Source organism: Netta rufina, assembly GCF_964035555.1.
Source record: "Netta rufina genome assembly, chromosome: 1".
Lineage (NCBI taxonomy): Eukaryota > Metazoa > Chordata > Aves > Anseriformes > Anatidae > Netta > Netta rufina.
This window is the reverse complement of record NC_140123.1, coordinates 111,110,296-112,263,728: the sequence shown is the minus strand read 5'-3', so window position 1 is coordinate 112,263,728 and position 1,153,433 is coordinate 111,110,296. Positions and strand designations below refer to the sequence as shown.

General features: G+C 38.6%; 14 protein-coding genes across 26 annotated transcripts; 8 read left to right on the top strand and 6 right to left on the bottom strand.

Moving 5' to 3' along the window:
• Positions 1 to 237,778: 237,778 nt before the first annotated feature.
• EPHA6 (EPH receptor A6) lies at positions 237,779 to 745,892 on the top strand (the record flags this gene model as incomplete). Its single annotated transcript, XM_084305869.1, is given in 21 exon segments — positions 237,779 to 237,881; positions 273,479 to 273,543; positions 363,601 to 364,264; positions 499,236 to 499,391; positions 507,130 to 507,465; positions 586,517 to 586,641; positions 609,897 to 609,944; positions 610,371 to 610,533; positions 616,681 to 616,763; positions 616,766 to 616,787; positions 621,515 to 621,623; positions 625,101 to 625,171; positions 628,066 to 628,191; positions 636,887 to 637,072; positions 664,074 to 664,200; positions 677,418 to 677,475; positions 693,513 to 693,722; positions 731,093 to 731,242; positions 740,541 to 740,734; positions 743,046 to 743,195; positions 745,778 to 745,892. Coding segments are annotated over 21 exon segments (3,261 nt in total).
• Positions 380,832 to 382,578, top strand: LOC311219943 (inositol 1,4,5-trisphosphate receptor-interacting protein-like 1; the record flags this gene model as incomplete). Its single annotated transcript, XM_084303299.1, has 2 exons — positions 380,832 to 381,104; positions 381,961 to 382,578. 2 exons carry the CDS (start codon positions 380,832 to 380,834, stop codon positions 382,576 to 382,578), a joined length of 891 nt encoding a protein of 296 aa, XP_084159425.1.
• LOC311219932 (inositol 1,4,5-trisphosphate receptor-interacting protein-like 1) lies at positions 385,119 to 388,612 on the top strand (the record flags this gene model as incomplete). The annotated part of the gene is made up of 2 exons (XM_084303288.1): positions 385,119 to 385,162; positions 387,886 to 388,612. The coding sequence occupies 2 exons, from the start codon at positions 385,119 to 385,121 to the stop codon at positions 388,610 to 388,612; spliced, it is 771 nt and encodes a 256-aa protein (XP_084159414.1).
• On the bottom strand, positions 573,779 to 574,828 carry LOC311219921 (inositol 1,4,5-trisphosphate receptor-interacting protein-like 1; the record flags this gene model as incomplete). The annotated part of the gene is made up of 1 exon (XM_084303278.1): positions 573,779 to 574,828. One exon carries the CDS (start codon positions 574,826 to 574,828, stop codon positions 573,779 to 573,781), a length of 1,050 nt encoding a protein of 349 aa, XP_084159404.1.
• Positions 643,466 to 644,497, top strand: LOC311219917 (inositol 1,4,5-trisphosphate receptor-interacting protein-like 1; the record flags this gene model as incomplete). The annotated part of the gene is made up of 1 exon (XM_084303265.1): positions 643,466 to 644,497. The coding sequence occupies one exon, from the start codon at positions 643,466 to 643,468 to the stop codon at positions 644,495 to 644,497; it is 1,032 nt and encodes a 343-aa protein (XP_084159391.1).
• A 12,942-nt stretch (positions 745,893 to 758,834) lies between the features above and the next one.
• ARL6 (ARF like GTPase 6) lies at positions 758,835 to 777,768 on the top strand. Of its 2 annotated transcripts, XM_084287000.1 has the most exons (9): positions 758,835 to 758,869; positions 761,062 to 761,212; positions 763,386 to 763,447; positions 765,157 to 765,225; positions 768,143 to 768,237; positions 772,004 to 772,133; positions 773,569 to 773,624; positions 776,211 to 776,282; positions 776,368 to 777,768. In XM_084287000.1, exons 2-8 carry the CDS (start codon positions 761,090 to 761,092, stop codon positions 776,234 to 776,236), a joined length of 561 nt encoding a protein of 186 aa, XP_084143126.1. In that variant the 5' UTR covers positions 758,835 to 758,869; positions 761,062 to 761,089; the 3' UTR covers positions 776,237 to 776,282; positions 776,368 to 777,768. The 2 variants fall into 2 exon arrangements, with proteins under 2 accessions (XP_084143126.1, XP_084143125.1); XM_084286999.1 differs by having other exon boundaries at positions 776,211 to 777,768.
• A 10,709-nt stretch (positions 777,769 to 788,477) lies between these two features.
• CRYBG3 (crystallin beta-gamma domain containing 3) lies at positions 788,478 to 880,676 on the top strand. Its single transcript, XM_084293191.1, has 22 exons — positions 788,478 to 788,623; positions 803,120 to 803,198; positions 815,432 to 815,868; positions 828,585 to 833,532; positions 834,492 to 834,539; positions 834,876 to 834,991; positions 836,088 to 836,235; positions 842,922 to 843,058; positions 844,399 to 844,513; positions 846,088 to 846,123; positions 847,004 to 847,137; positions 848,917 to 849,043; positions 854,276 to 854,418; positions 856,726 to 856,852; positions 857,888 to 857,920; positions 862,017 to 862,126; positions 862,693 to 862,819; positions 871,361 to 871,500; positions 874,632 to 874,755; positions 877,231 to 877,389; positions 877,978 to 878,137; positions 879,553 to 880,676. The coding sequence occupies exons 1-22, from the start codon at positions 788,499 to 788,501 to the stop codon at positions 879,639 to 879,641; spliced, it is 7,662 nt and encodes a 2,553-aa protein (XP_084149317.1). The 5' UTR covers positions 788,478 to 788,498; the 3' UTR covers positions 879,642 to 880,676.
• A 1,040-nt stretch (positions 880,677 to 881,716) lies between these two features.
• On the bottom strand, positions 881,717 to 896,999 carry RIOX2 (ribosomal oxygenase 2). Of its 3 annotated transcripts, none has more exons than XM_084300031.1 (11): positions 896,402 to 896,791; positions 894,701 to 894,798; positions 894,126 to 894,561; positions 891,547 to 891,666; positions 890,321 to 890,449; positions 887,743 to 887,846; positions 886,175 to 886,277; positions 885,363 to 885,528; positions 885,018 to 885,106; positions 883,597 to 883,710; positions 881,717 to 882,500 (listed from the first exon to the last, which is right to left on the bottom strand). In XM_084300031.1, the coding sequence occupies exons 3-11, from the start codon at positions 894,555 to 894,557 to the stop codon at positions 882,342 to 882,344; spliced, it is 1,416 nt and encodes a 471-aa protein (XP_084156157.1). In that variant the 5' UTR covers positions 894,558 to 894,561; positions 894,701 to 894,798; positions 896,402 to 896,791; the 3' UTR covers positions 881,717 to 882,341. The 3 variants fall into 3 exon arrangements, with proteins under 3 accessions (XP_084156157.1, XP_084156155.1, XP_084156156.1); XM_084300029.1 differs by having other exon boundaries at positions 881,749 to 882,503; XM_084300030.1 differs by lacking the exon at positions 896,402 to 896,791 and adding an exon at positions 896,988 to 896,999 and having other exon boundaries at positions 881,750 to 882,503.
• A 4,351-nt stretch (positions 897,000 to 901,350) lies between these two features.
• Positions 901,351 to 929,939, bottom strand: GABRR3 (gamma-aminobutyric acid type A receptor subunit rho3; the record flags this gene model as incomplete). Its single annotated transcript, XM_084286831.1, has 9 exons — positions 901,351 to 901,653; positions 902,685 to 902,881; positions 904,505 to 904,657; positions 907,414 to 907,554; positions 908,374 to 908,456; positions 911,106 to 911,329; positions 912,855 to 912,922; positions 922,360 to 922,472; positions 929,812 to 929,939. The coding sequence occupies 9 exons, from the start codon at positions 929,937 to 929,939 to the stop codon at positions 901,351 to 901,353; spliced, it is 1,410 nt and encodes a 469-aa protein (XP_084142957.1).
• Positions 929,940 to 962,777: 32,838 nt separating this feature from the next.
• On the bottom strand, positions 962,778 to 1,048,642 carry DCAF6 (DDB1 and CUL4 associated factor 6). Of its 6 annotated transcripts, XM_084298468.1 has the most exons (22): positions 1,048,408 to 1,048,642; positions 1,035,838 to 1,035,899; positions 1,031,949 to 1,032,041; positions 1,026,485 to 1,026,670; positions 1,021,965 to 1,022,078; positions 1,020,818 to 1,020,953; positions 1,018,644 to 1,018,858; positions 1,014,578 to 1,014,671; positions 1,011,458 to 1,011,577; positions 1,010,980 to 1,011,225; positions 1,005,677 to 1,005,838; positions 999,692 to 999,751; positions 994,403 to 994,508; positions 990,527 to 990,642; positions 989,604 to 989,687; positions 989,104 to 989,428; positions 984,209 to 984,250; positions 978,488 to 978,626; positions 968,150 to 968,306; positions 966,779 to 966,867; positions 964,814 to 964,919; positions 962,778 to 963,218 (listed from the first exon to the last, which is right to left on the bottom strand). In XM_084298468.1, the coding sequence occupies exons 1-22, from the start codon at positions 1,048,499 to 1,048,501 to the stop codon at positions 963,154 to 963,156; spliced, it is 2,811 nt and encodes a 936-aa protein (XP_084154594.1). In that variant the 5' UTR covers positions 1,048,502 to 1,048,642; the 3' UTR covers positions 962,778 to 963,153. The 6 variants fall into 6 exon arrangements, with proteins under 6 accessions (XP_084154594.1, XP_084154596.1, XP_084154597.1 ...); XM_084298470.1 differs by lacking the exon at positions 999,692 to 999,751; XM_084298471.1 differs by lacking the exon at positions 1,005,677 to 1,005,838.
• A 405-nt stretch (positions 1,048,643 to 1,049,047) lies between these two features.
• Positions 1,049,048 to 1,056,405, top strand: MPC2 (mitochondrial pyruvate carrier 2). The gene is made up of 5 exons (XM_084307006.1): positions 1,049,048 to 1,049,258; positions 1,051,507 to 1,051,547; positions 1,053,713 to 1,053,797; positions 1,054,842 to 1,054,953; positions 1,055,615 to 1,056,405. The coding sequence occupies exons 1-5, from the start codon at positions 1,049,153 to 1,049,155 to the stop codon at positions 1,055,670 to 1,055,672; spliced, it is 402 nt and encodes a 133-aa protein (XP_084163132.1). The 5' UTR covers positions 1,049,048 to 1,049,152; the 3' UTR covers positions 1,055,673 to 1,056,405.
• Positions 1,056,406 to 1,057,836: 1,431 nt separating this feature from the next.
• Positions 1,057,837 to 1,098,611, bottom strand: MPZL1 (myelin protein zero like 1). Of its 2 annotated transcripts, XM_084284525.1 has the most exons (6): positions 1,098,543 to 1,098,611; positions 1,081,758 to 1,081,918; positions 1,079,918 to 1,080,131; positions 1,071,150 to 1,071,282; positions 1,067,644 to 1,067,749; positions 1,057,837 to 1,063,039 (listed from the first exon to the last, which is right to left on the bottom strand). In XM_084284525.1, the coding sequence occupies exons 1-6, from the start codon at positions 1,098,583 to 1,098,585 to the stop codon at positions 1,062,938 to 1,062,940; spliced, it is 759 nt and encodes a 252-aa protein (XP_084140651.1). In that variant the 5' UTR covers positions 1,098,586 to 1,098,611; the 3' UTR covers positions 1,057,837 to 1,062,937. The 2 variants fall into 2 exon arrangements, with proteins under 2 accessions (XP_084140651.1, XP_084140652.1); XM_084284526.1 differs by lacking the exon at positions 1,067,644 to 1,067,749.
• A 4,215-nt stretch (positions 1,098,612 to 1,102,826) lies between these two features.
• Positions 1,102,827 to 1,135,988, bottom strand: RCSD1 (RCSD domain containing 1). Of its 3 annotated transcripts, none has more exons than XM_084285514.1 (7): positions 1,135,843 to 1,135,988; positions 1,112,701 to 1,112,808; positions 1,110,094 to 1,110,183; positions 1,108,732 to 1,108,803; positions 1,107,230 to 1,107,433; positions 1,105,777 to 1,106,422; positions 1,102,827 to 1,104,836 (listed from the first exon to the last, which is right to left on the bottom strand). In XM_084285514.1, exons 1-6 carry the CDS (start codon positions 1,135,846 to 1,135,848, stop codon positions 1,105,793 to 1,105,795), a joined length of 1,110 nt encoding a protein of 369 aa, XP_084141640.1. In that variant the 5' UTR covers positions 1,135,849 to 1,135,988; the 3' UTR covers positions 1,102,827 to 1,104,836; positions 1,105,777 to 1,105,792. The 3 variants fall into 3 exon arrangements, with proteins under 3 accessions (XP_084141640.1, XP_084141638.1, XP_084141639.1); XM_084285512.1 differs by lacking the exon at positions 1,135,843 to 1,135,988 and adding an exon at positions 1,113,203 to 1,113,319; XM_084285513.1 differs by lacking the exon at positions 1,135,843 to 1,135,988 and adding an exon at positions 1,113,203 to 1,113,319 and having other exon boundaries at positions 1,102,827 to 1,104,833.
• An 8,213-nt stretch (positions 1,135,989 to 1,144,201) lies between these two features.
• Positions 1,144,202 to 1,151,636, top strand: CREG1 (cellular repressor of E1A stimulated genes 1; the record flags this gene model as incomplete). Of its 2 annotated transcripts, XM_084299340.1 has the most annotated exons (4): positions 1,144,204 to 1,144,545; positions 1,147,012 to 1,147,131; positions 1,149,144 to 1,149,328; positions 1,149,978 to 1,151,636. In XM_084299340.1, coding segments are annotated over exons 1-4 (585 nt in total). In that variant the 5' UTR covers positions 1,144,204 to 1,144,266. The 2 variants fall into 2 exon arrangements, with proteins under 2 accessions (XP_084155467.1, XP_084155466.1); XM_084299341.1 differs by lacking the exon at positions 1,149,978 to 1,151,636 and having other exon boundaries at positions 1,144,202 to 1,144,545; positions 1,149,144 to 1,149,329.
• Positions 1,151,637 to 1,153,433: the final 1,797 nt, after the last annotated feature.

The window sequence follows — 1,153,433 nt, the reverse complement described above, 5'->3', positions numbered from 1 at the left end:
CAGTAATAAATTATCTTGGAAAAATGAGAATTAAAAATATACACATACTGAAAACTTAAATAGCAAATATGACTGGTAACGAAGTAGCTAATTTTAAAGACTTTCAGCTCCTGCTGCTGTCAGTATTATCATTTATTTTTTTCCTGGAACTTACAAAGATCTCACTTCAGGGCACTTAGAGGATCCTACCACTCCACCTACCATCCCTCAACTAGTGCTAGAACAACAGAGTTGCTGTATCTCCTCTTACATGGATACAGTGGAAATACAGGTGGAAATACAGTGGAAAAACAGTCTATAAAAGAATGCTTTAAAGGCACAGCCCAACTTCCTTGTAAGAGCAGATTTTAAAAGTTAGCTTTATTTACTTTCAAGAAGAGACCCAATACACATCAGCTTAGAAGAAGTATACAAGATACCAAACAAAATAGCTGACAGAACAGGTGATTTACTTTCACCCTTTCTTGTAATAAAAGGGCACGAAGATATTCTGTTAAACAAAAATCAAATTCTTAATCATGCATGCCCATTACTGGCATTTGGATACTATCATATGTGTGTTCATAAAATTTGATCTCAAGGGTAACACACAACCGCCCTGCTAGATTTCAGTTCTTTGGGTTCAATAGTTTACCACTTTGTGCAGACTGGTTTTGATCCCCAGAGTAATTTCTCCCAAGAAGTGAATTAATTGTGTCTCTGTCAGTCTCTCTAAGGTGTGAGTAGTTTCTGGATGAACTTTATTGATCTTTTAAACATCTACACACTTTTACAACCTCCATCAGAAAAGCCCAAGATGGTGAGGCACTGCATCCCAGTACAGACATAAGAACATTTATTGTACTAATGAAATAAATCAGAGCAGAGACAGATTGAGCTAGCTGATTACCTAGCACAAACTGACATAATTCTATCAAAGCCATAGAACTACAGTACAATGATTTACAAGGACAAGCATGCAAATCTCTATCTCGAGACAGATTACAAAGGATGTACTACGTTCTTTGTTCCTTTCTGAAAAAAATATGCTATATATCCATATGTAGATAGTTATTTGAGTATGTACAAGGGTTTCTATCTTCATGCTAGAACTTAAGAGATTTTTAATGAATAAGACAGTATATTTAGCCTGTGGGAAATATAATGGAAAAGCAGTAAAAGGGCATAATTTTGTCACAAATTCCAAAGTTTCTGGAAGGAGAACTTGAACATATTTTCAATATTATGTTTCCAAGAAGCAAAACTGTACGACTAAATGGCTTTAGTAAGGAAAATACCACAACCAATTCCATGCAAGGCCTACAAATCCCATTTCAGTGTGGGGAAAAGCAAAAGCAGTAACTCTATTTTTATCCTCATACCTGTACTATGTACACTTTCAACCTAAACACATGCCATTCAAACCCGAGGTGAAAATTTCCAGTTTTACCTGATACTTTATGCATGCCTGTGTTGAGAACCTCACAACTGGAGAAACGGAATCCTAAATTATCAAAAGTAGCCAGGATCTTAATTTTACATACCTTTCCTGGAGAGACCATTGCATTAGCCTCACATAAAAGCACTGGCAGAGTGGCGGTCACTCTGAAGGAAGGTGGGAAGTTTCCAGAGGAAGCTAAGTCTTTTTGAAACCCCAACACCACTTTTTAGAGCAACCTTGATGTTGAGAATTCAGCAAAACTTCTAATGAATTCTTATAACAAGAATAATAGATGAATTACTGCAATGTCCCACTGACAGCAAGTGGGTATTCCCTAAGCAACACTGGCACCCTTACTTTATGAATGGAGACAAGTCCTCCATCTTTTGTGGAGATTAAGTCAGCAACTGCACTTGAGGAACTTTCTTGTTCAATTGAATAAAGTAAATTATCAAAGAAATAAAGTTCCTTTCCAAAAAGAGACAACATGAAAGAATTTTCCTCCTTCCTTTTTATAACTATTTCCCCACAAACCTGTATCCCTCCAGGCACTACATACGTTAAAACACTGTCTCACATTAAAATCTGTGATCTCCATTTGCAGTTGCTGACATCTATGTGGATACTAACACTGAAAACAAAATATAAACTCCTTTCCTTTTGGACAATGAGGAGGTATTCATCTACTGCATGCCAATCCTCATTTACAAAGCAGCTGGCAGCACAAAGAATGGCTAAAAGTGATTAATAGCTACCTGTCAGCAATTTGCTCTGCCTACACTGGCTGTAATTCCGAGTTCCTAAATATAACATATAAACCCACATTTGAACCACTTAGCTATTATGCTATCACTGCATCAACCACACAGATGGCAAAAAAAAGATTTCTAAGTTGACTGCCAGCAGACTGCTGAAAGTGCACCAACAGTGGTGGAAAAATTCTAATAACTCTACATAGTCTGGCATGAGAAATGCACCAGACTGACAACTTTGCAGACTTAGTCCACAAAACAGCAAGGGCAACAGCTGTGCCATCTCCTCCATACTGTCCCATCACTGTATTTCACTGCTGACCTGGAGAGATCACGACTAGAAGCAAAGAAACATTTCAGTTATTTTGGCATCTCTGATGAGGCTGCTAGCAAGGGTGCCAATTAGTGCCAGGTTTCATCATATTTGTAAAGTGGAAATGTGTTTACTCAGAACTGGGCTGAGACTACCAAATTAATTTTACATAGAGCGCTTAGCCACCGGGTGGTAACAACTTGCAGCTACTAATGATTTGGCTGGATTTGAATTCTAGAGGTAAAAAGTGAAAGGCTGTTTGTCCCACCACTGGTCCCTTGACACACTATGACCTCTACTAAAATTTTATAATGAGGAAGGAAAGCTGTACAGATTTTAGCCACACCATGACATAAGGAAGGTATCTGCTCTTATCTTACTTATGTTACTTATCTTTCCAAAGCATCTGCATGCCACACCACATTTAAGAGGATCACTGTAAACATTTTTCCATTTAAGAGCTGAAATAAAATCACTGGTTTGTGTAGTCCACAAAGAAAGTTTTCTGCCAATCACTAATGATTTTTAATACTGTAAGACACACCATGCATAATGCACTTTGCACAGTTTCAGCGTTAGGAAAATCTGATGGACTACTGCTTCCTACCCAAGGCCATAAGAGCTCCATTAGGTTTTATTACACAATACAAATATTTCCAAATTTCTCATATCACAAATGTGCAAATAGCACAGAGACATATTTAAAAGAGTGTTTATTCATCTTACAGTTGAGAGACAGTCTGTGACAGAAGGTTGAGTTCCACTTAAATTTTAAGGGGACAGCTACCACTACTACCGTTCTTGCTTATAGTACAGAGAACTATAAATAATTTGAAATAATTTGTGGACTAAAATCAAACCAAATTACTTGTTAACCACCGCTGTTAAAAGAGACTCTTGTTTACTGCAAGAAAACAGTCTCACTTGCTTTAAATAACTCCAGCAATGCTATGTCTCAGAACCCTCTGAAATATCGAGCCACTAGAAAATATATTTGGCACCACATAATTGCATGACACTGTATTTAACAGGCCATCCTTTCTGATAGGTTCTTCTTAATGTCAGCCCTTTTGTGTGCTGTTGAAGTTTTTGTTCTGACAAGGATGTTCAAATTGCTTTTAATATGATTGGGAACCAAGTTAAAGTACTTCAGCTCACATTAGAAGAGGGATTAGTACAGCAATTTGTTCAGCCAAAGTGCAATGAACTGCATTTTGGCATCTGAAACTCAGAGACTCAGAGAAAAAAAGTATTGTAAAGCTCCACAAGCAGATACCGTTCTCCAATTTTCATGAGGTTAAAAAAATGTAATGGGTCAGTGCTTCTTTTCAGGTAACTACCCAGAAATGTTGCAAACATGCTTAAACCTTAGCTCAACCACTTGGGTTACAGCCAGGCCAGCTGAAGAAAGTAGTCCTTCTATTTTTTTCCTTTGTATAGTGTAGCAAAATACATAATACTTGAAGAATAAGAATAAGATATCCACTAAGTCCCAAACCTTCTAATTTAACTACAAAATCAGTTTGAATTTTCAAGAGAAATTCAGGGTTTCTAGTCTTTCTACTCATCCTTCTGTCATCTAAATAGGTCCTACAGGAGGATTTTCTGGTATCTATTAATGTCCAGACACCAACTGAAACTCTTTTCTGCTGTGTGGTACATTCTTAGCAGCTCTAACTTCATGCACATCCTCTGGTGTCACACAGGGCTCGGGCTCAAAATGCAACTTTTCTATCAGCTGCCAGTAGTCCTCCATCTGGAGTTAGATGTGAGTCCAACTCTGAGACCTCTACTCCTCTACCGACCTTGGTTGAAGCTGTTTGCATTACTGGGCTGGTGGGGACAGGAGCGAAACAAACATCCAGGAGATGGGCGCAATTACTTCAACAAGTACCTCAAGAATCAAAGCATTCCCAAAGTGGTTTCTTTTTCTTTTCTTCACTGACTAAACTGTGGTGCTTTTAGCTAAACACAAACCATATACTACACTGAAGGGGAGATGAGTTTATTTGGTCCATTGATGTTGGCTCATTTTGAGTCATTTAGTGCTGTTTTCTTCAGAGCACAAAAACGCTTGTTTTCTTTTTCAATTTCTTTCCTCACCTCCCATCACCCCAAAATGTTTACAGACTTACTTCTTTCAATCACAGAGGAAGCAAGGGAAGAAAAGCAGGATGGATGTGTACTTCTATGTGCAGGAATGCCTCTCTTTCACTAACTTACTGCCCTCTTATTTCTTGCCACATCTAATAATAGCTTAGGTTAGGAAGAATTATGCCTGCAGAGTTATGCCTAATTGTATTTGGTAAACAAGACAATTTATAGATCCTAAAGCTTCTTCTTCTTAAATTGTACAGAGGATAAATTTCTCTCTCCTATCATCATAACCTCTTCTCTTTAATACAGGATCAGGATGCTGACCTTCTCTGTACTGCTATAGCTGTAAGTGCTATAATCCTTTTTACCTTTTATTTTTTTGCAGCACTGTAACCAGATGTGAACATAGTCTTCCAAATGGGCAACGGCTGGCACAGTCTGTAATCTCAGCATGACTCCCTTCGATTTGTACTCATCAGCTTCTGCTTTCATTTCACGTCTGGGCATTGTGCTTGCTTTCTATGTATTACATTTGTTTGCTCTGAAAACACTTTTGAAATGTTTGCAACAGTAACTCCACATTCATTTCAAACAAAACTGGAGAGCAGTATTGGAATTATGTTCCTTTACCTTTTTCATTATAAATTTGAAAAAGGAACTCTTTATTAGCTTCCTCACCTGGCTCCCTGGGAGCTGTTGGCAGGCTCTGTCACATGCCAAAGCATTGTCACTCCCAAATTTCTTCCACAGACCAAAATGCCAAAATGATAATAGTGGTGAATCCAGTAAAGTCAGGAGCTGCTACATTTCTATAGAAGAATTTGCATTCTTCTATATCTCTACAGAAGCAAAACAGGGTTTTCCAGATGCAACAGATCTATCCCTAAAATCTGTTTTTTGTTTTTGTTTTTTTTTTTCTACTTTTTCTGTACCCCCAAGTTTTATTTCTAGTTTATCACAGATTATTCTTTTATTCCTTCTGTTCTCAACACTTCTCAGATGAAAGAGTTTACTAAAAAGTAAACTTTTTTTCTTACAAGAAAACACATCTTTGACTAATCATTCCTGCTAGACAGGTCACGTGCCTTTCTTTCAGTTGTTCTGTATGCTCGTGGAAGTAACTGTGCACTGGTGCAAGACGAGAACAGCTCTGTGTATTATTCTTTTCTGTTTGCTACTAATCAATCCCAAAGCAAGCATTTACGATATGCATTAACATTAGAACACTTTCAGCATTGAATAACCATAACAAAGTCATTCTCACCTGCCAAGAAATTACAGACAGTATTACACCAAAAATCTGACTTCACTCCAGATTCCAGTTCTTCAACAGCTGGCATTTCCCCTAAAAAAAACAACTCATTATGTATGCCAAAATATATAAGACCTACTGCTTATTAAAAACTTATTAACAAAACAAACTTTCTAACCATACATCTTTATTACATTAAAAAATAATAATAGAATCACATGCTTTTTACTCTTCTTTCAACTTTTTCATATGCTTTATGCTTTACCTACAACCAAGAGAAGAAAGAATTTTTTTCAGATGACAGTAGTGATTCTTATACCCCTGAATACAGAAGCTGGAGACTGATGAAAAACCATAATATGATGTGATTAAAGCACAAAAAGCCACAGCACTGTTAACTGCAACAATCTGAGCCTGAAAAGCCTGATTTATTCCTAAGAGAACTCCTCCTCCTCCTCCTATTACTGGAAGTCTGTAACAACAAAAGTCTCCTAAATCAAGCCTAACTAAAGGATCTAAAGATGCACTTAGGCTTCTTTGTTTTTGCCACAGACTGGAACTAATTCTCAGGTAAAATTGTTTGTCTTCCTTAACTCTGACTGACTTTATGTCATTAAAGCCAACACTGTATAGGTTTCACAGCAGAACTAACGGGAAGCCAGCCGCAATAAACTTCTCATGCCCTTTTTTTGAGAAGTAGCCAAAGCATATGGGTTATGTACTAGGGGGCTGGTGTACTTAAAAGGCATTGTCTTCCTTTCAGGTTAAATTTTTCTTATCTCAAGGCTCAAGGTAGGTCTACTTGGCCCAGCAAGCATAAGATTTATGTATGGCTTTTCATATTTTTACCTAGAGACAGTAAGTAATAGTCTTCAAACTTCCAGAGGTTTTGATACAAAATGTCTGAAGCAATTTTCTCAGCCTCTCAGTATTTTAGCAGTGTTTCAAACACTCTCTTGTGCCAATAGCCCTCTGTCACTGTCTTTTAAGTCCTTTAAGGCTATGCTGATGTCCACATATTAACAAGTAAAACTAACATTTAGATCATGTAGACATCTCCTGAATTAACAGCCTGATAATGAGTTTTGCTGAAGTCCCATGCCTGAATGTCATGACCTTGCTGTTACATTTGCAGCAGTATACCAGTGCAAAATACAGAATAACAGATGTGTTCTAAATAACATTATTTCATAATGACATAATTCCCAAGGAATCCTTTCAGTTTTAAGACTAATCCACAATCTAAAGCTTTGCAGAAAGCATCAAGAGTGGTTCCTACAACAACATGGTCCTTCTTCTTAATGCCTTCCAGTCATTTAATATAAATGGAGCTGCCTGATAAAAGCTAAGCCTCTCATACATCTCATGGTATGTAGTACATACGTCAGTATGGTACTACTTATAACTAACTTCAAGGTATGACATTATTCTAAAATTCTGATGTCTTAATTACTTACAGCCCATTAAATAAAATTTTCATGGAACTCAACTGTTACAAAATAGTATATTTTATCCATTTCCAGAACCTCTGCAATGTTGGGGATTTTCCTTTTTTCCTGCCTTTTTATTTATTTATTTATTTATTTTTTCAGAAAAGTTCTTTCTCATGTTGTGTTGGAAGGCATCTGTATTTACCGGATAGGAAATACCTACCACTTCAATAGCATTTTTCTTTACAAACTGTTCCATTATTTTCACTGTCACTGTCAGAACTTATTGGGGGGGGGGGGAGGGGGGGGAGGGAAAGTAACATAATTTCAGCGAGATAGCAATTGTTTGGTGAATTGGACAGAATGTATATTTTTGTTCATCTTGAAAATCAGAAACTGCATCCGTATTATTTTGAGCATATGTCACTACTTAAAATGAGTAATGGATTTTCCCCTCTGAAGACAGAATAAAATACTGGGCAAGTGAACCATAGAAGAATGTTTTGAAATGTGAGTAGTACTTGGGATTAATATATCTTTTGTGTTACAGGGGATGAAGCACACAAGGAACTGAGTATTCTGGACTGACACTTTATCTCCTGCTTAATCATGAATCTACAACATATTCTGAAAGAGAATATGGCCTGGGCCCCAGAGTTTCAAAACCTGTGCATCCCAGCAGCTCCACAGTGGTAACTCCTACCTTGCTGGAAGAAGAAAGGTAGTTAATATTCATGGATCACCTCATCCAAGCTCAAGGGCAATGCATCCTAACAATAACAACAAAAACAAACAAACAAACAAACAAACAAACCAAAACAAAACAAAAATGCCATGAAGTCTGCACTGATGAATAAGGAGATCCTGGACAAAGTCAAACACAGAAAAGAAGGGTCACTTGGGAGAAATACAGAGAAATTGTCCAAACAGCCAGGGGTCAGGTTAGGAAAACTAAAGCCATCGTAATAGAATTAAAACTGTCCAGAAATGCCAAAGTCAACAAGAAAGGCTTCTGTAAGTATGTCAGTGATAAAAGGAACACTAGGAAAAAAGTGGGCCCTCTCGAGAAGGAAATGGAAGATCTTGTTTCCTAGGATATGTAGAAGGCTGAGGTACTCAATGGCTTTTTTTGCCTCAGTCTTCACAAGTGCTCTAGCCACACAGCCCAAGTTGCAAAAGGCAAAGGAAGGGACTGGGAGACAGAAGAACCACCCACTGTAGGAAAAGAACAGCTTTGAAACCATCTAAGGAACCTAAAGCGCAGAATTCCATGGAACCTGATGAGACACATCTGAGGGTCCTGAGAACTGGCAGATGAAGTTGCTAAGCCGCTATCCATCGTATCTGAGAAGTCATGTCAATCTTGTGAAGTTCCCACTGACTGAACAAAAGGGGAAACATAACCCCCATTTTTAAAGGGAAGACCTGAGGAGGTACAGGCCAGTCAGTCTCACTTCTGTGCACAGCAAGACCATGGAGTAGACCCTCCTGGAAACTATGCTAAAGCACATGGAATAAGGAGGTGATTAGCAACAGCCAATATTGTTTCAGTAAGGGCAAATTGTACCTGACAAATTTGGTGGCCTTCTGCAATGTGGTTACAGTGTAACTGTAAAGAGAAGAGCAACTGGCATCATCTATCCAGATTTGTGCAAAGCATTTGACACTGTCCCACGTGACATCCTTGTCTCTAAACCAGCGAGATGTGGATTGAACAGATGAACAACTTGGTAAAGAAGTGGCTGGACAGTTGCATGCAAAGAGTTGCAGTAAATAGCTCAATGTCCAGGTGGCAACTGGTGATAAATGGTTCTCCCTAGTGGTCAATATTGCACCATTTAAAATCTTTGTCAGCAATATGGGCAGTGAGATTGAATGCACCATCGGCAAGTTTGCTGATGACACCAAGCAGAGTGGCATGGTCAACACACTAAAGGGAAGGGATGTCATCCAGAGGCAACTGGACAAGCTTGAGAGTTGGGCCTGTGCAAATGTCATGAGGTTCAACAAGGCCAAGTGCAAGGTCTTGCACCTTTATTAGGGCAATACCAAGCACACATACAGACTGTGTAGATAATGGATTGAAAACATCCCCAGTACCTAAAGGTCTACAAGAAAACTGAAGAGGGACTCCTTACACAGGCATGTTGTAATAGGACAAGGGGTAAAGGTTTTAAACTAAAAGAGGGTAAATTTAGATTAGTAATTAGGAAGAAATTCCTTATTCAGAGGATGGTGATCTTTTCGGGGGGGAAAAAAAAAAAAAAAAAAAAAAAAAGTAGATTATCACAGCATTTGTGAGCCAAACCATATAGTAGTTCTTATAGTTACCTGTAATAACTGTTGTAAAGCAAAATATGTCCAAGTATATTTCTTTAGAATTTGAAGGCTAAGATCCCCAGCAGAATTTGATGAAAAATTAAAATGTAAATGCACCCTACTAACTTGAGTAAGACTCCATATCTCTGAAGTATTTTGCCTTCTCTCCAATGGTTCACAGATTATTATTATTTTTAACAAAGGAAAGAATGGAAATTAAAAAATACATATATAATAATAAATTACACATGATGACTTCTTCCTGAAGAATAATTTTGCCAGCTTCTAAGACTCTTCTTCTGACTTTCCTGCACATTGACGCTGTCTTAAATATGGCCATGGCATCAAGCAAATATTACCCATCATGAACATAGGCAGCCTAAACAGAGGTTCATATTTTATGCCCCTTATAATGGGACAGATCTAGAGCCCTTTGTGCATAGTCAAATGCACATTATCTTCCTACTGCATTGGGTCAGGCCTCTCCATGTGTAAGAACTTTCATGGAAGGTCTTACCCCCACTAAAGCATATATGTTGCTAATCATTAAAATTTTTTAAGGATTAAGGTAAGCTTTAGAAATCAGAGACAGAAAAGTAGCATCAGATTCCATTCTAACCACCTGTTATCTATTCAGAATGCACTGATTCCAATGCACCTAGCTGATGAACTCACAGTATAACTTATCTGAAGCACGTATTAGTGTTAGCTAAAAATTCACGCCCAGATAAAATGCTTTTTGTGTAGCTCTATATTGTTTCCTTCCTGTAGGAGAAATTGCAACAAAACAAGGAAGTATGACCTTTGAGCAGGTCTCCACCTGAAATCCTGGACAACCACCATAGAAGCTGGATGCCCTCATTTCCTGTCAAAGATGATAACACAGCAATACTGAAATCATGTACTAGAAGAAAACAGGAAAAGGGGAAAGAAAAAACAAAACAAAACAAAAACAAAACACACACACACACTCATCATTATTAACACTCTTTTATCAGCCAAAAAGGCAAAAGAAACTATAACCATTCTAATCCTTGTGTCTCTGGAACTGTAGCTATTATATTAATATAGCTATATTAATATAACATACTAATGGTACTGTTATAGTCTAAATTCTCAGGCTTTTTTTTCTCTTCTATCATAATTTAAAGGTGTTTTCAATTCTTGGAGATTGCTTTTGTTCTACAAATGGAAAATACTGACATATCTTTGAAAAGTCAAATCAGAAAATATTTGCTTTTTCATAATTCAGCGTAATTTGGTAGAAATGTAGCATTAATGTGGTTGCTGCACTACATTTGGGGAGGGTAGCAAAAAGGAAAAAGCCTTCACAGCTCCTAAGTTACCTATACACATTCAAATAAATTAGATGACCTTTTGCTATTTGTACTGCTTGCATTACCTGTCACTGTCTCCTCTTCATGTAGGAGGTTCAATGTGAGGATTAGATATCAATCGTTTATTTTGAAAATGCCTCCCTTCTACTCCACATACACTGCACAATTTCATTTGATTTTTATAGCTAAATCCAAAGGCTTTTATAAACACTTTCACCCAGATATATCCAGAGTTCCTAATTTCTTTGCCTTTTTAGTTGTGCCCCTCTTAAAAATGTTGGGGAGTTACAGAAACAGCAGCTCAAATTCCAATGACTTGTTCAAGCACGGCAGTGACAGCCTTTGCTAAAATACTTTTTTTTTTTAAAAAAAAAAAAAAAAAAAGAGACATCTCCAAATGCTGGACAAACTTTACAGTACATCAATTACTTTTTTCTTTTCTTCTTTTTTTTCAAGATAGCAAATTGCCCATGGAATGTCAAGGGACATTTCTCAAGTGCCTCCAATAAAACTGAAGTGACGAGCTAAATTATGAAAAGGTTGGTTGCAAATACTTGAACCAAAGCCAAATTCTATTCCTCAGCTTTTAAAATCTGTTGGAAAAAAAGTCCTCATTTATTTTGTATTGCCACTTGTTGCTAAGATGAAGACTTAACTACCAGTAATTATTCAAATTAAATGCCAGACTCCCATTTTCATAGCCCAAAAACCCCAGCATGAAGTAACCAACAAATTGCATTAGTCATCATTACTAGTGAATTAAATGAGAACTAATACTTTCTTCCAAAAACAAACAAACAAACAAACACTTATTTTCATACAAAATAATACTGAAAGTTAAGTGACACCAGAGTCATGTATTCATGAATAATTAGAGGCAAGAGGAACAGCATACACTCTAAGCAGTAATACTGCACTGAGCACCACTAAGCTCAAGACCTAATTATTGTCTATGGAACACACCTCCCAGCAGGATACCCCCAAAGGCAACTTAAGGTCAGGACAGAGCTACCCAAAATGTCAGCAGTTGAGGAAGGGTAGAATTAGCCCCATTTATTTCTAGATTTGCCTGAGGCCCTTTAATGCCCTTCAACAGACTGACAGATTAGGATCCTACCACAGCAATTCAGCAACAAGTTTCTGTGCCTTTGTGCAGCCACCTACCACAAAAGCCTATAACGGCTTCAACCTGTGATGAGAGGCAAGACCAAAGCCTAGGATTCCCCTCATACTTGTACCCATAGGACATGCTCCAAAGCACAGACAGCACAACACTGGTTCATTTAAAGGCCCAGGAAGAAGTCATCCAATATTTTTATTTAACAGACAATTGAAATACCAAGTAAAAAGGTTTTCTTACAGGGAGGCAGCTAACAAGTTTTCTGACTACCAGTTTTCTTCTGTGTGTATTAGGCTATGCTTCCTTTATTGTCACTAATGGTCAACTTCATTTTTTCTTCTCTAGTTGATAGTTACTCTTTACATTCTGTTTGATTATTGCAGAAATTATTTGTCATATAATACAATTAAAATATCATAGTATAGAGGCAGGGCTTAAGAAAGTATTAATGCTCAACTTCATTTCCTGTTTTTCTAGTACTGAAATAATGCTTAAATGATGTGTAAAAGGTGACTTTTTATATAGCTCATGAAAATGCAGTTAAATATTTTGTTCATACTGACACGGAAAGTCATCAAAGCAAGGATAAATGAAAATATGCAGGAAACACAATACTTGAATCCAGAATGTTCTTATCTGTTCTTAATATCACCATAAAGAATCCTTTTATCTCTAGTGTGTATTTCAAGACATTTTATTGTCTGCTAGTATAGAAAATATCCTATAACAGAAACAATGTATTTAGTAAACTAAAAAACAAAATGAAACAACAAAAACAAAACAAAACATGCCAACAACCTGCTATCATAGACATAATGCAGCTACTTTTTTTTTTTCTCTAAGTATGTATATGACTTGCATAGCCCAAATTATTACTGCTTTTCACACTCATTTATTTTAGATGCAACCACCTGGTGCACTGAATCATCTATCAGCACTTCCAGTGCATCAAGGCATCAGGCTGGCCCCTGATATGATTTCATTGTATCATTAACTACTCATTTTCTAAGATCTAAAATGAAGAAATGGTTCCAAGATACTTAATTTAGGAGGACTGGCATTCCGTTAATGAATGTAAAGAAAAGTACAGAAGGTTCACTGGATTCAGTGAGGGTTTTATTTGTTTGTTTTTGGGGTTGTGTTTGTTTTGTTTTGCTTTGCTTTTGTTGGGGGTGATGTTTATTTTTTTATTTATTTTTTTTTCAGTAGGCAAACATTATAAAGGATCTCTAGAGCCACAAAAACTCTCTCTCCTGGCACAAGAGACTGTCTTTTGGGAGTCCAAGGTGAGATGTGTGAGTTGGTTTGACACATACGTTCCCCTGCCATGAAATATCCCTAAGAACATCAAGCAAATCACTTTTGATCAGCATAGGTCTGCATACAACAGGGTCCTAACACAAAGTTATCACATGCTCTGCAAAAAACTCTCAACCTGGTTTTATGCTGAACTGCTGGTGATTTTATTTGCAATGGTTATCTCCTATGAGGGAATTCATCATTTTGAACACAAAAGTAATGAAGCATTTCTGGCAGCATTGATGGGATGACATACTTAAAAGGGGAATAAAACATGCAGCTCTATTCTCAGCCAGACAGTTTAACCCCATTTGTCCATTTTGTCTACTTTCAAGAGCAGTGGGAGATAATATTTGCTTGTGAGGAGAGGCAGTAAGAGTGAAAATACTGACTGAAACTCCCTTCAGTCTGCAGACACTGTAAGGAACTCAGGATCTGAGCACGTTTTTAGGGCAGTTCTACCCTTCACAGCCCCGATGCTGAGGGAAAGGAGTAAGAAGAGAAAAGCCACATCCCCTTATCAGAATAAGCTTACCTGAATTTACAAACAATATCTGACAGCGCCTTCTTGAAAAAGGCAGCTAAGGCCTGACTGGATCCCTATCTTCTTTCTTTCTAAGGCACACTAAAGAAACAAGTAGCTCTGAAAGTCAGAATATACATTTTATTAAATGCATTGATATAATGAATCTAGCTTAAATAGAATTAGTTTTTGTTTGTTTGTTTGTTTGTTTGTTTGTTTTATGGCAGCACATCATGCTGTGTTTGGCAATTGTGACTAAACTAGTATTAATACCACTCCAGTGTTTTGGCTACTGCTGAGCATTACCTGCACAGCTCCAAGGTTTCTTTTTTTTTTTCTCCCACTTTGCACCCCAGAGCAAGCAGGTCAGGGGGTGGTCAAGAAGCTGAGAGATGGGACACAACCAGCACAGCTGACCAAGCAGACCAAAGGGATATTCCACATCATATAACTAAATGTTCAGCAATAAAACTGGAGGGGAAGGGTGTTTGGGGTGAGATAGCTATTTCTCACAGACTAACTGGGCATTAGTCTAATTTCAGGAGGTGGTGAATGAGTGCCTTTGCATTACTTTGTTTGTTTCCTCCTCCTCTTTCCTTCACTTATTAAACTATATCTCAGTGTGTGAGTTTTCCTGATTTTGCCCAATTCTCTCCCCCAGGCTGCTAGGGGGGAGTGAGTGAGTGACCAGGTAGGAGCTTAGCTGCTGCCTGGGTCAACCCACCACAAGACTATCAGAGAAAGTACTCTGAAGCAGTACCCAAAGTACTACTCCAGCCATTTTCTTCCAGTGATCAAGGGAAAGAGAGAAAGAAGAAGGCGAATGTGGCACTGATAGTTCTGAAGTGAGACTGCTTTTAATAAAATGTACAATTCAAATTAAAGATGATATCCATTTAAGACAGTCATGTTAATTCAAGAACAGAAATTTAATAGAAGGTGTTAACTGAGCTGTATTTTGAACTTCTGTGAAAAAGATTAGACATACAAAAGAAGTCAATGGTAAAGTGAGAACAGCATTTTGTTTCAAAGAAATAAGCACTGACCTATTCCGTACAGCTGCAGTAAGAAACCAGAAGCTTTGCACATACATAGGCATCACTGAAAGAAATACATATATACATATCCACAACTGTAATGAAGAGGAACATGCAAGAAAACAGCTTCCTACAAAAGGTCAAGGACCTAACAAGTTTCTGAAAGGGACTGGATACTTATAGGAATAAGAAAAACAACAATAGTTACTGTACTTGGTAAATATACATTTGGGGAAGTTACATCTAAAGGTTACAGTAGTTTTAATCTGTCAGTGATAGTCGTGTAACCACGGCTGTTGCTAGCAAGGTCAGGGCTAGGTAGGGAAAGCTATCCCTGCTGCACTGATGATACTACTGTTAAAGGTTGAGAGAATCCTCTCAAAGGCTGCTGAGGTTTATCTTGTTAACTGTGCAATACATATACACTGCACCAATCTCTATTAGTCAGGTCTTGTATTTACTACCAAGCCTTCAGGTCCCATACGCCTCTAACAAAACCCTGGAAATGAAAGTGGTTATAAATGTCATTGTATTTCACCCAAATCAACAACAGGAGGTCAAATGCTCTTAAAGCAAAAAAATAAATAAATAAATAAATAAATCTGTAGTAACTGTCTTTAACTTGTGTGAAAACAAATGACTTCAGTAACATTTTCATTCAAATTATTAAGACTACTTTAATTATAATAAAATAAATAATATAATGGGGTGCTAGGACAGATTATCCCACAACTACTGACAAGTATAACATCTTCATTACAAGAAAGTGCATGCACATTGGATGAGATAGGTAAACAAGGAAACCCCATTGTTTCTTAACATTGATTTTGCTTCCTGTTGTACTCACACAATAAACTGTATATCACACCATTTAGAAAAAAATCAAAGCTGACACTGCAAGGGGAAAGGTCAGCTCTTCTGCCTTCCCACTTGCACCACTGATCCACTTAATAATCCAGCAGGTAGAGCAGTCTTTCTACCTTGCCACAATTTTTACACAGAAAAGAAGAGATTCTGTTTTTACATCTTTCTTCATATATTTGTAAAGAAACAAACAACAAAAAAAAATGCACAGTCACTGTTGAGAGAAGCATTGCTTAAAACAGTAATGCAAAACATGAGGATATGTGGGAAAGACAGCTACTGAATCTTACAAAGAGGGTCCAAAAACCAAACTGGTTGGAAAGCCTTCTGTTTCATAAAGAAATTAAGTTAAAAGCTACTGGGTAAAGGAGAGAAAAAAAAAAATAACTAATTCACTGAATGCATTTGATAGATGTCTTGCTAATGAGCAGAATTTCACACCATCCCAATGAGGTAACGTTAATGTAACCACTCAGAAAGCTGCAGACTGAAACATCTCAGGAGGTAAACATACCAGCCAAACTTTCCACAGTGGAGGAAAGACTACTAAACTCCTCCCATTTATTTTTTTCACCTGTGGTATACAGAAAGCAGAGGAGAGCAGCACATTTACAAAGTCTGTCACTGGAAAAATTTAAGTGTAGAATTACTTGGTCTCTTTCAATACTCAGTCATCTCCTACCCCTATCATTACTCATATGTAAATGAACAATAATGTGGCTTGAAAGGCACAGAAGAAAAAAGCTTCAATTTTAAGTCCCACATATGTGATCTCAAATAATAACATGTAATAGCAACTGCAAAATGTCTACTACCTAAGGAAAGAAACTGAGAAAGTCAGTTGCAGTATGGGCAATCACTCTTCCTTTTCCTTCCCTACCCTGTATTCTTCCTTCTGCCAACTGTATCTATTTTTTTTAATCAATAACTTAATTGAAACTGCTATAATAATATTACCATATTTGTTGCTAATTGTTCAATGCCACAAGTATATTGAGGGCTGTGTGTACAATTGTCGTCTCCATTATTTGAGTTTACTCAGCCTATAGTATTAATAATGCAGATAAACTTAACCAAGATCCATAATTCCTTCATCCACTGCAATAAAACAAATGATGCATTTACAGTTTCTCTGTCTGGAGCATTAAGTAATATAGTAAAAATGTCAAGAGCACAGTTTTCTTCCAATTAAATACACAGAAGCAAGCCTTATATTTTTAATTACTCTTTTAAATCTCTGATTGAAAAACAGAACTGAAAATCAGTTCTGGAAACACTGTCAGCCTGATGAAAAAAACACACTTAACAGCCATTGTCTTCATTCAGTCTCATCATATCCAATTTCAAACTGGACTCTCCACCGTTTTTCACTTTTACTTTGAACAGCAAAATAGACCACTGATGAAAGAGGATTTATCCAATTATTATGAGCTAAGTAGCTTTAACTTCCTTTAGATATCCACTAACAAGATATAAAATGACATTTCCCGGACACATCACCAGTACAATAGGGCCTTTATTGATTTTCATATCATGTTCTTCAGTCTGAGATGACTCTCTTGAGGACTCTGCTTCCCAGCAGGAAAAAAATTGCCTTTTCTATGTTTGAATTCAGATCTATTAATGCATTCCTTGCTGGAGACAGTGTCATTTCAGTTCTTTCCCTCTTTAGTTGATGTGTCTACACCTTGCTGGCTCAGTGTCCTAATGGATCCCAGGGTTAGAGGTCAAAGTACGAAAACAAAAAACGAAATTGCTCAGCTTGGGAATCGATAAGAAAAAGACTCTTAACACTCTGTCTAAGGGTAAAATGTGCAACCAATGAGGTGTGATAACTGTGTTCAACCTTGTGCTAAAGTTATAAATAGAGTATCAAATCCAAAAGACGTTACACACCAAAAATAAAGACAAAAAGTAGTTAATATTATCATTCAATTTGCATTAGAGCCATCAGGAAATTCACAGCCGAAGGAACAGATATTACTCTTTCCTTTTGCCATTATGAAAGTTTCTGAGGTAAAACGCCAACATCATTTCTTCATGATACAACTTACAGGCTAAAAGAATATCTCAATAGTTAAATTACTGCTGAGAGGTAAGTTTCCCAGAACAGGATAAGCTACCTTTGGCTGTATGCCAGCATTTACTCATAATTACAAATTCAACCTGGGAGAAAAAAAAAATACAGTGACATGGTATTGGCATGCAAGAAGCCAGGTGGAGCCTTACTTGAATTTGGAAAGTGTAGCAGATTAGTTAGGTGCACGCAGTCTCTGCCTCGCAGGAAAGTATACATTTTAAGAAACATAGCTCTTTCAGTATTACAAAATGTAAATATAAAAATATAAAAAACAATGTGTTGTCCTGCTTAGCTTTACTGGATACAGAACTTAATGGCCAAAATTTATGGAGCTTAGATCATTGGAAGATGACAAATGGAAAGTTAAAAGGCCCCAAATGATTGTATATCTCAACTTCCACAAGTCTATCTTTGTCACAGACATCAAATATAATTCCATGACAGGTCTGACAGGAGCCAACTCCAGTTAGAAAATGAGAAATTCACTTGACAGATTAAGAAATATATTTAAAGGCACTATATATACAGAAAACAAAGCTCTCAAAACTGATGCTCACTACATTCACATGTAAATTTACTCCTCTGTACAAAGGTATGTGAAAGCATCAACAACTGGCCCAACGGTTTACCTATCCTTAGTTCTCCACAAAGAACAACTGTCATGTTTTATAATCATGCACAATCTACATTAGACAGTTTTGCTTGATCTCCTTCTTTGATTCTTCTGGCACATTACACCAGGCCACATAAATGTTTCTCCTTGTCAAATGAGAAAAAAAAAAAAAAAAAAAAGACCTGCTGTAGCATCCATAATCATCTACTATGGCAGGGTATCAGATGCTTCACTTTGTGGGTTAAAAGGAAGATCACATCCACACAAACACTGCATGACATTTTACATGCATTCACAGAAATGACTGACAGATCTTTTTCAGCTCTCTCAATGTTTAACGGCAGCAAAATTCAAGCAGCCAATGAGCAACATGATGCCTTGCTCTTTTCCAAAGTACATTTAAGACAGTATACAACTAAGACGGTGGCAAAAACATATCAGCTCTCAGCTCTCCTTGAGTTGCATCTCTATCCTGTACTTTTAGGGAGAAGGAGGAGTTAGAAGGAGGCAACTATCCTTAGGATATAATAAGGAATAGAGTGAGAAGGTTGGACTGGTAATTGGAAGCAACATGGGCATAATTCATCACAAAGCTATAAGAGGGTTTGGCAGAACCCTGAAAGCCAGTGTTGCAAGAACTAGTTAAAACAATATTTTCATCTCCACTGCTCAGGCGTAGTGCCCAAGGCCAAAGTGTTCCTCATCCCAACCTTGGGGTCTTGTCATATTGTTCTTGTTTTGTTGTCCTCTGTGACCACAAGCAGACAACCTGGTAGACTGAACCACTCAGAACACAGGAATATTTTGCCTCCCTTGCAAGATTAACAAATGAAATAATATGCAAACTGCCAGGGAAAAAAAAAATCCTCCCCTCACCTGCCTCTTCTACCTGACATAATCTGGTCACTGAAAGCATCATTGTACAGAACTGGCTTGGGGATTTATCATGAACACATCCAGTTTGTATCTTGTCTTCCATGGACCTGTACATTATTTTCCATTATCCATTATCATTTACATTATCTACTCAGAAAATAAATAAATAAATAAATAAATAACAATAATAATAATGTGTATCTGGTCATGATCAAGGGGATCCATTTTAAACCAAGATATCGTGAAATTAACAGTGTTATTGTCTTTAAATAGATACAAACATAATACCAGATACAAACATAAAGATCAAAATGTAAATGCCTATTTGCCTCACACAAATGTTATGCCATACATCTAATCACACTGTAACCCAACACTGAGAACCTAGAAGAGTCAATCAAAGTGTCAAAAAATCAAGGGAGTTACCACCAAAATTAAGAGAGCTGTCTGTGCTTTCCTCCCATAGTGCTATGAGCTTGAGCAATTTTTTCTACTTATATGGTTAGCTATTCTGTTTTCTCTGAATGTTTCTGTGTGATTTGTTTTGTACTTCCTTGGTGGACCACAGACGTCTTGCAGACTTCATTGTGAAACTCCCAGCATCTTAGAAGATCCTCATCGCTAAACTGTGCTGCCTTCCTTAAAAACATGTGGACATAGGGCACTGGTCTCTACATATAATTCAGAGCCAGTGATTTGTATGAACTTTAGTCTCCTAAACTCTCCAAAAATCATCAGTAATCCTTCATCACTTGTGTACATTTTCTTCTATAGCATAATATGGTATGCCAGCAGGAGTTTTCCCTCTAGGCCTGGTCTGATTCACCATAAGCCAGGATACATGGGCAATTTTTGTAGCACAGACTCTTAATTTAATTTCTAAGTGACTGAATTCCTTGGACCAAAAGTCATTGTATGAACTTATATGTGCTCTATAAGGCACAGACATCATACAGACCCCAATCCATGGCCCAAATCAACATATACAGAAACATACGATCAGCCTTATAAAACCATGTTTTTAGTAACAGTTCAAGATCTATGCTGTTATCAGTACCAATTTATTAATTAACAGTATCCGCACATTATATGTCATTGACACTTACTAGGACATCTACTGGCTTGCTTGAGGGGATATTTGCCATTCAGTTCTGCTGGTAAAATGCCTGCTGAGCAAAGACAATCCCAGTTTTGGCTGGGAAGACGTACAGAATGTGCACCCAGCAGGAACTCAGCAGCAATGACTCGGCCAATTGATTAAATCTGAGCACTGACCAGCAGGTGTCTTTTTAGTGTGCTCTGAATGGCTTTTCCGTAAAATCCTCCGCTTCAGAGTAGCTGGATGCACATCAGTTTGGTCATATGTCAGTATATGAGGAATTTTTTTCTGAAAGATGAAACCATCACTCATTTGTAGATCTCACAGAAGTAATAGCTTCTCATGTCTCAAAGTGCAGGCATTTCCTTGGGAGATTTTTCAAAACTTAACAAGTTATGAAATAGAAGACAACAGGAATTTGCTTGTTTGAGCCCATGTTGAGACAGTTGAAAACCAGTTTGATTTGGGTTTCTTCTCTCTTTTTCCTCCGCTTTCCTTCCTGTTTCACAAGTAAAAGACCAGAATAGTGCTGACATATCAACTCTTTGCTGAAAACTGTCAATGGGCTACTGAAAACTGACACTATGTTCCTTTCTTGTACCAACAGCTTTCAGAAAAACAAAACTACTGATCTATACTTCTCTTATGATCTTCTGACATAGTTTATTAAGTTTGCTGAAAAGGTCAAGGCAAAACCTTACTGTGGAAAGGGCCCATGGCATTTCAGCACATCCCTGAATTTCACTGAAGTTTTTCTAGACCCCCATGATATTGAAGTCCTATTTAAGCCACTGAAAGACAGTGGTATGTAATGCAAAAGCATAGAAAAATTAACTTTCCTTCAGTGAAAGTTCAGAAAATTAAACAATCTGGGCATTTTCATCTTTCTATGTAACATGATTTACGAAATATCAGCAATATACCAATATATCTCCCACACAAACTACAGTTTTGAGTATCTGACTGAAATTACTATGGATAGAGAGGGGGAGAAGGGAAGGGAAGGGAAGGGAAGGGAAGGGAAGGGAAGGGAAGGGAAGGGAAGGGAAGGGAAGGGAAGGGAAGGGAAGGGAAGGGAAGGGAAGGGAAGGGAAGGGAAGGGAAGGGAAGGGAAGGGAAGGGAAGGGAAGGGAAGGGAAGGGAAGGGAAGGGAAGGGAAGGGAAGGGAAGGGAAGGGAAGGGAAGGGAAGGGAAGGGAAGGGAAGGGAAGGGAAGGGAAGGGAAGGGAAGGGAAGGGAAGGGAAGGGAAGGGAAGGGAAGGGAAGGGAAGGGAAGTCCTACTGTAATCTCAGTAGTTTTATAATGACAACACTTCCAACAGAAAGAACCACTGTATTCTTGGTCTCACAGCAATACCAAAATCACAGAAACTAGTTGAACTCCTGATCTAATTCAGGTGATTTTACTTCCACAATTGTCTGTCCTTACTCAGACAAACATGAAGAACATTAAAACAACTGTTTTCTCCATACAAGTAAAAAGAGTTGGCATGAGATATACTGACATTTTTTAAATGATAAAAGGAAATTTGCTTTCACTCAATATGTAGTTTGAACTTCCTTACATGAAAACAACTTACCACTATTTAAAAGTGAACGACACACAAATTAAATAATTATTCTGAGTTAGAGCTGATGTTAAACATACTTTGAGGATAGATCAGTAAAATCCTCCCATATCACATTACAAATCCATGCTTAATTATCTAAGATCTGAGTGAGACAAGACCACAGGGGGAGTTTTGTATTACATCCTCGTGATTTTTTTTAACATTTCTTCCTAACTGTTGTACTAGCCACTACCAAGGACAGAGCACTGAACTTACTTTAATTGTAGCCTTGTATGCTAATCATTAGGATCTTAAGTTCTTTTCCACACTCAAAGTACTTGCAATATGCAAACCAGATCAGGAAGTAGCTCATATAAGAACTGAAAAAGTTGTCCAAGTGATTGGCAGCTCAGTAGCACTGACCGCCTTTGGTCAGGAATGTACTTTACCTTTTGATTAAGGCTGAAAATGCTAGAAAGCTATCTTCATGAGGGAACATGACACTAGGGTAAAATTCAAAAGAAGGTAGCTGCAGTGAGGTTAAAAGTTTTGCTGAGCAGATTAAGTTCTCTGAAGTGTTAGAATAAAACTATAATAAGGCAAGTACATCAGTATGTTATGAGTAAGGTAGTTTGCACTACTGCAGTTGCAACACTAATTACACTACAGTTTCTGTACCATAAACACAGCCTTCACCTGTGGGTTAAATAAACAAGCCACTACTCTGGATCACCTCTAGGCTTCTCAGTCCCGAGGAAACAATGGAGTCTTTCCTAGGAAACCAGTCTCATGCTTGACGGGAGTAAGATTCAACGTGGCAAGGGCAGGAAAAGAAGTCAGAGGAGGCTGGCAACATTCACTGACTACTAAGGAAATGAAAATAGCTGGGGCCAAGATAGAAAAGGTATAGACAATGAACAATAGGTAAGGCAAAAACTGCAAAATGCAAGAGTGCTGCTGAAGTTGAAAAAACAAGTGGGAGTAGTGACTGCTGCTCCACACACACAGCTCCCCACCAGCAGCAGAAGGATTGAAAGCATGACAGATTGGCACTCTGGGCTGTGATGCTGGTAAAGGCAACCTTGACAGGCCAGTACCAGAGGAAGCTACAAGATGTACAGGCAACTCTGACCTTTCTCTCACTCTCCATCTTTCTAAAACAGTAATGGACGGAGTAGCCACTTCCCTCCCATCCCTTCTCAAAAGGGGGATTATACTCAGGACTGTTTGAGATCCAAATTTCATGCAGTTCTTCAATACTATCGGGGGAGAAAAATGTATCAAGCTAAAGCCTTCACCTTGACAAGCACACCAAGGGCTTGTAATCTTCCAAGTAATCACTACTGTTTCTCTCTCAGACAGCACGCACAAGCAGCACTGATCCACAGTCTGAAATGAACAGGCCTAAGGAAGTCGACCACTTAGACCTACCACTTCCTCATGTAATTGTCAACTTTGTGCCTAGCTCTGTAATTTCAGTATCCAGTGCAGGATGTGGGCAGTCTTGCTGCTCATTCAGAACATGTCTCCAGCTTGACATGAACTGTCCAAAAACACTGGAAAGTAATACCTGGAATATCGTTCAATACAGCCAGTAGTGTTTCCACCAATGCAAAAAGCTGAAAGGATCCTTGAGATTACAGTTTCCATAACCAACTGAATCACATCAGCAGTCTTATTTATAAGCTGGGAAAGGGTTTAGAAATGCTTGACCTTCAGGAGTCAATGAAAGATGCAGCTGTCCTCGTTACCATCTGAAACTTCACTGCCACTTGCTGAGGCAGATTTAATGCATCCTTCCAGCTTATCAGCAGAAATGGTAAATAGTCCACATTAATCAGAACATACCCATCTCATCTCAGTCTTTTGGGGGATGAAGGTCCATTAGGGAATCAAAACCAGATAAAGCAGAACTTCAATTACTTGAAGCTTATTTCTGATTCTGCCTGAAGTATCCTTGTATTCCTCAAACAAAAAGGATGTAGGAAGTGATTTATTTTCTGAGATATATCCATTAGAAAACAAGAGCAGCATAATACATTCCCATTTCTTTATCCACTTTTTAAAGCATATAAGGGCAAGTAGTAACTCAACTTTTCTCCATTTCTTTATGAACCAATTTGACGTGGAGTGTAATTCCCAATTTTCAAAATTTGCTGAAGTTTGGTATGTAAAACAGCCTATATACAGCATGTACACAAGCTATTGTCAAAGATGTAGCAAGTTCCTAATGCAGCCACTAGTTTCAATCTCAGTGACCTTGCTCTAAAGACTGGGGCAAATGCTTATAATGCACATGCATGAAAGTTTTTTTTCTGATTATAAGACTTCAGTCACGAGTAAGATTTCTGCAGTGAACATTTCCCAAGACACTGTAATTACACCATTTCAGACAACTCAGTGCAGGTATGTAATACAGTTTTAGAAAGCTAGAAAATGGTTGGAAAAATGTGTACTTATGTTCCTTGCATCTCATACATTTTCACTTGCAAGACTGCAGTGCAATAAGGACTACAGAACACTTCTTTTTACATTAAAACAAAACAAAACAAAACAAAACAAGACAAAAAAAAAAAACCTTTAACAAAAATAATTTAGCTTTTCTCTGTGCACCTGGTAGCATTTTGCAATTCTTACTCATATGCCTACTATCTTATTCATGCAAAAGTCCTGATGAGCTCAGCTGAAATCCTGCAGTCTAAGATACTTGTATAACCCATGATGCAGCATCAAAATCTGGAAGCAAGCACAAAGAAATGACAAGACTAGCTATATGTGGTACTGTTTGTAGAATCATACTTTTACTTGAACCACCACACTCTACTTCCCAGGTACTAAGCAAATGGAAAAGAGCCAAATTCTAAAGATAACCATACAGTTCACATACTTTCTCAAAAGCATAACTTCTTCAAAAGGATGAAATTTGCAACTTTTGAAATGCTTTTTAGAAATATCATTCAAAAGAAAACAGAGATAACAGAGGCCCGTCTCTGTATAAGAAAAAAGGGGAGAAAAAAAAAAAAAGAAAAAAAAAAAAAGAAGACAATCAGCAGTTATTTCAGATTCAATCTAGTTTAAAGAGGCTGACATCATGTAAATCTATCCAGAAGGAGACATAAAGCCACATCAAGTAACAGCAGGATCTTGTGATGTTATACATGAGTATACATATTACAGCTTAAGAAAAAGTCTTTCTTTTCAATACCATTTTGCTTACAGTGGCAAACAATCATGCTTACATCTTCAAGTGTTCTGCTTACCACGGAAACCATTTATGGAAAAGACAAATGCTTTTGTTACATTGTGAATTCTGCCATTCAAAAATGAGCTATTCCCAAAAAATAAAAATTAAAAAATGCTATCAATCTCTGGCTTATAATGTGCAATTTAGATTGCCAGAGCTAGGCTATTTGTGAAATGCAAAACCCCAAGAAAGACCACACCTGAGGAAGGACATGCACTATACCAACACAGTTTCACTCTCCCACTGCAGATCCAGGCATTGATAGGAAGAACTCTAGACCTGGGGCACACAGCAGTTTACTGCTGCATGAAAAAACAGTTTGCATGCTGAAGGACAGCAGCTGGGAGTATGACAAATTTATCCATTTTCATCCAGAAAATAAATCTGTCATTCTTGGAAGAAAGCTAAGTTGTTTTCAGAGCTTGCTTTGTGTATTTGCAGGGATATTCTTCAGGCTTTGTTTTCTTATAGTTTGATGCTCTTTTTTCGGCTGTGACAGTCTTACTTGCAAAAGGTTGATCATATGTCCCCGGCCCACGTCAAAACAATTATGGCCACTGACTCTACTTATAGATGTTTCTGTTTATCACTTATCTGACCAGGTTTTAATCCTCTTTACTTAACACAGCCACAGCCTCTACACCCAGAAGACTCTCTGGATACAAAATCAGACTGGGATAGAGTAATTACAGTTTTCCCTACTTCATTAGAGTGGGGCTATATGGCAGAATGTGCCTGCAAGACAGAGCAGAAGTTGCACTGTGAGAAATTCTGTCCATCTATGGACTCCCTTCACTGGAAGCGTCCCTGCATACGGTGCTTTTGTACTCCTTATGTGTCTTTGCTTTAGAGACATCACTGAGTCTCCTAGCGGATGACTAGAACCTGGAAAAAATTATTTATTGAAGGCAATTTATCTGACAAATATTGACATTTGCTTCAAATTGCTTTCAACAGTTCATTATTTGGCCAATTCCACAGGCTGCCCAAATTCAGCAAATAACTTTTTTAACACTCTGTTCACAACTCCTGAACTCCTGTTTAAAAATAATTTTTGTTATTGGACAAGCAGCCCTGTCAGGTAAGCATTTTGTCCCCACCTTTGGTGTAGTAGGATGACAAAAGTAGTGCGGAGCATTTTGGGTTTATGGGTACATCTGCGCTTTACAAGCACTTCACACAGCAGAATCTCAACACTGATAATACTTTAGTGCAAAAACTACGATTTCTTACCCTCCACTTCACAAGGAAAATGTGTGCGTGTTTTATTTTCACAGAATCACAGAATTTTCTAGGTTGGAAGAGACCTCAAGATCATCGAGTCCAACCTCTGACCTAACACTAGCAGTCCCCACTAAACCATTTCCCTAAGCTCTACATCTAAATGTCTTTTGAAGACTTCCAGGGATGGTGACTCCACCACTTCCCTGGGCAGCCTGTTCCAGTGCCTCACAACCCTTTCAGTGAAGAAGTTCTTCCTAACATCTAACCTAAAACTCCCCTGGCTCAACTTAAGCACATTCCCCCTCGTCCTGTCACCAGGCACGTGGGAGAAGAGGCCAACCCCCACCTCGCTACAGCCTCCCTTGAGGTACCCATAGAGAGCGATAAGGTCGCCCCTGAGCCTCCTCTTCTCCAGGCTGAACAAGCCCAGCTCCCTCAGCCGCTCCTCATAGGACTTGTTCTCCAGGCCCCTCACCAGCTTCGTCGCCCTTCTCTGTACCCGCTCGAGCACCTCCATGTCCTTCTTGTAGCGAGGGGCCCAAAACTGAACACAGTACTCGAGGTGCGGCCTCACCAGAGCTGAGTACAGGGGGACGATCACCTCCCTAGCCCTGCTGGTCACACTGTTTCTGATACAAGCCAGGATGCTGTTGGCCTTCTTGGCCACCTGAGCACACTGCTGGCTCATATTCAGCCACCTATCCACCATCACTCCCAGGTCCTTCTCTGCCTGGCAGCTCTCCAACCATTCCTCTCCCAGCCTGTAGCTCTGCTTGGGGTTATTGCGCCCCAGGTGCAGGACCCGGCACTTGGCCTTGTTGAACTTCATGCAGTTGACCTCAGCCCATCGGTGCAGCCTATCCAGATCCTCCTGCAGAGCTTTCCTACCCTCGAGCAGATCGACACACGCACCTAACTTGGTGTCATCTGCAAACTTACTGAGGGTGCACTCGATCCCCTCATCCAGATCATCGATGAAGATATTAAAGAGGACCGGCCCCAGTACCGAGCCCTGGGGGACGCCACTAGTGACTGGCCTCCAACTGGACTTGACTCCATTCACCACGACTCTTTGGGCCCGGCTATCCAGCCAGTTTCTAACCCAACGAAGCGTGCGCCAGTCCAAGCCAAGAGCAGCCAGTTTCTTGAGGAGAATGCTGTGGGAGACGGTGTCAAAAGCCTTGCTGAAGTCAAGGTAGACCACATCCACAGCCTTTCCCTCGTCCACCCAGCGCGTCACTTTGTCATAGAAGGAGATCAGGTTCGTCAGGCATGACCTGCCTTTCATAAAGCCATGCTGACTGGGCCTGATCGCCTGCTTCCCCTGCAAGTGCTGCATGATGACTCTCAGGAGGATCTGCTCCATGAGCTTCCCTGGCACTCAGGTCAAACTGACAGGCCTGTAGTTTCCCGGGTCTGCCCTCCGGCCCTTCTTGTAGATGGGCGTCACATTTGCTAGCCGCCAGTCGATTGGGACCTCCCCCGATAGCCAGGACTGCTGATAAATGATGGATAGTGGCTTGGCCAGCTCCTCTGCCAGTTCCCTCAGTACCCTTGGGTGGATCCCATCCGGCCCCATCGACTTGTGCACATCCAAGTGCCGTAGCAGGTCACCAACCAGTTCTTCATGGATAATGAGGGCCACATCCTGCTCCCCATCCCCTTCCACCAGCTCAGGGTACTGAGTATCCAGAGAACATCCGGTATTGCCGCTAAAGACTGAGGCAAAGAAGGCATTGAGCACCTCCGCCTTTTCCTCATCTCTTGTAACTAAGTTTCCCCCCGCATCCAGTAAAGGATGGAGATTCTCCTTAGTCCTCCTTTTTGTGTTGATGTATTTATAGAAACGTTTTTTGTTATCTTTAACGGCAGTAGCCAGATTGAGCTCCAGATGAGCTTTGGCCTTCCTAATTTTGTCCCTGCACAGCCTCGCTACTTCTTTAAAGTCCTCCTTAGTGGCCTGCCCACTTTTCCAAAGCTTATAAACCCTCTTTTTCCTCCTAAGATCAAGCCACAATTCTCTGTTGAGCCAGGCTGGTCTTCTTCCCCGCCAGCTCGTCTTTGGGCACGTGGGGACAGACCGTTCCTGCGCCATTAAGACTTCCCTCTCGAAGAGCGCCCAGCCTTCCTGGACTCCTCTGCCCTTCAGAACCGCCTCCCAAGGGACTCCACCAACCAGTGTCCTGAGCAGCTCAAAGTCAGCCCTCCGAAAGTCCAATACAGCGGTTTTACTGGTCCCCTTCCTGGCCTCGCCAAGAATAGTGAACTCCACCATTTCGTGGTCACTCTGCCCAAGACAGCTCCCGACAATCACGTCCTCCACCAGTCCTTCTCTGTTTGTGAAGAGAAGGTCTAGCGGGGCGCCACCCCTGGTAGGTTCACTAACCAACTGCGTCAGGAAGCTATCTTCCACGCTCTCCAGAAACCTCCTAGACTGCTTTCTCAGGGCTGTGTTGTGCTTCCAGAATATGTCAGGGAAGTTGAAGTCCCCCACGAGTACAAGAGCTGACGATTTTGCAACCTCTGTCAGGTGCCTGTAGAATTCCTCATCCGTCTCCTCATCCTGATTCGGCGGTCTATAGCAGACCCCGACCAGGACACTAGCCTTGTTGTCCCCGCCGATCCTAACCCAAAGGGACTCGACCTTGTCATTCCCAACCTCGAGTTCTACAACCTCGAAAGACTCTCTAATATAGAGAGCCACACCACCACCCCTTCTATGCTGCCTGTCCCTTCTATAGAGCTTATAGCCAGGCATTGCAGCACTCCAGTCATGAGACTGGTCCCACCACGTCTCCGTGATGGCAACCAAGTCATAGCCTGCCTGCCACACGATGGCTTCCAGCTCCTCCTGTTTGTTACCCATGCTGCGTGCATTGGTGTAGATGCACTTCAGCTGGGCCATTGCCTTATCCTCCGGCCTTGCCATTGTTCCCCCTAGCACAGCCCCAACAATCCTAGCCTCAGCCCCATCCCCCTTCCTACCTAGTTTAAAGCCCTCTCAATGAGCCCTGCCAGCTCCTGGCCCAGGATCCTTTTTCCCCTAAAAGACAGGGACCCGTCTGCGGCCATCAGGCCAGGTGCTGAGTAAAGTGCCCCATGATCAAAAAACCCAAGATTTCTGCGTTGGCACCAGTCCCGGAGCCACGTGTTTAACAGGTGGGCTTTCCGTGTCCTCTCTGAACCCCTCCCTGCCACCGTAGGGATGGACGAAAACACCACCTGCACTCCCGCTCCATCCACTAACCGACCCAGTCCCCTAAAGTCCCTTTTGATAGCCTTGAGGCTTCTCTCTTCGATGTTATCACTGCCTGCCTGGACTATCAAAAGGGGGTAATAGTCAGAGGGGCGTACCAGGTTAGGAAGCTTCCTGGCAACGTCCCTGACCCTGGCCCCAGGGAGACAGCAGACTTCCCTACGGGTAGGGTCAGGCCGACAAATAGGGCCCTCTGTTCCCCTAAGAATCGAGTCACCAACAACAATAACCCTCCTGTCTTTCTTGGTGGAGGCAGTCCTGAGGCGTGGAGTTGACCTCCTCGCCCCAGGCATCCTCCTGGGAACATTTGCTACCTCTTCCTCACACACCGGCCTCTCAATCTCTAGGGCCTCAAACCTGTTGCGTAAGGGCACCTGGGAAGGTGGGGCCAGAAGGGGAGGGCATCGCCTGCGATGTCGAGCAGGGACCTGTTTCCATTCCTCCTGAACTCCCAGATCCCCTCCCTCTGCCCGACGGGGACAGGGCAGGGGGTCCGCCCCCATTTGAGGAGTCTCACCTCGGCACCTCCCCTTGAGGCCCTGCAGGGAGTTACTCCAGAAGTCTATCTCCCGCTCACACTCCCTGATGGCCCTCAACCTCTCCACCTCCTCCTTGAGCTCCGCCACCATGCGGACCAGATCATCCACCTGCTCGCACCTCACGCACGCAGTTTCTCTGCCTCCCGCCGATGGCAGGAACAGGCTCAGACACTCCCTGCATCCGGTGACCTGAACTGCGGCGTTTTTTAACGGGTAGTCGGTCTGCGTGTGTACCGACTTCCTGGAGAGCGCGCCGTGCCTGGTGGCGACCATTATCACCTAGTTACGGCTGTTGTTAAGGAGGTGTTGTTTGTGTGTAGGGGGAGCGCGCTGCCCTTCCTGTGCGAGCTGCCGCGCTAACTGCCGCGCCACTCCCTTCTGATGCGCCACGCCCTGTTTGCCCGCCCTGGTCGCCGCGCTCCCTCGGGGCAGCTTTTGAACGGCTGGGGAGGGGGCGCTGCTGGCTCCGCCTTCGCCTCGTCAGCCTCCCTCACGAGGGCTGCCGGGTCCTGGCGGCTCCCTCAAGTAGGCTCGATGCCGGAAAAAATTAGCCCTGCCTGGCCCAATCCCCCGCTCCGCTGCAGAACGCGTCTGCCCCGGAGCCGATCGCCTCGGCAAATGGCGATCGGCTTGGTTGTTGTTGTTTTTGCTGTTTATTTGTTTGTTTGTTTGTTTTCTGAAAAACAGGACATTTCCTTATGGTCACATCAGCACAGGAAAGAAAATGTTGGAAACTACCCCAGCTAAGCCCTTTGTTATGCTTTATTAAACAATTTGCTTTCAAAACCGAAATCAGTACCAACAATCCCTCGCCACACGCAGCAACCTAGGCTGCCATACTATGTACCACTCTTGTTCAGGGACAAGCTCACAGAGCTGTAATGACTCCAGAAGGATCAAGGCCCAGAATAAAAGATCAAAGCAAAGTCCTCTCTGTAAAACAGATAACTACAGAAGCTGGGAAGAGGACACATCACTGTAACTCTGCATGACGTCTCCCTTAACTGTGTATTTAGGAAGGGCTATAAACCTTGTAAAGCTGTAAGTAAGTACCAGAAATGTTGATACAGAAGTGCTCTAGTTAAAATGAAGACCACAGAACAAGCTTGATGTTGCCAGAAATGATCTCTGTCATCACTCACACAGAACATAAGGGAATACAGACACTATGCTCTACTCAGAGATGATGTGTTTGTGTTGCAAAGCCATGGCCTGCTTCCAACCTGGAAGTGGACTCCATCCCACATATCAACCCACAGCACTATTCAGGTTGTACACGCCATGTCCTAGGACCTGAAAATAAGAGGAAATCAGTCCTCACCTCTACTGGGAAGCATTTAATAAATCTGATTCCAGTCTTATCTCTTGTGCCATCATTTACCATGATACCAAGCATGAGCAACAGGCAAGTAACAAAATAGAAGAACTTTTTATAACAGTGGTCAGGTAAGATCAAGCAATCAAAAAAGCAGCTGGTGAGGAGAGCATTTGGGGCAGGGAGTTCCTCCTGATGTCACAGAGAGATACTATCAAGGTAAAAAAAAGATGTAAGCATTCTTTTCATTACAGATATTCAAAGTTATCTTGTACACTTTAGGGAAAAAAATTAAAAGGTTAAATATAGAAATGAAAAGCAAAGTTGCTTTTTTGTATTTTTCTGCTCTTTTGTCACTCCACTGCTACAACTCCAATACGAAGAATAACTGAAAAGGCAGAAACACATTTTTCTGGGTTGTTACTTCCCCCACCCCTCCGCGTAACAAGTCAGCAGAAACAGACTGGTGTACCAGCGTATAAACTAAAGCACTCTTTCCTTGCTCTTTCAAGTTCAACTCTTTTTGCCTCAGGAATTCTCCTGGCTCATGGGTTTGATGTCAACCCTTGATTGTGTTTTGATGTTTCTGCAGATCTACGATTGAGTTCAATTCTCAGCAGCCAAAACAGACATTTGTCATCCTGTATGCATCAAATTTCCTGTGGCACACTGCCCACTTAATCATGCAGGCAAGGGAAGCTTTGACAAAGTGAGGGGCTGTCCGCAAGCCACTCTGACCTAGCATGTGTGGAGTCACATGTAATTACCATTACTTATAAGGATCACTCAAGGCTTCCTGGTGTTGCTGCACACCAGTTCAACCACACCAGAGTGTCTAAGTAAATATTTGCACGCAACAAGAGCTGTTGAGAGGGTTTTGTCTACAGCAACAGCACCCAGTACATGAAATATTCAGCACGTGAAATGTCTCCAATGATGCAGAGTAGTGGGTTTTCGTTCTGATTTGATTAGCAGTGATGATTCTTTCATGAGGTGTGACTGTCCTTCTGGATTAGTGTCAGCCCAGATTCCATGCAGCAGTCACGGAAAAGACATGGCAGAACAGTCTGACATGTTACAAGGGTTACTTTGCAGAATCTCTACCAATCCCAAGATTTCTTCTTCTTCAAAAAAAAAAAAATAATAATCCAGAGCCTAAATCTTAATTTAAAAAATCATTCATATGTAGAAATGTAAATTTAAATGTAAATGCTGAACTCACATCTCAACACTAGCATGCCTTAACTAGTGAAAAACAGAGGTTTAACTCAGGGAATTCCTTTATGTGCCACAAAAGAGACATCAATTCTTTCTATACACACACACAAAAAAAGCTAGAAATGTTACACTGGAAAATGTGCTAAGATGTGCTTCCATATTAGGCATACTAATCATCTCCTAATGTAGACCTTAAAGCTCTGTATTTATACTGAATCAACAACGATTATGTGAATTAGGTGTTGTCTTTTTAATACAAGCAATTTAGATGTTTCCACTCTGGTAACATTCCCATATTATTTCTGCACCATAGCAGTGAAGTTCTGTGAATATAATGGAAGAAAGCAATTCTTTTAGGAAAAGGCAGTTAATTGGACCAAGTGATTTGACTGGAACAGACAAAAAAGAGACTGGTATCCTGAAAGCTATTGTTTTTTTCAATTGCCTACATTTTCCTTCCTCCCCTACAACTTCACACCCTAGCTTACCACCCAAGGAGTTTCTCTCCTTCCTCCTTTTGCCCATTTTTCCTTTTCTCACACTCACTCTGCACTTTACTTTCAGGTCCAGGTGTAATTTCTGGCTGCCTCTCCCAGTCCCTCCCAGAGGAAAAAAAAACAAAAAAAAAAAACAAAAACAAAAACAAAAACAAAAACAAAAAAAAAAAAAAAAAAAACAGACACTATAAAGACACTGTAAAACATGCTGAGCATATGTCTCTTCAGAACTGTGAGGGTAAAACAGAAAAAATGTAAAACAGAATGCAAGAACAGAGCTCCAGAAGAACATAACTACCAAATGAAAATTACTACAATGAAGTCCAGGCAACAATCCACTAATAATCTCTTTTTTTTTTTTTTTTTTTTTTTTTATCTTTTTTAATAATCTCACCCTTTAATTACTTTTCTAGGGAAGATTTTTGTTTATCTTTGTTTAAAACTCTGCAGGCATGTTCTCTTAGAACACATGTGTTGAAGTATCTTGATGAGCATATTTTGGCCACTTTCTGGAAAATATGAAATGTTTAAGTAATTCTTTATCAGTTCAAATACAAAACACTCTCCTCTGCAATCAGTGTAAAATAAATTTTTGGTATGTGTTGCCATCACTGGCTGTACGGGAGCCAAAGGTAAAATCTCTACGCTACTTCACAAAAAGAGAATTTTGGAAGGTCTACTGAATACTGAATTCTCCTGGTGGATCAACAGCAGGAGAGGTTTCTGTAATCGTCACAGAATGGGAAAATCTCATTATTCTATACGTCTGTGTTCTCTGCTTCCTCTGTGTGGACTTGTATTAAAAACCGAAACAGGAAAGAATATCAGTTTCTGAAGATCAACTGCCTTCCAGTTGAAAGGTTTAGAAACTGGATGTTTTGGGATATACTCTCGACCACTATATATATATATATATAATAAAAATAAATAAAATAAAATAAGGATGGGTTTGAATTCCACAGGCAAGTTCATCGACATGGTGCTGCAAAGGCTACCAGGAGAGCAAAGGGTGAGGCAGAGAGGACCCATTTCTACTGTTAAATGAACTTCAGACTGCATGGCATGCCTTGGACACATTTCCAGTTTCAGCTGCAGCCCCTGTTTAAACCAAGGCAGTGTAGTGCTGGAGGATATGCCAGGGAGAGACACCTGCCTACTACTCCAACTAGGAATTTTATTTTCCAAATCAGACCAGCACAGAAACATGGAAAATGTACTGACACAGGGCTAAAACTGGGAGATCAGTGATGGCAGACATCAGATGATATGTTTAAAAGCGGGTTAAAACCAGATTATTACCACTAGTGCTGTCTGCTGCATAGTAAACTTTAAGATAAATGTAGTATTTCTTGTACTTTCCTAACTTCCAGTATCACTTATCATACTATCTCATATATACAGTATAACTAAACTACAACACAGGTTTACATTTTACACATTCTGAACAGGATAAGCATTTTGATTACAGAAAGATGAGACCCAACAAACCAACAAGTTAATTCTAGCATTTTTTCTTTTTAACATATACATAGGTACAACTTCAATAGCATTAAAGGCCATAACAGATAAAAATATTTTCTGGAAAGAAATAATCAAGTTCTAAAGCATAAAATAAAATAAAATAAAATAAAATAAAATAAAATAAAATAAAATAAAATAAAATAAAATAAAATAAAATAAAATAAAATAAAATATAAAAATGAAAACAATAAACAAAAATCTGGGAAAGACAGAATGCTGTCCTGATTTTGAATGCTTCTGCTGTTTTCATCAAATCAAAAATCCAAACCAAAGCATTTTATCCATGCTTTTGTTTTTGTCAAATGAAAAATTCAAACCAAATCAAACAAACAGGTTTACAAACAAATTAATAGGTACACTGAATACTTCCCTTGTCCCTGAAACACAAGGCAATCATGACATAATATCCCAGACATAAAATGTGCTCAAATTTAAATACATATATATATAAAAAGGAAAAACAAACGAACCAAAACCAAACCAAACCAAAACAAAACAAAACCAAAACCAAAAACAAAACCAAAAATTAAAAAAAAAAAAAAAACAAGGCACATCCTAGATGTAAATAACCTTAATGCTCTTCATTTTGATCTAAGGTTTGAGGCTTGGTCTATTATAAATAAGAGTCATTCAAAAAAAAACAAAAAATATGAATTGGAAAATTTGTTTTGAAGGACAAAGACAAGCAAGTACACCTCTACTTCAGCATCTCTGTAAAGTTTAAAAACTGGATAAACTTTTTGCCTGTTTTGTGAGATTTCTAATGTAAATTTTTTTAATGAATTTTCATTTGTTGCATTGATACCTTGTTAAAAATAGATTTTTGTCATTAAAATTAAATTTTAAAATTTAGCTTTAAAATATTTTAAAATATTTTAAACTAGGTCTTTTAAAATAATTTCCTTAGATCTCTGATATAGACACATTAACAAGTATTTCCACTGCCATATAATCAAAAATCTGAGATGGGATGTGATTTTGCTTGTACATGTACTCTCTTAAAGTTTTTTGTTATTGTTTTAATTTTCCTGTAATGTTGTTGCAAATACTCTGTGTAGTCCCTCTAATAACAAGCAATGATGTTTGTTCTCAGCCATGAGATTACTCTGCAAATGATGCTCATAAAAATAACTTCTAGCATTACCTGTAGGTAATGCAATAAAACAATTACTAAAAATAAGGGGGAAATATTTTTACAGTGACCATATGAGCCTCTGAAAGCTTCCCCAAGATTCTTTCTGTGTATTGTCCAAGTTGTATCTTAACTTAGGCACGAACGTATAAATTCATTTTTTAACAAGCAAAGCAACTGTTGAGTCATAAATAGTGCATAGGCACTTTTGAAAAAGGACAAAGGGTGCACCCTGCATGTAACAGCACGCAGACTCTGTCAGTCACTTAATCTGGCCTGTCGGGCTTCAAGATTTAGCCTGACATCCTGAATTAATTTCCTAATGATGCAGCTTTTTTGACGGTGGAGGTGTACCACTTCCCTTTTTATGTTGAAACACCTCAGAAGTTCATCTTTCAAATTAATTCCATTTCAATTAAGATTAAAAAAAAAAAAAAAAAAAAAAAAAAAAAAGTAAAAACTAAGAAGGTGAGTAGAAAAGCCTCCATGAGGGCTCAATGGCATGAAAATCAAAAAATTAAGACCAAAAAACATAAAGAAACAAAGCAATAACAACAACTGTACTATTACCAGACAGCGGGAACTTCGCTGTTGGACAAGACTAACTTCTGGGGGTTTCTAATCCTTAACATGAATACAGGCTTTATGAGAGCTGATATAATTTTGTTTTATTTTGTATTGAGTCTTCACTGGGAAACTTTGAAAATGAAAAGCACATAGATTTAAACGGTGTAAAAAATAAAGGTTGGAAAAATAGGTAATTCCTGGAACCTTCTGAACACAGAAAGTTTGATGTTTGCAAAACCAGACACCACAGGGTTAGCCTGTTTCTCTGGTAATTTACATCAAGATTAACTTTATCAGTATTCAGGACAACTCTTGTATAGTGGAAAAAAACAGTGCGGTAGAAACATAAGAAGAAGGGGAGATAAAAAGAGAGCAGTGAGGATTAAATGCATATTGTCTTAATTGAACTGAGCACAAGACAGGGAATGATGATATTGCCTGCAGCTATAAGAAAACATTTCTGATGATCTAGCCTGCATGAGAAGTAAGGATAGAGACTCCTCAGTACATGTCACTTTTTAGTCACTGAAGAGATGGTGTAGCAGCATGCAAAATACAGCATCTGTTGCATGCTTGTTAAAGTTGAATGAATGGTTTGCCATGAATAATATGTTTGACAAACTTAGCCTCTCTCTTTTTATCATTTTGCTAGAACACTCTGAATGGAATTGCATTATTTAAATGTATCAAAATCTCTTCTCAGCATTTTCCAATGTAGGACTCAGCAGCAACTATTCAGACTTTTGCTGAGCTTTGTTCAAAAAACAGATAATGTGGTATTTTTCCGTTTCCTGACTGGATGAACAAACATAACCTACTTCTGAGAATAGACATGCACAGGTATTTAAAAATTGATTTCCACGAGTAACTGGCTTTGTGACATACAAATACATACTCAGCGAGGGGGGAAAAAAAAAGAAAGTACGTGAAAAACATGAGCAGTGTTGCCTTGCACAGTGATAGTTTACCTAACAAAAATTTTACTACAGAAACTTAACTACACAGAAACCAATACACATTACCACATTCTAAAGGCAGAGCTTTCCAGTAAAATTCCCAATTATCTGATTGTTCATGAAAACCAAAAGTTCAAGCAAGTAAATTTAAAGATCTAAGCAAGTAGTTAAGATTACATTTTAGCTGATATTTTTGGTTTGTTTGATATTAATCCAGATCCCACTAGTATCCCTGGAATGAAGTATTAAACTGTATTTTCTTTCTTGCTACAACACTTAGTCATTTATACCTATGTACACACACACACACACACACACAAAAAAAAAAAAAAAAGAAAAAAAAAAGAAAAGAACATGCTTTCCTCTCTCTGTCCCCAGGATCTGTTTCTTGTATAGTACAGGAATCACTGAGATTGCATGCAATTATTGAAATGAAGATGTTGGCAGCTATCCAGATGTCAGTAAGCATACAATGGGTTTTACTCACAAGTTTCTAGCGTGCCGTTCTGGGCTGTAATCTGTGAGTTCTAAAAACAGTGAGCTCCCAGCAGTGTTTGTTCCCTCCTTTTGAAGCCAGATTCTTTTGTAAAACACTGTCATCTTAGATTAACAAGAACATTATTTATTTTCTAATTCCCTGGTTGGTATTTGCTTTTCCTAGTCTATAACACGTACCTTGGAGAGAGCTCTCCTACCACAAGAGCTGCCTAGAGTATGGCATAAGCACAAAATGAGTAACTAGAATCCTCACCACCCTGAATTTAGCTGAGTGGAAAAAAGGCCAAAAAGCTCATTCACTGGCATTTCTTGACCTGTCCATAACATGACAGCCTTTTAAAACCAAGTGTGAACAAATCCAGAATTTCTGAAAATATTATTGGCATTAGCAATCTAGAAGTGATTATCTACCACTTCTGATGATAATTTGATTATAGACGTCAGTTTCAAGCTTCCCAAGCCAAGAACAGTGAGGCAGAATACAGAGATTTTTTTTGAGGAACTGCCAGAGTCAACAGCCAAAGGTAAATCAGTCACAGAAATGAAAATCAAAAAAAGCATTCTATTTTTTATGTGTCTGCTTACAGAAAGGAAACTGAGTTCAGTTCCAGAACACTTGAAAATACTAAGGCCATTCCTAGCAGAAGTAATTCTATTCCCTTGAAGACACTCACATATGGACGTTACAAGTGGACATGTCTGGTCACCTACACCCATTCGGACTCCCAAAGTCCATTTCTAAATGGAAGTTTCCAATACAGGAATGACAATAACTGATCCATAGTGAGAGAAAAAAAAAAAAAAACAACTCATTCAACAAATGCTATGTATCTAAAGAATGTCTATATGAATATGGGCCTTATTGCTACCACTCTTGGTCACCTGCATTTCTCTTTCCTCACCCCATGATGATGAGAATGTGATGAGAATCATATGATGAGAATATGATAAAGTCACATAACCAAATGCAGAATTTATCCATTTTAATGTGATCTCAGGAAAAGCTGTAATGGGAAATCTAGGCCATTTTTAAGGTCTTGAATGTTCTCTTTCCTAGGGCACTGAATCTGGCTACTATTTGAAATGGCAAATCAGGAAAAGGAGGGTCATATGAGGAACAGTTCTTTCTGCATGGATGGTTTTATCTGCTAGTACTCTCCAAGATCAAACTGGTTTATTGAATTATTGAGTCCACAAGGCTGGCAATACTACAGCTTTGGAAGCTGCAGGAACTCACCTCTCTACTTTAAGTAAAAATATTTTTCCATTTATCTGTACAAGACAGATATGTTCAGAAGCTGGCTCTTAGAAAGCTGCATTTTAAAATAATATGCTAGATAATTTAAATATCAAATATTCTACCTTTCCCTTAAATATCTATCAAATACAGTAAGAAAGTGACCAAACTGTTTATGTTTGGCAATGGTAAGGAGTGTTTACTGGAAGACAGAGATGTGACACTTACTTCTGCCGTCACATGGTTGAATACCTCAGCTTATAGGCCTTAGTTCAAATGGTCACACTTAATAACACTTGAGACATGGGCAAAACCCAGCCTTTACCCTCTTGTGCCTTCATCAGGTGCAGGAAGTAATTTCAGTTGCTAACAACTTGTTACATAGCAAGGGTCACTCTGCTGTGACACCAGTGGCTACTGCCATCTTTGCTTCCCACTTGAACTTTATGTAGAATCAAGTCAGAGGCAGCAGATCCATATATCTTACTCTTCAACTGTGCGGATGCATGAAATGTAACATGACTACTAAAATTCAGTTCTGATTTCTGCAGCAGAAATGCAGATCAATTCTTAACTTACCATATGATACAGTGACTTTGCGGGCATCACATCCTGAAAGAAAATCATTTTTATAATACATCTTAAAAAAAAACTGCACTAGATAAGACAATTCTTGCAACAGGTCATTTTTAATAAACTATTAGTGAAGCACCTTAAGTTATGGTGTCTCCCTTTCATCTGGTACTTTTAAATTCATTTACTCTAGATGTTTGCACATTTTCACTAAATGTGTCAGAGATAAATAAAATACAAACAAGGTTTAGTTATGAGGTTTTACAAGAGCCTAACGTTAAAGATGGCTCAATAAGAACACAAAGAAGTTTGGCAGGATGTGCTCTGTAACTAATGTCACTTCATCTTCTTCAGACTAGAAAAGTATTTCCTCATCCTTCTTTGTTTTGTCAATTACACTTACCAAAGCTGTCCAACTGTTGATCAGAAAAGTGGAAAAAAAAACAGATCAAACATGTGGGCGATGTTTTAGAAAACATCTGTTAGTGCCGCTTCAGCCTTTCGATCCACCCGAGGGCCTAGCCCACCCCTGCGCTGCACTCGCTTCTGAGTTAGAAATTAGATCACTGCCAATTAACTTTAACATGTTAAGTGTAAGCTATCATCCATTAAAGGAAAATAAATAAATAAATAAATAAATAAATAAATAAATAAATAAATAAATAAGGTTACAGCTACATGTTGTAAAACATTAAGGAGAGACCAGAAGCTGACCCCCCCCCCACCCTCGGCCACCCTGGGCCAGGGCCTCACACCAGCCCCTCATCCCCCTCATCTTCCAGAAGCTTCTCCCACACGTGCCCAGCTCACCTCACCCTGCCACCAGCAGTTGGGGCAGCCTTTCCCCTCAGCGTGGAGGCTGCACAAAGACAGTGGGTGAATAAAATGGGCACAAAGACAATGGCAGAATAAAGTGGACGTTGACTGCTGTAAACAATTACCGAGCAGCACGTTGGTGGAGACCCAGCATGCTAGCATGTGTCCCTGGGGGCCATGAGGAGGAGCAGGCTGAATAGGCCCTTTTCTTCCCTAAGTTTCTAATTAATCTATAGAAGGATGCCAAATTTTACACTCAACTGCAATAGTATGCAGAGTTAAATAAATAAATATATCTGCTACCATACCCAGAAATTTGGAAAGTCTTTCAAGACTTGTACAAGTCTCTACATTTTCTGACATTTGTATTGTCTTTTAAAGAACATACTGGCTCAGTAAACTAGGACTCTTCAAATATCTAGTGGTACCCAGCTCTACAATCTGTTGTCCTTATTTTGAAATATGGCAAAAAAAAAGAATTGAATGAAGACTGTATCACTTTAGACTGCAAGTTATGACAGCAAGTTCAAAACCCATCAAAAGCACCACATCAAGCTTGCTCTTTTTTACCTTTGTATTTACAAAATAAATCAGAAGTAACCCATGGAATATGAACTGTTAAATTGTTTTTTATGTGACAAAATTTCAAGAAAACAAGGTGCTTTTCTACAAAAGAAACTTCAAACCATAGACTCTGTTGCAAAATTCAGTGAAGAACAAAAAATGGCTGTGTTTTGATTTAGAAATGCATTTGCAACATTTAGTGGGAGCAGGGCTTCAGATGACACTAATCCTCGTACAAGTGCCAGACACCTCCCCAGAGAAAGAAGCAACATTGAACAGGAGGAACAGAGCTCCTGGAAAGCTCAGATAGGAGAAGAACAGAAGTGTCCAAATTACAGCTCTACGGCCTTCCTGAAAATGAACGTCTTGTGTTAACTTCTGTGTTTTCTTTTTTTTTTTTTTTTCAGAGCAGAATAAGGAAATAAAAGTACTTTTTGTGAAAAATTATTTTGTCAATAGAATAGAAAAGTTTTCAATCAAAACAGTTTTGAGTGGAAGAAATTTGGTTAGTGGTACTTCAATATCCTTTTATCCACACTTGCCTGAAGTTCTTATTTTCTCTTAGAAGAGAAGATCATAAAGAGTTGTTAAACTTCGAGTGGAAGATCTGTGCTCTCACTATCAAAGATAAAAAAGAAGAAGCTTTGACTCCTGAGATCCAAGCAAAAAATAATAACTATTCACTGCAAAAAAAAACTTATTTGAGGTGCTGCTGCATGCCTTGTCATCCCTCAGTCAAGATCAAATTATATTCCATTATCACATACACAATGAACTTGTTGCAGCTGTAAACTGGTGATTGATCACCAGGTGTAACCAAAATCATCCTTTCCACATTGGAATCATGAATGAAAATGAAATAACTGTTATCATCAGCTACTGTACAGACATTACAGACACTGTGATTGTATAAAACACCATAAGTTTGTGAAGGAGGATGGCACTGTACTGGACAGTTGGAGAACAGAAGTTTGTGCATGAAATTGGTGATAGTTATTACTCATTTATTAGGAGAACTACATCTAGAAGTGATGCGGCTGTTTGTGATCTGCCTTCAACATGCAAATGCCTTCAGCACGTGGACTGATCTAGTCATGTCCTTTTGGACAACAGTTTTGAATTTTTTATCTAATAGACATGGACCTCTGCTCCTTGGTCTTCATTATTCATGCAGACCACTTCCAAGATAACATATTTTTAGCCCACAGGTCCCAGTGTTGATAAATGAAACTGTTACCCCCCTTCCTTTTTTTCTCCTTTGGCTTTATCTTTTAAGAGTTAGTTAACATTCCTGGTGTTCCAGAGATGCATTTAAATTATGGAATGAAAATAACATGTAACTAAAAGCTATATTGTCTTCTAGAGATTAGATTAGCATGCAAAATAGATGTTGCAAGATGAAGACACAGTTTGAAAATGCATTCTTTCCCTATCAGTTCTATATGGGAAGACTGATCCATTTTTCTGGGTTACTTGCTGAGATAGCTTCTTTTTTTTGAGCTCAGTAGCCTACAAACAAACAAACAAACAAAAACAAAAACAAAAACAACAACAAAAAAAAAAAAAAAAAAAGAGAAAGACTTTGGCATTCCACAGGAATTTAGATTTAGATATAAGTTTTCTCAAATGATCAGTTGTCTATTTGAAGGAGGGAGTGGCAGTGTTACTAAAGATAAGATGTGAGGCAAGTGATTAAATTTACAATTCTTTTAAAAGACAGTCTTTGGAAGACCAAAGATCATGCCCCACTGGCAAAAATAAGATCAGTCCAAACAACATTTAGTGTAGTCCAGGGACAAATTCAGTATTTGAAACAGTAGCCATAATTTTCACAGACATTTTTCAGTTTTCCCAGTTCATCCTGGAAGCCATTAATGGGTTTGGAGATCTCAATATTGTAACACTTGACCAAACTGAAGTTATTTTCCAGATGCAAAATTTTCAACTTGTATATAGCTCATAAAAATTATGCATCCCTCTGCTACCACTCTATCATTTCTTGCTTATTATGGTTTGCTGACTCTGCCAAGTAAAAACTACTTATTTTATTTTATTTTATTTTATTTTATTTTATTTTATTTTATTTTATTTTATTTTATTTTATTTCATTTCATTTCATTTCATTTCATTTCATTTCACTCAATGGACACTTGAATAGGTTACCCTCCAAACAGTTTTTGTACCTTCTGGCTTAATTGGAAATGCTTCAGTATGAGCAGTATGAGAGATCAAATGCATGTCTAAATTTAATATCCTGTTAAATCTAGATTAAGAAATAAATCTAACAATAAAAGATTGAAGAGTACTGAACAAATATTTTTTCATAAATATAGGGTATAAATTTACCTATATTATGTAACACATGTGGAATAATCAAAAAATGCATAAAAGTATATAATTTTGCTCTTTACATAAAGCCATGAGAGGGAGAGATAAGAAACCACTCAAATTTGTATTCTGACAAGATGTAACTGACTTTGTGCATATGGTCAAAAAGAAGTGAGATAAATTATTAGTAGTTCTTCAGGATATTCAGCTTCAGGATCTCCCAATGTTTTGGAAACTTTGATTAATTCTTGCATTATTTCTGCAAGATAGAAAATCAAATATGATCTCCAGATTACTTCCTCATGTGTAATTACAATATGTCCTCCAAGGCTGCACACCAAAACTGTTCCAGAATCAGGAGCCGAACCTGGACTTTCTAACTGAGAGTTCCTAGTCTAACAGATGATTTCTCACACCAATAGCAAAATGAAGACAAAAGTTCTGCAGTTCAGTGAAGTTGCACTTTACTGAAAAAGAGCACAGAGTCTACAAAAAATGAGAGGACATAAATAAACCGCTGTAAATGCTACTGGTTTCTGCACTTGTAAATTCTGCTCCAGATTCCCTTTATCTTACATTTTAAAGTGATATAAAACTCTGAACTTCGGTTTTGAATTCCTTTGCATAATACATAAACTTATCTGTTTAGTAAGATGGAGATAAAGAAGGTTGCATTTTTTTCATTGTCAGCTACGAAGAACTTTCTTACCTGTGAGATTAGGCTATAAACTTGTAGTTTCTCTATTTTATTTATTTTTTTTAAATGCTATCAGAGCTCAAATAAATAAAAGAGAGAGAGGGAGAGAACAAAACTCTATTAGTGTTACATTTATTGTCTCAGTTTCTTTCACCTATTACTCCCGTTCTAATTATCACAGACACAAGCAAGAGATATAATTTTTCTTTTAGATTTGTTTTGCTCATTATCATTTTGACATGATACTCACTGTATTTGGACACTGAATTCTGGCAGTAGGTGTACTTGTAAAAATTATGGGTTTTGTTCTAATGAAGAATTGACTCCAGCTGGGATGTATATGAAATACTCAATTCCTTACTCAGCTAATATAAGATGCTCTGATAGAGCTGTGTTTCACAGGACTGAGATATAGTCTTAGTACACCAGGACCTATAAAGCAAAAAGAGTCTCAGGGGGGAACTAGATTCTATCATATCTGAGGAGTTTTGTCAGTCTTGTGAAGTTCCAACGGACTAGAAAACGGAAAACATAATCCCCATTTTTAAAGAGGAAAAAAGGGAAGAAGGGGGCCAGTCTGTCTTGCCTCTGTGCCCAGCAAGACCGTGGATCAGATTCTCCTGGAAACTATGCTAAGACACATGGAAAGTAAGACGATGATTGGTGACAGCCAACATGACATCACTAAGAGCAAATCAAAATGAAACTGGCAATTTGGCATTTTTAGGAAGCTGTATGATTTCAGAACTTTTTTCTTGCCTTTATTTCCCCTAAAGGTTTTTTAAAAAGACCTCATTTTAACCACTTACTGACACAATATTTATAACTGATAAATTCTGTTATACATACTTCTAAATTTGATCTAGATTTGATGGCAATTTGCAAGCAGCTTTCTGGGTAAGAAGTAACAAAATTTTCTCATATAAATCCCAGTCAAATTCTGGCCTGTAACATCACAGAAATCTCCATCATTTTATGTGATGTCTCTTCTTTAAATACCCATGTGGACTACAGATGGAATACAAGCCTCAATCTGACTGCGTATTGGGCCATGATGAACTAATTTTCTCACCAGAAATTATGAGGTTTTATTACTTTGTAAGATAGTCACCTCCCCTTCCCCTGCCTTTTCAACTGAAACTATTGCCAGAATCTTTTTCATGAGACAGTATTCTATTCATGTGAGTGTTGAGCAGCATGAAAAACATTTCAAAATGAATACACAAACCTGCTGTTTGCTGCTGTGTGTAGAAAATGTACACTTGCCTGAAACTAGCCCCTCTCCACTCCATTCACTGTAAGCTCATTTTCTAGAGCAATACCTAAAAAATATAGCAAATTAATAACTATTAAATTCAATTTATTTTCTTTTTGCCTTACGTAAGTGTAGAAGATGACACCAGAATGAAGAGAAAATAGGCATGCTTCTAGTAGAGCAGGAAAAGGCTAGATAACCTTTCTCTGTAGATTTTGAATGTCTTCCTTATGAGTTAAAATATTCTGTATTGTCTGAAAGAGCATGAAAAAGTGTTTATTTTTCTATCATTCCCTGCTAGCATACCATAGAGAAGTTGCATGCCCTTTTGCAGAACTCATAATCTTCATCAAGACTGTCACTTTGTAATTAGGTAAAATTCATACAGTCACTCCTCTATTACCTATTTAAAAGAAAACTGGTTGTAAGAGGACCCACTGCAGCCTATGTGTGAAAATAAATAAATAATAATAATAATAGTTTGTCTTTTCTATGGCAGGTAAGAGAACCTAGCAACTCTCCTTATTTCTTGTATATTCCACGTCTACTTTCTCTTCAGGGTGACACTGCTGGCAGAGGTTTGCGAAAGTATTTAGAACATTATTCCCATGTGTAGCCAACTGATATAGATTGCTTATACAAAATACATTAACCAGTGATGTACATTTTTACATATGTTATATGATTGTTGCTTAAACCTCTACCTTAAACCATTAATTCATGCATGAAAGCTACAGTAATCTTCCTGATTCTACCAGAGATTATGATGTACCTGAGACATTGTCTCCCATCTGACAAGGCAATTCCAATCTTACTATGGCAGTGAATAATTAATTTTTAAATATAATTTTTGCAGAAGGTTCCCTGCAGTGTCAGAGAGGTTTTCTCATCATAGTAGCATCTGTTGTCTCTCGTATTTCTACTTGTGTAGTCTACGTTGTATTTTCACCCATTTTTTCCCACTAATGTGGTCTTCAGTTACACTACTTTAGGCAGAACTCTTATGAATGTGGAAAATATGCCAGTGGGTTGGCAGAATCAGCTATTTGCAAAATGTTCTTTTTACATTAATCTGAAGTATGACAAATATTCTATTTATATTCAGTAGTGCCTCTGCGTAATAAAATGTGTCTGTACATATGTGCATATTTTTGGCTAAATGGAGTACAGAATAAAGGAATGATTTCTGAATGGTGCAGGATTTTTTTTTTAATGTGATGTGCAACGCTGTATAGCTGACAAATATAAACTGTACCATTTTAATGCATTAACTGCATCATAATCTAACAGGTGTGTGTATGTGTATTATTTATATATAAGACCTCTCATCTCTTCTATTTCAACTTCAAAATAAAAATCAATCTCCAAATTGCTAACATACAGGCACACAGCAATTGCTGTACCAAGTCAGAGCGATCAAATGACTTATTCAGCGTAGTGGGTTCAGATGCTAGAGAGGCAGGCATTAACTTTTCATAAAGGACAAATAGTGAAGTAACGCAATGTTGAAGACTGGGGGAGAGCAGACTTTAATCAGTTTGTAGTCCAAAATATCTTTCCTGTAAACTAAATGGCCAAAGTCCTTCTATGCCTGGGATACATTTAATTGCTCATCCTTGGACCTATATCATCCTCTTTAAGGAATACAGACTATTTATTTAAGAAGGAGAAATGAAATGAAATGAAAATTTGTGGTGAGGTTACCATTAGCATGATACAACATTCCAGTAGTTTTATCATTACCAAATAATCTCTTTAGTGGTTGCTAGGCAGAAAAAAATGCCATAGGATGTTGTTTTTCCAAATGGTTCCCTTGTAATGTGCTAAAAAAGTGTGCTGGGACCAATATTTAAGAACATAATACCACGATAATTGTCTTCACAACTGGCTTATAAAATTCCCCCTCTTTTTTCCCCCTCCTGTTCCCCTCTGCTGTTTTGTATCATTGTTTTTGTGTCACTGTGTCAAGCTGGACCTATTCATGGGTCCACACTGCAGTATGAGCCCATATAAGAATCCAGGTGTTAATGTAAAATTTTTTAAATGCTGTTCAACTTCTTTTTGCTTGTCTTTAATCATAATCATTTCTGCAGTCTAGCTCAGCTTGCAGTCCCACAGAATAGGAGAAGCAGGAATGACTGCCTGCAAGCTGTGGGAGAGGGAACAGTACATAGAAGGAATGCAAAGGGAAAATAATTATTAATCTAAAGAAACGGTATAGCATGGCAGTATGCCCTAAAATCCAGCAAACAAGCTTAATTTCTGATTAAAATTTTCATAAAACTAAATTATTCATCTGCCTAATCATGCTGCTCTGATGATGTCAGAACATTTCCTGATTTTTTAATTAACTTGAGTTAGAGAAGGAGACACATGACTGAGGATGAGGTGAGGGAGAGAAAGGGAATATGTCTTGAAGGAGACAGGTGTGGCCTGCATTTCTGCTTTCTGGAAATTCTCAGTTGCCTAGGGCTCTTGAGGACAAAATGAGCAGCCTGAGGGAAATTATGCTTCCTAGTAAATTATCAATTATTTGGTGAATGCTAATAGCTTCTGCTTGTTATTCAAGGCAATATCAGCATAACGACAATAGTTACTGGATGCTTTTTTCTCTTTTATATTCATCTTGAGTAAGGCAATGCTCACCTCTCCATTACTTACTTACAAATTAATAAAAGGGATAGAATGCTTTAGTACACAGGCTTATGAATAATCAGGAAGTGGGAATAATGGCTTGGATTTCACTATCCATCTAAAAAACACTATAAAGCAATAAATTTAACTTTCATAAATCAACACATCATCTTATTGCTGGATATTTCTGGGTAATGAAAAGTGATGGGTTTAGTCTCAGTTGATTCCTGTTTAAAAAGTGTGAAAAAATTAAGTGATGCTGACTGAAGCACCCAACAAGAAATCTGAGGAACTAACCTCTACTACAGAGGGCTCAGTGAGTGTTACTTCCCTGCTCAACAGCACTGACTTTAAACATACAGAACTTTGCAGGACAAGGAAGGGGGAAAGCAGTGGAGAAGGTGGGGGGGGGGGAGAGGTGGTGCGTGGAGTAAAAGACTTATTTGGAAAACCTAGGTAGGCAGTGGGAACTAACTTTCCCTGGGTCATTGTGAAATGGGCATAATATTAAATCAGTCTTACCCCCTTTGGGAGTAGCTCGGGAGTTGGTTATCTGGCACCTTCTTCCAGCAGCTGTCACCTGATTACAATGTGCAGTCCATGATCAGGAAACCCAGATTTTAAGCAATCCATTTTATCATTTCCAAGGCATGTAGAGTTTATTATCTCTGCTGTACCTGGACCACAGTTCAAATGCCTCCTCAAGGCTCCTGCAGCTGGTGTCCTCAGCCTAAAGAGCTGTCATTTGTCAGATGCTGTTAGCAGTCCCACTTTTCATTAACTTCCTCTTTCAACAGCTCCATCAGTATCGTGTATCTGTGGGACAAAGCCAGTGAATTACAGATTTCCATCACTGAGAACTTTACCCACAGAAGACAAGCTTTTTTCCCCCATTCCTGTTCTCACAAGGCTTATATTATCCGTGCCCTCTCACTAGATGTGTGTGCACAATGAAAATAATTTTCTGGCCAATGAATTTTTAAATACAAAAGCGAGTGTTAAAAGACACCTCAGCTTTAAATTTTTATTTTTTTTTCAGTGACTTTTTCTTTGCCTTTTTTTCAACAAAATTCTATGTTATATTATTGTATAACATATAGGCAATGTACTCTGGGCCTTTTTGGTCATATCTTTTGGTTCTTAATACAGGTAATTAGGAGAGAAAAAAAAAAGAAAAGATGAAAAGAGGTTTGAGTGTGCAATGAGAAGGAAGCATGTCAACTAAGGTAACAGTTAGGGGTATGACTGTACAGTTGTAGCAAAGAGCCAGGTTATCGTCACAGGGGAGAGAAGTCCAGTCTTAAAAAGTCCAAAGTTCCTTTCCGTAAGTGGGGATACTCATTAAAAATAACTGCTACTGTCCAACTTCAGTTCACAGCTGATTTTTTTCTTCCCTCTTTGGTAAAGACATAAGGAAACGGAACTTTGCTTACAGTATCCTGAACCAAAGTCTTGGCTCAGTGCAGTCTGTACAGATCTGCCCCTGTTTCTAGTATTACTCTTGTACCTCATAAACTGGCAGTCATGCATCTGGTTCCTTCCAGTTCTGATCCAGAGACAGCAAACTCCTTAAATTAGACTTTCATTTATCTTAGTTATCTTGATTTATGCAGCATTCTCTGGAACATTCATCATACAGCTAATCTTGAATAACCTTCAGTAATATTTTAATCTTGCTGCCCCTAATTTTACCCTTTATTTTCTCTGCCTCAGGCTTGAAGACTTCTCCTTCTGCCCTTGAAAAAAAAATACATGTAAAAGCTTAGGACACCTCACTTGCTTTCTTCAATTTTTTTTCTTCCAGATTCCTTCTCTTCAGCAGGTCTATTTCCCCACCACATTTAAAACTGCTGGAAGGTTTGAGGTGTTTAAAGTGGCACCTTGCTGATATTATACTGTCTGTCTGAAAAATCTTGGGTTAATTTCACAGTACAAAGTGATAAGGTATTGCGCCTTGACATTTTCAATATATGCTTTATTGAATTTGAAGTTACAGTTATTTTTATTATGTGTTTTATTTTGCTTTTCTAGAAACTTCAAAATATTTAAAACTTTACTAAATTGTTTGACAAATACTTCAATACCTCCCAGCCATTCTACTTCAGATTCTTTTCTTCAGGGACTAGGTCTTATTTATTTAAACTGTTTAACACATTTTAAACCTTAGTCTTTTTCTCTGTTATCTTTCTCCCACACTATCATGATCTGTGAGTTTCTGGAGGGCATGTCTTCAGCCAGGCATCTTCCTAGCCAGATCCCCTCTAGGCTGAATTTTGTATACTATCCTTCCCTTCAGAGCCAAATGTGATAAATTTGGATTTATTCATACCCAGACTCTCTGACTGTGGCTCTCCAATAATCCCTTGCAGCAAAACTACTGGCCATTTCTCATGATGATGATCTCAAAGTTCTCTTCTGGTCAGGGACCACATATGCCTGAAATCAAGCCTGCCTCTCTCGGAAATGGGACACTTTGCTCAACCTTACTGATTTACAATGATTGACTAGAAGAGCACTCTCACATCTATCAATAGTTTTGCACTTCTTGCCATATTTCCTTTCCTCTCACTGTACACATCCATTTTTATATATAAAAACTGGAACAGTAAAAGGAATCACTCTGCATTTAGTTAGAAACTTTATACAAAATAAGGTTTGAAAAATCCAGAGGCCATACTAAAAATTTATTTTGTAGCTCAACATGTGAGGATCCAAAAGTCTCCAAACAGGAAGTGGTTTCACATACTGTACTCTCTGCACATTGATGTAGAGCAGACAAGAGACAGAATTGCTACCTTAAAACTGAGCTTTGAGTCTTTTGTGTCTAGGTTAGCACTTTCATCTGAAAAATAGCAACAGACAGCTAAATTTTGTTCTTACCATCTTTGTGAAGAAATTTGATGAACTTTAGAATAGGACATGTTCTCCTCACTTTCTCTCAAGCCCAAACCTGAGCACTTAATGAACTCAGCTCAAAGAATCCAATTCTAAAGGTGTTTTTTTGTTGACTCATTTTCATGAGTTCCTTCTCTGGGTTCCTGCTGAAACAAAAGAAGTAGACGATTTTTGATTGCAAGGTTTTCCACAGGAATATTTTACATAGGCTGGGATGTTTGCCGGCAGTACAATATACAACCAATACCACTCCTTAATTAAAGGCCTGAATATATTTCTGAAGACTGAATGTTGCTAACATATAATCTATGCTCAGGGCTACATATGTAGCAAAAAGGATGCTTTTGTTCCAGTCACACCAGAACTATATATTTACCTCCCAAGACACCACAACAGCAACTGACACATTCGTGGGAAACTCAAGCAAAGAAACATTGCAGCGGTGAACTCACTTTCTAGCTAAGGCCATGTCTTCCTGATAATGAACAAACTATGATGATTGAATTGCACAGAGAATATTGCCTGGGCGGCACTCTTTTCTGGACTACAATCTGCAGAGATGGAAAACTAATAAGCACTGAATTCACAAAAATGTCTATACAGTATTTCTGAACATTTCAGAAGGTTTCCTACTGGAGAGCAGGAAGCAAAGCTCCTGGAGGTATTCTGGTAACCATGAAAAGCACCACTCCCCCAGAGTTTTCTTCTTCTAATGGTAAGTCACTGCACTTCCTTGCCTTCCACCTCACATCTTGGGAATGTAACTTTTCCTGGCTTCTAAATGCAGTAGGTAAACTCAGCTGCCCATTTTAACTGTCAAATGTAATCAAACTGGAAAAGTAGACTGTAAGAATTTCCAAGTGCTTGTGGGACAGGACAATACATTTTCAAAAGTTCTTTTTTGTTTGTTTGTTTGTTTTTAAAAAGTACTGCGGATCCTTTTCTGTTTGATTGTTTGTTCATTCATTTCCTATTAGGACAGGAAATGTAGAACAGACTTACGAAAGAAAAAGAAAGAAAAGATCCAACACAAACACTGCTTGGGTCTATCCTGGGATAAAGTAACTAAACAAAAACTCTGCTTGGGCAAAATTTTAGTGTACTTTTATAGAATTTGAGAAAGGTTATGTTGTGGCAAACAGGGTTGGTTTGACCAAACAAAGCAATAATGCTTTGACCAACATTATTGTGTCATCTTGTTGACAATGTTCTTTCTTTTATGTTAGGTAGTTCAGAAAGAGTATTAAACATTAAGAGAACTTAAATACCTGTTTAGAAAACACAAACTTGAGTAGAAAATGTTACCATTATAAATTGAATTAGCCTGAATATCAAACAGTAGATTTATATTCTTTGCAGAAGAGATGAAAGACATTTGAACTGCTGATCAATATTTAATGCAGTACTGAATATGGCAGCACTTTCCCATCTCCCTGTATAGTAGATAATTGAATAAATCCACCTTACTTTCATAGTCCTTTCATCCAAAAAGTGTTCTGCTCTTTGTATACAAAAATCAGCAGCCTGACCAGAAAGCAAGACTATGCTACAGTCACACAGCTACAATGAATGATTTTATAACTTCCATATCTCCTGAACGTGCCTTTGGGTTTTTGCTCTTTCTTACTGATTGGAATAGCAGCTACAAATGAGTAGTACCATGTACATGTACAGATCACATAGGCTATCTAAAATAAAAATCTGCTATATAGCTAAGCAAGAAAATTTTGCCACTTTCAGTGATCTCTGAACTATTGCTGAGTTATTCAGCTCATTTCACAATGCAAATAGCATGGTGTATTGGTAAAAAGCTGTTGAACCCACATAAATGTATATGGGTTTCACTGAGCCTAAGTGACTTTTCCATAAAAAGTGAAATCATACAAGTAAAAATATAAATGCACAATATGAAAAAGCTGCAACTTCTATAATCTTATGGGAGATTTTTTATCGAGATACTGATTGCACACATAGAGGGGTTTGGAGATATTGAGATTCTCATAACAGTTTGTGTCAGCTGTTGATGGTGTAATGAAAGGATGTGTTGTATAGGTGTCATGTGGGAGACTGCAGGACTGAAAATGCTGCTAACTCAACTCTATTGAGTTTGGCAGGAATCTTCCTGATGCAGAGCTTGACCCTGAAGGATGCTGAACCACTGTCTTATTAGCCCAGGGAACGGGGCCTCAAGAGCTTAACTGGAGACTTTCTTATTGATTTTAAGTCTGCTTGTGGTAACACCTATCACAGTAATATTGCAGGATAAAGCCAGAAGAGCAGCACCGTAGCAGATAGGATAGCGATGTGTACATTTTGGGTTGGCCTCATTTATGGTTGCAGCAGTTGCATGCAATCTGGTCTCCCAGGTTCACAGCCTGGCTGAACACAGGAACAGGGCCAGGGTGCATGTCTCTTCCAAAAGGTTCACTTTGCTCAAGGACCAGAGAATGACAGTGTCCAGGTGCACGGCACACACTGCCATGTGCCCAACACTCAATTCTCTATGCACCAGCCATACAGAGTCTGGAAAATAATTGGGCATGAAGAGGAGTGAAGATTTCTAACTCCCTTTAAACAGACTATTGCTCTTCCGTGAAGAGACTGAATGAAAAAATTCTGTATGACTCCACCGTGTTTCCACGAAAAGTAATGTTTTGTATCTTTACATCACTTTTTATTTCTTTAAGGTAGAATTTTTTAAGGTAGCAAAACCAAAGATTAACCCTTGAACTAATTGCTAAAATTAAAATAACACCTAGGAACTGTTTATGGTTTGGAAATATATATATATATATAACAATAAATGTCTTTATATTTTTATATACTTACACGTATCTATATATACACCATGCCCATCATTTAGCACATGCATGTGTATTTCTGTGTGTATAATCCTACCAGAACACAAGTATCTTCTAAATAGTCTTTACTCTGTTTATGAAGCCATAAGTTACTTTCTCTCATTTTCATTCTGTAATTATTAACTATCCCAAGATTTCATTTTGAAATATCAGATTTTTATGTTCCTGAGCACTACTGCAAGTTATCTGCCACACTTGCAATGGATCCAATGGATCATATCTGTCTTTGTGGTCATGCATCAGTACTACTGTAACTCTTTATATTAAAATTGTTTTAGATCTCCAGATGGTTTTTTAATGTTCCATTACTTTGGGACTCTAATGTAGTTTCCTGTAAGCATTTCTAAAAAATAAATAAATAAATAAATAAAAAGAAAAAAAAAAAAGAAAAAAAAGGAAGGAATAATAGAAGCTAGTTGAAACATTAATACAATTTCAGTCTCCTCTGTTACTTTAATGTTTGAATGTGGTAAAAAAAAATTTGGAAAGTAACCCCACAAGATGGTGACATTCTAGCAACACCCAGGGCAGAGAGAGTTGTAGGATGAGGGAATACTGCATGGGCTGGTGCCTCAGTGGCTCAACACTGACTGACTGGGCAGCACCATGCATACCTTCACCCTGTTAGAGCCCCACATCAGCTGCTCAGACTAATTGGAGAAACCAATCAATTTTTCTCATCTGCATTAGCAACACACCTGTAGACACAGCTGGGTTAACTGCTGTCAGGGGTGGTGGGGGAGGCATGAGCAGCCCCTAGCTTTGAGGCTAGAAGTCCTCGTACAGTATAGGAGCTTTAGTCATAAATGACTTCCTCATCTTTCTTAACTGGCAGGTGGAAAGACACCTTGCATGTTCTTGGAGCCATCATCTGCAGAAGATACAGAAAAATAGGGAAAAATATACAAAGGCAAATAGGGAATAATCCATGATACATGTAGTTTGTTGTTTTGGACTGTGGCAAATTCCAGAGACCAGCTCTGCAAGGTATCTAAGCAGGTGCCTGATTCAAATACAGGTCTTTGCTTGGGGCCATGAATGGTGCTGCACGTGCTCTTGGAGCAAAGTGCTTTAACAGAACTCATCAGGAAGAATTCAGTTCCTTGCCTGAATCAAATCCAACAAGTCCCAAACTGCTCATGCTAAAATCGCTTGGAACAGTTATTTCCATGCTTCAATATAAATAAGAAAAGAAGACCTATTTCAGATGTTACCAAACAATCAGACAGTGTCAGATTTGCTATTTTCACTTTACAATTAAGCTTTTTGATTATGTATTTCATACATGGATTTTTCTACCAGTGTAAATATTTGCTAAGAACAACAACAACAAAAATCTGACATTACCAATTAGGTATTAAATGAAGGCAATGTGAAACTAAACATTTTGATATAATAAGAGGAAATTAACATGATAACTGAGCATTTCTTCCTCATAAAATTTCTGCCATAGCCACTTTCCTACAGAATATTATGTTATGTATTCACTACAACATTAAAAAAGCTCTTCTTAAACATACCTGTTTTCAAACAATCATCAAACAGAGGTTGTCAGACAAAATAAATAAATAAATAAATAAAACACCATTGTTTCATGCCAAGCAAAATAATTTTTCTATATCCATATGATATGGAAACAAATTGAAGAAAAACACACAGATCAACACCTGAGAAAAAAATTAGCAGAGACTAAAATATATGTCAGATTGTACTAATCTTGATGCAAAGGAAGGATCTGGAGGGATGCCTCTGCATCTCTTCTACTGACAGTATTTCCTTATGCAAGAATTAAAATGAACCGGAGCAAGGAAAGACAGGGACTGAATAATACTTGATAAAAATATCCCCCATGGTGGGCAGAGTGGGTGGTGAGGATACTAATTTCAGGTCATACTCCAGTGGACACTGAAGTCTAACAACACTGATGAGGAGACAAGAGAGATCCTTCTCAGAATAACCTCCTCACGGGAGTATTTTACAGGAGTAAGGAGATGCAGATCTGTAGCCTTTCAGAAACTGGAGAAACTGAGGATTTTCTGCACTGTGGAGAAAGTTTCAGCCACTTCATTACCAAGCAAAAAGACTGAGACCAATGATAGCCATTTAACTTTTGCCTTTAGGTAGTTTTTACAGCCCAACTATGGACTGAATTTGAGTTATATTTCTGATGTGCTTAGAGACCACTTTAACATGTTTAGATTGGCTACCTAATATAGGTCAAAATATAAAATTTCACAGGTCTAATTGACAGAAATTACTTGGCAGGGGAGGGTGACTTTGGTGTTTGGAAGTATGTCAATTCATCTTGATGGTTATTTACCAATTTGGTGTGTTAGAACCTTTTATCAGATCAATTATTGATGTCATCAGCTGGAGGAAAAAATAATTATAAGCAAATGCTTACCAACTATTGAGCTGATTACAAAAAAAAATAAATAAATCAGTATGCAAAAATCCAGTTTATCTCTGAATTCTACACATCTGTTAGTATGCTCAGAAAATTATTTCGTACAAGTTGCTGTTGTGCCTTTTTAATTACATAAAAATACATGCCACCAGGAACTTGCACACTCCCAACCCCTTAATTTCTTTAATAGAAAATGAAGGTAACAACAAATCTATCTGCAATCTTTTTCCCATCACTAATAATAAAGTTGAAGTTTCTTAGTTAGCTTAAATGAAGAATTAAAAGGAGATCTTGCATGTAAACACAGCCAGTGTACGTTTCTGCCTGAAGGTGGTACATCCAGAGGAATGTACCAATTTAAAAAATCCATCTGGTTTATGTTAATTAGTTGGTGGTAGGTGAAAAGCAAAAGTAATATCAAAAAAAAAAAAGTAATAACAAAAAGGGGAAAACCTACAATAATTGTTTATAAAATCACAGCCTTACATTCTTCTATGATATAAGTTACTGACCACTTACTTTCAAACTTACTGATCCATTTTGTGGAGGTTTTTTGAGTTTCTCTTTCCTATCAAATGATTTTTGGGGTGTTCTTCATTTCTGAAAAGAAAGATGCATTTATCTGAGATGTTTAAATGATGAGATGTGTAAATTCATCTGAGACATTTAAATGCCAACCCATCTAGTTAGATACAAAAATAAATCAAAAGAGCACATCATTCTTTAGTGTTGTGACCGACAAAATACACTGTGTATGAAAAATAAATAGCACAAGTAACTTTTTGGTGGGCCATTGGGAAAATAGGGAGAAAACATCTTTCCAATTAAATATGACAAATCCCATCACCCAACAAAAAGAAAAAAAGAAAAAAAGAAAAAAAAAAAACAACATTGGAAACACAGATATTGCATATCACTACATGTAAATGCATATTTAAATAGGAACTATGAAAACAAACCAAGTGTTCAATTCTGTCTTCTTCCCTACAGTGGACATTGTGCTAAAATACTTAAATACTTTGGACCATATTTTTTTGTCCTGGTTAAGTTTTTAGTTTTTAGTTTTGTTGTTGTTGTCGTTGTTGTTTTTTCATAATATAAATCATATTTCAGACAACATCCTATATTATTCATCCTGGCTAATCCTCTAGTGACAACTATGTCTAGCAGCCTAAAGGTACAGTGTTAAAAATCAAACCTGTATATTAATTTAAAACTAATTTTAAAATTTCCTGTCCAAAACCTCTAGTAAACAATGAGTAACAATTCCTTTATTGCGTATTTCAACTTCAAATCTATAAAACCTTGCAGCTCTGTACAACTCCACTCACATTTTGATCCCTTTTACTTTGATAAGGGTCAGAGATTAATCTAAACCTTAAATGAAGAGAAAGAAGAAATCTCTTCAATTTTATCATTTGGGACTGAGGCACCTTTTCCATGTTTTTATAAGCTATTTTTCCATCAGATTTTTAGTTATCTTTGGGAAAGTTACATATTTATAAGTTATTTGAACTTTTCAGTATAGGACCCTGTGTATACTTCCTATTCTGCTGCACTATCAGCTCCTTCTGAAATAAGGGCTCTTCCAAGAGTTCAGATACAAGTCTTCGAATTTCAAGACCTTTTTTTTCCATGAGATTTCAAACACAGCTTTGCTATTTCCAGAGCAAGCAGCATTTTAGGTAACACAGCAGAAAAAAAATCAGGCCCTGCAAACAAATACAAAGTAAAACAATAACATACTAAGCACTGAATAAATGTCCACAAGTCAGAAGTCAAGAACTTATGAAAATGAGTGTGGACTAAAAGTGAACAGGAGAATGGTTAATTTGAAAATTAAGTTGCCTTGTTCAAAAGGCAAATATATTTATTTTCCTTACAGAGCACATGGAAACAAATTTCAGTTTGGCACAGTAGATGAGAATAATGTATATGAGAGATGAAGTGATATTAATCTTCCAGCTGAGAAGAATGTTACTGCATGTCCAACAGTGACAGTTTCTTTTGCAGAGAACAGCAAGAATTTTTTGCCTAAAGAACAACAGCTATTTTTTCCCCTTTAACTGAAAGTGCTTTGGAAGATGAGACAACTCCATTTGTTTCTTCAACTAAGTTTTTGACTGCATGTGATCTAAGTAGCAATCCTAACTCAGATCTTTACCTATGTCTAATGCATATCTAAAATATAAGCAAATAATAGCCTTGCAAAAAACAGCTAACTAACCTCTTCAGATCTCCAGACAAAAATTATATAACAAAAAAAATGTGGAAAAGAAAATGGGAAGGGGTCAAACTGCAGTCAGGAAAAAAAAAAAAAAAAAAAAGCTTTTGAAACTAGATTACATGGGCATGCAGCTACAGCAGAAATATCATTTCACACTGACACTTCACTGCTGTGCTGCATTCACATTTGGCACAAGGAATTCGTGCCAACCCAGAGAGGCTGCACTGGGGAGGAGCCTCCTGAACCATGTCCCTGTGGCTGCTGCAGGAGCAGCCATGGAGAGTGTAGGAATTCGACTTTGCGGCCAGTCTTCAAAATAAACAGACGGTGGAATTAATTGTCACTTGACAGGGAACACAGGCTGTGGATGACAAATTGAAAAACAATGTTTCAAGGATCTTAAAACTGTCGTCTCAAGCTGAAGCTTAGTATAGCAGTCATTTTATGAGAAAGTGATGAGTTATTCTAAATTGAGTGCTTTTTTTGTTTGCTTGTTTGTTTTTAATTGCATTATTAAGTCTGAAAAGGCTATTTCTAGTGGATCCATACCTTTCCCTCTCTGAGTCTATGGTTTTCCCTCTCTGAGTTTATGGCAACAATTAAATATGTCTCTCTACTGACATCAATTAGTTATGCTATTGCACATTAATACTGTAGAAAAATGAAGCTGTTGACAATCAAAAGCAGAAGCTGTCGACGACATAAAAATGCTGCTTTTTAAATCTCAGATTAATCCATAACAAACTTTGTGTGCCAAATGGAAACTTAGAATTTATAAACAAAATAAGATGGGCTCGAGGTATTGTTTGTTTGTTCTCTGCCATTTTTCCCCAAAGAGCAAACTCAATAAGGGATGTTCTAAATAATACCTAAATAAATATTTGGACTAAAATCCATCCTCAGCATTAGAGTCAAAAACTACATGAAATAAAATAACCTAAAGGGAAATACAATAAAATTGTGGGCATATCTTCTCCTTGCTGTATGCTTTTGCTCTATTTTCCACAATCTTTTTAGGTAGCTTTAAACTTCAATGAACAAAAAGTACACTAAACAAATGACATGATTTCTAACACTTAAGTTAGCCTGTAGAAGAGTGTTAAATGCATTGTCTTGACATCTGTTTTAAAATTGTGGCATTCAAATAAATACACTGTCTTTGTTCACCAATTCAACTTTGTTTTCATATTCCTGTTTTCTGCAAAACCTACACACATTATTGGCACTTTTTGTTCATTAATAAACGGTCAGGATTAACTCTTGAGGAAAGGCCACTCTATATGATCTCATTCATGCTCACTGGCTTTTTTTATATTGGTGGGAACAGCCTTAATTCATAAGACCACTAAATAATTTGATTTCTTCTGCAGTCTTTGATTGCATCGGGTCACTAGCTTGGCTTTCCTTCACATTATCCTGTAACAGAACTGGGAACTACGTACCAGGCTGTGCTAGCTAGGTTATTTAGGGTTCATTGTATTTTTCCTGGGTGGCGGATCTGGCATGAATGTTAGGTTGACAAGCTCTCTGCAGGGAGTTTCTCTGCCTGGGGAATCTCCAGAAGGCTTTGAGTGATACAGTGACCAGCCCATCAGCCACCATTTGGTACCTGTTGTGACAGGGTATAGCTACTCCAGTAGCCTTTCCGAAGTAATCAGCTCCTATTAGATATTATCACCTTGCTATTCTAAAGCCTGACCCTTGGGCAAGGTGAGGAATGCTTCAAGCAGCTCCTTTATTTTTGGAAGCATTTCCACAACCCTCACATGCTACAGGAGGCATTTGGCACTGGAGGTGTGCAGCCTTAAGAGTGCTTAAAAACTGCTCAGACAAAAGCCAGAGAATTCCCTGAGGTTTGCAGTGCCAGCCTCACACTGTCACAGCTTGGAGTACCTGTTACTCCAGATTTCATCAAGAGATGTTATTAAATACAAACCTACGCTACATTTTCCTCAATTAAGATTCCTTTGGAAGAGCTATTACAAAGAGGTTAGTCTTTCTGCAACACATGAAAGGCTGTCAAAACATTTCTGCATCCTTTGTGAGACTGGTTCAGTCACAAGAATGCTGAGAAAGTTTCTTCTTCTCTCAGCAGATCTGCACCTGAACCCCAAGAAAGGGCTGTGAAGGGTGACTGTTGACATGATGCCCAGCTCACAATGCCAGTGCTGAACCTGAAGCCAGAAAACTATATAGAAAACCTCTCTGTAGAGGTTTATGTCTACAATTTGTTGATTACTGTGTCTTAACATCATCTCACATATTGGTATTCTCCTGTCCTAGTTTTGGCTGGGATAGAGTTAACTTTCTTCCTAGTAGCTGGTATGGTGCTGTGTTTTGGATTTAAGAAGAACCAGGATGAATTCTCTACACTTTGGCTCTCTGCCATTATGCCTGTCTATCACAAAACAATGCTCCCAGCTCCTATTCAAAAACTGTATGTATTCTAGGCACCCTCTGTTGCTGACCCTGATCAAAGCCTAGCTCTTCATTCTTTATGACCAGGCAGCTATAATTATTGCTTTATGGGCTTGGTATATTTCATCCAAGATAAATATGTCAATATTTCAGCTATAGGCTGATTTGACAAAGGCAACCCAGAAAAATAGATTTGTTTACACTGTTGGGCTGGCAGCCTGTGGACTGCTTGAATTCTGTTAAAAAATAAATAAATACATAAATAAATAAATAGAAGGAATCAGTGAAGTGGTTTGCATAAGTACTTATATCAAGACTCAGAAAGTTAGTCTTTTCCACCATTAAAAAGCTGTGGCATTTATAGCTTGCTTACTTGCTTAACTAACTAAATAAATAATCTTTTCCTAGTGTGTAACACTAGCTCTCAGCACATTTTGTAAAAGAAGAACTTGAAATAACCATTACAAATAATTGAAGCTGAGAAAAAAAGTCCAAACAGATAAAATTACTAGTTTTTTAGTTCCACAGAAAAAGGCCAAGAAGGACACAGTGTGACAACAGTGAAAGGAATTTTTTTTAAACAAAAAACTTTCAGAGAGTTTGGGATGTTTCCCACAGTTCAGCTAGAAAAAACAGATCACATGCATGAGCACTTTTAGTTTGGAGCAGCAACAGCTACATTCTGTACATTAAGTCACTGTTTCACTTGGGATTCTTATTACTGATATACTTAACTGATGCATAACATTAAAAATTAGTTCAATAGCCATGCTTAGTCTTTGATCTCAGCTTATTTTACTGCTATGTCTCCAAATTCAATTACCATAAGTATTTTTTCATAAATAAATTCTTCTCAGACATCTCCTTATCCTGTGCATATAGCATCTCAGTCCAGTGGGCCCTGTGAAATCTTTCTTTCTTCATATCCACAATCTCACTCTGCCTTTTAATGGCTAATATTGCATTCCTGTCTAGTTTACTGTTTGAGCACTTATTGAGCACGATTTGAGCACTGCTGCAAATCGTCCATGTAGGACTGACTGTGGGTTTAAACTGCAGCAGATTTATATTAGGAAAAGGTTTGTAAAGAAAAGGATAGAAAAGCACTGCAAGAGATTCTCCAAGAAGGCCGTGGAGACTCAGTTGCTGTAGATTTTCAGGGGCAGACCACCAAGCCTCTGTAAGGATAGTGGATCCCCTCAGGGGTCCTGGCACTTCTATTCTTGTTCAGCAGCTTCCTATGGTAAATTTACTTTGCGTTTGTGCTGACAAAGGAGAGTGCTGAGCTGAAAGCTACATCAGGACTGAGGTTTAAAACAGATACAGGTTTAGTGGAGGACTTGTTAGTGTTAGGTCAGAGGTTGGACTCTATGATCTTGAGGTCTCTTCCAACCTAGACAATTCTGTGATTCTGTGACATCCTCATGTTACTGTTGTTGCTTCTCTCCCAAGGGACAAGAGCTTCCTCCTACTTGCCCATGACAACCAGCATGCAGATAATCCACATATACACTCCTCCCCGTTCATGCCTCTGCAGATCAGGCTTGTTTTATCTTCACCTTCCTCTGGACACAACAGCCTCTGACAGCCCCTTACTGCTCTTTCTGCCTTACAGATTCAGCTGCCTCTTCCTAAATGCCTCTCTAATGGGGAGTGCCAGCCCAGGTTTAGAGACAGATCACACACCTCTGAAGAGCTAAACAGCAAACACTTATGAGGAGAGCCTGGCCAGAGGAAAGGCTGCCAGCAGGCAATTAATGCACGAGCATCTCCACATTGCCTGAGGGATGAACTTTGTGTTAGTTTTTAGGCAACATCCTTTACTCCCCTTCCTTCTGCTTCGTGTGGCAGTGTGAACTTTCAAGGAGACTGCAGAAGAGGTAGAGAAGGCAACAGGACAGGGGAAAAAAACAACATCCCCCAGTTGGTAGTGGTTGTTTTACTTTAGTTTTACTTTCGTTATCCTATGAATACAGCATTCTTCCTGAAACTCTAGTTTGTCTTTTATTTCCTCTGGCCGTTTCTCTGAAAGCTCTGGCTTGAAAGTGATTAATTTTTAATTGTTCATGGGATTTTTTTTCCTAAAATTTTCTAAAACTTTGCATTTTTATAGTTAGTTCTGTGGAAGGATCTTAAGGCACTTTCTAAATGATAAATTAAGGCTCTCCAAAACTGCATGAGGTGGAAAACAAATTAATGAGGAAAGGGAGACCAATTCACTTACCTCTAGCTGAATAGTTAGTCCTCAAAATACCCAGGAGGAGGACCCCAGCTTTTAGTGCTTACTCTTGTGCTTTAATGTCACTTGAAGTACAGTGGTTATGAAACTACAATCAAATATTCTTCTACAGTAAAATGCTGAATCATGGTTTGGTACTCATGGTATCTATCGAGAAAGCTTCATGAATCCACAGGCGCAGGTCTGCAGACTGAATATCCCATTGTAGTCTTATCTGCCTTATTATTTTTAATGAAGCAAAACAAAACAAAACAAAAACAAATAAATAATAAAAAAAAAAAGAAGAATCTCACTCTCATGAGTTATATGTGTATATATAGTTATCTATATAAATAAAATGAAAATAGATTTCTTCAAATTCACTAAAAACACAATGTAAAAAGTAAATGAAAATAGATTTCTTCAAATTCACTAAAAACACAATGTAAAAAGTAAACTTTCCTAGAAAGGTTTACTACAGGAAAAATTAATAGGCCTTACCTTACAGTAAAAATTGCACAAGATTCAAATCTCAAGTTAGTGGCTTGGAAGCATCTTCTGATGATATCAAACTTGCCCAACAATCAGTTCTGCTCTAACAGAAAGGGCAGGACATTTGCTGTTCTTGTCTCCTGGGCACGGGAACCACCACTTTCCCCCTTCCCAGCCCAGTCCTAACCTTCCAAGGCAGAGCTAGCACTGCACACAAGCTAATTGCTGTCGTAAAGATGGCACTTGTAGCTAGCTCTTAATTAGGGCTGAGATAGTAAACAATATGTAATATAAATTAAATGAAAGCACAAATAATTAAGTAATTAATAAAATTTGGGTGCTGTCTACTTTAAACAACATAAACCTTACTGAAGTCAATGGGAAATGACCAAAAGCCAAATATGATACATCAGTTCAGTTGTTTGGTAGATGTTTTATACAAAAAAAAAATATATATATAGTCAATATTCAGTTGTACTTCCAAGCATTTATTTTTGCCTTCCCTTTTTCAGTTCATCAGCTTCACAAATGAAATATGTATATATATATATATATATATATATTTGGGCAGTTTAGAAACGCGTGGAAAAAATTATTCTGAGAAAATATTAGAGCTGCATTTTGAATTCATTTGGTACTTAAGTTAAATATTACAAATTATATATAATAAATAAAATTAAAAATAAAAGCAAAACAACCATGCCTTTCTACAGGGAGGAACAAATATTCCAGTATTCTTCCAATTTGAGTCTTGCTAGCTGTGCCCCTACACAAAAACAGGCTTAATTGTTGTTTTTTTTAAGGATCCTAAACTGCCCCTGTGACAAGGTAACACAGAAGGAAGTTTACCAGAGAGAAGAAAATATCTTATTCCTCACAGTCAGACCTTGGTTGCCACTCCCCAGTGAAAATCATCTGTAAAGGAAGAATGCAAGCAGTGCCACAATCTCCCTGTTGCTAGACTCACATCATCCAAGCAGTTACTGCCCCACGCAGTTTATGAGAGTGTACTGGTATTTCCAGTCCTCTGAGAGACTGCACCAAAGTGCAATTTTGTGGTGGTCACAGTGCTGTGCGCAAGGTTTTTGAGCCACTACACAGTGATGCCTACTGTTGGAGGAAGGAAGTTCAATTTTTCTGATTCCTGTCATCAGCAGGCCTGCCTGCTAAGAGAGACAAAGGTTCTTTAGCTGGTTTGTTGGCATTGAGAAATGTCTTTTACATAACTACTATTTCAGAGTCTGTGTGTATAACATGAGCACTTTTAGGCAGAAAACCCAATTACATTGTCTCCCTCAACATTTTACTGCTGATTCTTAAAATGCATATTGCATGCACGCACATAAAGCAGAAATGCTCTATATTTTGAGGAACAAAATACTGTGCCACTGCTAACATGCACATTTTCCGTGCAAGTTTTGTTCTTACAAAAGCTCTTGGTCAACAAGGAACAGTTTGTACACAAATCACTGCAACTGAAGCACTGAGCATAGCATACTACTGGCACTGGCAGGACCTGTTGCAAGCTTAGAAGCATAATCTGAAACCGTCACAAATATGACCCCATTGCAATTCTTTTTGCTGTTAACAAGGCTTATTTAATGCTCTGACAATGCACTCCTTCCTGGTAATAAAATATAGTTTCATTATCTCACATAAACTGGCATAGAATATTTTATTTTTTATTATATTTATTATTGACATTGATTTACAATGAAAACTGAGTTTGTCCAAGGGAGAGCAGTGCAAATAGAAGGAAAAGCTGCAGGACACAAATAGATCTAACTGATAGAAATCTATCAACAACAATCAATGACAGTGCCTTCTGGAGAAACACTGCACATGAGTTGTTGAATGTTAAGAGTGCATTTTTTACTCTGTAAGAACCAAAGGATTTCTGTTGTGTAATAATTAAATAAAGGTCTGCCTCTTAAAGATAACCATTAACAATAAAGCTCAATAAAGATTCTCAGTTTGTGTGAATTGCTGCAAGCCACTAGAAGTGTTGTTTGCTTCACATCACCTGTGAATAGCACTTAACAGGAAATTATTAATAGGTCAATTCTATTTTCATTGCACGCTAGCCATTGTTAAAGCATATGGCAGAATTATAACTATTTACCTGTAATCATCTATTTTATTTTTCTAATAGAACACCTGATTTGTGATTTTTTTTTTCTTCTCAAAGCAGGTGGATGTTTTGGTCCATAAATGAGTTATGATTGGACTAAAGGGGAAAGTGCTTGCTAGTTACTAGAAATATATTTTAAATCTGGTGCCAGTCTGACCTTTCTGCTTAGATGTATTCTATAAGAAATAGAAGCAGAAGCAGCACAGAGTGAAATAAAATTGAATGCAAGCAATCAAGCAGTAAAGGCATTTGCTGCTTATGTTCCTATCTTCTGGAGTAATATATGCAATTGCCATAAGATGTACTGACGATATTATTTCTGGAGGCCAGAAAGAATCAGCATAAAAAATAATACATACATAAAATAGCCTAAAGTGAACCACTGACTTCAAATAGTGAGAGATCTGTTTTGAAATATTTTGCTAAAACTAGTATTTTCTCTTCAAAAAGAACTGACAACAAATTTGAGCCTCAGAGGTTTGTAGCATTCACATGTTGGATGAAGAGGCAGGAGCTCCAAGCTTTAGCACTGCACTGTGACCTTGAGACTCTCATTCCTCTTTGTCTGACTCTTGTCCTGGTGGGTGTTTACACTGATAGTCCTTAGGGAGAGGGATCACCTTTTACTATGTAATACAAACAGAGGTTTATCAAAACTATCCCCTCCCCATCTCATCTACGGTAATCCCACCAGAATTTAGTGATTATTTATATCTATATTTACGTTTCTAAGTTTCTGTATAGAGTCCTCTTAGGTTATTCCTGTGCTTCTTCCTTCATTCTTCTGAAGGGAATGAAAATTCAGAAGTAAATTGCTTAAAAATAAAAGAAAAAAGAAAAAGTAGTCAGCCAAGCAAGGTTTGTGGGTATACACTGGCAGAACGTTGAACCTGGAAATGAAGAGTGCTCATAAGAATTTGACTAACAGGATAAAAACTTGGAGGAGGTTTGCTTTAGCAGTGAGAACGTGGGAAGAGTAGTTGACCTGTCTGGAAGTATGTAATTTATGTGAAGATGTACACATATATTTATTTCTCCTTTTGATATGTTTACATAGAGATGTCTTTTTCACAGCTGTTTCAAATGAGAAAAATAAAGGAAAAAAAAATATGAAAAAAAAAAAAAAAGAAAGAAAAGAAGCCCCTAGAGCTGGCATGCTTGTGAAGAGCATTTGTAAAGTAAAGGTATTACTACACTAATGACCTGTGTCCTACAGAAAATGCTTGCCTCTGTTAGAGGAGTTCTGGATGGAAAGGTAGAAAAAATAAATTATCAAAAACATATTTTTTAAAAAGGTCTATTTTTGAAATGGATGAGCTGAGCCAAGTTGTTTAGAACAAAATAAATGAAAGCTGAAAACCAGAGCTTTCAGTCTAAAACTTTTGATCTCAGGAGAAGAACAGTTTGGAATTTAGTCCCCAGATGAAAACTTGGATTTGCACGTTTTGCTTTCAGAGTGGTATTTTTAGCTCAGAGGCAGGCAGAAAACAATGAAGTTACTGAAATTTCATAAAATCAATTTCTAAGCCTCCTTTAATCTCAAGTTTAAACAAATTCAATTTGTTTTAAGCCACAAACCTACAATTTTTGAATTATTTTTGGTGAGGAGGCAGGGAATAGCTTTTATTTGAAGAATGCTTTTAACCTATTTGCATTTTATGATCTTCTAGCATTCCTTTGGAACCCTTTCCCTCTCTTCTGGATTATTCGAAAGAAATCCAGATGCTGGTCCCACTACTGATGTCCTAAGCTGAGCTCATGCTCCTTCTTGCATACACTGACCTGGACTGTTGGGAAGAGGACAAAAAAACATCTAGTTGTGCATGGAAAGTTTTAACAGTCTTTATCCTATCTGTGCTGAAAGCTTCCTTAGCCTCTAGTTTTTGAATTCATTAATCATATGATGACTTGGTAAAATTACACTGTTTTGAATGTTTATTTTTCAAAGGCTATGGCAACAAATCTATAAAACAAGCGGATTTCTTTTGCTAGTAGTCTACTTTAAAAGAAGGAGTTGATACCTGTCTGAGATACTTCATGTAATGTGGCTCCAATCATATTAAAGAGAGACATTTCTACTAGTATCAGAAAATGTGAAATACATGAAATACATTGACACAGCACCACAAGTGATTTTAACAAAGTCACCCTAGAGTTACTCTGGTTTAGCTTAAAGCTGAAATGAAAATAGAAGCTGACTTTCAATTAGTATCAAGGAAAATACATGATGACGTGATGCAGAAAATCCCAACAACAGTATGATGAGACAAAAACCTGCCAACTTGTGCTGCATCTAAAAGCATAAATATGTCATGGCAGAGAGACAAAACTGCTTTGATTAGTACAGGTCACTGCCTGTTCCTTCCAAATCATTTCATTTTTCAGAACCCTGTTGTAAACATGCAAGTCACTTTTGCTACTTCTGATGAAGTCTGGGGGAACACAGACAGATCCTACACCTCTGCAAGAAGTTACTTCTTTTTCAGAACTCCAGGTAAGAATTTGGGGGTTTTCAAGCTTGTCAGCATGTTGTTCTGAAAAGGATAAATGACAAAGCAGGCTCTGACTCCAGTGGCATGTTTTCAGACTTGATACATTCAGGGAATGAGGGAGTGACCAAATATACTGGAGTGTGGGGAAAAAAAAGAGGATGTGCTTGCTGAATTAAGGAAAACATTTAATTTTTCAGACTGTTTTAAAATATGCTTGTCATCATTTTGAAAGGCATTATTATACACATCAGAGTGGATTTACTGCATAGGTGTGCCCTTCAGTGCCTGATGCAGTGCTGGTCATCTGGCTATGTTGCTCTACACACTCCCAAAGTATTAGAGTTGTAATGATTTCTGCACAAGTGCTTAGATGGCTTAGAATGCAGAAAACGGGATGTCATTAAACACCACTGAATATAACTCACAGTTTAACAAAAAAATTTAAAAAGGTGAGGGAGAGAGGGAGAAATATCATGGCTGTGGTGTTACAAGCTAAGACGTGTTTTCATTTTTCTCTGAGATATAGACGTATGCAACTAAACCCTCATTCATTTCTGTCAGGCATTACAAATGTTATTAGAGACAGCAATGTTCAAGTCCACAAGACATTAATATTTCATTAAGGACTGGTAAAAGCTGAGAAAAGTGTAATCATGGTCTTGAAGGAAAAAAAAAAAAAAAAAAAAAAAAAAAAAAAAAAAACTTCTCCCAGAAAGTGGTGATTCCAGTTCACTATCTTCTGAGCAGTAAAATTCAATCTTCTCTCAGAGTTCACTGCATCCAGAGGAAAGAACCTCTGCTGATTTCAGCAGGCTGTGAGTTCTGTTCTCAGATAGGAAGACAGGTGACCAGGATGAAATCTATACTAAAGTTAGCTATTAAGGACTGAACCTTAGAACAACTTCCCTGAAAATGAAAAGGGAGAATTTTCAAAAAATGTTTTTGACTTTTTTGAAAATCTTAAAAATTACAAAAAATGTTGAAATGAAATAACATTTACAAGTTGTAGACTACTTCTTCCAGAATTCAATCCATGATATCTTCCTTTTTATGATGAATTTCTTCATAAAAATAAGAGTTATACTTCTATTCCCTTAGGAGTTAAATTATTTTAAGAGGAAGGTTTCTTTCTGTTCCCTCACTGCTGCCAAATAATAAAGAACAAGCTGCAACATCTGTAATGAATACTGCAGGTTGAAGAAAATACAATATAAATTAATAGCATAATAATAATAAAAAACTATGCTAGCTACTTCTGTGAAGTGACACACTATCCACGTGGTACTTTATCTCCAGGAGCTGGCTAACTCGCCTTATGGTTTTAGTTTGTAGGGTGACTTTACAGGTGGTCTTCCTGAACCCTAGGCTAGGCTAAAAGACAGCTCACAAATGCATATTTGTACCCAACTATAAATATGTTTGATATTTGCAATGGTCACTGGCTTCAAAGTAAGGTTTCTCTACTAACACATGAAGTTTAAAATAAGCATTCCTTTTGAGCCACAGTAAAGGGCATATTATCATTCCTTTCAGAAATACATGCAGTGGCTGATTGTACAGTCATTTTCATTAACATAAGACCTTTAATCAGCCTCTCAAAAACAAGAAAACATGCACAACACTTTTAAAGCTTTTCTCTGGGTGTCTAACTTAAACATTTTACCTCCTTTTGTCTGCTGTTTTTCCAGAGGTCTCGGTGGGATTGTGGGAAGAAAGGGCTATGTCTGCTTCAGAACAACATGAAATCTTGACTAGGAACAGCTGCCTTAAGGCAAAGCTCAGCATTGCTGCCTTCTCTCTGAAAAATGTGGCAATTTTAGTTAAAAACCGGGAGGAGAGTCAATAAAGCTGGCAAATCAAAGTAACATCACCCACTAACTTTCTAACAGCACAGTAAGCAGTAATATTGCCTAGTCACTCGACCTGCACCATTGCACTGGCTTCTACATAAAGATAAGCCCTAGCTTATAGGTAACAGAGACCATTACAATGCTGAATATGATTTATGAACATATTTTTCCCTTTTTCTGCCACAGTCTTCGACAGCTTGTTCATGGTTACTAGTTATATAAAACGGTTTCTGTCTGTAAAGCAAACTAAGAGAAGGATACCATGTCAATTTTCCTTCCATTTAAAGACAGGTATAAAAACACGTTTACTCTAAAACAGTCAAACTCCTCATTTCATAAGCCCTTACACAAATTAGTCCAGAAGTCTAGATACACTAACAAACAGTGACCCTGTAATAAAAAGGGGTAACCCACAGAACAAGGAGAAAGGGAATAACAATAATTTGTTTAGTCTAGTTTTGGTCTTTGGAGAACCTAGCAGAACCCTGTGCCCCTCAACCATTTCTGGTTCAGGTTAGAAGAAATCTCTGCTTTTAGATTTACCTAAAATCTACCAGCAGTTCCCTTTTTCACTTCAGGAGCAAAACTGCTACTCTCTTACCATTTTCTGGTCACAGATTCTATACTGTGGTATAACGCTGGCTTCTGTTACAGCACATACAGCCTTGAGATCAGGCAGAAACTAATAAAAGGATGGGAAACACATGACAAAGTAATGTGAAAGCAGGTGAAAAGGAAAGGAGCCTAAGGTAGGCCTATTTCAAATACAGGATAAATATAATTTGCTGCCGATAAACCTTAGCTTTAATGATGATAGTTGTTGTCTGAATCCGTTTTTCCACTTCTAAAGGCTCCAAAGAGACACCAACAGTTTACAGAAGATGGAAAGCATAAGTATGTATTACATAAACATTAATGAGGTCATAACCTCAGTTGGAGATTACAAGCAACTCCTATGAGTAATATGAATAAATGCACTACGCAAGTGTATTTTATTATAAGAATCATGATATAGCTGTGTTGTAGACCTCTGTATTAGTGAAACAGAAACAACTTTAAACATTTTCTCCAGAAAGAGATATCATAACAATATAAGATGTTCTTTTACTGTCGATAATCCCCAGGATGTTTCTAAAAATTAGAAAATCTACCTGCCTAAAATGCAGAAAATTATCAGTCAAGTCCAAACTGAAGCTTGCTGTGTTGGGTAAAATAGAATTACTCACTGAACTAAAAATAATATTTTCCAAAGTTCAATGGTTTAGCAAGGCCAGTTTCTTGAAAATGTTAAAGAATAATGAAGAAACCTGAGAGACGGAAACAAGAAGAGCTATTTTAACAATATGCTATTAAATGCCAGACAGCACAGCCAGGCAATTATGTGGAGAGTGTCTTCAGTCAGTAAATAAACACAAATATGAAATATGAAACTACTTACCAACAAAAGAATAAAATTTTGTGCTAGTGTTCTCAAACATTTAATGTTACCTTCCCTAACCTTCAATAATCTCCAAAATACATCATCACAGAGACTAACAATATAAACTTCTGTCTGTTATGCTTCATAGAAGTCCCCTGGGGACCAAAACAGCCTGTGGCTACAGGTGCTCCATGTGCTCCCATGCAAAAGGAATTATGAATATTAATATGAGCCCCCCCACACCTTTATGAAACCCAGTGATCCTTCAGTGGACCACAACTCATGTGCTGGATAAGTCCAGTCTTAAATACATGACAGAAATGTAACCCTCCCTCAGGTCTTGGCTGGCAATTTGTTCTATTTTGCTGGCCTTTGCCAGCTAATGTCTCATTGGCAGCTGTACCCAGCTTTTTCTCTGCTATTGCTCTGGTCCATTGGGTCATCCCTCCCAACAGTATCTTAGTGCATTAACTCCATTCTCAGGAAATATACAGAGCCAAGCAGGGATTAGTCACAGACGCTCAGCATCAGGCCTATATAGCAAGTCTTCTCTCTTTTTATTTATTTATTTTTTTTAAATAATCTAAAATGTTTCCTCACAGCCATGCTACGAGTTAAAGAATTACTAGCTCTTGACATCCAATGCACTAGATATAACTGAAACTAAACCATTCCTTTTGCAACATTTTAATAAAAATTAAAATAAAATTTAAAAAGCAGCTCATTCCTTCAAGTTTTTAGCATAGCTGTTTTTAACAGGTATTCCATAAGATGTGCCAAGTAGATAGATAATTTAACAGATCCCAGCCTGCTCCATGGGCTTCTCTATTCATCTCCTTACAAGATTTTAAAACATTCCTGTCCATCTTTCTGGTGTTACACAGGGCCAAAGCCTCAGCCAAATGGCTTCCAGATCAAGATTGAAGAACAACAGTAATATTTGTGGCTTACTACTCATTACTAAAAAGAAGGGGTGCTTTGGTGGGATACCACAACTTAAATTCCCATTTGGATGAAAAGGTATCACAGCTAAAACAAGATGGTTGCAAAACAGGAAACACACTGAGTTTTTAAGATGTCATTAAAGAGCATGCAACCTAATTTGTCTACTGGGAAATGCTGAGGGCCTTGAGTTGGTCATTCTTGGGTTTAATCATGTAGGCTCTGTTACTAAAGACTTCAGTAAACAGTGATGGATTTAGGCTGTGATTTTCAGTGTCCGTATTCCATGGGGGCTGGGTATTGCAGGTCTCAGAGCAAGTCTATTATCAGCTCAGCCCCAAGATAATTTCTTCATTAGTATTTTTATCAATTTGTATCAGATATGTAGCATGCAGGAAGCTCTCTTAATCCCCCTGGCTCTCATAAAGCAGGCTATATTGCAATTGAAAGAGAATACTCAGTTTACAGCCTTGTTAACATGCTAACAATCAAGATTTTACATTCTACAAGCCCCTTATTAAAGTGGTAAATTAATTAGCTTGCCCAGACAGTAAAGGTCTGAGACCATCATCTAATATGAACTTAATTTTTCTTCCATTTCAAACACAGCCAAGCACATTCCCATGACAAAGCTTTCAAGGTCAGGTTAACCAGTGCAAGGACTAGGTTTCTGGCTGGCTTATTTTCAGGAAAATAGAATTTGTCCTGCCTACCTTTGTCTGTCTGCTCAAAAGCAAGAACAGTTTTAGAATAATTGATGAAATACTGGATATTTCAGCAATGAACTATTTATGTTACTATTCTTAACATATCTTTAACACTATTTATTCTTATTACATGCCCTTTTTGTATGTTTTTTTCGGCCTATGTTTAGTACTGTGATTGGCATTTCCACTTCCAGTTGTCATCTACAAACAACAATCACAGCCACAAACCCCAGTCTCCACAGGAATTGTTCTTTGCTGCTGTAGAACAACTAGTTAAACAATTTATCCTGTAGGAGAGAAGGTTCCTCTAAGTATTTGGCTCTCAGAAGTCAGTGACTTTATTAATCTTTTATCTGTCTCCAGTATTTTTTATGCCATTAAAGGGCAAGTTTGCACACTTGTAATGAGTGAAATATGGGATTGATCTATATATCCTCTTCCTATCTGGAATTTCAAAAGTTTATCCTTCTGCTCTGCCCTTATCTATTGCTACAATTTCTCCTGCTTCCTCTTATGTACAAGATTGTTTGCACCATTGTTCTGGCCTATACCCAATACTTTTCCTCACAGATTTTTATTTCTTTAACACTGCATTTTTTTTTATTATTTTTTTCAAAATCTGATGTTAATAACATAAATCTCAGAGCTCAGCTTTAACCTTGCAGTTGTAAACCAAGTCTGTTCATTAGCTTCATTTTTCATATAACAGAGGGAAACCAAGCAGCCAAACAGCCCAAGTTTGAAACGAGACGTGGCTGGATTATTGGCAACTGTCAGAGAAGCAAAGGATTATAAAAATACAATCTATTCTGTGTGATTGCGAGGCATGAAATATAACCTTCCAGCATTAGCATCTGAAGCATCCTAAAACCTGAGAGAACCTATTTGAATCCTGTTCATTTAAAATTTAATGGTGTTTTCCTGTATTGCAGATATGGTATAGAAAGATGGAAGTTAAATACATTATGGAATTCTAAACTGTAGTCATTAGTGGAAAGAGAAACTAAAATCCAGAAGGGGATATCATTTACTAAATGAGGATAAGAGCTAATCAATCCATGTCTTTCTAAAATCTAATTATGAAGTCTAAATACTGTATGGATAAGAGATTCTGATAATGTCCAAGCTGTTTAACAATTGGAAACTTACCTCAGGTGATAGCTTTGCTAACGGGTTTTCAGCTGCACACAGTCCAATTGTGGCTACAGAGTTCCAGAACAACTCGATGTTTTTCTATTCATGGGCAGGAATAATGGAGTAGGACTTTTTGTTGTTGTTTGTTTGTTTTCTAGATGTCTTAAGCCATTTGTGGTAACTCATGAGGATTTCTCCCTATGTCTTTAGACATGCAAATGAATTAGAAGACTTTCACATTAATCATTTGTTGTTTACTACTATACTGGAACAGGAAAACATTGTCTACTTCCCCACAAATCCAGTATTCTAATCAGCTAAACCAAGTTTGGCACAAAAAAAAAACAAACTTGTTCAAGTCTTCTCAAGTCTTTAAAAGTTCTGCTGAGACAGCCCAGGAAATCATGTTCATACTTAAAAGATGTGATCAAGGGCTCCAAGAGCACCAATGGGCTCTGCAGCCTCCTTCCTGATCACTGACCTGCAGCTGGTCCAAGTTACTGTCACTCAGCCTGCTCTGCCCCCCCACTTTAGGTACTCTGGGCCATCATCATCAGCTCCCACTTACCTCTCTCTGGAGAGTAAGCCAGCCCTCACTACTATCTGACAATGAGATTTGCAAACACTTTTCCCCTATGGTTTCTTGCATGATAGATTTGTGATATCAATTAATTCATAACTTCCCTACACATTCCTTGAATGTGTATTCCTTGAATGTGTATTGTAGGATTTAACATTACATATTTCTTCAAACATCTTTGAGTCTAAAGCCTGAAGAAGCTGGACAGCACAAAACAAAGTAGATCTTTCAAGACTCTGATTCTCAGAAGCTACCACCACACCTCAGGAGTCCAGCCACTTCTCTTCAAATATTTGAGTATAGGAAAGTATTTATTATTATTATTATTATTGTTGTTGTTGTTGTTGTTGTTGTTGTTGTTATTGTTGTTATTATTGTTATTAATAATAATTATTTTATGGCTGCAAATCCACCTCAACAGTAAGATACAATGCACAGGTTAAATTAAAAAAAAAAAAAAAAAAAAAAAAAGTAGAAAAAATTGATTGCCTCAAATATCTTTGTAAAGATTGCCATATACATCTTAACAAGTTTCTACCCAGAAGGATCTGCTCTGAGCAGTATCTCTTTAGGTGACACAGAATTGCCATAAATCTCCCATCTGTCCCAAGCCGGACAAGAGTCACATAAGAGAAACAAAAGTCACAAAAGGCTGGATTTTTAAACTGCTAGTAACCTCTTGTTTTTAAATACTTTCCATAAACTAATTAAATAACCTGAGAGGACATTAAGAGTTATCATGAAAACCAACATGCAATTAAATATTGAGATAACTGCTAAGTTGCATCTCAATTAGAAAGAGTTTGTGTTGGTTGTTCTGTTTGTCAGCCAAGGATCAGATATTGATTTTCAGTGTATTAAAAGGAGGAAGTTGTAAACCAAGTGGGCAGTAGGTAGAAGTGCTTGGAGGAGTTTGGCTTATGTAAGGAAATGAATACATTTGAACCTTGAATAATGAGAGTCAAGGGGGCAAGAGCATGACTGAAACATAGTGCTTATTTAACAAATAAGCAAATAATTAACAAATAGACATAGGTTACCAAAGTTGGGAGCATAGTTGCACCTATAACATCAGAAAAAGATAGGCTTAGGTTTGTAATTATTTCTTCCTTTAATCAAGAGAATAAAAATCCTTTTAAGGGAAGAATTAGTTATGAAACACCACACAAGGAATGAGAAACAAAGCTTATGATAGATTATTACAATCAGCACATATTAACAAAGAAAGCCCATCTATCTTGCATATTTTGCAAAACCATCCTTTCTTTTCTTAAACAGGAAATACTTGCAGTCAGAATCACAAGAAATAAAACCCAGTTATGTGAACTGAATCTTTAAGCTTTGATGTACTTCGTTGACCAGGTTCTTTGCTTTCAGTAGAAACTTTAGTTTCTTTATGGTGGTTTGCACATATCTTGAAACTACTTTGGCAATGTATCTTCTAACATGAAGAAGGCAGTTCCAGTTCTGCATACAGTGCATATTCTACCTGTACTTTCATCAGAGCTGGACTTCTGTGTTTTATGAGCACCTGTCCAGCAGAAATTGGCATGGCTACTGGTCTGACATTATAGACCACATAACAGGGAGTGTTCTGGGCAGAAACAGGAAGAAAACAGTTGTTATCAGAGCAGCATTTATAAGTGATCTAACGTTATCTTTTCTCATTTCTTCTGAGATGCCTCTTTTTAGTAAAGGCAGATACGTGTGTGTTTGTTTTTTTCGTAAAAGTCTCTGGCTTGTTGAGAATCACAGGTACAATCTAAACTAGACCTTTTCTTTCAAAATTTTCCAGACTCAGGATGTTACGGTGAAACTCTATTGCTGTTGTTCTATTGTTGGTGGTGGTGATGGAGCATCCACTTCCCTCAAAGAATTTTGGGCCCTGTATCAGCCCTCACCTAGGCCACTATGGTACTTGAAGAAGCTTCCAGTGAGAACAGATGTCTGGGCAAAAGCTCAGACCTTGGCTCTGGACTGGGGAAACACTTGCCAAATACAAGTCATTCCAAATAATGTGTTTTGGCATTAATGAACTGATCGTTTTCCATAGACAGATCAGCACTAGAATACTAAATGTGGATAAGGTACAGGTCCCCAAGGAACTGCAAGTACTCCAGAAAACAAGGCTGAGTTCTAAGCCCTGGGTCAATATTGGAGATAGTCTCAAAAATCATGACACACTATTCCAGAGGATTATTATATATTCAAGAAGAAATGATGAACAACACAACTGACTAAGCAGCATTTCTTTAGAAATGGGTCGTGAGCTATACCATAGTAAATAATATGCTGTTGGCAAAAGGGAAAGAAAAGACAGAGCACATACTAGGAAGTATAACCGGGCTAGACAAGACATAGGCCAGTCCTCTGTTCTGCTCCACCTTACTGAGACCTTGGCTAGAATAACTCCTCTGTGTACTTTGGGATACTTCAGAGACATTGACCAATTCAAGTTCAAAGAACAACAAAAAAAAATGATCCAAGTTCTGGAAAACGTTATCTGTGAGGCAAGATCCATGAGACAAGGTTGAGACAAACTGTGTTTGCTCCACCAAAAGAAGGGACAGAAGTGGGCAGAGGCATCCCTTGAAGAGTATAAAAGGCTGCTGTACAGAGGTAGAAGATAGCGTGCTCTTCATGAAGATGTACAGAAAACAGAAGAGTATGACAGTTACTGCACAGGCTGCAGGAGATGTTATGGACTTATCACTATAGGAGCTATTGGGGAAAAAAAAAAAAAAGTTAAGCAAAAAATCTATTAAGAATTAAAGTGGTAGTACTCTCTATGCACTAGGACTGAGAGTGATCTAGATGATTTCTGCCATCTTAGTCTCTCACCCCTTCCAACCATCTCTCTGTGTAAGATAAATTCATTTTTTTTCATCATTTTTTTTTTCATAATTTTTTTTTGCTTCTGAAAAAAAAAATAAAATTATCTGGCTCTTTCAATAAAGGGAAAGATTATCAGAGCTGTGAAGACTAGCCAAGAAGAGGCAGACAAGCTCTGAGCAGCCTAGCTGGCTGGGTTACAGAGTGGCAGAGGGTGAGCACCCTGGTAAGAGTTTTACCAGTGCCTTCATTTTGTGAAAAAGCTGGGATGGAAGTGCTCTATGACTGCTTAATTTTCTGCTGGAGGAGAGCAAATACCTTGCACTTCAGATATGATGAGTAACTTTTAGATGTGTTACTTGCCTTCCTCTCTTCCCCCTTCCCTCATTTAACAAACACTCTAGACACTAGGATGCTGGGTAGCACTAAGATTGATATTCTGAAAAATATTTTCGCCTTTTATCAGCATCCAGTAAGGCAAGAAGATTTGATGTATTAAGAAAAAGTAATTTATGTTTTATCTAGGAATAATTAACTTTCTTTCATGTTGCTCCTTCCTACATAGAAGCTCAGTTGAAGAAGCTGTTTCACTTTTCAGTTGTGTTTGTTCTGGAAGACCTTTTGCTTGTTAAAGCTGTTGAAAGTATAGAACAGAATCATGTAGTAGGTCTAATAAAAAAGTATCTGTTAATCATAATCAGAAATAGTGATCAGTTTCTCTACAGGTATAATCTCTTTCTCAAAATAAGGACAATAAAAGACAGGATCAATCATGTAATAAGCTAGTAATTACAGTATTTTTTTTTCTTAGGTACATTCTCTTAACTGGATGTGCTGAGTATCACAGAAAACAAAAATAATAATAATAATAATAATAAATAAAAATACTTATTTGAGAAGAAAAAAAAATATCTACTTGATGGCAATGACCAAAAAAAATCTAAGTTTTTTTCTCCTTAACTTTTTATCATATTTTTTTCCTTATGATAGAGAACTAACAAGCCCCAAATCTGCCTACTTCCCCGATGTGTTGGATCTTTGAAAGGTATCCTTTCAAAAATATCAAGATCGTTCATTCCACAACTGTCACGAGGAACATAGATCAAAATCACGATTTTCTGAAAGTCATCCATCTCTAAAACAGAACCACAACGCTGGATTTATGCCCACCTGTGTGGGTATTGCCACATACATTAACCTGTGGCTAATAAAGAGTTACTTGGTAGAGTCCTCATTAAAAATATATTTTAAAAGCTTGAATGTATGTTAAGATACTAAGCTTACAGCCACAATGGGCAATAGTCATACAAAGACACCTGAGTTTCTGCCCAATTGGGTATGGAGCCCAGTTTTGTTATCCCCAAGTTCAAGAGAGACATCGGAAAAATTGGAAAGGGTCCATTGGAGGATCATTGAGGCGACCATTGGGTGGAGAAGGGACATATGAAGAGAAGCTGATGTAACTATGTTTGGCCTGAATAAGAGAAGGTGCAAGAGATTTAATCATGGACTTCCACTGCCTAAAAGGTATATGTGGAAGATGAAGATGCTTTCTTCACAAGAATGTACAGCAACAGGACAAATGGCAATGGGGCATAAGTGGAAATTCTGCTGGAATATAAGAATTTAATTATTTTTTTACCATGAAAATAAACATTAGAAAAAGCTCCCTAGAGAACTGATAGAATTTCCATCACTGCAAATATCCAGGCATCAGTCTTAATATACTTAAATAACAAGTCACTTTGCACCAAACAGCAGCTTTCAATTTCCATGTTTATTTGGAGACATACTGTCTGGTAGGAGTGCAGGAAGATTTAAGAAAGAGTAGTTATCAAATGGAAATAATTAAGCAAAATCAAGAGGGATGTCAAAAGCTACATTTTTCACCCACTCTGCAGAGGTCTCAAATAAGAACAAATTGTGCATCTACTGAAGAAGAGATAAAAAAAAATGAAAAAATAATAATAATTAAAAAAAAAAAAAAAAAGAGGCTCTGGATTGTCTTTCAGCTCTCTGACAATGAAGAAACAGCTATCATTCGTGTTGCCTGATCATGGCCAAATTGCTGTAGCATTATTGAAGGCTTTATTACCCATTTTGACATGAATGGAGCATTCAAAACGAGAACAGATAATGCCAAATCTCTTTTTACCCCAGAATTCTTCTGGCTGCAGCTCCATTGAAATAAGCAGTATAGACTGGAACTAGCATTCAAATGTGCTATTGTGATTAGTTTGTTTCAAAGGCCCTGACGTATCATCAGTATTAAAGCCATTTTGTTTTGTTTTTCTTTTGGGGGCATGGTAATTAATACTAAGACCTTGTAAAAAGACTGGACATACAGATAAAAATACCTTACTGGTTGTATTAATTGCCTGAAAGCCTTGATTAAAATTTTAGAAGTTTGAAAGAATGGTCATGGCCCTAAACTGGAGGAATAGAAATAAATATTCTAAGCATTGGTTCACAGTGCTTCATACAGGCATGTAGTTAGCTCTATACACGGTTTAAGCTTTACAATACGTTATTTTGCAACTAGCACATAATTCTCTAAAATTAAGGATAAATACAGCTTTTGAGTTTCAGCACAAACATTTACCAAAAAAAAAAAAAAAAAAAGAGCTATCCAGTGACTGCCAAAATCTTTCTTCAGTTTTGAACTTGGTGATTTTTTTTTCTCCTCTCTGCAATTTAAGCAAGTAACCATGGAAAAAAACACAATTGGAACAAACAACAATTACAAAACAAGTTCCACACCAAAACTAACCTTGCTGTAGAAGATACCTAACAGGATCTGTGAACATTAGAAAGCAAATCAAGTACAGGTAGATTTCCAAAAGACATCAGTCCAGCTCTTCTAGGGTTAGTGGCCAATACAGAATCCTCAAGTAGTGACTTCACTAATGAAAGAGACAGATATAAAGGAAAAACATCATTCTCTCTCAGGAACAGTGATTTTTAGGTGGCATCTTTATAACATGGAATTTCTTTCCTGAAGGCCCTAAAAATCAAACAGGCAAAATATATTCTTAACACTGGTTTACACCAAGGAACAAATGTAGAGATAAATTAAAGAATTTAACCAATAGCAATGCATAAGCCTGATTTAAATGTATGTGTAGTGGGTTTATGTGGCAAGGTTTTGGTAGCAGGGGGCCATAGGGGTAGTTTCTGTGAGAAGGATCTAGAAGCTGCCCCATTTTTGGTAAGGGCCCCACTGCTGACCAGAGCCAAGCCAATAAGCGATGTTGTTTTGCGCCTCTGTGAGAGCATATTTAAGATGAGGAAAAAAACGCTGCACCACAGCAGCTGGGAGAGCGAGAGGAGTGAAGAACAGCCTTGCAGGTGCCAAGGTCAGTGAAGAAGGAGGGGGAGAGGTGCTCCAGGCGCGGCAGCAGAAGTCCCCTACGGCCTGTGGTGAGACCATGGTGAAGCAGGATGTCCCCCATCAGCCCATGGAGTACCACAGTGGAGCAGGGTTCCACGCTGCAGCCCGTGGAGGAGACCACGGTGGAGCAGGTGGCCCTGCACCGACAGAGGCTGCCGCCTGGAAGACCCCTGCTGGAGCAGATTCCGGGCTGGACCCGTGGCCCGTGGAGAGGAGACCACACAGGAGCAGGTGAGCTGGCAGGAGCTGCTGCCCGTGGGGAACCCAGGTTAGAGCAGTTTTCTCCTGAGGGATGGACCCCGTGGTATGGACCCATATCTGGAGCAGTTCTGGAAGAGCTGCTGCCTGTGGGAAACCCACACCGGATCAGTTCATCAAGGACTGTATCCCGTGGGTGGGACCCCACAGCACTGGGGACAAGAGTGACCGAGGAGGAGTGGCAGAGAAGCAGTGCTGTAGACTGACCATAACCCCCATTCCCCTGTGCCACTCGGGGGGAGGAGGTGGAAGAGGGTGGATGGGGGGGGGGGGAAGGTGCTTTTGGTTTCTTTCCTTTGTTTCTCACTTCTCTAGCTTGTTAGTAACAAGCAATAAATCTTACTATCTCCCTATGCCGAGCCTGTTTTGCCCGTTACAATAATTACTGTGTGATCTTCTTGTCCTTATCTCAACCTTTGAGCCCTTTTCATCGTATTTTCTCCCTGTTCCTCTTTGAGGAGGGGGAGTGAGAGAGCAGCTGTGGTGGAGCTCGGCTGCCCACTCGAGCGGAACCACAACAGTCATCTCCTCTGATGCAACATCCCTCAGATTCAAAAACTCCATGAACTTGATGGCATCACTGTTTAATACTTACGTACTTTTTAGACCGCCACTTTATCTGTTCATGCAAGCATATCCAAGAAACCTGTTCTTACTCCTTACCTAACACTCCCACCCTTTTCTGAGGAGGACACATATAGTTGACATATAAGGACTATAAAAAAAAAAAAAAAATCATTAAATTGCATAGAAGAAATCAAATTAGGGAGAAACTTAATATCCTCTTCCAGAGAAGAGCAGACTACCTTTTCTTCTTTTCTCCTTTTCTGGAGAGCGTGGAAGATAGCTTCCTGATGCAGTTGGTTAGTGAACCTACCAGGGGTGGTGCCCCACTAGACCTTCTCTTCACAAACAGAGAAGGACTTGTGGAGGATGTGATTGTCGGGAGCTGTCTTGGGCAGAGTGACCATGAAATGGTGGAGTTCACTATTCTTGGCGAGGCCAGGAAGGGGACCAGTAAAACTGCTGTATTGGACTTTCGGAGGGCTGACTTTGAGCTGCTCAGGACACTAGTTGGTGGAGTCCCTTGGGAGGTGGTTCTGAAGGGCAGAGGAGTCCAGGAAGGCTGGGCGCTCTTCAAGAGGGAAATCTTAATGGCGCAGGAATGGTCTGTCCCCAAGTGCCCAAAGATGAGCTGGCGGGGAAGAAGACCGGCCTGGCTCAACAGAGAATTGTGGCTTGATCTTAGGAGAAAAAAGAGGGTTTATAATCTTTGGAAAAGTGGGCAGGCCACTAGGGAGGACTTTAAGGATGTATCGAGGCTGTGCAGGGACAAAATTAGGAAGGCCAAAGCTCATCTGGAGCTCAATCTGGCTACTGCCGTTAAAGACAACAAAAAACATTTCTATAAATACATCAACACAAAAAGGAGGACTAAGGAGAATCTCCATCCTTTACTGGATGCGGGGGGAAACTTAGTTACAAGAGATGAGGAAAAGGCGGAGGTCCTCAATGCCTTCTTTGCCTCAGTCTTTAGTGGCAATACCAGATGTTCTCTGGATACTCAGTACCCTGAGCTGGTGGAAGGGGATGGGGAGCAGGATGTGGCCCTCACTATCCATGAAGAACTGGTTGGTGACCTGCTACGGCACTTAGATGTGCACAAGTCGATGGGGCCGGATGGGATCCACCCAAGGGTACTGAGAAAACTGGCAGAGGAGCTGGCCAAGCCACTATCCATCATTTATCAGCAGTCCTGGCGATCGGGGGAAGTCCCAGTTGACTGGTGGCTAGCAAATGTGATGCCCATCTACAAGAAGGGCCGGAGGACTGACCCGGGAAACTACAGGCCTGTCAGTTTGACCTCAGTGCCAGGGAAGCTCATGGAGCAGATCCTCCTGAGAGTCATCACGCAGCACTTGCAGGGCAAGCAGGCGATCAGGCCCAGTCAGCATGGGTTTATGAAAGGCAGATCCTGCTTGACGAACCTGATCTCCTTCTATGACAAAGTGACGCGCTGGGTGGACGAGGGAAAGGCTGTGGATGTGGTCTACCTTAACTTCAGCAAGGCTTTTGACACTGTCTCCCACAGCATTCTCCTCAAGAAACTGGCTGCTCTTGGCTTGGACTGGCGCACGCTTCGTTGGGTTAGAAACTGGCTGGATAGCCGGGCCCAAAGAGTCGTGGTGAATGGAGTCAAGTCCAGTTGGAGGCCAGTCACTAGTGGCGTCCCCCAGGGCTCGGTACTGGGGCCGGTCCTCTTTAATATCTTCATCGATGATCTGGATGAGGGGATCGAGTGCACCCTCAGTAAGTTTGCAGATGACACCAAGTTAGGTGCGTGTGTCGATCTGCTCGAGGGTAGGAAAGCTCTGCAGGAGGATCTGGATAGGCTGCACCGATGGGCTGAGGTCAACTGCATGAAGTTCAACAAGGCCAAGTGCCGGGTCCTGCACCTGGGGCGCAATAACCCCAAGCAGAGCTACAGGCTGGGAGAGGAATGGTTGGAGAGCTGCCAGGCAGAGAAGGACCTGGGAGTGATGGTGGATAGGTGGCTGAATATGAGCCAGCAGTGTGCTCAGGTGGCCAAGAAGGCCAACGGCATCCTGGCTTGTATCAGAAACAGTGTGACCAGCAGGGCTAGGGAGGTGATCGTCCCCCTGTACTCAGTTCTGGTGAGGCCGCACCTCGAGTACTGTGTTCAGTTTTGGGCCCCTCGCTACAAGAAGGACATGGAGGTGCTTGAGCGGGTGCAGAGAAGGGCGACGAAGCTGGTGAGGGGCCTGGAGAACAAGTCCTATGAGGAGCGGCTGAGGGAGCTGGGCTTGTTCAGCCTGGAGAAGAGGAGGCTCAGGGGCGACCTTATTGCTCTCTATAGGTACCTCAAGGGAGGCTGTAGCGAGGTGGGGGTTGGTTTGTTCTCCCACGTGCCTGGTGACAGGACGAGGGGGAATGGGCTTAAGTTGAGTCAGGGGAGTTTTAGGTTAGATGTTAGGAAGAACTTCTTTACCGAAAAGGGTTGTGAGGCATTGGAACAGGCTGCCCAGGGAAGTGGTGGAGTCACCATCCCTGGAAGTCTTCAAAAGACGTTTAGATGTAGAGCTTAGGGATATGGTTTAGTGGGGACTGCTAGCGTTAGGTCAGAGGTTGGACTCGATGATCTTGAGGTCTCTTCCAACCTAGAAATTCTGTGATTCTGTGATTCTGTGATTCTGTGACCTTTTAGAGTACTTAACGTTGCACAGTAGAAACACAGAACCTCTGACATCAAAATTGGAATTACCTGTTCATTAATTACTAGGTGGAGTAAGGCTAAAGTATTCCCTATGAAATCAATAGTACTTTGGAATCACCCATTGTGTTTTGTGCAAACCATGGCCTACAAATTCATTAAACTGCAGCCCTATTCAGCAATTCATTTTCTGAATGACGAATGCACAAATAACTTTGACACATTTCTTCCATTCTGATAGTTTTTGGTGGTGTTTCAGTGGTGCTTGTAAATGTAAGTATAGGGGATCTCTCCCAGACCAATAGAGCTTGTCAAAATAAGGGTAAAAAAAAACTTAATTCACCCATTGCTGGGGATATACAGAAATAGTCCAAAGAGCCAATAAGATTGTCAGGTCACGAATCTTAAAATGAAACAGCAGAAAAAAAGTCACATAATCACAGAATTGTCTAGGTTGAAAGAGACCTCAAGATCATCAAGTCCAACCTCTGACCTAACACTAACAAGTCCTCCACTAAACCATATCACTAAGTTCAACATCTAAACATCTTTTAAAGACCTCCCAGGATGGTGACTCCACCACTTCCCCGGGCAGCCCATTCCAATGCCTCAAAACCCTCTCAGTCAAGAAGTTCTTCCTAATATCCAACCTAAAACACCCCTGGTGCAACTTTAGCCCATTCCCCCTTGTCCTGTCTCCAGGCACATGGGAGAATAGACCAACCCCCACCTCACTACAGCCTCCTTTAATGTACTTATAAAGAGCGATAAGGTCATCCCTGAGCCTCCTTTTCTCCAGGCTGAACAAGCCCAGCTCCCTCAGCCGCTCCTCATAAGACTTGTTCTCCAGACCCCTCACCAGCTTTGTCGCCCTTCTCAGGACTCACTCAAGCACCTCGATGTCCTTCTTGTAACAAGGGGCCCAAAACAGGTCAAGCAGGACCTGCCTTTCATAAACCCATGCTGACTGGGCCTGATCACCTGGTTGCCCTGTAAGTGCCGCATGATGACACTCAGGATAATCTGCTCCATGAGTTTCCCTGGCACTGAGGTCAAACTGACAGGCCTATAGTTTCCCGGGTCTGCCCTCCGGCCCTTCTTGTAGATGGGTATCACGTTTGCTAGCCGCAAGTCGAATGGGACCTCCCCCAATAGCCAGGACTGTTGATAAATGATGGTAAGTGGCTTGGCCAGCTCCTCCACCAGTTCTCTCAGTATCCTCAGGTGGATCCCAGCTGGCCCCATCGACTTGTGCACATCCAAGTGCCATAGCAGGTTGCCAACCATTTCCTTATGGATAGTGAGGGCCACATTCTGCTCCCCATCCCCTTCCACCAGCTCAGGGTACTGGGAATCTAGGGAGCAGCTCGTTTTGCCACTGAAGACTGAGGTAAAGAAGGCATTAAGCACCTGTGCCTTTTCCTCATCTTTTGTAACTAAGTTTCCCCCCGCATCCAGTAAAGGCTGGAGATTCTCCTTAGTCCTCTGTTTTGTATTAATGTATTTGTAAAAACATTTTTTGTTGTCTTTGAATGCAGTAGCCAGATTGAGCTCCAGATGAGCTTTGGCCTTTCTAATTTTGTCCCTGCACTGCCTCGCAACATCCTTATAGTCCTCCCAAGTGGACTGCCCACTTTTCCAAAGATAGTAAACTCTGGAAAAGTTTAAACCCTTTGTAAACTCTTTTTCCTCCTAAGCTCAAGCCATAATTCTCTGTTCAGTCAGGCCAGTCTTCTTCCCCACCGGCTCGTCTTTGAGCACATGGGGACAGACCACTCCTGTGCCATTAAGATTTCCTTCTTGAAGAGCACCCAGCCTTCCTGGACTCCTCTGCCCTTCAGAACCAACTCCCAAAGGACTCTACCAACCAGTGTCCTGAACAGTTCAAAGTCAGCCCTCCGGAAGTCCAATACAGCAGTTTTACTGGTCCTCTTCCTGGCTTCTCCGAGAATGGAGAACTCTACCATTTCATGGTCACTCTGCCCAAGACAGTTTCCAGCCACCACATCTCCCACCAGTCCTTCTCTGTTTGTGAAGAGAAGGTCTAGCGGGGCGCCACCCCTGGTAGGCTCACTAACCAGCTGCATCAGGAAGCTATCTTCCACGCTCTCCAGAAACCTCCTAGACTGCTTTCTCTGGGCTGTGTTGTGCTTCCAGGATATATCTGGGAAGCTGAAGTCCCCCACAAGAACAAGCGCTGATGATTTCACAACTTTTGTCAACTGCCTGTAGAACTCCTCATCAGTCTCCTCATCCTGGTTCAGCAGTCTATAACATAACAGACCCCCACCAGGACGCTTCCCTTGTTGGCCTTCCCGCTGATCCTAACCCATAGGGACTCAACCTTATCATTCCCAGCCTCGAGTTCCACGACATCAAAACTCTCTCTGATATAGAAAGCCACACCACCACCCCCTTCCATGCTGCCTGTCCATTCTGAAGAGCCTATAGCCAGACATTGTAACACTCCAGTCATGAGACTGGTCCCACCATGTTTCCATGACAGCAACCAAGTCTTAGCCTGCCTGCCGCACGATGACTTCCAGCTACTCCTGTTTGTTACCCATGCTGCGTGCATTAGTGTAGATGCACTTCAGTTGGGCCATTGCCTTCTCTCCCAGCCTTGCCATTGTTCCCCATGGCACAGCTCTAACAAGCCTTGTTTCAGCCCCATCCCCATTCTTACCTAGTTTAAAGCCCTCTCAATGAGCCCCACCAGCTCCTGGCCTGGGATCCATTTTCCCCTTAGAGATAGGGACCTGTCTGCAGCCATCAGGCCAGGTGCTGAGTAAAGCGCCCCATGGTCAAAAAAAAAAAAAAAACAACAAAATTTCTGTGTTGGCACCAGCCTCTGAGCCACGTGTTTACCAGGTGAGCTTTCCGTGTCCTCTCTGTACCCCTCCCTGCCACCGCAGGGATGGATGAAAACACCACCTGTACTCCCGCTCCATCCACTAATCGTCCCAGTCCCCTAAAGTCCCGTTTGATGGTCTTCAGGCTTCTCTCTTCAATGTCATCACTGCCAGCTTGGACTATCAAAAGAGGATAATAGTCAGAGGGACAAACCAGGTTGGGAAGCTTTCTGGCAATGTCCCTGACCCTGGCCCCAGGGAGGCAGCAGACTTCCCTACGGGTAGGGTCAGGCCAACAAATAGGGCCCTCTGTTCCCCTGAGAACAGAGTCGCCCACAACAATCACCCTTCTTTCTGTCCTGGTGGAGGCAGTCCTGAGGCGTGGAGTTGACTTCCTCACCCTAGGCATCCTCCTGGGTAGACTTTCTACCTCTTCCTCAGCTACCGGTCTCTCAAGCTCCAGGGCCTCAAACCTGTTGTGTAAGGGCACCTGGAAAGGTGGGGCCGGTAGGGGAGGCATCAGCTGAGATGTCGAGCAGGGACCTGTTTCCATTCCTCCTCAACTCCTAGGTCCCCTCCCTCTGCCCAACAGCAACAGGGCAGGGGGTCCACCCCCATTTGGGGTGTCTCACCCCAGGGCCTGTCCTTCAGGCTGCGCAGGGAGTTGCTCCACAAGTCTATCTCCCGCTCACACTCCCTGATATCCCTCAACCTCTCGACCTCCTCCTTGAGTTCTGCCACCAGGCGGACCAGGACGTCCACCTGCTCGTACCTCACGCACACAGTTTCTTTGCCCCCCACAGGTGGTAGCAACAGGCTCAGGCACTCCCTGTATCCAGAGACCTAAACTGCCACAGTTTTGAGCGGGTAGTCAGTCTGTGTACAGACCTCCTAGAGAGAGCACTGTGCCTGGTGTACACCATTGAATCTGAGTTAGTGGTAGACCGCCGTTAGAGGAGGTGTTCGTATGGTTGGGGGGGGGGGGGGGGGGGGGAAACGCTCTGCCCTTCCTGCTCGCCCTGCCTGCGCGAACTGCCGCTTCTCTCCCTTCTGACACGCTACGCCCTGTTTGCCCGCCCTGTTCACCGTGCTCCTGGTCGCTCACGCTCCCTAGGGGCAGCTTTTGAATGGCCAGGGAGGGGGCGCTGCTGGCTCCGCCTACGCCTCATCAGCAACCATCGCGCAGGCTTCCGAGTCCTGGCGGCTCCCTCGAGTGGGCTCGGTGCCAGAAAAATTAGCCCTGCCTCTCCGATCCCCAGCTCCGCAGCAGAACACATCTGCCCCAGAGCCAATCGCCTCAGCAAGTCTGTCAATCAAGAGTAAAGACATAATTTCTTCTTTTTTCTCTTATCCCATACTTAAACTATTCTTAGCTGCATCCAGGTTGATTCTCAGTCTGTGAGCTCTCACCTGCTGCAGTAAGTTAATAAGCATCTCTCTTCATGAGCTGATCCACTAGAATTTACCTAAACTTAAAGATTTGTACTCAACAAAGAGACTGGAATATGTTGTGTTGTATGTGTGTTTATAGTTATGCATATTGTATTTTCTCATTGTATTGTATTTAATGTAAATTAAAAATAAAGATGAATATTAGTACACCAAAGACATTTTGTTTCACGCATGGGTGAATTCTTATAAAGTATCATTATGTCTTTATCCAGACAGAAGTATAATGAATCATTTTTTGATACTGTTGGGCTTAGAATTCTTAGTCATCCTCTTCTTGCCCCTCAGTCTCCTCGTGTGTTCTTGACACAATCACAGACAAGTCCGCAAGGTCAAATACTACAGAAATGTAGTAAATATTAAATATATAACAAGTATTAAATATTTATCTAACATCCATCCTCAATGCCAGAAGCAGGTTACTTGTCTGTACAGCCTGTATAGGTATTATGTAGTTAAATTGCTCTAAGTTACTGAGTATTTCCAAAGCTTTACAAAATCTTGCTCACACAGCTACACAAGCACCTTATCTGAAGGCAGAGAGAGTTAGGGTTGTTTAAATATCACATAGCTGTGTCTTCAAGTTCACCTGCATGGCCCTGCCTTAGGAGCTCTCTCAATCTGTTAACAAGTCTCAGCTGAGACACATGGCGATGAGATGGCAAGTATCCCATAACCCATACCAGGCTATTTACTTGTTTATATTATGTCTTAGCAAACAGCTGATGAGGTCTGGAGTATATGTACAGGTTCAGCATATACCACCACTTTACAGTCTATGCGTCCCTAGATAACAGTCTTCACAGTAGGTGAGCTATGGCAGGGCTGCAGGAAGAAGTTGCTGGCAATGCAGACATAACCTTCCTTCCCACTTTACTGACTGCAGTATATTCATGTGATCATAAGGATTCATTGCTCAAGACTGCTGTAGAGTGAGTAGGGGGTGACAGCTAATTATTTTATCTCCACAAACAGATTTGTTAAGGAAGTAAGCTCTTTGGTTGCAAGTACACATACCAACAGATAGACTGCTCCCTGTGCACAAGGGAACTGACAGAGCCACAATACATTCCTGGATCTTCTACTGCCGGCCATCTTCAGTCCAGATTTATTTGGATTAAATTTCACTGGTGAGGAATGAAATAACACCACTTAAGACCAAACCTAGCCATTCATACTAGGAATTCCAGCTGTCCTGACAAAACTTCAGAGTTATTCTATGAATCCAATGCCTATTTCATTCCTCTTCATAACCACATTGATTAACGATCTCCTCCTAACATGGTTCTCAGTCAAAAACAGTTGACTTAAATCCAGGAAATCTGGGGCTTTTGGAAACCACAGCAGTTGCCCTGCTGCAGTCTTCCTCAAAATGCATGCTATCTATAAACTGCAGTTGTAATTCATTGTGTCTGTATGCATAGAAACTGAATGGCTGTAGCTGGCTGTTAATATTATTCAGAAACATAGCATATTTCCTACCTGGTTTTCTTTTGGGCACCCCAGTTTTCAACCCTCTCATGTTAGAATGGAGTCTAAAGATAGAATGTCAGGACACTTTGTAGACTGAAATATGACAGACAATACAATAAAGGTAACTGGCAATATTAAAAGCAACAGAAGATTTTCTCCTAAAACATATCATTGCCAACTAATCTTGAAATAATTTAAAAAAAAATCTTGTACTGGAAATGCTAGATTTGATATTTCATATAATCACAGAATTAATAGAATAAGGTTGGTTCCAACCCAAACCAATGATCACCTAGATCCTACCCTCTGCCATGGGCAGGGTCACCTCCCACTAGACCAGGTTGCTCCAAGCCCCACCCAACCAGGCCTAGGACACTTCCAGGAATGGGGCATCCACAGCTTCTCTGGGCAACCTGTTCAAGTTCCTCACCATGCTCTGAGTAAAAAATTTCTTTGTATCTAATCTAAATCTCTCTTCTCTTTGTTTAAAACCACTGCCCTTTATCCTATCACTACATGCTCTTGGAAAATGTCCCTCTCTAACTTTCTTGTAGGTAACCTTTAGGTACTGAAAAGCCACTACAAGGTCTCCCTCAAGCCTTCTCTTCTCCAAACTGAAGAACCCCAACTCCCTCAGCCTGGCCTCACAGGAGAGGTGCTCAAGCCCTTATGTTGGGAGCCCCAAAGCCCACAGTACTGCAAGTGAGGTCTCAAGAAAGTGGAGGGATAGAATCATCTCCCTCACCCTGCTGGCCACACTTCTTCTGATACATCCCAAGATACGGTTGTCTTTCTGGGCTGCAAGCACACATTGCCAACTCAAATTGTGCTTTTCATCCACCAGTACTCCCTTCTCCACCTGGCTTCTCCTTCTCTGCCCACTTATTGTCCGGCCTCTATTCATGTTTGAAATTGCCCCAAACCAGCTGCAAGACCTTGCTCTTGGCCTTGTTGAACTGCATGTTTTTCTTATGGTCCCACTCCTTAAGCCTCTAAAGGTCCCTCTGAAAACTCTGCAAGTTTAATAAAAACTCAGAGAAAATTTCAGTGTCTTTAGAAGTTACTGGAAACAGTATTGTTCATGAAGTCTACTTGCTCACTTCTAGATAATAAAATGGTATTTCATTTGTGGGGTAACTCCTCTCTTCAGGTAATTCAAAGGAACTTTCCACTTCACATTGATTCAGTAACTGGATTATCCTTAACAACTATGAGTATTGTGAAATTTAATTTTTCTCACTTCCATGAAACTAGAAACTGCCTAGTTTAGGCATAACCTCAGCCTGATTGCACACAAGCACCCTGTGTCCAAAAAAATGAAAAGGAGGGAACATGCCATAGGAAATTATATTCAGCACAGATCTCCTAGTAGCTCTACAAAATTTGAACACTACTTGCCTCTTGCATTTGCCTTTATTGAGAGAACTGGTGGAAGAACTGGCCAAGTCCCTTTCCATCATTTATCATGAGCCCTGGCAATCAGGGGAGGTCCCAGTTGACTGGTGGCTAGCAAATGTGACGCCCATCTACAAGAAGGGCTGGAAGGCAGACCCGGGAAACTATAGGCCTGTCAGTTTGACCTCAGTGCCAGGGAAGCTCGTGGAGCAGATTATCTTGATGTCATCATGTGGCATTTACAGGGCAACCAGGTTATCAGGCCCAGACAGCATGGGTTTATGAAAGGCAGATCCTGCTTGACGAACCTGATCTCCTTCTATGATAAAGTGACACGCTTAGTGGATGTTGGAAAGGCTGTGGATGCGGTCTACCTTGACTTCAGCAAGGCTTTTGACACCATTTACCACAGCATTCTCCTCAAGAAACTGGCTGCTCGTGGCTTGGACTGGTGTACATTTCACTGGGTTAGAAACTGGCTGGATAGCCGGGCCCAAAGAGTTGTGGTGAAGGGAGTCAAATCCAGTTGGAGGCAGGTCAATAGTGGAGTCCTCCAGGGCTTGGTACTAGGGCCAGTCCTCTTTAATATCTTCATCGATGATCTGGATGAGGGGATCAAGTGCACCCTCAGTAAGTTTGCAGATGACACCAAGTTAGGTGCGTGTGTCAATCTGCTCGAGGGTAGGAAGGCTCTGCAGGAAGATCTGGATAGGCTGCACTGATGGGCTGAGGTCAACTGTATGAAGCTCAACAAGGCCAAGTGCTGGGTCCTGCACCTGGGGCGCAATAACCCCAAGCAGAGCTACAGGCTGGGAGATGAGTGGTTGGAAAGCTGCCAAGCGGAGAAGGACCTGGGTGTATTGGTTAATGGTCGTCTGAATAGGAGCCAGCAATGTGCTCAGGTGGCCAAGAAGGCCAACAGCATCCTGGTTTGCATAAGAAGCAGTGTAACCAGCAGGTGGAGGGAGGTGATTGTCCCCCTGTACTCAGCTCTAGTGAGGCAGCACCTCGAGTACTGTGTTCAGTTTTGGGCCCCTCGCTACAAGAAGGACAACAAGGTACTCAAGCGAGTCCCAAGAAGGGCAACGAAGCTGGTGAGGGGTCTGGAGAACAAGTCCTATGAGGAGCGGCTGAAGGAGATGCAATTGTTCAGCCTGGAGAAAAAGTGGCTCAGGGGCGACCTTATCACTCTTTATAAGTACATTAAAGGAGGCTGTAGCAAGTTGGGGGTTGCTCTATTCTCCCATGTGCCTGATGACAGGACGAGGGGGAATGGGCTAAAGTTGTGCCAGGGGAGGTTTAGGTTGGATATTAGGAAGAACTTCTGTACCAAAAGGGTTGTGAGGCATTGGAACAGGCTGCCCAGGGAAGTGGTGGAGTCACCATCCTGGGAGGTCTTTAAAAGATGTTTACATGTTGAAGTTAGTGATACGGTTTGTTGGAGGACTTGTTAGTGTTAGGTCAGAGGTTGGACTCGGTGATCTTGGAGGTCTCTTCCAACCTAGATGATTCTGTGATTCTGTAATAGTGGTCTAGAGGTTCCTACTACCTTACTCCTAAAATTAAATGTATATCCATCAGGGTATCAGTGATGACTTCACAAATTAAATTAGAATACTTCAGGTGGAAGGAACCTACAAAAATCATCAACTGCCTGACCACATCAGGGCTAAGCAAAAGTTAAAGCATATTATTAAGGATATTATCCAAACGTCTCTTGAACGCTGATAGAAACAGGGCATCAGACACCTCTCTTGGAAGCCTGTTCCTGTGTTTTCATGACTTTGTGATTTATTTAGAGATAACTCCAGTAGGTGGACTAAAGGAAACCTAACAGACCTTACATTCAGGAAGTCAGTACTCAGACATAGTAGTGTATTGAATATCCAGGCAAACAGGATTCATGTACATCATGGAAGGGAGTAGCAATGAAAACATCAGTAATATGAGTGACAAGTGGATAAGTTAGTTTGTAACGGTTGGAGAGAATCAGACATCAATATTTTTATATCTTAGTGGCAAATTACTGACTGTCAGCAATTTGTTTTATGATTGTGATATTTCAGTTGCTGTTGACAACTGCTTGTTACTCAAAATTGCATAGAAGTCTTTACATAAAATATGATATTGATTTTTTTTCAAAGCATTCCTGCTTTCTCTAGTAATATTTTTTTTCAAAGTTATAGAGATCTTTGTATTTTTGTGAACAATATAGGAAGTCCATTCTAGCACTGACCTGTCTTTTAGCTATGTTATTCTCATTTCAGAATAGTCTAAGATTAGTAAAATAACCCCAACACATAATATTAAACTATAAAATATTTCCCTTTTTCTTTCCATCATTCTTTTTTATTTATATGAAAGCAATATCTTCTGAACAAACTGAATGAATAATTAGATGATGGTATAATGCAACATGGCAACACAATACCTGATTAGCAGGGTCTATTTTTAAATCTACTTTCATCTTTACTCATTTATCCTATTAGCTGCACAGTGTGGGGTTTGGGGAATGCCTCCTCCTCTCCCATTTAACCAGGAGGCACCAGGTGCAGAACTCACATGCCCTGACAGACAAGAAAATTTGGCAGTAGGAATAACAAACATTGCCTAAAAATCAAACAGTGGTTATCAAGAAAAACAGGTGCTTTTTCCCACAAGTGCTCCATCAGTACTGCTCCTCTGCCCTGCTTGTGTCCTGCAGTCACTGCAAGGGATCATGCTGTGGACTACCAAGGAACGGAGATGCTTCTATCATGTCTCAGTATCTATTCAAGATATCTGCTATCACCAGTAAGATCAATTGCACAAAATTAAAATAAGATTTGAATGGGTTAACCCTCTTACTACATACTGTGGGAACTGGTGTAAATCTGATGTAATGTGTTCATGCCTGTCTCACTCCTAGGTAATTTATAATAGCCTCAAGTTCCAATATAAAAAGCACATAGCTGCAGGGAGACATGTCAGCTTCCCTTACATGGGCTGTCATTCCCTTGGAAACATAATAATTAAGATGTCTGGTGTAACTGCTTCTGCCAGAAATATTTTTAGATTTCAGCCCATTTCAAGAAACTCAGAATTCAATGGGAAAATTATTAAATGCTGCATGACAAAGTAAGGAAAGTATCTCTGTCAGTATAAGCATGTGAACAGACATTCACACACAGTTCTTCATCAATAATAGGAAAACTATCTTGTCCAGAAAATAATAAAAAAAGACAATAAAATAAAAATAACAACAGTAAAGCTCAGGATTAACTTAACAAGGAACAAAGGCAGCTAAAAATGAATTGAAATAGTTATTATCAATAAGAGAGATCCCCACCTACTTAGGTATTTTCAGAGGTCTGTAGGTGCTGGGATGACCTACTAGCTGCCTCTTCAATTACATATGTATTGGCAACTACCAAAGCACTTTGATTGCTGGAGCTGCTGAGAGGCACAGGAGCACATGCTCTCGCAGAAGAGGAGTCAGAGGCTCTTACCTGTCTGAGAAGTGGTCACAAGACATAAAACAAATGTAATGAGACAGTTGCACAATATTTAGTGTACTGCTAGATTGTTGCAAATGGTTAATTTTGATTTAATCAGTGAAATAAGACAAACTAGTTGTAACAGATTAACAAGTGTCATCAATTTGCCAGATCAGAAAGGAATATTCCTCTGTCCAGTCAAAAGCTCGCAGCTTGGGTTTCTACCTGTGGAGCCATTCAAAGGGAGACAAGGCTGCTTATTTTGGGTTCCTAGACTTCTCCCTGTAAATGTCACCATTGAATGGTTCCCAAATTATAAAGGCATATATCCTAACATATATTTAAAAGATGACTGCTCAATATGGAGGAAAGACCCCTTAGCTGCAAGTGCACAAGCATAAGCCTGTTCATGAAGCTGACTGTGGTGGGAAAGGGAAAAGGACACAGATCCGATGAAGCATCAAACAAGCATGATAGTGCAAGAATCACAAAATCTTTGAACCAATGAGACTGCATTTTATGAACTAATATAGGTTATTGCTTGTGGGGTTTGATAGATGGATAGGCCAGGACCTGGAGCAGTCAAAATAACAAGTGTGGACAGTATTAAGTAGTAAACAGAAAAAAAATAAAAAAAAAAAAATATTTTAAAATATTTGAGAACAAAAGCTTATAAAAGAGAAAAACGTAACACTTTGCATTCACTTTTCTGGAAAGCATTCATACTGAACTCTGAGGCTAAGTATTTAGTGCTAAGTGAAAAAAAAGAATTACTTTGTATGCCTTGTTTATCAGTCCTGTTTATGCACCTCATTAGAATGTTTGCCTTTCTTGCAAGAACATAATATATTTAACTCAGGTCCACATGATAATCAAGCCTTTTCCTGCAAAACTGATAACCAATCATTCTCCAGCCTTTATTATTGCAGGTTATAGTTGCAAAGGCTTCTACTTTGCATTGTTTATATTGTACTGTGCACCACTTGATCCATTTCTCTACTTCAGCAAAAATCAACCTGTATCTGAATAGCATTCTGTCATGTTTGAAGGATCCCCAATTATATGTCATCTGCACATTTAGTAAGTACATTCCATATTCTGCTACACAAGTCAATAATGACAATTTTGAGGCACACTAGGATCTGTTTAACCTCACTCCGTGCATGCCTCCATTTTGACAGCAAACCTCAAAGATTATCTCATTATAGAGTTCCAAATACTTTCACATAGTACTTACAGTTTTTCCTTTGTCTCAGATGATAAGCGAAGTAGGGAAAAACCTTACCAGACTTCTAACATCTATTTCTTCTACCCTTTCCTATGGGTTATTATTCTTAGAAAGAAAAGAAAATAGGATGCTAGTGATTTCTTTTTTGTTTGTTTGTTGTTTTTTGTTTGTTTGTTTTTGTTTTTATTATTGACAAATTAATACAGGTTCTTATCTCCTCCTTTTCTTCTGGATGCTAACATATCTTGTTGAACCATTAATTTTCTAATTGACCAGAAGACAGGTTAAGCCCTTATGCCTTAATTCATTCTTTTTCTCACTTACTAAGAATAGCTTCTCTCTCTCCACCTCCTCCTCCTCCCCCCTCCACCTCCCCCCCCTACTTTCCTTAATGGAAGGATTGCATATACAGCCTATTCCTAGGTTTTAAATAATTGTTACAAGTTTTAAGTGGTTAACTTAAATGTTTCAGTACTTTACTTGCATTCCATAGTCATAAGGATCTTCCTATGAGGAAATATTTATTTTAAATTTAACATTACAATCATCAATGATGTAAAACTTTAAATTCTTTTTCAAAGCCCAGTCTTAAGGGGATTGTTTTTATTTTTGCAAGCACAGTGACACTAACTTTTAAAACAACAGTTTTTTCTTAATAAGTGGTTTGCTGTTAAAATTTCCCAAGAGGTATAACAGGATACAGGTACCACAAATGTAAATGCTTTATTTCCTTTACGTTTGGTGAAGTAAGCTCACAACCCCACCACAGTACCTAACTTCAGTATGACCACATTATAACTTCATCAAAACAACTCATGCATGTTACTATTCCCAGATAGGGCAAGAGATGAATAGACTTAAGACAGTGGTTGTTCACTGTCTAAGAAGGTTTTGAGGAAGGCTGAAACAAAACAGGGGAGGATAGATGCTGATACTGTCCATGCCATGCTGCATATGAGTGCCTTTCTTGTAAATGTGACCTGTTGGTTTCACAAATACTGAAAATACAGTAAATAAAATATCCTGAGCATTGGCTACAATAATGCTAAAATATAGGACTGTGAGAAGCTCTTAGGAGATAGTTTTCACTAAAAATAAACTACGATGATACATTTCGAGTGATTAGCACCTGTTAGAGGCTAACACAAAGAAATACTCAGGAAAGACAGTAAGTCTTGGTAAATTTGATATTTTCCACTTAGTTAAGCCTGAAAATATTCACCCTAGGACATTCAGAGAACTGATGGAAGCAATTTCTAAACTACTAACTGTAATCATAAATAGCTTCTGTAAAAGTATTTTGTATCTCAAATATCTATGCCACAAGGATTATACATAGATAATGCAGAGAGGAGATTTTCTGTACAAAAGATTTAAGTATTTTATCCCACCATCAGAAGGAAACCTTGCAGAAGGTATTTTTTTTTTTTTTTAATGTTCAGATTACTGAAGAAAAAGTACTTGGTTTTAAATGGTTGGTCTCAAGGTCTGGATCAGTTCCCACAGGGTTGTAGAGCCCTACAGAATTACATGTGGACACAAAGACCCACCCAGATTATTATCATGAATAACTTGAAATGTTTCTCTTCAAGATTAAGGATGACAGACCCTTGATAAAAAAAAAAACTTTCTCTTACTATCTAGGATTCAGAGAGCTCTCAATCTTACAAGACAGGAGGAGAAAGAATTTCATTAAGGAGACACCAAATTTTTTAGATTAATATAATGCTATGTACCTTCTCCAATCATAGATATCCATAATTAAAACATCCCCTTTGAGCAGGCTGATACATTTTGTTTATTTTTGCCCTCAATCTTTCCATCCTCTCAATGTTTTTTGATCTAACCTTCTGTATTCCCATCTGCCTTTATATGATTATACCAACTGAAAAATTCAATTCTCTGAACTGTGCATAAATAAATATTTTGTTGGCTATCTTGTGCAGCTGCCACAAGCAACTGAGCAACAGAGACTGATCATGTAACTGTAGTAATTCCATTTTAAACTATCTTGCAATTAATTTGTTCTGTTTTAACTACTGGAGGAAAATCCCCAAAGTTCACAATTTACAACTAGATATACTCTAAATTGTATCGATCTAAAGTTATATTTTTACCGTACATTCTGCCACATTGTTTTCTTACAGCTCTTTAGGGCCCTTGTTGGTGATCTGACCTTGCTACTTCAAGTTCATGTCCAAAACTGTAATTTCCACAGTATCCTCTTTCTTCACCCCTATGAATTCTCCTAGATACATCAGAGATTCCCAGTCCTGTGAATAATGAATGAATAATTTAAGATTCAATTTCTTAATCTGTTGCATTCATTCATTTTACAATGACTTTGATGAGAATTGAAGGCAGTAACCATTTTGCAGAAGTGAACATCTCAGCTGTAATTTTTTTTTAAGAAAAAAAATAAATGTAATTCAAAATAATAATTGCAAGTGAAAGCCATGGCATGAAGATATTAATTATAACTCCTTTCTTTCTAACCCCAGCTGATTAAGCCTGTAGTTACTGCTTAACACAAAACCAACTGAATTTCATATAGTGATAAACTTCATTTCCGCCGTCTCAACAATAAAACAGAAAAGTATACAAGGAAAATTTTCTACGTAACAGACATCGTCCCATCATTCCCAAACCTCAAGAAAATGAATATTCTATGAAATATGTTTTTAAAAGTTCCTACATATAAATCTTATAATTCTCTAGCTTTATTAAAAAATCACCTATACAGTCTTTTCCAATACAGATCCACTTCTTTGTTCTACTGGTTTGATGATTAAGGGCATTTTTAAAGGAAAGTATAAGATTCTTAAACATATCATTAATGAATGACATTTAAAGGACAAATTCTCAAGTTCTTGTTTTAATTCTATTCATTGGAGTTTCACAGAAAACCTAAGAGGCCAGTATACAGCAATTAACGTACCTAAATGCCAAAGGTAAGACTAATTGAATTCCAAAATTTTTGAGCTCTTGGATTAATACAGTGACTCTACGTTAACAACAAATTTATTTTATTTTCTACCCTTGTCTATACAGACCTGGATCTAACCAATAAAAGATAGAGGTCAGAAGAACTGTGATGAAAGAAAATTTATAAACAAAATAAATTTGAAATATGAAGGGTTAGCAAGATTCAGTCCCATGGGATACAGAAACAGCAAGTTCTTTATATAGGGTTCCTTACAGGCATTGCAAAAAAAATAAATGGTACCTGTAAACTGAAGAAGGTTGAATGCTGCTGCTCTAAGTTGACCTTCTCCATCAAGCAGCAGTTCTTGAGTTCAAAGACAACGTTCTGAGTTGTTTTCCTGTCACAATGATTTACCTCACGCTTAGAGAGAGCAAGCATTTATCATTGTGCAAGCTTCATCTAATTAACATAACACACGTCATTTTCTAAACCAGTTTTCCATAAAATAAAAACCCTTCTGATTCCTTGCATTTGTCTAAATCCTTGGCATTTGTCTAAATAAGATCCGTCCCCTGATGACCTTTCCTTTAAATATGAAAATGGGATTCTTTGTACAACTCCAATGACTTATTTTCTTTCTGCATGTAAAAAAAAATTTATTGCTTAGTTAGTATGTTTATCTGTACACCTGATAATCCAGAGTTGTGCATAACAGGTTTGAGGAAAATTCAGGGAAAAAATAATGTAATGAATATGCAATCCCTGTTTACTCATTGGAGGTAACTAGTACCTTTGACACTACAGTAGTCACACTGGTTTTGGATTGGCTATTGCCTCAAGATTTCATATAGCATAATTAATGTTTCTTACTTAGGGAATCATTCACCAGTTTGAGTTTCCAGAGCTTTGTGTGTCTTTTTCAGTTTATATATTCAAGAAAGTCATTCCTCATTAAGAGAAAAAAGTTACAATGAGTACTCCTGAACTTTGCCCACCCACAAAAAAAAATATATATATATAAATAAATAAAATAAAAAATAAAAAAATCCAACAGTAACTGTTCTTGACCGTACAACTGGCAAACAAAAATATCCTCAACACCCACAATGAGCATGAGTAATAAAGGCTCTGCAAAACTGAAACGAACATGACTTAACTCTTGTCAGTATGTTAAGCATCAAAACCAGATTCAAATCAGCACAGATGTTTCTTCCAGGTTCTTCATCATAATCTTGAAAACTCCCAGGTCTGTCTTTTCTGTCCCATTTCTACAACCAAAACCCCGAGGAATATTCTTGACATTCTTACAAATATAGTCTTTTCCTTTCTAGTATTGTTTCAAATCTGTATTCACACCACCCACTGCACAAAACAATTTTACCTTTAACATTGCCCACAGCCTAAAAACATCATCTCTCTATCATGCTCTTTTGCCAAATTCTTCAACAAATCTTTCACTAGCTTGTAATATCACATCCTGAGAGAATCTATTCCTGTCTCTCTCTTTTTTAAATGGAGTTACTGTTACATTTTTTTTTAAAAGAAAAGTAGAAAATAACCAACCTTCCCCCCACCCCCCCTACCCATCCCTCCTAAAGCTTAACTAAACTTTGAAATTGTTCAGGAACAAGTTCTTGAAGTATTGTTTATTTCCATCATCTACTTTTTTCCATGTTCTCACTGTTAACTACTTTGGCAGTGAAATAAATTAGACATTTCCAGAAACAGACATGTTGTTATACCCAACAACAAGAATGTGAAATCTGTACTTGTAACGTATCCTAACATAGGTAGTCAACACATACAAGACTCCAAATTTTGCAGTGACAGTGATAATACTCTACCAATTTTATTGTCTGTTTCTCTTAAACAATTGATAGGTGGCATAGACTTCTCACCAAAGAATTACCTTATATTAATATAACTTCCCATAAAAATAAAAATCTTGAGAATTTTGAACAGAGATCGTCTTGAATATTTCCTCAAAGAAATTTAAAAAGACATGATGAAAAAGGAATTTATACAACACTCACATTTTTATTGACTTAGTTTCACATTTTTCAATTGCCAGCATGAAAAAACTAACTGCACTTTCAAAGGTTTAGCAGAAATACTTCACATAAAATTGAATGTATTCTACTCATTCCTTCCCACATTCACAAGGATGCATTGTTACAGAAGGCCCACTAGTACTTTGAGTAAGCAAATTCATCCCTCTGAGCACAAGGCCCTGTAATGATAATACTTGTTCAGTTTAAGATGTCTCAAATGATAAGACTTTCCATTTTTATCCTTGAGAGTTTAAGTGTTGCTCTTATACCATCATGCTTTGCAACGAACCTAACTCTAACATTCTAAATTATGCAAATTTGTATTTGCTCTGCTAATGCATTGTTAAAGAAAGTACCCATACTTATTTGCGTTTTACAGCTAATAAAAAAAAAAAAATCATCAAGTACTGATTTTAATTAATAACCTTAACTGTAATCCCAAAGGAACTGAGGGGGAAACCCTGCTTTGTCCATATTAGATAGATGGATGAATTTGTCACTCACAAGAGAAAAATCAGAAGGCACCACTAGAGTGATGATACCATTAAAGGCAATAGTACTAAACGTGAAATAAACTACTGTGAGAAAAGCAGATGCATTATCAATATATCTTCAAAAGCCTTCCTAGAGGGTTTTTTCCATTGGTGTTTTCCACTGTCTTACTTGGATCAATTTCTCACTCGTAGAACTCTCTGATGGATTTCATGACTTAAACTCAACAAAAGCATAACACTTTGTCTATTTTAAGTAGATAGATTTACCAGCATGTATATTTTCATCATATCTAAATAGGAATACTGGAAAGACAGGTGCTAGACATGTGTTGTTTTTATATAATGAATTCTTGCTTTATTTTTCTGAATATTTTGGATAGTTTGGAAAATTAATATAATTATCTCAAGTCCAACAAAAGAGCTGAAATAAGCCTACTAACTCAGAACTAATTGGTATTCAAGTTTATAATTACTGGCTTTGTCAAATAGATCTATTCTGATTATTTTACTTTATTAAAACTGTCACTCCTTTTAAATTTTAACACTGTTTAAATCAACCTGTCTTTAGTAATTTACATGAGTTACACAATTACACAGGTAGCAATTAAGGTAGCTTTGGCATCAAATGCAATTTTTGATAAAACTGTGGATTTGTACATTCAGTTCATTAGGTGATTATCATTGTTAAATGAATGACAAATGAATATCACAGAATCACAGGATCATCTAGGTTAGAAGAGACCTCCAAGATCACTGAGTCCAACCTCTGACCTAACACTAACAAGTCCTCCAACAAACCATATCGCTAAGCTCTACATCTAAACGTCTTTTAAAGACCTCCACGGATGGTGACTCCACCACTTCCCTGGGCAGCCCATTCCAATGCCTCACAACCCTTTTGGTACAGAAGTTCTTCCTAATATCCAACCTAAAACTCCCCTGGCACAACTTAAGCCCATTCCCCCTTGTCCTGTCACCAGGCAGATGGGAGAATAGAGCAACCCCCAACTCGTTACAGCCTCCTTTAATGTACTTGTAAAGAGTGATAAGGTTGCCTCTGAGACTCCTTTTCTCCAGGCTGAACAAGTCCAGCTCCCTCAGCCGCTCCTCATAGGACTTGTTCTCCAGACCCCTCACCAGCTTTGTCGCCCTTCTCAGGACTCGCTTGAGCACCTCGCTGTCCTTCTTGTAGCGAGGGGCCCAAAACTGAACACAGCACTCGAGGTGCTGCCTCACCAGAGCCAAGTACAGGGGGACAATCACTTCCCTCCACCTGCTGGCTACACTGCTTCTTATGCAAGCCAGGATGCTGTTGGCCTTCTTGGCCACCTGAGCACACTGCTGGCTCATATTCAGATGACTATCAACCAATACACCCAGGTCCTTCTCTGCTTGGCAGCTCTCCAACCACTCGTCTCCCAGCCTGTAGCTCTGCTTGGGGTTATTGCGCCCCAGGTGCAGGACCCAGCACTTGGCCTTGTTGAGCTTCATACAGTTGACCTCAGCCCATCAGTGCAGCCTATCCAGATCTTCCTGCAGAGCCTTCCCGCTGTTGAGCAGATCAACACACGCACCTAACTTGGTGCCATCTGCGAACTTACTGGGGGTGCACTCAATCCCCTCATCCAGATCATCAATGAAGATATTAAAGAGGACTGGCCCCAGTACCGAGCCTTGGGGAACGTCACTAGTGACCTGCCTCCAACTGGATTTGACTCCATTCACCACAAAATATATTTAAAGGTCTTATTTTGTGTATAATATTTGCAACTTTAAGAAGCATATTAAATGAGATCTATGCCCAAATATCATCTTTAATAATAGAAAGACCTGTATAGAAAGAAAAGCTTCATTCAGTTAAGTTACTTTTAAGTCTGTCAGATTTTCTGATCCTCATATGAATTACTTAGACTATATATTCAGTTGTGTACAGAGCACATTTTCTTCCATTATATCATTATATGAGACTCTATTTTTCAATGTAAAATCTAGTTGGCCATCTAAAACTATGCACATAAGCAGGGATTTTCAAGCTATTTTCCATTAATACTTCTGAAATCTCTCATGCAGCATACATTATCTTAGTGACATCAGACACTTGACCAAGAAAACGAAGAAACATTCAGCTTGTTTCAAGGCAGCGGAAGCTGAGAGCTCTCAGGTCTGTCCTCTCCCTCCCACTGCCTCAGCCCTTAAGGCTGCCTGTAACAGTGGACACAACGCCTTTACAGGTTACTGTTGTGCTTAAAACTTCATAAATGGGGCCCACAGTCCATCCTGTCTGGTTGTCAACAAGCTGTGTATATGACAGGAACAGCATAACTATCAAAATAAGAAAAAGAAACATACTAAAAAAAAAAATAAATAAAAGGCTGTGAAAAGTTTCCCATATGCATCTGTAGGAGGATCTGTAAAGGAAAATAGCAATTCACTTTACACAGTATTGCCACAGGTGCCTATGGGAGGTGGGGATGGTATAAACCCATCAGTCCCCACCCAAGAAAGCTTATCTTCCAGAGAGATTTAAGCATTTGCTGCTTTCCCTGACCTACTTCCTGCTCTACTGTACCCACACATGCAAGGAAACAGACACCTGCATATCACTGCTTTACTCTTCAGGCTTTTGGTAAAGCTACTCTGAAGGAATAAACAAGTCCCTAAACCCTAACACTGCCTGCCTCATATTAGATGCCTTGCAGGAGAATTCATGCTCTTGACACACAGCATAAAATTAATCTCACCCAAGTGTATGTCTGAAAGGTGAATATATTCACATGAGTTGGTTACTGTAAATTTTATAATTAATATACAGTTTCCTCTAGAGTGACATGCATTCTGTTAGTCTAGATATCAAAGGTGTTTGCTATGTGTTTAGATGAGTCCCACATGGAGCATTCACAGTTGAATGGGGGGCCAATATGCAGGATTCCCAAGGCTAGACGGCTCTGCTTCCTTGGCACTCAACCAAGGATGAAGTACTAAAATGGAAGTGCTGTAAAAAGAAAGATGCAGGCATCACTGCATTTTATACCCTTAAAGTAGATCAAGGACAAGAAGTGTCTCCCTGAAACAGATGAGTAGGGTTGAGATATGAACTAGATGCCAAACTGCTCAGCCTTATTATAGTTAAAGGGCTTTAATGTAGACCCATGAGATGAAGATCCTTATAGGATTAGACCAGTGATTTTCTCTTTCTGTATCCTGATTTTAGCCAAAATGCAAGCTACTGTAACAAGGGTACATTTTTCACTTAGCAAGTTAAATAAGCAATGGCAGAAGTGTGCTGCAGCAGCACAGATCACACTAACAGTCAACAATTTGAAATATTTTTCTGCAGTCCATGGGAGGGTTTGCAGCCCCCAGTGAACTTCATGTTCATATCAACCTTGAGCCATCCCCTAGTTACAGTGAGAGCCTGCACAGGCTAGTCCTGACTACCTTCACCTTTTGGATACAGCCTTCATTCCCTCACATAGGCACATAACCTGAACCCACAATTTAACACCTAATTTTACAAGTCATCTACTTACAAATTACAGGATGAAAAGAAATTCATATGTTACTGAGGATGGTTCATGCTCTTTCCTGAACCAAACATAAGCAGCCACATTCAGGCATTCTAATTTAAGAGACAAGAATATAAATGAAACTGCAGAATACATGAATACCTGCTTATTTAATTCTCAAGTATCTGTGAGGTTCCCTAGTTGTTTATTTAATTCACTGTACGCAAAAGATTTGGTCTGTTTTGAGCACTTAAAAAGAGCAGAGCTCAGCCTGCCCTGACTGAGGTTGCAATTCGCATTTGGCCAGAACCCAGGAGAAAAACAGAGCTGCAAGCTTAGAGTGGCTTTCCTTGTGACTCTGAGACAGAACACAGTTGAACAGCACTTCTTTCCCCTGAAACTGGTAATTCTTGTGAAACTATCTTTCTGAACTTTGAAACACAAAGTTAAAGTAACACTCATTTGTGCACTTCCAACATAATCACATATCATACACAAAACCTCACCTCCACCCACAAAAAAAGCCTCTAACCATATGTTTATCCAACCCACATGCATGAGAACCCTATCCACATCTCAACAATTTGCACATTTTACATGGTGTTTTATAACATTAACTTGATTAAAAAAAAAAAAAAAAGCCTACTCCTATATTAGAAAGTGGCTGGTATTATATAGAAAATCTATAAATTTTTCATGTTTCATGTTATTAGACCAAAAATCACTGACTAGAAAGTGGTGTATAAAACACAAAATGATATGACAGATTCATTTGTAGACAAAGCATACTGTTTTGTATTAATAATAAACATTTTCACACTGAGGGTAGTATTAATGAGAATCTTATTGATTTATTCAAACCTCGTTAGCTTTTACTGTAATCCGTATTGAACTGGATTTAAAACTCACTGGATTATTTATAAATATTTTGCATAGGAAAAACTATGTGTTCATCTGTAAAGTGTGTGATTATCTGTATAAAATGTTGATTTTCATTCACTTGAGCATAGAATATACGGGTGCATACATCTTTTAAATTGGTATGTTTGAGTGAATGCTTAGTTCTAAAATGGCTTAATTTTTTTAGGTGTTGGTTATTTCACAGAGGGTGCAGACTCCAAGCTGACATCAATAATGATGAAACAAACAAACAAGGAAAATCCATTACAAGAAATAAAACCTTGTATTAAACATCAAACAGAAGCATGTCTTCAGCTCAGCAATAGGAAGAAATGGGACATATTCATCACTGGTACCTACCCAGTGGAGCTAGAAATTCCTGGGAAAACCAATAAAATTAAATAATGCACCATAATATAAAGGTAGGTTGAGTAAGGGGGTATCCAGAACAAGACAACAAAAGGTAAAGTTTTTCAGTTCTTTGTTTTGTTAAAAACATACATCCAGAACACTAGCTTTTGTACTGTGAATTTAATTCACAGGAGGTCATAAAAATCAATATCATGCTTTCTATCATCAAAATGCAACACTTCAAATTTACAAACATATGGAAGAATGTTCTCCTAAGAATGAAACAACTCATTTCACAGAGGAGCTGATGCCAGCATCCAATCCATGGGTTCCACAGTATCAAGCCAATCTGTTTTTCTGGCAGTGTGTAAAAACTAGGCACCAACATGACTTGCACATGAATCAGTATGTTCCATAAATAGGTTAGTAGTTTCAGTTTAAGATTTTCTTCTGCACACCTGCCTCGCCCTCCCAGCCATCATCAATAGAAAGTGCAGTACTGTGGGCACAGAGCCATAAAACCATTTCAATTCCAGAATTTCCTTGTGCAAGTAGAGTACAAACATGCAACTTTTTACATTCAGTTTGTGCTATAGAGTTGGCACTAAATCAGTTTTCAACTACATCCAGTCAAAGGATGCGTACTCACGCGTAGGTAAAACTGAGTACTACTTATGATCTGCTCTTTCTGGGATATGTTATTTACTTGTTGTTTACTGGTAAGCACACATTTTTATTTTTTCAAAGTGTTGTTCAGTTTCTAACCACATTCTCTTTTTTGCAGATCATCCCAAACATACAGTAAAACACATTGTTGGTGTTTTAAGCACACAAAAGTACTGACATCAGTATGGGTCGGATCTTCACTGCCTTTATCCACAGTCATAACTATAAGGGCCAAAAATTTGCACCAGCATTGGTACTAATAGCTACATCACCTTGACATTCAGGAGAAGCATTTCAAAAGAAATGGAGTACACACTTCTCTGATTTTCATACTCTTTAGTTATGTTTAAGTGCCTCCAATAGCAGATAGTGCAGCACAATAGCAGACAATCTGTAGAGCCAAGCACTCTGCTCTACAGCAGCAATGAGCATTTTGAGACTGGGGGCATTACTTTGGACTGGTTGACATTCAGTCCATGAGACTGAGCTAGGCCCAGTCCCCATTGGCAGTTGCCCAGTAGAGGTAAGCACATGATACCAAATGGAGTACATTAGGTGCATCCTGGTTAGGTTTTGTCCAAATAAAATTCAGTTGCTGCATTACATGCTGCAAAACAAAACACAAATACCATGCCTGATCTGAACTAAAATGCTAATCTTTGTTCGTAAATACATGGAGTTATACCTGAATAATACTTAAATGAACTAAAAATCTCAACCTGTTATTTTAACGTTTGAGTCCACAGCATCTGCTCTATGATATTTCTTGGGACACAAGCATCTTGAAATATATTGAACTTTATGTTGGATCTATAAGTCAAAAAGCAGAATCCTCTAGGATCTCTTTGGAGAGGAAAGGTAGGTTTATGTATTTATTTATTATTTTTAAATGACCAGAAAAAGTCTATTTTTCCTGTTCTGAGACTCACCCAACAGCTTAAATCCTACAGGGGTAGGATTTACTCTGTAGCCAGAGTGCTCTGTACAAGCCAAGCAGTTGCTAATGCGATTGGGTTGGCAGTAAGCATGTTTGCTGTAGCGAGGTGGGGGTTGGCCTGTTCTCCCACGTGCCTGGTGACAGGACGAGGGGGAATGGGCTTAAGTTGAGCCAGGGGAGTTTTAGGTTAGATGTTAGGAAGAATTTCTTCACTGAAAGGGTTGTTAGACATTGGAACAGGCTGCCCAGGGAAGTGGTGGAGTCACCATCCCTGGAAGTCTTCAAAAGACGTTTAGATGTAGAGCTTAGGGATATGGTTTAGTGGAGGGCTGTTAGCGTTAGGTTGGAGGTTGGACTCGATGACCTTGAGGTCTCTTCCAACCTAGAAATTCTGTGATTCTGTGATTCTGTGATTCTGTACCTTTAGGAGATCAAAAAGATAACACAAAAGTACCTACCTGTATATTGATGTAAATTAGTTACTATCAAAGTCTGTGTTCACATAATAAGTACCTGATCAAAATTTCTAGTCAAAAGGAGTCAGGAGAGTAAAGTAGCAAATTTCCTTAGCATCTGTTCTGATGGAGATAGAGCAATGGTTCACAGGCAAGAGCCAGAGTTCTCAATCAGCTTGGTGCAGTTATGGAAATAATCACCGCAGACATGGGTGTTTTAGGGAAAATAAAGTTCTGGACTAACAAATTGTCTGTGAATCATTAAGAGATAGGGCATGAAATGATATTAAGCCATGGCAACAAAGGGCTTCCAATTATTTATGAAAAAAAGTCAACCGAGACAAACTGCTGTAGCATTCATTAAACTAATGAGAGGAAGCACCTTGAATTGCAGTTTGAGGATAATACCTTGAGGTCAGAATGCAATTTGATGCAGCTTTGGTTTGATCTCTCTGCTGAGAGCTATGACACTGTTTAAAAATTAAACTTTATGAAAATCAGAAGTCAAAGATATGACTGCCTTTCCTTCAGAGAAAAAATGAAGAAAACACATATGAAAAGTGCCTTAGTTTTATTTAAATGTTACTCTGTGCCTGTAGGTGGTAAGAAAGTTCTAATCTCAAGGACTGCTTTTCTTAAAAGCATCAAGTGAAATCATTTGAGTTTCATATTAAATCAACATACTTCAGGAAGATGAGGTAGAAAAAAGGATGAAATATGTTTAAAAAAATAATAATAATAAAAAAAAAAAAGGTGTGTGTGGAGGGGGGATGGTCCGCAACCTCCTAGACACCAACTGCACAACTGTCAGCACCTTATTTCTGGGCAGTGTGGTGACAGTCACTCCCAGCCAGAAGACTGAAAAATTCAGCCATGTTTGTGTGACACTGGTGGAACTGACCTGATTCTGCAGCTGTCCCACCACACAAGCACAGCATCACTGCCAATGCCTTCAGCCTGAAAACAGGCTAGTGCGCTGAAGGACCAGCCTAAATTTCCTTGCCAGTTTGATGTTCCCAACACCTTTGAAGAGTTCAAGACCAGATCCTGTCTCACTTTAAATTGCAAGAAAAACACCTCCAAGATCTACCCAGAATATCCTGATAAAAAAGATGATATCCTTTTCAGTATGCAGTTGCTGCTGTACATATATGTTCAGTGTGCTCTGAGACTGGGGATCTTATAGGTTCAGACTCCTGTTCCCAGCCCTTCTCCCTGCACCTGTTCATCACCAGCTGATCTCCATGACACTCCCTCCACCTTGCTTTCAGCTGATGGGGACCATATTCAGCTTAAACAGATTTGGTGATAGGGTCTTTGCTAGCCTGGCATATTTTGACTGAAACTAATCAAGGACTAACTGGTTAATGGTGGAAGCAAACCCACAGAGGCAAGAACTTGCAGAAAGGGGGCAGAGATGAGCTGTGAGCCAGGCTACAGTTGTCAATACTACAAAAGAGTTCATCTGCATATACAACGTCAAGTTTTATACAATATCCTGGCTAAAATCCAGACACGGGCAGAAGGGACTTCCTAAGCCAAAACAATAATCATATTCTTCACAAGTCTCTGTCTTATTGCAAGGTTTAAAGAACAAATTATCAAGCCAGAACCATAAAATGTGTTGTGTTTGTATAAGGGAACAGACAAACTGTTACTGGGAATTTTGCACTCGGTTCTGGCATTGACTATTTCTCAGCTGGGGAGGAGGGTCTAAATACCATACACCCTGTATGAGCAATTACAAGCCTGTAAGCCCTAAACTCACACACTCGAGTCTATCCAAGAGAATAGTAAGTAGGAAGGTTCCTCACAGCCTGCAACTGTTTACTCAGAACGAAGTTTTCTAATACCAGAAATGAGTCATGAGTGATACAACATGATTCGATAACCCATCAGAGTTTGGTTAGACAAAAATTATACCAAAAAAAAAAAAAAAAAAAAGCTATCAGCAATTTTACTCAATACTACGGCTGTAAGCATTGGGGTGAAGATACAGGATGTAAACAGGCTTAAAGAAGAGGTGACTTTCCTGTGAATTATAGCCTTCCTGAAAAAACAGAAACAAACCTGAAGAAGACTCGCAAGTCCCAACCAAAACTATGCTCTTGTTGAAATCAACAGTTTCTATTTTACAGCTAATGCCAAGGAGAAAAAAACAGACAAACCTAGTAGACCATTTTGTATTTTAATATCTTTATGCCCAAAGAAGAAAGTTATCATAATATCTGGACAACCCTAAAATGCTAGAGTGTGCTCAAACATCATGCATGTCAGCTCTAGAATCAACAGGCCTGCTGTCCAACAATCAGCTGTGATGCTGGAAGCCTAGAAAAGAGTTTTTTTTCATTCAGACCCATGTCACAATCACTTCAGATTTTCTAAAAGTAGCACCGTTGTTATTATTTCGGACACAAGAGAAGAGATAATTTTTACATCTGACACACAAGCAAAAACAAGGCAAAGCAATCCTCCTGGATTCAGCTGAGTGTCTAAAAAAAGAAAAAAGATATTCCTCTAACACCAGACCATTGCATCTCCTTTAGTGTTGAGACATTTATGTTGTTAACAGAAGTTTAAAACATATATTCATGCTTTATCTGTTATGTATAATATGCATAATTGAAATATTTGAAGTTTCTTGTTAAACAAATACACCCACTGCAGATAATATTTATTATATACTCGAGCACTGCATAAGGAATATTTGTGCAAAGAAAATATCATCACAAATAATTTAAGGCTTCCAAAGTTGTAGACAACTGCAAATCTATAAATTTCTAGAAATAAATTATAAAGCAAAAAGGGGGGAAGATCTCTCCCCTCATCCCCCTTGTTCCATGATGGGTCATACCACTATCAGTCAAGAGTGGTGTCCTGTCTATCCTACATCACATACCTTACAAGAACGAAACCCTTCACCTGCTTTGTTGCAAATTGTTTTTCCCCCCTTTGTATCTTTGGAAAGGAACATTCCCCTTCAATAGTTAAAATAATAGGCCAACCTTGACAAATGAGATTTGATTACTTCTGCTTCAACCTGAATAACAATAAAACATTATCACAAGATTATCCACACACACTGCCAATTCATGGATGGTATTTGGACAAATTTCACTACTTATGTATGTTTATTATCTCCACATGTCACAGTAGTATTAGATCAGCATTGAGTTTGTCCCTTAAACCTTTAATTTTCCCCTTCATGAGCTCACAGTAATAATCTGGCCATGCTCTAAATTATTCAGTCATAATCTGCAAATAAGTAGAGTTCTCTATCCATCCACTACTATCAGCGAAAGATTAAAATTAAGTGTTCTGTGCTGCAGCTGAAATATGTTTCAGTGTGCTGAGACAGAATTGCTTGAAAGAGCACAAAAACAGTATTAAAAATGAATATAACTGCTAGCTATTGATTGACAGGATCAGTATTGCAGGAATAAAAAAAAAAAAAGTAAAAAACACAAAACATACTAAATTGGATTGTGCTCTAAAAAGAAATGAAGGGAAGAAATCAACACTTTCCAAGCAAGAAGACAAGCCAAGAACAAAGGATGATATGCTCACGTTTTCCAGAAAACATGATTTTTACAAACACTGAAAAGTAAAGCAAAACAAAACCCACAGCAGGCATTATTTGACCGTATCCCTTTAAGTGCTCAAGGTACCGCTACAACTTGGATTATGATCTCCAATATTCCTGCTGGAGCAGCTGTCCTTCACATTCTGTGTTCACAGTCCTCAATCACTTGTTGGAGGGGAGAGCTGCTACAAATGCAAGAGGAGAATTGAAAGTCTGGGGGTTGGGTACATTTTTTATTTCTTTGCATTTTCGGTAGTCAAAAAAGAAAACCCCTCATCCATCACTTTGATAGAAGTCCACAGGGCATCCATTTATTCTGTTCAGAACAGGATCCGATGAGTTCAGATCCTTATTTATGTTCTTTCAGTGCTCAGACATTACATTTTCTTGGCTGTTATCTGGGCATTACTATTTATTATTAGTCCACAATGGAGATCCCATTGTAATGAACTGTGATACGCTGACATATTTCATGTTTGCTGGTCATATTAAATTTATTACAATTACTCTTGAAAGGAATAGTGTAATTTAGTGAAATCTCGTTGTGGGGAAGGGAACTCCTACAGGAGGCTCTCACTGAATTTTCTATGAGCCTGTGCTAAGATCTTCTGTTTCAAGAGCTTGAATGATTGCCAGTCAGCCTAAGACTTATGCTTTACGTAATAGAAAATTTTAATTAAAAAAAATGAGCAATAAGTTCATGATAGATTTGATTCATATCAATAGAAAGTGTGCGCAGTCCTTTTTTTTTTTTTATAAAAAAAAAAAAAAAAGAGGTAAGCCATGTGTTAAAATGAAATTCTAAGAAAGAAAATGAGGAAAAGGCTTTAAAATAAACCCTTCTTATTAAATAAGACTATCTACCAAGGTGCTTTGTTTCCAAAGAGATACTTTGCTTTGAGAAGTTCAACTAGTTATTGGATATCTCAGTGGGAACTTTTGATGAGCTGAGTTCCTGTTCTGGGCCTGCATCAAGTCTGCTGAGCACATCCTAAATCAGTATATTAGGTCTGCTGAGGACAGCAGGGAACCTCTGCCTAAGATCTACTCTGAAAGCTTGAACAAAAGAAATGGTAGGAGTAACGCCAGGAGGTAGAAGAGTTCAATACTTACAGTCAGTTCAATAGCTGTGGGTATGTCTGTCCCTGAAGAACTGGTGCAGGCTCAGGTGCTGGCTGATGATCCTGCACCCTGTATATTTGTCAGCAGGCTTCCTGCATAGCCCTGGCCCATGCCAGGGACCCTTTCGTTTTCAAATAACTGTTGGAGGCTGCAGTCTGCAAGAGCTACTACAGCTCATGTCCTAGCTTACCCGTGTCTCCCAGTTACTCCAGCCTCTCCCAAGGAACCACGTGAGAACCACAACTCCTACAAGGAGCTCTCAGATGGGAACTGCCCAAAGGAGTACGACCACAGCTTGCTCTTCAGCCCTTAACAGCACACACCTTCAAAATGGGCTCTGACCATGCCACGGTATCCAGGCAGCACCTTACTGAGGTTGCCTGGTACAAGGGTTCCTGCCAATTCTCTACAGACTGTCCCTGTTCTCAAAGCTTTTGAATAAACATTGAGTCCTGCAATGTCATTATAATAAGGTGTTTTGTAAATTAAGAAATCCTGTAAGACGAAGTGATCATACAGACATGTTGCAGTGATCTATGGGATCAGTTTTCCACAGAAATATTCATCACTGCTATGTTATTGATTTTGGTGATGTTACACCTGGGATGGATTTGGCTGCTGCTTCCTAAAAATGCCATTTGAAGTCTTATTGATAGTAATCAAGTGAGCATCTCATTATATTATCCCTAGTTTCTTAACAATAGGAGGGAATAACCACTAGGGAAGGTGGAAAAGGCTAATCCATAAATTTCTCATTAGCTGAAAGGGAGAGAAACATTCCCTTGAATAATTGAATATGTTTAGCATCACAGCCTGCAGTTAATCATGTTTACTTAGCCTTAGTTCTCCAGCATCCACAGAATGATGCTGCATAGGTTTTAGCACAACATTAACAGTTATCAATGTGCAAACTGACTGTTCAGAAGCACATCTAAAGATGAATATTTTTAAAGCAATGGCAAAGTATCTGTCCTAAGAATAAACACAATTAATTTTGCATATAGCACCATTATTCTAATTAATGATCAATAATAAGTAAAATTTTGAATTAAAGCTAAAGCGAATGATTCATAGCAAATAATTTACCCAATTAATTTGTTCTAATTTTCTGCTGGGAAGTTTGCGTTACTTTTTGAACATGCCCAATGGTTAGAAAATTTTTGTTTACACAAACTGTTAGATTTACCAAAATGAAAAAGCTGTCCTTCATTTCTGGCTGTTATATAATAACTATTCAGAATACAAAAGAAAGCCTTTGATGAGAGAGATTCAGCAAATCATTTGTTACATCAGAACACCTTGAAAACAAATGAGCCAAAAGGTGATTATAGGATCATAAAAATATCAGAGAACTTTTCTTCATATCTCACCTTAATCTCCCTTGCTGCAATTATGAGCATCTGCTTGTTATTTTCACCATGCACAGGGCAAAAAGGTTTGCTCTCTTGTTCTCTATGGAAGAATTTATTTCAAGGCTGTGGCACTTTCTTTTTTCAGTCCCAAAGCTTACTCAAGATTTTCCCACAGCCGTGTTTTTCTAGTTTTTCTGATCTACCAAACTTTGTCAGTGTTCTTCTCTTGACTAACCCACATCTATCTGCAATATATTTCCCAACACTAGCATACATGTTCTGTGCTGGAGGAGTATACATATAACCTCTTTCACAAATTCCACCACGGCATTTGTTTTCCTTGCCACATTAACACAGCACTGATTTGCATTTGTTTCCTGATGTACTGTGAAGAATCAGTATTGAGTCTGTTTCTCAGCCTTCATGCGTGTACTAGCATTATCTTGCATTTGTGTTTTTTTTCCTTTCATTTTTTTCACCTATATGTAAAGATCATCAGAAATCCTAATCCTATCTGCAGACCTCTTTTTTTTTTTTTTTTAAATCTACGTGGTAGCATAAGCAAGTTTTAGTTACTAAACTTTCATCTAGAATTAACAGAAAACATTGAATGATCCTAGATACGGGAGGAAGACGCACACGTGCATTCAGTATATTCTTTCATTATCACACATGCATGAATAAGAAGTTACTTGCACACACACACACCTTTTGTATCTGAGTGGACTGCTATCCCATTATAAAGTATCTTTTACAAGAACAAGAGTAATGTTAAAATGTTGGAAAGGTTCTTGTGAAATTCAGTGATTAGATTTAGGGTTTTCTTTGTACTGCTTTTGGCAATTTCCTGGCAGAAAAAGTGAAATTCAAATTGTTAACATGCACAAATGTGACTTTTGAATATCTGAGTGGCAAACTTTCTTAAGCATTTTCACTTGGAAACAGCCTCATCTGTCTTTCTAAATAGTTTTCCATCAGAGAAGAGAACCACTTTTCTAGGGCACAACTCACATTGCAAGTGAGATACTTGAGTAAAAATATGAGTGAACCTACTATATTGCAGTTGATGTCATTTAACCCTTTCACCAAACACCTCACATACCAAGGTAATTCAAATTTTTTACCCTTTCTTGAAAATATTGTGCACAACTTCGCTCAAGTGCTGTTTTTTATTGCCTTAAAAATCCCAACTCCATACCTAGCAGCTGAAGGACCGTAAATACTACAAATGCACGGATAATGATTATACTTATGCTCTATGCTGCAGACAGGTGTGAGCATACTTTGCACAATCTCTAAGCCAAAACATCAAGCACATGCTCCCAAAAGCAAAGGATTAGGAGCAAAGCAGTCAGAATAGTGCTGGCAACATGATCCATCTTCTCAGAGTTTAAGCAAGCTAGCTGCTGGCCAAAACCAAGACACAGGATGAAAATACACCCAACAAACATAAATATACCAAACAGCATATGGTCCTCGGCATCTTTAAAAGGTTTCATGCTCCATCACTTTTATGTGTTAGAACGGCTATTGCTTAATTCAAATGCAATAAATTGACAATGAGTTAACAGCCGGTGGCCCATAGAATACATTAGGTAGTTGTGTTAATGTATTAAAAAGCATTAAAAAGCTTTAATAGGTTTGTATCAAAACAGTGACATTATCATGATTTCAATATCTGCTGGTCTTGCGTGAAACTCAATGTATTATTCTTTCATGGAAGTGTAACGCTACAGCATCACAGCTGTTTTGTAAAAAATAAAACAAAATAAGCACAAGATATTCAGACTCTGCATATTGTGAGTGACACCTTGAGGATCCAGAGCATGGATATTTTGTTAGTTTAATGATTTTTTGATACATAACTACTGAAACAACATTTGTTGCCATGCAGACAAAAGTTCTTTCTACCTATGTTTTGAATTCTAACCAGAAATTCTCATTACACCCATTCTGTGCATTGGAGCTGTGCTTTAAAAGGAAAAAAAAATAAAATAAAAAAATCTACTGGTGTGAATTAAAACTAAACAAAGCTAAGATTCTAATAACCACTAACTGTCTAACTGTAGTGTGGCCAAAACTGAGCTGAACCTTATCTTCTATAAGATGCTTTGATTCTTTTTGAGTTTCACTTTAGTTTACACTCCGGAAGCAACAGGATATGCCCAATTTTTACTTCTTTTGATACATATTATTTAAACAGGCTTTTTGAAAGGTAAGTAAAAATACTAGATGCATTTCCTAAAATAAAATAAATGTAAAGCCTTTTAATATTTTTTCCTAGAGTTAAGGTATTTGCTGAAACCAATCTGTTCACAAGAACAGAGACCTGGAATTTGCTTCTTGCATCAGTCTCCCTGCTCTGCTATTTTAGTGGTTTTACCCTTTATATATAATCCCACTTACCGAGCTATCAAACACTATCTTAAGAAGTGTCAGCTTTCCTACCTCCTCCAAAGTCTCTGTATCCACCCAGTTCTATTGGAAAGTTGTTGCAAAGGTTATTCCTTCGTTCTTGTCAGGACTAAATAAATCAGGCTCTTTATATCTCTGGGCAAGGGAAGCTCACTGCTTCTCTGATCAGCCCACTGTCTCTTCCCTGAATTCAGACCAGTCTGAAAGCTGGTTTCAAAGCTGACCAGAACAGGACACAACACTCTACAGGGCATTTTACCAACATCTTGCAGAACAGTAGGAATTCTTCTAGCTCTAAAACATCTAATGTAGTTCATGATTGTACTTGCTTCTGTTCTGACCTCCTTAGCTACTCTGAAAGAGAAAACGAAGACTTCTTTTCCCAGAAACTACCTCTGCATAGTAAGATGGCCTAGGAAATGTTGATATACCCCAAAAGCCTTGATTTATCACACTACATCAGAAAGAACACTATTTTAGCTGGTTGCATATGCAGATGAAAACTTTTAGAACAGCTGGGAAATGCATGCACATATGCTGAACATTGGTCTATATTTTTCCTGTGCAGTAAGTCTCCAGGCATTGTTCACTGGTAAAAGTGTCACAAATACATGAAGTACTTTTCTCAGGATGTATTTGTCCACCATGCAGAATTGACTTCACTATGGCTATATTTTGGACTGTTTCTCAAAGCCTGTCTAGCAGCACTGGATACCTAAATAAGGTAGTGATAGCACCAATAGATCAACATTTATCTAGTATTACAGAATAATTGTTTTTAGGGCCATCAGTGTTGGGTATTTTACATTTCAGTGATTTTCAAGAATTTCATTGCTTTGAACCCTAAAGTTGTTTAAGCTCCATATTCACATAAATATAGAAACAGGTTGTCCTAGAGACTAATTTTCTTACAGTCGGTCTTTCCACTGTAGTCTGAGCTACACTGCAATATCGCTGAAAAGAAAGCAAGTCTTTAGAGATCACAAACAACCAATTTCACAGTACAAGCAGTCATAAATAGAGCTAAATTCCCTTTAGTAATAAACTATTCATCTTTGTGCTTCGTTGAGTTCAAAGAAAAGCATTTTTCAGAGTTTAAGCAATTAAGTTTACATTTCATTTTCTCCTCTAGAAAGGAACTTATCACAAAAGCATGGGATTAAGAAGCCACTGCGCTATTGGAGGTATTCTCTGCGTATGAAATTTCAATTTAGCAAAGCATGTAAAACCCTAAAGGCAGTTAAGACCCAATATGCTAAAACCATTTTGTTTTCACAGTGTATTTATTTTGTATCATCACTGACCCAGTTGATTAGCTGCTGAATTAGAATGGCTGAGCATTAGATTCAGCTAGCAAAGTCTATCCAGCACCTCCTACCAAGCCAAACTGACAATTACCTACACAAATTTGTCAAAGTATATTTCCAAACAATACATGTTTATAAGCAGTACCTCACAAGTCAAAGAGACCACACTGGCAGAAGCAGCTCGTGCTCCTCGCTGTACCTTGCAGCCTTCCTGACCTGTAGACCAAGCTGCCTGTGAAGTCACCCTAATGCAATCTTAGCCAGCACACACCAGAGTACTTAAACAGCTCAGAAAGTCTATTTTTGCTAAACAAGGCTCATATTGATCAAAATCAATTAAGGAGCATTCGCACCATCTGGTCTGAGAGAATTATAGCATCCCACAGAGAACAAGTAAAGCGGCAGGTAACCCTTGCACATGTACACCCCCTTACGTGCTCAGTACAGATACAACCCTGCCAGCAAGGCTGGAGCCTCAAGTTCTCCCCCTGCTTCCAGATGAGATCAAGCTATAGTGACATGAGTACAGTTTCATTGGAAAAAGTCTTTTTTTTTTTTTTTGGCACCACAGCTATGGGAGTTGAGTTTCATGCTCTGCCTGCACAGTCAGTCTAATTTCTAGGCAGCACCACTACCACTCCCCCTGTATTGTACAATGGGGACCTAAACACAGGAGAGACATAGGACCCCAGGCAGCAAATGTTCAATTTCTGTTGTTTCAGTGGGGATATAACCTCATCTCTGAAAGAGAGATGAGCTGCAAACCTAACATCCTAGGCACTTATTACTGCTAAAGATCCCATAGCTGTCTTTGTAAGTGCAAGATAGTTGATACTGATGTCTTGGCCAGACTACCTCAGGTAATTATAGTTTGTCAATCTGAACTTCCCATGCAGATCAGACTGGGTTGCTGTGCAGCTAAGCAGTGCCTTTGTTTCACAGCTTTTCAGTAGTGCATAAAATGATTCCTGCACGTGATTTGAATACCTTTAAAAGTTGCCTTTGGCACTAAAGGAACTAGATGCATGCAAAACCATCATTACTGCCATCAAGTAGTTTCATGCTAGCTTTAGTAACTTTTCTTTTTCACTGGTTCCAGAGTCTTGGAGTTGTACTGACAGTCCATCCCACAGAAGGAAAACATTGAATAACATTTTAAATTTTGCCAGTGAATATCCCTTCAGAGATCTTGAGTGGCTTAATGGTATTTTGCTTTTTACATCGTAATATAATCAACCTAGATGAACTAGCTGCTTTGCATAGACTTATTCACCTAATTTTGCCCTCTTTTCAGAGATGTGAAACAGCTGTGACAATCATGGTTGTTTATTATAAGCAGGTGGAACAACTGGAGAAATTACTGGTAGGAGCAAGTAATCTCCTCAGGAAAATGTAAATGAAGACAATTTACTGGTATTTTGATACAGACGTAGTCCACTTAAAATAATAATAAAAATCTTAATTTTAAACAAACCAGAAACAAATCAAAATTTCAGAAACACAAGAATGGGACTGGTAAGGCATGTAACCTTGGACTTATAAAATCAGTCCTGGGAACCTAGCAGCAACTGAAAGCCATTTTCTGTCAGTGAGAGACCTTTGGAGAAGCTGATCTCATAGTGAGCTTTCCCATGAGGAAGTATCTGAAAACTAAAAAGTTTAATGAAAGAATCCAGACAAAGAATGTGTCAGCAGCTGGACTGGATCAAAAATAAAAACTTAAAATGACAGATGTCAGACTTCACATGGTAAATGACCACGAATGACCACTTCACATGGTAAATGACCACATTTTCTAAGTAATTTCTGCCTCTTCCAAATATGCTATTTTAGGACTACCTGCACAATTTTATCTGAAATCACTAACTTGAAGCTATTTTAAAATACATATAACTAAAATAGCATAAATTCCTTTGGGGATATTGTTAAAATTCAATACTAGCCTTAAATAAAATAAGCTAAATGTATTAGGAATTGGCTACATAACAAAGAAAGCAAGCTATGATAGCACATAGTGTTGCTATCCACATATCTGAGTCTTCACAAAGCAGAGAGGAGTAATCCTCATCTACTTCACTGTTCATTCAACCAATGAAGTTTATGTAACTGCTGAAAGCTAATTAAAGGAGATCCTCAGTAATCCTTTGAAAATAAAAATTACTTTTAAACAAAATGAATCACCCACTGTAGAGGGTGATTGTAAAAAAATAAAAATAAAAAAATAAAAATAATAATAAAAAAAAATAAAAATATAGCATGTTTAAGTAGTAAGAGGGGATGCAGTAACAGATCTGTGGTGGATGCTAATGTTTGAAATTATCATAGCTTTTTCTGCCTTGTTACATATTAAACCAAATAAATCCATTAGAAGCTTGCATATCTTTTAATTTCCTATTTAAATATAGAACAGTATTACTCAGATTAAAAAAATTGCTTTGGTAAAAAATTGCACTGCTACACATCCTGTATTAGATACATACAGATCCTCAGATCTTCACAATTAAATAATTTGCTTTCTATTTTAACCAAATTTAAAAAAATAATAATAAATAATACCTTCAACAAGAGAGTAAGAATCAAGTCGAATCACAGGTTCATTTTACCACAGAATCTTTCAACAATGTATTTGTGGATGCATTTAAAAATACACAAAGTGTGGCCCATTTCTTGATACTCTGATCCTATATGGTTTTCGTAAATCCAAATAAACCTAGTCAATGGACTTGCCCACTGTTCCTTTAAATGACACTGGGGTATTCTGGCTTCTTGCTTTGGCTTGTGTAATAAAACAATAAGTAGTCTATCTATCTCCAAATCAACATTAGATTAGATTTAGTACAGTAGTACTGAAATTCTTGAAAACAGAAAAACAAGCTAGGCCAGAAAATCTCTTGATTAAAAATGCAATAAGTAGACACACTTTAGCCTTCTGCTCCACCTTCTCCTTTCTACAAACATACCCCATCCCCTTCTTGATTCTAAATACTATCTGTCTTCAATGTGTAAAAGTCATTCTATTGTTATGTAAACATTTCTAATACAACTATGTGTGCAGAAATTTTTTTGCACATAAATTTCATTCACACAATTTCAGGACAAAGAAAACACAGTGCAGGCAAATATATGCTTAGAAGGAAACAAAAACTACTGTAAAGATGGCATTGGCTTTCAATAAATATGTGCTTTACTCAAGCTAAATCAGTTGCTCTAATCTATAAAAGACTAAATATATTGTATATATTGATATACACAGTATTTTTGGAGTCAAAAGCGTATAAAGTTTAACATATCAGAGATCTTATGTAAGTACAATATGTATCCTGAAGGATAAAAATACAGACATTCAGATGATTTATTGCAGTTAAAGAATACCATATCAGCTGTGAATGTCATTCACAGTATTTCTTTATAAGGTGCGGGTACTAAACTGCCCATCTTTTCATCAGTGCGTTACTAAGCAAATCTAAAAAACCCACATTAACAAACTAGAAACAGTCATTGTCCATTTATCCTGAAAGAGGAGGAAGGAATGAAAGAAGTGCAGCATTATTATTTTTTTCCCCATTCTCTTCAGCACTGTCTACTACAGAGGTGGGACTATGAAGAGGCATTGGCACTGAAACTCCACTGCCTTCACAGTGTGGTAGGGAACTTTGGTGCCACTAAATCCAAAAGACTCAATTAAACCACTGGCACCTATTCGCCTTTCTGTCCTTGGTACCTGTGGGAAGAACTTCCTCTCCTCCCACATGCATGCCAATTACTTTTTCCACAAGGTAGCAGTTCCCTAGCACTACCCTAACACCAGCTTCTTATAGAAAGGACCAGCTCCTTCCCGCGAAGAGATGTCTGAAGGCTTTGCGGAAGAATTTTAATAGGGTCAACATAATGTATATAATTAAAATTGAACTACATTTAAAACTTCACAACTTATTCTCTGAAGCCTCAGCTACTTTATGTTTTAAACTAGCTCTTTGTGAGCCTGTGGTGGATACTCAAAATTTGAGTTCAAAGGACTAGTGGACAAGTTCATAGAAAACAAATCCATCATAAAGCTTATACACCACCACTGGCCTGAAATGCCCTTGATCCACAAAGCATTGGAGGCCACCCTGGAGAAGTAGCACTCAGCTCTTTAACAGTTTACCTGTAGCCAATAGTGAAGACAAAGTGGGCTATACAGTTCTTTCAACACTGTATTTAGCACTTTGTTTAACTTGAAACTACTGGTGCTAAAACATTTTAATGCAGATCATGCACCAGAATACTCACAAATCTAGATTTGTGAGTATTCTGAGATAAATCTAGTTGTAATGAGGTATCTTTACAGAGGGTTAGCACTTACATTACTATGTGCTGACATGAGGCATGAGGTCTCACAGACTATATAGAAAGGCTGATGCACACATGCATCAAGACTGGTGTAAAGTGCACAGACTGCAAGAAGCTAATTCTGCTCAAGGTCTGTTATCCACCTTAGTCTTCTGCTTTTCATCTCATGTTGACCAGTGCTTGGATTTCTAGTATTTTATGCAATATAGATGTTTTAATCTCTTTTTTATTATTTAAAAAAAAAAAAAAAAAAAAAAAACAAAAAAAAAAAACACCTTAAACAGCAATACCTCCTTCAGTGCTTTGCACAGAAGTTATTTGCAAAATTATATCCGTTTTAAGACCAGAAGAAATAAATTTCAGTATTCCTGAGTTGAGTATCAGCATTTTTTACTCCCTGTTAAAGTGGCACAGTTAAGTCTGTTTTCTCTTAGCCCAACGAAGCTATAAACACAATCCATGGATCCATAAACTACTTGGAGAGGGAAGATGACCAGCCTTCCTGGCTGTTACATGTTCCATAACAAACATGTTTCTGCTCCTAGAAACAGCTGAGACACCAGGCTTAACCTAAAGCAGTGTCTGATTTTACAAATTACTTCAAATACTTTTTATATGGTGGTCTTACGGCTCAGAAATAGTAATTATATTTAGTTTATTATAGTTCTTCCCATCCAAAGACTTTTTTTTTTTTTTTTAAAACATTTTACTTAAACATCACCATTACCCACACAAACAGAGGAAAGTTACAATTGAGAATCAAAGTGGCTTGTCCAGAGACACATGATGTAAAAAACATTCTTAGGTGGCTTCAGACTAGAGTTCTTCTAATCTTTACTGGATTTTCACTAAGATGAGCCCAAAAGAGATCTGTGACATTGCTTTGTCTCACAGGGCTGGCATGGGTAACCTTCAGGATCCCAGTCAAGCTTAATACATTTTCACTTTCACTATTTACTCCTTCTATCAGTTTATGGAAAGGGCTGGGGAGATTGCCAGACAAAGGGGCAATATGTTAATGTGAATTTGTATTTATTTCAGTAAGCCATTGCCATGAGTAGGTTATGTTATATAGCATGGTAGAGAGCAAAAAGCCTTAGGGCTTTCTGTAGGCTAGAACGACCAAAAGAGACTAGACTACCAAACCAAAATAAAGTCTTCTTCCCCCCCTCCCCCTCCCCCCGGTGACTAGATTGTGCCTTCAGATAAGTTTCTTCAAATTCTGTGGGGCTTACACGTGCATATCTGAGTGTAGTCTTAGTGAAAAATGCTTCCCTATTCCAACATATTTTGTTATCCATTATCTATATCTTCATGTTTCTTTTTTCTATCGCACCTGAATCTTGGGGGAACACTATAAGAAGAAGCATATCATGCTCTATTTATTGACAGTTTCATTTGTAAAAGATACAATACTGCTGTATCTGTGCTGGTCATTGGCAAGTACAAATGGGGTCTTGCTGTCAGTGGTAAACCACAGCCTTAAATCTTTTCTCTTATTTGCCTAAATATAAAAGTTGAAAATGCAGAAAGATAAAAATAAGAAAAGGTGAACAGAGCTACCCCTACAAAGGTCATCAGAATACAGTGATCTGTAACTAGAATGCTAAATACAGCAAAGTCCCCAAACTCAGGATAATGCTCAATAAGACTATCTCCTCTTACACACACACATACAATAAACCCTAGGGTCCAGCTCTCCTCCTCCCACTCCATCTTTCTCTCCTTAAGAGTAACAAAACAAAAAAAATTCCAATTAATGAGCAGATTTCTTTCCCACCTAGGTGCAGCCTAAAATGCAAAGTATGCCTCAGAGCATTTCAAAGAGAAGAAAAAACTACTCAGGGAGAAACATTAGCAGGTAAATACTAACGTAGACTCCCATTGACCATAAAGACATACTGAGATCAGGCAATGCAAATTTACAGCCAAACCTGAAGTTTGGTTGCCCTAAAGCCTATTCAGACAGGAGCTGACATTCTTAAGTAATTCAAACCACCTAACCAAACATCACTGCATGAAAGAAAATCCCTGATTAAAGTCAGTAGGAACAATAACAAACAAATAACTATGACAGCAGCAAAACCCCATTATTCCCCACAAAGGCACTTTACCTTTAATATTTGCCTCAAATTCAAAAGAATTCAACTAATCTAAACTTTTGTCCCCAATAACCCACTTGCCAACTGAAATCAGAGAACCTAGATATAGCTACACCAAAGGAACCTGCTTCTGAGAGAGTATTTAACTGTTTCTTTTATCTGAATGCTTACATCTGAATGCATACTTGTTTTGATGTTTCCCCTTGCTTTCCCACACATAAAACCCTGAAAAAAATAAATAAATAAATAAATAAATAAATAAATAAAAAATAAAAAAAATAAACAATCCTTTTAGCAAGTTGTTTAGTTGTTTAGCTACAGGAAAGTATCCATGACCTGATTGCAACCATCAACACAGTCTAAGCTTTTAATTAAAACAGATTACTACAGTTGATGTTTTTTTTTTTTCTCCTATATTCTTATTTCTTCAATCATGTATCAAATCCTTCAAATCCAAGCTTTCTATTTTCAGACTGCTTAAAACCCTTTCAGTTTTGATTCACCATACCATCATTAGTGGTCTAGCTGTCAATCACATACTGTTATACTATTTTGTTTGAATGGCATAAGATTCTTAGTTAGCTTTCTAAAAGCACAACTTTGAAGTAGAAAATTCTCCCAAAAAATGCTGGAAGTAAATTGCTGTAGAAATACTGCCAATGAGCATGGGCTTTTGAAAAGAATACAAGGAGCCTGGATATAGTAGTTACTGTCAGCATTATCTTACTATAGAGGAGGGATTAAAAAGCAGATGCTTATACAGTTCCACCATTTAGCAGAAAAACCTACTAGCCCATGAAATCGAGAGCGGTAACAAAGGAATGTTTTTTATTGTATCAAAATAGCAGAGAATAGGAGCTTGGCTCTTGTAGCTCCCATAGGGCCTCAAAGCCTTGAAGCATTAAATCATAAATCTGGGAAATAAGCAGGTCTAATTTTGCAGTAAGTACAAGCAAGAACATAAAACCTCTGAATAGGTCTGTAGCAGTTTGATGATGCAAGATACTGAGAAACCTATACCTATGGTAGCTGCAGTCCAGTGCTTTGCTCAGAACAGACCTATACTTGTCTCTATTTTCTTTCCATGTTCTACTTAGCAGGAAAATCTTAAACAGGAAATAAAGGAAAGCCTCTGCCAGGTGAGATATTAAAAAAATAAAAATAAAAATTCAGTAACAAGCAACACAAGTTGACTGGACTTTTTCAACATCTACTCTCACTGTAAGAGAACAAAGAAATAAGAGAGAGTCCAGTTTTCTACAGCTTGGTTCTTTCTCCTCCCACCCCATCCAAACAAAACAAAGATTTACCACGCCTTTTTTTTTTTTTTTTTTTTTTTTTAACCAAATGGATAACTGGCAAAACATTGTCAGATGTGATCTTTAGAGATTATAGTTTCAGGCAGAAATCCATAGGTCCCGGAATAGTCGTGGAAATGATGAGAAACTTCAACGTTACACTCAATATACAAAAATCTCTACTACAGAAAAACCTTATATATTCCTACTCATTCAGAAGACATCAAAGTCCCTACAATCCACAGACTGATTCTCCATAACTGGCCTGGGAGAGCCACACACTGTTCAAGGTCCCATTACAGCAGCCTATTAAAGGAAAAAATAAACATGTCACCAGTCTAGTACAGGACTGACCATAAGGACAATTGTCTCAGAGAGATACTTGGAAGAAAAAGGCAGAAAGCTGCAATGAGGGGACAGGTCGGGATGAGTCAAGGTGGAGCTTTTCTCTTCTGGGTGCAACCAGTAGCTGCAGAGCACCTGGTTGCTCTGAGATGCTGTACTCTCCAGTTGTGTGGCATGGGGAATCATGACATCTGGTTAAATGGAAACAGCTAGAGGAGATGAAGTATTCAGGAGGGCTTCACAGGCAAGTGTTTATAAATCACTTCCACAAGTAAGCAGTGCTTTGCTTTAAGAGAGTCACAGGGTTTGGGGGTGGGGAAAACACCTGAAGAACAGCAACAGCAGAATGGCTAAAGGGTGAACTACAGAAAAACATGGTGAGAATTACTTTGTAATTAATTAAGGATAAAGTGATGTTATTTCCTAAGATAGTTAAGTGATGCATAGACTGAGGATTTCTCTGCTATGTAGCATGAGGTAAGAAGCGTGCAGTCTGGATGACAGCTTCCAAAATGTTGCATGACTAAAGGCCTTGTGCTTTACAAGAGTTGTTCAGTATTTAATTCCATGCATTTCAGTTCCTGAAGTGGGAAGAAACACTTAAGATATTCTAAAGTACTGCCAATATTTTCCATAGGCTGTGAAATCACACAACTGCTTATATTTAGATACGGAACAAGAGCCCACCTCAGAACTCTTTTCCTAGTTTAAAGGGAGGAAAAACAGGAAGCATTTAGAAAGCAATGTTTTCAACCTGAACAGCACACGCATCTTGACTTGTGTCAACCTTCCCCCACATTTGGAATATGTATTTAACTAGATCATTAAAAAAAAAGATAAAGTCTATATTAGAAAGCAGCTTCATTATAGTCATTCTATGACACAGAATCCAGAACTTGAGTACAAAGACTAATTGATTTTTATGGTATTGTAAGAAAACCACTGGTCTTTGCGAGTTTTAAATAAATATAATTGAATTTAAATAAAGAGCTACAGGAAATAGTTGTTTCTAATAATCAAGTGACTTCAACAAGAGGTCATTCTTTTTCTATTTAAGATCATTTCACCCCAAAAGTGTGAAACATAAGCATGTCATGACGTGCATTTGAGAGTTGTCTAAGTTTTCATGCACTACATCATAAAGAAACACTGGATTGAACATGTACTTCCTTCATACAAATAACACATGCTTGGTGCATTGCAGACATGTTTTCAGGTATTTTAAAAGCTGCTGGAGAAGCGTTAATTGTTCATATTTGTCTTCCACTTTTATCACCTAATGTTTCTTAATACAGCATACTTTTCAATAGATTTAAAACAAAAAGACCGAGCTATTTTGGATATATTATTTTAGAACTAAAAGGAATACAAAATAGAGCATTTGTTAGTATTACATACACATTCTTTTTTAAGTAGTATTAAACATTAGTGGACAACAAAAGGCAGAGCAAACATGCTCTATTTCACACATTATCTGGCTATAAATAACTAATACCTGAGAGGCACAGAAAACAAACTCTCCTTCATTAAAAGCTCACTATTTTACCAATGCTGCATTGGACTTGTCATGGAGTCCTGAGACCTACTGGAGAGCTATGTGAATAGAATCTCAGCAAGTATACTTGCAAGTATGGGTGGACACACCTTCCTGGGGCTGAGAAAACGTATCAAATTTTCACGACTGATTAGGACTCAGAAGGTTTGTGATGCTTCTGTGCTTATGAATGAGGCTTAGCACAATTTTCAGAAATGATAAATTGATGTATTAAAAGTTTTCTGTAAATCCAAACTTTTATAAGTAATCAATAATTATTATCTGTAAAAACAGTTTTCAGTGTACGATCAAATGCCTGTCTACAGACAGAAAAACCTAAGGACCTGTCCAGGAAGAATAACTACAAAGAATTTTTTATAATGCAGATTAACATAGAAATATGCATTCATTAACATTCATTGCACAAAGTGAATTATAAATGTGAAAATAGGAAGAATATTTTATTTGTGCAATGCTATATAGAAATATGCATGGATGGAGTCTGAAACACCAAGACTGGACAACTTCGTCTACTTTTGTCCTTATTTCATGTAAAAAGCTATTACACACAGTGTATAATCAAGGTTTCTTGACATATGGTGATTTAAAAACTTGTAATTTTTCTTAGGATTTTGTATTGTATATTGCTTTCATACAAAAGAAGGTACTTATCCACTAGTGAAAAGACTACACTGGATTGAATCCCTTGTGTTTTTTCTAACCTTCCAAAACTCAAGTCTAAATTATTAGTTCCTCCAGCTATGAATTCAGTGAGACTGATAATGTCAACACATACAGTTTGAAGAACACATTTTAACAAACTACCATCATCAACTTACCAGGACAGTTTGTATTATCTTAAAAAGAACAGTTTTTAATCAAGGTGGTGTCTATAGCAACATTTAAGGTTTCATTTATTTATTCTTTCTTGTGAAGCTTTCTCCTTCAGTCCCCCTGGAGGAACAGCTGTCTTTTAGGTTTCAAGATTTTGATTTACATACAGAAACAGATTAAAATCTGACATTTACACAAGTTACTAAGCACATACTTCAGTGCATTCAGCCTCACTGCAGAGGCTGCCCCCAACAGCAGCTGCTGCTGCAGTAAAGTGAAGCCTGGCTCTTCTGGGTGAATCTCAGGAAAAGAGGGAAAAACAAAACAAAAGAAAGGAATGATTTAACATGCTGCTAACATTTTTAAGTTGCAGATTCCTACTTATCTGAAGGCAAAATACAAAAAAGACCTTTTAAGACAAATTTGGTATTTTTCAGCATATGGCTTTAAGTGCAGAAAACTGAGCCTATTCTATTGACACTAATGTAATTTAATGAGATGTTAGACAGTGTGTACAGATCTTAATATTCAGCCTAACAGGAAAATAAGTGACACTAAGGAATCAAAACACTTTATTCCTTCCCAGTTTAACAGGACATTGGCATTTGGATCCCTCAGATATCTTCAGAAGCCTCAGTCTTAATGTTCATGTCTGGCATGCTTCAGAAATGCATTTCAACTTTGAACTTGCTTTGGAATAGGGGTACAATACTAAGTAAGCACAATAATAAAAACCTATGGATGTATTTCTAGGCATCCTGTGTAGAACTTATTGAGTCACAGACAGAACAAGAGTCTGAGGAAAACAGATTGGCACAATCTAACCTGAAAGGATTTTACAGCACAGCGGCAGACTGGGAGGATAAGGGGAGATGGTGTGGATATAATTCATCTGGATTTTAGCAGGGTCTTTATCACAGTACCACACTGAAATCTCAGAGAAACTGCAAAAGAAACAGCATACTGCAAGAAGAAGGGATAAACGGTGATGGAAAGCAATACCACTTATTACTGAAGGTGTCACAAAGGAAGACAGAAAGGCATATGAAACTACATGCTGCTTAGGCCAGCAGTGTTCAATATGCACATACACGGCCTGTGGGAAATAATCATCTCAGTAGCACTTTCAAAGCAGCAGCAGAGATGACTATACTAAAAGTTGCACTTGAATTAATTTCCCAATATTACGTTTTCACTCAGAATTTTATGAATTTTTTGTCAATTCAGGATGGAAAAAAAAATAAAGTAATGTATTGGTTCAAAGCAGTGAGAAGCTCTTAAGGATCACAAGTGTACATTACTTTCCTTAACCATATGACAATTAATAAATTTCTATATTAAGGAAATATCATCTTTAACTGGCAGCATCTTGCAGTATTGGAGACGATTTTGTTAATTATGATAAGCAAACGAGATGAATACACAGTACAAATACTAGCCAAATACTACAAATATTAGCACTAAAAGCAGCATATTAAATAAACCACCCACCACAGAATAACAACTTTCTGCTGACACGTACAGACCACTTAGATTTTGTAGTAATATTAGTTTTGCAGCTAACAGTCTTATGCCCAAAACTATGCTTCAGGAGAACTATATGGTGCAGACATGCATACACAGCTAAATTAACTGCATACTTAACATCATCATCCATCGAACCGAAGATAAAAGAAATTGAGGGACTATGTATTGCTAGTAGAACTAAAAAGCCATATTTAATATGCAAACAAAGTAAACCTTTCAAAGCACATGCTATAGCAAAATGGTACAAAGCAGACAAAACCTGAGTACACATACAGATTCACCATAATAATGGCAATAATCTATGTCTACTGTGTAAAAAGATACAAAAAAAATATTGAGATACTAAATGCTGCCCCCAGAGCAGTAATAAAATTAGATTTAGAAAAAAAAAAAAAAAAAAGTAATTTTATTGTATTGTGATCTTCAACACCACAGGGGAAGAGGTAAGCTTGTAAATACAGTACCCAATAAGTAACCAAATATAAGATTGTTAAATGTACCACTGTTTTAAAAGTACTTCATTTTAGAAACATTTTTCAATTGAGGAAGCAGCACTGCAAACATTTGTCATTTACTGCTATCCAGGAAAATAAGATTAATTTGGTCGAAGGTAGTATGTGAGTTTAAATTGTATGTAGCCACTCCTCATTGGTTTCCTGTATTCAGTTTTCCATTCCCCAAGAAGTGTTCCTCATTGCAAATTATTTTTTGTTATGCATAAGTACACACCACCCCCAAAAAATAAATATAAAGGATCTTAAGGACAACTCTCTGATCATTTTCTTTGCATATTGCTGCCTCTACCAGTTATCCAAGGTTTTTTGTTTGTTTGTTTTTGTTTTTTCTTCCAGTCACTGTATAATACAGTATCTGAGGAGCACGTATGCATTCTATCTTTGCTCCGCATGTTGCATAATAGTGCTTCGATAAACATGATGTAGGAAATGTTATCATCTTATACCTAAGAAGCACTTCATGATGCCTGCCTACTTCGAAGAAAGTTTCATTTTAATGTCTTACAGGTTTAACCTGCTCATAAGCAATAAAAGAAAAGCAAAGGCGAGTTAAAGATGGCAACAAACTGTTTAAGCTCTGAAAAACAGTGGAAGAAAACTGGTAAAACTTCACAGCTATTAGGAACCTATTTTGCCAATAGGTTTACAAATTCACAATTCCTGCAAAGTTACAGTCTAGACTTCTCCTAAGGGTGGAGACAAAAAGAGACCATAATAATGAGAAGCATATCAAGCAAATACACCCTTCAGGTAGAGTATTGTGTTCATGAGGTCTTTTCTAAGACATGAATAGGTTAAAAATTGGCAAATATATTTATTTTCAGAAAGATGTTTAGGGTGGATTACTTCCTCCTTTCATTGTTTGTTTTGTTTGGTTTGGTTGTTTTTCTAAATACTGCATTGCATATAGCACATTTAAAATACTTGATACAGTTCAGTTGTAAATTTAAATTTCACATTTGGGGAAAGGTGGAGTCTGAACTTCAACTTACAACAGACTTATTGCACAAAAGTGAAGAGCTACATTATCTTGAAATATAGGACTGATGTCAGCAAGCTGCCTGATATGGCACCAGTCACGAAGAATTTCTTTTGTGTGTGTGAAATACCTTAAAGAAAAAAAGTGTTATTAAAAAAAAACAAAACAGTGAATCACAATGGACACAATGAAACAAAACAAAAAAGCATTAAAAATATGAAACTTCAAATGTAAGAGTTTTCTGATTGTTATTGCGTCTGCTGTTGCTTTTTGTTTTTGTTTTTAAAAAGATGCCATCTAAATGTAACCAAAAAATAAATAAATAAATATCCTGAATGTTCTGAAAAGTTTGCTGGCCACAGAGATCCATCCCACAAGTCCACAATTTAAAAGCCAAAGAAATGCTATGACCATTTAATCTCATGATCTGATACCCTCCCCCCCCCCCCCCATCAAATTTAAAGCATAAGTATTAGATAACAACAAAAAACTCATCCATAAATGTAATTTTAAACATTCCCATTGAGATCTTATTCTTATGGCTTTATATAACTACTCTCAATGGTTAGTTAACTTCAGTTACAGGATACTTCATTTTAATTTGAAGGTTTAATAATGTAAACTCAAACATTAGCCACTGAACTTTCTTTTAATTCTTCCTGAAATTCCCAATGTGTTGACACTCAGAACTCTTTTCAAGGCAAGATGTTCTAATGTCAACTGAACAGAACAAGTTTCTAAAGACTCATAATAGGAAGCTCATATTCTAGCTCCTAAAATATTAGGTCATTTTAGTGGCTCGCCTTTTTAGAATGTCCAATGTTCCCCTTCCTCCCACCTAAGAACTAGATAGTCTCAACCCAAATTGTGTCAATAGTACCCATGCATCTTCACTTTTTTTTTTTTTTTTGGGAAGTTCATCAGTGATGACCTTTGAATTTTGCTGATTCAGCCATCTTGTCTATATAGACCACATTCTATGTCCTTAAATAAGCTTACAGAGGACTGTATTAAAACTAGCTGTGCTGAATTATGGCTGATAATTTGACCTGTCATTTTTTGTTGAGAATAGTACCATTGACTCAAACTTTTCAGGAGAAGTCTCAAACCTCTGTCTGTTGATTGACACCACTTAATTCAAAGTCATTTTTGACGTCTGTCACTGATTCAGCTTTGAAATTACCTTGTGTAGAACATTTAAAATGAAGATAAGTCTTTCTAAAACAGAATGCGTTTACAGAAATCCAGCTTTGCTATATCAGCTCTATTATATCAATAGATACTCCTACTAACTACATCTCTCATTTTGATCAAAACTAGGTGAACAACAGATCTACATTTCCTGATACAGAACCACTTACTAATTAACTCTAATTCATCAAACATCCTCCTATGTCACTGATAGGGAATGTTAAGTTCTTACCATTCAGAAATCAATAAAGTAAATACACAGAAATCTCCCCAAAAGATAGGTCGGTCTGAATTCTCAGTGTCAACACCAAGTTTCTCCAGTTCCACAACAACATATTTTCCTTCTCTGTATATTACTACTATCTCATTACCATTCCATCCTTCAGATTAACAGAGTTTTTTCCAGGTTATTGCTTCTTTCAGCCACATGCGAAAAGTGAAACATTTTTCATCTTCTTGTTACAGAAAGGAAGGTAAAAGACAGCCATTTAAGAGTAAGCAAAACAGTTTACCAATGTTCTGAGCTCTAATTCATTTTTCTCAATGCATTAACCGTAAACTTCATTATTTACTTTTAATTTTTTTGGACCCCTTCCTTCAGTGTAATCTCTGAGAAAAGATCACTACAAAGATTTATTAGTAAATAATGACTTGTCCACACTATGGTAGGGAAAAATAAAAGGCAGTATAAAAAATAATTTAAAAATAAATAAAAATAAACAATCAATTTAAGGACATCTTCCTGCCCACCCAGTTGACTTCTTATGGAAAACACATGATTATTTCAGAGAAGTTACACAAGAAATTCAACATATTTCATTCTGCTCTAGGCTAACCCCGTCAAAATTGTAAGCAATTATACAATATACCCAGTAACCAGAAAAGTTCTGCTTTCAGTCTACAAATTAGGCACCTTTTCAGCACACACAGCAGTTTTCTTTAAGAACCAGGAAGAGCCTTATAACTACTTTTGTGCTCTCCAGCATGTAATTAAAGGAATATTTAAATGGGGACATTCAAAGAATATTGGTATATTTATTTGAACTCTTGTTGCTTTTCCCCAAAATGTCTCAGCACATAGCACAAAGACAGAAGAAAGAAATACCCTTACTTTTTGCTGTAGCTTCAGCTCCTTACCCTGCAGAAACACATTTTCAAAGCTTCAAGGGGAAGTATGCATACTTCTCTCTCTTTTTAACATGTAATTCCTTGTGCAGTTTTCAAACTTGCCTCCTAATTTGCTTCCTACTAACAGGAACACAGAAAAAGTGGATATGTTAATAGCATTTAGGAGAGCCACTCTGTTGTTAGATTCAACTCCCATAATAAAAGCCTTAGAGAAACCCCAAGAAATAAATATTCAGCACAATTCATCTCTTATTCTGAATTTTTCTTTCTAGGCTATTGACCTAAACTGAATAAGATCCAATTTCAGACCTGACTTTTAAAACAGTTCTGTGATTTTGGGTTTGTTTTTAAATGCATGTTCCTCAAATCCAAGGTATTACAGAGTACATCTCTAACTCTGCATTGTTATTCAGGAAGGCAGACTGCAATTTTAGCCAAAGTTAAAGGAATTTTGCAACAGCAAGGAAATATGTACCCAAGTAGTTACGTGATGCAGGAGTACAACCATTTGAAAGCTTCTACACATCAGTAAGCAGTAGGTACACATCTCAGTGAAGACACTTATCTCTCACTAATGGTGATCAGATCACATGTGCCATAAGGAAATCACATAAGATCTTTATTCTACAGATGATAATGTGGACATGTCAAATTATTTTTCTTTTGTCCAAAACTACCTAACAAATAAGTGACAAATATATAGTCCAGCATTCCTGTCATCAACAAACCCATCTTTCACAGAGAACATGAGTTCAGTAAGACTTCAGACCCTTTGTGCTCCTTAGTCCTAGCTACCAAGGTATGCAAGTGTGCAACACATGGTGCAACACATGGTGTAATTACCTATTTTCTAGACATCTCCTTAATTCTCCTTGGAGGCATTACCAGCAAGAGCCACAAGTCCTCCTATAGCCCACATGGCTTAAAAGAACAAGGCAGTTTAGCAGTATGTATCTCCACAGCCACATCTCACCTCCTCTTCAGCCACCACTAAACCACAGCATACAAACAATATTTACTCTTCTAAGATTCTTTTTCCTCTCCTCTCAAAACCTCCAGATTATGTGGGAAACTTTCAATGGTCCTGACTATCAAAAGAGAGCTCAGAGGTTGAAGACCATTCCAGGAATCATTCTACTGGCATTTTCTTCCATTTTATCCTTACAAAATTTTGCCTTATGTACCTTCACTGACCACAATTCAGGCAGTACAGCAAAGATAAGGTTACGGAGGAACAACTGGAATCAGCCTTTCCTTTGGAAGAAGAAGTAAACAGAATGAAAAGCTTATAAAATACATCATACAAGCCAAACAGTTGTTAGATCCTGCACTTAAAGTATACACCATACCACTTCTTCACTACCATGATTGTCACATTGTGTAATTTCACTGAACATTATATGTTAATGTTCACTATTAAAGCTTCTCCCCTGGGAGCAAAGTAATAATAGAACTCAACATGGTGTCTTCCTTCATGTTTTTTAGTTTTTCCTTTAAAAAATAAATGACACTTACAGACTCAAATAGTAAGACAACTACATAAAAAAAAAAAAAAAAAAATCCATACACACAGTTGTAAGCACAGATTCTGAATTTTCAATCTCATGATATTTAAGATCATTGTCTATGACTAGCAGTGCTGGAATAGATGCAAAATAAGTTTGAAATAGAAGTACGTGCAAAATGATTCACACTTCCTTTGGATTGAAATGAAGGGAAGTTATATTCAAATTGAACTGGCAGAAACGGTGTTAAAGCTATGCTCCAAGCAGCCAGATGTTCCTGCAATTTACTAACAAGGATGGGTGGATTACCTGGTGATCCATGTAGCAATGTTAATGAGCTCATTGCTAGCAGATACATGAGTCTAGGGAGGTGCCAGGGACATAAAACTGCAGAGAAGGGAGTGAGCAGTGTACAGGGTCTGTGCGGAAGTGAAGTTGTTTACATTCTAGAAGTTAGCAATATTTTGCCTGTTATTTAAATTGACTGAAACAAATCATATTTTAATCGGTATTGATGTGCCTACAGCAAGCCTCACTTTATCTTGAATCGATCCCTGCTCACAGCAGCATTATCATTTACATCAAACTATACACAGATAAAGCCTGTTGATGGACTCAGTTCCACTCACAGGCAACAGAAGGTTTTTTGCACTGTTTCAGTAGTCAATAAAATTCTTATGATTCAAGCTTTGTCTTATATACACAGAGATTTGATTTATAAAGGCTCAATTTACAAATAAAACGCAGCAAAGGAAGGCTGAAATACCTCCAGAAAGTTATGTATACAAAATCTCACCAGCTATTTTCCATTCTTGATCCTTCATAGGTGCATACCAATGCAAATACATGTTTTCAAAAGAAAACCAAGTTCTTTTCCTCTATTTTTTAATAGAATGGGTAAAGAGTATACTACTACCACCACTTTGATAACACTTTTCATCCTAGCTTCTCAAAGGATTTTATAAAATAGCAGACTACTAGTGCTTCCTCACAAATGGAGAAATTTAGCTTTCATGGCAATCGGAATAAAGCAGGGAGTGAAAAATGATACCTCAGCCTCCTAAGCACCCTCTTGCTTGTCATAACCGGTCTTCCATTAAAAAGAAAAAAAAAAAAAAGTGGTGAAGTGGAGACAGGGGCAAACCTTCAGCAAATAAGAATTCAAACTAATAATATAAATTGGGGGGACGGTCAAGGAGGACAAGAAGTTCTGTTTACTTATTTGAACTACTAAAATTTGTTACAAATTATTTGGAAAACCTCTTAGAAACTTAACATAAGGTTTTGTCATCTTCTGTTTCCTGCCAAACAGTGTTCTGTTAAGGCTTGCTAAGCTCTTTGAGAACATTCCGTTTATTCACACTGATTTTCAAAAGATTCAGAGAATAAAATTGACATCTGAGCATTACCAATGTTTGGTACCTGACTCCGATCATCTTTATTACAAGTCAGGCCCTTAATCAATATTATGGCACTGTGAACAGACATGCAGGCAGAGGGGAAGAAAATGAAAGTCCCAAAACCACAATATTAAACTGTAACAGCTAAGCCTGAGAAACCACATTGTGGAAACCTTTAGCACATGGTATTTGCTATGGGTTCCCCTTTCCTCAGGGATTCACTCTGAAGTATTATAGAGGAAAATCCAACTGATACACTTTCACAAGAAACAGATATTGGTCAGATTAATCTCTTACCTGGCATTCATCCCTACATATAGCCAAAATACTTCGAAAGTCTAAATCAATGCCATATCACTACAGCTCTGTGTTCCAGCTTTATTATTAAGCCATAGGTTGACAGCCTGTTAGAACTTACGCAAAGTGTTTGTGGAGAGAGATGCCTATAGCAGGGGCAGCCAAGTCAGAGCCAGCGATGAGCTTAGCCAGGATTTTGAGCATGCCTGTGATGACTGCCACTGCTATGAAAATGGAATTGCACAGATTTTTCTCATTCATTCTCTACCTGTCATAGGAAAATGGGATCAAGAGGGGGTGATGGAAGCATCAGCTTTTCAAAGCTGCTGAAGACCAAGGAGCTGCTGATATATCAGTAATCAGACAGTTCTTTCTTATAAGAGAGAGAAATTTTCCTTCTACCAAGTATCAAGTATACTTTCCCACAATAAGCTGTTACTTGGTGCAGCACACCATACAACTCCTAAAACATGAGCGTTTTACTAAATTCTCAGAAAGAGCTAATGGAAATAAACTTATCTTTAACACAACTCTTCCAGATTCAGCTAAATTTTGTAACCTACATGTCACTTCCAGTAAATAATTTCAAAAGAGAAATCTTGGATGGATTAGTGTAAGCTTATTGATTGCTAAGGTAATAATTCTGACACACAGAAACCTGAGCCCTCTTGACCAGAACGGGAATAGAAAATACCTCTCACAGAAGCAGGCTTTTATGAGAAGATAATTTAGAGGCTTCAGGGCAATAAAGACAAGTTTGAGAGCAGTTACAATCCATTTTTAGGTTATATTACCTCTAAGTCCTTTTCTCTTTTTTACTGAAATAACCTGCTTCTCCATCTCCCTCTAGTGCAAGTTCACTTCTTTCCTTCTCTTCCTTCACAGAAAGGAGAGAAGGAGAATTATGAATTATTGATGTGAACAATTCTCACTAGTTGATTTTTTTTTTCCCCAGCAAAAGCTCAGGAGAAAGGTTGGACAGGAGCAGAAAGCCTACTCAGCACAAGGAAGCATGTGCATAACCATCTGTAGCAACTCTGTACTTCCCACTGCCTTTCAGAAATCACTGAGACAACGGCATGAGTAATCTGGAGTAGACAAATCCCACCAGAAACAAGATACTTATCCTGACTACTCTTTGTAGGCATTTGGGTGATCTTATGCTAACCTAAATTGTTTGGGACCCGGTTATTATATGAATGAAATCACATATCAGTATGTGACTTGTAAGAGTAGTAAGAATATCTGTGATATTCTTTCTTAAGAGATCTACATTAGCAAAGGAACTTGCTCCTTGTACTCTTAGAAAGGGAAAGGCTTTTTATTCCATTCCCACGTGTCCTCTTTCCTTTTTTCCCCTCACCTTCAGTGAAGCAGCCTGAATCTAAAATCCAAGGCTCAAATTCCTCAATGCACGGCCCATTTCTAAAAGAAATACAATGCTATGTATGAATCGAGACCATATCTGCATCTAAGAGGACCTATAGGAGGCCAAGATACTCAAGGGCTTAGAAGAGCCCTCTGCAGATGAGGCGGTAACACATAGCAGCTATGTGCCTGCCAAACAACCACACACATTTAGAGATAATTGGTTAGTAATGGGTTAGTAATTTGCACCAGAAGACCCTAAATCCATATTTTTCCTACAAAACTTCTGAAGATTTTGTGGAGTCAAGAATGTAGAAATATGCTTACTGTTATCTCTGTCCTAGAACTCTGGCACAAGAGGAGTGCAGAAAATGATATACTTGATATTTGAAGGCATGGAATCAAACATCTTCTAAACACTTAGGAACGTATTTACTGTTTTGGATATACACCAGGAAGACTGCATTTCAGAGGTTCATCAGCAGTTCTTTGAACACAAGTGTATTCTTCAGCTTCTCAGCTTTCTTCTCACTTCACTGAAGGACATCTTGTTCTAAGCTAATATTGCCAAACTTTCGCTGTCAAAGCAGGCATCAAGAATCTGAATCTAGCTTCATGTCTGCCTTTAACAGGACAGACAGAGATACCACAGACACTGAAAAAAGGCAAATGGTATCAAACATGCTGGCCAAATTCCACAGACTTGGTGCTGAAAGTGTTCAAGCTTTAGCTGTTTTAATTTCATCACAATTGATTTAATTTAATCACAATTTATCTTTCCTTCTCTCTATTGCAGTTATGTCAGCCTGCACCCAATGTTTTGGCTTCCATTCTTGAAGACCAGTGAATATGAAGTCTCATTTAATATATTTTTTTCCCTTTCTCCCATATCTTGCATTGACATTTTTATGTCACATTTAGTCTCTTTATCTTCCTGTACAAGTGCTGTTTCATCTTAAAATTCTATTCACATAAATTATGGCTAGAAACCCATATCTGTAATCTGGATTATCCGATAATTATTTCATCTTTACATATTCTGCTCTTCATGATTATTATTCCTTATCCCAAGTTCTCATCTCAAAAATCTTTATATTTCCCCTCCATTCCCTTTCTTTCTTCTTACTACCTCTTTCTCTTTTGCTGTGTTATTTTCTGTTCTAATACTCTGCCTGTGTTTGGTACTTAAGTTTCAGAGCTGTTTCAGGATAAATCTTACTTTATATTTGTAAAGTGCCATGTAACTTTACAGCCATATCTGTTATTTTTAGTGCTAAAAACAATGATTAGGATGTTCCATTTTACAAGGCTATAAACTGGTTTCCACTTAAAATGGAAATGAGTAAAATTTTCAACATATATCAATAGAACTTGTTTGTAAAGTTTCATGCTCTAGTAACTTTCATCTTTATTAAGGCTGAAGAAGTCAGTCCCATGTGTCACATTTAGAGAAACATTGGCAGAAATGGCCCTGAAGACATAATAACCCACTAGCCCAAATAATTCACACTTAAAATGTAAATGCCTATCTTTCAAACCTCTGAAACTTCATCTCCCAAAGCCACCTGAAGAGATTTATCATCTGTATTCAAACACAGAGATAAATACTTTCCATAACTCCTACTTAAACACAGAGAGTAAGGGAGAGTAAGTATAGCCAACCTGACAAACTCATTAAAAACTCTATGGATAATCTACTGGTGGACTAACTGAACAACTAAAGTAGTTGAATAACTGTTGGTAAACTCTAAAAAAAAGAGCACATGAAGAGACTGAAGAATGTTGCTTTAGCTTTACTTACATAGCAACTTTTACTAACAAAGTGAATATCTCATTAAAACAGGTCACTTCATACTTTGCAACAATGTCATGACAATTGAAGCTCGGGTGAAGATATTTTACTAAATTCTCCATATTCTGTACCTAAAAGAGTATTCTGATTTAGTGCGAAATTCTACGTGTTAGAAATGCAAAACAGCACTGCACGAGCAATCTGAAGAGCTAACAAGAAGAGTAAAGAGATTATTGGGAGATGTATTTAAGCATATTCCAAAATTTTCCATGCTTTGACAGTCAAATGTCTTCCAAAAAACAAATATTAAAGTGCTTTCATAGTTTGCAAACTAGGAAAGAACAGTTTTAGATAAACAGAAAGAGATAGAGCTTACTACATAAAAATCATTTTTTTTCTTTCAAGTACAGTACAATGGGTGAAACAGACTGCATAGCTTACAATGTGGTCTCAGTTAAAAAGTTGACCCCTCCCTCAAATTCAAAGTAGAATTGCAGTGATATTTCAAGAAAAGTAAATCAAGAGAAGTCTTGGTCTACCACATTGTCATTTCATATTGTCACAAGTGTGATTTAATCATAATGCTCATCAGCTGTTCTGTTAACATTCAAGAAAAAAACAATTTATTTTTGGATCAAAATCTGCTTTTAAGTAACTGAAGATGTGAAATTGTAATATATTTTGCATAAAGACAAAAAAGTAACCTCATGTAGCTGAAAATCTGACAATTGCTATTGGGATACAAGAAGCAAAACATGCCCTCCTTACGAAAAGCAGTTAAAAGTGTAGTCTAGGCTTCATCTGATCCAGCAGGAGAATTGCTTCTCAAACAATTATGTTACTATAGAACAATTTGAAGTTTCTTCAAGGAAGAATCGTTTTACCTACATCTACAGTGCAAACATCCAAATTATCCTAGCCTTCTTCATGAAGCTGGAATAGTTTGGACTGTTCAAAGACTTCAGTCTTTGAATGAAGGGCATCTAAATTATATTAATATCAAAGTCTATGGGCCTCTAATGGTAATGCAAAGAAATACCTCCCTGTGTAAGTACACCTACTGCTTCCAACATGAAAAACACAAGTCAAATATTGGGTAATTAATTTATGAAAGATAGGAAGTCATTGCACTTTTGAATGTTCAAAATTTAGACTGTTTTGACTTTTTCAATCTGTGATTGCATGAGTTTTCTGTGAGACTGCCTGAGTTCACAAGCTCCTCCACACTCAGAAGCAGCACTAAGCCAAGTGAAGTCTGATGTCCTCTATCCCACACACTAGGGCCTGTATTCACATAAAAAGCAGATCATCGTCTAACTATTCTTATCCAGTGCATCTGTCTTCTCACCTGCATCATCAGTTCACTGTCTTGTGTCCCCTTCATTCAGGGAAGCGGATCAAAATTTTGAAAAACAAATCATATTATTAGAAGTATAAAACATTGGCAGGTTGAAGAGCTTGCACAGCTTTGAATACTTAAAAAAAAAAAAAAAAGAAAAAAAAAAGAACAGCTCAAAGGAACAGGCAAAAATATATTTTAATATATAAAGATTATATGTATAGTTTTTAAATGAAAACTTATTCTGAAATTCTCTTACATACCTGTTATTAAGGTTAACAAAAAATTAATGAAATTTTCAATAAAAGATGAACTAGTACAAAGACATTAGGAGTTTGATTTAGAATGTGAAACTTCCTAGTCTCACAGCTGCACAATTTTCCTACTTAATTTACATAACAAATGAATTCCACTCAGATTAAAAGATTTCAGGCTCTCTGTTCTTACTGTATTTAATCATGAAGAATTACCTAGCATACTGACATTTTGCAGAAAATGAGATTTTGTACTTTTAGTGTGCTATTTCCTTTCATATTATTTTAGAAGAGACAAAAACCAAAGTAACTATATATGATCGCAATGAATCATGGTATGGAAATCAGGGCCTAAGACACAGAAAAACAAAAAAGAAAGAAAACTAACTACATAATTCTGTTAGCATGACATCTACAATTATATCTAACCTAAAAATATGAAGATTGATGCTATTATCAGAGTTAAAAATCTCAGTACACAAGGTGCACAAATATACTAATATACAAGTATCTCCACTGACACCTGAAGTACCATCCATCTTTTCCAAATAATGCTCAAGTATGGAAAGTAGTCAAATTCAAAGCACTACCCAAATGCAGCTTCAGACCACCCAGAATGCCTTCAGAGAGCTTCATTCAGTGAAGTTATACTTTCCAACAGAATATATCACAAATAAATGAAATTGTTACCAGAATACCTGTGAACAAGTTAGAGTAGAGTGGAGGAGATAGCTATGCCTTTCTCACTTGTCTGCAGTATTGGGGAAAAGTTCTGTTACCTCTAGTCATTTCACACACACACCCCAAAAAAATAAAAATAAAAATATAAAAAAAATTGAGGAACAAATGATAAAATAGTCACCAAGTTGCCATGCATCTATAAAAGTTGATTCATTAGGCTTTTTGCCATGTTTTCCATCTTATCCCTTTAATGAGGTATTTAGATTACACAAAAATAAGGGGGTGGGGGCTGAAACTCTCACATTAAATTAAAGAAGAAAAAGTGCTATCAAGTGCCAAGTTCTGCATTGCGTAACATAAATAGAAAGATTGTAGGACTAATATTAGCAAGGCAGAGGACAGGCAGCCCCAAGAGAAGAAAAAATAAGTTGTTCCCAGAATTGCAAAGAAAAAAAGGGAAAGATATTCAATCAAGCTACTTCCCCAAAATAAAAAACAGGCTGAAAAAGGTTCTGTAAAAGACCAAGTTCTCTCAGATGCAGATTGGCAAGTCATTTTGTCTTTGAGGATATGGTTTTGTCCCCATATACAATGGGGATTTTTTAATTTTCTTTAAAAAAAAAAAAAAAAAAAGCCAGAAGGGACCATTTATACCAGACAATAGAATGCAAAACAGTTGAAGCCACAGTACAATTGAAAGAACAGGCTTCAAAAGGAAAAAAAAAAAAAATAGCAAAGGAAACAACGTACCTCAGGCTACGGTGATTTTCTAGTATATAGTAGCAAGATGTAAATGAAATAGCAGCTTTCTGAAGTTAGAGCAGATATGACACCAATGTTTCTAAAGTAGGTAGAACTAATAACTACAGAGATAGCCTTTGTGCTAAAACTGATGAGAATGTGTTGCTTCAAATACTAGCTTTCAAGACTGGTTTATTCCTGTACTCTACTACAGGTTTGGTCATTTTGTTTACTTTAATTCTTCCATTGTACTTGCCTGGGATGGAGCTGTCTTGCAAAGATAAACACATAGGCAAATAAAACAAACATATTAGAAAACAGATGGAGTGTCATGGCATGGATCTGATAGGTGTTCCATGTTCCAACTGAATAACTCCTTTCTCATAATCAATATTAGGTACCTTCCAGGCATGAACATAATTTCATTGAACAAGAACAGATTGAGAGGTTTTTCTTTTACATACACGCACGGTTTAAAAGCCCAACTCATCTGAAATCACAAAAATGCCACGTGGCCTTTTTGGACAGAAAAGAGTTCTGTAGCTTGATTTTAAGCTGGCAACAGCTTTCACAATCACTTGGACTGAGTGACACATACCTTCCACCAGACTCAGGACTGCCTCAGGTGACAAACAGCAGGTAGGCACAGATAGGAAAACATGATGCATTAGTGAAAGAAGATCTATTATGTTTGAAAAACTTGAAGTAATACTCAAAGTCACCATAATAATATCCTCGTATAGGCAGCAAATCCCAGACAATCATTCAACAAAACCCAAATAAATATCTGGGTTCTCAGCAGAGTCTGAAACCCAAAGCCAGATCTAACTGAGTGTCCCTTCTCTGTTTTACTGTCAACCGTAGCCTGATCATGAGCCTTGAAGAAGTTTCAGGAGCCACCCTTAGTTCATCCCAAGAGCAGAGAGTGCCCTCTCCTTATTGCCTGAATTTAACAGATGCATTATACATCATGCTTGCAGTTTCACCAAGACAAAGCCACCATTTTCAGAAACATAATTTATTAAAACACTTCCCCACAGCAGTGAATCAAACAAAAGAACTAAAGAAAGCTCTTGAGTTATATTGGGGCACACATTTCCATAGACAGAAAAAGAAATAACCTCTGCAGCCTTAAAAATTAAAAAGAAAACTGTCAGCATAAAATTCCACAGCAGGAAAACAATAAAATAATACTTACACATAAAAGTAGGAAATTACTCATTAACTGAAAAATAACTACTTAAAAAGCATTGCCATAAATACACAATAAAAAGTTTGTAGCGTTTGTTCACATCTCTTTTAAAGACCTTCCTATTACAATGGATACTCTGACTGAATTGGCAAATTTGTAATGACATCTGTAAATACAGAAGGCTGTAATGATAAGCTCATGCTAGCATTTGTAACCAAATGCAGAGAAGCAGAACTGCTATTTACAATTTGTAGACTTTCACTTGAAAAGGATGTTCATTTGACATTGCCATACAAACATGGTGAGAAAACCACATGTACTCTCTGCTAGATCAAGACCTGTTTTTATGGCCAAATGAAGGCCATAAAAGAGATGAGAAAACCAGGAAGGTGTCTAAGATGACCACCATGATCTTTCCATTAGGAGGGTTCCATTACAGTCCATGCACTTTTGCCTTGCAAAGCGTGGCTGGACAGTCACACCAAAGAATGGTGTGGGCAGTCTCTCTCCCCTGATTACCATCAGGCCTCCACCAGCTTCATAACATGAAGTCATGACACAGCAGTACCAAACCAGAGACATTGGCTAAGTGCCTTCTGGAACACAGTATGTGCTGCAGAGTTGATTAGACCCGAGTAATGGACTACAAAGAAAATGCTTGTCCAAGATACCCCTCCACCTATCCCAGTGAGTATCTGCTGGTCACACTCTGGCAATACTGAGGGGAAGAGAAAGGACCAGAAGGACAGCCAGATAGTCTCAATGGCAGGTATCTGCAAATGCAGACATCTCAAGTATCATGAAAGTTAATATATAATTTTAAAAATAAATAAATAAATAATAATAATAATAATAAAAACATTTCCAACTCTATATGCATTACCAGAATCAGATTGGACAGTGCAACAAAAATCATTTGGACACCTTCAGCCAGTTTCTTTGTACATCATTGTAAGGAAGAAAAAAAGTCAGCGGTTGCATTTGGGTGCAAGAAGTTCAGGTGAAGTGCAAACAAGGTTGTGAAGTAGAAAGGTTGCTCTAGGCCACAGTTATGTGACAAAAAAAAAAAAAAAAAAAAAAAAAAAAAAGGATGGCTGCTAATATTGAGAAAGAGTGAAAGTAAGTTTAAAGTTTTTAAAGTTATCTGGTAGCTTGCTGCAATACACAATCCAGGCTTGAGCCAATCTTGTTCTGTCAAAGCCAATTGCAGGAAACAGAAAACAAGAAACAGTTTAAGTAGCTAATCGTTTTCTTTCTCTTTAGATTAACTGTATTGCATTTCCCTGTAAAGATCCAGATTTCATGGCCTGATCCTTCATTTTGTAAGGCAACATCTGATGGTCCTACTGAGATCCCAGGGGTAGGCTGATGACAGAATTATGCACGTTGCATTCCTGCATAGAGAGCTCTGGCATACATATTTATAGTATTAACAACTAAAATAGGAGTGCATCAAGTTTAATGCTTTGCACTTCACGTGCATACATCTCCAGTGGAGGACAGTTTGCAAATGTCTACCCAACAGATTTGTTGCAACCAAAAGTAGAAAAACAAACAAACAAACAAACAAAGATAGAAGAGCCAAACAATAGTGAAATAACCCCACAAAATATTATGAAACACATAGAAGTTTATCAAGTCTGTCAGATACCAACCAAATCAGGTCTTCCTGTATTAAGGCTCTTTCTTTTCAATGAAATAATGTGTATTATAGCAAAGCATACACAACTAACCAGAACCTCAGAAAAATATAAGTACCCAGTTTCCACTAAATACAAGTAACATTTTAACAGGTTTAGCAGGCAACTCAGTGCATGCTATTAGTGCACTCCTTTCTGAGATACTGCCTGAATAAAAATAATGTTAAATTGGATGGCTCAAGCAATTCATAACTATATATTTTTTTCTTTTTTAAATGTAACTGAACATTTGACAGGATCATACTGCTTCCGTCCCTGAAAGGCATTTTTCTGTGCTTTAATTTTTTCAAAAATTAACACAGATTCAAGAATTTTGTTGCTATGCCTATAGAAATGTTGCCTCCATTTGCATTTCTCTTGAATATATTCATCCAATCAAACTCGTCACAAATATTTTCAACAACCTTTATTGTTTTGATAAGAAGCCGTTAAAAAAAATAAAAACTGAAAATATGCTTTTTTTTCCTCCTCCCACACTCAGTTCAGGAAAACAGTCACCACAGAATCACACATGGTGATATTCTAGAAGGCACATGCTGACTGATTATACATTTCCACAATTTTGAAGTTATGTTGCACAGGAATTATATCTGAGAGAACTGGGAATTTCATTACGTAACTACTGAATTTATAATAATTTGTAGCATGAGTATACTAGTAGGTGTTTTCCATCAAGTAATTAAGCTGCATTATCTGCTTATAAGTTCAGACTAATGACAGACCAAAATGATGGAAACCTCTGAAGGCCAACCTGAAATTATCATTAGATTCAGTGCTTCTTCCCACAAGCCATCCCCTTCCATTCAGTGAAACTCTGCTAATTTTAGCTTTTTGCTACATTGTTGTACAAGTCATAGTGAAGCAGACAAGTGCTTAAGATCATTTTAAAGGAAAACAAACAAACAAAAACAAACAACTTTAAGCCATAGTTGAAACTTTAAAAAAAAACAACACTTCATCTAACAGACTTCTATGATAAGACTGCTTAGTTTAAGTTTCCACATGTGATTCTCCTAGTTAGTTTTAAGTCAAGAACATGACATTTAAAATAGGAGGTATACTGATATTCTCTAATTTATGTCAAGTCTTTAATGCGTTTTGCATGAAAATGCTAGTACAAAATTACTTGGCTCAGTGCCCAAGGTAATTACACTCCTTGTACTGCTGTCTTGACTTGCTGCCAAAACTGGCAAAGTAGGCATTTGCCTCATACAACGCTGTTAATGAAAACCGTCAAAGTCCTTTCAACACTCCTTATTTTGTTATACTTAAGTTGTCAACTCATTTGGGTGGCTTGCTAGACTTTTGTTCTCAACAATGTATTTCTTTGCTATACACTCATGCCTTAACAATAAGGCACTGAATTGCATCTGGTTCCTTTAAAAGTGTTGTGAATAAAAGATCTCCTTGTGGTTCTGAAGAAAAATAAATAAATAAAACTACCATCAAGACAAATCATGGAAAACAATTCCCAGCAGAGCTTTAACTTCAGCCTTGGAAGCTGAAGACAGATGAACTATCTTGTGGCCTGAACTTTGTTCAGTGGAGGATAGAAGACTCCAGCAACAGAGTTTCAACAGTACTGCTACCAGGGCCTGTATCTAACATGGCATAGCCCATTTCCGCTACTGGATCTTGTGCTCACTGCAGACTCAAACAGTCCTTCTTAGTGTCCGTATCAAAAATGAAGAGACACAAATGTCTATAATGTCGACTAGAAAAAAAAAAAAAAGTCCAGCTCATGCCACACGCTCATGTACTGCAAAGGTAACCAGCATGCAGCTGTGTGTTCCTGTAGTGTTGATATACAACGGGAGCACAGTGATGAAGCACCACTCCTTTCTGTGGCCATACAGAATCTCATTGGCCTGAAGGTCTTTTGTTAATCCTGCTTGTCAAACATAGCAGACAGAGCAGCTCTCCCTTTTCAGAAAAGAATTATCAGCACATCCATATAGTCTGAAGAACTACCACATTTTTTCTCACCGGTATGAGCTGCAACATGAAGCCTAGCAAGGAATCCAAAGAAACAAGCATACAAGATGATGAGAGAGAGGGTCTGCCAAGACAAGGCATGATTACTCACAAGATTTAAGAGTTTTGCTTCGTTGCCTGTAAATTCTTCAGTTCTGCCTTAAGAGCTTGAGCTCTTCCACTCTTCTCTGTCCTGCTGCACAGCTGGGTGCCTGAAAACACTCCGTCTGGTAGGAGTGTTTCCTGGAAACTGCACCAAGTGAATTCTTTCATTGAATGAAAGCAGCTATCTACAGATTTCACCATGGCAAGGAAGCATGTGGCCTTAGCCCAATTGGAAACACCTCAGAACTAGCTAAAAGAAATATCAGATAGGATTTGTAGCCTCTGCATCCCTGGAGGAATGAGATACGGTACAATGCAGGTGCACTGTGAAGAAGTCATTGCTTCTCCTGACATCTGGATAAAAAGAAGACTGTTTACTAGAGCAACCAAGTGCACCATTCACACAAAGAATGTTTGTCAGACTGTCTCAAGGTGAAAAAACATCGCTGTGCTCATATTCAATCAAACCGGAGGCATGAAAGCCACAGGAGGATGGTGGCTAGGGGCTGAACATCTGTCTTGCACATAATCTCAGTGCCACGAGTACAGGAAAAAAAGAAGGAAAGCTAAAAAAAGGAGAAAACAACCTACTGACTTGAAAACTATATCAGAAACAAAGAGTACAACAATTATTTCCTCCCAATCCATCATGTCACTAGCACACATTATCATTCTCTTTTTCCGTGTCTGCACAAAGAATCAAATACAGTGGTGTCATACCACTCCGCAGTATCCAAGCTTTCCTACAAGCTTATATCTCCTAATGTACACTAACAAGAAAAGCAAGCAGGAATCTGGGAAATGATACATATGGGCCTCCCTAGAGTTTGCCAGTGTTACTTGTATATTCTCTGCCAGTCCTCTGGACAGGAGCTCTGTACAAAATATCAGACATGACAATTATATTGAGAAACAGTTGTGGTTTTTTTGTGTGTGTGTTTTGTGTGTTTTTTTTTTTTGTTTTTTTTTTTTTGGGGGGGGGGGGTCTGAGGGAGGGGTAGAAAATCAAAACGTCAGGCTAGCAATGAGAGTTAAAAGAATGGGGTTTAGAATAAATAATTTGAAAAGAACAGGAGAATTTCCAGGCATCCTCAGATCATTATTTGACTAGGTCCTGATTTATATTCCACATAAAACACTGTATGAGTTTATGCTTAGGTCTCTGACATGTTAATACAAAAACCAAGCGCACTGATGAATAAACACTCCTTCCTGTGGCCACACAGAATGTCACTAGCATGTGAACAGAAGATATTTTGTATACTTTAAATATAGAAAGAGACAGAGTGAACTGAGATAAGTTAGGAAATGTGCAATTTTAAGGTTAGTATTTTTGTTATTCCACTAATAAAAAAGTCAATACAAGTCAGCAATACACAACAATAAAAAGTCTACAAAACTCTGGAAAGATGCTGTATGCAGAACTAGATCTCATCAAGTTAATTGATACATATACTGTCAAGTGAAGTGTAAATTTTCCTCCAATCCTTGCAGAATTGGAAGGGCTGTGATTCCAAAAGAAAATTAATTCCTATCTCTTATCAAAACAAAATTAACATTGGAAGACATCTCATTTCTTCACAAGTGCCAAGGAAGAAAGCAAGACCATGTAACTAAGGGAATCATTTGCATGTTACAGTGCTGCAGGTGGTATCACCACCTCAACCTACTCACCACATTTCATTGCCCCACCTCCAGATCCAGGATCCTGAAAGACAAAAAGAAATAACATTCTTATTTCTGATTTTGCACTGTGAACAGCTCTCAAAATACGGTTCAAGTTCCCATTATCTTTTCTGGAGTGCTTATTTTCACTCAGTGTTCTTGCCTGTTTCTGCTTCAGCCTCCAGATACACCCCAACAATTATGGGTGCAATTTGCCAGTCCAAAGGCTCTGTTTGTATAGCCTGATCATCACAGAAATCTTAGATCCCATGGACTGGAAAGAAAGTAAAAGCTATCTGAGGAAGTCTTCCCCAGAGCTAGAAGAGAGAAAACATTTCAAAATGAAATATTTACTGCTTCTGTAATCCTTCAAAAGCCAAAACAAAAATAAATAACAGAAACAGGATCTGTAATGTCCTCTCTCTTCATTCCCTCCTGTATTCATCGCCTTCAATTTTAAGGAACATAAAGATAGAACTGTAACCTAAATAACTACACAAACAGAAGCACTTGGATGGTATCTATGCAAAGAGCATTCAAAGACAGACTTCAACAGACAAGTATAATTTCGTCTCCTTCCTTTACAGATTTTCTGTATGAAGAAAGATGCGAGTTCATCAAAGCTAATGCTTGACTGGGTTAAAAAGGTTACTTAAATAACTTGATAGTTTACTGATAGCAACAGTTGCACAGTGTTTGCTAGGAATAGAGTAGGGGTATGCTGTAAAGCTTTTTGAGAAATCTAACCTCAAATGCTCAGCTTCAGATGCTGAGCATTTGATGCTTCCTAAAGCACATTACTTAACGTTTTTAAAAAAAGCAACAAAACAAAACACAAACAAAACCCAATAGAGAAACCAACAAACATGATTTGTTCACATATTTAAGCCTCCTAACTAAAGGAAGGGAACAAAAAAAAAAAAAAAAAAAAAAACTTCCTTATAGTGGCCATGAATCTGAAAAATCTGAAAACTAAGAGAATACAGCTCTACTTTTGTAGCCAAGCCAGTTATCAGCGTTTCAGCATTCAGTCCTCACATAGCTGCATCTTCTATGATCAAACTTATTTGTTGTACATGGCTGTATGCTCTAAGCTTTATCATGAACTTCCAAAAGGAAGAGGTCACAAGTATCAAAACATCTCTTAGAATTTCTCTCCACCATTGTCACTATCAATCTCAAATACTGAAGTGAAATCTTATCTCGCTTTAGTACTTCTACTCTAAACTCCCTATAGAGAATGATACACTTACTCAATTTGCATTCAAAAAATATTAAATTAACAAACTAAACACTAAACTAACTTTTGAGAACACTATTAAAAACATCCCCATAGCTACTGAATACTTACTGAACCACATAAAAAATTGCTTTCAACTCTTCGGTTCCACTCTTGACTTGCTTTTCTTGTATAGCTTATGAAAATTAATCATTTTTAACACTTGCATGTAGACACCTTCAAAACCAACCCTAGAGTTCTTTCTTCAGCTTGCTAGGAGTCAAACTTTGTTTCAATGCAGAGATCAAGTCCACCTAAGAAGCCAAAAACTTGAGATAGCAGTTACCTGAGGTTATTTGTTGGCAGCAATGTGTCACCAATTTCGGTTAATTATGTTGTTTGAACAGTTAACCTGATTACCACATTTCTACTTAAAGCTGAAATAGCTCCAGGGAGAGAGGTTGTGGTTAGAAGTTAGAAGAAATTTCTTCTCAGAAAGAGGAGTCTGGTAGAGGGGGGTGCCTAGGGAAGCAATGGAGTCACTGTAGCTAAGTTTCTCTGTCTAGTTATTGTTTCTATTAAGTACTGTCTATCTGTGTTGTTATTCCTCTTCTTCTGAAAGGTATTTCAGTGCTCTTCTTATCACGTGGTTCATTATCATAATATTGGGGGTAGGTATGTCGTAAAAAAAAACAGGCTTTTTCTAGTTGAGACCTGTATTAGTCCCTTTAGGTATTGTAAGCAAAGCTTTACTTCCTAAGAAAACAAAGGTGAAAGCTCACTTCTGTAGTATTAATTTATTTATCACATGGCAAAAAAAAAAAATATTTGAGAAACTTAAAAGAAGGAAAAACATCTATCAGTCTGGGACTTTATATTTCAATTCAGTAAGCACCTATGCGTTTGTTTAATGTTATGGTTACTAGTTATTCTATCAATGTATTGGTGTACTTTTTCATTGCAAAGTTAAGTGCATGTAGGAGAAATTCTTGTGGGCTTAACACTCTGTCATAAATATCAGATAAAGAATTAAAACAGTTCCTATTTTTCTTAGTAATTAATTAGTATTAGCCTTTACAGGGATTTCTGGGTTTGAGTCATTTCAAGACTTTGTCATGTATCAAAAACTCTTATCAAAGAAAGTTATGCAGTGTTATTCCATAGTACATGATTTTGTTAATTTTTCATTCTGTTTAAAAAAAACAAAAAAAACTTGTCCCCAGCTTGAGATACTGTAAGTACATTTTTTTTAACAGTGTGGAGACAAGTAGTTCTAGACCTATACTTGCTACTTCTCAGCTGATGCAATTCTTTCTTCTGGACAGCAAGAACTTATTGTAGCTCTGCATTTAATTCATGGGGAAAGCATACAAAATCACACCCTTTTGCTTCTTGTACAGCTTTCCTATTTTTTTTCCTTCTGAGAATAGAGGAGTATTATAATTCATGCAGGATTTAGATGTTTCAACTAGATCATGTTTTATACGTAACTTTTAATTTTGTACTTAAAAATTAAGATGTGAGAAATTCAGCTTTCTGAATAACATAACTCAAAAAAAAAAAAGTGATTTAGAATGTTCAGCTCATTTTGAAAAAAACTAGTTCTGGTTAATGGGATGGGGGAGGTCTGTTGTAACACAATTACTTTAAAAAAAAAATAATAAAATATATATATTCTACTTGAATTGCATCCAGAATAGGCATGAGATCTTCTTTTGATACTTCAGTAGAAGTTAGTTATTAATAATTTAGAAATTTAAGATTAATTGTTTAGGTTGGTACTTTTTATTTGGTGTGACATCTCCTTAAAACTTGCATTGTGCCTTGAATTATACAGGTGGATTTTTGTTGGTCTGTCTTCAGAAAAGAATAGGAGGTATATCTACTAATGTATAGCAGCTTGAAATGAAAGGAGTAACACTTTAGCTTTCATGTGTGTCACTGGAAAAAAAAAAAAAAAGATTGAACAGTGTATAAAAAGAGGTCACTTAATTACTTTTTATTAGTATCTAGTATCACTGCTGTCTCCTATTTCTTGGTTGTACTCAGCATAACCTGTTCTTTATTATACAATAGTTGATGAATACAAGCTTCTTCAATAGTCCATATTTTGTATTAAAATCTATATTCAAAACTCTGAGTGTTTAATGAAAAGGAGAAAGGAAAGAGTTTTGGCCTCCACAACCCTTTCCCAACTTATGCTATATGCAAGTTAAATTGATTTCTTAAAGCATCATTAAGTCGGGCTATGGACTTTAGCTGTTTCACAGACGATTGTGTACTCACTCTGTAGTCCAAGCCAGCTGGAAGCTGTGTGACTTCTGCTAGTTTTGACTGAGGCCAAGTTAATAAACCCTGATCAGTATAGCAGAATATATTAGATAAGTTACGGCACCATGGAAATGAGGCCATATGCTCCCAGGAAGCAAAGGGCAGGGGCAGAGGCAGGCAGTGTCAATTTAGACCATACGTAGGGCAGGCTCTAGTCTGCCCACTAAATATTGTAGTGACATGGAAGCTGAATGTGACCAGCAGAGTGTCTATGAAGCAGAGTGCAGCTCTATCTCTTTATGTCCAGTCCCTCTGGAGGAGGGAGGATGGCAGGAATTCAATCTCATGTTTTATCAGATTACAGTAAATGGTGCCAGACATTTTCTGCTGTGTATCTGTCAATTGGTTAGATCTTGTCTGATAGCAGTGGATTCATTCCTGCTTATGGAATCAATTGGGATGGAGTCTTGGTAAAAGAGGTAAACTGGTCTGCATGCTGGAAGCCCAGAATGCTACCTCTGTCCTTTCTTCAGTAGTGGAGGGGAATTTATTCTCCTGCACTAGAATGGAGGCTCTTTTGTTCATTCTCAGTAACATGAAATATGCCTGTCATCTTGAATGGATTTATTTATTTTTTCCTCACACAATAACCTGGAGTTATGAGAGAAAGAGAGATCCTCAGAAGAGAATATTTGCATGAGCTCATACGGCACTGAGCTGCCTGCTGGGCTTAAACCATCACAACAACCAAGGAGAGTGCTTAAGCTATTGCTAGCACAAGTAGTGGAGAAAGGTAGGAGAATAGCCTTGTGCCTATTAGACTTCTGGAAGTGGGGAAGTAACAGAAGTCTGAACTGGGCAGGCAGTCCAACTGATAAAGCTATGTAGCTTCCCATCAGCACAGCTGTCCAATCTGGTGACTGTTCCCTGAATATCTCCACTTCAGAGTATCAGTGTCCTGCAGGCTTATAGAACCAAGCTAACAAAGGGTCGTGAGAGGGTGCTGAAGAAAGCTGGGGGTTTTCCTGAGCATCAAAAAAGCCTTCTCATTATTTCTAAAGTAATTTAATTAGGCATACTGATACACTGCTCCCCAAAAACATCTTTTTTGGAAAACATATAATTGCTAAAACATACGCATGCATTTCATAGCTCTCAGGAAAATATGAAGCTGAATCATTTTGAAATTCTAGAGTTGACACAGCACAGCAGTACCTTGCTTTCCAAGCAGCTGTAATAAGATAAATAAATAAATAAAAATCCCTTTAATTCCTGAAAAACATAAAAGATCAGTGAATTTCTAATGATCAAGCCCAAGATCTTGCAGACTGTGATGTGAAAAAAAAAAAAAAGCTTTCCTAAGGCTTTGTGATAAAAGGAACACATTCAGTCTGCTATTTGCTGTCTCAGTTTGTTTTCTGTCTAATTTATTACAATGATTAAATAATGAAAATGATAAAAATAGGAAATAAGCTGTTTTTTCTAAATGTGGAAATATTTAAATTCCAAAGCACAGCAATGATTTCAGGACAAAATAAATAAATACTCTATTGAATTCAACCACACCAAGAGGAAGTTGTTTACATTTGAAGGTTTTCTCAGTTTTGCATTCCATATAAAATTATCCGTCAACGTGACAAGCTAGCTGATTAAGTTTATCAGCTGCTTATCTTTCATGATCTGATTTCCTTTTTTTTGTTTTTGTTCTCTAAGCTTCTAGAGTTGTAGGGGTGTAAAGCCTAAAGGATTGGTTAGGATTGAGCCCTGAGTTCTGTCCACCAAAACTCTTATGTTTTTCTGGGATTTTGAGTAATATTGTTTTATATCTGCCTGTGTTATAATTTGTTAGTTGGAAATAATGTCTCTGAGAAAGTGATGCATCTTTTTTTTTTTTAGTTTTTCTGTTGAAGTGAAAATTACTTAAGTTAGCAGGAACTTCATTGTATTATGTCTACATAGTATATTCTTGGCAGGCAAGAACTTAATCTGCCTCTGATCCATAAACCACAGGCTATATTAGTTCTAGATTGATCATCTGGATTGGATTAGGTTCCATGAGCAAGGATGTATATTGAGGAAAAAACCCTTGCTCCTAAGCAAGTTAAAGGAAGAACTACAGCTCTTATTCTAATGGTGATGGATCTAAACTAGGAAAGTTCAGAGATGCTAGGCACCAGAAGAAATCAGGAGTTAATTTAGGAATATAAAGTCAGATTGAGCCTATTTGTGTAGCACAGTGAGTATACAGTGTTTGAATTAAAAACAAACAAACAAAAAAAAAGTGCATTTGTTTGGTTTTTTTTGTTTGTTTACTTTTTATGACACTCTTAAATGCAAATTTGGTGTTTACCTTGCAGAATTAAAAATAATAGCCTTCTAAATGCAAACCAAGTGAACACAAGGTTCTCTACAGGGAGTTTAGAGCAGAAGAAGGAAAGGAAGATATGACTTGACCTCATTGTGCAAGCTTAACAACAACAGTGTCCTTGGCTATCATTGCACAGCAAAGCATACAAATCATACACCTAAATAGTTTCAGCTTGTAATGTTAACTTCACGTTGACTTTGGGAGCAGCTATTCAAACTGACTTTGGGAGTAGCTCATATTATGTATTCTTTAGCACAGATCTCTCTGTAAAATGAGTTATGGTATATTCTCACAGGTAGTACCAATGTCCTATTCTTGCACAATAAGTTATCAGTCAGCACATATGAATCTGTATTTTGAGATTCATGTCTTTCAATGGCAGGCTGCAATCTGCATTATTAAGTAATCAAAGCAATAAATTAAGGCATCGAATTGCTGTAGTTTATCTCATTCAGAGGCAATATATTAAAAGAATGAATCAACAACATTTTACAGTTCTTTTTTGTGATTTCTATTACACTTTTTTCTTTTTTTGATTTCTTTTACATTTTTTTCTTTTTATTAAGTAACATGATTAAAAACTTACACAAAGTACAAAGGCCATGAAACTCAACTCCTAGCATAATATCATAGTTCATAAGGTTCACGGTAAAGGTCTTTCCTTTGCAAATGACATCTTTAGGTTCTAAAAACTCTGCCAAAGGGTACTTAAATACATGTATTTATTTAGGCCTTAGCTGGCTTTAACGTATTAAATCTAATAGAAAATGCATTGAAAGCATAGCAAAATTAATAGCCAGGAAACATTCCAGTCTCTCTTGAAGACTAGCTGAATGAGTAATCTCCCCTACTTGATTTATTCACAAGCCCTGAAGTATGCAGAGGCCAAGAATGTTAAACACAAACTCCTTCAGATAAAGGAAGTACCAAGAAACATGTAATGAAAAGGAGATAGTATGAGACCTTTCCATTTTCAAATAAGGAACTGTTAGTTTAGGAATAGTAACCAACTGAGTTATGGGAGGATTATTGTTGCTTCTGGGTAGACCTCTAAGCTAGAACAATCAAGACTACAGACTTCATACAAGCCATTTATTAGCTATATTTATGTCTCTTCACTATGAGGTTGAAATTGATTGATATCTATATCCTAGACATGAAAAGCTCTTAGCCCATTAGAAGTCATCTTGATATTTTAAACTACTCAATGTTGTAGTCATTGAGAGTTCTGATGTGATTAAAAATCTTTAAAAAGTGTTTTGGTTATTGAATACTGGAAGATCAGACCAGTGTCAGACTTATTTCAAACACCAAGAGAAAAAGAAGTCCTTGCACTTTTTAGCAAGCTATTTTTGTCCATCTGTATCACTGTCCTTGAAATCAACACACAAGATCAACAATCAAATCAGCACATGTAAGTTTTAAGGGTATGTTATTATATTTGCATAACTAACTACAAGTTTAATTAAACAATAGTTTTGTTATATCCCTGTTTAGTCTATTCAATATATTTTATTTATTTTTTTCTTAGGAGATTACCTCTTCCTTGCTGGTCTACTGCACAGGTTGAACTGCTTATAAGGAAATATACGAAGTAAAAAAAATATATTATTACATCTTCTGCAGGTTATAACAAAATAAATATGATGGCCCACCCATCACATTTACTGTCTAAACTAAAATGCGATTACATAAGATGTAATTAGAAGTCACAGCATCACATCCAAGATTTTGTAGTCCTGACATCCAACTTACCCAAAAGCAGAATAGATCCATATTGACTAGAGGAAAACAATACAGGCATCAGATTTTACATAACACGTTGAAATTAAATCTACAGAGGCTAAGATTTTTAAGGCTCAGAATTTGAAATGAAAGTTTATTTGCAAAACAAAAACACTTTTCCTCCTCAACCCCACTACCATCCAAACATCCTAAAGAGTAAGCCCCTGAAACACTCAGACTGCAAATATTTATTTTTTATCAAATAAACAAAGACATAAAAAGCAAACTTAATTTTCTTCAGGAAAGACTACATAAGTGATTTAGGACCTGTTTTTTAACTAAACTTTTGCCGTTATTTTTTGTCTGAATTTGTAGAGAAAATTAAGATGATTGCAAGTGTTTTCAATGAGAACAAAAGATGTTTCAGAGACTGAGAGTCAACTCTCTGTAACACGTATTCATCTAGGTTTGTCCAAAATTATTTGCTGCAGAAGACAGAAGCAAGGAATCTGTTTTGACTCACAGCTACCTAACTGCAAATCTGACTCAAAGTGATGTCTTACATACTGATTTTAAAATGATTAAAAATGCAATTGCATGGCAATTGAAAATATGACGAGTAAAATGAGTCATAAGACACAAGATGAAAAATTCTCCTTTCTTATTCACCAATTCACCCAGTAATTTTAACATGGTAAATTCAGACCTCAGAGTCTAAAACTTGATCCTGAACAGACAAACAAACAAACAAACAAAAACTCTACCAAATCATTTAAGGAAATACAAATAAAAATAATAATAATTTTAAAAATCATTCCTTAGCTCTAACAGTATTTTAGTATTCAAGTACTAGATTTATAAAGTCTTTTACCTTGCTGAACTTCAATTTTTTGGAGGTCATATGAAGACTGTGTTTCAATTGCAGAAAGATTTATGCTGCTCGAAACCAGAGTCAGTGTAATACTGTTTGTAGATTCTTCCTTTTGATTTTTTGTTTATTCTAGGGGTTTTTTTGTTTGTTTGTTTGTTTTGTTTTGTTTTTTTTGCAAAATTTCTCTGTTTTTTAATGAAAAACTAAGGGTGTTTATCCAAAACACAGAAGGTTAGAACAGGATAAGTGTTCAAATCAGTAGCTATGGTTAGAGCAATCCTCCTAGGTGAAGGCTATCTACTGGTGTCTCTTCAGCTGGAAGAATCAAGTGTAAGTGTGAAGTATTTCAGAACAGAATTTTATTTTACTTCTCAAATCATGCCTGTATGTACTTAAATAAAATAAAATCCACAGCATGTTTAATCTACCACATAAAAGCTGGCAGAAGTTTTCTATAGTATGTTTCTGAGTATAATGATGCACATTAATGGTATGTCTTAGTGCCATGCTGCTCAGATAGAAGCAGCACATGAGATGAGTCTCTGATGCTTATGTAATGTTCCATTTGAACGAGTACAGTAAGTGTTCATTCTCACTAGAAAACATTTTGTGCTTTGAGAACTCTGGGCTTGCTTTGGAAGAGTACAAGCCAGATATTCTTTCACGTTTGTCTTTCAGGGTATCATCCAAAGAGAAAACTGCTGAATAGATCAAGTATTTGGTACATGATCATCATAAATGTGTGGAAGACAAAAGGAAACAAATCAGGGCTCTCAACCCTGTGTCAAATGTTTCTTCAAATATCTTTGAGGACTCTCCAGGACTTTCCAGAATGCCATGAAAACAGAGCAGTGCCATTTGGTACTCCAGAGCGTTCTCCTTCTATTTGCAAAGAAATATCACAGGAACAGTCTGTTCTCATAGTAGGATGGAAACGAAATCTCTCCATAACATTTTCAGTGCCAACCAGCCTGTCCCCCATCTGTCTGTCAGCAGGAGAGAGAGAAAACAAATGAAAAATGGAAAAGAGAAGCAACCAGAATTATTTGGGCATTTGGGCATAGGAAAGGAACATCTGCTGAGACAAAAAAAAAAAAAAAAAAAAAAAAAAAAAAAAAAAAGAGGTGAAGAGACTTGGACAAAGCAGGTAACAGAACAAAACCATGGAAGAAAAGTTATATATATATATATATATATATATATATATATATACATAAATGCTATTTTCAGGAAGAAAGGAACAGGGAGGAAATTGTCTTTAAAATAGTCTTTAAAATAATCAGACGTTAAAAACGTAAGGAACTTTTTTTATTTTGAGATAGCTATAATTTGAGCTTCTAAAATGAGTCTTTCACAAGGAGCTCGGTGTTGCAAGTAACAGAAACAAAATTTGCTATGTTGTCCCTTACTTAGAGATTCAGATGAAATATAGGGAACCATAGCCCTATAGGGAACCAGGTATTACCCTCAACACTCATGATATTCTCATCTGTTATCAAAAAGACATGGGAACTTTCATGTACACTAGGTGTCTGAAGAAGTAAACCATCACTTAACAGTGAGAAAAATTACCAAAACACATCTGGACACAATTCAAGTGCAAATCCATGTTTGAATTTAATTTCTTCAATGTCACTGACCTGTTTACTGTTCTTCCCCAATGAAGGTGTATATGCAGTCAACCAACTATGCCATTAAGAAGCAAAGGTTTCTACTTTCAAGTCCTGACAGCTTTGCTGGAAGTTAAAGCTTGTCTTTTTTGACTTATCTCTCTTTGCTGACAAAGCAAACAAACCATGATAACAAAATAATTCATGGTTACTTCATGTATGCTGTCAAGGATTATTAACCTAATACTTCATTAGTGCATTGCAAAAGAAAAGCATCATTTAGCTGTTGGAAGCTTTCTATTGCTGCTACTGGTAAAGAGATGTAAACAGGCAACAATCACGAAATCAGATTATCATGAAGTATAATCCTACTAATACTCTTTATTCTGGATAACTAACTGGTTAACTCTGCAGTTCCTATTCCTGTGAAATGTGTTTTTTTTTTTTTTTTTTTTTTAGTTACTAGAGAATTATCATTATTTTTAAATTTATTTACATTGTACTGGTATTCTAAATTCCTAATAACACCATCTAAGATGGAATGAAAATAAACCATTCCAACAGGTACTATTGTCCTCAGGAATATCCCACCTGTACAGATAGACATATTTTTTTTTTCACATAAACACAAAGAAATGAAATAAGACCAAATGGAATATTGTATGGGTGGCAGAGGAGTTCTGAATATACCCATGATAATGGCACTTAGTACTAGAAGTAGAACTTTGTACCGTACTCAAAAGGAATGAAAAATTCTTACATAATACGCATCAGATATACATTTTAAAACATAGCTTATGTATTTCAGTAGCTGCATCATTAATAATCCATTATTCAGCAGTTATAGCATTTTCTTTGAAGATTTACTGCTAGTTGTAAGCTACTTAGAAAGAAAGCCGTAAGTGCCAAACTAGTATGGCCGTGGAAGAATAATTATGTTTAAATGACTCACTATTCATGAACAAAACACCTTTGCCCATCATATTTCAGTGTAATTTTCCCCTGTCTTTTTTCCTGTTATATGTAGTTTTCTCTGGCAACAGGGTAGACTGGGCACACCACAGAGTCTATAAGAACAGTTTTCTAAAGATTTTGTTGCTTACTTCTTTATCTTGTTATCTTAATTCTACTGGCTCATGCAATTAACAAAATATTTTTTGCCCTGGTTTGACCAGGGCAGCACCTAGGACTTCATCACAAGTTATCACAGCTACTCATTTTAATATTAAAACTGCTCCCAAGCTGTGGTCGACTTTGTATAAACATAAAAAGGGGAGGGGAAAAATTAGGTACAGATTTCCTTCTGCACCTTGATCTTTTGGATTTCATTGCCTGGTGGTATACCAGAAGAAAGTTATGGAAGAAAATATGCTAGCCTCAAAATATAGCAGGAGAATTTTTCAAAAGATTTCCATATATGTACAGCCTTTGATGTTTAATAGTCTTGACACATATTTAGAATTCACAACAAGGTATTGGAAAACCCTCAAAACAAATGCATAATTCATATTGTGTGTGTATTATACTTATTCAGATTTTTATTGATTTCTATCCTAGAAACATTTACAAAAATCATAACATTCTCAAGATGATTATGTATGCCACTTTTTAAACTCATTATTTTTTTCAGAACTGACCTCTAAAACAGTCACATTATTGACAATATTTACTCTCCTAAAATGTATGCTGTACTGGTTATTTCATAGATTGGTAGATTATATAAGGTTGTGTGACTTTTTGAAACACACATTCGTTTTCTTCAATTTTTTAAGTGATAACTTTGTTAACTGACCTTAGGATTTACATAACTAGTAAATAATAGAGTTTTCAAGAACACTTTCTTAAATATTTGTTTATTCCAAATATCAGTTTTGTTTTCCTTTGACACTAGTACACTGCACAGGTTCATGAAAAAAAAAAAAAAAACACACCAACTTTTTAGCCATGTTTAATTGACTTGAATTTGAAACCAAATTTAATGTTTGCAGAATGCTTTTAGCATTGTTCATTTAGTTCTGCTGAAGTAGCTGTAAGGCTATTATGTACAAGAAAGCATAACAATAATTTAATATGCATTCAATTTCTCTATATATACTGAATTTTTTTTTGAAACCTATCCCACAAACTGGTATAAATCAGACAGAACAGCAAAGTACCAATTATTATTATTTTTAGAGTAGAAAACAGAATGAAGGGTAAGTGTTCCTGTTCTTCATACAAAACTTTAGGACATACATCCTCTCCATTGTTACCATTGTGGGAAACTAAATTAAAATTCTCTTTTTTATTGTTTACAATTAGTTTTCCTATTGGATTTCCTCCAACATTATCAATATTCTGTTGAATGCTGTTGGCTGTAGAAAAATGTAAGCATTCAGTATAGTACGAGTACTGTACATTCATGTAAAGCAAACTATGTTTGTGTATTATCACCTTGAAAATGGGTTAAAGCAATGCCTTTGATTCTGCTTTGTACTGCTAACAGAGTCTGCAGTGGTGACCTAACATTACACAAGGGAAGTAATGTTTCTTCAGTTGTGAATCTAATTTATATCAATATCTTAGGGCGTTGCTAGAATCTAGGGTTACTCCAACCTGTCATAAATTCTGGGTCTTCCTATGGTATCACAATACAGATTGACTATTTTGGCAAAGGTTAGTGGGTTGTATAATTACTGTTTAAGATGCTTTTGACAACTAAGAATCCCTTTCATGGGAGAGATGTTCTCTTGTTTAAAGGGCAGAACAGCACAGGATATATATACTAGAGCACTGATTATGGGAATTTGTATCTAAATCTGACTTTTTAAAAATAATTTTTACTGTGCAAGAGCATAATATATCATTAGGGGATGCATATTTTCCATTTGATTCTGTTCTAAGGAAGCTGTTTAATGTACAGCCATATGCCTTTAACGGCTTTACTGTATTTTGGTTCTCTTCCATTTACCCCTGTGCTTAATGACTGAAGTTTAGTGTTCTAGAACAATGTAATGAGCTGTTGCCTCTAACAACTGCTGTGGAGTACTTATGCTTTGGCACCATGACCTATTAAGCTACTGGGCATGACATTCAACCATGTATCATATCCATAGTCAGCTAAAGCATATGCAAATACTGAGCATTTTATCAGCTCATGCCTAACTTCGCTTTAAGCATGGAAAATGTCAATGAGTTTAATACAGAATGAGAACAATTGGTAGTATGCTAAATAATCTAGCTTTGGAGCCTCCTTCCCACCCCACACTTTCTCAGACTTTGTGATTCTCCTATTAATTTTTTACTTCTCTCACACATTTTTTACTGTTTATTTCTAAGTTTTTGCTTTTCATATTTTCAGTACGGGAAGCTTTTGTTATTGCGGATTTGTCAGTGTGTATTGTTGACCTGTCTTCCCTATACAATGTGGCATTTTCCATTAAGATGTTTCTTCAGTTGATGGCAAAAGTGTTTAACAATAAAGCACTGCTAAGCGTGACTGATCAGAAATTCTGAGATCAGCTGTACCGCTAGTGGATTACACTGTAAAAAGACAATGTGATAGAAAAATCAAATTGCAGATGCCTTGAAAGGGAGTTAAAAAGTTGACTATACAGTGAAGTCAAATTTCAGACAATATTTCAAAAGACCTCTTTGGCAAAACAAAACAAAACTAACAAAGATAAATCTGGGAAGGAGACACAGCTTTCAGCTTTTACTTACAGGACACCAACAAAATCTTTTCTGTGATTCAGAGCCAACATTACAAAGCCGAGATTAATTGTATAAGATATACTGAGCTTTGGAGTATACACTACAATAATAAAAAAGAGTAATTATGGAGTAACCTTTAATTAATCAAAGGAATAAACAAGTTAATACAAAGATACTGTTTTATGAAAGCTGAGGGAATTAGAACTGGTGGTTCAATCAAACATCTTCCCACTAGTTCATTAAAAATATCTGAGAATCAGTTTTCAGGCAAAATTTGGAACCTTCAATTCTGAAATATATTTATTATATATATACAGGATTGCTGTTTGTGCATCTCACAGCCATTTTTGGCGTTTGCAATTCGGGCAGAGAAGGATTGGTCTGGAATTTGAACTAACTTTGTCCTTGATTTTTGAGGTATAATAATACTAAGAACTAGAGATAATTCTGTATCAGAACTGTAGACTGATAAAATAAACTTTCCTTTGAAAAAGAGGAGTGAGAGAACAGTTGTGGTATTGTTACCCTGCCTAGCAGGGTAAAACTGCCAAAACTGCTGACCAGTTTCCTATTGTTTGTTTATAGAGCACTAAACGAAGAAAACAAGCCCTAAAGCAAAATTATTTTCAATCAAAAAAAAAAAATCAGTATTTTTTTTGCAGGCATTTAGATAGAAATGGCGGGGGGGGAGGGGGGGAGAGAGAGAGAGATTATGTATTTTTAGACAAAAGGAAGACTATAGAATGTATTTGCCTGTGGCATAACTTCATAGAAAGAAGCATGTCTTACATATGTACAATGTTTGTTGAAAGGCATTAGTGAGTTCTTTCTAAAATCATCCATTGGTGTTTTACTCATCTTCTGGGTTCAGTTTCTAGCAGCTAGCCATTCTCATCAATTTCCATAACAGCATCTCCATTTTTTAAAAAGAATACTTTTAATGGATATGGTTAAAATGGTGGTATCCATGTTGACAGACATTTACTCTAAAAAATATAAAAATCATTTCAAATCTTAGCCAGTTTATTCATCACCCTCTAGCTGCCAAGAATTGCTGTGTAAAATCTGCCAGTTTTTAAATTCTAGCTACTGCATATTCAAAGCCTCTTTACTGAAGATTTCCTGAGGTCCTATCACACACAACCACCCACCGTTCCCCAAATCCAAATGTAGACATTCAAATAATTTGGGTAGCAGGGTAACAGAGCAACATTAACCTATCACATCTGAAGGGCTACTTATGTCTTTTGTGGGGTTTGTTTGTTTTTGCTTTTCATTTAAAAAAAAAAAAAAAAAAAGAGAGAGAGAGAGAGAGAGAGAACCCCAAGCTTCTCTTTTCCAACTTTGAGTTTCCAAACATCTATATTCTTTTTCAGAGGTTACTTCCACTAATAAAGAGTCCTGGCTGCTGCCTGGTAGGAACACTGTAAGTAATGACTTCTGCAGGAAGTATAGTTAATCACAAATCTCACTGAAATAACTTAAAAATCTCACCCACCAAAACTCCATGTTGTGAACATTCATAAGACATAGTTTCAGCAAGGATCATATTCTGCCACTTTAAATCCACGGAGTAGTACTTGGCTCCAGAAGAGCAGCTCTCTTCAATTAAAAATATGGGTCAGGGCAGGGAAAGATTATTGACCTAATGAGAATAGCAGAATTCAGCCTGAGATGACAGGATAGTCTTTGCAATGTCAAGCTAACATGTTATTTTAAAACAGCTGGAAAATGCATATTTCCTGAAACAAAAAGGGCTATAAAGAAGGAACAACTCTTGTCTTAATTTAAGGATTCTGTTTTTAATTTATCTAATTGTGTTAAGCTACTAATAGGCTAATCTGAAGAGCCCAGCACATTCAGGAGACTGATATTTAATTAACAAAATCATGCTTCATACAATGCCAGACAAGGGGTCAATCCTTGAATGAGTAGCTCCCTAGAGGGGGAAAAGCATGATTAATGCCACAGAAATTTCTCATTCATTCTTCTGCTGCTAAATATCATTGATTGGACAGGATGCTATTGTTCCTTAGTAAGTTATTTTGGCATAGCTTTGCCTCTTTTCCCATGCCAGCTTTTCTGTTTATCTGATCCCTACATTTTTCATCACCTTGATTTTGCCCTGTATCTTGCTTTAGGCATTTGAAATTAGATTTATAAACTCAAATAGGGCTGGACTCTGACAGTGTTATTCATGTAGACTTCTGCCTTGGTGACAGTAGTTTCATTGATGTCAATTTGGCATGCCTGTGGAAGCACTATGTCAGGAAAATGGCTGCATCTGGCTTTAAAGAATTTTACATGCCACTAGTAATGCTGGGCAGACATCAAAGGACTCATATAAATGCTTGAGAGTTCAGTTACTATCCCAGTCAACCCAAATGTCTTAGCTTTAGGATGAAACCTTGTAAGAGTTGATTACCTCAGTTCAATCTTATTTCAATCTTATTTCAAGGGACTGCACAGAATGAATAAAGGTAGCAGCATCTGGCCCCCACTCGGACAGCATGCACACACAAAGCTTAAGCAGGGAGAAGCTGTGGGGAATATTGATGAACAGCAAGATGAGATTGTTTGAACAAAAGGCATTTTAAAAAGCAAAGAGAGACTACTTGATGAACACATTAAAGAATCCTGGCAGGCATGATTTCATAGGTAGAATTCAGAATAATTTTCAGTCAGGCAAGTTTCTTCCTTGCTCCTTAAATCAGGGCAATTTTGAATACAAGTTTACTGCAGCAACATCCAAAAGAGTATCAATAAATAGCAGGGAGAATCTTTAAAGCCAGCTTTTGTCAGTGGCAAGATGCTTTCTCTTCTTCCAACTATAAAAACTACTCCTGGAGTGATATGAACCAGAATAGCCTTTAGTCAACAGCCAGACTTCTCAGTTAACGTTAAGAGTTGCTTCTAGCTCAAAAATTTCCATAGCTGTTACTGTACTTGTTATCCTCAAGTGTTATAAGATGAATGACCTTCTCTTATTTATCACGTGACAGCTATTTGGTGATTGCAAAGGTCTCAAAGAGCGAGTTTGTTTAAATGTATGTGAATATATATGCATAAACTTTTGGATGAAAATTTGCATGCAATGTCTGCAGCCTTCTCTTTCTGACATATCTAGTTTTTACAGATTTCAGTCTATGGACAGTGTTCAAGAATTAAGTATAACAACTTTCTATTTTAGAGAAGATGGCACATTTCCACAAGATATGTGGGTGATTCATCCCTGTGACTCAGTCTGTAGACAATGCTTATACAAAAGATTAGGCATGTCATTTTTTATTTTTTTTCTTTGACAGAAAAAAAGAATTGAGAACCTATAAAAAATAGTGGGAGGGTAACATGGGCCCAGTATTTCAGCCTTTGGGAAAAGTCTAAGAAAAAGACAAACTGCACTTACATTTTATCAGCAAATTGGCTTACAAAAATATTTATTTTTTAGACATGACTTAATTCCTTTCAAGGTTAAGTAGTATTTGGCTATAGGTTCTCCTCACTTACCAACCAAAGGATTGTTTTAGTTACTTCACAGATTTGAAAACAATTCCCTTGAAAATGTCACTTTTTTCTTTTACCCAGTGCATTTGTATGATTCACCATGAGTGCTCAGAAATCTTAGATATATTTAGAGCTTAAATTGAATCAATGCAATTACAGAATTACAGAATCACAGAATGGTTTGAGTTGGAAGGGATCTTAAACATCATTTAATTCCAAACCCCCTGCCATGGGCAAGGACACCTCCCAGTAGGAGAAATACATATAGATATGTAGGAAAAGTGGTTTGATGGTATACCCTTAAGGGTGAGGGGAAGTGTGGAAAAAAAAAAATAAAAAAATAACAGTAATATGAACACTCATTTGCCTTGGACACATCTATGATTGAACTGTAGGGACGATGTAAATTCTTCAGCATCATTTGTGAATTAGTAACTGTGCTAAAATTGATCAGTAGAATTCAGTAGAATTCAAATTCTTTGTTATAAGAATAATTTCAAGTGGAAATTTCAGTAAATCCCTTCAGAACAATCACATGCTCTCAATATAAATTATTTATAATCCTATACATCTTTAATATATTTAAACAGGAAAAATATCTGAATCAGAGGATAAACTTTTTTTCTAGATGTGAGCAATACCTTAATAACAAAGATTATTTTAACGGACATTTAATTTTAAATTAAGCCTTCCACATCTGTTCCACCCTCTAATAGCAAATATAAAAAGAACATGATTCTGAATTACACCTTTAAAATCTAGATTAAGTGATTTAAATGCATGTGTATGAACCTTATTGAGAGCAGAATAGAATTGCAGTTTTATTTATAGCTAAAACACAAATCAAGAAATACATTCTTCCTGGAGAGTAAGACTCTCCTCCAACTGATAAATAAAAATTCAGCATAATCCAAAGCCTCCCTCTGCTTCATTCACATCTACTATGGTAGCACAGCTTTATTACACTTCTCTCACCTGTCACATCACTGTCAGGTAGTATTTTTTGTCAGGTAGTATTTTCGTTGGGTTAGAAACTGGCTGGATAGCCGGGCCCAAAGAGTCGTGGTGAATGGAGCCAAGTCCAGTTGGAGGCCAGTCACTAGTGGCGTTCCCCAGGGCTCGGTGCTGGGGCCGGTCCTCTTTAATATCTTCATCGATGATCTGGACGAGGGCATCGAGTGCACCCTCAGTAAGTTCACAGATGACACCAAGTTAGGTGCGTGTGTCGATCTGCTTGAGGGTAGGAAGGCTCTGCAGGAGGATCTGGATAGGCTGCACCGATGGGCTGAGGTCAACTGCATGAAGTTCAACAAGGCCAAGTGCTGGGTCCTGCACCTGGGGTGCAATAACCCCAAGCAGAGCTACAGGCTGGGAGAGGAATGGTTGGAGAGCTGCCAGGCAGAGAAGGACCTGGGAGTGATGGTGGATAGTCGGCTGAATATGAGCCAGCAGTGTGCTCAGGTGGCCAAGAAGGCCAACGGCATCCTGGCTTGTATCAGGAACGGTGTGACCAGCAGGGCTAGGGAGGTGATTGTCCCCCTGTACTCAGCTCTGGTGAGGCCGCACCTCGAGTACTGTGTTCAGTTTTGGGCCCCTCGCTACAAGAAGGACATCGAGGTGCTCGAGCGGGTCCAGAGAAGGGCGACAAAGCTGGTGAGGGGCCTGGAGAACAAGTCCTACGAGGAGCGGCTGAGGGAGCTGGGTTTGTTCAGCCTGGAGAAGAGGAGGCTCAGGGGTGACCTTATCGCTCTTTTTAGGTACCTCAAGGGAGGCTGTAGCGAGGTGGGGGTTGGCCTGTTCTCCCACGTGCCTGGTGACAGGACGAGGGGGAATGGGCTTAAGTTGAGCCAGGGGAGTTTTAGGTTAGATGTTAGGAAAAACTTCTTCACTGAAAGGGTTGTGAGGCACTGGAACAGGCTGCCCAGGGAAGTGGTGGAGTCACCATCCCTGGAAGTCTTCAAAAGACGTTTAGATGTAGAGCTTAGGGATATGGTTTAGTGGAGGGCTGTTAGCGTTAGGTCAGAGGTTGGACTCGATGACCTTGAGGTCTCTTCCAACCTAGAAATTCTGTGATTCTGTGATTCTGTGATTTTAAACACCAGCTTAAGTAAGCTAACTTTTTACGAAACTGGACTGAAGTGTGCAAGTAGAACTATAAAGTATGTTGCAATAAATTTAACTTACAATGCAGTGCTAGCCACAACGTAGCTAAGTTCCTGACTGAAATTTTCAAAATGCTACTAAGCACCATTAAAAGAAAAAATATTAGAAAAGCAATGGACAATGTTCTGCCTACTGTGCAGATAGACAGTACTCAAGAAAGTCTTCATCCTTTTGTAAGATTGAAAGAGATTACATAAGCAAATGAAGTATGTGTTTGATTTTATGCACTGGAGAAATATAGTGTTTCAAATTTGGGACTGAAATTTACAAAATTCTATTTAAGCTCTTGAATTTAAAGGCTACCTTGATTTTATTTTTCCTGAGATATTTATCAGTGGGCTCCAAATGCATGCCTCCTGTTTAAACTTGTATTAGAGACTTTCTATCATCTACCTGCAGGTAACCATATGCTAAACTACTTGATGGGATTTCCTGCTAGAGGTAGCAAATGGTAGGCACAGAGATTTAGCTAGCATGTAGTATGAGTATGGGCCTGCAACTCCCACCACTTATGCATTTATCAGTGCTCAACGCTTTCAGAAGCCATAACTCCGTGTTTCTGCAAAAATGTTCTCTGAAGCTTTATAACCCATAATTATAGCCACATGGAAATCTCTTGAACTTTCAATACCTTTCTTGTGACAATTCCTCTTACTGATCTGTGTAATTCCACATGTGAGGACTTCCTAATAATACTGAAGTCCTAAATCTTTTGGTGTTTCTCAATTTTTACAGCTAGTTGATAGTCTGTGTTAAACAATTCTAAAAATGTCCTTTAAAAATTGTGCTTGTGTAACAGCTTCAGGAGTAACTGAAGCCCAAGATCTCAGAGGAATAGGAAAAAAAAAGTAATAATTATATATATATTGTGAATTATAATATATGAATTATAATGAAATATAATGAATTATATGAAATATAATGAATATAGTGAATTATAATTATATATATATATATTTTTTTTTAATTTAGAATGTCTAGGAAATGGACCCTTGTTAAACACAGAGAAAGATTTGCTTATGCTCATCCCTGTGAAGAAAAGCTTTTATGCTGGGATTTGAGGACATGTTTGAATGGAGGTTAGAGGATTTCTCTCCACAAAGGGTATGTATCAGCCTTTGTTTTGATAATACATGACATACCAGAGCAAGGCTGTACTGCAGCACTCTGACCAGAAAGCTCAAAATAATAACACTGTCCAATGGGGATGAACTGGTTTACATGTGTTAAAAATATTTTTACTGGTTAACTTTTTATTGGTAGGCATTTTTAGCCTTTTATGGAATGGAGTTATACTGGATTTCCTATAGCTAGCTTACCAGCTTTTTTTTTTTTCTTTTCTTTTCTCAGAACTCTTGGCTTCTTTCCCATTTTCAGTGCCATTGTGTCTTCTCAAATGAACCGGCCAGGGAAATTTCTCTGTTTCCTTTTTGTACAGCCACAACCAGCAAGCTTTCCACAGCCATTACACTTCCTGTAGAGGCTGTACAGACTTAGGGCTGGATATATTGACCAAACAGATTCTGACCATTTAACAATTTGAACTTGTTTCAAATACTATAGTAATGAAAACAGAAATGAGTTCTTATAATGGGACCCTGAGTAATCCAGAGCTTTATGATGGATCTGCCTTGTATTTTTTCTAATGCTTTGTATCTTGTAAATACTGACAAGTCTTATAAACTCAAAAGTCAGGTTTTACTAGACTATAACCTACAGTAGGTGGGTTTTGTTTGTTTGTTTTTACTGAGAAAACTACAGCAATGTCAGAGGGGAAAAACTGAGCTGAAGTTGATAGACAAAATTAAATTTAAGGGGACTAATATGTAGGATACAAAATAGAAACACACACATTGATGGACGCATAATGGACTTTCAGGATCACAGGCAGTGGTCTTATGTATTAAAATACTCTTCAGGATGAAATTGTAGTCCCAATATGTGCTTATTGGCAGGGCACAGAGGGCATGAACCAATATACAACAAATTCAGTCCCTTATTCGTAAGCAAGATTTGGCTTGCAGTATACGAAGCTCTAGCCAAACCTGTGATACAGACCTCTCCATGAGCCAGTAATTTCTGTTTTATACACAGTGTTATCATTTTCAGAACCTCCAATCTTTTGATTTTCTTGCTACTGGCACCAATTAAGAGGTGTGAGTTTCACTTAAGTCTCTTTATTAGCTTCCAGAAAAGTGCTTTTTACCTAACAAGCTACCTGATAATGAGACAGACAGAGAACTTCCATCATCCAGGGTCATTGCAGGCAAACTGCATTTATTTTTTCAATTCTGAATGCTTAGCTGAGAGGCACATCCTGAGCATCCTAATGACAGTTTTTATAGTTTCTGCACCGAAATTATAACACAGCAGCTTCCAATATTTAAAATCTAACAGGTAGCTTACAGGGACCTTACATACTATTTTTTCTTAAGGTAAAAAAAATAATAATAATAATCAAAAAAAAAAAAAAGGAATATTCCGTAAGCACTAAGAAATTTTTTTCATGGCTAAGTCCTCCATAGTGCAGCTATACTGAGAAGGAAAGAGGATGGAGAGAGCCATGGATTTTCTCACCACAAATGGAATAGGAGGAGCTGTCTGTATATAGCCTACAGAGACATAACCATTGCTGACATGAGGTAGTTTGGCTTGTTCAAAGTCTGCCACAACCTACTGTGGTAAGTGACCTCAAGGGTATGGTTGCATTTTTTTTTTTTTTTTTTTTTTTTACTAAGAACTAAACTGCACCTTCAGTACTTCCTCAGAGCTCCTTGTAACAGAATAATTATTATGAATAGTTGTCACTTTTCATTCAGCATCCCTGGGTTTATCCTTATGAAGTTATTTATAAATAGTGTAAAATAAAAAAGCATTTTTGGTCTTACTGTTTTTTCAAAAGCTATTTGCATTATCTTTTCACTGTAAGATACCATTATGCTCAGGTACACCCCTTAACACTAGGTGGTTCAGTTACAAAAGCCTAGTGCCAAGATGTTTTAGCCCCTGTGCAAATTCTTTAGAAAGTGAATGTGAGTCAGCCACATTGTGGTGATGTGCTGCTAAACATGTCACGCTGCAGGTACCGGAACCTGCAGAGCACAGAGAAAAACCCAAGTAGTACAAACTGTAAAATTAACTAGTGAGTGCAAATGGCCTTTCCATTAAATAAGCACATATACTTTATTTGTCTGCCCTACAAATATGACAGACAAAAATAAATAATTAAATAAATAAATAAATTATGTATCGAGTATGTGAAGTATGATGTCTACATCTTTACAGGTGTTGAGACAAAATGCAAAAACATTGACCAATACTGATACCAACATAAGATTTCCTGCTGGGGAAAGACCTCATAGTGCAAAACCGTTTATAGTCTGCGTGATACAGATAAGATACTCATCACAGTCTCTCTCTGTTCCTACTAATAACACTGGGAAGTGTTAGCTTTGTCATCTCCAGATGTACAGTGAATAGGTGAAAGATTTGCTTTAAGCATCAAAACATTACAGTATGTCTGGCCTCTAGAGAATGATCCAACTGCCTGTTCAAGTAGAAAATAGATTCTTGTATCCTGTTGCATAATAAATGTGTTTTCTTCCTGGGATCATGATCTATGTGAAATTTATTTACAGATTTTGCTGTTTCTTGCCATTTTGTTGCAGTTCTGTGTAACCCACTGTAAGACATGGCATTTGATGCTGCCTACTTCAGCAACAGTAAAACGAAAAATAATTTTAAGCTCCTCAATACTTTTGTCACACACAAAAAAAGTGAGAAGAATCATTTTGTCTGTGCAACTTATCAATATAAAGCTGTCACACAGCAAGCAAAGAAGAGGAAAAAAAAAGTTTTGCTGCCACTGCATAAACTAAAAACATAAAAATAAAGGTACCAAAGAAACAACCTTTTAAAAGGTGGTATTTCTCTAGTAACCTACAGCTTTTAGTACATGGAAGATAACATTATAAAACTAGTAATGAAACTGAGGAGTAATTAAGAGAACAATGGAGCAACAAGGAAAAATTCCATCACAAAAGTATACATATTTGAACATTTAAAATATATATATATATAATATAAGTGTTCAATATAGAAAGACTGTACAAAGATTTATACTTCTGTAACTGTGAAAAGAGACTTTTTTTTTTTTCTTTTTTTTTTTTTTTCCCGGTTGCTAAACAGGGATGGCTAAAGAATCCATCTGAATTGTTTGACTGAGCACTACAGTCTATTTTTTTTTCATTTATGTTAAAACTTTTATGCCAAAGTGTTGAGCAAGCAAGAACCAACAGGAACAGAAAGACAGCTAAAGGCTGGTAAGTGGTCCAAATACAGTAAGTGGTCCAAATACAATAATTAAATCCATCAAGTAAAGAGATGGGAGGGCAAAAACAGATTTAAAACATGATAGAAAGTGAATAATGGCAAAAGGAAGTGGGGAAACTGTCTAGAGACCTACTGTTAATGAACAAAAACCTATTTCATGATAAAAGAGATAAGTGGGATATAATGGGTAGATAATGAGAAGTTTCTGCAGTATGATTGCAAATGAAAGAAAACAATCCAAATGATGTCTCCTGGGGAAGCATACAACACAAAGCTTAACCCTAGCTTTTAAAAGACCATAGAAATGAGATACATTGCTCATACCAATAACCTGAAACACCTCTTTTTTGCTTCAGAATAATAATACCAACACTCTCACAGGATTTCTTACTGTTATTATGTCAATATACAGGGAGTTTGGAATGGAATTATATTTTTAATCTTTTTACTGTCATCAATGAAACTTCACAGAATCACAGAATTGTGTAGGTTGGAAGAGACCTCAAGATCATCAAGTCCAACCTCTGACCTAACACTAAAAAGTCCTCCACTAAACCATATCGCTAAGCTCTACGTCTAAACATCTTTTAAAGACCTCCAGGGATGGTGACTCCACCACTTCCCTGGGCAGTCCATTCCAATGCCTCACAACCCTCTCAGTAAAGAAGTTCTTCCTAATATCCAACCTAAAACACCCCTGGTGCAACTTTAGCCCATTCCCCCTTGTCCTGTCACCAGGCACATGGGAGAATAGACCAACCCCCAACTCGCTACAGCCTCCTTTAATGCACTTATAAAGAGCGATGAGGTCGCCCCTGAGCCTCCTCTTCTCCAGGCTGAACAAACCCAGCTCCCTCAGCTGCTCCTCACAGGACTTGTTCTCCAGACCCCTCACCAGCTTTGACGCCCTTCTCAGGACTCGCTTGAGCACCTCGATGTCTTTCTTGTAGCGAAGGGCCCAAAACTAAACACAGTACTCGAGCTGTGGCCTCACCAGAGCTGAGTACAGGGGGACAATCACTTCCCTCCACCTGCTGGCCACACTGCTTCTTATACAAGCCAGGATGCTGTTGGCCTTGGCCACCTGAGCACACTGCTGGCTCATATTCAGCTGACTATCCACCAATACTCCCAGGTGCTTCTCTGCCTGGCAGCTTTCCAACCATTCCTCTCCCAGCCTGTAGCTCTGCTTGGGGTTATTGCGCCCCTGGTGCAGGACCCAGCACTTGGCCTTGTTGAGCTTCATACAGTTGACCTCAGCCCATCAGTGCAGCCTATCCAGATCTTCCTGCAGAGCCTTCCTGCCCTCGAGCAGATTGACACACGCACCTAACTTGGTGTCATCTGCGAACTTACTGAGGGTGCACTCAATCCTCTCATCCAGATCATCGATAAAGATATTAAAGAGGACCAGCCCCAGTACTGAGCTCTGGGGGACGCCACTATTGACTGGCCTCCAACTGGATTTAACTCCATTCACCACAACTCTTTGGGCCTGGCTATCCAGCCAGTTTTTAACCCAACAAAGCGTACACCAGTCCAAACCACGAGCAGGCAGTTTCTTGAGGAGAATACTGTGGGAAATGGTGTCAAAAGCCTTGCTGAAGTCAAGGTAGACCACATCCACAGCCTTTCCGACATCCACTAAGCGTGTCACTTTATCATAGAAGGAGATCAGGTTCGTCAAGCAGGACCTGCCTTTCATAAACCCATACTGACTGGGCCTGATCACCTGGTTGCCCTGTAAGTGCCGCATGATGACATCAAGATAATCTGCTCCATGAGCTTCCCTGGCACTGAGGTCAAACTGACAGGCCTGTAGTTTCCCGGGTCTGCCCTCCGGCCCTTCTTGTAGATGGGCGTCACGTTTGCTAGCCGCCAGTCAGGTGGGACCTCCCCTGATAGCCAGGACTGTTGATAAATGATGGATAGTGGCTTGGCCAGCTCCTCCACCCGAGGATACTGTTAGTACTAACAGTACTAGTTGGGATCCACCCGAGGATACTGTTAGTACTAACAGTATCCTCGGGTGGATCCCAACTGGCCCCATCGAATTGCGTACATCCAAGTACCGTAGCAGGTCGCCAACCGTTTCCTCATGGATAGTGAGGGCCACATTCTGCTCCCCATCCCCTTCCACCAGGTCAGGATACTGGGTATCCAGAGAGCAGCTGGTTTTGCCGCTAAAGACTGAGGCAAAGAAGGCATTAATTACCTCCGCATTTTCCTCATCTCTTGTAACTAAGTTCACCACTGCATCCAGTACAGGCTGGAGAATCTCCTTAGTTCTCTGTTTAGCATTGATATATTTGTAAAAACATTTTTTGTTGTCTTTGATGGCAGTAGCTAGATTGAGCTCCAGATTAGCTTTGGCTTTTCTAATTCTGTCCCTGCACTGTGTCACAACATCCTTATAGTCCTCCCGAGTGGACCGCCCACTTTACCAAAGATTGTAAACCCTCTTTTTCCTCCTAAGCTCAAGCCACAATTCTCTTTTCAGCCAGGCTGGTCTTCTTCCCTGCTGGCTCATCTTTGGGTACGTGGGGACAGACCACTCCTGCGCCATTAAGATTTCCTTCTTGAAGAGCACCCAGCCTTCCTGGACTCCTCTGCCCTTCAGAACCAACTCCCAAGGGACTCTACCAACCAGTGTCCTGAACAGTTCAATGTCGGCCCTCCGGAAGTCCAGTACAGTGGTTTTACTGGTCCTCTTCCTGGCTTCTCCAAGAATGGAGAACTCTACCATTTCGTGGTCACTCTGCCCAAGACAGTTTCCAACCAACACATCTCCCACCAGTCCTTCTCTGTTTGTGAAGAGAAGGTCTAGCGGGGCACCTCCCCTGGTAGGCTCACTAACCAGCTGCATCAGGAAGCTATCTTCCACGCACTCCAGAAACCTCCTAGACTGCTTTCTCTGGGCTGTGTTGTACTTCCAGGATATATCTGGGAAGTTGAAGTCCCCCACAAGAACAAGCACTGATGATTTCACAACTTTTGTCAGCTGCCTGTAGAACTCCTCATCAGTCTCCTCATCCTGGTTCAGCAGTCTATAACATAACAGACCCCCACCAGGACGCTTCCCTTGTTGGCCTTCCCGCTGATCCTAACCCACAGGGACTCAACCTTATCATTCCCAGCCTCGAGTTCCATGACATCAAAACTCTCTCTGATATAGAGAGCCACTCCAACCCCCCTTCCATGCTGCCTGTCCCTTCTGAAGAGCCTATAGCCAGACATTGCAGCACTCCAGTCATGAGAGTGGTCCCACCATGTTTCCGTGATGGCAACCATGTCGTAGCCTGTCTGCCGCACGATGGTTTCCAGCTCCTCCTGTTTGTTGCCCATGCTGCGTGCATTAGTGTAGATGCACTTCAGTCGGGCCATTGCCTTATCCCCCAGCCTTGCCATTGCTCCCCCTGGCACAGCTCTAGCAAGCCTTGTTTCAGCCCCATCCCCATTCTTACCTAGTTTAAAGCCCTCTCAATGAGCCCCACCAGCTCCTTGCCCAGGATCTATTTTCCCCTTAGAGATAGGGACCCGTCTGCAGCCATCGGACCGGGTGCCGAGTAAAGCGCCCCATGGTCAAAACAAACAAAATTTCTGTGTTGGCACCAGCCTCTGAGCCACGTGTTTAACAGGTGAGCTTTCCGTGTCCTCTCTGTACCCCTCCCTGCCACCGCAGGGATGGATGAAAACACCACCTGTACTCCCGCTCCATCCACTAACCGTCCCAGTCCCCTAAAGTCCCGTTTGATGGTCCTCAGGCTTCTCTCTTCAATGTCATCACTGCCAGCCTGGACTATCAAACGAGGATAATCGTCAGAGGGGCGAACCAGGTTGGGAAGCTTTCTGGCAGTGTCTGCCCCAGGGAGGCAGCAGGCCTCCCTACGGGTAGGGTCAGGCCGACAAATAGGGCCCTCTGTTCCCCTGAGAAGGGAGTCGCCCACAACAATCACCCTTCTTTCTGTCCTGGTGGAGGCAGTCCTGAGGCGTGGAGTTGACTTCCTCGCCCTAGGCATCCTCCTGGGTAGACTTTCTACCTTTTCCTCAGCTACCAGTCTCTCAAGCTCCAGGGCCTCAAACCTGTTGTGTAAGGGCACCTGGAAAGGTGGGACCGGTGGGGGGCGGCATCGCCTGCAATGTCGAGCAGGGACCTGTTTCCATTCCTCCTCAACTCCTAGGTCCCCTGCCTCTGCCCAACAGCAACAGGGCAGGGGGTCCACCCCATTTGGGACGTCTCAGCCCGGCACCTGTCCTTCAGGCTGCGCAGGGAGTTGCTCCACAAGTCTATCTCGCACTCACTCTCCCTGATATCCCTCAACCTCTTGACCTCCTCCTTGAGTTCTGCCACCAGGCGGACCAGGTCGTCCACCTGCTCGCACCTCACGCACAGTCTCTCTGCCCCCCGCAGGTGGTAGCAACAGGCTCAGGCACTCCCTGCACCTGGAGACCTGAACTGCCTCAGTTTTGAGTGGGCAGTCGGTCTGGGTGTGTACAGACCTCCTAGAGAGAGCACTGTGCCTGGTGTACGCCATAGCAGCTGAGCTAGCGGTAGACCGCCGTTAGAGGAGGTGTTCGTATTCACGGGTGGGAACGCTCTGCCCTTCCTGCACGAACTGCTGCTTCTCTTCCTCCTGACGCGCCACGCCCTGTTTGCCCATCCTGGTCACCGCGTTCCCTAGGGGCAGGTTACGAACGGCTGGGGAGGGGGCACTGCTGGCTCCGCCTATGCCTCGTTTTCCCTTCGTTCACCTCCCTCGCAAGGGGTGCCGGGTCCTGGCGGCTCCCTCGAGTGGGCTCGGTGCCGGAAAAATTAGCCCTGCCTGTCCGATCCCCAGCTCCGCAGCAGAACGTGTCTGCACCTGAGCTGATTGCCTCAGCAAGTGGCATAACTTCATACGTTATGCCATATTTTGTTCAATTTTAAGTACATTTAATATCTTCTGTTTTTAGTACTTCATGAAAAGCTACTATTAATATCTTTAATTCTTCAAAAACTAACATTTTTGTGTCATAAAAATATTTTTCCCATATATAGGAATAGTTAAAACTGATGAAAGCAACAATCTCTCAAATCCTTTAACTCCATTCTTCACATACTCATAGCAGCTGTTGTGAAGGCTATCAGAAAAGAGAAAAAAAAAAAAAAGTACTGGATATACTTGTATGTGTGTTTTCATAAACACACATATGATTCACATATGAGTCTTGTATTAAATTTGACATTGGAGTAATAGGCAGGATACCTTAATTCACCCTGAAATTAATGCATACAGTATCCTTGTGCTACAGTACATATTAACATCCATTATCTCAAAGGCATAGGTTATTCCAATTCAAATTCTGTGGAACCCACCAAAATTTAAATTGTTTTCATGGTGCATACCACAGAACTGACTTTTAACACACAAGTTTTGATATGATTTTTTTTTTTTCATCTGCCTCACAGTTCCAGGGGGACATTAAAGGGCCACATTTTTGTTTTTAAATATACATAGAATATATTTCATTTGTAAAAGTCCAGGCGTAAAACATTAAAAACTGCTATTTGACATGGTACTTTAATTCTAATGGATTTCAATTTTTTCTTACCTGGGGTGTTAGAACACCCTAGGAAAAAGGGAATAAAGACAAAACTGTATACAGAGAGAGCTGTATATTTGTGCAAACACACACAAATACACATTTTCATAGATTATAATTTAATTTTAAAAAATCATTAAATGCTGAGAATTTTAAGTGTATCTCAACATATAAATAAACTTTAGATTTTTGCAGGAGTATTAAAATAAAGCTTCAGCATACTAAGGCTGTGAACTCTGGGGCTTTTCCTCACTAATATAACTCTTAGACATAAACTGAGTGGCCCATGGAAATTTATGCCAACAGACCCATACACATGTCCAAAGTTTCCTCACACCACTTTCTCTTCCAGCTTCTATTTTTGCTGTCAACTTTTAAATATTCTTATTTACATTGCAGCTATTCAATATGTTGCATTACTTTCCCAAAGCTTATTGGCCTGACTCTCATTACAAACTCACAGAAAACAGCCCAGAACCAAAATAAGAAAAGCCTGGAAGACCCTAAAAGTCCCCTAAATATGAAATATCAATCAAACAGAGCTTGCATATTAAAATAAAATCTGGATATTTAACTTATAAAGAACTAATTTCTGGCTTCTATTATATATATGCCACCATTTTGTCTGTAAAGATCTTGGACATATTAAAGATTTTAGCTATTTCCTCACAAGGAACAATCTTGTATTATAAACATTCTCTTTATATAAACAGAGGAAAGATATGTTTTTCTGCTTTGGCAAGGTTTTGGTTCAACAGTTAGTTGGAGGTAAAGTATAACTTCAAGTTAACTATAACATAAAGTAGTAGTGAAAGCTTGGTTTCTTAGAAAAACATTTACTTATATGTCTACCTCCAAGCCCAAGAACTGGATACTTCTATGATACTTCTATGCCCAAGCATATGTGAGTTTTAAACACCTTTTTTTCATAAATACTTAGAGATTGGACCTGTTGTATATGCAGGTTACTTTAGTGCCTCATTGGAGAGAAAGATAGAATAAAACTATAACGTCTGTAAACAAGTAATCATGATTCAGTGAAAAAGATTGGATCTGGATGACAGGAGGAAACATGTAACTAAGGAAGGCGTCAGGTGGGCGTAGAAACTTTTGTGCTTTGATATTTATTACAACGAGTATTCATATGAAAATGATTGGAAAACTAATGACTGATGACTGATGAGAGAATATTTGCCTGGCTTCAACAAGCATCATTATTCAAACAAGTCTTTTTCCTTCCCTTCATTTCCTTTTCATGGAAATCTACCGATGTTCTCATTAGGGATATTGGACACAAACAATAACAAATTATAAGAAAGTTACCATATCACACTTATTCACTTTAATGTCTATAGTTCCCATCACATTTCTAGGAGCAAATCATAACATCTATCAATTTCCTTTTAACAAAGGCATCAGAATCAATATCCATTACTAGGCACTTTGGCTTTAGATGTAATATCTTCCAACAGCATCCTTACCGGCTCAGCCCAGGCTCAGCACTGCTTGCCGTGTCTTTAGTTTCATTGCTATGGTATTTGATTTTTTAATGCTGCCTTCCATACTCTGTTAGAATTATTTCAGATTTTCAATTGGCATCAGTACCAAAGAACTGAGTTTCTTTTAACAAAGTATTTTAATGACAGCATTCTTGAAGGAACAGCTTTTTGTGCCCTCATCTGAAAGTAACTGGTGATTAGTGAACTCAACACACTCTACATGTTAGGGCCCAGGACTCTAAAAAAAAAAAAAAAAAAAGCGCTTCTCAACATGATGGCACTCACACTGTAGATGGATGAAGATAAAGTTTCAGAATAAATTTAACAGATGGTAAACTTGGCTGTCTGCTGTTTTGAGATCCAGTCAGCACCATCTCCCAGAACTGTACCTCTTCAAGACCTTTGTGGATAAAGTTTCCCATGATAGGGTGTTTACAGCTATTACAGAAAGGGTTCGGTTTATAGGGACATTCTTTCCTTAGGAGCCAATCCAAGGAATCATAATTTAGGATACAGGGCTGTCTTGAGCAAAATTGAAGGTATTCCTTAGAAAATTAACTTTGGCAATGTCTATAATGAGAAAGGGTCATGAAGAAAGCTTATAGTTATGTACAAGTCTACAGGCAGTGGTTTAATTCTTAAATCATAACTCTCAAAAATAGTTTCAGTTTCCTATTTTAATCCCATAACAATCAATACTTGGTTTAGTATATAGAGTGTTCTAGCCAAGGCTAACACAACAAGGGAACAGGAATGGAAGAAAAGGATCTCATTTGTAATATTCTGGCCTTTGAAACATACACTCGTCCCCCAAGAAATGGCAACTGTATCCCTCTCCACTCCACCTCCCTCCCTCTGCCAAAGCATTCATGAAAACTTGCTTAGTCTCCTAACCATAAGTGTTTGGGGACTAGGTAAAGATATTATGCTAAGCAGTATGCAGACACAGCCTTGAGTTTCATTTCTATATAGGCCACTCAGGACAGTAGTAGCTAATAGCTAAGGCTTTTTCCAATAAAAGGAATATGAGATCATGTAATCAGGCATGACATTTTCATACAGCTAAAGCAAGACAAACAGAATGCATGGAAGTTGTTAAAAACCTCCATGCATCTGTCTCACACTGAGGTCAAAAGGTGAAAGTAGCCTTCTCATATATACTTTTTTTTTTCCTGGGAAACACTGAGAACATGTGGAAATGGTGACATGAAATTGTGTATGGGAGATTAGTTTATTGCCTTTTCATCTCTTTATTCATGAGAAAAGGAGATTGACAAAGCTGGCTACAGCCAAAAAGGTCTAGAAACTGGAACCATAAGTTAGCAAAGCGCTAGTAGATTCAAGGAAAATGCTGTGCTCTTTCTTCTCAAGAGCAATCAGCTGTGTGGGTACTCATTTGGGCAGTAGTAGTCCACGGAAAACAGTATCACACAGAGAAAATGAAGTGTCATAATGCACCATCTAGCCAGCGTAGGTCACCATTATTTTTCTCCTTATAGAGAAATCTTTGATTTTGCTGTTTTCTCAAAAAATGTTGTTGTTGTTGTTGTTGTTGTTGTTGTTATTATTATTATTATTATTATTATTATTATTACTATTATTATTGAAAATTGTTATTCAAGCAACAGAGAGAGAAGTCATTGCTCTTGAATAGCCAACCACAAGTCCCTGATTTTGGTCTGTATTTGTTAGAAACTGCATCACATCATTTTTCTAGTTCTGGGGGTTATGAAAAGAGATTGGGATTAAAAATTCAGAGCTTTTACAGGTTTTCATGTGAAGTGATTTACTGGGGTGACCTTTTTGGGAAACATTCATGAAAGAGAAATGAGACAAATGAATAAAAAAATGTAGAAATTTCTCTACAAACAGGCGTTTCTACAAGGCTTACGCAATATTGACATCCTTGAAATGGATCTTATCACTGTTAACTACCATGCTTTCACTCTGCAAAAGGTGAATTTCACTAGCAAAATCATATACAAGCCAAACAAGCCATATACAAAGAAAAACTTAGTAAATATACAAACAGATTTTGGTTTAGAGTTTTCTGTCTCTGATCAAAATAATTGCTGGCCAGTAGGACAATGAACTAGAACTCTGCTTTAACATGGAAAACAGCTTCAGCCCATGTTACAGAAATCAAAAACAGAACAAACAAACAAACAAACAAACAAAAAAGAGAGAGAGAGAAAGACTTTTTCCTCATGATCTGATTTACAAAGTAGGAGTAGCTTGCAAGTCCCACACTAGGCAGTGGCACTGGGAAAAAGGCCAGCATTATTGCTGGCAGCAACAGCAGTTCTAATGGGCATGCAGTTTTAGCACTCAGAAGATGACTATCTGTGATTGCTTCTGATCAGCCCTGGAAGACTCACAAGCACAGTGAAAACCTGTCCTTAAGCAAAGCTTTACTGTTGTGTTCCTTCCTGGGAAGCTCTCCAGAGAAACCCCAAACCACCTCTTCTCTCTTTATAGATTCCTTTCTTGGAATCTTCCTCTAGTCAGGGTCTCAGGAAAAAAAGATTCTTAATTCCTCCCCAAAGTTTTGTGAATTTCTTCTCTTCCATATCCTAGAGTGCTTTAGCCCTTCTGCAAACTTCTTCACCTATACTATCACACTTCAGAGATACCAAATATTTCCTCTATCACATATTGCACTATCACACAGGTATCACATAAAAAGTATACTACTACATCAATGCATGTGGTGTACATTGCAGGACCAAAGCCAAAAAGCACAAGCAGCTGTTGTCAATAGAGAGGCATAAACATTTCTCTAAATAATAATTCTATCCTCAAGCCATGTTCCTTCTGTTTTAAACTAACACATACAGGAGGAGCCAATATTGTACTAAAATCTTTGTGCTTGTTATTGCAGTGGGTTCTTGGAACTGTTATTTGAAAGTCAACTGCTGAAATCTGGTTACTGAGAGATGTCATCTGCTGCCTGCCTACAAGCTGCCAGTAGGTTTTTATTTCTATTGCTATGGAAACACAGGTTGGAGTAATTCAGAGGAAAAGAACAAAGAAAGAAAGAAAGAAAGAAAGAAAGAAAGAAAGAAAGAAAGAAAGAAAGAAAGAAAGAAAGAAAGAAAGAAAGAAAGAAAGAAAGAAAGAAAGAAAGAAAGAAAGAAAGAAAGAAAGAAAGAAAGAAAGAAAGAAAGAAAGAAAGAAAGAAAGAAAGAAAGAAAGAAAGAAAGAAAAGAAAGAAAGAAAGAAAGGAGGGAGGGAGGGAGGGAGGGAGGGAGGAAGGAAGGAAGGAAGGAAGGAAGGAAGGAAGGAAGGAAGGAAGGAAGGAAGGAAGGAAGGAAGGAAGGAAGGAAGGAAGGAAGGAAGGAAGGAAGGAAGGAAGGAAGGAAGGAAGGAAGGAAGAGTGTTTTAAACTGCCAGAGTTTTTAAACTTTGACCCAAGACAGAAGTTGTCTTTATTATCCATAAAGGCCACAATAAGAGTGTCAGGCAGGAATTATGTGTGGCATTCCCCCTTGTTCTGAGCCCTCAGCAGTCAAAACCATGAAAACAGGTTAGATCGTGCAGTCTTCCTGACTGACATACCCACCTTCCCAAGGACCTCAGGTATGTGGGAGCATTAGGAACAACTGAATTTTACTGTACCAAGCTGTAAAAACAGGACAGAGATGGACAATGTATCACACATGGGAATCTGCAAAAGGATTGGCAATTTCCAGTTTAACTTGCCTAAAGATTCCCATATTGTGTCCAGCAAATCTATTGAACTGTACAGGATGCATTTGTCATTTCAAGTACAAAAGTTTTCTAAATTGGAAAAAAATCAACTATGTCAATGTCCGTTATATACCTTTACAGAACACTGCCAGTACAGTATTTTAACAGAATATTGTAAGAATAAGTCAAAATTTATCCATCTTCAGGGTTGGAAAAAAATTAGTAGCAGACATCTGTCAGGTACAGAAACATTCACATAGGTGCTTTTATTACTGACATGTAATGCATTTCTGATAGGTGCTTTACATCCTGACAGTGATGGACTAGAAATATAGTTTTTATAAACATTTGATAGGTTTCTCCCATCCAGATTTACCCTCTGATATTTTGGAAATAGATTCATCCATTTTACTTCATACATGGCAAGATGTCATTAATATGTTAAGGTATCTCAATTTTTCTAGTGTTTTTTTTCCCAGGTAATGTTCATTGTTTTGAGCAATTATTTGGCTTTTAAAGTCAGCAGAAGGAAAACTGCAGTTTAATTACTTATTTGAATCTTCTGCTGATGTCAGTGTAGTGAGCTTGTATGTTTTATGTACACATTATTAATGGAATGTAATGGTGTCTCACTACTGACTACTTGGCCCTTTGCCTATTACAGCTCCATGTACAGTTTTTCATAGACTTAAACAATGCTGATTTCTTCCCTTTACTTGAAGTGTACTGAGAGAGATGTGGCAGTGTTTCTCCTTGGTCAGCGAAATGTCCCCTGGCCTCCCCTACACTTTTGTCTGATTACAATTTAAATGATTCAAGGACTAAGGTCAAAGGTGATATGGTTTTACATGGTGTTTTCAGACAAATACAGTTAGCAAACAAAAAACAAACAGACAAAACAAACAAACAAAAAAAAAACCTAGTTTATTCTAACCCATGTCACAACTGGAAGAAAAGTTATCGTGCTTAAAAATAAGAGTTTGGTCTTTATTTGATTTATCATATTAGAAACTTTACGATTGTTTTTCCATTCTTCTAATCCTATATATGGAGGGTAGAAATGGATTTCTTGAGGTGGATACACCACAGGATTACCTAATCATGCCATCACTCGGACACAGGAAATTAAAAGCAAAACAAGAAATAGAAGATGACTCACAGGAAGTGCAAAAGTGGCAGTGTCTCTCCTCTGCCAGCTCACAGAACTTAAGGAAGAAATTAGTATCTGACAGCCTGCAGATATTTACCCTTTCTTTGGAGATCACTTCAAAGCAAGCCTGAGAAATGTTCTTGGATGAAACAGCTTTATTTTGCCTTTGCAGTCCCCCTGGGTACCTCCTATGACCAGGAGGATCTCAAGGAGGCTTCAAGCATTCTGAGAAGAGAAGAAAATGAAGTAAGAGTGGTCAGGAATGAAGAATGTGGAGAGACAAGTTATCCACAAGGTATTCACAAAGAACGTGGAGAGACAAGGAATGTGAAAAGACAAGGACAGAAGCGACATTTGGAGAATTTGGAAACGAAAGAAGGTGCTTGGGGTAACTGGAGGTACAGAAAGACATTGTATCTTTGGTGCAGTGGAAGCAACTGGATTTCAAAAGATGTGAAGGTGCTACTAAAAAGAGGGGACACAGACACAAAGAGGAATTTTAAAGAGTGGATTCATCAAACTGCCACACAAACATTGCTCATAAACTATAAGATGAAATTTACGCTTTGATAAGCTACTACAGTCTTTAAGATACATAACTGCTGGCAGTTACATTTTTACAGAATTATTTCATTGCAATGTGTTGTCAGGACATCCCAAAACATGCCTGCTTTCCCAAATCTAGCAAGCTTATTTAGGGCTATATGTTTCAAACACTATAATCGCAAGCTTCCCTGACATCGCTACTGTCACTTAGCCACCTGCAGTTTTCTGTTTCTAAAATTGCTACTTTTTACAGATAAACCATTACAGCAAGTCAGAAAGTTTAGGTCTTTTTATTAGACCAGAGAAGGATTTTCTTTGCTAATAATTATTTCATTTTATGGATAGGTCAAGTATCAAGTCCAGTTTTCTTGTTTCTTAGCCATATGTCAAAAAATAAAAAAAAATAAAAAAAATCTTGCTTGTAGTGGAACAGGTTTTGAGATGGACTGAACAGATCAGCAGAGACATTCCAGTCATCTTTGCCTTATAGGGATCTCAAGTGACACCCTATCAGACAAGATGCCAGAAGAGCAGACATGGATTTGAGTATAATTTGATGTTCCTGATTGACTCAGCTCTCGAATCTAGTTCCCAACTCAGAAATCTACTGAACAATATTATAGGGGAATATTACTGAAGCCTCTACCACACCTGCCTAAGAAAAGCAAAACACCACAATTTTTCTGAGCATTTCTGAAATTTTTTCATGAGGGTCTGGATTCCAGTTCTGGGAAGTTCTGGCTGGACTCAAGATTCTGTAGTTGAACCACTGTGAAAAAAACAACATGAACCAGTACAAAGAGAGGGAATATTTTCTATGCCAGTCTCCAAATACGGTAACTGGTTCACTAAGGTTTCTCACTTTAGGTTTGTTGTTTTTGTTTGTTTGTTTGTTTGTTTTTTGTTTTGTTTTGTTTTGTTTTTCCAGTTGCTTCAAAACATCTATTATTTCACAGCTGCTGCCAAATTTGTGGCTTCTAACTTCCTTTCTCTGAGTGAAGCACTCCAAAATAATGCTCCCTGAATTTTGTCAGTCTTTTTTTCCACTAAGTTTCAAGGGCCTGTTATAAGAAGTGCCAATTAGAGATAGGAGCCTTTTTTTGGCAAGAGTTGTTAGAGTCACTTTGGCATGTCACATACCAGTAGGGATATAGCTCCTGGAGTGGTTCTCCCAGAACCTGACAGCTGTTTATATTCTATACAAAACATTTCTGGTTTCATTATTACTATAATGAAACGATAGCTATCACTAGCTATCCCATAGAATTTTATTCCCCAGCAGAACCATATGAACAAAACTTTGCCTAAAGAAAAATTTGCAAAAACGACTCTTTGGTGCAAATATGGTCACGCCATACTTTGTATTTAGAAATTGCTGAAGTGTGAATGATTTTTGCTCCTTGGAGAATTCCACACATGGAGTTACCGCTTGACAGAGCCCGATGCAACAGCGTCTGTTCTCTAGCGAGCATCTCTTAGAGAGCCAATGACAGTTCTCTCATCAGTGATTTGTCTCAGAAGAAACAAGAAACTAAAATCTTGACATTTTCTAAGTTTTTATGCCAATGTGAAAAGTGGGATAGAATTCTCCATTTATAAAAATATGCATTTATTTTCTTGAGAGGAGTTATTTGAAAGAGGCCATGTATTGCTATATTAAAGGGCACAAACAGAATGGACTGGAAGAGAATAGTCACTGTGAAGTCTTAAGGAGTAACGGAGATCCTTCCCTGACAATGGTGTTTGGAGTAGTGATAATAAAAGTGAAGGACATGTTCATCCAAAGCTTACTGTAGAAAGGTGACGTTATGGCTTTCCTTTGCATATTTATTTACTTATCATTGGTGATATGCGAAACCATGTTAATTGTAGTCCTGCACTTTTTATAAGCCAGACTGTCAATCAAGTTAAAATACATGGAAAGTTTGTGATGAAGAATTAATATTTTTTAAAGCTTTATGTGATCATTTCTACAGAACTTTTATCTGGAAAGAGAGTATTTTATCTACCTGTTAGAGAGTATATAAATCAGTAGTTTCAATATACTGCAGAAACATGGTAAAAGTATGTAAGACATTTCCATTCTCCAAAATAATCTATTGGCAACCAGGCAAATAAATGTTAGAAAGATAAGTGCTTAAGCACTTAAAGTGTCCAGAACAAGAGAAGTTAAGGCAAAATCTACAATATTAGACAGAAAATATTATCTTGCCAATGCTTTTACATGGAATTTTAATTGGCTGCATAGTGAGTGCAAATTACCATTTGTGATTTGTTGCCACTACTACAGTGTTTCATTACAGTAAAGTAGTTTTTGGAAAAATAGGTAAAAGATCTGCTTCATTTTCTATATTCTAGTGCAGAAGCTCTCTGACAAATGGTAATTGCTGTATCAGAAAGGTCTAGCTAATTTTCAGTGTTCCACAATCATGCTGCTATGCCACAACAGAGAAATTGATAAGGCAATTGCTTTACAATATTGAACCAAAAATAAACGGACAAAGATATCATTCTGATCTTTCACTGACAGGGGAAGGAGAAGTGAGGGGGAAAGGCTGTTTTAATCTTTTAACACTGGTTGATGCTAGAAGAGACACTTCTCTCCTTTTTTTTCTTTAATATTTGGATTCAGGGGAAAAATGTTAGGAAGAACCAGTCCCGAGAAATTGCTGTAAAAATAGATGAAGTATAGAACTCTGTATGTTGAGAGACTGTCTTGACTGTATTTTCCCAGCCTCATGCCGACTGCCCTTTCAATCCAGCCTCCTCTTTTCCTGTTTGTCATTCACAGTGTTTTCATTCCTCACTTGGACCTCCTTTTATCTTGTTCCTTAGTCATGTCACATTCTCCCTTTTCCTCTACAATGTCTCACTCCACTTTTACAATATCCTCCCCTAAACAAAGCTGGCTGAGGAAAGAATATAAAATATATTTACTCTGTCTCATGGATAACTGGAAACGTCCTGTATTCCAAAAAGTTTACCTCTCAAAACTTGCATAAAACACCAGGATCAGGAGGCTGGGTTCTTCATAACTCTTTAGCAAGTAACAGTCTGCTCACCACCCTAACTTACACTTGGTATCAGCGGTAGCAACTTAGCAAGGGATTCAGAACACATCAGCTAGAGACTGTAGTAGATAATACAAAACTTGTAGCTTCAGACAGTTACAAACTTTGCCCAAAATGGAGCCTAGTATTTCTACACAGATTACATTAACACAGAACACAAACTTGTAACAAATATGCCTCAAAATAGTGGTTTGCAGGATAAGAGAAAGACGCAGAACATCTACATATGTATCTCTAGTCATGCATGATGTTAGTTGCTTTGATATGGTATATCATGTTAGATACATGTCTAATCTATAGAAAACAGCAATAATAATAATGTTATGACATTTAAATGTAGAATATTATTTTCTCGTACCATGATCAGATGCTAAACTGAATGGTATCAAAGAAAACAATCAATCCAAAAACAAAACCTCTCTTCTTCTAGCAGATGGGAGAAAAAAAAAATAAAAATAAAAAAAATAAATTAAAAAAAAATGGTTGTTTGCTCACTTTGCCAGAAGCATATTAAAACACCCCTATTCACCACCTTTTTATAGACTTTTTTTTTCGTGGACCTTGCTATCACCTCATCTCCCTCTGTTCATCATCAGACATCATTAAGCTCTTTTGAACTCTAAAGGTTAATTAGAACATAATTGTTCTTTACAGTGACTGATACAAACACTCTGGAGATTCAGAGGCTTTTTCCAGTAAAAATGTATGCTTTTGCTTTTGAAGTTATGAAGTAAGGAACACATGAAATACACAATAAATTTTTATTCAGCTGGAGAGTCAGGAAAGTAGTGGAACCAGCAAACCAAACCAAAACAAACAAACACAAAAACCTGATGCATACAATACTTTAAAAGATTTGCTTACCGTGAGGAAATAAAACCTCCCCACGCCACCCCAGAGTCATCCATCTCCTTTTCTTCTTTCTCCCCAATCAAGAAAACAAGAAAGATGTTCCAACATCTCCAAGATTAAAAGTTTTTTCCCTTTTAAGTGATTAATAAATAAGTGGCATAAAACCATTACCATTTTGGATCTGTTCTGAAAGCATTGACTTGGATATAGATAAGCAGTTACTATGGCAGGATTAAATCAAATCTAAGCAGCAACTACATAAATAAAGCAGTGGGATGTCTTGAGAAAAAGGTTTAAATGAATTGACGAGACAGTAATAGAACAACCCTTCTGATTCATATTTTTAATATCATTTGCGAAATACATGCAGACTGTCAGTATCAGTTGCAGCAGATGAGCAATGTATAAAATTTGTACCTAGGATTAGCTGTGGATTTCAACTTTGTTTCTCACACAGTTGAAACAGTTGAAGTCTCACACACATAAGTTTTAGTCTTAAAGTGGGTTTACCACTCTGCTTATCTGCATATAAGTTGGATACAGAACAGTGCAGGTGAGTCACACCAGAAACAGAAAAACATCCTGTTACATATATGTTCTCAGGATCCCAGACTTTCTGTTTTGTTCTCTGGCTTTAGGTTTAAAAAGGTTATTGTCAGCATGCATTTTGCACATTTGGAAAACCTGAATTAGCTTAGATTCATGTGTGCCAATTTTGTGGAGTGAGTTTTCCATTAAGGGTTCAAAATCTATGGAAATCTGATTTTAGATAAACAGTATTTTCCAAATATTAATGTGCTGAACTAAAAGATGGTAACATGCATCCAGTTGGACATTAGCCCTAAATACTGTCAATTTAACCAAACATTTTGGAAAACAACATCTCAAGCCCCAAAAGATAATCCATAAAAAAAAAAAAAAAAAAAAAAAAAAAAAAAAAAAAAACTATTATCCCTGGTCTTTTTCTTTTTAATTAAAAGAAAATTTTGGTTCCCCCAAACCAGTTTTATTTTTCATTTCCTCTCTAAATTATTAAAAGGTGTTGCCTGTTTTTGTAATTCTTGAGCTCTGTTAGGAGATAAAGTTCAAATAGTCAGGATATGCATACAAGCAGTGAACATTTAGATTCAAGTTTCTAGCAGAAACTAGGTCAATTCTGTGTGCCCACAGTGCTTTTTGAAATGTGTTCAAATGTCTCACTAATGCTAAAAAAGATGTAGAAAAATGTAGATGAAAGCAATAAACTTGAAAGAAAAAAAAATCACTAAGATACAGGAAAGAAAAAAAATCAGAAGATATTGTTCTCATTCCATTTTGAAGAGCCTTGATCAGTGGTACAATCATTTTCTCACTCACTTCTCAAATAGGAACACCTTTTGAGCAGCTATTTTACGCCATATACTTAAAAATCTGATGAAAGTAATGTTGCATTTATTGAGAAAGCTTCTCCTAAACTCTAAAGTTGTTTTCAAAATAAGCATAAAGATTGTTTCCACAAAAGTTCAATGGAAGTGTTCCATGTTGCATTGCCAAATCTAGCATATTGTTTCATTAAATCAATAAACAAGTAATCTTGTTGGCATAACACTCTCAAGAATCTCGATAAACACTTCAGCTGGGTATCTATTAAAACTTCTGACTGCTTACAATTATTTTCTATTATGGTAACATGTGTCAAGCATCAAAAAATTATTGCTTATTTGTTTCCCACATCAGTCTGCCTAGACATGCAATTTTCATTTTCTGTTTTCCACTTTTAAACATGAAAAGATAAAGTAAGAGTAGTAGGGAAATTTAGCACTAATTGCTAGTGAAAACAGCATCATCATTTAAAATCACACTGTGTCATTAGACTTTGTTATGATAAACCACTGGGTTCATTTAGCTTGTATATCACTTAGACCTTTCACATCAGATGAAGAAACGACAAAGGTAGAGTTCATGCAATCAACTAATAATACATAGAAAATAACTAGTTACCAGCTGCTCCACCATAATTAATAGAAAGATGGAATACAGATTTCTTCTTGAGCAAAATGAGATTATACTCCTGGGGATATGTTTAATCTCACTAGGACAAGGTGGTGCAATTACAGCAATCAAGAGTAAAATTATTGGAAAACCCAAAAGGTACTTAGAGACAAGTATGGACATACATAATTTAAAGAAGACTGAATCCCTTCCATCACCACTAGTACGTTTTATAAGCCATTCTTACATGAATTAAGAAATTCTCAGCTTTCTTATTGGAGTTGAATAGGGACTTCACAAAGAGAAGAAATGAAAACTAAGTGTGAATCTCTTTAGATGCTTGCTGTATTCAGATTCCCTTCAAGTCATCACACATTACCTATAAAAAAGAGCACATGACTGAATTTCTGGAGGCCAGTGACATACTATGCAATAAGAGCTCAGAAAGTAATGAGTTTGGAAAGGTTGTTAAAACTGGGCTTATATAATCACCTGATAAAAGATAGTTATTCCAAATTTACAACTAAATAAAATAATAACTCCTGTAAACATTTTGCTCTACCATTTAATTTGGAGAAGTTGAATAAGTGCAAAAAATTATTATTTGTTATAGTTTGTAATGTTTCATAAATGTGTCTATGCAAATAATCAGATTTTTCAAAAATGTTAATAAGCATGTAAAGATGCTTTACTGTAGCTTTCTAATTACAAGAAACTGCAACATTTTCTTTACTATTACACTTTCTTTCAAGGCCAGCTGGATGGGGCTTTGAGCAACCTTGTCTAGTGAGCGGTGTCCCTGCCCGTGGCAGGGGGGTGGAACTGTGTGGTCTTTAAGGTCCCTTCCAACTCAAACTATGTTATGATTCTGTGATATACAGATGTCCCAGTCACTGCAAGAGGGAATATACACTCTGTCAATTAAGTCCACCCAGAAGGAAGTTAGCCTTAGAAGACCAGAAGAATAATAGAATAATATTAGCAGCCCACCTATAACTGATATAGAAGACCTCTGAAGGTCCTCACTGAAGACCCATAGATGAAAATAGGACATTCTGTAAGTGCCAACACAGTGACTTCAGTTCACTATTTTACTGCTTTTAGCATAAGCTTACACAAGTCTACTATAGGATCTCTGAACAGTAACTGCCTACAAAACCTTGACAAAATCCTCATCTGAGAACTACTAAAAATTTTATAAAAACGAGCTTCCAGTCTTGAAAAAAAAAAAAAAAAAAAAAAAAGGTACACCAGAGAATTGCCATGTTCCAATGAGAATTAACAATAAAGGTGAACTTCACATGGCGATCTTTCAGTCTTTCATGTGAAACCAGAGCTCTCTGCCACAAGGGTCGGGGCTTGGGTGCACCAGCCGGCCCTACTAGTACTGCTCAGCCACCCTCACCAGGCCTGATTCTGATTGACCTTGGTCTCAGGGGTACCCGATGCCCATGGCTGCCCCTGTCCTGCCCTGCACCCTGGCTACCCAGCCATGCCCCGCCACCCCAACATTGTGAGGCCCCCACTGCCCCTAGAACTCTTCACTACACCCCAATATGCAGATAATATTAAACCCTTTTTCTCCTGCCTTCCCCTCTTCTCACGTACAATGAGTATTTGAAATACAATGCAAGCTTACCCTCACTTGATTTCTTGTTGCTAAAAGGACGGCTCTTTCAGGTCCTTTAATCAGTATAATCAAGAGTATACTTATTACTTTCTAAGCACGTATTGCAGTTCCAATTGTTAGAATAACAAATGAAAAAAAGGGAACAGTAAACCCCTCTGCTAGTTGTTTTCAGTATTCATTCATTTCACTGCAGTATTTTTAGCTTGCTGCTTACTATTATTCACTTATTCCAGAGCCAAGACTTGTCAAAGCTTTCAAGAACTGTGGGTGAAAAATTACTTTCAAGACCTTCAGCTGGGAAAAATGACAAGTCTGGCTTTGCCTTTCTTTTGCAAAACACCTCTCAGGACAAGCACAATGCATTTGTAACAATTCAAGTAAAACTGTTCTGCGCCATGCAGTAACTTGTTTTATTATTGTATGAAACATCATTGTCTGTAGCCTTCAGAAAGACCTCAAAATGCAGCTCACTACAATAGTCTTACTCACAATGTATCCATTCTCCTTTTTCATTTACATTTGAAAGTGTGTCTCCTCGCTTCACTACAGAACAGTATTCACAAGATTAAGTATTTCTGCCCATTGAAAGGAAACCTTTGAAAAAGTGAAAACTTTGGTCCTAATTTAAGAGAACTTAATTTCTCCAGCATCCCCTGTTATCTACCTTTATCAACTCTGTTCCAACAGCACTGATTAGGTACCTGTTTAATCTAGTTTTTCTTTACCGAGTGATTATAAAACAAGTCATTCAGTACTAGAGGATACATCATGCTGGAAAAAAAAAACATTTAGGTTTTGGAATAAGTTTAGCTGTACAACAACTGGCAAGTTAAAAAGAATGACAAAGCCATTATGTTTAAAGACAAAAGAATGATGTATGGAAGTTGACTAAATCAATAACTAATTGTAAAGTATTCATCCAATCCTAGAGTTAGTCCAATAGCTGAAATTTGCTGCTGGTCACCTGAGTCCTATTTAGCAGGGTCAGCTCATAATTCAGGTGACTTTTGTACTTCTCATTGATTCTGGTTAGCAGCAGATCAGGGGTTCAGATAAGATTGTTCATTTTTCAACAGTGATTCAGACTCAGTGAGAGCAATTACACTAGATGAAACACTTTTGTATTTAATGGTTAAAAACTTGTGGAAAAAAGATCTCTTTTTTATTATTATTATTTTTTATTCATCATATCCTAATACCAAGTCTCTGTGCAGATAAAAACTGCTAGTTTTATTTTCCTCTTTATGCTCACAAAATTCACTTTAATTGTATTACAGTAGCATCTGTTGATGCATTCCTATTACAATATGTGCAACTATTTCCACACAATCCCCATATTTTTCAGGGCATAGCGTACTTATTAGGCCCATGGAAAGCTGGAGAAGAAGGGGATGCAAATAAAAACAGAAGAAAAAAAAAATCTTTAGAAATTAGACATGTTTCAGTTACAGAAGAAAAAAAAAATACTTTCTCTTCTTTCACCATGACAACAATACAATATTCCTATAAAGTACAGCAGTAAGCTTTTAAGCTTTTCTACATCAGTTATGAATCTTCCAAAGAGACTCCAGTTATAGTGATTAAGATGAATGCCAGAAAACAGTAGGTGTAGTAGAAGGTTTTGACTCTTGATTTATATAACTAATAATATGACTAATATAAACATACCGTTTCAAAAACTCTGAAGGTAACTCCACAAAACAGAATCATCTTTGTATGCCCATCTGTACCCGAACCTATATCACCCAGTTTAAACCTATTTTCAGACCTATAGAAGCTTATGACACTGGTGTAGGTTTTGCAGGTGAAGGGTAGCTAAACAAATAATACAAAAGTTGAAAGGTTCTGATTTAGAAGTAAAAATAAGTCCTCTGTCACCCTGACCAGATGATTAGCAAGTTCTATTTAACCACTTAACTACTTAAATTTTCCCAGGAATCTGTAGCCAGCTTTAAGAGTAGGTAAACTGAGTTACCTTTTAAAAAAAAAAATAAATAAATAAAATAAAATAAAATAAAATAAAATAAAATAAAATAAAATAAAATAAAATAAAATAAAAATTCAAGTATCAGATTTTCCATGTATGTTAAAAATATGTGAAGGAACTGAGAAGGTAAAATGATTGAATCTTGTTTTACAAAATCCCTTTCATAAAGTTTTCTTTGCAAATTGAGCAATTGTTTTTTTCACTTATGCACAGCTGCTTAAATTAAAGTTTGCCAGTCCCAGTTGTCCCATGTAAGTCAAGAACACCTGCATTAAAGCTTTTGTCAGTGTTCTCTCATTTCTGGGACAAGAAACAAGGGATATAAAAGATTGCACATTTATCATTTTCTCTGTTTTTTTTTTGTTTGTTTGTTTGTTTGTTTGTTTGTTTTTTGCAAGTTTGCTGTCAGCCCTCTCCATCCAAAGTATCTTGGACACTCCTGCCATCTTCTTTTCTAATTCTAACACCAATGAGAGTGGATATTTTCCACTTTTTTTTTTTAATGGTAGGAATTAATTTCTGCAGTTAATTGCTGCAGAGGCATTCCTCTAAGTCTTTTTTTTTTTTTTTACCCCAGCTGGCTCATCTTGTTAATGTTCCTAAAATAACAATATTTGATGCACTCCAATTAGAAATTAACTTACTTATTTGCCTAAGTGGGTCCTCACAGAGAACCCATTGTAGAGAACTCCAAGAAGCCTTGGAGCTCTGTCTTGTCTGAAACAACATCTCTAAAAACAAAGGGAAAATCTATTCCCAGTCCTAAAGAAGAGCATCTTCCTATATTAATATAGAAAGCAGATTATGAAACCTATTCCTATTTTATGACCAGAAGCTGTTGAATGGGGGTGGGGAGTGGAGAAGTAGATATTTAATTCTCATGTGAGAAGAACATAAATAGCATTCCTACTTCTTGTGCATATCAGTAAGCAGTTCTAACACAATTTCTATTCACACTGGCTGGGAGGTGCCCTTTGACTCCTGCCTAACACAGAGTATGGAACTTCTACTGGCAAAATTGCACTCTGACAGGTAAATTGCAGAGAACATTTTGGAATTATGCTGATATAAAAGGAGATACAAACAAAAGATCAGCAAGGCTTACCATATTGCAGGCTTTCTGCCAAACCTCTGAGCTCTGCAAATATGAGGGGTTTGAGGCATTAGCGTAGCAAGTACCAATGTTCCCCACCCTCCAAATACTTTGCAGAAACTGTTGCATCTATGAAATCAAAATTGATGTTTAAATATGCCATGTTCTATGAACACAAAATTTTTATTAAATTACACTGTGAGCAAAGGAAACTGAGTTATTACCCTAGAATTGCTTGCTTCAGGACCTCTAGGTCAAATTCTGTCATACTAATGATTGCTAATTGTAAGTGACATTATAGCTATGTCTGTATAAACTTTACTTACTCCAAACCCCCAAAAGATACCTCATAATGGCTTGGGCCCATGACTGAATTCTCTCTCTTAAAACTTAATTCCAATACTTAGAAATTAACACCCTCTGGGCTATCCTACAATGCGGCTTTGAAAATATCCAGGTCTCAAAACCTGGTTAGGCTAAGCTTTTTGCATGAAAAATCAATCATATAACTTATGCACTGACCTTCTATTTCTTCAAAACAGCTATTTAAAATGCTTGCAGTCATCACCTTCATCAGTCTGTACTTGGGACAAAGTCATGGCACTTTCACAGAGTATCATTGTGCATAAAGTAAATACCTGTTTTAAATAGTGCTTCAGAGCAACATTTTTTTCCAAAGGAATGTTATTTTCAAGTAAGTTGTACATGAAAAAAAGTTGGTCTTTTTTACTTTCAAAAACTTTCAAGAAAGACTTACAGCAATTTACTCCAGAAATAGAAGAAATACAGGAAGGTGATTTTTAATCTAGAAAATCCCCTGACATCTGTGTTTGTTCAATGAAACAGAAGATGCAAGGCTTGGATGCAAATCTGTAGAACTTGAGAACTTGCTAAGGCAAGTTCTCCAGCCCACCTGCCTAAAGATTTTTCTGTGTAAGTTGAATGCAGTAAATATCTTTAAAATTAATAGGAAACTTTAGCATGAGACACTTTGTAGTTGAGCAAAGGCAGTACATGTATAATACAAACTTCTGTTTGAGTATTGTGTCTTTTAAGAAAACTCATGAAATTGTCCAATTTCTATATGAGCCAAGATTCATTTATTTACTGTCCACACTGACTGACTAACATTACTAAACCAAACCCCCCCAGCTACATATGCCATCTGCACACCTCACAAATATGGCCTAAACTTCATAATGACTTCCAAGATTAGACTTTGGATGCCATCTAATACCATGGTAATGCTTGCCATGTGTTAAAACACTGTACAGGATTTATATGTTTGTTTATTTCAAAGCCAACATTCTTAGTTTAAATATTTTTTTAATGGTCAGACCTTCAAACACAGCTTGCACTCTGATTCTAACTGTCTAGGGATTCTTCAGCATTAAATTATAACCTTGGCAAAATGCATGTGACCTTGTGTTTGAAAATATAGTGTAGCAAACACGTACAGTATAGAAAAACAGGTTGCTACATCCATACCATACTCTTAATGGAAAAATTTTATGGAAAAGTATGGAAAACTTTTATGATTTATCTTATCTTTTTAAGACAAAAAGATCTCTTTAAGACCTAAAAGCAGTCCATGGAGGAAAAAAAAATAATAAAAAAATAAAGAAAGAAAAAGAGATGTTTTTAATGACATGTTTCCAACAATGAATCTTACATGATCAGTATGACAAATGAGAAATACAATGCCATCTATATAATTCCTTTTAAGAATACAGTATGTTATTCACATTATTTTTTGCTACTGTGATTCAGGCTCTTGGAAGTACTACACAGCATTTTGACACTTTTCATTGCAGATCTTTGTCAGAGTCCTGTACTCACTGACCAGGTTCTTTTAGATACTGGAGGGTGTAATGCTTAATATTAAATGTACTTATTGGAAGATATGTGATGTTACACAGAATTCTGATTTAGAAGACTGATACATCAATGTACTGAAATCACTATACAAACACAAAATAGCAATTGCAAATACATTTGGATCACTGTACAATCTTTGTGTGCTCATTGTCATGACACTGTATCCACAGTCACTGGGGAGGAATACATGGGTTGAAGACAGCTCAAGCACATTGCTCTCTTCAAAATTATTTTGATATTTCTTTAGTTTTTATATCTGTGTTGGGCTGAGCCATGTATTCACTTCCCCCATGGTTGGTCTGGCAAACTCAGGGAGGCTTTCATACTCTTTTAATGAACTCAGGGGGAAAAATTTACACCACCAGTTGATCCACTAAACTGTTGGTAGCTGTTTATCTAGAACAAAGGCCACCTGGCATTCCCCTTTTTGTAGAGGTAAAGTTAGCTTCATTCAGCAGCTATGGCCAGTCATACCCTGCATTGTTCTCTGATCTTCATGGGCTCATTGCCCTTGCCCATCTTCACTGAACCTTCCTTCATTGTAGGGGCTTATTCAGTGACTTACACCCTATCACCAGGCCTTTAGCAGATCACAATTCCAAAGATATTTTGTGGAAAAATCCCCTTTAATTAATGTTTTCAAGTAATATATCTGCATATAGACATTCTCCATTCTGATTTACTTGCAAGTTTGTGTCAGAGCACATAGAATATATCAAATCACAACTACTGCATTAACTATTTTCTATAGCTCAATGGAATTACTTTTAAAAATGTAACTTGCAAGCTGCATCCCATTCCTTACTATATAGGGTCTATCCAGGCTTTTCTCTTACCTTTCATTTCTAAAAGTAAAAACAAAATATCAAAACAGAGAATTATATATAACACCCACAAATTTTGAGGAAATGTAGATGGTCAAATACGGAAAAGTATTGTAATCACTAAGCCGGTGAATCACTGAATATCAAATAACACTAATTCAGTGCTTGGACCCATTCTTTTATCAGCCTTTATACATTTTCTTTGCAGATCTGTTTATGTTGCTAGTGGATTTGGCCAAATGTGTTATATTTCAAAACAAAATGTAAGCTAAACAGTATTGCAGACATAGGCAATTTTCACCACATCTTCTTCATTAGCGCAGTGACAGTCTCAGAAATGCAGCTTAATCTGAAAGCTCTTCTAAATTTCCCGTGACCTTTGAATCTTCTCCTGCTTTGCAATCTATTAGCTCAGCATCAAAACTGTTCCCATAACACAGACATACTGCTGCCATTGACTATTGAGAAACAGTTTTTATTGCAGTGAGGAAAATAAAATAAAATATTAAAGAAAAAAAAAAGATATTTTACACAAAAATAAAAACCATTTGATTCAGGTGCTAGACAGAAGAAAAGATAATGATGTGTTTGCATACTGCTGTGTTAATATTCATAGTTAAATTAACATTTTACATACCTTGAGAAGTGATGAAATTGAGATAGCATGTGGTTAAACTTGGGTTAAATGCTTCATTTAACAGCTTTATTCAACTACTTTGAGACTCATCTAAGAATAAAACGAATTGTAAGAAGTTTATTACAATTAAGTAGGTAAACGGTTAATACATAGTTCAACTAAGGTCTTTAGACTATTAAAACAGTGCAGCCATGAAGCCTAAAATCAAGATTATGTGTAGTCAGATAATCTTGTAGTAGCAACATTCTGATTGGTGAAACAATAAACAATTATTATTATTAATACAGCATAACACAGTGTTATTTTGATGGATACCTTATGGTTACAAGAAATAATCAGTTCATCTTTTGAAAAATCACAGTAGAATATGAAGTAACAACCAGAAGTCATGCTGTCAAGATAATGGGATATGTTAGATGTAAATCTGTAACCCTTTTCTAAAGATGGAGCACAAGGCCAAAGATGGTGATGCTTCAAGTTATTTTTGCAATTTGGCACCTGTGAAGTAGCAGCTTTTGAAAAGAATTAAATACATTGTACATCACAGCAAACTTGTTTCCTTGTTCTAAACAAAATAAATTCCTCTAATTATTTCTCTATGTCAGTGTGTTGTTCATATTGCTGATTCACAGCTACTGTAATTTCAAATGTTTTTGGCATTTTGCCTTGGATTTGCTTTAGATCTGTATCATTTATCTTTGCAATGTGGTAAACCTTCCCTTGGCAAAAGATGTGACACTTATTGTGAGATACTAAGTAGCCAAGCAGTTTTTTCCTTAATGACAGTGGGAAAATATGTTTTGAATAAAGAAGCTTTTAAAGGAAATAGAGTAAGTGTCAAGGTTTTAAGAAGTATATTTCAGTTCACAGATAGGTATTATTGATATTGTACCATTTGTTTTCCAGGAACACGAAGTAGTCCAGAGAAGTTGTGTTTTATCAGATGCAATAATGAATGCTTGTGGGGATTTAATCTAGTAGACAACAGAAAATCCAGTGGCTGACAAGGACACTAAAAAAAAGGATAGGGAGGGAAGAGTCTTGAAATAACATGAAACTTTTAAAATAAAGGTCAGTGGGACAGCTTAACTAGGACCATCATAGATGATTATCTGTTACTGAGACTCTGAATTCAAGGCTGACTGCAGTTTCTGAGAAAATTCTATCCTGAACAAGAATCTTGCTCTATGGAAAACCCATGGGTCTTGCCCATAAGCAACTGGGTGGAATTCTACAGCCCTTCAAACTGGGCTTTTATCAAAGAAAAACTATTTGGAATTAACAACAATATAGCAAGGGAATTTTATGCAGGTGTCTTAAGTCTGTACAGTGATAAATTAACACATATTCTCAATGTCTCATGAAGGATGATATGATAACACTTTTTTTTTTTTTAGATAATTTCTTTGCCCTGAAACTCTAGAAATTTGAGGTTGTAATAACTGCAAAATGATTCTGTATTTGTTTAGTGCACTTAAGAACTAATATGCGATTTTAAATCACTCAGAATAATATTTTTGCCTTCATCTATCAGCATACATTTAAAAAGCAAAGTATTCCATGAATTCTGTTTATGTTGCAGGCATGCATAAACAATGAAAGAAACAAACAAAAGAATAACAGGATAGAATTATTAGGGTTAGTAACTTCAAATGTGATCTCAGACATATCTCTGCATGAACTGATTTTATTCTTAGTTAAACATAGTTTTGATAGGGTTCTGGCCTAGATCTGTGCATAAGTCAGATGGCTACTAGCAAATAAATCATAATTATCAGCACAAGATAAGTATACATAAGGCTACCACTCCCAGGAGCAGAAGGAAGGGAACTCCCACTTTCCAGTAAGGAAGAATAGCAGAGAAACTCCTGGGAGGGGTGAAAGGCGGAAGATGATCTTGAAGTAACATTTTTTGTGGACTTTGTAGACTAAATTCAGCAATTTGCTTTATTATTGAATATCCCAATATATAGTGGGGTAGACATATATTATAGTCATTCAGAACCACATTGGGGATAACTAACTTTCTATGAATCCTCTTAAATAAGCACTTTTTGGGACGCTGGTCACATAGATTAAAAAAATATATTCCTAATGCTTTGCATGAGAATGGGGTTTGGAGACGGAAACAGGCATACCAACACAGAAATATCAGGCTAAACATCAGACTTTGAAAGCTACCGAGACTGTGTAACTCCAGGTGTACCACTGCAAGTAGAAGAGCTGCTAATCAGTCAGTTTAAGAACCAAAGGCTGTGTAATGTGTTGAGTGTAGTCAAATAGGGCAGCTGGTTTTTAAGACCTACCAAAGGGATGGTCCTCTAACACAGGAAGGAGGACACTTGCTGAAGGAAAGATCTTGAGCTTGTCTTCGGCCTTCACCTAAAAGCAGTGAGAGAAATAAGGGCCTTGACAGCAATTAAATCTTGAGTATTCATCTATAATTTATAATTATGTGTAATAAAAACAACTGGCAATAGTTTAATGAATAATTTGTAAATTACTATGCCATTATTAACAACAAATCACTGTTACATAAGTAAATACATTTTTTACACATCTTCCTCTTCCTTGTTCCTTTCCTGTGGTATCCAGGGATACCCCAAGGACATGAACACTGAGAGGCAAGTGGGGTGGGCAGTGAGTGCATGGGGACAGCCTGCCCCAGAGCTCCCCCATATCCCACCACCTCAGGACAGCGTCTCAGCCCCTGGAGCTGTCAGCCCCTACCCAGCAAGGCCACAGCAGGGATGGGCTCCAGCTTCCACAGCCTTGCCCGCCACAGCCCCCCTCACAGGCCCATGTCCAAGGCCCACCCAGCCTTGCCTGGCCAACCCAGGGAGCCCCTGGCAGCTGCTGTCACCCTCATCTTGGCTTACTGACCATGCCCTGCCTTGCTGCTGGTGCTGGAGAAGGGACAGCCTCAGGCTGAGGGGACACCAAGGCATGAGTCCCTCATCTGTGGGAGTCGCTGCAAATGGTCACCAGCTCCACAGTCCAGGTGAGCCTGAGCTAGGGGCATACAGAGCGGGAGGAGGTCCAAGCTCATTCATGCTCAGTTAGTGAAAAAGAGATCATTTAGTCTCTGGGTTTTATTCTAAAGTAATTACTCTCCCTTCCAATGACTGAAATTTTGATAAGAATTCAATACTCTGGCTATAAGCTTCACAGACAAGCTGTGGTGCCAGTCTGCACCTCACATACCCACCTGTCAAGCTTTCGGGACCCAAAGACCAGTGTTCTCCTTCCCTCAGAGCAAATGTTTGCTTAAATAGACATCATGTGTTGACGATTTCAAAATAATTGGGGCATGTATTAATTTTAATCACAAGAGGGGTGGTTTACTTTGCTTCTAAATTAATTTTGTGAGTGGAGCGAGGCTGTGTTAGTGAAGGCCTCTGAGGCACTTTGCCACTGCTTCCACCCTGGCTCTCACTGTGATGCCCGAGTACAGACGCTGGAAGGGCCCCAATGAAACAGGGTGATCCAGCCTTGTATTTATCTCCAAGATGAAGAAACAGAACTATGATTAGTTCCCAGATTAATTTGCACTCGTAGATTAAGTGTCAGGATTGAAAAATGGCACTTCAAATCATGTTACAGCTGTAGTGAGGAGGTTTGAACTACAGCTTAGTGTTTTCTTCAGCACTGTTTAGTCACTGCGAGTATATTCAAGCAATTGTGCTTCAGTACAGAGACTAAATGACTTTTTTTCTCATGGGAACCATAAAGTGATGGAACAACTATAAAATATGAGGTAAAGTTCTGAAACACCAGTTGTAGAAAGGGTTTTGACATTTAAGCATCTCCGTGGCTTCTAGGTATAATGTTAAACAGAATACACTTTTTCTTGTGAAACAGGTCTGTAAGACAGAAGAGTGTTACACATTGCGTAAACAAGGAGGATGTTTTTCATGTTTTACTGTCTTATATTAGTTAAAAGGGGGGAAATGTGGCTGCCCTGACTCCTGAGGCACAGGCCAGGAGAAGATAGCCAGGCACTTTACCTTTCTGCCATAACAAGTTCATGCCTATTAGTATATGACATCTAACAATTCTAATCTTCTAAAATCCTTTGTTTAAATAAGTTACAGTGGTTATTTTTCTGCACAATCCCTGTTGATGGCATCTGGAACTCTGGCAAAATTGGCACTACATAATATTTCCCAGTTTTTCCCTTTCATTTGGCACAGAAAGCTCTGCAGTTAGTGAACACCTATGACACTGTCTGGTAAACACTGCAGGAATTCTGGGGAGCTATATGCTTCCTGTCCAGCACTGTGCTGTTAAGGTATACACCTGCTAGGGCATGCAAAATCCCGCTTTGTGTATTGGGAGACATTGCATCCTTTGTCCTGTGTCACTAGGGCCTGATCACTGAAGTGAATAATGATTCAAGGTAGTAAAAGAATACATTACAACATAAACTTTTTTCCTCCCCATGCTCTTTCATGGGAACAAGTAGTCAATGTAAATAAATTCTCCTTATTGACTTCTCACAAGACTGCTCATTTCAATGCTTGGATTTTCCTTTAAAAACCTCTCCTTTAAGAATTATGGAAAACAGATTCTTCACGCAATAGTCCTGAAGAAGGTGAAAGCAAAGGATAATAGGATAATAAAGGCCGTAATTGAGTTAGTAAGGGTAGTGTTACTAAAGAAAAGTACAGAACAAGTTTCACATGTTTCTGAGGCAGTCACACTATTGTTGGAGAGCTTTACTAAAATGCCTGATGAAGTCTTTCAAACTTCAGAGTAGTGGAAATCTCTACAAACATTTTTCAATGCTTCTTGATCGTAATCTGGTCATTTAAAACTTCAGTTGTAACCATACACTGAAAACAAATGTATCAATGTCACAAGAAACAAGCTCTGTGTATTCAATAGATGTAGTTGTCGTGATCAACAGTGTTGAAAGCAACATAAAAACTAACAGGAGTGAATAAATAAAGCTTTGATGTAGTTATTTTCTAATTCTGCTTAAACTTTCTTAGCTGTATTTGACAAGAGATAGAGTACACTCTTGAGAAATGGTAATATCTTAAGGATCAAGAATCTTCTATGGCTCTGTAATCAAGTTCAACATTTCTATTTCTATATTGTTGGCAAATAGTGCATTAAGTCATTGTAGGGTATCTAAAGAAGTTTCTGAAAATGTAAAAATGCTTTCAATAGAGCAACATATATAGGCTGAAAATGACTTGATGCTCGATATTCTGTTTCCAGCAACTTTGAGAAAAAACACATTATCACCTGGACAAATTACAGCCATTATATCTCAATGTTACAGAATCATCCCAATCATAAGATCTGGTTTTATTTCAGTAAGAGAGTTGTTGGAAATCATACTTTTTCTGTTCCCCTCAGAAAGGCATTCATTTCCATTTGTAATGGAGTCAAACAATCTACATACTTCAAAATAAAAATAAAAGATTAAAAATAAATAAATCTGTCCTTAAAATGGCAAAAAGCTAACCTACAGTAAAGCTTGGCTGCAGTAAACACATCAGTGAAGTATAAGAATCTGGCTTTCTTTGATATTACTGTGATAGCTTTAGACATAAAATATGACATATAGACTTAAAATATGACAGTCTGGATTAGCTGACATAAGCTTTACAGAACAAGTTCTCTTCCTGGTGCTTCTTCTCGTACTCTAGAGGTCCATTATTGACATTATGTGCTCCTGTCAGTAGATTTTAACCACATTAACACACCATACCTTATCCCAGGCCCTCTGACTATTTCCCTGAATACCTACAGAGTGCCTTTTTATTTCCTCCACACTCCCCAGTAGTTCCTCAGGATGTGCTCTCCAGATGGCTTCTCCTCTGCAGTCCTACTAGACCTTTAACCTTCTGTGTCTCAGCAGGCTTAACTTGCTGCCAGTTTACCCCTTGCCTTGCTATAAGGAGCTTTAAATCTAGATATGGGATACTAACATTGTTTGAAATGATAGACTGTAACCTGACAAATGTTGCCTATTGGTTCTGACAGCAGTTAATTGGGGAACACAAGCCCTTAGTATCAATCCTAATTGTGAACACTTTCAGCATTGCTACCATAGAAGTCAAGGGGAATCAAAAGCTTCGAAATGATGTGTGAGCTTAATACCTGCAGGCACATGTCAAGCCTTCTTTGGTTTCAGAGCTCTCAGATAGTGTGTCAGTTTGTGAACATTGTACATGACTTGGTGTAGGTAGGTGTTATCAGACATTGCCTTTTCTTTTTTCCCTTTTGCAGTTTCACCAGAATAGGCTATCTTGGCTGTCATGACAATATAGAATACTTTGCCTGGCAAAAAATAAACTGGCAGCACCCAGTTGAAAAAAAATGTCAGTTTGTGAAAGTAACTAAACAGCAAAAGATTTACCGTCCAACTGCGACTCAACTTAAGCAATACAATATTTATTCAAATGAAGTTATTAAAAATATATATAAATAAAAAAAATACTGGTATAAACAAATGCTGAAACAAACCAGTTTTTGACCTCAATAAAACAAAAACAAACAAACAAAAAAAAAACACACACACACACACACGAGTTCTCCCAGCTGAAACACCAGTGAATTGATGGAGGTCAATACATATTCTAGTAAAAACATTAAAGCTTATTTTATAGTCATTAACAATTACCACTCTAGAAATGATCTGATCTTTCTACTGCTGTCTTGTGGATAGAAACTTTACAGAGAGTATCTGATGTTCTTGCAGATTGTCAGGGTTTTGGGTTTATTGTTCAGGAAAGCATATGCTCCAAACCTTATGGTAGGCCTAAAAGCTTGGAGTCTTAGATCAGGGATTAATCTGGACCTGTCGTAGACTTTGTCAAACCTTCACTGTTTTGTTTTTTTTTTCTTTAGCTTCACATCTTGAGTCACTCATTTGGGAACATTTTACTGTGTTGTAGTGCAAGATGCAGCCATGCTTAATGTTATGCCAAAGGTTTTTGACAAAGCATTTTCAAAAGCATATGCAGTATCAGTGGTGGTGTCCTTCACTCAATTTTTTCTGGGTCCAAATATGCTCCTGGGGAGATTATGATGTTCTATTTCAGTCCTTCAGAGGCTTTCAGGGAGATCAGTTGTGAGCTTATTGAGATGCTGACTCAGTTTCCAGTTTGTAGTGCCTGAAGTACTCAAAGCAACTCCAACAAACAGCTTTCCTGACTTCTAAATTTCCACACACTTGACTTCAATTAAATGCTTATGCTTTGTGATGGAAAGAAAAGCAAACATACCAAATCAACTCAAATTCTGCCACATTCGGCAAATTCTCTTTCTTTAAAAATAAAACTTAAAAAAAATAAAAATAAATAGGCTGTGGAACAAAGACATATATATCTTAAATGTTTTTTAAATAAAATAAATAAATCAAATAAATAAAAAAGGATTACTCAATACCAGATAAAACTCTCAAATGACTATTTTATCTATTACTCAAATATCTGTTGGATTACAAAAGAAGTGATTATTATTATTATTGTAACCAAAAAGTCCTTGCTCACAGAAGAAAAACAGAACAACTTTCATTATGAAATATGTTTTGCATGAAGACAGACCATATTTAGAGATTTTTTTGCTCTGCATGCTTTTTGCCAGTAATTGCCCTTCCTATATGGCACAGACGAAAAGTCATAGCTCTTTAGAATGCATTTGTGTAATAAATATTACTTGTTTTGCTTTTCTTTATTCCATTTAATGCATTCTAATTCTGTTTTTCTTCTCTTTTCTGTTGGTCTAATGCCTCTCAATGCCTATCTAAAAAATGTTATTTAAACACTAAAAGTCAAAACATAAGTTAAGTTCCATGATGATACATCTACATCTGTAGGAAGCAAACAGAAGGAAACTCCTTCTTTGAAAGCATTTTGGCAGTGTAAAAGCTGAAACTTCCATCCAAATGAAGTTGAGATTCTCTAAAGGCTTAGTGTTTTCAAATAGAATAAAATCTTATGGCTTTTCTAGTCAGTCTGTTCAGAGGAATATATTATCCTTTGCAGTGGCATAACTAGAGTTTTTGAAGAAAAGATAAAGAAGCTCAAACGGTGATAAATAATTTTTAAAGTTCTGCATAAATAAAATATATTCCATCAGTTTGCTGGTAAACTTGCAGGCATGTTCTATTGCTTCATATATTTTGAATTAAAACAAAACAATTTCTTAGTCCATGTTTCAAGGACTAGACACATTTGTCCTGACACTTTTGTGCAAAGGTGTGTCCATCTCCATCTTACTAAAGTTGAATATTAATTATTCAATGAGGTTCATTTATATTAATGAACAAGTTGTACATTTGACTAAAAATAAAACATTTATTTTAAAGTAACGTAAAATGGCTCTATTTCAGGACAAGAGTATGGCTTGAGCTTGAACCTGTAATGAATTTTGTTGTTTCACCCACTAGAGAGACTTTCTCATTCCCCGACACAAGGACAGGCAGAGATTTACTATATTTTATTCAGGCCATGAGATTTTGTTAAGTCTCTTTTGTAGGTATACTTGATTGATATTTATTTAAGAAACAAACAAACAAACAAACAAAACCTTTCTACTTTTCCTATGGCAGAGGTAGGAAGCACAAGGAACTCTATATTGCAGTACAGCTCTGACTTAACCAAGCTACAAGCTCACCTTGAAAGACACACACTATAAAAATAAAACTAAGTGCTTTCTAGGAAATCTTTCTCTTATTTGTTATGGAATTAAAGGTACTGCAAAACTTCATGCTCCGTTCTGTTTTTTATCCACTTCTTTGATTTGTTTCTTACATTTGACTGAAATTTTCATTGAATTCCAGAAGCTTTATTTGCTGTAACTTTCTTGCACTCATTTCTGTCTTTGATTTTATTACCTGAAAGCCTAAACCCTCAATCAGACTGGAAGTTTCATAGTGTGTATCTTTGTGACCAGGGACATTGTGTCAGTGTTGTAACGCAGAAGAAGAAATGAGACATAGTTGGTCCTACAGGCTACAGAGACAACGTGATTCTCTTACAGCGTCTCTGTAGGCAGGCACTGTGAAGAGAAGCTGATCAAGCAGCAAGTACTAAGCCACTGTCTCGGTGGAAAATTTGTTCACCTAAATTTCATATCCTTCTCTTCAACCCTGAAGGTAAACAGATTTATTAAAGCGAGCTTACATGGTTCTGTAGAAACTGAGTATTCTTCCACACTTCAAAGGTCTGCAGATGGGACAGGTGATGTCATTTGTGGACAGCCCAGAGATAATATTAAAACAGAAGACTGAGGAACTGGCATTAGTTCCTCAGAAACATCGAATATGCTCAGTTGCATAAAGAAACTCAGTAATCAATAACTTTCAGTGTGCAATTTATAATGTCTAACATTAGTGGAGATTGGAGACTGTTGAAAATGTCACCAATTATCTATATAAAGGCTAAATCCTCCAGGGATGAAATCAGACAACAAGTAAGTTTAGAACAGTGTACAATGCTTACAAATTCTGGTCATATTTTCCTATAACATCAGTGATTCATGAATGGATTTCAGAATTACGTAGTTCAAGGATTAAAAACAGAATATGGAAAAATAATTAAAATATATCCCTTCAGCTAGAGTTTGTAAGATGGATAATAATAAATGTCCAGATAAACCATAAATGCTTATCACATAATTGCTGATGTTTTTATTGTTTCAGTCTGATCTAAAGGATCACTGTGTGGGATTGAAATTTTGTGTGTGCATGTGTTATATTCTCAATTTACGAATGAGTTACTCCCTAAACTGTTCCGTATCTCCTGAGTAAGACATGGGGCAGATGTCAATCTTGAACAAAGCTCAAAATGTGCAGAGCTCATTGTAAAACAGTGTCTTGGTTCTTACAGTTCAAAGATATAAGGAATCATAATCCATATTTTATACAGAGGGAAAAATATGCCATAGTTGAGAGAATTGTTGAAGGTCATATTAAAAAAATTATAGTGAAATGAGGTGCAAGAGTCAAATCTGCTCCCAGCCCAGTTTTTTAGTCATTTACTCTTTCCTGGTTTTAATCTTAAGAACAGCTTGTCTAGCTAACAAGGCTGAAGAAATTGCTTTATACATTTTAATAACATCATTTAGAAAAACGCTGCTTTAATAAAATGCCTTTCTACTAGACCTGCACTGTGACATGAGAGAAATGTGTAGATCAGGTAACGTGAGAAATGTGTTCAGCTGTAAGGGGTAGATTCAATGTGGTGTTGTATTTGATAGAATAGCAATGAAATCCAGAGCCTGAGATTTTGCAAGAGCTGCCTACCTCCTGGCAAGTAACACTATACCCTAGACTTAGGCTTAGATGGCATGCTAAAAATAGTCAGTTCTTCCACACTTCAATCATTTTTCCAGAAGGCTTCTTGCCACAGCAAGTAACAATTTTATTTATTACATTATAGTCTTGTGTTTAACATATTAAATTATTTGATTTTTTAAAGGCAGGAAAAAAATCAGAGAATCTCTTCCTCCTGGTTTTATATTCCAGTATGAAAATTTTGTAAACAAGTTTGGGAAGTTCAGTGGATCTTGTGATGTGATAAAAAGGACTGTAACTGAGAACCTCTTATCATGAAAAGGGTTCAGGGGACCTTGAGCTCTTTCTCCTGGGAAGTTAAAGAAATGCTGCAATACATATTTGGATATCTACAATAAGATACAGTGTCAACCAATGGTATGCACATTTCTGTATCTATTTATCTCATACTTCTTTTTTATGAGATTTCACTGATACTGCATATCTTCCCATAACATCTTTGAAGACTCCAGATGGACACATTATAAACCCCCAAACTTAATGGGTACTAGGTTTTGTGCACAAGTGTCTGTCTGTTTCTCCAGATCTAAATTATAGCAGAAAAAAATGGCAGTACTTTTCATTATAGAAAGTACTCTAGTCTTCCTTGTTAGCTGAAAACTCTTCCCTTGGTGTGTCAGAAAGGGAGCTCTTTTGATTGAATGCTGAAATTAAATTCTGGCCTTTTTCACTTAAATAAAAATGTGACACATCATATATTGCTCATAGGGGAGTTAACCAAGGTAAGTGCATTTTGTGCTTTTTTTTTTTCTGGGGATGCTCCAGCCTCTGGAAAATACATCATAGTGGGATGACCCCATTTGCATGCAAATATCTTACTTGGGTCTCTGTGATGCCATTTGCTACGTGCTTTTGTTATTATTCTCCTAAAGAGTTGAAAAAAACTGTTATAGAAAATAGGGAAACTGGTATTTCTACAGATTAGTGGCACTTAAAATATTTTCAAAATTTGCTGTTTTCTAACGCACCAAAATATTTCACTGGATGTCTGTTCATGATAGGGTTATGATCTTATGCAGGCAAATCCAGGTACTATGGCCTGCAGGAAAATGAATTTAGTGAATGTTAAAAGCTTGAAATTTTGCTAGCAGCATGGTGAACGGCGATATGTTGTATGGCATACTACTCATACAATAGGATGCATGCCTGTGGGTTGAAAAGCAGACCATATACTCCTAAACTGTGTCATCATTTTCTTGTAGATTTTGTGGTTTTCACAAGATGTGCCGGAAGACACCTTATTCATTTCACATTATTCATTCTGTTATTTTCCTTATTTTCATAGAATGTTTTTACAAAATGATCATTGGATGGACTGTGTTTAATTATGACTATAGTGTACTCATTCCCACAAGGAAATCTTGTCTTTCATTTTCTCTCTCTCTCTCTTTTTTTTTTTCTTTGTGTGTGTGTGTGTGTGTGACATTAACAGGTTTTTATATACCCATGATATAACTGCATTCCATCTTTAAAATTCTGTTAAAGGGGGGAGGAAAATGGTCTACTGCAATTATTTTCTCACTGATGTTACAAATTATAATTAGATTTTCTTCCAGTTTTGCTGTGTAATTCAAATCATGTTTTTGCGTGTTTTCACTTACATTAGTAATAAATACAGTCCATCAATTGAAAGCATGTATACAGTTGGACTAGTGTTCAGTGATCAAAAATTACAGAGGAAACTGTGACACAGATTGTAATACATAACTTCTGGAAAGATTGAAAGCTAGTTTTGGTTTTCATCTTTTCACTGTCTGTATTGAATACAGCCAGGTACAATGTACAGATGCCTCCAGACAGACCTCTTGTGCATTCCTTCTACCTATCACCAAAACTCCCAGATTAAAAATCTATGGCTCATTAAACAGGAAGGGAGGAGTATATTGCCTTAGAAATATTACAGTCTGTCAGGATTGCCTTGTCCCAGAGCGGAGACTTATCTGTAAAACCGGCACACAATTACTTTTTAATGATTTTATCCTGGCTCATTAGGAGAGCAGCTACCACTGAGACTTAAGAGTAATCATGTGGCTGTACTGGTGCTTCAGCTACGGTGCCGCTACGGAGAGGCAATATAGCATTTACTGAACTGGCTTTAAAACCTAAAAATTGTAAAGGAGATAGAAAAGATAATATGAATTTTTCAAAGCATGTCTATGAGACCGTTTGTTATAACAGCAGCAAGGGTTTCCCTGATTGACTGTGGAATTTTAGTGCAGTTCTCTTTGTATATAAATTTACGGAATATATTTGTACATTTGTTTGGACCTATATACTTTTTAGATTTTGGATTTTATGTGTATTGTAAGCCTGTACTTGCTTTATTGTAAGATTGTAATGAGTTACACCTTTGCAGAATGTATCTAAGTTTTCTTCTTTTATTTTATATTTTATGACATTTGAAACATTAATTTTCTTATATTTATACAGTCGTTCTTGAGTATCTGGATCTGCACAGCCAGACTGACTGAAGAGCAGACTTGGAATTTCAGGTGATATGCAGCAATTGCACACGCATGTCACTTTCTGCAGGTGATTCCAATTAATTCTCTTTCTGGCACAGAAGGACAGGAAAAAATGTTTCATTTAACTGCTCTCTAGCTGGCAGGTAGCTTAATCTTGCTTGATTCTTGCAAGGACTGTAGCTCCCCGAATCTTATTCACCGTTTGAATAGCTGTTGCATTTTGAGGTACATTGTATCATCTCTAATTGCAATTAAGTAAATGATGTTTAATATTTGTTCTAAGAGAAAGTTAATTCATCACATGAGCTGTGTTCAACAGTTCACATCAGTATATAAGCTTATGTACATACAAGTGCAGAAACACACAAAAAACACACGTGCACTCACAAAAATCCCAATAGAAATTTCACAAACAGGAAGAGATAGAAAATCAAAGACCAAATCCTTGAAAAGAAATTAAAAGTTCCAGGTGTGGGTTTCTTCTCCATGTTCTTGCATTTTGAGCCTTTAGTTTTCAGATTTTGTTTGGCACTGGAAGATGCATGAGCATCTTAAAAAAGACCTAATAAAGTCTTCTTAGAATAAAAGATAACAGCATTAAGTTCTGATAAACACAAGAGGAAAAATGCAAGTATTAGAGTATAGAAATTAGTTTAAACAAGCTATTTTGTTACTTTCTTTTTATTTAAAAAGAGAACACTGTCATAATTTTGTCCTTAAGGGACTCAAACTGTAAATCAAAATGCTATGAGGAAGCCAATGCAATTGGCTTGCAACTTTTACTAGACACACTATTAATCTGGTTGTTCATGTAGAATATATTAACCACATACTGAAGGATGGTGAAGTTTGAGACTGTTTTATGCACTAGGGAGTAAAATAATTGTTATGAATATTGTCCTTTACATATTAGTTAGTATACAAAATTATATGCATATTTTTCCAAAGGTGCTGCAGATTTAGAAGAGCTGATAGCTAAAACATGCATTTTTTATGAGCGAAAATGGTAACTGGTTTCTTGTTGTAATGAGATGACTAGAGTAATAGATGGAAAAAAAAAAAAGGTAGTCTTCCCCAGTCTTCCCCATAAACAGTTTGCTTCTTTTACTAATATGGGAAGGAACAGACCAAATGATGACATGAAATGAGTTGAGAATAGTAAATAGAATTTCTACTTTAAACAGTCAGAATAGATCTGTGCAGCTTTTCCCTCCCCTATTTGACGCTGCCTTCTAGCATATTCAGTGATGAATTTCTCATATTTGTAGAAAGCTCACATGAAGCATTTAAGTTCTTACTTTCTAAGGATCTTGTATGTGTTTAGTAGTGACTAGGACTTGAGTAACTATAGTGAAAACTTCTCTCTGCATTCATCCATCTTCAAATAATTCTATGTCCTTTGATACTGTCATGATCATTCTTGAAATACAGGGTGAACTGTTGGTGCAAAGTCAGCAAAGAGCAGCAGCCAAGTGATACTGAATGCTCATCTCCCACTGAGATAATGCTTGTACATTTATTTTTTTTTAGCAAAGTATGCCAGAAGGAGGGTTTTCTGACACAGATAGCTCACACAACTCATACCTATCACTAGTGATTGTTGTTCCTCACTCTGCTAGCTCAGTTCAAGTCATTTATTCCCTGTGATACACACAGCTGTATGGTAACGACTGCTCTGCTCATCAGCACACACAGGGCAGGTGCTGCCACTGGATTGGGTTTAGATGAACTCAGACTCTCACTTGTACTGCAAGGGACAAGTGACTACAGTTGCCACAGGGAGCAAGCCTCAGAATTAACATCCAGCAAGCACATAATGTGGTTGTTCTCCATCACTCTCAATATGTAATGCAATACAAGTATTTTGTATGTGCATTAGAAGCATGATCCTTGCTGAAAATCATTTTACAGACAAAGATGGTTTGTTTTCCCTCTGCAAGTAAAATTTATCAGCAGAAACCTCTTTTCTGTGACTTAATAGCTGTGGCTAAGTGTGGGGAAATTTAAAGTCCTGAGTGAGGGGACGCTCTTCTTAGATTCCTTAAATATGATTTATATTTGAGGAGGTAGCCAGTGGTGAGTAAATGTATGCACCTCTCTTGCTCGTCAGTTCAATCAACTAACAAGTAACTTGTATGTTTAACATCTTAAAGACCGTATTATACTATACTGTTTTATACTGGCTATTACAGAATTCCTTTTTAAATAGGTATTAGTAATGCATTCATTGGAGATAGCTTACAAGTTCTCCCCCAAGTCTATACACAACTCATAATGTTAGTGTAGAATAGAGATTAAGAGAACAATAGGCCTTTTCTGTAGTTTTTTCCCCCTTGCTCTTCCTACTTATGTATATAGCAGTAAGATAGGCTCATCAAGTGTTACATTTTGATTTGAAAATCATAATTAAAAAAATATTTATTTGAAAATCATATGTAAAATTTCTCTTCAACTGGAGAACTACACTTTTGACAGTATTAACTGTTTGAAGTAGTTTTAGGCAATATATTCTAAACTGACTGGTAGCTGTAAAAGTTATAACCATCTTTCCACTTGCAGTGGTTTCATCACTGGCACTGTACAACTCCAGCAGTTTGGAAGGGCTGTGGAGTCAGTGTGTGAAATCAGTCAGAACATCTGACTGCAGACACGACTGCTCTCATGGCTTGAATACCTCTCCAGGGTGGAGTTTCAGTTGTACAGAAGGGCTTCAGGTCATTTTACTATATTACCCATTAAAGAAGATATGTCAGGGAAGATAGTATATTAAGATAACAAGATAGTATCTGGCAGCTGTATCTGGCACAAGACATCCTGTGGCCTTTGTCTTTAAGTACTTACAGACACAGCTTTTCCTACAGTGCAACCCATTCTGTTCCTGGATTCTTCTGTACTTAACTTCATACTGTGCTTTTGTTTCATGTATCTATTTGATGTGTTTCATGATCTATTTGATTTCTTGAGGACCATATCTTGAAATCCATGACTTTGAGGAGCTGTGCAAATGAAAATATTTCCTTCAAATAACTTATCCACACTTACTACATCTAAGAGTAGGGACCAGACAAAAATCCGCCCATTGACATCCCAGGATAGGGATTGAGCTGAGGAAGTAATGACCGGGAAGGAGCCATGGGACCGAAGTCTGAAAGAAATTTACTTGGTACCCTGACCTGTTCTTACCTATGGGTGCACAAACACAACTTCCACAGGCTAACCATTCCAGAACATAGCTTATCAACACATAAGAAAGTACACAAGTCATCTGTGTTTTGGGAGGGAGTTGAGATGGATGTCAAATGCAAAAGGAACTGATGCAATGAGCATCTGCACATTGGTATAAGGAAAATGTAATTCCTAAAGATACAAGAATGTGCAGACAACACTCTAAGTCTTTTATACTGAACTGAACTGAATATTTTGTGTTACAAAACTTAGATTTATCCTTGTAAGTTTATCAGCCAAATGCTGTGATCCTTTATTCAGTGTGATTCATAACACGGCCATGAAGATGATTTTTAGATGAGCAAATCTAAAAATCTTGCTTAAAGACGTGAATGCAGAATCTTCTTCTCATAAACACCACTAGAAAAAAAAAATCCACTAGCAGAAACAACATAGGGAGAGAACTGTATAAAATGAAGGCCTAAATAGTAAAAACTAACATAAAGAAATAACTGGAGACACATAACACAGTCAAATAAGCTGGAGCAGCAGGTGATAACAACTCAAGAGATTTACTCAGTCAACTATGCTTTCAAAGGTAAGTTTATGATAGCAATTGGACCTGATAAAAGATAAATGAGAAAAGAGCAATGACAAAAATATTTTCAAAATATGCTATGTAGAGAAGACTTTGGAATATGACTGACTACAAAACATAGTCATTCACAATTGGGCCTTATAATATCCAGCCCATCCATAAGTAACAAAAATGAGGATTAATTAAAATCACTGGAAGCTGTAAGTAGAGACAAAATTTTCACCAAAACAGCACACAACAAAAATTAAAATAAAATAAAATAAAATAAAATAAAATAAAATAAAATAAAATAAAATAAAACCAGTGTGTTAAAAAAAATGTGGTGAGATTGCTGGTGTAAAACCTGAGAGATTATGTATCTTCAGAAGAAGGGGAAATGTGTGCTCCAAAAATATAGAGTTAGAAGCAAAAAAAAAAAAAAAAAAAAAAAAAAAAAAGGATTAGGTTCTCCCCTTATTAAAAATGACAGCTGACCTTTTTTTGAATACTCATTGAATACACACTACCTTTCAAATTGGTTAATATGTGAAGGAAGTACTTGACATCTTTATTCTAATTTACTTTGTTGCATTTAACAGTTTTATAAGATAATGAACAAAAAGATGAAGGTTGCACACTTTAAATAAGTGAGGAATTGAGTTAACACTGTGGTTGACGTCAAATGAGAGTTTATCTTCTCTCCTGCTTACCACGACCACTTGAGAAATCCTAGTAGCCACAAGAGAAAGTGCATCTTATGCTTTACTTGTTCCTTGAATGTTTTTCAATAGTGGTGAAAGAATTCAAGTTCAGATATACCCGGTAGAGTGGCATGTTCAAGCTCATATATGCTTTATAGGAAACAAAACGTGTTTGGAGTCAAATGCTTTCTTAAATGGAAAAAGGCACAGAAAATCCTTGCCCTCTAGTGGCTGGAAAACTAGGAAGCAGGCATAAATCCTATTTCCACTACCCTGTATCCAGTGCAGATCTGCTTGTAGCTTGAATAGTTAGTTTGAATAACTGAAGCTTTCCTTAGTTTCAGATCTGGAAGAAGAAAAACAACCACTAAGTCATTTAATATTTGAATTCATTTTTCATTGGAAGAAAAAGAGTGTTGATAAAGAACTTGAAAGTAAATGGAAATGAGCTTTTAGAACAAGCCGGAGATGGTTGCATTAGCAGCCATTTGAATAACAGGAACAGCTATATCTGGATATCTTGAGGTAATGTGCAGCAGTTCTACTTTTGAATTTTTTTGTTCTGGAAAGGCAGAATGCAGACATAATTTCATGGACAGTATAATCCACTTTGCAATTAGTAAAGAAAATCTGACCCTGTCTGATATAAATCTATCATCCATTTAAAACCAAATTACTCAATAAACAAAATAATGCAGCATAAATAGAAAGCCATTTCAAGAACGTTTAGTCCTGCATTTATGGAAATAATTCATCTCCTTTGTATCCAATCTGTGTATATCAGGGGAGGAACTGTGAACACTGATGCTTATTTCTGCTCATTACCCTACTGCAATCCATTGACTTTTGAGATGGTTACTCTGCATTGGTCCAGTTTAAAAGGAGAATTAGGGCACGTCAAACATATCTCAAACAGAAGAATGAGGTATTGAAATAAACATAAGATTGTGAATAGCATAGCTAATTACATTCTAAAAAGCACAGAATGAATAATCTTGTCTGTAAATTGTCTACTTATTCAGATGAATAGCCCATTACTAGACGGACTTCATAGTTGTTAAATTGTGTCTTAAAGTATTTATCTCTTGTCAGAACAACATATTCACTTTTTTCACTATGGAATGAGCTGTTGTGGCAGAGCATTATTTTCCCAGACTGCTATTGAACAGCCCATATGGGTCAGCAGGAATCCAAGTTTGTTTTATCGTTTTAACCATTCTGTTGTGGCAGACAGTCTGTTAGTTTATTTTTCCCAAGGCTGTACAATTGTTTCCTTGGCCAAATCTTATCTTCCTTCATCTTTTTTTTTTTTTTTGTTGTTGTTGTTCCATTAATGTTATTGAAACTATCCTTAATAAACTAATTTTCCTTTTTTAACTGGAAATCACCCTGTCTCAATATTTGCCATGGCTTCACAAAGATTGCAAAAGAGAAGAAGGATTAGTTATTTTTTTCAACACATCTTTGCTACACTTGAAAAAGAAGTCAAACAGTCTCATTTTTGAACATAATTTTTTATTAGCTTATGCAAATCATACACTAGTTTTCATAAGAGACCTAACCACTACAGTTTCTCACTGCTTTGTAAATAAACCATTTGATTAAAAGACAATTGTTATAAAGTATAATCAAAATCTCTGACACATAATAGCAAATTAAATGACAAATATGCAAAGATTCAATGAATGCCAATGATTTTATTGTCTCAATGAAAAAACTTAGGCCTGTTTACTTCCCGACTTTTTGCTTACTCTTGTATTTTCTTTTCTTACCCTAAAATAACTAAGTAAATAAGTTTATTTAGTGTGGTCTACCAGTCACTAGGGATGTTCATGTAACCAATAATATCAACCCTCAATAAATTGGATTATTTTCACTAGATTGCATAAAATTTGACAGCATATTGCAATTTACAATTTCATAGTAAATAAATTATTCAAGGCAGAATGTTCAACTCACTTAAATAATTTACAGTCTGAAAATGGTGTAATAGGAAAACTCTAATGGAAAAAGTAAAATATTGTAGTATATCTTGAATTCTTAATTGTGGTGTTCTTAAGAAATCAAAGTTTGTTATCAAACTATGCTCATGCATGTTTTCTTTCAGCAATTGTTTTTGTTTTTTTAAAAGACAGTGAAGTCTAATAAATGAAATGACTGCTGTGTAGCTTGAGAGTACTGTTTTTTAGAAATTTAGGAAGTACATTACCTCTTACAGAATGAAATTGCAACTTTTAAGTCATAATTAATTCCTATTTAAGTCATAAAAATTATATGTGAGAAATCCAGCAATGACAACATATGACGATATTTTAATTACATTTGAGACTATCAGTAGTTTCTGCGAAACTCTGAAGATACTATATGAAACAGCATAAGACTATATAAGATGATATATAGGCATAATTGTCCAACAGTAGAATACACACTATCTACATTTAAGTATGTATTGGAAATCTATTTTTTTTTCTTGTATACATGGCAGAAGATAGATATTACCAGCAAACGAATTGGATGAAATTTTAAGGAAGAATTTTGTCCAATATCATATACAGAACATTGAAATATATTGAAAATATATTGAAAACTACATTGTATTCCACTGGAGGAAGACAAAATCAAAGTTTTATGTTCGTATTGTAGGAGTTAAGCAAACTGTGAGTAAGAAAATGAAACTTACCATTGAACTTAGCATAAGAAAATGTGGATTTTTTTCCCTAAAGACCCTCTAAAAGCTCCTCAGCTACAAGGAGGGTTTTAGGGAATTTCATGTTACTAATTTTTCTGTTACTTTCAGTTATATATCCTTTTACTGCTGCCTCACATGAGATACTGTGGCTTACATTTCCAAACTTATGAAAGTTTAGAAAATGTCAGCATTTGACATAGTTCTTGCAGATGTTGTCTGTAGCTGAAAAGATGTTCTCTCATGTGTTGTATATAAGCTTCCATAAACACTTATTTTCCTTCTAATTTTGTGTGCAACCTCCAGGGCTTCTAGAAGTTTTAAAGGGATAAAACCTGATGTGGATGATGGGAACAAATAAAAGAGGAGGTGAAATATTCTCCCAAATTCCCCAACTCATTTTAGACGCCATCTTTAGGAATCAGTCTGCAACATAAATATCCAGGAATGGAAATTCCCTGTTGCTTATATTTAGATCACCGACAGAGATAGTGATCTTCTGTTTATGAAAAATAAAATAAAATAAAATAAAATAAAATAAAATAAAATAAAATAAAATAAAATAAAATAAAATAAAATAAAATAAAATAAAATAAAATAAAATTGTATCTTACTAAATGTGTGCTCATTGCAAAATAAAGAAACTGTATGAATTATTCAAGGGACATACAATCCTCGTTTAGATGTAGGCTGCAGTTTTCCTATCTGCAATGCAAGAAAAAAACAATATGCCCTCCATTCCACCCTGCCCCAAAGTTTTGTGGCCTCAAAATTCATAAACTGTGAGACCAAAAAAAAAATGCATTTTAAAAGTCCAGAATTTCTGATCATTTCCTATTACTAGTTCAGACATCCCTGCCTCCTGGTGTATTACTTGCTGTGAATTCCATTCCAGAGTCTCATTATTCCCATATGCATTGTGGAAAGCATATGTTTCTAAATCTAGACTGAGAGTAGTACAGGATGCAGTCCCTAAAAGTTTTATGCTGAAATGGCAAACTCACAACTCAGTGCTCAAGCTTCTACATGTATTCAGGCTTTGTATTCAGAATAAAAGCTGAGTAGGGGACTTGTTGTTGATAAGAAGTCATCCCTCTGATCTCACAGAATGAAGCAAATGAGGATATGCACAAGAGACTCTCTGGAGGTCAAAGTTGAAATGCAGTTATGCCCAGGAGTTGTGAATTACTGTACACTTCCTCAAAAAGCAACAGCTTAGCAGTATGCTAGGCAAGTGGTCCCCTGTGGCTTGTGAAGCAGGGTTTTTTGCTGTTGTGTATCCCGTGGAGGATTAATGATTGTACTGTGTGTCTCTGTCAGTCTCTGACTTGATGGAGAATGTCTTGATAAGGTTTGCTATAGATTCCTCAAGCCAGAGGGTGTTGGTGAGTGTGGGCATTTCCAAAGAGGAATAGTGTAAGGGAAGGAGTTTTCTGTCAAAAATCGTAGTAATGAATAAGTAGGATATCTTGAGTGCTGTGTTCATTGCTAGGAGCCCAAAAATGACATTTGTAAATTTATGTCTACAAATTTTCCATTAAATATTAAATTGATGCTTGTGATTTGGGTCAGAAGATTAGAAGAAACTGGAAAACACCAGACAACAAAATACTGGGAAAAGTTCTGGTCTCATCTGAAAGCCTTACAAGAAACTGAGGATCATTGCAAACACAATTTGATATAGTCTCCTGATGTTCCTCTTTTTGGTATGCACTCTTCTGGAGAGAGGGAAAGAGAGAGACAGAGAGGGATCCTTTCAGACAAATATCTCCTTTAGATCTCTTTTAGATCTTGTGTGGGTTTTTTGTTTGTTTGTTTTTATAAGAAGGATGTATCTCCAAGAATGTTTACAAATATTCATTTTAATTGAAAAAATGATTACCCCAAAAAATTGATTGTATGCTTAATTGCTTTCATACAATAACAAAACTTCCATGTTAATAAGTTAGGACTGATAAAATGTTCAAAAATCTCAAGCAAAACTAGAGCTAAACAAGAATACATTAGAAAAGTGAAGAACATTTTTCATGTGAAAGACAGGTGAAGTAAATAAAAAGTTTACTGATCATGGAATATCAATCACAAAACAGAATTTTGTTTCTTACAGTACATTGTGTACCAGTCACCTTTTATTATTGGATCAAGAAATTCTTAGATGTTCTCTACAGGAATCTTCTAACATCACTTTCAGAAGCCTGACCCATCTATACATTGCCTTTGGCAAGATTAGGGGTAAAATCTAAGATAAAATCTTTAGGGAAACAGTAGTCATTTGCTCTCATTGTTCTCATTTCAGAAGTACCAATAGCAAGGTGCTGAATAACATGAAGAAGACAGTGCAAAACAAATTTATTTGCATTAGACCTGCTACCTTTATCAGAACGTTTTTTTTTGTTTTGTTTTGTTTTCTTCTCTCTTTTTTTTTTTTTTTTTCCCTTTAAAAGACTAAATGTCTCTTGATGGAGTATTCAGCTCTTTCTATCCATCCCTTTTGAGCAGAGACAGCTACTGGAATTCCAATTCCAACAGATTTCTCCATGAAGAGAAAATGAGACAGGGAGAGGGACATGGAAAGAGACAATGTGAGGACATTTAAACTCTCAGGTAGAGGAAATGTCATGCCTTAACATGCTCTTTAATTTCCAATATAAAAGATTTTCTGATGTTCTGATCCTTTTATAATATTAATGGTTGTAAATGTAGTTACTGGTATTACTTTATTAATTTCAATATCTAAAAGACATAAGCTAGGTTCAAAGACCAGCTTAGTCACCATTTCTTTTTTGTTTCTGTATGTTGTGATTTGTCTGAACTTGAAACCATAAAGAGATTTTTAAAATAGTGAGCGGGGGATAAGTTGAACTACTTCTCTCACATTTTCTCACTTTTCCCACTTCATACTCCTTTAGTAACCATCACTTCTTAGATAGCTATTTTCTGACATCATCTGATGCTATCTCATACATACCTTGTAAAAATGAAAATTATATTAATTATAGCTTTCCAACACGTACTCTAATTATATACGTTCTCTATTCCCAAATTCAGATATTTGTAAAAACATAATTAAGTTTGGATGAATATCAATGAAGTAGAAGTTTCTGCAACTCTCTAAAAGCTAATGATGTGCACTACTATCTTTTCTTTTTCCTGCATGCCTGACGGGGTCCAAATTTATTTTTGAATGTCCAAAAAAGCTTTGTTCTTTTTTAGTACTTCCAGGAATTTTCAAAACAAGTACAGCTGTACAGAATGGCAAAAGAGTTCTTTATCTCTTTATCTGGTCTGAAAAAGATGTAGCTGAGGACATCCTGTGTAACCATATGCTTTTATAGGCTGAATTTTCCATCTATGTTGAATGTGAACAAGGAAAGAGGATACGTCAGGACATACACTGCAGCAGATGGGATAGTCTTGGAGAAACTATACAAGTGGTCTCGGCAGCAGAGAGCAGAGATCTCTCTGCTGGTTGAATAGGCTTTTCCTGTAAGATGAGTGTGACTTTATTAAATGTATTTCTAAATAGTATGGTGTTACATACTTCTGATGCTTGTAGAACTAGGCAACAAGCTTTCTCAGTATGGATTCTGAATTTACAGTGCACAGGTGTAAATCATAAGGGCCACTCAGCACTATTACAAAATCTGAACGTTTTTTTTCCATGCACAGGGTGGACATGTGCACAGTGACTGCTCCTATCTGGAGTGTTTAGCTCTGTGAAGAATAGCATTTCCCATATCACATTTCACAAATGTGTCCTTGATGACACAAAATAACCAGATAAACACTTCGGGTATTCTAGGGGATTTTTGGGAAAGATCAGGTGACTGTTAGGAGGAAGGCATTAGGAACGAGCATACATGTAAGTCCAAGCTTCAAAAGAGGCTGCTGTAAGGGATTTAAGAGCTTCCCCCTGGCAGGGAGGAGGTGTGTGGGGGATGCTGAACTCAGAGCCAGTGCAGCTGGGGGTGCTTCTCATCCTGCTGCTGGCTGTGGAGAGAGGCTCCTCAACAGCACAGCACCACAGGGAAGCTGCAGCTGGGGCCAACCCCTTCCTGTGGGAGCTGCTTTTGGCTGAGGGTCTCATGCTTGGTCCCTGCCTGAGCTACAGCCCTGCCATATCGCAGCCCAGCCCTTATAATCTTGAAAAAAAATAGTCTGGATTTGTCAGTGTGTAGACCTGTCACTTAATCCTCTTTTAGTAAATCCAGGTATTAGTTGTTAGAATAAGATAATGCACAGAAAAATACATGATAACCATAGCTATTGCAGGCAGCAAAACTCAACTTATCTTTACAGGCTAAGAGGATGTTACATGCTCAGAAAGCATACAAGGTGTGAAGTAAAGATGAGTGATGACTTTTCAGGGACCAAAGGTTAGAAGAAACCACTTAAGTGCCCAGTAGCCAATAAATATATATGTTATTTTATTCAGATTAGGGTGCAATCCTATTACATTACATATATTAATACTTTTGTCGTTGCTGTTGTTTTGTGTGCCATAACTGCATTCCTCTGTCCTCTAACCAGTTTTTATGTAGAGATTCGCATTTGCAGATACTCAAAATTTTCCTATATTTTATTGGCAGATACTCAAAATTTTCCTATATTTTATTGGTAAGATAAATTAGACACAGCTCTTTCCCTAAAAGTAACTGCCCTGCTAGCAAAAGGGTAGTAATTTTTACTCCTGATTTTAAGTGTCTGTCTCGTTTAAGGTTTGCTTTCATCATCTCTCTGTATTCACATAATCATCCATATACATTACATATCACCTAGTGCAGTGCTTGCGGGAAAACCTTATTTATCCTGTTAATTTAATCAAAATGCTCTAGAGTGTTTGACTAGATCTTTGTAGTCAATGTTTTTCTTTCCATGGAATATAGTAAGGTCTCTAATCTACTTATTCTGATGCTTTACTGTCAAATTTGCAATTCTCCCCATAAAAATTAGCTGAAGAACCACACACCCAAACAAAAAATACTGCATCTGTTGTTAGGTACTTTGTGAGTAAAAAATAATTTACATAAAACTGTTGTAAAAAGATGAAAGTGAGAGGATTATATAATACCGAACTTTGAATACAACTAGAATTTTTTTCTGAGCTCTTTTGTCCCATTTTAAGAAACATGAGTTAAAGTTTTCTACATTCTTCTTAAACTAATGTTTTGCAGACCAATTCTAATATTTTCTCTATTGTAATATTTTCCTTTCTAAATAATACCAAAAATTTCTCAAGTTCTACATTTGATTCAGTCTGAAAATAATGTGGTTTTTAAGGCATTAGCTAATACACATTTTTTTTGTGCAGTATAACATTACTTTCAAATCAGAGGTGGAAAATATTAAGATATTTCTTTTTCTGTCAAAAAATATTTCCTGGATAGAATAAACAGCTTGCATCAACTAAACAGGTTATAGGAAAGATCATAATACTTTCTGTTTTGAATTAGATGCAGCCATTTCAGTAGTGTAAAATTCTCATTGCCTTAAATACTTCAGCTTATTCTTGTCAAGAATTTTAGAACATGGATTATCAAGTTTTTAAAGTGCACTTTTTTAAGATCTAAAATTATAGTGGAACTTGGATTAGCTATATCCCTTTGATGGCCAAAATAAACAGTCATATGGCATGCATTTCTCATGCCTGTAAGTAAATTGTTACCCTCTTCATTTTCTATAAACTAATATAAATGTGGGAAATGTCTGGAATAAATATGAAGGCAACTATTGATCCATTTTAACCCCACTTTGAACTTTACAGTAGGCAATTACACAGATATCTTTTTATGATATTTTGGTTACTTGTTTTACTGTCAATTTATTTCTTACCTATAGCAAAACAGCATTTCTCTTCCTGGACTAATGTTGCATATTTTACTACCTGAACCAGATGTGTAGAAAAACTTGAAAGATCAGCAATATCTTTTCTTCTGCAGTTCAAGTGTTCATTTTGTAAACACAGGGTTGAAAATTCCTTATCCCATTTTAGCAGCTTAGTCATGTGGTATGGCCAGATCACTTTAAAGACATCTTCTCAAAATTCATTTGAAAATTCTTCAATCCTTTCACCTCATGGAATATTCATCATGTACATATAAGAGGTTTCTTCGTAAACTGTGCATACTGTTTTACATTGCCTTGCTTGCACAGAAACAAATGAACTGTTTGAGTTGCACAATTGAATTTTAATCAAAGGAAATGAGAATAACTTTAAAGGTACTTAATCCATATTCAGAAGTCAAACCAAAGCCTATTTTTTTGCTATGTGATATATATAATATTAAAGGCATGCAACTGATGTTGCATTTTAAGATGTCAATATTACAAAAAAAATTAGGATGCTGCCAAGAAAAGACAGAGATGGAAAGGCAGAGATCATTTTAGATGTGGTTTAAAAATATAGATATAACTACTTCTTATTCGTATTTCATTTTTTGTTAATAATTTATCCACAATTCTTTCTGAAGCTCATGTAAGTTACTCTTGGCTGTACAAGTCCCTCTAGTGGCATTTTATATGTAACAGATAACCAAAAAAACTATGTAAAATCTGTCAGCTGAACAAGTAGGAAAACATTCTGGTTTAAACTCCTTTGATAGTCCCTGTAATAGTTCATTCTGTGTTCATGTTATCTTGTTATTTTCATGTTATCTTGTTATTTTTGTATTCTGCATTTTGAAAGTGCTCTTCCTGTGGAAAGTAATTAGAAATGAAATAATTTAAAAAGCAATGACAGTGACACAAATTTACTTCATCTTTCTCATCTCTATGAGAGCATCATTTAGCTTCATACTTCTTAGAAAAAAAAAAGTTTCAATTTCTGCCTACTGAATTTCTGCCTACTGTACTTTCAATACAACATTAAGTAAACATTTCAGAAGTACCAATAATCCACCCTGAAAAGATATTTTGGAGACACAGACTCAGATTAGTGAAAGCTTCTGTACCAAAATATTTCAAACACTTGCTCAAATAGTTGTGATGGACTATCACATGAACAAGTAGATTTGCTCTTCAAAAAACCGCTGTTGTACATCAACAGCTCGTTGTGTATTTATTTGATTGTTGTTTATTGCATTTACAGTCATTATAACTCTCTGAGATTCTAGGATTAAGTAAAGATCACAGATCAAAAGATAATATGATTCATATTGTAGAATGCAAAGTAATACTGTAAGATTTAAGCTGCTAATTCAGTGTTGCTAGGTTTCCATACCACCTACCCTTTATTATTGAAGTTATCCTCTATTACATCAGCAATTGACTTTAACGAATATATTAGTTATGTGTATTTACAGAAATATTTTATTCTTTACAAAAATGATGGTGGTAGCCAGGGTAACTGTTCTAAGGGTTTTGAGGGCATTATAATTTATGTTCTTTCTTATACTATATAATAATCATTAATAAAGCTGACAAATATTTAAGCTGATCTAAATGAATATATTTCAGGAATCAAAGTGGAATATTTTCTGTTTTATCTGATGTAATTATTTTGTTTTATATAATCTTTTATAGATTAAATGCACAGCCTTACTGAAAAACTGTCAGTTTCCACAGATTTCAGTGGTCAGGATGATCCCAATATAAGTCTCGTTATGTGTTATGGATTGGAGATAATAAGTATAGAATAAAATGTTGACAATGCTTGTTCCTCGAAGCCTTTAAAGAAAATTGTTTGTTTACCCTGAGTTCCTCTAAGCCTGCATGGGATCTTTTTACACAGTCAATGCACATAGGTGTTTTTATATAACTCACACAGTAACATAGTAAATTATACTGTGAATTAAACCCTGGTGAATAGAAGCAACCATGCATCTAGAAAGTAGTGTTAAAATCCTGTTCCACATTATTAGGAAACACTGCATGGATTAGGGAGAGGCGGCCAGCTGGAGGTCTGGCAGCAAAGCATCTTTACTAGTAAAGTCAGCTAGGAGTTCTTAAGAAATAATTAATTGTAGCAAAGAGGAAGCAACGTATATCTGGGTATACACAATAATTGTCAGCACCAAAGTTTCAAGGTACGAAGTAACCCTTCCCAGGATTTACTGGCACAAAGTTACTCATCACACACACACCTTGGGTTTTCATTTTTTACCACTATTATTATTTGACTTTTTGCTAAAACCCTTTCCCACAGAGATTTTGCAACATATGTATTTTCTTCATTGATTTCTTCTTAGACCTATGACTTTAAAAACAAACAAGAACTTTTTAGTAATTTTTACCCCCTCTGTGGTGATATATCATAGAATAAATCTCTCTTCTCTTGTGCAGAAATTAACAGGAGTGTAATAGCTTCCTTTTGTGATTTCTGCTATAGTTTGCCCAAACTTGTCACACCTGCCTAAAGAGATCTAATCAAGAATATATTACAACGGAAAGTGACATCTCATTTTTACTCAAGGTTTAAGCAAACCTCCTGTTTACAAAGGCTCCATTTTTGACTGTCTTTTTTATATGAAAACAGGCAAAACTGCAATCTGACACACTATATTGTACCACAGACTAGTTGCTAAGTTTGCATCAAATCAGAATATGTGCAGATTTTTTTTTCTCTTTTATCAATGTTTTAGATAAAATCATAATAGTATTGCAAAATTTAAGATCTTCTAACTTACAGTCAGTAACATTCTCCAGGTTTCCTTAAAGTTGTGTGTGATCAAGCAACCAAGAAATATATTCAAAACCATTATGCCCATAAGACAAAAATGAATTGTAATTAGAAGGCATGTTTATAGGATGATGGATAGGAAGACAGTCATTCACAATTAGGACAAAGGGATGAGAATTTTAAAATTTGGTACCTATCTTCACCACCACCTGCTATCTATAACTGACAACTCCTACCTACACAATCAGTGCAACTACCTGTGATTAACATTGACTTTAGTGGTTCTGATGCCACAGAAAAAGGCTGTAGCAAAGGTCAGGACAGAACTGAGTTTGTCTTCCTTGGATTTCTTGGCTATGTTCTGACTCTTACACTAAGTGATGTAATACCTGGCTGTTTCACTCAGTTTTAGAGTCCTGAATGCTACTAATACTGTGCATTGAAGGAAGAGTGATCAGGCACTAGGACATATTTTATACTAACAAAATAGAAATTCTGCAGCAATTTATTCATAAGATGAATAATGTGTCAAAAACACACCTCAAATCTCATTTTTTAACAATCGAGTCCCTGTCTATTCAAACTTTTTTTTTCTTTTTTAATAGAAATGAAATTTCCTGGGCTTTATAAATAAGTTTTGTTGGCACATAACAGCTTTCTTTAACCATTCTCTTAATTATTTATCATAGCATTTGGGTGCTTACCTTGCTACCCTAATTTCTTTACCTAAGAAGTTTAGGTCTTTGTATTGTAAGGGAGAAAGACTAGAGTAGAAGATAAATTTCATAGATCTTATAGGGATTTTCAAGATATCATGTCTGTCCACTCAAAGCATTAAGCCTAAGAACTTGCCTTGAAGAGAAGGTCTAGCCCAGTCCTGTTTTCTGTGATTTATTTCTAGACTGATACAGAGAACTTTCAGTCAGACTGAGTTTGAAGGGTAGATGGCTCTGGGAATACAGCTGTTTCCAGAGGTGTTGAAAAATGTCTGCTGATCATAATGACACAAACCAGCACCTAATGATGTAAGTATATAGTTTATAAAAGTGATAAGAATGTAAAAAATTGGGAATATCAAATATGAAAATTATGAAGGTAGCTAGACTTAGATGATGGCTTCCTATACAATAGTTAATATAAGTCTGCAATTTGTTACCCCTTCTATCATGTCTTTAAAAATTAAGCAATCATTGAATATTAATTTGTCAAATGTGTACTTAGGATATATAGACTATCTGACGTCTTCACAAAACAGATAATTTCTAACGATAACTGAAATCAAGAGCAACCATCTGAACTTCAGTGTCCAGTCACATATTTTAAAAACTTAGCAGTTGTGCATGTACATACATATTCTTATACACACACACAGACATACGCATGTATATATTTTTAATGCTAGGTCTGAAGGCATAATCCCATGTCTCATTAGAGTTACATGCAAAATTACACTGGACATCTAAGTGCATTCTTCAAATATCAAACATATGAGTTGTCACTGCTGGTGGCAAGGGACATGGTGCCCAAGCAAAATTGCACTTTTAGGGTTTCTGACACTAATAAATGCTAATTGTGTTTGAATGTGTTAGATGTTTCATGACTATTTTAAATAAATGAACTCACTGACACATTTCTGTTTTGCAAAGTTCAATTAGTAGATTATGACTGCATTCCAAGATTTCTTTTTCATGTTTTAAGGTCAAAGTAAAGGTTGCCTGGGAGGTCTGAATTCTCTGAAGTGATTGTGAATGGCTACTTTCTATATGCCAGTTTGAGTGTGTGCCAAGGACGGATATTTTCAGACTCGGAATAGTATACTTGAGGCTAACCCTTTTTCAAAACTAGTTAAAATATTTCACATGAAGTTTAAGTCTACGTAACTGCACCAGATTTGTGGTGGTATGAAGGACCATTGCACATAACTGAAATGATCTGGCTCATCGTTTTCAGAAGTAGTTAAAGATTGTATCAGCTATGTTGACATAATTGCCACCCATGTCTCACATACAATAAAGTTACTACATCCTACTGCTAGTTTTCCACGGGAATGATTGCTCTCTCTTAGAGGAGATTGGCTCAACTTGGTGTGCACAAATATATGTCACATCACACCAGTTGCTGAGATAATGAAGGCATGAATAGGAGTTACTGCTCAAACAAAGCATTAATCTCTGGTAATGATAAACATGTCTGCTCCAGTGCCTGAAGCGATTTCTACATTAAGCTGTAGTTCAGTGAGGGCAAAAATATATGTCTTTATAATAAGTCTGGTTGTTTACCCTTACTCTTATTTGTACTGAGCCAACCTCACTGTTTTCTCATTTTCATCTACAAGGCAACAGTACCGAAAAGTGAAAAACAATCAGAAAGTTTCAAATCTTTAAGTTGATATAGTATTAGATCAAGTAAAATAGTATACAGCCACAGGGCTTGATTTCAGAAGCAGTATATATTAAAGCATGTGAAATTTTCCATTTTTCTAAGGTATTACAGAACTCAAGTAGAGTATTGAGACACAGGCGGCTCCAATTTGCCCATAGCTACAAGCATTCAAAAGCAAAACTCTGGTTTGACCTCACTTTTGGTTTCACCATTTTCATGACTGTGGCATGAAGTTTAAGTTCTTTCTCTTCATAAATGTGAAGGATACAAATTTAAAATTTTCTCTTTCAGAGCCATAAGTATGCTTTTATATTTTAGCAGTAATGTTTCAATAACAACTTGAAATTTAGATCCTTAAAACTGGGCATATAATCTGGTACCTGTAACCCAGAATGTTTATAATATTAACATCAGACATTCAGTAATGGTTATATTTACTATTCTAATTGCTAAATAAATATTTCACTACTATCATTAATTGGTTCTAAATATTCTTAGGAAAACAAACAAACAAACAAAAACTAGGAGACTTTATGTGCTGTCAGAGTGCAGTGTAAGTCTTCTAACTTCCAGGAGATAAACAGCTCAGACACAGTCTTGAAGTATGCCCTCACTTAATCACTCTCAGTTATGTCAAAGGGACTATTTGGGTAGTGTGAATAGAATCTGATTCGCTGTTTAGTAACTACATTTTTTTTCCCAAAGCATTTTTTTCATGAATAAAACTCTTTTATCATTTTGAGACCCAACTCAGTTTGCAATTAAATCAGCTGGAATTGTTTAATTGACAGAGATGCCCTTATACAAAAGCTTACCTTTCTTGCACTCCCAAGCCTGATTAGTATATAATTCTGCTCTCTCTTGCATTTTAATTTGGATGCTCTACTAAACAAGAGTCGTACCTACATCTCTGACATGCCCTTGCCTATGAGGAAAACTTGTGCTCCTCTATTGTCAGTGAGGCCATGATAGTTACCTTTGTGGTCCAGACCACCAATTCTTCTGCTTAAGGATCTTTAACTTAATTCATTCTGCTGCCTTTATCTGGAATTCTGGAATCCCTTTGCCTTGCTGCAGCATGATTCCACTCACTAAATTCAAATATTGAAAATACTCACTGCCAAGCAATTTGTTATTCTTGAAAGAATTCCAGGGCAGTTCTATTATTATTAGATTTTCCTACAAAATATAAACCTCTGAAATTGTCTCCTTTGCTTTGCCTATTAATCCGAATAATTAGATTTACTTGTAGAAACCGCAAGTAAAAAAACATGTGAACTGATTTGCCTGGATCACCCCCTTTACAATTTTGATATTTTGTTTATTTTATGAATTAATGTGGAAATGGAAAAGTAAATTCTGGAGATTGAGAAAGACCTGTCACATAGACACAACTTCTGTAACTGTAATGTATACATTTTGAAAAATGTATAACATTTTATGATTTTGTACATCATATAATCTATTCATCCTAATTCTGTAGTTTTAGTGTAAAAATAATTTGAGACAATTCAAAGCTTGTGCATGTAAAAAGATAGGGATGAAGCTACTATACTACACATTTTGTCAGTAATTTCCCTAAAACATTGTTTAGTATAATTGGTTCATTGTCACTTAATTAAATTGCACCTTCTTACACGATGCAGAGCATTAGAATTAGTGTGCTCAGAAATAGGTCCATATTATATACAAGTCAATGGAAAAGAAGGAGGTATATAACATAACTTACATAATTAGCTGGAAAGACATCGCAAATGACTTTTCAGGATCCTGTGTGTACAGGAAATGTTGCTTGTAGCAAATATTCCACAACACAGTATATTTATGACTAAAGTGTTGATGTTACTTCTGTACTTCAAAGCATATTTTTAATGCCAGAATTCAAATGCCTGTTTAACCTAGTTAGTACAGTTATTTTTCTATCAGATTTCTCTGAATATACAGTTTTCTTTTCTTTTTTTTTTTTTTTTTTTACTACAATCCCTTTCTCTTTTATTATCTTTTTCTGTATCAATTGTAATGAAGGAAATAAACCTGAAACTTTATGAAACTTCCATTTTTTTCCCTTGGTGTTGGGGAGGGTCATATTTTGAACATAGAGAAGTGTCATAGTCTGAAAATATTTCATGTGAATTGCTGCACATTTGCTCATAAGCATATTTGCAGACTATAGTAGTCAGGACAAGAATCAGGGCTCTAGTGTCAACGTGTCATTAAATTTAGTAGAAAATTAAAGATAATAGTTAACTAAAAGGCCTGCTTAATCAAACAAAAATTTTATGATTCTAATTCTATAGAAACATGAATACCACGTATAACTAAACGGAGTTCACATTCAGTTTTATGGGAAGTGCAATTTAGAGCCCTGAGTAGGAGACATACTACAAAAAGTTTCATTTCTGGTTACACTGCCAAATCAGCAGTGACTTTTATTCATTAAGAAAGCTGTTGGCTCAGACTTTAAGGGATCAATATTACATTATATTTTTTTGTAGTATACATGTTATAGTTTAGGGTAGGAAGTGTGAGTGTTACTCTTCTAAAACATCCAAAGGCAGGTGTTTTGGTCCAGATATTAGAGTAATTTTAAAATCACAGAATCTCATTGACTGCTGCATGGAAAATGCATTTTAAGTTTATTGTAAATCTGTTCTTTGTCAGTGTCTTAATTAAAATGTTTACTTTGATCACACTAAATCACATGCAGTTGTGAATGATGGCTCAAAGGACTAACACACAACACAACGCTCTATATTATGGGGAATTTTAATGAAAAAGGAATAGCTTTGCTTTTTTTCCAGGAAGTCACAACTTGTTTTATTATAATTAACAAAACTGTGGTACATTAAAGACAAATTATGTATACTTAGCTACACAAACAAGAAAGGACAGCCTATTACATGTAATTCTATGTCTATGCTGTATCATTTTTTGTTTTGGTTTGTTTTGGTTTGTTTGCTTTCAACAGAAATATGATCTCTCTGTTTAAGAAAATAGCACTGAAAATAGAATGGGTATTTTTTCTGTTCCCAGGATATATGAAATTATTTTTTAAGAATAGGAACATATGGATTTCCTTGCTTATAGAAAAGTATACTCTTTAGAAAACTGAGTATGAAGATATTCAAACTGTGGTTCTTTTTCTTTGTTTCAGCTGGTACAGTTATGCAGTAGCAATAAATTTATTGTTTTAAAGTTTACAATACTAAATTTCAGGGAAAAAAAAAAAGTGTATACAAACAGGACTCTACTTTTTTATATATTTTTTGCTTTCCTCTGATACGTTTAGCATGTTTGCATGTCTGAAAGGTAAAAGCGCAACAATTAAGATTTAATTTGGATCTCATGGTAATACATAATAATAAAAATTAATTTGTATATAAATGAATAAGAGGTGTTTTTTCAAAGTTGTTCCCCCAGAAATTCTGTAAGCAAGTAAATGTTGATGAATGGACCCACCAGAGAAAATGCTCTCTTTTAGCTGTTCCCTAACTGCTTCCTTTGGGTTGTGAAGTTCAAGGTTATCAGGAGGCTAAACTATGCTTTGCATGTGAGGACATATAAAGAGTTTGTCTATGCTCCTATCACATCTTTGACTGCCTCCTTTTTGTATTTAGCTGTGTTCTGAACTGGTACACAAAAGTAAAGGAAGTAGTAAACCAGACCTTCTAAGCTGCTTTAAAAAAAACTAATTCGACTTCAGTAATGGCAAGTAAGAATAGATGTATAGTGTGCCCTCATGATGTTTATGCAGATATATACGGTGATGCAAACATGTACTTATGGAGAGTGGAGTGCATATGGAGAGTACAGATAAATGTACAAACATATATACACGTGTGTTACAAGGGCTATCTGAGAAAAAACTATCATAAAAAGCCCCAACCTGTGTCATACGATAACAGATGTGAGGAAAGGAATCTCAGTTTACTTTCTCTGTGTGAAGTGAACTTTTGCCTTAACACAAGACAACTCTTTTTCAAAGGCTGGTGAAAAGCAGTTGTATTGATTATGCATGAGGACCAAATGACCCATCTGAATTTGGGAGACTTTATATGTGATGTCCTGCACTAATTTCTTCTGTCAGTCTGGTTGGAAAGCATCTTACTACTGAACTGAGCTACTGAGAATTGGAGCAGATAAAGAATCTAAATTCTCACTCATTACCCAGAAGTACTAGCCCTGTAATGTCACTCTTATGTGCCTTTTGACCCTGTTATTTCTAAAGTAGAAAACTACCATGTGGCCTGTAAAGTCTCATAATGAAATTCAGATGAAATGCTAAAAACTGAACTTTCTCCTTTTACCTCCACCGTGAAATGAAGGAAAAATGCTAATCTGTATTTGGCTATATATAAATATTTCCTTAAGCTTTTCCTGTTAAACTTTCGTTTTGGATAAAATTTCCTTATAGGAGGTTGTTCAGCTAAATGTTGGAAAGATTGCAATATTGTAGGCCAGCTGTAATCTGGAAAGATTCACCTCATAAAAATAAAAAATATATTTCTGTGTTGGCTTTTTTTTTTTTTTCATTGAGCAACACCTTTGAAAATAATTGACATAAGAGCTGATCCTTGTTTTATTTATTTATTGTTTTTTTTAATAAATTCTTTATTCTTGCATTACAAAGTAATTGTTTCAATATATAGCTTATCTGAATGTCTCTTTAGGTACCTCAGCAGGAACTTTGATATCCTCTGGGGTAGTATATTTAGCTGGGGCAGTATATAGCTGTGTTACCCGTTGACTTCAATGGGATTTATGGACACTCATAAGCCTTGGGAATCAGACAGCTTTTGTTCTCCTACATGTGGATTTAGACACCTGATTTTAGGAAGTTGTTTTCAGAAATGTGGATGTGATTACCTTCTTGTTGCTTTTTTTCTTTCTGTCTTTGTACAAACCCAGAAACCGAAATGCTGCATGGACTAGAGAAAACAACCAACCAAAAGAAAAGCAACTAGACCCGCAATGACCTGGACCCTGGGGTGTGCTGTACGTGCAGCACGTAGCGAACCCATCCCAAGTGTCTGTTCCCTGCTGCGAGCCCTGCACACCGGGCAACAGGTGAGTAGCAGCAGGCAGCTCTGCTCGGGGCAGACACTCTCACCTAAGTCACCTGGGCCTCCTGTCTGAGTCGGCGTCCCCAGCCCTATGACCTGAGTTAGGGGAAAGAAGAAGAGAGTTAATATTGGGGGTGCAGCCGGGGGTGCCACCACAGGGATGTGTGCTCCCTCGGGGCAGCTCCGAGAGGCAGCCTCCAGCCAGCCCGCGGTCCCCGCTCTCCCCTGTGCCCCCTGCACTCCGCAGCCCCCAGTACCCATTTGGGTACTTATTTTTTTTTTTTTGCCTTGTCGACTAACCCCCTCTAGCGCCGAGCCGGCCGCATGCGACCCGCGGGCTGCCGGCAGCGGCGAGGCGAGGGGGCGCCTCCTCTCCTCCTCTCCCCTCGCACACACACGCACAGGGCTCCCGCTCCCCTCAGGAGGGCGGCTGAGGAGGGGCCGCCGCCGCTCCCACGGCTCCCCCCGCGCCGTTTGGCTGCCGGGGGGCCGCGCTGGCCTCCCGGGGACCCGGCAGCCGCCGGGCCGGGCCGGGCCGGGCCGGGCTGGGCCGGGCTGGGCGCAGCGGGGCGGCCCCGCCATCGCTCGGCGGGCGGCGGGGGAGCAGCGGCGCCCCAAAAACCGCGGCGAGGCGCAGCGGGAGAGAGCGGCGGAGCCGCCCCGCGCTCTGATCGCCCCTCCGCCGAGGCAGCCGGAGACGGGGGGAGAGAGACGCACAGGGAGCCGGGGCACGGCGGCGGAGCGGCCGGGGATGCCGCCGCGCAACTTGCGCTGATGCCCCGGGGAGCGTGAAGAGGCGGCCGGCCCCTCTGCTCTGCTCTGCTCTGCTCTGCTCTGCTCTCCTCTCCTCTCTTCTCCTCTTCTCTCCCCTCCCCGCCCCCGGCGGCGGGGCAGGACCCTTCGCCATGGCAAACTGAAGCCCCTCGGCGCTGCCTCCGGCCGGGGATGCGGGGCCCCGCGCGGCGGGGACGGCGGAGGGGGCAGCCGAGGACGGAGCCGCTGAAGGAGCCGCCGAGGACGGAGCCGCCGAAGGAGCCTCTGCGGGGCTGAGGGCGCCGGGAGGAGCGGGGCGCGACCCCCGCCGCCGCCGCCTCGAAGTTGCCGGGGCTCGCTCGCTCCCTGCCGCCGGGGTTCTCCCGGTTGCCGGAGCTCTCCCGGCGCCGCCGCCCCCCTCGGAAGGGCGGCACGGGGGCTGCCGGCACCGCCGCCCGCCGCCGTGCCCCGGGACCCCGCCGGTGGATGCGCCGGAGCCCGGCGGGGCGGCGGGCGCTCGGGGGGCCCCCCCGGCGTCCCCCGCTGGCCTGAAGGAGGACGGGGAGGGAGCCTCGGCGGGCCGAGGACGAGGGGAGCCCGGCGGGGACCAGCCATGGGGTGTCGTGAGGCGAGGGGGCTGCTCTGGAGACTCGGCCTCTTCCTCCCCCTGCTGACTGCGCGCCCCGCCGACGGCGGCCACGGAGCCGCCAACCAAGGTGAGGGGCGCCGAGGGGCCCGCTGACAACTTCCCGAGGGGGTCTACGGGGACGGGGGGGGTCTTCCCGGAGGGAAGCGGGGGGCTCTGCCACTCCGGGGGGCTCCGCCGGACCCGCGGGGGGCTCCGGCCGAGCGGCTCAGCTTGCCCCGGCCGCGAAGTTTCCTCCCGCTGACAGGGAGCGGTAGCGTTTGTAGACGTGAAATGGTGTAATTTTTAGGGTCTGCGCGACTCCTGCCGGGAGCGAAGCGCCCTCCGAGCGGGTTTGGGGGAGCTTAACGCCCGTTAAAGGAGGTTGCGGCTCGTCCGCTGCTCAGGGATGCGTGGCTGCCCTCAGCACCTCAGCGCTGCGGGCTTTCGTCCCACGGCCCGAAAAAATCTCCTCTAAAGGCTTTGGCACAGGTGCATGCTCCTCAGGTCCTCCTGAAGACGGTAGTTTAATTGCCCAGGTTGTCACGGTGCTTGTGTTGACGGAAAACGCCCGTGGCTTAAAAAATGAATCACCCTACTTAGAGAAGTAAGGATAAGGCTGCATCGCACGTTCATACAGTATAAAATTTTGTTAGATAGAACTGGGAGAAAAAACACACGGTAACTGATCGTGAAACATCGTGTTATACGTTCTGAACATCTGGGTAGAGAGAGCAGAGTGTTCCCTTAACTGCTTATTTAATGCACATCTCTCTACTTAGTTGGGGAGAATGTAGGGTGCATCTCTTCCTAAAGTCAGTCTTTCCTTTTTTTATTTTTTATTTTTATTTTTTTTGTACAATTTAGCTTTCCTGATACAGGGTTTTAGTGTGATGTGAGTGAAAATATGGGAGCTGAAGGGCAGCTCTGAACGTTGCTTCTGGTAGAAATTATTGTACCTGTTACTGTTGAAAGGAGTGCTGAAAATGACTATTGTGGAAAGTAATGAGAAAACAAACTGGTTTTAGTTGTGGAGCACTACCAAATGTGTAGCTCATATATTTTCACACTTCTGTTTTACAGTCCATTTTCAGTGTTCATTGTACGTACATGGCTAACAGTAAAAAGAGAGCATAAAATATCAGGAAAGTAGGAAAATGTGATAGTTTGGCCACAAATGCCTTGAAGAATCAGAGTCAGGCGTGGTAGTGACATTCCGAGTGATATTATTCCTTTGCCTCTTCTGTACTGAATGTGATGTATAATTTCAGATTGCAGTTGGATAACATATAGCCAGATCAGTGCTGTGTTACAGTTTGCCCTTACTCTTGTCTTAGAAGACATCAGATTTTCACAGCAGCACGACACGGTTTTCCTTTTATGTCCCATTCATTAGCGCATGCTAATGCCTTTATGTTACTGCAAGGCCTACCAAGACATAAATGCTGTCTAATAAAACCTATTCACATGTGTTATAGAATAACCATGGCACATTCTATGCATCAAAGGTAAAGAATTTGTGTTAAGTAATGCAAGTTAGATTAGGTCATTTTAAAGTAAGTTTCTGAACTAGTATTTGATATTCCTGAGATTAAATTAGTGATAGTTAAATAATGTTTCAAAAACTAGTTAAAAATGGGGAAAAGTTACCAAAACAGCTTAGCCCAAAGAAAGGCTTTCAAAGATGAAGTGTTTTGGTTTTTTGATATTGACGTAACTTTTCTAAAGTGCTGATGAATTTCTTACTTTCTGAGTTAACTTCTCTTTCTGTACTTCAATTCAAAACTTCTAATAAAAGGAGGAACTTCTAATATATTTGGTATTGCCAGTGTACCATGGAAATCAAATGATTAATCTAACTCATCCAAACACATGTGAAATTTAAATTTGCTGAATTAATACAGGTGATTCAGAACACCCACACCACCCGAATAATAAAATGTTAGCCAAAAAAGTCTACTTTTAATGATGATTTTCTCTAAAAACAGGAATTGAATAAAAGAAAATGAGTACAATAAAGCAGTTGCATATTGTGTAAACACTTAAATGGATAAGTTTAAAGTACCAGTTACTTATGCTTGGTATCCCAGCTACAAAGATTTCTTCTTTTTTTTTTTTTTTAATCTTGTGTAGTTAGCTGAGGAAAAAAAAATAAATCTTATATTTTCTTAAGGTGATATTTCAGAGTATACATCTTGGAAGCACGGTTGCAATAGTTGTTGGTTTTTCATTAATTATCATCGTAATTATAACTTAGCTTTACTATCTAAAATATTTGGTCTTCTATTTTGTATTTACAAGCATATCAGCATTAATGCAAACTTGCAAAGGAATGTTTTTATTGCGTTGTCAGGTTGGGGACAAAATGTGGAAGGGGAATACATTTATTAATCCAACTTGGTAACCAGAGAGCCCTTCCTCTTCATCCTTAATGGTGAATTTTCTGTTATTATAGAGGGATTTTCAGAGAATTAATATACTCCAGTCTTATAAATTACTGTTATTATGTTGGCATTTATCTTTTTGTTTGCTTTCCTCAAACAGAAGGATATTTTTATATAGTTCCAAGACTCTTAGGTTGTCTTTCTTCACCCCGTAAATCAATGCATGGTGCCTTACAGTATCTGTAGCAAGGCAGACAGAAACAATACTATTGACAGAGAAGTGAACTTACTCATTCATCTTAATGGAGTGGTAAGTTCGAAAACAAGTTATGACCGTGCCAAGAGCTAGATTTTACAGCTAAGAAAAACCCTGTAGGTAGGCAAAGCCATGGAGCTGTGTAGGACATGTATTGCTGCGGTCATAAATTGAATTGCTTGAAATATAAGCCTCAGTTAACAGTGTAGGTTGAGTGCTTGCACGTTCATCTAAACTTTAGTTAGTTGACCATGACATCTAGTTACAAATAAGTTGCATTATTGTACAAGATTTCACCCTGTGTTGTAGGCTTGTTTTCTGGTTGCCAAAACACATTGCATTGAGCAACTACTCTCAATCCTAAAGATAAAGATGAGAGCAACTAAACCGTGAACGTTGTATAAAACATGACTTTTTGAGATAGAGGTAGCATCAGTTAATGGATTAACAGTATCCAGCACTAAGTATGCACGTATGTTTCCACATACACATAAAACAGAAAGGATTTTTATACACTGGCTTCTTGCAAACTGTACCTGCTATTATCTGTCACCAGACCATCAATTTCTGAAGTAAACTGTAGGACTTGCAGAGTTCATCATGCTTCATGGCTATCAGTGAACTGTGAAAGGAAGTTGTGTGCTTTCTTAGTTACCAGATGTCACTATATCTTCTTAGGTTTATGTAAGTTTTTTGTTGTTGTTGTTTGTTTGTTTTATGCTTCCTTCTGAAAGGCATACATATTTATTTTCTTCATCCTACAAAAAAATAAGGTATGAAATAATGTCAAGTGCCATTTTGAAAATTCAGATAGCCTCTATTTTCACAATTATTGTGCTTGATGAAATTGGGTATTTCAAAGTACGTAAATAAAACCTTTTGATTCTCATATTAAAATCTGAGGCAGATTACTAATGACCTTGAGTTCTTCATCAGTTCAAGATGTCGCCTTATATTTGTTCAGATATTTATTTTTACATAAGAGCAATCTGTCACAGATAAGTGGTCTTTCTTAATATAGCATTCCAAATTTTCCTGTCATAATAAGGAGACCAGGACTGAGTGTAGAGGCTGAGCGTCCCTCTAAAGACACGGAATCATAGAATAGAATCATAAAATATTTTGCTCCTAGAGGATCTCTCTTACATTGAGAAATGTAGGTACTAAGGAGGAGGCTGTGCTGATGCTTATATTGTACTCACCCTGTTGGATTCTGCTGTTCAGTTGTCCAGCTGGTATTTGTGAACATTTATATCCTTAGATGAAAATGAGAAAATTAAATAAAACCATTGCAGTAAAAATGTTACTCTCTTTTACATCTGTAGAGAAAGTGATGAGCAGAATCATATTTTTGCCTGAAGCTGTTAATAATTTAAATATTTCTACCCATTTATATAAAAAAAATATTTCTACCCATTTATCTTAGAACCCTACAGACTTCAGTGGTAAGGATGACTTTGGAACCTCTGCAGGTGTAGATATGCATGAAATGACTTTTTATCCAAGAGCCTAGATTTGAGTGCCATAAATATCAGAGACGAACAGATTTGATGTTGATGCTTCATGATATGTTCCTGGTTCTGTATTTGGCAATGCTGAGTGCTGTTTGGATATTTTGTTAATTTGTTTTGGACAAACAAGAATGATTGGTATGGAAATTAAAAAACAAAACAAACAAAAAAAAACACACCACCACCACCAATGTATAGCTTAACCACCTATAAGTTAAGACCTTATGTTCTTCTGTAGTTCTGTTCTTCTGTGGTTTTCATGTAATTTGGGGTGTGAAAACACCTCAGAGGAACTAAAGTATTTTTAGAAGTCCACAACTTCGCACTGTTGAGAAAGAAGGCAAGTCAAAAATAAGTGGTAGAGGAATTATGGAAGTATAAACTGAAGAGAACAGTTGACAGCGAGCAGTGTTTTCTCCATCTTTCATGATTTATTCAGAGAGATCAAGTTTTCAGTTTCACCTGGCGTCTTGCTTTTGTTGGGAAACAAGGCTTCACAGTTCCTAGAAATCAGCCAGATGCAAGCACAGGACTGGTGACTGTCCCGTGTCTGTCTCCTGTTCTGGGTTGCTTTTCAAAGACTCTGCTGCTGTCTTTTCTTAAACAGGACTTCAGAATTGGATTAGATATATCTGGGGTTTGATCCGGAACAACCACTCTTATCCTCCTATGAATTAACAGTTAGCATTTCAACATAAACTATTTTTTTGACAAATCAAATAGTTAAATGAAAGGAGGAAGGAGTGTGCAAGAAATTCAGTCCTATGGAAACTATGGAAAGCTCCTCTGGGTTTCCAGATACATATTTTAGATCTAAATAATTAGATCTAACTCTGTCTGAGGGCCCATTTGGGTATCTGATATTAGACTTTTCAACTGTGAATTTTAGAGAAGTCAGTTCAGCAGATGGGTTGTCAGTAAGATGTACAGTAAGTAAATATTTAGTTTGTTAGCTAAACTTTGTAAAAATCAAGGCCTAACTTGATTAAAATCTTTAACTAATCGCCTACATTTAGAAACTAATACACATGTGCAATATGAGAAGCACTGTATTGTTCTTGTATGCCAATCTGGCATTGCTATGTTAGGACATTTTCTTATTGCAGCTGGATGTGTAAAATGGAATGTCTCCATTGGGATCACTGGGTTACTCTACCTTGACATTGACATAAAGAAGAGGCCAGTCTTTTGTTTATCATGCCCGTTAACACGCTGAACTTTGGGACACAGAGGTAGAACAGTAAACAGTATGGAAGTAAAGGAGTAGGGAAGGAAATTGTTTATCCAAAATCCATCCTGACATCAGGAAACAATGCGTCTTGCAGAAGTTGTCAAAGAAAGATATCAGTTATGAACAATGCATCTTCCTTGAACTTTTGAACTTGTAAATGATACACCAATCTTTATGGTTGAGTGTTAGAACTGAGAATTTCTACTGAAAAGAAGTTTTCTCTTGTGAGATAAAAGTATGAAATTGTTTGCAGGATTTCTTTCTCAGTAGTGCTCTATACCTATATTCACTTCTTTGTTAAGTTAAATAAGTTATTTCTCAGACTTTTCTTGTAGATTGATATTTAATTCTTGAATGCCACTTCCTTATAATTTTTGCTTTAGTGAGCTTACATGAGCTTACAGTGAGGCAACTTGTGTAAAATTTTGGATTTTTCTACTAATGTTTGTTTCCATTTTTGGAATAGATTTCTGTAAGCTTTTAATAACCTAAAGATCTCTTTTATATATTTATTTATTTTTACTATATTTGTAAATACTTCATTTCTATCCGAATCCTTCAGAATAATCATCAGTCCATCTTCTGTTGTAATGGTTCCAGAATATTTCCAGACCATACAAAAGCTTGTAACCTTTAACGCTGAAATTACCTTTAGCTTATTAATTTCTTTTCAAATCCCTCTAGTTAAAGTCTACCACTTTTTCTGCCAACCCTTACACTGGTTTGAAGGATGCTTTTATCAGTTTATCAGTTTTGTAACACCTTTTTTTGTGTGTGCATGCATGTGTGCGTAGGTAAGCTATTGTACCTTCACGTGTCTTAGAATAAGTCAGTTTAAAAAGTAGGCATTAAAGAGAAGCCTCTTCAATTAATCCAGTGTCCATTTTTAATGCAAGTACTAATTTTAATCTGTGTTAGAGAACACAGCTTGAAGGCCAAATTGGCTTTAAATCAAGTGTGTATTTTACATGAATATCAGAAGCTTGCTCATCAGACATGTTAAAAAAATATATAATTAAAAAAACATTTTTCCTAGTCAATAGGAAAATTTTACTTAATTGTCTCACCCACAACATAACACATCTGCATTTCCAGCACTTACTGTCTGAGATCTCTGCATTTGGACTAAATTCTATCCTTCTGTAAGAAAATGTAGAAATACTGAATACCTTGATAATGGCCAAAACTCATTAGAGATTTATTATTTTTAATCCATGCAGGTGTTTTTGTGAAGTTTTAGATACTTATATGGATATTCAAAAAAGACCATCCAAGCAATGCATGGGTGTTTTTCCTCCCAGTGATACTGTACAAATAATTTCCGTCACTTTAAACAATTGTTCTACAGTATTTCATAGTATGTGTCTATGTTTAAGCTAGCAGATACCATAACTTTTTTTTATGTGTTTTTTAATCTCCTAAACACGTAAAGCCCTAATAATTGTTATGGCATTTAAAGGAAGTATTTTATATATATTATCATATTTAAAACCAGGCTAAATTAAAATAATAATAATAATGCTATAATATCTTGATGTTTCTTTTGGTAGTCTTTCAGGGTCAGTTCTGTAAAATATAAAAACATTTATGAGAAAATTTTATCTAGTTTAAAAATATTTTTTCCTTTCTATAGAATAGTCTTATTTTAAAAGTATTTTGTCTATAGATATAAAAAGGTGAAATTTTTAACAATTCTGAACAATTCTTTAACAGTTCTGAAGCCTTGATTCAAAATCATAGGAACATTCAATTTTTACAAAATGATATAACACAATGTAGAATACATTAAACATATACATTATGCTTGAACATGAAGCACAGGCTTGAAACACAGTGAATTGAAGCAAAGATCCTTTAGATCTCAATGTTTTTCCTGTTCTCTTGAAATTCTCTTAAAATCTGTAAAGAACAGTATGCTACAAAATTTGTTTTTAAATGATCTCAAAGTTTTTCTCCCTAATTCCTGCTGTCTCTGCCACCCCCCTTCCATCCCCAACAAATACTTCCCTGCCAGACTGAAATGTTGAGGAATAGTTAAATCCTGATGTTTCTTTGTAAGCGGCACCAGAGAAGGCTGTGCTTAATTCAGTCATCAGCTTTGTGACCCTTAACCTTTCCTTAACTATGACGTAAAAGTTGACTCTCTCCTTCATGCTGCCGTAGGAGATGTATGACCAGGGCTGGTCTCTGCCCATGTATTCCTTGTGCCATCTGGCCCAAAGCAGTCCCAAGATCAGAAACACAGAAAAGGTTGTTCTTCGCTCCTTTCTCCCTGTTTCATCAGCCTCTCCCACAGTCTTCCTTGTCGTACATGTGCACACAGTTACCCTGACTTCTAAACTGGATCTGGATCTGCGCGTGCAGTTTCCATAATGAAACTGAAGCGTGCCTTCACCAGGCATCACAAGTGGACTGTAGTGGGCTCACTAACTGCAATAGTCAAACAACATGCATTAAGGTTTCTCACTAGAAATTTTATCAAATTTATTCTGACTGTATTTACCAAATTCCTTAATTCCATAATTCATTTGGTATTCATTTGGTAACAGCAGAATGTTCAATATCTGAACAAATTTCAGTTCAGCTGGTTACTTTAATATCTCTGATTATAAGCAGATGCTTTGTGAACAACAGATATTTGGCCAAGTTCAATAGTGGTTTTATATTTGTACATTTGAAAGTTCAGTATTAAAGTAATATCTATCTGTCTTCCTTTTCTCATATTTCCTTGCTCCTTCCGCTTCATGGATGTACTGAATTAAGAAAAGTAATAAATTAATTAAGAAAGGAAAAAGAACATTAGTTTCTAGCAGATGTTTCTGCTTTTCTTTCAGTCAGAAAACCAGTCTCTACAGTGGTCTGGGAAGGATTCTGCTTAAAGTCAGTAAAGAATAAGAATTTAAACATGTAATACTCTTTATTTGAATAACAATTCTTGGTCTGTGTTAAGGTACATTTATTAGAGGCTGATAGAGTTTTTTTCCCCTTCAGAGAAGTGATTTTATTAATTCTGAGTTGACTGAATTCCAAACAGACTTTGAAGGTGTCTACTGTTTGCTGACAGGTTCTCCAAGAAGAGTAATACCAGATTAATGATGCACAGCTGCTCCTCATAGGTCAGTGCAGCTCTCTGTTGGATAGCACAGGTAAAGCTTATGTTAAAAGCACTAACATAAGCAAAGCAATCCAGGGTGAACTTTTTAATATAGAGTTGCTTTAGCTGCATTTGTGATACAGCATTCCCTCATTCCAGCAGGTTTTTGCAATTATAGAAGTTTTAGCCTGGCCTAAAATCAGTGCTGTGTCACTTCGGTAAGAAAGATGGGCAGCAGGCACCATCTGTAACAAACTACTGTGAAGGTACATACAGAGAATGAGGACATAGTTAAAGGTGTATTTACTGGGAGTTCTACTGTCTCAATCCATTTAATGGCTTCTGCACCTAGGACAAAAGGGGAAAAGTCACATATAGCAAACAGTATCATTGATGCATGTAATGAGTGATTTGTCTTGGCTGGGGACCCTTGGTTAGAGTGCACTTGCTGCTGCAATTTGTATTCTCTGGCTGCTGGTAGCTTTTCAGTTTAAAATAAAGGAATAAAAGAGCAAATTAGAAAGCATTCTGTAAAATAATGCACAAGCATTTTAATCGTGGTGGAAGAGATTATCTTTGAAATTTCCCAGACCAGTTTTCCCAGTTGTGGTTTAAAATCAAATTTTGTAGAAAATTTCTGCTAAAATTTCAAGTTTTATCATCCAAATATGTTTTACATATATTAGAGAGGGAGGAAAAAAAAAAAAAAAGAAGAAGAAAAAGGAGATCTAGACATTCCTTAGTCATGTTTTTTAGGCATTGTTTGTATAGTGTTTTCATTCTCTGTGGCTAGAAATTGATAGCATGGAGAATTTGTATTTCAGAACATAGTTTGAATTCAGCAGTATCTGCTAAACAAAGTGGGACCTTATAAAATTGTATAGTTCTGTCTGACTAGTGAAAACCCTTGAAGGGGAATGTAAGGGAAACGTAAAACCTTTGTCTCTGTTAGATTGATTTTGTTTGCATTACTGAAGTTGTTAAGTGCTTACATGATAGAATGATACAGTAGGAACAACCGCTCGGAGGATTGTTAGATTTAATCATTGAGTTTAGTGGACTTTATTTCTTGGAAGAACATTTAATTTCAGTAAATGTGAATACTGTTAATATTTTAAAATGAAGAAACATGATGCAGTGTATGACACATGGCTTCTCAACCAAACTTGCGCTCAGACTGTTGTCAGATGTGATAGAAACCTACACCCTGTTGCTTCTGAGACAACAGTAAGAATGTTTCCTCTGATTTGGGTATATGATAAAGGCATCATTAAATTGCTGGAAAATATTTATTTCCAGACCAACAATTATAGAGAATAAGTAGCTTTATTCCTTAATTCAAGAAATATACAGAAAAATTTCATGCTAGGTGTAAGTATTCGTCTTTATAAAATAATATATTTTGGAAGTGGTTATGTTCAAAGGAAGAAGAGTGATTGTATATGCTGAACAAAGAAGAAAGAGAGAGGTATTGTATAAAAACTGCTTCTGAAGAAATCTAGGATTGCAAAATCAAGGAAGTGGGATGGTATTCCATGCTGTGTTAATGGTTTCTCTTGCCGAAGCTGAGTATAATGATGTTATCATATACTTCATTTTTCTATAGACTATCTAAAGCTAAAGGGTATTTTGTTTAGTGTAGAAAAATGGCTGGAAGGAGCCAACATTTCTTGCTGCTGTTGTTTAATATGTAGCTCTGTGCAATCATTATACTGGATGCAGAGTTCTTTTTCCAGTATCGAATCTCTTTAAAGCTTGTGTGTGTGTGTCCCATATTCCTTTCAGTCACTGAACTAAGGGGAAGAGTTAGAGGCTAAAGCTTTTATTTTAGGTGAGCAGTTTGTGACACCCACTTCACATTCCAAAGACTTAGTTTTATACATGATCTGAAAAAAGCTACTGCTGACTACTCAGAGAGCTATGTGTTTTTGGAGCTCAGATATATCTTCTGTCATATTGGGAAACAGGAAGATGAGACACTGATCACTGATCAGCTCTACACCTTGTGTTCTGTGAGATACCTACAATCATACAGAAAAGTGGTGGCAGAGGTAGATATAACATCTTGGTTTTCACTGTACTCTTCAGCTAAATTAATTGTATTTTTTCTTCCTGTACGTAACTAAGTTCTTCACTTGCAAAAATTTGTTCCTAATTTACATTTCTTTTTATCAAAACACAGTTTGTCAAAATATTGAATGTAGATGAAGTGAGTTTGTACTAGAAATTAAAGATCTGAAACTTTTATTTCATTCTGTGCACCTAGTCTCTTAACAGCCTCCTTGAAGGCAAGGCCCCAGCCCCACAGCAAAGGCTTCATCCAGCAGAGGCTTCATCTACCCTGTTTGACTCCCGTAGCCTTAGGAACCAGTCTTTGATGTAGACTGTGAACCATAGTGACTATTTCAGTTCTGGCTTTTCCTAACTTTAAAGTGTGGAACTTGCTAATCCCACCAATGTAAAAATGTAGTTAATACAAAATTTCCTTTCTGACTGCAATTTTTGTATTTTGAAAAGTTCTTTATTCTTTCATTCTTCACAGATCATTCATGTAGGATGTTGGTTTATTTAGACTGACAGTGTAATCATCTACTAAATGATCTGAATTACTTAAGGGAAAAGAGATGCCATCTTCCATGGCATAGGCATTAGAAGGTAACGAAGACATGCACCTTGCCAGTAGATTGTGTTAAACAGCAAAGGGATTGTGAAGAAAAATAGGTTTATTTACAGGTTACACAACAGAGTTGTCTTCATTAGTTTGCCTAAGAGCTCTAATGATTATAACCTCCCATTCTGTAGCTGTTTGTATCTTAACTTGTTCTTCTCCTTTTTACCTTTCTTAACCGTACACTTCTTCTAGATGGCTTCTGTCTGTCAGTGCCTGTAGTTTTCTTCTATTTCTTTCTTCCATTCCTCACCTTGTTGCCTTTGACTTGGGATGTTTGTCTCCCATATTCCTCTACTCTCTGACGTCTGTCAGGATGGAAGTACAGCTGAAAGCTTTCTGTAGTTGTTGATGTGGCAACCAGGAGATAAAATGAGAGGACTGTCTTGCACACCCTCTGTATCTTAGGTTGGAATTAGTGCGGAGTAACTAGGTTGGAATCAGCTTCCTTCTTTGCTCTGTTTTTAACAGTATCAGCCCAGTCAAATTGGTATGTAGAGTCTGTTAAGGATGAAATGCACTAAGTGTAGATAGGCTTTGGCAGAACCAAAATTTTGACTTACTGTAATGAACAAGTTCTGCCTGGGTAAATGTGAACTTGCAGCAAAGGACATCGGTGAATTGCTATCAAGATGCTCCAAATGACAGATATGCTAGTGTTCGTTAATTAAATATTCAAAACACGTTTTCCCTTGTCTTTCTCTTGGAAATGTTTGAACAGTTTTATTAGAAATGTTTTTGCAGAAGTCCACTTCAGACATAGAATTCAATATAAAATATTTCAGAGTGAATATTTTAATTTTCAAAATGTTTAAAAGGAAAACTGCTGTAAGATGAGAGACTTAGTAACCTGAACATAGCAATAGTTAGAATGGAGGTCACACTTGTAGCTGACTTCTCATTTTTTCCCCTTCTCATGGCATACCTATTTTTGCCACAGTACATCAAAAGTTACAGCAATGTTTAGCCTATTCATTTCACTTAGGATCATTTTCCTTACTAATTTAGTAACAAGTAGTTTTCATTTTAAGTAATGTCCTGAAGCCCTAGCATTAGCAAGTTTCCATCATATTAAAGAAAATCAGGAAATTATTTTTAATAGCTATAGTCTGATAGATGTATCTTATACTAGAGAGATGTGCCTTAAGAAATAAAAGCTGATTGAAATGGTGCCACAGATGGATATTTTGAAAACAGAAAAGAAAATCAATAATAGATTAGGCTTGATTAGATGTTGACATTTAGAACTGCACATAGAGAATGTTAAAATTTACTGACAACAGACATTCTTCTGCCTGATTTGCATTTCTACCTCCATTCTTGTTTCAGATGTATCATGATACATACGTTGTAAAGGTTAATGAAGAGATGATGATAAAATTACCATATAGCTCATCTGATTGTTCACACTCTAGCCTGGAGGGCTGAATGTTTTCTAATCTAGTTTGTCTTCTGTGAAACCTAATTCTATTTATTTATTTATTGTTATATGAAATTCTAAATTGCTTGAATGTTTAGGTTAGTCTAAAATAATTTATGAAGTGATTTTCCTTTCTACCTTGCTCCATACACTTGTTTGGAGGAACAAATTTCTTTTGTATCTCTACTTGAAGAGTATTTTGTTTTAAAACCCATTTTTACAGTTTGAGAAGATCACTTCTATGACAGCAGAGTACGTCCTCAGAATATCTGCAGATGATGTAAAACTGGGAGGAGAAGCTGTTAGGCCAGGGGGGCATGCTGCTACCCAGAGGTACCTTCACAGGCTGGAGAGATGGGCTGCCAGGAACCTCATGAAGTTTAGCATTGAGAAGTGCAAAGTCCTGCACCTGGGGAATACAGTCCCAGCTACCCAGCTGGAAAGCAGCTCTGCAGAAAAGGATCTGGAAGTCCTGGTGTACATCACATTGAACACAAGCCAGCAATGTGCCTTTTCTGCAAAGGCAGCTGACAGTGTCCTGGGCTTCATTAGGCAAAGTACTGCCAGCAGGTGGCAGGAGGTGACGCTTCCCACCTCCTCAGCACTGGTGAGGCCACAACTGGAGCTCTGGGTCCAGTTTTGGGCCCCACAGAGTAAGGGAAACGTGGAGCTACTGGAGGGAGTCCAGCAAAGGGACACAAAGATGGTGAAGGGACTGGAGCACCTCTCCTGTGAGGAGAGGCTGGGAGAGCTGGAGCTGCTCAACCTGGAGAAGAGGAGGCTCAATTGGAGTCTTGTCAGTGTGCATAAAAACCTGAAGGGAGGGTGCAAAGAGGACAGAGCCTGACTCTTCTCAGCGATGCCCAGTGCATTGGTGAAAATGAAGCTGTGAATAATCAGTCTTCTCCCAGATATTTCTGGACTACAGTACATTTTGTAGGATCAGTTCAAGAGGGGTCAGTTTGGACCTAATTGTACTAGGCACTATTAAAGCACACAGATTCAAAAGAAGCAAGCTTGTGTGTCAATGAAAGGCACTGTGTCTTTCTTAAAGGGAAGTACAGGAAAGGACAGCCGGACCATTTGGGTATCAGAGCAGAAAACCAAGACCAAAACTAGGGAGATGATAATCACATAATGAATTTATGTTCTATATATTCATCTTATTGCTGTAAGGCAATACCCCCAGAAAAAGAGCAAAAGCTTCTAGGTCAACTGTGACTGAAGAATGTATCATAAGGCACAAAAGAAGGAATAGGAATTTTATAATGTCCAGTGTCCTGTAATGATTCCCATCCAAAGTTGGTGACAAAAATTAAATACACGTACAAGCAGGCTTTAATAAATTTAAACTTCCAAATATTGTGAGACAAAGGCAGAACTGTAGCCCAAAAGAGATTTCTTTTTTTATATTTGTTTTTGCAAAATGTGGTAATGTTTTCAAACTTTTCCATCTAGCTAAAGATGAAGAAACAAGCAAAACAATTTTCTCAGGTAATAGCCAACTACAGATGCTGTTTTTTGAGAAAATCAAAAAGTGTTAACTTCCCATGGCTTGGGTTTTGATTGTAGTAATATAGATTCTGGTCCTTTTCTTAGGTTTCTGTCCTTAGCTGTTGGTATTATTTCTGTGTTATTTGGATAAAAGAGGTATGTGTTGTTTTGTCTAATCTATTTCATAAACCTGAAGGACTAAGAAAAAGTTGTTTGGGGAACCTTGTTGAGATGTGGCCCAAATATCTTCTTTAATTGCATGCATAGCTTGGAACAAGAATTGTCAGTATGTTCCATAAGCAAACAATTTATATTAGTCTATCAGCTTCTGGTGAATTTAATAACCATGTACATCAGTGTTGACAGAATCAGATTATTTCATTTATGTAAGGGACTCATGCTATGAAGTTCCTGGAAAACCTGAAATTCCAGGAGTAGGAATGAAAGAAAAAATCCCCAAGTAGTGAAATATTTTCCCAGCAGAAAGAAAGAAAAAAAAAAAAAAAAGGGGGGGGGGTGGGGGGAGGGGAAAAAGCATACTCTGTCCATTTGCAAATGAGAATGGTCGAAGTGAGTCATCTGCAACTGCATTCAGTCAATGTAAATAACATTAAGGTTACACTTTAGTTCAAAGGTGCAATGTTTGGTTTATATAAAAGGGATAAAAGAAGATGGTGGAACTGGATTTGCTGTATCACATAGCTCAGATATAAGTACCAGACATTTACCAGACAGTGCTGGTGTTATGGGATGTGAATGGTACCAATATCAAAGTGTATCAAAGCAATATATCAAAGGCTAGAAATGGAAGAGAAAGATGGAAAAGCAGAATTGTCTGTACTGGGTTAGTGCAGTTAAGTGGGAGTATGTTAGTTTTTTTCTCTTCCCCTTTCCATTTTAGGAATTCTGTTTTGTCTTTGAAACATTACAAATTGGTTGAAATTAATACTGAAGTTGGGTGAAGTGTTCTGATATGCTGTGTATTGAGAAACCTCTTTGCAGGTGACAAGTTTGTGTGTCTTGCTTGTCTTCTCAGAGTAAGACCAATTGCTACCACCTGAGCAGAAGAGAATTTCCTACCTTTCCAGGTCAGATAAGACTGCCAAAACAATTTGTGGTTGGAGACTTTTTACTTCACTGTAGCATGTAATGTACTTTAAAAGACTTTATCAAAACAAAAACAAAAACAAAACAACAAAAAAAACCTGGCTATTGGCAGGTTCTTCATAACCACTGTTAGTTAAGGGTCTTTTTAGTAAAGGGTTGTAAGCTGTATTTTTTTATGATGTATTTCAAAAAGGAAAAATTTGGTCAGTTGTTATTCAGGCCATGCAAGGAGAGATTGAAGAACTGTTTTTTTTGTTGTTTGTTTGTTTTTTTGTTTTTTTTTTTTTTTTCTTTCACTAATGTATTTTAACTTTTAGCTGTTATCACAAATGCTGGACTCTCTGACCGAAGAGGTTCCTTTTTTTCTGATATCCAGCGCTCTCATGTCCAAATGAGATGTAGTAACATGAAATTCAGTGAATACATTGTCCAAATGACCTGATTCTTTGAGCTGCTAGGTACTAGCTCAGGTTGACCTCACAATTTGCTTTCAATGCTTGGGTACAGGGCCAGTACCATATGGAACATGTTTAAATGTTTCTGATCTGGTTAAAACTAAGAGAAAACTCTGGAAAAGGTTTAAGATAAAATCTTGATAGGAAATGCTTTATGAATAAATTAAGACTTGTTGATGAGCTTCTTGGAGGTAGTGTTCCTTGAGCAGAGGTAAATGGCAGCTGTAAGGAATATAGGGGTGATTTTCATTGCAGTAAAGTGTTATAACATATGATTAAAGCTCCTAAAGTAGCAGCGGGCTGTCCTTTTTCAAATAATGAGATGGAGCAGTGCATTTTTTATAAGAGAGCAGAAAAGAAAATATGAAGGAGGAAGGGATTAAAAATCACATTTTTCTGACTCTCTCTAACATGAATATTTCAACTTACAAAATTTTGTGTTTAGTTTGGAACAAAAAAAATCATAACTAATAATATGTCATGTGCATTTATAAGCATACAGGTTTGTAGAATCAAGCAAGTTCAAGCTCTTTTAAAAGAATGTTCAAAGGAGGAGGAAAAAAAAAAAAAAAAAAAAAAAAAGCTTTTATTCCAGTGTAGGGTGGGGAAGAAATGTCATGAACTTGAGTCCATTGATTCCATTTTTATTGCTCAAAACTGCTACAGTTCATAAAATTCAGTTTTACAGGCTATTAGTCCATAATGTGGGTTATGTCCTTTGGAGACTTATGTTAAAGATAAATGCAGTAGTTCAGGAAGATCTATACTGTAGTTCTGTGAAGAGGGTTCAAGAATTATTTAACTACTTGTTACTGTGTTCCAAAAGGAAATGGGGCGAGAGGGGAGAAATTGTCATCAGCCTTGAAAGTAGGAAAGGGAATCAGCAACAGAAGAGTCAGTTTATCATTCAGCAAGTGGCTTCATTTCCTTGGAGGTGAGGAAAAAAAATGCTGTAATGTTACTGGCATTGAAAGTTTATTTTTTTTAATTGTTCTTGACAGAGAAAATAGTATTTGCATTAGTGATACGTGCTAAGAATGTTTACACTCAGCATGGAGTGGCTCTGTTGACTGTAACTGGAACATAGGGCTGGAAAGGAGGTCTGTTATCACAAGCAAATGCCTCATATCATTCTGTATAAAGAATTGATTAGTTTTCATTTTAAATCTAGTTAGTTGATCTTCCTTCTTTCCCCCCATTGGAGGGTTGTTCAGTACTTCACTACTCCGATATTAGCGTGTATTTATAAACCGTATTTGCTAGTAGTCAGTGCTTAATCATTTATTCTTGTGCCAGCACTGTTAACAGTTATAGTTACTTTTGCCTATTCTCCTTTCCTTTTTAACTCATTCGTTCCTGAAGAAGGTGCCCAAAACTCTGTGTGGCTTTGTGGGCGTGATTTTACTAGTATTTTGTTCAACAGTGGTATTTACCTGGCACTTCCTGTGATAGAATTTGTCTCTTTTTTTTCTATGTTATTTGATTGGGCCTTGCTTGTCTTGTCGCCAGCTGATATGTCTGCCACTAAGCTCCCAATTCATTAAAAAAGTAATAATATTTTTAGCTCACTTTGGATTGCCTTACTATTTGTGTTTAATGTCCTCCCTTTTTTATTATGCCAGATACAAGGAATAATTCCTTCTGTCCCCTTAGCTTTCCACATAGTGTTCCAGCCTTCAGTTGCATTGACGCAACACTCTCTCTACTTCTCCATGAAAGTTTCATTAGAACAAACCTACTTTGGCCAAGGACATTACTTAAATGTTAAATAAGATTGGTCTCATGACTAATCTTTGAGGAATTGCACAGTTAAATACTATCTGTCTCAAATCATGCCTTTTATGTACCTCCTTACCTCTTTTGCTCCCTGTTTAACACAGCTAAAAACGCTTTTACAGCTTGTTTCGGTTTCCTAACTCAGATTTATTTCTGACATTTATGCAACAAAATGCACATAAGTTAGAACCTTCACTACTAAAATGGTGTTGCCACACAAATAGTAATTTAATAATATCTTAGCTATAAAAACACAAATCATATTTCATCATTTTTGTAGTTTCAAAACACTTTTTGGTTTGCATAATTCTGAAATAAGCCTGAAAATATTACTGCATTCTCAAAGTCAAATTGAATGAAATTATACTCAAATTCAGCTGTAATTTTACCTTAATGCATTATAATTCAGATGTCAGCTTTTTCTTCCATAATTTGATTTCTCTTGGCTATTAGGATTGCTCAGTACTTACTCTGTTTTATTGCACTTAGATGAAATAAATTAAGCTGTATAGCAATATAAAAGATAATATTCATTGTTATAAATTTGGCATTTACATGAATGAAACATCTTAAATTCCCCCTTCATCTGTTTTAAATTAAGTATGAGATTTAAATCACTTATCCTGATTGAGAGCAAGCACAGGAAATGAAGGGACTGGACAATCAAAAAAGTAAACTGAGATTCTGATCAAGGCATTCATTATTGTTGGTGGGAAACAACGTTAAGCAATAATTGATTGCATTCATGTAGACAGAAGAGAAACCTGCCATGAGATAGTATAATATTCATAGTCTGAGAATGATTTTGAACAGGTAGTAAACTGAGAGCAATGAGTACAGCAGTTTTGAACTGCTCAGATATCGTGCTAGCTAGCTCTTATAAGAAAAGGCCTTAGATAGATGTGTGTTTATGAAATATAGTACTCAATTTTAGATATTACATCCCTTTATCTTTCTTTTTTTTTAACTAGTGTTCAAAGTGTATGCTTAATTTTCATGCTAATGTATTTCATTTGATCACTGATTCTCTCCATCTCATTCCTTATTTAATGCTGGTTATAATCTCATCCTTTTTTATAGGTAGAGAAAAAAAAATACATGTAGGTAAGTAGCAAAATATATTTGGCCTGAAACTGTTCTTAGATTCAACTGCCTTCAATTATCCTGTGTTAACTCTACTGATGATACTATGTTTATTCCAGAATTACTCTATCATTACTGAATGTGAAACCTTGTTTCTTGTAGACAGGCTTTTATCATGTAGTCTGAAATGAAAAGGGAAAGACAGCTTCAGTTGTCTTAGTTTTAATATGTCCTGTAAATTGCCATATTTTGAAAGACTGTGATTTGAATTTTAGACAAATCCGTTATGGATGATGTATTTAGGATTTTAGATACAATTCTGATGACAAGTTGCCTTAATGAAAGCAAATATGTGCAAAACTTGTTAGCTGCCTCCCCATTCAAACTTTTACATCACTCCTGATGTGCAAAGAATAATAAACATGTTTCCTTTTAACAGTCAATGTTTATGATCTTTCTGGACAGCCCAGCTATCCATTAACACTTTTCAATGCATTGGAGACTGTGTCACACTCTCCAATCCACATTTTCCTACAACCCCAGTTCTGTTGTAAATTACCTTTTATGCTATTCAACATAATTCATTTTTCCTTCCCACCAAGTCTTCCTATAGAAACATTTGTCTTTAGGCTAGCCATTTCTCCCTCAGATTCCTCTATATAACTTTGGGCCCTCTTAAGTCCATTGTATGTTCTTTTAGCCCCATCAATTCACATTATACTCCTGCAAAGTTCATTGTCTGGCTTCTGTTGTCCACCCACTCAATCCAATCTCATTCTCTGTGGGTGTCATCAGTCTGTTGGTCCTTAACCACCTTCATCAAACTTCTGTTCCCACAGTATTCGTCTTTCATTGGGTCTTCTCTTAACTGTCAAATCCACTCACTGTGCCTTTGTGTAAAAATATCTGTCCTTCACAAACTGACCTTCAGTCATTAGGGTTTGTTGCTCTGGATGGCTCCTGGCCTTTCCACTAATTTTCTGGCTTTCCCCTGTACTTGTTCCTCCTTGCTAGTTTAGTGTTTGTGTCTTTTGCAGATAATACCATACTCCATTTCCTCAGCTTTTACTTCCAAACCCATTGTAGTCCCAACTAGACTCTGGCTGACCGTGAAGGTAGACATGCTACCCTTTAAGATCAGGGACCTTTTGTAGGCAAGGCAGAGCCATTGAATCATCTGCTCTGTAAGACTTCCACGACACCTAAAAAGGTGTGGTAAATCCAGGGGTAGGTGGCAGGGTCACACTAGTTGATTCATTTCCCATCTCTCTGTTTTTTGTGACTTTTAAGCAAGTATGTAGCCATGCTATAGTGTGTTTCTGTTCTAGAAAACTAGAATAGTAATACATGCAGTTTTAGAAGGTTTCATTCATACTACTTAACATGCTGTGTTGATGATCTTCCATGTAAGTCACTTTGCAGTACAGTTTTCTCTGTGCTTTAATTATGTCTGGTAAAATCTTCAATCAAATGTTGATTGAAAAACAAAACATTTCTGTGGAACTGCATGTGTTAGGACCTTAAACAAGGGGTCAGTGTAAACTAAAGTACATTCTTCATATGCTTTTCAAAGTATTTACATATAAAGAACTTTATTGGGAAGAAGTGCAGGGGCAGTAGTAGTTTTTCAGGCTTTGTCTTTGTTATGTTGGTAAAAAGTGTATTATGCTAGTTCATAGATATAATGGATGGCCCTCCAAGATAAGGTTAAGGTAATATAGTACTCAGGAGCATAGAAAAAAAATAAATTATTCCCTATTTTTCCTTTAAGAGTAACACATCACCACAGTCATGGTGCTGTTTGTATCCTTCTCTTATTTTCTGTGCTCAAACTTTTCAGACAGAATGGCAAAAGAGAAGAAAAGAAGTTTGCAAGAGAAATGATATAAAGCAGGTTTTAATTCAAACATTGAGTTTGTGATAATCATTCATATATAAGAGTTCCCATATTTATTTATATATTAATATATTCCCATATATTTCCATATATGTGAAGTTACAGTGTGGATGTAGTATTATATAGTCTATGTTTTGCATTGCCTTCAGAGTCCCTTGGCAGCACTCCAGCAATCTGCAATGACATTCCCCTTGCATCCTTGGGTTATCTAACAGGCACTTATGTCTCGAGCAGCCCTGGGAAGCAGTGCTTTGAACTAAGCCAGTTGAAGAGCACTACTGCATTTCCAGCAGCAACGATGCAGCACTGTACCTGCCAAATTGTTGTGCCCCAGATGTGTTCATTTCAGGTCAGTGGAAGTCTCACAAATTCCCTCCATGTTCATGTGTGTTACACATGGCTACCCCTTGTTACAAAACAGACTATTTTCAGCCTTAGCAGAAGTGACTGTTTTACATTGCGCTGTTTTAGCAGTCAGTTTGTTTGCTTTTATTATTTTCATGAAAGTATTATACTGTTAGGTTATAACACTTTTTTCTGCTGCTTAATTTTAAAGAGCCACAGACTAGGAAAAGATGTATTAAAAAATGTTCCCTGCATCATATTCAAATCACCTCTTGCACTGTAGAAAATTCAAAGGAATTCCTGAAGTAAGATAGAAAAGCAGTCTTTCTATTCTTGATGTGAAATCAGAAAAGAGTTTACTTTCTCCCATTTCATTACCAGATAGTCACAAAAGGGGAAGGAGAAAAAAAAGGGGGTGGTGGGGGGGAAAGAGACTGTAACTATATACTGATGAATATGAGACTACTTATTCAACAGGAGAGGCATACCAGCTTAGTACATGAACGCATTCTCAGATCGATTTTATGCTCTTCAGTTATCTTTGGAATCTTAATCTGTATGTATGTGCTTTAAAAGTATATCGCTCAAAGCTTGAAGTCTGTATGTGGTAGAGATGAGCACTTCAATGCCATCCAATCTTTTAAAGCAATTTGATTTTTGGTTAGATAGTCAAAACTTATTTACTGTCAAGTAAATGACAGGATGCTGTATATTTATTTGTTGATAACGTTAAAAGTATTGCAAACCTGATTATTTTGTAAAAACAATTGAGCCTTCATGCTGATGTTCCACTGTAAGTAAGAGACCAAGAATTTCAAAGCTACCAATTATTAGCATGTACTTTAGTTTGACAGCCTGACCTAGCACCTGGAAAATGTTCATGCTGTGAAAGCTTGGTGCTTGACACCATAAATTATAAATGAAGAGCTGGTGGAAAAAGTGACAGACTGACTCCGAGAAAGAGAGAATTACAAAGCTGAAAAACATTAAACTGACTGGCTGTGCGGATATTTAATCAAAGGAGATAGAAAGCATTTTATCATCATGAATATAAACCTGGGATATCTCTGGGAGTATTTGTCATGATTGGAACAACTCTTCTTTCTAATAAGTTTTATTTACTTTGGTATATTTTGAGAGGCTGCATTAAAAAAATAAATAAATAAAAATATGTAGTCAAATGTTAACCTCATGATTTCCAAGTTGCCTTTGAGTTCTTTCTGGAAGTTTTTTTTTCACAGTTCTAGACTTCTGGAGTCTTTTCTGTATGTCTTGTACAACGCAGCCATAAAGCCAACTATAGTAAACCTTTCACTTCCAAAGTGTGTAACTTACTAAGGAAATGAGATGCCACTTCAGAATTCAAGGAGGCAAATTGGTCATTTTACTTGAGAGCACTGACACCTTTGAAAGTCTTGACTGGTTCTGCTGTGATATATGCCCACAGCTTGTGGCTCTACTGATGACTTGCCTTAACCGCTGCCAGCTAAAACTGTTACTAACCACATCACCTTTAACAAGCTGAAAAAAATACAGATGTGGGCTTGATAGCCCTCCCCAGTCCTTTGTATTTCTCTTGTTTTCTCAGGTCATTAAGGAGGTCAGGGAGCATGTCCTTGTACTTGAGTATGAATACTAACTTCATCAGGCTTATAGCATTGCCATGGATCTGCAGTGGATTATGTTAACATCCTGTCACTTCTGGAGGCTCATTTATATGATTTGTTGTTAAAATCTAGGTGGTAGTTCAACCTACATCAATGAAACATATGGGGATTAAACTCCTTATGGGTGGATATGCTTTTTCACCCTCTCTGCCACTTCATGGAGACATTGTTAGTTTGCAAGAGCACACCAGTCAAGTACTGAAACAAATAGCTGGATATACAGAATCACAGAATTGTCTAGGTTGGAAGAGACCTCCAAGATCATCTAGTCCAGCCACTGACCTAACACTAACAAGTCCTCCACTAAACCATATCGCTAAGCTCTACATCTAAACGTCTTTTAAAGACCTCCAGGGATGGTGACTCCACCACTTCGCTGGGCAGCCCATTCCAATGCCTAATGACCCTTTCTGTAAATAAGTTCTTCTTAATATCCAACCTAAAACTCCCCGGCGCAACTTTAGCCCATTCCCCCTCATCCTGTCACCAGGCACGTGGGAGAATAGACCAACCCCCACCTCGCTACAGCCTCCTTTAAGGTACCTGTAGAGTGCGATAAGGTCACCCCTGAGTCTCCTCTTCTCCAAGCTGAACAATCCCAGCTCCCTCAGCCGCTCCTCGTAGGACTTGTTCTCCAGACCCCTCACCAGCTTCATTGCCCTTCTTGGGACTCGCTTGAGCACCTCGATGTCCTTCTTGTAGCAAGGGGCCCAAAACTGAACACAGTATTCGAGGTGCAGCTTCACCAGAGCCGAAAAGGCTGGAGATGCTGGGGTTTGAACCCAGGGCCTCTTACATGCAAAGCAAGCACTCTCCCACTGAGCTACATCCCCTGGCCAGCACCCCTAATAGATCTGCCATTTATGAGCTGTATGAGCCCTCTGCTTTCTGTATCATAGCTTTTCTGTCTGCAAAATAGGCACGACTCCTATCTCATTCTGTGACATAAAAATACTGACTGAATGTAGGCAAGCTCTTATTTAACAGCCTAGAGTTAAGTTATGCTAAACTACAGAAGTAGTAGAAGACAGAGGGTGATAAAGACCCATCAGCTTCAGGGGGTAGGTCTGTGCTACCACTCATCCTCCTGAGGCCAATTCTGCATCTTGTGGGCACAGAAATGTCTGCCTGCTGGTCTCATGGCTCTTCTTCCTGCATCTGATTTGCTTGTAGGTCACACTTCAGACTCCTGGTTCCTGCTTTCATCTGTGACTGAAGCAGCATGCTCTGCAGCTGCGGCAATATGCGCCCTCAAGCACCCTGCCAGAAAGCCCAGAGTGGGCCCTTATTTCAGTTCTTGTGTTAGAGATGCTCAAACAGTTCTTCATGGAGCCATGCTGTGAGTCAAGCATGAGCTCTCTTTAGTTGCCTCAGCCTTTGTACCTCTCCTAACATCTTCCTGTTTTATTCCTCAGAGAGACCAAACAGCTTATTTTTTGTCATGGTTATTAAGTAACTACTTGAGTAAGCAGTGCCCATCTATCTTCCCGTTCCCCATCTGTCACTATGAGCTGTTCTCTTCCAAACTTCTTTCTTTAAAAGGAAAAGTTCTGTAATGGTTTTGGTTCTCACTCCACTTGAAAAGAAACAGGTCACCCGGTTGAAGGTATCTCTATGTCAATTTCTCTGATTTTGCATGGGACAAAGGGAACAAACCCTTAACTATACAATTTTATTCTTCATTAATAGAGGGGCTAGTCTTTGGATCAGTGCAGTGGGAGAAAGAATGGGTGAATAGTATAATAATATCATAATAATTCTAATAATGTTTCTAATAAGGTGGGTTTGATTATCTCCATCAAGTTCAATGTGAAGTTTCTGTACCACTTGAATAGAGGAAATCCCAAGAAATGTAGAGTATAAGAACAATAGCTACGGAAGCATTAACTTCATAACTAGTCTGACTGACAGTTCCATGTAAGTTTTGGTATATTTTTCTGAAAAATTTTGTGTGTTCTTTTCACTTCTGGATTGATGTCATGTAACCTTTTTGTTTGTTTTATCACTACTTGAAAAAAAAAAAAAAAAAAAGTATAGTAAAAGTCATAAAAGCAAATGCATGGAAGAATGCAGAACAAAAAAGGTTAACAGTAAAGTGGAGAGTATTAAATCTAGCATCACGACTCCATCACCCAAGTCACAGTCTAATAGGATTGGCTTCAACACGCAAGTCATTTGTACTTTACCAGTGCAAGGAAAGAGAAATCCATTTGTCTGAATTTCACTTGTTTCTAATTTCCCTAATGAAGATACAGTCAGGTTAATAAACATAGCTGTCAAAACTGTCAGGTGTTCGTGTTCATTTAGGAAAATCTGCCCAGTAATCTACTGTTGACATGAACATGATGCTGAACTGAGTATCAATTAGCTTTTTCAAGTCAGAATGAAAATTATTATGTAGGACAGCTAGACTCTTATCATAATTTTGTGACTCCTGTTTTTATTAGGGTTAGCTCCTGACTTTGCATCTCCCACATGAAAAGAAAAGCTTAGGAAAATAATATGGATATATGACATAATACCATCTCCAGTGTTATTTTCTGGACCTGTGACCTGCATTAATTTATCTCACATCATTTTGCCATGAATCCCTGCTGAAAAGAAATGCCTTAGAAATGAAAGCTGAGTCAATGCTCAAGATCACACTGTTTTCCTGGTATCTGAAAAGTCTTTCTTCCCATCTTATACCTTGTGCAGAGTCCAGTAAAGTACAACAGTCTGCTTTTACCAGCTAGGACTTGCTCTTCAATTCTGTGTTTGCTGCCTGTCCTGCGGGGCTGACAGTGCAGCACTCAGCCCCTACTGATGCGTTACAAATATAGGAATTAGTCCCTTCTGGCTGGTCTGTGGACTTGAGAACCTCCTTCTGTCTTATTCCCCTGTTCGGCTGTGCAGTGTTCAACTAAATCACTTTGAAATCACTTTGACGCTGTGCTCCTGGGAAAAATCTCTATTATAGGCTAGGAGAGAGAGGATATTACCTATTCTGTCTCTATTTCACAGTTACCTGAGGAAAAGTTGGGGGTTCATCTTTTTCTGAAGTAAACTAATTTTTTTCTAAATGTGAATATGCTTTCTCTTTACCTCAATAATTTTATTTTTTTCTTGTGCTTGTGGATAAGACTCATGTCAGAGAAGTAAGAGTGTATGTTAGACCTCAAAACAGATGTTTACAGTTGTCTTAGGGCAAAACAACTTGTGAAACAGTAAAATAACGTAGTTAAGATTTAACTGCGTAAAATATGGGTTTGTAACTGTTATCCCCCCAAAAAATCCAGTGTAGAAATTGTCATGTATTTGAGCACAATAGCTACATTTTCTATACGCTTTGGTGCCACTGAATGTGTCAGGATGATGCCCATGGCTCCACACTGTATTCATGAAATGAAATGTGGCACCCATGTTACTGGGGAAGTCTGTATCTTCTGAATGATGTTGTGTGTCCATGGCAGATAAATTGTTTAATTGCTCCTATTTATTTGGTATGTTTGTCTGTATCGTTAACAGCAATTGAAGTTGTGTGATATTGAAAATGAAAGTCAATGTAGAATATCCATTTAATCACTTCTGTCCCTCATAAGTTACTTTAGAGGGACTTGCACCATTGGAACAGTCCTATACACATGTGCAGAAAAAACACTAAAGCATGGACTGTTGTGGCAGTGTGGAGGTGATGCAATCTCTAGTTAAGTTCCACAGCAAGGAGCTCCTGCTGTAGGCCATCACACAGAGGGGCTCTGAGTGCTGCTGCAAAACAGGACTAAAGGTCATTTCTCTTGCCTCCATTCTCCTGATTCTTCTTTTTTTTTTTTTTTTTTTTTTATGTCAGAGAAATAAATCTCACAAGGTGCTTCATACAGAAAGCTGCTACAAAGCTTTCATACCTTGTCTCAAATAATTTTAAACACTAATACCTGTCAAATAGTCTCTATTTTAGTTGTACTGAGACTACTTCAGATGTGAACTCTGCATGTTTTATGATAATTGACTAATATTCAGAATTAATCTGTTGTTTCCAATTTTTTTTTTTGTTTAGTTAAGCACTTGTGCGCTATTCTACAGGACTTTAATGCTATTAAAACAGACTAAAAAGGTGATGGAAATAAATAACATAAAAGTTTACCATTGTTTGGGTGTAAGTATTCTCATATCTTTAAAATAAGGCCATCTGTCTTTGTTCTTTATCTTACAAATATTAAACTCCAACTTTATAAAACTTATTTAAATTTGTCCAGCATTTCAAATATTTACTGATCCCAAAATTAAAAAAAAAAAAAAAAAGTAATTATCAATCATATCTTGTCTACTTAAAATGATATAGGTATGTTCAGTGGGTTGCATACAGGTTATAAATTACAAATGATAATAATTGCTCATCAGAGCATTTTGATAAGTATTTGAAGTACGTTGAAGAATTGTTTCTTACAATAAACTGACATTAGGAAGGAAGTAAAAATGCTATTGTTAAACTAAGAAATGATGGTGTTTAGTCTGTGGCCTACAGCCACAGCCTTGTTACTTTTTAAAAATTTACTGTCCTGCTTTTAGAAAGGCAGATGTTAAAGTAATAAAAATAAGCCACAGTAAATGCGGCCTATTTTTGTAGACAAAAAGCTGACTGTATGTTCTAATTTTCGTCTTTTTATTCAAATAACACATAAGGACTGCTGTCTATTGTTCCCCAAAGATGAAAGCCAGGGCTTTCTCCAAACAGTAGACTTTTCCGACTACCCATCAGAATTTACAGTGATAATTTCAACAGTAATTTCTAGATGAAGAAAATATATATGTGAAGTGAACCTTTGCAGTCTTAGTAGACGCTGGTAAAAGATAAAAATGTAAATTCCTTAGTGCTATAGAAATAACAAATGAGTTAGGCCTACCTGTAGAATTTTGAATGTCAAGTTTGCTGGTTTTAGCTCAGATATAACTTTACTTCTGAGATACTGAAACACATTTATTCAGAATCTGAGTATTTTTTCATCCCATTATGGCTGCATGCCTTGTTATTTGGAAATATATGTAAAACTGTATTTTTCGTCATGAAAATGTAATTTGTATATATGTTCATATAGCTCCTCTTTCCAAAGATATAATCATTTATTATGCTTATGATTTGTTCTTCTAAAGTAAGGTCATGATGCAATCAGAGATCAGTTACATGGCATGAATAACAAATAGAAAAATCCACATGTTTGTAAAGGAACTGGCTTATTTCTCTGAATGATGAAAAACTTATGGAGTTGAAAAAATAAGTATTTGGCAAATGAGTTGCAAACAGAAAGGAACACATAAGCTTGCAGAAATGATATGCAGTGAGTATAGTAATCAGCTTTGGTCTTAAATATGTTTCATCCACTTAATTGTTCAAATGAAATACCGTGTCATTCCAAGGTTAGTTGCTGCTTCCCTTTCCCTAGCTTCAGGGGGTTGACAGTATATGGAATAATGGTACTGAAGATACAGCGGGAATCAATTGCCTCTGCCTCCATCAGTTCTCTCAGTAGGTACAAGACACTCTTTCATTTTAAAAAATTACATAAATTACATCTCTCAGTGTGGTATCTTCTGATTTTAGGTAGCAAGAATGAAGTAAAGATTTTAGTTTATTTATCTTTCTTATTTATATGGCACAGTTATATAAAAATCTGCAATCCATAATCCAAATTCAACACCATTTTCCACCAAAAAAGCACAGGAAGAGACTGAATACTAAATCAGAGCTTCATCTTGCTTTTTCTATTTAGTACTTAATCCAATGAAGTTATTCTGATGTAACTGAGTGGTCTGCAATGGTTGGCAATGCATACAACAATAGTACAACAAAGGAAAAAGGAAGTCAGAATGAAAGAAAAGCAATGTGAAAAAGGATAAAGCTTTTGGTATGAAAAATGTTGGCTTTATTCTGGTGAGAGATGGAGCAGCTTTCTAGTCTCAGAAGTATGTGCATGTTTGCACATAAAGGCACGGAGAAGATAATTATTTTGGCTCTGGAATAGCAGGAGCACTAAGAAAGTGTAGGAAAGCATAAAATAAAAAAGAGAATAAATTTTAATTTCATTAAAAAGTGATCCTGCTGGAAAATAGGTAATAAGGTTTCTTAGGAAAGAAGGTTGAATGAAAAAGGTGGGTAGCAGTGTTTTATGCAAAGGAAATGCTGTTTGTTAGCAAACAGCACAGAGCCATAGGATTTGAAATTACATGTATCCAGGCAATAGTGACATTGAAACAGATAACTGAATCAATATAGGAAACAGGGTAAGTTATTCCTTAAACATCTGTATGGAATACATGGAAAGAAAAATGGTGCTGTGAGGGAATTAGTTTTTGAAGATGATTACTGGAGACCTCATGTAACTGGGAGTAAAATACCACCAAGTCAAAGAACAGTTGTCTACCCTAAAAAAATATTGCACCCAGTCTAGTAACTTACTGGGCTGGGGAGGTGAGTTTGCCATTAATGAGATGTTGGTATTTATTCATGAAAAATTATTCTGACTTATTTTCATTCATTAGAGTAGAATTCTAATTGTGTGTGTGTGTGCAAGTATGAAAAGGAAAAAGGTCAAAGTGTGGAAATTACTTTTTAAAATTCTTGACTGCAAAATCATTGATACATTAAAAGGCCAGTTTTGGATAACAGCTCAGTCTACTTTAGAGGTAATATGAAAGCATAAATTAGAAATAAAAACACGTGTAGTAATTAATAGAAAAAGACTACACACATGGAAGTTAATACCCATTAGAAAGTATTAAGTGCAGAAAATTGAAAATTAAACTAAGTGTGTTAGATAAAAGCCCATGTCTCAGAATACGCAGGATAAGGGGAATTTCCTTACTGCATTATGAATAGAGTTATTGTGTAAATAGTGTTGAAATATTTTTAGGAAAAGGTGAAGAAAAAAAGGTACTCAGAATTGAGAAATTTAGAAATTACTAATTTATTCACACAACATGAAAAATATGGAGTGCTCCCCAGCTGGCATAGAAAGTTCTCTTCCAAGAGTCCTGGAAGAATTGGCCAAGGAGATCTCTGGGCTACTGATGGTAACTTTAATGAGTTTGGGGACACAGGGAATTTAAGAGTGCTGGAAAAGCGTAGGTGTTAGAGTACTAGTTTGAACGGAAAAGGGAAGCACCATTAACCAGAAAACTAGATTTTTATAAAAATCAGTGCTGGAGAGGATTTGAGAAGTCATTTAGCTCCCTCTGCCCCAAGGCAACGTCAGTTTATGTAGAAACCAGTGTTTAATGTGTGTTAAAAGCCTCCTGTCGTGGAGATTCCCCAACTTCCCAATTAGTCTCAACTATCCCTCTTCTCTACAACTGTAGGGGAGGTAAGGATTTTCCTGCAGTCTAACATAAAACTCTTCTTCCTTATTAACCATTAATAAAGAGAACAGATCATTCTGTTTGGCTTTCAACTGCCTTCGATACACTTGAGGTCTGTGACTGGATAGCCCCTCTAATTTAACCTCCAAGGTGCACAACTGCAGAGTAGTCAGGACTTTCCAGAGCACAGCCTTTCTAGAGATCTCGTTGTTCCTGTTGCTCTCCAGTGTTTTCTTGGCAAGTGATCTTGTGTTTCTTGAAGGAAGGCACGGAAAACCAGACACAGAACTCCCTTACAAAAGGCTTACAAATGTTGAAGAGAGGGGAAGGATAGCTTTATGTTTTTCACTGGCTCTAATCCTGTTTATTTATCTCAGTCACACAACATTGCTTTGTTTGCTACGCGATTTGCTATGACCCCCCTATACTTTTTCTGCAGAATTGCTATCTAGACAGGGGCTCCTAGTCCTTTATTGCTGCAGCTCGTTAATCTTGCCTAAACCAGATAGCTGTGGCATGCAAAATAATGGAAATGCTGGAAAAGGACTTATGATATATATAGAATGATGTCAGTTCATTTGTTTTATAGAAAACAGGCCTGGTCAAAAACCAAACAATTAAATCATTTTTTTTTCCCAGTTGATTACATGTTAATTGCCAAAGATAACTTGCATATTGCTTATCTCTTCTTTCCTTCTCCCTCAAGCAGACAAACCACAGAGGTAACATGTTTAGATTTTGTAAAGGATGACAAAATACCACAGAGCATTCTGACAGTAGAAAGCTTCTGAAAGTAGAAAGTGGATTTAGCAAATGGGGGTCTGAGAAACCGTGAAGTATGTTCCAGTGACTGGTAAATTGCAGAACTGGTGATGTTCTTTATGCAGCATTCAAAATTCTGACTGGTCAACATCGTTCGTTAGTAACATGGGAATAAAGTCAGCAGCTGACAAAAGAGTAACAGAGTGCTAAGTAAATAAAGAGGATGTGAAGACAGAAACCAGCCTGTATCACTTAGTAAAGGTCAGCCCTTAAAAGTAAAATGTGTTTTAATATAAACAAATGGATCTTTGTATGTTCAAGAAGAAAAATGCAACCTGAATTGAAAAATAATGGTGAAAAGGAGCGATTCAGCAAAGGACAGTGATCTTGATAGATTAGTAGCTGCCTATGAGAGCTGTGCTGCCATAAAAAATGGGCTGATGTGACTTGGGATATATAAACAGGATATGAAAATTGGGAAGGTTCTTTATCTTAATGAGTATTGTTAGAAGGAATGACTTCAGAATACTTTAGGTGATCCTTGTTTCAAAAAATGAAAGAAAAAAAAGGCCATCAAAATTGAAAAAGAGTGCAGTCACTTCAGAAGAGAGTTGTAACAACTGTCTTGGGGGCTGGAAGTGAGAGACTTGAGAAGCTCAGGGTGTTCATCTTCTAAATGTGAACTGATTACAGTTGATAAGTAAGTTCTCAGAGCAAAAAAATAGTGCCAGTTTTGTGTGTCTCAGGATATCATCAGTCATAACTGCCCTACTGGAAGACAGTGAAACTTTCCATCTGCTATTTGTGCATCTTTTACCCTGCACAGCAGAGAGATCCTACATCCGTGAACCTGGCATTGGCTTGCTGGCCAACCCAGCCAGCAGACAGCTAAGGCAAGTGTGCTGCCAGGGCAAGCAAGTTGTTACAACATACCTAGACAGGGAAAAAAAAAAAAAAAAAAAAGTTGTGTTTTTTTTTTTTTTTTAAAGTATGCTATCGAGCCCAATATAGAGGTAATGGTGAAATATATTAGTCTATAATGAGTGGAAGGTCAGTCTAGGTGATCTGATAGCCTATTCTGATGTCAGACTATGAATCCGTGAAGTAATTTGGCTGAAATCCTTAATGCTTTTAAAACTCTTAGGTCAGACTGTCTGCAGCTGTGTGAAGAAAGGAGAAAAGAAATGGGTGACATGAATGTTCGGAAGGCTTTTTCCTTTGTTGTACAGACAAGATTGTGGAGTTCATCTTCAGAGCCATATTTTGGAATCAGTATTAAAATTCCACGCTGCCAGTCCTCAGAGCTCTGATCATCATAATTTTAAATAAAGCAGTTCCCTCAGGACTGGGCAAAACTTCTAAAAAGATTAATTTCAATTGTAAAGTCTAATAATAGCAATGAAAGACACATAAAAAAAAAAAAGTTCATTATGGCATGATGAGTTATAATGGTGTAATATCTATTACGGAATACACTGGAAAACAAAGCTGAACACTTAAATTCTATGTATGAACTATGCAGTTAACTAAAACAATAGGTTTATAGTTGGATGTTAAGTCAGGACATTATTGTTGTCCAAGTGACAGCATTCCTGGCTTAGTTACTTAAGGAAAGAAATGCAAGTGCTAAATCTAAGTTGTTTTTATTGAAAAATATTTTTAAAGGTTCTTCAGTTCATTCTGAATTGGGACATGCATGACTAATGGCAGAACTATGTTCTTTGTTCTTGTTCACTCTGCAAGTTTTACAGTCTGCATCACCTCAAAGATCTGCCTCCTACAGATGGAGGTTAGTGTAAGAAATGTCAATAACATTGCTTAGTTGCAACCAATTTATTTATAGGTTTTTTTTTCATAAATATTAATTTCAGTAGTTCCAGGCCTCCACTTTTCTTATGCTGGCAGCTAATGGCTTGTCCATAATGACCTCTTTGCATGAAGTCTCGTTTAAGAGGAATGGGACTTTTTAAGGCAGAGAAAGGAGCATAAGCAAGTAGGCATGGGGACAAGGGTCAATAAATATAGCTTCCTGGTTCCATTAACTTTTTGGAGAATGTTCTTATTTTAAACATTGTGTGTAGTGTCTACTGTCTCTTTTCAGCCTCTGTGCATGTGTATTTCCAGTTCCTTAGAAGCTACAAATATTCTACAGCCAGCAAAGAGATGCTCATTCCTGTATGTAAATCAGATGTATACATGCAAGCATTCCTCTTAGTCTGGATTTTTTTTGGCAGAGTGAATTTTCTGCCAAGGAGCTGTGAGTTGGAAGCTTCTTGGCAGTGCAAATTTGTCTGCCATCAGGTCTGTGCTGCTGGGGATAGACTGTTTCTTAATTACCTCATTTAAAGCTAGCTCGGGTATCTGTCCCACACTGAAGTCTATCGTGTAGATATCTCCAAATCACTGAAGTGTGTGAGGATTTTATTACTTTATCTGTGTCCTCATTTGTATTGCAGCTCCTGTTGATTTCACTGCTTTACAGGGCTTTGTATTTCTTTGTCATAAATGTACTGTTTACTTGATCTGTCATCATTTGCACATTTTTGACTCATAATTCTTTTATGTCTTTTGATAGGAATCGTGTTGCAATGGCAGCCTTAATTTTAATGATCTTCATTTCTGACTTTGAAAGTGTTGCTGTTCTAGTTCTGGTTATTTGCTGGTTGATTGTTTGAATTCTCTAGTTTGAGTTTCTAGCTGATTTGGTGGCTATAGGTGAGCATACGTGACCATAAAAGATGCTTAGTAGGTAAAAATATATCAAAAATTGTATTTGGTAAAGTCAGTTATTTGATGGGGATCATTTCGTAAATATATACATGAAATATTAGAACATGGTTCATGTACATTTAAATTTAGCATACTTTCAGTGATGAATTCACACCACTTTTTATTTTTTTTAATATATAACTTTGAGCTTTCAGGTAGTACTGGATTAATTCAGGCAAGGAATTAATTAATTCAACCTCCACTGAAGAAATGAATTACTTTTCCTTCCTGTATTTTGGTCCTTGTTCCTTCGAAGTATTAGTTTTGAATACCTCGATATTTATTAAATCACTGCCCTGCTACCACAAAAATCATGAAAGCGAAACAGCATATTATACCCTGACACTGCTTACAAGAGTCAATTTCTGCCTGCAGGTCCATAGGTTTTGCAGTAACTTCCAGTGTTTTTTTTTATTTATTTAATTATGTATGAAAGAATTAAAATCTCATTATGATATTACTTGATAAATAGCAAAATAGAATCTCAGTTGAGAAGCAAATATATTTATAATTTGCCCATGCTGTCTGGGTTTGCTTGAGAGATAGGGAGGAAGACATGGAGGAAAGAAAACAAACTCCTTATATGAACTGAAATATTCTCAGAAACCAGCTGAGTACTTGGTCTTGGCTATGAAAAGGAGATGTCAAAAACCACTGGCTTAAGTTTTTTGGAGGTGACAGATCCCCATTACATTGTTGCTTGGAGGGTGATAGAGGAAGCTGCTGCTTCACCAACCAAATTTGAAGATGCTATTCTGACTCTGGAACAAGAGTTCGGTAGCCTGATGTAAACAGCAAATACTACGACAACTATAAATCACAGCTTTGTAAGTAATCAGTAGGGGCAGTGGTCTTAGTGGGGACTGGGATTCAATATTTTGGAAATAAAAGGGTGTGTAAAATAAAAGGTTGAATTTGTCTTTGAGTTATTCACAAAGCTTCATAAACTGGTTAAACATTGAAGAAGCAGGAAGTAGAACCCTCCCCTTTGTGGAGTATCCTTTTTAAAATGTCATTTATTTCTTCAGATAAATCATTAAAAATTTAGTTGGTTAATGTTGAGCTTTTTACCTGACTGTAAATTTGCTGATAAGGCTACTTCAATATGAAGTTAAAAGTCAACATACAGCCAAATATAGAACTCTAACTGCTACTAATACAAGAGATGAAGGTGTTAGGCCAAGCTTCATCTAAGAAGCTGGCAAGTCCCAACAGTTTGCATGCTGATGTATCTATTCCATACGGCAAAAAATCATGACCTGACATCTACTCATAATGATGTAAATGCTTTATAGAAACGTTATAGATAGCTGTAGAGTTTATTGTGTAAATAATCAATGTGCAGATAAAAGGTGGAAGATAATGTGCAACAGCATAAAACCCCAAAATGTATGTGAAGTGGTATCATGTTCCAGACTAATAGCTTAATTTTTCTCCATCATTTAGCTATCAGAAGGAGAATGGGTATTTGTGGGCTGTAAGGAGGAACTGAGCCTTCAAAACATAGTAACTTGACAATTAAAATCAGCTGCACTATACTATACTTAATTTTATGTTAAATCATAATTTACATTTTTTAAATTAGATTAGAGGGTCAGATTAAACAATTCCATTAGAGGGCAGTAGTACACATAGGTATGATGTCTCATGTACTACGTATTTAGTTTACAGCCAGCTTCTTTATTGCTATGAGCTGTGTTCTGTATAATTTTTGCATTGTTACTGACAGGAATAGAGATATGATTATAATGTAATTTAACATATTAGAATAGTGCAGAAGTATTTTGTAATATACAATCATGCACATTCTGTCATATATAAAAAAAAAAAGGCAGAAGATCTGCAAAATAATTATAACAACTTTCAGCATTATGATACTCCAGCTAAAATACCCACTCCAAAGTTGTTAGCCTTTCTGTTCTGAATTATACAACTTGTGCATTGTATAAATTGCATTTATTTCTTGAAAGTTTATGGTGTTTTTTTTTTCACATGTATTTCTTTTGAAGATGTTTTTCCTTATTTTCTTGGCTTTAATACCCAACTCCACATGTAGGCTTTCTAGATTTCCAGGCAAAGGATTGCAAAATCATGCTTGCTTATTCAGGTACCATTGAATGATGAGGCATCAGTAACGTGTTGTGATTTGGCAATGCTTTCAGCAAAAGATTTAGTTTTTGTATGAGTGAAATTTTCTGAGACACGTGATAATGAAATGTAAACCTCAAAAGCTTAAATGTTTTTATCGTATTGGAATATTCATACTCCAATGCTTTCATTGAAGCTTTAATATTAAAGCTTTCATAGCTTTAAGCAGATGTACCTGGCTGATATGTCTAGTTCAGTTCATATTGGTTTATACTTTGCTATACTTTATACTTGTATATGTCTAATCAAAACAACACCACAAACATATCATTTCTTTTTCCACTTTCAGTTGTGTTGCTTGATACTACAGCTGCCCTCGGAGAACTAGGATGGAAAACATTTCCTTTAAATGGGGTAAGTCACTCACTATTTTGGCTTTATTGTCTTGAATTTGGCGTTCCAACAGTACTAAAGTGAATGACTGTTATAACTGAGTGAATATTCATGTAGTATGGACTCACAGGAAAGATTTTAGTTATTCTCAGGACTGGAGCAGCCTGCGTTGTAATAACAGGAAGAACAGATGCAAGAATGACATGAGTACACATTACTATGCCCTTCTCTGGCTTTTCTGCTTAGGAATCTATCCCATTTAAAAATCTAATTCTAACAGTTACATATCATAAAATTACATATTAAAAGTTCTTATTTTGGAGGATGCATTTGTGAATGCGTTTTTGTGAATTAAAAGGAAAAACAAGTTTTGATTTTGTAACATGATTGAAGTGAGGATTAATATGGACTTTAGCATCTGGTAAAAAGGTATCAGGTTTGCTAAATCAGGAGAATATTACAAATATGTTAATACCATTAAACCAGTAAAAACCTGTAGAGAAAATATTTAAATATATATTATATATATATATAAATTATATATATATAAAAATTATATATATATAAAAGTTTTATATATATATATATATATATATATATAATTTATATATATAATATATATATATATATATTATTTTTTTCCCCTCCACTTACTGTTCTAGGTCAAAGTTCACTATTCCAGTTTAACATTTTACAGTTTCACTGTGCTGCTAGTACAGATTGTCAGGCACTTAACATTGTGTTCAAGACCTCAGAGAGTTGCAAGTACCTGGTATATTTGGAGGTGGTATGGCTAGATGAGGGTGGGGAAGAGGTGCATTTCTGCTTTTTGAAGTACAGCCATCAGTGCTTTGCCAGAGGCTATGCAGAGTCCGTGTCCTTCTTCCACCCAGTTGGTGCACTTAACAGAACATCAGAGGCATTTGAAGTTTGAGTTTTTAATTAGGATACAATGTATTAGAGCATTTAACACCTATCCCATCAGCTACTAATGTCACTATATGTACAGCCCTAGATCATATGTCATGTGTTTTTATATTAGCCGGCATTCTCTCTTAATTCTTGTGTATGACATAATTTCTCGATGCTCTGAAATGAGCACAGAAAGTTCTGTTTTTTGGAGTGAGAAATCTTGTTTCATTTTTAATTATTGCAGAAGGAAGTAGAAATTGTCTGTCCTCAGCACCTTAATAACGCATTTTTATAAAATACCTTCTGTGTCTTTGCCTTCAGCGATTTCAAGCAATGTTAGGTTTCTTAATCTCAGCCTACTCACAACTTTATGGTGATTTCTTTTTCAGAGTTTTTCAGTACATTGTATTCCTAGACACATTTCAGTCTGTTATAAATACTTTCATATTTTTCATTTTGTATGCAGTCTCATGCAGTCTACGTTATAATTCTGAAAGTTTTTTTTTCCTTCCGAACTCCTAGACAAAGCAAATATTGTTATATATTAAATTCGTCACAGTATTTTTGCATTATTTGCTCTAGAAAAAAAAAAAATGTCATATAGTATGATGAGAAAACAGCAAAGAATTTTGCTCTCTTTTTGTGGTAAGTCCCACTGGATTGGACAAGGAGGCTGGCATTTCGAAAGAAGACAGGGTATAATTTCATTTTTTTCAGTAAATTCTTAAAAGTTTCAGTTACTCCTGTGACAATAACCACAATATAGAAGCATAAAAAGGCAATAAAAGTTGATTTAAAACATAACTATTACAAAATATCTCTTTTGATTGGTCATTCCTATCGTTAACTTTACTTTTGCACCATGTTGAGGCTTTCGGGGAAATTGCCTTTGCTGCATGTTAAGAACAGGCAGCACATACTAGAATAAGAGGAGCTTACCTTTGAGGCAGTAGTTGGGATTCAATTATTAGAGAATTTCCCAATAAGTAAAATTCTGTTAAAAAAAAAAATAAAATAAAAAAATTAAAAAAAGTAGCTAGAGTAAATGTGTGGGAGAAAAGTAGTCTATAGAATGATGAAAACATACGGAGTAAGGCTTACTGGGGCATTTAATAGAAAAATCTAGTGAAAATGGTAAGGTAAGGACTGGATAAATGCAGTATGGAGAGGTAGTAACTGTGAACTTCGAAAAAAAAATGTGTCTAAACCATGCATTAATTAATGTAAGCTGTAAATTATATAAGGTTCATGAGCACTTCAGTGAAGAAGCTTTGCAACAGATTTTGGGGCGTTGCGCAGATGAGAGGAATACATGATTTGGGGAAGAAGCATGAGCACTTTGGGAAAGAGACTGTAAGCCATTGGTCACATACAGCAGAAGATGACTGGATATGCTGACAAATGAGGTCCTCCATTTCTCTCAGATTCACAGAGGAAAATATCTTAGGTCAGCGTACTGGTCCTGTAAAGTTTGTTGTGAGCACTCGGAGGTAGTGGCAATGCTGGACTGCTGCAGAAAGAAGGAACAAACAACAAAGCAAAATAAATAGTGGAGACAGATGAATTCTATGAAATGAGACTTTTCTCACAGAGTTATGCAGAACTGCTGGTTAAAATCAATGTTTGCCGATTTTTCTGGGTTAGTCTCATTCTGACAAACTTCATTAAAATATAGCAAATGTACTTGTTGGTTTGGGTAGTTGATCGTATTGAAGAATTGCATACAACTATTAAAATATGTAACATTGCTTATAAAATATTAAATATACTAAAATTAAAAACTAGAGTGGAATATATTTCTAAACTATTTCTATTTAAATTATTGTGGGATCCTGTACCTTATGCAAAGGTGAGAAGATTATTGAGTTTACAAATGTTTTAGGTGATTAACAGAATATTACGTTTATATGCTTCTTCATGTCAATTTTGTATGTAGGCTAAGAAACAAAAAGCCAGCATTTGTGTTAGTTGTTACCTGATTCTTTTGAAAAATTAAGGTAAAATTTAAGGAGACCAGGTCACCCAGTTGGTGGATGAAGGGAAGGCAGTGGAAGTAATCTTTCTGGATTTCAGTAAGGCCTTTGATGCAGTCCCCCTTGGTATCCTTCTAGACAAATTGTCCAGCTGTGAGATAAACAGGTTCACATGATACCAGATGATGACCTGACAGCCAAGAGGGCAAACCACTTTTTAGGATGCATTGAATACAGCACAGTCAGCTGGTCAAAAGAGGTGATTCGCTCACTATATTTAGCCTTGGTGCAGCCTGACTTTGAACATTGCATGTGGTTCTGGGCCCCATGATATAAAAAGGATGTTAAAGACCCTTCAAGCATCCAGAGGAGCACAATGGCACTGGCGAAAGAGCTGGAAGGCATGTCCCATGAGGAAAGGTTGAGGACAACTGGGTTGTCCTTATCTAATATAGATAAGAGAATGCTCAGAGGCAGCCTCATTGCTCTCTACAACATCCTGAGAAGGAGAAGCATAGAGTGAGGCGCCAGTCTCTGTTCCCTGGTCACTGATGACAGGATGCATGGGAGTGGCACGAAGCTATACCAGGAGGGTTCAGAGTAGGTATAAGGAAAAAATTCTTTACTGTGAGAGTGGTCAAACACTGAAACAGGCTTCCTAGACAGGTTATTGATGCCCCATGCCTGTCAATGTTCAAGAGATATTTGGGTAATGCCCTCAACAATATGCTTTAAATTTGGTTATGCCTGAAGAGGTCAGACAGTTGGACTAGATGATCTCTGAAGGTCCCTTGCAATTGAACAATATCCTATCCTATCCTATCCTATCCTATCCTATCCTATCCTATCCTATCCCTATTCTTTTCTTGAAGAGAGACTGGTTTTGGTTTGTTTGCGCTTTTGATAGAGACTTTTGTTCAGATACTGTGTAAATTGTACATGCTACTTTAATCAACTATTTTTTCAAAAAGTAAGAGTAAGTAGAGTAAGTGTGGTGTTTATGTGTGCAACAAAAACGTCCTTGACATATAGTTACAAAGCTACTCTAACTTTAGAACATTTTCAGCAGTAGAAGAATGGGATGATGGTGTTCTTGAGACTGACATTAACAGAAGTCATTAATTTATGGGCTTACTCAGTCTCAAAGAATGTTTCCATTAAATTAAATAGCAACTGAAATATTAATGTTTGGGATTTATGTAATATTGAGTACGCCTCAGCGATTTTAAACTAACAGGCTAGGGTGAAGTAGAAGAAAAATTTAGAAGTAGGTATTCTTCTGAAATTTGTGGAACCTTAACCTTCACCTCCCAGTTTTTCTATTTATAGCATATTCATAATGCAAAAAAAGGTTGTAAGCTTTCAGCAGTTTTGGTAACCTCCAGAGGCACCTACCCAAGCAAGCAAAGATACAACACAGTGGTTTTTTTTTATGTGGCATTTGTATGCAGTGCCATCATTTAGCTGCAACGATGAGTCATGCTCAACTGCGTTATCCGTTCTTTGGTAATACAATATGTGATTTTACTATTTCATTTTCTTCCCAGTTGTTTGTACAACCTTTCTCAAGTTCTCGAATACAGTACTTTCTCTTACAAACGTATTTTCTTTATTTGCTTGTCAGTTTTTTTTCCTTGTATTTTGATTGGGTAATAAATTAAGTGCTTAGAGCTACAAAAATGCATTGTAAAACATTAATATCCTTGAGGTCAATAGAATCAGCTTTTGTTGATTGAGTTCCAATTTAGCCTCTCAGTGACAGGCTGTATAAAAATTCTGCTTTAATAATGAACCATCTGATACTTACTCCATTTATTGTTCTATGCTTCAGAATGAAGATAGAACTTTACTCATCTGTTACTCTGTAACCTTGAAAATGCAGAAGTTTTGCTGGGATTTGTACAAAAACTGGGAAGGAATCCCCTCATAGGTTTAAAAAGATGTTTTGAGTGTGAGCAAGTGGGCAGGCTGGTTGAGAACGTATGAACCATTATCCGTGGTTACAGCTAGAGTCAATTCACTGAACTAAATTGTATTTGTTAGATTTTTTCACTACTGCCTGTGGTGCTGTGATCCTTAGAAGGTCTTGGTTTTTTTTTGTTTGTTTGTTTGTTTTTTAGCCTCCCCCTCTTCCCCTCTTTTTCTTACAGGATTAAACACTTCTTCAGCAATTAATACCATTTTGAAATTTAGGAAGGAAAGGAAAAAACTTGAAAGCCTAACTGATATGTAGTGATTCTCAACCTTCACTTATCCGTTAGCAGTAATGCTAATAAGCTAATATGCCTTGGATGACTCTAGGTTTGGTCTGTTTGCTTGTTTTTCCTTTCTCACTTAAATTTATTTATCTAATTTTAGTTTTCCACTGCATTAAGCAATGTAACAGAATTTTGTGAATAAAATCCGCCTGTGAGTTATGGATTGGTATGGAATGGAGAGCACTGCCATAAGGGCCTGCCTATTGCTGATAAACTTCTACCATAAATACTTCTTTTTAAATCTAAGAACTCTTTATTTTGAAAGAGTTACATCTACTTTGCAAGTGGTAATTTGGAACAAAATGTTCTTATTGGAAGAAGAAAATTAATAATGAAGAATTTATTTGCTTCTAACATCAATAAAACTTTACACTTCTGTGTAGGCACTTCATAAACTCCAAAAATATTTTAAATGTAGTACAAAAGAAGGGCAAGGTGACACGTAACACAAGGCTATGAGAAATTATTTACATGTGGAAGGAGCTTGCAGAAGCTACCTTGACTTATCATTGCAGGGAAAACGTATAGCCTCAGCAGTAAAAAGCCTACTAGAAGTTTCCTACATTATTTGACAGCTGTGTAAACGATGAAACTATTTTAATCCCAGTTCCTGTAGTTATCTGAACAACTTCCTTGTAATTTTTTAAAATTGATTTATCCACGGAAGTAAGTCTATTTTAAATATCTTCTTTCTTTGGGTGATCATTTAAGATTTTGAATAACTGTCACTAATATGCAGGGTTTTTTTTTGTTTGTTTGTTTGTTTGTTTGTTTTGTCTGTTCTGGATTTGTTGAAACTGAACTCATCAAAGTACCATTTTTTTTTTCCTCTACCAGACTGATTATTTTACCCTCTGTTAAAATAATTGTTTTAATTTATATGTATCTGTCTACAATTCACTTTTAGCTCCTTCTTAAGTAATTAGAAGACATTGCTAGGGTTTATGGTAACATGCTCTTGAACATCTTACTAGTATTTGTCATACCACTACTCGTTTACTACTCCTTTTTTTTTTTTTTTTAATTTTGTTTGTAATCAGAGCTGATACAGAAGTTTTCCACTACTAACCTGCAAACCACTTCTTTCAGTGTAGCTGCACTCTTCTTTATTTTTTAAGAGTTAGCTTTTATTGTGATTGGGCCAGTATACCTACGGAGTATTCTGATTCTTACTCAGGATTTTTAACTATCATCAATTTTCTTAGCTGGACTAATTATGTTTTAGAATATTCTGGATATCCTTTGAAATCACATAAAAACACTTATAAAGAAAGAGATGGAAGCTTAGGCCCTTTCCCTTATTAAAATTATCAATGAACAAAGCAACTGGCAGAAAAAGTAACTCTCCCATATGAAGTCTTTGTATGCAGAAAGAGTAGAAAACTGTGTAGGAAGTCAAGTTAACTTAAATAAAAGCTAAAAGAAGATGACTTAAAGGAAAGCTGCAAAATAAAAAGACTGCTGTGGGAAGTGATAATACAAATAACAGGTTCAGCTTGAGGCTCAAGAGAATATAGTATAAGGGGATATAACGTGGGAAAATAAGAAATGTTGGAGTGCTAAGAAAGTATTATAAAGTGAAACCCGAGCAAGTATCTCAAATATAAGACTAACCTGTTTATAACAAACAGTAAGTGAGGTTAGTGCATTAAACATGCTCAGGCATCAGTGTGGCATCATAAGAAAAAGATAGGGAGTGCTTTGTAGATATGGTGATACCCAGTGCCTACAATTTAGTTCTGCATTTCATGTTATCTTGTTATCTACCAGCAGAAGAGAACTACATGGTACTAAAACATAACAAATAAATGGTACAGATTATAGGATGAAAGAAATGCAAAGTCTCCTAACTATAGTTGGCAGTTGCATGGATTTGTCTATGAAATAGAAACCAGATGAATTATCTGTATTTGTATTCAGATATACATGTATTTACATATCCACCTGGCCACATCAATATTGATTTTAAGGACAACTTTGATGTGAAAAGTTCATGTAGCAGTGTGAATTATAATGTCATCAGTACTTTTAGTCTTCACTTTTAATACTGTATCGTGTAAGAACACAATAGATATTTAAATTCCTTATGACCAGAAAGAACAATGTATCAGTTCACCCTTATATCAGAGGCGGGAAGATTTCAAGCGTTGTCATTGTGTTAACCCCGTAACAAGAATTTTACAGTATATATTTTTAAAAGACATCAAGAAGCTTTCATTGGTAATTTATTCCATTAATTAATTAAATCCTTGTTAAGAAAAAAAAAAAAAAAAGTTTCCTACTGTTTAATTCTTCCTTCTTAGCCTAATATTGTATCTAAGTAAACAAAGTCCTTCATTGCTCCTCCTCCTGTTCTCCAAAATTCAAATCAGTGTGCAACTCTTTTTTTTTCAAAAGTAGGGACACAAGTATGCAGTATTTTACAGTCAATTTCATTATTTTCTACAGTTACATATTGTCATGCCACTTTTATTTACTATTCTCCTGTTTAAACATCAAAGAGTTCCCACTAGGCTTTCTCTCTATAGTAATAATATTAGGAGCTCATGTTCAGTTGATCTTCACCATGACTCACAGTTGTCTACCAGAATTGCTGCTTTATAACACATAGTAATCTATTCATTAGGTATAAGTGGTATTCCCGCTCCTAGGTGTGTAAATATACATCATCTTTGAATGAGTTTTCCTGACCAAAATATTTATAACAACCCGTATGATTTTGTGTTCTAAATATTTACCCAGCAATTTAACTTTGGATAGTCTCATTAGAGAAAAAAATAATAATAATAAAATACTAAGAAACTGTATGATATATAGTCATACTTCATAGCTTCTGTAATCTGTGCTTGAATATTGCAAAATACTTTTAATAGTGTATTGTGTGATACACTATTCAATGGCATTTTGTGGCTCATTTGTGTGGTGAATAAGATAGTCTAGGGTATTTAAAACCATAATTAAGAAATTTGATTGTATTTATCAGTTCCTAGTCTGACAAGGGCATGTGGTTGGAGAACTGTGACTTAATGAACAAGACATCACAGTTCAAGACATCATTGCTTCTTTAATGGCATGCTGTGGTGGGTTGACCCCATGGCAGCTGAGTCCTGATGTAGTTACTAGTTCATTCCCAGCCAATAGGATAGGGTAGAGAACTGGAAGGGCAAAAGTGAGAAAAATTCGTGGGTCAAGATAAAGACACTTAAAAAGTGTTGGGGAAAAAAAAAAAAAAAAAAGGCAATGACTCACCACCTCCTACCAGCAGACTGATGTGCAGCCAGACTCTAAGACTGCTTTGAAGAAAACTCACCTCCAGCTTTATTGCTAAGCATGATGTTATATAGAATGGGATATCCCTTTAGTCAGCTGGAGGCAGCTTCCAGTCTCTTGCCCACCCTAGCCTACTCCTTGAGGGTGCAGAGTAAGCAATAGAGAAGGCATTGATGCTGTGCAAGCACTGTTCAGCAATAATTAAAACACTGGTGTGTTATCAACACTGTTTTGGTCACCAATCTAAAACACAGCACCATAGAGGTGGCTATGAAGAAAATTAACTCCATCCCTGCCAGATCCACTACACATACTTAATTTTAAAATTATGTGAAAGTCAACGAGAAAAAAAATGCTAATACCAAGAACGACTCACATTCTGAAGGTGTTTTATACCAAGTAAATAGCTTTGAACAGTTCATGGAACAGAGAATTACATCCATGTAGATAGATGTTGTAGCAGTAGCAAGAAGAGCTATAACCAGGAATTGAGAACATTTCTGAGAAGAAACAATGCGTCCAAAAGCGTAAATTTTTCCCTCTCTTAGAGCAGTCCAACTGTAACATGTAGTTATACCTATGAAAGCTCAGCAGCCAGATTTCAGAGGTGTCACCAAGATGGTGGTTTTAATAACAAGTTTAATAGAAGTTAGGGATTTAGCTTTTAGGACATTTAACAGAGATGAAGGAAAAGAAAGAAGCTATTCAGATTTTCACACAATAGGGAATTAACAGAGATGACACTAAGAAAAATATTTAAAAATGCTTAGTCGAACTGTAATTTAGACATCATCAGACCCATGCTCTGCAACACCTTATTTAGAATTCTTTTTGATGTTTGAGGCATGCCGTATAAGAAGTAAGACAAGGGTCATTTTTCTTGAGATTAATATCTATCTGCAGGGATTTAATGATTAGGCACATCCAAGATCTAGTTAACTAAGAAAGATTTTCTAGAGGATTTACTGTTTGTAATCTGAGGTGATTTGCCTTTGAGAGTCAACTTTCATGTTTCATTTAAGAACAACTCTTGGAACATAAAAGGTTTTCTTGAAGAGTGTGTGTCCCTGTGACTACCAATGTCCAAGTAATTTGACGCATGCCTAAATTTTTTGTTTTACCTGTGTTTCCTGTTAGTGTCAAAAATCTTAATTTGTGTGCATATGTAACCTGAAAACCCTAGCTGTAACTTCTGGGGATTTGAGTACCTATTCGACAGATGCACAGTTACCAGAGCACATTGCATCTATAATGGTTAAATTCACAAAATATGCCAGGCACTATGAAGAAGAGATATTTATCACCCTGTTTTTTTCTTTTTCTTTTGTTCATACACTTGGGCAGTATTTTGATTATTTTTCATCTGGTTTTGTGTGAAACGTCTAATTACAGATTCCACAGAGGATAGCTATTGGCAAAACATAGTCATATTCTTATTTGGATATTGCAAACACATTGGGACCCATTTGTTCTTGCCACTGTGCAGTCACAGATCTAAAGCATTCATAGCCTAAATGATGAGATATAATTAGCTGTAAATTAAAAAAAAAAAAAAAAGACTTGGAAGAAAGCATGTATAATGAGGATTATAAACAAATTTGAATGGTTCAGTAGAGAACAGCTGTATTCTTAAATAGTAATCTGTAAAAGCAAAGTGATAGAAGTAGTCTCTAAACTGCTCAACCAAATTATTATTTTTTAAAATCTGCTATATAGTAAGTCTGAACTTAATGATAGTAATTTGGCATATACTTTTTGAATGATTTTTTATTCTTGTTTAACTTAGATAGTATTGTGTACAAATATGTTCTTAGTAAAAGTAAATTTTCCTGTCCATAACTGGAATCATTACTATATTATATCTGCTAAGCAGAAACATATTTATGGTTTTTTGTTTGTTTGTTTGTTTATTTTTGTTTTGTTTTGTTTTTAACTGGTTTTGTAGCAGTATAACCTATCACTAGAATGTCAGACTAGGAGTTTGTCATCTCCACTTCATCTTCTTTGACTATTCAAACATTTAACATGAAACATACCAAAGGAGTGAAGTCCCTGTTGAATCCACATAGCTGAAATTCAAGTCTATCACCTTAATAATGGAGCAGTCTGACATTTAATGAGGCTTTATTTTTGCCCAAGATCAGACTTCCCCCACTGCCTTCAAACACCAACTACTCTTCACTTTCTTACTTGTCTGTATGCTTTTATGACCATTAAGGACTTTGTGTTAAAAGTGCCTTTTTAGTAGGGCCAGGAATATAATAAAGAAAATGGAAACAAAGCAGGCAGTCTTGTAATCCTTGATGCAGTGAATCCTTGATGCTACTTATAATGCAAACCTTCTTTCCTTAAAAATGCTTGTTTGTGCTCTGGTTAGAACTAGTTCATGCGCTCAGTGCCTGGAAACTGCCAAATAGCAAATGTAAAACTGTCGCTTCATTTTCTTAGGATACTGATTTGTAATGTATCTTGTCTAACACAGGTAATTTAATTATAATGCACACTGAAATTTGATTATTTTTTAGCGTATGTTTTATATTATATAGCAAAAGAGGGCACAGAGTGGCAGTAGCAGTATTTATATTTTCTGTTATGTTTCCCATTGTAAGTATGAGAAGCACTGTAAGTAGTTGAGCATGTCTATCTCTTTCTGTTGTGCAACCCCACAAAATATATGCTAAATCCTATACACTTTTTTTCGAAAATACATTAGTTGGAAGTTAAAATAAATAAAAATACCATACATGGGTTGCACATCTATGTACCCAATTCATGGAAAATAGCTTTTAATACACTGTAGATTTCATCTTCATATCTTGGTTTACCAAAAGGAGCAGTAAGAAATAAAAGAAAGTATACTTTAGTGAAAATTAACATATTCTTGCCTTTTCTATAGGGAAAAAATATTTTGAAAAGAAAAACATACTCAATTGGAGAAGCAAGTATGATTGATTTAAAAACAGTATGGGATATATTTTCAGCAGTGTTGAATTTTTACTGTTTTTGCCAGTATTTAGATAGTTTGAAATTCAAAAAAAAAAATCACTTATAATCGAAATGAAAAAATTCACTTAATTCCCAATCAAATATAATATTGTTGTGATATAATTCAGCATTCCCTCTGCACAAGCATGTAGCTATAAAGAACATCAAACTGAATGTTGCCTTTGTTACAAAATCATGGAAAAGAAAGGACAAAAAGAAAGTAGAAGAAAAGCAATATTTATGGAAATACTAGGTGCATACTGAACATCTCTTTATTTGAAGCAGTGTATTTTTAGAGACTAAGAACAACTATACTGAATTCATGGGAACTACCCCTTGGAATTCCTGTGTGCATTGGAAATGCTTTCATAAATGCTTAAGTGGTTGAGAAATACCTATTATTCTGAAAAGCATTATCTGTGGATTGTTTAAAAGCCACAAAACGTATTTTTTTTCCCAGAGAAAAATACAAAAGTGGCAGCAGCAAAGATTCTTTACTAAGTTGCTGCATTTTGCTTGTATGCTGTGTTCAGTAATTGAGGGAACGTTTTGACAGACTGTTGCTTTCTTTTTATCATTTTAGTGACAGGAATAATTATATTTCTAAAGGTGGATCTTCTATGTGTAATGAAAGTAAAATAATTTATATATTCTTAAGGGTTTGCAGTAGCCTGACCTTGTATTGGAAGCCCTTACTTAGAATTAAAAGAAAAGGAATTGAAACAAAAAAAAAACAAACTGTGGTTTTGAACATTTTACTGGTATTTTGACACAGTGACTTACTTCTTGAAGTTACAGAAAAGTGACCAATTTGTCAAGAAATCTGTAAGCTTGAGGCATTTTTCAAGCCTCTTTTAAATACTTAAGTGCACATATAATCCCCTTTGCAAATTGCTGTAAAACATTTACATTCCAATATTGCTTTCAATTATAAGACCTTACATGGGTTTTCACCGTTGTAAGGATGGAAGGATTGTATACGAATAGTTTTTCTGCTCTGTAGGAATTCTCGCCAAATGGATCTTGCTAGAGCAATTAGGACCAGTTTGTTTGGGGCACACTTAAATACAGTTCTACTTCCCAGATTTTTTTCCCTTCTGGTGCTGACACAGACTTTTCTATTTCTTTTTGAGTAAGTGTGGGCCAAGAGGGACTTTATCACTACCATTTTGACACTGTCTGGAATCTCGATGTTAGTTGCAGTCCTCAAGGACTTCACACATTTGATTTTCTTCCTTGGAGTCAGACACAGAGTTTTCTCCCTGCTTTGCTTTACTCCAATTCTTTTCATTTGTCTGTATTTTATCTTCTGTCAAAAGGTCCCTGTTTTACCAGCTTCCTCAGTGATGTGCCCTTCCTTGTCCATGAGTTCATGCCAAAAACTCAAGTAAACATAAAGGCTATGACTATATTGCTAGCTAAAGGAGAGTCAAGAAGCAATAGTAGAGTAGTGTTGGATTGCGCACACTCCTTGCCTGTTGACCTCTTTGCTGCTTTGCAATGATCCCACTTGCCATTTCTAAGACAAATCTTCTATACACTCAAGGCTGGGATGAGACCCTGGCCCTCCTATACTTCTCAGTATAAACACTGAAGTGGTAAACCCTAGTCTTAGACTACTACTGAAAAAAATATTCCAGATGAACTGAACACCCAATGCTGTAGAAATTCTTCTCAGTTTTGCTCTCTCTACCAGTAGATGTCTGTTTCTTAACCTCCAGTAGAATGCTTGAGCTTGAAATCTCTTCTCTAAGGAACAGTCAACATTTAAAATGTGCAGCACTTGCCAGTCCAAAATATTAAGAATTGAAAATTCAGATTTAAGAAGAGATACTTTACATAGCCATTTGCACTCGTGATTTAATGTACATATCCTGCAAAAGGATCCAAGCAAGTATAGAGGCCTCTATAGCAGGATTGGAAACTGTTCACATAATCCCAATAAGCTACTTTACAAAGTGGAAAACAGGCAGTTTGTAGATATGTTTATTGACTGCTAATATGAAAACTGGATTCTTTTTAAGAATCACAATTCTATGGAGGGAGGGAAAAAAAAAAAAAAAAAGAAGTAGAAAATCCAGGCATTTATGAATAATAATTATAGCTATATTTCAGATTTAAAAGGATAATCCTCCTCTATTGCAGAAATAAATTGAAAGATCACAAGTGCTGTTGAGATGTAGAACAGCATTTGAAGTATGCAGATATTCTAGCTGATGTTTTGCATTAAGCATATAACCTTGAAGTGAACAGAAATAGAAGGTCTCACTTGGCAAAATAGTACGTATTTAATTTTATATTTCTGGAGGCTTGACTATCCCCTGTATTTTAGAAACAACCAAAATTTTTCCACTGTACACACTGAGAGAAGACAAAGGGATAGGTGATCTGCCTCTGGTATCATACTGTAGGGGAAAGCTCTTATCAAACAATCTGCTTAAAAAAACAAATGAGCAAGATTGAAGAACTAAACAAAACTATCAGTAAATGGGACAAATATGTGTGACTTCAACTGGTAACAGTTATTTTTTAAGAGTTCTATTAATGTTTCTTGTGAATTTGATTAGTAGTATTAAAAAACTGGACACTGCAGAATAAGTAGAAAAAAAGTAAAGTGAATGTTAACAGACACAAAGCTAAATAATGTGATATGTTTAATATCACCTTGTTCAAACAATTCTAATCACGTCTGTTAGTAGTTTTTGTCAGCTTTTAATGTTATGAAGAATACTCCTAATTTTTTAATTTTACTTAAAGAAGAGCTCAAACATTTTCTTTTGCCTCTCAGCTATGAGTACACGTTCTTGTAGTATGCTTACAACTAGAAAATGATAAAGTGGTATTAGATACATAATTTACACCATAACATTTGACTATCAGTGTTCAACTTATTGTACCATAGATGTTACTGTGTATTCACATTGGGTCTTGGTATGTCAGAAGCATGGTACTAATAATTTTATATCAAAATAGTTTCAAAGGCTGATAGAGTTCATTTTTAACCCTAGCATAACTAAGGAGATTGGTTGCTTCTCTGTTTCTTGCAGAATAGCTAAGGGGATTGACTTCAGTTCCCTGATTCTTGCCATGATGATTAAGGGAATTTGTTTAAACACCCCATTTCATGTGGTATAGCTACTATAAAAGGATTAGTTTTGGATTCCACTTTCACGTAGGAAAGCTAAGGGGATTAGCTTTAGCTTTTCATTCCATGACACAGTAACTAAGGGGCAATAGCTTTCACTGCCTATGCAGTTGCATCAAGATTTTTATTGCTTCTTTTGCTCTTGTTTCAGTTTCTTTTCCTCTGTTCTTACTCCCCAAAGTTATTTTACTTTGTTCATGCTTTCTGCCCAGCAATCAGAAAGCACATGGCCCATACTGAACCTTTTATCTGTAAAGTGAAATTAATGAGAAGTAATAAAATGCCATGTATTTTTAATCTCTTCCTCATTAAAATTCAGCACTTACTGTTTCTACAGATAAAACCAAGTGTAGGAATTGCCATAACCGATCACACTGGTGGTCCATCTAATGTATTATCTGATTTCTAACAATGAACATGACCATGAGCTTTAGCAGTAGATGAAGGACTCAGAGGAGTATTAACACAGTCTGTCAGAGCACAACTGCAGCAGATATTCTGGAACAAGTCCAATGAAGGTATCACCTGATCCACAAGCAGTATAGCCAAGCTGGTGTGGCACCAAATCCAAACCAGCTGGCACTCTGGAAAGCCAGGGTTTGTTAGCTAGGGAGCAAAATTCTAGACCTTAGTGCTCTGAGAAACTCTTGTTTCTGCAAAGCATTGCTTCTCTGAATACAGCAGCTCCAGTTGAACCAGCTGTGAGACCTTCACAGCAAAGTGCATTATGCAGCTAACACAAATTAGTATTTCCAAACTTAAATGCAAATGAGATGTCTGTATGTAAATTCAAAATAGGTATTTCATGCACAGATAAATAATTTATGTCTATGCTATTAAATAAACTAAGATCTCTGCCCTAGCCTTGAAGGCAGGGGCATGGCACGCCTTCTTTCTCCATAAAGCCATTTAAAATAATTGCTTTTACCTAAGCAGTTTTTAGACCATACATCCAGAAACTAATGAGCTTCTTCCTTTGACAATGTATTTTATATCTTTTTGTTTTTATTTATTTGTGTAGTGGAAGTGATTCAGAGTTTAGGTTTTTGTTTACCAAATTGCTTTAACATGTCTATCTTTAATGGTATAGGTAGTTCTTTTGAAGTGATGTGCTGTGAAGAACCGGTCATATGTCAGAATTACTATGTAAGCCATCAGAAGAAATCAGATGGTGACTTTTAGTTTGATACCCTTTAGCTACAGTCCTCATCCATAGCATTCACTGGAAGCATTGTGTCCTGCCTGATGTGTCCTATCCAGATCCACCTTGCCCAGTAAAAGTCTGGGGAAGAGCTAGTTGGCAAAGACCAAAGCAACACCAAAAACTCTCCTAACAAATAAACATTATTAACGATATTGCATCTGCTGGTTCTACTACTACAGACCTAGCCTTAGGGACAATATTCTTAAGAGAATACTTGCAAAGGCGTATGCCATTTATATAGCTAATTTCGGTCCTCCACAATGGGATACAGCAGAACTATTTCAGCATCTACCTGCTGCAGTTATCTGCCAGCTCAAAAGCTGATTATTTCTATTACATGTGCAGCCACTTCAGTTTTATGTATACCAGTATATGAATGCAAGAGATGTGCAAATAAACATACAGTCTTCTGGGATTGTGGTCCACTATGCTAAACAATCACCTGTAAAAAAAGAAAAATGATAGGAGTTTTTCCAGAAACGCTAACCTGACAAATACAACTCCAGCCTTTTATAGAGCAGATAATAGTATATTCAGCCAAACATGCAGCAAACAACCTCAGTAAAAAATGGAATCCTCTCTAATGCATTTGAGGTGGCACTGCTATGAAAATTTGGCTTTAGCTTAGCTGGTTAAATTTAGCACAGCTGGTTTACCCATAGCATAGAATCAGAGTCCCATGAAGGTGAAACCAGCTTTGATTTTTTTTCCCCTTTTGGGTCAGAGTGGGAAATTTCCTGAAGGAAAACGTTTTGTTCTTCGTAATTATTTTGATTTATATACTGGAAACTATTTCTGAGAGTGATGGAATTCCTTCTTTGACTACTACATGAGAACAGAATAAAAGAGTAAGAGTTACTGCAATGGCTTTCATCTGAATATTCCTTCCTCTTGGGAATTACGATGCATCTACTTGCTGTTGCCTGAGCTAGAGATCAGTTATAATCTGTGATTATTAACTTTTATATTTCTTGACTCCCTTGGAGTAATGTGATTTCCTGCATGTATTTCAAAGTTATGAATATACAATAAAATATGGTATTCCTGATAGCAAAGTATTTGCAAACAATGAGATCATTTTGTGTAGGAGTAAAGCCTGAATCTATATGGAATCTACACAGAGACAAGTTTTCAACACTGTCATACTTATGTCTTTTTGTGCGATATTGTAATATGTTTGTAGTTCATGGTTCATGTTGTTTATGGTTGTAGTCAACAGCACTACATTATATAGAGGAAAGAAGCCCAGAAAGCTTTCTTGTCTTTCAGACCCAGAAAAATATTCTTTCAATCTGTTCCACTGAAGGCACAATTTTTCTTTTTGATATCCCTCTTTTTTTTTTCTCTTTATAAAGTAATCAATTAGATATTTGTGATATGTTGCCAGTATGTAAAAAAAAAAAAAAAAAAAAAAAAGTTCCACATCATAAATTTAAACTGAGATTTATTAGCTTTTGACAGCAGTACAAGATTGATCTAATATTTATAAGAACTGTAGTCCAAAGTTTCCTAACATTTTAATGTTCTGTGAACAAAATCTTTTAATTGTGTGCAACTTTGACCACCATCCTTCTGATTTACATGTGTGGAAGTGCAAAATACTTAATTGTACACACAGAATAAAAATAATATTTTTATTTGACTTCTTTGAGTACTATCAAAAAGGGCATTATATAGATTTTTTTTTTTTTTTATGAGGGTTGAAAGTCAGTAGGGGATGCTTTTGGAAAGATTCTAAATTTTAGCTAAAAGAAATGGTTGCACTTGAAATGACATTTCTAATTCCTTTTTTAGAGTTTTAATATTAAATACAGCTATTGCAGGCAACACCTTCCACCTTGGAAGCAACAGCAGTTCTTAGGTGCTATACAGTTCATATGGCAGAGGAAAGCCAGCCCTGTAAAGTTCATGGCCTTGCATGATACAATATGTAATTACTTTCAGTAGCCTTGGGAATATGACATTAGAAGATAAATACTTCTATTCAAATTCTTAGTTTGTCTAAAATAATGCCACAGCTAATGCTGACTGACATGGTATTTGAGACAGCAACTTTCTTAATCCCAGGATTTTTTAAAAATCCCTTTAAATAGTAAAGTACATTTTGAGGCCTTGAATGAAAAGCTAGTGTAAAGTTCTTTCCATTCACGGATTTCTTTGCTCTTTTTCACTAACTAAAGAAAACGGTGCTGAATTCTACCATTTTTGGGTGAACGCAGAAGGAACAGGGGGCTGCTTTGGTCACTGTCTGAAAGGAGGGTACTTTCATGTCTAGACCCTGCCATAGATGAAGCTGGCATCTGGCATGCTTGATGGAACTCCTTGATCTTAAAATGTATGCGATGCAAGTTAATGGCTGTGTCTTCTGTGCCTGAAAAAGGTACAGACATGGATGATATGGAAAGTATAGGACTCCAAAATGTGTGAAACCCTACAGAAACTGCAATAACTCTCTTAGAACTATTCTCCTCCATCCTATCAAGATGAGTACACTGGGCATCATTCTGAATGTACTGGTAGCAGGGGACCACACGGGCGCTGTGTGAGGCAAGGCCAGGGCTGCCTCATGATGGGCACAGCTGGTTCCAGACAGCTCCTATGGCCCCATGCAGGGCATGGCCAGGCCCCACAGCCACTATGGGGGCAGCTCTGGCAAAGCGTGTTCAGTAGGGACAAAATGTTAGAGAGAGGAATGAGATAAAAAAAAAAAAAAAAAAAAAAAAGAGAGAGAGAGAAAAACAGCCCTGTGAATACCATGGGCATCAGGGGAGGAGGTGTTCCAGGTGCTGGAGCTGATGTTCCCTGCAGCCCATGGAGAACCATGCATGATGGATGTTCCTAGAGGAACTGCCACCCATGGAGAGCCCATTACAGAGCAGAGGAGAAGAATGAGGAGAAAGGAGCAGCAAAAAGAAACTGCTATATACTGACGATCACCACCCACAAACACTTGTTCCTCTCAGGGACGTGTTAGAGGGCTTGGGAATGAAGGAGTGAAGTTAAGCCTGGAAAAGGGAGAAAGAAAGGTGTTGCTTTAGAATTTTTTTTTTCAGGTAGTTTTTCACTACCTGAATCTATTCTCAGTGGTAGTAAATTAATTTTCCCCAAATTGAGTCTGTTTTGTCCGTGAGGATAATTGGTAGGCAATCTTATCTTTTTAGCTTGAGCCAAAACCTGTCTGATTGCTATTCTTCCTAATTTTTTTTCCTTGTCCCAGTGAAGGAGGGAAGGAGTGAGTGAGCATTTGGGTAGGAGTTTGGCTGTTGGCCACAGTGACTAACTGGCAAAAAATAAACTCATTCACAAAATATGTCTGGCAATATCTACAGGTAGCACTGGAAAAGTATTTCTAAAAATGCGCAATTTTGTCATGGAATATATTTGACTTTTTTTTTTTTTTTTAAGACAGCTCATTTATAATTTCTAGGAAGGTAAAAAAGATTTTCTAAATCATATCTGGATCTTTATACCCTTTAAATTACGTAGAATTTCTAAAATGCAAAGCATATATTTGAATTTCTCTTCAAAAATTTGACTGAGTGCCTTCTAGAAATATAAATAGTATAGTGAAGACTGCATTTGGTATATAGAAGTAGCATATATTAAATGTGTCTTAATAAAAATAAACTCATTTACTTAGAATGAGAATGAATAAGTAAAACCAAAGAAAATATAAAATATTTTTTAAATAATAAATATAGATTTATATATTCACACATATATATTTATGTTATATATATAATAAAATAAAGTATATGAAAATTATAAAATACGGTTAACAGCCACTGCACAAATACTTGAGCCTGTGTTTATGGACCAAATATATACTCATCTGGGCCACACTGGGCTTTTTTCTTAATCTGTAGATTTGTACAATGAATTTACTGAATTTTCTGTTGGAGATGAAAGCAGGCAAAAGAGTTTTTTTAGTTACATGTTACTCAAAGTGCAGTTGAGAGATCAGAATTTTAAGGAAAAGGGGATTAAGGAAGAATTTGTAGCTGAAAATGGATTTCACTGTCCATTAAAAAAATAATTTAAGTAGTAAGGATTTTTTTCTTCTCAAGTGAATTGATAGATTAACATGTCTTCTAAAAAAAATGCCCAATCTAATTTTAAAAACCCTATAGACAATTGACATAATTAGATTTTCTTTTCTCAGGACCTGATTCTTAGTTGAGAATTCTGAAGGACATCATCTTGTCCCCAGAAAAAATATTGTGCATTATTTTCTTTCCCAAATGCAAGAGAAATATTTTCAAGCTATGTGACATTGTATTTTGTATACGTACTGTCTTACATTGTTAAAGAGTTGTAACATTTTGACTTCAGATACTTAAGAGGAAAAAATAATACTACACAAAATTACTAAAGGAATTTTGCTGTATGAATCCTGGAATCAGTCAAGAATAAAGGAACAATCAACACATGACACATTTTTCCTCTGATTCTCTATATACATAGATAATTAAATACCTTTTTCAGCAGAAAATTCACAATGTTAAGGTAATCCTGACTATTTTCAGTTTTGTCACTTTCAGTTTAAATTAATTCAAATACTGCATTAAGTACAGAGATCATCTAATTAATTACTTACTGACTTTTTAATAGCAGTATTAAGGTATACATATCTCTAGATAGTTCCCTACAATTGTGCATATCTTACGATGTGCTGCATTTTTAAAATTACTATTATATCCTAATTGTTGTAAGTCTAGATTTTTTGTACCCTGCTGTCTCACAAGTTTTCTGGCCGCATTTGTCAGTTCATTTGGCTTGCTACTTTCCAATCTGTCAGCAGGCTTGCAACATTTTCATTTCTGCTAGCTACATCAGTTAGATTCCCCTCAGTGTTCAATCTGTTCTGCATTCTTTTTGCCATGTTCTGCACTGAATTTGTAATTGTGTCTAGAAATAGTAACTGACAGTTGGTCAGTTGGAAAATGGGACAACTAAGAAATTATGATGACATTAGTTTAATGTACTTAAAACAAAAATGACAGATCATATATAGGATAATTTAATAATAAAGTACTTCATTTATGACAACAGTGTTATGATCGAATTTTCCAAGTCAAGTGAAATTTTGCCTTGTTAGAAAATGTTAATACCTTGTAATTCAAATATGTAGTTCCCATCTTCAACCTATCACCATCATCTGAAAAATATCCCTAACTACATCTACACTTTGAGATGTCAGGATCCTAGTCCTATATCAAAGCCTGATCCCAGTATCAAACACAGGATTTGCTCCTGTCTCCCATATTCACATTGTTTAAATTAGTTTAATAAGATTTTTATTTTTTTTAATGCCCATGTATGTTTGTACTGGTATATCAATTGATAATGGTTTGGAACTTGGATGTCAGCTGTCATCAGTATATCATCTATATGCAGTATCACAGTATCATGAACATTTGAGTTCTGATCATTTGAGTTCTTTTTCTCAGTTATGTTCATAGTCATAGGCATAACCTCTAAATCTTGAACTTGTAAAATATATCAGTTCACACCTTCAAAGCATTGTACATAATTTAAAAAAGAGATTAAAAAATAATTATGCTTTCAAAACAATGCAAAACTGACCAAATACCTTGAAACACATCCCTTTGACCTTCATATGTGTAAGCACATATCAAAAACAAATACACTGTTATCCATGTAGCAACCATTTGGAAATGGAGATAGTTGTCTGTTTAACACAGTTATACTCTATGTTAGCATCCACTTTTGCATTCATACATACATCTTTATTACAACTATGCATTTGTGTTAAAGTTATAAAAGCAAATGAATACTGAAATACTCCCTAGAAAATTTTTGATTAAAAGATATGCTCAGATTGTCAGTTAGTAAGTCTTTTTGCATGAAAGCTCTGACGAAAATGTTCATTACACTAAACACTTCAAGAAACAGGAATTGAACAGGAGAGTGCATCAATTTTGAAAGCATGTTAACTAGGTAATAATGTATGTGTTGCATTCAGGAGTAACCCAAAATAACTAGGTTCAGACAGATATTTAAGGATCAATAATAAAGAAATAGAGATGTTGATAACTAGGCTAGCACTACTCTAGTTTGAATGATGAAATCCACACTGAAAAGAAGAGCTAATATAGGGAGTTTGGAGATGCTACCATTAAAAAAAAAAAAAAAAAAAGATACCATAAGTGATTTTTTCCAACAGATGATAACATGATCATTTCTTAAAGTTTGTGAATTGTGAATGGTTGAGGTCATCTTATGTTGGCTCATATTACTATTACTTTTTGCAGTAAGTACAACTTAATCACCAAATATAGACATGCAATAGAATTCTGTTTTTTATCCAGTCTAATGGGTAAAATCAGATAAAACACATCATGCCAAACGTTTATCAGATGCCTTAAGTGCTTTAGAACAACTGCATCTATAACATTACTAAATTGCCAGAAAAGCAAGTGAAGATAATCAGAGTAAGTAACCTGAAAGTGCAGGAAAGTGACATAGTATAATTGTTAAAATTGATGCAGTATAGATTAGACATGAGTTTTATCAGCATTTCAAAATGTCATAGTATATTAGCTTGCAGTGGAGTATATTAGTCTGAAAAGACTACTGTGATGTTCTAGTACAATATGATTTTCAGTAAAGTTTAGTAGTTCAGTATCTTTTCAATATAAATTTGCTATTTGGAAGATAATTTGCATCAAAAATTCAATAAAGAGTGATAGTACATCTTAGTGTAGTGTAATTCAGCTAGACTAGGTAATATAATATGGAGTGGGTATACTTCAGATCAGTAAAATAATCATTTGACAGGTAACACCAGTTGACTTTGGCATGACAGAAAAAATTGGAAGTTTGTTTCATTAATAAATTTAAGAAATGGTATGAAATTATTAGAGCAAATTTTAGAAATGCAAATTCAGATGTCTATACTTTCTCCTACCAAGAAAAACTAGTATATATTTCCATGATGACAGATATGATAAACAATGTCTAATAATTTTGCTAAAGGTAAGCTGGAGAGTGTTGTAATTAATTTGAAGAAATAGTCTTGTGAAATACCTGAGTTTGAAAAAAAAAAAAAAAAAAAGGCACAAATAAGTTAGATAAAATGAAAAAATCTTATAAGGAAGTACCGTTTGTGTTCTTTTCAAATCTAAATTGAACTGTTCTACCCCAAGAAAGACAACAATGTTCTGTTGTTACTCAACTGTTCAGTGTACTGACCAAAGAATTTCCAGCCTATAATTCTGTATTACCGACAAGTGATCCAGGAATTAGGTCCTCTAATATTTCTAAAGTGGTAAGAAAGAAGTGAATGTAAGTTTAGATTAAAAAGGAAAATACCTTTTGCATATTGGTACTTTCTCTGCTACAGTAAGCTGATTAGTCACATCCATGATACTTTAGAATAGGACAAAGTTCAAAAGAAGGAACATTTCTGTTTGCATATTCTTTCAAAAATCTATGGAGGCTATAATTTTTTATACAACTGAAGGGGAAAAAATGTATCCTGTAAATACTTCTTACAGTATTTATTTAATCTAAGTAAATGAACTTATTCTCAGCTGCCTTTTACTGTCACACTACATTTATTTAGGCTCTCAAGACATAAAAAGTCGGAACAATGTATGGAATCAAGAATGATCAGGCTTTACGTTTAATCTATTTATTAATTACACAAGAAGGAAGGGGAGGAGAATTATGGTGATTTTTGGAAAAAGTCTACATCTGTTAGGTAACTATCTTAATACTTTTAAAATTTCCTATTTATATAAAGATGTAGATTTATGTTCAAAAATTATGGGAAAAAATAATCTACCTTTATGTAGCAACTAATATTGTTCAGGAGGATAGTTTATATACACAAGTTAGTTTACAGTTTATATATACAAGTAGTCATTCTGGTGATGTAAACGGTGCCTCACTCTTGGCTTTGACAATGTAGCAGTACTAGGAGAGTTGAACCAATAAATATGATAGCTCTTCAAACTACAGATGTGAAACCTAGTGGTATGTAAGTCTCCCTGTATATATATTCTCAAAATATAAATATTCTGTTACAGAATTTATGTATGTTGCAGAGGGTTCATTTAAGTTTCAATTTCTCTCTGTCCCACAGAAAATAAATTGTTTACATTCAGCCTGCAAATATTTCTGATACTGTTATGAACAGTCACAAGACAGAAGAGAAATCACATACAATCATTATATGTGTACTCCACTTAATTTAAAAGCTGCTAGAAGTTCCCAGTGTTCACATTAGCTCTGCTTTCACCTTTGACAGAATTTACTCTTGCTGCCTCGCACTGCCTTGTACAATGCCTGCAAAAGATGAAATACACCAGAGTTTTAATAAGGTTTTACTGTAAGTGGTTGATGGAGATCAGGAAAAGCTATCATATAATATGATGAGTGGTCACTTACCGTAAGCAAACAAAAACATTACAGTGGTTTTTGATACAACATATGATTATACCATCTATGTGTTTTTTGTTACAGGAGAAAAAGAAATTTATCTCAGAAAGTGTGCCATAACTTCCTTAATAAAAGTAAAAGAAAAGTACATTTATAAATAGCTCTTGTAATTAAAGGGAGCTCCAGTGGCCAAAACTAGAAATTTGACGTTGGATATTGCCAGAAAGGTCAAATTCATGCATGATCTCTGCTTTTACAACCACAGATCTTTTGGGAAAAGGAAAACTTTGAAGCAGATATTAGTCTCTTAAGTCCTTTAGAACTATAAAGTTACAATGTAATGATGGTCGGTCTTTGCGGGAACAATAGAATTTGGTTCAGTTCAATTTTCCCACTTGATATGAGGTACCTACCATCATAAAGGAAAATTAATTCACTATGCTGAAGAAATGTGAGTGAACAGGAAGTTCATATAAGTTCATATTGTATATGGTTTCACAAAATGCCAGTTAACCCATTTTTTCCTGTTGTCTCTGTTATTAGTCACCTTACCTCTTGTAAGCAGAATGGCAAAATTGTCATGAGAAATGGCTCAAAGGACAGAGAGCCTAATTATTTGTGTAGGCACACAACAATAAACACACTAACAGAGAAGGAGGTGCAGAGTTACGATCTAAAGCTGGAAATCAGATAGCCAGTAAAGGTGTTCAGAGAGGGCTGACGTTGTCAGCAACACACAATTAAAAAATGAAATGTCAGTTATGTTTTACATATATTGAAATGGAAGTAGATGTCAGTCTTTGGGCAACTTAGCTTTGTGCCTGACTGTCTTCATTATGAACATTTTTTGTCTTTATATAAGACCGAGGTTCTCATTACTGCAACAAGATACGGTTGCCTTCTGTGCTTTCACTGCTGACTTCTCTGTGACCAGATGTTAATTAACTGCTGACAGCATAAGAGATGGCTCCTTACCCTTCTCTTCTCAGGCTGAATACAAGCTTTTTTCCTTGTATCTTATATGCTTCAGGCCCTTCACCGTCTTGTTGAACCTCCACTGGACTCACTGCAGAATGTCAATGTTGTTCTTGTACTGTGAAATCACATTCAACTTGTTGTCCACCAAGACTCCCAGTCCTTTCCTGCAAAGCTCTTTATGGCCAATCTGTCCCCAGCCTGTACAACTACATGGGATTATCCCATCTTCCACATGCAAGATTTTGCATTTGCCTTTGATTAACTTTGGGGATTTTTGTTGGTCTGCTTCTCAAAATTCCTCTGAATGACAGCCCTGGTCTCCATATCAACCTCTAGATGAGTGTCATCTACAGTCTGGCTGTGGATGCATTCAAAGATACTATGGCAGACCAAGCCTTGATAAAGTCAAGGTAAATAGTCATCACTGCTCTACCCTTAGCCACACAGCCACTTATGTCATCACAGAAATTGATTCAGGGCCTGTCTTAGCCTTTTCCATGCCATTTGTCCTTAAGATTTCTGCCTCACTGAGTAGTAAGCCCTCATTTTTCCATGTCTTTCTTTTGTTGTTGTATGTATAGGATCTTCATACCCCACTCCATGTTCAGCTGGACTCAGATCAGATTTCCTAACTCTATTCATACATATCTAGGGTATGTATACATACCCCTTCTATGTTCCTCTAAAGATGGCTTAACCTTGTTTTCATTTTCCATACATTTCTTTTGTTTGTGTGAGCTCAATCAGGAGCTCCCTAATTCCATGCTGACCTTCTGCCATGCCTGCTTGACTTCTAGTGCATTGTAAAAGACCATTTCAGTGCTAGAAGATCAATCAACCAAATATTGGAGATGAGTCTAGAATATCAGGGCCGATTTGAGTTATGTAAAGATGAATGAAAAATATTTTTGCCTAGAGGAGTAAGCTGAGAAAAGTGAAACATTTTTCCTATATCTTATCTACAAACATTTAATGATTTGAACTTTTGTACAAGTCAATGGATGGAAAAAAAAGTTGTAAAAAAATAATCTGATGTATACCAATAACCTGAAAATACAAGTTTTCATGCTCACTAAATATGACATAGTAAAAGGTAACAAAAATGGTATAAAATTAATAAATTTTAAATAGTTTTAATAGAATTGCAGCTTCACCAGAAAGGAACACAGAAGTAATTGTCATTAGTCTAACTTCTCACACAAATCACAAAAGTGACCACTGAAGGCAATGCAGTGCATTTTTTTGATCGCAAAAGAAGCAGATCCCACTTCTTTTCAGCTGTTGCTGAACTTCTATTTCAGAGGTTGTGAGAGGGAAGTATTTTCAGGTTGTTAGAATCTTCCTTATTGTTTGTTCTCAATGATAAAAACTGGATATATTTTGAAAAAAAAAAAAAAAAGTTTTTTTTTTTTAATTTTAAAATTCTGCATCAGTATAAGCACATGTACACATGTGTAAATATGTGTAGATATGAAACTTTAAAAAGTCATTGTGATGGAATTATCTATATGAATTTTTATTGTAGGGTTTATAATAACCATTGGAAAACACATTGAAGTATTCAGTGTTTGTAATTAGCCCTTCCTACTTTCTTTCCTGTATGCAAAATATCAAATGTTCCCCCTTTTTTTTTTTTTTAATTTACACTGTAGACAAGTAAGAATTTACAGGGAAGAAGTTAGCAGTATATAAACTCCCTCCAAGTACTCCAATCTTAGAGATTGATGGAATCATGTATTAGAGATAGGACAGCTTGACAGGGAAGTGTGACCTTCCTAATATAAATCATTCCTTTCTTTGCTTCAGAGAATTTCTTTAGCTAGCTATTCTTTCTGTGATAATACATCAACAGATTTAATAAGGCAAAAAACAAAGATCTGCAAGTGTGTTGCAGGTATATCAGGAATGTATGAGCTTCAAATAAGTACTGTTCTGCTTTGGATCAATAAATACCAAGGGATCGATTTAATTTTATCCTTTTAGGTTTCATTTAATAATGTATGTTTTGCTACTGAAAGTACCAAAGTAGAGACAGTTTTTCCTTTTTAAAATATTAGCAAGGCAGGAAACAATTTTTTTGGGAGAAAAAGATTCTTAATGTTAGGATATTTTTAGTTTAGAGCCCCTGCTAGAATGGTAAAACAACTGCTTTTGTTTCTAGATCTACCAATGATTTAGAGCTATATTGCTAAAGTTGTTTATAACTACTGCTGTGCTCACAGGAGTGGTTAGCATTAGTGAAACTACAGGCACAGAAATTCAGAAATGGGAAAATATACCCCAAAATTTCACTCAAATTAGCGAACAAATGATGCATTTCCTTCATTGTCAAACCCTAACAAAACCATATTTCTAAATGCTAGCAGGTTTATGAGGTCTTTAAAATAGAGTTTGAAGTTAATGTATTTAACAAGTGAAGAATCAGTGTTATTGTTGTTAATAATTGTAATATTCAAGCCATTTGGAAAGCAATTATTTATGAAAAATATATAATATATGGTAATTACTGTAAATATTTTTTGTCTAGAATAGAAGTAAATGTTATCATCGTTACAATAATCCCTAGTTGTATATTTACAGTCCAATGTATTTGTAAATGGAGACCCTTTGGAGACATGGCATCTTGCTGTAGATATGACAAAATTTAATTATTTTTTTTATATTGGCATTTCATTTTTGTTAGGTTTTATAAGTTTTGATCAGAGTTTAGATGTTTGTGATTTTAGTTATGTTTAGTTTATTAATGTGAATTTAGGGCAAAATTATTGATTTTTTATAATTACTGTCAAATGCACTGGTTGAATACGTTTTTTAAATATAACAGATTTTGTGTCCATCACTTAGAGCTTTTTACAGGTGCGTTTTTCTTTTTACTCATGATTATGTCACAAACCAAAAGTTATTGTGACATGCCTTTCATTTCACACCTTTCTGTTTCTTATATTTCATGAGAATCTTACATGTTGCCACCTGCATGTGCATTCTGAGAGTTTTAATCTCAGAACGGATCAGTCAGTACATTTGACATCAGTTAGTAACTGAACTAACTGAAGAAACCAAAGCAAAAGAATCATTTTAACCTGTAAGACTATGTTGTATATTATGACTCAATTTACTCATGTGATTTGCTCGTAACAACTGCTATTCTCCTAAGACAGTCATTAGAAGTCATGAGAATGAAATGATAGCAGCATTTATCAAACCAGTCACACTCCATTGGAAGCACCAGTGTGCTTGTAAGGAACATGAGGGTAAGGAAACCTCTTTGGGAATTATTCCGTGAAGGACTACCAAAAAAGGAATCAACAAATAAAACAAATACCCCTGACCTTCTCTATAAAAAAGAAAATCGTTACCAAACAGAACAGAGATTAAGAAAGATGATAGCAAACATAATAAGATATTCACAGGTTCACTAGACACATATGGTCTTGAGGAAAAGCAAATCATTCTTTTTGGATTAATGCTAATTAGCTAAGTGATACTTTAGAAAAAGAGTGTCTTTTGTTTCATGATTTTATCATCATCCAAAGAAACATTATTGTCTTTTGAAACAAAATGTGACTTCATCAAAGAAGTATTATTAAATATTAAAAAATATGCTTTCTACCAGGAATCTAAATTTTTACCTATTTGTTCTGCAACAAAACAAAAAAAGCTGACATTAAGAATGGTTCATACAGGTAGATATGAACCATTTGAGATTTTATGGCAAAGAAATATAAATTATGTGACTATGGTGGTTCTTGAGACCTGGATAATGAAATTTCATTTTACTAAATATACGCATTGTACATATGCATAAAAGCTCCATCTAGGACATTTGGAGATGCTGTGTTTTTCCAGGAAAGGAGTACCAGTTAGATGTTTAATACAATAAGGTAACATACAAATATAATCTGGGAACTAGAACGTTCATTTTCAGTTAATCTTAAGTTTTTAATGGGTGATGTCTGTAGGTGACAAGTTTCCTGTTCTCTCCCCTTTTCTTGAGAATTTCAGTGTTTCCTATCTGGTGAGACACAGATATGTTATTGCTGGCATGTGGATTTCTGAAATAAATGAGAAAACTTAGTCTTTTTAGTTCAGCTAGTAACAGGTACTCTCTCACGGACATAAGCAATTTCACTGTTGAAGATTTAGTCAGATAGAAATAAAGACCTTTTAATTTATTACTGGAGGTATGATATATGGCTGTTGTAAAATAAATGAAGAAGCTCTAGTTTATGTGAACCAAAACTAAAACATGGGGTCTTTGTGGTCATTATTTCATTTTTCTTACCTTAAGTATTATTATTTGCTCACTTGGCTGACCAGTTCCCAAATAAAAGTTCATTGAATGATTATGTTAAGTGAAACTGTGTAAGCTTGATATAAAGCTTGTGTCCATCATCTTTCTTAAGAAGTAATTTAAGAAATGTATGAGGTTTAAGGATTAAGGACAAAAAAATAGCCCAAGTTGACACTAAAGGTTATTCCTACCGCTCAACAAAGCCACTGCATTGCCTCTGAGAAGTAAAGCCTTAGTGTAAGTTGCTATCTTGATCAAACTAAGATGCTTTTGCAATTTTGACTCTAACTAACACCACAGAAAGGAATTCCTTAGGAGAACATATGTTAGTGGCAGTATATTTCTCTCTGTGCTCAATAACCCCACAAGACATGTGTATCTTTTTCTTCAACATCATCTCAAGTTTGAGGGTGTGATATTATTTACTGATGTTCTAGTACCATCATTAACTTTGTTACTAACTTAATTATTAACTTCATTATTAGCATAATAAGTTTCTCACAGTCAGTGCCCTCCCAGCAGGAACAGGGGGATCCAGGCATACCTCGATCAACCCAGAGTCCCAGGAGTGTCCCAGGAGATCTGATCTCCTCCTGGGTGCCATGAGTTTCCATGTTGTCACTCCGCAGGGTTCAGCATACCTGATATTTCTGTAAAGCAAACAGTTTTTAATCTTTTAGTGTTACTGAAATAAAGTAAATGCTGATGAAATCAACAATCCCAGCACAAATACAGGCTGGGCTGAGAATGGTTTGAGAGCAGCCCTGAGGAGAAGGACTTGGGGGTGTTTGTTGATGAGAAGCTCAACGTAAGTTGGCAGTGTGTGCTTGCAGCCCAGAAAGCCAAATGTATCCTGGGCTGCATCAAAAGAAGCATGGCCTGTAGGGTGAGGGAGGTGATTGTACCACTCTGCTCTGTTCTTGTGAGATCCTATCTGAAGCCCTGCCTTCAACTCTGGACTTTCCAATTTAGAGCAGAAGGTTGGACCTACATAATCCTTAAGGGACCCTTCCAACCCAAACCATTCTGTGATTCTGTGATTTTATGAAATAATGCCACATTATTCCCCTAAAAGGATCAACTCATAGGTGGGAAATGCAGTAAAGAAAGAAGTGCCTTATCCCACTCAAGCTACCTTGGGGTCCACCTGTGATGGACCCACATTTATAATTAAGATGCTCTTAAAACTTAAGAAAGCTTTTCTTTTTTTTTTTTTTTTTTTCCTATTATATTCTCACAGCATTATACTCTCTATAATGATGTGCCTTTCTATAGTAAATCATTTTGCAGTTACTAGTAGCATACTCAGGTTTTTAATTCAACATTTTCAAAACAGTATTTATTGTAGTGAGAATTTACATGGGGAGTTTCAAAGAACAGCACTAGGTAGTTTTACGGAAAAACTGTTTTTACTGCAAGTGTTTCGAAAATTTAATCAAAGCACCTGATATATCACAATAGAGCCTTTCTGTAGTATAACAATCCTTTTGATCAGTGGCATATGAATAGTTCTCTCTTTCGAAGGATCATAAATGTGATTTTTCCCCCTACTTCAATTGAAACACACTTTCAAGTACAAAGCTTGACAGCTATCAGCAACCATTTTGTTTCATCAGAGGCCCAATGATGCCAAGGGAAACCAAATGAAGATCTGCAAATATGTGCCAAGAGTGACCACGGGCAATTCAGCAAAGGTTGCGAAGTGCACCTCAGTTGTAGCTCAGAACTACAGCATCTGAATGCAGACTTTTAGAAATGTGGTATCAGGAACAGGAAGTGCGTATCGTGAGAGCTTTAAATGACTACGTCTGCTTTCAGATTTTCTACAGCCAAAGTAAACTGCAGTCACATGTATACTGATGAAGAAACAGATATTACCAATGAGAGGGGCTGAATTAACTTGAATTCATGCTGGTAAATATTATCCCCTTCATCCAATTTGCGATGTACTTAGAAGTCCACATGTATTCACGAGAGGAACCGGATTAAAATGCCATTGTTTTCCAGTGGGCCTTTTCAAAATAAATGTTTCACATAAGTATTTCTGCCAGTAAGGAAATGTGAAAGCAATTTGGGCCGTATAGAGAAATGTAGATTTCAAATTGCTTCCAAGAATCCTAATAAAAATGTAAAAATTTGTGAGATATGGAGATTCAGCATGGCTAGGTAACACATTTTTCAGCTGATTTATTGGTTTGGGTGGAATAGATGGATTAGGAAGGATTAGGAATCTACTTTGTCTGGTAATATTTTAATCTTTTGGTTTTGTTTCCTTTTTTTTTTTTTTTTTTTTTTCCAGATAGTACAAGAGTAGGAAATGAGATACACGTGTAAATGAGAAAAGGTTTTACTTAACTTTTACTGTTCTACAAAGAGTAGACTATTAAAGTCTTTTTATTTTTAATTTTATAGGTGTTGGGCAACATCTCAAGTTAGGCTTTCTACTGAGTTATAGGAAACAAAGGATGGTTAAAGACAAAGCTCTGTAAGAGGCTGGTGATTACTGAAGATTATCACAACTTTGAGTGTATACCAGAGCTTCTGTGCAAGATTTGATCTTGCTATTTCCTGTCCCATTGAAGTCAGGGATCCCACTGCATTTGTACACTTAGAGAATTACTGTTTTCCATAACGAGAAAAACATCAACATTAACACGTAGTAAGAAGCATGTAAAAATCTGAATGGCCCATATATATACATACATATATATATATATATGGACCATTCCTATATATATATATATATATATATACATATATACACACAACTGGATGTAAGACAATGAACATTTTTTTTCACTGTAATTCAATGTATGGCGTTTTTTCTCTGACAGTGTAATTTATTTAGTAGAGTAGTGAGCAGATCTTAAAAATTTGACTCCAGGAGGTATAGTTTGCAGAAATGATAAGATAAGTGAAGCATAAAAAAATCACAACCTTCACTGGAAATATAGAGTTCTCTGGAAACCTACCAACTGTAACAGACCAGGCCAAAGGACTTCATGTGGCTGTTTCTGCTTTCAGATGTCATCTCTAATTATGGAGTTTTGCTGTCCAATATTGAGGCTGGGTATGGGGTGGCTATTGTGACACTGATGTAGGTGAAGCAGCTGGTAAGAGAGACCATTCTCTCTCCAAATAAAGTATTGGTAGTAATATTATTATGGTGATGGTAATCTGTGGGCACTTTGTAGCTGGAGGCAATTTCATTCACTATACCATCTCAGCATGCAATCTTTCATGCACAAAAGCCTTTCTTCTGATCTTTAGACAGAGTAGAAATTTTGACTGTTATTTCCATGACATCAATTAAAGAGCTATAAACTTGAAATCTTTTTTTGTCCATGAAATAAAGATGTAAAGGTTTCAACATGTAAAAGTGCAAGCAGCAAAACAATAACATAAACTCTATGAAAATTTCAAAACTTTAAATTCTCAGAACACGATTGTTGAGAATCTATAAATTACAAAAGCTACTAAAATATCACTTGTCTAGAGGAATTATTTAAGCACAGGAAAATTAAAAGTAAATTAAGAGTATTTGTTCCAACAGATTTTTTGTTCAGAATTTAATGGAACTTTCAAACTTGTATACTTTGGTCAGACTAAATAAAAATACAAGTATCAACATGTGCAAATTGAAATAATTTGCATAAAATACACATTTATAATAGAAGTTCAGAATTCTGTAGGGGCAACTAGAGCTATATTGTGGATAATTAGATCTTCAGCCTACAATAATTTAAATATATTCAAGATTTGTAACTACACTTAAGTGATTCATGTAAACAAATTTTAGTAAATGAATAAACATTTGCAGTATAAATGCTTAAAAAAAAAAAAAAATCCATTTGTAGAAAAAATGGGTTTGACAGAGAAGCAGAGAGACAATCTCACTAAGTTGTGGCTGGATGTATAGGCTATGAGTAATCGCTCATTCATATTAAATAACTCAAGCTACTCCACAGATCTACACCCCTATGAGACCAAACTGGGCATCAGATGCCTGGATTCTGTATACCTTAGAGCAGTGTGAGATCAAAAACTCCTTTACATTTCTATTTAGTGCCTTAAAGTCATGATGAAATTTGGAGGAGGGGGATCCTGCGCTATGTCACCTTCTGCCCAGTCTTTTCTCAGCTCCCAGGCTCAAGGATTGGATGACTGCAACTTCAGCCAAGACATTTGCTAATGCATGGGTCATCTTTCTAAAGGCCATAGCTGTGGCTGTGATATCTGCTTATAAGTGTACAACCTGGGTGGTGGCAACAAACTGCAGAATTGAAGAGGCTAGTTAGTTTTCAACTGACAAAATTAAGTTCTGAATTGGGCCTAAGAGTCCATGCCTTTACATGCTTCTTTTGAAGGAAATAAAAGTTGGGCTCCTGAGCAGAATGGGGAGTGGATGTGTGTGTGTAGAATTCCTAAGTTTTTGCATTGACCTGATTAGGCATCACACCTGCTCAATCACCCATTTAGGGGCTTAGCATTGAGGTGGACATGATGGAAAGTACATTGGATGGAAAACCAACAGTCAAGCTCAGATGTTGGTTGCTGAGCATGGAGATATAAATAACAATGATACAGAGAACAGAATTATTGCTATTCAATACCTTATGGCTTGGGTGCCAAAGACTGAATAAAAAGATGTGTCTATGTAATCTAGTGGTAGAGAAGTTCCCTCTAAGAGCTCTGGAATGTGAGCATGGTGGCCTACATGTTCACTGCCCCCTGAACACCATTACAATTTTCTTGTAATTACAGAGCTTTAGTCTCCAAGTTTGCCAAAGCAATAATGTCAATAAAAAGTGAAGCCAATAAATGTGCTGGTTATAGGAAGACATGAGGACCACATAAAAATCAGTTTTGAACAACTATCCTGTTAATTTCCTGTGTTTTAGTGTACAAATGATAACATTTCAAAAATTTATTAAGACAGCTTGGAAGAAAATTAAATAGCTGGTTTGATGTAATTTAACAGATATGTACATCGACCTAATGAAATTATGTATGTAATCCCCAGAGGCACACAGATTACAATGAATTGAGGAAGGAAGTGGGCAAATTAAAACAGGCTATTTTTGAAAAATGCATGGAACTTTTAATAACGAGCAAAGTTTTGTTCAAATTTATATACTTCTTATAGCAATATTTCTGTTCCATTTTAATAACACTGGCTCTATCCCAATACAGGAGATGGGCCTTAGACTTCTCAGTGCTCACAAAGGAATGTTATGTATTTCTGGCATGTAGGCTGAGAGCAGTGTTTCAATCTATATAATAAAGTAAAACTACACTATCTTAAAATAATTCTGCAGATTTGTAATACAATAGTGTTATGAAAGTTCAGGAACCTTTGGTTCCTTTTGTTCCTTTTCTTCTATATTCTAGATAGTAGTTTAGGATCTGATAACTTATAAATACAGAGTTCTGTGGCTCAATTTTATAAATGTAAATGCCTCTACCAGTCCTAACAACGACTGCAACAGTCCAACTATGCTTTCTGATGACATTTAGTAGGAAAAGATTAAGAAGAAAATTGCTCTTACTTCCCCAAATCGATGCTCACTGTGAGTGCTCTATAGAATAACCTCAGTACCCAATTTGGTAGTTATTGTGAAGAAAATCCATGTTCAGAATAGCAAACATGAAAAGATGCACAGGCAAAGAATAGAATTAGTGTTTAGTCTCTGCATTCCTAAAATTCATGACAATCTATGAAAAAAAAAAAATAATAATAAACAAAAAAAAAATCTCTGCTATAATATATAGTCAGCTTAGTGCAAAGTACACTTGCCCATCAGTTTGGAAAAATGTTAATCCATATACAGCCACAACATTTCTTCATCAGTTGCTCCCGAAGGGAAATGTGTAATTCCTGACAGCATCTTTCTATCTAATACCTAAACCTAGCTCAAGCAGCACGCCAGAAAAATGCTCAATGATGAAAGCTCAAAGCTGGATTTCAGTCTTCTTCATGCCAGTAATACATTTGTGTCTTGGCATATGCTAAGTCAGGAGTACATGGCTTTTTAACAGTAGTCCTCTCTTCCAAATAAGAAAACATATCTTTCTTCTTTGTCCTTGGAATACTCTGTGACACAAATTACTTAATGTCATTCCAGTTTACTGATAAAATGAGCCTATGTAATCAAGTATTTTACTTAGCTGTGATGAACAATATCTTTTGCCACAAGAGTGTATTGCTAATCTCTCAAATCAATATTTCCTATGCAGTAAAGCTTTCATCAGATATCTAATCCTGCTCCTATTTAAGTCAGCAAGAAAAATAGAACAGGTCCGAGGCCAGTGTATGCAAAGAATGATGTAAGCTCTGTAAATAACCAGACATTCCACTTGTAGTCAATCACGGGGCAAAGAGCAGCCAATATGAGGAAAAGACAGACAGATAATTTGCCTCTGTTACTGTACATTAAGCCTCTGATTTTACTGACTTAGGACTTTTAGCTCATAATGGTAGATAACGCTGAAGTAAATGTTGCAAGGACAAAAAAGTGATCTTCATATGTTGCAATACTGTGTGTCTCATACACCCTGAAGAGTAAAATGCTGTAGGAAAACCTCCTAGAGTTTATGTTTAATCCAAAACCCAGCCAGTAGCTACACAGGTTGTTTATTTCTTTGCGTGATTACTTTGGAATATATATTCTATTTTGACTCCTAAAAGGGATTAAATATGTTGAATTTTTTTTTTTTTACTTGATCACTAGCATAGAAAAATAAATAAATATAAATAAACAGCAATAACAATAACAATAACAATAAAAACTGAACGTAATAGTGAGTTCATACTGCTGTCGTTCAAAACCTGTTTTTTTGACTTTGTGATCTTGTCCCAGTAAGTAGAATACCAAGCCTGTTTTTCAAAATGTTAAGGCATTAAGGATGGTTAAATAGATTTTATTTAAAAGATTTATGATAAGTGGTATCTTTATTGACACATGTTAGTGTTGTGTGCCATGGAAACATGCCATTACGCATAGAAGATGGACACTTTGTCAGTACAGAGGTATCATGTTTCTAAGACAGGTGGCTTGTAACTACTATTGATATTGTATTTGTTCAGATTGAATAAATGTCACAAGAAATACAAAGCGGTGCTCTTTATCTTTGTCATAAATGGAAATGACAGATTGCATGTTGACTCAGAGGTACCACCATCTCATCAGCTGTTCACAGGAACATGGGGGAGATTGCTGCTCACACGAGTTACTTAATTTTCCTGTTTCATTATCTTGATTATAGAAGGTGATCATTTCCCATCTCAAAAAGACATTGAAGATGAGTACACAGGTGATTGCAAAGCATAAGATGGTGGAAAAATACCTATATGGTATGATCCATCACAGCAGCTCAGCTCTACATGCATTCTGAGAACATGTTTATGGTGCTAAAAACATTTCTAACTCACTTAGAAATTAAGGCTGGAAAAGAAATGGCAATTTGCAATGTTAATAGCCAGTGTCTGTCTGTATTAAACGGGAGGGTGTAGCTGGAAGCATTTGAAAAGAGGGTAGTGTTTACAGGTCTGGATACACAGGATATCTCAGATAAAAGGTCTTAACTGGCAGGGGGAAATATTACTTCAGAAGAGCTGATGAGTTAGGAAGTGGAATGGGATTTTTCTTTTCAATTTTCTGACTTTCCCATCTTAAACATTTATATATGTTTTTAATGTTGTGTGAAAAATAAAGAACGAGATCCTGCTACCCAGGACCTTGACAGCAATCCGCACAGTGTCATTACTAACAAGTACAGCTGGCCCATTTATGAATCTTAAGAAAATTACCTAACAGAGATTATTACTATTTATTTTTTACTAGATTTCAGAGAAATATTGAAGTAGGGATGATGAATATTCATGTGTTTCTTAAATAACGAAAAATGTGTTAATTTTGCGTACAACAATAAGCTGTTTGCTTTTTTTTTTCTCTTCGATGCTAAGACTCTGGGTTAAAACTTTTAGAGAAGCAGTCCTCAGCATATGCTTGCCAGACTGCACATACTTTCAAATACAGAAATGTGTAAAAGAGATATCTACATCATGTTTTCCAGCAGATACAAAAAATGTGTATAAGAAGATACAACTAGCATTTAACAGAATGAATAACTCAAGCTTCAGGTGCCTCTGGGAGTGTCCTCAGCTTCTTGAGCTATGGGTTACATTAGCAGATACTTCAAAGTTAGATTCTAATATAAATAGTGTAGTAAATGTGGTCACTCACTCCTGATAGTCTTTTAATGAACCTGATCATCATGAAGGTCTTTTCTAGTCTATATGATTCTATGATCCTATGAAATATATACCAAAAGGAAGACACAAACACAATAATAGAAAAATGGAGTATCTTCTTTAAATTAAGTTGTTACATGAGACACGTTAACAGCAGACTCATGTTATCTGTAAGTCTGAATCCTAAAACTCCATTTCATCCCACTGCCTATACTACCTCCACAGCAAAGGGAATAAGCAAGACATGTTATAGCTGGTTCCTGGCATGCTCTCTGGCCAGCCAGCACACACAGAAGAGACCAAGAAGAGGCATGCTCTTGACCTTTCCTCTATTTGGGTTGCTACTTTCATGCTCTGATTTTCACAAAATGTTTGGAGTTTGTGTAGCATTGAGATTTTCTGTAAACTAAACTAAGAGATATAAAAGATATTAATGGAAGGAATTACAGACAGGCAGACAGCAGTCACAGGGATTTCATTAGTAGCTATGTCCTTTTGTATGTTGGCTTGAAATCTTTTTCCTTACTTTAAAATCTCCCATTCTTTTCAGTAAAAGATGGATGAGAGATTGTAGTTAAAATACTACTACAGTAGCAGGATTAAAGTCATTTCAGTGCCTATTAAATGCTAATGTGGGTGGCAGGACTATCCATAAAGTCAGTAGGACATAGTATAATGGAGCTTAGGTACCGAGTCCCAAAGAAGTCCTTGGAGAGCAACGAATAAAAAATGTATGGAAACACTGGAAAAAAAAAGGTCCAAGTGTTAGGATAGTGTAAAACAAGTGGGACTGGGGGTAGTGGTTGAGTCCTCCAGACGTTTGCATGAAATCATGGAATTTATTTTCATATCTTTTCTATCTTTTGTAAAGAGACCATGAAAGTTAATAAAGTAAATCAGTAAATGCATGTTTCAACAATTTCATACATAGTGGGCCTGCATCTCTATTTTCATAGCTAGATGATTTTTTTTTTTTTCTCTGCAGTAAGCAATATCCAATCCAGAAAATCTGTTCACCCCTCTCAGCAGAGTAAAACAATTTAATCTATTGTTTGGTACACTTCTGTATTGATGAGCCTTTGTATCCCAGACAAATTATTTTTGAATGTTCAACATTTTGAAACAGTTTATTCTGAAACTGTTGTATTTCTTCTGCCAGTACTTTTATAGAATGTAGCGGGTTAGAGAAGTGACTGTTAGTTTCTTTTATTGTAGTATTTCCAATAGCTAGCATTTCCATTACCTTCAAAAGACTCCATCTGCTTTTGCATTTAAATAGATTTGTATATTGGCAATTTATCTTCAAATATATACTTAAAAGAAGGTTAGACAAATGGCAATCGGTTTGCAAATGCTGTAATTAGAAATAGCAATCACAATATCTTTTTTAAACATCAGTTGCTTCAGTAGTTTGCCATATGTAAATTACTCAGAATTTCTCCTTTGATAACTTGGAGGTTCCTTTTTTCTGTAACTTTAACATCTGTGACAAGCACAATGAAATTCAAAACATAGCTTGATTTAAGAGAATGTTTAAGAGAATGTCTTCACTCTTGCATCTTGCACTCACACAATTCTCTGTGATGCCTCATAGGTGCTTTCATAAACTACTGGCTGATAAAGAAGTACTAGGAAAAATCAATTTGATCAATTAATTAGATCAAGGAAATGGGTTTGTTTAAATCACAGAATCACAGAATTGAATCACAGAATTGAAGGGGTTGGAAGGGACCTCGAAAGATCATCACGTCCAACCCCCATAAAACATAAAAAGCTGTATTTAATACAACTAAATACAATATAAAAGTTGTATTTAATGTGTAAGATTCATCTATCAAATGAATCTTACAAGCAGTACATTTACCTTAGCAATACAAAAACATTTTTTTGAAATTTTATCTTTAAAATAATAAAAGGAAAAACCTCCTACATGATAATTCAGTGTAAACAGTACACTGTAAGACATTCCAAATAAAACACTGGACTTCCACTAAGCATTAAGACTGAAGGTCTGCACCAATAAGAATGGATTAAAAATCATTACACTGGAAGGTAATCCAGTAAATCCTACTGGAAAACTTGAGTGGTGAAGGATTTTTTCAGTCATTTTCTCATCGCAGTAAATAAATACTGATATAACAGTGTGTGTGGTTGTAGAAAGTGATGCAGTACATAATATAAAGTCATTTGTCATGGAGATGGAATTATATGCGTCATACTTCAATAATTACAAAATAGCGGGATTAGCTATTTTAAATTTACAGTCATATATGCTGCTGTTTTAATTTTTTATTTTTATGGTACTGGCTACATACTATTACCTAACAGAAAGACAAGAGAATTAAATGAATTGTAGTAAAGAAAATACTTTTGGAACTGATGGATCATTTCTCAATAATTGAGTTGTTGCTGTCTGGGTGGGAGCAGGAGGGATGCTAGTGCTCCTTCTTTTGCTTCAGCAGCCCCAAAGCAATTAGCAAATAATATCATTCTTTATAGAAAAAGATTGTGCTTTATTTGAATGCCAAGAAAACCTTGAAGACTGTTCCAAAGCTAAAGGTAACCCGATTTGAATTGACTTGCATGAAAACAAATAATAATAATAATAAAATAAAGTAAAAAAAAAGTAGGGAGAAATGAAAATCTAGACTTTGAAGCAGAGCTCCAGTCTTAATCCCATAGTTTCATTTAGGAGCAAAAGATGTAGAATTTAATAAAGCTTTCAAAATCATGTAGAAAGAACTATTTTATTTAATAAGTTGAATTTGATACTAGATATCCTGGTGGTAAATTTTATGTAAAGGTGTACATACTTAAAAAAATCAAGATACATGAAAACTGCAAAAGAAAAGTGTCATGCCACTGTTTTAATTGAATGGTGTAAAGACAGAAATCCACAGAAATAGAAACATATAGAAACAAAAGAATATCTTAGAAACATGCTTACAAAGAGGGCATGAAGCTGAATAGTGCTTACTGGAAAATTGAAGATCAGTATTTTGCAGTTCCTAAGTCCCTTTAAGTTTCGTAAATTTTCCTTCCTTTTCCCTAATTATACAAATGAATACGTTTATAAGCTAATGTGAAAAGAGAAAACCCAACATATTTCTAGTCTAAATGAGAGTTTGGGATAATTTGGTCCCAAGAAACTATGAAAAAAGATGTACAACATAATCCTCCTTGTTTTCTTAAACCACCTGTGAAGTATACTTACTTGGTTGTGGAAATATTACCACAGGATTTATTTATTTATTTATTTACATGTTGCAGTCAGAAAACATGCTCACAACAGTTTTCAAAACCCACTCAGTCTAGCTGTGTAAACTGTAGCATATTATCAATGAGGTAACAATGAGAACAGACCAAAATATTTACAGTTCTTCTCATGCACTTGGTTAGGTGTGTTGTTTGAGGGGACAGTATCAGAAAGGCATTTTGGTTTTGACCTGCTGATGCTTCATCATAATTTTTTCTTGTTCTCCCTTTTTTTGTACTAAATTCCTGGGAAGAAATATGTAAGTAGGCTAAAGAATACGGAAGGGACTCTGATGTTAGAAAAAGCGTTCAGGTACCTCAAATCAAACACACAAAAGATTACTCATGCTTTTATGATATTTAACAGTACAGATATGCCACTAAATTCAAAATTTAACAGGGGGGTGCCTAGGATTTTTTTCCTGACGGTGTCTCAATAAAGTTCATACAATTCCAAATGACACCCAGTTTTAAAACAGACTCTGGATATACTGCTGTCTTGCAGGGCTGTCTTTGTTATCACAGAGAGTCAGCCCTCCTCCTCCTCACTGCTGCTATACCAGCTCTTAGGTCAACCCCAGGCATTTTCTAGCACCTTGCTGTGTGGATTTTAGGTAAGGAATACCTTACTTTTAGACAGTTAACCACTTACTCACCGTTGATTCAAGCTTAGGTTTAGACAAGATAGCTTGAGAAGTATTTATCTAAAGAAGTACAAAATATCCAAATGGACAGCACAGTTACAATCTTTATATATATATATATATATATATATATATGTATATAAAATGCTCATAAATATAAAAAATTAGAAAAATACTTTATGTATTTTTAAACACTTGTTATATTTACTCTGGATTAACCCCGAGTAGTGTCTCAGATTAAACGCCAAGCTAACTTGCTGTTGACGCCCTCCCAAAATACATCTTTATATGGATTTTATCTTCCTACATTAACTGTACTTCCCAAAGAAGAGCTCTATTTTAGTGTAATATGCAAGCCTTTATTTTCTGTTCAGTATCCTTTAAGAGATGTAAAGAGAAGCACTTCTTCCTCTTGAAATGTATTTAATTTGAATTTATTCAGGAGATAGCACTCAGTCTCCAGTCTTAGCACTTCTCTACCTACGTTAAGCACAATTTCATTCTTTTGAAGCTGCAAATGGCTCCCTGTAAAACATCAGTGGTGCCTGATGGTTTATCTAGGAGCTCTTCTCACAACAATGGATGATGTCTTCCCTCTTCCTTCCTCACTGTACTCTTCTGTCCTTCATGATGAAGTGCCCTCATCAACTGAACTTTCTATTTTATATCAATCCATGTGATAAGAAACATACTTGATGAAAACATCCAACTAGGATAAGTATACATCTTTTCACTGAGAAAAGATATTGGGACAATCTGCTATTCATAGCAACAATGAAGTTGGAGTTACGAACCCCTTAAATCTTTGCAAAGAGTTACAATAAAGCAGTTTTTTAAGACAGCTCATTCAGGTAATTTGTTGCTTTGCAGAAACTCTGTGTTTTGGGTGGCAGAGCTAAACCCTTCTTCATATCCTTTTATGGTAAATATGGGCAGAGTCCTGGTTACAGAAATTTCCGTGTTCCCTTAGACAAACAGACACAGTAATAAAAGATGTTTCCCACTCCCTAACCTCTGCTTTTATCCTACCTACATTAACACGAGGTACAAGGAAAAATAACTATATTAAAATGTATTACATTGTTGATTTATAGTGGCTAGCATTTCTCTTTCTGTAAACCCATACTGTCGGACTAAGCAAAATGGTTTTAGGCTTTTTTTTTTTTCTTTCCCTAACAAATTCTGCATTGAACAGGGAAGCTACTGTATGCATTTTTAATTCAGAAAGTGTCTTTCTGAAATCCTGCCTGTGTTTCTTTGTAATGTTTTTTACTATTTTGTCTGATTTTTCTATTGTACAATTTAATATTTAAGTCAAATGAAAAGAGTCTTACATACTTGGTGATTTACATGCTTCCAGACATTTTTTTGCAGCTGATTTTCCTGCTGTCTTCATTTGCCTCTACTCCCTTTTTCCTATTAATTAATTCTATTCAAAATTTCTGTTCTAATTTAGTTGCCTGATGCTTTTAGCCTAACTAATGTCATACAGGGCTTTTTAAAAAGACTTTTATACAAACACAATATAAACTGTATACGTGGCTATACTTGTATAATAGCTGTATGCAGCCACTGCCTATTGTGATGGTGACCCCTTCAGCAGCAGAGGGTAAAAGTTTTGATCACTATATCTGTCTTCATGATACAGACTTCAAACTGAGGCTGTCATAGTTTCCATATTTTCCAGTTTTGCACACAGAAAATTTAGTTTCTATTTTTCTTCATATCATCTGTACAAATCTTTCCCTTTGGTTTAGTAGCCAGGCTAAAATGTACAGCGTGGCTTAAATTTTTATGCTCATTAAATATCTAAAATGTAACTGCTTCAAATAAAAATCATCGTACAATCTTTCCACTCAGATCAGTAGCTTTGCTTCAGTAACCTTGAATTTAGCTTGAGTAGTTATCACTGCCAATGGGCAATGTTGTACTGCCATTAGTAAATGAAAAAGTCATTTATTTCATAGGAAATGGTTTGGCATTAAATACCCAATGGGTTGAGCTCTATAACTCTGCAGTTAAAAGCTACATTATTGAAAATGTGACTGGCCTCTGAGCACCAAAGTTTTGGTCATCTCTTGCTGCTTCCTGTATTGAGGAATTTTGTCTATTGAGTTTGCTAAACTTTAATGGTAAATGTAGATAAATGTATGACCCTGTTTTTTGTTGTTGCTGTTGTTGGGATTTTTTTTTTTTATTTATTTATTTTTAGTGAATTCTATAAACAGAATATTTTAATTTTGCATTTCTTGTGTGTAAGATGTTACACTAATTTAATTCCCTGGAACCTTGAGTCACCACAGTTATTAACACCTCAGCTGATGTTTGATTTGGTTAGTGTAGAACTGTGAAATATAGACTGAGATGCAAATTGTTACAGAGGAATTAAGGTGGGAAAAGTTTATTAAAGCGTCAGAGTAGATTTGTTTTCAGTAAGCATGCTGAACTCAGAAGTGAAAGTTCTCTAGAATCTGCTTTCTGGCATGATATACTACTGTTTTCTAGCAAAGTACAAGACAAATACAAAGCAGCTAACACACAGATCCAGGCCTACATTTACACAAAGCTAGAGGGAAATTAATGAAATAACCTTGTCAGTAGACCCAACTGCAGTAGACTGACCTGGCCACTTTCATTCATGTTAACAAAGTATTGGGAATGAGCATGTGGTCAAAAGAGGAGCTGGCCAATGCAGAAACTACTCCTTTGCTGTCTGCCTTGGGAAGTTTAAGTATGAAAAATCTAAGAGGCAAATCCATTTTAATGATTACTTTCATCCCTTATAAAAAAAAATTATGTGTTTAAGTCTGAGTTACCTTGTGCACCTATTATGTGCCTTACCTTTCATGACATTTTCAACCTGGATGACTTAGAGTAAAGAATGAGTACAAGTATATGGGTTGCCTAAATTCAGATGTGAAGGCAACTTGAGCATGTTCACCCAAAAGGAGCTTTTGTCCTGACTGAAGAAACCAACGCTGCCAAATTAGCCATCTGCTACTAATAATGCAGTGTTGGTACTTGGATGTAATAGCCAGATTTAAATGCTATGCAGAATAAATAGTGTGGGTATACATATACATTTAAGTGTGTGTATACCTATATAGATCAAAAATTTTTCTGCAGCTCTGGAATTCCCACAGAAAATGGTGAAGCTCAGAGCTGTGGAAAGATATTGCAGTTCCTCAATGCTGCAGAGCTCCGGCTCCTCCTTGGATGACAAGCTCATGCAGCCAACCCCCCACAGTCCTCTTCCTGGCAGCAGCAGGTAGAAGCAGAGCTTAAGTAATATGCTTCCATTCTGATGGACTTGGAAAGAACCCTGTACAGAGCTGCAGGCAATGGTGTTAGTGTTGCCTACCAGATGCTATGGACTTCGTAGAAATAGGAAGCAATTGGAATGGAATATGTGATAGGACTGTGTGATAGGGAATGAGCTAAAGTTGCGCCAGGGGAGGTTTAGGTTGGATATTAGGAAGCACTTCTTTACTGGAAGGGTTGTTAGGCATTGGAATGGGCTGTCCAGGGAAGTGGTGGAGTCATCATCCCTAGAGGGCTTTAAAAGATGTTTAGATGTAGAGCTTAGTGATATGGTTTAGTGGAGGACTTGTTAGTGTTAGGTCAGAGGTTGGACTAGATGATCTTGGAGGTCTCTTCGAACCTAGATGATTCTGTGATACTGTGATTCTGTAAAATGTGATGCTCCTTTGAAGAGACCAGAAAAACACCCCCAAAAAAACAAACCCCCAAACCCATAGAAATGGCTAGATGGAAGGTCCAAGGAAAAACTGTTAATGGTGACTTATTTGACTATGTTTCTCTTGTGGAAAGCACATATATGACTAAGAAAAGAAGGAAGTTCCTCAGTAAAAAGCAAAACTGAAGATAAAATGGCATAACATAAGTGATAACAATAGTTGTAGTCAAGAAAAGAGTACATAGTCTGGCTGGCACCTTTTCTCAAAGCAAACCAGATAATTATTTAAATCCAGCTAAGAACTGTCTAGGCAAACAAATGAGTGTATTAAATGAGTATTTAGGTAAAGATTAGTTCTGTTTTATTGTGCCATTCTAAGCAATCTGACAGCTTGCCCTCAATACCTTGCGTTGCAATTTTTTTCAAGGAACCAATTTTTTTTGGCTCCTTGAGAAGAAAGCCCTATCACTATGATAGATTTTTTAATGCTTTGTGAAGTAGTTTGTTCTCTTTTCTTTCTCTTTGGATTGCCCTTGAATTTAAAGTTGTTAAAATACATGTTCTTATTTTGCCAAAAGTCTTTGGCTGAATCAGTGGTGAATGTTTTGTCCATCTCAATAAACAAAAGGACACAATGGGTTTGTAAAGGACAGGCAAATTGCCAGTGTCTGGAAGTTACTGTTAGCTTGTGCGTTTCCCTTCAATTGTCCCCTTTATTATGTTAGACAATTAGGCTCTGTGAAAAATATCCATAGGTGAAATTACTTATTTGTGAAAATGATGTCAAATGGATTGTTTGGATAGATCCATTAGTGATCTAAAAACAAACTGTTGCCATCAGCATAATCAGTTTGGCATAGAAGGTGCAACAAAGATGTCTCTGGTTCCTCCTCCTGCATTTACCTTGTTTGACTTGCTAATTTAATCACTAGCACTGAAGCTGAGGCTCAAATTATCAGTGGAAGAGGTGAGCAACTCCCAGTGATGTTGGTAGTTGAAATTTCTGTCTGATTTAAATGTAAATTATGAAGAAAAAAGGGATAAAAAAGGTTGGGGACACTTGGTAAAGCCATTTTCCAGTGGGGCAGGGAGGTTTTTATCAGGTGTATGAATTTAATAAAGACCTACCGCAGCAAGAACTCCTGCAGCAAAATTCTTATTTTCACCAACTGAAAGTTGGGCATTTTTTTTCACTATTTTGTGTACAGTTTAGTAACATGCAGAATTATCTCTAGATAAAAATACATGCCAGTTGTATTAGTGTGACATCCTTTGCAATTAGTTTATGGTTAACCATTTTTCATTTGGTTTACGATAAGATAGATTATTCTTGTATTCTTTACATGTTTACTCTAGGAGAAAAAAGCATTTTGAAGAGTGAAAACAAGTTGTTAGATGACTGTAGGCAACAGACACTGTTGAACACCACTGCCTGAACAGAGCTATCCACATTAAATATTTTCTTACTTATTGTTGCCAATGTGGAGATGAAAAACATACATCAATTGGCTGAAGTTGTTTGGTAGTAAATATAATAAAGCTGTGAAGTAGTTCTGAATTCATAACATGGACCTGCTTTAATGTTGTTATTCATCAGCGAAGAAAGGAGGATTGAAATCACCAGCACTGGCTATAGATATAAACATGATTTTTGTTAGTAGACGGAGGTACATGTGGGGAAGTGAATTACTCTCATGCAGAGAAATGATATTTTGCTTTAAAATAAGATAATTTATAATCCCAAATCCTCTTTTACTGTTCATCAAAGTTTGTCGGTCACTAAATTATCACTATATGTTTATAACTTATTTGGTTCCAGTATTTTCTCAGGACTCGGACATATCATATGTTAAATTTACTGGTCAATATTTCTGATAAAGGCAGATATGCAAAGTATATTCAAGTTCATAAGGAGCTGGTATATAAGAAGGCTGTGAATTTTCAACATTATGCATTCTGAGTAGTCTCAAAAACTCTTGAGAATCTTTCTGAATTTCTTTTTTTTTTTTTTTTTTTTTTTTTTCCAGAAATGAAATGTGAACATTTTAAAAGTTTGATAGCTTATCCTCTATCTAGAGCCTACACTCTATGCAGGCTCGGTGAAGCTCCATGTACTAGTTGCAAATGTAATTTTCTAGTGCTTTTTTTTTTTTTTTTTTGGTGAGAATTAGTAGGTATGCAATTTAACTTACTAATGTATAATATGGACCAGTTGGCACACTGTGTATATGAAATGATGATTGGACTTTTCTTATACTGTGAGTAATATTCCTTTCCCTGGTACTCATCCTGTCCCTCATTCCAAAATGTCATGTTAGGAAATGAATCTGGATTATATGGTAACTTCTAAGACAGGGGTCTTTATTTCCCTGCAGCACCGATTAAATGGTACCATCCAGTCACACCTTGGCTACATTGCAAACTAAGTTATCTTGTGAGATTTTACCAGGTCAATATGCTTCAGTTATCCAGGCGAATGTGTAATGTGTGGCTGTCTGGCTGATTTGTTATCTGGGTTAGCATGCAGCAATTGGCTTGGTAAATAAAACAGAGAGAGCCTCAGCCCTGCACTGCAGCTGCCTGGGGAGTGCACAGTCATTTGTGGGAGAGGAGGGTCTAAGTGCTTTCATTTCACAGACATGATGGCCTGGTGGTTCATGGGTGGCCCTGCCGTTCTCAGCATCGCTGCTTTTGACAATCGCTGCAAATTGCTGCTACAAGCTCTACTAGCAATGCCTTGAATTGTCAGGCACACTGAGGCCTCCACAACTGTAGCTCCACAATTGCTGTTTTTTGCATCAAAAGTTTTGTCTTTCTTATGCCTTAACTAATTAAGTGCATATTTTTGTTCTGCTGCTCTCTCCCCTCTCTGCCTGTTTCTTCTTGCTGTCTTAGGGAGTAGGAGTTGCTTGCCAACTTGAAGAACATACTTCACAAGAAACTTCCTTGTGATTGCTTTAACATGTGCCACAGATTTGGACTGTCTTGCAAAACCATTTGCATTCATGCCTGAAAATTTTGCACAAAATCAGCCAAAGGGACCCAAAAAATTAATATCCAAACAAACAAAATTCCGTGTAACTGTTTTTGTATTTTTTTTTATTTTTTTTTTTTTTCAGTAACCCAGAATCAGTCTGATGTATACATATTAAGCTATCTGACACAGAAATACCACTAAGGCTTCACAGAGCAGGGAAGGAGGAGCAGTCAATATACACCAACAGTAGAATTAGCTGATGTGGGATTCGTTTGCAAAATTTGATTTCTTGTTTTTACGTTTACGAGTTTTCTTTGCTTTCAGAAACCTGCTTCACGCAGGAATTTACATTTGTCTCAGACTGGCCAAATATAATATGGATACTATTGCCAGTGAGCCTTGAAAATTCCTAATTTTCTAATACAGTGTTGCAGATATAGTAATTCTGATTAACTGAACTCTCTAAGCACCTAGATGAGCTTTGCTTTCTATCAAAAGTCAGCTGTGCGTTTTTCCTCTCTGACCAACTTAGTCATCTTACACTTGCTCATGTATTTCCAAACTTCCTTTCTCTCCTTGTTTTCTGTTTGAGTCTCATTGTGTGGAGAGCGGCTTGCTAGCACTAGACTTTATTTTGTATTTTCTGATTGCATTTGTTGTAGCAATTTTTAAATGTTGCTCATACTTCAGGGGAAGTATTTGCCCACTCTATCTTCTGTAAATGAATTAAAATAAAAGCCTATTACAGGTTTACAAAATTGCTCAGTAAAGCTTTTATTCTATTCTTATATTGTATTAGTTGGCCAATTCTGCAGATCATGAGAGACCTATTATCCAGCATGGTCTTTAAAATTAGTCTTTAAACTAATTAGTCTTTAAAGCTTGGTTTATTAAAAAATTGGACTGATTTTGTCAGGCTTTCATCAAACTCATATGTGTCATAATTTGTCATAAACACTGGTGACTGCCTAAGCAGATTCTTGTCATATTTCCCTGGAGAAAAACATTTTACCTATTCCTTTCTTTTTGGAGAAAATTGGTTGGAGAGATAACTTGAGGCTCTTTCAATGGGAACTTAGTCACCAATTCTGTTGGAAAGTGAATCAGAATTGTCATTTATTCTCTCAAGCTGATGGTATTGTAAGAATGCAACTTTCCATTTTTGACTTTCAATATTCATTGCAGACAATACATTTCTACAAACATTTTTGCTTTTGGAGAGTGAATCAGATGGTAATGCAAATTATCTTTACTTTTTCTCACCCAAACATTTTAATCTTTTATATTTTCATAGACTGCTGCTTAATATTCTTGTAGTATTTGATGATTTGTTACTCCTGTGGTTGTCAGCACCCTGACCCCTCTTTTGTCTGAGTACGGGCAGATTCATCTTTCAATGTCTTGACACATATAAAAGTATAGAGCTAATTTTCCCTCTCAAGGAGATAAAAATCTTAAGAAACTGTAATTCCTATATGTCTCCTGAAAACTGAGAGTGGCAGAAGGGAGAGAAGTGCAAGCTATTGGCTACAGCTGCACTCCGTCTCATCATTTAGCAGGGCTAAGTTGCTTACCCAGCTACAGCTGGGGGCTACTTAACTGGGAGTAGTGCTTTCAGCTGGCTATGCTGGAAGGACAGGAATTGATGAGAAAATGGGAGTGAACATATATGGTGAGTTAGCAGAAGAAGTTTTTTTTGATACAGTGAGAGAGGTGGATTTAGAGCATAATTTCATTTAAAAAAGTAGGCTGAACTTCTGTTCACGGTGATGACTTTCTTCGGTCCAGGTAGGTTGAGTATGTATGGTGAAGAGAAAGTTGTCTGTAGGCTTTTCTCTCCTACTTATTCTTCTGTTGTAGTTTTTTTAAGTAAGTAGTTTCCCCCCAATTTTGCTTTCAAGGTGCTTATGTGAAATTTAGTCTCAATTTAGTTACATAATCCATGTATAAGTCACTTGCACACTTGGTTGTAAAATCTATCCAAAGGTCAGCTTCCCTCAGAATTCATATGCCAACTGTTTTATGTCCTGTGAACATATATTAGCACCTCTTATAAATCCTTCTTTTCGTTCTGCTGTTGTTGTTTTTATTGAGACTGTAGTGGTGCCAACAAACCACAGTTCAGTATGTAACAGAGCCTGGCCCCGTTCCAAATGCACACTTAGTTGGGTTCAGTCCTTGCTTCAAAGAGTTCATAGTTGAGTTCTGACATAACGTTAGTGTCATGCCTTCACAAAGGAAAAACTTTCTCAAGCCCTTAATAACTGCAAGCTAACCTTTTTTGATGTGGAAGGCTGAATTCCCAAAGCAATTGCTTTGGCTCACAGACTGTGTGAAGTTCAGGAAGGAGCAGTTGATCTGCCTCACATGAATGTGAACAGGTAACACTTACGCTTGTGAAGTTCCTGAAATGATGTAAAATCCCTCTTTAATTGGTGCCCTCTGACAGTTTTGCCTGTGTAACTTGCTTTTCCTAGCTAGGTACTTTGCCTTCACTATTGTCAAAAGGCTTTTAGCTAGAGTAAAAACTTTGGAAAAATTATTCTTGCTGTTTTTGCACCATTTATATTGGCTCTGCTCTCTGTGGCAGATACCAATACTTGATTCCTGCATTTGAGTCTACCCTTTAATTTTGTAACTCAAGTGAGCTTTGTTGTTGCTGTTTATGCCATATTGCAGTGCCTAGTTCTTTCTGTGTTTTGAAGTCAGTGTCTGAGGGTTATCACCTCCTCATCTTTCTGCCCTGCAACAGTAGTAGTCTTTTATTTATATTTTATATAAAAAGTTCTGTGAAAATGCCTATGTACACATCCCTCCTCTGACTGCCACTTCTGTGTTATGAATGCATGCATTAAAACAGCTCACTATTGCAGTATCTGTTTTGAAGGGTTTGGTGAGGTAAAGTGTTTGGTTTGCCTCTTTGGAAGGAGTGGCCATACTGAATTTGTGAGCCTGGAAACAGAAGCCTGCTGTCAGAGACCTTGCAGGTGGTGGATCCCCGTGAAGGCTGATGGGGAAGCTTATAGTGTTGGGGACCTTTCTAGAGGAGTTATGCTGTGATGTGTAGACAAGAGAGCAACCAAAGACTGGTATTTCTGTTAACATGCTGTAGTAACCTTACTGTGGGTTTTCATGGGTGTGTGACTGCTTTTTTTTTTTTCTGACACAAAAAGGCAACAACCTGTAAGCATTCATTTCTATGAGGGCACAGAGAAGATGGAGCCATGCCCTTTTCAGTGGTGCCTCATTGCCAGTACAAGAGGCACTAGGTGCAAACTGGAACAGAGAAGGTGCCATCTGAATATCAGGAAGCACTTCTCTATCATTTGGCAACTGAGCACTGGCACAGGTTGCCCGCACAGGCTGTGGTGTCTCCTCCTTGGACACCTTTAAAACCCACCTGGATGTGACGTTCTTTGTGTGGCCCTGCTTGAGCAAGGGGGTTAAACCAGGAGGTCTACAGAAGTGCCTTCCAACTTCAACCATTCTCTGAAGTAGTTCCATAAATATATGCCATGGGAAGTGACGTGGCCTGGCGGAGAAGGCAGAAGCCTGATTTTCTGCCTTCTCTATTCAAGGCAGTTATTCTGGGGGTCTTGCTGTCTCTGTCCTCTCCTCTGCAGCTCGAGGCTGAGGTGCGTAATGGTGATAGATGGCTTACTGTAGTAATATACCAGGAGCACTGTCAAGGTGAATCCAAATGAAAAATAAAGTTGCCTATTGTTAATTACTTATTTATGAAACAGAGCTCTAATGAGATTAGATTTCTTAAGAACATTTAATATGGGTTCTTTTGTTTTCTGAGAATTTTCTGAACTTTAGAATACTTGGAGAATTTAGAGACACCAGAAGAGTAAATGATTTCTAAAATCCCATACTGTTATTTTGAATAGCCTCTCTTCCCTCCATCCTTAAGCCCACATTGGGAAAACCAGGGAAATCAAGTCCTGTTATGTGAACAGTTCATTTCAACAAGCTGATTCTTTGTAGAGAAGTGGTAGTTTAGCACTTTTTGTTAAAGCAAACCTAACTACTTAGTACCTTTCCATTCTCCAAAGATCTTTGAGATCTACTGATTAAAAGTTCTGACAAAGGTGATGATAAAGTTATTTGTCATGGTGGCAACTGAAAAATAACACAGAGGAATTCATGTAGAAATTATTGATGTATTGTTATAACACTGAGACAGCTCAAGTGAATAAGTAATGTGGGAATAATTGACAGAAAGTGATGCAAGTAATCTAAATCGCGTTCTAATTTTGAAGTCTGTCAGTAGAGATGTTTTAAGAAATACAATTTATGGCCTGTGGGAAATCCAAATTGTTAAACTATAAAGCATATTAAAATTGTATGGAGAATAAAAAGGCAAAATGATGAATATTTTCACATAATGAAATATTTCCAGAAATATGTACCTAAAAACAAAGAAACAAAAACTCCATGCATTATAAGTGTTTTAAATTTTTAAGTGATTCTGCATATTAATGTAATTTTCCATACTGTAAATAACAGCTCTGAATTAATCAAGAAGTATATAAGAATACTCTTAATTTTCTTACTTAAATTGGTTGATTTAAATTAAGTGGTTTTGAATTAAGTTACTTCCTGAAAGGATTATTTTTTGGTTAAGACCTTGTTACTGTTCAGTTTTTATCCTTGTATAAACACATACAGTATCAGTAGTTCCTTCCGGTAATTTCGTGATCACTATGTGATATGTGTCTATGTAAAACTTGTGAAGGTATTTGTCAACAAACCAAAACCTCTTCATACAAAATAGCATAAAAGATGTCATCAGAGATGTCTTGATATCTTTGAAGTTATCTTTTTACCCATCCATATACATAACAAAGAAGTGTGTAGCTTACATTTCTATCTATATATACATACATACACACACACATACACAGCACTATATAAAATTACATGTGTGTGCATATTATAGGCATTGTGCTTTATCTGTTACTTGGGGTCTTTTATTCATTTGTTTAGCTCAGGTTTAATTTATGAATTGGTTAGGCTATATTAAGACTACTTCTATAAGAGTATAACCCCCCCCCGCCCCAAATGATCCACAGTACTTCTTGTGTCCGTGTTCCTATAGTGCGTGAAGATGGTAGTTACAAATCAAGTCTCAATGTGTCTTGTGTCATACAAAAACAAACAAAAAGATTAGCATTATCCTAGAGAGTTTACAAATCAAGGAGAAGTCAGAATAGCACAGAAACTGCCCAAAATTAGAACTAGATCATTATGATAAGTATTTATAAATAGACAATAAGTGATATGCATCTGGATGTGAGGATTTAGCAGTTACTGTTAAAACAATATCCAGATTCATATTCCTGAGTGACTTTTAAAGAAAAGCTGATAAGGACTGTCAAGAACATCAGAGGTTTGGATTTACTTTAAAATTAGGAGGAGGAAATTTGTAGAAGCTAGGAGAAGATACCTGAATCTCAATATGTTCATTCATATGGCTGCTCCAAAGTGATGAGGTTGCTTGTAAACCAGGAGGAAGAAGAGTCTCTCTTGAATGTAATTTTGATTAGTTATGTTCTTAATTGAATCATAAAATACAAATATTCCCACAGCTTTGAGCATTTTATTCATGTTAAGAGAGCCTGAAGTGGAATAGTATAGAACTTTACTTTTAACAATATTAAATTATATACCATGCCAGTATTTATTTCTAGGTTCATTTTCATTAATCTATTTTACATTTTCTAGGTCACCAGTTCTCTTATCTTTTAGATAAGCAAGCTGTATTTTGATGAAAGGGCCATTCTGCATCCAGTCATATTGAAATATGTTGAAACTCAGTACCCTGAGCTGGTGGAAGGGGATGGGGAGCAGGATGTGGCTCTCACTATCCATGAAGAACTGGTTGGTGACCTGCTACGGCACTTGGTTGTGCACAAGTCGATGGGGCCGGATGGGATCCACCCAAGGGTACTGAGAGAACTGGCAGAGGAGCTGGCCAAGCCACTATCCATCATTTATCAGCAGTCCTGGCTATCGGGGGAGGTCCCAGTTGACTGGCGGCTAGCAAATGTGATGCCCATCTACAAGAAGGGCCGGAGGGCAGACCCGGGAAACTACAGGCCTGTCAGTTTGACCTCAGTGCCAGGGAAGCTCATGGAGCAGATCCTCCTGAGAGTCATCACGCAGCACTTGCAGGGCAAGCAGGCGATCAGGCCCAGTCAGCATGGCTTTATGAAAGGCAGGTCCTGCTTGACGAACCTGATCTCCTTCTATGACAAAGTGACGCGCTGGGTGGATGAGGGAAAGGCTGTGGATGTGGTCTACCTTGACTTCAGCAAGGCTTTTGACACTGTCTCCCACAGCATTCTCCTCAAGAAACTGGCTGCTCTTGGCTTGGACTGGCGCACGCTTCGTTGGGTTAGAAACTGGCTGGATAGCCGGGCCCAAAGAGTCGTGGTTAATGGAGCCAAGTCCAGTTGGAGGCCAGTCACTAGGGGCGTCCCCCAGGGCTTGGTGCTGGGGCTGGTCCTCTTTAATATCTTCATCGATGATCTGGACGAGGGCATTGAGTGCACCCTCAGTAAGTTTGCAGATGACACCAAGCTATGCGCGTGTGTCGATCTGCTTGAGGGTAGGAAAGCTCTGCAGGAGGATCTGGATAGGCTGCACCGATGGGCTGAGGTCAACTGCATGAAGTTCAACAAGGCCAAGTGCCGGGTCCTGCACCTGGGGCGCAATAACCCCAAGCAGAGCTACAGGCTGGGAGAGGAATGGTTGAAGAGCTGCCAGGCAGAGAAGGACCTGGGAGTGATGGTGGATAGGTGGCTGAATATGAGCCAGCAGTGTGCTCAGGTGGCCAAGAAGGCCAACAGCATCCTGGCTTGTATAAGGAACAGTGTGACCAGCAGGGCTAGGGAGGTGATCATCCCCCTGTACTCAGCTCTGGTGAGGCCGCACCTCGAGTACTGTGTTCGGTTTTGGACCCCTCGCTACAAGAAGGACATCGAGGTGCTTGGGCGGGTGCAGAGAAGGGCGACGAAGCTGGTGAGGGTCTGGAGAACAAGTCCTACGAGGAGCGGCTGAGGGAGCTGGGCTTGTTCAGCCTGGGGAAGAGGAGGCTCAGGGGTGACCTTATTGCTCTCTATAGGTACCTCAAGGGAGGCTGTAGCGAGGTGGGGGTTGGCCTGTTCTCCCACGTGCCTGGTGACAGGACGAGGGGGAATGGGCTTAAGTTGAGCCAGGGGAGTTTTAGGTTAGATGTTAGGAAGAATTTCTTCACTGAAAGGGTTGTGAGGCATTGGAACAGGCTGCCCAGGGAAGTGGTGGAGTCACCATCCCTGGAAGTCTTCAAAAGACATTTAGATGTAGAGCTTAGGGATATGGTTTAGTGGGGACTGCTAGCGTTAGGTCAGAGGTTGGACTCGATGATCTTGAGGTCTCTTCCAACCTAGAAATTCTGTGATTCTGTGAAATATGTTTCAGGTTGTCCATCTCTTTCATAAGAAAGAATGAGATTTAAAAATTATGAATGCCAAGTTGGGAAATATATTTTTCACCTGAAATGTAATTTTCTACATTTTGGATGTAGTTCACAAGCTTTTTTTTTTTTTTTTTTTTGAGATCTTTTATGTATTTAATTTAAAACCAACAACAAAGTGCATTTACCATATGTTGGTGGCACTTAGAATTTCAATGAGTTAATACTAGTTAAGTATTGTTTTCAATATCAATATGTTTGAAATATGAGTACACACACACAAAAAGAACAAAATAGGACAAATGTTATTGTGCAAAACAGAATTCAAAATAGTTCATTTTTGTTTGCTCCGACACAAACAGGGATATAGCTCTCTGGTTAAGATCAAATATGGCATATGGGATACAGTTTTAAAATGAAGATACCATGAATCGGAAAGGTGTCTTTTAAATACAGAAAATGCTATAATGCTATTTATATTTATATGCTATAAGGCCTATTTCTTGTTTAATGCTTTCACTAAACTTGGCCTTAAAGGGAATGAGTGAAACTTTAAACTACCTTATTCTAATTCAGCAAGGCTTGTAGCCAGACAAACATGTGGGATGAAGGCTTCATTTTTTGAAAAAGATCTGTTTAGAAGGTATCAAAGCAAAACCTGTTGGTTTTTTTTTTTTTTTAAGAATATGTAATTTTAAAAGGGAACTAGGTTTCAAAAAGTAACAAGTAGTGTGGGCTGTTTTATTCCACCCTTCATTTCAGAGTTAATGGAATGTTATTGCATCATCTGCCAAACTTTTTTTTCTTGGTAGCTTGTCAGTGAAGAGAAATCTTGTTTTACTTCAAATGAGGAAGAAAACTGGTCACTAGACAGAAGAATAACTACTTGGCTCTGGGTTGCATTGCCATAATAATCTGAAAAGAGGTTAGTTGGAAAAGTAGGCAATGGCTTATGTTCTTGCATAAGTAATTTCTTGAAAAATTCCTTAAATGCCTCCCAGGTTTGGGATTTCATATTCAGTCCACTTTAAGCATGTTTCTGTGGAGGCTTGAGTCCAATCTGAATAGCACACTTCCAGATATTTTCAAAGCTGTTGAAGTTATGAGAAAATTTGCATTGATTTCATTATGACTAGAATGCATTAATTTCATTAAAAATATTAGAGAAATCCTATCAAAACTTGTATTTCAAATAAATATCAACAGATTTAATATCATATTGATAACAGGATAAATCAATTCCAAGATGCTTGACTGTGCAAATTGGCTCAACATTAGTTGAAATGTGAGTCTTTCCAGTCAGTCGTTTAAATTTTCTTTAGATGACCTTGAGAAGAACATCCCCGTGATACCTTGCTCTTACTCTGGATGCTCATTCTGCTGCTCCAGTGCAGCCAGGTTGCCTACGATTCAAAGAACCAGATTGTATGAAGTATCCTATACAGCATTTTTTGGAAAAAGAAAACAATGTTTAGTACTATTTTACTGCAGATCCACACTATGGTGTTTCAAAGGATTATAACATATTCCATGTTGGACGTACTGCTTATTAGGCGCTCAGAATATGAAAACTAATTTTGAATTGGATCCCAAAAGGTAATTAGTTTTATAATTGGCATGTTGCATTTCTGTGTTTGCATTTGAATGAATTGCAAGAGCTGAGTCTCAGTCCAAGAGCTAAATAAAAACGGTGCTCATTTGTCAGCTGCACCAGCTCAGTATAGGACGTGAACATCCCTGAGGCACACTTCTGTGGTCTGTTACTGCTTATTATCTTCTGAATAGCTTCTGCGTTGTCTATGTCTGCACTTACATCTGCAAATCCTTACCGGCTACAGTTACACTGTTTAATTGTAAGGATCTCATCTCCTTCATTAGTTAATGGTTGTGATGAGGATTCCAGCTGGAGCTGGTAGGTGTTGGGCACCAACCCTTGTTACATCTCAGTGTGGCTTGTATGCTTTGTTTTTTGTGGCCTCCCTGGAAGTCCAGCCTCTGGTGCTACAAACACCAGAGGAAGAGCTGCAGCCAGCACCAGCAGAAGCAGTGGTGGCACCTATTGTTCATCACTGCTTCCTGAGGGGATGGGTTTAGATGAAAGAAGGCATCGTTATTGCACATGTATTTACACTCTAAGCTATTATTCAAGTTAGCTTGGTTCATCAAGTACCAGTTGCATAACCAGTAATTTTGGTGGTATGGGAGGGAGGGCAAAGGGCTATACGTTGGGCAGCAATGTCACTTTATTCAGTGCTCTGCTTAGGTCACTTTGTCTAAACAGTATCCAGGTCTGTGTCCTTTGGCTCTGTTTAAGTGTCAAAATAATAATCTGTGACCAGTTGCATCCTCAATAGGAACTATTCTACCCCCCACATTTATCCCATATCTTAGCAATTCTCATTCTGGGAGGACTTTGTTCTCTCTGGGGTTAGCAGCTTCATCCTTGGCTTCAAAAGCTTTTTGACAAAATGCCATTTCTATCTGGTTGTGCCTGCATTCCCTGTGGGCCTGCTACACTCTGGTGGGCTAGTAGCAGTGGTTTAAGCTTTAGATTTGGTTACTACAGTACAGAGAGTTAGACCACAGTGTCAATTTCAGTAAAGCTTTTTACTGTATTAAAAAATTTAAACATGGAGAACCTGAGCTGCCATTTATGGACGAGCCTTTTAGAGTTTATTGAATTTAAGTAATAAAGGATTCATAGCTTAATAAATTTCCATTTGCCTTACACTTTATGATATGACATAAAGACAAGCTTGGAAGGTGTACTGAACTCCTTGAATCAATGGGGATTAAATGTAACAGAGTGATTCATTGATTCTGAATGTCAGTTTCCTACCACCTGATAAACTTTAATTTGCTTTTCTGTTGTTTTGTGTGCAAATGATAGATATTTAGACCATCATTGTAATGGTGGTGTTCAAAGAATACGTATGTTCATAAGGGATTTAAACATTTTTGTGTATTTTTTGTCATGTTGGCCATAAACATTAACTACTTGATTTGGTGTATCTCTTTGGTGGCTAAAATAAGTGGCTTAACTGTGCATGGTGATTGCTAAATGTACCCAAAGAACTGTCCCCTCTGGGACACTTCTGCAGAAAAGGAGAAATAAACAGGGAAGAGGGGCTCAAAAGATCAATACCTGGTTCCCAGCAAGCCAATATCAAAGCATCTTTCATGTTCTGGGGACTCGTATTAAATACTGTGCTAGGGTTTGAGAGGCAGTCATAAAGCATTTGTTTAGACGGACTCATTCTGGGCTTCCCATCCATTACTGTAGTCCTCTACAACTGAAAGCACAAATGTTGGCTTGGATGTCACAACTGCTTGCTGTTTATTTTGGCAATGTCTGTACCTTTTGGTATACCGCAGAATAGCAACCTTGTACATGTAAGGACGGCACCAGAATTTTCTTTCAAAGGTTAGCTGCAGTGCTATTCATTGAGGAATCAATAGCTTCTTAAAAGCAAAATGTGAAAATAGAAAATGGAGAATGGGTCTCTCTTGCGTTATGAAAACGGTTCCTGGAGGGGGAAGGAAACTCTGAAGCCAAACACGAATGTTTGTTCTGTTACCACAAATAGCCATCTTTCTTGTAAGAACTATTTTTCAACTCATTTGTGTTTCAATTAAAAGCAGCTGTCTATTTTGTCTGGTTGGATGATATGGCTGTCTACCAGTTTTGTTTTTTAAAGACAACTGGAAAGCTATCTTTCTGGCTTGTCAGGTTTTATCATTTTCATTTTTTTCAAACAAGCTAGTACATGCTTCCACATTTCTTTGCATTTTTTTTATTAAAGCAAGGTATTTTAGCAAATACTTAGCATGTGTGGCACTCTTCAGACATCTTCAGAAGAAGGCTTTTCCAACTGTTTAGTTGGAAAAATCTAGTGTATAGTATTAGAAAAAAAGAATGTTAATATGAGAATGAGATTTTAAAAGTTCTCAGAAGTTAAACAAATAGCCTTTCTTACATATTTTATTTAAACTTAATTTATTTAATAGTAATTATGTTTAAAATCAATTACAATGGAAATAGCTATATAAGACAATGGCTACTGTTGTTTCTAGATGTTTTGATTCTAAATATGTGTCAATAGTAAAACAAAAATCTATCCAATAGACAGAATTTATAATAAAGAAACAAACCTCTACATGACCTTGTTGTTTCAGCACTCATTTGTACATTATTGACACTAAAGTACTAATAAGTACTAGTTTACAGGTTTCAAGAAAACTAAAGGTTTTTATTTAAAAAAAAATATTTTTTTTAAAAGGTTAATATTTAAAGGATAATAACTGTAAAGGAATGAAAAAATCTCATCTGAAACTTTCAGATTGTCTTCCTCTTAAGTTTGGGGACTATAAGGAGAGCTCTTCAATTGTAGACACCTTAACATAAGCATTTTAACTGTAGTTGCCTGGAAAAATGATTTTACATATTTAATGTGTGAAAAATAATAGTTTTGAACACACTCTACTGGAGTTTATTTTTCTCAAGGAACCTGAAAATTGCTTTACTGGTAATGGAAGTCATAGGTATGTATGAGAGGTGGAAAAGTGCTATCTAAAAAAAAAATCTCAGTTTTGCTTTTAACTGTACTTTGTTTCACACAATTTGGGTTCTTGTGTTGGCCCTGATGAAACTTTGAAATGAGAAGCAAACTTCTGCCATACAGCTTGGGAACAGGATATTTAAATAGTATCTTTAACTGCATTTTACTTGAATGTTTACTATCCAGGTTATACATTTACTGCAGCTCCTAGTATAGTCTTATTTCCCCTCTACAGTTTCCAAAACACTTGCAGAAAGGGAGAATGCAGTAAAAGATAGGACTTTGTTATTACTGTGTGATGTACTGAGGATCAGCTGTTGCCTGTCTGCAGTGGAAGTACACTTTCCAGTGCAAAGGACAGGATGGTGCTGAGGGATTTGATCATGATTCTCCACTCTAGTGCAGTTCAACTGGAAGAAGATATGAGCTGATGTGATTGTTACACAGTTGATGAGGAAGTGTATTCTTATTCTTGGTTATTGTAAAACATCAGCTACAAGTGCATACTTTTTATTGTTATCTAAAAAAAGATAAGCACAGCCTTTGGTTAAGTCCTCATGACAAGATAATGGAAGCATAAGTGACATCCATATCAGTAAATTAAACCTTTGGGGGGGGGGGGGGGGGGTATTGGAATAACTTGCAGCTATTTTGGAGTCTCTTATCCTCCAGATGGGGGTCACTGTGTGCAAAGTGCCTGTTAAAAATTCCAGGGTATTGTGGAGGGCATAAAAACGGCCCGTGGAGGGCATAAAAAAGGCCCATGGCGGGCATATGCCCTCCACAATACCCTGGAAATTGTGCTTGGTGGTTCCCCAGGGGATTGTGGATGTGCCAAAACATCTGAGAGACCATTACAGCAGTTTCTTAGTACTGCTTGATGGCACAATTTAATACTATGTAATAGAAACTATTAATAGAAAGTAATAGTTCAGTTGTGTGTCAGTATTTGGCTGTATTCCTGGACACCTTCATTTACCAGTTCAGTAGCTTTCCTGGCCATTGAATTGGTGTGCATTTTAAGCTTTAGTAAAGTTGTGTGGGGTGTTTGGGGTGTTGTTTAGTTTTCTTTTCTAGAGAGAGATTGACAAACTGGAAGAGTTCCAGCTGAAAGGCATCACGGGAAGGGTCTGGAGTGTGTGACATACAAGGAGAAGGAGGTAATGGAGCTTGTTTAGCCTGGGAGAAGAAGGCTTAGGGGACTCAACTGCAGCATTCTCGCAGGCATGGGGAGGTTTTAGAGAAGGGAATTGCCTACGTCACATCCTGTAACAATGGAAATCCTAACTGGACAATAATTTTTCACTGTCAAACCCTACAACAGGTGTCCAGCAAGGTGGTTGTATCCCCACCTCCAGGGATGAGCTGGATGAGGCCCCAGGCATCCTCATCAGCATGTAGTGCTTCCTCTGCTGTTTGGAAGAGGTGGGGCTCAATGACATCCAGGTGTCACTTCCAATTTATTTTTTTCAGTGGTTGTTCGGACCACTACTGCACAATCTTTTGTGTCATGGTGAACTTTGTAAGGACAGTGGAAACCATTACTTGGCATGGTACTGGTGAGTTGTAAAGAGGGGGATAACTGTTCATATTAAAAAGCATCTCTCTGTGCGATACATAACCTGCCTGGAACTCACTGAACTCATGTATAATAAAGCCTCTTAAGTACGCAATGTAGCCATGCAGTTTGAATAATCTGTAAAAGTAGGTAGTGTTACATATGTTCTCCATGCTGGACTGAAGACCCATATGTGTGTGCAAAGATGGATCGTAGTTGTTTAAACTGAAATCTTAAGTAAGGAGCAATAGCTCATGCAAGCTTTTAGTTTTGGGTTACTAATTGTAGTTTTGAGTAACGTGATGATACAAAGAGAACCTTAGAATGAGGAAAAGATTGTTTCTATGGCTTTGACTACAGTACCTTATCAGCTACTGTTTCTGTTGGTGGTTACTGTTCTTTTAGTGGGAATAAAACATTCATAAGGTAATAGTAATTGCTCTTTTTTTCTTAATTAAATACTTCATATATTTATGGCACCTTGAATACCTTTTTTAATACTGAAAGTTAGTAAAGCCAAATTCAGATTTGTGTAAAATCCCATCATATGTAAAGCATACCCTGTGGATTGCTTAGGGGAGTATCTGTAGTCAAGTATTTGCACATTCAGTTCTTCAGTGTCAAACAAGCACAAGGGATTGCTTTTCCAAGTTGTTGTGAACGGGTATGCTTTTAAACCCTGAACTACAGTGTATTCTGTTTTATCACAAATACGCTGGCTTCTAAGATTTTACCACACTAAATCATCATTTAGTTCTGAGCAGTAACAGTACTTCATACTGAGAGATGTGCAAGACTCCTTTCCAAAGAACATATGTTCCTAAAAAGCACAAATTTGTGTTGCCCAAATGCATACAGCAGGCATGTAACAGATGCTTTTAATCCAGATATCTTCTATCAGAAGTTCATTCCCATCCCAACTTACTTCCAGTACTAAATCCTATTATGGTTTTCATAGAATGCTTTTAATAATAGCAGGATATTTGTTTGATGTTGGTCTTTCTATATAGATAAATAACTATTGACTTTTCATTATAGTTAAAAGTCTTGAAGTAAGATGTAAATAACTAAGAGGAAATGACTCTAGATTTATTTCCTAAGGGTCTCCTTTGTACTGCAGATTTGCCTATACTGGGAAATAAGAAATGCAAATGATTTCTCTTACTATTTTACGATTTGACTGTCATCACTAAAGACATATTTTGTTTTTCCCTACTCATACAATTTCCATAATCAGAGGAAGTTGTTCCAGAATCAGTAACTTTGTCAGCAGCAGCATCTGAAGATCATTGCTGGGAAGTACAGACATGTGAAATGGTGCAGTGAAATTTAAACAGCCATTAAGAAATCCCAGTTGGGGCTCATCTTGTCTTTTAGATTGTGTTTGGGAACATTTTTTAAATAAAGGAGTGGTACAGACATTTTATCATTCTCCAGGGCTGTGGCTTATGCTTTGCATTGTAATATAAAACCTACATTAAATGTACCTTGGAAGTGCTATTTGTGTTTTGCCAGTGGAAAGTTCCATTTGAGCGAACTAGAAATAAATATGTAGTTGAGATCTTACAGTATATTTCTGTTAAAAATGAGCAATGTGTGCTCCGTACTGGAACAAATATACTTATTCCTAATATCAGGGGCTATTTTACTTGCAGCAGTGTAATGGGAAGGAAGAGAGGCTGTAATCAACAAAAGAAGTCAAAAGTTCATTTTTGAAAAAGCACTGTTTCGAAGTGCAAGGCATGTTTGTGACTTGTATCTTTAGGACATGTGAAAAGTAACATACCCACCCCTGCCAAAAGAAAAAAGTGCTTTCTTAAAGGGTCATAACTTTCTTGATGACCATGTTTAAGTACCAAGTGTGGAGATTAGGCACCAGCTGATTACTTCTGTTGTTTTTAAGAGAAAAACAAAAGTAATAGAATAATTTTCTGAGGTTGAATAATTTTTATCTGCAGTCATGATACATGAGCTATGATTGAAAACAATTGTGGGATGAGTGTCACTTGACGAACAAGAGGTAACCATTAGATAAACAAGGTGTTTTTTGTTTTTCCTCCATTGTAGTGGTACAAATAGGCCTTGAGGTTTTTCTATTTACTCAACACACTATGCCATCTCAAAGCTACTTTGAGTAGAGTGTTCCTCTTGCTTTAGGTCAAAACAAGACCTGCAGGATACTGAGAAGTAGTTTTTTTGTCATGTTATCAAAAAAGTAAGGGTTTATTTTGCAGTGGAAATTAACCTCTTTATTTGAGAAAGTTCCTTACAAGTTTAGAGTTGAGCTTTGTGGCCTTTTTTGAGAACTTCACTCAGACTCTTCCAGGCACTTTTCTATGAGTATGACTATTACATACTACTAATCTAGTCTAATATAGTGCACTGATGTTAATGTGCTTAAAAAGATGTACACATTTTTATGCTTTAGCACTTTAGAAATGGTATGTCTTTAAATCTCCACCTGTACATGGTGATGCTAGCTGCTGTCACAGCTGTTCCATCACTGTGCTCTGTCAAGTTCATTCTCATTTTCCAACAAAATAACCCAATTTTTTGTAGGGGCCAGAAAGTATTAAATTTTGTCTGTCTCTTGCCCAGTTTATTTAGGCTGTAGCTGTGTAAAATCTCATTATAAAACTGCATTGGACTAAGGGCTAGAATATGAGACGAAACTTTGATAATATCAAATTTTAATAATAAAATTAAATTTACACTATCTCAATATAAATATTTTATCCGTGTCGTTGACTGAAGGTAGTTTTTAGTGTCAGGATATGAATACAGATGACATACCCAATTCTGTAAAAACTTTTATTAATCAGTAAGACACATTCCAAATTAATTGAATTGTTAGATCGTGGGTTATTAGCCTGCTCTACAAGCAGACTTATCCTTGCAGATGTGAGAAATGCAGAATATCCTTCACCAAGGATAATAAAATAGGATCAACAGTTTGAATCAGAAATAAACTAACATAATCTGTTTATTGCTATCTGTAGGAGTTCTATTAGTAAAAAGCACTATTAAATCATTTCTCTCCTGTTTATTTTTAAAGTTGCAGAAACAAAACTTAAACTGAGATGGTGTTGGATTTGGGATTGTAGTAGTGTCTTTGGTTTCCGGGGGGGGGGGGGGGGGGGGAGGTGGGGCATGCATGGTATAACAGGAAATCCAGGTAGAGGAAAGGTTGAATATCTGTAGGTGTGGAAGCATGTGTATCTGTAGTGATTCTCTGAAACAGTTGTTTTTGTAATATTTATGTTAAAGAAAATCTAAACTCTGTTAGATCAGAATCATAAAATAGCTGGAGGTGGAAGGGACCTGCAAGGATCATCAAGTCCAACTCCTGGAGATATTCGGCAGTCTGTAATTCCTAGATCTTCTAAGATTCATTTGAAAAGCTGCTTAGACTTTTTTTTCTAGCTGTATTATTACTATTGTACTTGTCATTTTCTAAGTGGATTGCTGAGTGGTGACTGAAGCGTTATTCTGTTGTAAATGGAGAACTAGAGTACAAAGAGGTTAAGTATATTGCCCTTATCTATGTTGTTCAGAGAAAAGTGGCAGCACAGTGTTATCCATATACCCTAGATGGTAGTTGAGGCCTTCGATCCCAAATACCACTTCCAGCTTTCAACAGATGACCACATCACCTGAGTAGAGAACAAGGTAATCTAACACCAAATATGTCCTTTAATATGACGTTGATGAACTTCTCTTACTTGAAACTCTCATTGCTGGTGCTCTCCATCTTTTTCTCCCAGTTTTATGGAACTTCAGCAATTTTTTAAGTATTGAGAAGTCTTACGCTATAAGAATGCGGTAAGACCTACCATTCGTCTGCTTCTTAGATTTCAACTGCTTTTTGCAAATGCTTATTATGGTCTTTGTATTATCTTATGGTATTGTTAGACTAAGGTGTGAAAATCCAGATACATTTTTTTTTAGTGCTCTGTAGCCTGGGAAGCTTCTGTATATTCAGTTTTAAGGCACTGTCCTCCCTATATTACATGTGCCTCTTCTCCTCACTCCCCCAAGGCAAATCCTTAACAAATAAAAGTGGAAAATCTCATATTTTAAAAATAATAATTTTCCTCTGTCAGGCTGTTTAACAAATGAACACACAACTTTCACAAAATGAAAATTATTTCTGGAAAGTGTAACTTTGTAATAAAAGTATTACTATCATTTTCCAAGTCTTTCCAGACTACTAATGTCTCCATTTACTTCATTACTTAAAATATCAACTGCAGTTTTCTTACATTGACAGAATTCAAATTGCCAGAGGCCTTAAAGAGGTCCTGGCTGGTATGCTTTATTTAGATAGCCTGCTTTAAATTTACTTTATTTTTTATAGGCATGCTTCCATTATAGAGGTGTTCAAGAATGTTGTTTAAATAATGTTAATGTCTAAGGAAAAAAAAAAGTGTAATCTTGTAATGAAATCTGTGATTCAGCTTGTGGAGGTAAGGGTTGAATGATATGGAACCACAGGGTCTACAAAACAGTTGCAATCTTCTCAGAGCTAACCTTCATCTTAACCTTCACAGATGGAGCTCAGTGAGTTAAAACAACAAAACTTTATTACCCGTGCCCAGTAGAGTAAAGGTTGTTTTTCGTTCTCTGCAATACTAATGATTTTCAGCTGACTGCATTTTAATTAAAAGCACCAGCTAGCCTCTTGGCTCACCACAGTGGGATGCTGGTGTTTGGCAGTTGTAGGTACTGCTACCTGTGCATGCTCAGAGCCAGCGGAGCCGAGAAGATTGGGTCTTTAAGTAAGGAAGCCCTTCATGCTGCTTGCTTTATTTTGTGTCTGTACTAATATCAGTTACTTCAGGAAGGCTGTCATTGAGAAAGTACTGAGCTTTTCAGAAATAGAGGTTAAAAAATGAGCCAGTGTTCCTTGTTTAAACAAGCATAGGGTTATAATTTGCACAAGTTGAAAATTCTCATTCAAATGTTTATTCATACAAACTGGGTGCATGTTAATGCATGTTAATTATTTTCATTGTTGTGAGAAGCTGAATGCTACAGCAAAACAAAATACCATAGATCCTCCAGTGCAACTGTTCTCTTGATGTTGTGTGTACATAGAAAACAAGAAATTTAAAATAGTGCTCTTGACTGAAAAGTTTTCTCGAAGAAAAGTTCTCTGCAATAATAAACAACCCTTTACAAAAAGGGAAGGCAACAGTGATACAGGTCTGAAAATACTTTAGTTCTGCGTCCTTATGCTTCTAAGCAACTTCTACAGAGAAACATTGTCGTACATGATATAAATATACAATGTGTAAAAGAACATTGTTCAAAATAATATATATATGATGCAATAGCATTTATTTTGCTCTGAAGGATCAAGACAGACTAGACTAGACTTTCTCTGTCTTCAGAGCATGCCTGAGAACTGTTTGAATCAGAGCATCCATTTGTTTGCATTCACTGTTTTATAACGCTGCTTCAGCTAAAACTATAGCATGTGGATAAACTGTCTGCAATGTGAATTAAATTAAATGTATGGAAAAGAGTTAATTGGCGCAGTCCTACAATACTATTATTTCTCTTTGCATAGAGCAGTTGATAAGGGCAAACTCTGAAAATGGTGAGGTTCAAATTTGCATCTAACTGTTTCTCCCATCCAGACAAATCAAGGCCCTTGTATTCTGTAAACCCTCACTTTTGTTGCTGCTGTTATTAAAGTTTGGATTGTAATTTTGGTCTGAAAGAGAGCTCCTGGAAATGCCAGCTCTGAACAAGGCTGAGAGACAGTTGGTGGCCAGGAGACTACTCTGGAGCAGGAGCACAGAGCAGACTTAACAGGACCCTGTTCCTAAATCTCTGTGCATCCTTTATTTGACATTGCTAGGGGTAGGATGCTGCTGCAGAGCTAGCTGTTGGGCTCTAAATATAGCCATCCTTGCCTCTTTTCTCTCTCTTACAAGAACAGTTGTTTTACTGGCTTGTACTTAAGCTGCAAAGTTTTAAAATTGTGCTGATCAACTTGCTCCCCATGCAATACTGCTAGCTATATTGGCTGGGAGTTGAGGGAGTGTTTTGAAGACATTTTATTTTTCTCCCCCTTCCTTACAAAGCCCTTATAGTACAAATCTTAAAGGTACCAGCCATTTAAAAATAAATAATTAATGGTGTTCTTGAATACTGGAAACTTTTAGAGTAATTTATCATTTCTTCCATTAAATTTCTCTGAAGTTGGTAAACAAAATAGTATACCACTGAGGCTGAATATTGTTCAGAACTTAAATCTCTGTCAAAGGCTTTATTTGTATGGGAGCTGAATTTTAACACAATCATAATTGAAGTCATGTTGCTGAAATTGAGTAATACAGTAATATTTCTGAGACAGACTCAGTACTATGAATGTTACTCTGGAGTATCTACAAGGAATGGTAGTGTATATACCTCTTGTTGCATAATGCAGTATTAATCTTGGTGTTGCTTATTGTATTATTTTTAGATAAATGGATATATAAAAACTAATATTTTCTACAAAAATAACTTATTTGCATGGTTTTGATTCCAATGTTGCCCATTATAATAACAGAACTTAGCTGTAAATACATAACTGATAGAAATAAAGAAGCCCAAACCCTCAGGCAATCTATTTTAATCTGTGGCGCGGTGGCCTCAGCCAGCATCTGAACACTACACAGCCACTTGGTCACTCCAACCTCACAACAGGACAGGGGAGAGAATGGGAAAAGAAAAACTGAGAAAACTTATGTGCCAAGGTAAGATGCCTTCAATAAGGAAAGGAAGGAGAGAGGGAGAACACAAACCAAAGGGTGAAAAAGCACTCACCGCCTCTCAAAAGTTGACTGATTCACAGCCAGTCACTAAGCAATAGTCTATTAGCCCCCTCCTTTCAGTTCTTACTGTAGAGTGTGATGTTATGTAAGGAATATCCCTGTGGTCAGCTCAGGTCAGCTTTTGCAGCCATGTCCCATCCCAGCTTCTTGTCCACCATAGCCTAGTCACTCTGGGGGGCAGCGATGGACATGGAGAAAGCCTCCTTGCTGTGCAAGTACTGCTCAGCAATAGCCAAAATACTTCTGCATTATCAACACTGTCTTAATCACAAATCCAAAGTACAGCACTGTATGGGTACTATGAAGAAAATGAGCTCCAACAAAACCCAGTACATAATCCAAATTATACATTTACCATTTAATTTCCCATTTAATTTTCCATAGATTTTTGTGACCATATTGGCCTATTTGTGTGCTGTGTACTTATGAATGATGAAAAGGTAGATACAGGTTCAAATATTCTCCTCTTATGAGCCTTTAATTTAATCAGTGGAAATCCTCAGCAAGGAGACATTTTTGTGTACCATCAGACAACCTAGAGTAAAACTTTCTTTTATTTCTGGGAGTTCAGGTCCATTTTCTCAGAGAATATTGTGTAAGATGGGATCAATAAGGAAGTCAGTCTTGTGTCTGTGAAATACCGAGCAACTCTTCTTACTTACCTTTCTCTTGTGCTACTTATCCAGCAGCTAGGAGTAACCATCTTTGTGCCTAGAGGCTTGCTGGGGAAAAAGTGATGTTGAAAATAGCATGTACATGAAGTAGCCAAGTTTGGCCAGGTTAACTGGAATATTAGGATTCAACAACGTGAGTGGATTATGATTCACATACTGTGTTCAGGGAAAGAAACCCCAGACCAAGCAAACAGCCTGCTTCTTCTACCTGGGCTTGTACCAAGACTGAATTTGAAGTAGTATATTGTATCTGGGTACATGTGTTTATTGAAATACAAATTCTTTGGATTTGTTTTTAAGTTAGTAAAAAAAAAAAAAAAAAAAAAGCTTGATGGATGAAAGAAACAGACTTATTCTGTCCATGAGAAGTAAGCTGCAGGAGAAGAATAGTGGCATCCTAAACTGCAAATCTTATTTAAAAAAAAAAAAAGCCTATGAAAATTCAAGAAAACAGTTCAAGAATATCTTATTTTGTGTAGATTTTGATGTCTTTGGCACATGCTTATATCCTTCACTACAGCTGTCCTGTGCTACTGAAGAAGTATCAATGAACTAGAAGGCCTGGCAATAAGTAAGCAACTATAATCTCTGTATTGACACTTCTATTAGAATTTACATACATGGCACAGGAACCTTTTATACGGGTAACTCACCAGGTGATGTGCTTCCTGAAAGTACCTTTGGAGATCCAGAATTAGAGGCAATGTGGTTGGCTCTCAGTTCAGTGTTCAAGGGCATGCAGGTCCAAATCAAGTAGCTCTAAGTTCAGTAGTTACATCAGGACTATGACCAATGATAATATTCAAAACAAGTCCCGTCTAACTTAAAACAAACAAAAACAACAAAACATTCAAGACAGTCTGATTTGGTACTATGCAAACTGAAAAATAAATGATTGGAATATAAGTAGTTGTAAAGTATTCGTAAGTAGCTACTGCTGTGCAGAAGTCATCCGGCACAATGTCAGTTTCTCTGTTTTCTTAAGAAATGAATGATATTTTGAAGTGTGTACTTAGAAAATCAGCCCTGCAAATTTTTCAAGCTTTAAATTGTACTCTAGCATGCATACAATATTTTGGTTCATATGCTCACTCATTTTCTCCTTTAAAATGTTTTAATTAACTCAGAATGCTTTAATACCTAAAGCAATATTTCCCAAGCTATTTGTTTGCAATAATTTTTGTGTATGTGACAGAATTTGTTAAGCTTATGATCTTATCTGTCACATAAGTTAAAATACTTCAAACTGAGATTAAAATACAGCTGTATAATATTCTCTATATTTAAAGTAGGGGGAAAAAAAAACACTAAATGCCATGAGCAGATTGATGAAAAGGTTACAAATGGAGGGGCTGCCTAGAATTGATGTTTTATTCCTCCTGTGATTTCCCTAACAAACTTCATTTGGGGTGGGGGAGCCAGTTTTGTCTATATTATCAAAGATTACTGGAGCTCTTTGTGTCTTTAAAGCATAATAGCCATTTCAACAATCTAATGTTGAAAGTAAGCAGAAAGTACCTTGAAAAAAAATAGAGCAAGCTCATGGGGTTTAGCATATATTAGATATTGCATGCAGTGCTATTGATTCGTGACATTTTATAGCATAATTGTTGGTATTTTTGTAAAGCATTTCAGCAGAACAGCAATTTTGAAGGCCAAATATTCTGTGGGAAAATATAAGTTAACAAGTTGCTGGGGAAAAAAGGCAAGAACCTGTATAATTTACTCATTGCTGTTTCCAGCAAAACTTTATTTGGCAGCAACGTTAAAAACAGCGTAGCTCTAAGTAGCTGCTACATCGTTCAGCCTGAAGTACCTGCTCGTTTCTACACAGCAAGGAAGGTCCTGTAAACAGTACAACCCCAAAGGAGAGTTTCTGCACCCAGAGGTTTTAAAATTACTTTTTATGTGGCTGCCAAAGAATAAAAGGTATTTTGCGAACTCTGTAGGAGGAAAAAAAAAAAGTACGGACAAAATGCATCAGTGAGGACAAAAATAAAAACTTAAGTTCTTGATTTCAAAGATGCCAAATATGTGTTTCCAAAGCCAGTTTTTTTTGCTAATTTTTCTAGCTCTGTATTTAATCTTCCCAGCAGAGGCTCTGAATTGCCTGAGCTGACTGAAGAACTGTTGTTTTGCATATCAGAGTTTTTTATTTTAGTGTTACATTCACTACATTGATTCTTCTTACTCATCATCCTGGCCTTCCTGCACCTGCCAAAATCCCACAAACAGGACAATTGTTTGATTATAAGTGTTCAGTACCAATGTGCTGAGGTGGTAGTAGTTTGAAGAACACCCCTGTGTTGTTTTAAACTTCCTGTTAAGACTGACTTCAGGGGGGCACTGGGCTGGTGGGGGTCAGCATTGTTCCCTCAGATCCTCAGGATGGAGGCTGACCACGGGCAGGAAGCAACTGGAGAGGTAGGAGCTCGTACCCTGAAGGGCTTGTTAAATTGGATTTTTTCTAGATCTGCAGGTTGTGGTCAAGGGTCCACTTACAATGCTGGTGGCATTTATACTTACATGCAGAGGCAGCTTTCATGGAAGACTACCATGGCAGATTTCATGGGAGGCTTTAAGTTGTGCCCAGCAGCCTCAACACCAGTGGATGGAGCCAGGGATTTGCTCACAGAAAGTTTCTCATTGACAGGCATATTGCCTTGTTCCTGGGCATGCTGTGACTGTTAATGTGAATGTTTCTGTGGAAAACTGTTAGGGAGGTAGAGCTGGATTTTCTGGAAGGGTCAGGGAGCTATAACACTGGGCAGAAAAATTGAAGAGCCTGGCTGTGTGATTCATTAGAAAACTGTCTTTTTGGTTATCTGATCTGTCCATGTTGATAAGGTTAGGGACTGTATGTATAGTTATCCTGTGTAACACTGAATTCATGAAACATGAAAAAAATGTGAAAAAGAAAGGGTAGGGAGCTCATGGTAGCTGACTGTATAACTTCTTGATACTCTGGCAGCAAAGATAGCATGCCAAGCTGCTGTACCACTACCACACCTTTCTCTGTTGTGCTGTTACAGTTTACTGTAAATCATTGCTGAGATAACTAAAAGTAACTTTCTGTCATAAAGTGTAATTAAAGAGGAGCAGCCTGTATTTTGAAGTATCTTGGCTTGTGCAACAGTCCCTGTCACAGCCCTTTTTTCAGCCCAAAACAACTGAACTGCTGTGAACTGCAGAACAGTGGCAGGAACAAGTGTCCCAAGTTGTTGGTATGGTAGGGGTAGAAACAGGATTTGAAAGTCTTGGTCACAAGCAATATGTCATTAAATAGTAGTTGGAAGATAGTTCCAAGGACAACCTTCAGAACATAACTTGGAAGAAATTTAAGTAGCAGGAAGTAGAGTTGGTGGACACCCAGAATGAGAGAGAACACTTGGGAAGTATGGAGTAGCTCTGAGCCCTCAGATGCTATGAAGTGTCAAAAGGATGGCATTATTGACATACTATGTACTTACGAGCTCTTGAGTTGACATAAATCTTCACACTTCCTAGTCCCAGTGTGAACTTTCTGTAGAGTAGTGTGGTTTTCTTCTTGCTGGGACAACATATGGATGAAAACTAAATTTGGTCTTTATGGTAAATAGCTTATTCTGTTGAGCAGAAGATGCTGAAGTGACTTTCACCTGAAATTTTTCAGTGTCTTTCTTCCATTTCAAAATCATAGGTCCAAATACCCTTTTTGCATATACAAAGGGTATGTAAGAATACACGTGAAGAACAAAAGATTATGAAATCTGCAAAAAATAGGGTACCTCTATCAGATTTTAAAGAAATGATCTGTATAAGGTCAGATATAGAAATCCCATTTCATTCTTTTCTAGAAAGAGAACAAATTAGACTATGATCTTGAAAAGTGTAATGCATCTACATATATTTATTATGTTTTTTCCTACCTTGAGGCTTTACTATAAGTGCTTTTTTCTATTTATGTACCGCAAATGTCAGTTTTGTATGTAATATTCCATGTCATTGTCTGTCTTCTGTTTTGATTAATCTACCAGTTTTGTAGCTGCTATACTAAGAACAAGTTTTCTGTTAGTTCAGAGAATGACCAGTACAGCAGCTAAGTACAAAAATACTGACAACTGCGTTGCTCTTTCATCCTACAGCCAATTCACTCTTCTTACCTGCAACAACTATAAAGGTGAACTTTAGAGTACTTTAGCTTACCTGAACTGTCTGAATAACCAGATAATTAGTTTCTGAAAACTAGTGTGATTATTTTCATATAGCTCATTAGAAAATAGACACAAATACATACACATGTACACTTGTTATTTTAATATACCTGCTTCAAGAGATGGCTGAGAACTTGTGAAGGAATTGCAGGTCAATAGTCTATGCAAATCAGTTTACACAAACAGTTTTCCTTTTGACCATCCTCCATCTCAGGTTTGTGCAGAAGAGCAATATGCTACATCTCACACAAGTATAGTAGTAGGTAGTACCATGTAGTTTCTAGTTGGGAACTGCCTGGTCAGCACTTTCAGGTTTACCTGAATGTAAACTGAGAACATAATGTCCCAGTAAAAAGTTGACAAGGGCTAGGGAGAAGTTTTGCTGTGTTTTGGAAGGGGAGAGTAGGGGCGATGATTTGAACTTAAGCACACCATGCTCTAGGCGAGTACTTACTTTCAGAGAAGGTACTAAGACTATGATTAGTAGATGATATAGTCCAGAATGTTTTGTGCACAAATTTTTGGAACTCCCCTATATATACAAGTCTCCTGAATCTGACAAAATATTAAAAAAAAAAAAAAAAAAAAAGAAGGAATCAGTCTCAAGATTTCTGCCTTATCAGAATGCCTAAGAGTGTTGTATTGAAGATGGGGTATAGAAGAATGATGCAATTCATGTGAGTGTGTATATATACACTATGCAGTAAAAATAACTTATCCATTTTATGCAAATTTGACAGAAACATCCTATTTCAATTAATCATACCCTATTACTGTCTGTCTACTCCTGTCTACGTGGTTGTGACTGACAAAGAGAGAAATGTGCTGAGGAGTGACACTGATTGTCAGTGTCTGGAGTTATATGCTTCTTTTCTACCTCTTCTGGATTGTCTGCATGTCTGCATTCTCAGTCTCAGTCCCTTGCTCCTTTACGTGGGGAGACCTGGTGTTCCCTGCTAGCTGCTTCACTTGTAAAAAGCTTCCATTTTTTTCCTCCCCAAATAATCAGAGTTTGTGGAGAGACATGTGTTGTCCCAAATGCAGAAAGGTCAAAGAGTTGATGAAGTTTAAAAAAAAAAAAAAAAAAAAAAGGCTGTTAGGTCATATCTGTAAGAAGAGAGAATTGCTGCTTTTGATTTTTTTGCACTGTCACTAGTTGCAAATTCAGCTTTCCAGTGTGATCATATGCTAATAAGTCACTTTTGTAAGGAAACTGGAAGCCTTATGTAGTTGTTATTCTGCAATCACAAGAAGCATTCAATAATGAATGAACATCAGAGAACTAATAAACAATTATCATAGTCATTTGATGTAATAGTTTATATACTCAACAGTATGATAGATTTATCACAGAATCACAGAATGTTAGGGATTGGAAGGAACCTTGAAAGATCATCTAGACCTAGAATAGATTATCTTTCTTTTAAATATAAACTATGAGGCAGACTTGCATTCTAAGAGCCTCTATTTAGCTCTGCTACCAGGAGCCAGAGTTTTAGAAACTTTCTGAAAACCACCTCCTAGATTAAATACTATGCTAGGAGACCGGCTGCATCATATAGTGTAGTGGACATATTAATTGCTGTGGTCTGTAGGATACTTCTTGGAGTGAGAGAGAGAGGAATAGGAAGATACAAACTGAAAGTTTGTACTCCCTTTTCCTGGATTTTTGGTTCTTGTGGAACCTCTTCTACAGCATGGAATTTCTCTGTGGTTCATGACGCCTGAAACTGAGTTGAGCTGCTTTCATCCCCTTGCCACTATGAATACTCATCCTTTTACACTCTAGAAAACTGGAAGCTCTGATAAAAGCATAATTTAAGTAACAAAAATCACAATATTTTGTGGGTTTTATAGCAAAAAAAAAAAAAAAAGCTTAATCCAATGAAAACATTTTGAGTAACATTCTATAAAATTATCTGCTTTTTGGTGTGCATGTGTTCAATGACCAGATAAGACAGTCGTGGAATATCTTAAATGGTGTGAAGACCTCCACTGATGTAGAAGTTCTAAATAAAAATCTAATCTTCCTAGTGCCCTTCCTTCATAAAACTGAAAACCAACACACATGCATGAAAACAGATGCCAAAAATCTGTTCCTTCTTTTTGCTGCTCAGAAATTGCATGCATAAATGAGTCTTATTTTTGCATTGAAAGGACATCATGTGGGCAGGCAATATAAGAAGTAGGTACATTGGGTTAATATCTCAACAATTGTGTTCAAGTAGTATGGTCATGTGGGAGAGACGGTTGTGACAACTGAAGGCAGTTCATGGTGGGGGGAAGGGAGGAGCATGCCAGCAAGTGTGATTTTTCTTTTGGTGAATGATAAAATGAACCTGCTATCTAACTTGATCTGCAGCTGATGGTCCCTGAATGCCCATAGTTGTCATGAATTGTTATTAGCATGTGGATGCTCTGCATGGCTGCATATCAGCTTATCTACAGTGGGGTCCAAATATGTCTCTAGGTTTCTGTCAGGTGAAGTAAGTGTCCTTGTACTTAAGGAAGCCAGTTGCTGCTATTGCAATTGCAAAATCTGGAAAATGCAAAGATTATTGTAGGTCATGACAGAAGAACTAACTTTTAACACAATGCTATCAATATACTTTAAAAAAAATCTCCTAAGATTAAAAGCAAATGAGCATGTCATGTTTAAATATCTTTGCCATAAATAGTGTACTTTTGAGCCACATAGTTTTCATCTTAAGCTTAGTATCCTTTGTAAAACATGTTCTTGAACTCAAGCACTCAAATTTTCACAGAACTAAGAGTTGTAGTAGTTCATAAATTTCTTGCTTTTTTTTTTTTATTTTGAGGTTGAGGAAAATTTGCATTGCTACTTTTTTTTTTTTTTTTTTTTTTTTTTACTATCTTCTGTCTTTGTCTTCAGCTTTATAGATTCCTTTGAATTTTGTACTGGATAGACAAGACACTTGGTACCCAGCATGTGGTCATGAAGACGTCTGGGGAGGGATGGCAATGTAGTCACATGATGTTGACTTTTATCAACATGAACTTGTGCAGGACAGCTACGAGGTGTTTTTTTAAATTAAGCCCTACTTTTATTTTGGTACGCAATGTAACTGCGGAAAAGACTTAGCAGTTGAAGACTGACAGTTAATGTTGCAGCTAGAAAGGAGCTGTCTTTATAGGACTGTAAGTCTGGAGAAGCTTCAAAATCTTTGCCATAAGAGTGCAGTGAAGATGCTTTCATTAGCCATCATATTCAGTGGCAGTAAAGCATTTGATATGGTGGAATACTACTACATTTTATTTTTTTACTTCTATGTTCAACCGATCCCTTCAAACAGATAAGACAAATGATGTTTATGCCTCCATCAATCAGTGACAAATGGTTTCCTTGAAACTGCAGCCAACTTTCTCAGGACATGCTCCTAACACAGAATGCCCTGTGAGTGATGTCTCATCTTACAAACAAGGCTCTTTTGGACAACCAAAGTTTGTTAGTTGTGTCTTAAGGTGAATTATTTATTCTTCTAAGAAAACAATGCTTACTGAACTAACAATAGAGCAATAGAAGATAGAGATTTATCTTGCACTGTATTTTTTTTTTCCCTTCAGAAACTGGAACTACAGACTTCTGAGAAAATAATTACTGAACACCTCTATGTATCACAGGGAGTTACTCATTAAACTTCTAGCTGTTCCCTAAATTGGATGAACCTAAAGAGATTGCAAACCCATGTAAGCAGATAGACTGACCTACTCTATCAAATATATAGATGTGAACAAATCAGTACTTGGTACCTACCCATGTCATTCAAAGTTGTGCATACAACAAAGAATAGATGGGTTCTATTTTACACAGTTTATGAATAAAGCTACATGAAATTTTACTGTATCTAAATAAACCAAGATACAGTAGAATGTTTCTCTTTCAGTAACTTTGCCACAAATTGATTTACAAAATATCTTTGGTTTTTATCTAATTAAAAACTTGGGCAATGAGGATGGTGGAGGCTGAAAAAGCACATTCATTATTCAGTATAATAGCTAATATCTCTTACTCAGACATACCAGGAGAACAGACCACTGTGTAGGGAAGAAGAAATGGCAGAGCAGATTGCTCTGACATTGGACTTGACTCCAGTTATTTTTTCTTATGCTGGTTTATATATACAGCATGATAATAAGAGCTTGATGCTTCCTCCTTTTGTCAACTCAGACATTGGATGAGCACCAGGGAAGGGTAGCAGTTTTTTTTCCTCCAGTAATTTAAAATTAGTATGGTTGAGGTTAGGCTCCCACAGGAGACAGTACTATACAAGCTCTCAGTAAATATGCAATTATTTGGGAAACATGAGCAAACTGATTTGCTGGAAGACATTGGTGATTGTTTTATCTTCTTTTACCCTTTTCTTTTCTTCTGTTTCTGCTTTGGAATTCACAGACTACATGGCTGAGGCTGGTATGCTCATCTGAGAATCTGTTACTCATATTGCAGGCTCCTGAATTTCATTTCACATATTTGTTTCTAAACGTACTCTGGAGGCCAGGTTAAACACATTTCCAAGCTCTAATGGAAGTTAGTCTGCAGAATTTCTGTGCTCCAGAGTGCTTTGACTGGGAAAACATCTGAAGCTGTAATGCGTGTATCTAGAATGTGTGAATAAACTTAGGAACTGAAAGCAAATAGATTGTGCTGCTTAGGTTATTCAGCTTACTACCCTTCTAGTAATTAGTTTTCCAGCTCACCTCTCAGATCTTACTTCGAGAACTTCTGGGTTCAGTTAAACAGTAGGATATAATGCCACTCCTTCTGGCATTCACTTGAGTGTATCAACATAACCCCTTGCAAGCCAAGTAATAGCAAGTTAACTATGCCTATAATAATTCTTCCATCTCTAATTGTGGTCGTTCCCCTTTTGATACTGATTTTTGCAAATGGATAAGCAGCTTGGAAATAAAATGAAGTAATAAATTATGTTATTTACATAGTGATAACATGTTAATGTGATGATGATCACACAAAGTAATCAACGAAAGATGAACATCTTCAGTTGTTCATCAGCAGTTTGGTAGTAGGTGTTTCAGCCTGCCACGTGCCATGGGAGCAGGCTCGGTTTCACATGGCAGCACAATAGTTGGAGGGGAATGACGGGCGGTTCTGAAGGAGCCTGTCAGCAATGTGCTTGAAGGAATATTGTTGTGCTGCAGTGAAGTTTAAGTGCTATTGCTTCAGTTTGTGCAGGTGAGCATGGTGTCAGATAAAAGGCATCCACACCGAAACAGCAAGCTCTTTATTACTATAACTTGCAGTGTATGCTGGTAAAAATCAGTGATCTGTCACTTTACCTTCCTCTAATTATCTTTAGTTTTGCTTCTTTAGTTTTATGTCTTAGTTTGAATTAATGTGTTAGTGTTTGTAAGGCTTTTCATCTATGGACTGCTTTATATAGCTGATTTGTGTAATTATTATTCTTAATTGTTTCCGTTTGGTATAGTTTTAATTGAAACCACTAATTGACTAGTACTAATTCAATAAGAAGCAGAAATGGCAGGACTTTAAATTTTTTTCAAAGCTCTAGTGGCTTCCCTGAAGAATCAGGGAAAGATGGGAAGGAGCAATGGTTAGATATTCTTAAAGGTTTTACTTCATCCATATTAACCCCATTGATTGCTTGCTAATTGCAGTAATTTAAATGTGCCAATGCCCGTGTAGCAATAGACTCTGAGATCAGTCAGATTTCACTGGGAAAGCTTAAGTATTTGTGCAGTTTTTGTCGTTGGAACTGAAATGCTTTCTTTGAGTTATTATTTAGGAGATAAAAATGGTAAACTCTGAGTTACGCTCTGGTTTCTGTGGGCACATAGCCAGGACTATTGTTTTGCTGTGATTCCATAGTATTTAATTAAAGCTCTGTTTCTTGAAGAGGTGAAGGCAAAAGAGGATCTCTCCAGTGCTGAAGGAGAATTTCAAATACTAAATTGAAGGTTCAAAGCCTGGATATTAAGTAAAAGGGAAGTAATATTTGAAACTCTATGCATTTAACTCACCTTTGTGATCTGATGCACTACATTATTTTGTCAGGTGTTGGCTGGTTAAAAAAAAAAAGTCAGTCATTTAAGTAGCAGTACTGCACGCTTTAAATCATGAGCAGGGAAGGTCAGTCTCAGACTAAGGACTTGATCTTTTTGCACCAAGTGTCTCTCCCTGCCCTGACAGTGTTCTGGCTTTTTAGGTGGCCAAAACAATGTGAGGGGCTGAGGCCCATGGGAAGCAGGGATATGGCAGGAGAGGAGGCTGAAGACCAGCTCCAGTACCATGAGGCTTGTTGGGTCGAATTTGGTACAGTACAGACATGGCTGCACTAAGCTGGTTATAAATGGTAAAGATTAACAGGAAACTTCTGAATTTGTACAAGTCTCTGAACTAGAGACACCCTAAATGTAGAAATAATGTTTTTCTGTAAAAGTCCCTTCCACTCTGTTTTTTTCTGTTCTTAGTTAATCCTGCAAGTCTAAGTCAGACACATGAGGATTGCCAGCTTCTTGTTCTCATTAGCCTGCCAGCATCAGCATTGTTCATCATTTTGTTTCAGCACAAGACCTGTTTTTCCTGGCAGCATCCTTGATAATTGTCTTATGATCAGTTGAATCCAGCTCTCTTCTAGTATCAGGTACCTGTAAACCATCATTATGTGTACATATTCTTAGCTTTCTGACCTCTGTTTTACAAAAGAAATGGCACAGGACCCAAAGATGGCACACAAGCAGATTTTGAAGGGCATACTGCTGGGCTGAGAGCTAAGATGCACAGTATCTGGAGAAGGAGCTGACTTTCTACTCTCACTTTCCATTCAATTCTGAATACAGTGGGAGTGTTGCATTACATAGCAGATGGAATAGCAGTGTTGCATTCCAGAGGCATAACGATGCCTCTGGAAAGGTGATCAGCAGCACTTTCACCACAGTATTGTGGCATCTCTTACCTCCTGCTGAGGCTTTACTACCATCTCTCATTTAAAAAGAAAATTACAGTCTGGCATGCTATCCTTGCATATCTTTGATGCAAGTCATCGAGTCTTTATAGTTCATAACATGTTTAGGAAAACAAAGGTATTGTTCCAGAGTACTGAGGAGAATGACATTTTATAAGCTAGTGTTCGGCTTCAATTATGCATTGGTTTGCTATGAACAGTCTCTGTGTATGTGTACCAACTTTTTTTCATTTTCCTATATCACCTTTTCCCAATACTGCTTTGCCTTCCTATGGTCTAAAATGGAAAAGAACGTGTATTATTACTTCAGACTTACGTTTAATGCTCTCTCTGTGGTATACAAACAGCAGAAACATTACTCCATGGCTATATTTTTCCTTGATGCATTATGACACTGCTTAGATGCTGGTCACATGGATTTACTGCCTCAGTAGTTTGAGCACCTATCCAATAAGGTACTTTCAAATGTAATTATGTTTCTTGGAGTTTGATCTTTTCTAGTATATGTGCAATGGATCACAATCAGGATGTGTGACTCCCTTTACCTTCTGAAAGGCTCACAATATTTTTTACAGAGCTCAACCAGCGCTGTCTTATTTTATCATCTTATCCCAATGTTCCTACATTGGCTAATCCACAAGTGGCAGACGATTGAATTTCTGTCTGAAGGTTGTCTCACTTGGATTCCAAGGCTCATCTACAAAATCTCACCGAATTTCAGTCTCATTTGCCTGAAGAAAACATTTATGTACACCATAGTAACTTCCAGAGTGGAGGAAGGAGAAGCTTCATTTGGAGAAGCTCATACTTGCACTTGTTCTAGTACTTAATGCTTCGTGTAAATAACAGGGAGGCGACTTGCTATTTGGGGTTTAACATTTTGAGTGCATTAACAGCTTTCTGCATTATCATGGCTACTTCAGCCATAGAACAAATGTTCTGCAGTCCAAGACCTATTAATGTTTGTATTTTGAGAACCAAAACAGGCTAAATAATCTGCCACTTTCCATCCTATATTCTTGTTTAACTTTCTTTTTTTTTTAATTCAGGTTTTGCTCTTCTCTTCCAATTACACTTCTACAGTTTTTGAGAGGTTTGCCACTGACTGTGATAGGTGCCTATATGCTGCTGCCCATGTAGAAAACTGTTGTCATCCTTTCCCCTAAACCTGAGTCACAGTTGTAGTTATGGCTCTACAGAGCTAGCCTAACATGTCTGTGTGCATTCCTTAAGAGACTTTAAATTGGCATGGTTTAAATGTAAGACTTGGCTGAGGTGATCAGCTTTGGCAGACTGAAGGTGTTTCCTGTCCTGAGGCTGCCCCAGGGCACAGGGGTCGGTCCCATCATGTGGCGTAGGCTGCCATCACACAACAGTAGGCAGGGCCAGCAGTGGCATTTGCCCCAGCCACTGGAGTCACAGTGTGGCATCTGGCACAGAGGGTGGGCTGCAGGGAGGTGGGGTTCTGCTGGCTCTGCCAGGAAGCAGTGGTGTCACAGCCCACCCGGAGGACATGGCTTCTTTGAGCTCTGCACCCAGCACAACTGAGGCAGCTCCCCAGACAGAGCCCAGGTAGGAAAGTGCTGCTACTCAGGTGTTGAGCTGTGGGGTGTGCCCTGCTTTTATGGTGGTACAGGAGCACCTGTGGGAGGTGTGCCTGTGTGGAGGAGCTCCTCCACCTAGTGACAGAGCTCCAGTAGCAGGTGAGGGAGGTGGAGTTATTAGCCTAGAGAAAAGGAGGCTCAGGGGAGACCTTATCACCCTCAACAACTACCTCAAAGGTAGCTGTGGCATGGGGTTTGGTCTATCACTCTGAGCAACAGCCGATAGAACAAGAGAAAATGGCCTCAAGTTGCACCAGGGCAGGTTCAGATTGGATATTGGGAAAAGTTCCTTCACTGAAATGGTTGTGAAGCATTGGAAGCTGCCCAGAGAAGTGGTGGAGTCACTGTCCCTGGAGGTATTCAGAAGACACGTGGATATGGTGCTTAGGGATGTGGTTTAGTTAGTGATAGACTTGGCAGTGCTGGGTTAACGGTTGGACTTGATGGTCTTTGAGGTCTTTTCCAACCTAAATGATTAAGTAGTTCAATTGCTCTTCTGTTTTGCTAGCTATACAAACTTGGGGGTAAATGCATGGATAACAGAGGCTGTCTGCTTTTTTTTTTCTCTACAGTAAACTTGTTGGTTTCCATAATGTTCTTTAAACTTGCTGTTTCCATTGTAATCTTTTAGCTGTGAACTGTACTCTAAAATGTTTATTTTCTAAACACATTAAGAGATTTTTTTTCTGAAATTCTGTTATGTAGTATAGCTGTTTCTGCTTGAATGTCACTACAGCAGCTAGGAGTTTAAATCTGCGTTTGTAGATGGCAGTCAGCAACTTTGCATGCCAAGTGCAGGTCCTCTCTTTTGCTTTCTAGCTTAGACCTCTCTGAACCCATTTCTATGGAGATCATCTCACTGGAGACAGTGTAAGGGAATTTTAAAAACTTCTAAAACTCTCTTTATTTTCATGATTCGACTTGTTTCCATGGAAATAGGATCAAAAAGATTGTCAACAACTAACAGTTGAAAGTGAGAATTCACTTGTAGATTTTTGCAGACTCTCAGACTGCAAATACCAATGCCCAGGACAAGTAATAAAATCTTCCATTAAATGACCATAATAGGAAAAATTAAAAAAAAAAAAAAAAAAGGAAAAAAAAATGCCATTTCCTTTTTCTTTTCCCCTTTGGATATAATAAGTGCTTACCGAACTGATTTTGGTTACAGAAGTTACCTGTACGTGTAACTTTCTTCAGACTGCTGCTATCTGAAGAAACAGTTTTATACAATGAATGTAGTCCGTACTTATTAGGGATTTGACCTGTTCCAAATGGACATCTGTGTGGGATTTATGTCAGAAAGCCACATTATTTCTTTTCAGGTTTGCTGAGTCTTCAAATGCAAGCCTCCATTTTTGTGTAAGTAACTGACAGTTACATTTCTGAATTACCTAGTTCTGATACCTTCAAGACCTCTTTAGCATGACCCTTATGTGTGTTGTTCCTTGATTTAGAAAGGAAAACTTTCTTCTGTTGCCAGATATGTAATACAATTTATGACCTTTGAGGACTTGCCTTTGTGTATGTATTCCTAGTCAATTGCAGGGTGGCTGAAATCAACAAGTTGTCTTCCTGAATCCATTACTGCGTGTTGTTTTCAGGCACTGCTTTTTCCTTCAGTTCTCCCCCGAATGCAAGGCTAAAATTTATCCATATGTATTTTGCTCAACATCAAAGGATTTGTATAAAATATTTTACCCAGAGGTCTTATTATGTACTTAAGTACATATATCTGAATATGCTGCATGCCACAACCTTCCTTGCTAGGGAATGAGCTAAGATACACTGGTTAGTCATTTGTAAGCAAAGAACACTTGTTTTTGAAAGAATTGTCCTTAGAGTAAAAAGGTTAATGAGAAAGGTGAGGGAACTTTCTAGCCTGGGAAGCAAAATGTGTGGAACTCCTAAGGTCAGATGGTCTCTTCCATTCCTTACCTTACTGAGTAAGGGCTTGGGCCTGAGTAACTGGTGTCCATGCATTTTTCTTTGAATACAGTAAAATGTGCTGTGCAGGATACTAAAACTGCCATCCTAGATTACATAGCTACTGCTGGGATCAGTGCCTGAATAACTCTTATCTGAGATTAAGAACTCACTATTAATTCATCAGTCTGTGACAGCTTGTGGGAGAAGTGTCTTCCAGTACATGTGAAGTTACCTAGATATCAGTCCATGTAAAATAGACATCTTCATCTGCTTGATGCAACTATTCCTATTAATTGGAAAAGCTTCTTACTGTGGAGCTTGATATAAACAAATCTACTGCTTTGTATGGCTAGTACCGGGTAAATCATGCCAATGTTCAGTTGAACATGTCTTAAATAGCGCACTCTGTCTGTGATAATGCCTCACTTAAGAGGCCAACAGTGGTTTAAAGATAATAGTCAAGATTCAGACACAATTGAAATAACCCTCACGTCTTCAGGGAAGTTATGACTACTTCCATCACACTGAAACTAGTCTGCTATGTTTATTTTTTTTGTACAATGCTATAATTAAAACACTTTCTTACGAAAAACTAATGCTTAAAACTGCATTTCACATATTGAATGTTAGTCTGTTTTTGGTAATGTTCATGGTTCTTACAGCCTTTAGTATAACCTACTAACTTCTAATAAACACCTCTTGCAGATTTCTAAATATAAGTGTAGTATTTGATTTTTTGCAAATCTGTAGTATTTAGTTTAAGAAAAATAAATAAAGGGGGAACACTTTTGAAACCAAATGTCAGTATTATAGCTAGAACAAGACTGAAGTTATATCATTTGCTTTTTATGGTGTTCTCTGTACAGCTGTTGAATATTAGTGAAGTTCTAAAAGGAAACAGATTGTAAAGTAGTTCATAGAGATACGAAAACAGTTGAGATTTTCATCTAACTCAAGTCTTAGTGTGGTCTGTAGCCTTATCTCATACCTTGTACTTGAAAAAATGTAAGGATTACTTGTCATATTCTCTCCTGATCTTCAGATTCCATGTTCATCTGTTTCAGTGATGTTTACTCCTGCTTTATGCCACAAGTGAAAGTAAAATAGAATCTCCTATCAGTTTCACTGCTGGTTACAATGTTAAAATAGAATTTTGAAATCTTTTTTTTTTTCCAAATTTTTTTTCTCCACTCCTTCATTGGAAGTCCTGGAACTTCACCAGTACAAACTAACTTTCTCCTGCTACTGTTTCCATCAGTAGTATCAGGTTTGTCTCATTTGAAAGATGAAAAATGCACTGAAAAATCTCGTAAGTATGCAGTACACTGGGATGCCAAGAGACTCAGTTTGAAGGTAGTCTCTGCTGTCATCTTGTCTAAATGCCGCAGCTTTTGCCACCTCTCATGCATGTCAAGTTAAGTGTTCTGGGAGGAGCTACAACATTATAGTGTTGACATTGCCAATAAGATAATTCTGTTTGTTTTTAAGGTTTAGGAGAAGAGTAATTTTACACAACTTAAAGCATAAAATGGTTTGGGTTGGAAGGGTCCCTTAAGGATCATCCAGTTCTAAACCCCCTGCCATGGGTAGGGACACTTCCCACTAGACCAGGTTGCTCAAAGTCCCATCCAGCCTGGCCTTGAACACCTCCAGTGATGGGGCATCCACAGCTTCTCTGGGCAACCTGTGCCAGTGAATAATTTCTTCCTAATATGTAAATCTGTCTTTTAGTTCCCCTTGTCCAATGACTACACTCCCTGGTAAAGAGTCTCTCTCCTATCTTTCCTGTAGGCCCACTATGTTTACACAAAACAATGCACCACCACAAAAGAGTGCGTATTTGGTAAACTGTTCAGCATCTTTGTTGCACTGAATTTCATTTTTTTTTTAATATTTCTTGGCTGTCATGGTGGGGGAGGAATACTCCTCTAAAAAATTAAAAGCGGATTGCATTTCACCAAAGGAAGAATGTGGCCTTGTCAGAGATTATCACAGATTGAGTTCTGTCTGACTTCTGATGTTGATGTTTTGGGGTGGTGGAACTTGCCTCATTTGCAGTTAATATCTAGGAATAGTAATTAAGATTATGCACCAACAAGCTCACAGCTGTATTTATAAGCATAATTTATGCAATACATTTCAGTACAGTGGTTAGGTAGAAACATTAGATGTTAAAATTTTTTGAAAATACATTTTTTGGATGATTATTGTTCAGTATTTTTGCAAATGCTTTTTAAATATTTTTCTTGCCTAATGCATCAATTCTCACAAATTGGAAATTGTCAGTAGCACAGCTCAGAGCACAGTGGAAAGGCACAGGCATGGAACGTGTAAAATCTGCTATGAATAAACTGAAGCACTGCCCATGTTTGAACCCCTCTTGTTTTAGTCTTTGATACCTGTTATTGAAATGTTGAACCTTTTGCTTTCTTACACAAGTAGTAGATTTATATTATTAACAATATGGCTAGCAGCAAACTTTGGGGCTTTAATTTTTAAGTTCAACTCAAAGTATTGATTCGAAGTGAATATATAAATTTCTGAAGGAAATATTTATTAGTATAGAAAAGATCAGAACACGTGTCTGAGAGCGTTGTTCACATATTTTATTAGTTCCTAGTTCCTAATTTCATATTAGGGGAGCATATTTTGTGATTTTCTTCTGTAATATTCTTAAGAGACAGTAGTATATTACGGCTTTTTTTGCTTTAATCTAGTTTATTCCAGTTCTGAGGACTGCTCTCAATTTTAAAAACTGTTGTCATCCTACCTATTATATTTTTATTCTGATTATTAATTTTGTTAGAGATCTCTCTGAAGCCTGTTACGCATTCTCCTTTTAATGTGGTTTGATATACGAATTCAGAAAACTTATTACACTTTTCAAAACATCTGCATTGTGGTTATATTTGTATACTGCTTAAACTTGTAGGATGTGTTTTATCTATGGAGAAAAAGGTGCTATGCCCTTTTCTTATTTAACAGATATGGTGGCATGATAGGGATTGACAACTGAGACACCCTTCTATTTCTCTTTTAAAGAACCTCTACTGGCAAGATTTTAAGGTTTGGAGCTATGTATTTTAATTAAACGCTTTTCTTTTCTAAATCCTCCATGGCTGTGGAATCTTGAATTAATTCAAGCTGTGTGCATTCGTGCTTGGCAAAAGGGAAGAGACCTGGCCCATCAGAGTGTGGAAGTCCCCTTTTCCTTTCTGAAAGCCAAGATCTACTTGAGATATTGTGTACTGCTTGCTGCAGGGTATATTTTAATCATATTTCAAAATCCCAAATTGGGAGCAGTGGTACACAGACAAGCAGTGTGCTAACTAGTCCTCTATGACACAACTTTGACCAAATCTGATTTTTTTTCCTGATGTTGCCATAAATGATGAAGTAGTGGCTTTGTCCTTCCTGCATGTGTGCCAAACCCAGAGGTCAAAAACCTTTGGCAATGTAAAAATCCCATGAGAGGTAGCAGAACATTTGCCAACCATTGGCTATTGTCTGGTTATTGTATAAAAGTATGTGTTGTTTTATTTATTTATTTTTTTTTTTTAAGATAACCTAGTCTGAAGGTCCTATTACTCTTGCTGCAATTGGGAGATGTAATTCTAAAAGTGGTTGCCCATAAATAGTTTGACTTACCCTACCCTCTAGGCTGGATATCAGGAAAAGATTTTTCACCAAGAGGGTGGTCAGGCACTGGGACAAGCTCTCCAGGGCAGTGGTCACAGCACCAAGCCTGCTGGAGTTCAAGTGTTTGAACAACGCTCTCAGACGTGTGTTCTGATCTTTTCTTTTGGTTGGTCCTTTGAGAACCAGGAGTTGGACTCAGTGATCCTTGTGGGTCCCTTCCAACTCAGATATTCTGTGACTCAATTTTTCTGGGTAGTTCCTAGATATATGCTCAAGTGATGAGGTATCCCACTCCTGATCACATCTGGCTCCACTTGGAATTCCTTTTTCCACTTCGAATTTCAGGCCAGTGGAGCTACAGGTTTGGGGATTTTTTTTCTGCTACTTTTGCCACTATGGATCAGTTCACTCTTACAGGAAGTGTACTTCCCTGCCTCCTTTTTTTTTTTCTGTTTACAGGAAGATTGTGTGAAAGGTCTTGGAGTTGGGCACAAGCTCCCCCACTTCTGTATAGAAACCTTACTTGTTTTTGGAACTTAGTTGGCCTCACATACTAGTTTTCTACATATTTATATGGGATTTTTCCTCTATTAATATTCATGTAGGCCTTGAATCATCTGATTGGGATTTTGCTGAAAATGAATACTTGACTCTGAAGTAATACCTTCCTCTTCCACAGAAAAAGATGAACAAATAATTGTTCTTTTCACCATGTTTCTAAATGGTACCTTTTTGTTCCTTTATTTTTATTGTTATTTATTACTTTGCTCTAAAAATTTTAAACTGAACTTATACTTCCCGTATTTTCTCAATCTAGTAGACCAAAGGCCAACCATTACCTTCTTTGTAATGTTGAACTGGGTAGACACTGAAAGTTCTACTGCTTAAGTAGTTGAAATGCATCTTCAGAAATCTAGCTTTAAAGAAAAATTATGTATTGATACTGTGCATATTACAAGAAAAGAATTTGTAGGGTGGAGTTATTACTGCGCTATAGTATTTGAATTCATGTTTGAATGATGATGTGTAAGGTCCTTATCTTGCTATTGTACTCACAATTGCATGTTATGGGTAATTTGAACATGTGCTTTGATATGTTTTGTATGTATACCTCTATATACCTAATACAAAATTTTAAAATACCATACTGTGATTTAACCAAAATAACTGTAAAGATGAGAAAGTTTGGTCAGGTTTTCAATTCCTGTTTTCTCAATTTTAACCTCATGTTTCTTTTTAGTAGGCAAGTAATCTTAAATGTCTATTCATAACTGATGCATTCCAAGTATGCTAAATCATGAACATGCATAGTGTGTATTTTGATGTTTTATAGTATTACATTATCATAGTCTGGCGTTTTAAGTGATTTTCATCAATAAGACAAAACCCCATTCATTATATTGGTTTACATCTAGAATGCCATAAGAGAACAGTATGTCCAAAAGGCCACACCAAAACTTCTGGTGGGACAATATTTCTGGACACAGAACTATGACTTTTGCTGTCTTTCCATAAGAAGACACTCATGTTTTATGGTATATTGTTGGTGTGGAAAGTTGACTCAGTTTTGTTGAAAGTATTTTGGGGTTGTTGGTAATCCTTTATGGTAGCATATTATGTATTGAATTAGGCATTCAATAATCCTTTCATGTGTAGCACATGAATGGCTTTTCATAGATGTGTTTTTGATTTCTGAGTTCTTTAATCTACATTGATGTAACTTAAAAATTAAAAATAAATAAATAAATTTCCTACTCTAGCTCCTAATTGTAAGGAAGAGAATTTGTAAGGGTAAAGAGATGTGATACCTGTAGCAGATTTATTTTCTTATAAAAAGAAATGAGCGTAATACAGAGCCTATGGGCCAGAAAAGTAACGTGTCTGTACAATTTGCTGCATCTACAGAGAGTGTAAGCAGGACATGTGCCTCAGACCCATCAAATTGGAATGGCTGCATTCCAGCTGCTGACCGCTGCAGGCACTTGGCCTGTGCAGTGCCCCTGAGCAATGGAAATTGCTTGGAGGACCGCTGGAGAGCCAGTCTATGAGCTCGCCAAATGGGACCGTTCTGGCAATTTTTTCAGCATAGGGGATTGAATCAGATGCCCGGGAATATTTTCAGGTGTATTGAATTTACCAGTGGAACCATGGCCAGTGTCTTCTATTGAAGCCATGTTGATTAGAGACTTTCTACAGTAATAAGCTTCTAATAATTAATAGTTTCTGAAAACTGACATACTCTTTCGTGGTTGGTATCTGCTTCTAAACTACTGTTTTTCCTCTAGTCTTTAGGTAAATTAGTCTTTAAGTAAATAATTATTTTTAACTATGCCATAAATGCATGCACATCTGTGTGTGTAGATTCTCTGTATATGCATAATTTTTATCTTGTTTTTCTCACAATCTGATTTCTTTTCAGTGGGATGCCATAACTGAAATGGATGAACACAATCGTCCCATTCATACATACCAAGTATGTAATGTGATGGAACCAAACCAAAACAACTGGCTGCGAACAAACTGGATCTCCCGTGATGCTGCACAAAAAATTTATGTGGAAATGAAGTTTACCCTGAGGGACTGCAACAGTATTCCGTGGGTACTGGGAACCTGCAAGGAAACTTTTAATCTCTACTACATGGAATCAGATGAATCTCATGGATTAAAATTCAAGCCAAACCAGTACACTAAAATTGATACTATTGCAGCTGATGAGAGCTTTACCCAAATGGACTTGGGTGACCGCATTCTTAAACTCAACACAGAAGTTCGTGAGGTTGGGCCAATAAACAAGAAAGGATTTTATCTTGCTTTTCAAGACATTGGGGCGTGCATTGCTTTGGTCTCAGTCCGTGTTTATTACAAAAAGTGCCCTTTCACAGTCCGTAACTTGGCCATGTTCCCTGATACTATTCCAAGGGTTGATTCTTCCTCTTTGGTGGAAGTGCGGGGCTCCTGTGTGAAGAGCGCTGAGGAACGTGATACTCCAAAATTGTATTGTGGAGCAGACGGGGATTGGCTTGTGCCTCTTGGACGGTGTATCTGCAGTGTAGGATATGAAGAACTCGATGGTTCCTGCCATGGTAAGAAAACAATGCTTGATTAAACATAGTCTTAAGATATTATATGAACAGTAAATAGCCCGTTGTGTCTGGGAAATACTGCATCACATTTTCAAGGAATGCCTCTTATGCAGAAATAAGCAATGTCGTTTAAAATCATTATACTATGGTTTCAAAGAAAATGTTTAGTTACTAAAGGTGATTTTCATTTTGTTGAAGATTGGTTTTTGTTGAATTGTGTAGATTCCTACAGAGTAAATGTTTATAGGCCTGTTGGTCACCTTGACTTCTTTTATAATTAGTGAACATTCTTCTAATCTATTTTAGATGTGTATTTCAGGATGAGATAAGCAGTGGTGGAAGTGTTTCCTCTTTGTTCTTAGAAAAGGAAACTTAGTCACCTAATTCAGACTTAGGTCTTTGCTGTAGGTGCATGAAGATGAAGTATTCACCTGAAGAGATGATGCTGTCATCCATGCTTTGGTGGGTTTTAATGCTTCTATGCGTAATGTGTTCTAGAAAATCTGTAACTGAGTTCAGTTGGAGAAGTTTGAGTCCCTATTCAGAATTAAAGCAAAAAAAGTTCAAATTGTGTTATCACCTTATGTCATGCTATGTGTCTAATACTGGTGTTTCCCAAAAACTAAGGTAAGAATACAGTAAGCAAAACTGCTGATGAAGTGTCAATACATCGGAGTGAGTTGCTGAATGCTGTTTTGCCTCCTTCTTGTATCTTAAGAGCTCAGTCTTAAAATAACTGTACTTGATCTCCCTTTGAAACTTTCACAGAGACCTCTGTGTGTGCTGGTGTGTGTAGAACAACATAGCACTGCACCTTGTTGTATGACAGAGCTAAGGATGTTTCAAATCAAGGCAGCTAACTGAAAATGGCTACAAGGGGGAATGTATCTTTCCTTATCAGCCTCTTCCATATGTAGGTAGGACAGAGGACACATGCAGGACAAAAAAGTATGTCTTTTGCAGAATCCAGGTGCTGTTATGCTTCATTAAGCCCCTTCTCTGCCCCTCTTGAAAGACTGGCTATGTTTGTCAGACTTTGATAATTGGGCTTCATGCGCAAATGGGAAAATTCAGATTACTTCTGTTTATAACGTGAATTTCTAAAACTTTGAGTCTAGTACTGTGCTTGAATATACCCCAAGCCTGTGACCTTGCATGGATTCAATTTGAGACTGACATCTATGGAGAATGTGTGTTGAGACTTACTTTCCACCTGCCATGCCTTCAGATACAAGGTGATACTTAGTGCTTGGGTAATACTTAATCATAAAAGGCATGCATTTTTTTCATACAGTGGAGTTTTGTGGTAGTTGGTTGTTTTGTCAGCTTCAGAAACAGTGTACTAAAGAACACATGTACTTTTCATCATTTTTCTACCTTTCATGAGTTTCACATAGACTTTTTTAAAAAGATACTCTTACTCTTCACTGTTGCAATGAATTGTAGAGAGCCGTAATAGCCATTGAGATATTAATCTGCTTTGGTTTAATTTTGTGTTGTAGCAAAAAGGGGAAAAAAAAGAGAGGTCTGTCTATAAATTATGCAAGTGAGATTTCTGTTGCCTAAATATTCTGTTCAAGAGCTACTCAGATTTAAGTAAGCTGTGCAGTGACCTTGAGATATATATGTAGAATATTAAAAACATGCTATACAATGCAATCAGAGAATGAAATCTGCTTACTGTTTGTTGTCTAATCCTGCTGCTGTTAATTATCAAAATATACTCATCGCAAAGTTTTGACAGTGCCATTACTGGAAAGAAATATAATTTTCTACAAAAGGTCAAAAGGTCCCTCTCTTAATGGGATAAGGATTTTCTTCAAGACATTAATACTTGATGAATTTCTGTCCATTATGCGAGTCATACTCTAGAACTGTACAGGAGCAATAAAACCAGCAACCAAAGCCCACATAAAATGTCAAAATGTAAGTAGTTGCATTATTTTTTTAAAGCGAACAGCCATATCATTTATTGGAATTTATAGCAAATTCCTGAATATGCAAGTGCTCTGGAAGAGGTTCACATTTTTTTCTACACTTAGAAATGGTGGGTTACTTTACGTAATTCATGTGAGTCTGAAAAACTGTAGACTTCACTGTTTTCAATGAAAGTGCTTTAGACCTTTGATTATCAGTGCAGAGGTTGGGGGGGAACATGCTGTCTTGCCTATGTTAGGCTACACAGTATATGGGAATGCTCACTACATACTTTAACTTGAATTCTAAATGTGAATAAAATGTCATTGCCGATGGAAATTTTAAAGTATGGTTTTTAGGTTGAATTACTAAAGGATTTTTTTAGTATAAATCCTATAGCATTTATGAAAAAAATCAGGAATTGTGGATAATAGCAACTCTATAGGTAAGGGTACAGAAAAGCAGCAATGACTTGTTCAAAGCTTCTGAATATGCTTAACCACAAATAACTGCTAATGTACTGCCAAAGATCAGACCTGATCTGAACTTGAGAACTACATACATTAGAAAAATGGCAATATAAAGGTAGGTCAAGCACAAAATGGTAGTTTAGTTAGATGATTATTTGGGGGAGGAAGGGCAGAGTACTGGTAGCACCTCTATGTTCATTGCATACCCCTTTAATTTTTTTTACTGTGTTTTTATTTTAATTTAACTTTTTTGTGTGATAAGCTGTTTCATGCTGTATCTTTGTGTCCTGTGTAACAGGATAGTTCACGCAAAGCATTTGAACATATGCATGTTTATTTAAATTTATTTTAAATTTCTAGAGTTATATATTTTTCACTGTCTTAAAACTAAGGATATGTCTTAAGTTTGTTACTAAAATGATTTTATTTATTTTATTCTTACGCCAGCAAAATTCTGGGAATTTAGTACCTAAAGGCAATTGTTTCCCATGACTGCGTGGGTTAGCAGCCAGAAAAATCTCAATGACACACACATTTAATGTTGTAGCTCAGACCCAACCATTTTTACGTAATCTGTGGCTGTCTGTAGGTTTTTGTTTTTTTTTTTCCAGTCAGGCAAATTGTAAGAGAACAAATCTGATAAGCAGCACCCCTTTTTAATTGTTTTTAAGAAGTAAGGATTTAAATATATATATATATATATATATATATATATATATATATAAAATTTTATCAATGGAACTAAGCTGATGCAAATTACATGTTCATTTATTGCATTCTTTTATCATAGTGACTTACCTTGCATTAATTCACGCAAATAAGGAAACTTAAAATAGCCACCACAACCTCGTTTCCAGTATATTTCATTGTAAAATACAAATTAAAGCCTGCATCTGAACAGTGTGCATGATTCAGTTTGCAAATAAGTTTATCATATAATCTTAAGAAATTACTATTTTTCACTTTAATTCAGAAATGTGTGTTAAAATACTGTTACGTATGAAATGTGCTTTGATAATAGAAACATGAAGTCAACTTAAGTAAAAGAACAAGTTTCAAACAAAGTGTCACTGATCTACACCTGTGCACGTGAGGTTTTAGGAGCAAAACCATGCTGATTACTGTCTTGCCTCTGATTTTCAGTAGTATATGTTTTGCTGGGCGTTGATCATCCCAGCTATCCTCAAAATATACTAGGCAAAAATTTTGAGTAGTGCAGTGATTACATTGTCATTGTTTATGACTCAGTAATATAGCTGCATGATTCAGTGTTAGCAGCAGCCCATAATATATTGCAATTATTTGTTCTGGCTGTGCTGAAAGTAGTAGTGTACAGTGACGGTTGCATGCGAAACTTAATGCTACAGGAAACAATTTTTTCCTTGAGTTTTGTAAAATATATATATAACACAAACAAATGTTCATATATTTATCCAGCTGTGTATAGAATGAGCACATTTAAAAGTTGTTGTCTGACTTGCTGTTTTTTAAACTTGCTGTGCATATTTCTCAGCACTTTGCAGTGTTTTTTCCCTGTTTCTTAGGCTTGCCTGGGGCAGGTCTCCTCACTGCAGTGTAGGAGTGTGGGGCTGTGTCCTGGGGTGGTGACACATGATGATGCTGGTTTAGGTCTCCAGGCTTTTCCTCTGTAAGTGCAAATCAGCTCTCGTGATGGGCAGAGCGAACAGTTGGAGTACCAGGGCAGGGGCTGTGAGTCTACTTCATGAATCTTTTGTAAACCTGTGTGCAGATGGATTTCCCTACATAAGACTCAGTCTTCCAGTGGTTACAGTCCTGTCATAACTGAGTTTTCAGTAAAGCTTTTATTTTGCTTGCTTGTGCCAGAATAGCCATTTAATGAACTCCTGTGTTGTTAAATTCCCAAAGGTTTATTTGTCAGAAATAAGCAGATGCATGCTAATATGCAAGTTACTTGCGTATTGGTAAAATGGGGATAACAGGAAGACAGACAGGCTGGGTACTGTGGTGTGGGCACAGGCAAAGAAGGCAGTCACTAACCTTCAATTCCTGCCTGATTTTCCTTACTGTGATGGGATTTGCCCTTAAAATGTATGTTGTGTACTAAAAACACTGAGAGAAGTAGTACCTGTCAGTCAGTCCTGGGGTAATACAGCTTTTTCTTGTTTGCCACAAACTTTTCTTCTTTTGGGAGTCACTAGCTAAAGCTTGAGTTCAAACATTTGAGATTAATTTGACTTGGAAATTGATCATGTGTGAAGTGCAATGAACAATCTCAACTGTTTCAATGGTCATGTATTGGCTGTGGGCAGGTTTTCCTTGAGAGAAAGCCATGGCCTGCTGCATGCAATGGCTGTAGATGTTGAATGTTGGTTGCAGCTGTGATGTCAGAGCTATAGGAAGCTTTCCTCCAGCTGGAGAAGCATAATGTGGTTGTTTTATGGCTGAGCATACTTTCTCATTGAGGTTTCCTCAACAGCAGTGCTAAAAACATACATCTGGAAAAGCTCTGAAGAGGTCTTCTGTGACGAGCACGTAGAAGAAAGAAAGATCATAATTACTCCCTTATAAACACACAGTAAAACATATTTAATACAGAATGGTTTACATTGCCTTGTGTTAGGCATTCAATTTGGGCATCCGCAATGAAAACTGAATAGAAAATAGAAATACTTCTCGAGGAAGATGTGATTTACAGCCTTGGTCGCTAATTAGGCAAATGACCACTTTGTGTGCTGCATCGTTGCATAAATAGTGTTCAGGACATACAAAGAAATATGTTGCAATAAAATAACAGTTCTGACTCAATAAGGGTTTGTTATATTTGTCAAATCTGTCTGGTACATTTGTCTTTGGATTATTTGGAAATACAGTTCCTAGAATGTTTATTCACTGTTGACTTACAGTGGAGCCCTGAGTAGGAAAAAATAACGATAAACTGAGGAAAAAATTGGAGACTGAGTGCTCAGTGAAAGGTTCCAAGCTTTTATACTACATAAGGCTATGGATTTTTTTTTTTTACTAAATGATTTAGAAATTTTACTTAAATCTTAAGTTTATGTAGATTTCTATGTGCAGATACAATTCTGCCTCAGATTCTCATATACTGGAAATTAGGTTCTTTTTTAGGTAAGACACACCTCATGTTGTTGCTGAACAGAAGTACTTAAATTTATAATTTGAGGAAAAATCAAAGCATTTCAGAATATGATTGGTGTAGGTGATGTTCTGTGAGAAGTCATGGAGTTGAGCTGGGAAATCTGAAGATAATCACCTGTATTTCCTCTGAAGAAGGTTATTAACGAGCAGCATATTTAGAAATAAACCAAAAACACATTCTGTAATGGAATTGTTCCCTTAGAGATTGCCCATCATTTTATTCAGTCAATTATTAAAGCATTTATACTGAGAAATGTAATTTCAAAAGCAATCAATAAAGGTTTTCCTCATGTGTGATTTAGCCTGGGAATTGCAAACAGGAGTAAAGTAACTGCACAAAGAAATTTCTGATGGAGAGTTTTTTTTTCTTATTATTCAAGACAAAAGTATGAATGTAAAAACTTGAACTGTATCACTGTAGTTGCTTTTTGTATCTCAGGAAGATCTTCAAGTAAGAGGAGATTTGCTTTAGCTGACTAAGTTATCCTTTTCCTAAAGCTTAATATTGAAAATAATATCAAACAGTAGTTTCATAGAGCAAGGCTGATGTAGAATGTAAAGTCATTCTGTGTCATGGACTAATTTAGGTTTCAAAGGTATTTAGTATTTAGAAGACTCTTTGAAATTACTGCTCCCCAAAATCTGTCATGCTAGAGGCATCATTTGAGCCAAAGCAGTGAGGAAGCTACCCATGAGCTTAAGCTTTTGCCAGATCAGGGAAAAAAAATAAATATTTATTTTCCTGCTTTATTGCTTTTTCATTCATGATCTACTTTGTAGGATATTCTGCTTGTTAGGCGTATCACATCTGATATCTGCATACTCTGAACAAGCATGGTCATGCTTCTAACAGTACTTGTGATGTGCTCCACTGGTCTTACTGCAGACTAGTGTACTGGGTCTGGCTGGAATGTTAACTTTCCCGGTAGCAGCCCACACAGTGCACTCAGTACTTGTAGCTGAACAGCAGTGTTATCACACCAGTGTTGTGTCTACTGCTGAGCAGCAGTGGCACAGCATTGGGCCTTTCTCTAACCCTCCTAGGGGGTGGGCAAAAAGTGAGGAGAGAAACATCACTAGGACCTAAACCAATCAAAGGGATATTCCATACCATGTGGTGTCACACTCAGCAAGAAAAGGTGGAAACAGGAAGAAGAGGGGAGGGGTGGGCTCTCGTTGGGAAAACGTCGATCCTCCTCTCGAACACCGGCTGCGTGCGTTGAGGCCTTGCTTCAAGGACGTGGTCAATCATTGCTCATTTGTGGGAAGTAGAGAGTAATTTCTTTCCTCTGCACTTCCAACTTCCATATAGCCTTCATTTATTTTAGTTGTTTGTTTTCCTCCCTTTTTATTTTTCCCTTTCCCCCCTCCCTTTTCCCCTTTCCCTTTTTATTTCCCTTTAGTTAAATTGTTTAGTTCATAATAATCTTTATTTAATTATTATTATTATTTCCTTTAAATTATCCTTATCTCAACCCCTGAGTTGTTCTTTGCTTTACTTCTCCCCCTCCTCACCTAAAAGAGGGGGAGTGAGAGAGCGGTTGTGGGGTTTAGCTGCCCAGCACGGTAAAACCACCACAACTAGTGTGAATCTTTCTGGTATTTATCTAAATATATTTAAGCTTATGTATCTCTAAAATCCTCATGTCTGTTGCAGCTGTCATCTCACATCATTTAGACATATTGACATATTCAAATCTCATTTATATAGTCAAAACATGTACAAAGCATTTTGTATAGTTCTGTACAATGTCACTTAAAGATGAGGGGAGGGAAGGACGTAGACCTGAAGACAGAAAAATCCTGTCGGCAGTTTTATTTCCTAGCATATCAGCTTATGTATCATTCACTTTTTCTGTATGATAATGTTTAGAAGATCCCTGTTTTGTTTGTATATTGTACACATCAGCCTTTCATTGTCCTTTTGGGCAAGTCGCTGGCAGAAAGTTTTTAGATTTTCAGGAAGTATTTCTTTGGAAGAAATGCTTCAGAAGATAAATGGAGCAAAATAAACAGTCTGCGCTGTCTAAGGCGCTCTCAGGCAAAAAGATTGCATCTGAGTGCATTTCTTCCTTTCCCCTTTTTATGTGTTTTCTTCTTTCTGTGATAATTACTTTTTCTCCTACTTGTGCCGTACTTTCCATTTGCTTTTATGAAACAACTTTAAATTGTTTTTAACATGTTACACTATTAATAGTGTGCCGAGAACTTTAATTTGTGAATGGGAAATACTTCATTATCTGTTGCCTGAGGAGCATGTGTATTACTGTATCCTCTTTTATATATATATATATATATTTTTATTTATTTATTTATTTATTTATTTTGGAGACTAAAATGTTTTCTAAATTGCTTCACTTCTCAGAATAAGAAGAGTGGTCTGTGGCTACTTTTTTTTAATGTTTTATTATGGTGTGTTAAACTATTAATCCACAAGTTCTTGTGTTTTGACATCCATATGGTATGCTCAATGCGAATTTCAGTTGTGAAGGTAGATCTGAGGAGTTGTAGGGGAGCTTAGGTGTGTGTTGTGAAAAGAAAACATAGTCTACAGAAACTAATGTTAATTCTTACTGGTTACCCAGTGTTAGCTCTTTCCTACAGGTTTATGCATGTGGTGTTATATGGGTTGTAATCAGTGCTGTTACAGCTGGTGGTTCGTGTCAGGTGCTTAACTACAACTTGAGTTAGTGTCCCCTGACGCCATTTTGGTGACAGTGGCATGCGGCAGCCATCTTGTGCTCTGAGCGCCCTACAGAGCCAGCCCTGACTACAGCCACCACTGCTGTTGATGGCCCCCAGGTCTCCCACCTGCCTGAGCTTCTTCTCTCAGGCCCCAGCTGCTGGTCACTGCTCCCTGGGTTTCTTCTCCAGCAGCTCCTGGAGAGTTAACCCTAGATGTGGCCTGGTCTCTGGGTTATCAGTTGTCCAAACCTCACCCAACACGCATCTGGTGTGCATCCACTTCTCATAATCTAAGTGGCAATACGTAGGCTTTGGTGGTTGAAGGAGATCTAAAGGTTTAAATAAATAAAGGCCTACTGTCTGACACACCTCAAAAGAATGAGCTCTCTAACACGGTCTGGTAGTGTTTTACTTCATGTGCTGGAAATCCTTTTCTTGAGGGTGTATTTTTCCTTGATTTTATTTTTGGCAGTCCCACCAAGTCACAGGAGATTAAATCTTGCATAGGCAAGAGGTGGCTGACCTGGTGATGGTGGTCTTTTAAACAGTAATGCCTATAAATAATCTCTGTAGCCCAATAAATAAATATTTCAGCAAAGGAAGGTGATCCTGGGGAGCCAGCTTACTGCAGTAAGCTTATGTTCTTCTAGGGCTATGTGTGCTAAAGGTAGAATAAATTATGTAAAATAGGTCTCATACCTACCAGTGAAACATCTAACAGAGTCAAGGACTGCACTTGAAATGTCTCTCTTTAAAGAAGCATTGCTTCAAAGGGATAATGATCAAAGCATGTCCCAAAGGACATGGAACTGTATGCATAGAGAGATTATACTCCACATGCTAACAATGAATGTTTAGTTATTTGGTATCTAGTTATTATATAATAACTTATGTATGTGAAACATCTTAATTTTGCTGTGACAGCTTGACGTTATTCCCAGATGTTAAATATTTCAAAGCTTATCTTACATATATTCATAAACAAGATGAAAGTGTTAATTCTAATTAAAATGATGCACAGTTCAGCAGCAGCCCTAATAAAGTCCCTGTGGAACAGTGTGTTTAACAGCAATATTTCTTTTATGTGGAGTCAAAATACAGACTTGAATTTTGCGCAAATGGATCATCGTGGAAAAACTCAGTGGTCAAGATTGGATATAATTTTTCACGTTTTCATAAAATCTTTCAAATATGTAAAGTATTCTGAATACCACGGTCTATGTGTACTGACAGTTTATGCAAGAAAATGGATAGAAAAATCCAAAACTTGATCAGTATTCCATCAGCCTGATGTATTTATTTCACTTGGTGACTATGATCATAATATATCATTGTCACACTTTGCAATTATTTAACAGCAGTATTTGAGAAACCACTTTTTAAAATGCAATTTTTCAGGGACTGTCAGAATTTTAGTCTTGAGTCACTGAGATATCAGAGACTTGAGTAACAAGTAAAGGTGTTAAAATATTTTTGATTTTTTTAAAGTTGGAATAGATATTCTACCACATGTACAAGAAAACATAAAAGAAGTTGCAAAGCTGTGCAAAGTTAGGAGGCATAGAAGACCCTGAGGACAGGCCTGGAGGAATGCCTAAAAATGTGTTTGGCTGATGGTGTTTAGGAGGCCACTACAAGCAAATCCCAGAGTAGGAGTATGTTTTCTAGTTAAAATCAGAATAGGGGTTCTTCTACTGACAGTAAATGAATAATATATTTGATTACCTCTGCTTGTGCTCCTTTCATTATCATTTTGCATATTTACAATGCATAATTTCTTAGTTATTTAAAATTATATGCATTTTTATTATAATTAACAGGGCAAGGCACACCATTCTAGTAAGAGAAATTCTGTGAAGGTCTAGGTTTTTAAAATTTCTTTTTCAATTCTCCGTAAGTCTGAGTTCTGTTTAAAGGGAAATCCTGGGGTGAAATTTAGAGATCAATTTTTTTTTTCTTTTATGCTGTGCATTTTAGAATGCCTTTTTTTAAGAATCATGAATTATACTGATGGTGAAAGTATTTAAAAAAAAAAAAAAAAACTCATTTGAGTGGTTTGTCATTATCTTTAATAAGAAAAAAAGTGTAATTACCTTGCCACAACTATGGAAGATACTCTATTTTTTGTCAGAAAATCAGCTTATCATGGATAGTGGTTAATATCTGGCAGGGATGTAACTTTTTCCAGTGTTGTTTCATAGAGTAATTTAGGTTGCACAGATCATAATATTTTTGATTTGATCAGGTTCATAAATGTTAAAAATTACTTTCCTGTGTGAAAGTTCCTGATTTAATTGAGAAGTCCCAAAATAAATTACTGTGTTTAACTGAAAAACAGCAGAGGGAAAAGAAGCCTGTTTAAATTTGTGATGTTCATAAGGAAATGGCCACCATGTTGATGAAGTCCAATTAAAGAGATTTGTTGATGAACTGCCTGAGATCTCTGGATGGCTCCTGGTCATTTGTTGGAAGCCTAGCCAATGATGCGAAGTTTCACTAGGTTTGGTGACTGGCTCAAAGTCACTGAAAACTTGTGTGTTTGTTTTTTTTTTTAAGCATGTATGTTCATATGTATGAATGGGATGTGCTAATGCTAGTGCAAAATGCAGATCAGTGTTCTCTGCATATTCTAGACCTTTACAAGACTTTTAAACTATTGCTGCTCTTCCACTATTAGATGGATGCCATTCTCTTCTTCCTTTAATGTCTCAGCAACCTGATTTATTAGCTATTCTGTCCAAAGTTAACTACCACAAACTTCTACAGTCATGTCTGTTCTTATTGACAACTTCATAATAAAAAGCACAAGAGGAGGGAGAAAAATAGTCACGGTTGTTGTAGCCAAATGATTGATTCGGATAAACTTGAAATTCATAGAACTATGTGAAACTCATCCTCTTTGGTAAGGCATAGTCTGAATGAGATACAGCAGCCTTACCTAGAAATGAAAAACTCCCACACACAAGCTGAGGATTTTCCTTCTTGAAAAAAGGGAGGAAATAAAAGCTTACTAGTTTTTTATAGCTGGAACTGTTGTGAAGGACAGCAACAGAGCACTAAAGAGCAGAGCAGACCACTAAAGCAGCATATTGGCCTCTCTTTTACAGTCACTTTGTGGTACAATTGGTAGTGATGTTACAGAAAACGGTAAATAATGGTGGTACATGATGGAAAAGGATAATGGGATGAAGTACAGCTCATGATTTGATCATGACTGAAGATGATCCAAGAAATACTTTGAAAAGTATTCTTGGACAATGAGAACCTTTTTCTCTTACCAGTCATCAGCATACAGAGTAGGTAAACAATGAACCCTTAAAGGCTTCTAGAGTACATTAGTATAATGCAAAGATTGGTTATTGATGTTTTAATGGCTTGGGAGCTTAGGTTTTAATCTGGTAGCAGGGGCAAAGGGAGTATTTCTTTCAAGTAAGACATGACCTAAGCTGACAAACAGGTTGTTTCAATGCATTTTTTCTGATCTGTGAGGCTGTTGAGAAATTTCAACAGTAAACCAAAAGCAATGACAATTCCATCTTCCGGAGTTTTTCTGTAAGGCCTCTTTGGATGAGTGTTATAAGGTATGGACAGTTCGGAGTGTGTTCCAGCTGATGAAAGTAGCAAAATCCAACATGACTCCATAGCTGAAATGAAGAGACACTAGACATTGTCATACTGTGGGATTAGTTTGCTATGGCAGCAAGAACTTACCTATGTGTATACTCAAGAGAAGCCAGGTACTGATGTGCATGCCATCTTTAATAAACCTGTGTTTTAGAGTGTGGTTTCTGTGTGTGTGTTTGCACAGAATGAGAGTCATGTGGCTGCATTCTTCCTGCTGATCAGTCTAGCAACCTTCATTTTGGCCTCTTCCGTCATTGGATCCAGTTTTCTAATGCTGTAATTGGGATGACCCTAAGGATAAGTCTACGTTATTTAGCTGGGCTCTTTTTACTATTTGCACACAACTCAAATTTTAGTATCAGGCCATTTCATTGGTAGCAGATCTCAGTTAAGAACCAGCTAGTTCAATTTTTTTTTTTTTTTTTTTAGTTGTTGTTATTTGGGTGGGGGGAGGGATGGTGTGATGATGCATTTTAAGTATTGTGATTCCTTTCCTTTAGTTCCAAAAGGAAAATAGTGGATAATATTCATTAAGGCTGTGTAATTTAGAATCAAGTCAATGGTTAAGTAAAAGTTAATACACGATTGTAAATACAATCAGAAAAAAAGTCGTCAACTTTTTTATTTCTCTTAAAATACTTGTGTAGGCTCAGATTAGAGGGGAGACAACACTTACAGGGATCCGCAGGTACAACCACCTTCATAATTCACCATTAGTGTGACTTAATACTCATGCAGCAGTTCTTCATTCAGTTGGTATGGTGTTTGCTTTTTTTTTTTTTTTTAATAAGCAATATAGGAAGGAAAATGGTAGGAAAAAAATGTATTCTAACAGCTCAGGCTGCTTTATACTAGTGTTTTGACATTTACATTCAAATGTATTACCATGACATTTTAAAAATTAGAACTTACTTTGATATGTTTAAATAAAAAAAAAATCATAATATAAAATTCTGTGTTGAGAGAAACTTTGCATAAACTGAATTCTTCTGCTAAGGAAATAGGTGGCCTCACTAAATGAGAATAAACTTTAAAACAGTCCACTCATCTTCCAGGTAGCTGAAGTAATAGTGAATATGTAATCACAATATAAATCAAATCTGCAAATAATTGTAGAATTACTCTCTATGGGCATATTCTTTTTTTTCCCAAAATGTAGGTCACGTTAATCACTGTAGCCTGCAATTGCCTACAGAAAAAATATTTTTTTTCCAGTAAGCATAAAGTGGTGCTTGCAAGCGGTCTCTTGATAAAATGGCATAGCCTTCATAAAATATATTACCTAGTCTAATGATCCAGAACTATACATGTTCTAAAAGGTGACATGGAGATTGCTCTTCCCCCATGAATGTTGAATGCAAGTAAGTTTCTTTGTGGCAATATGGCAAGGATAAAAGATCTAAAGGGGCAGCATTTTCAGACCCTGCCACTCCTGTAGCAGTGCCTGGATAGATGGCTCTAGTTTGGAACATGTCTCCTGGCCATAAGTTTGGGAAGGCTGTACCCACCCAGCAGCAGTGAATGCTTCTCCCACCCCTCTCTGTGGGACAGTGCCAGTAGAGGCTAGGGCTAGGGCTGACTGATGGGAGGTGCTCCACAGTGGATCGTGTCTTGCTATGTTCTTGTCCAGGTGTCTTTGCTAGCAGCTTAACAAGGCACTAGCTGGGGTTTTGGGCTGGAATCAATGTATTTGGAGAAATTATTCCCCCTGCTCCTCACCATATTGGTGACCATAAAGAGCTGGCTCCAAGGTCCTTGTTGCCCACTTTCCTGGTGAGCCTGGCTGCCATGGGTGTAGCCACCAATGCCAGGGGCACCCCAAGGAAAAGATCTGCAGATGAGAAGATTCTTTATCTCAAGAAAGGAAGACCTGGAGAGAACTAGCACATGGGATGGCTGACCACAGACCCAGAACGGAGATGGGGATCGAAATTATCTCACAGTGTCCACGCACCTTTTTTTATTTACCAGTCATATTTCTATCACCTCTCCTTACCCGTGCTGCAGTTTTCGAGCTTGTTGTGCAGTTTGGTGACCTGAACTCTCTGCTGGTGTATTCCCTTGCAGACGTTACCAGTTAGCATTGCTGCTCCCCAGATCCCAGTAGGAGAATTGTTAATCACAGTACTAGTTCTTCTACATGCAGTTATTTAGCTGTAGCTAGAAGCTGCTGCATTGTAAACATATCATAAAAACTGCAGTCTCCTGATTAGAAAGAAGTATTTTATCTACAGTGTGGAAGCTGTAATTCAAAATACTTTAAAGTTGTTTTCATTTTTTTACATAAGTAATCCTGAACCTTGCAGAAATAAAAATATAATTTGTAAGGCATAGCAAACAATGATAGAATCTACTGAGTCGTAATATTTATAGTTAGGAAAAGAATTGTATATAGTAACAAAAAGATTTTCTTTCAAGAGAAATCTGTGAAACTGCTATCTTTGTTCCTGATTTATGGACTTGCCTACTCTTCAGCGATAAATTAGGTAACCTGAAAGAAATGAAGGTGCAGTAGCTATAAAACAACCGATTGATTTTTGACCAAATCACTGTCTTTGGCAACTTTCAGAGTTGCCTGCATGCAAATAAACATAGTGTACTTACCAATTACCTGTATTGCTTCTCTTGTATTTCATTGGCTCTTTATGCCTGTACCTTACCATCTTTAGCTAAACGTTAATAGTATCACCAAACTAATTTAATGTAAAAATCACCTTGATCAAGGACAAGAGCACAATGAAATTTTTCTGATACTTGAGAAAGTAGTAGTAGTAATATCAAAGATATTCCTTTAGTGTTTACTCTTGGCTTCAAGAATTTTCTCCTCATTTCCAACCTAAACCTCCTCTGGCGCAACTTGAACCTATTTCCTCTAGTTGGTCTCACTTCACTGCCGTTTACAACTACAGTGTTTTATTTTGTTCTGGGAGTTGTTTTTAAAAAAAAAAAAAAAAAAAAAAAAAACTCCCAGAAATGAGTTTGAGGCCCACTGCTAGGCCTCAGTGTACCTGCCAAGGGCCAAGAGGGAGCATCTGCCCGTCCCAGACATCCCCTGGGTGCTGGTGCCTCAGGACTGAGCATATCGGACACACAAAAGACACTGCTCATCAGGCAGTAGGAATTCCTCTGGAACAGTTTCTCTACAGCCAAACCACAGGTCCCAACCAGGGTCCTGGGCAGCTGCAGAAGATGTTGTATGGAGGCTTGCAACTGGGACAGCTGTTAGCAGCTGGACAGTGACCTCTCAGCCTTTTCAAGGAAGTCCATTCCCTACAGGAGCTTCTGCCTATGCAAATGCCAATAACTTCCTTGTATTAACAAATGCTCTGTCCCTGATGGCCTGTGCAGCACTTTGGGGGGGGGAGGGGGAGGACGGAATATGGACATAAGTAACTGAGTGCACTAATGCCATGCAATTAGGAAGCATTTTCCAAAAAAAGAACTGCAGACCAGCTGAAGTTAAAAGTGACCTTTGATGGTCACCTGGTCTGTGTCCCCTGCTCAAGCATGGCCACCCAAAGCAGGCTGCCTAAGATGTGGTAATTACAGGTCTGTCAGCCTCATCTCAGTGCCAGGGAAAACTATGGAGAAAACTATTTTAGGAGTTACTGAAAAACACTTGAAGGACAACGTGGTCATCAGTCAGAAACAACATAGGTTCATGAGGGGAAGGTCCTGTTGAACGAACTTCATTTCCTTTTACGACAAGGTTTCCCATCCGGTTGACCTAGGGAAGCCAGCTGATGTCACGTTTTTGGATTTCAGCAGATCTTTTGATACTGCTTCACACAGTATCCTACTGGACAAAATGTCCAGCCTACAGCTAGATAAATGCATAGCATGATGGGTGAACAACTGGCTGGAGACTCAGGCTCAAAGGGTTATGGCAAATGGGTTTTAATCAGACTGCTGGCCAGCCCCTAGTGGCATTGCCCAGGGCTCCATTTTTGGTCCAGTTCTCTTCAATGTCTTCATAAATGACTCCGGTATATGACTTGAAGGTGTTCTGAGTAGGTGACACTGAACTGGGAGACGCCGTTGACTCCCTCAAGGGTAGAGAGGCCTTGCAGAGCAACTTGCAGAGCACTCTTGACAGACTAGAGTGCCGGGCAGTTATCAGTTGTATCAAGTTTAACAAGAGTGGGTGCTGGATTCTGCCCCTGGGAAGGGGCAATCCTGAATATTCATGCAGACTGGGGGATGAGAGGCTGGAGAGCAGCCCCACAGAAAAGGAGGTGGGGGTTCTGGTTGATGGCAAAGTGGATAGGAGTCAGCAGTTCTGGGCACCGCGATAGAAGGAGGGTACAAAACAACTAAGGAGTGTCAAAAGGAGGCCAACAAAGATGGTGAAGGGTCTAGAGGGGAAAACTTAGGAGGAGCAGCAGAGGTAACTTGGGTTGTTCAGCTTAGAGAAGGCTGAGGAGCGACCTCATCACTGTCTACAGCTTCCTTTTCACCTTCCTTTTCACCGATGTTGTTTTCACCTTGACAATTTGCTACAAAGACATTCAAGAAATCATATTTATATCAGAACGAGTAAGAGCAAGTATGTTTTGCATCACATATAAAGGGAAGAATAAATTTGTCACTGTTTTAGGGAACTTCTGTGTGACATGGTAAGTCTTCTCATGTCCCAGAGCTGCAAGGACCTTCCCACAAGCTTGCAGGGAGGTGAGGCGAGGGGGATTGGTGTGATGCGGCTGTGGTGCCCTTGACAGTACAAAGGATGAGTCATGTGGGGCAGCTGTTATAAGGGCCAGCAGCAGCAGCGCCACCACACTGTGGCCTTGGCCGTCGGTCAGTGCGGATTGCACCTCCTGCAAGCCATGGCTCTCCTGATCTTCCTCGCCGTGGCTGTGCTGGGCATTGCCCAGAAGCCATGGCTGGTGAATGATCAACTGGATAGAGATGACTGTGAGAGAATGCAGCAGTACGCGGAGCAGCTGATTGAGGGCATGACTCAGCTGGTGCAAGAGATGGAGGAGAGGAACCAGCAGCAGAGCTGGGTGGCCCTGGGAGCTCTGCTCTTGTCCTGGTTTCAGTTAGAACAGAATTAATTTTCTTCCTAGTAGCTGGTGGAATGCTGTGTTTTGGCTTAGGATGAGAAGAGTGCTGATAACACCCCGATGTTTTAATTGTTGCAGAGCAGTGCTTATACCAAGCCAAGGACATCTCAGCCTTTTGCTCTGTCCTGCCAACAGGCAGGCTGGGGGTGCAGTAAGAGCTGGGAGGGGACAGACCCAGGACAGGTGACCCGAACTAGCCAAAGGGGTATTCCATACCATCTGACGTCATGCTAAACAATATATAGGGGTGGCTAGCTGGGGGGAGGGGGCCGGACTGCTCGGGGTTAAGCTGGGCATCGGTCAGCGGGTGGTGAGCAATTGCATTGTGCATCACTTGTTTGTACATATTATTATTACTTTCCTACTATCACTATTGTAACATTATTATTATTATTGTTATTATTATTTTGTTATTATTATTTTCCTGTCTTATTAAACTGTCTTTATCTCAACTCACGGGCTTCACTTTCCATTTCTCTCCCCCGTCCCAGAGAGGGGGGGGGGGGAGGGTGAGCGAACGGCAGCGTGGTATTTAGCTGCCAGCCGGGTTAAACCACGACAGCTCTTCACCGCGTTGAAGCAGTGGCAGTTCTGGGCCTTGGTCGAGCTCCTTGTCCTGTTCTTTGGGCTCTGCCGCTGGCTCAGGAAACGGAGCCGTGAACCAGGCAGCAGCAACAGCGAACACGGCACCTCTACAAGAGAGGAGGAGAACAATGATGATAGCGATGACACAGATGAAGACAGTGACTCTGATGACAGCTGGGATCTGGGCAGAGTTTGGGCGGATAGCACCTAGTGGCCGGCGCCAGGCATGGCTGACAAGTGCCAGATGGTGGAGGAGCTGGTGGAGGAACTTCTTGGTGCCTGCCAAGGACTCTCCGGGAACTGTCTCTTCAACCCACGGCTGCAGCCGGCCATTGGCATAGGCTGCCTCTACGAAGGCTGGAGTGCCCGGGAAGACAACGTCCTGTACCGCCTGCTCGTGCCCCTGAGGCCTCCCCCCGGGCACGCCTTCCACCCGGAGCTGGGTGCCAAGGGGAAGACGCCAGAGAGGAAGCCCGGCCTGCGCGTGGAGCTGGAGTGCGCCTGCGTGAGGGAGCGGCTGGTGGGGGACATGCTGTGCTTCCTCCACCACCCCGAGGATGAGCTGAGGAGAAGACAGGAGCCCAGCCTGCTGCGCACCCTCTGCAGCGGCTCCTACCTGGATGTGGAGAAAACCACCCGCTGGTTCCAGGCCTTGGTGAAAGCAGCCTGGGAGCGTCTGCCGCAGTCGCGCCACTGCCGCCTGACGGTGCTGCCCTCCCGCCGCTCCTGCAAGATCAAGCTGGCCAGCACCTCCGAGAGCACCCTCTCCATTGAGATCACGCTTGGGATGCAGATGGACGACTCGGACTCTTTCCTGAGCCTAGAGTAGGCCACGGAAGGCTTCACCAGCAGCACAGCGCCACTGCACAGCACCAGTTTCTCCAGCAGCGCAACAGAGACACCTGTCAGCAGTGGGCAGTGACCACCCAGACCCTTGGAGAGACTCTGTTCCATCCAGGAGCTTCAGCCTATGCAGAGGCCAATAAATTGGTCCTACCATCACCCTGCCACCAATGGCACCCATTAAATCATGCCCCTAAGCACCACACTGAACCTTTCCTTGAACATCCCCAGGGATGGTGACGCCACCACCTCCCTGGGCAACCTGTTCCAGTGCCTCCCTGCTTTGAGACATAATGTGTCCTAATTTCTTAATCCTAATGGATTGTTTCCTTTCCCACACACGCATGAATTGTGGGGAAGCCATTCATGCATGTGTGTGTGAAGGCGCTCCCGAAGATGGGACAGAAGAAGAGTAAGCCTTCTGGTCCCATGGGTGGGGTAACGTCTGATGTTAGGTTACCCCGGGATTAATGATTAAAAATTGGGAGGATTCCCCTTTTAGGCGGGGAAGGAATAAAGTAAAAATGATACATTATTGTGTTGAAGTTTGAGGTGGTAAACAGATTCGAGGAGACCACCTTTACTGGCCCGTATTTGGGTCCTTTGAAGATTGGGTTTGCCAGGCCCTAAATATTTATGTAAACTCAAAGGAACCTTTTAGTTTGGGAGAAAGTGAATATGCGCATTCGTGGATCAGCTCTGAAATTCGAGCCAATTTATATCCTCTAAAAGAAAAAGGAGGGGATGGGAGGCACAAGAAAAAACAAGAATTAGAGATCCCAGCCCCACTGCCTCCCTATATTCCACCACCCCCACCTGCAGCCCCTCCGACTCCCAGGCCTCCTAATTCGCAACCCCAGGGAGACTCTGATAGCAACTCTGACTCTAGCACAACTCTGACTCTAGCGCTCTGGGACCAGTGACTAGGAATATGTGGCAGTCCCCATTAACTCCGGGGACGTCTGAGATTTTAAGAAAGAGACAGGAGGAGGGTAAACAAGCTTTAATGGCAACTGGCATAACGTTTGCAGCTGCTGAGGAATAATTCTAACTGGAATAATAACTGTATATTGTATATATAAAGTCCCAGGCATTTTTGTTAAAGTGTTCTTTTATACATATGTAAATATGTAAATATAAGAACTGCCATTGAGGTGTATGTCTAAGGGAACAAAATTTGCCCAGGCATATCATTGGCTCATCAGGTTTAAATGTCCTTAGTGTAATTGTGTACAGGCAGTTAATTTACAGTGGTCTGATTTTACTTGTGTATCTGTATATTGTGGATTTTGGAGGGATTGGGATTGACTAGTGAAGAGCTTCTAGGAAACCGGTGGATTATTAACAACTGTAGATTACAATAGGAAAAGGTCAAAGCAAGGAAATCCCGAGGAAAAGCCCCCTAGGATGTATACTAACACATTGGAGGGATATAGTGGGGTGAGAGGGTACAGAAAGTAAAAGAACTCTTACCAAATATTGTAATCAGTGGTGGCCACTTTATAAACTAGAGGATGGAGAGGAGTGACCCCTAAATGGAACTATTAATTATAACACCATATTACAGTCAATGTTGTTTTTGTAGAGAGAAGGAAAACAGGATGAAATGTTGTATATTGATGTTGTTTCAGCATCTTGGAGGGAAAAGGTATGGAATTAAGTTGGCCCCTGACTGAGTCTTTGATGTCGGCATTAGAAAAGTAAAGGCTAGAGAAAGATAAAGGAAGTGTTAAAAGGTTTGTTGAAAGTGTTAAAGGTATTCGAAGTTGAATGAGCAGGGAAAGAGGATGTGGGAATGTTAATAGTTCTGCCTCAGCCTGAGGCTGAGATCCTAAAATCAGGGATGTTAGCCCTCTGGGGCAAAGGGATCATGATGGGTCCGAGAGAGAGTTGTTATGGAAACAGAAAAGCAGTTAACTCTTAAAATAACCCGAGTTCATGTGTGAGCTCAGATTGCCGATGGGACCGCTCAGGGAACTGTGGACAATTGCATTCCCCTGACCGACCCAACTGAGACCCTAATCATCCCGAAAATTGTGATCAGTTAAGTAAATACTAAAATTTGGTTGAATTGGGAATTGAGAATATTATTCCTAGATACGGAATTATAGAAACAATTGACTCTGACCGAGGCCCTCATTTTGTCTCCAAAGTGTCTCAAGAGACTATGAAAGCTCTAGGAACAAGTTGGGAATACCACACTCCGTGGCATCCCCAAAGTGCTGAAAAGGTAGAGCGAATGAATGGTGAAATTAAGAAACAACTAACAAAACTTATGCTGGAAACTAAGGCTTCTTGGGTAAAATGCTTACCTCTTGCACTGTTAAACATATGGACACAGCCCGGAACTGATGTAGGAATTTCTCCTTTTGAAATGCTACATGGTATGCCCTTTGACTTGGAATTGCCACTTGATCACCCTCAATTCTAATTATGACTTGGAAAGAGACTTCTTTAACACCACGATGGGGAAGGCCCCTATGTTGTTTTGCTTACCACAGAAACGGCTATTTGAACTGCGGAGAAATGATGGACGCATGCCAGCCGTGTGAAAGGACCAATCTGGGAAGGTAAATGGGAGGCAGCTCCAGGCCCTGATGACTTGAAGCTGACACTAAGATGGACTTGATAAGTATTGTATATTATCTGTGTATCGTGGTAAGGGAAGGAGGCCCTGTTTCGAAGGCTCCCTAGTAGGTTCCCCTGAAGAACACTGCTGCTGCCAAGAAGAATCGATACCTTGTAGTTCGCTGCAACCAAGCTGACAAGCGAGGCAGAGAAGTGAAAACGGTGGGGGACTGAGGGGCCGACAATTTAAAAACACCCTGGAGAGATGGGCTCCAACCACCTCCTATGATACATGGGAGTCAGTATCATCGTTTTGGTCAACTATGGGTCTGCGCATCCCCACCAGCCTTTTAAATGGAGCTTGATCAGATGGGAGGATCAATTCGTCATCCAGCAAACAACGACAGCGGGCGCTCCCAGTTTCCGCATCACATTATGTGACCTGGTGTCAGTGCAGCCATGCTTTAACTGATCAGGATTTTATTTCTGCCCAAGTTCTAACCCAGGAAAGGTGTACTGTAATTACCCGAATGTATATTATTGTGCATACCGGGGGTGTGAAACCGTTGCTACAGACTGGACACTCGGGGCTGGTCGGGATAAATTTTTACAAGTGGGATATGGGCCGCAAGGTAGTAACCGACAAGCAGATCCCTGTTACAGGTGGCGAGGGCATGGTATAGGGTATACAGGAACCTTCCACGGAAATAAAGAAATTTGCAAGGTTCTCTCTCTCTATATATAACAAACTCGGACGATACTAGCTGGGTACTAGGAAAAATGTGAGGTGTCAGATTTTACGAACACGGAACAGATAGGGGAGGACTCACACTAATAAAAAAGGAAGATGCTGATAGGCCCCAGGCAGTAGGACCAAATGAGGTATTGTCAGAAAGTGTCCAGGGAATCCAGCCTGTGGAAAATACTACAGTGCCAACCCTCGGCAGCCCTACGAGCTCAGGTAAAGCCGAGAATGATAACATAGCTGAGAATAACATATGGGGGGGGTCATGAATGCCAGCTACCAATTATTAAACAAAACAAACCCAAATGTAACAAAACATTGTTGATTATGCTTTAGTATAAGGCCTTCATATTATGCTATCGGGGATCCTGGGGAGCCCACCCGCACAAACGAGAACAACCCTCTACAGTGCAGTTGGGGAAAAGACATAGGGGTAACACTAACACAAGTCAGTGGAGGTGGTAAGTGTGTGGGCACGGTTCCTAGTGGGAAGTGTCACCTATGTAATAGCACGGAGAATGGAAAACAATCAGCCGAGTGGTTAATCCCAGCCAACAACGCTAGGTGGGTTTGTTCGTCAGTGGGCGTAACTCCTTGTCTATCACTAAAACTCTTTAATGCGTCTTGTGATTTTTGTATAACAGGTGATAATTATACCAAGGATTCTATACCACCCTGAGGATTATATGTACACCCAGCACACAGTGGCAAGTCATCATCTGGAAAGACGGGAACCATTCACGGCTCTAACTTTGGCCACCCTAATAATCCTGGGAGGAGCTGGAGTGGGGACCAGGGTAGCCTCATTGGTTAAAAAAAATCAAGAATTTACTTCCTTACACATTGCTGTGGACGAGGACCTGACCCAAATTGAACAATCCATCTTGGCCCTGGAAAATCTATCAGGTCACTTTCAGAGGTAGTGTTACAAAATCATAGGGGATTAGATTTGGTATTTTTTAAAACAGGGCGGGCTGTGTGCAGCCCTGAAAAAGGAATGCTATGTGTATGCTGATCACACTGGAGTGGTAAGAGATACAATGGCAAGACCCAGGGAAGGGTTGGGAAAAAAAAAAAAGGAAACGGGAGAATGAAGCCCAACAGAGCTGGTACGAATCTTGGTTTAATTATTTACCTTGGCTTACTACTTTATTATCAACAATAACAGGACCTTTGTTGTTATTAATAATAGCACTAACTTTTGGACCATGTATTTTTAATAAATTGATTGTGATTGTAAAGGGACGTTTAGAAGTGGCACATCACATGCCAAATACGAGCTAATAAGTACCACCGAAGTAATTGAGGAAACATTAGTTCTCAGTAGCCAGGCATTGCAGATATTCAATGAACAAAATGAGTAACTAAAAGAAAAAGGAGGAATTGTAATACACAATAAATGTTTGTTCATTGTCTTTTGTATTACAAAAACAAGGAGTTCCGTTTGAGGAGCAGGAGTTGCAAAAGCTCCCTGCTGAAGTAAGGAGCTGTATAATACTTGGCTAGACACTATGAAATTTCTTTTGCTTAATGTAACAAAAAAGAGAACCCCCTCCCCTTCTCTCCTTCTGCATCTCAGTTGCCTCTTTTCTTCAAAGACACTGCTGCAAAGCTCATGTAACCATCTCCTGATAAGTTGCTAAACTAGTGTATCAACATCCTGCCTTCCTGTCTCACACTGGGCTAACGTGACCAAATAAAAAAAGAAGTTGAACCACAACACGGAGGAAGACTACGGCCTTCATCTTCACGACCACCAGAGGGACAGAGACGACCCCCTAGCAACAGTGCGCGCAGTCGCAGGATGTGCTGCGTAATCTCGGAATTACCAAGATATAAAAAGGGAGCCTGGCGGGGGTGAGGTGCGTGCCGTTGGCGGAGCTGAGACTCCCCGGCCGCCCAGCGCTGTTTTGCTTGCTGTTGCTTACTCAATAAATTCCTTTCTATTATTAATGCAATGCTCTCTGAAAATTAATTAAGGGGGCAACTTATAACAGAGGAGAACAACGATGATGGCGATGACACAGACGAAGACAGTGACTCTGATGACAGCTGGGATCTGGGCAGAGTTTGGGCGGATAGCACCCAGTGGCCGGCGCCAGGCATGGCTGACAAGTGCCAGATGGTGGAGGAGCTGGTGGAGGAACTTCTTGGTGCCTGCCAAGGACTCTCCGGGAACTGTCTCTTCAACCCACGGCTGCAGCCGGCCATTGGCATAGGCTGCCTCTACGAAGGCTGGAGTGCCCGGGAAGACAACGTCCTGTACCGCCTGCTCGTGCCCCTGAGGCCTCCCCCCGGGCACGCCTTCCACCCGGAGCTGGGTGCCAAGGGGAAGACGCCAGAGAGGAAGCCCGGCCTGCGCGTGGAGCTGGAGTGCGCCTGCGTGAGGGAGCGGCTGGTGGGGGACATGCTGTGCTTCCTCCACCACCCCGAGGATGAGCTGAGGAGAAGACAGGAGCCCAGCCTGCTGCGCACCCTCTGCAGCGGCTCCTACCTGGATGTGGAGAAAACCACCCGCTGGTTCCAGGCCTTGGTGAAAGTAGCCTGGGAGCGTCTGCCGCAGTCGTGCCACTGCCGCCTGACGGTGCTGCCCTCCCGCCGCTCCTGCAAGATCAGGCTGGCCAGCGCCTCCGAGAGCACCCTCTCCATTGAGATCACGCTTGGGGTGCAGATGGACGACTCGGACTCTTTCCTGAGCCTAGAGTAGGCCACGGAAGGCTTCACCAGCAGCACAGCGCCACTGCACAGCACCAGTTTCTCCAGCAGCGCAACAGAGACACCTGTCAGCAGTGGGCAGTGACCACCCAGACCCTTGGAGAGACTCTGTTCCATCCAGGAGCTTCAGTCTATGCAGAGGCCAATAAATTGGTCCTACCATCACCCTGCCACCAATGGCACCCACTAAATCATGCCCCTAAGCACCACACTGAACCTTTCCTTGAACATCCCCAGGGATGGTGACGCCACCACCTCCCTGGGCAACCTGTTCCAGTACTTCCCTGCTCTGAGACATGTCTCCTAATGGATTGTTTCCTTTCCCAAAATACTTGTGGCAGAAATCCATGACCTGACTTCTACTGTGAACACTTAGATGTGGCATGTAACCTGAATAAGGGATAATTTGGGAAAAGTTTTTAATTACACATCTGCGTTACACTGCATTACATTTCCGTGGTCTGGATGGTTGTAGAACATGATGAATCTCAAATTTAAAAGTACAGTTTAATGGGTATGTTAAATTTAATGACAGTTGGTGGTATTGATTTGGTCTTTATCATTTTTGTCAAGTTATCTTGTTTCATGCCCACTCAAAGTCCTTAAACAACAACAAAAAAATAATTGTTTATTTCTTGCTACTTTTTTTTTTTTATTGTTTCTGAATTTTTAGTGTTTCTGAAATGTTACCTCACTGATGCGCTCCAAGCTTCATGGAGCATTCATTGTGCACCCAAACTCTGTACTGTAGCAGTTTGGAAATGAGAGGAAATGCTATTTTTACATGGTGCAAGAGAGGTTAAATGCATTTCAAGACCATTCTTGCTTCCCTGTAGAGTTACAGCAAGCTCTTTCATATTAGTGGATATTTATGAGGCTTTATTGTTAGCTTTATTGTTTTTACGGTCACAAACTTTTAAAGCAGTTTGGATCAGGTTTTAAACTAATGTTAATGTTTATAGCTTCATTGTCAGAAAAGCACAATATTGCAGTGTGGGAGAGGCTAGTCTCTGCTGATTTGCTGTAAGGTTAATGGAGACAGCGTGGCTCCACCAGCCAGTTCAGAGCAGGAATTGAACATAATGGTCTGCTATCTCCTGTGCGTCAACTGATGTGTCTCCATTGACTAAAAAAGGAGATCCTTGAGACAAACCTTATGAGACTTAACTTGGCTTTTGTCTGTGGTGTCTTGGGGGTTATGTAATGTAATTACCAGTGTGCTGAAATATATATATATATATATAAAAAGTGGAGTGAGTGTTTTTTATTCATCATCTATATCCCTTAGATATTTCACTCTTCTTTCACTCTTGGCATTTAAATATTGTCAAGATGTTACATTTGAAAACATAATACTTCCCTCAGGAAAGCGTTGTGGCAGAACTTGCCGTAGTCAGTATTCATAATGCATCTGCCAAGGAGTGTTTATCTCTCTTCTCTCTCAGGTTGCGATGCTTCTCTTCTGAGGGGATGTCTGCTGGTCAGTGTATTTCTCATTCTTTCAGAACAAGCATTTGCATATCAAAGGCCTGATATGAGTAAACATACTTTATACTTCCATCTGTCATTCTCTTCCCATTGAGACACAAAATAAGAACAGCGTAGTAAGCAAGGGGTTTATTTTTTGTCCTTTAATTCTATACCATTTTGCTTGGAATTATGAAGGGTATGTAGATACAGTTTTCTCTGGATGTTTGTGTGTATTAAGGTCTTTTGATTGAAGCTGTCCTAAAAATAAAATCAGCACTGTTCAAAGAAGTGGTTCTTAGGATGAAAAACAGAGCACCTTCCCTTCTCATTTCTCATCTCCATATTTTGTAATATTTAAAGAAACAAAGATGATTTCATAATGTTCTCAGTCTTTCTTGATTAATAAAACTCAACTGCTATGTATCTTTACCTTCCTACAAATTTAATATTCCTTAATACTTCTTTCAAAATAGACATTAGTCCTTCGTATCTATCTAAATGAAAACAAGTGTTGTTTTCATTTCTTTTTTCAGTAGTTCTCTGTACAATTTTTTCTTTGTAATTTCAAATAATTGTTCTACAAACTGGTAGTAAGTATGTATTAGAGATTGCAAGCAGAAACTGAACTAGTGCTCATGTTTACTTTGAAAACTAAACTCATTCATTTACAGAGCAGAAATGAGAACAGGCATCCGTCTCTCTTGTATGCCCACTACAAACAACTCTGGTCCCTTAACAGGACCTCCAGTAAAGCAATGCCTGTGAGCAGTGTATAGAACCTCTGTTATTTACAGCACTGACTGACTTTTGAATAGCTTTAAGTAAGCTAATCAAAAAGACCCTTGCTGTTTATTCATGAACAGAAAGAATCAAATAATGTTTTCCTTATGAATTATACCTACTCTTTCAGACTTAGATTATTTGAAGCTAACGATCAGTTCACTGTTGGAAAACCATGAGAAAGATTAAGACTTTATATGAGGTTTTTAGTCTAGTTTTTCCCAGGTAAGAGCAGGTAAAGGATCTGGGTCTGCAAAGCACACCTCTTCAGTAGTCAGGAGAAAAAAGTTATTCCCAACATCCCAAGCCTCTTTGTGTTTCTTCTTGTTATGCAATTTCAACAGGCAATGTTCTGGTGCTAGCAGGGTCTCACTGGGCTGAGCAGCAGCTACATGAAGATCCCAAGGGAACAACCGTTCCTCTAGTTATTAACAACTTCTGTGACGGTCTCTACAGGCTCAGCAAGGGAAAAAGTATTGGCTGTCTGCCTTCTCCTCTCCCATTTCAGTATGTGTTTCCATGGAAGCAACTTTTCTCCCCTTGATGATTTCCAGGATGAAAATCCAGATTCAGTGCTGAGTTTCTGCTTTCTTTTCCCTTTTCATTATTTCTGAGGCTTTGCTGTTTGTAAGTTGGCAGGAACTCATTGCGTTGAGACCAAACAGAAGATGAGCCAAGGGTTCTTTTTGTTTTGGTTTGAAACCAAATCTAGATTTACTGCCAAAGAGTGGAATCATCTTTGATAGAGAGGATGAGCTCTCAAACTCCTTGGAGGAGAGCTGTCTTAATTTGTATTTGTACTATACTGAACCCAGTAGGGTGACAACTTCAACTGGGGTCCTTGAGCACTATTTTAAAGCAATAAACTTCCAAGATATCTGCTCAGCAGTTCAGAACACTGAATGCAGTCAAAGGCCTAACTCTCTGTTGTCCTTAGAAGTCATTCCTTTGACAAAAGGTTAGTGTGAAAGAAAAATATTCAACAAAATGTCATCAATCAACTTATGTTGTCTACTGAAACAACAATAAACCCACCCACACCCATAAAATGAAAAAAAAAAAATAAAAATCTAATATCTGAGAGGTAAGCTGGAGTTCTCGTTTTCCCCTTAATCCGAAGAAAAGGTTTTGTAGATTAAATTAAGGTCATAAGAACTGCTGTGCATCTGCATAGCCTCAGACATTAGACAGGTGTAACTGAACTAAATTCTCTAGTGCCATATGGGAAGGGATGCAATCCAGCAAGCTCTTGGGTTGTATCAGCTTTTTAGTTCTAGGACAAAAATACCAAAAATAACTTGTCAATATCACAGAATGCACACAAGGAGCATTATGTATCCTAAGACATTTTACTGCTTTCCTTCATGGTTTGACTTGATGTTTTTCATACCTCATCAATGGCAAGAGTGAAATAGTGGAATGTGTGCAATTTCTGGGACTACTTTTCTCAGTCAGGCTCTGGTTTGTAGAGCTTTCTTCTGATGGGCCTGTGGAGTTCATAGTAAGTGTTTGAAACAAGGAAGCTTGTGAGGGGAAAGTGTGAAAGTAAATTCCTGTAGTTCCTAAGAGTAGAAACTTCCTCCATATCTGGAGTTTTCAATACTGGATACCATAACATGCGCTTTATCTGCTTCATTTTAGAGGTACATGGGTGACCCAATATCAAGATTGTTTCATATAGATTGCTTCATAAATCAGGACGGTATTATGGAGCGGCATCCAGTTCTTACTAGAACTTGATAGAGGATTTGAAGTATAGGGTGATGGTGTCAGCATGATCTCAAGCATGAAACGAAGGTAGGTAGATACACTCCCTCTATGAACCACAACTTGTACATTATAATATTATATTAATATTCAGATACTGTGAATTCCAGTGACCTACGCTGAAGGTGACTACGCACTGGGTGATTTATGACCAACTTTTCATCTGGAAGGAAAGTTTCCTAAGAAGCAGGAGATAAGAGGAGGCCATTTGGGACACTGATACTCTGTGAATATTCACCTTGAGTAAAAAAAATAAATACAAACAAGAATAACAATCCAACAAGACCTTATATTTTTATTGTGACAAATGGGTCTGGTAGCGTTTTGACAGAAGGTAGAGACAGAAAGTTTGGAGAGCTCTTCAGGGTAGTTGCCATTTTCAGTGATAACTTGCTTATGTATTGTTTCTGTTTTACTTGAGCAGGTTACTTTCTGCCTTGGAAGCCATAAGCAATGGTCTTTGAGAAACAGGAAATATGTCAAATGATAGTTTCCAATTAATGCTGAGAAGAATGAGCAAATCCACCTTAATACTCAGCCATCTGCTTTTCCTTTGTGCTGTTAATTATTTTTGTTCCAATGGGACTTGTGATGTAAAAAATATAGTGTTATAAAGATTTTACCTGTGACTTCACCATAAGATGTGTATGTATCATCAGTATTATTGAAATGTTGCTGAAATATATATATATTTGAAAAAGTAATTCAACTACATATATATTTTGGAATCTGAACCATATATTATGATGTATATATTCAGTATAGGTCGTACCTATGTTCACTATAAGTAGTGAATATATAAGTTTATTCTACCTAGGTAGAATGGAAATTAATTTTGTTACCGCTAGGATTTAGAGATTTTAAATGGGAAATACTTTGGAAAATCTAAATAAAAATGTAGGCATACACGTGTCAATTCCACACAATACAAATAATTTGTTGATCTAGTGAAATAAAACATATATTTCAGACTTCTGATATATTTTTCACATAACATTTTAACATTTGGAAGTCCAGATTAGTTTAGAAAGCATCTTTTGCTATCCATTTCTGATAAATTTCAAAAACCCTTATAATAAGGTATTAGAGGGACTGGAAAGTAATAATGCTAAGTAGGACAGAAATATCTGAATTGGGCTTTTATCCTCTCTTCTGCTGCAGGTGGCAGCAAAGACAAGAAACATTATGCAAACAGACACATTGTCTTGAGTATCAGTGTTCTTCATTTATTCCTACTACTGATGAATAACTGGTCTTAAATAGTAGGTCACTAATACTTCGTCCAGTCTCTGACAAAATTTCAGGACTGTAAAAAAACTAACAAGTTCCAATAAAATCTAATAGCATATAAATAGCATTCAATGTGATTGCCACTGTATTAACAAATAAATAAATGCTGAGCCAGAAGAACAGGTCAAATATGTCTTCTTTTGTGTAGTTGTTAAATTTTAAGTGAATCTTCTCAAATGTCCTGTTGATCACGGAAAATTCAAAAATGTCTTTTTTTCAATTTCACATATTGTAGCAGTAAGTCTAAAGAGTCCGAGTTGCTCAAACAATGAAACAGCTCAAACTGATCTTATCCATCATGGTTGAATTTATTTTAACATAAATTGTTAACCCAGAGGTTAACGCGTGAAGATCATACAACAGCTCCAGGAATCTAGGGCTTTACAAGGTCAATGGTGTTGTGGAACCAGGCTTGACAAGAAGGAACCTAAGCTGCTTGAATTTGTTTGGCCAGTTGCAGTGTCAAAAGTGAGGCAGCTTTCTACTAAGATTACATCTATTATGGTATTGATTTAGCCAGCAGCTGAAGGAAAAGAGGATTGAGTATTTCTAACTTAACAGGAGGTTTGTTTGAGAAGAAAGACAAGTAATACAAACTGTTCACTATTTGAGAAATTTACTCCATCATGCTACACAAGTGATGTCAGCCCAAAAGTTGAGAAGCCAGATGATTTTTATCCTCAGGGGAAAAATAGTGATATTCTGTAGAGATGTATTAATATATAAGAAAATAGAACATCTCTTACCATATGTTGTTAATGTGTTATATACATTAACCAAGTGCTCTAGTGATGGAACGGGGACCTGTTTTTCTAGGTGATGTGTAAGAGTTGCCTAAAAGTTAATAGACACAAGGTGATAGAGTAAAATAGAGTTTGTCTACATAGAAACACATGATGAAATTCAAGGAACCAAGGAGACATTGTTGGGCAGTGCAGTGTCTACAGTCTTAGCTGAGAATTCGCTTTTTAAAAATAAAAAAACAAATGGACAGGCTTTTGGCAAATGAGTGTGTCAGGGAGCTTCTCATTGGGAATAATGAAATAACTTTTTAGGTATTTGTTGGCACCTGAAGCCAACTGGACGTTGACTTGGTTGTAAGCTGTGGTTAGTAAAGCTTGGGTGGGCTAGCACAGCTTTCGTGAAGACAAGGTGTGTATATTTCCTGCTACAGAGGGGGAAAGCAGGGAGAGGCGAGAAAGAAGATAATAGGATAAAGAACATTCAGAAGTGATTTTTGCAATAGTACTGAGAACAGGCGTGAAAATGTTGTGAATGAAACAGAGGAAAATGTTTGGCAAGGCAAGAGAGAAAGAGTTACAGTAATTCAATCTTAATAAGTGAACTTGAGTGTGCAGACACCTTGGAAGTAATGGAAAACACAGCAAACACCCTTCTCAGAGGAGAAAACAGGAACTGGGTAATAGCTCAGTCATTTAATCTACCCCAAAAGTGGATAGGAAGAATAGTTAAGAATTGTGCTTGATCTAAGATGATCAGAGTTTGTTTACGAAGAAATGTGTGGTGACCGTAATGACTATTTATCAATAAATTCTTCCCCTAATAGTTCTAGAAATGGTGATGGTTTTACTACTGATTAATAAGATCAAGTAGCAAACAGAAGACTTGAATATATTGGATATGAGCAGCAGTTTCCATGAAGTAAAGGGACATGCAGCCTTACAAACACTGTGTATAATTAAATGAATGAATTTAGATTTGTCTGAATGACTCCAAAGTAGGGTGAATTTTCATGCTGTTCTTCGCTGTCTTTATCTCGCTGTTTATTTTATTGCCTATCGCTGTTTAATATTATCTCTTATTTAGAGGCATATTGAGGGGCATTTTGACACACAGAAAATATATTAAAAACATTCCCCATACACAGGTAAATACATGTGTATGCTCTCCCACATACTCAGCCTATTCTTTTTTCCAAAATGACTTTTATGTGATGCATGAAAATTTTTCCACAGATGGACCATTCTTGTTCATCTAGTATTTGAGAATAATTATCATAGCGATTAGACAAAGAGGTTGTTCTGTTTCTCATGGGATACTATGCAATTTAGATGGATCAAGTAGGAACTGTCATGATTTGGAGTCTGAAGCATGGGGTTTGTTTGTTGTTGTTTTTTTTTTTATTATTTTATTTTTGTTTTTAAATAACTTTCAGAGATTTGTGAAACTTTTCCCAAAGCATTCTTACTGTTTAATGGTCTCAGGACATATGCTTGTGGTCCTTCATGCTTTCCAAATAACTCCAACATTGTTGGTTTATCTTAAGCCTGTTCCTTTTGACAGATGTCTAGTAAAATTCAGAGGTATTTTAAACTTTAACATTTTTGTTGTGTTAGTTATTTTCACTAATTTCAATTTAACTTGATACTTTCTGTGTATATAAAACTTCCAGTTGCTTTCATACAGATTTAAGTTTAGGCTGAAGGAGAAATCTTTGCAGTTACTCTAACAGAAAATACAGTATTTTTAGAGTAAATTTTTATTATTTGGAGTAAAATTCTACATGTGTTTGTGTTTGCCTGGGAGGATTAATTTCTTTCAAAAAAAAAAAAAAAGTGAACTTTTCCAGAGGACTAGGTAGAGCAGTTCTACACAAATCTCATTTGGAATGGGAGCACGGTTCTCACAAATGTTATTTTTTCAAAAAGGACCTAACAGTGAGAAAATAACTGTTTCCCATTTAAATTTTACTCTGTAACACTTGACATTTTATGTGGGACAGCACGTTCTTTCAGGCATAAGTTGCACGCTTTTGGGGATCTCATTATGATTTGTAGTCTGCTTCTATCTGCATCTACCAAGAAGATCTTGGTATTGTTTTTATTGGCTGATTTGAAATCTCAATATGAGAGTTTTTCCTGGAATGCTCTATTCTGTGGTGGTGTTTCCTTGTATGACCTCAGGCATTAATTTTTCATCTTGCAGTGATCTGTGCTGCAGTGAAATGTATTCAATATATTCTTTGGCTGGGTAAAACTGCTGCAATGCTTCTTGGGCGCTCAGTCTGTGTCCCACTGAGATCAAATGAGGTCTTTGCTCTCACATCAGCAATGGTGATACTGTGACCTAAAAGAGCACACGTGGAGTCCTTTCTAACAGAATTTCTGTATGCTGTCCTTCGCTTTGCTCGGAACGATCTGTAATGACAGATCTGTAATGACAGAAACCTAATCCCTAAAGGGAGGACTGGTGGACCACGTAAGAGAATTTGTACAGCATTGCATACCTTACAGTCTAGCTGCAACTGATGCAACTGACTGTAGACTCTCCTAGTCAAGAGCATTTACTTCATAAAAAGATACTATAAATGTTTGCAAAAATGCAAAGAAAGCACTGTGGTTTTTGAAAAGGTAAGTGTGTGAAGACAGTACCATAGATAATTCTAAGCTACAAAGAGAAGAGCTATATGTCTCAGTGTCTTGTACTGTTAGCTATCATCCACCTTCTTGGCACCTTCAGCTTTTAAATCATTACATAGAGATGCTCCTGATGATTTTCGTGGAAATGGAGTAAGCCTGCTTAATACTGAATGCTTTAATTTTGTATGTCACATATCACACAGCATCTTTCCTTGGTTTTATGACAATACTTGGTAATTTGCAACCTTTGTTCCTCCCAAGCATGCCTAACTTAGTGCTATTAGTAGTACTACCCAGAGGACTTGGAGCACTAACACTGGCACCGAGCTACTGGCACCAGCTCCTTTTATTAACTGGCTGTCAAAGCTAATCCAGAGTATGATCCAAGAGAAGTATTTTTCAGTATCCCAAAGGAAGGCACAGCTGCTGCTCCACTTTTCTTCAGCACAGAGAAATGCTAACCCAGCCTGCCAGAATTCTCCTTGGGTTTTGCAGCAGCAAAGGCATCTTTGGTCACTTGCCCTCCTCTTGGGTCCATCTGTGCAGTCCATAATATGGCTATGATGTATAAGCTCCCAAGGCACTTTTGTTTTTCTCTTTCCTTTCCTCTTATTTTCCTCCATGGCTCTGTTCCCGGTGGTTCATCTCTTCCATGCAGCCAGCTCAGGGCTACCAAGCTAAGCAGGCCTTCTTCCCCATTGCTCCCTCACTCCCCGGGGATGCTGGCTGTGGCTCAGCATCCTGACAGCACCTGGCCAAGCCCCACATGGGGCTGTCTCAGCTGGACACAAACACCAGCTCTGCGGCAGTGCAGGCAAAGGGGGTGTTTCTGTTGAGGATTTGCAGAGCAGTTATTGAGCTTTTGATTTTCACGCTGAATAATCACAAGCTACTGGCAGCATCCAAGTCAGGTAGATGGTAAAGTATCTCGAACTGCTCTGTGCTTTCTAGTTGGATTGTACTAGCTGGCTTCTATGCATAAAAAACAAGAGCATGATTTGTCTTGGATTTGTCATTGAACTACCTCAACTGGTTTGACTACAAGGCTTGACTAGCATGAGGATGCATGATACAGAAAGATGTTCAAAGTTTGTGTAAGCCTCTACCTTGACTTGTCTTATCAGTCATTTTTTTCATATTGTCCCTGTGTAAGCAGACACTTGAGATTTAAAACCAAAAGCAAAAAGCTGAAATGGTGAAGTCCCTAAGTTGTCTCATGGCTAAATTATTTATAGGACTCTGTGTCCCAGAAAAGCTGTACACTTAGATCTTGACTGAAGAGATGTGGTACGTCATCAAGCGCCTTTAATGCTCACCAGCTGTAAGTGAGGTGCTCTGGTGAACTGTCCCATGTACCTTGTCCTGTAGCTCTGCAGAAATCTGACAGGCTTTACCAAATGTTATGTTTATGTATGTAGTGAGAAGTGAAGATGAGAAGACTTAGATACTACATGTAGCCAACCCTAAGCACGTTGGAGTGTTGCTCTTTTGAAGCATCTTATGAGATCACTTTTTTATAAATGGCTCAGTCTTCAAAATAGGACTATAATCAAAGTTGACAATTTATTAAAGGAATAGAGGTAAGCAAACAGCGCTGGGTGTGCCGGGAGTCTCTGCTCCAGCAAGACGCACACCAGTCACATCAAGCAGCTGATTTTTATGCTCCTAGGCTAATACATATTCATTACTACTTCTAGAAAAAACAGGCTTATCATAATTAGTTTCTGGAATCCAAACCCTCCTACTGGAGCATGCGTATCAGTCTCTGGGGGTCCCTCTGGGGGTCTCTCATGCTGAAGGCTCATAGTCTTCCTCCCAGGTTTTTTTTCTTGACCTTCCCCTTTATCCAACTTGGCTGTATGTCAGAGACTTGTGCAGCGTCCCCTACAAGCTTTGTCTTCTAGTTGTCCTTTGGCTTTCTTAATCTCCTGGTCAGATATCTGAGACTTGCATAGTGTCCCATGCAATAGTCATAATAGCAGTTGTTCTGAAAACCTCCAGATATCAGAGACTTCAAGGAAAAGTCTATAAATACATTTCCCTTCAAGGTCTCTATTGACACGAATTGCTAAAACATTCCTCACAACCTGAAAGGGATTAGGGGACCACCAGGAACAGTGAAGAGAGAGGAGAGGAAGGGGACTCTGGGATGACAAACTTCATCGCCAGAAGGATGATATGACTCATGTTCTCACAGGACTCTTGTGAGAAGAGAGTTTTTCACATGATAATCTGACTCAGGACTGCCCCCAGCATGGAATAAACTGGTAGTACCAATATTTCAAGAGGAGTACAAAGTAACTTGAACCTTAATTTGAGTAACACTTTTGAAAAATAATCATCTACCTATGCAATAATTGAGGCATCTAATGGAACATCCTGACTAGTACATAATTTGCCATATGTAAAACAATATAGTGAAGTAAGGAGCAAATGGGTGAGGTAGTTACTGGTTTGAATTTCTACAATCAGTAAGGCTGTACAGAACATTCTTGGTGTTGGAACCTTGGGCATACTGCAGGTTTTTCCTTTGATAGTTTTGAAAATTATATTATCACTGATCAATTCTAATTGATTTTAACCTGGTTGCAGTGATCCGTCTGCATGCAGTTTTCTGTGCTGAGCTGTCACTGGAGTGAGAAAATTTAATCCTAATTGTGTTTGTTGGATCCAGCAGTGACAATATCATACTTCTTGACTTATTACTAGAAGAATGATGTAATTGTTTACTATGAAGAGCAAGAAAGTGTAATTGAATTAATTGCTGTTGAACATCTTGCAAATGTTTTGTTTCTCACTAGTGTTGCACTTCCCAGCATTGCTATCTCTATTCTATTAGACTAAATGAGAGATGATTAGGGTTAAAATAGAGGAAACAACAACTCCTGCTAACCAGACAGATACTCTGAGGTTTAAAATGTGCCAGGCTCTTTTGATTCTATTTTGCCTCTATTTTATACAGAGTCAAGAAGATGTGTTGAATATTGTTTTTCTGTGATGGCATCACCTCCATCTGCCTCCTAACTCTTAGGTGTTGAGGTATTCACATACATTGTACCAAATTTTTAATTCATTAAATGGTTTCACCTACTAAAAATTTATCAGCTGCCATGAGTTTGATTCTTAAACAGCCAGTGTAATATGAAGAAACACAAAATGCAAGATTTAGCTCTCTGTATTCTGCAGCTCTGACTGAGGTTGACATGCTTTGACTTTTTTTTTTAATCATCAAAGGTGGGGGAGGTATTGAGATTCAAGACTGAAGCTCAGTTGGCCTAGTTTCCACTCCTGCTCCAAAATAGCTGAATAGTACAGACCCAATAGATTATTACAAATGACGTGCTGCATTTATCAATGTACTTAAGTTGCTTAGCTTCCTTTTAATGACAGAGCAGCTGTGAACTCAACTTTTATAGTGTACTGTGGCTACTGTTTGTGGGTAGTGATACTGCTTGTGAGTAGTATTATTTCAATACAAATTAACTTTTAGAAAGTGATTAGAAAATGTCCACTAAAAATTACATTAAAGTTAGAAGTATAGACTAGTAATTTAACAGAAATGCAAAAACACTATTATTAAAAAGGTAAAAATAGCTTAGAAAATATTTAGGCTTATGGAAATACCTTAATGTAATGGACATTGAAACAAATTCATATCTAGTGTATCTTGTATTCATCTCCACGAGGGAGGAACTATTTCAATAACTAGAAAATTTTAATCTTGTATTTAGCATTCCCTCTTTCATATAAATCCTACAGAACAGAATCCATAAAAAAATAAGGCACTGTTTTTAGGACTGTAGAATCATAATGACTCACAAAACTGAACTAAGACAACAGCATGACTGTCATTGTGCTAAGAACATGTGTAATGGAATATATAAGGATATGCTAAAGTTTTCAGTAGAGCTCGTTTACTTATGATTTCATTTATCATTTTTAATACAAACATTCAAAATGTACATGAAAACATCTTAAGAACATCAGTATGTCTTTAAATTTGTCTATTTTTCTACATATTTTTGTGTATATGAACATGCACTTACGTTTGTGTACTCGCACGTGTTGCTCCCATCTTCTTGGGAAGGAATACTGAATTCAACCAGGGAGCAATTTAAAAGATTTATATTTCATGTGATAGTCATTAGCTCTATCCTAGGCTTGAGAAATTTTTATTGTACTGAAACAAAAAAATTTTTACATCAGTGGGGTTTTATTGGGTGTATTCTAGAGGAGTTATTCATCTCAAATTTTATGACACATACAGGTTTTTTTTAATTATTTTTACTGATTTGCATTTCTTTTGACTGTTAACATTGCTGTTTTTAAAACAAGGGAAGCGTACCTTTGATGATGTTGCTTACCATTTACTTTATCTTTGAGACTTTTATCATCTAAAAGACTTGATTTAATTGTAATACATAGTAGTCACAAGGTAAATCCCATTACCTTTCTGTAGCATTAGGGGAATATTACTGTACTCCACAGGATAGAAGGCCATGGGTGTTCTGGGACTGTGATAAAATATCAAAGCAAATATTTTTCATCTTTCTTCACTTTTGCATATGTACTGGATACAGTAGTCCCTACTGCTTCATGTTTCAAATCTGTTTTGTTAAACAGTTGCAATTAACAAATATAAAAATATTACACAATTAAAATCCCGCTTTTGCTTGGTAAACAGTGAAAGCTTTCATATCTAAAATAGAGGATTTTTAATCTAAAAACACAAAAAGAACACGAAAACCGATTTCATTTTGCTGTTTCACAGTGCTTCTTGCACAAACTGCAGAGAGCAGCTCATCTTTATATCACTTGATTTCCCACTGTAGAAACGAGCTGTATGACAGTGGTTTCATAGTTAAAGCTCACAACTGTGAGAAAATGCCCACAGGAAATGCTTCATATTAATATTCCGTGTACTTGGGTAATCCAAATGCCAGCAATTTTTCTTGAGCCAGCGTGGGCTTCTTTCAGGCACATCTTCTTCATCTTTCATCTCAGTGTGAGATCCATCCAACCATCTATCCAGCCAGCCAGCTAAGAAATTTGGCCCGTGGGGTCAGACGAGGGATGCCTAGCAGTGTTCTCAGGAGCCTGTGACTCTTCTGCAGAGTCTGTTGGAGTACTTCTTGCTTACCTCCCCTGCAAATCCCACTTCAGAGGAGATGAAGCAATCAGGACATGCCCTTCAGCCCTCTTACCAACTCTGTTGCCCTCCTCTGGATGCTTTCAAGGACCTTAACATCCCTTTTGTATTGTGAGGCCCAGAACTGCACGCTGTATTCCTCCAGGGAAGGAGGCTGCACCAGCGGTAAATGTAGCGGGAGAGTCGTCTCTTACCAGCTGGCTATGGCAGTGTTAAATGCACTTCAGTCAGCTCGTTCCTTGGCTTTCCTCTGGACCTCAGCAAGCTCTCTCTGAAAACAGAACCTGCATTGAGCAACCAGCATTCAGCAACATGATAAAGCCAGTAAATGTCACTGGGCCTCAGGGATGGGTAGCAATCCTCTTATTAGCAGTAGCTAGGATGACCAGAGAAGTAGGCTGATCTCAGTGTAGATGCTGGGTTTTTTAAGTGTCCAGTTCCATGTTTTATTCACTGCACGAATGAAGCAAGGGGAATTCAGGAAGATAACACATCTCCTGTAAAGCAGGAAAGAGCGTGCTTTGAGTGGTTATATGGGAACAAAAAGTACATCATCTTCATTAAGCACACATTGATGTCATTCTCAGAAAGTGCAGAAGAAATGCCTGTAATTCTGTTAGCATGTCTTCCTAATGAAGAAACTAAGAAAAGACATCTGAAGTACAGCTGTTTCTAATTTTTATTGTGCTTTCCCAACTCCTGAATGCCCAGTTTTCAAGAAATAGCAGAAAAAATACTTAAGAGCAAACAACTCCTCTGCCTCAAAATTAAGAGTTTTCCCTCTTAAAAATCTGTTTTTCTGAAGTCTTTTTGAAGTTTCAGTGCTCTGAAAGCTTTAATTAATTCTCAAGCATAGCCTATGAGATAGGGTACTAAAATGAGAGTATGTATTTTATCAAAATCTTGTTAGCAGGATGCTTCACTGAACATTTTAGTTGGAATCTGCTGCCTTAGATACTGAAAAATTACCATTAAGATTGCATTGCTTATTAACCACTGTAATTCAGTTCCAAAGTTCTATTTCTGAGAGACTGCAGCAGGAGAGAGCACAGCTTTTATTATCTCTTCTCTTTTGTTTAATTTTTATATTGCCTAAGATAAATGGTATCATAATCCTTCTGAGGAACGAGTTTTAAAATCTTATTACTTTACAACTTCAGGAAAAGTACATCAGTCTCCAGTGACATTGAGAGTTGTGTATGTCTCTTATCTAGATGCTTAAACCTAATTATTTAATAGGAGCTATTTTTGTTAAATTCCCTTTCTGTAGCTATACAATAAAAATTTGAAAAATAGAATGCAAGTAATGTTTGCTGCTGGTTCGTGTTATAAAGATGTGCTTTCTTAGCTTTGCCAAACTTTAAATACTGTGTGTAAGGTGTGTCTGTACAAATTCAGTCCTGCTTCACATCAGGGAAGGACAGGAAGGCAGATGGAGGTTTTTTGTTGAATCTCCTTCCTATCACTTTTGCACCGAAGGAAAATACCTGCCTTCTGACATTTCTCAACAAATTAAATTCAGCATTAATAGTTTCTTGGGCTGGTGCCTAGTCACTATTTTATTTCTTTCATTCTTGCATATTTTAATCGTTATTCTGCTTTTCATTCTGGCCAACATCTTCATCTTGGACTTTTCTCATTCTTTGCACTTTTTCTCTCAGACATTTTGAACGAAGATCTCTGGGGCAGGTGTGCCTTCTTGTTCTCTTGGTGACTGCTGCCTCATACAGCATGTCCTGGCCCATGCCTGGGACGCTTGGGCATTGTTGCAGTATAGCTGGTAATAGCAATAATAGAAGCATTAATCTCCAGAAACATAGAGTACCTCAGCAAATTAAGCACCTGTAGGAGAAGAACTGAAATATATATATATATGAGTTGAAATGTGCTGCACAGTCAATGAATTCAGGGTCAGAGCAGTATTGTCTGTCTGATTAGGTATATGCTGTCTTATCTCAAAGTCAAAGATTGCTTTTTGTTTTGATTTCTTTATATTACCAGTATTCTGTGAGCACTTTTAAAATTATAATGACCCAAATCAGTAAAGATTTATAGTTCACAAAAAGGCCGTTTAGTCTTTACAACTACTTAAAGAAACTATTGGAACTCACCCATAACCTGAAGCTGATTGAGACAGCAGCCTTGATTGTTTTCCTACATTCATCTAAAATTAGTATCTCACAATGTATTTTAGTAGTTTACTTCTGTGAAAGTCACAGAAGTAATGGTGAAAGAACAGATGCCATTTTTTATACATAGGGACTTACTGACTTAATTTGAGTACAAGCCTTTTTTTCTTCCTCTCTCTGTGTATCAAATAAAACTGATCAGCTTTTATAACTGTTTTGACAGAGCACTATTAGGCTGAGAAGCCTTTTCATTCCATTTTTTGCTAGAAATACTGTCCCAGCTCATGCGGAAGACCTTGCAGTAGATACAGATATGATGCTTTTAGAAACAGCTAATGCATTTGAATTTGATCGTCTACACCAATTAATATCCACAAGCTCAAGTATCTTGTTTATAGAAAGACTTTTAAACTGGGTCATTAGGTTTTAGAAAGATTTGTAATCTTCCAGGAATTTGATTCCTCTGTTAAATCACCAGGGGACTGCTCATTTCTACTTGAATATACTTGAATATGATGGTGGGAAGTGAAGATAAGATGATTGTATTGTTGGCTCAAGTACCATATTGAGGCAGATGTTGCCTTGGGGTTTGTGCTCTCAACAGCTGAAACATCGGTACGGAAACAGTGGTGGCTGCTGATTCTGATCTGCCCCTTTTCATGTGTTTATTCTCTTAGTTCTGTGTCAGAATCACAGATGCTAACCAGCTCCCCAAGGTTTTCACAATAAATCAATGATTTTGAAGCTGCTTTCTCCTTTGGGAATGTGAAGGTAATCCTTTCATAGTCACATAAGTAACTCCCAGTTGCTCTTCACTTAACCCTATGTTTGATGCTGTTAATCAAGATAACAGTAGATAAGACTTCATTCAAGTAAGAGTTTTCCTGATGCTTTGAATACTCACAGCAGTAGAAAATTATTATAAGTATTATCATAATTTTATGTATGATACACAATGTTTATAGGAATATGTAAAAACCTGCTAAAATTAAACTGCATAAAGAGAAGGGTTAGGAGTTTCTTCAATGAGCCTATGTCCTTTTTCTGGGCCAAGCTGTGTAGGCATGAGAAGGTACACCAAGATTGCTGGGTTCTTCTTCTGCAAAAGAGTGCTTCCACAAATAAAATAAGACTTTGGAAGCATTCAACAATTCAATATTTTAGGCAACTCTATTAAAAGTTCAGAGAATAATATCCTTTGAATTCAATTAAATGAACTTACACGTATTTTCTTTTGCCTTCTGTGCTTTGAAGAATTAAATAATAATGTTCTATGGTGGTGATTTTCTCATTAAAGTAGTTTAGACATAAAATATGATATCCATTTAATCTTCTGTAATTTGGACTGCTTTTTCTACAAGTGGCAGTACAGGCATCTTCCTATTGTGGAACCAATTTCAAAATGAAAATTTTAATATCAGTTCAACACTTTAAAGCAGTTTCTTTTTGGACTAAAATATATGATTAATTAGGATTGCAAAGGAAAGAGATTTTATTTTGAAATTTCATAGTATTTTTTTTTCCAAAGCATTTGCTTATGAGAAAATATATTTAATATTTTTAAAGTGCTTCCTTTGGGATTAACAGAAACAATAAATTCTGATTGAAGGGATCTGTGTCTTTTTGGATAAGAATAGCCTTAGATTATAAGACTGTGGTGGGCTTGAGAACACTGCAAAAAGTAGTATGGGGCTGAGTCTTTGTAAAACAGCCAAAGTGGACCAGACTTCCTCTGCTAAGAGGATTTCCGAGGGAACCTCTTTGGGTAAGCAAGAGCAGCTCAACTGGAGACTTGTTAGTCAGGAGCAGAAAAGTAGTAAAAGGCATCAGTTACAAACAGGTGATGGCTGGAAAAAGGAAGGCTAAGTGCACACAAATGGATGTTGGATTGCCTACATAAAGTAACTGGATGACATTTGATTTCTTATTTTTAAATCACATTGCAGAAATTCTGTGGGAAGTTTCTTGATATGGTAGCAAAACTCGTCATGTAACAGCCTCCCAAATGAAGCAACAGAGAATGCATGCAGACTTAGTGGGTTTGATGCCAAACTAGACAAAAAGATTAAAAAAAAAAAAAAAAAAAAAAAAAAAAAGACTAGTAGAGATAACTGCAAAGAAATTGGAGTGGGATCAATTTCTTTCAGTGAATCTTGCAGAGAACCCATGGCTCTCTGTGTGAAGAGGCATTTGAAGATCCTTCCAGGGTCAAATGGAAAATAATCCACATCTACTAAATGACAGGATTTATGTTAGTAAATATTACTGATCTTGAGTTTGTGGTATTGGCTGTAATCAGAGGGTATCATTTTCTGAAACTGGTATACGAAAATATCTTCATGCTGCCTGCAGTACAGAGGATGACAAAATGCAGGTATATTTTTTTAGGTAGGAAATGCATTTATTTTGTTGTAAATTTAATATGTTCTTTAATAGGGAGTTAATTCATTGTTTATAGTAATAGGATGCACAGAAGAAGATAGAAAATACCTTTAAAAGTTTGATATTGATTACTTTTTAATTTGAATAGATTTATAAGTGTAGTTGGTTTTACTGCTTGTGTTTCTCTTATACTAGCACTGTGAATGACAGAAAGAAGTCCATAGAAGAAACATCTATTATGGTGCAGTAAATGTGTATAATGTCTCGGGAAATGAACCTATGACAGGAATTCATGCAGACAATTGTGAACAAACCTTCTGTTAAACCTTGTGTTAAATATATGTATATATATATACATATATCTGTATTTTAAAGATAAAATTCTGCTGTTTAATCTAGCCTACAAGTTTTAGAGAGTCAATTCTGTATGTTTCTTTCTTGACTAATAAAACACAAGCAAGGCTACCACCAGTTCTACGTTCTGTTTAGTAAATATGTTTTAGTAATTACAGAAGCTTTAATAATTACCATATAATTAAACCTAATCAAAATGCCTTCTTATTAAATAAATACTTGGAGGTCACTTGAAGTTGTCACTCAGGTGATGTTCAGCCATTCTCCAATAGTGTGTCTCATCACAGCAGTACTTCAGGCACAGACAAAGCTGAAAATACTGGTGTAACCTTCTGAATTTGGATGCTTTCTCTTGGAATAAAACTTGATGGCTTCGTGGATACTTTTCATAGTGTTTAAGTCTGAAGAAAAGTTGGTGCTATTACAGATTTGTAATGCATCTGATCAGTTTTTCAGGTTTTACATGTATCTTAATCAAATCCCCAGCTAGAAAGCCACTGCTGCTACTTCGTAGTTCTACTTAAAAGAATGGTCGTAGTGAAAATGTTTAGTTTAATTGTGGGGGAAAAAAAAAAAAAGACAAAAGAAAAGAAAGGCAAACAAAACCCTAGAGGTGCAAGAGAGAAGATGGCTGTTTTTTATGCTAATTCTTACGACACAATGTCTTCAGAAGCACAGTCAGTGGAAAATTGCTACAACGAGCAGCTAAGCGAAACAGAGCAGGAAGAGAATAGAAAAGAAAGTATGAGTGCAAAAAAAAAAAAAAAAAAAAAGTAAAGAATGCCATGAATTACTAAAAGTGAAAACAGATAACATCCTGCTATTGGAAAGGACGCAAGAAGGAAATGTACACAGGAGAAAGATGCAGTTCTTCTGTATGTTCATGCTGGGTTGCAAAACTGCTGTTGACTTTGCAGCAAGAACAGGGTCAAGTCCCAGAGGAATGGAGGCAACACTAGAGTGAAGGAGGTTTGAAATGATGGTGAAACGGGTGCAGAGCAATTTCCCATTGCTTGGGAGCACAGTGGTGTGTAATGGTAATGTTCTCCATCTATTGAGGTAGTAGAAAAGTTCAGGTAACATATGTCTATAAATTATATCTATGTAATAGAGAATATGTGCTAATGAAGCATCTGATCAGAGGTAGATTTCTTCCAGTATAGGAGTTAGATCCATGTTCCAGGTTCATTATAAAGCCTGGGGCCTTAATCTGGACCTACAAGACAGTTTTCCTGTTTTGTTTGTTTGTTTGTTTTTCTTTTGTTGTTGTTGTTGTTGCTGTTGTTTTGTTTTGTTTTAAAGTGACTTCAGTTTAAATGATCTTTAGCAACTCGTCTCACCATTCCAAGTGAAGTTTCTAACTTACTGAAATGTTTTGTAGCTTTTTGTTTTTATGGCACTCTATTTTAGTGCAATCAGAGAGAACAAAAGAAGAAGTAAATGCTGGTGTCACTTTGAGCCCCAAAGTGAGGCCATAAATGAGCCTAAAATGAGACCAGCTTCAGATATACCTTATACATTTATGGTATAGGAATTTCATGTAATTTGGAAAATTCCTTGCGCAGCCATCAAGAGAAGAAACATAATGAGAAATTATGAGAGTTTACAATTTTAAAGTACTTTATCTACATTTATAATATTTACTTGTAAGGTTTCTACTTAACTAAAAGCTAGAATGGAAAAAATGATTTGTAAACATAAATTCCAGCTAGTGCTAGAATCTGTGAATTAATCTAATCAGAAATCTATTTTTGTTACTGTACAAGTACTCTTCACCAAACCTAAATTGTGCCCCAATTTATTATTTATTATCTTACAAAGCTGATGCTTGGCAAATTAAGTAATGCAAGACTTTCCAGAAAGTTTAAACTGAAGCACTGATAAGTTATGGGGTGACTGTACATATCTCTGCTCAGCATATAACAATTTCCTTTTCATTGTTGATAATGGACTTAACCTGAATATGGTTGTGGCCTAGTGACATTGGATTAGATCTGGAGTACAGGACATCATTCTTTTAGAAGAGCAATTATCTTAAAACACTTGTCAAATAAAAAGAATGATTTTAACTTTTTTCTAAAATTCTTTCTGTCAGTAATTAAAAAAAATAAAAATGGAGCAATTTCAAAGAATTGCTATAAATAAATTTAATTAATGCTGGATATGAGAAAATGTATCATGAAAAGGTTCTATTTTGGGTTGTATCTGGGTATCTTTATAGAGAAATTTGCCAACAGCTGCATACATTTTGTGGCTTCTCTGGCACTATTTTCGCACCCCTCTTTTATTTCTAAGTGCTAAAATGCATTTGGAGAGCTTAAAAACTACAACTGTAGGAATATTCAATGTCAAGAAGATCAAACCATCACAAAGTTAGGACAGCCTGCTAGTACACTGCCAGAAACTGCATTTAGTAAGTACCAACTTGTTCCTGAGTATTGTTATGTGAAAAAATGAAGATGCACACCCAAAACGCCTTAATCCCAGTCCCTGGAATTGATGGCTGAAGTTCCTTCACCGATTTGCACACAGCTTCATTTTATAGAGGAGCAATCTGTTGAAGCAGATTGTCAGAGCTGTGACTGAGCTATGAAATGATCAGGGGACTAGAAGAGTCATAAAGTTTAGCAGATGTTTAGGAGATGTTTTAGAAGATGTTAGCAGATGTTTAGCAGATTATTGCAGAATAGGCTGTTTGTAAGGAAATGGTAGCTAAAGCTTGTTCGGGGGTTGAATCAGAAGCCTTAGGAGGCAATCCTATCAGCCAGAAAGGCAGTATTAATTTTATGTCAACAATTGTTATTTTTGTTCCTTTGTTTTCAGAAGAGTTTACTAAGCAGTTCCGTAAGGATATGAACTACTTTTTGCAGAGCCTTATCATGATACTAATAAAATCTTTAGTTGGCAATTTCAAACCTTTTTAGCAGAAAAAGAAGTGGGTTTGGTTTTATGTATATTCACTTGTTTTTCTCTAGGTGTTAATGGTCACACAGCGGTGGCTCTAGCTGTAATATGACAGCATCTGAGTGAATCATGCTGTGTCTACATAACCCCTACCTCATCCAGTCACTTAAGTAGAATAGGAAGGAAGTTGTAACTTTGACATTTTTGAAGAATATAGCTACTAACTAAGCCTGTAGAAGAAATATGAACTGGTATTTGATGAGCATAGTCTTCCTCATGAGTTCTGGACAGGTTTCTGAGGGAAAGTTTGGGTGCCTGGAGGAGCAGTACTTCTCCCATTTCTCTGTCCCTGCAGCATGTTGTGCCTCATCTTCCACAGTTTCTGCTGCTATTCCCAGGGAAGTATTGTGTGTGCATATATATATATATATATATATATATATATGTATATATACGTATACGTGTGTATATATATATATATATACGCATATATATATATATTCACCCGTGTTCTAGAAGCCCTAAAGGTGTTCCTGGCTGTGTTGACGTTGCATCCTTTTCTTCCAGAGGCATGGCATTGGAAATATTTACTAGGAGGCCTGAGCTATCCTGAGTGGGACATTTTGCCAATGCTTTCTCTTCTTGGAGCAGATCAATTCAACAACTGCTTCATGGTGAAACTCTAAGTTTTGTTTTCCTTTTTACAGAACCTAAATTCAATCTACCTCCATGTAAGGTCCTTTCCATATCCGAGGCTGCATGGCAATGGCAAGCAAGACACGGTGGATTCTCAAACACACATCAAGCTTACACATACCACTAGAGCTTAACATTTTCCGTACTCTTTGCTTATTAGTGATTCCACAAGGAGTAGTTGGAGCCAAGCACATTTCTGACAGCTTCTCAAATGCTCGAATGATCCCATATTTTTATCACCAGTCCTTCGCTGAAGCCACTAAAGATGCACCGCATTTCACAGCAGTTTAGTTAGGCTGAGCAAAACTGACTTTTAAAATAGGAGCTTTCAGCCTCAAGTGCTGTAGAGGTACTACATTGCTGTAGTCTTACTTCGCAGATTTGCAAGGTGTTAAATGTGTAACGCTTTGAGAACAGAAAATATTTCAAATATTTTCAAATATTGTTTCAAATATAGTTGCAAATTTTGCAAGGTGGTCTATCACAAAAATCATAAAACAATAAAGCAAAAGATTAAGGTATACAAAGCTCTGCACTGTGATATTTCTTCTTTTAATGATTTCTCATGCATCCTTCCATTGTCCTTGATGGGAAGGATGTAGGAAAGTGAGGAGTGGTTACGCAAACGGTGTGCTTTCCAGATTATGTTAGGCCTTCTGCATATAGCAGTCTGTGTAGTTTCTGATTTCTTAAAAGAAGTCCCCAGCACCAGCTTTACGATGTTTTGTCTTCCCCTGTGCTGTTCCTCCATACTGTGGTCTTTGCATTCCCTAATACACCCTACCTCTTCCTTCATCATATTTATTCACCAGTGGCCTGTTCCAAAAAGCAAGGACGTTGAAAGAGTAGCAGAGTTAGAGTACTGATCGTGTTTTGCTGTGAAGTACCATGCCAGCCTTGCAGAATGCTGAATATACAAAACAGATCACTGGAAAAATAGCTTGTATTACAAGTTCATAATGAACTGCGTGTCTTGTTAATCATTCATAATTGTGCTGAGAAAGGAAAAGGGCAGTGGTTAATACAGATACTGCAAAAGGCAGAATCCTGATTAAATATGAATACGCACAGAAATAAATCTGATGAGCGGTATCAGGCAAAATATATTTTGAGTCTACTGCTGCATGTCTTGCTCATGAAAGGATAGTATCTCAAAAAGGACAGGCATCTTTAAAAAAAGAGGGGAGAACAGTGAACAGGATAGATTAACAGAATTTTGCAAAATTGCTTATGTGCAATTAATTATATTTTTATAGGAAGGTTCAGATGAAACTTTCATAATATGGAGAATAATACCTATGTCACAAATAAACACAGTGTCGCAAATATGATTCTGTGATGCTAATGTTTCTCCAGTGAGAAATAGCTTGAACCACTTGAAAAGTAGCCACTCAGTCAAGGGTGGCAGAGTTGTTAAGGTTTTTCTTGTTTTAAAACAACTATATATAAATACCTGTAGATTTGTGAGCATATCCCAAATTTCAATTGAACACAGTAATCAAATACTTTTTCTTTAAGATTACCACATCTGTAGCATTCATATGTACAGTCCTTCTGTGCTGAGCCGATGTTTTTATGTTGTTGCAAAGGTGTGTTTGTGTGTACCTTCAAGTTTTCTTTCCAGTAGGTTACCTGTGTGAAACATCTTATGTCTCCTTTTGCTCAGTTGTGTTTGATTTGCTCTCAAAACAGGCTAGAATGGCTGGGCACTTACACAGAACCACTAAAACATGCTTCACGGGACAAATCTCTTATTTACATAATTTATTGTTCCATCAGTGCTGCATTTATAGCTTTTTACTTTGCTTCTGTCTTCTCTAGCTGTTTTATTTAAACTCAGTTAGATTTCAGGACAAGTGGTCATGCATTCAGTATCTGTAAAGCGAAATCCTTCACCCAGAAACGCTGTCTTTCATCTCTGCTCTCTGATGTTTTGTACACCATTTGAGATGTTTCATGCTGTGTCAAAAGCTCCACCACGTACTATTAATTTTATTTAGCATGTTCTAGCAAGCTCTTCAGGGCAGCTGGTCATGCAGTCCTGAAAATATATCAAAAGTTCATCCAGAAAGAAAGGCGACATGACTGCTCTGCGAGTGTACACTTGAAGTGATTCAAACCCTTCTTCATCTTACAAGTGTCTAGAGAGTTACGTGCTGTAGCAGATTTCTACCAAAATGAGAAACTTTGTTTTTCTCTGCTGTTGCAGACCGATAGCTCCCTTCTCCACATGCTGGTGTTTTTTGTCAGCAGGGCTGAGGCTAATGGAAATGTGGTTCCCCAAGTTGGACCTAAATATCCTTTGGCTGTTGGTGAGTGAATTAGGTGTGGTGAGGAATTAATATCTAATGACAAAGAGAGAGAAACACAAGATGGGGCAAAAGATGCATGCAAATGCTTTCAGGATGGTCTGATGTTCTTTTTAATCAGTTGTTTGTTACAAGCCATAGGATAAGGAGGGTAATTTTTCTTTGCAATTCTGTATTGAATTCATCTTAGCATTTACCAGTTTTGGCAGTAGTATGCTGGGAATAGCTGCCTGGGTATGTAGGTATGTGTGTGTTTGTTTTCTCCTTTCCTTTGGCAGAGGGAACTAGGAAGGCAGGGCTTCTGGCTGGGTCCCAGTGCAGCAAAACGATTTGAGTTTCTCCGACAGCTGACTTGTGAAACGATGCGGCAGAAAGGACGTGCACTTGTCATTTAACATTATTTTAGGCTGTAGACACTATGATGCCCTACTTTTCAAGTGTGGTTTAACCTTGGGAAGTGACTTATAAAAGGTCACCAAGTGCTCCAGCGCCTGTTTGCCACAGCCAGCTGGGGTGCCCCATCCTGTGGGGGCAAAGCCCACCAAAACCACAGCAAGGGCCCTTCATTCTGCCTGTGCCATAGACTTTGCCGCCTTCTGTCAGAAGGCAGCTTGACTGATAGGGCTGAATATATTTGACAGAGTGCCTAAACGATATAACCTTCTGGGCCATAAAATTTACATCAGCTGCGGAGTAATGCTGCTATAAACACGGGGTGACACACGGCGCAGCTAGCGTGTTCGCGCGGGAAGGCTGTGTGATACAGCGGCTGAGTGTGACCTTGCTTTAGGCAAGCTGCTTCGGGAGCGAACGCTGAGAAATACTGCACGGCTCTTGTGATAGATGGTCTGCGTCGGGGGAAGATGATATTAGCCTGCCAGCAGCTTCACTTGTAAAAGCCCGGAGATGAGGGGGTCTCTTGTTGAGGTGACAAGTAGGAGTAAAGGAAGTCATTTCAGTTGCTTCCAGAAGAAAATATTGATTGCAGTATAATAAAAATAAAAACATGCTATATAAATGTAGACATATTGTTTATACACTATTTTATACAAATATAATAACTTCAATAGCCATAAGATAATATGAACCCCGTGGTGTGTGCTTTTGGTGTGCGTCATGCTTGTTTTGTCTTGTATACCAGGACGTATACTTGATTTTATATTAGTTCTCAGATGTTCATGCTAAACTTTAAAATGTGAATAGACCCACGAAGATCATTGGGTGTCTGCCTCTGTATGGCCACATGTACATGTTATTTTATAAGCACATTGGCTATCTGCAGAAAGCTGGCGGTTCTACTTCACCTTCTCATCCACTCACAAAGGCACAGTCAGAGGAGACCAAATTAATAGATTTCTGAGTCAGAAGATGCTGCTGTGCTTATGATGTTAATTTCTTTTTACATAAAATAATGGGTGATACGCTTGTCTGTGTTTTGGTTATTTTAAAGATTGTCTGCTAATCTACCAATGTAAATAACTTATGTATTTAAAAGGAAACAAGCACATGGATTCATTTACCAGACAAAATACAGATGAAACTTAAAAATTCAGGGCACTTCTGCTTCTCTTACAGTAGTCAGTAAGTGAGTGGAAATTTCACATACCAAGAAGCTCCAGAATTTGTACTTTATAACACACAGTTACTTTTAATGACTCAGAGAACCATTGCCAAAATGTCTTGAAGTTTTGAAATCATACTGTGGCCATATTTGAGAAAGAAAAACTATTTCCTTTTGGTGTTTTTCCTTTTTTTTTTTTTTTTTTTTTTTTTTCCATAAATGAATATTAACTGCTACCACATGGATTTCTTGCCTTGCTCCCTTAGTTTTATTTCAGATTTTGCTCCTTTATAATAAGCAAATTAATTCAATGCCATAATACAAATGTGGCATTAAGTAATAAGTAAATGTGGCCAAATTAATAGAAGTTAATATATCAGACAGTGACATATTGCTCTATAATTGATAAATGGTCATATATTTACCCAAATACAGTAGACTCTTAACCTTTTCACCAGAAAAAGGTTAAGAAATGCTAGTCTGAAATACTTCACAGCTTCCATTTTTCCTTGTTACACTTAATCAGATCCAGAACGTTTGGCTGTGTGTACAGACATCTTAATGTTATAACATGAATTTGTGACTACAGTATCTGTGACAACAAAGAACGTATGTACACAGGGAACACAGAAAGTATGTGAAATGCACACCAAACATTTTAAATTTTTTTCAATTCAGTGCAATTACAAAATAATATTTACTATGAGATGAAAGTGAAGCTTATGTCTTATTTTATCAAATCCATTCATTCCAGTTGAATCAATTCAGGCTTTAAAGACAACTTAAAATGATTTAGTGAATTTTACTTTCACTCAACAGCTTTTTCTTACTCCTTAATGTTTTTCTAGTCTACTGCTGTCCCAATAACTGACCTACATTTCCTGTGATGCAGCTCAAGCCTCCTTCTGCTTCTGCCCTAAAAAAGCTAATGCAGATAATTCACCTACTCCTCTCTACTGAATGCCTGTTAGATATTTGCAGGTATTTAACTTGTTGTGATCCTTTTTTTTTTCTTGGATGAGTATGTATCATAACTCACTTTTTCTTCACTACTGTTCTTGTAACTCAACTTTGAAGTTTCTTAGTTTAGAAGTAATTATGGTGATCTCTTTATTAGTTTGTAATAAATAAATAAATCCACCCCATATAATAGATTCCAAAAAAATATTTTTTACAGTTATGTCTGTTCAGTTTTTGTTTTATGTTAATAAGGTGTCTCATTTTCATGTAACCTTCATGACCACTTTTTCAGCAGAGACTTCTCAAGCTGTATGATCTGAGCTATGCAAAGCTGCCTACCTTTGCTTCAGTAATATTTGTTTTGACAATTTTAGGTAGGAAAAGATCTCAGGATTATAGAGTAAAACATGAGTCTTAGCTTGCAGTTTTATCTTTTGGAAAAACTGGGAAAAAGTAAGAATGCATTTGAACTTTTCCAAATTAACTTTTTTTAAAAGAACAAAACAAACAAAAAACCACCTTAATGTATGTTTTTTGTTCTTGTTGTTTGTTTTGTTTGTTTTCACACAGCTCAATTAAGATGATTGCTCTGTGGAAGAGACACAAAGTATTTAAAGAACAAAACTAGTTCTGTGTGCGTGCTTCCTTGGGGTGACACAGATGTGTGTGCTTGGTAGTATGTAGAAGAAAATCACTGTGGATTTATAGAGCTGCAACAAAGTCATTTATACTGTGTCCCTGACACAACCAGATTAATAATATCTGTAGCATTCCTAAAAGCAGTTTATATACAAGATTCAGTGATGGATACAAAAAATAAGTCCTCGTGCTTCACTCTCCTAACTGCTAAATGTCCTTCCAACCTAAATTTCTTCCTTGCTCTATTCACTATAGATACGAAGTATAGATCACCCCACGGTCCATGTCCTTAAAGTGGACTTTTGACATAGACAAAACCTGTTGTTATGACCTCAGTCTTCATTTCATGCAGTTAAACAAGTCCAGAATGTTTAAGTCTTCTTCAAAATCATTTTTTCTAGATGCTGAGAAAAACTCATTGCTTTCTTCTTGATTTTCATGGTCTGGTTCATATCCTTACTGAAATATGGCACCTTAGAGCAGACCAAGTCAAGTGGACAAAATCTGATGCCCTTCCCAAGCTGAAAGGAAGGGCAACTTTTTATTTATTTATTTATTTTTTTATGTATTTCTCCTTTTACATCAGTATGTTTTCATGGTGGCCCACTAACAGGTCCAGGTCACCTTATCGTTTTCCGAGGACTACCTGCTTGTGTGCCTCTAGTTCATCAATTCTGTGTTTAGCCAATTACTGGTTCTAGATGAACATTGGGCTTTGTTCTTTCTCATACTGAAATGGTTATTTTTAGTTGCATTTTTTATTTTTTTAACCAAATCTGAAATTTAGTCTTGTCCTCACATGTTCATGAAGTCTCACCCTTTTTGCTGTCATTCAGAAATTTAATAATAGCTTATCCTCATCATGGATTTTTTGCTTGAGAAGGATTTATAAACTGGTGTTAGCCACTGACCTGCATTCTTGCAGATAGTTGCTATCAGAAAAACGTACGTGTTTTTCTCACAGATATGCAGTCACCTTAACTGAAATTTTGTATTTAAGTATTCTCATTTGAACATTCAGATTGCAAGAATTGCTATAATATGCAGTTCTTTAGCATGCAATAGCTATCTGAATGGTATCTTCTATTATCAGGACAACAGTTGGAAAGCAGCTGGAACATTCTTTCTAGTTTACTTCTTGGATTGTTAATAAATACAGCATTAGAAAGACTTCCCATTATGCAGGTTTTAATAAAACGAGAAATGCAGAAGTCCTAGGCTGTGCAGCTTCTGTTTTTCTTTAATTTCAGTGTAAGTGGTATGATTTAATTTTTATTTTAGTGCATATGTGAAAAACTGAGTGAATAATGTCACGTCTACAGTAGGCTGAGAGTTTTGTAAGTGCATTACTTGCTTTTATTTATTCCGTACCTTTTTCTTACCATATTTCAGAAGCAAATAAGTTTCTGTTGTTATATTCATCTGCATAAACACTCCAGCCATATAAAATGAAGCTTTGCATGCCTTCACTTCCCTTTGGGGAACTGTTTCTCAAAGGCTTTCTAGCCTCAGCTATTAGCATAAGCTTTTCAATCTCCTTTATCTGCAGTAAACGAGCCTTTTGCATTGATTATATTTTTTTTCTGATTGAAAAATGGGCATTATAATCACTCCTCGTAACAAATGTACGACAGAAGTATTGATTTCTGAACTGGCTGCTATTACTGGTTGTACATAAAGAGGGCTTGGTAAATATATGCAACTGTGTGTGAAAACCCTGTGCTCACTCAGCAGCACAGCCTGATGAATTCCCGATGGATCGTGTCTTGTGGTTGTCTCAGGCTGCAGGGCTCTGAATGAGACTAACTTGTATTTCCACGCATGTGAAGGACGGCCCCACAAAAGGTTGGTAAACGGCTCCATAAACACTGTGTGAGATAGCAATGCTGATCTCATACCACCAACGAAGTTTGTGCTACCATGATGCAAGTGCAGGTCACATAGTTAATGCTTCCATGACTATTTCTTCTCACCTTTGAACTCCTTTACAGGAATATTACGGGTGTTGGCTGTGAGTTAAGTCCAGGATTTACTTCTGTCATGCTTTTCAGGGACAGGTGTAACTGGAACATGAAGTGGGGTTAATAGCATATTGTAATGTGTTACCTGCGGAGATGATAGCACTCGGTGAAATTTGAGGCTGGAAGGGATCCTTGGAGACCATTTTATTCATAAATTGGCATTGATGCAGGCTGTATTATACCTAGAACAACCCTGAAAGAGGTTTCTGCTAGGCTTATTAAAACCTTTGGTGAAGGAGGCTACAAGCTCCCTGTTGCTGCCTTTCATCATGGTTAGGAATGGAACAGCTTTCCCTGTTCATTGCCTTCATTCCCTCTGTTGAAGCTTAGACTGTTTTTTGTTGTTTTTTGTTTTTTGTTTTTTTTTTTGTACATCATCATCTATTGGGTAGCATCCTCTATCATAGCAGAGGAAGATGGTTGTTTTAAATGTCTTCTGTCCCTTTTTTTTTTTTTTTTTTTTGGATCAGACAAAACCAATTCCTTCGATTCTCCCTTATAGTTTTGAATCTCTTCTCAGTCTTCTTACCTGCTTTCATGTTTCTAGCAGACTTTCAGAAGTACAGTCTCGTATTTTGAATTCCTTGTAGTGCAGTCACCTTTTCCTTTATTCCATCTATTTCACATGCAAATGAAAAGATTACATTACAAATGTGTAATGAATGTTGTCAACAAGCATTACACAGCAATACATTCCAGAGAGATGTTACTTTTTCTTTTTCTTTAAATGAACATGGATTTGAAAGATCATGGGATATTAAACTTAGGTTTATTAACGGTTTGATTAATTTTGGAGAGAGAGGTTAAAGAGTTTTAATGGCACAGCCTAGGAATATATGATTCATAAATATCTTTAGTTACAGACCATGTAAAAATATGACTTGGCAAGCTAGTGATAACTAATGAACATTCGTCTTTATTTTAAGCATTTCTGCGTGGGCATCCTACATGTGTACGTGCATGTGTGTATAAAAATATTTGAGTTCCATCTGGCTATTGTAGTTTAGGATGAGATATGCATCCTCCTGAGAAGATACTATACAGATTGACTTAAGTTAAGGAACTAAACTAAATTTGTTTTGTTAAAAATAAATAAATAAAAAAAAATATTTTTGTCTTTTCTCCCAAAAGTGTAGTTCAGGGTGACTTTCAAGTTTCATAAGTTACATTTTGTTCATAATATTGTTCTAAGTGAATAGAGGAAGAAAAAAAAAAAAAAAAGTTGACTCATTTCAAAACAGTACATCATTTGAAGGCCTGTTCTAATGAAAAAACTATAAACTGAATGTTCAAATGTTATAGTCGTTTGACCTGAATTAAGCTTTTTGTCCTTATACCAAAAAGATAAAATCCTCTGAAATCAGCTGAAAATCAAACAATTTGACTTGGCTGTGTAACCACAGCAGTATTCTGCCAGCCCATTTCAGATTATAGACTGCAAGGCTGCATTTTGCAAACACAAGACAAATTCAAGTGGTACTCCCTCTCCTTTAACTTTTCTTTCTCTTCCCACCCTATTATTCTCACAGAGTCCTGGCTCCCCCTAGGTTATACTATCTTGACCTATTATCTCTAGGGCTTTTCTCAGAGTGACGTTATCCCATAAGTGTGCCGTAGTTGTGCCAGTTGTCCAGAACTCCCTCAGAGACCTGGAATGACTGTGTCAGTAGAAGGCAGAAGTTGAGTGTGATGCATAGAAGAAGCAACAGGTAAAAGTTTAATATTCCTTAAAACATCTTAAGTGGCTGCAACCCCTAAAAGCAAGTTTGTAAGGACTCTATTAGGAGTGGAATACAGGCTGTAAATCAGCGTGAAGGTGCCCTGTACTTCATGCTGTTGCAGTCCTTAAAGGAGACGTGAGGTGTGAGCAGCCAATGGTTTGGCCTCAGAAGGTCCTTGTGAAGTGGAGAAAAATCAGAGTGCCAAGCGTGAGAAGAGTTATTTTTATGAGACAAGCTTATGAATAACGCAGGTGTTTAGACAGTATTTAAATAGTGGATTTTCTTAACACAGGTAAGCATTGGATTCTTAATCACCTCGCTAGACCAATATTTACTCTATTAATGATTAATGAATACATTATGACCTGTAGAATTCCTGTTACTGATGGTGTCTCGTGGACTGGTCAGAAATACCTTCCAGTAGTAGCTGTTAATTATGCTTAGAGTTGTGGCCGCTGGTGTCAGACAAAGAAGGGGGCAAGGTGGTAGTGGGTGCTGCAAAAATGCGTTCGAGTAAATTTAGTTCATGTCCTGCAGTACTTGTGATCCAAGTGCAGCCTGAAAGAGGACTGTCCTAAAACTGTCTTAGAAGGGTTATTTAGGCAGTGCTCTGACTTAAACTACTTTGATAGTAGTTAATACCAGGCAGCTCTGTTCAGCACTATTCATTCCTTTGTTTCTTTGGGTATCATTTCAATAACTTAATGTGTCCATTTTGGTTTACAGTTCCAGGCAAATTCTGCAATTTTAGGCAGTCTGTTCTGTGTGAAACTTCCTTCCAGATACTTTTTAATTTATTCTTTCCAATCCAGTTGTAAGTATATGAATCAGAAGTGGTACATGACTATATTCTTTTTCTTGTGTTATTTTTCTTGTATTCGTCAAATCAAATCAGTCCCAAGTCACTCTGTGGGCTGAGCAGGTTTGCTGTCATTTATCCTGCCACCATTTCCAGAAGGGCTCATTTTGTATTTTGAGTATATTATTAGTTGAGAGTCTCTTGTTAGTCCCGCTTCTGAGCACTTCAGGCATTTGCTCGTTTGCTCAGAAGGTTATCAGTTATGAAGACCACGTGAGCTGTCTTAGTTGGCAGCCCAGTTTCCCAGATCTAGAAAGATAAGTGGTTTTGACTTACGTTGTGTCACGGATAGGTTCGGTAAATGCCAGAATGTATTTTGCTGTTACATGTGTGCGAACAGCCCCGCTGAATTCCTGTAGGATACTGGCCTGCTAAAGGATTTTTAATGCTATAGTCAATCAGTAAAGTCTATCGAAAGTTTGTTTACTCAATTTTGTCCAATTATCCATTTTAATTGTGTTTAAATATCTTTAATGAGGAGAGATCTGTTAAACCATAAAGTTAGGTGGGAGGTATCTTTTGTTCACGCTCTCACAAGTATGCGTATTAAAATAAGTTACTCGGGTCTATTGGGAAAAAGTCCAAATCGTAATGTTTTGACAATTATGTCACCTCTGGTAGTACTTACTCTACTCAGATGACGATAGTACCCATTAAAATGAGAGCACAGAGCCCATGAAAAGAAAATATTCTCTACCATTTACTGTTTTGAATGAAGAACAGAGTAATAAAAATTATACTGAAATTTGGTCTCTTTTTAATTGCCGTGCAGTGCACAGCAATTGATAGCTAAAGTGCTAATTATTTTTAATGTAATTACATTTAATTATCATAATTGCTACTCTATCTCCCTATCCTAATAGACAGGCGTTAAGGGCCTTATTCGCAGAGCTGTTATGTTCCCATCACACGGGGAAGAAGTGAATAGGGAATGTACCGCGGTTCCTGAAACAAGCTGTTCCAGTGGCTGTGGCTTTGGGGGGCTGCAGTTTGCCATAGGTGTCCATCACAGTGTGAACGGAGGTGGCTTTTCAAAACTCTGCCCACGGCTTTTTGGCTTGGCTTGTGTAAATGGAAAGCCAGAATCTGGGAGCAGGCGGCAGATCTTCCCCTTTCTAGTCCGAAATTTTATCCAGAAAAGTATCCCTCCAGCATTTCAAACAAGAATCGGCAATTACGCCTCTGATTGCAATTATAGCAGTGGTTATGCCCACTGAGAGCTGTGCTCATTGATTTGTAACATTAACAAAATTTTTTGTTAAATCAGTATCACGCAGCATGCAGTTTAAGAGATGCTGCTCAGTATTTCTGTTGTGAGCTCAGATATTGCGTGTTTTACCATAAAACTCATGTGCGATGTATATCAACGGTACTCCTATCCCACATTGCAAATAATTTATGAAGGCAAATAGATCTTTTTAACAAGCACTAACAACTAAATATTCAAAAGCAGTCACTGGAGTTTTGCTTGCCTTGCTGGAGACATAACTGAATGTTTTTCTCCCATACTGTTAAAGCTAATAGAAGGCCACGGTGCTTGATGTGCCTGAAATTTAGCCCTCGGTCATCATTTGCAGTCCTTAGGTTGGAACTGCTTTGATGTTCATGACAGCTAAATAATGGGTACAGTATTCTGTAGAGGGATCAAGATCTATTATGGAAAGACTGAAAACTGTAAAATCAAGTGGATATAGGCATGGATAGCCTTGTTTGAGAATACATCTTTAACACTTCAAAAAACTTAAAAATAAATCCGAAGGAATTTATTGTGGGTTGCAGTGAGTACTGTAGCTTCTTACTTGCAGAAATGTGTCTCCCAGGCTGTTCCCTACATCTCTTTTAGATGTCCTTCATTGCCCTTCAAAGCTGTACTGGGAATACCGGATTGGCAGGATTTGGATACTCCATGTACAATACCAGAATTATGGGTGAGAATCTGAAGCATTTTTTCTTCAACAACTAGTTCCAAAGCAGGAAAGATGGATTCATTTGTTTCTTTTTCCAATGGGTAAGGTGTGCTGACCTTTAGGAGAGATAGCAAGACCGAAAGAGGCAGCAACCGGTTAATTGTGCCTGCCAGTGCATGCGTTCGTCTGTATTTGTCAGATGCTTTCCTAAGTTACTTGATATTATGAAACTCTTTCAAAACCCCTACATAGACAGTACTGGCAAAAAGCTGCTAATGTTTGCATTTCTGTTGATCTGTACTTATTGATTTTTCAGATATACAATCGAGCTGTCCATTATATTAAAAGCTAAAAGTAAAACATTTATAAGCACAGCCATTCTAATTGCTTTTGCATCAGAGGAAAATCTGCTAGTTCTCCCCGCAGCTGCAGAGCAGGCTGTGCTTGAAGCACCATCACTGTGATGTGTGGGTGATGTTTTCACATAGGTCTTCTGTTCATCCCATTTCCCTGAGTCAACTTTTCTCTTTCACCCCTTTGTCAGTATTTTGTAGTGAAGTTTCTTGCTTGTTGAGTAAAAGTCATTGATTTCCTCTCTTTTGGTTTGTTTTGGTAATTAGTTTGCAAATGTTTTTGTTCTCTTAAAGAGGAACAAAGATATTTGTGTGATGTGTGCAACTTTGTCTTTGGTTCTAAACTTTGATTTAGTGGGAGAAAAGACTGCAACAGCACAGCTGGGTCTAGAAAGAGGATCTTGGTTTATTACAAAGTCAGTATGTGTATATTAAATTAACATTTATTAGAAATTAAGGTTTTAAGTAAGGAACAATATTCTCCATTGTGCTAAAAAAAAAAAAAAAAAAAAAAAAAAAACTTTTTGAGATATGCCTCATTTTGTAGATGGTTCCTCAAAACCATTTCCAGAATCTCAGCATTTCCAGGTTGCTATTTGTAGGAATAACGCTGTTGCAAAAGAGAAGAATTCAGTTCAGTTTGGCTGAAAGTGACATGTTTTTTACCCATCAGCATTTGATTATTGCTTACAATTCAAATTATATGTTTATAGATATTTCTAAAAAGGTTTACGTTATACTTGATCAACATATTTACAATAATGTATCATCTTTTGTTGTTGTAATTTTCATGTATATATATTTGGTGAAGGAATTTCAGCAACCATCAGCAAAACGTGAGGAAGATTTCTGACTCACCACTGCACTTCTTACTGTCCAATCTTTAATTCACCATGTGAAATCCTGCTGTTATATTTGAAGTATTATAGTGTTTGCCCAACTTTCCTTGCTCATGTTATTTTATCCATTTTTCCTTTACTCTTTGCTTGTATGTCAACCTTGTGCAGTACTTATCAATCATTTTTCTGTAGTTTTTTTTTTACGTAATTTCACAATACATTGTTTTTTTCTCATATTCATTGCTTCTTTCATAACACCTCTCTCAAAGCACTATTGGCCTTACCAGTTGCACCATGAAAAGTATAATCCACTTCAGCATTTTCTTTCACAAAAGATTAATGATTACTTCCCCTTGGTCAAAATCTCTGCTTTAAAACCAGAGTACTAAATGCTATATATAATGTGGGCATGGCCAGTTTGCAAGGTGGGAACTGGCCATGAGCAATGCAGTAAGTGCTATTCTGTACTAGTTTGTGTGGAGGTGATATGCTTAGCAAAGTAGGGGGTGGGTATCGTTTCTGGGTTCATAATTATGTTTACAGTATTTTTAGTGAACTTCAAAACTGTTCAAACTGAGTATGTACAGTATCAAAATCTAATTTATGGTTTTACACACAAATGGCATATAGCACTCAATAATAATAATTTACATTCTTCAGTATAGGCACTGTGAGATTATGCATCTCCTTTGTAAAGGAATAATTGCTGTATATTGGATACCTGTAGCTATAATTGCTCTCCATTGCTTTGTATTTATCTGTCATTGTTATATAAATGTAATTCCCGAAGTCTCCAAACCAGGGTATTTTTAGGAAGCTGATTTTATTTTACTAGGATGCATTTTTCATGATAAAATCCTTATAGGCTGACTATATTTCTTCTACAGTCTTGTGATTACTAAAGGGGAAAGAACTGAGTAAAATGTGAAAAAGAAACAGTGAAATCATAGGGAGCGAGAGTGGGAACAGGATATCATGGAGAAATGGGTGTGAATAAAAGAAAAAGAAAAGAGATCGTAGGAAATACTGCCTTTTTCAAGGAATTGAATTGATGAAATTGAGGAAATGAGATGCAAAACAACACCCCAGAAGTAGGACACTAGGTACAGGTATGCTGATGAGGGTTTCAGTGTTTGTTCCTTTAGGTGTTACACCAGTGTTATAAATGTTAAGACTTAATTTCTTCTTAATGTCCTCACAATTCAAAAATGTAGGATATACAAGCTTTCTGTTTCTGATTACAGTATAACAGTGAGTTGTATAAACACAGATACCAAATTGTATTTGTGCAAACAAGGGGTAAATCTACTCTCACAAGCCTTGTATTATTTTACCTTTGTTTTCCAGTATGAACCCTTTGGGCAAGCAAAGAAGCGTTTCACTCTGGGATTTAGGTTTTCTGCCACCTAAACTCTTCAGTCACACTCCTACCAGATTCTATCTGGCCAGAAGTGCATCCTCTGTAATTCAGATTATTTTTTCCCTTATTTCAGAAGAAACTTGGAAGGAGACTTTTTTTTTTTTTTTCCTTTTGAAATAACTATTTATTTTTTGCTGCCTTCTACCTATTTCTTGTCTATTTCCTAGCCTTTGAGGAAAAGCGCCTGCACTTTCATATACAAGCATCACCTGCACTAGCCTGGAGCTGCCCTCCTCACAGTGCATCCTCTTGTCTGGCTGATGCAGTGCCTCTTCCAGCCCGTCTCTGGGCACTCAGGTAGGGCCAAATATACACTGAGATCTAGGAGTTGCAGTCTCCACATGAAGGGCTGACAGAATAAATGCTACATCTGTCAGTTACAGATGTTTCATCTCACAAAGGCAGGGTATAGGGCTCCTTGTAGGTGGTATCTTAGCTATGATACTCCAAAGCTGGTTTTGCCTCAACCAAAGGAAAATCTGTAAGAGGAAAGAGAAGAAAAAGACAGAACTGGGTGAGGCTGGTAGCAAGTTTCTAAACGTTATGGGGTTTATTTTCTGAGCATTCAGTTGTTACTGGAGGTGGATATGAGTCTCTATTCAGGAGAGCTTAGCAGTCCTGAAGAGGTGATTCTGCACAGTTCTTGGGTTGAAATTGGAAAGATTTTTCTTTTTATCTGAGTTAATCTCTGTGCATTTTTTTCCTGCACAAGTAGGATCACGAGTAAGAGAGCAGTAGATTAGCTGGGAGAGGGCAGTGTTTAGCTTTTTGGTTTAGGTCAATGCACACAAAGCAGCACAGATTCCTGGCCAGCCTGCCATGGATGCTGCAGCTGTGTTAGTGCAGGGCTCTGCCCCGAACATCTGCATCCTCTCACCCTGAGGGCTGCACTGCAAAATGCAGGTACAGGCAAAACGTCCTGACAGAGGACAGGACACCTCTCCAGCATCTCACCATGTCTAGTCTCTGCTTTTGCAGCATGCTGTAATGTCTCATGCAGCCCCCATGGTGGCTCAGAGATGTCTGTGAAGCAGAGGAACAGCACGGTCCAGGCACCGCAGAGGAGGACAGCGAGATACCAGTAACTGTTCCACTTGTATGCAGTATAGGGACAAACTCACAGGGTACCGATATGTTTGCAAACTCGTGAGACACATTAGTGTGTCTGTACAATGAAATAGTGAAAACAGTCTTTCAGTTTGTGCCTCAAGCTTTACCATTACGTAAAAAATGCCAATGTGAAATGTTATTACACCTGAAATAAGGCAATGTGGACGTGTCTAGCATTCCTTGTTCAGCTTGTTGCACCGTGCTGTTTATATTGCACTTTGTTTTAATTAAATTAACTTTTCATTGAAATGAGCTCTCCACATTCTAATGAGCACTCCCCAATTCACGTTTTTTTGAGTGCCAGATTTAACATGTGGTCAAAAAGAAACTAGTAGATAAAAAGATAAAAGGCTACGGTTTTAATAGAAGATTAGGCCTCCCTAAGTCTCTGGGAATAATTAGAGAGCTAGTTGACCTATGAATATTTATAAATGTGTTAATTAAAGGATATGTGAGTGAATCCACCTTGCTGTGTCACATTCCCATTAACCCTAGCAACTCCCAGATGTTCATCATGTCTGTGTTAAGGACAACCTGCAATTCAGCTGTATTTTACCAGTTTGAGGAGGTCTTCCCAAGGTGATGTTTATATCAGTGTATTGCAGAGTAAGTAGCACGGACTGAAGAATGACTCTTTGCCAAAGAGCTGGCTCTGTAGCTTCAGTGTTCCTGCAGGTGTGATGCTGTGATGCTGACCATTCCTTGAAGAGACAGAGGACTATTCAGAATTTTATTTTTCAGTTACTTTATTCATTGGATTTGATTTGGTAGCTTTGTATCCATTTTTTAAAAAATGTCTAACTAAGGATAAGTGGATATTAATATGGGAGAGGTTTATTTTTTGTTTGTTTAAATATTAACACCAAAAATAGCACTGATGTTGTGCGGTATTTTTCTGAAATTTCCCTATTAATAACTATTTGTTCATTGTAATTAATTAATACACTTCTCAGCAATGTTTCTTTTAGTTTGATAGGCTAAGGAATTGTCTTTAGAGTTGCAGGAGAAGTGCGCCCGCCAAAGATTTGTGAGCAAGAACCATTTCTGACTGTGCTGGCAGTGTTTTTAACCCCACTTTCAGCTGGTCAAAGCTTTTTGCCCAAACCAATTCTTTAGAGTCAGACCAGACCTCAATATTATCTAGTCGTATGTTTACAAAGGGTGACTTTAACCAATAATGATGAGTGATACCAATTCAAACATTAAAGTATAGTGTCTTATTCTGAAACAATTTTCAAAAGAGCTTGTTCCTCTCTGGAAGAAGATTATTAGCTGCTGCTGCTCCTCAAGAAAGTCTGAGCTACAGGTACCCTTTGTAAACATTGACCAGTTACACTCTGCTGCTTTCCAGGGCATTATATAGCACAGAGTTACCCCTGTATAGAATGAAGTCATGGGTATTTAATTACAGTAAAAGCATTTTGCTATCAGAAATCTCCTTGAATTGCATCCAGTGTGCACTTGGGGACTTCAAGGGCTAAGGAAACCTCTCTGGTTGGTCTTTGCAGTGCATCTACTGTTGAAATGCACGGCCTTACACTGGTATGAATCTTTGCAGCTTCTCTTTCTGGCTGTTAGAAGCCTTTTTTGGTCCTGCCCTTACTTTCTCCAATTCTTTGAAGAGCTCCTTAGTATCTGTTGTTTCTTCCCTTTGAAAGTCTCTCTTTACTTAAGTCTTCACTGAATGTCATTTGTGGTAAATAAATAGATGGAGCTCATTAGGACTCTGAACATAAAACATTTTCTCTAGTCTTCAGATAGGTTTTGTGGCTTTTCTTCTGCCCTCCCCCTAGCTTTTCAGTCACCTTCTGAAATGCAGACCTCAGCGTAGCTGAAGGCCTTGTCTGCCTCGCTCTCCAAGGGCTGCCTTAGACCTGCCTTGTGGCATCTTTGCAAGAGGAGCACCTGTTGGCTCTGACCCTTAGGCTTATTTTAGGGTCAGTGTTTTCCAGGGTGCAGTCTGCTACTCTAGACATACATCCCACTTTTCTGCCAAAGCACACCCTGGGGAACAGTAGTGGAGGAAAAGGAGAATGAGGAAAGAAAGTTTTCAAAAGCTCTCAGTGACATTACTTTTCTGTACCATGACGTAAAAGTGCTTGTGGTATTTTGGGCACTGTTGCTAGCTTTAATCTGCTCCAGGAAGAGGCTGGCAATGTGTTCTCTGCGTGGCAACAACTACTCTGTATTACTGAGTGAAAGCAAAGGGTGGCACGTCCTTCCTTGTTGCACAACTGATTCTGAATAAAAAAATACTAGACCCATTTCTTTCTATGTATAAGGCCACATATACACCCATTTTAAGAAAAACTTAACAGTGAAAGTAGTCAGGACCTCTTAGGACAGTGGTAATCTAGCCTCGGGCTATATGGAAATAAAGGAAGGCAGAGACAAAAAAGCACTATTAATCACACCATCTTGCATATCCCCTGTGGAAACCCTTATTGCTTTCTGTGTGTGCAAAATTGGTGTTTCAGATCATCTAAACAGCACATGGCTGACTTTGAGTTGGTGGCATGAAAAAATAACGCCGAGTGTTGCCTCTCAAGAAGTGTGAATTTGGCTGCAATGCTCTCAGCAGGCACAGGGCAGGTCGAGGCAACTGCCAGATGCTCAGCAGGGCCTAGAGGGCTGCCAGGGACTTCTTCCAGAAACATCTGCCAGTACTGTGGCCTTCACACACCAGCTGGGCAGGGCTGAAGAAGATGCTTTGTTAATTAAGCAACCTCCTTTCTGCTTTGCCAGCTTTGTAGGACACCTGTGTGGCTAACAAGTGATGGAGGGCAGTGGGAATGGACCACGGTGGAGACACATGGAGGCTCTTTGGCCTAGGAGGCTCTTGGTTGTCAGTTCGTAGTCCTCACAGGTAAATTGTGTTTTCTTTCTGGGCTGTGGCATTTCCCAGCCTGTCTGACTGGGAAGTAGAAGAGCTGGTGGCTGTGTGCCTCATCCCACTGATCTGCTTCCTATGGCAGGAGGACACATCAGGAGCCCTCTGCACGAAGACAGGAGCCTGTTTGGGCAGAAGGGAGTTGAAGCAAGCTGTCAGACTTTTGTGTGTCTTTATGCAAAACAATAGGCAACATCACCCTTTCCGTAGTATCATAAATAACATTCCTCTCTTCCCCCAATATTTTCCTTATAAAGCATTTCTCAGTTTTCGACATTTTTAACTTCATTCTTGGCATTCTGTAACTTGTGCCAAAAAGAAAATAAAAATGACGCAATTCACACAAGTTAAACTGGGGAGACTTACTTAAATTAAAGTTGCTTTATTAAACCACCCTTTGTTCATTGTTCACTGAGATTGTATTCCCTAACCAGACATTATAAGATTTAGTTAAAGACAGTCTTGAAACAATACTTATTTCATCAAAGGAAAAACAACAACAACAACAACAACAAAAACTACTAGTACTTAAATTTTATTAGGTTTTATTGAAATTAAGCATAGTTGGATCTCTTTTGGTAAACTGTCTACATAGTTGCAACCTATTTGCAAACTCTACCTATTAGCAACTCTACCTTTAGAGCTGGTCTGATTAAAAAAAAAGTGAAATTCATAATCAGCTGTTTTGCTTAAAGGGCATAAACAATTTAAAGGGAAAGAAATGTTTAAATGTCAGAGTAATTATCCCACTGTGGTCACGCTTACAAAGGAAAACGATCTTCTGCAATTCAAAAGACCAAGCTTTAATTTTCATACAAAGATTTCTTTCTATAAAACTTACCCTGCAATGAGCAGTATTGCTAGCATTAACAGAAGTTCTAATAGCAGTATTTGAAAAATAAGAGTTTTAAGCATGTCTAGTTGTATCCACTTTGCTATTTCCTTCTCTCATGTTTATTTTAAGCTTTTGAATGTTGTAGAGTTTGGTCTTTTTAAACATTTACCTTTGTGGTAGGGTGGGTATGGTGTGAAAATTCACTTAAAAATAATTATCTTTTTTTAGGTTTAAAAATTGCTTTTTCTCTATGTCTCCATATCAGATGGAATTATTAGTGTGCTGCTTGCAAAAAAATGACTTTGTCTTATAAAAAAAAAAAGAAAACATTTCAAACTGTGTATATACATATATATAGCATATGTAATAATGGTAGAGTACTGAGAACTGCTGCAATCAGAAAATACATTTGTTTTGTGGATCATAGTCTACACTCTGCTTTTTACATTCCAGAGTATAAATACCGTGATGCTAAACTTAATTCCGATGGAAGCAATTGAAATTGGTTTTAGAAAAATCAGATAAGATACCTTTTTATCTTTTCTCTCATGATCTGGTAGAGAATAAACATCTCAAGCTGAGAGAAATTCACAACAGACAAAGTAGCAGTAATAGTAGTAATAGGTAATAATAACACTTAGTTCTGGCCATATACCTTCCTTGTATTTTAAATGTTTTTGTTTGTTTTTCTTGGTTTTGTTTGTTTGTTTGTTTGTTTATTCTGTCATTATCATCAGCACTAAACACATTTCAACAAAATAGGCTTTTTTGGGGAAAAAAAAAAAAGTGTTTATATTTATTTTAAAGATATTTTTGGAAGAACGGAATTGCCAAGATGGTGTTTTTATATAGTAATAACATTAGAAAACTGAATAATAAGATCAAAATATAATGAGCTGTGCTGCTTTTTAGGTGCAACACCTGTTTTGAAGTTGCTTCAGGAGGTTGGTTCTCAGAAGGATTCAACAGGCCATCAAACTTAGAGATGCCAGGCTGTGTTCTCACTGCTATAGGAGCATTGTGATATCAGTCCTTAAAATCAGATTACAACGGGTCTCTTCTGTCCATTCCTGAAACCCACTCCAGAAGAAGATAGGGGTTCTGTCATGATTGTTGTTTTTTAAATAAAAATCTAGAGGGAAATCATGAGTCAAATTTTATTTCATCACCCATGTATCAGCACTCTAAGGCAAGTAGGTACTTTGTTCTTTGTACCAATTTTTAGATAGACAACTGCCACATTTGTCCAGGGGATTTACAGGAACTGATAATCTACATATTGAAAAATAGACTTAGTTAAGCAACCTGTATCCTGTAGGAAATGAAAATTGATCAAATTCTGATTTTTGCTTTTAGTAGCTTGGAATGATGAGACCTGGTAGATTGTCACTGAGTCACTCCTTGCTGCCATGTCTTGAAACATCTTTATCCCTTCCAGATCTTTAAAAAAGTTAGTTCAAAATAGAAGACTAGAACAAAAGTAAAATAAAATAAATAAAAAATTGGAAGAAGTAAAGCAGATGGACTCTACAAAGCAATTTCATTTCCAAAACTGCAGCACCATGTCTCATCCCCTGCTCGTTCTGGCTCTTCTGATTGTCTGCTGTTGCTTACCTGAGTTCATGGCAGTGCCACTATAGTTACCTCTAAGCACATCTTTTTACTTGTGCCATCCATACACTTAAAAATCTATATATGAAAAGTTTGGTTCCTCAGTTAATGGCATATCTAATATTTAAGAACTTACTAAGATCAAGAATTTTGCACAAAGATCGTAAATTGTAGGAAGAGGGGGGAACACTTCAGGACGTAGTCAGTGACCTGAGACTTAGATTGGTGATTGCTGGCTTGCTGATGTGATAATGTGCAGTAATTATTCCAGTGAATTGAAGCTGAAAGTCAACATGTATATTCATTAATTCAGAATAAGCTTCCTCGTTGTTTTGTATTTCAAGACTGAAACCTTACAGCCTTCCCACATCACTTTGTCAAAATAACAGCAACAACATTTTTGAGAATATTTCTCAGAATTGCCATTATTTTACTAAGATTAACTTTAGCACTCCCACTGGAAGGGACTTCTCTGAAGTAATTTTTTCTGCGTTTATTTGTGACAAGTTTTTGTTCAACTTCATAGTTAATGAGATGTCGTTAAGGACTCCAAAATCAAGGTTGTGCCTTCAGCTCAGATGTAATTCAAATGTGCCTATGAGAAATAGGAAGAAATGTGTTTTCACTAGAATTAAGCTGTTTATGTTAAAGGTGTACAGACTGAATTGTCATTTACATTTACTGATGAAATAGAATACTTCCAATGCATTTAATGTTGCCAAGCAGTTTAGAAGCTGAAATATTAAATAGACCTCTGAAATTCAGTGTCTGTCTAAAAGGCTGTTCCAATTACCTTAAATTTTTCAAGAGAGATGGATGCTATTTCTCTAAATTAAACCAATGGCTAGGGCTGTTCTATATTTTTTTAAGACAAACTTTTTTTTTTATTTTTTATGGAAAAAAATGTATCCACTGGATGGTGAATTTCTTCTACACTGTAAATTTGCTCTTCCTCTGCCTATCCCTGGTATTAGATTAAATTTTGTTATTCTCCCATCGGGATAAGTAGCGTCAGGTGGGTAGAATGAGGACAAGCACCTGCTTTCAGCATTTCCCATCACCCTGATAATAACATGGATTTTTCCTCTGGCCACAAGCTAAGCTGCACCTTGGTTTACTAAATGGGTAAATGAGACGGCTGCAATTGCAAACATGCACAGAGTCACTGTGGTGACACAAAAGTAGTGCATTGCCAGCCAGATGAATCCAACAGTTAATTTTAGGCCTGTTTTGGTACCACCTGCTCTCAGCCCTTCCCTCTCCTTCCCCTGCACAAGGTGGGAATGCCAAAGGGGTTGCTGCAGGGTGCTGGGCAGCGAGCAGTATGGTTGAGACAACAGCTTTGCATGTATTTGCACTCTCTTTTTACTGTTCTTTGTTTGTTTGTTTGTTTTAAAAAAAAGGAAAAAAAGGGTCAAAACTCCTTACCAGTGAAGGCATTTGAAATGTAGAGCAAAAGGTTGCACTGGGCTGCTGGTTTACAGCAGTGTTGGCTGCACATTTCATGTCTCGTACTGGCACTAAGTGCTGATCCTGCAGCTGGAATTCATGAACTTGAAGCTCCCACAGCCGTAAATCAAGCACCTGAAATATTTCTTGTCTTCTGTCAAAAGTAACAAAGTAGCTTTAAAATTCTGTGGGCTTTTTATTTTTTTGTCCTGAACATTGCTGCTTCTTTAGTGAGAAGGTGAAATTGTCTTCTGTCTGGATAACTAATATTATCTTAATAATAAATACAAAAAACAGAAGGAACTTATATAGAAGAGCGGGAAAATGTTAGCTTGAGACTTTACAATTACATTTTGAAATGCTTTTTGTAGCTCAACTTTTTTTTTTTCTTTTTAACGGATAGAATTTCTTCACCAAACAAAGCCATTTGCAGGACACATACCTTTTTTTGTTAGCAAGATTTGCAAGAGTCATTTCAAAGTGTCAGCGACATTAGACAAACATTTTATTGGGTATTAGATGAAACTCAGAATATTAAAACTTTCCCCATGAGAATATCTGTTTCTAGTTACGTGGGTGAGAAAGTTGGCAGATTAGGAGTAATTAAAAATTTGTCAGCTTCATTTTATTCACTTATGTAATCATTTTTACTTAAAACGAGTTTTACGAGTCTCGGGGCAGAAAGCAGCAGCTGTCACTTCCCCTGGAGGTGAAAAATGTGTCTTTGCTGCTTTGAGACAGATTTCCTCCAGCAACTTCTCTACCTATAGACCATTAGACATTACTTGGTGGTCCACAAAGCTACCAGAATGAAAGAAAATAATAATAACATGGTGATGAAAATTAAGATTGATCTATTGTTTCTTCTGCCAAGCAAAGAAATGGTAACAGTGATGGAGAGTCAAGACGTCACTTAATATGTTTTACATTTCTTGTGACATTGCTAGTGGTCTGTCATATTTTTAGCTTTTACTATTTTTAATGTTTATGTGACCTGCTGAGATGTGAATAGGTTGAGAAGGACTTTTCTGCCTGATCATGTCAACAGTTGCATTACAATACCAGTCCTTACCATTCAGGTCCTACCTAGCTTGGCCATGTAGGCTACGTGCCGTGTGTTGTTGTGGCCTGTTTTATTCCTAGGAGCAAGGAGAGTACTGGGTGAGGAGAGGTGGGGAACATTTCTGCATGCTGGGCTTTCTGAAGAAGAGGATTTCATCTGTTTCATGTCTCTGACAGTCTGCTGGGCTTAAAAGACAGATGGAGAGGAGCGTACCCTGCACAGTATTTGTGCATACAAATCAAAACACTCTTGCACCTTCTTCTCTCTGCTGCCTTTTAAATGGAAACTAACTGTCTCAGGAAAAGACCTGTAAGGATGGTAGAGATTAGAAAATCTGGAGGTTTCTTTATCTAAGGAGTTTCAGCTCCCTGAATCCTGGCTTCCTCCCTGTCCCCCCTGCATTTGGGATGGCTGCCACATGTTCATGCAGGTGGGACACATCTGTAAGACTTTGTTAACCTGTGCTTAATGCAACAGTGGTATTACTACCACGTATTTCCAGATACCTCAGCTTTAAAGAGAGCTATATGGTGTATATATGGTATGATTGAATATATGATTGAATGTCCCTGCAGATTCTCTCTTACATGGAGTTTGTGATGTTCAATAAGAAGGTGTGTGTTGGGACAGCAGTAATGTTTTAACTTTTCTTGTGCGGCTTCTATTCTATAAATGCTGAGGTGAAGGTTTGTTTGTCAGAAGAAAATAGGGAGCTGATTGCTGAGAAAAGCTTAAATTTGAAATGTGGAAGGCAGGGAACAGATTGCATATCAAACAATATTTTCTCTGTCAGTGGAAAATAGTAACAGAAGGATTTTCAGTTGGAGAAAATCATATGAGTAATATAAGTAGGATCTAAAATTGCCTGCTATTTAAAACAGAAAGAAAATTGCAAATGCAGTTGGCAGAGTCCTCACTAGTGGCGTTATTTCAGTAAAGAAGGACCAAACAGGCAGATGGATAATGTTATATATCAGCTACCAAACACACCACTTTTTTGCTCTATGTCTCTACTTTAAATTTCAGAAAAAAATATATCTTTTAAAAACTAGTTTAATAAGATTCAGCAGATGTGTTGGCATCCTCCATCTAAATGGCGTGTGCATTAACAGAAGGTTTAGCTACGAAGCTCTAGAAATGGCAAATACTGACGTAATACAGCTAATGATGTGACTCATTCTAACTATTTCTTTTTGAAGCCCAGCTTCCCGTTTGGGGATTGATTGATCTAGAGACTATTTTGCATCTACCTGTCCTGTTAAAAACAGTGGCAACTTCACTATATGCAGTATGTTTAATTAGAAAATGTCTTGAGCTGCTCTCTGATTCTGCTGTGCTCAGGAACCTTCCCAATTCACAGCTAGGGACTGCAAAGTCTGTTTTCCATGGCCACTCTTCTGAATTATGGCTGGAGATTTTAAAACACGGACATATAACAAAGTATTTTTACCAGTTGATACAAGCAGAACAAGACAAGACTCACACTGGAATAGGAATACTTCTGCTCAGGAGTAGCCTGGACAGCACATCGTCGTCATGCCTTTAGGTGATGCCCTACTCCAGTTCATACCAGAAAAGAATTCATGCATGAACATAAGGAGGGAGCATCAGGAGGAGCTGTTGATTGAGGAACTGTAATGACCCTCATATTTTTTGGGTGCCCGTCTTGCAGTGGACAGCAGCTTGGAAAATCAGTACTCAAATACTCTCAGTTCCCTTTGGCTTAGTATGACAGAGGTTTAATTGTTACAGGAATGCCATCCCTCCAGTTTCTGAAGCTTACAAGAATTCAGCTTATATAAGGTGTATGTGCTCCTGAATCATAAATCAAAAATCACAAGTATAGCTTCCAAAAACTAAGGGGAGGTTAATATGACTTCGATGAATGAAAAGTATTTGTGAAAACAGTGTATAGATCACGTCACATGAACAACTTGTAAAGTACTTCCATTTAAATTGGTGCAAAATACTATTAAAAAAAAAACTTGCAGTATTGCTTTTATAATCCCCTAAACAGTTACTTTTATTATATTAGTTTAAGATACGTACCCAGCTTTTAGCCTATTAAGAATTATGTGCTATCAAAGTATCAATTTTTATGCCAAGTAGATGGTGACAGCAGGGAAGCAACACACCAGGCATGTTATCATCTTCTACTAAACTGCAAGGCAGAAAGATGGAAAGGCAGCTTTTGGGCATCTGAGTCATGGCAATTTAAATTATCCATAGAAATACTTCAACTAGAAAGATTTTTTTTTCCTTACGTGACTTTAAATACAAAAATTATTTCTGTATAATAGAGTAACATTTGTATCAAAAGGCTTAATATTTAATACATCGTTTTGTAGAATTATGTAAGAGAAGCATCATATTGGCAGAGACCTGGTACACATTTTTAAAAGAAGAAAAGGGAAACCTCTTAAAAATCTGCAGAATGTTCTGCCACAAAATGCCATACCTTAAAATAACTCCTGCTCGTTTAGTTTTATTAATTTGGGAGATATTAAAAAAATAATTGTTTTCATGTAAGGACAGAAAGACTGCTAATGTTTCCTTCCTCTTTCTATTCTCCTGTACATTTTATTTGTTCATACTGTTAGTTATAAGTGCTGTCTTACTATGGAAACCATCCAGTGCATTAGCTTATGTAGAGGAAGTAGAGGTAAATAGGACAAATTTAATTCTAATATACATAGATTCAGTGAAATGAGGTAAAACTCTCCTGAAATTCCATTATTAGCTGGCAATGTATATCACTTTAAATTCCATCTTGTTTTGTTGTTTTTTTAAAAAAAATATTCCCAAAAGTGCCTGGTAACATTACCTGTAATATTTTGAAAAGTTTATCAAAGAACCCAAGACGCAGAGAGCTGCAGCCTGAACTGACATTTTTCATGAATTTAGATCTTGTCTCAGATAACTCTGGTGACAATTGCAACCAGCTTTCCAGCTCACCACAAAAAGGTCTGTCGTTTTACTGCCTTGCCAGCTGAGATGAATTCTTCTGCTCCTTTAGTGACAGGTGTCTTGTCCCACACAGCAGGTTCAAATCATTGAAACCCGCCTCCACTCAGCTGCTCTAGCTGGACTCTGGCAGCAATTGCACATTTATTCTTTGTTAACCATGTGGGTATAGGCAGCAGTTCAGTGATGCTCCTCAGCTCGTTCTGGGCAGTGGGCATAGCATGCCTTGCCTTTAGGCTGGATCACTTCTTCACTCCACAAGAAAATTTCCACCCATTAGTAATCAAACTTTGGCACCTGCAAGTGGGGCACTCCAGAAAGCATATGGCCTAAAAGCTTGCTGTCAGATATATTTTTTCTCTGTCTTTCGCTCTTTCTTCTCCAGGTTCAATGTAGTATGTAGGGGTTCCCTTCCACCTGAGAGGAGCCTGGCTCTGCTGCTCCTTGCCTACCCAACAGAGCTGGCTTGAGATGTTGGTGGAATGGGCAGATACGTGTTGATTGCAATGCCTAAGTGCATCATTGTTCAAAGCTGAAAGCCCCTTTTGCAGGTGCTTCTCCACCTTGTCTTTCTGAACCAACACCCCTGGCCTTACCACCAAGGGCCTGGCCCTCATCCATCACTCTTCATTTGGTGCTTCTCCATAGCCCCAGGAGGTTCAAGCTGGGGAGCAGGAGAGGACATGGGACAGAGTCTTGAGAAGAGGACAGCAGGACACTCTCGTAGAGCATAGAGGAAGACAGAAAATAGTTATCCTCCACCCCCAACTCCTACAGCATTTCTGTCCCTGTGAAACCTCATTTCTCAGCCAAGAGGGGAGTTGTGCATGTGGTAGGGAAGGAAATGCGGGGGAAGTCACAGTGGTGTGGCTGGGTGGAAAATGGGAGAAAGGAGGAGCTGAAGATAGGAATCGTAACTGAACATTGAGCTGGAAATAAATAACAATATGAGCTAATTCTCTGTAAAAGTGTCTTTTAAATATTATATCAGTGTTTTGTTTAAACATGTGTATGAAATTTTAAATACGTACTCATAGCCAAAAGCCGTAACTTTCAAAACAATAAAGGAAAAAATAAATTACAGCTTTTTTCTCCTATGCTGTATTTCAGCCCTGAGAGGATTTTACTATCAAAATTATAAATCATTGGTGCATTACTGTTATAAAATAAATGAGTCATAATTTGAAATGCAACTCCTGAAGGAATTGGATGATCTTGGATTATTAAAATATTTTTCTGTTCACAAATACAACAAGCAGAACAATCTGTCATGGTGCTAGCCAACTAATCTTTCAGGACTTTTTTTTTCCTGTTTGTATTAGCAGTAGATATCATGCGGACAATTTGTTTTCCATCTCCTAAAGAGGATGTTGTTTGATGAGCGTCTGTTGTTCTCAGATGTGTTTTGAATGCCTCAGTTTTTAGGAAGATTTTCAAACCGGTTGTTTGAAAAACCGGCAATGGTATCCCTTGACTGGAAGACCTGTCTTTGCGGGAGGTTTTTATTTAGATTCAGGGTTCCAGGCTTTCTTCCATGTACAAGATAATAATTCTGCCCCTTACTTTCAGTGACTAAGATGCAGTCACTGAATTGATTAGCAACTTGAGTCATTAAAAACGTCCTTAAGTAAAAGTGTACATAGGCAAAGCTTTGAGCAGGACCGTGAGAGCCTATTGTTGCGCTTGGTGCCCTGAAACCTTTCCAGCAACAACTGCATATGGTACTTAGCAGAGATTTGAGCTTGTGGCCTATTTTTTTGCTTTACTTTAGCTCCCAACAGTTGCCTTTAAAAAGCTGCAGGTTGTTGCACATCCTTGAAAGCCAGGCTCCCAATTTTAACAATCCTAGAAGCTAAATTCTGTTTGAAGGAGATACCCACAAGAGCAAAGCGTGTTAGTGGTGTTGATAGATATAACTACAAAAGAAGCGATCATCAAGCACTAAAAAAAAAAATGGCCAGCAGCCAGTTCTTCTGAGAACAGCAATGAAAAGCTTTGCAACCAGGTAGAAAACTGAGAGGGACTTGACTGTGCCTCTCTTCAACTACCAACATGTGGTTTGTCCAAGTGTTAGTCAGTGAGGTCTGCATGCCCCAAACCTATCGCTTTTCAAATGGGAGGAAGTGATCAGCAGTGCATATGCCACTTAACAGAATTAGCTGGTGTATCACTTGGAGAAGGTACATTTTCTCTGTCATTCAAAAGGAGCATTTCTCTGCTCCTCAGTGGGATCATAAAGAAGCCGGACAAAGGACAACTAGTAAATCACTGAATTCAAATTCTAAATGTTAGCTGATACAGCTTGGATTCAGGACACTGCACTTCAGTGTCTCTGGGCAGATTGTGAAATAAAAATGACAAATTAAGTCACCTACAAATGAGCATTAAGTTCTGCTGTTCCCCCTCACAGACAGCAATCCCTTCACGTCTTCCATGGAGGCAGTTTACAAAATCTTTTTTTCTGTAATGTTGAGGGCCAGTGTCCTCCTATCACTTTTACCTGAGGACTGTTGGATAGTAGGCACACTTGAAAATCAAACTATTAATGCAGAAAACTCACTTCAAAGAGCTGTTTCTTAAGGGTGTGCCAAAATTTAAATCTGAATTTTCCATTTAACTTATGTAAACATTTATAAATATTCTATAACTATAGATGTATAAGTTCATATATTATAGGAAATGTGAATTAATTTCTGTTCTCCTTTGCACCCACCCACCTTAACTGAGTGCAGGTTGTTAACTTATATATTATAGACACATGCTTTTATACGGTATATGCACATCACATACTACCACTGCAACATATTTTAAATTTAGAGATGGATTGCAGTAAACAAATTCTTACAGGGGCTAAACATAAAGATGATACATAATTATAAAAATATATTTCTACAGGATGGGAAAATCCATGTCATATTAAAAATAGCTATTTTTTGCTACCCAAGGCAATTTCCATTTTCGTGTAGGATACTATGTGCAACAGGAAAAGACTAGGATATTCAGGTTCTTATCTTGTGTGGTGAGATGGCTTACTTTATGAAAAAAATGTAATACATTGTGCCTTGATGCATGAATATATATTTAGTGTTATTCCGTAATACGCAATCATGTTTCAGGTGTCAGGATAAATTCCTTTTAGGTATAAGTTGAGCCTACAATATGATCGTGGGTGTGTGCAGGCATTACAGAGTTGAAACAGGGATATTTGGAAAGTAGGGCGCCTCTCTTACCAATTCAGTCTGATTCAGTCAGGCCAGCAAGTATGATGATATAGGAAAGTTAGTGGGCTGTTTTGGTCTACAAGAATACTTCTCTGAAGGGTAAAATCAAGCATAACACGTTAGCAATGTGTAGCATGTCACAAAAAAAAGTCTCAGGCAGTAAGATATGAGGCTGAATATGTCTACATCGAAAACCAGAAAAACCTTTGGTAGATAACTGCTGCACTGTAACCTCCTCTTCTTCTGTTTCCTTCCTTCTTCAGACAGTTTCTTACACAAAGTAAATGCAACTAATGGGCACTAGAATTGCTCAAGAATGGATCATACCAGACTATCACATCAAGTACTGAAGGTGCTTACATATGTCTTGCAGTGCTAGCAAAGCTTCCTAACTGAAATGTGAACAGTGTCAGGTTGTTTTTCTTCTGTAGTTGCAAGATGATTCAAGACAACAATATCTGATAAAAAGGCAGATTTCTATCACAGCAGTATTCTGTAATATTTGCAGGTTGCCCTTTGCTGTCTGATAAAGACAAGAGTGTATCCTCTTTCCATACTCAACATTTAAAAGATGAACACTGAAGAATAGTGAAATAATTACCAAGAAAAGAATGCCAACCATTTCCAGTTAATATATTTTCTTAATTAATTTGTTGCCACTTTTTACTGAATTTATAAAAATACCATTACACTTCTAGTAAGTTGTATAGCAGAAGTAGAAGAGTTGTTCCCAGTGTTAGGAATTAGCCAAGTATTTGCATCTGCTGCACAGACGACAGTCAGTATTCCTGCAGTTTGGGGCTGACTTCTGCAGTAGACCAGCAATTTGAATAACCCACTAAACCACTTTCTTTATATCTAGAGAAGATACAGTGTATTTATTTACACAAAGAAATAATAAATATATGAGCAGGGGAATTATGAATGCACAACAGCAGTCAGTGTCATGCCTCGTACTGTCTACCAGCACTGACTGCTGGTGAAACCTGTAACATAGCTGGTATTCCCTGCTGGATCAGGGAGAAATACCCCTCTGTTTGCTTCTCAGATGAAGTTTTAAAATAATTATAATTTTTGTAAAATACTCACCCTGGACAGGATTTCAGGGGGGAAGGGAAGAACAAAAAAAAAAAAAAAAAAAAAAAAAAAAAAAACAGCTATCTGGAATATAGGAAAAATCCTGAAGGCAGTGCTGGTAGATAGTACGAGTGCATTGGGCTGAGGTACAGCAGGATGAATTTACAGATATGGGCAGAAAGGGTGCTAGGGCAGCTGCAATTAATGTGAAATGATCTGAGAAAAGAAAGAATATGGGAGTCTTTAACTGAAGTTTTGGGTTGGAAGCATGAAGCCTCGGAGACCAGGTCTGGGAGGTGAAGGCAGTCCTAGGATAAGGAGGATGGAAACCCTTGGGGTGGAAGAGCTTTGGGAAATAAAGGCTTGAGGGGAGGAAATAAATACCAGGGAAGTCAATGGCAGAAAATGCTGTAGGATTTCAGCCGTGAGGTGATGGGGATTCAGTGTGGACAGCCCCACCCTGGCATGCCTGACCTGGTTTTGAGGCAAGAACTAAGACAGGAGTGCCACCAATAGCTCACAGGGATGCAGAGAAGTTCTAGCAGAAATGCAGCCTTACATGATGTTCTTATTTTGACTCCATGAAATGATACAAGGTCAGGATGTGTTTTTTGCTTTATTTACCATGCTGTTCGGGCATCTCCTGCTCACATCATGCAGAAGCAGGAAGGGTCCAAGCCCCGTGTGTGGCACAGCGAGGGCTACGGTAATGGGGATCTGCTGGGAATGCTGTGCCGTCTTTCTCCAGCTTACAATACACTGTTTTGCAATAGCACAGTGTGTAAGAACAGGAGGTGGTGCTGCCGTGGGATGGGTATGACAACAAAGTAAAACTTCCTGCTAAATGGTTTCTCATCTTGCAAAGTTGTCTCTGTAGCAGCGTGTGTGGAGGTGAGGTGGGCAGGTAATTTGGATTCCCTTGTTAATACTTGTCAAACTCTATCCACAAAATCATTTCTTTCTTCAATTCTGTTTCCTTTTTGGGGGCTCTTATTTAAATCTGTGGCCTGTTTAGCTCCTTTTATGCCTTGCAATTCAGAATAAATCATCCCCACAAAGATAAAAATTCTCTTCCCTGCAGCCTGCACCGTTTCTCTCTTCCAAAAACAGTTACTGACTTCACTAATTGAGGGGTTTCACCCATGCAGTTGGCAAACTTAGCTACGCAGGTCTTGCTGGTTAGTCTTCATTATCTTTACCTTTGGCATCTTTACTATGCTTTCCTTCGTAGCAGGTTCATCTCTTCCTTTCTATAGATAGGCATCTTTTATCTCTGCTTTTTGAGAAGCAGTTAGCTCTGCTGGTTTCAACAGCCATAGGCTTCATGATGTCTTTCAACTTGATTTGCAGTCTTATTCAGTTATCTTTTTTTTCCTGTCACTTTATATCACTGAACAATCTGTTTTCCCGTGCTTCCACATTTCAAATTAAATTCTTTCTGTATCTACTAGTATTTTTATTATGTATTTCACAACAGCCATTATAAAAGTAGTAAGTGACTAAGTTTCTTGTTACAAAATGGTAAAACTCAAACTTTCTCCATTTAAATAATAATGGGATTTATTTTTCATTATACTCTGCAATGTGCCAAAATACGAAAATATTTATTGGATGTAATTGGTTAGCACCTTTCTATTCCCTAAATAGAAACATTGAGGTTACTTAATATGCTCTGTATTGGTCAGAAAGATTCAGCTCTGTAAGAAGTGGGTGGGTTTCTTTATCATTCCAATCCGTTACAATGTGGCTTTTTAAAGGAAAAATAACTGTAAATGAAACCTTAAATTAAGTTCTACAATTTTATATGAAATAAATATTCCTAGGATTCAGTGGTAGTTTTTATCCTTGCTTTATTACATTGTCAAAATGACAGCATACTCTTTTTTGACAGCCCACAAAGCAATACCTCACAGCTTCTAGAGGTTACTTCTCAAGATGCAGAAAATAACCCCCCAAATTGTCATTAACTAAATTACTTGCCCCACAATAGTGACAGCCCAGTTTCCACACTCCTGTACAAGCGTAACTTGCCATTTGCTTTTATATATTTATAAACAGAGAGAAAAACTTGATTTAGATATTTAGCCAGAACTCTTAGCAATCCTGCTGGGGGAGAAAAAAAAAAAAAAAAATCAGTGTATATTTCAATGGTAAAGTAAAGCACGTTTCCAGTGTTACCAGGTGCAATAAGAATACAAAATATCTGAAGCCAAATGTCAGCCATTTTAGGCTGCTAAACTACATAAACTCTATGGAATAAAGTTCCAAACTAGAAGCTAAAATAAATTAATCTGAAATGTCCATATTTGAATGGACATCCTGAATGTCTCTGTTTATCATGATACAGGAATATAATTAATTTGACCTGAAGATTGAAATAAATAGCCTTTGTAAGATCTATTTATACTTCTTGGATTAAGTAAGACATGATAGCAACATTGCATTAACAGCCCAATTGCCTTTGTGAAGCTAGATTCATTGCGATAGCACAACCTTGACACTGCTTAGTGTACCTTATTCCCTTTTTTCCTTAATGCCAGTTTTGTTGCATTTTCTGCTATATTAATACTTAGCTGAAAAATCATGTTTGTGGCCTCAGCCTGTCTCTCATAAGATGGGGCTGATGAATAAGTGCCAACTGCAGATGTGTTAGTCTTGATTCTGAACGTTGCTATTTATTAATGAATACTCCTCACGCTCTGCAGTATCAGTTCATCAGTGATTTGTTCTTACATTTATTATTAATTATATTTACAAGTAACTGAAAAATAAACTGATTTGAGTTATACGTATTAGAACACATTCTGACTTTGTCTAAAGTTCTCACATTAATCAAGGAAGAGCCACTGTACTTCAGTTCTCTCTCTTTTTAACTTATTTTGATACAAATGCTTTTCAGGTCTTTACATGAAGCATTACGCTAAATATGAATGTAAAGAGTCTTTTAAAGCTATGTGGTCTCTACAACATAGAATACATTTTCCTTCTGTATTACAACTTGTGGTAAAGAAGACACATTTGAAACTAGATCATGAATTTGATTCTGATAATCATTTAGATTCGGGTAATCTGAATTTAGCATAAATCAACCCCCCTACTAAGTATACGAGACTGTTCTTGTTCTGTACTTTCACTTATTTGTCTGTGATAATTTACATTTGTTATGTACGTAACTTACTCCTTCTGGTAAGAAATATATGATATATTGCAAGGCTACAACTGACAGTTTAGGAGGATGAAGTTTGAATGTTTCTTCTCAATAATTATACTGGGTTTTGAATCCAAAATTGAATTCATGAATAAAATGTGTGAATAGGAAACCATCTGTGTCTGTTAGCTGCTGAACGCTTTGATTCACTTGAAGATTGATTGCTACCTCAGTGCAATAGGCACGTAGGTCTTTCTCATAGTAGGATGTGACATGAGGCAAAGTTTAGCAAATGACTTTTCTGTCTGCATGTTCTTTTTTCCCCTTTTCTTGCTGTTTCCAGCAAACAAAATCCACTACGGTAGGTGTCTGCCACAAGAATGTGAGAGTTCCTTTCGTGGTGGTCTTCCCTCAGTTACTGTGGTGCAACAGGTGCAGTGGTGCCTGACTAGCACACACTGCTTTGGGCTTCTCACCTGCACTTTCTGTCCCTTCTGTCTTTCTCTACCCAGGGTCCAAATCACCAAACTCAGCTGTACTTTGCTGGGCATCCAGCTTTCACAGCGTTTGTACAACTAGTGAGATAGTTCAGTCAGCTAAGGGCTGGGAAGAATCCTGCAAAAGGTTATGAATGCACAGCTGTTTCACCCTGCCTGACCACGTCTCTTGAAATCTGGTTTATTTTTAAATCCTGCCATCTAGGAGACAAAGGCTTAAGCCACTCCAGATGATGGAATATGTCTTAGGTTGGTGAAGCTTTGACAATGTCAATGGATTCATGAACTTGCTGTATAATTGCTTTTTTCTTTTCTCACTTACTTGAAGGTTTGATGCACCTTCTGTGAATTCCTCTCTATTTACCAGCTGCCCAGATCTTGCTGACTGAACAAAACCAAAAGTGTAATAACAGTTTTTATGTTTTGGAATGATACTAGTTCTCAAGGCAGCTTTATTTTGAATTAACGTCAGTTTATCTGAAGTAGTGAACGGTTCCTCAAAAACTTCACTGTACTGTGATAGAGGGGGAGCTCTGAAGATCAGTGGAAATAAGAGCAAGTAGATTGCTTTTGAAAGGGAAAACTGAGCTTCATCACTAATCATATCCTCCTCTGGTTGCACAGCCCCCAGCCAAAATAAACTGGAAAAAAAAAAAAAAATGCCTCATCTACTTCTTGCACTCTTCTAAACAATGACTCGTTTCCAGCAAGTGGAAGAAACTCTAAGAATGACACTATAATGGAAGGCAACAGGAAATAAGGTGGGAAACCTCCCAGACTATTACATCTGAATAATGAATAGATGCACCCCATTGAAAAAAATGTAGTAAATCTTCCATTACTTTTAGGCAACAGCTTTTACAGTCTTACAGATATATCTGTTACTCATGGAAACTGTGGAAGTTTTCGGTGGAACAGAATATTTCTTAATTATGAGATTGTGTGAAATTCATTATCCCTGATATTAACTCAGATATGTTATAATGCTACTGCAGAATGTAATATAGAATTTAAAAAACAGAAGCAGAAGCAAGTTCTAAACTCTACTTGACTGGGCAGGGAATTATAGTGTGTTTTTTGTTGTTGTTTGTTTGTTTTTATGGGGATATAGCAAGTATTTTTTTTAACATTCTTGAAGGAAAAGACAGAAGTCCATTTGCTTGTTGCATAGAAAAATGATTTTTTGAGAGTATGTATTGTCAGATTAGAAATAATTATTCTTAGTTGTTTGTAATCGGCTCCTATAGTTCTGAAAAATTCACAGTTTTCATTGAAGTTTTTATATCATTAAATAATTTTCTCTGGACTCCCTAAGGTTTTAAGCATTATTCTGGCATTGATATCCAGCGATGTTAATAGATTTGGGATTCAAAATTTCCTTCTTCAAGTAGTGCCTAAGTATATAGTGTTGTTGTTGCACACTTACTCTCCTTAAAAATGCAGGCATGGAAGTGCACACATAAGTTTGCACTGAACCTTCAAGTTTTTTTCTTTGTAAATCTTGACTATAAATATTTGCACTGTATTATTATAGTTCCCTGAGATCTTGCAAGTGCTGATGAATATTAAGCATGCTTGTTAAAGCCATTATAATGTATTCACCGAATCACAGAGTAACAGGAATTTACACGTTATATTTTGAGAATCATTTATTGAGAGCTGATCTTGTTTTATAATCACAACTTGATACATGCTTTAGTACAGAACAGCAGAAGCAATTTAAGCTTGTTTATCTTATTGTTATTTCACTACATGACAATAAGAAGAGGCTGCCTCAGTAACAATCGGCAATAAATCTAATTTAAAAAAAAAAAAAAAGTGTTGTAAATACAAGTTGGGATCTTGTTGTTATTTACCACAAAATCAGACTCAACCAAAGTTGAAATATTTAAAATTTTGAATGATAATTTAAACAAGCATAGTAAAACAAAAGAAGGACTGTTGGTCCTTCATCATATTTGCCAGCCCAATACACGTTTCTTTGGAGCACTGTATATAGGCAAATGAACACCTAAATGATGTTTACATTCAAAGTTCAAAGAAGCATGGTTTCTGTAACACAACATGATGGAAATACTGTAGTTGCTGAGGTTAGCTTTATGGCATGCTCACCTTTCTTTCTATTTGTTTTAACTTTTTTATGGGCATCGTCTACCTTTCTGTCCTTTCAGATATAGGTGGAAACTGTGAGTCAGAGTCAAGGTCCTGAGTGGAAGGTGCCACTCAGCTAGATGTACAAGCACAGTACCAAGCAGTCTCTTTTAAAAAAAAAAAAATTAATGCACAAACAAAACCAATAAAAATGAAGTAAATGGTATCTGAAATATTGCCACCTTTAGGAAAAGAAAAAACAACTTGCTGGCAATAAAACTACAAGTAATTCTTCCTACATAATTTTTCAACATTTTGTTCTTTTCCTGCTTATAAACAAGAAATTAAAATTTAGTTTGTAACATCTGCATTATTACAGTGTCAAAGTAACATTAACAATTCTATAATATTTTGCATGCATTCTTTTCCCCACTGATTTTCTTTCAGACTTATCAATTTGCATCAGCTTAAAATGTGCGGTGTCATTTGAATTTCTCCATATATTACAATAAAGAGTCTCTAGGTCAAAAATGAGTGAAAATCCCAAACCTCATTTGTAACCTACGGCCTAAGAATAACTTTTTGATTAAAGGCAGACGATCTTGTAGTCAGGCTGTGAAACATTTTCCTGCTTTTTGTAATTTATGTGACTGAAGTATTCCATATTAGTTGCAGCATATTTGTTTTGTGCTGAAGATTTCTGAGGTTTTTTTTTCAGTGCTCTGTTGCTGTCAGTGTTAAGCAGATTATATCCGTGATATTCATCACCCCTTTTCTAGTTGCATAGCAAGGATTAAACTTCACTTTTTACATGCAGGTAATAAATTATCTGACTCCTGAGTGTTCTCAGTTCCTCCTTGCTCCTACTGAAGTAAATCTGTGACGCCTACTTCTGATTTGTTTTCTCTTCAGATGGGCTAGGAAACTGTGCTTCAGAAGTCAGACACAATGCAATAAAAATATCCATCCCTGTTGTGAAGGACGTTACTAAATGAAATTGTTGTTAAAGGAAAATCAGGTACAATATGATGCCCAGTATACTCTTTGGAGCTGTTTTCTATAGCATAAGGAATATGAAAAAAGCAGTACTCCACCCTGAGGGCTGAAGGCAGGGGAGATTGTCCTGAGAGGCAGAGATTTATTGTCTTAATTTTGCTCAAGTGGACCTAACAATCTCCTCCTTCTGAGGTATGGAGGGCTACTTACATGCATGGTGGCTGTCTTTTTACACAGAGACTGGCACTCAGTCCATGGGCTGCTTTTAGCTCCCACCCATGGTCAGCCTGGTGGACAAGGCCCCTGGCCTGGAATTCGAGTGACAGCCTGAGGGAGGCTTCCCATGTGCCATCACATTTTCTAAATGTACTCCTAACATTCCCTTTTTAGTAGCTTTCTGAAAACCTGGAGAATTGCGTGTCTGTTTGCAACAAGTTAAGTGTCTGCCTGTCAGGTAGGTAAAACAAGCTTTGGAGAAAGCTACCTAGCTGAAAAAATTGTCAGACTGTCCAAAGAATAACTTTAATTGTTGATGGCCTCGTGAAACTAAGTGCTGAAGCTGTGAAACGCGGGTAGTGCGGTAAGCTTTCAGCACCACCATCTCCTTCACAGACGTCAGTAAATTACCCTAATTCAGTCTCCACAAGCCCCAGTGCCATGCGCCTTCACTGCTTGCTGCAGCTGATGACAGCACGCCAAAACCGAAATGCTGACAGCACTCCAGCCTTTCTGCCCGAGCTGTATATAGCATGGTCTGGGTGTGCACGGGGGACACATTTACTCTTAGTAATCTGTTAGGGAACAACACATTTTCTGTAATTTTGTGTTGGAAGAGAGTAAATAAAATGGATCATTCAGACATGAAGGTATTTTTATATAAAGAAGAAAAAGTGTCAGAATAAAAATAAGCGAGAGGAGTAATTTTTCACCTCAAGCCATTCTGTGAGGAACGCAGATGAGGAAACTTTTTTAAAGAAATCCTGACAAATAAAAACTATCTGGAGTCATTTGCATCGTGAAAATCAATACTGCGAAGCTTAAGGGAAGGGGGGGAGAGTTATTTATACGGGAAATGCCTCAATTAAAGTTTCTTCAGACTACAAGTGACTAACGTAAAGATGTCTTGAACTGGAAAATAATGAATACTTGGGGGGGTTTCTTGAGGAAAAAACAATGAATGTGTTTGCAAGAGGAAACTTAGCCTTAAATTGCTTCATTTTTTTTTCCAGTGAATGGCTGTTTCAGCTATCCTGCAAATGTATGCATGACATTTCGTAGCAATTTTTGTGAGAAACTAAAATATTTACTACATATTCATTGATTGTTAAAACACCTGTGTACTTTAATGGAAAACTTTTGTTAGCTTTTTTCTAAAAAAAAAAAAGATTTTACTTACGTGATATTTATATTGCAGAGTCTTTTCTTAGCAGCTGGTTGATAAAATTCCATTAAATAGAAAAATAGAAGTTGCCATGCTGACTCAGACACAACATCCAGCTACTCCAACTTCCTTTTTTTCATAAAAGCCGATATCAAACACTTCAAAGGGAAGTTTAAGATCTCCACAGATGTGGTATCATGTGGCCCACATTAGCTCTTCTCTCGAAATCTAATAATTAGATTAAACTTTAAAAGCATGAAACTGTATATCCCAACGTTTTCATTCCCAATTATATTAAAAATTCTTGATATAAAAATACGTTTGTCTTTGAAATATGAATGAATACTTCATGTCAGATTGTTCTTACAGCAACAAGCATAATCTCAATACTTCATGCTATTCGGAAACAATACATATCAGCTTTTCTATTCACTTCATGTCCAATATCCATTGACTGTATTTAGGTTACAAAATAAGAAGAAATTAAATTTTCAGGGTCACTTGCCCCATAGTGTTCACTGTCTCATTTATTTTTGTCATGTCTTTACTATGGTCTTCTATATTTGATTTTGACAATAAGCAACATTTTAATTAAGTAACTAGCAAATCACCATGGTGTATGTTAGATTAAAAAAAGTCTAACCTGTAAATTTCAAGAAATAGGTTTATTTGGGGAATCAAAGTTGATATCACAAATTTCTGTTGAGGCTTTACAAAAGTCAAGTCTTGATAGGAAGCGAATGGTTAAATCGAGGAGTTTCCAAGCCACTAAGTGACTTGTCGTAGCTGGTAAATATTGGGCTATAGAAAACAGGACACGTTTGAGTAATAGCCAAATAAAGGGTCATGCGTTCACTGAAAAGGACTCTAGCATCTAAACAAATGGTTACTGGTTCTCTCAGGGAACAGGGGCTGCCTTCAGTAAGCTTATACAGTGATATTAATGAGGAATTATTTTGATTCCAGTTTGAATCCAAACACAACAAATAGTTTCACATATATTTCTCATTATCCAAAGACATAAAGCATTTGATCATTTCAATCTTGGCACACCTCACTATGTTTTGAGAAAAAAAAAAATAGAGGTAAATGCTATTGTTATATATATATAAATAATGTCTTTCTTTTAGAGCATTATGGACATAAAGGCTTCCATGGCAATGGTTAACTGTGACAGGTTGCATAAAGGTTAGTGGGTGGTCACATTCAAGATAGTCACTTACATTGGATTAAAGATCCCTTAGCATTTGGAATTCAAAGTGCAAAATTAAATTCATTTACGAATACATAATTGCTGTTTTTGCATCTGCCTAATACGTGTCATCATGAAAAGTTACTGTGCAGAAAGAAAAATAGCAAATCTGCATTAAATATGAAGTTGGCATAGGAAGCAGAAGATGGATTTCCAGGGTGGATAAAGCTTGATCAGAGTCAAATTTGTCAAAAGCACATCTATATAGTTTTTCCAAGTCAGTTTGATATGTATATGTATCTTATCAAAAGCCTTCAAGAAGCAGTTATCTTTCATCCAGGGGTGTAGATGGATACTTAACACAGTTTTCGGAAGCACCAGGAGTCCAACTTTGTCTGAAACCAGGAGGCTTCTATTTTCAATGCATGCTGCTGGTGTGTTTTCCATGCTCAGAATTTTCAAGGCTAATTATTTCAGCAGCCTGTTTTTTTTCTTCCCATCTGTGTGTTTACCTCAGAGCAGCTGAAAAGATCAGGACTATGCAGGCACGCTCCTGGGTGGATTATTTACAAAAAACATGTATCTGTTACAGCTAGCAAATCCCATTATTGAGATAATTACAAGATGTTTATGAAACACTTTGGAGATGTTGTAGTTGAGACTACAAGGTCATTTGGCCCAAGCCATCTGCAGAAAGGAGACTTTGAAGCCAGTCTCCCCTGTGCTCAGAGGTGGACTTAATGGCCAGAGCAGGTTTTCCAGCATTTTGTAGCAAGAGGCATGTTACATGAACATATTTTTCCTCATGACAGTCTTTAAGAATGCATACTTGCAAATTAAGATTTGACTGTTTAATAAATGAGTATGAATAAACATAGCATGAACCTGATCATTTTTAATCAAGAGTTGAATTCAGAGGAGATGATAAGAAGCATTCAGAAAATCTCTTCTTAACACATTTTAATATAACCAGTCTTCTCTGGATTTTTGTAAACCATGGATCATGCTGGTGGAATTCCCAGCTGTTGAGAAGAATCAGCACAGAGCCTCCACTAGCGTGAGCTGTAAAACATGTCTCTTAGTTTTAGACCCTCTCAACCTTGTGGATTTTGGAATAACTGTTTCTTAAAAAACAAACAAACAAAAAGTTGTAATTATATTTTCCTACTGCTTGGTTTTCTACAGCATTGACTCCTGCAAAATGTTAAAGAGGTACACTTAGTATAACTACGGCATCATCACAGATAAGATTTTAAATGTGTAAAAGTGAGCATCTGATAACATTTTTTATTTTATTTTTTTTTAATGAAGATCTCTGTCTTTCTGAATGTGTTAGTAGTAATCCTTGTGTATGCGTTGATGAGTGAGTCTGGTTTTGCACTTTGTGGTACATTGTAATTGCACCTCTCATTTATGATTTCATAGTGAAGCTATGGGGTATGGCATATTGGCCCCCTTAGTTTGTACAGTGGAGACTAATAAGCTTATTAGTGTACTGTTAGGTTTGTGTAACTGGAAATATGTATACAACATGTTCTGGATACTTAGGTTTATTACTCTGGCAGTCACAGTTTGTTTGATGATGTTTCGGAGGGTGTGTAAAATAAATGAGAATTCTTCCATTTATGTCAGCTTTCTTATTGATGAGCATGACTTATTAAAAGAAATACTTATTTTTTTCTGGCTGGCTGTGGTATTTTGTTGCATCTGAGAATGAGAGAAATCTTTTCTATATTTTACCCATTATATTTATTTTTTTTGCTCACTGATTTTGTAATCTGGAATGACCTGAATTTTTATTGTAATGCAGGTTCCTACTAAGAGATCAGACGTTAAGCATATTTATTATTTAATTTAAATTTATATCAATATGTGAGGAAAAAAAAAAAAAAACTTTTATATTTAAAAATGGTGTCTAGATAATTGAAGTTCATTTTGTGTAAAATGAAAAATCACCATGAAGCTCATTATCTACCCTTACACGTATATAAAAGGCACAATTAGAAATGAATTTCTAAGCAGTCTGTATCTGATTGTCTCACTATTAATAGTTTTGGTTGGTTTTTTGTGTTTTTTTTTTGCAATTTAATTAGGCATATAAACAAAAGAAACAATTTTCTTTCTTTTTTTCCTATTAATTCCCAGTGAGTTTCGCCAGATTGTAGTGCTGTTACTATTTTAAGTATATTCCCTACTGATTTCCATGTACACTCTGCGCAAGGCTGATTCTAGGTGAGGGCAGGACTCAGGAGAGCACAATGCCTGTTTGGCTTTCCAAGTTGCTGGTGTCGCTAGGATCTGGTGGTGTTCCCCACAAAGCTTTTGTTCATTCTTCTCTCTCTCTCCTCTTTGCTTAAAGTAGCATGGTATGCATGGCCCTTCTCTGGCTGATGTTCTCCTGCAGAAAATGAGCACCACAGTGATGTCCACAAGTTTACTGAAGCTAAAGTAGGCACAGGATTGGTAGGTCACATTGTAATGTTCTTGCAGGCACATAGGTATATGTTCCTTATTTTCTCTCCTCTGTCAATGATGACTTGATGTCTTCAGCATTCTCCAGTCTAGCACTGTACTGCCATTTTTCAGCTGAGACATTGTGGCAGGTCTTCATCTCCTTTCGTTCCTAAACCCAATCTGTTTTTCAGGTCCCAGTGTCTGTCTCCCATCTCAGGTTGCATTGATCAAGTCCAGGTTGATCTTCCATACCATACTGGCTCCCCTCTTCCACCCCATTAACATGGGGGACCTTTCCTTATGCATAAGCTCTTCGTGCTTTGTTTCTGTACCTGTTTCTCGTTGGCTTCCAGTCATAGACTTCTCAAAATTTGTGTTCTCACATTCACCTCCACTTCTGATTTTTTGTCTTCGCCCTTGAGTTGTAACTGTTCCCTCTGCACTCCAGCTGTTCATTGGATCTGAGTCCTCCCACCTTCACAGATAACCACGGTACAATTTCCATTCTCCTTTCTCATATTTCAGGTATTTGTCACAACTCCAGCTAGGCACTGCCAGTACAAGGAGGGTCTACCTTCATCATTATACTCCTGGCCTTAATCATGTTCATATGTTCTCTGGGGATGATACCAGTGGTGACTCATGCACAGGAACTGAATAGGTGAAAAAATGCAAGTTGCATATCACGATGCCCTTATTCTAGTCCAGCTGTGTGTCTGTCGCAAGCCATGGCCTGTCTCCTCAGCCACATGCTCGTGTCCCAGCCTCCCAGTCATCTGTGCTAGGAATTTGGCAACCACACAGCAAGTGGGTTCAGCTCTGTCATTTGCTGACACAAAATGAACCTGTCAAAACAGCAGGTTTTTTCTTAACTCATTAGACTGACCCAACTCACCACATAGATTATAAGATCAATAAAATCCTATGCAAAGGAGGGGTCTGATGAAAGAGACCATGTATAGAGATGAAACAAAATAGGAATTTCAATTTCCGCACTAGCCTGCCTTGCAGGTCTGATCTTCACGTGTTTGGAGTGAGTTCACATGCTACCAGCCTTGCATATTATTGTGCTAGCTCCATGTGCAGCATTTTTTTTCATTCCAGAAAAGCCAGAATCTCCTGGGATTTGCCTTGTGCTGTTAGGATCACTCAGGAAATCAATAAAAACAAAAATAAATAATAAATAAATAAAAAGCAGCTTTCTTTCTCAAGCCAGTTTTTTTTTTCCTTTTCTGTTTTCCCTTGTTAAAAAAAAAAAAAAAAAAAAGGTTTCCCCTTGGACTGAGCAACCCTTTCTCCCTTTCTCTCTCATACTTCTTCTCTAAGAGCAGCGGTACTTTGTTAAGACCTCTCACAAAACACACTTAACTCTTTTTTATCTTCCCACTTTCCATTTTTTTTACATCTTTTTTTCTCATAGTTCTTGCAATTTTTCATTATATGAACTTTTGGCCTCATTTATTAGTTCAGTACATTGGATATGGAGATTGTACTCAAAAGAAAACAAATGATCTTTTCCATAATTGCATTGCATGCGCACACACACAAAATGCCAAGGTATCTTAAGGGAAGGATTTTTATCTAGGTAATCATAACCTGAAATTGAAGCCATGACACAGAAAAGAGATAGATAAGTAGGAATGGAATTAATACTTATTCAGGATAGCTCATCCTTATCATCATTCTGCACACTTCATTATAAACTATAGATCTAAAGAATGCTTTTCAAACTACAGTTTCTAATGTTCTAAAATACACTTTATCATCACTTCCTCTCCTGACTTGTGTACGAGGATAAATGGAGCAAATAGTTCTGCCATATTTTTTTCCCATAGAAATGAGGAAAATTATAAACTTTGCAGTCCTATTAGCAATCTTATTGCCAAATTTAATAGAGTACTCACAGCTGTATGGTTTTCCTGCTATGCAATGGGTAGCACTGAGCATCACGGGACGTGTATTTACCTGTGTAGGTGTGCAAGGATGAGCAAAGAAACAAGTCTGGCTGCTGAAAGAATTTCTGCTAGTGTCTGTAAGGCAGGAGTAGACAAAAGAGCAAGCACGGATTTTGGCAGCTGCAAAGTGTCTGAAGCATTCAGAGGAGCGCTCCGGGCTCTCGGTCCTGTGGTATTGGCAGCAGCTGTACAGGTAGCTGTACATCACAGCCCAGGGCAGCGTCTGCCTTGCAGAGCACAGGAAACAGAGGGCATCATGGTGCTCCACCTGTATTAAAACAGAATTAGAAAATACGGTGCTACTACCAGGGAAATCATAAGTTTTTTTTTCAGTGCAAGGATCCTGTGCTCATGCAGAGACACTGCAGGAAATTGTTCTGTCCCTGAAAGCATAGAGGTGAGCTTATGGTAACTAATTATTTGGATCATGTGTGCTATGTGTCTGCAATTCTGTAATAGTCCTTTGTCAGTGAGGCAAGTTGATTGGCAGGTTAGTTTTTTATGATTTAACAGGGCGAGATTCATCATACCCAGCTTTAGATGTCTACATCTGAACCGACAGCTGAGGCTTTATTTCTGGTAAGTGGGAAAAAAATAGGTGCTTTTGGAGCCAGATCAATACATAGTATTTTAGATATGTACTTTAAAGTAAATTCATTAAGATGAATGACAGCCCAGAAGAGCTTTCCTCCAATACCTAGAAAAGATCTCTAAAAGTGACTAGTTCAAGTCAGATGCAAAAATATAAACATTTGCTTTCATTCATACAAATGCCAACTATAACATCCATAATTTCCTATAAAATTTCTGCTCTGTATTTTGGTGGCAGTGGTAAGAAAAATGGCTGCATCTGGTGAGTGTTGTTCCATTCACTACAGTAACTTCACTAAAAAAATTTACCTCAGTGTCTTGAAAAGCTGCTGTTTCAGGAACAGGCTACCAAGCTTTATATCAACAATAAAAATCGGGTTGAAGCATCTGCTAAACATCAGAAGCTCATAAAAACAAGAAGCAAAAGACCAGCAGGGAACAAACAGATCACTACCAAAGATAACACCCTCAGTGTGTGTTCTCCCAAGATAGTAACATGAAGATGGTGAAAGCTTTTATTGCTTGTGATGCACTTGCTGATACACAACCCTTTATGAGCGGAGATGATGGTAAGAGAAGGCACAGTTCTGTATGGGTCTCAGTAGGCAGGAAAACGTGCATCCATCCTGACTCCTTCACCTGGAGCTGGGCTGTGATGGTAACACTAAGGATAGCACAACATAAAAATCTGCTTTTCCCTGTTCAGTGTTGCTGCCTTTGGCTTTTCCCTACAGGATTGCAATGCCTTTTCTTTGCAGTCTGCCTTCTGACATTGTTGGGGTGACACGACTGGAGAACACACTTCACGTGCACCAGAGCAGGTCTGGGAGGCAGATGCCCTCAGACAGCTTGAAGCTCCCCAGCTGTTTTGTATAACATGTCACTGATGTTCTTGAACTATGCAGACCACAAGTAAAGTAGCAAAGGCAGGCTTTTCCGGTGAGCTACAACTCAGTTTCGAGCTGAAATAGTTATAGCAAAAGGAAAACAAGGGAAGTCCTGGCTGTCCATACAGAAGTAATATTTTAAATGTTGAATCAGGCGTGCAAAGACTTTTGATTCAAATATGAAATCCTTTCTAAGATTTAAGAAGGAAAGTTGTGCTGTTTTTTGTGTATCTGTAGCTGTGAAGGTTCTGAGAGAGGAGATCACCATCATAGTATCTGGTAAAGGATTTCATTATTCATCAGACTGCTAATCTCCATTAAAAAAATAAAAGTAAAAATTATTGAACTCTGGGCATCGATCATGTCCTGAGGCACACAAGTGTTGGATGCCACTGATTTTCAAAATCTCTCTTAGCTTTCCTGTTTTTTGTTGTTTGGCTAGCTTAACTTAGTTGTTATAAAGGTAGCTGTTATAGCTATCTGTATGTTTCTGATTCTTTCTTAAGGTCTAAAGTTGTTAGTGTTATTAGAAAACACAGAAAAAAGTACCAACATCAGAAAAAATATATATATTTTTTAAGTTTTGGAGGTAAATGTATTCCTTCACGTAGGCATTTTCAGTTTGAAAGAAGTCCTGTTGTGGACTGAAATAGCTGCTTCAGACTGGCAGGTGGTGCTTCTCCATTCTTCTTCCCAAATAAAACTTAACAAGGCTAACTAAAGCTGTTTCTGCTATAAGACCCTAACGAAATAAAAAGTAGAAGGCGAGAAGAATGACAGCCTGTAATAAATATTTGTGCTTTATCCACTTTAACGTATCATGCTGGACATGAGTCAGTACTTTTTCTCACTGGGAGAAATTACTACCATAAAGGAACATTTCTCTCAGCAAAAAAAACATTCATAATTCCATTTAATACTGATAGGGAATTATGAGCATAACAGCCTGGAAATATAAGGTATGTACGAGGAAAGAAGCTGCTACAACCCAAAGCCATACTAAGGAGATGACAAATCCTATCAACTGCATTGATCCTAAGGCAAAAATGCCACAGGTCCCTCTTATATCTGTAATTTCAGGAGTGCTCTCTGAGCATTAGAAAGTGGTAGCAAAGATATTGAAAGTATTTCCTATCACTACATTTACTGGAGACAACAATTATTATGCTTTTTTGTTTGTGCAGTGCCAGTCATGCTGTATCTCTCATGGAGAGGAAATCCCTTCTAGTCAGATGTGATTCATTTTCTTATAGTTCAGGATTTCAAGCCTGATACTTGCCAAATATTTATTGTTGTGAAATAGAGGAGATGATTTTTGTTTGGTCTGGGATTAGGTCAGGAAAGTGTCTTTGTATATAACAATTTTTCAAAGGTAAACTAGTGGAAAGAAAGAAATCTGAAAAACTGAAGTTGGATTATTTCTTCAGAATAATACCAGATTTCTGCTGCACATTTGCTGTTTTTATCAACAGAAAAGAGAATAATACTTAATCATGCCTTCTTGAAATTCATAATCATAAACTCAGTACCACTTACGGAAAGGTGAATGACAACGGGAAGGAATGCTGCAGTGGTTGGGTGTGCCTGCAGACAGAGTAAGTGGTCATCAGGATGACCCAAACCTATTTGCTTTCTCAGATTTAAACATGCAGAGTTTAGTGAGCTACAAATGAGTTTTTATTCCTACTTTCCACTGAAACGTGAATACGGATTAATATTGCAGTCAACAGACTATAAGACCTATTTTCTGAGGACTTACCTAATGTGAAAATCCTGAAACATCAAGGCAAAAAAAAACCCTTGCTGTGGTAATAAAGCAATGCTGGAATAAAAAAACACTTTTGGATTATCTGAAAAACCTATTTGATGCCTCTTTGGAAGCAATGAAGGCCCGATTCCTTGGACAAAATCTAGCCCTTATATTATCATGTTACTACTTTAACGACCCCATGCAGTAATATACGTTTATAAGCCAGTGAGCAACCTTTAGGGGCATAAAAACTCAATTTCCCAAGATCAAAGATCCTCTTTTTTTTTCCCCTTGGGAGAGGAAAGCATAAGGCTGTTTCCTCCATTATTAACATTTTGCCTCGGGGCAAGTGGCAACATAATCCCTATCATTTTTACCTCCCGCTGCTCCACTGGGAAAACACAATCCAGCCGCGTGTGTTTGTGGCTCTTCCTTTTATTCGCCCTCCCTGCTGTGCCTGTGCTGTGACAGGGCAGCAGGGTGCATAAATCAAGGAGAAAGCTGCCAGAAAACTATAGACAACTTCTGAGATTTTAGATTTGACAATGTTTTGGAGCCCCATTGTCTCTTGGAGAGAAAAATAGATTTTTTTGTCTTTTTTTTTTTTTTTTTTTTTTTTTTGGTCTTTTGGTTTCAGTGCAGCAAGGATAACCTCTCAGTCTTTAGCAGAAAGCAAAAACAAAAGCAACGTTGCAACGTTTTCACCACTCCTGAGGTGCTGAGAAGCTATGAAAGACACTTCATTTCATGATTAGCAGTTAAATGATGTATGGGGATGTGTTTTCCACTGCTGTTGTGTTTGGAAGCTGGCTCTGAGTGAAATTGGAGCTCACTGTGAGTAAATGGACAAGAGTGGACTTCTCTGGTATCTCTGCATAGGGAATGCTGTTCTTACTGTTACCAGTAAGAACTGGTTCTTACTGTTCCTACAGAAGAAAAGAGTGATCTTAGCTTCCAGTCTGTTGGTAGTTGATTAAAATAGGTTCCCATTAAGTAACATTTATCATTCTTCTCCAAGGCAGAGCACTCAGGCTGACTCTTTTACCCTCAAGGCACATAGTGATTTTGGAAATGCGTGGGAGCAGAAGGGCGGACTCTGCCTGGGTAGAGGAGCATCCCTTTACTTGCGATCCTGATTCCCAATGTGAACTTTCTCTTATCAGCACACCAGAGGGTTGAGGATACCCCATGCCCAATGAAAGTGATTAAATGTAGAATTTCTGCTGCAAATAAGTTTGGTATTATTTTTTCTTTCTGAATCACAACAGAAGAAATTATTGCCCAGCTTATTACTAATGTTTCTACAAAGCATTAATTTTATAGAATGATAAAAGTACATTTTTTAAATTTCTTTTTTGGGTACTTACATTGTGAAATGTTATGACAGGACACAAACAGAAGCGATCCCTTATTATTGTATGACTTGTCCCTTTATGAAATACTTTAAATAAAATTAAATAAGTATATTATTCTTCAGCTTATTTCATACCTTTTTGCTCAGGTGATTTCCTGAACCAAAAGTTTCTCCTGTGTGTAGTAAATTGAGAATTTGAGACTTTGATACCATATTTAGAATGTCTTCTCACATATCATAACAGACTAAAAAACAAACAAAACCAGAATATCTCAATACATAGGTGAACATTGTATTTTGGAACAAAATTTCATTTTAATGAAAAATGTGGGTAAACATATTTTCCTTCAAGAAAATACATTTTTCCTAGAGTTTTCAGTGCCAGCAGTATTATTTTACATTTCTTTTTGTAACAAATAATATCAGAAGGTGTAGTGATGAAAATTTACCTGAAGTGTTTGATTTTGCATTGCAGTATCAGTAGGTGGGATATCACAGTTTAATCTGTATGTAATTTCCTGATGGATTACAGAACTGATATTTATTACAGCAAATTTTTCTTTGGGCAGTGATTAGTTAATTACCTGTGCTTCGTTAGTGCTAATAATTTGAATGGAAATTTGTAGGGATAACTGCAAAATTTGCTAGAAAATGTGGAGCATGTGAAATTCAGTATATGACTAAAAAGGAAAATTAAAAAAATAATAATCAATAATAAATAATAAAAAGAAACCTACCCAAATCTGAAGTGTATTGACTGTTTAGTCAGGTGGTAATATATCCCTTACAGGAGTAGAATTGAAGTGGCAACCCTAGCTATCACAAAATACAGCCACAAATAATTAAAGAGAAGAATGAAACTCTCGCAGTCTCTTGATATCAGCGTGAAACTGCATGGGCATTAAGAAAATTGGGTAATAAAAATGTTATGCTTTGCATCCTACAGAAGATTGCTCACTTTCAATGAACAGGGAAGTAGTCACTTAAATGTAGAGCATAAGTAGACTGAGGATCATGATTTTCAGTCTGATTAGACAAACTCAAGCATAGAAAACCATACATTTCCTAACTGAAAATACAGAGGTGGAAAATTAACAGATTGAATAAGAGGATTTCTCTGGCCTCTCTTCTGCTTAGAGTGAGACAAATTATTAAGAAATCTGAATCTGAGATTCTTAAAGTTGGCATGTGTGATATACTTCTAAGTGTTTATGAAAGCCACGTATCAAGATTTTTTTTTCCTGAGCACACAAATAGATGAGGAAAGAGGTTGAGTTGCTTCTGTTGCTACTGCTGGTAGTAGGATGGGACTAAAACACTTATAGTCAAAACTGTCTAGAAAAAACACAGGTTTTCAAGAAAAGCTGTTTCCTGATGTTATGCTGTGTTTTGCAGTGTGTAGTAATATTAGAAACTATGACTTTCTGCTCACTGTATGTTGTGGGCATGAACATTTTATTAGAAGACTTATTTGAATTCGTAAATAATTGTGTATTATAGAAAAACCTGTCCTACTTTCCCCATTCAGAGCTGAGTGAAAAACAGGCAACAATGACCAGACATTTAAGCTAGCTGTGTAGTATTAGTCACAGGCACCTTTGGAAATCAGATGTGATAGGAAGTTAAAAATATATTTGTTACATAAAGAAGAATGCCAGGTTTTTATTTTATTGTTCTTATCTGGCAAAATCTGCTCTTGATCCTCTTGGGTCCCAGAGTATCAGTGGAAATGAAGCATCATCTATAATACTAGAAAATGGAATTAAACCAACAGGATATAGACTGGCCCCCTTGGGACCAGAAGGGATGCTCAAGAGGTTGCTGGGGGAACTGGGCGATGCCCATGCAAGACTGTCTATCACCTTTGAAAGGTAATGCTGACCAACAGTGGTTCCTGATGACTGGAAGAAAGGACACATTGCACCCATCTTCAAGAGGGGCAAGAAACAAAAAACTAAAAACTTGACAAGTCCCTGAGCGACTCATCTACCTGAGACTTGAAGCAAGTCAGGAGTGGGCCAGATAGCTCCACAGATTCTTTTCAACCCAAATTATTTTGTGATTCTATGAAATAAGAATATTTTCTGATGATTTTTTTTCAATTATTGTCAGGTAATACTGACCTAAACCATCTTCCTCCAACAAAACAAAACAAAAACAAAGCTTTATTGTTCATTCTGAGCACACTTAAACTCTTCATGAAAATGCAAAAGGACAAAGAGTAAGCAGGGCTCTTTTGGTCCCTTTGGTGCGATATCAAATGTTATTTCCGATAATGAGTTTCTGGAGAACATGGAACTAATGAAGTTTCACCAATATTCAACCCCAGGGTTGTCGTGTCTTAGCTTTGGTCCTTCCCCTCCTCTGCCCATATAACTAATCAGCTCTGAGAGCTGGAGCATATATGCTCTTCTCAAAGAACAGCATAGCAGCCACTCTTTCCTCTGGCCTTATGTTCATTCTTTTATTACAGTCGATGTTTATATTGGAAAACTATAACCTCCAGCAGTTGACTCTGAAAAACAAGGTAGGTATAATGAACAGCACTGCTTCCTGCTCTTCAGAAACGGAATTAGGAATGATCCCTGCTTTGGTTTCTGGCATGTAATAAGAAGTCATATTGACTTACTATTTGGATTTTTTTTTTATTCTCATTAGGAAGTTACAGTGCATGTGAAAAAAAAAACAAAACGAAACAAAAAAAACACAAAGGCTCTTCATATCCCTTTCTCAATACCTAATGCAGATATTATATTTTTACTCATTTTATATATATATATTTATATTTGTATTATATATACATATATATAATGTATATATATTATATATGCATTATATATACATAAAATCATTATATATACATATACATAGTCTCCAGACTTGTTATTAAGAATGATTATGATAATCATATATGCAGAGCATTTAAAAACATATTGAAACATGATTATGTTGATGTTCCTTCAAGGTCTGATTCTCTAACTGCATTTGATCCTGTCAGGTATTAACAGGGAGATTCAGCTGCCTAAATGTAGAGCCTAGTGCCATTTTAGACATCCTGAGGTGTTCTCTTTGAACTCCAGCTATTCTGTGAAAGGGCACAAGTCCTCTCTTCTATTTATTAGCCCTGTGCTCACCTTAGCAAGGGCTTCTCAAATGGCACCAGAAGCTTCTTTCTCAGCTCCACCCTAATTCCTCTGAAAGTTTTATTTAATGCCTTCAGTCCTTCCAGAAGCTGCTGGGTTTGTATTTTGTAAATGTCCTACATAGTGCCAAAAACATATCCCAGCTTTTAAACAGAGATGGAAAGCAAATGTTTATACTACATCTGAATCTTAAGTTAACTTGCCTCTTGATTTAAACTGAATGCGGTTAGCATACTGTTTGTGCTGACTACTTAGGATGTAGTTTTGTAGTATTTTTTTGTTTTTGTTTTTGTTTTAGTTTTACACAGTTTGAATATGAGAGGAAAACTGTGGAAGCTCTTGTTTTCCTTGTCTCATTTGAATACGTACATTTCAAAATGTGAACAGAAATTGAATCAAAAGAATAAAATATGAAAATTATAGTGATAAGCAGTAAATTTTAAAAGTGTTTTATGATCTTTTGGTCATTTCAGTGCTTTTGTCAAGAGTAGGGTTCTCTAGCATCTGACTTACCCTCTAGAAAAATTCACCTCTTTCTACAGAGTGTGTAGAAAGCCAACAGCATCTAATTTTGGTACCTAATATTAGATACTTGTTGAAGCATTCATAAATGAGAGCAGGAGAACCTTTACATTGCTTTTTTGCCTTGTGTCTTTTCAGCTTGTGTCTGTGCTGGGGTACAGCAAAAATGTGTGCTGTGTCCTGTTTAATATCTTTATTGATGAAACAGAGAGGTGGAAACAGAGAGCACTCTAGTCAAGTTTGCAGAAGACAGCTAACTGGGGTTTGGCAGACAAGGAGGTGACATGAGGCAGCAGTACACCCTGGCAGCAAAGAAGGCCATCGGCATGCAGGGCTCTACTGGCTGGAGCACAGCTGGTAGGTTGAGGGAAGAGATTTACTTAGCACCACATGTAGAATACTGCATCCATTTTGGGGCACCCCAATACAAGAAAGGTATCACTAAACCAGAGTGAGTGTAGCAGAAGACCCCCAAGATATTAGTAAACTGTCAGGCATCTCTGATGGTATCTCTCTCTGAAAAAGATAATACTGAAATCCCTGGAGAGACATGCATAGCAGACCTACATTAAGGAATACTCATCTTCTTTGGAATGGTTCCTTTCAAGCATGCAAATGAAGAAGTTGGGGTTTCTGTAGACAGGAAACATAAATTCTCATTATTTCTTATCTTCGTAGAAATCTAGCACTGATTCTGGTTTATAGGTAAAAGCAAGTCAGAGACATCACATACCTAAAAGGCAGGCAGGCAGCATCTTTCAGCTCTATGGAAATGTTTTCTGGGAATAAATGGTAGCCAGTGCAGTGGGCTGCAGCTCCTACTGTTCATCCCTGCCATCACTGAATGGCAGGATTCCTCACACAGCTTTAGGGATAAATAGAGAAAGTCACAAGGAGAACCAGTGTGTGTAGATCCAGAGGATGTGGTCATGTGTCTCAGAAGTTACCTTTTTTTTTTTTCTTACTTCCTAGTTGTCACTGCTGAGGGTCCACGAGACTCTGATAATTCATTTCTGAGCCCCAGTCATCCAATTCTGCTTGAAACCACCAAGAGGATTGCTTTGCTTTCATGTGCCACATAGAAAGTGGCACCTTTCTTACTGCCACCATCCTTAGTGGCAGTCCATAGGAATGGCATCTCTTTTTCCTGTACACAATGATTTTATAGATAAACACACACACACACACACATATAGATATATGAATCTCATTCCGCAGATGCAGGGAAAATGCATGAGTGCCATTTGAGTCAAGGCATATAAAGATCTACCTGGTTTGTCACACAGAAGTCTGGTATTTCTATTTATCAGACTTTTGCATTAGCCTTTCCTTTGGGACTTTGTATTTGCATATGACTTCTATTTTTTTTTTTTTTTTCTGGTAGAAACCCGTTCCTTATTTGATGTGTAATATTACTGAATTTCTGTGTCCAATAAGAGATTTCTTCTTGCCTTCTGCATCTCCTAATCACTCCTAACAATTTTTCTCCACTACGAGACACAAAAATGTTAGGAATTAAAACTGTCTGCCTTAGAACAGTCTCTGCTATCCTTTCAAGGAACATGTTATTAATGGTATGAAGACTTTCAAATGTTCCCTTATTTTTATTCTAAAACACTACTCTGCCATATGGGTTAACTATACCACCTTACATTACAAAGCATTCATAATTTCTATTATGCAGAAGGTTTTTGTATTCTCAGCATTGCTCAGCTCCTCTGAGAAGTGGCATTTGCACTCTACCAGCTGGGGCAGAGTTCCACAAATCAGCCATGGTTTCTGTAGTGAGCTGGGGAGCTATAAAAGGAGTTTGTGTTTCACAGGGAGGTGGATTGTGCAAGGTAATCTGTTGCTTTGGCGTTACTCCACGACATATCCTTGTGTAGTAGAGACTGAGAGTTTTCCTAAGTTCTCCATGATGGAACTGATCATTCCCTACTGTCTGGGGAGAAAAACACATTATCCAGTTCATCATGCTTTGTATTATGCCTTCCATCTTTCTTTCCATATCACCTTGAACTTCTTCAAAGTTTCTTTGATGATAAAATATCTCTAAATGGAAAGCCTTAAAAAACACACTGGATCATTATGTGTTAGTCAACTTTTCGGCTAGAGAGCAGATGACAGTGTGTAAACTCCCGCAGGTATATGTCTGTTTGCATATTTCTATAGAGTTTGGACCCAGTTCGCTAATTTTTACATTCTAGATCATATTTGCTACTCGAGACAGCACTTGAGAGTGTGAAGTACCTGCCTACTTTCTTTTAAAAATTTAGTCATGTTGAAGTGGATGGAAATCAATTTAGAAGTGTGGGTTGAAAATGAGGAATGTTCATCCAATATTTTCATAAGTAGGGAATAATTCAATTCAGCACAATCATACTTGAAATATAAACCCATTTAAAACCTATTATTTTAATTGTGTCATCTAATACAACAGAACTAGCCAGATTGATTTAAAATATATATATATATATTGAAATTATGAAATTCTATTAGAAGGAATTTTGTTATCCACTTCTACAGCAAACTGTGTATTAATTTTAAACACCTGAAGTTTTAATTCTTCGTTATGCTACAGGATTAGTCTGTAGACTTCTATTTCCTGATAATGAAGAATATAAAAAATGCAGGCTTTATCCTGTCCCAGTCTAGTATGATACCAGGAGTCAGTTTTCATGTTGCGATGAAATCTTAAAAGGTAAGATGCTATTTGAGTCATCATTGGTTAGCAAGTAAAATAATGTTAAATCTCTTTCAAATACAAAAGGTAACAGAGTGATCTATAGATTTTTTTTTTGAAACAATGTAGAAAGTATTGGCATATTGTCATGTCAATAACCTATCCTAACTAAGTTTTAATGTTCAAAGTGGAACAGAAGTTTATAATAAGGATATATCATCTCCTATTTCATTTCAAAGTCACTGTGCTTATTTGCTTGTTGAAGGCTCTGGGATGATCAAGTTTGAAGGGCACTAAATAAAACACAAATTCTGTCTCATATGATAATGTCAGTGGAATTTACTGGATGTTTCATGTCTGTTTGTTGTTTGAGGGCTAATATAACTCTGAGTTGCTGTGGCAGATGTGCAAAAGGCCCAATCCTGCATCAAGTTTATGTCATTCAAGATCCCTTAAAAACACCCAGAAAGAGCAGGCTCTGCACTGCAAAGCTTCAAATGTAAATACTTATTAATGGAAATATTTAGAATTTGGCATCACTATCACTTTCAACCATATTCCTGTTAAGGTAGATTTCCTCTCAAGTGGACAATGTATCTTAAATTGAATCTGGACTAGTCAGGGAAATTGACTTTAAGCTCAGCTGAAGGCTGGTTTGATTATGTCACAGTTCCAACCTGTAGCTATTGCAATGCAAAAATAATGAATAATTATTTTTTCCTAAATTTTCCTAAATATAATTTTTCCTAAAAATTCCTAAATAATATTAAATAAATAATAAATAAATATAAATAAATAAAAAATATGAATATAAATAAATGAATATAAATAAATTATTAAATATAATCGTAAAGATAGGAAAATAGCACTTAGCTTTTAAATATTTTTAATTGTTTCAAAATCATTTCAGGGATTTTTGTCAACATTCAATGCTGATAAAGCTATTGACTTTTCAGTTTAATTCTCCTTATTTTACTTGATCCATACAGATATATTCATATGTGTATGTGGTGTGTATTCATATACAGGAGATGCCATAACAGCAAGAGCTGCATTTTCTGTACTTCTGTTTATCAACATCTGAGCTGAGCTGGCCGTCTATGAAGGGCAGACTCATTGCTCTCTCTTCCTTGCTGGGCTGCTGACCAGGTGCATAGTGCAACTGAACACATTTATAGTTTCATAGAATGAAGGATTGCTTACATTTTTATTGCACGAGGTATATACAATTCATAGCTTTGAGCTTGAGTTACTTCTGGTCAGACTGGAATTTCATAGGCAGTGAAACTTTTTAAGTATATAGATTTCCTCAAGACTCACGTTAATACTTAGCTGTATTTTCTGGGGTTTGTCATTTTCTATTTTTTCATGTCAAGTACCTCTACAAACATAGTAAGTTTTCCCTGTATTTGACTTGTCTAGTGTGCTCTTAACCCCCATCCATGTTTTCAGTAATAGAGTAGGCCTGTATGCTATGGAAAATGTGAGTTCAAAGCCTGCACTTTCCTTCAAACTTACCGAGGTGTTTATCCTAATAATGATGTATTAATTCTTTGCTTTTCTATCTTTCTGTTAAATACTATTCTCAGCTGCTGGCATGACATGCAAACATCTTATTTCAAACCATTCAGCTAGCTACCCAAGAAACTGCTCTGAATTCTGGCACTATCACCATGTCATAGAATAAGAAAATATTATTCTTATATCTCTTATATATCAATAGTGCATAGACGTTATATATTTTATGGAGACAGTCCACACAGCACATTAGCCTCTGAGCTGCTTAAAGTTGTTATAAGTTACCTCTGTCCTCAGTCAGCCAGCTGGAGCTGAGGTTGCTCACAGCCTGGGACCCCCAGCAGCAATTCAGGACAGCTGTTAGGAAAACAAGCAGGTTGTTATAGATTTGTTACAACTTCTTTTACTCCAAAACATCAATTTCCTGTAACTAGCATTTTCCAGGGAAAAACTATTTGGTGGCAAATTGCTGATCTGCTTTAAACACCAGCAGCAGGAGGGGTCACTCTGTCAGTTTGGCAGTCTCATTACCCAGCTACAGCTCTGGCCCTCTGACTCACAAACATTCATTTATGTGAATTGAATTCATGAGAAAACGAAGACATCCTAATGGGTATAATGCCTCAAGTAGGCAACAAGACAGCAGAACCCGAGCATCAGTGGTGCACAGATTGGGTGTCTCCTAAGAGCATGCTTGAACTGCGAAGTCTCAACCTGTTTTGAAATACAGTCTTTTGATAAGAAATAAAAGCGGGGAGGTGCACAGTGAGGACTGTTGTGGCATGGAGCTATTGCAGGTTAGTTAGAATGTGTGCTAATTTTCTCTGTGATAAGAATAGAGTCTGTTATTTTCTCCTAAATGTGGCTCTTCAAAGCAAATAGAAGTATGAATTATGGTGAAATTGCTTTAATTGCTAATATTATTAGATAGAAGACAAAGGAGGCAGGTCTCTTGTTTCAAGATTATCCTTTCTAATCCTGAGAGGTTTTTTTTGTTTGGTGTTTTTTTTTTTTTTCCTAACAGCTCACATTTCTATTTGGATTCATGCGTTAAGCAACCTGCCATATTGAAAATCTTTAATACTTTAAATCATGTGTGATTTTCTCATTTGACAGCATTACCAGCTTAGTGTGACAGCAGAACCTATCAAAATCCTGTCTCCTCAGCACTGTGAATTTGCTCACATTCTAAAACTTCATTTTTCATTAAATTAACAAATCAATAGCTAAAAGGATCAATGGATCTGGTAGCAGCTGGTTTAATCTCAGCAGAAATGGATTGCTGCAGAATTCTGTGTTGCTGTTGGAATTGATGCAGCTAGACATCTTTTGCTCAGAAAGTCAATTGTGGTGAAAGTAAAGCATTTTGTTTAAAAACAGTATACTAAATTGGTGGTCCTTTGTGCATGTGCTTGCATACACACACTGCAAACTTTTTTAAATAGACCGTAGGAAATAGAAAGTGCTTTCTTCAGGACATCATCTCAGCACCTTCTTAAAGATCTTTTTTTCCAAAGCTCATTCTTCTGGTCATAAAAATTAAAAGTTTTTTTTTTTTTTTCTTCTTTCTCTGTTTGTTTTTGTTTTTCTACTTTAAATCTCCAAGCATTCGATACTGCTTTCTATTTTCTCAGTTGTTCAGTGTGTACATATGACACAGATCATTTTTTTTTTTGTCACTGAATGCCAAATGAAAGATAACTAAGTACATAGCAGGCATTTTACAATCCTTATCACACACCATTAGACACTAATGTACTATAGTAATGATCCTGATAATTGCTCTCTCACCTCACAGCACACCTGCGTCTCAGATAATATATTTTCAGATCTTCATCTTTTACATAAATTAAACCTCTTTATCAGTATGGCATAATGAAAATTCTTCTAATACTGCTGAAAGGTGCCATATGTAAAACTGTGATTTAGGTGGGCATGAAACATTAGAAATTTCACTATTTGTCGAGGCAAGTGTTTGGAGAAATTGATAATATAACTCTATCTTAAATGTCCAAAATTCAATGAACAGAGGAGTGAACCAGGTCATCTGGTTCAGAGCCAAAAGTTTCCTACATTATTTATTTTATGTTAGCAAGTTGTTTACAGTGGATTTTAAATGTCATAGGTTATAGAACTTCTATATCCTCTGGGAGAATATTTCATGGCTGAATAGATATTACTGTCTACTTTTTTTTTAGGACTATGCTTTTCCTTTGTTTTCCTTTTTATTTTTTTAACTTTGCATTGTTACTCCACCAGCCTATCACCCACCTTGTCCTCAATGATTACCTACTTACATTGCTCTACAGATCTTTACAATATTGTCCTCTTCTTCTGAGTTTGCTGTTTGGGCAAAGCTCCTCCTATTTAGCTATTTTAATCTTTGTTAATTTCTGTATCATGATACATTCCCTTTATTGCATTTCTTTTAAATAATTACAACTGCCTTGTTCTCAGGAATGCAGATATTATTTCCGATAAAGTATCATCAGAACTGACCATCAAAGTTCCTTGCTCCAGGATGCAGTTGTGTACTTACCTGCTGATCTTGTCAATGGGTTTTGTTGTTGTAAACTCAACCTTACTAACCTTATTTTGCCATCATTTCTCACACCCTGAATCAGTGTCACTGGTCTTGTCACTTACAGCAATCATCTTCTATAGGATGTTTGTTTCCAAGTTGTTTTCTTAGATGCATTAAGCTGGATTGACCTATTTGTACTTGGAAATCATGAGATGTTCACCTGACTGCCTGAATCTTACTAAATGCTGGAGAGAAATGATTTGTGATATCTTTCAGACAGGGGAATCTGTAAAAACATCAGTACACCTAAGTGGAAGAAGAAATGCAGAGAATGCTTGGAAAGCTACAAGTTAGGTTTTATCATCTCTGTGAATTTAAAATGTAATGGGTTTATGAGTGGTCCATTTTGTGCCTTTATTTTCAAACATAACAAAATTCTCTAGAGCCATTTTTTCTCCAGTTGAAAAGATGTCTGACATTAAACTCAAGTTCCACAATGGGTATGATCCTAGAATCATGCGGATCACACTTAGGAGCCTGTTATATTTTTATTCCTCCAGGTGATATACACAGTTTTGAATATTAAATAGTAGTTTCAATGACAAAAGCAACATGATATGGTAACAGGTCAGTCAAGGAGCTGATTAAAAAATAAGTATTATGGGAAGTGACTGTTAATAGACATGGGGAACATTCTTGATTAAAGAATACGGTGTCCCATACAAAACATATTTAAATAATAATAATAATAATAATAATAATAATAATAATAATAATAATAATAAATTTTCCCCTTAAGGGTAAAGAGACACAGAAGAGGTCTCAGACTCTCTCTACTCTAACATTTAGGAAGAATCCTTTTCTCTGGGATGTCATCCCCAACAAAATCAAAATCTAATAGGTGGCCAGTTTCCATTCCAACCTCTTCTCATTTATCCCCAAACTAAATTTGCTGAATCTCAAATGCTAAAGATGAGAGGAAAAACTCATAATCACCTTGTGTGTGACATCTGCAAAATCTGTTGCCTTGCAAGACTCAGAGTATTCCTGTTTGCTTACTGCTGAACCTCCTTAGATTTGAGATTTGCTGTCAGGATTTTTACTTTCTCATTTCTGGATGCTTTCTAAAATTAACATTTCCTTTAATCTCTTGTCCCTACTTTCACTACTGGGACTCAATCTATCTCTGAGATCATAGAAACCATCAGAGGGAAGGTGTCACTTTGCCATCATATGACTCAGACATTTCTCTTTCAGAGGCAGTGCTGCAATATCTAGTTCAGGTCATCAAAATCCCGAGGATAAAGCCATTTTCCATCCATGTGGTTGTTCCTAAGGTCTCATCCCTCAACTAGTCTCCTCTGATTCTTCTGCGAGTTTTTTTTTTTTTTTTTTTTTTTTTCTCTCAAAAAACCCTCAACAAAGAAGATCACCGAAGATTAAGAAGGATGTAGTTATGTCAGTGCTGGACACCTGCTCGCTGCAAAAGGGAATTCAGAGAACAGTCCTTCTGTTATTTACCTTCCCTCCCATACAGCCTCAGGCATCCTTCTACAGTTACTACTGGCCTCAGAGAGAAGAATTTTTTACCTCCATGCTTACATTGTTTTCCCCAAATATTTCCATTCATCTAGTAGGAAAGGATGAGTTTTTGGGGTTCTTTTTCGATCACCCTTCTCATTCTTGGCACCTTCTCTGGTCTCTGCTTGTGCCTTCTCTTCATAGCCCAATGATCTAGCCATCAATTTCTCCACTATCCAAGTTATTTTGAGCGTTTCTTTAATTTAAAAATAAATATCAGAATCCCCTCAGAAAAGGCTTTTAAATCTTGGTGAGCATTATAAGGCAAACTGGTGGCTTGAACTGTAGATAATAAAATATAATTGTTGGGCTAACCTTGGCAAGAGCAGGCTCTTGCCTAGCTCAGTGCTAATTCCTCAAGGATTTCCCTAACTCTGTTGGATTTCTCCCCATCTAGGCCTGGCTTTCTTTTCTTCTTTTTCCCTATCTCTAATTTTGGCAGTAGCAACAAGTTTAACAAGCTTGATGCTTGGACTGTGTCAGAGTCAGGCCCAGTGAGATGTGAGTATAAGACAGTAAGTCCATTTTTTTCCCACAGTTTTTACCTGACAAGCAGGTCTACCTTCTTAAACAATATCCTCTTTAAGATCTAAGAGACATAAAGAGGACTTAAAATTAAGTTTGAGACTAACATTTTGAACCTCACTCAGACCACCTTTGCCTGAAGAGCATCTCTTAGGTCACGAAGAGCAGTATGTGCATGAAAACATGTTATGCATAGGCACAAGCCAGCAGATGTAGAGACGAACCGTTGAGCAACTGGTTGATGGAGTTCATGCACACTTACAAAAGCATCCTACGGCCTTTGTAAATCTCCCAGCCTTCCCAGGGAAGCAGTGACTGCCTTTCTCTAACAGTGGTTGTGGTAGATTCCAGAGGTCTCAGAAACATCACTAGGAGCCCCAGTGCTTTTAGGAATTTGGGCCCACTTTCAGCCTTCCCCCTTCATGACAGTGTGCTGAAAAACAAAGATCTTCCCTTTTCCATTTCCCTCTATTCCTTCATTTTTTTTGGGACAGGTCGTCATGGTAACATGCCGCCTGAGGCCAGGCTGGATCCTGCCCACTGATACTGTAGAGAGTCAGGATTCAATTTATATCTATGCTACCTACATAACCCAGTCTTCCCGTACCTTTTCAGCTACCATTTTCCTTTGGCAGAAGAGCCCTCCTTTTTCTGGCTCTAGATATCATCCAGAAGTTTCGTATTTTGTATCAGATGAAAGAGATCCTACCATGATTATTTCTTAATGCTATTGGGAATATAGGATTGACACCCTTCTTCAGAAAGCTGAATGCCTTTATTTGCAGATTCACAGTGATGACAGTAATTGCAACATCATCCTTGCAGAAGTGGCCCGGCTTGAACATCATCACATTGTGATTGCAGATTTTTCATACAAAGAGCTCCAATTTGTTTTAGTCTATTAACATTTCAAGAACATATTCACACCCCTTAGTCTTTCACCAAGATTTTTGTAGGTGACATGGGCTAGATCTCTTCCCGTGGTTTGACAAGTAACTGCTGGCTGGCTGGCAGCTCAGTGGAGTACCTGTAGAGCTCCATTTAATCCGCTTTCAGTCTTCACTACCCTCTTAGCAGCTTGCCCTTGGAATACAAATCCTCAAACTCACCAGAAGCTGTGGTGAGGGATGCCCACAGTGTGAATGTGTTTGTGATCAACAACACATCCCAAAGTGCCTCCAGTGACTAGTGGGATTGATTCCCTCCACAATAAGCTAACCATGGTCTGGGGAGAGGCAGAGCGTGGCTTGTTTCCTTAAGCTCATTGTTCAAGTAGTCATTACTAGCACCTAGTAATTCTCTTCACTCACCCCAATCCATCACGGTATTTCAGTGGGACGGAGAGTGGCAGGCAATAAAATGTCTCCTGGAATATAAATTCGCTCCTAATTTGTTTTTCTCTAAGCCATTATTTCTTGTGCGATGGTCCTCTCCCAGGTGTTTTGGGCCTGCCAATCAGTTGTTGCTGGCATTTGTTTTCCTTTCCCAGGTTGTGGTATCTCTGGACCTGGCAGTAACAAAGTGAAAGACCTATCAGCTGTAAGGCCATGTTAAACCCAAGAAAAATGCAAAGCTTGTCACAGACAAAATCTAAAACACAAACTAGATTACCAGAAGGGCAAAGTGTGCTGCATCAGGATCTACTTCAGTTCCCTGGATGTTCGTAAAAGTGTGTTCTGGGCTTCCTGATCACCAGTGGAAAATTACCTGCAGTGAGACACTGACTTACCAAATAAGAATGTTTGTGCCCTCCATGTCAACAGCAGAGTATTTTGGGGTAGTAACAAGAGCATCTGTATTCCAGTGCTCTCCATACCTGCATTATGGATATTTGCCTCCGATGTGCTTTCCATGTTCTGCTGCCCAAGGCTACTTTTGCAGGAAGTTACAATTGCTATTTGCACATGTCCTGGAGGCTGGCAGAACAAACTCATTGGCTTATTGCTTTCTAGGTAATCAACTTATCCAAGAGGGATTGGTTGGTTCTTCGTCATTTGTGAGTGTGTCCCATAAGAAGCTTTCCTTAAGCATGTGGGCACTCACCAAGCCATCAAGGCTCATGCACTGAATTGAGTCAAAAGAGATTTTTTCAGTCATACCACTGACTATTTTAGTCTTTTTTTAGCCAGTCGTACCACTGACAAATTATCAAATTGAGGGGGACAGAACTGGACTGTAGTGCTCAAAATAAATAAATAAAAATGCTGAAACACTGCATCTAGCATGCAGTGGGAAAAAAAATGAATAATGAGGCTAGTTGTTAATTTACCTTAGTAAATTTGGGTCGACTGTTTCCTTAGCAAGGCATGGTTAATACTCTGTGGTAGTACTTGCATGAAGCGTCCAGATCTACACCTATACTGGTAACCCCAAACCATCTCTCTCTTTGCTGTTTCCACTAGGAGTCTCCACTGACTGGACCCTCCTCCCTGACCCTGAGTACCTTAACTGCATCTTCTAATTTACATTTTACATTCTAATTTACATAAGATGAATCTTCTGCAAATTTACAATATATTATTAGCTTAATGAAAGCATTTTCTGTTCCATGTTAGTAGGTTTCAAAATGGTTGCAAAGCTAAGGCTGTCTCACAAACCATCAATATTTAATTAACATGTTCTACAGTACATCTGGAACTGCATATTCTGCAAAGCTAACATGACTTAAAATACCATAAAACTGGTATGAAATAGATTAGGAGTATTCTCCCACAAAACTGGATTGTACAAGGAGAAACATGCAAGTGTAAAGGTGCACAGGCACCACTGGAAACCTTTATTTCTTGCCCACATGTGAGATTATCACCACCTCAACAGGCGTCCTCTGCAATTTGGCAGCTGGGCATATTCATGTACATGTAAACATTACCAGAAATTGTCTCAAATGACATGCTTGCAATTGCCAGGTGTTTTCTGCAGTTAAAAGTACTAACAGTCTCTGTGCTGGGTAGAATCGACAGGCAGTGCAAGGGTGCATTTTTCCTGTAACACCTTCCTGCTTGATGCACAGAAGAAACTCATCCATTTGTTTGGGTCAGTTTTATTTCTGTGTGCTTTGCATGAACTGAATGTGGCACAGAAAAAAATGTAGTGGAGCGAGATGAGAAAAAGTAACGCAGAAGCCACAGAAAAATGTTCAATTTATTATGGTATTGTAAGTCCTGACTGGTGCACAGCTAACATTGAACCTGATGGTGCACTTGTTAGACTTGCCCCATCACTGGGGGGATGCTATTATCTGCTAGCTCTATCAGTTTCACTCCATGTTTCTGAATAGTGCATAAAATGCCTGCAATATGGAACAACAATTCCGTAGTTTATCTTAAATCACTCAACTACAACAGTGTGTTGCTTGGTGTTATGTAATAAAGGATGGACATGATAAAGTGTAATATTTAATTAAACAAAACCCAGCACTAACTTACCAAAAGTGAACTCCTTTGAAATTGATCATTAAATCTCCATCGTTGCTTTGACTGCCTGGCCACGGTATTTTTTATTTAAATGATGTGCCAACTGCAGAATGTCCTAAAATGCATAGCCATCGGTTGCAACAGCTTGTCTGGCTGACTGTGCATAAATTGCAGTAATTCCAGCTGCTTCCTCACTCCACTGTGTATCAAACACCTCACCTTTGCTTCTGTTTGTTTTATACGAAGTAGAAGAGACAGATGATACTGTTAGTGGTCATTGAAATATTTTCATAGGCAAACAGACATCCCTGCCTTGGGGATTGTCAAAGTCACATTTCAGAGTCTTCTCTCATTTATGCAGATGTTAACACACACACATACACAAAAAAAAAAAAAAAAAAAAAAAAAAAAAAAGTACATCGTCATCTTGATGGTTTAGGGTTGTCTTTACAAATCTGGGCAAAGTTGCTTACATTGACTCAAGGAACCATAAGGACCGTAAGAACCAAAGAACCATAAGGTTTGTTGTTTGTGGTGTGAAGAGAGTTCCTCCTCTTTAGGTGCTTTCAAAAAGCCAAGTTATTTTTCATATTCTTGTATTTGCTAATGCCTATAAGAATGGATAATCCAGGAATCTTGATGGTTCCTAAGATTTGCCTCAGCAGTGGTGCAGAGCCTCCTCAGCCTCCCTACTCAGACCCTGTTTGCATCTTACAATTCTCACAAGCGCCTTAGCCAGCTAAGTTGCATTGTCCTGAACAGTGCTCTCATCTTCATGGCTACAGTCTTATACTGATGTCAAAGCAAGCCCTTAGAAATCCAGACAAGGTCTCCTCCTGTGTGCTGGAGGTAAGCCGTGATGGCTGCTTGCCAGGACTCAGTGACAATGTGTCTGTTTTTCCCCAATGTCCCGAAGTGTTAATGCACCTGATGAGCATCAGCATTGTGGATAGCGAAGTGGTTGCAGTTTCAGCACATGCTGAAACTCCACTTTTTTGCAAATACTTTGCAAAAAGTCTTTGCCTCTCTGGAGCAGTAGCAGCCAATAGGGGCTTTTTTCTGAGAGCTCTTGCAGAAATCTTTTCTTGCTGAATTGAGAATTGCATCTTAAAGTTCATCCTGGCTTTGACTTTGACCAGATGAGTCAGAAGTGGTCCTGACTTAGAGTTCTCATGGGCTTTCCATGAGAACATGCAGCTTGAGTTTCCAGCCAACCCACTGGGAAACCTTTCACAATACAGTTCCTGCTTCAGCTTGTCAGGGAGGGACCCCAAAAGCAATACCAACAACGTGGTGTCACATTAGTGAGGGTAGAAGAGGGACCACAAATGTTGCTGACATGGCTTACCCACCATGCGTGACCAGTGTGCACTTTTGGTATTTACATTAACGTTTATGATTAATTTTTTCCTAACCTCCTGCTCAAGCCCTTCAGTGGAAAGGCTGACTTTGCGATCTGGAAGCTAATATTGCTGGGTCTGATTAGATTATATGGAAAGGAGATTTTTCATCTTCCCACACCTCTTGCCAATTAAGATTAGGAGTCTCATAGATGATTCAGATCTCATTATTCCACAAACATTGTTAAGATTGGGCGTATGTCAGTTTTGCATTAGAAAGGAGTCTATAAAGAAGCAACTGTAATACTAGGGATGAAATTTTAAAGACTTAATTGGGATCATGAAGGAGATACCAGAGGTATTATGAAGCCTAACACATTATGTGCCCCTGAACAGAGGCTGTTTCCAATTTTATATTTCATCAATATTACAAACCTAGAAACTGAGAGACATCCTCTTTTTGTTGGCTCTTTTCTATTCTTACACTTCTGGATTGCTGTGTTAAATCTTTTTTCTCTCTGTACTCAAAGAAGGTCTGAGTTCATTTTCCTCCAAATATTATTGAAAGTGAGTGGGAATCTAGCTGGCAGGCCTCTTTGTGTGGTATTCATTTGCCTCGAAAGCTTAGCTGTACTATGTAAGAGAGACTGGTTAGGATCCGTTCTGAACATGCAGTATTTATGATATATGATGGAAGAAAGGGGAAGGAGAAACAAGAGCACTTGAATTAATTCCTATTGGTAATCCCCAAAATAGATTCATAGCACAAGCTGATATCAAGCGTAACATCAGAGAAGCCATGTATGCTTTCCTAGACAAATGCATCCTGTAAATGAAATTACCTGTAATTCCAGGCTTGTGCCTTTCTTAATCAGACTGCCAGTCAAGTTCCTCTATGTCAGCTGTTGTATATTTGAGCTGCATACATGCAAGTTTATAACTGAGATGAGGCTGCTCATATTCATTTCCATTTTTGACCTAAACTGCTGCTTCCTTTAAACCCTAAAACATTTTCTCAGGCTAAGAAATACAAATCTAATATGAAGAGGTGGATTGTTTTTTCCTATCCAAAGGTAATATAAGAGAATTCTCTCATTTTAGTTAATGTTTATTTAAAAAAAAAAAAAAAAAAAAAGTTCTTGTATCACATAAATGGCATCATGCATTGTGAAATAAAAGGATCTCTTTTTTTTTTCCTGAGTTTTCTAATGAACTCTATTTAAAAAAAAAAAAAAAAAAAACTTCTACAAATTGTGCAGAGCAGAAGCAACCCCTATTTGTAGTCTGTACAGCATGTTGAAGACTCCAGTCTCACACAAAGCTCCAGACACTATACGATGCAGAGTCATCCTGTGATGCAGTAGGATCCAAGTCTGGTCTATTTTATGCTTCCCAGGGAACAAAGCACTTGACCGCTTTTGACTTCCTTAGTGCCTGACCAAGATGCACACACGCTTTCACTGACTAGTCCTATAATTGTTGTTTTTGTTTTTTTCATAAAGGGTACAGAGAACAGCTGTTGTCTTATGGGACCTTTTCAAATAGGGAACTCAGAGTCTATTTATCCATGGTCCTAGCCTTAAACAGCATTGATAATAATTCACACTAATGTAGAATAGAGCTAGATGAAATTGAAGAGGAAGGCAGAAAAGGCTCAAACAATATTTTAAAACAAAGAAACTGGAAAAGATTATTATTTTTTTAATTCCCAAACACAGTGAATGTATTTTTTTTTCTGTGCAATCATTGTAGATTTCAGTAGAGAATTTACGTGGGATACTATGCCCAGATACCAGTAACAATGGAATGAGTAGAGGAAGAAAGCAGATTCTGGAATAATTGCAGAAGAAAAGACCAGGAAAAGCAGCTTGGGAGGGGAGAAATGTCATCATGGTAGACAAGAAAAAATGGAAATTCTTGGAATGAAACCACTAAAGAAGTGAATAAAACAAGTGATCTATGGTGTTGCTCTAAAATATATTGCATTTGAAATAGATTTAGAAATGGATGAAGTTCATCTGTTATGTAGGAACACAGACTAGATGATCACATTGATAGTTACCAATGATCATATAGTGAAACTAAAATAACTAAGTTAGAAGTGAAATACTCTCTAAATGCTTTCAAGAGGGTGACAAATACTTGCATATATTTTTTCTAAGACTTAACATTATATGAGATACACCTATTTGTTGTTTGTACTAATTGAAAAAGTAGCGGCAAGTGTAAGTTACCGTACTGCGGTCGAGTTTGTTAACAGAGCCAACTGCTTGTTCCTCTCCAATTTTCCATCAAAAATTAATATAACATACAAAACATTATAATATCCAAGAAATATGCCAAATGGTACCTTGTTTTATTTTTTTGTTTGTTTGTTATGCTTTTGACAAATGCAGACAGCTTAGTTTTACAGTTCAAAACACTGAACAATGGTAGCAGAGACTCGCAGACACTGACCTTGTCTCCCCGTCATTTTGTTCACAATGTGATAAGGGTGGATTTAAGTGAATTGACTGTGTACAAGCATTCTGCCATCCCCAATGGTGAAATATGTGTATTGTTAATTGCTACGGGGCTAAGACAACCAGGATCTACAGTTTAGTGGGTGCATGATAACCCTCTTGTTTCCTTTCATGTGTCTGCACCCTAGTTTGAGTTGCAGTATTTATGAACTCTAAACTTAGCTGTCATGAAGGCTTTCTAATGAGTATTTAAAAGCTGAAACTGAGTTAAACTTCACTGGAATTAAATTCACAACTTGATGACAAATGGGTATGCAACATCAGTAGTCATCAACATTGTAGGCTAATCAATCCTAATTTTTCACTTATGTTTGGTTTGGCTTAGGGATTTTTCTAGCTGCATCTGACCATCTGCTAAATATTTAAAATTATGTGTATAAATGGTGTGTGTATATATATATATAACTTGTTGCCACTTTTTTTTAAAATGTTTGATTGTTCTGCAGCATCACTGATAACACATATGCATGTTACAAAATTTAAACATTTTGTTTTCAGAATTAAAACTGACTGTCATGTGAATGTATGTGTTTAAAGATCAGGATTTGCAGTTTGGGCAGATACCATAGCCATGCAATCCTAGCTGCTGCCAGGAACTTAAAAAAGTACATTTAAGCTAAACAATCTGTGATTAAATGGTCATTTTTGTGCCAAATATCTGATTGCATGTTTGCACCTGTAGAGAAGTATATAACTGAAAAAAAAATTAAAAAGTAAACTGGCTGTAGGTTGAACTGCTCATGCTCCCCACCATTCTGTGGTGTTTGGCTCCTCATTTCACTAGCCACAGCCCTACCTAGCCTATGAGTTGTGAGGGCACTGTTCTGGTAGTCAGGATACTACCAGTAGCTGGGTTGACCTTACCTCTGCTTCAGGGTTGTGAGAAGACCTTGTAAAAGCCTCATAGCTTCAGTTCCCTCCTTTTTCTTTCTTCTTTTTTCTTTTTCATTTTTTTTCTTTCATTCCTTTTTTTTTTTTTTTAAATTAATTAATTTTATTTCCTTTTGAAAGCACTTGGCACTATAGAAGTGGATATTGTAAAAGAGACAGGTAGTTAATATCCATCCATGACATCCAATACAGATGAATGCTAGAAAAAAGCCATTCTGGTACTTCTTCAGAAAACTTGGGAAATACATGGAGATTTTATGAATAATGAAAATGTTTCTATAGTAAAACTTACCTTTGTTCTTAAACTTCCCTACCCATACCAATAGTTTTATGGAAAGCAGCATTTTTCACATGAAGCTGATTATTTGAGAATTGATATTAAACTCATGGTTCATCTTCGTGAGATTCCTGTGAAATACCTTAGCATGCTCAGTAGAAATAGCTAATGCTGATAGTTGTCATCAATCACATGAAGCATTCTAGATGCAAGGACTGAATCACAGAATCACAGAATTGTCTAGGTTGGAAGAGACCTCAAGATCATCAAGTCCAACCTCTGACCTAACACTAACAAGCCCTCCACTAAACCATATCGCTAAGTTCAACATCTAAGCGTCTTTTAGAGACCTCCAGAGATGGTGACTCCACCACTTCCCTGGGCAGCCCCTTCCAATGCCTAACAACCCTTTTGGTACAGAAGCTCTTCCTAATATCCAGCCTAAAACACCTCTGGCGCAACTTTAACCCGTTCCCACTTGTCCTGTCACCAGGTACGTGGGAGAATAGACCAACCCCCACCTCGCTACAGCCTCCTTTAATGTACTTATAAAGAGCGATAAGGTCGCCCCTGAGCCTCCTTTTCTTCAGGCTGAACAAGCCCAGCTCCCTCAGCTGCTCCTCGTAGGACTTGTTCTCCAGACCCCTCACCAGCTTTGTTGCCCTTCTCTGGACTCGCTCGAGCACCTCCATGTCCTTGTAGCGAGGGGCCCAAAACTGAACACAGTACTCGAGGTGCGGCCTCACCAGAGCCAAGTACAGGGGGACAATCACTTCCCTAGCCCTGCTGGCCACACTGCTTCTTATACAAGCCAGGACGCCGTTGTTTCAGCCCCGTCCCCCTTCTTACCTAGTTCAAAGCCTTCTCAATGAGCCCCGCCAGCTCCTGGCCTAGGATCCGTTTTCCGCTTAGAGATAGGGGCCCTTCTGTGGCTGTCAGGCCAGGTGCCGAGTAAAGCGCCCCATGTTCAAAAAAACACCAGAATTTCTGTGTTGGCACCAGCCTCTGAGCCACGTGTTTATCAGGTGGGCTTTCCATGTCCTCTCTGTACCCCTCCCTGCCACTGTTTTCTGGACGAAAACACCACCTGCACTCCCGCTCCATCCACTAACCGTCCCAGTCCCCTAAAGTCCCGTTTGATGGTCTTCAGGCTTCTCTCTTCAATGTCATCACTGCCAGCCTGGACTATCAAAAAAGGATAATAGTCAGAGGGGCGAACTAGGTTGGGAAGCTTTCTGGCAATGTCCATGACCCTGGCCCCAGGGAGGCAGCAGACTTCCCTATGGGTAGGGTCAGGCCAACAAATAGGGCCCTCTGTTCCCCTGAGAAGGGAGTCGCCCACAACAATCACCCTTCTTTCTGTCCTGGTGGAGGCAGTCCTGAGGCGTGGAGTTGACTTCCTCACCCTAGGCATCCTCCTGGGTAGACTTGCTACCTCTTCCTCAGCTACTGGTCTCTCAAGCTCCAGGGCCTCAAACCTGTTGTGTAAGGGCACCTGGAAAGGTGGGGCTGGTGGGGAGGCCATTGCCTGTGATGTCGAGCAGGGACCTGTTTCCATTCCTCCTCAACTCCTAGGTCCCCTGCCACTGCCCAACAGCAACAGGGCAGGGGGTCCACCCCCATTTGGGGTGTCTCACCCTGGTACCTGTCCTTCAGGCTGCGCAGGGAGTTGCTCCACAAGTCTATCTCCCGCTCACACTCCCTGATATCCCTCAACCTCTCGACCTCCTCCTTGAGTTCTGCCACGAGGCGGACCAGGTCATCCACCTGCTCACACCTCACGCACACAGTCTCTCTGCCCCCCGCAGGTGGTAGCAACAGGCTCAGGCACTCCCTGCATCCGGATACCTGAACTGCCGCAGTTTTGAGTGGGCAGTCGGTCTGTGTGCATACAGACTTCCTGGAGAGCGCACTGTGCCTGGTGTACACCATAGCAGCTGAGCTAGACCACTGTTAGAGGAGGTGTTCGTATGGGCGGGGTGGAGCGCTCTGCCCTTCCTGCTTGCCCTGCCTGCGCGAACTGCCGCGCTACGCCCGCCCTTCTGACACGCCACACCCTGTTTGACCATCTTGGTCTCCCTCCTCCTGGGCTCTCGCGCTCCCTAGGGGCAGTTGATGACCGGCCAGGGAGGGGGCGCTGCTGGCTCCGCCTACGCCTCCTCGTCTCCTTCACCTCCCTCGCGAGGGCTGCCGGGTCCTGGCGGCTCCCTCGAGTGGTCTTGGTGCCGGAAAAATTAGCCCTGTCTGTATGATCCCCCGCTCTGCAGCAGAAGGCGTCTGCCCTGGAGCCGATCACCTCGGCAAGTGCAACAGGTATCCCACGTAACTACTTTGGTTGAACAAAAATTATAAACCCTCTTCTGCTAAAGAAGAGGGTTCAGAAATACCTTCAGTATTTCTGTTGTATTAAAGGGAGTTGGATTTGCATGACAAATTGATTTAGCTGTTGCCATCTTACAAGATCACTAGAGGAATTTCTGATCCAGCACTCAGAGCTTTCCAGTGGGTTACCAATGCATTGGCTATATATTGAAATCCATATAAATCTAATGGTGAGGGTTTTGGAGAAGTTGGCAATGTTTGGTTATAAAATTAAAAAAAAAAAAAAAAAAGACAGGAATGTTGATGTTAAAAGTACCAGGCAATTTTTCTCCTGACATCTGTGCATTCACTTCATATATCTGTTAAAAGGAATAACAAAACATAAATGCATGCACCCCTTGTACAGATCATTCAAGCATCTGACTGAACTGACAATGGTTTATTGAATTGAATTTTCTGTTTTGTCATTTCTTCTGTTGTTACAGTTCCTATTCATCTATCTATACTTCCTACAGTACTCTCTGCCATTGTATATAATACTAACAAAAACCTGTAAGCTTTAGTCTATGCTTTATTTTCACATAAAACTTTAAATCATGTATTTTTTAAATTGGCTGTTTCTAAAGACAGTCTATTTTTCTTACCTGTAATTCATCAGTAGTAGAACAACATTGCAGTTCTTACATAAATCTGAGGCTTCACACATTCCCATCCCTGGTGGTTTTCAAGGCCAAGTTGGTTGGGGCCCTGGACAACCTGGTCTGGTGGAAGGTTCATGGCAGGGCATTGGAACTGGGTGATCTTTAGGCTTCCTTCCAACCCAAACCATTCTGTAGTTCTTTGATTCACTTAAACATAAGAATTGTTTTTCATTATTCTGTAGTCAATATTCCTGCACTGGAGAAAGCAACATGAAATACATTCAGTAGGAATAGTCGTAAGTGTGTCTGTGCATGCACAAATATAATTCAGTAATTATTATCATTTGGGGTTAAAAACCGCAAGTGGCTCTACATGAATACTGGGATAACGAAAGGAACACCTGAATGGACTGATTACAGAATTTTGTGTGTTGCTTCCATGGCAAAATTGGCTGGAACTAAGACACAAAAAACCTGATTGTTTTTGAGGTGAGCAGTAGATCAATGTAGTGACTCTTATCCTGATCATTAGCTGTAATTAAGGAAAAGTTTTCCGAAAGAATGATAGTAATATTTGATGACACAAAAATGAAGACCTCGTTTCCTTTTGTGTTAAAATCAATGTTTGTACGGCCAGTGAAGTTTCTGAGAACAGAATCTATCTTCAAATGTGCTTGCATTTTACAGGCAGACACCACTCATGGAAATTTAAAAAAAAAAAAAAAGAAAAAAAAAGAAGAAAAAAAGAGAGACTAGACCTCTTTTGCTCTAAAGTATCATCTGTTGTACTAGATATGGACATAAACTGGAGATTTATATGGATGGAGAGATTCTCAAGTATAATTTATAGATTTCAAGTTGGTGAGCTTCATTAAAATCATTTTATGCAAGGAAATGTCGTCTGAAAGTGTGCCAGGGGAGATTTAGATTGGATATTAGGAAGAAGTTCTTCATGGCGAGGGTGGTCAGTCAGGCACTGGAATGGATTACACAGGGAAAGGGGTGAATTCCCCATCGCTTGAGGTTCTTAACACACTTGTGAACATGGCACTAAAGGAAGTGGTTTAGTAATGGAACTCAGCAGGTCACATTGATGGTTGAACTTGGTGATCCTGAGTGTCTTTTCCAACTTAGATGATTCTACAATTCTGATGAATAGAATAGAATAGAATAACATTCTATGTAGTACAGTAATTTAAGAGATACAAAGATGTGTTTGAAATAATTTTTAATAACCAAGAACATTATTATATTGCAAGCTTGGAAGTATTCAGGGATAATGCAAAAGAAAATAGTATTTGGTTCATGCAAAAGCATGAAAGCTTTATTTTGAGAGTTTCTCAATATGGGACAGAGTTGAAATGGTTTGGGAGTCACTAATCATGTTTGGTGTCTTTGATAATCAAGCTTGTGATTTTTTCTACAAACACATCAAAAAGAATTATGTTTTCAAGACTAGAGGCCGGATTTTATATGAACATTTCAGCATTTTTTGCATCAGAAATTGTACACACAGTCACCTACCTGCTCTTGGGCATTTATATATTCCCCATGATTACAGTAATGTGGCCTGTGTGCACAAACTCCTTAACTGTATGTTCAAATAAAACAGAGGTTTAAAGAAATCACGCATACAAACCAATGCTAAAATGCACAATCATGGTATCCATAACTAAAAATGTAAGCGTATGAATAAAAATTTCAATCCTCTCCTTTTAAAAATTGGGTGGTATTTCTTGCAATGGGTTGGATTGTACTCATTGCTACAATTCCTTGCTAATTATAATACTGTTAAAGGGATAGTTACACAGAGAAGGGAAAAGAGTTGCATAACTTCAGCTGATCTATTAGATCTATTAGAAAAGCAATTGATCTTGTAAAAGTTGTGAATCCAAAAAAAAATGAGCATTGAGATCTTTAAATTATTAAAAACTACAGTCTTATAATAAGGCCATAACAAGAAATTGTATCCTTGTAAATAGTGACTGCACTATTCTTCAGGTTTTTATTGTTAATAACTGCCTGTAAGAATATTACATTCCTTCAAGGTATGCCTTCTCTAGAAAGCTGTTCTACAGTTTTATAATAAAGTAATAAGTCATGTCAGGGAGAGCTTTAGTAGGCTTTCAGTGTACACCTTGAGTGTGTGCTGAGGCATGAAGCAAAGTGCCATTAATTATTTGAGAAGTTTGCTAGTGCCTTACTGTTCTTACACAGAAAATCAGATGGACAACAATGGGTTAAGCAGCCAAAAAATGCTGTTGCTACAATTAATAGGCTGGAAGTTTTGGTACTTGTCATGAGTTGAAACCTTGCAGCTTCAGAAAAATCACATCCAAAAAAAGCACCTGCAAAACAGATGAAATAATTGATATCATAGGAATTAATTAACCCAGGCGAGCAGATTCACTTGTTATGAACAGACAAATGTGCACCTGCAAAGTTCCTGCACAAGGAAAAGGCAAATATAGCATGAACTAACTAACATATGTAGACTTGAAAATAGAACGATGTTTCTCACTACGGGAGGAAGAGAGAGGAAAAATGGGGAGAAGGATTAAAGAGAAACATCATTTTCCAGTATCGGTAAAAGGGACAGAGAGGAAGAACGACATGTATGTTGTAGCATTTGATAAAGGACACCATGAGATTGACAACCTGTTCTCTATATACATGTATCAACAATTTTGGTACATATATTGGAAAGAAAGCACTGACAGATAATTTGAATCTTTCTAATGGTAGCAGGTATTTTTCTAGCATTGCTGTATCTCAGTTGAAGAGAGAACAATTTTACAACTGTTATCACCAGTCTGAGGAAGTTCTTTTTAAAACATTCCAATAAAGAAAACTCTTTTTGGAACCAACACCACATTGGCCACTATCTGAACATATTTATGATATTGGAGAAAACCTTATAGACAACATGACACCTACTTGATCTAGGAAACAAAGCTAGCAACACAGTTCTGAGTTAGGAGAGCTGTCTTTTTACAACCATTGTAACAGTAAAAGGAAAAGTGTAGAAAAAGAGGAAGCCACAGCTTAAATGAGCTGGACCATTTTTCAGCCCCTACACTAGCACCAGCCAGCATTGTAGAGCAATCATCTCTGAGGATTCACATTCTTTGTGATCATGAAAGATACAAAGCAGCTCCTTGGAGGAATGCCATTCTAACATTTATGATACAGAGATGGATAACGCACAAAAGGAATTAGCTAAAAAATGGATCTGATATCTGCAGACAATTTTTTCTCTGGCAGAATGAAATATTTTATATGGTTTGCAGAGTCCTCTTATAAGGTTAGATTCCTCAGCTGTCCATAGAAATGTAAATAATTCTGTGAAAACATTAGGCTTCGTGGCCCACCAGTTTGGACACTAATTCCTGCTGAAATGATCAGGGGAAATCCAGCAAACACAGGTTCTTTCCTCAATTATATTAAATAATATCTTACTGTTTGCTTTTTTTTTTTTCAAACTTCTCTTTTGTAATGTTCACTGCAGTATTCAGAAACTTATCATACTGCTACCTTCTCATTTCCCCCCAAAAGCCCTTTCAGCAACAGCTATAGCCTAACCACTATTTCAACTTTCCTTTATGAAAAGCAATTTGATATGCTGAACAGCTTCCAGCAATGTTAAATAAACTACTCCCTGTGTGCGTTACGGCATGGTGCCCTCAGTCTAATGGATTTTCTTGATTTCCATACTGCTTTAGTCTGAGGACTAGAGCAGCAACAGTTCCCTTCTGATGTTTTTGTTTGTTTGTTTTTTGGAAATGGTAAAGAACTCTGCAGAAGAACCTCTCCTCTTCAAAAATTTGTGGACAGATGTGCTCTGCAACACCCATTCCACAGGAGATGACATGCCCACTTGCTTCAAAATGTTCCATTTCACGTTGGCTTATGCGTTGACAAGGACCTAGATGTGTTAAATAGAAGCTGTTAAAATTTACATGGAGATTAAAGCATTCTCTCCACTTTTCTAACATGTGCCAGTGAGCTTTCCTGACTAGCATGTTCCTCCTTTTTGGTCCGTGTGTTAACCACTTCCCAAATCTGCCAAGGTAGCTGGGTGGAAGAACACATCTATCCCAAAGACACCCTGCAGGGGATATGCTGAGGTGACAACTATTACAGCTGATTATCTGGTATTTGTTTTAAGGACTTGCATAGGTGCAGAATGCACCTTGGCATTGCTGTTTTTCCATGTCACTCAGATGCCAGCTGTTTACTGGACTGACGAAATGAAGAAAGCATTTTCTTTCCTTGGGCGGGGGGGGGGGGGGGGGAGAAAAAACAACTTTGCAATAATAATGATTAAAAAGCAATAAAATGCATTATTAAGTTTTACTTTAAAATAAAGAGTTTTTACAGCTGCTATGGATGAATCTGTGGACTCAGTAAGTAACTTCCATCATTTACTCCAGTGCTGCATCACCCCAAAGTGTTCTTAGGGTTATGTTTCTTCTGCTTTTCTAGTTAAAGATGGGTACTGAAGATGCTGGAGAAGGCTGCCTGGAGATGTAGTTGTCTTTTGCTTCCATTCTTTTCTTGCAGTCTTTCCTGGTCCTAGGAGTAGGCACTGGTACATTGCTGGGAGTCGCTTCCCTTCTTTTCCACTGCTCTCATGTTCCTTGATTACCATTTCTGTTGCATTCCTTAATTACTCTGACTGATTTCTTTTCTTTACTATCTTCCTAAAACACACTGATGTTCCTTTAAAATTAGGCACCGTAGAAAATGCTATTTAAAGATTTATGAAGTCTGGGTATTTGTAGATTTTCTATGGGATCAATCCATAAACAATCAATGAAACAAAAGGCTAATTTGAGCACAGAGCAGTACATTTGAGTATGCATATTTCCCACCTCAAAAAATTTACCTGATTTCAGGGATCCCCATAACAGCCGCCACATGGCAGCCAAAAACAGTTGCTCACCTGCTCAGGGAGGTGCAGGCTGTTGGTGTGGTCTCGTTTATCCTATCACTTAATTCAGCTACCCTAGTCGTCGTCTTTTGCTTTGCACGTTGCTGAGACAACTTCAAGACAGCCTGACAGCATCAGAGTCCCTCTCAGAAACTACTTACACAGATGGGCAACAGCCATGGAAACTAGGGAACAGATTCTGCCTTTACCAACGAACAAGAGGTCTTTAGGACCATGCAGAGTACACATAAATTACGTTTAGACTCATAGGTTGTCATTGCCTTCGCATGGAGGAATCAGAGATCATTTCCACTGAAAATACTGAACCAGCTTTGGTGTTCCTGCTTTGGGAATCTTGAGCCAGTTTTCAAAGGTCATGTTTTTATTAACGGGGAGTCCCTGTTGTAATGCCAGTAACACTGTGCTGCAGTAACGTGGTAGTGCAGTCTATATGTGGTTAAAATCTGGAGTCTCCCAATCCTAATAGCTTCTTTTTTTTTTTTTTTTTGGTTGTTTGTTTCGTTTTGTTTTAACCTCAGCAGCCTTTTTATTGACTTGGATGCCCAAAACAAATGTTTCTCTCAAATCACTGACGCATCTTCACTGGGCAGGGGATAATTGCTGATTTCTTCCAGGCACATCGAAGTGGCATGAAAGCTGTTTTGTTTTGATTTTAGCCTGAGTTTGTTTTTCACCAGTGGTGCTTATACAGGCATACATAAAAGGATCTAACACAAAATGAAACTGTACAGTCATCTGGGAGCCCCTTTAGGGAGGTGTAGCTGAGCTAAACATAACAAAAGTTGCAATGTTATAACTTTCTCTAAAAAGTTAACTGTATTGATTCATCAGTGCGGTCTATAAAATGCATTTAAAGGCTAATTTAAAAAGGTTGCAGACCTTATATAAAGCAGTGTAGCCTGTATTATGAATAGCATTTATTTTACAGATATGGTCTCAACTTATAGCTTCAATCCTTGATATTTCCAATCAAATGAGCCTCTTTTCAGCTGCTTATAATTTTTCCAATTTATTCATTCATGCTGAAACATTGCTACCTGCCATCTACCTGTTGTAGAGATAGTTCTGAGAATTAAGTGAGAAAGTTGTATCAGTATTGAAAAAAATTTTATCTCTTTTTATGATTAGTACCTGTGCTTACAGAATCATGTTCATAAATTTGCATCTACACAAATATGTTTAGAATGTTCATTTTTATTTCTTTAAAAACACTAAAATGAATCCTTATTCAAGATTTTTCAAAAAAGATAGCAATCTACAGTGCATTAAGAAACATAGCATTAGTACTTGAATAAAAGTGTCCCTCAAATTTATCCAAACAACTCAATAGTTTAATCCCTTATTTAGCAAATGTATTACACATAATTTAGTTTTCTGTTTGTGTACGGGTCTTGTTGATTTTTTGATACAAATTCTTGGACACTAATCTTTCTCCTGCAGTGTTGTATTGTAAATATTCTTAAGGTTTTGTTGGTTTGATTTTTAAATTCAGTAGGGCACAACTACAAAACAAAGTCCAAATAGATATTTAGTAAGTAAGGACCTTAAAGTAAATCATAAGTGGTCATAACTACCTACATAGCTACCTGTCCTCTCTGTTCCACAGAGAACCATGTCACATTTAATAGTTATATTGGATTTTGAGAATTGTACCATGCTAGCCCAGTGATCTTCATGGATATGAACCTATAGAATAGTCTAAAAAGTAAGCATATCCACCAAATGTGGTATTATGGTATAAAATTAACAAGATCTTAATTTCACTGTTTCATCCGTTGAATCTTGGGATCATCTCTCTTTTTTCTTATTGTAGCCAATTGATGCTATTATTCACTTTAGATTTATTTCAGTCTTTTGAGGATGGAAAATAATGTAAAATTAGAAAACATTTCTATTAGTCTTTGAAGAGCAATTTTACATATAAACTTCATTATAATTAAAATGTTCCTTGGCATTCTCCACACCTGTTGATGTACAGTAGAAATAAATGTTTTATTTTGCCCATTAAAACTTTGATAAGTTGCATATGATGAAGTTTGCATGGGTCTTAAACTGATGATCTCCCAGTGTCCGGTTTCCAATAAGTAGACAAGATTTCCTGTGATTTAAAGTCTTATGGATCATCTCACATCCCATCACCTTTTTGATTTTGTCTCCTTTTTTTATACAAAGGCATATGTATGTAGGTAATGTGTGTGTACATACATTTACTACTGGAGCCTGTCTGGAATGAAATCTTGAATTTTTTTATATATATATATATATATATTATTTTTTTTTGAGGTAGAACAAAATAATAGCCTGACAGGTAGATGATTCATTAAATTAGATAAAACTGTGGTGTGTGTGTCCTATAACATACACACACGTTGTGAATAATGTTATGTACAAAAAAAAAAAAGGAAGAAATATTACTTAACAGTGTGTTACAAAGGCCTTTGAAGGCCATGTATGGAGATAAAACCAAAATTAATGCACCTATGTTACATACGCCTACAGGAAAACACATAAATAAGGTAATAAATAGAATAGGTAGGCAGCCTGTGACATTATCATTCTGCATGTAGTTAACAAAGAGAAGAGCACCTGTCAGCTGTGTTTTTCCTACACTGTCACTTTTTCTGAACCCCCGTCTCCCTCTTGTCTGTAAGTTTAGAGGAAGCCAGAATGTTAACAGCCAGTCTTCTTCCCAGATCTTTGAAAATCCTTCCACTACAAGGCAGTGACAAAGAACAGGTTTTGGTAGCCTCCAGCAGCAACAGGAAAGCAGCTAATGTCACTGAGTAATTGTTGCTCTGTATGTGAAAAGTTTAATAATATAGTCTGTTTTCACACTGCAAAAGCTATTTGAGTCACCTCAGTAGCAAACAAGGTGTTTATCTTTGTTGTTATCAGAAGCCTTTACTTGCTAACATAAAACTCTTTGAGAAGTAGCTAACAAAGCACCTTAAGAAGTGCAGAATAGTATTCACCTGTGTTGTGTAGTGAAGATCCCAGCTCTTTGATGAGCCATTGAACTGTATCTAGTATGACAGGCAGTGATAAAATTAATATCATTGACTGTTCTCCTTGCCTGCATGAGCTTATGGATAAAATTCAGATTCTTTAAAAACATGGTATGTGACCCAAATCACTGCTCCAGTTCTTGAATTGCAACTGATGTTTTATACAGAGAAAAACTGTATTGACATGAACTGAAAATAGTTTGATATATACCAATTATATCTTTTGTCATTTCTTGTAATCATTTTAATAAACAGTCTCGGTAGAATACTGAAATACAAGAATGACAGAAAATAAGTCACTGAAAAAAAGACAACACAAAGAATACGTAATTTAATTTAACTATCTTCATTATATAGTTTAATTAGAGAAAGCAGCCTTGTACCTGACTCTTTTTCTGTCCTCTCCCTTTTTGCTTTCCAAAGCCAATGATATGTTTAATACTGTCCTCTCTTCTCCACCCCAAAAAATAGAATTATTAGACAGCAGAAGATATTGGCAAGAGAAGAGATTGATTTTAGTATACAAACACAGATGCATTTAAGTGCATAACCCAGCACACAGACACATAATCCCATCAGATTTACCTCAAATGAAAAGGAAAATCAGTCCATTCTTCTAAAATGGTTGGGTCATTTTGTCAGTAAGTTGGGTATGGATCTCTCCTTACCATCTGTAGGAAGTGGGGAACCAAGCTAGATAATTGCTTTTTTGATAAATGATGTATTTTATTCTTGTAGCTTCGACTAAGCAGCATGTTCTGTATTTTATGATCTATCATGGCTGGTCTCTCTCTCAATGCCTTATGTTTCTAGCAACTCCTCCTGCATAATCTCACTATCAGTTCGAACATGACCCAACGCACATCTCGTCTTTTTTCTAAGTCCATTTGTGACCTGAATAAAACAAGGATCATGTGAAGAAAGAAAAGACAGGCAATTACTAAATCAGATAGTACTCACATTCAAAGACTGTCATTATATCCTTATTTTGTAATATCCTAATCTTTGTGATCATATTCTGCCTTTTGTAGGTAAAATACATTGTGCATCTTCCATTATATTCTTTTTCCTTGTTCTTTCCTATACACTTCTTTGTTTTTTTCTACATACTTTTACTAGAATATAAATTGGTTAAAATAATATTTTTTTAAGAAATAATAAATAATTGCTTAAAATAAATTAGATCCTAGTTTCTGCACAATAGTAGAGTCAAACAGGCTTTCCTAGATTGCTCTTTTTATAAAGTGATCAGGTATCAGAAGGATAAAAGGACTTTAAAATTGTAATATTTATATATTGACAGAATATAACAAATATGGAAGATGTCAGTCTCATAGTACAATAATGGGTTTCAGCAAGCAATTTAAGAAAATGTATGAGGTGTGTAAAAGCATAGCAAATTATGTGTTTCAGAAAGATTAAACCATCTCTTCCTCAGCTACTGATGGTTGCCATTCATTGTAAATGACAGCAGAGTCTTCTCCATTTTAATTTGATTGATGAGTTCTCAGCCAACTATAAAATTCCCATTTTCATGAGGGATGTTTTCCCACACACAGACCAACAAGTGTCAGATACACATAAAAGTTGCTCTACGTTTTCTTTGCACTCCCTTTACTTCGGCTTACTTGGTAACAGTCAATTCAGACCTTGTAAAACTGGGAAACCAGTGTATGTCCTCACCATGACAAGCTTGCGCAAAGCAGTGAAAATGCCTCTGTCTTTAAAGAAGCAAGGTTTGTGAGCGCTACGGTGACCAACATGTCTGCATTTGATAGCACACAGAGTACCTCTCAGGTAAGGGAAGTACTTAACAGTTATTACTGTCTCGATCACTAAAGACTGGTAATTGACCCATGACCTTATTTATTAGACATGGCAATTCAAAAGAGTCTTAGAAATCAAGTCTCAGCTAGCCGGAGGTGAGGCCCTCACTCCTCACTGCCTGAGCAATACCAAGAGAGCAGGGCCTGACAGCAGAGGCAGCCATCAGCTGTCCCCCCCAGCTTTAGTGATTTATGTGGTTTCCCAGAGGGACACCAGATTTTAGCTCATCGGGCCCATAGGGGCCTGTAGCGGCCTGGGCTCCCTGGGCACAGCCAGGGCCCATCCCAGCAGGGTGCAGGGCAGGGTGGGGGGCAGCCAGGACAGCCCCAACATGAGTGCGGCCCGCAGCCAGGCCAGGATGTGGGCCTGTGGGTGCTCCTGGCTTAGCAGGGTCCCTGGACAGGCAGGGCTGTGGTGCAGCAGGGCTGTGGCTCGCATAGGGATCAAGAACGGGAGCCACTGCTGAAAGCAGCTCCCAGGGATAGGAGTCGGCCCTGTCTGTGTCCTCAGGATTGAGCTGTGGGGAAGCCTCTAACCACGGCCCCAGTGGGATGGGGCCACCCTCAGCTGCACTGGCTCTGAGCTGGCCCCGAGGCCCTGCAGCCAAAGTCTTTGTGGGGAGAGGCACTTTACTGTAGCACATTACCCTTTGCTGTGGTTATGGCCACAAGCCATGCACCGCATGCACCCAAGTCCTTGTGGGAAACAGACACAACTACACTGGGAACACTGCTGGGAACAGTGGAGATCTTATCTCATTTTAAGCAATAAGTATTAACTTTGGGCTCTGGTGCACAATGCACCTCAAAAGCTTTTACAGTCTCTTTCAGTACCTCTGCACATAGCTTCAACAGTGCTAAAACTCTTTTGCAGCTGCTTCTTAAATGCCTTCTCCCTACTCTGTGCCCAAGCTGGAAACTAGCAAGTCATGAATCAGTGTCTTTAAGAGTTCACCAGAGCTTTGCCAAGTGTTAAGATCTTTTCATATGCATCTGTGTGTAATACAAACAAACCTAAATGTCATACATTAAACATTAAATAAGGAAAATTATATTAATTAAAAAGTTTCTACAGCTTAAAAACACTAGTCAAATCATGATAAAGCTACAGTAAAGCACTTTTATAGACATGTTATCATTTGTGAAGCCAATTAAATTATCAGTGCTTCTCTGCATGATCCCTGGTATTTCATTGGAGAAAACTTTAGTGTCTTTGAATTGTTCATTCAGACTCCCTGCTAATTACTTAACCATTAAGGCAATATTTTATTATCATCCCCCAGGCTTTACAAAAGTCAAATCTTATACAGTTCATATAATTAGTAGCTCACAAAGTCACTTCTGTTGGATAAAGTCAGGGAAAATAAGATGCCTCCCAGTGATTAAAAAGTTAGAAAAAAATGCTGTGTGATAACAAACAAATACAAACTTTTTTTTTTTTTTAAGTCATCAATGCACAAATAATTTGTGCAAATGATAGATACAATAACTGCTAGCTGAATGAAGGAAATGTTATAATGAGAAACATTTTGAAAGTACTAATTTATCAACCCATGAAAAATGAAAATTCCTGCATACATAAGCATCCGGAACAAACTTTTAACTTACTTGTAATGTATTTTACATGTGATTTTGAGTGGAAAAGATGACCTTTTTCCTTCTCCAAATACAAAGCAACAACCTATTCATAATGAAGTGCCTGAGTTTCCGATTTGCCCATCAGGCAGTTTGTGCTCTGAGTTCTGTGGAGCTGGAACTGCCACAGATCAGTAAGCAACAAAGAGGATAGGAAGCTGGGCAAAAGCCAAGATCCTGCTTCATTAAGGAACTCAGTTAAAGTTAAGCATGCAGGTAATTCTGTTGATTATGCTCTTTACAGAGTCATATCCTAATCCTTATTTTAGCTTTCATGTGGTTTGGGGACTCTTTAAGTTGAATACGTCTAGCACCTGTGTATGGTTTGATACCACAAGCTGCAGTCACAGTGACTTGCATGCAGTAACGCAATCTGTGATCTCATAGCAGAACATTTGCAAACCCTAGTTCTAAAAAACGTTATACAAATTGGAAATTACAGTGGAGTGCATATACCATTGATTCTTTGTGCAATTTTCCTATAAGTTTTGATTGGAATTGCTTTGAGCTACAGTTGGCAGTGGTCTTACATAGCCTGAAGCTCCACAGTGGAGGCCAAACCATCCTCAGTCCTGTTTGATATGCCAAAGAAGTAATAAGGAGATTCTTCATTTCTTCACAGTGAGCAGACATGGTTCTGTACAGACCATGAGCAGTGTAAAGCTGTACTCAGTTTGTGCTGGTTTGGTGGTACCTATCAGGGCATAAACAGGCATGACAGAAGTCTGCCAAAGTCTAACTCACAGGTTAGAAGAAATCATAGCCCTTAAAACATGCTATTAGACATGTTTCACGTTCAGGAGGAATTCCTTAGGAATTAGGGTTGCAAATTAACAGCCTGTGATGACCTTGCTTGCTTATTACCTGAACAGATATTGTGGCAAATTTTCATGTTATTGGTTGTTGTTTTTCTCTGAAATAAGCTTGTTCACAAATTCTTCTGTCCTTGTTTTGGACTAAGCACCACCCTAGTCTCTAAAGATGCATGCATGTCTCTGAAATTACAGTGGTTGGGACATTTGGTAAATTAGCTTTTAAAAACTTGGGTAGGAAATTTAGTGTTTGCTAGTTTTTGAAAGGCAATGGTAAATTGCTTCTTTCTGAAGTTGAAATTCAGACAGTGAAGCATAATACTTGTTAGTAGAGTATAGGCTTTGATATTGTATGGCAGCTGAAGTGCTGTATTTCAATCCTGTGCTGCATATTCAGTGATCTTTATAGAGGAACAGTTTCACCTTGAATGTTGGCAGTCAGCACCAAGTTATCCCAGGAGCTGAAGTTATCCAAAACCTGTGATCATTTGGGGGCTCTCAGCATGTGTTAGTATGTTTATGAAGGGCTGGATTTTATTTAAAAGTATCCAGTAATTGTAATTGTTTTACTCTACATTTGGATGGGGGAGGACTGTCAGTAGCATTGTAAACTTAACCATACCAAAGCTGTCCTGATATCATTGGCTTTAGAATGCGAGGAGTTTATCTGACATAATGGTGCGTGCATTTGTGTTGGCTTCAGTAAAAGTAGGATATCAACATCTTCACCCATTTTTCCCCAGCATTTTCATGAGTATATATATAAGACAAAAATAAATAAAAAGAAAATCCAACCATATTGAAACCATAAAGGCTTTAAATATACTCCAGAATGCCATTTCAGAATAAAACATTTACTTTTTTTTTCTTAATTGAAAATAAATCATGTTCTCCTTCAGTTTTATTTTTGAATAATGAACAGCTTGAAGTTTAAACAAAATATTTTTCTTGAATAGGACTGCTGTGTTTCTTTTGATCTAAACTGGTTTGTCATTTGGGGGACAGAAAGGAAGGAGTGATTTGAGAACTGACAGAAAAAAAATATTGGAAGTAGTAAGGATTTTAAAGAGAACTCATTTTGCTGCGAGTGAAAAGGTAGCCTGGAATTGCCACCTCTTTAATCACAAACTTCTTTGTTGTGGTACTGTATGTATGAAAGGTAGCTATTAAAAGCAAGAATTTAATATTAATCTTCAGCTAAGGCCTGGCAGGATTTGGACATGAGTAAAAAAGGAGCAGGCATTCATAACACCCTTCCCACATTTCACCTTACCTTCTCTCTTCCTTCCTCCCAGCAAAGCTGAGAGGAGTCAGCATCTACCGCCTATATCTACAATGCTGCTGTCTTCCTAGTACCAAACCTGCTGTCATTCCAATCAGTAGAAAATTGCCACTGACTGTAATCACGGTGGTATCAGACCAGCAGCCTTTTAAAGGGAAATCCCCTGCTGTTCCCACCTCTCTTATCTCTAGCACCAGAAATACTTATATTTTTTCTTCAGTGACAGCAGGGCATGATTTCTTCCTAATACCTATTCAGCAAAGTCAGAAGAACACACTGGGAGAACTGCTGAAATTGTTGGGTCAAAATTAAGCTCTTAAAATTACATCTGAAAAAATGGCTCCTGCATTCTGATGGGTAATCAAGTGCTACCTTTTTAGTCCCACACACTCCCTTTTCCCTCAGACACTAATGAAACAGCTTTCGTATCAAGTGGGTGCTTTGGAATCAGAAGCAAAACTGATCTGTGTATATGTTATCTGTAAGTTAATGCCTTTAATAATTCACTTAATTTGAACTGACAGTGAACCCCTAAAATTCATAAATCTTGGTACTTATTTATCGAACACTGCATTCTAATATTGTTATTTTGTCTTATTGCAAGGGAAGGAAATACTGCCTAGTTCCTGTAGCAATAAAAAGAATATAGTCTTGAATATGTCAAAATGAGAAAAAGCCACATGGATCTTTGAAATATGTATACCAATGGCTTCCATTGTACTGGTGAAGGAGTCGGAAGGAATATGAGCCTATGCAGTCCACACGTGTTAGAGTTGCTCTTTCATTTGTTTCAGTTCTGTTTGCTGATTGAGAATCCAGAAGACAGTACCTGTAATTCGTACTGGCATGTGTGAATGTAGTAGTTGGCAGGAGAAAAAAAGAAATCTCTGTCTAAACTTGTGTGCTAAAGGCTGAGAACAGTTTTAAAATAATATTTCAGAATGCGAACCAGGCATATTTATGATAACATTTATTTTAAATAATTGTTTCTGCTTTAAAGGTCAGCAGAAAGGCTTTTAAGGTTCTGCTGTGATGAAGAACTGCTGGGATTCTTGCTCCAACTGGGTGGGCGGTGGGCTCTGACTGCTGCAGCATCTCCCATCCTCACAGCAGCTGCTATCTGGGTTGTTTCTTGACACAATTAAGAGTAGCCTCAGGCTTTCTGTAGTTTGTGCTAGAGGGTATTGGCACCTCTGTCCTACATCTCCAAAGGTTATTAGAGCAGTGCCTCCCAGCCCTCATTCCAACACAGTGCAAAGGACTCAACTAATTGACCCTGCTGTCAGAGGCTTCTCAGGAGACTCTGGGCACGTCAGGCCCATCTGCAAATACAGGGATGTCATTCCTGTCTCATCAAGGCATTGTGAGGAGAAGCACATTGAGCCTTAAAAGTCTCTACTACTTAAATAAGGAAGCCATATAAATAGCATTGGTAGATACGAAGTTATCCCACTCTTTAGTGTTATTAATATATGAAACCTACATAAAACATAGACAGTGAGCTTGTGTTTACTTGATACTAGTGAAGTTTCCTAGGTAACAGTTTCAAGCAGCAGTGATGGCTGTCTATTAGGAAGCTGTCTCTTTTAATGTTTACCCATCAGACATCAAGAACATACATATATTTTTTAAGTCCATATACCAAAAAAAAAACTGTGAAGCATTATGTGATCAGAATAGCATATATATCTAGGTTGGAAAGAAAAGACAGTGCATTATAACTGCATGGAACAGATTTTACTTACGACCAAAATTTGCTGCTATTAATAAAAAAATATTTTCTTGTTTTGCAGCTTGCAGGCCTGGATTCTATAAAGCATTTGCTGGAAATGTAAAGTGTTCCAAGTGCCCTCCACATAGTTTGACCTATGTTGAAGCAACTTCTGTATGTCAGTGTGAGAAAGGTTACTTCAGAGCTGAGAAAGACCCACCAACTATGGCATGTACCCGTAAGTCTGATCACTACCGGTGTCTGCAGTTCTGTGACTCATTTATGCATTTTTTTTTATTTAAAAATGACATGAAATTGTACATTTTCTGAATAATCCTGTTAAAAATTACCAAAAGAGATTTCTTGATCAAATTTCAAACAGCAGTTTTCTGTTTAGTTATATCCCTAAAAATACTGCCATGTTTCTTACATTAATGACTTATTAACCTGTAGTTCTGAGGGATAATGTAAGGTATGTAATCATTGTCATGTAGATAGCAATGTTGAATTTTAACTATTCATATGTATTTTAAGGACTTGAAAATATTCTTGCGCAAAAACTTGCAAAAAACTGCGGCTGCATATGAATAAAAAAAAAAAAAAAAACCACGGATATTACATACTCTCCTGTCTCCTCAGATAAAAATTAAAGCCAAAGTACTATTGCAGTAGTTAGCAGTGCATAGTCAATTTTTGGTATGACTAATGATGTAAAAGTAACTGAGCTGACAGTAGCAGAATTGAAGTACTTCCCGTGTTCATGCTAGTCTCTCCATGTGGCACTACACTGGGTAAACTGGGAATATACCAGGTAATTTGAGGCTGATTGACAAAGTTATAGGTGTTCTGTAATCCTGAGGTCATTACGTAGACCAAGCCATTTCACGTCCGTTGAGTGGGAGTGATCTTCACCAAAAGCGACATTGATTAGATCCAAGGCACTTATCAGAAAGTTGTCCAATCTAGCCATAGAGCATTCAGAGGTGAAAGGTACATCCCAGACTCCAGCTGCTTGAGGGACGTGGGTTCAAGAAGCACCTCAAACCAAGTAACATAATCTGCTGTCAGCTCGCTCTGGAGTGAGGCGTGTAGGTCTGTCATTTTTTACGGAATGTGTGAGGGGAGAAAAATGTTGTTCCAGACTTCCCAAAGGAAAATGTTGATTACAAACAATTCCACTCAAATGAGTGCCCTGAGCATAGGCTATGAAAACTTACCCACAGAGCTAACGCACATCGCAGGCACTCTTGACAGTTTCATGCTTATTAAGATGGTTTCACTCATACATTATGCAGATGTGGTACCACATTACTTATGCCATTGATTTTTCATTTCCAAAAGACAGTTTTCTGAAAAATTGCTCACACATGGCATTATGTTCCCCTAGTTATCTTTCAGGGCACAATTTTAAGCCCAGCTACCCACCAGTATTGATAAGGTAAGGAGGAACATGAGAGCCTTGTGGCACCAGGGAGCAGGTACCTACAGCACCCTGGTCCTGCTCCCTTTTCCCCAACAAAACTGGGATGCTGAAAGCTGCTTTGGCTGACAGCTGTCGGGAGAGATTTGCTGCCAGACCACTCTATTCCTGCTGAGGATATCAGCCAGAGCAACCGAATAAGTGGGTGTAGGGAAGAAATCAACCACAACAGCAGTGCCAGTGCCCCATCTCACCTCAGATTTGGAGAAATAACAAATAAGGGAGACCGTGAACCACATTCTGGTTTCTTCCTTTTTCTTGGTTCAGTGCCACCACAGATTGCCTCTTATTCAACCTAGATTGCAAGGTATCAATATTTCACTGACTTTAATAGCAGATGTATTCATCTTATACCTACAATGATGATTATTTCACTAATTGTCAGCTCTGGAAATGACACTAAGATTCTGACAGGCAGACTGTGTTCTTATCTTCTTGCATATCATCAGTAATGAAGAGTCTGCAGGCTAAATTATTCCCTAACCGATATCTTTAGCCCCACTGCTTTCAAATTATGCTCTCGGTTATTAAAATTATGTTTCTGTCATAAATACAACTTCACTGCCTTCGGTGGGTCTGTGCAGATGTGGCTAATTTAAATTTAATAAACAAAGATATTGGTGATGTATGAGACAGGGTAGAATTTAGCATGTTTCTTCCAAACTGTCATGCTTTACTGTAATAAAAGGAGCTTGAAAGTTAGAAAAAAAAGTGAGCCAATTTGACTACACAAAGAGAAAAGGCTGCACAGTAAGAATATGCCTTTTCTACATAAACACTTTTGGGACAGGTCTCTATTTTTGATGTCAATTTGCAAATTTTTATCCTGACATATGAGACAAGATAAGAGATTAGAAATTTTTCTTGTGACTTTTCAAACGAGTTGTTCTTGAATCAAACACATTCACTAATGGATTCTCTTTACAAACCTCTTCATTTTAAAATATTTTAAACCGACTACATTCAAACCTATTTTATTTGCTTCTTCACTTCCTGAAAAGCAATATGCCTAAAATAGGTAGATATTTTTATTCTCTCTCTCTTCATTCCTGTATAGGGTTAGAAAGTAATTTCTCACTCCAGAATTTTTCCTTGGTTCTGGAAAACTTGCACGAATAGCAATATGGAGAATAACGACCTTGATCCAAGAGACTATGAATTGAAGAGCTTAGCTTCAGGCATCCATTTTTTCAAGCTGAGCTTTGAATCTAATTTCATTAATTCTGTGAAAGTGCATACTGTATATTTTCCCAAGATTGTACAGTTCCCATTTTTACTTCATGAAACTGTATTTTATAAAAGAAGAGTATGCACTTCATAGAAAGCATAGTAGAATTCTAATTTTAATGAGAGGAAAAGAAAATTACATTGGGATATATTGTTAATTACTTTCTCATAGCCTTTTTCCATTTAATTGGCACTTGTTATCAATCTCTTGCTGCTGTTCTTTCTCCTTATTGTATTTCTTTGCCATATGTGAGTACTCTATCAGTGATCTCTCCACACACACAGTGAGCAACAAATAACAGCATATCTTCTTCCCTGTCTGATTACTCTGTGCATAAACTAACATTTCCCACTATAATGTAATTAATAAATTGATCTATCTTTCAAGGTCAAAGGCAGGCAGTCTTTCGTTGAGTCTGAGTATGAATGCATCTATTCTCATGTTAGGCTTAAACAATTTTGAGCCAACAAATTTCAACAGGCTTGAAGCCTTTGACTGTACTGCTTCTATTGCTATTTGTGTGTGTATATACATATATATATATATATTTATTTGTTTGTAATTTATCATTATGCTCAGACTTGGAGTATTGGTTTGCAGTCACCAGTTCCTGTCATGAGGAAATTCTTCCTGCCTGCCTCATTGAGAAAAGAATAAATGATTCTGAAAAGGCAAAAATGTAATACAGCATTCCACATCAAGTGTCACTAATCTATGCTGCATATATGTATGTATGTATATAAAAAAGCAATTACGAACTCAAGGGACACAGGTACACGGTGATTCTGAGTATTCTCATGAGATGATGATTAATTTCTGCCACTTCTGCTGTGAATTCAGTTGTCAAGTAATACACAACGATGGCAGTGTAGTTGTTGGTAACAGACAGTTCTCGCTTAAAAAGAAAAAAAAAAAAGAAAAAAAATATTTTCCAGACAGTCATTGCCCTGTATTATGTAAAATACTGCACTGTCCTCACCAGACTTCTGCAGCATTTGGATTGCTCCTCCTTCCTTCCACAAAGGGCAAAATGCACTTCACTTTCATAGATGGAGAGCATACACAAAGCAGCTAGGCGAGGTGCGAAGCACAGCATGAGGCATAAACTCAGCTGTGATGCTCTTGGAGTAAGCCTGATTTTCCATAAGAGATCAGTGCCAGTCTACTCCACAGAGGGTGTAGAAATACTTGTTTCATTATAATTCGCAAATGAAGCAAAAGGCATTGCTCACACTCAGGCTGTGTTTTATCTAAAAAGCAGAAGAGCTTCATTTTTAGTAATGCTCAACCATCTGAACTGTTTTACTCTTCTGCATAAAATCCAAAGTCATGAATTTTGCTGTTAGAAAAGGATCCATCATTTTCACCAATGTACTTGGTTTCCTTAAAAACAATATGAGGAAATCCCTGAGAGCCTTGCACACAGATGTCTGCAGAAGGGTTATTGCTGCCAAGTTTTTTTGATGTGTCAAATAATCTTTGTGTAATTTATAAATGATAACAAAGCAATCGGGCCACATCCATAAAAGCCCAGTGACACATAATTTAGCTGAATCTGAGGATTAGAATTAATTGTCTCTCTTTGTTCCAAGTTCTAAATCTTAGTAAATGATTCACTGCATGTCATTACAGCTTAATATTTGCATGAAATCACAGTTAAACTGGCATAATTTAACAGCAATTAAAAAGCTATTTAATCGTCATGCAAATTGGCATGAGGGGCCTTGAGTATGAAGGGTGTCTAAGGGTTTTTTCAGTACTTGCAGGCGGACAGTCGTATACTTTCAGACATCCCTAACATAACTGATAATCTTCTCCTTATTCATTGAAATATGAATGTACAATAATTTGTGTTTTCTCTTATAAATGAGAGTTAAATCCCAAATCATAAATATAACAACCTTCACTTCACAGTATATGGCTAAAAAAGTTATTTTATCTACCATATTGGCTCTTTGGCTGATACTATCTACACAGAACAACAAACTAAACACATTAAGATAGACAAATCCAGGCAAAAGAAAAAGCTCTCTTAGTGCCTGGATACACATTAATTCCTATGTTTTAGCATGCCAAACTTATTGAAGGGACATACAAAAACTAAGCTGTGATAACCCATTGTCATAATACCTGTAGTTTATATAAGATTAGATCTGAACCAGTTTTAAAACATTGGCTCCAGTCCTATGAGTGATTACACACATGCTTAATTTTAAGTGCATGAATATTACCAATTATTTCAAGGGGATAACTGATCCGCTTAAAGTTATGCACATATGTAAGCGTGATTAAAGATCTTCTTCCGTATTCCTAAAACTCCTTATTGGTTTTAACAGTGGGAATTTGTTAAGACCAGTCATTATTTAATTTCTCACAGAATGTTTTTGGATGAAGCACAATTACTCCTTTCTTCTGCACATAATTACTAAGAACTGAAGCTGAAGTAATCTGTGCTGGTTTTAGCTTATTTCAATTGGAGAACTGTTTTCCAGAGTAGCTACAACCACCGGTGTCACAGTAATTTTATGGGAAGTTAAGAGATCTGTGAATCTGAGACACTAAGGTTATAGAGGCTTTTTTCTACCAACTCAGCATCTTCAAGGCTGTACCTTGTCTCTGCTTTCCACACCATTGGAAAATAATGCATCAATATAAATAGCAGTTGTTAACAAGTTGCATTTGTAAATACTTACGTATTACAGTATTTCAAATGCTACAATATTAGACTTATCACAAGGTCACACTCAAAAGCCAGGAAGGATATACTCAAAATATTCTCTGGGACTGTAAAAACTGCAAACTACAAAAATAATTTTCATCTGCCAGGTTCCAGAAATATTGATCTTCATACAGTACAAATAAGTCACGTACCATTCAGCTAAATGACTCCTTGATATTCCAAGAAATAACTGCTCTTCACTGTCAGGGGCTTTTTGGCTGCTAACCATAAGCTCTGTGCAGATAGATACACAAATACTCTCACATTCAAAATATTTTAATCCTTCTTGTCCACTGAAAAAAGTGCAAACACAGTAGCTCCAAGTATTTTAATTATCAAGTGCTTGAAATCTAGTAGCCAACTCATCATTCACCTTAGGGCAAAAATCATTCTAATAAAACCATAGCCTCAGCTGTTTAACGTTACAAAAAATATCAGAAAGAAAAAAGCAACTCAAATGTTCAACTACAATTCACAAAAAACCTTAACATTTATTGGTTCACATGATCCCTCCTGTGCCATACAAACATTTTTTTTTTCCTTTACAAGCATTACAGCTTTTATACATTTAACACTGTATAAGTAAACAAATACCATCACTTAAAACTATAAACTTTGGTGAGCCGAGCAGTGACTTTTCTTCTGCAACTATTATTGTTTCTTTCCTTCATTAAAGTTAGTATTTCTTTTTGATGCAATGTGTAGGTACAGTTGTATAGATGTTTATGTTTTTTTAGTAAAATATAAGATGAAATAATGTTTTCTGTTAAGGTATAGTCCATTTTAGTATCCTGGGTCATCTTCAAGAAATAAGGACTTGAGTAAATAGACTTACTTCAGTAGGTGCATATTTCAAAGCTACTCAGGGGCTTGATTTTCTAAATCTCACAACATTTTTGTTCAGATAAATACAGCTTAAAGTTTGAAAATTCCATCAGCATATCAGTGCTGTAGTAATTGTTACTAGTAAGGAAAAAAAAAAAAGTAAAATAATGGAACTAAATGACTAGGAAAAAATAATATAACTTTTTTTTGAGGGGGAGGGAATGGGATTTGAGGTCCTGGTTTATATATGAAATGTCAGAAGGAGCTTTGATATTTTTTTTTCCTTTCTAATGTAAAGTTTAACCATTCAAAACTTCATAGCTAAGTCTTGATGTCAGGTTATATAAATCATGAAAAGCTGTAAAGCAAGCTTAAAGTTTTCGAAGCTCTACTAACCACTGACTAAACCATCCTAGTGCACTGTGATTTTCTGATGAGAGCTGGGAATGTAATGTTCATTCAGCTCACCATAAGCCCAGAGTTCACCCGTTAAGTTTAGCACAGTCATTTTACATAGATCAAAACCTGGAGTATAAGGCTTTGCGTTTTGCCAGATCCATGTTTCTTGCCTAATTTTTATGGGCACTTTTTTTGGTTTACATATAATTTGTTTTGAAAGCTGTGTGTTTGTGTTTGTTTGAAATACGCTAGCTCTAAAAAGAAGAATATGCTAAGTAGAGATAACATTATTTAGAGTTCCTCTAACAGTTTCCACCTTCATCCTTTCACTAATTCCTGTCTGAATATGCAAAGTCTCAGGTGATTTACTTGTGGTGATACACAGAAAATCAGCATAACAGCTTAAAACTTGCTTGGTGTCCCTTGGCTATTGTGGGATCCACTGGAAATGGATCACTTGTGGTTCCTCCAACTCTACACAGACAGCTGTACCACTTGTTGGCTAGCTAAGAGGTTTCCTATATTCTGCCTGTTGCTAGTACTTCTGCATTCCTCCTCCCTGTGGTCTTCAGGAACTATTTTTTCTCCTGTTTTGCAACCATCCCTTTAGATCTTTAGCTTGTAAGTGGGATGTCTTTGCTGTTAAACTGATGCTGATTAGGTGCCGGGCAGGGATAAAAAACATGTAAACTGTCTCTTGTGCCTAATACTCTTAGCCTGTTGCTACCCAGCTCTGTTAATGAGTAGCAGCAAAGAAATCCCCCAGGATAATAGCAGCGAAGGATAGAAAAAATATGTGGTACTAAAGAATTAATACAAACAACTTCACTTCCTGTAGTTATTCCAAAGCTGTCATTTATTTACTTACTCAATTTAACTCTTCTAAGACACAGAGGACCATAAGTATCAGAAAAGCCTACTTTACTAGGCAAAACATAAGGAAATAAATTCTGTGGTTGGAACTCTACAGCTCTACCCCAGTACCCCACAAGTCAAAAAGTATTTAGTGCAAATTTAAGTTATCAGGTCTAGCTTGGACCTTCCCAAGTAATTTATATGTTGTCTTAAATTATTTCTGAATTAATTCTAATTCATTTAGAGTTTTCAGCTTCTTACGATCTTACATGTTTATCCTTCCTGTTTAATTTTCAAGGATTTAAATTATTTAGATAATTTTAAGTTTTTCAATTGAATTCACTATTCAAACATAATCTTTTCAACTTTTTGCAAATAATTGCCTTAAGATTAATATTATATTTTTGGGTGGTTTTGCCTCCAAAGCAGACAACAGACGCTTAACAGGCTTTCCCCCTCCTTCTTTGCAGGGCCACCTTCTGCTCCCAGGAACGTGATTTTTAACATTAATGAAACAGCTCTCATGTTGGAATGGAGCCCCCCAAGTGATACAGGAGGAAGAAAAGACCTCACTTACAGTGTCATCTGTAAGAAATGCGGGTCGGATGCCAGCCAGTGTGAGATATGTGGGGGAGGCATCCGCTTCATCCCCAGGCACACAGGTCTCATCAACTCCTCCGTGACAGTGCTGGACTTTGTGTCGCATGTCAACTACACCTTTGAAATAGAGGCCACGAATGGCGTCTCGGAGCTGAGTTTCTCGCCCAAGCAGTTCACAGCTATCACAGTTACCACGGACCAAGATGGTAAGTCTCACCACCGCGCGTCTGTTACTATGCCCCTGTCATTCGTACACTTTTTATGGGTATCATTTTGCTTCTTGGAAGGCTGGGTCAGTGAGTTAGGATGCTTTGCAGATTGTTATGCATTTTTATGTGTGAGGACTTTCAGTTTCTGCTGATGAGGTCACTGAATGCTTTTGTCAGTTGGCCCTTGACCCCAAAACACAGGGCACAAAACCACATCTTTGCTTAATGTGTCTTCCTGTTTAAATGAAGTGCATACTTTAACACAACCTGAGCCTACCAGTGGTTTGTCACAACTGGAGTCTGTGTCTGATGTTCTTCCAAGTCTTCCCTTACAATTTCAGTTTTGAAAGACTAAAGCACCACATTACCCACCAATTTCATAGTTTAAAGGTGAAATGAAAGTGAATTCATTTCCTTTAGTATCCATGTTTCGTAGTACTAATACAGCATGATTTACTCTAAGATGTTTCAGCATCTGTATGAGCCATTTCCTCAGGTGAGATATCATAATGGATTTTTTGTTACTTTAATTGTCAACTTCATGTTATCATTTCTGATATTCCCCCACACACCATTTCAGTTCAGATTCATGTTTAGGGCTGTCCTTTATGAGAAACATGGGTACCAAAAAGAGCTCTGTAGTTTATTTCTGCACATTTTTCCTCTTCCATCTATAGAAATACTTACTATGCCAGCAAAAAGCATCATAGGTTACCAACAAAGCAATCTGTATAGTAGTGTTATCTTCTGGCTTGTGCTACTGTAGATCAGAAGGTTATTTCAAAATTATCCCTTGCTGACTTTTGTTCCAGAAATGTTTTTCACCTACTGTGCAGTGACATTGCAACTGTAGCTGAAGTGTTTAATGTAGGACACGAGCTGAACTGGCAAAACTAGGATTTTGAGTACCAAAACCTTTGGTCGTGTAAAAGTAATTAGTAAAAGTGCTAATGTTCAGGAGGATCCTGTTATGTTCCACTTGTAGGAAGGCCCTGTTTTTTTTCGTTGATTAGCCTAGCAAAAATCTGCTTACCTGTGTATCTGGGACAAGCAGTTTTGTTGATGAGTTAAGTAATGACTTATTCGCCTTTGGGCATGCCAAAATTAACAGCTTGCTGTGATGATGATGATAATGACAATGATGGTAATTCTAATAATATTCTTGAAAATGGTTTGGGAAAACAATGAAAACTGCTCACTTATCTTTAATGTGATGATAGTAACAGAACAGATGATTACATAAGATACTTAATGATATGTTCATTGCAATGAGAATTGTCTTAAGCTCTCGGGCTATGCATCACACGTTGAACCTGTACCTCACTATTGCTTTCTCATCAGAGGAAAAACATGCTGCTAGAATCTACCTCTTTGGTATACTTACTTTCAGATGTTTTGTTACATGGTACAAAATGCAAGTCAGTAAGCATGCACAAGTGGAGGTCACCAGAGAGATGGTTTATTTTTAAACTGGCCAACAGCTGTCTGAACACACTTTGTGAATTGTATTTAAGTGGTGGGCTTTTAAAAAATAATACATCTTTTGCTGATGTCTGTTTCTGGTTTAAGGATATAGATTTTCACCGCAGTTTACTCAAAACAGGGAAAAGACCAATGTTCTGATAATTTGTGACACACTGACAGTAAAGTCTAGAGTGTAGGCTGCTTGCACTATAATAATTCTTACATTGCTAAAAATTCTATTGGAAGAGCTTGAGAGAATTTAAGACCAGATTTCCAGAATATCAGTATGTTTATTTGGATATAAAAAGACAGCTTTGCAGGAGGGAAGCATTGTAATAAATGAAATAGAGGCATCTATAAAATGCAGTTATAAAGATAAAATATTTTTTGTAGGCTTAAAAACTGTGTCATTGCATAAAATCATAAAAATGGTAACTATATATTTAGATGAAAAAGAGAGAAAGATAGTGTCATATGGAATAGTCTTTGGAAGAAAATTAATGGGGTTTTGGTTGATGGAAATTGAGAAGAAAATAAACATTTTTTTGTGAGTTTCTTTTAGTCATGAATAAAAAGTGGTAGTATGAAGAAAGTTAGGGTATCTTACCTGAGAAAACAAAGCTGTAGAACTAAAGCTTCAGACCACTGCAGAGATTTTATTAATGTTTATATATCACGCTGGAGTTCTCTGAGAAAAGGATTTATGACTTTTTTTTTTTTTTTTAATTTCATTGGTAGCCAGATACTACTAAACAACTTACAGTATTTTTCATGCCATATTTACCAAAAATACTAAATAATTGCCTTTATATTGCAAATATTTTCCAGCTGTACCACCAAGCAGCAAGCTCACTGTTGCAATCTTTCCTTCTAATCTTAATTATCTTGAAATGGACACTACTTATTGCCTGATGCTGCAAGATCATACACATGTTCGTATAAATGAAAGATACAAGATTATAGACATGAAGTGACAACAAATCAAAAATGTCTTAGTGTGGGCAGGTACTACATTACCAAAAGTCCACACTTAAAACATTTTTTTTTCCTTTTGATGTGGCTAATTTGAAAAATCTAGACCTATAATGAATTATACCATGACAATTTATTTATCCTATGTTCATATTTTTCTTTTATATGAGTCTTTTCATACATACTGTTGTAATATTTTTTGCTATATGCATTACATGCTGATAGATCTCTCTATATATAAATTGTTTTCTTCAATTATTTTATCTTTGTTAAGAATATGGAACAATATATTTAGCTGTTCTAAATACAAACCATTCTTGTTAGGTACAAGAATTTACAGTAGCTGAGGAGCTAGCATTTTATTTTCTTTGACCATATTGGATTTACTTCCCTCTAGTGGCCCTTTCTTTTTGACACTTTATGTGGAATTAACAGATAGTTCTTTAAACATGAAAAACTGTTAGTTTGTGCTTCAGTGCTGGTTTTTTTTTTTTTTTTTTTTTCTTCTTTCTTTTTGGAGAAGATACTGCTGTTGGTATTTTGCTGCAGTGCAGTGAATAATACCATGGGCATCCACAGAAACTGAGAAATTGTATTCTACCCCAGTTAGTGAGCAGAGAGTGAGAGCATCAGAGGGAGCATAGTTGCTGACAGGAGAAGTGAACTACTTCAGAAGTGATTATGGCTCGTCTCTAGGAGTTATACTACAACTAATATTAAAGTCTTAACATGCATGTAATGTCTCTACATGCAATCACCATCATCAGCAAGATTAAGTACAACGCTGAGCTCTAACAATGGCAAGAAGCAAACTAAAGGAAAGTAACACTTACTTTGAAAAGGTTTTGCAAACTGCAACCCACAAACCACTTTGCAATTTGATGACTAAAGCATTACTAGATCTGATCGAATACTAAAGAAAACTTACTGACATTAATGCAAGCTATATAAAATCAATTTGTTATCATCCATGACTCGTTTAGTTATTAATTTTGCACAAATATTCATAAATTCAATAGCCTTTTTTTCTGGGTTTCATAAAGATACAAAGTTTATGCAGTCTCATTGTCTGTCAGGCACCCTGAAGAACTGTGAACCCAACTCGAGTTTGATAACAAAAAAGATTTCCCAGATACTGCATTCTCTCAACAGAAGCATGAAAAAACAGCCCTTAGGTCACTTATGCTCACCAAGCTGCTGGTTGGGTCTGTAAGTTAAAAAGCAAGCTGTGTTAGGCTGGACCTGAGAGGCCTACTGACAGACCACTTAGCTTGTATATCAGCTAGCCAGTTAGGAAAGTACGCGTATAATTGCTGTATGACCACAGTATGTGCTGCCTTGTCCAGCAAGTGTGACAAAGATGGGGTAGGGATGTGCTGGAAAGCTTAGATGTTGTGATGGAGAATGAGGGAAGGTCAAGTATAAGCCACTCTTTCACTGTTTTGTTTTTAAATGTTTTAAGATACCAAAATAATCCATACTTTAAATTCAGATAAATGGGCAGATAAACAGAACGAGATTCTGCTCAGTAAAGCACTTAAGGAAAGTCCTTGTTCAAGGAAGAACATTAGCTCGAATTAAGTGCTTTCCCAAATCACTGCCAAACTAATTTGTGAACTGAAGGGTAAAACATTTTCCAAAAAAAAAAAAAAAAAACTTCATCAGAAATGTTTAGTAATACTGTTGTTCTGCAAAGTGCTATGATGCCTTTTCTTTGTGGGGACAATAAAGTTTTATCCTGCAGTGAGTATGCTGAGTGTGAAGTAATTGTACTCAATCGACTTTAAATCATTGTGTAAAAAGGCAGCTGAATTGTGATTTATGTTTCCCTTATGAATAATGGGAGGAAGAGACACCTCACTACATAACTTTCTTGGAGTCTGCCTTGCCTAAAGAAAACTCAGAAATGCTTGAGGTTTTCATGCATAATTTACGTAGTAAATGATGAATAATTAAGCAAAGCAGAACTTAAAACAATAGTTCCTGTTTCCAAATAATAACGAACATATACATTCACCCAGTGAGCATTCATATGTTCTGTTACCTGAGTACAAAGGGCTTTTTTGACATTACATGTGAGTGGAGCTGTGAGACAGGTCCTGAGTGTGTCATTATGTACGTATAGATGGATTGTGGCTTGCTCCATTCCAGTCCCCCATTTTCAACTGTGTGACCAAGGAGTCTCTGACTGAGTAGTTTCCTCCATGTCCGATCTGCCTCTTCACCTCATCGTGTTCCTCCTGTGGGATTCTGCACCCGCAGTCCCCTGCTCACCTTTTTTCTGCCAGCCCCACAAGCAGCGACCTCCCCTAAAACCACAGGCCAGCCATGAGACGTTTCATGGGCATCGTTCCTTTCATGGGTTTCTTCCGCCTTGACAGAAAGTTAATGCTACAGAGAAGTGCTCCTTCTGCCATCGCAAGCCAGACATCTCATTTTATCCCTCCTCAGTCCTGCATTTCATGAGTGACTCTGGTCTCCCCAGTATCGAAGACCTGCTACCAGTGGACAAACTGTCGCGAGAGACTTGGCTCTGTCTGTGCACACACCCTATCACTGTGCTGAAGACCAGCCTTGTTTTGCAGTGTCTGTCTAGTGCAGACAGTCTGCGCCTAGCTGAGGTATTAGGGCAGACTCTGAAACTGCAAATCTGGCAGGGTTCCTTTGTCTAGGACATTTTATCTTCTATCCATTGGCAGATATATTGTAGGTGATAAGATGTTTCCTAACCTGGTGGTAAAATCTTGCTGGTTTCTGAAAAGGGATTGCCTTTCATCTAATTTGTGTTTCCAGATAAGTTATGGCAAATTCATTGCTTTTGGTATTGGTAGTTCTTCAGATGTGTTTGTACCCTGGTGCAGATGAGCTGTATCAACAGCAGGCTCTTTTCACTACCTTAGAGCTGTGGGAGCTGAGGAGTGCGTGGAAGGATTTCAGTGCCTCTTCCAGGACTTAACATTCCCTCATCGTCATTCGTTAATAGCATATATCATGATGTTAACAATGCAGACAGCACACGTTGCCTCATCCAACTGTAAGCAAAGCATCTTAGTAGTACTTCTACCAGGACAGTTTTCAGGATCAATCCCTCTGGCTGATCACAGCATAGTTTCAGAACACTTGTCAGGGTGGGAGAAGAGTACCCTGTTCACTTATTCTAAATTGCATGGTAGCATCTGACTTTCACCCTAATCAAAAATCAACCTTCCTTTTCTTCCCCTGAGCCTCAAACCTCTATAGATGTGATTGTCCTTTGTGACTTTAAAGTCAAGAACATTTATCTTCTTATACTGGCATGACAAAACCCTTTAAAGCGTCTTCCAAACTATTTATGTTAATGGTTTCTAAATCTAAAGGAACAGCTATTTGTAATAACCAATTGTCAAAATGGAATAGCAGGTCACATAAAAGCCTGTTATGAAACAGTCACAAAACAGCCTCCAGCAGACATTACCAAAGCTCAAGCCACATGATTTGATTAAATAAGAAATGTCATGAAAATTGCATAGATGACAGTAAATGAGAAATTTATGGCATTTGTGGACCTAGTACCTACAGCTGTATCGATACTTCCACCAAACCATGTCCTGTTATGAGAACAGTGCAGAACACTGCTGCCAGTGCTATTCACGTGAAAAAATTGAAGGAAAATGTTAACATGGTGGTTACTAGCTAAAGATAGTCTGTAAAGACCCATACTGAGTGTAGCATGAAGATGGTAAGAGAGATTACCAATAAAAAAAAAAAAAAAAAAAAACAAGTTTGAGATGTGCAGTCCCTATTTTAAGACACATCTGAATAATGCTCTTTTCCAATTACAAGTTTAATTTTAAAAAGATTTTCAACATTATGCAATGAATATTCATGCTAGTCTGTGAAACTATATGTAGATATATTCATATTTATCTCAGTGTGTGTATACATTAAGCATTTAAATTTGGAAAGAAAACCACAAGGAAAAAATGCTAAGTCTTCATTCTCAGACTTTTTCAACTCAGATGCTGTTGAACACTCTTCAGGTCTACCCAAAGATTCTGGAGCCCCCATTATAAGAAACACATGGACCTGCTCGAGCAAGTCCAGAGGAGGGCCATGAGGATGCCCAGAGGGCTGGAGCACCTCCCCTATGGGAACAGGCTGAGAAAGTTGGGGTTGTTCAGCCTGGAGAAGAAAAGGCTCCAGCAGCAGCTTTCCAGTACTTAAAGGGGGCTTACAAGAAAACTGGAGAGGGATTCTTTGTCAGGGAGTGTAGTGATAGGACAAGGGATGACAGTTAAAAATAAAAGAGGGGAGATTTAGATTAGGCATTAGGAAGAAATTCTTCACTCAGAGGGAGGTGAGGCACTGGCACAGGCTGCCCAGAGAAGCTGCAGATGCCTGATCCCTGGAGGTGTTCAAGCCAGGCTGGATGGGGCTTTGGGCAACCTGGGCTGGTAGAAAGTGTCCTTGCCCATGGCAGTGGGGGTGGAACTGGGTAATATTTAAGTTTTTTTCCAACCCATACCATTCTATGATTCTGTGAATGAAATGCAAAGTTTTGAGGAAAGGTCTTTGTGCGGCATGGTTGTTACTCACAAATTTTCATCTGCTGGCCTCTGTACAGTTAGATGACTTTTTGCTGATGATTCTTTGATTGCTGAAATATGTCTGATTACTACACAATAATCACAGGTGAAAAATGACTTTAAATAATCTTGATTTCTATCCTGGAGATTTTTTAAATATTTATGAATTTTCTTTACCAAATATGGCTTCTTTTGCTAGCAGATATTGATATTCAGCCATTTCTTTAATGCAGCAAAAGTCAACCTGATTCCATGTACTTTCGTTTCTCATTCACCAGTATTATCCATTAAGCAAGTCAGACTTCACATAGCTTTAAGATATTTTTTCTTTAAGTTATGCAGTATGAGGAGACAAAGTGAAAGTCTGGCTTGGAGGAGTAGGGAAAAGAGGTTAATCAATACCACCAAGTATTCTTCCCATAATCTACTTATCAGTGCAGTCTTTTAGATTTTATAATAGTTTCTTTCATTGCATAGCACAATATTATTTATAGCCATTGGTAATTTGTCTACGACATGCATTTTTTCAGCAAGTTTCTGTTTTCAGTTGCTGTCATTACATGTGTAATACCACATACAATTTCTGCAACAACTGTGTGTTTAATACCAATGGTTTCTCTCAATTTGTGAAGGGAACCTTTGTGGAGAATACTGTAAAATAATGGTTACACATAAATTGGTAGGCATGTAGCACTGGATAAGAAATATGCCTTTATTTTGTTTGGTCCTTTTATTGTCAACAGCTGCTAAGGACACTCAGCACATTCCATGATCAAGGATAAGATGTTTATTCATCAGTTTTGGAGACTTTAAATGAAATTTTCAACTAAGCTTATTGGTGCTATCTGCACTCCACTCAGTTAAGAGCCCTCTTAGGATAATCAAGCACATTTCAGTTAGCTGGAACCTCTTGCCATGAATGATAGAGTTTGAAGAATGATTATTGAGTATTCTAGTCAGGGTAGGGTACAAGAGATTTCAGATATAAACTGGTGCCTTAAGTAATTAGAAACCTCTGCCACAGATGTTAATTGACCGACTTACGAAATTCTTCAGAGTTACATTAGGAACCTTCTGTTTTCAAAGTTTACCTAAACATTTCTGAAAGCTATTTCATTAAAAAAAAAAAAAAAAAAAAAAACCTCTGATGTTCCCAGTGTATGACAAGTGAAATGAAGACTTCTGTTGCTTTCTTGGCAAGAGAAGTGATTTTGGTCAAGGGTAGTAAAGGAAGACATTCATCATGGCTAGTCTATCTGAAACAAATTGTGTTTGTAGATGTCATGACTTTGACACAAACCTTTAGGGAGCATGAAGGACATGGTAAATTACAAACCAATTCTGCTGATGTTTGCTATGGGGTCTTTAAAGCAATTATGTTGGTAGCAGGTTGCTCCAATTCATTTGCTTCTTAAAATGTAGTTTCTTCATTACACTCAACAACCCTTCTCCTTCCACTTCTGTGACTCTTCCATATGCATTTGCCTTAGGCTCAGAGTTTGGAAATAGTTTTCATTTATATACGGTAATGGCATTAAATTGTGCACATTGGCATAAGGTTGAGAGCAGACTCAAAATTATGTAGTTTCTAAAGCTTCAGAAGTCTATTTATTTTACAGTTCTGTTAGCTTCCAGATAACGTTTCTAATAGCATACTTTTACCTTTCCCTGCTCAAATCAATGAGGGACATCTGTTTGCTATCTTCATATTCAGATAAATATGTTACATACTTAAGTGTTTTATCACCGTTGTAAATTTATAGTGGATCACTGAAAAACTCACATAAGAAATAAAGTTTGTTCCTCTGAAAATATTATAGTAGCCAGGAAATGCACATTTAATATTTAGTTTAGAAATTTATATTGCCTTTCACTATGCAGTCATCAGTCAGACTTCACGTTCCAGTCAGAATCCCAGTCTGAAAGAGATGGGGAGGGAGGGTGAAAATCGGTGTCAAGATTGGTCAGTGGATTGGTAGGCAGGAAACAAAAGAAGGGAAAAAAAGACACTCTTAATCTCTAAAATCTTATTTCTATCCAGCATGCAATCTCTGGTTCCCATTGAGAAGTGGGTTTTGCGTATTAAGTGTGTATCTTTTTCTTTATCCTCTCCTTAAGACTTCCCTAAAAACTTCTTATACGCAGAAATATTGCCAGATACTCAAAATGTGGCTACAGATTCTAGAGCAGATTTTTCCAATAATACAGTTTCACACTTCATTGGTCCTCTGGAGTGAGCGCAACTAATTCTGTGTTGGACTAGCTATTCAGAGTGTTTTGTCTCTGTTGTTTTCACTTACTAAAGTGACCTGGAAGTTAGCAAAAAGTGTATCAGATAAAAGTGCTTGAGCTTCTTGTCTGCGTGTGGAGTCATTATGATAGCCCAAAGGAGAAGGAAGGTGATATGCATGGGCATTCCCAGGGAATACATGAATGAAAGGAAGAAGCATGTGAATGAAATAATTTAGAATATAAAAATAAACCAAACTAAATAAATTAAATAAATAAAATATATTTAAGAAGGAATGCCTTCAGTGATCTAGACCAATTTGTTCATGGTTTCTTTCTTGCAATAACAATGTCATTTTGTACACTCAGTATTTGAAAATTCTAAACCAAATACAAGAAATTATATAATTTCAAAATTAGGTCTAATGTCCCAAAGCTGTTTCACTAGAAGTCAGGTACAGATGTCCCGTTGAATGAAATGGAAGGGACATCTGGCTCAGCTAATGTTTTCATGACATTAAAACACATTGCTTGTTTTCTACTCTAGTTTTGCTTAATTCTTTTGCCTTCATCCACAGCACTCAGATAACTAGGCACAACTTTTCTGCTGAAGTTAATGGCAAAACCCTAAAAATTGCTCTGGTATTAATTAAATCCCATTCTCCATTGAGTTAAGGTATATTTGCAAGAATGATTTTTGTGCTCATTCTGTCTGAATATAAAGTAATATTTTTAAGTCTGTCTTCTCCATATCATTTTAAATAACACATGCGGTGGCTTTTAAATCATGTGCTTTATCCTTATTTGTATTGAAGGGTTTAGAAATTAACGTGCATTATCTAAGTGATTCATAAATTTTAACTTGTTATTCATTGCAGACAGCTAATATATGATCCTGTAAGTTCCTAACAAGTTGTTGAGCCAGTTTCCAACACTGTATTTTACAGTTTGAAAATAAATGATTATTTGATTGTATTCACTCAAGTAAGTCTGGAAAACAAGTTGTATGATTCCAGCAACTGGCTCACACACACATATATATAATATTAAACTCTAGGCTTCATTTTTTAAAATTAGATTGTTCTCTTAAAATTATTTAGCACTTCCTTTTTTTCTATAATTGAGAGTCAATAAGGACTAAAAAAATAAATTACAGGGTAGGGTAATAGAGTAATGGGATTCAGGAAGTTCTGTCTGTGGTTCAAGGATGATGGGCTACAGTCTATCAACAATAGAAAAGATATAAGATTGCCACTTCCCTGTCAAACTAGAAATGTCATTTACTAATTAGACTTGAGGTGACTTGCCAATATGTCAATTCCAATTGTTCATAAATATGATTTATTCTAAGAAAGGGAAAATATTGAAACTGATAGTTAGCATCCCTCTTAGCTAATTTACAGAAAGTATTGATTTCAGTTTATAAATAATGCAAGTCTGACTAGAATCTTTGGAGAGAAGAAATAGAGAACATCATATTTTTCTAATGTGAGAAATATTATTTGTCTTGAAAATGCTTGCTTGTATTTGGAAGTGAATTTTGCATGGTCAAGGAAACAAGTTGACAGCATGGAAGATTAAAGTCTGTACCTTTTCAGAGAACATGTGTGACTGTGGAGCTGTATTAACTTAGTGTACTGGTATCTTTTATTTTTATGCCAGCTGATTAAAAGAGGAGCGTAGCTTTATCTACATACGTCTCCCTGACCTGTTCCTGTATTAATCATGTTCAGTGGTGCCAGTTTCAGTGGGAACTTTTGGTATATGAAACAGACTGTAATACTAAAAAACTATAATCTCAGATGAACAAAGTTTTTTTGGGGAGATTTTTGAAGCTAAATTTCACTATGAATAGTCTCTCATGTTACAGCCCATAGGAGCTGATGTAAAAGGAATTGTGTCCTGAAAACTCCACCCCTTGGCAGATACAGCTCCTGTATCCCATTTAGCCACCTGCACCTACATTGTTAAGGGATTAACATGATATTGTAATGTCTTTACACCATATTCCAAAGTATGTATCTGTGCAATTCTGTGAAGGTTCAGGGACATACAGCAGGGCATAGTTATCTATTTTCTGAGTTATCTATCACATTTGCTTCATTATCTCCACCTCCAAAACTCTAGCTTTTCTGCTACGATCATTAATCTATGGCACGGCTGGTTCATAACGATGGCCTGACATTTTTAGGTAAGCACCCACGGTGTTAGCTGCAATACTGGGTGGTGAACAATTCCATAAGCCAGATATCTGCATGGAAAATAGATTCAGATCTTGTTTTTCCATGTTCATATATACAGTTGCATTCTGGATAAACTCTCTAGATAACCTTTACATTCTTATAAACATAATAAATCTAAGCTCTTTTAAACAGCAGTGGGAATAAAATATTCTTCATTTTTCTATTTTCCATTTTAATATGATGGTTATAATGTCAGACATTGAAAATATAGTTTTCTCGTGCAGTTTTAGGGAGAATAAGACTGTAACATCTTAAAAAATAATTTGAGTGGGTGGAATGAGCAAATCAGTATTCTTCAGTCTCAGTCGATGGAGGATTAAAAATAATTAAAATCTCAATCTGGAATTTATTCTATAATTGAATATAATGTAAAGGGTAAATATACATCATATTTGCTATATATAGATTTATTTCTATATAAGTATATATTATGCAAAACTGTCAGTATATGTATAAATAGCATGCAAATAATGATTCGCCGCTAATTTATTAGTCTATCTAGTATAAAATACATGATGGTATGTTAAGATCTTTGTTTGATCAGAAAATTTTGCTTTGTTGAAATATTTTAATATAATTTTTTAATATTTTAATCTTTACCAGATTGATACATGAGTTACATTTCCACATAGCACTAAAATTTTATTTCCACTAAAACTGTCCAAAACTTCCAAAAACGTGATTAGATGCAATGCAATCCATTCCCTACTGTCTACATTACTCTATATTTAAACTGTCTTCCCATATTTCTGTTTAAGACTTTGCTTTGACAGGTAACATTTTAAGTACCTGATGTGCGTATAATCTATTTCCTGAGTAGAGTATTGTGAATTAAGCAGTGATATGACCAACACTGAAAAGCTGTTATGTCAGGTTACAAAATAAAGTGGGATAAAGTAACGGGAAGTGGGATTCCTGTTACACAGCTCCTGATACACATTGTGGGTATTCCACCGAGTGGGAAAGTACTCACAGAGTAAGGACAGGGTGTGCATGTTTTCTGCAGGACTGACAGGTGAGTGGCTGCTTTTCGCAGGAACTCAAGCCTCATCAGGCACCTCAGTGAAAGCAAAGCACTGAGAGATGCAGTTCACTGAGCACTTTTGAAAATGCTGCCCCATCACTGAGATGCTTAATGGAAACTGGCTTGTTTTATAAACCAAGCCATTAGTACCGTCTCAATCGATAAAATGCACTGCAAGTGTTATATTTATTTCAGAAGGATAGGGGTCACATATTATCTCCTACACCGATAGAAGTGTGGAGTAACTGTGAAAGCAAATGGTTTAAACACAGTGTGCCATTTAAGCACTTCTGATCTCTGATATAAGGTGGAACACCTGAAACTGCAAGGTTAGTACACTTAGCCTTACTACTAGGTGGCCAGTGTTATGACCAACCAGCTTTTTCAGTTTCTTAAAGAATTGAAAATTCTTTTGAAAATTCTGCTTATAAATTATTATATATATATATATTTTGTACTACTTCTATTTTGCTCCTTTTTTTTTTTTTTTTTTTTTTTTTTTTTTTCCCCTGGATATTTCTGCTTATCTATTGAGTTTGTTTAAATACCTTTGCAGTAATCAAAGATGTTGTAAGTGTATTGGCTGTGCTCTTTGGACTTTTAAGTGTGAAGAGATCCCATTATTCTGAGTTAAAGCAACGTGACATAGTTCTTGTAGCAACTGCAATATTTGCAACAAAAAATAATAGTATCACAGATGTATTGGCAGTAATACAAATACTCCAGATTTTAATCAAGGAGATTGTATTACTTATGGTGACTTTCACGGCCATTTTTATGCAACATCATGTATTCATTTATTTGAGAATTTATTTTTAAGTAGCTATAAAGCATCAAATATTAAATATATATTCTTAAGTTACTACTGGTAACTTCATTTAAAAAAAATGAAGGTTCCAAGGTCACTGGAAAGTTTCTCAAGTAACTTTTATTAAGAGTCATGTTTTATGTTTTACTGTGCTGTCCTTAGTTATGTAAATCTACACTTTTTTGGTCAGGCTTCCATGATAGCAGGTCAGTGTTATTCCACATCACCTTCATCTGTCCTTTGTCTCTTTTGTCCCGTTTACCACAGTTTTCCAAAGCTTAACCTCGATGTGCCTTTTTCTCTGTTGTAGGTTTTCTGCTGCATTCATAGTCTCTAGCATGTGGTTGCTTTTATTCACATTGCAAGCATGACACCAGTGATCCTTGAAGGCAAGTAGGTAGAACTGCTCAAATTTTAGGAGGTAGGGGATAAGACTTGGCACATAAAACCATGTATGGCATAACTATCCACAAGGCTCGCATGGCTCTGCTGAGATGCAGATGTCCTCGTTTTTCAGACTTAGGAGAACTTGAAGCTTCCTGTAGCCTTCACTGACAGTTGAATGTACTCAGCATTTGTACAAGCCAAGTGTACAAAAATGATGAAAAAAAAAAAAAAAAGCTTAGACCTAGCCCAGTAATAGTGAATACTTAAACATTTTGTTGTATTATTTTGAAAATTAATCTTTTTTTTTTTTTTATATGAGGAAAGAACTTTATTTTATTTTATTTTATTTTTAGTGACTCCTGTAATAAGTACTGCTTTGCTTCCTTTTTTTTCTTTTCTCGAAGTATATTTCTTGTAGGGGAAATTTGACTACAAAGCACAGCATGCTACTTCAATGAATGAAAATTTGGGAAGGTAAGCAACTCAGAGTAGCAGAGTAGGAGCTGATACTCCTGTAAATCCAAGGAACTATAGCAAGTCTGTTGAAAGAGAATTGCCCTCAAATCATCCTTGGCTTTTTCACAGCTAAGATGTGGAAAAAGCTTCAGTGTTTGAATGACACTAATGATCTCAAAACAAAAATATGGAAGATTGTTGAAGATTTTAAACCCTTTAAAAGCTGTAACAGTCCCTTTGTGGATGGAAAAATATGATTGAGGAAAAGCTAATTTGAATAAATAAAACAAAACAAAAAAATGAAAACATCCTTCTGAAATACTCAAGTTTGTTCTTGTTTAACGTTCTCAAATGAATTCTTAGGTTCCACTGACCAACATGGTTCCCTGGTAGGATGTTTCTTGCTCTGTTATACATAGTATGGAAAAATATGTGGACTCATGCTTATCTCCTTCTCTGTATATTTTTCTTGCATGTGCATGCCAACATTATACACAAACACATGTATAGAGACTTTCTTTCATGAAATGAATGCATTTATTTTATTAAACATATTAACAAATAATAATAGTAGTATAAAATATGTATCAATTTATCTTTTTCAAGGGGTATTAAAGAACTCTAAATTATCTGCTAATTGTGAGATATTGCTCCAAATAATCCAGATTATTCACCCCCATAGAAGTCTAGAAACATAACTGACATTTATTTCGACGATAATAGGTTTAGTGCTGTTCTTCAATTTGCTAATTTCTCTTATGCTTTTGCTATTAATTTCTGATAAAGAAATAATACATAATGTCACTAATCTTAAAAGAGAAAGACATAAGGTAGTAACATTCAAACAGTCCATGGACTGCCATTTGGGTATTAGTACATGCTTGTTTTGGTTGATGCACCCACCTTTACTTGATTTACTGTATTGTCTGTGAATATATCAGCAGTCCAATTCTGTCAAGCCAGTAGTGGCTTACTGCTGCAATATAAAGGTATTCTGAGTATTTAAGTTGGTAAAGAACTGTTTGATCCATTAAATACTTTCTGTCAGGCAGCTGGGATTTAACTGGAGCATGCACAGTTATAAAACAGTTTTTCATTGATCTGAGTGGTTAAATTCTTAACTGTAGTTTATTTTCCCTTTGATTTTGAAATCCATAAGTGCCAGTCATAGCTTTAAGAACTAAAATCATTGGCATGGGAGTTTAAATTAAAAGTGATAAATTGAGATTGCTAGTGACCACTACCTCAGCCAAACACAAATGCCATGACTGTAGCTCTAAACATCACTGCATGCTTGATTTTAAATTAAGTGTGACAAATTAGTCAGGAAGTTAATTGTTAGTTTGGAATAAATACAGTGATGCTGATTGGAAAAGGCATCATAAAACAATTTTTTTTACTTTACAGCAATCCCATCTGACATATGAAAAAATAAAAAAACTAATAAAAATTAGTCCTATTGAAAAAGTGGGCATTTGCTGTGGGTGTATATCTGTGGCGATGCCTACGAGTATCTGAAGGTGACTTTCCTTTGAGAACATGTTTGCCAGCTTAAAAATTTAGGAGCAAATTGAAAGATGCAAGAGACGTTCTTGTACCTAGCTTGTAGGTTGTTGGGAGTTAGGTACATATATCTCTATCACTACTGACTAGATATTAGAGTTGCTGTCAACTGTTTTAGTGGCAGCAAGTGCCAGGATGAACAATTATTCTCTTTAAGAGAGTGTGACCTTAAAGACCGAGCAGAGCTGTAAATCTTGTGTCTCTTTAAATAGACTCTCATTTATTTTACTCTGTGTCCACTATACAGAGATATAAAAGTGGACACAACAATATTCAGGAATTTACTGGACAACAATTTCCTTTTTCTGAAGTTTCAAATTTAATTTTAGTTTTGGTATCAGTGGGACTGTTTCTCAACTAATGGGTTGTTCTTTCTAGCAACACATGAGTTATTCAGTAGTTGCTTGAAAAGGCCTTAAAAAAAAGTATACAAATTGATGAAATATTAATTCGCTTCAGGTAAAAAAAGCATTTAAAAAGAAACTGCAGAAGCTGAAGAAAATGCAAATGAATCTTTACCTCCTAAACCAAAGAAGTTTGTTGAACATTTAAGTTTCTCAAGCTTCTGTATTGCAGCCGGGCCAACACAACTTAATATGAATTACTGTAGAGCTCTCATTGCAATGGTGAAAGTAGAACGGACAGAGCACTGAACTCAGTTGTTTTTTGTTTGTTTGTTTGTTTGTTTGTTTGTTTTTTATTATCAAGCTTGATTTGTCAATGGTCAGTCACCATCATGTTCATTACCTTCTTCTGCCTCTAAATTTGCTTTGCACCACCCTACCCACCTCTATCAGTAGCTGAAGCTGCACACATTTCACTCACTGGAGTTTCCTTGCTCCAAGCTCCAATGTTCTTACCCCATCTTTTCTATCATCTTTCTTGGCTTCATTCTTCAGTAGCTCTCTGCTTTCACTGGTCCCCCACAAACCCTCAGCTGAGTCAGTTCTTAAATGGCACCAGCTCAGGACACCGCCTGTCTTCCAGAGTTACTGCTTCTTGGATGAGTAGAAAATGTTGCACTGAACATTATGAAAGGTTCTGCAAGTTCACTTAGGTGATCAAGCCAAGTACATAGAGCTTTTCATTCCTTTGGCAATGTAGGATATTGGAGGCCCCTGGTCTAATCTGCAGAGGAGTTACTGATGTGCAGGAGTCTAGAAATGTAAAACCTCCTATCATGCACTTATCTCATTTGGCAATTAATTTGTTTTAATCCTGGAAATCCTGGAGAATGTGAAAAGAACAGTTTGTAATCAGTATATCTTGCAGTTTAAAGGTAATTGTCGTCTAAATGCATTAGTTTCAGGAGTTTGGTTACCACTGATACTGTTCCTCTTGATATGCCTGAGCAGCTCAATATAAACAATTTTCTAGAAGAAATATATTCTCCTTACATTCTCTGAAGCCATCATAGATTCTGCTGTGGCTTCTTCAGTGAAGGTCTGCCTGTTTTTATTAAAAGGCATGCTTTTTAGCAAGGAGATTTAACTGAGGTGTAAGCTGTATGTCGTTTCTTTTTATGGCTTAACACTGATATCAGAATCACAATATTTTCTGTTGCTGGTGACTGAATGCTCTTGTCAGCTATAAAAAACAAGCTGCTGCTTAATAAAATAACTCAATTTATCTCTGGAAACTTTAATTATCTTTGTACTGTCCCCTCAGAAGTACAGGCCTTTAGTTTTAACTTGGTTAATTTAATAGGTTTTAGTTTTCTTTTGTAAGAATTTTTAAGAATTACTTTTTCCCATATAAAGTGAAGTCTCTGATAAAGGAAAGCAGTAAATAAAGACCTTAAAGTCTTTAAGTAAAGTTAGGCCTACCTAATTTCACCCTTTCACTTCTTAATAGATGCTATCCCATATTCTCATAAAAATAGCTTTATTTTTTTTATTCGTTAAGACCAAATGATTTGTAGTATGAGTAGTGTAACTTCATTTCCTTTAAATTTGTGCTTGGGGTTGTTTCTGGTATTTCTTACCAGTTTGGCTGGACAACTGAAAAGAGTTGATGCAACAAGCTTGCAGTTACACCTTTATTGATAGGTCAAGTTTTTTGCATGTATTGATTCTCGTGAGAGCTGTAGAAATTTCTCTTTTGGCCATCTCTCTGTTTGAAATTAGCCGGCTATATCTGAAGTTGTAAAGAACTAGCAAAAAGGGGACAGATGATGAGCAGACTGCGTGCTCACATGAAGTGCTTTTGTGGAGGATGATTACTAAGCCATCCCACACAGCAAGAGTAAGAGAAGGAGCTGGAGCCTACAAGGGGGCAGGCAAAGGGCTGAAGGAGACGAGCTCCAGCGCCCATCCCAGCCCTCTGGGCTGGGGCACCCAGGCAGCTTGCCAGGGGTGCAAGCCACCGGCAGCGCCTTTTCTCTGCATCCTCTCTTGCAAGGCTGATGCCAGCTCTCACTTCCTTCCTAGGCCAGAACTGTGTTGACATAGATTTTTGTCTCATGCTTGATGGGTAGGGAGGAATGGTGAAAGCGTTTACAAATCGAGTTTTGCTTTTCAATCACTGATAAATCAATGTCTCAGGAAAGCTGCCGGATGCCATGCCTCACAGCCATGCAGCTGACAGATCTGTCATGTCATGTCAGACCTCAGGGAGAACGGGAAGGGAGAGACTTTCCCTTGCACGGCCACTCTTCTGGAGAGGATTATGCATCAATCCGGAAGCCAAGGTTTCTGCACACCCTCTGACTTTGGTCATGCAGAGCCTCATGCTCTGGGCAGGAAGTATTATTTTACTCTGAAGGCTCCTGAAAAATTCAACAAGATCATTTCCAGAAGGTCTGGCATCTTCAGCGTAACCTTCGGTCTGCCAAAATTAAGATTTCATCCTATAATCGCCCATGACTTAATGTGCAAATGAACTTGGTTTGGACTAACTTAATTAGGAATCAGTTAAAATTCAGTTGAGATAAGTCATTTGTAATCTGAAAAAAGAAATTCTGCATTACACTTGCTCTCCTTTCAGAAAGCCCTAAGTGATTTATATTAAATCGGAGGATGTTTTTCTCTCAGTAAGGGTGTTAGTTTCTATTCCCATACCCTTGTACGTTCTTATGCTGGTCACCAGTGACAAACAAGGTGAAATCCCACATCTAAGTGGGTCCTGAAAACTAAAAGTCCCCAGTGCAGAGCTAATACTTGAGAACATACTTATGCAAATAGGCAAATCTTATCTTTTTTTCTGTACTGCAGATAAACAGAGAGCTTCATGAAGCAGCACTGGTGTGGCAATTCCTTTCCCACCACAAAATCTGTGCCTTTGTTAAATTCTGAAGCTTTCTGCATATGCAAGTTATGTGTGAATATGTAAATTAGATTATTAGAGCCAAAAGCTGTGGGCTTGGAAATTATCTTGGCCCATTTTCTGTACTCTTGAGTTACAAAAGAGTCATTTGTTGGGCTTTTTTTTGGAGCTCTGGAAACAGCACTGTGAGAACAGATGCAGCCAGGGAAAACAGTGAATGACATCTTCATATTTCTACATGCAGAGCAGAAATAGAAATACCCCAAACAGGAAAGAGTTGAAGACTTTTTTATTATCATTATTATTATTTTTGGTGTGTACTACAGAGTGGAGATTGTGACAGTTCATATAATGTTGGCATTTTCATGTTGATTTCTAGACCTGTGGGGTTCGGATAATTTTGAGTAAGCTCTCTAACTGGTGGCTCAATACCAGAACCCTCTGTAACCAGAATGCAGTACATCAATACCTGGTGGTGGTTTTTAATTACTCATCTTAATGCTATACTAGTGATACTGCTGCTGCTGCTACTGTTCCTTTCAGCATCACCATCCTTCCTGTGATCCATATGAACAGCCAGGTGCTTGAATTTCCAAGGGAAAATTCTTGGTTGGGGCATGTATTTTCCCACCAGGCTGCAAGGTGCCGACTTTATTGTCAATAAAGTTCTTCAGTTAAGGCCAGGAATCCAGCTTTCATTTCAAATCAATGTTTTAAAAGAGAATTTTTATAGTGATTACTAAATTCTTGGTTTGGAAAGTGCTATGCAGACATTTATGTTCTGGCTGAGCTAATTACCTATATCAGCCCATAGTCTTTAAAAGGCTTATAGGAAGGATCACTTCAGAAAAAAAGACCTTTGCCTGCCTGCAAGACAGTTTTGGTTGCTATAACAGGCTGTTACAGGTTTCCTTCTTCATATGTTCTGCATTAATGCTCATTAGCATTCATTTAATTTTTATTTAAGATTTTAATTGCCTCACCAATGAAAGGACAGAAGAGCAACTGAGGATAAGAAAAATAACCCTCTACAAACCACTACTTTTATAATTCTTCTGAAATACTTTATTATGTTTTCACAACATGCCCAATATCTCCCAAATGCAAAAGATGTATTTTTTGCTGTAAGAATCTTATGATAAAACAGAATTTCCTATTGGTTTCACAGTCCCAGTTGCAGTATTTACTAGCTTCTCCTGTACAAACAAAAAATGTATTGTTTTCTGAAAATCTGCTGTGTTTTTCACAAACCAATTTCCCTGGCGTAGTTCTCTTTTGAAGTCCTGGGTATGATTTTCATATACAGTACTAACTTCATTAGCTGGCAGTTATTTGCTGGGATGCAGTTTGTGTATACCTTGCAAGTACACCTTCAAAGCTCTGAGATTAAAGAATGTACTGAAAGAGTGCTGTGATCCACTGGTGCTGCCCGCGTAATTCCCTACATGAAGGTTCAGCCTGCTCCTCCTCGCCTCTAGTGAGGTACTACTCAACAGGCACCCCCTCACCAGTGTCTCGCTGCTTTTTGTTTTGCCAGGCTGGTGAGAAGAGCTTCCTCCTGGACATGGAGCAGCAGCTCTTCAGGTCTCCTGTAGACAGTGGCCCTATACTTTTGCCAGTGCATTTGAAACTGGGGAAACCAAAATTTAGGTTTGTGGGAGCAGGTTTATTTTTAATATCCTTTTTAAGCAAATACTTTATAGACCATTAAATCAGGATGACAAGTGATAAGATGCAAGGAAACAGCCTCAAGTTGTACCAGAGGATGTTTAGATTGGACAATAGGAAGAATTTCTTCACAGAGAGGGTGGTCAAGTGTGGAAAAAGGCTGCCCAGGGAAGTGGCAGAGTCCCCATCCCTGGAGGTGTTTAGGAGTGGGAACATGGCACTAAGGGATGTGGTTTAGTGGGAGGACTTGGTAGGTTAGGTTGATGGTTGGACCTATGATCATGAAGGGTGTTTTCCAACCTAAATGGTTAAATGATTCCATGAATGGTCACACTGTAATTTAGCCAGAGACCTTTAGACTTTGTGTTCATGCCTGCAGTGAAACATGCCAAGGATGTACTTAGTTCAGAACTGAAATAATTCAAGAGATACTTGAAACAATAGAGAACAATTCTTGTCCTAAGAGATGGCTTTCGTACTTTCAGTAAAGTGTAGTATGGAGTTGTTGCCTGGAGTCCAATTATTTGATTTTCTGATGAGCTGTGTGTTTCATGTAATTTGAGGACATATAAAATAATGTGCAGACAACATAGCTTTATTGTAAATGCAAAGTGGTCAGCCGTCTGGCTCGTAAAGCACTACACCTGTGTAGCGTTCATCACTTTCACTGGATTGTATTTAATTAAGGTATTGTGTGCCTAAAGGCAAAAGCATTCAAGTTTGAGGGATGGAATAGAGTGACTGGAGACGTGTACTTCTATTGGCATTTGCAACATAACTAGTCAGAAATCCGCTCTGAAATATGATTGATTCAGACAAATGTGCTGCCGAGGAAATTTTCGGTGCTTGTGTTCTTGCTCCTATGTACTAGTTCTGATTTTCCACAAGGAAATGAAGGGTACAATTGATTTTCGTTAAGCTTTGTATGCTTACATATTCTTTTCTAAAGTTTAAAAACAGAACTATAACAAATCTATGTGCCAAAATACCTATTTTGGAAGGTGCAGAGGATTGTGGTCCGAGAAGGGTAGCAAACTGATAAACAGTTGAAAATGCATATGATTTTAGAAGTGGGTAATTATACGAAATAGGAAACTATTGAAGCTTTAAGTACAAAGAAAATAATTTAATTTTGAGAGGGTACAAGTTCAGATTATATCTCACAGCCCAAGTAAACACAGAAAGCCTTCAGAGTTTCTGCCTGTGTAACCTACAGCATTTTCATGGTTTTTCATGGTTACCTGGGCTTCACCGCTTGTCTACTGAGCAAAGCTGTGTATCTAATTGACTTTTCATTTCACTGGCCAGAATAAATATTCAAAAGATTATTTTAATTGAGTGTTAAAAAAAAATCTAAAAATATGTTTAACTTAAGCATGCAGGTAGGAATCAAAGCTTTCTTCTTTCTTCAAATACAACCAGTTTTTGAACTTTTGAAATTCTCCAGCCTTCATGCTAATTGTTTATCTTTCTTGCCTGGCAAAACCACTTAGACAAGATAATTACGTGTTAGACATGATGGAGGGCCCGCTTAATACTGCAGGTTTTGTTAATGACAGGTCTGAGAAGCTCTGTATACTATAGCTAGTGATTTCTGTCAAATGCCAATAATAAGGACTCAGATTTCTGTCTGATAAATAAATTGCTAAACATATTTGCCATTAAAAAAATAATGTGACATTAGCCGTAGCTATACCCTGTCATGATTCTCTTCTTTGTTTACAGAGATTTTACATCATTCCCTAATAAAGGGTTCTCATTTTTAGCTATTATAAAACCTTTTAGTGTCAGTCATTAACCAAGCAGAAGATACAAGTTGATTGACTTATAGCAGCTTTTTTTTTTTTTATTTTTAAATACTATGAACTGATTGTCAAAGATTAACTGAAAATGTTTTAGAAACGCAGGATAACAGCATACAGTGAGACTGAAAGTTTCCAGTCATTGCTGAAGTCAAAGAGGTTTTTTCCTTTCGCTTCCCCTGAAGATGTGTCCCAGATTTATTATTTTTTTTCAGAACTTCCTGTAGCATAAGGTCCTGCCTACACTGAGAAATTAAGAAACGTATCTTGCCTTCTGGAAATTTCTCCTGATAAATGTGCTGTGTATATATGATAACAGAAGTAGATTTGTTGTGACATCATATATGCTGCACGGGGATAATTTTATTTATGAAGTAACCATTCCTCTTCTGAAAGTTCTAAATTTCATGATTTCAAGGACATTTTTGAGTGGCTCTGAGGATAATTTTACTAGTATATAATACTTTTTTTTTTCCAGTTAAAAATAAAAATGTGGTATACAAGGTTAAATCAATTACCTACTTAATCTGTTAATTTATTTTTGATCATTATCAATGCCAGATGATTCAGAGGAAAATTTGGGAACTTTCTGTCTTTTTACAAGATCATCATTTGAAGGGAAATGTCCTCTTCCATTTCACAGCATGTGTTAGATTTTATTCCTTGCAGAATGTTTATTTGCTTTAGAACCTATTCTTGTTGTTTATATATCAACATCCAGTCTGGTTTTGATGTATTTGGTAAGCATTTACCCTCATCTAGTGATAATTTATGACAGACTGAGTTGAGTTGCTGTTATTTCAAATGACCGTGTAAAGTCTATAAATTAAAAATAAATAAATAAATAAATAAATAAATAAATAAATAAATAAATAAATAAATAGTCTGACTCATTTCTTTAACTTAATGATTTATGAAGGATTTCCACTGTCACAGGGATTAAATTCTGTAACTTGCTGTAAGAATACATAGGAAGAAAATATCAACCAGTTTCCAGGTGTTTTTTGACAGATTTATTCACAGGGCTGTGAGATGCTGCTGCCCACAGCAGGCTTCCATTCCTGTGTCTGTCTTTCTGCAGGGATTTCAGAAGGTTTTAGATCCCTTTGAGTTAATGTGGACATGTAAGTATCATTAGGAGACACTGTGAAATCTTTGCTGCCACTGAAATAAAATTTTAGGCTTTCCTTCTAGAAAGATAAATATTCCTTTATTCAATAAAGGGCTTCTCATCACCTTCGATTATTTGCAATAGACTTCAAAAAAAACGTCATACATTTATGATTTTTGGAAGCTTAGCCAGAAATCTGTTCACAGTCATAAAAATTCATAGTAAAGTTTGGGCCTTCAGAGACTGAAGGTGTGAATGACTTCCAGAGCTAGAAATGGTGTACTGAGAAGGTCTCGCTCACTGTCTTCAACATCTCAGGCCCAGGGGATTGCAGGAGTGTCTGCGTATGCAGTCAGAACTACTGCAGGATGATACAGTAAAACACAAAATTGTGCATAAAGTTGCAGGACCATTCTGTCCAGCCTTTTGCATAGGCTACAGGGCTTCACTTTCTAATTGGTTTCTTGTTTAATTAAGCATTCTTGCATTTACTTTTCTAACTCCTTCACTACATCTTTACTTATAACATACTATTCCTCTTCCTTTTTTTTTTTTTTTTTTTTTTTTTTTTTTTTAATTTTGCTCTCTTTAATTATATGCAATTGGAGCATATCTGCATGGTCTGCTGAAAAAGTTGTCTTTTTTTTTTTTTAATGGCTCTTCTCTTGTTTGACTGCTGATATTATAAAATAGAAGGAACACAGCTGCCTGAGGTGCCAATTCATCACAGTGGGGTAGAAATAGCCCATAGTGGTAGGGTACTTTGCTGTGACAAGAAAAATAGTGGAAAATCTCAAAATTGCTTCATTTTACAAGTGATTTATCAAGTTATGAGACAAGTAGTCCATCACTATTTGTTTTGTGTGCATGTGTGTGAATGGTTTTGAGAATAAGAAATTCTTCACTTGCATAAAAATAATGGAAGTATTTTTTACTTCTTTCTATTATTTTAACTATTCCTTAAATGTATTCTGTTCCATTTTCTGCATTTTCACCTGAACTGTTTGCAGTTAGAAATTTTCCAATGACACTATCCTGAAAATGACTAAGATAATTTAAATGTCAACCTGATAAATGTAACAATCCTGCTGTCTGATAGATTTACCGAGTGCTTTATACAACATTTGTGAATATCTATTCTTACTGTGTTAGCACCCAGTGACCCAGAATAAGAATCAGAGTTCCTATACAGAAGGCACAGCATCAGCAAATGAAGAGAGTCCTTGATAGAGAGAGAGTTCATGAAACCACAATTTAATGTTTGAATAACGAAGAGCAAGTGGATAAGAAATTATAAGGAAAGGGAGAGGGAAAGAAGACAATTATGATTGCATGAGCCAAAAAGAAAATTGTTACCCACTGACCAGTTGTTTTGGCTTCAGTTTTAGGGTTTTTCATTGTGGCAAGATGGCAGTTAGGGCCTGTATTTCTTAGCTCAAACGGGCAAACAAGGAGCAGAAAGCAGAACGATCAGACTGGTAACAATTGACCTTCTGGATATGATAACTTTCTTTTGTCTCTTCTGAATGTAAGAACAGCAACAAATTAGAGGCATGTTTGTTGAGATAAAGAACTTTCAATTAATTACACATTGGTCAATGAATCATAATGTTTGTAGATGACTACATCAAAATATTTGTTGGACAATATTTAGTATGATACTGCCAAAAAGACATGTCATAGGAGCTGTAAGCATGGATTGAGACAGAAGTCAATAAATAGGATGCAGTTTCTAAGCTGCAATTAGAAAAAAATTCAAAATAAATGACTTTATGAAATTTAAGATTTAGGATTAAACTCATCACATTCCTATACATCAGTGAAACTGACAGCATTAACATCTCTTTAGTAAGTTCATTACTAGTATCTGGCTTGATGTTGCCACCCAGTAAACGTGTGACAGGAAAGATGACAGAAAATGCACTGCACCTCAACTTAATGCAAAAATAAACTGTGGCTAGAATATAAAGGAATTCAAAGGAGTAATAACAGACATGAGGGAAGTCAGGAAAGTGAAAAAAGATTGGCTGAAGTTTTCTCTAAAATATTTATAAAGGTTAAGATGGAGCCCTGTCTGTCTGTGCAAAATGCCTCTGTGTGACAGGGCCCTGATGCTGCTTGGGCAGCATTGTATGATAAATATCAATCTCAGAAAAGATAAATTTGATGATAGAAATTAAACAGAAAGTAAATCTGTTTTTCAGAGATGCACAACAGAAGAGTTATGGGCTACATAATATTTTTACAACAATCAACATGTAAATAGGTATCTCCTCATTAAATCTGGTCATCAGGGAAATTGAGAAAACTATCCCTATCCCGCTGTTGTTGCCTCAAAGAAAATGCTGTCCTCTACAAGAGGCTGCTGGAAAGAAGAGATCGTTCTTTTGGAAGGAGTAGAGGAAAGTGATCAAGGGTGCAGGGAGGTGTAAAAATGGACCAAATATAATTTCCCCCAGCCCTGAGGTAGACTCTGTGCTTTCAGGGAAGTGTACTGGTCTGAGGACCACGGTAGTACATCCTAAATGCTGTATCTGTTGAGCAAGAGCAGATTAGTTGCTGGGAGTTTTGTTGTTCTTATTTTAAATGCTCAGTCCTGTAGTGTATACTAAGTAGCTCTCACCACCTCTGCAAGCATGTTATTCCAGTTGTGGACAGGAAAGGATATACTGGCATATGACACAAGGCTTTCGAATACTAAGTAGATGCTCCACTTCGTGTACTGCTGCTCTAACATGGAGGTCATCTCCAATATAGGTAGCTGGCTTCCTGATGGCCATTGGAAGCTGCTTTACTGATATTTCCTTACCAGTACCATATGTACAAAGCCATCAGCTGGATTTTATTTTTTCATTTTGTTTCAATATCAAGACAGCTCATTTTCTTGGCCTTTATTTTTATTTTTAATGCAAAAATCATAAAGAAGCATCGTGATTATCCAATCTGTATGCGTATTGAACAGATGAATGAAAGCAGTGACAGTAGGGAGCAGATAAAAGAACTCAAAACAGAAAGACTGATCTCTGGAAAATAATGTTTCCTGTTCCCATAGAACTGAAGGGCTCATGAAAGATAAAACATTTGTAATAATCAATTGTGTAATGAAACAGTAATCTAGGATTATTTGCTATAGCACTCTCTTTTTTATCTAATACCATTATGCTGGCAAATTTCATTAATGACTTTGTGTTATTTTATTATTATTTTTAAATTCTTTTTCCACTGTTATGTATGCAGTGAACGTATTTCTTAGTGAAACTCCAAAATAAGCATTTGACAGGTTTAGGTTTACCTGTGATGTGGCCTTCAGTATTACACTTCAGTGAAAATTTCCCCGGGTGGTTTTCTTTGTGCATGTGACCAAAGCGCTCTTCCAGCCATCGCCTCATCTCGGTTCTTCAGTGAGCCTCCCAGGGGGCTATGCAGAAAGAGGACAAATGATTACAGGCCAGCTTTTGGCATCCTCTCTGTGTTTCTATATGGTAAATACCAGAGCAAACTGAAAATCTGGAAAACTTCCTCTGCTGCCAGCAGGCCAGAATAGGTGTTGGGAAGCAGCTGAACATTTCTGACGTTAATCTTTATGTTAGCATGGCTGGCATGTGGCTTATCTGATCAATATCAGTATTAGCTCTTCTATGCCTGACAGCGTTTGAGAGGAAAAGTTTCTATTGAACATCAAAATGACAAACCCTTGTGTATAGCAACTCTCAGACAGCTGTAACACAGGCTACAAAACACTCTCTCAAGTCTCTCACAGCCATGCCTGATGTTCACCTGCAGAATGCGCAGAAGAAAAAACACATGAAGTACTTGATCTTATTTTTTTTATTTAATTTTCATGTAATACTTGAAAGCTCATGAACAAGTGTTTAAATACCAAGGCTTATTATTTTTATTTTTCCTTGTGTACTTCTCAGTGATTACAAGGAAAAAAGAATCAGATGATTATGTTGTTTCTATAAAAAACTGCCCTTTATACAAATGACTAAATATTATGTTTCAAGTGCTATATTTATGGTGAAAAATATAATAGTTCTTAAGTGATTTAAAGAATCAGAATTAAAAGATTCTGTGCAAAAAGGCAAATAGAAACTCATTAGCTGCAGTTCATAGCGGAAGACATTTTTTATCCTGAAATCCATAATGAGATAATAGAATTGTATCTGTTCTCTGACACATAACAAAATGACAGGTAAAGGACAAGTTATGTCTATTTGTGAAAATGTTTGAATTGTTTGTAGTATACTAACCATCACATTTATTGAGGCAGGATTATCAGGTAGAAATGATTAACAAAGGCAATAATCAGTTCAGAAGAATGTATTTATACGGCTATATTGGAGGAAGTATCAGTCCCCTAGTGTCCTTCGACATTAAGTTAAGAATACTGAGATCCATATGTCAGTCATAACATGTCAAAAAAAAAAAAAACAACAACATACCAACAATACAAGTGTACTATGATACATGCTCAAAATAGTAACTTTTGATTCATTTTCTCTCCAGTCAAACTTAAATCACTTTTACTATCATTTTGAAGGTAAAACTCAATTTCCTGTAACTCATGAAAATATGTAGGTTTTCTGAGTGCCTGTTATTCTAAGTCCTTTATTGCTTTTAAATTTCATTTATCAGTCTCAAGCTCTGTGGCTTGGGTCCTTGTGCGTGATACGGACACGCACAGCTAATGTGGCCTATTTCATGGCCCTCCTTCCGTCCTCCAGGAATTTCTGCAGGAAAACATTGTGCACACTGATGCAAGAATTGGAGGGAGAGAGTTTGGCTGCCCTTCATGAATAAAAATCTATTTTTCCAGAATAACTCACCTCATAGTATTCAGCTCATCACTTCGTACACCCACAATGAAATAAGGAGGCAGCTAGTAATGACCGCATAGACTTGGCAGAGATGCCTTTGCCTTACTTGTTTAGGTATCTGAATCAGTGGGTGGCAAAAGATGAGGGATCTCAAGAGGCCATTGGGTACATGGTAAAAGGCGATTTAGAAGGTACTCAGTAATCTGTAAAGTATTACATGGCAAAATGAAGATAATTTAGTAGTATTGAGAGCTCTGCTAGTGCAGAGCTTCACGATCTGCTTCAGACATAGTTGTTTTATTTAGTAATGTCAAAAAAGCACCAAAAGAGGTAACCGTTAGCTTTTTACATTAATTTTTCATCTGTTTGGTCACAAAACCTTACATTCTCAACATATTTAATTTACTAGTTAACATGCTACAGATTAAATGACATAAAGTATGGTTTGCTTGCCTTTTTTTTTTTAGCATTGTTCTATGTAAAGTAGGAAATATTTGCATTTTCTTTTCATTTATAAGGAAGTCTCTTGGTAACAAATGGAACCTTCAATACAATAAAATTTACATGAAAAAAGCTGTCATTTGAGAGCTATGTGGTTGGAATGATGCCAGTCAATAATAGATTGCATACCTCTGGTTAATTTATTAGCCACCTGTTCCAGAATCCATTACAAGAGCACATTAAGATGCTATCAGGTTGGGGTAGTATCTTGAGCTTCAGGCCTTGGAGGGTGTTTTTCATGTAAAATGATGCTAATAGAAAACTGAAATGAAGAGTAGTACATACACCTCTCCACAGAGAAAAGGTGGAATATTCCATAGGTTACAAACTATGCTTCCATCCTCTTTAAGAAACAGTATTTTGTTATTAAGAGAAAACATTTTCTCACTTAATTAAAATGGCAGCTAATAAAGAAAACTTGATAATGCACACACAGAGATTGCAAATATGACTGCAACTGATGGCCTCTGTAGACATGTGGGAATTGTGACAAAATTATGAGGTATTGTAGGCTAATTCATTTGTTTACTGCCTTTCGTGAGAGAGGTGTCATTTTCTGTGTGCATGTTTCTGCACTTCAAAGCTTAATTTTTCATAACCTAATTCCCCAGAGTGTATCAATGTCACATACAGAGTTACATAGTAGAATTACAAAATCAGAAACTAAGATAGAAGTTAAATGGAGAAGTATTGTGGGCCAGTTAAGGAAAAGAGATTCTAAGCATATGCATGGATAGATCAGGAGATGCCTTCTGATGCACCACTGTGGCCATAAGCAAGCAAGACCATCAGAAAGCACTTTTTTGCTTTCAATACTGAGAAGTAATGCTGTCATACTTAGCATGGAGATCTCATGAAAAGTACCACGAAAGAAAGTCAAAGTTAATGTAGCGGGGTCCAGGAAGGAGCTACCATACCATTTTTTAGAAAACAAGAGAGAAAAAACAGCAGAAATGGGAAGAGCACACATTCTTAAATTAAGTGCAATTTCAGTAGCACTAATGGAAAATATTAATGTGAACTGAATGGCCCTCAGTGCTCAGAAGCTTGGATATATACCTCATTACTGATTAGGGAGTAGTGACTGCTACTGTCTAATTTGTTACACAGTTTGTTACAGGGGAATCTCATTCAGATTCTTACTGGCCTGATATGACAAGATGATAGCCTGAGGGGTATTGCGGCAGGCATGAAGGTAAAGAGAGAAGAGTAAAAGCTGAAGGTGAGAATCCAAATTCAGCATCTCATCAATAAGATTGTCAGAAAAATAAAACATCTGTGATTAATGCAGTATACCACAGTCACCGGAATTGATTGTTTAATCTTAGATGAGACAGCAAGGGTTCTCCTGACATTTCAGCCCTCTAAGTGGTAGATAGCAGTAAGAAGTTTTTAACCACAGATTACTTAAAGCTAAAGGAAGAATATATTTTTAAGACAGGAATGCGTATTCTCAAAACTGCTTTACCCTTACCGCTTTTTTTCTGTGTCTAAGATGGAGTGATACTGCTAGAAGAGTCTTTTTGGATATTTTAATCAATCTCTAATGTTACTCCAGGATATTCTCAAGTGATAGAGAATGATTCAGGTTCTGTACTTATGGCTGCATTTAGTTTCAGCCAGAAGGAAAAGTAGCAATAAGTAGTATGGAAATTAGGGCCTGATCCTTTATTGCTTTTCGTCCTGTGTAGACATGTATAGTTTTGCAGAGTTAAATGAAAATACTGTTATTCTGAGCTGGTGTCTTTTAGCTCTCATACCGTGTGAATGTAAGTACTTAGAGAAGATACATTGCACTAATAAATAAGTCCCAACATTTCCGCTAGCTACAGCCTCGCTAATATGCTGTTCTTTTAAAAAAATGATACAGCTACCTGATACAGACTCTAACAAGTCTTGCACGTTTCTCCAAGCCATCCATGTATACGGCTTTCCTTCAAAGAAACTAATGCTGAGAAGTGCAAAGTAAATAGATTTAAGAGTAATTGTGTGGGGCAGGATTGATACCCTGTGGATCGCACGGTTGTAGTTAAGAGCATTCTCTGCTTGTACAACCAAAGCAGAAATTGTGTTAGTAACTCGTATTAGTGTCCTCTAAAGCAGTGTCTCCGATGTTGTAAGGTTTAAATCTTAAAATGACCAACACAAGTGGCATTTGCCTATCAGTGTAAGTGTAGTGGGGCTGATTTCTCTCATTCCTGTTCTCCCTGCTGTTGCAATATAGTGTAACAGAACAACTCCTGTGGGACGCTCCTTTTCACTGAGGTGCTTCCTTTTAGGAGCTCTGTGACCACACTGTTCCCCAGCCAGCCAGAAATATGGGGCAGACACAGGATGTTTAAGGCCATGCCAACACTGAACAGCCCTCAAGATTGCTCTTAGCTGTGCTGGGGCTAAACACATCCAGACCCCAACTGCCCCACTGACACAAAGCCAGCCTTTGTTCCCACTTAGCAGATCTTGAGATCTCAGTAACTGCAGCACAGGTTCTCACTTGCTGTCTGTTGTTTGAACAGGGGAGGAGGATGAATTTGTTCAGACCAAACAGTTCGAAAAAGTTCCAAAGAGTCAATGCACATATTTTCATGTTCCCTGCAATGTAGATGTTATTTTATTCTAAAATTTTAATCCATTATTAAAGTGGCACCTATCTTGCATATGGTTATTCATTTTAACACAGTCATAAGTAGTGAAAGGAGAACAAAAGATTAAAAGATCACTTCTGAGTTATTTTTGTCAAAACATCTCATAATTCCTACTGGATTCAAAATTAAACTAAATTAATTTAAAACAGTAATGCTGTACTGTTTTCTCTGTTGAACTGTTACCAAGATCAGAGGTGGAAGGCCTAATTCAGAAAAAATGTATTCCTGTCAGAAGAGAATCTTTGTACTTCAGTTTCTGAAAAGAACTAAGTTTTATCTCACTATTCATTATTAAATGGTACTCATTTATTAAACAATACACAGGCTATAAAAAGTCTGGATAAATTTAGGGCTTTTTGGAGCAATGATATCTGAGCCTTTACATCTGGGAACATTCATTGGAAGCTGAATGGTTTGATATCGGCTCCCAAGCAAGGTGTATTTCAGGGCTTTAAAAATGCAGCTATAAGTGAAAGGCTTTATCAGCCAGGCTTTCTAAGCAACTCACCTATGGACAGTACCACTGGGACAAAGTTTCTTCCATAGCTGTTAGCAAAAGTGACTTTCTCAAAGTGAACAGAGCAAAATGTTGTATGTGTCTTTGCAACAGAGAGGTCTGCTACAAACAACTGTTCAAAACCTAGAGAGAAGCTAAAAAGAGGGTAAGGAAAATACAGTCACTGACAAACTGCCTCTCAGTAGTAAGAAACTAGGGGAAGTCTGGCATAGCAAATGCAGCTGGAAGAGACCTAAAAATGAAGAAAAACATGAATGGCTGAGAAGCCCTCAGATTATTGCCAGGAAGCTCACCAGAGGGAGGGTGAAGAACCACTTCAACAGGACGTGTTGCTGAAAGCTTCCTGTTGCTGAAGGCTTTCGCTTCTTAGAGTGCTTAGATAGATCTCATCTTGCTTCTCTTTTCCTCTTTCTCTAGTGGGTGATCATTGTATCCCTTCAAAAATATAGCATGTATTTTGAGTTGCACAAGAATATTAACAATCAGCACAGGAGAGAGCATCAGACCTCCAAAGCCCATCTTGCTGTTCAGTACATTACAGGACACACTCCATTGCCCAGGGGAGTGTGCGAGCACATGAAGCACTGATGTGCTTTCCAGAGGAAGCCCAGTCTGTACTGTAGGTAGATGAGTTCCTTTTCAGAACAATCCTTAATTAGTAGGTTTTTCTTTCTAACTCTTAAATGACTGTAATGTTATAGTTAGGCAGGAATGAATGCATGTATGGAGCAGGACAGATTGAGCAATATTGAGAAAAAAAATGAAAATGATCTGAAGGGATTAAATGCTGCAGAACAGAGAGAAAGATAAGGAGACAGTAAGGGACTTACTGTAGGATGAGAGTGTTGAGAAAGAAGAGGGAGGCACTTTGTTGGTAAGAGGTTTCATGTGCATTTCGTGCTGGTCAGTAGGCTTAGCTGTCAGTGTAGCCACTGCTGGGGAAAACTTTCAAGTTTTATTTTCCTTTATGATAATGGTGTGTCTGGATTTTGTAAATTCTTACAAAATTGCTGAGGAAAAGTGTATAAACTTATCCATATTTATACTTTTAATTTAGTTGCCTTTATATGAATGCATTTGTACTCTAAGTTCATTCAGAAGTAATCTTTCCATTATATGAATTAAGGGCTTCACACAATGGGACACTAATAGTGGGATCTAATCATTAGTCCAGAACTCATAACTCTTTAGATATTAAAAACGATAAGTATTTCTCTTCGATTCCATGCACACACTCATTTAGACTTAGCTCAAGGAAGCCCATGGTTCAAACCCAACAGTTTCACTTGTCTGAATGCTTAGTGTAGCCCTGTGTCTGCGTGTTACAAATCTCCGTGGTTCGTTTTACCAAGTAAGTGAAGAGGCTCTGCATGTGTAATAGAAAAATGACAGTAATAACCTGTACCTTTGTAAGTATTGAAAGCAGCATGCTCTCTCCTGCCATCTAAGCTCAAATTATCCTGCATTTCAGGTGTGAGTGCTTATAATCTTTGCAGAGGAGTTAAGGCTGGGAAAATCCGCTTTTGTTTGCCAAGATCCCAGCTGGCATCTGTCCTGTGCTGAAATCCTTTTGGTGTATCACCTGGCCAAGTAAATAATGAGCGCTGGACAGCAACTCACTGTAGTTCTCAAATCTGGTGAAGCACCAGCATTAAGGGAATGCATGCTGTCTTCTGAGCAGTCAAGGCAATGAGTAGTTCAGAATATGTGAAAAAAATCTGCCAGTTAAAGTGCAGTTAGCAAGCTCTTTTCCTGTGAAGTACTGCCACAGGTAGTGATATACTTCAGAGAGCTGAGAGAGTTGGCACTACAGGAGACTCTTTGGGTTGATAGATCCTCCTCAGGTAAAGCAGAAAATGAGCAGTTCACAGGAAAGAAGGTGACAGGACAAAAAGCAACTCCCTGCAAGGCTTATGGGGTGATTCCTCTCTTCTCTCTCAAGATGCAAATTACATAAACATGCATCCGATTTATTACATAAATACATATCTACATTTAAAAATACACATCTGCCTTGGAGGTTGGACCCAACCTAGGCTTTAAACTAAAAAAAAAAAAAAAAAAAAGCACAGAACTGGTGCTAAATTAAAGGCCAATACATACAGCTAGCACCTTTTCCTTATTACTGAGTAAACTTTTGTCTTCTCAAAGTGTTCTTTTCCCCTAGCTTTGCTTTTGATCACCATGAAAGTAGCAGTTTACAAAGCACCTGGAACTAAAAGGTCCAGGGAGATCCATGGAAACTGCTCCATCTCTTGCTGTCATGGTTCCTCAGTTCGGAGATTCTTCAGATTTCCTCTTGTGAGTGACTCATGAAGGTCTGGGAGACAAGTGAGATGTGCCTCTGTCCCCCTGAAAGGAAGAATATGTAATAGCTTGTCTGCATTTGGAAATTAACTGAATCAGTGTTGCACAATAAATTAGTCCACAGTAGCTCTCTTTATATGCACACTATGGTGAAATATTTATTGTATTTTCTGACTTAATTATTCAAAGAATTTATATATTTTTTCTGAGATAGAATGTCCACACAGGGAATTGAATAACTAGTCCCTTAATAATCATTCTTGTGAGCTGATCTGTACAGACAGCTTTTCATCATTATTCCTAGTGAAGACAAATGTTTCACTTTTGCCACCAGTTGTGTAAAGGACATACCAAGTTTTCCTCACCCAGTAAAGAGTAATATCAATATGCATATTAGTTTAGTGATCCAACACTGCTCGATGTTTAAATTCCATAACAATTCAAGGAAATAAACATGTTTTGTGATCAGCGGCGCTGAGTAACTCAGAATAAAATATAAACAAAAACACTTGTGAAAGGTTTGCAGATGTTCAATAATTAGAACATAGGCATCGTCTTCTTTTATTCAATTAATTCTGTTTTTTCCCTTCTAGCAGAAGTAAATGGATGGGAGGAAAGCAAGTGGTACCTTGCTGCAAAAACGCACACCTGTCAGTTTTGCTCTGTTATACATAGGTGATACTGATGGAGTTAATTGGGCTGCAACGTGTAATGGAGATAGAATGTTGCTTGCCCCGTGTTTATTTTCCACTCACTCTGTGCTTCTCATTTATTAGTAATTTAGTTCAAAATCCATGTCCCTGCTTCTTTTCTATTCATACTAATTATACAGATTTCTTGCAAGCAAAAATCTTTCAAGCTTAATAGTACTGTGTTTGGACTTATTTGTCTTACATGAGTTAAAATGTAAGGCCTTAAAAATGCACATTTGGGAAATGAATGGGGGCCAAATGAGTCATCAAAGCTCATTCTCACTCTCTTTTAGTAGTTTGTTCTCTTCAGGATACAGTATAATGATGCTTAAATTATTATCTGTGTTTGCTAAGTTAAGATAGGCTGTTCTGTAGGAAGAAAAATAAATTCAGATTTATTTACACCCTCAAGGGAGGGTGTGAAGATGATGGAGCCATGTCCTCTTCAGTGGTGCCCAGTGACAGGACAAGGGGAAATGGGCACAAACACAGCACATGAGATTTTGTCTGAACATTTTTTTACTGTGTGGATGACTGAGGCACTGAACAGGAAACCTAGAGAGTTGTAGAGTCTCCCTCCTTGGAGATCTTCAGAAGCCACCTGGAGATGAGCATGGGCAGCCTGCTCTGGGTGGCCCTGCTTGAGCAGAGGTTGGAGCAGGTGGCCTCCAAAAGAGCCTTTTTTCCACATGTAGTACTTTTCCCATTTTCACTGTTTCTCACACTGTCGTCTGTAACAAGTGAAGACAGGAGTGCTCTTTAGTAACCCTCCATCTACAGTGCTTCAGAACTGGCCATGAGGGAGGGTCCAGGAAAAATTCTGGCCCATTAGTTCTATGAGTTGTCTGTGTCATTTCTGATAATCTGTGCTGTCTGTAGCTTGCATTGTTTTCCTGTGTGTTATAGATTTTTTCCACTGCATATGACATATGAGTTTTTGGGGGGTTAGGGGAGTTGAAATAATCCTGAAACCTTCTCAAGAAACAGCCCAACTTGTACCAGACTTTGCTACCTACTAAACGGAATGACAACTTCTACCTTCTTCCCAGATACCTTTCAGCTACTGAAACTTAATCTTTTAAGTAGCTCTACTGCTATTACTCTGTTTCACCTTGCCTCAGTACATCTCCATAAAATTCTACAATGATTCTTGGCTTCCTCATGTGGATGTTCTCTATTACAACATGCAAAATAAATAAGTACATAAATAAGCGTATAGGAGCTGAACGTCCTGGAGAAGAGCTGCTCAATCCTCTTCTGTCCATCCACTCTGACCTGCTCAGAGATTTGAGTGTCTCTTTTAGCTGTTCCTGGGCAGCCTTCTGCCATCTCATCCACATTGCTGCACAAGTGAGAGGAGTTCTCTGGGATGGGAGAGTAGTTGTCTGTCCTGGAGAAGTGCACTCTCAAGCAATGGATAGGGACAGGAGGAAGACTGAAATAAGAGAAAAGATTTGACCTTTGTATGTTTGAGCAGAAGGCTTCAGAAGCTCTGTGAAGGGAGTTTGTGTCTCAAAATATACAGGAACACTTCTCATAACACAGGGAAAAGACCGAGAAGCAGCTAGAACACCTGGACTTTCCCCACACTATTGGGATGATGTAGGCCCCTGTCTCATTAGCAGATTGTAATGTCAGTGGAAAAATAACCAGAGCGTTTTAGGGAGGAGGGAGAAAGAAAGATCAAAAGGTTGGCATGTCCACATGTCCTTGAAGCATGGTCCAGAATGGTTTAGTGGTTGTTTCACACTTGAATTACTTACAGAAAGAGAGAGGGACATTTGTTGTCCATCCCCAAAGAAGGAATGGTTTATAATCTGATTTTTCAGTTTTGTTGGCAGATATAAATACGAGGAAATAAGCAGACATACCTAGCAAGCAGGACGGGCAGGTGATGATCTTTTGAGCCAGAGGGCATTTGCAGAGATGCAGGACTACGCTCACTTAGTACTCCTCTTTATGTCATATGCTTTAAGAGATTCTAGATCGTATGGCAGTGTCCTAATAGTATCAGGGTGCCTTTGCAGTGTATTATTAATCCAGTTTGCAACATACTGCATATGTTACAGCATGCCTTTCACGAGGTGGAGATACAGGCTGGCAGGCACGTCATCTCAGGATGCAGAGGGAAAAGCAGCCAGTGGGAGAGGGTTTCTGTGGGCACCTGTTTTCCATGCTGACAAAATATGTAGCTTGCAGGAATAATTCCTAGTATCTGGCAGGTCTGAGGTTTATAAATTAGTTTTCATAAGACAGCAGATTGCTATATAGCCAGAATTGTTTTTCTCACTATTGCTGGTTAATTTTCACCTTCCATAGCAGGACCTGCTTTGCAGTTCCCCTTTGAGCACTGAGAGTCAGTCCTGTCACCAGACTCAGGCAAAGAAGTCAGGAGTGTATTCAGCAGAGGCTCTTTCCCAGGAGCCATGTGAAACAATATTAGGTCCACAGTTTCTAAGTGCTTGGAAGTTCATCAAGAATAATTTGTTTTATAAGTTACATTCTTTTAAACAGACAAAACTGTACCGAAAAACAGAAACATAGTTGCAAAAGTAAAATAATATTTTTTCCATTTTCTTCCTTGCAGTATGAGTTTTTGAGTTTGTATCCGTCTGCTTCAAGGGTGTAGAAGAATATAAATTTTAATAGGATTTAGACTTGTTTGAGATTCTACCTTTCTTACTTCATTATTACTTCATATGTAATCAGGTTTATTTCCTGTAATCCTGTAAGATTAAATTTCAACTGAAAAAGCCTTGTTCTTTCACATTCATAGACAGTCACTTTGATGGAGAATCTTCTTTTGGGACATGAAGCAATGATACACGTCTCATTAAAATAATAATAATAGATAAATTAATATCTATTATTAATAATAGATAAATTATAATAATAGATAAATTAATTTTTCATGTTTCTTCAACATAGTAACTGAATGACTGCTGATATCTCTGTTCAGATTTAAACTGAGTTAGCTACTTATGTCAGCAAAAAGGAAATAATTTGATTTACACTTGACTATTTGACCCAACTCAGTGTGCATATATCTGCCATAAAAGAAAGCTAGTGATCTTAAGAAATCAGGACACGCGCACAGTGTTTCACCACATAAACCAAGAAGTGTATCTGCTGTTAGCTTCAGTTGGACATAGAACAACAGGCAAAAGCCAGTCACAGTCCAGAAAAGAAGATTTGCATGTCAGTAATACCAGATCATGCTCAATACCATTTAAAGTCATTACTTCATGTGAAGTTGTCCATGCTATTTTTAAAAGTGCTGAGGGTTATGGATCAGTCTATGCAAAGACAGAAATTCTCTGCCTTGGAAAAGATGAAGACTACTGGACTCCAGCTTAAGTCTGTCGCTGAGAGCAATTTTATGTTACTTGACCTTGAATAATTTTTTTTTTATTATTGAGAGAGAGAACTAGGGCTGCTGTAAGCTCCAGTTTTTGCAGACTACACGAAAATCTGCCCATATTTAACCTGCGTAAATATCCAGGTACCTGTGAGTGCCCAGCACTTATGAAAAGCTATTTATTTAGAGGACAGCTTGAGCTCTTAAGATTTAAAAAAAATAATAAAATTTAAAAAAAGTCTCTGCACAGGCTTTAAAACATAGGCTTCAATTATTTAGTTTAAAACCAGACAGAGACAAGTTCCCAAACTGGGAATTTATTTATTAAAAAAAAAAAAAAAAAAGAGGATTTTATAGTCTTTTTTCTGTCCAGCCCCTGAGAGAATATACATAGAGCAAATGCTGCATGTGTGATATATATCCCTATGTTGTTCACTTATCAGTTTCCATTCAGTTCTGAATTTTTGTATTGGAAATTGCCCTTGTGTCAGTTTTACAGACAGATAGAAAAGCTACGGCACAGAGGTATGAGGCAGGTAAGATTTCAGACTAACAGCAACACCACAAACCTCAGGGAGACAGTTTAAAATCTGGCTGCATGTTGCTCTCTTCCCCTCTCCAGTAACTAAGGCTGTGTTTTAGTGCTTGACTGAAGCCTGTTACAGTGAAGCAGTTAACATTTTAAAATTCCTCTTGCTTTCTAAGAGTCCAAAAAATTAAATGTTAAGAATTATAGCGAAGCATTAACTGATGAGTCTGACCAGTTTGCATTATATAGATGCATTTTAAGACTTTAGTAATAAAAGGAACTGTACATTAACGTAGAAGCAGAGAACAGAAAATAGCTATACATATAATGGTATATGCAACATAAACTGAACTGACCATTTGGTATTGCCATAAAGAAATAAAGACTGATAAATAATACTGTGATAGCATCCATATTTCCTTTTACATCAATAATAAAATGGATGATGAAACCAGATTAACTGCAGAAAAGAATTTCATCTGTCCATCTTCTGCTAAAGATGAGTCCAAATGCTAATGTGGGAGATCTTGGCCAAACCCGCTACTCCAGCACAGGGCTTGTATTGTCTGGAGAAATTAATTCAGGAGAAACTCCAATACTAATGTCAGTGAGAAGCGTGACAAAGCAACAGCGTTGGCAAACTTTGAAACCCTTGTGATAAAACATATTTCAGTCATTATAATGTGGCTTCTTGATTTTTTTTCCTATGTCAAGTACAATACAAATTAAGTAAATTGGTTGGATTTTGCTGACAACGAATGAATGGCATTTACACTTATAGACATCTCAGTGCTGGTTTGGTATTTAACTGGTAGGAGAAGCAATTTATTTTTTTGTATATTGCTTTGCTATTAATGCCATTTCCAGGACAATTTCTCAAGTAATTCTGATTAAGTAAAATTGAAAATACGTACTGCTATCATGCCCATAGGATGATACTCAGTGAAGATGCAGTGCAAAAATAATGAGAAAAATGGCAAGAGCTAAGTTGCCTAAAACAGAAGTCTAAAAAGATATATATGTATATATATTTGTATTATCCCTCAACCCTTTAGATATAATTTCTAATATATATCTTGAAATGTTTCAGGGGGTGTATATATATATATTTAAATGCAGAGTTGGTGTTTCAGGAAGATTGTCTTCAGCAACTCCGAGCATTACCTTAACTTTCAGATGTTTATTTTGATATGCTGTTAATCAATACTGCAATCATGACATTTTATGTTGGAAGCTGGTATGTCAATAAGCCCCTTATTCTCTACAGGCAGTGCAGTGGCATTTAGTAACATTTTGTTTAAGTTTTTCATTGAGCTGTTAGTGTGTGAATGTCACTAACTGAAAGAAATTTTAAAAGAAAAACAGAAAGGCAAATTTCATTTTTATGTCTGCATTGTATGACTTAGGATATCTCTGATTTCTGGAGACTATTTTCTTGAAGCAATCTTCTAATTCGAAATGTGTTCTTAATTAAATACACACAAAATGCCTTGCAAAGGTGAAACTCATGTAGAGCCATATCCTCCTTGGCTTGCAAACCATTTTCTTTTATCTTAGGGACTTGCACTAGCTGAGGAATACAGTTTGCTATCTTGACTTACAGAGGCTCGATCCTTGTTTAATGCTTAGTCCATTTAAAACAAAAGAAATGTTGTAAGTGCTTTCTTAATCTAGGTCTTATTCTTACATGTCATGCAAATAGCGTTTTCTGTCATTTTCATCCTGTAGTTTTCAACAGCTAAAAAATTGCTGTCTTCAGCTGCCTTTGAGTCCTTTCCATTCAAATCAGCCTACCACATATCTTCCCTCCCAGCTAGATCTACTCCTGTGTGTTGTCTCCATTTTTTTCTTCTGCTTATTTTCTCTTTGTCTTGAGTTTCCCTCCCTGCTCTTCCTCTTTCATCTCAGCATGTGCTGTGTCTGCATTTCATGCTTTCGCCCAAAAGCTTCATCCCATAACTTGTAGTAGCTAAATCATTGAAGAATAGACGTGTCCTTCTATGGCCACATTTCCGTTTGGGGTTCTCTTAGATATGTAGTTCTGGAGACTGTGAGTGCTTCTGCCTTAACAAAGGAGGTGGGATATTAAGGCACCCAGGCTAGCATGTTGAAAGCAGCATATTCTGCTGTAATACCCAGTATCACATGTTCCTGGGTCATTCTACCAGTTTGGTTAAGTTATATCAGTCATGAATTAAGGCTCTGGTGCTGAACTACTATTTTCAGAACCTAGGAAGAGCGTAAGAGGTACACTACTGGCTAGTTAGTTCTCAGCATGCCATAAAAATGAATTATGATTACTTTTTCTGGTATAATCTTTAGTGAAAATTTGCAGTATATCCTATTGCATTGTGGATTCTGCTATGTCAAAAGCAGTATGCACACATTTCAAGAGACATTGTTTTAAATCCTGTCCTTCTTTTTTTTTTTGTGAAATATACACAGTAATAGCAAGTCACATGGCAGATAATTGTGGCATTGTATTTTGGTATTGCATTTACAAAATCCTGGAATGGGAACATAACTTTTTGGAGACACAGCAAACATGATCTGGGAGCATGGTGGTTTAATATGAGAAATATTGAATGACTTCCTGTTCAGTGAATGTGATTCATCTGATTCTGTAACTGAGGTGGTAGAATTCATGCAAGTAATTAAGAATTGTATCGTGGTTTAAACACATAGAGTTTAATTAGGTTGATGGCCAGCCATAATTTTGAACTCTTCTAATTTTTGAATGCTTCACTCTGCAGTGTCACCTTCTAAACATAATTTAATATATGGATAATCTGATAGCAAGATGAATACAACAATATGAGTTCTTTCAGTTTTATCATAATTCTTAAATTCATAGTATCACAGAATATATATATGTATATATACATATACACATACATTTTCTGGTATCTCGCCCTTTCTCTGCTACCGGTTTTACCCTTCCACTGTCTCTCTGGGTTGATGGCTTCAGTCCAAAGGCTGATTGAGAGGAAGGAGATTGGTAACATTTTCCTGGGAAGAGTATGATATTGATATTAATTCATTTTCCACATTCTTGGGTCTGGCTGGGGCTATTTTCATGTGTTTGCTCACATATGGTATAACTTGCTCATTCTTCATTGGTTCACAGTTCCACGCTACATCAGAATTTTCTGTATATGATGCATTTTAGATGTGTTAGATACTTTTTTTTTTCCCCCTAAAGCCTCTAAAACTGGTTTTATCCAGCTCCAAAAGCAGCCTTTCTTTGAGGGTGATAACTGATGATTGCTGAGTTGCTTATAGCTCTGGGCCTTCTGGTATCACCCTGTGACTGCACTTTGAAGGTGTATGCTATCCTCCTGTGCCTGTATTCCTTTATGCTGCAGTTAATTCTGTAGTTCGTAGTAGTTCATTCGTCATACAATAACTCCTTGTCATTACTGTCTGTTAGTAATGCAAAATATATATATACCTGACATTATGCCACTTCAGAAATGAAGCTAAAGCAAATTAAAAGAGGAGCAGTCACCTAGTCCTGAGGTAGCTGCTGTGATTATTTGCATTAGTTGCAGCTCGCCAGGCTGAATCAGAGCCTCAGGCAGGCCAGGAGAAGTCCAGAGGCCTGCGTTGCTGGCTTAACCCAAAGTTTGGCCAGTTACAGACTATGGCAACATCATGCTTACTGAAGGCTACACACAGTAGTAGACTTGCTAGACATGCTTGGACCTAGACTTGGACACTATATATTATATGTATATGTATTTATTTTCCCTCAAAATTATTCCCAATTAAGTATTTTAGTCAGTAGAGGTTTTCAATCACACGCAGTTAATCAGCCAGATGAAGTCTTTCTTCTGGCTGTTTCTCTGTGGTGAAGAGTACATTGTATGCATCATAGGGAAAAGATTTTAGGCAACTCCGTGACATCTAGAATGACACATAATCAGAAACTCAAGCTCTCCAGGCTGTGGCTACGTGTCTGGATTGCCTCAACTCTCAAATCGAAGAAGGGCAATGTTGTTGGTGTAAGGAATACACGAGGCTGAAACAGCCAGAAGGTCTGGAGATGAAAGGCAGTGCAAATCAACTACCTTCATCAATGTCCACAGATCTAATCAAATCCTTGTGCTGCCATCTGAAAGGTTCAGGTTTGTTTTTTATTAAGATGCATTATTCAATTCGAGTTGATTTGTGATTTGTTGGATAATAAGTTTAGCAATGCTGAATTCACTTACTCAGATGGGCATTCAAGGTCCTTGTAAACTTTAAGACTGAACTAGAATTTTTTGCGTGGCAGATCTATAGAGAAATAGACCTCATGTATGTGTTAATTTTCTTACTGAGACTGAGATCTCTGATAATCTCAATTGTTTAAGTACTTTTTTTTTTCCATTGAGAAATAGGATAGAAGAGTCATAAGCAGAGAGCACAGATCTGGGAGATCATATGAGAGAATTAAACCTCATGGTTTGAACTACTTAGTTATTTTCCCTACATACAGTGATAGAAAACTTAGGTTCGTTTCATGTGTTTTCCAGGTAAAATCTATATTTTAATTTAATTAACAATCAGTCAATTGTTTACCAATGCATTTATAAGTTTAACATAATTTATCATTCCCGGTTAAACTGATGCTTTAGCGCTTAATATATTATTACCATTGACTACAGAGTAGACTGAAAGTTTTTTAGAAAGCTTTGTCAGCCTTTCATGAAGGTTTGTTCTGCAGGCAGAACACCTGGTTCTGCAAGCAATAAACCCACTGAAGCCTCATACGCTTTGGTTTCAAGTCTCAGGCACTCTCAAGTGGATAGTGTGGCATTTCATAAGGGTTGAGAGCAGCCTTTCATTCAGTGAAGGATGTTAGTAAAAACTTTCTACTCTGCTGAACCGCTTACTTGTGTAAACGTGGTACCTTGAAGTCTTCTACCCCATCTTTGGAAATATTCAAAACTTCACTGGATAAAGTCCTGAAACCCTTGACCTAACTGGGCCCTGTTTTGAGCAAATATGCAGACCATTGCTGGAAGTCCCTTCCAAAATGAATTATTCTCTGATTCCATGTCCAGCTTGACTGGGATTGATGAGCAACTTAAAAGCCTTTGAGGAATTGCTGACAAGTGTGTATACAGCAGGACATGCCGCTCTTTTTCTCTATAGTCATAAACTAACAGTAAATACTTTAAGGAGGGATATACTTAAAAATAAATACTCTAAATTTAAGCAGATGTAACAAGACTTTGCAAGAGATATTTTTATATTACAATAAAAAAAAGAGTTTTATGAGCTTTTTGCTTGCATTTGAATTTTGGCTCATGTAATTAGCATTTGCAGTTTGATTTTACAGAATACTAATGAAATGCAAATATATGCAATAAAATGTATTGGTTTAATTAGACTGATTAACAGGATTTTTTCCACAAACAGCTGGTACATACTCATACTGCAGGAATAGCAAGATCCCAAAAGATACTAATCTATAAGCAAAAAAGGAATGAATAGTCCTCTGCAACAGTAATTCTAAAATATTTTTGCTTTCAGATCTTTGTGTAAATGAGTTTAGATAGGGAAAGTTAAGATTTCTGTAGTTGAAATGTGAAATCTTACAAGTTAAAGCAAGCTGCATACCTGAAAAAATGCTTGCTGAATTACAAGATCCTTATGTATTTGTCTTTTATGTAGAAAGGAAGAGATAATGTACAAGAGTAATTTAGAGCTGAAGTTGGTAAAAACATCATTTCTCCAGGACTGCTTGCGAGTTCACCCATAGGACCATGCAGTTGTTTTGACATTTTGATTTTTCTCATCTGTCTCTTTCATGGTTTGTCCCCAGATATAATTCAGTAGCTAGGTCTTATTTGGTAAGAAAGTAAATAGTTACTACCTGAGGGAGGCTATCTATTTTGATATTTTTTTTCTTTTTCTATAAACATCAGAAAACTTAATGTTGGTAGAAATTTATCAAAATGTTTTTGTACATTTCTGTTGTAGCGGTAACGCATTGGTTATTTTTTCAAAGAGGGTACTTTGTTATATGGACCAGCAATGTTGTGGACATTGTGGACGTTATGGCCAAAGCAAAGTGTCCTTTCCTTGATGTACTGTAAAACTAGCTAGGAGAATGTAGGCTTTGCTTTCCATAGCATTTTTGTAAGAACTGGATAGTTAAAGACGATTTTTTGTATTTGAGCAAAGAAAAAAAAGTCTTACAAGCATAAAATGATTTTTAAGAGATTCTTCTGAGCTCTGAGAAAGCATCATTCTCTCTCTTCAGTCACTTTGTGATTTCTAATCATCAATGTTTGTAAGTGCAAGGCTAAATTCCAGGTCATCTTTTGCATTTCGCTGTTCGCATAATTTTCTATCATATAGATGTCCTACATCAGAGCCATATTACTGAATTTCAGCTTTTTTGAATAAAACAGTTCATATTTGCATCTCCATATACTAAGTAATGATGGAAAGAGAAGCTGGGAGGGGTGTCTTCCTTTTTTTCAAAGATGTGTTTCTGCATGTATCGCCTTGGCAAATGCCAAGAGATTTTTAAAGAAGCTATTTAACCATCCAATCATCAAAGACAATAAATTTTTCACATTTATTGCCCACATTCAGCTCAGAAAGATTCCTACCAAATTTTGGGAAACAACAATCCTTCAGTCATACTCTGGAATGCCCTTGTCTGCTCAGTAGTTGCAGAGAGAACTGATACAGTCTGGTGTGGTTTGACACCACAATTACGTTAGCTCTACAGTGGGTGGTTGAGTGAAAAATCTCATTTCAAAAGCTGGCTGATTTTTTTTCTAGCTGTAAAAAAGTCTTAAAATGAAGACCATTTTTGATATAATGCACTCATATCCTTTTAAGTGAGGTTCTTTCCCCCACTTTCTCTTTAAACAGCAATAAAAGATATCGATAATAACTATTGTAGAAAAACTTAAAGCCTTCACATACAGCTTTATTTTACTAGCACTAACTGTATTTTATAAAATAGTTTAGTTTCCATTTTTGTCTCCATCTTAAAGTTGTAAAGCAGCTCATGCTATAAAAAATAACTTCTTATGCAGAAGCACTGGAGAGGTTTAGGGATGGTATTGTGAATTAATACCATTTATCTTTGGAGTGAGAAGTTAGCTTTAGGAGGTTATATGTAGTTTACACCATTATGAGTCTATCCCTGATATAATTTCAAACATACTCTTTCATCTGAAATTTCTTCTTTTTTTTTCTTTCTTTTCAAATAAATGTTCTGTCTCACTGATCAGATAGAAATGAAGAAAATTGTTCTCTGTGCTCAGTCCCCTCTTAAGGAATTTTCCAGGAATTATCCAGTTCCGTGACACTTACATTAGTCTCTCAGATGTAAATAGAGCTGTTACAAACACTTCTGCTAATATTCCACATCTAGGTTGTATGTTCACTGAGAAACCTCTTAAACCTAAATTAAAACAGTGATTTTGGGTTAACAGTAAAATCATTATGTTACACTGCTCTAGAAAAATGTGTGTTTTTCCCACTTGATGATTATTCTTCAGTACTTACAGGTACATTTCTGTATTCAGCAGCTCCTCTGGCTGGTCCAAAGGCATTACCAGCTAGCTCAGCTTCTCATCCATCTTTCCCAGTGTATTAGCAATCGCATCATCAATTTGATTGCATTTAGGCCTATAAAACCCCACTACAATGGAGTGAAAGCTGCCTATGCACATGCCGAGTACATGGTCACCTCACTGCAAGTGTGTAGCTCAGACCCAGACTAGCCAAAAATAATTAATGTTCATCTTCAAAACTAGAAGTTTGAAAGATTTTACCTTTTAGTACATGAAAGAAAATGAAATGCACCAGATCTCCTTCTTAACCACACACACTGAAGTACAGTGGGGGGAGTTGTCTGCATTTGGGCCCAAGACAGCCAGCTTGGGTGTCCACCTTGGGCAGCCCTCCTGGCCTGGGGTGGGAGGCACATGCTCCATCAGCACACGTGCCCAGGCAGTATGATAGGAGCGCCCCTGTTGCGCTCTCTGGCATGCCTGTGCCACACCTTTGGCTTTCACAGGAAAATCCTGGTTTTGTCACAAAAGAGTTAGCAGGCTCGGGACACGTTTCAGAAGCAGTGTTGATTTCTAAGCCCTTCTTTTCTTCTTCTCTGAATAAAGCTTTCGGTTACCCAGCAGGAAAAACATCCCAGACTCAAAGGGAGATGCTAATGTAACATGAAATGTTGAGGATAACATTGGTGAACTAATCCTAAGGATGCAATAAAAACTTTTTTGGACGTGTTTTATTATGCCTCTACTCCAGTCTCTAAAACCAAAATGCTTAATAATGTTGTTGTTAAGAAGGGATTCAGTCTTGAAACTTTTTCTCTGGTGTCTTGCAGTTACCGTGCAAAAATGGTGCTATTAAAAAGACATGGGTGGCCTGGCACTGGCTGTATAGTACGATTGACCTCACATTGCTTCATCTGCACAGCTATTGATTTTTCTTTTTCTCTTCATTTTGACATTTCACATGATTTAATCCAAGATTCATCATTTTGGAAATGTCAAGTTTAAGGTATTTTTTTTTATTGTTTGGGAAGAGTTATCTTTGAAATGGTTTGCTACTTATCTTTTTTGAGACAGTCGGCTAAACACGTCAGCACTGAATCAACTTGGAATTGACTCGGTGAATTTTTTATTTCTTTCATAGTGTATTCCAGTGTGCCTTTTTACTGAGCAGCTAATTGTATCAAAGTCAAAGATAGCAGCAGTGTTCTGAATAGATTTCCAGCGTCTCAGCACATTTCATGAAAAAAAGCTCTCTGGGGATAAAAGCCTTTATGCAACATCACACTATGTGATGGGAAAGCAACAGAAAGCAAGCATGGAACATACTAATGGGTGCAGTATAAATTACAGAAATAACAGCATTTCTTGAAATGTATACAGCACCTAATAATTAGAATTATAGTCAACAAATGCATGGGACACAACAGGAGCAGGAACCCGTCTGAGCTCAATAGAAAAATGTAACTTGCACTGTGAACTTGATGCTGATGATATGGAGCTGGTGCAACCTACTTTGTTCCCATTTGCTCTTGGGATATGCTATCTAACCAAAAGCCAGAGTTTCTGAAACAAAATGAAGCCTGGAGTGTCCTTCAGAGGTGATCCAACACACATTTGAAGTGCTGAATGGCCACTAACAATAAAACTTAAGGTGCTTGTTTGGTCTCCCAGGAAAACCTCAGGGCCACATGCCAAATGGTGTGACCTATCAAGAGGTCTAAGGTATGCACCATGCTTCAGAGAGCAGAGGGGAGCTGGCCAACAGGAAATGAGAGGTGCTCTCTGCAGCTTTAGGATTTTGTTTTTAGCACAGGACTGGGTTCATATTATCTAGTAGGGCTGGTAACAGCCCTGCTGCGCTGCCAGGCAGGAGATAGAGGTGCCCACGAACTATGTGGGAGCTGCTCATATGGCTCCTCAAACAGCCTAAGAACCCAACCAGTCACTCCCATGGAAACCTACCTGCACCTTGGTGCAGCTCCAGTCACTGCAGGCTGTGGTTGGTCTCTGGGCTATGGAAGTTTTATTTCTATACAGATCTGATCTGAAAAGAGCTTTTCATTTCCCCACCATACACACACTTTCTTATCTCTTTTTACTGTTTATTTCCTGTATCTGACAGAGTTTATTTGTTTAGTCTACTCAGTTTTTACATTGCTGTTCCCTGTAATATAGCACCACATTGTTGTCCTACCCCACAACAGAGCATCTTGCCCCAAGCTATGCTTACCCTCAGCATCTGCTGAAGTGCTCTTGAGAAATGCATTGAAATGCTGAGATGCTCAATGTCGCTCCCAGGGTGTTACTTCCTAATGAGGAACATTACCTGGAAAGTCTTCCATCAGAGCTAAGGAGGAGAGATGCTTCTCACACAGAACAGCCCTGTGGTTTAAGTGTTTTGGTGGAAAGTATGCAGGTAAGATGATAAGCAGGGCGTGGGGCATGTCTGTTGAAACAGTAAGGTGTGCAGGGTTTACCTCTGCTATAGGGGGAGCTGGAATTAAGGTGGTGATTTATGCGAGGAGAAGCTGTCAAAAAACCCTGCAAAAACACATTTCAAAGAAGGCATTACCTCAGTGGAATGAAGGTTGATTAATTAATTTTTGAAAGGCTGCTCTGTTCCTTGTCTGTTCTACATCTAGCATTATCTGGGCATGGTGGTAGCTGCATAAAAGCTTTGTCCAGTTCCTGTGTCCTCTTCATCATATTATTATTCAATACACTTGCTAGGATCCAATTTTCTTCACTGTTGATGATACAAAATTTCTTCTATTAACTCCTACTAACATTCTCGTGACATTAAAGGGATGCCCCTAAGCAAATAAAAATTTAATATTCTGTAAAAGAAGTTAATCTAAATTTGAAATACAAGATTTTATGAACTGCTGGCTCCAGTACACCTAACATTCAGTCCTTTGATGAGATTATTCAGTTTCTTTCCTTGAGGTTTCATAGTTATAAAGTGATGTGTTTCTTTACTCTGTAAAAGTGCACTCATTGTAGTCATATTTGCATCAGATTATGTCAAGCCGTATAGACCTTCATTTAATAATTTTCTATATAGAAGTTGAGCTACCTCATTGCCTGTTGCACTGTTCCATTTTTATTAGCAGTATTCTCATTTCTCAGTACTTTATGAGTTAATGTAGAAACAAAAGTTATAGATAGCCAGCTGAATAACCTGCATACAATTTATAACTGAAAATATGTATTTTTAAGAATAATGTAATGGCAGTAAAACCATTGCAGTAGTAAGGTTTCTTTGTAAAAGAACATCCTTCTTGGAAGAATGTTCTGCAGTTGTGTATACTTGATGAAAGACTAGATAGTGAGTTCATTCAAAATGAGACTTTGAACATGATACATTTTTTCATAAACTATCAGTGTCTTCATAAGTTGAAATGGGCGCAGCAAAGTGAAAATTCAAGAACAATGGGAGCTAATAAATGTCTAGTAGAAAGGAATATCTTATTTACTCGCTTGCTAGGAAAGTGTTCTCTGTAAAAATTGTTTTAGTGACTGTAGTGCTTTTGTAGGCAGAATTTGAGGGTGAACTCAGATTAATCTGGAAAACAAGATCAGTGCAAGCAGCAGTACTTTGAGTTCCAACTGTGACAGTGATCGGTATAATTTGACTCCAATATAAATGGAGCACTTCAGAAAGTTTGTCCTCATCCATAACACTTAAGTCAGAACTGCTACTTTACTAGTAGCGACTACTCAGTGTGCCTACCTGTTTATCAGGAAATAAAATGACACCACCAACCTCTACCATGTTATTTATTTTTGTCTTTGCGGTAATTCCATTAATTTCCTTCCATTAGAGAAAAGTTTGATTTATTTTTTTTAAGTGCACAGGGAGCATCCTCTGAAAAACAAAACAAAACAAATGCTTCTGTGTGTTATTATATCATTTTATAACTTGCTTTTGAAGGAACACTGGCAATGCTCATAGACTCAAAGTGTTTTTCTTTCACATAATGGTTTCTTCTTGCAGTGTTTTGATACAGCTACTACTGTTTCTAGCCATTTCTTGATCAGAGTGCATCTTACAAACCACAAGACATGGCATTGCAGTGTGATACACTTGATTGGATGACTTTTGAGTGGTATATCAGTCAGATGTATGGGAAAAATGAAAAAAAAATGGAATTACTTTGGTGTTCTTAACATTTTGCAGAAAGTCATATTACTATAAGGAACTGTATTTGTCCACTAGAAAAACTAAGTATTGCAAAACAGAGATAAACAGTGACAAAGAATGAGGGAAGAAAAACAAAATAAGGCTGCATGTGTCTAGCACTGACTCGAGCTCTTATCAGTTGTGACAGCCATGCAGTCCATGGACTAACTAAGCATTGTGTGTCATTTTAAAGAACCATAAAGCCTCCAGAGAGTGTATCTGCTGACTGATTGATACTCTTGAAGACCTTGTAGTACTTGAATATAGTAAAAATGGTTCATCACAGTGATGTACACAGCACACAGATAAAAATACCTTCTTGAATGAGCGTGTTATCTCGGGCCTTTGGGTTGTAAGAAGCAGTTCTTATCATGAGATTTATAGGTGACCACTCATAAATAAATGTAGTTGATGCCAGGTCTTGAAGAAATGGGATGACATGAAAATGAGAAAGAAAAATTTACTCCACTCTTCGTAATTACTGGGTGTTCTGCAACCATGCAGGATAAGTGTTATCAGTTACATTATGAAATGTACCCAGTAAATCATTTTCTTACACTTTCTCTTTTGCATTTTGAAAACAAATATATATATATATATATATATATATATATATATATATATATATATATGTTCAGTTTTCAGGAAAATTAGTTAGCATGTTTTGGAAGATATTAGCCAATATTTCAAAGTACAGCTACTTGAGTCAGTTATCTTGAAAAAGGTTGAAATTTTTCTGCAGAAAAAGTGTTTGCAAATAACACTATTCCTACTGATGCCCAGTTCTTTTTCATTCAGTGGCATTTGTTAGATCAGCAGTTCTAAATATGTAGATTGAAGGTGATATGAATAGGAGCCATCATTCTCCTATAAGTAAACATGGTATTTATCGTATTCTTTTGTCAGCATCCCTAGACTAAATTCTAGCACAAAAATACAAGGTTAAGGATTATGTAGCTTACATACTTCCTGAGATTTGTCTTGACCAATACAAGTAGTAAATATTAAGTTATGCCCTAGGTTTTCACCGTTCTCTTTTGCTTTTAACATCTTCTGTCCAACTTGAAGTTCTTCAGAGAAAGGTTGAAGACTTTTTACATTCTTACTTGAAGGCACCTCTGCCGTGTCTTCAAAAATAAACAGTAAAAAGTTTCTTGATGTCATGACATACACCATCACAGCATGCATTTGTTAAACAAAAAGGCTTGCTGTGTAGAAGACAACAGTCTAAAAAGCCAACAGGGAAAGGAAACGTAAAGTCTTTTTTTTAAAGGTCCTGCCGAGAAAGAAGACTGTGATTTGGAAAGGGGTTTGGAGAGGCCAGAAAAGCATCCACTGAAGGGATGGACAGGACATGTAACCTATTGCTCCCTGTGAGAAGGCAGTGAGGCTGTGTGCCACCGGTGCAAAGTAGTGCTGCAGAAGGTGAGAAATCAGCTGATGAGGTGACATCCATAGGTCCCACAGGCAAGCAGCCACATCCCCTGAAGGCAAAACTCCTTAGCCTGTGCATTGGCAGGGCAAAGCAGCTGGACTGTAAATACAGCAGCACTCATCTTTGCAAAAGTAGGTACAGCTGCCTAAAATCAGCTTTGTTCATATATACAATAATCATCTGGGACTTCAAGGCATCTTTTTTATTTAATCTAGACATGGAAAGATTTAGTGGAAAACTAAGACTGCTTTCCTCAAGCAGCTGTGAGAATCATCACTGCGAGATGGCCATGTTACCATAGGTCAGTAAATCCAGAAGATGTGTAGACTTTCAAGAAGTACAGCTGACAGTCATTTCCCACCACAAACATCAGAAACAGTACTGAGGAAAATGCACTTCTTTTTTTCTCATATTAGAGAGAGAACTGATTGGTATAGAGGGACATAACTATCGGCTGAGCTAATTGCTGTCACTTTCTCCTGCTTCTGGCCAGTACTCCTTCGATAGGAAATCTGACTTTCTGCTAAATGAAATTGGAAGAAGTCTTGGAAAGAGCATTCTTTATATAATGCCTCATTGACTCCATCTCACCTAAATTTACATCTCTCCTATATGGAAAGAGCAAAGCTTCCCTTCTAGCTCACTGGGAAATGCTTGAAAAGTATGAAAGCTGTGATGGCTGCTCTTTGGGAAGCAGCAGTTGTTGCAAAAAGGTGATGAATTATCTTGTGTAGTATACTGTTGATTCCAAAAGAATTGAAAAAGTGGTGTAGTTAATGGTGTCTGGGTAATTAATATCTTTCTTTGTTCATGAATGCCAAGTAAGTCAAAGCAAAAATTCCAAAGCTGTCAAACCCTGTAAGTTGTTGAGCAAGTTATGTTCTTTTCTGACAAATTTGGTCGGACTATAATTCAATGAGGAGTTATGAAAGTAAAAGGTAAATGAAAATAGAACACTAATGTGATTTAAAACTGAGCAAGGCGTCTGTCTGTCATCATTGCCAAATGGGTCAGAAACAGGTCTGTGAACATATGAACGCACTGTATGCAACTTCTAGCAACTTATTTCTTAAAATGAATGGAAGCAGTAGTAGCATACTTCACATATGTGAATTATACTAGAAATGGCCATCGAGTCATTGCAATTTAAGGTAGCACATTCTAATTGGGAAACGTTATCTGTGAGACAACAAAGATGGCCTTTGGGATGGAACAGAAAGATGAGGTGTTAGAGCACAAGCCTCCATCCTGGCATATACTACAATTTCTCCTCAAGGGTGGTAATTTGAAGTAATGAGTAGTCCTTGTTGAATGACCTTGTACATCTGCTGCACTGCCTATTCAATCTGTAGCTCACTTTCCATCAATTGCACTTTCAGTACAATTAAACGTGCCTTCATAAAACCCTAAAAATGAACAACACACTCTGCATATGTTCATAGCTATTTAGCTTGGGACTGGGAGGGTGGCAGAAGTCCATCTTCAACCTTCTGTTCGTGCCAAAGTGCAATTTGTTGATTGAAAGATGCTAGCTGATAGAGCTGGAAGAGGATGGCAGGATTTGCTTAGCATGCCACAGAAGCACACACACAACAATTTGAGACTGGAGCGCGTGCTTGAGCCAACTTGCTGCTAAAGAGGCCACCTGGATGGTGGCATGAAGAACAAACTGCCCACCCCCACCGCCCCTTCGTAGGCAATTTAAAATCCTTTACAGCGTAGCATGAATAAAAATATGCTCTCATGTTGACAACCAAGAAATATACCTGTTTTGTCAGAACAATGATATCAAAGTGAGAATATTTCGGACAGAATTTTTTTCACTTGGGTTCTGATGGAGTCAGAGCCTTTTGCTTATGCATGTTTATCATTTGGCACACATTAAAAATAACTTAAATCCCCTCTGAGTAGAAGTGGACAACACCATCCTGCAAGAGGATCTCTGAGGAGTGGAGCCTCCTGCCACAGAAGTATATGGAGGAACACTGCTGGTGCTGCTGGGTAGAACTGCAGAAAAACACTTTGCTGGCTGAGGTGCTGTTCCTCCTGGAGACACTTCCCAGTTTGCTGTCACCACATTGCCACCAGTGGTTTGCCCACAGTGGAGAGCAAGTACCCATGTCCTCCTGGTCCCCTTTCAAACTCCCTGTCCTTGCTACAGTCATGCATTGGAAACAGAAAAATTCACCTACCTGGAGAGTCTTGCAAGATCCAGGGAGGAAGCTGTGATAGCAAAGTAGAAACAGTAACCCATTTGAACAATGAATCAATGAACAGCATTTAGAAATTTGTATTCCTACTCAAAAATAGAAACCAAATAAAAGGAGGAAAATAGATCATCACTGGTGCAGCAATTACTAAGAAATTTAGAGTTTTAAACCTTTAGCTGTAGGGGAGAAAACTCCGATTTGTACACAACCCTATGGAGTTTAGACAATGGATTGTTTTTTTGGAGCTACCACTAAACAGATATAAAAGGCGTGGATGTTGGTGATTTCCAAGTTATTCTTAGTATTTTCTAAGTATTAAATTTAGGAATAGTTTTAGCATTTTGCAGAGACAAATAAAAGAGCAGTACGAATTTCCTCCACTGAATCCTGTATCAAAATTTCTCTATGTCCCTTCATTTTGGCTGCAGTTCATTGTTCAGAATGAGCAATGAATGTGTTTGCAAAAAGATTTAAATGTAAAGTAACAGATTTTGATTACACTGAAGTCAAATTCAAAGGACACAATGGAGTGCCTTTATTTAGTAATGTATTTTGGATCAGTGGGTAAACAAATGTAATTAAGTAAAATATTTCTGCTAATTGAAATGGACAGTGAAGAAATGATATATATATATTTTTAATTTTCTTTGAAATACTGGCCTTTTTTCTACGTTTTCATGTATTTTTATATATTTTAAATTGCTATGTTGCAGAAGTTTTTTGTTTTTGTTATTGTTGTTTTTTCCCTACATTTATATTTGCTCAAAGCAGAAAACAAATTTTTCAGTACCTATATCATTTTCTTAATTATGGTAGGAACCCATGAAGATTTCAGGTACTGGAGAAGGATGTATTCAACATCATCTTTCAGAAGAATGGCTGTTAGGATTAAATTGTCCACTTCAGTAACGGTAGTCTTAGAATCTCAGTATAACTTGGTGAGGTACTCTGGAAAGATTAATTTAAAGATCATATATACTTATTTCTATAGGTAGCTTTAATGAAAGCTTACCCTGGGTAGTCAGTGTAAACATGCAGAAGCTACTGTCATTGTTCCAAATTCTAATTAGTGCCCATGGCCTGCACTGCAGAGGAGCTGGGCAGCTGTAACTCCATCTGGATGCTGTAAGAGCTTAGTACACTTGGAAATCCAGGTTGCATGATCAAATACGTACATTTGAAAATTAGTATTAATTTACATTTAATCTTCAGATGTAGTAGATTATACCTTCATTTATAAGGCTCTCCAGCTGCTATAAAAACTTCTGTGACTGTAATGAAGGGCTACTGGACCCAAACCAATGTACATGCAAGGCAGCTTCAGTGTATTGTGCAGAGTCCAGTATCCTGCTGATTCTGGTTAGAGTAATTTTTCTGACACTGAATTAGTCCAAAATAATCCCAACAGTAATGAGCACTGCTTATGCATTATTTAGGATACAAATAATTTTATGCAAAGCAATTTTAATAATGTTGTTACACATTCCAAATGTTGGGATTGCTTGCTAGAAGTGTGAGGAAAACACAATTTATGCCCTCTCTCAGGAAATCATCTGTTCCTTTCTTTAATTCCTCATCTCTTGGATTCAAGCTTTTGAGAAAGAGACTCTGTCCTCCTATCCACACTTTTATTGCTAGATCATAAATAATGGATCATAATTGAGGACTTCAAAGTACTTGTATCAGCTGCTAGTGTCATCTCCAGTATTTATCTTGTCTATACTTCACATCAGTGTTTCCAAATGCAATAAATCTGTGACTCAGGCCTGGTAACAGTCCTAATCTTCATGGTCTCATTGATTAAGAATTCAGATGTACAATACCAGTCTTTCCTTCTGTCACATTTTAAAAGCTTCCTTTTATCATGTCATAAATAGCGCAAGACTAGATTTGTACTGTCTCAGGAATAAGATTCTTAGTTTATGTCTGATTTTGAAAATTCCCCTCGCTCTTCAAATGTCTCATTTGCAATGCTTGTGGTGAAGCCAACATGTGGAGTTCTGGGATTAATTTGAATTCAGCAAGCTAGCTGTAATCAGCCGTCCCTGATCATTGTGGTGTATAAGTTCTGTAGGATTTTAGTAAATCATTTTGATCAGAGTTTCTTAATTCTTCAGAAACTGTACTCTGTCTGTGTCTCAAATATACATTAAAAAAAAAAAAAAAAAAAAAGTGTGCTTGCTCCCAGATGAGCCTATGTGTTCATCAACATTGAAATCTTCTGTCATCTTGACATTTAAATATATATCATACAGGAACAAAGTGGAATATTTAGAGATGTAAATATAGCTGAGATGGTTAAAGATTTTCAATTAAAATTATAATTACTGTTGATTTTTATCTATATGGCGTCTGTTTTCTTAGAAAGCCTTTGCTTTCCTTCTGAGAATCAAAAAGTTTGAAAACTGAAGTTTGGCTATCATCAGAGTAGAAATTTTTTGGTCTCCATCAAACAGTATCTCACATCAATCACAGTTGCCTGATGTCCCAAGGATTAGTTTCCTCCTAAAGCTAGAGGAGGAAACTGGTGCACATGGGGACTAAAAAATCTAACATTTAGAAAGGAACAGAGTCATGAGCTACATGAAAGCCTATAGACATTCCCAAATAAAAATGTTGAAGCTTATGGATTAAGTTATATGACTATTCTTTTTTGTTTGTTTCTTGGTTTGTTTTTTACCCAAAGATTTCAGTGGATAATTGCCATTAAAAAAAAGAAATCCTACTGACATTGTCTCTGGGTAGGAAGACACGATTTTTTTGAGGGATGTTAAAAGACTGAAAGTGACTGAGATGAATTCTGGGTATGTACAGAAATTCTGGGTATGTACAGAAAAGGAAACCTAATGATAGGAGTACTTTCTGTGCACTGTTAGTGGCCACTTTGACAACATGGCGTACCCTTAAAAGGTTCGAAATAAAACAAATGAAAAGAGAAATAATCAGGGTTTTGTGGCTAAATCACATTTTTTTTGGTTGCTCACCTGGTTGATACTGCCAGTAGCATATACGTGTTTGCAAGGTTAAGCCATGCAGTTTTGTACTTTAAGTGGGTATAAATAAGCACCGATTCTTACATAGCAGTAGACTCTATTTTATATCCATTTATAATATTTTTTCATTATTCATTCATTTCTGGTAGCAAAAAATGTTTCAAGAAATAACCATTAATGAGTTTCCACAAGTGTTACGGATAGAAATATTTGTAATAAAAATAACCAAAATGAATGCAAAAGTTGCAAAAAAAAGTACTAGGGGGTGGCAAGCAGAAGTGAAAATATGTCCTTAAAATAAAGATCTATAAAAATGTTCTCTGTGAAAAGCTGTATATTTTAATATTTCTCATCAGAAGTTTTTTTTTCACCTTTTTTTTTTTTTTTTCTTGTATCACTGTGGTTGCTTCTCACCTCTTAAATAATGCGTACAGACTTTCACAAGTAGACACGGCTTCGCATTCAGACCTTACGTGTTCTCTGCCTAACAGCTTTTCAGTAAATCAGTGGAACGTGACTCAGTCATCTTGTATATCTCTGTATTCATACTGTCATTTCTTAACTAATCTTGGATAAAAGAACTCAATTTAAACTTAGAAATTAAAAAAAATAAAAAAGAAAAAAAAAAAGGAAAAAAAAAAAAGAAAAAAAAAAAAAAAGAAAAGAAAGAAGAAAGTGTATTTTCCATTGCAGGATAGTAGTGTAATCATGAATTGCTGAGGTTTTAGTTTGTTTGTTACTTACATGCTAAGAGCCATCTCTTATTTTAGAAACAGTTTGCAATAAATGCGTATGTAGCCGTGAAGACACAAAATGTCATGCATTGTAAAGCCACACAGGAGTTGCCTATTCTTAGGCATTTCTAAGTTCACCTGCCAGGCAGACTTAAAAGCAATCACTATGGAGCCTTGTTTTCTAGACAGTTGAGACAAAAAGTCAGTTCCTACATAGGTGATCCATTGGGCTGGTGTCGGTACAGCACATAAAGGGCTGTAGGCAGTGAAACACCGGCCAGCGATGTGGCTGACAGCCTGACGTGCCACCTTTGCTGCTCAGCCCACAGATGCTTTCCCACCTGCAGGGAAAGTGATTGTAGATGGCTTTCAGTGCCGAGATGAGGCCGGTCTCAAGCTCATGTCTCTGATTCAGTTATGAAGATGCCTCAGCCACTTTGCTGCCAGAACACAGATGGGGCAGCTTCTATCTCTACATATTTTTTGTTTGATCAGTAGCCAAAATGCAGTTATTATTTTTTGACCTGTGGAAGGGGACTAGATACACCTTATTTTATGTGCTGCAGGATATAGATGGTGAACATCCAATGTTTTATGATTCACATCCAGACTAAATGTGCTAAGCAAACTTTATTAAGTAATAAATCTTTTCACGTGAGTTTTTCAACCCAGTCACATCTTTATTCAATGAAATGCTTGCTGTAGTGATGATACTTAAGATAGTGCTGAGTTCCTTAATCAAGTAAATCACGTTAAGAAGTATAGCTCATATTTTAAGCAATGTCTCAGCTGCTGTGAGACTTAAAAAGAAAGATAAGTCCAGTGGTGTATTAATTTCAGTACCTACTTCATATTTGTGTGATTATAAAAATCCATGGGTAATGCAGGTCTCTCTTGGATGACACCCTCAAACAGATGGGCTAATATCACCGTTTACCCCTTTTTTGGTACAACTATCTCCCTGCAAATATTCCATAAGTTTCATTGCAGTGCTTCATTTGTGGTTAGCAGTTCGTCAGTTTATTGTAAACTTGCTGACTCCATACAAAAAAAAGCAGAGTATATGCAAGTGGACTCCATGCTGAACGAATCTAGTGCATCTAAGATATGCCGGTGATGCCACATACATGTATTGTGCAGATCCTGTACAATATGCAATATGCAAGCAGTTTCTCCACGCACATGCAGTAGATTCATTGAGAAGAGACCAGACCTGTCACCAGCGCAACACACAGGATCACCCACACACAGTGAAAAAAATATAATAATAAAAAAAAATATAGATAAACTCTTCATAAAACTATTAGGTAGACAAACAAGCTAGGCAGCAACCCTACTCTCCTCATCCGTTCACTTTCTGTTCCTGTTGATTACATAGAAAAGCGGCTGTCCTGCATCACACACTGTTGGTCCATCTGGTCTCATATTCTCTCTCGCAGAAGCTAAAACCTAAAGATTAGAGATGAGTAAGAGAAAGAAGTTTACAGGATGCGTTCCCTGAGTACTCAACTAATCTCTGACAAGTTGTACCTTGAGGACTTCCTTGCCCAGTAGCTATTTAATAATTTTTTATTGAGTACATGGAATCTAAATAGGAATTTATAACATCCATTGCCAAGAAATTCTGCAGCTTAATTTCACATTTTACTGAGAATCACTTCCTTTAACTTCATGTGATGCTGTCTAGTTTCTGTGCTGGAAGCAGCAATGAATGATCACTCCTTACATTCTCCATGTCATTCATGATTTAACCTTCTGTTGTCTCCTCCTTTTCAGATTTGAAAGCCCTAATCTTTTCTGGAGTTACTTGCATGTAATTCACTTGGCTTCTCTGATATGCTAACTATTACAGCTCTTTTCTGAAGCCCATCCTGTTCTGCTATATCATTTTTGAGATGAGGGGGCCAAAATCACACACAATATTCAAAATGCTTTTGAAATGCGAACTGGTGCTGTGGCACTATGAAGTTCAGTTTTGTTCTCTTTTCCTTTCTTTGTAGTCTCTAACATTTCACTTGATCTTTTTACATAAATAAACACAGAGCTGGCATTTTCATAGATCTGTTTAATACAACTCCAGAATCTTGTTCTTGGATGGGAATGTTTAGCGCAGAGCTTATTTTACTTATGAAATTAGGGTATTTTTTGGCATGTGCATTGCTGTTTCAAATTTCATCTGCCATTTTATTAACCAGTAATTCAATCTCATAAAGTCTTTCCATAGTTCTTCACAGTTAGTACTCCTTTCTTACTACTCTAATGAGTTTAGCAGACTTTGTCATCTCATCAGATCATTTATGAGCAACTTGAATGGCACAGTGTAGGCAAAATGTGTTGCAGGAGGCTTCTGGCAAACTTTTTGCACTGTGAACCAAAAGACCATTTATTCCTACCCATTGTTTTCTGTCTTCATTTATTTATCCATCCATGCAAAGACCATTCTTCTTTTAAGAGACTCTGGTGAGGGACTTTGTCAAAAACCTTTAAGAAATCTGTGTCATCTATATTAAATGCATTCCCCTTAACCATACGTTTGTTGACACTTTCAAAAAACTCCAGCAGGTTATAAAGCATGCCTTCCCTTTATACAAACTTGTATTTACTCATGCCTGGTAGATCCCAGGAATCTGGGAAGCCACAAACCCAAACACCACCAAGCAGCTCAACGCCAGCGCTCACACAGCTGCAGGGAGCGAGGTTGAGAGCTGGGTCAGGACTGGAGCAAACAGGGGGATCCTCAGCCTAAGGCCACCCCCAGGGCTGGAAGATGATAATGTCAGTGAGGGTTAACTGCAACTAAAGCCCCTCAGGCTGCCCATCAGCAAAGACAGGAGCATGGGAGTCTGCAGGACTGGCATCCCTGAGGCCCCACCGCACTCTCCTGCAGGGCTGGAAGTCAGCTGGGGGATCAGGGGGCTGGCGGTAGCCCTGCTGTGCTCAGCATGAGAGAACAAGTGTATATAGCTTGCTAACAAGATACATATAAGAACTCTTTAAACTTGTGAATTGATTGTGTAGCATATGAATGCTTCAGACGCTGAGAATAGCGCATATATGCCACTTGAACTGGAATTATAAGAACTGAGTATTTCAATTATATATTTAGCATAACAGCAAATATATTTACAAGTGATTATTCTGAATGCCACATACAAATCACTCTTAAAGATACAAAATTTTCATAATTATTTCATCAAGCAGTATAAGCATCGAAATATATCAACTATTGTCCTCCTTGCTGTAAGATTCTCTAGTTGCAATTACTTAAGGATACCAATAAATGCCTCTTATCAGCTGTTCTTATCAGCTGTTCTTATCAGCTGTGGTAGTTTTGTATTCAGGACTGTGTTTACTAAAACGTGAGGTAATAGTGATTGTTGTTATCTTGAAATCTCTAGTACCATGCTCATGTTTCTACCTATTTTAAAAGGAAGCAAGCAGTGTCTTTGAAATTGGTGTAGAGATGTTACAACAGGACTTATTTGAATATCTGATGGGAGGTTCTGATGCAAAAGATTACATTATGAAATCGTAAAGCATTTTTTTTAAAGATATTACATGGGGATGTCAAATGGACCAGGGTACTACGATTTTTAGCTTAAAAAAAAAAAAAAAAAAAAAAAAAAGTAAGGTAGTTTTGTGAACTTGTTTTAGAGGTGAGAAATTCCTACTGGTTGAGGAAAGATAATTCAGTATTTTAGAAGTCTTGCCATATTTGCATACTTTTATAAGCAAAATTCATTAGCTTTTATGTCAGTGCAGTTCTGTGTGTGTGGATTTGCTTTTGTAGAAGACATAGCTTAACGTAAAATGCATGCATGAATGTAGAGATAGGCGGTACATTTTAAATATACAATTGCATGCATCATGGCTATATTCCTTCCACTATTCTGTTGTGTGGCTTCACTGAGTTCAGTGCTTGAGGTACAAATTAGGACCACACAGCACATGAGGTGCTTCCAGCAGAAGAGGTGCATTAGCAGATATGCAGAGTATGTCTGAGAAAGCACAAAGCGTTCAGGAGGTCCTGGATGGGAGAAGAGTAACATCAGTCTCACTCATTCTCATCTCTGCAGAAAGAACTAGGAGACACCTTGTGGCTCAGCTCTGTCTTCCCAGTCCAGATGCTGAGAAGAGATGCAGGGCACAGACCAGACAGCCTGAGATCATAACGCTTTTAAGATGGGCTGTTTTATAATCTTCAGATTATAAATAGAGAATGGGGTTTAGTTGTGTTTTCTAAGGTCTTGTTTTACTGTGTGAAGTTAGAAGAAGGGAACATTGTCTGTCTCTGGACAAGCAGCACTAAGAGACGAAATCACATTTAGCTCATGGAGGTATGTTTGTGAACCTCAGTTGCTTGGTGAGGCACCAAAGAAGGCATGGGGTGCTTACTTATTTCAGAAATCTAAGATCAGTGCTCTGCCTGTCCATCTGGAGGCACTGTCTGCCTGCACTATTTGTACATGGTCTTGGTGCTCCTACCTTTGGGCATCCCATTTGAATTAGATTCCTAAAGTAACTGAATCCTGTGGTGTAAATATAAAAGGAAGTGATCAGAAAGTGAGTACTGATAATGAAATGCCATCAAACTTAAAGCGGTTGCAGGAAGAGTAATGCATTCTTAGATCAACCAAATCCTCTCTTGTCAGCCAGAGCCAATGAATTAATTATTCAACAGGCTTTCTTCCTCAAGTCTTTATACATTCAGTCAAAGTGGAAATTTTTGGAAAGACATTTCAGGGGAAGATCAACTTGCATTACATGAAAGTTATAAACCCAATCACAGTCTCTCTGACCACCCATGGCTGGAGTAGCTAAACCAACAGCACTAATAGTTTGTGATCACGATCATTATTTTGCCGAGGCGATCGGCTCCGGGGCAGACGCATTCTGCCGCGGAGCGGGGGATCGGGCCAGGCAGGGCTAATTTTTCTGGCATCGAGCCTACTTGAGGGAGCCGCCAGAACCCGGCAGCCCTCGTGAAGGGAGGCTGACGAGGCGTAGGCGGAGCCAGCAGCGCCCCCTCCCCAGCCGTTCAAAAGCTGCCCCTAGGGAGCGCGGCGACCAGGAGCACGGCGACCAGGACGGGCAAACAGGGCGTGGCGCGTCAGAAGGGACAGGCGCGGCAGTTGGCGCAGCAGTTCGCGCAGGCAGGGCGAGCAGGAAGGGCAGAGCGCACCCCCCGGCCCATACGAGCACCTCCTTAACGACAGCCGTTAGCTAGGTGATAGTGGTCTCCAGCAGGCACGGCGCGCTCTCCAGGAAGTCGGTACACACGCAGACCGACTACCCGTTAAAAAATGCAGCAGTTCAGGTCACCGGATGCAGGGAGTGTCTGAGCCTGTTCCTGCCATCGGCGGGAGGCAGAGAAACTGCGTGCATGAGGTGCGAGCAGGTGGATGACCTGGTCCGCATGGTGGCAGAACTCAAGGAGGAGGTCGAGAGGTTGAGGGATATCAGGGAGTGTGAGCAGGAGATAGACTTGTGGAGCTCCTCCTTGCAGGGCCTCAAGGAGAGGTATCGAGGTGAGACACCCCAAATGGGGGTGGACCCCCTGCCCTGTCGCCGTCAGGCAGAAGGAGGGGATCTGGGAGTTGAGGAGGAATGGAAACAGGTCCCTGCTTGACATCGCAGCCGATGCCCTCCCCTTCCGGCCCCACCTTCCTAGGTGCCCTTACACAACAGGTTTGAGGCCTTGGAGATTGAGAGGCCGGTGGGTGAGGAAGAGGTAGCAAGTGTACCAAGGAGGATGCCTAGGGCGAGGAGGTCAACTCCAGAGAACTGGCAGAGGAGCTGGACAAGCCGCTTACCATCATTTATCAGCAGTCCTGGCTATCGGGGGAGGTCCCAGTTGACTGGCGGCTAGCAAACATGACGCCCATCTACAAGAAGGGCCGGAGGACTGACCCGGGTAACTACAGGCCTGTCAGTTTGACCTCAGTGCCAGGGAAGCTCATGGAGCAGATCCTCTTGAGAGTCATCACGTGGCACTTGCAGGGCAAGCAGGCGATCAGGCCCAGTCAGCATGGGTTTATGAAAAGCAGGTCCTGCTTGACGAACCTGATCTCCTTCTGTGACCAAGTGACGCGCTGGATGGATGAGGGAAAGGCTGTGGATGTGGTCTACCTTGACTTCAGCAAGGCTTTTGACACCGTCTCCCACAGCATTCTCCTCAAGAAACTGCTCGTGGCTTGGACTGGCGCACGCTTCGTTGGGTTAGAAACTTGCTGGATAGCCGGGCCCAAAGAGTCGTGGTGAATGGAGCCAAGTCCAGTTGGAGGCCAGTCACTAGTGGCGTCCCCCAGGGCTCGGTGCTGGGGCCGGTCCTCTTTAATATCTTCATCGATGATCTGGATGAGGGCATTGAGTGCACCCTCAGTAAGTTTGCAGATGACACCAAGCTGGGTGCGTGTGTCGATCTGCTTGAGGGTAGGAAGGCTCTGCAGGAGGATCTGGATAGGCTGGACCGATGGGCTGAGGCCAACTGCATGAAGTTCAACAAAGCCAAGTGCCGGGTCCTCCACCTGGGGTACAATAACCCCAAGCAGAGCTACAGGCTGGGAGATGAGAGGTTGGAAAGCTGCCAGGCAGAGAAGGACCTGGGAGTGATGGTTGATAGTCGGCTGAATATGAGCCAGCAGTGTCCTCAGGTGGCCAAGAAGGCCAACAGCATCCTGGTTTGCATAAGAAACAGTGTGGCCAGCAGGGCTAGGGAGGTGATCGTTCCCCTGTACTTGGCTCTGGTGAGGCTGCACCTCGAGTATTGTGTTCGGTTTTGGGCCCCTCGCTACAAGAAGGACATCGAGGTGCTTGAGCGGGTGCAGAGAAGGGCGACGAAGCTGGTGAGGGGCCTGGAGAACAAGTCCTACGAGGAGCGTCTGAGGGAGCTGGGCTTGTTCAGCCTGGAGAAAAGGAGGCTCAGGGGTGACCTTACCGCTCTCTACAGGTACCTCAAAGGAGGCTGTAGCGAGGTGGGGGTTGGTCTGTTCTACCATGTGCCTGGTGACAGGACGAGGGGGAATGGGCTTAAGTTGCGTCAGAGGTGTTTTAGGTTGGATCTTAGGAAGAACTTCTTTACCGAAAGGGTTGTGAGGCATTGGAACAGGCTGCCCAGGGAAGTGGTGGAGTCACCATCCCTGGAGGTCTTTAAAAGACGTTTAGATGTAGAGCTTAGGGATATGGTTTAGTGGGGACTGTTAGTGTTAGGTCAGAGGTTGGACTCGATGATCTTGAGGTCTCTTCCAACCTAGAAATTCTGTGATTCTGTGATTACTGATGCATAGAAAATTCTGACTTATGGTGGAGTTAGCATGATGGCTCAGCAAATGAATACTATTGATGTGGGTTCCTGACAATGATAACAAGCACATCTTGGGATGAAAAATTGCGATACATAAATAGCCAATTTGTTATCATTAATTCTTTTCCATAAGGTTATTGGCGAAGAATTACTCTGTGCCAGCATAATATTTTTAGAAAATTGTTAGGAAGGTACACTGAATTATTTATTTTGCTATTTTTAAACTTCATCTTTTATCACATTTTACGAACCATTATCTTCTGAACAATACACACAGGAATAACAGATCTAGAGTGCACACATCTGGATTTGTAAGTACCCTTTCATGGTCATGCTAAGTTAGGAACAACTCAAGATGGTGTTCAAGGGATTCCTACATGTATAGAGATTTTTTTTCCCTATATCAAAGCTTCCGTTAGTAGTTGCTCTGTGTTTCAGTGCTTACTTTGCACAGGTTTCAACATATGTTCGAGTACAGAGGGACTTGAAAATATTGCATGTTTTTGAAAATTATAAGCTCAATGTGACAGAAGCAGATATCATTGCCAACTACTGAGGAACATATATCTGAATTAGGCCAATTCTTGGACCTGGTACATACGGACATGGTTTAGTGGGTGACACTGGTGGCAGGGCGATGGTAGGACCAGATGACCTTGGAGGTCTTTTCCAACCTTACTGTTTCTAGGATGTGAGCATATCCTATCATGTAATTACCACATCTTGGGCACGGTCTTGGGCAGCCTGCTCTAAGTGGCCTTGCTTGAGCAGGGGGAATGTCCACATTCTCCCACAAAGTGTTGCACAGACAAATGCAGACAAAGTGTACGTTAACACGAGCAATTTATTGGCCTCTGCATAGGCTGAAGCTCCTGGATGGAACGGAGTCTCTCCAAGGGTCTGGGTGGTCACTGCCCGCTGCTGACAGGTGTCTGTGTTGCGCTGCTGGAGAAACTGGTGCTGTGCAGTGGCGCTGTGCTGCTGGTGAAGCTTTCCATGGCCTACTCTAGGCTCAGGAAAGAGTCCAAGTCATCCATCTGCACCCCAAGCGTGATCTCAACGGAGAGGGTGCTCTCGGAGGTGCTGGCCAGCTTGATCTTGCAGGAGCGGCGGGAGGGCAACACCGTCAGGCGGCAGTGGCGCGACTGCGGCAGACGCTCCCAGGCTGCTTTCACCAAGGCCTGGAAGCAGCGAGTGGTTTTCTCCACATCCAGGTAGGAGCCGCTGCAGAGGGTGCGCAGCAGGCTGGGCTCCTGTCTTCTCCTCAGCTCATCCTCGGGGTGGTGGAGGAAGCACAGCATGTCCCCCACCAGCCGCTCCCTCACGCAGGCACACTCCAGCTCCACGCGCAGGCCGGGCTTCCTCTCTGGCGTCTTCCCCTTGGCACCCAGCTCCGGGTGGAAGGCGTGCCCGGGGGGAGGCCTCAGGGGCAAGAGTAGGCGGTACAGGACGTTGTCTTCCCGGGCACTCCAGCCTTCGTAGAGGCAGCCTATGCCAATGGCCGGCTGCAGCCGTGGGTTGAAGAGACAGTTCCCAAAGAGTCCTCGGCAGGCACCAAGAAGTTCCTCCACCAGCTCCTCCACCATCTGGCACTTGTCAGCCATGCCTGGCGCCGGCCACTGGGTGCTATCCGCCCAAACTCTGCCCAGATCCCAGCTGTCATCAGAGTCACTGTCTTCGTCTGTGTCATCGCCATCATCGTTGTTCTCCTCCTCTCCTGTAGAGGTGCCGTGTTCGCTGTTGCTGCTGCCTGGTTCACGGCTCCGTTTCCTGAGCCAGCGGCAGAGCCCAAAGACCAGGACAAGGAGCTTGACCAAGGCCCAGAACTGCCACTGCTTCAACGCGGTGAAGAGCAGAGCTCCCAGGGGCACCCAGCTCTGCTGCTGGTTCCTCTCCTCCATCTCTTGCACCAGCTGAGTCATGCCCTCAATCAGCTGCTCCACGTACTGCTGCATTCTCTCACAGTCATCTCTATCCAGTTGATCGTTCACCAGCCATGGCTTCTGGGCAATGCCCAGCACAGCCAGGGCGAGGAAGATCAGGAGAGCCATGGCTTGCAGGAGGCCAAGTCCACAGTGTAGTGGTGCTGCTGCTGCTGGCCCTTATAACAGCTGCCCCATGTGACTCATCCTTTGTGCTGTCACAGGCACCACAGCCGCATCACACCAATCCCCCTCGCCTCACCTCCCTGCAAGCTTGTGGGAAGGTCCTTGCAATCTCCTTCTCTGGAGATACTCAAAACCCTTCTGGATGCCATCCTGCACAGTGTGCTATAGGTGATCCTGGTTTGCAGGGGGTTTGACTAGATGAGCTTCAGAGGTCCCTGCAAACGCCAGCCGTTCTGTGATTCTATTCATCTGTGATTCTTTGACAAGAAGTTGAACACCTAACATACATTTGACAGCAACAGTGCTTTTCAGTGATTCATGTGCCTCAAGTACAAGCCAGTAACATACTGGTCTTCTGGAAGTACTTCACATTGTCTGTCCTGTGAGTCTATATGCCAGGGTTTAAAAGGGTGTGCTTTTCTGTGCATAGGTATGCACACTAAAGATTTAAAGGATGCACATAAACCATGCACATAAAACTGTTTGCAGAGGCATATTAAATGATAGCTATTATCATTTCTAATTATTTTTTGTAAAGAGCAGGTAACAACATACCTTTGGAGTGGTTTTAGCATTTATGTATGTAATATATATATATTTTTTTAATGTCACTGGGAAAATCAATTTATGAGGGCATATCTATTGTACATCACTGTTAAAGGAAATGCTCTGTAAGAACCAACATTTGTGGGAGAATTGTTGGAAGATGTACATTTTAAGTCAGTATCAGATGTATCTGCATCTGTATGTACTTACATTAACTGAGAATATTAAAGTACAGTAGCTCTGACATTCTCTGCACATGCCAACAAACAGCTTTTACAGAAGGTTCAGAGAAGGTGTTCAAATAAAATATTTATTATTTTCTTGCTAATACAAAAACCTCTTTCAGACCTGTAAAGTACTGTTTGACAGAAAATGACCTACAATCTGTAGTTTCATATTTTGATATAAACAAGAGCAGGGAAGATTTCCTCAAACTATTGTACATTTTAGGCTTGTCTCTTACATCGCAGGATGACTAGCAATTAATGGAGTGAAAAGATTGCAGATTTCCTAGTGCTATTTAACCTGCTTATTTCATTTTCAAACTTCTGTGATCAATTTAGCAGCAGGAAGTTCTGCAGAGCAATTTGGTTCCACTTGACCCTGGAGGGGTTGTTGCTGAATGAGACTTACTTACAGCTCTGTCTCCATAATGACATCTTGCTGCAATAAATGACGCCTTCTTAACCTCAAGTTGTATTTCCAATAAATTTATACCAATTCCCAGGTTACATTAGGCATCTGAAAACAAGGTTCTTCGGACAAATGTGTCACCACAGGTTGTCCCCGCATCATAGGGCACCTAGCAGTGCTGGCTCGATATTTATAACTCACATAACACATTGGCTGCAGCACATCTTTTTTCATGCTGATTAACAGCATTATAGTTGCAATCTGATTCTGCTGGTAAACCAATTTCTTCCACCTCCTTCTCTTTTAACACAAATTTCCTAGAAAGGAAACGTTATAAGCGACCCTGACATCATTTTTAGGAGGAATCCTGCATGTCAGGAGTGGTTCCCCAGAAGCATGCACACTGATTTGAAATTGTATACAGCAAAGAGTGGCAACATCTGAGTCGGGAGGAATTGTGAGCAATACAGCACGTAACATTTGAGTTTGCAAAAGCAGAAAAATTTCTGCTTATGAACACGTATCCTGTTACTTTTGCTGCAGGATTTACAGTCATCATAACAGGTGATGGGAAGGAAAGTGATCTACTTGGGGCAGGGGGGTCTCTTATACATTTCCCGGTGCCATCAAGCAGCCCATCACCTGATCCAGAACAAAATGCCTGGGAGAAGGAGATGAAATGAAGGGTACTATGGGTACCTGATACCATGTTCTTGCTGTGTAATTCAGCTATATATGCTGCTACCTGACTTGAGCTCATATGCCGGTGCCACACAACCATAATTTTGTCTTCTGCCAAGCAAGGACAGCGAACCTCTAATTTTGGGGGAGCTGGCCCCTCAGCAGGATTCCCAGTGACCTATTACATCTTTAAACCACATATTGGCAGCTCCAGCAATAAAAGGCAATGGAAAGGAGCCAAGAATTTGATTATTATGGTGCAAATCCCTTTGACTGTGAGAGAGCATTGATTTGACATTATTTCCATTTATATGGCAGGGGACTCTTTCCAGTTTTACAGGTTTTTTGGTTTGCATACGATTCCTGAAAGTTTACATTTCCACTGAGCTTTTTTGAACTGAGGTTATCCTGCTTGGTTCAGAAATACACAGCATATAAAGTAACTCCTTAAAACATACATTCTTGGAACAGATTTGTGTGATTATTTTAGCTAATGTAATTTAAAGAAACATCATTAAAATATTTTAAATTGTTTACTGTGGTAGTAATTATGCAAAATACTTTAAAATAAAATACAATACATTTAATTTTGAGGGTGTGTTTCACACATACACCTCATCAGACAGAACAGAACGGCCATACAGGCTGACAGGTGGTAAGACTTTATTTTAAAGAATTTCTTTTAAATATCTCCTGATACAATCCGTTTTGAAGGAACAGGGACTGAGCAAGTCTTGTTAGTAGTAAAGATCTAGGAGTGCTTCTGTCTCAAGCTTGTAAAATAATGAATGGCAGCATGTTCTGCAAGTGAAAGAAAATCTGTAGTGTTGAAAAATTGTATGGGTGAATAATTATTGTCTTCATACGTAAGACCAACAACAGATCAGAGAGAAACTCGGCAGCAAGGAATAAAGAATTGTGTTACGGAACGTAGTAGAAAAAAATGATGTTGAATCTGCATTTAGCCTGGAAGAGATTTGGGGGTTACATCTGCCATGACCTTTAGCCCAGAACACTGTAGCAGAATCTGTTTTTTAATAATGGGATTAAGTTCACTTGGCTTCTTCCCACCATTTCTGAGCAAGCAAAGAAAATCTGCAAGGGGAAAGAATTTAAAATAGAGGGAAAGATAGTAATTATAGCTTGCTGGAGGCATATTTTTTCAGTAAATGAAGTGCTTCAAAAGAAGTGTACTGGTATGCTGTCTTTTGAATGCAAACCTTTAGGGAACTAGTGTAAGAATATAAACTAAAAACATTATTTTACACCCCAAGTTGTTAATTTGCTAATGCCTTGTCAGGAAAAGTCCATATTCAACTTTGAACTCCAAAGTTCGAGCCAGTAATAGTATACCCTCCAAGCATTATAACTGTAAATTACCACTGAAGTGATTAGGAAGATAAGAAACTCTATTATGTGAAGAATCAAGTATCTTATCTAGTCCCTGTACTAATTGGAAGCAGCCTTGTATGATAAGAAAAGTAATTATTACCGAATTAAGGATAAACACAAAGATGTTTCAGCCGTGTACACATCTTTAAAATATAGTGATTCATTAGAGACTACATTTTTTATTAAAAAAAAAAATTATGTTCATACTTACTGGAGATTTTCTATGTGAACTTGTGGTTAATCTAAAAATTTTTAGCCTTTATACAGCCCCCCATATAAACACTTATATAGAAGTGCTTTCATACTGGAAGTAATGGAAGTATTGACATTCCTGTTGTAGGTTAGGATAGCTCAGTCACAGATATTAAAGAAAACTCTAAAGTGTGACCGGAAAAGATATAAACGTAGGTCTCCTGAATCCCTATCACATTCCTCACTCATAAAATAGTCTCTTCCCTTATCCCTTATCCTACAAAGATAGAAATATTAACAAACAAACACAAAAGAAAGAAAGAATGAAATGAATTCTGCTGGAGGGCTAATAATCATATTGTAGGAACGAAGGCTGCTGGAGACAATTGGCAGCACTACTGTATACTTGTCGTTTGACCAAGAATATGTATCACAGTTAGCATTAGTGATGAAGGCTGAATGGTTTTGGCGTTTTAGCTTCCCTGGTAAATCCTTCCTTGGTAAATAGCACAAATGCTAATAATACAGAAGACATTATCATTGATCAGGAAATGTTATTTCATTACTTCCAGTTCTGCTACTGGAGTAATATGTCTCCCCTAAGAAAAAAATCTTTTTATTGCTTATTACCTCCCTTACAGACTTTCCAGAATCAGAGGTAAAATCAATATTTTTTTCCTACGGTGTCCTGAAATAACAATTTTTCCAAGTGTGGGATCATGAATAAAAACACAGAGTTCATTTATTGCTATGTATAAAATCATACTCATAAATATAAAATCATACTCAGCATCAAATAGTATAGAAATTCTAATATAGTTACAGAATCTAGGCTAGAGAAATAATGAGTAAATATAATAGCATTTTTCTGGTATAGAAAGAAGTGGAAAGGTTTTTAGTACCCAGAATAATACTGGACCTTGGTACATCTCTATGATTAACAGTTATAAATAGTCCATACTGTTTGAAATAGTCCATATGGTTTGAAAAAAAATGACACTTCTTATTTATAAATACAGTATGGCTGTATTTATAATGAGAAATACAAATATAGACAACTTTTTGCCTTATAATCTAATACTATTGGTGCTTTACTAAATAACTTTATAGCATCGTAATTAAGCAATAGGACAAAACATTAGAAAGTTAATGTACTTACACCATAATCTGTTTCATTAATTTCCTAAAATTTCTGTTGAATGGCGTTTGGATAATTAGGTACCCATAGCTTTTGTAGTGTTATGCATAGTTTCATGTGTAAATTAATTGATACCATTTACCTGTTATATATTATAAGCTTAAAAATGTCTTTTTTTCTTTTAAAGAACAGTAAACCCATCTTCTTTAGTTTTCTGACCAACACAGACATGAAACCATGTCTTCATGAAACCAAAGTCAACTTAAATTAGTCCTCACAGCACTGATATTTCTTCTTGTCGATCTGCCAGAGGGTAGGGAGGCCCTGCAGAGGGACCTGGACAGGATGGGTCAATGAACAGAGGCCAATGGGATGAGGTTCAGCATGGCTAAGTGCTGGTTCCTGCACTGTGGCCACAACAACCCCATGCAGCGCTACAGGCTTGGGGGAGAGTGGCTGAAAAGCTTTTGCAGAAGAAAAGGATCTGGGGGTGCTGGTTGATCCTCACCTGAACACAACCTGGTAGTGTGCCCAGGTGGTCAAGAAGGCCAACAGCATCCTCGCTTGTATCAAGAATAGTGTAGTCATGGACCAGGGAGGTGATTGTCCCCCTGTACTTTGCTCTGGTGAGGCTGCACCTCGAGTACTGTGTTCAGTTTTGGGCCCCTCACTACAAGAAAGACATCAAGGTGCTTGAGCGTGTCCAGAGAAAGGCTACGAAGCTGGTGAAGGGCCTGGACCACAAGTCCTACGAGGAGCGGCTGAGGGAACTGGAGTTGTTTGGTCTGGAGAAGAGGAGGCTCAGGGCAGACGTTATTGCTCTCTACAACTACCTAAAAGGAAGGTGTGGGGAGCTGGGGGTTGGCCTCTTCTCGCAGGTAACTAATGATAGGACTAGAGGGAGTGGCCTCAAGTTGAGCCAGAGGAGGTTTAGGTTAGGAATTAGGAGACAATTCTTCTCAGAAAGAGTAGTCAAGCTTTGGAATGGGTTGCCCAGGGAGATGGTGGTGTCACTGTCTCTGGGGGTGTTCAAGGAGAGGTTGGACATGGTGCTTAGGGGCATGGTTTAGCAGGTGACATTGGTGGCAGGGTGATGGGTGGACCAGATGATTTTGGAGGTCTTTTCCAACCTTAATGATTCTATGATTCTTCCACCTGCAATGGTCCTTCCTTAATGTAATGACAAGAGGAAAGCAGGCTCCTTGGAGGATGCTAAAGTATGTTTCTTCCTCTACCTGTGTCATAGGAAACTAGAAGAATTCAATTAATGAGTTTGCAAAAAAAAGACTGGTTGCTGAGAGGGCCTAAGTCAGTGTTCTCTCTCAACTTCAGTTGGGAAGTAGCCAAGGAAGGAGAGAAAGAACAGGTAGGGTGAAGGCCAGATTCCTTCCTTGGCTGGGAAAGCTTTATTCAGAAAATGTGATAAAGCTCTATATTTCAGTGAGTATAGTCTTTCCTGTGTCTTGAAGCAGGCAGGGGTCTCAAGGAAAGAATAACCTGTATTTATTGCAATTCTGATTATTATTGGTAATGGTGATGGTATAGAAATGCCTAAGTAAATTAAACCACGTTATTCCCAATAGCAGTATTTTACACATGAAGATCATTAGCCTTCACTGTGAGGATGGTGTCTAAATGACTTGATTTGCAGTCCTCACCACACCACGTGTGCACTTCAGATCCCTCTGCTGCCCCAGATTTGTGTGTGCTGACACTTCATTCACCTTGGCAAAACAGACGCAGTGCAGGGAGGAAAGGAGGAAAGGGGAGAATGATGATGTAGCTTATCTTGTTTGTTTGATGGTAGTTTTTTAACACAAATGTGTTTACACATTCCTATTAGGGCTTGTTCCGACAGCCAGTAAAATGCCAGTGCGCTGACATGGTTTCTCTTCGCTAGAGAAATAAGATTTGAAATAAAATACTAGAGAGGTAGAGTAGTCCAAATAAAGACAGACATCAGGTTAGCTTTTGCTATCAGCAACTGCTGGGTCTAAGGCTTCTTTATAATGAGTGGGCAATATATCAAATTCGTTTAGCCCCAGAAACCAGGTAAGAAATGTTGGAAATTCTGTGCCTACTTTTAACAATACGAAACAAGAAATTTGAAAATTAGAACATGGACTCAAGGATAAAAGCTTCTCCTACAGATCACTGTTTTGAAATCAGTTACAGATAATGGAAGTCAATCTAGGAAGAAGAGAAACTCTCTAGAGAAACAATACTGAATTCCAACCATCGTTTGAAATACACATTTTCTGCCTTCTATGTAGTGTATGAGAAAAGGGATTCTGAAAAGGAGAGAAGCCAAAGACATTTAGAATAAAAAAAGCTCACTCTGAATTAAGGAATGAACTTTCAATTCAATTCTGAAAAAACAAAGGAACTTATCAGACTAAATTAAATGAGGAGCTGACAGAACTGTAGATGACTCATTGCAATTCAAGAAATTTATAACAGTGTAGAGGAAAACGTAGAGAGCAGATGGTGCAAAGAATCCTCAGTACGAAACAGAGATCAACACTGAGCTCAAGAGCCAGAAACCATCCTTCAGCTTAGTACCAATGGCAAGAAAATGCTGCCATTAAAGTGATTAAAAGCCATGCTGGGCTTCTAAGCATTTTTTTTTTCCAAATGGTTTCATTGGGTAACCAAATTAGAGCTCTCCTGCAGCTTCTGGATTTGAAATAACTAATTAAAAGAACGTCCCATTGATTCATCATAGGAACATTAGAGAAATCTTTATAAATGAGCAAATAGGATTTACCTATCTTACAATTTCACAGTTAGAGAGCTCAAACAATAAATGGGTATGATCTTTAGGGTCTAAATAACTTTTGCTCTAGTGAGCAACTCATATAAGAAGCTGAAATTTCTCCACAGAAAGTACTGTTTTTAAAAACACTTCACAAGAACTAAAGAAATAGAAACTGAGCTAGCTGCGGCTTTTAATTACTTAGTCTTATTTGCCCATTTCTTTGAACAATAACTTTCTGACTGGAATCCTTTTCTTTTTCTAAGTAATTATTTCCTCTGAGATGTGAATAGATAATCTGTGTGTGACAAATAGTAGGATCATTCTTCTGAACAATTAAGAAATAGCTAATGATAAGTCTTTTGAGGCTTCAAAAAAAAAAAAAAAGCCTTAAAAAAGAAAAAGTCCTAATTTTTACTCGGTACCCTAGTAGAAACAAAATTATTATTCTTGTATTCGGAGCCTTATGTACGTACCTTCACATTTTGATGGTGCTGTGGTACAGGTGTGACATGAGCCTTGCTGCATAGGATTTTTGGTTTCAAGTGCAGGTCAAGCAGAGCTGGTTTACAAGAGGGCTGAAGTAATCTTTTCTTCCATTACATTGCTACTGAGTTGTTTCCTGGGGAGAAGACATGGGCTGCTTCTGATACTGAGTGTTTGAGTTGATCTTCGGTTACACCGACTGTGTTATGAGCCCCAGGACTCGGTACTGGGGCTGGTCCTCTTTAATATCTTTATCGATGATCTGGATGAGGGCATTGAGTGCACCCTCAGTAAGTTCGCAGATGACACCAAGCTAGGTGCGTGTGTCGATCTGCTCAAGGGCAGGAAGGCTCTGCAGGAGGATCTGGATAGGCTGGACCGATGGGCTGAGGTCAACTGCATGAAGTTCAACAAGGCCAAGTGCCATGTCCTGCACCTGGGGCGCAATAACCCCAAGCAGAGCTACAGGCTGGGAGATGAGAGGTTGGAGAGCTGCCAGGCAGAGAAGTATCTGGGAGTATTGGTGGATAGTCACAGAATCACAGAATCACAGAATTTCTAGATTGGAAGAGACCTCAAGATCATTGAGTCCAACCTCTGACCTAACACTAACAGTATGAACCAGCAGTGTGCTCAGGTGGCCAAGAAGGCCAATGGCATCCTGGCAGTGTGGCCAGCAGGGCTAGGGAAGTGATTGTCCCCCTGTACTCGGCTCTGGTGAGGCCGCACCTCGAGTACTGTGTTCAGTTTTGGGCCCCTCGCTACAAGAAGGACATCGAGGTGCTCGAGCGAGTCCAGAGAAGGGCGACGAAGCTGGTGAGGGGCCTGGAGAACAACTCCTACAAGGAGCGGCTGAGGACGCTGGGCTTGTTCAGCCTGAAGAAAAGGAGGCTCAGGGGTGACCTTACTGCTCTTTATAAGTACATTAAAGGAGGCTGTAGCAAGGTGGGGGTTGGTCTATTCTCCCACGTACCTGGTGACAGAACGAGGGGGAACAGGCTTAAGTTGTGCCAGGGGAGTTTTAGGTTGGATATTAGGAAGAACTTCTTTACTGAGAGGGTTGTGAGGCATTGGAACAGGCTGCCCAGGGAAGTGGTGGAGTCACCATCCCTGGAGGTCTTTAAAAGACGTTTAGATGTTGAACTTAGCGGTATGGTTTAGTGGAGGACTTGTTAGTGTTAGGTCAGAGGTTGGACTTGATGATCTTGAGGTCTCTTCCAACTTAGACAATTCTGTGATTCTGTGACATGCACTTGCTCAAATGGAAGAGTCACTGCAGTGAACTCAGGCTGAATACAAACTTAAATTGTCATATAAGTTTTTAAATCAGAACTCAAAGAAAAATGCACCACATGCAGTGTGTATGAAAAGCATACAAAGGTTAGGTCATAATATGAAGAAGTGTAATACCGGTGGTTTGTATTTTGAAAAGCCCAGAAAGACCATGCGTATAATTATATTTGCATTTTAACCTGGTGCTTTCTCTAATCAAACTGGATGTTTTTGCAAGGATTTGGTTATTAGATTAATGAACCCACAACACAGTGTGATGAAGCCACAGTGTGCTGAGGAAGGTGGCCCAGCTGAGGAGGTCCGTCAGGCATGAACAGGCACACAGGGTGTATCAGACAAATCTGCAAAGCTCCCATAGACTCCACCTCTAAATCACATCTTGATGCCAGTGAATGACTGAAAACAACAAACAGTAAACAAATGTATATGAGGAATTGCCCTCATAGGCCCTTGATCAGTGTTTCACAAATACAAATCCATTTTTGCTACCTCGTGATTTCCTTTAAACAGACTGGTCTGTGTTCCCTGCTTGGAGTAGCTGATTTTACCCCAGAGTAAAATTACGAGAGCTCAGCTTCACCCTCAATTTTCAAGAACAAAAATATCATTTTAACTGGGGGAGTATTTATATGTACCCAGGGATAACATTTTTGCCCAAAATTTATGAATGCCTTTTATTTATTTATTTGTACTTCCATTATACTGTTTAAGGGCTTCCTGAAAAATACATTAATCCTTTATTCAGCAAGGCAGGAATTCTTTTTCCTTTTTTTTTTTTTTTTTTCAGTCATTCCCTTCGTTAACCTGTGGTTAAATGGCATAATTATAGGTGTGGAAAAGTTTCTTGTGTAAGCTATTTTATACACTTAATATCATTGTTGGTATGTGTATGGTTTCTTTTTCATTCAGTATCATGTGTTGGGCTGTTGGCTTTTTTTACATCAAAGTGGACTGGATTGTTATACTACGCTATAGTTATCCACAGGGAGGACTGAAAGTGGATAAAAGTTTATTTTCTCTCACTGTCACAGAGAAGGAGATTGTTATATGCATGTCTGTGTGTAGAGCTTCCCTTCTTTCAAAGGAAAACAATCAGTTTTGTTTTCTTTAGTGTTCGTTTGCTTTCTAGAGTTTATTAATTGTTTTCATCTCTTAAACGTCCTGAAATATTTACAAGAAAGAAAACAAAGGCACAGAATTTTGTGACTAGATGCAGTTTCTTATTTTATTTTCCTAGGGAGACTCCTTCACCCAAAAGATAAAACCTGAAGTCATAAAAGCGTGTTATTTTTAGGAGACAGCTCCTTAGAAGCTTAGAAGAGGTTAAGTAAGATTCATAAAAGAGAGGAGTGCAGGAGGGTGTGTAATAAAGTGGTATATGTTACTTGAATGACAAATAGGGTAAGCTGTGAACCACTGGAAGCACGTTTTTTGTGGGAGACAACCTCAGGAAGTTGTCAGGACCCAGATGTGCTGCTTGGGAGCAGGTTTGTTCAACCTTCTTGGTTGTCTTCAAGACTGTTGAACAATGTTATTGGTTTTGTTGTGACATTTGGGAAAGCTGCACGTCAATACAAGTAAAGCAGCTTTAGTGTCAGGAGAATACTAGGCTTTCTTTGCCATACTCGACCAGATTAATAAAATAAGCAAAGAGTTTTCCAGAATTGAATTTTTGCACCATTTGACATTATTACATAGTAGGCACTGATCCTTCTTCTCCAAAAGGGCAGCAAATCCAATTCTTAAAATCACTTAGCCCCACAGTGAGATAGTTTGGCTCTTGGGTGCATCCATCCATGTTAGGCCCCTTCCATAAACTGCTGGAAATGGTTCCTGCTCACTGCGCTGCCGCAGACCTACACTGTCAAGTGCTTCAGGTAGGCTTCGGGCACCTTTGCTGCCATGGCTTGCCCATAACCCTGTCCCTGCCCTTGGCCTCCTCAAACAAGCTGGGTATTACATACACACAGCCACCTCCCTGACGGGCTGAAACACTCTTGCTTCTGTCAGCCCAGCTAGCAGAAACAGAACACATTACATCTGTTTTAAGTTGTGTCACATTATTTTACCCCTAGGGGTAAATCAAAAGTACATTTTACACAGCTGAGCTATGACATTTAAAGCAGAGTATCCTGAGTTTTGAATTTACTGTTTCTGAAACATGGTTCTGCTCTGGATGCGATGTCCTCAGAGCCAGCAGCGCATCCTGGTTGTGCACAGCCAGCGGTGGGGACTGGCACGGGCCCCTTTTTCTGGGAGAGACAGAAAAGACATTTCTGTATTTTTGTATATAGCTATTTTTCAGAAGCTGGTCTGCACTTTAATGAAGGAGTTACTGGTGTGTACTTGCAATGTTAATTCCAGGTTATATGGTTTCCCTGAGAATTGCCATCTGTCATGCTTTTCTGCCTGGAGGTCACTCAAAGTTACCACGGGTTGGTATCCTAAGACAGTGGGATGAAAGGATAAACCGTGTACTTCGTCTTTAACCCTTAGTTATCCTTTTCCCTTTCAGCACCCTCCTTGATAGGTATGGTAAGGAAGGACTGGGCTTCCCAAAACAGCATTGCCCTCTCCTGGCAAGAGCCGGACTTTCCCCATGGAGCCATTCTGGACTACGAGATCAAGTACTATGAGAAAGTAGGTCACACTTACAGCATCACCCCAACTCAGTTCCTAAAGATCAATATGTTTTGTTATTTTTGTATTTAAAAAAATAGTATTTTAAACCTTTCACTCAATCCCATATACAATGCTGTATAAGCAGACATTTTTTGTTGGATTTTGTACAGATTTTTTGTTGTTGCACTTCTGACTTGTTAATGACTGTCTTGTTTCATGTCAGAACCAAATAGAGCAGCAGGCAGGCAGTAGATATACCTGTCTCATAGTAGCAGCAATTATGAACATGGATAAATGGATTGTATAATTGAGCATGTTTTGATGCATAGACTGTAAAAGCTTTACATTGAAGTGGCACTGAAACAATATATCAAAGGAGAACATCAATGTAATTCCATTTTGTGCTATTATTTAGCAATAATCTGTGCTTAAATGATAGAGTTCATTAGCCTCATTTAGGGGGTTACAAGAGATAGAAACTGCATGGCAGTGGGCAACAACATGCATTACAGGAAAAGGTACAAGGTGACAGACAGCATGTCCTACAAAAGCATAATCTGAAGCCTGCTTTTTCCAAAGCATACATGTAGAACATTTAATTGTTTCCAGTTAGCTACAGGGCCTAGCACTAGTGTAAAAATTTAGTGCAAATCAATGTCTTTATTCCTTGAAACATAGGAAAGAATTTCTTGATGTGCATATCTTAAAGAGTAATCTGCTAAATCAGTTCTTGCTGTTTCTTTGTCCCCATCTAAAAGTCACAATGGAACTAATGGATAAGTGAGAAGACCACAAAGAACAGTAATATAGGCCAAGGCATGAAAGACAGATTTAGGGATGATAGGCTCTGTAAATATCAGAATTTCCTTCCTTGGCTGACCTTCTCTATTGAGATTATGCAGCTTTAATGATGCAGAAAAAAAGGGTAAACTGGGGAAAATCCAAGTAATTTTAATAGTATAGCTAGAGGGAGAAAACAGTTTGTTTAGAACATTTGGCAGTCAAGCAAGGAAACTTTATTTTCCTACAATGATGGAACTCTTTCAAGTTTTGATCCATTACCATAGCAAACTATACTATGACTAGCACTGCCCTTTTTTGTTTATTTATATTAAAATAACCAAGTGAATTAAAATAGATAAATAGCAAGTTTTTATTCAATTATATGGGAACAAATATCCAAAACCATTCATATGGATGTTAAATTACAAAGCTCATATTTATAAAAATCTTTTATCAATAGATCATCTGCCAATATCTGTCAATACTGAGTGACAAGGCAAATAGCTCTTCTTAGAGATCTACATATTGGTAAGTCCTGTCCATTATACAAGACTAGAGAAACAGGCTTTGTGGCCCTGTGATATATATAGTTTTAACTGCTCCTGTCCATTTCTACAAAAAAATAAAAAAAAAAAAGAAAAAAGAAAAAAAAAGAACCATTTTCTATTTTCACCTTTTGTAATGCATAAGGAGTATCTTTTAACTATTAACTTCTCCTCCCTCTTAGGCGTGGGGAGATAAATGCACTGCTGGCATCTTCCAGTACTGTTGTACAGGGATTATTTTCTCCCTAAGTCACTAACTGGACTACATGCATAGCTCTCCAGTACACCTTTTGTTGTTAAGGTAGAACTTACATGCTCTCCGTCAGTGCTATGTAATAGATGGAATGAGAGACAAATACTCCAGCACCTAACAGTAACATAGCCACTTATTTGAGCAGAACAGCTATGTGACAGATTTGCAAGAGCTCTCTTGAAGACCACATTCTAGAGAGATTAATAATCTCATACTGCAAAACACTCTGTTGATTTGCAGTATTAAATTACAAAATGTGATTCTATACCACTTTAATTATATTTAAATATTGCTGAAGAAGCATACATTACAACTATACTCCTGGGTAAGTATAGTGGCCAAATGCAAATGGGATTTGTATGTTTAAAAAAAAAAAAAAGGAGAGTGTCTACCTCAAAGTCGGAAAATATTAACATGAACTTTAACAAATTCCGTCTTCTTCACCTTGAAACTCCACATATTAAATAGCACAGTCTGTGTAATGTCAGGGGTAGATACAGCAAGTGTAATCTTTCAGGCTTCCTAATGACCCCAAAAGGGGAAAATATCACCATTCCTATTATCAGAAGTGACAAAAATAGGGATGGTGTTGCAAAATTACAAGAAATGTGATAAAAGGAAAATAATTTAACCGAATTTAGTATGAATTTACCACAAAGATGACCCTCCTCTGGAGAATAAAAAGTTGAGCTAAAGCTCAAAAACAAGTTAAATATTAAAAGCTCAGAAAATTTCTTAATGTCTTAAGGAAACAATAAAAATGAACAAATGTGTGCATTTGTATTAGGTACTGTTATACAAAAGAATTAGTAAAAAGAAACAGAGTTTGCAGTCCTTTCTCAATCCTTCATTACCCGTCATTTCTGTTAGAAAAGAAAAGAGGTTTTGTTCTTACATACAATATAAGGAATTGAATGTTTCCATCAAATACAAACACTCAATATTCTGGTCTCAACAGGTTGTATCCGTTTCTTAACTTTGAGAAACTTTGAAGAACCCTGCAGGATTTAAAATTTTTATAACTATGAACATCTATTTCTTATAAGACTCCTTGGTAATGTTTGCAAAATTATGAAGAAGACACTGGGGACCCTAAGGGAGCATGCTTTCTTTTAATTATAACCAGTAGGAATTCTGCAACTCGTAAATGGAAGTCATTTCTTGACGTGTGCTCCCATGGTTTCATGAAAGATCTGTAAGCTTACAGAAATCCAGTAGCCATCTAACAAAATACTGTGGACAATCCACAAAATGGGACTGTTTCCAACAATTTTATAAGTAGGATAAATTAGTGGTGGTGAACTCAGAATACACAGAAGCATCCTCCCATGCATATCCACAACAAGCAGAACAAGGGAATAAGACTAGACTGTGCTAGATCTGCATGAAAGTTTTATTTGCAGTCTTGTGTGATACAATTTGTACGCCATGGAAACCATGGAAAGATCAAGCCTCTTATCTCTTTGTGAAAAATAGTTTCTCATCTTCCGAGAAAGATGCTACCAAGTAATAGAGATATAAAGTAGAGAAGTTATACAAAGCTATCAACAAGCTTACAAGTATGGAAGCCATACATTCATTCAAAAATGTAATAAAGCAGCTCAGTAATTTGACTGCTTTGAAGCACCCTCTTCCATATGACCTTCATTTCTTCAGTGAATTGCTGAAAAATACTCATAACTTTAACAAAATATTGTTTGCCTCTGTCAGTCCCTAAAAATGAAAATCTTGAGAAAATAGCAAAATTTAATTGTAAGCCAGTTCTATATGTATCCTACATGTTTTTTGTTCTAGGAATACACTCACACATGTTTGCGGGGTTGGCTGCTATTCTGCAGCTTTTCAGCCAGAAATGTAGGAAACATGAGGTGACCTAGGACATAATTTGAGAGCTGACTTGGCCTGCGAAGTAAACAAAAATTGAAAGAAATTTAGTCCAAGATGCTATGGGTTTCTGTCACAGTGAAGAGCAGAAGTTTTCTGTTGCATAGTTACATGGTATACCCAGAGAGAGAATATGATCCTAAAGTAATACTGCATGTTGGGGCTTTGTAGTTGAAATATCTTATTTCCAGTAGATTTGGAATCATTCTGAAAAAGCTACAGTTAGCAACATTTGTCACCTTAGACAATAAGTGAGTCTTTACTGCAGCACACAAAGAATCCATTAAGTGTTTGACCTTAGAGATCTAAGATGTACTCTGTAAAGCATTTCTTCAAAGACCTTCTTTGTAGTCCTCACAGATACTAAACATTTGCAAGTTATCTCTCTTGCTACAGGATGTCTACCCTGTTCTACAGTCTGTTATTTATCCATTCTATTTTACAGTCCTTTAATATCTTCCACAAACAGCAAAGTACTTTTAGAAGAAAAGATTCTTTCATAGGCATTGTTGACTTTCCCTTCAAAAATCAAACTCCAGATATCAATATAATCTCTGTTTCTTTGCTAACAGAAATCAATTTTTTTTCTTTATACTTTAACACTATTACTCAGACGCTGACTAAAGCTTTTACAGTGTGAAAGATTCCAGGGCATCATAATCTGATCACCTTTACAGAGGTTGCATGCTCAAGTCAGATGAAGGCTGATATGACCTTGCCACAGCCTTGCAGTGAAGCTGAGTCCTTCTGTAGGAATTCTCTCATGGGAAAGGAAACACAGTACACAGTGGATATAAACCACACCGGCTGCACTTCAGGTGGTGCGGCTAAACTGGGAAATGCTTATTCCTCCCCTTTTCCACCCAAACCCTCGAAGTTAATCATCAAAAATTAATGTTCCCTGAGAGCTGTGTTAAGCATACCAAGCTGTATACATATCAGAAACTATATTAAGTTTTAAGTTCTCCCATATGGCCCAAATACACCAGCTGGATTATATTTTCTATTAGAAGATAATAAATAATTAGCTGATAATGTTGGTCTATAGGGAAGAGATTTTATAGGATTCATCCAAGCAATATCCAAGGCATTGCAATGACATCTGCAAATAGAAAGCATCTTCTGGAGCAGGATGCAGGATGGAAAGACTGGCTGATGGTTCTTTGCTTTCTTGTCCATTGGTGAAATTTGCACTAAAGCCAAATCCCTTTGATAAAATGCTTCATTTTGGTGTCAGATTCAATTCGTAATTTACAAGCAGTTTTCACATAAAAATTTTAACCCACCTCTACATGACAGTGATTAGACAAGATATGTAGGATGTCAGATCTGACTTTTCCTCCGCTCCACTATTATTTAGCATTGGATTAATAAGTAAAGGAGAGAAAACAACCAAGTAGTAGAGACAGGGAAAATTAGTTTCCCAATGAGATTTTGAAAAGAGATGAAGAGCCAATGAAGCAGGTAGATGAAGTACCAGATTTAAAGAATTGGAAACAAATATGACCTTGTTAATTTTTCTATCAATCTACAGCTCTATTTAATTAACTTCTATGAGGAGTGATGCTCACTTAAATTCCGATATTAAAGCAAACACTGCTATTTGTTTGAATATTTATTAGTATGAATTAAAATGAAGCATCCTGAATTTGAGTATGAAAATATGTAAGAGAGCTTGAGGAAATTGACTTGGTAGGAATAATGTGAAGATTTGAGCACATCAACATGTAACAAATCTTAAAAGACAGAACTATTTTTACAAAAATTAATGTGGAAAATTTTAAATGAGGAATTAAATTACTCTTGCAGAATTGTATACCTACAATAATATTCTGTTGCTTAAAGCAAATCTATCTGTCCAGAAATACATGCACCATATTATTTCAAAGCCGTAAAACATATGTACCACATATTGCATACTATGTGTTCTGACAGCAAAAAGATATGGCACTCAATGTACGTAGAAAGGTATGAAATGATATTGTTGCCATTTTTTCTACATTTTTTTGAGGAACAGAGAATCTGGTGTTCTGCTCAGTGCCACTCTGATGACTGGCACAGCAGTAACATGCTGCTGGGAGCCCTGGAGACGTGCCACGCTCACTTTTGCCCACGTGCCCAAGTTGTTTCATTTCTGTATTTTCTCCCATGTGAATTGCCAGTTTAGGGTGTGTGACTCATCACTGTTTAGGACAACAGATGTTGCTGTGTGGATTTAGCAAAGGAGACATTTTGTCATCCTTTTCTTTAGATGAATTCAGCACTGCTCAGGTAATATGTACATCATGCTTCTTTTCTCTCCTTTTTAACTCTCTGCCCCCAAACCTGGCCCTACTCAAGTATCAGCTGGAGTCCTAACCTCAAGGAGAAGAAGCCACGTATTTTCATTAGTCAAGACAGGCAGTTTTTCTAAGTACATCATGTAGTTAAGACAGTTCTCTCAATTTCCGGGTGACGTTTTGGGAAGGTGAAACAAAATTAGCAGACTGTGTCAGGAGCAGGCATATCTCAGTTGTTGCTGTTGTGTCAGCATTGCTAGCATGTACTGTTTCTTTCTCTAGGCATATCCTTTTATTATTGCTAGGCATGCCATACTGTGCTTGATGCTGTTGCAAGCTTCCTAAGTTTTGTAAATATCGGTGACAGGGTTAGGGAGCAGGAAAACAGCAATGAGCATATGATCCCTTCAGGTGTCTGACCAGTCAATTAGTTTTTTTTAATGTATACTCAGTACAAAATGGTGAATACTACAGTGTTAGTATTGAATGATCAACTGAGCAGTTCTTAAACTTATGCTAATTGTTCTTTTTTAAAATGAAAAATCTGCTCCTGTAAATTTTTTTTTTAATTATTGGAATTAGTTGAGGGATAAGTAGCAATGTGCTGCCTATAAGTAAAGTGTTCCAGAAATTAACAGAAGCAAGAAATGTAGGGGCCATTTTCGTTACATTTTCAGCACGTTCTTGTAAAAATGAGAGCACTGAGTAATTTGGATATTAAGAGCTTTTGGACAGTAGTACTAAACAAACCCTACTGTTTGACCAAAGCAGCAGGAACAGATCAGCATGTTGCTGTGAGCCCACAGAGCTCCATGGAGCACTTCTGGCATTCCTGGCTGTTCAGAGCCCCTGGGAAATGAACCATGTCTGGCAAATGTTTTTAAAAAATAATCACTACAAATGCGCTTTGGGAGATAATCATTAAAATGAAATCTCCTAGCTTATTTTAGCATAATAAGTGATGTTAAACAAGCTTCTCAGTTTTGCTATTCTGCTGTTATTAACCTAGTTTCCCAAGGGAAGAACTGTGAAAGGCTGAAGGATTCTAAAAAGAGAAAAAAAATAGGTCTCCAAACTGTATAAAATGAGAGTGAATAATTAAGAGACTCTGCCCAGATATAATTTTTGCCCTTGGGAAGGAGCCTAAAGACCTTGCAACAGCCATTATTAATGACACTGATATAATTACTATTAGGAGAAAAAGAAATCTTGCCTCTAAATATCAATTAGGTACCACAAAGGGTTTACCAAAGAAGTTGTAAGCTAGGCCAGCTCCATTAGGTGTCCGGTTTGACCAGTCTTCTAATAGTTTTCTTCAGTTACCTAGAGCTAGCTTCTCGCCATTTGTATTTAATAATAAAGTAGCCTACGGAGCTATTACCATTGTCATTCCTGCTGAAACAAAAAATCTTGACAAGAAATAGGATGCTGTTTAAGCAACCCTTGTAGATTTGATTAAAAAAACATAGTTCTGTCTCTGCTGATCTTGTGTTTTTGTCTGTAGCCAATACCATCTTCCCCAAGGAAAATTGTGTGCACAATACATATTTCAATAACTGCTATAGAAGAGCTGCACAAATGTAGAAGTGCATTAATGGTTTTGAATTAATCATTTTCAAACTCTTTCAAAGATACAGGCATGAGAGGTATGCAAACTATTGCATACAACCATTACAAACTATCAAGACAACAAACTTAATACCCTACTAGTTCCATACATCACAGAAAGCTAAGGAGGCTAAATCCACCAATAGTAGAGTGTTGCGAGGACATTTGTTGTCGACGGAAGGAAGACAAGCGCACTCAATATGAGTGATCAGCAAGCTCCATTTTATTGGCTGAATAGCCTAACTTTTATAGTGAACTTAACAGGGGCGGACAGTGTCTCACACAAGATCATTGGTCAAAAGCACTCAGAAAAACAGTTACAAGAAAACAACCCCACCTGCAAGAAAACAACCCCCTTGTGATTAGCAGTCACATAGACCTTGTCCTTGAAGCCAGCTGCTGGTAACAGTATTTTTCTGAGTTCCTTAATTGGACGATGTGAGAGTCATTGCCGTGGGAGCTTCTCACAGTTACTCTGGTAGCTTGGTTCGCTCAGCTACAGCAGGCCCTGAGATTTTCTAAAGCCTACCCCTGCTTGCTTAAAGCAAGCTCAAATTGAACAATTGTTCCACGGGCACATGTCCACATCCTGTATGCCAATTCCCAACAGTAGAGGTTGGTTCCTGAGGAAAAAAGGTATTATTAAATGTTTTTTTCCAGCTATTCAGCAGCTGAAATTAAAAAAAAAAAAAAAGTTTAAAAATAATTTATAGAATTTAAATAAATAATATATTATTATCATTTAATTTATAACTTAAATAAATAATAATATACTTATTATTATTATTTAATTTTTACATAATAATATAAATAGCAATAAACAGTTAATTTTAAGCAAGTGATTAAGTGAGCTCAAAAATACCAGAAGATCCTCATATTTTATAGTGCAGTAAAGTTCAGCTCACTCTGGAGATCAAACTTGAGATGATTTTGATGAATGTGTTATAAAAAAGCAATGCTGTCTTTTCAGAGTCAACATATCAATTGCACAGAAGGAAATGGTAACACATATAACATGTTTAATCTGGAAGTAACAAATAAGAGACTGCACTCAAAATATTACTGTTGTTGTATTATTACCCAGTTTCAGTGTGTTCACCTTTAAGTGTAGTTCCAGTAAGTTTTTTTAATACCTGAAGTTAATGAGAGTTTTAACTTTTTCAGGTACCTTCGCACACATTCAAGTATCAGACTTTGGGTTTGAAAGTTTGACCTATTTTTACAAAAAGAAAGATGATTTTCATGAGCAGTGATCTAAGTATAACTAATGTGACTGCTAAATGACTATCTAATCAATAATAAATCCCTTATGTATAAGGTAAATATAATGCCCAGATACCCATTGCTCTAAAATATGTCAGAAAGTTTCCTTTAGACTTTCTCAAAATAAGAACTACCTCAAACGTTCCTGAAAGTCTCCTTCTGTGAGCCCAAACTATTTTAAAAACTGAAGCTTGGTCAGCTTTTTAATAATACATAAAATATGTACTTTACTAAAATTGTTTGTTCCCAACCATAAACATGAATTCCCAGAATAAATCAAGGAGATATGTACTTTGAGACATGGCTAAGGTAATAACTTTATCTAAATGAAGGAATGTTCCAGTACAAGGTATTATTTCACTTACAGTTTTTTCCTGCTCTCCTTGATGCATTTAGGAGATATTTGGGGAAATAGAGCTGAAAAGGCATGTATTCTTTTTTGGAGATAATAGAGAATGTGACTTTCTTCTTCCTTTTTTTCTTCTAAAGCTGCATAGCAACTACATCCTACCCATGCGGAAGGAAAGATTGTTATTAGTTTTCCACTTTTTTTTTTCCCACACCAAAGCCACAAACTACATAATGTAGGCAAACTTTTTTATTTAAAGTAACGATGTCCCTGAATTAGTCAGGCTGGGAGAAGAGAGAAAACTCCAAAGAGTAAAAGGAAACTCTTTTAAGGAGGCCCATTCTATTCTGATGGAATAAACCATATTATTTTCTGTATTTAATATTATTATAAGCCTTTTACAGTTGTCCTAAATAAAAGTTATGCTAAATTGTTTTTGTTGTGACTGGAAATGCACATAAGCAGGCCTTTCATTCAGAAGTGTGATTTCTTTAGCCAACTCTTATTCTTAGAAAAGGTATATTATTTAGTAATTCCCACTTAGTTTTGTTAGTTTTGTACTCCAATAAAATCATGAATGTTTGTGGTGTTTTTTTTGACTTAAAGAAATGTAATGCAAAAATTATTTTTATTTTTTATTTTTAAAGTACTAGTATTAATAGTTTCAAAGTTCCCTTTCTTGATGTTCTTGTCAGGGAAGCTGAGTTAACAACCTATTATTATGTACTCCTTACCAAGCTGTTAATTGCTTTAGAGTATTTTGCAGGAATTCACCTGCTGCTCATAAAAACATTTATGTTGCTGTAGGAACTTCACCAGGTTAATACATCTTGTATTTGCAATGACCTTGCAAAAATCTGGTTTTCTTGTATATATTGCCAGAAGTACTAGTGTGTTATATTATCAGAATAGCAATTCTTTAGTGATTGAGACTGTTCTTCTTTGAAAAGGTATTGTCTGTCACCTGTCCTTACATTTTTTTCAGATTAAAAATATGGGGTTTTACCAACTCAAAAAATACTGTTTCAGATGAAGTTGGTTAAACTGGAAATGGACACTTCTGTGATATAAAAATAGAAACAAATTTTTCTTTGTTTTGAAAGTGCAAAATCCACATTTTCGTTTACCTGTTAGATTGTTTGCTTCATCCTTCAAAATTTATGTTAAACTAATCAGAAAAAGACTTCAGTATTTGCTCCTCTATTAACTCACTAAGGTGTTTGAAGAAAACATTAATTTAAATAATTTGTATATTAAGCAAATTATTACATGTTTAATATACAAATTATATTAATTAATACAACATGTAAATTATATTAATTTTTTTAATTATTAATTAAATAATAATGTTGATGTAATGCCAGCATGAGCAATATAGTCATGATTCCAGAGATGAATTCAACCCTTTTAAGTTAACATTAGAAGACAGATGTTTGCTGTCTGCATGTGTACAGGTAAAAAAAAATGCACATACACACTCACTAATACACAAAGAACATAATATTTCACTGAATTTCGATATCTGTTGATAAATTCATATCTGAAGAGGTTTGCATAATGACACATGCTACACAATTTCAGGGTTGTCCTGATACAGAGATCAGCAGGTCTCCTCTTGCCTCTCATTTATTACTTTTATTAAGTTCAAACTTTAGTTAGTGTCAGAGTTTGTATTTTGGAGTCAAAATTGATTTTGTTTGAGTGGTGTTGAAATATATATTACTGTTTTCAGCATTATTCTGAACTTGTGAGTCCTGATTTCTCTGGGGAAGAAAACAGTTGACCCAAAGAACTTCATACACACACACACGCAAAGTTATCATGTGAAATGTAACATTCATGTGGATTTAAATTAATCCTATTGACTTCAGTCATTTACTCCATCTTCACAAAGCAATCTGAATCAATTCTATCTATAAAAGTAGGTTATTTGCTTATGTAAATAAAAGGGATAGTATTATTAATACCACTGAACCACAATTAATAACTCTCTTTTGTGTGTCTATAAAGCGAATCAACAGCCATGGATAGTTTTGCTTTAAATATGGCTTTTTTCAAGCTGTTATGTAGCACTATGATGCTTTTCTGTAGCTGCCTTTTTTTTCTTGTAGGTAGGAATATATACAGTAGCAAAGGGAAACAGAAGACAATACATTAGTCTGCTGTTCTAGGAATAAAAAATGGTATTTATGTAGATGGTTCTACCTAGGCACAAACCAGTCTTAAAAAAGCCCTGTCACTGTACTTGTCCTCCCACTCCAAGATGCTGAAATACATTTTAAAAGGAGTTGGAAAGGCTTGTTGCTTCCAGAGGTTTTTAATACAGTATGCAGTCTTCGCAAGGGCATTTGTTAAAATGTATACACTGCACAAAGCAATTAAAATTTTCCTGTGAAGGAAAATTCTTACAAACCTGAAAAAAATATATACCATGTAACAGGAGCCCTAATCCAAACCCTGGACCTAACTACCTGTGGGCATTGTAAGGGTTCTGAAATTGGGTAAATTAAACATTTTTTGTCAACACCATTAAAGCTGGCTGAGTTTTGTGTAGCATGTAACACTATCAGTGTTATACTCTATTTTTAGGCTTGCTAGATTGAATTGTATTTCACAGCTTTGAAAGTATGTTGGACTTATTTTTTTATTTTTATTTTTTTTGTAAAAATAGAGCAATGGCAACATCGTATTTTAGAAAGTCACCATCATCTTCTGAAAAAAATTGAATCATTGCCTTTGTACTGAACTTTCACTTCAGTTCTAAGATAATTCTTTACTTCAAAAATGTCTTTGTGCTTTAATATGAGATAGAGGAATCACTTGTTTGGGTACTGTCATGGGGCAATGCTGCAGTTTTGTGTGTACAGCATTACAGTAATTACACCAATGCTGGTAATGCTAGAAGAATACCCGACATATGTCTCAGCAGCTTAGGGACCTGCAGGTGTCTGGACTGTTGCTTTTTACATTTCAGTTTTGAGGTGGTCTTTTTTTGTATTACATAGGTTGTCCCTTTTTTTTTTTTTTTTTTTTTTTTTGTCTTTCCTCCAAGGTCTTGCATTTTCAATTTAAAAATTTCATCATATAGTCACCTACTTCCCATCTTTAACTAGAAGTACAATGCCTATGATTTACAGAAGTATATTGGGTTTGACTGAACAAATCATGGATATTCATGATTATTCACTATTTCTGATAGATGAGGAACTATACTATATTCAACAAAATCACCAGGAAACAGACAACAAAACAAAAGATAGTATTTTTTTAAAAACAGTTCACAATTATACATGTTGCCTAAAGATGTTTTGGAAGCCTGTAGTAAAATAGGTTCAAAAACGTAATTAAATTTGTGGAAGAAAAGTCTACCATGAGCTGTAAAATACAATGAAGCTTATTTAGCTAACTAAGAAACCCTCTAATCTGCAAATTGCTGGACTTGGGGCAGGGGGGACGCGGTGGCAGTGTTGCAGGTAGGCATGGGGAGGGGGAACTTAGCTTTCTTGTATGTGTCTCAAATCTGCAGTGGCATATGCCAGTCCTGATTCAGAAACTTGAACTACAAATCTTACACACCAAATGAATGACTTGGCAGTTAGCCTACTGGCTGTATGTATGTGGTTCTGTGGGCTAGTTTCACAACAGAGAAAGTCACAGAAGGCTTCCAATCTTAAAATTTTGAAGGATTGCATCTGTTTGCTGTTGAGCATTATTTGTCAGCTGGTTTATTATCTGATTACAAAGTAAACCTAAGCATTAGGTATCTCAGAGGACACTACTTTACTCTCCAAAGATGACAGCCACTCTTTGAACACTAGTTGAGTTGATTTTCACCATTAATAAGGTAGTTCATGCTTGCTTTTTCCAAACTGGAAAATATAGTGCAGAGAAATAAAATAAAATAAAATAAAATAAAATAAAATAAAATAAAATAAAATAAAATAAAATAAAATAAAATAAAATAAAATAAAATAAAATAAAATAAAAAACTGGAGAGGCTGAAATCTTTATATGCTTAAGTTAAAAAGACTCCTGGAGACACTGTTGCAGAGGCTTTCACTGGTAAATACTTTTAATTAGAAAACACATGTTATCAAAATTGCTCATAACTGCTGAAAAGATGGAATGTTAATGTTTGAGCTTATCTGACAGTTCAAGTCATGTAACCCAGCTCCTTTTATTATGTTCTGATTGCACCCTGTCCAACCACCAAATTAAGGCACAGACTTGTTTTCATTCCTCTCAATTTAATCCCCATGTCAGTATGATCAGCTGTGTCCTATCTGCTGCCTTCACACCTGCTTTTCCTTTTCCTCCATGTAAGCCACACAGTTTTGCTCTCCCTACTTCTCACCTTACTGTGCTTGTGGGAGCGTTAACTGTAGCAGACTCACCCCGTCCTCATTGCTTCTCACTTAATTTTATCTTTTTTTGTGGTTCACCTCACATTAACTCATTTTTGCCTTTCCAGGTATACAATCCAATTAAAATGAGGTTTGGCTTGGTTTTGACCTTTCCATATTTTCTTTATGATTGGTTATCTGCTCTTCCCCTTTCCTAGTTGACAGCTTCACATTATGTATGGAGAAAGTGATGAGCTGACTGACAGGCAATCAGAATATAAAATATTGAAAGGCCAAACAGATAAAGCAGACTTTAGTATTTTAGCTCCCTATACTGTTATGCCTCAGATTAATGACAAGGGAGGTTGAGAAGGGAAGGGAGAAGATTACAGCCTGAAGTGGCTGATGCTTTAAAATTCTACAGGTTTTCTCTCTGAAGCAAATACTATAGTCACCTGCAATTTTCTCTATGGCCCCACCTTTTCCTGTCAGTTTTCCTCTTAGGTCAGATTGGTTGTCACAGCCTTGTAATCACTTTTTTTAAATTTACCTGAAGTTTGTTAGACAGCTGGAACTGTAAGGTACAACATTTTTAGCAAGCATTTTTTTAAGGTGAATGATATCTTTGACTATTATTCCTATTGTGTAACTTTTCTTATCTCTCTCTATTTCAATGAGGCTTTACCTAATCCTGCTGATCATACTGTAATCAGATACTAATTAATGTTCAGAAGCACATGTTTGAACCTATGAATCTCTTCTCTAAAATCTTCCAAATATTGTTGTTGGAATTCATCTTAAGAGATACACTATAGGTCAAAATAGCCTAACAAAAAATCACGTACAAAATATTATAACGATAAGCTTTCAAAGACAGATTTTGAGTTTCCCAGGTGTAGTTAATTTTCCTATTTTTAATGTGGGTACTCCTCTTTACAATGATGTAAGTGAGGTAAGAAGCAATATATGATTAGGGGCAATAAACATTTCACAATTACATTATAGGAACAGTCACACTGCAAAGAAAGAATATATTTTGGGGGAATTACTGGAGACAAGTTTGTTGTGAGACAGATCACAGGCAATTTCCACAAATTAGAACTATGTAGGCTATATTTGTCTCAGAAAACACAGACAGTAGTAACCAATTCCACAGTTTGCTATTATTTGTCTGCAACAGATTCTGTTTGAATCGATTAATCACATTTGACCATACTTACTAATCACCTACTGTTTTATTCTAATATGTATTGCAACAGTAAAGTTCTATTGAGCTCAGAGTAAATTAAGTGCCATCATGGTTTTTCCAAGGGAAAACTATGGAAGGAGTAGGAGTTTTCCTTTCACGATGGCCCAGAGCTACAACTAATAAAAGTTCCTGGCTTCCGGAATTGTGGCCATTCCTTTAAAATAATAATGCTTCCTCTGTAGGTTACATTGTGTATATCCTTCAAACTGATGTATCTAGGAAAGCGGGAAAATGTGAACAAATGGTCTCATAAAAGATTCTTTTTTATTATTGGTGCTTTTATTTAAACATTCATAATGTCTGAATCACAGAATTCAGAATCTTCTTTACTTTAATGTAGTACTTATTCAGCTTTGACATTGTGCTTTAATGCACAGGAGAAAGACCTGCTCTCTGTGGCATGTAGATTGAATCTCTAGTAGTATTTCCTCCTTTTAGATGATAGTGCTCCAAAAAGGCTAAGGAGGATTATATGGCTCAAGTACAGAATTTTATTGTTAGAGGACAATGGATATAATCCAGAAAATCTATTTGCAAACAGTTGATACTAAATTCAGTTGTTGTTTCTGTGGATCCTTTCTGCACACATGCATTTGGAAGTTGTAGGTAGGCAACAAGTGTGTTTTCAGCTGGCAGAGGCCTATGAAAACCCTATCACTAGTGTCAACTTAAGAAGGCTTAACAGTTTCAGATTCAATGAACTGAATGCCTTGATTGTCATTCATAAAATTAGCTAGGCACAGAGTAAACTGCAAGAGAGTGGTAATTCCTGGAGCTCCCTTTATATATTTTATAAGATAGAAAATTATATTTGGTTATCTTTTTCAGTTGCTAATTTAAGTACTGATATTATTTTGATTAGAGACACGTTTCTCTTTACTACTCAAATACTAATAGTGACAAATGTTAGACTAAAAGGGTCTGACTTTTTATCAGCACTTGACTGGTAAAGTTAATCTTTTAAAGGCTACTTGAACATGAAAAGTAAGATTCTACATTTCAGATTTTATTTCCATTAATTTTTCTTTGCAGTATATATTTTCAGTAATATTTTTTCTCACACATAAAATCGTATATAAACTCTTTGATAGCAGTAGGAGTCTAAACTGATAAAAGGTATTCATATTTTGTTCAGTCTTTTATCAGTATTTTACTTCATGTATGTGCACAACATCTTCATTTCTGTGCTATTGCCCTTTGAAATAAGGTAGGGGAAAAAGAGAGAGCAGCATGTTCTGATAGAGGTGATGTACAAAGGTTTATCTGTCTGCAGGTTTTAAATATCATCAGAATGAATCCTTTCTTTTGAGCTTATGAGAAAAATGCTAATATCATGGTAGTAGTGCATCTGGGTGTTCAGTGAATATAACATTCATAAATAAAGTAGCTTCTTTCAGTGAGGCATAATGAAGAACTATCTTTTAGTCTGATGGTATTATACAATAGAAGTATTTCATTACAGCGTATGTTGATGAAACAGATTCAGCTATTCTGATATATTAGGAAAGCAGAAAACTTTTCATTATTTTTTGTACTCTGATACTGCTACTCCATGAAATCAGTTTCCCTAGTCTTCAGCCATTAACACCACTGTTACTTCCAATCAGTCAGCCAATGTATTTAGATCTGAAAAAATATTTTGTTTATAAAGCCAAATACAAATTTAAGATAGATGTGTGTTCAGATACTTGAGTAGTGTTCGCTACAGGAAAGAGTTTGATTCTGGAAAATGCTTGTTCTCATGAGCAGACCAAACTGTCATGGATTTGTGAACACTGTCTCTCAGAAGCACAACAGAATCCAGTGACAAGAAGGATCACACAAACACTAAGAAAAATGCAGTTTCCTTAGAAATAGAAAAAAAAAAAAAAAAAAACATGTTCAAAGCTTATATTATAATTCTGTTTAACTTGGATAGTCCTAGGCTCTGTATTACATTGTGTAATAACATTGATATCTCTTGTATGGATTATATTCATGTTTTATTAACAGATTTTCCCAAGACAGATTTGCAGTAGGTTATGGAAGAGGTCTTAGGAATTTCCTCATATCAGATTCTGACTAGTAGTTGTGAGAGTGTATTTTGTTAGATAGACTAGTTTAGCTTATGCTTAAACCTTCAGCCCCTGTGTTCTCAAAACTACTTCTTATAAATCCTGTGCCATCTAAAGATCACAATGTTGGTTTGGAAATAATGTGAAGGATCAGAACATTTCTCATATTTCCCCTCTTATATGAACCCTGAGCCATATGTAAGGGCCATCAGTTTGCTTCCTACTTACATGCAATGGGTAATACAGCTATATGAGTGAAACTATTCTTTCATTTTGCAGATTATGTACAAATCCTCTGTAGTTATCAGTAAATACAGAACAGATGTAGTCCTTGACATTTCCTGTGATCCCAATCCTGTCACTGTCTGTCTATCACAGAGCACACTGTAGCTTCTTCTAGCCCACAAAACCAAGCTTCCTTTCCATGGAAAGTAATGTACATGACAGTATGTATGGCTCATACATGTCTCAATTATGCCACAACATAAAATCAGGTTCTGATACATGTAAAAGCATGCCTGAACATCCAGGAAGTACATCCAAATCTTGCAGTTTAAGATTCAGTTTATGAACCCCAAATCCATGCAAGAGCAAGTGCATATTATTTGTGGCAAAAATGATATAAAGCATCCCATACTTCTCCACACATTGGAATTGAGGTGTTTTATTCTGTGACTGTCTTTAGTCTCCCTGGTCATGGCAGAAGGTTGACCAACCTTGGGAGTCAGAGCTTCCTGTTTACTCCCAAACTTCTCTCTGTGGAAGGCTCTGGCTTCCAAGGTAGGCTACAAATCTTGTCATCGTCACAAGAAGAGAGTAGTGGTGAAGTCATTCTTGATCCTTGGTAACTTCTGTCTCCACGAGTACAGCTGTACATCTGTTACAAACTGCAGATAGGATTACCTAATACTGTATTAGATAGTATTATTAGCAGGGATCGATGGAAACTGGAATTTTCCAAAAGGACTGGAAAATACAGTCAATTACATTCCATGATTTCAGTAGAACAAAATGAAATAGAACAAAAAATAGTACATGTATGTCATGAATTCCCTGTCTGGATGCCTAGCTGGGCAACCTGCTCTAGAGAACCTGCTTTGGCAGGGCAGTTGGACCTGATGGTCTCTTTAGGTCCATTCCAACCCCTACAATTCTGTGATTCTGTGAATGCAAATTTTGCTCAACTACATGTACACCGTGTCTGCTTTCTAGTGTTTTCTTTAAGAAGCAAAACTCTTAAACTTGTATTTGTAGTGGTCATGTTATGTTAATGGAGCACTTCATCACCTTTTCAAGTAAGGAAAATATTCTTTAGTAATCTCAAACTTCCTACTGCTGGTCACTACGTTGAAGGAAGGATGTGTGTGTGTGTATCCCTCCACAACAAAATGTGGGAGATACTGCAGTTACTGTCACAGTTGTGTTTTTATAGACATTGCATAATATTTCTTTGTACTCCAACAGTATGTGACTGATGCAAAATAATAATCTGTGTCTTGGTCAGAACATCTAGTGGTTAATAAATTCATCCACTTTTCTCCTCTACAGAAAATTGAATAATATCCAATATACTGTCAGCAGTGCCTTAAACTGTAAGGTCATTTGGCTAGTTCCAAATACACATGGGGTTGTTATGCCTGTCCTTCTCTAAATTTTATTTTGGAAGAAGGCCACAGCCTCCTTTCATTCAAAGACAGACAACTTTGTCATTGGCATAAATGACTGCTGGTCAGTTGAGTACCATGAATATACTTCTCTCAGTAGTAAATTTTGTTCTTAGTACTCCGTTTTCCACATCTCATTATGAAGCATGATTTAGTACTCACAACATCTAAACAGAGTTCTTTTTCATGAACTAACAGCTTTGTTGCTGCCAGTCTATAAATCCTGTCAAATTTACAACCTAAGTTTAATTTGAGGCTGAACATCTAGCTTTTTTGCAGAGAAAATGTTCTTTCTGGTGCTGTAATTAAGAAGAGAAGGATACAATAAATTCACACCCCCACCCCCAAAAAAAAAAAAAAAATTAGAAAAAGAAAGAGAACTGGGATGTGGTATATAGTATTTGATCACTTGCCAGTGTTGATTTCCTGAAGCACATACCAAAAATCTTTTCTCTTTGTGAATATTTTGTTAAAAACTATCCTGTTGGAGCTCTTGTCAAGTTTCAACTCTCAGTAATAGTTGCAGCTTTCTAAAAAGTTAGCCTGTTTTTTGAAGAAAATGGTTGAGACAAATGAAGAAATTTCTTTGCCAAAATCACAATGTGAAAGTAATTGAAAGCTAATGCATGTCGCTGTGAAACCTTTCCCCATTTCTTCTGTTTTGTCAAAGTGTGATTTTTATAAAAGTTGTTTATCTTGACAGATAATTTATCATATTTTTTTCTTATGGCACAAAGCACTGAATGACAGAATATGATGAAATGTGAGCTACAAACATCTCCATCTACAATACCATATTGTGGCTGCCTAAAAACATGTAATAGCTTCTTGCCACATTATGAAAGAAATAGAGTGGTCAGTCATTAAAATGTCTTTCAGCTGTCATCACCCTAAAAATTGCAACTGCATCAATCTAGACATAATGTTTACAAATTAGGTTCCAATACCTGAAAAACATATTTGGATTATTTTAACCTGCAGGGTCTGAAGGTAAGTATCTGCTAGTGTTTCTTCACTGTTTCTGTATACTAAGGGTAACAAAATGGCACAATTGCTGTAATTTGGAAGTTTCCTGATTTACAAGAAAAAGTGACTTTAAATCTTTTCTACACAATTTTCAGGATCCAATGGGTTTTTTAATAATCTGGTTGTAATGTTTTATATATATGCTGCAACAACCCAGAAGCTAATACTCATTTTCTGTTAATTTGCAGACAAAGCAATGTCTTCCAATATCAAACACACATTGATATATTTCCATTTCAATTATCAGAAACATTTTTATTTTCCTTTCCCTTGAGCCATCATTAGCAAGACAGGAAAAAATGTTCCTTAATTATCGGATGTATTGTTGGCTATGCCTGAGACTTTGAAACACTGTAAGTGTAAGTAAATTTTGGAAAATAATAGCATTTACATTTCTGACACATGAAGTTATCAACATAAAGAATTAAAACAATACCATGAAACACCGTTTTTTTAAACTTCTGTGTGGTCTTGTTCTCACTGTTTTCAGACCTCTTTGATACAAAGGAAGCTCTACATTTTATTTTTTAAAACTGTTCTAGAATTATTTTTCTAGTCCACTCCATTTGCACCTCTTTGTCAGTCTTCTGTGAATCAGTGAGGAAACAGCATAAACTTCATGATAGTTATTGCTGTCTTTATTGACTGGAAATTCATCTTTCAGGTCTATCTAAAATGAAAAGAAAAAAACAAACTTCTTTTTTAGGGATACAATTTTCTGTCAATCAACTCTCTTGATTAAATGTTACCATCACAGGCCTTGTCACACTCATCGTCTTTGACCAACTAAAAATAATAAATTATACTTGATAACTGTCTGTTCCACATTCCTGGCTAGGAAGCAGCTATATTCCAAGTGCTGTGTTCTACACGTGCTGTGGCTAGCCTGTAATAACAGATATAACATAGCAGATATAGATCAGATTGTTTTCTTCAGAAGTTTGTTGCTGACACTGACCTTCTGCAAGAGTAAATCTGAGCAGCAGATCTTGGGGAGTCTCCACTATTTTTGACATTTCCATTTTCATCCCCCTCTGAAAGAACCTATTTCTTTTTCCAATTCCATCCAAATATACTGAAACTTCATTTCTGCATTCCAGCAAGTCATGAAAAAGAGTAAAGTATTAAATGCTCTGTACTTTATTTCAAGCAGCAAGGTGGTCTGGGGAAAGGAAATGGTTTTCAACTACTAGATTGTACAGTGAAATCCTTTAGTTGATGATTTCCTCCTTACCTCACAGGCTGTGGAGCCTAAATACAAATTTCCAGAGAGTCCCAGAGTATAAAGCCTCTGCTCGGCTATGTCTGGATGATGACGGATGGAGCCCATAGTACTTGCTAAATCTTTGAACGGAAGAATAATAATATCTGTACAGAACAAGCATGTGCTATTTACATAACCATTAATGAGCATATCCAGAGTCTTTCCTGTCATGTCTTTTCCTGGACTGAAACGTAAAAATCGTCTCTTGGAATGATACTGTGTTATTTAACAGGTAGGATCACAAACAAGGATATACCTATTTCTTTTTCAGTCACACAATTTAGTGTGGCCTTAGGATAGTGCAAAATTTCTTGTGAGTTTTTTATTATTTTGTTTTGTTTTGTTCTGTTTCAGTTTCATTCATTTTTTCCCCCTAATTCTTGGATAGAAAGCTGTGCAGAGGAAAAGGATCTGGGGGTGCTCGTTGATGCTCACCTGAACATGAGCTGGTAGTGTGCCCAGTTGCTCCAGAAGGCCAATGACATCCCGGCCTGTATCAGGAATAGTGCAGCCAGCAGGAGCAGGGAGGTGATCATCTACCTGTACTCTGCTCTGGTGATGCAGCACCTTGAGTACTGTGTTCAGCTTTGGGCCCCTTACTACACAAATGGCATCGAGGCCCTGGAGCAGTCCCAGAGAAAGGCTACGAAGCTGGTGAAGGGCCTGGACCACAAGTCCCGAGAGGAGCGGCTGAGGGAACTGGGGATGTTTACTCTGGAGAAGAGGAGGCTCAGGGGAGACCTTATTGCTCTCTACAGCTACCTGAAAGGAAGTCGTGGGGAGCTGGGGGTTGGCCTCTTCTCGCAGATAACTAGTGATATGACTAGAGGGAATGGCCTCAAGTTGAGCCAGAGGAGGTTTAGGTTATAAATTAGGAGAAACTTCTTCTCAGAAAGAGTAGTTAGGCATTGTAACGGGTTGCCCAGGGAGGTCGTGGCATCATCGTCCCTCGGGGTGTTTAAGAAAAGATTGGACATGGTGCTTAGGGACATGGTTTATTGGGTGACATGGGTAGTAGGGTGATGGTTGGACCAGATGATTTTGGAGGTCTTTTCCAACCTTAATGATTCTATGATTTTGTTAAAAAACGTAGTCTCTTTGGGTAGAAATATACACACTTAGCAGCTTCAGTACTAAGTGAATTCAAGTCTTGTGCTCTTCAAGACTGCATAACCTGGCCAAGTTACTTGTTAAGGTATATTAGCCCTCTACACACAAAAGTCCCTGGAAGTTGCACATATAACAAGGGTATAGAATAGAAATTAACTCTTCATAATACACTGACTATTTGTGAAATTTCTATAAAGAAACATGGGAACTACTCTGTGTAAGTGTTCTCTATTTTCTTGCAAATCTAAGTATTAACCTATTATACCTTTTTTTCTCACATACATTCTATTTTCAAATTGAAGCAAGCTTAATCTCAATATATATATATATATATACATATGTATATTCCTCACCTTAATAGCTTGATTTTCTGGCAGAAGAAAATTGATTTTTTTCTGAAATTTCTCAGAAAATGAATGCTTAAAATCCACTGACCCTCTCAAAGCGAAGTTATAACATTTCAGGTAATAGGAGAAATCTGATATTTAGAACAGTTATTAGATCATGTGTTAATTGTAGTCTCCATTCATAAGAATACGTGGACAGTGTCCTACTATTCTAATTTAAATATGTATTTCTTGATGTTTCAAAATCTGTTCATAGACAGTGGAAAAAATAAATGCTTCCTCTTATTCCAGTTTCTCAAATTATTTCCACTATTTGAACTGAGCATTAAATGCTATTATTTTAGATATTGGTCATCATTGTGTACCTTTATTTCCTTCTCTTAACAGAATGATTAAGTTGGTTTTATGTGTTTGTTTTCTGATTTATTTTTCTTAACCATCTCTTTGTATGCCTACTGGGGGAATACTGATATACCTCCTGCCCTATGCTAATGTGACCTCAACTGAAGTTGACTCGATGTGTTCACTGTTTGTCTTATATAAAAAAAATATGTGTGTTGCTCAGAAGAGGTTAAGAGTTCAACAGAATTTAATTGAAACCTATTCTTCTGCTGGCTGTATCTCTTCTGTGAACTGGATTGCTTCCCTCTTAATAGGCTGGAAACATCCTTTGAATAACAGATACAACATATTGTCTCATGCAGTATTACTGCATGAGACAATAAATGTATATGGTGCCCAATGGGTACCACAGTTGGGTTATTAAGCTCATGTGTCGGTTTGGGGACAACTGCTGTAATACAGAAAAGTAAGCCTTAAGGCACTATATAAAATATTACAGATTACTGATTTATTGAGTGATGGTAACTAATGACAGGAAATACACTCTCTCTTAAATTATTCCCTCATGTAAAGTATAGTCAATGATGTGCCTAGCAAAGCTGCACTTTGTGCAGCAATCAATGTGGCTGATCTCCATACTACAGCAGCTTTTCTGCAATAGTAATTCCCAGTGATCTCTGTAAGGGTCAGGAATTCTCAGCAGATCCCCAAGATCAACTCCTAGGAGATTAACAGGGGAATTTCATAGAAATTGTCTCTTTTACAGAATGTGAAAGGGAATTTCATGTATGGCTACATTACAGCTACCTGGAAAAAGAAATAAAGTTCAACAGCAGTGAAGCAGTTGAACCATGCTAGAAGTTTACAGACTTTAAAGAAAAAGTTAATTTTTATTTTCTTTTACCCACAGGTCTACCCACGGATAGCGCCGGCATTTTGGCACTACCTGCGGGTAGAAGTGAGTAGCGGGTATTTGAATACTCCCACATCTTTACTTTACAGCTTACTAGTACTTACTGACCTCCTAGTTTGTCCATTGTGCAAAAACAGCTGCCATTTTAGCTGTCATTTTCTGTGAATGTAGTCTTGTACTAATTCCATATTGTTTTGACTACAGTATAATTACTAACCTAAGTCACAAAGATGTGATATGTTTATATGCAAGACTAAGGACAAAAAAAAAAAAATGAAATCTAAGTCAAGGCCATATCATACATTGTGATTATAGCACAAAATCAAAGTACTGAAATCCATATCTGCACCTCCTTTTATAAAAACATTTTACATTCATGAGAAGAATGTGGAGCTTCAGTTTTGCTATATAATTTTTGCAAAATTTGTACAACTCAACTTGATATCATTTCTCCCCTCTTTTGTCCCTCAGGAGCATGAGCAGCTCAGCTATTCCTCCACAAGGTCCAAGGCTCCAAGTGTTATCATCACAGGTCTCAAGCCAGCCACCAAGTATGTATTTCATATCAGAGTCAGGACGGCAGCAGGATACAGCGGCTATAGCCAGAAGTTTGAATTTGAAACTGGAGATGAAAGTAAGTTTTACTGAAGGGAAAAAGAAATCAAATACAATAGAAGTAGCATTTAATTCTATAGCAGTCAGACATTGAAGTTTGAATGTCTGAATCCATATGATATGCTTATCACAGAGTGATCACTGCTGTATGATAAAAAAGTAAGTAAGCCTCAGCCTCACACTTCTGGATTCATTTATTTTTTTGAGCAACATGTAGAAATTTGAGACCACTGTTGCAGGTGAAGGAGTGTTTCCTTCTGCAAGATTTCCTGGTTTGTCCCATATCCTTTCACTTAAAGATGGCCTTCCTTTTGACATCTGGAATTATTCTGAGTAAGTCTTACATGTTATGTAAGTCCAGCAGCTTCATGCAAGCTCTTACAACATAGAGGTGGAGTCTTTTCTCTATAGTTTTAAGTCCCAGAATCTATGATTAAAAAAATTAAAACTTTTATATGTATTTCAACAAGTAAGTCTACTAAATTTGCCAATGAGAAGAAAAAAACCCTACATATTCGTGAAGCACATGCAAAAAGACCTGACTCATGCTCTGAAAAATTTTACATGTATATTGATCTTATATATTACACTGCATTTTCAAAGAAACCATGAACGAGTTATTTACCAGTGTTTGAAATAAAATGAGTGTAGTAGATATAGCACTAAAACACTCATTAATGAAATTACTTTAATTTACCAATTATGTATACTATGTTTTTCATTAGTGTTTTAGAATTCAAGTTACTTAAGCTAAAGTAGAAACTGAAAACTATACAAGTGTTTTCAAGAGCACCCATGGGTTTGTGTTCCATTTTCATTGCTTCTTAACTTCTATTTCAAAAATGTTTTAGGGACAGATTTCCAAGTACTTAATACCTAATTGGACTTTTGAAATTTTCTTAGGTACTTAAGCCAATTGGTTTGAATAGACATTAAGCACTTGGGTGCTTTCCAGAATTCTAGTAGTTCTTGTCTGCATCTACTGGTACAATAAATACTAGCCTTTAGGCACAGTGGGTCATAAATGTTGTCAAAAGTAAATGGTATTTAAACCTCTATGAGCCTATGTCATATATGTAGAAATGTGACTTAGCCATCCAAATCAGGAAGACTGTGGTTCCTGTGACATTTCTTGCATCAGCTCTTCTGATAGAAATGTCTCCTGGGAGTGAGAGTCAATGCCTTCCAAAACCCACATCTTTTTCTCATTTGCACTAATGCAACTGCTTGGTTGGGTTGAATGGTGAGGTAGAGTACAGTGTTAATCCAGTTTAAAAATAAATTTATATATGGATCTGAACAAGTAATTGAATCCATAATTGGCAATTAACTGAGCACAGTATCAAAGACAAAAAATTTTTAAGCTGACCACTGCTACTATAAGCAATGCTGTGGAACTTTAGTTGGTTTCAAACATGCTTGTAATCCATTAATAGTGTAGACTTGGATCCAGATGACTGAGCCAGTGGTGGCATTGTAAATGACCCTTCCATAAGATGTCATTACAAGTGTCTGAGGTCTGAAGCAGTTCAAATCTCTGTAGACATCCATAATTCCATAGTGCCTGGGGACTGTGTATATTGGAGCTCCTCTAGCTCCAACACCATGAGACAAAGAACTAAGGATGGTACTGTGAAAAGCATAAACAGTGACTCAGAAGCCTGAGTTTTTCTCCAGACTCAGTGGAGGCAGAGGATGACTAGTAGGGCTGTCTGGTTCAGTCCTCCATTTTAAGGTAGAAGAACAGGTCATAGGTTAAAGTGATGCTATTCTGAGTTTCACTCTGAAACAGGTAAGTATAACTTTCTTTCACTGGGAAGTGAATTACCTCAGCAACAAAAATATGATCCATTAAATAATTCAGTGGGAAAAAAAAAAAAAAAAAAAAACAAAACAGGTTATTTGCTTCATGTGTAATTTATTTTTTTCAAATTTAGAATGCATTTCAGAGAAGCATTGGATTTTGCAATATGAAATGATATCATAATTGATGCTTTGTTTGAAAGTTCAGTGGCTTATAATAATTTATAGTATGTATGTTTCTAAATGTCTGTCTTCTCACTGCGTGGGAACACAAGTTTCCTTCAGAAACAGGGATATCTTGAGAAAACAGATTTCAGGTTTCAACACTCAATATTTAATGCCTCAATTACTACAAAGCATTCAGTGTGAATCTTGATAGTAAAACATAAATACACATTATATATTTGTTATTTACCAACATGTATTGGTTAGTCTTGTGCCTGCCTTAAAGTATTTAATTTGTTACAAAATGAGATAATTGTGTGATGGAGAGGAAATGTAGGCTTTGCTAAGGATTAGCTGAGATGAGGGTAGAGAAAAATTCTGCAGCTCAGTTTGAAATGGTACCTGGAGCTAGGTAAAAACTGCAGTTTAATTGAAATGGTAGTTCAAAGGTTTGTTACAGCTGTGGTCTTATTTAAGTATTTCTACAGTACTGCTTTAGATTTCAAAGGAAAAAAGAAAACAAAGGGAGTGCCTGGTAGTAACTATTTCTTATTTCAAATGGAAGCAGTGATCAGTCAAATGATAACCATTGCTCTCCAAATATTGTTCTACCTCAAAGCAGTATTTTGAAAGTAGTCCTATTTTAATCTTTAATGCAACATCAGATTATTATGGTTATTCATTTGAACCCCTTTTATAACACCAACCAAGCCTGTGTAACTCAGTAGCTTTTTCAGACAGTTTATGACAATAGATTAAAATATACCATCTCCAGCAATGGGAAGCTCACCATATTTATAGGGAGGTAGTTCCAGTGCTTAGCCCTTGTTATTAAAAATTTGCAACTTGTTTATGGCTTGACTTTGCTTTTTTTAGCTTGTATCTTTTGACCCTTCTCTGACAAATTAAAAAGGCAGATACTGTCAGGAATGTCTTCCTCTTCTGAATGTGTGTAGGCTCTTTTTAAGAATACTCTCATCTTTCCCTTAAGTGAGAAAAATGCTCTCTCCCTCTAAAAAGGCAGTTCATCCAACCATTGAATCAATTTTGTAGCTCTCCAGAATTTTAGCATTCTTGGTGAAGTACAACATCAGAGCTGAACCTGATACTGAATTGAACTGGAAAAGTAAACCTGTTTATGATGCCATAAACAGTCATAACACCACTTACCTCCTTATAGTTTAGTTTTCTTTTATTTATAGATCCAAGTACTTGCAGTCTCAACTAGAGCATTGCCTTACACAATTGAATAACTAGCACATTGCAACAATTTTGTGAGTGCTGCTGTATTCCAGGATACTGGCCTTCATTTAGATGCAAGGGTTGAGGAGGGTTTAAACTTGTATTGCATATTCATATAAGTGCATGTAAATGATATGTCACCCTTACTGGTGTGCACCTATCTTACCAAGCAGTCCAAGTTAAACTGTAGCAATCTGTTTTTGTTAATTACAGCTCTGGCAGTATTCATTGCAGCTGATTTTTTTTTTTAATTTTGTAATACATTTTCTTCTAAATTATTCTGAAAGATACCAAATAATTTAGACCAAGGTAGACTGTTACAGCTTCCTCAATCTCTACCCATTAGAAACAAGCTACTTGGTGAACATTCCACATTTGCAATTAATTTTTGTGGTCTTTCAGTTAGCCAGTTTTTAATTAATTTGAGGTGAGCTATACTGATTTTACATAAAGTTTTCATCAGAATGGTAGGAAAAATAAAGTGTTTAAAAAGTCTGTGTTATCCAAATAAAATTTATCCACCAACAACCTCATAAAAATTACAGGAAACACTTCAAGTCATATGTTTGTACATGTTATAATATTAGCCTCTAGAGAAAAAATTTGGGACCAGTTGCAGGAGAACAACCAAAAATATTCTATTTATTCTACTTGAATATTGACACAACTTGCTGATAAATAGTGGTGCAATGAACAGTCCATAATTAGTATTTTTCTTTAAAGTGATAGACAGATTCTAAAGAAAGTAATGGAACAGATATTCACTCTTCAGTCGTGACAGATCTATCAACATCCTAAAATGTATTGTCCTTTGCAGGACAGTGCTGTCATGCCTTTTCCAGTTTACTCGTTGAAACACTACCTGTGCTGCTGCTGTTATACAGTTTAAAATAAGATACATCATTACTAGGAACACCAAGAAATTTTGGTGTAATTATTAATGGTGGTGCATGAAGCAGAAAGAAGATTAACTCTGTAGGATTCATGAAAAAACAGTTAATCATGCAATGCTGGTCTGGGATTTTTTTGTGCAGCACCCTGACTTCCTGACCAGCAGACTGAGGCAACCATTGCCTAGGGAGTTTGCTGCCAGAGAGCTCTTCTTCCCACTGCAGAGTCAGCTAAAAGAATAAAATTTGTACTTTATTCGCGAAGGGAAATGTCATTATCTAGAAAATCAGAAAAATTCTCTCTTCAAGGAACCAGGGATGGATGAATGGATGTTGTCAGGGGTGTTTTCCACTATTAAAGCTAAGAGAAGCTGGGAAAATTCTACATAACACCTTTGAAAAGCATAGTAACTACTGCCTTTGACCCTCTTCCTTACTGCCATTTTATGCAGTCTCCCTGTTTGAGAACCTCACAGGTAAAATATTTCTAGTGAAGTTGACAGGGTTTCATATACTCCAGCACACACACGTGTACCACTGTTGTGGCTATAAATTGAAGCATAACCTCAGTCATAGTTCCTTCTTTTATGTATCAGGAGTACCAACTATTTAAGTCACCGCAAAAAGACTCCAGTCCTTTCTAGAATAGAAAAAAACATGTAGTCCAACAATAAAAGATCATTTGTCCCAGCATAAACATCTTTTAATCCCTCACTGTTTTCTCTCTTTCTCTCTTTTCTTTCTTGCTGGCTTTACAGAATATTTTGAGGTGGATATTTTTTTGAAATTTTAATGATTCAAAGCATTCTTGTTTGTTTTTCTGGAGGAATGCTCTTTACTATATCACCCCAGTGGCTCTTGTGCCTACATGAATTTGTAAAAAATTGAATGATTTACTTTTGTTAGGCAGTGCAGTGCTTGCATGCTGTGGCTCTCTTTTGCAGGGGTTGTTCTAAATCCAAGGGTGTTTTCCACACCAGGCTTCCCATCATCAGGAAAGAAATTTTTATCTGAAAGGGAACTAATTGGCTTGTTTCAGAAGGGACCCAACAGGCAGACTAGTGTGTTCGCAGTGTGGGCTACTACTTGAGCTGAACAGACAGTGACAAATATAAACACATGATGAGTTTTAATCCAAAAGCAATGTAGATTTTCACATGGTTCAAATAAATTATATTAACAGTAAAAAAAAAAAAAAAAAAAAATACTTACAGAATACCTAGTTATGTGTTTTAGTCATTTGAGGACTGTGAAAAATTAATTGGTCTGGAACCCTGATCTTGATGAAATAATAACTTTAATTGCTTTATCATAGGCACGGGTGGTGATTTTCTTTTATTGCCAGATCTGCCGAATCCTTGCATTCTTCCTCCTCAAACCCACAATATTTTTTACCTTATCAGCCTGAAACCATGATATTTTGCGTTTGCAGCCATATGTGATCTGGACCCTGAGCTCCATTCTTTCTGGAATTGCAGAGGGCAGTCCTGAATAACTGGTTCTAAAAGAGCCCAATATTGTTTCAAGCACATTCATGCCATGGCAGAGAAGCTGTCCATAGGATTTTTAGAAATATATCTGGTTGCCAGTGCAAAACGGAGATTTTCTTGTTAGAATGTTTGATGTTTTGACAATAGTAAATTCAATTTCTGGATGAAACCACCAAGCAAATGAGACTGCATCCTATTTAGTAACTGTCTTGCTGGATCTGTCCTCATGTCTGCCTAGTCCTACTGTTCATTCAGTAGTAGTCAGCACTGGATACCTCAGAGTGTCTCATTTTAATCTTGAAATATTTCCTTACTATGTTTCGTATTTCCAGCCATTTGTTCTTCAGATATGATCTTGCCCTATCTAGATTCCCTATTGTATGTGCCCAGAAGCCATAGAGATTTTACTTTTGTCTGCATTTCCTGAACAAGAGCAACATCCTTGCTCATACCTCAAGCTTCTTGCACAGGCTTTCCATTCATCACTGGTCAGGAAGCTAATATTAGTGATGCTTGGAAAAAGGCTTTTCAGGCCAATACATAGAAAGAAGCATTACATTCTTATGTTAATAACAGTCCTTTTTAAGATTGCCTTTCCATTACCTGCTCCTTTTCCCACATCCTGCCTTAGATTGGAGACCATCATCTCACTGGAGCACTTGAACTGCAGCACTTCTGGAAATGTAAAGATTACCCTAACTAGGCTTTGTGTTTTTCTTTCCTTTTGTTCTTAAGCACTGTTGTTTACAATGTGTTGTAAATCCATCTGACAGTCAGTTACTGTCTGTTAGAGCTCCAGTTCTCACCATCCACACTTATCTATCTCACAGCTACTCACTATTATCTATCTAGCTGTCCTTCTGTCACTTTTTTATCTTTCACTCTGCTGGAAGGTCCGCTGCCTGATAGATGTTAAATTGAAATAACTAAAGCACGTAGCTAAGAGACAGAAGAGAGCTGTCATTAGGGCTTCCAGCCCTTTTAGACCAAATACACAACCTTTTAAAAGACTTTGAAGAAATTTGCTCAAAGAACAGAGAATAGAGCTGGAGGATATTCTCCGTCTTGCACTGTGAATAAATTTACTACTATATTACTATATAATACTACTTAATACTATCCTCTTGCACTGTGAATAAATTTCTGCACAATTTCTCACAGTCTACCCATTAAGGAAGCAAAGAAGCCTCAGATATTTCCCATCAGCCCAGAGAGAAGCTGAAATGTGGGTCCTCCTCCACACATTTGGGTGAAGAACCCAGAGGGGAGCTGCAACTTTGACAGGCCTTGAATGTAAAAAGTAGCTGATGGGAACTGACCTGATTCCAGGTCGGATGTGGAAGGGATTTCTGGACATGGTGGTGAGCAAGGAAGCTGGCCTTGTTGTTGAGCAAGAAAGGTGGAATGATGCAATTAGAAACTCTTAAACATCATTTTAAGCATATAACCCACATCTGAGTTAAGCATGAAGAGTAATGTGAGTGAACAGTTTCTCTGGATAATATGGTTCTGGGTACATGGATGTGTGATACACGTTGTAGCTGTAGAACCCATTCACCGCTTTGGCTAGTCATATCAGTGGTGGATACACCATGCTGAAAAACTCTGACACCCAAATATTTTAGTGGAGTATCTAATCATCTGCAAGGATAACTCATAAATCCTCCCTTATCTTTGCATTATGCCATTCATTTTTAAAAGTATGTTTTTGTCAAAATGTACTTATAGAGCAAATGGCCAGAAAGAATGAAATGTACTACCAGACCTAACAGTCACTCAGGTATGCAGGTACTAAGCTCCCTCATGAGATGACTCTGAAGCAGAAGCCTGGGTGATAAATCCACCTTTTGTGTCTTGGAGCACCAAGAAGGGAATTGTAGCAAACCCTATCCTCTTTCTCTCCAGTGCACAAACCTGTGTGAACTGCTGTAGGTGGACAGAACTGACCTCCCCACTCACACCACCACAGGGAGTCTAATGAGGAGAGAGAGCACTTCTTCTGCAGCATGCTTGTCCTCTCTGAAAGCGCAGGGAGAGATGTAATGTCAGAAACAGGAACAGGGACAAGGGAATATGGACAAGGGCAGTAAGTTGACAATAGTTTTCCCATTGGATCTGCTAGTGGTTTACACATTCCTGTTCCACCAGCACTTCCCCACCCCCTTGCCTATCAACTATAACTGTCAAATGGAGTATGGCCCTATAAATCATAAACTCACATTCATCCTTATAATCACAGAACTACTAAGCATCCTTGTGCAGTCAGCAGGTGCTAGGCAGCGTAAAGGAAACAAAACAGTGATTTTAGCTACACGATTAGTGGCCCTGTTGTCTAGAATAAAATTCTGGGAAAATTGCTGTGTGATTGCGTGGTTAAATGCAGCACTGTAATACGTACACACAAAAAGATAAAATAATGTTGCAGCAACTTGCTGGGCTTTGCAGTCATAATTGTTTTTTATTTTTCTATCTTGCATAGTTAAGAACACTCTTGAGGAGAAACACAGGGGCATATACAAACATGCCTAGCTGATGGGAAAAATTAAGGAAAAAAGGAGGAAATGACAAAAAAGAATCAAGGATATGCATAATAAAAGCAATCTCTTATTAAAGCACTTACTATTTACAACTTGAACATTACCTTAATTAAGAGATAAATTGGGAAGAAAAGAACAGAAAAGTCAAGGGACATGCTGAATTTAATTTGGAATGTCAAAATGCTGTAAAAATTGTAATTATCAAGTTTCCTTTATTACCACCTTATCCCTGTCCAGACAGTACTTTGTGGAGCCTGTGTGCAAGGACTCGCTGTATGAGTGTACAAATGCCTTCGTGTTTATATATGTGTTGTTCACTGCACTGTGCCTTTATCGATTTCTAGAAGGATCACTTCAAGCAAAAATAAGTATTTCCATCATTTTGCCTTAACTGCCTCTCTGTCAGTTTTTAACAAATCCACATTTTCCAATTATACCTGTCTGTCATTTGACATTTTTATCTGACAAGTAAATTAAGGTCATCAGGAAGTTTCAGGCTTGAAAGGCCCTTTATAATGATTTGGCTACTTGAAAAAAAATCCTAATATATTGGACTCTGACATCTCTGCCAACAGAGTAAAATACAAATGCTAGAAACAGAATGATCGCTATTTAAGAATGTACAGTCTCAGCTAAAAATTGTATTGGTTAGACATGGAAAGAACTAAGTCAGTGGGGAATTTCTCCCCCTTTAAGAACTTGACTGTGGTTCCTGGTAAAAAATATGTGTGTTATTAAACTGAAGTATTGCAGTCTGCTTTAGCTAAAACTCCAAGCAACTCCATTCAGCATGAGTGATCCAGGACACTGACTTTTTTCATCTCAGTAGCTAGCAAAAGGTTTCTTCGGACTATAGGATCAGTTGCTACATTTGCACTCTGAACCTTAATTCTCAAACCCTGGGTGTTCTCCTTGATAATGAAAGCCTGTTGAACAAAATTCCAGCTAATTTATCAGAGCCTCTGGTTCACATTTGTTTTACTGAACTAAATATTTTTGCACACTTATTTTTCCTATTAAAAAGTTAAAATAAAATAAAATAAAATAAAATAAAACTGTATTTCATTCTCTCACTTCCATTGCACAGATGGACAAGATACACTCATTTAAAACTTCCCCTACCCTTTGCAACTTCAAATCATCCCTGGCTGTCTTTGTAACATTTAGCACAACCCTTGCTAGTTAGAAATAGTATTCAACATTTGAATTGAAGAGCCTGTTACTTTTTGCATTGTTACTCGTGTGGCACCATGTTTTATATTGTATTTTTTCATCTAAACCTGACTCTGTGGAACGTAAGATAATTCAGAGCTACAGTCCCTTCCCATGGTATCACTAGGTACTGTTTTGGAGATTAGTTATTTAGTAAGTATTTGATAAAGAGTTTTGATACATCATTTATTGGAAGATTCATGTATTTAACTTGTCTGAGGAGAGTTTATGATCACAGATACTGAATGCCTTGTAATTTACTGCCAGTGCACATCTCCATTAAATTATATGGACAGAAACCAAATGGCAGAAATTTAACAAGTTGTTTTTGCTGAAAATTGGACATAAATTACTATTGCTTTTATTCGCTTTACTACTATTACAAAGCCAGTTTACAAAGCTAATTTCTAAGCCACTCACAAATATTATTTAGAAGCCAAATGTTTTTCTTGAAAACAATTTTTTATGATGCTTTGGGGAGTTATGTGTACATTGTATTGGGCTTCATCAACTGCAAAGTGAGAGAATATAGCCTGCTGAGCTTTCTCTTTCCAGCAGCCTAGGTGATTTCCCTAAACTTTAATCATCTGATGCACAAAGAAAGCTGAAGATTTTATTTACAAGATTACAAAGCCAAAGTTTCTTTCTTGATAAATCTAAAACTTCTTTTCTGCATTTACTGCTGTTGTCCAAGGTAACTGAATAGAATTATTTATTTTTCTTTCAGGACAATCTTATGTTTCTCATAGAAAAAGAAAATCAGAATTAGGTAAATATCATATGGTAAAAATATTCAAGTGTAACTGAGTTTACTTTCAGAAGTAAAACTTTGAAGTCACAAAACAGGAGATACCGTTCTTTTTCTATTCAGTAGTATTTGCACAATGAGGACCAACCTAATTGTAAGTAGGTACTTTGTCAGTGTAAATATTTAATATTATAAAGAAAAAATAGTGAAAAGATCAAGCGTCTGGATACTAGATAGTTTCAGATGATCTTTTTTACCTGCTAAATGTTCTACAAAAAGCAGAAGATGTTCTACAAAAAGCAGAAGAAAAACATGAGCCATAAGGAAATCTTTTTTTTTTCAATAGCTATGCCAATCACCAGAGCTAGATAAAATCGTATAAATTTGTGATGATAAAACTAAATAACAGAAACACATAAGAATGTGTGAGGCTACATGTTATGTGCACTTTTTGTACTTCACGTTCTACTGAGTCTGGTTTAGTATGTCTTACATGCATAGCACTGCTGCTGACTTCACTTGGGACAGTTGGATGGGGAGAAGTTTTGAATTAGATGCAAGGTTAAGCTACAAAAAAATCAATAAATTTGTTCTAGTTTTATGTCCAAAAGCCTGTTGTAGTCAAACTTTGGTAAATTGCAAGTTAGTTTCGATTGAAAAACTTATCTGATAATGCCAGCTCCTCATTTAAAAAAAAAAATATATATATAAAAATCTTTTCTGCCTCTTTATAATTGGGACACAGGTTAAGGTTTTTTACTTCACAGGCATATTCACATCTGATGTCTGGTCTAAGCACCAAGAAAACTACTACAGAGTAATTGCAACATTTGATCAGTGAAATTTTGTCACCCATTCCACATGAATCCAAGTACTGGAGTTTTAACATCATTTCTTTGTGCTTCTCTTTCAGCTTCTGATATGGCTGCGGAGCAGGGACAGATTCTTGTGATTGCTACTGCTGCTGTTGGTGGATTCACTCTCCTGGTCATCCTCACTTTGTTCTTCCTGATCACTGGAAGGTAATTAATGCTACAGTGTTCTTATTTACTCAGGGTCTGTGTCATCCAACACTAAGAATTTAAGAAGAATAGCTAAGTAATTAAACCACATTGTCAGTGCTGAAATATGGGTTAGATGTAGCTGGGTCAATGTCCTCTTTCTTCAGCACTGCTCACACTCACAGTTCTTAAAAGCCTGGCTTGGGCAGCTAAGTAATTATGTGAAATCAGGAAATAATTTATATTTTTAAAATAAGTTTCTGGCCCTCTTGTCTGTAGATCAAACATTTTTAAATACAATACAACTGCACCCTCAAGGCTCTGGCATTCAAAGACGAAGAAAAGAAAGGAACACAAAAACCAGTATTTATTGTAAAATGTCTTTTTATACGAGTGTTTTCCATGTGTCTTTGGGACTTCATCTGCTTCCACCAGGAAAAAGAAAAAAAAACAAAATTTAAAAGGATGAAGACATTATGTCTCATCTCGAGATCTCTGTGAGACATCAGTGGCACCGTAGTTCTGCCATGGTTCAAAAAAGCCTGGTACTCTGTAGAGGTATGAGTCCAAGCAGAGGTAGTTGGGCTCATCTCCTTCAGTAAGTTCTGTAGGAGGATCTGTGTGGGCTTTTGCCCATCTCTACCCTTTTTGCCTCTCCCTCCTGCGGATGCATAATACAAATGGTGGAAGAGCCTCCATGTAAGGAGTGTTCTCCACGGAGTTTCCTTCTTACCCAGCTTTGGGACAGAAAAAATCTGAAGTTTGGATGAGTTTCTGCACCATTCCTGGTGTTGTTTAGAGTCTGTGCTTACACAGAGGGAAGATGTTACAGTTACTTCTCTGAATGGGATAGTAATCGTTACAGACCAGGCTGATATCACTTGACAGTGCTGCACTTTCAGACTTGTAATTAATTTGCTATTTTGTTGGTATAACATTACCTTTAATTTGAAAAGAAAGTCCTACCAGTGCAGGCTGGATCATTTATTTGCAGTATCCCAGTAGCCAAATATGGCACTACAGTAGCTACCATTATGTGAATTAATGTTCTCTGCTAAACAATAAAACAGGTTAAGTCTAGCATTCAGTTGAAGCTAATGGAAGCAGTTCACATCGGAACATATTGTGATCTCAAGTAATCTTAGAAGCTTATTTATACAATTACTACAAATACTATAAATGACAGACTATTTCAGAGAAGAGTTACTCAGACAAAGACAAACTTTCAGAGAAAATGATTCTGCAGAATCCTTGAGTGTGACTCCTGAAACCTAACTAGAACTCTTTCCTCTGAAAACATTCGGTAAACTCAGGAATGAAAAAAAAATTTAAAAAAAAAAAAAAAAAAAGGAAATGGAAATGGGTTTCTATCTGGGTTTATTTCTCCTGTTTTTTAATGTTAAGGACACTGGTGACTCTCGTAGCTTTCTAACATCTTATTCAATGGGACTATTTCAATTATGTAAGATATGAATTCATTTTGATGTGCTGCTTAAATGCAGTGATAAGAGTGTATTCTGTAAAAGAAAAAGCAAGAAAATTTTGAATAAATACTCAATTTACTATAGGACTAGAGGTGAATTTCTGCATGAAAAATGGGATTGGTATCCCACAGATGTGCTCTGCTTCGCTGTTTAGAATTAGCACTTTGATGAGCTATCGAGTTACAGGGCCGCTGATGAGTCTATTCATAGTGGAGAGGCTGGGTTAAACAAGCACCTGCCTCTGCACTCTGCTGAGTGATTATCCACCAAGAGCAAGCAGGAAGCATGGTTGTCAATTGCAGATAGAAAAATGAAAGCGATAGTGACTTCGAGGCACAGGGTAGGTAGCGAGACCAGAGTCTTGGCTAAATTCCAGGAAGTGCAGTATTAAAATTCAGGGTCCTTATCCTTATCATTAGAGAAATTATTCCTTTCCAATTGTTTTCTAGCTGGCAATAGTAGAAAATGGGGAGCTGGGACTGGAAGACTCTATTGCTGGCTCTCACTGGCTTCTATAGTCTTAATTTTAGGGCTTTGGATACTTCAGAGATTTGTGGGGGATAAAGACTTGTTTCTTCAAATGTTGCTCTGGGCAGACACTCCAAGTGTAAGAGCTGTAAGAGTGTAAGTTCAGTGTTCCTCTTAGTACCTGGGACCCCACAGACCAGTTGTCCAGGTCTTAAAAATGTCACTGGCATGCTTAGTGGTCCTAGCAACTGGTGTACAATCCAAAGATTTCCACAGAAGCTGAGAATCCCATGGTTACCGTTTCCCTCCATTAGGGTACGCAACTGTGAAAATAACTTCCTGCTAATTTTGATAGCTTAAGAAGTTTCTGCCCTTCAGATGTTCATCGTCACCTCTATAGCAGCAAGAGCATTTGTCAGTGTTCCTAACCTTTTTCAGTAGTTTAAATGAACCATTGAGAGGAGGTGGGCGTGTTCACATATTTCCCATTTCTCTGTGGTTACTATTTTACTGCATACACTATCTATAATTATAGTTTATTTTGTTAGGCTGATTATGAACACAAAAAAGCCAGTCATTTTGTCAAAGCTCATTATGGAACTGAATTTCTGTACACCAAAGCCTATGTCCACATGCACTGCTGTCGGTGCCCAGATAGCCCTTAGCCCTCAGCCTAGCCCTTAGCTCCAGAGGTTTCCCTCTAAGTCATCCTTCTTAGGCTGCTCAGTGAGTAAGAGCTGTAAGACCGAGAGCAAATCTTATGTTAGTTTCTTGACCCTAAACAGTTTCTCCCATCATTGGGCCCTCTAAATGGGCACTAACAGTCCCACAGATAGACAGCATTAAAATTAGGAGAGGTTTTGTTAGAGGGAACCTGAAATCTTGCCATGTGGCAGTTTTCTCCAGCATAACCTTGAATTGCCAGGTAAGGTTGCTAACTGTTAATGAATATCAACAGGGTTTAGCATTGTTTGCCAAGGATTTGCAATCATCCAGGCCTATGCTAAATTACTGTATTCACATAGCAGGCTACATACAGTTTATCCTATGAGATAGCAGCTATCTTATGAGAAATAACAAATCTGCCTAACAGACTGAACAGAGCTAATCAGAAGTAAAAAATAGCAGTCTTAATGGGGTAAAAAAAAAAATCCTTTTTCATGAAATATGTTGAAGTCAAAGAACTTATTATATTATGAAGAAATTATGAGCTTTTTTGACCCAATGGGTATAAAAGGTAATAGCATAAGGTTTAATTTGCCTAAGCCAGTGTATGCAAAGTATTTCAGATTCTTTCAAACTTGGAAATAAAGTATTGCATGAAACTTCAGTAGTCATTTTCACTACTAATCCAACTGTGATTTTTTTCATTGGTATCTAATTTGCTGTAGCTCTTTGTGTGTCTTTCTCTTTTCAGTTTCACAACTAAATCTCTTGATTCAGAATGCAAAATTTTGGCTTTTATAAATCTGCAGATAAAACAGTGTACATTTATTTTATATATGACAACTATTTTAATTTAAACCTCACTTGCTTTTCTTAAAAGATGCCAGTGGTACATAAAGGCCAAAATGAAATCTGAAGAAAAAAGAAGGGCTCACTTGCAAAATGGACATTGTAAGTAGTTTAACACTGTGTTACATAAAATCTGTATTAGGTTTTAAATGAAGAATGTTCATTGTTTTGTGTGCGTCCTTTGCCCTTCATGTTTTAATCTGACCATTTGAATAGTTCCTTATTGTCTGCACCATCAAGACTGTGTTTATTTCTATGTTCTCTTGGACAATTTCACCAAATTCACTCCAGTGAGTAAGGGGTTTTTTTTGGTATTCTATTAATCACATTTATCAGTTTTCCAGGTGTATTTCTGTGAGTTCACAACTGGTCTGGACCCTATTGAATGTCTGCCTCAGAATAACACTCTTGGTTACTGTGTGCCATATTTGTAGCCAGTTCTCTTTGACTATTAATGCCTTTTGGGATCTACACTTCCGGCCACTCAAGAAATAAAAAGTAGAATGGGTTGCGTTCTCTCACATTCTTTCTCACTGATCAGTACTCTGAGAGAAAAGCTCTCATGAGCAGTATATTAGTTATTTAGCTCAGTTTAGCTACTTAATTGTTATTACTAGCTTCATCATTTTATGTTAGAGTAGCTAAAAGAAGTTTTTATTTACTTCTAGAAAGGGTGTTGTATTTTTATTATTTTTTTAATTAATTTTTGAAAACATCCCTGGAAATACGATGATCAAGACTGAAGCTATGTCATGAGAAATAAAATCCTTCTTCAGTTGACTACACTATATCCCCTATTTCATGCTGACACAAAGCTTCATCTAAGAGGCTTCCCATTCTTTGGGGGTTATCTCAGCATCAGACTCAAGAGGGTATTTACCTGATCATGCATGTCCTCCACAGAACCAAGGATCAAGAGGAATTACTGTGATTTACCCCAATAGCCAGGACTGTATTGCCAACAATATTCCCTCCTTTACAATGGGAGCACTCACTGGCTTTACAAGTACCTTTTTCATGCTAGTAGCAATCTTTGCCTGACTGCTGAGTACTTACAGATTTGGTATCTAGCATCTCAACCTGAAACAAGATATGAGGCTGCACAGTTTCTATGGGGTCACCTCCCCTAAACAAGCTGAAGATGTTTTAAAAAACAAATTCTGCTGTTAGCATTTGTTAGCACTTCTTAGCATTTCCCGTTTCTTAGCTTAGTCATGTCCGTGCTTTATCTCCTATGCTTGTGTTGCAAGCAGAGAAGAACAACCTCCTGTTTATCCTACCTCCATCCCTTGGGAACTCTGCATGACTCTGAGGAAGATTTCAAGGAATATACTCTTTGAAGAAAGTTAGAAAGGGGTCCATAATCTTGCTGGTAATGTGGAATCACATGATGTGCTTCCCATTTCTGAATGGTGTGTGTACTCTATCAGAATTGGTCCAAATGGGTGTTGCAGGTGACTTAATGAAGCCCAGTCATATTTGTACATCCTTAACTAGGTCTCACCTAATGTATTTAGACCCATCAGATAAGGAAGTAATTTAAACTCATCTACTAAGTGATAAGAGGAAGAAGTCTGAGTGGTACTTAATTCTTTTAAAGAGGTTCTCTGTACCCAGCTGCAATACTCTCCTCTTATCGTGCTAAATTGATGCATTATCTACATCAATGTCTGTTAATGAATTGAAAGTTTTCCAGAACTTAATCACTACATTGCAGGAGCCTAAAGAATTTCTTATCCAGATAGTCCAAGAGAAACAACATAAGTTCTTGGACATGCTACATTCAGGAACACAAGGGATATTAGCCATGCCAGAAAAATGATGCCTTGCTGGAACCTGCCAAAGCAATCTGGCACCAACCCACTGTTGCTGCAGCCATCTCCAAGGAAGCAGACAGAAATTATCAAAGCCTTGTAAATGGATTTGGATATTTTTTGTTCTCATCTTGCACCTGGCTCTTTGGTTGTGCAAGCTGATCAGAATAGAACAAAGCAGCACAGTCCTCCAGGACCCATTCTCAGAGAAGAGGATCCCAAAGATTGGACCTGTTTGGCAAAACAAATGTTCATCCATCCACCAGTAAAAGACAGGAGTAAATTAGCAAACAGTGTTTTCAAAGTAAAGGACAGATTGTCTAAATTGTCCAAGGAGTAGCAAAGGAGGACACAACATCTTTGAAAATAATTACTGTCAATCGTGGGGATCTGCTTTTCACCATATCTTTGAGGCTTCACTTGGTGTCTCTGTAGACATCCTTTCAGCTGAACAGCACAGAGCTCATATTTTCCCTTGTGACTTGCTGAATTTTCCAAGGTTATAGTTTCCAAATTTACCATCTGTACTTGAAAAATTCCTTCAGGATGTGAGCTAAGTGCAGAGGCACCAAGGAGCCTCTTTAGACCAAAATACTAAGTATCAGTTGGAACGGAAATGCTTACAAAAATAAAATAAAATTAAAAAAAAAAAGTACTTTGACTTACCTAAAATAGCATTTATCTCAAAACTTAGGAAGGGCTGTTATTTTCTCAGGAGATGCTTGGTTCAGCTGTGACAGAGACAGAACTGCATAAGAGTTTGACACTGTCTTATCAATTGAAATCCAAAGACTGAGTTTTCCAAAGGCCTTTGACTTTTTTGTTCCTCTGGCACCTGTGTAGCCAGCAAACATGATAATACCTAGATGTATACATAAAATTCAGAGAACCCTATGCCTATATTTTCTCTGGGGTTTACACCGACACTGGTTATCAGTTATCATTGCAAGCTGAAGGGAAGTCTGATGTAAGAATGCATTGCAACAATCCTGATGACATACCCATGCTTTCAGTCACCTAGAATATCTCAAGAGATTCGAGCAGGGTTCAGCAGGACCTCGCTTGCAGTTTCAAGGAGCAATTTTGAATGCTTTTGATTGTGTCGGAAAATTAATATCTATATTGTTATAATGTGTGAGTATCAAAGAATGCTTGTTTCCTAGTATTCTCTCTTTTTTGCAGTACGTTTCCCAGGAATCAAAACATACATTGATCCAGACACATATGAAGACCCATCTCTTGCTGTCCATGAATTTGCAAAGGAGATTGATCCCTCAAGAATTCGCATTGAGAGAGTCATTGGGGCAGGTAAAAGCAAACACATTCAAAAACTGTCTATGAATGGAAAGACTACTTTTCTGAAGTTGTCATGATAATGCAAGTGGTTAAGTAGTTAAAAATGGCATATTTCCCTGATAGTCCAGTTTATTCTCAAGTGTCTTTCATTTTCTGAAGTTACAGCAGCAGCCTTCCTGTCCAGCTGCTACAAAGGATCTCTGTGTGCCTCTTCTCCCATAACAGCTCAGTTATTTCAATAAGCTTTGTGGAGGTTTGGTACAGACAGGCCATCTAAATAAATTAGAAACCCATGAGAAAAGATTAGCTTATGTATGGTTAGCATAAAGACTACTGTACTTATCTAATTCAGTCTTTGACTGAATAAAGATGTGTTATATAAGGTAAATGTGCACTATGAAAATATAGTAATTTTTACTTGATTTGGATTAGCTGTGTGGTAGGTCCACTTGATTCTGTCTTTTCCCTGAAGATACATTTGACAAAGATACTGGATTTCCTTACAGAGAAGAAACAACATGTAAAGATCGGTCCTCTAAAACCATTTCTTTCAACTTGTGTTCGGACACTCTAGGACAGGTGGCATGTTATTATTGTTTACTGAGGACCTACAGAGATGAGGCTCAAAATGTTCTTAAGAGGTAACCAAACTAGTGGATCTCAGTGCATGCATTGTGACCAATGTGTCATTCAGAAGGCCCACCACATTTTTTTGGTGTTAAAGCAAATCAAAAGGAGAAAGAGACTGTCAGGGAGAGTCTGGAGTTCACTGGCATGCATTACATCCTCAGCGATACTATGTGCACACTGCCATATTCCAATGCCCATCTTTGAGCAATCCACTCTTGACCTTCTTTGACAATACTTTTTTTTTTTTTTTTCTTTTGCTTAATAAATAAATGCCAGCATAAATGGCTGATTTTTTGAACTTTTTTACTTGTTCTAACTTTAATGACATCAAGAAAAAAAAATCATGATACAACAGAGAGCAAAATTCAGTTACACCTTGTGGAAGAGCATCAGTAAGGAAAAAAGAGTAAAGAATGTAATTCTGTAATTTGCTCATAGTGAGCCCACTACAGAATTTGTGCTGTTGTCAGGAAAATTTCCATAAGAATACCTAATGCATTGCGAGCCTTCTTTTTACCTTTGTTTCATACATCTTAGTCACCCAAGAAACGAGGTATTTTTAAGCTGAGATCCCTCATTTAATGATACTTTATTATGCTGATAGCAATGGAAATGACTCCAGTGTTGCTAGAAGGTGTTTATACACTAGGAAATCTCATGCAAATAATATAATAGACATAAAGCCTGGACTGTTAGCAGAGAAAAGGATGTATTGACCTGAAAGTAAGAGAGAAAATTTGGTTTCACCCTGCAGTCAAAACTCTAAAGAGTACTTTAGAGTTTACCTGATTGCTAAAGCTAGATAAGGTGTAGCTGACACTGTGCGCCATTAGAATTAGCTTGAGAAAGCCCTTAGAGGGCTGACTTTTGCAGATAATATTCTATTTGATTTGTTGTATTTCTTCGTTTTCTTCAGACATACTATAGATATTGATGTCTTAGATTACAAAGCATGTTGAACTACCTTCAGTATTGGAATGACTGCTGATTTCTGAGGAGTTGAATATGACAGAGAAGGGCTGAGCTTATTGATTTTTGTTCAGGTGAAAACTGTGTCCTTATTCTCAACTTAATTCATTTATGAAAATTTCTTACTCAGCTTCCCTTTCCCTTCTGTTGTGTCTTCGGGGGTGAATTTTTGCCTGCTTTGACATGTTTTATTTTTATACTTTTTATCTTCTAAAATTACTTAAATAATCTGTCATCTTCAAAGATATTTGCCCAGTAGGACTTGCAAACTGTGTGCGATGAAATTTAAACCCGTTTCCATGTAGGCGAGATACAGGTTAAATACTGTGCCTGAGGCAGGGAGAGTACAAATTCTCACAGAGTTCTTGAATAGCTGCTCGGAGACATGACATATAATTATAATTCACAGCAGTCCTGAAGCTTCCTTTATGCTTTCTGTCTGATTCCATACTAAACATTGCAACTAGATGTAAAATGGATTTCCTATCAGAGGAGAATTGCTCCTGTAAAAAACAAAAAAGATGTTTACAATTTTCACCTCAGTGAAATTTAAAAATAAAATATTTTACCAAATGAATCATTAAAACCTTTTTAAAAATTGAATTAAGAATGGTATTTCTTAAATAGGTGTTGTTAGAACATTTTATTTTGATCAACGATTTTCATTCTGAATTTCTGTAACTTTTATTTTTCAAAACAAATTATTTCTATTCAAGAACTAAAAACTTTTATTTTGCAAAATGTCAGAGTAGAACATAACAAATATTTGATTTTTGTTTTCTAGCATTTCTGGACAAGAAATTTTTGAAGGCAATCTTTTCCTGAAGCAGTTTCAAATTTGCTTTTTCTATAGAACAAGTCATGTCCAAAAGCCCTTCATAATTCACTAGTTGAAGTGCAGGTGGATTTGAGAGTCAAGTTCTTTTCCCAGCTTCTTTTTTCAGCTTGCCAACCTCTGTACCTATGTTGTCTTTTAAAGTATTTGCTAATTATGACCTTGGGTGGTGTGCATTGGTAATATACGTTATATTATTTGAATAATATTTTGCAACTATCTGAGGGTAAGTCAGAAGTAATATTCTGAAGTAGAACAGTAAATGATTATCTCATTTCTGATGACAGCACTGTAAAAAGTTAAAATCTAAACTCTCCACTTACCCCAGATACAAATAAACTTTCAACTTGAAAGAACCAGGGCTTCCTCCTTTATTGTTTTTGTCCTATGTTTCCCTCTGATGTACAGATACTTCTGAATACTTTACTAGACATTGGGATTTCTCTGAAATCCTTCATTAGCAATATTATACAATTGTGTCTGTTCCTTCATGCCAAGTGCTAGTAGCATAAGGGTAATACTAAGTTACATGAAAAAAAACCACGTGCTTAAAATCATTGGTAACACATACACACTGTTCCACACTGTGCTATTTTTTCTGTAAGCAATTAAAAACTGATTCAGAGAGGTGGCATCAAATGGTAAAATTGAAAAAGTATGAAGATCTTCAAGCAGTGACAGCAGATTGGAAAATAGCCTTTCATAGTTATAAAGATCAAGATGACACTTGGCCTGCAACTGTCAAAGACATACATCATAGCCAAAATAAAAAGAGAATGTCTAAGCATTTAATTGTAGGAATAAGCATTCCTGTTGCAAGTTCATATAATCAGGCAGATTATAATAATAAATGCAAAGCAGTAAAAAGTTAAGAAAGGGTGCTGAGCTCATGAGACATCATTACTTTGAGAAAAAAAATGAATTTGTGCAATCTCTTGTGAAAATCCTTTTTCAAATCATTATAGTGGACATTTACTGAGCTGGTGTTTTTGAATACGGCCACTATATTCCACAGGGCCAGTTAATTGACCTTGCGACCTCAGCTCTCCCAGTCCTCCCCTCTGACCTGCTTTTGGTGTTCCAGTACATTTAGAAACTCTCCAAACTACTGTCCTCCCTTCTGGTGCTTTGGTGCAAATAAAGCAAATAAAATACAGACTTTGCAAGGTCCTTTCTGAACTGTTCATACTTCAGTCCTACATTACTCCGTTTGTACACACAATAGTAGGCAGACCTGCATTAAAGTAACAAAATATGCACATAAATCTAGATTCAAAACTGTTGGTCTTTTTTTTTTTTATCATTAATTCGAAATATTCCATCAGATCTCCCATTGGTTCATCACAAAGTTTAACAGGTGCCTTTTTGCCAATTCCCACAATTTGCCTTTTCTTCACTGCTGTAGCTTTTCTTCATGTTATCCCTTTCAGCATCACTTTGTGTTGAGCTCACTTGCACCCACTGACATGCTATGACATCCTTTGGTTTTGTCCTTCCTGTGACACTATTTTTGCCCCATCTCTTCTTGCACTTTAGTTTAAAGCTTCAGCCCTTCTTGGAAGGAATTCCCAGACAAATCTTTGTCAAGTCTCTCTTAAAAGTTATACTTTGTGTTTTCTTTATTAAATGGTAGAGACATAAGGAAGAGGCCAACTCTTCAATTTTTCAGACAGTATGGTTTATTATTTTATATTCTAAAGCTTCTGTCAATTTTCCAACGGGTCTAATGACTAAAACTGGAGGAAATGAGCTGGTTTTGGTGCTGCAACCTTTCAGTTTTATAAACAGCAATTCTGTGTTGTCAGATACTTCTTTTGATCTCATGTTTGTGGTGGTTTTACCCAGCTGGGCAGCTGAGTTCCACCACAACTGTGCTCTCACTTCCCTTTCTCAGGGGGAAAGGGGGAAAAATATGATGGAAAGGGCTCAAGGGTTGAGATAAGGACAGGGAGATCACCAACCAATTACTACCATGGACAAAACACACTCAGTGTAGAGAAATTAATATAATTTATTGCCTATGACTAGCAGACTAGAACAGTGAGAAACTAAAAGCAAACCAAAAACACTGTTCACCCCATCCACCCTCTTCCACCTCCTCCCCCTGAGTGGCACAGGGGAACAAGGAATGGGGTCTGTGGTCAGTCCCTGACACTTCGTCTCCGCCGCTCCTTCACAGCCCCTCTCTGCCCCTGCTACCCATGGGGTCCCTCCCATGGGATGCCGTCCTTCCTGAACTGATCCTGTGGGGGCTGCCCACAGGCAACAGCTCTTCAAGAACTGCTCCCACACGGCTCCATACCATGCGGTCCATCCCCCAGAAGCAAACTGCTCCGGCACGGGTCCCCCACGGGTGGGCGGCAGCTCCCCCCAGACCCTCTGTTCCTGCGTGGGCTCCTCTCCACGGGCTGCAGCTCCGGCCCGGGGCCTGCTCCTGCAGGGGCTCTCCATGGGCCACAGCCTCCTCCAGGCCACATCCACCTGCTCCACCGGGGGCTCCTCCACAGGCTGCAGCATGGAGATCTGCTCCATGTGGGACCCATGGGCTGCAGGGGGACAGCCTGCTCCACCAGGGGCCTCTCCACAGGCCACAGGGGAACTGCTGCTGTGTGCCTGGAGCACCTTCTGCCCTCCTGCACTGAGCTGGGTGTCTGCAGGGCTGGTTCTCACTCCTTGCTCTCCCAGCTGCTGTTGCACAGCAGGTATTTTTTTCCCCTTTCATAAATCTGCTCTCACAGAGGCACAAAGAACATCACTTATTGACTTGTCTCAGGACAGTGGCAGGTCCTTTTGGAGACGGCTGAAGCTGGCCCTTGTCTAACATGGGGCTGCTGCTGGACTCCTCACAGAGGCCATCCCTGCAGCACTCAGCTACCAGAATCTTGCCATACAAACCCAACACAGTGTAGCAATACAGGTCTGTATATCGGACTTTTAAGTGACTGACTATTCCTGTTTTGCTTTAAATAACACATATTTTATGACTGGATGAGAAAAGGGATGTGTGGCTTGCATAAGGCAGGTTTCTGGAGTGCTCAATTAGCTTATTTTTGCGTAACATACAATAAGACATGTCAGTTTTATATCATTAAAACATAGATTATTTACACATTAAAACTGAACAGACAATGAACTCTAGTTCACTCTAGTTATCACCAGCTTTTTCCCTGGAGCAAGGAATGGTGTTGACTTCGTTGACATCTGTCTCTTAGCTTCTACTTATTACCCATGCAGTCACGAAACTTTAGTGCTGCAGGGCCAGTATTTGTCTTGTTTATCTTCCATCTGAACAATCAGATTCTTAGATTTAAAAAATCCCTTTTGTTGAATACATTTCCCTTTCACTTAAAGTAATTTAAAATTCTTTCTTTATCTTAACAGAAGTCCAGAAAAAAATATTCTGGAAGGGAATCTTGTCAGAATGTTTCTCAGCATAAATAGTTCAACACTTTAAGTGATATTATGGATCCTTATGTAGTCTAAACCAGAACTAGAAATTATTACACATACCTTAGGTTTCAAAATGTAATAACTGTCTGGTTGACATCACACCACAAAAAAAAAAAAATACTGCTAGTCTTTATGTTTATCAGTTCATCAGTCACAATATCCAAGGGGAGTATTCTGCCTGTACAAATTATTAATTCAGAAAAGGGAAAAGAGACAGATCAGGGCAAGACATGGTGTTTCTTCTCCCAATTCGGATGTTATACAGATAATAAATCTTGGGTTTGTAAGTCCTTCAAGTGCCTTTTTCAGTTTAATTCGTTTCAAAACACTTGCTGAACAACTCTACAGTCCCTAAGGTATCAATGCTATTATTTCGGAAATTCTGAAGTTGTAGTACTGTCTTGTATTATATTTTAATAGCAAAAGAATTTATTCTATAACCAGTGCTTTCCATTTTTTTCTAAAAAATGAGATTTTGCAGTTTACAAATTTATTTTTCTTGAAATATCTTCAAAAACTGGATATGAAGGTTTTAATATTTATTTTCCTTGACACTTTGTTTCAGCAAGAGAAATAACTTATTTTTTTTTCTTCTAATTTTAAGATGACTTAATTAAGTTTGAAAAACCAGTAAGATTTTCTGTTTGTTTCTGGCCTCATAAGGCCATGGCTTTAGAGAGAAATTCTAACACTGCTGGATATATCACAGAATAAAACAATTGATATACCATGCCTATGTGATGTGGGTTAGGCAGAATACAACTTGTTCAATCTAAATATCAGGAAGCACTGGCACAGATTGCCCAGGGAGGTTATGGAGTCTCCATCCTTGGAGATCTTCTAAAGCCACCTGGACATTGTTCTGGGCAACCTGCTCTAGGTGTCTCTGTTTGAGGAGAGGTATTGAACTGGGGATTAAACTTCATGGATTCCTTTCAACCTCAACCATTCTGTGATTCTGTGACTCTGTATCCTTCAAAACATTCAGGTTTCATTATTTTGTTTTATGGTAGAATTTTGAAAGTCTTAATTAACTACTGCTTTTTCAGTGGCCCTAGTCGGGCAAACAGTTTTAAGCAGAGCCTTCTATGAGATAAAGGGAATACACGTAAATCATATAGGAAATTCTCTTGCCAACCCCCCCCATTTTTTCAAAAGATTCCCAGAGCATTAGTCTTGTGACATGTATGTTTACACACATTACATATCTTTAGGGAAGCTCACACTTTTATAAAGCTCACATTTATTTTCAAAATAAGATAACAATAAAAGAAATAGGGTTGTTTTGGTAGAAAGATGACCTGGGAAACTTGGCTTTCGTTAGCTGTTTAAGAATAGGCTAATTTATTCAGAGGTTATGTTCCACATCTGTTAACTGCACTCTTGCACTTGATGATGTCTCTGTTTTGAAGTGAAAGGCCAGCTATCAAATTGTGTTTTTTTTTTTTTAATCCCTCCACTCTTCTTGTATCTTATTGACTACATGGTTTTATATTATAGAGGAAGTGACATAGCCTAGTGAAATAAAGACTGTCTGACAACAACCATTCTAATCCTATAATATCAGTGATTTCTAATTTTCTGAAGTAAAGCTTCTGTCTTTCAGTCTATCTCTTCTGTATTCAGCTTATATTTAGTCACGCACTGTATTTTCTTTCATTCTGTAGTTAAACTTCAAGGAAAACTAGTTCATACAGCACTCCGCAGAGGGTATAAAAATTATTTTCTCCAGATAAATATAAATCTGTTTATGACCTTCTTTTTTTGCTGTTTTTCAGTGTTTCTGATTCCAAAATGGCTAGGGTAGCAAATTTGATTTTGTTATGGAAATACCTTGCACTGACAAGTGCTTTGACATATTTTTGTAAACATTGTTTTTGATTTACTGAATTACAACCCATTGAAAACTGACCTGCAGGCATCCAAGGCATGTTTGGTATAGGTTTTAAATAACTTTTGAGTGGCTCCAAGATCAAATTAAAGTTGTGGTTTCAATGCAAACTCAATTAGTAAATGTCCAAAGTGAATGTGAGATGTGCGTTCTTCAAAGACCTTTTTGTACATTGAACACCAGTTGAAGCAAGCTTTAAGATTCTTCTTGTTACACAACCCAGTCCTGATTTGCTGAAACTATTGGCCTTTGGCTGTTCAAACTGTGGAATAGGTAGTTAGTTTCATGTAGGTACATAAGTCACTTAAATAAACCATGTGCAAGTGCTTTTCAGAAACATAATAGTGTTAAGTACATTTTTAAATGCCTTCTCCAAGTGCAGGATAGTCATACATTCTTCTACTCTAATAGCATTACTATTCATGTAGGTCTTGATGCGACATGCCTTATAAGTAGTTATAGATAGGTATTTTGTCATCATTAGAAGTAAAATCTAAGCTTCTTTACATTACTTCCTCATAGCATGCTCACTTATACCACAAACGTATTGATATCAAAGTTCAATCTCAAAGTGTCAGTAAAACAAGGTAAACTACACCATGGATGGCAGATGCTTTGGCTGCTGCAGTCCCCATGGTCTCAGGGTAGTGGCACAAATGAAAGGTGCGGCTCAGGAATTTGAATATCCTATCTGTTACTTCTCACTGACAGGGATACTGTCTGTTTTTATGGGCTGTATGAGTTTCTTGAATATTTTTGTGTTCTGGTTTCACTGACCACTACAAACAACACTGAGCTATTAAAAATGACAACTTTTAAGGTAGGTATTGGAGGTTATTTTGAAAAATAAGTTGTTTAGGTTCAGCAGTACAAACTATACCATAGTTCTTCAGCCATTGTGAATGATCTTATGAATATTTTTTATATTTAAGGTGAATTTGGAGAAGTATGCAGTGGACGGCTGAAGACACCAGGAAAAAGAGAGATACCTGTTGCAATTAAAACTCTGAAAGGTGGCTATATGGACAGACAGAGAAGAGATTTCCTGAGAGAAGCTAGTATAATGGGACAATTTGATCACCCAAATATAATTCGCCTTGAAGGAGTTGTTACAAAAAGTAAGTTACTATTATGAGTTTTTTCTTTGTTTTCCCATTCTGTGTCTTTTAGTATTGATATTAAGCATTGCTTCCGCATTTGATATGGATTACAGTCCTGAGAAATGATCCAAATCATAAGGTGATGACAAATACTGCAGAGATACAGATCACATTAGGAAATGTATAGCCTGTCTGTTTTCAATTAGAAATGTGTTGGCTTTTTGTTTTTTGCTTTTTACTAAAAATCCTCCTCATTCATATAAAACCTTTACAGGTTCCTATGAAATAGCACTGCAGATTTTGCTTAGGGGCAAGTGGAATTCAGCAGAGGAAACCATAAATGTAACTGAGTTGACAGTAAGGTCAATTCACCTTGTAGAGTTTGTAAGGTAGCAGCTATATTTTTCTTTTTCACAAGTACTCACTCTACTCAGTTAATTTTGCTGGTTTTGGTGCCAGAAGAGATCAAATTCCTATTTTAAAGAAATAAAAATGTAAGTTATTTTAAACCTATTATACAATTGCAAATGATTTTCTAAAATTCCAGAATAATCTATGACAATGTTTTACTCTTTATATGTATTTGCAGCTGCCGAGAGGCTAACAATCTTGTCTCTGAAGTCTAGAGAGATTTCAGAGACAGTCTCTGAAGTCTGGGCTTTGAATCTTTCTGAAATGCTAAAATATATATTTATCATTTAAGTATTATTTAGAAGTCTTATTATCAGGCATGTAATTGTTTAATGGCATCTTTTTGCTGCACTGAATTACAAAACTCACAAGACATACTCTTCTCATAATCGTTGCCTCAACCAAGCTATGTTGTTTGCAGATTTGCAGTGCTTTCATATATTTCTCTTCTAAAGTGGTTGTAGAACTTGTGACAAGATAAACTGTTGTGTGTATAAATCAATGATGCCCTCTTACCTTCACAGTAGATACAATAAATATGAATATTTCTTGTTTTCACCTTGTTACAATATCAAAAGCTATGTTTGGAAAACACAGCATACTAGAACAGAGAGAAAATTATATCTCCTGAACTCATGTCATTGGAATGGAATTTCAGTAGATTTACGGGATGACCTTGTGCAAATCTGTCTCTCTCTGGTTCTAAATTAAGATGAAGAGGATCAATTTGTTCTTCTTCACACAGTATTGCGAAAAATAAATTCATTACTATTTAGGAATGTTTGGTTACTAGACTAACAAAATCCATTATGTTGCAGACTTCTGGAAAGATATGGCTTAATCTCCATTTCTGTACTGTCAGTAGCTGCTCTACCAACAACAACAACAACAACAACAACAACAAAAAACAACAAGCCAATGCTGGCTGAGCAGCACTGGATATCTTTGTAAAGATATGCAAATACGTAGGTACTTACCTGAGTTTAGCTCCTTGATTCATAATGAGCAGTAGAGCAGCAATTTGAATTTCACCAGTCTTCACCAGTTTCAGAATCTGCCTGGTGGATCTAGTATTGCATGTCTCATCTCTTAACAAGGCTAAGGGCCTTAATTTATGAACATTGTTTAAATCCAATTAGTTGGTGCACACAGACTACAGAATAATGTACTTGGCAATGGCATGATTGTTTAATCTTTGCCACACTTATAAATTTTGTTTCTGTAATGTCTCATCATCAATCTAGAGAGAAATGACAATTGCATTAAGGAAACAGAAACAAACAGATAAATCAGTGCTCTAACAGTAGAGTATTTGTTCCTGTTCTACAGGAAGAGTGGTTATAGACAACCTTAAGTCAAGAAATTATCATTAGCAGTTGTGCTTTTCTCTCAGGGGCCTACACACTTCATTAGTGGCTTTAGAATGCTTGCTTAGAGGGCAAGAATAGCAGATGTAACTGTTATAGTCACACTGTCCTATAAAACTATGCATCCCTCTCAGATATAAAAGAAAAATTTGAAAGCAAATATTTTTGAGGTCAGGCAGGTTTAAAACATGACAACTACACAACAACAATTATAGAGTGAAAAGAATACATGGATTATCAACAAATTTTACCCAAAGGCCTGGAAAATGCAGGTTATATAAAATACAAAGTGCAAAGTTGTACAGTACTGCTCTGCTGCAGAGAAGAAGCTAGGAAGCCATGGATAGATAACATGCACTCTGCTATGCCCCTCTTTTGCCAGTTTGTCTTTAGGTTGTTACCTTTTATGCTTTCCCATCTGTGGTTATTAGAGAATAGCATGGGTTCAGCTGGGAGCAGAACAGTTACCTTGTATTTCCCTAAATGCAGAATCTAAGATTGCACAAGGGAAAGAAATTTCCTATGACTAAAAGGTGTGCTATAAAAGTCAAACAGAACCTTGGCCTAGCCAAATTATTTATGTAATGATAGCATGATTAAAAGGTGTTCTGCATTAAAATTTAGATTAATAATAGCAGAAACTATTTATGTGATGTGCATTTCAGTTCTACTAACCTATAAAGGCACATCGGATGCAGTAAGCTTGATTAATAGAAGTATAATGCTGTTTTTAGCACATGCTTTCCACTTTATAACCATTAGTCATTAACTTCTAGCAGTTGCTAATATATATTGCATCAGTTTGTAAGCAGCACCTTCCATTACAATGTCATTGACTATTGAACAAAAAAGGAAAAGGATTTGATTGTAATAAACAGAAGTGCTCTACCAGATCGATAGCTATTGACTGGGGCAATAACAAATTTGCCTGTTCATTGCAAACGAGAGCCTTTATCTGGTGCTACCAGTTCAGCAGATGTTAACTTTTAAATTATACTGTTTCCAAAATTGCTATGGAATATGTACTGTAGAGAGTGAAAAATGCTAAACTAAGCCTGCTCAAAAGTCAGTCTTCAACAGAGTTTTAATCCTCTGTTCCAATTGCTTCATTTCTCATTTGTGCTAACTGCAGTCCCTAATCGCAGTTAACAGTAGGCAGAATTGTTGCTGTAGCAAATACTCTGTGCTAATAGAGAGTTCGTTTCAAGGGCAATTTGCCAGGCCAAGGCAAATACAGTGTAGCACAGAATCTGGACCCAGTAGTTCACTCATTTTGCTAACCAGAAGTCACAAAGGAAATTTTATTCCTGTTTGTGTTGTTTTAGCAGCACCACTCCGTTCATGGTTTGTCAGGAAAGACTGCAGATTTGCCTAGCAAATTGATGAGAGTTGCTTAGCACACTACAAAACCATACATGTTTCCCTTCCGATTCATACCAGCACAGTGATAATTTTGGGAGCTCTTCTTGGGTGTCTGAGGACATGCTCAAGCAACCTGCGTGTCATTGTCCAAACACTTAGTGTCATTGTCCACTACACTTTGATAAACAGGTATAAGAAAAATAAAACTTTCTTCTTCACAGCAAGCATATGTAACCAATGCTGAGATCTGGGCTACAGAGAAATAAGATGCATCTTCCATACCTACACCATGCTGAAGTCTGTTTTAGGCTTCCCATGTGAAGTCTGTAAAGTAAATAAAAGCTGTGTTTACAGCAAACACCTGCCAACATGACTGTATCTACAAGACACACCAAGAAAATGATCTCTGACTATTTTAACTGTTCTGGGAGAAATCATTGTTGTGGTACAGTTGCACCAACCAAACTGGAATCTGTAGTTAGTTTACTTTGACTGTATCTTACACAATAGTTTAAAGCATAACCTTGTCAGTATGGTATAGTACTGTGTCAGAACAAGGTATCAATGCACACGAGTGCTTTGTTATCGCCATAGTCTTAGTTTGTTCCCCTCCGCCTCAGACTTTATCCCAAATAACTCTCAATTGTTAAAATTAATTTCTAAATAAGTGCTTTGGTTTCCAGACTTTTCACACTGGAGGACTCACACATGTCACCATGACGAGCGGAATCTTTTTAAGACATTGATTTTCTGTAATAACACTATGTATATTGCTATTCTTCAGAAGAGTTTTCAAAATTAGCCCTTCACAAAAGGATGCCTGAAGACACCACCTAGATTCTTGGTTCTGTGTAAGCTCACATCCCCATAACATTGAGTCTGGCTTTGGAGTGGCACCTTCATCTCCTGACCTCCTGAAACTTTACTATCTCCTGACTGTTTTGCTTTGGCGATGTTCAAATAGATTGCTGTAGCAGCTCTGAAATCTTTAGTCACTCACCTGGCAGATTAAATTCAAGCCTTAATCATAGAGCTTCTTTTTAAATTATTATAAATTATATAACCTGTACAGTGAAAGAAGGGTCCTGAGATCTATGTACATTGTCCTTTTCCATGAGAAAGGCAAAGTAGCAGCAAGATCCTGTTTCAATGCAGTTTGCAATATGTAACTCTTCATATCCAACCTATTCTTCATTCATCAAAAAAGCAAGAGATATCAATTAATCTTCTTTTTTTTTTTTTTTTTCAGTCAAGACTTTTTTGTTTCAGTCTTTTCATCCCTTAATGTAATGAATCTAATGTTCCTCCTTTCTTCAACCTGTTATCAGGCTGAGACTCCTTAACAGCATTCAGAATTCCTTTTGGAAGGTGATATATTTTACAATGTATGTGTTCATTATACACAGCTTTATATACTTGTGTACTATGCAAAAAGATTGAGGAAATTTTACGGCAGTGTTTGTAAGTTCTTACACATTGGTCATGAACGTGTATACCCAGGAAAAGTCATGGTATGAAGATAAAATGTTGGCAATTTAAGAGTTAAATTGTGACTATTTGAAGTTGGCTATACCATGATATCTTACAAAACGTGATTAGGATTATTCAACAAAAAACATGACCTACACTGCAGTATTCATTGTTGACTTCTAAAAATTAAAACATTCAGGATCAACAGAAAACATACATTAATAAATTCCATGTTAGCATTATGGTATTGGTTATAACCTACAGTGTAACCCATTTCAAATGCTGACATTTCCTTTTGTCAGTAATCTCAGAACATCACTGAGACATCATTGGCATCTCCAGGCACATATATATTGGAGGCCAAAACAGCTTCAGATCCACCCTTTGAAACCACCTCTTGCACTGCAGGCTCTTCCTCCTGCCTCCTGCAGCAGAAATGCTAAGCAGAGTAGCAAGGTGTTATTCACCCCTCAGTACCTTCAGCTCAGCATACAGGCAATACGCTATGACACAGACTGGTAGTGAGAGTTTATCTATGTAGTATTAGCCAGTGAGCTATGCATAGCATTAGACTTAAAGCTGTATTTGTCTGACAAAGCAAATGGTAGCCATACCCATAATGATACACAAAGCAGCAGAATTTCCATTGTGTTATAAATTGTTCAGTAAGCGAAGCTGTAAATTTAAACTTGACTAACTGCCAATCCTAGAATATCCTGAAAACATCCTAAAAACAGTAAGGTTGGAAAAGACTCCAAGATCATATGGTCCAACCATCACCTTGCCACCAATGTCACCCACTAAACCATGTCTCTAAGTGCCGGGTCCAAGCTCTCCTTGAACCCCAGGGACATTAATGTTGTAACTTCACTGGGCAACCCATTCAAATGTCTGACTGCTCTTTCTGAGAAGAAATTTCTCCTAATTTCCAACCTAAACCTTCCCTGGCACAACTTGAGGCTATTCCCTCTAGTCAGTCTCACGTCAGTGCCAGGTAAAACTATGGAGTGTTTTTTTTTTTATTCTGGGAGCTACTGAAAAACTCCCAGAATTGAGGCCTGCTGATGGGCCTCAGTGTGCCTGCCAAGGGCCAAGCAGGAGAATCTGCCAGCCCCAGACATCCCCTGGATGCTGGTGCCTCAGGACTGAGCGCATCGGACACACAGAAGACACTGCTCAACAGGCAGTGGGAATTGGTCTGGAACAGTTTCTCTGCAGCCAAATGGTATTTGGGGTCCCAGGTAGCTGAGGAAGATGCTGTGTGCAGGCTTGCAACAGAGACATCTGTTAGCAGATGTCTGAGCCTCTTGGAGGGAGTCCCTTCCCTCCAGGAGCTTCTGCCTATGCAGATGCCAATGTATTGCTTATGTTAATATACACTCTTCTCTTAGAGGCTGTTAGGGCACTCGAAAAGGTTTCCCAGGGAACCGGTCACAGCACCAAGACTGCTGGAATTCAAGAAGTATTCGGACACTGCTCTCAGATGCATTGCTTGGTATTTGGACAGTCCTGTGTGGACCTAGGAGTTGCACTCAATGATCCTCATGGGTCCCTTCCAACTCAGGATAGTCTATGATTCTACGTCCAGATGGCTTTTCACTCTGTTGAGTTCTGCAATATTCACCTTCCCACAAGCTTGCAGGGGGGTGAGGCGAGGGGGATTGGTGTGATGCGGCTGTGGTGCCCTTGACAGTACAAAGGATGAGTCACATGGGGCAGCTGTTATAAGGGCCAGCAGCAGCAGCACCACTACACTGTGGACTTGGCCGTCGGTGAGTGCGGATCGCACCTCCTGCAAGCCATGGCTCTCCTGATCTTCCTCGCCCTGGCTGTGCTGGGCATTGCCCAGAAGCCATGGCTGGTGAACGATCAACGGGATAGAGGTGGCTGTGAGAGAATGCAGCAGTACGCGGAGCAGCTGTCTGAGGGCATGGCTCGGCTGGTGCAAGAGATGGAGGAGAGGAACCAGCAGCAGAGCTGGGTGGCCCTGGGAGCTCTGCTCTTCACCGCGTTGAAGCAGTGGCAGTTCTGGGCCTTGGTCGAGCTCCTTGTCCTGGTCTTTGGGCTCTGCTGCTGGCTCAGGAAACGGAGCCGTGAACCAGGCAGCAGCAACAGCGAGCACGGCAGCTCTACAAGAGAGGAGGAGAACAACAATGATGACGGTGACTCTGATGACAGCTGGGATCTGGGCAGAGTTTGGGCGGATAGCACCCAGTGGCCGGCGCCAGGCATGGCTGACAAGTGCCAGATGGTGGAGGAGCTGGTGGAGGAACTTCTTGGTGCCTGCCGAGGACTCTTCGGGAACTGTCTCTTCAACCCACGGCTGCAGCCAGCCATCGGCATAGGCTGCCTCTACGAAGGCTGGAGTGCCCGGGAAGACAACGTCCTGTACCGCCTACTCTTGCCCCTGAGGCCTCCCCCCGGGCACGCCTTCCACCCGGAGCTGGGTGCCAAGGGGAAGACGCCAGAGAGGAAGCCCGGCCTGCGCGTGGAGCTGGAGTGCGCCTGCGTGAGGGAGCGGCTGGTGGGGGACATGCTGTGCTTCCTCCACCACCCCGAGGATGAGCTGAGGAGAAGACAGGAGCCCAGCCTGCTGCGCACCCTCTGCAGCGGCTCCTACCTGGATGTGGAGAAAACCACCCGCTGGTTCCAGGCCTTGGTGAAAGCAGCCTGGGAGCTTCTGCCACAGTCGCACCACTGCTGCCTGACGGTGCTGCCCTCCCGCTGCTCCTGCAAGATCAAGCTGGCCAGCGCCTCCGAGAGCACCCTCTCCGTTGAGATCACGCTTGGGGTGCAGATGGATGACTCAGACTCTTTCCTGAGCCTGGAGTAAGCCGCGGAAGGCTTCACCAGCAGCACGGCGCCGCTGCACAGCACCAGTTTCTCCAGCAGCGCAACAGAGACACCTGTCAGCAGCGGGCAGTGACCACCCAGACCCTTGGAGAGACTCCGTTCCATCCAGGAGCTTCAGCCTATGCAGAGGCCAATAAATTGCTTGTGTTAACGTACACTGTCCGCATTTGTCTGTGCAGCACTTTGTGGGGGAATGTGGACATTCCCCCTGCTCAAGCAAGGCCACTTAGAGCAGGCTGCCCAAGACCATGCCCAAGATGTGGTAATTACAGGCCTGTCAGTCTCACCGTAGTGCCAGGGAAAACTATGGAAAAAAATATTGTAGGAATTACTGAAAAACACTTGAAGGACAACACGGTCATTGATCGGAGACAACACAGGTTCTTGAGGGGAAAGTCCTCCTGAATGAACTTTTACTTTTACTTTTTTGATACTGCTTCATGCAGCATCCCTCTGGACAAAGTGTCCTGCCTACAACTAGATAGATGCATAGCATGATGGGTGAACAATTGGCTGAAGGCTCAGGCTCAAAGGGTTATGTCAAATGGGGTTTCATCACACTGCTGGCTTTAATTTCCTCTCAGTCCTGTTTCATAGATAAATAACACAATATTTTACTGATTTCAGCGTTGGTGCCACCAGCATAGAAACTGAAAGCCACAACCACCTCCACTGCTATGAACCAAATTTAGTAGATCAATTTATTAAAACAAAATCTATAATGTTGAATGATAGAGCTATGTACATGACTGCTGTCACCCAGACAAAACTAAGTATCTATAGTCTTCTTGCAAAATATGTTACCTTTCATGTGTTCTGCTTTTCTGTTTTGCAGCAAGCAAGCTATACATTATAACCGTCAACTCTGCTGTAATATCTTTCACAGGATGATAAGCAGTGAAGAAAAAGCATATTGTCAAACAGTCAAAGAGCTAACATCTTGTTAGCAGCAGCTTAATCTGACCATGATATGTTATCTAACACAAGTAAACTTCTGTAATTCTGCTTTTATATTTTATGTCTGAGAAACAGGATTTCACTTTCTTCAGGATCCTTTGCTTTCAGATGTCTGCATTCAGTCATATAGGACCTGTCTTTCAAAGATATTTAGATGCTTTGATGTGAGATGCTGTTCTAGTAGAAAAATAGGTGACAGAAGTCATTTCTGCCAATAGCCTTAAAAAGAAGAAATCTTGTAGATAAGAAATCACCAGGGTTTTTTTGCTTGCTTGTTTGTTTGTTTTGTTTTTGTTTTTTAAGGAAAAACCTGATCATCAATTTGTATGATTAACATCACAATTAAATGCAAATGATTGCATTTCCATGTATCTTCTGGATAAGGTATTCAATGTCTTCCTCTACCATAAAACTAGAGAAGAGTGTGGTGCATTAAGTTAAAAGGCAAGACAGATACAGTATGTAGGTGATATATGTAGGGTTGGGGCTTTTTTTACAACTGTAACCGTAAGATTTCATGAGTAACAGGGATACAAGATTGCATTGTGCTGACAGGTTTGCTGTAGAAACATGGCTGATCCATTGCCTGTGTACCAAAACCATATGAGCAATGATGAGAAAAATTATAAAATATGTATGTTTTCACAGTCAACAGATAAGGGAGCAAGGGGTTTAAAGAGTGTATAAAAAGCAATCAATATTCCAGATTCACAAGTTGTCTTTAGTTGATTGATTTCTGTACTTTATTTCTTACTCTGTATAGAGGTATTAACACACTAGCAAAGTCCGATGGAAGCAGAAGCATTATTTAGTAAACTTCAACCTAATTGTTAAGTATTACAATACTCTCAGAATTCAGGCAGGGTTACTGTGTCCTTATAAAATGCAAATTAAATAAATGCTTAATTTCTGCATTATTCTTCAATGTTAAATCATCCTCTCGTAATTCACAGAGTGTACAGGATAAGGCTTTGAAGGACGCTGAGCGGTCATCTTCTCTGTCTTCCTGCCCAAAGGCAGAATCAATTATATTTAAACTAGTCTTGATAGATGGTTGCCCATTCTGTTCTCAGAAACCTCATCTGGTGAAGCATCCACAGCCTCCCTTGCCAATCTGTTGAGTGTTTAACTATCCTCATACTTGGCCTTCCCAGTGCTAAATTGAATTTTTTTTTTTACTGCACCTTAAGGCGATTAACTCTTTTCCTTCTTGTGGTGGAACAGTTTGAGCCCTTCCTCCTTGCAGCAGTATTTTACATTTGTAGACTATTTTAATGTCTTTACTGTCTTCAGTAAATCAGCCAGGTTCTGTCAAATCTTTCTGCATGGTATATGTTTGCTAGACCTTTGGTCATTCTTAATGCTTTCTTCTGGACTCCTTCCAGTCAGTTCATATCTTTTTTAAAGCATTACTTTCAAAAGTGGGTACTGTGGATGCTGAGCCTTACTTTCCTCTAGCAGGAAGGAAAGAATTATTTTAAATGTAAACGGTGTTACTCATGTTTAAGTACATGCGGTTTTCAGTAGCAACCATTGTTGGGGTTTATTTTGATTTATTATTACCCGTAGATCTTCCTCTGTGAAGGAGCTGGCCGTCTAGTCTTTCCTTCAGGATGTATTTTTGTGGTTAATTACTGCTGTCTCCATTGAACCGCTTTGTCTTCACAGAGTTTTGTTTCATGTTTTCTCAGACCTTTTGCCTAGTATGCCAAGTTGTTTTACTTTATGAGCAAAATCTCCAAGAGCTTCTTCCACTTTGGTGGTATTTCTCAGGTTTAAAAACATGCTCTTGGTTCCATCACGATAGTTGTTCTGGCAAAAACAGAATAATAACAAAAGTCCTGGACCATACTATTTGAATTTTTCCAGATTGACAGTGAGCCACTGAGGACAGCTTCCCAGCTGCTACTATCCCAGCTGTACAATAGTTTCATTAAAAAAGGAAACTGTAATGCCCTGTCCCTACTGTGACCAGTCTGGGACATGCATACATGATATTACTGAAGCTCTTCTGTCTTTGAGACCTATTTGTCACAGGCAGAAATTAGGCTGCTGTATTCTTTGTTCTTAATAAAAGCATGCAAGTTGTTAGTTACTACATCGTCATCTCCTAAATATTTACAAATGTTTTGATTATTTTTTTCAAGTTCTTAGAAGTTAGTTTAAGTCCTTCGTATCTTTTTAAAGCATTGCTTTGTGGTAAACTTCATGAGGCATCCCTTGATCAAGTAAAATTGAGACTGATATAAGTCTTGAAACTTGCAACTCCTATAGCTGTCTTTTTCATACTCAGCAAGTACGCCAATGACACAAAGCTGGGAGGAGTGGCTGACATGCCAGGAGGCTGTGTTGCCATTCAGCGAGCCCTGGACTGGTTGGAGAGATGGGCAGGAAGAAACCAAATGAGATTTAATAAGAGCAAGTGTAGAGTCCTGCACCTGGGAAGGAACAACGCAAAGTATCAGTACAGGCTGGGGGACGACCTGCTGGAGAGGATTTCTGAGGAGAAGGACCTGGGGGTCCTGGTGGACGACAGGTTGACCTTGAGCCAGCACTGTGCCCTTGTGGCCAAGAGGGCTAATGGGATCCTGGCATAAATTAAAAGGAGCATGGCCAGCAGGTCAAGGGAGGTGATCCTCCCCCTCTACTCTGCCCTGGTCAGGCCTCACCTGGAGTACTGTGTCCAGTTCTGGGCTCCCCGGTACAAGAAAGACAGGGATCTCCTGGAAAGGAGGGCCACAAAGATGATACGGGGCCTGGAGCATCTTTCCTATGAAGAAAGGCTGAGAGAACTAGGTCTGTTCAGCCTGGAGAAGAGAAGACTGAGAGGAGATTTCCTCAGTGTATATAAATATCTGAGGGGTGGGGGACAGAAGGATGCAGCCAACCTCTTCTCAATGTTTTGTGGGGACAGGACAAGGGGTAGAGGCTGCAAGTTAGAGCACAGGAAGTTCCGCACTGACATGGGAAAGAACTTCTTCACGGTGAGGGTGACGGAGTATTGGAACAGGCTGCCTAGGGAGGTTGTGGAGTCTCCTTCTCTGGAGATACTCAAGGCCTGTCTGGACACCTATCTGGGTAGCCTGCTCTGAGGAACCAGCTTTGCCAGGGGGGTTGGACCCGATGATCTTTCGAGGTCCCTTCCAACTCCTACAGTTCTGTGATTCTGTGATTATGCAGATCAAAAGTAAAGAAATGAACTAGAAATCAAATTGTAATGAGCACATGCAAATGTTGTTGGTATGATCTGTTTCATCATTTCAGTTCATTCCATCTACATTGTTGTATCCTTTAGAGATCATCATAAATTAGTTATGTGCCTGTGGAGATTATGTAATTCAGCTGTGTCGTGGTTTAACCCGGCTGGCAGCTAAACACCACGCAGCCGTTCGCTCACCCTCCCCCCTCCCTCTCTGGGACGGGGAGAGAAATGGAAAGTGAAGCCCGTGAGTTGAGATAAAGACAGTTTAATAAGACAGGAAAATAATAATAATAATAATAATAATAATAATAATAATAATAATAATAATAATAATAACAACAATAATAATAATAATAATAATAATAATAATAATAATACAATGATGATAATAGTACTACTAATATGTACAAACAAGTGATGCACAATGCAATTGCTCACCACCCACTGACCGATGCCCAGCTTAACCCCGAGCAGTCCGGCCCCCTCCCCCCGGCTAGCCACCCCTATATATTGTTTAGCATGACGTCAGATGGTATGGAATACCCCTTTGGCTAGTTTGGGTCACCTGTCCTGGGTCTGTCCCCTCCCAGCTCTTACTGCACCCCCAGCCTGCCCGTTGGCAGGGCAGAGCGAAAGGCTGAGGTGTCCTTGGCTTGGTATAAGCACTGCTCTGCAACAATTAAAACATCGGGGTGTTATCAGCACTCTTCTCATCCTAAGCCAAAACACAGCATTCCACCAGCTACTAGGAAGAAAATTAATTCTGTTCTAACTGAAACCAGGACAAGCTGTTACCAAGTCTAGTTGATTGGGAAAACAGAAAAGCTGAAATGTTAAATTAAAAAAAAAAAAAAAAAAAAAAAAAAAAAAAAGATTAAAATTGACCCACAAAAACCTTTGTGTCTTATAACTTCAGTTTTGCAAATTCAGCCAAGACTTTGAATGTTGATATTTGAAATGTTGAAATTCCTCTCAAATACAACTTCTGTGAAAGTGCCAGCCAAACACCGTTGGAAGTAATGGCTGCAAAATCATGAGCCCTGCTCAGTCATGAGCTCCTTGAAAGGGAGAGAAAGCAGACAGCACTGTTGCTGGCCCATATCAGAGTCAGGAGCCCTCTTACTATCTTATGTTCTGCAAAATCAGAACAGATACTGCTGGAATAACTGGAACTACATTAGTTTTAAAACCAATGACAAAGGAAAAGCACACACTGAGTATTTTACCTACCTGAAAAGGTAGGTGTATTTTTTTCCTTCCTTTGTCTATCAGTCAGAAAAGAAAAAGGAGTCTCCATCTCACTACACATATATTAAGGGGAGATGTCATTGATATAATCTAGGACTCAATGCAGTTCAAAGAACTCTACCCCCAGAGACTAGGTACTCAGTGTAGCAGCTTAAAAGATATTTTTCTTACAATCTTTAAGAGAGACATGAAAAATCATGGGTCGTGTCTCATTTCTGAGCTGTTTATACTTATGTTTTTGCTGTTTACTGATACTTTTTTTGGTGTATATTCATTGACTTCAAATTCTGTCTTATACTGCTTAACATAATAAAATCAAAACCCATCAGTGTTAAGGCTGTATAACAGGTCTGTGTTCCATAATGGAGCTGTTGAGTGTTAGGCTGCAAACCATGTAAAATCAGGTATGATTAATAAGAGTATCAGAAAATGAAATGGGTAATGTGTTTGAATTGCCAGGAGAGGTTAAACAGACTAAGGTGAAGACTACAGAAAAAAATTGACAAAATCAGAAAATAACAAAACAATGAATCACTGTAGAGACACAGAGAATTTATTAGTTGTTGATTCGAGGTATGTTAACTACAAAGTATGGAAGATACGGCAATTGAATTAGTACAGACAGCAATAATCAAAAACAAATCAATATTAATAGAACTTCTGTGCTCTTCACTGCCGAGAAAAAAATATTTATTCATTTATTTTTGTCCTTGGCATGGAACTACAGATGGGAACTTTCCCACTACAGAGCAGCATAAGAATTTAAACTCTAAACTGATTCTTGTGGAGGAATGTGTAGCATGTATAGTACATATCTGCCTAACTTTGAATAGTAAGAGTGATTAAATCATCTGAAAGTAGAAAATGAAAATCCTTATGCACAACTGTAATATTTAGTTTGGGGGAACTTGAGGAAAGTACCGAGGAAGAAGTAAATTATAGAATGCTACTTAGAATACGAGCTTGTGTGGATCATGATGTAATGTAGTTAGGACCAATGTCTCATTGCCTCAGAGTATATTTACTTATTATCTTCCTTTCTTTTGTGCTGCCATTAGTCTCTTAGTTTCCAGCTGTGGTTCTTGAACTACCAGTCACTTAAAAAATAGAAGTGACAATAAAGCTATTGCAGGCTGCAGTGATGGAAGATAAGATCTTGTATCAGATAGACTGTCATATATATCTCTATATTTTTATGGATTACAGTTGGTTCTTGAAAATAAGCTAAAAGATGTGTCTGGCTTAAGGTAGAAACCTTATCATACCAGGTTTTACTGTCGTGTTGTTCCATGATCTTTTGAGTTAAGATGTTACCCTAAGATTACACTTTTATGTAAGAAATCTAGATTAGATACCAAACTAAAGGAAATAATTTGATGTTTCTGTCCCATGGGGGTGCTGGATCTAGGGCTGAGTCTAATACCTAGAAACACAGCTTCTCCTTGAGGTGACAAGATGAAAAATGAAAGACATAATCATGGTAATTGTCAAGTCCCTGTTGTTACTTTTTTTAAAAAAAGAAACAGCTACCATTCTCATTGGCTTCACTAAATTCAAATTTACAGGAGTGTATAAAACATAATATATCCCTGCTGTTTTTGATGTGATACAAAGTTATTCTCAATGTATTATCTTAATGCTGTCTAAAGTTTGCCTTTTGCTGAAGAGTTCTTCACCATCATGGTTTTGCTTGCATTTCTCTGGTTCTTTTGGTGAGCATACTGCCTGACATGTATGGAGAGAATTTTGTGGAGATGTGCAAGTTTTTTTCTAAAGTCCTTGGAAATACAATACAGGATACAGAGGGCTATTAAAGTTATAATCATTGCAACTAAATAATTTAATAATGATCAAACCTTATTTCAGAAGAGCTGCCAAAGGTAGTGAATGTCATAAAGAATATTATTTTTTCTTTAGTCTGGTGGAATTTAGGCACATAAGGATGGAGTTATATATCTTAGTACTTCTGCAAACCTAAGGAAATGCGTAAGTCTCATTAAAGTAAACAGGTACGTGGTAGCAACTAGATTTTTTTTGGTAATTTGAGATGTTTAAATAACTTCTAAAAACTGATGTAAATGTCTGTGTTGTGACTGAAAATAGACCATAGTTATATATGCATTCTAATATGGGGTAGACTGACAGTTTTTATGGGCATGCTAGTATTGGTCTTAGTACTTTCAACCATGTTATGCTGCTGCATTTTATCACCAGCTGAGTTAAAGCCTTCACTGGAGAAACAAAAGAATACGTTGTGTAAATATTCCCTAATTCACCTAATGTGCAAAGTTAAATAGGTTGGCTTGTGTGCTTGAACTTGGGATGATTGAATTAATGTTTGTGTGAGCCATTAGAATTCTTCCAGAAAATCTGCACCCCTTCTCTGATTCACATATCTTTAATAGGTTAATACAGAAGGACAAGTTAAGGTCCTTAGATTTACCAGAAGTAGAGTAAGAAAGAGGTTCATGATTGATGTCTTGTCACCCCAAAATAGACTAGGGATCGAGGGAACTGGTAGTTCGTCACATAGTTATTTATGGTAGTGGTTATCCAGATCTCACCCATGTTGTCTTATAAACCTCTGCCTGAAGAAGTTGTATTGTGGACTTGACTACAGCTTAAAGACTCATACCTACATTTCTAATGGAAGGCATCAAGCCTGAGATATCTTTAACGGGAGATTCATGTTGAAGAAGCAGCATTAAAATATGGACTGATAATCTTCTGTAAACAATCTGATACTACATTTCATGGAAACATGAAGTTTGAAGTGAGGAAAAGAAACCTTTGGTTATTTACAATACCAACATCTTTCTAATACCAGGATTACCATAAACAACTATAGCTGTGGTACTTTGGATGGTACAGAAAGAGATCAAAAGATAAGAGGAATTTCTTGAGAAAGAGGTAATACCAGTTTGTTGTAGCGAACTGCAGGTCAATTTGTCCCTTTATCTCAAAGCAAACACATTCTCCTCACGCAACAATCTAAGCACTTGTGTGGAGTATCACCAGTTGGGACATACTTCCCAAGAAGAGATCAATTTTCCAGTATACAGAAGTGAATGCTGCTGAAAGTAACAATTATCAGTGATCTTTGAGATATAGAAGTGAAATAGGCATATTATGCAATGAAAATCTGTTCAGACCCGTTTGATTTATAGACTGCTGAAAAATGCCATGTGTTGTCTGTGTTCTGCTCTGGAGAGCAAGTGAGAACTTTAATGACAGAGGTTTGCATTGAATACACACCCCCACGTTTTGCTTACCCATGTCACTCAGCATTGCAGCTCCAGCAAGGAGATAAATTATTTCTGCATCCACCATTCTTCTAGCATCGTCATTATCATCCACGAAAAATAATACCATAATTTTAATAGTCTTCTTCTGTAAACTGCTTATTCAGAATCAATTCACTCAGCCCAGCACTGTGTTCTTTGTATATTCTTGACCCTCAAATTCCTTTCTTTGCTTCCTCTCTACTGTGAATCTTGGCTGTATCCATTTCACAGTCTGTAATTATCTTTCTGATTCTTAATACATACACAGTTCAGGTTCCAGATGAATAAATAATTTAGATGCAAACTGCCTGGGATCCATTCCAGACTCTTGAAGTTAAGGCTGGAAATGCAATTCACAAGAAATACTGCTTCTTAAATCTTACTGTTCTTCCCAGATAAACATAGCCTTGGCACTGTTTATAAATCAGCAATAGATGGTAAAACTGTTGAGGGGAACACAATTGAAAGAAAGAAGCATGTGGAAAAAATAAGTATTTTTAAAATACCATAATTAGATGGTGTGAGTTTGCAGAGTCTTCAATTTGAGTATGTTCTCTTAATATAAGCACAAAACATTAATGGCAATCCTGTAAACACGTTTTAAGAGAGAAATATATTCAGTCTGATATTCCTGAATAGATTCATGTCTACATCAATTGGTAAATATTGTCATTTTTCTACTAAACTTTAACAAGGTAATTTCTACTGAATGAAATTTGAAAGTAAATAAGTTAAGCTGATAATGACTTCATTTCAATAATTTATCTAGAGGAGCATAGTACAGAATCTTTATAACAGTTGAAATCTGAAACAAACTACTGTACTGTTACTAGAATTCATATAATTTATTTCCTTTTTTCCTGAAACAGCAGAAAGTTATTATATGCCCTAAAATGATAATAACTCACCCGCTTTGGAAATGAGTCTCCGCTTTTCCCTTTTTCTTGTTTTTCCTCTCAGCTGTAGGTGAGTACATTCTTCATCATTCAGAAATTGTTTTGCTATTTTAGATAAGGCTTGCAACTTCCTTCCAATTTTCAGTGAATGTCTTTAGGTGCATGGAAAATTTGACTTTTTCGCCTGTTTAAATACTGACCGCCCAATATTCATCTTGCTACAATGAATTAAAATAAGGAAGATCAGATCAAAGAGGTTCTACCTCATGACATTTATTCTTAAGAATTGAGATTCAGCCTTGAGACTGGGAGAAAATCCGCTGAATACTCAGATATCCACAAACAGATAATTAACTAGCAGAACCATTTGTCTTTGGTCAGTAGTACTGCCCATGCATATGGCGAAGTCCATCAGATATCAGGAGAAGCCTGTGTTCTGGCTTCTAGCACAGTTTATCAAGTGTGTGCTGGGATAACTTCCTTAGGCCTATGATTATTTCTCTTAGATTTATAAATCTAGCACATAGATTTGTAAATGTTGAAAATCTATACACATATTACACTTCTACTCAAAGAGTTAACAATAATGAGCATCTTAGCATCACTTATTTTTAGGAATCAGTGTTTGTAAGGAAAACCAGTTTTTGTTAGTTGACTCTCTGGAAATTCAGCCTCAACTGTTCTCCTGAAAGCGGTGCATCCTCAGTTGCTGTCTACAATTGGAGAGGGTTTATCTTGTGAACAAAGAGGTTTTAATTCTTGTTCACACTTACAGACTAGAAAGACAAAAAAAAAGTAGATAACCAGAGTTTTAATTGCAGATCTGCATATTTTACAGCAAGGTAAATCGATACATCCATTCTCACATATCATACATTAAAAGATACTTTACTCATTAAATAAAAATCCACTGCAATTTTTAAACATTAAGTTCAAAATTATAACCTTTATGATCTTTCTTTTTATGGAAATACCATAAAAAAAAAAAAAAAAAAAAAAAACACCTAGAAATTTAAAACTTCTTAAACATCCCATTTATAAGACAACATCAATATATCACATGAGATATTCCTCTCTTGAAGGATGAAGAATTCCACAGCATAGGAACTCTCAGATTTTACTGAGGATCTTTCCTTCCAAAATCACAGAAACTAAGACCGAAATGAAAATAATATTGCAAAACGATGCATACAAAATCCCAAAGGTTTTGGCTGAAATTGCAAACTATGCTTTTTTCCACCATGAAAAATACAATTTTAAAGTATTTTGCTTCCAGCTAATTTGATAATACATGCATGGCCATGAAATCCAAATGCACAGCATACATTGCTTGGAACAGCATTCTGAGTTTGTACATACCCATAAATACATAGAGATTTCAGAGTCCTTGTTTAGTATTGTGTTAAAGCTGTTTTCAGTTTAAGCACTGTCTGAAAAATACTTCTTTAATAGACAATTTAAACATAGACAGATTGTTTTATCTGTAACAGAAGCACAGTATTTCCAATTACTATTCCATTAAGACTGCAAAGATGATTCAACACAACAGTTGTTATTGCTGTTAAAAGCCTTAATCATATTAATGTTGTCACACCAGTCTTCTCAGCAACCAGAAATTCAGTGTGCATTGACATTTAACACATAACAAAATAAATGGCTATAAGTGTTTGTTGAACTCTTTTCAAGCAATTCCCTCATTTTTTTCCCCCAAATTGCCTGTTTGTCTAGAAGTGGCGAGGGAAATTAAATTAGATGTTAATATTCTACTCAAATATTCTGTAACTTCTATTTGTTCCTCCTTAGGAATTGTAAGCTTCTTCCAGCATTTGCTTTTTCTCCCAGAGAAATCCTAAGTAAAGCCAAACCTTGCTCTAACTGGGATTTTCTAATATCATCTTATTCTATGTAAATATTCCTAAATCTGGATTTATTTCCAGCTGCCAATCAAGAAATAAGAGAACTCGTATTCTATGGGTTCATAGGAAAGCATTGTCTTTCACAAGGATGTCAAGGTGAAACTCACCAGGGATGGAAAAATGAGCAGCAGCTTTGCCCTGCTAAGTGTTTGTCGTCTTCACGTTTCCAGATAGACCCTATGAAATTAAGTCTGGAGTGGGCTTTTCTATCAGTGGGCTTCTATGTAGCCTTTAAAAATATTTTAAATACAAGCCTTTAAAAATATTTTCCAACAAGAACTAGGTTAGAGCAGTCTACTTCTCAGAATTGAGGCCAAAACATGTGGATGCTTTGTTATTCCCAAATTAACAAAGAGGAGTTAAAAAAATCTTGCAGTGATCCTTCATAGTTGAGAAGCAAGTTGCTTCTAACTAAACATCTAAACATCTCAGGTCAAGGCTCTTCAAAATCATGACACAGTCCTAGAATAATCAAACACTGTAAAAAATATTCTCTGTTTTCTAATATGTTTTTCTGAATATCCTTAGTATGTTCATTTTGTATTTCTCTGCATTTTTTTTTCTGAACTTACTAAAGCTTTTTTTTTAAGAAACAAGCATGTCACAAATCAGCCAGAACTGGCTGATACATATTTGTGTATACAGTTGTTTGTCACCGCTGGGCAGGTGTGATGCATTGAAATCTTTTCCAGACCTCTGTGTTAAGGTCTTTCATCAGTCCTTGTGTCTCATTTCCCCGCTTTTGCTTGCACTTTTATTTTTTACAAAGTGCACATATCTACGTACCCACTTTTCCTTCATCCGTATATTTGTATTTCTAATGTTCACTTTTCTTCTGCTCTTTCTAATAAGTATATCTGATCCAAAGCTTTTAAAAATGTGTTACGGAATTTCTAGAAGTTTTGCTATTATTTGTTTGTTACTGAGAACTGATTTGTCAACAAAGGTGCAATCTTCTGTTTGCTGAATTTTTGTCTGTTTTAAATGTGTTATTTCCTATTGCTCTTAGGGCACATCTGTACCCCGGCCATTTTGCTTCCAGCATTTGTCACGAGTGACCTCATAGCTCTCTTTAAGAGCAATTTGTTAATGTAAGTTCATTTAAAACATTGGAAGACGTCTGTGAAATTTAGATCTCTAAATTTCTTAGAGATCTTTTCCTAAAGTATATTTTGATTTAAGCTCACCAATATTCATAAAAGCCATTTAGTGTTCATAAGCAATACTCATAGTCTGGGATGGTCTGAATTCCTGTTTTAAATGCATGGCACAGTTTATCCTTAGCTGAAATCACCATCACTGGCTACATGTCAGCACAAAAAAAATGTCACTGGTCACTCTTTGATTTGTGGTGTTGCAGACAAGTTCCTGGAATCCTTCTTCTTCAAGACGCTCTCTTGACAGAAATAAAGTTATAACTAGGCCATCTTTTGGACTGAGATACTGAAACCCAGTTAAGTGATCTAGTTGCTCAGAGGCAGACAAAAGGAGCTCTGGATTGGTCCAGGTATGTGGTAGCTGCATCCTAGACTGAGAAAGTGACTGAAACTCATTGCAGGTCCCTTCTGAACAGGACATACAATTTTCTTTTCCATAGGCACATGTCAGGGAGATGGTATATACCCATGCAACATCCTATGAGGAAGTGATGCCTCACAATAATTAATCCTAAGAGTCCTAAAGTTTTCTAATAGAGACCTTACTTGGGTGAATATTCCCCGATAGATTCCTCTGAACTTCAGTGTTTATAGACACTGCTTTATATTTGAAGTTGTGAAATTTCATTATCTGAAGAGGTTCTGTCAAATAATTTCCTATATTACCTAACTTCCAGACCATATGGGGAGCAGAACAGATGCAAAGCTCTTTTGCTGTTTTATATGTTCGCATGAGTTCCTTCCAAAGGAATTCTTGTTTCACTTGTTAAAAAATATCCCAATAAGCAATCCTCAGCTGCATGCCTCCAACAGTAGCGTATATTTAGTCTTCCTGTTTCTTTTTCCCATATACCTTGGCATTCTGCTAAACCTACTAACATAAATGATATGATTTCAGTTGTCATTTTTTCCTTGGAGATGAGTCAGGAAATGTATATTTCTAATTTAATTAGTCAGTCTACTTGGTAAATGAAGATGTCTATATTTTACTACAGTGAGATTAAAAGCTCAGGCTTCTTTAGAAGTTGCTTAGACAAATCATAGAATCATAGCCTGGGTTGGAAGGGACCTCAAAGATCACTACCCTGCCATAGGCAGGGATGCCACCCACTAGGTTGCTGAGGTTGCTGAGGGCCTTAACTAACCTGGTCTTGAACACCTCCAGAGATGGGGCATCCACAGCCTCTCTGGGCAACCTGTTCCAGTGCCTCACCACCCTCTGAGTGAAGAATTTCCTCCTAACCTCTAATCTACATATTCCCTCTTTTAGTTTAAAACCATTTCTCCTTGTCCTGTCATTATCTGATTGAGCTAAGAGTCACTTCCCATCTTTTTTTCCCTTTTGAAGTCCCCTTCAAGTACTGAAAGGTTACAGTTAGGTCTCCCCAGAGCCTCCTCTTCTCCAGGCTGAACATCCCCAGCTCTCTCAGCCTTTCTACATAAGAGAGGTGCTCCAGCCTCCAGATCATCTTTGTGGCCCTCCTCTGGATCCGCTCTAGCAGCCCCACATCCTTCTTGTGCTGGGGTCCCAGACCTGGGTGCAGTAGTCCAAGTGAGGCCTCACAAGGGCAGAGCAGAGGGGGACAATCACCTCCCTTGACCTGCTGGCTTGCTGCGTCCTGTTGATGCAGCCCAGGACGCAGTTGGCCTTCTGGGCTGCAAGTGCACACTGCTGGCTTATGTTAAGCTTCTCATCCACCAGAATCCCCAGGTCCTTCTCTGTGGGGCTGCTCTCAATGAGTTCTCCCAGTCTGTGCTCATTTCTGGGATTGTCCTGGCCCAAGTGCAGCTCCTTGCACTTGGCCTTGTTGAACCTCATGTGGCTCACATGGGCCCACTTCTCAAGCTTGTCCAGGTCCTTTTTGATGGCATCCCTTCCTTCTATAGTACTGACCACACCACTCAGATTGCTGTCATCTTCAAATTTGCTGAGCCCTATTTTTGTCTGGATATATGTTTGATAAATACCATAACAAGTAGGATCAAATAATTCAGCAACAAGGAGAAAAAAAAAAAGACGTAATTGTTAAAAAAAAAGGCATATAAAAAAAAAGGCGTTATTGTTCTAATAAATACTTGATCTAGTTTGATTACTGCTTGAGGCTTCTATGTTGTTTCCTTTTCTTACATGGTATGTTACAGGATTTATTTAATACATACATCCTGCATCTTCAGTAGGCTTTCTAATAACCTACTTCAGACACATCATTAGTCACAGTGCAGAGACTTCAGAAATGTTCTCCTTTTTAAAAGCAAGTTTCCACAAGCTGCAGTAAGGTCATCAAAAAAAAACAAATCCGATAGTGAAATCTTTTTTTTTTTTTTTAAGTGCTTAGTTTGCTTCCAGCAAACTCAAGAGACTCTGTTGAACAGAACAAGCTGATGGCCCTGCCCTCCTGTACCTGCACAACAGAGCAACTTCAGGTCCCATCCCTGCAAGTCCATGGGGTCCAGATGCTGCCAGGACATCAGCTTAAGAGCTCCGATACTGGGACAAAGGAGCCACAGCTGATGAGGAAGGAGGAAGGGGTGGGATGTAGGTCACAGAGGACTGCTGGCACTGTGCTGGTTCTGCAGTGTGTATGGGAGCAAAGCTGGTGGGAATGTTTTCACTCAGCAGGTGTGAGTAGGCATGTGCTGTCACTAACAGAGTAGGACTGGGTTTGTATCTGTCCTGCCATTCAGGCAGAAATCACAGTCTGTTTTATTCTACCAGTAGAGCACTGGGCGTGTTTCGTGTCATTCTGTTCATCCATTCATTCATCTGTTCAGTACTTTTGTTGAGCCACATGACAGGACTTTCTTGCCTTTGTAGATCTAGGAATCTTCAGCAAAATTCTGCTGTTGCTAGCCCTAGGCTCTGGGATGTGCCTTTGCCACGGGGAGAAGTGGCTGTTCCTTCTGGTTGGCCATGCTGTTGTGATGCAAGTGCTAATAAATGTGTGTGAATTAATGTATGCACTCTGGAGCTGAACAAAGCATATGTATTTCCTTTACCCAGCTATCTACTCTTGCCCTTCTGTTCTGTGTAGATAATACGCTACTAAAACCGTGCCAGGGTAGGACGCTATACAAGTGATTTCCCTATCAAATTCTATCATTTGTGGGCTGATATTCCCCCTGGAACAACAGACAAAGGCAGAAGGCAGGCTAATTGATGCAGCACTCCCCCACTGCCTCTCAGCACAAGCACTTAGCTGCAATAATTGTGAAAGAGAAGAACTGATGCTGGGCTATAAACTGGTATCACAGAACTCATTAAATGATGTATACTCCACGAACTGTCAGCTGTTGAGAGTATTGTCATTTATTTTTACTCTTTCATTGCCCTTTTTCAACTAATACCTATAACTAATGCATTTTCCTGTGTTAAGGTGGCATAATGTTCATTGTGGGTAACTATGGACCAGAAGGGAGTTGTGGGATTTACTGTTGTTGTTTTGTTTGTTTGTTTTAATTATTGCTATTTATTTCCCATAATAAAATCATACCTGCAAGCTGCTATATAACAACTGTATTTCAATGCACTCAGGAATCATGGCTCGATATTCACGTTTCATTTTCTCTTTCTAGAACCAGTAAGATGTTATACTAAAAGCTTTTTCCATTAGCATAACTCCACCCACTGGAAAAAGAATAATTTTCATACAAATGACAGAACATGTGTAAAACCCTAGACTCAGCATGATGTATGCCGACAGACTTGCATTTCTCAAAAAGGTTGTTTAGCTAAAGAAATAATATCCAAGTGTCTTGAAAGTGTCCGGTGTGGTTATTTAAAAGAGATTATTTAAACTAAACATTAAGATTTTTATTGTTCAAATGCACCTCTAAAAAATGAATATTGCCTTTGCAATTTGTGTAAAACAGCAGGATGCAGCACATTTTTCGTTAACTTTTTGTTCAGCTAAGCACAATTCCAATTTGGAAAAAGAGCAAAGACTCATTGTCCAATAAAAAATAACATATTCAGATAGAAGGAAATGCAGTTCTGATTACTGATTTCCACACGGAAATTTATGTACTTCTAAGAAGCTGGTGTTTTCTGTTTAATATCACACTCCCACCTCCCTTCTTTCTCTGTTGTGTTAGCAGAGAGCTTTCTCCTTTTCTGTCTTGAACACAATTCTTTGTTGCCATTTTTCTTTCAAAGATTTTGTGATTGCTTATGCAAACAAGTAAAAATTTGAGTAATGCTTTAAGCTATTGGAAATGTCCAAATCTCTTATCAGACTTCTGTCTTTCTGGTGGTGTTTGACGGGAGCTATGGGAATTGATTTGCTTTCCCAGCTACCTGTAATAATAGCCAACTTCCACATCTATAGTCATGTAATAGCCACAAACCCTATTCACACTGTGCAGGTGATATTACCAAAGTATTGACTCTTCTTACCAGCCACACACTATATTTTCATTCTGGGGCACATGCTGTATTTGGGACTAGGATCATGCCTGCTTTAATGTGAATGAACTTTCAATCTGTCCTTCACATTTTTATGTTGCTGGATACTGATCAGGGCTGAATGTTATCAGCCTGGTCCTTTTTAAAAGTTGTTTGTGGACTTCTGGAAGAGACTAAAGTTACTGTTCTTGTAATTGTGTATTCTGCTTCACCGAGGAAATTTTTGAGGTGACAATAAAGTATTTGTATGGGTTTCAGTTGCCTAAAATGGGACTGGATGCCTCCTCTTAGAGACCGAACTGCTGCTTTGCCTCTTGCTGCCACTATCAAAGAGTGCAAATCTCCTGCAGATCTTGTCATGTGTGCCACTCAGATATGAATGTCTCAGATATTCTGCAGCATCTCAAATAACACAAAGCATTTATGCTTAAGCAACTGAATTCTACCTTTTTTTAGTGCGTGAAAAAAAAAAAAATAAGTAAACATTGTTTATATGTATTGCTTTAATTATAAGGCTACTTGGAAGACCTCAGTAATTTTAGCCCTCCAGCTTTTTTAGTATTCACAGATTGAGTTGCTCCAAAATTTGCTTCTCCTTGTTTTTATTTACAAATATGCACAATAAGTGAAGCAGGTTTGTATTTGTCTTTGTTACTTTCTATAACATTGTGATTTGTTTTAACACTATCAGGCAACTTGAGATATTTGCCATTTAACTCCATTTAAGTGTAGGAAATTATCCATCGTGAAGCTCAAGCTGTTTCACTTTTCTGAAGGTCTATATACATGGCATGTGATTTACTGTGGGTGTACTTTATGGTTGGTATAATTCATATTTTGGAACAAAGGAGGAAAGTTTTATTTGGGAGGTCTTCATATGTTCATTATTTAGCCTTCATGTTTTAAGGTGCTGTTTAGAATACACCATCTTGGAGTTTATGGAACAATTTTCCATTTTAAATTTGAATTTCTGTATATTGCATTCTGGACTCTACCCATGAGCTCTTCTGAAAATATTTTATAATGAAAGCCATGGAGTTTGGAAACACTTTGACAAGGCAGCCAAAGTTAGGCTTTTCTGGAATAGCCAGAGGGAACACTTTCATTCCATATCTTTAGCCATCAAATATAAAAATACTGCACCCAGAGCACTAATTAAATTAATTCTTTTTTCCACAGACCGTGGTAGTTTTAATAATATAAAGGGCAAGTGAGGAATATTTTGAGAAGAAACAAAAGATCTTCTGCTTAAAAGTACAAGAGAAAAGTTCAGAGCTGTTAGGCTACATTAAGCTCAGCAAATGCGTATGTGTGTTTTGAGGCTAAACTATTCTAACTTGTATTAATTAAAAAAAAAACAAACAAACAAAAAAAAAAAAACAGCTGATTGAATTTTAAGAGGCACTTTTTTTTTTTCCTCTTCGTGTATAGATAAGATTTTTTCTATCTCTAACAGGAACAGTTGTGAAATACCTGTAAGATGATGAAAACAAACTTACCATAGCCTAAATGATTGGACATATGCTTGCTTGATATACTTGCAAAACTAAAAAAAAAAAAATATTATCAGTTTTGATATATTGCAAGGTCCTGACTGTATTTTTATGCAAAGTGTATAGAGCTGCCATTTCAGGTCCAGCTTTGATGCTGGTATTCACTGAGCACTAACATGAGCTAACTGTAATGATGTCTCTAGGTCTCTATGCACAATGAAAGCTGAAACGGTGGATAGAATGATAGAGTCCTTATCAACATTATCTTAGATATATCACAAGTATTTATTTTTAAATGGATGGATGAGATAATCTCTGTTTGCAGAAATCAAGCTGTACTATTAGGCAATGAGAAGAACGTAAAGTTCATTCAATCAAAAGTGTAAAACCTGGAAAGCTTCTGGTGATAGCAAAGCAGAAAGAAGCCACATCCATACTTCTGTTTGCCTGCATCAGTATATTGACAGGTGTTCGGAGATTTGACAGAAGCTCTGGCTTAACAGTGTTAGCTGTCCTAACACTAATTCTGGTTCCCCTTCTCCCTTTGCCAGACATGACTTGTTTCAGGTGGTTTGTCACGTCTTTGAAGTACTGACATAAAACTCAGCTCTGCTGCTATAGCTTTGCCTCTGTTAGTCTCTCTCTGATTCATATACAAAACTGTAAAAATGCTCTTATAGTAGTCATTTCGAATGCATTGTGAATATCCAAGAGGTGTATTTTACCATTAAAATCTCATTTTTTTTACATTCCTCCTAGAAGTGCTGGAATTCTCCGTTTGCGAAGTATGCAGAAAACAACTTCTTTCTGGTTAAAGCCGTGTATTGTATGAATTGGTTAAAAAGCACTCAAAAACTTTTAACTGCATTTTATGCGATCTGTTCCAGTGAAACCGTTGTTAGCTTTGCAGAGGTTTGGTTATTTTTTCTTTAAACAGACGACTTCTTTAACAGTCAAAGAACAACTCATTTGATTAATGATCATTTTTATCTCTTTGAAAGGATCCTTTCCGACCATTGGGGTGAAGTCTCTTTCGAGATTCCTGAGGGCGGGATTTTTAAATAGCATCCTGACCTCACATCCAGTGTCAGGGGGCGGATCTTTACCCCCCAGCATTTCCTCTGGTAGGTATTCCAGCCTTTTCCCCCACATCAATTTTTCCCTTCACCCTTTGCCCCATCTTTTCACACCTTTTAGGGAAACAAAATATGGTACTGGTTAGACAGAGAGACCAGATGTCCCTTCCAATAAAAAGCTGAACTGGAAGGAAATGGGAAAGAGAAATTATTTTTCAGGAACCAGCTATTTCCCTGAATCATTGTAGAGGAGAAAGTGTGAGGGAAAGTGATCTGTAGTTAAGTGGTCAACCTAAACAAAAGCCTGATGTCCTCTAATCAAGTGCTTCATTCATGGCCGTGTCCACTAGGGAAACAAAACTAAAAATACCTCTGTGAAATCCTAGTTTTTATGTGACTCTGTGACTCTTATGTAAAAATTTGCATTTTCTCATTAAACCATGGAAGCAAAACAAAAAGTGAAAAGGCCAGATATCATTGAGCATTGTTCCATAGTTGCAACTTGTATCTCATGAAAAATGCCTTAACTTTTTAAAACAACTTTTGTTACAATTCAAACTAATTTAATTTATTTTGAACTTGTTTACAATAAGTGAGAAAATCCCATGGCTTATGTTGTCAGCATGATACTCTACACTGCCTCTTGCAAGGTCCCAGGCAGAAGTACAGCTGTATGGTGGCACGGAGGACCACAGAGGGTTGGCCTAGGGTTGAATGAATGTAGGCTGAGAATGAGAACAGCCAGGTAAATAGGCTGCTATCATATATTGGGCTGAAATAGGAAAGAAGGATAGCATAGAGGCTTTCTTTCCCAGAAGGGCTATGCGTGTTGTCCATTCTTGTCTGGAGCCATTAAACACCATCTGTCACCAGAGCTAATAAATTAAGAGTAAATGCATATATCTTAATTATAGTTAAAATTGAATCAAAGTTCAGTTCTGTTCCTTTCTAAACTATATATTTCTATGCAGAATTAATCTGTACATGTCATACTTAAATTCTTTCAGGGCATCCTACCTGTAATGTTACTTACAGTTTTGGTTAAAAGGAATAAAATTGTCCTATGGTAAAACTAGGGAACAAACTGAAAAATGGCATACGCGGTACTTATTTGCTATACAAAAGAAACTGTTCTACCTCTGTATGCCTCATTTTATCCATTATGATAATTATAGACCTCATTAATAGAAGATTATATTTACTGTTTTTGTTTGTTTGTTTGTGTTTTATTGTTGTTTTTTTTCTTAAGTGTTACTTCTGAGCAACTTTGATGTCTCTTCCTATGACTCTTCAGGTGTCTTGTCAACAGTCTGCAAAATGCTTTTCATATTTTTTTGTCCTTTTGGTATTTCAGAGTGCTTAATACCATTAGGCTATTTTGGCTGTCAGCCTCACAATGAAATCGGTATCTGTCACCAAACAGCTCTATGGAAGATGAAATACCCTAGGCCCACCAATATTCTCTGTTTTGAACATTGTATTTTGTGTGGCAATCACTGATACTATTAGATTAAAAATGGCTTCACTGTGCTCATGAATTGGCTTCTCACATAGCTACCTACCTCAGGACTTACAACAACAAAACCTGTTATTTTCTGAGTGTTTGTACATCTTATCATGTTTTAGACTTAAATCATAACTCTTAAATGTTATTTGTTTAGTAAAAGTGGTTTATACTTAAATGTCCTTTTCTAAGAATTCTGAATCAATTTGATGAAATATTCAAAGCGGGGAAATGGAAATGCAGCTACATGCTGTGCAACATATACACTAGCAATGTAATTGAAATAAATGTTGCTTGGTCATGTTAACAGCAAAAAAGAGCTCAGAAACAATCCCACAGGAGCAGAGAGACTGTCCACCTTTCAGAAAATGAGGAATGTCAGTAGTTGAAAGCTAGTGAGGAACTGTGATAAATCTAATGGATGATAGGTGTTCTTTTGAGAAAGATTGCATGGGGTGAGAGTGGGCAAGTGGCGTGAAACTCCACTGTAAAAGTTAGCAATTGTTGTTAAAAAATGTACCCTAACAACCTTATCTGTAGTGTTGCTGTTTAACTGTTCCTTTCTTACTCTCATGTATTTGGATTTACATTAAGCAGTCTTAATTCTGAATTGCCTCTCTTTGTTACAGAGATGACCACAGGATTCTATATCCTTTTCATGCTAACTTTCTAAATCGCTAAAATCAGCATTGCTATACAAGGAGCCAAAAACCCAAATATTTACTGTATGTTTTGAAAAAGAAATCTCTTGTTGAAAGGAGTACTGATCTGGAACGTGAGAGACTCAGAACTGAATCTCTTGCTCTGTGTGATTCAGTAAAAAAGAGAAGTTCATCCTTGAATCCATAATCTATGAGTAGACACAGAAGGGATGTACCCTTTGGGTAAAAAACAAAACAAACAAACAGAAAACAACAACAAAACAAAAAAAAACCTGCACTCAACACCTGACCTTTTTTCTGAATATAGCTTTATCAAGAAACAAAGACACCCAAGGCAACAGTACTCCCAGAAGGTTTTTAAGTGCTGATACCCATGTTGTCATGGCAGTCTGTGGCTGTTAGAACAGCAGCAGGTGAGCAAAATCATGCCCACTGGAGTCTTGATGCTTCCCCTGTCCCCAGTCCTTACCTTCTCTCATTAAAAGTAAGAGAATCACTGTGTTGTTTTTTTTTTTTATTTGTACTAGAAGGAAGCATGCTCGACTGCTACCTTTGATAGCAGAGTGACCTCACTTCCATTATCTGAGACATTAGGCTTATATTGGCCAGTAGCTTTCATAAACCTAACAGAAGTACTTAACGTTTAATAACTTTGCTGAATTATAGCCTAATTACTTCACATATAGCTTATGTGTAAGAATTCGGTGAATTTAACTACATGGAAGGCTTAAAATGCTTGCATTATTCTGCTATTAGGGTCAGGGGGAAAAAAGATAATGAGATGTTCTTTTTATTTACCAAAACCTTTAACTCAAGTTAAGTGGCAGATTTACTTCAAAATAGTCAGAAAAAAATACTCCTTACCCAAGACAAAATGCCTTTACGTCTTTTATTTCTACAGAATTCCCCAGAGATGTTTTTAAAGTGAAACACAAAACTGAACTGGAAAGCCTCCTAAAGAAGCACCTGGAAAATGGCTTGGCAGGGCAAAGTAGCTCTTGCTTTCCTTTTTCCCCTTCTACTTTAGGGGTGGACAAGCAGGTGGTATTCTTTTTGCCATCATATTGACGGCTGATGTCCAGTTTTTTGTAATTTGGTTTCTGATTTTACATTGCACAGATGTTCTCTTTTGTAAAAGGTATTTTCATTGAGCCAACTTAGAGATTAATTTATGTTGCTGGCATGGTACATAACATTTTTCTGCATAAATGGATTCCCTCAAATGTAGGTGTTTTTTAAACCCAGACATAGCTATGCTAAAGCATGGTGTTAATATTTAAATAGATTCATTGAAAGTTTGTCAGTCCATACAGTGTTTCACTAGAAGCAAGACTTTCAGGAGGCCTCCCAAAATATATCCTACATTTCTGCAAAAATAATCCCCTTTAAAAACAATAGTTTCCTTTTGATTCAACTATCATTTTTCACAATGTAGTCTCTAGTTATCCCAGTTGTTAACAGTACAAATTCACATGACTTATCTGATGCAAGTCTATAATGTAATGGTTAATGACCGATGGATCCATGAAAGCAAAACATATTTTTTTTCAAGCGATATCCTTGCAAAAATGATATTGAATTCTTAAACCATGTAGCAATTTCCGCTCCTCATCATACATACATTGATATGAGTGTGGAAGCTTACCCCTTTCTTTATATTTACACAGGCATACATACACACATTTGTGTGCATGTTGGGGAAAAAAAAATTGCCAGTGCTGCCTCTATTTTTTCAAATTAATTTCCCAAACTAGTAGTATTTGCTCCACTTTGGGGGAACTCATAGCTTCCTGCTCTTGCTGTGTATTTGCAGCTCTTGATTTCAGTCATGTGTAAAGGGTTTGTTGTGTTTTGAATGCATACCCCTATTACCTGGCAGAAGTTAGGGTCAGAAAATCTTCTGGTATGCTGCTGTCTTTGAAGGGCATGGGAGAGATTGTTAAACCTGCTGGGTTGGAAAGGAAAGGAGGGAAATCAAATACCTTTACTGTTGTTTCTTTCAAGCTAAACTTCTTTCATGATTTTTTTGTTGACAAGAACAACTAGATGTGGGTGTAAGGCCCTGTTAAGCAAACCTCCCCAACTCCTTCCACAATGTTCAGTATTGAAACTACATTAACAAACTATATAGATGGTAATCTACACATTTATTATAGGGAGATTCGCAAAAAAACTCAAACATAACTGTAGAATACTAAAGCAGGTGATTATCAGTTTTCTTTTCCCCAAAATTAATATTTTACTACAATTTCGAAGTGCACCTGAGTGAGCCCATTATTCTTGATATTGTATAAACTGACAATTGAAAGCAAATTGTATTGACAGACCCTTACTGAACAAAATTGCTCAACAAGAACCATCAAGGAGCAATTATTCATAGTGAAACTCAACTATAATTTTATGGTACTCCAATAATGAGAAAAGTAACAATTTTTTTTTCCTCAGTTAATGCATTTTTCCCTGTTCTGGATTCCAGTACCTCAACTGCTGTATTTTTTGTTAAACGAAAATTGCTAAACCTTTCTTGGTGACTAACAAATTGATTCTTTTATTGCATATGCATTTTCTAGGATATCTGAGCCAAATTACTCTTCCATTTTTTTTCTTTCCAGCTTCAGTGCTATTTCACAGGCATGTCTAGTGTATAAATGCTACAACCAATACATAATGGCATGCATTTTCTGAGGACAGAAGTTCAAACTGGGGATGTATGTGGACTTTTCCATTAAGTAGGCAGGAAGTCATATTTTGACTTCACAGACAAAATATGGATGATCAGTGAGTAAGGTGAACAGTGAGAAAAGGTTTTGGGTCTGATCCATTAAAGTTTAGCTTGAACTGAACTGAGATTAAGCTCTAACTGTAGTACATAATGAAAGGAGGTCTTCATTCTCCACACTTTCTAAATAGCTCATTTAATGCCCAGACAGTCATTGTAAACAATTCCAAACATTTTAGCCTTAAGAAGAAGAAGTTCAGAAAAAAAACTCTTAAAACCTCTTTCAAGGCAGCATAAGGTGGTCCTTGTAAGGCCTGGAGATGTCAGAATGGTTCCAGAAGATTTTGGTTCCATTAAGATTTTGATGCAAACATCAGCTGTTGTAATGATCTGTGGAAGTCGATAGGCAACCGATACAATTCACATCAGTTTTTAAGTTGCATCGGTTAATGCTGAGAGCCCAGTCTGGCACACTGCCCTCTCAGGATCAGGGGAACATGAAGACAGCTAGAAGCCCTCTTCTTGCAGATACGGTCGTTCCCACAGCTTTTTCTTGCAGGAAGAGGACTTGGGTTTTGTGATTACCTTTGCCAAGTTACTTTACCTCATCTTCTCTTTTCCCCATACACAGCAAGAGTTTATCTGTACAGTTGTTACTATTTGAAAAATAGTGTAAGATTTTCAAATGCAATGCTTAAATGTACTTAGAATCATTCATGTGGCAGCTTTCATTGCTGTTCTTCAAATGCACTGGCTCTTGTTCCCTTCCATGTGTGCCTCTGAATTCTAACAAGCTGTCTTGCCCTAATGTTGAAGGTATCTCTTTTTTATTTTTGCTTTTAATATTCATGTAAACACAAGCAGCAGGAATAAAACAGAACTTTTTCATCCATATTGGATTTCTAAAGCTTATAAACATGTAGAAAAGGGTAATACAAATAACTAACCCAAAATAAGGAAATTAGAAGAAATGTGGGTGTTCTTTGTTTTTTTTGTTTTGTTTTGTTTTGGTTTTTTTTTTTGCAAAGATATATGGCTGCAAAGTATAAATGCAAGGAAGAAAAAAAAAAAAAAAAAAAACACCAAAATTTGGGCTACTTATTGTATCTGTTTGGTATAATTTTAGACACTATTTCTCCCTCACATACCCACCTCCGGCTAGTAAAATACAGCTATTTGTTGTTTTTACCCTCTGCTGCATTCCCTTTGTTTCTCTCACAAAAAGACAAGAACAAGGAAACAAATCATGGAAACAATGCAAATGCTTTCTTTTTACAGTTCCACTTTCTTTCCTCCAAACCTTCCAGAATCTCTTTTCCAGGCACACTAAGAGGAGTGATATGGATTAGGGGTTGCAGAAGCAGCAATGCTGGAGACTGCTAAACCTTCTGTTTTCTGCAGCACATTCTCCTGTTGCCATGTTGCTAAATAATAGTAACTTATGCTTATTCGTGTATTTTATATTTCTGTCAATTTGTTTTGTGAAGATAGCTTTCCTTGACTAATGAAAAGTGTTATGTGGGACACAGGATAATAGAAAGAGCACTAACAGCAAGATAAGTAGTCTTTATCTATGTGATTTCTTGTAGCAGCAAGATGGATGGATGTGAATGCTGTCCCTTTTGCAAACTCTGGCTTCTGAAGTTTCAAGAGGGGGGTTGGAACTGCAAGTTGTATTTTTTGAGGCTAGTTGGAAAACAGGTCTCAGTCTGGGATGGCTTGCAGAAAAATCCCCATTGCCTTCAGGTGTATTGGACCTGGCAGATTTTTTTTTCCCTTTGCTTTTTCCATAATCATTGGCTTGCTTTCTTTTTTTCTTTTTTTCCCCCTCCACTGTTTTAGTGCTATGAAAAGTCCTGTTTTCTATTTGCTGAAATTAATTCTCTTCCTATGTGATGCATACAACTGCATCATTGATGGTAGCAGGAGCGAAAACACCGCAGTGCCACAGCAAGCGGTTCTCCTACTGGAAGCGGAGTGTAGCAAACAGACCTTATGTGACACCCAGCTATGCCTTCTGAGCCCTGTGCACCTGAACGAGGGACACAGCCTTTTACCGTGGGTTTTTTGCACCCAACTAGTGTGCTGAAAAGCCCAGTGCTAAAGGTGCTGTGTATTTTGCTCTCTTAGACTTCTCCCCTGCTTTACAAGGATGGAATGGAAAGAAACCCTTCAGCAGGCTGGGAGGAAAAAATGTCAAACAGGTGACTTCTGAGAGGTTATCTGGACACATGAATTCAGAGCTGCAGAAGTAGTGGAGCAATATTTTCTTACATGATCTAGAGAGAAAATTCAAAGCCTTTGCTCTTTAAGTGGAAGAATAAATAACCTGTGTTTATGTTAAAAGATCTATTCCCATAATGGGTATTAAAGATTTCATTATAAGTAAAGACTGTAGGAATGAGCAAGTACTAACTACATTCTTTTTGGAGGATTAATCTTACATTTAAAAAAAAATCATTAAAGTGGGCTTTGCTGTATTATTTAAAATGACAACAGGAGACAACAAGCTGAATATCTTATCATTGATATGACATTTCAAATTCTTCTCCTTATTCATCATTCTACTACTCAATTAGATTACATGCTATCAAAATCTTGTGGATAAAAATTATAAAGACAACTAAAAATATATATAATGTGAATTTTAAATGCAAGTGGTATTTTACAACATTCTGCAATGGTGGCTTTTTTAAATTTTTTTATTTTTTTGTATTTCTGCTTATAAAAAAAAATGTGAAGCAGATTGATCAGTGGAAAATACAAAATTGTAACATGCATTCTGAGGAGGCATGACACCAATACAGAATGTTTGTCATCTATGCTGAATTTTGTTTCAATGGCATTACAGTACAGCCGTGAGGGAGAATTCTAATGAAAAACTTTCTCGGGGAAAAACAAACACCTTGTCAAAACCAGTCAGCCACTTGTCACCAGGTACTATTTGCATCAAAACCATGAATAACCCCTGCACTTCCTACAGATTCATCTAAGTTCTAAATAATGAAATCCATGTCCTTTTTCCGGATCATCCAAAGCACTGATACTGCTCTTGCGTGTTCAGTCTGACTTTCTGAGATGCAGGGAGACTGACAGGGATCTGCCAGAGCCAGAGCCCTCTGCATTGTGCGAAGAGGGAAGCTGCTTTAGCCTATACACCAACCAGGTGTCTGGTAATGGGGACAAGGGGGATGGAAATAGTTACAGTTGCACAGAAATTATAAAAAACAGTGAATGTGGGTATGGTATCGATCTGTCATGTATAAATAGCATTATAATTTCATATAGTTATATTAAGTATGTAGTATTTATACTTTAAAAGTCTTTCTTGCAGTACTTCCCACTCCAGCACTGCTGGGTATCTAGAACTGCTGCAAGAATGATTTGTTTTGCTGTCTTAATCCTTGAATTCATTTTCAAGCCTTTTTGTATTTTGTTCTCCCCCAGCTCAACTATGAAGTTGTATGCTCTCTTCCAGCAATCTGCAGCTTTTAGCTCCTAGATGATCATGAGCTCTGTCTTCTATTCTAAAAAAGTTGACGCCATTTCCAGTGCCCTTATTCCTTGACTTCTCTTACATGGATCTTGACTATAAAATTAACCTGGTTCATATTCAGCCATTGTCTGGTGCCTGTGCTTGTATCTGTATGAAAACACTCACCTGAGTTTGTCAGGCCTTCAAACTAGAGTTCAGGTGTCCAGTTATCTGGTGTAGAACACCCCTGCTTAAGGGGGGTCTCGTTATTGATCCTACAGGAGGGCCTTTTGGGACATGCTGTCTTTCCCTTACAGAATGCCCCGTGGCTATGTGTGAGCTTTCACAGGGGGCAGGGCAGGTTCCTGTTACGCTGGCAGAGCTGTATGTGTGCTGCACTGCAGTCTGGGCTGTCCTTCTGAGCCCTGAGAGCTTCTCTGACTCCCATCTGCATCTGACTCCCAGAACTGCATTAGCCTACCCCATGATAAAATACTCAAAGATACTTCTTCCCTCTCAGAGACTTCTCTGCCCCCATCTAACCAATATTAATTGGTGTCCTTGTTTTGAAGATGAACAATTGATCTTTTTCCATACTGTGAGAGCAACATGGATTTTCATAATCTAAATAATGCCCCTTCCTTCTCCTCTTTTTCTTCCTCCTCCTCCTCCTTCATCTTCTTCATCTTAATCTTTACAGGACTCAGATTGTACCACTGTATAAAAGACAACATCTACTCTTTGCAGCTAAATAAATAAATAAAATTAACAGCAACTAATCTCATGCATAGCTTTTGGCTTACCAAGAACTTTGTTCTATGCCAGTCCTGTGCTGGCTGCCATCCTCAGACCCTTTAGAGGTTAGGCATCCCAGATTGTGCTTTGTTACATTAAGGGCATCAGAAGTAGAGCTGTGCTTTCAGGGTTTGCTTCCCAGACCTGGAAATGATTGGACCCAGTGGCCATTTATTATCAGGATCTGTTTTCCTCTGTGGACATTCCAGTCAGTCCCACTGCATGCCCATGGGACTAGAGGCTCAGTCTCTGGACCAAGACATCCAATGTTGGATTCTCCCCTTGGATGTGCTGGAGTCAGCTGCTCATCCCCACATCTCAGCCAGCTTCTCCAGAGCCAGTTACTAGTCCCATTCCTTCAGCTGTGAATGGGAGAGCCTGTTCACACAACGTGAATGCACAGTGGAACCACACAAGTGTCTCTGCAAGGTCCTGAGCTAGGGAATGAAGTACAACATACATAGTGTATTGGTACCCAAATGTGGCCTGGAAACTACTCTCTCTAGGTGGAGAGGGCCACTTGATTTTCCAAACCTGTTTTTCCACACCTTTGAAATCAAGTTATGTCCTGCTTTACCTTTCCTGATACTTGGTGTTCTTATATTTGTAAAATACTTAGAGATCATTGTATGAAATTTGCAAACCTATAGAATTATTTTACAAGAATTGTTTGCTGAGCATAGAACCTATGTATTACCATCTTGAAGATAAATGTATTCACTAGAATCTGCTGTGTAGCAGTTTTATATTACTATATCTTCAAGCAACCAAAACAGTAGCTGAGACATTTTTGATCTACATATACTCCAAAGACAAATATTACACTGGCTAGAAGTCCTATTGTATTGCCTGTCACAATCCAGCTAAGAACACATAAATATCTTCAGTGATATATTAAGCTTGCAGCCAAAATACAATGGCTTTTATCAAGTGCAGATGTACTAAAAGAAGATTATTGGAGAAGTTAGTGTTAGGTTCCAGACTTAGGATTCTTGCTTAAGGCAGTCAAGGGATGTAGCTGGGTTCATTTTTTGGTGTCTTGAAGGTTTACACTATCTCACATCAAGTTCATTTGAAATTAAAGGTAGCATGGGAAGGGATACAGACTGAGCCTGTGGGAAGCTAACGTCAGCTTCTGTGATTAAATGTATTGTTCAACAAAATTCCTGAATGCTTAATGCTGTGCAGGTAGTCCAATATACAGCAACCTGTTTGAAGACAAGAAGAAATTTACTTTGGTGTGTTTACCTGATCATGCCATTCCTGTGATATAGAGATGACCTTTTGTATGTATTCTTGAAATGTCTCATTGTACATGTATTATACAGTATTTTCATCAGGGATGGTTTGATTTGTTAAGGCATGCCATTTCGAGTGATTAAAGGAAGACATCAAGCATTTTAAAATCTCATAAACATTGTCTAGTGAAAAATACTGAAATCGCTTTTTAAATTCGAATATAAATGCATATAGATAAATTTCATTGTTATTGCGGCCTGGAAGTTCATACTGTTGGTCTGAGCAAAATGAAGAATAGTTCATGCAGTGTTTTGGTTTTTGTTTTTTTTTTTTCTCTGTGTGTGGCGTTGTGTTTTTGTTTGTTTGTTTGTTTTTTCTGTTTTTTTGTGGGGGGTGGCTGTGCATTTTGACTTTGCAAAGTCAATTTCTTCTTTGCAAAGAAAATCATTTATGTTAGAGTATATACATCGAGGGAGCATCAAAGATGTGATGAGAGCCTATGAAACTCTAGAGAAAATTACAGAATAGTTTCTGAAGTATAGGGTGCCAAAGAGTTACAAACTAGAGGCATTGTTTTGAAGCTCAATTGCTCCATTTGTCATTCCCTTCAAATGTAAATTTTCCATAAAGGTGTTTTATTTGTTGATTTACCCAAAAAGAGAAAATTCTGGGTAACTTTAGCCTGAACAAATATACCATATGAAAGCTGGCTTTACATCCCTATTTGTTGCAAGATGCTGCAGTCTGCAACACTGTAGAAACTACTGCTTGCTTTAGAAAGCTTGTCTGTAAAGACAGGTTCTGCATATAATAAGATCCTTGAGCATCAGATTGCCATTTGTTTACTTCTCTAGATTATAGAATATTCCTTTCATATGGAGATTTCAGTCCCTTGACAATAAGCGAATAGTAGAAGTATGGCAATCTAGATACTCATGTGCTTGAAACGAAAGAGACTAGGCTACAGAACTAGTCAATGTAAGCAAGGGGAAGTAAATAAGAAGTTGTTTTTTTTTTTAATGCTCTGATCGTTAGTAGGTTAAAATTGATGTATTGTGTAAACATATGGTGCAAAAACAGGGTATAGCCAACAGATGCAGATAAATATAAATAAACTGATTTGGCGACAGATGTACACTTGTAGGTGAGACCAAACATTAATTTATTTTTTTTTTAAAAAAAGAAGCTGTTAATTCTTCACACTTTAGAAAGGCTATTCAAAAAGACAGAGAATGCAGCTGAAAATTTTCACACGCACACAAAAAATTTACTACTGTGTAAATATTATTAAGCACTGTTTTATTCATTGAGGACCTAAACATGAGGGTAAATACAGAAAGAACACCAAATTTTATTAGAACAAATGAAGGAATGGAAGGAATGTTGTGAGGGACTCGAGAAGGACTAGAGTAAGGCACATGAATGAGCATCACCAGCACACATGTAATACAACGTCAACATGTTGGGAAGGAACAGAGAAACCCCTTGTTTACTTTTTTAAATACAAGGTTAGCTGTAATAGCCTAGGAGAAATACCTGTCTGTGGTTGATTGCGTATTGTGGACAGTTTAATTAACACTTCCACTATTAATCAAACCGAAGAGAACGATATAAAGGAAATTGTACTGGAATGTCCATGATGCCACTCAGTGCTTTCTCACCTTGAATATTGTGTTTGTTTCTCATGACCTTGTCCAGGTAAAACACTGTGATAATTTGAGAGGTGGGTCCTGAAAGGGGCCTCTTTTGGATTTTAAAAATACTGGCACAGCTAACATTTAGAGAAAGTGAAAAGGGAGGACTTGTGTTTTCACCAATTGATGCAGCACCACTTTTGCACAAACCCCGAAAGAGACAGCCTTTCTCGGGAAAAGAGAAGTTTCACATTCTAAGACTTTCTACCTCCTTCCCTATCTTCCAGACATACTTATATGTTACATTAGTTTTGCATACATTAGAATGGCTTCTTTGCAATATTAACAATTCTAAAAAACATCTTGCAGCACAGCCTGATTAACATGCTCTTTGTTCCTCTTCTGTCAAGCAGTTCCAGAGTGGTGGCTTAGTCCTGGATATCAACAGGGAAATGGTATTTAGTAAAGTGCCCACTTTAAAAGTTTATCTTCATATTTGGATATTTTCATAAGAAATTAATATAACTTGTTATTGTATTCTAAAGAATGCTGAATTTATGTGTGATGCCATCCTGGAACCTAACTGGAAAGCTGTGCTGGTTGAGCAAAACTTTTATTCGGATAACATTGTGTGTATGTTTAAGTGCAATCATGAATTCAGAGTTTTGCTGGGTTAAGGCAACATGCACTCATACATGCATATACACACACACACACACACACACACACAATCTGGCAGGGATTTATGTGGTATCTCTTTCTGTCTTTCTGTTTGCCACTAAATCATTGAGATATTTTTATTTGAAAAGGAAAATCATGGCACTGAGTATGTTATTTCATGGAGATGGCTTATGATTTTTTTTCCTTGCCTTAGATATATTCCAAACTGTTATTGCAAGACATAGATAAATATTCGAAGTAGACTTAAGTCAGTTGGAGCAGTTTGTGATGGGAGGTACAGCAGGTATTGTTATTTGGAAATAATGGGCTCTTATTTGATCCTTTTTAAGGGGAGAATACACCACAGCAAATGATGTACATTCAGCTAATTCGCTACCATTTAAAAAAAAAAACAACTCTTAGAGAATAACACAAGGAGTTGTGTTTGTAATATAAATGAGGATTTTGAAAATGTGTAACATATTTAGGTAATGTCACTAATCTGTGCCTAACAGTTGGAAATACGAAAACCCATAATACATCTGTAATCCTAATGTGTTTCTTTGCTGTTTTGCAGGCAGACCAGTAATGATTGTAGTTGAATACATGGAGAATGGATCCCTTGACTCCTTTCTGCGGGTAAGGTGCCATTTTCTGATGACATTTGAATAAGAAGCCATTCTAGGTTAAGATTTTAAATCATTTATCATAAATTAATTTCTACATAATGTTATTCATGGAATTTTAGTGAAGAATAGAAGCATTTTCCCCAGGGTACATTTCTAAGGTACAGTGATACATTAGAGCATAGCTGGAAAAAAAGAAGATTTAAACTTAAGAATATAATTGATTTCTTCTACAAGAGTAGCTACCAAATTTAGTAAAATGTATTTCGATTAGTGTTATTGTGAAGGAAAAGATAAATTGAAGCATAAATACCTAGGTTTATGGAAACTGTTCATTTTGCACAATCACCTTCAAAAATATTTTGTTATGATATTTTTGGCTGGTGAAGTGTGGAATAGACTCGGTAACTGATTTATAATTATTTATGGTTACTTGCATTTAATAAATTGAATTAGAAAACAGTTCATGGGTAAAGTGTCCCGGCACTAATTAACCCCCAAAGGTCACTCTAAACATTAAATAAGGGCTATAGAAAGTGTGAAAAATATGTTGGCACGATTGTATGTAGCTTTTCTTAGAAAAGGAGAAGGAAAGGATGACCCCCAAAGCTAAACTTATCCTAAAACACCCTCTTTGTTGACACTACCATTGGAAGTGTCTGGAGGCCTAATGACATAAGAAACTGTGTGACTGTCAAGTATTTCAAATTTGCCTTAGAAAGTAAATGTCAGTCCTTACTAGCCTGCTGACTTGCCACTGCCATTTTGCAGAATGGTAAAGCTGGGACTGTAGGAAAGGTCTGGGGAAGGATGCGGACTGTGGTTTTGTGGATGTGCTTGAAAAGGGTAGCCCAGGCACAAAGGACAGGTGTTCCTTGAGGAGCTGTGAAAATATTTGTTGGAAAATCTAGATCATGATGACAAAGGATGTTATGGCAGCAGGAAGAAGGAACTGCTAAGAGAAAATAGTGAGTAACCAGGAGGGAAAGAACAGACAATGCTTTAGAAAGAAAACACACAAATGAGTGAGAGGGAAAGTCATACAGACAGCACTTGTTTGACAGCAGATTCAGAAAAGAGGTAATCTTAAAGAAGAGCATCTGCAACGGAGGGTACTACCTTGAAAGCACACCAAAGCCATTATTTTAGATATTCCTACACATTTTTTATCCCTTCCATTTGCTTTTGATTATTCTGTTGTGGTTTTTTTTTTTTTCCGTAGCATCCCTTGCTGTCCACTGACTGTCCAAAATATATATATTTTTTTGTTTTCCTTGTCAAGATATATGACTAATATCTGTTCTGTTGTCAGAAACATAACAACACCACAGATTCTGGTGAGAATTTGATAGTTGATCAAAATCAAGTTATCTTCTGGAGGGAGTTTGATATCATGATGGTCTTCTAGAAACTGGCTTGGTTTAAAAGATCACCCCTCTTGCCTTTCTGGCTCATCTCTGTGTCTGTCTGCACGAGACAGATAGACTGCCACTAATTCGAGGACTTGGGTTTTCCACGGTCTGCAGTTTTATAGCAGTGACCCAGGAAGACTATCCTGGGCCCAAAACTTTGCTCTTTGTGCATGCATGTGTATGTGTATGTGTGCAAAATTTCATACAAGAGAATTAAAGCAAATACTGAAATAACTCATGACAGAGAACTACCTTTCTCTGAGATGCTCTAGTATGATATCTACATTCTAATTATTATTCATGTGCTTTTATTTGTCAGAACAATTACTACTTATTAGGATACTTTAATAGAAACTGACATCAACAAAATTATGATGTTATTGTGAAGCAATACTTCTCACATTGCAAAAGATATTGCAGGCAAAACTGCTGGGGAAAAATGTGAGCTAATCATTTCTGCAGCTGGTTTCCATGTGTATTATTTTACAGTTTCAATTCACACTTCAGATGTGGTTTATTCTTCTCAAATGGTTTTTAAAAGGATTTTAGATAATATTCAGCATCCCAAAGCACAGTAGATATATCATCAGCATTTCTGTTAATAATTAGCAGAGCAAATGGCTGCAAAGTAACCTATTTAAGAAGAAACCCAGCTGCTTCATTAATAATAGTTGTTTCCTGCAGATATAAGTCTACAGTTTTAAAAGCTTTTGTGAAGATACAAAGAAGCAGAGAGGGTTTATCTTTAACAATCCTAATGAAAGGTATTTGGTGAATATAACAATTTTTATGTGCTGAGATTTGGAAGAGCTTATGATATAGTCTATCTTCCTTATTATTTAAAAGAATGACTTGTTATAGAGCAAAATCTTTTTATAGAGAGATAGTGAGGGGAAAAAAAAATCAATTTCTTGCCATAAGAAAGACTTCCCCCATGGCGCAACCTGCAGGCATTACCCAGCACATCCCTCCAACCTGTCCTTCCTCAGAGGCCTGCAAAAATAGGTCAGTTGTACAGTCTCAAAGAGAGACTCTGTCATGAGTTGTGTGAGGAGAGTCCAAAGAAAGACTCCTCAGGGAAGACATTTTGCAAACAAGTTGTGCCAGGAATCCTAAACTCCCAAGTAGAAGTCCCCTTGAACCCTAAACCTAAACTCTCAGTAGTCTCCAATTCCTTGATTTACAGATAGGGAAATAAAGCACCAAGGTGTTAAGTGATCTTCACAGTATTGTGCACAAAGTGCATGGCAGAGATCAGAAATGAAAACAATTCCCTTGAATCCTAGGCCAGTGGATTACACCCCTCCTCCATCTTATTTAGTGCTGTATTTTAGTTTCAGTTATGTGGCCAAGTCCATAAACCAGTGCCTTGCCATTATTTGTATGAAATACCAGATGTATTAAAAATCAAACTCAGCCAAATTGTTTTCCCCACCTGATAAAATAGCCCATATACTGAACTGCAAACTTTGAGCTTTTTGGTAAAAAGTTGGCAAGTATTTGCGGCATGAAGATGCTGCAGATATTTTTATAATGGAAGGGCATCAGCTAATTAGAACTGATTCTGTAAGATGATGGCACTTAACTACAGCAGATTGCACACCATGAGACATCCTAAATTGCTGGAGACACATGACACCAAATTTCCCTCAAAAATCTGACATTATTTTTGCAGTTATATAAAACTCATTATCGTAAGATGAAGCTCAGTATCTTTTTTTTTTTTTTTTTTTTTTTTCATACAAGATTGATGTATATAAGTTAATCTTCCTACAAAAGTAAACCTGAAATTTGCTGTCAAAGAAGTGGTCATTTGACCAGAAATACGATACACGTGAACTCACTTCTGGTGACACTTTGAGAGATTTCTCTGAAAAGGGACGTGAGCTTCCACTTTAGTATTTCCTTATGTGCTAGAAGCTCTTCTTTCAGTATTGCTCCCACAGCTGCCAGATAAGAGTACACTGTGTGGGGGAAAAAAGGAGCTGACACTTAAGCAATTTCCTGTCCTATTACCAACTTCACATGCAGAGTTTGGGTAGGACTCACTGTCTTTCTGTTTCAGTCACCTGCCTGTGTAATGGAGATCTTAGCAATCACTTATCCTGCAAGCATATGAGTAAAAGAATAAACATATGAAAAGCTGAAAGGACAGCTATCTGAACTGATGGAAGGACGTACTCAGTAATTAGATAGGATAGTTGCATTCAGATATGTTTGCTCATGCTTGTTGATACAGTGTATATAAGATATGACAAGAAAGACAACTGAGAGATGCATAATGAAATAAATAAGTAAATGCCTAAAAACTGCAAAACCTATTTAATAAGCTGTCTGCCACTTCAGTAGGTTCAAGGTGCCTGTTCTCTGAGCATGGCCATGGCTGAGTATACCACATTGGTACATGAATCACTGCTGGGTGATCTTGCAGCCTTCATACGTGACATAAATGCAATCCCCATTTTGCTGAGAGAAAACAGAGATGAGTGCCATGTTGTACCCAAGCCCATGCAGGAGTTTGGAGAGTGATACAGTAATATTAGCCAAGTATGAATCCCAGTTTCAGTCCTTAGCTATTGTGCTCTGACAGAGCAATATTTTACCTGTCAGATGATCACAATATTTCTTATAAAGGTACTTCATCCTGAGATTGGTCTTTTCACACTGATACACCCTCCCCTGCTTAGCCTACTCCCTAAATAGATGTCTCACAGACTTATGTAGTTATTAAATCTCCTATTCTTTTTTCACAGCTCCATCTAACAGGTCGTTCTTGGCTAAAGCAATTGCATTTAGCATCACATGAACAGGAACATGACCATAATGAGGCACGGTGGCTTGCGTGCTTTGGGGAGTTACTGCTTCATAGGTTCAGTTCCCACGTGGAGAACATCTTCAGGCTTTGGCCTGTGCTCATTGTCATTGTGGTTTGTTCATTCTGGGGATTTAAACCACAGAAAGGGAAAACAGCTAGAAGCTGGCTTTTTAAAAACTGTAAAATAACCAAAAAGCTGTCACCAGAGTACTATAACTTCTTTCAGTGTGCTACCTGTGAGTGTCGTCTGCAGCTGCAGCCCACCAGGTTGCTGTCAGTGTCTTACTGCCGCTCACTGTCCAAGGTGTGCTAACCAATAGCCATGGCAATGAGGCAAGAAACAGCCCACAGCAAAGAAGAAGACTGTGTGCTCTCCAGGGATTCATGTGGGAAAGAGAATGTGAGGATTAAGCAGCTCGTGAGTGTTGGCAGCATTTTCCCTTAACTGTTCCCCAAAGAGATGGTTGTTTACATTTCAAAGAAAGATGCTCCAGTCTTGTCCAGTTTTGTGAATCTCTGAGTTGTAGGAGGAAGGGATTAATTTACCCTGGATAACCACGGGGTCTTTCTGCCTTCTTCACTGTTAACATTTGCAATAGTAATGCTCTTCCTCCTACCTAAAAACTGATATATTTCTTTTCACATCAGAAAACTAAAATACTCTTTAAAAAAATAGATTTATTTATAGGAGTGCATAGCATGTAAAAATCCTTAATATATTTTCTTCCAAAGAAAATATTTTTCTAAAGATTCTATAAAATATGCTTAACTACCTTAAAACATTAACAGCAGCAGACAGTACAGCAAATGCAACCCAGGAATTCATCACCAAATTTTAATCCCTTGAGGCATGTCTAGCAGCAGCTAAGATAAGTGTAAAAATACATGAAAAAATATGTTACTGGAAGGAGAAAATATTATGATATATTGCTCTTTGATTCAGTAATCGTTACGAAGTTATTCTCAGGGCAGCTTTGCTATCAGGCTCTCACTTTTTTCAACTAGAGTTTAGATGCTGCAGCAGACACCTACATTTAGTGATGCTGGGGAAAAGGGAGAAAGAAGAAAAATGAAGATCGGTAGAAAGTTCTATAAAATGATGCTGTAAAGTATATGTTGTAAATCCATCTAACATGGCCTCACTAGACAGTCAGCTTTGGGGAAAAGAGGCCAGATGGCCTTTCTGAAGTTTAATGGTTCCCCTTATTATTTATCTGCATCCAGAGAGGCAACAACATTAGAGCTCATAACTAATACTCCTTCTTTGCTTTCACACACAGCATTCGTGTGCACTTTTATTTACTGGAGGCACATTCCTTTCCTGGTAGAATAAAGGCAGCATTTTCATTTCCTTTGTTTTCAGAAATGACTCTATATAGAAGAAAACTTGCATTGGAGACTACTGATACAGATACTTTTTTTCTGAACCAAAGGAAAAAAAAAAGAAAAAAAATGGGAAATTCGAAACTGAGTTTGAGTGAATGTGATACCTTAATAGTGAAAGGGGAAGCAACAAGTATGTATGTGATCTGAGGTTAGGCTGAGATGCTAGTGTCTGTGATGCTACAGAGCCAACATTTCTTCTCGAGCAATGTTTCACCTTGTTAAAAGATACAGAAAACAGAATTCCTGATACTACTGTGAGAAGTTCATTTGCAAATGCTGTGTTGTTTTTTTTTTTAATCCCTGTAGATATTCTTCCTAGTGAGCAACAAGAAATTTATTACAACCAACTATCTTGTATTTGAAGCCAAAAAGAATATGTGGCATGTGGAAACTTTCAGTGTGCTCTATCTTTGAGAATTTGTGGAAAATACATGAGAAACTAGGAGATTATAACAGAGCCAGTGTCAGCTATGTATTATAAAGAAGGGAAAGGAGAAGCCAAGAAATTACAGACCAGTCAGCTTAATGTCAAACTGCTGTTACATTTTTGGAACAAATTATCAAAAAAGTATTTATAAGCACCTTAAAGATAACAGTGATAAGTATGAGCCAGTGTGGATTTGTCAAAAACAAATTATATCAGTCTGGTTTCCTTTTGTAACAGGGTACAATCTTTGTGGGTATGGGAGAAGCAGTTGATATAATAAATCTTGACTTTAGTAAGGCTTTAAAACTCTATCACATGAGATCCTTACGAGCAGCTAGAGAAATATGGTCTTGACAAAACTTCTGTACATGGACACAGTACTGGGTAGATACTATATGGAGAGAATGGACTTTAGATGAGAAGTCACATGAAGTAGTTTTTTTTTGCAGTCTGTTTCTCCATATTTTTGTTAAGTGTCTGGATCCTAAGAAAGAGACTAAACTTAAGAAGTTTTCAGACAATGCAAAGCTGAGTAGGAACACAGGCAGACAGGAAGAGAAAGCTACCACAACACATATAAGAATTAATTTAGGAACTAGTTCGTTTTAGAAACTAATTAGAAATAAGTAAGGACAAGGGCAAGATACTCCCCTGAGGCTGGAATAATAATATAACATAGAAAACAGAGAATAGCTACTCAGAAAGAAGTTAACCGGAAGAAATGAATCTAGATTTTGAAGTAGGTCAGGGATGTCCTGTTGCTGTGAGAACAGCAAGCACCACAATGCAATCCAGAAACAGGAGTATCCCCTACAAGTTATATGAGGTCGCCATTCCTCACTGCTTGACACTGGTGAGGCCTTACATTTTTGTACTGAGTACTACATCTTTGGACCGTAACACTTCAAGAACTATATGAATTCACTGGGCAGAGTGCACAACAAAACTGAAAAGAAGATATATTGAAGAAAAGAAGACATATTGAGAAAAAGAGGTCTTTGGACTGAACTTGGTTTTAGCACAAAGAAAAACGCAGGAGAGATATCATGGATGTCAAAAACAGTTACAAAAAGGAAATGAAATCTGTTCTCTGTGCCAGTAAAAGTGTCATACTCAAGGGAGGCATCTTATTTAAGATGGTCCTAGCATGAAGAGGATGGGATAAGAAATATTGTCTTAATGGTTTTAAGTGCTGGTTAAAAAAGCATGTCGGGCATGACAAAAGGCAAGGATGTCATCTGGATCCCCCTCAAAGTCCCTTCCAACTCTGTGACAGCTATATTCCAGTTCTCTAAGTGGGCAGGGACACCTAGTTATGCCAGGACAGCCCTTTCTTGTTGCTACAGCTGTTAGAGGAAGGCAGGGTCACAGGTTACAAGGCTACTGCTCCCCCCCCCCCGCCCCCCATAATGTCCAGATTTCAGTGTAGCTATTGTGTCCTACAATAAGCTTCAGAACAGCTACATCTTGTAACATTTTTAGTAATAAAAAGACTTCCTATGAGTGGGAGGAAGACACGCATCTATAGTCCCTTCTGATGGCAGTATAATAACACATTTTTAATGCTTGAAGAGACAGATTCTTGTGGTGTAGGATCACTCAGTAGCATTTAAAATGAACTAAAGTAATTTCAGTTTTATATGTATTACATTTAATGAAATTACATGTTATTAATTGTATGAAATCCTGGTAGCCATTAATTAAAGAAGAAATTGACTGTTGATCTAATTCAGTACCAGTGGTAGAAACATGAATGCAATCCACATGATAGTATAAAGCATGAATTACAATTCCAAGTAATACAAGGCTTCAACTTGAACACCGGGAGATTTATCCTGATAATGATCTGCCACTTACTTTGCATTGTCAAATAGTAACAATAAATTCATGGTAAAAACTAGATCTTTCAGGCAGTGACCCATAGGAACTCTCAGTGGTAAAGATGATCCAAGTTAGACCCAGACACACCATTTTCAATGATATTCTCCTTCAAAAATAAGATCTAAGTCATCTGCAGAGGAATATTTACACCCGTAGCAAATCCTGTACACTTCTCAGAATATAAGGCCATAGAATTGCTAAGATCTCACTCTCAACTATAGGGCAAATAAAGAAGTGTATTTGGGAGTAGATGTAAGTCCATAAACGATACAGGAAATTTGACTTGCCGCTTTGCCAGAAAGTTATTCAGTACTAAAATGGAAAAAACCTTCAGAAAAAAAAAAAAATAAATAAATCCATGGCTTTGTAGAAAAGCACTAAATTAGTACAGGCTGGATCTACAAACTTAAAAATAAAAAACAGTGAGAGAAACATAAGATCTCTTCCTTCTTCCCCTGAAATAACTGATCCTCTTACCTGCCTTATTATACAGTAATATTATTAAAGAGTTCATAGCATGATGAGAATATTTCACAAATGTAAGGTTTTTGGAAGCAAACTGTAACTGAATGCCAACTTGCCGAGGCGATCGGCTCCAGGGCAGACACCTTCTGCAGCGGAGCTGGGGATCGGACAGGCAGGGCTAATTTTTCTGGCACCAAGCACTCTTGAGGGAGCCGCCAGGACCCGGCACCCCCCATGAGGGAGGTGAACGAGGTGAGGATGAGGCGCAGGTGGAGCCAGCAGCGTCCCCTCCCCGGCCGTTCAAAAGCTGCCCCTAGGGAGCGCGGGCGACCAGGAGTACGGTGACCAGGACGGGCAAACATGGTGTGGCGCGTCAGAAGGGACAGGCGCGGCACTTCGCGCAGGAAGGGCAGAGCGCTCCCCCCCCGCCCATACAAACACCTCCTCTAACAGCGGTCTACTGCTAGCTCAGCTGCTGTGGTGTACAGCAGGCACAGTGCGCTCTCCAGGAAGTCTGTACACACCCAGACTGACCGCCCACTCAAAACTGTTGCAGTTCAGGTCTCCGGATGCAGGGAGTGCCTGAGCCTGTTGCTACCACCTGCGGGGGGCAGAGAGACTGTGTGCATGAGGTGCGAGCAGGTGGACGACCTGGTCCGCCTGGTGGCAGAACTCAAGGAGGAGGTCGAGAGGTTGAGGGATATCAGGGAGTGTGAGCGGGAGATAGACTTGTGGAGCAACTCCCTGCGCGGCCTGAAGGACAGGCCCTGGGGTGAGACACCCCAAATGGGGGTGGACCCCCTGCCCTGTTGCTGTTGGGCAGACGGAGGGGATCTGGGAGCTGAGGAGGAATGGAAACAGGTCCCTGCTCGACATCGCAGCCGATGCCCTCCCCTTCCGGCCTCACGTTCCCAGGTGCCCTTACACAACAGGTTTGAGGCCCTGGAGCTTGAGAGACCGGTAGCTGAGGAAGAGGTAGAAAGTCTACCCAGGAGGATGCCTAGGGCGAGGAAGTCAACTCCACGCCTCAGGACTGCCTCCACCAGGACAGAAAGAAGGGTGATTGTTGTGGGCGACTCCCTTCTCAGGGGAACAGAGGGCCCTATTTGTCGGCCTGACCCTACCCGTAGGGAAGTCTGCTGCCTCCCTGGGGCCAGGGTCAGGGACATTGCCAGAAAGCTTCCCAACCTGGTTCGTCCCTCTGACTATTATCCTCGTTTGATAGTCCAAGCTGGCAGTGATGACATTGAATAGAGAAGCCTGAAGGCTATCAAACAGGACTTTAGGGGACTGGGACAGTTAGTGGATGGAGCGGGAGTACAGGTGGTGTTTTCATCCATCCCTACGGTGGCAGGGAGGGGTACAGCGAGGACACGGAAAGCCCACCTAATAAACATGTGGCTCAGAGGCTGGTGCCAACACAGAAATTTTGTTTTTTTTTTTGACTATGGGGCACTTTACTCGGCACCTGGCATGATGGCTGCAGAAGATCCCTATGTCTAAGGGGAAAACGGATCCTGGGCCAGGAGCTGGCAGGGCTCATTGAGAGGGCTTTAAACTAGGTAATAAGGGGGACGGGGCTGAAACAAGTCTTGTTAGAGATGTGCCAGGGCTAACAATGGCAAGGCTGGGAGAGAAGGGAATGTCCCAACTGAAGTGCATCTACACTAATGCACGCAGCATGGGTAACAAGCAGGAGGAGCTGGAAGCCATCATGCGGCAGGCAGGCTACGACTTGGTTGCCATCACGGAAACATGGTGGGACCAGTCTCATGACTGGAGTGCTGCAATGTCTGGCTATAGGCTCTTCAGAAGGGACAGGCAGCATGGAAGGGGGGGTGGTGTGGCTCTCTATATCAGAGAGAGTTTTGATGTCGTGGAACTTGAGGCTGGGAATGATAAGGTTGAGTCCCTATGGGTTAGGATCAGCGGGAAGGCCAACAAGGGAAGCATCCTGGTGGGGGTCTGTTATAAACCGCCAAACCAGGATGAGGAGAATGATGAGGAGCTCTACAGGCAGTTGACAAAAGTTGTGAAATTGTCAGTGCTTGTTCTAGTGGGGGACTTCAGCTTCCCAGATATATCCTGGAAGCACAACACAGCCCAGAGAAAGCAGTCTAGGAGGTTTCTGGAGAGCATGGAAGATAGCTTCCTGACACAGCTGGTTAGTGATCCTACCAGGGGAGGTATCCTGCTAGACCGTCTCTTCACAAACAGAGAAGGACTGGTGGGAGATGTGGCGGTTGGAAACTGTCTTGGGCAGAGTGACCATGAAATGGTAGAGTTCTCCATTCTTGGAGAAGCCAGGAAGAGGACCAGTAAAACCACTGTATTGGACTTCCGGAGGGCCGACTTTGAACTGTTCAGGACACTGGTTGGTAGAGTCCCTTGGGGGGACTATAAGGATGTTGCAAGGCAGTGCAGGGACAAAATCAGAAAGGCCAAAGCTCATCTGGAGCTCAATCTGGCTACTGCCGTCAACGACAACAAAAAATGGTTTTACAAATACATTAATGCAAAATGGAGGACTAAGGAGAATCTCCAGCCTTTACTGGATGTGAGGGGAAACTTAGTTACGAAAGATGAGGAAAAGGCAGAGGTGCTTCATGCCTTCTTTGCCTCAGTCTTTAGCAGCAAAACCAGTTCTCTGGATGCCCAGTACCCTGACCTGGTGGAAGGGGATGGGGAGGAGAATGTGGCCCTCACTATCCATGAGGAAATGGTTGGCGACCTGCTACGGCACTTGGATGTACGCAAGTCGATGAGGCCAGATGGGATCCACCCAAGGGTACTGAGAGAACTAGTGGAGGAGCTGGCCGAGCCGCTTACCATCATTTATCAACAGTCCTGGCTATTGGGGGAGGTCCCAGTTGACTGGCGGCTAGCAAACGTGATGCCCACCTACAAGAAGGGCTGGAGGGCAGACCCAGGGGACTATAGGCCTGTCAGTTTGTCCTCAGTGCCAGGGAAGCTCATGGAGCAGATTATCTTGAGTGTCATCACAGGGCACTTACAGGGCTGGAGGTGCTTGAGCGAGTCCAGAGAAGGGCAACGAAGCTGGTGAGGGGTCTGGAGAACAAGTCCTGTGAGGAGCGGCTGAGGGAGCTGGGCTTGTTCAGCCTGGAGAAGAGGAGTCTCAGGGGTAACCTTATCGCTCTTTATAAGTACCTTAAAGGAGGCTGTAGCGAGGTGAGGGTTGGTCTATTCTCCCATGTGCCTGGTGATAGGACAAGGGGGAATGGGCTGAAGTTGTTCCAGGGGTGTTTTAAGTTGGATGTTAGGAAGAACTTCTTTACTGAGAGGGTTGTGAGGCATTGGAATGGGCTGCCCAGGGAAGTGGTGGAGTCACCGTCCCTGGAGGCCTTTAAAAGACGCTTAGATGTTGAACTTAGCAATATGGTTTAGTGGAGGACTTGTTAGTGTTAGGTCAGAGGTTGGACTCAATGATCGTGAGGTCTCTTCCAACCTAGACAATTCTGTGAATGGAAAACAACTATTTTCAGGGCTTTTGAGGGCCTACATAAATTCAACAGCAACTACCCAGATAATGCATTTACATTCAGTTGATAAGCAAGGCTTATTTAGCAAAGCCATTAAAGACTGATTAAAATTTGATATGGTGATAGGATAAATGTTGTAAGCCTACTGGGGTCTGAATTGCTGCCAGTATTGATTAACACCTTTAACACCCCAGTGGGAATCCTACCAAAAATATATTTCAAATATAAGTCATGGGAATCAAAATAAACCCCTAGATAACAACTGCCATATCATTAAAATGAGTGTTTCATGTCCCTATAGGATAAGCAAATGAAACAAGATAATGGAAAGTTGCTAAAGGATTGATTTGACTCACAGATGGATGTGGAGATTTACAGACTCTGAAAATATGAGGCCAGATTCATACCTACTATAATTTCACCAACTTAGCTGAATTTTCCAAGGGTTAAATATGGTCCATAGTCCTTGTTCTGGTCAGCATAAATTAGACAAATATTTCTTTATATTGGTAGAAAACAGTTTATAGATAGTAAGGGAATACAGCTGCCATGGAAACCAATGCAGAATAACTGATTAGAGAAGGACTTGAGGAAGAGATGGTTCTCCTGACAAGAAAATGTAGTTGTTCCAGCCATGAGGGTGGTATTAAACAATATAAAACCAAGAACGAGAAGTAACAGAGGGGAACAGATGCGGAAGAGGATTCAGAGAAATATTCAGAGGAAGAAAGAGAACAGAATAAAATTGCAACTGGTATGTTAGCAAGTCTGTCATTTTTTAAACGTGAAGATAAGCTTGAACTTTCTGTGTCAAGGCAGAAGCTCAAAGAAATTTGAAGGAGAGAGAACGGCAAAAGCATGTGATTGTTTTTAAGTCAGGCATTTCTGCTATATTGGTAAGGCAAATACTGAGATTTGGAAAGAGCAGAAAAAGGTTATGTTTTATGAAAAATCAGTCAAGCATGGTCTAAATTTGAAAGAGAACAAATTAAAAAAGGAAGGAAAGAATGCTTGTGATTTAAAGGGACAAAAGGTTAAGGGAGGTGTTGCAGATGACCGAGATTTTGATCATTGAAATAATGGAACTGTGAACGATAAGGAAGAGGTAAAATCTAGAGGTTGAGGATGGTGGTGGTTCTGTTGATGCTTTGTTAGAAGGCTGGGGGGACTGCTTGGTTGTTTTACAAAAGTAAGCTATTGATGCTTTGTTTCAATACCTAAGTCTACAATAAACTAAATATATATATATATATTAATCTAGGATAAATGCAAAGAGAATTAACTGTTAACAACCCAGATTAATAAAGTTTGCATGATGAGTTTAGAGTATATATTACTCAATAGAAAGAAAAAAAAATCCACTGTGGCTTCAGTAGGTGAAATACTAGATAGGTCTCAAATCCTTACTTTGTTGGCAGACAATTAAAGTAAGGCATTAAAAACATTGACTTTTGTCTCTCCTTGTTAAATGGTAATGGGAAGTTCTTATTTAACATATCTGTCACTCACATGTTTTGGGTCTCTGAAAGGTTCCTTATTCTTCTTGTCCATAACAGGGGATTCCCTTTTGTAAAATACCTTGTTGTACGAAGTGCACAGCCCTGAAGCACCAGCCACCCAGGGGATGGCTGGGACAGGCAGATTCTCCAGCTTGGCCCTTGGCAGGCACGCTGAGGCTGATCAGCAGGCCTCAATAAACTCAATTCTAAGAGTTTTTCAGTAACTCCCATAATAAAAAAAAAAATAAAAATAAAAGAACACCACAGTTTTACCTGGCACTGAAGTGAGACTGACTAGAGGGAATAGCCTCAAGTTGTGCCAGGGAAGGCTTAGGTTGCAAATTAGGAGACATTTCTTCTCAGAAAGAGTAGTCAGGCATTGAAACAGGTTGCCCAGGGAGGTGGTGGCGTCACCGTCCCTGGGGCCGTTCAAGGAAAGGTTGGATGTGGTGCTGAGGGACATGGTTTATTGGATGACATTGGAGGCAGGGTGATGGTAGGACCATATGACCTTGGAGGTCTTTACCAACCTTATTGTTTCTAGGATGTGAGCATATTCTAATCGTGTCTTGACCCTCAGCTGAGTGCTGTCTTCTGAACCAATTGATTACAGATGGCTTTGATGGAGATGATGAAGCAGGTTCAGGCTTACAGCTGTGATGTGATGGCTTGGAGGGAATTGCCTTGGGGATATTCACGGGGAAAAGTTCCTATGAATTTGTCATATGTAGGTTTTGATGGTGTGTCAGTAAGTGTGATTAGTTTGGAGAAGACTGTGATGTGATGATATTGTTCGTCTAGGGGTTGATGTATGGCTGCCTAACCAACAAGTGTTCTGGGAAGCATGAGGCTCTAAGTTGTTGTAGAAGGCTAGGTGAGTTGGTGCCCTATCCTTAGCATTTGAGTTGTTTGTTTTGTTTTTGGTTTTTTTTTCAATCAATTTTATTAAAGGTATTAGAAGATTTTTAAGATACTCTAGAAGTTCTACAAACTGCAAAATCCACATCATCTCTCCAGCTTCTTTTTGCAAAGTTTGTCTTTCCCCTTCTTTGTACCCAGTAGAGTTTAATCAAACAGTAATGACATTAAGAATTAGTTCCTCAAACCTCTTTAGAGGTGAGTAACTCTCAATTTAGCAGTCTGTTATGCATAAGGGGAATTTTATCCTTTTAATTTTTACATTAAAAATGTATAAATACTTGATCTAAGTAGACATATTATATATTGGAGGCAGGTCTTTGTCTGGTACTGTTCTGTCCTGAGACAGATGGATTAGTAATATGAAGAGCAAGTAACACCAACCTCTGTACCCTGCACATGTTCTTATGTGTATTCTCTGTGTGGTGTGGTTTGGTTGGTTGGTTGGTGTTTTTTTTGTTTGTTTTGTTTACATTTTTACATGTTAGAGCACCATTCCCTTGTTTCTTTCTATGCTTATATACCTGACTAGTTCAATGTAGGCCCCGAACTAATGAGTCCTGATTGATAGATATGCTAAAATGATTTGCTGTTCAGGGATAAGATTAAGCATATCTGTGCAGTTGAGTTTATTGCATTAATTAATCTAATGAATTTACTGGACTTGACTGTGAAGTTTATTTAACTTAAACATATGAACTAACCAATACAGATGTCCTGAATGCTACTTGTATGTAGCCAAGTGCTGAAAGTGTCCAAAGAGAAAATGAGAAGTTAACTTGATGGTAGGGAAGAGCTGTTTGTTTTTTGCTTAGCTGTTCTTGCTAGCGTAAAAGCTTGGCTTACTGAATAATCCATGAGAACCTACATGTCTGCCAGCTGAGGTCACAAAAATTCTGCTGTCAGCAGTCTGCCTTAAAGGGTAGATAGAGCAGATGTAAATCAGGCAAGAGCTCATCGTCAAACTTGCTTATAGGTATTTGTTTGGTCCTCACTACCAAAGAATTCAGCAGTCTTCTGACCCAGTTGGTGTAGAAGCATTAATTTTCATTTTGAAGACGGGAAATGGAGGCCCACCAATAATTACATATATGAGTGCAGTTAACAACACAACTTCTGCTGAAATCTATTGGAGTTGAACATCTAAATACAAGTTTAGTAGCCTAATGCTTTCGTAGGTCTGGGCTTAACTTCAGTCACCTAGGAGGACTGGAGAAGCCATGTGTGATCCCCTGAATATCAGCCCAAATTTCCTTTTCAGTCTAGTGTTCAGAGATTATATGGTGTTGTATGTAGAACAGAGATGTGGTAAAGCTCCAAAGTTACTCCAGTTACCTGTTTTAGGCAACAGCAGTATCTCTTGCAGACCATCAAGGCTGGGGCAGTAAAAGTAGGACTTCTCGGTTCCTAGGAGTATGGAGTAAGAGATGGAGAAAGGACTTTTCTATATTGTCACTCTTGCATTTATCAAAATGGGTTTGGGGAAAATGTTCTTAGTAACTAAGGATAAAAGATTAAGTGTAGTCACGAGAAAAAACAGAGAGTGTGGAAGTGTTGAAGAAAAGGGGAGTGAACTGCATGCTGACAGGTGGGGTAGCTTGTGCTGCTGAGCAAGTTAAATGAAAAACTGAGTTTTCAGTGGGCAGGTTGGCTGGCTGGCATTTTAAATAAAAGATGTAGCTGATGTTGCTAGTATGAAATTCATGGAAACTAACTATCTTCTTTGAACTTATATCTTTACTTGCAGAAGCATGATGGCCACTTCACAGTCATCCAGCTGGTTGGCATGCTGCGGGGAATTGCATCAGGCATGAAGTACCTCTCAGACATGGGCTATGTACACCGTGATCTGGCAGCCCGTAATATTTTGGTCAACAGTAACCTCATGTGTAAAGTATCTGATTTTGGTCTCTCACGAGTGTTAGAGGACGATCCTGAAGCTGCTTATACAACAAGTGTAAGTTTATTTTATCTAATTTGAACAGTTTATTGCCTTGTAACTCTTCTATTCCAGTTTCAAATTTGTCTGTACCATAGGAATAACAGTTTGAATTGGCTGGCTTTGTTCCATTATCTTTGTTCCATTATCAGTGCATGTGGTTTAATAGCTCTGCCAATTCATTGAAGGGAAGTTTTCTGTTTTTGTTTTTTATTTTTTTTCCTCCTCCCCTATGTGAGGGGGCTTATAATCTTCAGGTTTTTTTGTTTTGTTTTGTTTTTAACAAATGTGTAGATGTAACACAGAGACTTTTCTGTTCTTGCTTTTTATCTTTATTTTTTCTACCTCCTTTCTTTTTCTGCTTCCCTAAGTTCACTTACAAAGATAAGCTTTTAAAAAGGGGGTTTGGGGAGGAGGACATCTCACAGATTCCACTGACAGAAGCATGGTATCAAGTTTTGCATTCATAAATTACAACTTAATTTTATTTTATTTAAGTTTACCTTCCTAAAAATATTTAGGACCTTTCTCTCAGGGTTTAAGTCTCATCTTATTCATACTTAAAAATTCATCATGCAATGCAAGTAAATTGTTTTTATAGTGGAGAATGGGGGCTTCTATTTTATTTTCACTGAAGTAAGAACTGTTAAACCTGATTAGCTTGTTCAAATTTAACTTTAAGAAAAAGTAAACTGCATCTGCAGTATGGAGCAAGTAGAAAAAGGAGCATGTTGATGCCAATGGAACTCCAAGTTCAGATGCAGCATTTTTTTTTCATCATAGCAAAATACTCAGTTACATTCCTGTTATGACTATTACCACAGCATTAAGAATCTTAGTGAAATACAAACAGTTTTCAAGTTATGCTAATCTTTCATTGAAACTAAAGTTACTTCAGAGCCAGGGAGGTTCTCATTCAAGTTGTCCGAAATGCACAGAATGTATACGTTCCTTTGATAGGGCACAGTGACAGAATGCCAGTAGGGATAGTAAAATAGCATTAAGTAATTTCTCCAAAAGTACGCTCACTTTAAAAAGTGATTTATGGCTGAAATGGTGAACACATCTAATTTAAATGTATTGTAGTAAGTGCTGTTTGATCTGTTGAATTCTGTATAGCTATTGTAATGAGGCTGCACACTCTTCATTTAAGGTGAAAATAAGTGTTCTGGTCACTGTAAACTTCAGCCACTTCTTAGAACAAGGTCTGTGCAGTACTGCAGGCTGATTAAAGCAAAACAAGTCACTTCACAAGGTTCTAGCTGTTAGTACTCAAAACTTCAAGGAAGAAGGAAAAAATTGGTTTCTTCCTTCATAGGGGAGGTTTTCCCTCATTTATTTCTTAAAGCTTCTTTTGTTTTAACACTGCTTACTAGTGTGATGTTTGGAGGAAAACTAAATGAAGGTATTTAAGAGAAGTGTGGATGTGGTGCTTAGGGACATGCTTTAGTGGTGGAACTGGTAGTGTTAGGTTGATGGTTGGACATGATGATCATAAGTGTCTTTTCCTACCTAAATTATTTTAGTTACTGCAGCTTACTAAGTTGTTGGCTGAGCCATGCTAATTGTCCATGTGAGCATGCCTGGGGGTCAACTGGTGGCCCCAGTGACAGGCAAGTTCGGTTGCATTGCTCAGTATTGACTACGGTGTGATGAGCTGAGCTGGTGGAAGACACTGGGACTTGCCAAGCAACTATTATCTGTAATTGTCCAATGGATGCCTATACCAAAGAGGAGGTTTTTCAGAGTAGTTAATGCCTGCCTTTTTCTTCACATCTAAAGCTGGCTTAAGTTGAGCCAGGGGAGTTTTAGGTTAGATGTTAGGAAGAACTTCTTCACTGAAAGGGTTGTGAGGCACTGGAACAGGCTGCCCAGGGAAGTGGTGGAGTCACCATCCCTAGAAGTCTTCAAAAGACGTTTAGATGTAGAGCTTAGGGAAATGGTTTAGTGGGGACTGTTAGCATTAGGTCAGAGGTTGAACTCGATGATCTTGAGGTCTCTTCCAACCTAGAAAATTCTGTGATTCTGTGATCAGGAAATGCTATGTTTTTGTAAAAAAAAAAAAAAAAAAAAAAAAAAAAAAAAAAAAAAATCACAGAAATACATCTGCATTGAAGGACTTTGTTGAAACACAGAACAGGCATTTCACCCATAAAGCAGACTTTCATAGTAAATGAATAGAACCCCACAACGGACATCATGCTCTCTCACCACTTTTGCTGACCACCTGTTACATCATACACCCTTCTCCTGATCCCCATTTCCACCCCCTACCCCTCATGGTAAGTTAAAAGGTAAAATCAGTTCCCTTACAGAACATTACTGATCAGGAAATAACTGATTTTTTTTATATTTCTGGTCTGCTTCAATGGTGACTGGAAACCTTTTCCTCTGAAATACACAGAAATTTGTTGGGATGTGAAGCCCTGTAAAACTTCAAAATCCTCAATATAGCTGCATGTTTTTTGTAATAATCATGAGCCTGTTATTGTGCTGAACAGTATTAATGAATATTCTGTGATGTGAGGCAGGAAACTATTCACCAGCACAACCTACTGCTACCTTAGGGTGCTGCATTTTTTTCTTTTCCTCTGTGGTATTCATAGGTAGTAAACCAAGACTTCTTCCTAGAGGAAAATGTAGCGTGCAGGGCAGCAGTTCTGGCTAGAACTTTGTCACTGGACTATTCCAAGAATATTCATCAACTTTATGGAGTGAACTCATAAGCATCTTCCCAACAGCAAGCCACATGTATTACTAGAGGTTTTTATCTCATGCATATAGTTTGGTTAGTTCCGTACTGTGCTTTTGCCATATGAAGGTTAAATTCTCAGTGTTCTTAATGGAGATTTTGTGGTGTTAGAATGCATGTATCCTCTCCACAGAGATTTTTCTTGATAGCAGCCAAGTACCTGTAGTTACAAGAAATCCATAGAGTTGATCTGCATATTGAGTAGTAATATTTTTAGGCTCACATCTCCCATTATATGACTGTCTGTCACTACTCAGAAGAGACTAGTGTTTTTTCTTCTTGTCTTAGTCTGGTGCCAAAAATAGAACATTATGATTGGATATTTTCTTTGGAAATAAGATCTACAGCAGTACTCAAGTCAATCAGAATTTTAAAAAGTATGTCATCCCATCTTTGATACAGTGGTCAAAAGTAGGTGAACCTATTCCTAGATGAAAACAAGATAAACTGAAGTAAAAGACAACTCAAATTTCATAGGGGTGTCATACTCTGTGACTGAACAGCTTGTATTCTAACAAAAATAAGCTAAATGACCATCATATCTTATGGATTTACCACACCTCAGCAGGCACAGCCTTGAGTTAAAGACTATCAACATATTTTGCTTTGTCTTCCTGTTGTTATCTGATGTATGTTTTCTTTCTCTTTAGTAGCTGGTTTAGAATAGATCTTACATTGTTTCTATTGGCACATCTTCCCACATGCAGGGTAAAAATCACAAATCAGTCTAGAAAAAGCAATAACTCTGTTAGGAAAAGGCTGGAAAGGAAACCACTTAGAAAATTGCAGCATTCTGTGCTCATGCTGAAACACTAGTTAGGAAACAATGTTCAACTAAGAGTCATAGGAAAAACTGACAAATGCCCCAAAGTAACATAATTTAAGGACAGTGTGTTTCCTAAGAATTTCAAACTGTGACGCTACTAGAAGAACTGTTGAATGCTTTAATCACTACATGAAAAGACTTAAATTTCAGGGAACAGCTTTCTGACTTCTGCAAAGGCTTTCCTTTTTTTTTTTTTTTTTTTTTCCAAACTATTGAGACAAAGAATGTATCTTTTTTGATAAGAGGGTTTGGCAGGAAGTAAGAAACAGGCCTCTGTTTCCTATCACAGATGGGGGGAAAAAAGAAAAAAAAAGCAAGGTATTATTCTTGAATAGGAAGAGGGAATTAAGAGTTAGTAATACCCAACTGCCAGTCTTTGTTTCGGATTGATCAGGAAAAGATAAGGACACTTCTGAGATAACTGAATAATATGTTGTGTTTTTTTTCCCTGTGGAGACAAAATTTTCATTTTTAGTATTGGTTTCCAAGGCAACAGTAGCTCATGAAAAGACATTTCTAGTATATAAACAAGCATTCCTGTCAATACAGAGGACATCCAGGCTCTTGCATCCCTGCTTTTAGGTAGTCCATGTTACATGATGTGGATTCATTTACTTTTAAAATATATTCAGGGTTCACCTGTGTTTAGAAAAGAGCCATGAGTCTCCAGGAAACCTTGCATATAGCAATACGTGTATGTGTGTATGAACAGACCAAGATCTGTGTCACATGCAAAAAGGGCTAAACTGGTATCTGCGTTAATGGTGACACTTTGATATTCTTCATTATATCTGTGTTTTCTTTCAGTTAGATAAAAACCTGCTACAAACTGAATTGTGCAATACATAGAGAAATATATTCTGTTTTTTATCAGCAGTATTTATGAATTTAACCTTAATATGTAAAGAATTATTTCCATAATACTCATTAGGGAATTAAATTATTGCATATATTTTAGTGAATCACTTTGTGAGCTTCACAGATCTGATTCTTGCCCAGCAAGTATGAGGTGAGAGATGGTTTTGATTCATGAAAAGTAAAATGCCACAATTTTCTAGTTAGTTTGGGATGTCAAGCGATTGTTTCTGAATAGTATCAATGTTCTGAGTCAAGTCCATGACAAGCATGTTGCCTAGACATTTACTTTAAGAATTAATTTAATTGAAGACAATAGAGTAAATTGATTATTGGCAACAGTTCAGGAAAGAATAAGGAAAAGGGGCTGTGTACCAGAAAGGCCTGCATTAACCTCCTTTCTTAAACTAATTGGTGACATAAGGTTGAGCACAACTATTGTCAGTTTGTTATTTCTGTGTGCAATGTGAACGCAGCACTTTGTCATTACCAAATGAGAGAAACATACTGATCAGCAGGATGCATCATGACCATGTTTGGTTTTCAGTCTCTGAAACTATGCATGTGGTGTGGTGTCCAACTGGGCTCTTCCCTTATCTGGAGTTTTTCTGCTTTTAATCTTACTAAACACTGGCTTAAAAATGAGTAGGCTAACGCCATTTGTAACAGGGTAATGTACTGTGAGAAGAAGAATACTTATTCCCCTGAGCTTTGCAACTATCTTTCTGGGCTGGAGCCCTGTATGGGTACCTTGCCTGAATATTCTGTTGCTGTCTAAGGTTAATACCTAGCTGAAATAGCCTCACCTGGGTCTGTTTATAAAGCCTACATTTCTCCAGCTTTCCATAATTCCATAAGCTCTCTGCAGTAGCCTTGCCTCCTTCAACACATCTGTTCTCCATAACACCTAAAAGAATTGGTTCTACTCTCACAAGTCTTCTGAGTCTTCCTACCATCTTGTAGGGCCATCCTACATCTGGACACCTCCAAGCAGAAAATCAGTCTTCTCTAATTTTAGTAGGACAGGCCCTTCTTTTTGTGGTACCCACCTCAGGCACACCATCCTCTTCCATTCAATCCAAAAATCCCTTTTTTTCCTCCATGTTTTCTACCACATCAGTTCTATTGCCAAGCATTAGATGCAGGGTACTTGCTGAGTACACACAAATAACATTTTGTAAGATGGCAAATTAGCTGGAAATGAGAAGAAAGGAAAAGAAAAGTTGTTTTCATTACTCTGCACTATTTGCATCTTAGTTAAGAGGTAAACACCTAGCTCTTGCAGCCATGGAGAAAAATGGCCTGACTTCTACTTTGTGAGACAAATGCTGAAGCTTGCAGAACCCTGTAAAGGTTGTACCCTTCCAGGGATGCTCTGTGAGATTATAATATTAGCCAAATTAGTGGTACAGAATTCAGTGGGATCCTGAATGAGTTGTCTTTTTGATGAGGCAGGGGGATACATACCAACTGCCTTATCAGGGCTATCGGTCTCCCATGCAGGAATCCATCTGCTGGTAGCTTCTGTGCATCTCCAGACACCACCCATCCTGGTTCATAGCTGGGTGTCAGCCGGCCAAGTGCAGTGGGTTGCCTTTAACTTTTTTAAGCAGTAAGAAGCACTCTAGCTTTACTCTGGTGCTAACACATAAAGTAAACACACTCAGAGCATGAGTGAGAGGTCAAGAAGCAAGTTAATAAGAGCTGTGCTAATAATGTGCTAAGCCTGCTCCAGGGAATGGGAGATGGGTAACTAGTTTTCAAGTGTGGGATGGGATGGGATTTGTCAAGTGGTGGTCAGATAAATCACCTTCCCATGAGTTGCCAGCCTAAGGTGGAGCCATTTCCCACTCAGAAGATAGTTGGGAATGGAGGCCTGCATGTGCATACTTCAAGGTGCCGTCATCTGTTCTGTTGGGCTGGATCAAAGATAAAACATGCTCAGGTTATGCTCAAGGACAAACAGACAAAGAGCTAAGGAGTAGAAAAGACTTAGTGCCCTTTGACCTGTCACAGTGTTAGATGTGAGTACTCTTGATGAGTAGTTCTGCATTTCAAAACTGCCAAGTCCCAGACTTTCCCTTTCAGTGCAGGTGGAAGTGCTTGTTGTTTTGTTGACTTGTGATTTACAGAAGCCCCTGAAGATGAGGTCATGAGCCTTTCTCAAAAGATAAGTATTTTAATGCATCTACTCTACTAGGTTCTCCAATCAGCTTTTTTCCAGCTGTGATCCCAAGTTCATTTAAGAGGTTTTCTGGTTTATTTATCCATTCTGGAAGCCAGCAGAATATAACACAGATCACAAAAGCAGATGCTTAGAAGGATGGTCTAAGGACAAGAATGAATTAAATATAAAAATACATTCTCTTTCCAAGAGTTTTGTCTAATTTGTTATTATTGTGAGTATTCTATTTTGCACTGTAGCAGTTGTCACTTGATTCTCAAATGTTGATTGCAGGGAGGAACAAGCACACAAAAAATACGTTCAAATGTGAAGAGAGTCAAAAGAAATTTTGTGGTTAAATTTAACTATAAAACTTTTATATAACGGTTCATGATATTGTATATGAAAGCATCCCTGCTCTTTTTCTTCCAACACCCTACCCTGATCTAGGAACTCCAGATACACATTTAGCGGAGAAACACAGTTGGAAGCTTTGCATTTCCTTTTTTTTTGTGCTCAAAATCCTTCTGTGCATGAGTTCAACACAATGTCCTAACTCCTTGGTAGTAAAAAGGGGGGTTATTTTGTGTTTCATTCCTAATGTGATTTTTTTCCAATAGCATCGTCCCATCATTCATAACATAATTTGACTTCCAATGAAAGGAAAAAAAAAAAAAGAAATTGCAGTATAATCAATCTCGAAATATCTGCCTCTTAGAAACTTGCAAGCTCTGCCTATTAGCTTGGATTTAAATTTCTTATTTCTCTGACTCCTACCGATTTCATGTTAACAAATTGGAGTATTAATGTCTACATGTATGTGCCTTGCTGTTTCTCAGATTGGGTCATCTGTAAGTGTCCATTTAAAAAATGGAAGCATGAATTTACGAGTGGCTTGTACAGTAGGATTGAAAATGAACTTCTGATAGACCTAAAGTGTCTGTGCCATTAGAGTTACATCTAGGAGATAAATGTTTATATTAAGTACTAATAGTGATGGCATTGATTATTTTTTGGAATAATATTCTCTGGTATCAGTAAAGCATATTCTGGTGCAGTGACCGTTAACCTTTCTCACCGCATGGATTCCTGAAATATATCAAATGAAGATGCAGTCTTGGTTAGAAATCTCCCATTTCCAAGTTTTTGTGTAACACATTAATACCTTTCACAGATCTCTTAAAAGTATTCCATAGACTCTCAGGGGTTTATATACCTGGAGCTGAAAACCCACTGTGCTTGGAATATCTTCTGTTTGGTCACTGAATGCTTTTTATTGAACACATTGTAACTGATGTAGCAAGGAAAGGCATAGGGAGTTAGGATTATGAGAGGTTGAGAGACTGTTTCTCCCAACAGTCAGAAAAGCTCTGTTGGGTTCTGACTGTGAATCTTTGGTGGTTTCACGCTGATGGGCAGCTAAACTCTACCACAACACACTCTCACATCCCCTCTTCAAAGGAAGAGGGAGAGAAAATTTGGAAGGGGAAAGAGGAAAAAAAAAAAGGTTCACGGTGAAGGTAAGGACATTTTAATTAAAGAAGACAGAAATACAAACAAAGGCCATGTAGAAGCAAAGAGAAAATGATTGTTCTCTACTTCCCATCAGTAAGTGATATTTGGCCACGTCTTGAGAAGCAGAACCCCAATATGTCTAGGACTAGTTCAGGAAGACAGATAATTCCATAACAAGAGCCCCTTCTCCTTTCACAGCTTTTAGTGCTGAGTGCATATCCCTTTAACTGTGCTTTCACAACCAGCGTCACTGACTGGCTCAGCCCTGGCCAGCAGTGGGACACTTTTGGACCCACGTGGAGCTGGCTGTTATCTAGCACGGGGCAGCTGCTGGGCTCTGCTCGCAGAAGCCACCCCTGCGGATCTTCCACTACCAAAACCTTGCCATGTAAGCCCAATACAGAATCCCACTGGAAACAGCCACCATTCCAGAGAATTAACAAGAAAATTTACTTCACTACTACAGAGTTAAAGGGAATCCGCATCAGTGAGTCTTAAATCTAGCCTAAAATTTTGGCTCAGATGCTCACTGAAAAGATGCTATGTTGAATAGTGAATGGTCTAGGTCAGAAATGTACACTCTTGCTTTTCAAAAAGTACAAATATAGAGGTACAGTCAAGTTAAGTAAATGATGGGAAATTCCAAAGGATTTTAAAGACGGGAAATTGTTTTATTGCACGATGCATAGTTAAACTATGGAGTTGATGGCCCAAATGGCTTTATATGGCAAAGATGACAGGAAGAAAACAAGTATGAAAGCACAAAGTAGCAGAGTGTGCATTATTTTCAAGCTTTCACTCCTTTCTCTGAAACATCTGATACTGGCCGCTGTCATAGGCTGGGGGATTAGAGCACCTTGTGTTTGACTTACTATGGCAGTTCTTGTTTCAAATAGTGAGAGTAACTCTAATCAATAAAACAACCCGTTCATGGAACTGGAGGGTATCTTGGAGACATCCTTGAATCAGGACTGCATTTTTTCTGAAAGATATGCCCTAACTTGTACAGAAGGGGCTGTGGAGGATTCACACAGTGAAATTCCATCCTATGTGGTACATAAATGCAAAATAAATCTTCTTGGCCTCAAGATTTTTTAGTAAATCACTGCTTTTCAGTAATTTAATTCTACCAAATATGTTTGTTACTGAAAGTGAGAACCAAAATGTGGCTGTGGGAATCGCAGCCCAAAAAGAAACAGTTATGTAGCAGAGTACAATCTGACAAAGACTCTAGGAATAACTTTAAAGAATTATGTACAGCAGTAAAAACAGGCAATCCAAAACAAGCATGTAAGTTTGCAGAAAGTACCCACAGCTTATGTAGCTCTACTGAATCTTAGTACAGAATATTGAATACAACTAAAACCACTGTTATGGGGAAACACTGTAGAGATCAAAAAGGCTAAGAGAAGGTAAGCAGGCAGGGAGTATCACTTAATATTTTAGCAGTGCAAGTAATGACAGAAATTAGTCAAGGTAACTTCTGTTGATAAAATGTTTAGTGCAAAAACTTCTGTTTAAAAAAAAAGAGAGGAAAAAAGAAAAAGAAAAAAAGGACACTGGAGTGGATCTTAATGATTGGCTTAAATATGAGCTAATTTAACAAAAGGTCATGGATTGGAGCTTATCAAAAAGTAGCCTATAGAAATGCATCTGAAACTTTGCTATGGTTTGGCTATAATCAAAAGCAAGCAATAGTAAAAGCAAGTGGCAAATATCAGGTTAAAAAAATTTCCAGGGTAATGTAGGTGAGATTAAATTAGGTTCTTCAGCTACATTTTGTGTTTTAGGATGCTGATTTGGAAATGGGTTTAATTGAATGACTTTAGGTTTTGTTACCTGACTTTGGAGTGCTTATTTGATCTTTTCAAATAAATTTTATCTCTAGTTTATCTTCAAAAGCAAGAAAAGCCTTTATTTTTGTTTCATTGTTACGCTTTTCTGCAGTGTTAGGTTCCTGATTTTGTTTTGTAATTGTCACACACTGTTAGGGAAATGCTAGCTGGCTTTATTTTTTACCTCAGATAGCATTAAAGCATTGAAAGAAACATGTATCATCAAAGGCTAGGCCAGGTTGTGGGTTTTGTTTTGTTCTTTGGAGACCATAGTTTTTGTTTCATTATCTTAAGTTCTGTACAGAATTCTAGAGGACACTTGATATGACCTCCTCCATGTCCTGTATATGTTGTTCAAAAAAAAAAAAAAAAATCTACTTCCTAGATTAACTGTGTAATAGACTAATCATCTCTTCTTTGGGAAGTGCAGATTTTATTACCAGAAGATCATGACTTGCTTAATAGGTTTGGCGTGTACATGTCTCTTAGTGTATGTGGCCAGCCAAAGCCATGAAGCAGCTCTACCATACGCTACCTGGGCAAAAGGAAGAACTCTTACAACAGATCCATTACACTATAAATCTTCCTTCTGCATCGCTGCTCACAGCACAGCTCAGCCACTGAGCTGTACAGTGATCTTCAATAGGCTGCATATTCTATGATATTTTCATTTTATGTTGCCTGTTCTATCTCTAAATACTTGTCTTTAAACATCTGATTTATTATTTTTTTTCTCCAGACACCTTTTACTTTGAAATGTTTAAATGTAACAACAAATTTATTTATTTATTTATTTTTCCTCATTGCCTCCGGTGACCTAATGACCTGGTTGGCACCTTGGGGAAGGCAGAGGCAGGGTCAGTTTCCCTGAAGCACTTAAATAATCTCTTCCATTGCTGAAAAAAAAAACATCTATTTTACTTCTGCTCTACCCCAGAATGGAGGATTATTCATCAGCTGTGTTAAAGCACTGGCTGGTATAATTAGTATTAAGTAATTAACTAGTAGAATGTTTAGGAAGCTATTTTGGAAAAAAAAAAAAAAAAAAGCATTTCTTATGTGTGGTAATATAACTAGTCAAAAAAGGTTCACTTTTTCTAGTTTTACCTCACAATCATAAATGTTAAGATTGTCTTCCGTATAAGGTGCAAGTCTCACTGGTGTTAAACCTATGCCAATAGGCAATGCTACGTCTCCTAGCAAATCTTAATTATCTGTGCAAGGGTGGAAGTTGGGAAGGAAAGCCCATGCATTTGAAAATAATACCTAAAGTAACAGTTAAATGAAGGCCATGAATCTTAAAAAGCTACAGGTAATCCTCTCCGAAAGAACAGACCAAGGCTCTTAAGCTATTGACCTCTTAGTTGGACCTGTGAACCATGGAAAGCTTTGTGTTTGCACTGCTGTCCTTGTTTCTAGCTGGTCTTTTGGCAAACAAGTTCCATAAAGTAGTATAATTATATATAATATACTGCAGGCGCTACCTACCTGTGCTATGAGCAGTCATAGTATTCTACTCGTCATTCCCTGTACTGCTGACAGATTTTTTTAATAAGTAACAGTTATCAGACTATAAATCTAACTTCAGACACAGCTGTTCTAGCATGCATATGAAGCTTGATTGCATGTTTTTATAATTGTTTAATTTTAATTAATCAGAATTGCCACTTGCAAACTGTAATTGAAGAAGCTATTGTAAGTATGTTCTGCAGGTTTATACATTTTCAGCAGTACCTTCATTTGCATAGAACTATATCATCAACACGATTAAAACCGTAGACATGCTAACATAAAACTGAAGTTCTTGCTTTGTTGCCAATTAGGAGAGTGAGTATAAATCTGAACACCAATATCTTAGGCTGTTGATACTAGTCAACCACTTTACTTAATATTTGAATAATCAGAATATTGACCAAGATGCAGTGCATCATAAAATACCTGTACTGTGTTAAATGTGTTATACTGGAAAGTGTCTGAAAGCAGCATACACGGTTCCTGATATCCTGTTAAATGAGTTTAAACTCAGTTCTTTAAGGTCAGAGCTGTTGCTTTCAGTAATGTGTGAGCTGACTCTAATTACATTGAGGTAGTAGCATTCTGATACATGGAACAAGCAGGACAACCTCCCAAAAGCTTTGAAAAGGAATTTAGCTTAGTCAGGAATTTAGCTTAGTTAGTTAAATTCCTTTGAAAAGGAATTTAGCTTTTTCTCATTCAAAATTATTGGTACCTTTTAAAGACAGGTTAAGAAGCTAAACTTGTTTACTGTGAGCTGTAGAGGTTAGAAAAGGTAAGCAGTTTATGGAGAAAGAATATCATTCATCTCCAGTGAGCCAAATGGCTCACATCCACCTCTGTTATTTAGCTGTTGTTAGGTTGAAGGAAGCAAGATCTGGATTACTTTTGTTTTTTAGTGTCACCAAAGGGAGCCAGTCAAGAAATTAAGGGGGGGGGGGGGGATGCAATGGTCTTGCAGGAATATAAAGGAGGAAAGAAAGCCTAATATTTCTGAATGCAAAGGAGAGTTAATATTATTTATGTTTTTATTTTTTAAGCAAGTGTTAATTTATGATAGTCATCCACAAAGAGAGGAGGTAGCAAAGGCTTTTCTGGGAAATGTATGGCGATGCTGAAGTCCAATCTATACAAGTGGATGAAAGTGGATGAGGAGAATAGTTTCAGATGCAGAACAATCTGAGGAAAATCATGTGTAGTAGCTTTCTGAGATGTGATCTTCTGAAGTGTGAATTACCTTCACCGTGGCCATATTCACCAAAGAGGATCAATCAGATGCTCTTTTTACTGTGAAAACCTCATTTCTCATGTGAAAAATTAACAGATGCTTGCAAAAGGGAGCAAAATGTATAAATCTGTTAATGAAACCTGGAGCTGGCTGAACTTGGACTGTGGGTTTAGCACTTACTTTGTAAAATTACAAGGTCTTATACTGACACTTGATAGGGGTTGTAGGTTTTTCACTTTCAAGGACCTGCCCTTTAAAAATCTTAAGTTTAATTTCACAAAGATGGAATCAAGCTATTATCTGGCTGAATACTACAGCTGTTCGCTTCTCTGGGTAATATTGCACAGTTCAGAAGGTTTCAGATACATTAATGATGAAAGAGCTCTCAGACAAAAAGGCAATGTCTTTGCACATTGTTTAACTACTGCTCTTAAAATAAAAGTATTTTGCAAAGCATAGATCCAGCTAAATATGGAACAGTGGAGTTTTATCTTGTTATGATTTTGATTCCTGTGTTGTGCTGTGCAGTACTTGTGTTCCACCATCTGCGCTTCTTCCTTCGAGTAAAATCTGTGATTCTGCTGTCGTTGGTGTTGGTACCATTTCTAATATTTTGTGCAGTCCTGTATAGTTTCCTGTTACTGATGTTGAACTTGATGTAAATGGGATTCTGCAATGATAGAAGGAAGTTTCTGAGGCAAGATATATGCATGTTAAACTTAATCTACTTTTTTATTTCTGTAATAGAAATGTTAACTTAGGAACAAGAAAGACCTGGTTATTCAACTAAATTAATCCTCAGTGAAATCAAATAGAGGAATTTCTGCTGACCATGTAGAAATTGCAGTCTGCCCTGAATCAGAAGAATAACTAGAGAAAGAAAGAACTTATTGTTGCCTATTTGCAACATTGGTTTGCTTTCACATAGGAAAGCCAAATTATTTTCAGTTACACAAAAGCCCTTGGGAACTTTATTATTTTTCCTGCACTTCCAAAAGTTTTAAATGGCAAACTTATTCTTTTAGTCTTGCTCTTTGACAGGTTTTCAAGATATCAGCTCCTTGCCTACCTGTGAATTCTTCCTTTCATTAGATAGGTGGGGGTTGTTTCATAGTTTATTGTTGCTGTGTTGTCCTTTGAGCAAAAATGTTGCGGCACAGTAGTTGTCTGTTATTAAAGAAAAGAAGAAAAAAAAAAAAGGCATTAGACCTAGATTTGTATGACTCTGATAAATCTAGGTCAAACAGCATAGTCTTTGCTCAGTACTTATTCAGGCAAAACTCCCATTGGCTTCAACAGGAGTTTTGCCTGATGAAGCACTGTGAGATTTTGCCTTTAGTATCTAAAATATTTGATCTGTTCATTGCACTTTGGAAGTGTTCTAGAAACACATCACATAAGTTGTCCTTTACTGCCCCACTGTGGCTGTATCATCTTTGATTTAAAAGGTGGCAGAATCTTCTGTCTCCTCACATTAAGCATATCTTCATTGTGGCAGTTTGGGGAGGGGGGGGGAGGGGTCTGAATATTTGTTGTTTAAAGTAATTCCAAAATCTATGTGCGTTAATTCTGCGTATTGCTGCATAAAAAGGATTTTTTAACACTTTAGATTCCTTGCTCCCCTTCCTTCTACTCTAGAACTCTAGCTGTTGTTGGTTTTTTTTTTAACTTTTTTTTTTTTTTTTCCCTCTTTGGGGGGCAAGGGGATGGGGAAGAAGAAACTTTTCTCTTAAATCTTCTAGCTTTCTTTCTCCTACAGAATGTTTCATGGATTCATATCACTGACTATTCCTTATGAGGCTTTTAGTTCGTGGGTCAAATACAGAAATGAATGATCTCTTATGAAGTAAGAGATGAGGTAAATTGTCTCTAATAAACTCAGAAATATCACTTTGAGTTTCTTCACTTAGAAAATTCTAAGTTCACTTTAAATAGCTTCTCTTTTGAAAGAAGGCTTTAGGAGGTGAGGTCAAACATGTTCAAGAAATGTGCAGTATTTGGAAATAAACAAGGGCATATGAAGACATGAAACCACATGGAAGAAAAAAAGAAATGACATGGTTTTCTTCTTAATAATATCAGGGTTGGACTAGGTGATCTTTAATGGTCACTTCCAACCCAAACCTTTGAATGGTTCTATGAATATGGCCACACTTACTGCCTTGATTTTTGCATTATACTTCTAAATGAGCTGAGCTGAAGTGCACTTTGAGATCAGACTTGTAATTCTCTTCCATAACACCGTGCCACTAACTGTGCTTATATTTTTCCTGTAATTTCTAACTCCCTCTATCTTCACTCTCAATGCATTACCTATCATTTCTCCCTCTGTTTTCATTGTATCTTCTTTTATATCAGACCCTCTGACTGGAGCTATCTCTTTTTTCCATCAGGCACTCTGCTTTTCATTTAAATTCCCTCTTGAAGATCCACATCTAAGGCTTTAATGCAAACCCTATTGAATAAAAATGCAGTCACCCTACCCCTTACTTAAAAAAAAAAAAAAAAAAAAAAAAAAAAAATCTCTAGGGAAAATCTCAATAAACGTGTTGCTCATCTCTTTAAACCTTTCTTACCCAGGCTGAATAGCTCTCAAATCTTCAGTGCTTCTGCAGAAATAAATAGTTGTAGTCATGGATAAGCTGTTACTCAATGTGAGCAATTACCTTGAGCATCTAGGCTGTTTTTCCCACTGTAGCACTCACTGCCAATACAGAGGTATATTTGGTAAGCAGTCAGATGTAGCCTGAGGAAAACATACTACATCCATTCCTCTGAAATGAGGAAGCTAGTAACATTATTGTGACAATTAAGAAATATTTACCTCTGCCTTTGCTTTGAATTTATTTGTAATCACACATGCACTGAACAATGTTTTTTATGCCCAAATCCTGCAACTCAGCCACCACACCTAACTTCTTATTTCACCCTCTTTAGCAATGTCATGGTTATTTTTTTATTTTTTATTTTTTTAACGCAGAAAGGCTTTTCATTGTAGATATATTCCCAAATTTACAGAAGCAGTGCTGTCAATTAAACCCTTAGGCAGATGTCCTCCATTCATGTTCATTTTTTTCCCACGGAAGTGTGGCAGCCAGCAAGCAGCCTGGTCCTGGTTTAGTTGTGTGTCAGTGAATAAACATTGCCCAATCACTGTTACTACATTTGTATTTTATGCTTAATGCACTTACTTAAGGCATATTTCTCTGATTTGATCATTTAATTTTTCAACAAATTTTAAAGATATAATTGACTTCATAAAACCTGAAGAGACTCTCGTCAGCCTTTTCTCTAACAATCTGAAATAATTCATTTAAGCTGTTAAATAATAAATGCAAAAATATCTTTAAATGTTCTTGATATGAAGTTTAATTTGATCTTTGTTCCCTTGGTCCTATTTTTATATAACTTTCTCAACTTCCTCTATGGCTTTTTTTTCTTACAACTTTAGTGGTTCATTTCAGGAATTCAAATAGTTCCAGTGTGTTTTAAAAAGTAAATGGGTCTTGTGCTGGGGCTGAACTTTGTATCTTAGTTAAACTTACTTCAGTCTTATTCTAGTTAAATGCATACGCTGGTCTACTAAGTTACTTAGTTTTTTTTATAAATATTTGCAGTTATAAAATGCAAAGGAAGTCAACAGGCAATCCTTCAAAGCATCTAGGTTTGTCAAGGAAGCCTGTTAGACCATTTCTTATTAGCATCACATAACTACCTATGTCATTCTTTTAATTTTTGAGTGCTTGAATGTGCAGCCTTAAGTTTTGTTTTACAGAATTTATCAGTGTGCTATGTAATGTAAAAATTAATGTTTCAGCAAACTTTTGGAGAAGAATGGAAGGAGAAATATTGCAGTTTCCCTTGGGTTTAGGGTCAGATAGGTGCTGAATTTTCTTGTTAAACTGGGATCTTATTCCCTGCAATAATCTGAAAAGCTTTTGACCTTGACTTGTAGCATGCCCTACAGTGTAAGCTGGCAGCATTTCTGCTCATGCTTCTGTAGTACTGTTACACTGGCAAGGCATGCCACATAGGTAATGCTTCTCAAGAGCTAGTCTCTACACCACATTACTTCAGATCATAGACATACTGGTGCTCAGCACTGCCAGCTGAAACAGGAAGGCACACTAACAACAAATAATCAATTTATGCTGTATTCAGCAGTACCATCTTTCCGATAAACCTAGTCCAGGAAATGAAAATCTTCCTGGGATCCCTTTAGTCTCTTGATCATACTGCCTTTGTTCGTAGCACAGCGACCTTGCAATAAGGGGAGGTATGGGAGGAGAGAGAAAATAGACAGATACACCTAACAGCTGTGACTAATAAAAGGAGTGTATTTCATTGTATAGTATTGCTTCTGAAATTTGCTTAGTTCATAGAATAAAAGGGAAAAAACCTTACACTACAATACACTGTAAATTATTCAAAGAAAGTAATGCATGCTGTGTGCGCAGACTTTGAAAAGAAAGTCTTTTCTAAATGGGAGCTGCAAAGGTTCATGAAACTGTCATGCACGTAAATTATTTAGCAGGTCTGCTTCACTCTTCTTGAAAGAAAAAGACTGGGATCCATAGTTTTAGTGAGTTGCTGAGTTTTAAATGTTTGTTTCTTTCTAATCACGCACAGAACACTTAGCTTCCATCAGAAATAAAACCATAAGTAACATCTGCTTCTCAATTAGGAAAGGATAATGGCTTTTGTATATAATCTTGGTATTACTGTCATCCACAGGATAGTAATACTGCATAGTTATGTGACAGAACAATCTACAGTTTAAGTTCAGATGTAGGGAATATCCTATTTCCATGGTTAAATATTTTAATGTCACTAGATTCTGTACCTGAAGTCATAAACTTACCTCTTCTCAGGGCTCTACTTTTTAAGTCCTTATTGGTAACTGGGAAGAAAGCTTGTGCCTTAGCCAGAGCTTTAGGCAAAGATGTAGCTCTTGCTTGCAGGTTAGACTTTGTCGCTCAATGTCTCCATGAATCTTACTTTTAGGAAGTTCTTCCTTCTGTCTCAGCTTTGGCTACATGCTCCTCAGTACATGTCTTTCCATCTCAGCATGAGCTTCAGGCTGCCTCTTGTCTGCCATGCGCTACCTTCTCCCAGCACATCTGTCCTTGGGCAGAGTCAGTAGCACTACAAGCAAAGCAGTCTCTGTCAGAAGTAAAACTATACGTAACATAGCCCCTCGCCCAAGGCTTTCACCCTGCTTTTCCACAGGAAACAATTGTAAACAAAAATAATTAAAAACTAAAATAAGTCATTTGGGTTTGCTGCCTTTTTCCTCTATCATCTTCTAAAAAGATCTATTATTGCTGATAGAACCACAGAATGGTTTGGGTTGGAAGAGACCTTAAAGCCCACCCAGCTCCACCCCCCTGCCATGGGCAGGGACACCTCCCACCAGACCAGCTTGCCCAAAGCCCCATCCAGCCTGGCCTTGAGCACCTTCAGGGATGTGTTCTAGCATCCAGTACTCCTTCCCCCAGGGTTAAGAAGAATACTCAGAGCGCAACAATGAAGCTCCATATCTTTGTTCAACCATGTTTTTTTCTCAGGTTATACCCGAAGGCAGAGACGAGCCTTTATTAAATGGGTATTACAAGTTCAGTTATAGGAATTCAATTATAGGAACCTATGCGTTTTGATGTACCCTTTATTACATTTACTCGAGATAGAAAAATTGTATAGGAAATTACTTGGTGACTTCCTTGAAAACGTTTTTTCTTGTCTGTGTCGGAAGTTTCATCACAATGGAAGTGTCACAGAAGACAAGAGAGCCTGGTGGACTTCTAGAGCCTGCTATTCTATCTGTTTGCCCTTACCTGACCTATTTTTTTTTCCTGTGTCCTACATATCCAGTCACATTAGAAATTGTGTTTTAGCACTGTGGGTGTTATGTTTTAGTGAAAGGTACTTTCATCCATTAATAAGACATACAAATCAGAATATTTGTCCCATAGACAGCTTCCTTCCAAGTGCATGCTGTGTCCCAAGGAGATACTTTGATTACTGTCAGTTGCCCTTGTAAGACTGCAGTGATTGTTGCTTAGGATAATTTTTGTCCCTTTGTACGCGATATTTCTCCCATTCCTTCAGGGCATTGGTAGCAAGCTCTACATGTGTTTTGACAGCACATTTAGACAAGGTTCCTTTCACTGGCTTCCCTGCAAGTCTCATTTCCTTACAAAATGTCTGGTCAAGTACTAGGACTCCTGTTTACAGCTTATTTTTTAAAGGTCCCTGTAACTGTCAGTGCAGCTTTGCCTTTTTTCCAGGCATTGTGAAATCAAGCCGTTGCATGGTTTATTCCAGTGATCTCAGGGTTTCAGGCTATATCTTCTCTGTGACGAAGCACCTGTTTCTAGTCCTGCATATACCGCACTGGAGTTGAAATTGTGTATTATGACATATTCAGATAAAAGCAATAAATAAATAAATCTTGCTGACACCTTTTTTCATGTTAAATTTTCACATGAATAATGTTTTAGTGCTCTCAAGTTTTAAACATAAAAATGTAAGGATTTGAAATTAAAGTTCAAAATTAATTACAGGGGCAAGAACAGCAGCCTCCGTAACACAAATGCAATATAATAAAGATGTTCTTCAATGTTACCTTGAGTCTTTGCACCCACGTTTTTCTGTGGTACACTGCATTTTTTGCACAAACTTGTTTATAACTACTAGTAAAAGGTACTTGTCTTAGCCACCTGTACATCAACTGATTATGCCCTTTGGGAATCTGTGTGGTAAAAAAAATGTATAAAGCAAACTCATAAGAAAAGATTGATCTGACATAGTCTTTAGTAGGTCTGTAACTCAAGCTTTAAAAGTTCTACTCAGAAGATCCATCACATTAAAAGGAATAGCAACCCTGCACCCATCAATTTGTGTGCACAACCTTATTTACAGCAAATACACAAGCTTGATTCCACAAACTGCTAGCCTCTCGCTTGTCAGCAACTGTGATTTTACTCTGAATTACCTTGTTATCTTTGGGAAGAATCAACTCTTGGAATATTCATAGGACTGAAATTCTGATGCATTTTTTCTAGTTCTTGTAGGAGTAAGAAAACTTATGAAAAAAAAAGAAAAAGAATCCCTTAAAAGATCCCCTCTAGAAAGTACTTTGTTTTTTTTTGTTTGTTTTTTTTTTTTCTTTTTAATTTAAAAAATGATCTTGCAATTTGGGTCATGATTTTTTCATGTTCAGATTTAATATTAGTGCATTCTGAAAATCCAGGTTTCTTTAAGTCAGAGAAATGGAGAAAGGGCAAGGACAAGCATTTATAAAGAACCTACTAATCTCCACCCGAAATCTTATTCTGTTATTACAGAGACACATATTTTGGTGGATTTGCTGTGGAAAATGTTATTTTTTCCATAGTTAAGATACACATTACTCTTCCTGGTATTACTGGCAACACCAGTCTTATACTCCATGGGAAGAGCAGCTCAAAGATGTTTTGCGCTCCTGCATGCTTCATAGCCATTGATCATTTTTATTTGCACTATGTTGCTAGTGTGTCCATGGAACTAGCTGTTTATTGCTCAGGATTATTTTTTTTTTCTCCTGTATGCGCATATTTTTGTTGTCAGTCTGCTTTAAAGTAGCAAATCATGATTTTCTGTCCTGTTAAGTTTTCATAGGCCTATATCTTTCAGTAGCATAACAGAAGTTGATATGAGTTCATGACAGTTCAGGGAGGGTTATTCACACAAAAGGCCATCACGATCATCTAGTGGGATTTTTTTCCCCTTTGCCTAATCTTGTTTTTTTTCTCCACTTCTTCCTGCTTTGCATCATCTTACCGAAAACATAGAGCTATAGACAGAATAGGTGAGGTGTCTTAGCTGAACTTACTGATTACTTAGACAAGATCATGGCACTGTAGCTAAAGTAAACCATGATGTTTATACTAGAAATGGACCAAATGCTGTGTGTTCATTGGAACATCTGTGAGTTTGGCTTGATTACAAGTCCCAGAGCAATACATGAAAGCCAACATTTTGTTCCTGCAGCCTAGTAGTGGTGAGGTATGTTTAATCAAATTAATGATAAGAGGTACTAAATAAATAAAATAATAAACGTACAGCAAAAAATATGAAACTGAATTTTCATTATGAAAGTTAGCATGCAGATTGAATGACAAAAGAGAAGTTATTATTAACTTTCTCTCAAATCTTTTGAGCTGAACTGAAAAAAAAGAAATTGAATAGAATGTTCTTGGAGGTTAAACACATTTCTGATCTTTTTGTAGTATTTACAATGATCAGAGATAGGAGATCAACACCATTTTACTTTGGGAGGTGCACCAGAATGTTGCAATGAGGAAAAGTTTTGATTTAATCTCATAGTGAAATTGATTCATTTTTTAAGTCTAGAGATTTATATATGTTACTGGCACTTAATAACTTTAGCACCATTTCCTCAATTGTAGGTAGAATATAATGATAAGACTGGTAAGTATTATAAAGATTGCTTCGAGGTGGAATTGTTAGAGATAATACATTTCCTTACATCCCATATTTCATCATTTCCTGGTGAGGTACGTACTGTGAGAATAATTTTCATTTTTTCTATAACAAAACAGAACTGGCTCTTCTTTGTCTATAATTATTTCTTTCTTACAAGTCTGTATGTTGATTTTTACTTAAGTGAACAGACTACAAAGGAGAAAGGTGTCTATATAAGCATTCATAGCAGTTGACTGTTAATTTGTTCTTCTATTTTTACAAGTGCAAAATCCATTGTAAAGCTCTTTCCATTGTGAGATGAAGGCGCAGCCCAGGAAACCGACAACCGCATAAGCTGGAACTTTGTCTCAGAAGTTTTTGCCAAAGAGTTGTCATTTTTAGACAAAGGAGAAAAATGTCATTTACAGCCTGTTTCCAGTAATAGTGAGCATCCAGAAACCCAAGTACTGCCAGTAAGAATTTCAGGTATTCGGCATATTCGACAGTTCTCAACCTTCATCTCTGTTTCTCCTGCTGTTAAATGGAGAGAGTAGCTTCTGCAAAGGGCTGCCGTGAGAGTAATTAGTTATGAGCCGTAAAGCACTCGGAAGAGCAAAATGGTGAAGCAGTGTTATGGCACCATTTTAATGTTTAACGAATTTCAGCAAAAAACACCTCTTGTTTTGGGGAATACTTATGAAATGCAAAGTGTGAAAAACAACTTTTCCTAATTTGGTTACAGTGCTTGGAAAAATCATTATTGGTCAGTGTACCTCAAACTTTATAGGCTTTTATATAAATGTGAAGACAATTGAGGGAACAGTACAAAAACAAGCTTGTTTTTTCTGATTAAGGGTTTTGTATGGTACATTTGCTGTGATTACCCTGAATCTAAAGAAGGCAGTTTCAGCCCTGAGCTTTTTAACCCTCAAATACCAGAATAAACAAAGTAATTTAAATATCCTCATGCTTATTTTTAGTAGACGTTTTTCTGCAGAAGCAATTGATCACAGCATATCCCACTGCCAAAAATCCTAAACAACTGATAGATTTTGAAGCACTTTAAAAAGACCAAATGTGCAATAAAATATCATGGCTTTTGTCCATTAACACAGTGTTTGTGTATATTGCAAAAAGCATTACACATAAAAAACCTGATCAGTCCATTGTTTCCATTAGTTCTACATGTATGTAGCTGTGAAAAATTGAAGACTCATTTTCCCCATATTCTTGTTTTTCTTTTTGTTTGTTTATCCAAGTTCAATCCTGTGGATGAAATTGGAAGTGAGGGCTAGAAAGACCAAGAGCGTGTCATCAACAGCTTTATTTAGACTAATGAGATCATGATCACTTCAGCATCCCAAAGGGAACCTGTGTTGGAAAACACAAGCTGCAGAAAAAAAAAAGAGTTTGGAAAAGCACAGGACAACCTATTCACATGTGTGTGGCGAGAAAGCTAGCCCCCAGTTGCATATCCAATGTAAACAGGTGCATAAGTGTTGAAAAGCTTGAAGCTTTTTTGCATTAACACCTGTTCACATGGTACATCAAATATGGTGGCAGCAATTGAATGCGATCTGTAAGCACAGTGAGGATGACAAATAGACAGATGTGCCATAAGCACCTTGGAAGGGAGATGGCATGCACAAGCATAACATGCTGGGGTGCTGAATTTCTGTAAGACAGCAGAAACACTGGTATTGAGAACAAAATTTAAGTTTGTATACAGAACCAACTAAAAATTTTAAAAACGCAGGTAAAGCTTTTCTACTATCTTGCCTGGCAAAAAGAGGAAGGAGTGAGATATTGCCACTAAGAATAATGCCCCAAACCATGAAACATGAGATAAAGATGTGGGATTGTATCCTATGACCCCAGACAGATTAAGACTGGAGATGTACTTTTTTCAGCCAAGATAAGTCAGCAGAAGCAGTAGCAGATGCGTTTAAAAGCCAAAGATCTCTAGCACCCACTTGTATTTCAGAAATAGCAATAGTTCCCTATTCAAAGATCATTTGTAGTACGTGATTGCAAAACAGAGGAATGGATTTGAAAAGCATTTAAGCCAGGCAATGAAACATGAGGGCCCAGTGATCAGCTCAAGCAGACAGGGTAAATTTAAGAAATAAGCAAGAGAGTGGCCACATTGGTGTGAGTGTATCTTGTGCGCACCCTGTGGGATTCAAGACAAAAAGAGCAATGAAGAGCTCCCTTTCTGAATGCTACATCTTATCTGGGGAAGAAAACTGGATCACAGCCTGTTTTTTCTTTCAAGTTGATTTTTATGTTATAGGTGGTGGAGGTGAGGGGTGGCATTTCTTTTTTTTTAATTTTATTTTACAGGTGTTATGCCAAAACTGCAGCCTAATCTACCTTTCATTAGCCATAAGAATGCATGCCTTAGAGCTATTAATGCTCTGGCCCTGGAAAAAGTTTCACAGAGTGTGCCAGAAGGTATGGAAATTTGTTAAAGAGGATAGATGGCTCATCTAGAGCAATTTCCCAGAGCATGCTCTTGAAGTTGTAATTAGTGAGCTCTCTCTTGCCTGGAATAAATCAAGTATCATTCTGGAAATTGCTGATAAGGGGTGGTGGCTTCTTTTCAGTGTTGTTTTCGGTAATGTTAAATCACTGGACACTGAATTTACCTATAAAGTTTTTCATCGGCATTAGCTTGATACGGCTGTTTTTACCAGGTATAACGATGATACCCATTCTTTCCAAGATTAAAGTTCTTTCTTCAGCTTTTCCACCAGATCTAAAGGGACCCAGTGGGTTGTTGGGAACAATTGATGACAATCACAAGACCACTATAGAAATTTTCCAGTCTACACGGAAACAAGTAGTGAAGGGCCACATATGCTATAACATATTCCCCTCTTTCTTCTAAGTGTAAAAGTCAGGTGTTACTCTGATGAGTGTTTCAGCTCTTGAAGTTGTATGAATTTCTGGTTTTGGAAGCAGACTTGCACTTTCGTACAATATCTTGAAAATAAGAACACAAAACCATACATTAGTATTCCATAATTTCACCCTTCACTGTTATCAAAACTGTTTTGCTTTAATTTCCTTAAGAGTACAAGGTCATAATCCAGAAATCAAGGGCAGCAAATCTATAAACCAAAGAGTTGTCATTTTTAGACAAAGGAGGAAAATGTTTTTTTCTTAAAATGTCATCAAGTTCTGCTGTGCCTGTGATTTATGCTCTTCCCCAGTGCTATTACTGAAAGAGTTTACCTGCATGCACTTCAGATGCCACAGGCAGAGCTGTGCTGGTGGCTGCCTGTTGGAACACGCATTGTTTTGCTGCTCTCCTGAAGAGCTTCGGTAATCCATTTCCTTTTTGTGTATATATTCATTTTTTTTAGTACATAAATGTAACCGAGATGATTGAAGAAAGGAAAAAATCAGAGCATATGCTTTTTTATAGCACAGGAAGGGACTTGCTGAAGAAGCTGCACCTGTTTATTATGCGGGCTGGCTGTGTAAATGCATCACTGCCATGTATTTGTGCCTTAAGGCAGGAGTTCAGCCAACTTTGATGTAACTTAGCCAGAGGCATACCCTTAATTTGCATAGAACCTAAATGCCAAAAATTATGTTTATGGTCATTTATCAGTAAACTTGTGGTTAAAAACATTTTGTCATTTGCTATTCTACCTCTGCTAGATGAACATTTTTAAATTGGGGGCAGGGACGACCTACCTCATTTTGCATTATTCTAAACTAGGTAGATTTTTCAGTGAAAAACACGTTTTTGTTTTGTTTTGATCAGTAGAGATATTCTTAAAGGTCAAAACAAGTTTCAGCTACTTCGGTGAAGCTTTTAGGTGAATTCATTAAAGTAAAGCAAAAATCACCATTGCTTGGAGGGTGTATAGCAATTTATATAAATTACTATTCCAAGATAAACCACAGCTGGTTTAGCACCAGTGGCAACTCTGATGTCAGAGAATAATTGCATCTCTCATTATGCCATGTATCTTCTTACCTTTGTATTCCAATAGTCTGTTAAACAAAGTACCCCTGAGGGCTGTTTATCCCTAGATAATAGTCTCTACTGTTAAGTACTACTTCATCAAAATGTTTCTTTCTGATGATGTCTTACTGTAATATATCATGGAAGTGACATCTAATATATTATATGATAAAGTAAAATATCCCCTGAGCAAGGTACAGGAATGATAAATTATGTTAATATGTTATTCCCATTATATTATCATCAGTCAGGCAATGATTTAGTATGATGTATCATCAGAAAAAGATAATCTAATAGTGTATTACTCAAAACTTTATGCCATCTGGGGAATACAAGGAGTAAATTCAACTGACAAAAGTTGAATATAGGACAAAAGGTATCTTAGTCCCACAACTCATGTACAGTCTAAATTAAAATGCATCAAGATATAGAAAAGAAGTAAAAAACATAAGTCTAGGAAGTGCAATACTAAGAAATATTGCTATTATAGAGGTCAGAAGTAAATTTTCAGTGTCTGTAAACCAATGTTACACTAGTATTAGCTATTGTATAATATATTACCATCACCATTAGTATGACTGGAGCTTCCATGCAAGTGTCAGTCAATGCTTTGTCCTTGTAAGCTAGTGATGGTGGTGAAATAGAAACTAACTTGATGTTCAGTGCCCTTTGCTCATTTGACAGAGATTTAGTTCAACATGGGTATCTGCAGGAAGGCTCAACCGCATTTCTGTGCCAAACTATTCATCATCAAACAGATGGTTATCCCATTATTCAACAATTTGCATGCTGACATGCTGCAGTGATCTATGGATGATACCAGTATGTCACTAAACCAAATAGAAATATCAGAGAAACTTTGTTGTGAAGCAGCCCCTCAGACTGAAAACTACTGTAAATTTTTTGGTGATGTGTTTCATCTGTATGTGTGTAGTTATAGTACGATAACACTGTGTCGTAGCTTCTGCCATCACAGTATTCATTGGTCATAGGATAGGGAAAAATTATTTCATGAGCAGCAAATTATCGAAGCCCTACAGTTATCCTAGTTCTCAGTCTATCTTCTGTAACCTCAATAGTATAACTTCTCATCTCAAAGTCTTCAAATGGCACTTTCACAATATCTTCAGTTTCTTGGTGTGCTCCAACAGTTTCACTTCCCTGGTAAGATTTAGATCCCTCCCTTGTCTCTGTGGCCTCATATAGCATCAAACTACTCATAATCCCCTTCCATGTCCCTATACCGTCTCCCCAGTAGCCCTAGCATTTGCCTGGTTTCTCTAGCTGGGAAAGAAGTGGTGTGTCATGCCCAGCAGACCAGCTAGTGTGCAGCCTGACCTGCAACCCAGCTACTGCCTTCTGCTCTCAGAAGAACAGCTGTGAACTGAGCTCTTCTGCCTTTCCTTCAGGAGAAATACCATCAGTTCTCTCCTTTGTTCAAATATTGCTTTTCATTAAATAGGGGTGAAAACGGGAAGGAATCAAGTGCTTAAATGTAGAGGTCTTGTGTCCTCTGAGACATCAAGGAGTACCTGAGATAGCTGCAGAGGACTGCAGATGTGACACTGTGGGAGACCTACATTTTCCTAAAATAGCAAGTGACAGTGCCAAAAGGGGCACTTGACACCAAGTTTTGGCAACTTAATCCTTTGCAACTTAAGCCTTTGATGTCTTTCCAATCTCTACCTTTCTCTCATACATGCTTCCTAAAATTGCTGGTGGTTCGAAGCATGGGGGTTGATGATCAGGCATGCAGCTGTAGTTCATACTCTTTGGAGAACCAGCAGGGCAGCATTGGGAGTGCTTTGGTGCAGCACGGAAGTGGCTGTTATGGTCCTCTTGTCTGCTGAGCCTCACTGCACACCCTGGCTTTGGCAAGCAGTTTCTCATCTTTGTCAGAGCTCTGTGTCCCCAGATGGGAAGGTGGGAGATCATGCCCAGTATTTGGCCGTTCCCTGGTCCCTGTTATGCTTCAAAACCTATGGCCCTTTTCCTTCGTCAGCATCTGTTCTCCCCTCTACCCAGCAATATATAAACAATATTTTTACATAGTATGTGGATGCGCTTAGAGATATGAAACTTGCATGCTTCCCAAAAGTCTGGGCATAATTTTATCCCTTTTTTTTTTTCTTCCCCTGAAGTGAATGTATTTATTGCTGAAGAAAGATATGAGGCTGTAATCTTTACGAGATAACGTCCATGGAATAAACATAAGACCTCCACACACACCCAGTAGCCGCCTTACACTGTAACAGGGCAGTATTTTTACAGATAACACTCTGCCAGTTTATCTCTTCAGGACTCAGTCCTTTTTCTGTTGCTAAAACTTAGCAACTGTTCCCAGAGGTATTCAAAAGACATGTGGATGTGGTGCTTAGGGCTATGGGTTAGCGATAGGCTTGGCTGTACTAGGTTAACAGTTGGACCTGATGACCTTGGAGGTCCTTTCCAACCTAAATGATTCTATGATTCCCAGTTGGAGGAATCAGAGGTGTGCATCTTTCATGAATATTTCTTCTGTAAGTTCATCTAGTTACTTTTGGGGGATGTTTGTATTTTTAGAGTCCATGACATCTTCTGGCAATACATGTCATTGTGAAACAAACAAACAAACAAAGAACTCATTTTGTTGTTCTTCTTAATGTGCTATTTGCCACTTACATGTGATATATCCCAGTTCTATACTCTAAGCAAACACGCATACTCTCCACCTATTTTCCTCTCTGTTATATTTAGGGTTGCTTAGATACTTTCTTTTATTCCATACATTTGAATATCTATTAGCTTCTGTTAGTGTGTCCCTTTTGGATGGGGGATGAAGACTACAATCAGTAAACAATATGCAGGAATACAGTAGGTTTCAACAGTTGTGTTGTTGTTTTTTTATTATTATTATTTATTTATTTTACTTGTTGTTGTTGTTTGTTTGTTTTGTTTGTTTGTTTTTTAATTTCCTGTTTGTTTCTACGTCTTTCCTTTTTTTTTTCCTCTGCAGTCTGTGTTGAGCATAGAGATGATAATTTCATAGAACTGTCTGTTATAACCACAGCATCTCAGTCTTGAACAGTGATGGGTTAGTAGAGTCCTGTTACTTTTTTATGTAAAGTTAGAAGCATTTTATTTTGTGTGCTTCACTTCATGACACTGAATTTTGTGCCACTTTATAAGTTGGCAACTCAGTATCATAAGATTCTGGGCAAATCTGGGGGGTCTGTCACAGTCCTTGCTACCATCACTACCTTTCAATTATTAGCAGTTTTACCTATTCACTGTCCAGTCTGTATTGTAGATTCCTTCTACATACACTGCCAGCAGGACATTAGCATTGGTCCCTGGGGGTTGCCACTCTAAAAGCTGACCTTTTCCTTCCGACTGTTTGTTTCCTGTCTTTAAAGCAGTTACTAATCCATGAACTGACTGAAATTTAAAGAACCATCAAACTCCTTCAGGATAAAATGAGAAGTGACCTCACAAAAATGTGAGAGGAAGATTTAATTCATCCGTTGCTGAGATATTAATTCTCCTCTGCACTTCCTGACCCAGCTGGGATGAAATGTAAAGCAACGATACTTGCAGAGTAGCTTAGCCTCATAATAATTCTGATCATCGTCATCTGTGTATGACACTGTAACTCTCAAAAGAGAAGCCTATCTTTTGTGATGTTTCTGACACATTTCTTGAACAAAGTTTTTAAGAAGCCTTAGATAAATAAAATGTAGTGTTCCCTACAGCAAACTGTATCTAGGTCCCTACATTCTCTCTAGTACAGCACCCCAAAAAATCCTTTGCAGACTCATTTAGAAGAAAACATGCAAGTCTTTTGTTAATGGAACATGAAAATGTATACTGGAGACAGTACTGAAGCCTACACACTGTTAATTTTGCATTTAAATCCATTTTTCTTAGTCTTCAATTTCCAAGCTTCTGTATGCTTCTGAATTCTTATTAGCCTCTTCTAATTGCATGTTGTGGGAGGAACCGTGGCAGGGGTTCGGGGACAAGGCAGTCAAGTCTGAATGATCTGGGCATTGTGGCAGCACAGAGAGAGGTCACTCAGTCATTAAAACATGGGAACTCTTTGTTGTGCATGTCAACTAGATATTCGTGTTGAAATCACTAGCTGTGAAATCGTTAATGATAGTTAATGACATGAAGTGTTCAAGCAGCACATGGTAACAGTTTAGTTTTGATCCAATAATGAACACTTCATGGAGCCCTGGGGAAGTCAGGGTCATCATTTCAGAAGCAAGTCTTGATTGATGCTTTCAAGAAAGCATAATGCGAACTTTTTTTTTTTTTTTGAATCAACTTGCTTGTCTTTGGAGAAATATTTGTATCCAGTAACTCAATTCTGCAGTAAGAGTGGATCTTACAGCAAATTTTCTTTGTTACGGAGTTGTGCAATGTAAGGTATCCTTCAAATAAGCATCTCAGAACAAATCCTCTTCACCTTTTCCATTGACTTCAGTAGGACTAGTCATGTAAGCAAAGTGAATAGGCTTTGGGTGTGCAGATTGAAGGACTCTGTAGGAGTAACTTTCAAGAAATTGGTTACGGCTGTAATGTGAGCTGTGCTGACACAGCTGGCAGATAGCTTGAAATTGATGCTCTCAAAAAGAGATAGATCTTTGCCAGAAATATTAGTTTCAAGAAAAATGACCTTTTTTCCTATCTTTACTGTCAAGTAGCGCTATAGTTTCTAAACTGGATTTGTAGAGATGCATGACTCTGATATTTAATTTCAGAAAAAGAAATAATTTCTTTGTTATTGATGGCCAAGCACCCAATATTGTAAAATTCACTGGTGCGTTCTTAGTGCACCAGTCTTAGGGAAATGCCAAGGTCCACCCTCTACAACATCTGGAGGTTCCTTGTCCCCACTGGTCTTAACATTACCTTTCAAAAAAACAGTCTCAAGGAGGTTTTGCAGAACACTTGTACTTCGTACAAGTGTCTGGTTCTTACCAGGGCTCTGAGGACGCCACCCGGCCTCCTCTGTGGCCTCTCCCCACCCCTGCCTGTGGGCCCAGGGCCATGCCCCATCAGCACTGCAGCTGGCCAGCCCAGTCCTGTTAGATCGGAGTTGTTCAGATTTGCTGGATTGACCTTGGCTCACTACCTTGCCTTTGCCTGATGCTCACAGGGCTGTCAACAGTGCCCGTTACCATCACCACCTTGCTCTGCTTATGCTGCCAGGCACTGTGGGGTGCACCGGGTCCACAAGAGCATTCCCAGCCTCCATCACAGCTTCTCCCAGCTCTCCTTCCCTTAGGGAGCAGCCCTGCTCTTGCATCTCTCTGACACCTCTAGATGTAATGCTGTCAACTTCTGAAGGTTAAATCTTTTTTTTTTTTTTTCTTTCTCTTTTCCTTCTTCCTCTTCACTTTCTTCTCCCTTCTTCTTCTGAAACAAAACAAACAGGTTAAAAAAAAAAAAGCTCAATGAACTTTCAGCTTTGGAGGATTGGAACCAGTTTCAACCACAAGCTCCTTTTGCTTGAACACTGGAGTGAACTTTATTCACTTGAAAATGAAAGAATATGCATTCTTAAAACAAATGTGTAAAAACCTTTGGTCTTTTAATGAGCACCTTGTAGATGAAGGCATCACGGGTAGCAAGGAAAGATATCTATAATATAGTCATTTACACAGACAAGATGCAATGATGTCAACCACCTGCATTTGGTCACTTGCTGTATCTTTGTCACTGTGTAAAGTTCTTGAAATTGCACTGTCAAGAAAACGTGATTGCAGGACAGATGTAAGTGGTCAGAAATATTCACTACCATTTCACTTATGTGGGTTTTAAGGGTCAAAGCTATGCATTTTTATCAGACTTCTTATTATCTTTCAACCCAAGTGAAGATCAATGCCTCAGAACAGGCAAGGGATTGCATGTTGAAGTGTTTTGTCTTGAAGGAAATACTACCACTGCTACTGATGAGAATTCCTGTTGTTTTATGTAATGTTTCTAATTTCAGAATTCTGTAATATTTAGAAGAGTGCTATTATATTTTCATTCTGTATTTTCTGAATTTAGCTATAGTCTTTTATATAAAAAGTCAGTAGAGTAGGATTCTTCACTCAGAGGGTGGTGAGGCACTGGAACAGGTTTCCCAGAGAGGTTGTGGATGCCCCATCCCTGGAGGTGTTCAAGACCAGGTTAGATGAGGCCCTGAGCAACAGGATCTAGTGTGTGGCATCCTTGCCTATGGCAGTGGGGTTGGAACTAGATGACCCTTGAGGTCCCTTCTAGCCTGAGCCATTCTATGATTCTGTGAGATACCTGTTTTTCTGGAGTTTTTGTGTGTACGTGTACAACTAATGAATTCAGACTTGCTGATGACCCTTAGGAAGACTAAATGACTGGTTGGGTGTACTATTTTGGAGAAGCATCCTGCAGTACCTCTAATCCTAATGCTAGTTAACACGAAGTGTTAATGATGATCTGTGGACAATTTTTTCATTGTGGCTGTTTTAGTTCTGGCAATATCTTAAGTGCTGTTTTTTTCCATCCACCAACAGCTTTCCTCTGTTTTGAAGACACAAATATACATGTGCTGTATGGGTTAATATTCACTGAAATGACGTACTGTCAAAATTATAACTTATAAAAAATTGATAGTTAACTTTAGGGGAAATAAATCAAATTCCACATATTTAAGATTTTATTCAGGATATCTATTTTATATATTTTATATATATATATTTTTTTAACCCAGAGATTAAGAGGAAATCCTGTCTTCTTGAAATTTGGGGTGTTTTGTTTCAGTTCTGAGGGAAATGAAAGACTGGCAGAACTGACTACAGTCAGCCAGAATGAAGGCAAATTCTGAAAAGCCTTTTCAGAACCTTTTTGCCATCCTGATGTGAAGTTTCTCTGATATTCCAACAGTGTCTAGAGAATGTTGATAATACTGAATAATTCTAAATCATGATTTGAAAATGCTAAATTCTGAGTATTTGTAACTTTGTGCATGAAAAACTCGATTCATAGGCTCAAATAAAAGCATTGCTCCAGTAAAGTGGGGTAAGGCTTTTATACAGAATGATGAATTATGTCCAATATTTAAAACTAATCTCTCATTACTTTTGTCTCTCTTCACTCTGAAGTTCTTTTTCCCATTTCTGTCACATGGGGTGGAGAAAAAGACAGATACTACACTTGTGTCATGGAAAATTGCCCATTTCAGTAACATCATACATAAGAGAATAGTAAGTGACAGATACATAGGAACTGCTCTGCCAGATTAGACTAATGGTGCATGTAGTTCACTGCCTCTTGTCCTAGAAAGAGACAGTTCTAGGTGTCTGTGGATCTGGAACTGATGGGTTTGTGCCTCAGCATTTCATAAAACCTCAATCACTTCTGTGACAGTCACTCTGCATGCTCTGTCACTCAAGGAAAACAAGGAACAGACTTCCCAACAGAAATAGGTACTGTTTCACATCCCTGTTAGTTCTGAGGACATCATGGGGCCTGATGCACAGTGTTTGTTTCTGGCAGCTTACGTACATCACTGTCTTTGCACATCCATTAAGAGCTCGTAAATCTTACCTTCAATTTTATATCTGAGGTTTTCACTGGAGTCGCTCCTTTCTTTAATTAGCTAGCAGGGTATGCCAGAAGTTCTGGGCATCTAACAGACTTCCTTCTTTGCTTCTTTGCCCTCTGTGTCATTTTTCACATCAAGGATTTTGAGCTGATGTATCCCGACCTTCACCTTAGTGAAATAATGGGCTGTAGCTGCCAGTTACTGTGTTCTGCTCCAGTGTTAAAACATGTTTAAATATTTAATTAAAGAAACTTTTCGTGCCTCTTGTTTCTTTAAAAAGACGTCAACCATGTAAAATAAAATATAAAAAAAAATCAAATTGGAGATGGCAAAAATGCAGAGTAAGGAATAGACTTTGCTGCCTGTTGGACAGTATGTAACGTCAGCATCAGTTGCTCGCCAGTGTCTTTTCACATAGCAGATCATAAGCGCTTTTTTGCTGTAAGCTCAAATAAGAGACAGCATTTTGGGAAGACTGTCTCTCTGATGCGTTGCTTTAGGCAAAGAAAGGCTTTCTGTAACACACAATTCCAATCCTGTCATTGAACATGTGGCAACCTGCTATTGCCAGCTCTGCTGGGAAAGCCAGCATCTGCGTAGGTGTGGGTGGGCAAGGGGGCAAATTTAATTTCAGGAGCTGATCTCTGAGCAGTTACACACATGAAGCAATGTCAGCCTAATACTCTAATTCCAAGGGGAATTACGCATTAAATGACAATCAAGAAAAATATCAGGAGCTAGACAGTATTCAGCAGGAAGTGTATGCAAAAAAAGGATTATGCAAAAATTCTAATAATTTGAATTGCAGTGTTCGTGTTCTTTTACTATACGAAAATAAAATTAGCTTGTCACTGATGTCATTATTAATGTATGAGGTGAGGCAGAAATACAGCATATTTCCTAACACCACTTCTGTCCCTTCCCCTCTTCCCCACTCCCCCAACAATCTCCCTCCTCCTCCCTCCCCACCCCCCCCCCCCAAAAAAAAATAAGCATAAGAAGCATGCTCAAGGGCTTTCTGATACAGGGAGTTGTCACAGATTGCATCGCTGCAGTAGTAAAATGTAGATGATTTATAAATTAACTTGAAGGTGGGGTGTTGTATAAGCATAAGTATTTACAATTTTCCTAATTAGATCAAAATATAAAAAGAAATGTCCAATATCAGTAACACTGTTTATTACTCTAACCAGATACAGGAATTATATTTTTGGCTATTTTAAACCTTACGTGCCCTTCTATTATGCATGAGCAGCTATTACTATTGTTCAGTTATGTATGTGTCTTAAGGTAGTCATATTGCAATCTCCACCTTTTGAATTGTTTTCAAATAAATAAAGCAACTTTTTTTTTTTTTTTTTTTGCATAAAAACATATACTGCAAACATAATTAATTGTTGAAATTTACATTTTTATGAATATTGTGTCATGTTTGAGATGAATCCACTTAAAAATTTTAGAGGTTTTGCTTCCTTTTGTCATTAGGGCCAGCACAAAAGATTTTCTTTTGCATTACAACACTGAGCACATCTTATGCCCTTGAACATGAACTGCCTTGAATTTTGTTAAGATGCTGTTCTCCATTCTCATTTTCACACTCAATGAGCCACTACTGTTTCAGTCCAAAAAGGATCAGTCAGTAAAGCTGCATGATGAAACTAGTTACAGAGTCTAGTCAGATTCTTTGAAACTCATTTAGATTTAGCCAACAGTCCACAGGTTGAGCTGCAAAAGCTGCTCAAGATGACAACAGTGACTGCTCTTTTGAGTATAATTTGGGAATACATAATCAGATCAATGGAAAAAAAAAAAATTTAAAAAATAATTATGCACATTGGTATCCGTATGATGTTAAATTGTTAGTCAAATTTTGTAAATATCCAAATGCTTTTAATTTGCATGATAGATTTGTGCTTTCCCTAAAAGATTAAAAAGTAGGCTTTTTGTTGAAATACTGATAAATTATTAATACAAGTATACAAAGTGGAAATGTAGGCTCACTGCAAATGTGTAGACTCATCAGTTTGTCATGATAAACAATGTGAAAGTCTGATAGTATCATGATCATTTAAACTGGTAGGTTTTTTTTTTCCCTGTTCGCTCCTGAGACTGTGATGAGGAAAGAAAATAAGAATTTTTTCTTTTTTATCCTCCCTCAAATGCTGTTGTAGCACTTCAGAAAGTATCCTGAATGGGTATAAAGCTAAAGGCAGCAAGGATTGTTTGCTGAGACTGGATTCAGAGGGTAAGCTCTCATTGGTGTCCTACATCACTTGGCAGTCAGGATTAATATGCTATGATGAGGAAGAGAATTTAGGATTTTCAGGGTAGTGTCTCTTGTAATATGGGTCAGCATCAATGTTGTGTACCTTATTAAAAATGCATGTGTCCAAGTCCAAAATAAGGAGGTAAGTGCTTGCCACAGCCCTGTGACTTACGCCAGGAAAATGTTTATTGTCTCCCCACACAAAACCTGCAAAAGGCAGGGATCTGAAAATTGAATACATAAAATTGACAACAAAGTGTTTAAAAATAAAGGACTAAGCTTGAGCCAGTAAAAAATATAAGGCCCCATACTGTGGTGTGAGGATATATTTAACCTCAGTCCCCACTCACTGTGATGAACCATTCTCCATAGTTCAAGTGATTCTGGGGAATAAATCCTTCTGGTCGGGCAGCCCAGTGCTTTGTGCTCATCAGGGGCACGCGATATTTAAATATTTAAACCTTCCACTGCCTAAGGAGGCCTGGGCTTACACATCCCACCAAAATACCATTGCAGACTGTGAGTCATCAAACGCCAAATGTTCTCATCTAATTTATTTAGAAATCAGGCTTGTCTTTCCGTGGAGAATGTCCTGTCATAAATCTCCTGTGGCATCCTGTTTTTCCATTCTCATACCCAAATGCGTTTGTAATTGCTTCCCAAGTGGAACAGCTGTACCAGGGAGGGATGAGAAGCATCATCTCACCCTGCAGCTGTAACACACACTGGGCAGGTCCTGCTCAGGGGTGGCAGCAGGGGTGGCATTAAGGTCTTTGTATCTTGTGCATCCCAGGTGAGTGAGCTGGTCACCAGGTGATTGGATTAAAGAAAGTAAAACAGGGAAGCAGGGGGTATCTTGGGCAAAAATACAACACAAAGTGTTACCTTTATCTTACTGCTGTGAAAATCAGTAGGCAGTTTGCTACTGATGCCAACCAGACCTGTGTGAGGCCAAAACTGATCAGGCAAAGGCTTTGAACAAACAGCTGCAAAAAATGTAAGCTCATGCAGAGGACTCTCTTAACTATCATACAACTTAAATGCTAACCGCACATTTTTCATCAGAAGGTAGTGGTCAGTGATGAGAAGTTAGCTTTCTGGCATGTCGCTGCAGACACCAAGATTTGCTTTTGAACACTTTCTGGTAAAAGAAGCATACTCAGAGTCAATTTTGCATCAGGCCTCAACAGCTCGCAGGCAAATATTTTTGTGTATATTCAAAGCAAATTAACAGAGATTTGCATACTTGTTTTTAACTGTGGCTTCTCTTCAACTGCCAAACCGATGTTCTAGTTCATTTCTTCCTTTGTTTCTGTCAGAAATAAAATCATAACACTGAGCAGAGTCTATTACTGCTGGTTGAAAGCAACTCCTGCTGTTAGCTCAGCTCCACTGCCTGCCTCCTCCTACCATCTAGTGGCACCACAAGCATACTGCTCACTCACTCAAAACAACCTCTTTGAAAAGTTATGCAGAGAATGATAATAAATACGTAGTTTTGAATTGAGAAATGGAGAAGAAACACTTTGTTGTGAAAAGGAAAAATAGGTTTTTGTAGATAAACTATTTGTGGAAGTGTAGAACAGATGCAGTGAAGTAAATTAGTAATGTCAGAGAAAAATTCTGCACACAGTGGTCTCCAAAAGAGTAAGTCAGGTTTGTCGATTGAATTCTTACCCCCATTTTTTTGTGGTAGTACTTGAATTTTAAGTTGAAAGCTGCAGAACAAAATTATTCAATACCCTAAGAAAATGCCTACTAGAAACAAACTTGGTTTGCTATTTACGTAGACATTTAAAGGGCACGAACAAAAAACAAATACATTATCAAAAGTAAAGAATAATAGAAGGCTATAGCTTCCTTTCTGCTTTTATAATTTTATTCAGTGCTTTGGGTATTCCCTTTTGCAATAAATGTTGCTGTTTCAATTGAGGAAAGAGATTAAATGTCTAAAATTATCAAAAGTAAAGAATAATAGAAAGGCTATAGCTTCCTTTCTGCTTTTATAATTTTATTCAGTGCTTTGGGTATTCCCTTTTGCAATAAATGTTGCTGTTTCATTTGAGGAAAGAGATTAAATGTCTTAAATGTCTTGAAAGTTTATTAGGAATCTCAAATGCGTTTATTTTTCAGTCAAAAGGCATGTTCTGACTAATTATATGACCTTGAACGAACATGAATCATCTAAAAAGCTTTCTGTTCTCTGAACAGATTTTTTTCAAGAAGCACTGGTTTTGGTGAATTAGACTACAGACGAAACCAAATTTCTATCAGATTCTGAAAAAGGGTTATTTCTTCCTTTTCACTAGCAGCAAATTGACAAGGCAAATTGACAGAAGGCAGAACTCAGCATCTAGGATACCTTTTTTTCTTCTAAACAAGTGCTATTCTCTTTTCCAGTCATATTGATACACTGTCAATGTATTTTGCAGGGTGGAAAAATCCCCATACGGTGGACTGCTCCTGAAGCTATCGCTTACCGTAAGTTCTCTTCAGCAAGCGATGCATGGAGCTACGGGATTGTAATGTGGGAAGTGATGTCCTACGGTGAGAGGCCATACTGGGAGATGTCCAACCAGGATGTAAGTACTGCATAAGACTGCTCTGCACATTGTTGAATTGTTCCTTGAAAATTGTTGTCTTTCTCTGCCCTGCTTTGCTTTCTCATTCACTTTCTAGGCTGCAACCTCAACTTATCTAAATCAGCATAACTCTTATCAACTTCAATGGAATAGCTAATTTGTGCAACCTGGAGACTTGGCCCTCTATTACCAATATCTTGACTAGGTTCGTCCAAGGATTAAAGACATATTACAGAGTCATAGGCAGCTTGCCAGGTTTTGATGCTGGATATATGTGGCTTTCATCCAAATCCCTGGGAATCTGCATCAGATATGCAATTTGATGCAGTTCTCAGTTAAGCTATAAATCAAAACTGGAGGGAAGACTGGAACTATTCTGATGATAAATTTGGCCCATTATCTCCATTACAGTCTGACAGTATCCTTCAGTGGGCGTACACAGATAAATGCTAAAAGAATAAAGGTTAAGCTGCCATGAGAAATGTATTTGCAAATTCCCCTTTTAAGAATTAAACACATTGTTTTCCTTAAAGGCCACCTGTAGGCTTAACCATGGTGCAGGACAATAGTCCTCCCTCTTAACAAAGTAACGCTGTTCTTTGACATATTTTTACAAAGCACATGGCCAAATAAGCTTTCCCAATTAAAACACACATTTACATATAGTAACATCAAAGGCTTGTCCTAGGAAATGTAGCACAGAAAGGGAGGAATGCCTTTTTTTCCACCACAGCTACATTTTCACTCTGTTATTTGATGTGTCCCCATCACAGCTCAAGCTGGCATAGTCAGTTTTCCCACCAGCCATCAACCTCTATGTGAAAATGAAGAATAACTGCCAACTCATCTTAACCTCTCTGTGTGTCTAGAATACCTCTGCACTGGTTCTGAAGAGTTGACAAGACTTTTCCCAAATGCCCATTTTTGTATTGTTGCTAAGTTATTCAACTGTTCAAGTCTGGTTGCTTGTTAAGGCTGATCAGTCATTTGTGGATAAGGAGCTGAAAAAGATTTTCATTAAAAAAACATCATTTCAGAGTGTTAAAACAAAAAAGATCAGAACTAAAGAACTAATACTAATAAAGCCTTATTTCCTTTGGATTTGTACTCTCTTGTACATATCCTACTGTTCTCCAACGTTTCTCTTGTGAGTTTACCCTTTGGAATAAGATCACCTCCCCTGTACATCATTCTCACCTAACAATACCCACAGCCTCCACCCCCTCTCCACACATCTACCAGACAGCAGCCCAGCTCCCTACTCTGCTCCTCAGTTAACAGCTGGTATGGGACATTACATGCTGTGCCTGGTTTTGAGCTACACACCAGTTGCAGGCAGTGGCAGCTGGTTGTCCATCTGAAGACCACAAGCAACCACTGAGCTGAGGTGGACCTTTTTCTTTAGCAGAGACGTTATTTTGGTACTGTCTGAACTCTAATAACACCGCATCTATTGTTGAAATAAGCAGATATGCCCAGTAGGCTCAATTTTGTTTTCCATAGCTGAAATCCATTAGCATTTCAGATTGCCTAGGGTGACTAAGATCTCCACATGCATCTGATGCAGCACATGCAGGAGACCCAAGTCCTTGAAGAACAATAACTGAAAACCAGGCAGGATGCTGAAGGAAGTCTAAAATTAAACACCTATACTTAGATGACTGAATTAAGCCTACTTTTTCCTGGGGCACGGTGTGTGATTCTGTGTATACATTTCTCACATATTTAAGTCTCTCTTTTGTGCAACCAAATATATCAACAGCAAACCTTTTATTCTTCCCAGCTGCTGAGTTTAACACAACTTGTTTAATTTGACTGAAGTGGGCCAGTAGGTTCAAAGTTAATAAAAGAGGATGAGTGGGCCAATGCAGGCTAACAACCAGCTGTTTCCTTGCCTGAACTGAGAAGCACTTATCAGCTCCTGAACTGCCACAGCATACAAACACTAATTTATGGCAAACTGTCATTGTTTTCCTTAAATTACCACGTTGTAAGATGTGGTGTTTAAGAGCTCATAGGAGCTAAAGAGTTAGGCTGTCTCTTACAGCCTTGAAATAGCAGAGCGTGCTATTTTTGAGCTATTCTTCCATTCAGAAGCAAAGCTAAACACAGCCAAGGCAATATCAGCTTGTTCATCATTCATGTGCTGTTGCAAAACCTGATTACTCTGCATTGCATGCAATCAGCTTGTATCCAAATGCATGTCTATCCTCACATTTTCTGCCTTCCCAAACTAACAGATGCAATGGTTGGCACCGTGAGCCTTCTGTTAAGGTGAGAGGAACAGAACATGAAAATGAGAAAAAGGCATTAACATATCACAAACAGCAGAGGTTGAGGGGCTTTTCAAGACTGTCTTGTCTGACACCCCTTGCTCAAGCGGGGTCATCTAAAGCAGTTTGCTCAGGACCATCTCCCTCCTGGAGCATCCCTAAAGAGGGAGACTCCTCAAGCTCTCAGGACAGCCTGCGCCAGTTCTCAGTCACCATCACAGCAGAAAAGGATTTTCTCACGTTTTGATGGAATTTCATGTTTTTCAGTTTGTGCCCCCTGCCTCTTGTCCACTCAGCAGTCCCTGAGCAGTAGGTGAAATGTCCACATGTGGCTTTACAAGTGAGGCTCACTGGGCAGTTGCTTTTTCTCTTCCAACCCAGTTAACCCTGCCTGGTCAAGGGACTGTGCACAAATACAAAAATGGCTCATGGTCCTTTCTGCTCTTGCCTCTGAACATATCATGGGCAGCAGTCTTTTGCCTAGATTTCCTCACCATGTAATTGGTATTTCACTTCACACTTCCCTCTGCAGCACCCTGTTCATGGTTTTTTTTTGAGATTAATGAAGCCGGAAATACAAAGTCAGTCGTGCCATGGTGCCTGGCTTCTGTGCAGTGCCTTGCAGCCAGTGCTTCCAGCTGCAGTGTCACCTCCCCATAAGTCTGTCTCCGTTCCTCATCTGGCCACTCTGCTTATCTAGCTCTGGATGATGGGTGGCTGTGAGTGACTGCAACTTGCAGAGGTGTGAGGAAGAGGATGCTTTTCTGCTGCATCCTCGTGTCTCACTGTCACACGATCTTGTGCTACCACATGGGGAATTTCAGTCTCTATTCCAGTTGTGAGTGATTTCATCGGGTCTTGGGTTAGCTTTCTATGAGAAGGCCAGTTACCACTGTTTCTTTTACTTCTGTAATCACAATACTTCTCTTCACATTGGATCCATCACCAGCCCAGCCCTCGAGTCTTTCACTGATGTTCCTGCCAACTGGGAATGGCGAAGGAGAGAGAGGGAGACTTTGTCAAGTCTGTCTGGCCCCACTCTTCACCTCTTGGTAGAAGGGTTTGAATGACTTGTAGGACCCTTACGTAGTGTCCAAGTGGCCAGGCTAGAGTCTTACACAACAAAGAAATTTATTCTACCTGTCTCCCTTTCTTTGAAGCAGGCTTCCAGCCTATCCTATTTCTCTCTATCAGAACCTACAAAGTATTTATTCAAGACTACGCCAGCAGCAACAATTCATTAGTGACCCTCTCCATTTAGGGCATATTAAATATTCTGCTTCAGCAGGAGGATAACATTTAATCACTTGTATGTCCAAAATATAAGTATCTGTTAGCACAGAATAATGATATGGGCCTTATGGATGCTGCTTATGTTAATGATGCGGACTCCTGAGAGCTCTCCCTGCAGTTCACCAAAGCATAGCACAAAGGACTCTCTCTCCAGAGCCCTGCCCACAGGCTTTCACTGCTGAAATGTTAACAGCAAGTACCTGTGACCTTCTAAGTATGTTTAGTGACTCTAAATGTCATTGGGAATTTTCAAGTTATTAGACATATTATAAAGTTTACTTTGTTGGATTTTGGGACATATGTTTTAGTACAGTCAGTTACCTTGAATTCACATGAGCTTACTTTGCAGAAATAATAGGATTTTCCCAAAGGTCATTGACACTGTACACATGGCAGAGGAAGTAACAGAGAAAGGCATGCACTAAACAAGTTCATAAAAGACATATTATGCAAACAGTTGTCAATAAGGCATATGTTTAGTTACAGGTTCTGCAGCAGCAAAATATCTGGCACCATTAACATCACCATCAGAAGAATTATTTTCTGGATGTTGTGTTTTGGTCTTAATAAAACTCATCTCTAGTTAGTGGTAAAACACTTACAGAACAGGGTGGGTTTTTGTAGAGCACAAGAAATAGTTTTCCACATATAAACTTGACAGGTCTGTAGTATTCTTTCACATACCATCTTGTAAATTGCTGTTCTTCTTATTCTGGGAAATTAGTTCACTTTTTAGACCACGCTAAGTCGTGTTTTTAGTGGCAGCAGCTGTCAGTTAGACATTTGCTTCTTACTTGTGTGATTCTGTGATTACTTGCATAACACGGTAACAAATGATACACCTGTCCCCACCCAACAGGATGAAATGGTAGAAGACAGTTCAGCATTGTTCAGTGCCTCCTTGCCTCATGAACACACCTTCAGTCAGATGAGCGGTGGGGCTGACTGCTTCTACCAAGGGTCCCCTGTGCAACCCCTCGATCACAGAAAGAAAAGCACAAGAAACCTGCACAGGTAGCAAAGTGTCCAAGCTCATGCAAAGAGAAGTGTAAAGCTGATGCCTGTCACCTAAATAAGCCCCATCTGATTTTCAGACTGCAGCTGTTCATACGTATCCACCGGGGCAGTGCAAGCCAGAGACACTCAACACCTTTGCAGATCAAGCATCCTCTATTCATATTCCCAAGCAGGGATTTGGAAGCTGAACTTTAGGCAACTGAGTTTGAAAATGTCTCTCATACATTTTTTAATACTGTACACGGTATAATGTAGAGGCTTGAAATGTTATTAGCTTTGAGAAATGTTCTTGTTTAAGTAAATAACCATTTTATTATTGTGGTAAGTCACTTCAGACCTGTGTTGGTGCTGATTAATGCACTTCTTAGATGTGTGGCAGGCACCAGAGGTATCCATTAATTAGGGCTGCCGCACAGTCTGTCATGTCTTATTGCTTAATTAATAAACATTAGCTAAGATATTGAACTTTCCAAGGAAACTAGTGTACTGATGAACAGATTGTGCTAAGAGCCTGGCTTGCTAATGTTCATGTGAGGAAAGGAAGATTTATTTTCCATGCATTTGGTTTGTAGAACAGCTGTGAGTGAAGTCTACTGGGACACCTGTTAGAGGCCATTGTATAAATTATTGCATGGTGCAGAACTACAGTATTCCAAAAGAAAAAGAATATTTAATGTATTGTAATCAATAGGCAAGAAAACTACTGTAGCAAACAGAACAAAAGTCCTTTCACTGATGACAGTTTCCTGTACCAGTAATAATAACTTACCCTAAAACATTTCTTTGAATCCAGAGATATCAAAACACTTGGCAGGCACCTGGGATTGGCTCTGTACCATGAGGTGTGAGCAGCTGCCTCTTTCTCCTGGTAGATTTTTCAGATGTCAGCAGGACACAGGGACAACATTCCTCTGGGCTTTGTTCTGCCTCTGTCTCATTAAAAAACCTGTCAGTTAGCTTTCAAAAGCAAAGTCTATATTACTGTTAATAATGAAACTATCAGAAAGATTACAGCTTTATTTTCAGATACCATTTTTTGCCAATTTGAAATTATTTTTAAACTAAAGAATATATAAATTGGATGTAGTAGTCCATAAGCATTTTCAGATATTTTTGTATAATTAATATTTAATATGAACTTAGCCTTCAACCTTTACAACGGCTTCTAACATCAGACAAAAATGATAAAATATATTGAATAAACTCCAGGGATTGATATCATCTGTGTACAAAAATATATAAAAAGAATGTTCCCCTTGATAAACATAAAAGCCTACGCATTTAAGAGCACAGAAATAATCAGTTAACTTTAAAAATACTCCCTTTCCCTTATATTTTATATTCTCACTTGACAGAAAGATTTACTTGTAAAAACACACCCTGCCCATTTTATTCACCTTAATGCTGACCCACAAGACCTACTAGTGAGTTTTAAACATCCTCGTCACTGAAAAGAAACCTAAAGCTTTTTTTCTCAGTGTTTGATTGCAGTATGGAATATTTGAATGTTTTACTGCTTTTCACATCCATCAAGCATTCATCACAAAGCCAGAACAAGAGAGCAGTAATCAGCCTTTTTGTTAGCAGACTTAGGGCTCGGTATGTACTGAAACTAAGCTCATGTTCATATTCTTTCAGGCTGAACTTGATGGGACATAGATTTGCTAATGTGCAAAGACGTACGCTGATTGCTAGCGCTTTTGCTGTATCCTTCTTGTAGATACAGACACTTAGCCCCTTTCGTGATTAATGTGGTGCTGCTTCAACCTTCAAGCTGTTGAGGAAAAAAGCATTTAAAATATATTAAAATGTATAATCTTTTCATACTAGATAATTTATATATTACCCAGAGAAAATGTAATGCTTCTCATTCTCTTAGTTGTTTGGATATGTAATTCCTCTGTTCAGAAATAGGTGATATGCAGGTAGAAAAGTGAGTAGAGAATACTGAATTTAAAAGCTCCGGTTCTTCCTTTGACACCCAAATCCCACTGCAGTATTCGCCACCTTTCATCACATCTACTCTACTTCCTCAACTCTAAAAATACTGCCTGCCTCACAGGGATACTAATGAGCAATATTTGCAGTTTATTTTTAAAACATTCTTGTATCAATGAGAAATTATAATTATCCCAGTAACAGCTGGCATTTCCCTTTGTACTGAAATGTTCCTTTTGAACAAGAGAGGAAAGAAAATGGGCTATAACTTCTTTTTCAAAGACATCATGAAATAGAGTGTGTCAGAGAAAATATAATGTCTGCAAAATTGTGGCTGCATTTGCTTTTTTCCTGAATAATTTATTTCAGAAAAACCTCTTCAGCTCTCTATTGTTGTGTCAAGCAAATGCTATATGTCCAATAAAAGAAGAGAAGCTTTTCCTCTCCCTTAAAAACAGAAAACATTTCAGAAATTCATCATTTGCAATGGGTAGAGTTAAATGTAAAGACTATGATATCTGCATTTCTGGGCTGTGGAAGATTGCAGCTTCAATGACAAGTAACACCTCAGCTATACCCTGTAGTATAATAAGCACCTAGGTTTTATGAAGCCACGTCTGACAGACTGCTCGAGATACTAGATTATTGGCGGTTTTTTGAATAACATTTCGTGCATGGTGGGTTGAATTTCACCCACCCCAAGTCTGTAACAGGAGTGTCTGAGAGCATATTCCATGGTAAGGAGGCAAGGGCTTGGATGGTAGCCTGATGGTATTTTTTTCTGGGAGCAGCCGTTTTGGCAACCCAGACTTTGGAGTGCTGAAGTAAATCCCAGGGAGATAAGTATCCAGGAAGGCAGGTGGAAGTGTTACCATACTGACCTATAATTTACCAGTAGATGTCACGGCCATATGTGTGTGGCTAGCCCCATCTGTATGGATGCGATCTGTCGGTACTCACAGGTGCATAAAACTCAGAGATCTCTGTGGCAAATTATACTGCCTTTTGAGTGGCCTGTCCTCCTCAGTGCTGCCACTGATGGCTTTGAAACTTACTCATAGAAATCCAATTCCCTGTGGTGTTGAAACACATTTTTCATGCATATGTGTTTCTGCCAGGGTACAAGGGGGCTGTATACCATAGGATCAAGTCACCTCATTTTAGAAAACCCAGGCACCCCGCTGTGTACAGTAACAAGATTCTTGTTCCGTTCCCTGCCATGCCATAAAGGGGAGCTGAGGTCCTAATGTGGCTTCATTACTGTTATTTATTTGCATAATGCTTGCAGCATAAGCATTAGGCATTGCAAAACAGAGCCAACAACATTAATTCAGAATTAAAAAAAAAAAAAAAAAAAAAAAGGAGGATATATTCCAGGATAATGAGACTGAATATATTGAAGCTACAGCTAGTGCTATAAAACATTGATTTGTTGTAAATAGCTTAATGTACCCCCTTCCAGCTGCATTAATATGTCTGCAGCATGTACATACATCTGCGTGAAAATGATAAATGTCTCCTTAAAGCAGAGTGGGTATAAATGCAGTAGGTATGTTTCTCCTAAGTGTGCTGTATTATTATAAATATTGTGTACGGTCAGGTGTACTTTAAAGAACATTTAGCATTACTTGGATGTTTCTGTGGAAGGATTATATGTGTGTGGTAGGGTTGCTTTTTTCCTAGCTTTGTTTTTGATCAACTGTATATTATCTTTCCATTCTTTTACATACAAGAAAGCACAATTCTGTCATTTCCGTCAACATCCCCACTGCTACCATCATTCATTGCAGAATCTAGTGAGCTTTCCTCTTGGTTTTCAAACTTACGTAGAAAATCCTGCCAAATTTTCATGGACCTTAGCTAGTTTTGCTACTTCTATCATGCTGTTAGTGTCATTTCAGACAATATTATTTATTATCAGTGTTACCAAAAATAAGCTTCCAATCAAATGTAATTTTTCATGCATGTCTTTTATCTATAACATCAAATCAGTTTCTTTCTAAATCCAGTGTTTTCCCACATCTACTGAATCTGCAAGTTTTACGTACTTTAGGGTATACAATATAAACCAGAATTTTATATTATTTTTATTTTATTTTATTTTATTTTATTTTATTTTATTTTATTTTATTTTATTTTATTTTATTTTATTTTATTTTATTTTATTTATTGTAAACAGCTTAGATGTTCAGGTTTTTTGAGAAAGGCTGTGCAAAATAATGTTGTGCTTTGCTGTAACTCTGTGTGAGACGTTGACTGAATTAGTTGTACTCTAAGATCAGTAGAAGCATATGATCAGCAAGCAAATTTGTGGGATGCTCCAATGTGCATTTGTAGTGCAACATGTTGTCAGGATGCAAATATTAGAGCATTCCAGTATACAAAGGCAATTTGAGGTTACTTTTATGGCCCTATGACTACATTCAGTACAACATCAACCATCAGGTGGAAGAAAAAGACAAGTGATGTTTACTAGTTCTTTCCCCCTCCTTTCTCGGATGGTCAGAGTCTAAAAAAGAGCCCACTCGTATCCCAAAAAAATATTTCACATGCATCATGGGATGTACTTTTGTGACTGATGCTCTGTTTGAGCCCACCTACAGAGAGCATCAGTCACACTCCTGCTAGCCTTGATTTTCTGAGCGAAGCTCCAGCAATGCATAAAGCAAGGGTGGCTGTACCCTTAAGTGTTATCACTGGTTTCTAATTTTCAATTTTATGGTCTCTTCAGCATTTAACTGTAATGCCCTGTAATCATATACATTGTATTTCTTCAGGTTATCCTGTCCATTGAAGAAGGTTACAGGCTTCCAGCTCCCATGGGCTGCCCAGCTTCTCTTCACCAACTAATGCTTCACTGCTGGCAAAAGGAGAGGAACCACCGTCCAAAATTTAGTGATATCGTCAGCTTCCTAGACAAACTGATTCGCAATCCAAGCACCCTTCATACCCTAGTGGAGGATGTACTTGTGTAAGAACCTTTTCAGCACTTTCCCCTTGAATATGCCATGGTGGTCATCATTAGATGTTTTAGAGTATGAGGTAGGAGTGGGAGAGAGTGGCAAAGTTCTGAATTGACAGTGTTATGAGGGTTTCAAATAATTTTGAGCCCCTTCTGAGGTTTGTTTCATTCTTGATGCACTGTTGTAAAAGGACTTTTTTCTCAAGCCATGAAAATCACATTGGGCAATTTTCTTTCTTTTGTTTTTTATGAGCTCTGTTCACTTTCTATCTTTAATCTTTGGGAGTTTCTGTTCATTTTTTTGGTGCTTTTCCTAAGTGTTTTTTTCATTGTAGGTTTGTTTCTTGTTTGTTTTTTGTTTTTTTCCTTCTCCATTTAGTACCCTCTGCCTACATCTGACAGTGCTCGAGCAGTTTCTGAAGTGCCTTGGAGTAACTTCTTGCAGAAACTTACCTGCAGAAGAATGGCACTGGTGACCAAACAGAGATTACACTGTTACCGTTGCACAGCAAATTTTTGATAGTGTTGTCCAAAGCTTTTTCTGGTAATCATTACAGAAACGAATGCAACCACAGGAGAGGAAAGGCCATAGTTGAACACTTTTCAACTTTTGCAAGTTTAGTAATCTAATCTGTGCCTGGGTAGCAGCTGAAATGAGTGAACTTACAGGCAGCCTCACTGACCTCAGTATCTGAAATACACCTTAAGATAAATGTCTTTTCTCGGAGATCCCCTGGGCTTATAAGGGATTCTCAGTGCCTAGGTGAGTCTTGCTAAGACCCTCAGTGGCATAAAAGATTCGTGATAGTGTTTGGAGAAGGGATGAGAGATAAGGAAAAGACTGAGGTTGGTATCGTGCTATGAAGGGAGTGGTTTCTAGGAATACCTAGTAGGCTACAGCCATTCCACCTACCACAGACTAGAGTGGCTTGTGGAATTTAATGTCCATGCACAAGATTTAGTGGCCTGTTGCTTTACATATGTGTGTGTGCATGTAAATATATGCATATCGCTTGATACTTGTACATGGGTCACTTCATTTAGCATCAGAGTGATGCATTTCTTATTTTTTTTAAACGTTACGTAAGGTTCTCACATTTTAAGACTTGGGCAGTTGATCTTTTATTGTGCTCACATGTTTGGGAAAGTTTTTCCATTAATTTGGAAGTGCTTGATGCAGTTAATCTGAATACTTTCTGTGTTACTATTAATTTAAAAGATCAGCAATTATGCTATAGGAATTGTAAAATTATAGAATAAATCAGATTGGAAGGGACCTCTGTAGGTCAGTAATCTAGCCTTGTACCTGACAGGGTTCTCCAGATTTTATCTCTGCATAATTCTGATGATATGAATGAAAATCCATGCATTTAATGTATTCAGATGTGTGGTTGAAACTCCGCATTAAGGTACTAGGGTGTGCTGCCTCCTACGTTATATGTAAGTTATATTCCATCACTCAACGTTAGTTGACTTTAGCTGAAAAAAAATATATATATATAGAGAGAGAGAGAGAATAAAGTATATCTTCCTTCTAAAGGCTACTATAAAGCTTTTATACATAGCTGTATGTTTTTTTGCATTCTGTTGCTACAGTTTCTCCACACAAAACGTACAAGGTCTGTGGAAGTTTTGAGCCCTCACTAGCATGGTGCACAGTGAACTATGGGAAATACATGTCCCCTGATTGTTTTTTTTCCCATCTTTCCATTTCAGTTGCAACAGGGAAAAGAAGCAAAACAGAAACTCAACTAAATTAGCTCCTTCATTTTTATTTGCTACGCTATATAGTTCTGTGTAAAAGCAAAGATATAAAATGTTCTTGCTTTTTTAGGTTTAGTATTGTAGCTGCTACACTGTTCACATTGCATAATGGTATAGCAATAAGGAGCCATTAGTATAACTTTACAGAAAAATGTAAAAATCATCTTGCTGTATGTTAATTTTATTAAATTGTATCTCACATTAAATTTTGTTTTCTCCCTACTTCAGCTACTGTATTTACAAACAATTACCATCCTGAACATGTAAGAATTGCAAACAAACACTGTAGTAACAATCAGAACAGTGGCATAGGTGTGTTCCTTTTTGTTACTAAGTTGCAGTGCTTTCCAAAAAATGTATTGTTTAAGAAGCGCACACTAACATGATTTGTAAGCTTTAGACAAGGGGTTAAAGAAAACCTCAGGTAAGAACTGACCTTTACATCTCAGGGTTCCCATTCATTCCTTCTGCCTTTTATTAAAAATAATGTCTACCTGAGTAAACCAAGCATCATATTTTATATTGGTTTGGTGACCTTTGCGTTTTGTTTCTACAGAATGCCAGATTCACCTGGTGAAGTTCCAGAATATCCTTTGTTTGTTTCAGTTAGTGATTGGCTGGACTCCATAAAAATGGGTCAGTATAAAAATAACTTCATGGCAGCAGGTTTCACAACTTTGGATATGGTTTCAAGAATGAGCATTGAGTAAGTATGTAATCTACTGTTCCTGTAGTGACTAATCTGAATTTGTCTGGCTGCTGCAGTGACATAATTATTGTGATGTGTGGAATACTGCTTTCATTTCCTTTCATACCTAACCTAGTAAAAGACAAATAAAGATAAATACAGCTTTTACCAAAACAATGAAAGATAAAGGTATGATTAGATAATGGAAGGTTCATTCTCTGACCATGCCACACACTAGCAAAGCTTAGGCAATGAGCATCCTTAAATGTTTCCTGGGTAATCAGTTTTGATGTGGACCACTGGAATCAGTGGCAAAATGTTTTCTTACTTTGCTGTGAACATCATCAAGCCCAAGTGATTCTTCACATGGAATTTCTTCCACACCTTTCTGCCTTTTTCAGCCACTTTAAATTTCATTACGTTTTTTAAATGAAAACACGGGTTTGGACAAACTATGGATTAATATGGAAGTATAATGATATTGCTATGAGAGCTGTGTTGCTCTCCATTCCCTTTGCATTCATTCCTGATCTTTTATGTGATGCTGGGACTTACCTGTGTTAACAACGGTAATTGTCAGTTTAGATTCAGGGATTTTACACATGAAGTTAGAACTGGTATTCTACCATGTGTATCACTTCACATTCACCTACACAGAATTTCATCTACTGTTTTATGGCACAGTCAGTCTTAGAAGATCTTTCTAGAACCCTTCACAGCTGGCCCTTTCCCTGGCTGCCTTGAATAATTCAGTCTCAGCAACTGACTTTTTCACCTCTTTGCTCACCTGTTTTTCCAGACCATTTACCAATTTGTTGAGCGGTAATGTTCATCATTATCCCAGCATAGGTCCCTGCAGATTTTCACTGATGACTCCATTGTAAAAACTGACAATTTGCTCTTAACCTCCTATATTTTAACCAGTTATTTATTCATGGGAAGACTTCCTTATGACATAGCTCATTTTCTCTATAAACTTTTGATGAGGAACTTTCTCTAAATCCTTTTGGAAATCCAAGTAGAGTGTATCAAGTGGATTACCTTCATCCATATGCATGCTGACTCCTCCATAGGAAACAATTAACTTTATAAAACAGGACTTTTCTTTGCAAAAGCCATAGCGACTCTTCAAGTAAATCATTTATCCAGGCATCTACTAATTTTATTCCTTATTATAGTTTCTATTCTTCCCTTTAATGACTACAGGTTCACAAGTCTGCAGTTCCTCAGACCTCCTCTGGAAGCTTTTTATTTTGTCTGTCACCACTCTCCACGCAAATGGAATGAGCTGATATCTCTCTCTCTCACATCCCTATCAGTATTTACACTATTTTATCCTTGAGATCCTTTAAAACTCTTGACTAAGTACAGTCTTGTTCTGAAGATGCTGCTTGTTTTTTTTCAGTTTGTCCCATAATGTTTCTGGCAGTCACTTCTACTTCAGGTCCTCTGACAAGTCCCCCATAAATGGCTCTGTGAGTCAATCTCTTCCACAGTAATGTCAACACAAATAATAGTTTAGTGGCCAGTCTTCCAGTTCAGCATGACTCTACGGACATGCTGACTGGCTTCTTTTACTCCATGAGTTTACAGAAAGTTTTATTATGAGCTTTATTTTTAAGTGCCTTTGGCTGGTTGTTCCTCAAGCTCTATTTTGTCTGCCTTGCGGTGTTTCTACTGATAATCTGTTTAAGGTTATTGTCCTTTCTACTTTCCTCTTTCAGATAACACTTCAGATATATGAAGGATTCCTTCTTTCTTCAGATAACCTTTCTGACCCTTAGCCTGCTACCTTCTTTCTGAGTTTTATTAGGCTTTTCTTGATACATGCTATGCATTGTTCCTGCATTTCTAACCACCACCCCACCTGCAAAGGTTTATTCTCCTTGCTGCTTCTTTTAGGCTTCTACGATGCTCAATATTTTTTGCATAGTCCCTGCTGATCTTAAGTGTTGTATATTATCCCCCATGTGGATGTTAAGGCTAAGTACGTAATAGTTGCTGCTATCTAGTGGCTCTTCATCTGCAGGATAGAGCCAGGTATCTTGAACTGCAAATGTGAAACTCATAAGGGTCATGCCTCAACCCATGAGATCCTTTACTAGCTATAATTGTAAAACAATGTTTGAGAATATGTAAACATGCAATGTCAATGCCATGTCCAATTGTGGGGTTAGTACAATTGACAGGGCATAACTGGAGCTTCCTGCCCTCACTACCTCTGTAATCTTTCTCAGTGTATTGCAGGTGGTGTTTAGATGACAGCCAAACTGGTGGCTTGTGCTGGATGCTAAGGGCTGGTGACTTCATTCCCAACAGTCAGGCTCTGCAGGTGTGCCACCTGCTCTGGGATGGAGGGTGGATGAGATGAAGGAAAACTGGGAGGGAAATTCTTAAATGGCACTTTTTTTTTTTTTCCTTTTAATTTGGAATTGACAAATGCAGAAAACTTGAACATCTGCAGCATTCTTGTTTGTCCCTTGTTTGTCACTCAGGAAAGTAAACTGTCCTTAAGCAGAGCAACTTGTCCTATGTTTATATTCTTTGGGGACAAGAGTTTTTATATACTTGCATCCAAGATGAAACTTTTTATCTTGCAGTGACATTAGAAGAATTGGAGTTGTACTCATTGGACACCAGAGACGAATAGTCAGCAGTTTACAGACTTTGCGGTTACACATGATGCACATACAGGAGAAAGGATTTCATGTATGAAAGTACTGGAATCAACTGTGTTTTGTGCCTCAGCATTTCTAAAATGGAAAATATTCTCATTCTTCCCTTCTGCTCTTCCCAACTTCAAGAACTGCAGTCTCCTGGTTAGACTCTAAAAGTACTTCTATGTTAATGCTTCCAAACTGGAATTTTTAATCACACTGCATAGTTCCTCCGTCAGTTATCTGCCAATAAAATCCTGGCCTACTGCAAGACTCTTGCTACACATTGATGAATAACTCAGCATGGATGTGTAACTTTGTATAACAGTATTTGGGAAACTTTCATGAACTCACTTGAAAGTAGTAATCTATTTGGCCTGGTGTGGCTTCTTTATCGATGTATTTAGAGTTTGCTGGTAGATCAAAACGTATTTGACTTCTTTCATGTTCTGTGACCATGTAACTTCCAATACCAAATGTGCAATCAAGAAGTTTCACATAAATATTTATTTATCTCTTATTTTATCTCTTAATTAAATACAAATGTATGGGTCTTATCGTTATATTACTTTATAATAGTTTAAATGCTGGTAAGCCGGTGCCTCAAAATGCTAGTATTGTTTGCAGAAATGACTGATGATTTTATATAGCGAGTTTTCATTGTGTAGATAATTGGGAGGATAGTGAGAGAAATCTGCCTGAAATCTTCAGGTCCTTGATTCTGAATTACTTTAGCACTCGACACTTTTTATGCTTTAAATTTTAGATTAGGTTGGAAAATTTATTCATCTTTTGTATTCTTCACCACCCTAAACCTTTTTTAATACTCAGCATTTGCTTCTACTCTGTGGCAAATTGTCACCAGAAAACTGATTGTAATATTTCCATAACCACATGTAAAGCATGTTTTTCAGCTATGTTGTGGCCACATAGACTTCAGAAAGTTTTCTGTTCCAAAAATGCAGGCCTCCACAACTTGAACTCAACATGGCAGCAGACCTTCGAGGGTCAGCCATCAGTGGGGTGATATGCCTTATCCCATAGGAGCAGATCAGCTGTAGCATCATCCAATAGAGGGCAGTGGTACAGCCGCAGGCTAATGCTGGAAGTTACACTTTGTGGTATTTGATTATATTGTACGTAGGCAGAAAAGGAGACATAGGACAGCAGTGTAATAATATGTTGCCTTGAGTCTACTTCTAACTGCTTTTAGAAGTGAAAAGCGGACTCTGCTGAAATGGAGTTCTGGTTACCACGGGCCAGATCTTCATTTAGTACAAATACCTAAATGACATCGAAGATTACCTTTAGAACTCTTCAATAGCCATATTTACATGCAAGAAAATGGCTGCAAAGGCCTAACATAATATTTGTACCTCTCTAAGACTTACAGATTTCATGTTTTAATCAGACAATTAACACACTCGTGCTGGGCTACGTTTCCAAAATTTTGCATGGGATACGTGCTAGTAAGAGCCTGGGACATGAGCACATGTCTGCAAGCTGGAGAAGTCACACACAGATCTACATGCATGTCACATGTAAATGGGGTGCAGATGCTTTTGTTAATTTATACATGGTTTGGAGGACATTCTTAAGTTATGTGGCATTTCAATATACTTAGGCATTACAAATTTTCAGTTAAATTGTGCATTTGAGTAATTAGTAATAATATATATGTAAATCAAAATGAACTAACTACTTTATGCAATCATAATAATATTTACTGCTTAATTTACAGATTGTAAATCAAATTATATTTCCTGACTCTTGAAAAAGGCTGCTGATATATACCAGTAGCAAGAAGGAAAAGCAGAAAGCAACTCAAAAGATTATGCTTCCAACTGGTTCACGGAGTAGGACATGCTAGGCCTGATTCACTGTTGTTACTTTGTTTTGGAATAACTTCCTTAATTTACATGGGATAACAATAGTGAACTGAGTAAATTTTCCTTTCTTCCATTAAAATAAAATAAAATAAATAGATTTAACTGAGGAACAAGTTTTCTAAAGATAAGGATTCACCAGTGTTCTACAATGCCAACTTGGTAAACATGTTTTAGAGAAGGGCACTACCAGTCTTATACTGGCCACAAAGGTAATTTTATCAGCATGAGTAGTCCCACTGACCTCAGTAGGACTGTACTAGCATGTGTGTTTTGCAGGATCACAGGCCTTTAGTGGAGAAAAAAAAAATTGTTCTTATCTGTGACTGTCACTTGAAAAATTCTGCCCCAATTCTACATTTGAATTTTTGTGTTGTTGTTATTAAGGGTTCCCTTACAGAAAGAAAATCATACTTACCTGAAACCTTTTAAAAAACAGTAACATTACAGAGTAATCTAAAACTCACTTTTCCTTTCATATTCTTTTTTTCCTTTCTTATTATTTTTTTTTTCCTTTCTTATTGTTTTCCATTTTACTTGTCATTGCTTTCATGGCCAACAACGTGACATCTATGGAAGGAGCCTCTCTCACATGTAAACGTATTACTGAGGAGGTATGATTCTGTTATTTATCAATGGGGTTTCAAAATTACTCATAACTAATGCAGACCATATGCATGCACTTTTAAATTCTCCTTTGCACATTTATTCATTCCTGGTCGTGTGTATGCAAAGCAGTATGCTGCATGCACGCAACCTGGATATATTTCATGGAAATTAATTTCCAAACTTATCACACTACTGAAAATATATTTTCAATAGAAAAAAAAATATAATAACAATATAAAAACATTTATTAATCAGATATATTTTTTATATAAACAAGAGTTTGGGTAACCAGAAAGGAAAGAAGGGATTCTTTTGGTGAGGAGACTTATTACAAACATTGTACATCCAGGATTTTGTGGGTTCATATGGCTTTTGTTTCTGTTGTTGTGGAGGTGCAATATGACACTTTTATAGTAGTTACTTTGATCAGATTTACATTTGCTCCATTTTGGAAATATTCTATTCGCTCTTTTTGTGCTTTCAAGCCTACTCTTCCGTGTTATTCAGCACAAAGAGAAGTGCTACTATTATGTCTAAGTGTCTTTTTGTTCATTTAAAAACAAAGGCAAATGAAAAAAATCCAAGAAAAAAAAAAAAAACAGGTGGTGTTTCTCAAATGCGAGCCCAATCCTGTGTAAGCCACAAATGTATATGTGAAATTAAAGTTACTTTTTTTTTTTTTTTTTTTTTGAAGGGGATACTTTCTTCAGGTGAATATTACTCTATTTAGTTATCCTGCATATTGCAGTGTGCAGTTACAGTTTAAACTTGACAAATTCAAGCAAATCTAGTATGCTGGTTTTGAAAATCTGGCCAACATTGCATAGTGCTTCATGACTAAAAGTACTTGTTGAAGTTTCACAAAATAAAATGTGCACGATGTGCAAGCCCAAAAAAATTTAAAAAGGGGGGGGGGGTGCCAAATGTGGACATAAGGAAATAGTTCCAAGTTAGTTATTTCTAATTATAAAATAATATCCATGTTTAGGTTTTTCTCACAGATCTGATATTTATCAAGAACAAACTCCATCTATTTGTACTGTTACCACTACCTGTGTACCACTTAAGCCTACAAAAGATAGCTTAAGTGAGGGCCTTGACTGCTGAACAGGAGAACTGGATTAGCGTCTCTTGGTCAATGAGGGCACGGCCCCAGCTGTCCATCACATGCCAGCCACAGTGCTTCCAAATTTGACAGACAATAAACTTGTATGTTCATGTAGCCTAGAGGGGCAGTCATCTAACATGGAAACCATGTCAGTCATCCTTACTCAGGCCATCTTCATGTGTCAGTCAGAGCCCTGGGACCTGTTGAGGGGAATTGTTACCACCTCATTTTGGAGGTCTGCATTTGAGCTACTCATCTGAGGTTCCGTTTTAATGAAGAGAGATGGGCCTTGTAGTATTCACATACTGAAAATGTCATCTGACAAACATAGTTATTTACTTTTGGGTGAGGTGAATTGTGCCAGAGAAGCACCTGAGACCAGAATGACTAGCTCATATACAGGCATCTGTGTTTAGTCAGATGAATCTCATGCATTGACTGTATTTAGTCCTTGTGCTGAACATTTGAAAAAGAGAGGACCTCATCTGTAATGCTGGTGTTAAAATTAAACAAATAACAGCAGATTTAGTAGACTTTGCCCATGAGCTGTTTGCATACTCTTTGGAATTACTGAGAAGCAATGGGACTCTATGGGAGAGAATTGAGCTATGTAATTTAAATTTTTCTTAAAACTAAGTAACCTTTTTGTTTCCCATGAATATAAATTCAGTACCTGTCTAATAAAAGCTTAGGTGCATGCTGTGGTTTAATACATCAGGATCAGGCAATCCTGTAACTGCAAACAGTACGGTAAACAATGAATTCAAATAACTTAATTGCTCTTGACAAAGCATTCTGCATCTGAAGTTGTATTAAGTATTAGCTAGTTTATTCTGATATGGGACTCATAGACAATAGTACTTTGTTTTTTTGTAATTTAAGACTGACTATCCATTTTCCATTTTTATTGATATGATAAACCTAAGCATGGGCTCCATTAAATTCATCTTCAATGCAGATTGATGCATGGCCCAAATGTGTGTCATAAGTAATGTACAGATGCCCTTTATTCAGATGCAGCAGATTTACTGTGGAACAGCTGGGACTGTGGAGGTGCCTAATAAGAGTGTATTTACCACAGCAGTTTTGATGTTAGAACAACCCCATGGGACTGTGTTAAACACCAAGGTAAAGCAGCATAGAATGTACTTTAACTTGTAGTGAAGGCCAAACACTGAATTTGAGCTGGCCCCACTGCAAATTGAATCCTGTATTTAGGTATTGCAACTCAGCTGATGAAGTGATTCTGCAGGGAACATCCAGGCAGCCGAGAATTTCTCTTTATGAACATGGGGTACCTGTAACTACTCCTTCATGGGCTGAGTCTGTCTCAGCATATGTTCTGCATGTAAGGGGAAGGAGGGCTCACTTCTAATTCAGTCCAACACATCTCTTAGAGTAACAAAAGCCAGAATAACCGTAAAAAGGCTTTAGTCTATTGCATCTTCTAGGAAAAGTATTAAAATAGAGATACTTCATTTATCATAGCATTTACCCATGGTTGAAGAGCACTGTGTTCTGTTAAACTGTTTTCTTCAAGAATACCCTTGCTCACCAACTGTAATTGATCTTTCCTGAATAAATGGCAAAGATAATCTATTTTTCTTCCTTTGTTAACAGTACTATTGTAATATTTTGAGAGTAAGAGAAAGATCTGTTAGGCTGAGCTAACACAGTGACAGTGATCTTGAAATCTCCTGGAGAGACAAATGAATCAGCACTGAAAAGGAAAAAAGGAAAAAGCCTAGAACATGGCGAAAAAGAACTGTCCATATTGTGCCAAGGAACTCTTAAAAAAAAAAAAAAAAAAAAAAAAACTTGCACAAGACAGTTCCATGTATTTAGAGTTCACAAATATCTTCTGCCATCATATACCATATTTAGTAGCACATGCTGCTCATCCATGAGTGCTATGGTTGTATATAGATTCTCAGATTATGGACTAGGGTATGTTGAGCACGTAATGGATATAAAAAATGTGTGGATATGTACATAAAGAATTGTAAATATGTATATCATAATGTCTGAGATTTTTCAAGCATACACAACTTAATTACGTAGCTCCCAATAATGATAATGGGGTTGACCTGCTCCATTGGCTTTTAAAATTTTAAGCAGCGTGCACTCTATTTGCGTAGTACCTCCCAAACTTCCTTGGCTTGTTTTCTGGAAATGGACAGCCTCTCTTTTCCTCCATAGGAATCAAGAAAAAAAAAATCTTTTCTCAAACTAGTTTACAGAAAACTGTCTGGTCACCTGATGCTGACCCTTCTGCCACTACCACACTGAATCTTTTTCTACTGATTCTTTTCCATGCAACTAATTACTGCAGAAATTATCAACGGTCATAAAGGGGAAAAGAGATGTCCATCGGCTGACATCCTTAGTAAGATGTTGTCCATGCTATAAAAAAGTTGAGTCCCTCTGCTGAAGTCACCAAAGAGTTTAAACAGTATATAAGTGATTTTCTTTTAAGTAGCCATTTTTAGACTCTACTGAGGTTAAAATGAAGGAAATCTTAAAAGGAATATGAGTAATAATATGCCAATGTATACTATAAAAAGATGTGTTGAACTTTAGAAAGGAACAGAAAATTCTTAATGAAAGAACATGAGGCTAAAAAATGAGTAGATTAAAAAAAAAAATCCACCTTTTATATGTGAAATAACACCAGTTCACATTCACATAGTGAAATCTATTTGTATGTTTCTTTGAATATTCCATATCAGGATCTCTTACCTTTCTTTGCTGCAGTAATTTCCCATGTACATCTCTCTTCCAGAAAGTTTTAGCATATTATCTGATTTTTCATATCCTTGCAATTAAATTGAAATAAAAAATGCAAATTTATGACATTGAAGATATGGAAAATACATTAATGAGTTCAGTCTCAAAATCATTTCAGGCTTTCACAGTTGTTCTGCTTTGTCCATGTCTAAATTTTTTACCTATGTCTAAGCGTCTTAGTACTTGAATAGTTAGTAACTATGTGTGTGTCCCAGAAATAATGTATGTACCGTGCCATATTCAGAAACTCATGAATCTGTAAACATTTCAGTGCTTGTGCAGCTTGATTCATATAGGAAGGTTGATTAGGAATTGGACTATTTACATGAAGAGTTAGGCACAAAGTGCTTGCAAATCCAAATCCCTATAAAATATTTGTAAGGCAGCATGAAATAACGTGATTTTGTCCTTTAACTTCAGGAACACATACGGTTTCCTTGGGAGTCCAGCATATTCGTTGATATTATCAGAGGACCTACTGCTTCATACAAGTTTTGGGGAATGTTCATCTCTAACATGCATATCAGCAAGTTGATTACAAATTTGTTAATAAAATATTTTATAACGATATTTCTCATTATTGACAATTCAGTGAAGAACTGCTAAGCAGCATGTATGTTGAGCAGTAGATAAGCCAAAACCCTGTGACTGATAACTGACAAATCACAAAGAAATCTAGCTGTCTGTATTATGAACTGTGTGCTGCCTGGGGCCTCAGTTGTTTAGAAAGTTGTTTAGAAAGTAACCTCAAATCTAGGACCTGGATAATCAAATTGGGGGAAAATCTGCATTGTAATGTAACTATTTACTTCTGGTTGTAAATTATGAAAAAGTGCCCATTGAGTCTGTATAGGGAGCATTTTCATAGTATCATCACAGCATAACGTTCTGATGGTTCTCTACAGCAGTGATTGGAAAAAATCTCTTTGCTGGTTTTCCAGGGTCCAGCTTATGAAAATAAATAAATAAATAAATAAGGTACAATTGTCATAATTTAAATTAGAACTTCCAGTAAACAACAATTTTCTTTTCTACACACATAACTGAAGAACTAATTTTTCTTCAGAGGACTGATATCTAATTAATAATTGCTTACACACCAAATTTTCAGTTTTCTCTTTTGTAGACTGAACTCCACTTGACAATGACTGAGGCAAAAAGGAAAAGCTAAACAAGTATTTTTAGCAATCTGAATGCTTTGATTTGTATTACTTACTATTTCTTTATGTACAATCGGATTAGCTGGAAAAAAAAAAAAGACAAAAAATACACTTAATGTTTCAAATCTATAGATTATTTGAGTTACTAAATGCAACTACACAATTACATTTTTGTCTTGGGAAGGTTCTACTCTAAAACACCAGGTGTTTCACATTCTGATGAAGGATTTTAATAAACTTCCTTATTGAGTAACTCCAGGGACAATGGTGTAATTGTGTGAGGAGTTAAATGTTTCAGTGTCAATAGGCACTGTCTTGCTGTGACCAAAATTCATCAGTTTGTTACTGACTCCAGTGGCATTAGGATGAAGCCCTATCTTACACATACAGTATGTAGGATTCAGCTCTCCTAATAAATACTTCCTTCCTGCATCCCACTACTATCACAATTGATTTGTTGTTAGAGAACCAACATTTATTAGAACACATGTTGTCTTGTCATTCAAATCCATTGCTAAACTTTTTGCTAGTTTTAATTTCTTTGTTGTGAGTTTTGAGTTGAGGTGTAGCTTGGTCATTCGGGGCATAATCCAAAATCACTTAAATCCATAAGAAGATATCAACAAACTGAAATAGCTTTTGGATCAAGGGTTTCTAAAGATTTGCATGGAATGGATGGCCTGCTTTAATAGGGGGAAAGAGGATGCACTGACCATAAAAGACAATGCTGCTGCCTCAACGATGTGGTGAAATAGATTATGGTTACCTTCAAAGTGGCAGATGCAAGGTAAAAAAAGTGTTTGCTACACTGTTGTTTTACCTGGAATGGGTTACCAACACTGAGTTTGGAATAAGTATTTAAAACGATCTACACATCTAACAGAAATACTGCAGTACATAATATAAATGTTTTGTGTTTTGTTTTTTCTTTAGAAAATCCCCCAAACTCCTGGATTGAAATTCAGGATAAAGCTACCCTCCCTATCAAACAGAACTTACAGAGAATACAACCTTTATCTGTAGGATTTGTCTCTTTCTTCCTAAAAACACATTATACAATATGACCTCCTCTTCATAATAGCAGTTCTAGCTGATTATTTTCCTCTTTGAATAAGCTCTGTTTCATACTCCTAGTGCATTGCAGTGTAAGGTTTGAGATTTGCCAGTTAATGAAAGGCACAGTAGCAAATTAAATAAATAATGTCCTCCTAGTGGTTCTGTTTACTGGACTCTTGCGTTAATTCCATATTTCAAGAAAAACCTCCTACTCTAAAATTCCAAACACGTGGCACACAAACATTTTTAAACTTTTGGCCATGATTCTGTATCAGCCAGAAGAAGAAACAGTTTGGCTTGAATTGGCAGTATATCATTTTTAATACCATTTCTTTTGCAGCAATTTCTTCCAACATTTCTTCACAAGGTAGAGGACTATTTCAGGTAAGGGTGGGAAAAGTTGTTTCTTTGTTAACTCTGGTGAAGGAACTGGATTTAGTCAGAACTTCAGTATATGTTGCTCTTACCTGGAGCCTTGGGTCCAATGTCAAAATTCCTGTATGGTATCAGTCTTGTCATACATGGTACTGCCACGATTGAAAACCCAGAGGCTAACAAAGGGGGCTCAGTCTTGTTTGGTACGTGCGGTACAGCTCCTGTTGACTTCAGTAATGACAGCAGATACTCTGCACTTCCCAGGATTACATCTGCAGTTTACCAAGGAAAAAAAGGCTTAAAAAGATCATGTGGAACCATATTTACTGAATTGCAGTGGTTTATTTTCTAGCAAAGCAACCTTCATTGATCAAGTTGGAGTTAATTGTTTTAATTTTCTCATCATTTAAAAAAAAAATCACTTGGCGGGAAAAAAAAAAAAAAAAAAAGTTTTATTACCTTTCAAATACTAGCTTATTTTTTTTTCTTTTGGAATATAATGTGGATGGTATGTTTTCTCAGGATAGCCTCTATTTCTGTGTGTTGGTTTAAAATGTATATGAATTAAAGAGGTTTTAATCTCTGTCTCTTCTGTGAAATTAGATTGTACACAACTAAATATGACTGCTCTTCATAGTCTGCTGTTCTAGCATAGCCATAAAATGTATCAATGTATGTGTATATATGAATAACTATTTGATGACAGACACTTTAGATTATATATCTAAACAGCCATGTCAAAACTTTAAAGGTAGATGGCTTCAAAAGTAACAGTATAATCATGATACTTGCAAACTATTTTACAGACAAACCGTGGCCTCAGCCCAGATCTCATATCCCTATCAATGCTCTGAAAATCACCTTTTCTTTGAAGACCCCAGATTGTTAACATTTGTTTTGCAGTTGCTTCTGTTCTTCTCACCAAGATATATTTGAATAATGACAACTACCTGTAACTAAATCTTCACCATTCATCTCACACAAAAGCAACCTTGGCACTGTTATATCTTCATTAGTCTGAACTTGCGTAGCACTGCACACAGCAAGCAAGATCTACTAATTCTGAGAGACTGAACATTTCATAGCTGGTATAGTTGTTTTCCCCCTGGGACTGCCTCACTGCTCAGAATGACTTTCTTCCTACAGTACAACTCCCAAATACACTCCAAGTGCATTTTTTTCTTTCTGTCTCTTAACCGGTTTAGAACAATATTGTAAGAATAGCCACAAAATAAAAAGCTTAATATACTGATCTGCAGTCCCAAGGGGAATTTCCATAAGAAGTGAAGTTGTTATTTATTTACTGAAAAGTGGTGTTATCATTTTTTAAAATTCTATTCCTATGATAATATGATGTTCCATGTAAATTTTCACGTGCTGGCATGCCTACAAGTTAATAGTGTAATAGAATGCTCAGCTCTCAACATTAGGGTGTTTTTAAGGTGAATTGCATTACATACGCCATCTCTTTACAGGAAGAATATGGGGTTTGGCAAAGCTACCTGCTGAGCAACATAATAAGATTTTTGTACAAAGTACAAGTTACTGATTATTATTGTATTTTATTTTTCTATGATTTCCTAAGAGGCATTATCAGGTCTTACAAATGGGGTAAGCCTGTTTATTAAGATATTTATTAGCAAATAAAAGTTACAGTACTGGTGGTTATTTTTGAGTTAATGGTGTTTGTTTTGCCTTAGATTACTAATATAATGATACACAGAGAAGCCTGTCATACATGATCATTCAAAAAAAAAAAAGAAAAAGGAAAAAAAAAGAGGAAAAAAAAAAAAAACAGCTGCTTAACACAGGGTGGTGTACTAATAAAGATGGACCGGCAAAATGTTCTAACACTTGAGATGCTTCAGGGTGTTGTGTTTTTGGTGTTTTGTTTTGTTTTGAGCAAAAGAATGCTTAATCACAGTGGCCTCCTCTGTGCTTACCACTGGGCATTTATGCTCTGATAAACACCTTTTCAAAGGGCACATACAGTTAATAACATTAGGAAAAAAATATATACATCAAAAGTTCCAAACAGCTCTCTCCCCTTTTAAGAAACACTAGCTATTTGAATTTTAATCAGATTTTAATTTACTATTAAGATTCTACAGTGCTGTTCACTCTCCTTAGAGTGGTTCGCTCATCCATGCAACTCCTTGTCTAGTGTTTTTCAAAACTTGCTTACAAATGTTGTTTTATAACTGACTATATTATGTAAATAACACCAAGAGTGATTTTGAGAATCAGTCTTTTTTTTGAGACTGATTCTCAAAGAAAAGTAGTGCCATATAAAATAATCAGAATACCTCAAAAAGTTTTAAATTACAATTAGCCTTTCCCTTCGCAACATCATATGTGTGCAAGAGCCAACAGAAATGTGTAGATTAATAGAAAATAAATGTCAGAAGTCATGGTGAGAGTTTTCTCACTCAGGACCATCAGGTTTAACAGGAAGAATATAATGAAGAATTAATATTTATTTTTAGATCTGGCTACAGAAATACCTTTGCCATTTTTACCTCTTGGTTGCCTTTAGAACTAATTCTTACATATAGACTAATTTCAGTATAAAAAGTAGGAGATGAAACTTCTAACACAGACTTACCCCACAACCCAATTAACTATTAGAAAGTGCTTCAACTTGGAATTTCATTGTGACACATACACCTCTTGGATTTCCTTTAATGGCTCACGATGTCATGAGGGACTCTCATCTTTCAGTCAGAACCTTTCTGGGTTTAGGAGAATCATGATTGCAATTATCTCAAACCTTTAATAATAATTGAGGCAACAATGAGAACTAGAAAGCCAAATACTAGACAAAATGTTGGCAGTATTTTTAATCTTTGAAGTTTAATATGAAGCGCATTATAACCAGAAAGATTTTTAGCAGCAAGAACTGTCCATACTGCTATCAAAGAGCTATTTCTATCGCTGTCACTCCTCTTCCCAAGGCAGTAAAAAGCATCAGTGAAACTAGATTATGGTTTATTGCAATGAGAGATGGAGCTTTGTGAAAGAAAATTACTTCTTCAGGCCAAGGAGCAGTACAGATCCTCTTTTGAGAAGAACCATGCCATCCACCCCTCACTCATTGCTTACTTTCTGTTCAAAAGTGAAGCACAAATCCAAATAAATGTTTTATATCTGGAATTATAGAAACATCAGATTGTAGTGAGGGGAGAGAGTGACTGAGTTGTTTCAGCTAGCTGTCTTGCACTGACAATCTGTGAGAAATAACAATGGGGTAGCATGGCGAGTATTCCCTGCATCAAGTTCTGCTTGACCGCATAGGGTCTCATTCAGGTCTGCGGTGTAGGCTACCAGTCTGAACACGGGGAGTACAATATGACCCATCTTTTAAGTCCTACAAGTACCTCAACATAAGTGAGACAGCGAGGAAATCTCATGACAGTGCTCCAGTTAAAAACTTGATGAGGCTTTTTAATGGTGGCCTGAGGGATCATGGTGACTGCAGCAGCACAAGAAATCACAGTACTCATTTTCACAGAACAGAAAATAAATAGGGCATTTAAGCATAGGCATGTGGAAGGAAAGAGGGTGTTTTACTTTAAACTTAATGCTGTTTGGATTTAAGTAGTTTTGAGTGTGTACAGCAGACCTAGAAACAGAAACTGACTGGACTAAGCTGCACTGCAAAAAAAAAAAAAAAAAAAAATGTATTTCTGTATGCTGTGTCCAGCCGAAACCACCTGCTGCCTTCTCAAAGCCCAGCTGTTGTAACTACTTAAAGGCGGGTTTATGCCTTATTTCCCTACATAGTCTACCAGTCACCCTCTGGAACACGCGTTCCTGTGAGCACCCGGCCCCTCTGTCCCTAACGGCACTCCCGCCTAACGGCTGCCCACGGCCGTTGGGCCGGCAGGCGGGCGGGGCTCCGGCTGGCGGGGCGGTGCTGCCGGCCAACGGCCGGAAGCGGCGCAGCTGCTGCAGGAGGAGCGGGGCCGTTTCGGGGCGTTTCGGGGCGGGGCGGCGGTTTCCACGGCAACAGCGGCGGCGGCGGCCGGGCCCGGCCGACATTTTGTGGGCCGAGGTGTGTGCTGCGCCGGGGGCGTCGGGTTGGGGGTGGGGGTTGACTTGTGCATAGAAAATATATGTTATCGTTGAGTTGTCGGGGATGCTGAGCTATAAAGGGCCCTCTGCGGTGGCCGGGGCAGCCTTGGTATCGCAGCGCTTGAGTGTGAATAGTTGAGGTCGGTTAGGTGGGGTGGTTTAACGCCGGCTAGTTCAGAAGGGGCCTGCAGCTCTGCTGTGCGCATCTCTGCCTCGGGAGCTCACAGGCAGCACCTACGCGTGCGGTGAGGGCTCTGGGTTGCTGCTTAAGCTGGGCGCTGGTGATTGCAACAGCGGGTTGCAGGCACGTCTGATGCCCTTTATGTAGGCTGTAAGCCCTAGGAGCGTTTTAAGTTCTTGCATTTCCTCCTTTTCTGTTGTATGAGTACCTGTGAGGTTCTTACCTCCCCGGTGCAACTGTCCCTTGTCCGCTCACGCTGCAGGGTAGGGGGTGTACACGCGAGCTGAGGGATGCAGCTTGCTGCCTGCAGGTTGTTCTGCAGCGCTTTGCTTTGAGTTAGTTTGGCTCACTGTAAGAGTTGGTGATGTTTCAAATAGACTGGAATATTTGGGAATGGAAAAATGTAAATATATTTCTTGTTCTTACGGAAGTCTTACTTCAGCATCTTCCACAATATTCCATGCTTGCCAAATTGTGGTTAGCAAGCTAGCACTTCCGTAGTGCTTCACCAGAACTTTGTATCTGGAAACTTTTCTAAAGCTTCAGTGCTTGAGGTTATGTGTTTTGAAGGGCCACTGCTGCACTCAGCCAATTAACACTTGACTGATCTCCACGTTACAGGCTGTCATAAGTCAGATCAAAAATGTGAAATAGTTGGAGGTTTCCTATTGAAAATTTCATTATGTTTATTTCATTTTGTGGACCTCATCCTCTAGAATGTATATATATGTGTGTGTGTGTGAGGCCTGATTGCACTAGGAAGTAATGTGTTTTGGAGCAGGGGGTTGTCAGGTTAATTTGATAATAAACACTAAGTCTTAATCTGCTTTTCATGCTTGTTTGCATAATAAAGTAGTAGGGCATAAAATAAAGGGAGTTAGAAGAAAACTCATGACTTTTATTTGAGGGAAAGTCTATAACTGATGTTGGACTTGTTTAATCTGGTGACAACAACATGTAGCATACCTGGCCACTCTGAAGAAGTGCAACCAAATGCCTTTAAGTGATATTTTTTCATCATTTTCTTTCTAACTTTCTGGGGTAATAAAGCTTGCTGTTTGAGCTACCCAGTGTTTGTGTGTTCTCTTTATTAAGAGAAAAAACAACCCTGGCCATTCCATGAAATTCCTCTGGCATTAATAAAATACTTTATTATTGAAAGTGTCACACATGTTTGCTTTTATCTGTTTGTTGAAATTTTCTCCAAGGACTTTATTCAGGCTAGACAAAGTTTATTATCCTTTGAAAACATGTTCAGCCAAATGCCCCACGGGAAAGCATGATGAAAGTACCTCCTAATATGCAACTGCCAGGTAACTTCAGTGTCTGGACAGGAGCAGGAGTTCAGCTTCCATGTGATGTGCAGGTGAATGTTGCCTGCCTTTGTGTCTGTTGAACCCGTTATAATCAGTTTCTATTTGTAGTGCATGAGCTCTCAATTTCCACGTGTTAATATCGTCAAAGCCCATTACAATTACAGTTTGAATTGAGTTGACAGAGGTTGCTTTATTTACTTCAGGGTTCAGCAAATCACGTAGCAGGTGCTGAAGAAGGTAGATGTTGTTTTGCTTTGTTTTACAAATTACAGTGGCTGACAGGACTATTGACAGCTTGAAGTAAAAGCTACTTTACCTCCTTTCTGTCCGTTCAGCGGAAGGTAAGGAGGTGTTGCCCTCGTGCTTCTATTGGTGTGCTTGGGACACCGGCAGCGTGGCTGCCCAGTGAATCGAGGACACTGTGTTACATCGGCAGGGCTATAAACAACCAATCTCCTTTAGCATCAGGGCTTCCTCGCTATAATCAGCTTACACACCATTTGCTTATTACACCGAGCAAACCTGCTGCGGCACTGTTTGGACAGTGTCTTATTCGTGCTGGCCTTTTAAAAGTTTAAGGACTTCTTATCCACATGCCCACCTACTGTGCTAGCGCTGCTGTATATGTAACCCTTTTCCAACGGCTGTTCCCGTCTCTGATTTTCTGAACAACAGGTGATCGCTGTGCATTTCAGCCAGAATCATGGGACTGTTTGACAAGCTAGCAGGATGGCTTGGGCTGAAGAAGAAGGAGGTTCATGTTTTGTGCCTTGGTTTGGACAATAGTGGCAAAACAACAATCATAAATAAACTTAAACCTTCAAATGTAAGTAGTCTACTTAGTTTACTGTTGATGTTTTACTCTAGAGTTGATGTCTGTTTAAACTGTTTTTGCACGCTTTTATACTGATTGTGATCATGAAAAAGATGTGAAGAATTTTTTGATTTAGTACAGCGGTACGAATGCATTTTGCAAATTTCAAACCAACTAAAACTAAATGTCGGCAACCACGTGCATGTTATGAAAACATTTACCAAAAACAGTGTTAACATGGCACATCTTTTAAGATCACTCAGTAAAGAGGGGTTTGTGATGGCTGAGATAAGGCTTGTGCATCTTGGTTATATGCATTTGGAATATAGTGGGTTTTTGTTGCTTATATCAGGACACAGATTTTGTTTTTTAAATTCCGTTGATTTTTATTTTTTTGAAGAGTACCACTGGGCATTGTTTAAAAATGTAACTCAGTAAAAGAGCCTTTTATTCATTGGAATTAGTATTCTAATGAGAATGAAATAAATTTATAAATGAAAACTATAAAATTGCTTACTGTCTGTTGCCAGTCATTTGGGGGAATTGCTGCAATTTGTAACAGAAAAAATTATATATATGTATATAATATCTATACATACATATACATACATATGCACCATTATATATGTGTGTGTGTATATATTTATATATACACACATACAATTTTTGAAACCTTCCCTGTAGCAGGGTTTTTATGTCAGGATCACCTTAGTAAAGGTGTCCTAACTAGAGCTAAATACTGACTTTAAGATTTATCACAGGGATAGATATAAAAGAAGGTCCTGAGGGATTAACTTGATTAAATAGAATTTTTCTCCTTTGCTTTACAGTAAGTCATGTAATGAGAATTTACTTCTGAATATTTTCTTTTCATGTGATATTTTAGGAGGATGGCTTTGCATTCAACTTGCATAAGTCCTATCTTAGCAAGACTTGGCAAATTCTCTAATGTGCAACAAATGTCATTTGATCAGACTTCATGAAATTGGTTTTAGTGAGTTCAGTCAACAGATGATTTTCAGCTCTGGATATTCTTCAGAACAGTGTAGTCTTCTCAAGAGCAAGTGCTGCTTTGCTGTAGGAACAATATATCAATTGCCTGGCAATTAGAAGTGTTGCTCTGCCTGCCTGTGGTTGTATCTGCTGGGCCTCATAAATACATTTGAAATAGAGGAGATGATATTATTTCTTTAACATTTATTTTGCACAGATTTTCCCAGTTGACAAGAACTGCTGACTAAACCGTTTAGGATGGTGAAATACCATTTTCACAATAAAACTGTAGATGGATAAACTACGCTTGTTTCAGTTGTATGGGAAGAATAACAGTGTTTTTAATAAGGAGCTCTAGGAAGTCTGTGAAAGGATTGTGTATCACTTTCTCAGCTCTATAATCTGAGGACTTCTGTAATCTAAATGTGATCTGTAATCTAAACGTAACCTTTCTCCCTGCTCAGTATTTTTACTTCCGAAAGGAGCTATTATTCTGTTGTACCGATTTAGCTGAGAGGTTACTTCACTAGCTCAGCAGTAAATCTGGTTACCAGTCAGGTCTATTAATAACACTTCAAGTTTTGGCCATTCTTCCAGTGATCGGGTAGTTTGAGTAGAGCTACGATTAGGCCCTTGCGTAGTGTCTGCAGTACACTTCCCAGCCTCAGACAGAACCTTCCAGACAAGTTGAGTACGGCTTGTCTGACATGTAGACAGAAGTATGTATACCCTCTTCTGTCAAAGAGGCTTTGGGCATTGTGCAGTCTTGTTTGTGCTGACCTTGTGGTTGTAAAGAGTGCACGAGTATTTTGAACTTTAACCTCAGTCATAGTCTTCAAGCTGTCACATTAACATATCTCATCTTTATTTCTTAGGTAACATCCACATGTACACACACAGTCTAATGTAATCTCACTTTTAAGGATGAAATGTCTTCAGTGCTCTTGTCCAATTGTATCTACTGTTTTTCCTAGATAATAATTCACAATCAAGGTTTTTCACTATGCTTTTCTGGGAATTTATTTAGAAATAGTATGTAGATTTATAAAAAAATCTTTTGTATTGCATTGTGTTTTTGCATATTGTATTTTGTATTGGGAAAAATAGATGTGTAATATATTCATGTTACCAATATATTTCAATATTTATGTGTTTTCTAATTTGATTTAAAAATGTGTACTTTCTATTATAGGCTCAAACTCAGGACATCGTTCCAACAATAGGATTCAGTATAGAGAAATTCAAGACATCCAGGTAGCAGTTTCTTTAATTTTTTCCCTTTTAACGGTAATAGTGTACAACAGTTGGACTTGCATCACATTTGTAGTATAATGTAACCGAGCATAATGGTGTGCTGGCGTATTGAAGTGTTATGTAGCCTGCTGCAGTATTGTAGCATCCAGGTGTCTTAGCTGCAATTCCGGACTGACAGTGTTAAAATATATTCCGTGTTTTGCACTGCTATAAAACTATATATGTAAAGTATTTTTTTTAATTTTTTGGTAATAAAAGCTTTGCAGTAGTGTGTTATGAGCATCTGATTTCTTTCTTAACTGTTTCAGACTGGGACACTGTTACAGTCTTGAGGACAGGCAGTTACTTAGGTGGCAACCTGTATTCCGATAAGCACTCTCACTGGAGAGACTCTGAGGAGATTGCTGTCTAATCTCATTAAATGAAAAATGGTGGTTACAGCCTTAGCAATGGAAAGATGTCAGGGGCAAAGGTCAGGAAAGGAACAAATTATTGGCTGAGTGAAGGCCAAGATGTTAGGAAAGCTAGGATGTATGTAAGAGATATGGTGAGGCAAAAATGTTTCAAACAGGTAACATTAGATACTAGTTTATTATTTTGTAACCTTCATTGTGTATTTTTAATGGGTGCAGTCAGTCTGCAAGACAATTGTTTCCTCCTTGAGCTGACATATGGGATTGATGGGGTTCCTGTTTTTCCAGGAGGCTCACAGCTGTATTCTGTCTCAGTAAAGCACATAAGACAGGTTTGGGTGTGTGAGAATGTAAATCCATTTATATTACTTTCCTTTATTCTAGTCCTGTAACAGGAGAAGTGACCTGCGATTATAAAATGTAGAATGTTTAACCAAAAAAAAAGTTCTAGTATTACAATCAAAACCTTGTTTTGGAGTTGTTAAGAACTTTTTTACGTGGCAGGGCAGCTGGTCTAGAACCTGGTAATGTCTGGATATAGACTGGAAAGAATGTTTTGAGACCTCCTCATTTTGATATTGCTTCCACTCTGGAAGCTATGTGGGACTACCCAAAATAGAAAAACCTAGTATTGCTTTCAGTGTTGCCTCTGTAAACATTTCAGAAGCAGATCAGAGTTTTCTTGTCATGTTCTGGAAGTTGACCTTGTGTTTAGCATTTGTGTGAAATCTCAAAGTCGCAGAGACTGTCCTTTGTAGCTTGGTCACCTGCAGAAACCTGTTAGTGCCAGAATGTGATGCTTCTCTGAAGGGAGAGCAGGGTGTGTTTTTTTGTTTGTTTGTTTGTTTTTAGTTATTGGGTTTTTTAAAGTTCAGCCTACAGAATGTTTTTGATGCTGTTGATGCCTGTCTAAGGACAGAATTTAAGACAGGATGTGCATTTTAAGTCATGGCTCTTCCAAATTTTATATATTCAACATTGTAAACAACATTCAATGATAATGTGATCAAAAGAGAGGCTGAATGCGAGCTTATTTTGTATTCAGTACAACTTTCTGTAATTGATTTAGTTCTTTTTGCAGAGAATAAACATTTCTTCTGTTGTGAAGTATTTCTATGATAAGACCACAAAGCTGGGTGGGATAGTTTTGACGGCAGATACAGCAGCCAAAGTTCCTTTTGGAATCATTCACAGATAGTTGGGATTCAAGTTGATCTGGCTCTTTCTGTCAGGGTAGCAAAGTAAATGGTTTGGTTTTGGTTTTGTTCTTTGTGGCTGATTTTCTTTTCTTTACAGTTTGTCTTTCACAGTGTTTGATATGTCAGGCCAAGGCAGATACAGAAACCTCTGGGAACATTACTACAAGTAAGCCTATTATTTGTTTTAAAGCATTGCTGTTCATATTAGCGGGCATGTACATTGTATAGATGGAAGTCTAATAATACCTAGTGCTTAGAAATGAGTTAGAGAAGAACTGTGCCTGGTGTTTGATAGGAGGTTGGTCTGGTTAGGTACAACTACTTTAAAACGAATTGATATGCTCTTAATTATCATACTTTTGGGGACATCTTGTTATCTCAAAGATTGGAGGAGTGTGCTACAGGTAAGATTTAAAAACAAAAACAAAAAAACCCTGTAAGAAAGTACCAAGATAAATTAGGTCTCTTACTTTTCTGCTCTTCAGTAAGAGACTTTTAAGAGCCAAAAGATATTGGTTGGTGGCTGAGGGTTGCCTTTTTTATTTCTTCAATATGTGAGGAGCCTCAGAGGATGAGGTGACACACATAAACTAAGAATTTGATCAAGTATTCTCAAATGTCACAAAATTATGAAAATTATGTCTCAAAATTATGAAGTAGGATGTAGGATTTTATAACATTATGGTTCTCATAGAATCACAGAATGGTTTGGGTAGAAAGGCACCTTAAAGATCCGTTCAGTTAGAACCCTGCTGCAATGGACAGGGACCCCTCCCACCAGACCAGGTTGCCCAAAGCCCCATCCAGCCTTGAACACCTCCAGGGATGGGGCATCCGCAGCTTCTGTGGGCAGCCTGTGTCAGGACCTTCACTCTTCTGAGTGAAGAATTTCTTCCTTATAGGTAATCTAAATCTAGTTTAACTAGTATTCTAGTTTAAAGCAGTTACCCCTTGTCCTGTCACTACACACCCTAGTAAAGAGTATCTCCTCATCTTTCCCGTAGGCCCCCTTTAAATACTGGAAGGCTGCTCTAAGGTTTCTCTGGAGCCTTTTCTAGGCTAAACAACCCCAACCTGTCTTCACAGAAGAGGTGCTTCAGCCCTCTGAGCATCTTTGTGGGTACTCCCTGGACCTGCTCTAGTAGGTCCACGTCTCTTGTAATAGGGGCCCCAGAGCTGGATGCACTGCTCCAAGTATTGACTTACTGGTAATAGATACTATTGTCTATTTTTCTAGCTTCTGATGAAACTTGAAGCTTTTTCTGTTGTTTCATTGGCATTCTGTAATACCTGTTACTGATCAACAGAAGGTGAACATTATTATATCACACAGAAACAGCTTGTGTTCTTCATTCAGGAGATTATAATATCATTTAAATATTCAATTAGTATTAAGTGTGATAAATCTCATAGTATTCTGTAACTAAGGATTAACACTTCATCTTTGTTCCATCAAAATTGTGTTAACAATTTGAAGACTTGTGTGGGCATCGCTTTCAAGAGCGTTAGGTGTCTGTTTCCCAAAACTTTTAGATTTCAATGGCTGATGCCCTTAGGCTGCACTCAGAATGCTAGCTGAGTGTTTCATAAGCAAATGATTTTTCTGTCTAATGTATTTAATGCAGTAAATTACTCCTTGTGTGCCACAAACTGCTTTTTTAATGTTAATGGGAAAGGAGTTTCTTAGTTAATGCTGACAGTGAAAAGTACACTTGTATCCACTTCTGTTCCTGCAGTCAAATACTGAAGATTAACTTCTGCTAAAAATAATATAAAATAATTAAGTACTGTTTAGTTTACAAAGTTAAGCTAGATTTAACTTTATAAGAACAGCAAAATGTCAGTTAATTCAGATCAAATATCTGTGTTGAAGTAGTTGCTTCAAAGTACTTAAAGTTTGCCCTTATACTTGGCTTGAACCTATCTTCCAGGTTGTCCCCAAAAGACAGGTGTCTTAATTATTTGTAAATTTATGTTGTGTTCCTGTCACTGCTACCTGTTTGTGAAGTTATTTTGTGTTAGTAAATGCATGCTAGGACTCCGTTTCCTAGCATTGTACACTCAAACCTTTTGATTATTAGCTGAAACAGTCAAAGTCTTTTTTTTTGTTTACTATTCAAGTTCTTCTGTATTTCACAAAATAATGGATGTTCTCCTGCAGTCTTAGACTGGTCAAGATATTTCTTTTTGTCAGTGGTGACTCGTTTTTGTTTGTTTTGTTTTGTTGATGGGGTTTTTGTCTGTAAGATAGTACTGAGGGGTATGGTTGGCGGGTGAGGAAGTACCTTTAATTGTCTCTCAGAGAAAAAGGACAAATAACTATGACATTAACATGTAAATTAAGAATACCTTTTGTGCATCTCCTATAGCTGTTCTTCTGAATTGATCGGACTTTATTTTGATTTCAAATAAGTTTCAATAAATGAAATATGAATTATAAATAATATGCTGAAAACAGGAGTTGAATGGCACATTTACATTTTGACAGTGGTCATTTTGCCAGCAAAATGTCTTGATAATTTGCAATAGTAGAAAGTTTGTACCTGTTTTTAAAAAGTTTAAAAAAAAAAAAAATAAAATCCTATTTATGCAGACTTTTGTGAAAGTTAATCTGCATGTGCCTGTTTGTTAAACAGCTGTTTTTCTTTAAAAATAAAATCAACTTCAATTTTAAAAGAAAAATTATAAATAAAGTTGTTTTAGTGTAGGAAACAAAGGATTTTTACAAAAAGCTACCTACAGGTTTACTTTGTGACCGCACTGTCAGCATAGCAGTCAGTTATGTTTTCAGAGTTCACTTTTCAGTCTCAGTGGTGAAATCATGATTTCTGAAGAGGCTGTTGTGTACATTGAACCTTGGAAGAGTCATGTAGCTAACAATCTCAAGTCTAAAAAAATGTGTGCAGGTTGTCAAAAGGTTGAATTTCAGAAATAGGGCTGGATTCAAATGTTAATGGCAAATAACAGAAATTAGAAGAAAAAACAGGTTTGTTTGCTTTTTTGGTGTTTCTTCTGAAGCCTTTTCTTAATCACAGTTTAAGAGAACCTATAATTTGCCTCTTTGCTCTTTTTATGTTATGCAGAGAAGGCCAAGCCATTATTTTTGTCATTGATAGCAGTGACAAATTAAGAATGGTTGTGGCCAAAGAAGAACTTGACACTCTTCTGAATCATCCAGGTGAGGAGGCTTTTTTCCCCTTGTGTCTCCATATTCGTTATGTTGTTGTAAGAACAGCTCTTATTAACTGACACATTCTGCATTCTGAATATTTTATAAATATTTTAGACGTTCATGAATACTAGAATGAGAAAAATAGCCCTGGATAAGTGTGTTTTGTTTTTAATATACCTATTCCGACTTACAAACTGATTGTCAGTTGGCTGCATTTTGTTGGATTGCTTCTTCTTGGACTTCCTTCTTAATCAACATAGAACAAAAGTTGTGCTAGTTTGAAGAATAGTTGTTAGACCTTTTGGAAGCTGGAGAGCCTGTATACAGTGACTAACATACACAAAATTCCCTTGTCTAAATTTTTCCATGAAGACTAGTTCCTTTAATGTAAATTTTATTTTTTTTTTTATCTTCATGATCTTATCTTATTACTATTGCAAGATAGCTGGAAGTAAGGATACCAGGGTAGTTATACCAGTCAGTTTCAATTGCCTATAAGAGGATACGTGGGGCAGGACAGAATGTGAGAAGATTCATGGTGAGGCATTTAGTTTTAGGGGATTTCACTTTTTTTTTTTTTTTTTTTTTTTCCTATGGGGCTGTATTCTCTTAGATAAGTTTTGAGATCAGTCAACTCTTCCCTTCTTTGCCTTTCCATATGGCCAACACTATTGGAATCAAATTATGTATTTATAAGCAATGTGCAATTTTGATTGACTTTCAGCACTGTAGTAGCTGTTCTGAGTAGCCAGAGCGTAAAACTACATGCAGGAAATTTAAAAGTGAAATCATACTGCAATTTCGTATTTATTAAACTGGTAGAGCCTTAACTTGTGGGGTTACAGTACTAGAAGCAAGAAAAGAGAAATACTTCTATATTTCTAACCAAGAATAGTATTGTGAGATAGGAGCCAATCATATTGCTATTGTTTCCTTTTCCATGCAGGCTGCATATAATACATGCTCAGCTACAGCATCTTTACTGATGAGCTCATATGTGAGCTGACTGGGCCCTCATCATCTCACCTTCAGAGGAATGGGCCCCTTTGAGCGTAGACACTGAAAGGACAGGCTTGCAAAGTTCAAGGGGAGGGAGGAGGTGAACCGAGGGCTGCAGGTGGATTATGTAAGGATCAGGGAACCCTAACAAAGCAGGTATTAACCACACTGGTAAACAGGTGATTCTGTTGATACAAGGGAAGCCACATAAGAATAAGGATAGGAGGTAGACAAAACTTCAGTATGTAGAGCTTTATTATAACACAAAAGAGTAAAAAGCATTAAGGCTGAGGATTTGCAATTTTGGGTATAGTATTTAGGTATTAACAGGTTACAAATACTGATCTAGTAGGTCAGCACTCTTCAGCTTTTGATACGCTTATGTTTTTTCATTCTCAAAGATGGTGGCTGTGGCCACCTGGTGTATTCCCCAGCACCAAGGAAGGGCGCTATTGTATTTTTGCCTTGGGGCAGCTCGGGTGAAATGCAGCAGTAGTGTTCCTATTTTATCCTTTGGAATTTTGACAGGTCTTAATTCAAGAGAGCCAAAGGGAATAATTTTTGATAAAAGTAGCTATTAACCAAATCAATCTATAACTGTTTTACTACAGCAATATTTGTATTTGCATTACTGTTGTTCCACCCTTCTTCTACATGCCCTGTTTTCTCCCCTTCTGTGCTTCTGCCTCTGTGATCCCCCTCTAGTGGTTTAAATGAACACGCTTACAGTTTAAGTGGATGCTGGGTAGTAACATTGAATAGATTCCCGTCCCTGAAAATCTTAGCAATCCTTCAGTAAAACAGGCTTTGCCTGAAGTGGTCAGGTGAAAGGGAATGTGAAATGTAAAGCATTAATGGTGGTAGAAGTTATACTAGCGGGGATTGTTCTGAAGATCAAAACTACTACTTCTGATAGTGGACTGTGCACGCTACAAATAACAGCTTGTTTAATGATCACTGTTACCTTATTACTTCAGCATTTTGCAAGATCACCCTCATTAGATACCTAGTAGATTACCTAGTCAGACGTTGACTCTTGGGTCACTTGACCTCCAGCACATGCTTCTAAAATAAAATGAAATTTCTATACGTTTGAAATGCTTTGTATAAAATTACACATTGCATGTCTCTAGTGTCTGTCTTTTTTTTTTTAACGTGTTATCTTATAACTTATTGCAACAAGCAAATGTTAGCTTTCCATCAATAACTGCAAAAAGATGGGGGGAAGGGGAAATTTATAGTAGGAAACAATAAAGTAGGAAAAAATGCGTCTGTTTGTCAGTTTATTTAGCAAACATCTTTAAGTGTGCATTTATGAGTCTATGTGGGTAGGTACCCATTTTCAAGTACTTAATGAAAAAGAAAACTACAGTGAGAGCTCCTTGGTAAACTTGGCTATCTGCGTATGTGATGTTAACAAACTTCTGTGGTTCCAATATATCCATAAACTGCAACCTGTGAGTGCGAGAGTTCATTTAACTGTACTTTAGGTTACTGTAAAAGTATCAGTTGGGAGACACAAAATCTATTCAACTAATCAAAATTTTGGAATCAAAACAGAAATTTAATTGTATTCTTTCTGTGCTTCTATTTTAAGGCCTTTGATTCATGTTAGAGGAAAAAGTAGTTCCAGGTAGGGTAAACAGTTGTGAAAACATCAGCGTTTTGTTGAGCACTCACGATCTCTGAGTATGGTTGTAGTAGTAGTATCTCCCCTGGATTTGTGGGAAGGTTCAGTAAAAGCATAATTAAGAAGTTCAATTCATTTCAGTGTTAGAGTTGTGGGTTTTTTTTTTTTTTTTTTAAAGATGTTCTGCCACCCTTCCCAGCAGGGTCAGCTGACTTGTTTGGAGGTTCTGAATAAAACCTTAACTTGTTTCCTATGGGAAACAACCTCTTCACTTTACTATTCTAAGAAGCATCTCTATGGTAATTTTCATCAGTTTTATTTTTAAAGATCTTTTCCCATGAAAAATTTATGGGTTGATTCAAATCCAAATTTTCCCAAATCCCACAATTAATCTTTTTAAATAATGTGGAACAATTTCTGTAGCTGGCACTGATACTAGTAATTTTTTGCCAGCTTTATTCTCTTCAACCTGGCAGATGTATGCTTTGTTTCGTTGCAATGACTCTTTAGCCTTTCATGGTAATCAGCGAGGCTGTTGCATGTATAAATACACCAGAAACTAGCAGTGTATCAGGGTCCTTGGTTTGGACTATGGTTCCCACTATTAACTACGAAGAGCTTCTGGAAGAGAAGTCTTTGTTCAAGTGAAGGTCAGATAAGGGATGTCCTGATGTCTGCATCTTTTATTATTTTATGAATTTTAAAGAAAGTCGTGGATGTACTCCAGGATGCTAAAAAATAGTGCAGACTACTCATATGCATCTACTTTTGGGAGGATATGAAGGAATGCAATTAATTTTTCTGGTCACTTTACACATCCAATCTTCGCTAAACAGAGGCACACAGTATTTGTAGAAAATTGCTTGAACTCCTGTTCCTTAGCTTCACCAGCAACTTCTACCTACAGCTTTAAATATATGTATAAGGTAGGGGGAGATCCCAAAGCCTACCAGAAAGTTTGAGCTTTCTTGAAGCACGCATCAGAGGCCATGTGACCCAACAGTGTGCATCTTGGTAGGATACAACCTTCAAAGAATTGCAGTTGCAGGTGAGCAGAATACCTTCTTGTATTGTTTGTAGTTTGTTACTTGCAGAGATTGTGTTGCATATTGTCATGGTTCTTCTATTTCTGCTTGTGCCTAGATATTAAGCACCGTCGACTGCCTATTCTGTTCTTTGCTAACAAGATGGACCTCAGGGATGCAATATCATCTGTGAAAGTATCTCAGTTATTGTCATTAGAAAACATCAAAGACAAGCCCTGGCATATCTGGTAATCTTTCATTTTATTTTTATTTTTACTCTTTTATTGGTGACAATTTGTATTCATGTTTTAGTTCTATCATGCCACTCAGTATTATGTAAGACAAAACTAAATCTACCAGATAAAATGCTGGGCTCCCGTATGTGGAATGAGTGGAAACATTACAATACTTGCTATGAAATACATTTTATAGGCACGATACAATGCATTCATGTAGACTGTGAGTAGAAAATTTTCGCAAGAGAACTGTTACCCAAATAATGAAATCGAGAACTTCAGTGAAATTGAAAAGCAATGTTCTTATCAGAAGAGTAGCTGCGCCTATTTTTTGCTGGGAAATTGTGTGGAATTGCCATCCGTGTTGCTGCTGGATTGTCTTGCGGGATAAATAATATCAACAGCAAAGCCTTTAGAGTTGTTTTCTCTCACTCTCCAGGTGCTGCTGTTAAAAGATCCCTTAGTAAGCTGTTCCTGTGGGAATTCAGAGAGACAGTATTGCACCACATAACGTCTGAGGGTTTTTTTTTAGTTTTAAGAACTATCCTATTTTCTTTCTGAAGGATGTAAAGCTTTCCTATAAATAAAAGAATTGTGTCCATGTTGACAGGGGAAAAAACCCTTTCTGCTCAGAAGTTCTTTACAGAAGTTAGATTTTTAGCTTACAAAAGCTCATATATTGTAAACTAAAATTGATATCAGCAGCTAAATGCTGCTGAAAACTGAGATTTTCATTTTAGGCCCTTTAATAATTAACTTGATTACCTGGGCATTGTTTTGGGATTGTTGCTTTACACCAATGAATTCCCAAGCTCCTTGAGAAATAATTGTATAGATAACCACAAAGCAGTGTAGATTCACTGCTGTGTTAATTTTCATAAGCTGCTGAATGAGGGGCCTTAAACAGTTGTACCCCTGTGATTCAAAGGGTAAATTCACACTGTTCTCATTGTGGCCTAATGTAAACAGACAGTCCTAGGGTGGCTGTTAGAAGAAGTGCGTATTCACAGTGTACAGTACTTGTTTCCTCCAGTACTCCAGCACCTTTGCTTTGTATAGGAACTGTGTGGGAGGAAGGAAGGTGCTACTTTGGTCTTTTGGACAGAAAACATATGTTTTATAGCATTTTCAGAGGGCGTTATTGAAGTGTATCTGCAGCAGAACAATACGGCTGCCTCGTGGGAGGTCTTCAAGAGCCCCTCATGTTCTAAGAATGATTCCCCTGTCTCAGAACTGTAGTAGTTACTCAAAACTAAAATCACATCTTGAAATGTTCTTATATTGGGAAGGTACTGTAGAATTAATCATTTGAGAAGCAGTCTTCTCCAGGCACAGAAAACTTAAGCGTACATGCTGCTTTGCTGTTCTGTAAATTACAGGTATAGTGATGAGTTGTTTGAAACTGGTATTATTACAATGTCTTCATAATTTGATTTGTTGCTTTCAGTGCCAGTGATGCTCTTAAAGGAGAAGGTTTACAGGATGGTGTGGATTGGCTCCAAGGTATACAATATGTAATTCTCTTGCTCTATTCTCATTCTGTTAAACTCTTTTCATTTTGTAAGTTTTTTTTCTTTATTTCCTTTGTTTTCTTTCTGTCCATTTCTGCTGTCAGATCAAATCACACAGTGAGTACTGATGCTCTATCTCATACTTCCCTTTCATTTTTCTCCTTAACGTGCATGCAAACAGCATGTTAGTTCTCTGCTAAAAGTGTGTACTATGAAATGTTAATACATACTCTTGAAACAGCGCAAAACTTTCTTTTAGACAATAATAATACCTGATGTTCCAGAACTTTAATTTGTATAGTGGTAGCTCAGTTTGTTCTTTAATTTATTCTTACTGGCCTGTTCCAGATTTCTGTATCTTGTTGTTAAGCATTTGGAAATGGTGAATAAGCAGGCTAGAAACAAATACCCTGATTTTGATTTTGATTTTTTTTTTTGATGTACAGCCCCCAGAAAAACTGCTTACATTGTAAAGATCCTAGCATATTCAGACACTCATAACCACATATAAAATAACAGATCTGGCTTATATGATGTATTGCATACACATTTTTTAATTGCAAACTTGGTGTGGTTGCTGTGTTATTTCCTTATGTTGTGTATTGGTAAGGATTGGGTCTCTATGGTCCTCCCATGTACTGCTAAATGTTTAGAATAGTGAAGTGTGGTATTGTTCTAATTTTAGTGCCCTCAATCTAAGTACATTGCTTACATTGTGAGTGTATTAGATAGTGGAGAATAATCTGAGTCTGAGAGCAAAGTGCTGTGCAAGGTTTGTCTAGATTGACGTGTTCTGTGCTTTGATAGCCACTAGATGTCAGCAATGTCCCAGAGTTAATGCCACCAAATTTCCTTCAAAGGTGTAGCTAAGTAGTATCAGACATTCTACCTGATTAACATTATCCCTCGTGTCCATGGATACCAGACTGTCCTTTCTACATAGAATCCTTTCTGTTAATTAGAAGGAGATAGTTGGTTTTACTACACTAGTACAGAATACAAAAAACATTTGGTCATGTTTTCAGATGAAGGTATACTCACTAAAAATAGCTTTTACAAAGAGATTGACTGCCTTACTGAGAAACGGATGCATCTTCCACCATCTAAAAGAGTTCTGTAGTAGAGAAGCAGCACCTTACTACTGAGCTTCCTTCACTGCTGTATTTCATTACAGAGAGTAGATTCCAAATATAATACAATTTCCTAATTTTAGGCATAGTTCTGATTCCGTGATAACTTCCTGTGATTTCCAGGGTCTCCACTTGTCTTTGAGAAAACTTCTAAGTTTCAGTCCAAAGTTGGAGTTGATGATTTTGTATGTAGCTTCAAGCTACTTAAAGAGGTTCTCAAATGTTTATCTAAATATTTTCTGATGAAATATGATGATGATGCTGTCACTCACTTGTATAGCTCTTTAAGAATTTTAGCTATCTGTGAGAGTGAATAGCTATCATTTTCTGAGCTGAAATTCTTCTTGGATGGGTTTTACCTAAAAAGAATTCTGATTAACTCCCATCTCAGTGTACCCTAAAAGCTTAAGTGGGGTTAGGTTTAAACTGAATTGTCACCTAAGCATGTGTGGTTTGGCAGTTACGCTTTCAGTGGATGAAAATTTCATTTCAATTTCTACTATGATTCTCTTGCCCATTGCTAGAGCACTGGAGGAGAAAAGTTGGAAGAACTCTGTTACATTGGTCTCTAAATCACAAGTGTCATAAACTTACGTGGAGGAACAGACACCTGGTTAATGAATGTTTTTTTTTCTCAACAACCATCCTTTTCTTAGTTACTTTTTGCAGATCCATTGTAGGTCTTTTGCAGACTCATAGCTTCCCTGGTTTCAGGAGGGATCAGGTTTTGCCTTTTTTTCCTCAGCAAGAGTTGAGATTGCTTATTTTCTCATTTTGTAATGTGGATTTCTATTGCAACACCATATCATCAGTAGGGTAAAACGAACCTGTCTCATGTCGCACTAAACACAGCTGTCATTCCCTACTACTGCTTTTAATTAAATTGTGCTGACTTCCCCATATTATAATGGGGATGCAGTATATTTATGCTAACTAAGAAAATCTTTGAAGTGAATTTGGAAGTGGCAATCAGGCTCTCAGTATGGAGAAGTGTGGTTACTGAGAGCAAGGATGTTTCCATGTGAATTATGCAAAAACAAACTTTAAATCCTTTGGTGTTCATTGCTGTCAGGGAGTTAATTCTAGTGTAGTTATGTGGAAGCTGAAATGCACGCTAGGAACTGAAATGTGTACTTCACAGCTCTCAGACCTTGTTCTCATCCTTTACCTTAAGCTTGTAAAGGGTAAAAATTATGTAGATGGTTCTTCCTGTTTAATTAGCTATATTTGAGGAAAACTACTTGGTTGTGGAGGAATTTCAGAAGTGGTTGTGAGAGAAAACTGAAAACAACTCGAACTGGATTGTGCCCCATTATTTTAACTACACCAAAGTATCTGTTGATGTAGTTCCATAATTTGGACATACTGGGCTATGTTTTCAAAAAGCGAAATAAAACAATATTTCATCTTACGTGTATTTAATACTAGCTCTCTCTTTTTATTAACAGATCAGATCCAAGCAATGAAGACATGAGAGATAAATAAAAGATGTATGGTGTTCTCACAAGTTTTGTTAGTAGGTATATGAGATCTTGGAAAAGAAGAAAGACTTGAAGAATACAGCCAGTTCAGCTAAATATTCTGTGTTGATTTGTTTCCTTTTAGTGTCACTTCCAGGAAAAATGCATTAGATAACATAGTACCTCAGGTAATGCACATCCATAAATTAAATTGAATCTCGGTGACTGGAGAGCATATTTTAAACCAAAAATGTGTAAATAATAAGCATCTGCATTCATTTTAGTTATAGTTGATAATTAGCCATCAAGAAGTGCCCCTGTGTTTTTTTGGGGAAGACAACTTTTAAGCAAGTGGTAAAATGTATATTCCTGAGGAAGAATACTCAGCACTTCCTGAAATAAAGCTGTATGAAATCCTTAAAATTTGGCACCTGCGAACAGTAGGTATTTCTGGCATTTTTTACTGTAAATTGTGACATGGGTTATTTTAATAACCATCTGCAGTAGGCTACTAGAATTGATTGAAGTTACAAGGATTCAAATACTAAGTGCAGCTGTTACAAATGATTGCAGATGTTTTTAAGGAACTGCTCATAATGAAATGTTACAAACTGTTTTTGTGATATGCCATGGTTATATTTGCGTTCCCATCAATAAAACTTCAAATGTACTGCATGTCACTTTTTTTAAGATAAATATATTCATTGATTGCCTTTACATTATGGGGGTTCTTGGTTTTTAGTTCATTTCATTCAGAATTTTTGTCCATTTTATGATGAAAATAGCATTCTATACTGTAATAAAATGGTTCTCGTAATATATTTTTTTTAATTGCATGCATTTGTTATACTTTCTGATAAGCTAGACTGCAGTTCCAGGTATTTGTGAAGCATACAATTGAAAATCATATTTTGGAAACAGTTAAGGGGCAGTTCACTAGTAAGTAGATCATTAATATGAAATATTTATTATACTTCTGTTATGTATAAAATGTTTTACTTTCAAGAGGGATTTTTAATAAACTTTTGAACTTCAACGATATAGTCTAAATAACAAATTAAACCAGTGCTAAGCACTCTGTTTTTGTCATGCCAACTCTTCTTCATTAATCCCTCTTCCTGTGTCTGATAAACAAGAAGACACTCACATAGTAGTAAAGATGGTCCTTGACTGTATTTCACTTCCACTTACTGATTTCTGTGGGAGATTTAATATGTAGGTCTTGGAAAAGTTTTTTTTTAATCTCTCATGTTAACATATAAAACTCAGAAATATTCTGTAAGCAAGCCTTTTATGGCTTACTTAATAGAGGAATATTTGGAGCAAAGGGAACTGCCTGAAATGATAACAGCTTGATGTACTTTAATAATAATTGAATTTTAACTCACCCGCTTTGCTCAAGGGAGCTCTTACTGTAAAAATCTATCTTACAGGATGTTATATTTCTGACAATTCTGTTTGTCATGAAGATATTTATCCTGCATGTCTGTTTCTGTGACACCTTTGGCCTACTGCTAAAGATATACACAATCAAGTACAAAGAAGGAAAAAATTTAGAAGTTTTCCGAACTCTGAGTTCTGTGGCAACTTTTTGGTTTACTTTGCATTGGATAATATGGCAACAAAAATAATATTTTTTGGAGACATCTTTTTCTGAGTACAAACACTTTGCAATTATTTGGTTCACTTAGATGGTATATTTAATTTTAAGTTGACGTTAATTTTTCCTTACCAAAGCAAGGTTTAAGTTCTTACATAAAACCTAACTGCATTTCTGCCTTTCTTGAATAAAAATGTTTTTGAATATGGACCTTAATGGCTTGCTGATGGCTTGTTTTGTTGACCACATAAAATACTGTCTTTTTTCTTATGGTCATGGGAAGCTGTTTGAACCTACTGCTTTCTTCTTCCACCCACAAATCTGAAGGAAGTACCCTATTAGCTTTTACTTTGTGCTTTCCAGTGAAGTTAGTAAGTTCTTTGAAAACAGCAGTTACTTATATATGCTGATTTCTGCCCCCCTTTTTTGGGGAATTTAAAAAATTATTTTATTTTTAAATAAAATAAAGATCCTCAGCAGATCTTTCTGTTCCTCTTCTACCAGGAGACTGTGTTGGATGGAGATCTCTTTGAATAAGTGAGAATAGGGACATTTCCTTCAGTGACATTTTGTTTTTCGGTTACTGCTTTAGTCATCTCATGGCTACTACTTTTAGAGCATTTGTGATTGTTGTGTGGAACATACAACTGCGCAAGGAATGTCTGCATGTTCACCTCTTCTTGCACTGGGACAGCTCCATAACATACAGTTGCTACAGCCTTGACCTGCTCTAATAGATTTGGTACATGGATCGTAAATAACAAAAAAGGCCTCATGCATCTGTACAAAATGCTTCCTTGGAGTTTTTTTCTGAGTGCCAGTAACTGTTGCTTTTTAATGCTTTTATCCCATTTAATTTAGAATGCTAATATAATTAGATTAATGAGTTTTACCTGGATGCTCCAAGGCAATTTGGATGTATGAGTTTGAGCTTCAAAAAAAAAAAAGTTCCTTTGGAGGTTTAAATGGTGCTTGTAGAATAGTCTGTGTTTTCGTTTGTTTTTTTTTTTATACCATGTTATCATAGGTATATGTAGTTTTCAGTTTCGTAAGTGTGAAGCTGAAAGGCAATAGAGTGACTGGAAAAGCCTATGAAACAGTTCTGTCCTGACAACCTATGCAATGTGGTATGCTATTGCTTCTCCTTCCATTAAGCACTCGACTCTGCTAAGCATTTATGAATTTCCTTAAAATATGCCTGATCATGCATAAGACTGTGTGCTTTCAGCTGAAACATGAGACGGTCACTTTTGCATACAAAGTACTGCTTTCTACATCTCTCCTTCACAAGTAGGAGGCTATCAGGTAAATAAATGTGTGAATCCAAATTCTTTCTAGCCTTGCCTCTGGTACTTGGGACACGAGTCTCTGGGAATTTTATGTGCTTAAACCTGTAGCTATTAGCAGGTGTGCTAAGATTTCTCATGGCCCAAAGACTCCTGCGCAATTCTGTGCTGAGAAAGGGCAGCTCTAAGGGTTAAGAAGTGAATGTAATGGATCTTCCTTTAATATGGTTCTTGGTTTTTATTTACTAATGGGAAAGATAGTCTGCTTTGAAAAACTAGAACATAGCAGATCAGTTGCATTGCTTAGTTGTCTGCAGGAAGGCATTGTGATGTGATAATATACAGCATAGTAATGTTGCGTTTCAGTGCTTCCTTAAAGCAGCTGTGCAGCAGTCTTACTGTTTCTCTCAGAAAACAGGTCATCCCATAGAAGGTGCAACTGAAATAACATTTTGTTCATGTTGATGCAAAATACTCATCTTGAAAGCAAATGTTTGTGTCAAGAAGTACAGTTGGATCAAAAAAAAAAAAACAACTTTTGATGTTTTGCTTTTTTGAAAATCACCACATTCCACATAATTTGTCATACCGTTTCAGTAAATTTTTCTGGCCAGCCTTATTTCTGTTGCAAAGAAATCCTTACAAATCTTGTTCCTAGGCTTCTTACTCCATTACTTTGGCTGAGTCAGGGAATAAGCTTTTTTTTTTTTTTTTTTTTTAACTACTCAAGTACTATGCTACTGAAAATGTGCAGCTCCCTTTCCTGTTGTTTCTTCTGTGAAACAAAATAGATAATGAGAGAAGGTCACCAAAGACTGGAATGGAAAAGCAGGAGAGGGAACTACTGAGAAAAGACTTCCTTTCTCCCCTTTCAGAAAGGTCAGGAGAAGTTTGCTTTGAAAGCTGACTTTTACATGCCCTAATCTTTTATTATCTTTATTGTACAGCCCTTACTTGATTGCATAAATTGTAAAATGCACTGCTACTATGCCAAGGTAATGTTATGGGTACAATCTAGTCAGAATTCAGGATTTATAGTGCTGTCTTAAAACAAGTGCAAGTGCCAAGTGTTTATAGTAATATTCAATAACTATACTTTGGTTCTGAGGCTCTTTATCTCTTGTCAAAGTGAGTTGCATCAGGAAACAACTGTGTGAACCAGCACTTTATAATTAATGTACTGGTGTTCAGTCAATTGGATTGCTATTTAATTGACTGGATACTTCCAACCCCGTGAAGTTGTTTGTTTTCAGCAGTACGCTGCTGGTATGGAAGCACGCTGTTCGGTTCCAGTGGGTACTAGAGGATGTCAGGATCTCTCTATGAGAATCAGCTCTGTTTACATCTTCCACTTTTCTAACAATTGCATGAAGCCCACTCCCACTACCCTTTTCCAAAGTAAATCTTTAAAGATAGGCTGTTAATGTCTGTTTTCACCCTTAAATGTTCTTCTGTTTTATAAAATATTTATCCGATGAACTTGCATGTATTGCAGTCTTATTACTCAGACATCAACTCACAAGAGAGCTTAAGTAATTTCTTTGTGATTCAGTGGACACCTTTGAAGATCAGGTTAACTCACTTAGTAAAAGAAGTGTAAATTTAGAAACTTTGTTAGGCAGTCTTTTTTACAACCCGTTTGTCTTGGGACATCAGCAAGTAGATTGTGGGCTTAGTAAGTCTGTTTTTAGATGAAATGGAGCTTGAAGAAGAGTTACCTCACCATTTTCAGTAACTGGGAAAAGACAGCAAGGAGGAGAGAGAGGAAAATGGGATGTGTGGAAAGAGCTTGTTTGGGGTGAAGTCAAGTCGTGCTAATGTTAAAGAATATTAATGAAACCCAAGCCTCTTGAGGCTCAGTGAAGTAGCCATGTTAAATGACTGAAGTGGATGCTTAGCAATACAGGCTCCTTTGTAAGGAGCTCAGCCTTACTACAGAGCTGGTTTTGCAGAGCAAGATGGTTGGTACTGAGGACCTGGTGTCCACAGTCCATGTGTTACTGCGTCATCTTCAGCCTGGCTCTTTCCTGGCTCTCCAGGCTGTGTGCCTCTTGGTTGTTGGAGCGTGTTAGATGCACTCTGAGTTTTACAGGTTAGTTTAATCCAAAAATAATTGTTTGTTCTACTATTAAAGAATACAAGCATTGGATAAGTTAAGTATTATGTAGCTCTTCCAGTTCAGAGGAAATGGCATAACATGAGAAGTGAAAAAATAGGCAGTCATGAGTAAAAGTAGTTGTTATCAGCTGTCAGGTGTTGATAGTGTTCCTGAAATTGTCTCCAGCTGTGATCACATAGGTTGTGTGGTGTTACTAGAGAAAAACTTTGCAATGTTTGTTTTGTTTGGTTGGTTTTGGTTTCTTTTTGCTTAAAATCTTGCTTCATAAGTAAATCTCCTTTTTATCCACAAACCTTTATCCACATAAACCGAGCAGGGAAAAAAAAAATGATGTAACAAGCAAGAAATTCATCCAATAAACCATTATGTATATGTTGCTTTCAATTATAAGAATATCCCAGTAAGTTGTTTCTCACATATTGTAATATAAACGTATTAGATGAAAGCAGCTTCGTCCCAGTTTAACACTTCTGTATGTGATGTGATTCTGCTAACCAGTTACATTCTTGGTTGAGAGGACCAAGGATGCATGAAGGGTTCCTTCTCCGGGGTAGAATATTCCTGCTGGGAAAGATAATGTTTTCTTTTCAACAGTGGTGCAGCACACCCTGAACAAAAATTTAGAATAGTTCTAGGTCTACTATTTATGAACTATAGTAAATGCATCCTATAAAATGCTATCTTTCACTGTGGGGAAACCCCTGTAGTTGTATTACTCATTTTGGACTTAAAGCTGTGCATTACATACAGACAGTATTTCTAAAGAGCATCATCAGATGAAAAGACTGAGTGTCAGGCTTATATTGCCATTATCTGCACGTTTTGTTATAATGGTGTTCACTTAGCTAAAAGCTTTTCTTTTCTGACTTCAGTAACAAAGAATAATTGGCTGGGGCAGTTATTTTGCTGTATGTGACCCTGAATCGTGCATAACTGGGTATACTTTTTAATGGTAAAAAATGCTGTGTACTTTTCAAACCAATATTTAATGATGAGGAAGGAAGACTTGTGTTCTTTACAGAAATTTTTGATTACTTTTACTTTAGGATGAAGTACTTGAACAAAAACTAACCCTTTAAGAATAAACCCTCTAAGAATATTAGTTTGAGAAAGCATTGAGGGAGTTGCTTCCTATCTTGAGTGTCTTATGTGAGAAACGCAAGTGAAAGAAAGGGAAAGCCTTTGATTATGGCACCAGATTTGAATCAAAATCGCTGAGATTTCTTAAACTGATGCTCAGCACAGGCAATTATAAAAAAAAGTTACTGTTAAAATATACAACAACTCTGGGAGAAAGAATAAATAGATAAATTATCAAACGTATATTTTTTTTGGAAGGCAGTAGTTTACAATAAAATGGTATGAATAGGTATAAACACATAACAGTTGAGCTTCATTCCAGCCCGTACATCTATTGTGGGTTTTCTGCAGACTGTTCTGAAACTTCTCTGTGTCAAAGTAGGTTTCCTGCCTTCTCTAGAGAAAGATAGCATAGCTGAAAAATCCAAAAGTGAAGCACTCAACTTCTGACTAAATTTTTGAAACCTCTACTGGAAATTGTAGCTGTGTTGCAGGAAATTCTGTGAGGTATCTGCAGTGTTTTTGGTCCGAACCAGAAGGCTTGCCTGTGCATTGCAGAGGTTAAGTAAACTGATAATAAAGTTTGAATCATTGCTTTTAGAAGTGACATTTTTATTGCATGATCTCAGCTTCTTCCCTCTTGCTGTTCTTATCTGCATCATAACTTTTTTTTTTTTTTTGCATTAGTATGGAACAGAAGCACTGTAAAAGTTCAAAAATAACCTTGTTAAACGTAAGCTTGTTAAAAACACTTTTAATACACCCTTAAATATAGCAAAAGGGATGCATGCATTTCTAGGTGGTCTTGTAAATCCCTTCCCAACCAGTAGGAGAAAACGTATGGATCATGCAGAATTCTTTTTCTTGGGTATTACGACAAAGCTAAAGGTTCAGTTGTGCTACTATTTAACTGGCATACTCTCATTAAAGGTCCCTTGCATTCTGACAGACTGGAGCTTTAATACGTCTTACAGGTTTTCTGTATGCTATGTATACTATTTATTGTTAACTGAATCTATGTATGTCTTCAGACAAGAAATAGACTCTATTTTTTCTGTTTCATTCTGTAATAAGATTGAGGTATTTGCTATCTGTTTGGATTAATCTTTAAATCTCCTTTGAATCCATAAAAAAAAAGTTCCTTTTCTGGAAGCTGAAGTGAAATAGACAGGAAACTAAGTTGTTCCATGAAGCCAGATGGGATTCTGCAATACTTGCAGCCAAAAAGATTTTGTGATCCTGTTTAGCTTGAGTTGGTGAGGATTGTACGTGTTAGAGATCGGTTTGCTTGCACTCTTCAAGAATACTTTGCAGTGTATTCCTCCAGACAATAAAGATGATTCTTCCTTTTGAAGTATCCTATTCCTTGTACTTGCTGTGTCTTTAAGGTTTACCTTTTGTGGTATATGTTCTAATTTTTCAAACATTTTGAATGGTGTTGTTTAAAGGGCGTTGGGATGAAAAGTATTCTGTGTTTAAAAAAAAAAAAAAATCTAGCAGAACAGACAAAGGAATTGGTATATCTCTGACAGTGTTTTTTAGTCAGTGGTTCTATGGAGTCACAGGGTCCAATAGCTAATTTTAAGAAGTCTTTGAAAGGTAGCCAAAAGGCAAATCTGGTGTCCACAGGCTTGTTCGCTGTAAGTAGGCTTATACCAGAATTCAAAACTGCTTAGTAATCTGCAAAGTGAAAGATGTACTTTTACATATATGTATGCAAATAGGGTAAGCCTTTAAAATAGTAGTAATGTGATGTGGTATTTGATAGCATGTAGTTTTGTACGGGAAAGTCTATATTCACAAATCTGATAGTCAAAAGACATTCTAGGAAGAAAAGTGCTAAATGAACTATAGTGTAGAATTTGCTGATTATGCGTTTCATGGATTTCCTTTATTAGCATATCAGACATCTCTTCGTATAAGCTCCTGCAGTCTTGTGGGCGCTAAATTATTTGTGCTGCTTTTTTTCTGTGTATACTACATATATTAGATGGTGGATGAAACTAGCTTGCTGAAGGACTTCATTTCATCACAATTATTCTTCTTGGGGCGATGGTAGATAGACAGTCTTAGCAAGGAGGTGTTACCCAGAACAAGATGGTTTAACAGTGACCTTGTTATATAAAATGCTGAATTTTTGAGCTTCATTTAGGGTAGAGTATTTTGCAATAATTAGCACCAGTAAGAGCACAAGTGAGTTTCATCACTGTATTCACACAAGTGCAATTGATATGAGGTGCTATCCAAAACGTCTGGAAACCCTTCCAGACAAGCTGTTCTAATTATCTGAAAGTTACCAGTTCTGATGAGATTAACAGAAAAAGGACTTTGGTTCTTATCTAGAGGAGCTGGATACATAAGTACCACTGAAAAACGAGGTTTTGAATCCTTTTTGCTCAGTGCTCAGGCACAGTGAAAGTCTGCCCCCAAGAGAGCTCCTGTAGGTGCTGGTCAATTTTATTTTGTTCTTTACAATTTTCTGTTCTAGTATTTCTGCTACATGGTAAATGTAAACTTCAAAAATTACAGTATGGAGAACAAAAAGAAGAGGGCTTCTGAAAAGTCATTTTAAAAATTTGAATTACTACACTGAATAAGTCTTCTCCAAAATTATAAAGAATATAGTTATGGCTCTCAGTAACTGCAGTTAATACCATGAGCCATTTCCAGCCATCTTCTCCAGACGCCAAGGCATTTGAACAATAGCAGCTGCCCATGTGTGTCTTTCTTTCAAACCATTTTCAGCAAATCAAATGGAGGAACAGCGTGCTCACAGTTAAAGGATGAGGATTGCTGGAAGCTGTGCAGTGCATGCTTTACAACAAAAGGTCATAGCTAGATAGACAGTATATCCTAGGAATCCTTGGTAACGTACTTCATCTGGGTCATAATATATCCAAGACACAAGTCTTCAATTCTGTTGTGTCTTCACTTTAGAATAGGCACAGATTGGAGACTTTAAAGTCATCAGTATTTTTTTCATTATCTTGAGAATTAATATTCTCAAAAAAGACCATGAAATATTGCATGTAATGACTCCACTGTGCATATTAATTCATGGTCCCATGCAACCTATTAGAAAGCTAGCTCTAATATGTTATACACTGGAAAGGAAAAAATTAAAAGAGCACCCATTATTGTGGTTTGTGCAATGCAGACATATTTTGTAAGAGCCTGGAAAATGGGGTTGCCTATTAAATTAAAAAAAAAAAAAAAAAAGCCAAAATACTTTTATAGATAAATGCATCAGATGTGTATGAAAAAGTGAACTGTGCTCCCACTTTAGAGGGCTGTATCTCAAACCATATGAACATTTCTTATTGTAGTGGTGCAACAATGCAAACAGATTGAAAATATTGTGGTTTGGGGTTTATTTGTTTTTTGTATTATTTAATATGTTGTGCTAAAATGTGCTTGCAGGGAAGATGTGTAGCTTGGTGGTTTAAAGACTCCATTTCGTCCTTAGTCACTTAGTCACTTCAATATATCAGAAAAAAAAGATTAAAGATGTGTGTGAGAGAAGGGCTTCTCATAAACAAGCGTGATGAAAGCTTGCTTTCCTTTTTGGTATCCAAACAAAACAAAAGATTTCACTCAAGATTTTAAAGACCCTTAAAAGGCAGGGAATGCAAAAAGCACAATTAAAATTTCACCCTCTGCTCATTTTAAAGCAGCAAGGAGAAGGGGGAGGCTTCCCTAATCCTTATAGTCTGGATTGCAGCAGAAAATGAGTGGATGGGGCACAGGTGCAGCACCCCCTCCTCCCTTACTTGCGGTGCTGGTTCATGTGAAACCCTAGGCAGGACAAGCTACAAAAAAAATCCACCTTGCCACCAGCTGGAGAGCCCTGGCCAGACTTTTTCCTCTCCTGCACCAATCTTTCACTCCTCAGCTGTGTTATAATGGCTTCCCTCTGCCCTGGGCAGTGCAGCTTTACCTTGCAGGGGCTGCATGTGAGCTCTCTGCTATAAGGCAGAAGGGAGCACGCTTCCCCTTCTGCTGTGGCTGCTGTATGGGTGCTGCTGTGAGTGTGGTCAGCGGTGCTGAAGGTGAGCCCACCTGCCATGCAATGCGTGCTGCTGCCTTGGCTTGTCTTCCTTTGTGGAAGGAGTGAATGGCTGAAACCAGGTTCCCCTTGGCATACCTGCCAGTGTCTCCTATCTCACTCTTTTGAATGTGGGAGATTTGTTTGCTGTGAAGTCACGGGGTATTCAATTACTGCAGGGGACACAAAAAGAAATGGGTTATCTTATGTGAGCTGTGTTCATACTTATTTTTTTTATATCAATATAATTTTACTACTTTGATTATAGTTTACTTCTTTGCCTCTGCCAGAGCTGTCACACATGCAATGTTTCTGCCTTTTCTTCATCTCATTGAAAAGCAGAAAGGAAAAAGATTGGAGCAAAAAATGCTGCTATTTGGGATGAGCACTTCTGATGCCTTCGGTGCTTTGCTCCTGGGCAGGCATGGCCCTGGCAGTGCCTCGTGCTGCCCCAGGTGGCCCCTGGGGAGCAGGTGCATGTTTTGGCTGCCTGTGTCTGCGTGCACAGCTTACCGTGCCATACTTAACTACATCCAGAGGTGGTTATGAGGATCAATTAATGCTTAAATTATTTGGAGGTACCAGGTGCTTTATGAGTGCTAATTATTATATTCAGGTTTGCTACAGCTTAGGGATTAGATCTTACTTGGGCAATAGGTGGGGAGGCTGTGAGATGTATGTGGTAAAGTATTACAAGTAACAAAGAGTCACTGCCAGCCGAAGCATCACCACAGCCTGTTCGTGCAGTTCCATTTAATTGCTTTTAATGAATTGTCAGTCTTCCAATTTGATTTTTGAGCCTTAATTACTTTTATTTTGAATATTAGAGAGAACATCTCTCTAAGGTTCTGTAGGGGTTGCTGTTACATTTTCTGGCTGTAGCCCTGATCGTCTTTTTCTCAAGAATGGGCAACTGTGTAGGTACTTTTAAAATGTGGCGGTGTGTGTTTTATTTATTTATATATGCACTTTTCTGGCATGAAACATTTCATAGATTTGTGCTAGGTCTGGGGCATCCTGGATCATTGAGAAAAGTGTTTGCTCCTTGTCTGGACACTGAAAGCCAGGCAGGATCTTGCTGTGTAGTAAGTGCTGGTCCACTCAGGGAGGTTTGTGACAGTCTTTTATCACAGGGAAGACAAGCTGCCTCTCAAACCTGTGAGACAACCAGCTAGTCTCAACTTGCTGACCAGTAAAAACTTAAGTATTTGTTCAATATTCACCTGTGTCTGTGTTTTTAAAATCCAGATCAAAGCCATGGGAGACTTGGATAATATGAAGGGGAGCTGTTTGTGCATTTGTATGTATATGTTTATTTCAACGATCTTTCTCATAGCTGAAGCAGCGGAAAGTAGACTGTAAAGTAGCCGGTAGGTCAGTTCCAGGCTGTTTTATTGCTGCTCTTCTGCAGGTGGACCCCGAGCTTCATGTCTAGCCTGAGCTGCTGCTGCCCCAGCAGGCTCGTACTGTGGCAAAAGAAAGTGGAGCAAAAAACTGGCCCAGAAGCCTTGGGTAGCGAGGGGGTGGACGGAGGTGAATGAATGGAGAAAAATCTTTCAGAAAAGAGGTGAGCAGTGGCAGGGGCTGCCCAGAGAGACTGTGGAGACTCCATCCCCAGTCCTCAGAGGGATAAAAACCATCACATTATCATTCGGCTTGAAGAAGACTCCTAAGAGCGCCAAGTCTCGCCATCAACCGAACATGTCAGTAAACACAAATCCCTTTCTAGGAAAAAAAAAAATCTCCTGGAAAGGCGGGAGAGCGCCGTTCCCCCAGGTCCCTCACCTTCCCCAGCAGGGGCTGCCGCAGCTCCCCTGAGGCGAGGCAGCGAAATGGCCGCGCCTCGGGGCGGGGCGGGGCGGGGCCGGGCCCCCCCCAGGACGGCGAGCGGGCCGCGGCTCCTCCCGGGGCTGCTTTTCCCCAATTAAGGCGCCGAGCCCGGTGGCCGCGCCTCCCGCACCGCGTCCCCGCTGCCGGGGGCCGCTGCCGGGCGGAGGCACCGCGGCGACTCCGCCCCGGGGCCGGGCAGGGCCGCCCCCGGCGGGGCGGGGGGAAGCGGCCAGCGCCGGGACTCGGTGCCGGACGGCTGTGGCGGCGCCTCCCGTCCCGTCCACGTCCCCGTCCCCGTCCTGGTCCCGTCCCGGCGATGTCTGGCGGGGGCAGCCGGCGGCGGGCCGGCCCCTCGTGGCACGGCGCCTTCTCCCGCTTCTTCGCCAGGAGCCCCCCGCGGCAGGAGGCGGCGGCGCCCGGCCGGCCGGCGGGAGCGCACAGGTAGGGGCACGGCACGGCACGGCCCCGGCCCCGGGGCCCCGCTCCCCCGGCTGCGGCCCTGCCGCGGAAAGCCAGAAGCGGGGAAGGGGCTCGCCCCGGGTCCCCCCGGGCTGGTGCGAGGCGGCTGCCAGCGCCCGGCGAACCTGCCCCGGGCTGTTGGGGGGGCTGCGGGGCTGCCGGTCCGCGGGGGGCGCGGGCGAGGTGAGAAGGTGCCCAAGCGACTAGTGCGGTCCTTCCTCTTCCTTTTTGCTTTTCTTTTTCTTTCTTTTTCTTTCTTTTTCTGGCGGCTGGTTTCTGCCCGTATGCAGGGGAGACCCGCGGATAAAGTTTGCTTCTTATGGAGTCCTGTTGTTGGTCTGAATTAATTGGGGTGTGTTTTGTGGTGAGGAGGTGTCAGCTGCCCTGGCCTTATTTCCTCAGGTATACTACTAAGGCTTTTTTAGCTTTTAACATGCTGGTTTTAATCTTTTTGAATTATTCTTGACACTGTCTACATTTGTGCTTAAACAGGCAGGCAAATAAGTGCACTACTTGAGGAGATAGTGGATGGCACACTAGGTCTTTCTCACCAATCGCAGAAAATTGCAGAGCACGTTACTGTCTTACACTGGCCGTCCTAAAAGGTCTCATAAATGGTCCATAAGGACCATTTTAACATTGGGATTCTTTATTTTACCGCAACTGCTAGTCATTTGACATACCAGCATATGAGCAAGGATCCACTGGGCTGTCATGTTGCTTTTTATTTCCTGGGGAAAAAAAACTCAGGAGCAAAGCTGCCAAATCAAGAGCACCTTCACCATGGTGAGAGTAGCGCGACCATCATGCCTGGCAGGGGTGATCAAGGTGCAGCAGAAAGAAAAGGCTTGGAGTTGGCTTGGGACGTGAAGAGGCAGCAGCAGAAGTGACATCTGGCTGCTCCTCACCAGCTCCGTACAGTTGTGGTCCAAGCTAAACAAAAAAGCCTAGCGGTCACCTCATTAGGGAGCAGGGTGATGCTGGCCGAGTGGTTTCTGAGCTGGGTGTGCTATCTGCAGATCGTCCTCATGGTAGACCTGCTCCACTCAACTCCAGGCTGCTGCCTGTTATCTTCATCTCAATCCGAGTTTCATTTCCTGCAGTCAAGAGCCTTTCCTTTACTGGGGCAGTCCACCAAGGTGCAAGGAGGCTCGGCCTCCTGGCCTCCTGCTTGACCTCCTCACATGGGTTTAGCTGCAGGGCGGTCGCCTCAATTCCTCTCTGGAGTGGAAGCAGCCAGCAGAAATCCTCCAGCTGAGAGGAGCCCAATTTGGCATGTTAAAGAGCTTTTTTGTTGTGCCGGCTGCGGGGCGGTAGGTTCGCCTGGAATGCTGACGCTCTCGTCTTTGGTTTCCACTGACAGCCTTCTCCATAGATTAGCGTAATTGCATACATTAAACAGCGCCGGGCTGGAACGAGCGCCCCAGGTTTGCTCGGCGCGTTGATTTAGCATTGCGGTGCAGAAAAATGGATCGCTGAACAAAGCATGTGGGTAGGGAGGGGGAGCCAGGGTGGCTTTGTGTGTTTGTTGTTCAGCATAGAGGGCAGGAGGCGGCCTGGGGAACACATCTCTTGAGAAATGTGTACACTCGGTGATTAATTTCCTGGTGAAATGATCGGAATGGTGTATGCTGGGACTGGACCTGATCTGAAATGTGTGGCATGAAACTTCTGCATCGAGGTATTTTACCTAGCAGTGGGTTTCAGAAAAGCAGAACAACCAAGTAAAGAGCACAGGACAGGGAGCAGTATGTTGTGCAGGGCCACATATATCTACAGGCTATCTACATGGACCCCCAGAGACATGAATCATGCTTGATATAGCCTGCGGAGATTACTACAGTCTCCTAAATTTTGGAAGTGGCTGGAGGTGAGCCTGCATGTATCCAAAAGTCATTTTCCATATGCACCTGCAAACTGGGCAGCAGCAGCTAGATGCTAGATGGAGGCTACTGATGGCAGTTTCACATTCCCTCATCCCACAGCTGCCCCTTCAGCCCGTGGTACAGAGATCTCACCATTTCATGCTCCAGGCATTGTGTTCAGATTTAGCTTTAAAAAAAAAAAAAAAAAAAAAAAAAAGAAAGAAAATAACCCTACTCTCACCTGAACTTAAAATAAGAGGAAGGGGAAAGGGAATTGCACTGTTTGTTAATCAGTGTCATAGGATTTTCTTCTGAGAACCTTGTGTGGCAAAGAGCTGTATGCTGATAACTTGCCCTTACAGCCATTTGTAGTTCTGATGAACATGAGACTTGCTGGAGGCTCGCTGGTGGAAAATAACCTGTGCAGACTAGCTGGAAGTTTTGTGGTGGCACGAGGTACAGCACAGCTGTTAGGGACTCACTCTGCTTTTACATGCAACCTGAATGTGAGTTATCTTTAACCTACTGCTTGCCTCTGTAAGTGCATTCTTCAGAGTCGTGATGCTGGCATGGCTTTGAATGAGGTCTTTGGCGTTTTTCTTCCCAGTTCCTTATCATCAGCTTCCATCAAACATAGTCATTGTGCTCTACTCTGCTATTTAATATTTTCAATATACAAAATTAATCATTTGTTGCTGGCAGTCTAAATCTCCAGAGTGGAAAAATCCCATTGATTTTTTTTATTATTCTGATGGCAGTCTAATTTATTTATCATTATTTTTCACATTTCTTTAGTCTATCTAGATGAAGACGCAGCTTTTAGAGTATAAGTTATAGAGTATAAGCTAATCTATTGGGTATTCGCTCAGTGATATGCCACTTTCATGCCTTAGCAATTGACCTGTTGTAAGTAAATGTGACCTTCTAGGTCACCTTAGAAGCCTCCAAGGGGGTGTGACACTTCGCCAATCACTTTAACCAAGAGCTACCACTAAAATCTTCTTTAAACTTTCTTTATATAATTTGTTCCTCTCTATATTGTTTAGCAAGTTCATTTCAGGTTTATCTTTTTCCCTCCAAGTGTCATTGCTTGGTCAAGTAACTACCAGTGCAAGTGAGCCTTTGTTGGAATTGTCCAGATATTGTTTCTGCATCACTGAAGAGTACCAGAGACATCAAACAGGGAAGAGCAACCCTTTATTTGGTCTTACAGGTTTTGTTTTGTTTTTAAATTGAGATTATTGTTCTGTTCATCCATTAGTTCCTAAGAGCTTTCAGAGGTGGAAGAACTTTGTTTATACTGCCTAAGGAGAGATTAGAGAGCCTCTTTCTTCCTCTGGGCTTGCCAGTCATTGTTCCTGTTTATAAAGCACATGTATTTTTGTAGCTGTAAAAAAATGCATTTGGAAACTACTGGGAATGGATTGAAAGGGGAGTAATGCATTTTGAACTTATTTCTTCTGAACTTGCTACCTCCTGGCTGGTTTTGATTCACATACAGTTGGTGTCTTAGGAGAAAGCCATTGTTTTCTGGGGGGAAAAAAAAAAGTCTGTATTCTAGTAAAGACACTTCCGTTCAGAAGGCAGAGGAAGATTATTTCAGTTTTATTTCTTTTAAATCTAACTCATTTGTGAGAATGCAGCAGAGGTAACAGTTTGTAGAACCAGCAAGGGGAAGACTCCAGTCATTTAGAAGAATTCAAATTAAACTTACCAAAGCAAGATGCATTATGAAAAAATTCTGTTTGTTAATTTGTTGGGCTTTTTCCTGTTTGTTTCCTTGATTTTTCTGTTGTGACTTTTATTGCAGGATAATTCAAAATTATAATTCAAAATTGCAAAGGCCCTTATTTAGCAGGTTACCAAAGCCGTTGCCTATAATTAAGTAAGGAAATATTCTGTATATTATAGTGGGACTACTCGTTTGATTAGAATTAGGCGTGAACCTAAATGTCTCGTGGGAGTGAGACCCGCAAGGAGCAAGCCCAGCAGCCGGCCATGTGCTTGTGAGACATTTCCTAAAGGAAATGTTACTGGAGTATTAATTATAACAGTAGCACTCCTTAAAAGAAACAAAATACCTTAAAAAAATAATAATGTTAACAGCACTCTCTCCTTCCCAGTAACCGTCATAAGTGCTAGAATTAATACAAGGGGATTTCAAAAATATCTGCGATTCCTTGGCTTTAAGGAATGGTTTTGCAGCAGTTAAAACTTATCAGCCTTCTCATCTGATGAACAAAAGACTCATAAGTGAGGAAAAAAACAGAATTCAGAAATATGTTGTTGTGAGGATTATATTTCTGGTTATTAAAACTTCAAACTTCTTACAAAGATGGAAATCAAACTGCTGCTTCTATTTTCTGAGTTTTTTTTAGACTGCATATTCTTCAGCAAGTGTATACTGTTACACTTCTAGACAGTAGCATGGCACTACATTGCTACACTGTAGGCTTTAACACTTCTATTTTCCTGGTATTTTAATTTCTAAAATATTTTTTTAAAATTTTAACTGACCTTACAGTAACACTTTTGAAGACTCTTCAGATCAGAAATGTGAATTTCCGTAGTCATTTTACTTCACGAGTCAGTTTTGTGAGATGAAACACAGTCACTAATTGTATCAATATAATTTCATGGCTTGCCGTGTTATTGAATGGTGTCTTTGTTTCCCAAATGTTCCAGTGTTTCTTAAATTGCTAAAATGTGTCACAGAAGGCAGTATATCTGTTTAAATGGGTTGGGGGCCCAAGGGGCCAAGGGTCCAGGAAGGCCGCACAGGCCTGCACTTCGCCTATTGACAAAGGCTGGGAACAACGTGCAAGGAAGTATTTCTTGGGAGTACATGAAGAGCAAAGGCAGAAAAAAAATCCAGTGACAACAGCCTTTTTTTTTTTTTAATCACCAATTAAGTGCCAAAAAGTTAGCCATCAGTTTTGTTTTGTTTGAATCAGAGTTGCAGCCTTTCAGCTTGAGGGAGGGAAATTTGATGAATATGAGAAATATGGGAAGTGTCTGAAGGATACTTCTCAGTGCATGGTTGTAAGAAATAGAGGAACTGGAAAAGTATTTTCTTGTGGTGAACTTGTAGCTTCGTGTGCCTCTACCAATAGTTTTCTGCTCCGACCTGACTAGAAGAACTCGCTGCTTTTGCTGGTGACACCAGTGTCCTTTGCACGTTTTTTTTGTTGTTGTTGTTGTTGTTTGTTTGTTTGTTTGTTCGTTTTTTCCTGGTTGCTTTTTCTTAATGGCATCTATTAAAAATTATGTTAAACCTTGTTTATCAGGAGGAAAATATCTACTGCTGCTTTAAAGCTTTCCTGGATTGGTTTAATGTCTTCTATTTTGTTGTCATTTGTAAGCATTGTTGTTGCTCCCCAACCCTCCAAATACGTGTCTTTTGAAAGCAGTTTTATAATGAGCTATTCTCTATTAATTCAATAATTTTAACCTTAAATGTAAATAGTTTACAAGTCTGCTTCTGATATTATACTAAGTTGATGTGTTAGCAGCCAGAAACACATTTATTTCATACGTATGCTGAAAACTTTACCTAACCTCTCAGACTAGTGAATATGGAACAGACCCTATATTAATGTTTGTTACTATGCTTGACAGATGCCAGAGCAAAAACCTTGATGTAATCTAGTATAATCCTACTGCTCAATATTGAAGTAGACTCTGCTCAGAAACGTTTGTATTTATTTTCTCTAGCTTTTGTACGGCTGTTGAATTCCCTTGTGTATAAAACAGATTAAGTTATTCAGCAAGGGCTATCATGGGCCATCATACCGATTTCACTGAGCTCTAGCCTTTTAGGTTTAAAGGAACACGTTTGATGGCAAGCCATGGTTTGTTTCTTGTATTTTTAATACATTTTTTCTTTGCAAAATGTGGCATATTGGTGCTTTTATAACATGTTTATTTTTCATGTTTGTTTTTTTTTTAACTTTGTGTTTTGAAAGAGGATTAAAAAAATCAGTTTTACACTTATACGCTCTGCAGTTCACATTGTGTATGTGAAGCAGTGCTGCTAATGCAGAGCATGAAGTTGACCTAGCTTTGCCATACAAGCAGAGCAAAAAACAGTATGTAAACAAGCAGCATAAACAGGTCTGAGAGGAAAAAATGTTTCAGTTAAAACAATTTAACTTGCTTCTTAATGCTGCCTGTAATCAAACCAGTTTTCAAGTGGGGCTGTTTAATTGAATAGAATACATTTTATGTTATTCCAACACTTAAATGAGTTGGCTGATTGTAACACTTCTCTTGCCTGAGTTCCTGTCTCATCCTACTTTTGCCTCTGTTTTCTTCATCCCTACTTTTCTTTGTTTTCTGCTCCCTTTCCCCCACTTCTCTAATATGTTTTAAATAGTTGTTTTGCTTGCCCTCTGTTTTCAAACTCACTGACTTGTTTTTATAATTTCCGTTTTACTTGATGTCTTTACTGTTCCTCCCTATGTGTGTGGCCTACATGTAAGGACAGAAGTGGGAGTCAGAAACTTCCCATTCAAATTTCTGTGCAAACACTCCTCTCTTCAGGACAAGCCCTAACAGCCTTGTCAGAGATTACGGGAAGACTTTGTCACTGCTGGTTTCCCGTGAACAGTGTTAGAATTGGGAATCTTCCTGAGAAGTTGGTCAAAATTTGTCATTGGGGGAAGGGAGGAGTAGCTCTTTGCTCATTGCTATTTTCTGTTTAAATGCTAGCATCTCTATTTTCTGTAAAAATGCTGCTGTGTCTTGACTGACATTTGATGCAGAAGGCAGTTTTTATGAATTTTCGCTGCTTCCCTCAGATGCTGAAGATGCATCTTCTTGCCACTGGACTGTACTATGATGTTTTCCTTTTGATTCGTTTAACAGATGTTATTCAATATACATGCCAAAAGCTTGACTCTTGAAAAAAAATCTACCTTCTCTTTGTAGATCAGGTTTGGACAGTTCTCTGGGCTTCACAGGGCATGAATGGCTTCACAAGTGTGATTTTAGGATCTAGAGTTAAGGTGTTGGCATTTCAATTAACACTTTTAAGTCCATTGTATTTGGTTGGATTAAAGGGGAAGGACTGAATAGTTGATTTATCAGGGCTTTCAGGTGACCTGAGAAGTTAATAAATATGTTGATCCTAACATTGCAGGAGGATGGGAACTCTCAAACTTGATTTTTTGATGAGATTACAATTTTAGTTGACAAACTGCTGAAATAGGACCTTCAGACTCTTTAAGGCATCTCTCTTGGTGCTGATGCCCCAGTTAAAATATTTGCAAGTGGAATGGCAGTGGGACAAACTGAGGGATATAAAATAATTTTCTACTTTTTGTATGTGAAGAAGTTTAAAACAAAGTGTTTTTGAGTCACTTTAGTATCTCCACAAGTAATTTGAAAGAAGAGAAGATTGTAGCTTGTGAAGTTTGCAGATGAGTAGGGTGAAAAATAGAGGAATCACCATGTAGATGACAACCTTGCAGAAGCAGACTCAACTGTCATTGTTGGCAGTCACCTGAACATGAGCTGCCAAAGCAAAGTGGTGGCTCAGAGAGAAAAAGCAATGCTCAATTATATAAATAACAAAGTACGTGTAATCTGTGGCTAGGCTTTAGTTACTAGAGTACTGAGCCAGGCTGAAGCATCTGTGTTTTTTTATGAAAAAGGCACTGACAAACTGGAAATGGCTGAGATGAGCCCCAGAATGATTTGATGTGTGGAAAACCCGCCTCACAGAGTAAAATTAAGTAGCTCAATAGTGTTTAGGTCGTCTAAGAGAAGGTTTTCAAATGACAGAATTACAGTTTGAGGCATGGCTCTGCCTCAAGGTATATAACTGCAGGGGAAATGAGAGTTAAATGCTTCCTGTCACAACAGACCTGTGACTTGAAGAAGGTGTTTGAACCAGAGGGCTTTGTGATCTGCTCCACGTAGACATCGGTAGATCCCATAGATGAGGGACAAAGCTTGACATATTCTGAGTAGTAAGCCTGATTTTTCGTATTGACTCAGTAAGTTTAGCAATAGTGAACACAGAAAAGTCTTATTTACAGATGAGACAGATTTTCTGTTACTTGCCACTTTTTAATCAAAACTCTGTATCTTTCAGTCAGCTGCTACAGGCTTAATGCAGGTCTCCCTTGGTGAAATTTTGTGATCTAGATTATTACGCAGGCCAGTTTCGGTGATCATAATGGTCTGTATGGCAAGTCTGGCAACCGGTAGATGTAGAAAAACATTACTCAACACATCTGTATTTTTAGCTGTCTTCTTTTTAATTGCTGCTTAGAAGCAGGCACAGAGGAGAAACCAATCCTAGCTAACCTATGGCTCTTTGCAGATGTGTTTGTAACTACTACTGATCTGTTCGTGCGGTTTGAGAATCCCTGAAATTTGCTGAAACTTCATGACAATTTTGGTCTTGCAAAATTACATTTGATAGTATTGCTTGACACAGTTTTCTTCTCATTCCCATTCTTCAGGGAGTCTCTCCCACAGCTGTGTCGTAAGGTATTAGGTGATCAAATTCTCTTTAGCAACCTCTCTGATCCTCAGGGTTTGACATACTTCCTTTGGAAGGTCACCACTAAATATGTTATTGTCTTGGCAGTAAGTAAAATTGGAAAGAAGTGATAACATCAAGACCAAATGTAGTGCAACTTCTCAGAGAGGAGCATTAGTTTTTTTGAAGAGAAATAGAAGGCAGAGATCAGGAACTGGAATCAGATCCCCAAATGCTGAAATGAAGAAACTGTCAAGAAAGTTAAGTCAAAAATGACATTAGCTTCAGTGAGGGCTGCACTGGAGGGTGAATTATGTCAACAATGCTAAAACAAAGACACATTGTCTTGAGGAAAACAGTTTCAAAAACACTCGAAAGAGATGTCACAAGTGATGTCATTAAACCTGGAGAGAGAGGTCAAGCTTAGTTTATTAGCATTGTCAGAAAAGTCAGATGTAGGAGCTTTGGGACACTTGGTACTTCACAGCACCTTTCAGGTTAGGCATTGCTTATTCTCTTTCTGTTGCAAGTCAACCCATGAAATGGCCCCCGTTTCTGCATTAATCTGAAGAGAAGCCCAGTTAAAAATAAACAATGTTAGCTTAATGCGATAGCAAAGAGGGTTTGACTTTGCAGGGAGTCATCTGTTCCTGATGAGAATGAGGAAAAGAGGTGGCAAAATGGTAGAGCCCTCACCTCTGCGGTAACATCTGGGCTGCACAAGGAGTCAATTCTGGACCTGCCAGGCTGGAAGCGACCTTGCTTTGTACAGAGTATTCCCAGGTGGGAGGACAAGGCATAGTTGGCATCCGCAAGTGGTGTTGCAATGTCCCTTGAGTTGAGCCTCAGCCAGCCATCCCTGTTTTCTTAAGAGCCTGCCTGCCCATTAATTGCCCCATTCCCAAACAGCAATCTGCAGCGGGTGCCTTGTAAAATGCCACAATGGTTAGCTTGAGTTTGGTAAGCATTGCGTTTGGTCAGTCTTATCTCAGCTCACACGTTTGTGCTTCATGGCACTTGCATAGCGCCAGTAGCTTGTTTATTATCTAACACAACACATTCACAATCTGCTGTGTGCATAATATGGGTGGGGTTGGTTAATAGAGGAAGAGGGGGTGGGCTTTTAATTTGCGAGTTCCCAGGGATTGTTACGAAGAACAAAGGTGGAGGAAGCAGACTTCTCGTGCTGCATGGAGGTGCTGAGAGGGCCTTTTGAAGATGTAATTGTTTATAATTGTCCTGTTCTGTTTTTAGAGACAGTTGGAAAAGATCTCACAAACCATTAAATTAAATTTGCTCCCTTGAATTGGTGCTTTCTTTACTGTAATCTCTCATGTATATTAACTAAACCGGATCTGAGTATTTCTGCTTATACTTGTCTACTTTTTTATGCTTTGTGGGTAGGAATGGTAAGGACTAAGCATTTTTCTCCCCCATAATAATCTCTGACCTTTCCTGTGCAAGTGTACTGATTAAAAACTTGGACCAAAATCTGCTTCTGATTCAGACACCACCTGTCCTGGTATTACAGAAAGGTCAGAACAGATTTTCAGCAGTGGAAGAACAAAAAGCATTAGAAAATCACACAAAGAGAAGTTTATGCAGAAGATACAGAATGGGATCTGTTGTTAACTTCTGTTTTATTTATTTATTTATTTATTTGGAGAATAGGAGTGATACTAATCAGGGTAGGCATGCCAGCAAGGCAGTGGGGAAGAGCAGTGAGACAGCTGCGATGAAGAGATCCCTCTGCCTTCACTGAAGATTAACCCATCTGTATTGGATGCACCGACATATGATTGAGAAAAGGGTAGTCAAGCAGAAATAGAAGTAGGAAGGCAGTATATTACATACTGGAGAAGTAGCTTGGTGTCTAGCCTTAATATTGACAGTATCTTTATTACTCTGAGCAAGTTATTTAATATTTCCATGCCATCTTTTTTACTACTATTTATAAAATCGAAGCAATATCTCCCCAAATACGTAAGCAAGCAGTTGTGATGATCTATGAGTAACTGTCTATATAGTTAAGAAGTCTGTGGAAACCTGTTGGAGGGGCAGAGGTGTTTTCTGTAGTCCTGGGATCATGCTCTGCTCTTTCACTTCCCAAAAGAAAGGAGATTCAAGACTTTTGATTTGCACAAGGAGTACAGACTGACCATGGAGGCTCTCAGAGTAGTGGCTGACACCTGGGTGAGCAGTGCCCCGGGTACACGGGGTTCCCTGCTTCGGGGATGTCCCTTCAGTGACCCTGGTGCTGGAAGATCCCTTTATAGGGTGGGTAAGGAATCCCTCTCAGGCCAGTCAATGAGTTTCAAGACATTTTGGTTTTGAGAGGTCTTAGGGCTAACGCTTGTCAAACTTATATCTGTGAACTCTGTCAGCGTGCCATTAGACTTGGGTTAGTAGGGTCCTATTGCTGGGTATGCGATGTAACAACAGTACTTTGTGAAGTGTGGGACTGAAGACTCACGAGATTTGTTTTCCTTAGCTAAGAAGTGGGAGTGTTGCAACCCTGCCCAAGAGCTGGCTGGCTGGTCTGGCAAAGCCAGGTGGGCAGCTAAGCACAAACCTAGCTTCAGACATGCTGAACAGTGGGTAGCGTGCTCAGTACCTGCTGTGGCGAAGCGCTGCAAAAATGCACGGCTCCAGAAAAGGTTAAGGCAAGGATGAAACTTGGTGGAGGCAAGCTTCAATAATGCAGATGCCGCCCAAATGTATGTGGGGAGCCTGTCCGTACTACCAGTCTGTTGTTTTCTCTTCTTAGCAAAGGCATGATAATTCAGGGGTGTAATAAGCATAACTAAGAAATCAATGTTTATAACATTTTTAATAGCAGATATGGTTCTGTAAAAAAAAAAAATAAAAATTTATAAACCCTCCTAGAGTACAGTTCTTGGCAATATTACGTATTTCCACTACTGATAGCCTAGCAGGGGTATACCAAAAAAATTAAAAGAATAGGTCATTTCTAGTATAAATATTAGTTGTCTTACATATTTCCCAATAATCAATAATTAAACTATGGCATTCACAATTAAAAGTATATTCACTGCATCTCTGAGTATAGGCTCATAGGGACAGCACAAGACTGTGTTGCAACATAAAATACGTATGGCATAATTACACTAGGTCCTCTGTGGTTGCTTCTTTTAAGCACGGGAGGGGTAGGGAGGCCCGTAAACTTCACTTTTTTCTTCTCCTTTTTAGAGAAGTTGTGGGGAAAGTGCTGTTCCAAAATGTGTGACTAATGACTACTCTGTGATTGATGCAATGATGGGGGGGGGGGGGGTGGGGAGGAAGCCCTAAAAATGGCAGGGGGGTGGCAATAGCAAGTGATGAGCTTGTTCTCCAGTCCCAAGCATAGAGCGTGGCACAAGTAATGTGCACGTGTTGGTTAGGTTGTACAAGGTAGTCTTGACTCTGGGAGAAACAAGACAACTTTATCCTAAGGAGTCCAAGAGGCCTGCTTTCAGCAAAGTGAGCTGCTGTGTTGTGAACGTCATCCCTTTGGTGCGAGTCGCTTGAGGATCCACTCAGACCTGAGCCCCGGCCACAGGCACAGGCTGGCAAGAAGCGAGCTGCAGCAGCGTGCCCTCGCTCGTCCCTGCTCACTGCCCCTTTGTGTGTGCTGGCACAAATCACCGGGCTGTGAGCTGGATCGCCGGCTGAGCTCTCGCTGCTGGCAGCTTTTGCTCCCCCCTTGTGTTCATCTAGGACCGGAGAGCCTTGCTGGGGTGGGTTAGGGGCGAGAGTGGGCAGCTGAGGTTGAAGAGGAAGGTGTGAAAGTTTCTGAAGCTGATTCTGCTGACAAAGTCAGTGTGTGGAGGAACTACACCCTAAAGCAAAAGGTTCAGGAATGTAGAAACGCTAGAATATAAACCATGAAAGGGTGTGGGGAATTGCTTCCAAGTTTGGGTTTATTTTATGCTGGAAAGAAAGTTTTTATACTTTTTTTTTTTTTTTTTGATTGGTTGATTTTAAGATGTGTATCTGCCGAACTGCATTCTTTCAGTTTTGGTGCGTACGCTGTGCAATGTCATAGCAAGCTGTCTGAGCCTGGCTATCGAGAAGGAAGTAACACAGGCATATATTTCAAACGCAAACAAAAAGTAGGGAAGTGATAAAAGGAAATAAAAAGAGAATTTGAAGGGAAGAATATGAGCAAAACAGAGTGGCTAGAGAAGAGGCCACAAATAATTCTGTGCTGATAATGCTCAACAAAAGCAAGTATTTCATCTGTGTTCTGCAGAGCAGGTCCATAAGGACTAGTGTCCTGAAGCCAAGAAGAACGCCTGGTGGATGTCAGCCTCAGTCTCCTGCTCTTAGTGCAGGGAGTTCCTGCTAAGGTCAAGTGTATCAGCATCAGGAAAAGCAGATCTAAGAAGGGTTTGGTTTTGCATTTTGTTTTTTAAACTAAGAGGGAGAAAATAGGTTACGTACTGTGAAGCACTTTTATTAGTGTGCCAGGTTGCCCAGAAGTGTTTGTGGCATCATCTTCAGCATCAACAGCACAAGAATTTAATAGGAGAGAATATTAATTCATCTGCTGTGTCTTACAGGGAGGCAACGAACAGCCAAGACTTTGTGTGCTTTCCCTGAAAAAGCATCTTAGTGTTTCAGAATGCATTATGAAAGATTACCTGAGGTGATCTGAAAGTACATGGTTTTGAACTTGAAGAGGGTCTATAAAAGTGAGAAAAGAGCTTTTTCTTTTCTGTTTTGACTCATCTAAGAAGATCTGAAGGATCTTAACCCTAACTGCAGGAGAGCCATGTTCTCATTTTTGTCAAGGAACCTTGACTCTAAGCAGCTTGTAAAGGAAAATAACATTTAGTCGGACTGGATTTCATATATTGCGTGTATATCAATGTATATTCAACTCCAATGCCTAATCCACAATCAGGAAAAAAACCTTTCTTTTCAAATGTCTTACTGAGACATGCTTACCCGTGCCTTGACAATCAGTGGTAATGGGAATACCAGCCCACATCTCAGTCTTTTCTCTAAATCCTGGCACAATTCACCAAAATGCAAATATTTTTTTTTTTCTTTTATTTAAACAGCTATCAATTCAGCTCTTTATACAAAAACAAAAATAAGGGCTTGTGTGTTTATAAATAGCAAAGCTAAATTTCTAAAACTGTTGAAGAAGGGTTTTTGAAGTGATTATCTCTTCATTGCAAAAGTGGATATTTATGTGTTGTACTGATATGAAGTGGTTTTTTTTTTTCAGTTTATGATAGGCAATGCAGGAAGTGATCTGTCATTCACATCCTCTAATGTTTTCCTTGATGTGATTTTGCTTTGTAGCTGCATGTAGCACAAAGGTTTGGATTAAAAATGTTTTCTGCTGGATTGTGCTTATGGATAGTTTTAAGAATCAGGAGAAAAATGGTTCCCCTTGTCCCAAAGATGGGGTTCTGGAGAAAGTTTAGGCCAGGGTAAACTGGCAGCAAGGACATATGAGACTTTGGACTTCAAAGTTTTAAAATGGACAGCAAGTGTTGCCTTGGTAATGATAACATGCTGATTGTCCCCTTTCTAAATGTCCCCTTTCTAAAATGTCTTCCAAATTTGCCTGCAAATGCTCGTTAGGTATTTTCAGTGCCCAGTAAAGATTTGGTAATTCTGGTAGGTGTGATTTGTAATGATTCCATTTGCCCTGAGCATGCTCCGCTCAGTTGCAGTCCTTTGTGTAAGGACTGTGGGTGCTTTCTAGCTGCCAGGTAGATATTGCTGTGCCAAGGAATGCTACAGTGGATGATGCATCAGCTATGCTATTTTTTTCCCAACGGAAAATTATACATATGCACAGAAAATTTGGGTGGTTTTTTTTTGTTTGTTTTGTTTTGTTTTCAGTTAGAAGAGCAGCCTTAATTATTATATACACCATTTCTGAATGCTTGAGTTGTGAAAAATAGGTATTTTGCTTCCATTTGAGCTTTTTGGGGCATGGCTTTTTCAGTTGCAATGCATGCAGCATATGGGCTGTGTTTTGGAAAACATGTTCTTCTGTCCTTTTAAGTTAATGCTCTTTTGTGTTTAAATTGAATGTGTTGGCTCTCAAGTGGAATTGAATAATGCAAGTCCTCAGTGTTGCAAAATATTTTTGTTTTTCAGTTCTGAACACAAAGGGAGTGAAGCCATAAATTTAAAGAACAACCAAAAGGAAAGCACAACTCTTCCTGCACTTTTGAAGGTAGGATTTTTATTTACTAATACTGAATTGAGCTAAGCTTGCCACATCTGCTTGTGGCTTTTTGTTATGTTCTGAGGTTGGAGGTCTTCATGTATTGCATTGTAGCACACAGTTGCCATATTCTGGGTTAGGGCCCATCATGCTATGGTACACATGCAAAAAATAGAAAGACTGTCTATGCTTCTTGTTCTTGAAACAAAGTTCATATCTTTACTTACATTAAATAGATGTGAGTCTAGTGCCAATTCCACATGCAGTCATCCAGTGATGGATGAAGCCAGTGTTTTTATCAAATTCTGATTTGACAATCACCCAAAGAACCATTTCTATATAATCTATGAATATCTAACCAGCAAGAGTTTTCCTGAAGTTGCACTGGTTGCCAGTCAAAGCGCTGTAAGAACTTTCTGCTGAAATACTTATGCATTTTGGCTATTCTACACCAATGTTATCCCTGTTAATCATGCTTGTCTTATCCTGTAAGCATTCTACTGAAAAAATGGATGTGCTTCTATGTGATGCTTTCTCCTGTGAGTCATTTGACACAAAGTGGTAGCTGCCAGTAAAGTTGTGTTTAGATTTAGTCAAATATCATAAATAGTTCTATGCAAGATGGGGCCTGGTGATACAACCCTCTTCCAAATAGTTGCTGTCACATCATGCCCCGCACAGAGTCACTTTAGCAGTTCATTCACTAAGTACTTTTTCTACGTTTTTGTTCCTTTTTCTACATTAGTAGTAGTATAAGTACTGCAGAAATTCTTCTGGCAATTTCCCTGAAAGGGCCTTGACTAGTCCACCAGATTTATTTGTGGGTGTAGTAGGCTTCTTAACAGACTGATTCAGAGGTTTCTATCCTGTGTTGCCTAGATTGAGCGCTAGCAGTATATGGGGAAGGAAGTGGTCCTTTTGCTGTATGGCTCACAGTCACTGTATAGTGGCATCTTCACTCTCTAGGGACTATTTGGAGGGGTTTTGCCCAAGGTGAAGAAATTTTGCAGTTGCCTCTGCAAAGACCTAGGTCAGTAGCTGGGTTATTAGATAAAGATCAATCCTGTGTTGAATGTAATCATTATGCATCAAGGTGAGAAACAGCACAACAGCATTTTTTCGGAAGCCCTGTGGATTCAAGCCAGCCCTGTCTGAGCTGGGCTCCCACAACACACTACTGAATGCCTTCCTGTTGTCATAAATCATGGAGTATTGCTTTTATGGTTTGAAACACGGGCAGAAATGATTCTTTCAACCAGAGGAGATCCTACTATAGTAGAAGCAATGTTTTTGTGTTAAAAAAAAAAAAAAATCTTATTTTTTCTGAGTTAGATCAGTGAAAAGTTCTAAAACATTTTCCTTTTGAAGAAGGTTTTGACTTGGGGGGAGGAATGGTTTAACATATGTGCACAGGACTTCAACACAAGGAACTGCTTAAACAGAAGTACGAACAGGGTTAGATTTCAGTGAACAAGCGGGATGCATAGGTGGAGTGCAGGGAGCATAGCAGGTTTAAATTATCTAAGAGTGTCTATTTTTTGCCAAAAACTAAATCTCCTTTGGTACGTTTTTAATTCACAAGAACCTAAGTTTTGATTTTTTCCTACTGAATCTAAATTCATTGCACTCAAGTCTTCTACTCAGAACTTTTTGTATGTTAAAAGTTGGTGCCAATACTAATGCTGTAAAGTTTTGTTCCAAGTAGCTGCTCTGTTCTTTGTCTTGCCATTGAAAGTTTTTATTTAATGATATTGTCTTTGATTTATGCTTGGCAGTGTTAGGTTGTGTGTTACATTATCTTTGAAATAATACTTGGTGTTTGGCTTTGTATAGGCTTTATAAGAGAGGTGTGGCTTTCGTATGACTAGAATGTGCTGGCTGTTCAAACGTACCGAGAACTTCCTGTCCAACTTCTTTTTTGCTTTCTTCAGCTGATCAAAAATCTTTTTATACGCTTCAGCAGTTTCATAGGCATACTAATGCGTACTCTTAGTACTACAATTTTATCTTGTGTGCATTTAAATTGCAACTAGGTAATAAGAAGTGATTTAGAGAGGTAGCCCACCTCACTCTGCCCCCCCTTTCTTTTTGGTGAAGATGTTTTTTTCCTGGCACTGCTCCCTCCAACACACACTCATTTTTTTTGTAATGCCATACTGTTCAGTGCCTGACATTGTTCAAAATAAGCGGTCTCATGCAAAGATACCTAGAATGCAGCTGAACAGTTGGAGAGAACTGGGGTTCTGTCTCTGTCTCATGTGAAAGGAATAGTGTATGGTACGGAAAATCACTCCAGTTTCCTTCATTGAGTCATCAAGGTAAGCATACTCTGAAAAAAACAAAAAAATCTTTTGTAGTTGTAGGAAGTGTACTTTGTGAGGAATTTCTAAATCTGTGTATCTACTGGATTGGGTCTGGGCAGGTTTCAGTACATACCCATATCTCTGAGCTATGTTCCTACTTATTTCAGGTAGACGGTGACTGCAAACGGATACCATATTGTGTCTGTCTGCCACCAAGTTAATGATCTGTCATGTTTCTGGTAGGCTTACATGCTGTGATGTATTTATATTCATTGACCATCTCAGCAGAAGGCCGGGGGCGACATAGCAGGGGAACTGCAATGTCTCTGTCTTAACAGCAAAGGTCAGAGATGTAAATGATAACTGACAGGGTGAGTGGAGCTGAGAAACATGCTGAGCTACCATAGCCCTCTGGCTGCTCTGAGGGCTTGCTTACCAGTTGTGTACTTTACACCCTTCTTTCTTCCCTGTGATGAAATCTTTAGCTCAGAGGGAGAAGACGATACTTTAACACCTTAGGAAAATACAAAGCCTTATCTTTTCGTGCCAAGGTGACATTATCACTCATCATTTGATCACTTTCAATAAAGTATTATTGAAATATATTTTCTTTGCCTATTAATTCATTGCCAGAGCCTGCCACTGTTTATTTACAGATTCTGTTTGGGTTCTATTTCTTTGAATTAGAGCTGCAAACAGTGCTTTTTCTGAGTAAATTTGAATGGTGTGATTGTTGAACACGTGGCTGTGTGGATGTAAACAGTTCTTGAACTGGATGTTTCCCGTTCTAAGCATCTGCATTGCATAGTGTCCTGCACATGCTAGTGTATCATTAACCTTCCTTTTAGCAGACTCTGTTTTTAAAAGGAGTATTGCAACAGTGTTCCCTGCAAAAGCAGGTGAATACATCTTTACAGTTTTTGGTAATGCTCTGAAAACAGAGGTTTACAAGTGGAAGGTAGGTCTTGTTTGACTTGAATGGCACAGCTACTAATTGAGCTAATGCTGCTCCTGGAATGAGCCGCATACTGGATGATGTCTTATTAGTATAGTTTCGAAGAAATCACACAGCACTCTTGTTGTACGTGCTTGTGGCACAAGTCTAACCTGGGCTTCTACCTGTATTACCATACTGTAGTCGTAGCAGCAATGACTGGTTCAATAGCAGCAAACTGTTTAGATCCCAGGCTGGCCCTATCCGAGGTTCTTGTCCAGCTGGGGCTTGTGTCGGCAGATTGACTCGCCTGACACTCATCCCTCAATATTCTTCCTGTAACGGTGCCTGGAAGAAAAAGTACGTTCTCCCATAATTGATCAGAAAAGTATTGTTAAACATCTTGGCACAAGAACTGCCTGTGAGCTCTCTGAGGCAAATGCAGAAGTTTGAGAACGTAGGTACAAATGTAATCTACCAAGTGTGTAATTTAGACGTCAGTATTTTGATACCTTTAAATATTTTATAATTCAGCCCAAAGGCTCAAGCCTGGGTACTAGTTGCCTGGATTAACCAGAGACAGTCTCAGTCTTCATAGAAGACGCAGAGCCAGAAAGTACTGCAGAGATTATCTAGCCCACTCCTCTGCCCCAAGGTGAGACCTCTGTATCTGTCATACCTGATAGAAGTTTGTCTGACTTGTTCTTAAAGACCTCCAGGGATGGAGATCTCTAAGATCTCTGCAACTTTGTCAGACAACTGTCCCACCAATTTCATAAGCCCTCTAATTAGAAACTCTTTTCTTAACATCCAATCTAAAGCTTGCTTGCTGCAAATTAAACCAGTTGCTAATTGGCCTGTGATAAGTACTCCTGTATACTATGAACATTGAGAAGAGATAACTCTGCAGCCCTGCTTTCTCACGTTAATTTAATTTCAAGGTAATATAAAGATGGCTGTATTTAAATGGTAGGTAAAGTATTAAGATATGATGTCAAAGAGTGCAATTATGTGAGAAGATGGAGCCAGATTCTTATTGGAGTTGCAACAAGCAGGACAAGAGGCAACGGGTGCAAATTGGAATGTGGGAAATCCCAGTTAGCTATGACAGTTTATCTTACTTTTTTTCCATTTTACCATAATGGTGGTCAAATATTGACAAAAGTTACTCAAGAAAATTGTGGGACCTTTATCCCTGGAAATATTCAAAACTCAGCTGGCTGAAGCCCTGCTCTAACTGGAGCTGCTTTGAGCAGGAGCTTAGAATACGTGACCTCCCCAGCCAGATTCCTTTCAGCCTAATTAGTTCTGTATTTCTAGATCACATCAGTTTCCATCTAGTGTGTAATTCATGTTTAAAAAAAATCTTCGAATTTGGTGAATATATGTATCTGTTCTTACTGAGTGTCCCTAATTCTGACTTTATCATTAATTTTAAGTTCTACAAAAAGAAATCAAAATTAAACCTAATGTCTTAATTTACCACATACTTTTCTGTAACATGGTTTTATTTCATATTATCTTTATTTCATATGTGTGTTGTCTAAGTTATATCAGCTCAGCATGTGTGCGAATGGTTGCTGAATACCTCTGGTATAGACCTAATAGTTAGAAATGAGAGAGATTATTTGACTTTCAGGAGTCAAGGGAGGTGGAATATTACTGCCAACCATGATTTAAAAAAAAAAAAAAAAGTTACTGCTAAAAGTGTAGTTGTTGCTGCTTACAGCAGTGAATGAAAAGCAAAACCAAAATGTTTTGGAGTTTGCATGATCAGGATTTTCTTGTGGAATCCAACAGCAAATCTTTTTCTCTTTGGAAACTATTTGAACATTCTTTGAAATGAAATTTTAGAGGAGAGTACATAGAATCTTCTGTTCGCCCAGGACACTTTGTTAAATTAATGGTGTTAACAGCAGTATGTGTTTGGGAAGACATTTCATCCTATCTAGTATCCTGGTAAATTCCTCTGTAGTACCGATGGTTTTTAAAAATATGATCCTGAAATGTGTATCACTTTTTACTACAGTCATTCTTCAAAGACGATCTTGAGAAGGGAACTTTGTTTCAGGATGAATGAAAAAAGAATAGGTTTAAACCTTGCTGAGTCTGGCATGTAAAACCACTGAGGAGACAAATGAGGAGGAGGGTGATGCCAGAAGCTAAAACCTGCCATTATAATTTAATGGAAATGGGTGGAAATTGCACTGTCTCACCCTCTTACCAATGTACTGCCTGCTTGTGCACACTTTTTTTGCATTGAAAAGATGAATTTGACCTTTTTTAAAATTATTTTTGAATATCAGGATATTACCAAGTAAAGAGAATGGAATTCATTTTGTGTTCATAAATGCATTTTCATTAAAGGGCAATGGAAGAATAATATTGGGAGAACACAGAGGAAAGAACTGAAATGAGACAATTTAATCCTCCCAGGGTCTATACTAGACTGAGTAGTAAAGAGATGTTAATATATTGAGACAGGAGTACCAATTCTTAATCTTTAATCAGAGCTTTACAGTAATTGCAGGAGAAAATTCAGAGGGAGAAGTTTGGAAGTTATTGTTACTTGTGTAAACAGAACTTCATAAATTGTAAAGTTCGCTTTGTCATTCTAGAGGCTTTGCCTGAATTTACAATTCAACTTAAAGGTTACACTGCAGAAACTTTATTTCAAATTGTTCCTCTCTTTGTTTTCATTTGAAATCTTTCCCCTTACCACCTGGCTTTCTGTTCGCTTGTCAGGGAAGGTGAGTCTGAGTATTTGCTCAAATTTTAAATGAACACCAGAGTTTCAGAGCATGTTTGTTTAATCTTCTCTTTCATTGTCTGACAAATGAAATGTGTTAAGGTCCCCTCGGTGTTTCAAGAATTCAAATGGATAAACAGATTTTAAAAGTCCTGGTGCTGAACTTTCAACAAAGGTCACTCTCTTTCCAAATGTTGAATAGTCATTGAATTTAAATGGGTATATTAAAAAAAAAAATGCAAAGCCAATATGATTTAACTAAAAATTCCTTCCTGTTGTTTAACACAGCTGATTATGAAGCTGTCGTGATTTCATTAGTTTTCTAGTTACTTGTCTTCCACTGTTGTCATGACCTGATTTTTTCATGTCAAAACAAGCAGAGAAAGGAGGATGTGGAAGGAAGACTGTGCAGTATGAAAACGCCAAGAGGTTCAGAGGTTCAAAACATCTGTTATTTGTGGAAATACAGAACTCACCTCTAACTTAAAACCCCCAAAGCCCCCAAGGCTTTCTTTGTTATTCTTTGTTTTCTTTTCTCTTATTCTTTTAAAGCTATCATTTAGTTAAGATAAACAGTTTTTGACAATGGTGGAGAGATCCCTTACATCATCTCCTCCACTTTAATTACTGCTGTAATAAAAAGAAACAAAAACATTTTGACAGTGTGGTTTTTAAATCCATTTGTCTCAGGAACGAACACTTGCAACAGGAGACTCTTACTTCTGTTGATGATGTACTGCCTGATAGTTCCTTTTCCTGCATTTCTCTTAATACTATGGCAATTTTCTTAGAGAATTCTTATTCCTAATCTTTCTCACTGTGTCCAGTTCTTTTTCATCAGGTTTGCAGTAGGAAATAGGGTCTTTCAGTAAGTATTGTCTCCTGTTGCTTGAGAGTGCCTAACTTCTTTGCCTCATACTAGATGAAAAAAAAAACAAAAGCCTTTTTCATGTGGCTCAGCATGTCCCACTCATTGCAAAACAAGTGGGAGATTACAGCAAAGATGCTTTACCCTCCCAGAGAAGGAAAATGTGCTGAAAACCATGCAGCAGGGGCTCCTCCTGGGAATGTACTAATCTGCCAGCAACTCAAGCTATTTCTGTGTGGATTTTGCTTAGCATACAAGATTTACATACTGTAGAGCTGTTGAGACCTAATGAGATGCTCAGGAATTGTGAAATGAAATGTGGTCATCCTGGCTGTGTTGAAAGGTCAAAGCTAAGCCAAGGAACATCATTAATTTTCCAGTATTTGAGGCAGTGGTGCCTTAGCACACTACTTTGTAAACCCAAAACTTTAATCTGAAACAACTACACGCTCATGAAAAGAAATTCTGTGACTACTTCTTGAATGAGTAAATTGCTGGGGTTAAATGACTGACCGAGGGTCCCTGGGGTGAATGGGTAAGTACCCTGAAATCCTGACGTCTGTCTGTCTTCTCTTGCAACAGTACCTGTGGTGAGGTGAGGTGGATAGAGTGCAGAGGTGCATCTGTCTGCAGGTCTGCAGGGTGTTCTCCATTGGCAGCTTCCCGTGTAGTAAGACAAGCTGTCTGTGGGAGATCTCCGGGCTGTTGTCTAGAGTTGCTGCTTTGTTATGAGTGTTTGCTCTCGGCGAGCGAAACCCAAAATGTCTGGCTGTTGTGGCTGGGAGCTAATCCTTTGTTCACGGAGATCTGTGTTTTAATGCTGTCCCTGTTTTCATTTAATTCACTTGTTAGGGCAATAAAAGAGATCATATTCCTGGCAGACTGACACAAACCCTGCCAAATGAAAACCTCTGGCAATGTGAACTTTTCCCACTTGGCTGCCGAGAGGGTTGCAGCTACCAAAGCTGCTGCTCACGCCACTTGTCAGAGGCTGGTCAAAGCTGGCAAAGCAGCCCCTGGTCAGGCTGCTGCTGGGCTCTGCACGTCAGGGGAGCTGCTCGCACCAGCAGCGAGCCCTGTGCTGGGCTGCCTGCATGCAGTTCGGTTCAGGGCGTATATCTGTGCTACAGCCAGAAGTGGATCACAGCCTGGAAAACATACCTAGCCTACTGTTGAATAAATCAGCTCAGATGGCAATCAGGCTCAAGACACGACACGGTGGGCTCGTCTTCTAAGTCCCTGCTGCTAGTGCTTCTCTGCAGCGGTTGCTCAAGCAAGGTGAGACTGCACCATCTGACTTCACAGTAAATACAGCTCCCGTCATTACTGCGGTCTCTTCAGTCACCTGATTTAAGCCATGATCTTGTTTCACGCTCTGCCGAGTTTCCCCTCCATGCCAGCCTGGTTGTGTATGAGGTCTCGGGACCATAGGATAACCTTGGTTGAAGGGACACCAGGTTGGCATCTGGTCTGGCCTCCTGCTTACAGCTGCAAGGTCAGGCCAGGTGACTCAGGGCTTGCCCAGTGAAACTTTGAGTAAGGAGTTGCTAAAGGAATAAAGATTAATTAAAGGCTTATGAAGCATGTCACGAGCAGGAAAGCTCATAGAGGATGGGAAGGGGGAGGCAAAGGGCAGACTGCTGGCAGTCTGCATGTCAAAGGAGCTCTCCAGAAAGACAGTGCTGTGACAGGGCAACTTAGGGCTTTCCTTGCACCAGTAAGGATCTCAAGGGAGATCCGGCAGGTAAGTTTTCACCCCAAAGCTATTGTTTGTGTGGTATGCCTGAGAAACTAACTAGTGCCAAGGTCTGGTATTCTTCCAGCACTGTGAATACCAAACTGATCTAGTTTAATATTCATGCAGATGTCGCTTCTCTGTTAGGGTGAAGTAGAAGCCCAGACTGCTAAAAATTGCTGGGACATACCAGGGAAAGGATTGCTTGCATACGCCCTGCACCCTTTCTGCTTATCCTAAGCATTTGCTGGTGGCTTCTGTCAGAGGCAAGCTCATAGAGTGCCATAGGAAATAATAAGTGAAAGTTACCGTGATGTTGCCTTCTGCAATTGCTGTTGTACTGCTGTGGTGTTCAGGCACATGTGTCTGAAGGCTCCTGCTGTGTTAATGGCTTACTGGATTTACAGGTCATGTGCTTTAGTCTAATTACTTTGAATGCACCATTATCTTAAAATACAAACTTTAAAATCTGTGGCAGGAACAGTATTGTTTGTATTAATGCCTGAATAGTGGTTCAGACTTTGGATTGAGGTTTTATGTGTGACTGATAAAGCATCAATAGCTGATGCTCTCTTTTGTAGCAAAGTGGAGCAGAGAGGAGAATTTATGGAGAGTAGGATTGATTATATTGAATGGAGGGAAGAAAGATTTGCATAGTGTTGGTACTTCTGTGTTGGTACTTAATATCCACATATATCGTCAAGTAAGCATAGTGTAAATATTCTCCAGGGCTTTATTATACAAGACACCACTTATGGTTAAAGGTATGGAAGGACCCTTTCATATTAAAACTTCCTGTTCTTTTGATTTAGCAGCAGTTAAGTAAGGAAAGAAAGATTAAAGAGCAAGAAAAGTCTAAATAGGTTTCTGTTTCTGGAAACAGAGACTGCAAAACAGCTTTTCATGCAGGATATGAATTATGCTTATAAGTAAGAAGCAGTGTCTTTGCAAGCATAATGCCTCAGAGCTGCTAGGGGAAGAATTCCATATGTAGAGATTTAGCCATGTTTGAAGTCTCAGTTCCTAACAGAAGAAAACATTCCTGAATACAGATATCTTTAAAAAAAAAAAAAAAAAAGAGAGAGAGGAAAAAAAGTAAATAGTTGGCAAGTGTTGAATGTAATATTTTCTTCTGTAGTTAGTATATTTAATTGTAAATTTCATAGATATTGTAGTAATCAAGAGAAATGTTTATAGCCTGCAACAATTAGATCTGCAGAAAAAAAGCAATAAGGTTTGTATGCACTTCCTGCACTGAGATACTCTTTTAAGCCTGACAAATGTATGTGAACTATGTTAATCACAGAACAAGGGAGAAATACCCTCCCTCACTTAAAGTTAAATCAGAAACAGGTATTGAACAATGCTAAGATATAAATCAAAGTGAAGGAAGAAACTATGACAGTAGAACTCTGAAGTTGATTACATTAAGTCATTCACGTATCATCAAATTTTGGAAATTAAATTTTCTTCTTTCCTCCTTGAAAGTACTTAGTTCATATGAGATAAAGTTAATTGCCCAAGAGATTCATCTCAGGTTTGCATGCTACTTGGTCAGTTTGTCTAGAACTAAAGATACCAGCCAGCACTATGGTACTCCTGTAAGCTGTCTTCCGTTTCATTTCCAGGGATGGGCCTGGATAGATTTGACTTGCAAAGTGCTAATTCTCTAAATGCTACAGGGATGACTGCATCCCTTTTGAGAGATACAGCTGCAGTTGATAAGCACAGTATGTGGGGGAGCAGGTGGGGTTTGTCACAGGTGGGACAAAAAGTCTAGAGTTTGACTTACCACACTTCTGAAAGCTAAAAGTTAAACGTGGTTGTTTAACTCTCTTACCTGTATGAAGACAATACAGGTTGCATGGATTTCTGAAGGACACATTAGCGCCTTTCAATTTCTATCCTCACGTGAGCAATTCTGTTTTCAACACATAAATCTAACCTTTTCATATAAAGCAAGTGCATCTATTCTTTGATGGAAAAGGTGACAAAATATTGCTTGAACATTAAAGACCACTGCCCCAGCATCCCTAAGTGTTGCTTGCAATTTTTAAAGAAATTAATGTTTCTCCAACCATGAAAAGGGTGTTCATTAAAACACTTTTTTCATCATTAGCATGATCATAGATGAACCATTAACAAATTAACATATTTGTTTAATTACTTTAGAGAAATATATTTTCAAATTGAAACAGGATTAGCAAACTAATGAAAATAGTAACTTTCTGCTTAGATTGGATGGGTAGGTGTTACCCCATTTGATATCCAAAGATGATATTGACACAACTAAAACCTGTGCAGAACTTTTTATTCATGTTCTCCTTTCCCACCTGCTGAACAGGATACATTTGTTCTAACTTTATTCTGTTCTAATAAACTGGGTTGAAAGAAGGATTGAAATTACAAGGATTATACGGTAAATATAGAGTAGGCAGCAATGGCATCTAGCACCCTCTGTGAAGGCTGAGGATGAAGGATATTGGGGGGAGGAGCTCCCCAGAAAATTTGGAGGAGAAAAAGTATTTCCAGACTGGGAAGCTAAAAATGGGTTTAACATAGTGTTTGTGAAGTAGCAGCACCTTTTGGGGCAGATTAGTGTTGGCAGAAATAGCATGGTCTTGGGCAGCAGTTCTTGGATCTGTAAGAGGTGATACCAAGGAAATTCAAGGGTATGAACTGGTGAGGAACAGAGCTTGCCTTGCCTCTGTGGCTTAAAGGAGGTAAGAAACAGTGTTAATATGAGTTATTTTCAGTGGGCTTTAAACAGCTGTTGTGCATTGGGTGCAGGGAAGTAGTGATGTGTAGGACTTGGTGTGTTTACGGCTGTGTTTGTATTTCGCTATGGTGTATTTGTATGTATTTGCAAGCCAAAAACAGTTCATCTCACAAGTGCATATGGTTTTGTTCGTGAAGCTTCATTTTTGAGCAGATTGGAGTCTGAAGTACTTGTTGGTACACTTGAATTGGTCTCAGGGTGTAACATGAAAGCATGAGTGTGAGTGCCAGTTTGTGGAATTTCTTCTGCTGGTTCAGTGCACAGCAGGACCAGAGCATGTCCTTGCTGCAGATGGGTGGCACCTAACTCCAAGCAGTAAGAGTCGGAAGTTTCAGAAGCAATAAGAAAATCAACTGGCTGTCTGTTAACACACCAGTGTGTAATTTCCTTTATATGATCTTTTAAGAAAGAGCTGCTGAAAGCAACTTTTCTTTCATTTGAAGTTCTGTTTTCAGGCCTAATCTCATAATCTCCTTGTGGCAGAACATACATGTCAGTAAATAATATTGAATGTGCCCTAGCATTAACTAAGAAACTCTTCTGTTTGCTTGTAATAAAAGGGTGTGAAAAATAGTTCTTTGCTTGTTCCTCTGTTTTGTTGGTGTCTTTTTATTTTTCCCTGCAAATTGAAGCTGTCCTGTGCTTTACTTCCCCAGCAGCTGCTTTGTGAATCTTCCAGCCTGTATAGCCCTTTTGGTTTTTTAGTACATAGAGAGAAAAAGAGAGCACAGGGCTTTGATTTTAAAATGAACTTTTAAACTAGAGATCTCCTTAAAGAATACAATATATAGAAGCAAATAAATACTAAGGATTTGGGGAATGCAGGAAAATGAAAGGTAATGTCTTCTTTATCTACTTCTCATATTTATTTTAGGTTTGTCAAAATGAAGAAAAGAACCATTCCACAGAAGAACTTAACAAGTCTGAAACCCAAGAGGAGTTGAAAAAGGCTAATAGCCTTCCTAGTTTGACTCCTGGAATAAAAACAGCAGATAAAGACAAGCAACCCCGAGAAGGTTTTTTTCAGTTTCTTGGAAGCTTATTTAATCTCACAACAAAATCTTCTTTGGTAGAATCTAAACAGTCTGCCTTCCAAGATGAACCCAACCGATGTGAAAAGGATTTACAGAACACAAATACTCCTATGGAGGACATGCATCCACAGCATCAAAAAACTGAAGAGACTGTCTGTTTTACAGCTAGAATGAAAGAGGACTCTGTAAATAAAGATGACGTGATCCCAAATAACATTGGGAAAGATTGCTCAAAGGATATAGAAAGAGGTCAAAAACAATCTGCAGATGTGCGAAAGTAAGTTTTATAATTTAATATTAAATTATTAAAAAGTGTGTGTGTGTGCGGAGAACTAAAGTGACTTAAATTCTGTTGAGTGGAGAACTGGTGACTGTCATTTCTAAGGATAAATGGAGTGTCCCTGACTCAACTTTGTGCAAATAGTAACAACCTTAAATAAATGGGGAGACATCAAATGCTACAAAATACAACTTTAAAAATGTTTTTTCTAGAAATCTTCTGACCATGAATGATAAATCCAATGTAGATCCTTCTAAGCATGAAGGGAGAAAACTGTGGCATTTAGGAATACATTCAGTATTGTAGACCTATTTAAAATAAAAAAAAAAAAAAAAAGAAGAAAGAAAATACAAGCTTGTTTACATCCGTATTGTGGGCTAAATAAAGGTTAAAAGGTTTCTCATTTTTATATTTAACTAGTTCTGTGTTTTTACTTCTGCAATTAAGGTTTCTGCATTTTTTAAATTATCTTTCCTGGTTTATTTGACTAGGCATTTTTTTGTTTATTTATGTTGCTTCCCTTTGTTCTTTGGGTTTTTTGTGTAACGAAAAGAAGGTTATGTAAAATACTCAATTAGCCTAAGTATGGAACATCTTCAACAGTCCTGTAATATTTCCAAAAACAATTTCCAAAAAAAAAAAAAAAAAAAAAAAAAAGGTGCCACAGGCACTGATGTGTGTTTGAAAAGCTAAAATCTTGGCTGTGGTCCACGCTGTATATTACAAAATTTTCTGACTCTAGTATAAACGTAGATAACAGAATTCCAAAAGCATTTGTAGCACTTAGGTTGAATATTTGACTACGTGGGCTAGTACAGCTTCCGTTTGGGTTACATGTGTGTGTGTATGTGATACTCATCCGGTTTCTAATTGGTGCCTAGAATATGAACTTGCCCAAAGATGATGAGTCTGTAATTAATTTTTACTTGGGTTTTCAGTACTGCTCAGGGTACATATTCAAATTTTAAACCAAAAGTAATGATTTGGGGTATTATTGCTATTGCGGTACTCCTATGGTTGGCGAAGGGGAAGTAAGTCACAGGTTTCAGAACTGGCAGGTGAACTGAGCATAGAATATAGAACTGTTTGTAATTTGTAGTAATAGTGGTTGTGTTCTCTTTAGAGCTCTTTGGTTTTGATCTGATTGATTAGATGACCTTTAAGATCTCTTCCAACCCAATCTCTTTTATGATCCTATAATTGTGACAATCAACCAGTTTTTTGATGGATTCTTAATGTACTAGCGTATGTTGCACTGACACTTTTTCCAAAGTGCAAGTTGTAGCCCATGACCACTTCCCTGGCCTGTGTATAAGAGTTTCCCCTCCCTTTAGTTATCTGAAGAGGCCTAGGTGCATTATGCTATTTGGTCTGGTTTCTGAACAAACTGCTTTTCTTAAACGGTGTTCAACAGGCTGGCTTGCTTCATCACTCTCACTGCTGTTCACTGTTTTTGTAGTGTATTCTGGAAACTAAAGGTGAAGTTGCGTGCTATAATGCCAGGGGCTGTGCAGATGCACAGTCAAAAAAAAAAAAAAGACAATAGACATTAACAGCTCTTTCTCACTTTTTACTTCATTCCACATAGTTTCTTCCATATCATATTGCAACATACTTTATGCTGTATTTTCTTCACTGTTTGCTGTTTTTCTCATTCTCTCCGCACACAGCTATTGATTGTATTACTCACCTTATGGGGGCAATCTGTACTCTGTACAATTTTTTTCCTCGTGCATTTTGACAACAAAGTCAAATCTGCTTTTTTGCTGTGCTCTTATAATTTACCTTCAGACTCTCCTGTGTATTTGGATGACTATGAGTACTGGAGATTCAGATGAAGGCCCAAAATGTGGTGAACTCAACATGGCAATGTCACTTCTGCTGCCCTTTCAAAGTGTTTCAAAGTGTGAAGGAGATTTGTTTGACTTTCCATTTTGTTTTGATGCTTACAGGTCTGTGAGTAGAAGCAGGGGAAGTGACAAGGTGTTGAGATTTAGTTTTGCTTTCTGTTTATGTTATACTTCTGCATTTGAGTAGATGTTCAGCACTAAAGGGGTGCTGGGCGGTCTGTACGCACAGTTGAAAGAGTCAGATGGTCTCAGTCTTCAGAGCGATGAGGATTTATATGTATGGCTTTAATAAAACTTCAGTAGTTCAGAAGGTATGGGTACTAGCTCACTGAAGTGACCTTGCTTTGTGCAAGTATTTTTAGAGTTATGCTGATTTTATTGAAATCAAAGTTGCAGTTGGCATTTTCAATCAGACATATCTTACATTGGCCTATCTTGTTAGATAACCTAGGCAAATCTAGGTTAGTCTAAGTCTAGGTTAGTCTAAGTCTAGGTCTAGTTTTTTCTCTGTGTAGTTTACATGTTTCATAGTCAGGCAAGAATATAAAAATGTCTGTTACTGGTTTGCAGGTAGAAGTGAGTTGGTGTATATACAGAATGATTTTTTTCCCCCCAGAAACTGACTCTTAAATGTAGCCATTATAAAATTGGAAAAGCATTAAAACAGTCATTTTCCTTTTAAACTTGTTCTCAAAAGTACAGTGTACATTCTGCCCTTTTTGGCTCAGTGTACTAAAGAGTTAGGCAATCTCTGCAATTTCTGTGTTTTTGAAGCAATTACTGAAGAGAAATTGAAACAACTGTGTGAAAGCAGAGGATTGCACTGTTTACCTTTTAGAGAAGTTTGAATCAATAATATTTCTTTTTATGTTATGGAGGTGATCATGTAATTTTTGTTTTCTTATAGTGCATAGAGATGTAAAGGATGTGGAGAAGGGTTTTCTTCTCTTTAGTATTAGCTTCTTTATTAAAGGTTAACTAATCTTCATTTAGCATAATTAAAGTGTAAAAGCACTCCTTATTACCTACGGGTGGCCTGATAGGTTTGTAGAAAGTACTAAGAAGTAGCTAGACGTGGGTCCTAAAAGAATATGAACAGAGATGGGAGGGTGGGGAATGTAGCACAAAGGAACAGGATGTTGTGTGGATGCCATAAAGGAAAGTGGTGGTGTGAACATGGTCTTCTGCTAATCTCTTGAGGATCAGGTCCCAAAAGGCAGGTGAGATATGTTAGTGATCCATACGTGTTCAAAGGCATGATTGATTCCATTGATTGTTACGTTAAAATGTAGTTTCAACATTTATTGTAGAGACAAGTTGAAATGTAGGGCTTTACAAATATTTCAGACCACTGCAAGCATGTGTTACTGATCTTGTAACTGTTTCCTTTGTCGTAAGGGACATTCTAAATGAATTTGTTAATTCTAAACTACTGTTAAATATTAAATTGGAGGTTATCTCTGCTTAGAGAGGAGGCTTCAACAGTAAGTAAAAGAGGAACAGTTGTTAGATTGCATAATCCCCATGGGAGTTGTCTGGTTTTGGTGTGCTTTTTAAAAAAAAAACTTTCAGAGCTTAATGCATACCAAGTAGTCTCAGAGCATCTACCCAGACAACTTTATTAACCTCATGTCCTTAAAGCATTATTTTGCAAAATACCAGGAAATCAGACTGCTCTGACCTGTAGACAGAGGTTATTTCTGCCCTCAGTGGGAGGCCTTGATCCAAGCAGAGTGGAATTTGTGAACTTAGTCTGTGGAGTGCATGTTCGTGAGGGACGAAACGTGTAGGCCATGTTATTTCTCCATCACCCTGCCTGGCTGGCTCAGTGGTAATTGTACCTTCAGGGCTTCTGCTTCTTTAATCCAGGCAGCAGCATGTGGTAAAGGAGAAGCGTAGAGCACAAAACCATGATAAATTGGACAAAGTCTCTAGGCAAGAATTACTGTGGACAGTAATGTAATAATTGCAGCACTGAAGATAGGGTGAGGAGAGTTGGGTTTGCTAAGTCTCCAGTTATTGCATCCATTAGTTTTCCAGTTGTCTGGGATGGTTTAAGGTTTCTTTGCCACTGAGAACTGAAGCAAGCAATTGGGCTTGCCCTGTTCTATAGAAGGTTCATGATGAAGGGCTGAGGTCAGTAAAATACAATGGTAAAATAGTGCTCATTTGGCAGTCAGTAGGAAAAAGACAGACAAGGTATGGGCTAATATATGTGGAAAAATCTTTAGTGTCCCCAGCGGTTGAGGGCTAAGTATAGAAGTGGAAAGTTCATGTTTAGTTTTAGCCTTTGCACTCCTTCTTAATGAAGTTAAAAAACAACTTTTAATTAACAAAATACGCCCTAAAAGTAAAACCAATGAAATAGTGGGGACACATTTAATTTCTCACCACTGAAAGTCGCTATGGGAAAGTGCAAGATTTCATAATGTAGATAAAATAAAACATGTGTTTGTTCCCATCTTTCTTGCCTTTAACTAACAAGCAGCAATTTGTTTCAAAATTGAGACTATTTCCCAAAGACCCTTGAAAATGGACTTCCTGCAGTAGGTACCTACCATGTTCTCAAGAATACCAGTCAAGGTAATAGGCAGTACACTCTACAGGTGACTGAGAACATAACTTGTAATTTTAACAACTCTTTTTCCCAGGGAAAAAATAATAACTAAAAATAAATAAATACAATTTAAAAAATTGCATCTGATGGCCTAGATCTCTGTTGACTGCCATTTTCCTATATTCTCATAATTTTTTTCTTTTTATAGCATTCATGAACAATAAGTGGATGTTGTGTATAGTGAAATGCTTAATGATGCTTAACAATGCTTAACTTGTGAAATTACATGGCTTGTTCTGGAGTTTAGCAAGAAGTCTTGTTGCGTTGCTGAACATGATTGATGAGCTGAAAAGTTGCTGAAAACTCTAAATGTTTCGACTGTAAAATCCTGACCATTGGTTAAAATGCTAATACCCAAATTTAACAAAGTATTAAAGATTTTGACTTCTCCCTTCTGTTATGACCCTTGTGGAAGTGAGAAAGAATTCCCAACCCACAACTGCAAGGATTTCCTAACAGTAAGTAGAAGATGAGAGGGGATGATTTCAAGAGCAGTGTTCAGAACAGTTTGCTTTTACACTTTGCACCCTACCAGGAGTCAAGTCCTCGTAATAGTTTAGCTAGAGCATTGCAAGCTATTTCATTCAGAAAGGGAGGTAGCCGTGAGGAGAGACAAATTTGAGACCAGGTACAAATCTACTAGGTAATACATTATTAAGTGTTGTGAGGGTTGGAGGTTTTTGGATTTTAAAGTCTAGAAAAACAGTTGCTACACATCTGATTGCATAGTGTTTCCATTTTAGTACTGTCAAAAAGGCTATCCTTTTATTTTGCTCTGTTAGAAATGCAGATGATAAAATCCTTCTGATACATGTGGTTAACGTGTCTCTTTCAGAGCTTGTCATTCACCTTTGTATTACTGGTCAGACGCAGTCTTGTGGTGACCTGAAAAAACAACTGTTAATTTGTCTGATTGATTGTGTATTGTGGTTTTGGTTCAATAAGTAGTAGCAGCATTCATCTTTCTCAATAGATGTGTTTGGCACAGAATCAAGAATAAATGAACAGAAAGAAAATCACTTAATTCCAAGCGACGGTCTCACCAGGTAACTCCTGAGGAGAGTGAGGAAGCTAGTGAGGCATTTGCTGAAATCAAATCCATCTTGTGAATGGAGCCATGTCCTTCTCTGTAATTGCCTAACCAGGACCTATTTTACACACAAGACCTGAGAGTTTTAAACCACGGGTGTGCACACAGGCTTGGGGCAGAGGTAGCGGTGGGGAGGGAGGGATGAGAGGGACATGGGATTTGCTCTTCCCATGGCTTTCTGGCTTCTGCCTTCAGAAACCAAAGGTGAAAGTGCAGCGTTTTTCAGTTGCTGGTGCTCACATGTACAGTGAGTCACTGCTGGAGCAACCTGCTGCCCCTCAAGAGGGGAATAAACAGTGTGGGAGAACTCTGCCCTTCTAGGACAGCCAAATGGGGCCTAAAATGGATTTAGAAGACTCCCGGGGAAGGATCAGGCTTGTGACATCCTACCACTAATGCTTGTGGTGGTCAGTTGTGGAGGAAGACCTCCAGCAGTGGTTGGAGGGGTATATCAAGCTCCTGTGGAAGTACTTAGCAGTCAGTGAAGTAAGAGGGCTTTGTTTTTCTTAAATCTTTTCTTCCAGAAGCACCTCTGCACACCAAGCTATCCACAGGCTCTCAAATTTCATGGGAGCCAAAGCCTCTGTGGTGAACTGTGGGTGAGCTTGTGAAGATGAGGGCTGTGCTGGGGTTTAGCATCCCATTGCAAGAGCCGGCTGGGTTGGTGCCGGGACTCTGCGGCAAAGGAAACGTGGGCCCAGGCCTCACCGCCAGGAGCTTCCCTGCCCACAGCTGGGATGTGGGCCAGAGGAAAGGTGGCTGCTGGCACCGAAACAGAGACCTGTGCCTTTCTGAAGGATGAAAGCTTCTAGTTTAAGGGTAATTCATAACAGATGCATGATGCAAAATCCAGCTAAATTAATTAAGCTGAAAATTAACTCTACATTGTTTGTTGTTGGTTTTTTTTTCCACTGATATATTTTTTTTATTGGGTTAATGAGCTTTGCAATGTAGTAACTTAATAGAGTCTGTTTCTTAGAAAGTTTACCGTGAAGTTTGGGAGTTCTTTGTACCTGCAGTGTAATTGTTCAGGCTTTGGCGTTATTTGCTGTGAAGGGCTTATTCCTCACACCTGTGTCTTTACTGTTGTTGGGGTAGCAAGTCGCATCAGGGAGGTGGTATCGCTGGGTTCCTGCTTTAAGCAGGCGGTTGGGTTGCTAGAATGCAAAGTTATCTTGGTCACCTATTCACAGTGAGCCTCTGTGATGTTCAGAGGCAGTTTCTAGTGTTATCTCCTGCTGACGTTGTCTGTCTGACTCCTGCTCACATCGGTGTATGTGAAAGGGATGAATAATTTATTTGTGTCAGGCAACTTGAAGTCTAACAGGTCCAAAGCTTCACTCTTGCTTGAGAGTTGAGGGATGTCCTACCTTTAATTCCTCGAGTGTGAGGAGAGGCTAGAAGGACTGGCTTCCTTCAGCCTGAAGAAGAGAAGGCCAAGGGGACACCTTGCTGTCCTCAGCTGTCTCATAGGGAGCCTCAGAGGAGATGAAGGCAGACTCCTCTCAGAGATGAGCACTCTTGGGAGGAGGGGCAACAGGAACTTGAAATATTCTGATACTGGTACTGGGAAACACATAGTTACTGTGAGGGGGGCCACATACCATGGGGTATGTGCACAGGCTTCCTACTCCAAAGACATCCTCAGAGGCGGCACAACAAGGCCCCAGGCCCCCACTGATCTCGTTACTCTGAGTACAGCTTCTTTCCCAGATGGGGAAGGTAAGCAAGAAGCAGTACCATGAGAAGCCAGGGAAAGGAAAACCATTCCTTCCAAGGTCACGGAGACAACATTTGTTTTTATTAAAATTGTCTTTGACTCTTAATTGTCCTTACAGAACATTAACTTTGTAATCTCCTGCAAAATCAACTGCGTGCAAATCACAGTGTTCAAACCAAACTTTTGACCTTTAAGAGCATACAAATGTGAAGTCCCAGGACATTAGGTATATCAAACTTCAGATTTAAATCATGAAGCTATCCCCTCTGTCTAAAAAAATTATTTTCTTTGATTTAAGTTGCATATGGCAACTTTTCAGTTAGCCCACGGTGGCTTTTTTTTTTTCAATAAGGCTTTTATTTTTTCCATTTGTAAAGATCTGACATGACTGTAGAAATAGCTAGCTGAATAAGTTGGAGTCAACCAGAAGGTCAGAGGACTTTAACATAATTTTTAAAAAGTAGTCAGTTAAGCAAGAAGTAGGAAAAAAAAATGGAAAATTTTAAAATAAACAATAGCATAATTATAAATTAATTAGGGAGGGGTAGACTGGAACCACAAGAGACATACTGATTTAGAGCAGTGGATTTCAGCCTGTAGCCTGCAGACCTTTCTGGCCTGGGAGCTACTTCTCAGGGGTCCGTGAAAGGAAATGAGGAAAAACATGCACTTGTAAGCTTGAAAAAATGGTAGACGGCTGGACTGGAGAGAGCATATGTGGAAGAGAGAGGTATGAGGGGGAAAAAATGGCTGTTGCATGCCTTGGGAGAGCCAAGTGTTGTGTGCTGCTGAAACAGGCCAGCCAGCAATATGCTCATTTTTCAGCACTGGTAAGCCCAAAGCTCAGCCATGGTGCTGGCTGCAAGGGCTTTGTAACGTGGATATCAGGCTGTGCAAATGAAGCCATGCTGCCTGGGTATCTGAGGTGCTGTATCCATGTAGTGCTGTGTCTTACTGAGACATCTTCCTGGCTATATTTGAAAATAGTCTAGGGGTGTCTGCTTTCTGCTTTGTTGCATGGTACAAATATGAGGGGTTACCAATTTAATGGCGTACACTTGAAAAAGTTGCAACTAATATAATCTATATGGATGCACTGAGAGGAGACATTCAGGGTAGTGAGATTCGTCCTGCTTCAGGGTTTCAAAACCAACAAGCTCGTTTTATAGTGAATACCGCTTTTGGGGCAAGTTACACAAGACGTCTGTTACACGAGATGTGCCAGAAGATGTACCCCTCCCCTCCTTGAGTTAGCCCCCCTTGAACTTTGTACTTCTCTTCCATAATAGAAGAAATCTCTACGAGCAGCTGCTTTTGACAAATGTAACGTAACTCATGGTGACATCTTCTCTTGTTGCTGTCAGACAGTCTTCTGTGAAGCTGAGTTTTGGCTTTATAGGGAATTGAATAGCTTCCTATTAAGAAGGGAACGAAGGAATCTCACAGGATGTGACGGGTGACAGAACTACAGGCTAGGTTTTGTGTATAATCAGGCTTTCATCTGTGTCCTCATCTGAATTGGAAAAAACAATTTGCAAAGAGTTTCTAAGGTAAGTTCTGAAATGATGTGTTCTTTTGATGATCAGAAATGAATTGTTACTTTAAATGTCTGTGGAACAAGTCCCTAGTGGCATTTTAAAGCAATTTTGCATGACAGAGCCTGCTTCTTAATGTGTTTCATAAGACTTAAAGCAAGATTTAGAGCAAGCCAACTGAGTTGCAACTGCCACATAGGAGCATAGGTTTTCATTTTTTAAACGTCTTGTTGCATGTGAGCGTTCGGATTGCAAACGCTCCAGTGTCCTCTAAAAATAAACTCGGTAGGAATAAAAGGTCCCTTGCCAAAATTGTTACAATATGCTGAGCAGCAAATTCTCACTGAAAGGTCAGGGATCCCTAAGTTGCCATGTCTGCGGAGAAGAGGTTGGTTCCTTTTTAAAACAACAGCCAGTGTAGAAACTCTTGGAAGAGGCAAGTCTGCAGAAAAGCGGAGCTGTATGGCAGGAGACGCTGGCAGAGGCTGACCACAAGATGAGGCTGTGCAAGATGAAATGGTGCTGTAGCCACTGCTGGTCAGGATTGGGTTTGTACACGGAGCTCTGTAGGGCACATTGCTCTGAGTCTTCCTCAGACTTCAACTACAGATCAGTCAATCAGAGCATAAAATTCCCTCAGAAGACAAACAGAAAGCAAAAAGAATGAGGAGAAATGATAAAAGGCACACGATAGACAAGAAGTTCTGTGTACGCTTGTTTTGCCAGACCATGTGGAATAAATGGTAGTTGGGATCTGTAGCTCAAGGCAATGTAAATATAGTACCCCTTCATGCTGGGTTCTCCTTTTCATCCCTCTGTAGGCAGTCTTGTCTAAAATTAACCTATTCATCCCATTTCTGGATGGTTTCAATTTAAGAATTGCTGAGTTCATGGGTGAAATTGAAAGCAAAGTTGGGTGTGGGAGACAAAGGTATTTTCCAGGTTTGTGTCAGAGCACTATATTTATAGATAAGTCCTGAATTCTTCACACTGCATATCAGACAAAATACCAACTGCAGAATGAAAGACACTCAGTAAAAATTCATTGTCATTGAGCAGTTTATTCAAAATAATGCTGTGTTTGTTGTGGAAATGAGTGCTCAGTACATTGCAATACCATTTAACAAGCTCACTTTAAATATGTATCATTATGGTTTTCCTTTTCAAGAATTCATAAAACTTGTTTGGAAAATTGGTGCAAGCCTATGTTCTGTTTGTTTTCTTCAAAGACATTTTATCTGGATTCTGGACTGTTGTGGACTGACTTTTTATATTTGAGGTTGACCAAAGTATGGGAGAAGCGATGGTTGGATTTTTTTTATTTTTTTATTTTTTTTAATCTTAATAGCGGTTATTTAAAGCATTTTGACTCCATTGCAACTTAACTGAAATGGGAGAAGATACCCAGTAAGGTTAATTCTGAGTGAGAACATGATCAGGTCTTACTTCCTTCAACCTTGTTTTTTTATGGCTATATCTGTTTTGATGCTGAGTGAATATAGTGTACTATAGAAAGCAACAATTCCTTCCCCTAAGATTTTTAGGATATCTGGAGCTTTGAAAAGTATTTTTCTAATATAGAAGAAAGTTTTCTATAAGGACATGGAAAACAGTATAACTTACTGTTTTTCTTTATATATATATATATATATATATATGTATATATATACATATATATATTTATGTATATATATATTATAAAGAAAACAAAACAAAACAAAACCCTCATCTTTTGATTTTCCTCTACTACCCTTTTTCCAAATGCATTTTGTTTTCTTCCAAGCAGAAATATGTATGCTTGCTTTAAGAGATGAGATTGCTGAAAATAGCAACTTAAATGGTGTGTGTGATGTTTAGCAGCTACCACTGCTGGAATCTCTGGAAACCAGACTAGCGGTATAGAAGACTAAACGCATCTAGCTCTGCAAATGCTTGTGAGACATAGTGTTTATATATGACTTTCCTGTAAACCCTATATTGAGATTCTGTTGTAGCCTTCGTTGGGGATTACAGTATATTTAATCCACAATAGAAATTTCATTTTCCAGTTCTCACTATGTCTAAATTCCCATATTCAGGTGTTTTGGCATTAGCACAAGTAAACCTAGCACTTAATAAATGAGTGTTTATAACTTTATTTTAATGTTTATGAATATGAATAATTTTGCTTTTAGTTTACTTGTACTCTTTGCATGTGCAAATAATGCACAAGGAGGGAGTTTGCCGGTGATTTAAAATAATACTAAGTTCCCCCTTCAAAGTAAAAGCATTATGGAAATAAGAATCTGGGTGTCTAAACACTCGACAGAAGAGATTATATTTTATATTGGTAAATCCACTTCTTTTTTATATTTTTCTGTACCTATCAAGAGAATACGTACTCAAGATCCATGCAGACAATATTTGAAGTTATGGTTGCTCAATGATACTCAAATAAACAAAATTATTTATTTTGTTGTTCACTTTTCCATAGTGAATTCACATATTATATCATGCTTAAATTACTTGTCTTCAACTCTCTAGCTACAATAACTTCTCAATAAAAATGAACTAATGGTAAGCTACAAAGAACTTTTGAATGTGCTCTTGAGATACTTTTTGGCTATTTCATATTAGTAACGAAAATCTTAGTTTTTTTCAAGATACTCTTCTAGGTAGGTGAACTGCCACTTCCAGCCAGCATGTTTGTAGATGTAGGGTCAGACTGGCTAAGTGTTTGAAATGTTTTGTTCTTAGTTTAGGTGGGAGCTAAAGCAAAATAGAATTTAAGAACAGTCTGTGAGGGTCTGCTTTGCTCAAAGGTGAAGAGCTGGTGTGTGCACATACATACCGTCACTGCCCTATTTTTGCAGGAATTCTTTAAACAACAAAAAAGGGGGGAAGGAGAGAAGCATTAGAAAGGAAGGTAAACATTTATTATGTCAGTTAATTTTAAGAAAGAAGAAAAACTTCAGAGCTATTTAGAAGCTTCTTAAGAAAATTAAAATTGACAGGCTCTGAATTTATACTTACAATATCAGAAAGAGCAGTGAAAGATCAGGGTCACAGTTTTTCCATGGTGATTTTTTGTTGTTATTTTTTGCATTACAGTAGGGTTTTTTGGTGGTGGTGTGTTTGTTTTGGTGTTTTGTTTTGTGTGGTTTTTTTGTTTGTTTGTTTGTTTGTTTTTTGGGGGGGAGGGGAGAGGAGTAATTGTTTGCTTGCTATTAAATGTAAGATGAATGACTGGGTCTACCAATTCCTTGTCAGATTTCTAGGCATCTCATATTGATATTTCTTCAAGTATTTATGGAGCCTTCATTTTTACCTGATATGCCTTCGTTCTCTTTTCTTACTGCCCTGTGGTCCAGAAAGCATTCACTGTTGTATACTTCCTTTTCTCCATGTATTTTGCTTGCCCTGGTCTTGTTCTGTACCGCTGTATTGAAAGCCTAGGTAAAAAAATCAATTTTCAATTCAATATTTTAATGAGTATTAGTACAGTATTTTTTCAGTATTAAAGTATATTCCTGTGTTACTAGGATATAAGCATACTTCTGTGAAGATGTTATTTATGTCATTGCAAATGTTGACATGCAGTGGCTTTTCTTAAATAATAATGCCATTGTCCAGTAGAAAGCAAATGACAGAAGCTGTTTATAGCAATATCTAGTTCTTGCTTATGGTTTGTTGGCTTTTTTCAGTAAAAAGACAGTATATGTATTGTTTGTCACAGAAATCCATGTTTAGGAAGAGCAAAAAAAAGGAGGAAAATAGTGTTGCATGCAGTCTACAGTTTATGTTAGTCTTTGGAGGAAAATAATAATGTTACATCATCTACAGTTTGTGTTAACCTCTATTATTATCACACTAGCTATTTACATATTCTGTCTTGTGCTGATAATGATGCTTCTTGTTACAGGAAGACACAACAGAAATCACAAGCACCTGCTGTCACTTATGCTACGTATCGAGGTTCTGCAAGGATTAGGCAACTAATGAAGAATCAATTAGAAACAGCTGAAAACGGAGAAGAGAGTACTGAGAACGGAAATGCTTTAATGGTCAAAGAAAATGGAGAAATCCAAACAACTGTCTCTCCAAAATCAGGACACTTAATAAAAGAAAATGGAGAAGATGAGGATAAAGATCATAAAAATGACGTCATTGTAGATTCTTCTAACGTTAAAATTGACTTGGAAAAGTCTGGTAAAACTCGGCTTTGCTTGGGTAGCAACAGACATGAAGTAACTCCAAATGCCTCAGCTTCACCTACTGAACCATCTGATGAAGTAGACTTAAAACATACACCAGCTTTAGAAGCAACAAAAGTTAAGAGGGCTTATTCACTAGATACATTATTGTCATCTAGTAAAGACAGTGAGATCCTAACAAATTCCACTTCTCAAATTACCAGTTCCCTTAAAATGGGTTCTGTGGACAAGTTCATTGGAAAAGAAGATGAACTGCTGGGAGAAGTAGAAGCTCTGTTTCAGATGGACAAAAATGCCACTTCTAACTCTGATGAAGGAATTAATTGTAGTAAAGAATCTAATAAGGAGTCCACAAAAAAAATACAAGATGATTGTTTACAGTCACCCAAATCAAATAAGACAGCTAATGAAGAACTACAAGCAAGCAAGGGAGAATATTGCTGTAATCATCAAATCAATAACCACTCAGAGCTAACATCAGATGTCCAGGAGCTTCATTCCAGTTCCACTACATTTCAGCAGCCAGCAGATCAGCATACAGATAGTGCAAATAAAGATAGTGATCCAAGAAAAAGCAATCCACAGAAAATTATGGCAGCTGCAGAAAGAGAACAAAATCCCCAGAGCTTTCTTGCTACTATTCCTTTACCTTTTCATGAACAAATACCCACTTCACTTAGCATGGAGTCCAGAGGAGAAAAGTGCATAGTCACAGATAATCTGACTGCTTCAGTGTTAACTATTAAAAGTGATGAAGATATAGTCATGGACCAGGGGACTAGTAATGAAGAACTGAATAAGTTAGGAAAACCAATGCAGGTACTAAATGAACACCAATTAATCCTTGCGGAGAATTCTGAGGATACTGCCACACAACAGCCTGCTTTACCTTGTCTAGAAAAAATGAAGGTTTCATCTGAGGTTGCAGTAGAAAATTTTGCTGATGTATTGTCATGCGTACATGGGTGTGAAAATGGGAAATCTGACTTTGATGAGATGACAGCACCTCTCTCTGTTACTTTTGAGTCTTCTATCGAAACTGGAGACTGTTGCTCAGCTCCTCTTCATCCTAGTTGTAAGTCTGAAAATAAAACTATAGTGAAAAGAGGAGTCGGTTTAAATGATGTGAGAGACACTGTTTCTCGTTCTGATCACGAATGTGAAAAGAGCAAATCCTTTGAGCCTGTAGATACGAGCCTCTCAGAAAATTCATCTCCTGTCCATGACCTCGGTACTGTTTCCCTTAAAACTGTGCAAGACATTCCTGCAAAAACATTAGTTATACTTGCAGAAGACAACACAGGAAAGCCTGCACCTTGCCCTTTAGTCAACACTGACAGGACAGACAATCCTATTCCTGCTGCTTCTAAAATCGATGAGGCTGGTATGAATGAGATGACTGTTGTTCCTTCTGAATCTAAGGGTTGCATTTCTGAACTTTCCTCTCCTATTTGTAAATCACAAGAAAAAAATCTGGAGGATTCTCATTCTGCCTTGAGAAGTGGAGGAAGACCTCTGACCAACCACTCCCCTGTCATCGCTGAAAAAGATGTTGATGTAGACATCATTTCTGCATCTTCACCTAGTCCTGAAGATAGGCATATTAGTAATTCCTCCAGCAATGAAAACAGTGATAAGCATAGGATATCATCTACAACTTTTTATTCTTCATCTGACAACCAAGGAGAAATCCATTCTCCTTCCGCTAATTCTGAAAATGGCCAGATTGCTAGATGCTCTGCTGCTTCTGAACAGGAGGGCTATGTTCTTCTGGGTGCCAAATCTAGAAGAATAATCCCTGAGGACAGAATGACCAAGACACCACTTTGCTCAGAAGACCCAAGGGCTTCATGCCCAGTTGTTTCTCCGGAACCTGAGTTTACCCCAGCTGTGCTCCACCACTTTGATGCTGAAGTAGATACGTGGGATTTTTGCATCTCCAAGCCCACTTCACCTACTCGGGGATCCAAAGAAGCCTCAAACCTTTCTATTTCTGCCTTGGAAACGTTGGGCATTGCTCAGGAGAACAGTAATTCCTCTCTTCTTAAAGCTGGTGATGGAGCAGAGGAAGTATCCTCTGCACAGCAGGCTGACAGATGCGTCTTGGTAGAGGCAGTGCCATCAGCCATATGTCCTTTGAAAACTTTGAAAACAGCATCTGATTCAGTGCATACTGCGAAGGTGGGCAGAAATGCTGTGGAAAAGGTGAATCTTTGTAACCAGGCTTCTAGTATCTCAGAATCCCTTTCTGAAACAGATGACCAAACGGCTGCTGCACCTAGAGAGTCAAATGAGCTCTGTTTTGAGAAAGTATGGAAAGATACTTATGGGGAGGGAGGACAATACACTAAATTCCAAGATGCTGCTCTTTTGTTTAAGAAAGCTGAGGAAATAGTGGACTCAGTTTTACACTTGGCTATAGAGGAAATAATAGCAAAACAAGCTGTTGGTGTCTGCCATGTTTGTGGGAGCAAGGATAGTTTAATAAATACAGATATCCTAAATGATCAGAAAACTGGAACCATGCAGCTGGAAGAAGAAGAAATCCAGTCAGCTTTACATTCATTGAAACATTTCAACAAGAGAGGCTCCTATTCACTAATGGGAAATGAAACATACGATACAAATAATCAAGATGAAAAGACACCGTCTTACATCCCTGATAAAATTGACCTACATAGTGCACTAACATTAAAAGCAAAAGAAATAATTGATGAAGTTATTAACTCAGCCAAACAAAAGCTAATATCCAGTCAGGGGCAATGCAGTGATAGTAAAAGGCATTCTGAAAAGGTTAAGCCTAAAACTGAGGCTGAAACTCCAAAGATTTTAAACCTGGATAGTAATTTATCTGCCAGAACACAGGACATCATCAAAGAACCAACAGCTACGGGGGAAGCTCAGAATGTAAGTACAAACAGTGAAAAGGCAGATTGCTCAGATCTTCCCGTGGTTCCAAATAGTATGGAAAATAGCGCAGATTGGCCCCAAAGAGGTGAAAAGATACTGAATCAAACAAATGGATTTCTACCTACTGGTAGCTCAGCACAGCCAGAATCAGCCCCAATGATACTAGCAAAAGAGGAACATGATAAAAAGTTGTATGAACGTCTGGCTGCAGCAGAGATGTGTGGTAACACTAGGTTATCAGCTACTAGTAGAAAATCTGATGTGTCTTTACATTTAATGACTAGAGATGCTGCTGTGACTGAGGAGATGCTTCTGCCATTGCAGTTAAAAGATTCATGCAGTAATACAGATGTGCCAGAGTATACAGTGCAGCCAACTGTAGATATGAATTTGTTATCTTTTATGCCTGATGAAGCAAGTAGCAGCATGCAGAGTGAATCCAAAGACCAAAGAAGTTCTCAGGGTTCTCTGGAAAGCAGTGCAGAGGACAATCCAGATGAACACAGCGGAAGAGAGGCTGCAGGAGTATTTGCACAAGTAAAAGCAACCTTAGAAGATTCAAAGGTAGTGGAGAATAAAGAGGAACAAGCAGAAGGAGCAAGTAAGACAACACTGTTTAATATTGGATTACAGACACAGTTCGTTGCATCTGAATTGCCTGTTACTGGAGAGCACAGTGAAGGGAAACACTGCTTCAAGACAGTCTTTGCCCAAAACAATGAGAATCTGAAAGAGGTACAAGTGAAGGATCAAGATATGCAGAGAAATGATCAGCTTGAAGAAAATGGTCTGGACTGCAGCAAAGGCATGAAGGAATTGGTGGGTCTTTCAGGCTCTTCTCCACTAATTGAGCAGTGGGAAAACAGTTCTTTTACTATCATTTATGAAGGTGCCCTTCAAACTGAGAACAAGTCTGTCTCAACTGAAGATTTGGAAACTAGCTCTCTTTCTTCTTCTGATCTGCCTTTGGATAGTACAGATCATCTAGCATGTGAAAGAGCAAAGAATAAACATGAGCCGGCCCATCTTTATGGAAAGGATAACAAGTTGAAAGAAGCAACAGAGAGCTGTAGCTCAGAGTCATTTCTGAGCGTAGAGGCTAAGCGCTATAGAATATACCCTTTCTCTTTGTCTCCCATATATGAAGATGACAGCCCCCAAGAAGACCTGCTGTCCGCAGACATGTCACCAGAAGGCCATCCTAGTGGAATATCTAAAGACAACACTGACCATGCTTCCGTGCTATCCCTTCTCCAGTCAGTTTCTGAGCGCTTACAGTTTACCTCTCAATTCAGTAAAGAGGAGGAGGAGGGAATGGAGGATGAGGATGAGGAACAGTCATTATATGAAGGAAATGTACTTGATGTTGAGAGAGAAGAGCAAAGTCTTTCCAGTGAGTGGACAGGGAATTTAAAAACAACCCTTCAGTCAAATGACCAAAATATATATCCATTTCTTGAACGATCACCATTTCTTTCAAAAGAACAACTTGACTCTAAGGAGCAACCAGAACTGGTTGAAGAAGAGGCTTCTCCTAGACAAACATATTGTAAGCCAGTTTTACAGAAAGCTGATGCTGCTCTAAAGCATGCTCCTACAAGTGTGTATTACCAGTATTTGAAATCTGCCACCAATTACTACTCTGAGAAGGGAACCAGATTTGGAAGCATTCTTCAGGATATGTTGCAGCCAAAGATTCACTGGTCCCAAGATCACACCATGCCAAAACTGGGAGAATTGTCAGCGGTAAGATGTCGTGTCAGATATTAATAAACAAAGTGATTAGCCCAGATTCAAAATTTATGTCTTGCTTCTTCCTCCTTCAGCCCCTCATTTTTTAAGGTTAATTAGGCTGTTTAAGATCAGAGACTCAAAAAAAAAAAAAAAATCTTCTGATAGAATCATTGAAAAAACATGGTATTCTCGGTTCACACAGATCAAAGTAGCCTCTAATTGTAAAAGACAAGGTGTGAACAGAAAATATAACAGGAAAATATGCATAATGGCAAGTTTGTGTAATAACAGAACAGACTTGACCATGTTAAGGATGTTTCAATCTAAAAATCACTGAACTGCCCTTTTTATGAATGCTGTTATTTCATTTCTTCCACATTTTGTGATTAGTAGAGCTGTGTTTTCCAAAAAATATAATTACCTGTGTACTGGGTTGTTAGATTCTTTCATCACATAGTCTTATGTAAATTGTAGCTCAGTTAACGAGTAATATACCTGCTTCTGTAGGTTGGCATTTGTTTTTTAGTTTATTTAAAGCAATGGCAGGTGAGGGTATGGAAACATTTCTTCTGATACTAAGAAATCAAAAAGGCTTCATAGACCAAACGTGCAACTGAAGAAGCATGACTTTTCATGATGTTGGGAATGTTTCATTCTTTGCTAGAGGTTTGGTTTGTTTTTACCACTGTGAAGACATACAACTTTCTGCTGGCTGGGAAAGAGTAATACATTTCCATAAGTTAAAATTCTGTAATAGTTCTTCCTCTCTAGCGTTTGCTGCTTTCTGCTGACTGTTTGATTCTGTTAAGCTAGTTACACCAACTCTGAATAACAGTGAGAAAAATCTTAGATGTTTCTGCTATTCACACTTGCATACATTTATTGGAACAGTGGGCCTAGAATAAGCTTTCCATGCATTGTGCCACTGTTGTGGATATTAATAGTTGTTTTCCATGTCCTTTTAATTTCAGAACCTAATTGACAGAGCAGGTCTCAAATACAATCCAAGACCAGGAAAGGTAAGCAGAATTTGTGCATCACACAGATCAATATGACACATGAAATAATTTATTATACCATTTTATTTAATGGAAAGCATTTGATGTTAGTCTAGCTTTCTGTATTTTAATGTAACATATGCTTACACTTGCTTATAATGAGATTGTATTACAAAAATCATGTCACTAGTTATCTTACTGTATTTCCTTGTCCTCCATACAGTGCTTCATATAACAAGAAAATGTGTAGGATATCAGTTTAGTGGGCCCAAAATGAAGTAGGTTTTATTCCAAGCAAAAATTAACTGTGCTGTATATTGAAATGGGCCTTCATTCGTATGTGTTGTCTTGTTTCAGATTATTATTTATGACATTCATGGTGACAAAAGTAAACAAGAAGTTCATTCTGATGTGCTGGATACCACATCCTGGATCTTTCCCATTGGAGCATTACTTAGGATAATTAGAGGATGGTAAGGAATCCAGGTCATATTTAAACAGAATCTTTTCAAAAGACTGTATGTGTGTTTTTCCTTGTGTTTACATTTCTTTAATTTATGACACATATCTGATCTGCAAGACTGTCTTTTTCTTTCTTGTATAATTAGACTGATACCAATGAAAAAAGCATAAAACATGGCTTCAAATGCTGCAGTGCAAAAATAATGTTTCTCCTGGGAATTAACTTCAAACAGAAAGTTCCTAATAGAGCAACATGTAAGTTTAGACTTCTTGCCTGCAGTGCTTAGACAGTAAAGCAATAATCATCACAAGAAGTATGTGTGTGCCAAAGAAAATGTTTTTGTTTGTTTGTTTTATTGTTTTTTTTTCCAATTCAATTTTATTATACAACAGGTGTTACGAAAAGAACATAAAGCATGCAATCTCCACTGCAGTTTGTAAGGTAGCATTTAGAGGATTATGTATGCAGGGGGATATACAAGTACCTTTAAGTGTTTCTCAATCCACTTGTAAAGGTATAGCTCAAAATAAAGTAATAGGTTTGCCTTGGCAACCTGGGGTTGTTACCATGTCAGTTGTTGCATTGGAATTTATTTGGTGGCACTTACAGTGTGTGTTTCTGATTCTTGGCCATAGTAACAATGTATGTAACAGGCAGATTTGAGGCATACATTTTTTGTTTTGTAGGCATTTCTTTCACATCCTAAGGAAACATTGAATGTCATCATTAGTATGTGTATGTTTTATGCCTTACTTAGTATGTACTTAAACAGAGCATGTTTTGATATGTCAGTTAGTATGTTTGTTCTAGTAAAATGTCTTTTTATTTGCATAGTTACTGAGTTATATTTTTATAAATTTAATATTTTAAGTTATGTTAGTCTACCTCCTGGGGAAAAGAAATGTATACTTCATTTTTAAAGCACAGAAATAAAGCACAAGTCACATATGTATCACATTCATATGTGAATAATGAAAGAGTATGTAAGAAATTGGTGATAACTAGCATGATCGGAAGAGATTATTGCTAAGCTTTTCAGCAAATCTGCTGTATGAGCATAGTCTTACGTAATAGCAACAACTCAGTCCATGATTTCGTTATTACAGTTGGATTTTCTATGAGAAACCGAAGTTCCAGGGTCGGAAACATGTACTAGAAGAAGGAGAGACTATACTGGATCACCTTTGGGATCTTCCAGGTGTAAAACACCGTCGAAGAAACCTCACAGTGGGTTCAATCAAACATGTAACAAAGGTATAGACATTGTTAATGATATTATCACATATATGGTAAATTTCTGTTGGCAGCAGTGGCGTATCACTAACAATGGACAATGTGTGTATGCTGTGTTTAGTGATTTAGTTCAAATTTGTTGTGAATCAAATTCTTACCTTCAAGATAAAAAGTGACTGTTTACTCTTTGCTATTAGTTTTTGTGCTAAATTTCCTTTTCTTCCTGAAGATAGCAAGCAAACATAGCTTATCTTTCTTTGCCACCACCTTTATCTGATACAGTGATGGTTAGATGTTTACCAATCCAGTTAATTGAAATTAAATGGAATTAGTTCATATTGTATTAAGAAATGCTTATATTAAGCTTAAAATACCTACTGTGTTAGTATGGTTTCTGTTTTGGGTGTTAGTAGCTGGGATTACAGAATCACACAGAATTGTAGGGGTTGGAAGGGACCTCAAGAGATCATTGGGTCCAACCCCCGACGAAGGAGGTTCACTAGAGCAGGTTGCCCAGGTAGGCGTCCAGACAGTAAACAATCTCATAACAATCCCAGACATTACAATCCCACTTGTACAGCATAGCCTTCAAAATTTACTGTTGCTGCTTCCACAGCTTTGTGTCGACTCCTGGGGTTCCGCACGGCCCAGTGGTACACCTACAGCATCTGGCTCTACATACAGCCAGAAGTTTAAAAGGCATTTTGTTTAAAAGATAGGAATCAAATGCCTAAAACTAAATATAATGTGTCCATTATTACTTAGTGAATGAGGAATATATTTACCAGATCTTGTGATTTAAGAATTAGTGCTCTTTGTGTTTAGCATAACATTCCCGTTATTCACAGTGCAACGGCCCTTTATTGTGAGTGAATTATCATTTGTATCACAATGTGAAAGTGTTTCAGAAAAAGTGCTGGATTTTTGTACTCTACTGGTATACAAGTCATTTTAAAGCTCATGACCTTTTTGTAATCAGTACAGAGATATAATGTCATCACAGCAGTTAGAAATACTTTTTCATTTTCTTAAAGACTTAAAAATAAATAAATTCAGAAGAGGCTAGTTGAGGGCATGAACAGTTCTTCTAATTTATTTAGCTCAAATAAATGCTAAAAACATTTGACCAATATGGGATATTGATAATATGGAAAATGGATAAATAATTAAAGAAATCCAGTAATAACATGCAGAACTATGGTCTGAAGCTCAGGGAAGCTCGGTGTATTTTGTGTATCTAAGAAAACCCTTGGACACAAAAGACAGTGTTGTTAGTTCCATCGTGCTTGGTTAAAAATATTTGTAATAGAACTAAGTAAATTTAATATTGTTCTTCTTCCCATATGTGGTTCATTTGTATGGAACACAGTGTACTGGGTCTGGCTGGGATGTTAACTTTCCCTGCAGCAGCCCATACACGGTAAAACCACCACACAGATGGAAAGCCTTCCTTACAGTAATACCCTATTTTAATAATCAACACTATTTCTCATGTAACTTAAATCTCCAGTAAATATGGGTGGACTTTTGCAATTAGTCCCTAGTGTTGTTTGCAGCTAGAGGGGGTATAGAGCTTGCTAAGCAGGGTTTTGTCCTCTACATCTTGATTTGTGAAATTCCCTTTTTTAAGTTTTGTGTCAGCTGCTGTGGAACTACTTTTAGAAGGTAGTTTACCACAGTTCAGCCTTTTTAATTTACTTTTTTTGTGTGTGTGTGTGAAAATATAGGCTTTTTTTTTTAATTGACAAATAGCTATTTCTCTTCTAGGCAGCTTGTGTGTATGATCAGCAGTATGTTTTACTGCCATTCTCTCTTTCATAGCCTGAGAAGCCCAGTGGCTTGTCTACTGCCTAGTTTGGTCATACTGGCTGTGTGTCCAGTTTATCTGGCTTGTTGACTGATTCTTCTAGTGGCTTTTCATGGTGGTTGTCTAGGGGCTGTTCAGATGCCTTGAATTAGCAGATACAAACATTGGCTAAGTATTTGGAAAGAAAATGGCTTACAAAGGAAAGAAAAACAGATGTTTACTAAAGAAGCTCTAGGAGGTGTGTTTAATATTTTTATTTTTTTACTGGCAGATGTTAGTGTGCTCAGAAACAATCTGACAGTAGCTTCTTGCTCTGATTTGGCTTCAAGCATCCAGAAGAAAACAGATTCTGTTAACTTTGTAGCTAACCTGTGGCTCTACTCACTGTGGATATGGATTTGATGAATTCATGTGTATTTAACTGAAGCAACTTGGCTGGGGAGGGGAGAAGGAGAAGATCCCAAAGGAACAGAACATGGGACTAGTGAAATGAAGACCTATTTGAAATAATGAGAAGTAAGACACTAAGACAAGTAAATATGGGTCTAAGATAGTGAAATCTACCTGCAAACACAGGTTTGTTGTGGCTCCTGCAATCCACTGAGCCAAGTCAGTTCCAAAGTCTGCTGTAAATCCTGTGGAATTGAGGGGCTTTTACTCTTTGTTTCTGGAGGCCCTAAGAGGATGCTAACAGTTGCTTTCCCAAAAACAAGAGCTGAAAAAAGGTACTGATGTTTCCATTCTGGAGTAATCCTATAAACCACTGTTTTACAGGATGACAAGAGGTCTGAAACAGCAGTTTTTAATCTCTATCTGCAAGATGGGGAATAACTGGATTCCTTGTGCAGTTACCTTAAGCAAAACTTTTTGTAATTGGAATGCTCACCCAATGCTCAATATTACTTGAAGGCTCTGTTCTGTTTGTGTGGTTTGCTGGATGAAAAGAAAATATTAATTCAAGCAGTGACTACATAATCAAATGCCACAAGGTATCCTGAAGCGTTGGTGGTGGTATAGGCATTAATTTCCTTAGTATTTTGTTTTACTTCCAGCCATGTTAAGTTTTGTCATTTGGTTTTGCAATGATCTGTGATAGCAAGAGAGGCACAAGACAGAACTGGAAGAAACGATTTTGAATGGATAAAAAAAGGCTGTAGTACTGACAGAATAAGAATTTAAAGAATGCTGCAGAAGCTGACGTGTCCTAAGGACAAACTGTGTATCAACAGTAAGATGCATGTCTAGACTGAATTAAAAAGCAATTGTGTGAGCACCAGAACTAATTAGGCCTGGTTTTCAATAGACTTTTCTTTCATAGTCTTTACTTTTTGCTTGGGAAGCCAGGCTTTAGTCGTGCTTTGTCCTGTTGTTGACATAAAAGGCTACCATCATTTAATCTGGCTATTTTGATCACTTCAGTCACCGAAGGATACAGCTCCAAGCAGAAGAAGAGCACTACAAGTGCTTAGCCCTGCTGGTGTTGTAACCCTGGATCCAGAAGAAGGGTAAATAGCCAAGACCACTTTGAATTGGTTGAAGGCTCAGGGTCTCTTGCTTATGGTAGGGCTCTTGGACAGACTAGAAAAATGCCAAAGATGCCACCAAGAGTAATATTTAATGCTACGGTCTTGAGGGTGCTTTGTAGCTTTCTTCAGAGGAAGCCTGACCCTTTCTGCTAAGAGGCATGATACAGTTTTGGAAATGTCTGTTCTCAGCAAACTGGCTTGAGTAGTCCCCATGCTTTCTAAACACATTGCAGACTGTAGAAGACAGTGTTGTCTTTGCTGCGTCCTCATCTCTTCTCCTAGAAGACCATGAAGGAAGCACGAGTGCTCCAGGATGACTTGGTGGAGGTGGGAGGAGAGTGCCACAGAGTTGAGTGCCCATAGGCCGTGACCTACCCAAGCGCTTACTAGCTGTGTAGTATCAATGGTAATGAAGACCCAGAGGAGACTTAATCTGTTTGCAGTGCTTTTTGTTTTGTTTTCGCCTGATGTGTCAGTAGCGTAATGAATGTGGCATGAGTTTTGACCGCTTGTGAAGTGGGTGGCAGGGCAGGGGGAATAGGAAGGAAACTTTTCAGTTTAGGATCTGTCCAGAAACACTGTGATAGTAGTTTTGCATGTGGCTATCTTACTCTAAAATCTTGACGCCTTGCAAATGAAAGGGTTTGGGGCTGAAGGATCTGGTTCTTGACTTGAATGCTGTCATATTTGTGTGGTTTTCATTTTGTTTTTAAAGATAGTGGCTTCATTAGAAAAGTTAAAAAAGCTTCTGAAAGTAATGATGCCAATTAAATACATTTAGGCAAATCTGAACATGCTGGGGCAAATATTTACTAAGCTAAGGTTTACATGCTTAAGCTATAGAAATCAATGTTATTCTACTTGAGTGTACATCTGCAAATACAGTGTTCATTTATACAGCAAGATAATTCTTTTTTTTTTTTTTTCAATCTGTGAATTATTATATATAGTCTTAATGTATGTAACTTGACCTATTTAAGTCAAAATGTGTATTTATGATTTTTTTAATATGCTTAGAAAATATAAGGTACTTCTTGCTTGAAGATATTATTAACTTTAAAAGTAGGTACTGCTTTTGATGAGGACCTCAGTTTATTATTTTATGACAGGACTTTGTAGACTTAATCTAGTACACACAAAAATACCACTGCAATGAGTAGAGTTTGTTTATGGCTGTCAAAATCTGGCTGAAGAGAGGTGGTAGTAACTGGGAGAGATTTTATTCTGAATGCTTGTGATTCACCTAGGCTTTGGAGAACTGCTACATTCTTCACCTGTTGAGGTGGAGCCTGCCTTGAGCTTCAAGGAGGAAACCAAAACTTGAAAAGAGAATACAAACTGGTTCTTTCCAAACTTCAAATGGAAAAAAAAATACCTCCTACCAAATGAAAATCAAACATACTGGCTCCTAGTCTGTCTGAGCCCTCAGGCAAAGATACTTTATTTTGCTGCTTGTTTAGTCTTGTAGGTACTTTGTTTCAGAATTTATCTGAAACCATTAGAGTCTAGCGTCATTACCTGTGGAATTCTTATAGGTGCAACTTCTGATCTTGCTTATCAAATTTTACTGTTGGATTCACAGATTTCAGACATACATGTCAGGTATTATAGGAGACTATAAAACTACAATAAAACTTCTTTTAATCTTGTTTTGCAATACCTTTAGAACTTGAGGAAATAATGTTCCTTGCTATATAGTAGCATTGTATTAGAAAGGTTTTTATCCCTAGTCTTTCTGCTTTTATTCATCTGAATATAAAAATTCTGGTATTAAAGGGTGGTGGCCTTTTTCTTGTTTTTTGTTTTCCTGAAAACAAATAGTATGCATTGTTTGCAAGGTACAATACAAAGGAAACACAATTGTGCAAGAGAAAGAGTTGCCAAAACTGAATATTGTGGTACTTAGGTCTCATGAGGAAAGTGAAGTAATATACAGAAGTGCACCTATTAGAATTGCCACAATTATTGCTGACAGTTAAATAACTCCTGAAAGAACTTTGACCAAGCAGAGCTGTTTTTCTAGTTGTGATGCTTCTTCATTTGAAAGCTCCACTCAAAACCAGGTGTAAAGGGAGAGTGTGTTGGCATTGTCACGAGATGAGGGGCTGAAACATTAAGAGCTTTTGTGCCCTCAGGCTGGATTTCTCTGCAAGCTCTATGTATTTTGTCTTCTGGGTTTCTGAGAAGCCACAGGGTGTGTGGGGTCACTGTTTTGTTGTGACCCTGGCTGGTTCCTGAACAAATCCAGTAACCAATACTTCTGTTGAAGGAACCTTGGGTTCAGCTTCTCATTCTTCTTTTTCAGCACACATTTAAGGGGCATCTTCATCCAGCTACATTTAGGATTTCTGGGGTCTTTTATGCTATTCAAGATCACCGGCATAATGCAAATGGACCCATGGGTTGGAAGGGGAAGTGTACTATGAAGTTACCACTGAGTACTGAAGGTTTTCAGCTATAGCTTATCAAACTCTGTAAGTGTGTGAGCCACCTTTCACTGTCACATGAAGACAATTCTGTAATACGCTGCTGAATCAGGACCTTACAGGAGATCCTTATTGATTCATAACGTGTTTGAGTGCTGCGGGGAGAAAAAAAAAAAAAAAGGTTTTGACTATGTATTTTATATGTGTTATTAAATTAATGTGGTTCAACTAAAAAGTCCACAAATTCTAGATCAGGTCATGTGTTCAACAAGTTGTTCTCTGGCATAGACATATACCTTCAAGATTGTAACGGAGTTTGTTGCTTTGTAGTAACAGAAAAATTGCTAAAGTGTCTTCTTTACAAATGCTTTACAGTATTGTTCTTTTTCTTTCTTTGTCTAAGACACTGTAAAATTATTTAATGTGACAGAAAATTGAACTCACATGTCTTGAAAGCATAGTCAGATGCATAACAGAACCTAATTAGCACCAGGGGGGCTGGAGGGGAAGAAGTGGAATGAAGTAGACATTTCCAGAAAATGTTAGTAATACATGCATATTTAACTACATGTGTCTTATGGAAGCAATGTCTTAAAAATAAATAATCTACAGTACTATATGCATGGTTTGTCTATCAGTAAATACTGTCAGAACCTTTACCTGAATAGTATTTAAATAGCTTTTTGAAAGCAGCCTAGGCATAAATGTACTTTTTTTTTTTTTTTAAAGTTATTAGGAGATGGAAATTTACTTCTCTTAGCTTTTATAAAAATCACATTTTGCATTTAAAAACAAAAACCTTCCTTCATATAAAGCCCAGAGTTAGGTTAGAAGGGTAAGAAAACAGGGAAAAAAGAAGGAAAGATGACTTGTCCTTTTTCTCTATCCCTCCAGTGGGGCAGACTTTCCGAACATGGATAATCCTTAGCATTTGTTTTGTTTCTGCAGGACTGCAGTGTTCCAGAGATCGAGTTCTGCCTGGGAGCTGGCACAGGGGGACTTCCTATCTGCATACAAAGCGCAGTTGCCAATTTAGAAGAACTGGATGTTGAAAAAAACCCGTATATAAGTGTCAAATCAGGAGTGTGAGTACTGAACCTGTTTTATAGCAGTTTGCCAGCAGGTAGAAAATCATCATGAGCTAAAAGTCAATGATAGGAACGATATTCTAGGTTTTTGCTATATGTCAGTTAACATACACTAGATATTCCTAGCTCTACACTTCAGCATTGTGCTAAGCAAGCTTCTAGCAGTGGAAGCAAATTTTTGAAGGATTTTTTTCTTCTAGTTGCTGGCAGAGGTCTTCTATAATTCCATCTTTGAGTAGCTTTATAAATAGAAAGAGCAGCTCAGCTATAATTAGCTTTAAGTTCACTGGAGAATAGATGCCGTCTCCCTAGCCACCCACCCTGTTATAACTATAACAGTGTGGCTGAATACCAGAAGATGAATATTATGTCATGCAAGCATTCTTCAATTTATGGCTATATTCTGAGTTTTTGCAGCGAGATGATGCAATATGATATAGGCTCCTTTGGTAGTCCGTCATTTCCTGTTTTGAGCAGAATAGTCTTGTTTTCTGGGTAAATGTCCAATACTTCGCATTTCCTGAAGTTTGGAAATTCTGTGCCTCTTCTTTGCAGAATGACATTAGCTGTTCTGTTACAAGAGTCTGAGTTTGCCTTTCCGTGCGAGCCAAGCTTTCCTTCCCACGATCTTGCAATATGTCTGTGAAGCTTGAGGTGATGAAGGAATTAAAAACAGAATCTTGTCATAGTTTTGACAGAACTCTGACTGACTATTAACTGCTTGTAGTATCTGTGTGTAGTTTTAAGTAATTGTCCATACAGCTTAATGTCTCTTCCTCCATTCCTTATTTTGTTTACTAACTCTGCATCCAACCTTTATGTTCAGTATTCTTTTTTATTTAAGGCAGTCTGAAGGAGGGTCAACATTTTTGATTTTCACATTAAAATTAAAGTATCTGGCTTTCCAAAGGAGTGCCATAAACAATCATACTTTAATAACTTCCACTGAAAAAAAAATAAGTAGGATTGATGTTAGAAACCTTTTGATTCCAAAGGTGGCAGTCCTAGGTAAAATTTCACGTCTCATCCTTAATACTGGTGCTTTAGTATTGGTTCAGTATACTCACAGTGTAACAAACTGGCTTCTTAAAGCAAGTAAGCAAGTTGGTAACTTTCTGCTCTTTTGTTTATGTTTGCCTGGGACTGAGTGAAAGTATTTGAGATCTTCTTAGCATTGATAGTGCTGGTGTGTTTAAATAGCTTGTTTTTGATGTGCTGACAGTATCTAAAACACATTGTCTACTGCTAATAATCAGAAAAAGAAAAATAATTTTAAGATTGTTACATTTGTAATGTATCTAATTAGATTAATAAGTCCTTTATCCCGATTGTTATAGATGGCTTGGTTATTCAGACTTTAATTACAAAGGAGAGATGAAGATTTTGGAAGAATGCAATGAACCATCTGAAATTCCTTCAGCAGATGTGAAATCTCTGCGTCCCTTAAAAATGGTGAGGACTTCACAGCTCCCTAATAAGTCATGTGCTTGCCTTTTGGCTGTTGTGAACCTTTGGTCGTTTCGATTGACAGAATCACAGAATCACAGAATTTCTAGGTTGAAAGAGACCTCAAGATCATCGAGTCCAACCTCTGACCTAACACTAACAAGTCCTCCACTAAACCATATCCCTAAGCTTTACATCTAAACGTCTTTTAAAGGCCTCCAGGGATGGTGACTCCACCACTTCCCTGGGCAGCCCGTTCCAATGTCTAACAACCCTTTCGGTAAAGAAGTTCTTCCTAAGATCCAACCTAAAACTCCCCTGGCTCAACTTAAGCCCATTCCCCCTCGTCCTGTCACCAGGCACGTGGGAGAACAGACCAACCCCCAACTTGCTACAGCCTCCTTTAAGGTACCTGTAGAGAGCAATAAGGTCGCCCCTGACATGTGACTTCGGTTCTGACATCCTTTCAGGTTTAATCCTTACATGTTTAACAGTCCTCTCATGCCATGGTACATTGTTAGTGTTGGAATGGCACAGTAGGAATTTGTTCCAGGGCTTGCTGAGCTCCTGCACCAGCTCCAATAAGAACACATAGCCAGTGCAACAGCAGGACATGTTCCTGGGAAACTGCTGCTGTGGAGATCAAACAAGATAGAACTGAAAAAATTGTAGTTGTATTGCAACCAACACCAATTCATTAATTAAAACAGCTCCTTAGAAGTTGTTCATTTTCTTTTTTTGATAGTGCAGACGGAATCTGCTGGGGGTGGAAGAGAGGAGAGGATTTTACTATTAAAAATACCCAGTAGTCTTCCTGTGACCTCACATTGCATACAAATCCTGAGAGGGGCAGCTAATTTTGATTTTGATAGACATCACATAGGTTTAATTGTGAAAAAGATGTGGCAGGATATAACACATCATTTGACTGTATACATAGCAAGTCTACAGAAGGAGAATTTAAAATCCTCAAGTCAATAAAACATAACAGCTTGGGAGCTCCCACCTAACAGCTTGGGAGGTAGGTGTCTTATTCTCCTACCAAATATCACTCACTAACATTTCCACGGGAAGTACATTTTTTGAATTTGCTCTTTAACCACAGACATGAATGTTTCAGCCTATAGTTTTTGTCTTCTCATGTTTATAGTTTCTTAGTGTTTCATCACTGATGCTTAAGTAACTCAAAATACATGTACATACAATCAAAATACATGTACATACAACACAGCTTTAAAAGTTAATTTAAAAAAATGTTCAATGCAAATTAGTTTAAAAAAAAACAAAAAAAAAACACATGGTAAATATTTGCTTTTGAGCGCTAATAGACAACAAAGGAATATTTTAACATTGCTTGCACCCCTGCAGGGTTGTCAATGCACTGATTTTGTTTGTAGATCAGGTTGAAAGCAACCCTGGCCTTCGTGAATTATCAGAGTATTTAAGCTAATGCTTGATTTGGCTAACACTGAGTATGGTGAATATAATTACAAAGACTTTGTGACCTGATAGTAATGTGAAATGTGTATCAAACCATAATTTCAAATGTTATATAAATACTATTTTCCATCTTTTTTTAGGGTGGACTAAAGGTACAAATGCCTATGAACGTCAAGGTAAGCACTGAGGATGCTGAAAATAAAACTGAAAAAAAAAGCACTGGAAATACAAAACCCTTTTCAAGGCTATTTTCTTTTTGTTGCGTGTGTGATGTTTGCTGCTGAAGGAAAATTCACTAATACTGTCAAGTCTGCTTTCTTACTAATGCTTCCTGAAATGTGAAAGTAGTAGTTTGTTTATTACATATTAAGAGAATGTGAATTTGCTGTAGGCAAATTGTAAAGCTTTTGTAATGTAAAATGTTGTTCTTTGACTGACACATTCATCCCTGTAATGGAAGTGGGTCAGGAGGGATTTTCCCATTTAATGTACCACGTTTAAAAAAAAATATGGGGGAGATTAGAATCCTTCCTTCCTATACCTGAGCTCAGTACCACAGGTCATGAGTACAACCACAAACTTTCTGTGATTTGAGGAGCAGAAAGCTAATCTAGCATTATTGTTCCTCATTCCTCCTCTTTCTGTTTCTCCAAAAAAATGCTAATTGTATAGGTAATTTTTAATTATGCAAATACATGCAACACTTGGAAATGTTTCTAATAAATAATGTTAATAAATATTAATACTGTTGATAACTGATCTGTGTGGTTTGGCAGATGAAGAACCCACTTGGGTGTGTATGTTATCTGCAGTCACTGAAATTACTTCAGCAAAGTGCAGAGATGTTGGCTCTTGTTGACTGAAACTCTTGACTAGTTTTAAGGGTTAGCTCAGCACATCTAGCTGTGACAGAGTTAGGATTCGCTGCAAGCTGTTATCCGCTGCCTAGGCACCGTATTACAGGATAAATCATAGTCATATAGCTGCAGAGTGCAGTTACATTCAAACTATAATTCGGGACATGTTCAAGGCATTGTTTGAAATCATGTTTTCTAGATGATAATATATGAGAAAACACACTTTGGAGGATGGTCTAAAGAGTTTTCAGAAAATATCACTTCTGTCCTGGCTCTGTTTGGTAACAAAGAGGATTTCAAGGAAATTGGATCAATACGCATCGTTGGTGGAGTGTAAGTGTATTTCACATTTGTATTTGTATACTTTAAAATAGAAAATTGTAATTAAGTGTTAGGAAGTGCCAGCTAAGGCATGATTAGAATTTCTCTCGGTAAAATATTTTAAGAAAGAAATACACATTTCTCTTGTCAGTTATAAGCCTTGAAAAAAATTACCTCTCTTTGTGGCTTACCTATCTAAGAAAATACTGGAAGGTAAAGCTAAATGTGTGAGGGGTGTGACGTCAGTGTTGGCCATTTAGATGCCAGTAAACTGGGCCACTTTGTTCCTTAATGACAGCTTTCACACAGAGCTGTAATTTAGATTGATTTATGCTTCCGATAATCTCTATTTGATTTACGTAAATGACCTTCAATAGGTGTGGACAGTCTTCAGTTTGACATTTTAATGCCTCTGAAATCTATAAACTGTCTTACTGTCTTAATGGCTTTACTTTGCCACCTGTTGCATGTTATTTAAAAATAAGAATGCACTCCTTTGAGGCCTGGGATTGACTCTGTGTCACTTTGACTGTCCCTCCCTCCTTCTCACACACACAGAAAAAGCTGTGTAACAGAACCATACGCTTAGGTGAACTTCTCAAGAGGTAGGCTCAGCTCCAGCTGTTCTAGAGAACTACTAATCCACAGATTGTTCTTTCAACCTCTCCCAAGACCCAAAAATTTAAGATGGTTTGAAAGCATACAGGATGGTTGCTTCTGCCAAAGAGCTTAGCAATGAGAGTTTTCAGAAGCTTTAATCTTTTTCTTAGAGGGTTTCAATACTTCAATATAAAGACTCAAGAATATACAGGCTGTCATCAGAATCTTACAAGCACTAAATTAAAAATAAACTTAATTATGAATAAACAAATAATCTATTCAAATAAATACACTACATATTAGCTATCTGGGAAACCTCAAATTCTTAAAAATCATCCTTCTGTCTGTTGTGGTGTCTTTTATTTTTAATACTGTGGTAACTTAAACAGATGAATTAATGTAAACCAAATGGTACTAAGAGTAAAGCTATCACTGCCTGCCAAATTTCAATGCCAACAGAATTTGTATAGCAGTTCTAAATACTTGCAAGGGAGTTCTAGTGAAATCAATGCTTTCAAGAAAGAAATTGTGGAGGAGAGGCATTTTTTCAAATTAAGTTCCACTTTCAAAAATGATATAGAAACACCTTATTTTAATTGATTATCTGTTTTGTTCAAAATAATTTTAAGAGTTTTATTCCCTTAGTATTTAAATATGTTCTATACACAATATATTGTATATATTCAATTCATTTGTCTATTCGTAGACTAGAGCAGGAAACAGTATAAGTGGGTGAAACCTTCCTCTGCTGAAATTCCTGAATATTATCACAAACTCCAGCAAGGGTAGGATCTTCTCATTCATGAAGACATGGAAGAGATTTTCTGCTGGGTTGTATCATTGGCAATTGGTGCCTTACAGTGTTTTGGCTGCTAGATGTGTTAGCCTCTATTTAGTACTGAATATTGGTATTAAGAATAGGGCTGACAGAGGAGAGATACATCAAGTAGCATTACACAAATAAACTGTTGTTGGAGAAACAATCACATGGCAGAATTTTGATCCACAAAGAGCGCTTGGTTGTGTGTTGTGATTTCCAACAAATCTTGCTTTGTTTTTTAGCGGAGTCTGTGATACTCATCTTAGTGTTCTTAGGATGTTCATTTCCCCTTTTATTTGTTACAAAAAATCGTGTGTGGAGTTATATTCCTTTTAGTTATTTCTCTTTATTTTGTTGTGTGGTTACTGTAGATGGGTTGCTTATGATAAGGAACGCTACAAAGGCCGTCAGTATTTGCTGGAGGAGGGAGATTATGAAGACAGGCACTCATGGGGGGGAACTGACAGTGTCCTCCTGTCTTTCCGGTTTCTTCAGGCTGTAAGTACTTTTATGAATTTCATACAAATGATTCACAGCTCTATACATAAAGACGGTTATTCTTCCTTTACGGTAGAGGTGTCGTGTGTTTGGTCATTCCATCGGTTGTCCAAGTTCACTCTCATTTTCTTACTTGCTGAAATTTAGACTGGACTGTATATGTTGTAAAGTGGAAGCAGGTTTTGAATAGCTTTTCTAAAGTTCATGAAATAATGTATCATGCAGAATTCCTTGTTCCCCTGCCAGATTTTCAAAGTAACTCACTTCTGCACTTTAAGCTGTTCAAATCTCTAGAATAGATTTTTTATTTTAAGTTTAACATTGGTAAGTGTACAGTGTAGTTCCTTATTAAAATATAAAATAGTTTTTCAACATAGCAGCTGTTGTGAGCCTTTAAATATTACCCTCTGTCTCTGTGATTTTTGTGCCAGAAAATTTTGGCAACAAGAATAATCAAGTGGAAAAAATCCATTCTACTAAAATGTGTTTAGTGGGGACAACGCTGAAATAATAAAAACTATATCAGAGTCCAGCACTGGAAGTAATGTTAGATTTTCCAGTGATGTAGAAACATGGGATTAGAATTTCCTTACTATTTCATTTAGTGGGGGGTTGATTTGGTTGGTTGTTTTTGTCTTTTGTCTTTTTTGTTGTTGGGTTGTTGGTTGTTTTTTTGTATGTCTTTTGTTTGTTTCTTTGACTGATAATAAAAGGAGCTTTGTGAGTATTCCTGCTCTTTGAATGCAGCTGCAAAGAGTGGCTCCTTTTGAGAATTAAATTGCTTACTCTGATGTTACCCGGTCTTCCAGATGTGATGTGATATTCCTGAGCCAGGAGCTTTGTGAAAGTTGAAGATAGGCACTTAGAGCGAACTAATGCAACAGTCACTTTGGATTTTTTTTATCTATTTATTTATTTTTTTTTGGTTGGTTGTTTTTTTGGGAGGGGAGGAGTGGGGGTATAAAGATGGGAGAATGCAATGAATTGAAGAAATATATTCCCTTCTAAATAATTTATTTTCAGGTTTATTTTTCAGCTGAGGTCCCTTGGTTTGTTCAGCTCAGAGCAGAGCAGGCTGAGGGGAGGCCTCATGGTGGCCTGCAGCTCCCTCACGAGGGGAGCGGAGGGGCAGGCGCTGAGCTCTGCTCTCTGGGGACAGCGATACAGAATGGCATGAAGCTGTGAGAGGTGAAGATCAGGTTGGATGTTAGGAAAAGGTTCTTCACCAAGAGGGTGGTTGGGCACTGGGACAGGCTCCCCAGGGCAGTCGTCACAGCATCGAGCCTGCTATAGAGTTCAAGGAGCATTTGGACAATGCTCTCAGATACAGTTTGATTTTTAGGTGATGCTGTGTGGAGCCAGGAGTTGGACTCTATGATCTTTGTGGGTCCCTTCCAACTCAGGATATTCAGTGATTCTTTGATTTAATTTGACAAAAGCCTAAAAGAGTCAGGTTGCTGAAGCCCCTAACATTTTGAAAACATGTATCAATCACATTCATGTAACAACATATATCATTTAAATAGAAGTACATTTATATCAATATGTAAGTATTGATAGTAGAAGTATAAGTCATGCTTTTCCTCAGATTGTAGCATAACTAACTTTAAAAAAAAAAAAAAAAAAGGTAGTTTGTATTTGGAACCAATAAAACAACTGACGGCAGTGCCATTTTATTCTGCTCGACCAACAGATTGACCTCCACTTTCAAACAAAGTCAGTGTTCAGGCATGCCATATGTTCCCTTTGTGACTTTGTGTATGCTATTTAAGGTCAGGATTGTAAACACATTTTACTACCAAACTCTTTTTTTAGAGGGGACTTGGGCAAAAATGCAAAAACAGCTGTCTGTGCCTCAGGCCCCTTGCTGCACAAGGAACATACAAGTTCATCTCTATATTTCAGCAGTGCTGTGAAGAGGAGTGTGGTGAAGCCTACAGTGGTCTAAGACTCAGCAGGGTTGTTCCCACATAGCAGATATTTATTATTTTTTCCTGGAAATTCTGTTTTAGTCAGATGAATTCAAGAATGTCTGCAGAAGATGAAGGAATTTGTGACATGTAGCTGTGTTGCGTTATTCATGGTCTTACAACAGGGAGCGGGGCTGGGGACTGACTGTACTTTCCACAGGTACTCACCAGTGTCATCTCATGCAGGAGCGCATCCAGCTAGACGGTTTCCCTCAGGCATCACACCAGATGACCTGGACTGTGTTGGCTTTAAGGCTAGCCCAGGCCTGAAAACAATTTAACCCAGTTCGCACGGCCCGGAGCCCCAGCTAATGAGCCCTGTGTACCTGAGTCAGCTGCAGGCAGTCAGGGCACAGGTCTCTGTGCTATGCTCCCAGAGCAGGGAGCATGGTGCAGGAGCACGTAAATGGCTGTGTACAGCCAGGCTGGGTACGGCGTGCCTCATTAGCCTGTGTCAGTACCGGCTCTGTTAAATGTGGCTATGCAAAGCTCTTCAGGTGTTTCTGTGCCACGACAGTCAGCATGACAGGTTCCCTGAGAGCTTATTAGCACCAGGAATATCCAAGCCATATTTCTGTGTGTTAATCCAAGCCTCCACTCATACCAGCTAGAGCAGTGGAGCTGAGACGTGAGTTTAATCTCTTGACTAATCAGAAAGGTTTCTTCATTGCACACAAAAGAGGGATTGTGGATTTCACCCCTCCCTACCCACTGGTAAAGATGCACATGCACGTAGATATGCTCTAAGATATTTCAGTTTGGGTCTGTCTCAAATATTTCTGTTGTAACCTGTCACAAGCTGTCATGTAGGGATTTGGTAGTGTTTTGAAAGAAGAGATAGGAAGCTCGTGTAGAGTTGTATTTTCCAGTATGCTGCCAGCTCTGCTATCAGCAGCTACGTTGGAACGCTGGAGTCAAATGCAGGGCATGTTCCTGAGGGAGGGTGGCAGTTTGTACTGCATGGTGATATGGGGAACCGCTTGCATTTGCTGTTTTTTCCAGGGTCAAATGAGAGAATCTGTTAATTTGTGGTATGCCTGTGTTTGTCATGATGTTTTCAGGTCTAAAGTGGTTGGCCTTGTCTTGGAAGTTCATTTTAAAGTATTCTCATATTGCTTACTATGTGAGAAACTGCTGTGAAAATTTAGGGAGGAAAAAAAGATGACTGTATTTGAAACGTGTTTTTGATTAGACTTGTGGACATATTATCAGCATTTTAAATGTAAAGAAATTATGTGCATGTTTGATCTAAATAGCTTTTCAGGAACTCATATAAGATTCTTGCTTTAGGACTGTTAAGTTAGCCATTTTCTATTGTCACTACAACTGCACTAGTATTTTTCTTTTTTTCTAAAAAGTAGCCTGAAATTGCAGTTGATGATTTTACCAAAAATGATACTTTAATTTCTAGTGTATACCTGAAGTACTTGGAGCTTCTTAAATAAAAGAAGTAGGTGGTCAATATAATAGGAAAACCAGTTGTACACAAGTTGCTCTGTCACTTTTTAGTGTACTGTAAACAATGCAAAGAGGTCATTCCACCTTAAGTGTTCATTCTAAAATTGGTTTTGGTTATGATTGAATCCTGCAAAAAGGCATGATCTTCTTTAAAAAGTCTGGTCAGATTCACCTGACCAAATGAATCTGGCTGCATGCTTGGTCTGGCCTTAATTTTTAAGTGTTTTTTTGATTCTTGTAAGTCTGGTTTTGTCAGTGTGTAGCCTTCAGCATACTGTTCTCTGCATGGTAGTTTAAGTGCTACATCAGCAAGTATTTAATGTAATAATTCTTACGAGGGTGTCCTCATATGTTTTGTGAATCTGTGTTGGCTACTGCATTTACTTGACAGCCTTTTCTTCTGTTTGCAAAACTTACTTATTTGCAACTTATTACAACATTGCAGAATGTATCAGAAACACTGAAATGGAATTGAGTTCATGCTCTTGTTAAATTTTAAAGAAAGTAAGTGAATGGAAAAGAGGGGAGATTTAGATTAGAGGTTCGAGGAAATTCTTCACTCAAAGGGTGGTGAGGCTCTGGAACAGGTTGCTCAGAAAGGTTGTGGATGCCCATCCCTGGAGGTGTTCAAGACCAAGTTAGATGAGTCTCTGAGCAGCCTGATCTAGTGGGTGGTACACCTGCCCATGGCAGGGGGGTTGGAAGTAGGTGATCTTTGAGGTCCCTTCCAACCAGGCCATTCTGTGATTGTTGTTTTCCATGTTCACAAGCAGTGGCTGAGCTGTGTGCTTACAACTGCTGAGTGGTTAAGACGTTATGCTGGCTGAAATCATAAAGCAGTGTCACACAGCTATATAGGACAGAATATGATAATTCAGTATGATATTTACTTTATTGCTGTAGAGATCAGTCATGCAGTGAATGTCTCTAAAATCCATAAACCCTTTGTGCTGAAAAGGTGATCTGTACCTTCCCAGATGTTACCCGGTCTTATCCTCTCCATTATTGCCTTGAACATGGGAAGATGGAGAACTTGAAGTAAAAGGCTGTAGTGATGGTAATGATTGGAGTTGTCATTTGTGAAGCTGTTGGATGATGAATGCTTGGTCCCCAAGCATTCTTTTGCCCAGGCAGGCATCTTTGCACTCAGTCATTCTTGTTAAGAAAAGGGTGGTGGTCAGGGGCAGCATGTTCTTCCTCTCTAAAGTGGAAACCACTGAAGGACAAACCAGATTGACAGGCTTCCAGCTGCATTCTTCAATGCCAAAGTCACAGAACCACAGATCATCGAGTCCAACCTCTGACCTAACACTAACAGTCCCCACTAAACCGTATCCCTAAGCTCTACATCTAAACGTCTTTTAAAGACCTCCAGGGATGGTGACTCCACCACTTCCCTGGGCAGCCTGTTCCAATGTCTAACAACCCTTTCGGTAAAGAAGTTCTTCCTAAGATCCAACCTAAAACTCCTTTGGCGCAACTTAAGCCCATTCCCCCTCGTCCTGTCACCAGGCACATGGGAGAGTAGACCAACCCCCACCTCACTACAGCCTCCTTTAAGGTACCTGTAGAGAGCGATAAGGTTGCCCCTGAGCCTCCTTTTCTCCAGGCTGAACAAGCCCAGCTCCCTCAGCCGCTCCTTGTAGGACTTGTTCTCCAGTCCTCCTTAAAGATTCATGTAAGGGATGTACACCCCTTCATTGTTTTATAAAATGTTGTCTACAGCTCTTTTCCAAAATGTTTTATGTTGTGAAGTGTCATGAGTTTTGGCAACCTATCTTCTAACTCCTGTGTTGCCTCTTAGGATTTCATAGAGTCATCGGTGGCACTTTTTCAGTCTGAGGATGAAGACGGGAAAACACTGGACATCATCAATGAAGAAATTCCTGATCTGGAGCAGGCTGGATTTGGCCCAGAAACAAGGTCGATTCTTGTGAGAAGTGGAGTGTAAGTCTACTGAAATCTATGAATGGAAGTATAAGTATTTTTGTGCAGATCTGTTTTGGAGTGCATATTTTGACAGAATATATTTCACATGGTACAGGTGGTGAATAGTTGAGGGAGAACAATATTTCTCTCTGTTCCCTTGGTAAATGAAGAAAATATCTTAATGTTTTCTCTAAGTCTTATGCCTACACCTTGATTTGAATCTGGGCACTCTAGTTACTAGAGAAGGATTGTGACAATCCTCCAGAAACTACGCAGGCTGTAGTTATGTAACACAAACACTTCGGCAGTAATACAGAGCATTATCGTATGGAAGAGGGATTTTAGGTATGTTAAGAACTGGGATACCTTATGGGACAGGTGGAGCCTGTACAAAAAGGATGTGTTGTGCCTTAATCATGATAAAGTCAGGCTGTAGGCACTAAAAATTAAAATACTTTTTAGATAATTATTTAAATTAAAAGCTAGGGGTCAAACCAACAGGTGTTGAAGAGTATCTGTTTCAGGCTGATGAAACCTACAGGGTGGACTTCATTAATGTTCAGTGTGCTTATGTGAAGTCCAGGACAAAAGTAAACAGCACAATTGCAATAAATAAGGAAGGTAAATTAGACCGTCTGCAATGTCTGTTGACAGGTATATGAAGTATTAAGTGATGAAGCAAGGACAAAGCTTACAAGTACTTCTATCCCAGTGCCAGAAGCCTAAAAAATACTGTGGGGGGAACTGGAATCTTGCTTGCTTGGCATCAAATGGCAGCTCTGATACAGCAGACATTACAGAAATTTACATGAAGGATAAGCAGAGGAGTGTTGCAAGGCTACCGACTGCTGGCCAGCGTGCATACCTTGTTGTTGGAAACAGCCACTGTGCTACAGGTCTGGTAGACTGCCAGCTTAACTCCATCTCCAAAAATGGCTTAGGAGGGGCTCCCTGGGACCTACAGACTAATGAGTCTGGCTTCAGGCCATAGTAAAATGGGAAAATCTGTAAGATCATGGAATGCATGGTTAATCACAGTCTGTAGGGAAGGATTTAATGTGGCTTCTGTAAAGTCAAGTCCTGCCTCACTAAACTTCTGGTATTCTATGAGAAAATGGATATGCTCATACATTAAAGATGGTCCTGTAGACAAGTCTTTGAGAGAACAGTAGAATGGTGTATAGTTTGTTAAAGAAATAAGGTTGTATGGAATTGGAAGAAAAGTTCTGTTACAGACTGAAAGCTGGCTAAAGTATAGGAAGCAAAGTATAGGGTTCATTGGGCACTTTTAAAAATGGAGAAGAGTTGTTGGTTTCTCAAGCACTGGTGATGAATCTGGTTTTATTCAATCATATATTTAATGATTTATTCAGGAAAACTTGGTAATCTGGGAAAAGAAGCAAGCAGTGAACTCTTCAAGTCTACAGATGACAGGCTAAGTTTTTATGAGCAGTTAAGGGCCACGTTAATGGTGAGGACCTCCAGATGGACCACATAAAATTGAGCAGGCAAAAAGGTGGCAGGTGGAACGTAGAAAAATGTATATTAATAAAAATTGGAACGAGTAATGTAAAAAATGCTTACATGGTGCTAAATTGTATGCTTGTAATTACGATAGACTAGGGAATGAGGTGTCCTCTAATATCCCTAATATAACAGTCTCAGTTTATGGGGGACTAATAGAGGAATGTACCAAGGAAAGTGGCCAGATTAGTGGCATCTCCCTAACTTGCCTCTACCTATTTATGTAACTACTAAAGAATATGTGCAGGGCTAGATGGGGCCATTGGTCTCACACAGGGTTCCTTTCTTCTTTAATTGCAACATGGATAGTAGAGTGGAAGTAGTCTGAACTGGCAACCATTGCAAGCTTTTGCTTTATCTCATCCTGTCAAGAATTCCTCATTTATTTCTCTTTCTTCTTACACCATTTCTCTTAAATTCAACTGGAAGTGTTGGAAGAAAGATTTGTCTTGGGGGAGGACGAGGAAAAGGTAAAGATTGAGCTAAAAGAGATTGAAGAACTTGTCAATCAAATATCTTTCCTCTGTCCCTCTAAGTAAGGCATGATCTTTTTTCTGAATATAAATTTGATAGAAGGCAGAGACCCAAAGTGGAATCTTTGTCAAATTGTTTACATTTGCAACGTAAAAATAGTAAATCAAGTGTGTGACCTGTAAGCACCTCAGGTGGAATTTGATGTTACTCTGTCAAATGAGCTTTTCAAGAAAAATTCCAGGGAAAAATGTTCAACTTGCTAGTATATTCATTAAACTACACAGGAAAACAGGATGTTTTCAGTTTATTGTTTATGCCATTTTCCAGATGGGTTGCGTACCAGCAGAAACATTTCTGTGGAGAGCAATATGTATTGGAGAAGGGAAAATACAAGTGTTTCTTTGACTGGGGAGGATCCAGTAAAATCATAATGTCAATTCGACCTATTAAATTGGTGAGTTGCTAGAACTTGTTAAGGGGAAAGCTTAAAAGAAAGGAGACCTGTCAAGTTCAGAGCATACAAGAACTTTGTAATTTGGGTTGTGTTGTTTAATCAGTTTGTCTGTTTACTTGGAAATAAATTAAAGACCCTTATGGATGACACACAATGAATCTGTTCAGGATGGAGACTGGGCCTACTTTTTCTGAAATGGACATTCTGGACCTTTCTATCTGTTAATGAGAAAATTGCCAGGGAAACTTTATAAGAAGAACCTCCCTTTGGCAGACTGCATTCTTGGAAAGAATAACCTGACCTGGAAAGATTTATTTGCCTTAAAACATAGTAAAATATAACATCTAATTGATAAATTCTCAAGTATTTTTATACCCATTATCTGGCCTGTATTATTATTGCGTAACAGAGCTCTGTAGTGGTGTTTTTTTTCCATGTTTTCCACTAAAATATTTATAAGGTATATAGCAAATAAAAGGAGGAAAAATTTGTAATCCGTTATTAAATCCAAGGTAGGGCAACTTGACCAAATGGATTAGTGCCAGCACTGTCAAAGCCCTAATGCAAAGCAAAGAAAATCCTCAGTAATGAGTATATACTAAATGATAGTACTGCACTGAAAACAGAAAATGAACAAACATTTAACCTTATTTTGAAGAGCGTGTGTTGAAAGAGGTGTACCAATATTATTTGAATTTTGTGTTTTTTCATGAAATACACTTAAAATAAATACAGAGAAATTTACATGGACTCTAATCCATGACATGTGAACTAATTAATTAGTTACATGAACTAAATAATTGTGCAAGCTCTCTACATGGAAAAGGACTGAACAACCAGACGGTTAGTCATGAGCTTCTAGGCATCTGATGGCAGAGGATGGAGGAAGCAAATTGTGCCGAGAGCATAGGAAGTGTGTGTCTCTGCTCTTGAATTTGTAGCTTACAGATTTCAGGAACTTGACATGTGTTATAGGAAACTAATTGTAGTTAATTTTATTTGTTCATATGCATGTGTATATATTTATTATTGCAGGAACCTCTTGGAACGAATGAACCTCCACATTGGGTATGTTGACATTATATAACAGTCTCTAGTACTAAACCACATTTAATAATTAAACACAGGTAATGCTGAATTTCTTGCTTCATTACTTCAGATGAATATCTCAGTATTATCCTCTCCATATAGTAGAGCATTGCTTGAGGAAGCTGGTAAATGTGTAAAGGCTGTTTGCCAATGTTCTGTTCTTGGTTTTATTCCAGATCATACCCTTTAGTGTTCTGTCCTTAAAAACACAAGCATTTCAGTAGGTTTTGAGTGACTTTGGATCTTTCTAGCTAGCTATTTTCCTATTCTTTCCTTCCTGTTTCTTGAAACTTTCTATTGCATGCATTCATCCTTTTCTTTGTGGGGTACATTCTTTCCATTCTTTTCTATTGCATCTGGTTTGTCACTATCTTGCTTTATGTATGAGGTGAAGAATAGCAAAGTACGAACTGCAAAAAAAATGAACTGCACTCTTTAAATCAGCAGGTCAATCAACAGGGGAAGTTGGGATTTTTGTCTTACATGTTGGTAGCTCTGCTTGTCATAGTCTTCCAAGTGTTGTATAGCTGCTCTTGTAGGAGCGTGCCCCACATACTCCATGCTTTCCTTTTCCTCCTAGTAACATAGGACCTTCATTGAACACATCTTGATTATAACAAATTTGAGATAATTCTTTTCTATTATACATTCTAACAATTTCCCTGAAAGTTCTGTCTGCCTTAGTGACAATTTATAAAGAGAAAAAAGTAGTCCCTATAACTCACTTCAGTTTTCAGGACAAGTTAGTCTGGGGGTTGGCACTTCTGGTCTTTATCTTACAAGGTTGTGTTCCATTAACATACCTTTGGTGGTATCTTTCCATTAACATACCTTTGTGGTATCTTTCTATATCTAAAACCTGCTCTAAATGTTTGTGCTCGTCACCAAGGATGGTCTGTGTCTCCCACAGTGTTCTTCCCTGACAGGACTCTCCTTCATTTCTGCAATTGTGGTTTGATTTTTCTGTCCTGGAGTGGGTTGCTAGCATGGGTGATTATTTAAGTTGTTATATTGCTCTCCTTATGACTTGCTTTTAATTAAGCAAATTTGGAAAACTTTATTTTGGGAAACATGACATTTTTGAAAAGAGAGGGACTCTAGAACTCAATGACAGTTTTAGAAAACTTAAGTATTTTGTCATATGGACGTAATCTTGTTCTCTCTTCCTTCAATGAGTATAATAGCCATACACACGTGGGAAGTGCATGCATTGTGTTACTTAGCAGGTTGACCACACCCTTCTTTTTCTGTAAGTACTCTAGTTCTACAATTTTATGATAAACCTAGGACTACAGGAAATGTTTCCTGTCTGAAGACATAATTGGTGTATTATTTTAGTCTTAAACACTGATTTCCTGCCAGACCTATTCATAAGGCGGTTTGCGGCCAAATTCAAAGACTTGCAAGTACATTAACAGTAAGGCCTTGCTAAAGGATACTAGGTAAAATAAGATAAAGTGAGACTCAGATTAAACCAGTGGGATCCAGTTGAAAATAATTTTCTCTCTGTCTTCAACTCTTCTACTTTTTCAGCATTTCCAAAAAAAGTATTCAAGTGCTTTAATGCAGTTTTGCAGACCTTTAAGATCAATTTAAACCTCTGAAGTCTCAGTAAATTGTATTTATTGTCTTCCAGATTTCCAGTGATGTATCAAAAAATCTGCATGTGTGTGTGTCTGTGTGTGTGTATATACACAGTCACCTAAAAATATTGGTCTGTACCAGATTATGCTTTGCCTGTTCTATTCTCTAGTACCATTCTGAATCCCATTTTAAAAAGATGCTGTCCTGATTTATTACAATCCTGATTTTAATAGGATTCTGCCCTAAAACTAGGGAAGGAAGAACATCATTCATATTGCTACAGTTCTTTTAGGAAGGGAAATATTTTGAGTAAATTTTTGTAAGGAAAAAATTCATAATAAGTATATATATAATATATATATTCAATAATAAGAATAAGTAGTAGTAATGGACAGTGTTTCAAATAAATATAAGCATTTTCCCATTCAAAGTTAATGAAATGTTTCCGTGTGTGTAACAGTCTCTTAGTTGAGAAATTCAAAGCATGGTGCATATGAACTTAAGCATCCTAAGTACTTCACCCTTGAATAAGCCATATACCAGTTATTTTGAATGATTCTGCCTATATTCTCCCACCTTTAATAACCATATGTCTGAGTTAAGGGAACTGTGTTCACTGTCTAGGGGAGAGTGTCTTTTTTCCACATTGGTTTTTAGTTGTTATACAGAAATGGAAAAACAACTACATTTTCTTTAATCTTTCAGTAACTCCCCTGACCTTTTACTCCTGCCAGGATCCATAATAAACAAAGTACAGATGATGCAAGAATGACTGAAATCATCAATTCTAAAAAGCCAATCATTTTATTTTTTAAAAAGAAAACTTTGTCTTGTCCAGCAAGAACAAAGCCTCTTTCATTAACAGTTGACTTCAACAATTTAGGAAACAGAGAGAACTGCAGTGATAACGTGTTTTAATTTCTAGCATGCTGTCTGTTGACTTTTTAGGAAGCAAAATCTTATAAAGTGATATCAAATCCTGATAGCTGCCATTTGATACTAATTGCAGATATGTAATGCTGTCACTGAGGGGTTGGTACTTCATCTTAGCTTTTGTGAACTGAAGACCATCATTCATGACTAGATGTATTCTGAATAAAAATGAGTCACAGATCTTTTTTAATAGTAGAAGTAATTTTTAAAATGCATAGCATCTGGCCTATGAAAGAAAGACTATGTGCATATATTCCTTTATAAAAGACTTTAAGATATGTGCATAGAAAATAGTACATAGTTACAGCTTAAATAGATGCGGTGGGATAGTGCAGTGCAATTATATTTACAGAAAAAAATATAGTTGTGCTTTAGCCATCATATTGTACCTGATCTGTTTTCTTCAATTTTTAGTTATATCATGCAAGGCCAGGTTAAGCCTTCCTGGTGTTTTTGTTTGTTTGTTTTCTTTCGTTTTTGTTTTTTTTTTTTTTTCTTTAGCAAGAAATATATTCATTTCTTTTAAAAACATAGTCTGAACTTTTCCATAAAATCATTTGCTAATTCTTGTGTTTGGCCTTCTCTCTCAGTACTGGCAAGAGCATTTGAGTTTTTTCTTTGGCAGGAAGCTAGGCCAGTTTGGGGCATAAAGGGGGAAATAGCTCTTGCGAAAGCTATAGTGTTTTTCTTCCATTACAGAATATGAGCTGTTCTCTTGATAAAGTTAAATTTTGCATTCTTTTCCAGCCTCTCTTTCGGGCTTTAAAGTGAAATTCACTTCAGTTACACGGTGGTAATCCAATGGTACAGAATTCTAAGTGACTTTCACTATAAGTCATAGGCTATATTATACTTTTTTTTTTTAATTATTATTATTTCAACCTTTTTAACTGCAGTACCTTCCATCGTATCATTTTTCAGGGTGAATTGAAAACATTTTATTGTGGATATTGCTCAATGTGGCTGGAAGTTCTTCTTCATGACATGTAAAACTATATTAGGTGAACTTCATATAATGATGGTGCATCTACCAAGCTGCACCCACTTGTCCCCAGAAATTCTCTTGCTTGTTCTTGAATGAGAAACTACCTGTAATCACCGTGGTCACAGAAGATTTCAAGGCACTTAGTCAATAGTAGCCCTGTATCTTTTGACCAATGCTTTCCTTTCCTGTTTTGAACCCCGGATTACTGAGAGTTATCTGCAGTTCAAGGGTACTTCAGATGGAATATCCTTCAGTCCTAGCCTTCTCTTCAATCTGGGTCTTCTACTGCATTTGAACTTACATTTGATATCACTGCATTAACATCACCATAACAGTGTTATTAACATCATTAGCATCAGCTTTCTAAACCAGGAACAGAGATGATAAAAACAAAGTCTTTCTAATGAAGAAAGCAGCTATGGAAATGTAAAAGAATCCCTGAGAATTCATTCTATTTATTGTATCTTTGTGAATTGAATGGATACATAAGACCACAGCTATCTCTGTTTACATTAACAGCAATGAGTTTATTTCCCTTCTAGTCATTGGCTTTATTTTGTTTTGTTCTTGTAGCTCAAAGCTTTCAGTAATACACATTTCCAAGGAGCATGCATAGATTTCACAGCAGAAGTTTCTGATTTCACATCATTCATACCATGTTCTTTTAAGGTTCTTCGGGGATGGTAAGTCTGTTGTTTTACATGCCACCATTTTAAGTAATATGATTTTTTTTCCTACTGTGACTTTATTTAAGATCATCAAAAGTGCATAACTCTCAAATTTCAAATTGTCAAAAGTGTATAACACACTCTGATCATATTCCATCACATCTTAGACACTTTGTCTTGCAGTATAGCTCAGTAAGTGTTGTCCTGCTGTTGATTTGGAAAATATACTTTGGCTTTCCCTGTGGGAAGTGGACAGTTACTATGACTTTTTTTTAAACTCCTGTTAGCATTTATTCCAGACTGTAAGAACTTCCGTGCAGGAGAGGTATCTGCATTCCATTAGTGTTGTTCGAGTCTGAGATTTCTATATCACATGATTTGGTTTTGCTGTTTTGGTTGGTTTGTCACATAGCCTTTCAAGCCACCTTCATTCAAAGCTTAACAAGAACAAACAAATTTTTTTAATTCCTCGCTTCCTTAGCAAATATTAAATCTTGAAAAAACGTACTGTTAATAAGCAGCTAGAGCTGCTAATCTTTTTTTTTTTTTTTTTTTTTTTTTTTGCTACATTATTCTTACAGTTGGCTCCTGTATTACCAAGGGGAAATTGCTGACAATCACTGTGTGCTGGAAGAAGGCCTCTACGTTGACCTCACTTCCTGTGGCTGCCCAACTGCTACAATCAAATCCCTCAAGCCAATTGAATACGTAAGGACATTATTGAAAATAATAATGCTTTGGAACTCTTCTCCCAGTCAGATGTCTAAAGCAAGTGCTTGTGTTAAACAAACTCCTACTCAGGGAAAAGAATTAAGTTTGTTTTCTTGGCTTATGGGATTTTGGGGTTTGGAACAAGTCAGGCTGTGTGCACACATGCACACATTCACTTGTAGGCACACACTCTTGGATGCTTGTGTGTTCTGGGCTGAAAGTTGCTGTCATTCATACAAGTTGCATTGTTTGGTGTTTTTCTGACTGAATTTTGTAATGCAGCTCAGCAAGCTTAGTACACAGTGAGATGTTACTTCTTGACATGCTGTCTAAGCATATGGGGCTTCTTTTATTAGGCCTACAGCCAAGGTTCATTCTTAAAGCAAAGTACGCACAAGATATGAAAACTGAAATTACATGTTAGCATATACTTGCCATTATTCTGTTTAATTTACTAACTGTTCTGCAGTTTATTTTTTTTAAAAAAAAGGGTTTTACCTCCTAACGGCATCTCAAATTATGGGTCAATAAGTAAAGTGGTATAATATACCACATGTGGCCTGTGATTTGTGTGTGACACGTCAGATAGTCCAGTCCAAAGCTCAGTTCTGGCATCCTCTTTCTTAGTGACTCCTGATACACAAGGCAAGTACTTATTACACATGCACACAGTCTTCATGTGACCCGCAGGTCATGTTGGTTGTACTACCCAAACAAAAATCTTGAAGTCAAGTGACCAAGCAGTAAGCTGAGATACAAGGTCCTTTATGGCCAAGAGATTGAACAGGAATGCATCCAGTACAAGATAGATCTAGCTTTTTTAGATCTTGCTGTAATTCTGCCCATAGGACATATGCCTCTGGAATCTTCTTGTCATGTCTGTGCCTTTGTCCCATCTCTCAGTAAGCTCCTATGCAAGAGCACAAAAGATAAGCTGGCCATAATGCTGTCACTAAAAGAGAAGCAAATACCTTCTCTGTCCGCTTCCCTCCAGCACTGACCAACTTCACCAAGAGTCTTCCTCCTTCCCTGATCACAGAGTACAAACTCGGTCCATGTGGCACGGTGCCCTTTTCTGTAGCTTTTATGTAAGTAGGCTGTAAAGATTACTTAGTACTTGAAGTAAATTGTGAATTTAAGTCCTTTTTTCTGTTTGTGAACATGTTTTTTTTATAAAATAAAAAACACCAAAAACCTTGGTGGGAAGGATGTAGAGCTCAAGGCTGAGAGCTGGTCCTTTTGCTAGGTTACACAGATCAAGCTGCATTGATGTCAGTGGGGCTATAGCTTTCCACCTACTGAGAGCCTGTTTTTCAGATTAAAGATCTCCCTTTCGTGGTAGACTTTTATGTTCTGCTCTTCTAAATCAGAATGAAGTTTTGACACAAAATGATAGGTCTCATCCAAATTCCCTAATGTGTAGTCTCACAGCGAAGTAAGCAGGCAGTCTGGTGTAGTAGAAAGTTACTGGCAGCTCTTGATTACCAATGGCCAAGCCCTGGGAGAAATGTGTTTGGCAGGACAAGTATGGAAAGCTTATGCATATCTTCCTGTGCCTTGTATGTAGCTAGCACCTCTAGTTCTAGTTCCTTTCTTGCAAATCGGAGACCTTGTGTTTCTCAAAGTCCGGGTATTTAGCAGTGTAAAATGCTAGTGAGCCACACCTGCTTTACAAATAGAAATGCACTCATCGACCCCTAACACATTGTGTGTGCTAATGGTGCAGGACGGTGTTCAGAGGCATTGTTTAGCACAGACGTGATGTTAAGCACGCAGCAGTAAGTTTGGTCAGTGGTCAGAAACAGCCGTAGTTAATTCTGTGCATTGTCCGCCATGCACTGTTCTTGGAACAGAGCCCTTTTTATTACAAAATATTTCTGTTAGCTCATTCAAGAGAGCAGCAAGTGTATTCCCAAGTGGAACTGTTGTATAGCATTATTGAATTCTGTTGTAACATTGGAACCCCTTCCATTGTTCAGGTTTAAATACTAGCCCAGTTTGAGACCTAAGGTGTGTATCTGTGATTCTATAAGCTCAATAGCTCAGACTATGAGGAGAATGTGTAACCCTGATGACAAGCCCTTAATGTTCTCCTAGCTGTTCTGAGCATCTAGCACATTTGAATGCCTTCAGTGTAACTTATTGACTTTTCACTTAAAACATGCAACAGTTCGAGAGGCCTTTTTAGATGTTGTTAGCTGCCACAAGATTCCTGAGCTCTCCATTTTGGAAGGAGGACTGAAATTATTTATTTGTCATACTTAATCACAGTATATACCTTTATAAGCTGATGGGAAAACACTCTAAGATGTCAGTGGTATTTTTGTGACTGTATGAGGTAAGACTAAAGCCTTAATCTACATGAAACAGGGTAATAACTTCTGCAAATCCTTGATATTTGTTTTTCTTTAAATTAAACAATTGAAGAAAAGGAAAGGATTTGAGTAAATAGTTTGTTCACAGGAAAATGAGGTCTTGATGCAAGCAGAATATTTGTAAATACAGCAAACAGTTCTAAATAGAAAAAAAAAAAAAAAAAGATAATTATTTTCTTAGAAAAGTAAACTTTTGGATTTTTATTTTGAAAATTATCAGAAATATAGTTCGCTTGTTAAAGAGATGAATTGCATAACAAAATAAAAAATGTTATTCCACATCACTGAGTTGGCCCAATTAAAATAAAATAAAATAAAAAAAAAAACAACTTTCAGAGCAACACAAAATGAGTTTAACGAATTAGGATAGGAAAACAGGCTCAGACTAGTGATAGTCTGATTTCTTTACTGTGATAGTATTTTAGTTTGGCTAACTTTTGCTCTAACTTTTTACTCTTGGAGGGATGCCTTATTGGTTCTTTGCTGAAAAACTGAGCTCCTATATAAATATGGCATGCTGCCCCAGCCCTTCCACACAGAGTCCCCTATTTCTCATGAAATTCAGATTGACGTGGTTCCACCTTGGTTATTTCTTCTTTTATGCACTAGCATCATAGAGGAAGTAAGCGCACCTTTGAGAACAATCTCCTCTACCGTTTGTTCAGGAAATAGCAAAGCAAAGTTATACAGGTTCATAAGGAGAGTGGGGAAAGCATTCCGTAGTCCTTGGGCTGTGCTTCTTCAGTCATCAGTCTGTTTATTTTTTTCTTTTCTCTGGGCTTGGACTGATTGAGCTATTTTACTGACTGCAAACTAAAAGTGGTTTTGATATACTTGAAACTAAACTGGGAAATTGGAATTTGCCTCCCTGTTCCTGACAGAGAGGAAGGCAAGAATGAATTGTTTACAGTGAGCCAAGATGGGAAAAGCGTTCTTCTCTGAGTCATATAATACTCAAACTAAATATTTAGGAGGTCCTACCAGTTAGTTTTCTTCGCTGCTGTTCCATTTTGCTCAGACTGGTCTGTTTTGTCCTTCTGGGAGTTTTTTTGTTTGTTTGTTTGTTTGTTTTTTTGGGGTGGCATTTTTGGTTTGGTTTGGTTTTTAAAGCTATAGGTTAATAAGAGGTTATACAAAAGAAACAAAGCATTTCTGTAGCTTGATAATGAAAAAAATAATATCCTTTATTTTCAGTAGTCTGTGAAGAAAAACAGTGTTGCAGTACCCATGTACATGTATTAATCTAGATTGTAGGGTAAATAATATGTTACATGGCCTCATTTCTTCAGAAAAGGCTTTATTCTGAAAAGTCCAGTCTTTTTCATGTATTATTTTATAATGGGGAAAAAAGTGCTGAAAAGTCCTATCTCACTGTTACCCATTTCTTTAAGTGAACAGGCAGTTATTTCAAAAACCACTTGCAGTAGGAGAATACGTATCTACTTAGCAGCAGTAGGAATGTTGAAATTCATACAGCTTGCCTCTCATTGTCTCTTTTCATCTACAAATGCAAAATCTTTTAAAGAAGCGCTCGCTGATGAAATTTTCTGGATTTATTGTTGATAGGCACTGCACAGGCAGGTGAAAGCATAGCACAGGTTAAGGGTTGCTGCATTTGCAGCAGAGGTGCAGGTTTCCATACCTGCGTCAACAAAGACTTGCCTCCCGCACTGCCATGAATTCAAGAAAAGCAAAGTATGGGCTGCTCCCCTGGTGGCAAGAGAGTGGATGAAATCAGCTGGTACATTTATAGGGCTGTGGTTACTTATTAGGGCTTTTGTCCAGTGTTTGTTGCTTGAAAAGTTTTGGGGATGGAGATGCTTACAGGATGTTCTTACGAAGTGGAGTTCAGCTTTAGTTCAGCCTTCTCTCAAGCATGTTATTTCGTTAAACTCTCCATAATATTTGATGTGTTGTATGGATAACAGGAATTGTTGCAGTGGGCAATTAGTTTTCCTTCTAAAATGTTAACTTCATCCTTTAAGGATGAAGTTTGATTCAACTGGTTTAACTTTAAATTAAACAAGTCTTACAGCTTGTCAAACAGAATTCTAGATTTGTTTGCTAAAAACGAAAATGAGATGTGGGTTGTAGGTTGTCCAATGCCTTTTCTTTCTTCTTTTTTTTTTTTTTTTTTTTTCCTGAGGCATTCCTCGTTCTTCCTCTGATCAATCACGATACTTCCTGTATTTCTATATTGCTTATCTTTAAGTTAAATACAGGTGTTAACTTATCTTCCCAGCATTCCTGTGAGGTAAATAATAAAATCAGATACAGAAAGCAATCAGTGTTTCCCAGGGCCAGGTCATGAGTCATCTGATGTGGCTGGGGCTGGACCGTGGGTGTTCCTGTCTTCCAGCACTGCATTCATTTCCCTCAGCCAGGCATCCTTCCCACACCGAGGGGAGTAGCTAGTCAAGCACAACTTCAGCAAAGACAGTTGAACATAATAAGCGAGCCAAGAGTGAAAAATAAAGATTTTTCCAAGGATGTTATAATACAGCTATTGAAGCTCCTCCAGTTAAGACTCTGGCAAAGGCTGTTTGCAGCAGGTCAACAGGGCTGCAAATGGTGAAATGTCCCAGCCCTTGTCGTGATGGGTTTGGAGTCACATTTTAGTCCTATGGACTTCTTTCTTTGGCTTTATTGGATTTTCCCATTCAAATTTCCAAAACCTATGTTTGCCCAAAAAAAAAAAAAAAAAAAAGTGGAAGTATGTTATGGGGGTGTGAGCCCTTCTCAGTGTTATCTTTAACTAAAACTATAATTTTTATTATAAGTATATGTGCAAATCCCCTCGTGCACTTGCTTTTCAGCTGTAGCACCTTTTGGTTAACTTGTTTGTACCTCTACACTGTTTTATTTCCATGAACCAGGCACCTACGCCTTACACTGCAAAGAAAAGGCATTTGAAAGGAAGCTCACCTTGCACTGAACATTGTTTAGTATCAAATGCTTCAGGGCTGCTTTTGAAGTTTTTTTCTGAACTGCAAAAGTATAAGATTCTGTTCTGAATTGTGAAAAATTTGTGGTGCGCAGCTTCTCTCCATTAAGTGAAGGTGGAAGTCATGTAGGGGAAAGTCCAAGCTGAACTAAACAAAAGACTTTTACCATGCTGATTTCAATGGCTTAACTTTCAGCCTCTGAAATCACAATGTGGGGAGGGAAGAAAGATTTGTCATTTTCCTTGCACGATAGGGTGTATTAACTGTAGATTACCACACCTGTTAAGTAAAGAATATCATTGTTCTTAAAAGCTCACAAGGGTGCTTCTACCGTGAAAATACTATGTAAATACAGCCTTCCTTAATCCTCTTGAATATATTAAATATTTTCAAGTTTCTCCCTGAACACTGACACTGGCCTTAAAAACAGTAAAAACAAAACCTTCAACTCTATTGGTGTGGGTGTAAGCAAGGCAGTTAGCTCCTTAATGCACAAAGATCAAATTAAATTAATTTCTTAGTGCTTTATCATTCTAGCAATTGGCAAGCGTTCCCCAGAGGATGTCATTTCAGGTATTTTCCTTGAAATGACTATGAAAGGAAGCCAAGGTAATCCTAACTTAGATGTGGGACTGAATTGCCAGTTGTGAGTGAATGTAGATGCCTTTACCTCACCTTTCAAAACTGGGGACTGGAGTCCATCTAAACTAGTGCCTTGCTGTGAGGTATCCCCTCTTGTATTCTCTGCCTGGCTGCCCTTCCTCTGGCCCTTGAAGATACACATTCTTCTGTGGTCCATCAGGACTGGGCCTTGGTGAAGTACGCTGATCAGCTTGTCTATCGGTGATGGCTCTTCAGCCTGAAAACGGGTGAAAATGCACCACAGCGTCCTGCAAGGAAGGTGGCAAGCAAGATGTCTCTGTAGGAAGTGTAACAGCATAGGCTCAAAACCTTGTTTTTTACTGTTGATAGTTTCCATGGAGCTAAGAAAACAAAATCAGAGAAAAAAGCCAGGCCAAGTCACTGCTGCCAGCTGTTGGTGTAAAATGGTGTATATAAAGTGAGTAATCAGCTCGTTGCTCTATATGGAAATATGAGAGCTTCAGTGCTTGAGACAGCAGCATGTGTTTTTTTGTTTTTTTTTTTTCTGTGCTTCACATTTGCACCAAAACCAGTGAAGTCCTTTTGGGTCTCACTGGAAAGGGTGATAGCAGTTGTTGTGATCAGCTGTCTGTGTGTGTGTCTTAGGTGTGATGTCTGCTGCGTACTGATAGACTGGGACTCTGAAAAACCTGATAGCTTTTGCAGGCCCATCAAAGTTTAAACAGGTCTCAACCATGTGAGACCTGTAGTTATTTTAATTGACTCCACCTGTTTGCTGTTCAGATGCTTGGTTTATAAATGGATATGCTGGATCAGAGGACTCGTTCATCTAGCACAGCATCCCAGTCTCTACTGTAGTGGAAAAAGCAAGATAAACGTTAGGCTTCGGTAGCAGTGGCTAGCAGCAAGGATGCCAAATGGTGTTTCCCATGCCTTCTGGTGCACCTGTGAAAATTCTCCCTTTTGGACCTGTTCTGGACACGGCTTCTGGTCTCCACTCAGGTGAAAGCTGGAGCCAAGGGAGTAGGCTTCTTGCAGACTTGGAGCGTGGTGGTCGCACCTTGCTCAGCAAAGCGAACCGAGAAGTAGCTGCCTGCACTAGATCTGTCGGTCTAGATTGCAAAGTAAGCCTTTAAGCACGTCATAAATTTGACCCACTTCATATACCAGAAGGCAGATGGGAAGAACAGGCATTCCAAAATAAAGACAAAGATGGGTTTTAATCTCTTTCTGTTCTGTAGCATTAGTTTTGTAGGAGTGTAATGGGCTTTAAAAAAATCTCGACAGGTGGACGATCCCAAACTCTTCTTTAAAATGTCTCATCAAACTCCCAGTCCATGGAGTGTAGCATGACTTACATTGTCTCTGCAGTGGTCAGTGGAGGAAAGCAATTTCTCTGAGGCAGGATTTGAACAACCAGCTACATACCAAGTGCACTGAGTCAGTGCCAGTAAATTTGTAAGTGCTGAATCACAACTGAGCTCTTCAGAGATACTGCACTATAACACATGTGCCTCTTCAAACATGAAAGTTAGGCTCTCTTAATTACTCAGCACCTTCATCAAGTATAATTCAAGATTTTGTTTCATTCATTGCACCTGGGGCCATACCTTTGTTGCAAAAGAAATTCGTCCTTTTGCACTGCACTGGCTATCTCCAGTTAACATCTTCTAAGAACAAGGTGGCTTCCCTGGAGAGGCTGCTAATTGGAGCAGTTAGACCTATTCCCTCTTCCTTTACCAGCTGCATCAAGATATAAATTGCAAGTGCTTATGATTTCAGAATTCAGCTTTAAAATGCTGAAAAAACATACAAGTGTTCCTTGTACTAAGGCACAGACTTTTTATATTTAAATCTTTTCCCCCTCTGCTTTTCTGCTGATCTTACAGCTGTACCACAATTTTATGCAAACTGATCTTTTTATTTGCTTTCATAAGAAAGGTCTCAGCTGTAGAGAAAAACAAAAGTGAAAAATGTTGCAATTCTACACAAGATTGAAGCAGTTACTAATAATGTTAATTTTTCATGGTCGTCAGAAGAAAAATAGAACTGTCTGTTAAAAACATTGAGAACTTTATAGTTTTGATGCCTTGAGTCCTTTTCAATTTGCAGATCCCTAAGATTTTTTCAGTGAACAAACCACTGAATAGCTAATGTAAGTCTGTGGCAATAGACATGAGATTTGCCTCACTACTGTAGAAGCAATCTGCAGATCACCCTGAGAACTACTCCTGTAACCTGTTCCAGCAGTAAATAAACTGGATTTTTGAAAAGCAGTCTAGGGCCTGACAATACAGACCAGATCATAGAGAGATTTTTCAAATGCGAACAGAGGCGCCTCTGCATCTCCATGTGACTCAGTCTCTGGCTTGTATCAGTGGGGAACTACACTCTGATGACAAAGCCACTGATAAATCCAGTATGTTTCAGCTGTTTGTGCTTTGTTGGTAGATGCACTTTTTTTTTTTTTTTTTTTGCTGCTACATTCGCTGAGGGAGCATGATCTAAACCAAAAGCATGTAGAAGTGAAATCGAAGTGGCAAAATGTGTGTACCAGGCTTAACAACTGAAGTTAACTCTGAGTAAAACTTTGCCTTTTTTCATCCTCCTCCCAGGTGTTTGCCGAGCCCTCCATCAGTCTGTTTGCTCTGGAATGCTGCAAGGGCAGAGAGCTGCACTTCACCAAACCCATCAATTCCGTTTTGAATGAGGACCTTCATTTTTACACTCAGTCTGTATGGGTGAGAAGTGGATTGTGAGTATGGAAGAAATATTCTTAATATTGTAGGAGCTAATGCTGAGCATGTGTTTTTTCACAATTGCTGCCTTTTTTCATAGGATGCATTTTACATTCTGTTATTTTAAGACATTTCAAAATCCTAAAATGTTGTTGAATGCTAGATCCACCTTTTGAACCAAGAGCTGAAATGAACAAGAAATCTGGGCAGGGGATGCATTTTTCCCCTGCTAAGAACCGTCCTTTTATCCCTATGCATAATGAACAATAGAGCCTGTTGTTCAAGCCAGGAGCCAAAAGTAAATCAGTTTTGATTCCTGACTCACAAAGACAGGTAGAATAAACTCAGTCTGCCTTTATTAGCTGGTTGTAAAATACCTGCTGTAAACTGAAGTGATTTAACATGAACCACTGCAGTGGTTCAGTGAAGCTTGACAAGCTGTTTAGCTGCCACAGTCAGTGACTTGTGAGAGAAGCTTGGGGCAGATGGGACAGCTGGAGCAGTAATTTGCTTCTGCTGTTAGTTTAACCCCCCCATGACTGATTAAACACCCAGCCTCTTCTGTGAAAACCATCGTGCATCTGCGGAAATGACCTTCCAACCTTTCCCTTCTCCTCTTTTCACCTTCTGGAGAAGCTCCCAAGTATTCTGCCTTGGCCAAGTTTCAGGCCTGCACTTCGACAGCAGGAACAAAGAACTTGCCGAGTCTTGCAACTGAGGCTGACTGGAAACTGCTGTTCTTCAAATGTGACACACTTCCTGCCTTCATTTTTAACCTTTTTCCCACCTTTCTCATGGCATTCACATACACAAAGCTGTAATTGTCTTCAGAGGTCTTATGGGATGACATAGAATCATGCCAAATTTGAACTAATTAAGCAAGGAATTCATGTAGACTGTTTGTTCACTGCCTACATACACCTCTGTTGTGATTCTTGCGATGAATTACGCAAACTCATTGAGTCTGTTACCTCCTAGAAGTTAAAACCTGTCTATAGATATGTGATAACATTGTTGCATGCTCCTCTTGATTCTTAGAGGTTGGTATAAAGCCTAAGCCTAACCTAGCTGATGCTCCAGAGCACTGCTTGTGGACTGTTTTTTTCTTTCAGACATTTCACACAAGCTTTTTCTTGAAACATTGGCTAAGAATTGAGCCTCCTTTTCTGTAACAACAGTCAGCAGCTATTGACTGTAGCAGTGGGCCTGTATCACTTTCATCACAGAGCTTTGCCAATTTACTCTGCATTCTAGTCCCTAGCTTCTATGCCGCTTCAGTTCTGAGCCCATTCAGAAAATACATAGAGTGAGTGATATCTGCTGCTGTTGTCTTGTGGTGCCCCAAAAAGCACTTCCTATGGGGTAGTATCTCTTTGTGAGCTTTTTCTGCCATCTCATCAGGCATGTGGCTGTAAAGGAAGGGTGAGGGCTTCAGGGCCACATAGTAGAAGAGCACAGCAGAGTAAGTGCAAGGTTCCAGCCCTTTCCCCACCTTCCTGCTTGTTTCTGAGCGTCCCAGCTGGGTTAGCTGGTTCCTGTCTCTGTGAAGAGTCAGGGCAGAATGAAAAGTTGCTTGGCTGGGCTTTCTCCAAGTTCCTCGTGGCATTCCCCAGGAAACAGACCTCCACAGTCTGTCCTCATCCTACACTGCAAATACATGTAGGTAGCTTAAAGACGGAGGGTGTGACAGGTGATTGTGGGAGACTTCCAGTCCTAGAGTGCTGGTTTGCCTTATCTGTAACCAAGAGTTCAGAAAGGCAGATCAAGAGGGTGTTTGGGTTCCTTGCCCTGAAGCCTACTGTCAACTTTAAGAAAACGACAAAGTAAGATTTATGTCTGTGCGATGGCATCTTGCTGCTGTGCTGATCCTCGGGAAAGATCCTTCCTGAGCCAACTGATCACCTCAGTGAGAAATGGCACAAGCCTCTGCTGTGGTTTGCTGAAAAGGGCTGGGGACCGAGGTGCTCCAGGGCCTGAGAAAGACAGAATAGTGGGGGCTTGTTGGTCCACGTGAGAGCCCAGATAAGCTTTGTCAATGTCAGCAAATACCAGCATAACATGTGCTTTGGCAACAGAAACTGATTTCAAATGAGGCTGTTTAATATCCCGAGGAAAACATTAATTTTCATGAATTTTCAGTGACTTCTCAGAAAGTATCACAAGAAAAAAATCAGAAGCATGTTAGTTAGAAGTAGAAGGAACACCTAGTGGTTGTCAAATGGAGGCTCAGCCTCCTAAGCAAGGCTAGCTGGCTGCTCCTCCAAGTTATGCACGATGGGGAAAGTAAATTACAGGTACTGTGAACACTGTTTGTGGATGTTTTCTCACTGACTTAAAACAAACAGAGTGCAGCCATCCCTCAAGTTCTTGGCAGCTGACCTGTAGAACAGGTAACTGGGGAAACCAGTGTTTGCTTTGTGTTCCGATGAGTTAATGAGTCAAACATTTAGGTTCACTGTCTGCACAACAATGTCCTATTGATTTAAACAAAACTGATCTATAATCCTGAGGCTGCCTTTGTAAGCAGCAACACAGTAACTACTGAGCAGATGTCTAGATAAAAGGGATCTGTATGTGCTGGCACCTTAACTCTGTTAAATGTGTTGGCCATGTTCATGTTCAGGTATGTCACTAGAGTAAAGTCTGTTACAGCAATTTATGGGTTTTGGAGTAAATATTTTTTATGCATTTTTATATTCCAGACAAGTGGATTTTTTTTATAGTTTTAGTTATTATAAAAGAAAACACTGGTCAAAATCATCTCATAATTAATATATGCAACCACGCAAAGCTGCTAGTACTGCTGTCTGACGTGTGGCTTCCCAGTTTGCTAATGCATGCCATGCCCACTGCAACCTGTAGTAATCCCATCTAGGTTAATGCAAAGATTCTCAAATTTGTGGGAAAAGCTTGGGGAAGAAAGGAGGAGCCTACAAGCCTGAGGTAGGCAAACAAGTCTTAATTTAGACAGAAAACAGCTAAACCACTAAAACAGATGCTATTCTGGGGCATGGTAATGCAGCTTTAATAGTGTCCCTGCTGTGGGGAGGTCTGGGGACTTTCAAGAGCACAGTCCTGAACATAAGCCCACAGTTTAGTTTTGTTACAGTTAACATGTAGTCTTTCACGTTCTGTTTTCTGTATCCAGGTGGATTGCATATGAAGGATGCAATTTTTTAGGACAGCAGATTCTGCTGGAGCCCAGTGAGATTTCCAACTGGAGTGAATACAGTGGCTGGAAAGTCATCGGCTCCCTTCGTCCTATGAAGCAGGTACTGTAAGAGTGTATATGGACTTGTGCACCTGGGCAGGGGCAATCCCAAGTACAAATACAAGCTGAGTGGAGAATGAGAGTAAGAGCAGCCCTGATGGAAGGACCTGGGGGTGTTGGTTGGTGAGAAGCTCAATGTGAGCTGGCAATGTGCACTTGAAGCCCAGAAAGCCAACCCTGTCCTGGGCTGCATCAAAAGAAACCTGACCAGCAGGGCAAGGCAGGTGATTACACCCCTCTGCTCTGCTCTTGTGAGACCCCACCAGGAGCCCTGCATTCAGCTCTGGGGCCTCCAACATAAAGGGAAATGAATAATCCTTAAGGGACCCTTCCAACCCGAACCATGCTGTGATTCTGTGACTTTTTTTTGATGGGGGTTAGTGCAAAAGTATCAGTTGTACCACTGAGTATAATGCTGCACATCATATTCCTTAAATCAGGCCAAATGATGACAGCCAGAAGGACATACCAGAAGATTACTGTAGCAGAAAATTTCTCCACTGGCAGTTACCGAGATCTATATTAGGTTCCTAAAGGAAAATAATTCCTTGTTTCTTGGAGTCAAGTTTTGTTTTTCTATACGGCTCATTAGCGTGTTCTCTAGATATGCTATTTTTACATTTTTGTAATGTAAAAATATAAACATATAATGAGAAAACCAATTCTATATTGGCTTGTTTTATAATTAACATTAATGGAAGCAAGAACAAGTTTGCTGTAGCCTAGATTTCCAAAAGAAGCAAAGTTTGTGCGGTCCCACCAGGGTTCTCCATCCTTACCTCACCCCAAGTAATGCCAATTTCTAATTCTGTCCCTTCACCTTTCCGAGGGGTGTCAGGTAATCAGGGATACTGATGAACTCTAAAACAACCAAAGCACATGCTGCTGTGTGCCCAGCCACACATAGCTGTTGGAGCACAGTGTCCTGGAAGACAGGGAAAGGGAGAGTGGAAGGGAATGTGAGCAGTAACTCCACAAAGGTTTTTGGTAGCTCTGCTGCTCACAGAACAGCTTGTCTCCACTTCATGTCGAATGCTGCTTAATTGTTAAATCACAGATTCAACTGGGGAGATGTTACAGTGAACAAACACGATCATCTTTCCTGTTAGTTATGCATTATATGCTTCCCCATTGGAAAAGGAAAGTAATTTTAACAAAAATGATTTGTTAGTCTAGAAGTTGACAGTTCCCTGGAATTCTTTGGAAGTGGTAACTATCAAAGGATCCCATTTTGGCTCTGTTTTTGCAAATAATAAAATAATGTATGTTGATCGTAAAAACAGAATTCTCTCTTCAGACACTAATCTGAAGAGCTTTTGTAATCAGTAGCATCCTTTTTTATATTGCAACGGTGAGTAATATTATAAGTAGTGCCTCAGGTATGTTGCTGGGGTTTTTGGCATTTGGAGTTTGTATGCTGCTTTTTGGTTTTATTTTAAATCCTGCAGACAAGGCTTCCTTGAGTTTGTGCAGTCAGTTGGTCATGCCTGACACTTCCGTGGGCATATGTTGGGGTTTGTTTTTCTTTTTTTTTTTTTTTTTTTCTTTTAGAGACTGGAATACTACTACAAACTTGTTACCACTTTGTATTTCCTCCTCCTTTCTGTGTCAAGTCTACTGGTGTAATAGGTACTGCAAGAAAAGCTAAACACTTGAAACTAATGCAAGATGAGACAGTTTTGCTCAGTGACTTTCCAAATATGATCCCTTCCTTGTAAAGAACATATACAATATTTATATATATGAATACATGGATGAATATGTTATATGAATTCATGGATGGTTGGTAGGATGGAGGTTTTATTGTCTCTTAATGTAGGGTTTGTTTTATTATGGAAAAAGAAGGTTCAAAGCTCCCAGAAGAATTTGGCATCTGGGGGGAGCTGCCCTTTATAGCTCCCTTTCCTTTATTTGCTCTGAAATCTGTGAATAATGTGAATAATCTGTGAATGAAACTACAAATCCTGTAGTAGCCCTACACAATCTCCTTATTTTTTGAGTAAGCTGAGTAAAAGGAGATGCTAGCTGAGTACCCTCTTTTCTGCGTATGTTCAAAAGCAATGGTGAAACTTCTCAGCCATATATTCCAGTTAATGGTGTTGAAGTTGCTGGATATGTGACTCAGCAAGTTCTGTGTTCAGAGAGTAAAAAGCTTGTGGATTATACCCCATTTACTGGCCTTGGAGTCAATGAAATGTGAACTAAGGCTATTTGCATATCACAGGAATTAGTTGTATAGACAAAAATACACTAAAAAAAATAAAATTGCTGTTTACAGCTGTCTGTCTGCATGTGAAAAACATTTAGTGCTGCCTTACATGCACATTCGTTTCCACTAAAATATTTTACATAGTCATCTGGAACTGGGGAATGCAACGTGTACTTTAGAAAACTAATGTATGATGGAAAGGAGGCATTCTGGCATCAACCTTTTGAATCTGTGTGGTGCTAACTCTCTTCCTTCACACCATTTCAGCCAGCAGTGTACCTCAGAATCAAGAACAGAGCCCACGGTAAATACCTGACAGTTTCTGGAAGCCTAGCAGATATAAGAGCAACATCAGTGTGTGTGTCTCCATACAATGGCAAGAATACCCAGCTCTGGCACTACTGTCATGGACTCTTCAAATCTAAGGTGAGTTTCCAGATTCTGAAGTGGGTTGTAACACCTGGATTTCTAAAAGAAGCTAGCATTAACACTGGGATAGCTTTTGGTGTCTCTTAGGCATGTTGAACCAAAACTTTTATAACCTATATCTTCCTGCTGTGTATAGACAGATGTGCTCTGTCTGCTTTGGCAAATTAGACAACTTTTTTATCTGCCTAATGGCACTGATGTTCTTCTAAGTAGGAATCTGTTTGGTTTTTTTTTTGTCTAAAGTCACATTTAAGAATGTTTATTATCTCTAAATAGTTAAGAATTTCTCTGAAAATGAATAAACGAAGAAAGGCTGTGTTTTTGTATTAACGCTGCCCTTGATGGTCTGTTTTTAATATAAAAAAGCTGTTGACCTAACATAAGAAATAACTAAAGTAACAAAGACCACCTTCTGTGATTGAGCAACTAGTCAATTGCTGAATAATCTGTTCCTGGCTTACTCGCCAGGAACATTACCAACTATAGCATGATTACTATAATATTTTCAGTGCCTGGAACAGAAATAAGTCAGACACAAAACTGAAGCTTTGTGGCCTGGATCTCACTTTTCTTTTTGCTTCTTAGGCTAACAATGCCTGTCTGGATGTCATTGGTGGCAGAGACGTGCCTGGAGCCAAAGTCGCACTCTGGGCAGAACATGGGAAGGAAAGGCAAAAGTGGAGACTCAACGAGGACGGAACCATCAGTTCATACCTCAGCGACCAACTGGTACTTGATATTAAAGGTATGTAAAAAACAAATGAAATCAATCCTCACATGTTCTAAATGCATTTAGGCTTGTGGCCAGTTGCAGTATTCCAGCTCCTAAGGTTAAATACTGTATCCTGTCTTGCTAGTTTTATGTTCAGTTGCTTGACAGTGGGACAAGTCATTAGTGTTTCATCCCAGAGATTTACTTTGATCAAATCAGCTATTCTACTTCAGGGAATTCAACAGCGCTGATAGCAAGAAATGGCAGTTACAGAAGACACAACGGTGGTGGAAAAACTACCACCACCGAATAGGTGTGCCTAAAAGAGAAAAGTGCTTGCTCCTGATGTTTTCAGGCTGGTGAAAATTCTCATTGCTGACGTACGAGTCCTACTGACCCATCATGATAGAACAGCCTCACTGGAGGCTGCCTGTTCCTCATGCACAACTCATTCCAGCCCTGCTGCTGGTACTAAGGTTTTATCCCTAAGGAGAAGTGGTGGGACAGTGACCTTACAGTGTCTGGTTATGAGGCTGGGGGCTCCATGGTGCTGCCTTCTCAGATGAAAGAACTAAGTGAATTAACTGATGGCCTAACACCCCTGCAGGGTTTACAGACCAGGGTAATGGTCTGTAAAACCCCACATCTAAAGTTATCAACCTTTACAGTAAGTGTCCTGCTGGCCATTACAGATCTGACCTTTGCACCTCAAGCTTACTGACAATGAATTCTCAGCTCAGTGATGTTAAATACAGCATTTCTGGCTTCCAGAACTAAGGAGTTAAACCACCATTACTAACTGATAAATAGTGACTATCAACCAATTAGATGCAAAGTGAAATCCCAAATGGTAATACTGATAGCAATTCTTACAGTAAAGCTGTGCCACCTAGATTACTACACAATGTTGAAGGCTTGAGCAGGGAGATACCATTTGACTGTTTTTTAGAGCACAGATTTCTATTTATGGCATGGTAAAAATGCACTGTTATTTCTATGCTACGTGTATTTGAAGGAGAGAAATTTTAAAGACTTAATAAATCTGGGGCTGAAATGGTTATTTTATGCCAAATACCCCATAGCTGTAATTCTGTGTATTTTTACTTTAGCAATATGTAAGTTAAAAATCCACTCACATAGTGGGATCTCAGGATCTGCCAAAAGCAAAAACTTCTTTAGAGGTGCAGTTTCTGTGCACAAAGGCATATTGAGGACTCAAGTTTGTGGTGGACTCTGCTTCTGAATTCATACAGCTCCTTAGGGCTTAAGTTGAGAAACGATGGTTTGAAGGAGACAAACAGCGATGGAAGGGCGGACAGTAGCCTGTCCTTCATAGAATGTCTTTCAGCTACTTCTCTTCTTAGTCACGTTTTTAAAGATTCTATTGAGACTTTGCTGAGCTTTTCTTTTTTAATGGTTTGCCTTTATGAATTTGTTTTGTTTTTAAGGAGGCAATTATTATGACAAGAATCACATCATTATGAATCAGCCAGTAGAGGACAAACATTCACAAAAATGGGACATTGAAATATTGTGAGTAAAACCCACCACACAGATGGACCTTATGTTGTTTCTTAGCACCTGGAGGAAAAGCCTACTACTGAAGTCATGCACCACTGGAACCTTATGCAGCAAATCCTCTCTGCTTTCCTTTGTGCAAAGCACCAACTCCTAAAACCAAATGGATTTTGCTCAAATCTGGAGGATGTGAGGGTGAGCTAAATAATGTCTTTCCACCGGGACTGTACTCTGAGCTGATTCTTTTAGAGGCCTCTCCTATTCCAAGTCGCTGTTACTCTTCATCTGAAGAATTAAAGTAAATGCAGAAGGCTAGACAGAAGTTTTGCAGGATATGAACTGCAAGAGATAATATGGAAAAGGCTCTTTAGAAACATTGTCTTTTCCTGTCTCTCAAAAACTGATGAAAGCTCACAGAAGTATGACTGCACTATCGAGCTTGATAGAGGTTGAGTTGGATTTTTATGTCCCAAGGGAAACAGTTCAGGCTCTAAGCAATCCTGAACCTCAAATCACATCTCTTGCTAAAGTGCAATTTATTTTGTTCATAAAGACAACTTTGAACTGGAATTCCCAGCTCAGTATATGAAATGGGGCAATAACGAGTCTGACTGTTACTTTCCTAACGTTACTGGTAGGCCTTTGTCTTCATTTGTTTTAGCAAGACCAACTTTCCAAATTTAAGAACTTGTTTTGCAGATCCATGGGCTGTGTCCAACCCATGAAATTGTGAGTAATCCCTGAAGATCACTTTTAAACGTAGGCATAGATGCATATATCAAGAGAATCAGCTATCTTGGGTCAGGCTAGATTTCTACAAGGGCTTACTGAATTTAGAACAGTGATGATTTTACTCTAGCTTGTTTTCATGTATATAGACTAATTTAATACAATATAATTTGTTCTTGAAGCCATGTCTTCCTTCAGAAGGTAACTCACTAAGTGCTAGCAGCCTGCATTCCAACTTGCTTGATGTCAAAAGAACAGTGTAACAACTATTTTAAGGTTCCTCTGGCTCATCAAAGGAGCAGGAATTAGGCTAATGAAGACCAGTCCAGCATGCTTTCAGATTCTTCAATTTCAGCAATATGCAGCCATCCCACCTGCTGTCACTTAAGGTAGGGAGAAAGAGATACTTCACTGTACTGCAGTTGTTGCAGGCTTGTAATAAGCATGTTCCTCACTCAACACGGACAAATACATAAGGAACTGCAGACACCTGTAGGGCTGTTAACACCTCAAGTAGAATAGAAGTCCCTTAGTTCACTGGTATCTTCATTTTGCATGTCACTAAATTAATCTACTTTATTGAATATGTAATTATTTTTCCTTATTTGTATATTCAGGGTATGTATTTCTATAACTATTTAAAGAGTTTAGATTAGTGGAAAACAAAGCTATTTTAGTTTCCAAAAGCTGTAACTATTCCAGTGCACCCAAACAGGATTCATCCTTAAGCAAGTAAAAATCCATGACCCTATTTGCCACAGAAGTAAAATATATGGATGTCTATTTTTGTATGAAATGGAATTCTATATAGTACTATTTAAAAAAAAAGTCTACTTGCACTTAACTTACTATTTTACATTCTAAAATTATCATAAATCTGCTGTTTAAATAACAGATTTCCAAATGTATGTATATATTTTTACAACTAAAGCACTTGTTTTGCTTTTTTTAATATAAGTCAGTATATCACGTTCTACACGTGACTTGCTTTCTATATGCAATTTTAAAGCCTGTGTAAAAAGTTCTAGTCTTTTAAATCAAGAACAACTAAATCATATTTGGTGTGCCAGTGTTATATAACCAAGTAAAGAAGGCTTTTGTACTTAAGAGATCTTGAATGTAAAATGCTAAGCATGTACATTTTAATTGTATAAAACTTTTTAGGAGGAATCTTTTGCCTGTTGGTTTCTTTTAAAACAACTTATCAAAACACAATAATAGTTTTTAATAGATATCAAGCATATTCCTGACAAGTATTTTTTTTCAACTGGCCAAAAAAACAGAACTAAGTAAGTATATTCAATAAGTGACTGCCATTATATTGGTTTGCTTACTAAATGCAGGTTTTAAAGTATTAAGGTAATTGCAATACTGCCACCGGAACCCACTCAGGTGAGTGCTAGAGATACAGATGCCAGGTACCGGTTTGGTTTACTTTCAGATTAAGAAGGCACAGGTTAAATATTAAACATTTGTTTATTCGAGAGGTGACAGCATCTAAGCAGTAGGGCTTAGCATCTTTAAAAAAATCAACAGCATGGGGAAAGTAAATTGAGCTGTTTACAGATGTGACAAAGGGATTTTTCATAGAATATCCCCGAGGAACTAGAGTACTTAAAATTGGACTTCATTATCTAAGAAGTGTAAGACATCAATAATTTTGGTGGAGATACAGATTTTTTCTACGGGTATTAACAGTCTGGCAATTAAAGGTAACACAAACTGTTCCACTATTAACATTTCTGAGCAGCTTACCTATTGTCCCAATGACCATTTTCCCAAAGCACTAAGGAAACTAAAAGACCATTCAGCATCAGAAAGTAGCAAAGCCTGTATGTATGTGCGTACACACATACATTGCAGTGTGTTGTTAGACAGCACTACAAACCAAGGGCTGGATGGAAAGAAAAGAAACTGAATATGCCTTTCTTTCAAGAGCTTCTTAATGGCCAGAAATACTGCTTCCAGGAGGAGCTAGTTTACAAAAGCATTAAAAAACTTCAATTAGACATTCAGTCCATAGTGACAAGGCAAGGTTTTCTTTCTCTGCATCAGAGGTAAGGTTAAGCTCTTTAACATAAACAGTACTGCCACTCCAAATCTGCTTCAGTGCATCAAAGTATGACAAAGGAAAACGCAGTCCATGAGTCTGCTGGGAGGAAAAAAAAGGAAAAGAAAAACCACTTCAGTTAAGTACAACATGGCCATTATTACACAATGTTTAAGACATAGGTACTGATCAGCAGGTGCTCCTTTCCCACTTCACACTGGGATTTCTGAGCACATCCTGCATAAGATTAGTATCATCTTGCCAATTTTATTAAGAGAAAGACAGCTGAAATCTCTTCTTACATGGAAGCTGTGGTTACCTGTGCTAGCACCTCTTACTGATGTAGAGAGACCTAAGGTACACGTCTTCCCCTTCTGGCTTCTGAACTGAAATATACACTCTTGCCTAACCCTATGCATTATTTTTAGAAGAGGACGTAAGTTTCTTTCTTTCTCTCTGTTACACACAATCTTTAGAAATAGTTTGACAGAACGGTAGAAGACCCATCTTCCCATGGCTGGAGACCTTAAGGGCAAAAAGCTCTATTCTAAGACTTACATATATTGTGCAGCTGCTGGTATAAGTTACCAGTTTTCTCTAGATGTTCAGCAAAATTTACCTTAAAAAGTAAGTAACTGACAGGCAAAAAGCCTTGCTACAGCTACTTAGACAAGTTTTGCCTCTAAGGTTTATTTGTGGAAACCTATATCCAAGGTTCAGGTTACAAGCCTGATGTAATAGCATCTCACTATCATAAATTGGAACAAAAAGATGCAAAGCTTGCAACCATTCTTCAGAAATATTGTATATAGCCTTTGTAAGCATGAAGGAGAACCACCTGCAGCCTTATTAATAACAGAAGTTCCCTCTTTACATTTCAGGAAAAGATTGAACTCATTAGTCCTGATGCTGACCCACCCTCCCACACTGCCCTAAAATGGGCACACTTACCTTGCACTACATAACAGGGCATAGAGAGGCTAACATCATTTCAAACTGACATAAACACACTGTCCTGTGGAAGATACAGTGACCCCCTGCCACTACAGAACACGTGCTAGCATATCGCTACTTTACCTAGGACATAACTCAAGGCATGCAAAAGAAATCTGCAGCAAAACCCAACAGGACACCACAGTGCGTGCACATGTGCCCATATTAAAAAAATGAAGTAAAAATGAAGTGGGGAACAAACCTGTGACATGCCTTCCTCAGTGGTAGTATCATCATCTTCTGTCCCCATCATGTGAGTTTCTCTCCTGTTCTTTAAAGAATGGTACACATACACCATCTCTCTGCGAACTTCATCCTAAGAGACAGCAGGAAGAAAATAATTATGTATGGTCCACATCCTCAAATTCATCACACTTAAGTGACAGTATTATCTTCCTAACTCTGGAGTCCACTCTAGTATCAAGAAAAGGAATTCACCTTCCTAACAGAATGATCCAACAGTAAGCTATGACAGAAATAAGGGAGTCTACAAAACATTTATGGAAAAGTTTAAAGCCTTTTCTCTTCTGCCTTAATAATGCCTCTGCTGGACTCAAGTGCCATTTAAGGTGCACCTCCTAGAAGGTCTTAATGGAGGAGTTCATATCGCTAGGTTTCCATCATACCAGTCTGTCTCTTAAAAATCATCTCTAGCATTCCTTGGTTAAAGTTGTGCAAGCCAATTCAGTGCTCTGTGGGCAAAACTCACTGAGAATTTGAGGACACAAGTCTTCTCCATGTGATCTCATTCAGATTTATCTGTATGACATCAAAAGGAGTTGCATCAACAATTGCAAAACAGAGCTTCTAAAACCCACATATTCTCACAGTAATACAGACACAAACAACATGGAGGAAGAAAATCAGAAAAAGTTATGCTATGTTTTTTTTCTCACTGGGAAACATTTTACTCATAAAAAAAAATTGTACAAGATGTCCTAAGTTTGTTTTTTGTTTGTTTGTTTGTTTGTTTTTCAATTAAGACCACTATAAAGTAATTCTGTAGAAGTCTGAAGTCTAAAATTCTGGAGCAGTCAGACAGTTTTCTCCAATAACTTTTTCAAATTCGTATCACAAACCTTCATAGCTAAGAAGCAGACTGGACACAACATAATCCAAGATACCAGCAGCTATTTTATGGAACAGTTTTGTTTTCACAGGCACCAGCTTAGAGATAAAGACAACTCAGAGGTGAAGACTAAGCACATATACAGCCTGTAGCAGCTGCGGTAGAATTCCCCCTTCTGAGGAAACCTATTTGTGCTCTTGAACACAAAGAATAAAATAAATAATTAAAAAAATCTGTTATCAAGAGCTGTACAGACCATTTAGTAGTGGTAGTGATCCATCCCATCTAACCTCAGATGAAGATCATGCACCTGCCATGCAGAATCACAGGATAAATTTAGTTCTGTAGATCTCCTCCAGAAGGCAAGAACATGCCGTATTACTGCTTGACAGCAACCCCACGATCTCCTACCAAATCCTAATAGAATGCATTGTCCAGCTAAGCAGTAATTGCAGGACCCTTTCAGACAGACCAGTACAACAGTGCAAGACCTTTCACACTCGGCAACATCCCCACACACCCGAAGTGCAGAGGGGTGCCTTCCTTATACTTACAGAATTCTCTTGATCGGGCTCCACTGTAATTATAGCATGATCCCTAAACTGCAGTCTGATTTGGCTATCTAATTTGGGCAACTTCCCACCTAAGAAAAAAAAATCTTCATTAGAAAGGATGGAAACCATATAAATGGTGTAAATTGGCCCTACTCTCCTAGCCATCTTCTTGTGGCTACATTTCCTGTTAAGCTATGCTTCAACATCTGTCTCAAACACGAAGCTCACGCTAGACTCCAATCTTTGCCTACCATAATACACAAAAATCATAAAAGGCAGAGTTAGCAACAGCTCCACCACAACATCAACAAAGGGAATAAAGATGTGGTAAACCTCAAAACCTACCTGGAGTTAAAGGATCAGAATCGCATCCCAAGTAAGGTGGCAAACGGTTCATAATGAAATCCTTCTTCATGTCAGATGATCTCAGCTCTCTGGTGTTTTCCAGGCGGTCTGCAAGCATTCTCAAAATGCTGCTCAGTTTTTTTGTTGAGTCTGCTATATCCACCTGCTGAATATTCAGACAGAGTTGATCTCACATGAATTTAAGATCAACAGAGTTTAGCTTAAATAGCTTCTCCTAAGGAGAAAGAGATGCAGTGATGATCTGGACAGTTCTCTTTTATCTTTTGAAAGGGTAACAAAATTTACTCCCAGAACATCAAATGTTTATTTTACACCTTCCACATGAGCTGAGCTGTTCACACACATAAGCTGATGCTCAGTTTTCCTCACCATGAGACTAACTGCAATGCTAAACGGCTTGCAAGTGTACCTGAAAGAGAGATGTGTTCTCTCTTTCACAACTAGACAACCATAAAAAGGACACAGAACAATTTACAGCTCCACTAACTTTTTAAAGAGTCAAAAGTTTGACCTGATGGAAACTACACCTGTCTGACAGCTCCAAAGCAAATAATGTTGCTTTGAGAAGGAAGCGAGCCATACAAGGACACTGTGATATTAACCAATACGCATTGCTTCAGCTGCACCAAACCTCAGGACACTCATCCTGAAGTCTTCAAAAGTGGTTTTGCTGCAAGACAAGACAGTACCACTGCACTGAGCTCTCACAGCAGATCAGTAAGATACTCACTTTCTTCAGTACTAAAGTTTCAGCTGGACGCACTATTTCTCCCTGAGTCCCACCTATTTACCATGAGCAGTTGCCTTGGTATGCTTGTCCGCAGAGCCACATCTTCTTTTGCAGTATCAAACACAAGGCCAGGAATTGCATCCAGTAAGAAGTCTCCCCAAGAGCTGTAGGACAGGAAGGAAAAAAAAAATTACTAAAATAGCTGCACTGAAATAAAAGAGGCATGCTTTCTCCTACCTATGTCTGGTGCCATTACTATCTGAGAAAGTATGACTTATTATAGTCTCGTTTAAGGGAGTTTTTATTATTTATTTATTTTTAAATAGATCTTCTCCACTCAACCATTCCACTGTTGGCTACACACTGAGAGGGAAGGATTTCTGGAAGCCACTCACAGCCGATCAGTTTGGGTGTGCCATCACACTTAGCCGAAGCAGCTCAGCACTAACACTGCCACCTATATTATAAATAAACTCAAACACTCTTTCCAATGGCCATCAATACTTACAGCAAGTAACTTTTGTTTTGTTTTGCCTTCTCAATAGAATATTGTAAATTAAAATCAGTAGAACCCATTTTTTATGAAGACACTCCTCTGAGCATCTTAACCTTAATTTTCCCTCCAACACAACCACATTAAGAGTTACCAGCAGTACGGACATCCTAGGTTTATAACATGGTACATCTGGTGGTTAAAAATAACATCTTACGATCATCTAGAGTATGCCCAAACTTGTTCTGCCCAATTTTGTGGCTAACAGAAATCCTTCCCAATTCCTAACTGGCCAATAACTCCAAGGCCAGCATCTGAGAGAAGCTGATTAGGTCACAGCAGTATTTCCCTGTGTGATGAAAGGTTTCAGTGGGCACAAGCATTACATATAGATGTGTGTCAAAGGAAACCTGACTTGCACGCATGTGCTAGGGAGATTAAAAACACAGATAAGTAGAAAATATATGCGAAGAAAGAATTTGCAGCAAGTCTGTCAGAACAGGCGTGGGTGACTACAAAATGTAAGAGAGAACAAGATGAAAGGAATAACCCATGACTCTTTCTCTAGTTTATGAAATGAACAATAATTTCAGCCACCGATGACATATTTTTAAACACAACAATGAGTTTACTTTTGTATTTTGTAACATTATCTTCCATAGTAAAGTCTACTGCTGGTAAATAATAAAATAACCCATTAAAATGCACAGAGTTTGCTGCAGAAAAACCTCGTAAACAGGCCACTTCACAGAAGTGTTTCCCTCCTCTCCTGCCCCCAGCCTCCAAAACTTCAATCACAGCTACCTGAATACTGGCTTAGATTTTGTTAGTAACTGCAGGGAACAGATATAGTAGTGGGGTACCCAATCATGTTCCATTCCACCATATTTCTAGGAGGAAAATAACATACGCTATCCCTGTATTAGTCACAGAAAACAAGGGCTAAATAGAATGAACGCAGAAAAGAACTAAGCAATGTTCATTACTAGGTTTTGTTTTAACAAGACCTCACTTCTTTGGAACACTGTTTTCAGGCCTGTACTATTCACACACATTGCCTGGCAGATGAAAGCCATTATCAGAAAAGCCACTTTTTAGAAAATAAATAAATAAATAAATAAATAAATAAATATTACTTGTTTTGGTAGGTACTGATGGTCACGTGTGTGGAATAAGACATCCCAGGAGGAGTGTCAGCTTGGTGAATAGTCCCTCTTGGGAAGTACAGCAAGTCACCAGGCTGCAAGAAAATGAAAAGAATCGGTATGATTAGGGCACCTCATCAAACCTTACCGCGCTGTTGTAAAATAGGGGAAATACTTTCTGAGCAGACGGACTGGCAATGTGGTTTGTTTCTGTTTTTTTTAATCACAAAATAGGGAGATCCTCCATAGTGCATTTTAATAATATAAAGCACCCTATGCCAGAAAGTCTGATACCTTGAACTCCCCAACTTACTACTACTATTTACGATGTACCTGTCCGAAAGCACACAGCCAGCTGGTAACAGTACAGAACATGCACATTCCAGCTTAGCTGCATAAAGGGGTCAAAGCCACAGCTGAGATGAACATGCTGACAAAACACTGGGCTAGCAGAGAAGCAGTGTGATGTGAATCCAGTCAGATCATGTCAAATGAAAAGGTCAGTATCCACAAGAAAGGCCAAATATTCTATAAAGATTGCAGTTTGTTGCAATACTATTGTCTGAAATTCTCAGTTAAAGCACTTAAAAAAAAGTACAACCTTTCCCCTCCCTAACTTCTTTCTTACCTATCTAAATTAAATTTCCACATAGATAAAAATTTAGATTAGGAAATCAAGGTAAGAGAGAAGTATGCAGCATGCCAAATTGCCTCCAAGAAGGAAAAAATCAGTTAATTGTAGCTTCTCCTATAAACATCTATGTAGCTGTATAGCATAGTCAATGAGAAGGTTCATACGGCAACAACAGTGAAATCTGATTCCATTTTAATTTTACTGTTCCTTATATTTGCTCATCCTAAAAGAGGCCAGGACCATCACTGTTCAAAGCAGCTTTCACTGCAGTGCAACTCCTGTTCTTCTTATCAGCTTGGTAGTCTCATCAGCTTAAGTGAACCAACAAGCACAACGCTCATCAATTAAAATGACCAGATTCTTCATAGACTATGGGTCGCAACTCCCAGAGAAGGGCAGAGCATTTCCCAAGAGACACAATGAGATTCTGATCACCTTGTCATCTTCTTACTTCTGAACTAGATGAAGGCAGGGGTATCAGCAAAGTAAATGGGAAATCATTCATGAAGGACAGATAGCCACTGACACATAAGCTCTGTGCTTGACACCAGTAACAAGCCAGCCGTGTCCACGGCCTGATGAAGAGTCACCAAGACAAAATGTGGTTTGGGACCTCCTAAACCAACTAGCATGCCTTCACGCTCATTCAGCTACCAGTTTCTCAGAGAAGGGGAGAAGAACTCCAATACAGCCTCTGACCAGTCCATTTGTTCTAAGCTGCCCATGAACGGAAAGCAGAAATGTTAAAAAAGGAGAAGGGAAATATTTTAGAAGATGTTTAGGGAGGAAATACCAGTCTATACATTCCTGTCAGAGACTGTCGTACAGATAACCAAAAGAAAAGGCAGGCAGGAACCAACACCAAACACAAAAGTAAAATAAAAACTTGGAACATTTTGAAGCCCTCTTCAGGGCCAGAGGCCAGTATTTTCACTGCAATAATTCCTGTACAATGCCTTGTGCAATACTGCATTATTCCATAAAAATCAAAGGCACTTGAGTCCTACCCAACATGTTCCAGAAAGAAAAAAATGAACCGTAATTTACTGGACTTTGCATCAACCAATACATCCTGACAACTGAAAATTACCATCTGTCAAACTCCATGGCCAGGAAGATCAGTATCATATCAAACCTAAACTACTCTTCCTAAACTACTTCCAAAGGCAAGTCTGAAAACAGGAAAGAGCAGGGACCTTGCAGAGACAAGGACACAAGGTGGAGAAACTAACAAGGCTTCCAAAACAGAGCAGCCCTACCTGTTGGGTAAGTAACACACTTCTAAAGTACAAATATGTAAAACAGAAATGCTGCTGTTGAAAGGGTTGAATTAATCAATCTTTGTGAAATGTTCTATTTAGAAAGAAAAATAAAAAAACAACTGCCAAACACTTGATTTTCAGGTTTGGAAAAATAAAAAAACAATACATCAAGTTAATATGTTTTTTAGTTCATGCTTCTATTTATCGGTCAGCTATAATATTTAAATCCAATTCACCAAAACAGTGACAAACTTTGGAAAGCTTTAAGTCTTAGAGCACAGATGGATCAGACCGACTGATTGCAGACAGCATGTAACAGCATAAACCACTTCATAACCATATTAAAAACAATGCTTTTTCTGCATGGAACTCCACAAACATCAACCAGGATTCCTGGTGCCCAACTTACAAAATACTAAACAATTTCCAGAAAGAACTGGTTTCTTGGTCCATTATTTAAATACTAAAGCAAATGATACCTTTTGTGAAATGGTAGGATAGTTAGACAACTACAGCCTAAATTTCTAACAGAGTGTTTTGTGCACCAACCCTGCTCTCAATTTCACAGCCACGAGAACTGGAAGTACTGTTTTCAAGAAAAGGACCATTTCAAATATAACTACTTTTCAGGCAATTACAGCTCAGACCAGTTAAAGCAATTCACTTACAATACCTTTAATACAAATTCATGTGTGGGTTTCCCAATCCTATCTTCTGATTCAACGTTATACTCCCGAGCTAAATGCACCGTTGGTTTATAGAGCCGCCAGTGTTTCTCGCCTTCTAGCTGAAGGATGAACACCTGCAAAAGACCAAATGCACAGTGAAGCCTTGCCTCCCCCTCACACATTCAACTAATCCGAAATGTCAAGCCATCGTCTTACTTGGAAAGTCTGTGGAAGGATGCCAGAAATCAGAGACAGAAAGCAAACAGAAGGGACACAGGCTGAATTATTAGGTGCCTACAATCTAGAAATTCACACTCAACATATTTTTTTAGGCTCTACTTAGAGATGAGGAGAAGAGCTGCAACGTAAGATCTGCTTTATCCTAAGGTAGGCACCTGGAAATCCCTGTTTCTCCCAATGATTTAAAAAAGGTGCTGCATGACTAACTTAAAAGTAGTATCAACCACACGGATATTCAAAATATTAGGTGATACAGGTCTAACCACCAATCATTGGCAGTGTCATAAACACCATGGGGACGGTGTGAGCTAGGGGCTGATGACACATGCCAGAACACGCAGGAAAATAAAACTCCAAATGTAGTTAATGGGGAAAAAAATGGTGTGAAAGTCCAACTTCAAGATGTGCTTTTTAAATCCAGTAGTTATTTGAGTGTTTCTTTTAGAAGCTAATCTGAAATGCATTTGGACCACAGGACTCCATTATACCAGTAACTTCTTAAAATAAGCAGGCCCAGCAAATGGAAACCAGTACCACCAGGCTGCTTCCAGTGAAAAATTGCAAGTACTTTGTAAAGGAAAAATGGATTTCTAGATTCTTGGGGGTCAGAATGAAGTGAAAACGAAAAGAAGGTGCTAGAAAGTTTCTGCAGCTGGCAAAACAAGTTTTCTTTTCATCTAAAGAAAATACCAGGCCTTGGTATGATACCAGACCTTGATATGATATTATGATATTACCATTAGATACCTCAGTACCTTTTCAGTGAAATTTCAGAGGGGGGAAAAAAAAAAAAAAAAAAAAAAAAAAAAACCAACAACCATACTGAAACACTTGCAATCACTTACCATAAGTGGAGAAACATTTTTCTATAATATTAGTTTATGTGAGGGGAGGGGAAAACAAACAAACAAACAAAAAAACAGTGAGAGGTATCCACTGCCACTAGCAAAACCCCCTGCACAGCTTCACAGCTGAGGTTGTGCTGTCCTACCTCAACATCGTCGTAGTGAGGGGGAAGGCCCTGTGAGCCCTGCGGAGTAATGTACACATTTGACCCAACCAAGGACCCGAAGTAGCACTCCAGCTTCTCCTGAATCTTCCAGAGCTCCTCCTTTAGAGAGAAAGGATGATGTTACTAGCGAACAGCTCAGCCAAGCTGGGCTGTCTCCCAGCCTGTTAGCCTGCCTTGTTGCCTGGGAGGTTCTTCTAGGGAATTACCAAAATCCCACAGAAATAACTGGGAGGCAGAGGCTGGGAAGGTGGAAGCAATGAGTACTTGCTGCCAGGGTAGAAAGGTGTCCCTGCAGAAAGCTAGCACTGCAGAAGCAAAGATCTGCCGTAAAGGTAATCAGTAAGCCAAGGAGTGCTACATGCTACCACACGTGCTACATAGCATTGGTGTTTACTCTCTTCCCTCTGCTGTCTTTAGGTTTTAAAACCAAAAAAGGGCTAGATATAGAGGAAAAGAAACCAACCATCATCCCACAAACTGCAAAGCATCTTAATACAATAAACACATGCATGACTTGCATTATATTAGCTAGCATCAAAGAGAGTGTACAAAGGTTAGAGACCTACTTCCAATGCCTCCAGTTGCAACAGAAACCAAGCAACACTCTGCAGGTACGTAATCAAGGAGATAAAGTATCTCTGACTTGTTGTTTTTTTTATATGCCTCTGAGATTTTGCGGTGTATGTAGTGTAGATATCAGGACATTTGTTTGTGGAATAAGCCACAGGTTTGTAATTCAAAGCAAGAATCTTTCTTTACTTTGAAAGTACCTTTCAACCTATTAAAACTACTTTGCTCCTCCACAACTGAAATATATGTATTAAAATTTAACAGATTCATGCCAAGAGATGCTTTTGAAAACCTTCAAAGCACAAAGCTACTGAGGTACCATCATAACAGATGCTGAAGAAGACTGATAAGACTTAATTCTCCCGCTGCTATCACTCATGCATGTTAGTTAATACATGCTGCAATTTAAAAAAAAAAAAAAAAAAAAAGGAACAAAGGAACTCTAATAGTTAGCCCACAGAAGTTTTAAGTCATCTGCTAAGTTTAGCTAGGCAGAATCAAGGTGCTGAAATTCTGCACTTTTCAAGAATAAAGCGACTAATGCTTTACAAATTGTTACTTGAATCTAATTTTCAAATAGTTATAGCAAAGGTCAGGATAAGTACAAGGTACTGGGGGAAAGAAAAAGAAGAAAATATAAACAAGCATGTCTTACTGCAGCAAAATACTTTAGCTTATTACTCAATTCAACAAGGGATTTGAGCAAATATTTAATAACAGAGCTCCCCAAAGATTTTTAAAGAATGCACCTCAGATCTAACATTAAGCTATGAGCCAGTCACATATTCAGTACAAGAAGCTCAGGTGCAATGTTTTTAATAGACACAGTACAGAAGGCACAAAGCATTGGAGCTAAGCCCCAGCCTCATCATGGGTTTAACTTATGAAGTAACCAGCATGTGAGCCGTGGCTGAGGCTGGCAGTGCTCCCTGCCCAAACTCCGCTTTGATTGTTTTTCATTTTCTTCTCAGAACAGGTTTTTCTCATTAACTCCGAAAGTTTCTTCTCTGAACTTCCTTTCAAAAGCATGTTTGTTTATTAATTGTGTGGGCATATTGAAGAACAAACCTTACTCACCCATGCTTGACATGTGACAGGTAATGCACCAAAGTGATGACTCTCGTAGGAAAGGATGCCAAACTACCCGAGCCATGCAAGGGTAACTTCAGCCAGAACTTATGCACGTTCAGCTCGAGCTCTACATTTCAGCATAAATCATACAACAGCTCAACTGCAAATGCCCCTGTCACTGGAAATGCCAATGGCACTTGACCTGAGATCAGCTAACAATACTGATACAGCCGTATATTTGAGTCCTTACAGACCACTTTGTAATTAACTTGCATTGACACCATGGGACAAAAAAAGGACTACTCGATCCAAGTATAAACACCCAAGTCCTTTATACAACCGTGCAGACACCCACTGCCTCGTTCTGAATGCATGAAGATTGCAAAAGCATCAAAAAGAACAAGAAAAGGCAATCACCAAAATTGCAGTGGTTCACATCTGTGGTGCAATTCAAAGCCCAATCCTTTATCAAGAATTGCAAAATGTCCTGCAAATCTTTTACACTATCTCACACCTTGTCTTCCGTTAAAGGAATTTGGCATAAATGCTCCATTTGCAGAACAATGGGGCAGAAAGGATAATTTAAGCAGGCATAGATAGATAATCATCAATTTTGTGAACTTAGATCTTTCTGAATTTGTATGTGATAAAGCAAATTTTTAAAAAGTAATACTTAATTTTACAGCATAAGTCAGATTTGTTCTTACTGCAGACCACTGAAACGTGATGGGCAGTGCAGAAGTATAAACTGTCTTTTAATACAGTTCCTGTGTAGGTTTCAGCAGGTCACTGATGTGAGCTGCTTCACCTGGATTTACTGGGGACAGAGAAAAAGCTATGTCAAGTATGTGTCAAGCAAAATATGCTGCATTATAAAACATGTATTAATTATATTCAAATGCATGAAATGACCCAACCTTAAATCTCTGAGGCTGATGAAACTGTATCGTTGCCTTTTTCTGGTCAAAGTCCTTCTTCAGCTGCATGTAATTCACTTTGCCTTCTTTATTTAAAACTTTCTTTTTTCCATTCACACATCTGCAGATATTTATATCACGCCCATAATACAGACCCTGGCTGCACAGTTCCTTCAAATCTGGCAGCTGGAAGAGAGACTGGTAATAAGCAGCCAGCAGGGGATCATTTCTCTGAACAAGCAGTGGCTTTTGTTCCCAATACTCCCTGAAAAACACCTCCGGTTTGATGGGAGAGATCAGGCTTCCAAAAAGGCTGTCCGGGCTCTCGAAACTCATGACTGCCAGCGAACAAGCTGCTTCCACCTTTGCTCGTTTACACTGCACCTGCATTTCTTTTCCCATTTCAGCTTGCCTCCCTCCTTTCTTGGGCATGTTCCTGTTCAAGAGGGGAGAGAGAGAAAGAACAGTCAACCAGCAGCACAACCTTGAGGGACCTGAGCAGCTCCTCTTGCCTTCTCCAGTGTAAGTAGGCAAACAAGAGTACCCCGGGAATGGCTCTGCTTTCAGATGCTCACTATTTGTTCCAAGCTGCCTCCAATCCACTCTCAGATCCTCAGCAAACTCCAAAGGACTCTACTGGAAGCTGTGGCTCACAGAAGTTCAAATCCCACACCTGAGTTTATAATAAAAAATAGACACAATGAATCCAAATGGCCACACACATGAGATCTTTATAAATATGGAAATCCACCCACAAAAAGAGCCCTTGGTAGACTGGTCTTCTGCAGCAATAGATGCATTTAAAAACCACCTCAGATGTAAGAGCTTTACTGATAACTTGCAAAAAGGGTGAAGAGGGGACAGAATGAGAAATTGGGACCCTATTACACATCCTTGAAAGACACCAATGTTGGAAAGAAGCACATGCTGCAGGTGTAGTCATTGTCAGCACACAGTGACAACGGTACACATCTGTCCCCGTCTCTATACTGTGATGGCCAGCTCTGGCTAAACTAAGTCTACAGAAGGGAGGGAATATTTTTAGGGCTTTCTGCTGATGCTGTGCAATTACAGTGAAAACTAAAATTACAAGGTTCTGCTTCCATCTTTGTACAGCTGTCAAACTTTGTGGTTTGTGTAGAATAAAAAGACTTTTTTCCCCAAATTGCACACATTTAATTTAAAAGTTGTAAGTCACTTAATTTGTGTCAGTGTTTTGTTTGTTTTTTTTTCTCAAGATAGACAATATGTCCATATATCATTATGTAAAAAAATTAAAAAGGTAATTCACAAAGGGCGTATCTGCCAAGTTTTCAGGAAAGTTAAGGCAAAACTCAAGTAACGGTAAGTCTAACACCATAGTACATACAGACATACTTGCATTAAAGTTTACATCAGCACCAGCAGTTCATCCCTCTGAGTGGCTCAAAGCCCCAGGCAGAGCTGAACCCTGCCTGAGAAGCCGAGTTAAGCATCCTGACAACGAGCCAGCACCAAGCCCTCCAGGACTGCAGCACGCCTGCTCAGTCCGGGCTGGCTGAGCCCAGCTAACCCTGGGCTTGTCCGAGCAGGTTTGTGAAGCCAACATGCAAGGAGTTACAGCATACTGCAGCTTTCATTTGGCAAATGTCATTTTGAAAATGACAGCTTTACTCCCAAAAGTAAACAATCTCATGCTTTTTACGCAGAATCCTTATCACAAAACAAACTCTAGTTCTGGTGTGCACGCACAGTGCAAAGTTTTCCTACACAGCTGCATGCAGGACATCCTCACTGCTACACCAACTCCCTAGTGAAGTGTTTCATCCATAACTCCTGTGCCTCAGCAGTAACTGAGGGTCACCAAAGTCCAGCAAGAGGGAATCCACGTCACCACTGGACACTCCTCGCTGCAGCAAGCCACAGCCCTCAGCAAGAAACGGGAATGCTCAAAAGGACTGAAGGTTAGCCCACTGCTGCTAGCAACCTCTGGCGATGCTGCAGGCATTGCGATTTTGCGCTCACACTCCCAAACACCAGCAACACAAATGCAACCAAGACCAAATTGCCCTATTTGTATCCCAGACCTAAATCCATCCTGTCAGCCTCATGCTCACGCCCAGCCTCTAAGTTAAATCCCGGTGAGTGCTGCTCACAGAACAGGCTGCCTTTACACAGCGTGCTGCGCTGCCATGTTTTGGTGGCTTATTGGAACAAGCCAGAAAAACACAACAGAGCTGACCACTTCTGGCTTCAGACAGGAGTTATTTCGCATCAGTATTTTCCCAATCACACACCTGTTTATGGTTAAATATAGGGAGAACTGAGCCCTGCTTCTGAGCTCAGGCCTGTAAAGCACAGCATGGGGGGGCTCTGGCAGAAAAACTTGGTCACAGCTATTCTTAGGCCACACAGCCTTGCTGCTTCCCACGGCCGCGCTGCCACGTGTGGGTACCATTAAACTTTTTCCAGAAGGGAAAAAAAAAAAAAAAAAAAAAAAAACCATGGAAAACCGCGCTGCAGGGCCAGCCGCGGATCCCAGCCAGTGCTCACACGTGCGGCCACGCCAAGGGGGCAGCCCCCAGCCGCGAGGGGCACCGCCAGCAGCGGGCACAGCCCCAGGGCCACGCTCTGACGACCCCCGGAGCACCGGGGCGTCTCCTGGCGCCCCCTCACCCCCCGAGGGGGTCACCCACGCTGCCTCCCGCCCCGGCACCCGGCACCCCACGCTGCCTCCCGCCCCGCCCCGCAGCCGGGACAGGCAAGGCGGCGGGGCTGCCCCAATGTCCCCCTGCTGCCGGCGGGGAGGCTGCTGGGCGGTCCCCCCCCGCCGCCATCAGCCGCCCCCCGCCGGCTCCGCTCCCCCCGGACCCCCGGGCTCACCCTCCCGGGCACGCGGCCGCTGCGCGGGGCGGGGCCGGGGAAGGCGCTCGGCGGCCGCCACAAAATGGCGGCGGGGCGGCACGGTGAGGGGCTGGGTGCGCAGCCTGAGGGGCAGCCCGCTCTGCTGAGCGTGATGGGTTAAAATAACAGTTACCTTGCGAAAAACCGTGGTTCTTCCCGTGAAGTTTTACTGTGTATAATAAATGATTAATTGTTCTTTGGCTGTGTTGTTTTTTCCTGGACCTGAGTTTTGTTCTTGTGCGCCTCTCCTGAGGCCTTTGAGTGAGGGTGTGAAAACATCAAGAAATGTTTTTACTTACCTTTATTAAATATGTCTATTAATAGGTTAGTTTACGTTCTTTGCAAGATGTCAGAGAAATTGTTAGGTAGGCTTTGCTAAACTTCTGTTCTTGTGTACTGATCACGTGAAGCGCACAAAATAGAACTACCAGCAAAATGTGAAATTTGGAAACCTCAGCAGCCTCTAAGTACGTGGCTAATACACGTGGAAAGTTGTATAGAGCACAAGATTGTTAATAGAGGGACTTCTCAAAGACAGATAGAAGAGGGGACAATGTTCTAGCAGCACTCTAGAGGGAAATGTAACCTTAAGATAACCGCAGATAACAGAAATAATAGAAACCCAAGTATAACATCTACCTATCACATCTAAAATAGCAGTTCAGATTCCTCCCTTTTTAGAAAATGCTTTTGCAGTCCTGTTCCTCCTTGTGGTAGAAATATCTCCTGCTTCCATGTTGCTAATTGGGTCCCTTGGAATAAATGTTATGTGTTTTCATGGGGCTCCACATTCACTCGTACATCCAAACTCGTATGTGCTGAATAGAGGGAATGGAAAAACATAATACACGGAAAAAAGGGATGGAAGGGAATAAAAGACAAACACTTTTCATTGTATTCTGTCCTGGACCACTTTGGCCTCCAGATGACCAGAATGCTGTGGCCATTCAGTCATGAAAAATACAGACTGATCAGCATGGGGATTTGTTACGGGGAGATAAGTTTTGCCAGGGCTGAAACTAAAGCTATGTACATAGATATGCGAATTACATAGGAAAGTTTAAATTTCTCTCTTGAGCATTTTTCTTTCATTGGACTGTCACTTCAGAAGAAAACAAAGATATTCTCTGCTTTCTAATTCTGTCCTCTTATTAGTTCATCATGACATGACTCAGCATCCAGGACACTTGCAAAAAGTATTAAATTGAGATTATTTTAGTGTAAACATTAGTCATTGGGATAGTCAAAGGTGTAACTTCTAGCCTTCTGAAAAACAGGTCACTGGAATGAAATTCTACTTACTTCTTCCACAAAATTTATAAAGTTTTGAAGAGTGAAGTAGTTTTCCAGACTTAAATTTTGCAGCTTAATCACCTACATTAACACTTCCAGGATGTTTTCTTAATCCAGATGGGTGTACCAGCAGATGCTAAAAATAGGGAGGCCACATCCTGCACTTCAGCTGGTCACAGGAGCAATGACAAGCTGTTATTTCTGTTTTCCAAAAATCCACAAAGTATTATCAGTATAACTGCTTGAATACCACTAGGGTGAACACTCAAACAAATATGTATATACATAATGGCTGTGATGTTTTAAGTTTTAGTAAATGCTGTGGGAAGTAAAACTCCCACATTTGACTGGCTGGAAAACCAGCCATAAATAACAGGAGCGGGAAATACTTGTGAATACTTTTGTAAAGACTTCCATGCTGATTTGTCTAGACAAAATGACTAAAAGTATTTACTACTGTACCCTTCTGGAAGGTAACACAAATTCCAAAAGAGGGTCATGTGAATTTTAGTCAGTTAATGCTCAGCCTTCTAAAAATAATGTATTTAAATGCTGTTTTTTATTATTTTACAATAAAGGATCTGTGAAGTATAATTGATCCTGATATCATCCCTGTCACTGCATTGAGAAGATAAAAATCATAAGCTTTGCTGAAAAAAGTTTGCAGTAGGTTTCATCATCATAAGATGCAATCCTCATCATTATCGTAATAAAACTGACTATATAGTGAGTTTCCCATCACTTTCCATGATGAGAACACTTTGCCAGCGGTTACATTCACACTTGCAAAATAAATAACGGTTTTATCAGTGAAAGAAAACAAAGCTGCTTCTAGGTAGCTGTATAGGATGTGCTGGGAAAGTAAATGCAGGCATGACTCTCTTTTCCTATACACTTCCATGTGTGGGTCAGTTTGCTGGCCAGTCTGCACTGGACTAGGGCAGGCTAGACTGCAGAGCCCTTGCTGCTGCAGATCCTCCAAGATATTTAGAAGAGGGAATTGTTTTGGGTCGAGAAGCACTTGGGTACTTTTTCTGTCAGAGGATGAAGATTTACTTTTGGATAAATACTTCTTATTTGGATAAATAGCTCTTCCCATAAGGCAGATAAAAAAATTATGTGAAAACAATGGTGTTACATTAGTTCATGCTATAAGTTTAGGGCACACACATCTGGAGCAATTAGATGGGATCTTCTCAGGCAATCTGGAACATCTGTGCAGGATGCATTCATAATAGCAGTGCAGTAACAAGGATGACATGGTGATTTCTTTTATATATTTATATTACACATCTGCTCAGCTTGAGGTCTGGTGTGCCGTTGCTGTTGCCAAAACCCTGCGTTTCCTTTGGCTTTACGTTCCCAGCATTGTCATTCCTGGTACAGTTCTCCTTTCCATGTCAGGATTTCCTGGAAGAGTATCAAAGCTGTCTTAGCTCTGATCATTTGTTTGGCAGCGACTTGACTGCCAAGTACCCACTTATTCCATCAGATTTCAAGCAGCCGGCATGCAATGTGTCACCAGCTTTTCCAGCTCTGTAACTGAGAGCTTGACAAATGCAGCTTTTTGAAACAGTACGAGACATCACCATGCTATAATGAAACAATATTGGAGTAGGCAAATCATAAATCCGAGAGTGGTTCAGACTTCCAAATTTATTCCCATTTCCTAATCTTAACCAAGTAGTGACCAAGCATTTACCTTTTCATATTTTTTGTTATCACAAATTATCATTTTGAACTGAATTTGTACATGTGAACTCACTTCATTAATTGACAGACAAAACTAGGAAATTTAAGTGGAAAATGTTTCTCATTTGGAAAAACCACAGAAGTAATCTTGATTCTTTTCTAGACCTGTGAACACTTTTTGTGTGTGTCCCTGAACATCTTTAATTCAACCTAAGGGTGCCATGCAGGACTCATCTGGGACCAGCAGGTTTCCTGTATATGGCTCTGTTTTGGCACAGCAGCTTCTTTTTATTTCCTGGGTGTCTCAGGTGTTGGTGTGGTAGCTTGAGCTGTGATAGGGACTAGTGCTGCAAGCAAGCGCCCCCTCACTGTAACTTCCAATCTGTGAAGGCAAGGATGGGACAAAAACCCAAGTTCATGTATACAGTATAAAATGGAAGAACCAGATTCTGCTAAAAACATGGTTTGTTTGCTTTCTTAACAAAGTATTCTAAAATCTCTTCCTCAAAGGCTAGGTTTCTGAAAAGAGCAGTTATACAGAAAGCAGGTGACTACAGCAGGCCTAACGTGAGGCACAGGTGTGCGGGTGTCACACGAAGGGCACACCTTGTGCAGGTGACACTATTCATCCATCAGGCAGGTGGCTGTAAGACACTGAGTGCATTGCATCTGGGACACTATTCCTTTGCTACCTCGGAGACTAGTGATCAAGATTTCTCCAGAATAGAGGTCCCTTCCAGTGATCCTGTGGAAAGACAAGTATAGCTGACAGTGTGAAGGTTTTTCTTGAGGCTTTGATGATGCATCATGTACAAAGCCCCATTAACTTTGCTTGCTGCTTTCCCTACTATCTGAGGACAAAGGCTCCTGAGGTGTATACAGGTTGCCTAGCAAAACAGAAATGCAGCAGGTGAAACAGGGATAGGAGCTATTTGAAGGCGATTGGTGCTGACTGAAAACGAACCTGGACAACAAGTGGATAACAAACAGAAAGGCTGATTAAAGAGGAATGATTATAGTATAGATAGACACTGAATAATACATACATTGACCAAGAGCTGCTATCTGTTTAGGTGTGTGATAAAGGGCTCCCTTAGTGAGCAAATTGCTTCTGTGCTACTGCAGCAGTAGCGTGTGCATTTGATTGCCCCAATAAAGCACCACACAGTCCAACTGAAAAAACAGGCTCATGAGAATTTTTCATTAGCAGGTTTGCTGCTAAACAAACCTGCCTCGGTTTGACACAGAAGCCAGTTTCAGAAACTCTCAACCATTTCCTGTACTGCTTTTGCATTATTTTTAGAGCACAATGCTACTGTCATACACAAAATAATGTCTAGCTTATAATGATTTCTGTTCATATGTACAAACCCCAGTAAAAAAAGTTGAACACGATATACACACTGGGAAATATAATCCTGGAATATGTGTCAATGACATGATTGTTCTGCAGAATAATCCTGCCCACGTTTCCTTTCAGAGATCTCTTTCTCTTGATGCGAGCTGGGCCCACGTTGGAGACACTGGTTGCTCGTGCCCGAGTTGCGTTCTCTTCACAGCGGTCAGAGAAAGAAGTCAGGTCCATGTCCACATCTGGGTCATGGTAGCAGCCATCAAAAGCCATTGCTTGCACTGCATCAATACTGTACATTCCTGATGCCTGGCAACAAAGAATAGTTAATCTGCATCTAGCAGAAGCCATTTTAGTAAGTAATAATTAAATAAAACACAAAATTAAAAAAGCTTTCTCTTCAGTGCTGCTCCCCCTATTGAGAGCATAAAGAGAATATGGTTACCTCCCAGTGTATCTACCCCAAATGCTTCTACCTGTGGGGCCTGGCCTCCCGTGGAGGACATGAGCAAGTAAAGGGATATATGTAACAAAACACACTTGTCTGACTGATTATTGCCAGCTGACTTACATGTGCCCTTGCTTCTGAAACAGAAAAATCAAACTCTGCATTTCCTGTAGGTCTGTGTTACTGGAGCTATTGGACTTCAAACATTTCCGTGTTTTTTGATAGGATTATCAAATCATGTGAGCAACATATGCATCCTTTGTATATTCTTCCCTTTGTGATATTCCAGCAAATGATTTCACATATGGGGATATTCTTGGAGCAAAGTTTTTAAGTGACTGCCTCATAGAATGCAAATGTTTACAGAAATATAAACATTACTACTTCAGGCGCACTTTAAAAAAAAAAAAATTGACCTTGTCATTCATCTGGTCTTGGCATAAATATATATATATATATGTCATTAAACCCATCTGCCTATCAGAAAATGGGGGAGCAGAAGAAGGATAGTCTGTTTCACAGGAAACAGGAGGAAATATCACAGTGAGCACATTTTAGTGTATATTTCAGAGAAAGGAAAAAGATTAAAAGACTCCCTTGATCAATAGGCATTTGAGAAACAAAATAAAGATTACTTTTCTCTGGGCAGGGGGGATAATAATAAAAATGAGATGTGCTCCTTAACCTCTGCTACAAGAAAAGGAAGGGAGAGAAAGCTCAGACCTTCTCAAGATCTGAGAGATCAATACATTTCTCCCATTCAGCCAAGAAAAAATGAGATACAAAATGGAGTCACAGAGATGGTTACGGTACTATTATCACAGTTTTGTATCAGGATTATTTTGTGGCTTCTATGATACTCCTGAAGGCAGCAAAACACAGATTATTGTACCTTGCCCCTTTTTTTGAGTTGTTTTCTCTCTTCAATTGTGGTGAGATAGTTCACTGCAGCATATTCGATGACAGACAGGAAGACAAAAAGGAAGCTGATCCATAAATACACATCCACAGCCTTTATGTAAGACACTTGAGGCATTGAGGCACTTACTCCTGTAATGATGGTTGACATTGTCAGCACTGTAGTTATGCCTGCCAAAGAAGAAGGGGAGGTTATCATAATACAGGCCAGCTGGTTCTGATTAGCTCATCACCAGTTGCTTGGACAGCACAGCTCTGTGAGGGCAAATGATTGAGACTGCTTTTAACTTCACTGAACAGGCTCTAAAAAGTGGAGTGAACCATGAAGGACCTATCACATACAATACTGAAAACTGTCTCCACTCCATGTGCGTAGTCAGAGCTGTAGCACACCATGTTTGAGCAGTGGGTACAAAATGCTGCTGATTCAGCAGTGCAAGGAGTACTTTCTATGACAGCTTTTCTATGACTGCTATAGGGCAGTGAACATGCATTATTTGTACAACTCTTGATGCATTACTTTCTTTAGAAACCCACGCATAAATTAAAGAACATGATCAGCAAAAACATCTTGACAACATTACAAATGACCTACTGAGAATTAAAACTTGATTTATGAATATGAAGTTAAATTTCTTACAAATAAAATAAATTGGTAGATGCATTAATAAAACTAGGTGTCATAATTTGGTTTTAGACTAATATATTTATATCTCATGTAGAGATATAAATATCTGCCAATAGAAAGGCAGATTAATATAGCTATAGATAAACATTAAAGGCTGCCTCAGTACATGCCACTTTGTTTCTTAAACAAAGATTCCCAAAGCTTTCACTTGTCTAAGAAATACAGCAACGTACAGTCAGCTTCTGGTACCAGTATCAGCGAGAAGAAGGAGCAGGAGCTTCATCACTACAGTTTTTGGACTCAGATATATTAGGGATACATTAGATATCTTAATATATTTTTGTCAGATTTTCACAGAGATGCTAATCTTTGGAAAAAAATCCACCTAGTCCAAGTCCATTAGTGTTAAATTACCAACAAAAGGTAGCCTTGAGGTGGTATCAACTGATTAATCACTGAGAAAACAATAATGTTATAAAAAAAAAAAAAAAAAAAAAAAAGAGCCAACTGTAATTAATCTTTTTATCCCAAAATGTGGTGTTCAGAATTAAACCATGAGAGCAGAAAGGCACCCAGCTTGCTCTTTGCCTTCCACAGTAGCCTGCATGCCTTGCACAGTTAAGGCACTGAAGTAAACATTTTCAAAGTACCTGACAAAGAAAGGCTTTGCTACCTAGGACAAGTCAGAAAAGTGGCTTCAGGTTGGTAGGAAGATATCAACTGGTTCTAGAGAGAAAGCTGAGCTACAAAGATTTTAGATAGATTTTGCTGTGCCTATGAAGTATTTCTCATGAGCCACGGATCCAGGAAGGGATCTGACTACCTGTTACTTCCCTGGGAAGAAAAAGAAGTCTTTGGGGAAAAAAAAAAAAAAAAAGAATGAACTAAAATTCTACCTAGGGAAATCTGCAGAAAGAATTTTCTCTTTCCTTCTGTAGTGTGTGAGCTACTAGTACAGTAAAGCCAGTCTGAAGAAACATCCCATTTCCAAACACAGAGTTTAACTAAAGGAGTTTGTGTTACTGACAACAGTGGCAATAATAGAGTTGTTCAGGCAACTACCTGATATATTTGCTCATGTCTTGCGTAAATAAAAAGCTAAGGTAACTTCAAAAGCTCTCCCCTATCCATTCTATGTATCCCAAAAGAATACAGTAAAGGTTTACCTAGTGATACCCTGGCAGGAACAGCTCTTCTGTCAATCCAGAATGAAACCCAAGACAGCATCACCATCAGCATGGCTGGGAAATAGGATTGAAGCACAAAAAAGAAAATATGTCTCCGGAGTGCAAAATTTATGAAAAGTCGATTGTACCAGCCTAATGAGAAAAAGGAGAGGAAGAAGATGGGGGAGAAAAGAAGAGAACTATGTTATTTGTAATCTCTGTTCACCAGTCCTCTCCTTCCAGTGTTTCCACATCAGTAATGGTAAATACCTAAGAGATATTGCTATCACCCTGCTTTCATATAGTGCTTTATAAACTGCCCATCCATACCTCATTAATACACAGCTGCCTTGGCAGTGAAGCATCACAAGTATTGCATAATTTTAAGGTTAGGAAACTGAAAAAATAAAGTAAATAGATTTCAAGTGAAACTGCTGGGAGAATACAGATAAGATATAATAGTCCAGTTCAGCTAGCCCAGTGGAGCAGATACCCTGCCTCCCCTCAAAAGCAGCCTGCCTTCTCTCATGCTGCAAACCTGCAGGCACCAAGCCGCACTTTTCCTATGGTCAGACCATCTTCCCTGCCCAGCTTTGACTTTAGAGGTAAGGGTGCCATCTAGTGACTTTTGGGGCAGGCTCTGGATGTGCAGCAAAGCACATGTGCTACACCTTGTGCAAGGAAAACAGTTTACAGTGAGGTACAAAGAAGGCAAAGCAGCAGTCTGTGCAGAATCTGCCTTTTCTATACAACTGCAGATGGAAATAAGCCTGTGTCTGAACAGTCCTGCCATCACAAAGAGACACTTTATAAAAAGGACTGTCTCAGCAGTGACCCCGTTTAATATTAAAGATGCTCTAAGTGGTTTCAGCCATGCAGTAGGGTTTTGTCTTTAGAATGATTGTTGACAGTGACATTGTTGCTCCTTTGGAGGCCAGGGAACTCCAGAATCCTAAATGCTATGCATGTGTAGTTCACTGAGATTCACAAGAAAGGCTATGCACAACCTAAAATGCAGAAGTCTGCTCTGTGAGCAGCATTTTTGTCCAGACTCTTCAGGAGGAGATGGCCGCCACTAAAATTATGCCAATAGCTCCCCAGTGTTCCTTTCTTCTAGTGGGTAGGAGATGTTACATGTAACCACTTTCTTCCAACAAGAAGCAAAACAAAAGAAGAGGAGAACGTGTAAGCTCCTGTCTGACACAAAACCTCAAAGCCAAAGGAAAGTGTATGCCTACAAACATCAGTGATCTAGTTAACAGATAAGGCACCTGCATTTATTCCGAGGTACCTCCCAGTGGTCACCAGTGACTTAAAAAAGCCTACTTTTCCATCTTTACCCTGCTGAGTTAGCTTGTTTTCAAAACATCTGCATGTTACTGCTAAGCAGTTACTTTTTTGCAAAATCAAAGGTGCTGCGAAGGTGCTGCAAAGGTACAGAGGTTGTATGAGGTTGCAGTGCTGTGCACAAGGCCATATTTGCTTGCATTAGTGTTTTTTGATGAGAATAGCAAGAAAGGTAAAGAAGCCACCTGAGTCCTCAGAATGCAGTTTCACACACTGATAGCAATTTGGTGGAAACCATCCCAGTCTCCTTCTTGCAACAAGGACAAATTTGACGTAGATCTCTGCAAGGCAGTGTTACGATAGCAAGGTAACTTTCTCTTCTCACATGACAGTGGCTCTTGAAAGCTGGAGCTCTGTTCTTAGCTCAGACACAGGCAAGAGATAAGGCTGAAGGAACTGATCAAGCTGTGAATTCCTCACTGCTTAGGCTGCAGTACCATTTAAACTGGAATTTCTGCATTAAATATCAGCCATTAAAGTAAGAGCCCTGCAAACTTGAATCCCTCTTACTCTTTTTTTGAAGAAAACAAAGATATTCTGTGTCTAAAATAAAGTAAATAATTCTATTTGCATTTTTTCTATATGTCTTCAAGGTTGGTTGGTTGGTTGGTTGTTTTAAATTGTTATGCATTTCACCCCATTATATGGAATCATTTCTATTTCATTAATCTGCCTGTATATAAAAGGGGAATATTCCCATTGAAATGAACTGTCTCAAACCAGAAAGTACAGTAGCAAGCATTCTATTTGATCTGGTTAAGAAAAGTATGTTTAGACTACTTACATAGAGACATAATGCAAAGTTTGTAATTGCATGTACAACTAAAGAGAAAATAAAAGCCACTTTGCATGAAATCAAACCTATAATAAACTTCTAGGGCCTTGTGCAATTTGCCAAAAGGTGTAGTTCAAGATGTATAGTGAGGCATAAAAACCTGTCTGGCACAGATATCTGCATGTAAACAATGTAGCACTGACATACAAGGATTATTTTTTTTTTTTTTCTGCAACTTTATGTATAAACATGGAACATTAAACAAACCATGAATTAGACCTTAATAGGTTATAAACACTCTCATGAAGAATTTTAAAGTCAGTAGATTTTTAATGACACTTTCCAGCTCCAAGAAATTAGATTTTAGACAGTAAAATATATTGGGGATCCCTTTTGTTTGCTTTCTAGTACTTGACCCTTTACAGTTGGTATTTTCAATATTTTTTCTATATAACCAGGACCCAAATATTCCTGTAAACCCAATACTCCAGAGACTTTCGGAAAAGGCCCACAATTTTGAGAACTCACAACAGCATATATTTAGTTGTTCTGCATTTCTTGAAGGTTCTTTTTGTCAGGTTGCAAGTATTATCAGAGCCTCTTCTAATACAGAGCAGGTGTTATACTGGTAATGTAAAGAGAACTTAGGCCTGAGGCTAACAGATCAGTGCAATTGACAGACCTCTCAGAGGTCTGCCATTGCTAATTTATTAGCAATTAATTTGAAGGTGAAAGTCTGCATGGCTGCGTCCCATGCTTCTCTTCTAATGACAGGGGCTTACTATACCAGTACTGCTGTAAAATGCGAGTCCACTAGAAGCACTGAATTCTTCAATGAAAAACTGGGAGAGGGAGATGTGTTCATCTGTGCTCAAGGACTGATTTCCATGTTTCCAGTATAGCATCAGATCATCTTCATTATATGCATCTGGGAGAAAGTAAAAACTAAATCACTTTCTCTGCTGGAATAAAGCTTCTGTTTCTTTAGCAATAGAAGAACACTCAAAACAATTTGGAAAACCCCAAAGAAACCTATTATTTTTTTTTTAATATCAATTTGCCAGTTAGTTGACATAGAAAAATTGCAAAAAACACATTGCACCTTTTTTCAGGTGGAATCTTGTTACATGTCAGCCATGTACCTGACAGAGGGGGAGCACAGGCATGCTCAGGGTCCCAAGGCACACAGGGGTACAGCTTGGGAGCTGCTGTGCTGAGCAGACTGCCCAAGCACTGGCAGTCTGTTCCCTTTTGTGGAGTCTGAACAACCAGCCAGCATCCCAGTTTTGCTCTTAATCCAAACAAAATAAATTCTGAGGTATCAAAGTTCTCTGCAAGACACAATTACCTTTACTACAGACCACAGAGTCAGGGCTGAGAAAACAGACATTTCACAGTAACACAAGCATTCCTTTTCATTTTTCTATGAGGTCAAATCTTGACATTTTATTTTACTTTTAACTTGCATTTTTCCTCAGACAAAGCATGATTTTTGAAAAGGAAAAGATTTTGAATTGAGACCTTGGAATATCAACTCAGTCAAAACAAAGTGGGGCACATGGTTGTTTTTCTGTCTTCCCAAAGTGCGCTGAGCTACAGAAATATCCCAAACTGGATACAAAGCAGTTTAATATGTACAGGTCAAAGATTTCAGGTCACACAGCAACACAGGTGAAAAAGGTATTATGAAGAAGATGAAGTGCTGGTAATAATGCACATGTGAGGAGCAGTCATGAATTAAACTTACAGCTTTCCAGTTCTAACGAACAGTTCTGAGTGTCCAGAGGAAACCTACTGAAATCCATGAAACACATAGCAGAAACTGTTATTCTGCAGGAAGGAACAGAAAACCAGAAAGTAAATGAAAAATTTCACACTTTCTCTGGGCTGTGCAGCCACCTGATTGAAATCCCTGACCAACCTGCTGGTTAGAATCCTAATGAATGACTTTTTCTGCTGTTATGGACACTTCTAAAATTGCCTCAAGGTAGTGATAGAAAACTAACCCAGTGAGAGAACACATTTTTAAACATAGTCTTTCTTATTAAATACATTACACTATACATTATAAACTCTTTACTGGCCTGATCCTTGATTAGCCTTTCACACATTTTGCTTTGAATGGTTACACTTGCCAAAATTAACAAGAGAAGTTCACATTTCTTGACTAGTTTCTCATAGACTGAAGTAGGTAATATTAAAGATTACAGTAAATATTATTCCAAGTGCTATTTTCCCTGTTAGCATGGTTATAATATTTAATTGCATAAAAAGATAAGCTGCAATGTCTGAAAGCCTATTCTCCTCTTCAACAACATACAAATGCCTAATACCCTAAAAAGCTTAAGGAAACCTAGACAATGAATTTCACTTGCTTTTTCACTAATATTTAGAAGACAAATGACCCCTAGCATTTTAACCAAATAACACAATAAACTAACAAACAGAAAGGCTATAAGCAGCAATTTAAATATAGTAAAAACTTCCATTTTTTCCTTTCTTGTCAGAGCTTGTATATCATTTGATGTTTTACTTTGGTATTTAATTTTTCCCCAAACTGAATCCTACATGGATTTTATTGATATTGAATAAGCTGGATATAGAAGTGATCTTTGGAAACTTGTGATCAGTAATCACATAGTAACTAAGCTTTTACAAATGTAAGATTTTACAGGGTTGAAATGAGATGGTAAGACTGATACATCTTTGAAAAGATGCATAAGACCTCTAACTATGGATGTCATTTCTATCTTTTAAATACTGACTACAGGATCAGGGGAACAGCAAGAAAATGTGGAAAAAAATTGACTATTTTAGCACCAAATCTGGATTTTTATTCAATTTTGCTTCATTAAAGTCCTGGATGCTGGTTACTGAAGAAAAACTGTGGAATATTCAGATTTCTTGCACATAAGGATTTGGAATATAATCTACCCACTGCACGTAAATCTGGCAATACAAAAAGAGGGTTTAATGAGCATCCGATTCTTTAGGAACATATAGATTAACTGCACTCAGGCTGTATGACCTTAATCATTTCAAAACCTTGGTTCACCAGCCCTTAGGTCACCCCCTTCCCTGCCTCAGCTTGTTAAGACGTGACAGAGAAAGGAAGGATGAGAAGAGGACCTGCTCTTCATGTTTATGCACACGTCAAAATCCAGAGGTTTAGCAGAAACTTTGGGGTTTTGCTCTTCACTGGCATAGGAAGGTGAGACTGCATGCAGGCTCACCTGTCAGAGCAAGGAGGAGTCACCCAGTACCCACCAACAAGTAATGAAGGGCTAGGGAAAGGTAACTCTGGAAGCAGAGAGAAGAGGGCAAGAGGTAAAAGTAGGGCACCAGCTTGCAGATGGTATGAAGGACGCAGGGCAGGGGCTCCCATCTCCCCTCACATTGAGAGCTACTGCTGTAAGCCTTGGTGCATTTCCTCTGATCCTTTTCTCTCATGAAGCACAGAAGTGAATATAACAATAAAATGCATAGTTTACCTCATGGTTTCTTGCTGGTCAGTGTGATTCTTGAAAATAAAAGCCTAACACTATTTCAACGTGGTGTACAGCAGTGGCTGTGAGGGTTTCTGCATGCCGTATGAGAGGGTAGATGAATTAATTTACTTTATTATTTAGAACATTTAGAACAATTATTACATGACCAAAAACTCAAGCGCTTGCATAAATCTTCCAGCTCTCCAGATTAGATGAAATATCACATCTGTGCACAGGGCTAATTAGTAACAAAGTGGAGAGTGGTGATTCCTGCAAAGCACAGGCTCCAGGGCCTCTGCCCAAGGGGGAAAATTCTTCCATTAAAACCGTTTCTGCTGCATCATCCAAATCTGCTTGATAAAGAAAAGCAATATTGTGTAGGTAGAAGGAAGGCATGTTTAATGGCATTGCTATTCCACTTATGGAAAGCTGTTTTGCTTTCCAGTTCTTTGTAGTCACACAGTGTGCCTGTTGAACACTGCTGGCATCAGCACTGATGATCTGCAGCTCTCTGTGCCTACCTGCAGCTCTGATTTATATCAGTGCAATGTTTACAGGTATCCCAGGGTGAAAATAGCCGAGATAATTTTAAAAGACTCAGGAGAAAAAATGTTCTGTGCTAATAATTTTGGGCTTTACTGCACTCAACAGTAAAACTACTCCAATATTGCTAAAACCACTGTCAATGAACTAACACTTGAAAAACTTCAGTGGTATTCACAACAGATGGAAAAAATGCCATCATCCTGTGATGGGGAACAATATGTGAATGACAGATGTTATCTTTATGTTATCGATCCTAAATTTATTTTCCCACTGGTACACTGCAAATTTCCATTTGTCAGTTTTTCCCAGTATCTGACACCAGAATATTAATGCCAGTTCAGCATCAGAATCCTAACTGCAAGTATTCCCAGTAGTTTTTCATTATACAGATTATTGCTCCACAATTGCATCATGTATTTTCTTATAAAAATGGTATTGTTCTTACCGTAGACTGAAGAGTACATTGCCATCAGGGTATACTCGGAGCATGACATTTTCCACAGTTGTATCATGGATGAAAGATCTTTTGGAGTGTACAAAAAATACATCAGGTACCCAGATCTTTTTTATCAGTCTTCCATCAAAAGTCATGCTTTTGTTTTTGGTACTACGAAATGAAAGTCTCTCATCCTTCCAGTAATGTCTGAGATACAAAGTCATTGTGAAGTCCTTTGTTTAATTAAAAATAAAAGAAGACAATACATGTTTTATCCATGCACAATAGAAAACAGTACAAAGTAATCAACTCATGTAAAGGATCAGTTTCTGCTATAAGCATCATGTGGAGGATCCTCCATGAGAGGAATCAAATGCCACTCAGTGAGATTAAATTTATATTGGAGCTACCTCTGAGATACCTGGTGTTTGCCTGGCCCCTGGTGTATGAGTCTGGGGTTCATTCATATGTCATTTATACTTAGATAAAACTCTTACAGAGCTCAGTGGTCTACTGGATTAGATCATTAACAAAGTGAAAAAGAAACTCTACAACCAACCTAAGGTGAATGGAGAGGGTTTTCCTGTGGAAATTTTCACAAGTTATTGCCACAACAGACTATAGTCCCTTTACAATTCCTTTATAGTTCCTTCAGGTCAGTTTGTAAAATCCATTCATCTGTACATTTTGTACAAAGGCTAGTCAGTGGTTTCAGATTAGTAAATTTTTTGAATGAAATGATTATTATAGAAACACTATGGTGAATTTCATAAGAGTAAACAATTTTACAAGAATTGCAATCTTTTAAATATGAAATATTGTTAAAGATATCATCTTACATAGAATAACATGGCTATATAACATGACATATAACAAATATAGTTGTGGAAAGAGATGGAGAGGAATCTGGAAATCCAGTCTGAGCTTCTGCACAGACTATCTGCTCTGGGCTCACCTATCTAGCTTTTGCATTCCTCATCTTGGTAAAAAAAATTACTTCTGAAAATAATACTGGGAAGATAAATAAGCTTTCTTATTTAATCTGATTTTATGCCTGCATGAAACCCACTGATTTGGGTAGGTTTGCACAGCAGTGCAGGGGTTCGTACAGTACCCCTGCAAGCCCACAGCATGCTCAACGCTCATGGCTACAGCTGCACTTGGTGTGAAAAGATACCACAAATGAGATCTCTTTGCCAAGTTAATGTGCCCTGCTATTCTAGGACTGAGCAACTTGTCACCAATGTCTGAGTTGCACTATTAGTGACAATTTTGGCTAAGAAATGAGCAGCCTGCATTCCACTGCTACATGTCCTTGATTGTAGTGAGGGTGTCTCCTTCCTAAGACCATTCCTGGAGCTGATTTTTATATTTCCATTTGTTATGACCATAGCTCCATCATGTCAGAAATGATGAGGAATATTCAGACCTGAGACAGGTCTAAAAGACATTAAGCCTCATCTTCAAAAGTGCAGAGCACTAAGAGCTTACATGGAAGCCCACGAGACTTACTGAATGGTTGACATTTTCAAATCAGAGTGCTCTCCACTCTGTTCTGTTCCTCTGGCTTGGGGAGAAATTCAATGTGTGCTCGTACATAACACTAATTTAAATGAGGGTGACTTGCATGCTTTAAGGCAAGACTGTGCTAAGCGTTTGCTTCCTTTAACTGTATTGTTCTATATCATCCATCTGGATGTTTCTGGGACCTTGAGTTTTGGCTGAAATTCTTTATTTTAGTTTTACTAACCAACTTACCATGTCAACTTCAGATATGCTGTCAATGCTTTCTACCTGCACATCAATGCCCACAGGTATTGGCGACCCTTCAAAGTAACAGAATGAAAGCGTGATGAACATAATTCCGTATTTTTAAAGGGAAGACTGCATATAAACAACATGCAGAGTATACTCCATACCATCATTTGCTATGGTCTGTCCACCATAGTACACTGAATGAGAAAGCCCATGGCAACACAGTAAAATCCAGTGCTGAAGAGTTGTAGAAATAAATACAAATCTTAAGTGATTTCTGCCAGACTAGTTGTTGGTGGCATTGCACTTTAGGTAGTAGTGGCAGCTTCTTTGCAGTACCAAAGCCAATTAACTGCTTGGTGTACTATTTAGAACTGTCATAGGGAGAAGCTGAGTAAATATACCACCTACCTCAGTGACTGCAAAGCTTACTTATGACTCCCAACTCTTATTAAAAAATATTATGCCTCCTAATTATCTTCAGTTGCTTAACTATTTAAATTTTAGCATACAAGTTTGTGAAAATGGATTTCTTGCTCACTACCTTATAAGGGAAAAAATGTACGCACACTAAGTATGTGCCATGATGGAGTGTTGTGTGTGCATTGTATAATAATTTATAAATATAATAAATAAGAATTTATTTTCAAGTACAATACACATCAAACAGTACTTGGTGGATTTTTTTTAAATACTACCCCACTATTTCATGCCACTGAAAAAGGCTGTAAGTTTCTGACACAATTTGCTCTGAATGAACGTATCATAAAACCGTATTTGCATTTTTGTAATAAAGTAATTAAAATCATTTAGAATTACAGCAAAATATAAAATTATTTCTAGTCTCCTCAGTACAAAATATTTAGAATTAAAAACCTAGGTTTATACTGCTTATGTACCTGTGTAATTTTCAGCAAGCAAGTCATTCCACTTAAGTAATTGACTAAGTGTTTCCTTATGGAAGACAGAGAGGACAGAGATTTGTGCATACACACACACACTGAAGAATATTCTCCATTTTGAATTATTATACTTTTTTTTTAAATCCATTTACTTATTGTACTTGGAATTCCAATTACATTTGTAAAAAAATAGGCATTTAAAATACTTTAAGGGTAAACTTTTAAAATAATGCAATACAAAATGTGGGTACAAAGAATTCTGAACAGCAGGAGACAGCATTCTTTAACTCATCTTTCTCTCTTTCTTGCACTTTCCTTACATTAGAGTAAAATAGTCCAGAAATATCAGTCTCCTGACAACCAGCCACAATACTGTGTCTCTTTTTGGAATTATCCTTAAAATAGCAGCCCTCGAGGATTACACAGCTGCCTCCAGTTCTTACCACCGGAGATCTTGAACTATTTTAAAGGTATTTTAAAATCTGGCTCTGTAATCTCTAGATTTGACTTGTATGTTTTAATGGAGGTTTTGACCCTACATAGAACAGATGAGGATGTGCACAGGAAAACAAGGTAAACCATGACCAGAGTTAGCAGGGGATACAAAAGCATGTCTCTGCACTCACAAGAGCTGTGCTGCATGGCTCAGAAATCATCTCTGCCACTGAGAGGAATGTGTGGCTCAGTCCATCAGCCAGAGGATCAAAGCTCAAAACAAAATTCAGTCAATTAGTGTGTTAGTAAAACTCTAGAGAGCACTTGGGAAAATACTGCTTCTTTTGTAGACTAAAGGCAGCAGGAGACATCTACCTGAGAGGCTGATGCACAAGAGTATCAACATATATATCCAACCAGGCTCCTTCACACAAACTGGTAAAAATATTTTATGCCTCTCCTAAACCAGGTTTGACCAGTTCTCATCTCTATTTTGTCCATGCAGTCCCAACCACACTACATTAATAGTTTACTTATGCTAAATACTGACTTGTATTGAGTATGGCTACAAAAATGCCAGCTTGTAGTTGGAGCGCTCATCCTTTCAGTATTCCACTGAGATCTAAACTATGGTGCAAGCTAAAGACAGGTTTAGTCTAAGTGGAAGTCATAGCGGGATTTATACATAATGTGAACATCATTCACAAGTGGTGTTTGCGCATCATGTGAATGCGAACACTGCAGAAAGATAAGGTGTTGTTTATCAAGCTTCTCATTTGCATGGTGAAAGAGGAAAAGCTCACGTTGCAGAGCTGATACCTGAGTTGGCTGTGAGCCAGCTGGGGTATGTCAGGGAGCAGGCTGGCTGTAGAAGCACAGTGCTCCAACCTAGGAGCATAGTCACTACTAAAGCTCACTAGTATGCCAACAGCATGAAATATGGCCTCATTGCTCTTGGGTCCCTTTAAACTCCGTTCAGTGTAACAGGTACTTTCTGGAGTTCTAATTTGGATGTGGTAGCTTGGGCCTTAGAAATGCCAGTTGTTTCCCAGGGAAGTTTGGAGGGACTGACTGGCAGAGGAACTGCATGTTATCTAAGATTACTCACCAATAAGCTTCAACTTCTTGATATCGTAAGTTTCTCCAAACTCTTACCCTGGCACTGTGGCAGCTGCAAGTGGTAGGACATACTGGAAGTGCTCATATCTGAGCATACATTTGATCTTAACAGTTATTACTAAAATTTGAGGTTGATATGTATGACTGGAATGTTTCTGTCAGTGGGTTTAGTCCTATTTGAGTAGAATTACATGGATGAAGGGGGAGGAGAGGGGAGCTACTCTCCACATTAAAAAAAAAAAAAAAAAAAAAAATGGCTTTTACCAGTTTCTGAGTCAGGTACAAGTCTAAAGCAAATAAAGTTAACTGTCTTCCTTCAGCGTTCTTCAAGCAGGCAGGGAGCAACCCACAAATCATACCACAAAACAGGATGACTGGCTTTCTAAGTAAACACATACCATGTGTAGCAAGGAAAAGTATTTTTCTGGATGACAGATCTTCAAAGTGTGGTAGTCCTAACACTTCCTTGGGCTTTGCAAAAACTGTAGACAATTTCCTGGCCCAAACAATCACTACTCAAATGTGGACACAATTTCAGTCAATAATTCACCTTATCTGGGCAGATATAAAGAAATTGGTCTTAGAACTAGAAACCAGTCACAGCTTAAGTACAGATGATTATGTTGGTTACACGCGCACAAGCTTAAGTGCCCGTTACACATAAATACACAGAGGTACTTCACTCTTGGAAAGGACAGCTTGCACTAAGCTGGGAACTGTTATAAAACCAAATCAGTGAGGACAGTGAAAAACATAAAAGAGATCAAAAGCTATGGCCAGGAGAATTACAGTGGGTGTTTCTAGAGTGAATTAAATAAATAGGTAACAGTTGCAATGAAATTTGTTCCTGATGAGGTAGAAATGTTAGAACTGTAAAACATAATCCTTAGAAAGAGATTCCTGTTCTCTGTATGAGAAATAGCCAAAGAGTGTACTCATACCGATTAAGGAGAAAACACTGTTGAGTTTAGCATTCACCACAGACAATTATTAAACAATGTCCCCTGAACCCAGCTCTGACCTTATATTGACAGGTCATAGCAGCTACAAATATTTTCATCCCATTCTGCCCCTACTTCAGATGATAAAGCCACTAAACATTATATATATATGCTGTCCTGTTCTCTTCAGAGTACTATTCATTTTTCCAACCTGAAGCATTTTTATATTTCTGCCACTAAGACTGCCACCCCTGAAAAAAAACTTATTGGCCATACTCTGGTCCAGGTCTTCTTAGCTTTGTAGTTTTCTTGGAACATTTCTTTCTGGGATTTAAAAAAAACAATTCCACTAGAAACAGTAATAATGATCTATTGTGAACAGGTTGCTGAAAACTGAAAATTGTCTATCCCTTGGGCTTATTATACTAAGATTGGATGTTTTTTTTAAGAAAGAGCATTTCAATAAGCATCCTAAAACGGCCAGAAAATGAGTCATTTTTCTACTCCTATGTCTGTGCCACAGCTTTCTCTTTAATGTACTGAGATTTTCAATCTCTGGCTGACCATCAGGCAATGACATCAAATTCACTTTGAAAAAAAGTAACCAGAGAAAAGCTGTGGTTTTTATTTCCCAGCTCGACAAAACTGGAGATGGCAGAGAGGATTTTGTTATTAAATTGAGCAGCTTCAGTTGCTGCTGGAGCACTGCTACAAATCATTATTTTAGAGGGATTAGTGATTTTCACAATGGAGGTTCCACAGATTTTCAAGATAATTACTCCTCAGGAGAAAAAATAGAATTGTTTTCAGAGGGGTTTATCTTCACACAAGCCATTGCTATTCTCTTTTATTTTAAAGGTTTAAACATAGCAAAAGAATTCCTTGATGAGCATGGAATTTTTTAATAAATAGCAAGAAAGACAAAGTCTATAATATCCTTTTTAAAAGGGCTATTACATTAAAAAAAAATCTAGCATTCTAGGACCAATTTCTACAGTAATAATAACTGGCTTAATGAATTACATACATTGTTGTTTGTTTGTTTGTTTGTTTGTTTGTAGTAGCAGTCAAACCTTTAAACACACCGCTGATTGCACCTGCAATTTCCTAAGACAGACATTGAATTTAGAAAGATCAGTCACTGATTTTTCACAGTTAGCTTCGTAACAGGCTATGCTGAGAAAAAAGCTAGGTCTACAGAAGGCTGCCAGTAAGACAGAGAGAGACTGGGGGAGGATTAAGATCTATACAAATGCTTTTTTCTAAAAAAGGCTTGTGGGCTTGTAGAGGAAGAGAACCAAAGAGACAGAAATGCAAACAAGCCGCAGGTAAGTTAAGCTGCATGGATGTATTTACTTTCCCCTGGCAATGAGTAAAACAGGAGCAGTACTGACAATAGTATTTTCTTCTTGTTACTCTTTTGTTTCTTTCTTATTTACATGGGAAATGAAGGGGGACTGGTATCAGCCATAGCCAGTTCTTGGAATAGAAGAACTAGCAATGTACAAAAACACATCCAGGAGAAGTTGCCTATCAGAGCTCTTGCAAATTACCAAAATATTTCCATCCTGTTTTGGACCCCAGCTATTCCTTCCATGGGAGAAAGTTATTCCATTTTTGTCAGTCACTCTCCTCCACAACAGTGAGATGTTTCTGAACTTTCAAGAAATGGGGAGGAGTTACTGTGATCTCTGATCCTCTGACAATCTGGAATAAAGACTATGCTTAATTGTAGATTGGGATGAAAATTCTCTAGAAAGACTGCTATGGTTTGATCAGCTAAATTGTACTAAATCATTTTCCATCTTTCTAATATGTACAACCTTTTACAGGTTGACAAAGCAGAAATATCCAATTCTAAAATTTCTTTAACTCACCCACCAGTAGCATAGGGCCTGACAGGTCATTAAGATACAATGGAAAAGAAAAATAAAGCTGTTATACTTCAATATATACATGTATATTCGTATATGTATATATACACATAGAGAGAACTACTTTTATGTAGTGACAGTTAATATGTGGTTCTATAATCTCTAGATTGCAAAATAGTTCAGAGAGCTTGTGAAAGAGTTTTAGGAAAACCAAAGGACAGAGGAGTAAAGGAATGATGATTTTTAAAATGACAATGCTGATTTTTAGCTCATGGAGACAGAACTCAGGAAACCAAGAGCTCAAAATGACTTCTGCTAATACACTGAAATAAGAATGTTAGGAAAATAACACTATATAGAGAAATAGATGCATAAATATAGTAGAAAATAAAGTAATTTTAAAAGGTTTCTAAGTGTGACTCACGCTAACACCTCCCTCAATGCATAAGGTTTTGGCTGTCAAGACAGCCTGCATGGTGCTCCTCAGATGTGAGCCGCTAGAAATCTCAGCACAATGTCTGATACTGGCCTGTGCTCATCTTTTCTCACTGAGTTTAAAATATGGAGATGATCATTCTGAGTTGTGTTGTCAACATAATTTAATTTCTTGTTTTTTCTCCAGTCCAGACTTGAGCTATCTTCTCACAGATTATCAGTTCACCAGGCTACTGAAAAATCAGCTGAGGTACTTTAGGCCATAGCCATACAAAGATACATGTAAGTCATGAAAAGATCTGACTTTGAGTATACTGACAGTTATTTGTTTCCTTTGGTAGTACTTATACAAACAGTCCTTACCACAACTGATGACCAGTACTATACCATTGCTGGTGGAATTTCTCAAGCCTTCACTATGCTCATCTACAGGAAACTTTAGTGCTCTTTCTTCTCCTTGGCCTGCAGGAGGTCAGTCTGCTTGGGTCCATCTACCAGCGACTTTCAAACAGAAGAGGACCATGACAAAACAAACAACCCGGGAGCCTGGCTTAGGGAGTAAATGCAGTGTAACAACATAAGTTTTCATTTTTTTATCTTAAATAATATTTGTATGTACTGAATAGATTTGCTTCACTCAGCCTCACTGTGTAATGAGCTGCAGACATAGGAGCATTTCTACAGCAAAAATGTAGAAACAGCTTGCTAGCAGCTTGCTGATTTTGCTTCATGCTGACACAGTATGCTTCTCAGACTTAGATCTCTAATCTGTTAATAAACAGACAATGTCAGGACTAAATTTTAAAATCAGCAGAGAGTCAACTTATGCTTGTGCAGCTGGAATGTCATTGCAATCAACAGAACAAAGACAAATTACACTCAAATAAATAAAAGCAGAACTGTGGCCATTTGGTCAAAAAATAACCTTTCATCTCCAAAAAGCAATGATATATTTTCAGGAGAATGCAATCAGCCATGTGAGCAAGGTCACAATTATTTCCAGTGACACTGCAGCCAGAAGCATCAGTGTTCAACAGCTCTACATTCATTTCCCCCAAATCTTTTCCTGTGCAGATGTTTGCTCAGTTTACAAACCAAATTCAGCATGTGTTTTCTCTGTCTTTCCTTTTTATTTAATTATAAATACTAAAATCTCTGGGTCCTATTATCTTCCTCATTCACTTTGCATGTGTGGGGCTAAATGAAATTAACAAGCTAGATTTAGATTTATGAGTTCCCTGAACTGAGGAATCTCCAGCACGTTAAAAACAGCATAAATTTTCCAGCTGCTTCTTTCCTCAAACTGGTGCAAAGGATGATTGACCTTCTCAGGGAAAGGGGCACAGTAGAAATTAACAAAATCTGTCATTACAGCTCAATGACACACCAAGGAAATCCCAATGAGATATAGAGGAGGGAAAAAAATTGTCCCTCTTTGAAAGGTAAAGAATAATTTTAAAATACTTGTTTTTCACTCAGCTCTTTTGACCTGTTTTGTTTTCTTTCTTTTCTCCCATCAGTATCATAAAATCATGCATTGTGCTGAGCTAAATAAATCATGCACTGTGATATGTTGCAGATCCAAGCCCTCAAAGAATCACAGTACTGAGATGCTATTTTATGTTTGATAAAAACAAACCCCAAACCTCATCTGTTTAAATACATAAAGCCACAGTATTGTAAGTCTTAATGCAGTTCAGAGCCATGCTATGGCTGTGGGTACAGTGTGAAGAAGGGGAAAGTAAGCAAAGTCCTTGTTCCCTAGCTGCGCCAGCCCCAGGGCATAAGCTGTACTGAACATGCTGTGAGCCTTGCTGGTAGCAGTGCCCACCTTGTGAGAAGGGTATATGTGACTCCTTCCAGTCAGTGCCTGGGCAGCAGGGATATCTCTAATTTCATCTTCTGTAGCTGCTTCCTTCTATTGCACACTTACTCATAGTGTCTTTTAGACAAACAAGTACTCTGCTGTCAGACAATAATTCTGGGTATGTTATTCAGATTCGTGTTTCAGATGGTTTTGTCCTTTGATGAGGTTACATTTGCGTGATAACTCTCTGTCACGCCTTATTAACCTGTCTCTTCTGAAAAACAAGTCATTCTTTACTGCTGTAACATTATTGAAATCAATGGTAAGACAGGAATAATGCAGTGTAAAATTAGGATCAATACTCATTTCCCCAAGACTTTTCATTGTGTGCTGTAAAAATGTTAATGGATCCATGTTATAGTCTTAAAGAGATTGACACATAAATATTCCATTTATTAAGAGAGTCCTGAAAATGTGAATGTGTGTGAACTACTGGACATGACTTTTAAAAGTGCCACCTATGCCACTACAGCACGTGGATAATACAAGAGCAGCAAAGCTGATGCACAGTTCTGCTGAAAGCTATTTCTGGAAGACGGGAGTGCAGCTGAAATCGTACCCATGGCAATGTGATTATTAGGAGGCCCGTGCAATGAAGTCAGTGGAAAAACCACAGCTGGCTTCAATGGGAATTGAAAGGGCTCTATGACTAGTCATCTGAAAATAAAAGGACAAGGGGAAAAAGCCTGGTACAGATTTTCTGGGTGCAGAAAAATCCTCACTGCCTGTGGAAAATTACAGCTGCCAGATCACAGGGTATATTCTGAAAGCTGCTTTTATGTGCATCAGAAGTATTGCTTTCTGTGATGATCCAGTGATAAAGTACATCCTGAACTGTTGCTTCTTTCATGGTAATGCTGCTTCCTTTCTGAGATGATACTGTCAAAAGTTTAAATTCCTTGTGTGACAAAGCAGGTAATAACAGGAAGATGTCCAGAGTGACAGATATTAGGTTAGACAGGTTTTAGGCAAAATGCAATCCTAACTTTTGCTGCCAAGATGCAGACATAACTCAACTACTGTTAAAAGTCAGGAAAGATTTTTGCTCCCTGACAAGCCAACATTTCTAGAGTAATGAGAAATTCTTTCACATTCAACCAGTGCATCCAGAGAGGCTTTTCTTACTTCAGGTTTCTCCCTCCTGGCATGCTTGCCAAGGCCCAGCACCTGGTGTCAATAAGAACAGCTCCACAGGCTTCATCTAGCCTCCTAGATTTATGCCTTTTCACACAGCTGATAATTGCTCCTCATATATTTTATTTTGGCTTCATAATCCAGGGCAGGTGGGTCTATTTCTATGAATCATGAACGCTGAACTGGTGATGCAAAGACACAGTCAAAGCTTAAGAGTAGGGCAGCTTTCTAATTTTACTTTCTATGAAGGAGAGCCAAAATCAAATCTAAACTGGGAACATCCCATTGATTGGGATGTTATCCACATGCAATTTAGTTAAATGAAGAAATAATCATCATAGTGCCCAACAACACAGAAACTACATGGTAATAAACTGAAGGCCTGTGGTTAGCTATTAAATTTTGTACAGAGCAAACAGATTTAGGAATTCATAGGTCATTTCAATCTCTCAAAACAAATCTGATGACTAAGTCATTTGCTAATTGCTACTAGACTATGCAGTTTCCAGGGATACCTTAATCACTGTGCTCAAAGAATAGTATTCTAATAATATTGCTTTTTTTAATTAGTTCTGAGCAGGAGACAGTTTGAATGGTTTCTCCTATTGATATGCTAAATACAAAAAAAGTGCCTCACCTTCAATTATTTCTAGTTTTTTCTTTGGTTTCTGGAGTACGAAAGAGGTGAGCTGCAATTAAAGCTGTCATTCAATTTTAAATGACATTGCCGGACAGAGTTTAAGTAACTTTCAGATAGAGAATGAAGAGCTAACCAGCACAGCACTGGCACCTGCTGCTTACCTCCAAATCCAGGTCTCAGTGCAAAGTCATGGTCCTCTATGCGAAGAAGCTGCTCAGATTTAAGTGGCCGTACTTTGGTGCTGTCAAGTTTCCTCATTTTAATTTCTCGTTTGCTATGTTAAAAAAAAAAAAAAAAAAAAAAAAAAAAAAAAAAAAGTAAGAAACTTCATTTTTATTCCTGCCTGACAGAAGGCTAAATGAAGCAGGGACTCAAAAATCCTGGACAGTTGAACCTACAGTAATAAGGGAAACAACTGTGTTAATAAAGTTGGGGAGATACATATTGGAAAAGGTGGATAAATCAGGTATGAGGGCACCCAGGTTCATGAGGAACACCTTTTACATATAAGAAATCCCTTCAGAGACTTTTTCTATCATTATATGAGAAATTATAGCCAAATGAAAAAAAAAAAAAAAAAAAAAGGTATTGTTCACATAACTTCTTTCAACACAGACTTGGAAATAACACCATGAATCCATATTTTTAAACCACTTTGTACATTATCCATATTACAAAGACAATTACACTTTTTATCATAAATCTTTTTCTTCTTTCCCTAAGACCTCAAATGAATCAATAATTTTTCTGAGGAACTCTGAAACTGACAGTCCTAGATCCAGGAACTTGGTGTTTGAGATCCTCACAAACATCCATCAGTTGTGGCCAAGTTATATGCTAACTTGTAATTTCCCATTTGTTTGTTGCTCATTAGCTCACCCCTTGTTTGCTGCTCAGACACGCAGTATTTCTTTGCATCATAGATGTCCTGTCTCTGTGTTTTTTTCTCATGTCACACATGACCAAGTTTCTGGGTAGCACAGAGGAAACACAGATTAATCTTTCTGTTTGGATGCTCTTAGTAGGATGCCATGAATTCTGTTTTTCTTCTTAATGACTGCTGTTAACTCTCTTCCCTTTGCAGAACGTACTGCACCACATCCCAAATTCCATGAGGAATTTTACTACCTGAAAAGGGCATTTATGTGCTGGGCCTGCATCTAAAATGAACTGCAGCTGCCCATCACAGTGTGGCCTCCTTTTTTATTTTTCCTGTACACAGAAAGTACGCCACAGACAGCAGGGTGGTCTTATCCTGAAGTATTTGGGTTATAACACAGACAAGATATGGCAGCTGAGAGACACAGACTTTTCAAAGAATCTGTTATCTTGCTTCTGCTCTGATGCTTCCTTCAGTCTCCACTCCTTGTATGACCTGCTCTAAGTGGCAGGCTCCAAGTAATAGCAGAACTAGCCAAACCTCAGCTGGAGCATTGAGTCTAGTTTTGAGCTTCCATTTTATAAAAGGTGTGGGAGGATCCCAAGGAACCAGTGCTGTTTAATTTGGAGAAAGAAGACTGAGGGAACATATCACAATCTTCTGAACACATAATGAGCTTTTACAGGGCCTTTTGTTCCATATCCACTCCCAGACAGGATGGGTAATGGCAACAGGGGAGATGTGGTACCTCCTGGTGAGAACAGTGAACAGATTGCCTGGGGAGGTTTTGAGACTCCTTTCACTCATGCTACACAAAAATTGGTTAGACAGATATCTGTAGGAATGTCTTAAACACAGCTACTTTGCCACAGGCAAGGGAATCTCCTTAGAGATCATTTTTTTCATGCCCTCTGTGATTCACTGAGACTTTGCAGCCAGTGACTGTAATTGTTGCTTTAGACTGAATGATCACAATTTGTTCTAAAGATTTGCCCTGTAGCCAAGCACTGAGTAGGAGGAGGTATGAGATACCTTAGGATAAGGAGCAGCTGTATTTACTTGGGCTCCCTCTCCCCCTTTTTAATTAATGAAGGTCAAGGAATTACAATGCTGTGTCACAGGGATGCTGCAGTGTCACCAGCTGTTTGGCTATTCAGAACCATTAGGCTTGACCAAGTTCACCTACCTGCGTATTCTTGAATGTCTCCAGCAGCATTGCCTGAACCAAATTATCTGGGCAAACATCCATCAAGCATTTCAAAGAAAGACTTCAGTTCCCTTGGAACAAAATTATGTGGATGCTAAAATGAAACCTCACACTTCAGAGAATTAAAACAGCTGTAATCAAGCCTGTCTGTGTCAGAGCAGCACAGGCAGTAGAAACAAACACCTGCAATACTCCACAATAGGAATGCGGGGAAATTCTGCTGCTTGGGAACTGGTATAGGAGGAAATGATGAATTATGTTCAGAAAGCCATGGCACAGCTAAAACAGTTTGGAAGCACTAGGTTATTTGTTATCAAATGTGCCGAGAAAGATACCTGTCTGAGGCTCTGATGATTTCACTGGAAGAAGCAAGCTAAAGCTATGCTACATTTATTATAACTTCTTACTGGAAATAACTAGGTGACTGAGGAAAATGTTCCCTAGTAATATCAAGAAGTAAAATATAAGCAACCAGGGCAGGAGATTTCTTCTTAATAAGCCTCTGAAAAGAGATGCTATGGGATTTTGATATTCTTTCCGTGTTCCTGTATGAGCACAAAATAAACAAAAATGTTGCCTATGTGAAAATCATCTTTTGTGCCCACTTAGTTGAATAGCATCTTCAACCTGATGTTGTATATACAAATGGTGGAGTAACTGTAATTATTTCTAGCTGCTATCAGAAGTAGTTGTTCATAACAAGGCAAGATCTTGCAGGAGTAAGAAGAGAAAGTACAGTACAGAATGTACTTTCATTACAAATGTGTGCCATCTTTTCTTCAACACCTTCCTTTGGCAGATTTTTTTTAATTGAAAAGGAAAAAAAGCTTACATGCGGAAGTATGTGCTCATGGTACTTGGAATTAATTTCATGGACACTGGTAACATTGCACATGTAAAGGTACCAAAAATTTTAAAAATGCCATTAAAAATTCTACTTTTTTTTTTTTTTTTTTTAAATACACTTCTGCTTCACTTCTTTTTCTCCTCACTGCCTGCTTCTCCCACCTAAGGCTAGGAAGTGTTCTCCAGCAAATATTCCTTTAACATCAGCATCTGGACTCCAGATGCTGTTCCTTGGCTAAGAGTTAGAGTATTAAATTGTCCTCACTGCAGCATTAAAGTTATTTAACTGGTGACTCAAAGGGAATTGCATGCGTGTATTTGTTTACTCCCAAGAAATCCTAGACCCATATCTAACTATTGATCAGTACCACAGCATTGTGAAATCATCAGCAGATGTTTTCTTGATTGCTTCTTCCCATGGGGCCAATTCCATTAAAAAGCAGAAGAGACAGAGCTAACCAGAGTAGGTCTCAGAAAAGCTTCTCAAGGTCAGTCAAGACCATAGTGGAGTGGCAGTTGCCAGTGAAACATTTTTCAGTCCCACAGAAGCACAGCAAAGACCTAGATTATATTTTAATATAATTAAAATGGCACCATGGCCTCTTTATCATGCAGCTTTGGCCAGAGCACCATAATCTGGGAGTCTAAGGGTAGTCATTGATTCTGCACCCTCATTGTATGGCAGACATCAGGCTCTGGTGTTTGATAGGAAAAGCCTGCATGCATCTGAGGAAAGAAAATCTCTCTTTACCTGTCTGGGGTAGTAGTAATAAATGGAGATCTGACAGGTGGCTTTGTATTGGCATTGATCTGGGCAATGGCAGAAACAGGCTTGTCAGCCTCAGTGAAGCACATGCTCAAAAAACTACTGCTTCCAGTTATAATAGCTCTTTCTACAGCTGTATTCCAGGCAACATTTTACATTATGCAAATGAAATTGTAGCCTATAAATTCCAAAGGAGGTCGTAAAAATCATTTGAAGTGTTTCATATCACATAGGGAAGACACCCCTTCTGGCATTTATATAGGAAATTAATGGAAGCACTAACTCTTCAGATGAAAAACAAGTGAGATACTGTTTGGACGCTTCGCTACCCAGTACTGTTAGACATTGGAACAGGCTGCCCAGGGAAGTGGTGGAGTCACCATCCCTGGAAGTCTTTAAAAGACATTTAGATGTAGAGCTTAGGGATATGGTTTAGTGGGGACTGTTGGTGTTAGGTCAGAGGTTGAACTCAATGATCTTGAGGTCTCTTCCAACCTAGAAATTCTGTGATTCTGTGATACTGTTACATGGACTCGTGGCTCAATGCCTTGGTGTCTGGCAGAGCTCTCAAACAGCAGCTAGTCACTGCCTACAAAACCAAGGGAACCAATTCAGAATTCTTTAATAACAGATGAATACATGGCAGGTTTTTAAGGACAAACTTAGCTGCTCTTAGCTAACCTTAATAAGTAACAAGGAGTGAAAGGTGAAAGGTCTGCTTCAGGGAAATTGGATCATTTCTGGCTGAAGCATTTAACCCCATCATGCCAACAGTGGTGTTACATAACCAGTGGCATTCAAGGGAGCAGTGTGGTTAGTATGCCATCTGTTTTTTTGTTTGTTTGTTTGTTGTTTTTGTTTTGTTTTGTTTTGTTTGTTTTTAACTTACCAGATTACTGAAAGTTTACTCTGCCTCAGGGAGAAATCAGACAAGTTCATGGAAAAGAAATCCACAGAAGGTCACTAAAAATGCAGAAATTACATCGAACTCAGGAAGTTTCTGAGGAAAATATGATGACTGCAGGATGGGGGACTATTAGTGGAAAATACCTTTCATATTCGCCCTGTCCTTATTCTTCCAGACTTGTGCTTACAGCCACTGTTGGAAACAGGGCACTATCATACATGGGCATTCGGTAAGATCCGTTGTAGCTGTTCTGTTTTAATGCTCTGTGCTGCTCATGAGAAAGTCAAAAGCTTTGAAAAATCTTAAACTCACATCTCAGAAAGGACAGGTAGGAGTGGCTTTGTTTTCTGTTACACTAATATAGTATCCAAAATACCACACTTCCTTTATTACTGCAGTATGGAAGTAGAGGGAAAAAAAATCTCATCACATTCAAAAGGAAACTAGGTGAGTTTATGAAAAGGGTACTCTGAAGGACTGTTTTGTGGAAAGAATACCATGAAGGACCCTAAATTTAATGGCTACAAGGTTCTTTCCAGTGCTGTGTCCCTAAGATACTCTGACTACTATCAAATCAAAGGTAACCAAAAGGTAGAACTGCAGAAATCTCATTCCCGGGAAGGTATCTGGAGTTATACAGCACTGTGATCTCTGAAACTTTTAACACACTTATCAAATTTTGAAATCCAGAAAAAAGTAAGTTTTTCTTTTTTCAGTTCTCTCTCTCTTTCTCTCTCTCTCTGCATTTCCAAGAGTTCAATAACATCAGCAACATGCACTGTAAAAATGCCTAATATTTGGATAGTCAAATGTTTTGTTCTTTGCTTTAGGAAATGGACCATGAGAATAATCTCTTTCTCATGTACTTTTGGTTAATGCTTTAAAATCTTCTTTACAAGAGAATGCAGACAAATAGCTTTGGAGGGAGAATTGGGTTACTCTATTAAACCAGTGGAACTTGTAGGTTAAGTAACATTTTCACATGGGATTCTTTCTAAAAGGCCACCCATTTAACCAAGGCCATCTGTCAGCTGTGTCCCTAATAACTCTAGGGCTGGCTGAAAGGTTTTTCCCCAGAAAGAAAAAGAGGAAAGTCAGACCCTGGTGCAATGTACTGGAGGATAATGCTGCCTTTAGAAATAAAACCAGAGTTAGAATCAAACAAAGAGAAATTAAACGTATTTGGATCCTTTCCACAGAAAAGCTGATTTGCAGCTGTTGAGCTTTGGGATCTTCTTTGGCTCAGATTCTGCAGTCTTCTTCCCAGTTCCAAATTTTAAATCACAAGGGTCTAGGAAATGAAGCTATGAAAGGCTTTGCCTTGTGTAAAGAAAACTGCTACCCTATTCAGTGTTAGTTGAGAACATGGTGCTGCCATTCCTCCTGTTTTCTGTTCTGTTAACACATTTCTGCAGCCTGTCTCTCAGGCCTGGCCTGTGGATCCATTTGCAGGTATTAGTAAAGATCTATGAAAATGTAGAGGATACTGTGCTAATATAGTTACCGTCATCCTGTGGCAAGAGGTCAGCAATGTCCAGCTATTGCAGAACAGGATAAATGCAAATATTAGCATGCATTTCCCTTTTACCACTAACAAAAATGTATTAGCTCAGCTAAAAACAGACCTTCTTTACCCCTACAGCACTAAGGAGTTATTTTATTCTGTTTCTCTTTGATTCTTAGCTGCTTCCTGAGACTAGTAAAGACCTTATTTTGACATTAGTTCCAGTTCTGTTTATTTTGTTTTATTATTCCAAATAATCATGCACTAGCATTCACTCTAAAACTATCAGTGTTTGAAACGGTCTGCTGAGTAGGCATTCTTTTCATGAGCTTTTGGCTTAGACTGAACTTGATCCTATGACCTTGAGGTGAAACCTAGAAATACTGAGCTATATAGCATCTCCAGGCACTTCCATTGTGTCACTGGGATATTTTCTCTTGCCTTCTGTTGCTTAACCATGATTTTAACAAGACACGTGAGGACTCAAAGATATGTCACTGCTGGAATATCACATAAAGAGTGATACAGAAGGTAAACAGCTGTATGCCTGCTACAAAGCATGTAACTTTAAAAACAGCTTAACCACATCAGAGGAGTCCAATTATGTTACTTTTCCTCAATAGGTGATTAGTATGAACAAACAATGAGCTCCCCTGCCCATTTTAATAGGGTGTCAAGGACAGGGAAAAGTTTAACCATTGCATCACTTCTCCTTCCTTATAGCGCTACTTATCACACTATTTCCTACCTCCCAACAAAGAGAGATTTTACTTAAACTATGACTGGTAGTCAGTGGTCTGCTTACATGTTATGAGATTGATCTCGAAACACATTCAGAGGCCTCACACGGAAGATGTGAAATTGTATTTGTTGTAAAAAGCACAAACACTTTGCAAAGAAATTTATATGTAAAAAGCTTTGTATCACTATTCCTTTTAAATGAATTACTTGATTAGAAAGACTAAGAACAATTTCCCTTCCAACATCTAAGAACACAGGCATATTCCAGAACGGGAGCACATTGTGTCATCACTAAAAATAAAGTACAATTCACCTCATTTAGTGCCATAAAAATGTCTTCTGCATCTTGACAGTGTAGCTACTCTGCTGTTTAGTTAATGGAAGTCACTTTCAAGCATTGGCATCAAACTGGAATGCATTTCTACTTGTTGTAAGGGAAGCGAGGACAAAAATACTCAGTTCATCACAATAGTAGTCTGGTATCACACAATTAAAAAGAGCTGTGTAGGGGTGTGAGTGTGTACATGCCTGTGTATACATGAAGCATACATGAAATCACATTATGAAATGGCTAATTATGAAAAAGCTCTGTCAATTAATAGTTTACCATTTCTGTTTTGGGAACACCCTCTACATGTATTATGCATAGCATATATTCAGAAACTGGCAAAACAAGACAGTGAACAAACAGGGTGCATCAAAAGGTTGCTGACAGACAGCACCAAGTTTATCAGATGAACACAGAGAGAATATATTGCTTACCTGTTATGTTTTCTTAAGAATGAGAAATGTTGCCGATGATGACGATGGTGATGCTGACTTTGAGAGCTGTGTAGCACTGCTGTTGGCCACAGGCAGGTGAGGAGCAGAAGTTTCATGACCAGGACCATCTCTTCCAAAAGAGAAATGCACCTGATCAGCCAATCCACCTTGCTGACTTTTTATTTTTAGTGCTTTTACTGTTTAGAAACAGCATATCACACAAAGGATGCATGTGAAGCAAGGCATCACTGAAGACAGAAGACACAGGCATCCCAGTTCTGATGTCCTCTCTGAGTTCCCCTCGTACTTTGGCAAATCATTAAAATTCCTTGAGCTCTACATTCCTGTGGCATCTGCTGTCATACCAGAAGCACCCTGCTTTTAGAAATGTAGTAGATAGAGCAAATTTTTTTGCCAGGCTGCAGCCTGATCCATTGCTTCCACTCTTTCAGCATAGGCGCATATTTGAGTTCTCCATCACTCGCTCAGTAACCTCTTCAACATAGCCTGTGCAGGCAAAGTGATGTCAAACATTTAATCCCCCTTAAATCCCACAGAAAACCATACAAAAATCTGCTTTAATGACAAAGGTCTCTAAATTAATCTTTCTTTCTATGTATGTGTGTATCTGTTCAAAATAATTTTCTGTACAGATCAAGCTCTTTCATTAACTGGCTACATTGCATTGTCTTCCCAACCATTAAGATCATTTCTGATTCTGTGATCTGCAGTAGAAAGCATTTTGTCTGTAGATACAGAAAGCGTAATATCATGGAACATGTCCAGCCTACAAATGAAGTCTTGTTTCAATACTCCCCATTAACATTTGGAAATACTGACAATCTTTTTTATTTTTTTTTCCCCTAAGCTCTGCAGCTATTTAATTTATCCTAAATATACAAGGCATGTGCACATATAATATCTACCACCCCTAATGTTATCTTCATTTCTTTTAGACTGCCCTGCCTGTTCAATGGCAGACTGAATTGCAAAACATTAACAAAATGTTGCTTAAGAGATAATTTAAGACTGCCAGCTTCTCCTATTAAAAGTGGTAAGATTTCTTTTGGACTTCAAACTGGGCAATACTGGACACACCTTCTTAGCTGACACAATCAATTTATCCTTTTAAAACCATCAGCAAGTTCAGTAATTATCAAAATTGACAGCATGTGTTAATTTATCTACAAAATGAGAGAGATGAGATTGAAAGTTAGGGAGATGGAAATCCCCAGCCCCTATCTGACAGAAGTAGAAGTAATTCAGGTCTCCCAGCAGTAGGCTTCTTCCTGAGTCAGACAAACAGAGGGGGAGGGAAAAAACAACAACAAAATAAAATAAAATAAAATAAAATAATAAATAAATAAAACCACCCACCATTCTGTCAACTGAGACTGTTAACACCACAGCATAACAGGATAATCATTTTGTGATGTAGACATCTGCCTCCTCAGAAGTGCCTTGGGATTCTCAACTAACTTTATTTGGCCCCAGAAGTAACTATCAGATGCAAATTATTTCCAGGAGGAGATTACCAAATAATTCCTGCAGATTTTTTTTCCATTAGGAGTTGAACAGCTATCTTCTTGTGACTGAAAAGAAAAGAAAAAAAAATCCTTTCCCAATCAGTATAAAAATGTAACAGTGTTAGATTAGATCAACGGTTTCCAACCCCATTATCCCTCTCACTCTATGTTGTTCATGGTTTAGTCCTTTCCTCTTCACCAGACTCACAGAAGATCATTTGCAGCCTGATCCAGGGTTAGCCAGGTAGTGTTTCCAGCAGGTCTTAGTGTATTCCCAGGGTGGAGTTTCTAGAGAAGGTAAACATATATTTGGCTATGCCAGAGTATATAAGACATTTAACAGGTTCCATTAATTCACAGTACAGTTTAGAGGGAAAAGGAAAAATAAATAATAACTCTAATAAGAATTTATTCCAGGTAGAGATAATACTTGTTTCCCGGCCAGTTTGGTTAAACTGTCATCTCATCCAGCCTACATATATCAGAGTATCAGAATACCTGATTAAATCACGATAGAAAAAATACCCAAGAGCCTTTGGGTCCTCTTCTACACAGGCACAGGCCCTACACTAGTGGGAACAATAGCAGATTAGATAAAAACTTAACTACATTGCAGGCTGTGTGGCAAAGATGTTACTGCAATTCTGCGTGTTCAGCTATCTGCACGCTCCTCAGTGTTAACTCATTATCAACCATTGTCCTCAACCACAAATAATTAACTACATGTACACACTGTCTTCCCTGCTAATAGTAATCATCCACGTTGTTTCCAGAGACTTTGGAGAAAGCTATATCGTAGAGGTTAACATCACCCTTATCTGAAACTGGTAGCTATTATCCTCACTAAGGAGGATAGAAGGGAAGGAGAGGTTACCCACCAAGCTCTTTGAAAGGAACCCGAAGCTAGATCACATCCCACTGATGCGTAGATGTGTTGACTTTGTGTGCTGACCTTGAAGAAGTCAAAAGAGTCCACTAAAAATAGGAAAATATTACTTTGTGTAATTACTTTGGCTGGAAAATTGAACGCTTAGATCCCCTGCTCCAGGGATAGAGCAAAGACAAATGACTTGGCTTTGCAGAATGACTGCTTGCTCCTGGCTAAGCTGCATACGGATGTCCCTTCCTCCAGAAGGTATATCAGCCAAGAGGGGAGTCTTTAACAGAAAGAGGTAACTGATGTTTTCATTCAGATATCAGCACCCTGCTGTTTGTTATTCCTGTCTGTAGCATGAAGTTGCTACACTAAGCTGTGGTGCTGAAAGAAGTACTCCATAGAGGATTTCCAAAATATGCTCAGTGTACCTTTCACTGTTCCTGCTTTAGTCAAAAATAAGGGCTGGATACACTGGTATGTTCCACCACCTTCACATCATTGGTATCATAACACTAAATATTACCGTGAGGAGCCTTGAGCAAGTGCACTGCAAATCTTAGCGCTATTTATCTGTCCTTAGCTATGGAATATTCCCAGAATTTAATTCTGTCTAATCCACACAGATGAAGTCGTTGGGAGGGACTCCTGCAGAGTGAAATGGTGAACACTTCCATTAATGGCTATGTAATATCAATGAGGGCAACTAGATGTCACCTGCAGCAACAGAGTTTCTTCATACTAGAGTTGTTTTCATTTCCTCTGTGTAAGGGAGCATTACACAGAGCTTATAAATTACCATTAAGAAAACAGGTTAATCTCCAATGCATTTATCAGTAATCAATTCTAAAAGGATTATTTTTTTGCAGGAGAATAAATACTTTGCTTGTTTCAGACAAGTCGTTAACAACTCTTCGTGTTTTAACACAGTTAAAACCTCGTCTCTTTGCTACCATTACATATTTCTTTAAAGTTATCCCTCCTCTGTAGCCCATGAAATGCTTGCAATGCTCATCTTTCAAGGACAAACCCAGTGTGTGTTTATAGTTCATGAGCTTATTAGAACAATTTACAAACAACCAAGCAAAAGAAACAAAGGTAAGTACACCATCTAATATCAGAAAATGAGATGCCCCCCTTTAAAAAACAAAATGATACACGGCTTCAGGTAACTTCAGTTTGGAACTACAGACCCCTCTCCACTGCAGATCACAAAACAGAGCAAATTGACAACAGCTATTATAAAAATGAGAGCAGAAGAATGCCAGGGACACAGAGACATTTCAGAGGCCTGTATTTTTCAGAAAATCTGCACACATTTTAAGTCTACTTTAAACAATGGGAGCTGAAACACTGCAGCACTTTAGTGCTAAAAACCTGCAAATTAGCTGCACAAGATGGAGAAGAAATGCGATGTCAAACAAAGGGTGTAGGTTTACCTGGAATGTATTTTTGATTCTCCTAATCGGAGAATGAAACACAAGGAAAAAAGCATGCTTAAGAGTCTTCTGAAAGATGCATGTTTCTAATACATGTATAAATTAGAAAGGATAGAGGGTATCCCATACAACTAGCAAATCATAGAAAACAGGTTAACCAGAGCAGTGGCTGTGAGAGTGTGTATGAAACACTGCAGTGCAAGAATAAGCAACATTTTGCTTTTCTATGGTAACAGGCCCAGCACATAGAGCTTACTGTTTATATTGTGGTCACTTGTAAAAATACAAAAGTCAGAATTAAGGATGTTCTGTCCTGTTTATATCAACACAGATGATGAACCAACTCAATAGAATAAGGTGCCTATTCACATTTCCTAACAAGATGAAGTGAGAGGAAAGCAGAGACTGAGCATTATGAATCCAGCTTACAGAGCTCAAAATGGATGAAGTGCTTTACTTAACCCTTGCAGTGTGACCCAGATCTTATGATTCCGCTTCATATGAAGTCTCTTAGGAGGGGTGGCAAGTGAACATTCATGACTGTCCCAAGTAGTCTGAGGTAACAAAACAAACTGCACACTTAAGGACTGCAAAGCACTGAAACAGAAACAAACAAAAAAAAAAAAAGCCAGCAAAACCGACAGCTCAGCTGTGCAAGATATTTGCACAGTGCTTACTCAGATAAACTCTGTGGCTTTACAACCAGCTTAGACAGAAATACCAGGCTACTGGTGAAACCCTGCCCTCTGTCCATCCCTGCAGTACAGTGGCCGGGCACTAGCATGAGCCAGCCTTGCTTCACCAGCAGCAACTGCTCAGACGGTGTGGGCAGCAGCGTGGCAAGGAGGATTTGCCCCCTCTGTGGTGACATACGGCTAGGCTGGCTTAAGCCAACCATGAAACTGTACCTTCAATTTCTGTTAGGCGATATGAAAAATAGTATTAATAGCAACAATACTGAAGAAAGCACATAGTATTTTCCAATGATTATTTATTTTTACTGTAAAAAGAAATTGCTACTGGTTTTCCTTTTCCCTTTACCATGATATAAAATTTTTGCATACAAATCTCCATTATTAATTATGCATACAAATTATGCATATATTAATTTTGCATACAAGTCTCCATTATATAAATTATGGTTCTAGACCTATTGTTTCATATGTTTTAATATTTCATTCTCTGTGAAATTCTCATACCATCACAGGGAGCATTCCTGGCACCAGACAAAGCCTACAGCAAAGTAAACCAAACTGTAAATGCCACAGTCAGCAGATACAGTCTACATATCTGTATCACATAGATCCACATTGAACCCAGGGATCTGGTCTTGGTTCTGACATCCTGTGAAGTTCAGCTCACCTCACAGCTGCTTTGGGACATTGATAATACAGCCTTGAGCACATTTTTGCAAGAACTTCTCTGTTCTGACACCTCCTCTAGCCACAGACCTGGTGTCACTATTCCAAACCTTCAAACACTCCCATAAATAGCAGAGCTAAAACTCAAATCTGCAATCTAAACTGTAGAATTGCTATTGGGAAATGACATTAACTAACTCAGAAGCCACTGAGAGAAATACAAAATATTTGGCTTCCAGTTGGCTTCACTGGCGTCTGAGTGGTCAATCCATCTTAAAAACAATACTCTGAAAACTGTACACAGCCAAGTCAGCAAGAAATGCTGATGAAAGATCAAAATCCTAGAAATCAAATTTAACTTCAGCACTCTGCTTTTTCTTCTCATCAGTGAGCATCCAGTTCTTACGGCACATTAAGAAAAATTGCAGTTCAATAAAAAGTAAAGGATAACTAAACAATTGCCTAAACCTCTCTGATTCCTCACATTCCTTATTTATACAGCCTCTAAAATGAGGATTCTTTCCCTTTTGCCATTTTGTCCTTGACAGACTAATCATTTAATTAAATTAATCCCTAAATCCTTTTACTTAGCTTCTACACCAGCAATTTTGAAAGTAAAATAATCAGTTTTACTGCCTCCTGTAAAGGAACAATCTGTGTCTTGAGGGATATCTCTGGAAAAAACAGGCAGCCACATTCATCCTAGATTTATGCTTCTAAACTCACTGTTTTCTGTGGCAGAAAACAAGTCATTAACTTAACCATTTTGCCTTTCCACTATCTCATGTTGATCACAGGCACTGGATACAGCTACCATGCTCCTGCATTCACATCCATCTCATCCCAGGAGGAGTTTCGAGGGTTTGCTTCTTTGTGTCTGTAAGATACATTTTTTCAAAAATCTTAGTGCCATTCATGAGTGCGGGAAGAGGAAGGGGGTGACCCATAAACCCAAGCAACTCACAGAAAACAAGGGCTTGCAACAATATGGTGTATCCCCAAGAAGGAAGCTAGTTTGCCATCTGTATGGCCTGAACACAGTGTTTCAATATGAAAGTAATATATACTGCATCAAATATATTATTTCTTTCTCCCTTCCTCCTTTCCTTCCTTCCTTCTTTCCTTCTTTCCTTTCTTTCTTTCTGCCTTGGCAGTTTGGCAAATATCACCATCTCTCAGCAGTGCTCACCAGTTAGTCCTAACTGCTATTTGAAGCTCTTTTGGCTCATTTCCCTCCACAGACCAAAACAAAACAATTCAGCAACTGTGTTTACCCTTCTCTTGCTGTCACCCTGATGTTCATTAAGCACCTTCTACAAAAGGGATATCAGAACAAGCTCATTTTGCTGTCCGGGAGTTAACAATATCTCAGATGGGAAGTAATTTCTGAGATGCATTGCATCTCTACTAATCTCCTTTTTCTGTCACCTGTGAACATGAGGAGAAAAAAACTGTTGAACGATTGGAAATATGTGCCTTTGAGCTATAGCACTACAAACTTTTTAGATTTACAATAAAAACAGAGACAGATTTATTGATTAAAGTCTGATCTCTGTTGGACATAAAACAGCTTCAGAAGCCATCAGGCACAATTCAGTGTGGCTGTTTTCCAGGCTTTTCTTTCCCATTGATAACTTCCAGAGAAACATATGTTCACATCACAGAGCAGGTGTTCATTTCAAACTGGGAAGCCAGTTTTAACTAACCAAATCATATTCTTAAGTAAATACATATTTAAGTTTTATATACTTATCTCAACACTTGGTAGGGGGTACCCATATTTAGTTTTTTGAGGGTTTGGCAATCTCTGTTTTCCCAGGGGCTGCCAAAAGAATGTATTTCTAAATCAAAAAAATATTTGAACAATTCACGTTTCTAAGCAATGAATTAAAAAAAAAAAAAAAAAAAAAAAAAAAAAAAAAAAGCTATTTTCTACATACTTTATTTCTGTATGTGTCTGTGCCAGTTCCTTGACCAATCCACCCTGCAGAAGAAATGAGCAGCATTTGAAATGAAGCAGCTGTTACAAATTAAGTATGTAGATTACGGTGTGTTGCACAAAGAACAGATCCAAGAGGATGCACCTAAGTGTACAACCAGGCTATTTCCGTAGAAAATTTACAGCTAATGCTACTGTTGAATTTCTTCCATTTCTCTCCCTCACACTCCTTTAATAGTTGTGTATTAAGAAAACATTGAAGGAGATAGATGTTAAGTGATGGACAACAGCAGTGAAGGTTGGTGTGAAATTTGTTCTATGCATGAAAATCTTTGTTCCAGGTAGGAACAGCTCCTTCTTGTAACTTTGATTAAAAATCCCTACATGAAGGTAGAAATGACCAAGATGGCAATGGCAGGAGATAAAATTTCACCCTTTCTGCTGCCTGCAACTCACAGGTGAAACCAAGAATGTGCATTGAATCTAATCGTGTTTCTGAGGTCTTTCCCTAGCTCTAGCTCTCCTGTTCGTTGTTTCACTGGTAACATAAAGGTAACTCCATGCAAACGTTTGGGCTGTGAGCTGCAACATTGGTGTCTTGGCTAAGCCACGTGCTATCTTTTTATTAAAAACACAACTTTTACGAATACAGCAGGCCGGCAGCAAGATGGCGGTTGCTGCCGGCCAACGGCCGCAAGGTGGCAGCGCCGCTCCCCGCCCAGGAGCCGGGAGACAAAATGGCCTCCGGAGGCTGCTAACGCCCTCTAGGCGGTGTGGACTTGGGGCCAGCGGGACGCCCTGCTTCCACACCCATCTGCCAGAGCAACAGCAGGAGCAAGAAATTAAAAACGAGGCGGAAAAAGCCAGCTGGGGGCGGAGGTAGTCCCAAGGGGGAGGCACCTCATCCAAGCGATGATGTGAGGCAAAGCCTAGCAAGGAGATTTAGGTGGGAGTTTGCAGGATGTATAATAAGCTGATAAAAAGAGACTGGGACAGTAACGGGAAAAAGTGGATGTAAGGCTCATCAGATGTCCTGCTTTGGCTAAGAGGAGCCCTGTTTACAAGCCCGTGCAGATTTGCTTTAGCAAGTACTTTTGTCACAGCTTGTCTAGAGCAACTTCTCTGACATTTCTTACAGAAATTGATTTCCACCCGCTTTGCACAAGAATAAGATCCGGTGACTGTAATTTGATCTCTCTTTACTAGACCTTAGTATATTACACACTGCAAAAGACCATTAGAAGTCATTTAGAATTGAAATAAAGGTAGCAGCTTTTAAATTATGACAAAAAGAGATTGAAGCTGTATGTGAGTAAATGGGTTTTAGTGAGACTGATAGGGATTAAGAACACTTATAAACAGTGAAGAAATTCATTAGTAAAAAACAAAAAAACAAAAACAAAAAAAAAAAAAAACAGCCCTTTGCATGAACAAAACCCAGAAAACTAATTTAATGTTGCTAATATACTAATTATGTTATGTAGATTATGGATATTTTAGCTAGACAGAAGGAACCTGCTCAGAAGTAGTGCTCCTCCTCCTTAAGTTCCTGTCTGCAGAGACCATGTCCAAAGCACCAGCATCCATAACAGCCTGCAGGATGGAGCTCCACAGCATCCTTGCCCAGCATGTGGATAAATACCTCCTCATACTTGCCTTGAACTTGCCACTACCACCACCTTTTATTGTCATTCTTTGTCATTTGTCTGTCCTGTTTTGTTCTTCATTTACTTGTGATCATTCATGTTGGAGATCTTGTAGTTCATGTTGCACTTAGAAGGATACAGACACTTTTGAGCCATCAGGCTCCTTTGTATAAGCCCACCCAGATGGTGTGTCCTACTACTATATGGCCTCTGCCAGGTAATGTGCCATCTGCACTGAATGCTGTGACTTAATGCAGGTGGCATGACTGTAACACATTTTAAGAATGGGAAGAGGCTTCTTATATCCCTCATTCTTTTTTTGACTTTTAATCTGATCACCTTAGTGCAAAGCATTCATAGAACCTTAGCAATGGCCTTCATCTATCACAAATTTTAGCAGGAGTGTCAAATATGTAATGGAAATAAACACCACAGATGACCTGATGTGGAAATAATTTGGGAAACAATGTCATAGGCATTTTTTCCCCCATACTTCAAAAATTGTCAGGTGCAAAATTTCAGGATGACTTGAAGGTTTTATATAGCAATTTTATATAGCAAACACACTGTTTTGCCTGCCTTCTACTTTGTTAGTTTTGAATTGTCACATTTTAAAGCTTTTCCAGTAACAAGAATAAGAAATGTAGTTTTGTTTTACAGGGATCGTGCTTCTGCCACATTTTACATTACAGTGTGTTCTAGATCCAGAGCATTCAGGAAAATGCAATAGGAAAGAATGTGGTAAACTTGCTAGATATAGCTGTGGGAATCAGTCTATAGCGTGTGGACTTGGAGAACAGGAAGAGAGAAAAACAAAATGTGCTTGAGAATTGCAGAGATACTCTGGCACCTTACAATACCAGAAGTATGATTAACACTGTGTGAGTAGGAGAAATGTATGTGCCTACCGTGGCTGAAAGATTTCCAGAATTGTGAGCTAACTAAAACTCAACCATTAGTCCTAGTCAGGAATTGGGTTAATTTTTAGTGGCACAAGATGTATGCCTCTTTGTGAAAAAAGTACCAGGTTGATTAAAACTTGTGGCAAGGCTTTGGGTTTCACAGGCTCGGGGACAGAGCACACAAGACTTGGAGTAAAATTCTATCCAATATTTCTGAGGTGTTTTGTGTGTTTGTTTGTTTGTTTTGCTGTGCTGTGTTTTCTTTCTGTAACAAAGGATCTGCATTCAGCAGATAGAGGACAATATGCAGCTGCTATCAGTGCACACCATTGTGTAACTCACGGGCTGGAAGAGCATGACCCTCCTGTGACAGCAGATATCTCAGTCCCAGTGCAGGGACTCTGAATACACCCAGGCTTCCAGACTTACAGTTGACACCCTCCAACAACAGCTCCAGCCCCATTAACCTTTGACAAACACACCATGTCTATGTGCTCTGATGGCTTATTGGGTATAGCCTCCTACCAACAGTGATACAGATTTTTTTCATTACTAAATTTTAAAAAATTGCACTGAAAATCTATGTGATAGTGTCCCTGGTTGCATCATGAGAGTTTTACCACACTGCATTGAGAGGGAATGGAACAAGAGGCAAGAAATTTGGGGCTCTGAAACCATGTTTTGTGAAATGCTAGGGAAAAAAAAAATAAACTGATTCCAATTGCTTTACTGAAAAAAAAAATACTCTCCTTTCTGCTTTTCACAAGGCTTCCTTTCAGGCTGCACACTAAGGTGCTCAGCTATAGTGAAAAAGACGGTGTAAAATGTAGAGTTCAAGCATATCATGATTCAGTGCAACAGACAGGGTCAATTATTAAATCCACTTTCTTCAGCCTGCAATGTTTCCAGCATTTTGTAAGTAAAGCTGTTTGAAAAGTTATTTTCTGTACAGCAGTGTTAAATTAACGTATCTACTTTGTCTTTTTCATTGTATTTATAGTTGAAAGAATTGAGCAAACTTCCCCTGCTCATTGTCTGTGGAGTTTCTATCCCTTCTATATGTCAATTCCCTGATCTTGCAAGACCTTAATTCCAACCTGTATAAAACCCATATAAAAATGTACATTGATACAGATAATACTGCAACTGCAAGAGTAAAGCAGGCAGATCTTTCACTACTGCTGCATACTTTTCCTTGTTAAACACTAAGTCAGCAGTGCTCTGATTCCAGGCTGTATCTACAGGAGGAAAATGTAGGGTTTAGAAAGATTGCACCTAGTCATTCAGAATCAGCCTGAAAAGGCAGCTGCACGTAAATTGACGTAAAAAGCAGTCATAAACCTTAACACCCAATGGCAACAATTCACACTCTCATTCACACTTTGACAATCCTCCTTGCCTTAATTTTTCTCTTAGGGACACACCTTTCTACGTGTTTTTATAAGACAATTTCTCACTTTCATCTTCTGTTGCTCACAACACAGCTAGTCAAGTAAAGGCTATAACTATCAGCAAACGCTTCCAAGTACATGACAGGATAAGGTGAGAGTGTCATTATTGGTATTGTCATCACTGAAAATAATGCATTTTCATTACACTGGAATATACTTCTATTTCTAAGATCTTACACAAGACAAAGGAATGATTCCCGCCTTGATGCAGCTAGCAGTTCAAATTCAAGTTGGTCAGAATGTATAGTCACAGCGAATCAAAAGTTCATGATCATGGCTTAATGACTGTCAAAACATTATTTTTTCTTTTAAGGGAAGGCAGAGTAATTGCTATTCATGTAAAAATTCCAGAGGAAAAACAAAGGATCATCAAAAATCCATTTTACCCTTTCTGGTCAGGGAGGGACGATAAAATGCTCTAAAAGACCCTTTACATAACTCAATGGATTGATCAACACATGGTAAAGAGAAACAGGACAAATGCAAACACACCTAATTTAAACAGTTATATGCATATGCCCAGTATGATAAAATATGGTGGGCCCCATTCCTACATGTATTTCTTTTCTTTAGTAGCAAATTTTAGAGATAAAATGCAATAGCTCACGACATCCATAGTTGTGAAGACAGTATCCATTGTTGAAGACAGCAAGTGATTTTCCTTGGGTCCTTAAAACGTCCTGAATACAAATTTATTTTTTAATAAGAATATATATATTTTTTTTAATATAGGAAAGTTTCTAAAGACTTTAGTCAAGCAGCAGCAGATCAAGATCCTAAGAATGGATATCAAAAAATGCTGGCCTCCGTTTCAAAACACACATTGTATAAAGCAGAGTCTTTAAATGATAGCACAGCCCATCACCATCATTTGCAGCCACAGGAAATTAAAGAGCTAAAATTAAAGCTGACAGGCAGAGCTAAGCATAGCACTGCCTGCAGCACGTTATTTCCTCCGTGTCATTGCCTATGGATCTATGAAGCCTGCAGTCCACTCATCTATAGATCTGCTGGCAGCTTAAAGACTGACAGCCTAAAGGCAGTTTGATACTGCAGACTCCAAAACGCAGAGCTTTGTGATCTGTCAGCAAGGCTGGTTACCAGGAACAACCTGGCAGCTCCGGAAGAGAGCTCAGCACAGGCAAAGGAGTGGAAATTAGCTGCCATTCAGCTCCTTGCCACTCTCACCATGCCCTTGCTGCTGCAGCTCCTGGGCCAGCATCTCACGGACACAGGACAATGCAGAAATTGTTGGTCATTCATTAGAGTGGTCTGAAAAGGGGAAACCAATTTCTCTGATCCTGCTTCATGTATTAAACTTAGCTCACACCTAAAGTCAACACACAGCATGGTTATTTGCCTCCATCTAGTACCAGGAGAGAAATTAATTAAATTTCTACTTGTATCTCATCTTACACCTCCACCAATATTAAAAAGAGAGTTACAGAAAGACACTTTCACATTTATTTAAAGACAGAAAACACATTCTTCCTCACAAAGCAGAAGCCTTTCTGGAGTCTGAAATGTGATGAGTCTATTCTCAGAAGTACTTGGAATGAAGGGGTTTCACCATGAAAAGAGATGTTGAATAAATACCTATTAAAAAAAAAAAAAAAAAAAAAAAAGTTTTTATTGTGTTACTCATCTCAGATAAAGTGGTGCCGGTCCTCCAGAGCTATCTGCTCAGCTGCGAAGTATGGTCAGGACAATGTCTCCCAAAAGCCAAAAGTCTCTGGATTCCATCTGGATGACTGCATCTGGAGAGCAGGCAGTCAGAATTGACTAGGCTACACAGAACCACAGTATGATCACCAGCTCAAACATAAGATGCAGCACAATGGAGGAACTGTGCACGTGGCTGCTTGGTTCCTACACCAGTGAAATTGTGTGGTTAGGGGAGGCAGAGGATTTGAGAGAGAGACAAACGCCATAAGCTAGCAGTTGGAGTTGGCAGCTGTTTTGCACAGATCACCTTTGAGAACATTTTAATTATTCCCCGGTTTTATAGAAATCTATTTCCTCCTCCCTCTTTCTTCCGTACCTTCCATCGAGCAGACCTGCCAGCTCCAGTGTGAGCAAGCGTAGGAAGCTATTGCTCATTCCTAGCCATATGTTTCTGTCACATGGTAGTGTGCACGAGTGACAAATCCTTCTGAGCCTCTGAAAAGCTACGGGAGGTACTGCCGTTCCTCACTCCTACCTCCCTGCTGCAGTCACAGCCTTTGCTGCAGTCAAGGCAGCTCCCAAACCGTCAGGGAAAAGGAACAAGACCGACAGGCCAGGCAGATGTGGACTGTGGGGGAACACCCTTAACCTGCAAAAGGGAATGCTCTGGCCATGAAGTAACCCCTCAGGAATTGCAAAAGCGCTGGCCACTCTGGAGAGGAAAGCGTTCCTTTCTGAAAAGTTAGCAAGGGAAAGGAAGACGGTGAAACTGAAAGTCTGGCATCTCTGTTATTGGCTCTCTTTTTCCACTATCTAAGGATTTTTGCATATCTGCAGTTAACACTTTGTGTCCTTCTAGTACCATTGTCATTAGCTGCAGTAAGGCAAATGAAGCTGAAAGGTAATGCTTCAATTTTCTCTCTGTCTGGCCCTATTATATATATATATAATGTCCATGTTACTTTATGACAACTTTGGACACCCACAAGACCAAAGAAATTCTGTGCCACAAGCAGAAGTAGAAAGAAGCAAACCTCAGCTAGAAGCCACATGAAAGGGAGCGCTATAACAGATTTAGAGGATATGACAGAATGAGATGTTCCCTTCAGGCGTATCTTATTATCTTTGATACCTTCTCTGATGGCAATAATGACTTCTCTGGGCTGGCATACTTAACACCTGAAACTGATGTTGGTAGCTCTTGATTAATCAGAGGCTGATTAATTAAGAGCTTCCCACCAGCATCACTGCAAAGAGGGCAGAATGTTTTTTCTTTTCAATGCAGAATGAAAGACTACAGGTTTTTCCTTTTTGATGTGAAGAGTACATGGAGGCTTGAATGTCTCACTGGAGTTGGTGGGTAGTAGAATATAATCCTCTGACAGTCTGGACGTCCTGTTGTCCATACATTAACAGTACTGCTAGTTATTCTTTAAACCCAGTAGAAGAGGTGTATTTTTTTATAGCAATTTGTGATTCACTAGATGTTTCTCCCAGTTTTCAGGAGATTTTATTTTCTATGAGAGATGTCAGTTGTGCTAAGAGCTTGGTCTTTGCAACACCTCAAGAAAAAGTAACCCAGTTTTTACTCCTTTTAATCCATCCCTTCATTTCCTTTGCTTTTCACATCCTAGTGTTCTCCTCATTATTTTCAACCAATTTGTCTTCTTGGAAAAATTGCATTTCCTCCCTCTATACCCTTCCGACTTTCAGTAAATTAGCTGGTGCCTCCATGACAACAAAATTGATCATCTCTTCAAGCTGCCTCCATAGGTCTCAGGCAAACTGTCTGTTCATGGGACCTTGTCTTCTCTGACAGCTCTCTTGCTGGTTTTCCTTCAGTGCATTTCACCAGCGACTCTCTCCCTGCTAAGTTAAAGGAGACGTTTCTATTGGTGCTTTACCTGCTCGTTCTGCCACATTTCCTCCCCTGGCTGTCAGTGATCGCTCTCTTTTTATCCTGTTTGCTTCACAGACTGCTCTGACTTGATGAATCTGTTTTGAACCTTTCTATTTCTTTCTGCAGGCAGCATCAGTGGGTGCATCTCCCCTACCTTTTACTTGTTACATTTTCTCACTGGAGCCCTCCACAAAACTGGACTGAAAGATTCAGTTTTTGCATCCTCTATGTTGCCTGCCCACCACAGACAGCTCCACTGCCTACCATGTCTCATAACCTCAGTTATCCCTACACTTTATTTCCCTGATCATATCCTGCTTTGCCTCACTGGGAATTTAAAGGCAGTATTTTCCAAATAAAAAACTCAATTCCCCAGGTGTGATGGCTAAAATGCAAGAGTAAAATTCAGCTTTTACACTGCTTTCCCTCCCTCCATTTAAGTTGCTTAACAGATCAGTCAGGAAATAGATTACATAACTCAATGTTGTAGACTTATTGCTGTTTTTTTTCTTTTCTTTTTTTTTGTAATTATGCCAGAAAAGATGATTGCTTCTCATATTTCCCAACATCATTTAAATCCATTAACTATTCCACAAAGAAGGTACATGTCTGGTTGCAAACCTGCCATAAGGGCAAAATAATCACTATTCATAATGTTCATCTGTTCAGTCAAAAAAGTATTTTGAGAAGATTATTATTGTTATTATTGTTGTTGTTATTATTATTATTTATTATTATTATTAGGATACTCTGACCTGGTAAGATGTCAAATCTTACTGCCAGAACACCTGCTAATTAGCTTTAGCTTCCTCCAGTCTCAGCCTACAAGTGGACTATAGTCTGAAATCATTTGGCTTGGGAAGCCTGTAAGACATTGTTAACTACCTTGCCCTGTCTGAACACTTCTGGAACCATGGGGATATGTTTGTCCACCGGCCTTTCAGAAAGAGGTATTTGACAGCAGGAATTCGATATTAATGTCTAGTCACTAGCTCAGGAAAAAAAAAAAAAAAATGAGGGACACTTTGGTGGAGAACAATACCTGCACTGACCAAATGTACACTGGAGAGCAATCAGATTTTCTCAGTCTGGAGGAAATAGGCATAACTTCTCCAAGTAAAGGCTGAAAAAGTCTTTTGGGTTAGAGTTAGTAAAAGAGCCATGCCTAGCAAGGTTCTGTCCTTCCACTCCCTATTGAGCAATACATCCTCTAATTACACAGAAGTTAAACAAACAACAACAACAACAACAACAAAGAAGAAAAAAAAACCCACACTTTTCTAGTGATTTTTATAGGCAGAAGGCTGGGTTTTTATCTTTGCTGGGGGAATTCTGTGATTCAAGACAGCTTCACTAAGACTATACAGCTGTCAACCCCCCTTTTGAGAGAGAGAGAACTGTAATCCCATTTATACCCAGCTCCTGGAGAAGATATTTCTGTTCTAAACATCCTTTGGTAGCAGTGACAAGCAGCTGAGTAAGAGGAAGAAGTCTGTGGAGACCGGCTAACCCAAGGATTCCTCTGCTGAGTGGAGAAGCAGCCACAAGCAGCTCTGTGCTGATGCTCAAACCTCTCACCTCAGGTACCAGTACATGCTTTCTTCTAGGTGGGTTGCAGCTCACTCAGAATTTCTGCTTGTAAACAGCTTAGAAATATTCTGCATGTTCCACACACATTGTAGGTTTCACCCACAGCCACACTACAAATTCCTTGCCACTAACTGTGCAGCTATCAGCTTCTTACTGCCCTAAATAGCTCCTCTGTATCACATTTGAACACCTACCGTGCTCGAAGCTGGTATTCCCAGCCCACAGATATATTAACATTCCTGCACAGCTCCTCAGCATGGGCAATCTAGAAATAACGTAATATTATACCCTTTCTTTCTCCAATGATACAGTTTTGCAATAAAAGACTTCTGGGTCTTCTTCTGGAGCTGGTAAAAATAGGAGGAAAAACAAACAAATAAACAACACTCAAATTCAACAATGAATTTTGGATTTTGAACAATGAAGTTGGGCCTTCTCACAGAATCATGAACATGTTTGTCATGGTGGAGAGGGTAAGTCCCTAGCATAGTTGTTGTGTCGTGTAAGAGGCGCCAGGATAATTTGGCCCTAGACTTAAAAAAATGGCTCTAGTGTCAACTAAAAATATATTTGCATTCTTTCTGCCTTATTCTTAACCACACAGCTCCCATATCCCTTGTGCTCTCCCCTTCCTCACCAGGTTCTCTTTGCCCAGAGAAGCTGTGGATGCCCCATCCCTGGAGGAGCTCAGGGCCAGGCTGGATGGGGCTTTGGGCAACCTGGTCTGGTGGGTGGCATCCGCTACCCATGGCAGGGAAGTTGGAACTGGATGGGCTTTAAGGTCCCTTCCAACCCAAACCATATTCATAAGATTTAGTCACCAGTTCTCCTAAACAGGACACAACCCTCTGTCCTGGACCCAAAGAGTTTCTCAGCTCTTTCCTAGCTCCCACTTTCAAGACCCATGTCTCTCCCAGCTGTAAGTGATTCACATTTAACACACACAACAACAACAACAACAACAACAACAACAACAACAAAAAACAACTCCAATACTTATCTGATTTCTTCTCAGTTAGGCAAAGACAGGAGAGATTTATGTACTTGAACACTCTATTATACACAGTGTATCAGTAGGTAATATGTTATATTAAAATATTCTAAGATCACAAAACAGACAGCTTTTTCCATTTGCACTAAAGTTGACAATTATTTTGTATTTCTTCTTGTTTAACTCAGGCAAGCTCTGGATTCTTTCTGAACAATATTTAATTACATTAAATGTTGAAGTACATTATATTGAATCATGTATTTAATGAAGTAAACCTTGTTTATTTCCAAGTTAATCACACTGTATCGCTTTTACCCAAATTTAATCTGGAGGGTACATTTTCAGTTTCACTATCCTAACAGCTCAGTATTACATAGAACTTGCTATCTGCTTAACAGATGTTATAGCTTAAGGCCATATTTTTCTCTAGTTATCACACTTTCTCTAGAATTTACTGAGGTTCAAGGTTGCAGCAGTCCATAAAGCATGACGGAGTACTTCTGTGAGGTATGGCCCAGCTAGGCAGGAGAGAAGGCGCTGAACCAGCCAGACAGGTCTGGAGCCTCTGGGTCACTTTGAAAAGCCCACCACGCATTCCCTGCCATCACACTGAATTGTGCAGCCTCAACTATGCCCCGTGGTTTGCACCCAACAGTCCCTTATAAAAGTGTGCAGTTTTCATCAACTCACATGTAGCTTGGGTCCTTCTTTCCATGCCTCAGAGAGAAGACATCACAAGTAATTTCTCCCACAGGAATAGTCCACTATATGAAAATAGTACCTATATGAAAACTTTCATCTTATCCCAGAGATTCCACTTACAAAAAACAAACAAACAAACAAAAACTTTTCCCACAACAGTCAAAACACTCCAGTGGTTGGTACAAAGTTCTCCCCCCCTTTATATACATCCTATACTCCTAAGGCGGTGTAGGAAGATACTTGAACAGCAAGTGCTTAGTAGGTGAAATTGAAAAGCACTGTCCTCTAATAGGGCTTTCAGCAACCCGGTCTTTTGTGAGGTGTCCCTGCCCATGGCAGGGGGCGTGGACCTACATGACCTTAAAGGTCCATCCCAACCCAACCCATTCTGTCATTCTATGAAAGATTGTGTACTGCAAAGGAAAATGCAAACAGGTTATCTGGCAATTGACAGCAGAGTAAAGGTTAACATTAGTCATTTTTTCCCATCCTGCCATAATCTTGCATCTTCCACAGAAAAGAAGAGGTGGGAACTTGAATCTTGGCTGAAGCTGGGGAAGGCCATGGAGTGGGACACTGAGGACTCAGCTGTGAAAACTGGTGGAAGAGCCATTCTTGCTCAGTGGGTGCTCCATCCCAGTCAGCTGAGTACAGCAGCAAAAAGGATAGGAGGGACAGAGACTTGGACACAATTAAAGGGAGGATAGTCATAATATACGTGATAGAAGAACTATATGACAAATCATACAGCTCACATTACACCCCTGTCAAGGGAACCTCTCATCCAACTCATGAGCATTCATGGTCCATGAGCAAGGCCAGCAGGTTTCCTGCCCAAAAAGTGCCCCGGCATTTAGTCAGTCACTCACGTGCCGCTTTGCTGGTTCTCTGGGAGTTGTCACTGACCTTTCCTCCAAAAGGTCTGGCGGTTCTGAGCCACATCATGGCAGCACAACCAGTAGCAGAAGCCTTTAGCACTGGAGGACAAAGTGGTGCTGAGTGTGATTTCTCTTCCCCCTGGATGACTCCTGCGGCAGGCTCTGTTTTCTCTGAGAAGATGATGCTAGGGAAACCTCATGCCAAAACTGAAATTCAAAGGGCTGCAGCAGACCAGGGTTCATAAATGAAGCAGAGCAAAAATACAGATTAACACCATTCACACACAACTTATTCAACTATTTTTTGTTTTTCGATCTGTGTCCCATATGCCATCAAAACTATATTTATGTGACCTGTGATTGTTGTTATAAAACAAAATGAAACAAAGCAAAACAAAACAAGTAAAGTGCAAAATAGTTAGGTCTTCATATCCCACACCTCCCATGTAGGTAGATTCTTTCTTTTACATTAAAAAAATAAATAAATCATCTCACTTTGCACAGTGTTAGGTTTGGACAAACTAATATCTTATTGCATTTGTTAAAAAAAAATATATATATTTCATACAGAGTTTTTTGCCTTCTCAGTAATAGGTTCTGACAATTTTATTTTAGTTTATTTTTTATAATTTAGGATTATTTTTTACTATTACCCAACCAAATTGTAGTTGGCTATTGATTCATGCAAAGCCTTTCAGTATCTTTCCAAATGTCTAACAAGATTCTAATGCGAAACCTTTTTTTTTTTTTTTTTTTAAATTCAGTCAACATATCTTGAAGAATATAATTTGGAATTTCAAATATTCTCCGATACCAAGCCCACTTTCCTATGGTTTATGAGTTCCTCCTAAATTCACTCATCTGGAGAAAAATGGCTGAGGTACATATGACTCTGGTAGACAGTACTTAATAGTAGTTAAAACAAGCCCCACAAGTGTTATCACTGAAAGATCAGTAGTTTTAGACCAGCACTTACACAAATTTTGTGCTAAAATGTCTCTGTAAATTGTAAATATAATCTACTTGGATTATTATTATTATTATTATTATTATTATTATTATTATTATTATTATTATTATTATTATTATTATTATTATTATTAATAATAATAATAATAATAACAATAATAATAATAATAATAATTTTTTTAGGAATGAGAATGTTTTTCCTAGGGAAAAAAAAAAAAAAAAAAAAGGAACACTGAAAGGGCTCTGTGTTAACTCTGGGGACCTATTGAGATGATAGTAAAGATGAGGAGGTTACCAAGTGGCTCAGAGACATTGAACGGGATTAGAAAATCCTCCTATTTTATTACTGAATTTAGCATTAGCTTTCTAGCTTGAAAAATCCTGCTGTGGTCTGGAACCTTTTCTTCACTAGCCAGCCCTGAGCACAGACTGTTTCCATTTCACAGCTTATTGGCAGCAGTTGCAAAACTGCTAATGTGTGAGTACGTTTTCTGATAACTTGAGTCAAGTGCTGTAGGCACTCAAGAGTCTCATGAGACCATCCTGTCTAACATAGGTATGTATATGTAACGATTTTGCACAAACCATACACATTTAAGTCCTCTTGCTTTTCCTCTGCTATAAAGTTGGTGTTCATCTGCATCATCCAATACATAGTTGTTAACTTATTTTTAGTGTGTGCATTTCTTTAGTTGTCTTTTTTATTATTATTATTTTTTTTTTGTTTTTTTGTTTTTTACTTTTGCTCAGACATGACAATTCATATTTGTTGATGTCCTCTGTGTTTGATGCATCATTTTAGGAATACAATTATCATTTTCTGCTGGCATCACCATCACTTTGAGTAATAAAATGAAATTTACCTTCAGAACCATTACAACAGGAGATTATTTATGAAACACTAAACAAGAAGCTCTCCCTCACCTCAAAAATTGACTCAGACAAGAACAAAAGGAGTAATCATGGATGATAATTGCATTGTCTCATTCCATTTTCTCCTTAAATCTTATTATAGCTGTCCCAAGAAAACATGCATTACACAGTCCTAGTAATGAAATAGTAATTCTAAAAGCTAATTGTCTATAAAAATCTAGAGTTGATCCTTCAGTCCTTGATAACAGGGATGTAATTGCATTGGTGTGCCACTTCATGGAGATCAGCACTAGAATATTAAATCCAGGTTCAGAGTACTGACTTTTCCATCTCCTGAAGTGGTGGAAGAATAAAAACACATTAAAATAGTGCAGTGAGAGTATTCCAATACAGAGGTGACTTTTCATTCTTCATGGCTCCGTAGCCGGTAGAAAAATGCATGCAAGATCCAATGGCTAAAAGATGATGAGAAATTCCAGGGTCTGAGGCAGGGGGATCAGACAAGCTGATCATCCTGGTACCTTCAGACCTTAAAATCTCTTAATAAAATACACAAGTTAGGAAAACAAAATATTTTCAAGAATTCCAGTCAAGAGAGGAAACTAGAATGAGAAAAGAAAACTTATCACCTGTGTTATGGGCAAGTAATTTTTTTTCTCCATTCATCATCTTTTGTGCTATGGTAACTACCTCAAAATATTCCAGAGGTTCTGATGAAAGGCCAGACCCTGAAAGTGGAGCTTTATCCATCAAACCCTGCCTTCCAGCCATTGCGAGGCAGCAAAACAAAGCAACAAGAAACATTGCTGGTCACCAAGGGAAAAGAAGATATTGAAGATGGAGTCTGAAATGCTTTATGACTCAAATTTACCCCTGTTGAAAGAAAAATACATCAGCTCTGCTTGGGAGTGGCTGAATAAAGTGTTAAGAAAGGAACATGAAACAATATCATAAATTACCCAATGTTTTTCCCGAGCTTTTTCTGCAGAAAGAAATCATTAGGAAACTTAATTTGGACCCAAGCCCACCACTTATTATTTCTGCAATGGCCCCAAGTGGATGGCACAACAAAGTCCAACAGCTGAAATGCTTTGGGAATTCGGCTGACAGGGATGTATCTCTGGTGAGAAGTATCACATGGATGTCTGTGATGCAGGTCAGCAGTACAGACAGTGAACAGTGAAATTTCTGTGTAGATAATGTTTAGTAGATCAATAAAAATGCATAGGCATGAAATACCTTATTCCTGTATTTTATAACAGAAAGAAACAACCATGATCATCTTGTGAAAAAGAGAAAAAAAACAACCCTGAATTCAATTATTATGTACATCCCTAGCAGACAAGCTTCATAATTGTTAATCCACACAAATGAAAGGATAGACTGATGTGTGCATCTCTTTAGACTAGAATTTAACTCTGTTTGCTGCTAAGGTGTAAGAGGTTCTGTAAATGGAGATGTATGTAGGAAAATGTATGTAAGAAAATTGTATCTAGGAATTTATCTCACTTTAAGATAGATCAGTGTATATCTGCAAATCATTGTATATAAATCAAAATTACTGAAATGCTTTTGGTTGTGTTTTTCATATGGGGAAAAAACACAGCTGTACTAATTAAGATCTCTGTGATGTAGTGAAATGCTACTGCCCATGTCAGATCATAGACCATAATGGTCTCTCATTTCTAGTCAGAGTGTGAACAGTATGAGTTAGAGAGAGAGTGAGCTGAAGACAACTGAAGGTTAACTGAAGGCTTGTGGGACTGATAAAGTGTTAACTACAGTTTTAAAAAACACCCGTTTGTCTTTTATTCTCACTGAAATACGCTGGGGATAAGGGCAAATGATTTCTTTTTTTTTATGCAGAATAGCATGTCTTCCAAGGCATGAGGTGACCAACACTAGTTACAAAAATTACAAACAAAGGTAATTCTGGGTTTTGATCCAAAATTGTTCTGAGTAAGTGCCAGATTTAGATTCTGTGCCTTTAAAAACTGGCAGTTTAGCAAAAATGTCAAGCTGCATAATTTCCCGCCAGCTAGAAAAATACTGCTGATAATTTTTCAAGTGGAACTGAGCGAAAATCCTTATCTCACTCAAACAGTGATTTTTTTTTCTGTTTTATAATAATAAATCAGGTGTATTCTTTGTTTTTCCTAATATGCCAAACTGTAACATGACATTGGTAAATCCTGATTCCTTTTTTCTACTGCTGATTTTTAAGAGCCTCCCCATATCTTGATAAAAAAGGATTGAACATTAATCTATTAAAAAAAAAAAATCAATTCCTACAAACCCAATAGAGATTAATTAATTAATCTACACCTTCAGCTACACAAAATCCCTGAACTCATCCCTCAAGCAATGCTGTTGATGAATAAAGCAGAAACATTTATCTTGGACTTTTCAGGTTGTATCACACAACCAGATGAAAGGAAGCCCAGAGCAAATGGACTTGGTCTAAGACCACTGCCTCTCACAGCTCAAAGCCATGCTCTTTAAATCAGTGCATCCATCAGCTGATAAGAGCTTCAAAGACGAAACAGAGAGGGACAGGTGTCAGATTAGAACAGTACCAGGTCTGTGATGTGAAATGTTTGGAGTGAGGCAGAAAGCCCGAGTGGGGTCTTTTTGGACAAAAGTGTAAAATGGAAACACCCTATAAAAACAACTAAAAAGAAATTAAATAGGAAATCATACTCAGCCCTGCATGATTTTAAGTGTGGATTTCTAAAGCAATTCTGCTTTGAGGACTGTTGAGCTCAGTGATATTGAAGTTGTAAATGGAAGATATTGAGAATAATGGCAGTAGCAATAAAAGGAGAATCAAAAATAGCTCAAAATGGGCCTCACCAGAGACCTTGGACCTGATCTCCATAAGCACACTGACATTTTGGCAGCTGGTAGCTGCACCAAACACTACCCTGAGGCTTTGCAGTCCTAATAACACTGGTCTAGTTTGTAGAGCTATACCCATATTTACTAGATCCAGGAGCTCTAGCTTACCTGAAATCAGGAAGGGAGAAAACAGCATAGATTTTGTCAGTATGGTCTGTCTCTGGGAAAGCATCATTTCAGAAGAAATGCATTTTTAATTGCCTCAAGGCTTGTGTCGGATCCCAGAACCTAGGATGACTCTTACAATCAGAACCAAAAGTCCTAAGAAACCCAGTTGATACAACTGAATTCAACTGAAAGGATGAAATGTGTGCAGGTTCAGAAGCAGAAGCACGATGCTGTTTTCCTGCAGAAACTAAATAGGTATTTTGCCATTCCTAAAGAGCCAGCTCACTTCTTCATAGTCTACTTTTTTCAGCAAGCAGAGCTAATTTTTTTTTTTAAATGTGCTTATAAAGCCAGGCAAGTTGATTAGAAATAGCTAGTATTTATCACATTCTTTGGCAGAATAGTTAGATACAGTGGTTAAAATGAATACATGTGGCTGGTCGCTCTAAATAAATGATTTTAAATAAATAACTGAAATTAGGGCTGTTGAACAAATGAAAGAAAAATGAAACCAGAACAAAAGATAAGGCAAATATTATTAGCTCTGCAAGAAAATGGTGTCCAAATTTAGCCCATGCTTTTTTACTTGGAAGAAAGAAGATAAAATTATTTCCAGCTAAACCAAGGCTCTTGTATCCTTGTGATTTAGAACATATTTCAGTGACATAAAGGCAAATACTAGAATTGTCAATTATTTGCAACAGAAAAAAAAAAAGAACAACAAAAGTGAGGTTATAGGAAGAGTTATTTATCTGCTCATCTGACAGCCCAAATGAAACGAGATTGGGCAGAAGTACCCAGGCACTATTTACAACAGGAACCTTCTCTGGAAGTAGAATTTTATTTCCCTTTGCTATGCCATAATTAGGAATGTCACATGTCCTGGGAAAACAAACAATCAAAACCTAAAGCATAGAAGAAGAAAAAGTTTTGCTTCTTTTTTTTTTCTCCTCAAAAAAAAAAATATATATATATATATACACATGTATATATATGAGTAAGAACTGAAATATTTGCTCAATCAGGCTAAAATTTATTAACATTTTAGAAAGCACAGAATGCATTGTTCATAACCTAGTAAGTGTATAGGAAGTATATTTGGGTCTGTTAAATACGTATAATTTTTTAATATGTTTTAATGATTATATATTATCAGAAACAGTATTCTGATGCACACTGACTAACCTGAGATAACAGCAAAATAGGAAAAAAATAAAAATACTGCAAGTGGAAAGCAGCGATGGCTGAACTGTGCAGGAAAAAGAAAACACTCAGAAATTGTATGTACATTGTGGATACCGAAGCATATCACGTTTCTGAAAACGATATTGGAAAATGCATTTAGTATAACAATACATTCATTGTAAAATACTTCACAACACACACTATATAAAAGCCATAGTAAAAGTGATTAAAAAAAAAAAAAAACAAACAAAAAAAAACAAACAAATAAACCAAATAGAAACACAAAACACACAGGCAAAAAAAACAACCACCACCACCAAAAAGCAGTAGCTGCCTGTAACTACACTGACTTTTTATACAACATTTGTGCTGGCTGTTTTGTTTTTCCTGATTTCTGCCCTGAGGTACAGGAGCTTTCCATGTAGTCAGGTGTTGCATGCTTGATAGAGCTGGCTGACAAAGCACGCTGTCTCTCTCCCTTAAGATAAATGTTCCTATTAAAACGTGGTCTTGGGCTGTGCTGGAACAAGGTGTTTCTCTTTTTTTTTTTTTTTTTTTTTTTTTTTTTTTTTTTTTTTTTCCATTTTAATTTGTTTTGTGAACAGAATGCTTTAAGGAAATTTATTTTGGAGACATTTCTGTAATGAAATCCATTGCCTCTGCTCTGGTGCGTGTGGGTGACACTGACAACACCGGGTTCACGATTTGGAGCTGCCCGGGATCCCAAGCTCTTGGCTCGGGATGTGTCTGTGGCTGCCATAGTGCTTTGCACCCCGGAGGAGTGGGCAGCCCTCCCTGCCTTAGTTGGCTGCTGCCCCCCGCACCAGACCTGCATGCTTTAGGTCAGCCTCAGTGAGCAGATCTGGGAAGGAATTAATGTTTCGAATCACATTTTGCCTCCGACCAGATCTCCTCCCACGTGCTAACCCAGGAAGGTTTCTGGACCTATGTTCCCACGCATCCCTGTCAGGGCTTGCTCGGGGAGTGCCTGGAGCCTGTGGGGCACCCCCTCTGAGGCTGCCTCTCCCAGCCCAGCATTTAGCCCAGAAGTTGTGTTTTTCTTAAGTTCACCACATCCTTGTCAGTTGCCATGGAAACCCACGACAGACTGTGGGATGCCGATGCTGGTATAGCTCCACTTCTGTCAGGACACGGCTGCTCCGGTAATGGGTACAAGTAATGATGCACCTTTTGGCCTTCATGCTCTGAGGTCAATGAAGAGCTCCAGTCCTACCTACACCAAACCACCTCATCCAGAGCTATTATTCCCATAGCAATCACAAGAAATTACAAATTTATCCTAACCTTTTCACACTTCATGTATTGAGAAAGAGCCCTAAGAGCACACGGTTCTGTTACTGTATGACCACTAAGGGGCTCCCCCTGCTCTCCACCCCCGTGCTCATGGCCACACAAAGCCCCAGGGGCAGGACTCCAGCCACCCACTGCATCTTGGGCTCAGGGTCTTCTGTGTCCTTTGTCCCCACACCGAGCCACACAGCCAGGATAGAGATTGTGAAAAGCAGGCTGAGAGAAATCATTTTCCAAATGAAAGGATCACGCTCATTCAGTTTCCCATTTCTGTACTGTTTGCCCATCTCTCCTCTGCAGGAGTGTGTCACGAGCCACATTTAGAGCCTGCAGGCAGCAATCAAACCCATTCAACAGAGCAATGTGACACTCCTGTGATGGGAATGAAGCAGCTGGGTTTTGGAGCAATCAGACAGATTTTCAGTGAGGTGGGGGAAAGCATACAACACCCATACACCAGTGGACAGCAGGAGCAGGTGGGGCTGGGACAGGGTGAGGGGCTCCTGCCCCGTGGGGGCCTGATGGAGGCGCTGACTGTGACCCCACTGTGTGCCAAAATTCAAGCCAAATGGTTTTGTCATGGCACCCAACACACACAGGGCTTAGCTGAAAGGACATATGCACTTAAAGAGTTACAGAAACCTTCCTTACTGTTTATAATCCTAGGTAAAATAACCATAAATTACTTTAAAGCACAGCATTTTCTCTTTGAAATGCTCCTGAAATGAGACAAAAATATATATACATGGGACTGTTGTTCTAATATACAAATGTGCTGAATCTGCTTCTCATGCCCTTAGAGCTAACTGCTGAGGACCATGACAACATTAATTAATCCAGTAAGAATTTAAATGAGAGCACTAACCCATCTTGCACATAATACTGAATGGCCATCACCCTCTGATGAATAGAAATCCAGTCTAGCATTTGAGCAGGTGTGATGTTCACCTCACTGCAAATAGTATCTTGTATTAATTATTATTCTTTTAGATGATTTAACAGTTGCAGGTTGATTTTCAATGTATTTTGGTTTTAATCAAATTTCTTTAGCTATGCATGGGGATCCAATATAAAAATGAGGAGCAGATATGCAAGAAGTACCATATATAACACACGTTTGGAGCACCAGAGTCAGTACTGGTGAATCTTGCTCAGTGACACATGCATCTCTGTAAACAGATGAGAACTGGAGAACAAAAAGGCCCATTAAAAATTAATATACTAATCATAGGGCATGAATTATAGCACATTCATGCTGGACGCAGAGGGGACATCAGGGTATTGCATCTGAGAGGGAAGCAATGGAGCGTGGAGATGAGTGCACCTGAAGCGCACACATAAATCCCCCTGGCAGCTACCAAATGGGATGGATGCTCACTTGTATTTGTCGGCACAGCAGAGGTGTCCTGGAGAGGACTGGAGCACAGAACTGCTTGGTGCTGCTAAAAATTTACAGCCACGACTCTTACAGCTCTCCCACAGCCAGTTTCTTCCTCCCTCCTAGCTCTCCATCTTTCACTACTCACCAGGAGAAAAAAAAAAATAGTAGCTAAGTGCCAGATTGCTTGGGGTTAAGGGCAGGTCAGGCAGGAGGAAAAATTGGAAACAGGATCTGAACCTTGCATTGTACCTAAGGTAAAAGAGAAGACCTGCAGAACTGTTTGAGGGCAGCTGCAGGTCCCCTGGGATTTATTTTCTAAACAAGCCCGTTAACAAACTCTAGTTAGAGACCTTCTCACTGAAATGAGAACTGCCTAAATTAGTAGCCATCAGGCCTGACTTGGAGCAAATCTGTCAAATCCCATGGATTTGCGCCCAGCCCTCCTCCCGCAAAATAAGGGAAGCCTGGCAACAGGTTGAGTCATGATCAGATGAAAAGATCTTGCTTTGAGAGTAGCATGTGCCAACTTTTCAAAACGAAACATCTAATTGTGCCCATTATTAGGAAGTTTTGGGAATAATTGGCCCTATCAGCAAATGGAAATGAATCAAGTGGGGGAGCATTGACAGAAAGTTCTTAAAAGTCGCAGAGAAGACAGACGGTACCTCTTCATCAAAAGAAAAGAACAATTTCACATAATAAAAAGAACATTTAAAATACAGGTAAATAAATTAAAAACAAACAAACAAACAAACAAACAAAAACTCAACAGTAGAAGATGCCACCGAAGACAAACCGGATGCTTTCATGGATAAAAGTGTTCAGGCAGGCTATAATTCATGAAAATAAGTTAAAATCGATTTAGTCCCAGGTTTTGAAGACAAAATCAATCTGTATTTAGGCTGGGCAGATCACCTCACGCATGCCCTCTGTGCTGTTCCCTGTACTTTGGCTGAGGTCTCTTGAAGCGACGTGACCAGACCATGAGGAATGCGGGCTCTGACCAAAGCCATGCTAACTGGCACCTTGTTTTTGACAGTGCTGTCAGGCAGTGACATGAAACAGTGAGGCACAGAGGGAGGATTCACAAGGATTTGGTGGTCTTTGCATTAGGTTCAGTGATTCTATGAATAATAGGCCCCAGCCTCACAGACTGAGACTGACTCGGTGGTATCTTTCCATACAAGAACAACTTTGCAGACATCAACGCTCAGCTTTCCAAGACAGCATCTCTGAGCAGATTCTCCCACCCTTTGCACACATGTACACACACCTCCGATGATATCTATTTTAAACGCTTATTTCTGGAATTTCCTCCTCAAAATCATCCTCTAGGGTGTTCTCAAAGTGTTTAAGACATACACAGTATTCTACCTTAAGGTTTTATTGAAACAACATTTATTTACTGCTTACAAAGGTTTTACTATAAATGTAATGCAGGACGATGTCCTTAGTGAACCTCATCCTGCCTCCATCAGGGGAAGAAGGCATAAAGGGAAGGAGTTTAGGCAGATAACTGTTTCAACAGGCTCAGAATCGCCGACATTTAATCAAGAGAATGCTTCCTGCAGCGACCATCTGCCCAAGCTTCAAGACACCAAATTATTTGCCAGAAATCATAGCAGCACAGCAAAGGAGTCACTTTTGATGCTTGCAACAATCCTAGGAAATATGCTTCTTACAGACATTCCATATCTCTAGAATGCTATATAATATAAAAGTGAGTTCAATTACATCTGAACCTTGGCTTTAGACAATGGCTCTTTGTTTTAATCATTTTTCTTCCTGGGATGGAAAGATTTACAGCAAGCTGTCGCAGGACAGAAAGACAGCAGACTAGGGGAAGAGCAGCTTGAGCAGACCGACAATCTTCAATTCACTTAGCAAGAAAATAAGATGCACCCCAAATTCTCATTCACCATCCTATCCATCAAATTCGAGCTGTTAATAGGGTAATTAGAAACTAGAAGTTCTGAATACGTGTCTTTCAGCATCCAGCTATGAGAACTGGTCATTTGATGTGTAATGAGAGTATTATGGCCTGCTCCTGGTGGGTCTTTTCCTCTCATTGGATTTACTGAAAGGAAAAAGGGTGGTCCCAGGCATTGTATCACCATGGTGGTTACAAAATTGACATGGAGTACACATCCACAGATTTTCATTTCTACCCGCAAACGAGTGGTTGCACATGTACAGGTGCGGCTCTTGTGGCAGCACTAGGGGGAGCTCCAGCGACATCACCGACCTCAAAGCCCCCGCTCCAAAAGCGGACCCAGACCATCGGGTTGCCTCTAGAGCTGTGAGGTTTGGGATTGTGGGATGGTTTGACAATTTATACTTGTTTGTTTGCTGCTGTGTATGCTTGAATAATATTTTCAAGTTCTTTCTTTTGTTGCTACAAACATTAGAAATTTGCTGCCATCCCTCCAGCTCCTGCCACCACTCCTATTATTCATAGAATCACTGAATATCCCAAGTTGGAAGGGAGCTGCAAGGGTCACTGAGTCCAACTCCTGGCTCCACACAGGACCACTCAAAAATCAAACCATGTGTCTGAGAGCGTTGTCCAAATGGTTCTTGAACTCTATCAGGCTTGGTGCTGTGCATACTGCCCTGGGGAGCCTGTCCCAGTGCCCGACCACCCTCTGGGTGCAGACCCTTTCCCTAACCCCCAGCCTGACCCTCCCCTGTCCCAGCTCCATGCTGTTCCCTCGTGTCCTGTCACTGTCCCCAGAGAGCAGAGCTCAGCGCCTGCCCCTCCGCTCCCCTCGTGAGGGAGCTGCAGGCCGCCATGAGGCCTCCCCCAACCATTACTGCATGGTTCTAGGAATGGAGACCTAGACCAATCTGCCTAAAGGGCTATGAAAAAGAAGACAAACACAATGGATATCTTAGTTTTAGAAAAACTGCTTGAAGAGCTTCACTGAAGTTTGAAAAATGTTTCAAGTATTAAACTTTTGCATTTATTGAGGTTCAACCCTCCTTTTAATTAGTAAACCCACATCTAAACATCTGGAAATTAATAATTAGCCTTTGAATAAGCAAGAGATCTTCTGGCAATAAAACGCTTATTGGACAACTCTGGAAAAAATACTCAGAAAATTGTTGCTTTTGTTCTGTTTTGTATGGTCTTCGCTGGCAATTGCTATGACTAAAGCAAAAGCAGCAGAAGCAGCTTTACTATTTTTAGAAACAAAGACATCCAAAGTGATGATTTATAAAACCTCTCTTGTAAAGACAAAAGCTGTCATTTCCATACATTTACTTGAGAAAAAAAAAAAAAAAAGTGTAATATGCATACACATTTCAAAGAGATGGTTTGACTCTTTATACACAATTAACGGGTTAAAGAACTGACAGATTTTTACAATACATCTTTACAAGGCAATGGACAAAGGAATGCAAAAAATTCTCCATGAGGAAAGACACCAAATTTGAAAAAGCCCCACAGAAATTTGAATCTGTGAGGAAAGAAGAAAACGCAGCACAGCAGGGGGAGTGTTTTTAGAAGTCAAAGCCAAGGTCTGCTGTTTGCAACTTTTGCATTAGCTTGTTTTCAAAAGGCAAAAGTTAACAATTTCTAAGAAGAACCTCGAGCTTCAGTAGGAACACCACAGTCAATCATTTTGGAAGCAGATACATCTCAAGTATCATTTTCAAAGGCTCACCTACAGGAGGCCTAACAACTACACCAAACACCGCACTGTTGTGTTTCCCTCACAGAAATGCTCCGGACCCCTCGCTGTGGAAGAGGTCTGCCACGACAACAGATGCCACACAGAACAGAAACACAGCTCTGTTCCTCTCACAGCTAGCAGCCAGACCAGAGCAGACAACCCCACTAATATATGCACCAGGTGTGCTATATATACACCTACTGTATAGTTCTTCAATTCAAATGAAAGGAGTGCTATAGAAATTCAGGAGTGTTACAGAAATTCAAGGCTAATTTATATTTGATAGTAAAAATATTCCTCAGTGCTATGAGCAGTAAGATGTGCACAGTTCTAGACCACTTGTTTCCACCACTACCATTTAAAAAAAAGGGGGGGGGGCATTCTTCCTTTTCTTGCTGGTCTAAAAATGGTTGTCTAAAGTGATAAATCGTGAGGAGAAACTCATGTTTTGTTCCTTTCTCCAACACCAAGGACACTTAGACAATCTTTCTCCTTTTGTCACCAGTAAAGAGAAATGCCCATACCAGAGATTACTTTCACTCCATGCCTTAAAAAAACAAGAAACAAAAAAAAAAACAAACAAAAAAACTTACCTTGTTTTCTCTCACTCTGTGTTGCTCATGGGTAGATATGCTCTCAAAATGCTTACCAAATTTGCATTCTCTGTTGCACTCACCTCCTCTAGCTGTGAAGTTTCCCATTTTCCACAACTCTCCAGTGTTCCGTAACATCCAGTTTTCTCAGCACCCTCTGTCTCCAAAATATTTTCTCCCCCACAAATATTTCTTAATTTCCTAATTTCACTTTGGATTGCTTTTCAGGCTTTTATACTTTGCTCTTCCTCACTGATTTCCTATATTCCCTGGACCAACTTTTCTTCTCAACTAGTTCAATTCCTTTAAAAATACAAAAAAGTTAAAAATCCCTATCCATCTCCTTGCTTTTCACCTCTCTCCTCATGTTGTTCTTCTGTCACCCATTTGCTACCACTTGGGTTCCATGTAATTCCCGTTTATTTTGCCTCACAAATCTCTTTCTCTCCAACTCAAACTCTTAGTTTTCCTATTTCCCTCTATTTCTTTAATTTATATCCTTTCTCCAAGTCTTTTTAGCATGCCTGCACTGTAAGACTCATGGTGCAAAGTCTCGCACTTTGGTGCCCTCACCCATCTGATTTATAATCCTTCTTGGCATTCCCCAATTCCTCCCGATGGAGCCTCTTGGCACCTGCATCCTTGGCAACAACAGCCATTAAGCAAAGCTGCTCTGTTCCACATTCTTTTTTCTTCCTTCACTTCCTCTTCTCCATTGCCATCTAAAGCATATGGAGGATGGTTATGGTCTGTTACCTTTGTGACTGAACTACCTTGCATCCCAAACAACTACACCCAGGAAGTAACAGAGGAATTTTCCAATTCACATTCTCTAGATAATCTATACTACATTTTCTCTGTTCTAAATCCAATTGACATTAAGGTAAATCTGCCATTGTTGCAAAGAACGCGTGCTCAGACCTATCGGTGAAACAGAACTATTTCACCAGCACTAATGATTCAAGCATGGAGAGTATGAAGTGGCACTATGCTAAGACTCACAGAGAGACAGTTTTGTGTATGTACGTGTAGTTACAATGGGGATAATGAGGATATAAATACCAGGTGATAAATCAATGGTTGAACAAAAAGAAAACACAGGACTACTTAAAACAACCAAATCTTTTAATTAGAAAGCAACAAACATGCAAACAGCAGGTATAGAAATTTATTTGAACCAACGTTTTTACTATAATGAAAGTTACTTGAAAACATTGATCCAAGCTCCCACATTTGCAGGTTAAGGAAAATATTGCACTTTGCATCTTCTAGCACCCCTCATACATGGCAAAACATTTTAAAAACATTTTTGCTTATTTTACTTGCACACTCTCCCAAAGTCATGCACACAGTCATTCAAAAACAAAAGGTTAGGTTATCCAAAAGCAATACCTTAGAATTGCACTAAAGCTCTGTAAGGAAAAATATAATTAATGTCTTATACAAATTCCATAACGTCTAGGTGCTTGCACACAACTGCCAGTTACTCTTCATCTTCATTTTCGTTCTCCTGACCAGATCCTTCTGATCTGTCACCTTCCAATCGGTCTGTAAGGCACAGAGAAGATTTAGTAAAGAGAACTTCTGAAGTTTTGGGGTATTGGCAATTTTTACAATTTAGTGGCCCTCTGGGCTAGTACACAATGCACAGTGGCTATGGGTTATACAGTAACAGAACCATGAAAGAATCTGAAACTGGACTGACAGCAGACATCAGGTAGATATATTATAACAAGAAAGAACAGTGACAGCAAAAGCTCTAAAGGACTTCCAGGCATAGAAGTGAATTTTGTGTAAAAAGGAGAAACCTTGTAGGTGCTGACTGGCTGTCAGCACAGGAAAGATGAATGCAAGCATGATATTAAAAAGAGACAGTGAATCCAAGAGATTGAGAATAATTTTCCGAGGAGCTAAAACTAGAATAGCTGTGATTAGAAAATCTGTATACTGCAGAAAAAAAGGGGAACTGCTATTTGTCACCATATACATGAGAAAAAAAAAAAAAAGAAAAAAAAACAGTACTTTTTGATGTAAACATTTCGAGAAAGGCAAATACAGAAATGTGTGTGGGAACATGACTGGCTCAAGATGTATCACTCAAACATGCACTGTTCGGTTAAGAAAAAGTTCGCCCAGCAGGAACACAGAAAACATAATAAATGAAGAAAAACACCAGTTAATGTATTCATTGACAGCACAGGTGAGGCACGCCACTGGGCTGGATACAGTGACTTTGCTCTTCCTTTCCTGTCCATCTGCTCCTAACAGATCAGTGGGAGGTGAAAGAGGAGCAGCAGCTGCAGCCAGGCAGAGCTTCCCTCCTGCCCCACTGTACAAACCCACTATTCTGCTCAGCAAGTGCTGGACTCCCCACATTCAATACTTAACACCATCGTCACCCTCATCTACTAGGTTTCTATGCCTTGTGTCATACGAGCCTCCCAAGACTTCCCCTCTCTGCTTCCTACCCAGCACCATGCCTCTGTTGTCCTACTTCTTCAGTTTCAACCCACCGCAGTCAGCTTAAGCACTAACATCCAGGAACATGAGTTTCCAGTGACTATTACCCATGCAACCCCTCCTATCACCAGTTTCAGACCCTAGTGGACGAGGAATGCTAGTACCTGCAGCAAAAGGTTTGCTCATTACACAGTCCTGCATCTTCACACCCTCCTTCATTTCCAGGCAATCCCAAGTCCACAATGAGTGTCAGTTTCGTGTGATTCATTCCAGTCACCCCAACGCTTTTTCCATCACAGCCCTCATCTCCTAGAGATCTTCTCTTACTGAATATTTTTCAGCATAGAATTAGTACTACATTACTAATAAACACATTACTAACAAACTATTGCAGGGTGGATAGTATGGGAACATCTAAAATATATTGTGCATTTTTCTTGTTCTTTGAGATAAAACAATCAATCAATCAATCAAACAAAAAGAACAACCAGCTGCAAAATGCTGCAAGTCTCACAGTACAGAAGCTATTCCTAAGTACTTCTCTTAAGAGACCCATGAAGAACCACTGAAACTTCTCACAAACCCCAATGTAGCCACATACAGCTGAAGATCTTGATGGTTCCCCAGTCCATCTGCTATTTCATAGATCAACATGGTGGTCAAGTTCTAAAGAAGTCTCTCACCTGCTCTTATATGATTCAAAGATGCCAACATTCGTAACATAAAAGAAGCTGGAACAGTAATAGTGTTTCTGGTTTCTTCCAGCATTAATTCATTACGTGTTATAACCTGGCAGCAGGGAAGGAAGAAAAAAACAGCGTAAAAATGAATACAAAGTTGTAGTGCATCAGTATTAGTTTGACAATACAAAGTTTCTAGTTTCTATGTATTTACAGAACCCAAAATTACAGTATTTGTATGTGGTAAGAAAAGTAAACTATCTGCAGGCAGAGTTCACTGTCTAGTTGTCTAACTAAAGAGTATTCTAGTAAGATCATCATTCTGTTGTCTGTGTCCATGGTAGATACTAAGACAGGCAGCTGAGAAATACTTCTGTAAATTAGACCTTGCAAGAAATAAGGACAACTGATGAGAGAAAGTGCTGTTCCAGATGGCAACTGTTGCAGGCAGCAAAGACATAGCACTTGCACTGGCCAAGAATGTGGGAAGGAAAAGAGATGAGGTTATCCTAAACTCCTACCTTCATGCTGCTTGAAACTTTTGGAGAAAATCCAAGGAACACAAGCAATTATTCTACCCCAGTTCAGGAACATTCTTCAGCTCCATAATTCTTTCTGAACATGTCTACAGCTTACCTCTAAATTACTTGAAATAGCCACTTCTTACTGCTTTAGTTTCAAGGAAGAGAAGTCCACTAACAAATACCTTTAAGCTCTTTTGCCTCCTTCCTTCCTCAAGGTAGTTCCTTGCTAACCCTCTCGCTTTGCCATTAAGTTCTAATCCCACACCTTCACTTGTCCCTCAAACCATGTTTTTTTTGTTATCACAAAGCATAAAAATTTCTTTAGGTGGAGACACTTTCGGACCTTAATACTCAAAGACCATATGCTGTAAGGCAGGTAAATAAAGCATTTCTTTTTTTCTTGAGACTCAGTCTCAAGCCTGTTCATCGTCTGAGGAAAATGTTCTTGCAGATGTCTGTAGTGTGCTGTTCCCAGCCAAAACAAAGCTCCTCTTTTCTGTTATTTTCATCTATTTATCAATCACTTTGCAAAACTGATCACACCCAAAAAGAAGCAAAGTGAGAAGATAGCACCCTGACTTTTTTCCTCTTTCACCTTCTATTTCTCCAGTGCATCATCAGTAACACCTTTTTGACAGCCTGTTCATCTTTTCAGCTCCTTCTGAGGCTTTTTCTGTGTCCAGAGATTTGTTCCCATCGTTGCCGCTTTTTCCTACTCCCTAAGGTCATGTCCTCTTTTGATTTTAAATGTGGTTCTATATCTATACTAAATACTCCTCAAACGTAATTCTTTGTCCTCTCTTGCCTTTCCATGGCTATGAAGAAGTCAGTTCAGCTATTTTGGATACTTATTGTAGCCAAAATGAATGTGGTAAAAACTCTGTTTCTATCAGGTTCTCTTGTTTTCTACATAGATATTTCAATACTAGGATCAAATTAAACAAACTAACAAATCAAAACCCATGTAAAATCACAAACTATACTTTTGTCAAATTTACTGCATCATACATTTTTCATTGAAAAAGCTACTAAAATTCAAAATTACTAAAAAACAAGTGACAAAATTCTCAATATGATAATTACTTTTAGCACACACTTATGTATGCAAACATTAGTTTGTTTAAAGACAACGAGTGCCTTGATTTCTAACTCCTGCCAGTTTTTCTTCCTAATGCAAGCATTCATACCTTTTCAAGCTTTTCTCCGTACATAATTTATTACTGTATTTTCGTACATATAATTTCTAGGAGTTAATGAAATGCAAAGTGCCTCTGTGTGCTGCCAATTATAGGAAAGTTTAGCTGTCATAAAGGACAGCTTTTTATTTGTAGCTTATTTGTTTAATATTAAATAACCATTAATTTAATATCAATTATTTGCAATGAAGACTTTAGTAGAACTGGAAGATGCAACATTACTGTGGAAAAGGAGGGAAGGTTCTTACCTCATCTGCAAGTTTTCGGTTAAAAATCCTGGATTCTTCCAATGGTGACCAAATTTTTATATCATAGTCAATACCAGAAGAGGCCAGAACTAGAAATAAGTAACATTAACAATTCTAAATTAAATAATGTTATGTCTTTACCAGTATTTTCTGCACTTAAGTGGAGTTGAAGAAAAATAACTTCACTTGCTGTACTATTAGAAACATTTAATTGCAAAAGTCAGTTCTATACTGAACACACAACTACATAATTCTCCCTATGGGACCTGAGAAAGAAGATATATGCAAACTTCAAGAGACCCTTAAACAAAAAAATAAACCACCATAAGATAGGAGCAGAAAGTAAGAACAAACTCAGCTACTAATATATTTTTGATAGTGATCTGATAATTATATGCATTAGTAACAAAGCCTTAGGACTTCTGAATTCAGTTACAAAAACAGAAGCAAGAAAATTTCAAATATATTTTTATATTTAATATTTTTGATGTCCTTCATGTAAATTTCTTTGACATTCAAATATACAAAAGCAATGGACACCCTCATAAACAATTCTAAAAAAGGCAAAACAAAATTCCATTTTCTAGATCATTGCACAAAACCACAATGGAGATAAGATTTCCACAGAAACATCTCAGTAACTTGAAAACTGTACAAGTTTAACAATCTTATCCTCTTCTAGTATTATTATAACTTCATTTGTTTACAGCTGACTGTTATTCTAGAACCATGTAGGCTATGAATAAAAAAGAAACAACATGAATGCTTTCTTTGACTGTCCGAAACTGTAGCATCATTCATATAGTCCATCCACATGTCAGATGACATCTGATTCCTTCAACTACTTCTGTTCATCTTTTCTATAAATATTTCTCCTGAAGTACAAACTGATAAAATTTCTATGAATTTTATTTCTTTTAATCTCACAAAGACAGCAAGTCTGAGACACAGTTTGCTCAATTTTCAAACAGAGCAAGTAGAGTCCAGATTCAAGTATTAATTCCCACAGTGTTGCTGGCATCTCAGTGACCCTGTATTTTCCTCACTGTGTCATGGAAAACATTTAATGTACAGTAGGGAGCAAGAAATTGATATTCTTTTAACTGCATCTTAACTTTCTATAAATACTATGTCAGTAACAATTTCATTCCAAGAAGTTATTGAGTAAGGAGGCTTTCAAGGGTTGAAAAGTCATTAGTAAAAGACCAAACCATAAGCACTATTATCTAATTTATATTGGAAGAACAAAAAAGAGTTTGATGAAAATCTACCATTACAATGCTATATTGATCTACACAGAACTGAGGATTGAGTTTTGGGACTTTTACTATAGATAACCTGAACACAGCCTGTGAAAAATGATTATCTTACTCGGGTCAAATGGATGAGGCTGAAGACAGTTCACCACATGATTATCAGCTTCCAGCAGCATGAGATGTTCGGCAGTATGTCGATCCCATATAAAAATATGGCCACAATCTGAACCACTCATGACAAAATTAGATCCCCAAAAATTGGCTTCTTTTATCTGCAGTAAAAACAGAAATAAAACTTACTTTATAACACCAGCATTGGGAAACACTGAAGAGTATACTCCCATTTCTACAATAACATTGCATCTGAATTAAGAGCTCTGCAAATGGAGAAAGACCACTTAAAGAAATCTGAAAGAACCATTTAAAGAAAAACAATCAAAAAAAGAAAATTCAGAAGGTTATAGATCTTCAGTGCAAATTGGCTGCTAACAGAAAAATGGAGAGAAGCTGGGACAGACGCAGTAATTTGGAAATAAGAGAAATTATAGTGTACCTGAAGTCCTACAGATAATGACAGCAGATATGTTACTTTCCAGAGTGATGAGATGGGTACTGGAGACAGGGGTACATGAAACACTTTTTGGGAAGAGTTCAGTAAACTAAAGTGAGTGACAAGTTAATAACTAGTGGGGATTTTCCATTTACAGAATAAGAGGAGACAGAAGCTTATGAAAACTGGGGGCTGGGAATTAACTGACAGATAAAAAGGGGTCATGGAATCAAATATTTTAGTTTATTTTTCTCTATAATATATCAGATAAGAACTAGGACTTTCTGGTTCAAGTCCAAAATTAAAGTTAGAAGCCTTGGAAGAGGAAGGCATTCAAGTAGAAGTGAGTCCTAAGCTATTACAGCAGTACTTAAGTAGATGAAAGTAGAAGCATGCCTCCCTGCAAGTGCAACTAGCTTATACTTTTTTAAAATTGATTTTTAAAATTGATTTATTATTGTTTTTGTTTGCTTTGACACAGTGATGACACATTCCACTATATATGATTGCTCCTATCTTAGTTTTGTTAGGATATCCAAGCACCTTTGTGAAATGTCTGAAGTGATATGGCTAACATTTGACATATCTGTAGTTTTCTCATGCTACCAGTGAAGAATACTTGTAATAAGGGCCAAATTGATTTTATTACATATATATATTTATTTTTTAAAATTTTAAACATAGACGATGCTTTACTAACTTTACAGGTGGCATGTTCTCTGAGGACCTATAGTTCATACTGAAGGTCATTCTATCTTGGACCAATTTAGGGAATTTTATTTTGCAGTGACTGGACTAATATCACACAAACTATACTCAGTATTAAATCACTTATTCATAAAAAAAAAAAAAAAAAAAAAAAAGGATCATCTCTGTTTTCAGCCTACAGCCAACTCCTCTGCAACTTCATTGATAACAAGTTAGTTTGACCCTGGATAATAACTGGCTGTAGGTCAAACAGTCAAGGAAGATTTCTTTGATGTTCACTGGAGAACTATACATTTGTAGGAGGAAATTCACCTTTGAGAATAAGACAATGATAATTTTACTTGAAAGATGCAAAAAACACCAGGTTTTTTTTGTTGTTTTTTTTTTTTTTCTTCATAAACCAGAAAAACTACGAGAAAATTCACAAATACAGCACTGTGACTAAAGAGTGCACATTTTTTTGTGAGTGCACACAAGTGGGCTGGATGTGCCACTGGCTGAAGCATATGACAGAAGGATACGAGGTCCAGAGAAGGCTTCCAGAAAGACAGCTACTTTTCACTGTAAACTTATAGTTTGTTGCAGAATTTCACAATCAGTGAAATGATGCATTGGGCTCTACTCTTCTGGCAGCTTCTTCAGGAAGATCTGAATGTTAAGGGAAGATGATGGACAGCTTCCTTTGGAGCAGAGGGACCATCTCAATAGAGATGGCAAAGGCTTCCTGTCTCATTCAGCTTCTTCCCTCACAATTAGCCTATGGTATCTGCTTGTTCTCTCCATCCCATGAAACAAAACACCCTCTTAGTAAAAGGGGAAGGAGTCTTAGGGAACAACACACTCATGTTGTTAGGTTAGAATACTATACAGGGATTTACTACATCTTCCATTCTCTTTTCCTTGCATCAAGTGCTATAATTCAGCAGGTATTTATGTCTTAAACTCCTGAAATATTCATAGCCTCATCAGTGTCATTGTTCCAGATATTATTTGGTAACAACACTGAACGCTTTTGTCATGAAGTCACCACCTCCTGCTATGAGACTTCAGAATGGCTAGACTGTCTTGTCCTTGATTCTGAGGATTAAAGAAAATAGCAAATATAGTCAATTCCAAGGTAACTAACTTGACCTATATTTGACTTGCAAAATATTCTGGAAGACAAGTGAGGAGCCAGATCTAAACTTTTTTCTTCTCTTTGTCCCCATCCCTTCCCTGAAAGTATGGTATTGTCATGGGATTATAAGAATAACGTATCATCTAGTAATTATATTATTTGTATTTATATTGCATTGACTCTTATAGTTATTTTTATTAGACTAATATTATTTTATTTCTTAAATAATATTTACTTATAATTTAGTATTTACTACACAAGTAGTACTTTTTACTATAGATTTACTGATCAGTGGGAAAATCCTGATTCCCTGAGTGTCTCACAGAACTGCAATCTCATGAGAACTAACACAGCTGAAGCAGTCCTACAAAACAGAGTAGTATTACAGTCCATATGATCATGTAAGCAACAGAGAAATCACAGGCCAGAAGAAACTGGCAGGAGTATCAGATATCCATTTTCTTGAAATATAACACATTATTACACACCTGTTACATTCATGATAGTCTTATGACTACAGCCTAAAAAACTGTGACTTGTTTAATTTCTGTGCCAAAACCAGAAACTTAGCCTAATTTTCAGGAAACAACAATTATGTTGTTAAATGTACAGTAATCCTCCCATCCCAAGGCCTCTCTTGCCTTCACATCTATATCCCAAATGACGTCAAACTACTAGTCTGAGCAAACAAGAATGGGTTACTTCCTTCACTAAATGTTATAATCACCTTCAGAAGTCATTTCTGTATTTACTCAAAGTTAAACAGTAAAGTAACCACTGCTCAACTATTTGAAGTAAGAAAACATTAGGCAGCAGTATCTTTCTCACTCTCTATCTTGTACATCATCCACAGGGTCGGAGGTTAGATGGGATGGCAGAGGGAGGAAGAGTCAAATAATGGTGGCAGAGGAGAACAGTCAAAGCTCAGTCACAAACAAGGTATCAGACGAAAGCCTCAAAATAATCCAATGTTTGGGTGAGAGAAAAGTGTTGGGAAGTAAAAATGTAAACCTACACAAAATATTACACTTTAAAAAGTTATTAAATACCTCTTATTATTTTTTTTCAAATTGACACATACTAAGCAGAAGAGGTGCCTTCATAAACAGAAGTATCCTATACAGCAAAGTTCACACAGATGATTTTCAATGTTTGAAGTTTAGCATAAAATAATTTCATAATTTTTGGTATTTAAGAATGTCTCATATGTAAGGGACAGAAGCTTGACTTTGAGAGAGGGCAAAAGACCATCTACACAGTATTCCACTATGGAATTATTTTCCAACTAGCACATCACAATAAAGCTCTCAAGAAGGTAGTACCTGCATCCTTTCTTTTTGCATAGTCTTCTCAGAAAATGCACAGGCAAAAAGGACAGACACATAGTCTTGCTCTGCACTTTGCCCCAACTATCTTACTTTAAAAATTGCCATGATAAAAAAAAACACACATTAGTAAGCTGAGCCATTACCACTGTTAAAAATATGTACTGCATTTCCAGCATAAGTATGTCCAGTTTCAAATTTCAGGCTTGGGATCTTGCTAGACCTTTGTCTACAGAATATGTACCAGTGATACAGTCAGTGCAATCAAGTCATCTTTAAGACTAAAAATAAGCCAGACAAATAGCATTCCTGGATTCTGTAGGGCAAGACACATTTCCAATATTTTTCTCTTATAGTTCTATTTTTATTTTTCAATTAGAAGTGCATCCTAAGTATGTCCAAAAATAAATAATATTTTAATTCTCAATTGTGCCATCTTTCTGCTCTCTTTATATTCCCTTAGGCAACTGTTCATTTTACATTTCTAACATTTACATAATTTAACTTTAGTGTCACATAAAATCAACAGATTTCAGATTCACATTTAAAATATTTTGTGTTTTCAAATTTATATACACATTTTTACTGCATGCATACATAACCTTTCTGCTTATTTAATAGAGCACTTGTATGTAACTAATAAAAGAGTTTCTTTAAAGCTAACATTTTTAAATGGGAACTTGGGGTGAGTGGATTAAGAGGAAGAATGGCAAATATATGAAAGAAGATACAACTAGGACAGGAGGGAAAAATAGTAAGGAAGAGACAACAGAAAAGGAGAACTGAAAGCACAAGGTAGAAGACAAATTTTGAAGAGAAAGGATTTCTTCAAGAGAAAGAGTCTAGGCTCACAAGAACATTCTTTTTTTTCCAAGAGGTAAAAACACAGAAGAAATCCCCCTCCTCATCATTGCACACCCTACCACCATTGTACTTCAAGGTCTGTTTCATGGAAGAATGGTAATATCCACTCTCCTGGTGACACTACTCAAGGGGATATGTAGCAGGGATGTGTGTGCTGGACAAAAGAAGTTCCAGGCCTGCAAATGGGGCAAGCAAACATCAACATAACACTACTATTTTTATTTTTTTTTGCAAAAATCACAGAATTACAGAATTGTCTAGGTTGGAAGAGACCTCAAGATCATCGAGTCCAACCTCTGACCTAACACTAACAGTCCTCCACTAAACCATATCACTAAGCTCTACATCTAAACGTCTTTTAAAGACTTCCAGGGATGGTGACTCAACCGCTTCCCTAGGCAGTCCATTCCAATGCCTCACAACCTCTCAGTAAAGAAGTTCTTCTTAATATCCAACCTAAAACACCCCTGGCGCAACTTCAGCCCATTCCCCCTCGTCCTGTCACCAGGCACATGGGAGAACAGACCAACCCCCACCTCACTACAGCCTCCTTTAATGTACCTGTAGAGAGCAATAACGTCACCCCTGAGCTTCCTTTTTTCCAGGCTGAACAAACCCAGCTCCCTCAGCCACTCCTCGTAGGACTTGTTCTCCAGACCCCTTATCAGCTTCGTTGCCCTTCTCTGGACTCGCTCAAGCACCTCGATGTTCTTCTTGTAGCAAGGGGCCCAAAACTGAACACAGTACTCGAGGTGCGGCCTCACCAGAGCCGAGTACAGGGGGACAATCACTTCCCTAGACCTGCTGGCCACACTGCTTCTTATACAAGCCAGGATGCCGTTGGCCTTCTTGGCCGCCTGAGCACACTGCTGGCTCATATTCAGCCGACTATCCACCAGTACTCTCAGGTGCTTCTCTGCCTGGCAGCTTTCCAACCACTCATCTCCCAGCCTGTAGCTCTGCTTGGGGTTATTGCGCCCCAGGTGCAGGACCCGGCACTTGGCCTTGTTGAACTTCATGCAGTTGGCCTCAGCCCATCGGTCCAGCCTATCCAGATCCTCCTGCAGAGCCTTCCTACCCTCGAGCAGATCGATACACACACCTAGCTTGGTTTCATCTGCAAACTTACTGAGGGCGCACTCAATGCCCTCGTCCAGATCATCGATGAAGATATTAAAGAGGACCAGCCCCAGTATCGAGCCCTGGGGGACGCCACTAGTGACCGGCCTCCAACTGGACTTGACTCCATTCACAACAACTCCTTGGGCCCGGCTATCCAGCCAGTTTCTAACCCGACAAAGCGTACACCAGCCCAAGCCACAAGCAGAGAGTTTCTTGAAGAGAATGCTGTGGGAAACGGAGTCAAAAGCCTTGCTGAAGTTAAGGTAGACCACATCCACGGCCTTTCCCTTATCCACCAAGCGTGTCACTTTGTCATAGAAGGAGATCAGGTTTGTCAAGGAGGACCTGCCTTTCATAAACCCATGCTGACTGGGCCTGATCGCCTGCTTGCCCTGCAAGTGCCGCGTGATGACACTCAAGATAATCTGCTCCATGAGCTCCATGAGTTTCCCTGGCACTGAGGTCAAACTGACAGGCCTATAGATTCCCAGGTCTGCCCTCCAGCCCTTCTTTTAGATGGGCGTCACGTTTGCAAGCTGCCAGTCAACTGGGACCTCCCCCGATAGCCAGGACTGTTGATAAATGATGGTAAGCGGCTTGGCCAGCTCCTCCACCAGTTCTCTTAGTATCCTCGGGTGGATCCCATCTGGCCCCATCGACTTGTGTACATCCAAGTGCTGTAGCAGGTCGCCAAACATTTCCTCATGGATAGCGAGGGCCACATTCTGCTCCCCATCCCCTTCCACCAGTATCCAGAGAGCTACTGGTTTTGCCGCTAAAGACTGCGGCAAAGAAGGCATTAAGCACCTCTGCCTTTTCCTCATCTCTTGTAACTAAGATCCCCCCCTGCATCCAGTAAAGGCTGGAGATTCTCCGTTTTGCATTAATGTATTTGTCAAAACATTTTTTGTTGTCTTTGACGGCAGTTGCCAGATCGAGCTCCAGATGAGCTTTGGCCTTTCTAATTTTGTCCCTGCACTGCCCCGCAACATTCTTATAGTCCTCCTGCGTGGCCCGCCCTCTTTTCCAAAGATTGTAAACCCTCTTTTTTCTCCTAAGCTCAAGCCACAATTCTCTGTTCAGCCAGGCCGGTCTTCTTCCCCGCCGGCTCATCTTTGGGCACGTGGGGACAAACCACTCCTGCGCCATTAAGATTTCCTTCTTGAAGAGCGCCCAGCCTTCCTGGACTCCTCTTGTGAAGAGAAGGTCTAGTGGGGCACCTCCCCTGGTAGGCTCACTAACCAGCTGCATCAGGAAGCTATCTTCCACACTCTCCAGAAACTTCCTAGACTGCTTTCTCTGGGCTGTGTTGTGCTTCCAGGATACATCTGGGAAGCTGAAGTCCCCCACTAGAACAAGCACTGACAATTTCACAACTTCTGTCAACTGCCTGTAGAACTCCTCCTCAGTCTCCTCATCCTGGTTCGGCGGTCTATAACAGACCCACAACAGGATGCTTGCCTTGTTGGCCTTCCCGCTGATCCTAACCCATAAGGACTCAACCTTATCATTCCCAGCCTCAAGTTCCATGACAACAAAACTCTCTCTGATATAGAGAGCCACACCACCCCCCCTTCCATGCTGCCTGTCCCTTCTGAAGAGCCTATAGCCAGACATTGCAGCACTCCAGTCATGAGAGTGGTCCCACCACGTTTCCATGATGGCAACTAAGTCGTAGCCTGCCTGTCGCACGATGGCTTCCAGCTCCTCCTGTTTGTTACCCATGCTGCATGCATTAGTGTAGATGCACTTCAGCTGGGCCATTGCCTTCTCTCCCAGCCTTGCCATTGTTCCCTCTGGCACAACACTAACAAGCCTTGTTTCAGCCCCGTCCCCCTTCTTACCTAGTTTATAGCCCTCTCAATGAGCCCTGCCAGCTCCTGGCCCAGGATCCTTTTTCCCCTAAAAGATAGGGACCCATCTGCGGCCATCAGGCCGGGTGCCGAGTAAAGTGCCCCATGGTCGAAAAACCCAAGATTTCTGTGTTGGCACCAGCCTCTGAGCCACGTGTTTATCAGGTGGGCTTTCCATGTCCTCTCTGTACCCCTCCCTGCCACTGTAGGGATGGATGAAAACACCACCTGTACTCCTGCTCCATCCACTAACTGTCCCAGTCCCCTAATGTCCTGTTCGATGGTCTTCAGGCTTCTCTCTTCAATGTCATCACTGCCAGCCTGGACTATTAAGAGGATAATAGTCAGAGGGGCAAACCAGGTCGGGAAGCTTTCTGGCAATGTCCCTGACCCTGGCCCCAGGGAGGCAAGCAGACTTCCCTACGGGTAGGGTCAGGTCAACAAATAGGTCCCTCTGTTCCCCTGAGAAGGGAGTCACCCACAACAATCACCCTTCTTTCTGTCTTGGTGGAGGCAGTCCTGAAGCGTGGAGTTGACTTCCTCACCCTAGGCATCCTCCTGGGTAGACTTTCTACCTCTTCCTCAGCTACCGGTCTCTCAAGCTCCAGGGCCTCAAACCTGTTGCGTAAGGGCACCTGGGAACGTGGGGCCGGTAGGGGGAGCATTGGCTGTGATGTCAAGCAGGGACCAGTTTCCATTCCTCCTCAACTCCTAGGTCCCCTCCCTCTGCCCAACAGCAACAGGGCAGGGGGTCCATCCCCGTTTGGGGTGTCTCACCCCGGTGCCTGTCCTTGAGGCCCTGCAAGGAGTTGCTCCACAAGTCTAATCTCCCGCTCACACTCCCTGATATCCCTCAACCTCTCGACCTCCTCCTTGAGTTCTGCCACCAGGCGGACCAGATCGTCCACCTGCTCGCACCTCACGCACACAGTCTCTCTGCCCCCCGCAGGTGGCAGCAACAGGCTCAGGCACTCCCTGCACTCGGAGACCTGAACTACCGCAGTTTTGAGCAGGCAGTCGGTCTGGGTGTGTACAGACTTTCTTGAGAGCGCACTGTGCCTGGTGTACACCATTGCAGCTGAGCTAGAGGTAGACTGCAGTTAGAGTAGGCGTTCGTATGGGCCGGAGGGGAATGTCCCGCCCTTCCTGCGCGATCTGCCGCGCCACGCCCTGTCCTGTTAACTGCCCGTCCCGTTAACTGCTGCGCTAACTGCCACGCCACGCCCTTCTGATGCTACACCCTGTTTACCGCGCTCCTGGTCGCAGCTTTTGAAGGGCCGGGGAGGGGGCGCTGCTGGCTCTGCCTCCGCCTCGTCCTCGCCTCGTTCACCTCCCTCATGAGGGCTGCGGCGTCCTGGAGGCTCTGTCGAGTGGGCTTGGTGCCGGAAAAATTAGCCCTGCCTGTATGATCCCCTGCTCCGCTGCAGAACGCGTCTGCCCCGGAACTGATCACCTCAGCAAGTCAAATCTTTCACCTTTTGACAAATAAAAGAATTACTCTCCAAATATGCTACTATTTTTTTTTTTTTTGTAAGATTGCCAAATTAAACTTTTAGAAGTAAGGAAGTACCAGAATTATTAATATAACATGATATGAATATATTTTTTACTATGTATTAAAATAACTGATGTTCATGTAATTGACAAGACAATTTCATCCCTGAATAGCTCAGGTGTATAGGACACAAGACCTCTCTAACCTGTCTCCTTCATAAATTTCAAATGAAAATCATCTATCTTCTTGCAGGAAGGAGGGTGTTCATCAAAAAATAAAAATGAAAAAAAGATTCAAATGAATTTTGCCACCATAGAAACCTACGTGGGAAATTACACCCTCTTCCATTGCATACATTTCTTGTCAGAGGTGCTCACGGAAAACAAAAGCTGAAACACAAAATCAAATCCTGAAGAAAATAAACAACAAAACGCGTGAAATAATCCATAATAACAACACATACACAGATGGAGACTGAATTGAGAACACTGAGGCAATCTTAGTAGATAGGAGATATTAAAGCTAAGTGTTTAATGCTATGACTTTTAAACTAATGTTTGTTTTGAGTATTTACTATTAATTTGTGAAATCAGTGCAAAATCTTGTCATTAATCAATTTTATTCTAAGCACTTATGCATATTGAAACATGCTTTTACTGAATCATTTTCCCAAGTGTAATTAAAACCATTCATATAAACTCTAGAAAACTGGTTTTGGAGGAAGAGGAACTACTCTCAGATCAGCTGCAAAATCATACACCCTCTACTTCTACAAAACACCACCTAGTATTGAGAACTTGCCATCTTCAAAGTACTGTAAAAGACAAAATGAAATATGAAGGAAAAAAGTTTTTCCATGCACTACTGCTTTACAAACAGTAACTATATTTTTCTTAAAATATAGCATTTTATATGAAAAAGACAGGGTACCTAGTACAGATATTAAAAAATGGTAACTAACATTATCTGCCTTTTTTAAATTTAAATATGTCAAAGCTCTTCAGAATTACTACTGAAGTATATTTGAAGCTCTTTAAATAGAAAGTAATGATTAAATAAGAATTTGAAGAGCTTGGAAGGAAAAGTGAGGATTCAATAATAATTTTTAAGGTAGTCACATTTTATACCACTTAAGCTGACAGACAAAATTAAAAAGAAGTTAAGAGAAATATCCAAGATTTAAAAGGAAGTTACGGAGATAGTCAAACTACCAAAAACTTACATGCCTAACATGGTGATAAATAAGTCATGCTAATTTTAATTTTCATTTAGAGAAAATTATATGGCTTCCAACTGAATATACAAGTAGAAGTGCTGACAATGTCTGTTTTGTCAGGCATACTAATTCATGCCATACAAAATCTACAAAAAATCACAAAAAAAAATCTGCAGTTCCAAAAGCAAACAAAGAGTTTGTACCATTGTCCGGGAGTTCCGATGACCTTTATAAACCATCTTTATTAAAGGACGTCTAATATTCAAAGTCTCCAGTTCTTCCATTTCTTTTCTTTCTTTCCTTCTTCTGAAGAGCTCCTGAATGCGGGCAACAGCAGATCGTCTACAAATAGCACACAAAGAGAACACTACTGAAAGGCCACCTCCAAATGCTAAAATGAGCTTTCAGAACAGGGCTATCAAATAACAGGCACTCAAACACACTCTTCATAAGTTTGGTACAAACATCAACATTATCCCAAATGTAAAATTACAGACTTTAAATTTTTCCATCCTGGCTTAGAGCAAGAATAAGCATGCAAGACAGTGGACTGTCAAGTGATGCAACATTTTATTGCCTCTCTCAAGTACAAACTTCAGATGCTGGCAAAATTAATGTGCTGTTTTATTCTTCAGTACTAGGGATATACTCCAAACATAATAAGGTACAAAAATTCTGAAGTGATAAACTTATGCCAAAACAATTTTTTTCAATTTAAAAAAGTTGAAGGATCTAGTGTGTCTTCTAGTGTTTTGTTGTTGTTGTTTTTTCCAAATTTCATGAAATGCATTTCTCTTTGCTATTTCCTTATGACAAGGTTCAAGGTTTAGACAGCTTTAAAAAGTTCCCGCTACAGACAGAAATGACTTGAAATCATTTATAGTAGAAATTATCTGTATATTAGCACTGGCTCTACAGCAGAAGACTTCCTAGAATAATAGAAAAAAAAATAGCTAAATATTATATTCTGTTTTGTGACTGTTTAGTTCCAGGAAACTACTTTTTGATTAATCTGTGAAAAGACTCTTGGTGCTGTGTTTTTTATGTTAAGCTCTAAGTTTTCAGATTCTCAAACTTCCAGTTATAGACAAACTGCCACGACCCACCACCTGTATCCAGCTCTTTTTCTTCTTTTGTTCTGTGTCAGGGTTCCTATTAGGTTTGAGGTCTTGAACACAGACCAAGGGGAACGTCATTCCCAGAAGAAGCAGGTATTCATTTTAGGAGAAAGCAAGTGATCAAGCCATAACAGGAATTTATAGAATCCCAAAAACTAATCTGAGCCAGAATTGAATATATTTGTAACCTCAGTACACTGCTATGAGAAGGCTAGTAACCTGAAGTAGTCCTTAAGCAATACAGTAGTATTTTAATTGCTGATTCTGGAGACTCTTGCAACATGAGAATCTTCCTTCCCAGACAAAAAAACAACCAACCAAAAAAAAAAACAAAACAAAACACCACTAGTTCTATCTCTCAATTCCCTCTACCAGTGATCTGTACAGATTTTTGTTTCATTGTCATAGGAGAAATTTGGACAAAAAGAAGATAAAACAAGTATTGTCCTACAAGCTAAACAAAGATGGAAAATGAATGTAAGCAATGAGTTATTAATACAGAATATATAGATATATTTATAAAAAACTGTCATACTAAGACAGGTCTTCTAATACAGCTGAACTTTTAAAATATATTTTAATCCTTTTTTTTTTTTTTTTTTTTTTACAGAAATTAGAAGAGATTTGTAAATGCTAGCCAATAAATCCACTTAACAGTGGGCTAATACATTTCCTGAAAATTTGTCTAGCAAACAATCCCAGAAAAAGGACTACTTTTATTAACATCATGAGACTTTCCTATACCCACTCCCCCAGCAATTTCATATCTAGGCAATTTTCTGGTTCCTCCTTCCTATACTACGCTAAATAAATACACTGAGTTTGTTATTTAGTCCTTACAATATATGAAGTCTCAACTGTAATTTTCAGCAGGTTTAAGAACAGAGATCTTCAAAGTCCTTATACACTGAAGAGGAAAGAAAATAAAAAAAAAACTCACGTTCTACATCTATTATGCTTTAAAGATCATCAAATTATCTTTCTTACTGGTTTACTTCCATGTGAAGGAAAATGATGGGTGGCATATATATGATAGACTACATATATAAAATACTTGCAAAAATTTTAATTAATTATTCATATGCATTTGGTTTTGTTTGGGAAAAAAAAGATATTGTTTCTGTGAGAAAGTAAAAGCAATAATCATTTAATAATTATTCTGTTACCAGCCGCATAAATGATCATGGCTTTGGAAACAGCACACAGCTATTTAGCACAGTGAGACCCTTTTGGTTTCAAGGCAATGCCTGCTAGCCTTACAGCTACTGCTTACTAGTATTCCCATTTGGATTTTGGGATGGTGTGTATTTATCCACATTAATTATCAAAAACACGTGTAGTGGAAACGTTGAGAAGTTAAACATCATTAGGTTTGACAAAGCAGTGAACTTGTCTAGCTCTTTTAGAAGGGTTACTTGCTAGATAGCAGCTAAAAAGGTCTTGGGATTAGAAGATGTTGTTAGAAGTATCTAACCAGTATTCCTGAGTAGTTTCTTATATAGTTTTTGGTTACAGCATCTCTATAAAAGTTAATGTCTCCGTCTAAATTTGTCTAATGCGCACATTACAAAAAAAAAAAACGTCAAGGATATTCAGCACTCAGAATCATGCATTTTTAAATAAAAGCAGAAGCACAAAAGCAACTTTTGATAAAAACACTGTCTTTCAACTAGATTCAGTTCTAAGTTAAAAATATATATATATATCATTTTGGCTCTTATTTGTGAATGGCATGAATGGGATGATACTTAGTTCTCTTTTAAAGTCAATGACTACCTTCCACAGTGAGAATGTAGCCAAGCACATGTGACTATAACTGTGATACTGTTATCAGGCATTTTAGTAACACACTGCTAAAAGCAGCAGCCTGGCAGAAGCAAGTCTTCTGCAGTAAAGATACACGTGAGCCTAATCTAATGCTATTTCACAACTAAGAACCTCTTTTTTTTTGTTTTGTTTTTGTTTGAGAAGGTTTTGCTTCTCCATAACTACAGATTTTCTGTACGCTTTTAAGAAATGTGAAGGAAAAAAAAAAAAAAAAGATGGCATTTGTTTTAATGGCTTTTTAATTTACACTTATATTTGTGATAAGCAATTCCTGTCCATGACAACTTGAACTTAGGCAGTAGCCTAAGCATTTGAATCATCAGTAGATACAGAAGCATGCTGCGCAATCCCTTCCTCTTTCAAAGTTTGGCCAGAGCTAAGCCTGACGGCAAGCTACTGTTTCCTCTGTTTCCTACTGTTTCCAAACTCCACACTCTTTGTAGTAAATTTAATTATCTGAATATGAGATAATTAAATTTATGCACATTGTGTTGGCATTCCTCAGGCAACTCCATCAACTGATGAAACTAAACATTATTTATTCATATTCAGGCATCAAATAATGAAGATGCCTGAGAAATGTAGGACATAGATTAATATTATTGGTATTAATTTCACAGAACAGAAAATGTTATATGTCTTGTAATGTCAAAGAAACTGAACTTTGGTTTAGTTATGCCCTCATACTCTGGGTAGTTCTCTGACTTTAGAATAATTCAGTACAACTGTTCCCTCTGAAGACATAAAGCTAAATAATGTTTTGCTAAATTTTGTGCTACCTCATTTCCTATCTTACGATAAAGTTGGCGTGTACAGTCTTGATGAGATTGAGCCCAAGACAATATACAGTACTTTCATCATCTCAGTACCTTGAGGTAAGATAGAAGATATTATTTCTAAAAATAAGGACATAGGCATGGACTAGAGCACAACTTTGTCCCTTACAATCAGCCAGATTGAAGACTTTGAAATCAGTTGTTATAAACATTAATAATGAAAAGAGCATTTAAATTAAACCCTACATGAGTGGAATAGGCATTCGAAAGTGAAACCATTATATTCTTTCAATTAAATAGCCAGAAAAATGGAAAAAGATTTAAACATACAAGCTAAGTCAAAAAACTTTGTCACATAGGACATTTTCTGTGTGTTCACAAATTGTGACATCTAATAAAGAATGACTTTTAAACCAGTTTGTTTATTATAGTACAATATTTTTTCTTGACAGAAAAACACAAGGTTTCTCTGAAAAAATATATTTTTTGAGAGCTGCAGACCTCAGTTCCCCATGTATGTTACTCAACAATTTCTGGCTAACTAGCCCTGCTTGTTTTAAAACAACTATGCTTATCTATTAGTTAGAAGAGTGACAGTCAAAATTAATGATACGTTTTTCAGAAGAGGGAAAACTGAACATCACAATTATCTATCAGCTGAATCTGTATACAATCTATAGCAATTCAGCTACAAACTGACCCAGTGGAGGCCTGATGCAGTGGCTGAGACAAAATTAATCTGGTACCCTTGATAACCCTCTTCTTCCAAACACCATTATTCCAAACTAATCGTCTCTTAAGCTGCAGCAGTTAGTTAGTTGTAGGGCTCATGTGTAGTTGCTTCCTTTTTGCACCCCTCTTGTCTCAGCTCTGATTACTCAGCTAAAACAATATTGATTCATCCAATACTAAGGGTATGTGTCTTCTAAAGTTTCTAAATTAACTTACACACAGAGCCAAACATCATCTCTTCCTGCTAAGTACCAGGAACCCTGCTCCCTTCTCTTCTGCTCTTTGAAGTTAGTCTTTTTTCCTTGTTGCCATCTTCTCATTTCAACTATTTTTCCTATCCAACACAACTGCAGGGGACCCAGGACACATTACCATTAACTTAAAAGCTGCTTCTCTGATGCCTTATGGTCATTTCTTCATTGACTGCAGAGAGTAATCCACCTGCCAGCTATCATGTTCCTGCCCAAGAAATTCCAAGCATGTGTTGTAACACAGCGACTTTTTACACAGGCAGACAGTGATAGGACAAGGGGGAATGTTTTTAAACAAAAAGATGGGAGATTTAGGTTAGATGCTAGGAGGAAACTCTTCAATTCCAGCTAAGTTTGGAATGCAAAACAATGAAGTGTGCCTGTGGTATTTTCCTCAAAGCATTTAAAATGCAGGATTCAGGTTACGTTTTCTATAACACCACATCTCATGCCTTTTCCTTTCTGGCCACAAAAAAGCAATATGTTGTTTTTCATCATTAGAATTATTTTTACCCATTTGTTTTCCCGTTTCCCTTATCTATAACCTTTGACATTAAATCACTGTAGATTGTTTCTCCCTCTTATCTCACACAGCCAAGCACAGTTGCCCAAATTACTTTATATGTTCTTACAACTAATTCACTCAAGTATTTCGGTGAGGAATATGAGATCAAGTGACTATTTCACTTAACTTCATTAGCAGAAATATTCTGTAAGATTTAAAGCTTCTTTTGCTAAACATGTATTATCAAATATAACTTTGATAATTACATCTTGTTCAAGCAAAAGAAAAAAAATATGAATGGTCTTTGAGATGTTTATTCTGATATCTTTTCCAGAACTGGATGTTCTGCACTGTGAGACAGAGCAGATCAGCAGTGGCACATGCAAATATGACACGTTCCTCAGCTGCTGAATAAAAAAAAAAAAAAAAAAAAAAGGTATTTGCTTTTCACAAACTACACATTTTTCAAATTCCATTAATTTATGTGACACACAATAAAAAGGTTAATACATTGTTAATTGTTTATATTGCCATTTCTTATCAATTTCCATGCAATACATGCAGCTAAATATAACTCAAGCAATATGTTCTGTAATTCATAGCATTTAAAGTATAGTAATTCTTAAAATGCCAGTTAGACATGAAAAACATGAACCTGATAAATCCATTATACAGAAATAAAAAAGAAGAGGGGAGGAAGAAAATAATGAATTACCTCATTATTCTATCACCTATCGCTGTTCCTCTGATATTATATCTAGTAAAGGGAACAACAACTGAAGTCATTCAAAATTGCTGGATATCATGTTTTTAAAGGTTAGCATCTATTACAAAATGAGTTCTACTTCTTCCGAGATTTGTTCTCCTTGATGTGTTAGTATATGAGACTATTTTGATATCAGCAAAAATAATATACAGATTACATATTAGTACACAAAGTTGATTTTATAAAATGCAGTAATTCTTCATAGATTATAGCAGAAACGGAAGCAGCTGCAAAATCATTTCCATTTTACATTTGCATTTGTTTTAAATTTTAACCTACTAGTTTAAAATTTTCCAGGCTTAGCCTCTGCTCATATATCAGCTTCTGTCAAAGTCCAGATAAAATTAAGTCAGTCATTTAAGTAGGAAAACAGCGCTGAAACAGTTATCTCGACTAAGGGGAAAAATCAGTTCAGTCAGTTAAAAGCTGCACTCTTTCTACATGAAGCACACATATCTTGCTTAGATTGCCTCCCAGCCCTGCTTCACACAGGTTACAATATACAGTGTTAAGGTAAACCATGTTATCTATCTGTTCCAACTAAATTTACTGAACTTAGTAAGATTTAAAGAAGATATTCTATGGGCACACTTCAAGACTTAAAAACCTGCTTATCTCCTCATGTTTGTAAGAGAAGGGATCGTTCCCTGTGGTTTCCCTAAAACCCCCAAGAGGTTATTTTCTCTATTGAGTATCTAGCTAAATGCTCTGCAGTGCAAAATGGGCTTTTTTTTTTTTTTTTTAATTGAAGTATACTCTAGGCAGTTCCTTCTACAATTATGTTAAAAAGAGCATGTATTGACTAGCCCATTATCAATATAAAAATGTAAGTAACTATTTAGCTTCTTTCTGTCACTGGTCTTCATCATCCCTATTAGCAATGCTCAGGGGTTGCAGAAACGCTACAGAAAAAAGAGAGATGGCACATTCCCAATTATTTCTTTCAAAGCAAAACTATTCCTAGATGATTTGTAGTCAACAGTCAGTTGACTTACTCAATTTGTCAACCCACAAAGGACTGTGATATTTCTACTTACTTTGCTGCTAGGCCCTTTTAGGGTCCTTTCCAAATTATTAATGTAGGGCTGCTATGCCCTCTAGGCCCCTTTCCAATTATTAGTGTAGTTGTTGAACAGTCTTTCCTGACAGTTCAGTTTCAGGTTAGAGAGAAACTATCTACACTCATTATGTTTTGAGAATTTTAAGCATCTACAATAAGAGTTTATGTCCCTTGTATCAATACTTAGATCATATAAGTGAAATATAAAGACCCAGTTCTTGGTTTGAACACATTAAAATTCTGATTTCTGCCTAAACATAATTAAAATAATGATGGTTCTGTAAACAAAGTGGACAAAAATATCTATTCACAAATTTGAAATCTACATATATCTTACTAAAAACTGTACAAACCCAGCAAAGTTGCAGCAGCAATTTCATCTATTTAAGTGCAAGTACTAACAAAACAGATATCAAAGGGGGGTTTTGGCCACTTCTTTTCCTTAAGAAGTTTAAGATCATGATTTCAGAGACTCAGAAGTATATCCTCCTTTTCTCAGTGGAAGAAGTTGCACTTTACAGTAAAAAGCTGACTCTAAGACAGTTTTCTTTATTTTCAATTCCCCAACCATCGACTTTCTCCTTTACATAAGCAATATGTATTTAATAGGTATTAAAAAAAAAAAAAGCCCTAAGATTTGCTGCAGATAAGAAAAATACTGATGTTATATACTGGAAAAGGCTTATTAGTTGAACAACTTTTAGCACTGTTTCAGAAGGCTACAGCCCATTATTTTGTCCTATAGATTATTTTTTGCCACTTTATAAAATAGGCTCATAAAAAAGTAGATTATTGCACTCTAATTTTATAACCTTCTCTGGAAAGAAAAAAAAGCCACAAACAACTCCTCCTACATATTCTAGACAGATGAAATCTACTATATTACTTCTGTATTAATGCAATTAATTATCTCAGAGATGACACATGGGAAACTCAATTATTAAGTAAACCTGGGAAAATGAGATTTAGTAAACTAAGTGTTAGGTAACAATTTACTAAGTGAGAAAAGATAAAATGTAAGCCTAGAAAAAACATTCTGGTAGAGTTAAGCACCAGTCTTACAGGCAATTTTATTTAATATATTGCTAATGATCTTTGAGCAAAATGTAGGAATGTACTCATGCTGTGCATTAAAGACATAAAGTTTGTTAATTTTATGAATATAGTGGGGACTGTAGGACCTTGAGAAAAAGAGCTGGGAAGAAATTCAGTAGTATAAAATTGATGGTTATGTACTTCCATGCTTCCTTCTGGTAAAAGATGGGAACACATTAGCTGGAAATGAGGAAGTAGGAAAGAGTTCAGTAATTTGACTGACGTTAGGTCTCAGCAAAAGCCACCACTATGAGACGGCCATAGGTGAGAGAGGGGAAGGATGCAACTACAACCCATTGATGCTTCTGAGAATTTTCTCTAGACAATGAGCAATCATGTTAATATTGCTAGCAAAGTCCAAACAGCACAGTGTTGGACTGTCTGGTCTCCAGCTTCAAGAAAGTATAACTAGGAAGAGCAAAGGTAGGAACCGGTAGGATGGTGGAAGAACACTACAAGTTTTTACTGCTAAGAGTACAGAAAATCTCAGCACACTAGCAAAATAAAAGCTGATAATGAAGAAGGTGAACAGCATTGAAATGATAAGCATTGGGCATGAAAAAAATATTATTTCGATCAAAATACTGTGTTAGCACAAACCAAAATGACTATAGGAATGTTTAGAAGCAACTTCCCATGTGTTAAAGTGCTGGGGGGATTTTATGTAAATTTGGTCAGTTTCTGAAAAAGATTATAGGCTGTAACATCTGTCTTAATAGCAGAGAGGACTTCCAGTTCCTTTCACTCCTTTTCATGAGAGATACAAATACTAAGATGGCTTATAGCAAGCCTTTAAGACCACCAGTGCCTACTTTTTCTGTCTGCAAGTCCAAATTCATTTGGGCACACACTCACTCTTCTTCAGTAGATCAGTGGACATTTAGAAATGCCTGAGACCAGAAGAATAGGAGGAAAAAAAAGTAAACATATATCTGAGTCATTTGAAATTAAACTTCACTGCTTGCACAAACAAAGACGACGACAAAATGAGGTGGTCAGGCATGAAACCTGAGTAATGAAAGCATGGAAGCAATCCTAAACCAGTATTAACTAAACAGAAGCTTTTTTCAGATTTTATTTGGGGGAAGAGTAAGGAAGGAGGGGGCTGCATAAAGAATTTTAACTGCATTATTAATATAGTTGAATGATTTTTCCTATATGAAAAATTTAAACTGCTACAGGAAGAAATCTTACTACATGCAAAGGAAGAAAAAAACAGTGCCAGACAAAAGTGCAACTTCATTTAAGATTTCCACGCTAGTGGGAAGCTAGTGGGCGAGGCTATATGATACTAGGAACTGTCATTCTTGTTACATTACTCCAAAAATTACTACATAATAGAGATAACAAAGTGCATGAAGAGTAGCTAAGAATCCTACTTGAAAGCAGAAATGGGATTAAAATTGCAGAGCTTTTCACAGCTTGCTCTTTGACTGCTTCAGCCACACAATGAACATTGGCTTTGCAGTAGAAACTATTTCAGTCATTAGCTATATACCTGCAATTAAAGTCTACTTACTACTGCATGGACAATTAATGGATTCAGACAGAACCTGTACAAGACAACTTTTTCATAAAAAACATCATTTAGTGAGCAGAATTATTTATGCTGTGTAATAAGAAACTACCAGCCTTTTTGTCACTACTAACAATGTGGTGGCTTATAATTGTTTTTTTTTTAACCACAAATTATTCAAAACTTCTTCTATATTCAATTATTAGATTTCTTCTGTTTGCCTAATGAATACATATTGCAATGCTTCCAGTAACGAATTCACATTGCTAGCATAAGAAATTAATAGCAAGAGAACTTTGAAGAGGACAGGAGTAAAGCTAAGGCACCTGACAATGGGTTACATAAACATCTGAAATATGTGAAAGATATTTTCTTAACTCCAGCAATAATGAGGTTGCTTAAATAATTACTATAACTTCTTAAAAGTCCAAGAACTGAATTTAGTGAACAAAGGTATTAAAAAGAGCAATACTGAACTGGAGGCTAAGTTTACTGAATGATCAAACAATCATGAACATATGTCCACATTTTACACAGAAAAAAATATATGAAGTGTACCAAATGCACCTTTTCTTAGTGATGACAATCTTTACTAAAGTACCTTTTTTTTTTTTTTTTTTTTGGACTGCTATACATAGATATTGAATAAATATTGAATAACTGAGAAAAAGGATTACAGAGTTTCTCCATCAGATAATAAAAAGAATGATTGATTACGTAAGTCTTAATGTATGTACTGCAGAAAAAAATTAATGAATAAAAACAGAGAATAGCTCTTGCTTTGTCAAGGACAGAATATTCAAAATACAATTCAAAGAAAAAATTTAGGCCCCTGTGCCCTATATGAAATTTTATGAGCTTTTGATAATTATGACTCAAGTGAGAATAATCAAAAACGAACTGCAAATGTTTATCCTTGGGGTACTCAGTAGGCACAAAATAAGCAAAAGCAGGTATTAGGTCCATGGGAGCTTGCCTGGCTAAGAGGGAAAATAGAGCTATAAATATCTTATATATAGGCAAAATAAGACTCAAGTCATTAAGCTTGTCTAGCTGTCCAAAGAACAATTTAATTAAGTAAATAAAGCACTGGCCGCTAGTACTCCTACTAAAAAAAAAAAAAAAAAAAAAGGCAATTTGCCAGGCAGTAACAGAGACAAATACTCCTCTAACCTGTGACCTGGTCCTCCTCGATATCTTGCCCCTGGGATCAGAACAGGATCATCGTCACTATCATCCGTTTCTTGAAGAGCTGAGGTCCTGGTAGAGGACTCTTCTGGAGTTGCAAGCCCTGAGGATTCTGGGTGTGACTGAGGTTCATCATTTGCAGCAAGCAAGTTGGCAGTGGATTCAGTACTTTGCTGATTTGAAACATCTTGTTGTGCGCTTTTTTCACAGGAGGTTTCTTCTTCTATATTTCTGGAGCCAGTGTCAACACTGGGGCTATTTTCTTCTGGTTGGATTCCAGGATGCTCAGTAACAGGTTGATCTGATACAGCTAATAGAAAATATTGGTCAAAATAATCCACTACATCAATTATTATTGCTTATTTTAGAAGGTACTATAAATTGTCATAGGAATTAAATTATACATATTGAGTTTATATTAGAAATTTAGTTTTCCATTCCCTACTTCTTCATATAACAATACTGAAAAGAGTACAGACACATACTTGCTTCTGTTGTCTCTATAGTTTCATCTGTAGTTTTCAGTTCTTCATTACTTGTGTCTTCCTTGTGAGATTCATCAGGAACTCCTGAATAACAACTTAATATTAATCACATGATTTCACATATATAAGCATCTACAGTGTAAAATAATCTACATGGGACTAGCAGTCCTAGATCAAACCAATCAAAGCAATCAAAACAATCAGAACGATACCCTCCAAATTCTACATCTCACTTTACTGAATTTTTGGATACTAATCACATAAAAATCAGTATATAAAAAACTATCTAGTTGCTCAGGTCAATACATTAACAAAGAAAAAAGTGTATCTTGTTCCTTAATGAACTTATATCCTACAGATGAAAATTTAGCTGCAAAAATAGCACTAATAGTCTTGAAACAAAAAGATCACTTACTGAAAGCTATTATTCCTGAACACAGAAATTAAGTTATCCCTCCATTAAAAGAGATTAAAAAACAACAACCCACAATTCACTAGAACCAGTAATTTGACTTGACTGCCCTTTTAGCAATGAATTGCTGCAAGACATCCTCACATAACAAAATACAGTGAAAGCTTGAAAGAAATGTAACAAAATACTTAGCACTCATCATGACTGCAAACAGAAGCGCTACTATTTTTCAATAAAAATTAGGGCCAAAATGCCTTTAAGAAAAAAGAATGAGGGTTTTAGAACTAAGAACCAGAAAAGCTATTTTGGTTATGTTTATTTGCATCTATCTCAGGTCGGTACCTTTTTCTTTCCAAAAAGAAAGGAAAACCAAACCAAACCATGTTCTGTTATGGCTATATTCTGCCTTCACATGCATGTGTATGAGACTCCCATTGTGTTCAGTGGTAGTCATGATCATATGAGAGCAGAATTTTTACCTTACCATTACAGAAGTAATGATGTATCTTACTTGTTTCTTCATCTTCAGGTCCTGACTCTTCTGAGGCTTTTGTTTTTACAGCATCTTCTTGGCCTTCAGTTTTGCAATGACTTCCACTCCCTCTAGAGCTTGAATTTGTGCTGCTCCTGGCAATGTAACATGTAAAGAACAAACAAATAAACAAAACAAATCCCCCCAAAAATTAGAAATAATGTAAATTGATAAGAAAATCAATGCAAGAGCATAGCCTTCATCATCTTTCTCACCGCAGTCTCACTGGCAAATAACAACCTTCACAGGAATTCCAAAATTTTCTTTTATTATGTCCGTTGTCACTCATTCCAGAGTCTTCCTCTGCATCACAGGTTTGTTTTTTAAAGAACAAAGGATAAAGTATTTCCTTATTGCTTATCATATTTCTCTGTGAGAACTCAACAGGATTTGCTCTCTTTCATTATTTACACAGTTTCGTACACATAAATGATCAGAGAAGAGACCTTATTGGGGGTATTACAAGCTGTCAACTGAGCACTAATTACATACATGCTCTTATCACATCTACTTCAAAAACTACTTTAGATAACATTTTCTATTTTATTCACTGTTCACTATTGTTTCTCTACCTTTTGAGCCACAGACTTTTGATGTTGGCTTTTAGTCCTCAACATTTTGTTATTTTTCAAGATTTACTCTACGCTGGTATATTAGATTTACTACCCATTCATGTTTAGATTAGATAATTATTGTTGAGCACAAGTTTTTCTTTCAGAGAAAAATTCCTCAGGAAACATAACACAGTTTTTGCAAATATTGTCAAAACTAATGTTTTTGAACTCCCTAAAAAGACCTTATTTTAGAAAATGAAAAGCCTTCTTCCTGATCTCTCTTATTCTTTCTCTGTCCTCATCTTCATTTTGGCATCTAAAAGTGAGGCAATTCACTAGACAAAAGCAGATACAAAGATGAGTTATAAGAGTTATAAGCACGATTCTTGAGAATGTAGACAAGTATTTTCTTACCTGTGTACATTAGTACTAAACTATTCTACAAGTTACATTGTTAGAACCAGCATGAATCATGCTTTGCCTAGATTCTTGAGAATCTAACCTAGGCTTCAATGTTTTTATTCTTTACATTAAATATGAGAGTTTTTACTCATCTTGATAAGCCATAGTCAATTTACTGTTGTACTGGATTTGGAGTATGTGGAAAATTTTTCTTAGCCCTTGTGTTACTTCTTCCAAATCAGTAATTTTCAGCATTGTTTTTGGACAGACAGGAAGGGACTTTTTGCACACTCAGTTTTGTTTTTTTTTTTTTTTCTAAACCGTGCCTCATATGATATAACCACTTTTATGAATGTAACCACACTATCTGAAAAGTGATTAAGATATATTTATTTTTTATGCTTAGAAATCTACTTTTCAGTGAATTTACACTCATTTATTACTCTGCTTTATTTTTTACTTCAGTGGTATTTTTCACACCAGCAGAGGTGTAGAGGATGTTTTGTAGAGAACAAAACAACACCCTATGCTTTCTTTACACTAATTAAGACTTACTATCTGCTTCCATAGCAGGTTTTCTGCTTGTCCAAGTGGAAGGCCCTCTATTTCATTCACACAGCACTCCCAAATTCCAGATCATGTTTCTGTTACTTGTCCTCAACTGCATGATTTTTATTTATTTTTTACACAGGATTTCACCCTACCTCTACTATTTCATTCTACATGGGTTTTTATTTAGCCTCTGGACTGACAGTGCCTTGCAGTTTTGTCACACTAGGAAATGCTTCTTCCTCTTAACACAACCCACTGTAAAAGCTCCATTAAGCTCACTCTTAGGTGCAGTTTCTTTATCAGTTTACCTACCCCACCTTGTAACAGAAGTTCAACACAGCAAAACAGCAAATACATTCTTGAAAGTCCAGACAGGCTCTCTATACTACACCATTTATGGTTCACGAACCCATTATTCTGTTGGAAAACAGTACTGCATCCTGCATACTCCAGTTCCCATAATTTTGGTTAATTTCCTATGTACTGCTTGTTTTAATGCCTTTTTATCAGGACTATTTTAGATTCTAGAATAATGATACCATTAATCTTAACAGATCATAGTGTTTAGTCCTTCATTCTCCTTTGACACTATATTTGATGTTTCTTTCTCATTCACATGGTGTTAGTGTTGGTGCAAGAGATTTGTTAAAATACTAGCTACTAGACAGAATGTAAGCACCATTTTCTTTTTCCAAATTTCTTAGATGGAGAACCTCCAATTTTCCTTAATTAAATTCCAACTCCTACTTTCACTTGAGTTGCATCCAGCTCCTGTGACCTTTTCATCAACACCCTCACCTTTACCAGTAAGTAATATACAGTATTTATTTACTTTTTACTTACTCTCGTTATTTCTTAACTGCCATTCCACCCTTGCTTCAATAAGATTAAATCATTAAAAGACCTTTATCCTATCTGTTTTAATACTCTTTGAAAAGTTTAACCAAAGTTAAGTTTTAGTAGTTTTCACTTAGCCCTTAATTCTTCAATTTCATATTTTTGTAACGAGTAGTTTTCCCATCCCTCATCTCCATCTCCTGTACACATAACTTTTTCTTAATACTATTTTTGATGCAGCAGTTCATTGAAATTTGCTGTCTTCAAAATCATTACGTGTTTGAAGTATAAAATTCATTTTTCAAATTTTATACTAAAAATAAACACAAACAAAATGTTGATGATGTTTAAAAAACTGTTTTCTGTGATAGAGTGATAGCTAGCACTTTATTATAATAAAAAACACTATCAAGAATAAACAGACAAAACATTTGTTAATGCTCTGTTCCCTTTGGGAAAACAGCGTATCCTAAAAATAGTAAACAAAAATGATGACAAAACTAAACACAGAATTAGTTAAAGCATTACAACCAAAGTAATTTTTTCAAAGCTTGCTAAATTTGGACTTTAAATAGAAATACCGTCTGATAAGACTGCTCTAACAGAACTGTCACAATATTTCAAGTTCACTATAGGCAAAGCGTTCATGCTGTGAAAACACACAGATCACCATTTGAACTTTCCAAAATGCTATGGATGAAATTGTCCGTATTTGTTTTACATTTAAAGCCACAGCATTTAAGAGTGGCTATAAACATGTTTTTGTTTTTAAGTAAGAAAACCTAGTGAGCATTTTTATTTACTATCTTTATGATATTTTTTAAAACATGGGTAAAGGAATAGAATTAAGAAGAGATGAAATAAGGATTGTGGTTGTTTTGGTAGGTACTGAGATGTTCTAATGATATACATCCATACAAAACCAAGTAAGTCAGGCCAGTTAGACAGTATGGGTTTCTTTATTATCTAAAATCACTGTAATATCTTAGCAGTCCACAAATTCGATATTTTAAATATATGAATGAACTTCGTGAATGCACCAACACTCCTCAGTCACACAAATAATAACTCCATTGTTTTACAACTCAGGAACTGTGCCACAGAAACACTTACTTGCTGAATACTATATAAGAAGTCTGGTAAAGCAGAGAATCAAAACTTGATTGATAACCTCTGGACCACCTTTCCATCACCGTACTATCTTGCTTTAATCAGATTAGTGAATGCTAAAATGACTCTCAGTTTTGATGGAAACAAATAAGTCTTTTTAATGCTAATATAGTGGGAAATCTATAGCAAAATATCATAAACTCTTGCATAAATTCCACATTAAAGTAGGACTGTCTTTTATATTCTGTATGTGCTAAAGACTCCAGCCATTTCAAATTGCATATATACCTACTGGAAAACATACATATATAATATGGAAAAAATATTTGTATCTATGCTAGATCAGTGTCAGTGAAATATAGTTGTCATTAACAAGTCAAAAGCAAAATTAACGTCCTACCACTCATCAGTGAAGTCCAGTTTTATTGTGCTCGTAGTTGTTCCTTCTGTACTGTAGTGCAAACTTAAAACTGGTTCACCTGTTCCCGTTCGTGGCTTGTCACTTTCTGTAAATATGGGGTTGATAAAGTTTGGATGAGCAACAGCAATGTACATAAAGACGTTATATTTCTGAAATTTCATTTAATTATCTTATAAAAGGTCAAATATGGTAGTAACATGTACAACATCTATTTAAGATTGGTTACGGCCCAAGCAAAAAGTTAAGAAGTTTCATAGTAAACAGATTTATACTTCGCAATGCTTTAAAAATAGCCTAAAGTTATTTGTATTTACAAGAGCGAACAAAGAAAATGCTGCCCTTCAACATGCACGTAAATAAAATTGTCAGCTAGGTACATGTACACACAATACAATCCTTTAGGAGCAGATCTCTTTTCTGTCAAGTATCTTAATATGAACGTAAAGTGCTTTAGAAGTGATGTTCAATCCTTTCTGCCTCATGTAAATACACACAAAGAAAGATGATGATCTATATTATATCACATTACAATAACTCGAAGCAGAAGTGGAGTACTTGCAAAACAAAATATTCATTACATCTAAAGGCAAAAGAAGTCAATCACATTGAAAACCATTGCAACTCTGGCAAACTTAAGCTGAATATATAGTTTTAAGGACTGTTCAGTGGGCACCTTCAAAAAAGAACTGCTAAATAACATCAACCTTGAATAAAATCCATAGTCACACTACCTACATGCATGGCCCAATATCCATTAATGCTTAAGCTGGCCATGGTCAACAGCATAAAATTAATGTAAAGTCCCATCAGACAAAGCCTCATGTCAGAGGTGCCAATCTCTCAAAATTCAGATGATAGAAGTTTGTTTAGTATTAGGCACCACTCAAATGACCTGAAACTAATCTACATACTCTCTCTTTGCACAAACACTGAACTTTTTATTTCAGGACTGTTTGGACAAAAGAGCATCAAATTTTCTTTGTTTAATAGAGTACAGAAATTTGACTAGAAGTATACTTGCAGTACTGGCAGCAGACTGGCACTTATAAAGTAAAAACTTCAGATCATCTTTGGATAAACAAGAACTAAATGCTAACACTGAAGAAGCACAAGTATACAAATTCCCCATGCACAACAGCAATGGCTACAATATTGCCACGGGATATTTATTTTAAAAAGAAAAACAAAACAAATAAACAATTACATTGTAGGAACCATGAAACAGCACGCAAGAATTTAACCTAACCATTAACACTCATTTGTGAACTGCTGACAAGAGAGAAATCCACTCAAAGTGTCAAAGCGGTAATCAGTGCTCTGAAGAACTTTAAATATGTATTTCTATTGTATTTCTATTCTGAAGAGAATCTTCTATGTGAAAGGGCATTGATATTTGGGCATCCTTTCCTAAACAAGTACCAATACTGATTGTTCCAGGATACTGCATATGTTATCAGTAGCTGGACACTATTAGAGTAAAAGATAACATAGTTGAAGGTCTGTTTATTTTCTTTGTCACAGGTGGAGACAAGACATATCTTTAAACCAGGAACTCAGATAATTAGAAGACAGACAACTTACCACCTTGAATAGTCCAAGACAGCCATCAAACAAGGATAATGCTATAACCTGATGCTACTATGCAACATTTGCTTCATCGCAAAACTAGTTAATATTACCTACCAAAAAGTAAGTGAACATCATTAAACTATAATGAATCTAATCGAATGCTTGTCTTGTGTTATAAGATGATGTGATCTGAGCTTTATAGAACTCATAAGAGTGCTTTCCTGTCTTAATATCCTGTCTTTAAAAAAATAAAGCAAAATGCTGAAAGACTGTCTTCTGACTTACTATGGAAGCAATACCTGTGTTTATTCAGACCCAAAATATTGGAAGAATTGCCTTCTTTGCTTAAATGCTTACAGAAATAACTAACTGAGAAATGACTTTTATAAATTCCTGGAGAAAGATAGCTCTTAAACCATACTGTGTAATCATTTTTTCTTGTACCTACAAAAATGAGCTATGTTTTGGATTGGGTCAGTTTCTTCTTTAATCTGTCTTTAGGAAATGAAATTGACACTAATAGGAACACAAAACTTTAAAAGATCAGACAAGAATCTGATAATAAACTGCAGAGAATTAGTTGTGGAGTTCAACTAATCTATACTAAGCTCACTGCTAATGGAAAGCTGAGTGGGTGCCTATGTGGAAAAGGCTAATGAGCTTTGCCTAGTACAAAACTGAACAACCTTTTAGAAGAGCCACATAAAAATCCAGAAGTTGCGAACTCTGTTTTCAAGCACAGAGTGACTGCCAAAGACTGAATAGATCAGAGGAAAGCAATGTTCTCTTTTAAAACCTTAACCTCATCAGACCAAATCTATTTCACATCCAGAGCCTAACAGGAAAAGGAAGAAGAAAAGTTGCATAGCTTCTGTGATTTAGGGGACAGCTATTCCTAAAACTATTAATCTACTTACAAACCCCCATAAAGTAAAAACTGGTCTAACAGAAAGCTATAGCATGTCAACACCTTACTAAGCTGTATTTCATATTCCTCAAAAATACCTTGAAACTTCACTTTGATTTTACAGCCAAATACATTATATTTTAAAGATACTATCAACAACTTAGTCTTATTTCATATTCAGTCCTGTCACAGAAGACATACTTTATAACGTAAGAAGGTACTTTGCAACGTCAACCCTTACAACTGAAGACCAAATTTCATTCATAACCTTATGACAAATAAAAGACAGAAACTGAAGGCAATGCCCCATGCTTTTTTCTCTTAGAAAATGAACCTGTGCAAATGTAACTTCACACAGATTTGGATTCTTACCTATGAACTGGTAAGAGTTCATAAAGACAGGTTTCCAGACTGTATTATCTAGTTAAACTAACATAAGGAACTTCAAGCTAGTTTCCCACATCTCAAATGCTGGCCACTTCACTGATATATTAATAAACACATGTGAAGAAGACAGATGACTCTTCATTAAAAACTTTCAAAATATTTCCCATCCAGTACTAATCATGATCTCCTCACACGACAATCAGCTTTGTACATTCTGAAGGTATACAATTTCTTCTTCTGGTTGATTCCCCTTCTAATTACACTTCGTGCTGTGTTTTACAAAGAAGCAGTACAGAACATGCCGTGCCATGCAAGAGGCACAGTTCCAAAATTCTTCAGCTTATACCTGCAGAGCTCACTTTAGACCTGGAAAGCTCTGTAGGCATACCAATGCCCAAGAAATTTGTCTGTCTGAGGCAGAGCCAATCAGCTGGGACACAACACATGCTGACATTTTCCAGGACTTAAGGTACAAAGAAACGAAGAATTAACTGTGCTGTAGTTGACACACCTGCTTGTTCAGAGCCAGCTCACATACCTGTCAAGTGGCACTGAACAATCTGACATGGACATCACACTGTTGTGTTGACATCCCATAAAACCTAGAATTAACGTTCAAATACCTAGAAATATCACCGCTCAATATGGCTTCTTTGTATGTAGGAAGAAGCATTAATATAGTATGGCATGCATATACTCATTTGCTCTTCAAAGTTACCAAGCTAGAGCTCTGCCTTCAGGTTTCCTCTACTCATATCAATTCAGGAAGTTCCTAGAAGACATAATATTGCCTTTGCACTGGAACAGCTCTTAGAGTCACCCTTCATTATTACAATCAGAGTCAAACTAAATCTCCAGCTTTGATCATTACAATCCATTTGAAACCTATTTTGTATGGATGGGAAGGACTTACAGCTTCTGCTGGAATGTCAGAAAAAAATGGCATTATAAATATATTTTTGTAGTAAGTATCAAAAGATCTCTAAACCCAGATACGGTTATAAAACATATATGCCAACAACAGAGATTGGTCCAACAGAACACCAGCTAATTCAGTACCAAATTAAGAAAAAAAGCAGACCTGGGAACTGACTTCTGGGACCAAAACTACTTCTTTTATTTTTGTTGTCATATGGGTTTAATTCTCAACGACAACAAACAAACCATTTTATCAATAACTATTTTTCCTTTTTTTTTTCTGTTGTAAGAACTCCAATAAGCATGTAGATTACGTACGTTAATTCCAGCTTATTCTACTACCATCAAATAATGCTTTATTCTGAGTTCATAAAAGAGAGCAGAACTTGGCCACTCATAATGAAAAAGTTTTCCAGCTAAACCTGAATAGTGGTGTTGACTATTGAACCATGAATAGTTAGTAAATGTACTTAGATTTAAGGCTATTTCATCACAAAATGTAGTTCCACAATGTGAATTTATTATGTCAATAAAAAGCACAGCTTGATTTTTTCCCCAGTGTTCTGGCATCCTAAAATTAACCATATCTCAACAGTTGCCAAACAGAGTATCTTTCAGAAATGGGATTTCAAAACAGCATTCTAGTTTACAATATGAAACAAGAGGAGACAGACAGCTCTTTTCTGATATTTGAGATGCTAAAGCTCTACTGAGGCTTTCATATGGGAGTAAACATAATGTAGAGTGTATGGAAATCTATTTTTAAATTACCCTCTATCATTTATTAATTATTCAGGCATAAATATTCACCAAAGATGATGTTGGTTCAGCTGGAAAAGGGTGTCCTTTGGTCTAGTTCACTGCTCACAAGTTAAAGACTGATGAATAACAGGCCTAGGGAAAACTCACGAGCTTGCTTTTTACCACCAGACAGTGAGAAATCTACAGAGAAACAGTAGTACTTGTCTAGCAGAAGGGGTACAGGACAAAGGATCACAAAGGTAAGATGCATGTGAGTGCTATAGATGCTCTTGAGTTACTCAAACAGTGCAAATACAACAATGCTGCATATATCTCTTGCATAAAATAAACTACTTTGGCATTATATGATTACAAGTTACTTCAATGTTGTCAGTTGCACTCTGATCCAAGAAGAACCATTCAGAAAAAGATTGCTTAAAGAATTAGTTTTGCTTTACATTTAAAAAAAAAAATCTTAACGCCTGTAGATTGCATACGACATTTAGTGTACCTACATCAAATGCATTTAGAATTGAGCATAGGATGGCTTTTGAAAACGATTAACCTTACGCTGATACTGGTATTGAGAATTAAATACTTAATGAGTTTCCAGCAGATCTGCTTACAGAATGCTACTTTATGCAGATGAACAGCATTTTGGACTGTTTATCATCATGAAAGGCAATTTTAAAAAAGAAGCATTGCAATCAACTATGGCTGGGTATAGCGCATTTCCTGTCACGCACCCTGTTGCTCATCAAGTGACATGGATCCAAGCTGTTTGTTAACCACAGAAGAAGGAGAATCTGAAACAAAAATGAGATTTCAACTTAAAACATAAGCAGCAGAGAACTGCACAGCAATGTCACGATCACATGTTAGTTTAAAATAAAAAATAAAAAGCAGCAACATAAGGAAGCTTTGGGTTTGTTTTATGAGCAGCCAGCCATATTGCATTTTCTAGGCATGACAGAAGCAAAGCCACTTGTTTCAAATCACTACGTATTGCTTTAGGTAATCACTGAACAACAGACTGAAGCTTGCTGACATTGATATTGAAAATGTTTGTCCGTTACCAAGGCTTTTGCCATGTTGTTCAAATTTCTAAAATGTCACAAAGAATACTGAAGAGTTATGACTTCAAAGCCTTTACCGGCTTTCAAATGTATTAAATGACACTAGTACTTCAAACCATGTGCTAAATGTAACTTTCAGAGTATTTACACTTCAACATAAAATACTCGTGGCATACCAGTATCTTCAGTATTTATACCTAGGAATATAAAATGTAAAAGATGAGAGGATTTGCAGATATAACAGCATATAAACTGTTTTTGTAACATTAAAGCACCAAAATAGATCCCTCTCAGATGACAGTTCAATTCAATAGCATTCTTAGATGCTATACCTCTGTAGCATCTGATGATTGAAAGTGTTTTAATGAGTTTAACACGGTACCATGTCAACCAGTCCTATAAAAATTCTCACCTAATCACAGAAAAAAAAAAAAAAAAGAGAGAAAAAGCAGCAGTTAAATGCATTTTCCCACTGGATACTACCAGTTAATAACCATCACCAGCACTGCATTCATTGTGCAAACAAATGACAGATGCTAACTTCAGCATCGTCTGCGAAGTGTATTTTCCTTGTCATCTCTGAAGTCTCGATCTTACTTCCATATTGCTGTAAAATGGGACGATGTACATAAATTAGTGCAGTATTTCAAACATAATATTGGCTAGGCTACCATATTTCGGTTCCATTTGTTGAATTCTGTTATAAACAAATTCATGCTAAGCTAAATGGCTTTAATATTGTGTATTATAAATACAGCCATACTGTACAAAAAAAATCACAGCATGCTGAAATAATTTTAACGTTAATTTAAATTCTATATAGGGAAAGCTATGAAATAATACATCCTCTCCTACAGGAGGCTCACTTTGAGGTTTGGGCCAGAATCAACAGCATGACCCATTTTGTAGAATAGACATATGCTAAATATGCTAATAGACACTGCTAAATTAACAAAGCTAATTTAAAGATACATCCTCAAATGACACTTCATTCCCAGCTACTGGTTCAAGAATCACAGCTTGCTTCCTCATTACACTAATACCTAGCACTGCATGAGAGGGGAGAAGCAGTGAAGACTAAGGGAGTCTGAGGCAAGTTCCATGTATTTTGGAGGCTGGCTTGTTTTGGTAGCTGGGCTCATACACTACTTCCATAATTAGGGAACAGAAATTGGCCTTCATTTGTCTTCATCTTTGTTCAGCCCTACCCATGCCCTGCACCAAAGAAGCCTAAGCCAGACCACAGAATTTGGCCTCCAGACTTAGATGGGGCTTAGCTCTTAGGTATGAGACCTGTAACATTAATACATTTCACTTTCCAAAAGTGAAGTGCACTTTAAATGTAATTTCTAATTTAGAAGGGAAGTGTTTATAGGAGAGCATTTTCAATGGAGTAGTAGCCCACTTTTTAGAATGCAAACCTGAGGAAAAAAGCTGGTGTAAAGATGCACCATGCCATACGATGATCTGCTTTTATTTCAGCTGACTCAAAACAGGAATTGGTATGCATCTCCCAAGGGCGGACTGGGTTGAATCACATTCACAGCTATGAGCCCACGGCTGGGATTAACTTCTAGCTAAGTGCTAAAGGCAAAGGAAGTCTTGTATAGCAATCTGAGAAGACTAAATCACAGAAGACAGTGATTCTCAGTTGAGCCCTGTTCTTACAGTCCAATTCTTTCCACATGCTTTTATGTCCTGTTTAAGAGGCACATCATGCCTATCATTTTAGTTGGCTGGAAACGCTAGTCTCATCAGCTCTTTAATTCAGGCCAACACAAATAGAACAAATATGACTAAATAAACATAGTTTAATTATAAGCATAAGAAATTACATTTACTACCCTTACCAGTACTTCCAAATCTTATTGACTTCTAGTTATGAGACAGTAAGTACACAGAAGGTATGTTTTGCCATGTGTATCATTCATTCACTCAGTAAAAATGAAACGATATGGGCTTACGTGTCTCACACTTCACTATTATTTTGTTATCTTCTTACAATTTTAGTGGAATTAATCCACTAAATTGGACATTAATCCAAGAAATTAAACGCTTGTTTTAATAATTGCGAATAATTGCTTTGTGCAATGACTAAGCTGTTACATATTTTGAACCTAAAATAGATGCATTTTGATACATCAGCATTTAAAAATCTAAGAATCTAGTAATAAGAATTGCATTTTTATTACTCAGATTATGTAAGATGCATGCACATTACACACAGCTACAGAAATATGTCCTGTACACGTTGACTTGTAATACGAATTCTGTTTCTTTTACTTCAAGATCAGCTGGTTCATATTTCTGTAACTTCTCGTATTATCTTTTATTCACTTGAAGTTCTCAACAAGAGAAACAAAGATCTCTTCAACGCCTTGCTTCAGTTTATTACCCATTACTAGTTAACAGTGATATATACATGGCATATCAGCATGTGGCAGAGGAGCAGTAACTACAGGTTATAAAGACTTAATTTCTTTGTTGCTTGCATATAGCACATATATGGTTGTTTAAATTTTGTGTAGGATGTAAATGCTATGAAATGCCACAAAAATGAATGTCAAGTCTAGACTTTACTGGAGAAAACATAAAATAAAAAATTTATCGTAGTTCCCTCTTAAATAAAGTGGCTACCAAAAAAAAAAGTCCACATCTGTTCAACAGCTGAGAAAAGGCTTGAAGACAAAACAGACCTGATTCACATAGCATAATCAGCTTCTGAAACCCTGCCAAGTTTACACAATACTTCATGTGAAGTATCCACTGAAACATAGTCTCTGCCATCTCTGCCATCTGAGGATAAAGTATATTCTTCTCCAGCATCAAATCAGCCTACTGTGAATCATTACTTATTTAACTCATCTTTGTATCCAACAGCATCATAAGCTTTTGAACATACTTCTCACACTCCTCTAAATAGTATACTCTACTACTCCTCTCAATAGCGAGGGCTGACTATTACAGAAAGTTTACAAATCTTCATGTAACCGCTACAAGTCCTTAGGCTAGGAGGAAACTGAATAACTGCCATACAGTCTAATAGTATGGCAACCTTTTCTATTAAGCCAGTAAGAGCTTTCAGCACTTGACATTTTCTACTGTTAATTTCTTACATGACTGAAGTGTTTTTCTCCCTGTGTCTATGGCTATGATAACCGAGCTGCTGTAATTGCAAAGACAAGGACTGAGAATGAAATACAGGGCAGAAGAAATGACCTTAGTCTTACACTGACTTCCCAAGAACATAGCAAGTATAAATTATACCAAGGTAGAGACTGAGAATTTGCAGCCCTGGGCCAAACAAAACCTATGACTTCATTTCATATGGTGGCAGATGCACTTCAGGGTGTAATTTCTGTTTGAAAATTTACAACTAGGAAAAAGATGGTGAAGGGTCTAGAGGGCAAGATGTATGAGGAGCAGCTGAGGTCACTTAGTCTGTTCAGCTCAGAGCAGAAGAGGCTGGGGGGACGTCTCCTGGTGGCCTGCAGCCTTCTCACAAGGGGAGTGGATGGGCAGGAGCTGAGCTCTGCTCTCTGGGGACAGCAACAGGACCCGAGGGAACGGCATGGAGCTGCATCAGCGGAGGCTCAAGATGGATGTCAGGAAAAGGTTCTTCACCCAGAGTGTGGTTGGGCACTAGGACAGGCTCCCCAGGGCAGTGGTCATGGCACCGAACCTGCTGGAGTTCAAGAAGGGCTTGGACAATTCTCTCAGACATAGGGTTTGATTTTTGGGTGGAGCCAGAGATTGGACTCAGTGATCCTTGTGGCTCCTTTCCAACTTAGGGTATTCAGTAATTCTGTGAAATCTACCTTTCAAGGCAATCATTTAATAAAATGGTTAAGTCTGCAAATTCACTGTCACATGAAGAACGACATAAATATGTGAGTACCAGTTTCATCTAAGTCTGCGTATGTGCTCTTCTGCTCCTCAGTGATACGAAACAAGACAATCAGACCTTCCCATTAATTACCCTAGCATTCAAAGGACATTGCAAATCAACTCCAAGAGGCAGAGGTAGGATACAAACTAACTACAACACATCTCTGACTCCTCTACTCAAAACAATCACTTAACTTAAAGCTTCAAGTTTGTGTCAGAAGGGATTCTGCAGCATGCAGACCCACAAGCAACACACCATAAGGAAGGATTACTGTGCATCCTTGAAGGAGCATAAAGAAAGAGATGGGCAAGACAGTATCAAGTGATACTCAGACCAGAGCATACTTCAGATAGGCAGTAAAATATCCAGACTTAATTCCAGCTGAACACTCTACAGATAGGGTTATAACCTAACTTTTTTTTTCCACTTTAATTTCAATTTTACAGTGGGAAACTATTTATTTAAAGTCAATCCAAAATGAAAATTGGAGATCAAGATCCACTGACTGCAGAGGTTTTGCCTCTATCAGTACATATATTTGAGTTAATAAATTCTGATGTCCAGTTTACTAAAATAAGATTGGTAGGTTTCTCATTTCAGATTCAATTATTATTATATTAGCTTTTCCTGCCAGGAAATTGATGCTACCTACAAAAATACTGCAAAAATACTGCCAATGTCAGTTTTCTTGTTCTCTTCCTGCAAGTAAACAGGCACCTATAATCAACATGACAGCCCTCCAGGATTAATGTTTTTCAAACAATCTGAAAACTCTGTAAAACTTCCTGCTGTAGGAAATAATTCAAAGTTCAGTAACTACATAGTGTAACAAGAACACTAGCCACTGTTATATCAAATTGTTCTGCAAGATTCCAGATAAATGAATTTAATAAACCATAGCAAGCCAAACTGTGAATGTATGTCAGTCCTTACAAGCAGTTTAGCCTTACCCCAACTACCACAAAATTTATCCACAAAAAAAAAAAAAAAGCTGCTAGATTTGTTGCCCTTACATTTACTTTAACACTGAATATACTGATTTTTCACACTTACAGCATGTACCCTGTTCATTTCTACATAGTGCCACGACAAAGGTTGCTTCAAGTTTATGTCTTAGGTTTAACTCTTTATTGATAAACATGCTTCTATTCCAACTTAGAACTTTCTCAAATTTATTACAAAAATCTCCAAAGCTTTCTTATAATAATTTTTAATCTAAGACAAGAATGACAAAAGGAAAAGTCATATTTTAAAAGACAAAGCATATTTGGGGACTTAGGCTTACTACAAGTACTTTCCACTACACTTACTGTACAAACATAGTATTCAAGAGTGTCAAACTTCTGTTTTACTGAATTGTTACCTTGATTTAGAACACACGCTAAATCAAAGCCATCTTAAATGTTACTACCAGATACAGTTAACTGCAATTCAGTAACAAGTGCGTAAATAGGTTGCCCTTTTCAGGACACAGCAATTTCTTGGTTAGCTGATCTAACAAACATTGCACATACTTGATCGTGTGCACCCAGGAAACTTTCTCCATACATTATCATTGAACTATATAATCCAAACATGTTAGATAAATTAAATCTGTTATTATTACTCTTTTCCTAACCATGTGATGATAAACACCACCACATGCAAAGTAAGACGAGCAGCAAATGCATTAGCTGTCTTGTTCTGGAAGTGAAGCATCTCAGCAAACAACAGCAGCACAAACTATAACTACATTAGCTGCTTAAGAAACCTTGACAAATGACAACCTGATGCCTGAGGGTCCTGTGAGGAGCCCTTAGAGGATGACTGATCAGAGGAGGACTGTGGTGCTGAACCCTCAGCTAGCTCTCGCTGTCTCTGTTGTTCCTTCTTAAGCCTCAGCCGCTGTAGACCCCTACGGATTATAGCTAACTCGGGTCCCATTAACTCTGACAAATGGAAGAAGAAAAAAAAAAAAGTATGTAAAAGAAAGAAGCATCAAACATACAATATACAGAAGCGGGGGTGGAACAGGGGACTGACTAAAGAGAAAAGCAACAGATACTAAGTGTAATTAAAGTGATAAAAACTTTACAGATCAGTCTACTGACATCTAGAAATAATAAAATGAAATATTTTAATTGCTCTTCTCTTCTTAAATGCACAAATCATAGGATTTTAAAGTTCAGAAAGTTCAAAATTCATGTCATACAATGCACCCCTCCCCTTCTATAACACTTAAAACATTTATTGAATAATTATGAGGAAAACAAGACAAGCTAGAAAGAAAATGAAAAAGAAAAGATCCTGACTGATACAACACAAAGCAAATGACAGAAGTATGCATTTTCACAACAAATCAGAGCATTTGTAGTGGAAAATTATGCAGCTGTGGTATACAGGTAGATTTTCAGAATCAATGTGATGGCTTTCTGATGTGAAAAAAAAAATACAATTTTGGTCAAAACAAACCTGTGAAAAAAATAGTGTAGATTATGGAAAGAGGTGAGAGAACAGCATCTAATGAAAAAAAAAAAACATTTTACCATGAACTCATGTTTATCTCAGACATTCCCAATGGGTGAGGATTCAAAGTTTGGAAGCACTGTTAATTGGTCCACCAGATAAATCAATTTATTGGATCATAAAGATTTCTTAGTATTATTCTCTTAACAGACTATTCTTGCAGATCTATCTTTAGGGACTTCAATGCATTCGTCGTTTTGTCTTTATTCATTTCTAAGTTACAGCATTTTGGCATGGACCAGTCTACTGTCTGATTATCAGTATTTATTTATTTATTTTGCAAACTACGATAAAACAGGTGTCTAAGTATTTTTTCATTCTTTCTGTGGTCTTTGCAGATTTCCTCCACTTACACAAGTGCTGTACAGCAAGTGCTTCTGTTTATACAATACAGACTGTCTTGTTATTAGCAATAGCTGAAGCACAACATTGATCTGAACCGCTGCTAACTACTCTCACCTATAATAAAGGAGGGTCAAGAAGCTAATTCAGACTCATATATTCACATCAAGTACTCTAGTTAGTTTTGCTACGAAGTGTTAGCCCAGATTTATCCTGAAAGCATTTTTATCAAGGACACCCTGGAGTACTTTGTAGACATGAGGAAATCTGCAAAGAAAAATATCCTCACTATGAAATCTTCAAGTACTGAAGAGTATTACATTGGCGTATCACCTTTCACCCAAGCAAAAACTAAGCTTGACACATATACTGTAACCCTTGTTCACTTAATGAAGCAAGCAAATTTAAAATTTTGTTTCACAACAAGAAACAAACATAAAGCAATAATCCGATCATTCAGCAATTTAGTAGCAGGCGCTGGTTAATACCTGCTAGCCTTAAGCTTTAATGTCTTTGCCATAATACCACTTCTGGAAAATACAACCTGCCAGTTTATGGTTGATGACGTATAACAAGAAGGAAAAAGATATAATTCCTAAGAGGAATATGGTATGAAAGAAATTTGCTATGAATAATTCATGTGATGTGAACGTTTACGGAAATTAAAAAAAAAAAAAAAAGGTAGAAAATGCTTTTATGGAAGTATCAATGGTGTCTCAAATTGCAGTTTTCACTACTTGCTGCTGATTCATCTCCACTCACTCCAGAGACAGTTACAATTTAAGTCTTAATAAGAAGTACAATTCAAAATGTAAAGATATAACTGCTATCTGGAATAAGTTTAATTGCAGCATTTTTAACACATTTCAGAATCTCTAAGCAAATGTTTATTTTGCCAGCAAATGGAGCAAGGAAAGAGAAACTGAAAGGAAAACAAAACAAAACAACAAAAACCAGCAGCTATTGCCCCTTTCCCATTCAAAATTTATAAGCAAATCTACCTTATATCAGGAAGACATTAAATTATTTTTTACCTTCACGACAAGCATGAAAGTCTCCAGTATTCACACCATCTCATCATAGAAAGAAAATTATTCAAATGTACTGACAATAGCAAACTACTGACGTGTGCCTCAACAATCTTGTTGATTATTTGCAACTTATTCAAATGCTTCAACTGTATTCCTCTAGAATATACATTCTTATAAAGAGACTTTTCCCAACAAGTTCCAGCACAGATTGGAGCTCTGACTATTTTTTGAATACGTATTTCTTTTTTTCCTAAAAACAACAACAATCACTACCACCACATTAAAAGATGAAGTAATGCACATGCAGAAGCTCAAATGCTCATCACATGGTATATTTTCTGGAAGACCACACTAACAACATATTTGAATTACACGTGTAAAGGTATTGTTATTTCAAACAGAGGCTTACTATCAGCATCTCTATTCAGTACAGAAATCTGTAGAAATGAGTTATGAAAAGCTGTTTGTAAGCCTGTTCCATGGTATGCCACAGTTGTAAAAAAGTCATTATCCTAGAACATATTCTTTGTTTGCTAACACTTTGCTATGACATTCAAGCTTGTATTTGCCACCACTTAAAGAAAAATGATGGCTGAAAGCCTCTCACTTTTCTTCCATTTTGCAAACTATTTCTCTGGTCAACCATCTTTTACAACACACCTCTATCTGGTCTTCTTACTCAACCCCACTATACTTTAACTAATATGCCTGTCATCACTTTCCCTGTCCTGTCACTCCCAAAAGCAGCAGGTTTCATTCACATCTAAGTGCAGCTACACAAACTCAGGGAAATCCTGTTCTTGATACAGAGTTCAGTGTTTTTATATTCATAAACTGGAGGCTGCAAGAAAAAAAACTCTCATGACTGAGCACCATCATCGGTTATACAAGTACACAAACATTGCAGAAGAAAAATCTATATTCAAGACTACCCATTCAGAACTCCATTACTGCTACTCTGCCCAAGAACTCCCCCTCTCTCTGAATTTGTCCATGTTGCCCAAAGAAGACTTCTACAACGTAAGCGTTTTTTTTTTAAAAGCAGTGCAAAAGGCTTACTTTGGCATGTTTAATTTAATTTAAGTTAAGGACTCCTGCAGGAGTCCTATAGACTATTTGAAGATGATACTTGATCCTAACTAAAATCTGCATATGGTGATAAGGAATACCAGACATAGGGATTTTTTTGTGTTGTTTTTTTTTTTTTTTGACGCAGCAGCAGCCCATCTGACACCCTGTGTAGGTGTAGTCAAAGAACCTATCAAACATTACACTAGATTAAATAAACTAGAAAGTTTCCATTGTCTGTCAACAACGCAAAACAACCACCACTACCACTACCCCTTCCAAATCTGAATACAAGGAGAATCTTAAGTCTAAAGTAACATTGGGAAAGAGGAAATGCTCTTACAGAAGAGCTGAATTGAGCAGTAACAATTTCAGCTGCATGCTAGCACAATAAACTTTTACTTAGAAATTCAGACATCCTGAGACAAAGAAGAAAATACATGATAAAGGTGGCATGCATTCTTTAAAAGGCAGGATAGAAAATGCGTAATTCCAGAAATGTTATTTAGTGCATTATCGTCATGCAATCCACATTTTCAGTGATGTACCTTGAAGCAACTACTTTTAATGTGGGACATACTCAGTGCTTGTCAATGCCATACCAACTACTTAAAAAAAAAAAAAAAAAAAAGAAGAAGAAGAAGGAGAAGGAGAAACACAACTAAACGGAGCAAAATGAACCCTTGGTAATGGTGTGTGTGGTCTTTGGTCGCTATTCCTCTGTTCCAACGATAGCAGCTGCTGAACTGGGTTACAGTGAATTAGAGCAGACTCCTACTTTTTTGTGTTTTGTGAAAAGCTTGATATTGCAGCAAGCTGACACAAACAGTAATAAACAACATAGTTGACTAAAAGCCCCTGCTACTAAACATGTTTTCTAGCATTCACTTATAGAAACAGTATCTGGACTGTTTGTATTGGTATGCTTCTCCTCACTGTTTATTTTCTTTAAAGAAGAAGTATCAGTATAACTGCAAGGTTTGAAAGAATGACTCATTTAATGAATTTTAATTTATGTCTTTAGCTTCCCCATCTTTCAAATACCATATAACCAGTAATTTCTCAACTGTCTCAGATTTTGGCTGCAGCAGCCACAGTACACTGAAAGGCAAACTTTTTTCTGTGAAATTCCACACTCTGCTATACTCACTCCACTACATCTATTTAGGGCCTGAAGATGCTTTCAGTCGTCTTTTCTAATTACAACAACTTGGCATGTTTGTTTTTTATTTCCCCAACCGAATTGGTATAAGATAAGAGGTGAATTTACACCAAAAAAGTGTGATTTTAAATTATTCAGGTTTGAGCCTCTAGGTGTTCACAACAGCCTTTCTCCCACAGTTGTGAAGTCTAAAGTTGTAAAGTGAGTTGAAACTCACTTTTAAAAAGTAAAAAAAAAAAATAAAAATAAACCTTATGCAATTCTAATGGCTGTGGCATTTTTTCCTGCATGGAGATGCAAAAAGGCAAGTCAAAGCATAAGGTGCTGTTTTACTTCTGTTCAGATATGTTTCTGACATTGACAGTAAAATATCTTTTCTTCCCCCACCCTCTTACCCCACCAGAAGAACATAAGTCTGTATTTAAAACAGATGAGTTTCTTCAATATTGACAAACTTAAAAAGTAGTATGTAGTACAAATTATCAACCAATAACGGAATCTCGTGCAAAATGAGTCCTGTCTATCCAGATATTTTTGAGAAGAAACCAGTAACATTGCTGACGTGTCTATTACCTCTAATTAATAACAGACATAGATTTTGCTGTTCATTGCACTGAGACTGCTACAGCCAAATCACAGTTGAAGAAGGCATGACATTAATTATACTTCAGGAAGACAACGAGATAAGGAAAAAACAAAGCTTTTCTTTTATATATATGTCTATTTAAAAGGACAATAATGCTTACCCCTTTCTTCAGACAAATGAACACAGTTGAGTTTTACTATTTCTTTAAGCTGAAGCTGTAGTCACTTTGTAACTATGAAATACCTAATCTCACTAAAGATGTGCATGTGGAAAAAAACAACAGATTTAGATCAATTTCTCCAAATACCCTAAAATAAAATTCTTTCTTATTGGAAGGGTTTTTCATAAACAGTGACAAGATGAATTACTTCTCACCAGACTGATGGAGCACAGGTTGAGCTGAGGCCCCCAAAGAAGGCCTTTGTTCGTTATCAGGAGAAGACAATAATGAAGTTGAAGGGGGACTTCCTGTTGAAGATGATGTTGAAGGAGCTTGGGCTGACATTGTAGAAGATGAAGATGATTGAAGTTGTTCAGAACCATCTACTTCCATTGCAGTTTCTGATTCTGTACTATGTGGCATATTATTAGTAGCAGGAGCATCCGCCCGATTAGTCCCACCTTTGTTTAAAAAAAAAAAAAAAAGCAAACAACAAAGGCTCAAAGGTAAACTTACTCTGTCTCTAAAGACCACTTTGCACTATCATTCACATGGCATCCAGACGTACTCATTTCTTCAGAATATACTAAAAATTTAGTTTATACCTCAGAAAGACTGATATTCAAGGCCTTTACATTCAGCCTAATTATACTTCCTATTGTAATTATTATTCTTGAAAAAAAGGGAAATCACCTCTGGACCGTGATCTTCCTCGTCCCCGATTGCTTTGTGCAACTTCACTAGCTTCTTCAAACCATCTTGACAGCATGTCTGACATCCTCTGCATTAGAGAGACATTAGGACTTTGCTCCCCTGTAAAAACAGTAATGCTGAAGTTTGACAAAAGCATTCTACTCTTCCATTCATTCCTCCCCCCCATTACCTCTTCCATTGAAAAAGAGAACGTACTACATACTACATAATTAGCAATCCTCTGAACCAATGCCACTTCTCCGTACAACTGCGCAAAAATTGCCAGCTGAGCATGACATTAAAATCAAAACAAAACAAACAATAAAAAAAACCTTCTAAATCTTTCAATTATTCTCTATTTTACAAATAACTTGTAAACACAACATTGCAAAATTTATGTCATTCAGTTTTAAATGCTGGTTAAATAAGAAAGCCCACATTGTTACTTTTTTTTTTTTTTTACAGCTAATTATAAAACAAAAAATTTTATCATAAAAAAGACATGATGTTTTTAACATTTCCAGAATGCTTCTTTGTGATTTGCTTTTACTGCATGAGCATAATTTAGTAAAGCAGCAGAGTTCTTTTAGGGTATTTAATATTTAAGTGTGAATTGGAAAGACTCTTAAGCAGCAAAATCTCTGCATACATTTTCTTTTAACACAACCCAAAGCATTTCCTTCTCATTTTATTTCTGATTTTATTATATATGATTATTTTTTTTCCAGGAAAGAAGATTCCGTTTGTAAAGTGTTGAAATGGAAAATTTGAATCTTTAAGTGTATTTTGTATTCTATAAAATGTTTGTTTATCTTCTTGAACAGACTGACAGCTTCCAATAGAAAATGGTTCCACTGGACCAGACCATTCCATTCATATCGCTGTATAACTTCTGCTGGTCCTTCAGCCTCTCCTGAAATATGCAACTTTTGAAAAAGTTCTGTAATCAAAGACCTTAAGAAATGAAATCATTGTGAAGTACAATTACTTATCAAAACATATATGCAAAAGATATTTTAATACTCTGCAGACTAAAGCTAACATTGAAAGATTCTGGAGCATACTCAGGAAAAACATGTACAATGAGAATATGCCTCTCCTAAAGATCAATTCTGCTAACCACACAGATGTTATAAAAGCTGCCAGACTGACCAAGTATCTGGAACAACTGGTTATCTGTCAGGGCTGCATATAAATTTCACAGCTAGGATATACCTTGAATATATCATCACCAGACCTTATTTTTAGATTACTTCCTTCACAGTTGAGTTTAAGAGATGTTGTTGGGAAGGGAGAAGGGAATGGAAAACACCAACTTAACCCCCAAGAAACAGTGCCCCTCATTCTCACTTAAGTGTCCACATCTATCCTCATTTTCATACTGTGGCTCTGACCCTCCCCTGGGATCACCCACACTCTATACCCCAGGTAGCAGAGTTCTGGCCTCAAAAGCTTAAAACAACAAATGGAATGCAACAGCCAAAGAAAACAGGCAAAAGGTGGCTAATGATGGGAAGAGGGGGATAATGAACAGTTAACAGAAAAATAAGTCACAGGTCACTGCCTGCCTAACTAATGCAATACAGGTATTCTCCTGAACACATCCGTTACTATTCTATCAAGTTACAAACAGTAAAGATACTGAAAGTTTGTTGTGACAAAGGAAAATCTAGCCAGTGTCCGTACTGGAAAAGTCCTTTTCTCAAGTTTTACTTTCTCCCTGGAAGATTTACTTGATAGCATGGGGAAATAACAGCTAGAAGTACACTTACGGTGTTTAACTAAAAAAGAACTCATAACAAGTAATTTTGAGCAGAGACGAATCTGCTGTTAATTCATATAGAAAAAACCTACAACAGAAATGGTAACCCGAGTGTCCCTAATATGAGGAGGTACACAAACAAGTCTGTGGAATCACAAAAGCACCAAGTGAGCAGAATGCAAAACTGCTAACAATCAACTCCTGTGATACTAGAACAAGGGGTCACGTGATAAAACTAACAGAAATTAAATTTAAAAGACAGAAAATAAAGTAATAATTTAAACAGTAAGCAGTGAAAATTCTGGATGTTTGTTTGCCATACGAAATACCATGGACAGGTTCAAGAAGGGACTATAGAAATTCACAGGCAATAGAACCATTAGGAGAGCCTAAAGGAACAGACAGGAAATATACCCTCTGAAGTTTCTATTCCAGTAACTGCAAACAGTGGTAGAGCAGCAAAGGCAACAGGCTAAAGTAAGAGGACAGGCTTGCAATCTCTCCCCAGATGGCATCACCTATTGTCAGTGTTGGATACAGAACCCTAGTTTGCACGGACCATTGGTCTGTCCCAGCTGGACACATCTATTCCAGTTTTGGGAATCAAGAAGATAAGTAAAGGGAAATGATAGGCAGAAAAACAGAGGAAAATTTAAGGGAATTACCAGTACCCCCACAACCTTTCTGAGCTAAACAGAAACACATTATTAGACATAACAGTGGTAAAGCATCCTCTGCCCTGCTTCAGTATCTCATTTTTTGACACTGAAGTATAACTTTTGAAATGTTTCACCTTCTGAAACCTCAAGTAGTTGTGTAATATATTTACAAACATAATATATTATGTTATATTATACATTACAAACATGAAAATACGAGCATAAAAATGTTGTCACTACATATACATGTAGGTGTTTTATAAAAAAGTGAAAGAAAAAATGTTAGAAACTTATTGCTTTGAATTCCAGTCCCCTACAGCACATTTCATTTGCAACTTTGATTGCAGATGCAGCTTAACTACAAAAAGGGAAATATGCATTTGTTTTACCTCATAACCAACAACAACGAAGCAAGCTCCCCTTGATTTACAGGAACTTAACAGAAGCAATGCAATTTTTCTGGAGAGAAGATTTTCAATTTAGACAATTTTAAAAATCACTACAGAACAGCAGTTCTCTGTTAAGTTGTAAGTAAACACTCTTAAGACCTGGCTGATTCTTAAAACATGTGGAAAGTTCTTATCTGAAGCGTTTCCGTATTTCAGGAACACTTAATATAAACTGAAAAAAAAAATCCAACAAAAAAAGAGCAACAACAAAAGAGAAGACAAAGGCGACTCCCAGCAGCAAACACGTTACCATCTCTCTCCCGTTCACTCTCAGGCCTTGCTCTTGGTCCAGTATCTGACCAATCTCCTCTTAGCCTCAAACGTTTAACAGGAGGTTGCCGTAACTAGTAAAAAAAAAAAAAAAAATGTAAAAAGGTATTATATAGTTATTCATATTGAACATTACAGAATTCTGAGTTTAAAAATAAATGCCATATCTCCATTTTCTGAAGTTATGTAAATTTGTCTGTCACACACAAAAAATCAGCCATATGCTCAGATCTGCTATGAATAAGCACAACACTGTATGTATGTACTGGCAATAGTTTTAGCTATACAGAATTTCAGCAGTCTAAATCAACTCTTAGAAGTATTGCAGCTTCTATTTTACTCAGTATTACCTTTACTGTATTAATTGAGACATTCCATACCAAACAACAAATTCAGTCTGAATTCTACAGAAATATTCACCATACAGAAATTCATATAGAAATATTTATCAACAGAAACTTACATTTCTTTTCCACCCTGTAATTTATGTATTTTTTGGTAACAGTGTTGTTTTGTACTTCTTGCTGAAAAAACAAGTACTATATGCATGGTGCTACTTTTGCTAACTTGAAAAGAAACAGTTTTGTACATTCAAGAAGGCAGTTCAGAGTTTGAAATTAAGAGCACTGGCTGGATATGTATGGCTTATACAAACAAAACCAAATAAAAACAACAGTATTGAACTGTTGTGCTGTCAATTTGGGATTAAATGCAAAACCACTGCAGTGAAAGCATATTAAAGTATTAACTTTCAGGAGCCTGCAGATTCAGAAGAAAGCTTTACATTCCTTCTACTGTGTAGAATTTAAAACCAGGCTAAAATAAAAATAGAAATTAAGTAAAATTATCTGGAAGGAGAAGAATACAGGACATATTCTGTGCCTAAAGATGAAAAGAATACATAAAATCTGCTAGCAGGTGGTCACAATCTTCTCCCTCTGTACAAGGCAAGCAATCACTTCTCTACTGAATTACTTCACATCAGATTGCCATTACAGAGGAGAAAGGGAAAAATGCAGAACCACTCATTTGTGACATCATTTTTGCGTGTTTTTCTTTGCTTCTTCTGTCTCAATCAGGTAACAGCCTAACTCAGCTGGACATTCTCCCTCGGTCCTATGAATCTACACCCAGTTCTGTTCAACGGTATTTGTAATAGTAATAGGTGACTGTTGCTCATTAAATATAGCACTGTATTTATTAACAGGCCACAGGCTTAATATGAAGCTAACAACAGCACGTGCTGCTGGCTCACCAGGCTTTGTCCGGACTTTACTTGCTTGGAGCTGTCTTGCAGCTCATTTAGCTGCAACAGCAATTGTCTAGTGGCTGGTTGATTATTACCTAATTTGCTGTAGTTTTCCTTAGAGTTGCATAAATGCATGGTGTGCAACCTGTTATTAACAGCTTTGACATATACAAGAGGCTGCCAGCTGCTTAAATTGCATAAGAAGAATCAACAGTACCCATGGGTAATGAGCATAAATGCAGCATTAAGAAGTACAGGCATGGAGTGAGGGCAAAAAGATCTTGCAGGTGTGGACACATGGTAGGACACCAGAGGCACCTTCTCAGCAGCTCATCAATGGTTCTTCAATGTATTGTAAATGTTGTGCCACAATGAAAACAGTTCCAGGGGGTAACAACAAGTACAGAAAAGCAAAAAAAAAAAAAAAAAAAAAAAAAACATACCACATTTGCAGACTAATAATTGTCATCCCAGTGAAGACAGCAGGATGCTGACTTACTGTGAACTCCCTTGAGGCTCCTGTTCCAGACTGAAGAAAAAGACCCCTGAGACCCTGAGGAGCTTGTGAAAGGGTGAACATAATGCCAGAAAAATTGAGTGGATAGTTGCGGTTGGTTGCAGGGGGAGAGAATTATATAATTTAACTGTAGGTAAAGAAATTAGTTTCAAATTGATTAGAAAATTTAGGCTGAAAAGGTCAGCATCACTGTAATTGAAATAATAATAAATAACTGCTTGTGGTTGGTTTACACTGCTGAATCTTAATTTGGCTCTATAGCAGTGGATCACCTCATTGGTCTAAACATTTTCTCCCCTCATTTCTGCCATTAAATGACAACTTTTACTAAAGAAAGTTTATACTTGATTTCAAGGAATATACTTTTGGTGATATGGAAAACAGAGAATACACCTAAGGAGTGACTTGCCACAATTGCTGGTCTTATATCCTGATGTCAAATAGATGCCTTCTCATCTTTAGAATAGGAAAACCAGACAAGAAAAAATATTTTATCACTCTGATTTCCTAAGTTAACCACTCTCAAAATAAAAGTCACATGTATGTAAACAGCTTCTCAAGACAGAAGAGGGAAACGGAAGAATAAATGTGTACCTCTGTCTACAGTGCCTGATGCCTCACACAGGTTAAGTGAACATGTGTGCAGACTAACACAATACTCTGCTGCACATACTTATTTGTAAATTCTGCAACTCAATTAAGTTGCTAAATTGAAAGCATCCTGAAGACCAGCACAAAAGGCAAGACTTTCCTCTAAACAAAAGCTCATTGTAGCTAGAATTGCAATTTGCTTGTAACTGTTTGAAATAGTGTGTGTCTACAGTAAATAAGCATTAAGAGAAGTCCATCGTCAATAGGTGCTGTGAATTCACAACGTACTGAAGAGTGGGTAACAAATAACTGAAAACTGCATGCCCATATAGTCGTAGGCAATACCAGATACAGAGTACACAGATTTTGTCACACTATGTCATTGGCACATTTCAATCTGTGAATAGACTTTCGTGACCTCAGCCTACTACCGAAAAGAGGGGAAAAAAGGTTCCTTTTCCATTTCATACATATGGCAAATGCTACATTCTGCTTTTAATTATGATTCTCTTTCTGCTTTAGTTCACAAGTCTTCACCCTATTGTTGTTGTTTTTTCGTAAGTATGTTCAGAAAACTGCACTGCACAATTTCATTGTTATTTCAAAAGATATTCTCCCTTAAAACTTACTGATATATATCAAGTGTGCTTTAAGACATTTTGGCTAAGTTTTCAAAATCTCAGAATATATCTTGAATTTTATATAGTTCTGTTGTTTTATATGATGGAATTACAGGTGTACTATAACTGAGACCCTCTTTGTCCATGGGGATTAAGAAAGTCAAAGTGCTCCATGACAAAAACCTTATAATGGAACTCTTCTTCCAGCAACTTTTAGTGTTTAAACTTCCACTGAAAGCCTCTATGAGTTAGGAACAGCAAAATTTCCTTTAAAATTCCCCTGACCTACTACATTAGTAGGATTATGGTTGGACTTGATGATCTTTGAGGTCTTTTCTAACCTACACGATTCTATAGTAAGAAACTCTAAATTATCACAGAAATAAAGCTAGGAAGTGATCTGTGGTTCGCATTTCAACACAGGTACTCCAGACTCTAATCAACCCTGAGAAGATGCAACAATTTTCTAAGAAAGCAAACCAGTTCCAGAATACATTTGCAAAAAAAAGCACCAGACAGTCAGCATCCACAAGATAGCTTAGTCCCATCTTGTGTGTCTAGACCTAGTTACAGAAAGATTAAAGCTAACTGTGAATCTCTGCAGCACTCACTTATTTGTAGAAAACATGAAACTGGGAAGAATACAGAGATAACAATTTTACGTGCTTCCTGCTGCAAACAGCAGGTATTGCTCTAAGGTAAGCCTATTTTATGCAAGACACTGAACAGTCAGGGTACCAACTTCTGTTCATATCAGCCTGTGCTGGACTTCCAGTATAAGGGAAATAGAGTCTGTTATTTGCTAATCATTGGCACAACCAAGACCTGCTTCTTCATTGTTCTCTTATCAAAATATACTGGACCAAAAAACACCACCACCACCACCACCCACACATACACACACCTCCCCAGCCGCCCAAACCCGTCTGCGTAGATATTCTACAAGTATTTTTAAAACAACGCTTGACAATGGCTTATGATTCATTTCAAGACAAATAAAACCAATAGGTGTTCCCCAAGGTGGTGGTAGTGAGACAAAACATGAGAATAGGTCATCTTAATCACTTGCCTCTTCTCGCCTCTCCTCAGCAGAAGGAACTTTAAGTTCTCGTGCTGTGTCATCCTTGGGATCAAACAAGTAGATGTAATCTGAGGAATAACTAACAAGGATCTCTTGGCCATCTTCACTATAACATAGAGAAGTTACTCTGCAGGATTTGTTATTGAGATGAGGAGGAACAAAACGTGCCACCATTCCAACAGTGCCCCTACCAGCATAATTCCCTGTGGGAGAGAAAGAGAGAGTATATTTACTATTGCAAACTTTCAACCAGCAGTTTCTATATACTCCTTAGTTAACATCCAAAGAAAGATGACCTGAGAAAACCTAAGCAATCTGTAGCTTTTGCAATAATTTGGTTCGGAATACTAACGTATCAGATCTTTCCAGTATATTTTATTTTTTGTTTACACACTCTATATGTAAATTATAAAGAAAGATGAAAATTTATACACACAAGTATATTCATATAATCACCCATCACATGATGGTGTGTGAATACTATCTGTAAAGTTTAATACAAATGGAAATTTTGAAATGTATGAAAACATATTTACACAGCAATAATGCAACTACGTATCACCACACAAATCAGGAATTCATTCTACAGAACTTTGAAAATTTAAGGACATCTGTCTCCTCTTTACTCCCCCAAATGATCTAAAAATTATCAGTTTTTCCTTGAGACATAACACTTATCCCTTTAAGACTGCAGAACTACATGATACATCAGACTTGCACGATAACTCACCTCCATTCTATGCACTAAAACAATCTTCAATTCTAGAGTTAGAAACTTGCAAGCAGATTAAAATTACCTATAAGACAACTAATTGAGAAAAACAAACTGTTCCAAAAACACAACATTTGCCACAAAACTTTCCTGCACAGCATGTCTGTTTTGGCTCAGCATGTGCAAAAGTCTGTCCTTGACAAGTTCGGAGTTTATCATCTCACACTGCATAAGGACTAAAACTGAAAGTTTAAGAGGTAAATCAGCAGATTGCTTACTAGCAATTATCATGGAATATCTCATCCTTAAAAAAAAAAAAAAAAAAAAAAAAAGCAACACAACAGTGAAGCACTAAACTCTACACCAGCAGTACCAGAAAAACTAGTCTTCAAAATTTTGTCTACTCTCTACTTTCCCCTATGGGCCTGCATGCCCAAATTCATCTTACTGTTGTATTGTTACAAAACTAGGTATAAAAATGAAAAAGTTGTTGTTTTTGTTTTTATTTTGTTGTTTTGTTTTTAAACAAAACTTCAGGGGAAAAGTAAGATCTAACATTTACATAGTACCTTTTAATCAACCTCCCCAGAATCTGTTCCTCAGGCAGTTCTCACAGAATTTTGCTGACCACTATGATGTAAGGGAGAAATCTTGTAAGAACATTAGCCAGCTGAGAAGATTGTTTAATGTTTATTAAGTGATCTTTACTGTTTCCTTTCTCCTCCATCACAATAATCAGCAGGAAATGCTGCAAGAAATGACAGATTGTGACACTGATTACTTTTATGAATGTGTATACACAGCTATGTATATTAATTCGCACATATGTCCAAACATAATCATACATTATGAGTAAGAGATACATTAGAATTGCATATGCACTGTGGCTTGCCGCTTTAAGTTTTTTATAAAAACCTTTTAGATAAGCATCTGATGCATGCTCCCATCTGAGGAATTTGTAATTTTTCAGTTAAATTATGTTTGATATAGCAACAATAACTGCAAAGCTAAACATATTGAATGACATTATGGAGTTCATAAGAACCCTTCCTATAAGGAACAACACGCTGCAGCACAGCAGAATATAAGAAGGCAAGACTTTAATTAAAATGTGAGTAGACCAGAGCAGACTGCATTTATTTGCTTTTAGGAATCTTGAAATCACATGTTTCAAGACAAAGGAAGAGACATGACAGAATGTCCTTTTCTCCATTCAGTATATAACGTATTCTAAAATGGATAAAGAGATTGATTACTTAGTTGAAGATATTACCAAATATTAAAGTGAAATGACTCAACTATTAGAAAGCACAGTTCTCAGAGAACAAACCTACACTTCAATCAGTATTACACTTCAGTCATTCACCATCTATTTTGGAAACAAACAAAAAGAACCTGAAATTGGAAGTGCAAATAGTTAGAAAAGCTTACTATATTGTATGTTTCCCACCTGTTGCTCTTGTACCAAGCATTCGCCGATCATATATTCTTACTGAGCTATCAGAACAACCCACAGCAAGATAGTACGGGATTGGTGGACAGATAGCAACAGAAGTGGCAGCACGCCGACAGTTTATTAAAATATCCTGGAACAAACAAAAATACAGCATTCAGACAATAGCTCTGAGCATTTGAAGTGTAATTTTACTTTTTACTTTGAGACACAGGCTCATCAGTCAAGGAGTTTTTAAGAAAAACAGATCTGGCCTTGTGTAGGTAGGCCATAAACATTCCAAACAGGAAATACACTACAGAGAAGGAAAGCTATCAGAGAAGGAAATATATAATGAGATCAAATGAAAAAGAAAAAAAAATATAACAAAAAAACAAACCACAGGAACAAACATTTGAGAACAGATAAGCATAACAGATACAGATTTATAAACTAGCTTGCACATTACATTTTCCTATGCAAACACAAATAATGATTTAGCTGGAAGAGGACCAAATACACAGAAAGAGTCTAAGAATTAGAGTTAAGTTTCACCTATGGGCAGATCGTTGAATCAAGAATTTTATTTTAATATGATTGGGATTCAAAGAAACTCCTAAAACCAGGAAATTACACTTCAGTGTAAGTGTTTTTTCAATTCAACACTGCTTCTGCATTCCAAACACAGCAGACACAACTAACACCTTACCTTCTGGAGAGTATTACCCATGATTAATTTGATCTAGTATAAATCATTATCAAATCTTTCCTTATAGAGGGAAAAAAAAGATGGTCAAAAACACAAGGGTGCAGCTGATTTTCCAAGATAATTTTTTGCCTCCAACTCTGCACTCTACTGTAACTGACGTAATCAAAACCAACAGATTCAGGTTCAAGGTAGAATCTTTTCTACCACAACTGAATCATCACACCAAAGTTCATAATCTAAAAAGATCCTAAAGTGATACTAAAAATAAAATAAAATAAAATAAAAATAAAAATAAAATGCCCAAACTTTTTTTGTTTCTTGGGAAATATGTTGTCATCTCCACCAACGACCCTGAAATCTATTATTTCTAAAAGCCTTACCAGAATTCAAATCCTATGTTTGTATGATGTACAGCTCTACATTTAGGTCATCTTTATTAAAAGATTTCACTCTTACATCTTTACAATCTTCCTTTGTGCAACTTGTTTTGATTCGAGTATCAAACCATCTTACAGTGCCATCTTCACCACAAGAGAGGAAAGTATACGGATCATTTGGTACTGTCATAATCTGATCAGAAAAAAAAAAGTATTAATACTTCTGAAAATGCCATTAATTTCAAAAGAAAAACATCAACATTTTGAGCAAAGACTGAAGCAGTTACAACTCAAATTATGAATTCTACTGACACAAAGAAGAAAACTGAAGAAATGCTGATATATCTTCATTTTCAAGAAAAGGTCTGATATACTGAAAATAAACTGCGTAGTATGATGCACAAGGTGAAAAATGAATAGCCTGAATCTTACATTTATTTCTATTATTTTTAAACAAGCAACATAGATTTATTACTATTAGTTTTCAGATAAAGAATCGATTTGCTGCAATAATTCAACAGAAGCTCAGTTTAATTTTCATCAAGTAACAGAAGGCAATAAAAAACAAAACCCTCAGAAGTCTGAATGACATGAAAGTACTAAATGGCTTTTATTTCAATTGAATCATTCATTTACATACACAAAAATCCCCTGAAGCAACTATGCATTAAAGACTGTTACTAACCTACCCTCAACACATTTTATTGTTGTTATAAAAGAGCACTGTACTGCACCATTTTCCTGATCTTGGCCCTGCTCAAACTAGGGAAGACTCAGCTGGTGTCTCTTGTCTACAGCTTCATTTAAGAAGCTCTCTTCAGAAAAATAAAAAGGCAAGCAAACATGTTAAGGCTGAACACAGGCTGATGAACACACACCAAATATCATTGAACTTCCATGAAGTTACTGATAGTAGCAGTATTGTGGGTAAATTCCACCAGTTTCTACAACATACTTTGTTTGGTATTTAAGGGATAACACTTTTCAACAATATGTTTCATAGAGCTACAAAATCAATAACAGTGTAATACACTAATTCAACACAGAGCAAAAGATTCTTTGATGCTTTTTATGCAATTATTTTCTTCAAACTCTTAATAACAATAACCTATAGATATCTGTAAATCTCTCTACCTAAAATATGATTACAAATGTAATCTCTGCAGGATTCAACCATTCCTCTTGTAATGCTCAGTATGTTACTAAAACAATGCATGCTGTGGCAAATTATACTGCTGACAAATAAGAAATTTAACTGAACAAAGCCAAGTATTTAATAACAACGGAACAATAAAATTCTGAGCTATGACTATGATTCTTCAATATATCAGCATAACATACTGAAAAGAGCACCTTTCTCTCCACATTTACTCACGTTAATTATTTTATTGGTGTAGTTATGAAAGACAGCAATTGCTCTTTAGTCTACTAAATCCTTCCAGCATTTTTGATGTGTTGTGGTGCAAAACTTGCCTTAAAAACATTTACTTGGTCCCAAAAGTGCTGTTGAACATGGTATAACACAGTAAACTTTTTTCTAATAGCTATGGTTTATGTTTGTTCCCAATGATACTATTTTACAGTATACGTGTAAAAATGTGATATATACCTACACTTGCAGGTGCAAGTTTTTATGCATGGTGCTTAACAACATCCTAATTGATTTATAAGCACTACAATAAAGAAAGAGAGAGGTACAGACCCCAATAGTTAAGAATTATTGTTAACATATTTAAGTTCAAACATCATATAAAGAAATCTTTTCCTGCGTATTCCATTAACTTGAAAAAAATATATTGTGATGTGATAATTTTACTATGTAGAAAATGTGAAGGTAAGAGTTGTACTTTCTTCTCCTAAAATGGAATTAACAGGAACAGTAGTAAAGAAAAGCACTTGGCTGAATAAAAATAAACTTGCAATAGCCTTGTATAAACATCAAATTCTCCAGAAACATGTTTCATGAACTTCTCTCTCCATCTCTACCTACTCTGTTCTCCTCAGAATTAAAAACGATTGTCCAATTATCTCACAGTTCGTAATGATCTACACAAATTACTCTCTTTCAATGGATGCTTTTGTAATGTCTGAAGCTCCAAGTTTAAAGCGCAATATAAATCCAAATCACATTCAAATTTAGAATTAGTACCTCCAGGCCAGATTATGTTAGCGTTTGGTATTTAGAGAATCCAGTGAGTCAAAGTTCTATATTTAATATGATGATGTGGTTACATACAGCTGAACTGTAAGATCACAAAATTTTAAATGATTTTCCTTCTCCAGAAACCTACGAGCAATGAAGTTGCATTATGCCAGAAGCTGAAGCTGTGTCAGACATTTGCTTCAAAAGAACTGCATTTACTCCATTGTACTTTCACATGTCAAGGCTCAAACAAAAAAGGTCTGCTATGCCACACAATAACACAGACATTTGATGTTCAAATATCAAACAGGTTTAAGACACAGTAACAGAACTTACAGTCTTCAAAGTTCCTTTTCCTGACAAAATATTTTATAAACCTATATAACTTTTTGAAGATAGCTCAAACTATTAACTTTTTGTTATGTTAAACCTTGGTACAAAGCAGACCAAGATAATTAATGTCAAAAGGGCACTTGTTAAAATATATGTCATATAGGGGAATTGGACATACCTTCCATTAACAGTATTTAAAGACAACCAAAACAGTATCCTATGCTGTCGTTCAAAACAACAGTAATGCCCTCTTTTTCACATTATTTGCTAGTTTCAGGCACTTCATGTAATCAACCAAATTGTTGGTTAACCCAAGTTCAGGCAAATCAAAACTTGGGACTGCCACAGTGACTTTCCCTGGCAATACTTATGCTGCTATCAGCACTTCCATTTGCAGTACTCATAGCAGCTTACCCATGACCCTGAAACTCCCAAGCACCCTAGCCCACTGTTCTAATGACACTTCTGCCACCACCCACTAGTCTCCTCAGTCCAGTGTCCTTAACTGTTCTCCTATTCCCAAGCCCAAAAGCTATTTTATACCATACCCCAGGAAACAGAGGTACCAGCTGAGCCAGTAACTGGCTGCTCCCCAAGTCTGTAGCCAGCTGGCAAGGAGGCTCTTACTTCCCCAAGAAGCCAGAACACTGACCCATCCTCAACTGAGGACACTTCATCTTTAAGAAACAGCATCTTTGTCTCCAGATGTTCTTATGAAAAGGCAGGCTTTATCTGAGGCACAGAGCACATCCAATCAATCTGCAGAACCCAAAGACTAATGCACGCTGCTATATATAGTCAGCTTCAGCGGCAACTGAGGCAGTTTAAGCTTCTGGCCGAGGGCCACAGGACTGATGCTATTCAAAGGGAGCGGCAGTTTCTCAGTCAAAACAATCTCAAAACTAAAAGCAGATGACGTGAGCCTGGGGTCCAGTTCTGCAAAACTGAAATTTAGTACTTAGACTACAATTTTGAATTAAACCCGGGCAAAAACAAACATATAAAACAAACAAAACACCTACAATCCCATAAACACCTACTCAGTGAATAATACCACAGGGTTTGCTGGACTGACTGACCTATAAGGTCACTGGCAGGCAGAAGATGTTTCTTGACAAATCCTTTAAATGAACACTTAATATCAACTGTAAGGACTATTTTGTTACGTGCTCAAAAATGAATCCTAGCAGTGCTTCAGCCATCTTACTTGCTCACACAACCTCTTCATACAACCCAAATTCAGTCATAATCTAGCAGAGATTTTTAAATACTTTGTTCACTTAACATACAAATAAGAAAAAGATGTAAGAATTTCCAGTGAAATCTGAGCTAAATAGTAACAAAAGCAATGGATTTGGAACTTACTTTTTTTTTTTTTTTTTAAATCGAACATTCATAATGTAAGAAGAAAATAGCATGACTTCACCTATTTTAAAGATAAGTTTTACAAACAGCAGATTTTGCTGTCATTTAAATAAGTAGGTAAATCTAATTATTTTGCTAACTGAACTAAGACTTCATTTGCCTATTTATATGACCACAACTTCCAAGTGAAGATTGGAAACACTGGATCTAAATTTACAAATAAACTGTTAATATAAGACAAAATACAGAAATTGCCTAAAACTTGAAATACATTTTCAGATTAAGTTACTTACATACATTTTGAAATAACAATTTCTTCAGATTATAATTGTGAAAAAGGGTTAAACTGATGAAGAGTATTATTTTATTTTTTTTTGTGGTGGGGAGGGTAATGAAATAAAAATAAAGAAGTGAAACATAGCCACCACCCCTTTCCCTATCACCAACTCCAGAAAGAACTTCACAGCACAATTTAAGCCATTTTTGCTCTGCAGAGAATTATTTTAGTGAAGATTCATTCAGCTATTGTGTTGCTAAAGAAAGTGGTCTTAATCACACTCCCTTTTGGAAAATCCTTCATTTAGATAAAATCTCTTTCATTTAAAACCTACTCTGTAAGGAAAAAAAAAAAAGGTAGAAGGAAGGTTCTTTAATTCTCACTGAAATAAAGCTTTCATCGACTAATTAAAACCTTGTGAAACAATACAAGAAAACGTGTTCTAGCTGTTTTAAAATTATCATACACTTTTGTAAGGTACCTCATAGGTGGTTCCATAGTGGCACGTGTACTGGCATTGTCTGTTGGTCTCTGCATCCTGCTCAACATTAGTATAAAAGATGACCCCATCTCCAGAACAAGATACAATCTGTTTGTCATTGGTGCATGGTAAAAATTTTGCACTAAAAATATTGGCCCGATGTCCTGAGCGAATGGTTGTTAAAACCTATGAAAGAAAAAGATAGGCTGTATCAGGTTAACCTTTTTCAAGCAAATAAAGAATGGAAAAATAATAGACTCTTGTACTATAAAGCATCAATTATGTACAGGCTGCCTGTGATGAATAGTTTAATGCCAATAGAACAGAAAAGCTGTCTTTACACCAAGTTTCTTCTAAGAACAAGTTGGTCCCACAAGAGACATTCACTTACATGCTTGCCCAAAGTACTCTGCAGAAAGAATGAAAGAACTGGAATGCACCTGCCACCTTGTCTTTTTAAAATGCTAGCTATGTATCACATTGGGTTTCTCAAAGTAAAACATCAGGGCAGGATAATGCAGCCACCCTGCATGGCAGCGAGGAGGCACTTAAAAGATCTGGAATGCTGTGGGTAAAGAAGAATAAGGCATTCTAACCCAAGCCAACTTTATAGACTTTAAAAATTGATACTACCCTTAAAATTAATCCACTTTAAAATGAGATCTGAAGTGTATGAGAAAGGATATTTTGAAACCAGTCAAATAAAAATCTAAGAACATGACTACCAGGCAGTAAACTAAAAGTTTAATTCAGTCTCAATGAATGTCATTCATCTACAGTACAGCAGAGAAGCATATCATTTACTTTACAGTTGTTTTTAAGCATTTTTTGATGACTCTTTATGTTTCCTAACATAATTTTGATTAGGCTATTAGAACTTAAAAAATCATTCATGTGCTCTCCTGTACACTGGTGAACATTCTATACTTACATTATTTTTCCGGTCTGTAGCACTTAAACCAAATTGCATTTTTACCACTACTAATGATATATACCAAGTTGTTTACAGTAACAAAATCACTTCCAAATTTCCACTCAATTAACTTAATCAAAGAAAACATTATGCAAATGTAGTTGCTCTGTCAGCAATAGCTGCTGCGTAATATTTTACAAGGTTACAAGTATTTACAGTATTTCATGGCTTTTAAACAATTCACACACACACACACAAAAGATTGTGTATCTGCCTATTTTAGGATTCACAAAGCTCATTATTGGAAAAAAAAAATCAGGAGATACAATCAATTCATCTTATTTCAATAAATGTGCCTCAATTTAGATTTGTTCAGACTTCTCCATTTAACTGAAAACCTTAAAAAAATAGATATTCAAAAGAAATGAGAAACTCGTTTCAAAGAAGTAACTTAGAACAAGGAGTCCATAAGGCACCCTAGTTCACGGGTTAAAGAGGTGTCATCTGACAATCCCACTCCTGATTTCAGTTATTGCTACTGTAAAAGAAATATTTTTGACCTGACAAGAAATCCTTTTTGATCTCCCTAGTAAAAGTCTGAACTATACCATATTAGATTTCCTTTCCAGTTCTCCACTCTTCCTCCCTATTACTGAATATAAGCAGGTAAGGCAGCCTTATTCTTTTCATCCTTGTCCCATCAAATTACACGTGTTTCCTGAAACTTTACCTTTTTTCCTCACAAACCCCAAGCTAATGCCTTTGCTTTTCATTCAGTCAATACCTGATCTATTTTAATCTGCTGCTTCAGTTTTCCCCATATGCAGATCTCAACGTAGATATGGAGACCTACATTTGATGATTACCCTCAAGCTTGGATAAACTTAGATTTTTCTTTCCTTTTCTTCTTCTCTCCTCCATAGTAAACTGAAAGAGCATTTAGAAACGTGTATGTGGTGACATGTTCTCAGTAAAGGAAAGAGTTTTGTCACAGGCAAACCCAGCCCAATCTTGCCTGTCCCTCGAGATCCTGACTATGTTGCGTAGTATTGCAATAATGAGTATTAAAGTATTACAACATTCATTATCTGCAGATTTTCCATGGCCTTCTTGACTTGCACTATACATCCTTTTCTGCTCTGGTTATTACACTGCCTTAGAGGTAGGAAAAAGAAAGGCACCTGTTACAAAAATGTTGCTTGTCCTTTGGCTGTAACGGATTTTCTCATCTGTTGATGAGAAAATTAAATGCAGACAGCCAACCCCCAAAAGCCTAGCATTAGCTACACAGTGTAAACGCCACTGTCTTACTCCATTGGAGCATTTTACTACCAATGTAGAATAGGCTACCAACAATTAACAACCAAGTAAAATCAGGGGGAAAGATTAAAAAAATCATTTTTCAAGGCTTGATTAGCTATAATTCAAATATCTTCACAACTTTTGCAATTGCTTAAGTAATACATTACACAGAAAATCAATTGAAGAGGCAACAAATTCAAGATTTCAAATTGCGCTTCTTAAGAGCAAAGAGTACATCTTAGGGACATGATTACTTATTTATGTAGCAATCCCAGAAGCTTACTACTTCCCTAACAACACATATTTTGCTCCAAGAAACACTACAGAAGATGAACAGGTTTTGGCAAATTAAATGGAGAAGTAAAAAGTTGTTCTTTGTAGTTGTGTTTTTGTTGTTGTTGCTGTTTTTTTCCCCACCATGTTGTTGTTTGGCCTTTTTCTTATAAAAGGAATGAGCTATGGAATTGCCTGTTTGATCATGCACTTTCAGAACTTGTGGCAGCTACTAGACCATCTTTTTTAAACTTGAAATGTTTAACTTCCATACCCAGATGGAAACTCTTTATGGTGACTTTATTTTCCTTTTTGCCATAATGAACAAAACAGAAGTCTTAAGTCCCATTAAAAACAAAACTATTTTTTTTTTAAAAGTGGTTGTACTTATCTTCCACCTTAGCTCACTTTCTGAAAAGAGGCCTGTTGAAACAAATGAAATATTGTTGAATCAAATATCAGTGGTTTCCTAAGTCTTTCAGGATGTAGTTAGAGATCTCATTCAAGATATTTAGCACCGAATCATTTACAATCCAGCCACTTCAACAGTATTTTCTTTGTCCCTTTCAAAGCCTCTCATCTTCAGGTGAAAAATAGCAATTCTAACTCTGGAAAAGATGCAAATTCCCAGTCCCGCTAAGCACACTCCAAAGCCTCTACAATACTTTGTCACAAGCTGAACCCTTTCCCTCTCTGAAGGCAAACCAGGCTACAGATTTAAAAATCCTGAGCGTAACTACAGGTAAGAGTCCTGTGTACACAGTCATCTGAGAGAAGTCTCAGGCCACATTTAAGGGCTTTGAAAACTGAGTGCTCAACCTGATGTAAATACACAAATTCCCATCTTTCTGTACTTATGGCATAAAGAGCTTTAGCTCCAGCCAGTTCTTTTTTTTTTTTTTTTTTTTTTTTTTTGGGTGTGGGGGTGTGTGGATGAGGGAACAGGGATGGAACATATACTGAGATGTCTAAAACATTTATTTTGATGGAAGTAAGTAGTCTATAGTGGGTAGAGTGAAATACAACGAGAAAGAAAGGATCCACAAAAGGAAATATTCTCAGCCATCTCAAGGTACAACAAAGCACTTCTCTTTTGATTTAGACTTGCCATTACTATTAAAAGTTACAGTAATATGTTCCTCCTCAGATGCACAAACAACACAAATATAAAACCTGTTCAAACTTGAGAAATATTATTTGGAAAATTTCTCCTTCTGAGGCACGTAGTAACAATACCTCTATCTGACCATACACAACAAAAACTGGACTTACGTACTCAGCGCTGATGTAAATGACAAGTAAACAAGAATAAATGCTTCCTTATTAAACAGAATATTTTACTACCACAGAAGACAATATTGATGGCTGATGTCTATTTTAGCTAATCCAGCTAGCTCATAGAAGAAAATACAGTAGTAATGATATCAGCCATGATGACATAATTACAGCAGAGCTCTGGTACCAATTCCAATTTGTTCTCTATTGATTCTGTTACTTACGCCAGAGAAAATAAGCTAACACAATTGTAACAGTCATTTAAAAATAAAACAACTATAATAATAATAATAAAAATCATACCTCTACTATATTTGAGGAACAACACTGGTTATTAGGTCTTTTTGCTAGTACCTGCTGTTTTATAATTGCATTTGCATGTATTGAAAAATCTATCTGCTCTACTGTTATGCCAAATGCACTTCAAAAAAAATAAAATAACTCAGCTGAATTAAAAACAGGAGATTTTTTGTTTTCCTACATTTCTCATTTCTCTTAAGTGGTGTGGTAGTACACAATGGGGGGGAGGAGGGACAAACTCTTCACATGAAGTTTAAGTTGCTGCACATATTAAAGTGTTAAAATATTATTATAGAATAAGATAATTAAACAGTTGCCAGACAGTGATATATTAAAGTCCCTCCAATAACATTCACTTTGAATTATATCCTTCACCCTCTTCCTAGCTGTCTCAGACACCTTTTCTTCCCTTGTCTAATGACACTGATCTGGATTTTGTCAGATTAGCACCAACAACTGAAATGAAGAGATCAAGTTTAGAAGCAATGGTTCATTTGGGGAAGTAAGGAAAAGGGCCTTACCAGTAGGCATCACTCCAAATCACTACTGTTTTCCCATCACAGCTCTTCATTGCTGCCTCCATAACCTCCTATTAAAACTCTCTTCCATCATACCAACCATGCATTTTGTTTCCGTCTCTATATTTAATTTTTCAGTGCCTCTTCTGGGTTTATTTCTCAAAAAGTTCTGAGTTTAGTTCTGAGAAAGCATGGAAGTGCAGACTTCACCTGAACATTGCTGCATAGGATCCCCAGGACTGAAGGATATGTGCAGAGTATCTGTTCCTGCAAACTACCAACAGTCCCCTCAAAAGCAAAGTACAGAACATTGCTGCTATGTGGTGGAAGTCACTTGACTGGACCTTAACTCATGTCAGTGCAGAAGTGGAAAAGCAGAGATTTTTACAGCACTTACCTTCACAAACCTGCTTCCCCTAACTCAGCACAATTTCTCTATCCACATATGGGTAAACCCAAAGCAATGTTGTTTCAAATGGTAATAACTTTTTAATAAAGGTTGACACTTTACTTCAACAATGTTACACAAAAAGACAACTTAGTATATTACACAGCAGAAACTAGTATATTATTTTAAAGCTAAAATAAACAATTCATCTGACTAAAAGATTTCACAATTACTGAATACTACTGCTAATTCTGACACTAATCTGTTGTGAGACCTTGTTCCTTTTGTGTCAGACCACCTACCGTAAAATGGGATAATACCAAAGTCACAAGGAATTAGAATACTAAGTTTTTTAAGCACCGTGAGGTTTTATAGCGTTCTATAAATGAGAATAAAGTGCCTGATATTATCTTCATCAGATAAAAATTAGTTGCTCTTGAAAAACAACACCTTAAAACATATCTGAAAAATATAAGTATTCAGAAACAAACCTACCTTTCTGCTGTAAGGATTACTAATTACCAGATTGGTGTCATCAGAACCAGATAAAATATATTCTCCTGTATCATTCCAGCAAATTGTATTCACCTGCATGAATTAAAAAAAAATCTGTTTAGACTTGCATTACAATTTTCAGAATATTAAAACATCAAAATAATATACTTATCCAACACCACGAAGAACAGGAGTTAACAAATGCAATTTAAATGAATTAATTTCTAAGCAGCTAGCACACACAAAAAGTACTTTTAAAATAAACTGATAAGGGAATCACCTGCTTTACCTACGGCCTCTCCATTTACAACTCAGTTGCTCCCTTTGCTCCTGAAGAGTCCATCAGAAAAATTAAACCTTCACACAAAGGCCTCATGTCCCACAATTTTACACATTCAAGTGCTTTATTGTAGCAAATATACTCCACAGAGTTCTCAGAATTTGAACTAGAGGACGTCAAAGCACTCATCATTACATCTTCACATCACCCAAATTCTGAGCGTCCATTGCCTCTTGGTCACCACACCTTCCCAGGTAAAAAAAAAAAAAAAAATCACTGTAGAACCCCTCCCAGATCTCCCCCTCCTGAGAAGCGTGAGCACGCTGGGAAAGCCAAATTCTCCAGTGTGGTGCAGATCATTTGGGGAAAAATTTACAATATATTTCCCTACCAATTTTCCTGTTCATAAGACTGCATTTAATACTGTGTTAATGAAACAAAGCTGTAAATGCACACAAAATCCAGAAAGCTCAGAAAGTATCCTTAGAGTACGCAGGTTTGCCTTCAAGCAGCAGCTCGTGCACAAGCACCAGAGACTGCGTGCATGGCCATTATCTCAAATAGCCCCTAAAATAGCTTTAGCTGTCAAACAGCAGCCATCAACACTTTCCGCTGGCTCTTTTCTGTCAGCAGGATTACTTCTGTACTGTGATGTGTCAGAGTGGTCTATATCATCAGTCAAGCCTCCCTCCACTTTTTCTATGTCCTTTTCTTGTGCTTCCTTTTTCATTCAAATGTCTCATTCTTAATCTAAGCCTGAAAGACAGAAATCTTTTTGCTTAAAATAGAAATACCTGTTTTAGTTACTATTTTAAGCAGAAGCTTAGCTGGGGTCCTTAATTAAGCAAAGTTGCAAAATGAGAATTAGGTGCTCACATGGATGGATCACGCGGGCACATGGGCAAGCAAAAGGAATTACCAGAACTTGACATATTCATGGAGGAGCTTTACATTAACTTTAATAGGCACTCAAAAAAAAAAGAAGAAGAGAGACCTTAGCATTACAACAGACATGCCTATAGCAGGCTTGGCACAATGCACAGCAGCAGTCAATGTTAAGAACCATTAAGAAATGAACAGAAAAGCAAACATCATTCTGTCAGTGTATAAATCCATGTACAACAAATCTGCCTCCACACTGCAGTTTTGCTTCACATCCCACATATTCTCAATTTCTATTAATGTCCATTTGAAATGAGAAGTTATGAAAAAGAATGACTAGGGTGATCACAAGTGCCTAATTAAGCAAATGAGGGGAGATGACAAAAAAAAAAGGTGAAAAGGAAAGCAAAGAGAATATAGGAAGATGCAAATGGGAGACACATTTATCTGAGTTACAGTTCCACAAGCCTAAACAAGACATCAATATCTTCCTTCTAAATTCTGATTTCATTCAGGGTTGAGCAATTTCAGCATTCCCTGCCCAAGCCAAACTCACTTCAGAAAAAAAAAAAGTGAAGTGAGATGACTTAACCAAATGTGTGCTAGAAGTCTGCACACTATACTGCCTTTTTAATCTGTACCAGAACAACTTGTCAACATTACTGGCAAAGTCACTGAAGTCTTTCAGTAGAATGAGCTCAACTCCTTCCCCTACTCCCCCCGTGACTACTCCCTTCCAATAACTGACCAGTTAATACAGAACACTTCTCAGTGTTCAGTAGATCCTAGTGATCAACAGCGAATAATAACCCCAGTAAATATGTATATGGACACTGAAACCAGATGGTCAATGAGAGCAGATTTAAAAAAAATAAGTCCTCATGTCCCATTCTAAGGTAGAAAACCCACTATTAAAATACCTTGTAAATGAGAACTAGCTAGAAAACTGGTTTGTATCTCCAAACAGTATAGAAAAGCTACATATCTATTACCTTCAGGCCACTCAAAGCATCATGTTACTGTCACTACACAAGGAGTTTGAAATTCTTCCTGCTAGGGCCAAAGCAGAGGATATGGCAAACACAAATGACAGAAAATTACCAGAAGATGAAAAAGTCAGAGGGTGTGTAATTAGTTTTTTGTTGTTGTTGTTTTTGCTAGCCTTGAAAGGAAGCAGCAAGCACTTTTAATTCATTAATTGAATAGTTAAGAAATAAGTTTACTATCTTTGGGTTTTCCTCAAAGACAATGCAGAAGGCAGTGCTGCCAATCCTTGAGACTGAAAAAGCAAACTCCTCATTCCTATTGTAAGCAGGATAGATCAACAGCATACAAAAAAAATGAAAATAAAAAATAAAATTAAAAAAAATAAAAAAAAAAAAACAAAGAAATAAAATCTCTGTCAGATTTGGCTACCTCACACAGAAAGCATCTCACTGAGTTTTACACATTTGCAGCTGAGCTCCTCACCACCTTAAGCTCCCTTTAGACATAACCCCAGAAACAGCAACTTGTGGGGTACGGGTACGTATGACCTCACTCAGACAACGTGAATCGTGTTGAAAGAGGCAAATGACACCCTGGAAGGGTGATCAGGTTCCCAGCAGACATTGGTGGCTAGGTAGATCAATTCAATTACTTCACGTATTACTGCTAGAAGTCTGTTCAAGTGAAGTTAAAGAACAAAGGTAAGAGATGAGAGGAGTGGAAAACTGCACTATTTCAAAGGCTAAGGTACCTAAACTCTGAGATAGAAATCTTTGCATCCCAAACAAAAAGATGCTAGGGCAATATTAATGCTGCAAGAATACAGATTGCAATTACTTTATTTCTGCATTTACTTTTATTTTGCAGGTTTTTCTTAAAGCAAGTAGTAAGAAATGATACTGAATGGTTGTTGACAGTGTCTTGTAAGATTAACTTCTAAAGACCTTTTTTCAAATTGTAACAATATCTTAAACACCTATATATAAAGCTAAAAATTCAGAATAAAAACACTTTCCACCCAACAAAATAATTAAGTTAGGCACATGTTATAAAGCATTTGTTAAAAGCTCACATAATAAACTCAAACTGCATTTTCAAATACATATTCATCAGGTAGATTCAGGCACCACCACATTCCTCCTAAGGACATTTTAGGAGATGAAAAACTACTAGAAAAGAATCTTCAAAATAAAAATCACTGCTACAATCTTAAATACAAAAACTGGTAAGTAACTTTCTACACAGTGTCATTCATAAAACATTTTTGGTTGTGAGGGGAGGGAGAGAAATTAATGCATTTGGTATTTAAGCCAGCATCACCTGCACCAGACACTTAAAACACTAATAGAGATTTAAGTAAAAAAAAAATAATTAAAAAAAAAACATACCACAACATAGCACAAAAACTGCTACAGATTCCACTCTAAAGTTTAAGGTTAGTTCTAACTGAAAGGATAAGCATGTGTTTTCCTGACATAGGAGTTTAACTCGTTCCCATAGCAGGATGGGTATTAAAGTATAGAAATCGGATTTTGTTTTTCTTCAAAGATGAATTGGCAAATGCTTAAGAAGCAACAAATTCCTACAGAATTCAAACGTAGGTCTCACTACACAGAGGTTTCCAGCTTAGCTTTAATACACGGTATTTGCATTCCCAAGTCAAGGAACTCTTATTGTGGTAACAGTCATAATTTAACATCTTTTAACAAACAAAGGAAAAAAAAGCAACAAGTCACTTACACATCCATCGTGCACATTCAAGGTTGCTTCAAGTTTTAATCTTTGGATAAATTCTCTTCTCCCTGTGAAGAAAAATACTCATTACATACTCTATTAAAACAGTAACACTGAAGAAGCTAATTAAGACCCTACTAACAGGCACTAACGGGTAAAAACCTGAACAAGAAAGAACTGGAATATAAATCTAAGTCTTGAAAGAATTCATTTCATTCTCATTTCACAAATGTTAAGACAAGCATCACATTTGCTAGCTTTTCCATCACCTTTAAGAAGAGTGTAGAAATGGTGACATGCACAGTTCACAGGTTGACACTTCTCCTGAAAATAGCTAGAAAGCTGAAAATAACCCTATGGGTTTTTTGGTCAACTTAGCTGAAGACAGCAAGTATAACAGTTTTAGAAGTATGACATATCATATAAGGCATGCAAAGGCACGTGTTTAGGTCTCAAGCAGAAAGTAAAACAGTGCATTGAAAACAACATGACCTCTTCATAAGCTAGGTGCTTAAACTAAATGCAAATTGGAGATATTAGGTTAGAGTAACTTTGTTTCATGAAAACAGGTTATAATGAACTTAATAATCCTGGGAAAAGACTTTCAGAAAAGGAAAACACTGATAAGCCTGATCTTTTTACTAAAATCCTAAAGCCTCTTAAGCTCAAAGGACATTATCTTATTTTGTCCTGTATTTGTATAGCTCTGAGAACAAAACTCTAGGTAAGATACTAGGCTGTACCGTTTTTGAATACCAAACCTAGTGAATTCAGTCACAATTAACTTTCCTTCAGGGAAACTAAGAAGACAGGGAAAGAAACTGCAGCATCAGCCCTCTCCACACCTGAAGACCCTACATCTCATGACTTCTTTAGGTCCAGCTCCAAGGAGAGACCATCTCAGCGCTAGTGTTGTTGCCTCTGGCACTCCAATAGAAATTTGGGACCGTAATTTCTCCTCTATCTACTTATTTCCTCATTGTGTCTTTTACTTGCCCCAGATACAATCCTGAACTGGAAAAGACCACCTGATATCCGTGCCTGATCCCTCAATCCCCAGCACCTGACTGGGAGTATGCGGTATGAGTTAAAGAAGGGGTAGAGTTAAACTTCTTTCCAACACCCTCTCTGTATTGTTGGTGGGCTGTTATCTACAGATAAATCAGGCGGTGCAGTGAGCATTCAACAGAGATAGTACAGAAACAAACACGAGTAAGGGGCACTGAAGAAATGTTAAAATGCGTTGCTTCCAAAAACCTTTCTATGTGATAAACTACTCAGCCCAATAATAAGACAACAGAACGGATTGCTTCCAGTTTATCTTATCACTCAAGACTAGAACCTGCAGATCCCAAATGTTTTTTTTTTCCCTAAAATAAAAACAGAACTGCACGAAAAAACAGATCTGAAGAAAACATCATCTCTGCATTTGCTGTTTTTAAAAGCTGAGTTAGCAGTTGGTGAAATCTTCCTTGTACTGCAGCAATACCTTCCTTAAAATTACTGGTTTGATTAAAAATTTCAGCCATAAATAAGTACTAGGGTTTTCTCTTACTTGTCACCTGAATATTTTTGCAACTTCCACATTTTTATCATTAAAAACATAATACCACTTATCTTGCTAATAAATGATTAATAAGGCTGCATCCCCATTTCACTCCAGGTGCATCACAGCTCTTACTCCTCATATTTTCTGAAAGCCAAATTCCCCTTAGCAAGGGCTCTGCTTTCCAGGGTGACAAGACACTTGGCAAATCCTTCATTCTCTTTCACGTAACGCAGTGGCTACATGTTCCCTCCATCTTACACTGAAGGCAGCCTTCCTGTCTCTCCCTCCAGCTAAGAAGATGGGGCAGATACAGTCTTTTGCCAAAAGCCCCTGAAGTACTTGTTTCTGGCATCAAGACCTCTATCGTTTTGGTTTGACTTTTTTTTCCCCCCCTCCCCAACACTGCATACAGGCTCTATAAGAGCCAGAAACTGTTTCTTTTCCCCTCAACTACGTGCCACCAGAGAATGAAAAACTCACGTCTGAGAGGATGCTTCCGTACCCGATTTCCCCTATGCAAGTAAGGCCTGTTTATGATAGGGACCAAGTGGTCAAGCTGCCATGGCACAGATCACCTCACTGGACAACAGAGCACACAAGAGGGTTGCTTTGAAACCCTTTAGATGAAACTATTGAGAAATAACCGATGACCAACAAAGCACTGTGAAGTTTCAATTGGCAATCGTGACCTCCCTGTGAAGCGTTTACACACCTAAATTTGGAAAGCTCTCAAGCTAGCACTGCTCTCACCCATTTTCAACAGACGTGATGCACTGTTGAAGCTTCAAGGGATAGCATCCCTCTCAGTGCAGCCATCAGTAAGACTTTCAATTTTTGTCCATCCACCCTTTTTCACCAACCACGAGACACTACTGAAGCCTAAAGGCATGGTGCCATCCTCCATACAGTACATCACTAAGCTTTTGAGCTTTTTTAAGCTAGAGACTATGGGACCATTTGCATGGCCACATTCTATGCGTGGAAGAAGCCCCACCCTGAGGCACTCATCACGTGAACTTACATACAGGAAAGCAGGCAAAAGAGAAACTGCAGACACTTACTTTTAAAGTATTTCTTCAGGATGTTCCCCTACACACAGCTTCAAACCAAACAACGCCTTGTAACACACGCCCCTCTGGAGAATTACCTAACTCTGGGGTTTGGGCACATATACACAGGTCCAGTCTCACTTCTGGTAGAAATACTAAAATACCACCATGTCCCTCATATTCCCCACGTGTAACAGTTACGACACCATTTCGGTCACAATCCTCAGTTTAGAAATTGCTGGTCAGGTGCTTTCTACATTGGTATTTTGGCAAGAGTACATGTACCTCTCTTTTGTAAGTGATGTATTCAGTGGTAGTTCAAAACAGATGACAGCAGAGAAGTTTAACGCTTCAAGCATGTAAGACCTTTGTATTCTTGAAATTGTACTCCAGAATTCCCTATTGAAAAAGTCGAGATCATTTCATGAAGAAGATCTGGACCAGAAAGTGTGTTTGTGCTATACAGCAATATAACCAAACTTTGATCCAAAGCTGCACCAGCACAAGCCCGTGAAAGCCAAGCCTTATTCCAAAAAGCAGTAATAGATCCTGTTTGTCAAATGAACGCGCGTTTATGGCAAGCTAGCTCTTCCCGAGGCCAAGTCCCTCGGTGCTCGCTTGCTGTGACATTTGAAATGCCCTACTTTAAAACTGAAACAGAGCCAGCGTCTGTTCCCAATGCAGAGCACATGTTATCTTGCACTCCAGGAGCATTTCAGAGCCACTCTTGATTTTTGAGCATAGTGTTTACGTGTTGGCAAATCTAACTCACAAAAAGATGACCAGTCCTGATAATTTGTAAATTTGGTAGCTGTTGGGCTTTGTCAAATTTTGTACAATGATTGAGGATAACTTTTGATCTGCATCTCAACACGCTGATTTTCTTTAGTAAATGTCTATGAATATTCCACATGGCAAACAGAACTACACCATGCAGTTAACAGGACTACACACAATAAGCACTAAATTAGCTTTCATCAAGAAATATTAAAATCCTTGAAAAAGAACTGAAATCTCGAAAAACATTTATTAGCTGCACAGACTGAGAGTGGCCCCGTTTTACAGACACAGATTGTGACACACAAAATGAAAGCAGCTTATCAAAGGAGAGTGAATTGCCAGTACCGCCAGAAACCAAATCCATTAGCGTGACCCCACAGCCCTTTGATCGAGCCCTTCTATTATATCTCCTAATTGTTCTGGGCTACTACATGAATGCCAAAAAGCTACAATAACTCTTGCTTTTATCAACCTTAAAAAAAAATAAACTTTCAAGTTACAATGGACAACTGCTTTTTTTATGATTTAAGTTCAAAACAGGTAACTTAAATTCTTCTCTGCTTTTAATGATAATTTAGCAAGCCTAAAGGTCTGAACGCTATAGGGAAACACAAAGCATGTTAATTTCTATGAAGATACAATACCTACTTGCCATTTTGATCTGCAAGAGCTTTGTTACAGAACACGCAGCACCAGATGACTTAGTGTTAATCAAGCTTGCACTTAAAACCCAAGACATACTTCAGAATAAGCTTCATGTACAAAGAAACATAGAAATTTCACGTATTAACACCACCAGTGAAACTACGTAAGATAGGACAACGTGCCCTGATTTACAATCCAGCAGGCCCATAAAGTCTCTTGGTGAGCATTTAGATACAGAATTGTATCTCAAAAGAAATACAAAGTGAGATCTGCTGAAATTAAAATACTCGTCTCAGTAACATTATATATTTTAGGGTAATTAATAACCATTCTGGAACACTTCCATTTTGATTTTCTTCTACCAAAACTGCAAGAGTAAGTTACTACAGGTAATGACACAGACAAGAGTTATTTGCAGAAGTGTCTGTAGATGCTTTTCAGATGTATTTCAGACTCTGAAAGTATCCATTTCTGAATATAAGCTTCCACTGGGCTCCACCACTGATAAGACCACAAGCTTTAAAGCTGAGAAAATCATCACAGACAGCTAGTTTAATGGCTGTTTGATATCTACCATGTTTTATGCTTCAATTATACTTAATATATGAAATTCATTTGAATTAATGTCAATTTCTAAGGTGCTCACAGTGGCACAAGTGTGGTGCAAACCTACTTATCTTAGAGATGGCATTTATCAGCATATTGTAAGTACTGGCCTGAGAGCGAGCATGCCATAGTGGCAAGTACTAAGTGGATTTCATTCACAAGTACACCATATTCTGACAGCTATCCTGTCCCATTCACGCTGTCCACAGTAAAGTCTTTTGTGTTGCTCTCAGCCCAGACTGTAGCTGAGCACAAGATAAATCAGTGTGGTTCTGCAACAGGAGAAATTAAAATGTGCAGTTTCCATATTCATTCAGTTGTTTAAAGTAATGCAGTGATCATACACAAACTACTCAGTGAGATAAAAGGCATTGGAAATTTGTATATTATGTGATATTTCTAATTTCTACAGAGCTAAGGATAAAAATTATGCAATAATACAAGGAGAAGCTGTATCTATGCAACAGCCAGCCAAAGGCAAAAAGATAACAGGTACCAACACACTTTTCTCAACACAAACCTATCAGAAATAGCTTGTGTGATGAACCGGATATACATGTATGATTAACCCAATGCAAAATCACTTTCTGTTTTCTCCACAAGCATTAAAACACATCTCACATAAACAGCCCAAAATTCTAAAACAGATACCAGTATGAAACTGAATCGTCATCAGATGAAGAGAACTGCACTTGAGCCTTGTTTTCTTCTCTTTAGAAGAGGTTTCCACTAACTGAAGGCAAAAAGCAACAGCATGCAGGATGTTGCAAGCTGGAGGAAATGGTGTTATTGCAAGTTGGGATGTGTCTTAACATACCACAATATTAACGCGGTATGAAGGGAGTAACATGGGCCTTGCTCGCAGAACTTCAGGAAACACACTTCATCACATCAGGTACTTTGTGTCATTTTCTCAAGTGCTTCTTGTAGCACCCAAGGGTAACAAGAAGCTCAGTATTTCAGCAGGAGCAGAGGATGTCTGTGAAGCAGAAATGGGGATATGACTGCCCCAGTGCAGAAGTGAAGACATCTGGCAGCAGAACCACAAACTTCTGCCACCTCCATGCATTTCAGATGAGTACCAGAGCATGCAAAATGGAAGCAAAGAAAAAGTTAGGGGAATCTGCTCTTAAGCACATCCAAGCAGGCTGAATGCTGCTGCCAGTCCTCGCACTCACCTTTCGGTGCCCATCAGCGGCTGCTGCCTCTTCAGCAGCCAGCACAACTCACCACCACGTGGTTACTCCCTTGCCCATTCTGGACCAAGGTTCTGGGGTAAATAAAAGTCTCCTATTTAAAGTTGTCTAAGCTAACTCAACCCACATTTCTAAACAGATTAGGAAGTGATTATATAGGAGCTTACTGACATATCTAGAGAGACGTGCCTTCTGGCAAAAAAAAAGCAGCCTGCCTTTCCCACAAAGATGTCTCAGCAAAACTGAGAATTTGGGCAGGCTGGGACCAAATTAAAGCTCTTACTATTCTGCACACTTACCTAATTAAAAAATACTGTCTAATCCTAGGCGGGATGGGAATTGTAAACTGTCATATTTGGGGGAAGACGTGAAATAGACATAGATATACGCACCCCACAGCAGATAGAGCTACATATCACTGTGAGATTACAAGCATAAGCACTTGGAAATTGCCCAGGATTAGACTTTAAAAACAGCCAACGTCAGAAGTTGAGCTAAAGTAGAAATCTGAGTCTTGCTAGTAGATGACTATCAAGCAACACTGTGACGTAAATTGGATTAGAAGTGGGGATTCAAAGGCTAACAGGAAAAAAAAAGCTCACTTTTAAAAGTTGCTTGGTGCAATAAATTGCATGTAAATGACAAAAACAACCAGCACAACTGGTTGTTTAACTCCAGAGAGTCATTTTTTACTGAAGAGAGATTTCAAGACATAACAGTGTTTCTAGAATAAGAACAAATGAAAAAGGAACCTTATTTTTCCTCCTTTCCTAGGAAAGGTAAATAATGGGAACTACTGGAAAAATAACCTCAAAGCAATGTAACCTAAAAAAGGAGGGATTTTTTTGGTTTTGTGCAATAGTTTCCTAGAGTGGTGAAGTTCCAGTACTTGAACAGAGGCTGGACAAACATTGCTGACAGCTCAGACCGCATTCAGTTCACAGGAAGGGAAGCATGACCCTCATCTTCCTCCTGCTAAATAGAGAGCAGCAGCATTTACATGTTCAATTCTCCTGAGGAAAGCCTGCACATCACTGAAAAACGATATTAAAATTCACAGATGTTACTCAGATTCTATCTCATGATATTTATGCTCAATATTTAATGAGTCAACCTATACCAAAGCATCTGGGACACGTCTGATTCAGTGACTCACTGAGCCTCAAAGATGGACAAGAAGAAGCTGAGACTTGCATTTCATTCCCAAAAAATCCGGCTTGCTTTCAAGACTGGCATACTTTATATACAGACTGATCTTCTTCCTCATTGCCAGGACAGGGCTGGTCTCAAGTATCAACTAGTTCTTGATACATGATCAGTAATACCCTACTGGACTATTTTGGGGACATTCAAAGCATAGAAGATCAGGAATCACAAGTGAAGTCACAAGAACTCATCGTATTGCAGTGCAACAGTCTAGAAGTGACCAAACACAAATGTGCTCAGTGTTTATCCTAATGCATTTAATGGAAACAATCCAGCTAGAGGAAGACTGCAGGGAAGGAAGTAAAGGAAAAGAAAAAAAAAATATCAAAGGGATCTCTCACATCACTGCCTCATCTTGAAATACAAATCTAGTACACGATTTGTTTCTGCAGCAAGAGACAGCTTTCATGTATCCCAGGTTCATTATTACAAGATCAAGGTGCAACTTAACAACAAAACTGTCTGAAGCACTCAGGATCAAGACACAGGCAGTCACTTACAAAGCAAATACATTTTTTGTACAAAGAGTGTCTTTAAAAGCATACAGTGTAAATTCAATGGAAATATTGCAATCAAAGAATGAAAAGATATTAAAGTGCACACAGATCTATAGTCTCCAGCTGTCTGCACAAGACTGAGACTCCAAAGGATATTAAGTAAATATATGTGCATCCTAAGACTGATTATATGTATGGACATATATATATATATATATATGCACAGATATCTGCATATATATTTTAAGTCTTGGGACTACAGCATACTATTTATATATTACATATTATTTATATATATTACACAAAAGGTTAATCCCTTTTAGAAAAGTAAAACAGTTTAGCTCATGTCAAGCAAAGGTGACAAAACTACTCAAAAGGCCTCTTGAATTTCTGAAGGACAGAAAATATGTTTTTCTACAAATTGATGTTAATACATAGAAGCTGAATTCCTATCAATCTCACTCTCTTATTTCAGAAGTGACAGAAAGCAGCAAGTAATCCCATTTCCTGTGTACCAAGTTTCTTTTTAACAGCAAGTGTAATAAAGTGTTGGCAATCGCTTCAGAAGTCCTACTTTAAGTAGGAGCAAGGTGGGACAAAACTAAGGAGACAGAAGCAGTAACACAAACTGTAACAATCAAACCACAGCAGCACACAAGGAAGATGTGACTTAGGTGAGGTCAGGCCAACCACAAGCAAAGACCCCCTGGGCAGCAGCAAAAGAGACTGGCAAATTTCCACCTTGTGATGCCACACGGCTGTACTACTTACTTCCAGGCACAACTGGCTCTTGCACATCCCCTCCCATAGCTCAATTCACCTACAAGTGAAATAATCACAGGGGTAACAACAGACAGCCAGACAGAGCGTAATGAGAACTGAGCATTCAACGCTCAGACACCAGAAATACTGAACCAGCTTCTGTCCTGCCTCCTCGCTCACATCCCTTTCTGGTTCTCTGGTACGTATCGAGTTATAGCCAGCCAGCTTCTTTTTATTTGTTGCCTTCTCCAGATGATTCACTTTTTATTTTGCTTTATCAATAGAACGCTGCTTTCCACAAATCACTCTATTAAAACCGTTAAAGTGGCTGCCTTGATTATCTCAGTTGATTTATTTAGAACTAGAAAAAATAATCATTAATCTTTATGGAGTAGGATCACCCCAACATTTTTTAAAAGTGCTTTTATACATATGCATTGTGCCTGTCTATTCTTTGGTACCAGCTTAAATGAGATTGTACCAGGGAATTTGCTTCAGACATAGTCTCTTCATTAAACTTCTCCAAACCCAATTTGTTACCAACAGGTCTCAGTGACACACCACTCAATTGCCCATCTGTAGGCTCACTGAGTACAGTATTTTTTACTAACAGAAAAAAAGAAAAAAAAACACAGCCAGCTTGAGGCAATACCTACTCACTCTACTCTCTGGTGTTTTAACAATTAAAAAGCAGCATTCTTTTCCTGTAAATGCTCTTAAACATCTTAAACTTCTTTACACAACCACTGAAAATCCAACGGCCATACAAAATTGCCTGCCAGACATGTAATAGATTAAGCACATTAAAGGTGTTTGGTATTGTTTCAAGGAAATATTTTCCTCTTGTTCATTTATCATACTGCCAACTTCAATTCTGACTCCGCTATTTTCTGTTATTCAGAAAGCATCGTTAACGAGGCAAATCTGGGGAGAACAGCTGCATCTTTCAAAAATCTTCAGCTTCATGAAGCATTTGGTGTGTGTGAGCACACATTGATACAGAGCTGGTCTGCTGGGCACACACAGGGTGAGGCACGGTGGAAGATGTACATCAGGAAGCTAAACGACTCACATGAAGAGAGCAGTCATTTGAGCCCTTGTGATCGGACCAGGCAAATTTACAGAGCTCCTTTTTCAAGCAGCAGTTAATTTGCTAGGCTTGCAGAAGGAAAAGCAGCATAAAACACTTCTCTTAATTACGGTTTTTAGCTGTGACAGATGCAGTCTCTTTAATAAATGCTGGAGAAGAAAAGTAATGCAAGAGGTTTAGGACATGAAATGTAACAGCACACCTGAAAATAACTAAACATCAAAAGCATTATGCAAAGAATTAAAGATGAAGGCATAATTAAATACTCTGTGACCATCACCAACTACAAAGATGGTAACTGTAACACTGCCTGGCCCTTCCTCCTCTGTGTTACTTACAAAGACTAAGATGCCACATGTTGAAATACAACTGTAGTGAAAGCTGGGGAAAATAACACATCCACGTTATAGCTGTTTTCCCTAAAATTCAGGTTTTCATCTCTGCTGTTTTGGGGTGGGGTTTTTTGTTTGTCTTTGTTTGTTTTGGGTGGTATTGTTTTGGTTTTGTTTTTGTTTGGTCCAAGAAAAACTAACAGAGAGAATGAGGGTGTACGGTACTTTAGGAAATTCACACCCCCACTCTGGGCAGCATATTTCAGGACAAACAAGACGTTCAACAGCAACACCCAATCCTACCCGCACAGATCCAGTAAGCTGCTACTAGTTTTATGTTATTAGTTGTTTATAAACTCATAAGTTAACGAGCTGGAACACGGCTGATACCAAAGCTACCTGGTTGGCCACACACCTACCAGCTGATGTGGCCTATCCTGTTCTTCAGCGCTGCCTGTCAATGGTGCAGATACCTTGCTTTGAATGTGTAATTAGTTTTGGTTTGTGTTGTAGTTCATCCTGGGAAAGAGGGGGAGCGAATGGCGCCTGGTTCGTTTAGTAAGTTCTCCCACTTCCTATATATATAACAATATATTTGCAAATCTTCCTGTAGCAACAGTTTTACACGATCTGACCAAAAGGAGCCTTACTATAAGAAAATCGGTACTTTCTTTTCTTAAATCTACAGAGTTCAAACCTTTTCTAAATCTTACAAAACAGGATGAGAAAACCGTAGTATCAAACATGCTACACCCTGACAAAAATTGCCCTAGAACATGAATTTTTTTTTTTAAAAAGGTGGGAGGGAAGCTCAGCAGTCAGCATCACAACACTGTGTCTAACAAATCTGGAAAGCTCAAAAATGTCATATTGCAAGGAAGGAAGATGATAGAAAACCATGCAAACAAGAGTACCAGAAGCTATGGAGAATTTACATTTTGAAACCCACTTTTATTGTACCAAGCACAGTTCCTGACAATCATTCTGAAAACCTTGGACTTGATTACTCTCTGCAAACTATTTTAGACCAATGGAGTTTCTGTGGATAACCTACTATGCCAGTTAATTAAAAAAAAAAAAAAAAAAAAGAAAAAAAAAAAAGAAGAAAAAGCCTAAAGCCTTCAGTCTTCTTCACAGCTACACGGAGCCATCCTTAGCAGCACGACCCTTCACAGAAAAGCAAATAAAGCTGTCACATTAAATACTTCAGAGGAATTATGGATCCACTTCCTTCTTGTAATAAACCCAGGCTGCTGCTCCTCTAGGTAAATTATTACCACAGTTCGTGTGTACATAGGCCCTCATTTTGGCAACACCAAACCCTTCATCTGCTATCAGAACCGATGTGTTTGTTAGTCATGGAAACGTTGCACAATGATAAAAAGAAAAAAAAAAATGTAGCAAAAATTTTGGGATTCTTGGGAAACTAGCCTGTCTCTGAGTTTTTAAGTTGGATACTAGGGTTTACTGCCAATGTTTTTCAGTGTAAAAGCACTGTGATGTTTAACTGGAAGTAGCAGGAAGCTCAGCTTCCACCCATGGCCCAGCAGCAGGATTCCTCCCACTAGCAGCAGGCTAAGCCACTGCCCCAAGTGAATGAAAGCAGAGTGCTACTGACAGCCTCCTAGAGCAGTTGGCTTTCTCTGGAGACTTCAGATACAAGCACTGTCTGAAATCGAGACTAATTAGCCCACAAATGCTGAGGAAAACAGCTAACACAGATACACTGATAAGACCCACTTTTTCCCTCTGTCACCACATGGGGAAATCGCTCTTAGGGAACGATAACGAGCCAGAGGACACGTCCCAAGCACGCAGAGCACCCAATCTGCGCTAGACTTTCCTTTGGAACTTTGTCCTGAACCGACAAGATTTCGGGACAGTTATTTAGAGATCTCGCAAAACCAGGCAGAGTTTCGCAAGGACATAAATTCCCGGAGTGAGCTCTCTGCCTGGGGAGCTACAATACGATGTGCAGCTCCCTCCCGGAGCAGCTGTTTTCGAAGGCAGGAAGAGGCTATAAATAGAGTGCCACCTGATTGCCAGTCCACACGAAACTCAAACACAGAGCAAATAAGAAATGCTGTTACTTCTTCGGTGTATTCCTCCACTACCCGGGCACCTCCGGCACTGCCTGTATTTTATATTTCAGCACAGGAGCGTTACCCAGCTGGATGGGTCGGCACAGAGCTATCAGTTGTGCGGCACACACCTGCCAGCACACTCTGAGAAGCCTTCTTAGCGGTGTACTTGCTGCGAGAGCTCTCTTTTGCCTCGCTGGCTGAGAAAGAGTAGGTGGTGAAAAGACATAACCTGCTTTATTCCGTATTGCTGCTCGCAAGGGTTTTGACAGGTTTATCCAAAAAAGAAAAAAAGGGGGAAAAACAAACAAACAAAACAAAAAAGCAGGAATGATGGCTGGGCGCCCTGACGCTACCGCTGGGCGCAAACCACCCGCCCGGCTTGCATTAGTTGCGGCTGCTCAGCCGGTGCAACAGGTAGCAGCACCTCGCCTGCCGGCTGCGGGGCGCCGAGCGCGGCCCGGCAGCCAGCGCCGCCCGCCCGAGCCCAGCGGGGGGCCGGGGCCGGGACCCGGGAGCCGGGAGCCGCCCGGCAGCGGCACAGCGCCCGGAGCGCCAGGGCCGCCAACGCCATTTTGCCGGCGCGGGGCTGCGGGCGGCGGGGCTGCCCCCGGGCCGGGTGGGTCCCTGCCGGGAGCAGGGCAGGGGGAGCCCTCCCGGGGCGCCCTCCCGCCTGTCCCCGCCGCCATCTCGGGGGGGCTCGCTGCCCGCCGCCAACGGCGCCAACGGCTCCAACGGCCGCCCCCCCCCCTTCCCCCCGCTAACCGCCCCCCCCGCCCTTACCCAGGTAGTGGCGCCGCAGCAGGCCGGGCTCCTCCAGCCCCAGGCTCCGCTTCCTCACGTCCCACAGCAGGTGGGGGCAGCGGCCGCGGGACATGGCCCCCGCCGGGGGGGGGCTGCCGGGCGCTCCGCTGCCGCCGGCCGCCCCGCGCGATCACCATGGAAACCGGCCGGCCCCCGGCCCCCCCGCCCCGCGCCGCCCCTCCCCGCCCCGCGGCTCCGGCAGGGAGAGGGAGAGGGAGAGAGAGAGAGAGAGAGACAGGGAGAGGGAGAGGGGCGGGGCCGGCCGCCGCTCGGAGCCACGCCCTCCGCGGTAAGCCACGCCTCCCGTGGGAAGCCACGCCCCCTGCGGTGAAGCTACGCCCCCGACGGTGAAGCTACGCCCCCAGGGAGCGCTGCCCCGCCCGGGAAGTGACGGACGGGGTGAAGCCGTGCAGCGCGCGGCCATCTTGGGGTTGGGCGCCGGCCATCTTGGCGGGCCGCCATCTTTGAGGCGGGAGCGGGCCGGCGCTCTCGCCCTTCCCGCGGAAGGCCGGGACGGCTCCTCCCACCTGCGCGAGGCGGGCGGGGCGGCCGCAGCCAATCGCGCCGCGCCCCTCCCTCCGCCCCCCGGCGACTCCACCAATCAGCGCGGTCGCGGGCGGCGGTGGGCGGGGCTTCGGCTGACCCGGCGTGTGGCACCGAGCGGCGCGACCGGAGCGGAGCGGAGCGGAGCAGATCGGAGCGGGGGGCTCCCGCCGGGCACAAGATGGCGGCCGCCGCGGCGGGGCTGCGCGCCTCGTACCACCGCCTGCTGGACCGCATCGAGCTGGTGCTGCCGCCAAGACTGCGGCCCTTCTACAACCACCCGGCGGGTAACGGCCCAAGCGAGGCGAGGGGTCACCTTGGGAGCGGGAGCGGGGACGGGGACGGGGCTGGGGCTGCGCCGCTTGTGTCTCTCGGAGATAAGCGAGTTCTGGGCTGGTTTAGGGCCGGCTCCTCCAAGTGCCGCCCTCACTACGCCCTAAATCGCTTGCAGCAAGCGAAGGACAATGCTCGCTTCTTCCCCGGCACAAAGGAAGCTGCCAGGAGAACGCCTGGCCCTCTGACAAGCCGTTATGTTTGTTTTTTTTTTTTAATTTATTTACACACATGATGTCCTCTGGTAGTGTCCTTGCTCTGACGTGCTGCTGCCAAATTCATCCTTGAAAATTCCTGGGTGTCGGCATCTAGGGCGAGCTCTCGCTGCCTGGCAAGTCTTGTTTACGGGCATGCCTCAGGGAGAGGTATCTCCTGACGGCACTCAGCAGCCCTCCCTCACAAAAAGCTTGGCACCAGCCGCTTCTGACTTGTGTAGTCCGTAGCTTTGAGCTTTCAAGTTACCTAATGTTACTAAAAAATAACATCAGATGTCTTGAAAATCTTACAGCTTGTTTAGGGAATGTCGTTTTGATCGCTTGTGCGCCATCCCCCCAGTTCTCTGGTACTCCAAATTTGAATTTCTGCTTCAGAAGAAAATAGATGATAGCAATTAAATCTACTTTTGTGGAACCTCCGTAAGTTGGATTTATAAAGAGCTGTATTTGCAGCCTGATACAGAAATATTAAGTAGCTGCCTAAGAGAATAATGACTGAATTTTTTACCCTGGAGAACAAAAATCATGTGTAGGGTGAAACGTTCTGTTCTTAACGCGAGAAGTCATCTGCTGGTAGCTATTAACTGCTGTTTTAAACTTGATCGCTGTCACGAGCCATGTGGGTCTTTGGAGGGCTTTATGCAAAGCTGCCAAGGCCATTTTTGTTGCAGTTATGCTGCCCTTCTACAGGGCTTAGTTGGCTTTAAGGTTATGGAGCAACTGATATTCACAACAATAAGCCTGATCCTGCAAAGTGTAAGTGGCTTCACAGGTGCTTGCTGCAGAAACCTGACAGTTAATTTTTCCCAGTTACTGTTTCAAACCTGTTTTAAAACACACAGTATGAAGAGTTACTGTAGGGCCTTTATTAGGCTGAATTGTTAGTAAAAAATTAGCACGCGTAAAAAGCAAACAACCAAAGTCCTGGTGTTTATAATGTATACTTAAAAGCTTTGAACCATAATATGTAACGTATTAAAGCGAAAACTTGGCTTCATCTCGCATGTCATCTGAGGGCTGAGCAGTGGCCTACAGGACCTAAAAGTGAATGTGGTTTGATGAAATCAGAAGCAGTGCTTTGACTGTACCCCAGCGCAACAGGTTCATATCTTGGGTTGTGGTCCCTCATCTGAAGACTTTCGGCGATAGTCCTAGGTTAACGACTTCTGATGGTCTGTGTGTTATAGGTGTGGCATTGCGGTGCATTGTGTTAACCAACCAGCTGCCATTTTAGCACCACAGAGGGAGATTTTACCCTCCAGATCCCATTAGGTTGATTTTTCTCCCTTTCTTTCCATACATCTGTTCCTCTTCTCCCGTAATCCTCCTTTGACTATTGGTAGAAAACTGGAGTGGGAGGTCGATTGGGTGAGAAGTATTGTTTCTGCTAGACAAACATGGTTATTCGGAGATGCATGTTAGTGGTCCACGAGAGCACCCTGATACCTGTATTTGCAATTTGTACTCTTTAAATTTCTAATGCTGCTGTGTAGGATGTCTTCTGTAGCATGAAGAGATGTGTTGAGATTTGGAAAGGGAAGGAGGGACTGACTTGTTACAGTACCAGTAATAAAATACAATTTTGGGACTTCAGTTTACAAGATTCAATTTACAAAGATTTCAAATGCTAATTCCATCAGTGCAGTTACAGATCATTATATAGAAACTGGCTTTATTCTTCCTGGCCTGATCTTAACTTTTTCGTTATAAATGCATCTTGTTTGCTTGAAAGTCCTTTTTTTGCAACAGAACATCTATTGCAAAACCCCATGGACTGATTATGTAACTGATGAAATGTGAGGATGAGATGATATAGCCTGTGCGGTGGTAGAAGCTGTTTTAATATATACATGTGTGTATTAGTTTAATTCATTATTAAAAATAAAAGAAAAAAAAAAAAAACACCTGACAACTCAAAACTTACTGTGGGCATTGCATTGTACCAACCAAATCTCACTGAGTAATTTCACCCTCTTTCCTCCCTCAGGTCCCAAAACAGTGTTTTTCTGGGCACCTATTATGAAATGGGTAAGTGTAAGATGCCAACTTATGTCTGGATGTTGATCAGAGGGTAATATGAAGTAACCCATTGGGCAAGCAATAGTTTCCCAGCAGGTATCTGAGCCTCCAGAAAGGTTTAATGCCAAGGCTCTAATTTTTAATATATATGGAGGAACAATAATCGTCTTAAAAACATGTGGTGCAACCTGCCATGGATATAAGGGCTAAAAAGAAACAAGGCTTTGTGGAAAAACTGCTCTACATCGAAAGTTTCATGAAAGCTTTCTTTTGTAAAACACTTGCTGTTGTTCAAGTAGGCGTCAGCTGGCATAGTTCAAAACTCTGAAAGCACATGTTTTGGACAGTAGTAGCTCTCTGCTTCTTGTGTGGTTCTGCTTCCCAATTCATCACCCCACCTGACCTGTGTTTGTGCGAGGTATGTGGCTAGTCCTAATTCACTGCTTCCCTCCTGGTTATTGTATTTGTACAGATAAAGTAAATGAGCTCTAAAATCATAAAGCTGCTCACTCTCCTTGTTTGATAACAAGCAAGGATATAACCTCCTCTTCCTATTGCCAGCTGCTTTGTAAGTGTGCTGTTGTGAAAACCCAGCTTCACATAGGCCATGGGCAACATGTTATGCACCAAGCTGCAGCTTGTTTTTGTTGTCAATCTGCTCTGCTGCTGCAGTAACTGTGGTTAACCTCCCCCTTTTTCAGAGGGTCTCCCAGACAGCATGCTCCTGAGCATACAGGCAACTCTTTTGAGCAGGTTTGCTGCCTGCTGCTGTATCACAAGAGCTAATACACAGGTGGTTTCTTCTTTTGTGAAAGTGCAGGACGGCCTCTCTAAGCTCACAGTGAAGTTCTTCACTGAGAAATTAAAATGACTTTTCCCCTACATGGCAAAGGCAAGTTGCCTTCCAAAAGCATTTACCCAAGTGGGCTGAAAACCTCTACCTCTGTGACACTACTGCAGCAACATCAACCCTGTTAAGTGAGGCAGCACACTAGTCTCTACCCTTAAAAACTATTCTCTTGGTTAGAGCACAACGTAGCCCTTAGTGGCAGTGAGATAAAAGCTTTCGGGCTTTTTTTGTTCATTTATTTTGGTGAAGCCCTATAACAGAACAACGAATTGCATTTCCAGTAGATGGCAATAACACAACAAAATAAATCAAACAGTATATTTGCTAGCAACGCTCTCAAATAGGTCAGTCGAGCTATTTGTCACTTCACTGGGAATTTTTCCACTGAAATTATATTTTAAAAAAAATCACTTCTACCTCTTCAGATGAAGTTGAGCGAAGACTGTATGGTGTCACGTGTACCTGTGTACCAACAATATCTTAGCCTGAGCTTTAGTAAGAAGGGTCTTATTTAGACAAGGTTCTACTTGCTGCATGAAAACCAATTAGTGCTTAAAGCAGCTGTGCTTAAGGTAACCTTGTTCTTAATCTAATACAAAGTTGCCACTGCCTGGGATTTTATTGCAAGCCAGTTGCACAGCCCCCGTAACTGTTCTTATATGCACCACAAGGGACTAGAAGGACACAGGGTCTCAAGGAGTAATTACTCTGCTCACACAATGCATCCCACCTCCTGCATAATGCACACAGAATAAACACTGAGCTTTAAGGTAACTTCACAGAATCACTGAATGGTCAAGGTCGGAAGGGGCCTCTGGAGACCACCTAGTCCAACCCTGCTGTGCAGGAGGGTTGCACAGGACCACATCCAGGTGGGTTTTGAGTATCACCACAGAAGGAGACTCCACAGCAGCTCTGGGCAACCTGTTTTGGTGCTCTGTCATCCTCACAGTAAAGAAGGCTTTCCTCATTTTCAAATGAAACTTCCTATTTCACTTTGTGCCTGCTGTTTATCATCCTGTTGCTGGGCACCACCAAAAACTGTCTGGCCCTGTCATCTTGACACCCTCCTTTCAGAAACCTACACATGTTGATCAGATCCCCCCGAGCCTCCTCTCCTCCAGGCTGAACAGGCCCAGCTCCCTCACCCATTGCTCGTATGAGAGAGGCTCTAGTCCCTTAATCATTTTAGCAGGTCTTCAGTGGACTCGTTCCAGGAACTCTGTGTCTCTCTTGTACTCAGGAAACTTCCCTTTGTGAAGCATTTGATATGTCATGGTATGTTGTGGTACTGGGTTTATGCTCAATGAATTTCTCTTTACAGGGCTTGGTGTGTGCTGGAATGGCTGATATGACCAGGCCAGCAGAAAAGCTCAGCACAGCCCAGTCTGCAGTGTTGATGGCCACAGGTAAAGCCAATGCACACCACACTTCTACAAAGCACCATCTGAGCTGTACTCATTCCTTTTTGAATTGGCAACACTAAGCCACTTCTTTAGGAAAGGCTCAGCTATAACATGCCAGATCTGACTGTTGCTTTTACATGGTAACTGTAAGACAGACCTGTACTTATTATTAAATCTGTAAGAGTCCTCTGATTATTTACAGTTTTATACAAGTGTCTGAATTTGGAATTGTCCAAAGTGAGTTTTTTGAGTTAGGATACAAATTTGGTCCCTTGAGTTACAATGATACCACTCATTCCAGTAAGGGATCTCCTTTACTTCAGGTCAAGAAATTTTGACATCAGTCCAGAACACAGTGGCTTTTTTAGAACAGGCTTGAAGGGATTAAACAATGCTAGAGTAATTACACTAATGTAACTGGAAAGGACTTCTGTGTGCTACAAGAACTTTTAGTGGTGTACAGACTACTGCACTGCTGTTTGCTATGAGTTTTCACACTGCCAAAACCAATATTCCATACTCGAGTTGTTCTACCAGATCTTGTCAGGGGTGAGACTTGTGACAAATAAAGCTGAAAATCAAAACTACAGCTGCCACCTTCTTCCTTCTCTGGACTTTGTCTTGATACATGACTCAATGCTATGTGCTGTGCATGATATGTAAAACTGGTGGCTTCTGTAATCTCTAAATGGGTGCAGCAAACTAGATACACTACAACAAAATGCCACTGCCCTAGAATTGTGCCAACATATTAAGGTTTATACTACTGTAGAGTACAGAAGATCTTAACATAAATCAGTCTTAGTATCAAATTATTGTCTGGTTACGTTATTTTGGAAAAATGCAGTACATACCTGTAGCTTTCCCACTGGCATTTGTTGTGCTTCTAACTGAGAAACAGCTAATTAGAAGAAAAACAGTTGTCCAACGTGAGTTGTAAAGCTTCTGTGTACTTCAACTGGCCGATGAGTCTGTCCTCAAGGTTAGGGGAATGTCTGAATATTTAACTACAAAGATGTAATGCCATTTAAACTTCTCATTCAACAGGCCTTATTTGGTCAAGGTACTCTCTGGTTATTATTCCTAAAAATTGGAGCCTGTTTGCTGTGAACTTCTTCGTTGGCTGTGCTGGTGGCTCTCAACTCTTCCGAATATGGAGGTATGTATTAAGAAGGACTTCTCTATGCGTTGTAATTAAGCACTCATGTCACCTAATCTTAACCATGAATTCATAAATTCCCCCAGTCTTTGTGTCAGTATAACAGGAAAGAAGAACTGAGCAATTAAACATTACAGCACTTTTTTGCTACACTTTTAGTTTTCCAGATGAGTAGGAGGAATGCTTCTAAATATTTTCATTATACCTAGAGCATGTTTTAAGAAGAGACCTATGTAAGGTTTCTAGGTTTAAGGAATTCTTTAAAAGCTGTAGGTCTGACTGACAAAAAGCCTAGACTACCTCATAAGCTTCATGCTTCTGTCAGCTTTCCCTGATGAATCTGATCAGTTCCAGCCATATCAAAGGGTTCTTAAGTAGAGCAGCATTTTGATTTTTCTTTTTCTTTTTTTTTTTTTTTTTTTTAAGTTATTTCTCGAGGGGAAAACTTGGAGTTCTCTGGCTCCTTCAGTACTGGAGAGAAGTAATGCAAACTAGCTCAGCAGCTAATTGGTAGCTTCTTACCTAAGCTAAGTTATACCTGGACTTGAGGGTAGAAACTCAGGATAGGAATTTGAAACCTCCTTTGCTGAATACATTGTTATGAAGATGCTGTTACTGTAACTGGAGCGCTATCCTCAATCTGTGTTTTTCTTTCCTACAGGTATAATCAGGAGCTAAAAGCAAAACAACAAGATCAGCTGCTGCAAAAAGATGCTTAACCCTTCAGGTCAAATCCAGCAACGCACAAACCCTTCCCCATGGGACCTAGCTTCACTAATTTTAACCTTTTTTCCTCTGAGAAAATGGATGGGGAAATCTAAATGTCTCAAAAGCAAGTGTTTTCTAAGTGCAAATAACAAAGTATCTCCATCCACTTAAATAAAGTGCAACCTTTTAAATTTAAGTAAAATCCTATGTCTTGTGTTAGGAAAGTTATGTTGTCTCTTTAAAAGAAACTGGTTGTGGATTGTGCCTTGAATTGTTTGTTTGGCCCTGCCTTATCTGACTCTGTTGAACACGTGGGAATGACATGGTATCAGTGACTGTCAGCCAAAGTCCCAGACGGAAGTAATTCTTTTCAAATGTCATGCTGAGACCCTGTGCGGGGTTATACCATATGTTCAGCAGCCAGTGACAGTGACACCTGCATTTTATTCTCTGATACTCTTCCTTGGTAGTTTAAGGATATTCTTTTCAGGTTCAAGTTATCTTGAATCAGGTTCAAGTTATGTATATCTTGATTTGTTTCTGGGCCACAGCCACCTTTATCAAGAGGAGGGCAAGCCTATACATGCCAGTAGTATGGGTTTTGGTTTGTTTTTTGTTGTTATTTTTTGTTTGTTTTTAAGTTTCTGTTATCCCCTACAGCTAGAGGGCACAACTAGATGGGCATATTTAAGTATCTGGTTCTTGGGAATGTGAAAAATAAATAGCCAAAACATCTGTTACTCACTTTCTGTGCCCTCCTTAAGTACATACAGATTTTCTGTAAAGTTGTGCAGTCAGGAAACTTGTACGTGTCAATTCTCCAAAACTTTGGAGGAAGTGGTTTGCTCTCATCTGTGGCATGTTTATGAATGAAACCTCTGAAAGTCTCCCTCTCTCCCTATTTAATTTCCTGTGAAGAGAGAAATGCACCAGAGCAAAGGCTATATGTTATGCTGCAAAAACCCCTCTGCTGCTGAGAAGCATAAAGCAGTCATGCTCAGAACATGGCATCTATCAGCTTCCCCTGGGATCAGAGGTCAGAGACCTCTTCTACTAAAGCTATCAGTAAATATCTGAGGGAAAAGAGATAACTGAGACAGGGTTGCTTCTTCAGTAAAGTGAATGCTTTGAAATACTGGAGTTTGGAATGGTCTCAGATTAAGTCTCTCCTCTGCCCTATGTATACTTACGTATAACTTATGTATAAAGTGTTAGCCAGTACAAAGTAATTGTGCAGGACAGCATTTTCCCTTCTTCTAAGATATGTGCCTGATACTCGGTCAGATCCCCTTTTTCAGAGGCTGTCCTGCCATGGAGGTGCTTCTCTCCTACCTGTATTCTGCTAGAGGCGTGTGCTGTCCCCTCAAACATTCTTACTTGCGTTATCTTAGTTCTCTTAGCTGAAGTGGTAATATACGGTATCATCTCAAACGGTGAACCCTCCAGCTGTGTGGTGTTTGCTCAGCTGACAGAGACTGCAGTGACTGAAGAACACTGCCAGGAAGAAAGGTAGTGTATTTCAGCCCCCCGACCCTTCCCAGTTCCTGACCAGATGAGACTCATCCAACAAACCAGTAATGGGAAAACAAAAGTGTATTAAAATATTCACAAGATTACAATAGAAAACATGAAAGTCCATTCAAGAAAAAATATCCAAGATAACTGTTTCCAGATGAGTCTGTAAAAGCAAAACCACTACCAGTCAATACCCTGGCTTTTCATGTAATCAGGACGTGCATTTCATATCTAGCTCCCTCACACAGATTATACACCTGTCTTACAGGTGTTTGCTCTCTTGCATACCTCCAAGATGGAGGGTTATGAGAAGTATCCTGTCTATGCTACCAGTTATATTTACCACGGAAAAAGAGCTGGCATTGTAGGGAGATAGAAGAGATTGCACAGCACACTGATAACAAAAGGCATTGAACTTCATTTTAGAGTGCAAAACCACTTTTACACGAAAGGGCTTAGTAGCTTTAGGGCAGTGAAGAGAAGGAAAGGAGAAGCCTCAAGAAGAGTACAAATGCTGAGCATCGTTAATATGATTTTGTAGTCTCCCATGTAAAATGTTACCTAAATATTAGCACCACAGTGGTATGGCCACAGCCCAGAAGTCTTACCCACCTTCACACCTTTGTCAGTTTACAGAGAAAACAATTCCATCACCTACTATACAGTAAGAATGTTTTGTATTTGAGGTCTTAGGTAGATACATTAATAATGCAAAATTCCAAGACAAGATTTTGAAACAGACTGAAAGTATTTTGGTTATAAATCAAACGGCCCACACTTTACCTCAATGAATCCACTCTAAGGCAATGCAGCTTCTAAGTTGCACATATACACGTACTGCAGTTACAAGACAGATGGTTACCTAAGCAGTTCTCACAGGTTTAAAAAAGTTAAAAACCTAATTCCAGTTTTTCTAGTCACAAACTGAAATAGCACTAAAGCTTTGAGAAAACAAAACCCTACAGTTCTCCGGTTATCAATGACACATCATGCAATTAATTAGAGGGAAATATGTGCCAGCCTGTAATGGCCTTGAATGCCATTCAATGAACAGGCTGGCCACCTCCCTCACAGAACAACTGCTAAAATCAAACAGAGCGATGGAGATTTGACATACCGAGTACAACTACTAATTTACGTAGATTGATACTTTATACGTAATCATCTTCAAAATCCATTTCTGCTGATCAGTAATAAGGAAGAAAATATTCACTGTTAGTATAGGCAAAACCTTCACTTTGCTGTACTGTTCAAAATTGGGGATGAGAAAAAGATGACTGATGCCATTCATGTTCTTGTCTCTAGAGGGTGCAAGCTGTCTTAGCAGCTAGAGCCCAGGCTGGTGCTCCAAAACTGCTCTACAGTAAGTACAAGGTCGCTTTTACATGTAAAAGCAAAGCCAGTTGATGTAATTTTTTCAGATTTCAGTAAAGCTTTCGATATGGCTTCTCACAGAATGCTACCTGGACAAAATGTCCAGCATACAGCTAGATACAGCTAGATAAAAACATAACACAATAGATGAACTATTGACTGACAGGTAGGGCTCAAAAGGTTATGGTAAATGGGGTTACATCAGGCTGCAGCCAGTCACCAGTGGGGTCCCCCAGAGCTCCATTTTAGGGCCAGTTCTTTTCAATGTTTTAATAAATGATTTGGATGTAGGACTAGAAGGTGTTTTGAGTAAGTTTGCTAATAATACTAAACTGGGAGGAGTTGTTGACTCTGTCAAAGGGTGGAAAGGCCTTGCAGAGAGATCTGGACAGATCGGAGAGATGGGCAATCACCAACCGCATGAAGTTTAACAAGAGCAAGTGCCAAGTCCTGCACCTGGGACAGGGCAACCCTGGCTATACGTACAGACTGGACGATGAGACGCTGGAGAGCAGCCCCGCAGAGAGGGATCTGGGGGTTGTAGTTGATAGCAAGCTGAATATGAGCCAGCAGTGTGCCCTGGCAGCCAGGAGGGCCAACCATATCCTGGGGTGCATCGAGCACAGCATTGCTGGTCGGTCAAGGGAGGTGATTGTCCCGCTCTACTCTGCGCTGGTGCGGCCTCACTTTGAGTACTGTGTGCAGTTCTGGGCACCACAGTACAAAAAGGACATTAAACTGTAGGAAACAACTTGTAAATCACACAGACCTTCCCCAGCTCCATCCGAGCCACACAGTACTTCTTTTCAAAATAGATGGACCCAAAAAGTACTAGCAGCAGTACTGGAACTGGTCAAGAACAACATGCTTCATTTTTCCTAGGAGTACATGCTGTTCATTTCCACCTGCAAAACAGCCTTGGAGAATTAAGAGAATAACAGCAGAGGACATAGAATTGAATTTCTGGTCACTATAACATCGGGATCTGATGACATTGACTGACTTTAACCTTTGCTTGCTACCCATCAAGGAAATTGGAAGTCCTCTGCACCTGAGACAAATAAGCCAGCTAAGCATCAGTCCTTTTCATCAGCACAGGTTACCACACCTGATTAAACAAGCTAAGACAACCTGACTGACAGAAAGTTCAAAACAGTTTTGTCTCATACTGCCTCAAGTTCTGTTGACTTCAGCCTGAATAAGTTAACAGCTACATTGTAGAAGCTGTCCATTCCAGCTAAGCAACTTTGTTCATGTTTCCATGACCGAAAAAAAATAATAAATCAACAGCCTTCACAGTGGAGAGGGATTCAGACCAATTTGTACTACTGCTCCTAGGGGTAAGGGAGTTTGTTTCTTTGAAAAAAAAATAAAAAACTCAACATTAATAAAAAATAATTCAAAATTCAATCTGTCTTCATACAGAGGATCCAAGAAGCTTTGCAATGAGACTCCTCAGTAGAGGTTCTATGAACATACCTGTAACTAAACAAAAACAATGACATATTTCCTATAGTTAGCACCAGAAGTAACAGTATTGTGCTCAGATTCTCCAGTATATTCCAAAAGAAAAAAAATATAAATAAAAATTCAGAGCCAAGGACAGACAGCCCTATTTTCTCAGAGCACTGAGTTTTTGATAGTTAAATTCATCACCCTCCTCCCTTCTACTCTAAAATGTCTAGGGAGAAAGAGACTGGGCGATGAGACGCTGGAGAGCAGCCTAGAAGAGAGGGATCTGGGGGTCGTGGTAGACAGCAAGTTGAATATGAGCCAGCAGTGTGCCCTGGCAGCCAGGAGGGCCAACCGTGTCCTGGGGTGCATCAAGCACGGCATCACTAGTAGGTCAAGGGAGGTGATTGTCCCGCTCTACTCTGCGCTGGTGCGGCCTCACCTCGAGTACTGTGTGCAGTTCTGGGCACCACAGTATAAAAAGGACATGAAACTGTTGGAAAGTGTCCAGAGGAGGGCTACGAAGATGGTGAAAGGCCTGGAGGGGAAGACGTACGAGGAACGGCTGAGGTCACTGGGCCTGTTCAGCCTGGAGAAGAGGAGGCTGAGGGGAGACCTCATCACAGTCTACAACTTCCTCGTAAGGGGGTGTCGAGAGGCAGGAGACCTTTTCTCCATTAACACCAGTGACAGGACCCGCGGGAACGGGGTTAAGCTGAGGCAGGGGAAATTTAGGCTGGACGTCAGGAGGGGGTTCTTCACAGAGGGGGTGGTTGCACACTGGAACAGGCTCCCCAGGGAAGTGGTCACTGCACCGAGCCTGGCTGAATTTAAGAAGAGATTGGACTGTGCACTTAGTCACATGGTCTGAACTTTTGGGTAGACCTGTGCGGTGTCAAGAGTTGGACTTGATGATCCTTAAGGGTCCCTTCCAACTCAGGATATTCTATGATTCTATGATTCTATGTAATGCACAGGCATAAGCACAGGCAGATCAAAATCAGGTTTCCCCATCAACCATATCAAAAGCTTTGTTACTTTGTAAGTGTAGAACAAATACTGGGGAGAAACAGCGTAGTTCATAGGGAAAGGAGCAGTAGGATTCACCCTGATTCTAGTGATGCTCCTTACAAAGGCAGGTGTTGTCAGGAAACCAGCCAAGTGTGATCCTGATGAGTGTGTACCCAACTTTGTTGGGAAAAATGACTGAAGAGGAAGCCAGACTCTTCTCACTAGTGCTCGCTGACAGGACAAAAGGAAGCAGACAGACGTTTAAAACCAGGATATTCCATCTGAACACATGGAAATGCTTTTTTACTTTAAGTGGCCAAACAGATTGCCCAGAGAGGTTGAAGAGTTTCCAACTGTGGAGATACTCAAAACCCAACTGGACATGGTCCTGGGCACCTGCTCTAGCTGAACAGGGACGGTTGGACCAGATGATCTCCAGAGATCCCTTCTAACTTCAACCATTCTGTGACTGATTTTGTGAAATAGATTGGATTAGGAAATGGCTGAAAATCAGAGAGAAGGGGTTATGGTAGATCAAGCTGAAAATTATCTACTGGTATAGAAAAGCCTACACCACATTAGGGTGTACAAAACAGAAATCCTTCTTACTATATGCTAGTCTGCAAAGACCTCAGTTGGAGTGCCACTTCAAGTCCTGAACACTGGATTTCAGGATACAAATGGGTCAGCTAAAGAAAGATTCTCCTCAGCAGAAAAGGACGATTTGAGATCCCTATCAATCTATGAGGAGTATAATCCTGAAACAAGAAGCTGGGAAATTGTATTCAAGTAGTAGACTTGCAGAGAGGAAGGAAATAAACTGCCCACCGCATCCTCTGTGCAAATAAAGGTTATGAAAACACACAAACAAACAAACAACAATAATGACGACAAAAAAAAAAAGGCAACAAAACAAAAGGGAAGCTCTAAATTTCTTCCAGAGGTCATTCAGCCTCCATTTAGAGGCTTTTGAGAACTGATAAAGCATCTCTTAGGAAGTGACAAAGGTATAATGGAGTGACAAGGGGGAGATGAGGGAATACTACAACTTCCAGAGCCCTCGGAGCCCATTTTGTTGTGCTTATATGAAGTGACACAGCTATGAGGAAGAAACATTTCATTGCCTCAGACTTTCAGTGAACTTTTCAACCACCTAGAGTTACTGTTTCTTATCCTTCTAGCTCGCTAGTTCTTCAGTTTTCACAGGTAAACTACAATTTCACAAAAGTCATTAGGTCGGCACTATTCCTGTACCTTAAAGGACTGGGCTTGAATATATGGGCTCGATACAGAAGTAAACAATTCTGCGACCTGTGTTACACAGGTCAGGTAGGCCTAAACATTTCCTTCACTTGCAGTGGTAAGATAACCGTTTCTGATAACTAGGAGTCACAATGTGGCTTACAAAACCAAGTGAGAATGTCTACCTCATGCAAGAAGGCAGCTTGTACTGAGAATCTGACCAAGGAAATATGAATACCCTGTGAAAGTTACCTTTATATTCACCTCAACAACAACAACAACAAAAAATAGGCCCCATAAGCAAAAAAAAAAAAAAAAAAAATCTCGAGGTCAACCTAAAATCTTAGTTATCTTCCAGTTTCTCCGTTAATAATCAAGATAAAAATATTTAAAAACTGTGATGTGAATTTCCACTTTCTCTCTCGTCATACAAGATACAAAAAGAATATTGGCAATTTATAAGCAGAATTCTTACCGCATTTCAACATGCAACATTGGTCTCACTTCTGTACGATTAAATAGACTATTTACACACAATTCATATATATCTTTCCCTCTGTATGCACATGCATTGGTCCTAGCCTAGGCATCAAAGGCCACATGTGAGTTCTCTGGGTCAAATTTTGTTTAAGCAATTCCAGTCTGAATGCGTGTTTTGCATTGGATAGGTTAGGATCTCATTTCAGTTCTTCCGAATATCAGCATAGACCACAGACTCTGACTTGTTAATCTTGTCGCTGTGCTGTCCTCCGGAGTGATCTAGCTGCGCGTAAATGACTGGGCCCTGAAAACAGAATAAAAAAGCACAATCAGTATTGCTCAGGATAGGTCATACCGCCCCTCCCTTCCGCAAGGGCTACAGCAAGACCAAAGCTAAAACAAGACCACACAGCTCTTATGACTGCTAGTGACACTTTAAAGCAAGTGGAATGAGCCCTCACCTATAAATGAGCTCTACTCTGCCACCTTGCTCTTATCGGGAGCGTGCCAAACAGCAGGATTTCCTCCATTTAATAATGCTAAGGCTGCTTGCCTTCTCACAAACAGCAAAATCCAGAATCCTTTGTTCTGGAAAGCAGCAGTTCTTAGATGTTGTGGTGCAGAGAAAGATACGTGGCTTAGTCATATGCATGCCAGATTTAATATTTTACAAGATAAACTATGCTACATATTTACCAGTAGATAGCAGAGTGTACTTCGTGTGCTTACTACCATTCAAGCCCTGTAAATCTCACCACAGCTGTACCACTTGGATATAATTGAGGGATAAAATAAACCTGCAGCCACCTCAGGACACCACAGTCACTTGATGGGATCAAGGCTCACACAGCAGCAAGCCAGAAAATACTAAAATGGTGCAGTAATGCAGAGTCTTACTTCACTTTTAAGCCAACCCAGCCCAGAGTTTAAAAAAAAAAAAAAAAAAAAAGTGTAAAACTGAATCCTTGGTCAGCTAAGCCATCAAGGCACTCTTTTGCTACCAACCAGTCCAATGTATGGTGCAGATCTGCAAAGAGAACTGCCGAAAACCATCACGCCAAACTTCACACATAAGGTGTGCTTGGCACCTTCTCGGGCCAGTCTTGTTCAGCACTGCCCAGCACTGACAGGTACTGCCAGGTTTTCCTTGAAAAGACTGCAACACAGCCACACACCTCTGCTATATCTGCTGGAGTAAAGTGGAGGACAGAAAAGCACCGTCTTTCAGCAGGGCATGCAAACACCCCAGCACTTTCCTAAAGGACCATGTCCTCCAAAACACAGCCCACAGGAAAGCAAGCTGCAGCTGTTCCAGATGGGCTGGGGGCAGGACTGCAGCCTACAAAGAGCAAGTGCCTGACAAGGTAAAGGTGGGACCTTTTTACGGAAAGGGCTGACCCGCAGCTCCAATTCTGCACACCACAACGGACAAGCACAGGGTGGAAGGCTGTGACCACCTACCAGATCTCTGAGGAGAGACCACACACAAACATTACCTGCACGGGAGAGAAAGGGACTGTTCTGTTAGGTGGAGGGAAGAGGGGGAAAATTGCAAGGACAGATCTTCTTGTTCAGTTGAGGGCTTTTGCCTCGAAACCATTTCACCCATTTAACTCCATTACTGTTTCCCTTAGGTCCAAGGGAGAAGAAGCTTTCACAGATATTTCTCCCATTCTCTTCTCTCCAGTACTTTTGGAATGCTGCCAAATTAGAAAGCATCTCTGTGGAACCGACACAGAAAGCCTTCCATCTATCTCCCAAAGCAATTAGCCAAAGATGAAAAGGAAATTTTCAAAGGCCCATAGGTACACTTCTGTACAGCTGTTTTCCTTCCAACACAAAGGCAAATCAGGCACCTGCCTCATTCTCCTTGAGAAGCAGTTTAAACCCAAACTTTCTTCCTTCCAGATAAAGCACTTCCCAAGTTATAAAGAAAAAGAGTAGAGGAAGGGGATGGAAATAAGGATGGAAACTTACAAGCAGCTATAAAATGCTGAATAGAAATAACAGACTGTGGAAATGCTGGGGAAAAAAAATAAATACAGATGTCCTAGAAAGTTAGGATTTAGAGTCTCATTCAAAACACCTTTTTTTACCCCACTTGATTCTCACATTGTTCTGATCTCCAACACTGTATCTAGATCATGTTACTAATTGCAATTAGAGCTCAGTCTACGAAAATGTAAAGACAAGTTAAGCCTAAGGTTTATTTGTAAGTAATTTAGGAATTCTCATCTGCCTGAAACCACAGTTTAAGGATATGGTAAATTCAGCTCTACAGCACTTTGTATCAGTTCAACAGCTTCATAAAATACTCACAATTCTGACATTTCAGGTTTGCTCAAGAAATTCTGATGGGTCAGTTTTCAACCACAGGAGTTCACTGCTCAGGATCAGTTTTATCACTATTCTAATTTTATGCCTGGTTAAATATAGTTATCCTGCTGCAATCATCACGTCAGGCGGTGATGGAGAAGCTGACTTGCTGTGGTCACCTGATCCAAATCAAGCTATCGTTGTTTGGACATGCTCACTATCACCTAAACAAATGGTAGCTTAGCTGACGCAGAGAAAAGGAAGAGCAAGAATTTGCTATAATGCCTCACCTATTTGATTTATTGCCAGCTGAATCTTTGTGAAGACTCTTCTTCCATAAGTAAAAGCTTCAGAAAAGTCTAAACAATTCAGAATTTTCACCTAAGTCCAACTAAGATCATTCTGACTCTTCAGAACTAAGAGAAAGGGCAGCACTGCCATAAAATAACCTGCATTTCCCAAAGTCTTGTGATTTTTTCATTCAAACCAATGGAAAAGGAGCAGCAGGTATACCCATACCTTGCTAAAAGTTTGTCAGCAGAGTCACGAATTGCAAGTTACAGCAAAAGAAAGGAGTTATGAAGTTAGACCACCACACCATGTGGTCTACAGTATTCTCAAGTTCTTTAGATTCTGGAAGATGTTGGAACTACCACAGATTCCAGCCCCAGGAAATTTATCTGAAATTTAAGTCAGGATTCTCTGCACCATGAACTGCTCCCTCCTAGGGTCCTGGTGTCCAGCCCAAAGCTCAGAACAGAGCCCAGACTAAGCTTGTTCAGTTATTCCTGAAGACATTCCTGCAGGCCTGAGGTCTGCATTGAAGTTAACGTAGCTTCAGTGCTTCCAGCTTCTACACTGATAAACCTACCCACTTGGGATCTCTGTGCCATACTGCTCTGTACGTCAGAAATGTACTTCTGCAGAAGTTGTACTTTAAGATGAACAGTATTTCAGCCTGCCCAGAAATGAGTAATCAACAACTCACAAAGCAGAAATACAAATGACAAATAGAAGCCACCTTGGAGTGAGCATTTCCTGGGACAACACACCCTGCCTCCCAGTTTGCCTGTTGCAACCCAGCTTACTAGCTAAAGAAGGACATCCATCTGGGAAACGCATTTAGGAATGTATTTCTCTCTCATCCATATAACAGTCATAGTAGAATACAAGTCAAGAACGATGGCATGGAAAAAGAAACACCATATACACATTTGACAGGACAGAATGTATCTGCTAAGAAGAAACAGTGAAAATAAGTGGTTCTGAGTCGCTCAGCTGAATATTCATAAAATCAGACAAGCTTTATCTAGGTCTTAAAGGCAGACTGCTATTAACAGACCCACTCCAGTCAAAATCAGAACTGTTTTAAAACCTTATCACTTGATTATAGTGCTTTTAGGTTCATAGAATAACTGTTCTTTGAAGTCATCAGGCAACATTGTGGGCCTACATACTAAAACTTTGACTTCTGGAAGTACTGCGTGTCAAGAACAAGACGTACTTCAAAAGCAGACTGTAAATCCCCAACAGACCAAGGGCCTTGACTTTATCCATCTCACTCAGCACTGTATTTTTTTCCTGTAGTATTAACACATATCTCCATTACCTCTTCAAGAGAAATGAAGAAAGCAGGTGTCAGCTCTGATTTAGAAACCCCTCAGAGGCCACACACTTATAGTATACACTTCCTAAAAGGTGACTTACTAAGAATTAGTCCATTTTGGACATAAACTCACTCAGAACCCAGGCCTCCATGAGAAAATTGCTGAGCATACACAAATCAAGAGGTAAGAAACACCTTACAGATATGGAAATCCTGCACATTGTTGGCCGATAATTATATATTGCACAGAATCCTTGTTTGATGCATGCTCTCTGCCCTCTGACTAATTTCGCATGAGATGATTAGTCAGAGTAAGAGCTACCTTTGTCCTTCAAAGTTAGCAGAACTTTGCCAACAGCAGCAAGAACAAGACAAAGTTTCATAATTTCAAGCCCACAAAAGCTATGTGGCTCAGCAGAAAAGCACTTTGGGCAGCAAGAGTGACTTCAGACTAACCATCACTGGTCAGCGTTTGCATTGCACTGGCTCATTTTCATGTAAAGGCACTGCATGCCACTTCGAGCATATACCCCCACATCGATGAGAGATTAAGGAAAATTCCTCCCCAGCACAATCCCAGAAGAGCCTAGGCAGCTTTGTAGAGTGTTACACATCTAGTAGACAATATTATCTCCATGTATCTCCAGCAGCTACCCACTACAAATTCCTCGTCTTCTTCAGGATCTCACACTTGTACTTCACTACCATCTATGTTAATGCACATAACAGAGCCATCTTTTTTGTACGTAAGTACAAAAAGGACATAAAACTCTACCTCAACGAATATCAAAATGCTATTCTTTCAGATGCACTACATCTCTGAGGGATTGCTGCCCATCCCTTGTTCAGATCAGACATCCTCCCACCCTCATCACTTTAACAGACAGCACCTAATTCACATGTCCCACCCTGCCTTTAGCTTTTCCATACCATCTCCCCACGCTCCGTGAGGATCCTGCTTCGGAAAGAAGCAGTAAGCAGTTTACCTGGTGTGATCTGGCGGGTACGCTGTTTACCAGACCCTCTGTGTCGGAGGGTGACTTCTGCGGAGCCTGCTTAACCGGTGACATCAAGCTCTCAGATGTACCGCAGCTGACGAGGTGGCAGAGCAGAGTTTGCACGACAATGTTCAAGAGGCACAAACACACACACACAAAAAAAAAGGAACAAAAGCAAAAAACGAGTGATGGCGAGATGAAATTGGTGGCAGATTATGCCAAAGTAAAAGTGAACATAATGGATTCTGGAATAAACACATATAATTCTCCATCTCTCCCTAGTCATTTCTCTGCCCTTCCTCCTAGAGTCTCACTGCTGAGCAACGTGAAGGAACAGCTTTAACATGCGACAGCAGCTCCTCCAGAATTCTTGTTCCCTAGATATTCCCATTTAACCCAACCAGTCTAAAACTTTACAAACCCACATGTGTTTTCTTCACTGAGGCTCGAGCCTCAATTAACAGCAGTAAACAGCAATTTTCTTCTACCTGCAAGCTAAATAGCCCCAGTCACTGAAGCAAGCGTTATACCACTGCTAATATTAAAGTGAACACTTGCAACAGCCACCAAGCTCTCCGTACTACAAAGGTACTTCCTACCAAAGTCCACATTAGTTCCCTTGCTTTTTGTTTGGGCTATGACTCCAAAATAATTCTGCTCACTCACAACAGACACTAGTCTCTGGAGTGATTACTTTAAGAGTCATAAGTGATGTGTACGCTATGTGCCCAGATACAACTAAGTGAATATCTAAACGGGCAAATCTTGTTTGAAAACTCAGAAAACTGTCTTGTGGTGAGAACTAACACCTCTGAAAGAAGGTTGCCAGTTTTCAGTCATTGCTTGTTTCTTCCCATCTGCTTAGAGCAGGACCAAAAAAAAAACACACCAACAAGCCAGTGACAGATAAATGAATACCACTGAGCTAAGTATATGAGCAAATGTCTTCAAACTTAACCTTGGCGGCTTCTGGGCAGTGCAGTAATGGGTCTTTAAATGTTCAGTCTATCTCCTCTTAACCCACGCACCCAGGAGAGAAAAGGGGCCACCTCCTTGACAACAAACACAGGAGTTCCCGTTGCTACTGCTTCGCTACCCTCTGAGCACTGAGCATCCTTTCCCCACAGTCTTTTTAAAAAGACAGTGTACAAAGCAAATACAGAAACAAACAAATAAGGACAGTGACATTAAGCAGACACCTCCTCACAGGGCAATCATTTTTTAACCTTTGGGAAGTCTAACCACAGAAGATTTAGCTCTACAAACATGCCACAGATTAAAAAAAAATGTGAAATACTGCAGACCCAGTAACCACAGCAAGGGGTTTCCACTCTGTCTCAGAGACAGAGCAGCCCTTCTGTGACCGAATGACATAACCATGAATTGTTTCCTTTATTCACAAAATTCCTAAGATCCACACTATCTAAAAGTCCTAATTCCTTTTTAAGCAGCTCATGCACTTAGATGACTGCAATTGTAAGTTTTCAAATGGCAGAGCTGTCCGAGCCAGAAGAACACTTACAGAGAGCGTGTTTTCCTTCTGTCATGGAAAGAACTCTGAATTTCCTGTGCTCTAGTCAATGTACTGGCAAGTTCACTGCTGGAAGAGATGGAGGGACACCATCTGGGATAAGCAGCAATCCCACCCCAGCCAGACATGAGACAATGAAACCCAAGCACCCAGTGAAATGCATTGTCCCTTTGCCAACAGATTCCAGCACAAATTACAGTGAAGTTATGTTAGCACAGAGCTAGCCGGTTAGTCAGCAAAAGAAGAGGAAATGTGTACACACACACACAGGTATTAACAGCAACCACCAACTTGATTAGTTACCATGGTGTCTAGTGGGACTGGAAGAGAAGACCCAGCCCTGTTACATTCCCAATCTGGCGTCTATATCAGGATCTCTGTAAGGAGAGGAAGATAAGCAGGATCCGATCCCAGCACACCAAGGCAGAAAGGAAAACAAAAAAAAACACCAAAGTCAGATCATGAATGGAAATTGTGGCCATGCAGGGTTCCAGATGCCGCGCAGTGCCCCAGCCCACCTCAGTTCAAGGCAGAGTTGTTATCTAAGAGTAAGTACATCTCACCACTACCACCACACACTAGGTTAGTGTCATGGAGAAGAAAGTCCGTAAGTTTGAAGGGGGTCACAGCACGTTTGGTTTCTCTTAGCATGTCATGCAGAGCTGCCATGGTCAGCAAAAGCAGTATTCAAACTTCAGAGTTTACTTTCCTGGGAGAGCAATTAAATCTATTATACGAAATTACTGCACGTGAACTCCTGCTCCAGGCTCAGCTCCAGTAAATGTCCTTCAGCAGGAAGACAGTGGTCAGCAGGTCACTCAGAAGCAAAGCATGTGGATCATCACATGTACACTCCTGGTGCGTGACTCTGCAGGTTTTTTCTCAGTTTTTAGCAGAAGGACACATGCAGAAAGGGGGAAGCAGACTTTCTGCACAATTTTGAGCACATGCAGCTGTCTTCACTGCACTCAGCCTTACCATTGGGAATAGCCAACTCACTTTCTCTAAGCTCTCCAACTGGGAAAAGGACAGGGCAAAGTTCAATTTAGAAATCCCCACAAGTTTATTTACGGAGTTGTTTTCTTTTATCTGACAGGCAACCAAGAAAACCTGCAGGAAGCAGGAATATTTGTTGGGGAAGAAACAGAAGAAGGTTATAATTCTTGATTTTGTTTCTAAGATTACAGACATAATTTTCATTCTTTCTTACCGAAGCAAATGACCATCTAAATTAGAGAGAAAGAGAAAAGAGAAAGCAGTTCCCCCACCACCAACAAGCTCCATCACCACAGGATTCAAGTTTGATTTTGTTAGATCTTGTTGCATTCTCACATCCCTACTCAAAGAACTGTGCTTTATTTAGGAAATACCCTCCTAACACAAAAAAAAAAAAAAAAAAAAAAAAAAAAAACAAACTCGTAGGGATGGTAACAGTTAACTAAAACCAGACAGTTGAATGAGGATGGATGTGGAGTGGTTACTCCTTCCTTATTTTAAAGAGTGGTGATGAATGGGATTTTGGCCAGTGTACTACCACCTCAGGAGCAAGACACTGCTAACTGAAAAAATCAGTCTTCATCTCAACAGAGCATTCCTTAAAACTGCATGTGTAGCACTTTTTCTTTGGGAAGGGGGAGGCTAAGGGAACAAGGGGATGGGAAGGAGATCAGAACAGAGCTAGGGGATCTTAGATTAGATGTCCATAGGGCACATAAGCTTGTGGCAGGGCTCAGCTGTAACATTTAGTGATTATCAGGTGCAACTCATGGTCAGTAGGCCTTTTCAAGCACAGTAGAAAAATAATCATTATAGGCAGATGGCCAGTCTTCCACACGGCCATACCCTACGTCTAGTCATGGTTGCCAAGACTTGGCTGAAACAACTCCTACCCCCCTGTAAGCCCTCCCTCTGAGCCTACTGCTGTTCCTCACATCATACACAGGTGAGGAGGGAGATCTCTTACCCAGAGTAACGTTTTTTAGAGTTGTTCTTTCTGATGACAAGACACACGACAATAGAGATGAGCGGTGTGAGACCTGTAACCGTACCGATGACTATCCCTGCCACCATGGCAATGGGGAACGCAGGCAGGCTGTCTGGGGAGAGAAGGGAGAAAACATTCAACTCTTCTGCATTCCCTGATTAACAGAAATGCAAACCACAAATGTTCTTGACCTTGGATTCTTTTAGAGCAGAAGCACTAATGTAATATCCAGGAATTAAAACATGCAGCCTAAATGGTAGCGATTGCAGGCAGCTAGCAGAATAATGTATGAACAGAGCAGACACCAAGAGCGTTCTTTAAGTCACCATCCTTCAGGAAAGGTTTTATATTGAACTAAGAATTTTTTGTATGTCAAGGAACACAAATGATAATGACAACAACCCTATCCCATTTTGTGTCTGAGAAAAAAAGTTACGTTCACCTTGCAATTCCCAGTGAGGTCAACAGGAAAAGGCAGGCACACTTGAAAGCAGATTTGAACTTAACACACTGCTAATCAACAAAGTGCTGAAGGTTGGTTGTTCTCTGGGTAGCATGCAGCAAACAGCCCAGTTACTACCCACAGTCACTCTAAGAGCATTTATACATGCTTCTGGTGTCTCAAAATACATCTCTCTACATTTTCATAGCGTCATTCTTCCCCTTCTTAAGTCAGGATCATTGAAAGGTATTAGCAATATGCTTACAGGAACACATTATTGCTTTACTCACGTTTTCCCCAGTACAATTTGGGGGAAGGGGAGGCCAAGAAAGAGCAGCCAGAAATAAAAGCCAATCAGAGAATGAGTACAAAAGACTTACAGAAGAAAGAATACACAATCCACCATTATATCTTTTTGCAGTAGCAAACAACATTCTCCCTCTCATCTTGCTTAATACAAGGAGCACCTTCAACCAGAAGAACCATCTTCATCAAAAATCCATGCTACGATAGCTCCTTCCACCAAATACAAGTGAATCAGCATAGGATGCAATAGGTAGAACACCTTATATAGAAAATCCTTCTCAGATAACTGCACCTGACCATCACAGAGTTGTTGAGTTTGGATGGGACATCTTGAAATCATCTAGTCCAAACCCCCTGCTCAAGCAGCATCAGCTTGTGCAGCCTGCTCAGAAGTCTGTCCGGTTGGGTTTTCACTATCTCCAAGGATGGAGACTCCACAAACTCTCTAGCAATCTATTCCAGTGTTCAACCATGCTCACAAGAAAAATGTATTTTCTTACACTGAGATGACATTGCCTGTGTTTGAATGCCTGCCCAGTGCTACTTCTCTTGTTGATGGGCACCACTAAAGAGGTTGGCTCGGTCTTCTTTAGATGCTCTCTCTCTCCTCAGATATTTATTATTATTTATTATTTATTGATATCTTAAATATAATTATTGATGAGATCTCTCTGAGTCTGTCTTCTCTTTTGCAGGCTAAACAATCCCTACAAAAGGTGGCCTAGTCCCTTAATTATCTTAGTACCCTTTTGCTGGATTTCTCCCAGCAAGGACCATGGACCATGCTTACACTCAGCATTCCCAACAAGTCTACAGTTGAGTCCATTTTGACACCCTTATATAAGAGGAAATAGCACAATACAGTGCCCTGCTGATGTAAGGGCATCATACTAACTCAACATTTAGCATTGTTCCTTTTGAGTTTAATGACTTCCAGGAAAAGGGCTGCACGATCTCTAGCCATTTCTCTGTTCATACCCTCATTTGACTGAATACCATACCAGCAGCTTTCCTAGCTTTTCAGTGTTTGATACCAATTCATAACAACTCCGCAATTCCAAGGCTTAGTAAGAAATTAAAGATGAAGACATTAGTGCCACAATTTAAAGGGAGACATCCTTTTTTCAATAACCTTTGGCAACATCTGCCATTAAGGAGAAGAATCTTACGAACAATAATACTTTTTAGGTTGTAGTGGGTTTACATGGCAAGGTTTTGGTAACAGGGGGCCATAGGGGTGGCTTCTATGAGAAAGATCTAGAAGCTGCCCCGTGTTAGGTAAGGGCCCCACTGCTGACCAGAGCTGAGCCAATAAATGACGTTTATGCCTCTGTGAGAGCATATTCGAAACAGGAGAAAAAAAAACGCTGCGCCACACAGCAGCTGGAAGAGTGAGAGGAGTGAGGCACAGCCTTGCAGGCGCCAAGGTCAGTGAAGAAGGAGGGGGAGAGGTGCTCCAGGCGCGGCAGCAGAAGTCCCCTGCAGCCTGTGGTGAGGACCATGGTGAAGCAGGATGTCCCCCTGCAGCCCATGGAGTACCACGGTGGAGCAGGGTTCCACGCTGCAGCCCGTGGAGGAGACCACGGTGGAGCAGGTGGCCCTGCACCGATGGAGGCTGCCGCCTGTGGAAGACCCCTGCCGGAGCAGATTCCGGGCTGGACCTGTGGCCCGTGGAGAGGAGCCCACGCAGGAGCAGGTGACCTGGCAGGAGCTGCTGCCCATGGGGGAGCCAGGTTGGAGCAGTTTGCTCCTGAGGGATGGACCCCGTGGTACGGACCCATATCTGGAGCAGTTCTGGAAGAGCTGCTGCCTGTGGGAAGCCCACGCCGGATCAGTTCAGCAAGGACTGCATCCCGTGGGTGGGACCCCACAGCACTGGGATGAGAGTGACCAAGAAGGAGTGGTGGAGAAGAAGCGCTGTAGACTGACCATAACCCCTGTTCCCTCACCCCGTTTGGGGGGAAGAGGTGAAAGAGGGTGGATAGGAGGAAAGTGCTTTTCTGTTTTGCCCTTCAGGATAATTACTGCACGATCTCCTCGTCCTTATCTCAACCCTTGAGCCCTTTTCATTGTATTTTCTCCCCATTCCTCTTTAAGGAGGGGGAGAGAGAGAGTAGTTGTGGTGGAGCTTGGCCACCCACCTGAGTAAAACCACCACACAGGTACAGAAGACAAAGATTGCCTTTGAGCCCCATGCAAAGGTAAGTGGATTTCTTTTGAGGCATTTAAGAAGTAGGAGTTCCAAAGTTTCTTTACAGGTGTAGGAATGACTATCAAAGCATCAAAACAAGCATGCACTTCTGCTAACAGACCACCTCCCACCTTGTACTCAAGAGACAAAAATAAGCAACACTTTCAGAACAAGTAAGTGGCAATCCAAAACTATAGCGTCATGTCTGCTAAAAAACTGATATTAAACAAGATGACAACAGCTAACCTGACAGATTTGTTATTGCTTTGATTCAGATGAGATTTTTGGTTGGCTGAATTTGGGTCAAGAACAAAAATTATGTTCTGTTGACAGAGTTTTTAACAGGCTACAAGAATGCAACTGTTTGCACATGAAACTAGAGGCTTTACTACCTCTCAAAACACAAACCAACGGACTCCAGAAAAGCCTACACAATTTTATGACTGCATAGTTCAGCTAAAGAATTATGTCTCCCACCCCTTTTCTTATGTTTTTCAGTATTGCACTGTTATATGAATTCCTCATAAATATTTGCATAGCATACAATGATTTCATTGTAACAGACGGCCCCAACAACATAACCAAACATTAGCTTTCAAAGCTGGTGTTTAAGTTCATAGTTTAAGACAAGCCAAAACTCAAGCCTTTCAAGGAATATTTTTCACTAAGTATCACAATAATTCAGAGCATCTTCCATTTTCTTCCATTTTCTTCGGAAATGTGCTAGAACTCGTGTCCCATTTCATAAAGCTGAAGTTTTCCAGTGTTGGGAAGTGTGAAGATTTCCGTAAGACAATTCTAGTTTCTCCCCTCATGAGAGTTCAGATCGAAGACGGACTGCCTCCAGATAACACCAGCTGTCTTGAACACGGTGTGTTAAGAGGCTTCATATTACAGGGAGGGGAAGCCTAACATAAAGGACTTGGGATTCCCTACAAATTTCCATCACTTATGCTTTGAAGGGTATTCATATACACCATTGAAACAACAGTCTTGCTTCTCATCCCCACTAACATGATTCTTCCAATGTAGTTGAAGTATCAACTTGTGCAAACACGGCATAGACATTTCAGTGAAAAACAGCTGAGTTAGCTTGACAATTCTGAACAGCGAAGTCAACACATCAACTTATTAAATGTTTAATCCAAAATGTAAGGCTAACCAAGCATCTGTGATCAAGACCATTTAAATGTGTAAAGTATGGCGTCCACATTGAGCCTTTAAAGGGCAGCTAACCCAAATTGACCAAATGAATATTCCATGCCATATGGCATCAGACTCAGCACTAAAACTGGGGGGAAGCTGGCCAGGCAATGGTGCTCTTGCTTGGGGACTAGGTGGACCCATGCCATATGGCATCAGACTCAGCACTATAACTGGGAGGAGCTGGCCAGGCAATGATGCTCTTGCTCGGGGACTAGGTAGACATCGGTCAGCTGGTACTGAGCAATTGCTTTGTGCATCACTTGTCTCTTTGTTCTTAATAAATGTTTTTTATCTCAACCCACAAATTTTCTAATTTTGCCCTCCCAATTACCAATCCTCTTCCCGGCATCCAGCCAGGCAGGGAAGTGGAGGAGTGAGCAAGCAGCTTTGTGGTGCTACTCCTCCTGTACTGCTGAACTGGACAGGCTGCGACTCCAGAGTGAACTTGAGTCAGAGGGACTGGGACCTGTGGATGAATCCACATGGGGCCATGTACACCCCAAAGTACCTGAGGCCATAGATAAGTCCACTCCAGCAGGTGCCTGAAGGGCCCCCTGGAGGGACTGTGGCCAACCAAAAGGCTGTGCCAGAACAGGTACACCTTGAAGCAACTGTGGCTGTGGATAAGTCCATGACACAACAGGTAGACCTCTGAAGGGACTGTGGCTCATGGATAACACCATGCCAGAGCAGGTACACCAATGGACAAGCCCAAATGGGAACAGGGGAGAGGTGAGGAGTTCACTGCAATGTTAAACCTGCAGCAGTGGAGATTGCAGTGGATATGCATTTAAACTGTTGTAACCCGTCATCTGAATTGCATGTTATGGGAAGCACTACAGCAAGAACCACTCAAACCAACTGAGGGTTATTCTCACAAGAAGCAATGCAAGTGCAGCAGCGGCCCGACCTGAGCTGGCTTCGGCATCCAATAACCCTACACAACATACTTCCTCTCCTGTCCTGAGCAACCACCATAACAGACAGGACCAAAATTACAGACTAAATGAACATTTTATGGACACTTCGCAGGGGCAGTCAACAAACTAAGGGAATTGTATTAGCAGCTACAGTGCTATGTTTTGGATTTGTAATGAAAATAGTGTTGATAACAAACCAATATCTTAGTTGTTGCTGTACAGTGCTTAGAGTCGTAGTTTTCTCCATTTCTCATACTGCCCTGTTAGCAAGGAATTAGCAAAACTGATGACCCAAACTGCCCAAAGGAATATTCTGTACTGCATGATGTTCTCAATAACAGAAGTGGAAGGAGTTGGCTGAGGGCTGCCATTGCACCGAGCATCTGTTAGGTAGTGCTGGGTAACTGCATTCTGCATCACTTGTGTTATTTTTTTCTCCTTTGGGGTCTAGGGAGTTGTTTTTTTTCCTTCTTTTTCTTTCCTCCTCCTTTCTCATGAAACTTTGTCTCAGTCCACCAGTTCTCCAACTTTTGCCCTCCCACTTCTCTTCTCCCCATCCAGCTGGCAGGGAGTGAGCAAGCAGCTGTGTTGTACTAAACCGCTGATCAGGATCAAACCCCCACAGTGCCTTTGAATAATTTACAACACCAGCCCTATGACTCAAAATAATTAAATTTATACATAGTTTAAAAAAATAATGCATAAGAGTCAAGATCAGCCAAGATCAGGATGGGTTACAACCTATTACAAGAGCATTCTGCCTTCAACTGGAAGTACTACAAGACAGTATTACAGCTACACCTATTGTCATATATATAGCCTGAAAGCCTGTTTTCAGGGTGCTCCAAGAGATCTGAAGACAACTGTTGTAGAATTTTCCCTGTGGCACAAAGTGCTGCCAAACACAGGGTTCCTTTCAGAAATGGTGAGATTCTCTTGTCTCAACGCTCTGCCTACGGGGAAGTGATGCTACACTAGACACCCTTTAATTTCTTTGATTTTAGACTTGTACTTCTGCTTACCAGTTCCTAACAACTCAAACACTTGCAGCAAACTGAAACAGCAGTTACTTTTCAAAAATGAATGATGAGGAAAAAAATACTTCAAGTTCTCGTTGTTTGGTCTGATGAAAATATCCTAACAGTTGAAGCATCCAGCAGCATTTGTTTCACCCCATACAGCATTTGCAAAGGCAGGATGTTATCTGAAGGCACATTATTTCCTAGAACTATATCCTCAGAGCTATCTTTAACTGATCCTCCAAGCCACACCTTTTTATCTTGCTGTTTCCCACACAGCAAATTGGTTATAGATCTGTTGCAAGCTTCAAGATAGACGTGGAAAAAGGAAGAAATCAGGAACTTTCTTTTCCATAGGCGTATCGGGTTTACACAGTAAGGTGTCAGGGGAACTGCATGAGCTGCTTTCAGACAGCTCCAGGAGACCCATGAGTTGCTTTACACGGGCAGGATACAACTGAGCCCATCAGCCAAGCTGATGGTGCCTCTGGGAAAGCGTATTTAAGAGAGCAAAATGTTGCACAGGAGTAAGGAGGAGAAAAAAAAAAAGAAAAAAGGAGGGACATAGACCCACGCACGTCAGGTTCAGAGAAAGATGAGGGAGACGAGGTGCTCCAGGCACCAGAGCCTGCAGTCCATGGAAAAGACCATGATGAAGGACGTTATTTCACTCCAGCCCATGGAGAAGATCAGAGAGGAGCTGCAGAGATATCCACACTGCAGCCTGTGGAAGACCCCAGGAAATATCTACCTGCTTTGGCACGAAGGAAGCTGTAGCCCATGGTGAGCCCAGCCTGGAGCAGGTTTATCCTGCAGGACAGGGAAGGAAGGAACTCACACTGGAACAGACAACAAGTTTGTGGAGAAAGGACTGGCAGAGAGAAGCTGTTACGGACGGAACCAAACCTCTCATTTCCCATATTCCCCCCACCACTCAAGGCAGGGGGAAGTAGATTCAGGAATGAAGGACTGAGGTTGAGCCTGGGAAAAGGTTGGGAGCTGCAGAGGGGAAGGTTTTCGCTGTGACAGTAACTGGTAAGTGATCTCCCTACTTTTAAAATGACAAAGCATGTACGTCAAGGTATTTTCTCTGTCTTGTTTCCAAAGGTGAAGTAAGAGAGCAGTTGGGTAGGCATCTGACCCATGGTCAACCCACCAAAATATGCAAATTAAAGTATCACCTCTGTTGCAAGAGGCAGTTAAGTGAAGTAGCACAGAAGGCAAATAGGTACAGACATTTCCTTCCATACATCACGATTCTTTATTTTAGGGAAATGCAGTCATTTGTGCATACTAGATTCCATTTTATTATCCACAGATAATCCCCAGGCTTTGCTTTTCCAAGATGATTCATTTAATATTGAGATCTTGTCTTGCTGAAGCCAACACGCAAGCCTGTTGAAAAATATCAGCTGAATTAGTGTACTAAAGTATCTTTGTTTAATTTGGGTTAAAATCTGAAGAGGCTTTGCCAAGACAAACCGACATTGCCAAACCAGTGGTTGCTTTCCTACTTCTTCATAGAGACTACCAATAGAGTATAAGAAAAATAAACTGACCTATTTTATATCAACTGCAAACTTCTTCCAAGAATTGGAAAACTAAGTGACCTCCAAAAGGTCCCATCCAACTTGAGCTATTGTGTGAAAAGATGTGGGTATAGACCTTGCCTACAGTACATGGAATGATCTCACGAGCAAGTGTATACTTGTAGCAGCAGCAGCATTCTAATTAGAGCATACACATGGGTAATCTCCTCTAACACATTAAAAACTAATGGAATAGTTGCATCAGCATTGTCATTTATGAGTCTAACATTTACTCTTGTTTTCTTAAATATAAATTTGGGAATCTGATCACTGTGAGAACTGTTTCTCTGCAGGAACTGTCACACTTTGGCTGACCCCCAGCTTACCTAGAACAATCAAATGTTTTGGGTGGCTGGGGAAAATAAATAGCCAAACTGACATATGGAACTTAAATGCTCTTGAACTGTGATCACCATTCCCAAATACTAATCAGAAGCTTTAAATAACTGGGAGTAGCCAGCCCTTGCAGCTTACAAGGGTCACTACAGATACTTTAAGAATGGCTGTGTAAAAGAGACTAAGTGAACATCCAATAACCTTTGCATGGAAGATAGTAGCATCTCACTGTCAGCAGGTACTCAGGCCAGATTATTAGTTTTGTTTTACAGTGTATTTATATATATTCTCTATCTATCTATATCTATATCTATATATATATATAGATATATCTATAGATAGATAGATAGTATTTATTCAAAAAAAAAAGTCTGCCACTTGCTCTCCAAATTTCATAAGTCATCCTAACCTTTGATGTACCATAATACAGAAAAAACCATGTTCATAGGAATCTTAAATAAGATGAGTTTTCAGCACAGTTTCCATCAGCTTTTGCTAATACTTGTTAGAAGTTTAAGAATTCATGGAAATAGCGAAAAAGTACATGACTTTTTTTTTTTTTAAACAGCTCTCAGACTATCATTTCAACTATTAGGACCTAGAAGAAGAGAATTAAAGAGATGGTTGCTCCCTCAAGGCCACTCTCCCACCCTCATGAAAAGTGATATAGACATGGAAGAGGGGAGATGAAGAAAGGGAAAATAAAATTAAAAAAAATATATCACATAGGGTGAATACCTTTCTCCACAACTCTCACTCGGATTTCTCCTGGTTTGACAACAATATCAGGTGGATTCTTGACATCACAAATGTAAGTGCCGTTGTCCCGGAACTGCATGTTTGATATACTGATAGAAGCATCTTTCTTGTTAAGGTCTCCAGTCCAAGTGATCCTGTCTTTAAATGGTAAGTCCTTTCCAGGGTACGACCTTCCATTAAAGTAATAGAAAAACTGTAGTCAAGGAAAAGAGGATATAAGAACAATCCAATTAGAGATTATAGAGCTGCCATACTTCTCTCACTATTACAGCATTCTCCTAGAGTTCACTGTACAATACGCAGCTAGCATCAGACATTTGTGTGCTGTGTTTTGTTTCCCCCCAACACCTCACCACCTTAGTCTGGCTTGTTATGTCTTCATCACATAACCATGCTACGACTTATATCTCAATCATACTACCTCAGTAGACTGCAAGTTTTGATTTTCTGTTGTTGCTTTCTTTTTTTCTTTTTTTTTTTTTTTTTTTATCCCCCCCTCCCTCTTTTTTGGGGGGTGCAAGGTTTGGTGGACTAGAAGGTGAGGAAAGGAGAACAAGGCTAGTAACCTGGGTATAATTAAAGAATAGAACTTCTTCTAGATCACAGCCATCTGTCTTTCAGGTAGAGGAAGCCCTCTGCATCCTAGCAGGAAAAGGTTACCAAGCTTCCTATCTTGTGTGTTGCTGCGTGTGACTTGCAACTATGGTATAGCTTAATTAACATGCAATACGTTCCTTACCTGCACCCCTCAAGAAGTCCCACTAGCAATTTATAGCACATCTAGCTGTGTTCCAGAAACCTTTAAGATAACTCAATATAATTGTTTCCTGACTTCCAGATGATTAAGTTGCACATGGCTCTGCATTCCCTAGACCTGACCAAAAATCCTTGAAGAAAGAAACTTCAGTACTGTCTTTGAAAACTGTACTAAAACTGCACCATTGCTCACTATACCTGACCAAATTTAGAATATATAGCAGCAGAAGTATATAAAGCTGCATGGGACAAAAGCTCACTTTCAGATATATTGGATGCTTAAGCACTGGTCATAATCTTAAGAGACAGATCAAGGCTGTAAAACAGAAGTACATTGTGAAATAAAGAATTAATCTTAACCAAGACTCAACCAAAGTTTTCTTCAATTCAGTGTCCAGAGCATGGTTAAAGAAATTTAGGACTTCCTCCTTCTACAGTCTTCTTTAGTCTTCTTTTTCTACAGTCTTCTTCCTCTTTTCTACAGTCTTCTACAGTTCTTCTTTACAAAACTGTCTCTGTGCCACAGAAGAGGCTGTTTACAGGCCAGTCCTCTTCCATTCAGGCCATCTCCCATCACTTTACCTGGTCCTACCCTCAACCTGAGGAATGTCTGTTCTGAAACTAAGGAGACTGATCTTATTACAAATGCTTTCAAAGGGAGACTAAACAGTACACAAAGAGAAAATAAGCAACTTGCACAATACACCATGTTACACTGTAATAGTGATAATTCAGATTCCATGAGCAGCTCCACAGCTCATTTTCAAGCATAAGACAACAAAGAGTTTACGGGATTCTTAGCTGCTCATCTACCACACCTCTCCTCTGACTAAAAACTACTAGTCTATTTTCCAGCTGCTGCACACTCCAGCCTTTGACATTTAACATATTGCAATATATTTAAATAACTCTTTAAAAAAAATACTGAAATGAGTGGTGGAGACAAAACACACAGAAGAAGGCTCCAATCCACAGTGACTTGACCTCAGAACCAACTGAAAGACCTCTGAATACTTATCACAGCCTTCTGCCCCAGGTAGGTTCCTCTACAGGTGTTCCTTACTGAGATACGAGTTGCTGCTCCCTCTGGTTGAAAACTCCAAGAAACAGATGCTGCGCTGCTGATCACTTCCACAGATGTAAATGTGCATGGAAGCTTTGCATCTGTCCCATTCTCCACAAACATTTCTTCTGGAGTGCTGACCTCTACTGCGGATACTTCAACTGTATGAAAAAGGCAAAGAGAAGAAAGAAGGAAAAGAGGCATGAGTGCTGTTTTAAGAGTTAGGAAGTTGCAGCGGTAACAGTTTGTATCACATTGTTTTTAAGGGAAAATTAAGAAGCAGCAACAACTCGTACAGCAAGTGTGTGTACAGGCTTGCATTATACCCATAATATAAGCAAGTATACAGCAGGTCAGTTCACTACTCTTTCCTTGTATTATCTGCTACAGGATGTTTTCCTTCCACAGATGTTTCCTCTACAGCACTTTGTGGAAGTCAATTCTATAGTGCAAAGGATGAGCTTACACTCTTCCTTTCTAGCTGCCAGCGGAGACTGTAATAAATAAGCCCCACTGGAGGAACTAACATCTTGAATCCAGCTATTACTCAATTTCCTCTACAGCTCACATCTTGTTTCCCATTTCTTCAGCTTTTCTCAGCTGTAGCTGGAAAAAGAACTCACCTTTACTAAGCTCAGGATTAAACCTCTCTGGGTCCCAACCATGCTATCAGCTTCTACTCTTTGGCATGGTTCAAAGTCTTCATGTGTAAGACCTCCTAAGTAGTCACTCAGATACAGTTTAGAAGCACAAGAGTAGTGTTTCTTTTTTTCTCACCACCATGAGGCTTATGCATGGTCAAAACAGCAAACAGATCACAAATAACCTACAGCTATTAAGTGATCAGGGTTAACTTTGTGATTGCACCAGTAGTATGCCTACAGGGTAAGTGAAATTCATCAGGATTTGGGAAAAAAAAAAAAAAAGAATATATTCCTTATCTGACACTTCTTGAACTGCAAAGACGCTATCCAGATTTAAACAAAGATATACCCATACATTTATTCAAGTTTAGGTTTAAAAAAAAAGTCACTGTGTGACACCACAAAATAATTTCTCTCATTGCCTGTGTCACACCCATATGAAAGCAAAAATCTTAGAAAACTCTCTCTACAGGTGGGGGCACACATGACACATGCCCCCAGTAACTCAAATGAAAACCATATTTTGGTAAGGTCAAGACTTACAGCACAGACCCAGAACTAGTAAGCTGCTTCCGATCGTGTGATTCTATGTTTTTGGGCTACAATATCTTACATTTTGGGGATTTACTCCCTTATTAGAAGAGGATAGCAATCCTTACTGTTTCCTCGGTATCCTGATTTACTTCTTCACTTTGAATAAACTAGTTCTCAAAGTAGGCAAACTGAAGATAAACACTACAGTTGAAGACAGTTCAAAAAAAAAAAAAAACAACACACCACCACCTAAGTTAGTCCTTATACGACAGGCTTTACACTTCCAGTCAATGACAGCAACCATCACGGTAACCAGGGCTGCGAGCACAGCGGGTACCAGCAGCCAGCCCTGCAAGTGGTAGGTCTGTCGGTGAAACAAGTGAGCAAGGGACAAGGAAAGCACCCCGGGTAAGCCAGTGCATGCACGGCCGCGTAGGGTCTGCTGTCTCTCTCACTCAGCCAGCCTGGCAAAGAAGGCAAGGCAGAGCACGTGCCCGGGGACACGGAAGGGCCATGCAAGCACTGCAAGGGTGGAGGAATTAAGCCAGCCAGTTCAATTACAGTAACCAAAACCAGAAGAAGCCACCATTCATTCCCTCTGCCTTTCGAAGGTCACGCTGTTCCCTCATCAACCTCACTCTCTTGACAGTCCTATCAGATTATCCCTAGTTCCCCAGCCTACCCTGTCACCATTGCTCTCGCTGCAAACGAGCAAAAGAGAAACAGCACCCTAAGAGAGGGGGATTTTCATCAAGAGGTTCTATCAGAGCTGCTTTTCTCTTGTACGCGCTCTTGACTGTGGGCCAAAAAATATTCTTTTGTAAAACAATTACCAAATATTTGTTTGGAACACACAAAGGCTTCTAGCAATTCAATTAAATGAACTCAGAGCTGCTGTGCTTTATGTATTTTTTCCAGCTAATGGAGTGGAGAAGAAAAAAACTAATCCATTGTTTCAAGTCCAAGCCACAGAACAAGTCTGCCTTTCAAGCATAAAACAAGCAAGATGCCCTCAGCATTTGTGTAGGAAGAAAATAGTCTGCACAGACACTGTCTGCTTGTACGTGGTACAGAGAACCCCTTGCCACAGACAGGGAGTGGGTAGCACAGACCCGCTTCCAAAGAAGTCCCTGTTCTAACTTACTAGCAACTCGTGCAAGAACTGTAGCAAAGCAAGAAAATCCAACTTCTTCCTTCAGTCTCGGAAGGCAGGAACTATATAGTGTCTTGTACAGATGTTTACAGCTTAATTTTCACTTCCTACTTGCTGTCTCAACTTCATGTCTTTCTTTACTTGTTCCCTCCCTGCCCCCAGTTAAATAAGAAGGTCACTCACTATTCACTCTTTCAGCATGCACAGCTTGAATTTCTTCCCCTCTGCTGTCCTACAGCATGAGACAAAATGACTAGGAAGTAGTAGAGGGGCCACAATATTTGACATTTGTTTTTCCTTAGCCTTCTGCTCCCATACTTTTACTGATACAGTGGCAGTTCCCACTAACCTGAAATCTTTAGCCTCCTCTACCATAAAAAATAAATCCATGTGGGTTATCTCCAGCTTTAGCTCTTCTCCTTCTCTTTCTACTTTTGCCAGAGTGACATTCTTCTTCCAGCTCCATCTATTTAAATAGTTCAGTTGGAGAAAGCTGAATTTGGACTCATATTCTAGTCCCACTTATCCACTGGTCCACTACTCAAGCTTTCTCAGCCTTAACTCCACTAAAGAAGGAAAAAAAATATCAGGAGACTGTCAGAGAGAATGCAGCTTTAGGAAGGGAAGGTCTGCAGGATAGGTATGGCAAAGAGAAACATTTATTTGCTCTTCTCCCATCAATCCTTACTTATCCCACCATCTTGTCCAACTGCCAAGTCCCAGTATTTCCACCTGAACACCTCTTCTAGCCTTCAATCACTTTAATTCTTTTCAAGAGAAAAATGCTTTTATTTTCACCTACCAACAAAATGTGCCTCTCCAGTCATTTCTTTTTCCACCTCTCGTGTAGTTGGATTTGTTTTACTCCAACTACATCAATCTTTCGCAAGTTGTATTTTCAGCCCCCACGCTCCAGTGAAAACACTCCGAATCACAAGTCCAATGACTCATCCCCTGCTAAGCCTCAGGACCAGTGCTCCATCCTTACCTTCCTTCTCAGACAACCCTCCTAGTCTTCAGGTAGGACTAGACACTCTCACTTCATCCTTTCATCCTATCTTTTCTTCTTGTTCCCATAGTCGATCTTCATCCTTCACCAAGGCTCTCTATTTTCACATCCCTCCTCCCTCGGTATCTTGTCTCTGGGATCTCATCTGCAGAAGAAGTTCAGCTGCCATCGCTGCACTGACTGCTCAGATCTGTCTCTCTGCTCAGGGTCTGTCTCCTTCTGTTCAAAGGAAAGTCTCAGTCTGACACCTTTGTCAATGGGAAGCTGCCAGCTCACGCTGAATGGAACTAAACCAGGGCTCATTTTCCCCCGAGCCTTCCACCACCACATTTATCACCATGGACCAGCACCACGTCCAGTTCAACCTGTGTAGCGTTTTTCACTTTGAACTCTCTCCAGTTTGAGGGTATAGCTGGACCTTGCAGAGTCTTTCAGTTTCTAGCCACCTGCACAGCTGACAGTAGTCTAAAAACTCCCTTTTGTATCTTACTCTTCATTAATGAATATTTTTCTCTGGATTTGAGGGGTATTTCTGGGCTTCTGCCAATAGACATGATTCTTTTTCTTAAAGTCATTTCAATTCCAAGCTGCTCTGCATCTCTCCCCTTCTTCCATTTTACAGAAATAAAAGCCATCTGCCTTTCACAGCAAGTGTCTCATGGCCTATTTCCTAGCAGTTCTTATTCACGATCAGTTCAACATCATCTGCAACAGCTAACAAGTGGGCAGTAAGGGCTATCATTACTTTAAAATAAAAAAAAAAAAAAAAAAGACAGCACATCTGATGTGTCCCCACTTCCCATGACTTTATAGGAACATCTATACACTACATTTCTCCTAAAGGGGTCTCTTTTAAATATTTATTTTACAAGCTCAGCCACCTGCTGAAGTCACCAGGCATTGTCAGCTGTGTGGTATCTCATTTCTCCTTTATATAATCCATTTCCTCAACTGTAGCTATCAGGCTGCTGAGGCAAGTTATCTTCTTGGCATTTCTATATAGCTGAGCACCCTGAGAGACCTGTACATCCTTGGGGCGCCCACACGCTTTGGCAGTATGCTTCAGCTGCCCACCCCACGACGCCTATTTCCAGCCTCCAGCAAGCCCAGGCACTGCAGACCACCATCAAGTTACACGTCACACTTGCCCAGCCTACTCTTTGTCCTCCAACATACACAAGCAGTGCTTTGAAACTCATGGTCACAGAAATTATTGCTCAGGTTTCCATGCTGCAGCCCAAATCCTGAAGCACGGGACTTAGTGGATTTCAGGCGCTAGCCCTAAACAGTCAGGTCAAAATTCCAGTTCACTGCCACCTGGAAGCATACAAGTCCCAGTAAAAGCACAAGCAGTCTTTAGTCGTAATAGCTTTGTATTAACTGCATGACAGAAAGCAACTCACATGGGTAGAAGGGGTACCTATTTCACACCTCCTCTATCAGGTTAGTCAAAGCAGGCAGTCACCCTCGATACTTCAGCTGGACAAGAAACAAAGACGGCTGATGAAGTAAAAAGTACTTCACAAGCAGCCGAAGGCTCTCAAATCATTTGAATTCTTAACTAGGTGGTCATCAGAAAGAAGATACCCAGCTTTGCTGATGAGTTTATTGGGTGCACAGAGAGAATTAAAACCATTGTTCAATTTTTGCCTCGAGTCACTGAATCCACAGAAGCACAAAAAGGAAGGACGGACAGACCTTGGCTAGCCTCTTTTCCACAGTATGGACCAAGTTAAAAACATTTACCACGTATCACAACTTAAAAGCCAAACACTCAGCTTCCATAACAGGAAGCTACTGCTGATGTCCTGCTCTTTGAACATGAGCTGAGGTTACCATAAAGAGCAATTGTCACTCATTTTCCCCAAACACCACCCTCAACACCAGCTGGCTGACATCCAGGCAGTTACAACGTCTAAGGCACTGTCTGTATCTAGTGACTGAACGACCTACATATAGGTTATTTATCCTGTATGTATTCTATATATAGAAGATTGGAGGGGGAAAAAAAAGATATGCAGCTGTAAAATAGAAGCAGAGTATCTGCCAGACATGTATCACCCAATGTATGGCAAGGACAGCCGGAGAGTCTCAGTACCAAGAGCAACATCCCAAATGCTTTTTTGCTCTCTTGAAAAAGACAGGCACTAAGGCAGTTACTAGGAACTGCAATATTCACTGCCCCAAGGGTAACATTAGTAAGAAGACAACATCATATATGTGATATCACTGCTTTCTTCTATGAATTGATGACAGAAGAAGCAGTATTCACCATACACACGTCCAGAACAAGCATGATCCACTACACAGCATCTCCACCTAGCCAACTTTCCTGACGTCATATCGTTTCAATTTACCTGTCGTGAATGAACCAGACCTTCCTAACTCCTAAGGTGCGGCTCTACAGTAGCTGCAGCAGACCTGAAGACCCAGAGCTTATTGATTCCATTGTAAAAACCCTGGTATGTTTGCCAGGATGCACAAAACTAGTGAAAAAGTTGCATGTTTTCAGCTAGTTTGACCCTGACATCCATATATCAGCAGTTCTTGTGAGTGGCAACAATATATTGCTTTGAAATCGCCTATGTGGAAGAAGCCTTTGTAATTACCCAGCAGCAAAGTATAGGAAGATGGAGTCAGACCGAATGGGTAGCAGACAGGCATCCACAACAACCACAAGAGTTTGCATATGGTTAGTTAAACAAATTATGGTTAACTTCAGCCTTCAGTGGGATTAAGAGCAATCAAGCTCACAGTTTTCAAAAGTAACACAAAAAGGTTGCAGTATTACACCGGTGAGGTTTACTTTCCAGTATCTTTGACACGGGGCACACCCTCACAGAACATCTCTTGGAAAAGATGGCTAACCACTGCATTCAGGGCACTGAGAGGAGTCCTCCTTGCAGATCCGGCAGAGGAAAGATCCCCCAGAGGGATCTCTGGCCAGAACAGCTGAGACTGAGTGACACGAGCTAGCAACTTAATCTGCAGAGGAGACATTGCATATGTGACTGGCTATCTAACAGGTCAACGCCTGGATACCCCCCCATGTCCACTGCCACTAACTGGTGACGTCCAAAGCTCGTTCTTACTTTTTCTCCTAGACATTGTCCCTCACCTTTTGGAGGATCTGCTCAAAGGGTGTAAGCTTATTTCACTTCCTTCAAAGTCTCTTAGAATCATAGAAGCATTGAGGTTGGAAAAAACCTCTAAGATCATCGAGTCCAACCTTTAACCTAGTACTGAAGTTCCCACTAAACCATGCTACTGAGTTCTAAATCTACACGTTTCATGAATACCTCCAGGGATGGTGACTCAACCACTTCCCTGGGCAGCCTGTTGCAATGCTGCACAACCCTTTCAGTAAAGGAATTTCTTCTAATCTCTTGAAATGCCTCCAAAACATTTGGCAACTCCATCTGTATAAATCCAACAGTGCCTAAGCTGGCACCACTTACAGATCGATGCCCACTCCAGCTGAAGTATTTTCGTACCTTTTACTTGTATCCCCTGGTTGCTTCCACTCTTTTCATACAGGTTAATGAAAACCTTCTGGGCAAGAAATGGTTTTATTCTACATTTTTGTATTTAGGAATGGGGTACACACTGGCTAGGAAAGGTTGACAATGGGTCTTGGTAGCACATACAAGGAAATCCTTTCCTGGCACTGAAGCTTTACACTAATTAATTACACCAATAATTACAAGTCCCTCACAGATCGTAGTGTCCACACTGAGATCATGGACCCAATTAAAAATTTCTGTTAATTAAGGCTATGAACACCTCAAAATAAGCTTGATTCCTCTGGATCCAACTCAGCTCGATCACTAGGAGTGCTAACAAAACTAGGATGCAATTAAGCTGCGTTAGTGCTTGTGGAAATAAGATGCCCGTGATTACAGCTTTACGTGGAAACTCCTATCAGATCACTAAGTACTGCATGCTTACAGTGGCTGCAGTTCCATGCTGCACTGCCTTCCTCTTAAAATGACTAGTCATCAGTTTACTAATTAATACAAACAACTTGCTTCATTTATCTTAAAGACTTCTGGCAATACAGTCATTTATATCATTTATAAATAGCCTCGTATGGATGAAAGATCAGGAAATAATCACGAAGTCTGATGAAAGAAAGATGAAAAGATTCAGACAGGCTGCTACAGGTAACAAGCTGACGACAGAGTCGCAGATCAGGAAGATGGAAATAGATGCATTAATACATCAGTCTCAGCAGCTTGCATTTCTGTGGTTTTATCGAGACCTTTAAAGTTAACATACCTGTATGTTCACTGTGGTTTCCCTAGCAGCCCAGAAGTTTCCAGGAGAAAAGAGGATGTAGGATTTTCTAGTGACTAAGCTTCCTAAGTCACAAAAACAATCCACGCTTGCGAAACAGCGATATTGTCTATTTCTTACTGAAAGCAAGTGCATTGTGAAACACCAAAGTCCACTGCTGACATCTCTCAAACTACAGCCACATGACATTTAGCTACTTCCCCCACCTCAAGTTTCCCCATACACCCCTCAAGAAACAACAGCAGTCAGCTCCTTACAAAGCATCTTATTTTAGAAAAGCAGCACATAGTTACAAAGTTCTCCTCTTACAATACAGCCACCTGTGTCTCTACATGCCATTATTCTCTCACTGTAAACAAAATATCCGGTGGAAAAATCCTAGCTTTGATGGTCTTAATAGCTAGGAGCAGACAGGCCCAAATCATTCCTCTGAAATTCCGCTAAGATCTGTTAAAGCATCCAGATGCGGGATCAAATTTCCACATGAAGACAATTTTACCTTAATACGGAAGCAAAACTCTCCATTCCATCCTTCCATATGCCATTCCACCCAGTAACAAGAGATGCCGTGTTTCATAAGAACTCACAAGTATAAGGACCATGTACCTCAGCCCAGTGAAGAATAGGCTGTGGCTGACCACCTCCACACCAGAAATCCATCACGGTGTTACACCCTAAGTCCTACTGGGTGTATAGGTATACAAATGCATGTATACATGTGTATATTCCTATGTACGTATTCTTGTACGTCACTGCAGTAGGTTGACTTTGGCTGGCTGACAGACACCCACCCAGCTGCCCTCTCTCTCCTCCTTCCCAAACAGGGAAATACAATGAGAAAATACAATGAGAAGGCTCATGGGTTGAAATAAGGACACGGTGATCACTTCTAGTTACTATCACAGGCAAAATACACTTGACCTGCGGAAAGTTATTTTAATCTGCAATAAAAATTAGGGTTGGGTTGTGAGACAAATAAAAAACTAAAACACCTTCCCACCCTTCCTCCTTGTGTTCCCACCCCCCGAAATCTCACCTTCACTCCTTCTTTCCCAACTCCTCTGCCTCCTTTCCCTGCCCAGGCAGCCAGGGGTAGATGGGAGGTTACGATCAGTCCATAACTGCTCCTCTCTGCTGCTCTTCACTTTTCCCCTGTTTCTGCATGGGTCCTTCCCACGGGCTGCAGTTCTTCAGGAGAACCTGCTTATTCTGCATGGACTCCTCCGTGGGCCACAGCGTGGATATCTGCTCTTCCCTGCTGCCCTCCATGGGCTGGGGGAAACCCCTGCTCCAACACAGCCTCTTCCAAAGCTTCCACCACAGGGCAAACACTGCTCCGGTGCTTGGGGCACCTCCTCTCCTCCTCCTCACCCTGCCAAGATCTTGCCACAAACCCAACACATTACACAAAGCAAGATCAGCTACAGAAGGGATGACTAGACTAAAACCATACCAGCCAATCTTGACATCTTGGTTTCAAAGCAACAGAAACTAAGTTCTGCAGAGGAGGCCAGAATGGCTCAGTTTCGCCCTCAGTCACCAAGCACCAGAACAGCACTTTGCTTGAAATACCCTGGATATTTGGACTATTTCAGACCACTGAAGGAAAGAGTCTTCCTCTCTTCAGTAACACAGCCAGTCCTGCAGCACCCTACCTGTGCTAAGAAACTAAACTGCTGACTCCTAGCCCATGAATACCACCTTGCTGCTCGACCTTGTGCAGATACAAGCTCAGAAGAGCAGCTGCTAATACATTTACTTCCTCTTGGCATCTTTGCACATTCAGCTGAGCCCTGCCCTGACTCAGTGATGAGGAAAAAAAAAAAACAACAGTACTTTGTCACCTCAAACGAAAGTAAACCAGTTTCACTGCGAATCCTTAAGCAGGCTGTGGTAAAGCTGTCAAAGCAGTCAGCAACAGCAGCGCACCTTAGCCCCATATATCGCTGCCCACCTACTCTGACAGAACTTACAGACAGCAAGCCTTCGCAGTCCCTAAGCACTGGTGCCAGCTTCAACTCCCATGCCAGAGACTCAGTTTTTCGGGTAGTCTTCTCCACGTTAGGCAAGGCTGCCCGTTGCTCTGCCAAGGTACAGCAGAAGAACTCGTGTGAGATTTACACCCCTGGTCAATGCTTTTAACAAACAGTGAGGAGCAAGCATGAGAAACAGCAGAAAACACCTGAGCTGCCCTACAAGCTAGGCCATGGCTTTCTTGTTCTGTCCTGAGGAAAACATTTAACACCAGTGTATCTGTCCCCCAGCCTGGAAAGCATAAAATTGCAACAGTTGTGAAGGCACAGAGATCCACAAACGAGTTTTATTGTTGCCTCATGCCCCACTTCAAGAATCAGTCATATGTCAGGTCTGGGCAGATGCTTATTTAGTCTAGGAGCTGATAACATCTAGCACTGTTCTAATGCTTTTTCCTCTGGGATCACAAGGCAATACTTCCCTGCCCATGCCAGAGACCAGGACACCAATTGGCAGCTCAGGTACTTTCCAAACCAGACCCTGCACTTTTCCATTCCACAGCCTTAAGTGGTTTTCCTTCCACGACCAAGTTTACAAGAGTTCAACTTCACGTAAACAGTTCTTGTTGACAACGTCAAACTGAAACAATTAAAAACCCAAAGCGACAAGTAAACTCACTCAAAGAGCAAAGGGTAACTGCAATTGCTGATAACAACTCTTTTACCTCTAATCTGGGGATACTGACACAGCTGCCAGCAAGCACGGCAGATTACTCACAGGCACATTCAAAGATTCATGAAAATAGGAATTAAGACTAAAGAAGGGCGACAATAAAGAGCACACCTTAAAAGAGTCTCCTCGAAGCAGCAATTTTTTTCTACATTGAAGAGTATCTTTAAGCTTGTTTAACTACAGAACTGAACACATATGCTCAACATGCGACAGGGGTATCGAAGAAAACATCCCACCATCATAAACGTGTCTTGGAATGATCACAGCAATCCACTAAAACTGTCACAAAGTCTACTAAAGAAATTAGAGTATTAAAGGCCAGAAGCTGGAGACAAAAAATTCAAGGCACGGATGGTAGAGATGTCACTGGCTGGAACAACAGCTTCCGTCTAGGTCAGCACTGGTTATCAGCACTAGTTCAAATGCAATGGTATCGAGGTTGCACTAGAAAGCCCAATTGTGGTGCCAACTGCTGATGGTGTGCGGCATCTTTTTTGACGAAACTCTAGCATCAGCAGCACAGAAACTGCCAACTTCCAAGACAGACTAGGCAATAAAATGTAGGATGTGTATAAACAGATTTTACAAGAAGACATAGTGCAAAGGCTCCATATCAACCAGACACAAGAAGTTGTGTTTTTATTATTATTATTACAAATATCAACCCAAAAAGTTGCAATCAGCTCAGTGACAACAGATCTGTAAGACACCAAAAGCATTTGCAGAAGATACTTTGAGCCATTCGAAGTATTAGCATCATTTTAATACTAGTCATTGGTGTTTTCACCAGCCTCAAAGACAAACAGAGTTGTCATTGTCCCCCTGGCACACAGAGGGATGAGATTAAAGCCATTATATAAAATCCCATCCCTTAACAGAGTGAGTATGAGATACATACAGGTGAAATTAAGCCATCCAAATGATTACCCTCCTCAGCTAGACAGGTCACAAGGCCAATCTGCTCTGCTGTGAGAAGAGACTTGTTTCAGCAGCTCAAGCAAATGTGAAGCTCTTTGAGGATTATATCCCTTACTGCTTCACTGGTGCTTGTTCTCACTAATCTTTCATTTACTTGCTAACCAGACTTGGTAGCAAACTCAGACAGCTCATAACTAGCTATAACATGCAGCAGCACAGCCACAAAACCAAAAGGGAGAGCCCATGTAATATATTTCAAAGTAATTCTTGCTCGCAAGAATTTGTCAGTGGTGGTGCCAATTGAAATAGCTCCCATGCCCACTTCCAACACAACCAGATGAATATGACCAGGAACTAATCCACGTTCAAACGAGCACCTCTTCCATTGTTGTTGTTTTTAAAACCAGACCAGCAGCCTAGCCCAATCCACCATACCCCACGTTTCTGCAACAACCGCACAAGGTCAGGAACAAGTGACTAGCAGCTGCTCAGCCGCCTCTTCCCAGGCAGGCTTCTCTTTCTGAAGGCATCGATGGACTTCCTTGTGGCAAACTCAGCTCATTTATAGAAACACCCCTCCCAATTAGGGCAGGGCCTTTGCCCGCGCCCATGCTCACTGTCTCAGGCAGCAGGGTATGCAGCATCTCCACGCGGCCATCATCCCTTCGGCCTCCACACTGGAAGAGTCGAGCAATCAGAAAACTCCACGACACATTAACGAGTTGGATCTTAACAGTCCTGGTGCTTGCACAGCTTTATGGAATTTATTACCAAGAAGGAGCCTTGTTCACCGTCTTGCACTTAAGCACATTACAAGAACAAATTACTGGAAGTTTTAACAGATGGCAAATGGGCAGCTGAAGATAAGATCTCCCCCACTGGCTGTGTTGCCTATCTGAAATAAAACTGCCCTTGTGGAGGAATGGTTAAGTGAAGTAGGTCATGTGAATGTTGAGCAACTAGGAGGTCGCGAGCTAACAAAGTATCGAACGCAGCTCATATGAGTCTGAGAAAGTGCGTAAATGAGTCTGAGAAAGTACGTAAAATCTGGGAGGTTTCAGGGAGGTTTCAGGTACAAGAACATGATATCTGTTGGTGGTCTGGGAAAGTACTAACTGTGTTATTTCGGTTGATGGGAGTGAGAAACTAGCTGATAAAATAGAGAAATGCACTAACCAATCATGAGCTTAGCTTTTGCAATATGTATGAGCTAATTATATTGAATTAGATAAAAGACGACTGAGCTATCCAATAAATGGAAGTTCACTGATCACACATATTGAGCGTCTGTGTCTTCCTTCCGTCGACAACAAATGTCCTCGCAACATGCCCTCATTTGCCCCTGTATCCTGAAGTGCAAGTCCTTAGTAAAGTGCTACCTCCCACACAAGTGCTGTACAGCCCAGTGCTTCACCCCACTCATGGATCAGCCCCCTAATCTGCTTCCAAATACTGGAGGAAGGCTGTAACCAACATATTGGAGCAAGCTCCCTGAAGTCCCCTTAATATTAGGCATATTAAGCATCAACAAGCACACTGCAAAGCAATTTCTGCAGGATTGGAAGTAAAAGTTCATAAGGCAACCAGCCTTCCTGTTTTCCTTACGCACTTCAAGCCAAAACCTAGCAGCCAGCACAAACTGGAAACAGCTATTTCAACAGCTAAACACAAACGCAGGAACTGAAAGACACAGGAGCAACAGGGAACAATGCACAAGTTCCTTGAGGTAACCATCTATAGAAAATGGCATCTTTAGGCCAAGGATCGGAATGATCTGGCCACTTCAAAGCGATGGGGGTGAGGAGGAATCAGTGGAAATAAGGGGAATTACAGGACTGCAAGGTCATCTGTCAACTAGCTCAGAAAAGCACTGATGTTAACCCTGGCCTGAAATGCACATCCACAGCACTCATGCTATGGTTATAGCTTGCTGCTAAACTCTATTCTGAGTAAACACTTGCTCTTCTAAATAACTGTTGTCTTGAGATAAGAGCAGATCACTGCAACTAGATTTGCCCCATCAGTTCGGAACTTCTTGTCCTTTCCTGCCACAGCTTTCTCTTACACAAATCTTCAGCATCCTTTCCACCACACTAATCACTAATACGCAGGGTCATACTAAACCCAGATCAGCCAAGTAATGAAGATAAGCAAAAACCTCAAAGCCAACTATAGCGATGTAAACATCCTCATAATCAGAGCTTCCTGCTTTCATTTGGCATCTTGAGCTAGCTTTCAATAATTCAAAAAGGGATTATTTTTTACTAATTATTTTTTGGTTGTGTGTGTGTGCATGTGTTGTATTTTTTTTCATACAAGACTGTTTACATTTTTATCAGTTAATGTAGGTGGTGGAAAGTGTCACACACATCATGCATGATCAAACCACATCACATATCAAATCACTCAGAGCACTCCCACCATAGGTGCTAATAGATGACTTCACGATGACCTATATAGCACCTCTCTAGCCAAATAATAATTCTTCAGAAACTACTCAGAAGTTCTTTCAAGTTAAACATGACAGGATGCCAGGCTTGTAAAACCAGGTTTCACTCCTCTGGTCTCCCATGCAGACTGCCAGTACCCGGTACAGTGCACGGGATGCTCACAGCCTACTACTTGCAGTCAGGATGAGACAAGGCCACAGACAGTGGAATAGCTCCTGAATGCATTCCTCGATCCACTGCGATTCAGACAGCACGCAAAGCTTCACTTCCTACTCAGAGGTACAGGACTGTTGGAAGGCTGGGCTCACGAAGGACCTGGGCATTTTACCAGCCAGGTTTTATCACCAAACTATTAAGCTACATTCTTTTCAACTTACTCAAGAGCTCGCTGCTGCTACAAGGTAACCTGAGCAGCAGTCCCACCCTGGCCCAACTGGTAGAGGGAAGAGTTTATCTACCTTATCTCTTCCCTCTGCAGAAACCACTGAAGTGCTGCAGGCAAGGAAGTCTTCCTACCTACAGCACCAGTTTAAAAGCACTAACTGCTTCTGACTGGGTGAGCACGGCAATCCTGACTAAACCTGGCACAAACACAAAAGGGAGCATGGCAACCCTGACTTACAGTGTTGCTTCCATGAAACATTTCAAGCAGCAACTGAAACGTGCAGGTAGACTGAAAACAGTAACACACGCTTGAAGTATTTAACATCCCAGTACTCCTCTGCTCGTTACACTGACCCCTGTGTACGTGCATCTGTGTAGAAACATCAGTAATATTCTTCTTGGTAATGTCTAGACATTCTTTAAAACTTTTGGAAGTAATCAGGCACCACCCTTGGGTTAAAGACAGATGCAATCTCACTAAGTGATTACTTACATGGCTTACAAACTCAGATAACCTCTTTTTCTGATACCGTAACTAGATGCTCAAGGCTCACCCACCCTACCAGAGATCATACCTAGATTAACTACTCATAGCACAAAAATCCACAGGATCACAAGCACTGCATTTGGGAATGATTCTTCATTCTTGCAAGTAAATGGAGCATTCAGGTCTTCAGATGACTGAGCGTAAGCAAGACAAACTCCTAATGCACACATGTAGTTGTGCACAAGGAAATAAGCTAAACACAGATAACAGGTTTTAAGCTACGAAGCAACAGTTACCTGCCTGGCTCGACAAAACAGACTGTGATGGTTAAACCAGGCCTGCACAACACATCCCACTTAGTAACATTTTTGTCTCGCTGCAGATTACTGGCCACAGCAAATGGGCCTGCCATCAAGGCCATCAAAAAGCAGAAGAGCCACAAACCACAGCAGCTAAACTATGCAGCACATTACCCAACCACACATCAAATCTGAGCAACTGAGTGGCAATGGCCCTCCGAAAATGCTGCTTCTGCCTTTCCACTTCCTTGGCAGTTTTTCATTTCTCATCTTCTTGTTAGATGAAACTCCAGCACAAGGAAGGGGGAAGAGAAAAGGGAACCTTGAAAAATGGCAGGAATTGAAACAACACACACAAGTTGGAAGACAGAGCGTTACAGATGACTGCTCACAACCTTAAACTCTGGAGAAGGCCATCTATTCCTTACTGGTCACCAAGTTACCTTGCACTTGCAATTGGAGTGAAGAGCCTGTGCTGTAGTTGCTTATCCCCATGTGAAGATGTAAGCCTTGTGCTAAATCCACACACACAGAAAAAACAACGGGGCCTTTCCAAAGAAGACGGGAGGATTAAATATGTGTAGCGTAAGTGTGGAAAGAAAAAGCCAACATAGTTACAACTTATGATTTAGAGTTTGAAAAATTCAACAGTTTTACAGATGGGAACAGAGTCACAGTTCAACAGAGGTAAAATAGTGCTTTTACCACCTGTTTATTCCTTTAAATTGTAATCTTGCATCACCCACCCCAGGGAGGGTCTCTTTCAAAAGAGTATCTCCTAGTTTTGCTTGTTTTTAAGAAACCGTGTTTGGTTACATACCTCATGCACTACAAAGTGACCTCTTGCTCCTAGCTTCCCATAGCATGACTGTAGTTACACCTCTTGTTGTGGTCAGGGGAAGTACACACCTTCCTTTCTCTTGTCTCCATATTTACTTTCAAAAAATTTAGTTTTATGGTAAGCTACACATACACCTTATTTACCCACTTCGTTCTATATATTAAGCTGCCTCCAAAGGCATACAGCAAGCCTCAGCAGCCTCTACTTACGCTTACTACAAAATGCAGAAGTTTGGAATGAAGTAATCTAAAGGACAACGCCATTTGGAAAGAAGAAGTTTTAAGTTTCATACACCACTGGGCAAGGGTCCTTATTATATTTGTTTCCAGATAGACTTATGTTTTTTTTCAGAAGTTTCCAGAGATATGAACCGAGAAGCCACCAGGCTTCTGTAACAATTGCTATCAGCTTGCTCTGCAAAGCAAGCACGGCCTGACGAAGCCATGGGCAAGTGCCACACGCACCACCAGTCCCTGCCTGGCATCTGTACGCACACAGAGGGCTACTTCGGGAAAGTTGTGTTATTCCCACCTCAGAATTACGTGGCAGACGTGCAGCTCCTCGCCCCACGGCAGAGCACGCCGAAGCGCAGCCGATCAGCACTGCTGCCATCCCACCGCCCCGACAGCGCCCGCTCCCCGTTTCATTCCGAGGCACGATCGCATCAGCCCAAACGAGGCTGCCGGACACACACAGCGCCCGGCCCCGCGGGGCGCCCTCCCCAGCTGCCGGTCATCCCTGGACGAGGAGGCCCCGCGGCCTCCCCGCCGCGCCCCGCTCCGCTCCGCTGCGCTGCGAGCCCCCAGCCCTCAGGGCGGGGCCGCCACCTCGCTGCCGCCTCGCCGCCACCTCCCGCTGCCCCCGCGCCCCGCCAGCGCCGCGCGCCCGCAGCCTCCCCCGGCGCAGCCCCGGCTCCAGCCCCGGCTGCAGCTCCCTGCCTGCCCGAGGCTCGCCCCGCCGCCGGCTCCGGCTCAGCCCCGGCCCCGCTCCGCAGCGCGACCCCCGCCGGACCTCGCCCCGCCGGCGCCTCCTGGCCCCCCCCGGCCGCCATCTCGGGCACTCACCGGCGGCCAGCGCGGCGGCGGCCAGCAGCCAGCCCGCTGCCATTTTCCTCCTGCCACCTCCCCGCGCCCCCATTGTCCGCCCCCGGCCCGCCGGCCCGCCCCCCGCCGCCTCACCGCCCCCTCCCCGCGTCGCGATAGGCTCGCGCCGCTGCCACTCGCGCACACCTCCCGCGGCCCCGTCGGCTTCTCCCGCGGGGATTGGTCGGGGGGGCGGTCCGTCAAAGCTTGGCCGCCCTATCCGGAGAGGCGCCGCGCGGTCCCGCCCCCCGAGCCTGGTCTGGGCGGCCCCAGCCGCTGAGGGGCAGCGCGCCCTGCTGCCGGCCGGCACCTGCCCGCGGGACGGGCTCTGGTGTGGCACGGCTGAGGGGGTGACAGGGCCAGGCACCCAGGGTTCACTCCTTACCTTCACAGATAAATATATATATATATATAATATATATATATTTATATATACATATATTTATATTTATGTATATATAAAAATATGTATGTATATGCGTGTGTGTATATATAGATATAGATATAGATATATATGGTCCCCTATACAGCTCAACCTTGCCCTTTCTAGGCGTTTTTTCCAGACAGCTAATCTGAAGATTTTTTTTCATTTTATTTGTTTTTTTTTTCAGACCGTGGTGACTGAAATAATGTCTCCTGCTATTTTCAGGAGACAAAGTGAGGTGCTAGAGGAAGCTCGGTTTGTCCTGAGGAGCATGTATTGCATTTCTACGCTGTGACAAGACCGTTAAGGTTGTGACACGTTACTGTTAAGGTTGTGACAGAAAGAACTGGGAGCACTTCCCAGTGTAAACTGCTCAATATAAGCCTACAAGCTCTGTACTGAAGCAAGAATTACACAATTCCTCAACACTTAATCTCCACGTCAAAATAGCGCAATTACAGGTGTAAGTGCTGTAGTCCTCTTTCCCTCTGGCTATGCAACTCCACTCCCTATCCATTGATAACATTGGTATTTATCAAATTTCTCAGTAATTCAGCTTATTTAGCTGGCAACAAACTCTTTTTTTTTTTTTTTTTTTTTTTTTCTTTTTTTCTGTCTGCATGTGTGTCTGTGTGCTATCCTTGCAGCTGCATCCATTCCCTGCAAGGCCGGCCAGGCAGCAGTGACAGAGCAGGGCTGCCCAGACAGGCAGTTGCCCGATTGGTTTCTAAACTTTCCCACATGCAGTAAAGCCAGCATTCAGTCCCACTAGAGAACATTCAGTTCCACTTGTCGTCTTTTGTTCCTGCTTGTGACAAAAGGTAAATCTGAAAAATAAAAATAATAAAAAAATGTATCATCGGGAAGAGGTTATATCCATTTTCTCATGGTTGCTTTTTAGGTTATAGATTCAGACCCTTGTTATCCTGCTATTTTGAAGGATGCCCTAGTTTACTTGACAAACGGCAAACAGGATTATCATGGGGATCATGGGGAAAAAAAAAAAAAAAAAAAAAAAAAAAAGAATAACGTTTTCTAGGAGAAGGAGTAAATATGTTCAGATTGATTTTCTATAAGAAATACAAATTTTGTATAACAAAAATCCACCCAACGCAGTGGTTTTGAAACAGCAGCAGAGTAACAAACAGAGGGAAGAAACAGGGACAGAGGGAAGGGGCTCTGTTTGTAGAAACTAGTATTGGCCGTCTCTCACAGCATTCCTTTTCTTCTGCAAGTTGAATTTAGGAATCGTGGCTGGCAGCTAGTGCTGCATTTGTTTTCTCTGATTAGATAGAAATGTAGTGGTTCGTTCAAGACTCAGGAGCTGGCAGCAGCATGGTAATTACATATGGTACTTGAAAAGTTTTGTAAGTATTTTTCTATCGTTCAATTATGAACGTTTTGTATCACCCACTGTGTGAGGATAAGTGTAGAGAAAGAAAAAAAAAAAAAAAAAAAAAAAAAAAAACCACGGCAGAAAAAGGTGCTGCTGATTAGCTATTACAGTGCTGAACTGATGCGAAGGAGCAACCTGACCCACAGGCATGCTCAATAGCCTTGGTCCGCAGAAAGTCTGTAAGGTGAACGCGATTATTTTTCCCGTCTCTCCCTCCTAGCTTTCTCCCAGTCTCTGGTAATACAGAAAAACTTCAGCCTGGCGTCTGGTCAGAGCCTGTGGCTGTACGGAGCCCAGGTCCCGGTACCTAGGGACGCGCCTCCTGGGTAGCGCAGCGCGCCCCTGAGCCCGGCGGTGACACCCGTCCCCTCACGGGCACCTCAGGGAGCCCCGGGGAGCCGGGCGCGGGAGGGCGCCTGAGGCGGCTGGTCAACGGTCGCCCAACGGCCGCGGCTTCGTGTGGAATGAGGAGAAAAGCTCTCTCATGGCGGCTCGTTGGTCTAGGGGTATGATTCTCGCTTAGGGTGCGAGAGGTCCCGGGTTCAAATCCCGGACGAGCCCGTTTTTTTTTTTTACTTCGCATTTCGCTTTATTTTTCAATCCCTGCGTGCCGTGCCTGGCCGTCGCTTCGTCGGACGAGCGGTGGCAGGCAGCTCGCAACCCGGCGGGGACAAAGCCATTCGCTGCAGCCGGGACGGGACCGCGGCGGGGGCGCCCCTCTCGCCCCCTCCCCGCCTCCTCCCCGCAGCGCTCCGCCGCCGAGCCCACGGCGGCAGCAAAAGCTGCGGGCGGCGGCAGCAAAACGGAACTGGACCATACAGCCCCTTACTCCGAGGGCTCGTCCGGGATTTGAACCCGGGACCTCTCGCACCCGAAGCGAGAATCATACCCCTAGACCAACGAGCCGCTCTCCATTGCCTCCTCCCCAGCTCCCTACTTCACTCTCTCCGCCCAGCCGCCTGCCGATGGCTCCCCCTACGAGCAGCCGCTGCCGGGCCGGGACGGGCCGTGACGGGCTCAGCCCGGCTCAGCCCGACTTGGCTCGGTTCTGTTCCCCCCGCACACTCGCTGCGGAGGCGGCCACTGCGCGGCTCGTTCGCCGCGGGAGGGAGGGGGAAACGCGGAACGTCGCCGCCTGCCCGCGCCCCCCCCCCCGAGCTGCTGTGGTTGCAGCCCGCCGGCCGCTGCCAAGCCGTTGGGCGGGCTGCGCCATTACCCGGCGCGGGGGGGCGGGCCGACGGACAGGGCATCGCCCCTCGCCCCGCAGCGTGTGGCAGGCGTCGTGGCGGCAGCGCAGCCGCTCCTGCCTCAGGGCCGCGCTGTGGTTTAAACGTAGCCCGGCCATAACCATAAGCACAGCACGGCGCCGGCCAGATACAGCTGTGACCGTCTCCTCGATCTTGTGCTGCCTTCCTTTCTCCACTTTTTCGTTCGTTTCTGCTCTGTTTTCCATTTCTACCCACACACTTTATAGGACTGGCCAGGAAAGTTTTACTTTCTGTTTATCTTCACCAAAGGAATTAAAAAAAATACGCCAGCATTTTGTGTTTTCAACCATCAGGGTCCCTGCCGCTGGCATGAAGTATTCCTGCCCGAGGAATTTGGCAGATGGCTCTGGGGCTGAAGAGGTGTCCCCCGGGTCTGAACAGCTGAGCCATGTTGTGGTCTCCACTTCAAAACCTTCTGATTCTGCCCCTTGTGGGCACAGGACAGCGCTGCCATTTCTGGGCCCAAGCCGACATTTCCTGGTGGTAGGGATGGGGCAGGGACATGTCTACAGGTACCTTGTGCTTTTGCAATGTCATGGTACTGGCCAAAGAGGGTGTGTTGTTTTTTTTTGTTGTTGTTTTTTTTTTTCTAAAATTGCTCTCATTTGGCTTGTACAGGGGTGAGGTTTGTGTGCAGCCTGTGCTAACAGCACTGCTAGAAGCACATGTGGATGCCTTCAGCTGAGAAACGGGTGTCTTTTTTTCCAGCAGCTTGTGAAGCTGTCAAGAATGAAGATGGTGAAGCAACTTCTGGCACAGAAAGTCTACTCTGTCGATTGCCAGAAGCTCGGAAATCTCACAGGAAGGATCACTGTATGTTGCCTTGGGTTTATTTATTTATTTTTGTGCTTCCCCTGAACTACGATGCTGTTGGAGAAAGGCATTTGCTTTCTTCTGCTCCTAGATATCTGCGGAGCTGGGACAGAGAGTGTGGCAGTCTCCCGTGTTACTGCTCCCCCAGAGGACATCCTCCATTGTGGATTAAGCATGTTGGTTATTGTTGTTCCCCAGAAGTAAAAATACCACAAATTAAATTAAAAATGTAATGTTAAACTGCTACAATGGCAGTGGGAATCCCTCCTCTCTTTTATCTGCTGTTGCCAGCTCTCCTCATCGTTCCTCAGGCTCCTACGTTCCCCAGGAGGAAACACACAGATTCTGTTTTGTTTTTATTCCACCGTTTATTTCTTCTGTTTCTCCCTCAGTTTTCCACTCCCTTGCTAGGGACACATTCTCTAAACAGGCACACATGTATCGATATATACAGTAAGGCACAATCACTCACATCCAGGTGGGACACTCTGCTGAGAGAGGAAACAGGTTACAGCGAATGATTGCAGCCTGCCCTGGAACACAAGCTTTAACAAACAGATTAAAATAGATCCAAAGGCAACAATACTCCACAACATGGCTCAAGAGGGTGTGGGGGTCATGTTCGCCAACAAGCCTGTTCTACGCGTCAGGGGCAACACTGCTGGCTCTCGATGGGCGCTCTCACCTGGGAAGAAAAAAGGCAGAGCATAGGGGCTTCTCTTTGTGACTTTAGAGCTGGTGAACAGAAAGGGGATATCTCCTAGACCCATGTTTTTTGTAACAGTGCCATGCTTCAGAGCCTAGCCTAGGAAGGATGCGGGCTGTGTTGTGTAAAATACTTGTGCCTGCTCATAGGGACAGGGACAACACAAGCCTCCAACTCTGCTCAGCTTGACGTTTGCTAGGAGGAGCTTTGTGAACAATGAAGAAGAACTTCCTGACTCCTGTCTTTGGTCTCTTACAGCTGTGTCTGTACTGCTGAATTCTGTGTGGCTGGCCCCAAACTGTTCACAGCCCTGACAGCTGGCTGACTCCACGGTTCAGCCTTGGCCACTGGTGGCCAGCTGTCCCCAAGGCAGCCTGCTGCAGAGGGGCTATGCTTAATCACTGTGGACATGAGTCCCACAGCCCTGAGGCACAGCAGCCTTGTATTCAGTAATACAGACACAGCTTCAAGCACTAGTCAGGAAGCCAGGAGGGTAAGGACCTGTTTTCTTTCCCTGATTTCAAGTTCTCTAAGTGCAGAAGCTCTTTTATCTTAGCAAACGTTAGTACCATGACTTAACTAGTTCACTCCAAGAGTGAACACGAATCCAATACAATGCCAATCTGACGTTCTCATGAGGGACTGGCCATCTGTCCCCCACCCATTCATATACAGACAGGCCACATGATTTGAACCATCTCAGCCATCTCAGGCCTCTTCTTTGATTAAATAAAATTAACTGGCTGTTTCTAGTAAGCCAGGATGCTTTCTGTCACAAATGGCATCAAGTGGTTACACACTCAAAGTTTCAAAAGAGAATCAAAAGTTGGGACAGGGCCTCGAAGTAAAACAGACGGACAGAAAGGCGGCCTTCCTGAATCAGGACTCGAGCACAGTGCTGGGTAAGAGAACTTGCCCTACTGACCTACACAGCGCATCTTTTCTGTGCCTCAAATCTGTTGGTTGTTACTTTTCAACTGCATTAAAAACACCCCAAAGTTGAAGCACACAAAAATTGCCTACCATGACTGTGCGTTTCACAGATTAGCCAGCTCAACCCCCACTTTGAAAGCATTTTATGCTTTGCGAACAATTTCCTAAGAGTTTTCCCCGTATTTAGGATTCACATTGTCTGCCATACAGCATACATGGAGAAAACATACTTTTTCTTTTTTCCTACTGTTAAAACATTATTTACTGAAGTTTGAAAACCCAAAATATTTCAAAAGAAGCTACTGAAAAGGCACCATACACATATGTATGTAGCTGATGAACTTCATCCAAGACCAATGCAGGGGAGAAGAAAATGACATTTTGGAGCTCAGCAGGAATAAAGAAGAGAGGGCCCAGGAGTGGCGGTGGCTGTTGGGTCTGGGACAGGACACATCAGGTCTCTCAGTCCCCAGCAGTCACCTAGGGACATCAGCCAGCACCTCAGTTTTGAATTCTGAAGCAATTGTAAGCCAGTCTCTTGTTCTGACTGTCACAAAGGTGCAAAGCACAGAGCCAGCGAGCAGCCACTCAGCTCTGGGATCAGTCTGGACCTCAGGGGATATCCATATTCTACTTGTCTCCTGCCACCAAAGGTTTTCCAGTGGCTTCCACCTTGATTGGGTTAGACGGCTCCTGTTCACACATCATCTTCTGTGTCCTGATTGGGTATGTCCTTCTGAGAAGGAAAAAGTAAGGAAATTATGAAAAATAATCACAGTGCTTAGTAAATACAGGGCTGGGGAGTCTTGGGGGTGCTTTGGTAGGTTCCATGCTAGATTGCTTCCTTCAGTCACTCCTTGCCCAACCAAGGAGGTATTTGAAGAGGGGACAGGCAGCCACTGAGATGAACCGAGGTATTTCCTCAGGCCTCTGTGGCTATGGGATCAGTAGCTCGAGAATAAGTGCAAAACTGTATGGAACAAGCCCTGCTTTAGGCAGTGGAAATCCTCTTGTATTTCAAGTGGTGGAGGCCTGCAGAGGCTGATCATCAAACTGGTGTGTGTGTAAATGCTATTTTTGCTGTCACAGCTAACAGGCTAAAAACATATATAAAGTATATGTATATGTATGCATGTATATATCCAATGTGTGCATGCACACATATAAATACATATAGAGAGAGAGTTTCTTGAGCTAGTACGTACATGGTAGAACTAGTATATCACAGAATCACAGAATGGTTTGGGTTGGAAGGGACCTTAAAGATCATCTGATTCCAACCTTGCTACCATGGGCAGGGACACCTCCCACCAGATTGCCCATCCAACCTGGCCTTCAACACCTCCACGGATGGGGCACACGTTTTCTGCTTTCAAACTGCTTTCAAAACAATGGTTGAGCAGGGTTCCTGGTATCAGAGAGCCTCTCCATTTCACTGAAGTCAGAATCATTTGTTTCATCTTTGCCTCTTCTTTATCTCCTCTCTCTGTAACATCAGCCCGGAGGGCTGGTTATATAAATGCCCTGCCTTAAAGCCTCTGCAGGCCTGAGATTTGATGCTCTTGAGGTGTGGGGAGCAGCAGAAATGTTGGTATGTTCTGCCATGCTTGCCTTTCCCATTAGTAAGTAAAAACCTCTGGTAGTTTAGGAGCCGTCCTCACGCTGACCAGACTTACCTAATGTGTGTCATTGTTATTCTGTGCCCTGGTCCTGCGTGGGGGATGCTGAAGGCTCACTTGCAGTCTCTAAACCCACTGCGTCCTGCTGTGGTTCAGGTGCCAGTGGTGTTTCTTCAGTGTCTGATGTTTTCCATGTGTCTGTGCTCTCACTGGTCTCTTTCGTTTCGGTTCCTTCTTTCTCCTTGTCTCCCTTTTCCTGTTCACAGGCACTGCATTCCTCCTCTCGTCCCTGGGGACCCTCGCACACCTTCTCCTCCTTGTCTCCAGAGGGAGGCTGGTGTGAGTTCTCCTCCCCTGGGGCACCATGAGACACCTCCTTCTCCTCTGTATCCCCCACATTACTCTTGCAAGGAGTCGTTTCTTCTGCCTGTTTTTCCCCTTTTTCTTCATTTTCTGATCTGCTGGATCCTCTCCTCGATGGGGGCTTCTCATCGGTCCCCATCTGCTTCTTTAGCTCTTTGTTCCCTGTTTCAGCCTCTTCTGTCTTGCCCTTATTCCCAAACACCTCATCCCCGTCTTCTTTAGCACCGTTTTCTGGAGAGGAGATGCTGAGCCCTATATCTTCCCCGTCTCCGTAGTCAGACAGAGATCTTCGGAACCTCCTGGAGGGAGGCCGACGCTTTATTGATCCCCGCGTCCGCACCTTGAAGGCAGAAAAAACAGACATTGAGGCAGTCAAAGAGCAGTACTGGAAAGCAGGAAAGCACAACAGAGGAAAATACCAGGGGAAACTTGATTGCTGCAATGGTTGCCTCATTTTTCCTGTTCACTACTTAGTAGGTTAAGCAGCTTCCTAAAATATACCTCCTTTCCCTTTCTAAACCTGGTGCTGGAGATTGTTGTCCCAGTTTAAACAGTGACTCCTTGTCCAAGTTAGACCCTAAACTAAAGATGCTGATTTCATTTTGCAGCTGTTGCTGACATGGGATGTCTCAGAGTCTTCAATTTCTCGAAGTTTGGTGGCTGAGGAAGGAGTATGCACTCAAGATGAGGCTGAAGAATGCCGGTTACAGTTCCTCATCTAGGCACTGTGCACCCTGTGGAACACCTGGCAAACTGTCCTGCTCTCCGTGGCTGCATAAACAGCACCTCAGCCACCTCTGACACTTGCTGGCCTGTGGCACCGTCCCCTCTCAGTACTCCTTGCCCAGCTACCTGCCACTCAATTACTGCTGAGCTGAGGCAACTGAGTGCTTCAGCTTTACCCCTGCCCTACAGTCATGGGGCCAGGAAGGCTGCTGCAGCCACTGGTACACAAAATTCTGTGGACAGGTAGGCGGAGAAGAACCACACAACTACCCCAACCAAACCTGGTGCTTAGATCTCCTCTGTTGCCTACAAATGCGTGCTGTTACAGCAGGACTGAGGGCTAAGGCCTCCTCTTCCTCCTCACCCCCAGGCGATATGCAAGCTTTATCCTGCCATGCTGGAGACCTAGCGCGCTCCCTACCTTGTTGTAGAACTGCAGCTGAGTGCTTTCGGGGGGTTGATCAAAGCTGACCGGCGTCTCGCTTGCTTCACTCGGCTGCGGCTGAGTGCCCGGGCTGCTGGGGGTGGAGGGAGGGGTGCTGAACGGAGAGACCATGACTTTCAGACCAGGGCTTTTGGGAGATGCTCCCGGCAGCAGAGCAGCTGGGGCAAAAGCCAGGTTGGCCTGCAAAAAAAAAAAATCCGTCAGTGCTGTGGGTGACACCGGTGTGTAATACATGCGTTAACCACGAGGAGGAACCCTTGCTCTCGCTACGGGAGCTACCGCATCTCAGCTGTCCTGACCCACATACCTCCCGGTTATGGGTCTCTCCTGGTGACACTGTCAACAAACAAGTCCGGGCAGAGGAGTTAGGACTGGACATTTGCCCTTCCCCAACAGCTGGATCTCAGGACGAGTTCTTTTGTCATCCTGAGGTCTTTGGGGATTTTCCAGTGACCCAGCCAAGCCAGTATAGCCTGCAGTGGCTGAGCCAGGGTATGGACAAGCAGCCAGGAATCACCTTGAGATTTAAAGCATCCCGGCTTGTGCCCAAGCAGACCTCACATTTTCAAGCCTGGTTTGCAGGTCTTCTGAATGATCCGTACAGGAGAGAGAAGACCATGGAAGGAAACAAGTTTGTGATTAACTGTGGTAAGGCGCTCTGTGCTAGCCTGTCATTAAGCTCTCTAGACAAATGTCCTTGGGTGCATTAACAGGGACACTGCTATGAATAGGCTTACGTTGTGTCAGGGTGCCCAGGAGGCATTATGCTCAGAAGTCACACACGCTGCCAGGAGAGGCAGCTGGCAGTGGTGGGGCACCACATCTATGAGCTATCAAGTGCTGAGCTATCCTCAGTGGCATGAATCAGGCGCTACTAAGAGTCACACAAAGGGCAAGAAGCACGGGGTGTGCTTGTGCATAACATAGGGAATCGAGACAAGGAAAGCACAGAGCTTCGAGGCACAGGTAGGGGAAAGCCAGAGCCCCAGGGCTGCTCCCCCACTCCCAGGATTTTAGCTGCCTGTGTGCCAGGTCAGTTCCCCAAGATGTTGAAGTGACCAGTTTAAACTGCTGTGGAGAAAGAGCTGGAGGAAGCTTCCCTCACCTTCACTTGTGAGCTGCATTTAAACTGAGGCTGCCGCCCTTGCTCCCTGAGCTGCATTGCTGTCATGCTCACACCTGGCCACGTGCACCACACGTGATCCAAGTGAGCCTGTACTGACCTGCCAGTGGCTGTGCCTAAGGATGGCTGGACTGTTTCTGACAGTCACTACCATTTCCAGACCTGCTCTGCCAACTTGTTTGCGCATTGTGGGACTGGGCCCTAGTCAGTGAGGCTGCTGCCCTACCTACCTACCTGTCACCCTTGGCTCCTGGATCACCTTCCTTTGTGGCTGCCCAGCAAGGGAATTAGCCAAGGCAAATGCCAAGCAGTCTGGATTTGCTGGAGTAGCCACGTGGACTCTCACAGGACTTACCTGCAGCTTTTCAATCATGGGGGAGCTTTTCACCTTGACCTTGGGAATGGGGCAAGCATTTGGAGATGGCTTCTGCAAAACAAAATGAAACATGAAAATGGTCACAGCAGGTGGGGAGTAGTAGAAGAAGGTGGAAAACAGTAGGTGGAAAAAAAAAGGAAACACAACTAAGGCACAAAACTTAAGAAGAGATGAGTGGCAAGCATTTGTAGGGGAGCAAATGAAGCCTCATATAGGCTCTTCACACAAAAGTTTGCCCTCGTCTTTCCTAACCATTCTCCCCTTTTATTTTCTAGACACACTAGGACTCTACATATAGGTATCCTGCTTTTCAGAAAAAAGGGAGCTTTCTGGCTGAAGTATCCGAGTTAGGTGGTGTGCTATGGCTCTGCTGCTGTGGTGCTTTCAGTTTTATTTAAGGACTAGACAGATTAAAATTCTGCCTCTCTGGTAAATGTTACAAACTTTTTGTGGTGGTAAAGACTTTCTGCTTCCATTTCACTGACAGAGTTAAAGGGTATCCAATTACTCTGGACAGGAAAAATCTAAGTGGCCAGAAAGGCAGAGCTATGAAAGGCTGAATACGGCATGAGAAATGGAGAGTATTGCTTTGAGAGGTATATTGTTCTTTTCAGATCCAAAGGAAAATGAAGGAGTCTAAAACTTCAAAGCTTGTGCTCCTTTGACATGGAGACAAGAGCCTGCAGCTATCAGAAAATAAGGACCAAGAATCATTCCCTTGTTAAGGGCAGTTGATGGTGTGAAATTTGGTGGCTAAACCTCATACCTTGAAACACAGAATGACTGAAATGACTGTAAAGGGTCTGAGCATAAACCCCGGGGATTAGCAGCCAGCTTTTTGGGACCCACTCATTCAAGGTTGCTGTATGCATGACACCTCAAGACAATATTCTGCAGGCATTGCTGAAAAAAATCCTATTCACTTTAGATGAATGACTTCTTTTTTATGGGGACCAGAACTATAACACCACTACATTCCAACCTCTAGTGTTCATCTGATGGCAGAAACCAGACTAGAAGCCCCCTGTGCTAAGTGCTGTTCAAAGCTAATAAACGCTAGCAGTTCCTGCTGTAAAATGCATGAAAGGTGGCAACTGGGTGGATCCATCAGTGCTGTAAGGATAAAAACAGAAACAGTAGAAATGTGATGTATATCTCTGCTACAGGAGTGAGAAGCAGCATGCGGCTGGCTGAGTCAGAACTTGTGGGAAGGCTTGATGCTGAACAACTGACATCTTCTGCTGCACAGCCCAATGTCTGTGCTACCTGCGAGCTCATCTCCCAGTAGAGAGCAGGCTGCAGAGAAGAGAGACTTTGTCCCCCTGCTGAATCGATACTTACTTGCTCGTTGTTGAGGCTTGTCTCGGTTTTGTTGGAGTACAGTGGAAGGGAGCATGGTGGTTTCCTCCGAGTTGGCTTATGTGGTGGTACCTAAGAGAAGAAAGCAACTGACTTAGTGGCAGGAAAATTAGTTTTTTGTTTGTTTTTTTTTTTTTTTTAAAAAAAAGGAAGTGAAATTCAAGCACTGAAGTGCATGCTCTGTAAGTGACCTGTTTGGATGGCAGGGCCCAGCTTACCTCAAGGAAACATCTAAAGGCACCACGTGACATTAACATGGGCATGTGTCCAGCATGATAGCTGTGCTCACAGCATCTTAAGCCCAATCCTAGTGTTAGAAAAGTATTCTGTATCTCTTTCCACAGCATGAACCACAAGACTGCGGGCTTTGTGCACAGGATACTCTTCTGAACTGTAGAGGGTGGGGAAGTCTTCCCAGAAACTTCACCTTCAAAGCACCCTGCTGGAAACCCCCTCACGCTGGAACAGCTTGGCATTGTTCTCTTTCCTGTCTTATTACCGAGACTTGTTTTTAATGCATCTCAGCTTCCTACCTGGTCCATGACCATTCTGTTCCTAGTCTGACGTATTATAGGTGCAAAAAGGGGAATTCTGACTTTTCCAGCATGCCCTACAGCCACGTTTATTCTCTCTAATGAAGACAAGCAGCTCACAGAGACAAGGTGTCAGCTGTAATATTTCACTAAAGAAACAGATTCTCCAGGGCAGAAGGAACAAAGCAACTAAACTGCAGGGACACTGGTTCCTTCTGAATGTCCTTGGGCTCCCAGAAGTACAGAGATCCCACTAGGAGGGGACACGTAGCACAGCACCTGTACAGTTGCTTCTTCATAACTATTACCTTGGTCTTGAAGACAAGGTGTCTCTGTTTTATTATGCCATGTTTGTAGACTCCTGCCAAGCTGCTAACACACTTTTTATCTGTTATCATACATTTTTGGATAATATTGTGGATATCAAGGAACATGATATGTGGATAATTTTGTTACCTTCTAACAGGTAGGCGCATGAAAAAACGAATTATGGCATCTGCCCTTTAGAGTTAACTGTTTTGGGGGACCTGCAGAGTTGATTTCACTGAACATCTGGTGGTGCTACACCCAGCTATGGCAATGTTCCATCTCTAAGTAGCCAAAAGCAGCCCTGCCCTTCCCCTTACATCACATGAGGAAGCAGTTATATCGTGTTTTATTGAAACTCTGCCATTTTGCAACCATGCAATGTTGCGTTGTGCCACAGCAATGTGTCAGAGGTTCCCCTTTGCTGGCACGGGTCAAGCAGGGGTTAAGGACCATCCAGGCAGCCATTAATCTGAGGCCAGTCTAAGAAAGCATGTGGGGAAGTGACAGATGGCTTGGAGAGAAAAGACAGGAAACTTTGTCCTCCTCAGTCCCTGGAGAAAATGAGTTTTTCCCCCACTGTGAGGCCCCTCCACCCTGCCTGGGCTTGGGAACAGCAGAGGTCTGTAGATAACACAAGAGAGGTCTGGGAAACTTGCTGCTTTCTAAAGAGTTAGGGACTTGGTGCAACTAAATCCCATACCTTAAAAAGAGGAAATGACTGTAATGGGATGGATGGAGCAGTGCACTGGTGACTGGAGGGAAGAAGAAAATAGTGCTTGGGAAGAGATTGGCTACTCCCTATGGCTCAGCTACGCAAATGTTGACCTCTGATAAGCTGTGGCATGCCAGCACTACAGGACAGAGGTCACCACTGCATCTAGCCAAGGACAGGATGGGTCACAGGGAGGATCCCCTTGGGCCCAGCCTGGGACAATACTGAAATCAGCTGAGCAACAAAAGGAAACAGCTCGGTCGTAAAGGGGTTTTAAACCCATTGGCTGCAGAGGGCTGTCAGTAAGCATTTATGCTTCTAAAAAAGTGTGTAGTGATACAGGGGACTCTCCTAAAATGTCAGCATCCATTCATAAACACTTTGACTTTCCTGTCTTTCCTAAGAGGTATTCAAGTGTTTCGCTTATCTGGTGAAAGACAGTTTGGGAGTTGGATGCTTGGCATAGTGGGCTTTCAGTAAAATGAAGCTTTGGCATAACAGAGATAGGCAGAGAATCTGAAATCTTGTCGTGCAAAGAGGCAGCCAGAGCAAGGAAGGAGACAGCTTTCTATCTCAGAACCGTACAGAGGGAGATACCTGAAGGAAACCTTCTCCTTTTGTGAACAAAGGGCTGGTGACCTACCACTGGCTTCTATACTGTGTGTTTGCCTTATTTTGCCATGGTTCAAAATTAGCTATTTTATTTCTTCATTGCTGCCTCCTGCCCACAAAAGCCAGCCCAGATAGCACATGCCTTGCTGTCTGCTACTGTTAGGGATATGTGCGTATCCTACCTGGCTTTGCAGCATCTCTGTTACAGCGTGGATGTATGGCTCTACCAAAATATTCATGCACAAGTCAGCAACGCATGGAGATACTGCCTCAGCTTGCATTGCACTACAAGACAAAGCTTTTGGAGGGGTTCAAAATCAATTTGGATTTATGCTTAGGTCACTGAGGCTCTCACTTCTATAGGCAGAGGCAAGTGCCTCATTTCCCACTGCATTACCTGCTGGTGGCTGCAGAGCTCCTTACCTCTTTTCCAGTGATATTGGCTGCTTGCTCTTTGAATTTCCCTGCTAGCTGAGCCACTGAGGGTGATGCTGATGTGTCCACCTCTGAATTGGTCTCTGTTGGCCTGTTCTGACAAATCAAGAACAATATGTTATGAGCAAAGGCTGGGAAAAGCAAGCGGGATTGAGAGGAGCCTGCATATGTGTTACAAAGTTCAAGAGTAAGCAAGGACTTAAAGCAGAGTTTCTCACATCTGGCATCAATCACCCAGTCTGAGAGCAAAAGGTTTGGGAATCCAGGACACAGCAGCATGTATAAATATCCAAGGTGGTCAGTAGAATCACAGAAAACTAGTAATTCATGCAGTACCCTTCATCTCAGGCTGAAAGTCCCACACAGTATTTTTCACTGGAAGTAGACTAAGTATTCTGGGCCAAGTGCCTGTTCTCTGTCTTTGCCTAGCAGTGAACAGATGGAATTGGGCAATAAATGGCATCCCCACGCACCTTCTCAGCCCTCCCACCTCTTTTTGCTGCCCCAGTGACAAGTGCCTTTCCTTTTGCAGTGGTTCTGCTGGGAGAGGCCATTCCCTGTCCTCGCAGCAAGTCAGCATCTGCCTGGGGATGTCCCTGTGCTGCTCTGCTTTTTATGGCAGCGAAATACTCAGGCGGGTGGGCGGGAGGAAGGAAATACCAGGGCTGAGAGAAGCTTCCCCTCTCCTGGGCCAAGAACAGGCTGAGAAGTGGGAGGGTTGCTGGAGACTGGATGGTGCAGCTCTTCCCACAGCACACAGCCCTGCTCATCCCACATTTACCATGTTTTCTTTGCTATGTCTGTATCAGGCAAGAGGAGTCCAAAGCCTAGAAATCAAGGCTGATGAAAGGAAATCTTTGTTCTTTATCTTGAGTATCTGGCGCAGTGAAAACTAAACCAGAGGAACTGTGAATATCTAACCAACAATCCCTGTTTTGTTGGAGACTGAGACCTCAGAACAACAAAGCAGGCTACGAACCATCAGGAAGGAGCCTCACGCCTCCCCTCCCTGTGCCACCACCATTGACGCACAACTGGCACCACACTTCTCGTGTGACTTGGTATTCACTGACTCCCCCAAGTCAATGTTTGCTATTCCCTATTTCCAGGACCCTGACTACATCTCCCCCCTTAAAAACTTCTTGTACACTTCTGACCAGCTTTCCTGCATCCTTCCACAAAGCCATATCGAGCTGCCTCTCCCAGTAACTTCTGGCACCTCTCTTCTGGTTCCCCCCAGTTCTTCTCAGACTTCATTACAGCAATTAGAGGCAGGGGAAGTGGCAGATATGGGGAAGGGAAGAAACAGTGAAGCAGATCAGCAGGGCAACTTGCAGCACACGAAAAATGACGGCTGAGCAGTTTCCAGCTGCAGGCGAGCTCCACACTGGGCAGGAAGGGCTGGCTGGAAGTAGGAGGGAAAGAAGGATGAAGCTGGGGAAGGGAGGATGAGTCTGGGGGCTCGACTCAGCATGCCACAGCCCAGGATACTTGGGGACAGCAGAGCTGATGCCTGAAGCAGGGATTTGGTTAAGGCTGAGGAGCTGCAGGTGCCCAGTGTCTGTGTGGAGGGGTTGCCTCCCCGGCAGACCCTTTTGCTCTGCTATCTGTGCTTCCTCCACAGCCCTCTGCCTTTACCCAGAAAAGGCAGGGCGTTTCCTCTTGGCCTCCCTGACCTCTTGTCTTGGGGTTGCTGTGTGGTCGTTCTCCTTCTGTTTTCGGAGCTCCAGTCCGCAAACGCGGCTCCCGTTCTCTGGATTGGATCAAAGCCGTAAAGCTGGAGTCATTCCACGCATTTCTTCTGCTGGTAGCAGGCACTGCAGCGTGGCTCTCGAGAGCATGGAGCCTGCGTCCGGCGCACAGGAAGCAGCGAGCATGCCTTTCTAAGATTAGAACGAGTGGCCCACGGGCTGTGTGCTCCCCGAACTGCCAGCTGCAGGCTCTCCGATTACGCCATGCCTTTAGCCACAGGAAAAGTCCTTTCTCAGATCCTTGCTGGCAATTGCACAGCCATCCTGCATCCAGCTTTTTCTACACTTTTTTTTTTTTTTTTTTTTTTTTTCTCCATTCCTGGCGATTTTCCCCCTTTTGGTGACATAACCCACTGACTTTCTGAACGATGAAGAGGAACAGCTCTGCTCTTGTTTGGCAAAATTACTCAGGCCTGAAATTCACACCTTTACCAGCCAGCTGCAGGCTCTTTTAGCTTTCAGAAATGTGGTCAGCCCGCGTGGGCTAAAAACAGTGAGCTAGGGTATGAGACTTACTCCGTCAGTAATTTGGTGACTGCTACTCTGAGGTCGTTCACTCTCCAGTAAAAACAAGAGGCTAAGCAATGCACGTTCTGAAAGATGTCAGACAGAGCAGCAAAACAGGAATTCACTTGTACCATCAATGTAAGCATGACACTGCCTGCAAAAGAGGAAGTGCAACCAACAAGTTCTCTGTAAGGGGTTTCGCTTTCCTCTTCCAAATAAGTATATAAATTTGAGTAAATTTTAAAAGTTGTGGGTTTTTTTGTTCAGTCTAACATTTCTTCATCTGCTTTTAAAATTGAACCTGTTACAGTTCACCTGAATTGCACGGGCAGTTTAATATGCCAGAAGATGCTGGGGCTAGAGAAGGTGCAAGGGAGAAAAGAGGTGTGGAGACTGCAGAGATTCCCTGTGCATAATGTTTGGGTGCTCACAAGGAGCTGGATTTCCCTGAATTTCAGCTACAGGTAGGGAGTATCACTACAGACTATGAGTTTCTTATGAAATCAGAACTGCAAAGAGTCCCGGGGAAAACTGGAAAGCTAGAAGAGGCTGAAGAGAAGAGGATGAATTTGAATGTCCTGCTGGGCATGGTGCAAAACTGGCTCCCACAAGCCCTCAGCCAGCAGTATTGGTCACGACCCAGCACCCTGCAGTTGAAAACTGTCATAACCCCATGTCACAGGACTGGTACCCCAGCAGTTTTATCAAGGGCTGTAATATGCTACTGGCATTGCTAGTCACAAAGGGTACCGGGGGGGTCGGAAGCAGACATCATGAGAGATCAGGTTTGGATTTGTGCATCTCCTCTACCTGATGAAAAGAGCAAAGGCCTGTTAGCTGCTGTACAGCAGGGCGTTTAGGCTCATGCAGCACCTAAATACTGGCTGAGTAACAGCAGAGATTCGTATTGCCCTGCTCTCCTCTCCCCCACGCATCCTCTGCTGTGCCTGCTTTTGCAGTCACAACAGCTTGCCTGCATGGAGTGTCATATATCTGCAGGTACAGGTGCCCTTAGCAGCACTTTGCAAGGTCTGAGTGTTTCGTGGCTAAGAAACCAGTGTCTGCTGCATGATTGTTTGTACCAGTCCTGTGCACTTTCCACCCTTGTTTTCATGCGGCTGCAACTAGACATGGTTTTGAGGTCAAGCCCTGACCTCTGCATCCCTCCCCTGCCTTGAAGATCTTCACAGGAGCCATTCCTTGCAGTCCGTCCTCACACCAGGCCGTCATGCCAGCTGTTTTCCTGTACCCTGTGCTCGCACAAGCTCTGCACAGATCCTTTGTGACTCTTACGGGGCTTTTCATTGCTGCACCATCTACCCAACAGAAAGCAAAACTGTCAAAAATAATGACAAATGCAGGGGTAGACACCACAAGGCAGAAGAGGCTCAGGGCTAGTGCCTTGCTCTCAGAAACAAGATCCAGAAATAGTGACCCTCAGCAGCCAGCTCTCCACACTGCACCATGAGAAAAGAGTGGTCAGTAAGCTAGCTGCAAAGAAGAGCGGGTCAGTGTCTTTGGGGTGCAGTTTCATAAAATCCTGGTTCTGGCAGTGAGCTTATGTTTCCAACTGTTCTCTCTCCCTTGACCTTTCCTTCCCCCTCCCTTGTGCCAGTGTGAGTTCGTGGGGCTGTGCTGTAAACCAGATCACTGAAATGATCTGGGCTAAAAATACCTCCCTTAACTCTTTTACAAGGTTATTTTTAACCCTGATCATCTCAGTAACCAAATTGGCAGCATGGTCCGACAAGTGCCTGCACTTCCATCACGGGAGGGAGTGGAGAGACAGCAGGAGCAGACTGCAGCCGAGGGCCCAGACCTTCCTGCCGACCACCAGAGCCTGAGGAAGAGCTGTCCCTGTGTGTCCTGCTCACAGGCCTCATATGACAGAAAAATCATTTTTTTGCACACCTCTGAATGATTTGGGAGAAGTTTTGACCAAGCACTCACAAAAGCCCTACAAATACCATGGGGGTGATCCCCAGAAGCCCCATTTCAGTGAGGAGCTCCTGTGTGTGGCCCTGCCCCACTCACACTTTGCTGACAAAGTGCTGACACAATTTTTGCTTTCTCTCAGTGAATTTGCTTCACACCCTCCCACTCACTTATTATACGTGTACCTGGTTTTAGGAGGCGTGCTTTTGTTAGTTCAGCACTGAGGGTGTATTTTGAACTTCTCTCTAGCCACGGTGCTGTTTTCAGCAGCTCCCCTCCTCGTCCTCCCTCAGCTGTGCTTGCAGGCCTGTGCCCTGAACCAGGCTGCAGATGTAATTCAGACTAAAAATCACCCAGCTAAAAATAAAAAGGAAGGTTTAAAACCAATGAGAATTAAACACATTCAGGACAGTTTCCTGATCTGCTCAACCATGCCGTCCCAGAGAGCAGCGCTGGCACAGCAGAGGGGGCAAGGTGGGCACCAGGAGAGCTGATGCCTGTGGTGTGGCACAAGGAGGAGCAGCTCCACACCTACAGTACCTGCTCAGCTGAGGAAAGACCGGGGGAGGCACCTGGAGGAAGGAAACTACTTCAGTCTGCACTCCTGCCAAAATAAATGTCACCACGCTCTGCCTGGGGTCCAGCGAGAAACATTGGGAAGCAATGCCTTGGTTTCCTTTGAAATTAAAGGGAATTCAGGAGGGAGCTGGCCTGGCAAAGCAGCACTCCCAAGGCAGGCTCGTGCTTTCTGCCCACAGCTTTCCCAGACACCGCGCGTACCCTTCTCGTTTTTCAGTAAGGTAGCTGCAGGACTGAAGGAGCCAGCCGGCCACGGAGCTTGTTTGCATGGGAAAGCTTACACCGCGTGCCCTGGGGGAACTGGCTCAGCTTGCCCGGGGAGCAACGCAGCCCTCATCTGATAGAGGGGCCTGTTTTCAGCGTAACTGAACTCCTTCACAACCCGCTGGCCTCGAGAGACCCATTCTCAAACGTCTCAGGTACCTGTTTCTGACACAGAAGGCGACATTTGGGGCATGCTGTGCTGTGCCAGGGCAGGGGGTGTGCCCTCTCATGGGGCTCCCCTGGGGGTGGGAGTGTGTGGGTGCTGCAGCTTCCCCCCTGGAGAGACTCCCCTGTGCAGGTTGATGGATTGCAGACGTGCTTCTTGCATGCACATCAAGCATCTGAGAAGTGGTGACAGCGCCAGCACCTCCCATGCTGCCCCAGCGGCTTGGGGTGTCCGTATCTACAGGTACGAGCTAATCCCTTCTCCCTGGCCAAACTTTTTATTGGACTTGTGGCAAAAGTTGTATTTCATGGAAGTCATATTTGTCATAAGTCACTGCGTAGTCACAAGTCACACCATCTCAGGTACTGTTCCTGTCCACCTGGAGAGGATGAGAACTTTTGTGCTGGAGAACACAGCACAAATGCACGCATTGTGTGAGACCAGTCCTATGTGCTTAAAGACTGCAATAATATTCAATATTGATGCAAAACATTAATATATGTCTGCACAAAGTGAATTCATAAAATCTTTCCTTCAGTTAGGAGGACCCTTGGATTACCTGTTCTAAAGGTAAGTGTCCAAAGAGGCCAACCTACCAAACCATCCTTTTCTACACCTAGGTTCATTTATTGTTCAAGGAAGAGAATACAAAGAAACCTGGAACGGATCCCTGGGTGTGCATCTTAGCCCTACAGCAGAAAATAATGCAGAACGGGCAAGTTTGGGTCCACCTGGGCAAACATGGCACTCTTTTCATTTTTTTCAATGGCAGTAACTAGGTAATTGAATTTTTATTTTCAACCTCTTCTTACAGGCACCAGCTATTTTCTCTGTCATGTAAGTGCAGATCAGATTAGACAGACAGCTTGTAAGGAACTCCCCTTTAAATGAACTAAAGAAAGCTCAGAAATAGTTTTTAATTACAACTCAACCCAAATTACCTACAGAAAAATCTCCCTAACATGTAGTTTGTAGTTTTATTTAAAGCCATCTCCCTGCGTATCCCATTTAGATGAATCCCAGGTTTTACCCTCACGCCAACATAATTTGACCTTGATCTAGGTCCATGTGAGCACATCAGTGGCATCGAGATTATACTGAAAGGGGAACATTGTTAGGACTGCAAAAGAAGAAATAAGTTAGAAGGGCAGTTTCAGAACACAAACTCCCCCAAAGGAGCAAACTGAAAGGCAAGAGGGTGGGAAAATAACCAAGTCATAGCGTGAGGAAATGAGCAGCAAAAATTGTTAGAGTCCACACACAATCAGAGCCTGTTAATTCTTCTCGTGATCCGTGAAAGTATCACTGAGGCCTGAGCGTAGATTACCCAGGAAGTGGGAGGGCTCACACTTGCGTGGCCCATTTTTTACATCCCTAGAAGGAAATCTCACAGCGACTGTTCCGACTGGAGCTCAGCAGTATACCGGGCCCCTGGCTCAAGAAGCAACACATCCCAAGATGTAAGCCTTGAGTAAACAAGTCTCCTCTTGCTACACTGACCCCTCTACATCCCAGAGAAGCATCTTTCTTCCTGTCTCTCTCTTTACCCTTCTTCACAAATTATTCTCATTGGAGACCTTCCAGCTCTCTGTTTCAGGAGGGATTTATGTGGTTTATTTATTCACTTGGCCTCTTATCTGGCAATGCTGCTGCTCCTTGTCTGGTCATGGTAAATTTTAACTATTGGCAGAAGCCCCAGCTAGAAGTGGCTGCAGCTGTGCTTGCTATGATACCTTGGAGCCAGTCCTGTCCATCACTGTGTTGGCGTGGCCTTGTAGCACCCTGGGATTCGGGTCCAAGGCTCCTACCTGCACTTCCTACTATTCATTACAGAACAGGAACGACAGTAACTGTGCTGTGCTCCACCACAGCAAAAGTTTCTGTGAGCCACATCTCTGCAGGCTTGGCAGACCAGAGCTTTATTGCAGTTACTTTCCAAGTGAGGACAGGACCTGAATACCTTGCAGATCAGTCAGGTATATTCTCTGGGCTGTAAAAGAAATAGTAATTTTCTACTGCTCTCCTTCTGTTGTGTTTTCTTCGATCAGCCTTTATCAGAAGCTAAACACCCCCGTTTCACCAATGTCAGGTCTCATCTTAATTTCTTCCTTTTTGTAATTTTTTCAGTGGAGAGCAAGCTTTTTGTCTGAGTTCAAACCACTGCAGCCTATCTATCGAAATCTGCAAATAAGTTAGCCACAAGAATAACTCCCAGGGGTACAACAACCCTCCTCAGAAATGGTATTCAGGTCAACACTTAACCAGCCATAGATGAATTAATGCAGGTTGAGTGTGCGTCTGAACTCATCTGTAAGGACGTTACACGGCCATAACGATGGCGAAAAAAAGGAAGGAGCTCTGACTGTAATGCAGAGCAGTATGAGGAATAGGGACTTCAAAGAAGCCTTGCATGTTTGTTTTTAGGGGAAAGGGCAGGAAAATCTTACTTTACATAAAACATGTAATAATATGTAAAATTTTCCTTTGTTTGTGAGGAGTTTACTCTAGGAAAACATTTTTTCTCAAGACTTACAGTGGTCTGGTCTTGATTTTCTCCTCTGAGAGTTCCCTCGTGAACTGCTGCCATCTTGGCACTCAGGGTCAAGCACTGCACAAGGGTAGCGGGAGGATGTTTCAACTCAGGAGTGACGTGCAGCCTTCCTCCAGAAGACAGCAAGCAGCTCCCAAATACAGTGCAGATGTTTCAGAACTACAGGGACTCAGATCTACCAGATTTAAATGGTCACATAAGCAAGGCTAGGGAACTGGGTTGGGGTGGGAGATACCTGTAGACAGAAAGTAGTAAAGGGGAAAATGCTTTTGAAAGGAAGAGGCAAGTATAACTTTTCCATTATAATGTAACAAAACGGTTGATGTACTTGCACCTTACTTACTAAAAGTAGACGGGAAACTCCTGCTGGTTATCCTTTTTCAGGGGATTGAGCTCTACCTATGCCTACACATAAAAGGGCCTGGATAAATAGCACAGTGGTTGGACTGTGGTTTTTCTGAAGAAAGCATTGTTGCTTGTTTGGATCAAAAGCTTGCTCAGGGTCCTTCTCTGGTACTTTCCTCTCAGTATTGGAATTGCCTTAAGATTTTGAACATCAAAATAAATGGTTATCATGAATAAAAATAATAATAATAAAAAACACCACTCTAATTGCACTGGGCAGCAGACACCACTAAGTAGGTGGCTGGAGTTAGGTGGTGTGGTGTGCCTGACATGTAAGTGAGGAGCTGTGTCCTTTGCAACAGAATTGTAGGAAACATCTGTAGCCACCAGGAAATCAGAAGTGGCAAATAGAATGTCTGCTTTCCATTTCAGAGAGTGCATGAAATGAAAACAAAATGAAAATAAAATGAGATAAGGGTCATTTTAACCTACCCTCTGAGAAGTCCCTTCCTTTGCTATTGATGCATTCCTCCTAGCAGAGTGGGTGCAATGCTAATGTTATGTAGTGCTGGTTTTCATGGTTGATGGAAGGTCAGTAACAATGCCAGCTTTTGCTACCTTTCCCAAAAAGCGCCTCTTCTCATCAGTGTAAGCACATGAAGTCTCAGTTTAACTTGATTAGGTGGGACTTCTGGGCTCTCCTCACGGCCTCAGGGAGCCAAAGTGAAGAAAGCAGCCTCCCGTTTGCCTACGTGGACTTCGTTAGTGCCATGTCCTAATATCAACAGTCTGGTCTGGAAAGGCCCTTATATAGGAAGAGCATGCCAGCCACCTTGTACTAGTCTTTGGCTTGTGTTGGAAATTTCTGAGGCTGGATTTATGACAAGTTATTCTTTTCTTTGTGCCACATTATGTAATTCTCAGGAGTGCCTGGCCTGGCCTCTGCTTTCTAAACAGTGCCAGGTGATATTAGCAAAACCAGCAAGTACCCCTGCGAAAGATACAGGTTAGACCTTGAGTCTCTCTGTTAGTAATGACAGTATTTAGAAATTGCGTAGTGCCTACACGTTCCCAACACAGTACAAGTCATTCTGCTACCACAGCCTCATGTCAAACCTTCATGGGTAGGAGCCTCTGCTGAGAGGGCAACATGCTGATTGGTGCTTTTGTATCTGTACCTAAGAACTGCTGCATACAGCACAGAGACCGTCCTGAGGGAGGTCAGGGTTTTATCTGCCAGGAGAGCACTCGGACCAGTAGGACGTAGGTGCGTGCTTCCTGCTGCCCCAGAGAACCACGGATTCTTTGCTGCATGTTGGCACAGCTTGAACAGGCAGTGTGGCGAGTGCTTGCCCTAGTCCTGCCCTAAGCACTGGGTTAAAAATCATTTCTTGCTAGACAGACCAAAGAGTCCCTAGCCTGCACCTCTTGAGAACAGAACTGAGCCCAGGCTGTCCACTTCCTGAGCAAGTATCTTATCACGTCTGTCAGAGGCTGCCAAGAAGGGTTGATCAAGTGCCATCACTACCAAAAGAGGCAGTGATCTGCAGCACCTGGTCTCTGCCAGGCTGTGCAGGGGCCAGCAAGTACGTCAGCCTGTCCCCTGTAGAGCCCGGAGCAGCTCTTGGCTCTGCTCTGTATAAGATGAGACATCTGGCTGGCCAGCCAAGACGCGCTGCTCAGGGAAGGAGGTGGCAGACCTTTTGAAAAGTAAATTTATTATTTTCTGTGTAGGTGGAGTGTTTTGGGACTTTGAGGCAACTGCAGAAACCTCCTGCAGTGTGTGAGTGTCACCCTTTCCTTTCCTGTGAGATGCGCGTTTTGTGAGATGCCTGATCCTGTTTGTGTGCATCGTGCTGAGAGTGTTCTCCTGAGGAAAGGAGTGGACAGTAAAGATGAGGATGTGGAGCAGGGGAGATGTAAGAGGGAAATGCCTAATTTCTAATGCCACCCATGACCAGGTCAGAGGGGCAGCTCCAGGCTTGTACAGGAACAGAACTGCAGGCACTGGCTGATTTCTGTGTCAAGCAGGCAAATGCCTTGTGAAGCAAAGGAGCCAGCAGAGTCAGGCAATGATTGCAAGTTTTTTTTTCCAGGCCAAAGACAGGGATTACAGTGTTTCAGTTCTGCACAAACTGTATTGTTGATCCTGCACAGAACAACTTGCCCTCAGCTGCTCAAAACCCAGGACAGAATTTTTCTCCAGGGCTGCAGGAGTTCCACCCTGACACTTGGTCCTCTGTGGCACACTGGTTCTTCACAACACACGCATCTGGGGGTGACTGCACAGCACGAAGCAGAGCAGTTTAAGGTTTCCTATAGCAAGGGATCAAAGCCCCACAGTCACACAGTGTTGCACAACTTCTCGTGATGGTATCAAACTGAATGCACTCATCTGATGCTGTGCTCACGCCAAGGGAATCATTAGCTCAGACACAGCGTGAACATGCTCCCAGATCAGGTATTTGCATTTCACCTCTGTATCCGTGGGATGTTGCCATACAGATTTTGTGTGGTAAAGCGTACTTTGGGCACACATGAATTGAGATGCCTTGTTGACATAAAACTCCTCCTAAGGAAGTCCTGAGAAAGGCCAGCACCTACAAAGGGCTGATTCCCTCCCAGAAAACCATCTTTTTAATGGAATTTAAGCCTGGTTTATAACTGAACTGTTAAAAAAAAAAAAAGTAATATGTAGCAAGATGATAAGGGTATCTTAAGGACGTTCTGCTAGACAACAGATTTCATGTCCTGGTCACGTGCATCCCTTGTTTTTATTGGTCTGTTTGTTGAGCTTACCCTTCCTGTCTGTAGCAGCACAGCTGTACTATAACAATTGTCTGCATGCACAGTCAACAAGTGGAGTCAGACTATGGTTTCCCTAGACCTTTAAGTCAACAATGTAAGAGGAAGGAGAAGCTCAAAGAAGATGTTGAAAGTAGTAAAAATGAAACAGTTGAAATGAGATTCAGAAGAGAGAACATGCGAGAACAAGGGGTCAGAAGATACTGAAAGGGCAAGATGAGTCCCAATACAGTGGGTACACAGAAGACCCAGATGAGAGGTAGGAAGGTATAATAACAGGTATTATTATACTGTTAAGTATTATTATTATACTGTTAAATATCAGTGAGTGACTGCAGAGGGGAGAAGCACTGCCATGTACAGTAAGAAGAGACTGTAATCATCAAGATCACTAGATTTTTAAAGACCACATTTGCTTGTGGACAATGAAGAGGAAAGGGTAGAAGGACTAGGCGGAGAGGCAAAGATCTACACTGCCAACAAGGCCAGATGCCTACTGACAAGGTAACTGAGAAAGGAAGGCAAGCAGACAAGCCTCATTAAGGTATCGAATTCATTCAAGGAGAAATGGGCTTAGCCTTTCCTGTAAAAGGTCCATGCTTTTATAATTGCCTCATTACCAGCCCAACACAGCCGCTTGCATGCAGGCCAAGCAGCCAACGTGGAAATAATTTCAGGCAGCAGGAAAAAGATTGTGGATAAAGTTGATATCTGGCTAAATCCAGTCATACCAAGCCACGCGAGTGGAGAAACAATGAAAGGCACAGCGGCTCCATCCATACACGCAGTACCACAGCCTTTCTCTGGAGCAGCCCCGTGCAAGAGGGGCTTTCCTGTAATCTGAAACAGCACCGTCTTCAAAAACTCATCAGTATAGGTTTTAAGCCCAGATATACCACACAGGTTTCTCCTTTCTTTCATGTTCTTTCTTCTTGTTCTTTGGAGTGCACTAGTGTCCCTATTCCAGACTTACTCAGTTGTGGTGAGGGCGACACATGTCCCTTTAAAAGAGGCTGAGATACTCCAGGTGTAACAGCTTAAAAAAAAAAAAAAAAAAAAAAAAGAATACATCGAGATTCACAAGCTAGTAGTTTAGGATAATGTTACATTATAAATGGTATTTCAAACCATCTAACTGCTACCCAGTGGTGCCCTGCACGCTGCAAATTGGAGCTGAGCCATCAGTAACCTTCAGCACTGACAAATAAAGATGCAACTAATTTAAAGATGTCTTCAATTACTAAGTTTGACTACATTAGAAGACCAGATGAAAGTGTCCTCTTTTTATGAAGGCCTGGGAACTCAATGCCCTGCCATTTCCTTTGACTTAGTGTCTGTTTAAAAATACTGGCTGTATTTATCTGGAACAAACAGTTTCAAGAAATTGCTGGTCATTATAAATGAGCTTTTGGCCTTAAAAGAACAGTTTCGATGTTGCAGAGCTCTTGCTCCAAGTGAACACCAGCAACACATCTGCAGTCCTTTTCCATCAAGTTTACAATAGTGTTAAGTGTTTGAGGGGGAAATATTTTGTGTCTCTAAAACGAGTGCTGTCAGGGAGCCAGAGTCTTGCAGCAGATAACACTGAGCATTGCTGTTACTCGAGAATACCAAAACATGGATGGAGATGCTGAAAATGAGGTCCCTTACTGCCTCGGAGTCACAAGGAAGGCAACTAATTGGCATTACTTTGGCAGCAAGATTGCTGTATCATCAGAGAGCCAGTGTACCACTTTCCTAAATCACTGAAGATCCCTGCTCTCTTTCAAACAGCACCACTTTTAATTTCCAGACCTAATCTTCTCCAAATGAACACCCACACAGCTTTCAACTTAGTTCAGGAGGAACTCTGGCTTTTCTTGTGTGTCAAGCAGGATATATAGCCCTGTCATCAACACCTTCTCTCAATCTGATGGGAGCCCTCTAGCAACAAATGCTGTCTGAAAACTTGGTTGATACAACCAGACATGAGCTACTGCAGATAACTAAAATGCAGATGAAAGGCACGTGGGGGGAAGGAAAGGGGATATTTCTCAGAAATTATCCTTTGTAGGTAAGTCGTTGAGGTCGCGTTGTTTAGAAATCCAGAGACACTCCAGATCTGGAGCAGCTCCTTCAGAGCCAAGGGCTGATCTCTCCTGCTGGTACAGTGATGCTGATGTCCTAATCTACAGCTGAAAACAGCTGTGACCAAGGCTGCAGCCCGGCTGGATTGAAGCACATGGCTTCCCATGTGTCCTTAGCAGCTTGTACAACCAATATCTAGGATCTGTCCTTGAAAGTCATGCTACTAGCAAATGCCTTCATGGGTGAGATGGTGGTTCTGAAGAAGAGCAGTAGCCACTCTAAGACATTACCCGCTTACCTAGCATACTTTTGCATCAGCTCCTTGTACAGAGCTCTATTCCTGACCTGGGATTTTGCCAGGATCCTTCTTGGCTTCCAGATGTTTCCCTCTCAGACTTCTGATTGCTGTTGCTACTGGTCTGGGAACTGCACACAGCCTGTCAGTTGCCCCAGATTAACTGGTGGTGCCTCTCTGTGTGTATTTCCAGGCCCGGTCTTGGGAGCTCTTGCTGCTCTAGTAGGATGAGCGGGGAACTAACACAGGAACAACCGGCAAAACCTCCCAGAGAGTGGGCAAGTGAGGCAGTCTGTGAGGCAACTGCATCCAGTCTCACACGAGCCCAATCTCTGCTCAGCTGAGGCTCAGGGGAGACAGCTGGGAAGGCAGCGGATGCGTGCACACTATTTGAGAGTGGGGAATACAACACATGAACCATGGTTATCTGATACAGGCCTCTGAGACAAACAGCTTTCTGCTAATTAAAATGTGCCTTGCAGAAAATTATGATTTTAAACCACTCGAATCACAGTGTGGCTTTGAGTGACTTTCACAGCACTGCAGCTGCAGACCCAGTGCGAGGCTACACTCTGCTCTCACCTACACAAATTGACACACTTGGGTAGCTGCTCTGAAGGAAACGAGCTGACCTAATGGAACAGCCTATGCAGGAAACAGCTCGGCTCTGTGAATCACCTTTCAACTGCTGTTCGGTTTGGCTTCTCCCTTGCTTGCCTCACGTGGGGTGAGGAAAAAGCCCTGCTCATAGCGGAGGTCTGAAATAAGATGAACTTTTGACTGGAGGAGGTTCAGACACAAGGTGCTTCATGTAGGGTGGGGAAGGACAGCTCCTGGACTGACAGAGCAGTTAAAGAAGATGACCTTTAAGCAGGTGCATATGCAAACTGCATTAATTGCCTAATCTGAAACTATTCAGAAGGCCAAATTAGAAATCACAATCACTGAACTGTCAAAAAACAGACACAGAGAATGTGAGAAGCAGGAACAGTTCAAAATGCTTTGGTTAAATGCTTTTTGCAAGTTGATTGTGATACCTCCCAATTTAAACTTGATGCTAGATAAAGTCTGGTTGCAGCACCACGGAGATTCAACTCTTCTCAATTTATCATGCAGGGAACGGAAAATCAAGAGGGTAAATGAGCCTATGCAGAGCTCCCAACTGCTGCAGCTTCCAGGACTCATCAGTTAGGCCTGTGCTATCTTCATAACACATTGCTATTAAATTAGGTCTACTCTGGATACAAGCAGGGCAGAGAAGGAGATTCGTATTTATCTAGGCCAGGAATTTAGTCTAAAAAGATATGCAGATACGGAAGGGAGGAAAGCGATAGTAAGCATGCAGCTAGCGGCCAACTTGAGGTGTGAACGCTAAGCTACATCCACAGAGATGTCTTTTTAGTGTGACCCTGGAGGGCTCAGCAGCCCCTGCTGCATTTAGGAGCTGGGTCTGTGTGACAGCTTTCTCAGCAGCTGCCTTCCCTTTGGCTCTGCCTGGAGCTTCTAGGTTGTGAGCCCTCTGAAAAGCCGGGCCTAGGCTGGGCCGATGAATCCAGGCAGCTGCAACTTACAGTTATGTTTGCAAATGTCCTTCTGAATTTTCAAGCCAAGTCTGGATCAGCTGTAATGAGGCATTAGGAAATTAGTGATTCCCATAGGTAAATGGCTCTAACATACATATTGAGAATGCACACAAGCAACTCCTGAGCTACAGCTTAGCCTTTGACATGGATTTTTTCTGTGATCTGTGAGATTATTATCTCTGTTTCTGAGTTAACCTGCTTATAAAATTATCCCAACAACCCCATTAAAGAGAAAACCAATGCCTATAGGAACTTTGTAATACCCTACCTATTCCAATGCTCTATTTCTTTTTCTCAATGTCTGACTGAAACTCTTGCACGTTCTTTCTGTGACAAGAAGAGGGACCAAGCTCCTTCAACCTCAGACACAGTTTCTGCAGGTGGGGCACCGGAACCAGGTGTACAGGAAGTGTAGGCTCACTGCCTGCATGCCACTCAGTGAGTTCAATCAGCACTAGGAAGCTCTGGCCAATGTGTTTCTGGGTTTGCCAACCTTAAAATGAAAGGTTCTGTAATGAAAAATTATATTCAATTTACAAGAGAATGATCCAGAAATACTTAAGTTGCAGAGCAGACGCAGAAGTAATACATGTAACAGCTGCATTACTTGACAGGTTTCTTTCCCACAGGCTACAAAAAGAAAAGGCTTCCAGCTTTGGCCTTTGAGAATCTACAGCCTACACTGATGCTACAGGGGTTCAAAGAGCTGCTGTGGATGATGGAGACCTCAGTTTGCTGGGTCAGGGTGTGAAGCTGCTGCAGTAATGGGCCCTGTAAGACGGGTCCTGGAGCTCCGTGCTTCTGGGCAATGCCCTGCAGGGTCTGGCGTGGAGAGCGTTGCCAGTGGGTCACTCACTGCAGGTGCCCAAGGGCAGAAGTGGAGCAGTGTAAGTCTGAGACGCCAGTGCTAAGGGCCGGAGACTGGGGTGGGAAGTCGGAGTCAAAGACGGTGCAGGAGGAGAGAGGCCAAGAAGAAACCCTGCGGTGACTGTGCACAAAGACTTCTTGAGTTATACAGAGTAGGGCTTGTTATTACATGAGATCAGAGGTGCTGATATTAGAGGAGAAGATGTTGATCTGGGAGATGAAAGAGCTATACAGAGCCTGCCTCAATATTACATAAGATTAGTAGTCCTGGCACTAGTGAAAAAGACAGCTGTGCTGAGAAGGGAGATGAAAGTGACAGTGCTAAAACTGTTTCCTCTCTGTAAGGGTGATTGCCTGACCTGTTACATGTATGTGCCCTGTTACCTCATACTCCCACATATTCAGCAATCCACCCCTTTTCTTCCACTCTGCTCTGTTCACAGACACCTGCTGTCTCCAGGATCGGTGTGCATGTGTGTACTTGTTTGCACTGACAGCGCCTGTGCCTCCAACAAAATGAGGATCTTGCACCTGGCAATGAAAACGCTGTGTTTTCATGGAGGGACAGTGTTCAGAACTCCATGCTCTTTGTAAAGACTAACAAGGAAACCAAATTAAACTGCACACATCCCACAAGTTAAACACACTCTAGCTGCAGGGCCCAAGAGCTGAAATTCCTAGGAAACCTGGCACACAAGCTCAAGTGTGTGTATATGAAAAAAGAGGGGAGGAATGAAGAGGACCTTTTTCATCTGAACTTACATCAGTGGAAGACGGCACTCAGCAGAAAGGTATTTGAAGAGGATTGACTCAAATAATCCATGATTGCTGTTGCAGCACACAATTTTAGAGGATAAAGAAAACCATCCTTAAAACAGGAAGCAAGAATGTAAAGTAGCATGGGTTTTGAATTATACATAGGCAATAATAGAACACTTCCCAGAGTCTTGCAGGTATTATGTCAGTTTATTTTGACTTAAGTTTCCCATGGGTAGAAGTTTGTAGGGCTTGAACAATGTGATGGAGCAGGAAGGAATCATAAATGCTTTCTGGTCCTGATACTGAAGAGCCACTAACTCCTGCTAGCAGTTCCACGCATGGAAGGACTGCAAGAACAGCATTGTCCTCCCCCTCTGGTGGCCCCAACGATACTGCTTGGATTCAGCAGAAGGTAGCTCCTGACACTGTCTTTTGAATGTTCTCTCATGAGTTAAATCACTCATGGAAAAGAGGTTTCCTGTGCATTTCAATAATTATTCCAAACCCTACTAGATCTCACTGCTAGAAATCCTTCCTGCTGTTTGGTGAGATATACATCCTCCTTTTAATTTGATCCCATTATTCCCAGGCACTAAATGATTCCGTTTCCTCTGTATTAAAAGGTTTAGACTGCTGTCCTCTGTCCAACTGCACAGCCACCTTGACTTAATTCCATTTTTCCGAGTCAGCTTTCCCTCTCCTTCGCATTTTTGTGTAAAGACACAAAGCTCTGAACAAACAATCTGTCTGCATGCTCTAGATACTGAGGCTTTCCAAACTGTGCACATTATTCATTGTCCTTGAAAAGCTGTGATCTATGTAAGCAATATATTTCTTGCCTTAAGAAGCAGTATGTAGCATGGTTCAGTGATAAAGCATCAGGTAAAGGTTTTCTATTTTGGGAAGTACTTCAAGGCGCTCAGAAAAGTACCACTGCGTGCCACAGCTACCAACCTGCACAACAGCACAGTTTGAGCTGTGGTTCTATCACGCTAGGAGCATGCATTTCAGAAGCCTGAGATGAACAGTGGTTTTGTTGAAGCTGGCAGTGGTAAATCAATATCCCTTGCAGACTGGCCACTACTCATCCACACTGACTATAACAGCGTGTATCACGTTACAACGGCTGAACAGGTTTCCTTGCACATGGACACTAGGATACAGAAAAGAGCTTACCACCTCGTTGCCTGTTGTATGGGGTTCAGGCTTTTTGAAAACATGATGCTGACGAAGAAGGGAACAATGTCATGCATCTGTATCAGCTGTCAGTTTAGCAAGTGAGGCCTGTGTCTTTATCTGAAGAAGACTTTGAGAAGTACCTTTTAGCAAGCAACGTGTTCATATCTGACAGGAATGTGGTCTAATCTCTTCTCTCTTTCTCAGAGGTGAAAGCTTCATTTGGCACTAGTGGGGCAGATAACCCTCATCTCTGTCAGTACATTACCGGAACCCATGTACTGAGGGTGAGATATCACAAAGATATGCCTCATACTGGATGTGGATGTAATAGCATTGCTGGCAGAAGACCATAGCTGGATACATTGTGGCTTGGATGAAGTGAGACACCTACCTGAGGCACCCTAAAAACAAAGTGCCCATGCCTCTGACAAGACCTGGGTGTGAAGCAACCATGCAGTAAGTATGTAAAGTAACTTCTCCTTACACAACAGATCCCATCTCTAGACCAAACTCATCCTAATGCATGCTGTGTTGCAAGCTGCTGAAGACATGTAATTGTAAGACACCAAAACAGGCTGTGTCTCTGCAGTAAGAAGTATCAGAGCACCTACAAGCAGCAAGAAGGCATCACCTGCAAAATAGCCCAGTCCTCCCAACAGGTTCTTTTGCTGCTGGGTACAGCTGTTGTCTCAGATCCCAAACTGAGGCTGCAGAGTTGGTATTTCAGGAAAAGGAGCATCCACCCCTCTAGAACTGTTAACCACCCACATGGAAACAGAGAGGAAAATCATCCCTCGTTTGTATGGGCTTGGTCAGTCCCATGAGGGAAACCAGCAGAGCTTCCTAGCAGCACCTATGGCAGCTATCTGTAAAGCGATGCTGATGTTTTCCCCTGTTCTTCAGATAAGCAGATCCTGGGAATGCGGTAGAGAAGGTATGCATAATATGCTGCTCGGCAGTAAAGTGTCCTGCCAGTTAGATTGTAGAGTACAGGAACGAAGGCTCTTCCAAAGAGCTATCGGCATGACCTGGGATACTCAGACACCCAAAAGTCAAAACGAGGAGCAAAGGAGAGGAAGGGTTATAAGGAATCATCCCTTCTTTACTGGCACAGGAAAAGCTTTAATTCTTAATTCCTTAAAAGCACACCATTTACAGGGTCTCCTCTAGGTACAAGTAAGCGTCACAGCAGAGCCCATAGGGTTTGGTTTTGTTCCCCTCTGTCCCTCAACAGGGGGCCTCATCCAGTCTCTGGACTGGGGAAGTCCAGCTCTGCTGCAGACGTGCTGTTTACTGTCAGGCAGGTCCTAAACTTGTCCAGTCCTGAGGAGTAAAATGGGGTCACACGGTACCTCTCCTACTACATGTCAATACCTTCTCCTTTAGTTAGACAGACATCCTGTGTCACTTTGATGAGTTTGGGAGAAAACATTGAAAAGCACTGCATTTGAGGTGAAAATGTTGTTCAGCAAAATGAAAAATAAATGAGAAAAAAGAAAAGTGAAAGGGGAAGGTTTTAACTTTTGGAATGAGAACGAAGCTTGAAAGCTTGAAAACTAGAAGAACTTCCTGAGAAAGGTAAATTGTTTCCTGGCAGAGCCAACCATGGCATGCTGCCTGTACTTCTCTTGGATCCACAGCTGCAAGGGTGGGCAGAGAACTTGCTCAACCCAGCTCGCCTCCACATGGCTTACTGTCCTGCTGCTCTGAGGGCCATAATGCACACAAATTTCAGCCCTATCAGCCACACAGTAAATAACCTTTCCTTCTTCCCCTTCTCTTCAGTCCTCTCAAGTGATACACCCTTCACACAGTTTTCCTAGGGTCAGGGTAAGCAGCTCTGCAGAAAGACAGTTGCCCTGTAGTTTGGGAGACAGTGTTATTCCCCGTAGCTTCTGGAAGGACACAGCAATTAGGGATGCTAGACCTGGAAATGTGCTCTGTTGTAATGTCTGGTTGGCCACAGCAAAAAAGAAGAAACGGCTTCTGACCCTACCTGTAGGAGAGAGATGAGGGAGGGGATGTGTCTGAAACGCAAGAGGTTTCTCCAGGTGAGATGTGGAACAGAGGAGTCAGAGGAATTTTCTCTGAGCTGCTCTGCTGCTAGATAGAGTGGGGCAGGACCCTGGGCCTCTTTGTGGGATCACCCGACAAAGGACCGGGCTACTGAAAAGAGCAGTGGACACAGTGCTCCCCAAACGGCCCAGAGGAGGACATGTGGTGTGGGGAGAGCACAGGACTGGAGGCTGGAGCTCTGTCCAGAAGGGTGCACAGAAGGAAAGTGGCAAAGTGAGCAGAGAACTGCTCTCAGACCTGGAAAAGCTTCTCCTCTGCTGAGCCGGTGTAGCAGCAGGCAAAACGAAGATCCAGCAGGAGCTAACTGCAGAAAAGAGATGGGAATGGAGACATCAAAGAAAGACATGAAATCTCTTGGTAGGCACAAAGGAGAGAGGAATCTTCCTGAACTAAAGCTGCTTGCTGCACCTTCACAGCTGGGGGGACCCACTGCACCACAGGGAGCCATCAAACTGAAACTGTCTTGGATTGCTTCCCCTTGTTTTGTGAGTAAAGTTCAAATGTCTCCATGCTCCCAAGCTCCTACAGAGAGGCTGGAAAGAGGAATGCCATGACTGCTGTTGACTATGGGCTGCAGAAAGCCACAAGAACTTTCAGTGAATGCCTTCACCCACAATATTTTCAGCAAGGTTTAGTGCAGCTATGAGAGTGAGACAGCTTGGGCCAACTCTGAAGGTGTAAACTAATGATTCCCAATCCTTTTTGTACTGTGAGTGCAAAGATTTAGTGGCTGCTTATTTCACAAGTAGCTCAGCTTTCACTGATTTCACAGCTTTTAAATACAAACTCCTGAAGTTAGCAGTCTGTGGTAGAAGCTTCATGATTTTAAGTTCTTTTGATTGGTCATAACAGTGGAATGAAAACCGATTCTCAGACCTATCTTGCGTCAATGAGCTGGGTCTTTCACAAAAACAAACAAAAAAAAAACAACATCAGCAGAGTCACAAAATTATATGAACTGGCAAGAATGGGGTTTGGCTGCTATTTTCTCTCTCTCGGGGACATGAAATGGCTACAGGTACTGGTTTCAACGTAGTACATTCCTGGTAGCAGAATGTCTAAGACTGTAGGAACTCTCCCCTAAAGAGCCCCCAAAATACACTAACCTCTCTAAGAAAGCGAGCCCAACTATCTCGCTTCTGTAGGTTTTTCAAAAACAGGGTCTTCCTGCCAGAGATGTGATGGAAATCAGCTGGCTAGGTCGGCCCTCTGCCCTTCTTTTTTCCTAATGCTCGTAATCCCCATGCGTCCCACTAGAGCAAAGAGCTTGCCAGTTATGCCAGCAGCAAAGCACAGAAGAGCTCTGCATGCTACAGACGAAACAAATGGGGAAATGACGGAACTTCTCGTTCCTGTCGCACAGGAGCATTAAATGTATTTTTAAAGCAAAAGACAGTAATGAGCCTCTCTGTCTTGCTCACGCTGTCTGTGAAAAGCTCTCAGGAGGAACAGAGAAGAGAATTAGCAGGTGGGAACTCAAGTTTTTGCTCTTTGCTCTATTTTGGTCTAATATCTTCTTAATTTTGGGACATTAACCATCTTTTTGGAGGGTTGGGGCAAGGGGGGAAGACCAAGTGTGCCACTTTTAAGATGTTCTGGGAGTTGAGATGTTTTTAAAAATAAGAACAGATGGCGAAATCTACAGCTGATCAGAAAATAAGGTAACACAGGGAATGAGTGGGAAATAGAGGAAAAGGGGCAGAATCAAAAGGACGAGTCATAGGCTAGATGCTTCAGAGAAGCTTCCTGACAGACCTGCCGTGTGTGTGACACGTGGCTCCCAAAAGGAAACGAAGGCCTGTGCCTTACTACTCTAAAACACCTCTGCAGCAGACAACAGAAAGTACTTGAGGGGTGCAGTCCCATGTGTGTGCAAAGCAGAGGAGATGGGGCAGAGTGTCCTCAGCACGACAGAATTTTTGTTTTAGTTCTCGTTTATTCTTTGTTCCATATGCGGCTTCCTGTGCACACCAGTTACAACAAATTAAGAGCTCAACTCCCCCTCTGAGACATCACAGGACACTACATAGTGAGAAAGAACAAAACAAGCATTAACGGTTCCTGATGCAGGCTCTGTCCAGTCTAAAAACCCTTACAAAGCTACATAATTGTCATGCTGCATATCGGCTATGCTGCATTGGTTGAAGCAGTGCTTGGTCCTTCTCCACACCAACGTTTTTTAGTCTGTTGAGGACTTTTCTTGTAATGAACACGCCTGATCTTTAACCCTCGCCTGTAGGGCAGGCTAGCACAGATAACAAGGACAGTGATGTTAACACCTGCGTGTTATCAGAACTGCCCCGCTGTGCTGTGCTGGAAATCTTCAAAGAAAAATTATAGTGGTGCCTCAAGCACACTGCTCCCTGGCTTTGTGGCATGTCCCTGGCTGTTGGTGCCACATCAACACAAAAAGGCTTCTCTGTGAAGATAATACAAAGTGTTTAGTAAGATCTGTGTTTGGCTGAAAGAAATACCCAAAGTCCTCTTTCGTCATTTGAGGTTTTGCCAATGTTGCAATCACCTTTCTACCTCCCATGCCTCTCCTAAAAAAAAAAAAAAAAAAAAAAAAAAAAAAAAAAAAAAAGAGGATCTTTTTCCTCTGAAATCTAAAAAGACATTTGAAAAGCTAGTGAATCCAATCCACTTTCAGTCTCATTTCGTACGAATGGGAAAGGAGGCAAGGAAAGGCGAACTGCCTTGCCTATGAAGCTGCTGCACGGGAGAAGGCTTGGACTTAAACGCCAGGGCATCTTCACTTGTGCTTCCACACCCCTGTCCATCAGCAGTGCCCATCAGGAGACAAGAGCTCCCACTCCCTCAAGGCACAAGGCACACAGCACGAAGAGAGGCACAGGAACCATTCCGTGGGTGTGCCAGCCCCTTCACCCCGCTGAAGCAAAGGCTCTCAGGTTCTCTTTCCTGGGCCAAAATGCTGCTGATAATGAAAGTGAGACCGCACCTTCCACGTGGAACAGGGGCGGCAAGAGGGTCTAAATCACAGCTGCTGCTGTGTGGGTCGGGTAGGAACCAACCCTAAGGTGCCCACTAATCCATACGGTTTGATCACTTCTTATGCACCCAATTTCACTGATTTTTTAACTGATTAAAAAACTATCCCATTTAAAATGTTACTTTTGTTCCCACCTCAGAGACTAAAAAAGTAAATGGCAGCCCTTCGTTCCCCTTCACAGATGTAATTTCTCCCCACACTGACCCCCTCCTTCAAATCTGAACTGAACCCCACAAAATATTCTGAGGTGGAGCAGCGGCGAGAGGCATTTATTTGAACCTCAGCGGAAAGGTATTTTGAGCTGCCTTCAGTGAGAAATTGCTTTGCAAGGTGCAGCTAGTGCAGATCTGCGAGTGAGCCACAAGCAAGTGGAAATAAAAGTTTTCTTTACCTCCATGTCCTGCCAGAGAGGTGTCCTCGGGGCAATCTGTCTTCCCCACCCCTTTCCCTCTTATCTGCGGGAAACCTTCAGCCAAGCCAGAGCAAAATCGCGCTGCCGTGGAGGGTAGGTAATATCCACGCTCCCGCTCAGCTTGAAAACTGACAGAGCCCAGTGAGCTGCCCTGCGCTACGAACAAGGAAGAAGGGCGGGTGGGTGAGAGGAAGGGAGGGAGGGGAGAGGAGGGGGAGGCAAGGCAATCAGGGTTTAAATTTAGACACAAATCTAAACAGATACTGTCCTTCCCGGAGTGCTGGGCTCATGAGACAACAAGCAGCAAACTTTGCTGCTGTGCCCAAACTTGGGGACACCGTATGTGTATTTTCTCCCTCCCTTTCTATCTACCCTTTGTATTTCTAGCACCTCATCTTTCTTTTTCTTTTTTTTTTTTTTCTTTTTTTTTCTCCCCTGCCCCATTTTGACTCTAGTTTTTTATACTTGCTTCTTTTGCTTGCATCTGCTCCCCCCCCCCCCCCCCCACGCCTCTGGGTCTTCCCCCTGTCCACTCTTCTCTCTCCAAGCCTGCAGGGTCTCCTCCTCATTGTTTCAGATCTTTTTTTCCTTTAACTCTAGCTTCCTTTCTCTCTTCCTTCACACTTTTCTGTAATTTCCTTCAGAGTAGACTGTCTTCAGAGTGGTTGGAGGGGCAGAAGAGGAGCAGAAAGCAGCTGGTGATTGCATTTGCGCAGAACATAAGACTTTGGTGCCCCGGTCCACAGCTGGGACTCCCAGGCACAGTATCAGCAGTCCTGATGTGCTCCTGGGCAATTCCCAGATGAGAGACTAGGGCTTCACTGGGGAAGGTGAGGCACAAATGCTGGCAGAAGCAGAGGGTCCCCAGGCAAGGTGTCACGGGCTAGCTCTAAAGCAGAACTAGCTCTTTCCGCTCTGAATCCGTTTCTCACACTACCAGGTGAGAAGCTGCATGTCACTCTTCTCTCCTTTTGCAGGGAAGGGCAGGCTTGGATACTGGAAATGAGAAGCTTCCGTGGTGCTAGAAAAGCTCAGATGGGAAAAACTAAGCCTCAGGAATGTTTTGCTACGGTTTCCTTTTCCATTCAGACCACAGTGTTGGAAACTATACATCTCGTTCCTGTTTTAGCAACTGTTTGCACATGCTCCTTCTCAAGAATTTCAGTCCCCACCTCCTGAGAACAGGGTGGTGCAGAGGAATTTGGAAACACTCCCTTTGTCTTCTGCTGGCTCCCTTGTTTCGCATGCAGCTGCAAAGTGACACAATTTCATGTTGTCATCTTGGGCTGATACCTTGGGGGCAGAGGAGGGTTAAAGCATCTTTTCTGAAAGGGATGCATACTTTTCCTTCACAGTGTTTCACAAGTCCCTGCTGGCTGCGTAGGAAAACACTCCAGAATGAATTTAACTGTGACCATCATCACATCCCAGATTATTGTTACCAATAAATCATCTCAACGTAATTGTTTTTACAGTATAGTTAACTTTTGCTGCACCGCATGCTGTAGGACTCCTGTAGGTCTTTAGAAAGTACAGGAATTAGTGTATTTAAATCATGATCTCCTTATCTCCTTGGTTCAATGTACAGCGGTTACTCCGTCCTTAGCCAAAAGAAGGATACGCTAAACTGCCACAATCTGGAAGTTAGGCAAGAGGACTAATTAATCTTCTGTTGATGAACCACTGGATTAGCTGAATCCCCTCTGCTGTAAGCAACCAGCAGATGCTGCGTGCAACTAGAAATCTAAGAAAATACAGATGAAGAATCTAAAAGGATTATAAAAATGAAAGTCCTTCTTGACTGGAAATCCTACTGACTCCTTCAAGTCGTGACAATGGCGCATTGGGAGAAGGGACAGGAACTGCAGTGCTGAGAAGCAGGGTGAGTAGAGAAGGCAAGACGCTTTGGCTGCCCATGCATTGCCTACTGCAGGGGCTGAAGGAGAATTTCATGCTCAGGGATTTCTCTGTCATTGTTGGTCACGAGTGTCATTGTCAAGATGTCTGCCATGTAACAGACCGTCAAAATCAGATACCTCTGATGGCTGCTTCATTCTGCTCAGGGTGTGCTTCAGTATTTTCTTTCTGCTTTCAGGGGTTTTACCCTGTGGAGGAAACTGTCTGCTTAGGCCTCCAGAAAAGGAAACTGCTAGGCAGAGATAGTATCACTTTACCCACACTAATAAAGCAAAGGGAGTTAGAGCTGCCCCACCACGCTTCTTCACTCTATTTATTTATGCTCCAAAGTATCGCACCATAAAGTAAATCTTTCTGCCAGCAGAATTCTCGGTGCCATTGTTCTAAGTATGGTACATAATTGTCAGTTTATTAAAGTTCTTCTTTCTTCCAGAAGTAGGGTACACATTTTCCTCCACACAGGAAGACACGAGCTGTGGATTTGCTCTAGGCTTTCTTGTTTCTTGTCTGGAAACCGCCAAAATCTGCAACAACCAACCCCTGTGCTTTAACTGCAGGAACCTTGTGACAAACGTTATTAAGGGAGGTTATACTCAGGAACTGGGTGTTTTACATGATGTCTACTTGCAAGTATGAATGTGAGATATTCTGGAGCATGACTCTCTGCATCTCTGTGCGCATCTCTGTTGACAGACCTTCTGGGATATAGCAGCATCTTTGAGACTAACTTGCTGGTATATGCAAACAAATATTTCTACATCTGTTCTTCTCAGGAGATTTAAAATAATAATAATAAAAAAAAAATCCAGCCCTCATAAGTGACATTAAACCAGACTCTAGGGGGAAATTTCATTTGAGTGAGAAAATGCTGTGACTGTGGACCCCTGGATTTTGCAGCTTCCCAGCTGGTTCTCTTCAATACGCGTGACACCAAAAGAATGAGTTTGCTTCAGGCCAAACAACTGGAGCTCCTGCTCCATGTAGCATGCTGGGGGAGAGGTGCAAGGCAATCATTCATCCTGGCACGCCTGCTTCTGGCATGCCAGAAGAGGCATAAGTAGTTCTGCCATGGTCAGCAATGCCTCGTGTAATCTTTGCTAGCCTCTTGCACTTTGGCATTGAATTATGGAGAAAGGGGCTTCTCCACGATACCAGACCAATGGAAAGGAGATGCGGGGACAGAGCAGTTCTTTGTTCAGAGACGACTCAGGAAAGAAAGCCTTTGAGGGCATCTGAAACTTTGACTCAGATAGTTGTGTCCCCACAGCTAGCTCTTTGGGTGTGTCTGTGTGGGTGCTGAATCTGGGAAGGTCTGTTTGTGGGGGTGGTGGATTAGTGAAGGGTGGAGGGAGCTGTGGGTCCCCGCGAGATAGATTGGATCTCTGTGCTTTGTTAAGGTGTTTGGTTAGAGGTTATTAGGGCCTGCCTGTCAGTAGCAGGATCTGAAATTGTTCTGTCCATCTGTATGTCCACATTTGGCTGGTGATGCCCGCATCGTTTTCCAGAATTTTTATTATTAACCAGCAGCTGTTACCAGGTTAAGTTTTTGACCCTCCCAAAAATGTAATTTAATTTTCAACTGAAAAAAAAGGGGATAGGATGACCACAGAAAAAAACACTTGCATTTCAAAGAGCGATCAACTCTAACAGCCAGCATCCTGTTTTGGGTTGGGTTTATACATCAGCTCCTCTGACAAAGGCAAGCTTGCAGGAAGTGAACGTGAACAACATTTTCTCTGGGAAACTTGCTTTTTGAACCCCCCTGTTCTGCTAACTGCATTCTGAAGTATCTGCTCCTGCCTACCCTCCCCTCGCCCCTCAGCATTAAGCTAATGCTCCAAACGCTCAGCCTCACCCTCCTCTTCAGGGAGTTATCAGCAGGAAATGAAGTCAGTTGGAACGCTTTGTACTATCAACATTTTTTGCTCTAGTTCTGCAGCTGCAGTGAAGCACATCTGAGAACACACACACACACACGCTCACACACACATGCTCACGTGTGACCATGCGCGCATACACAAAGACTCACGTGCCAGGCACTGCACTCGTCTGGGAATTGATGTGACTGGGCAAGCCCCATTCCCAACGATGCCTGAATTACACGAAGGGACGTGGCTCCCAGGGTTCCTGCTAAGCTGTACTAGGCAGGGAGCGCAAGGCTGTGCACGTGCTGTGCAGTGGCCACATAAAAAAGTATTTGATTGACTTTAACTGAAACAGTTGAATCATTTCACATGTTCCTGATTGCCAGGCTGCGCTTGTGTGCTAGCATCATGGTTCTGTGCAGATTAACCAGGCTTCTTCATCTCACCAGAGGAAACTTTAAAGAAATACTGCATTGTATAGGGAGCATTTCACCTGCTAGGCCTTGCGACAGTGGCTGTGCTCTTAGGAACACGACCACAGTGGGGTACACCAAAATCATTTATGTACAGGTAGCTACAGTCACCTCCAGCAGCACTTGAATTTCTTGGGAGAGCTCTGCTTTCATGGCTGATCTGCTTGACTTTGGAGAACAAACTGAACTGGGGTACTGTGAGGCATGGCTGCACCCCCTTTATATCAATACTGGGACAAACATTATCAGCATCAGCCGCGGCCAGTCTCTAGACTGAAGGGCTACTCTACCAGTTCCTTGTTTTAATGTGCAGCAAGACCTAACAGAAACACAAGGTTACAATCAGAGCGTGGTTGTAGACACAGTCCCTGGAAGCTGTGCTGGATATTGGTGCATCCTCAAGCATCACAGAAAGCAGTGTTGCAGCTGGCCCTCTTAACAGCTTCCTCAGCATGCAGCCCAAGCCCTGACTGACCAGCAAAATTTTCTGACTGAACAATGAACAACATTTCTGCTCCCTAATGGCTTATCCGCAGAGGAAGCTTGCTCTGCCATTGTCTGTGGTAGTCGTAAAAATGTAAAATGACTTTTAGCCGAATCCCAGGCCAGTGCTATATTCATTTCACCTTTCTTTAAAAAAGAATTATAGATGAAAGAGGCAGAAAGTAAATTCCCAAGCAATATAATTTGGGACCTTTGAGGAGAAGAACAAATAAATGCATTATGCGCAAGCACGCAACACCTTTTAATGTTCAGCAGCGTTCTGTGTTGTGTGAAGTTTCTTAATAGTAGTCGTACTGCATCATTTGACAGGGCTGGTATCTCCTCAAGCTGATAGCTAACCTCCATTTTTAGAAGCAATTTGCATGGTGGGTCTCATGTGGCACCCAGTGTTGGCACTCCAAAGCCCTGAGCACTTCAGCTTTTGCCAGAGCTGATTCAGAGGTCAGTCCTTTCTGTCAAAAGCGGCGGCGAGTGACTTTAATCACTCTGGCTGTCATTTGGGTGCGGAGAGCTGGCCTGGCTCACAAATCAAGCACTGTGCAGAGCCAGACTGCATAGCCCACAAGCGTTATCTGGACAAAGGAAGGTTTCTGTTCATGGACAGACTGCAGGATCTAGACAGGAAGCCTGGCCTAGCTCGCAGCTAGACTGTGCGTCTGAAGAGAAAACCTGCTCAGCCCCACAAAGAACCACGCTATCTGAGGAGAGCTGGCTTGGGGCAAAAGCAACTATGAAGAGGGCAGCCAGAGCATGATGACATACCAGACAGGATGGAGACCTTTCTGACTTTCTGGCTAAAATACACCTTCTCCAGAGACATGGCCCCCAAATTCAGCCTCCAACCCATGACTTGTAAGATACGCTGAAATTGAGATTGTTCCACTAACTGGCCAACGCCTGGAGGGCGTAAATAGGCTCAATCTACAGTAAGATGTTACTGTATGTTTATCGTTTTGGTGATGTAAATAAAACATAAGTTGAAAAGGAGAACTAGTGGCTAGCAATACTTTCCTGGCCTTGTTATGCAAGGATCCTGGAAACCCCTAGACTCATTGCACCACAACAGAAAGAATCCTTCTCCTTTCTCTGAGATCTAGCTGGGGAAGTGAGAGGCCTGGAGATTTACTTCAGATAACACAGTGCTTCGGAGCAAGCTGAAAGGGTTAAAGTCTGTATCCCTCACCCTACAGGTTGGCCCAGCACTACTCATGCAAGATGAACAGGACCAGTAGAAGCCCCCTTCCTTCAGCACAGTGTGCAAGACAGCCTAGACGCCAGTGTACACTGCCCACAGTGGAGTGTACTCAACAAATCCTGCTCTTTTTTATCAAAGAGCCGATGGTATTTGCCTCAATAAATCCTGTTCAGCGCTGAACGCCCACTGGGCTCAGCCCAAATCCCCCAAGAGGGCTGCGAGCAGGTGTGCTCCGGGCGGCTCCTGCAGCCGCAGAGAGCAAGGCTGGGCAGCAGCACCCCTTGGCGGCTGCTGCCGGGGAAGGCTGCAGGAGCGCTGCAAGGCTGCAGAGGGAGAGGGTGGAGAGGAAGAAATTGCAGATGTGGTGAAATTGTTTGGGTAACAAAATCACAAATCCACACGCATCCTTCCTGGTGAAGGACAGATAGCTACCTCCAGCTAATGAATTTAAACTCCTTAACTTAAAAGCATTCCCCCTTTCTGCGTTGACTTCCCCCCCCCGCCCCAGAAAAAAAAAAAAAAAAAAAAAAAAGAAGAAGAAAAAAAATAAAAGGAACTCACATCTCTTTCCCTCATCTCCTTCATTTTCTTTCATTTCTATCCCTTCTTATTTCCATGGCATACCTTCTCTCCTGTAGTGACGCCACCAACCATCTCCTGTCTGCTCCATATCACGCTCTCCTGCTCTCCAGTAAGATCCCCCATGCATCATCCTCACTCCACCACTCATCCCATGGGCTGCAGCTGGAAAATACTGCTTCCCTCTCCCTGGATCTGAGGGCAGGACTGCTGTGAAAACGAAGAGAAAGAAGTGTTTCTGTGTATGCATACTTGTATGTTGGGGAGAGAGGAAAGATGAAGTAATGTCTGTTTCAGCTAGCAAAATCACTAACGAAAAGAGTTTGTTGCAGTTTGTCTTCCTCAAACCCTTTTTGTTCCTAAACCGTTTCCTCTAGACCGATTTCGCCCATCTCTTCCTTATTCTTTTCACTTCTGTACAACAGTTGCTGCCATTTTCCCTTCAACACTTTCTGCTCCTGCCCTGTCACCTAAATATAGTCCATAAACCTATCTATATCTATATAAAGGCAACTTTTCACACAGCCTCTTTTTCTCTCACCCCTCACTCCTTTTCCTGTCCTGTTTTCTCCTGAGATATAACTTTGTCCCAAGATATAACTTGTCCTATATCACAGGCAAACGCACTTTTATTACCACTGCTGCTGGTAGTAGTAGCTACCAGCAGTAGTACCAAGTAGTACCAAGTACCAAGCTACATGGCTGCATATAACAGGTTGAGAACAATGGTGGTTTTTGTTTGTTTGTTTTGTTTGTGTTTTGTTTGTTTGTTTTGCCTTTCACTTGAAACAAAGCAGGTTTCTCCTGAGCATTGGCAGCAGAGGGCAGCAGAGGAAGGCTGTGTTTTGGTGGCCACAGAGGGAAAGCCAGGCTCTGTTCCTGCTCTCTGTAAACAAGCAGAGTATTGTAGGAAATTTCAGTCTGCCTGGACACAACTACAGGACAGTGCATAGACGGTAGAGAATGGATCTGTGGTGCACACAGCCTGGCACTCCCAGAGGCCTTTCAGTTTTATCCACCTGGCAGCCCACAGCCAGATCCTTTTTTTCAAGAGTCCCACAGCCTTACCGAATGCTAGGATATGCATGTGCCATATGATAGGGCACCTGGGGACAGATGTCACCTGAAAAGCAGCAGTCGTGTGATGGGAAAGAAGCCTTGGTTAGAGCCATGAAGTGCCTCTTGTAAGCATGTAACTTGTCCCAGATGAAGGGTTGAATACTGTTGTGGTCTGAACCTGGATGTCTATCAGGCAGAGCAAAAGGACACCAGAAGAGCCTTAGGGCACTCTACCTCTGTAACATATGAGCACCTTCTATTAAAACGAGTAAAGCTGAAGTAAAACTCTTGGCATATCTCCTGGGAAATCAGTCTGCCTATTTCAATATGGCTTTTGGGTGTTTGACTAGAACTTTGGGATGTCGAAGTGATCATATCGCAGACATAAACCTTGGAAAAAATCCTTTTAAAGGTGAACTTAAACATTTTTTTTTCCTGAAGGAAGGCAGTGCTCAGCCATCTGCCGCCACACAGCTCCTGACGCGAAGTTAACCAGTGCCTGAGGACGTGGCCGGGCGCCCCGGGCCAGACCGAGGGGCAGCAGCGCAGGCTGCCCGCCGCCACGCCCGGGCAGCGCCGCCCTCCTCAGCCGCCTCAGCGCGGCCGCCGGCTCCAGTGAGGAGCCGAGCCGGGGCTCAGAGTTGTTTACAACGCCCAGACCCCGCTGGGCTTACCCCGCCTCCCGGCAGCCCTCATTGGCTGAAGATCTCGCAGCTCGCCTCTGATTGGCGGAGAGCGGAGAGGGGCTGCGGCGCTCCGCAGCCGAGCGGCTGTCGGGGACAGTTGGGGAGCGTTGGGGGCGGTTGCAGCGATGGCCGCGGTGCTGCTGCTGCTGCTGCTGCTGAGCGCGGCCGCGCTGGCGGCCCGCGGGGCGCTGCCGCCGCCGGAGCAGGCGGCGCGCGTGGCGCGCGTGGTGCTGCACAGCTGCGACTGGGGCGCGCTGGCCACGCTGTCGGCGCAGGACGGGCTGCGCGGCCACCCCTTCGCCAACGTCTTCTCCCTCAGCGACGGCGCGCCCGGGCCCGGCCGCGGCAGCGGCGTCCCCTACCTCTACCTCACCGACATGGAGATCTCCGTCAGGGACCTGCGGGTGAGCGGCCGGCGGCGGCTGGGGCAGCGCATTCGCAAACACGCGGATATATGCGCTGTGTGTGTGTGTGTGTATATATATATATATATGTGTGTGTGTGTGTGTGTGTGTGCGCGTATATACATATATATGTGTGTGTGTGTGTGTATATATAGGTGTGTGTATATACACAAACGCTCCCACCAGCTCTCTCTATATATAGGTGTATATACACACACCTATACACACACACACACACACACACATATATATATGTATATACATACACACACACATATAGGTAGCCCCCAAAAAGTAACATAAGTATATATAGGTTCATACGTGTAAATATATATATAAGTTCGTATATACGTTCATACATGTGAATATATAGGTTCGTATATGTAAATACATAGGCTCATATATATATATTTAGGTCCCCTAGAAATGAAGTTTTCAGGCACACGTGCTGCCAGCGCAGTGCCCGTTTTTTCGTGGTTCACTTCCAAAAGCGTGTTTGTCTCAATGGCAGGAAGTGGTTGGATTCTCTTCAGTAAGACTTAGGGTTATATCAGCGTTTTCTGAAAGCAATGCCATGTGCTGGCCGGGTGTTCCCTGCCTCTTTTTTAAGGAATTAAGGAACTTGGGTGAGAGGGCCAGGAGGAGCAGTTCTATGGTCAAGGCAGTCCCAAAGTAAGGTAGAGTACCCAAGTACTGTTAGGCTGCCCAGAGACGCTGTGGAGGCTCCTTCTCTAGAGATATTCAAAACCCATGTGGATGCCATCCTGCACAATGTGCTCCAAGTGATCCTGTTTGGCTGGGGGCTTGGACTAGATGATCTTCAGAGGTGCCTGCCAACCTTGGCCATTCTGTGTTGACACCCCATAATCCTGCAAAATCCCTGCTGATCATGGTCTGGGCGATACCAAAGTAGAGCCCTGGCAGAGGAGGAGGCTGATGTTTCAGGAAGCACTCGGCTTAAGTGATGAGGGGCCACTTAGGGAAGGAGAACTTAAAAAATATCAAAATATCTGGAGGACAGCAAATTTGCTGTGTGGATCTTGTGCAAAGTGGACTCTTGCACAGAGTGCTGAAAGAATAGTAATTGCTAGTGCTTCCTGAAAGGTCAAGTGCACACCAGAAGACAACACGCTGCCATGCCAAGTTCTGTGTGTGTGCGTAACTGGCCTTGTCTCAGCTCTTCTGCTGGGCTGTGGCCAAGACAGAGCTGACTAAAAAGGCTCAGAAACATTGACCTTAAGAATCCTTTAATAAAGAGAACCTTTTTGTGCTAGTAACTGTTACAGCATTAGTAAAACAAAAACAAAACTTAAATAGTAAGAACATTTCAAACTTTGTTTTGCCCTTAACCTTTTTTGTTTGTTTCCTGTCCCTCTCCTTACTTTGGCACATTGAAGTAGTTCAATTATGTATCTAAGTGGTGTAGAAAACGTATTTTTCTCCTGCATAGTATCTCCTCTGCCATACCTACAACCCTTAGGTTTCAGAGGAACTTGAAAACGATGAGATAAACTGTTAACTAACCATTTCCTTCAGAAAGTTCCCCAACAGATCTTTTATTCGGTTACTGTAGGGCAGAAAGATTTGACTTCGACTGTCACGCAGACGGAGACATGTGATAAGAGATAGTGCTGAATAATCATGAATCAGCAGGTTTTGTCATTGAGCAACTTCCTATCTGTGCTGTGAGTCAGGTGGTGGCTCCTGTTCCCTAAGTTCAGTCATGCACTGCATAGCACTTAAGTGACGTTTGGAGTGTGGGCTCTGCCTGCTTGTTTTGTTTGTCTCTGAGATGAGCTCTTATAATGAAATGTCCCAAAGCATGCAAACTGTCTTTGCTGGGACAAAATGAACTTCACCATGTGATATTTTGCAGTAGGCAATCCTGTTCTTCACAACTTTTCAAGCTGTCTTCATTACATTCATTTTAGAAAAAACAGTCAGATACAGGTTCCTTAATTCTTCAAGTTAGGTGTCTTACTTAAATACTGAAGAGTTTTTAAACCTAATTTTTAATATTCACTTTAAACTTCAAAAGAGCTGACCAGTTTGGGGTCATCCAGGGGGCTTGTGCTTTCTTTTAAAATTTGGTTGTAATGGATTTTGTTGATAGCTGTGAAACCCATTTGGTTACCTTTCAGTAAACATTTGTCCTTCCCCTTAATGAATTTCATTGTATCTTCTTGTCTTCTGTGTACTGTCCTGTTATGTATGTTGGCTCATAAACAGAATTCAGAGTTTTAAGGACTGCTGTTCTGTGAGGTTTGCATTTTATGCTAACAGATGTCAGCAGACTTATAAATTGTTCATCTATATCAGCTTTCAGACATAATTAGGAAAAGATGATCACAGCTTTGTTCTTTTTACCAGTAAGTGTGAGCTGAATAAAGCACCAAAATCTGAAAACGTGATATGACTTTTTTTTCCTTGCAAAGGTACATAAATCTCTTATCATTTGTATTTCAGGTCAATTCAAATGCCTCCTTAACTGTGTCTTTGGCACAGACTCCTTACTGCAAGAAGCACAAATATGATCCCCAGAATCCCCTCTGTGCCCACATAATCTTCTGTGGGAGTGTTGTAAAGGTAAGCAGCTGGAATTTGATGCTGGACAAGACTGCATGTTGAACAGGGTTGCATAGTGGATGAAGAGCTGTTAGCATTTCCGTGCAGAAGATTACGAAGGGATGTCATGTGCCATGATACCAGAAGGCTATCTCATAGTTTGTGTGAGGAAAGCTAAGTAACCATATGGTATCTGCAAAAGCAGTGTTGGCATGTTTTTAGCAATGATCTTGAGAGGATTTCTTCTTGCAATGAAGAAAATCATCCTACTTCCCCTAGACCAGTTTTGAAACTAAAAAGTCCAAGACAATTTTCTTGTCAGTGAAGCATGAAAACTTTTTCATATCTTGCTCAGTTTAGTTCTTTGGCCCATTCAGTGTGACATATTCATGTCCAAAATTTTATTGAACTTAATATTAATCTGTGCTGTGAAGTTACAGGTATTAGACATAGAAAAAGTTTATTGTATCACCTGGCAGTGTTGCAGCCGTGGCAGTATTCTTTCCTACACTGGTACATTGGTGTCCCATAGAAGGAATTTAGAACTATATGTGTTGTTTGTTGAAGATCTTAATCCCATTATTGAGGAAGAGGACTAATTATCATTATTTTCTCTTATATGATAGCCTGAATTCTTACTTAGTGTTTTCATACCTCCTGTATTTATACATTATACTCCGTCAATCCTTTAATTGCTTTCATGAGTTTATCATCAGTACTGGAATTATTTTAATTAGTTCCTCTTGTACCATATCCAGGACTCTTGTTGATTTAACCCTTTAAACATTTGTACATAGCATATTAAGTAGTCACACATTTCAGCATCCATTCTCTTGTAGATTCTGTTATTTCATTCTGCATGCCTGTATGTATGTTTAAACACACATGTACGCTTTTTGATTTGTTAGTGTCTCTGAGTAATCACGTGCAGAGGAGGTAAAATTACACCTAAAAAAAATGCAGCAAGAATCCATACTTCTCCATTTTGCGCTTTTCCAAATAACATCCAAGATCATGCTGTGTGTTTTTTGCTGCTTACTGATTTGAAGAATCAAACTTATAATGGAATATAAACATACTAAGTTAAATCTACCAGTATTAGGATCAAGCACAAAACATTTTCTAGCCTTGGCTTTAGGCTGTTACTCAATTTTTATTCTTAATTGGATACCATTCCTGCCTAAGTACTAACAACAAAGCCATTTTTTCCCCTGGCTTTTGTTTGTCTGATCAAGTTGTGCACACTTCAATGATGAAGAATATGGAGAAAATGGGAAAAAAATTATCTCTAAGAATACAATTCCCAGTTAGATATGGAAAACTTGAATTCAAAAAGACATTTCAATAAACAATTCCAAATGAAGGTTTCAGTCTTCATAATTGGATAGTTAGCATCATTATTTGCTTTCCTATTGAAAAGTAAAAACTGACATCCTACTCATGTCAAAATAGGTTTGCTTGTCTTTTAATAATTACAAGCAAAGCTTTGGTCCTCATTATTCTGCTGTTTACTCATTGTCTCTCTAGCAAGAACTTCAAGTATCAAAGATCCTTTAATACATGTCTGTGGACTTGGATAATTTTAATCTGTACAATGAAGATTTTTTTCATCATAAGCATAGGGTATAATTTTATCCAGTCTTCTTCAAACAAGTCAGTGTCAGGTTGGATCTAGTTTTTATATTAGAACAGAATGAATGCTGCTTCTAAAGCTGTCAGCCTGCATCCCTCTCTCTAAACCGTGAACAGAAGACTTACTCTTATGTTGATGAAGTACTTTCTTCTTCATGCTTTTACTTTAAAAGCACCCTTTTGATTTAATATTAAAAGCAACTACCTTGGAGTGTTTGCCTGTCTCATGTACAGTTGTACAGCACTCTGAAGATAAGTGGACTCTGCCACAGTAATGAGCCCTTTGGGGTAAAGTGTGGCTGAACAGAAAAGAGCACACCGCAGTCAGCAGTGTGTTTTAGCTACCGTTTGTCTTCCATATGACTGTATCTTCATGTAGTATTTTGCTGACTGTTGTTCAGGTGAATGATTCAGAAGCGGCCATAGCGAAAAAAGCATTATTCAGTCGACACCCTGAAATGGAAAGTTGGCCTAAGGATCACAATTGGTTCTTTGCCAAATTCAACATCACCAATATTTGGGTACTGGACTACTTTGGTGGATTGAAAATTGTGACACCAGAGGAGTATTACAGTGTCAAGCCTTAGTAAGTACATATGTTTTGCATGCTTAACTCATTATCTTTGGAAGCTGTAAACCTTTTCCGTATCATTAACAGTGTATATTACCTGTCTCTATTTTTTACATAAGTTTGTCTTTTCCCTAAGTAGTCTGCTGGATGCAGTATCTGAAATCACAAGATAAGTTTGAATAGGGGACTCAGCTACTTAACGATATATAGTATCTATAAGTAAATCTCTATGGATAATCTTGTATAATCTAATATGTAGTATATAATCTTATACTACAATTTGTACTTGTACTTCAAAATACAGTTTCTTGGGAGGAAGGAGTCCTGCAGAGTGAGAATAATCATTGTCCTTTATTTGGATTAATTGCAGATTATGTTTTGGCCTAATAGTTAAACATAGTGAGACTTCAGTACTTATGGAGAATCTGTTCTAACTTAAAGCTGTTCTTTTATATCTTCTGCTTTATACAAATATATTGCTGCAATCCCATTGATTATTATGTAATATTTTTTCCCCAAAAATTGCTTTTGAATCTTTTATCGTGATACTGAAGAAAATCTGTTCTATTGTTCACATAAAACTTAGTCTTCAAAGCTTTCAAATATATTTTAGCACGGTCAACAAACAGACATACAATTTCACTCTTATTCTTACTCCTTGTAGGTAGAGGAAGATCCTTGGTGATGGTGATAGTACAAGTGAAGTACTTTGGATGACTGTTTCATGAGATACTTCTCTTTCCTACATATTGCAGAGGTGAATTAATAATGCAAAAAGTCAAAACCTTTGCATTGTTAATGAGCTCGTGTAACCCTTCTGAAGCAACTGTGAATTTGTCGTATCTAGCACAGGTTGAATCACGTCATACTCAAAATCCTTTGTGCATAAACCATAAGTAAATTGCATTCATTAGACATGAATCTGGGAAGTTGTTATCTGTCTCTTGACAGTCTGCATTTAGAAAGGCTGTGTTTACTGAAAACTAAAGGATTAGTCCAGTTCTATGTTTCCAGTGCCTTAGTTAAATCATATCTGTTTGCTCTCCAGTTTTACTCAATTTTTAATATCAGTTTATTTTAGATCTTTATGGCAAAGTACTGCAGGATGGCTCAGGTGACAGTGGAATGGCAAGCGTTGTTTGTGTTGCAGTGATGGATGATACGTTGAGTTCTAAATTCTGTAAGAATTTTTCTTCATGCACATATACACTCACTTGAGCCATTTTTCTGTTTTGCTACCTGTATTGAAAGTACTATGAATGTGATTGTGTTTATGCAAATTATACACATACCTCAGGCTTTTGATAAGTTCTTGGTAAGTCTTTGTCTGGTAGTGGTTATGTGCCCTGACTTTAAAAGAAGTGTTAGTAGCAGAAGTAATGAAAATATCTGACTTCAGTATATCAAGAGTAGTGGCTTCTAAGTTCAATGAGACTGATATAAAAAGAGATTGCTTACTGATCTGGATTTTGGAATCTTCAGCTTTCTCAATCTGATCAATGTAACAGCTTTTGTTACCTTAAGCAGTAGAACTGAGCAGATTTGTTTCTTTGGAAGCCTTATGCAACAATTTTAGGTCTGTAACCCAGAAGTGAGAAAGAAACTAGTACAGTATGACACAGATGATTCAGCACTTGCAGAGAATGAAAATTAATGAAAGGTGTGGAAAATTAATTCTCTGTTTCTTAAAATAAACCCCACACCACAACCATGAAAAAAAAATTAACACCTCTTTATGTTCTGTCACATCTCCCAAGTGCTAAGTTCACGAATATCCAAAAGCAATTATGAACAATTAAGTTAGATTTGCCTGTGGTAAAATCATCTACTTGACAGAGTAAAGAATGTGAAAACTTAGTGTCCTTAAAGGAAGATCCACATTGTAGAACAGCGGATTTGGACAAATCAAATCATCTTTACATCTTAATGTCATCATTATACTGCTACTTATCTCAAGCACTGGAAAGATTTATGAAAGCCTTTTTGAAATAGCTTACAAAGTTTTCCTTTTCTGCAAGGGGAAAAAAAGTACTTTTTACTATATTGAACACATTCTGTGCTACTGTTTAGAATAATTCAAAATTAGAATATGGAAACAATTTATGTTGGATAGGTAACACTAAAATTAAATAAGATATTGGAAATATTTTTATATAAGGTTATTTTTATTAATGAAAAGTGTGGAAACTCAAATGATCCTATGGTATGGACTTGATCCTTTCCATGGGGACACCGTCATGTATTACCTGTAACTCCATAACTTTTGATGTACGAGATTGATGATGCTGGGCTTTAGGTGAAATAAAACTTTTCTTATGACAAATGGTGTTGGTTTTATTTATTGCATGTTCAAGAGTATTTCTCTCCTTCACACTCTCTTTCACACAAGCACACACACTTTGGGGTTCTTGCTTTATGGTCATTCTGAAGTCTTTCACACTTGCTAGAGTATGCCTGGCTTTCCTTTCTTGGCTGAAATTAGCATCTTTGTTTCACTTTCTTTTTTGCATCTAGTACTGTGAAATAAATCATAAAATAATAACACTGGATTTTGTGAAAATGAAGACAAGGAAGTCTTACTTGACTATTTCTTTGGCTAAGGCTTCTATTTTGTGAATGACTGCATCAGTTAGCTTTTTACCAATATTTTCTTATTCTCAAATCTGATCTAACTTAAAGCTGTTCTTTTTTATCTTCTGCTTTATACAAACATAAATAGGTCTTGTTAACATATACATGTGTTTGTACAAGGTATGCTACAAACTTGTCTCTTGTAATTCAAAACCTAAGGTACTTTTTTCAAAGTAAGCTTTTCACTGTTATTTTAATTGCTAACAAAAACAGATCACTATCTAATGCATTCACACTGTTAAATGAATCACTTTCATTTAATCGAGGGTTTGGTGTATACATCTTTTTTTTTCTCTTTTCTTTTTTTTTTTTTTTTTTTCCTCCTGTGTTGGTTATCTTTTCAGATTTGATGTTTCCATTTGTACAAGTTCCCCTGTATTTTCTGATTTGGACAGCAGGTTAGTTTGTTTTTTTTTTTTTTTGGTAACAATTAGTCTGAAATAGTTTTATAACTCCTGAATTTTGTTGGATCAATTTTAGATTATCCACATTTCCTTACATTTGAAACTTGAAAAGACTCCAGCCAGATGCTTCTTTTGGAAAGTGACATACAACAAAATGGTTAAGCTAGGTGTAGAGAGCAGGATTCGAGAGTTAATTGGAAAAATACTATCTGGAGTTATATCTACGTATCTCCTTGAATGCTTGGCTAAAAAAAAATTGTAAGTAGAAGTAGAATGTAGGGCAGACTAGGGTATAAATCATACTAAATGTCTGTTTTTACCTCTTAGATATAGATTTGTAAATGTTAACATCACTGAAGATGTTAGCTCAAGAAAGTCATCAGCTTTTTGTCCTATTTTTCCTCTTCTTTCTTCTCCCTGTGCTTACCTTCATTGTATTAGGAATCACTTTAGAATGCGTTTCCTTTTTTCCTAATATCTAGAAATAAGATTGTGGTTTAGAATAGAAGAGGCTGAGTATAATAATACCACTATAAGTGTATCAACATTTTGACTTTTGATCACGTGTGTCCTCTACCATGGCATGCTTGACATATCTGAGCTTATTCTAAATAGTAATGTAGTCACTGTCTGTATCCAGGAAGCTCAGTAACTCCATTCATAGATAAGAGTTGGTGGCATCGGATGACCTTAGGCAACTGACTAAATCATAAGATGTTTTTTAGCCGAGAATCTAATTAGTATAATTTCAGCCCGGTACTCTAACGATACAGTAACATTTTTCCTTTGCCTACTGATCTTGCTTATTGACCTGTTTGTGCTTATCCCTCTTGATTTGCATTTTTTTTTTTTTTTATGTTTTAATGTACTACTTGTATCCAGACTGTTGAGACATGCTATATCATTATAGAACTGAGCCTATGTATATCAGATGTCATTTTAATCCCTCATTCAGTTCTATCTGGATTTATTTTTTTTAGGTTTTTGATATTGTATCTGTGATATTCAGAATAAAATAAGCTTAATCATAGTATTAGATTAATATAAAAGGTATTAATCATAACTTGATATTTGCAACAGCTTTT

What these genes read in the sequence shown, in the direction of transcription:
- DCAF6 (XM_084298468.1), bottom strand. Translation starts at nt 1,048,501, where the DNA reads ATGTCCCGCGGCCGCTGCCCCCACCTGCTGTGGGACGTGAGGAAGCGG. An exon ending in ACAGGACCCTCAGGCATCAG is followed by an intron (nt 999,752 to 1,005,676) that starts GTTGTCATTTGT and finishes TTTTTGTTTCAG; the next exon opens with ATTCTCCTTCTTCTGTGGTT. An exon ending in CTGGACTTCACTGATGAGTG is followed by an intron (nt 990,643 to 994,402) that starts GTAGGACGTTAA and finishes TTACATTGCCAG; the next exon opens with GAGCAGCACAAATTCAAGCT.
- MPZL1 (XM_084284525.1), bottom strand. Translation starts at nt 1,098,585, where the DNA reads ATGGCAGCGGGCTGGCTGCTGGCCGCCGCCGCGCTGGCCGCCG. An exon ending in CGCCGCCGCGCTGGCCGCCG is followed by an intron (nt 1,081,919 to 1,098,542) that starts GTGAGTGCCCGA and finishes TTTTTCATACAG; the next exon opens with TTGAAGTATCCGCAGTAGAG. An exon ending in GAGCAGCAACTCGTATCTCA is followed by an intron (nt 1,080,132 to 1,081,757) that starts GTAAGGAACACC and finishes CCTTGACTACAG; the next exon opens with TTTTTCTATTACTTTAATGG.
- CRYBG3 (XM_084293191.1), top strand. Translation starts at nt 788,499, where the DNA reads ATGTCTGGCGGGGGCAGCCGGCGGCGGGCCGGCCCCTCGTGGCACGGC. An exon ending in CTTAGGATAATTAGAGGATG is followed by an intron (nt 834,992 to 836,087) that starts GTAAGGAATCCA and finishes TCGTTATTACAG; the next exon opens with TTGGATTTTCTATGAGAAAC. An exon ending in AAATGCCTATGAACGTCAAG is followed by an intron (nt 846,124 to 847,003) that starts GTAAGCACTGAG and finishes CATGTTTTCTAG; the next exon opens with ATGATAATATATGAGAAAAC.
- RIOX2 (XM_084300030.1), bottom strand. Translation starts at nt 894,557, where the DNA reads ATGCCCAAGAAAGGAGGGAGGCAAGCTGAAATGGGAAAAGAAATGCAG. An exon ending in CTCACTACGACGATGTTGAG is followed by an intron (nt 890,450 to 891,546) that starts GTAGGACAGCAC and finishes GGTCTTTTGCAG; the next exon opens with GTGTTCATCCTTCAGCTAGA. An exon ending in ATCAGTACCTACCAAAACAA is followed by an intron (nt 886,278 to 887,742) that starts GTAATATTTATT and finishes CCTGTCCTACAG; the next exon opens with CTCTTGGGGAGACTTCTTAC.
- MPC2 (XM_084307006.1), top strand. Translation starts at nt 1,049,153, where the DNA reads ATGGCGGCCGCCGCGGCGGGGCTGCGCGCCTCGTACCACCGCCTGCTG. An exon ending in GGGCACCTATTATGAAATGG is followed by an intron (nt 1,051,548 to 1,053,712) that starts GTAAGTGTAAGA and finishes TTCTCTTTACAG; the next exon opens with GGCTTGGTGTGTGCTGGAAT. An exon ending in TGCAGTGTTGATGGCCACAG is followed by an intron (nt 1,053,798 to 1,054,841) that starts GTAAAGCCAATG and finishes CTCATTCAACAG; the next exon opens with GCCTTATTTGGTCAAGGTAC.
- RCSD1 (XM_084285512.1), bottom strand. Translation starts at nt 1,113,292, where the DNA reads ATGCTGACTTGCTGCGAGGACAGGGAATGGCCTCTCCCAGCAGAACCA. An exon ending in CACTGGGGCAGCAAAAAGAG is followed by an intron (nt 1,112,809 to 1,113,202) that starts GTGGGAGGGCTG and finishes TTGATTTGTCAG; the next exon opens with AACAGGCCAACAGAGACCAA. An exon ending in CCAATATCACTGGAAAAGAG is followed by an intron (nt 1,110,184 to 1,112,700) that starts GTAAGGAGCTCT and finishes TTCTTCTCTTAG; the next exon opens with GTACCACCACATAAGCCAAC.
- ARL6 (XM_084287000.1), top strand. Translation starts at nt 761,090, where the DNA reads ATGGGACTGTTTGACAAGCTAGCAGGATGGCTTGGGCTGAAGAAGAAG. An exon ending in CACTCTTCTGAATCATCCAG is followed by an intron (nt 768,238 to 772,003) that starts GTGAGGAGGCTT and finishes GCTTGTGCCTAG; the next exon opens with ATATTAAGCACCGTCGACTG. An exon ending in TGGTGTGGATTGGCTCCAAG is followed by an intron (nt 773,625 to 776,210) that starts GTATACAATATG and finishes TTTTATTAACAG; the next exon opens with ATCAGATCCAAGCAATGAAG.